The 1,027,822-nt window shown below is 49.6% G+C and overlaps 315 protein-coding genes and 17 non-coding genes across 332 annotated transcripts; 164 read left to right on the top strand and 168 right to left on the bottom strand.

Annotated features, from left to right (window-relative positions):
- Positions 1-3,015: 3,015 nt before the first annotated feature.
- Positions 3,016-4,254, top strand: POX_a00911 (uncharacterized protein; the record flags this gene model as incomplete). The annotated part of the gene is made up of 1 exon (XM_050109845.1): positions 3,016-4,254. One exon carries the CDS (start codon positions 3,016-3,018, stop codon positions 4,252-4,254), a length of 1,239 nt encoding a protein of 412 aa, XP_049973613.1.
- Positions 4,255-11,050: 6,796 nt separating this feature from the next.
- Positions 11,051-14,530, top strand: POX_a00910 (Ankyrin repeat protein nuc-2; the record flags this gene model as incomplete). The annotated part of the gene is made up of 7 exons (XM_050109844.1): positions 11,051-11,128; positions 11,170-11,298; positions 11,403-11,453; positions 11,535-12,381; positions 12,437-13,987; positions 14,070-14,239; positions 14,315-14,530. The coding sequence occupies 7 exons, from the start codon at positions 11,051-11,053 to the stop codon at positions 14,528-14,530; spliced, it is 3,042 nt and encodes a 1,013-aa protein (XP_049973612.1).
- A 1,621-nt stretch (positions 14,531-16,151) lies between these two features.
- Positions 16,152-17,040, bottom strand: POX_a00909 (uncharacterized protein; the record flags this gene model as incomplete). The annotated part of the gene is made up of 2 exons (XM_050109843.1): positions 16,152-16,303; positions 16,437-17,040. The coding sequence occupies 2 exons, from the start codon at positions 17,038-17,040 to the stop codon at positions 16,152-16,154; spliced, it is 756 nt and encodes a 251-aa protein (XP_049973611.1).
- Positions 17,041-18,240: 1,200 nt separating this feature from the next.
- On the top strand, positions 18,241-19,275 carry POX_a00908 (54S ribosomal protein L9; the record flags this gene model as incomplete). The annotated part of the gene is made up of 2 exons (XM_050109842.1): positions 18,241-19,036; positions 19,160-19,275. 2 exons carry the CDS (start codon positions 18,241-18,243, stop codon positions 19,273-19,275), a joined length of 912 nt encoding a protein of 303 aa, XP_049973610.1.
- A 477-nt stretch (positions 19,276-19,752) lies between these two features.
- On the bottom strand, positions 19,753-20,533 carry POX_a00907 (uncharacterized protein; the record flags this gene model as incomplete). The annotated part of the gene is made up of 2 exons (XM_050109841.1): positions 19,753-19,842; positions 20,042-20,533. 2 exons carry the CDS (start codon positions 20,531-20,533, stop codon positions 19,753-19,755), a joined length of 582 nt encoding a protein of 193 aa, XP_049973609.1.
- Positions 20,534-21,039: 506 nt separating this feature from the next.
- POX_a00906 (uncharacterized protein) lies at positions 21,040-22,061 on the top strand (the record flags this gene model as incomplete). Its single annotated transcript, XM_050109840.1, has 3 exons — positions 21,040-21,183; positions 21,437-21,782; positions 21,967-22,061. 3 exons carry the CDS (start codon positions 21,040-21,042, stop codon positions 22,059-22,061), a joined length of 585 nt encoding a protein of 194 aa, XP_049973608.1.
- Positions 22,062-22,376: 315 nt separating this feature from the next.
- Positions 22,377-24,869, bottom strand: POX_a00905 (uncharacterized protein; the record flags this gene model as incomplete). Its single annotated transcript, XM_050109839.1, has 3 exons — positions 22,377-23,086; positions 23,155-24,507; positions 24,605-24,869. The coding sequence occupies 3 exons, from the start codon at positions 24,867-24,869 to the stop codon at positions 22,377-22,379; spliced, it is 2,328 nt and encodes a 775-aa protein (XP_049973607.1).
- Positions 24,870-26,225: 1,356 nt separating this feature from the next.
- On the top strand, positions 26,226-27,548 carry POX_a00904 (4-hydroxybenzoate polyprenyltransferase; the record flags this gene model as incomplete). The annotated part of the gene is made up of 1 exon (XM_050109838.1): positions 26,226-27,548. One exon carries the CDS (start codon positions 26,226-26,228, stop codon positions 27,546-27,548), a length of 1,323 nt encoding a protein of 440 aa, XP_049973606.1.
- A 576-nt stretch (positions 27,549-28,124) lies between these two features.
- On the top strand, positions 28,125-28,937 carry POX_a00903 (Monothiol glutaredoxin-5; the record flags this gene model as incomplete). The annotated part of the gene is made up of 3 exons (XM_050109837.1): positions 28,125-28,148; positions 28,266-28,566; positions 28,783-28,937. The coding sequence occupies 3 exons, from the start codon at positions 28,125-28,127 to the stop codon at positions 28,935-28,937; spliced, it is 480 nt and encodes a 159-aa protein (XP_049973605.1).
- Positions 28,938-29,708: 771 nt separating this feature from the next.
- On the bottom strand, positions 29,709-31,374 carry POX_a00902 (uncharacterized protein; the record flags this gene model as incomplete). Its single annotated transcript, XM_050109836.1, has 4 exons — positions 29,709-30,029; positions 30,152-30,926; positions 31,040-31,157; positions 31,248-31,374. The coding sequence occupies 4 exons, from the start codon at positions 31,372-31,374 to the stop codon at positions 29,709-29,711; spliced, it is 1,341 nt and encodes a 446-aa protein (XP_049973604.1).
- A 611-nt stretch (positions 31,375-31,985) lies between these two features.
- POX_a00901 (uncharacterized protein) lies at positions 31,986-33,107 on the top strand (the record flags this gene model as incomplete). Its single annotated transcript, XM_050109835.1, has 2 exons — positions 31,986-32,188; positions 32,357-33,107. The coding sequence occupies 2 exons, from the start codon at positions 31,986-31,988 to the stop codon at positions 33,105-33,107; spliced, it is 954 nt and encodes a 317-aa protein (XP_049973603.1).
- A 613-nt stretch (positions 33,108-33,720) lies between these two features.
- On the bottom strand, positions 33,721-34,386 carry POX_a00900 (Protein UPS2; the record flags this gene model as incomplete). Its single annotated transcript, XM_050109834.1, has 2 exons — positions 33,721-34,140; positions 34,234-34,386. 2 exons carry the CDS (start codon positions 34,384-34,386, stop codon positions 33,721-33,723), a joined length of 573 nt encoding a protein of 190 aa, XP_049973602.1.
- Positions 34,387-36,179: 1,793 nt separating this feature from the next.
- POX_a00899 (uncharacterized protein) lies at positions 36,180-37,078 on the top strand (the record flags this gene model as incomplete). The annotated part of the gene is made up of 2 exons (XM_050109833.1): positions 36,180-36,465; positions 36,612-37,078. 2 exons carry the CDS (start codon positions 36,180-36,182, stop codon positions 37,076-37,078), a joined length of 753 nt encoding a protein of 250 aa, XP_049973601.1.
- Positions 37,079-38,269: 1,191 nt separating this feature from the next.
- Positions 38,270-38,945, top strand: POX_a00898 (NADH-ubiquinone oxidoreductase 21.3 kDa subunit; the record flags this gene model as incomplete). Its single annotated transcript, XM_050109832.1, has 2 exons — positions 38,270-38,329; positions 38,433-38,945. 2 exons carry the CDS (start codon positions 38,270-38,272, stop codon positions 38,943-38,945), a joined length of 573 nt encoding a protein of 190 aa, XP_049973600.1.
- Positions 38,946-40,844: 1,899 nt separating this feature from the next.
- Positions 40,845-41,530, bottom strand: POX_a00897 (uncharacterized protein; the record flags this gene model as incomplete). Its single annotated transcript, XM_050109831.1, has 3 exons — positions 40,845-40,979; positions 41,073-41,377; positions 41,515-41,530. 3 exons carry the CDS (start codon positions 41,528-41,530, stop codon positions 40,845-40,847), a joined length of 456 nt encoding a protein of 151 aa, XP_049973599.1.
- Positions 41,531-43,156: 1,626 nt separating this feature from the next.
- Positions 43,157-44,123, top strand: POX_a00896 (uncharacterized protein; the record flags this gene model as incomplete). The annotated part of the gene is made up of 2 exons (XM_050109830.1): positions 43,157-43,404; positions 43,589-44,123. The coding sequence occupies 2 exons, from the start codon at positions 43,157-43,159 to the stop codon at positions 44,121-44,123; spliced, it is 783 nt and encodes a 260-aa protein (XP_049973598.1).
- Positions 44,124-44,358: 235 nt separating this feature from the next.
- Positions 44,359-46,476, bottom strand: POX_a00895 (uncharacterized protein; the record flags this gene model as incomplete). Its single annotated transcript, XM_050109829.1, has 1 exon — positions 44,359-46,476. One exon carries the CDS (start codon positions 46,474-46,476, stop codon positions 44,359-44,361), a length of 2,118 nt encoding a protein of 705 aa, XP_049973597.1.
- Positions 46,477-47,814: 1,338 nt separating this feature from the next.
- On the top strand, positions 47,815-49,026 carry POX_a00894 (putative oxidoreductase; the record flags this gene model as incomplete). The annotated part of the gene is made up of 4 exons (XM_050109828.1): positions 47,815-47,911; positions 47,957-48,395; positions 48,521-48,765; positions 48,839-49,026. 4 exons carry the CDS (start codon positions 47,815-47,817, stop codon positions 49,024-49,026), a joined length of 969 nt encoding a protein of 322 aa, XP_049973596.1.
- Positions 49,027-49,548: 522 nt separating this feature from the next.
- Positions 49,549-50,453, bottom strand: POX_a00893 (NADH-ubiquinone oxidoreductase 19.3 kDa subunit; the record flags this gene model as incomplete). The annotated part of the gene is made up of 4 exons (XM_050109827.1): positions 49,549-49,643; positions 49,717-50,072; positions 50,150-50,342; positions 50,411-50,453. 4 exons carry the CDS (start codon positions 50,451-50,453, stop codon positions 49,549-49,551), a joined length of 687 nt encoding a protein of 228 aa, XP_049973595.1.
- Positions 50,454-51,290: 837 nt separating this feature from the next.
- POX_a00892 (uncharacterized protein) lies at positions 51,291-51,941 on the top strand (the record flags this gene model as incomplete). The annotated part of the gene is made up of 3 exons (XM_050109826.1): positions 51,291-51,335; positions 51,391-51,684; positions 51,753-51,941. 3 exons carry the CDS (start codon positions 51,291-51,293, stop codon positions 51,939-51,941), a joined length of 528 nt encoding a protein of 175 aa, XP_049973594.1.
- A 253-nt stretch (positions 51,942-52,194) lies between these two features.
- Positions 52,195-53,467, bottom strand: POX_a00891 (uncharacterized protein; the record flags this gene model as incomplete). Its single annotated transcript, XM_050109825.1, has 2 exons — positions 52,195-53,243; positions 53,332-53,467. The coding sequence occupies 2 exons, from the start codon at positions 53,465-53,467 to the stop codon at positions 52,195-52,197; spliced, it is 1,185 nt and encodes a 394-aa protein (XP_049973593.1).
- A 947-nt stretch (positions 53,468-54,414) lies between these two features.
- Positions 54,415-58,581, top strand: POX_a00890 (uncharacterized protein; the record flags this gene model as incomplete). Its single annotated transcript, XM_050109824.1, has 5 exons — positions 54,415-54,714; positions 54,780-56,990; positions 57,039-57,289; positions 57,435-58,207; positions 58,277-58,581. 5 exons carry the CDS (start codon positions 54,415-54,417, stop codon positions 58,579-58,581), a joined length of 3,840 nt encoding a protein of 1,279 aa, XP_049973592.1.
- Positions 58,582-59,572: 991 nt separating this feature from the next.
- Positions 59,573-60,278, bottom strand: POX_a00889 (uncharacterized protein; the record flags this gene model as incomplete). The annotated part of the gene is made up of 3 exons (XM_050109823.1): positions 59,573-59,822; positions 59,919-60,069; positions 60,143-60,278. The coding sequence occupies 3 exons, from the start codon at positions 60,276-60,278 to the stop codon at positions 59,573-59,575; spliced, it is 537 nt and encodes a 178-aa protein (XP_049973591.1).
- Positions 60,279-123,129: 62,851 nt separating this feature from the next.
- POX_a00886 (uncharacterized protein) lies at positions 123,130-123,617 on the bottom strand (the record flags this gene model as incomplete). The annotated part of the gene is made up of 2 exons (XM_050109822.1): positions 123,130-123,198; positions 123,264-123,617. 2 exons carry the CDS (start codon positions 123,615-123,617, stop codon positions 123,130-123,132), a joined length of 423 nt encoding a protein of 140 aa, XP_049973590.1.
- A 7,433-nt stretch (positions 123,618-131,050) lies between these two features.
- Positions 131,051-131,965, top strand: POX_a00885 (uncharacterized protein; the record flags this gene model as incomplete). The annotated part of the gene is made up of 2 exons (XM_050109821.1): positions 131,051-131,428; positions 131,483-131,965. The coding sequence occupies 2 exons, from the start codon at positions 131,051-131,053 to the stop codon at positions 131,963-131,965; spliced, it is 861 nt and encodes a 286-aa protein (XP_049973589.1).
- Positions 131,966-133,708: 1,743 nt separating this feature from the next.
- Positions 133,709-134,546, bottom strand: POX_a00884 (uncharacterized protein; the record flags this gene model as incomplete). The annotated part of the gene is made up of 3 exons (XM_050109820.1): positions 133,709-133,845; positions 133,898-134,001; positions 134,062-134,546. 3 exons carry the CDS (start codon positions 134,544-134,546, stop codon positions 133,709-133,711), a joined length of 726 nt encoding a protein of 241 aa, XP_049973588.1.
- A 4,849-nt stretch (positions 134,547-139,395) lies between these two features.
- POX_a00882 (uncharacterized protein) lies at positions 139,396-139,557 on the top strand (the record flags this gene model as incomplete). The annotated part of the gene is made up of 1 exon (XM_050109819.1): positions 139,396-139,557. The coding sequence occupies one exon, from the start codon at positions 139,396-139,398 to the stop codon at positions 139,555-139,557; it is 162 nt and encodes a 53-aa protein (XP_049973587.1).
- Positions 139,558-141,943: 2,386 nt separating this feature from the next.
- Positions 141,944-142,203, top strand: POX_a00881 (uncharacterized protein; the record flags this gene model as incomplete). The annotated part of the gene is made up of 2 exons (XM_050109818.1): positions 141,944-141,959; positions 142,016-142,203. 2 exons carry the CDS (start codon positions 141,944-141,946, stop codon positions 142,201-142,203), a joined length of 204 nt encoding a protein of 67 aa, XP_049973586.1.
- A 26,090-nt stretch (positions 142,204-168,293) lies between these two features.
- POX_a00880 (uncharacterized protein) lies at positions 168,294-169,514 on the bottom strand (the record flags this gene model as incomplete). Its single annotated transcript, XM_050109817.1, has 2 exons — positions 168,294-169,349; positions 169,443-169,514. 2 exons carry the CDS (start codon positions 169,512-169,514, stop codon positions 168,294-168,296), a joined length of 1,128 nt encoding a protein of 375 aa, XP_049973585.1.
- A 221-nt stretch (positions 169,515-169,735) lies between these two features.
- On the top strand, positions 169,736-170,243 carry POX_a00879 (uncharacterized protein; the record flags this gene model as incomplete). The annotated part of the gene is made up of 4 exons (XM_050109816.1): positions 169,736-169,768; positions 169,831-170,039; positions 170,094-170,143; positions 170,215-170,243. 4 exons carry the CDS (start codon positions 169,736-169,738, stop codon positions 170,241-170,243), a joined length of 321 nt encoding a protein of 106 aa, XP_049973584.1.
- Positions 170,244-172,014: 1,771 nt separating this feature from the next.
- POX_a00878 (Pre-mRNA-splicing factor) lies at positions 172,015-173,764 on the top strand (the record flags this gene model as incomplete). The annotated part of the gene is made up of 3 exons (XM_050109815.1): positions 172,015-172,083; positions 172,141-173,331; positions 173,378-173,764. 3 exons carry the CDS (start codon positions 172,015-172,017, stop codon positions 173,762-173,764), a joined length of 1,647 nt encoding a protein of 548 aa, XP_049973583.1.
- A 611-nt stretch (positions 173,765-174,375) lies between these two features.
- POX_a00877 (uncharacterized protein) lies at positions 174,376-174,696 on the bottom strand (the record flags this gene model as incomplete). Its single annotated transcript, XM_050109814.1, has 1 exon — positions 174,376-174,696. One exon carries the CDS (start codon positions 174,694-174,696, stop codon positions 174,376-174,378), a length of 321 nt encoding a protein of 106 aa, XP_049973582.1.
- On the top strand, positions 174,388-176,066 carry POX_a00876 (uncharacterized protein; the record flags this gene model as incomplete). Its single annotated transcript, XM_050109813.1, has 2 exons — positions 174,388-174,770; positions 174,851-176,066. 2 exons carry the CDS (start codon positions 174,388-174,390, stop codon positions 176,064-176,066), a joined length of 1,599 nt encoding a protein of 532 aa, XP_049973581.1.
- Positions 176,067-177,025: 959 nt separating this feature from the next.
- Positions 177,026-178,163, top strand: POX_a00875 (ER lumen protein-retaining receptor; the record flags this gene model as incomplete). Its single annotated transcript, XM_050109812.1, has 6 exons — positions 177,026-177,047; positions 177,121-177,179; positions 177,241-177,307; positions 177,438-177,643; positions 177,789-178,051; positions 178,127-178,163. 6 exons carry the CDS (start codon positions 177,026-177,028, stop codon positions 178,161-178,163), a joined length of 654 nt encoding a protein of 217 aa, XP_049973580.1.
- Positions 178,164-180,377: 2,214 nt separating this feature from the next.
- Positions 180,378-182,333, bottom strand: POX_a00874 (uncharacterized protein; the record flags this gene model as incomplete). Its single annotated transcript, XM_050109811.1, has 5 exons — positions 180,378-180,867; positions 181,059-181,198; positions 181,369-181,423; positions 181,535-181,657; positions 181,822-182,333. The coding sequence occupies 5 exons, from the start codon at positions 182,331-182,333 to the stop codon at positions 180,378-180,380; spliced, it is 1,320 nt and encodes a 439-aa protein (XP_049973579.1).
- A 5,638-nt stretch (positions 182,334-187,971) lies between these two features.
- On the bottom strand, positions 187,972-192,215 carry POX_a00873 (uncharacterized protein; the record flags this gene model as incomplete). Its single annotated transcript, XM_050109810.1, has 4 exons — positions 187,972-188,543; positions 188,725-191,344; positions 191,547-192,152; positions 192,195-192,215. The coding sequence occupies 4 exons, from the start codon at positions 192,213-192,215 to the stop codon at positions 187,972-187,974; spliced, it is 3,819 nt and encodes a 1,272-aa protein (XP_049973578.1).
- Positions 192,216-194,325: 2,110 nt separating this feature from the next.
- POX_a00872 (uncharacterized protein) lies at positions 194,326-196,022 on the top strand (the record flags this gene model as incomplete). The annotated part of the gene is made up of 4 exons (XM_050109809.1): positions 194,326-194,473; positions 194,673-194,899; positions 194,980-195,286; positions 195,400-196,022. 4 exons carry the CDS (start codon positions 194,326-194,328, stop codon positions 196,020-196,022), a joined length of 1,305 nt encoding a protein of 434 aa, XP_049973577.1.
- A 777-nt stretch (positions 196,023-196,799) lies between these two features.
- Positions 196,800-199,823, bottom strand: POX_a00871 (NADH-ubiquinone oxidoreductase 78 kDa subunit; the record flags this gene model as incomplete). Its single annotated transcript, XM_050109808.1, has 8 exons — positions 196,800-196,902; positions 197,010-198,891; positions 198,970-198,992; positions 199,056-199,070; positions 199,137-199,188; positions 199,241-199,264; positions 199,332-199,569; positions 199,626-199,823. 8 exons carry the CDS (start codon positions 199,821-199,823, stop codon positions 196,800-196,802), a joined length of 2,535 nt encoding a protein of 844 aa, XP_049973576.1.
- Positions 199,824-200,429: 606 nt separating this feature from the next.
- Positions 200,430-202,236, bottom strand: POX_a00870 (putative transporter; the record flags this gene model as incomplete). The annotated part of the gene is made up of 2 exons (XM_050109807.1): positions 200,430-201,698; positions 201,832-202,236. 2 exons carry the CDS (start codon positions 202,234-202,236, stop codon positions 200,430-200,432), a joined length of 1,674 nt encoding a protein of 557 aa, XP_049973575.1.
- A 3,369-nt stretch (positions 202,237-205,605) lies between these two features.
- POX_a00869 (Meiotic coiled-coil protein 2) lies at positions 205,606-208,476 on the top strand (the record flags this gene model as incomplete). Its single annotated transcript, XM_050109806.1, has 7 exons — positions 205,606-205,710; positions 205,780-205,881; positions 205,938-206,978; positions 207,046-207,675; positions 207,778-208,057; positions 208,111-208,201; positions 208,260-208,476. The coding sequence occupies 7 exons, from the start codon at positions 205,606-205,608 to the stop codon at positions 208,474-208,476; spliced, it is 2,466 nt and encodes an 821-aa protein (XP_049973574.1).
- Positions 208,477-209,020: 544 nt separating this feature from the next.
- POX_a00868 (uncharacterized protein) lies at positions 209,021-209,625 on the bottom strand (the record flags this gene model as incomplete). Its single annotated transcript, XM_050109805.1, has 2 exons — positions 209,021-209,381; positions 209,444-209,625. The coding sequence occupies 2 exons, from the start codon at positions 209,623-209,625 to the stop codon at positions 209,021-209,023; spliced, it is 543 nt and encodes a 180-aa protein (XP_049973573.1).
- A 484-nt stretch (positions 209,626-210,109) lies between these two features.
- Positions 210,110-211,572, bottom strand: POX_a00867 (General transcription and DNA repair factor IIH subunit ssl1; the record flags this gene model as incomplete). The annotated part of the gene is made up of 3 exons (XM_050109804.1): positions 210,110-210,875; positions 210,940-211,275; positions 211,358-211,572. The coding sequence occupies 3 exons, from the start codon at positions 211,570-211,572 to the stop codon at positions 210,110-210,112; spliced, it is 1,317 nt and encodes a 438-aa protein (XP_049973572.1).
- Positions 211,573-211,843: 271 nt separating this feature from the next.
- On the top strand, positions 211,844-217,660 carry POX_a00866 (Alanine/arginine aminopeptidase; the record flags this gene model as incomplete). Its single annotated transcript, XM_050109803.1, has 16 exons — positions 211,844-212,172; positions 212,272-212,441; positions 212,537-212,961; positions 213,040-213,261; positions 213,330-213,447; positions 213,504-213,641; positions 213,715-213,740; positions 213,802-214,012; positions 214,077-214,147; positions 214,223-214,665; positions 214,746-214,958; positions 215,030-215,596; positions 216,740-216,863; positions 216,946-216,993; positions 217,079-217,306; positions 217,466-217,660. The coding sequence occupies 16 exons, from the start codon at positions 211,844-211,846 to the stop codon at positions 217,658-217,660; spliced, it is 3,528 nt and encodes a 1,175-aa protein (XP_049973571.1).
- A 1,466-nt stretch (positions 217,661-219,126) lies between these two features.
- POX_a00865 (uncharacterized protein) lies at positions 219,127-220,282 on the top strand (the record flags this gene model as incomplete). Its single annotated transcript, XM_050109802.1, has 3 exons — positions 219,127-219,242; positions 219,320-220,050; positions 220,167-220,282. The coding sequence occupies 3 exons, from the start codon at positions 219,127-219,129 to the stop codon at positions 220,280-220,282; spliced, it is 963 nt and encodes a 320-aa protein (XP_049973570.1).
- A 1,246-nt stretch (positions 220,283-221,528) lies between these two features.
- Positions 221,529-224,936, top strand: POX_a00864 (uncharacterized protein; the record flags this gene model as incomplete). Its single annotated transcript, XM_050109801.1, has 1 exon — positions 221,529-224,936. The coding sequence occupies one exon, from the start codon at positions 221,529-221,531 to the stop codon at positions 224,934-224,936; it is 3,408 nt and encodes a 1,135-aa protein (XP_049973569.1).
- A 1,284-nt stretch (positions 224,937-226,220) lies between these two features.
- On the top strand, positions 226,221-227,236 carry POX_a00863 (uncharacterized protein; the record flags this gene model as incomplete). Its single annotated transcript, XM_050109800.1, has 2 exons — positions 226,221-226,309; positions 226,396-227,236. The coding sequence occupies 2 exons, from the start codon at positions 226,221-226,223 to the stop codon at positions 227,234-227,236; spliced, it is 930 nt and encodes a 309-aa protein (XP_049973568.1).
- A 695-nt stretch (positions 227,237-227,931) lies between these two features.
- On the bottom strand, positions 227,932-228,947 carry POX_a00862 (uncharacterized protein; the record flags this gene model as incomplete). Its single annotated transcript, XM_050109799.1, has 3 exons — positions 227,932-228,164; positions 228,255-228,347; positions 228,464-228,947. The coding sequence occupies 3 exons, from the start codon at positions 228,945-228,947 to the stop codon at positions 227,932-227,934; spliced, it is 810 nt and encodes a 269-aa protein (XP_049973567.1).
- Positions 228,948-230,623: 1,676 nt separating this feature from the next.
- POX_a00861 (uncharacterized protein) lies at positions 230,624-230,686 on the bottom strand (the record flags this gene model as incomplete). Its single annotated transcript, XM_050109798.1, has 1 exon — positions 230,624-230,686. The coding sequence occupies one exon, from the start codon at positions 230,684-230,686 to the stop codon at positions 230,624-230,626; it is 63 nt and encodes a 20-aa protein (XP_049973566.1).
- A 1,181-nt stretch (positions 230,687-231,867) lies between these two features.
- On the bottom strand, positions 231,868-232,173 carry POX_a00860 (uncharacterized protein; the record flags this gene model as incomplete). The annotated part of the gene is made up of 1 exon (XM_050109797.1): positions 231,868-232,173. The coding sequence occupies one exon, from the start codon at positions 232,171-232,173 to the stop codon at positions 231,868-231,870; it is 306 nt and encodes a 101-aa protein (XP_049973565.1).
- A 1,435-nt stretch (positions 232,174-233,608) lies between these two features.
- POX_a00859 (uncharacterized protein) lies at positions 233,609-236,152 on the top strand (the record flags this gene model as incomplete). The annotated part of the gene is made up of 3 exons (XM_050109796.1): positions 233,609-234,226; positions 234,384-235,476; positions 235,572-236,152. 3 exons carry the CDS (start codon positions 233,609-233,611, stop codon positions 236,150-236,152), a joined length of 2,292 nt encoding a protein of 763 aa, XP_049973564.1.
- A 980-nt stretch (positions 236,153-237,132) lies between these two features.
- On the bottom strand, positions 237,133-239,500 carry POX_a00858 (DNA-directed RNA polymerase III subunit rpc3; the record flags this gene model as incomplete). Its single annotated transcript, XM_050109795.1, has 4 exons — positions 237,133-238,185; positions 238,282-239,217; positions 239,369-239,425; positions 239,489-239,500. 4 exons carry the CDS (start codon positions 239,498-239,500, stop codon positions 237,133-237,135), a joined length of 2,058 nt encoding a protein of 685 aa, XP_049973563.1.
- Positions 239,501-240,088: 588 nt separating this feature from the next.
- Positions 240,089-241,785, top strand: POX_a00857 (Cytochrome b-c1 complex subunit 2; the record flags this gene model as incomplete). The annotated part of the gene is made up of 4 exons (XM_050109794.1): positions 240,089-240,328; positions 240,437-240,611; positions 240,748-241,607; positions 241,690-241,785. 4 exons carry the CDS (start codon positions 240,089-240,091, stop codon positions 241,783-241,785), a joined length of 1,371 nt encoding a protein of 456 aa, XP_049973562.1.
- A 3,189-nt stretch (positions 241,786-244,974) lies between these two features.
- On the bottom strand, positions 244,975-246,492 carry POX_a00856 (Citrate/oxoglutarate carrier protein; the record flags this gene model as incomplete). The annotated part of the gene is made up of 4 exons (XM_050109793.1): positions 244,975-245,029; positions 245,137-245,809; positions 246,102-246,198; positions 246,373-246,492. The coding sequence occupies 4 exons, from the start codon at positions 246,490-246,492 to the stop codon at positions 244,975-244,977; spliced, it is 945 nt and encodes a 314-aa protein (XP_049973561.1).
- A 2,084-nt stretch (positions 246,493-248,576) lies between these two features.
- Positions 248,577-250,331, bottom strand: POX_a00855 (Citrate synthase; the record flags this gene model as incomplete). The annotated part of the gene is made up of 5 exons (XM_050109792.1): positions 248,577-249,683; positions 249,767-249,814; positions 249,916-250,000; positions 250,077-250,141; positions 250,221-250,331. The coding sequence occupies 5 exons, from the start codon at positions 250,329-250,331 to the stop codon at positions 248,577-248,579; spliced, it is 1,416 nt and encodes a 471-aa protein (XP_049973560.1).
- A 2,989-nt stretch (positions 250,332-253,320) lies between these two features.
- POX_a00854 (uncharacterized protein) lies at positions 253,321-256,095 on the top strand (the record flags this gene model as incomplete). Its single annotated transcript, XM_050109791.1, has 4 exons — positions 253,321-253,440; positions 253,530-253,775; positions 254,129-254,228; positions 254,303-256,095. The coding sequence occupies 4 exons, from the start codon at positions 253,321-253,323 to the stop codon at positions 256,093-256,095; spliced, it is 2,259 nt and encodes a 752-aa protein (XP_049973559.1).
- A 1,023-nt stretch (positions 256,096-257,118) lies between these two features.
- POX_a00853 (uncharacterized protein) lies at positions 257,119-258,814 on the bottom strand (the record flags this gene model as incomplete). The annotated part of the gene is made up of 2 exons (XM_050109790.1): positions 257,119-258,297; positions 258,425-258,814. The coding sequence occupies 2 exons, from the start codon at positions 258,812-258,814 to the stop codon at positions 257,119-257,121; spliced, it is 1,569 nt and encodes a 522-aa protein (XP_049973558.1).
- Positions 258,815-259,969: 1,155 nt separating this feature from the next.
- Positions 259,970-261,916, top strand: POX_a00852 (uncharacterized protein; the record flags this gene model as incomplete). The annotated part of the gene is made up of 4 exons (XM_050109789.1): positions 259,970-260,057; positions 260,148-260,597; positions 260,693-261,048; positions 261,119-261,916. The coding sequence occupies 4 exons, from the start codon at positions 259,970-259,972 to the stop codon at positions 261,914-261,916; spliced, it is 1,692 nt and encodes a 563-aa protein (XP_049973557.1).
- A 1,171-nt stretch (positions 261,917-263,087) lies between these two features.
- POX_a00851 (Glucokinase) lies at positions 263,088-264,836 on the top strand (the record flags this gene model as incomplete). Its single annotated transcript, XM_050109788.1, has 2 exons — positions 263,088-263,223; positions 263,338-264,836. 2 exons carry the CDS (start codon positions 263,088-263,090, stop codon positions 264,834-264,836), a joined length of 1,635 nt encoding a protein of 544 aa, XP_049973556.1.
- A 2,164-nt stretch (positions 264,837-267,000) lies between these two features.
- POX_a00850 (Homocysteine synthase) lies at positions 267,001-268,752 on the bottom strand (the record flags this gene model as incomplete). The annotated part of the gene is made up of 5 exons (XM_050109787.1): positions 267,001-267,202; positions 267,357-267,463; positions 267,502-267,924; positions 268,074-268,572; positions 268,703-268,752. The coding sequence occupies 5 exons, from the start codon at positions 268,750-268,752 to the stop codon at positions 267,001-267,003; spliced, it is 1,281 nt and encodes a 426-aa protein (XP_049973555.1).
- Positions 268,753-271,557: 2,805 nt separating this feature from the next.
- POX_a00849 (uncharacterized protein) lies at positions 271,558-272,359 on the top strand (the record flags this gene model as incomplete). The annotated part of the gene is made up of 3 exons (XM_050109786.1): positions 271,558-271,636; positions 271,778-272,063; positions 272,233-272,359. The coding sequence occupies 3 exons, from the start codon at positions 271,558-271,560 to the stop codon at positions 272,357-272,359; spliced, it is 492 nt and encodes a 163-aa protein (XP_049973554.1).
- Positions 272,360-275,614: 3,255 nt separating this feature from the next.
- Positions 275,615-277,377, top strand: POX_a00848 (Arginine permease CAN1; the record flags this gene model as incomplete). Its single annotated transcript, XM_050109785.1, has 2 exons — positions 275,615-275,801; positions 275,891-277,377. 2 exons carry the CDS (start codon positions 275,615-275,617, stop codon positions 277,375-277,377), a joined length of 1,674 nt encoding a protein of 557 aa, XP_049973553.1.
- Positions 277,378-278,594: 1,217 nt separating this feature from the next.
- Positions 278,595-281,092, top strand: POX_a00847 (uncharacterized protein; the record flags this gene model as incomplete). Its single annotated transcript, XM_050109784.1, has 4 exons — positions 278,595-278,765; positions 278,903-279,158; positions 279,300-280,869; positions 280,987-281,092. The coding sequence occupies 4 exons, from the start codon at positions 278,595-278,597 to the stop codon at positions 281,090-281,092; spliced, it is 2,103 nt and encodes a 700-aa protein (XP_049973552.1).
- An 818-nt stretch (positions 281,093-281,910) lies between these two features.
- On the bottom strand, positions 281,911-282,012 carry POX_tR012. The gene has a single exon. It is a non-coding gene; the product is annotated as a tRNA-Leu (tRNA).
- An 814-nt stretch (positions 282,013-282,826) lies between these two features.
- On the bottom strand, positions 282,827-282,926 carry POX_tR011. The gene has a single exon. It is a non-coding gene; the product is annotated as a tRNA-Leu (tRNA).
- Positions 282,927-285,094: 2,168 nt separating this feature from the next.
- Positions 285,095-287,486, top strand: POX_a00846 (uncharacterized protein; the record flags this gene model as incomplete). Its single annotated transcript, XM_050109783.1, has 3 exons — positions 285,095-285,809; positions 285,862-286,365; positions 286,435-287,486. The coding sequence occupies 3 exons, from the start codon at positions 285,095-285,097 to the stop codon at positions 287,484-287,486; spliced, it is 2,271 nt and encodes a 756-aa protein (XP_049973551.1).
- Positions 287,487-288,489: 1,003 nt separating this feature from the next.
- On the top strand, positions 288,490-288,758 carry POX_a00845 (uncharacterized protein; the record flags this gene model as incomplete). The annotated part of the gene is made up of 2 exons (XM_050109782.1): positions 288,490-288,586; positions 288,649-288,758. The coding sequence occupies 2 exons, from the start codon at positions 288,490-288,492 to the stop codon at positions 288,756-288,758; spliced, it is 207 nt and encodes a 68-aa protein (XP_049973550.1).
- Positions 288,759-288,878: 120 nt separating this feature from the next.
- POX_a00844 (uncharacterized protein) lies at positions 288,879-289,453 on the top strand (the record flags this gene model as incomplete). Its single annotated transcript, XM_050109781.1, has 2 exons — positions 288,879-288,930; positions 288,987-289,453. 2 exons carry the CDS (start codon positions 288,879-288,881, stop codon positions 289,451-289,453), a joined length of 519 nt encoding a protein of 172 aa, XP_049973549.1.
- Positions 289,454-290,459: 1,006 nt separating this feature from the next.
- POX_a00843 (uncharacterized protein) lies at positions 290,460-290,816 on the bottom strand (the record flags this gene model as incomplete). The annotated part of the gene is made up of 1 exon (XM_050109780.1): positions 290,460-290,816. One exon carries the CDS (start codon positions 290,814-290,816, stop codon positions 290,460-290,462), a length of 357 nt encoding a protein of 118 aa, XP_049973548.1.
- A 1,896-nt stretch (positions 290,817-292,712) lies between these two features.
- On the bottom strand, positions 292,713-294,948 carry POX_a00842 (heat shock protein 90; the record flags this gene model as incomplete). Its single annotated transcript, XM_050109779.1, has 2 exons — positions 292,713-294,560; positions 294,691-294,948. 2 exons carry the CDS (start codon positions 294,946-294,948, stop codon positions 292,713-292,715), a joined length of 2,106 nt encoding a protein of 701 aa, XP_049973547.1.
- Positions 294,949-297,434: 2,486 nt separating this feature from the next.
- POX_a00841 (uncharacterized protein) lies at positions 297,435-299,332 on the bottom strand (the record flags this gene model as incomplete). The annotated part of the gene is made up of 6 exons (XM_050109778.1): positions 297,435-297,722; positions 297,828-298,097; positions 298,226-298,578; positions 298,849-298,894; positions 299,005-299,117; positions 299,197-299,332. 6 exons carry the CDS (start codon positions 299,330-299,332, stop codon positions 297,435-297,437), a joined length of 1,206 nt encoding a protein of 401 aa, XP_049973546.1.
- Positions 299,333-300,899: 1,567 nt separating this feature from the next.
- On the bottom strand, positions 300,900-301,454 carry POX_a00840 (uncharacterized protein; the record flags this gene model as incomplete). Its single annotated transcript, XM_050109777.1, has 2 exons — positions 300,900-301,217; positions 301,404-301,454. The coding sequence occupies 2 exons, from the start codon at positions 301,452-301,454 to the stop codon at positions 300,900-300,902; spliced, it is 369 nt and encodes a 122-aa protein (XP_049973545.1).
- Positions 301,455-303,378: 1,924 nt separating this feature from the next.
- POX_a00839 (uncharacterized protein) lies at positions 303,379-305,269 on the top strand (the record flags this gene model as incomplete). Its single annotated transcript, XM_050109776.1, has 4 exons — positions 303,379-303,441; positions 303,558-303,588; positions 303,701-303,842; positions 303,991-305,269. The coding sequence occupies 4 exons, from the start codon at positions 303,379-303,381 to the stop codon at positions 305,267-305,269; spliced, it is 1,515 nt and encodes a 504-aa protein (XP_049973544.1).
- A 101-nt stretch (positions 305,270-305,370) lies between these two features.
- POX_a00837 (uncharacterized protein) lies at positions 305,371-308,310 on the bottom strand (the record flags this gene model as incomplete). Its single annotated transcript, XM_050109775.1, has 5 exons — positions 305,371-305,665; positions 305,813-306,219; positions 307,085-307,732; positions 307,802-308,003; positions 308,054-308,310. 5 exons carry the CDS (start codon positions 308,308-308,310, stop codon positions 305,371-305,373), a joined length of 1,809 nt encoding a protein of 602 aa, XP_049973543.1.
- A 1,529-nt stretch (positions 308,311-309,839) lies between these two features.
- POX_a00836 (Negative regulator of the PHO system) lies at positions 309,840-311,242 on the bottom strand (the record flags this gene model as incomplete). Its single annotated transcript, XM_050109774.1, has 3 exons — positions 309,840-310,763; positions 310,952-310,975; positions 311,060-311,242. The coding sequence occupies 3 exons, from the start codon at positions 311,240-311,242 to the stop codon at positions 309,840-309,842; spliced, it is 1,131 nt and encodes a 376-aa protein (XP_049973542.1).
- Positions 311,243-311,622: 380 nt separating this feature from the next.
- POX_a00835 (NAD-dependent protein deacylase SIR4) lies at positions 311,623-312,777 on the bottom strand (the record flags this gene model as incomplete). Its single annotated transcript, XM_050109773.1, has 1 exon — positions 311,623-312,777. The coding sequence occupies one exon, from the start codon at positions 312,775-312,777 to the stop codon at positions 311,623-311,625; it is 1,155 nt and encodes a 384-aa protein (XP_049973541.1).
- Positions 312,778-313,735: 958 nt separating this feature from the next.
- Positions 313,736-315,276, top strand: POX_a00834 (uncharacterized protein; the record flags this gene model as incomplete). Its single annotated transcript, XM_050109772.1, has 2 exons — positions 313,736-314,513; positions 314,645-315,276. The coding sequence occupies 2 exons, from the start codon at positions 313,736-313,738 to the stop codon at positions 315,274-315,276; spliced, it is 1,410 nt and encodes a 469-aa protein (XP_049973540.1).
- Positions 315,277-316,459: 1,183 nt separating this feature from the next.
- Positions 316,460-318,291, top strand: POX_a00833 (putative D-xylulose kinase A; the record flags this gene model as incomplete). Its single annotated transcript, XM_050109771.1, has 2 exons — positions 316,460-316,960; positions 317,062-318,291. 2 exons carry the CDS (start codon positions 316,460-316,462, stop codon positions 318,289-318,291), a joined length of 1,731 nt encoding a protein of 576 aa, XP_049973539.1.
- Positions 318,292-320,031: 1,740 nt separating this feature from the next.
- POX_a00832 (Exportin-T) lies at positions 320,032-323,401 on the top strand (the record flags this gene model as incomplete). The annotated part of the gene is made up of 4 exons (XM_050109770.1): positions 320,032-320,121; positions 320,187-322,761; positions 322,834-323,288; positions 323,375-323,401. 4 exons carry the CDS (start codon positions 320,032-320,034, stop codon positions 323,399-323,401), a joined length of 3,147 nt encoding a protein of 1,048 aa, XP_049973538.1.
- Positions 323,402-324,552: 1,151 nt separating this feature from the next.
- POX_a00831 (S-formylglutathione hydrolase) lies at positions 324,553-325,800 on the bottom strand (the record flags this gene model as incomplete). The annotated part of the gene is made up of 4 exons (XM_050109769.1): positions 324,553-324,735; positions 324,897-325,091; positions 325,175-325,395; positions 325,530-325,800. The coding sequence occupies 4 exons, from the start codon at positions 325,798-325,800 to the stop codon at positions 324,553-324,555; spliced, it is 870 nt and encodes a 289-aa protein (XP_049973537.1).
- A 481-nt stretch (positions 325,801-326,281) lies between these two features.
- On the bottom strand, positions 326,282-332,515 carry POX_a00830 (Separin; the record flags this gene model as incomplete). The annotated part of the gene is made up of 1 exon (XM_050109768.1): positions 326,282-332,515. The coding sequence occupies one exon, from the start codon at positions 332,513-332,515 to the stop codon at positions 326,282-326,284; it is 6,234 nt and encodes a 2,077-aa protein (XP_049973536.1).
- Positions 332,516-332,797: 282 nt separating this feature from the next.
- Positions 332,798-333,521, top strand: POX_a00829 (uncharacterized protein; the record flags this gene model as incomplete). Its single annotated transcript, XM_050109767.1, has 2 exons — positions 332,798-333,251; positions 333,346-333,521. The coding sequence occupies 2 exons, from the start codon at positions 332,798-332,800 to the stop codon at positions 333,519-333,521; spliced, it is 630 nt and encodes a 209-aa protein (XP_049973535.1).
- Positions 333,522-334,574: 1,053 nt separating this feature from the next.
- On the bottom strand, positions 334,575-336,928 carry POX_a00828 (Calcium-binding mitochondrial carrier protein Aralar1; the record flags this gene model as incomplete). Its single annotated transcript, XM_050109766.1, has 4 exons — positions 334,575-335,065; positions 335,187-335,349; positions 335,408-336,589; positions 336,743-336,928. 4 exons carry the CDS (start codon positions 336,926-336,928, stop codon positions 334,575-334,577), a joined length of 2,022 nt encoding a protein of 673 aa, XP_049973534.1.
- A 2,454-nt stretch (positions 336,929-339,382) lies between these two features.
- On the bottom strand, positions 339,383-340,522 carry POX_a00827 (uncharacterized protein; the record flags this gene model as incomplete). The annotated part of the gene is made up of 3 exons (XM_050109765.1): positions 339,383-340,087; positions 340,172-340,425; positions 340,489-340,522. 3 exons carry the CDS (start codon positions 340,520-340,522, stop codon positions 339,383-339,385), a joined length of 993 nt encoding a protein of 330 aa, XP_049973533.1.
- A 1,756-nt stretch (positions 340,523-342,278) lies between these two features.
- Positions 342,279-343,145, top strand: POX_a00826 (uncharacterized protein; the record flags this gene model as incomplete). The annotated part of the gene is made up of 1 exon (XM_050109764.1): positions 342,279-343,145. One exon carries the CDS (start codon positions 342,279-342,281, stop codon positions 343,143-343,145), a length of 867 nt encoding a protein of 288 aa, XP_049973532.1.
- A 1,869-nt stretch (positions 343,146-345,014) lies between these two features.
- POX_a00825 (uncharacterized protein) lies at positions 345,015-345,380 on the top strand (the record flags this gene model as incomplete). Its single annotated transcript, XM_050109763.1, has 1 exon — positions 345,015-345,380. The coding sequence occupies one exon, from the start codon at positions 345,015-345,017 to the stop codon at positions 345,378-345,380; it is 366 nt and encodes a 121-aa protein (XP_049973531.1).
- Positions 345,381-346,280: 900 nt separating this feature from the next.
- On the bottom strand, positions 346,281-348,125 carry POX_a00824 (uncharacterized protein; the record flags this gene model as incomplete). Its single annotated transcript, XM_050109762.1, has 1 exon — positions 346,281-348,125. The coding sequence occupies one exon, from the start codon at positions 348,123-348,125 to the stop codon at positions 346,281-346,283; it is 1,845 nt and encodes a 614-aa protein (XP_049973530.1).
- A 764-nt stretch (positions 348,126-348,889) lies between these two features.
- On the top strand, positions 348,890-350,310 carry POX_a00823 (uncharacterized protein; the record flags this gene model as incomplete). Its single annotated transcript, XM_050109761.1, has 2 exons — positions 348,890-349,002; positions 349,071-350,310. 2 exons carry the CDS (start codon positions 348,890-348,892, stop codon positions 350,308-350,310), a joined length of 1,353 nt encoding a protein of 450 aa, XP_049973529.1.
- Positions 350,311-350,855: 545 nt separating this feature from the next.
- POX_a00822 (uncharacterized protein) lies at positions 350,856-351,586 on the bottom strand (the record flags this gene model as incomplete). The annotated part of the gene is made up of 5 exons (XM_050109760.1): positions 350,856-350,956; positions 351,029-351,109; positions 351,175-351,183; positions 351,266-351,480; positions 351,564-351,586. 5 exons carry the CDS (start codon positions 351,584-351,586, stop codon positions 350,856-350,858), a joined length of 429 nt encoding a protein of 142 aa, XP_049973528.1.
- A 412-nt stretch (positions 351,587-351,998) lies between these two features.
- On the top strand, positions 351,999-355,339 carry POX_a00821 (uncharacterized protein; the record flags this gene model as incomplete). The annotated part of the gene is made up of 2 exons (XM_050109759.1): positions 351,999-354,406; positions 354,472-355,339. The coding sequence occupies 2 exons, from the start codon at positions 351,999-352,001 to the stop codon at positions 355,337-355,339; spliced, it is 3,276 nt and encodes a 1,091-aa protein (XP_049973527.1).
- Positions 355,340-356,120: 781 nt separating this feature from the next.
- Positions 356,121-357,308, top strand: POX_a00820 (uncharacterized protein; the record flags this gene model as incomplete). The annotated part of the gene is made up of 4 exons (XM_050109758.1): positions 356,121-356,157; positions 356,225-356,324; positions 356,384-356,742; positions 356,803-357,308. 4 exons carry the CDS (start codon positions 356,121-356,123, stop codon positions 357,306-357,308), a joined length of 1,002 nt encoding a protein of 333 aa, XP_049973526.1.
- Positions 357,309-359,012: 1,704 nt separating this feature from the next.
- On the bottom strand, positions 359,013-359,360 carry POX_a00819 (Set1 complex component sdc1; the record flags this gene model as incomplete). Its single annotated transcript, XM_050109757.1, has 2 exons — positions 359,013-359,100; positions 359,203-359,360. The coding sequence occupies 2 exons, from the start codon at positions 359,358-359,360 to the stop codon at positions 359,013-359,015; spliced, it is 246 nt and encodes an 81-aa protein (XP_049973525.1).
- A 676-nt stretch (positions 359,361-360,036) lies between these two features.
- POX_a00818 (uncharacterized protein) lies at positions 360,037-362,533 on the top strand (the record flags this gene model as incomplete). The annotated part of the gene is made up of 3 exons (XM_050109756.1): positions 360,037-360,512; positions 360,590-361,964; positions 362,024-362,533. The coding sequence occupies 3 exons, from the start codon at positions 360,037-360,039 to the stop codon at positions 362,531-362,533; spliced, it is 2,361 nt and encodes a 786-aa protein (XP_049973524.1).
- Positions 362,534-362,918: 385 nt separating this feature from the next.
- POX_a00817 (40S ribosomal protein S13) lies at positions 362,919-363,805 on the bottom strand (the record flags this gene model as incomplete). The annotated part of the gene is made up of 4 exons (XM_050109755.1): positions 362,919-363,092; positions 363,187-363,233; positions 363,464-363,496; positions 363,604-363,805. 4 exons carry the CDS (start codon positions 363,803-363,805, stop codon positions 362,919-362,921), a joined length of 456 nt encoding a protein of 151 aa, XP_049973523.1.
- A 760-nt stretch (positions 363,806-364,565) lies between these two features.
- POX_a00816 (N-glycosylase/DNA lyase) lies at positions 364,566-366,015 on the bottom strand (the record flags this gene model as incomplete). Its single annotated transcript, XM_050109754.1, has 3 exons — positions 364,566-365,008; positions 365,067-365,884; positions 365,990-366,015. The coding sequence occupies 3 exons, from the start codon at positions 366,013-366,015 to the stop codon at positions 364,566-364,568; spliced, it is 1,287 nt and encodes a 428-aa protein (XP_049973522.1).
- A 221-nt stretch (positions 366,016-366,236) lies between these two features.
- On the top strand, positions 366,237-368,129 carry POX_a00815 (uncharacterized protein; the record flags this gene model as incomplete). Its single annotated transcript, XM_050109753.1, has 4 exons — positions 366,237-366,264; positions 366,313-366,338; positions 366,388-367,575; positions 367,629-368,129. The coding sequence occupies 4 exons, from the start codon at positions 366,237-366,239 to the stop codon at positions 368,127-368,129; spliced, it is 1,743 nt and encodes a 580-aa protein (XP_049973521.1).
- A 637-nt stretch (positions 368,130-368,766) lies between these two features.
- On the bottom strand, positions 368,767-370,493 carry POX_a00814 (uncharacterized protein; the record flags this gene model as incomplete). The annotated part of the gene is made up of 2 exons (XM_050109752.1): positions 368,767-368,874; positions 368,958-370,493. The coding sequence occupies 2 exons, from the start codon at positions 370,491-370,493 to the stop codon at positions 368,767-368,769; spliced, it is 1,644 nt and encodes a 547-aa protein (XP_049973520.1).
- Positions 370,494-373,987: 3,494 nt separating this feature from the next.
- On the top strand, positions 373,988-375,648 carry POX_a00813 (putative feruloyl esterase B-1; the record flags this gene model as incomplete). The annotated part of the gene is made up of 2 exons (XM_050109751.1): positions 373,988-374,345; positions 374,411-375,648. The coding sequence occupies 2 exons, from the start codon at positions 373,988-373,990 to the stop codon at positions 375,646-375,648; spliced, it is 1,596 nt and encodes a 531-aa protein (XP_049973519.1).
- Positions 375,649-376,050: 402 nt separating this feature from the next.
- Positions 376,051-376,122, top strand: POX_tR032. Its single transcript has one exon. It is a non-coding gene; the product is annotated as a tRNA-Trp (tRNA).
- Positions 376,123-376,562: 440 nt separating this feature from the next.
- POX_tR010 lies at positions 376,563-376,634 on the bottom strand. The gene has a single exon. It is a non-coding gene; the product is annotated as a tRNA-Trp (tRNA).
- A 1,451-nt stretch (positions 376,635-378,085) lies between these two features.
- POX_a00812 (Transcription activator AMTR1) lies at positions 378,086-380,609 on the bottom strand (the record flags this gene model as incomplete). The annotated part of the gene is made up of 4 exons (XM_050109750.1): positions 378,086-378,903; positions 378,974-379,620; positions 379,693-380,203; positions 380,300-380,609. 4 exons carry the CDS (start codon positions 380,607-380,609, stop codon positions 378,086-378,088), a joined length of 2,286 nt encoding a protein of 761 aa, XP_049973518.1.
- Positions 380,610-389,493: 8,884 nt separating this feature from the next.
- On the top strand, positions 389,494-391,387 carry POX_a00810 (uncharacterized protein; the record flags this gene model as incomplete). The annotated part of the gene is made up of 4 exons (XM_050109749.1): positions 389,494-389,563; positions 389,665-389,769; positions 389,857-390,011; positions 390,152-391,387. The coding sequence occupies 4 exons, from the start codon at positions 389,494-389,496 to the stop codon at positions 391,385-391,387; spliced, it is 1,566 nt and encodes a 521-aa protein (XP_049973517.1).
- Positions 391,388-397,712: 6,325 nt separating this feature from the next.
- On the top strand, positions 397,713-398,697 carry POX_a00809 (uncharacterized protein; the record flags this gene model as incomplete). Its single annotated transcript, XM_050109748.1, has 2 exons — positions 397,713-398,132; positions 398,335-398,697. 2 exons carry the CDS (start codon positions 397,713-397,715, stop codon positions 398,695-398,697), a joined length of 783 nt encoding a protein of 260 aa, XP_049973516.1.
- A 1,894-nt stretch (positions 398,698-400,591) lies between these two features.
- Positions 400,592-401,758, top strand: POX_a00808 (Nucleoporin POM33; the record flags this gene model as incomplete). Its single annotated transcript, XM_050109747.1, has 5 exons — positions 400,592-400,659; positions 400,749-400,766; positions 400,871-401,091; positions 401,203-401,588; positions 401,648-401,758. 5 exons carry the CDS (start codon positions 400,592-400,594, stop codon positions 401,756-401,758), a joined length of 804 nt encoding a protein of 267 aa, XP_049973515.1.
- A 1,580-nt stretch (positions 401,759-403,338) lies between these two features.
- Positions 403,339-407,046, bottom strand: POX_a00807 (uncharacterized protein; the record flags this gene model as incomplete). Its single annotated transcript, XM_050109746.1, has 2 exons — positions 403,339-403,574; positions 403,665-407,046. 2 exons carry the CDS (start codon positions 407,044-407,046, stop codon positions 403,339-403,341), a joined length of 3,618 nt encoding a protein of 1,205 aa, XP_049973514.1.
- Positions 407,047-407,842: 796 nt separating this feature from the next.
- On the top strand, positions 407,843-408,211 carry POX_a00806 (uncharacterized protein; the record flags this gene model as incomplete). The annotated part of the gene is made up of 1 exon (XM_050109745.1): positions 407,843-408,211. One exon carries the CDS (start codon positions 407,843-407,845, stop codon positions 408,209-408,211), a length of 369 nt encoding a protein of 122 aa, XP_049973513.1.
- Positions 408,212-410,363: 2,152 nt separating this feature from the next.
- Positions 410,364-412,632, top strand: POX_a00805 (FACT complex subunit pob3; the record flags this gene model as incomplete). Its single annotated transcript, XM_050109744.1, has 7 exons — positions 410,364-410,483; positions 410,593-410,606; positions 410,675-410,897; positions 410,974-411,482; positions 411,545-411,784; positions 411,847-412,212; positions 412,272-412,632. 7 exons carry the CDS (start codon positions 410,364-410,366, stop codon positions 412,630-412,632), a joined length of 1,833 nt encoding a protein of 610 aa, XP_049973512.1.
- Positions 412,633-413,564: 932 nt separating this feature from the next.
- On the top strand, positions 413,565-415,937 carry POX_a00804 (Cell division control protein 3; the record flags this gene model as incomplete). Its single annotated transcript, XM_050109743.1, has 6 exons — positions 413,565-413,680; positions 413,908-414,038; positions 414,186-414,254; positions 414,389-414,664; positions 414,759-415,225; positions 415,302-415,937. 6 exons carry the CDS (start codon positions 413,565-413,567, stop codon positions 415,935-415,937), a joined length of 1,695 nt encoding a protein of 564 aa, XP_049973511.1.
- A 1,228-nt stretch (positions 415,938-417,165) lies between these two features.
- POX_a00803 (uncharacterized protein) lies at positions 417,166-418,622 on the top strand (the record flags this gene model as incomplete). Its single annotated transcript, XM_050109742.1, has 3 exons — positions 417,166-417,645; positions 417,712-418,091; positions 418,166-418,622. 3 exons carry the CDS (start codon positions 417,166-417,168, stop codon positions 418,620-418,622), a joined length of 1,317 nt encoding a protein of 438 aa, XP_049973510.1.
- Positions 418,623-419,311: 689 nt separating this feature from the next.
- On the top strand, positions 419,312-420,636 carry POX_a00802 (uncharacterized protein; the record flags this gene model as incomplete). Its single annotated transcript, XM_050109741.1, has 3 exons — positions 419,312-419,344; positions 419,404-419,858; positions 419,916-420,636. The coding sequence occupies 3 exons, from the start codon at positions 419,312-419,314 to the stop codon at positions 420,634-420,636; spliced, it is 1,209 nt and encodes a 402-aa protein (XP_049973509.1).
- A 98-nt stretch (positions 420,637-420,734) lies between these two features.
- Positions 420,735-421,271, bottom strand: POX_a00801 (uncharacterized protein; the record flags this gene model as incomplete). Its single annotated transcript, XM_050109740.1, has 1 exon — positions 420,735-421,271. The coding sequence occupies one exon, from the start codon at positions 421,269-421,271 to the stop codon at positions 420,735-420,737; it is 537 nt and encodes a 178-aa protein (XP_049973508.1).
- Positions 421,272-423,685: 2,414 nt separating this feature from the next.
- Positions 423,686-424,609, top strand: POX_a00800 (uncharacterized protein; the record flags this gene model as incomplete). The annotated part of the gene is made up of 1 exon (XM_050109739.1): positions 423,686-424,609. One exon carries the CDS (start codon positions 423,686-423,688, stop codon positions 424,607-424,609), a length of 924 nt encoding a protein of 307 aa, XP_049973507.1.
- Positions 424,610-426,686: 2,077 nt separating this feature from the next.
- POX_a00799 (uncharacterized protein) lies at positions 426,687-427,781 on the bottom strand (the record flags this gene model as incomplete). Its single annotated transcript, XM_050109738.1, has 3 exons — positions 426,687-427,127; positions 427,191-427,420; positions 427,490-427,781. 3 exons carry the CDS (start codon positions 427,779-427,781, stop codon positions 426,687-426,689), a joined length of 963 nt encoding a protein of 320 aa, XP_049973506.1.
- Positions 427,782-428,377: 596 nt separating this feature from the next.
- Positions 428,378-429,700, top strand: POX_a00798 (uncharacterized protein; the record flags this gene model as incomplete). The annotated part of the gene is made up of 3 exons (XM_050109737.1): positions 428,378-428,566; positions 428,630-428,768; positions 428,856-429,700. 3 exons carry the CDS (start codon positions 428,378-428,380, stop codon positions 429,698-429,700), a joined length of 1,173 nt encoding a protein of 390 aa, XP_049973505.1.
- A 150-nt stretch (positions 429,701-429,850) lies between these two features.
- On the bottom strand, positions 429,851-431,281 carry POX_a00797 (putative FAD-dependent monooxygenase; the record flags this gene model as incomplete). Its single annotated transcript, XM_050109736.1, has 3 exons — positions 429,851-430,095; positions 430,175-430,784; positions 430,856-431,281. The coding sequence occupies 3 exons, from the start codon at positions 431,279-431,281 to the stop codon at positions 429,851-429,853; spliced, it is 1,281 nt and encodes a 426-aa protein (XP_049973504.1).
- A 1,480-nt stretch (positions 431,282-432,761) lies between these two features.
- POX_a00796 (uncharacterized protein) lies at positions 432,762-433,513 on the top strand (the record flags this gene model as incomplete). The annotated part of the gene is made up of 3 exons (XM_050109735.1): positions 432,762-432,804; positions 432,871-432,973; positions 433,048-433,513. The coding sequence occupies 3 exons, from the start codon at positions 432,762-432,764 to the stop codon at positions 433,511-433,513; spliced, it is 612 nt and encodes a 203-aa protein (XP_049973503.1).
- Positions 433,514-435,353: 1,840 nt separating this feature from the next.
- POX_a00795 (uncharacterized protein) lies at positions 435,354-436,923 on the top strand (the record flags this gene model as incomplete). The annotated part of the gene is made up of 4 exons (XM_050109734.1): positions 435,354-435,581; positions 435,668-435,809; positions 435,941-436,067; positions 436,128-436,923. The coding sequence occupies 4 exons, from the start codon at positions 435,354-435,356 to the stop codon at positions 436,921-436,923; spliced, it is 1,293 nt and encodes a 430-aa protein (XP_049973502.1).
- Positions 436,924-437,219: 296 nt separating this feature from the next.
- POX_a00794 (uncharacterized protein) lies at positions 437,220-439,375 on the bottom strand (the record flags this gene model as incomplete). Its single annotated transcript, XM_050109733.1, has 4 exons — positions 437,220-438,153; positions 438,191-438,294; positions 438,353-438,859; positions 438,929-439,375. The coding sequence occupies 4 exons, from the start codon at positions 439,373-439,375 to the stop codon at positions 437,220-437,222; spliced, it is 1,992 nt and encodes a 663-aa protein (XP_049973501.1).
- A 1,485-nt stretch (positions 439,376-440,860) lies between these two features.
- Positions 440,861-441,079, top strand: POX_a00793 (uncharacterized protein; the record flags this gene model as incomplete). Its single annotated transcript, XM_050109732.1, has 1 exon — positions 440,861-441,079. One exon carries the CDS (start codon positions 440,861-440,863, stop codon positions 441,077-441,079), a length of 219 nt encoding a protein of 72 aa, XP_049973500.1.
- Positions 441,080-442,597: 1,518 nt separating this feature from the next.
- POX_a00792 (Hybrid PKS-NRPS synthetase apdA) lies at positions 442,598-454,519 on the bottom strand (the record flags this gene model as incomplete). Its single annotated transcript, XM_050109731.1, has 2 exons — positions 442,598-446,868; positions 446,941-454,519. 2 exons carry the CDS (start codon positions 454,517-454,519, stop codon positions 442,598-442,600), a joined length of 11,850 nt encoding a protein of 3,949 aa, XP_049973499.1.
- A 462-nt stretch (positions 454,520-454,981) lies between these two features.
- On the top strand, positions 454,982-456,699 carry POX_a00791 (Cytochrome monooxygenase apdE; the record flags this gene model as incomplete). Its single annotated transcript, XM_050109730.1, has 3 exons — positions 454,982-455,602; positions 455,687-456,209; positions 456,281-456,699. 3 exons carry the CDS (start codon positions 454,982-454,984, stop codon positions 456,697-456,699), a joined length of 1,563 nt encoding a protein of 520 aa, XP_049973498.1.
- A 1,141-nt stretch (positions 456,700-457,840) lies between these two features.
- POX_a00790 (FAD-dependent monooxygenase apdD) lies at positions 457,841-459,697 on the bottom strand (the record flags this gene model as incomplete). The annotated part of the gene is made up of 2 exons (XM_050109729.1): positions 457,841-458,996; positions 459,084-459,697. The coding sequence occupies 2 exons, from the start codon at positions 459,695-459,697 to the stop codon at positions 457,841-457,843; spliced, it is 1,770 nt and encodes a 589-aa protein (XP_049973497.1).
- A 470-nt stretch (positions 459,698-460,167) lies between these two features.
- POX_a00789 (Trans-enoyl reductase apdC) lies at positions 460,168-461,326 on the bottom strand (the record flags this gene model as incomplete). The annotated part of the gene is made up of 2 exons (XM_050109728.1): positions 460,168-460,699; positions 460,794-461,326. The coding sequence occupies 2 exons, from the start codon at positions 461,324-461,326 to the stop codon at positions 460,168-460,170; spliced, it is 1,065 nt and encodes a 354-aa protein (XP_049973496.1).
- Positions 461,327-461,755: 429 nt separating this feature from the next.
- Positions 461,756-463,742, top strand: POX_a00788 (Cytochrome monooxygenase apdB; the record flags this gene model as incomplete). Its single annotated transcript, XM_050109727.1, has 7 exons — positions 461,756-461,958; positions 462,027-462,157; positions 462,221-462,266; positions 462,347-462,623; positions 462,714-462,965; positions 463,029-463,299; positions 463,393-463,742. 7 exons carry the CDS (start codon positions 461,756-461,758, stop codon positions 463,740-463,742), a joined length of 1,530 nt encoding a protein of 509 aa, XP_049973495.1.
- A 399-nt stretch (positions 463,743-464,141) lies between these two features.
- POX_a00787 (putative acetyltransferase) lies at positions 464,142-465,058 on the bottom strand (the record flags this gene model as incomplete). The annotated part of the gene is made up of 3 exons (XM_050109726.1): positions 464,142-464,502; positions 464,597-464,833; positions 464,958-465,058. 3 exons carry the CDS (start codon positions 465,056-465,058, stop codon positions 464,142-464,144), a joined length of 699 nt encoding a protein of 232 aa, XP_049973494.1.
- Positions 465,059-467,184: 2,126 nt separating this feature from the next.
- POX_a00786 (uncharacterized protein) lies at positions 467,185-468,390 on the top strand (the record flags this gene model as incomplete). The annotated part of the gene is made up of 1 exon (XM_050109725.1): positions 467,185-468,390. The coding sequence occupies one exon, from the start codon at positions 467,185-467,187 to the stop codon at positions 468,388-468,390; it is 1,206 nt and encodes a 401-aa protein (XP_049973493.1).
- A 520-nt stretch (positions 468,391-468,910) lies between these two features.
- On the top strand, positions 468,911-470,237 carry POX_a00785 (putative mitochondrial carrier; the record flags this gene model as incomplete). The annotated part of the gene is made up of 3 exons (XM_050109724.1): positions 468,911-469,096; positions 469,174-469,617; positions 469,659-470,237. 3 exons carry the CDS (start codon positions 468,911-468,913, stop codon positions 470,235-470,237), a joined length of 1,209 nt encoding a protein of 402 aa, XP_049973492.1.
- Positions 470,238-470,955: 718 nt separating this feature from the next.
- On the top strand, positions 470,956-472,199 carry POX_a00784 (uncharacterized protein; the record flags this gene model as incomplete). The annotated part of the gene is made up of 3 exons (XM_050109723.1): positions 470,956-471,035; positions 471,136-471,363; positions 471,443-472,199. 3 exons carry the CDS (start codon positions 470,956-470,958, stop codon positions 472,197-472,199), a joined length of 1,065 nt encoding a protein of 354 aa, XP_049973491.1.
- A 638-nt stretch (positions 472,200-472,837) lies between these two features.
- Positions 472,838-474,029, bottom strand: POX_a00783 (uncharacterized protein; the record flags this gene model as incomplete). The annotated part of the gene is made up of 3 exons (XM_050109722.1): positions 472,838-473,596; positions 473,722-473,801; positions 473,915-474,029. The coding sequence occupies 3 exons, from the start codon at positions 474,027-474,029 to the stop codon at positions 472,838-472,840; spliced, it is 954 nt and encodes a 317-aa protein (XP_049973490.1).
- A 323-nt stretch (positions 474,030-474,352) lies between these two features.
- On the top strand, positions 474,353-475,318 carry POX_a00782 (Mitochondrial intermembrane space import and assembly protein 40; the record flags this gene model as incomplete). The annotated part of the gene is made up of 3 exons (XM_050109721.1): positions 474,353-474,551; positions 474,691-475,072; positions 475,135-475,318. The coding sequence occupies 3 exons, from the start codon at positions 474,353-474,355 to the stop codon at positions 475,316-475,318; spliced, it is 765 nt and encodes a 254-aa protein (XP_049973489.1).
- Positions 475,319-477,040: 1,722 nt separating this feature from the next.
- POX_a00781 (uncharacterized protein) lies at positions 477,041-479,112 on the top strand (the record flags this gene model as incomplete). The annotated part of the gene is made up of 4 exons (XM_050109720.1): positions 477,041-477,174; positions 477,251-477,279; positions 477,336-477,437; positions 477,542-479,112. The coding sequence occupies 4 exons, from the start codon at positions 477,041-477,043 to the stop codon at positions 479,110-479,112; spliced, it is 1,836 nt and encodes a 611-aa protein (XP_049973488.1).
- A 617-nt stretch (positions 479,113-479,729) lies between these two features.
- Positions 479,730-480,799, top strand: POX_a00780 (40S ribosomal protein S9; the record flags this gene model as incomplete). Its single annotated transcript, XM_050109719.1, has 4 exons — positions 479,730-479,749; positions 480,104-480,202; positions 480,304-480,537; positions 480,676-480,799. The coding sequence occupies 4 exons, from the start codon at positions 479,730-479,732 to the stop codon at positions 480,797-480,799; spliced, it is 477 nt and encodes a 158-aa protein (XP_049973487.1).
- Positions 480,800-481,513: 714 nt separating this feature from the next.
- Positions 481,514-481,628, bottom strand: POX_rRNA012. The gene has a single exon (XR_007588103.1). It is a non-coding gene; the product is annotated as a 5S ribosomal RNA (ribosomal RNA).
- A 416-nt stretch (positions 481,629-482,044) lies between these two features.
- POX_rRNA011 lies at positions 482,045-482,160 on the bottom strand. The gene has a single exon (XR_007588102.1). It is a non-coding gene; the product is annotated as a 5S ribosomal RNA (ribosomal RNA).
- A 687-nt stretch (positions 482,161-482,847) lies between these two features.
- POX_a00779 (uncharacterized protein) lies at positions 482,848-483,552 on the bottom strand (the record flags this gene model as incomplete). Its single annotated transcript, XM_050109718.1, has 1 exon — positions 482,848-483,552. The coding sequence occupies one exon, from the start codon at positions 483,550-483,552 to the stop codon at positions 482,848-482,850; it is 705 nt and encodes a 234-aa protein (XP_049973486.1).
- Positions 483,553-484,999: 1,447 nt separating this feature from the next.
- On the bottom strand, positions 485,000-486,885 carry POX_a00778 (uncharacterized protein; the record flags this gene model as incomplete). The annotated part of the gene is made up of 2 exons (XM_050109717.1): positions 485,000-486,341; positions 486,407-486,885. The coding sequence occupies 2 exons, from the start codon at positions 486,883-486,885 to the stop codon at positions 485,000-485,002; spliced, it is 1,821 nt and encodes a 606-aa protein (XP_049973485.1).
- A 1,086-nt stretch (positions 486,886-487,971) lies between these two features.
- On the bottom strand, positions 487,972-488,087 carry POX_rRNA010. The gene has a single exon (XR_007588101.1). It is a non-coding gene; the product is annotated as a 5S ribosomal RNA (ribosomal RNA).
- A 177-nt stretch (positions 488,088-488,264) lies between these two features.
- Positions 488,265-488,379, bottom strand: POX_rRNA009. Its single transcript, XR_007588100.1, has one exon. It is a non-coding gene; the product is annotated as a 5S ribosomal RNA (ribosomal RNA).
- Positions 488,380-489,911: 1,532 nt separating this feature from the next.
- On the bottom strand, positions 489,912-490,026 carry POX_rRNA008. The gene has a single exon (XR_007588099.1). It is a non-coding gene; the product is annotated as a 5S ribosomal RNA (ribosomal RNA).
- Positions 490,027-491,526: 1,500 nt separating this feature from the next.
- On the top strand, positions 491,527-492,351 carry POX_a00777 (uncharacterized protein; the record flags this gene model as incomplete). Its single annotated transcript, XM_050109716.1, has 1 exon — positions 491,527-492,351. One exon carries the CDS (start codon positions 491,527-491,529, stop codon positions 492,349-492,351), a length of 825 nt encoding a protein of 274 aa, XP_049973484.1.
- A 761-nt stretch (positions 492,352-493,112) lies between these two features.
- POX_a00776 (uncharacterized protein) lies at positions 493,113-496,863 on the bottom strand (the record flags this gene model as incomplete). Its single annotated transcript, XM_050109715.1, has 6 exons — positions 493,113-493,216; positions 493,279-493,420; positions 493,482-493,796; positions 493,860-496,669; positions 496,734-496,778; positions 496,845-496,863. The coding sequence occupies 6 exons, from the start codon at positions 496,861-496,863 to the stop codon at positions 493,113-493,115; spliced, it is 3,435 nt and encodes a 1,144-aa protein (XP_049973483.1).
- Positions 496,864-497,592: 729 nt separating this feature from the next.
- Positions 497,593-497,880, bottom strand: POX_a00775 (uncharacterized protein; the record flags this gene model as incomplete). The annotated part of the gene is made up of 1 exon (XM_050109714.1): positions 497,593-497,880. The coding sequence occupies one exon, from the start codon at positions 497,878-497,880 to the stop codon at positions 497,593-497,595; it is 288 nt and encodes a 95-aa protein (XP_049973482.1).
- A 1,947-nt stretch (positions 497,881-499,827) lies between these two features.
- POX_a00774 (uncharacterized protein) lies at positions 499,828-501,453 on the bottom strand (the record flags this gene model as incomplete). The annotated part of the gene is made up of 2 exons (XM_050109713.1): positions 499,828-499,854; positions 499,954-501,453. The coding sequence occupies 2 exons, from the start codon at positions 501,451-501,453 to the stop codon at positions 499,828-499,830; spliced, it is 1,527 nt and encodes a 508-aa protein (XP_049973481.1).
- Positions 501,454-503,423: 1,970 nt separating this feature from the next.
- Positions 503,424-503,804, top strand: POX_a00773 (uncharacterized protein; the record flags this gene model as incomplete). The annotated part of the gene is made up of 1 exon (XM_050109712.1): positions 503,424-503,804. One exon carries the CDS (start codon positions 503,424-503,426, stop codon positions 503,802-503,804), a length of 381 nt encoding a protein of 126 aa, XP_049973480.1.
- Positions 503,805-504,587: 783 nt separating this feature from the next.
- On the bottom strand, positions 504,588-506,005 carry POX_a00772 (Secreted beta-glucosidase sun1; the record flags this gene model as incomplete). The annotated part of the gene is made up of 2 exons (XM_050109711.1): positions 504,588-504,632; positions 504,719-506,005. 2 exons carry the CDS (start codon positions 506,003-506,005, stop codon positions 504,588-504,590), a joined length of 1,332 nt encoding a protein of 443 aa, XP_049973479.1.
- Positions 506,006-506,062: 57 nt separating this feature from the next.
- On the top strand, positions 506,063-506,933 carry POX_a00771 (uncharacterized protein; the record flags this gene model as incomplete). The annotated part of the gene is made up of 2 exons (XM_050109710.1): positions 506,063-506,395; positions 506,742-506,933. 2 exons carry the CDS (start codon positions 506,063-506,065, stop codon positions 506,931-506,933), a joined length of 525 nt encoding a protein of 174 aa, XP_049973478.1.
- A 4,274-nt stretch (positions 506,934-511,207) lies between these two features.
- On the bottom strand, positions 511,208-511,552 carry POX_a00770 (uncharacterized protein; the record flags this gene model as incomplete). The annotated part of the gene is made up of 1 exon (XM_050109709.1): positions 511,208-511,552. The coding sequence occupies one exon, from the start codon at positions 511,550-511,552 to the stop codon at positions 511,208-511,210; it is 345 nt and encodes a 114-aa protein (XP_049973477.1).
- A 1,122-nt stretch (positions 511,553-512,674) lies between these two features.
- On the top strand, positions 512,675-513,943 carry POX_a00769 (uncharacterized protein; the record flags this gene model as incomplete). The annotated part of the gene is made up of 2 exons (XM_050109708.1): positions 512,675-512,743; positions 512,819-513,943. 2 exons carry the CDS (start codon positions 512,675-512,677, stop codon positions 513,941-513,943), a joined length of 1,194 nt encoding a protein of 397 aa, XP_049973476.1.
- A 441-nt stretch (positions 513,944-514,384) lies between these two features.
- On the top strand, positions 514,385-515,575 carry POX_a00768 (putative electron transfer flavoprotein subunit alpha; the record flags this gene model as incomplete). Its single annotated transcript, XM_050109707.1, has 3 exons — positions 514,385-514,690; positions 514,754-514,922; positions 514,998-515,575. The coding sequence occupies 3 exons, from the start codon at positions 514,385-514,387 to the stop codon at positions 515,573-515,575; spliced, it is 1,053 nt and encodes a 350-aa protein (XP_049973475.1).
- A 323-nt stretch (positions 515,576-515,898) lies between these two features.
- POX_a00767 (Aldo-keto reductase yakc [NADP(+)]) lies at positions 515,899-517,229 on the bottom strand (the record flags this gene model as incomplete). Its single annotated transcript, XM_050109706.1, has 6 exons — positions 515,899-516,194; positions 516,274-516,468; positions 516,528-516,641; positions 516,699-516,842; positions 516,918-516,996; positions 517,071-517,229. 6 exons carry the CDS (start codon positions 517,227-517,229, stop codon positions 515,899-515,901), a joined length of 987 nt encoding a protein of 328 aa, XP_049973474.1.
- A 1,142-nt stretch (positions 517,230-518,371) lies between these two features.
- On the top strand, positions 518,372-521,762 carry POX_a00766 (Chromosome transmission fidelity protein 18; the record flags this gene model as incomplete). Its single annotated transcript, XM_050109705.1, has 3 exons — positions 518,372-518,594; positions 518,683-521,224; positions 521,342-521,762. 3 exons carry the CDS (start codon positions 518,372-518,374, stop codon positions 521,760-521,762), a joined length of 3,186 nt encoding a protein of 1,061 aa, XP_049973473.1.
- Positions 521,763-522,517: 755 nt separating this feature from the next.
- POX_a00765 (uncharacterized protein) lies at positions 522,518-523,236 on the bottom strand (the record flags this gene model as incomplete). The annotated part of the gene is made up of 2 exons (XM_050109704.1): positions 522,518-522,818; positions 523,199-523,236. The coding sequence occupies 2 exons, from the start codon at positions 523,234-523,236 to the stop codon at positions 522,518-522,520; spliced, it is 339 nt and encodes a 112-aa protein (XP_049973472.1).
- Positions 523,237-526,782: 3,546 nt separating this feature from the next.
- POX_a00764 (putative endo-beta-1,4-glucanase B) lies at positions 526,783-528,253 on the bottom strand (the record flags this gene model as incomplete). The annotated part of the gene is made up of 5 exons (XM_050109703.1): positions 526,783-527,561; positions 527,621-527,718; positions 527,775-527,839; positions 527,898-528,109; positions 528,166-528,253. The coding sequence occupies 5 exons, from the start codon at positions 528,251-528,253 to the stop codon at positions 526,783-526,785; spliced, it is 1,242 nt and encodes a 413-aa protein (XP_049973471.1).
- A 1,687-nt stretch (positions 528,254-529,940) lies between these two features.
- POX_rRNA007 lies at positions 529,941-530,055 on the bottom strand. The gene has a single exon (XR_007588098.1). It is a non-coding gene; the product is annotated as a 5S ribosomal RNA (ribosomal RNA).
- A 161-nt stretch (positions 530,056-530,216) lies between these two features.
- POX_rRNA006 lies at positions 530,217-530,332 on the bottom strand. Its single transcript, XR_007588097.1, has one exon. It is a non-coding gene; the product is annotated as a 5S ribosomal RNA (ribosomal RNA).
- Positions 530,333-531,787: 1,455 nt separating this feature from the next.
- POX_a00763 (uncharacterized protein) lies at positions 531,788-534,167 on the bottom strand (the record flags this gene model as incomplete). The annotated part of the gene is made up of 4 exons (XM_050109702.1): positions 531,788-533,041; positions 533,100-533,621; positions 533,683-533,710; positions 533,770-534,167. The coding sequence occupies 4 exons, from the start codon at positions 534,165-534,167 to the stop codon at positions 531,788-531,790; spliced, it is 2,202 nt and encodes a 733-aa protein (XP_049973470.1).
- Positions 534,168-534,638: 471 nt separating this feature from the next.
- POX_a00762 (Efflux pump aflT) lies at positions 534,639-536,617 on the top strand (the record flags this gene model as incomplete). The annotated part of the gene is made up of 5 exons (XM_050109701.1): positions 534,639-534,893; positions 534,955-535,215; positions 535,280-535,615; positions 535,668-535,848; positions 535,914-536,617. The coding sequence occupies 5 exons, from the start codon at positions 534,639-534,641 to the stop codon at positions 536,615-536,617; spliced, it is 1,737 nt and encodes a 578-aa protein (XP_049973469.1).
- Positions 536,618-537,082: 465 nt separating this feature from the next.
- On the bottom strand, positions 537,083-538,709 carry POX_a00761 (FAD-dependent monooxygenase; the record flags this gene model as incomplete). Its single annotated transcript, XM_050109700.1, has 2 exons — positions 537,083-538,407; positions 538,487-538,709. 2 exons carry the CDS (start codon positions 538,707-538,709, stop codon positions 537,083-537,085), a joined length of 1,548 nt encoding a protein of 515 aa, XP_049973468.1.
- Positions 538,710-539,953: 1,244 nt separating this feature from the next.
- Positions 539,954-541,644, bottom strand: POX_a00760 (uncharacterized protein; the record flags this gene model as incomplete). Its single annotated transcript, XM_050109699.1, has 3 exons — positions 539,954-540,177; positions 540,266-541,386; positions 541,442-541,644. The coding sequence occupies 3 exons, from the start codon at positions 541,642-541,644 to the stop codon at positions 539,954-539,956; spliced, it is 1,548 nt and encodes a 515-aa protein (XP_049973467.1).
- A 516-nt stretch (positions 541,645-542,160) lies between these two features.
- On the top strand, positions 542,161-542,961 carry POX_a00759 (uncharacterized protein; the record flags this gene model as incomplete). The annotated part of the gene is made up of 1 exon (XM_050109698.1): positions 542,161-542,961. The coding sequence occupies one exon, from the start codon at positions 542,161-542,163 to the stop codon at positions 542,959-542,961; it is 801 nt and encodes a 266-aa protein (XP_049973466.1).
- A 404-nt stretch (positions 542,962-543,365) lies between these two features.
- POX_a00758 (Anthrone oxygenase claH) lies at positions 543,366-544,030 on the bottom strand (the record flags this gene model as incomplete). The annotated part of the gene is made up of 3 exons (XM_050109697.1): positions 543,366-543,531; positions 543,589-543,785; positions 543,842-544,030. The coding sequence occupies 3 exons, from the start codon at positions 544,028-544,030 to the stop codon at positions 543,366-543,368; spliced, it is 552 nt and encodes a 183-aa protein (XP_049973465.1).
- Positions 544,031-544,343: 313 nt separating this feature from the next.
- On the top strand, positions 544,344-545,669 carry POX_a00757 (Oxidoreductase; the record flags this gene model as incomplete). Its single annotated transcript, XM_050109696.1, has 1 exon — positions 544,344-545,669. The coding sequence occupies one exon, from the start codon at positions 544,344-544,346 to the stop codon at positions 545,667-545,669; it is 1,326 nt and encodes a 441-aa protein (XP_049973464.1).
- Positions 545,670-546,229: 560 nt separating this feature from the next.
- On the bottom strand, positions 546,230-547,018 carry POX_a00756 (Monooxygenase mdpK; the record flags this gene model as incomplete). Its single annotated transcript, XM_050109695.1, has 1 exon — positions 546,230-547,018. The coding sequence occupies one exon, from the start codon at positions 547,016-547,018 to the stop codon at positions 546,230-546,232; it is 789 nt and encodes a 262-aa protein (XP_049973463.1).
- A 677-nt stretch (positions 547,019-547,695) lies between these two features.
- POX_a00755 (uncharacterized protein) lies at positions 547,696-548,457 on the top strand (the record flags this gene model as incomplete). The annotated part of the gene is made up of 1 exon (XM_050109694.1): positions 547,696-548,457. One exon carries the CDS (start codon positions 547,696-547,698, stop codon positions 548,455-548,457), a length of 762 nt encoding a protein of 253 aa, XP_049973462.1.
- A 945-nt stretch (positions 548,458-549,402) lies between these two features.
- Positions 549,403-550,042, top strand: POX_a00754 (Scytalone dehydratase; the record flags this gene model as incomplete). Its single annotated transcript, XM_050109693.1, has 3 exons — positions 549,403-549,427; positions 549,487-549,584; positions 549,641-550,042. The coding sequence occupies 3 exons, from the start codon at positions 549,403-549,405 to the stop codon at positions 550,040-550,042; spliced, it is 525 nt and encodes a 174-aa protein (XP_049973461.1).
- A 481-nt stretch (positions 550,043-550,523) lies between these two features.
- On the bottom strand, positions 550,524-556,039 carry POX_a00753 (Atrochrysone carboxylic acid synthase; the record flags this gene model as incomplete). Its single annotated transcript, XM_050109692.1, has 3 exons — positions 550,524-551,789; positions 551,844-555,597; positions 555,657-556,039. The coding sequence occupies 3 exons, from the start codon at positions 556,037-556,039 to the stop codon at positions 550,524-550,526; spliced, it is 5,403 nt and encodes a 1,800-aa protein (XP_049973460.1).
- A 388-nt stretch (positions 556,040-556,427) lies between these two features.
- Positions 556,428-557,424, top strand: POX_a00752 (Atrochrysone carboxyl ACP thioesterase; the record flags this gene model as incomplete). The annotated part of the gene is made up of 2 exons (XM_050109691.1): positions 556,428-556,583; positions 556,642-557,424. 2 exons carry the CDS (start codon positions 556,428-556,430, stop codon positions 557,422-557,424), a joined length of 939 nt encoding a protein of 312 aa, XP_049973459.1.
- Positions 557,425-557,731: 307 nt separating this feature from the next.
- Positions 557,732-558,582, bottom strand: POX_a00751 (Short chain dehydrogenase; the record flags this gene model as incomplete). Its single annotated transcript, XM_050109690.1, has 2 exons — positions 557,732-557,866; positions 557,920-558,582. The coding sequence occupies 2 exons, from the start codon at positions 558,580-558,582 to the stop codon at positions 557,732-557,734; spliced, it is 798 nt and encodes a 265-aa protein (XP_049973458.1).
- A 410-nt stretch (positions 558,583-558,992) lies between these two features.
- Positions 558,993-559,520, top strand: POX_a00750 (uncharacterized protein; the record flags this gene model as incomplete). Its single annotated transcript, XM_050109689.1, has 2 exons — positions 558,993-559,199; positions 559,266-559,520. The coding sequence occupies 2 exons, from the start codon at positions 558,993-558,995 to the stop codon at positions 559,518-559,520; spliced, it is 462 nt and encodes a 153-aa protein (XP_049973457.1).
- Positions 559,521-559,998: 478 nt separating this feature from the next.
- On the bottom strand, positions 559,999-560,506 carry POX_a00749 (uncharacterized protein; the record flags this gene model as incomplete). The annotated part of the gene is made up of 2 exons (XM_050109688.1): positions 559,999-560,229; positions 560,300-560,506. The coding sequence occupies 2 exons, from the start codon at positions 560,504-560,506 to the stop codon at positions 559,999-560,001; spliced, it is 438 nt and encodes a 145-aa protein (XP_049973456.1).
- A 631-nt stretch (positions 560,507-561,137) lies between these two features.
- On the bottom strand, positions 561,138-561,908 carry POX_a00748 (Methyltransferase; the record flags this gene model as incomplete). Its single annotated transcript, XM_050109687.1, has 1 exon — positions 561,138-561,908. One exon carries the CDS (start codon positions 561,906-561,908, stop codon positions 561,138-561,140), a length of 771 nt encoding a protein of 256 aa, XP_049973455.1.
- A 442-nt stretch (positions 561,909-562,350) lies between these two features.
- POX_a00747 (uncharacterized protein) lies at positions 562,351-563,616 on the bottom strand (the record flags this gene model as incomplete). The annotated part of the gene is made up of 1 exon (XM_050109686.1): positions 562,351-563,616. The coding sequence occupies one exon, from the start codon at positions 563,614-563,616 to the stop codon at positions 562,351-562,353; it is 1,266 nt and encodes a 421-aa protein (XP_049973454.1).
- Positions 563,617-567,531: 3,915 nt separating this feature from the next.
- POX_a00746 (uncharacterized protein) lies at positions 567,532-568,930 on the bottom strand (the record flags this gene model as incomplete). The annotated part of the gene is made up of 3 exons (XM_050109685.1): positions 567,532-568,068; positions 568,134-568,637; positions 568,691-568,930. The coding sequence occupies 3 exons, from the start codon at positions 568,928-568,930 to the stop codon at positions 567,532-567,534; spliced, it is 1,281 nt and encodes a 426-aa protein (XP_049973453.1).
- A 1,569-nt stretch (positions 568,931-570,499) lies between these two features.
- POX_a00745 (uncharacterized protein) lies at positions 570,500-571,573 on the bottom strand (the record flags this gene model as incomplete). Its single annotated transcript, XM_050109684.1, has 2 exons — positions 570,500-570,755; positions 570,834-571,573. The coding sequence occupies 2 exons, from the start codon at positions 571,571-571,573 to the stop codon at positions 570,500-570,502; spliced, it is 996 nt and encodes a 331-aa protein (XP_049973452.1).
- A 975-nt stretch (positions 571,574-572,548) lies between these two features.
- On the bottom strand, positions 572,549-573,710 carry POX_a00744 (uncharacterized protein; the record flags this gene model as incomplete). Its single annotated transcript, XM_050109683.1, has 3 exons — positions 572,549-572,896; positions 572,989-573,358; positions 573,445-573,710. The coding sequence occupies 3 exons, from the start codon at positions 573,708-573,710 to the stop codon at positions 572,549-572,551; spliced, it is 984 nt and encodes a 327-aa protein (XP_049973451.1).
- A 2,770-nt stretch (positions 573,711-576,480) lies between these two features.
- Positions 576,481-577,580, top strand: POX_a00743 (uncharacterized protein; the record flags this gene model as incomplete). The annotated part of the gene is made up of 2 exons (XM_050109682.1): positions 576,481-576,833; positions 576,902-577,580. The coding sequence occupies 2 exons, from the start codon at positions 576,481-576,483 to the stop codon at positions 577,578-577,580; spliced, it is 1,032 nt and encodes a 343-aa protein (XP_049973450.1).
- An 887-nt stretch (positions 577,581-578,467) lies between these two features.
- Positions 578,468-580,413, top strand: POX_a00742 (Mannosyl-oligosaccharide 1,2-alpha-mannosidase; the record flags this gene model as incomplete). Its single annotated transcript, XM_050109681.1, has 4 exons — positions 578,468-578,744; positions 578,814-579,434; positions 579,493-580,184; positions 580,264-580,413. 4 exons carry the CDS (start codon positions 578,468-578,470, stop codon positions 580,411-580,413), a joined length of 1,740 nt encoding a protein of 579 aa, XP_049973449.1.
- A 279-nt stretch (positions 580,414-580,692) lies between these two features.
- On the bottom strand, positions 580,693-580,807 carry POX_rRNA005. Its single transcript, XR_007588096.1, has one exon. It is a non-coding gene; the product is annotated as a 5S ribosomal RNA (ribosomal RNA).
- A 963-nt stretch (positions 580,808-581,770) lies between these two features.
- POX_a00741 (uncharacterized protein) lies at positions 581,771-583,225 on the bottom strand (the record flags this gene model as incomplete). The annotated part of the gene is made up of 5 exons (XM_050109680.1): positions 581,771-581,952; positions 582,034-582,199; positions 582,265-582,563; positions 582,629-582,955; positions 583,090-583,225. The coding sequence occupies 5 exons, from the start codon at positions 583,223-583,225 to the stop codon at positions 581,771-581,773; spliced, it is 1,110 nt and encodes a 369-aa protein (XP_049973448.1).
- Positions 583,226-584,001: 776 nt separating this feature from the next.
- On the bottom strand, positions 584,002-584,471 carry POX_a00740 (uncharacterized protein; the record flags this gene model as incomplete). Its single annotated transcript, XM_050109679.1, has 2 exons — positions 584,002-584,176; positions 584,233-584,471. The coding sequence occupies 2 exons, from the start codon at positions 584,469-584,471 to the stop codon at positions 584,002-584,004; spliced, it is 414 nt and encodes a 137-aa protein (XP_049973447.1).
- A 2,475-nt stretch (positions 584,472-586,946) lies between these two features.
- Positions 586,947-587,748, top strand: POX_a00739 (uncharacterized protein; the record flags this gene model as incomplete). Its single annotated transcript, XM_050109678.1, has 2 exons — positions 586,947-587,140; positions 587,211-587,748. The coding sequence occupies 2 exons, from the start codon at positions 586,947-586,949 to the stop codon at positions 587,746-587,748; spliced, it is 732 nt and encodes a 243-aa protein (XP_049973446.1).
- A 1,995-nt stretch (positions 587,749-589,743) lies between these two features.
- POX_a00738 (uncharacterized protein) lies at positions 589,744-590,524 on the top strand (the record flags this gene model as incomplete). Its single annotated transcript, XM_050109677.1, has 2 exons — positions 589,744-589,779; positions 589,922-590,524. 2 exons carry the CDS (start codon positions 589,744-589,746, stop codon positions 590,522-590,524), a joined length of 639 nt encoding a protein of 212 aa, XP_049973445.1.
- Positions 590,525-592,132: 1,608 nt separating this feature from the next.
- Positions 592,133-592,780, top strand: POX_a00737 (Glutathione S-transferase-like protein OpS6; the record flags this gene model as incomplete). Its single annotated transcript, XM_050109676.1, has 1 exon — positions 592,133-592,780. One exon carries the CDS (start codon positions 592,133-592,135, stop codon positions 592,778-592,780), a length of 648 nt encoding a protein of 215 aa, XP_049973444.1.
- Positions 592,781-594,051: 1,271 nt separating this feature from the next.
- On the top strand, positions 594,052-594,691 carry POX_a00736 (uncharacterized protein; the record flags this gene model as incomplete). Its single annotated transcript, XM_050109675.1, has 3 exons — positions 594,052-594,288; positions 594,363-594,438; positions 594,486-594,691. 3 exons carry the CDS (start codon positions 594,052-594,054, stop codon positions 594,689-594,691), a joined length of 519 nt encoding a protein of 172 aa, XP_049973443.1.
- A 187-nt stretch (positions 594,692-594,878) lies between these two features.
- Positions 594,879-595,728, top strand: POX_a00735 (uncharacterized protein; the record flags this gene model as incomplete). Its single annotated transcript, XM_050109674.1, has 3 exons — positions 594,879-594,960; positions 595,038-595,202; positions 595,250-595,728. The coding sequence occupies 3 exons, from the start codon at positions 594,879-594,881 to the stop codon at positions 595,726-595,728; spliced, it is 726 nt and encodes a 241-aa protein (XP_049973442.1).
- Positions 595,729-596,233: 505 nt separating this feature from the next.
- POX_a00734 (uncharacterized protein) lies at positions 596,234-598,162 on the bottom strand (the record flags this gene model as incomplete). The annotated part of the gene is made up of 1 exon (XM_050109673.1): positions 596,234-598,162. One exon carries the CDS (start codon positions 598,160-598,162, stop codon positions 596,234-596,236), a length of 1,929 nt encoding a protein of 642 aa, XP_049973441.1.
- A 255-nt stretch (positions 598,163-598,417) lies between these two features.
- Positions 598,418-600,440, top strand: POX_a00733 (putative ATP-dependent helicase IRC3; the record flags this gene model as incomplete). The annotated part of the gene is made up of 2 exons (XM_050109672.1): positions 598,418-598,663; positions 598,719-600,440. The coding sequence occupies 2 exons, from the start codon at positions 598,418-598,420 to the stop codon at positions 600,438-600,440; spliced, it is 1,968 nt and encodes a 655-aa protein (XP_049973440.1).
- Positions 600,441-601,236: 796 nt separating this feature from the next.
- POX_a00732 (Elongation factor 3) lies at positions 601,237-604,509 on the bottom strand (the record flags this gene model as incomplete). The annotated part of the gene is made up of 2 exons (XM_050109671.1): positions 601,237-601,322; positions 601,389-604,509. The coding sequence occupies 2 exons, from the start codon at positions 604,507-604,509 to the stop codon at positions 601,237-601,239; spliced, it is 3,207 nt and encodes a 1,068-aa protein (XP_049973439.1).
- Positions 604,510-609,651: 5,142 nt separating this feature from the next.
- On the top strand, positions 609,652-610,047 carry POX_a00731 (uncharacterized protein; the record flags this gene model as incomplete). The annotated part of the gene is made up of 1 exon (XM_050109670.1): positions 609,652-610,047. One exon carries the CDS (start codon positions 609,652-609,654, stop codon positions 610,045-610,047), a length of 396 nt encoding a protein of 131 aa, XP_049973438.1.
- A 91-nt stretch (positions 610,048-610,138) lies between these two features.
- POX_a00730 (GPI inositol-deacylase) lies at positions 610,139-613,703 on the bottom strand (the record flags this gene model as incomplete). Its single annotated transcript, XM_050109669.1, has 3 exons — positions 610,139-610,591; positions 610,664-613,018; positions 613,125-613,703. 3 exons carry the CDS (start codon positions 613,701-613,703, stop codon positions 610,139-610,141), a joined length of 3,387 nt encoding a protein of 1,128 aa, XP_049973437.1.
- A 2,946-nt stretch (positions 613,704-616,649) lies between these two features.
- On the bottom strand, positions 616,650-618,306 carry POX_a00729 (Carboxylic acid transporter protein; the record flags this gene model as incomplete). The annotated part of the gene is made up of 3 exons (XM_050109668.1): positions 616,650-617,297; positions 617,371-618,045; positions 618,124-618,306. 3 exons carry the CDS (start codon positions 618,304-618,306, stop codon positions 616,650-616,652), a joined length of 1,506 nt encoding a protein of 501 aa, XP_049973436.1.
- Positions 618,307-619,253: 947 nt separating this feature from the next.
- POX_a00728 (uncharacterized protein) lies at positions 619,254-620,135 on the bottom strand (the record flags this gene model as incomplete). The annotated part of the gene is made up of 3 exons (XM_050109667.1): positions 619,254-619,388; positions 619,530-619,907; positions 620,004-620,135. The coding sequence occupies 3 exons, from the start codon at positions 620,133-620,135 to the stop codon at positions 619,254-619,256; spliced, it is 645 nt and encodes a 214-aa protein (XP_049973435.1).
- Positions 620,136-624,445: 4,310 nt separating this feature from the next.
- Positions 624,446-625,398, top strand: POX_a00727 (uncharacterized protein; the record flags this gene model as incomplete). The annotated part of the gene is made up of 3 exons (XM_050109666.1): positions 624,446-624,589; positions 624,714-625,204; positions 625,293-625,398. The coding sequence occupies 3 exons, from the start codon at positions 624,446-624,448 to the stop codon at positions 625,396-625,398; spliced, it is 741 nt and encodes a 246-aa protein (XP_049973434.1).
- Positions 625,399-625,782: 384 nt separating this feature from the next.
- On the bottom strand, positions 625,783-626,730 carry POX_a00726 (uncharacterized protein; the record flags this gene model as incomplete). Its single annotated transcript, XM_050109665.1, has 1 exon — positions 625,783-626,730. The coding sequence occupies one exon, from the start codon at positions 626,728-626,730 to the stop codon at positions 625,783-625,785; it is 948 nt and encodes a 315-aa protein (XP_049973433.1).
- A 525-nt stretch (positions 626,731-627,255) lies between these two features.
- On the top strand, positions 627,256-632,181 carry POX_a00725 (uncharacterized protein; the record flags this gene model as incomplete). The annotated part of the gene is made up of 9 exons (XM_050109664.1): positions 627,256-627,498; positions 627,564-629,217; positions 629,299-629,343; positions 629,425-629,974; positions 630,335-630,397; positions 630,465-630,635; positions 630,704-630,968; positions 631,058-631,438; positions 631,516-632,181. 9 exons carry the CDS (start codon positions 627,256-627,258, stop codon positions 632,179-632,181), a joined length of 4,038 nt encoding a protein of 1,345 aa, XP_049973432.1.
- A 385-nt stretch (positions 632,182-632,566) lies between these two features.
- Positions 632,567-635,370, top strand: POX_a00724 (uncharacterized protein; the record flags this gene model as incomplete). Its single annotated transcript, XM_050109663.1, has 2 exons — positions 632,567-633,457; positions 633,499-635,370. 2 exons carry the CDS (start codon positions 632,567-632,569, stop codon positions 635,368-635,370), a joined length of 2,763 nt encoding a protein of 920 aa, XP_049973431.1.
- A 179-nt stretch (positions 635,371-635,549) lies between these two features.
- On the bottom strand, positions 635,550-637,372 carry POX_a00723 (RNA N6-adenosine-methyltransferase METTL16; the record flags this gene model as incomplete). Its single annotated transcript, XM_050109662.1, has 9 exons — positions 635,550-635,981; positions 636,082-636,436; positions 636,505-636,634; positions 636,686-636,759; positions 636,813-636,911; positions 636,972-636,982; positions 637,051-637,126; positions 637,185-637,232; positions 637,293-637,372. 9 exons carry the CDS (start codon positions 637,370-637,372, stop codon positions 635,550-635,552), a joined length of 1,305 nt encoding a protein of 434 aa, XP_049973430.1.
- A 1,163-nt stretch (positions 637,373-638,535) lies between these two features.
- POX_a00722 (uncharacterized protein) lies at positions 638,536-639,517 on the top strand (the record flags this gene model as incomplete). The annotated part of the gene is made up of 3 exons (XM_050109661.1): positions 638,536-638,622; positions 638,818-639,233; positions 639,280-639,517. 3 exons carry the CDS (start codon positions 638,536-638,538, stop codon positions 639,515-639,517), a joined length of 741 nt encoding a protein of 246 aa, XP_049973429.1.
- A 683-nt stretch (positions 639,518-640,200) lies between these two features.
- On the bottom strand, positions 640,201-640,905 carry POX_a00721 (uncharacterized protein; the record flags this gene model as incomplete). The annotated part of the gene is made up of 3 exons (XM_050109660.1): positions 640,201-640,435; positions 640,511-640,738; positions 640,805-640,905. 3 exons carry the CDS (start codon positions 640,903-640,905, stop codon positions 640,201-640,203), a joined length of 564 nt encoding a protein of 187 aa, XP_049973428.1.
- Positions 640,906-642,054: 1,149 nt separating this feature from the next.
- POX_tR009 lies at positions 642,055-642,126 on the bottom strand. The gene has a single exon. It is a non-coding gene; the product is annotated as a tRNA-Met (tRNA).
- Positions 642,127-642,526: 400 nt separating this feature from the next.
- Positions 642,527-644,455, bottom strand: POX_a00720 (uncharacterized protein; the record flags this gene model as incomplete). Its single annotated transcript, XM_050109659.1, has 5 exons — positions 642,527-643,116; positions 643,202-643,654; positions 643,725-643,793; positions 643,856-644,096; positions 644,177-644,455. The coding sequence occupies 5 exons, from the start codon at positions 644,453-644,455 to the stop codon at positions 642,527-642,529; spliced, it is 1,632 nt and encodes a 543-aa protein (XP_049973427.1).
- Positions 644,456-646,728: 2,273 nt separating this feature from the next.
- Positions 646,729-648,639, bottom strand: POX_a00719 (uncharacterized protein; the record flags this gene model as incomplete). Its single annotated transcript, XM_050109658.1, has 3 exons — positions 646,729-647,433; positions 647,504-648,330; positions 648,384-648,639. 3 exons carry the CDS (start codon positions 648,637-648,639, stop codon positions 646,729-646,731), a joined length of 1,788 nt encoding a protein of 595 aa, XP_049973426.1.
- Positions 648,640-649,009: 370 nt separating this feature from the next.
- Positions 649,010-649,117, top strand: POX_a00718 (uncharacterized protein; the record flags this gene model as incomplete). The annotated part of the gene is made up of 1 exon (XM_050109657.1): positions 649,010-649,117. The coding sequence occupies one exon, from the start codon at positions 649,010-649,012 to the stop codon at positions 649,115-649,117; it is 108 nt and encodes a 35-aa protein (XP_049973425.1).
- Positions 649,118-650,417: 1,300 nt separating this feature from the next.
- POX_a00717 (uncharacterized protein) lies at positions 650,418-651,444 on the top strand (the record flags this gene model as incomplete). Its single annotated transcript, XM_050109656.1, has 3 exons — positions 650,418-650,535; positions 650,597-650,616; positions 650,680-651,444. 3 exons carry the CDS (start codon positions 650,418-650,420, stop codon positions 651,442-651,444), a joined length of 903 nt encoding a protein of 300 aa, XP_049973424.1.
- Positions 651,445-652,442: 998 nt separating this feature from the next.
- Positions 652,443-652,919, top strand: POX_a00716 (uncharacterized protein; the record flags this gene model as incomplete). The annotated part of the gene is made up of 1 exon (XM_050109655.1): positions 652,443-652,919. The coding sequence occupies one exon, from the start codon at positions 652,443-652,445 to the stop codon at positions 652,917-652,919; it is 477 nt and encodes a 158-aa protein (XP_049973423.1).
- Positions 652,920-653,880: 961 nt separating this feature from the next.
- On the bottom strand, positions 653,881-654,857 carry POX_a00715 (uncharacterized protein; the record flags this gene model as incomplete). The annotated part of the gene is made up of 2 exons (XM_050109654.1): positions 653,881-654,441; positions 654,498-654,857. The coding sequence occupies 2 exons, from the start codon at positions 654,855-654,857 to the stop codon at positions 653,881-653,883; spliced, it is 921 nt and encodes a 306-aa protein (XP_049973422.1).
- A 233-nt stretch (positions 654,858-655,090) lies between these two features.
- POX_a00714 (1-(5-phosphoribosyl)-5-[(5-phosphoribosylamino)methylideneamino] imidazole-4-carboxamide isomerase) lies at positions 655,091-656,145 on the top strand (the record flags this gene model as incomplete). Its single annotated transcript, XM_050109653.1, has 3 exons — positions 655,091-655,390; positions 655,573-655,759; positions 655,859-656,145. The coding sequence occupies 3 exons, from the start codon at positions 655,091-655,093 to the stop codon at positions 656,143-656,145; spliced, it is 774 nt and encodes a 257-aa protein (XP_049973421.1).
- Positions 656,146-656,721: 576 nt separating this feature from the next.
- Positions 656,722-658,060, bottom strand: POX_a00713 (Acetylxylan esterase A; the record flags this gene model as incomplete). The annotated part of the gene is made up of 3 exons (XM_050109652.1): positions 656,722-657,429; positions 657,496-657,752; positions 657,835-658,060. 3 exons carry the CDS (start codon positions 658,058-658,060, stop codon positions 656,722-656,724), a joined length of 1,191 nt encoding a protein of 396 aa, XP_049973420.1.
- A 3,717-nt stretch (positions 658,061-661,777) lies between these two features.
- POX_a00712 (uncharacterized protein) lies at positions 661,778-663,774 on the top strand (the record flags this gene model as incomplete). Its single annotated transcript, XM_050109651.1, has 10 exons — positions 661,778-661,849; positions 661,912-661,972; positions 662,048-662,351; positions 662,425-662,512; positions 662,590-662,734; positions 662,799-662,804; positions 662,866-663,001; positions 663,060-663,150; positions 663,235-663,649; positions 663,737-663,774. 10 exons carry the CDS (start codon positions 661,778-661,780, stop codon positions 663,772-663,774), a joined length of 1,356 nt encoding a protein of 451 aa, XP_049973419.1.
- A 482-nt stretch (positions 663,775-664,256) lies between these two features.
- POX_a00711 (uncharacterized protein) lies at positions 664,257-664,822 on the top strand (the record flags this gene model as incomplete). Its single annotated transcript, XM_050109650.1, has 4 exons — positions 664,257-664,294; positions 664,373-664,430; positions 664,537-664,629; positions 664,745-664,822. The coding sequence occupies 4 exons, from the start codon at positions 664,257-664,259 to the stop codon at positions 664,820-664,822; spliced, it is 267 nt and encodes an 88-aa protein (XP_049973418.1).
- A 625-nt stretch (positions 664,823-665,447) lies between these two features.
- On the bottom strand, positions 665,448-667,238 carry POX_a00710 (Elongator complex protein 3; the record flags this gene model as incomplete). The annotated part of the gene is made up of 2 exons (XM_050109649.1): positions 665,448-666,874; positions 666,935-667,238. 2 exons carry the CDS (start codon positions 667,236-667,238, stop codon positions 665,448-665,450), a joined length of 1,731 nt encoding a protein of 576 aa, XP_049973417.1.
- Positions 667,239-667,614: 376 nt separating this feature from the next.
- POX_a00709 (Succinate--CoA ligase) lies at positions 667,615-669,038 on the top strand (the record flags this gene model as incomplete). Its single annotated transcript, XM_050109648.1, has 7 exons — positions 667,615-667,781; positions 667,852-667,880; positions 667,939-668,065; positions 668,126-668,188; positions 668,296-668,321; positions 668,385-668,467; positions 668,538-669,038. 7 exons carry the CDS (start codon positions 667,615-667,617, stop codon positions 669,036-669,038), a joined length of 996 nt encoding a protein of 331 aa, XP_049973416.1.
- A 417-nt stretch (positions 669,039-669,455) lies between these two features.
- On the bottom strand, positions 669,456-670,247 carry POX_a00708 (uncharacterized protein; the record flags this gene model as incomplete). Its single annotated transcript, XM_050109647.1, has 1 exon — positions 669,456-670,247. One exon carries the CDS (start codon positions 670,245-670,247, stop codon positions 669,456-669,458), a length of 792 nt encoding a protein of 263 aa, XP_049973415.1.
- A 1,280-nt stretch (positions 670,248-671,527) lies between these two features.
- On the top strand, positions 671,528-672,595 carry POX_a00707 (uncharacterized protein; the record flags this gene model as incomplete). Its single annotated transcript, XM_050109646.1, has 3 exons — positions 671,528-671,890; positions 671,991-672,048; positions 672,135-672,595. The coding sequence occupies 3 exons, from the start codon at positions 671,528-671,530 to the stop codon at positions 672,593-672,595; spliced, it is 882 nt and encodes a 293-aa protein (XP_049973414.1).
- A 253-nt stretch (positions 672,596-672,848) lies between these two features.
- Positions 672,849-674,246, bottom strand: POX_a00706 (uncharacterized protein; the record flags this gene model as incomplete). Its single annotated transcript, XM_050109645.1, has 1 exon — positions 672,849-674,246. The coding sequence occupies one exon, from the start codon at positions 674,244-674,246 to the stop codon at positions 672,849-672,851; it is 1,398 nt and encodes a 465-aa protein (XP_049973413.1).
- A 1,210-nt stretch (positions 674,247-675,456) lies between these two features.
- POX_a00705 (uncharacterized protein) lies at positions 675,457-676,853 on the bottom strand (the record flags this gene model as incomplete). Its single annotated transcript, XM_050109644.1, has 2 exons — positions 675,457-675,765; positions 675,831-676,853. 2 exons carry the CDS (start codon positions 676,851-676,853, stop codon positions 675,457-675,459), a joined length of 1,332 nt encoding a protein of 443 aa, XP_049973412.1.
- Positions 676,854-680,217: 3,364 nt separating this feature from the next.
- Positions 680,218-681,829, top strand: POX_a00704 (Efflux pump FUBT; the record flags this gene model as incomplete). The annotated part of the gene is made up of 2 exons (XM_050109643.1): positions 680,218-681,389; positions 681,460-681,829. The coding sequence occupies 2 exons, from the start codon at positions 680,218-680,220 to the stop codon at positions 681,827-681,829; spliced, it is 1,542 nt and encodes a 513-aa protein (XP_049973411.1).
- Positions 681,830-682,039: 210 nt separating this feature from the next.
- Positions 682,040-682,136, bottom strand: POX_tR008. The gene has a single exon. It is a non-coding gene; the product is annotated as a tRNA-Thr (tRNA).
- Positions 682,137-684,212: 2,076 nt separating this feature from the next.
- On the top strand, positions 684,213-684,994 carry POX_a00703 (uncharacterized protein; the record flags this gene model as incomplete). Its single annotated transcript, XM_050109642.1, has 3 exons — positions 684,213-684,498; positions 684,625-684,729; positions 684,885-684,994. The coding sequence occupies 3 exons, from the start codon at positions 684,213-684,215 to the stop codon at positions 684,992-684,994; spliced, it is 501 nt and encodes a 166-aa protein (XP_049973410.1).
- Positions 684,995-685,290: 296 nt separating this feature from the next.
- On the bottom strand, positions 685,291-686,661 carry POX_a00702 (uncharacterized protein; the record flags this gene model as incomplete). The annotated part of the gene is made up of 1 exon (XM_050109641.1): positions 685,291-686,661. One exon carries the CDS (start codon positions 686,659-686,661, stop codon positions 685,291-685,293), a length of 1,371 nt encoding a protein of 456 aa, XP_049973409.1.
- A 1,260-nt stretch (positions 686,662-687,921) lies between these two features.
- POX_a00701 (uncharacterized protein) lies at positions 687,922-688,421 on the bottom strand (the record flags this gene model as incomplete). The annotated part of the gene is made up of 2 exons (XM_050109640.1): positions 687,922-688,158; positions 688,332-688,421. 2 exons carry the CDS (start codon positions 688,419-688,421, stop codon positions 687,922-687,924), a joined length of 327 nt encoding a protein of 108 aa, XP_049973408.1.
- Positions 688,422-688,584: 163 nt separating this feature from the next.
- Positions 688,585-688,827, bottom strand: POX_a00700 (uncharacterized protein; the record flags this gene model as incomplete). Its single annotated transcript, XM_050109639.1, has 1 exon — positions 688,585-688,827. The coding sequence occupies one exon, from the start codon at positions 688,825-688,827 to the stop codon at positions 688,585-688,587; it is 243 nt and encodes an 80-aa protein (XP_049973407.1).
- A 180-nt stretch (positions 688,828-689,007) lies between these two features.
- On the top strand, positions 689,008-690,937 carry POX_a00699 (uncharacterized protein; the record flags this gene model as incomplete). The annotated part of the gene is made up of 7 exons (XM_050109638.1): positions 689,008-689,189; positions 689,269-689,429; positions 689,512-689,634; positions 689,709-690,065; positions 690,125-690,220; positions 690,269-690,316; positions 690,384-690,937. The coding sequence occupies 7 exons, from the start codon at positions 689,008-689,010 to the stop codon at positions 690,935-690,937; spliced, it is 1,521 nt and encodes a 506-aa protein (XP_049973406.1).
- A 1,694-nt stretch (positions 690,938-692,631) lies between these two features.
- On the top strand, positions 692,632-694,260 carry POX_a00698 (uncharacterized protein; the record flags this gene model as incomplete). The annotated part of the gene is made up of 3 exons (XM_050109637.1): positions 692,632-692,773; positions 692,851-693,176; positions 693,238-694,260. The coding sequence occupies 3 exons, from the start codon at positions 692,632-692,634 to the stop codon at positions 694,258-694,260; spliced, it is 1,491 nt and encodes a 496-aa protein (XP_049973405.1).
- A 670-nt stretch (positions 694,261-694,930) lies between these two features.
- POX_a00697 (uncharacterized protein) lies at positions 694,931-696,322 on the bottom strand (the record flags this gene model as incomplete). The annotated part of the gene is made up of 2 exons (XM_050109636.1): positions 694,931-696,187; positions 696,290-696,322. The coding sequence occupies 2 exons, from the start codon at positions 696,320-696,322 to the stop codon at positions 694,931-694,933; spliced, it is 1,290 nt and encodes a 429-aa protein (XP_049973404.1).
- Positions 696,323-697,288: 966 nt separating this feature from the next.
- POX_a00696 (5-aminolevulinate synthase) lies at positions 697,289-698,787 on the bottom strand (the record flags this gene model as incomplete). The annotated part of the gene is made up of 2 exons (XM_050109635.1): positions 697,289-698,410; positions 698,473-698,787. 2 exons carry the CDS (start codon positions 698,785-698,787, stop codon positions 697,289-697,291), a joined length of 1,437 nt encoding a protein of 478 aa, XP_049973403.1.
- Positions 698,788-698,852: 65 nt separating this feature from the next.
- On the bottom strand, positions 698,853-699,365 carry POX_a00695 (uncharacterized protein; the record flags this gene model as incomplete). The annotated part of the gene is made up of 1 exon (XM_050109634.1): positions 698,853-699,365. One exon carries the CDS (start codon positions 699,363-699,365, stop codon positions 698,853-698,855), a length of 513 nt encoding a protein of 170 aa, XP_049973402.1.
- A 1,747-nt stretch (positions 699,366-701,112) lies between these two features.
- POX_a00694 (Chromatin-remodeling ATPase) lies at positions 701,113-706,457 on the bottom strand (the record flags this gene model as incomplete). The annotated part of the gene is made up of 3 exons (XM_050109633.1): positions 701,113-701,321; positions 701,413-705,214; positions 705,276-706,457. The coding sequence occupies 3 exons, from the start codon at positions 706,455-706,457 to the stop codon at positions 701,113-701,115; spliced, it is 5,193 nt and encodes a 1,730-aa protein (XP_049973401.1).
- Positions 706,458-707,208: 751 nt separating this feature from the next.
- On the top strand, positions 707,209-708,387 carry POX_a00693 (uncharacterized protein; the record flags this gene model as incomplete). The annotated part of the gene is made up of 5 exons (XM_050109632.1): positions 707,209-707,461; positions 707,572-707,679; positions 707,881-708,052; positions 708,102-708,183; positions 708,241-708,387. 5 exons carry the CDS (start codon positions 707,209-707,211, stop codon positions 708,385-708,387), a joined length of 762 nt encoding a protein of 253 aa, XP_049973400.1.
- A 1,629-nt stretch (positions 708,388-710,016) lies between these two features.
- POX_a00692 (Alcohol dehydrogenase 1) lies at positions 710,017-711,251 on the top strand (the record flags this gene model as incomplete). The annotated part of the gene is made up of 3 exons (XM_050109631.1): positions 710,017-710,673; positions 710,765-711,119; positions 711,205-711,251. The coding sequence occupies 3 exons, from the start codon at positions 710,017-710,019 to the stop codon at positions 711,249-711,251; spliced, it is 1,059 nt and encodes a 352-aa protein (XP_049973399.1).
- A 445-nt stretch (positions 711,252-711,696) lies between these two features.
- On the bottom strand, positions 711,697-711,770 carry POX_tR007. Its single transcript has one exon. It is a non-coding gene; the product is annotated as a tRNA-Ile (tRNA).
- An 826-nt stretch (positions 711,771-712,596) lies between these two features.
- POX_tR006 lies at positions 712,597-712,670 on the bottom strand. The gene has a single exon. It is a non-coding gene; the product is annotated as a tRNA-Ile (tRNA).
- Positions 712,671-712,853: 183 nt separating this feature from the next.
- Positions 712,854-712,925, bottom strand: POX_tR005. The gene has a single exon. It is a non-coding gene; the product is annotated as a tRNA-Ala (tRNA).
- A 1,422-nt stretch (positions 712,926-714,347) lies between these two features.
- Positions 714,348-715,991, top strand: POX_a00691 (4-aminobutyrate aminotransferase; the record flags this gene model as incomplete). Its single annotated transcript, XM_050109630.1, has 3 exons — positions 714,348-714,598; positions 714,668-714,703; positions 714,782-715,991. 3 exons carry the CDS (start codon positions 714,348-714,350, stop codon positions 715,989-715,991), a joined length of 1,497 nt encoding a protein of 498 aa, XP_049973398.1.
- Positions 715,992-716,599: 608 nt separating this feature from the next.
- Positions 716,600-717,219, bottom strand: POX_a00690 (Transcription elongation factor spt4; the record flags this gene model as incomplete). The annotated part of the gene is made up of 4 exons (XM_050109629.1): positions 716,600-716,633; positions 716,706-716,758; positions 716,826-717,023; positions 717,142-717,219. The coding sequence occupies 4 exons, from the start codon at positions 717,217-717,219 to the stop codon at positions 716,600-716,602; spliced, it is 363 nt and encodes a 120-aa protein (XP_049973397.1).
- Positions 717,220-717,674: 455 nt separating this feature from the next.
- On the top strand, positions 717,675-719,423 carry POX_a00689 (Serine/threonine-protein phosphatase; the record flags this gene model as incomplete). Its single annotated transcript, XM_050109628.1, has 5 exons — positions 717,675-717,824; positions 717,930-718,010; positions 718,094-718,529; positions 718,594-719,324; positions 719,388-719,423. 5 exons carry the CDS (start codon positions 717,675-717,677, stop codon positions 719,421-719,423), a joined length of 1,434 nt encoding a protein of 477 aa, XP_049973396.1.
- Positions 719,424-719,861: 438 nt separating this feature from the next.
- On the top strand, positions 719,862-721,627 carry POX_a00688 (Damage-control phosphatase; the record flags this gene model as incomplete). Its single annotated transcript, XM_050109627.1, has 6 exons — positions 719,862-719,883; positions 719,944-720,014; positions 720,071-720,201; positions 720,274-720,386; positions 720,454-721,313; positions 721,397-721,627. The coding sequence occupies 6 exons, from the start codon at positions 719,862-719,864 to the stop codon at positions 721,625-721,627; spliced, it is 1,428 nt and encodes a 475-aa protein (XP_049973395.1).
- A 444-nt stretch (positions 721,628-722,071) lies between these two features.
- On the bottom strand, positions 722,072-724,237 carry POX_a00687 (uncharacterized protein; the record flags this gene model as incomplete). Its single annotated transcript, XM_050109626.1, has 1 exon — positions 722,072-724,237. One exon carries the CDS (start codon positions 724,235-724,237, stop codon positions 722,072-722,074), a length of 2,166 nt encoding a protein of 721 aa, XP_049973394.1.
- Positions 724,238-724,888: 651 nt separating this feature from the next.
- POX_a00686 (uncharacterized protein) lies at positions 724,889-724,999 on the bottom strand (the record flags this gene model as incomplete). The annotated part of the gene is made up of 1 exon (XM_050109625.1): positions 724,889-724,999. The coding sequence occupies one exon, from the start codon at positions 724,997-724,999 to the stop codon at positions 724,889-724,891; it is 111 nt and encodes a 36-aa protein (XP_049973393.1).
- Positions 725,000-725,834: 835 nt separating this feature from the next.
- Positions 725,835-730,899, top strand: POX_a00685 (uncharacterized protein; the record flags this gene model as incomplete). The annotated part of the gene is made up of 8 exons (XM_050109624.1): positions 725,835-726,038; positions 726,099-726,776; positions 726,833-728,137; positions 728,196-728,525; positions 728,579-729,215; positions 729,265-730,013; positions 730,076-730,514; positions 730,592-730,899. 8 exons carry the CDS (start codon positions 725,835-725,837, stop codon positions 730,897-730,899), a joined length of 4,650 nt encoding a protein of 1,549 aa, XP_049973392.1.
- A 549-nt stretch (positions 730,900-731,448) lies between these two features.
- POX_a00684 (Pre-mRNA-splicing factor cwc2) lies at positions 731,449-733,020 on the bottom strand (the record flags this gene model as incomplete). Its single annotated transcript, XM_050109623.1, has 6 exons — positions 731,449-731,967; positions 732,035-732,088; positions 732,146-732,205; positions 732,268-732,317; positions 732,417-732,451; positions 732,548-733,020. The coding sequence occupies 6 exons, from the start codon at positions 733,018-733,020 to the stop codon at positions 731,449-731,451; spliced, it is 1,191 nt and encodes a 396-aa protein (XP_049973391.1).
- A 374-nt stretch (positions 733,021-733,394) lies between these two features.
- On the top strand, positions 733,395-735,181 carry POX_a00683 (Ribosome-interacting GTPase 2; the record flags this gene model as incomplete). The annotated part of the gene is made up of 10 exons (XM_050109622.1): positions 733,395-733,423; positions 733,489-733,517; positions 733,583-733,597; positions 733,654-733,678; positions 733,787-734,108; positions 734,203-734,312; positions 734,377-734,522; positions 734,600-734,657; positions 734,725-734,889; positions 734,974-735,181. The coding sequence occupies 10 exons, from the start codon at positions 733,395-733,397 to the stop codon at positions 735,179-735,181; spliced, it is 1,107 nt and encodes a 368-aa protein (XP_049973390.1).
- A 242-nt stretch (positions 735,182-735,423) lies between these two features.
- POX_a00682 (Carbamoyl-phosphate synthase arginine-specific small chain) lies at positions 735,424-736,773 on the bottom strand (the record flags this gene model as incomplete). Its single annotated transcript, XM_050109621.1, has 1 exon — positions 735,424-736,773. The coding sequence occupies one exon, from the start codon at positions 736,771-736,773 to the stop codon at positions 735,424-735,426; it is 1,350 nt and encodes a 449-aa protein (XP_049973389.1).
- A 2,328-nt stretch (positions 736,774-739,101) lies between these two features.
- Positions 739,102-741,125, top strand: POX_a00681 (uncharacterized protein; the record flags this gene model as incomplete). The annotated part of the gene is made up of 2 exons (XM_050109620.1): positions 739,102-740,205; positions 740,298-741,125. The coding sequence occupies 2 exons, from the start codon at positions 739,102-739,104 to the stop codon at positions 741,123-741,125; spliced, it is 1,932 nt and encodes a 643-aa protein (XP_049973388.1).
- A 186-nt stretch (positions 741,126-741,311) lies between these two features.
- On the bottom strand, positions 741,312-743,234 carry POX_a00680 (Protein pbn1; the record flags this gene model as incomplete). The annotated part of the gene is made up of 5 exons (XM_050109619.1): positions 741,312-742,111; positions 742,213-742,612; positions 742,715-742,796; positions 742,867-743,009; positions 743,085-743,234. 5 exons carry the CDS (start codon positions 743,232-743,234, stop codon positions 741,312-741,314), a joined length of 1,575 nt encoding a protein of 524 aa, XP_049973387.1.
- A 404-nt stretch (positions 743,235-743,638) lies between these two features.
- On the bottom strand, positions 743,639-744,951 carry POX_a00679 (Protein psi1; the record flags this gene model as incomplete). Its single annotated transcript, XM_050109618.1, has 3 exons — positions 743,639-743,935; positions 744,003-744,685; positions 744,804-744,951. The coding sequence occupies 3 exons, from the start codon at positions 744,949-744,951 to the stop codon at positions 743,639-743,641; spliced, it is 1,128 nt and encodes a 375-aa protein (XP_049973386.1).
- A 954-nt stretch (positions 744,952-745,905) lies between these two features.
- On the bottom strand, positions 745,906-747,825 carry POX_a00678 (Carboxypeptidase S1; the record flags this gene model as incomplete). Its single annotated transcript, XM_050109617.1, has 2 exons — positions 745,906-747,594; positions 747,691-747,825. The coding sequence occupies 2 exons, from the start codon at positions 747,823-747,825 to the stop codon at positions 745,906-745,908; spliced, it is 1,824 nt and encodes a 607-aa protein (XP_049973385.1).
- A 481-nt stretch (positions 747,826-748,306) lies between these two features.
- Positions 748,307-749,296, top strand: POX_a00677 (uncharacterized protein; the record flags this gene model as incomplete). The annotated part of the gene is made up of 1 exon (XM_050109616.1): positions 748,307-749,296. The coding sequence occupies one exon, from the start codon at positions 748,307-748,309 to the stop codon at positions 749,294-749,296; it is 990 nt and encodes a 329-aa protein (XP_049973384.1).
- Positions 749,297-749,597: 301 nt separating this feature from the next.
- POX_a00676 (uncharacterized protein) lies at positions 749,598-750,149 on the bottom strand (the record flags this gene model as incomplete). Its single annotated transcript, XM_050109615.1, has 1 exon — positions 749,598-750,149. One exon carries the CDS (start codon positions 750,147-750,149, stop codon positions 749,598-749,600), a length of 552 nt encoding a protein of 183 aa, XP_049973383.1.
- A 2,450-nt stretch (positions 750,150-752,599) lies between these two features.
- Positions 752,600-754,207, top strand: POX_a00675 (uncharacterized protein; the record flags this gene model as incomplete). The annotated part of the gene is made up of 1 exon (XM_050109614.1): positions 752,600-754,207. One exon carries the CDS (start codon positions 752,600-752,602, stop codon positions 754,205-754,207), a length of 1,608 nt encoding a protein of 535 aa, XP_049973382.1.
- A 304-nt stretch (positions 754,208-754,511) lies between these two features.
- On the bottom strand, positions 754,512-755,078 carry POX_a00674 (uncharacterized protein; the record flags this gene model as incomplete). The annotated part of the gene is made up of 3 exons (XM_050109613.1): positions 754,512-754,588; positions 754,665-754,768; positions 754,939-755,078. 3 exons carry the CDS (start codon positions 755,076-755,078, stop codon positions 754,512-754,514), a joined length of 321 nt encoding a protein of 106 aa, XP_049973381.1.
- Positions 755,079-756,976: 1,898 nt separating this feature from the next.
- POX_a00673 (Transcription factor steA) lies at positions 756,977-759,406 on the bottom strand (the record flags this gene model as incomplete). The annotated part of the gene is made up of 6 exons (XM_050109612.1): positions 756,977-757,206; positions 757,315-757,398; positions 757,626-757,958; positions 758,006-759,045; positions 759,126-759,225; positions 759,283-759,406. 6 exons carry the CDS (start codon positions 759,404-759,406, stop codon positions 756,977-756,979), a joined length of 1,911 nt encoding a protein of 636 aa, XP_049973380.1.
- A 3,242-nt stretch (positions 759,407-762,648) lies between these two features.
- On the bottom strand, positions 762,649-763,135 carry POX_a00672 (uncharacterized protein; the record flags this gene model as incomplete). The annotated part of the gene is made up of 2 exons (XM_050109611.1): positions 762,649-762,986; positions 763,042-763,135. 2 exons carry the CDS (start codon positions 763,133-763,135, stop codon positions 762,649-762,651), a joined length of 432 nt encoding a protein of 143 aa, XP_049973379.1.
- Positions 763,136-766,834: 3,699 nt separating this feature from the next.
- Positions 766,835-768,435, bottom strand: POX_a00671 (uncharacterized protein; the record flags this gene model as incomplete). Its single annotated transcript, XM_050109610.1, has 2 exons — positions 766,835-768,315; positions 768,387-768,435. The coding sequence occupies 2 exons, from the start codon at positions 768,433-768,435 to the stop codon at positions 766,835-766,837; spliced, it is 1,530 nt and encodes a 509-aa protein (XP_049973378.1).
- Positions 768,436-770,830: 2,395 nt separating this feature from the next.
- Positions 770,831-772,939, top strand: POX_a00670 (uncharacterized protein; the record flags this gene model as incomplete). Its single annotated transcript, XM_050109609.1, has 4 exons — positions 770,831-771,000; positions 771,094-771,133; positions 771,232-771,553; positions 771,615-772,939. 4 exons carry the CDS (start codon positions 770,831-770,833, stop codon positions 772,937-772,939), a joined length of 1,857 nt encoding a protein of 618 aa, XP_049973377.1.
- A 969-nt stretch (positions 772,940-773,908) lies between these two features.
- POX_a00669 (Endosomal/prevacuolar sodium/hydrogen exchanger) lies at positions 773,909-776,351 on the top strand (the record flags this gene model as incomplete). The annotated part of the gene is made up of 5 exons (XM_050109608.1): positions 773,909-773,951; positions 774,033-774,062; positions 774,166-774,315; positions 774,370-775,074; positions 775,141-776,351. 5 exons carry the CDS (start codon positions 773,909-773,911, stop codon positions 776,349-776,351), a joined length of 2,139 nt encoding a protein of 712 aa, XP_049973376.1.
- A 2,214-nt stretch (positions 776,352-778,565) lies between these two features.
- POX_a00668 (GABA-specific permease) lies at positions 778,566-781,068 on the top strand (the record flags this gene model as incomplete). The annotated part of the gene is made up of 8 exons (XM_050109607.1): positions 778,566-778,674; positions 778,771-778,905; positions 779,096-779,142; positions 779,268-779,415; positions 779,486-780,018; positions 780,163-780,249; positions 780,294-780,774; positions 780,887-781,068. 8 exons carry the CDS (start codon positions 778,566-778,568, stop codon positions 781,066-781,068), a joined length of 1,722 nt encoding a protein of 573 aa, XP_049973375.1.
- A 1,061-nt stretch (positions 781,069-782,129) lies between these two features.
- POX_a00667 (uncharacterized protein) lies at positions 782,130-784,041 on the bottom strand (the record flags this gene model as incomplete). Its single annotated transcript, XM_050109606.1, has 4 exons — positions 782,130-782,546; positions 782,715-783,039; positions 783,118-783,679; positions 783,774-784,041. The coding sequence occupies 4 exons, from the start codon at positions 784,039-784,041 to the stop codon at positions 782,130-782,132; spliced, it is 1,572 nt and encodes a 523-aa protein (XP_049973374.1).
- A 2,435-nt stretch (positions 784,042-786,476) lies between these two features.
- POX_a00666 (uncharacterized protein) lies at positions 786,477-786,764 on the top strand (the record flags this gene model as incomplete). Its single annotated transcript, XM_050109605.1, has 1 exon — positions 786,477-786,764. The coding sequence occupies one exon, from the start codon at positions 786,477-786,479 to the stop codon at positions 786,762-786,764; it is 288 nt and encodes a 95-aa protein (XP_049973373.1).
- A 589-nt stretch (positions 786,765-787,353) lies between these two features.
- Positions 787,354-787,685, bottom strand: POX_a00665 (uncharacterized protein; the record flags this gene model as incomplete). The annotated part of the gene is made up of 2 exons (XM_050109604.1): positions 787,354-787,403; positions 787,466-787,685. The coding sequence occupies 2 exons, from the start codon at positions 787,683-787,685 to the stop codon at positions 787,354-787,356; spliced, it is 270 nt and encodes an 89-aa protein (XP_049973372.1).
- Positions 787,686-788,222: 537 nt separating this feature from the next.
- Positions 788,223-788,429, top strand: POX_a00664 (uncharacterized protein; the record flags this gene model as incomplete). The annotated part of the gene is made up of 1 exon (XM_050109603.1): positions 788,223-788,429. The coding sequence occupies one exon, from the start codon at positions 788,223-788,225 to the stop codon at positions 788,427-788,429; it is 207 nt and encodes a 68-aa protein (XP_049973371.1).
- Positions 788,430-792,029: 3,600 nt separating this feature from the next.
- On the bottom strand, positions 792,030-792,188 carry POX_a00663 (uncharacterized protein; the record flags this gene model as incomplete). The annotated part of the gene is made up of 1 exon (XM_050109602.1): positions 792,030-792,188. One exon carries the CDS (start codon positions 792,186-792,188, stop codon positions 792,030-792,032), a length of 159 nt encoding a protein of 52 aa, XP_049973370.1.
- A 1,726-nt stretch (positions 792,189-793,914) lies between these two features.
- On the top strand, positions 793,915-795,792 carry POX_a00662 (uncharacterized protein; the record flags this gene model as incomplete). Its single annotated transcript, XM_050109601.1, has 6 exons — positions 793,915-794,178; positions 794,245-794,392; positions 794,463-794,547; positions 794,627-794,752; positions 794,821-795,170; positions 795,248-795,792. The coding sequence occupies 6 exons, from the start codon at positions 793,915-793,917 to the stop codon at positions 795,790-795,792; spliced, it is 1,518 nt and encodes a 505-aa protein (XP_049973369.1).
- An 878-nt stretch (positions 795,793-796,670) lies between these two features.
- Positions 796,671-797,291, bottom strand: POX_a00661 (uncharacterized protein; the record flags this gene model as incomplete). Its single annotated transcript, XM_050109600.1, has 2 exons — positions 796,671-797,019; positions 797,146-797,291. The coding sequence occupies 2 exons, from the start codon at positions 797,289-797,291 to the stop codon at positions 796,671-796,673; spliced, it is 495 nt and encodes a 164-aa protein (XP_049973368.1).
- A 1,014-nt stretch (positions 797,292-798,305) lies between these two features.
- Positions 798,306-800,537, bottom strand: POX_a00660 (uncharacterized protein; the record flags this gene model as incomplete). The annotated part of the gene is made up of 6 exons (XM_050109599.1): positions 798,306-799,060; positions 799,129-799,778; positions 799,866-800,010; positions 800,073-800,353; positions 800,416-800,439; positions 800,503-800,537. The coding sequence occupies 6 exons, from the start codon at positions 800,535-800,537 to the stop codon at positions 798,306-798,308; spliced, it is 1,890 nt and encodes a 629-aa protein (XP_049973367.1).
- A 1,982-nt stretch (positions 800,538-802,519) lies between these two features.
- POX_a00659 (uncharacterized protein) lies at positions 802,520-803,150 on the top strand (the record flags this gene model as incomplete). The annotated part of the gene is made up of 3 exons (XM_050109598.1): positions 802,520-802,573; positions 802,666-802,902; positions 803,001-803,150. The coding sequence occupies 3 exons, from the start codon at positions 802,520-802,522 to the stop codon at positions 803,148-803,150; spliced, it is 441 nt and encodes a 146-aa protein (XP_049973366.1).
- A 562-nt stretch (positions 803,151-803,712) lies between these two features.
- Positions 803,713-805,327, bottom strand: POX_a00658 (uncharacterized protein; the record flags this gene model as incomplete). Its single annotated transcript, XM_050109597.1, has 2 exons — positions 803,713-804,955; positions 805,026-805,327. 2 exons carry the CDS (start codon positions 805,325-805,327, stop codon positions 803,713-803,715), a joined length of 1,545 nt encoding a protein of 514 aa, XP_049973365.1.
- Positions 805,328-805,446: 119 nt separating this feature from the next.
- Positions 805,447-811,512, top strand: POX_a00657 (uncharacterized protein; the record flags this gene model as incomplete). The annotated part of the gene is made up of 4 exons (XM_050109596.1): positions 805,447-805,635; positions 805,766-805,805; positions 805,998-808,755; positions 808,812-811,512. 4 exons carry the CDS (start codon positions 805,447-805,449, stop codon positions 811,510-811,512), a joined length of 5,688 nt encoding a protein of 1,895 aa, XP_049973364.1.
- Positions 811,513-812,818: 1,306 nt separating this feature from the next.
- Positions 812,819-814,228, top strand: POX_a00656 (uncharacterized protein; the record flags this gene model as incomplete). The annotated part of the gene is made up of 4 exons (XM_050109595.1): positions 812,819-813,369; positions 813,462-813,578; positions 813,659-813,707; positions 813,797-814,228. 4 exons carry the CDS (start codon positions 812,819-812,821, stop codon positions 814,226-814,228), a joined length of 1,149 nt encoding a protein of 382 aa, XP_049973363.1.
- Positions 814,229-814,894: 666 nt separating this feature from the next.
- On the bottom strand, positions 814,895-817,896 carry POX_a00655 (uncharacterized protein; the record flags this gene model as incomplete). The annotated part of the gene is made up of 4 exons (XM_050109594.1): positions 814,895-815,858; positions 815,918-817,272; positions 817,333-817,520; positions 817,602-817,896. 4 exons carry the CDS (start codon positions 817,894-817,896, stop codon positions 814,895-814,897), a joined length of 2,802 nt encoding a protein of 933 aa, XP_049973362.1.
- A 1,580-nt stretch (positions 817,897-819,476) lies between these two features.
- POX_a00654 (uncharacterized protein) lies at positions 819,477-821,111 on the top strand (the record flags this gene model as incomplete). Its single annotated transcript, XM_050109593.1, has 1 exon — positions 819,477-821,111. One exon carries the CDS (start codon positions 819,477-819,479, stop codon positions 821,109-821,111), a length of 1,635 nt encoding a protein of 544 aa, XP_049973361.1.
- A 132-nt stretch (positions 821,112-821,243) lies between these two features.
- On the bottom strand, positions 821,244-823,644 carry POX_a00653 (uncharacterized protein; the record flags this gene model as incomplete). Its single annotated transcript, XM_050109592.1, has 2 exons — positions 821,244-823,232; positions 823,312-823,644. 2 exons carry the CDS (start codon positions 823,642-823,644, stop codon positions 821,244-821,246), a joined length of 2,322 nt encoding a protein of 773 aa, XP_049973360.1.
- Positions 823,645-823,990: 346 nt separating this feature from the next.
- On the top strand, positions 823,991-827,745 carry POX_a00652 (uncharacterized protein; the record flags this gene model as incomplete). The annotated part of the gene is made up of 5 exons (XM_050109591.1): positions 823,991-823,996; positions 824,088-824,211; positions 824,277-824,600; positions 824,657-825,270; positions 825,328-827,745. 5 exons carry the CDS (start codon positions 823,991-823,993, stop codon positions 827,743-827,745), a joined length of 3,486 nt encoding a protein of 1,161 aa, XP_049973359.1.
- A 385-nt stretch (positions 827,746-828,130) lies between these two features.
- POX_a00651 (uncharacterized protein) lies at positions 828,131-828,946 on the bottom strand (the record flags this gene model as incomplete). The annotated part of the gene is made up of 7 exons (XM_050109590.1): positions 828,131-828,179; positions 828,237-828,374; positions 828,434-828,503; positions 828,584-828,664; positions 828,724-828,730; positions 828,817-828,837; positions 828,896-828,946. 7 exons carry the CDS (start codon positions 828,944-828,946, stop codon positions 828,131-828,133), a joined length of 417 nt encoding a protein of 138 aa, XP_049973358.1.
- Positions 828,947-829,091: 145 nt separating this feature from the next.
- POX_a00650 (CDP-diacylglycerol--glycerol-3-phosphate 3-phosphatidyltransferase) lies at positions 829,092-830,803 on the top strand (the record flags this gene model as incomplete). Its single annotated transcript, XM_050109589.1, has 3 exons — positions 829,092-829,331; positions 829,399-829,751; positions 829,804-830,803. 3 exons carry the CDS (start codon positions 829,092-829,094, stop codon positions 830,801-830,803), a joined length of 1,593 nt encoding a protein of 530 aa, XP_049973357.1.
- Positions 830,804-831,295: 492 nt separating this feature from the next.
- POX_a00649 (uncharacterized protein) lies at positions 831,296-832,817 on the bottom strand (the record flags this gene model as incomplete). Its single annotated transcript, XM_050109588.1, has 2 exons — positions 831,296-832,739; positions 832,798-832,817. 2 exons carry the CDS (start codon positions 832,815-832,817, stop codon positions 831,296-831,298), a joined length of 1,464 nt encoding a protein of 487 aa, XP_049973356.1.
- A 449-nt stretch (positions 832,818-833,266) lies between these two features.
- On the top strand, positions 833,267-835,288 carry POX_a00648 (Large subunit GTPase 1; the record flags this gene model as incomplete). The annotated part of the gene is made up of 1 exon (XM_050109587.1): positions 833,267-835,288. The coding sequence occupies one exon, from the start codon at positions 833,267-833,269 to the stop codon at positions 835,286-835,288; it is 2,022 nt and encodes a 673-aa protein (XP_049973355.1).
- Positions 835,289-835,972: 684 nt separating this feature from the next.
- Positions 835,973-837,690, bottom strand: POX_a00647 (Acyl-CoA dehydrogenase family member 11; the record flags this gene model as incomplete). The annotated part of the gene is made up of 4 exons (XM_050109586.1): positions 835,973-836,779; positions 836,876-837,088; positions 837,230-837,475; positions 837,616-837,690. 4 exons carry the CDS (start codon positions 837,688-837,690, stop codon positions 835,973-835,975), a joined length of 1,341 nt encoding a protein of 446 aa, XP_049973354.1.
- Positions 837,691-838,802: 1,112 nt separating this feature from the next.
- POX_a00646 (uncharacterized protein) lies at positions 838,803-839,348 on the bottom strand (the record flags this gene model as incomplete). Its single annotated transcript, XM_050109585.1, has 3 exons — positions 838,803-838,893; positions 838,981-839,070; positions 839,191-839,348. The coding sequence occupies 3 exons, from the start codon at positions 839,346-839,348 to the stop codon at positions 838,803-838,805; spliced, it is 339 nt and encodes a 112-aa protein (XP_049973353.1).
- Positions 839,349-840,189: 841 nt separating this feature from the next.
- POX_a00645 (uncharacterized protein) lies at positions 840,190-842,829 on the bottom strand (the record flags this gene model as incomplete). Its single annotated transcript, XM_050109584.1, has 1 exon — positions 840,190-842,829. One exon carries the CDS (start codon positions 842,827-842,829, stop codon positions 840,190-840,192), a length of 2,640 nt encoding a protein of 879 aa, XP_049973352.1.
- A 1,873-nt stretch (positions 842,830-844,702) lies between these two features.
- POX_a00644 (uncharacterized protein) lies at positions 844,703-846,661 on the bottom strand (the record flags this gene model as incomplete). Its single annotated transcript, XM_050109583.1, has 1 exon — positions 844,703-846,661. One exon carries the CDS (start codon positions 846,659-846,661, stop codon positions 844,703-844,705), a length of 1,959 nt encoding a protein of 652 aa, XP_049973351.1.
- Positions 846,662-847,681: 1,020 nt separating this feature from the next.
- POX_a00643 (uncharacterized protein) lies at positions 847,682-848,388 on the bottom strand (the record flags this gene model as incomplete). Its single annotated transcript, XM_050109582.1, has 2 exons — positions 847,682-848,274; positions 848,355-848,388. 2 exons carry the CDS (start codon positions 848,386-848,388, stop codon positions 847,682-847,684), a joined length of 627 nt encoding a protein of 208 aa, XP_049973350.1.
- A 4,320-nt stretch (positions 848,389-852,708) lies between these two features.
- On the top strand, positions 852,709-853,416 carry POX_a00642 (uncharacterized protein; the record flags this gene model as incomplete). Its single annotated transcript, XM_050109581.1, has 2 exons — positions 852,709-852,868; positions 853,172-853,416. The coding sequence occupies 2 exons, from the start codon at positions 852,709-852,711 to the stop codon at positions 853,414-853,416; spliced, it is 405 nt and encodes a 134-aa protein (XP_049973349.1).
- An 8,535-nt stretch (positions 853,417-861,951) lies between these two features.
- Positions 861,952-864,993, bottom strand: POX_a00641 (uncharacterized protein; the record flags this gene model as incomplete). Its single annotated transcript, XM_050109580.1, has 3 exons — positions 861,952-862,036; positions 862,114-864,706; positions 864,780-864,993. The coding sequence occupies 3 exons, from the start codon at positions 864,991-864,993 to the stop codon at positions 861,952-861,954; spliced, it is 2,892 nt and encodes a 963-aa protein (XP_049973348.1).
- A 1,285-nt stretch (positions 864,994-866,278) lies between these two features.
- On the bottom strand, positions 866,279-868,851 carry POX_a00640 (uncharacterized protein; the record flags this gene model as incomplete). Its single annotated transcript, XM_050109579.1, has 4 exons — positions 866,279-868,120; positions 868,174-868,542; positions 868,611-868,694; positions 868,780-868,851. 4 exons carry the CDS (start codon positions 868,849-868,851, stop codon positions 866,279-866,281), a joined length of 2,367 nt encoding a protein of 788 aa, XP_049973347.1.
- A 930-nt stretch (positions 868,852-869,781) lies between these two features.
- On the top strand, positions 869,782-871,051 carry POX_a00639 (uncharacterized protein; the record flags this gene model as incomplete). The annotated part of the gene is made up of 3 exons (XM_050109578.1): positions 869,782-870,032; positions 870,150-870,842; positions 870,928-871,051. 3 exons carry the CDS (start codon positions 869,782-869,784, stop codon positions 871,049-871,051), a joined length of 1,068 nt encoding a protein of 355 aa, XP_049973346.1.
- A 477-nt stretch (positions 871,052-871,528) lies between these two features.
- On the bottom strand, positions 871,529-874,424 carry POX_a00638 (Protein kinase byr2; the record flags this gene model as incomplete). The annotated part of the gene is made up of 4 exons (XM_050109577.1): positions 871,529-873,817; positions 873,880-874,031; positions 874,098-874,171; positions 874,243-874,424. 4 exons carry the CDS (start codon positions 874,422-874,424, stop codon positions 871,529-871,531), a joined length of 2,697 nt encoding a protein of 898 aa, XP_049973345.1.
- Positions 874,425-877,125: 2,701 nt separating this feature from the next.
- On the top strand, positions 877,126-878,694 carry POX_a00637 (uncharacterized protein; the record flags this gene model as incomplete). Its single annotated transcript, XM_050109576.1, has 1 exon — positions 877,126-878,694. One exon carries the CDS (start codon positions 877,126-877,128, stop codon positions 878,692-878,694), a length of 1,569 nt encoding a protein of 522 aa, XP_049973344.1.
- Positions 878,695-879,651: 957 nt separating this feature from the next.
- On the top strand, positions 879,652-881,642 carry POX_a00636 (uncharacterized protein; the record flags this gene model as incomplete). The annotated part of the gene is made up of 2 exons (XM_050109575.1): positions 879,652-881,519; positions 881,582-881,642. The coding sequence occupies 2 exons, from the start codon at positions 879,652-879,654 to the stop codon at positions 881,640-881,642; spliced, it is 1,929 nt and encodes a 642-aa protein (XP_049973343.1).
- Positions 881,643-882,990: 1,348 nt separating this feature from the next.
- Positions 882,991-885,825, top strand: POX_a00635 (uncharacterized protein; the record flags this gene model as incomplete). Its single annotated transcript, XM_050109574.1, has 3 exons — positions 882,991-883,114; positions 883,179-883,233; positions 883,347-885,825. 3 exons carry the CDS (start codon positions 882,991-882,993, stop codon positions 885,823-885,825), a joined length of 2,658 nt encoding a protein of 885 aa, XP_049973342.1.
- Positions 885,826-886,577: 752 nt separating this feature from the next.
- Positions 886,578-887,646, bottom strand: POX_a00634 (uncharacterized protein; the record flags this gene model as incomplete). The annotated part of the gene is made up of 3 exons (XM_050109573.1): positions 886,578-886,910; positions 887,040-887,129; positions 887,287-887,646. The coding sequence occupies 3 exons, from the start codon at positions 887,644-887,646 to the stop codon at positions 886,578-886,580; spliced, it is 783 nt and encodes a 260-aa protein (XP_049973341.1).
- A 951-nt stretch (positions 887,647-888,597) lies between these two features.
- Positions 888,598-891,508, top strand: POX_a00633 (uncharacterized protein; the record flags this gene model as incomplete). The annotated part of the gene is made up of 5 exons (XM_050109572.1): positions 888,598-888,707; positions 888,805-888,931; positions 889,026-889,200; positions 889,274-890,421; positions 890,483-891,508. The coding sequence occupies 5 exons, from the start codon at positions 888,598-888,600 to the stop codon at positions 891,506-891,508; spliced, it is 2,586 nt and encodes an 861-aa protein (XP_049973340.1).
- Positions 891,509-892,690: 1,182 nt separating this feature from the next.
- On the bottom strand, positions 892,691-894,146 carry POX_a00632 (Adenosine kinase; the record flags this gene model as incomplete). Its single annotated transcript, XM_050109571.1, has 7 exons — positions 892,691-892,727; positions 892,791-892,904; positions 892,986-893,323; positions 893,390-893,731; positions 893,792-893,942; positions 894,005-894,020; positions 894,095-894,146. 7 exons carry the CDS (start codon positions 894,144-894,146, stop codon positions 892,691-892,693), a joined length of 1,050 nt encoding a protein of 349 aa, XP_049973339.1.
- A 286-nt stretch (positions 894,147-894,432) lies between these two features.
- On the top strand, positions 894,433-895,155 carry POX_a00631 (uncharacterized protein; the record flags this gene model as incomplete). Its single annotated transcript, XM_050109570.1, has 3 exons — positions 894,433-894,741; positions 894,849-895,043; positions 895,105-895,155. 3 exons carry the CDS (start codon positions 894,433-894,435, stop codon positions 895,153-895,155), a joined length of 555 nt encoding a protein of 184 aa, XP_049973338.1.
- Positions 895,156-895,582: 427 nt separating this feature from the next.
- Positions 895,583-897,714, bottom strand: POX_a00630 (uncharacterized protein; the record flags this gene model as incomplete). Its single annotated transcript, XM_050109569.1, has 5 exons — positions 895,583-896,488; positions 896,557-896,925; positions 896,995-897,124; positions 897,243-897,412; positions 897,526-897,714. 5 exons carry the CDS (start codon positions 897,712-897,714, stop codon positions 895,583-895,585), a joined length of 1,764 nt encoding a protein of 587 aa, XP_049973337.1.
- A 964-nt stretch (positions 897,715-898,678) lies between these two features.
- On the top strand, positions 898,679-899,962 carry POX_a00629 (60S ribosomal protein L2; the record flags this gene model as incomplete). The annotated part of the gene is made up of 5 exons (XM_050109568.1): positions 898,679-898,693; positions 898,772-898,852; positions 898,946-899,003; positions 899,167-899,741; positions 899,825-899,962. The coding sequence occupies 5 exons, from the start codon at positions 898,679-898,681 to the stop codon at positions 899,960-899,962; spliced, it is 867 nt and encodes a 288-aa protein (XP_049973336.1).
- A 5,628-nt stretch (positions 899,963-905,590) lies between these two features.
- POX_a00628 (uncharacterized protein) lies at positions 905,591-907,089 on the top strand (the record flags this gene model as incomplete). Its single annotated transcript, XM_050109567.1, has 4 exons — positions 905,591-905,717; positions 905,783-905,950; positions 906,022-906,137; positions 906,199-907,089. 4 exons carry the CDS (start codon positions 905,591-905,593, stop codon positions 907,087-907,089), a joined length of 1,302 nt encoding a protein of 433 aa, XP_049973335.1.
- Positions 907,090-908,965: 1,876 nt separating this feature from the next.
- On the top strand, positions 908,966-913,504 carry POX_a00627 (Chromatin structure-remodeling complex subunit snf21; the record flags this gene model as incomplete). Its single annotated transcript, XM_050109566.1, has 4 exons — positions 908,966-909,058; positions 909,187-909,397; positions 909,477-913,186; positions 913,259-913,504. 4 exons carry the CDS (start codon positions 908,966-908,968, stop codon positions 913,502-913,504), a joined length of 4,260 nt encoding a protein of 1,419 aa, XP_049973334.1.
- A 1,400-nt stretch (positions 913,505-914,904) lies between these two features.
- Positions 914,905-916,513, bottom strand: POX_a00626 (putative lipase; the record flags this gene model as incomplete). Its single annotated transcript, XM_050109565.1, has 3 exons — positions 914,905-916,271; positions 916,331-916,410; positions 916,479-916,513. The coding sequence occupies 3 exons, from the start codon at positions 916,511-916,513 to the stop codon at positions 914,905-914,907; spliced, it is 1,482 nt and encodes a 493-aa protein (XP_049973333.1).
- Positions 916,514-916,843: 330 nt separating this feature from the next.
- On the top strand, positions 916,844-917,419 carry POX_a00625 (Mitochondrial protein; the record flags this gene model as incomplete). Its single annotated transcript, XM_050109564.1, has 3 exons — positions 916,844-916,868; positions 916,994-917,135; positions 917,233-917,419. The coding sequence occupies 3 exons, from the start codon at positions 916,844-916,846 to the stop codon at positions 917,417-917,419; spliced, it is 354 nt and encodes a 117-aa protein (XP_049973332.1).
- A 396-nt stretch (positions 917,420-917,815) lies between these two features.
- Positions 917,816-919,376, bottom strand: POX_a00624 (uncharacterized protein; the record flags this gene model as incomplete). The annotated part of the gene is made up of 4 exons (XM_050109563.1): positions 917,816-918,235; positions 918,302-919,008; positions 919,066-919,176; positions 919,235-919,376. 4 exons carry the CDS (start codon positions 919,374-919,376, stop codon positions 917,816-917,818), a joined length of 1,380 nt encoding a protein of 459 aa, XP_049973331.1.
- Positions 919,377-919,796: 420 nt separating this feature from the next.
- Positions 919,797-920,146, top strand: POX_a00623 (uncharacterized protein; the record flags this gene model as incomplete). Its single annotated transcript, XM_050109562.1, has 2 exons — positions 919,797-919,980; positions 920,103-920,146. The coding sequence occupies 2 exons, from the start codon at positions 919,797-919,799 to the stop codon at positions 920,144-920,146; spliced, it is 228 nt and encodes a 75-aa protein (XP_049973330.1).
- A 1,685-nt stretch (positions 920,147-921,831) lies between these two features.
- POX_a00622 (uncharacterized protein) lies at positions 921,832-922,804 on the bottom strand (the record flags this gene model as incomplete). The annotated part of the gene is made up of 3 exons (XM_050109561.1): positions 921,832-922,485; positions 922,567-922,611; positions 922,685-922,804. The coding sequence occupies 3 exons, from the start codon at positions 922,802-922,804 to the stop codon at positions 921,832-921,834; spliced, it is 819 nt and encodes a 272-aa protein (XP_049973329.1).
- Positions 922,805-925,090: 2,286 nt separating this feature from the next.
- Positions 925,091-925,462, bottom strand: POX_a00621 (uncharacterized protein; the record flags this gene model as incomplete). The annotated part of the gene is made up of 1 exon (XM_050109560.1): positions 925,091-925,462. The coding sequence occupies one exon, from the start codon at positions 925,460-925,462 to the stop codon at positions 925,091-925,093; it is 372 nt and encodes a 123-aa protein (XP_049973328.1).
- Positions 925,463-926,009: 547 nt separating this feature from the next.
- On the top strand, positions 926,010-927,998 carry POX_a00620 (uncharacterized protein; the record flags this gene model as incomplete). The annotated part of the gene is made up of 1 exon (XM_050109559.1): positions 926,010-927,998. The coding sequence occupies one exon, from the start codon at positions 926,010-926,012 to the stop codon at positions 927,996-927,998; it is 1,989 nt and encodes a 662-aa protein (XP_049973327.1).
- Positions 927,999-929,145: 1,147 nt separating this feature from the next.
- POX_a00619 (uncharacterized protein) lies at positions 929,146-931,326 on the top strand (the record flags this gene model as incomplete). Its single annotated transcript, XM_050109558.1, has 3 exons — positions 929,146-930,407; positions 930,479-931,067; positions 931,135-931,326. 3 exons carry the CDS (start codon positions 929,146-929,148, stop codon positions 931,324-931,326), a joined length of 2,043 nt encoding a protein of 680 aa, XP_049973326.1.
- Positions 931,327-934,681: 3,355 nt separating this feature from the next.
- POX_a00618 (uncharacterized protein) lies at positions 934,682-935,065 on the top strand (the record flags this gene model as incomplete). The annotated part of the gene is made up of 1 exon (XM_050109557.1): positions 934,682-935,065. The coding sequence occupies one exon, from the start codon at positions 934,682-934,684 to the stop codon at positions 935,063-935,065; it is 384 nt and encodes a 127-aa protein (XP_049973325.1).
- Positions 935,066-938,847: 3,782 nt separating this feature from the next.
- On the top strand, positions 938,848-940,223 carry POX_a00617 (uncharacterized protein; the record flags this gene model as incomplete). The annotated part of the gene is made up of 4 exons (XM_050109556.1): positions 938,848-938,968; positions 939,038-939,348; positions 939,651-940,142; positions 940,206-940,223. The coding sequence occupies 4 exons, from the start codon at positions 938,848-938,850 to the stop codon at positions 940,221-940,223; spliced, it is 942 nt and encodes a 313-aa protein (XP_049973324.1).
- A 955-nt stretch (positions 940,224-941,178) lies between these two features.
- POX_a00616 (uncharacterized protein) lies at positions 941,179-942,432 on the bottom strand (the record flags this gene model as incomplete). The annotated part of the gene is made up of 1 exon (XM_050109555.1): positions 941,179-942,432. One exon carries the CDS (start codon positions 942,430-942,432, stop codon positions 941,179-941,181), a length of 1,254 nt encoding a protein of 417 aa, XP_049973323.1.
- A 740-nt stretch (positions 942,433-943,172) lies between these two features.
- Positions 943,173-944,555, top strand: POX_a00615 (uncharacterized protein; the record flags this gene model as incomplete). Its single annotated transcript, XM_050109554.1, has 1 exon — positions 943,173-944,555. One exon carries the CDS (start codon positions 943,173-943,175, stop codon positions 944,553-944,555), a length of 1,383 nt encoding a protein of 460 aa, XP_049973322.1.
- A 6,283-nt stretch (positions 944,556-950,838) lies between these two features.
- Positions 950,839-951,048, bottom strand: POX_a00614 (uncharacterized protein; the record flags this gene model as incomplete). Its single annotated transcript, XM_050109553.1, has 1 exon — positions 950,839-951,048. The coding sequence occupies one exon, from the start codon at positions 951,046-951,048 to the stop codon at positions 950,839-950,841; it is 210 nt and encodes a 69-aa protein (XP_049973321.1).
- Positions 951,049-954,110: 3,062 nt separating this feature from the next.
- POX_a00613 (uncharacterized protein) lies at positions 954,111-955,969 on the top strand (the record flags this gene model as incomplete). Its single annotated transcript, XM_050109552.1, has 2 exons — positions 954,111-955,434; positions 955,566-955,969. 2 exons carry the CDS (start codon positions 954,111-954,113, stop codon positions 955,967-955,969), a joined length of 1,728 nt encoding a protein of 575 aa, XP_049973320.1.
- A 3,863-nt stretch (positions 955,970-959,832) lies between these two features.
- POX_a00612 (uncharacterized protein) lies at positions 959,833-962,371 on the top strand (the record flags this gene model as incomplete). The annotated part of the gene is made up of 3 exons (XM_050109551.1): positions 959,833-960,199; positions 960,258-961,222; positions 961,517-962,371. 3 exons carry the CDS (start codon positions 959,833-959,835, stop codon positions 962,369-962,371), a joined length of 2,187 nt encoding a protein of 728 aa, XP_049973319.1.
- Positions 962,372-964,227: 1,856 nt separating this feature from the next.
- On the top strand, positions 964,228-965,521 carry POX_a00611 (uncharacterized protein; the record flags this gene model as incomplete). Its single annotated transcript, XM_050109550.1, has 3 exons — positions 964,228-964,432; positions 964,503-964,968; positions 965,041-965,521. The coding sequence occupies 3 exons, from the start codon at positions 964,228-964,230 to the stop codon at positions 965,519-965,521; spliced, it is 1,152 nt and encodes a 383-aa protein (XP_049973318.1).
- Positions 965,522-965,753: 232 nt separating this feature from the next.
- POX_a00610 (Oxidoreductase claN) lies at positions 965,754-966,765 on the bottom strand (the record flags this gene model as incomplete). Its single annotated transcript, XM_050109549.1, has 3 exons — positions 965,754-966,050; positions 966,136-966,412; positions 966,482-966,765. 3 exons carry the CDS (start codon positions 966,763-966,765, stop codon positions 965,754-965,756), a joined length of 858 nt encoding a protein of 285 aa, XP_049973317.1.
- Positions 966,766-969,102: 2,337 nt separating this feature from the next.
- On the bottom strand, positions 969,103-969,858 carry POX_a00609 (Pre-mRNA-splicing factor; the record flags this gene model as incomplete). The annotated part of the gene is made up of 1 exon (XM_050109548.1): positions 969,103-969,858. One exon carries the CDS (start codon positions 969,856-969,858, stop codon positions 969,103-969,105), a length of 756 nt encoding a protein of 251 aa, XP_049973316.1.
- A 316-nt stretch (positions 969,859-970,174) lies between these two features.
- Positions 970,175-971,224, top strand: POX_a00608 (uncharacterized protein; the record flags this gene model as incomplete). Its single annotated transcript, XM_050109547.1, has 1 exon — positions 970,175-971,224. The coding sequence occupies one exon, from the start codon at positions 970,175-970,177 to the stop codon at positions 971,222-971,224; it is 1,050 nt and encodes a 349-aa protein (XP_049973315.1).
- A 325-nt stretch (positions 971,225-971,549) lies between these two features.
- Positions 971,550-973,641, bottom strand: POX_a00607 (Transcription factor spt8; the record flags this gene model as incomplete). The annotated part of the gene is made up of 3 exons (XM_050109546.1): positions 971,550-971,772; positions 971,827-973,522; positions 973,602-973,641. The coding sequence occupies 3 exons, from the start codon at positions 973,639-973,641 to the stop codon at positions 971,550-971,552; spliced, it is 1,959 nt and encodes a 652-aa protein (XP_049973314.1).
- A 927-nt stretch (positions 973,642-974,568) lies between these two features.
- POX_a00606 (uncharacterized protein) lies at positions 974,569-975,635 on the top strand (the record flags this gene model as incomplete). Its single annotated transcript, XM_050109545.1, has 3 exons — positions 974,569-974,937; positions 974,993-975,351; positions 975,407-975,635. 3 exons carry the CDS (start codon positions 974,569-974,571, stop codon positions 975,633-975,635), a joined length of 957 nt encoding a protein of 318 aa, XP_049973313.1.
- A 63-nt stretch (positions 975,636-975,698) lies between these two features.
- Positions 975,699-976,295, top strand: POX_a00605 (uncharacterized protein; the record flags this gene model as incomplete). The annotated part of the gene is made up of 1 exon (XM_050109544.1): positions 975,699-976,295. The coding sequence occupies one exon, from the start codon at positions 975,699-975,701 to the stop codon at positions 976,293-976,295; it is 597 nt and encodes a 198-aa protein (XP_049973312.1).
- Positions 976,296-976,320: 25 nt separating this feature from the next.
- Positions 976,321-977,870, top strand: POX_a00604 (uncharacterized protein; the record flags this gene model as incomplete). Its single annotated transcript, XM_050109543.1, has 2 exons — positions 976,321-977,320; positions 977,692-977,870. 2 exons carry the CDS (start codon positions 976,321-976,323, stop codon positions 977,868-977,870), a joined length of 1,179 nt encoding a protein of 392 aa, XP_049973311.1.
- Positions 977,871-978,550: 680 nt separating this feature from the next.
- POX_a00603 (uncharacterized protein) lies at positions 978,551-981,295 on the bottom strand (the record flags this gene model as incomplete). Its single annotated transcript, XM_050109542.1, has 6 exons — positions 978,551-978,771; positions 978,829-979,244; positions 979,299-980,289; positions 980,350-980,631; positions 980,689-981,111; positions 981,184-981,295. 6 exons carry the CDS (start codon positions 981,293-981,295, stop codon positions 978,551-978,553), a joined length of 2,445 nt encoding a protein of 814 aa, XP_049973310.1.
- A 299-nt stretch (positions 981,296-981,594) lies between these two features.
- POX_a00602 (uncharacterized protein) lies at positions 981,595-982,576 on the top strand (the record flags this gene model as incomplete). The annotated part of the gene is made up of 3 exons (XM_050109541.1): positions 981,595-981,661; positions 981,750-982,205; positions 982,281-982,576. The coding sequence occupies 3 exons, from the start codon at positions 981,595-981,597 to the stop codon at positions 982,574-982,576; spliced, it is 819 nt and encodes a 272-aa protein (XP_049973309.1).
- Positions 982,577-982,869: 293 nt separating this feature from the next.
- Positions 982,870-984,592, bottom strand: POX_a00601 (Amidase; the record flags this gene model as incomplete). Its single annotated transcript, XM_050109540.1, has 3 exons — positions 982,870-983,819; positions 983,879-984,501; positions 984,564-984,592. 3 exons carry the CDS (start codon positions 984,590-984,592, stop codon positions 982,870-982,872), a joined length of 1,602 nt encoding a protein of 533 aa, XP_049973308.1.
- Positions 984,593-985,137: 545 nt separating this feature from the next.
- POX_a00600 (Peptidoglycan deacetylase) lies at positions 985,138-986,176 on the top strand (the record flags this gene model as incomplete). The annotated part of the gene is made up of 3 exons (XM_050109539.1): positions 985,138-985,243; positions 985,293-985,974; positions 986,038-986,176. The coding sequence occupies 3 exons, from the start codon at positions 985,138-985,140 to the stop codon at positions 986,174-986,176; spliced, it is 927 nt and encodes a 308-aa protein (XP_049973307.1).
- Positions 986,177-987,012: 836 nt separating this feature from the next.
- POX_a00599 (uncharacterized protein) lies at positions 987,013-988,551 on the top strand (the record flags this gene model as incomplete). Its single annotated transcript, XM_050109538.1, has 3 exons — positions 987,013-987,184; positions 987,259-987,688; positions 987,771-988,551. 3 exons carry the CDS (start codon positions 987,013-987,015, stop codon positions 988,549-988,551), a joined length of 1,383 nt encoding a protein of 460 aa, XP_049973306.1.
- A 1,516-nt stretch (positions 988,552-990,067) lies between these two features.
- On the top strand, positions 990,068-990,571 carry POX_a00598 (uncharacterized protein; the record flags this gene model as incomplete). The annotated part of the gene is made up of 1 exon (XM_050109537.1): positions 990,068-990,571. One exon carries the CDS (start codon positions 990,068-990,070, stop codon positions 990,569-990,571), a length of 504 nt encoding a protein of 167 aa, XP_049973305.1.
- Positions 990,572-993,062: 2,491 nt separating this feature from the next.
- On the bottom strand, positions 993,063-998,177 carry POX_a00597 (ABC transporter 7; the record flags this gene model as incomplete). Its single annotated transcript, XM_050109536.1, has 2 exons — positions 993,063-997,998; positions 998,113-998,177. The coding sequence occupies 2 exons, from the start codon at positions 998,175-998,177 to the stop codon at positions 993,063-993,065; spliced, it is 5,001 nt and encodes a 1,666-aa protein (XP_049973304.1).
- A 2,103-nt stretch (positions 998,178-1,000,280) lies between these two features.
- POX_a00596 (Ubiquitin-conjugating enzyme) lies at positions 1,000,281-1,001,078 on the top strand (the record flags this gene model as incomplete). Its single annotated transcript, XM_050109535.1, has 3 exons — positions 1,000,281-1,000,346; positions 1,000,415-1,000,541; positions 1,000,615-1,001,078. The coding sequence occupies 3 exons, from the start codon at positions 1,000,281-1,000,283 to the stop codon at positions 1,001,076-1,001,078; spliced, it is 657 nt and encodes a 218-aa protein (XP_049973303.1).
- Positions 1,001,079-1,005,457: 4,379 nt separating this feature from the next.
- On the bottom strand, positions 1,005,458-1,005,751 carry POX_a00595 (uncharacterized protein; the record flags this gene model as incomplete). The annotated part of the gene is made up of 1 exon (XM_050109534.1): positions 1,005,458-1,005,751. One exon carries the CDS (start codon positions 1,005,749-1,005,751, stop codon positions 1,005,458-1,005,460), a length of 294 nt encoding a protein of 97 aa, XP_049973302.1.
- A 1,194-nt stretch (positions 1,005,752-1,006,945) lies between these two features.
- On the top strand, positions 1,006,946-1,008,792 carry POX_a00594 (Lactose permease; the record flags this gene model as incomplete). Its single annotated transcript, XM_050109533.1, has 4 exons — positions 1,006,946-1,007,115; positions 1,007,171-1,007,292; positions 1,007,370-1,007,882; positions 1,007,981-1,008,792. The coding sequence occupies 4 exons, from the start codon at positions 1,006,946-1,006,948 to the stop codon at positions 1,008,790-1,008,792; spliced, it is 1,617 nt and encodes a 538-aa protein (XP_049973301.1).
- Positions 1,008,793-1,010,862: 2,070 nt separating this feature from the next.
- Positions 1,010,863-1,012,533, bottom strand: POX_a00593 (Subtilisin-like serine protease; the record flags this gene model as incomplete). The annotated part of the gene is made up of 3 exons (XM_050109532.1): positions 1,010,863-1,011,069; positions 1,011,141-1,012,079; positions 1,012,168-1,012,533. The coding sequence occupies 3 exons, from the start codon at positions 1,012,531-1,012,533 to the stop codon at positions 1,010,863-1,010,865; spliced, it is 1,512 nt and encodes a 503-aa protein (XP_049973300.1).
- Positions 1,012,534-1,015,922: 3,389 nt separating this feature from the next.
- On the top strand, positions 1,015,923-1,023,897 carry POX_a00592 (uncharacterized protein; the record flags this gene model as incomplete). The annotated part of the gene is made up of 8 exons (XM_050109531.1): positions 1,015,923-1,018,413; positions 1,018,472-1,018,843; positions 1,018,892-1,019,215; positions 1,019,395-1,022,757; positions 1,022,820-1,022,974; positions 1,023,038-1,023,343; positions 1,023,406-1,023,783; positions 1,023,868-1,023,897. 8 exons carry the CDS (start codon positions 1,015,923-1,015,925, stop codon positions 1,023,895-1,023,897), a joined length of 7,419 nt encoding a protein of 2,472 aa, XP_049973299.1.
- Between the last annotated feature and the right edge of the window lie 3,925 nt (positions 1,023,898-1,027,822).

The raw sequence follows: 1,027,822 nt of genomic DNA, 5'->3' as shown, positions 1-1,027,822 counted from the left end.
GACACAAAATGCCAAACTTTATGTCTGTAGCACCTGATAGGTCCCCCAGTGATGTATACGAGATACTTTATGATTGACGGTGATGATTTTCTCTTCCGTATATGGTTTGAGCATATCCGGGCGCTCTCGGTTCTCCCGTCCAGGTGTAGTACTCTCTCCCTCTGCCTCTCTGCCTTTTTTTTTTGGATTTTCCCTGGCTCCGCTCTTCAAGCCGACCGATTTACAAAATAGCAAATGTACCTATCCACACTTTTTTTCACGAATAAGTGAAACTTGTTTTTCCCTCAAGAAAATACGGTCGGATCAATCATGTTGATGCCTGGAGATTCAGGGTGAGGGTGAGGGTGAGGCCACCCACTCTGTGCATCGGAGGAAAAGAAACTTCCGGTTGTGTATGTAAATCGACAATGTCACTGTCACTCTGTCAGTGTCCCCTGGCCGTGCTTCTGGAAATGGAATCGAATGTTCGGACTTGGACAATCATCGCTGAGACCGGTGAGGACCGAGGGTTCCACGGTTTACCACAGAGCTGAGGGTATGACATCGTCGACAAGAAGAATGTTTTCGGTCAATTATTCAGTATGTGGAGCGAACAGACTCTGGAGTACAATCATGTTAATCATTGAGCTATCGTACAGTACTATGAGTATGCAGTATGCATACTCATTGGTGTGCTGTTGAATACGGCTCAAGCGCGATCGTGATCGTGGATGACTTTCGAAAAATCAAAGTTTGATCAAAAGATCGAACACTACTTACCGTCCCTTTTTTATTTTCTCTATTCATTTTTCTTTTTTCATTCTCTGCTCTTTGCCTTTGTCTTTGGCGGATCCATGGAACAGACCCATAGGATGTGCCATGAGAGAGGTCGGTTAATTTTGGTGACAGGTTCTTGAAGGAGTCCACTTTGATTTGTTCCGTGGAGCGCAAAGGTTCCATTTGCCAGTGGCAACTGAACACGCCGTGCATCATGGAGTGCAGTGGGAAAGCTGTCGGGTTGGCGGGGAGAGAAAGCCCGCTGATTGCTCCCCAGGATCAGACTGTTTCTGTCCAATTTTTTTTCTTCTCTCTCTTAATGCTAGCATAGTAGGAAATTTATGATCATGTGGTGGATAGTTATGCACGAGTCATCGCGTCATTATGGAGTAGGGAGGACTTGACCCTTCAGGAATACTCCGGTGGAGCGTCGAATTGTGATACTGTAGCACCGATCAAGTCAGGTCCTGCGAGTTTGCACAATGGCATTTAGAAAGAACAAAAAAAGAAAAAGAAGAAAGAAACCCTCGAGAACGGCATCGAATCGTCCATCTGATTGGAATATTCTCTAAGAACCCATGGCGGCTTATCTCCGAAAGACACAGTGATCGCGATGAGAAGATTGATCAACCGCATTGGTACAATCGGACAGGATTACTGCATCAGGTTACTACTGTACTCAGTGTGCACCTCTTCATCTCCAGTTCCCAAAAATTCAAAGATCGAAAGATCGGAGATCCATGGTCTTGACTGCCTCGGTGCCTTGTTCAACTTTGATGGGTCTCGTGTAAGCCGTGGACGGGTGGACAGGTCACTGCCCAAATGTATCGTTGTATCCACGGAACGAATCCCATGTCCCCTGGTGGTACAATACGCATTCTTCTTCCGGGACAGGGTTTTCTCTCTTTTTTTTTTGGGTCAACAGGTACCACGCGCATTGTAGGCTATGGACACAATGCAATCGTTCGCTGGGATCCGAGAGTTGGGTGAATGAACGTTTTGCGGGAAGATAGAACTGCAAGGGCATGTCGCCTGGCTTGATGGACCGCAGCTAGGGATGAAAGTCCACCCCGGCAAACAGTGAGGGTCTCATGAGGGGGATGTAGAGGAGAGAGGGGGGTTATGTTTGTTTTGATTCTAAGATGAGATTGCGTGATGAATCGTGTGAGGCTCAAGGGCTACTGTAGTGCAGTCATACTCTGATTGAACTATGGTCCATTGCAGAGGTGTCACGTTGACTACTGGACTAGTCAACATGACACCTGACCACGATAAGGCTGGAGCAAGAATGCTGCAAAGAATCGATACGCGGCCGTTCTTGGATGCACGCAGCCTCGATTAATACCACGATCGACGACTTGGGGTTAAATGCTTACAATTTCAGTGCGACGGTGGGTGTGAAAGCGGATTACATCCCACTCACCAGAGTTTTATCTTTACCATACATTACCCCCCGGGGATTCCCCTGAGTCCCGGTCCTGAGGTCGTCTAATGGTGGGAAACATTCTTGTGCCTGGACGGACCAAAACACACTGCATACCAGTGGAGATACTGTATCACTCATTACCCGTCATGCGTCTGCCAAGTCGGACTGCCCAAAATGGCTCCACACCCGTTCTCCTCTCGTCTTCGCTGGTCTGCTCGACTCTCGTTGCGACGCTCTCTCCATCCTCTCCCATGGCTCCCGACTAGATTCGGCGACTGGAGAGCAACCCTGTTCCGGTCCCTGTGAATCTTCTCGCCTCTCGCTCAACACTTTATACTCGTCTGTGCGATATCATCTTCCTCCACAATTCCTCCTCCCCATAGACCTCTCTCTCTCATCCGACGGTGCAGCCTACCGGAACCCCCCCTGAGGCTCACAACTCACCCTCTTCCATACTCAACGGCCAGTCTTCAAGAACTCTCGACCCTCCGGACGCGTCCAGGCTTGCGTCACCGTTCGTTCGTTTTGGATCTTGTGTAATTGAACTACTCTTCACCTCTCCATTTTCTGGCATCGGCCTTTCATTTGCATGTGTTGCTGTGCCGAAGCCAGACTGCCCTCGTCTGTTTAGCGCTTGCTGGTGTAACATAGCCACACATCTCGCTGCTCTCCGTGCCATCTTTCGGTCGTGGTCTTTTTTTTCCCTCTCTTTTTCATCTTCCTTTTTTGCCCGGCTGGAGTGACCATCGTCGATCCTCTGACCATTTTCAAATCCGTCTACGGTGGAACCCCCATTTCTCGTCACCGTGGCCAATTCCACGATACCCATCATCATGTCGTCTCCCGGTGGCTCCATCAAGGCCGAGACGACCTCGTCCGCTGCGCCGGTACCAAATGAATCACCCACGACCACCGCGGCCCCCGCGCCCGTGACCACAACGGCTCCCGCCCAACCCGCAACCACCTCGCCCGTCACCAGCATTCCTCCGGTCCCATCAACAACGAGCACCTCGTCCTCTACAACCTCCACCACTTCGTCCACGTCCACTTCCAGCACGTCGACCACAACGTCAGCGCCGCCGCCGCCACCGACGACCTCTACATCATCCTCCTCTTCCACATCAACCACTCTGCAAACGGTCCCAAGTGATCCGAGCACCACCTCTCCGCCGCTTTCAACCTCGACCTCGACCGATGCGAACAACTCGCAGACCATCGTGGTCATCACGAGGACGCAGACCGACTCTCTCACCTCCAGCACAGGGACCTCGGCAAGTTCGGCTGCCGCGAGCGCAACGGACTCGGGCGCAGCCCTGGCAGCATCGAATGCCAGTAGTGGCAAAGGTTTATCATCGGGGGGTACGATCGCCGTTGCCGTCGTTGTCCCCGTTGTCTCGGTGGCTTTGATTGTCCTTGCTGCGTTATGGTTCTGGCGCAAGCGCAAGGCGAAAAAGGCGGCTGAAGAAGAGCGCCGGAAAGAAGTCGAGGAGTACGGTTTCAACCCGAACAATGACCCCAGTCTCCCGGGGGTCATGGCCGCCGGCTCCGTCGCTCCCAAGGATGATGCCACCTCTGGGTACCGCGGCTGGGGTACGACCTCCGCCGGCCGCAAGGCCTCCACCAATCTGTCCAGCGGCGTGGGTGGCTTGGCCATGTCCGAAACTGGCGGCGGTTATCAGCACGTCACAACCCCGAGCGAAGGCACCATGCAGTATTCCGACGGGACTCGCCCAGAATCGGGGGAGATTGAACCAATTGGCGTGCTCGGTGCGGCGCCCGTCGCGGCCAACAACCGTGGCGGGGATATTCATCGTGGTCCCTCTAACGCTTCATCGGCATACTCGGCTGCCAACCGCTCCGATGCCTCGGAGGAGAGCCATATGTCAGCAGGACACCCCTCGAGTGGCTACTACGGGGAGAATCCCTACTATGGCGATGTGGCGACCCACGGGGCCTACGGCGCTGAGGATTACCAACCCGTCATTCGTGACGTCCAGGCACGCCGTAACACGCGTATCGAGAACCCCGGAGTGTACCCTCGCGGAAATGCCGGTATCGCTCAAAATTTCTAAACCCGGCACTACGCGACTGCATATCCATCAATTTCTCCAGAATGACCTCTTTGTTCTTTCTTTCTGTTCATTTCTCTTCTCTTCTCTTCGGGCCATGAGCGTAGGTATTCGACGCTCGCCATGGCTGTATACTCCACGTTGTGACTCCAATTGCCTACTGCACAAAAAAGCTTGGCATTGATTTTTCTTTTTTTTTTTTTTTCTCTCCCTCTCTTTTCCTTACCGCTGACCTTGTGCGCGCGTTGTTGTACCTTGTCCCTTTTTGTTCATTGCACATTTTCCTCCAACATACCCTCTCTTTGTTCTGTCTTTCTTTTCTCACGAATTGCTGCCAATGTCACTCTCTTGTCGAAATGAGGGGGAAATGGCTCTCACGCCTTTTCTCCATACCCCCTGGTCTTTTCTCGGCACCGCGCCGGTTTTCATTCCTCGTCGCTCTTTCCCCCTTGGTCCCTTTGGGGTGGAATAACCTATTGTTACTTTCTTCGATTCGACCTGTCACTTATCTTTTGGTTTAATCCCCCGGTTTTGCTTCCTCTTCAAAAGAAAGAAGGGAACACCGCCTGGTGTATGACGGGAACCTGTTTTCACCGGTACTGTCATAATTTTTTCACATTTCGAACAATCTTGGTGCCTTCGAATATAGTAAAGCAGATGAAGATGCCTGATAATTCTTTGAGTCCTTGGCATACGATCGGTATCTCTGGGTCTTTTTTTCTTTTCTCAAGGCTGGAAAAGGCTGTCTTTAGCGTAGGTTTATGGGGGATTTCCCCAGGTCAAGGTTAGCTCTCGAGTCTTGATAAAGGGCAGCCATTGCATTTGGTCTTTTTTCCTATCCAGAGCTAAGACTTGACGAAACCCGAGTCTTCGAGGTTGAAACTAATAGCGTAGTCGAGTATTAAAGAATATGTGTCTCAACGTACGTTTGGCGAGATACCGTTCCCTTTATCCATACCTACATGCTGATACCCATGCCCACGCCCATTCCAAAGGTCACCCAGTACATATGGCCCAGAGCTCAGGCGGCCATATGGAAAGAGGCATCAAACATCCACCTCCAGCACTGGAATTGAACGAAGAATAAGACCCAAGTACACAGGTACATGGGTATACAATTTGGCCAATTCTCCCCGCATAGATCACTCCTCCTTTGAAGTGAAAGGTAGGAAACCTCATTACCCTGGCATCAATTTGCCCTCTGTATCGCCCCAGTGCTATGTCTGACTTATCATGTCTATATCATAGATCGAGGTAGAGAAAACCTCGGTACAAAGAGTGATGCAAAAACGCTCTGGTTCTGGATTCAACCCCTAATAGCTATACAATCCGGACATCTACTGCATTATCATACCCGCTGCAGCGAAAGTCCTGTGTTCCGCACGGATATGATGTACACTTCTGACAACGTCTCAGTATACCTTGGTGCCTGGGCTGTCTTTCTCGTAGTACTAGCCTTGATCTCCGGGTAACTGTTACGATTACGGCGAGTACGAGCTCGTGCTTTTTTTTTACCTTTTTTTTCTTATTTCACATCAAACCCGAGACGTCTGTTTCTGGAATAGTGGACAAAGTCTACTGCAAACTACTAGTACAGCTGTAAATCGATCAAAGCTTATTTCCGCCAGGGCAACGGGACAATATGGAATGGGCTATGCATCTGACAGCTGCCCAGGTACTTTTGCACTTTCCGTCGGGTGAGCCCCCCTAATACCTAGGCGTTTAAATCACGGATCAATCCGTAAGCTCTCGATTCTGTGCCTTTCTTGGATAGTTCTAGTCTGATGTTTGTATGTACCCCGGCTTCTATAATGATGATTTTCGTCTGAAGGATATTGGATTTGTCTGGTGCAACGGTGGAGACGAGAGAGGAACATTATTCATGTATATTTGTTTATCGGCTGGTCTATCTAGGTATACTATACGGGCTGGATGGCACCGGGCTTGGGCGTACAGTAGGTACAGGCTGTGCTATTGGTATGATGGGATATATGTAAATATCGGATGTAGGTGAGTTATGTACATGTTAGAGTAAAAGAAGGATATTTTTGAGTTGATAGTTTCATTCTTTTTTTTTTCATTCAATTTTGCATGTCTGGGATCAATGTGTGGTGTCTGGAGAGTACTGTAGGTGTAAAGGTTGTTCTCCTAAGCTACACATATTTCGAAGAAAATCACCTCAAGTGGCTTAAAAATATTTTTGTTTATCTATTTTTTCTATTACAAAAACACAACAAAAACCATGGGGCTAGAAATCCCCATTCAAGAGTAATTCCTCCTCGCTGAGCTGCATCCAGCAGCACAAGGTCAGGTAGTAGCGTGCCAAAGACCATTCTCCATTTCCGCCATGTGAAGTAAAGGGTACGAACTAATTCATTTTAATCGTGTCTTCCCACCTTTTTTTTTCCTAGTCAAGTTCGGTGAAAGACCGTCCGTCTATTAATCTCTTTTCCTTCTACCATTATGGAAAAAGTATTCAATTCGTCTTTCGGCCCGACATTCATTCAGAAAGTGTCTCGGCCTGTTGCGGCTTTGGTGGGAGTGGGGAAGGGATCCGAAAGGGGGGCTAGACCACTAACTTGCAGTAATTTTGGACAGTAAGACTTGACAACGTCGAGGAGTGACATTCTCTCCCGCGAGGAATCGGGCATAAGGCGTCGGGTGATGCCGATGGACTGCTGAGTGCTGTAAAATGGTCAAGGTACTGTTTCGGTGGGTGGGGGAGTTACCGATCTAGTTTAGTTTGTTGTGGGTATGTCGGTTTGAGTAGGTGGTTGGAGGTGATGACCTCGGTGAGTTAGATGATGTGTAGGTAATTGTAGGTCATGCATCGGGTAAAGGGTCGCCTCGTGGGGCGAGTGTCGGATGGTGAGTGGGCTCCGGCGGGGGAAAAAAAAGAAAAAAAAAAGAGTGCTTGGATGGAGTATTTCCGGTGTGGTTGATGGATATACATACCCAAGGGGAACGAAAGGATATGAGCTTGATGGCGAGGACAGGAGCAGAGGTTTGTCTATGGGATGTATGTACCTGTGGATGGTTGAATTGTTGGTAGGTGTGTCCGCGCATTGGAGCCTCGAGACTCGCGACGGGTAACATAGTTAATAGTAGTTAGAGTCGAGTACGCCTACTATTCACAAATACCAAAAGCACGGATAGAAAGAAGATTCTGGGATCTACAGAGCTGAAACTTGTGGAATGTGTGCATTCAGAACCAAGTATTCATGAAAGCAGTCACGAGTTTGTCCCGATGAGTGTTCAGATCCTATACACAAGACGGGATCAGTGCCATGTTGGCCCGCGAGTCTGCGAATTCGGGAGACCTTGACATCCTTGACTTTGCTCAATGGTTGTGAACGGCTCTACAGGAAAGTCAGGAGTCTAAGGACAGAAGAAAGTGGAGTCGCTCGTCAAAAGTGGCACGGTCAAATATCGGGCTTGTCGGTCATTGTCAAATTGTTGAATCTTTGTACTGTTCATACTTTTATTCCCGGGATAGGCTAGTGCTACAGTAAATGCAAGTATGCATGCCGTGCGTGCTGATGGTAGTCATGAACCTAGAAGTGCTGTCAAGTGAGTCTACGGCCGATCATTCTCTCTCTCTCCCCCCCCCTTTTTCTCGGCAATCTTTTCGCCTCGCGTAGTACGCGAGGCGTTTCACAATGGAAAGAGGCAAGTTTGGCGATGGTACCGATGCGCGCTAACGCCGCACAGTTATGCAGTCGGTAGGTAGGCGAGACGAGAATCTCCGTCATCGCCAGATACGACACATGAAAAGAGTATGGACGTACAGACTATGGACGTGAGTGATAGCATTCCCGAGTGGCCGTGTGGGTCGGTGCAATGCAACGAGACAAGCATCAGCGACAGGCAAAGAATCTCCAAGCAGGTCTGGGGATGAATTTCCATGATTTCGGTGACCCAGGCCAAATATGAGAGGAGGGATGACTCGAAAATCACTCGTGAATGAAGAGCGATCTGCTCGAGGAACTAGTATGAATCGGGGTCAAAGGCTGGATCAATCCAGTCCTCCGAGACGACTGAATCATGAGGTCGAGAGAGGATGATGGGCGCGGATCTTGTTAACGAGTAAGTTGACTACCTGTCTTCGACCGGCGACAATCCCCAATGGTCCAGTTGCAGCTTCAGCTGGCAAATGCCAGCACAGCGGTGCGGGTGTCAGAATGAAGAACCAGTCAGAATTACCGAGCGATCGGATCAACAGAGACCATGTCCAGTGGGTTCGCATGTCCATGTCGGAAATAGAGCATCTTTGTGGACAAGTAACTGAAGTGGAACAAGTCCGTGGTGTGGGGGTTGTTTTTTTTTTCTTCCGTCCGGATCTTGCTTAGTCTTGCTTAGCTACGCCCAATTGAGCTTGGACGATATTTGGAGAGTCACATCAGTCGAGTCCTCTGATACCGACGGCTTCACGCCACAAACGCACCAGGGTCCATCGTTGTGGTTGCAAGGTGTCCCAATGCCTCGGTCCGTCGACAGTTGGAGAGGGCCAAGGAGGCGGACTCGGCTCTCGCACAGGACTCGCATTAGGCATCATGGACCAGAGTTGACCACCTGGCTCTGTCCTATGAATAGGTATACCGCACGTTTTCACTCGTGATTCGCGGTGAGAGATATAGTCAGGATTGTGGTGGTTCTCATGAGAACTCATTCCTTTTTTTTTTTTTTTTTCAAACTGGAAGCTACTACATAGATTCAAGGTGCAAGATAAAAGCAGAATCAAGAAAAATCATCGAATCTCAGGCCCTTTGTTGATCTGGTGGTTCACCCGCCTTCGCAAGTGCAGAGAACATTCATTGCATCCGCCAAATCACTAAGCCTATTCTCGACTAGCTCGGACCGTTCAACTGTCGACTGTTTTTTTCTTTTCTTTTTTTCGGGGATGAATGCTTGCATGTACATGGTGTGTGACATTGGTACTGCACATCTTGCGGACTCCATGGGTGGTCACTGTGTGATGTAGTGTTCATCATCGTGGTCGTTTTCCTGATAAAATCGACACATGCGAGATCTGCTTCTGGCGATCGTACCATGATCAACTATCATTGATCAAACCGAGTCCAACACCATCCAGTCAGGAAAAGCTGTAACTGTGAGGTACCTGACAGTAGTACTAGTCCTCCGTCTGGAGGTGTCTCGCCGCGTGCTCGACAGTCACGACTAGACCACCTGACTCCCTCGTGATCCGTCACGACTCAAACGGTAGATGGCAACTCGGTCCATTGTCCACCTCCTTTTCTCCTCTCTCCCTCTCTCCCACCTCCATCATCTTCCTCCACAATCTCCCGCGCACTGGACCCTTGGACCAGAACGTGGGCGGATCGTCCACAGTGATTGGCGCTCCCGCAGGGCCTCGTCTGCTCCACTGGCGCATCGTCGAGTGGTCTTGGTCCCGGCTTTAAGTTGAACCTCGTTCTAGTTCCCCCCGTGGCCCTCTGTGTCCGCCGTCGTCTCCCAATCCAGTAATTGAATGCCTCCGTGGCATGCCAGCATTGTGGTCGACTCTGACTGGTCTGCGTATTTCTGTATTCCGCCCCGGTGGTTCAGGTGGATTCACGGGCACAGTGCTGGGTGCACTGCTCACTGCTTACTGCTCGGGTGCTTTTACGACGACTGCCTGGCGCCGTTTCGGTGTCCTTTGGCCGGCGTTTGTTAGGCCTCATGGTCCAATTCGCCTGGTCTGAGATCCCGAGGCCGGCGACATTTCGTATTGACGAAGCACCAAGAAATTGTTCTGATTTTGATTTTCCCAACTGGCCGAGTCTGTGTTCATCTCCGTCACCACGCGGCGGTCCTGGTCGCCAGCTCCGCGGAGACAGTAGTGTAGCTCTCTACCTTCAACACACACACACACATACTTGGAGCTCAAGTGTGAAGTTCCAGCACCGACTCGCACATTCAAGATTCGCTGCCACGATCATGGGCAGTGACTGTCGCTGAGATCACTCATCTGTTTTCCTCGTTGGCACAGGTGGCAGTTCTGTCCTCACAAACACAAGTTCGAGTCGATAGCGGTAAACAGGGCGACGAACGGGCACTACTGTATTCCACTATCATCATCAGTTCACCACCACATTCCCCACTCCGACTCCCGACGCATCGCGGCGTATCCAGTTGATCCACTATCTTCGTGCTGCTGTCGCTGTCGGTCTCGCGGGTCCAGTCCCCTCTCCCACCCCTCTCCTTGCGGCCTGCTTCAAAGGCTTCCTTTTCCACTCCTTCCTCCCCTCCTCCTGACTTCTCGTCCGACTACGAGATCTCTCATACCGTACTCACATTGGATCTGGGTCGGCCCTTTTCTGTTTCCATCTGTGGTCCGGACAAGCCTACACCGTCCCGTGTCTTCACCAGCGTCCTTCACTCGACCCGCCGCTGATTTAAACTTTCCTCGACCGCATTCCCCTCCCCTCCCAATCCGGCACTTTATTCCAACGCTTTCGCTGCGCAGCAAAAGTGACACGCAAGAACATCGGGTGCTTGCGACCCTGTTCACCACACACGAAGCTCGAGCGCGCGTCTCCTCAACCTCAAGTTGAACGAGAACTGAGCGCCTGTGAAGATGTAAGTGATCGGTGGAAATCTCCCTTGCTGCGCAAGCCGGCTTGCCGGGCAGACTCCGGAACCTCAGGCACTCATGCTCTCTTTTTTTTTCTTTGCAGGAAGTTTGGCAAGCAAATCCAGCGTCGACAGCTTGACATCCCCGAATATGCGGCTAGTTTCGTCAACTACAAAGCGCTGAAAAAGGTGTGAGATGCTTCGATTTCCCCCCGGGAAAGGTTCAATGGGACAGGAGACTGCGGAAAAGAGTCAACCCTGCTCTGGGTTCCTTCCGAGATGGGGCTTCAAGGAGACAATCTTCGTTCGGAGGGACTCAATGCTGATCGATTTCGTTCTTGACAGCTCATCAAGCAACTCAGCGCTACGCCTACAATCCCCGCGCAGCGAACGGCCGAAGAAATCGCCCAAGATGGCACGCTTGATCCGCAGGCGGCCCTTCGCGCCAACAAGGAAGTCTTCTTCTTCCGCTTGGTAAGTCACGAAACTGCCACACACACAACACCACCCTATGAGGATGTAGATCGCCCTCAATGCGCAACTCAGTGGTCCCTCTGACATCAAGCTCGGTGATATAGGAGCGTGAAATCGAAAAAGTGAATGCTTTCTACCTTCAAAAAGAGTCCGAGGTGAGTTCACAGCCACTCCGTCAGCTCCCCGCCCCAATTGGATTCTTGCAGCAAGCACACTAAAGTCGAGAGGTGCACTAGTTTTCATTAAGGTTGAAAACGCTGGTCGATAAGAAACGTGTCATTCAATCCCGGACGGTCTCAAATTCCAAGGTCTCCTCAAATTTCGTGGCCCTGTTTGAAGGGTTTCTCCAGTTCGATGGCGACTTGAACAAATTGCAGCAATTCGTTGAGATCAACGAGACTGCCATGTCGAAGATTCTCAAAAAATGGGACAAAACGTCAAAGTCACGGATGAAGGAGCTGTACCTGCACCGGGCGGTGGAAGTGCAGCCTTGCTTCAACCGTGAAGTCCTGCGAGACTTATCTGATCGAGCCACCACGGCTCGCCTGGAGCTGGAGGCCTGGGCAGAAGGGGAGAATCTACAGTTTGACACTTCCAGGCCGATTGAGCGATCCGTCGGTGCTTCTGGGACGGAGGAAGAGGAGTCGGATTTGCAGATCCTACAATCGGCGTCTTTGGGCAATCTACAAAGCCTGCGCGAGTGGATCGCCAAGCTGCCCTCTCTCCCCGATCCGCACGAACGTGCGACGAGAACCTTCCTGAATGCGATCAACAGCTCGGCAGACGAAGTGCTCGGACTGCTTTTGGAGAGTGGACTGGTCGATATTCAAGCGGAGGATGACATCAACGAGCGCAACTGTCTCCATGAGGCGGCGATCTCCGGACGAGACTACGTGTTCAAGGCCGGACTTGCTGCCGGAGTCGACTTTTCTCTGTCGGATGTCTACGGTCGTATTCCTCTCCATTACGCATGCATGCACGGCCGCGTGGACATGGTGCGGGAGCTGCTGGCGGCTGGCCCGCAAACCGTAAACGTGATGGACCATGATAACTTCAACCCCTTGATTCACAGTATTGTCAAGGGTTCAATTGGCCTGTGCCCAGCAGTCTCTGCAGCACAACGCTCGCATCGATCCAGCGTCCGAGTCAGACCATATCCCGCTCAACCTGGCCTGTCAGCATGGCTCACTCCCCATCGTGAAGATGCTCCTGGAGCGCAGCGCGCGCCTGCTCCCTGACGCCGAGGGACTCTACCCGCAGCACATGGTTGCTCGCGCCTCTCAATCCCCAGATTTGCTGCTTTTGTTGAAGGAACAGGGGGCCGACCTCGACCAGAAAGACAAGCTGTATCAGTGGACTCCGTTGTTCCATGCCGCCAGCGAAGGATGTGTGCCCTGTCTGCGAACCCTACTGGAAGCTGGTGTGAATTCCCAGGTGGTCGACGAGAAGGGCTTGTCGGCCATGTATTATGCTGCTTGGGAGGGACACCTGGAGTGCATGTTGCTGCTTTGGGCGCAGCCAGCGCAGCAGCAGCCAACCCAGCGGCCCATGGATCTCCTGAACGGAGTCAAGTTCCAGGAGGCTGGGCTGATGGAAGATATGGGCACGGAGCGGCGTGCCAGCGCTGCCGACATGGACATCGCTGACGGCATTCCCGACTTGGAGCTTCCGCCGCCGATCATCCCTCTCCGTCGATACGGGCACAACTTCCTGGACAAGAAGGTCTTTGTCCAGCTCCTCTTCGACCAGGGCAACGTGGGGTCCATTGCCTTTGACCAGGCCGGACGTCACCCCGCCGCGCGTCTGACTATCTCCTCCAAAATTTCCGACTTGATTCCTCGAACCATCGTCCTCCCGATCCAGGATGACTCGCGGACGATATCCTTCCACGTTGACAATCTGGACACTTTTGCTGTGGACTTTGAAATCTTCCCCACCTTTGGATCCAAGGTCATTGCCAAGAGTGTAGCGTTGCCCGTCATCTTCGCTGCAGAAAAGTCCAGCACCGGCTCATGTTGTCTGCCTCTCTTCGACCCACGTCTCCGTGCCATCGGTCAATTGCGGTTTAACTTCCAGGTCATCAAGCCCTATCACGGGGATCCCTTGGAGATTACTCACTTTGCGACATACTGGAAGGCCACCAGCGCGATCGACTCCGAGCACAACGGTCTGGTTACTGGGTCAAGTTTGTCCGGCGATTATGTGCAGCTCTTTGTGCAGCTTACCCGGGACCGCGTTCCTGTTCTCTTTCCTCAATTTACGATCAATCACCATGGAATTGAGATTCCCGTATGTCAATTATCATACGCCCAATTCCAGACCATCGGTGCCGAGGCAGGCATCAACCGGCAGGAGATTCTGGAGTTCCTGGCGACGCAGGGAGTTCACGACATGTCCCAAACACATCGTCTCTTGGCGGGCTCCTTCATGTCTCTTCGCGAGGTCCTGCAGCAGCTTCCCATTGACTTGAACATCAACTTGTCGGTCCTCTATCCTTCCGGCAGTGAGGAGAAAGCTCTGGATATGACCTCTTTGGCCGACGTCAACAGCTTCGCCGATGCCATTCTTACCGACGTTTTCGATCACGCTCGCATTGCACGGGAAAAGAGTCCTGACTTTATGCGCTCACTGGTGTTTACGTCGTACAATCCGAATATCTGCACGGCCCTGAACTGGAAGCAGCCCAATTGTAAGTTTTCCCATACCGAAATGCCCCAGATTTCTCATTCACGGGGACTTTATTGACTTTTCCCCCTTTCTTTCTATTATAGATCCAGTCCTGCTCTGTAACGATCTTGGCCAGATTCGGGACCTTGCCGCGAATGTTGACGCGATGCCTCATGTCCACAGTAGTGGTCGGGCGTCCATGTCTATCAAGGAATCGGCACGGATCGCACAAAGTAACAACTTTATGGGGTTGATTTGCCGATCCAGTCTCTTGGTATGTCAGGCCCATATTTAGCTGGAGAAATTTCTGCGTTGTTGCATCTACTGACCTCTCGTCCTCTTCGTCTAGAATGTTGTCCCTGCTCTGGTGGAGACCATCAAGGAACTTGGTCTCGTCCTGGTGGCTGATACTTCTGACGAAATCGGGCAGCCTGATCGCGGGGACGCGCTGGCCTCGGCGAATGCCATGGGCGTGGCAGAATGGGCGTATCGCATGCCCGATGGTGTCAATGGTGTCATGAAAGCCAACGGCGTGCTACGATTCAACGATATGATCGATATGTAATAGACGGAAGCGGTTTCCAGGTCTCGGCGATGGTTCATTGTCTTTTTCTTTTCTCTCGCTTTCGCAATTTCTTACCCACCTCTTTTTTTTAACTCTTTTCCTCCCCCTACTTATTTACCCTATCCTCTCTTCCTGGGATATTCTGTCCTCATACCGGTGCATCTCGATATCATTTGTTTTTTTTTTCTTTTCATTTTTACGCCCCATCTCCTCCTTACCTCCCACGCTTCCAACCGAGATGAATATTTACGTGTGTTCAGGGTAATCCGTGGCAATCAAATCATGTTCAACCTACGGTGTTGCTTCATTCTACTTTTGCTTCTTTTTCTTTTCGCTTTCCTCTCTCTCCCTCGCTTAGCTTTGCACCTCGTCCGTGTTGCTTTTGTCCTTTAGGGTATTAAGATTGAGCCCTGCTATCCGTGAATATTCCGAGGACTATGTTGCTGGTTGTCTACGACTTGCCGTTTCCTGGATATTTTTCCCTATTCGCTCGTGGAAGAGAGAGAGAGAGAGAGAGAGAGGGGTGAGTGAGTGAATGGGGATGTCTCGATTCCCAAACAAAAGATATAACGTGTATTTGCGCTTGGATTTTTCTTTGGCTCATTTTTCTCCTCCCTGTCTTCACCTCTTCTCCAATTTTTCAATGAGAATTTGCGGAATTCTGGGAGTTGGGCAGGAGAGAAAACACAAACGCTTTCCTACTAGTGGTCATTGAACAAGATCCACGAGAGAAGATCTATGACTCGTTTTATTCCTCCCATCTATTCGACGTACGCTTGTACTTGCTCATCTGTTTTTCGTGCGAAGGAGCAGCACAATCAGTCTCCAAGAGAGGTCTATGGTTGTTGGAACGTGCTCTGGGTCCATGTTGAGTGATTAACTGCCTATGGTTTCCAGTTTGGCCTGGCTTTTTAATTAGCTCTCTGGGTAGGCTTGTCTTGGATCTCTGCCATATAGGCGTGTGCCTGGACTGTTTGGGAGCAGCTGGTTGATGATATGACTGAAATAGAGTCGCAGCTTTGAAAGGAGATCATTATTGGAATAGGAGTAAGACGATGACAATGACAAAATAATCATTATGATTGGAGTGAGGGGAGGGAATTATCATATAGGTCAAATGAGATGCGCCGGTCTAAATCTAATCAACAAGAGAAAAAAAAAAGGGGGAGGCTCTCGCAGGAATGCAATGTATTGTACAAATCAACATGACCAAAAGAAAAACATAAGGACGGGGGAACCAAACCACGTTCTAGAAAGTCACACTCGAGGGGGAAAAGAACAAGTATCCAGGCAGAACGACCCAGAGGAAAATTCGTCGTGGAAAAGCGCATCAAGATCGTTCGCCATGATGCCTTGAGCGCTCTAGTATGTTGTACAGTGACGAAAAAAGAAAAGCAGAAATCAAAAGAGATAACCTCTCACGTGGGTGGCACCTAGATATAGAAGTGTCAGGGTAGCCTTTGTGTCGTACAGTCTTGTTCACAAAAGTGAGCTAGCTGATGGGAGGCGCTTGTCCATTCTCTCCCAGAGCCGCATCTGCCTCTTGGGAAACTTCAGATGGAGTACGGCTGCCGAGGCACGCCCAGATCACCAGCAGTCAAGCGAACAGGTTGCCCGGCGCTTAGGTGCTCTTAGGCTTGCGCTTGCCGATGTCCCAACCCCATCGGCGCAAGACCTTGACAATTTTGGGTGTCGCTGCCGCGGTCAATGGGACGCGAATGAAGATGAGACTCTTGTGCACGGCATATGCTAGGGCCAGTTGAGTCCAAATACCTAGTAAAGGAGGAGAAAGAAGATTGCGAGTTAGTATATTCAAACGCTCGTCATTGAAATAGCAAGCCGGGATGTGAAAAGAAGAAAAGAAAAAGAGAGAGGGGGGGGACGAAAGAGGCAACGATATACGTACTGGCTTTTTCCCGCCTCTCACTCTCACTCTCCTCATTATCCCCCTTCGTCCCATCCTCGTCCGGTTGGCGCTTCCCACTTTGCGACCACTCCGACGGCCACACCGCGTGGACGGCGTTCTTGACCGAGGTCACAATCACATGTTCCCAATGGCCGATCCGGTCCACACCGAGTAATTGCACCGCGACAAAGCACACGGGAAAATCTAGCGCCGAGAGACCCAGATACACTCCCAGCGCGGCCCAGCCGTATTCGCGGGATAAAGTGCGCAGACGCTGGGAGAGACCTTGTGGCGCTTGTGCTTGTGCTTGCGCTTGCGATTGCGATTGACCAGATTTGGACGAGTTGAAGCGTCGTTGTGTGCGAGAGAGCCGGGAAGAGAACGAGGAGGATGTGATTGATGATGTGGAGGGTGGGGTGATGGTTTGTTTCCTCCTCGGCTGGTGGTTCAAATAGGATCGCGTTGTGAGAGATCGTCGGGTGGACAGTAGTCGTTGTTGTCCTTGTCTTGTGGATTGAAGGGTGTGTGACCGCAACTGAGGGAAGAGGAGCTCTGTTGGATGTGCGAGCCAGCGCGAGAATAGGGTTGGGGATGGTCGGGCCATGACGGTGCCGCGTTGATTTCTTTTCCCCAGGGGCGCTTTTATTATTTCCGTTGCTCAAGCTTTGACCGATTGAAGATATCTGAGATAGTGAATCCGGTCTGAGTGATGGTGTTGGTGTGGTTCAGACCGAGGGCGAGAGTGGAATCGTAGAGAAGAGAAGAAAAAAGAGGCTGAGAAAAAGCAGGAAAGCGGATACCGGCGTGATGACTCGTGACTTTTGAACGGGTGGAAGTGTATAGTTGCGGGTGGACTCCGACCACAGCCACTCCGGAGTTTACGCGGGCATCGGAGTATCGAGTTGGGATAAAAGCCGAGAGAATGAGAGCAGAAACAAAAAGGAAAGAAATCAAAAAAAAGGCACAATAAATTTCCTACTCTGTGAGTTTATCATTTCAAGACAATGCTGGAAGCTGGAAGAGTACAATAGTTCATGTCACCTCGGCAGGTGTCTTCCATGGAGGCGTATTCCAATTGACCGATGAGCAATGGTTCATGAGAGTGGCAAGACAAGGTCGTATTCATCGAGCTATGGCTACGATATGCTGTTGTCAATACCAAGATGATTACTTGGTGAAAGTCGTTACTGTGTGATCTCAATTGAATGACAGTCAAATCCAGTTATACCCTAACGAATCGAGAAACTGAGGGCTTCAAGTACGGACATGACTGATCAGCACCTGGGGTCACTCTGACAACCTGGATGTTTGATTCTTTTTTGGGGCAACAGTCACTCTTTAGAGAGAATCCAGGGGAAGCAACGGGCAGAAGTCGTTGAGGAACCCTGTACTGTAGAGTGTAGACCACCTTGATGAACGTCACCATACAGTGAGTTGAGCTGGAGGATCTGGCTTGACTGTCCGTACTTCTTGCAGGTCTTTGGCAACGAGACACATTGACGTCTGAGATGGCTCACGAGACATCGGGTTCTGTTTTTCTCCCCAAATCTTCATTGAAGAGCTTTTGGAATTAGAAATATACCACGAGACGAGGAGTGGATCCATCAACGAGGTGGACGATCGTCGGCGATGCAGAGAGTCAATCGAGTCTGAAGGTTGAACAGAACTTAATGCCGGGATGCTTACATCAGCCGACCACCTCCGACTCCGAAAACTTCACATACACAAACGGCAGCTGTCTCCTCCGCGTAGCTCTCCGCGCACCACCCCCAAAAAAAAGAACACACACCTCTCGGTCTGCAAGATGGCTCCCCGTCTGTCTGGGAAGCTCTCCCAGCTCTCCCAATCCTTGGGACTCTGGGATATCCCAGTGACCCTTCCGCAAATCTCCCTCCGCAACTTTGGCATCCGCTCTCTCAACCCTCCCAAACCCAGCCGCTTCAATAACCACCCCGGTCTGCCCGTCCTCGAATCCACCTCCACGGCTGCTCTCCGTCGCAAGGCCAACTCTTTGCCACTCCGGACGGGCGCGATCGGTATCAAGAAGGGTATGACGGCCATCTTCGACACCGAAACCGGCAAGCGCATCCCCTGCACCGTTCTCCAACTGGACCGCGTGGAGGTGGTCTCTCACAAGACTCGCGAGAAGCACGGATACTATGCAGTGCAGGTGGGCGCGGGCTGGAAACATCCCAGCAACATGCCCAATTCGTTGCTGGGACACTTCTCCGCCCAGGGTCTCTCGCCGAAACGCCATGTTTTTGAGTTCCGGGTCAAGGACGAGTCGGGGCTGCTCCCTGTGGGAGAGAGCATTCCGGCCTCGTGGTTCCAGGAGGGACAGTATGTGGATGCGCGATCCAACACCAAGGGTAAAGGTTTTGCGGGTGTGATGAAGCGACATGGCTTCCACGGTCAGGATCGGAGTCACGGTGTGAGTTTGACGCATCGATCGATGGGTTCTGCGGGTCCCAGTCAGGGTGGTGGTTCTCGTGTGTATCCCGGCAAGAAGATGGCCGGAAACATGGGAAATACCCAAAACACGGTGCAGAACTTGAAGATTCTCAAGGTGGATGCTGAGTCGGGCATTGTCGTTGTCAGTGGTGAGTCTTGAGAACAAAAGAACCCCCCCCCCTTTCTTCAATGGTCAACCGTGATGTGCGCTCTCAGTGGCACTCGAATGCTCTCTTTTGTTTATATTTTCATTTACTGATGCTATATGTCAGGTGCGGTGAGTGGTCCCAAGGGCTGCGTGGTGCGCATCCAAGATGCTATTAAGAAGCCCTGGCCCGAGGTGGCCATGGCCGATGCTTCTGCGACCGCCTCGGCCACAACGGCTTGATTTGAAAAACTCGAGATTCATAGAATTCTCCTTGTCCCATATTCGGTGTCTCTGGAGGGACGGGGAAAATGACGCATGTATTACTACCACACTGCTATATTACATTTGCCAAGCAGGACTGTTTCCAACTTTTTTTTTTGAGCGGCGTTTGTATATCGATACGATACATTCCAATGATATCCTTTTTCTTTTCTCTTTCTCCCTCTCGTTTTTCAATGCGCTCTACGGGACGATCTAGAACTCGGCGCTGCAAACAGTGATCTTTCCCAGTCGAAAAATGTTTAGCAAAAAAAAAATTTCAGATATGGGGGGAGTGAGTAATTCCAAAATGAATCAAGGTATCCTGCCAAACGCCATATCCCATGCACAAGCACCTATTTTGTACAATTCCGCACTCTTCACGAGTGCCATCTCTGTCCCAACCTCTCTCGCTGGGAGTCACCATGGGATTGAGAACCGCCTCGGGGACCAATGCCTTCATTCCTGGCGGAATGGATCCGTCTTGCTATCCAGCAATTGCACCACCGTTCCATCCTCGGTCTCGAGACTCCAATCTTCGGTCCGGAACTAAGGCAAGAAAGCGACAAAAGATGGTTAGTCACGAGAATTTCCCATCCAACAAGTAAACCCAGAAACCACAACCCCCCCCCCCCCTCTCTATCTCTCATTGCAACTTGCGCCCCATGAAATTACACCATCCAGGTCCAAAGGGGGGGGGGGGGGGGAATCCCTCGTGTCCTCCCAAAACTCATCAGGAACAACTTACATAACTCATCCGATCCGGCCTCACACTCTTAAACCGCATCTTCGCCTGACCCTTGGTCCCTTTCACCCAAAACGAGATATTAATCCGTCCATGCAACTGGTTCATCTCCCCGCTGATCCACGGAATCTGCTGCGCAAAGTAAATCTCATCGCCCAGGATCTCGCGCGCCTGCGGCGACGTGCGCAGCGCATACAGCGTACTGCTGACCACGCTGGAGGTGGACTTTTGGTAATTGAAGATGCCGAGCATGGCCGCGCCGACCGTCACCACGAAGATGGGGATTGATTTGAGCCAGCCCCGGCTGTTTTGGATCTGGGGGAGTTCGCGGTCGGCGCGGCGTTCCATGATGGGCCCGGTGTTAGGGCCGGGGGCGGGGATGAGAGTGCGTCGCGGAATGCATGTTGGTTGGCGAGGGTGGTGGTGGGTGAGGTTGTTGGTGCGGAGGGAGTTGATGGGTTGGGGTCGTTTGGGGAGGACGGTTTTGAGCAGCATGATGGCGGGTTGGCGTGGACGTGGGTGAGTTAATCACGAGAGTATACAAAGTTCCTTGAAAGGAACAATTGTCCACGGGTTGGATCCGGTTCGACTCGGACGGGGTTCCCAGGGAAGAGGTATGCAATTGGATCGTGGATCTTGAAATAGTGCAGCGGATCGAATGATGCTGAGATCTGATATGCGCGGCAGCTTCCGAGGGGAAAAAACAACAGCCCGAGTCAAACAGAACAAACAGCAGCCTTGTGATTAAGGCTTCGTAATTTGGGGAGAGCAAAGTGACTGGCCAACTGGTGACGGAATCACGTTTGAAAAGAAGAGTACTACTAAACTACTCCTACTACTACTGGCAATAGTCTCTATAGCCACTGCACTCAGTACTGTGCATCTACTCGAATAATCTTTCTTGATCATTTGGGGAGTGACAAGAAAAACTTGCTCCTTTTCTTGAACCTTTTTCTTTTCTTCTCTCTCTCTCTCTCGTGCCTGGGAGGTCGTACTCCAGCATGGCAGCAGTCCGTCTGCGAAAGGCATTTCGATATCCAGATGATCTGGACGAGACCGATCAGGCCGATCTCGACGAACAGGAACAAGAGCAGCTTATCGAGCAGTTGCAGCATCAAAATGATACCCGCAATGCACAATATCATGTAAGTTGGGGGGAGGGTTTTTTTTAAACGTCCTGGCTGAATGATATCAATCTAGCCTCACACTTTGAATTGCTTTTTTTTTGGTCATATCCCTATCATCTTGTGGATTTTCATGTTATTCGGGGTGTCTTTGACTTGACCTATTTTGTTTCTCTGCTTTTCTATATCTTTTTCTTCTCGAATGTTTTATCATTCATCCTAGGACCTGCTTCTTCGCACTCTAATTCCATTCCTAATCATTTTCCATCTTTAGGTCATCTTTACACTTATTCCAGTTCTCGCCACCCTCCCATTCCTCTCCATGCTCTTCTCACCATCAGCATCGAGCAATGGAGCAGGAACAGGGACAATGACACAGCGACTTCTCTCTCTCCTCAGCATCTTCTCCCTCCTCACCACCGCTTATACCATGCGTCTGGCACCCATTCATCCAGATCGCAAGGGTAAAAAAGCCATCACGGCCACTTCGGCCCGTCGAGATCGAATTCACGCGGCCCTGGTCCCAGTGAACGGAGTCGTGTGTCTCCTGCTCGGACTGGTGTATGCGTGGACGAGAGCATCACCGGTGGGAATGCCGGTCTTGTATTTGATTCCTGGAGGTGAGTTATACACTTCTGACGTGTTTAAGAACATGCAGACATGAAAGTCGAATCTGCTGGAGCTGGGGGCAAACCTTGCCCCCGTCCGGTGGATTGAGAAGAATGTCTAGGGAAGAGATTCTGTGGGATTGAATTCTGGCTGACTTTCTTTTTTCTTCCTATTTTTTGTTTGTGTTGCTTAAAGTGCTGCTGGCTGTGATTTTGATTGCGCGACAGACGATGCTGTCGGTGGATCTGTCGACGTTGAAGGATCTGCAGTATGAGTACAAGGGTGCTTGATTGCTGGAGAAGGGAGGAGAGGAATGGGGGCATAGTGAGGATGTGGAATCTGGATTGTCCTTTTTACTGTTCCCAATCTGACCTACCGCAGAGAGGAAAGAAGGTCGGAAAGCAAGCAAGTGAGAGAGAGATTTTGGTCATTTCCGTTATTCATTATTTCGTACTCAAGTAGTCGCTGGATAGTGCACATGAGACACTGGACAGTGGGGGAATCCCGGCAGTCTTAACGGACTGATGAATGTGACAAGTGGCCAGGAGATTGACAATTACTAATATGAAGAAGAAAAAAAAAAGTCTTCAAGGGACGATGCGTGCTCAGCACGACTCTGTGGCCGTCGGTCCGGCCAATCCTTCATCCCGTCCGCTCAGATGCAAAAATGATCCATCCAGCTCCAGGGCCGGGTCAATAGGGATTCCTCTCTCGGGGGGCTCCGATCCAGCCTGGAAGGTAACCTCGGCAGTAGTGGTGGGATCATGATTCTCATCGCTCCCATGAGACAACGAATATTGCTTCGCATCATGGACCGAGGCCACTTTGATCTGAGCGAATGTCTGCTCCCCAACCGACTCGCTATTCCGGGGGGCATCGTCATGCTGCAACCGTTCCAACCGGGCCGCATTGTCATCCCCAAACGTCTTCAAGAGGGCCAAATTCGACAGCCGCATATTCACCAGCGACTCAACACTGCGCGGGTCGGCAATCTTCCGTGTGTCGTGACCCATGAGGATATTATAGGGTTTGTAAGGTGTCATGGTCTTGTCGTGTCGACATGCGGCACAGTTGCAGATGCCCCGACATTGGGGGCATAGCCAGTGAGGACGCTGCATCGCGTCGAGCGGCAGCATGTCAAAGGAGCGGAAGAGGCTACTGTAGCAGTAATGCAATTTGCACTTTTCGCACGAGGCGAGTTTCCACACGTCCTCTTGGCAGCGGCACATGTGACATCGGGCTTTGCCTGTGGCAGGCTTGCCCCCGTTGGATTTTCGTTTCTTGCGGGCACGGGATTCACTGTCGTCGCCCTCGTCTTCATCACTAGGGGTGAGGACCGGGTCACGGCGGGCGGGTTCTTATAGTCGACCCAGGGTCGCGCACGGAGTTGCTCCTGGCAGATCTCCGCGAGTGATTTGCGCCCTAATTTGGCGCGAGCGGCCAGCAACGTCAACGGGGCTCTTTGCTTGACAGGCGGACTCGGCTCCGAGTCGGAGTCGCCCTTGTCGCCTTGGAATGCGACAATCTGTCGTCGCCAGGTCTCGTGGCGACTGGTGAGGTGTTTCCAGGGGAATTGCTCGACCCATTTGAGTTTGGAAATGCACTGACAACTGCGGCCGAGGACGTAGCAGTCCATGCAGATGTCGTAGGTCTCGTGGCCTTCCCCCACGCACCACGGACATGTCAAGAATCGGTTGAAGATGTTGCAGCGGCAGTAGGAACATGTCACGTTACTTTCGAATTTCTCAAAGTCAATGTCCTTGGCGGAAGGGGCGTTCTTGGAAAACCCTTCCGACAAGAGAATGTCGGTATAGAGGTTGAATAGTCGGTGAAAGTCCTCGCGCAGCATCTGCAATTCCGAGTGGAGAGATTTGGAGGGCGCTTTTCGTAGTAGCTCAGAGTACCGCTCCAGGGTGAAGTACACAATCGCTTTGTTTTTATATTGCTCGTCGCGACAGATCATCCGCGCATGGCCCAGCGCCTCGTCAAAGGCCGCCTCGAGCGTGTCTACGGTGGTCCTGTTCCAGGCGACTTTCATGGTCCGAGTGCCGCGATTCCAGACCTGGTGCGCGGCCAGCGGGGGCACCAGAATCAAATCGCCTGGTTTTTGTTCCACCACGTACGTTGTGAAGGGGGCTTTCTGCCACGCCTGCAGGGGTGCGAAGTGGTTTTCCAGGTCCAGGTCATGACCAAGCTCAGAGAGCCAGTATTCGGACACGATGCGACGATCTTTCGTCTCGGTCATGAGCCAGATGGACGAGCCCGGTCGCACGGGCAGGCCATTTTCGACCGGCCCTTTAGACGCCTCCACCATCAAGTTGTGGCCCAGACTGGCACACATTTCCTGGTGTGCTGGGGTAAAGGTTCCTTCATGCCCAATATAACACATGAGATTCTGGGCGCGCATCGCCTCCGGCAGACTGCTCATCAGGTCCCCGGCTCGGGCGACAGTCTGGCCATCCGGAGTCTTGGGCATGTCCGATTGTTGGCAAGGTGGTGAATTCTGCCCCGTGAGGGGATCTTGATTGAGGTAAAAGAATGTCGAAGGGATTAAGTGTTCCAAGGATTCGTGCCATTCCTCTGGACAATCGATATCCTTCAGGTATAGTCGTTGGATGTGAGGTCGGTTGTAGGATTTTTCATTGATACGTTCGGTCAGCTTGGACATGTTCTTGAGGTAATGACCCAGAGAAAGATGAAGGTTGGCACCCTTTCCCAAATCCCTCGCATCGTACGCTTTATCAAAAAAAATATTCGTTAGACTGTGCTGCCAATGCTTGCTCGAGCCATGGGCTTGTACAAAAAGACAAGGTTTCTTTCAGAAAATGCTTACTCTGATTTGCATAGTTTTGCATCAGCCATTTTTCAGAGAACAGCTTCTTGTCCAGGAGCTTGTCGAAGCCCGTGATGACGAGGGGACGACCAAGCTGCACCACCCATGTGCGAATGTAGAGGTCCAGGGCCTCTCGAGGAAATTTCGTGATATAGTCGCAGGGAATGGACTGGGCAAAGCGGAAATTTGGAGTATTTTCCACCTCCTTTTGAATGTCCAGGTGTGGTGGGAAAGGCTCAAAGGCGACCCGCGAACGCTGAATCATAGCGACTGCAGCGACGCAGGTGATTTGGTGCAGAGAAAGGACCCTCTCACGACCTTGAGGAAAGGCGGACGGTCAGAATGGTTGTGCGCTGTGATTACTCGATCGGAGAGAATGGCATGTCCCCCGACGCGCATGTTCAGTATGGTGGCGCACCAACAAATGATTTTCGGAGGTGATTGCGGGGAGAATCGCCCTTGCACCAGGTCAACCCTGATCTTTAAAGGGGTCTCATATAGGCTTGGCAATAAGGAGAGGACTGGAAAGAGGCTTTACGATTCTATTGAAACAGGGAGGGGAAAAAAGAGAGAGCCGCTGAAGAGAGGATTGAATGATCAAAGGAATGAACGTGTCGAGAGCTGTCTGCGCAGCTGTGGATTTCCCGCCGCAGAGGCTCTGCAGCGGGCGGAGAGGCGCGTCACGCCGACAAACAGACACCGAGACCGCTGGAGATTACGAATGACGCAGGCGATGGCAGGTCCCGAGAAGAAAGATTGGGATATCGTTGTTCTATTTTTTATTGTGACTGTTCATAGTGTCGGTCACTTTCTTGGGTTGCCCGAGATCAGTCCAAGAGGAAACGGACAGCCAAGATTGAGTCGGGCAAACGAACAAAGAAAATCAAAAAGATTGGCGGCAAACGTCGTCTCGGCATTTCCCGAGATGATCAGGTGAGCTCGCTTCTCTCAGGGATTTGCGTCGAAAGAAGAAGCACGATTCAAGTACGGAGTTCAAAGGTGCATATATTGGTACTCACTGACAGGTTCGTAGATAAATGCATTTGAGACCGTCTGAGATGACGAGGACAGAATCCAGACCACAACGCCAATTGTAGACTACTTTGCAGCTCTTGAAGAGCTTATATCTTGCCATTTCATTACTTGAAAAATCGTCGATTACCAAGGGATCGTCCTTTAAAGATCGTGCGACAAACGTCAAGAACGAAATTCTAGTCCAGCCGCTGGCCCAAAAAGGGTTAGAGTCGATGCGGACAGACTGCGGATCAACTTTTTTTTTTGGACGGAGAGTCCACCGTCGGAATCCACTCGGAGACCATTTGGAGCCTCTCCATCGAGTCGCAAATCGCGGACCGTAGTGAATCGCCGTTCCACCGACCTCAATTGATTTGATTTCCCAACTGAATACCTCCCTCGTTGTGCTGAGATTGCTGAGCTCCGCATACTGCATTCTTTGGCGAGTGTCTTGCTGCCATCGCTGCGGCGTTTTGGAAATCGACCTGTTCGTCTCGCCGCGCAAATATGCATTGACCGCGACTCGTCGACTCCTTCTGCCTACTATAAGAGATCCTCGGTGCAACTTCACCTTTGTCCGCTCCACCGCTCAGCCCCTCCAACACTCATGTCGCTGTCCTCCTTGAATGCCGGGACTTCCTGGCGAGCGCAATTGCTCCGTTGTGGGCGTCGCGCCCAATTGCCCGTTGGTCGTCGGTTTCATACTCGCCTGGCCATATCCCAACCGAATCGATCAACGAGACCAACACTGATGAGGGCCACCACACTCCAGCCCACGATCGAGGCTTACCTTTCTTCTTCCACCACCACCACCTCCTCCTCCCTGAAAACTACGACATCAGTAGCGATCGTTCCACCGTACGCCGGGCAAGGGAACTATTCCACTTCCACGGCGTCGCCCGCCAACGTCGTCACCCCAAAAGAAGTCAACCCGGCCACCCACTACATTCCCCCACAAACTGGCATCATCGCCTCGTTGCCCGCGTCATGGATCCCATATGCTGAATTGATCCGCTTGGACAAACCCACGGGCACCTACTACCTCTTCTTTCCGACCCTCTTCTCAACCCTCCTTGCGGCCCCCATGGCAGCCGAGGTGATCACCCCCCTGCAGGTCCTGGGCACCTCAGGACTCTTCTTTGCCGGAGCACTGATCATGCGCGGTGCCGGATGCGCCATCAATGATCTCTGGGACCGGAATCTTGACCCTCATGTTGAACGCACCAAGTTCCGGCCGATTGCCCGGCGCGCGCTCTCGCCGCAGAGCGCAGTGCTCTTCACGGGTACCCAGTTACTCGCGGGCCTCGGGATACTGCTGCAATTCCCCTCGCAGTGTCTCTGGTACGGCATCCCCAGTCTGCCGCTGGTCGTGGCATACCCGCTGGCCAAGCGCGTCACCCATTACCCCCAGGCTGTTCTGGGCCTGGCTTTCTCGTGGGGGGCCATTATGGGCTTCCCCGCGCTGGGAATTGATCTGCTCGCGAATCAGGATGCCCTGATGGCTGCTGGTGCCTTGTACACCAGCTGCATTGCCTGGACGATCCTGTACGATATGATCTATGCACACATGGATATCAAGGACGATGTGGCCGCGGGGATCAAGTCGATTGCGCTGCGCCATGAACACAATACCAAGGCGGTCCTGACGGGCCTGGCGGCAGCTCAGGTGGGATTGCTGGGTGCGGCGGGTGTTGCGGCGGGCTGTGGGCCGGTGTTCTTCGTGGGCAGCTGTGGAAGTGCAGTGGCCACGCTGGGCTGGATGATCTGGAAGGTGCAGCTGAAGAGCGTTCCCAATTGCTGGTGGTGGTTCAAGAACGGGTGTCTGCTGACGGGCGGTGGAATCAGTCTGGGATTATTCGGCGAGTATCTGGCCCAGTACTATGGATTGTATGAAAAGGACGAGCATTCGGATGGAGTGACTGTATCATAGGAGAGACCGATCGACTGCGATGGTCATTGAGACATGCGCTCAAGATTACTGTAACATAATTCAATGCACCTCAGATTTCTACCATGTTTCTTTTGATAAGGTACTAGCTGCTACAATGGGGGGAGACTGGAGACTGGCTTGGTACGACCTGCTCTTTCTTATTTGCGTCCGATAAAAGGTATCTCTTGGTACTTCACGTCACCGCCTGGTGTCTTTTCCACTTCAAGTGTATGTCTCTTCCAATGTAGATGCGCATTGGAACTGATTACGTGCTAAAACCAGCCTCGCGTATGCCTTCATCCTCGCCAACGCTGAATATGCATCTGCACGTCCTGCCATGCGGACGGTAGGTGGAGTCGACATAAGGACAGACCAACGAAAGCGCCCGCAATGAAGTACCGGTACTTTGCACGGACCCCGATGACAGAATGTTCCCAATCTGTAATCCGACCAAATTTCCGCATCTCCGCAAAAGGTTCGACCTCTGCTTTTCTCCGCCCAAACAGTTGAGATTGAAACATCCACCTCTGTTCTTATTCTCTTCTCCCTTTCGAGATAAATATCAACATATCAACCATGTTCTCCCGCACAGTATTCTCGGTAAGCGGTCATCCCGAGTCTCCGAATCTCCATTCGTATCGGACTTGATCATTCGTACCCCCAAGGGTCTTGAAAGCTGCTCACACTTCTTTTCTTTTCTTTCCCTCTCTCTCATAGGCCTTCCGCCCCATCGCGCGACCCTCGTCGCTCAACACTCTCCGTGTCCCCGTCGCACCTCGCACCCCGGCCGTATTCGCCATCCCCTCCGCTCTGCATGCCCGTCTGCTGTCCTCCGAGACCCGCGCCGCCATCGACAAGGCGGTTGCCTCGGCGCCCGTGGTGCTGTTCATGAAGGGTACTCCCGAGACGCCGCAGTGTGGCTTCTCCCGCGCGAGTATTCAGATTCTGGGTCTGCAGGGCGTGGATCCTCAGAAGTTTGTGGCGTTTAATGTGTTGGAGGATGCGGAGTTGAGACAGGGTGAGTGATTGATCTTGTTTGGTCCTTTTTGTTTTGTTTTTTTTTAATTTTCTTTCTTGCTTTTTTTGGACTCTGAGCTCCTCTTTCTATTTATGTGAGGGAAGATGGCTGGAAAAGGGGGAGAGAGAGAGAGAGAGAGAGAGAGAGAGACACGTCCGCCTATATATCCGAGTTTTATATGAATCTACTAACACATTCTCTTTCTACAACGACCAGGCGTCAAGGAATACTCCGATTGGCCGACGATCCCCCAGCTGTACGTGGACAAGGAATTTGTGGGTGGGTGTGACATTCTCATGAGCATGCATCAGAACGGCGAGTTGGCCAAGATGCTCGAGAGCAAGGGTGTTCTCGTGGCGGCGGATCAATAAATGCCAGACAGTCAAATTCATTTTCCTGGGTGACTTTGAGAAACTCGGGAGAGTGAAGGACGACGAGGGAGCGTTCGGTGTAATATATACTCATATATGACTTTCTGGGGGTTACTTTGTACTGATCACAAGTGTTCCTCTGATATGGACTTGCCTCTTTGGTCATCCGATTGAAATAATTGTCCTGGGATATGAATGGGTGGGTCGTTATTGTATACCTCGGGCTTGACTCACAAGACGGGGAGCATGATGACATACTACAAGTGCACGATTCTTGAGATCAGCCCAGTCGGAAGGGTTGCCGCGGCTGTACTTCCGGGTCGTTAACATAATCCATAGGGTATAGTGTCTGCTCCAGTTCAGTCAGGTAGCTTATAGCGTAAGAAATGCATATTCACCAGTACAATATCAAGTCGGCTCCGTCTCCGTATCTAAAGAAATGAAGACAACCCGTTGTATGTCACAGACTCAGCTAAATTATCATTAAAGGTAATTTTTCCATACCTGCGCTGCCAGATCCATCTAGAACATTAATGCGGGCGAGTATATACAGTTTCCTCTCTCTCATGACGAGCGACGCCCACCTGGCATATGTACAATATCAGAACGACAAGAGTCGGGGCCCCTTTTCTTCTCTCCTCTTCTCCTGCTCAGGCCCATTTGATGGAATCAAGATAGACCTGACGAGTGCAATACCGCATCATTTCAACACGACAAAGGCAAAATCTCATCGACCCGTCCGGTCAGACGACGCTAGGCCACACACTCATTCTATGAAGATGCCGCCTCTTCTTGAGCCTTGACCAGGTCTTCCGCCACGGCCTTTTCCAATTTGGCTCGCTGCCGCGCCTCATATGCTTCACGGCTCTTCAGGATTCGACCTACAATCTCTCCAGCGTTGACATGCTGGAAGGCATGGTCGCCGACCTCTTGAAAGATGCCCATCTGCTTGGGGTCGGTGTACGGATCATAGGTCAGGGGAATAAAGGTCGTGGGTCCATGGTAGACCACGTCGGGCTTACCGAGGGGCATGGTCTCCAGGTAGGGTTGGCTGGGAGTAAAGGGTGCGGAGAAGATGACTGCGTTGATGTACTAGATAGGAGAGTGAAAAAGAAAAGATTTTCAGGGGTCGGTTAGCAAGAGATTCATCCGTTTCCAGGAAAAAGAAAAAAAAGAGAGAGAGAGAGAGAGGCCACGGTGAACGTATTACTCACGCGACATTGAAGGACGCAAAGGCCCCGCTCAAAGATGTTCATGATGGGATAATTGAGTCCCTTCCAGTGGTTGATCACGCCGTCATCATGGATGCCGGCCACAATGTAGGCTGGTGAGTAGTCCTCCCCAGACTCCTGTACACGCTTGGCGCACTGCTCGGCTTCATACCAGCCTCGTTGACGACCGCCCGCCTCTTCCGTCTCCGTGACCTTGCGCAGGAATTCAATGTGACCGGAGGAGAAGAGATCAAACCCACCATCCACGTAGACGATGCGCTGACCGGGCTTGGGGCCCTTGCCCTCGACCAAGGGTGCGAAGTGGCCCGGTTCGGCCATCTCGTTCTCGATCTTGGCTTGTCCGGACCCTTCCCACGTCCAGACCTGCGGTCCCGGTTGCAGGCCCGTCTCATCGGTGGCGTAATCGCGAATGCGTTGCAGGAGGTCGGCAGCAAAGAGTTTCCGCTCTTCGGGAGTCCCCGAGCCTTCTTCTCCGGCCAGTGTTTTCTTGACGGACTTGACAAAGTGGTTCTTGGTGCAGAGCAGCATACGACCCACCAGATCGGTGGTGGAAATGCCCGGAGTGCGCTTGACGACCTTGAACCGGCCGGCGGCCTTGACGAACCGGTAACAGTCGTTGCCATTGCTATCGGAGGTGATGTCGTCACCGTGAACGACGTATTTGCATCCGTAGTGCGACACCCATGGTAGGTAAGTCACGTAAGGGGCATAGGGAATGCTTTGGGTGGCCCAGCGACAGGCATCGACGGCGGCGACACTACATGGCGAATTGCCGTTGGTGTTAGCAAGATCTATCTTTTTCCGTGCAGAGACCTCGATTGCATTCCTCGTGCCTATCGCTCCAAGGGGAACCGCACACGCATGACCTACCGTTCATCTAATGACATGACCGTGGGGCCCTTGTTCTCGAGAATAGCCTCGTCCGAGTGGATGCCCACCACGAGGGCTTTGCCCAAACGGCGCGCTTGCAGCATTGCGCCGGCATGACCTGCCCCGAAGGAACCGGGACGTCAGCATAAGTCTGATGTCTGCTGGCCACAAATCATCGGTATCCGTTGCAGAGCGCTATTCTGCTTACCGTGGTGACTGAAATCAAAACACCCGTCAACCCAGATGCGATCCTCCGAAATGGGGAGATCTTCCTGAGGATCTACCGGCCATTGACCGGGTGAGGGGATCTGTTCGTCCAGCGGTGTGGAATCCATAGTGGCACTGTCACAGCAAAGCAGAGAAATTTGAAGACGTGAGATTCAAAAGCAAAAGCTGAAAGCTGAACAGAAAAAAAAAATAAAAATCCAAACGGGAGGTAAAGGAGAGCTGAGATGTTGATTGTATGGAAATCCCACGCAAATCAGGGGTGGGGCAAGTCGGTTTTCAGGGACCATTCGACGGTCGGAGCGGACTTGGTCCGATCGCCTCCCCCAGACTTCTTTTGGCTTGTGACTCGACCGTCGCGGACAGTTTGCTACTCATGACACTCAACCAAACAGACAAATCGGCATATTTACACTCTCCATCTGAGTCCTCTCACCAATACATTCCTCAGCAACCTGGACATTTGCCTTCTCAATCGTTCAAAATTTAAACCGGTTGAACCACCCCCGCAGCAGAGCGGGACGGCCCCTTTTTTATTTGCGGCATCCCACCCCTGATCGCGATGCGCTAAGACCGTCGAGCGAGACCAGCGGAAAGAAGGCCAACCCAAACAAGAAACGGCAAAAAAAAAACAAATAACCCGTGCAGCCTGAGAGAGAGAGAAACACAGAGGAAGCGCGTAAAAGACCGTATCAATCGACACGACCACCGTCAAGCCACGATGATGTCGTCATCATTCGGACCAGGCCTGACTCGACGAGATACCAATAAATCCACCGGTGGTTACGAGCCGTCTCTCGGGGGAATCCCTCCGGTGTCGAGCGGCGGAGGGCCGTTCGGGCCTCAGAGTGCCAGTGCGATCTACCAGCAGATTCACGACATGTCAGCGAAGCGGATATCAACGTTGAATTATTTAAGAAAGGCGTGAGTTCATCAACCCAGATGCGGCTGGAGTGAAGGAAAGGAGAAAGATGGACGACAACGAGGACGAGGCCGAAGACGACGGTGTGATGGCTTTCTCACCATTGCAAATTGGATGGGCGTTTCGATACCAAAACATCGTGCTGACAGTGCCGCGGGCTTCTCTCTTAGTCTGGAAGGGCGTGTATACTGGTTCAATACCGTCCACTTCTCCCGAACCGACATTAACCGACTTCCCTACTTTGAACCTCGCAAACTCGCCCGTCGAGCAGTCAACTACCTCCTCCTCGGCATCTCCCTCCCTCTCATTCTCGACGTCAACACCAGTCCCCTCGAGTACCTGAAAGCTCTCAATGCATTGCTCCTCGAATTCGAAGCCTTTCAACAAATCCACCCCCCAGACGGAACATCCTCCTCGAGTCTCGCCCGAGCACGCATTCCGCAGATGTTCAAGCGGGCAGCGCATGCAGGCACCAAGACCCGCCGGGCGAGTTCGGCAACGGAGATCGGCTTGCCCATGCAGACCAGTGATCCGAGCGATCTGAAGAGCGCGGCGGCAAATTCCACATCGAGTGCGGCGGCCTCGGTCATCTCGTTTGCCTTGACCGAATCATCGGACCTGTTGCCGGGCGAGGAGTACACATACTTGCTGACGCCGTCGTTGCCATTTGAGCCGGATTTCTTCGAGACGTTTGCAACGCTGTGTGATGTCTTGATTGATTGCTACAGTCGCATCACGGCCCTGGTCCCGTCACCCTCGGTCTGTACGGTGACGGGGGAGGCGTTTTCCAAGGCGGATGCCAAGTTGCGCAAGATCATGGTGGCCGGGGCGGTGCGCGAGTTTGAAGATGCCAGCCGGAATGGGGTGAAGAATGAGTTGGCCGGCGTGAGTCGGGTTGTGCTCGGAGGACTATTGGGTTGAGTGTGATTCGTCGCCCATGTCCTGTACTGCACGTGCCTCATGATTTTACGGACGGCGTTTGGGTGGGATGGGCTTACGAGAAACATGATGACCAGGGAGAAATACTCTTTGATAAACGCAGTCCAGGTATCATAGATCTATATGGAATTTCAATGCAGGTCTAATGTCACGCGCTGCCAGGAGTGGCGGATATCATCTATCTGGGAAAGAAAGAGGAAGAAAACGCACAAAGAAAAACAAAAAACAAAAACAGGACAGAACAGAACAAGGAGGCTCAAAAAGCGGGAGATCGGAGGGGGAAAAAAAGGTACTTTTTGGTCGTTTCATGTCGTCAGACCTCTAGTGATAAACCACGCGGAGTCGAGGAGAAGAGTACCGAGAAAAAAGCAAAACTCCGACGGCGCCACGGGCTCAGTGAAAGCAGGAGTAAAAAAGGCAATCAGTGAAAAGGAATAGAGCTTGGGGAACAGAAAACGAGGAACAAGATGGGGAATACGCCAGACGATGCAATCGCTCAAAATACACAATCTCAGGAGAAGGAACTTTTTGTTTCAGATCAGAGCTCTCGCTCCCAGCCAGGTCACGGGTGGATGTTCCCTGTGGAGGCCCACGTTTAGGCCTGCGCACGCTGGTTCTCCAGCTCGCGCTGTTCGCCAAAGACCCGACGGCTCATCTCCAGGACGGTCTCGAAGCCCTCACGACCTCGCTTGGCGTTCTCACGGAAACGCTCCACGCTGGCTTCCTCAACCTTGTTTTTGATCTTTTGCCAACCACCGCAGAGGGCAGTGATCTTGGCCTCCTGGGTGAACTGCGTGGTGGTGTTGGGAGCGAGGGGAGATGGCTGATAGACGACCGTCTCGCGAACATTGAGGACATTTGACCACGTCAAGTTGGTGGAGCACATGGTCACCTTCTTGGCCTGGGGATCGACATAGGAGATCTCGTAGACATGGGAGACAGCATCGCCGCCGAAGAGAGAGGAAACCCAGGAGGGGACCGACTGGTTGCAGGTAATGAGACGCTCAGTGCGAAGCTGTGTAGAATAAAAAAAAAATTGGTTAGCGCAACGGTGCTTTCTTTGTTTCCTCGGGGGAGGATGTATAGATCCCAAAGCGGTCAAACTCACGATTCCAGTCTGAGGGTCGATCGTGCGAGAGAGAGTGTCGACACCGACGACATGAGTCGCCTTGTCATTCCATGGGCAATATTTTCTCCAGTTGGCTGTGGAGACCTCGTCCCAAGAGTACTCAAAGTTGCATGTTGAGGAGAAGACCTTCATGGTGTGTGGTTTTGAATAAGAGACAAGGTGCTCGCGTGTCAAAGAGTTGGTGCGTGTGTGAGTGGATGTGTACGCGTGAGATGAATTTGAGGGGGGTTTCAATTCTCAGTAGTTTCACCGATCAAGAGGGTCAAAGCGAGTGATGCAGAGGAAAGAAAGACTCGAAGCTGGCAGTTTGACACAAGAATGAGAGACTCTTGTGGCAAGGTTCGAGAGATCACCGAGATAATCACAGGTCGGGTGGATGACTCAGGTTCTGAAGATGGGAGAAAAAAGATGGAGAAGGGTGGAGAGGGTGGCGATCCTGCGAAAGCGGCCAGAAGGATCAGGGCGTGAGCGTGAGATTTTTCTCGTTTTCGCGGTTCGCTCAGGGCGAGCCGAGATTTCCCGCGCTTCAAGGGGTGCCAACCTATGAGAGACCTGAATGCCTCAGGCTGACTTTACCGGTATCAGAATGGAGACACATCCGCAGGGTCACGTGTGATGGCGAGATTAGGTCAGCCAGTATCTGCATGGTGTGTCCTGAATCGGACTAGCGTGCTCCGGAGGAATTGGAAGTGGGCCGGATCTCCGCGAGAGAATGTCATCTTGCATCGAATCAGCTGGACGGAGAAGATCAATTATATCACCATGATTCGCTCGGATGAAGCTTTTAGGGCGGCATCGCGGAGTGCAGCTGCAGCATAGTATCTACTCAGCAGGAGGCTGTGATGGCCACAATTGGGGCATAGCCAATCCTGCCTAGCCTCATCGCATGGGACTGCCTGTGCATCAGGCGCTCGCTTGATCGAACGCTCTCGAATCGCTTTGCACGTGATACTGGATCGGTGAAGCCTCGCTGCTGTTTTCACCCGCGCTCGTGCAGGGCGGTTCGTGGAAGCAATGCCTTTCGAATCTTGATGCGCGCGGCTTGTCCAGGATAGTATGCTCATTTTTGCTTCATTTTGATCTTGTTGACTAGTTCTATTGATCTCCGTTCCCCTCAAGAAAAAATCAAGAAAGAGATCTAGCGATTGTCAGAGATAGTGAATCGACCCACGACGGCCCCGGTGTATTTTTGATGCATAGTCGCAGATACATGACTCCTGTGAATATGAAACTCATTGAATGCTCCTTAGAGTGTACATTCTACGCGAACTTGCTCCTGCCGAGTCCTGCAGAATGGCTTACACGTCCGAGATCCAAATCTTAGAGTGCGATTTAACCCAAGCAAGCTTCGTGGTGACACACGGCTGGGTCGTCAACCAACGGAATCGGTGGAGTCGGACGATGGATCGCAGGCTCGCGCAGCTCCAGATTTCTGGCGGTTGGCCCGTGAAACCGCCCAAATTTAGCTACAGTATTGAGTACATACAGTCATCCACAACCAAAAAAAAGTACTCCAGGTACATCCGATCCCCAGCGTAAGGTCGTGGAAACGTGGTGTACAGATGTACCTCCCGCAGCAGCTCAGCTCTCCACCTCCACGTTCACTTCCCGTTTAGGTCAAGCTATCATCCATCCAGTCCAGCTCCCCCCTTCTCTGCGCTTCTTTTTTCACGCTCGCGCTCGCGCTGTTTCTCTCAAGCCACATACCTTCTTTTCCAATTGGCCCATTCCCCTTTCTGCTGGACCCTGCACTTTGTACCCTTGACTTTTTTTTGCCCTGGAGACCCTGCTCCGTTACCTTTCCCTCTCCCTCTTCCTCATCCTCCTGTAATTCCCTCATTCCCGTCCTTTCCTCTTCCTCTCACCCCCTCTGTCTCTTCCTTATACTCTCATTCTCGTCCACCCCATTTGCATCGCAGCCCACAATGGTTGAACTCCGCAAGCGCAAAGCTCCTGCGCCACCTCCCGTGGTGGAGAAGAAGAGCAAGCCAGCGCCGAAAGCCAAGGCAGCGTCTTCGACAAAGGCCACCGAGACTGCGAGCGAAAAGCCCAAGTCGAAAGTGCCCGAAGTCGGCGACACCATTGATCTGGATAGCTTTGGCGGCGACATCGAAATCCAAGATGGTACCCAGACCACATTGAAGAAGCTCGTCGAGGAGAGCAAATCTGGTGTCGTGCTCTTCACCTACCCCAAGGCCTCCACCCCTGGTTGTACGTGCTTCCGCCTTCTCTGTGCGCGACTTTTGTGATTGTCGCGTGGCGATTGCGATGGCGCACTCGCACCATCGCGCCAGTCCATTATTGTTTTTGGCATTCTTTTTCTCTTATTATTCCATATTCTAAATGTTCCCATCTAGGCACTAAGCAAGCTTGCTCATTCCGCGACAATTACAAGCATTTGAGCTCAACGGGACTGTCCATCTACGGTCTCTCGGCCGATTCCGCCAAGGCCAACACGACCTTCAAGACCAAACAAAATTTGCCTTACCCGTTGCTTTGTAACCCCAGTGCGACTTTGATTGGAGCTATTGGGTTCAAAAAGGCACCCAAAGGAACCACACGCGGTGTCTTTGCGGTGGATAAGAAGGGCAAGGTTTTGCTCCGTGAAGCCGGAGGCCCGGATGCCACTGTGGATGCGGTTCAGAAGCTGGTGGCGGAGGGGTCCAATGGAGTAGAGGAGCCCGAGGAGGACAGAGAGGAGGGAGAGAAAGAGAAGGAGGAAAGTGGAAAAGACGATGAGAAGAAGGATGATGAGAGGAAGGGAGACGAGAAGGAGGACGAGGAGAAAGAAGAGGAGGCTGGCGAAAAGACCGAAGAAAAGTGATAAGAGTCAATACCTGTCAGTGAGCGGGAAAGGACAGTGAGTCCTGGGCCGAGAAACCGTGGGTTCACCTCTTGATCGTAGTTCAAGGATCTTGTGTATGGTCAACGTCAGAGTGGAGATATGAGATAATGAAGGAAATTGAGGTTTGTCCCTAATTCATGGCGACAACGGCATTTTTGCGTGTATCTGTTCCGGTCGTACTCCCGTCTTCTTCCAGCCTTTCGAAGGCTTTTACTTGGAGATACTGCAGTGCTCGCTGCTCAGCATATGGAGATTTCTAAGTCCCAAAGTCCGTTGGGAGCTCCGGCAGTGCTGGCAGTCCCTACTAAGGTATCTCTCCAACTTTACTCAGCTCCAAAACACCAACTAGATGGCCTTTCTGGTGAGAGAAGGCAAAAACTAGATGCGAGTGATCAGTTCCCATAATTGACAGTTCTTCTGGAAACACTTTCACTCAAAGTATGAGCAACCTGAGCATTCGTGCTTCTCGGCCGCGAGACACGATCACTTGTACTTTATTCTGAATAAGAGGCCCATGCATTTGCGTGTCTCGCTACTTGAGCATGGTCAGTGTTTCGCTTGAGCTACCATGTCACATTTACGGCTACACAGGCGTCCGTTTCTATTCCCTTCGAGCAGTCAGAGAGAATATTGTCGAGGACCTAGCCTTGGAGCTCCAGACTTAGAGCGTCGCCCGTCCGATCGCCGCAATTGAGGACCCGTGCCTGCTTATATCTGCAACAGGTAATCACATTCTCAAGCCGACGCACTCAGCTTCAATGAGCCATATAGTCCACAACTGTGACCGAAGAAAGAAATACATAACCTCTATTTAATCTACATCTTACATGGTAATTGAGGATATCTTTCTTTGCGCTAATCTAAGAACCCCAGATCAAATTCAACACACCCCGCACGCGTAGAGCCTGAGAGGAAGGACTTGCCCGCTCCACCGAATCATCACGTGACGTATACACCTCCGTGGCTGGTCCCCGACGTACCGCACCGATGACCCTCCAAGTCGCCGCAAGCGCTTGAACGATTCCACAGGACTTTTCAGAGGTGAGTCTGTACTCTCCCCACTATCTCGCATTGCTCGAGGCTCGAGGTCAAATTGCAGACCGACTTCGTTTTCCCTTCCGCAGCTGAAGCGCAAGACTGACCCGATCGCATAGTTCAGAGTCTTCAGTCATGGCTCGTGATGTCGTCAAGGCCGCAAAGTCGGCATCCCATGTGATGAAAGTTCACCAGGTGCGTACCAATCGCTTGACTGGGGATGTTCAGGCTGAGAGCCATTCTCTGTCCATGGTGGGCATGGATTCTGAGTACTCACGCTTTCCCCTCCCCGCCTTAGAAATACACTGTCCGCTCCACCGGCGTCTGGGAACGACTCCGTCAACTTCTCTCCATTGACGCCAATCGATCCACCGGTGTGCCCTTGAACGCTCAATACCGTCTTCCCTCGCCCGGCACCAACCCTCCTCTGGCCTATGACGACCCCGTCACCGCTCCGGCCGCCGACATCGCCGACAACCCCTACTGGAAGCGCGACATGCGTCGGAGTTATCCCAAGCTGAGCACCGTCAGCCAGGCCGATGCCGTCAGCTTGTTGACCGTGGGTAGCCAGGCTGCCCCCAAGGATGAGGTGTTGCAGATTGGCGAGGCTGGGGCCAAGCAATTGGTGGAGGTGCAGCAGCAGGGTCAGGAGCGTGGATTGGCCGCGCTCTTTGAGAAGGATAAGAAGAGCATCCAGGGGATTCTGGGGGCCAATGGTCTGCCACCGACTCCGGCCAATATCAATACCGTGGCGCAGACTGCTCAATCCAAGTATGAGATTGACTCTGAGCACGGTTACCCCGAGGTGTAAGTTCTCCCTATCCCTCTCTGCCTTTTTTCCCTTGTTCTTGTCTCTTTTCCCCGTCTTTATGGCATGGGGATGAAATGTTCATGCTTGGACTGTTTTTTGCGGGAGAGACATCGATTGCAATGACTAATTGTCAAACAGGTACCCTTGTCGCACATTTGTTTGATTAAGATGGTTGCATGGTGAGATTTTCGTATGTCTCGCGCCTAGACTATTGGAAGAAGATTTGCCTGCAAAAGGGCGCAGTAGTCTGTTTTTACAACTGAATTGATTGATTTTGTTTTTTTCTTTCTTCTTTCTTCTTTCTTCTTTCTTTTTTTTCTTTCTTTCTTCTTTCTTTCTTCTTTCTTCTTTCTATCTTCTTTCTTCTTTCTTCTTTCTTCCCTTTCTATCATGATGTGCTAGTGATACACACTCGAGCGTACATCTCGCTACCAGGTTCCCTTCCAGAAACTCCCAGCGGGTTACCTATTATTAAAGTAGTGTCCTGCAGAGAAACCACTTGTACAGGGTATATCGTCAAAGGCGCGAGGAGTTAGCACCCATCGGTTTCCTTCCGCAAAGTCATCCATCAGTCTGCCCATGGTTCAGATCTGTGTGCGACATAGATATCATCTCCATGTTGCTATCGTCTTCAGTTCCTAGTATTTGAGCAATACCACCGGGATTCAAGTCTGAAGGGCGGGAGCAAGGGTTTCCACATACGAACACATCCTCCTGACTATCCCCGCGACACAGCTGCTCACTGTGATATATTCGGCCGGTACACTGGAATCAAACCAGTGGACATTTAGTAGAGGGGCCCGCGCAAAACGAACCAGATCACCCTTATATTTCTCCCGCGTTGTCCTTCCATCACTCTTCAGGAATGTTATAGATAAAATCACTGCTACTTTGGTCCGGGATGGACTCCACCTGATAGGTGTAAGTGGGTTCAAGGGCGAACGGGCTTTGCAATACTATTTAGACACATCTTCATCTTGGCCCCTGGGCCCTGATCCGACCTTGACCGGAAATACACAGACCCTCTTATCAAAAATACGCAGTCTAAAGTATCCCCGTGAGGCTTAAGTACTTAAAACAGACGTGGATAGGGCAATATTTTTCTAGCTTCTAGGATTCATTACAGATTGACTTATAGAAAGGTGCCCAGTTCATGAATGACTTCAAGTACATGTAGTGGATACTTGTACCTCAGTATTGCTGAGTATCCGTGAATACTATCTGGCCTCGTAGGTCGTGATGCTTAAACGGGAAAGGAGAGTGGTCACAATAGCAGATGGATATATTGTAGGCGTTCGTACATCTTCAAGTGTGTTTGTGTAACATGGGCGGTTATAGATACACGACCCTATTCCTGCAGTGGATTTCTCCCCCTAAGAGATTACGCGGATTAAATGGAATGGTCGTTTACTTGTGTGTACGGAACTGAAATTGTTCGTGATATATCGTCTCCCGCACTTTCCGGCCCGTCCGCTTTAGGTTTTACTATGTGGTGAGCGGAGTACTAGCAGCAATGAGCCCTGGTATTATTACGACAGCAGACGGGGTTTCTCGCCACCACAGTTGAACTGTGCTAGGTATGGTGAGAATGAAGTAGAGATAATGAGACTACCTTTCATCACACTGTACTCTTGGGCCGTGGGGTGCCAAGTTCATACATCCGGTGCTCTATTCAAAGTTCCTCGCCGGGATAGCTGCTATCTATCAACTTATAGATTCGTCATTGGTATTCAGAGTTACGAGTGTGAGGAATTGAATTTGAATAGCTTTGCATTTGCATTAGCTGATTAGAGATAGAGAAAAATAAGCTGGAACTAGATGTACAGGGATTGCGCCCATCTCATATGTCGTTAAAAGATGATTTCTCCTGGTCGACACTCAACGTGATTCACCGAATATTTAGTCGAAGGGGTTGACGCGAGTGCCCCACCAGGTAAGGAAGAGGCTGAGACCGATGGTCTCAAAGACACGAGAGACGGCACCAACTGCAACGGTATCCAGGGGACGCTTCTCCAGGAAGAGCTGGCTGACAACCTGTGTGTCGAGAAAAACGAGCCAAAGTTAGTAAGGGGGTTGGTCCTATTTGTGAGAGACATATGGGTCCCGAGAGGGAAGGTTGGCACGTACACCGGGGGCAGAGCTGGCAAAGAAGATCAATGAACCGAGGTAGGCGGCACCCTTGTAGCTGAGAGTACCGGTAGCGTTGATGAGAGCAGCGACACCGTAGGTCTGGACGGCAGAGCCGGCGAGGGAGCTACCCCAGGCGGCGGCGGCACTGGCAGCCTCCTTGGACTTAAGGAACTCCTCCTTGGAGTTGGCAGACTGAGCACGGTGGTAGGTGTCACCGAACAGGGGGGCGAGGATGCCGAGGGAGGCAGTGTGGGTGAAGAAGGTACCCATCGCAATAGCGGAGGGTTTGACGGGAGGAAGGTCTGTCAATCATTTTAATGTGTGGAGTTAGCAACGACAGAATTCTTTTGCGTCATATTCTTTTCCCGTCCATTTTCTGCTCTGTCCTTCACTTTGACGACAGTAAGAGTGAGGGAATTGATTCAGGAGGGTAACGTACAGTGCAGAGTAGTCATGTTGGCGGTTTGAAGAGATTCGAAGTGAAGAGAATCGAAGATGTGGAAGGATTTGGAGATGAAGAAGAAAAACCAAGGGGAAGAGGTTCACGGGGGAGACGAGCTTTAAAGGGAGCTTGGAGATCTGGCCAGTGAGCCGGTCACCTGGGGTGAAGGTCGCAGTGTGGTGAGAATGCGGTGACGTCGTCATGATTCAGTCTCGACTTGCTTCATGCGGAGAGTGCCATGACGTCAACTCGCAGTGAGCAGCCGCGCGGTTGAAACTTCCCCCAGTCTGGCCTCTCATCCTCTTCTCCACAGGTCGGCCTTTCTTGCAACTTTTTCTCCTGGGACGATCCCGGGCTTCCCTGTTCTGGGAAACTTGGTCAAAATGGTGGCTTCGGACAACGACAGTTTCCTCGAATTGAGTACATACTCGTCATGCCATTACGAAGAGGTACGTTGGGGCAATTTGACATTTGACATCACGAACTTGGACGAGAGACCAATTTACAATGTGGAAAGCACTAGTGCTGCTGGCCATGTCTCATTCCCTCCTAGTCCCGCTCGACGTAACATCCCCTGACCTCCAAGCTCCTGACAATCGAGCTTCTAGCCGTTCAAGATTGAGTCCATCCCCGGAGTTGGTACGACCCAAGTGGAGCAGGCCGAGATGGTTCCGATCGGCTGGGCTCAACGCACGGGCGTACCCTTTCCGTCGCGTTCAGCCAAGTGTCGGTGCGACATGGGGATTGTTCTGCAGTCTAACTGGAGGCGGGCATGGTGTGAAGCCCAGGTACTACTGGAAATAGACGGTGCTACTGTCTGGTGAGATACCTCGGTAGGCTGGACTCCGCCTCCTATGTAACCCAATTGTGGTTCAACAGGCACACGGTCTGGATTGGCTGGGAGTGGAGGAGAGGAGAGCACTCGAGTCGGACTCTTTTACAAGAAAAAGGTCTCCCTCGGCGTCTGCTCGCGTGAGTCTCCTGGAGCATGATGTATTCAGCGACATACACCGAAATGCCCACCTGTACGATGCAATTCCCATCATTGCACAGCGTGCACGTGTACAGTGTCGAGCCTCTCGACGGTACACCCAACACCTCCTTCCATTGACCGGCCCCCGTGTAGAAGCGACTTGTCCGCCGTGACATTACATACGACATGTTTTACTTGACCCGTTCCGAATAGGTGCTCGGTCTTGCACAGCTAGACAAATCATTCTTTATGACTCAAGAAACTCAAAAACGCGGAGAGCCTAGCGGAGCTACTTCTACATAGGATGATCGACTTGTGTCTGACCAGTGCATGGAAATTGGACCTGGGTAGGTAGATGCGATCCTGGAGAAGAACATACATTTGGCAGCGGCCTATTGTACCATCGCAGGCGCACTGACAGTAGGGACTTGGTTTGAATTCTAGACCATCATGTGACTCGGTCCGATAAGCCCCCTGTCCAGACCCGCCGGAAAGCTTATCGGCGCACCACATCGATTTTTCTTATTTTAGATTGGAGGATAAAGATGACAAAAAAAAAGAGACAGAATCAACCATTTCCTCCCAATCCAAACAGTTCACCATTCACTCTCACCACTCTCTCACCCCCATCGCAACTCGACCTCGGCTTTTGGCTAACTGTTCGACATGATGAGTCGCTCCCCGTCACCAGACACGGTCCTCAACGCGCCTTTGGTGTCCTCGTCGTTGGCCCCCCCGCGGGATATCAAAAGTGCGGGGACAACGAGGATAGACTTTGATGGACTGCTCCGTGAACCTCTTCTGTTGAAGGAGGATCTCAAGAATGGATGTGGTGGTCAACTGTGGCCAGCAGGCATGGTTCTGTCAAAATATATGCTGTCAAGGCATGCCACCGATATGGCAGGGAAAACAATGTGAGTACTGTTGCCCTTATGCTTCTCCTTCCCCCCCCCCCCCCCCCCCCCCTCTTTTGAATGGAAAGAGAAATACCTTTCGAAGACGATGCTTGCAAAGGAGGAGAAAAAAAAACTCCCCACCATACATACTCCATCACTATTCGAATGCGAGGTGCATGAAATGCTGAAATTACTGGCGCAGCGTGGAGTTGGGAGCCGGCGGTGGACTCGTCGGATTGGCGGTGGCCCGTGGGTGCGAGATCGGTCTCCCTCTACACATCACGGATCAAATACCCATGTTCGACCTGATGAAAGATAACATCGCGCTCAACCAACTCGACTCGACCGTGGTTGCATCGGTCCTGGACTGGGGAGAGCCCATCCCCAGTCATGTTCCCTCCAAACCCGATGTCATCCTAGCGGCCGATTGTGTCTACTTCGAACCCGCGTTCCCGCTGCTCATCACCACGCTGCAAGATCTGTTGGGTCCGAACTCGGTCTGTTACTTTTGCTACAAGAGGCGGCGTCGGGCGGATTTGCGGTTCATGAAGATGGCCAAGAAGGCCTTTGATGTGCAGGAGGTGCGCGACGATCCACATGCGGCCGAGTATAGTCGAGAATCTCTGTACATGTACACGATCCGTGTCAAACCTACCAAGCAACCCGCGACATCAAAGCAGATACCAGCTACCAAAGAGACTACCTTGTTGGTGACAGAGGTGGAAAAGCAAGACTGACAAGAAGAAGAAGAAGAGAGAGAGAGACAGAGGATGTTCAAGATCTTCATCATGATCCTACGATCATCACCATGATTTACGAGGCGGCTTAAAATTTTCCATTTTGTTCTATCAAAATAGCGCCGGCATACAAGGACCAACTGGCGATATAAAAAACGTCCCAGAGATTCTTTTGTACATTGAAATGCAGCGACAGTTTTGAGATTGTAAATAGAATACTCGAAACAAAAGCAACTTATAACTTGAGGGTATCTCCACTGTTCTTCTGGCTCGGGCCCACCTTGCTGCCGCTCATGTCGGTGACCTGGCCCTCCTTGTTGATGATCTTGACACCACCCTTCTTCAGGTCCGATACCAACTGCTGCTTCTCGGCCTTCTTGCCCGAGGGCTGGATGGTCAGCGGCTCCTTCTTCTGATTCTTCTTTTGCCTCCTCTTGCGGGCCTTTTCTTCGCGGGTCATCTCGTCCTTGGAGATGACTGCACCAGTCTTGAGGACGATCTCGCCGGCAGTCCGACCGTCGTCGCCAGGCTTGTAGATCTCTTGAGGCGCCAGACCCGACGGACCGGCCACGGCGCCTCCAGCCGTGGGTCGGGCGTCTTCCATCATGATAGTAGGAGCGTCGGTGACCACGTTGATGCTGGGTTGAGGCGCCTGAGGCTTGTAGTTCAAGTTGCAGAGGAGATCCAGCTTGGAACTAATCTCCTTCCAGAGATCAGTGACTTCTGCGTGTTCGCGCATCAACTTTTGATTCTTCGGGTCAACGTAGTTGGCATCCGTCGCGCGCAAATGATCCGCCTCGTACATCTCCGCCAAGCTCTGCTGCGCTTTAGTATCGTCGAGCTCGAAACGTCCCCGACGGGAGGATTGCAGGTCGGCGGCGCCCGGTCGTCGACGGACGACTTCGTCAAACTCCTTGGCCAAGATGCGGCGCTTGACGAGCTCTTCAATGTCTTCTGTGGTTTCGTGCGTCACCACGGGAACGGGCTTGCCCACGCGCTCAAAGTCCAGATCTTCCTCAATGAGCGAGTTGACTGGCCGCTCCACGGCTCTGGCCTCACCGGCAACCATCCATTCCTTCTTGGCCACATTAGCCGCTTCGAGACGGCGGATTTCATCGGCGATTCGTGCCCGCTGCTTCTCGTGAGTTGAGCGTGGGCCCTTGGGCTCATCGGCATCGGCCATCTCCTCGTCTTCACCCTCTCCCTCGGACTCTTCATCGAAGAGGTCACGACGGACATCGGCCATGGCCCGTTCCATGTCGTTCTGAATCGTTTCTGCAGAGGGCTGTGTCTTTGGTAACGCGCGGCTCTTTTTCTTAGAAGCCTTGCGAGCAGGTGGGGCGAAGAAATCGGCGTATTTGATGTCATTGGCATTTTCAATTCCACCCATGCCCGTATCCTCTCCGTCGAAGCCGTCGTCGTCCGAATCAGAGTCCACGTTCAGATCGGCATTTCCGAATGTGGGACCATCCTCCTCGCTGTCATCGTCCATCTCGTCATTCTCGTCTGACCCGCGTGGTTTCTTTGAAGCCGAAGAGTTAGGAACGGTGCCCATGCTACCGCTGGCCAACGGGTTGGCGTGCCAGTCAATGTCCTCTTCGTCGCTGTCGTCATCGTTGCCTGCACCCCTGGCATCTAGCCTTTCAAAGTGCTCGGTTTGTTTGTTGAAGTCGTCGATTGAGAAGAATCCATCGTTCAGGCCAAAGGGATCTTCAACGTATGTGCCTCCATCTTCCTCCTCTTGGCCGGAAGCGTTATCCACGCTCATGCCGTCCTCCATTATATCCTCCTCCCCCTCCTCCTCTTCAGAGGACTCTTCCTCTTCCTCTCCAGAGACCTCTCCCATATCCTCCTCGTGCATGTCCAGGTCACCATTCTCGGAGAAATCATCGGACAGACTCTCCCCCTCGTCACTTTCAGAAGCCGACCCTTCAGGATCGGATCCGTCGAGAGCCTCCCCCTGACCTTCCTCATCGGAAGACTCATCTTCATCGACTTGATCCAGCAGCATGATATCCCGTTCAACTTCCCGGCCAGCAGACTCTAGGATGCGGATGGCTTGTTCCCATATTTGATTCGAGGTGAAGCCGTCCACGTACAGGCTCTTCAATTGCAGGGGAGGGGCATCGTCGAGCTCGGTCTCGGTACGCTTGCGCTTCTTGTTCACTTGACGACGGAGAGTCTGGCTGTCAACAACAGAGACGGCCAGCGGGTCCAGAATCTGCTTTGCGGAATCCGCAATCTGGGTTTGCAGCTGATCGGTTGGGCGAAGGAATTCCCATGGCTTTGACAGAACAGCCGGCAGGACTTGCTCGGACGTCGTCCCATTTGTCGCTGTGTGCGTTTTCCCCATGACGGCGAAATTGTGAGGGCCGAAATCGAGGTAGGGCAATTTGTAGACCTCGTCGGAGTGATGGCGGAGAGTCGCAGACGGAAAGAAAAATTATTGCGCGCACGGACCACATCAACTGTAATCTCGATAAGCCGGCACGATAAGACCATGTGATAAGATAGTGTACTTCAGGCACTGTAGTGCCTAAGTGATAAGAGGTATTTCCAAGACATTCACTTGAAGATATCATTCTACATACTTGTTTGATTCCTGAAGCACTGGTGGGAATCTCGTCGCAAGTGTTGCACAGATCTAGCAGAGCCTGAAAGCTTTCGGATGGTCATCAATTACGGATTATATCAACTATGGATAGGATATTGTCCGGGCTCTCTGCTAATATGACCAGGGATGAAATCTAGAACGGGATCAGACTCCAGCCGTTTTGCCTCGGTCAATCAAGTTGATGTATCTCCTCCCATCTGTGAAAGTGTTGTAAGTCTAGTGGCGGAGACAAGACTCGCTACACTTGCCCAATGATGGTCCACGAAATGCGTCTCCGACGATATAACCAGGCATCTCCCAGTGATGATGCGCTCATGATGCTGGAAAAATTAGGCAAATCGAATGATCCTATGTCACAGGTACTTTGGGCGCGCTAGTCTCAAATTAAGGTATTTCTAGGTACCACATAACCTCCGAAGTCGCTGGGTACACTGCCGTTGAATGACTTCCAAAGGGTAGAGATTCGTTTAAGATTTCTTTTTTTTAAGAAGATTCCTTGTCAGTGACTGTCACCAGCCACCCTCACCATAGCATTTGAGTTTCAGTTCCCAGCCAGCATCCTAAATGAGTTGTTATATAGATTATTGTAAGATTAATGCTCGTCCAGATGTTCAACATTGAGAGTGGCTTTTGCAATGATCGCCTGAATCTTGACCACAGTTAAACGTACCGTATGACGAAGAAACTACTCCTATCCTCCTGCGTCGCCACATGTCGAAATCGCTCCCCGACACCTAATAGGCACCTCCCAGCTCGGAAGAGGCGACCGCTCCCATACAGTCTCATTTGCTCTTCTGGTGTGACTATCGCAGAGCTCGGTTTCCTTGGGAATCAATCTGAGGGTCTGTCATGGTGACGAAGGCTTAGCTGTTAGATTCTTCGGGCATATATAGAGGTCTGAGTAGCATTCTTTTTTCTGTCAATGCAAGCTCTTCTATTCATCTCATTTCGCTAGCTCTGTGATCAGACTAGATCCATTTTCAGCAACAGTATCGATAGTTCACACACCCCTTCTTTTTTTCCCAAGCCCATACCGACTTATCACCTATTCCGTGACCATGTCTCCAGTCTCGCAATATGTCGAAAGCCCCGCGACTGGAGCCAAGTCCCAGTTCGAGCCAGGCAAGTGGACATGATGAATGGCACCTAATGCCGTTTGGTTCACCGTGCTACTGTCGGTCAAATTGGACAAAGCACTAATCTTTGAAGCCCTCACTAGGTCACAAGATCCCCATCCAGCATATGGCCAAGCCAGGCCTTGAGTCCGATATGGCCGATCCGAAACCCGTCTATGACCAAATTCCCACCGAAGACGGCGGCTATCAGCCCTACAAGGCTGCCGGCAAGCTGAAAGGAAAACGAGCCATCATCACCGGTGGAGACTCTGGTATTGGACGAGCAACAGCCGTTCTCTATGCTATGGAGGGAGCCTCGAGCTTGATCATCTACTTGCCGGAAGAAGAGTCGGATGCCCAAGAGACCAAGCGGCTCGTGGAAAAGCACGGAGCTCAGTGTCATTGCCTGCCGATTGACCTGCGAAAGCGGGAGAATTGCAAGAAAGCTATTGACACAGCCCTGCAGACTTTGGGGGGCATTGATATTTTGATCAATAATGCAGCTTTCCAGAACATGCTGAGTGATATCAGCGAGTTGGACGAGTGAGTTGAATCTTGCTGTAGAGTGGCCCCAAGGAAGGGCCTGTCTCCCGTCTCGTTGAAGAGTGACAAGGATGGCATGAAGATCAAAAGGATGATCAGAAGTTGACTCGAGAACTTCATCACAGGGACCAATGGGAACGAACCTTCGATACCAACATCCATTCCTTCTTCTACTTGTCCAAATATGCGTTGCCGCACATGAAGCGAGGTTCCACGATCATCAACTGCTCCTCCGTCAATCCGTATATTGGCCGCGGCGATCTGCTGGATTATACCTCTACCAAGGGAGCTATCGTGGCCTTCACACGCGCTCTGTCGAATCAGCAGCTGAAGAATGGTATCCGCGTGAATTGTGTCTGTCCAGGTCCGAGTACGTATCAGATCATCTCACAATTCCTTCAACTGATTTGAGTAACTGACTCGAATGGCCATGGTCGATCTAGTCTGGACTCCACTGATCCCATCGACTATGCACACATCTGCAATGGAACAATTCCACACCGTCCCCATCGGACGCTCGGGACAGCCGAGTGAGGTGGCAACGTGCTTTGTCTTCCTTGCAAGTCAAGATAGTAGTTTCATTGCGGGCCAGTGTCTTCATCCCAACGGCGGAGTGATGGTCAACGGTTGAAGACTGAAATCGGGTCAGCTTCTCGACTCCCAATTGGGCTTCTTCAAACAGCTGGGTTGTCCACCGATTTCGCCGCTCTTATAAGGCGTGGTGAGGTTCAGTCAAGAAAGTCACCGGTAAATGTTCATAGGAAGTCATAGATCGAATGGAATTGGTTGCTCGATGTCAGCGAGGACTCTTGAATCTAAAAAAAAGAAAAAAAAAACCAAAAATTTCGGATGAAGCTAGATACGAATATGGTCCGACGTGAGCGAGACTCGTATGAAACTTGTCGCTGACATTTTTAGGTACTGAGGCAACCTGTTACACCGTACGACCCCCAAGTTCGACGTTGAAGGAAATGTTTCAAAGGAAGTCCAGTCACAGCAGGAGCTGGGGGTTGATGATATACAATTTTGAACGATGAAAAAAAAATACGAGACGACTTTGCGATGGCTGGAAATAATTCAAAACCCACCGTTCGTGATGAAGGCAAGCGTAAGAAGCACAGAAGAAATGAAGAAGCAAATCACTCGGAGTGTTTTAACGCCGGTACCACATGCGAGTGATCTTGGTGTGGCGCATCTTCTTCTGCAGCTGGAAAATACCGTACATCAGAGCCTCGGCGGTAGGGGGACCTGGATTCGGAGGTTAGAACCAGTGCAATCATCAACATGGTCGGAAGTGAAGGGTTTTTTTTCGAGAACTTACAGCCAGGAACGTAGACATCCACGGGGACGATGCGGTCACAACCGCGGACGACCGAGTAACTGTAGTGATAATATCCACCTCCGTTGGCGCAGCTACCCATACTGATGACCCACCGGGGGTCGGGCATCTGATCATAGACCTGGCGAAGAGCAGGTGCCATCTTGTTTGTCAGGGTACCGGCCACAATCATCACATCGGATTGACGAGGGGAGGCACGGAAAATGATTCCCAGACGATCCTGATCGTAGCGGGGGGTAGACAAGTGCATCATCTCGACGGCACAGCAGGCGAGACCGAAGGTCATAGGCCAGAGAGAGCTCTGACGAGCCCAGTTGGTGACTTGGTCCAGAGTAGTCCTGCACGACGCGATGGTCAGCTCAAGGTTCATCTGATCGCAGCGTGAAACCCGTCCGTCGCCACTGGCATCACATACAAGACATATTGCATGGCGCCCTCCTTCTTCTCTTGGCTAGGAAGAGGCACTTCCTGGCGGACCTTGCCGGAGGCCGTCAGTGACTGGCCACTAGTTGATTGACGCTCAAGAGCATTCGCCGACTTTTGCGAGGAGGTCGTCAAGGCCGCGATAGGGCTGGCACGGGGAATGCATGCTGCAATTCGAGGGCGCACTGCACAAGGTGTGTTAGAGAGCTGGCCAGAGCCTCGGAGGAGATGATTGTTCTTTGGTGACTCATACCACAGAGGGCGCCAGAAATAGCGGGTCTCGCCATGGGCAACATAATGGATGTTTTGAGAAGTAGGTGAGGCTCCCAGATGCGATTCGAATGGGGTGGCGGACCATGGTGGATTATCGCGGAGGACTTTGGCACTCGCGGCGATATCACGTGATGCTCGTAACCAGCTTTGGCGGGCAAGTGATTGGCAGGGGACGAAACACGGGAAGATCCACCGTCCGGCAACTGGTCAGTAATGCGGCGATCGAGAGGGTAGCCAGGAGGAAGTGGATGCGTCTGTTTGGTGTTGGTTCCAGGGCAGAGAAAAAGAGCTCATGTAAGGCTGATACCTTTCTTTCCTTCTTCTTTTATTATTTTAAAAAAAACAGAGAATTCAAGACAAGAAATGCTCATTCAATAAGCGAGAGCAATGGCAAATTCAAAAATTCAGTATTCAAGTGCCCAAGTCCGTTTGGGGCTGTGGTATGGATCTTCGGCGTGCATGTAATCTGATCGTATCTCGACTTCTCCCCAGACTCTGCGAGTCCGTCATTGGGCGGTCAGACAGCCCACTACGATCCATTGGACTCACTGGATTTCCACCCCCTCTTTCGCAGATTTCATCAGGTACGCCCTCAATACCCTTGGCCGCGCGCTAGGCTTCGCATTCTTGGCACCTTTACGTCGAGAAACTTGCCTGGAATGCGGTCATCTTTCCTTCTTCTGGCAAAAGAGCGCTGAGACTGGGAGAGAGCCAGGCGGTTTTATAAGGGACCGGGGCTCACCACGTTGCTTTTGCAAGCAAAGACGAACGTGAAGTTTCTCATACGCATCAATTGTTGACAAATTTGTTGACAGCAATATTACTGCATTCGATTCGAAGCTCCCTCATTCTCAGATATCATGACGGGACCCCGGATAGCTTGCATCGGAGTGATTGGAAAGACGGTAAGCACTTTCACGATAATCGCGAGGAACCCATTGCTCACTCAAAGGGTCTCAGGATAACCCCCTACACATCTCTCTGTTTCCACCATATACGGACTCTACCATTGAGTTCTCATTCATGCTCAACTCTTGTCTCGACATCATTGAGATTCGGCGCAAACAGACCTCCATCGACCAGGACCTCGGATTGTTACATGCAATCGATGAGCGCCTCGCCGCTTATGGCTGGCTGACAACGACGGGGGTGAAGTTCTTGATCATTGTGGATCAATTCGGACGCGAGAGTGTAAGCGCAGGGAAGCCTGCAGGTCCTGCAGTCAGTGGCCTGAGGGACTCGGACTTGAAACCGGTACGGGACACCCTTCGTAGTTCGAACATCTATGCGCGCGATGCACTTGGCTTATCACTTCAATCTAGGCTTTCCGGGCATTGCAGAGCGCGTACATCCAGCTTCTTCAAAACCCGTTCTACTCCCCGGACGAACACGCTCCGATTTCCGAGACGACGGCAGCCGCCACGACCGCTGGTCAGCCCATTTCAAACCCCAAGTTCATCGCCGACTTGCAACGCATTGGTCAGACGTGGGCCCCGGGAGTTGCCATGTAGTTGCCTTCAGAGAAACGACGCATTAAAGTCCCCGATACATTCGTCGGTTAAAGTATCGGCTGATGGCTATGATAAGTCTCTTGATCCATTTTTGCATCATATCTGAGCTGTTTCACGCGTACATGTATAACAGTACATCAATTGAACGTGGATGACTCCTCTGCCCCAATCCCATATTCCCTAATCCCATCTTGAACTTTTAAAAGCGCCGCTGGAAATGCGCTACTCCAGGTTTTCAGGGACAGGAGGAACCTTAGTCTTCCGTGGGACCTTCTGCTTCGGTCTTTTCCAAAGCTTCCATCATCTCCTCGATTTCTCGCGGATTGCAAATTGCCCAGACCCCACCACCTTTCACATCCACTCTTCCGACCTCTTTGCCGACCAAGTTTCGGCCCACTTTTCCAGGTCCGATTCCGATCCACCGTCGAGCCCCTCGTTCCTGGTGAAGATACCGGACGCTATCCCACCAGCGAATCGTAGCAGTGCACTGCCTGGATAGCAATTCAACCAAATCTTCTTTTGACTGAAAGGGTCGCGCAGAGACATTTGAGATGCACGGCAGTATAGCAGGAAATGTGACCGGGGTTGTTTCCAAGGTGTCCTTCATGTAATCTGTGGCTGGAGACATCATTGGGCTATGAAATGGACTTTCACAGTTCAATCTCACCGCACGGGGGTCGTGGCCTCCGAACTGACGAAGCTGAACCAAAAGAGCCTTGATTCGCGGGATACTGCCGCTGAGGACAATTTGATTTGGTGAATTGATGTTGGCCACCATGACATGTGAGATTGGCGGAATCGAACGACTGGTGTCTTCCAAGCGGGACGTCGCCAGCCCCAAGAACTCCTGAACGGTCGCCAGCAGATCCTCTATTCGGTCCGGCTCGCAGATGAGCGCCACCATACCGAAGCTTTCGCCGCACCGTTCCACCATATTTTGGGTGCATCGAGCCATGACCTCGGCTCGACCGCGAATTAATCTGAGAGCATCCGCATACCGCAAATGTCCCGCAGCCACCAAGGCAGAGAATTCACCGAGACTATGTCCGAGAGTGACATCGACGCGGGATCGGGTATCGAATCCGAACTCCTCTTCTAGAATTCGGAGGATGAGAACAGAAATGGCCATAATGGCAGGTTGCGCATTCTCCGTTTGATTCAGCTTGGAGTTCGGCCCCTCCAATATGATTTCCGAGAGCTTCAAGCCAAGTATCGAGTCCATCTCATCTAGCATGCGGGTCGTCTTTTGAGGGAAGTGGTCCATCCACGGGCTTGCCATGCCCACTCGCTGCACTCCATGTCCTGAGTAGATGTATTGGTATTTATGGAAATTTGCCAAGAAAGAGAATGCGAGGGCGGGAAAGTGAAATCAAATGCTTGACGGGCTTACCTGGAAAGAATAAGGCTGTCTTAAGGTGTTTCCTCCTCACGAATCCCCTCGCAGCCGATAGCACTGGCAGCTCCAGTGCGATCGCTTGGCGCTGGCCGCTCCAAAGGGACCGGCCCAGTGCGAAAGGACGGAGCATTGTTTCTGATTTGCGTCTGCGAGCTAGGCAGCTCTGCCCTTTCCTTAGCGTATCTAGCCTAAGTAGCGTGTGCACATTTTAAAGATGGCCGTTGCTCCAAAAGGTACCAGTCCATTGGAAGGAACAATTGTCGTGACTCGGACAGAGGAGAGTAAAGCTGTCGTTCGTAGAGCTGGGGCCGGGTGAACGGCGGGAGAGCGGGGCAATCACGTAAGCCTCCGCAATTCGGCGAAATCCTGCAGCGACATTTTAAATGCTTGGAAAGATATCCGGAGATGATCTCACCCCCCTGGCAGGGAGGAAGTCGTTATCTGAAAGACTGATAGTACATTAGCTTGATTCAATGATGATCACTCGAAGGTGGAAATTCACCGTCCTGAGTCGACCGAAAAGTAACAAGCGCAAGCCATGAAAATTCTGCCCGATCTGTCCCTCTACCTTACATTCTCGTGAATCCCGTTTGAACAGATAGTGGAAGGAACATTGATAAGCTTGCCAACTACGAGATAAGACGATTCATCACTTATTGTTAAGCCGGCGATTTGAAAAGAGAAGAAGAAAGGAAAGAAATACATCCTCATAGGCAATCAGGTCAACAGTGACCTTACTCGTCCAAGCGCAGTGTTGTGTCTATAAGCAAAGAAGTCTTACATCAGACATGATCGACATCACGTGAAGACCAACCGCGTCGCCCGCGTCCTTCAGTTTTGTCCGCCTCACCGCCCAGGCCAAACACTCTGGGAGGACATCCAGCATTTACTTGTTGTAGCGCTATCTCCCATTACTGTTTTCTACTTTTGCGCCGCTCCTGGGGACGCAGTCATTCTTGGTCTCGGGGAATCAATTTTTGGCGCCTTCTTCCTCGTGGTCGTGACCCATACAGCGAGAGTCTGACCTTTGGTTCCTTCTCACATCATCTCGCCCTATTATCGTCCTACGAAGGAAAAATGTTTGTCCCCAAAACAGCAGCCGCATCGCGCAACCCTCGCAGACGCCAAAGAAGCTCCGATGACTCCACGAAACCGCCCAAACCCAAGAGGCAACGCTCGGTGTTGCGTCAATCGGGAGATGCTCAAGTCGCAAGCTTGAACCATGAGCTGCGTGAGCTGGCGGAGACTACAATTTCGGTCGGACCCCCCGACCTTGACACGGTCACGACTCCCATTGGTATCGAGGCGCAACTACCTATTCGAGGCGCAAAACCGGCGGAAGAGACTCCTCATGAAAATGAAGGTAGAATAGTACTGGTATGGCCCGATGAGCGTCTCTGGCGAGATGTGGAGCTTCTTTTCTGACGGCGATGAGAAAACAGTCCAGCACCGATTACTACACGGTAGAACAGCTACCGGCTTTGCCAGATCAGATTCGGGGATCTCTCTCCGGTGAGTTTAAACTTCAGAGGGCGATATTCAATCTACCTTTGATGCCAATAGCTCACCTCAGACCAATAGAGCCCCTCCGATGTTTCTTTGCACCTACACATCGATACGCGCTTGCCCTGACACCTTCCCACGCGATCATCTGGCCCTACTCCGTAACAAATTCAACACCATCAACGTCGGAAACATTCACCGTGTCAATTCCAGAATCCAGTCGAGATGTCTATGGTGCTGTTCCGCTCGGCGCTCTGATTTCTGCTACCCCGGGAGGTCATCCTGGGCTTCTTGTTGTCATACCGTCCACCGGGAGAATGATCTACTGGGAGACTGTTTCAAGCGCAGCTTCATTGGGACTTTCCCGACAGAAGCAAAATGGAGTCCAAGGACAAACGCCCGGTTTGTTCTCTGGTGAGTATGCTACGGAGATCATGAGCTGCGAGCCTTCTGGCATCATCATTGCCTTTTCTTCGGGTCGAGTTGCCCACGTCACACTGAGAGACCCGCAGGGTAAACCTTCCGTTTTGGTGCACTTCTTGAGTACATCCGTTGGAGGTGGTGCGGTTGGGTTCTTCGGTGGACTCAAGAGTGTGTTGAGCGGTGGTTCCTGGAGGAAAGAGGTGACGGCGGTTCGGACAGGCGCCTCACGCCAGAGGGGCCAGCGTGACGTGCTTGTTGCAACTTCGACCGGTCAGGTTGAGATCTGGGACACTCACTGGAATCATGGCAATGCACTGAAAAAGAGATTCGATCTGAAGGGGCCTGTCGCAGCCTCCATCCCCCAAGACTATGTGACAATGCCAGGAGACACAGATGTCAAGATCCTCGATTTCGCCTTGTCCGAACAACAGTCCGTCGATGAGCCGGATGAATCTTGGCGGCTCTTTGTTGTCATCAGCACTCCAGAGCTACTGGAAGCCAAGAGGTTGCTGATCGCCCAGGTCTCCCTCTCAGGTGCTCATATCCGCGTGACCTCAACGCATGCGGTCGATATCACGTCTTTGCCCCCTGTGGATGGAAATTTGAAGCCGAAGTTACACATTCCAAGGGGAGAGAGCACTGCCTTTGTTCTTTTTGGGCAATCTCTAGTCATTCTTTCCTTAACGAGTACTGAGGAGTCACCTACCTCTCAGTTACTCTTGGAGTCCCACCAAATACCTCTGCCATTCCAAGATGTCATCCATTTCCGCTCCGGAAAGGCCTACGAAATTCTCGGACACGACGTGGAGAGCTCGCCGGACCATGAAGGTGCTGTCGCGTGTGTCATGATGGTTCGGAACTTTGGTGTTGTGCGCATTAACGTCGTGCCTCGGTTTCCATCAGCGCTGGAAGCGGACGAGGGTCAAGTCACCGCGAAACATAAACTCGAGCAGGCCATCTTCTTCGGAACTATGGCCAAGAACCCGTTGAATTTGCTCGACAGCAGCGGTCTTAACTTCCCTGCATCTGAAATTGAGCAAGCATCCCTAGAAATCTGCAGGGAACTTCTTCAATCGGAGACCCGCTTTATCCCGACCTCCGCCATATCTATTGATCAAAATCTGAGACTGAGGGCCAAGGCGCTTGGAGATTTGGCCGCTCTCCTATTGCGCAAAGGAAACCCGCTGAGCCGTTTGGCCCGTTGGGAATTGCTTTGGGGCGCGGAGAAACTTGCTGCGCAACGAGCCATGTGGAAGCTCGAGGAGTCACGTAGAGGCAAAAGTGACGAGGCGTTCCTCGGCAATGTCATCGATTCAATGAAAGACAAATTCAAGACCTTGCCAAGCCAGTCAAATGAAGACGTGGATGCGCTACGTCTCTGGTTCCTAAAAGATACATATCGGATGGAGCATGTCATCCCTTGGATCAAGAACGCGATCAAACCTCGCAGAGGAACTTCCTCGAAGCAAGCGCGGAAACTTTCAGAGCAGATTTTGGAGGCAAGTGAGCTTTTCTTGGCGATTGTGGAGACAGCTTATCGGTACCGGGATGAACATGCATCGCTGTACGGGTTAGGGAGTGACTTCGTCGAGGATGGTGTTCTCGCCGACGGATACGAAAACCTCCCGAATTCTGGACCTCTCGATCTGTGGGTTACACCGAGGCCGGCAATCTGCTCGATTGGGAACTGGACAGCTGCCGAGCATGGATTCGACAGAAAACCTCGAGTCCAGATGCACCCGATGGACAGGTCTTGAAGAAAATTGCGAGAATAGCGCGCGCATCTGCGCGTTCTGGGCCAGATGCACCGAGAGCGGACGCGCTGGCTGGGCGCACAGGATGATGCGAAAGCCGCAGACGAATGTGTTGCGATTGAACAAAGTCATGTCAAGGAACGCAAGTGGCAACTCTTCAAACTCGCGGGCATTGGTCACCTTCAAGATGCCTTGAGTCTTGCAGAACGTTTTCGCGACATGGGTGCTCTGGTCGAGCTCGTTATTGAATTACAGGACCAGGTGAAGGGACAGTCAGCTCAGAGTCCTTGCTCAGCTCCCCGGCCGTGTCCACAACTGAGGCTGATGTGGCGCACCGTGTTTCTCAATATTTCGACAAATTCGGCGAGCCATGGGCAGACGCATACTTCTCACGGCAAATCTCGATGGGCCATCCAGGGGCTCTCCTATCAATGCGCAAGTATCAACTTTCTGTCACTCGTTTCTGCGAAAGTCACATGCCTATTCCAAACTGAGCTGGATCAATGACGTGACTGGCGAGCAAAACTACGAAACTGCTGCTGTCTGCTTAGAGGGCCTGACACTGAACGGCGAGGAGGAATTGTGGAGTCACCGGGTTCAATTGTCCATCGCGAAGCTCAGCAAACTCGCTTCGACAGAACAAAAGGAGTCACGGGCTTCAATCACCTCCGTCGAGGACGATATTAAACGGCTGGATGATGCCAACGAAATCGATGAGATTCAAGACTCGCTGCATACGTATGTGAAATCATTTTGTGAGGACGCGATCGACCGGAGGGCCGCGGCTGATCTCGCTCTGGGTTATTTCGGCGGCCACCTTGAGGCGGATCGACCTGCTCTGCACAAGATCATGGACGATGCACTGCTCACGCTGTTTGATCGACGCATTCTTGGACCCGATCGCTTGATCGATCTTTTGACGCTGATGGGCCCGCTTCACCACGAAGAGGAGATGGAGGTGGATTTGGGAGGGCGAGAATTTTTCCTCGCGCTTCAAACCCTTGACCACAGCCGCTACGCACAAAAGGATCCATCTTATGTGTCGGCTGTGCGCAAACTCATCTGGCGACGTTGCATGATCAAGGACGATTGGGAAGCCAGGGGCAGGGCTGCCGAACAAATGAGTGGGCCCTCGGACGATTTTGCTAGCGACACTGCTCTATCTCAGACCATCGTCCGTTGCTTAGCTGGTAAGTGACTTGGCCTGGTTGTGTGTGTCGGTCTTACTTTTTGTCACTTATACTAACATTCATTTGTAGCCACTTGTGAGCCCAGCGTTCAGCTATGGAATGTCCCTCTCGCTCCTGCCGAGGCCTTGATGGCAGATTCTGAATCCGACATTCTCGTGTCACGCTTCCGCCCGGAGCAACAGGCTCGGATAGCCGCTGACTTGAGACGGGAAAATGAAATTTGCCGTCGATACATTGAGCACGGCAAGCTTGACTTTTGGTTTCAAAATCTCTTGGACACAGTCAAGACAGAGATAGTCTCACATGGAGATAAGGTTGATGAGGGAGAGTCTGCAGGACTTGGAGAGCCCCTGTCTACAGACGCCAAGGCCTGATTAGCTTGGGCATAGCGTAGCGCTAGACAATAATCTCTCATTATCTATTTCTCTCTTAACATGTACAATAGCGCCGGAAGGTCTGCAGATGCTGCGCTAATCAAGCGCGTTTTTGTTTAATGCATGTTTTGGCGCCCCTTTTTCCATTTTCATAGGCTAATCTCTAGCATGCCAAGGCGAACGGACGCGCTGCGTATTGCCATGGGCTGATTTGCTGAATGATGACGGTCAGTGTTGCTTCTGTTGAATCGTATATTTCAATCGGTTGTCTTGGTATACCCAAAGGATTGGCAAATCATATTCGTTAAGTGTGCCTAGAAATAGACAATTGCGCAGGGGCATACCGTCCTAGCGGTGGGCTCAAAACTTATAATTTCGGGCCTGTCTGCATCACCCTAGAGCGTGGACTATGGATTGCGTCTTGTAGTTAGTGATCAACACAAATGAATTTGCATATTAGCGCCGCTGATACAGATCGGTAGAACCACCATGATTTGGTTGAGGGGTGGGGGAGGGATTAATAGTTCAGGAACCAGTGAATGTGACGCCAACTATGCGGTGTCAGTGGTCTAGATTGATCAGCACGAAGGTCTAAGTCACTACTTGATTCATCATCCAGTCATGTTGCAACAACATCATGCACTATGCATTTTAGCATCTTAACTGTCAGTGTATGGGGACGCGGATGTTTTTTTTAGGAGTCACATCAAGAAAGGGAAACGCGTGTTCGAGAGGGATCAATCTATCTTCCTGCGCTTTGTTGACAGTACTAGAGTGCATAATACAAATTAGGTGCGTTGCCATTCCCTGCAGCACATACGGCGGACCAGAGAAGCTCATTCTAATAATAGTCTGATCTGGTCAAGTTTCAATTGATTAGAAAAACTTCAAAGTTCACCACACCAGAACCGCTTGCTTTCAGCAAGATGACCAATAAAAGCTTAAGTAATACGGTGGTGTGTGATAGTGCACGTCGTGGCTGAATGCCTACTTAGTATTTGGAGGCGGAACCAATCTCGCTCCCGTTGCTGCTGCTCGTGCTTTCGACTTTGGTCACGGCATTCTCATCGGTAACACCAACATCACCCGGTCCATGAAGCTGCTCCTCAAAGACTGGCTCGGGATCGACGGTTTCAAATTTAGTGCGGAAGTCTGCCAGCCCCTGGATGCTGCTATTGCTTCGACGTCGGGCATTGTTCATAGTATATCCGTAATCTTGGACTTCCTCTCCCGAGCGGCCCCTGTGTTGAAATACGACCATTCCACGTTAATAGAGCTTTTAAAGATGGATTGAACCACGCAGGCCTAGGATAGAGATGAGTGTCTCTCAAACTTACCAATTGCCTTTACCCCCTCCGTCTTTCTTGGTCTTCCGAGGATCTGCATCAGTTGGGCCAGATTTGGCAAAGTATCGGGGAAGATTCTCGCGCGCGGGGACCTCGCCATCGGCAGGGTACTCGCGATCATTCAGCTTGTGCGAGCGGGTCACTAAGGAAAAAGGTCGGTCATATTAATTCGACTGGTGCTTTCCATGAAGGGCGGGTGATGGTCAGTAACTGACTGGTGGTCTTCCAAAGCAAATAGGTGATGTTAAGACAATGAATGTTGATGAAGCAATTTTCGTGGATGTTGCCTATGAAGCCTGAAGATAGAGGTTGACAAGCAAAAGGAGAGCAAAGATGACGAGCCTGAAGCATTTTATTGAAGTCATACCCGCTTGCGCGTGACTCGTGACTCGTGACCTCATACCTTCCAAGTGTAAATGCGGGGAAATACCGACTGGGATGGATCTCCGCTTTGTGCAACTGTGACTAACCGTGTCAGTGCTGTATGCGTACTTTACAGTGTGGGTACGGTACTATGCTTTGCATTAGCTACGGAATAATCCATACACCATACATTCGATGTATTCTTATTACGCTATTTACCTGTACTGCTCTGATTTGTCAATTGCGGGTCTATGCTACTGTACTAGACTGGCCCCACTTCTCAACCTTATTCTGTCGCGTTGCAATCCATGGATGCTCACGTGAATTCGGATGGTCGAGATGGGAGTGGAGAAGAAACTCGGTCGGATTCAGGAATCTCACTACACAGGTTCTGTGGCCTGTTCTCAGTCACTGCGTACTTCCCATAAACAAGGCGACTCTGCCACGAGAGTTGGCTTACACATCCGAAGACAGGAGCTCCGGGTGTCTTACGAATCACGACGACGATGTCTCCGACGACTGGTTGCGTTAAATCGACTACAGTAGGAACGAGCTTGGATGCCAGAATTAGAGCTCATGGGATCGCAGTCTCAAAGCTCTAAATAGTCTTGCTCAATCAACCTTGCGGAGAATCACGCAAGTTCCCCGCTATCGCTTGGCCGTTGGCACATCACTAAAACTCAAGAGTACTTCACGTTTGTAGTGTAAGAACAATCTCATTCAAAACCTCGGCTTTCTTCTATTTCCCCATGACGCAAAAGCTATCTGTGACCAAATTTCGAGCTTAGCTACCTGTGAGCGGTTCGAGTCCAGTCAAAGAGAATATTCTATTGCATGTCTTTGAGAAAGACTCTTCTGGATCGCGATTCCGAACCGCCAGCGAGGGTCCGACCAACAGACATACAGTACTATTCTCGAAATTTACTCTTAGAATACATGATTTTCAGAACCATTCTTGACGAGGTATAAAAGTTTGAGGTAAATTCGTTGAGACCGTTCTTCCTGTGAAGATTATCGGGCTCACCGCAGTCATTATTCTTCACCTTCTTTTAGCAAAAAAGTTTTTCCATCCCTGGATGGCTAGTTTGCCTTGAGTTTCTCATTCTTCGGCAAATGCTCGCAGGGACTAGGTGCTAGTTTGCTTTGGTTGAAGAAAAGGCTGCCTGACTAGTTCGCCCTAGTATATCTACTAAATATCGCGTATATAAGGCTTAATATTCACAAGATTAGGTTAATAGGCTTCTAGCTTAAAACGCTAAACCTAAGCGCCCCTAGTACCGATCGATTTTGAGTATCTTTTGACTAAATATTTATCTAAGGAGATCTAGCGATCCTACGAGGTATTCGAACGCTATTTTATAGCTTAGTATTAGGTATATACGCTATTTACCTTTAGGGTATGACGTACGGCTAATTCAGATACAAAAGTCTACGATATATAAGGAATGAAAAGTAACTAAGTACTATATAACGAAGAAACTAAGACAGAAGGGGAAGGGAAAGGGAGAAATAGCGGAGAGGGAGGCGCGCCTTAAATATATAAGGGCTAGTATAGCCCGTAACCGTTATATAGCGGAGCCTTCTAGAAGTTAACAGAAAGTAAATATCGCGTCTTATAATATAGAAATATTAATATAACTTTCCTATCTCTCGCTAAGTCTAATATATTAACTAGTAAAAAGGGGAATGCTCACGGCAGTCTGATCTTACCAGACAGGTCGAGTTATAGAGGAACTAAACCAAACCTATAAGCACGTAAGTCCTAGAATCCTCTAAGGTAATCGTGAGATCCGATATTAGGTACTAAAGGCAGGAATCAAAAAGAGTGTGATATTGTAAGTGTAAGGAATCCGACTATAAAGACTGTCTAGAATCCTCCGTCTAAACTATTAATTAAGTATAATAATAATAACGGATCCTATAAGCTAGGTCCTAGATAACCTTCCTCGATAGTAAGGCTCTTAGGTATCTCCTACTACTAAATATCCGCCTTTAAGTATATATAACTAAATCCCCTACTATATAACCTCCCCTCCTATAATTTACTATCCCTTAGTTAATTTCCTGTATCTCTTAATAGTAACGTTAGATCTCCTAAAGACCCTTAGGCTAACTTATTAGGCTATATAAAATTTAGCAAAACCGATAGACCCTTCTCCTTTCGTAGAAAATAAGAGTATACGCTAAATTACTACCGTTCAGTCTTTATCGTTATCTTAAAATATAGTAGGTAGTAGGCCTTGCAATTACTCGCGGCGAGCCGGCTTTTTAGACTCGACGCGCGAGCCGGCTCGCGCTTCTGGCTCGAACTCGCGAGTCTTAATATAGCCTTTATAAATTATTAAATTCTATAGTAAAGATTTTTTTTATAAAAGCTTAGGTTTTTTATAATATACAAAAGTAATAAAATATATTATATTCCCTAATTCTAGTATTTAACAAAGTTATTCGGAATCCTTACGCGCTTTCGAGGTCTTCCTGAAATTCGAGGCTAAGTACTCTTCGCCTCTATTCTAATATAAACCCTATTATTACGTTCACTATCTCTATTAATATCTATTCCTTCCTTATTAGAAATTATCTTATCTATATAGAGTCCGCGCTTTGCTCTCTTATCTACTACTTCGACTACGATCCTTATTTTATCCTTATCGTTCTTACTAATATTACCGAAACTATTCTTCGTTATATAAGCCTCGTGCTTCTTAGCTTATAGATCCCGCTCGGCCTAGTTAACTATATCCTTATTATCTTCGGTATATAGATCTATATCGCTATTACTCTTATCCCTCTTAGGATACTTTAATAAGCGATAGATTATTAATATACTAATTATTATTCGCTTTAGTAAGCCCTAATAATAGTAGTAGATATCGCGAGCTAAGTTAAAAAGCCTCTCGACGCTAGTACTAGTTACTAGAATTATAAGGATATTATAGGCTATTTTTAAGAGGGTCGGATAAATATATTCGCGCTCTTTCTACTATTATAGTAGCTAGTTTAGTACAGAGCTTTTTTCTATTATATATTAGCTCGTTTTGCGGAATTAAGGGGAGAAGGGAATATACGTAGAATATAAAGTAGGCTATTAAGATAGGCCTAAAGCTTATCTATATCCTTTTTTATAGAAGCGCCTCTAAAATCCGAGTCTATTAGTAATAAATCTAGGTTATTATAGCACTCTGCCTATAAGGTAGGCTTATTAGTAATATGATATTATAAATCTTTCTAGTACTTATGAAATACTTTAATAAGGACCCTACGATAGATATCTATTATAGTAGGGGATTCGGTTGCATGTACGTGAAGGCGGATATTCAGTAGTAGGAGATGCCTAAGAGCCTTACCGTCGAGGAAGGTTATCTAGGACCTAGCTAGCGGGATCCGGCATTATCAACACACTTGATTAACAGTTTGGACGGAGGATTTAGGACAGTCTTTACAGTCGGATTCCTTATACTTGCAATAATATACTCTTTTTGATTCCTGCCTTTAGTACCTAATATCGGATCTCACGATTACCTTGGAGGATTCTAGGACTTGCGTGCTTATAGGTTTAGTTTGGTTCCTCTATGACTCGACCTATCTGGTGAGATCAGACTGCTATGAGTATTCCCTTCTTTATTAGTGACCGACGTAGGGGTGTTATAATAAAGATAGCTAAGATAGAGGACTATACTATTCCTACGATGCGATTATGAAGAGATTGCTACTTAGATTGCTACTAAGATTGCTACTAAGATTGCTACTGAGACTGCTAAGACTAAGACGACTAGAACGACTACTACGACCGCTACGACGCTACTATTACGACTACCGCTATAATTAAGAAATTCTGTACTTTTCTGTAGAAAAAGTAGGTAACGCGTTTAACCCTAATAAAAAAATTAAGAGAAATTAAGACTATTATTCGAAACTAATACCTTATATTATAGCTAAATACGCGACTTTTAGCTATATATAGGGGGCTACTCCTACCGAGGGTCTTACGGCTAATACTATACCTTTGTTCGACTAATATACCTAGCTCGTTCGCGGATTATTAGCCGATCGATACTAAGAGGATCGAGAGATATTAATTCGATTACTAAAAATATCTCCGGACTAATTATATTAACAGATAAACTTAGTCTATCCGAACTTTATATAGAGTTAGTTTATCGCTTTAGAAAGGTTTCTATAGGCGGCTAATATAAAGATCTTACTAGAAGGAATACTATACTAAAACGGTAGTTACAAAATTCTTCTATAGAAGAAAACACGAGAAAAACGTATACTAAATAGATAACGAAAAGCGATAAAAAAGAAAGGAACGGCTATAAGAAGAGAGTGCGAAACTAGAAGAAAAACCAGAAAGAATTAGGAACTACGCTACTATCTAGACTAGCTACTAATTTTACAACTTCGTTAAATTTAAAGAGTTAATTACCTTACGAATCTTACTATATCCCTCTAGATACTATTATACCCAAAAAACCCTAAAAATATCCGGACTAGACAGAGCCTACGAAGCTAAAGTAATTATCGTAATCTAAATAACTAAACGACTATAGAATATCTTTAGATATACCTACGAATATAATCTCTTTCGATACCTATTATAATCCTAGCGATCGATCCCCTTCGGAGTCTGCTAAAGGATCGCCTAAAGGGTTTAGCGAGAGAGTACCGCTACCGCCGCTACTACCGCTAAGACTAGCTCCTTCGCTAATACTAACGTAAGTTTATACGCCTAATTCGGAGATATAAACTTTACGATATATAGTTAGGACTATACCTAAGGGATCCCTAGTACGCTATAATTCGAAGGCAGAAATATATTAGAATTCTTAGATAGTTTTAAACGTATATATAAGCGCTATAATATAAGAAATAACGCGCGAATTTTAGAGATCCTTCTAGACTACTACGGTTAGCTATAGTATATATAGGTTAAGGCGAATACTAACTAGTAAGTAAAGAATAAGGAAGAGTTTTTCTAGGACTTTAAAGATTAATATCGCGATACTAATAGCCTATAGGCTACCTATACTTATACCTAGTTATAGAGCTTCTGTAGAAATCGTATCGAATAGGACGACTTTTATATATATTTAACTACCTTTTTATCTATTTCCTTATGTCTAGTAAAGAGAGGAGATATTAGCGATTTAGAACGATATACTTAGTTTATCGAAGAACTACCCGAAAAGTTAAGATCGAAATTAATTAAGAAGGAGAAAATTAATATTAACTACCCTTCTAGGAGTAAAAGATAGATCTCTTTCGATTAGATTAAAAAAGCTACTAGGGATCTAAATTAGGACTATAAGGATTATAATCTCGTGATAGGCTATATAGTACCTAAGAAAGGAATCTAGGTCTATACGGATTCTAGAGAAAAATCGTACGAGAGACAGAAAATAATAGATACTCCGAAAAATAGAGATTCTGCGATTAAGAATACAAGCTCTCTAAGAGGACAGGATTTAGAAAGTTTAACGAAAGCTTTTAACAGTCTATCGGTAAATATACTAAAGGTTATTAAAGACTAGCGGAAGGCTACTAATAAATAGAGAGTCTTAGTTTAGTACCTAATCGCGAAAAATAATAACTAAAATAACCCTACTTATATACCTATAAGATAGATATCTAATAGTTACTACTAGTATAGGAATAAAGGGTATCGGGTAATCGGTTATCCTATCTATCTAAGTATATAAAATAAAGGACTATACTACCGGAATAAACTAAATCGGGTAGTACTTAGAAGGATTAGTAAGAATAGACTAGAGGCGCGTAAGAGAGGTAACTAATTTTAGAAGGATATAGTTCCGGACTAGTACTAGTAGTAGAAGAATTAACGCATAAGCGTTAACGCTATCTCTACTATTACTACGCCTTAATTATATTTAGGGGTCTATTCTTACTATACTTCGTAAATTTATACTACTTAGGTAGATTTAGTAGGGATTTTCCTTAGAAAAGACGCTAATTTCGAAGGATTAGAAGGGAGCGAAGACAAAATATATAAGGGAGAAGTCTTCGCTATTAATAGATAACTAGCTAGTCGTAAGCGCTCTAACTAGTCTAGAAATTATACGAAAGTGCGTAGTATATAACCGAGCAGATACTATCTAGCGACTATTAATAAAGACGATATAATAGCGGATATAGTACTAGCCCCTTTACGAATTTCTTCTATAGAAGAAATTTATAGGCGGGAACAGGATCGCTAACTAAATAGTTAGCCACGAGATTCTTCTGCAGAAGAAATCTAAGACTAGGGTAGTTAGACCTAGAGAGCTAGTCAAGACGTAAGATTTTCGACGCCTGCTTACCTGTCTAGACCGGGAAATTCGTCGACTATCTAAAAGCGCCTAAAACCTTCCGCGGATACTACTACCTAACGTAAGGAAGAAATTACTAGAAAATTACTAGCTATTCCTATACCGCCTACGATTATACTAGGTAATCTGATATTTATATTACCGTAACTACGTAGCTAAGTCAGAAATATTACGAATTCCTTCGAACCTTCGGTACCTATAATTACTACGAATGCTACGAATGCTATAAATACTACTACGCCTATATACTTCGCTACTACTTAGCGAGTTACAAAAGTAGATAAAGTAACCGCGCGGGTGTAGGATCTTAGGAGATCGGTACGAATCTCTGCGCCGCGAAATTCGGGTACGTTTAAGGAATATACTAGAGGGCTCTTGCGTATAAAGGTATACGTATATAGACATAAGCTTGAAGCTACGATTAATTAGGGATCATTAGTTAATCTTATTTCCCTAGAAATAGTACGTATATTAAACCTTGATATTCGAGAAGATCTAAAGCTATACATAGTACCTATTAATAGCCGAACGCGTCCCTTTTATAGAGTTACGGAAGGCTTACCTATTTTAATTAGCGATATTATAACGTACTCTTACTATATAATTACAAAGGATTATATAGTAGAGATTCTCCTAGGACGAATCTAGTTACGCGATATAATAGCTTCTACTACGGAGAAAATTAATAGTTCTATTAAAATAGTAGTCTTCTCGGAAGACCGGACTAGGAAGTTAGTCTTTAAGGTATATTCTCCGAGTAAGAAAACTTCGGTCTAGGAGTATTAGCTATAGCCTAAAGATTTTGCAGAACCTACGAATATAGAGGTAGATTTTTTAGAATATCCGGAAGCCTAATTAGCGATACTTCCGGTATAATAAATAAGATACTAATACTAAAAATAGGCTATAATTTACTATATATTTTAATAGTGCCCTCTAAAAATACTATAAAAGTACTAAAAATATTTGAAAATATAAGAGAAGAAAGATATTAAAAATTTTGGATAAATTAAGATTTAGCTACGACTATAAGATTCCGCGTAGGTAGCTATAGGATATTACTATAAGATTTCTATAACTAAGGTATCTTTTAACTATAAATCCGAGCCCTAGCCCTATAGATATAGGTATACTAGTTTATACTTTATTTAAAAGAGTAGCGGATAAGATTAAACTAGTTAACGCGACCGAAAACGATAGATTAGTACTAACTAGTTATATAAATTAGAAGGAAATCTACGAAAAGAAATACTTTACTAAATATCGCGCGTCTGATATTAAAAGTAAATTTAATAATCTACTAATACCGCGGATCTCTACGATCGTAAGAGGTACGCGTCTAATACCTAAAAGGGAGCAGAAAATATTAATTAGAAAGGATCTTCTACTAAAGGAAAGAGGATTATTACGCAAGATACTATTTAAAAGAGAAGGTTGTTTTGCGTAGGATTAGTCCTATATACCTTTAATTTTCCCGGAAGTAATACCGCTATAACATATTAAGACGATTCGGTATAAGGCCTAGTAGTATCCTAGATTTCGAATCCCGCTAGCGTGTTACGGACCTTAAAGAAGCGCGGGGGCCGCAGTTATTTGAGTAACGACTAAGGACTAATCATTCTACAGATACTAGGGAATAGCGTTATCACGTGCGTTTTAGTATACTTAGGCGTGCCCCGAGGGACCCGAGGAGGAGACATTCAGGGCAGGTACTAGAAGCAGCCTATAGCTAACCGACACAAAAATACCCTCTTACTCTATAAGACGGTTAGCGCGACGCAGGAAACGGCCGCTATTTTACTAGTACCGGAATTACACCCTAAATACGAGTAACTAGTAACTTATTATGTAACTATATCCTATCGGTAATAGGATAGACTTATCGGTAATAAGTCCTAGCGTATTACTAATAAGTCTCGACTTATTAGTAATAGGAAGGACTAGATATATAAGGATACTCTTTTTAGTATTATATATTTAGTTCTTCGCGATTAATTATATATTGTTACTTAGTTACTACCTTAAAGTACTTTACACTCCACGGTTTAACTCTAAGATAAACCTAACCTATAGGTAGGGGATTCACTTAGTAGTAATACTTAGTAATTAACCTACTTAGCGCGTACCTCTAGCACGTCTTAAGACACTCGACAGGATCTAACCCGTAGTAAGGCTTTGCGAAGTAACGGTACGATTAAGAGACTAGGTCTTAGGATTAGAAGTTAGGATAGTAGGCAAGTATTAGCCTAGGACGTTCTAACTTATAGTGACTAGTCGGCACCGCGTAATATATTAATCGCCCTATCTTTAGACCGAAGCATAGTTATTATAGTAGGTAACGATAGTACCCCGAAAGGAAAAACTCCTACTCGAACCACGATAACCGAACCTGACTTAGACGACGAACGTAATATAGAGATTCAGAATCTCAAAACTATCGTCGGATAACTTCGAGAATACCTTAATTAACTAGGCGCGAACTATAATATCTATTCGATAAGCGTAAAGGACTACTTAGAGTAACTCTATACTTAAGTCGTCGCTTTAGCCCTAGTAACTACTATTAGAGCACCTAAGCTCCGAAGGCTAAGACCTTCGATAGTAATAGACAGAAATTACGAGGATTCCTAACGTAGATAGATATCTATATCGACGTTAATAAAGGACGCCTCGTTAGCGAAGGTAGCAAGATTATTTTCGTATTAGCCTACCTACGAGGATAGGTATAGGACTAGCTCGAACTATATATCGCGAGTACTACGAAAAAGATAGCGATAAATAGAATACGACTACGTAATTAATCTTTAGTAGCTATACTACGTTTCGATAGCACCTCGAACGAACTTTTAGCGATATTAATACTAAGAAGATAGCTAAACGCAAATTAAAACGAATTCGACAAACTAGGTTAGTATCCGCCTATACGGCTAAGTTTATATAACTTATAGCGATACTATAATAGGAAGACTACGCTTTGATTCCGTACTACGACTATACGGACTTAAACCCTATATTAAGGACGAGCTTACGCGGATCGATGACTAGATACTATAGAAAAACTTATCGACGTAGTAGTACGAATCGATAATCGCCTATACGATATAAATAGAAAAAAGGGAAATTAAAGGATAGCGCTAAGGTACTAGCTAACTATTATACTATAGTACGATAAACGACTAAATAGACCTATAAGGGATAGCGACCCCTATAGACTAAAGCTAATAGAGCTCGATAGCGAGACTCCTAAGTAATAAAGAGAAACGACGAAGAGATAATAACTTATACTTTAAATATAGAAAAGTAGGGTATAGGGCGCGTAAGTATAAGGAAAAGCATAATAACGCAAAGCTATAGGCGCGTAAGCGTAGCGAAAGACGTAATAACGCAAGGCTATAATAAATAAGGGTAACCTAGGACGATTAGGTTCGCCTTAGTAGCTACGAGCTACCGACGATAGCTCTAAGACGCCGCTACGTAATAGTAAGAAGGTACGTATCGCTACTACCGCGAAGGGGACTAGGCGAGTATACGGAACTAAACTAAGAAGGGTAAAACCTTAGATACCTTCGACGACTACGAAGAACGGGAAGTAATACGATAAATTACTAAGGATATAACCCCGGAACCTTCGTAGACGATATAGTTTACCGCGGCCTAATTAGCGCAGAGCACGCGATAGAAGAATTTCCGAAATAGATTAGGAGAATATCGAGAGTCAAGGGTAGACCTAGTACGGTCTATAGGACCCTACCGACTCCTAGGAGTTATCCTACGAAACCTAGGAAGGAGCGGACGGACCCCGGGAATACTAAGCGAGAACCTAGGAACTCTAGAAATCCTAGAAACTCTACCGTAGTTCCTAGGGAAGGATACTACTATATAGCCTCAAGAAAGAAACCCTAAGAGAATACAGAATAATATCTATATAATAACCTAAGGTATATATATAAAGGATACGCAATACCCTTAGCACGATCTAGAGCCGTAGTAGGTTATTACGATAATAGATACTAGGTATACGTATTAGGGAAGTAAGAGGAGCCTCGAACCTAGACCTCTATAATAGGAAAAGAAACCTAACTAGAAACTAGAATACGCAGGAGTCTAGTTTAGAAAAAGAAAACTACGCGACGAATAGCGGTAACTCGTAGCGATAGTATAGGGACGATATATAAGGATTACGGCTAATATTATACTTAGATTAACTATAGTAATAAACTCGGGAGTAGCTAGTAACTTTATAGATCCTAGGTACAAGAACCGCTATTAGATTAAAGGACAAGAAAAACCCTAGGTCGTGCTAATTATCGGACTTAACGGAGAAAGTCTTAGACTAGGGATTACCTACGAAAGCGGACCCCTACTAATAGTTATTAGAGACTACTTCGAAATTATTAACTTCGACGTGACCCTACTAGGATAGTACGATATCGTTTTAGGCGTTCCTTAGTTAAGGAAGTATAACCCCGATATTAACTAGTAAACTAATAACCTATTCTTTAGGTATAACTATCGAGTCACGAGCGAGAAATAGACTAGAAGGAAACAGAATACGCTAACGATACTTAGCTATAGGGTAGTAGTACTTATAAGAACCCTTACGAAGGCGAACTTAAGAGGAGTTTTCGGCTAGGAGGTAGGCCTAACAGAAACACGATAATATACGAGATATCGCGATAGTTAAGTAAGGAAGTAATATAACGACTAGGAACTAGAGGAATATATCCTCGTTCACGACGTAGTAATAGCTTATATACTACGGAAGCGCTAGAAGAAGAACATAAAATACTAGCGGAATATACGGAATTCTAAGACGTATTACGCTACTAAGGGATAGTAAGCTACTAGAGTATAGTCCGTTCGACTATAAGATAAAGATTAAGGATAGCGAGGAACTAAAGTTATATAATCTACCTACTATCGCAGAAAGAGTTAGCGATACTAAAGAATATATTAAGGATAACCTTAAGAAGGGGAACATTTAATACTCGAAATCTTTAGCAGGATATCTAATCCTATTTATACCGAAGAAAGGAGGGAGAACTTAGAATATACGTTAACTACCGATAGCTTAACGATATTACGATTAAGGACCGGTACCTATTACGTTAATTAACGAAATCTAAGATATTATTTAAGGAGCGAAATATTTTAGCAAGTACGATATTACTAACGCGTATAATCGACTCCGAATTAAGGAAGGAGATAAATAGAAGACGGCGTTCAGAACTAAATATAGGTACTACGAGTATAAGATTATACCGTTTAGTCTTACTAACGTACCCGTATTATTTTAACGGTTTATCTTCTATATTCTATAAGGATACCTCGATAAGTTCGTGATGTATACCTCGACGATATCCTAGTATTCTCTAAAACCAAGGAAGAATATATCGAGCATAATAGGAAAGTACTATAATAACTTAGGGAAGCAGAGGTAACGCTTAAACTTAAGAAATACGAGTTTTATATCTAATAGATAAGTTTCCTCGGATATACTATTAGCCCTAATAGACTAGGAATAGAACAAGATAAAGTTAAGAGCATACTCGAATAGCTAACGCTAATATATATTAAGGACGTACAGAGTTTTCTTAGACTTACGAATTACTATCGAAAATTAATACCGTAGTACTTAAAGTATATAGTAGGACTAACTAATTTACTAAAAAGGGATACCGTTCTAGTAGGAAAAGAAGTAGAAAAATTATTTACCGTACTTAAGGAATATATAACAAAAAGGTAGGAGAAGCGATCCTAGCTATATTTAACTACGATATACTAATTATTATAGAAACCGACGTATCTAATTTCGCGCTTAGAGTATAGCTTATATAACTAGGATAAGACGGCAAGCTTAGACCTATCGCTTTCTAGTCTCGTAAGATAATACCCGCGGAAACAACTATACGTACACGATAAGGAACTACTAGCTATAGTATTAGTATTTTAGATATAGAGAGCCTACTTAGAAGGGGCTAAGTATATAGTAATCGTTCGGATAGATTACTATAATCTTACGTACTTTACGACTACGAAGAAACTTATAAGGCGATAAGCTAGATAGGCGGAGACCTTAGCCTAATATACGACTTCAAGATTATATACTATAAAGGGACCAAAAACACGGTCGCGGACGCGCTTAGTACGACCCGACTATAAACTAGGTACTAAGGAGTAGCACTAGTAATCTTAGTAAAAGATAACGAAGGAAATATCGTCTATAATACTAGACGCTCGTAGCGACTAGCGAGGTCTAGAACGACGAATAGATCGAAAGGATTCGAGACGGTATACGGACCGACGAATTACTATAAAAGGTTCTAGGTAATAATATAGCCCTAACGAATAATAGCTTAGTCTATATTTATAGACTAGTATACGTTCCTAGAAACCTCTAAATATAGATTATATAGCTATATCACGACGAACTAATACAGGACACCCTAGTATCGAAAAAACTATCGAAAAGATTACGCGGAATTACTATATTCGGCTATACAGAAAAGTCCGGAGGTATATTTAGTAATATAACTCGTATTAACGAAACAAGACGTTACAATACGCACTATACAGAGAGATAGAATTAGCCGAAGTACTATAATAACTATAGGAATAGATTATAATAGACTTTATAACGAAGTTACCTATCTTAGAAGGAAATAATATAATAATAGTAGTCGTCGATCGACTAACTAAGTACGTATATATAATACCGATAACGGAAACTATCGATACACGATAGATAGCTAACCTAATACTTAAATATATATTTGCTAACTATAGAACACCGAGCAAGATTACCTCGGACAGAGATAAACTATTTATATCGAATATATAGTAGTTATTAGCGGATTAACTCGGTATTAAGTATAGACTCTCTACCGCGTACTACCCGTAAACTAACGGATAAACCGAAAGAGTTAACTAAACTCTAGAATAATACCTACGATACTACGTTAATTACTAACAGGATAACTAGGTAGGATTATTACTAATAGCGTAGTTAGCGTATAATAACGCTATATACGCTACTACTAGAGAAACACTATTCTTCGCTAACTATAGGTTTAATCCTACTATTATCGGGAAAACTATCGGAAAATAGCTACTCGCAGAATCGTCGAGACTACTAGCGACTAGGCTTAAGTAACTATATTTATAACTAATAAGGGATATCGAGTTTCTTAATCTACGTATAAAAAACTACGATAGTCGCGCTAGGAGGCGCCGGACTTTCGAAAGGGGAGAAAGTTTATCTTATAACGCAATATATTACTATACAACCTAGCGCAAAGCTCGACTACCTTAAATTAGGACTATTTAAAATCGAAGCAAAAATAGGACCGCTTAATTACTAATTAAAGCTACCTAATAGTATATAATATATCTATACTATATTTTATATCTTATTATTAGAAAAAGCACCTAAGAACGCTAAAATCGCTACTAACGTAGAAATCGGAGAAGAAACCGAAAATAAATATAAGGTCGAAGAAATCCTAGATACTAACAAAATTAGCGGAAAGCCTTACTACTTAGTAAAGTAGAAAGGATACGATACCTTAGAAAATATATAGGAACCTATTAAGAACCTAAGGGCTACTACTAGCTAGTTCGACGGTTTTACCGAATAGGAGAGGGCGACCTGGTATTCCTAACTAACTAAGAGGAATCTAGGTCGGCCTAAGAAAAGGAAGGATTATTTAATAACTAAGTTAGAGTAGGATCCTCTAACGACGCCGCAAGGACTTAGCCGTCGGCTATAGCAGATAAAGGAACCCTAGTCGCGGTATAGGTACTCTCTGTAGTACGCTTATTTTGTTCGGATTCGAGACGCTCTTATTTCGAGCCTCTCTTTTTAAGGCGTTCGCGCTCTTTAACCTCGCGACGCTCTAACTCTTCTAACTTAGACTTCCTTAAAGTCTCGAGCGATAAAATCGCTAGTATTTTTTAATAAAATTTCTGCTTTTAGAGCGAAGGAGCTTAGCTAGGATAGCCTCCTCCTCCTCCTTAATTTAATTTTAAGACTTAACTAATAAAACGCTACTCCGTATTAGTAAACGAAGGAGATAGTATTATATACTTTATACTACGCTAGCGCGTACGTAGTTACTATAGCGATAGAATAATTGGCGCGAATATATACTCGTTTTAAGCGAACGTAACGTAAGGAATTATAGATTAAAAACCTTCGTCTTCGATACGACGAGTTAAAGCGTTCTTACGAACAGAAGCCTTAGAAGATATAGTTAGCAGAATAGGCTATAAGAAAAGAAATAGGGAGAAAACAGAAAAATAGTAAATAAACCTAAGGGGATACTAACGCTTAAATCCTTTAAGACAAAGGACAGGGAAGGAGGATAATATTACGACCTTAAAGAAGCGCGAGGGCCGTAGTTATTTAAGTAACGACTAAGGACTAATTATTCTACGGATACTAGGGAATAGCGTTATTACGTACGTTTTAGTATACTTAGGCGTGCCCCGAGGGACCCGAGAGGAGATATTTAGGGTAGGCACTAGAAGTAGCCTATAGCTAACCGATATAAACGATACCCTCTTACTCTATAAGACGGTTAGCGCGACGCAGGAAACGGCCGCTATTTTACTAGCAGAATTACACCCTAAGTACAAGTAACTAGTAACTTATTACGTGACTATATCCTATCGGTAATAGGATAGACTTATCGGTAATAAGTCCTAGCGTATTACTAATAAGTCTCGACTTATAGTGATAGGAAGGACTAGATATATAAGGACACTCTTTTTAGTATTATATATTTAGTTCTTCGCGATTAATTGTATATTATTACTTAGTTACTACCTTAAAGCACTTTGCACTCCACGGTTTAACTCTAAGACAAACCTAACCTACAGGTAGGGGATTCACTTAGTAGTAACACTTAGTAATTAACCTACTTAGCGCGTACCTCTAGCACGTCTTGTAAGACACTCGATAGGATCTAACCCGTAGTAAGGCTTTGCGAAGCAACGGTACGATTAAGAGACTAGGTCTTAGGATTAGAAGTTAGGATAGTAGGTAAGTATCGGCCTAGGACGTTCTAACTCATAGTGACCAGTCGGCACCGCGTAACACATAGCGCTAAAAGGTATAGTTAAAGAGATATTATAGGAAAGATTATAAAAAGGGGTCCTAGAATATTACGATAGTCCCTACCGAAATCCTTAGTTCTTAGTACGCAAGAAGAATAGAAAATATCGTATAGTAAACGCTATAATATATATTAATAAAGTAATAGTACGAGATACGAATATACCCTCTAATACGGACGAATTTGTTAAAGAATTTTTAGGTATAGTAATATCGTCCGCTATTAATCTATTTTCCGGGTATAACTAGATAACTCTGGATAGTCGCGATCGAAATATAATAGCGATTTAGACCCTGATCGGTTTACTAAGACAGACTATATTATTATAAGGGGCTTCGAATTCTGTACTATAATTCTAAAGAGTAGTTATATAGATCCTAGCTAATATTCTGTATATTACTAAACCTTTTATAGATAATATTCCGGTTAAAGGACCTAAGACCCGGTATAATAACGAGTTTGCAAGACTAGGAATTAGGAGGTTTATCTTAGAATATATACAAAATCTAGATAAGATCCTATATCTTTTAGAACTTGCGGGAGCGAGAGTTTCTGTAGAAAAATCGTAACTTGTAATATCCGGCCTTAAAATTATAGGCTAGATATACGATTCTAATAGGCGTAGACCTAATAAGCGGAAAATTTCTAAGTTAGCTAACTAGCCGGTCCCTATTAATCACGATAAGGTACGCTCTTTTATTAGTCTTATAGTCTACTTTCGAATTCTAGTAAAGGATTTTTAGTATATTATAGCGCTATTATATACGATATTACGGAAGGATACGATATTCGATTAGGGTAATAATAAATAGAATACCTTTAAGAAGATCAAGGAGATACTATATAGTTTTCTAGCGGTTATACTAGTCGATTATAGCTAGAATCCGTTAGACCTAACGCTTATAGTAGACGCGTTAAAAATAGGATAGGGTAGCGTTTTAATACAGAAAAGAGAAGGGATATAACGAGTAGTATAATACGAGTTAGGGGTTTAGTCTAAATTAGAATAAATATACGATACTAGAAAATTAGAATATCGAGGAATAATAAAGATATTTAAAAAGCTACGGTATTAGCTATACGGGGTAAGGTTTATATTGGAAACTAATACTAATATACTAGTTATATAGTTAAATCGACTAGCTTTAGACTTATCTAGGGCTTTAGTAATACGATAGCTTACTTAGATTCGGCTCTTCGATTTTAATATAAAGTATATTCCTAGGACGAAAAACGGTACCGCTAATAGCCTATCTAGGAAGCCTACTACGCCTAAAGAAATAGAAGAGCAAGAAAAGGAGAGAGATATTAATAAATTTATCGTAGCTAAAATCTCTTATCTTCGCGTTACGGTTTCCCCGGTAGAAACTATAGTTTCTATTAAAATTCCTGTTTCTTAAGAGATTTCTTCTATAGAAGAAACGACTATCGGTACAGAAATTCTAGATAGATTATATTCAGAAGAATCTTAGAAAATTGCAAGATTCTTAACGATACTACGTAGGCCCGCTAAGATATCTTATAGTAAATTTAGTATATTTAAGAAAAAGGCTTTAAGATTTATAGTCTAAGATTAATATCTATTTTATAGAGGGTATAGCAGAGATCTAATTATGCGAAGGGTTTTAGACAATACTAGGATACGAAAAGAGACGCTATAGCGCTTATATAAAGAATTAGGCTATAAAGGCCGCGAAGCTACTTATAATCTATTAGCTACGTAGTACTATTAGCTAGGAATATATAACAAGACTACGAAATTTATACGAGTATACTTCGAATACTAGGCGCGTAATCCTATTAGACTATATAAACCTACTAGAAGCGTAAGACCGATATAAATCTAGGAGAAATAGTATATTAATACTACTCCGCTATCTAACGAGGATAGTTAAAAAGGAGTTATCTAAGTAAGAGATTTAGCGAGTAGATAGCTAGAAGTAAGGATTCTCTAGAAAGTAGACGGTAAAAGCGCTACTAGATTCGTTTAGGAGGATATTATCTATAGATATAGGGTATCTTAGGAGATTGTTATTAATTTTAGTCCTAAAATACGTTCAGAAATACGAAATTTTTTAAAGTCGTATCGCGTTAACGCTATTTTAATTTCGGTATATAACCCGTAGGTAAATAGGGCGATTAAGAGAGTAATACAAACGCTAAAAGACGTCTTATCTAAAATAACGAATAGGTATAAACTATTAGAGGGTATTAAACTAAAATAGTCCTAAAAGCTACCGGCCGTAATACTTACTAATAGAGCGACTTTGTATATGTATACTAGTATCTTACCCTTCTGATTTATTTATAGATAAGATACTATCTTGCTAGTAGAATTAGATATACCTACCTAGTCGATACTATCCTAGGAAAAAGTAGAGATACGCGTAGACCTAATTACGTTACGAGCTAAATAAATTAAAAGACGAGACTAGGATATCTCTGATACGATAATACGGCTATAGAGGCTAAGAGCTTAGAACAAAGAATATTATAACTTATATAGAAACCTACGAATTACGCCCCTAAAAGAAAAAGATTTAGTCCTTCTCTATAATACTAGGTTAGAGGACGATATAATATCTAGAAATAAGCTCTGATTTAGATAGATAGGGCCGTATCGAATTAGAAAAGATCTAAAAAATAATGTATACGAAATTAAAGAATTAGATAGTACCCTATACCGATAGATAAATAAGGTAAGCGCTAGTATTAATAGTAGTAGGCTAAAAAGATTTTATTACTAGGCGCTCTAGGATAAAAGAAATTTAGATAAGGATAAAAGAATTAAGGCTAAGAACGGATTACTACCTACTACGTAAAGGCGTAGAAGAGGACAGCTACCGCGAGAGGGATAGGGTTAATTTAATTTAATATTTTCTTTATTAAAAAGGTAGTATATTAATTAGTCTGTTTAATACGAATATTTCGGATTTATTTATATTTTTGTTAATTTCTCTTAGAAGCGGATTAAATTTATTAGATTTACTAAATTTTGTCTTTATTTAGAAATTTAGTAGTTTTTAAGACTATTTTGAAAGGTAATAGAAAAGGAACTTGCTAGGGACGGTAAGATTTTTAGGAGGGGAGGGAAGTCTCCGGAGAGAGCTTAAATTATAATAATTTTTGCTAAGTACTACAAATTTCTTCTATAGAAGATATCGACCTATAACGATACGTTAAACTCTGCGAATTTCTTCCGCGAAATTTCTTCTATAGAAGAATTTAATATAACAGACTAGGCTACGATATCCGCTATAAGCTAGTATCTTAATATTATACCTTCGATACTAAGTAATCATTTAATATAAATTATTTTCCCTGCTAAGATTATCGAAGAATTACGTACGCTATCTACGGACTAGGTCTATAAGATGGTAAAGCTCTATCTATATAAGATTTACGAAAAAGGATAGGTATTTTTAGACTCGGTCGCGATCGAACTCTATACCTTTATAAAGGATAGCGAATTTTAGAAGGGATATAAGACTTAGGAAGATTTTAAGAATAGCTAGATAGTAGCAAGAGAAGTAATTAATTATCGCGAATATAATAAGAATTATATCTAGTAAGTAATATATATAGCGCTATAAGCTTAGAATAGGGACGTTAAAAAGATTATAATTAGAGTCCGAACGAAAACTTTCGCCAAAAAGGTTAGTAAACTAGTAAGGAGCGGGATTAGTTTTGAAGAGATATAGCTCCGAGTTAATAACGCTATTCTCTAACGACTTAAGAAAGGAATATATAGGCGGGGGATCCGAAGAGCTAAAGAGGTTATATAAGGTAATCTTAATAACGCCTATAAATTACTAGATTTAACGGAACTAACGCTAGAACGGTTATCAAAATACTATCTGTCGATTAATAAAGATAGATTTATATACGAATATTATCGGATACCGCGAATTTTGGATAAGGTAGACAAGGATCAGAGCCTAGCTCTGGATAAGGATAAAAGCTAAATTTCTTCTGCAGAAGAAATCTAACCGCGTAAACGGAGCCTAGAACTAAGCGATAACGATAACGATAACGATAAACGATCGCAGGAATCAGAACTATTGACGGAGCCTGCTACTAAGAAACCGAAGATATCGTAAGGTTTATTAAAGTTAGCACCCTATGGATATAAGATAGATACTTCTAGGCTAGCTAAAGTAGTTCCGAAGACGAAATTAGATACTAAAAGTAAGCGCGAAGCGCTAGTGATTTTTCGGCTTATTAGTAGGTCTATCCGCGAAAATACGACCGAAATCAGCCCTAATTCGATTTGCAAGAGGTATATAACTTAGCTAGTATATCTTTTGTATATTTATACTAACGGTGTCGATTACGGGACTCTAGTATAACGCTTACGATACCTTTACGCCTAGCTTAGTAACTAGGATAGGGCTAAGAAGGAATTTAAGGTTTAGTTTAAACTATCCTCTAGAAAAGAACTTAGAAGCTACTTTCGATTCCCTCCTAAGATACGAAAACCTTTAGTATCGAATTTCGAGAAGATATAGTATCTGACTTTTTAGGATATAAGTTTTCGCTATTTTAGAAGGGTTCTACTAAGTTTTAGGAAGAAAATAGAGAGGGATTAGAACGTTAACAGAAGCGTAGTAGTGCTAATTTTTATATAGCTACGTAACGATTAGGACGGCTATTATCCTCGCGGTCTAATAGATATAATCGAGGAGGAATTTAATATATATAACTAGTATTACTAATCGCGAAAGTATATACTAAGGGTTAGATAGGCTAAAAACGTATAGTATAGTAGTATCTAGTAACTAGTATAACGTAACTATATCTACTACCTACTCTATATTCTGCTACGACCGGATTATTAATATCGGCTAATTTCGTTTCCTTACTACGCGAAGAGTATATACCCTAGTAAACAGACTGCTTTCCGCTATCTTAATATTAATATAATAGATCTCCTTGTATCCTAACGAATAGCGAATATAATCTAGGGGACGGTTTCTTTAATAGATAAGAACCTACGAAATTATACTAAAATACTACTTAGGATATAAAACTACCTCGCTAAGTAGTAGCAGAATCTGCGCGATTATAGTTACTAGAAGGATAGTTTAATCTATAAGATATCGGCTACGATATAGATAGTAGAAGATAAGGAGAAATTTAGTCTCTTCTAGGAAAAAGTTATCTATAAATAGGGAGATATACGTATTTCGAAGCTATATCTTCCTTATAGATTAATAGGACTAGCGACTTATCTTCGGCGAATAGTTTTACCCTAGTTTATTAGTATTAGGGAAGATTATAAGACCCTAGATAGTCCTAAATTAGGCACTTAGTCTAAACTTTCGGCTTATTATCGCGATTTTTTGTTACCTAAAAAGACTCCTTCTAGGTAGTCTAGTTAGAAATATAGTAGTTAGCTTACGTATCCTTTTTCTGTATTAATTTAGTTACTAGAATTAAGTCCGATCAGAGATACGCTAATCGGTCGCGAAAGATAGGATTCCCCTATAGTTATCGAAGAATTAGACGTTCTTTTTAGCCAGAATTAGTAACGAGCGCACAGATTAATCTAGGAGTAGCGCGACTAGGCGAGACGGGCCTACCTACTATATTTTGAGATAACGATAAAGGCCGAACAGTAGTAATTTAGCGTATACTCTTATTTTCTGCAAAAGGAGAAGGGCCTATCGGTTTTACTAAATTTTGTGTAGCCTAATAAGTTAGCCTAAGGGTCTTTAGGGGATCTAACGTTACTATCGAGGGATACAGGAAATTAACTAAGGGACGGTAAATTATAGGGGGGGAGGTTATATAGTAGGGGATTCGGTTATATATACTTAAAGGCGGATATTTAGTAGTAGGAGATACCTAAGAGCCTTACCGTCGAGGAAGGTTATCTAGGACCTAGCTTACGGGATCCGGTATTATTATTATACTTAATTAATAGTTTTGGACGGAGGATTTAGGATAGTCTTTACAGTCGGATTCCTTATACTTATAATATTACACTCTTTTTGATTTCTGCCTTTGGTACCTGATATCGGATCTCACGATTACCTTAGAGGATTCTAGGACTTGCGTGCTTATAGGTTTAGTTTAGTTCCTCTATGACTCGACCTATCTAGTAAGATTAGACTACCGTGAGCATTCCCCTCTTTAATATATATATTCGAGTCCTATCTCTACTAAATAAAAATTATTAATCTATATAAATTCTTTAGTACTTACTCTTAACTAATTTTTAATAGTAAAGAAGAAGTTTAGGTAGGCTATCCGAGTTTATTATATCTCTCTTAGCGTCTACTCTAATAGGTCGTTATTTAATAATATATACCTAGCTCTTACCCGCTATAGAGTCCTACTATATATTAAGGCTTTTAATATAAACTGATTATAAGATATAGTCTTATAGTTATTTTAAATATATTCTATTGAGGTTATCCGCGGACAGACTCGATTCTTTAATTAGTCTGCGGACTAATTAAAGAGAATTATTATAGGGAATTAGATACCTACGTTAGCCCGCTTACCTACTAAGATATAGTAATATAATATCGTCTAGGCCTCTAGATTACTTCCCTACTTTTAGACCTATAGGTCTATTACTCTAGAAAGAACTCTAGAAGCTCCTAAAATTAGTCTTTTAGTACTAGTATATCTACGACTACGACTACTACTACCGAGACTACGAATACTACTAATAAGACTATAAATACTACTACGGATAACAGAATAGCTAGTATTATAAGTAGCGAGGCGTTAATAGTCCCTAAGTTACTAAGTACGAAGAAATACGATATATATCCTACCGCTATACTAGGTAAATAGGCGGAATATATTAAGAAATAGAAATAGATATATACAGAATTAGCTATAAAGAAGTAGAAGGCAGAGACAGACCTAGTACCAAGGAGTCTTAGGCAGATAACCTAAAAACAGGAGCCGTATATACGCGAAGTAGAGGAGATAGATCTCTATATTAATATTAATAGGCGTCTATAAAATCTTTAAGTTATTCGACCTTCTACTAGATAATACGAAATAGTACTAATATAGCTATAAGCCTCTTATATACTTAGATATCGTATAATTAAATCAAGGATCGGTATATAGGAAGATAATCGAACCCTTGTATTCTAACGGATTAATTATCTCTTTCTCCTACTTTCCCTCCTACTTTTTCCTACTTTTTTTTCCTGCTTTTTTTCTTACTTTTTTTCCTTCCTAATTTTGTTAGGTTCTTCTCCCTATAATACTTCCCTACCTTTTTCTTTCTTATTATTTTTTTTTCTAATTATTAGTAGACCGTCTTTCTTTCCTCTGTAGTCGAGTAGCCTAGATAGTTATTATAATTAGGGATTTAGGATTACCTAACTAGTATACTAATAATATACGTTCCCTAAGTAAGTCTACTCTAACTAGTACACTACTACTTTATTCTATATCTACGTATTAGAATTCTATTATTATCCTTTTACTTCACGAACTTTACTTATACTTATATATTCACGAACTACTAGTAAGTTATAGTAAACTCTATCCTATCTTAAAATATAATCTATAAATAATACTAATTATATATATCTATAAATATCCTAGGCTACGTAGTTTATTCGGGCCTATTATAAAAGGAATAGCTTATTTAATTATATATTAGACGCCTCTATCGCGGATATTAACCCTTATCCTAACGATATAAAGGATAAAGGAAGTCTAAAAATAGCGAGACTAGGTATATATTTCTACTATAACCTATAGATTCTTACCTTGGAATCCTACCATGCCGTTGCTTACTGGTTAATCCATTAGGCTAAAAGGTCTAAGCTAAACTATCTGTTAGGATGGTTTGTCCTGCAACGGTATATATAGATAAGTAGTCCCGTATTAATATCTAAGGATGGCTATATCCTTCCTTCCGGGACTACAACCTATAAAGAGGAGCTACTCGTAATAGCCTTTTAACACGCCCTACTATAAGTATCTATAGTTTCTTTAAGTCTAAGAGGTAGCGCAAACGATTAGCTAGTTTTAGGTCTTTAAGAAGGTATCCTTATAATAGTTAGGTATCTTTTTACTACTCGGATATAGGAAAGATATAGGGTATATACCTAGTAATTATAGCCGCTCTATAAGAGGTAAAGTAAGTATATAGAGTTATTACCTCTCCTAGAATCTTATTACTAATAACTACTAACTCTAGTTTTTTTCCTCTTAAGCTTAACTACGATTCTAATATATTATAAAATCTCTTACCTCGCCTCCTTAACTATAGCTTTTAATACTCGTTATAGCTCCCTTTCTATAGGACTCTTCGAAGGCTAACCGATTAGAATAGTAGATAAGGTTATTAGCGTTCTTCAAAACTACCTACAGGATAAAGTTTATATAGTTACGCTTAATCTCTATTATTATACTACTAAATTCGCTAACCTTATATAAGATATAATAATTAAGGTCTTTAAGTATATTTAGGATAACTAACTCTAGTAAGAGTATAAGACTAATAAGGAGGCGTTCTAGTCTATTTAGAATATAGTAATTAAGGAGGAGTAGGCTCGCGAGTTACGACGGGTTACTATCGACTAGATTAAACGTTAAGTAATTAGTTAATAGGATAAGCGCGAAGCAGAACTTTTCTTTACCCGGGTTAAAACTAAGGCTATAGCAGAATATATTAGTATATACCTTAGGAGTAATACTATATAGGATATATTTCGTCTTTATGTTAATAACGAGGTATCTATCGATATACATAAAGGGTAGGGCCTACTCGTCGCTAGAAAAAGGATCTATATATTCTTCTAAGTAATATCTAGAAGGTAAGTCTTACTATTTCTAAACGCTTAGCTAACTATATATAAAGCTAATATAATTATTCCTTATAAGGCTTATTAAATAAGGCGTTCAACCCTATTAATATAAGAGCGCCTCGACGTAGCCTACCTCGGCCTTAACCTAGATAGGTTTTGTTATACTACGAATATCAGACAGAGCCTCTCTACTACCGAGAGAGCTATCGCTACTCTTTTTAGCTAGTACGCGGCGGATCGACTTACTATAGGTAGTATAATAGCCTTGAACAGGACTAACCAGACTAACTAGACTAGCTAGACTAACTAGACTAACCAGACTAGCTAGACCAACTAGACTAACTAGACTAACTAGACCGGCTAGACTAACTAGACTAACTAGACTAGCTAGACTAGCTAGACTAATCAGACTAACCAGACTAGCTAGACCCTATCGGACAATAGTTCTGGTAGTAGTAGTAGTAATATATCTCCTTCGAATCGTCCGCTCACACAAAGTATAGTAGTATAGTTACGTAAATAGGCACGTTAACGAGAACTTAAAGAAGCCTAATAACGCGAAGGAGTATAGCGCGCTAATCTCGCTCTAGAATCGAATTAGGCTAATAACGTAGTAGACAATCTATTATAAATCCTAGGGCACCTCTTACCTTATAGATATCTATTATAGGAGAGAGTAATTAATAATTACCTTTCGTTACCGTATTTTATTAGCTACCCTCTCGGCCTTCTTTACCTATACTATATTAGGGCTACGCTTTTGCCTAATTATAATCTTATAACTACCTTTCTTTACTAGGCCTATATATTTAACCTCTGCTCAAAGCTCTATTTAGTTATAAGTTATATAGATCCGAATAAATAGGCGAGGCGTCTCGAGACTCTATATATAGACCTATATATTAGTAGATCGATCAGGTAAATACAAGAGCGATATTCCTTATAGTTCCTCCTAGATAGACTATCCGCGGCTACAGATTCTTACTAGCCTTATATATTTTATATATATAATCGATAGCTAGTAAGGGTATAAGTCCTAATAGTTATAGAATAGTTAAGATATAGCTATCTTTCTTTTAATACTATCTAGGCGCGGCTTTATAGTATCGATATTACCTAGGATAGCTATATAATAGCCTATCGCTTTGCTATATCAGAGTAGCGTTAGTCGGGCGCTATTATTCTACCGACCTTCCGGTAGCTTTTTAAAGGGGATAATAGTACCTAATTATACGAAAGGATTCTTAATTATTTCCGTATATTCGATAGTATTATAATAAGGATCCCTAAAGAGCTAGATAAGGCCTCGTACGAAACTACTAGTTCTTAGCTATCTAAGAGCTCATTAGATAGTATCTATTAACCTATATAGCTTACGTACTTCTTTAGCTAGATTATAAGTATCGCCTAATCTCTATCCTATACTACGCAAAAAGTATTTATCCTAGCGAATAGTTTCTAAAGTATTATTTCCTAATACCTCTCGATAGTACCCTTTCTTCAGAGAGCTAGAGCGCTATACTCTAGAGTACCGTTATTTTTAATCTAGAGGACTAAAATAATTATATAGAGTATCTACTTAGTATATACTAGATCCTACTAATATAGTTATATAATCTTCTAGCCCGAGAAGTCCCTACCGCCTAAATCAACGATATCTTTCCTTCTTTGTTATAGATATAGCACGATAAAGCAAAGTATAGTCTCGCCTAGTACTATCTTATAACGTAGCCTAGAGATACTATTATAACCTTATCTTTAATACCTACTAGCGAAATAACCCTAGCTACTCGTCCGCGAAAAGCTATTCCTATAAATCTAATCGGAATCTCTAACTCTAGTAACCGTCTCGATAATTATTCTTTACTAATAGTAGAAGAAGTCTTATAAAGTAATCACGATAGAATATCTCTAGTATATCTAGCTACTAGCGCTAGTAGTAATATATTTAGTACTCCTAAGGAGCTTTTCCTAATATAGAGTCTACTCCGTAGAATTTGCTCTATCTCGGACGCACTTATTAGTCGCGAGTTATAGGAGTTACCTATAGTCTTATATAATCTAGATATCCTATTCTATCGGGATTAGATAGTTTTTGCTTAGTTTATTAGGTCCTAGAGGGTACAAGCGAAATATATACTTCTTAAGGCTCTTACGTACTAGGAAGCTATAGAGCTAAGGATATATAGGGAGTTCTTATACTTTAATCGGAAGAGGATAGGGCTATCGGAGGTAATACTAGGGTTTATTAATCTAGCTACTAGCTAGACGAATAAGATTTAGCTAGAGTAGGACCGTAGTAACAGGGATAATCTTCTGCCTCTAGGTCTACCGTTTATACTATAGGAACTATAGGAACTATAGGATATATAGGGCACCCTAGAGACGTAGGGCACCCTAGAAACACAGGCTACCTAAGACACCCTTAGCACCCTAGAAACGTAGGCTACCTAAGATATCCTTAGTACCTAAGATACCTAAGGTATATAGGGCACGCAGGGCACACAGGGTATATAGGGCACGTAGGGTATATAGGGTACGCAGGGTATATAGGGCACGTAGGGTATATAGGGTATATATCGTACCTAAGATTAGTAGAGGCTACAATCTTAGCAAAGATAGCACCTTATTCCTTATCGCTACTACCGAGGACCCTAGCCTAAAATTATTCCTTAGCACCCCGCTTAGTACCGGATCCTTACTAACCGCAGACCCTAGTAATATCGCAGAGCCTTTCCTCGTCCTAAGTTAACCTATCTTTATAGAGTACTCTATAGCTCCGTTTTAGCACGCCTACGTTAACCTTATCGGTAGGGCCCTTCGCGTCGCTATTAGATTCTCGCTTATAGCAGACTTCTATATATTAGGACTAGACCCTACGATAGGATTAAACTAGGCGACGGAGTTTAGCTTAGTAGCAGGGTTTATATTAGTAACGGGGTTTATATTAGTAGCAGGGTTTATATTAGCAACAGGGTTCAAATTAGTAACAGGATTAGCATAAACGGCGGAGTTCGACTTAGATATATAATTAGACTTAGTAGTAAAATATATAATAGGTTATAAATATTAAATTTTTATCCTTTGACTTTTTTTTCTAATCTTAATTACTTTTATAAGGCCTAATACTATATAAGAAGAATTTTTCTTATTAGTAATAAACCTCTTCAGAGTAACTTAGCTTAGTAGTATAAAATCTTATATTATAAAATGCTCGCGAGTCGAGTCAGAAACTCGCGAGCTAGCCCTTCTAACTCGAACTCGCGAGTAATTTTCCGCGAGCCGGCCCTTCTAACTCGAACTCGCGAGTAATTTTCCGCGAGCCGGCCCTTCTGACTCGAACTCGCGAGTCCTCGGCTCGCGAGTAATTTTCCGCGGGCCGGCCTTCCCGGCTCGAACTCGCGAGTCCTTAGCTCGCGAGTCCTGCGAGCCGGTTCGCGAGTAATTACAAGGCCTAGTAGGTAGGCCTATCTCGCCTAGTCGCGCTACTCCTAGATTAATCTATATACTTATTACTAATTCTAGCTAAAAAGAACGTCTAATTCTTCGATAACTATAGAGAAATCCTATCTTTCGCGACTAATTAGCGTATCTCCGATCAGACTTAATTCTAGTAACCAAATTAATATAGAAAAAGGATATATAAGCCGACTACTATACTTCTAACTAGACTATCCTAAAGGAGTCTTTTTAGGTAACGAAAAATCGCGGTAGTAAGCTAAAAGCTTAGACTAAGTACCTAATTCGGGACTTTCTAAGATCTTATAATCTTCTCTAATACTAATAAACTATAGCAAAACCGTTCGCTAAAGGCAGATCGCTAGCCCTATTAATCTATAAGAAAGGTATAGCTTCGAAATACGTATATCTCCCTATCTATAGATAACCTTTTTCTAGGAGAGACTAAATTTCTCCTTATCTTTCGTAGTCTATATTATAGCTAATTTATATAGATTAAACTATCTTTCTAGTAACTATAATTATATAGATCCTACTACTACTCGGCGAGATAGTTTTATATCCTAAGTAGTATTTTAGTATAATTTCGTAGGTTCTTCGCTATTAAAGAGACTATCCCCTAGATTATATTCACTATTTATCAGGATATAAGGAGATCCGTTATATTAATATTAAGATAGCGGAAAGTAGTCTATTTACTAGGATATATACTCTTCGCGTAGTAAGGAAACGAAATTAGCTAATATTAATAATCTAGTCGTAGTAGAATATAGAGTAGGTAGTAGGTATAGTCGCGCTATACTAGTTACTAGATACTACTATATTATACGTTTTTAGCCTATCTAACCCTTAGTATATACTTTCGCGATTAGTAATACTAGTTATATATATTAAATTCCTCCTCGATTATATCTATTAGACCGCGAGGATAATAGCCGTCCTAATCGTTACGTAGCTATATAAAAATTAGCACTACTACGCTTCTGTTAACGTTCTAATCCCTCTCTATTTTCTTCCTAAAACTTAGTAGAACCCTTCTAAAATAGCGAAAACTTATATCCTAAAAAGTCAGATACTATATCTTCTCGAAATTCGATACTAAAGGTTTTCGTATCTTAGGAGGGAATCGAAAGTAGCTTCTAAGTTCTTTTCTAGAGGATAGTTTAAACTAAACCTTAAATTCCTTCTTAGCCCTATCCTAGTTACCGAGCTAGGTATAAAGGTATCGTAAGCGTTATACTAGAGTCCTATAATTAATACCGTTAGTATAAATATACAAAAGATATACTAGCTAAGTTATATACCTCTTATAAATCGAATTAGGGCTAATTTTAGTCGTATTTTCGCGAATAGACCTACTAATAAGCTAAAAAATTACTAGCGCTTCGCGCTTACTTTTAGTATCTAATTTCGTTTTCGGAATTACTTTAGCTAGCCTAGAAGTATCTATCTTGTATCCGTAGGGTACTAACTTTAATAAATCTTACGATATCTTTAGTTTCTTAGTAGTAGGCTTAGTTAATAGTTCTGAATTCTGCGATTTTATTATTACTATTATTATTATCGCTTAGTTCTAGGTTTCGTTTACGCGGTTAAATTTCTTCTGCAGAAGAAATTTAGCTTCCTTCTAGATCCTAGTTTTACGATTAGATTTCTTCTATAGAAGAAATTTAGCTTTCTTCCTTATCTAGAGCTATACTTTAATCCTTATCTACCTTACCTAAAATTCGCGATATCTAATAGTATTCGTATATAAACCTATCCTTATTAATCGACAGATAGTATTTTAATAACCGTTCTAGCGTCAGTTCTATTAAATCCGGCGATTTATAGGAGTTATTAAGATTACCTTATATAACCTCTTTAGCTCTTCGGATCCCTCGCCTATATATTCCTTTCTTAAGTCGTTAGAGAATAGTGTTATTAACTCGGAGCTATATCTCTTCGAAACTAATCCTACTCCTTACTAGTTTACTAACCTTTTTAGCGAAAGTTTTTGTTCGGACTCTAATTATAATCTTTTTAGCGTCCCTATTCTAAGCTTATAGCGCTATATATATTACTTACTAGATATAGTTCTTATTATATTCGCGACGATTAATTACTCCTCTTGCTACTATCTAGCTACTCTTAAAATCTTCCTAAGTCTTATATCCCTTCTAAAATTCGCTATCCTTTACAAAGATATAGAGTTCGATCGCGACCGAGTCTAAAAATACCTATCCTTTTTCGTAAATCTTATATAGATAGAGCTTTGCCATCTTATAGACCTAGTCTATAGGTAGCGTATATAATTCTTCGATAATCTTAGCAGGAGAAGTAATTTATATTAAATAATTACTTAGTATCGAAGGTATAATATTAAGATACTAGCTAATAGCGGATATTATAGCCTAATCCGTTATATTAAATTCTTCTATAGAAGAAATTTCGCGGAAGAAATTCGCAGAATTTAACGTATTATTATAGGTCGATATCTTCTACAGAAGAAATTTATAGTACTTAGCGAAAATTATTATAATTTAAGCTCTCTCCGGAGACTTCTCTCCCCTCCTAAAAATCTTACTATCTCTAGTAAGTTCCTTTTCTATTACCTTTTAAAATAGTCTTAAAAACTACTAAACTTCTAAATAAAGACAAAATTTAGTAAATCTAATAAATTTAATCTACTTCTAAGAGAAATTAACAAAAATATAAACAAATCCGAAATATTCGTATTAAACAGACTAACTAGTATACTACTTTTTTAATAAAGAAAAATATCGAATTAAATTAACCCTATCCCTCTCGCGGTAGCCGTCCTCTTCTACGCCTTTGCGTAGTAGGTAGTAATCTGTTCTTAGCCTTAATCCTTTTATCCTTATCTAAATTTCTTTTATCCTAGAGCGCCTAGTAATAAAATCTTTTTAGCCTACTACTATTAATACTAGCGCTTACCTTATTTATCTATATTAGTATAGGGTACCGTCTAAATTTTCTAGTCTAGACTAGTAAGTAGGTATCGAAAATCTTATATCTTAACTAGCTCTCTAGATCTAATAGCCTATCTAGGAAGCCTGCTACGCTAGAAGAATTAGAAGAGTAAGAAAAGGAGAGAGATATTAATAAATTTATCGTAGCTAAAATCTCTTATCTTCGCGTTATAGTTTCCCTAGTAGAAACTATAGTTTCTATTAAAATTCCTATTTCTTAAGAGATTTCTTCTATAGAAGAAACGACTATCGGTATAGAAATTCTAGACGGATTATATTTAGAAGAATCTTAGAAAATTATAAGGTTCTTAATAATACTATATAGGCCCGCTAAGATATCTTATAGTAAATTTAGTACGTTTAAGAAAAAGGCTTTAAGATTTATAGTCTAAGATCGATATCTATTTTATAGAGGGTATAGCAGAGATCTAATTATATAAAGGGTTTTAGACGATACTAGGATACGAAAAGAGACGCTATAGCGCTTATATAAAGAATTAGGCTATAAAGGCCGCAAAGCTACTTATAACCTATTAGCTACGAGATACTATTAGCTAGGAATATATAACGAGACTACGAAATTTATATAAGTATACTTCGAATACTAGGCGCGTAATCCTATTAGACTATATAAACCTACCGGAAGCGCAAGACCGATATGAATCTAGGAGAAATAGTATATTAATACTACCCCGCTACCTAACGAGGATAGTTAAAAAGGAGTTATCTAAGCAAGAGATTTAGCGAGTAGATAGCTAGAAGTAAGGATTCTCTAGAAAGTAGATAGCAAAAGCGCTACTAGATTCGTTTAGGAGGATATTATCTATAGGTATAGGGTGCCTTAGGAGATTGTTATTAATTTTAGTCCTAAAATACGTTCAGAAATACGAAATTTTTTGAAATCGTACCGCGTTAACGCTATTTTAATTTCGGTATATAACCTGTAGGTAAATAGGGCGATTAAGAGAGTAATACGAACGCTAAAAGACGCCTTATCTAAAATAACGAATAGGCATAAACTATTAGAGGGTGCTAAACTAAGATAGTCCTAAAAGCTACTAGCCGCGATACTTGCTAATAGAGCGACTTTATATACGTATACTAGTATCTTACCCTTCCGATTTATTTATAGATAAGATACTATCTTACTAGTAGAATTAGATATACCTACCTAGTCGATACTATCCTAGGAAAAAGTAGAGATACGCGTAGATCTGATTGCGTTACAAGCCGAACAAATTAAAAGACAAGACTAGGATATCTCTGATACGATAATACGGCTATAGAGGCTAAGAGCTCAGAACAAAGAATATCACGACTCGTATAGAAACCTACGAATTGCGCCCCTAAAAGAAAAAGATTTAGTCCTTCTCTATAATACTAGGTTAGAGGATAATATAATATCTAGAAATAAGCTCTGATTTAGATAGATAGGGCCGTATCGAATTAGAAAAGATCTAAAAAATAGCGTATACGAAATTAAAGAATTAGACGGCACCCTATACTGATAGATAAATAAGATAAGCGCTAGTATTAATAGTAGTAGGCTAAAAAGATTTTATTACTAGGCGCTCTAGGATAAAAGAAATTTAGATAAGGATAAAAGAATTAAGGCTAAGAATAGATTACTACCTACTACGTAAAGGCGTAGAAGAGGACGGCTACCGCGAGAGGGATAGGGTTAATTTAATTTAATATTTTTCTTTATTAAAAAGGTAGTATATTAATTAGTCTGTTTAATACGAATATTTCGGATTTATTTATATTTTTATTAATTTCTCTTAGAAGCGGATTAAATTTATTAGATTTACTAAATTTTATCTTTATTTAGAAGTTTAGTAGTTTTTAAGACTATTTTAAAAGGTAATAGAAAAGGAACTTACTAGAGATAGTAAGATTTTTAGGAGGGGAGAGAAGTCTCCGGAGAGAGCTTAAATTATAATAATTTTCGCTAAGTACTATAAATTTCTTCTGTAGAAGATATCGACCTATAATAATACGTTAAATTCTGCGAATTTCTTCCGCGAAATTTCTTCTATAGAAGAATTTAATATAACGGATTAGGCTATAATATCCGCTATTAGCTAGTATCTTAATATTATACCTTCGATACTAAGTAATTATTTAATATAAATTACTTCTCCTGCTAAGATTATCGAAGAATTATATACGCTACCTATAGACTAGGTCTATAAGATAGCAAAGCTCTATCTATATAAGATTTACGAAAAAGGATAGGTATTTTTAGACTCGGTCGCGATCGAACTCTATATCTTTGTAAAGGATAGCGAATTTTAGAAGGGATATAAGACTTAGGAAGATTTTAAGAGTAGCTAGATAGTAGCAAGAGAAGTAATTAATCGTCGCGAAAATAATAAGAACTATATCTAGTAAGTAATATACGTAGCGCTATAAGCTTAGAATAGGGACGTTAAAAAGATTATAATTAGAGTCCGAACGAAAGCTTTTACAAGTAGTACTATTTTTCGTCCTAGGAATATACATTATATTAAAATCGAAGAGCTAAATCTAAGTAAGCTATCGTATTACTAAAGTACTAGATAAGTCCGAAGCTAGTCGATTTAATTACGTAACTGAGAGAGTTTGCCCTCTCCAGATGTTTGCTAGGCCCAGCAGCGGTCATGTGTCTTAAGGGTTTTTCCCCTATCGTGGGTTTTCCCTCTCTCTCTCTTCTTCCTTCTCCCTAGACTTCCTAATCCCAGTTGTCTCGCCTCCAGATTGCTTCCTTGCCTTGTAGACCTGTAGGTCTATCATGTTATATTACTATGTATGTTATTATTCATATTGCTGCTGGTCCTAGGGGGGGTGTAAGAGAGTTTGCCCTCTCCAGATGTTTGCTAGGCCCAGCAGCGGTCATGTGTCTTGAGGGTTTTTCCCCTATCGTGGGTTTTCCCTCTCTCTCTCTTCTTCCTTCTCCCTAGACTTCCCAATCCCAGTTGTCTCCCCTCCAGATTGCTTCCTTGCCTTGTAGACCTATAGGTCTATCAGTAACTAATATATTAGTATTAGTTTCTAGCGTAAACCTTACCCTATATAGCTAATACCGTAGCTTTTTAAATATCTTTATTACCCCGCGATATTCTAATTTTCTAGTATCGTATATTTACTCTAATTTTAACTAAACCCCTAACTCGTATCTTACTAGTTATTATACCCCTTCTCTTTTCTATATTAAAACGCTACCCTATCCTATTTTTAACGCGTCTACTATAAGCGTTAGGTCTAATAGATTCTAGCTATAATCGACTAGTATAACCGCTAGAAAACTATATAGTATCTCCTTAATCTTCTTAAAGGTATTCTATTTATTATTACCCTAATCAAATATTGTATCCTTCTATAATATTATATATAATAGCGCTATAATATACTAAAAATCCTTTACTAGAATTCGAAAGTGGACTATAAGACTAATAAAAGAGCGTACCTTATCACGATTAATAGGGACTAGCTAGTTAGCTAACTTAGAAATTTTCCGCTTATTAGGTCTACGCCTATTAGAATTGTATACCTAGCCTATAATTTTAAGGCCGGATATTATAAGTTACGATTTTTCTGCAGAAACTCTCGCTCCCGTAAGTTCTAAAAGGTATAGGGTCTTATCTAGATTTTATATATATTCTAAGATAAACCTCCTAATCCCTAGTCTTATAAACTCGTTATTATACTAGGTCTTAGGTCCTTTAACCGGAATATTATCTATAAAAGGTTTAGTAATATATAGAATATTAGCTAGGATCTATATAACTACTCTTTAGAATTATAGTACAGAATTCGAAGCCCCTTATAATAATATAGTCTGCCTTAGCAAACCGATCGGGGTCTAAATCGCCGTTATATTTCGATCGCGACTATCTAGAGTTATCTAGTTATACCCGGAAAATAGATTAATAGCGGACAATATTACTATACCTAAAAATTCTTTAACGAATTCGTCTATATTAGGGAGTATATTCGTATCTTATACTATTATAGTATTTACGATATTTTCTATTCTTCTTATATACTAAAAACTAAGGATTTCAGTAGGGACTATCGTAATATTCTAGGACCCCTTTTTATAATCTTTCCTATAATATCTCTTTAACTATATCTTTTAGCGCTAGCGGGATTCGAAATCTAGGATACTACTAGGCCTTATACCGAATCGTCTTAATACGTTATAGCGGTATTACTTCTAGGAAAATTAAAGATATATAGGACTAATCCTATATAAAATAACCTTCTCTTTTAAATAGTATCTTATATAATAATCCTCTTTCCTTTAGTAGAAGATCCTTTCTAATTAATATTTTCTACTCCCTTTTAGGTATTAGATACGTACCTCTTACGATCGTAGAGATCCGCGGTATTAGTAGATTATTAAATTTACTTTTAATATTAGACGCGCGATATTTAGTAAAGTATTTCTTTTCGTAGATTTCCTTCTAATTCGTATAACTAGTTAGTACTAATCTATTATTTTTAGTCGCGTTAACTAGTTTAATCTTATCCGCTACTCTTTTAAATAAAGTATAAACTAGTATATCTATACCTATAGGTCTAGGGCTCGGATTTATAGTTAAAAGATACCTTAGTTATAGAAATCTTATAGTAATATCCTATAGCTACCTACGCGGAATCTTATAGTTATAGCTAAATCTTAATTTATCTAAAATTTTTGATATCTTTCTATCTCTTATATTTTTAGATATTTTTAGTACTTTTATAGCGTTTTTAGAGGGTACTATTAAAATATATAGTAAATTATAGCCTATTTTTAGTATTAGTATCTTATTAATTATACTAGAAGTATTGCTAATTAGGCTTCCGGATATCCTAAAAAATCTACCTCCGTATTCGTAGGTTCTGCAAAATCTTTAGGCTATAGCTAATACTCCTAGACCGAAGTTTTCTTATTTAGAGAATATATCTTAAAGACTAACTTCCTAGTCTAGTCTTCCGAAAATACTGCTATTTTAATAGAACTATTAATTTTCTCCGTAGTAGAAGCTATTATATCGCGTAACTAGATTTATCCTAGAAGAATCTCTGCTATATAATCCTTTATAATTATATAGTAAGAGTACGTTATAATATCGCTAATTAAAATAGGTAAGCCTTCCGTAACTCCGTAAAAGGGACGCGTTCGGCTATTAATAGATACTATATATAGCTTTAGATCTTTTCGAATATTAAGATTTAATATACGTGCCGTTTCTAGGGAAATAAGATTAACTAATAATCCCTAATTAATCGTAGCTTCAAGCTTATACCTATATACGTATACCTTTATACGTAAGAGCCCTCTAGTATATTCCTTAAACGTACCCGAATTTCGCGGCGCAGAGATTCGTACCGATCTCCTAAGATCCTACACCCGCGCGATTACTTTATCTACTTTTATAACTCGCTAAGTAGTAGCGAAGTATATAGGCGTCGTAGTATTCGTAGTATCCGTAGTAATTATAGGTACCGAAGGTTCGAAGGAATTCGCAATATTTCTGACTTAGCTATATAGTTATAGTAATATAAATATTAGATTACCTAGTATAATTATAGGCGGTACAGGAATAGCTAGTAATTTTCTAGTAATTTCTTCCTTATGTTAGGTAGTAGTATCCGCGGAAGGTTTTAGGCGCTTTTAGATAGGTCGAAAATCTTATATCCTAACTAGCTCTCTAGGTCTTACTACCCTAGTCTTAGATTTCTTCTGTAGAAGAATCTCGCGGCTAACTATTTAGTTAGCGATCCCGTTCCTGCCTATAAATTTCTTCTGTAGAAGAAATTCGTAAAGGGGCTAGTACTATATCCGCTATTATATCGTCTTTATTAATAGTCGCTAGACGGTATCTGCTTAGTCGTATACTACGTACTTTCGTATAATTTCTAGACTAGTTAGAGCGCTTACAACTAGCTAGTTATCTATTAATAGCGAAGACTTCTCCTTTATATATTTCGTCTTCGCTCTCTTTTAATCCTTTAAAATTAGCGTCTTTTCTAAGGGAAATTCCTACTAAATCTACCTAAGTAGTATAAATTTACGGAGTATAGTAAGAATAGACTCCTAAATATAATTAAGATATAGTAATAGTAGAGATAGTATTAACGCTTACGCGTTAATTCTTCTATTACTAGTACTAGTCCGGAACTATATTCTTCTAAAATTAGTTACCTCTCTTACGCGCCTCTAGTCTATTCTTACTAACCCTTCCGGGTACTACCTAATTTAGTTTATTCTGGTAGTATAGCCCTTTATTTTATATACTTAGATAGATAGGATAACTAGTTACCTAATATCTCTTATTCCTATACTAGTAGTAACTATTAGATATTTATCTTATAGATATATAAGTAGGGTTATTTCGGTTATTATTTTTCGCGATTAGGTACTAAACTAAGACTCTCTATTTATTAGTAGCCTTCTGCTAGTCTTTAATAATCCTTAGTATATTTACTAATAGACTATTAAAAGCTTTTGTTAAACTTTCTAAATCCTATCCTCTTAGAGAGCTTATATTCTTAATTATAGAATCTCTATTTTTCGGAGTATCTATTATTTTTCGTTCCTTATACGATTTTTCTCTAGAATCTATATAGACCTAGATTCCTTTCTCGGGTACTATATAGCCTATCGCGAGATTATAATCCTTCTAGTCCTAATTTAGATCCCTAGTAGCTTTTTTAATCTAATCGAAAGAGATCTATTTTTTACTTCTAGAAGGATAGTTAATATTAATTTTCTCCTTCTTAATTAATTTCGATCTTAACTTTTTAGGTAGTCCTTCGATAAACTAAGTATATCGTTCTAAATCGCTAATATCTCCTCTCTTTACTAGACATAAGGAAATAGATAAAAAGATAGTTAAGTATATATAAAAGTTATCCTATTTAATACGATTCCTATAGAAACTCTATAGCTAGATATAGGTATAGGTAGCCTATAGGCTATCTATATTATAATACTAATCTTTAAAGTCCTAGAAAAACTCTTCCTTATTCTTCGCTTACTAGTTAGAATTCGCCTTAACCTATATACGCTATAGCTAACTATAGTAATCTAGAAAGATCTCTAAAATTCGCGTATTATTTCTTATATTATAGCGCTTATATATACGTTTAAAACTATCTAAGAATTCTAATATATTTCTACCTTCGAATTATAGCGTACTAGGGGTCCCTAGCTTAGGTATAGTCCTAACTATATATCGTAAAGTTTATATTTCCGAATTTAGCGTATAAACTTATATTAGTATTAGCGAAGGAGCTAGTCTTAGCGGTAGTAGTAGCGGTAGCGGTACTCTCTTACTAAACTCTTTAGGCGATCCTTTATAGACCTTGCAATTACTCGCGGCGAGCCGGCTTTTTGGACTCGACTCGCGAGCCGGCTCGCACTTCTAGCTCGAACTCGCGAGCCAGAAGACTCGCGAGCCGGAAAGACTGGCTCGAACTCGCGAGTCAAGGACTCGCGAGTCTTCCCGCTCGTACGGTATTATAAAATCGAGCCGGTAATTTATTATTATATATAGCGAGCCAGAAAAACTCGCGGTTCGATTAGCTCGATTACTAGTGTATTACCGTCGTACGGCTCGCGAGCCGGACTTTCTGACTCGCGAGTCCTCGGCACGCGAGTAATTTTCCGCGGGCCGGCTTTCCCGGCTCGAACTCGCGAGTCCTTGGCTCGCGAGTCCTGTGAGCCGGTTCGCGAGTAATTGCAAGGCCTAATCCTTTAGCAGACTTAGAAGGATTATAATCGCTAGGATTACGATAGGTATCGAAAGAGGTTATATTTATAGGTATATCTAAAGATATTCTATAGTCGTTTAGTTATTTAGATTACAATAATTACTTTAGCTTTATAGGCTCTATCTAGTCTAGATATTTTTAGGATTTTTTAGGTATAATAGTATCTAGAGGGATATAGTAAGATTCGTAAGGTAATTAACTCTTTAAATTTAACGAAGTTGTAAAATTAGTAGCTAGTCTAGATAGTAGCGTAGTTCCTAATTCTTTCTGGTTTTTCTTCTAGTTTCGCACTCTCTCTTATAGCCGTTCCTTTCTTTTTTATCGCTTTTCGTTATCTATTTAGTATACGTTTTTCTCGTGTTTTCTTCTATAGAAGAATTTTGTAACTACCGTTTTAGTATAGTATTCCCTTCTAGTAAGATCTTTATATTAGCCGCCTATAGAAACCTTTCTAAAGCGATAAACTAACTCTATATAAAGTTCGGATAGACTAAGTTTATCTGTTAATATAATTAGTCCGGAGATATTTTTAGTAATCGAATTAATATCTCTCGATCCTCTTAGTATCGATCGGCTAATAATCCGCGAACGAGCTAGGTATATTAGTCGAACAAAGGTATAGTATTAGCCGTAAGACCCTCGGTAGGAGTAGCCCCCTATATATAGCTAAAAGTCGCGTATTTAGCTATAATATAAGGTATTAGTTTCGAATAATAGTCTTAATTTCTCTTAATTTTTTTATTAGGGTCAAACGCGTTACCTACTTTTTCTGCAGAAAGTGCAGGATTTCTTAATTATAGCGGTAGTCGTAATAGTAGCGGTTATAGTAGTCGTTCTAGTAGTAGCGATCTTAGTAGTAATCTTAGTAGTAATCTTAGCAACAATCTTAGTAGCAATCTTAGTAGCGGATCCTTTTATAATCGTATTATAGGAATAGTATAATCCTCTATCTTAGCCACCTTTATTATAAAGCCCCTACGTCGGTTACTAATAAAGAGGGGAATACTTATAGCAGTCTGATCTTACTAGATAGGTCGAGTTATAGAGGAACTAAACTAAACCTACTATTATATAAGTCCTAGAATCCTCTAAGGTAATCGTAAGATCCGATATTAGGTACTAAAGGCAGGAATTAAAAAGAGTGTAATATTATAAGTATAAGGAATCCGACTATAAAGACTATAATAGACCTATAGGTCTACAAGGCAAGGAAGCAATCTAGAGGCGAGACAACTGGGATTAGGAAGTCTAGGGAGAAGGAAGAAGAGAGAGAGAGGGAAAACCCACGATAGGGGAAAAACCCTTAAGATATATAACCGCTACTAGGCCTAGTAAATATCTAGAGAGGGCAAACTCTCTTACACCCCCCCTAGGACTAGCAGCAATATAAATAATAATATACATAGTAGTGTAACATAATAAAATTTGGAAGGGGAGGGTTAGTTAGGATCTCTTATGTGCAATAATCTAGTACGATTATTTTGAAAAATCCTATTAGGCTTAGTTTTGGTAAGCATATTAGCGGTATTATCCTTGCTCGGGATACTAGTTAGTCAGATAAGGTTCTTTTTAATAAGGTCTCTGATTAAATAGTATCTCGTGCTAATCTAGGATAATTTTAGGCTAACTTTAGGGTTTATAACGGTCGTGATAGTATTATCGGAATCACAAAATAGGGTGATTAGGATATTTTTGTCGAATTCTTTATCTTAGTTTAATAGGGGTATAAGTAAAAGGTTAGTAGCAATTTTAGCAAGGTAAAGTCCCTCTTTCGCTACAGTCGCAAGAGCATAGTATTCGGCTATAGTCGATAAGGCTACTACGATATCTTGTCTTTTTGAGCTCTATAAGATTAGGGCACCAGCAAAGAACCAAATATATACTTCGGTAGATTTTCTATCCTCTGTATTAGCGTACGATAAGTCGATAAATCCTTCTAGACCCTTTAAGGGTTCTTTTCTAAATAGGATTCCTAAATTTATAGTGCCTGCAAGGTATTACAACAAAACTTTGTACGCTACTATATTATCTTTTCTCGGGTGTGCGTTATAGCGCTATAGTTTAGACACGGTCGCTATAATATCCGGGCGTATTTTAATTAAGAGCTAACTAATCTTTCCTATTATTTTAGCATAGGTACCCTAATCGAATACGTTATCCTCTATTAGATTATTTAGATAGGGGATTTTCTAAGAGGGATTTATTAGGATTAGCGAAGGATTACAATTTTTATAGCCCTTATTATAGATTAAATTTGTTAAATAAGCCTATTAGCTTATAAAGATATAGCCAGAGGGTTCTTTAATTATATTATATCTAAGGAATCTTTTAAATAGGAGGGTCTTTAGTTTTCTTTTATTTAAAAGGCCCTTTTTTATAGAGTTTAATTAATCCTTATATCTAGTCGCGAGGATATTATCTATATAGATTATAACAAATATAGTATAGTCCTTATTAGTAAAGATATATAGTTCGGAGGGGATTAGAGAGAGGCCTAGGCTAGATAGGTCATCTTTAAAAAGGTTATGCTAGAGGTATCCTACTTATCGCAATCTATAAAGCGCCTAGTTTAGTACGTATACTAGATCTTCTCCTTTTAGGCTAAATTATTTATATCTAGTTAGTTACTTTATAAATATAATACAGTTATTAATAGCGGCATTAAGGTAGGCTCTAATTACGTCCTACTATTCCTTTTTCTAATTACGGATAGTAGCTATAGTAATAAATAACTTAGCCGATATATCTAAGATAACTAGGGCATATCTTTCGTTAGGTTAGAAGTCTACGCCTAGACTTTAGCGGTTGCTATATACGACCTATCTGGCACGGAATTCTAGGATATATCCTTCGGTATCCTATTTAATATTATAGACCTATTTGCCTAGAAGGATTTTAGTACCTTTTAGGGGTTTAGTTACTAAAGTTATTATATTAGATAATTTAAACTTCTTTAATTAGGTCTCTTCGGCTTTAAGCTATTAATCGGCGAATTAGGATTTTATAGCTTCCCTATAGGTTTAAGGGATTTTAACTATTACCGACTATATTATCTTAGTAGCCGTGCTTAATATACTAGGTCTAATTAAGTTATCTTTAGTAGACGTAGCGAAGTATAAACTTCCTTTCGTTCTCTCTTTATGCTCTTCCCTAACTAGTCCTTTTATAGTGTATCTAACTATTCCTTCTATAAGTTATCTCGGAGTATATCTCCGTAGGCTTCTTCTTACTAGAGAGATAGAGCGTCTCTAGTCGCTCGTAAAATCTAGTTAATTTATCGTAATAGTATCGATAGGGTCCGCTAATAAAGCTTATAATATTAGGTAGCTACAGAACCTCTAAGGAATTACTACTAGAGGAGGAGTTATAGTTAAATTAATTAGGATAGTATCTTAGACTTTTTAATAGTAGGATTTAGGTTAGATTCTAGTATAGGTAGGAATTATCCTAGTATAGTCCTTCTCTTAATTAACAGGATTAGACTATCCGGGTTCTAGCGTAAAAAATTCCTCCCTAGTTAGGAATTAGGTCTCTAGGGATTTAGATTTTAGGATCCGGTCGAGTATTAGGGGCTCTTTTCCTAGTTATATTAGTAAAATTTTGCGATATTAGGAAGGTTATAAAATTAGGATATTTTAGTCCTCTAGTATAGTTAGTAGCACACTTAGAGGGATTAGAGCAGGTTAGGGAAAAATTCGTCCCTCGCGTAATTCTAGGTCTTTTAGGAATTAGACTTAAGAAGGTAGAAGATTATATCCCCTTCCTCTTTCCTATTAGAGAGGTAGAATTTTTAGAGTATAGGAAGTTTATAAAATTTAGATTTCTTCGTAGGTATCTAGGCTTATATTAGAGTAGGTATTACAGTTAGGATCTTTATAGTAGTCGTTATTCGCGCGGGTAGTCTTTTAGATAGGCCTATTTAATCGTTTTACAGTTATATCGGTTATCTTTTTAATATTTTAGATCTTTATATTATAGAACCTTTCTTGTATAATCTGTTCAATTCGATTATCTAGGTCTAATAGTAGTATAGAATTCTTCCTAAAAGTCTATATCTCTTCTGATTATAACTTTTCTCTTATATAGGTCGTCAATCCTATATTAGTAGCTATTCTTACTATTATATCTAACCAGGTATCTAATCTATACCCTCGGGGCTATCTTTTATCCTTAGGTTCGTTATTCTTTTAGAATATGGATATAGGCTTTAGAATACTAGATACGTAAAAACCCTAAATCAATTAGTTACTTCACCCTAGAGCTATTAGTATTATACTAGTACTTATTCTATCTTTGAGAGAGTTTGCCCTCTCCAGATGTTTGCTAGGCCCAGCAGCGGTCATATGTCTTGAGGGTTTTTCCCCCATCGTGGGTTTTCCCTCTCTCTCTCTTCTTCCTTCTCCCTAGACTTCCCAATCCCAGTTGTCTCGCCTCCAGATTGCTTCCTTGCCTTGTAGACCTATAGGTCTATCAGGTTATGAGCCCGATCGCAATAGTGAGGCCTGAATTTGTGAAAACCACAAGTTCTCAAATTTTTCAATCACCAAATTCAAATTCGAATCATCAAATCCAATACAAATTCAACAAACTCAACCAGGCTATAGAAGCCAGAATTTCACCAAATACAACACAATCAACCAGGCTATAGAAGCCAGAATTTCACCAAATACAACACAATCAACCAGGCTATGGAAGCCAAATCCAATATCAACAAAAGAAAGACGCGTCTGTTGATGTTTGTTAGGACCACCACAACATTAACATCTCTCATTTCAAACCCCACCACAACACACCAACACCACACATCCCCCACAAACCTTCCTTCTTACTAAATTCCATCTCCAAATCCTACCCAAATCATTAAATTTACCCAAACCTCTATCATCAAATTCCCAAATACCAACCATAGCTAAAGAAGACCTTAGCCAAGCGGCCGGTATTAAGGAATTCCCTGCATCTCGCGAGGACTACAGCAAGTTCTTTACCCTAAAATCCCGAGGCTAACCAGTGAACTAACTTACTAGCGCCCCTAAAGAATTCACCCTCAACCCACTTGAAATATTAGAAAGAACAGAAGACTTCGAGGACTAGTTCAGAGATATATACTAAATCCTTAAAAAGAAAGGACTCTATCGTCTCGTTAACCCAAAATATATAGACCTAAAGTAATATCTAACGAAGCAGAAACTTAGGTCGAACACTCCCATACTATATAGATATAGCTCCAACAGTCTATTTCGAAGGACATCGATACAATAGTCAAAGCTATAAGATTCCGATGCGAATTCGCTAATAAATATATTATTAGCTTAAAAAAGGCCCTCTATACCACCGGCTTCATTCCTAGCAAAAAGAAGGTAACCAGGGTTCTACGAACCTACCGAGCTAACTACCTATCGGCAATCGATTTTGTATATGAATTTCGCAGTACCTATACTAAAGCAACGGAAGAAGTCTAACTTGCCCTAGGCATAATCGTTTCCCTACTTCTTAATGAATTGCAAAGTGATATCCCAACCTTTATAGCTGCTAGACTAGCAGACTATTCAAACAGATACGAAAATATCGCAAAGATCACCGCCCTAGACCTTTTCCGAACCTTCACTAAGGTAATTCATAAGCTTAAAACCACTAGTTACTAATTCTCAACCCTTACAGTTACTAAGCCCCTACGCTCCCCACCGATCTCACCATCATCCTCACTATCATCCTTATCCTTATCCTCATCAACCAAGCATAAATACCTACCATTCAGACATATGCCCCCGAGAGGTAAATCGCCATAGGAATAGGCAAAAGAATAGATTAAGGGCCCAAATCAGATCGCTCCGAACGGCAACTATTTCTTTTATAGAAGGAAGGGCCATACCACCAAGGAATACGCACATTTAGTCATTACCTCACGAACCGCAAAGTAGAAACCTATCAAAGGTATTTAGGTAAATACCCCGTGGAGGAATATAGATAATCCAAATAGAACAGCGCCAAATAGTTAGACTACAATATACAACAACAGAATCAAGAAAACCAGTAGCCAGGATCAAAATCAGCCAAAGCTAATTTCTGTTAGAAAGAATAATAGGAACAAGAATTCGATCACCTTAAAGGGATCTCAATCCTAATCCTAATCTAAACCATACAGAAGGAACCTTGAAGAAGAAGATAATACGGGCGCAAATATAGCAATATAAACTGATAGAGAACAAGATAAATACTACTACGCCCTCACGGCAGTAGAATTCGACTTTGCTAGTCGCCTAGACCCCTACCTGGCTACGACCTCAATCAAAAGAAACCCTTCTACTAAGCAGATTGTGCAAGGAAGGCTCTAGGATATAAAGATCCAAAATATCAAAAAGACAACCGACATAACCGTGAAACGATTAAATAGGCCTAACTAAGATACTACCCGCGCAGATAAGGGCTACCACGAAGATCCCGACCGTAACACCTACTCGCTCTCTAACATAAGCCCAGATACCTATAAAGACACCCGAATTTCACAACCTTCTTATACTCCAAAAATTCCACCTCTCTAACAGAAAAAAGGACAAGGACAAGATCTCCCACCTCCCTAAGTCCAATCCCCAAAAGACCCAGAATTGCGCGACGGACGAATTTTTCCCTAAGCCGCTCTAAACCCTCTAAGTATACTACTAACCATGCTAGAGGACCAAAATATCCCAATTTTACAACCTTCCTAACGCCGCAAAATTCTACCGGTGCAACTGAAGAAAAGAGCTCCCAATACTCGACCGAATCTTGAAATCCAAATTCCAAGAGACCTAATTCCGAACCAGGGAGGGATTTTTTCACGTTAGAAACCAAACTTTATCCAACGGATCAGAGCTTACCGAACAAGCCTAATAGGATTTGTCAAGATAACCGTGCCAAATTATTGTACATAAGAGATCCTAACTAACCCTCCCCTTCAAAATTTTATTATATCACACCATCATATATATTATTCTTCACATTACTGCTGGTCCTGGGGGGGGTGTAAGAGAGTTTGCCCTCTCCAGATATTTGCTAGGCCCAGCAGCGGTCATGTGTCTTGAGGGTTTTTCCCCCATCGTGGGTTTTCCCTCTCTCTCTCTTCTTCCTTCTCCCTAGACTTCCCAATCCCAGTTATCTCGCCTCCAGATTGCTTCCTTGCCTTGTAGACCTGTAGGTCTATCAATCTTTCTAAAGGGAATAATTTTTTATTTAGTTTACGGATTCGGTTTATGATATAGGTAGTAGTAACTATAGCTTCAGGCCACAAAAATACGGGAGCTTAGGGCGTAGCTACTATAAGGGTTTAGGCCCCCTATATAATAAGATATCTAGAGCTTTTAGTAACACTATTTTATTTATAGGTATAAGAGACGCTTATTAAGAAAGTGCAACCCTTCTGCTTAGCCTATTCTTTGAATTTAAAGAAACTTCTGTCTCTATCTATGCGGATTTCGGAAGGCTAAGTGCTAGTGGAAGTAAAGATACGCTTTAGTATTTAGATTAGGATATCCGAGGCTTAGCCTTTTGTCTTTATTAGAATAGCCTATCTAAACCTAGTAGCATCGTTAACTACGATTAGGACGTATAATATATTCCTGATTCTAAGGGGGGTGCATAGCTAGATATTAATATAGATAAATTCCTATAGTATCTCAGAGCGTGTCTGGTTTATATGGGATACGATCCTCTTAGATTTTGCAATCTTGTAAGCTTTATAATTAAAATATTCGTTACTATAGACCTCCTCACCGATTTTGTGATAGTTAATTTTTACGGTAGGCTATCTAGTATAACCTAGACGGTAATAGGCTACTTCTAGTAAAATTATAGCAAAGGAATATACGGTCGCTATAATTAGGGGGGCCTTCTTTTCGTACGCTATAGATAGTTTATTAAAGTAGCCTTCAGAAATAGGATACCTCGTTTCCTATATACGTATACTATAATCTTTTATTTATTATCTAGGTTAACAAAAATATTCTCCTAGTCTTTCTAGCCTATTTTGTGTCCTTGTATATTTAGGTCGTGGATAGGAGGTTAAAGTTACCTATTAGTATATATTCGTATTATATATCAAGGGTTTTAGTGCCTTCTAGGAGGATTAATTTAATTCGAGCGATCGCTTTTCTAAGAGATTTATAGTTCTTCTATTAGAGGTCTAGTATTAATAGCTATATAGGTCACTTTGGAATTTCACAATTATATTTCTATTAATATAAATCGAGCGTGATATACCTAAGTTAACGATCTACTTAGTAGAGGGTTTCTTTTATTAAGGCTATAGTAAGCTAGGGATCTAGGCGGTCGGCGAAGTCGAATTCTACTACTATAAGGGCGTAGTAGTACTTATCTTCTTCTTTACTAGCCTATATTACTATATTTGCGCTCGTATTATTATCCGTATTACCTCCTATTAGTATCTTCCTCTTCAAGATCCCTTCTATATAGTTAGGATTAGGGTTAGGCCCCTTTAAGGTAATCGAATTCTTGTTTCCTATTATTCTTTCTAATAGAAATTAGTATTATTAGATTTTGTTAGCTCTTCTAAGGATTTTAGAAGGTTTAGGTAGAATTCTAGGTATTACCCCCGTTCTTCTTAATTCTGTTATTATATATTATAGTCTACCCTTCTAGCGGTAGTCTATTTAGATTATCTATATTCCTCTATAGGGTATTTACCTAGATACCTTTAATAGGCTTCTAATCTAGGGTTCGCGATATAATAACTAAATAGGCGTAGTCCTTAGTAGTATAGCCTTTTCTTCCGCAAAAGAAGTAGTTACTTCGGGGCAACCTAATTTAGGCCTTTAGTCTATTCTTTTGCCTATTCCTATAGCGATTTACCTCTCGGAGGTATATACTTTAACGGGAGGTATTTATATTTATCTAAAGGGTTTTGAAGATTTTCCGGTTATCGTGGTTATAACGCTCGAGAATTAGTAATTTACAATTTCTAGTTTATAGATTACCTTAGTAAAGGTTCGGAAAAGGTCTAGTGCTATAATCTTTGTATTTTTCGTATCTATTAGAATAATCTGCTAGTCTAGTAGCTATAAAGGTTAGGATATTACTTTGTAATTTATCAAGAAGTAGGGAAACGATTATACCTAGGGTAAGTTAGACTTCTTCCGTTACTTTAGTATAGGCACTACGAAATTTATATAAAAATCGATTACTAATAGGTAGTTAGCTCGGTAGGTTCGTAGAACCCTAGTTACCTTCTTTTTGCTAGGAATAAAGCCAGTAGTATAGAGGGCCTTTTTTAAGCTAATAATATATTTTAGCGAATTCGTATCGGAATCTTATAGCTTTGACTATCGCATCGATATCCTTCGAGATAGATTGTTAGAGCTATATCTATAGTATAGGAGTGTTCGACCTAAGTTTCTGCTTCGTCAGATATCTTTAGGCCTATTATATTTTAGGTTAACGAGGCGATAGAGTCCTTTCTTTTTAAGGATTTAGTATATATCTCTGAACTAGTCCTCGAAGTCTTCTGTTCTTTCTAACAATTTAAGTAGGTTAAGGGTAAATTCTTTAGGGGCGCTAGTAAGTTAGTTTACTAGCTAGCCTCGGGATTTTAGGGTAAAGAATTTGCTATAGTCCTTACGAGATCAGGGAATTCTTTAACCCCGGCCGCTTAGCCGAGATCTTCTTTAGCTATAGTTAGTATTTAGGAATATAATTAAGGTTTAGGTAAATTTGATATTTAGGTGATTTAGATAGGATTTAGGGATAGAATTTAGTAAGAAGGGAGGTTTGTGGGGATATATAGTGTATTATTAGTGTATATAGTAGGGTTTGAAGTAGAGATATTAATATTGTAGTAGTCCTAACAACATCAACAGACGCGTCTTTCTTTTGTTATATTAGATTTGCTTCTATAGCCTAGTTAATTATATTATTTAGTAATTTCTGGCTTCTATAGCCTAGTTAAGTTTGTTAATTTATTAGGTTTAATAATTTAATTTGAATTTAGTATTTGTGATTATAGCTTCCACAGCCGAATTTGATAGGTTTAGTGATTAAAATTTGAGAACTTGCGGTGTTCACAAATTCAGGCCTCACTATTGCGATCAGGCTCATAACCTAATAGACCTACAGGTCTACAAGGCAAGGAAGCAATCTAGAGGCGAGACAACTAGGATTAGGAAGTCTAGGGAGAAGGAAGAAGAGAGAGAGAGGGAAAACCCACGATGGGGAAAAACCCTCAAGACACATAACCGCTACTAGGCCTAGCAAACATCTGGAGAGGGCAAACTCTCTCAGACTATCCAGAATCCTCTATCTAAACTATTAATCTAGTGTGATAATAATGCCGGATCCTGTAAGCTAGGTCCTAGATAACCTTCCTCGACGGTAAGGCTCTTAGGTATCTCCTACTACTAAATATCCGCCTTTAAGTATATGCAACCGAATCCCCTACTATACTATCTATAATATTTAGACGTATACGATTTTGCTAAAATTTATATAATATAGAATCTGCTAATCGTAAGTCGTAATAAGTATAGGTACTAGTTTAAGTATTATAATTAGCTAGAATTACTATACTACTTCTTATTATATATATAGCTTTTCCTTAGTAGTTTTCCGGAGAGTAGGGCCGGAGCTATATTCCTATTTCTTGCTCTCTTCGACTATAATATATTAATTACTACTCGTGCTATTAACCTATTATAATAGAATATAATAGATAACTACTATAGGTACTAGCCTAATAATTCCTCGGTAGTCTTACGAGTATACTACTATAGATCTTCGAAGTTAAGTAGCCTTATAGTAGTAGAGGATATATATATAAGTCCTAGGAGTAAGTATCTTTCCTACCTTTAAGACTATAGTAATAGTATTTACTTAAGTATAATATACTGGACAAAAGATATATTATATATCGTATAAGGGTATTTTCTCTGTTTTAATAAGCTCTTTTTAAATCTCCTTATCTTTAACTTCTCCTTATATCTTCTTTTTACTATAGAGAGTACTAGTATACTTAAAGTCTTCTATTAGGAGCAAGATACCTCCTTAGATTAATAATAAATACTTAACTATTAATAATACTAGCGAGACTATTATCTCTTGTATTTTTAGCGCGAATAATCTTAGACCTAAATACTCTACTAGTTAATATACGTTCTAGCTAGTAACTAAACTATTAGGTACCTAATTAGTCGCGCTCTTAGTTATTACCTTAACTATAGAGTCCTTAGTTACGCCTACTATATATCGCTCCTATATAATCCTATTACTTACTTCTAAGTATCCTACTACTCCTTCTTTAATAGTAAGATACCTTCCTCCTATACTACTATCGACCCTTAAAGTTATCTTATTTATAGATAGTTATTACTATAAGAACTTTATCGTCTTTAACCTACGATTAGGAGAGGACGAGAAACCGACTATAGAATATAAATTAACTTTTATCTAATAGTAGCTTTATATATAGGCTAGGAACCGGCCTTAGTTAAAAGAGTTAAAATAGGATATAAAATACGACGAAAAGTAGAACAGAATTATATCGATTACTAAGGTAGATATAGAGGAGCTAAGGATTATCTATCTAGGCTACTCTATAGTTATAAAATATCCCCTATCTTATACTAGGGATTTAGTAATCTAGTATTATCTATTATAACGCTATAAGGGAAAGAGGTCGAGCTCCTTAATTATATAATACCTAGAACTAGTAAGTTTATATACCTTCTTAATAATAATAGTTATACTAAGTCTTATATTTTTAGGGCACTACTATAAAAATATAGTTTAATAAAATCTTAAAAGAATTATAGGAAAAGGCCTAGCTTAATCTTATTATTAAGTTAAATTTAGCTTTCTAGGTTCTCGCCTATCCTAGCTTTTAGAATATTATTAATATAGCCTAGCGGATACTAGAACGCCTATCTCTTCTAACTCCTAAGTAATATTAGAGTCGCCTACTCGAGACTATTAGGCGCTAGTAGTAGGATATCCTTACTACTCTTCCTAGCGACTAGATAGTCTCGCTAGCTCTTAATTACTAGACATCTCTATTTTAGTAAGTATATATAGCTATTATAGGCTACTTTATCGATAGTAGTTAGAATTATCGAGAGTTATTACTTAGGTTCGAGTGACTAAGCTATTAGTATACTAGCGAAAATCTCGGTCGGATTTTAATAGATATTATTAACTAGTAAAATATTAGTAGCCGTATCTATATAATTACTACTAATAATATCTTAAATAATAATACTCTAGTTACTAAAGTTCGTAATATTATTCTACTACGTCTAATTATATAAGTTCCGTATCTTATATATATAATTTAGCTCGCTCTTAAGAAGCTTCTTAATATAATAAAAGTCGCGCTAGAGAACGATACTATTAAGCCATAGTCCGACGAAATAGAAAATAAAGTTATATCCTAGCGTAATTAATAGGATATCATAGATACTCTTTAAAAGGTACTACTTCTTCTCCTTACTACTTTTTCTACTAAGTTTCTTAACTAATAATAAATAGGTCTAAAGCCTTATAAGTTTTATTAATATAAGTTCCTAACGATAAGAAGAGTTTCTCTAGATCTAAGATAATTTTCTACCTCTTAAAGAGGTTCTAATTAGGCCTCTAAAGATAACGAAAAAGAAGATATAACTAGTCCTAATCTAAGATATTCTAACTTAATAGAACTCGATATACCTAATATTTCGCTAGGCTTATTATCTCTGAAATACTCTCGATTACTACTATAAGTGAGAGAGTTTGCCCTCTCCAGATGTTTGCTAGGCCCAGCAGCGGTCATGTGTCTTGAGGGTTTTTCCCCCATCGTGGGTTTTCCCTCTCTCTCTCTTCTCCCTTCTCCCTAGACTTCCCAATCCCAGTTGTCTCGCCTCCAGATTGCTTCCTTGCCTTGTAGACCTATAGGTCTATCAGGTTATGAGCCCGATCGCAATAGTGAGGCCTGAATTTGTGAAAACCGCAAGTTCTCAAATTTTCAATCACTAAACCCATCAAATTCGGCTGTGGAAGCCATAATCACCAAATCACCAAATTCAAATTCAAATCATCAAACCCAATACAAATTCAACAAACTCAACCAGGCTGTGGAAGCCAGAAATTCACCAAATACAACACAATCAACCAGGCTATGGAAGCCAAATCCAATATTAACAAAAGAAAGACGCGTCTGTTAATGTTTGTTAGGACCACCACAACATCAACATCTCTCACTTCAAACCCTACCACAACACAACAACAACAACACCACATATCCCCCACAAACCTCCCTTCTTACCAAATTCCATCCCCAAATCCTATCCAACTCCCTTCTTACCAAATTCTATCCCTAAATCCTATCCAAATCACCCAAATCATCAAATTTACCCAAACCTCAATCACATTCCCAAATACCAACCATGGCTAAAGAAGATCTCGGCTAAGCGGCCGGGGTTGAAGAATTCCCTATCTCGTGAGGACTATAGCAAATTCTTTACCCTGAAATCCCGAGGCCAGCCAGTGAACCAACTTACTAGCGCCCCAAAGAATTCACCCTTAACCCACTTGAATTGTTGGAAAGAACAGAAGACTTCGAGGACTGGTTCAGAGATGTATGCTAAATCCTTAAAAAGAAAGGACTCCATCGCCTCGTTGACCAAAATTGTGATAGGCCTAAAGTGATATCTGACGAAGCAGAAACTTGGTCGAACACTCCTATGCTATACAGATATGGCTCTAACAATCTATCTCGAAGGATATCGATGCGATAGTCAAAGCTATGAGATTCCGATGCGAATTCGCTAATGAATATGTTATTAGCTTGAAAAAGGCCCTCTATACCACTGGCTTTATTCCTAGCAAAAAAAGGTGACTAGGGTTCTACGAACCTACCGAGCTACTACCTATCGGTAATCGATTTTGTGCATGAATTTCGTAGTGCCTACACCAAAGCAACGGAAGAAGTCCAACTTACCCTAGGCATAATCGTTTCCCTACTTCTTGATAAATTGTAAAGTAATATCCTAACCTTTGTGGCTGCTAGACTAGCAGATTATTCTAACAGATACGAAAACATTGCAAAGATCACAGCACCAGACCTTTTCCGAACCTTCACTAAGGTAATCCATGAACTAGAAATTAAAATTACCAATTCTCGAGCGTCACAACCACGATAACCGGAAAATCTTTAAAACCCTCGTTAGACAAACATAAATACCTCCCGTTGAAGCATATACCTCCGAGAGGTAAATCGCCATAGGAATGGCAAAAGAATGACTAAGGCCTAAATTAGGTTGTCCCGAACGGTAACTGCTTCTTTTGCGGAAGAAAAGGCTATGCTACCAAGGACTGCGCCTATTTAGTTATTATATCGCGAACCCTAGATTAGAAGCCTATCAAAGGTATCTGGGTGAATACCCTATAGAGGAACATAGACAATCCAAATAGACTACCGCTAGAAGGGTGGACTATAATATATAACAACAGAATCAAGAAGAACGGGGTAACACCTAGAATTCTACCTAAACCTTCCAAAATCTTTAGAAGAGCTAACAAAATCTAACAATACCAATTTCTATTAGAAAGAATAATAGGAACAAGAATTCGATTATCTTAAAGGGGGCCTAACCCTAATCCTAACTATATAGAAGGGATCTTAAGAGGAAGATACTAATACGGGAGGTAATACGGATAATAATACGAGCGCAAATATAGTAATACAGGCTAGTGAAGAAGAAGATAAGTACTACTACGCCCTATATAGCAGAATTCGACTTCGCCGACCGCCTAGATCCCTAGCTTGCTATAGCCTCAATCAAAAGAAACCCCTCTACTAAGTAGATCGTTGACTTAGGTGCATCACGCTCGATTTGTGTTAATAGAAATACAATTATGAAATTCCAAAGTGACCCATATAGCTATCAATACCAGACCTCTGATAGAAGAACTATCAAATCTCTTAGAAAAGCGATCGCTCGAATTAAATTGATCCTCCTAGAAGGCACCAAAACCCTTGATATATAATGCGAATATATGCTAATGGGTAACTTTAACCTCCTATCCACGACCTAAATATACAAGGACCACAAAATAGGCTAGAAAGACTAGGAGAATATTTTTGTTAACCTAGATAAACAAAAGATTATAGTATACGCATATAGGAAACGAGGTGTCCTATTTCTAAGGCCACTTCAATCAAACCATCCATAGCGTACGAAAAGAAGGCCCCCCAATTATAGCGACCGCATATTCCTTTGCTATAATTTTACCAGAAGTAGCCTATTACCGTCTAGGTTATGTTGATAGCCTACCGCAAAAATCAACTATCACAAAATCGGTGAGGAGGTCTATAGTAACGAATATTTTAATTATGAAGCTTGCAAGATTACAAAATCCAAGAGGATTGTATCCTATACAAACTAGACACGCTCTGAGATACTATAGGAATTTATCTATATTAATATCTAGCTATGCACCCCCCTTGAATCGGGAATGTATCACACGTCCTAATCGTAGTTAACGATACTACTAGGTTCAGATAGGCTATTCTAATAAAGACAAAAGGCTAAGCCTCGGATATCCTAATCTAAATACTAAAGCGTATCTTCACTTCCTAGCACTTAGCCTTCCGAAATCCGCACAGATAGAGACAGAAGTTTCTTCAAATTCAAAGAATAGGCTAGCAGAAGGGTTGCACTTTCTTAATAAGCGCCCCTTACACCTATAAACAAAATAGTGTTGCTAAAAGCTCTGGACATCTTATTATAGGGGGCCCGAATCCTTATAGTAGCTACGCCCTAAGCTCCTGTATTTTTGTGGCCTAAAGCTATAGTTACTACTACCTATATCATAAACCGAATCCGCAAACTAAATAAAAATTGTCCCCTTTGAAAGATGAATAGTACTAGATATACTAATAGCTCTAGGGTGAAGCAACTAATCGATTTAGGGTTTTTACGTATCTAGTATTCTAAAGCCTATATCTATATTCTAAAAGAATAACGAACCTAAGGACAAAAGATAGCCCCGAGGGCATAGATTAGATACCTAGTTAGATATAATAGTAAGAATGGCCACTAATACAGGATTTACGACCTATCAAGAGAAAAGTCATATCAGAAGAGATATAGACTTTTAGGAAGAACCATCCACACTGCTATTAGACCTAGATATCGAATTAAACAGATTATGCAAGAAAGGTTCTATATATAAAGATCCAAAATCAAAAAGACAACCGACATAACCGTGAAACGATTAAATAGGCCTACCTAAAAGACTACCCGCGCGGATAACGACTACTATAAAGATCCCGACCGTAACACCTACTCTAATATAAGCCTAGATATCTACGAAGAAATCCAAATTTCACAAACTTCCTATGCTCCAAAAATTCCACCTCTCTAACAGGAAAGAGGAAGGGATATATCTTCCACCTCCTTAAGTCTAATTCCTAAAAGACCTAGAATTGCGCGAGGGACGAATTTTTCCCTAACCCGCTCTAATCCCTCTAAGTATACTACTAACTATACCAGAGGACCAAAATATCCTAATTTTAACCTTCCTAATATCGCAAAATTTTACCGATATAACCGAGGAAAAGAGCCCCTAATACTCGACCGGATCCTAAATCTAAATCCCTAGAGACCTAATTCCTAACCAGGAGGAATTTTTTCACGCTAGAACCCGGATAGTCTAATCCCGTTAATTAAGAGAAGGACTATACTAGGATAATTCCTACCTACGCTAGAATCTAACCTAAATCCTACTATTAAAAAGTCTAAGACACTATCCTAATTAATTTAACTATAACTCCCCCCTCTAGTAGTAATTCCTCAGAGGTTCCGTAGCTACCTAATATCACAAGCTTTATTAACGGACCCTATCGACACTATCACGACAAATCAACCAGATTTTACGAGCGACCGGAGACGCTCTATCTCTCTAGTAAGAAGAAGCCTACGGAGATATACTCCAGACGACTTATAGAAGGAATGTTAGATACACTATAAAAGGACTAGTTGAGGAAGAGCATAAAGAGAGAACGAAAGGAAGTTTATGCTTCGCTACGTCTACCGAAGACAACTCAATTAGACCTAGCATATCAAGCACGGCTACTAAGATAATACGGTCGGCAATAGTCAAAATCCCTCAAACCTATAGGGAAGCCATAAAATCCTAATTCGCCGATTAATGCTTAAGCCGAAGAGACCCAATTAAAGAAGTTTGAATTATCTAATATAATAACTTTAGTAACTAAACCCCTAAAAGGTACCAAAATCCTTCTAGGCAAATAGGTCTATAATATTAAACAGGATACCGAAGGATATATCCTGAATTCCGTGCTAGATAGGTCGTTATAGTAACCGCCAAAGTCTAGGCGTAGACTTCCAACCTGACGAAAGATATACCCCAGTTATCTCAGATACATCGGCCAAGTTATTTATTACTATAGCTACTATCCGTAATTAGAAAAAGGAACAGTAGGACGTAATTAGAGCCTACCTCAATACCGCCATTAACAACCGTATCATATTCATGAAGCAACCAACTAGACATGAACAATTTGGCCCAAAAGGAGAAGATCTGGCATACGTACTAAACCAGCGCTTATAGATTGCGACAAGCAGGACACCTCTGCATAAACTTTTCAAAGATAACCTATCTAGCCTAGGCCTCTCTCTAATCCCCTCCGAACCATGCATCTTCACCAACAAGGACCATACCATATTTTATAATCTATGTGGATGATATCCTCGCGACTAGATATAAGGATCAATTAAACTCTATGAAAAAGGGCCTTTCAAACAAAAGAAAACTAAAGACCCTCCTATTCAAAAGATTCCTTAGATGTGATATAATTAAAGAACCCTCTGGCTACATCTTTATAAGCCAACAGGCTTATTTGACAAATTTAATCTATAATAAGGGCTATAAAAATTGCAATCCTTCGCCAATTCTAATAAATCCCTCTTAGAAAATCCCCTATCCAAATATCTAACAGAGGATAACGCATTCGATTAGGGAGCCTATGCCAAAATGATAGGAAAGATTAGTTAGCTCTCAATCAAAATACGCCCGGATATTACAGCGACCGTGTCCAAACTATAGCGCCGCAACGCACACCCGAGAAAAGATGATATAGTAGCGTACAAAGTTTTATTACAATACCTTATAGGCACTATAAATTTAGGAATCCTATTTAGAAAAGAACCCTCAAAGGGTCTGGAAGGATTTGTCGACTCATCGTACGCTAATACAGAGGATAGAAAATCTACCGAAGTATATATTTAGTTCTTTGCTAGTGCCCTAATCTCATAGAGCTTAAAAAGACAAGACATCGTGGTAGCCTCATCGACTATGGCCGAATACTATACCCTTGCGACCGTAGCGAAAGAGGGACTTTACCTTGCCAAAATTACTACTAACCTTTTACTTATGCCCCTATTAAACCAAGATAAAGAATTCGACAAAAATATCCCAATCACCCTATTTTGTGATTCCGATAATACTATCACGACCGTCATAAACCCCAAAGTCAGCCCAAAATTATCCTAGATTAGCACGAGATACCATTTGATCAGAGACCTTATTAAAAAGAACCTCGTCCAACTAACTAGTATCCCGAGCAAGGATAATGCCGCTAACATGCTTACCAAAACCAAGCCTAATGGGATTTTTCAAAATGATCGTACTAGATTATTACATTTGAGAGATCCTAACTAACCCTCCCCTTCTAAATTTTATTATGTCACACCACTATATATGTTATTATTTATATTACTGCTAGTCCTAGGGGGGTGTGAGAGAGTTTGCCCTCTCCAGATGTTTGCTAGGCCTAGCAGCGGTCATGTATCTTAAGGGTTTTTCCCCTATCGTGGGTTTTCCCTCTCTCTCTCTTCTTCCTTCTCCCTAGACTTCCCAATCCCAGTTGTCTCGCCTCCAGATTGCTTCCTTGCCTTGTAGACCTGTAGGTCTATCAATAAGTAATAGTATAAAGACCTTTTAATTAATTCTAAGTAGTAGCGCTAGGTTAAGTATCTTCTAAGTATTATATAAAAGTTCTATTACTTTACCTTAACTCTTTTAAAGACTAAAACTCTAATAGTATACTAAGTCTTTAGTATTTATAACTCTCTTTTCGATTATATAGTAATAGACCTATAGGTCTACAAGGCAAGGAAGCAATCTGGAGGCGAGACAACTGGGATTAGGAAGTCTAGGGAGAAGGAAGAAGAGAGAGAGAGGGAAAACCCACGATAGGGGAAAAACCCTCAAGACACATGACCGCTACTGGGCCTAGCAAATATCTAGAGAGGGCAAACTCTCTTACACCCCGCCCTAGGACCAGCAGCAATATGAATAATAACATACATAGTAATATAACATGATAGACCTACAGGTCTACAAGGCAAGGAAGCAATCTGGAGGCGAGACAACTAGGATTAGGAAGTCTAGGGAGAAGGAAGAAGAGAGAGAGAGGGAAAACCCACGATAGGGGAAAAACCCTCAAGACACATGACCGCTACTGGGCCTAGCAAATATCTGGAGAGGGCAAACTCTCTCACACCCCCCCCAGGACCAGCAGCAATATAAATAATAACATACATAGTAGTATAACTGAGAGAGTTTGCCCTCTCCAGATGTTTGCTAGGTCCAGCAGCAGTCATGTGCCTTGAGGGTTTTTCTCCCGCTCATAGGTTTTCCCTCTCTCTCTCTTCTTCCCTCTCTCTAGACTTCCCAATCCCAGTTGTCTCGCCTCCAGATTGCTTCCTTGCCTTGTAGACCTGTAGGTCTATCAGGTTATAAGCCCGATCGCAATAGTAAGGCCTGAATTTGTGAAAACCGCAAGTTCTCAAATTTTCAATCACTAAACCCATCAAATTCGGCTGTAGAAGCCATAATCACCAAATCACCAAATTCAAATTCAAATCATCAAACCCAATACAAATTCAACAAACTCAACCAGGCTGTGGAAGCCAGAAATTCACCAAATACAACACAATCAACCAGGCTGTAGAAGCCAAATCTAATATTAACAAAAGAAAGACGCGTCTGTTGATATTTGTTAGGACCACCACAACATCAACATCTCTCACTTCAAACCCTACCACAACACACCAACAACAACACCACATATCCCCCACAAACCTCCCTTCTTACCAAATTCCATCCCCAAATCCTATCCAAATCACCCAAATCATCAAATTTACCCAAACCTCAATCACATTCCCAAATACCAACCATAGCTAAAGAAGATCTCGGCCAAGCGGCCGGGGTTGAAGAATTCCCTGCATCTCGTGAGGACTACAGCAAATTCTTTACCCTGAAATCCCGAGGCCAGCCAGTAAACCAACTTACTGGCGCCCCTAAAGAATTCACCCTCAACCCACTTGAATTGTTGGAAAGAACAGAAGACTTCGAGGACTGGTTCAGAGATGCATGCCAAATCCTTAAAAAGAAAGGACTCCATCGCCTCGTTGACCCAAAATGCGACAGACCCAAGGTCACATCTGCCGAAGCAGAGACATGGGTCGAACACTCCCATGCCATACAAATGTGGCTTCAACAATCTGTTTCGAAGGAGATCGATGCAATGGTCAAGGCTATGAGATTCCGATGCGAATTCGCTGATGAATATGTTATTAGCTTGAAAAAGGCCCTCTATACCACCGGCTTCATTCCTAGCAAAAAAAAGGTAACTAGGGTTCTACGAACCTACCGGGCTAACTACCTATCGGCGATCGATTTTGTGCATGAATTTCGCAGTGCCTACACCAAAGCAACAGAAGAAGTCCGACTTGCCCCAGGCATAATCGTTTCCCTACTTCTGGATGAATTACAAAGTGATATCCTAACCTTTGTAGCTGCTAGATTAGCAGACTATTCCAACAGATACGAAAATATCGCAAAAATCACCGCCCTAGACCTTTTTCGAACCTTCACAGAGGTAATTCATGAGCTTGAAATCGTCAGTTACCGATTCTCAACCCTTATAGCTACTACAGTTGCTAGGCCCCTACGCTCCCTACCAATTTCGCTATTATCCTCACTATCTTCCTTATCCTCATCCTTATTAACTAAGCATGAATACCTACCATTCAAACATATGCCCCCGAGAGGTAAATCGCCATGGGAATAGGCAAAAGAATGGACTGAAGGCCTAAATCAGATCGCTCCGAACGGCAATTGTTCCTTTTGTGGAAGGAAGGGCTATACGACTAAGGACTGCGCCTATTTGGTTATTACTTCACGAACCGCAAAGTGGAAACCCGTTAAAGGTATTTAGGTGTATGCCCCGTGGAGGAACATAGATAATCTAAATAGATCCCCGCCGAATGGTTGGACCACAATGTACAACAACAGGATCAAGAAAACTAGTGGCCAGGATCAAAATCAGCCAAAACCAATTTCTGTTAGAAAGAATGATAGGAACAAAAATTCGATCACCTCAAAGGGATCCTAATCCCAATCCCAATCCCAATCCTAATCCTAATCCCAATCCCAATCCCAATCCCAATCCCAATCCTAATCCCAATCCCAATCCCAATCCCAATCCCAATCCCAATCCCAATCCCAATCCCAATCCCAATCCCAATCCCAATCCTAATCCCAATCCTAATCCCAATCCCAATCCTAATCCCAATCCTAATCCTAACCATACGGAAGGAACCTTGAAGAAGAAGATCATACGGGCGCAAATATGGCAATGCAATTTGATGAAGAAGAAGATGAATACTACGCCCTAACGGCAGTAAAATTTGACTGTGCCGATACGACCTCAATTAAAAAAACCCTTCTACTAAGCAGACTATGCAAGAAAGACTCCATAATATAAAGATCCAAAATGCCAAAAAGACAACCGACATAACCGTGAAACGATCAAATAGGCCTAACCAAAATACTACCCGCGCGGATAACGGCCAACATAAAAATCCCGACCGTAACACCTATTCTAACATAAGCCCAGATACCCAAGAAAAAACCTAAATCTCACAAACTTCCTATGCTCTAAAAATTCCACTTGTGCAACAGAAAGAAGGACAAGGACTTGATCTTCTACCCCCTCAAGTCCAATTTCCAAAAGACCCAGAATTGCGCGAAGGACGAATTTTTCCCCAACCCGCTCCAAACCCTCCAAGTATACCACCAACCATACCAGAGGACCAAAATATCCTAATTTTACAACCCTCCCAACATCACAAAATTCTACCAATACAACCGAAAAAAAGAGCGGCTAATACTCGACCGGATCCTGAAATTCAAATCCCAAGAGACCTAATTCCGAACCAGCAAGGGATTTTTTCACGTTAGAACAACGGATCAGAACTCAAACCAAGCCAAACAGGATCTTTCAAGATTACCGTGCCAAATTATTGCACATAAGAGATCCTAACTAACCCTTTCCTTTCCCCATTTATTATATCACACCACCATATAATTATTATTCACATTGCTGCTAGTCCTAGGGGGGGTGTGAGAGAGTTTGCCCTCTCCAGATATTTGCTAGGTCCAGCAGCAGTCATGTGCCTTGAGGGTTTTTCTCCCGCTCATGGGTTTTCCCTCTCTCTCTCTTCTTCCCTCTCTCTAGACTTCCCAATCCCAGTTGTCTCGCCTCTAGATTGCTTCCTTGCCTTGTAGACCTGTAGGTCTATCAGGTTATGTAGGGAGAAGGAAGAAGAGAGAGAGAGGGAAAACCCACGATGGGGGAAAAACCCTCAAGACACATGACCGCTGCTAGGCCTAGCAAACATCTGGAGAGGGCAAACTCTCTCAAGAACCTTATCTAACTGACTAGTATCCCGAGCAAGGACAATGCCGCTGATATGCTTACCAAAACCAAGCCTAATAGGATTTTTCAAAATGATCGTACTAGATTATTGCACATGAGAGATCCTAACTAACCCTCCCCTTCCAAATTTTATTATGTTATTGATAGACCTACAGGTCTATAAGGCAAGGAAGCAATCTGGAGGCGAGACAACTGGGATTGGGAAGTCTAGAGAGAGGGAAGAAGAGAGAGAGGGAAAACCCATGAGCGGGAGAAAAACCCTCAAAGCACATGACTGCTGCTGGACCTAGCAAATATCTGGAGAGGGCAAACTCTCTCACACCCCCCCTAGGACTAGCAGCAATGTGAATAATAATTATATGGTGTGTGATATAATAAATGGGGAAAGGAAAGGTTTAGTTAGGATCTCTTATGTGCAATAATTTGGCACGGTAATCTTGAAAGATCCTGTTTGGCTTGGTTTGATGAGTTCTGATCCGTTGTTTCTAACGTGAAAAAATCCCTTGCTGGTTCGGAATTAGGTCTCTTGGGATTTGAATTTCAGGATCCGGTCGAGTATTAGCCGCTCTTTTTTTCGGTTGTATTGGTAGAATTTTTGTGATGTTGGGAGGGTTTGTAAAATTAGGATATTTTGGTCCTCTGGTATGGTTGGTGGTATACTTGGAGGGTTTGGAGCGGGTTGGGGAAAAATTCGTCCTTCGCGCAATTCTGGGTCTTTTGGAAATTGGACTTGAGGGGTAGAAGATCAAGTCCTTGTCCTTCTTTCTGTTGCACAAGCGGAATTTTTAGAGCATAGGAAGTTTGTGAGATTTGGGTTTTTTCTTGGGTATCTGGGCTCATGTTAGAATAGGTGTTGCGGTCGGGATTTTTATGTTGGCCGTTATCCGCGCGGGTAGTATTTTGGTTAGGCCTATTTCGTTTCACGGTTATGTCGGTTGTCTTTTTGGCATTTTGGATCTTTATATTATGGAGTCTTTCTTGCACAGTCTGCTCAGTAGAGGGTTTCTTTTAATTGAGGTCGTATCGGCACAGTCAAATTCTACTGCCGTTAGGGCGTAGTATTCATCTTCTTCTTCATCAAATTGCATTGCTATATTTGCGCCCGTATGATCTTCTTCTTCAAGGTTCCTTCCGTATGGTTGGGATTGGGATTGGGATTAGGATTGGGATTGGATTGGGATTGGGATTGGGATTGGGATTGGGATTGGGATTGGGATTGGATTGGGATTGGGATTAGGATTGGGATTGGGATTGGGATTAGGATTGGGATTGGGATTGGGATTGGGATCCCTTTGAGGTGATCCAATTTTTTGTTCCCATCATTCTTTCAACAGAAATTAGTTTTGGCTGATTTTGATCCTGGCTACTGGTTTTCTTGATCCTATTATTGTACATTGTAGTCCAACCATTCGGCGGGGATCCATTTGGATTATCCATGTTCCTCCACGGGGCATACACCCAAATACCTTTGACGGGTTTCCACTTTGCGGTTCGTGAAGTAATAACCAAATAGGCGCAGTCCTCAGTCGTATGGCCCTTCCTTCCACAAAAGGAACAATTACCGTTCGGAGCGATCTGATTTGGGCCTTTAGTCCATTCTTTTGCCCATTCCTATAGCGATTTACCTCTCGGGGGCATATGTTTGAATAGTAGGTATTCATACTTAGTTGATGAGGATGAGGATAAGGAAGATAGTGAGGATAATAGCGAAATTGGTAGGGAGCGTAGGGGCCTAGCAACTGTAGTAGCTATAAGGGTTGAGAATCGGTAACTGACGATTTCAAGCTCATGAATTACCTCTGTGAAGGTTCGAAAAAGGTCTAGGGCGGTGATTTTTGCGATATTTTCGTATCTGTTGGAATAGTCTGCTAATCTAGCAGCTACAAAGGTTAGGATATCACTTTGTAATTCATCCAGAAGTAGGGAAACGATTATGCCTGGGGCAAGTCGGACTTCTTCTGTTGCTTTGGTGTAGGCACTGCGAAATTCATGCACAAAATCGATCGCCGATAGGTAGTTAGCCCGGTAGGTTCGTAGAACCCTAGTCACCTTTTTTTTGCTAGGAATGAAGCCGGTGGTATGGAGGGCCTTTTTCAAGCTAATGACATATTCATCAGCGAATTCGCATCGGAATCTCATAGCCTTGACCATTGCATCGATCTCCTTCGAAACAGATTGTTGAAGCCACATTTGTATAGCATAGGAGTGTTCGACCCATATCTCTGCTTCGGCAGATGTAACCTTAGGTCTGTCGCATTTTAGGTTAACGAGGCGATAGAGTCCTTTCTTTTTAAGGATCTAGCATGCATCTCTAAACCAATCCTCAAAGTCTTCTGTTCTTTCCAGCATATCCAGCGAATTTAGGGTGAATTCTTTAGGGGCACCAGTAAGTTAGTTCACTAGCTAGCCTCGGGATTTCAGGGTAAAGAAGTTGCTATAATCCTCGCGAGATACAGGAAATTCCTCAACACCGGCCGCTTAGCCGAGGTCTTCTTCAGCCATAGTTGGTATTCAGGGATATAATAGAGATTTGGGTAAATTTAATGATTTAGGTGGTTTGGGGGTGAAATTTGGTAAGAGGGAAGGTTTGTGGGGGATATATATGGTGTTGTTGTTAGTGTGTTGTAGTAGGGTCTGAAGTGAGAGATATTGATATTGTGGTGGTCCTAACAAACATCAACAGACGCGTCTTTTCTTTTTGTTGATATTGAATTTGGCTTCCACAGCCTGGTTGAATTTGTTATATTTGATAGGTTTCTGGCTTCCACAGCCTGGTTAAATTTGTTGTATTTGATAGGTTTCTGGCTTCCACAGCCTAATTGGATTTGTTGATTTATATTAGATTTGATGATTTGAATTTGAATTTGGTGATTTAGTGATTTTGGTGATTATAGCTTCCACAGCCGAATTTAATGAATTTGGTAATTAAAAATTTGAGAACTTATGGTTTTCACAAATTCAGGCCTCACTATTACGATCGGGCTCATAACCTGATAGACCTACAGGTCTACAAGGCAAGGAAGCAATCTGGAGGCGAGACAACTGGGATTGTGAAGTCTAGAGAGAGGGAAGAAGAGAGAGAGAGGGAAAACCCATAAGCGGGAGAAAAACCCTCAAGGCACATGACTGCTGCTGGACCTAGCAAACATCTGGAGAGGGCAAACTCTCTCAGATAAGGTTCTTTTTAATAAGGTCTCTGATCAAATAGTATCTCGTGCTGATCTAGGATAATTTTGGGCTGACTTTGGGGTTTATAATAGTCGTGATGGTATTGTCGGAATTATAAAATAGGGTGATTGGGATATTTTTGTCGAATTCTTTATCTTGGTTTAATGGGGGTATAAGTAAAAGGTTAGTAGCAATTTTGGCAAGGTAAAGTCCCTCTTTCGCTACGGTCGCAAGGGTATAGTATTCGGCTATAGTCGATGAGGCTACTACGATATCTTGTCTTTTTGAGCTCTATGAGATTGGGGTACTAGTAAAGAACTAAATATATGCTTCGGTAGATTTTCCATCCTCTGTATTAGCGTACGATAAGTCGACAAATCCTTCTAGATCCTTTAAGGGTTCTTTTCTAAATGGGATTCCTAAATTTATAGTGCCTACAAGGTATTATAACAAAACTTTGTACGCTACTATATCATCTTTTCTCGGGTGTGCGTTGCGGCGCTGTAGTTTAGACACGGTCGCTGTAATATCTGGGCGCATTTTGATTAAGAGCTAACTAATCTTTCCTATCATTTTGGTATAGGCACCCTGATCGAATGCGTTATCCTCTGTTAGATTATTTGGATGGGGGATTTTCCAAGAGGGATTCATTAGAATTAGCGAAGGATTGCAATTTTCATAGCCCTTATTGATAGACCTACAGGTCTACAAGGCAAGGAAGCAATCTGGAGGCGAGACAACTGGGATTGGGAAGTCTAGGGAGAAGGAAGAAGAGAGAGAGAGGGAAAACCCACGATAGGGGAAAAACCCTCAAGACACATGACCGCTGCTGGGCCTAGCAAACATCTGGAGAGGGCAAACTCTCTTACTTATCATAGATTAAGTTTGTCAAATAAGCCTATTAGCTTATAAAGATATAGCTAGAGGGTTCTTTAATTATATCATATCCAAGGAATCTTTTGAATAGGAGGGTCTTTAGTTTTCTTTTATTTGAAAGGCCCTTTTTCATAGAGTTCAATTGATCCTTATATCTAGTCGCAAGGATATTATCTATATAGATTATAATAAATATGTATGGTCCTTGTTAGTAAATATATAGTTCGGAGGGGATTAGAGAGAGGCCTAGGCTAGATAGGTTATCTTTGAAAAGTTTATGCTAGAGGTGTCCTGCTTATCGTAATCTATAAAGCGCTTGGTTTAGTATATACTAGATCTTCTCCTTTTGGCTAAATTATTTATGTCTAGTTAGTTGCTTTATGAATATGATACGGTTGTTAATAGCGGTATTGAGGTAGGCTCTAATTATATCCTACTGTTCCTTTTTCTAATTGCGGATAGTAGCTATAGTAATAAATAACTTGGCCGATGTATCTAAGAAACTAGGGTATATCTTTCGTTAGGTTGGAAGTCTACGCCTAGACTTTGGCGGTTACTATATACGACCTATCTAGCACAGAATTCTAGGATATATCCTTCGTATCCTGTTTAATATTATAGACCTATTTACCTAGAAGGATTTTGGTACCTTTTAGGGGTTTAGTTACTAAAGTTATTATATTAGATAATTTAAACTTCTTTAATTAGGTCTCTTCGGCTTTAAGCTATTAATTAGCGAATTAGGATTTTATAGCTTCCCTATAGGTTTAAGGGATTTTGACTATTGCCGACCGTATTATCTTAGTAGCCGTGCTTAATATACTAGGTCTAATTAAGTTATCTTTAGTAGACGTAGCAAGCATAAACTTCCTTTCGTTCTCTCTTTATGCTCTTCCTTAACTAGTCCTTTTATAGTATATCTAACTATTCCTTCTATAAGTTATCTCGGAGTATATCTCTATAGGCTTCTTCTTACTAGAGAGATAGAGCGTCTCCGGTCGCTCGTGAAATCTAGTTAATTTATCGTGATAGTATCGATAGGGTCCGCTAATAAAGCTTATAATATTAGGTAGCTACGGAACCTCTAGGAATTACTACTAGAGGGGGGAGTTATAGTTAAATTAATTAGGATAGTGTCTTAGACTTTTTAATAGTAGGATTTAGGTTAGATTCTAGCGTAGGTAGGAATTATCCTAGTATAGTCCTTCTCTTAATTAACGGGATTAGACTATCCGGTTCTAGCGTAAAAAATTCCTCCCTAGTTAGGAATTAGGTCTCTAGGGATTTAGATTTCAGGATCCGGTCGAGTATTAGGGCTCTTTTCCTTAGTTATATCGGTAAAATTTTGCGATATTAGGAAGGTTATAAAATTAGGATATTTTAGTCCTCTAGTATAGTTAGTAGTATACTTAGAGGGATTAGAGCGGGTTAGGGAAAAATTCGTCCCTCGCGTAATTCTAGGTCTTTTAGGAATTAGACTTAAGGAGGTAGAAGATTATATCCCCTTCCTCTTTCCTATTAGAGAGGTAGAATTTTTAGAGTATAGGAAGTTTGTGAAATTTGATTTCTTCGTAGGTATCTAGGCTTATATTAGAGTAGGTGTTACGGTCGGGATCTTTATAGTGTCGTTATCCGCGCGGGTAGTCTTTTAGGTAGGCCTATTTGATCGTTTCACGGTTATATCGGTTATCTTTTTGATATTTTAGATCTTTATATTATAGAACCTTTCTTGTATAATCTGTTTAATTCGATTATCTAGGTCTAATAGCAGTATGATAGTTCTTCCTAAAAGTCTATATCTCTTCTGATTATACTTTTCTCTTATATAGGTCGTAAATCCTATATTAGTAGCTATTCTTACTATTATATCTAACTAGGTATCTAATCTATACCCTCGGGGCCATCTTTTATCCTTAGGTTCGTTGTTCTTTTAGAATATAGATATAGGCTTTAGAATACTAGATACGTAAAAACCCTAAATCGATTAGTTACTTTACCCTAGAGCTATTAGTATTATACTAGTACTTACTCTATCTTTCTAAAGGGGACAATTTTTTATTTAGTTTGCGGATTCGGTTTATAATATAGGCAGTAGTAACTATAGCTTTAGGCTATAAAAATACGGAGCTTAGGGCGTAGCTACTATAAGGGTTCGGGCCCCCTATATAATAAGATATCCAGAGCTTTTAGCAATACTATTTTGTTTTATGGTAAGAGGCGCTTATTAAGAAAGTGTAACCCTTCTGCTTAGCCTATTCTTTGAATTTGAAGAAACTTCTATCTCTATCTGTGCGGATTTCGGAAGGCTAAGTGCTAGTAGAAGTAAAGATACGCTTTAGTATTTAGATTAGGATATCCGAGGCTTAGCCTTTTATCTTTATTAGAATAGCCTATCTAAACCTAGTAGCATCGTTAACTACGATTAGGACGTGTAATATATTCCCGATTCTAAGGGGGGTGCATAGCTAGATATTAATATAGATAAATTCCTATAGTATCTCAGAGCGTGTCTAGTTTATATAGGATATATCCTCTTGGATTTTGTAATCTTGTAAGCTTTATAATTAAAATATTCGTTACTATAGACCTCCTCACCGATTTTGTGATAGTTGATTTTTGCGGTAGGCTATCTAATATAACCTAGACGGTAATAGGCTACTTCTAGTAAAATTATGGTAAAGGAATATACGGTCGCTATAATTAGGGGGGCCTTCTTTTCGTACGCTATAGATAGTTTAATTAAAGTAGCCTTTAGAAATAGGATACCTCGTTTCCTGTATACGTATACTATAATCTTTTGTTTATTATCTAGGTTACAAAAATATTCTCCTAGTCTTTCTAGCCTATTTTGTGTCCTTGTATATTTAGGTCGTGGATAGGAGGTTAAAGTTACCTATTAGTATATATTCGTATTATATATCAAGGGTTTTGTGCCTTCTAGGAGGATTAATTTAATTCGAGCGATCGCTTTTCTAAGAGATTTAACAGTTCTTCTATCAGAGGTCTAGTATTAATAGCTATATAGGTTACTTTGGAATTTCATAATTATATTTCTATTAATACAAATCGAGCGTGATATACCTAAGTTAACGATCTACTTAGTAGAGGGTTTCTTTTAATTAAGGCTATAGCAAGCTAGGGATCTAGGCGGTCAGCGAAGTCGAATTCTACTACTATAAGGCGTAGTAGTACTTATCTTCTTCTTTACTAGCCTATATTACTATATTTGCGCTCGTATTATTATCTATATCCTCCTGTATTAGTATCTTCCTCTTCAAGATCCCTTCTATATAGTTAGGATTAGGGTTAGGCCCCTTTAAGGTAATCGAATTCTTGTTCCTATTATTCTTTCTAATAGAAATTAGTATTATTAGATTTTATTAGCTCTTCTAAGGATTTTGGGTTTAGGTAGAATTCTAGGTGTTACCCCTGTTCTTCTTAATTCTGTTTATATATTATAGTCCACCCTTCTAGCGGTAGTCTATTTAGATTGTCTATATTCCTCTATAGGGTATTTACCTAGATACCTTTAATAGGCTTCTAATCTAGGGTTCGCGATATAATAACTAAATAGGCGTAGTCCTTAGTATATAGCCTTTTCTTCCGTAAAAGAAGTAGTTACCGTTCGGGGTAACCTGATTTAGGCCTTTAGTCTATTCTTTTACCTATTCCTATAGCGATTTACCTCTCGGAGGTATATACTTTAACGGAGGTATTTATATTTGTCTACGAGGGTTTTGAAGATTTTCCGGTTATCGTGTTATAACGCTCGAGAATTAGTAATTTATAATTTCTAGTTTATAGATTACCTTAGTAAAGGTTCGGAAAAGGTCTAGTGCTATAATCTTTGTAATATTTTCGTATCTATTAGAATAATCTACTAGTCTAGTAGCTATAAAGGTTAGGATATTACTTTGCAATTCATCAAGAAATAGGGAAACGATTATACCTAGGGTAAGTTAGACTTCTTCCGTTGCTTTAGTATAGGTACTACGAAATTTATATACAAAATCGATTACTGATAGGTAGTTAGCTCGGTAGGTTCGTAGAACCCTAGTTACCTTCTTTTTGCTAGGAATAAAGCCGGTAGTATAGAGGGCCTTTTTTAAGCTAATAATATATTTATTAGCGAATTCGTATCGGAATCTTATAGCTTTGACTATTATCGATATCCTTCGAGATAGATTGTTAGAGCTATATCTGTATAGTATAGGAGTATTCGACCTAAGTTTCTGCTTCGTCAGATATCTTTAGGCCTATTATATTTTGGTTAACGAGGCGATAGAGTCCTTTCTTTTTAAGGATTTAGTATATATCTCTGAACTAGTCCTCGAAGTCTTCTGTTCTTTCTAATAATTTAAGTAGGTTAAGGGTAAATTCTTTAGGGGCGCTAGTAAGTTAGTTTACTGCTAGCCTCGGGATTTTAGGGTAAAGAATTTGCTATAGTCCTTACGAGATATAGGGAATTCTTTAACCCCGGCCGCTTAGCCGAGATCTTCTTTAGCTATGGTTAGTATTTAGGAATTGATTAAGGTTTAGGTAAATTTGATGATTTAGGTGATTTGGATAGGATTTAGGGATAGAATTTAGTAAGAAGGGAGGTTTATAGGGGATATATAGTGTTGTTATTATTATATTATAGTAGGGTTTGAAGTGAAGATGTTGATGTTGTGTAGTCCTAACAAACATCAACAGACGCGTCTTTCTTTTGTTAATATTGATTTGGCTTCTATAGCCTGGTTGATTGTGTTGTATTTGGTGAATTTCTGGCTTCTATAGCCTAGTCGAGTTTGTTGAATTTATATTAGGTTTGATGATTTGAATTTGAATTTGGTGATTTGGTGATTATAGCTTCTATAGCCGAATTTGATGGGTTTAGTGATTGAAAATTTAGAACTTGCGGTTTTCACAAATTTAGGCCTTACTATTGCGATCGGGCTTATAACCTGATAGACCTATAGGTCTATAAGGCAAGGAAGTAATCTAGAGGCGAGACAACTGGGATTGGGAAGTCTAGGGAGAAGGAAGAAGAGAGAGAGAGGGAAAACCCACGATGGGGGAAAAACCCTTAAGACACATGACCGCTGCTGGGCCTAGCAAACATCTGGAGAGGGCAAACTCTCTCACATATTTATGTCCCTTTTCTCCGTAGCGTCGACATGAGCCCATATCTGGATAGGCAATCGTTACATTATTGTGCGGAGGCGCCTTCTGACACGTCCAAATCTTAATGGCCTAGCTGATACCCAATAAAGACGTTCGATTACATCGAGCTAGGCGTAGCCGATGTGATTGTGTGAAGTCACTGCAGAAGCTGAAAGTTTTGCTTTACTCTCATTGGCAGTGCGTGAGCCTCACCAACTCGTCTTGGCACCAAGGGTTGAACCCCACATATAGCGTTCCTCGTATCGCCGAGCTGATTTTTGTGACCTTGCGCCCTCGATATCAGTTGTCCGCCTTTCTCTTCTGCTACCAGAGCCTAAGTTCACCCACATGTTCTTCGCCCCAAAATTTTCCACGCTCTGGTCAATTCTGCGACAATGCATCCATATGTAACTGAACCAGAACACATTCCAGCCACTGACTTGTATGCGGATGTCCCGCTCTACGGACGGTATCGGCCCAAGCCAGGCGAATTTTCCGTTAAGCCAGAGCACATTGGGTGCCATTCTGCTGAGTCAATCCGATACTGGGAGTCAGTACTTAGCCTATGTGATGAAAGTACCCGAATCTATCCCGCAGACGAAGGTGGGCGTGACGTTTTCGCACTTGGAAATGTTATTGTCAAATCGAGTCATCTTCACAACACACCAGAGATCGATTATTCGTTCGCCGATGCAAATGAGGTCCAGGCTATTTCTATCGCCAAAGGCGTACTCGGAGGTATCAGAGTACCGGAGATATACTTTGCTGGGAAGGTATTGCTTCTCCAGTGCCTTTATTTTATATCCTTAATACTTACACTACCTCAGATACGTGGTCGCCAAGTACTTATCCAAGAGAGACTTCCAGGCGTTGCTCTGAGTGTTGCATGGCCGTACCTTTCAGGGACTCAAAAGCAGTCCTTTAAAGAGCAAGCACGAACAATACTACGACAGCTGCATACCATCAAGCCCTTTGACGGACGCCGGGCTCGGTCCCATGTTGTCCAAGATCCTAATATTTTCAGTAATGGTCGGATCAATCCCCTGGAAGGAGAGATAATCCTTTCCGACATCAATAATGACGCGGACTTGAGCTTTATGCACAATGATTTTACCCAATCCAATTGCATTGTCGACAATGACAAGATCGTGGGACTTATCGATTGGGAAATGGCTGGATTCTTTGGTTGGAAGACGGCTGGCGAAATTCATCGAAAGATTCGGACTCCTCAAAGGGAGCATTTCGTGAATGCGTCTTTGAGTGAAGAGAGCCTCCAGGATATTATGTTCTGGAACGACCTTTACGACTGAGATTCTGGATTTCAAGGTCAACAGATGTCATCATAAAAGGAAGAACTGCTCCGGTACGTCCTCACAAAATTAGGTCAGAGGATTAATTCCATATCACTTTGCCAGCATTATGTGTCAGATTCCCAGCATAGTGGAAGTTTAAGGGAAATTCCTATATAGAAATCTTCACGCAGCTGTTGAGATAATTTCACCAGCCACCAGGCTGCCAATTCTCTGTAGTAGTCTACCTAGGTAGGAAAGAAGTATAGTATCCCACCGTGTTGATCATCAAAATTGTAGTATAGAAGTGAATGGCCAATCTCATTACGTAGTCCCTGCCACCCTGTTTTGGTGTGCGACACTCTTTTGGTGTCTCGCTGCCTCCACCACTAGGGACGGAAAGGCTAAAATAGCAAATCAGGGTTATTTTCCACTGACACTGTTTTAGGTCTCCCAAAAAAAAATTGTGCACAATAATCCTAGCGGTTTGATCCGTAACCATATTGTAAGCAACCATGTCGTTCACTGATTCACTATGGTCAATAACTGAACACCCTTAAAATACTGATCTCACCTATTTTGAGTGACCTTCGCTCACCCTATACATGAAAATGAGCTGGTGACGGTAATTTTATGAGTGCCTTGGCGTGACATTTGATATAACAGGACAATGCTATCTATTTAAAGAGATTTATGTGTCCCCTTTCCGCATCGAAAATAAAAATATCCGAGGGCCTGTTTTTTTCGAGCTCCTCCTTCCAAGCAGCTTTAAAAAAACCAATCTAAGCCTACTATCTGACGCGTCCGTTCTATCAGAGAAAGCTCAAAACGCAGGACATCAATTTTTAACGGCTGCTTTAGAAAAGGCCCAATTGGATAACCCCTCCATTAGAAAGTTGGTTCGTCAAAGACAGTACCGCCGCAAGACAAACATGATGAAAAAGGCATTTGAATATAGCAAGATGTGTGATGCGGATGTATGCGTAGGTATTCGCATGCGAGAGACACGTCGGATCCATATCTTGTCCGCGGACACTTCCGGCTTTTGGGCGTTTATCCCCTTGCACTTGGTATGTAAACACGGAATCGTAGCATGCAGAATGAACGCTGACTTGGCAGAGCTCCTATTACCCTACCCCAACTGTGATGACATATCGCGATTGCAAGATAGCCAAAGAAGAAGTAGCTTCTAAGGACCTATGATAAGTTCTTCCTAGCGTTGTCTCATGAATAAAGGACTACATTTGACTCAGTGCATTCTTCATAACTCTATGAATCATCTAGAACAGGGGATGTTGCGGTGCTTTGATATGCCCGTGTACTGGCCAGGCATCAAGTATATCAAGCTGACTATATTTGAGGGATTTTTACAGTGACTGTGGTTGACTCCGTTGTAATCAATAAAACAGCACTCCAGATTCCACCATATCCCGTTATTATATGTCATTTCTTCCCTGGTGTCGAATCTAACAAATCGCGGCTCTTTTGTGCCAAAGCATATAGTATAAATATAGCAACTAGGCTTGAAAAGCGCCAGAGAAGGTCATGTATAATATAGCCGTGCTATATCATTAATTCGACACGCTGCGAGATAGAAGTATATACGTTCTTGGGGTGGTCGTGAGAAGGTAGAGATACTCTGTCTCTACCGAGTCATGGTCCGAACCATTGTCTGTGTTCTCCGCACATCCATTGAGCTCTAGGAGGAAATGGAAGAGGACGTTTTGCTCGATCTAGACCCACGTTAGCGTTCTCATCAAGATTCTACTTAGTCTTAATTGCCGATGGCTTGTCCTCCATGAGGCTAATAGCTTTGATGTCGTGCAGCACTATACGCAGGATGTGACGCATGCCTTCCGATTTGATCCCTATGTAGGGCGTCACCTCCTCGAAATTCCGATCTAATGATGTGATAAGTATTGATTCAGTCGCTTGCACAAAGATACTACGTACCAAAACGTTCACGGACAATGAATGTATATCCAGCATAGTCGTCTAGACCACTATGGGTCTCCACCTGCTCTGCTATCTTGTATTTGCATACTTCCTTGTCCCCGCTACACGCAATGTTAGTCGTTTTCTAAGAAGGGATGAGAAGGGGAGTTGGTGGCTCATACATTTCCATGACCGGCTTGAATTGGGCTATCGAGGCCCACTTTTCGAACGATTTGAAATCATCCGGGGTAGTAAAGATCGGGCTACCGAGATCAATTCCATCTGCTACCTGAGCGCCATCCTCCTTTTTATTGCTTGCTGGACAAGATTGAGCAGGCTTGGTTGCCACAGAGAGTTCAGCTGAAGCACATTCATCGCGAGTGAGCTTCATCAGCAACTTCTTTAGTCGAGCCATGTCGGGGCTGGATAGGGACTGGTCCTGGGAGACAGGAGTATTTGGAGGCTCTCTGCTGGTAAGTTCGAGCAGCGTCTTCCCAAGAAACATACCAAAGGGATACTGCAGATCCTTCAAGACAGCCTGAGACGTGGCCGTTCCCTTTGTTGGACTATCCGGGGGCGTCAGGCCTTGGTGACCAGGAGAGGAAGTCTCCAATGTCACGTGGTGCTCAACAGAAGGCAAATCTGGGCTTCTCTGAACAGGCGCCATGTTGCTTGTTCCAGCCGACAGGGTTTGTTGGTACGATGAACACACGATGAAGCGGGGATTTCCCAAAGCTGATGTGAACGACCACAACGAATTCCACTGGCCTGAAAGGTAGTTCCCATTTATATCGTCGCCAACCCCTTCGTCCGTTGAAATCATTTCACAAATGAATCCCTAAGCGTATTGCATGAATTTGGATGCATGATCGGAGTAGTAGGAGTAGTAGGAGTAGTAGGAGTAGTAGGAGTAGTAGGAGTAGTAGGAGTAGTAGGAGTAGTAGGAGTAGTAGGAGTAGTAGGAGTAGTAGGAGTAGTAGGAGTAGTAGGAGTAGTAGGAGTAGTAGGAGTAGTAGGAGTAGTAGGAGTAGTAGGAGCAGTAGGAGCAGGTACTAGGGAGGGATAGAAGCGGGTAGCGGGAGGAAGCCTATAGCTTTACGCGCGTCATAGGTCATTAGTCACATAAGGCTTTTCTATTAGCCCTTAATATCGAGAAGGTGCTATAAGCAAAAGTAGAGAATAGGTGCTTTCCCCGCCGTAATATAGGCGGCCCGTGCCTAGCCGGTGCCCCACGGACGGCTATATATTACGCGAATCCACTTTCGCCCTTAACCTTCGCCACCTCCCTCAACAAGTTTTAGAGAACTTGAAGAAGCGCCTACCGAAGTGCGAACCCTATATACTTACTTATTGCGACTCAATTTAGGTAACGTCATAGTCCAAGACGGAAAGGTTATTAGTATACTTAGCTAGGAATACGCTACCTTCTTCCCTATTTAGTATAAGTATATTTCGGCCTCTTTTAGATCTACAGACATAGATATAGAACAGAGGGGTTACTCTAGGAGCGATTAGAGGTATATAGCGAGGCGCACGAAAATACTAAGGCTTTCTAGACGGATATATATAATCTAAGACAGTACCCAAATCTAGACGAGAAAGGTCAAGAAACCTTAGTAAGATTATCCTAGACAATCTTAAACTAGTAAGAACACGAGCTCTCCAGAATTTCCTATTATATTAGCTAGGTACAGTACTTTTAGTCCCGATAATACCAATTTCAGTTATTTAATCACACTAGCTTTAGAAGTTTTATAATCTAGACAGAAATTTACGAAGAGGTTTCTTAGTATAATACAACTTAGGAGGACTAGAGTCAATCTTGACTCCGAGACAACACAGCCTTAAATAGCCACTCTTTATATCCAAGGATATTTCGTTTCAATTTCTAGTATATATCATAATAAGAGATATAGATACCGCTAAAAGCTATCCAAATACTATTACAGTACCCCAATCATCTATTATTCCCTCCGAAGCTATAACAGTAACCTAGATAAGGGCTAAACAGAACTATATCCAGGTAGCAGGCATAGGAACTTCTAAGACTATACAATCAAATTACTATCCTACAGAAATCTCTATCCCCTTTAGCTTATCTATTCGCGTATAAGGCTAGTCGCGTTATAGTAGAGTAATTTAATCCTCGCGCCTAAAATTTATATTAGGGTAGTAACTAACAGACGCGCCATAATACATACTCCAATTCATAAATCTAACTCTCTTAAGCTATTCCTTCTAGGGTTCTTAGGCCGTTCGCCTTTTACAGGTTCCGCGCACAATCCTTTAGTATAAAGAGCATATCAAGCCTTCTTTTACGCAGGCGAGCCTCCTCTACCAGATCTAAAATACAGGGAGATTCAAGCCCGAACGACGCTAGATATTTTATACTATAAGAAAGCCCTATATAGCTATTTCTATATTCGATTTCCGTATCAGTCGGTACTAATACAATAATATTATCTACTTCCTCTCGAACCTTTTCCTTATTAAGAGGCGTTAGGCCGAAAATCGGAAATCGTCTACGTCAGTCTTTTAGTCCTATAAATTAAAACTTAATATTATATACTCAGCGACGAACCGCTACTATATATAGAACAGAAAGGTATACCTCGACTTCTCGCACGGTAATTAGCCTAAAGAATAGAAGCCATCTCTTCTATCGACTACTTTTATTAAGATATACCGCTCTCATTCGGTCCTAAATAGCTATATCGCTTTCAAAAGCCTCCTTCTTAATAATAGGCTACTTATATATCTCTCCCCCGGATATATAATAGAGGGTTCTATCTCAGTCTTCTAGTCGTCGACCGATAAGTTAGCGTAGCCGTGATCTCAGGTATAGTATTTAGATAGTATAGGAGCTAGTTCGGTATCGTAAGCAAAGAAAAATACACTAGGCCGCTCTCTCAGAGACACCTAGGAAATATCAGAGATATATAGCGGCTAACTCAAGGTAGATTCTAATATTAAGTACTCAGAAGAGCCCCTTCCTTATTAGAAATATCCTTTAGTAGCACTAAACCGGATTCAGGATATATAAAGGACGTTACTATATCCAAATTCCTTACCTATAGAGCTCGCTAGCCACGGAAGCTTAACAGTTTCTCTTCTAGGTAAGCTAGCCCGGTATACCATATTCTATAGCCCTTAATATCAGGTAATATAGAAGAGGATATTAACAGGACAAGGGTAATTAAACTATAATATATTATTTAGAAATCAAAGCCTACTTACTAAATTATAAGTACTAAGGAGACAAAGAAAGGGATCATAGAAAGGCCCCTAAGTATATACTTATATAACTTAGATCCAAGAGCCAGTTAGTACCGAAAACCCTCGAGAACTAATCGGGTAGGGAGATAAGCCGCTATACTTACGCTAGAGGTAGTACCAGGAATAGTAGGCAAACAACGTACTATCTTTACCTAGCTATACTAACTTCGAAATTCACGATAAAGCGAGAGCAGGGAGGACAGGGAGCGCTCTATCTTTAAATAAGCTATTACCTAGGGTACTCTAAAAGTTTACCCAATTTAAGGTACCTAATAGCAGACTTCTAAGCGTATTAGCTAAGACCCCTCATTTATTACATACACAGGGTAGACGCATACCTATACGAGTTATTCATTATAGGTCTATAGCCAATAATAAGCAGTATATAACCGCTAGTCCCTTTATCGCCGGTCCGTTCCAGTATATAATCTAAGACATATATACAGTATCCGCGCTACGTCAAGATATAGTAGTACCGCAAAAGTCTAAGACTACCTAGAGCCTCCTTATTAAGGATATACCGCTAACTAACTCAAATATATAAGTAGTATAGCCACTATTTGCTAACAGAATAATTAACTTAATACTTTCGGGTTACCTTAGACTCTTACGGTACCACTAAGTAGGTTTAACTTTCTTAAGTTCCACGCAGTCTACTTATTAACAACTAGCGAATTCCCTCAAGCTTTTACCCGGCAGACTATACAAAAGTAGGAAAAGTGTATAGCCACGGAGTCTCAACAGACTACTCCCCTTCAAGTTTAGCAAGCTTTTAGCACCGAGACAGTATCTAGTATAGCCCAAGGTCACCTTTAAGAATAGGTAGATAAACCTAGAAATCGTCTACTCGCTTTTTGAAGCTTTGTCTCCGTTTATATAGAGGCTATTTCCCTCTAGTATTAGGTTAGCGTAGAATAAGATAATACAAATAGAATTAGCTTACGGAGTTTACATAGTTATATAGACTATATAAGAATACACTCACGCTTAAGGCCGTTCTTACCTAACATAGAAAAGTTTAAGAAAAGAACAAGTATATATTATACCATAGAATATTATATTAGGGCGCAGAGAGAAGATAATCCTAGTTATAGATATTTAATTATACTATAGCTCTAGTTAGAGTACTCGAGCGATAGCGCAACGACGAAATAGACACAAGAGTAGCCTATTCAAAAAGGCTAGAGTTTTTCCTCCGAGTGCAAATCTGATATATTATAGACTATTCGAGTTCGCTAATACGGGTAGATATATCTCTAATTCATCCATCCAGAGTTAATAATCAGAGATTCATCTTACCTAGTACTACTATATTTCATTTCACGAGATATTCAAATTCTCCGCTATCTAACTTGCTAATAGGAGTTATGCTTCTCTTTTAGAATCGAAGAAGCAAAGGATATCGATTCCGAGCGTAGCAGATCTCTACCAAAGCAGCGAGATTTATCAAATTCTCCCGCTATAAGCCAGAAAATTACCTTCTGCTACCCGTAAGATTGCCGCTAATACGATAAACTAGATAGGCGAACGGAATTAAACTTAAAAAAGGGTGGAGCTCGAAGATCATTAAGCCACGGAACAAGAGCGATAGTTTCCTAACGAAATTCTGAAACCGACAATATATGTACCTCAACCTCAACTAACCCATAACTAGCAAGGCAATTTTGGCTAGTCCTGTCCATACTGCAAAGTGTCTGGGTGCTCAGGAGATAGGGAGAACCGAAAGCTATAAGCTCGACAATGTACGCAGACCAGAACGTTTCCCCGCTAGGTTATCGGGCGGCTAGCGTGGCGGATCCAGAGTGTATAAGTGGTATCGACAATCGGCTGACCTCGATAATAGCCAAGAACGCGCTAAGCCTTTTTGGTAGCCGAGTGTCGATGTCAGGTTCTTAACTAGGCTTAGCGTCGCCTATATTACACACACAAAACAGAGTCGAAATGTTCCATTTTCACATCCCCCATACTAAATTCAACGCTATTGAAGCGACCGAGCAATCCTCCGAGATGGATACTCTAGATGAACACTTTGATCGTCTGATTCGGGAAAGGGAAGAGGCAGAAGAATTACAAGTAATCAAATATCTCCTAGATATCACGCGGATAGCCTGCAGATGTCCCACAGATATCCTATAGTTAACTAATCAATGCCTTAATATTCTAGTTACTTCCCCCCCTCCCTGGTCCAACGTATTTGACAAAGTCTTATCGTAATCCGCTTAGTACTACAGCGATTGAGTATGTTGAAGACTTGCCAGAGTATCCGACTACGAGCGAGACCGGAAGAAGCGGGGTATCTGGCAGATACTGGCCGAATAACTTATAATCCGGGGATCCTCCGCTCTGGCAAACGCGAAGACAAAGAAATAGTCCCAGATAACTGGCAGATACCGGCCGAATGACTTATAATCCGGGATTCTCCGCTCTGGTAAACGCGAAGACAAAGAAATAGTCCTAGATAACTGGCAGATATCTGGTCCTAGGGCTACCTACCTATTATCTACTTTATTTTCTTAACCACTGAATTCATATTATAAATTTTTGCAGAAGGTTGACTTTTCTGCCAAAAGCTCCTAGATATCTGGCAGACGTCTATTAGTCACTGTGCGACCACCCGGAATTTTTTTCCCGATTCTTCCGATATCGCTAGTAATCAATGTCTATGCTGGGAAAAATACAGAATTATAGGGTGGTCGTAATGCCAAGGTATTGCGCACGGGGCCACAACATAAGAAACTTAAGCCTAAAAGGGTAAATAAAATACCGATTATCGAGGTCAGATCCTCCGATTGTCGAACTCAGCTGTACCCTGGCGGATCCATTATGGGCTCCGTGTGAACCTACCATCCTCGGGGGTTGTGGACTCGATTGCCTCGGCGACCCGAACTCGACCGAACGCTCAACGCCAGACACGAGAGCGCTTGCACTCCACGAACAGATACAGTATGGACGCCTTTCGGTTCGTTTCCTCAATCGGCCGACTGCATGGATTCTCCTGTCCATCTCCATCGGCCTCCGGGCCTATGACCTTCGCTTTTCGTGAACGACCACGTCATTAATCTCCGTTTGGAGACCCCAACAATATAGACCGTTGACACCCAGGGTTCACTCCCTGGCGACCTTTGCCCCAATCCGGGATTCCACAGCCGTTACTGTAAATAGATATATACACACACTTTGTGTCATATCACAACTAGGTGGGACAAGATGACAACCTAAACTCAAACGCCAGGATCTCAACACCCTCGACGTAGTAACTATACAGGATATCACTTTTCCGACAAGGAAGCGCCTCGGAGACGCGCGCGAATAGCAAACACCTTGATGCCATTTTGGAAATATTGTTCCCGCTGGGCGGGCGAAGATCAAGGGCACGTACGGGACAAGGGGCTAATCATAGCGACCGTCGCGGGAAGCTTCGCCCGAAACTTTGAGGCTTTGAAAGAAGTACCCAACGAAGACTGGGCGGTGAGAGGGGCTGCGACGCGCCGAAGATTGAGTGGGTTATGATTGGACCTTCGATCGCTGGTCCCACAACAACTCCTTCCCATCGAAGATCACACCCTTCGTTATAGGAGAATGACGGGCGCTTACACGTTCCACCCATTGGAGAAACTTATATTCTTTGCCCAACGTAGCAATATAAGTTGCGGACTATTTTATGTCCCGGGAGAACAACTAAGTAACAGTCTCTAACAGATCTGGCAATCCCTATCGTACCAAGCAGTATGGCAGAACCGATTGGCATAGCCTCTGGCCTAGTGGCCCTGGTAACTTTCGCTTTTTAGTCTAGCGTCGGTCTCTATTACACCGTCCAGAGCTACTAAGGCCTTCCTAAACGCGTACGCGATTTGAACGAGGAACTTTAATCCTTGAATGAAGTTCTTGGCGGTCTTAACGAGACGCTCAGTTCTAATGACGGTTCCAAGTAGGCCTTGCAATTACTCGCGAGTCCTTGGCTCGCGCTACTCGCGAACCGGCTCGCAGGACTCGCGAGCCAAGGACTCGCGAGTTCGAGTCAGAAGGGCCGGCTCGCGAGTTTCTGACTCGACTCGCGAGCTTTTTATGATATAAGATTTTATACTACTAAGCTAAGTTACTCTGAAGAGGTTTATTACTAATAAGAAAAATTCTTCTTATATAGTATTAGGCCTTATAAAAGTAATTAAGATTAGAAAAAAAAAGTTGAAGGATAAAAATTTAATATTTATAACCTATTATATATTCTACTACTAAGTCTAATTATGTATCTAAGTCGAACTCCGCTATTTATACTAATCCTATTGCTAATTCGAACCCTGTTGCTAATATAAACCCTGCTACTAATATAAACCCTGTTACTAATATAAACCCTACTACTAAGCTAAACTTCGTCGCCTAGTTTGATCCTATTATAGGGTCTGGTCCTAATATATAGAAGTCTGCTATGAGCGAGAATCTAATAGCGACGCGGAGGGCCCTACTAATAAGGTTAACGTAGGCGTGCTAAAACGGAGCTATAGAGTACTCTATAAAGATAGGTTGACTTAGGACGAGGAAAGGCTCTGCGATATTGCTAGGGTCTGCGGTTAGTAAGGATCCGGTACTAAGCGGGGTGCTAAGGGACGATTTTGGGCTAGGGTCCTCGGTAGTAGCGATAAGGAATAAGGGTGCTATCTTTGCTAAGATTGTGGCCTCTACTAATCTTAGGTACGATATATGCCCTATATGCCCTGCGTGCCCTACGTGCCCTGTGTACCCTGCGTGCCCTATGTACCCTGTGTACCCTATGTACCCTGTGTACCCTATATGCCCTACGTGCCCTGTGTGCCCTGCGTGCCCTATGTGCCTTAGGTACTTTAGGTGCTGTGGGTGTCTTAGGTACCGTGGGTGTCTTAGGTGCCGTGGGTGTCTTAGGTGCTGTGGGTGTCTTAGGTATCTTGGGTGCTGTAGGTGTCTTGGGTGCCGTAGGTGTCTTAGGTGCTGTGGGTGTCTTGGGTACTAAGGGTGTCTTAGGTGCTAAGGGTGTCTTGGGTGCTAAGGGTGTCTTAGGTAGCCTATATTTCTAGGGTGCCCTACGTCTCTGGGGTGCCCTATATACCCTATAGTTCCTATAGTTCCTATAGTATAAACGGTAGACCTAGAGGCGGAAGATTATCCCTATTACTACGGTCCTGCTCTAGCTAAATCTTATTCGTCTAGCTAGTAGCTAGATTAATAAACCCTAGTATTACCTCCGATAGCCCTATCCTCTTCTAATTAAAGTATAAGAACTCCCTATATATCCTTAGCTCTATAGCTTCCTAGTACGTAAGAGCCTTAAGAAGTATATATTTCGCTCGTGCCCTCTAGGACCTAATAAACTAAGTAAAAACTATCTAGTCCTGATAGAATAGGATATCTAGATTATATAAGACTATAGGTAACTCCTATAACTCGCGTCTAATAAGTACGTCCGAGATAGAGTAAATTCTACGAAGTAGACTCTATATTAGGGAAGGCTCCTTAGGAGTACTAAATATATTACTACTAGCGCTAGTAGCTAGATATACTAGAGGTATTCTATTGTGATTACTTCGTAAGACTTCTTCTACTATTAGCAAAGAATAATTATTAAGACGGTTACTAGAGTTAGAGATTCCGATTAGATTTATAGGAATAGCTTTTCGCGGACGAGTAGCTAGGGTTATTTCGCTAGTAGGTATTAAAGATAAGGTTATAATAGTATCTCTAGGCTACGTTATAAGATAGCGCTAGGCGAGACTATACTTTGCTTCGTTGTACTACGTCTATATCGAAGAAGGAAAGCTATTATTAATTTAGGCGGTAGGGACTTCTTAGGCTAGAAGATTATATAACTATATTAGTAGGATCCGGTACGTACTAAGTAGATACTCTATACGATTATTTTAGTCCTCTAGATTAAAAATAATAGTACTCTAGAGTATAGCGCTCCGGCTCTCTAAAGAAAGAGTACTATTAAGAGGTATTAGGAAATAATACTTTAGAAACTATTCGCTAGGATAAATAATTTTTATATAGTATAGGATAGAGATTAGGTAATACTTATAATCTAGGCAAAGAAGTACGCAAGCTATATAGGTTAATAGATACTATCTAACGAGCTCTTAGATAGCTAAGAACTAGTAGTTTCGTACGAGGCCTTATCTAGCTCTTTAGGGATCCTTATTATAATACTAGTCGAATATACGGAAATAATTAAGAATCCTTTTGTATAATTAGGTACTATTATCCCCTTTAAAAAGCTACTAGAAGGTCGGTAGAATAATAGCGCCCGACCGACGCTACTCTAATATAGTAAAGTAATAGGCTATTATATAGCTATCCTAGATAATATTAATACTATAAAGCCGCGCCTAGATAGTATTAAAGGAAAGATAGCTATATCTTAATTATTCTGTAACTATTAGGACTTATATCCTCGCTAGCTATCGATTATACGTATATAACGTATAAGACTAGTAAGAATCTATAGCCGCGGATAGTCTATCTAGGAGGAACTATAAGGGATATTACTCTTATATTTACCCGATCGACCTACTAATATATAGGTCTATATATAGAGTCTCGAGACGCCTTACCTATTTATTCGGATCTATATAACTTATAACTAAATAGAGCTTTAAGCAGAGATTAAATATATAGGCCTAGTAAAGAAAGGTAGTCGTAAGGTTATAATTAGGTAAAAGTATAGCCCCGATATAGTATAGGTAAAGAAGGCTAAGAGGGTAGCTAATAAAATACGGTAACGAAAGGTAATTATTAATTACTCTCTCCTATAATAGATATCTATAAGGTAAGGGGTGCCCTAGGATTTATAACAGATTATCTACTACGTCGTTAGCCTAATTCGATTCTAGAGCGAGATTAGCGCGCTATACTCCTTCGCGTTATTAGGCTTCTTTAAGTTCTCGTTAACGTGCCTATTTACGTAACCGTACCGCTATACTTTATATAAGCGGACGATTCGAAGGAGATATATTACTACTACTACTACCGGAACTATTATCCGATAGAGTCTAGCTAGTCTAGTTAGTCTGATTAGTCTAGCTAGTCTAGTTAGTCTAGTTAGTCTAGTTAGTCTAGCTAGTCTAGCCGGTCTAGTTAGTCTGGTTAGTCCTATTCGAGGCTATTATACTACCTATAGTAAGTCGATCTGTCGCGTACTAGCTAAAAAGAGTAGCGATAGCTCTCTCGGTAGCAGAGAGGCTCTGTCCGATATTCGTAGTATAACAAAACCTATCTAGGTTAAGGCCGAGGTAGGCTACGTCGAGGCGCTCTTATATTAATAGGGTTAAACGCCTTACTTAATAAGCCTTATAAGGAATTATTATATTAGCTTTATATATAGTTAGTTAAGCGTTTAGAAATAGTAAGACTTATCTTCTAGATATTACTTAGAAGAATATATAGATCCTTTTTCTAGTAACGAGTAGGCCCTACCTATTACGTATATTAATAGATAATCTCGTTATTAATATAAAGACGAAATATATCCTATATAATATTACTCCTAAGATATATACTAATATATTCTACTATAGCCTTAGTTTTAACCCGGGTAAAGAAAAGTTCTGCTTCGCGCTTACCCTATTAACTAATTACTTAATATTTAATCCGGTCGATAGCGACCTATCGTAACTCGCGAGCCTGCTCCTCCTTAATTACTATATTCTAAATAGACTAGAATACCTCCTTATCGGTCTTATACCCTTACTAGAGTTAGTTATCCTAAATATACTTAAAGACCTTAATTATTATATCTTATATAAGATTAGCGAATTCGGTAGTATAATAATAGAGATTAAGCGTAACTATATAAACTTTATCTTATAGGTAGTTTTAAAGAACGCTAATAATCTCGTCTGCTATTCTAATTAGTCAGTCTTTAAAGAGTACTATAGAAAGAGAGCTACGACGAGCGTTAAAAGCTATAGTTAAAGAGGTAAGGCAAGAGATTTTATAATATATTAGAATTATAGTTAAGCTTAAGAGGAAAAAAAACTATAGTTAGTAGTTATTAGTAATAAGATTCTAGGGAAGGTAATAACTCTATATACTTACTTTACCTCTTATAGAGCGGCTATAATTACTAGGTATATACCCTATATCTTTCCTATATCCGAGTAGTAAAAAGATACCTACCTATTACGAGGATACCTTCTTAAAGACCTAAAACTAGCTAATCGTTTACGCTACCTCCTAGACTTAAAGAAACTATAGACGCTTATAGTAGGACGTATTAAAAGGCTATCACGAGTAGCTCCTCTTTATAGGTAAGAATCTATAGGTTATAGTAGAAATATATATCTAGTCTCGCTATTTTTAGACTTCCTTTATCCTTTATATTATCGGGATAAGGATTAATATCCGCGATAGAGGCGTCTAATATATAATTAAATAGCTATTCCTTTTATAATAGGCCTAAATAAATACTACGTAGCCTAGGATATTTATAGACGCGTATAATTAGTATTATTTATAGATTATATTTTAAGATAGGATAGAGTTTACTATAACTTACTAGTAGTTCGTGAATATACGAGCGTAAGTAAAGTTCGTAAAGTAAAAGATAATAATAGAATTCTACGCGTAGATATAGAATAAAAAGTAGTAGTATACTAGTTAGAGTAGACTTACTTAGGGAACGTATATTATTAGTATACTAGTTAGGTAATCCTAAATCCCTAATTATAATAACTATCTAGGCTACTCGACTATAGAGGAAAGAAAGACAGTCTACTAATAATTAGAAAAAAAAATAAAGAAAGAAAAAGATAGGGAAGTATTAGGGGAGAAGAACCTAATAAAAATCAGGAAGGAAAAAAAGTAGGAAAAAAAGTAGAAAAAAAAAGTAGGAAAAAGTAGGAGGGAAAATAGGAGGGAGAGACGATTAATCCGTTAGAATATAAGGGTTCGATTATCTTCCTATATACCGATCCTTAATTTAATTATATAATATCTAAGTATATAAGAGGCTTATAGCTATATTAGTACTATTTTGTATTATCTAGTAGAAGGTCGAATAACTTAAAGATTTTATAGACGCCTATTAATATTAATATAGAGGTCTATTTCCTCTACTTCGCGTATATATAGCTCCTGTTGATAGACCTATAGGTCTATAAGGCAAGGAAGCAATCTAGAGGCGAGATAACTAGGATTAGGAAGTCTAGGGAGAAGGAAGAAGAGAGAGAGAGAGGGAAAACCTATAATAGGGGAAAAACCCTTAAGATATATAACCGCTACTAGGCCTAGCAAATATCTAGAGAGGGCAAACTCTCTTATACCCCCCCCCTAGGACTAGCAGTAATATAAAGAATAATATATATAATAGTGTAATATAATAAAATTTTGAAGGGGAGGGTTAGTTAGGATCTCTTATATATAATAATTTAGCACGGTTATCTTAATAAATCCTATTAGACTTAGTTCGGTGAGCTCTAATCCGTTAGATAAAGTTTAGTTTCTAACGTAAAAAAATCCCTCCCTGGTTCGGAATTAGGTCTCTTAGAATTTAGATTTTAAGATTCGGTCGAGTATTAGGAGCTCTTTTCCTTAGTTATACCGGTAGAATTTTGCGGCGTTAGGAAGGTTATAAAATTAGGATATTTTAGTCCTCTAGTATAGTTAGTAGTATACTTAGAGGGTTTAGAGCGGCTTAGGGAAAAATTCGTCTATCGCGTAATTCTAGGTCTTTTAGGGATTAGACTTAGGGAGGTAGGAGATCTTATCCTTATCCTTTTTTCTATTAGAGAGGTAGAATTTTTAGAGTATAAGAAGGTTATAAAATTCGGGTATCTTTATAGGTATCTAGGCTTATATCAGAGAGCGAGTAGGTATTACGGTCGGGATCTTCGTAGTAGCCCTTATCTGCGCGGGTAGTATCTTAGTTAGGCCTATTTAATCGTTTTATAGTTATATCAGTTATCTTTTTAATATTTTAGATCTTTATATCCTAGAGCCTTCCTTATATAATCTGCTTAGTAGAAGGGTTTCTTTAATTAAGATCGTAGCGAGATAGGGGTCTAGGCGACTAGCAAAGTCGAATTCTACTACTATAAGGGCGTAGTAGTATTTATCTTGTTCTCTATTAGTTTATATTACTATATTTGCGCCCGCATTATCTTCTTCTTTAAGGTTCCTTCCGTATAGTTTAGATTAGGATTAGGATTAAGATCCCTTTAAGATAATTAAATTCTTATTCCTATTATTCTTTCTAACAGAAATTAGCTTTAGCTAATTTTAATTCTAGCTACTAGTTTTCTTAATTCTGTTATTATATATTAAAGTCTAACTATTTAGCGCTATTCTATTTAGATTATCTATATTCCTCTATAGGGTATTTACCTAAATACCTTTAATAGGTTTCTACTTTACAGTTCGTGAGGTAATAACTAAATATACGTATTCCTTAGTAGTATAGCCCTTCCTTCTATAAAAGAAATAGTTACTATTCAGAGCGATCTGATTTAGGCCCTTAATCTATTCTTTTGCCTATTCCTATAGCGATTTATCTCTCGGGGGTATATATCTAAATAGTAGGTATTTATGCTTAGTTAATAAGGATAAGGATAAGGATAATAGTAAGGATAATAGTAAGATCGGTAGGGAGCGTAGGGGCTTAGTAACTATAAGGGTTAAGAATTAGTAACTAGTAGTTTTAAGCTTATAAATTACCTTAGTAAAGGTTCGGAAAAGGTCTAGGGCGGTAATCTTTACGATATTTTCGTATCTATTTAAATAGTCTACTAGTCTAGTAGCTACAAAGGTTAGGATATCACCTTATAATTTATTAAGAAGTAGGGAAACGATTATACCTAGGGCAAGTTAGACTTCTTCCGTTACTTTAGTATAGGTACTACGAAATTCATATATAAAATCGATTACCGATAGGTAGTTAGCTCGGTAGATTCGTAGAACCCTAGTTACCTTCTTTTTGCTAGAAATAAAGCCGGTAGTATAGAGGGCCTTTTTCGCTAATAATATATTTATTAGCGAATTCGCATCGGAATCTTATAGCTTTAACTATTATATCGATATCCTTCGAAATAGACTATTAGAGCTATATCTATATAGTATAGGAGTATTCGACCTAAGTTTCTGCTTCGTTAGATATTACTTTAGGTCTATTATATTTTAGGTTAACGAGATAATAGAGTCCTTTCTTTTTAAGGATTTAGTATATATCTCTAAACTAGTCCTCGAAGTCTTCTGTTCTTTCTAATATTTTAAGTAGATTAAGGGTAAATTCTTTAGGGGCGCTAGTAAGTTAGTTTACTAGTTAGCCTCGGGATTTCAGGGTAAAGAACTTACTATAGTCCTCGCGAGATACAGGGAATTCCTTAATACCGGCCGCTTAGCTAAGGTCTTCTTTAGCTATAGTTAGTATTTAGGAATTTAATAATAGAGGTTTAGGTAAATTTAATAATTTAGGTAGGATTTAGAGATAGAATTTAGTAAGAAGGAAGGTTTATAGGGGATATATAGTATTAGTATATTATAGTAGGGTTTGAAATAAGAGATGTTAATATTATAGTAGTCCTAATAAATATTAACAGACGCGTCTTTCTTTTATTAATATTAGATTTAGCTTCTATAGCCTAGTTAATTATATTATATTTAGTGAAATTCTAGCTTCTATAGCCTAGTTAAGTTTATTAAATTTATATTAGATTTAATGATTCGAATTTAAATTTAGTAGTTTAGTAATTATAGCTTCTATAGCCGAATTTGATAGATTTAGTGATTAAAAAATTTAAGAACTTATAGTTTTCACAAATTTAGGCCTTACTATTACGATCAGGCTTATAACCTAATAGACCTACAGGTCTACAAGGCAAGGAAGCAATCTAGAGGCGAGATAACTAGGATTAGGAAGTCTAGGAAGAAGGAAGAAGAGAGAGAGAGGGAAAACCCACGATAGGGGAAAAACCCTTAAGATATATAACCGCTACTAGGCCTAGTAAATATCTAGAGAGGGCAAACTCTCTTACCTATTTTTAGGTTATCTACCTAAGACTCCTTAATACTAGGTCTATCTCTGCCTTCTACTTCTTTATAGCTAATTCTATATATATCTATTTCTATTTCTTAATATATTCCGCCTATTTATCTAGTATAGTAGTAGGATATATATCGTATTTCTTCGTACTCGGTAACTTAGGGACTATTAACGCCCTATCGCTTACGATACTAGCTATTCTATTATCTATAGTAGTATTCGTAGTCTCGGTAGTAGTATTCGTAGTTATAGTTAGGCCTTACAATTACTCGCGAGCTAAGGACTCGCGAGTTCGAGCTAGGAAGGCCGGCCCACGGAAAATTACTCGCGAGCCAAGGACTCGCGAGTCTTCGGCTCGCGAGTTCGAGTTAGAAAGTCCGGCTCGCGAGCCGTACGACGGTAATATACTAGTAATCGAGCTAATCGAACCGCGAGTTTTTCTGGCTCGCTATATATAATAATAAATTACCGGCTCGATTTTATAATACCGTACGAGCGAGAAGACTCGCGAGTCCTTAGCTTACGAGTTCGAGCTAGTCTTTCTAGCTCGCGAGTTCGAGCTAGAAGTACGAGCTAGCTCGCGAGTCGAGTCTAAAAAGCTAGCTCGCCGCGAGTAATTACAAGATCTATATAGGTCTATTACTCTAGAAAGAACTCTAGAAGCTCCTAAAATTAGCCTTCTAGTACTAGTATAACCACGACTAGACCTTACAATTACTCGCGGCGAGCTAGCTTTTTAGACTCGACTCGCGAGCTAGCTCGTATCTCTAGCTCGAACTCGCGAGCTAGAAGACTCGCGAGTCCCTAGCTCGCGGAAAATTACTCGCGAGCCGGAAAGACTAGCTCGAACTCGCAAGCTAAGGACTCGCGAGTCTTCCCGCTCGTATAGTATTATAAAATCGAGCCGGTAATTTATTATTATATATAGCGAGCTAGAAAAACTCGCGGTTCGATTGGCTCGATTACTAGTGTATTACCGTCGTACGGCTCGCGAGCCGGACTTTCTGACTCGAACTCGCGAGCCAAAGACTCGCGAGTCCTTAGCTCGCGAGTCCTGCGAGCCGGTTCGCGAGTAGCGCGAGCTAAGGACTCGCGAGTAATTATAAGGCCTAGACCTATAGGTCTAAAAGCAGGGAAGCAATCTAGAGGCCTAGACGATATTATATTACTATATCTTAGTAGGTAAGCGGGCTAACGTAGGTATCTAGTTCCCTATAATAATTCTCTTTAATTAGTCCGCGGACTAATTAAAGAATCGAGTCTGCCTACGAATAACCTCGACAGAATATATTTAAAATAACTATAAGACTATATCTTATAATCGGTTTATATTAAAAGCCTTAATATATAGTAGGACTCTATAGCGGGTAAGAGCTAGGTATATATTATTATAGATTCTCGTAGATATAGAATACCTACAATATATAATATATATCTCTAAAAGATTTTCTTATATACGCTAGACTTCGAATATATAGTAATATATATAGACTATTACGTAGAAGCTTAAAAGTAATATTATTAAATAACGACCTATTAGAGCAGACGCTAAGAGAGATATAACAAACTCGGATAGCCTACTTAGAACTTCTTCTTTACTATTAAAAATTAGTTAAGAGTAAGTACTAAAGAATTTATATAGATTAACGATTTTTATTTAGCAGAGATAGGACTCGAATATATATATATATAATAGAGGAAGTAAACAAAAATAACCTCGAGCTATATAACTAACTACGGTATCTTACTTTGCTTATAATAGTTATAACTCTTCTACTATAATATATCTTTTAGCTATAGTATAAATTATTAGGGACAAAGTACGAATTACTTATCCGACTTCGACTATAAGGCTATTATAAGGAGTATCTATCTATAATATTTAGACGTATACGATTTTACTAAAATTTATATAATATAGAATCTGCTAATCGTAAGTCGTAGTAAGTACAGGTACTAGTTTAAGTATTATAATTAGCTAGAATTACTATACTACTTCTTATTATATATATTATAGCTTTTCCTTAGTAGTTTTACAGAGAGTAGGGCCGGAGCTATATTCCTATTTCTTGCTCTCTTCGACTATAATATATTAATTACTACTCGTGCTATTAACCTATTATAATAGAATAATAATAGATAACTACTATAGGTACTAGCCTAATAATTTCTTAGTAATCTTATAAGTATACTACTATAGATCTTCGAAGTTAAGTAGCCTTATAGTAGTAGAGGATATATATAAAAGTCCTAGGAGTAAGTATCTTTCCTGCCTTTAAGACTATAGTAATAGTATTTACTTAAATATAATATACTAGACGAAAGATATATTATATATTATATAAGGGTATTATCTCTGTTTTGATAAGCTCTTTTTAAATCTCCTTATCTTTAACTTCTCCTTATATCTCCTTTTTACTATAGAGAGTACTAGTATACTTAAAGTCTTCTATTAGGAGCAAGATACCTCCTTAGATTAATAACAAATACTTAATTATTAATAATACTAGCGAGACTATTATCTCTAGTATTTTTAGCGCAGATAATCTTAGACCTAAATACTCTGCTAGTTAATATATATTCTAGCTAGTAACTAAACTATTAGGTACCTAATTAGTCGCGCTCTTAGTTATTATCTTAACTACGGAGTCCTTAGTTACGCCTACTATACGTCGCTCCTATATAATCCTATTACTTACTTCTAAGTATCCTACTACTCCTTCTTTAATAGCAAGATACCTATCTCCTATACTACTATCGACCCTTAAAGTTATCTTACTTATAGACGGTTATCGCTATAAGAACTTTATCGTCTTCGACCTATAATTAGGAGAGGACGAGAAACCGACTACGGAATATAAATTAACTTTTATCTAATAGTAGCTTTATACGTAGGCTAGGAACCGGTCTTAGTAGAAAGAGTTAAAATAGGATATAAAACGCGACGAAAAATAGAACGGAATTATATCGATTACTAAGGTAGATATAGGGGAGCTAAGGATCGTCTATCTAGGCTACTCTATAGTTATAAAATATCCTCTACCTTATACTAGGGGTTTAGTAATCTAGCGTTATCTATTATAATACTATAAGAGAAAGAGGTCGAGCTCCTTAATTATACGATACCTAGAACTAGTAAGTTTATATACCTTCTTAATAATAATATTTATACTAAGTCTTATATTTTTAGGGCGCTACTATAAAGATATAGTCGAATAAAATCTTAAAGAAATTATAGGAAAAAGCCTAGCTCGATCTTATTATTAAGTTAAATTTAGCTTTCTAGGTTCTCGCCTATCCTAGCTTTCAGAATATCATCGATATAGCCTAGCGGATACTAGAACGCCTATCCCTTCTAACTCCTAAGTAATATCAGAGTCGCCTACTCGAGACTATTAGGCGCTAGTAGTAGGATATCCTTACTACTCTTCCTAGCGACTAGATAGTCTTGCTAGCTCTTAATTACTAGATATTCCTATTAGGCCTTACAATTACTCGCGAGTCCTCGGCTCGCGCTACTCGCGAACCGGCTCGCAGGACTCGCGAGTTCGAGTCAGAAAGTCTAGCTCGCGAGCCGTACGACGGTAATACACTAGTAATCGAGCTAATCGAACCGCGAGTTTTTCTGGCTCGCTATATATAATAATAAATTACTAGCTCGATTTTATAATACCGTACGACCGGGAAGACTCGCGAGTCCTTGACTCGCGAGTTCGAGCTAGTCTTTCTAGCTCACAAGTAATTTTCCGCGAGCTAGGGACTCGCGAGTCTTCTGGCTCGTGAGTTCGAGCCAGAAGTGCGAGCTAGCTCGCGAGTCGAGTCCAAAAAGCCGGCTCGCCGCGAGTAATTATAAGGTCTAGTCTCTATTTTAGTAAGTATTTATAGCTATTATAGGCTACTTTATCGATAGTAGTTAGAATTATCGAGAGTTATTACTTAGGTTCGAGTTACTAAGCTATTAGTATACTAGTAAAAATCTCGGTCAGATTTTAATAGATATTATTAACTAGCAAAATATTAGCGGCCGTATCTATATAATTACTACTAATAACGCCTTAAACAATAATACTCTAGTTACCGAAGTTCGTAGTATTATTCTACTATATCCGATTACACGGGTTCTATACCTTATATATTGAAGAGGGGAATACTCACGGTAGTCTAATCTCACCAGATAGGTCGAGTTATAGAGGAACTAAACTAAACCCACAAGCACGTAAGTCCTAGAATCCTCCAAGTAATCGTAAGATCCGATATCAGGTACTAAAGGCAGGAATTAAAAAGAGTATAATATTGCAAGTGTAAGGAATCCGACTATAAAGACTATCCTAAATCCTCCGTCTAAACTGTTAATTAAGTATGATAATACTAGATCCTATAAGCTAGGTCCTAGATAACCTTCCTCGACGGTAAGGCTCTTAGGCATCTCCTACTACTAAATATCCGCCTTTAAGTATATATAACCGAATCCCCTACTATATAACCTCCCCCCCTATAATTTACTATCTCTTAGTTAACTTCCCGTATCCCTCGATAGTAACGTTAGATCTCCTAAAGACCCTTAGGCTAACTTATTAGGCTATATAAAATTTAGCAAAACCGATAGGCCCTTCTCCTTTCGTAGAAAATAAGAGTGTGCGCTAAATTACTACTATTCGGCCTTTATCGTTATCTTAAAATATAGTAGGTAGGTCTGTCTCGCCCGGTCGCGCTACTCCTAGATTAATCTATGCGCTCGTTACTAATTCTAGCTAAAAAGAACGTCTAATTCTTCGATAACTATAGGGGAATCCTATCTTTCGCGACTAATTAGCGTATCTCCGATCGGACTTAATACTAGTAACTAATTAATATAGAAAAAGGATACGTAAGCCGACTACTATATTTCTGACTAGACTACCCGGAAGGAGTCTGTTTAGGTAACGAAAAATCGCGATAATAAGCTAAAAGTTCAGACTAAGTATCTAATTTAGGACTATCTAGGGTCTTATAATCTTCCCTGATACTAATAAACTAGGGCAAAACTATTCGCTAAAGATAAGTCGTCGGTCCTATTAATCTATAAGGAAGGTATAGCTTCGAAATACGTATATCTCCCTATTTATAGATAACTTTTTCCTAGGAGAGACTAAATTTCTCCTTATCTTCTGCTCTATATCGTAGCTAATATCTTATAGATTAAACTATCCTTCTAGTAATTACGATCACATAGATTCTGCTACTACTTAGCGAGGTAGTTTTATATCCTAAGTAGTATTTTAGTGTAATTTCGTAGGTTCTTATCCGTTAAAGAAACCGTCCCCTAGATTATATTCGCTATTCGTTAGGATACAAGGAGATCTTTATATTAATATTAAGATAGCAAAGTAGTCTATTTACTAGGGTATATACTCTTCGCGTAGTAAGGAAACGAAATTAGCTAATATTAATAATCCGGTCGTAGTAGAATATAGAGTAGGTAGTAGGTATAGTCGCGCTATACTAGTTACTAGATACTACTATACTATACGTTTTTAGCCTATCTAACCCTTAGTATATACTTTCGCGATTAGTAATACTAGTTTATATATTAAATTCCTCCTCGATTATATCTATCAGACCGCGAGGATAATAGCTATCCTAATCGTTACGTAGCTATATAAAAATTAGTACTACTACGCTTCCGTTAATATTCTAACCCCTCTCTATTTTCTTCCTAAAACTTAGTAGAACCCTTCTAAAATAGCGAAAACTTGTATCCTAAAAAGTCAGATACTATATCTTCTCGAAATTCGATACTAAAGGTTTTCGTATCTTAGGAGGGAATCGAAAGTAGCTCCTAAGTTCTTTTCTAGAGGATAGTTTAAACTAAACCTTAAATTCCTTCTTAGCCCTATCCTAGTTACCGAGCCGGGCGTAAAGATATCGTAAGCGTTATACTAGAGTCCTATAATTAATACCGTTAGTATAATATATAAAAGATATACTAGCTAAGTTATATGCCCCTTATAAATCGAATTAGGGCTAATTTCGGTCGTATTTTCGCTGATAGACCTACTAACAAGCCGAAAAATTACTAGCGCTTCGCGCTTACTTTTAGTATCTAATTTCGTCTTCGGAACTACTTTAGCTAGCCTAGAAGTATCTATCTTATATCCGTAGGGTACTAACTTTAATAAACCTTGCGATATCTTCGGTTTCTTAGTAGTAGGCTCCGTTAATAGTTCTATTCCTGCGATCGTTTATTATTATCGTTATCGTTATCGCTTAGTTCCGGGCTCTATTTGCGCGGTTAGATTTCTTCTGCAGAAGAAATTCGGCTTCCTTCTAGATCTAGGTTTTGCGATTAAATTTCTTCTGCAGAAGAAATTTAGCTTTTATCCTTATCTAGAGCTAGGCTCTAATCCTTATCTACCTTATCTAAAATTCGCGGTATCCGATAATATTCGTATATAAATCTATCTTTATTAATCGATAGATAGTATTTTAATAACCGTTCTAGCGTTAGTTCCGTTAAATCTAGCGATTTATAGGCGTTATTAAGATTACCTTATAACCTCTTTAGCTCTTCGGATCCCCCGCCTATATATTCCTTTCTTAAGTCGTTAGAGAATAGCGTTATTAACTCGGAGCTATATCTCTTCGAAACTAATCCCGCTCCTTACTAGTTTGCTAACCTTTTCGGCGAAAGTTTTCGTTCGGACTCTAATTATAATCTTTTTAGCGTCCCTATTCTAAGCTTATAGCGCTACGTATATTACTTACTAGATATAGTTCTTATTATATTCGCGACGATTAATTACTTCTCTTACTACTATCTAGCTATCCTCAAAATCTTCCTAAGTCTTATATCCCTTCTAAAATTCGCTATCTTTATAAATATAGAGTTCGATCGCGACCGAGTCTAAAAATACCTATCCTTTTTCGTAAATCTTATATAGATAGAGCTTTGCTATCTTATAGACCTAGTCCGTAGGTAGCGTATATATTCTTCGATAATCTTAGTAGGGGAAGTAATTTGTATTAAACGATTACTTAGTATCGAAGGTATAATATTAAGATACTAGCTTATAGCGGATATCGTAGCCTAGTCTATTATATTAAATTCTTCTAGAAGAAATTTCGCGGAAGAAATTCGCAGAGTTTAATATATCGTTATAGGTCGATATCTTCTATAGAAGAAATTTGTAGTACTTAGCGAAAATTATTATAATTTAAGCTCTCTCCGGAGACTTCCTCTCTCCTAAAAATCTTACCGTCCCTAGTAAGTTCCTTTTCTATTACCTTTTAAAATAGTCTTAAAAACTACTAAATTTCTAAATAAAGACAAAATTTAGCAAATCTAATAAATTTAATCTACTTCTAAGAGAAATTAATAAAAATATAAAAAATCCGAAATATTCGTATTAAATAGACTAATTAATATACTACCTTTTTAATAAAGAAAAATATTAAATTAATTAACCCTATCCCTCTCGCGGTAGCCGTCCTCTTCTGCGCCTTTATATAGTAGATAGTAATCCGTTCTTAGCCTTAATCCTTTTATCCTTATCTAAATTTCTTTTATCCTAGAGCGCCTAGTAATAAAATCTTTTTAGCCTACTACTATTAATACTAGCGCTTACCTTATTTATCTATCGGTATAGGACTATCTAATTCTTTAATTTCGTATACGCTATTTTTTAGATCTTTTCTAATTCGATACGGCCCTATCTATCTAAATCGAGCTTATTTCTAGACGTTATATCGTCCTCTAACCTAGTATTATAGAGAAGGACTAAATCTTTTTCTTTTAGGGGCGTAATTCGCAGGTTTCTGTGCGAGTCGTAATATTCTTTATTCTAAGCTCTTAGCCTCTGTAGCTATATTATTATATTAGAGATATCCTAGTCTCGTCTTTTAATTTATTTAGCTCGTAACGTAATTAGATCTACGCGTATCTCTACTTTTTCCTAGATAGTATCGACTAGGTAGGTATATCTAATTCTACCAAGATAGTATCTTGTCTATAAAAATCGGAAGAGTAAGATACTAGTATATATACAAAGTCGCTCTGTTAGTAAGTATCGCGGCCGGTAGCTTTTAGGACTATTTTAGTTTAATACCTCTAATAGTTTATACCTATTCGTTATTTTAGATAAGGCGTCTTTTAGCGTTCGTATTACTCTCTTAATCGCCCTATTCCTACGGGTTATATACCGAAATTAAAATAGCGTTAACGCGGTACGATTTAAAAAATTTCGTATTTCCGAACGTATTTTAGGACTAAAATTAATAATAATCTCCTAAGGCATCCTATACCTATAGATAATATCCTCCTAAACGAATCTAGTAGCGCTTTTGCCATCTACTTTCTAGAGAATCCTTACTTCTAGCTATCTACTCGCTAAATCTCTTACTTAGATAACTCCTTTTTAACTATCCTTATTAGGTAGCGGGTAGTATTAATATACTATTTCTCCTAGATTCGTATTAGTCTTACGCTTCTAGTAGGTTTATATAGTCTATAGGATTACGCGCCTAGTATTCGAAGTATACTCGCACAAATTTCGTAGTCTCGTTATATATTCCTAGCTAATAGTACCGCGTAGCTAATAGGTTATAAGTAGCTTCGCGGCCTTTATAGCCTAATTCTTTATATAAGCGCTATAGCGTCTCTTTTCGTATCCTAGTATCGTCTAAAACCCTTCGTATAATCAGATCTCTGCTATACCCTCTATAAAATAGATATCGATCTTAGACTATAAATCTTAAAGCCTTTTTCTTAAACGTACTAAATTTACTACGAGATATCTTAGCGGGCCTATATAGTATCGTTAAGAACCTTGTAATTTTCTAAGATTCTTCTAAATAATCCGTCTAGAATTTCTGTATCGATAGTTTTTCTTCTGCAGAAGAAATCTCTTAAGAATAGGAATTTTAATAGAAACTATAGTTTCTACTAGGAAACCGTAACGCGAAGATAAGAGATTTTAGCTACGATAAATTTATTAATATCTCTCTCTTTTCTTACTCTTCTATTTCTTTAGGCGTAGCGGGCTTCCTAGATAGGCTATCAGCGGTACTATTTTTCGTCCTAGGAATATACTTTATATCAAAATCGAAAAGCCGAATCTACGTAAGCTATCGCGTTACTAAGGCCCTAGGTAAGTCTAAAGCTAGCGATTTAACTACGTAACTAGTATATTAGTATTAGTTTCTAATATAAACCTTACCCTATATAGCTAATACCGTAGCTTTTTAAATACCTTTATTACTCCTCGATATTCTAATTTTCTAGTATCGTATATTTACTCTAATTTAGACTAAACCCCTAACTCGTATCGTGCTACTCGTCGTACCCCTTCTCTTTTCTATATCAAAACGCTACCCTATCCTATTTTTAACGCGTCTACTATAAGCGTTAGGTCTAATAGATTTTAGCTATAATCGACTAGTATAACCGCCAGAAAACTATATAGTATCTCCTTAATCTTCTTAAAGGTATTCTGTTTATTATTACCCTAATCGAATATCGTATCCTTCTAAATATCGTATATAACGCGCTATAATATACTAAAAATCCTTTACTAGAATTCGAAAGTAGACTATAAGACTAATAAAAGAGCGCACCTTATCGCGATTAATAGGGACCGGCTAGTCGGCTAACTTAGAAATTTTCCGCTTATTAGGTCTGCGCCCGTTAGAATCGTATACCTAGCCTATAATTTTAAGGCCGGATATTATAAATTACGATTTTTCTGCAGAAACTCTCGCTCCTACAAGTTCTAAAAGGTATAGGGTCTTATCTAGATTTTATATATATTCTAAGACAAACCTCCTAATCCCTAGTCTTATAAACTCGTTTATTATACTAGGTCTTAGGTCCTTTAACCGGAATATTATCTATAAAAGGTTTAGTAATATACAGAATATTAGCTAGGATCTATATAATACTCTTTAGAATTATAGTACAGAATTCGAAGCCCCTTATAATAATATAGTCTCTTAGTAAACTAATCGGGTCTGAATCGCTATTATATTTCGATCGCGACTATCTAGAGTTATCTAGTTATACCCGGAAAATAGATTAATAGCGGACGATATTACTATACCTAAAAATTCTTTAACGAATTCGTCCGTATTAGGGGGTATATTCGTATCTCTTACTATTACTTTGTTAATATATATTATAGCGTTTACTATATAATATTTTCTATTCTTCTTGCGTACTAAAAACTAAGGATTTCGGTAGGGACTATCGTAATATTCTAGGACCCCTTTTTATAATCTTTCCTATAATATCTCTTTAACTATACCTTTTAGCGCTAGCGGGATTCGAAATCTAGGATACTACTAGGCCTTATACCGAATCGTCTTAATACGTTATAGCGGTATTACTTCCGGAAAATCAAAGATATATAGGACTAATCCTATAAAAATAACCTTCTCTTTTAAATAGTATCTCGCGTAATAATCCTCTTTCCTTTAGCAGAAGATCCTTTCTAATTAATATTTTCTGCTCCCTTTTAGGTATTAGACGCGTACCTCTTGCGATCGAGAGATCCGCGATATTAGTAGATTATTAAATTTACTTTTAATATTAGACGCGCGATATTTAGTAAAGTATTTCTTTTCGCAGATTTCCTTCTAATTCGTATAACTAGTTAGTACCGATCTATCGTTTTCGGTCGCGTTAACTAGTTTAATCTTATCCGCTACTCTTTTAAACAAAGTATAAACTAGTATACCTATACCTATAGGGTTAGGGCTCGGATTTATAGTTAAAAGATACCTTAGTCGTAGAAATCTTATAGTAATATCCTATAGCTACCTACGCGGAATCTTATAGTTATAGCTAAATCTTAATTTATCTAAAATTTTTATATCTTTCCGTCTCTTGTATTTTCAAATATTTTTAGTACTTTTGTAGCGTTTTTAGAGGGTACTATCAAAATATAGTAAATTATAGCCTATTTTTAGTTATATCTTATTTATTATACCGGAAGTATCGCTATTAGGCTTCCGGATATCCTAAAAAATCTATCCGTATTCGTAGGTTCTGTAAAATCTTTAGGCTATAGCTAGTGCTCCTAGACCGAAGTTTTCTTACTCGGAGAATATACCTTAAAGACTAACTTCCTAGTCCGGTCTTCCGAAAAGACTACTATTTTAACAGAACTATTAATTTTCTCCGTAGTAGAAGCTATTATATCGCGTAACTAGATTCGTCCTAGGAGAATCTCTGCTATATAATCCTTTAATTATATAGTAAGAGTACGTTATAATATCGCCGATTAAAATAGGTAAGCCTTCTATAACTCCGTAAAAGGGACGCGTTCGGCTATTAACAGGCACTATATATAGCTTTAGATCTTTTTGAATATTAAGGTTTAATATACGTACCGTTTCTAGGGAAATAAGATTAACTAATAATCCCTAATCAATCGTAGCTTCAAGCTTATACCTATACACGTATACCTTTGTACGCAAGAGCCCTCTAGCATATTCCTTAAACGTACACGAATTTCGCGGCGCAGAGATTCGCACTAATCTCCTAAGATCCTGCACCTACGCGGTTACTTCGTCTACTTTTGTAATCGCTAAGCAGTAGCGAAGTATACGGGCGTAGTAGTATTCGTAGCATTCGTAGCATTCGTAGCATTCGTAGTATTCGTAGTATTCGTAGCATTCGCAGTAATCACAGGCACCGAAGGTTCGAAGGAATTCGTAATATTTCTGACTTAGCTACGTAGTTACGGTGATATAAATATCAGATTACCTAGTATAATCGTAGGCGGTATAGGAATAGCTAGCAATTTTCTAGCAATTTCTTCCTTACGTTAGGTAGTAGTATCCGCGGAAGGTTTTAGGCGCTTTTGGATAGGTATCAAGAATCTTATATCCTAACTAGCTCTCTAGGTCTAACTACCCTAGTCTTAGATTTCTTCTGTAGAAGAATCTCGCGGCTACTATTTAGTTAGCGATCCCGTTCCCGCCTATAAATTTCTTCTGTAGAAGAAATTCGCAAAGGGGCTAGTACTATATCCGCTATTATATCGTCTTTATTAATAGTCGCTAGACGGTATCTGCTTAGTCGTATACTACGTACTTTCGTATAATTTCTAGACTAGTTAGAGCGCTTACGACTAGCTAGTTATCTATTAATAGCGAAGACTTCTCTCTTATATATTTCGTCTTCGCTCCTTCTAATCCTTCGAAATTAGCGTCTTTTCTAAGGGAAATCCCTACTAAATCTATCTAAGTAGTATAAATTTACGGAGTATAGTAAGAATAGACTCCTAAATATAATTAAGGCGTAGTAATAGTAGAGATAGCATTAACGCTTACGCGTTAATTCTTCTACTACTAGTACTAGTCCGGAACTATATCCTTCTAAAATTAGTTACCTCTCTTGCGCGCCTCCGTCTATTCTTACTAACTCTTCCGAGTACTACCTAATTTAGTTTATTCCGGTAGTATAGTCCTTTATTTTATATACTTAGATAGATAGGATAACTAGTTACCCGATACCCTTTATTCCTATACTAGTAGTAACTATCGATATCTATCTTATAGGTATATAAGCAGGGTTATTTCGGTTATTATTTTTCGCGATTAGGTACTAAACTAAGACTCTCTGTTTATTAGTAGCCTTCCGCTAGTCTTTAATAACCTTTAGTATATTTACCGATAGACTATTAAAAGCTTTCGTTAAACTTTCTAAATCCTGTCCTCTTAGAGAGCTCGTATTCTTAATCGTAGAACTCTATTTTTCGGAGTATCTATTATTTTCCGTCTCGTACGATTTTTCTCTAGAATCCGTATAGACCTAGATTCCTTTCTCGGGTACTATATAGCCTATCGCGAGATTGTAATCCTTCTAGTCCTAATTTAGATCCCTAGTAGCTTTTTCGATCTAATCGAAAGAGATCCGTCTTTTACTCCTAGAAGGGTAGTTAATATTAATTTTCTCCTTCTAATTAATTTCGATCTTAACTTTTTAGGCAGTCCTTTAATAAACTAAGTATATCGTTCTAAATCGCTAATATCCCTCTCTTTACTAGATATAAGGAAACAGACGAAAAGGTAGTTAAGTATACGTAAAAGTCGTCCTATTCGATACGATTCCTATAGAAACTCTATAGCTAGGTATAGGTATAGGTAGCCTATAGGCTATCCGTATCGCGATATTAATCTTTAAAGTCCTAGAAAAACTCTTCTTTATTCTTCGCTTACTAGTTAGAATTCGCCTTAACCTATACACGCTATAGCTAACTATAGTAATCTAGAAGGATCTCTAAAATTCGCGCGTTATTTCTTATATTATAGCGCTTATATATACGTTTAAAACTATCTAAGAATTCTAATATATTTCTGCCTTCGAATCGTAGCGTACTAGGGGTCCCTAGCTTAGGTATAGTCCTAACTATATATCGCAAAGTTTGTATCTCCGAATTAGGCGTATAAACTTACGTTAGTATCGGCGAAGGAGCTAGTCTCGGCGGTAGCGGCGGCGGTAGCGGTACTCTCTCGCTAAACCCTTTAGGCGATCCTTTAGCAGACTCCGAAGGGGCTCGATCGCTAGGATCACGATAGGTATCGAAAGAGGTTATATTCGTAGGTATATCTAAAGATATTCTATAGTCGTTTAGTTATTTAGATTACGATAATTACTTTAGCTTCGTAGGCTCTGTCTAGTCCGGATATTTTTAGGGTTTTTTAGGTATAATAGTATCTAGAGGGATATAGTAAGATTTATAAGGTAATTAACTCTTTAAATTTAACGAAGTCGTAAAATTAGTAGCTAGTCCTAATAGTAGCGTAGTTCCTAATTCTTTCTGATTTTTCTTCTAGTTTTATATCCTCTTTTATAGCTATTCCTTTCTTTTTTATCGCTTTCGTCGTCTATTTAGTATACGTTTTTCTCGTGTTTTCTTCTACAGAAGAATTTTGTAACTACCGTTTTAGTATAGTATTCTCTTCTAGTAAGATCTTTATATTAGCCGCCTATAGAAACCTTTCTAAAGCGATAATCTAACCTATATAAAGTTCGGATAGACTAAGTTTATCTGTTAATATAATTAGTCCGGAGATATTTTTAGTAATCAAATTAATATCTCTCGATCCTCTTAGTATCGATCGGCTAATAATCCGCGAACGAGCTAGGTATACCGGTCGAACAAAGGCATAGTATTAGCTATAAGAGCCTCGGTAGGAGTAGCCCCCTATATATAGCTAAAAGTCGCGTATTTAGCTATAATATAAGGTATTAGTTTCGAATAATAGTCTTAATTTCTCTTAATTTTTCGTTAGGGTTAAACGCGTTACCTACTTTTTTCTACAGAAAAATACAGAATTTCTCAATCATAGCGGTAGTCGTAATAGTAGCAGTCATAGCGGTCGCAGTAGTCGTTCTAGTTATAGTAGTCTTCTAGTCGTCTTAGTCTTAGCAATCTTAGTAGCAATCTTAGTAGCGGATCCTTTTATAATCGTATCGTAGGAATAGTATAGTCCTCTATCTTAGCTACCTTTATTACAAAGCCCCTGCGTCGGTCACCAATAAAGAGGGGAATGCTTACGGCAGTCTAATCTTACTAGACAGATCGAGTTATAGAGTAACCAAACCAAACCCACAAGCACGCAAGTCCTAGAATCCTATAAAGTAATCGTAAGATCCGATATTAGGTACTAAAGGTAGGAATCAAAAAGAGTGTGATATTATAAGTATAAGGAATCCGACTATAAAGACTATCCTAAATCCTCCGTCTAAACTATTGATTAAGTATAATAATACCGGATCCCGTAAGCTAGGTCCTAGATAACCTTCCTTGACGGTAAGGCTCTTAGGTATCTCCTACTACTAAATATCCACCTTTAAGTATATACAACCGAATCCCCTACTATAATATATAATTTAGCTCGCTCTTAAGTAGCTTCTTAATATAATAAAGATCGCGCTAGAGAACGATACTATTAAGCTATAGTCCGACGAAATAGAAAACAAAGTTATATCCTAGCGTAATTAATAGGATATTATAGATACTCTTTAAAAGATACTCCTCCTCCTCCTTACTACTTTTTCTACTAAGTTTCTTAACTAATAATAAGTAGGTCCGAAGCCTTATAAGTTTTATTAACGCGAGTCCCTAGTGATAAGAAGAGTTTCTCCGGATCTAAGATAATTTTCCGCTCCTTAAAGAGATTCCGATCGGGCCTCTAAAGATAACGAAAAAGAAGACGCGACTAGTCCTAATCTAAGATATTCGGACTTAATAGAACTTGATATACCTAATACTTCACTAGGCTCGTTATCTCCGAAATACTCTTAATTACTACTATAAGTAATAGTATAAAAACCTTTTAATTAATTCTAAGTAGTAGCGCTAGGTTAAGTACCTTCTAAGTATTATATAAAAGTTCTATTACTTTACCTTAGCTCTTTCGAAGACTAAAACTCCGATAGTATACTAAGTCTTTAGTATTTATAGCTCCCTTTTCGATTATATAGAAATAGCTCTACGCAAACTTCGAAAGAAAATAGTAAAGTAGAAGGAGGTAATAAGTAAGGCGCTCGAGGCTAGTTAGAAGAAACTTAAAGATTACTATAGGGATATATTATCTTCCTATAGAGAAATCTTTACGCTCGCTATAATCCTTAATCTATAGAAGAAACTTCGCTTTTTTAAAGGAAGAGATTAGAAGATAAGGCCTAGTAAAGAAAAATAGATAGATATCTATTATAGGGTCCTTATTAAAGTATTTAATAAGTACTAGAAGGATTTATAATATAATATTACTAATAAGCCTACCTTATAGGCAGAGTACTATAATAACCTAGATTTATTACTAATAGACTTAGATTTTAGGAGCGCTTCTATAAAAAAGGATATAGATAAGCTTTAGGCCTATCTTAATAGCCTACTTTATATTCTATATATATTCCCTTCTCCCCTTAATTCCGTAAAACGAGCTAATATATAATAGAAAAAAACTCTATACTAAACTAGCTACTATAAGAGTAGAAAGAGCGCGAATATATTTACCCGATCCTCTTAAAAATAGCCTATAATATCGTTATAATTCCGGTAACTAGTACTAGCGTTAAGAGGCTTTTTAACTTAGCTCGCGATATCTACTACTATTATTAGGGCTTACTAAAGCGAATATAATTAGTATATTAAATAATCTATCGCTTATTAAAGTATCCTAAGAGGGATAAGAGTAATAGCGATATAGATCTATATACCGAAGATAATAAGGATATAGTTAACTAGGCCGAGCGGGATCTATAAGCTAAGGAGCACGAGGCTTATACGACGAAGAATAGTTTCGGTAATATTAGTAAGAATAATAAGAATAAAATAAGGATTATAGTCGAAGTAGTAGATAAGAGAGCAAAGCGCGGACTCTATATAGATAAGGTAATTTCTGATAAGGAAGGAACGGATATTAATAGAGATAGTGAACGTAATAATAGGGTTTATATTAGAATAGAGGCGAAGATAGGCCTTGCAATTACTCGCGAGTCCTCGGCTCGCGCTACTCGCGAACCGGCTCGCAGGACTCGCGAGCCAAGGACTCGCGAGTTCGAGCCAGGAAGGCCGGCCCGCGGAAAATTACTCGCGAGCTAAGGACTCGCGAGTCTTCGGCTCGCGAGTTCGAGTCAGAAAGTCCGGCTCGCGAGCCGTACGACGGTAATATACTAGTAATCGAGCCGATCGAACCGCGAGTTTTTCCGGCTCGCTATATATAATAATAAATTACCGGCTCGCGAGTAATTTTCTGCGAGCTAGGGACTCGCGAGTCTTCTAGCTCGCGAGTTCGAGCCAGAAGTACGAGCCGGCTCGCGAGTCGAGTCCAAAAAGCTGGCTCGCCGCGAGTAATTGCAAGGTCTAGGCGAAGAGTACTTAGCCTCGAATTTTAGGAAGACCTCGAAAGCGCGCAAGGATTCCGAATAACTTTGTTAAATACTAGAATTAGGGAATATAATATATTTTATTACTTTTGTGTATTATAAAAAATCTGAGCTTTTATAAAAATAATCTTTACTACAGAATTTAATAATTTATAAAGGCTATATTAAGACTCGCGAGTCCTTGGCTCGACTCGCACGTTAAGGACTCGCGAGTTCGAGCCAGAAGCGCGAGCCGGCTCGCCGCGAGTAATTGCAAGGCCTAACCTCTAGTATATCTAGCTACTAGCGCTAGTAGCAATATATTTAGTACTCCTAAGAAGCCTTCCCTGATATAGAGTCTACTCCGTAGAATTTACTCTATCTCGGACGTACTTATTAGACGCGAGTTATAGGAGTTACTTACAGTCTTGTATAATCTAGATATCCTATTCTATCAGGATTAGATAGTTTTTGCTTAGTTTATTAGGTCCTAGAGGGCACGAGCGAAATATATACTTCTTAAGGCTCTTATATACTAGGAAGCTATAGAGCTAAGGATATATAGGGAGTTCTTATACTTTAATCGGAAGAGGATAGGGCTATCGGAGGTAATACTAGGGTTTATTAATCTAGCTACTAGCTAGATAAATAAGATTTAGCTAGAGCAGGACCGTAGTAATAGGGATAATCTTCCGCCTCTAGGTCTACCGTTTATACCACAGGAATTATAGGAACTATAGGAACTACAGGGTATATAGGGTACCCTAGAGACGTAGGGCACCCTAGAAATATAGGCTACCTAAGACACCCTTAGCACCCTGCTTAGTACCGGATCCTTACTAACCGCAGACCCTAGTAATATCGCAGAGCCTTTCCTCGTCCTAAGTTAACCTATCTTTATAGAGTACTCTATAGCTCCGTTTTAGCACGCCTACGTTAACCTTATCAGTAGGGCCCTCCGCGTCGCTATTAGATTCTCGCTTATAGCAGACTTCTATATATCAGGACTAGACCCTACGATAGGATTAAACTAGGCGACGGAGTTTAGCTTAGTAGCAGGGTTTATATTAGTAATAGGGTTTATATTAGTAGCAGGGTTTATATTAGTAATAGGGTTCGAATTAGCAACAGGATTAGCATAAATAGCGGAGTTCGACTTAGATATATAATTAGACTTAGTAGTAAAATATATAATAGGTTGTAAATATTAAATTTTTATCCTTCAACTTTTTTTTCTAATCTTAATTACTTTTATAAGGCCTAATACTATATAAGAAGAATTTTTCTTATTAGTAATAAACCTCTTCAGAGTAACTTAGCTTAGTAGTATAAAATCTTATATTATAAAAAGTGTGGTCCCGGAAGGAAGGATATGGCCATCCTTGGATATTGATGCGGGACCACTCATCTATATATACCGTTGCAGGACAAACCATCCTAACAGATGGTTTGGCTTAGACCTTTTGGCCTAATGGATTAACCAGTGAGCAACGGCATGGTAGGATTCCAAAAGCTCGCGAGTCGAGTTAGAAACTCGCGAGCTAGCCCTTCTGACTCGAACTCGCGAGTCCTCGGCTCGCGAGTAATTTTCCGCGGGCCGGCCTTCCCGGCTCGCGCTACTCGCGAACCGGCTCGCAGGACTCGCGAGTAATTGCAAGGCCTAGTTCTAACTCACAGTGACTAGTCGGCACCGCGTAATATATAGGAAAAGAAAGATCTATAATATAGGACTAATACTAGTTAATAAATAATCAGTAATTATTAACTAGATCCTATAGATCTAAATTATAAAGAAGATAGGAGCATTTAGGGGCGATCAGTTTAATGTAAGGATTTTACCAGAGCACTCTATAAAGCTTTCATACAGTATTAACTATGACGGTTAGTCGTAGGCCATTCCTGGTTTCCATCCTAGCTCATTCTAGAGCGCACCATGGCGCAAGTGATAGCGTTAATCCCTTGACATTTATGGACTAGTTAACTCACGGCTGCCCTCGGATAGTTTTGGCCCCTGTACTTTCTTTGAGGTCCGCAATATGAAAGATTAAATGAATTAGGAGGGGTCACTAGGGGGCTTATATATAGCCAAGACTTTTACGACAACGTTTGAAAAGTTGTGACACCTAGGGCTATCTTTATACCTCATAGCGCCTATGGGTACTACTTCTACCGCCCCTTGAATATGTTCATAATTGTAGAAAGACTCTTGAATCGTGATCACCTTTGTTTAAGTAAGAAACGCTTACCTACAAATAACGTGAGTAGCACGGATTATGCCATCAGAGACTGTCTCCACAGAGTGAGCCATTCGGCGCAACTGTAGGTAACGCCTGTTGACTCTTTTTCACCGTAGCGATCTTCGCAATCAGGGAAGTGTTCAACAAGGCATTCCGGGCTGCCTCGTCACCCGCTGCTACTTTACTCGGTCCCTGTCCAGAACCGAGATGTTGCTTGGTCCATCCCCAACCGGTCAGATAGACACCAATAAAGTAGATTTGCGTGCCAGTCCCTTTTTTATGGACAGAAGGTCGCTCCTCGAGGTATTCCAGCTTCACGTGTTTGCCCATGATTTGCTGAGCCAAAATTTCCTTCGAGCGTAAACTGGCCTTTTGATGGCCCAGATTGTCGAGATTTGGCATCCAGAGAGTTGTCAACCATTTCTCCACCAACCTATAACCATCTCCTTCAGGATGTGAGAGTATCACCGCAGCCACATACGCTTCAAAAATATCACCCTTCGTTTTCATCCATCGTTTAGGTTGATTCCAGTGGTCTGCAGGAACCCGAGCCATGTGATCGAATCCGTATAGCTCCGAAAATCTCGCAAGTGTTTCGTTTTTGACCATCGTCTCACGAATTTGCGACATTCGACCTGCAGGAATTCCTGGAAATTTCTCCCAAACTAATCTCGTGGCAATGAGTTCGATATAAGCATCACCCAATACTTCTAACCGATCGTAGTTTGTGTCATGAGCACCACTATATGCTGAATGTGTAAACACTGCTTGGCGAAGCTTTTCGTCTGGAATCGCAGGTACACTTGGCATTGGGGGCCCGCCTGTAATGGAGCCTTCTGGGTGGTCACCATCATGAACCTGAGAGATGGTTGGCCGGCTCGTTGAGGAACAGGAAGCTTCCGGAAATTGCTGAAGAGTGTCGTTGAGTGCCGACAGTGCCTTTACCACTCCTGGGTTGATCGTCACGACCTCGGAATCTGCTAGGACATCTCTAACGAGGGCTTTCAGTGACGAGAGTCGTGTGTTTACTTGATTGCTGGACTGCATTGGTATTTGACTGGATAGAGTTGTTGGAGGCTTGGTCTGTTGGTGGGCATCCTAGTTGGCTCGGGCTGTCAGTATTTTGACACCGTAATGAGCTGCATGGCGCTCTTCTTGAATGGCTTCATGGGATGACGAAGCATGATTTACCTTGATCCTCTTGAGGCCAGAGCCACCAGAGCCATCGCGGTGCGACGGAGGAGCTGATCGCTTTGTTCCCATTTTTTGTTGAGTCGAGAGTCGCAAAAAGCTGCGAGATAGCATTCGCTCGAGGCTATTTTAGCGCGGAGAGGCCGAGGAAAAAGACCGCCAAGTGGGTCTCGACGGGGATTGTGATGCACGTGATTTGACCGCGAAACCGCAAGAAGGGCAACTTCTTTCCCCGACATCACGACCACCGTTTTTCACGCCGGCGAACGCAAGACCGTTTCTGAGCCGTAGAGATGTCGCAATCTCGAATACTTGATCTGGTGAAGGTAGGTGCCTCAAAATGATCCTGAAACCCCTGGTGCAGAAATCTGGCTGATCTTAAGTCCAGACGCAATGTCGCATCTTCTCCACGACCTTCAATCCGCAGCGTCTCAGATTGGGCAATAAGATTTTGCGGCAACGGCTTCGAGGCCCTGCACTAGCAGCATGGTATCCGAAGAAGATCGTTTCTTTCCAGGATTTGCAGAACACATATAAGCCTCTCGGCTTGACGACATTCGATGAGGCAGAAGATGACCGCGAGGAGGCTATTCAAATGTTCGTAGCTTTGTGCATTCTTGGCTCATTAGCACACACTGACCGATCATCCAGCACAAAACTACGAGGAAAGGGACGCCCCAAGAAGAAGAGGACTGCTGCAGGTGAGAATTGCTGCTCCGCAACCTGAATCAGGTTTTCACTCTGTGCCGCGCTAATGCCGTCTTTCCACTAGAATCGAGAGCCGCAAAGAAGAAGAAATAGGCTTGAATCTTCCGACACCTTTGGCTTGACACCAAACGAGAATGAAAGTTCGTCGATGTCCCTCGGCCACTGCCTGTGGATTGAGGCCCGTTTTTGAGTAACGGATCGAGGTCGACCCAGGCACCGGGCGACCTAATCACCCATCCTCCACTGTCGACACCAACATGTACCATAGCACCATATATCTTGTCCACCACCGCATCCATAAAACTTTGCATTTTCATTTCACTACTCTGTGATCTAGAACTCCCAGTTTCTCTCTATTCAAGTAATGAACTTCAGCTTTGGATAGGCCTTGCTTCGGGGAAGGGAATTCCTGAGCGTAACGACAATAAAGAGATGTAACTAGACTCATCCAAGCCTTGTCATACGGCGGGCTTGTGGCTCTTCGTCACGGTCAGGAAGGGATGCACAAGCATTTACGGGTCGATCCTCTAGGTAAGCTTGCTTGAAAAGGCTACGCTTGCACGACATGTCTCGTGACATAGGACCGTTCACATCCACAAACCAATAGCGGAAGGGACGTGCTGCCAATGAGGAGGATAGTAAGCTATTTGAGAGTATCGCAACACCGATCATGCGCTTTCACATTTCGGTTGATCGTCCTGGCCGTGAAAAGCAAAAGAGGCCACATATCTTGGTAACACTGCTAGGAGCGATAAAATCAGCAAAATATGAGAAGTCTTGTCAAAGCACTGCTTGATTCTCTGGGCCCCTTTTCTAGAATATTTGTGGAAGTTATATTATAGAGAGCAAGGAAGATACTGAGACGCCCGTTGGTAACTTAGTCAAATGACAACATACCAAGCAGTCAAGCGTAAGAGCGTCTGAGCATGGCCAGACTATCTTTAACGTTCTTTGCGAGTCAACGAATTCTCATGGAAAAGGTACCTTGTTCGCAATCCAGCGTGCCTCGCGTGCTCAACCATGAGTTCTGAATCATGTCATAAGCTTGATGAACCTCGTACGGGAAACAAGATGGATAGAAAGTCAGATCAGAGCGACTGTTTGCTGTAGGAATACTCAGGGTCGTGTTCAAAGACAATGTCAATTGTGTGGGATATTCAGGGTTGAGTCGCAATGAGAGCCTTCCAGGTGGCCATTGTCCCCCTCACGATGGGGGAGTGTGAGACGTGTGCTGCCATGGAGAAGCTTCTATTGTAATTTCAAAAGTTGAAAAGTATGGAAGAATACACCTCCGCGCTTACGACTTGATTGAAGAAAAGATACTTTATGTATGGGGAAAGGTGTGTGAAGCTCACAAAATACCTCCACCTGAAAGCACTATGATCATACATGAAAATTGGACACAGCGATGGATTTTCGAGAGGCAAATGTATTCGAGGTTTAGAGCCCATATTGAATTGACCGAGTGGGTGGTCCACTGATATTACCTGGAAAAAGATGGAACTGACTGACTGCGGGCAAAAGTCTTGAATTTGATAGAATATAGTGAGAGAGGCGTTCCTGAATCAAAAAGTGCCGTTATCTCGCAGTTTGGAAGGCAATGATTCTTATCAAATTGGGGATTTGAGATGTCCTCAGACTTTCCGACAGTAAGGTACATGATGTACATCGACGGTCGGCCAGGTCAAGGGCGGTAAGCTATGAGAGCCAATCATCGCCGCGCCGCTGGCAATAAGTTTATCCACCTTATCTTTCCGCAACGTCGGGGATAAAACGCCTGTTGGCGCGACACCCTGCATCGCAGCCACACTTGTAGCACTGACCTGCAACACCCACCTTCAACCAAGGTGCCCAGATTGTCGCGATGCCATCTGCCACAAAGCCTAGTAAAAACCAACTCCGAAGAGCTCGCAAGAAGGCTCTCAAATCTGAGGTATGTTTAGATCGAATCACGTATCTCACATGCAGGACCACATTAACATTTTCCCAGCCCACTGGCACTTCTGCGACGGAAAATGGAGACATCAGCAAAGAAGCCCCGGCGCCCGTGTCTGTACCTCAGAATGAGCCAGAAACGACCATTGCTCCCGTGATTCCCGAACCGGACGACCCTCTTTGGGAGATGTACAAGGATCTTGCTAGCAAGTTTGACGAAGGGCCAGGGGATAACACCGCGGCCAAAGAAGCCGAAAAGCCCGAAGTGTACTTTGACGACGAGGACGAGATTCCCGACGAGGAGCAAGAACGTGAACCGAAATTGTCAAAGAAGAAGCGCAAGGAAATGAACAAGTTGTCGGTGGCCGAACTCAAGGCTCAGGTTTCCAAACCCGACATCGTGGAATGGACAGACACATCAGCCACCGATCCCCGGCTTCTCGTTCACATCAAGGCTCACCGGAATGTGGTTCCTGTTCCTTCCCACTGGTCTCTGAAGCGGGAATATCTCTCTTCCAAACGAGGAGTGGAAAAAGCGCCCTTTTCGCTTCCCAAATTTATTCAGGAGACCGGGATTGCCGAAATGCGGGACGCCGCCTTGGAGAAACAAGAACAGTCTAGCCTGAAACAGAAACAGCGAGAAAGGGTTCAACCGAAGATGGGACGACTGGATATCGATTATCAAAAACTCTACGAAGCGTTCTTCCGCTTCCAAACCAAGCCTGAGCTCACCCGCTACGGTGAAATTTACTACGAAGGAAAAGAACATGAGACAAATCTTCGACATCTGCGACCCGGTGAACTCAGTGATGAATTGAAGGAGGCTCTGAATATGCCCCCGGGCGCTCCGCCCCCATGGCTGATCAATCAACAGCGATTCGGACCCCCTCCATCATATCCAGCGCTGAAGATTCCCGGCCTCAATGCACCTCCCCCTCCAGGGGCGATGTGGGGCTACCATCCTGGAGGATATGGAAAGCCGCCCGTAGACGAACACAACCGGCCACTGTACGGCGGTGATATCTTTGGCGTGTTACAACCTCAACAGAACGTTCAACAAGGCGAGCCCGTGGAGAAGGATCTTTGGGGAGAGTTGCAAGAATCCGAGGCGGAAGAAGAGAGTGACGAGGAGGAAGACGAGGAAGGTTCAGATGAAGAAGAAGGGGACGACGAGGAGAAAGAATCTGGTATTCACCCCGAGCGGCTTGGAGACACCAAGTGGCATGGCGTCCGCCATGCCTTCCGAGTTTGGAGCCACAGAAAACGTTTCCGGTGAATTCGACGTTCGCAAGCATCACCGAGGCACTGAGACCGAAGAATCCGTGCACCCACGCAGTGCTTACCAGGTCATTCCCGAGAAGCAGACTAGCGTTCAAGGCTTCTTTGGTGGTGACCGAGCATATGACCTCAGCTCGTCTGCTGGGGCTCATCCTGTCCTCGGTGTAGACGACCAAAGCCGAAAACGAAAGAAGCCCGGTGATGTGGAAGTTTCGGTTGATATCGATGCTCTCCAGTCTGGGGATGGTCTTAGCAAGGAGCGCCTTCAGGATCTGTATGAGACCCAGCGACAGCAACAAAACCAACCGCAGTGGGGCTTCCAGGAGGACCTCAGCGATATGATTGCACAGGAAAGTCGGAAGCGACTGCGCAAGGAAGAGGAAAAGCGAGGCAAGCGTTGAGCAAACCTGCCCTGCCCCCCCAGTAAGACGTGTACTTTTAATAACTTATCAATGTGACTTTCAACTGTTCCGAGCGCACGATTTGCTGGTTTTGGTCTGATCCCAATCCTCTCCTAGCATGTGGCAGAGCAACCCTGTAAATGAGGAGAAGTAAATCTTCCCCTAAAAAAGTGACATTGTCAACCAATTGCAGACAATTCATCCTCGGGATCTAGATGACCGGCATTATTTTTTTTTCTTTCAAATCAACCCATCCGCCGCCGCGTTCACTTTACCGTAATTGCAACGCGAAAGAGTGGCTTGCTACTGTGACTATGTAGCAGTGGCTTCCTCAGGCTCATCCCTTTTTTGAGTATGGCCTGCGTCTTATCATCGTCACCGCCTTCTTGCAATAGGAGATGGTCCCAATCTTAATCCCAATCCGGACTAGCTTCCGCGAAGCCTGACTCCATCTTTTTGCCTTCGACTCCATCATCGCGCCTCTTCCCGGCCTTTGTTCGCCAACAGCAGCAGCCCCTTCTCAGTAGGCATTTCCGCGGAAATGGACTGGGATCGCAGGAGGTATGACTTGCAACGTTTCTCTGCCTCTTTAAGATGCCTCTTCTGACTCTTCATCCATAGATATGACGACCGTCGCGGGGGGGAAAGCTATCGTCCCTCTGAGCGGCCTGGTCGATCGCCTTCGCGAGGGTATGACAGTCGTCGACGCTCTCCACCACGCAATCGCTCACGTCCACGTGCCGACACCTGGGTTCCATCTCATCGATCGTACGGCCGTCCGCGGAGCCGATCTCCTGAATACCGGCGTCGCTCCAGGACGCCCCCTTTTCAAGGTCGAGGTTACGGGCCCAGCTCGTACAGCCGACGGCGGTCTCCTCCCCGACGATTTTCACCACGGAGGGATGACCGCACGCGAACCCCTCCCCGAGCATGGCGATCGAGATCACCCCTCAACAATGACATACGACCTCGCGAGATGTCTCGAGGTCGCAATACTCCCAAGCGTGTAATGCGAGATCCTACTCCCAGCAGTCAGGATTTCAGAACAGCACGACCGGCCTCTCCCGTTGCTCGAAACACCGATAGACCTCCCCGAGCGCCGTCGCCCGTGTCCCAGCCTCCCCTGGCGATTCGTCCCCAAAACATCGCCGATGCGATTCCTCGAGAGCCGGATGTCGACAAGAGAGAGCGACCTTCGTCACGGACGAGACAAGAGCCTATTTCCCCCGTCCCCGTCCCCGTCCCCGCGCCCGCTCCTGCTCCCGCTCCTACTTCTGCTGCCGGCGCTGCAACTGAATCCGGTGCCACATCAAGGCGATCCTCTCCGTCTATGTATCCTGACAGGTCTCGGGCTGCCTCAACCCGAAGCCATAGTCGATCTCCCTTCCGGCGATCTCCATCTTTTCGCCCGCCTACAGGGCCCCGCGGTCGGTCACCGTATCGAGACTCCCGCCGCGACTCTGAACACTCTGGTCCGCGCAGGCCGATGGACGAATCTGCTCCAGGGTCAGGTCAAATCCCTACTGGTCCGAGTCACATGAATGATGGCCGGTCGCCTGGTCCCATCCCCACCCAGCCTCGGAATGCCAATTTGTATCAGCAACCGCCGTCTGGGCCGTCCCAAGGACCGAAGATGGGCGGTCCTGGGTCTGGCCGGGGTCCTCAGAACATGTCCCTCCTGTCTGCGCCGACGCGACCCCGCCGCGGGCCCGGCTCAAGAGACAGTCCCTGGAGTGGACCTCCCATGGCGCGCCGCGGGCCACCTGCGTCGCCCGCAGCGCATAGCCCGCCTGTTGGACCTCGGGCATCATTTTCTGGCATGTCTGGCACCGGCGGCGGCCATTATCGACACCCAGGCTCCCGCCAGCATAGTATCGCTTCTGGAAATCCGCCCCCTCGGTCGAAGTCTCTCAATCACCTTGCCGGAATGAGTGCGCTTGTTCCCGGCGGGAAGGCATTGCCTTCGATTCTCGATCCCGCAGCTGAAAGACGTCTTGTCCAGCTCGAAGCAGACCGCGAAAGGCTTTTTGAGCAGGTCATGACAACGCAGAAGATCAAACGAGCTGGGTTGCGCGATTGGGATCGAGTGGATCGGGAAAGTTCCATATGCGCTCTCAAGAGTGAACTGGCAGAGGGCCATCTACAGCGGATGGCGGAGGAGAGTAGCATCGCGGTGGTGGTGTTCTCTTTTAACGTCAAGCCAAGTCACCGGCCACGCATGTCGATTGCGACGTCACTCGGGAAGCCTTTTCTTTTGCTTCTCTTTGACCTCCTTCATCCTTTGGTTTTAGGTTTCTTTTAGGTTTCTTTTTCTTTTTCTTTTTCTTTTTCTTTTTCTTTTTCTTTTCTTTTTCTTTTTCTTTTTCTTTTTCTTTTTTTTTCTTTTTCTTTTTCTTTTCTTTTTTTTTTCTTTTTCTTTTTCTTTTTCTTTTTCTTTTTCTTTTTCTTTTTGGAAAAGAAAGATTCATCGTGGGGTGGCGTTTTTGTATGTACATGGACCGGGTCGGATATGGCGTCGGTGGTCAAGCCCAAGGGCAGAGCATGGCATAGAACTGTACGATATTCTCAATTTTCTTGATAGATTATTCTTATGCGAATTAATTTTCACTCCATGATCTGGTCGATATCGATTCGACCGCTGAATGATCAGGCAGATCCCCCCTTCTGCCTCTTCCTGTTTCTACTTACATGTGAAATCATGAACCGACTAATGGTTGATCTTGTTTGCGCACATACAGCTTCAAGGCTTGCACCTTGGATCTTGGGCTGCCGTCTTCGGTCCGTTTGTCGCATTGCATGCCAGCGTTCAACCCCAATTTTCGTCATTCGTAAACGCAGGATTAGTATAGTTGTGTCCCACTTACCGGGCATACCATCTATGACTGCCAACCTTGGGATTGGAAAAACCGAAGAGACCAACCATATTGTAATTCAGCATTGGAGCGATATCACAGCGGACTCCAAAACTAAAGAATGAGAATGAGAGAGTCTCGGCTCCCGTACGGGGTACCTGATCGGCACTGAGCCTTTTCTGGTCTTCGTGTCAACAACTTCTCCGTCCCGCGCGAATCGGCGATCCACTTCTTCCCGTCCACTCTGGAACTCGGAAACTTGAACTCCCTCGTTATCCCTTCTTCAATCATCCTACTTGGGTGTCGCTCAGCTTATTCACTCTTCCTCCTCCTCCCATCGCCTCTGACCGTGTGTACAAACCATTGCCGATTTCCTTGGGTCTCTGAGCTGCGCTCCTCTACCGTCACCATGAATATCTTCCGATTACTAGGTGAGCTTGACACTCGGACGAGCTCTCGTCCATGCGCCACAGGCATGCCTTGGTACTGACCCTCCGTCAACAGCCGATTTCTCCCATCTGGCGTCCATTTTGATTCTTCTCCAGAAGATGAAGTCGTCCAGTGTAATGTCTTTCCCTCGATCGCACCACTCGGCCGCGGCGTCGTCCTCTAACGTCATCGCAGAGCTGTTCTGGATTGTCCTTCAAATCGCAAGTGTTGTATCTGCTGGTGTTCATCACGCGCTACCTTGGTAAGTTGCTGCTTGATCACCCATGAAACGGAGGAAAAAAAGAAAACGAGAAACAAGAAGAAGAACAGATCTCACATAGAGATACGCATTGTCCAAATGCTAACGGACCTATTGCAATTGCCATGTCTAGACCTCTTCTGGACCTTTACCGATTCCCTCTACCTGACGACCTTCAAGCTACTCTTCATCGGCTCCTCGGGATACATTATCTATTTGATGCTCAATGATTACAAACCCACCCACGATCGCAATCTGGATACCTTCAAGGTCCAATATCTGCTTGGAATCAGTGTGATTCTGGCCTTGCTATTCCCTCGTGACTATCGCATCTCCGAGGTCAGTGACCTTGCATTTCTGTTTCTTTTTCCCTAGGAAAGACGCCGGACTGTTGCTCTCTTGCCGGAGACTTTTTTATGCAATAAGATGATCTGTTTCATAAAGTTGAAAGACTGACATGGATTTGCTTTCTGCTCCTCTTCAGATTCTCTGGACTTTCTCCATCTGGTTGGAATCGGTCGCCATTCTGCCCCAGCTGTTCATGCTGCAACGGACCGGAGAAGCGGACACCATCACCACCCACTATCTCTTCGCCCTCGGCATGTACCGCGCTCTGTATATTCCCAACTGGGTCTACCGCTACTTCACCGAGTCAAGCTTTCAACGATCCTTCCAGCCGGTCCCGATCATCGCCGGCATCATTCAGACCCTGCTGTACTCGGACTTTTTCTATATTTATTACAACAAGTCAGTACCTGTGTCTACTTTCTGCGCTTGAGCCAGTTGTGGAAAACCCAAGTGCTAACAAGACGAATGCAACAGGGTTCTGAAGGGCAAGAAGTTCTCTCTCCCGGTCTAGGAGAGATCTTCTCTCTCGGTATTTATCGCGACGGGATAGCGTGAGGAGACCAAGGCCAATCTGAGTCCCGTCATGATCAGAAAGTCATAAAAGGGAGTTTCGTCTTTTCTTTGGATTTCTTCTTCACGCAGGACCGGAGCGCTCCCTACTCGAAAAACAAAATTTCCAAGAGACAAAGAGACTTGGTGTTTTTTTAATCTTGTGTTTGTATTGCGGTTCCCGTTCGGTTTCACCTTCTAGATGGTCTCCAGCCCTCACCTCAACAACCGGTCGTGGCGTGCAGTCTCTATAACAACACTGGCTCCGGTCAATATTGATTTCGGAGTCAATCTATGAATTGATGACGTCTTTCCACCCTTTCTCGTCGCGAGTCCCCTGGAGGTCATTCATGATCATATCCTCTTGCTCGGCTGTGGACTCGGGTGCCCGGCAGGCTTGTGTGTTTATTTGAGGAATTTCACCTTTTGTTTTCTCCCCGTTGACTAGGGCCCGATTCCAGGCACATGTGTATTCATAGCAAAAGAAAAGAATTTCTTTTCAAAATTAGAAAAAGGCGTTTGGTTCTTTGCGGCGGGAGAAATGACTAAGAGAAAAAAAAACAAAATCTTAAACAGCAAGGAAATTCATGTATTCCAGTCTATTTCCGAGCACAAAATGAAAAAATTAAAAAAAAAAAAAAAAAAAAAAAAGGTAAATCGCACGGGTGTATATAAGGCCTGGCCACGAAGTTACATCATGTCAAAAAAAATACAACATAGAAGACCCGGCGAAATACTCCAAACCCACCTTGATCCAATCTCGTCGGTCGATTGACACGGTAGACTTGTACAGGATATAGATCATCGCTTGAATGGACCGGAGGAACTCACTTGACCCATTTACCATGCTTCATAGTCATTACTCATCACGCATGGATATGAAATGTTTCACGGAAAAAAAAAGTCAATAACCAAGGACCCTATTCTAACTTATTCTACTGTGTAACCGGGCCAGGACTAGATGTTGATGGTATGACTAGGTACTAGGCAGTTCCTGGGTTATTTCTTGGTCTTTGGACTCTTTTACTGCCGTATATGGCTACGCCATAATCATGTTGACAATCCCTTTCGATTCTTTTTGTTTTCTCTTTTCAATAAAAAAGAAAGAGACGAGCAGCAAAGACTTGGGTGAGTATAAAATGATTTCCCGTAAATAGCCCAGTAGACCATATCAAGTATCCATATCAAGCCGAACCAAGTACATTACAAGAGATTGCTCACGGAATAAAACTATCTGTTTAGATTTTCATTTTCATTTTCATTTTTGGCCGGTTCTTGATGTTCTCCTAGTTGAACACCAGCCAGGTCCTAACTGTCACGACTAAAGTCGTAAACTACAAAATGAACTTTTGTCTCTGTTTTCCTCCCTCTCCAAGCCCAGCTCCAACTTGACCTGATATTCCCCCTCTCTTTGGTCTCCTTTCTTCTAGGTTCTGCATCAGACCAACCTAACCTCGATATTGAATCATCTCCACCTCTCGCGTGATCATCAATATACCTAGGCCCCTGTCAAATACCCGCCAAAACATCCTCATTTGAGCAAGTGTCCGCTGCCGTTCCCATCGTAGCTTCGTCCCACGGTCCTCACATCCACTTTTGTTTCTTTTTGATTTGCCCAATCCAGAACATCAATGTGAAACACAAGGTAAAACAATGACGCTTTACCCCTTTGGGGGCGACAAGAAGGCACCCATGAAGCCGACTCTGGGAGATGCTTGCAACCAACCCATGAATCATATTCACATCCACGTCCATTGCCCGATATTCACGGCAAGGGTGAAAAAAAAAAGAAAGAAAGAAAGAGAAAAGATTGACATTGGAATGGACGAGATTCGAAAGCTTGAGATTTGCTCGGACTTTGTTCAGGTCGGTCTTCCACTGGTCATTGGATAGGGGTGGGAGACGTGGGGATCAGAATGTGATTTCTGGTCGGCCTAAGCATGTCTGTGATCAGCGTGGGAAATATCGCTGCCATCGTAGCTCGTTCAACTCAAAGGGTGTCTGAGAAAAATGGAGAAGAAAGAGGAGGAAAAACCCCCTAGGGCAAGTATATAGAGATTATTATCATGAAAAAGAGAAGAAGAAGAAAAAAAAAAACGAATGAAAGAATGAAAATCAGGAAAAAAGAAAAAGAAAAAGAAAAACTCCACGAATGATAGAATTCTCACATCACAAGTCAATAATCCCGATGGGTTGATGAAGACCCCCCGTGGTGAGATTGGATGTACCCCGTGGCATAGCCCAATTGCGACGGCGGCATGGACATATCCTCCGCAAAGGGATCCAATCCCGGTGTCATGGAATGAGTCGGATTCAGCCCCGAACCCGGCGCAAACGAGCGCATTCCCGAGGAAGTCAACGCAGAGGATCGAGTCTGCATACTCTGCGACGAGGGATCCATCCAGGTACCGTGGCCATGACCGTGGCTATGACTGTGACCATGATACTGGCTCAGATAGTCGGACTGGGCCGCCGGGTCTGTCCCGTACGACGACGCCGAGCCTCGTTTGACAATCGGCGGAGATGGAAGTTTGGGAGATCGTGAAACCATTTCCAGACGCGGCGAGCCACGACGGGAGTTGGGAGGTGTCAAGCGAGATCCGCCACGACGGACTTGACACGTAGGACAAATTTTGACGAAGCGGGAGATGAGTTCTTTGGGGACCCTGAGATGATTCGAGAGCCATAAGGCAATAGGGTCAGCATGTGCTATCATCAAACTCCACGTCGAGATACGAAAAGAACAAAACGAAAAAGAGTATTCCGAATCTCGCAGCCTGAACGCTCTTGGCAAGATACTCATCGACATGATATGTAGCAGATAGCATTGCATAAATGGATAAAAAGGGGCACCCACCAGGAATAAATCCGCCGGACTTGCGCAGAGGTCTTGTCCCGACCCCCATGTTGACATTGCTGATGTGCGCGGGTGAGAATCTTGAAGAGTTTCTCACGAATCGCGACGGGTTTGCCTTCATGGCAGATCATTTTCCGACACTACAACAAAGTGAGTGGTGGTTCATAAGTATGCTATTGTCTTTTTTTTTCACCAGCAAGGAGAGAACGGAGAAGAAACTCTAAGACGAAAAATGATCCTCGAATTGGAGGAAGCATTGTGTTTTTGGTGTTTCTCCCCAGTCTCAATCAAAACAAAAAAAAATACTCACAGTGTCGTTTCCAATCCCGACTGGCTGAAGTTTGAACATTTTCTTGACCCAGAACCTGGACTAGATGTGAGTATATCCTGCAGCCATGACTCCTGCTAAACAGCAAAAAGAAAGCAGAAAACTAAAGAGGAGCCAAGTGTCATATCGATTTCCCATAGCAACATACCGAAATTGAGCAGATTCCACCGCCGTATCTTTGGGGTCAATCAAGACGGTCCGAATATTCCGTGCGCGTTTCGCATGAATCAAAGCCTTGTCCTGCTTTTTGACAGAGAGATCTTCCACGTAGCTATTTTTTAAACCAACAAAAGGACGAGTTCTATGCGTTAGCTACCGCGATTTCACCAGATATATGTAGGCATCTCTCCAACAAAAAGGACTCATAGCGTTCACGGAAAAGGCAAAGCGATGGGGGAAAGAAGAAAAAGGAAAAGAAAGAAGGTAATAACGAACCTCCGCATCAACTGATCAAACTCCTTTACATCTGGAAACCCATCCAGCGCCGGCACGACCGGCTCCGACAACATCGTTTCCTCATGGCGAGACTCCTGACTCTCAATCTCTGTCTCACTCAGTGCATCCCGCAGCGGCAAATACCTCGGCGACTGCAAGTACCGTGATTGAGTCATGTACTGCGTCGACGGATGCGGGTGCGGATGATGCGGATGCTGATGCATTCTCATCTCCTCCGCCGTGGACATGGACGGAGTGGCATGGTCCGAGGCATATTGCAGGTGCTGAATGCCTGGTGACAAGAGCGACGGCTGACCATATGGCGGGCTGAACTGAGTCCCATAGGGATTGTAGGAGGGTTGCGAGAAGGGGTACGAGGGAGATCCCGCGGAGCCAAAGTCGTGATGATGACTGTGGTCCGGGTGAGTGTATGGTCCGGGGACGGTCAATGGCGGATTCATCAGTCCGTAGGAATCGTTGGTTGCCTCGGTGCGCCGAGAGTAGTTGCTCATCTTGCAGAAGATAGAGAGAGAATGAGAATGAGCAGTGTCGATGGAGGAGACTGGGTTGGGAGAAAATGCCGTAAAGCCAGGTTCTTCTCGCCTTGAGACCTGTCGCTTTCTCTTGTGTTTTTGAGCACTTGGTCTGAGGGAAAGAGGCACAAGTTGAGATTGCAATAGCAGCAATGGGTCGAATGCACAGATTACGGAGGAAAGAAGATCACTGGTTTGACGAGACAGTAAGTCTGCAAAGGCAGTCGCAAGTCGGAGCACAGAGAACGGAATGTATCAAATGAGTGTATCCTTCCAGACTCGAGATCTTCGAAACGATGAGATGAATCGTAATTCGTTTGTATAGATCAAGTCCTCGAATTCCCGAAAGAAAAATTGTCAAAAAAAAGAGGAAGAGGAAGAGACAGAAAGAGAGAGAAGAGGGCGTCTTGATAATCAAGGTCGAGTGTATGTTGTCGAGTCCAACGGAAACAAGATAGAAATCGAGTTCAAAATCACCCAAAAAAAAGCAGTTGGTCTAACTATAAGCTTCCAATTGAGTTTCAGCAAGAATATAAACTAGAGTCCAAAAAAAAGAGGGTGCGACATCTCCTATTAAAAGGAACCCGCCATCGATGGCAAGATTCCTTTCTCCGAATCTGCAAGGTCCATGTTAGCATGCCCAAGGGCCATCCCAACCGTGCACAAGACCACGCCCCGTCTGGTCCCTCAGAGCTCGAAGCCAAGCAGCTTCAAGACAAGCCGAGTCCAGCAAAGCCGAGCAGAAGCCCAAAGTGGATAGCTTTGCCAACAGAGGGGGGATCCCTGGAGGCCCGGCAGCAAATGGCATGGTACAAGGGGAGGGGCGCGCGGTAATGAGAAAAAAAAAGAGCAAAAATAAGAAACAGAAACAGAGAAGAAGAGACAAACAAAAGATCCAGAACTCGGATGATGGACCACGGCGCTGCTCTGGTCTGCCAGGTACGGGTTTTCGGGTTCAGGCAAAGACGGATGAATTCCAAGCTCCCAAAGAGCTCAAGCGGAGATGAGAAGAACCCCGTGACCCGATTCCGAAAGAGTCTTGATGAACCGCATCGCGAATGCAAATCCTCTTGGGCCGGTATCCTTCATACACAGTGTGCATGCAGACGACTAGGGTTCGTGGTCATCGACTATCTTTGCGGCCCGTGCAGTCTCGAGGGCGACAAATCTCCCCAGAAAGGAAAAAGAAAAGAAAAACAAAAGATATAGTAAAATGGATTACATCGAGGTCAACAAACAGGTACACGAGATCAAGAGCTTACAGTATGACTCCTATGCTGTACTTTGCAATCAAGATGTCCAACAAGTGTCAAGTGTACACAAAATGTACTATCCATCTGGGTACCACAAGAATACTCTACCACAGGACTCCTCATCTCGGTTCTAAAAGCTCTCCTCTCCACTTCTTGCCTCCCCAGCTCACTCTGTGTTGACAAACAGCCTCACCATCCTCAACAAGAGCAGGGATACATCATCTTCCAGACCTCACATCCCAACGGGGAGGTCTTGATGGACCAGCCACGTTGGGCTGGTCGAGGCCACCTATGAGAGCGAGTATACAAAGTCGGCGCGCTTCTTTTTTTTTTTTTTTTTTTTTTTTTTCCCTCCTTGTCGGGTCGGGCTCTGGCAGGGCCATGGCACCGCACCACATCGCATCGCATCACGACAATTGTACCGCGGGGACAATTAAGTCCTCCCCGACCGAAACATCACCAAGGGAGGAAGCGACAATGTGAACGTGCAGGATCGCCCACGGAACAACGTTGGTTTCCGAGAGGTCGATCATCCTCGTCCGGACATGCCTCCCGAAAAGCAGGGGAGGGTACCCGAGATGAAGAGAATGAGGACAGTTTAGGTACGTGGAACTGATTCTCTCACTCTCTCTCTCGAACTCTCTCCTGGTCCTTTCTCTTTTTGTATTTTTCTTTTCTTTTGTTTGGTTCTGTTCTCTCCTACCGATGAAAAGGCTTGGAAACTACACGAGATGAGAGTGGCTAGGAGGGGAACTGGTCGTTTCTGCAGGTTTGCCTCCCGTCAAACAAAGTCTGATTAAAGATTGCTCCGGTCCCGCGAGGTTCAAACAAATGCACGTAGCCGTTGCCGCAAGGGAACACGGATGAGGAGATTGGGGAAAAAACCAGTTTCGAAGGAAGAAAAGGGGGCCAGTCGGGGAAAAAAAAAAGGGCAAAATCGAATTAAAATCAGAATCAAAAATAGTATCAAACATATGAAGGCGGATGTCGGGGGATGAAGAGGCAAAAAAAAAAAGAAGAGAAAAGAGAGAGAGAGAGAGAAAGAGTATTCCCCATCATCACCGCAGCCTAACCTGCACCTTGGGGAGCCTGGATGTCGAGAGTCCGAGTCCACGCAACCACCGGGCCACGAGCAAAGATACCTGGAGGAAGTGGGAAGAACCTCTCGGGTCCGACAAAGCCTAACGGGGGGGCTAGAATAGAGCCGTTGGGACCATAAGCAGAGGGGAAACAATGGAGCAGAGAAGACATACGATACGACAAGAGAGAACAAGAAAAAAAGAAAAGAAAAGGAGGAACACGTCCAGAGAGACAAAGTGAGGCGCAGAGAGACGCAGCGGGGAAGAAGTCAACCCCCCTCGGAACCCGTCATGGCCAGAGACAATCATCCCCCACGCCCGACGCATCTCATGAAAATCGCCCCGAGATTGTTCTGTGGCAAACCCTCACTGCCAAACATCAAACATGATCAATATCCTATTCTGGTTGCCCTCTTCCCTCTGGAAATGAAAACAAAAAAAAGGAAGGATCTGTCATTCATGGAATGAGAACAAGAAGTAACATATAAAAATAAGCCCAAGATTCAAAGAAAGTACACTCTACCGTTCTACAATCTCCTCTTTGCCCTTGCCAGAATCCAAATAGCGTTGAGCTGTCTGGACGTAGAACCAATCTGTGGCGGTTGCAGTATCCTCTCTCTCTCTCTCTCTCTCCCTCTTGACGTGGCATTGATGTCAGGGCACAAGCAGATTGGACCATGGAGACGGTGTTGACGATCCCGTCCATCGTACATACCAGATAGACCAATGAGACCACAGTAGGAGAATAGGTGCCTTGCCCAGACCAGTCAGATTGTCGGTTGGTGTGGGTAAGTACTATGACTGTCCTCACCGGCAATCAATCCAATGCACAAGGACGGCATGCGGGATGACCGGATGGCCTGCGTTTGGCCCAAATCCTGTGTGCAGAGAGCGTGGACAAATGAGACGACTCGACACGTTTCCCACCGGGGAAAGGACCATTGAATACCGTGAATTGGGAAAAACATTGAGACGGACCAGTATGTGGATAGATGATTTGATCTTGATTGTTTGGAGGGGATTTTTTTTGTTTTCAAGATTTCCAAGAGGTTTGTTCAAGTTCGAGTTTGTACCAAAACTATAGTTCCCGATCTCTCGTAGTTCCCGACGACAAGATCTAGACAAAAAACACACACACATAGACGATTTGAAAGCCAACCCTCATCAACAAGATCAATAGACATGGAGAGAGAAAAAAGGAAAATCAATTACAAATACCATGAAAAAAATCCAAAGTAGACATGGAATACCAAAAGATCACCCATTGTCCAACCTCGTCTCCGTTCTCTCCTTCCACCCATCGACCACCCGGTGTGTAACCATGCTGCTTCCCGAGCCCAAAAAATCAGATGCAGTGGAAGTGCACTGCACGAGTCAAGTTGAACTGCTTCCTCCCAGTGCATGGATATGGGATGAAGAGGTGAAACCAAACTTCCACATGACAGGGATGACAGGAGGAAGCAGAGTAAGAGAAAAATAAATAAAAAAAGAATGGAAAAAAAAGAAACAAGCTGGGAACTCAAGAACCAGAGATACAATACTAGAACAATCTTATCTGTGAATAAGAGTCTCAGAGATTAACACACGACACACGACACTGGACCCCCTTCCTCACCCTAGAAAAAAAAAGGTGTCGAGTCTCCCGTTTTAGACTCGAGTTGCAAATACTATTCACGCTACTCTTCGAGATCGAGTCAGCATCGAGGATCCCCATCCAACCATGAGCAAGTTGAACACAGACCTCGAGCGCATCAAATGAACATCCGTTTCATCTCCTCTGATCTCATTCCGAAGAGAACCGGACCAGGATAGAGTGAACGTGGATCTTCCCTGTAAATTGATAAGAAAAACCCCCCCCTCCCAACATCTTCCATCTTCTTTCTAATTTGGATCTTGGGAAATAGAAAAAGAAAAGAGAGACAGAGACAGAGAGAGAGAACACGATCAAGAAGATTCAATCGATGATCCATGTAAGTAGCCGGGGAGACTGGGGGTATTTGGAAGAGAAAGGGGGAGTACAACTACAAGCAACCCAAGTCCTCATTGGAAGACATGAATGCATGAGAAGAGTCATGATGGCAGGGGAAGAGAAAAAAAAGCCCGCAGATGCATGCAGATCATATCGTAGGGAAGCAAAGAAGACCCCACGGGAGAAGATGGAAGGATTCAGTCAAGACCGCCAGGACAATCCCTGCACGTCATCTATAGACAGCCATCAAGATCAATGATAACAATAGGCCTTGACAAATGCAAATGAGACTACCATCTTCGTCAAACTGGACGGCTCTCTTTTCTATTTTTCTCGCAAATATCTCCCCCTCCATCTCCACAACAGAGAGGGTTCAACTCGACGACCAGGAACTCATCGACTACGACCGAGTATTCTACCATATCCAAGTCCATACGCTCAACGAGGGCACCCCACTCGAACTTGGAAGATCAAAAGAAGTGAAATGACACATGTTCATCATTAGGTCCCATTGCATACACCATGTAGAAAGAGTATGTCCAATGCTGTGCAGTACGCTCCGGGATATTAAAGGAAGTGGCCAGGAGGAGGAAGAGAGGGAGGGGTGGTGCAATTGGCAGGTTAAAATCGTATAGTTACAGGATGCCAGCGACTCGGGGAGTCCAAGGGAAGAGGAAGGGGGGTGAGGGAGAGGGCCAAAGAGTCAAAGACAAAACACACAAAAACCAAGCAAGTCATGGACGACTGAAAACACGCCGCCGTCTCGCTCCCCCTCTGTTCTTCCCATAAAGAAGTGGAGGGGAGAGAGCAAAATGTATAAGGGGAAAAAAAAGCAACATTAGAACCGCCAACTGGTACAGCCGTAAAGATCGTTTAGCCAATTTCATCATGGCCAATGAAGACAGGATGCATGTAAGAAGATTCCATGTCTTTCGCGTCATAAGTTCGTGGAGGAGAAAGAAGATGTCGAATGAGGTGGGCTGGTCGGTGGTTTTTTTTTTTTGCCCACCCTCAAAAACGCTTCTCCAATAATTTCATCGTGGTCCAAAGCCCGCCAGCGATGAGACAACGCCAGAAATCCACCTCAACCGTTGATCACGTCGAGGGGATCGATATCCTCTTCAAGTTGAGGATGATGGTTGATGCCATCCGTCTCTCTTTGCCTCTGGGAGACAATATAATCAGGTACTGCCGTACACTCGCCATTCCTTTTTCTTTTTCTTTTTTTTTCTTTTGCTTCTTTGTTCTTGTTTTCCCTCCCGATGCGCAGTCGTTTCTCCGACTGGCTGATGCCACCAAGGGAAAGGAGGCCCCTGTTAGCCAAAAGCGTGACCCAGCTCCTCGGCCACCAAATCACGGATGGTCCATCGCCACTGCTGGTCTCGATCTCCACGAGCAGGACCAACCCATTTCGCCACCTTTCGTCTCCATTTGTCTTCTTCCGCGCGCTGTCGTCGGATGAATTCCGGCCCCACGTCAAATTCCTCCGTAATGGGGCAGTCATCAGAGGACTCGCCGGCGCTGCCATACTCGCCACCGGGGGTGTAGGGTGACGGATGGCCCAGGGCGCCCGAGTTGCGGCGAGTCGGACCCGCGGTCTTGTCGTCATCCAGGTCATCCAGTCCAGCCAAGACATCATCCTCGTCTTCAAGGGGGCCGCTACCAGATGCGCTGGCTTCCAAAGCGGAGGCCTTGAGCCAACACATGCGCTGGGGATCAAAGATCATGCCACCGACCGACTGGACATTATTCAGGGGGCCCACGTTGGTGATGAGAGCCGGCGCCGGTTTCGGCGACTTTGGCGCAGCAACTGCATCAAATTCTTGAATCAAGTTCTCATTGCCTTCCCACCGATAGGTCGACGGGTTGTACCGCATCCCTCTCACGGCTGAACAGCATGGTCAGCACTGAACTGTGTAATGCACGCGGAATTTGCGGGAGGGGGCAAAGCAGAGTAAAATAAAACACGCAAGGGCAGGGGAGCAGCAGCAAGGGGGGGGGGGGGAAAAGGCAGGTCAAATTGGCAATGAAGGTCAGGGAAAGGTGGACCTCTGATCTCGGGATCTTACATTTGGACTCGTGCACTCCGGACCCCAGAGGCTTGATCAGCTGGGGCTTGGAGGAAGACTTGGTCACGGGTTTGGTCTTGCGGCTTCGTACAGATGCCGCGCCAGGCGAAACGCGAGGCACCGTCGAGTGGGGTTTCCAATTCGAGGTCAACGAGGAAAGAGGGGTGGTGATGTTGATGGCGTGGTTGGTGTCTCGGGTACGGGAGTTCAAAGAGGCAATCCGCTGCTCACGTGCATTGCGCGACGCATTGGTATCTTGGGCGAACCGCGGAGTGGTCTTCAATGGCTTGCTGGCCGACGGAGGGGTGAATTGCAGGGTGGGGGATTCAATGGGAGGCGTACTGCGGCTTTGACTGAGTCGAGATCGCACAGAGCGAGGCGCGCCGCGTCCAGCAGGATATTTGGTAAATTTGCTTTCCAGCGACGCCGAGGTGGGTAGATCATCAAAGGATTCCAGTTCCGTCCCATCCCCGAAATGGCGTCGACGGGTTGGTTTCGTCAGGGTTCGCTTAGTGCCACTGCCGGAGGCCGCGTGATCGGTGCGAGATTCATCCAGACTCAGTCGCAGGTTCTCCGGGCGTGAGGGCCGCGAGAGCCGCGAAAAGGTTCCTGGATTCCCGAGGAGGTCACCGGAGCTGTCCGAGTTGCTACGGCGGGATGAACGATAAGTCGTGAGAGAAGAGTTCTGAGACCGCCGCTCCGACGCCGCGGTGGAGAGGTAGGGACCTTGACTGCGGCGGAGGGAGCCTCGACCCTCCTGGGCGACGGTGCGCTCCACGGGAGTCTTGGGTCGCGACAGGGAGATACGAGTAGAGCCAGCCGCGTGAGAAGGGGTGTGCTGCGAGGCCGACGCGGATGCAGCCGAGGCGGCCCCGCGGATGGAGGGTAAAGATCGTTTGGTGCGCAGCTGGCGCGGCAACGGCCGGCGCTCTTCCACGCTGGCGGGAGGGCTTTCCTTGGTCGTTCGAGACCCAGCCAGTCGCCGGCTGGACAGACTGGGCGTAGGGGATGGCGATTTTGTGCCCGTGGCGGGCATGCTCGACACCGAGGACTGTGATGAATGGCCCAGTCGGGACTGGGAGCGGCGGAACTTGGAGAGCGGGGCGCCACTCTCGGAGACCGTCTCCAGATGAGTCGATCGAGGGCGTTCATGGCCGGAGAGTCGGGGAAGGCGAGTTCGCGGAGACCCTCCGCTGGTGTTGGTGAAGGTGAGGGTCGTCGCAGGCCGACGCGTAGGGCTGGTTGGGAATTCCGTCTTGCATTTGACGTTGGGATTGAATGTCATTTTCCCGGGCACAAAAGCTCGCCCGTGGTCCACTTCGATGCCGGCAAAGAAGTCGTCGCCCTCGGGCGAGAGCGTTTCCTTGTGGCGGTCTGCTTCTTCTCTCGTAGATTCGTGGGTCGGTGGAGCTTCTTGTCGTCGCTGGAGCGAGGCATGGAAATCCAACTGTCCTTCCGGGAACAAAATCCCATCTAGACCATCCTCCTCACTCTCCGCGGTCAAGCAGCTGGAGACACTCGGGCTGGCGATAGAGATCGAGGAGCTAGGCAGGGATCGGCCGTCGCGCGCCGTCCCTCCTACTCGCACCCCGATACTTCCCTCCGACCAGTCAAGATCAAAGTCGTCTAGGCTGGGACTCACCACCTCGGCCCGAGCCTTTTGCTGGCTCAGCTGGAGTGGCTGATCGTCCGTGGGGAGCTCAAAATCCTCGTCAAAGTCCTCCGCGTCCCGGGCGCCGGCGAGTGTGGACTGAGCCAAGGACTCGGCCATCTTTTGGGGGGAGCGGGGTGCGGGCACTTTGATCGTCGGAATGTCCAGATCCTCGTCAAAGTCGTGGTCGTCCTGGAAGCGAGAAAGGGGTACAAAGGCCGCCTGCAAGCGGCTGGACAGGTCAACCTCCCAATTTGAGACGGCCGACGATTTCACGGGACTGGTCGCCGTCGATCCAAGGTGTCGTAGTGACTCGGGAAAGGTGTTTTCGCGCGGCGTCTTCAATTGAAGCACCGCATCGGGACTGGGGAGCTCGACGTCCTCCGACCAGTCGTCGACAAAGGTTCGTTTGGATTTGCGGGCGGATAGACGTTTAATGGCCCCTCCGATGAGGGCCGAGCTGGGAATATCGGAGGGGATGGGAATGCCAGCATGCTTGGCCGAGGCCAACGCCTCTTCCTTGGAGAAATCGTCATTCTCGTGCAGGAGGACTTGCCAGTCCTCGTCGCCGGCGTTTGAATCCAGATCGGAGCGAGCCGAGAGACGCGACGAGATGGAATCACGGTGTCCGGACGGGCGAAATGAGCAGTTGGCGAGCGAGCCGGTGCTGGAGGCGGTGCGGAACTGGACACTTTCATTGAATTGCAGATCATCATCATCGTCCCAGCACTCGATGACCTCGTCAGTTCCATGCGGTCGGGTAGGCGGCGCGTGCGGTAGCTCCATGGTGGAACAATGAACACAGATACGCCGACTTGAATCTGTCTCCCACGAGCTGATTCCGTGTAGGTCTTCCGCGTCATGCAACGAGGTGATCGTGAGTCGTGAGCCGTGGGGGTAGTAGATAATTGAGGTTTGTTTGGGGTTGTTCAGTCGCTGGATCGAGTGCAAGCGCCAGGCTTCACGACGCTGACATGGACACGCAGTAAGAATAAAACAGCATCGATATCATGCCGTACAGAAACTCATCAATGCCGGTGGGTGTGTGTGGGGGTTGAGATGGTTTTTTTTCTTCCCTTCTTCTCTCCTTCTCTTCTCACGTGTTTAACCCAGCCGCAAACAATAGCTGTAATTGCATTCGGTGTCAATACTTTTTCAGGTGGTGTGAAACGATGCTAGGGGGCTCGGGTCGTCGGGATGAGACAATCGTCGTGCACGGAAGACAGCGAGAGAGAGCGAGAGAGAGGTCGGAGTGACAGACGGAGGACTCCCGTTGCGCTGATTCGTGGAGGCAGGACTCGTGAGAGACACACTTTTTGGTGGGGTTCCCTTGCCGGGGGGGGAGGATGTAGGACAGCGTCAAAGGAAGTGAGCGTTTGGGGAGGCCCTCGTAGTCATAATCGATAGTTGCAGGTGGTTTGCAGCTAAGGCTGGAATTTGAGAGGGGAGGGTGAATTCCTCGTGGAGGACGGGGACCGGGAGGACCGTGCCAGGGGGTGGTGGTCGTGCCTGAAGATGGCCTGAAGGTCCTTGGACTGATCACACGGAATGACCGAGTCTGGCCTCCTGTGGAAAACAGGTGGTAGTCGGTGGATGTCGTATGTACAATCTCACGCTCGACGATCTTCCAACACGCGGAAATCAACTCAAAATGATAGTCGTGAGGGGGAGGAGGTGGTTTACAAGCTCCGTACTGGGACGGTGGTAAATGAATCGAATGATGGGGACGGGCATTGGGCACTTGCGTACCGAGACGTCTGAGCTTGACGGCGCTCGCCTATAATTAGGAGCTGTCGCCGGTCGGCAATGTCTCAGGTACAGCTTGGACCAGCATGATCATGATGCTTGCACGCACTGAGGAATTGAGTCGGCCAACTCTCCATCCCGTACGGAGTTTTATGTACAATATGATCTGGGTATACTATCGGTGTCCCCCCGGGTGATACAGGGTGCACTCCGTCATCAACACAACAGATCGGCTCTGTCCCCCCGATTTTTAATTTGTTTGGCAGGCTTGGAGAGCTCGGAAGCTCCCAGCGTCCAGTCCCACAGGACTCGCAGGTAAAGTTAGGCGCGGTGGATTCCCCCCTGGGGCCGGACTATCGACTTTGGCGGGCTACGATTTGACGGGTGGACTCGTGCGCTCCTGGGAACCACTTCTGTTGCCACGAGATGGCCCACTTTGAGGTGCTCTGCGAGCTGCAGGACGTGTGTTCCTGCGGCACTCTTGGAGTTTGCGGTCTCTGTTGTTTGGCCCCCGTCACATCGGTTCGTCTCTGCTGCCGGGGGGGGGGGGGGGTGGGGGGGGGGAAACAGCAACAGATCAGAGAGAAAAGAGGAACCATCCGTCTCCATTGGCGGTGCGCAATTTTGAGTCGAGGCGGACTGTGCGCGCTGACCAGGAAGAGGTACCGTGACTCGACGCCAGCGTGACGTACCACATACCGTACTGAGTACTGTACAAAGGTGTTTACATATGTTTCAATTTGGCCTCCAGTGATCAGGTCAACAACTCCACAGTCGAAACCAGACCTGGTGAACTGTATAGAACAGTGTCATGGCTATGCAGTCAGAATTAAAAAAAAATAAAGATAAAAAAAATGAAAAAAAAGGTGGACCTTCCAGACTTGGTTAATATTGGCCGTTTATGATCGGGCGAGTCGCGGGTGCTCTATACGCATGCTACGGTATCAACTATGATGCAGTCTTTTGAATCCTATCGACCAAAAGAGTGAAGCAGTGGACGAGTCCTTCCTCTCGCATGCAGCCATGCATGACGCGGCCACATGTCGTGAATGATCGTCGAGGCAAGCTGGATGGACCGAAACGAAAGGACCGTGACGGAGGACTCCACGGAGGTGGAGGTTCCATGTGGCTGGATAGATTGATATCGATCATCCGCCACCCCGACGATGATGTTCTACATCATCGCTGACAGGTGAGACACCGGGGTGGGATCACACTCGGTCTCGTCATGTCAACCCCCCAATTGTCCATGGGCGACACAATTCTCCCGTAACACAACCACCGTCACGGGGTTGTGTTCCAGGCCCAACCTCCCGCGCGGCCGATGAATGCCTCGACGCTTTGCGCGCCCGCCCGCAACCCAGCAAGAAGAGAGACGGGACAAATGGACGGGCAAGCTGCGTTTAAGAAGATCAAGAGGGATCCAAGGAGTCGGAACGAGTCAGCAATGAAAAAGTCTGCCAAACTGCCAATTTGTGACCCCCAGTCAGGCACAGCCAAGCCGACGGGCTTGCCAGTTGCTGGGCGACAGTCTGGAACTAAGGATTTGGCAAGGAAACTCGTCTCGTTGATCAACAGGTGGAGCTCGAGTCTCAAGTGTCTGGACCCGTCGAGACCGCCTTTGCTGAGTGGAAGCGTTGGAGCCAGTCCCATCATTCCATCAAGAAATGGACACTCACTCGCCGTCTCACATGGACCAGTTCTGTGCAGGACCCTACTAGACTAAAGGATGAGGTACCATAACGTCAGAACAGGCAGGACTGTCCTCACCAAGTCATGCGAGTAGTGATGGAGTCGTGTACTAAGTACTCAGTAGTATAGTAGTGTAGGTCAAGGTCAATAATTACATATCATTCTCGTCACTTAGTCCACCTCACCACGATCCTTGGCAAATTCCCACGACTCAAGATGCCGATGACATTTGGCAGGAATTCATGCTCCGACTCAAGACTATATTCTATAGGGGAAAAAAAAAAGAATGACTTTGCAGACCGAGGCGCCCGCACCACCAAACAAGACTCGGTGGATTCCCTCCAGGCAACCCTTTGGCTCGTGCGGCTCTTGCCCGCAGACCCACCGTCTTGTTTTCGTCCAGCCAAACGAAGTCACGCGCAACCGTCCATCTTGAATCTCTTGGATCACCATCTTCAACTGGTACCAGAAGAATCTATCTCATTGACAGCCTCATCGGGTCATCTTCCCTCATGTCCTCACCCCAGGTGTTGCGCATTCCTCGGTCGGACAAGCCGCATTCTCATGTCCTGGTACAGGTCTCTCAGGCGGGTCAGGGCCAGGCCTCGTTAGATTTGACCCTCGTCGGCACCGAAGGGGAGCATCCATATGTAGCATCCAGTCAGTATCTCTCTTTCCACCCCGAGGAATCGTGAGAATACGTCAATATCCCCACCAAAAAAAAAAGAGAGAAGCAAAATGAAAAATGAAAAATCAGAAAATAAATAGAGAAAAAAAAAACAGAATCATAATGGATTGGAAGTCGACTCGCACTATCAAGAGTCCCTTTACAGAAAAAACACACTAACAGGTACTTCAGTCCGTGAATCCCGGGTGCAAGCGCTCCGAAACAAACATTACCAGGGTTCGGATAAAGAATGGATGGCAGTCATCGCCCATGTCCTCAAACAGGAGCCCGTCTCGACCGAGGAGGATCCATCGTGGACCACCGGAGTCGAAGCGTCTGCCAGTATCTCCGAGGGAAAGGGAGGAGGTCAAGACCAAGAAATCGTCATCACGATCCGGAAAAGAGTGCAAGAGATCACGGTAAGCCTACTGTCCGGTCTACTTTTTCCACCCATACGATCATCCTTTTCTCACAATTCGTTCCCCCTCCCCCCGCACAGCAAAGACTCGGCTCCATCATTCTCAAACAAGATGAAGACCAAGAGATCGCCCTCTTTGAATGGACCGCTCTCGCCGTATCCAATGCCGAGAGCCTTCAATCCCAAGTCACCACGCTGACAGACCGCATTCACAATGCCGAAGACACCATCCTCAAATTGAAAATGCAACTGAGCATACTCATCGAGAGCAAATCTACCCATGATAAACAATTAATGGCCAATTTTGTGCAGCTGCTGAACCAGAAGAAACTCAAGATTCGCAATCAGCAGCGTCTCTTGGCGTGTGCAACACCGGACCCGAAGAGAGGTATGTTTTTGATTCGATGTGATTCGATCTCGGTTTATTTGGGTTCATCTTCTTCCCATCTGGATTATAGATGATGGAGGAGACGCGAGAGTACTAACTAGTCACCACCACAGTTGCCGAAATCCAGGCAGCAATTAGCAGCAGCAGCAGCAGCAGCAGACCTCGTCAAGGAGAACCCGGCCATACATCCACCAAGAGAAAAGGACCGGCATCGGCAGCGGGCACAAACGACGAAGACTCGCAGTCGGACTCGGACTCTGGCTTTGAAAAGATGGACATTGACCAGAGGGCCCCAACCCAAAAGCCAGAAGGGGACGACGAAGAAACCGACGATGAGGACGAGGAGAGATCCACCCCACAGCCCTTGGAAGACGAAGAAGAGGAGCAAGCGGAAGAAGAGAGATTCGAGCATGTAAACACCGACGAAGAAACCGCAACCGACGATGATGATGATCAACCGGAGCAAAAAGAAGAACCAACCACAATGAGAAAACCATCCCCGCCTCAGCAACACAAGCCCGCAGGAAAATCATCCAAGCCAACCGCACCGGATCTCAAGACTCAATCCAAAGAGACCACGCCTCCCCCGCGACGCGAACTGCCATTCTCAAGACGGGGAGCGAGGACCGGGGCACAGGCACAGACACAGCTACAGGCACAGGAAACCCAGTCAAACTTGAACGTTCGAGGAGAAGACGAGGAGACGGCGGGAGAGACGGATGATGATGAGCTTTGAGCAGGCGATTGATGTACTTTGTTTTGTCTGCTTTTCACTCAATTGGTCTTTTCTTTGTTGGGCACCTCTGCCTCATTGACAGGACATTTTGACACCATTTTCATGGGTGGGTGGACTTGCTGAGGACGGATCGAGGGGCCTTGAATACGGTGTCACTGGCAGTGTTGGGTCTACGAGGCAGACCATGTACGAGAAAGCCCAGATAGTATTGTCAATCAGAGCAAATACATCCGATGAAGGACTTGCCATTCGACGCCTTTTGACTTGTACCCGGAATCCTACGTTCAAATCACAAGCGAATCCTCTTAACACATCCAATCAGGAACTGAGATTTCACAGGGCTTCAAGCTTTTTATGTACAAGTCGTCCCTCCAAAGCCAATCCGGATCCGGATCCAGGCCATATACCCGGGGATCAGTCGGGGAGAATGACCGCGAGAGAGGAAGAGGGAGGAAGAGAGGGTGAGAAAGCCAAGAGGAGACACAGAGAGACACAACTTGTCAACCACGGAAGCCCTGAGCCTTTGCAAACAAGGATCAGAAAATCCCCCAAAAATGGGAGTTGGGGAAAGATCAGAGAGGGCCAAAACAAAAGTGGATGGGAAACGGTGAATCAAAAAAGAAAAGAAAAGAGAAAAATTTAATGTGATACAAAATGGATAACGCCTTGCAACCATTACTGGAAAACAAAAGGATTCGATCGGCAGCTCATGCGGGGGAGTTTAAAGGAGACAGGGAGGGAATTGAAGAAGTGAACATGATACTTTCAATCCTTCCTTTAACCGTACAGAGCTTGGGGAGACATCTCACCGGCAGCCATGAAGTTGGTCTCAGGGTTGCCAGTAGCCTTGGCAGCCGAGCAGCGAGCCATGGTGGGGGAGCTATTGAAGAGGAGATGTCAGTAAACAAGTTCACCAGTTGCAAAATAAAGATAATGAGAGGGGGAAAAAAAGCCATCACGGCAGCATCACAGCGGGGAACCTCTTACCTTCGGGAGATAGGGTCGGTGAAGTAAAAGTCCTCAATAACCTTCTGGAAGGGAGCGCCGGTAGCCGAGGCGCCCTTGTTCTGGTCCGCAAGCTGAACCTTGCTCAAAGTGCTGACAGATGTGGGCTCGACAACGTCGTAGCGGCGCATGACGGGGCTAATCTCCTCCATGCGGTCACGGAGAGCCTCGACATCATCGTAAGGAAGGGGAACACCCAGGAACTCGCTAGAGGCACGGATGATCTTCCAGTCCTCACGGGCAGCACCGGGCATCGATGTGGCGGCACGAGTGATCTGCACACGACCCTCGGTGTTGAGGTAAGTGACGGACTTCTCGGTGTAAGCAGCACCGGGAAGAACAACATCGGCGAGCTGAGCACCACGGTCACCGTGGTGGCCCTGGTAGACGACAAAGGCATCCTTGGGGATCTCGCTCTGGGCAATCTCGTCGGCACCCAGGAGCCACACCATCTTGGGAGTGGTCTGCGCGACCTCGGTAGAGGGAGCAGTGAAGCCAACCTCGTAGGCACCGGCGCGGGAGGCAGCACGCTGGAGAACGTTGTATCCTTGCCACTCGGGGGTGTTGAAGCTCTTAGCGTGCTTCTCGACGAAGTTTCCGACGGTCTCAAAGATGGCCTTGGCGTCAGCGTGCTCAGCGGCGGCGCTACCAACAATGATCATGGGTCGGCTGGCACTGGCCAGCTTCTTGCCAAACTCGCCAGACAGAGCGGTCTTCAGGGCGGAGACGTCGGCACCGAGGTGATTGTACTCAAAGGTGCTCTCAAACTCCTCGCCAACCAGACCGATCTCCATGTCGGAGCGAAGGTACTGCTTGCGAATGCGAGCGTTCAACACGGAAGCCTCGTGGCGAGGGTTGGTGGAGACCAGCAGAACAGCGTCGGCCTCTTCGATACCGTAGATCTTGGAGTTGAACAGGTAGTTGGAGCGAACGTCGATGCCGTGAGCGATGGGCGCGCTGCCGCCGGGCTGGTCGAGAGCGAGGTTGTCCGAACCAAGCTTGTTGGCCATGTCCTTCATAGCGACCAGAGTCTCGGTGTCAACGAGGTGACCGGCCACAGCCTTGAACTCGTTGGGCTGGAGCTGCAGCTTTTGCTTGGCCTCGGCGATCTCGGCCAGAGCCTGCTCCCAAGTAGCGGGAACAAACTTGCCATCGCGGCGAATGAGGGGAGTGGTAAGACGCTGAGTCTTCAGTCCGTCACAAGCAAAGCGGGACTTGTCGTTGAGCCACTCCTCGTTGACATCGTCGTTGAGACGGGGGAGAATGCGCATCACCTCCATACCGCGGCTATCAATTCGGATGTTAGAACCAAGGGCGTCGAGGACATCGATGGATTCGGTGTGCTTCAACTCCCAAGGACGGGCGCGGAAAGCATAAGGCTTGGAGGTCAGAGCACCGACGGGGCAAAGGTCAATCACGTTGCCGGACAACTCGGAGTTGAGGTTCTGCTCCAAGTAGGTGCCGATCTGCATGTCGTTACCACGTCCAGTGGTGCCGAGTTCGGGAGCGCCAGCCACGTCATTCATGAAACGCACACAACGAGTGCAGTGAATGCAACGGTTCATCGAGGTCTTGACCAGGGGTCCGATATTCTTGTCCTCCACGGCACGCTTGCCGCCCTCCTCGTGGAAACGACCACGGTCAGAGCCATAGCGCATTGACTGGTCCTGAAGATCACACTCTCCACCCTGGTCGCAAACGGGGCAATCAAGCGGGTGGTTGGCCAAAAGGAACTCCATCACACCCTCTCTCGCCTTGTGTACGAGAGGAGAATTCGTCTTCACAACCATACCAGGCTGAACGGGCCAGGCGCAGGACGCGACAGGCTTGGGGGCACGCTCGACTTCGACGAGACACATACGACCTAGAGAACAAAGACCGATACCGTCAGCAATCCGCCAAAGCGCAAATGATATTCATCCAATTGATGGAACAAACATACAGTTTCCTGCAATCAACAATTTTCTTCATCCAGGTTAGCATGCTTTGGGGCTGTCAATCTTGACGTTAACGAAGTTCAACACATACTCGTGGTAGCAGTATCTAAGCCGGGCACGTCAGTCAGATATCTCCAAATCTTTCATTCGCCATGTAAATGTCCAGCCTTACCTGGGAATGGTGGCACCGGCTTTCTCGCAAGCCTGAATAAGAGCCGAACCGGCTACCGAGGATGTGAGTAGTTGGTCACTGCGTGTTTGGAACATCGATGTTACCTTCAACCGACACCTTCTTGCCATCTGCGCGCGACACAATTAGCTCTCCCAATGTCCACCACTAGCAGAGAAACCGTAGATCATGACGAACCAATGGTCAATTCCACCTCAGCGGCGCGAGGGGCTGTTGTCGCGAAGGCACGGGCTCTGGGCACCCGGAGAGACCGGGCGGCCGCACGGAACAGCTGCGGCCGCATTGTGTTGAAAAAGACGATGTTGGGGAGAGGGAGAAAGTGGGAAAGAGAGAGGTCCGACGAGGTGGGGGGGAGGAAGGCCGCGGAGAGATTGAGGGCAAGAGGGGGGGGAGGTAGGCCTTGACGTTGAAGGAGCTTGACGACCAGTTCAGAGAAGTTCGGAATCTGCTGGGTTACCTAATGTTGCTGACCATCCTGGAAAGCTGACTAAGGCAAACGACAAGTTCCCGCCATTCGGAGGTCCTGCCAGCACCGCGATGGGAAATCCCAATTTGACTCGTGGCCATTGGCTCGGTTACGCGGATAAACACTGTTTCCGGGAGAATTTCCTTTAAATTGTCGTCGCGCTGGCCCCGTCCTTGTCTGGATATCATCTCATTTCTGGGCATGATTTATTGTAGGATGCTGGGCGTTCAGTCTCAGTCTCCTCTGCAACATAGTCCTAGAGCAGATCCTGCACCGAACTGGAGCAGTCAAGGGTTGACTTTTGTGTCTCTCGATGATGGCATGTTCTTTACCGACGGTCGCTACATACTGACCATAACACAACGACGCAGTTTGAACTTGGTGGAGGATGTTTTAGCGAGATTACTCTGATCGTATTTGACAATGAAAGATTCTCTCGATATTGCACTCAATAGTCTTCCTTCAGTCCCAGAAATTGAGCTCAGTCTCGATTTGGAAAAGCAACTCCCTCTATTTCTACCAAATTCTTGGCCCCTTTACACTAGTGCTGGCACCATTGCAGGAAATGTCACCAGCGGCATCGTCCACCAGGCCGGTTGGATTTGTCACATCTTTATATCTGCCACATGGCGAGTCCTCAGAGACAACATGGGCAACAATCGACCCTTGAATACTTAGCTTGCGAAAATGCAAGTCTCTTACTTATGGTTCTATAGTGCGACTAGAGGGGGCGCGTCAAGAGACCTGAGGAAATTAACACTAGTACATATACGAGGACTGTCAACATGAGCGCACATGAGAACCCCACCCTACGCGGCCGCTGTAGAATCGCTGGGTTGCCAGGTAGATTCTTGCTTAGTTCCTGGAAGTAAATTGCGATGGACGCTAGCGCCCCGAGGTCGCACGCGGCCAGGCCCGTCGTCCTGCTTCTTGGAGGAATTCATCGGGAGAGAGGCGTTTCCCGTCGACACCTCAAATGCTCTCATTCCAGGGAAAGCATATCCATTGGAGTCCCAAGGCTTGCTTGAATGTCGCACGTTCAGAGGCAGAACAGTGTCCCGCGCGTGGAAATGGTCGGTATTCGCACGCTGGTCGGCCACGTCATCATGGCTGTTGCGATCATAGAGATACAGTCCCAAGAAGGTGAGAGCAATGCCGACCGCTTGAATTGGCGTAGTGGAGCTCCCAAACCAAATGATAGCGGCCACAATCACAAAGACTCGCTTCACCAGCGAGGCAACGGAGTAGGAGACAGGCGAAATCATAGACAGGAGGACAAATGCGAGGATATTCTGCGCAAAGTGCGAGACTCCGTTGAAAACAAACTCCAAGGCCAACGCTCCATGGTCGAGGGATCCTTGCTTGCCCGAGAGTGAAATGGAACCGTCATGAACAAAATCGGAGATGAGAGGATAGCCTTCACTGAGGAACCAGATGGGCAAGGTCAGGAAGAAGGCCAGGCCGGAGCAATAGCAAAGTAGGTTTAACTTGTCAAGTTTGCGCCGGGCGGGGTTAGCCGCTTCAACCTCGGAGCGCTCGGCCTCATTAAAGAGCTTCTTTGAGAAGATATTTTGAGAGACGAACACCAGAGCCGCGAGGAGCGCACAGAGAATTCCATACAGGTTGGTTGAGATTCCTGTGGAACAGGCAAGCATGACGCCGACGGTCAGGGGCACCAGCGAGAGATATGTGGCCTTGGCGTACCGAATGCGGAACAGCACCCGATATGCGAGGACAGTGAATAGCGGGGATAGGCCTTTGATAGTATGGACCAAGGAAACAGGGATTTGAGATGTAGCCATGGAGCTGAGAATGTGGCCCGCAAGCTGGAACACAGCGAGCGGAAGCGCGGTCGAGATTACATCGCGCGAGGGGTATCGGATGCCATTTTTAAGGACCGGAATGCTTCGCCGAAGTCCAGGTATCACGCTGGAGAGATATACCAGGAAAAGACACCAGAATGAGACAAACGCAAATTGAATGATTGTCAATGTAATGGGCATAGGGAGGGCATTGAGGATCGATTTGGAGGATGTGTTGGTCAGGGCGGAGGTCAAGTACCAGATCAGACAGAGACCCTACATCAATTTGTCGGCAGTTAGCAAGAAAGTGATTGCCAATGAATGACTGGCCACAGCGAAACAAAGACATCGTACTAGCAAAAACACTTCCGCTGCGCCTCGTAAAAGCGACGGTGGGTAGAACACGTACCACTAATCGATACGATACTGGAGCTTTCAAAGCTTCCGCAAGTTCATGCGCATTAGCGCTCACACTTCCGTTTCTGGTGCGAATTATCGAGATCGCTTCACTGATGCTCTTTCGCGGTCGATGTTTTGAACTCCGTATTACGCCTAGCGGGTGATCTCGCGACCAGGACGCATTCTTTCGTGGCTCCCACTGATCACCGAGAGCGTACTTCACAGAGGGACTCCGGTGTGGCCGGGTTGTCGGTGCCGCGGACCCCACGGCGGCATCCAGAGAATCTTCATAGGGAGGGAACTTGTCAATGGGGCTACTCGTGGACTGGGATGCAGAGTGAATGGTGGGCATTTGTAGTTCCGGTTGTCGCATTGAGGGTCTCCGCCCATGGCCGGTCACTGTCGCCGTAGCCATGATCGTGACGGCGTTGTTGTTGGGGCTTTCGCTGGGAGACAGTGTGTTAACCTGACTGTCTGGATGATGGTTGCCACAGTTGCTCTGCCACCAACCCGAAAACTTGACGAGGCGAATTGCACTGAGCACATGACTTACCCGAAATAAGGCAGAATGCCAGTCAAGGTATCCGCGATCAATTCAAGAGGGGATTGCGCACTTCCAGAGAGTCAAGTCTGGCCAGAGTTGCAGGGAAAATGGAGTTGGAGATGACGAATCCCGGCGAGCGAATGAGCGTGGAGGACGGCGCACACTGCAGGTCCTCAGGTACCGAAACGGGGGGCGGAGGGGTGGGCCACAAGCTTATCGTGGACTCGGCAGAAATGTGGGCAGCGCAGTTCAGAGCACAGTCCAGTCACCTCTCCGTCAAAACCTTCCAACTTACAGTAGTCTTTTTGCCATTCTCTTTGGTACTCTGATAGGTCTCCAGTTGACTGCCATATCTGATACACTGGCCAACCTTGTGTAAGACAACGGCAATTTTTTTTTAAAAATACTTGCCTGCTCCTGGAGGCGCTGAGCGGGTGGTATACGTTACTGTCTCTATCATAGTGCCATGTTTCATTGAAGAGAAGAGAGCGCCTAGAAAAAGAAGCTGCTGCTAGGTGACAAAACAACAAGAGCTTAAGCATTTTAGAAATAGGAAAATGAAAAGAGATACACACTCCTGAAGTTTTTTCTTTTGTCTCTTTTTTTTTTTTTTCAAAAAAAAGGGGGGGGACACACACCAAGACCGTTCAGCTCTGTCGACCACCGTGGGTAATGAAAGGTAAAATGAATAAACTGGTGCGAGGGTCTGAGGGCCCGTCTAGACCCACAGCGTACGGCCACCATTACCTACTACCTAAGAAGGGCCACCATCATATACAAAAAAGCGCCCGGTGCACGTAACCACAAGTCCATGATTTGCTGGCCTGGTCTGGACATTGTTGGTGTCAAATAAATCGTGAATTTCGATTTTGCTTTGATCTTACATGAACGCTGTTAACATGAGAGAGTATGCAATAGTGCTAATTATTGATATCGTTCTGCATCAAATTAACGAGGCTTATGTAACTAAACCATTGGAAAAGTACAGTATCCATAGGAGGATCCTTACAATGAGCCTCTGGAGGCACGTGTTTACTTCCAGATCTTGCCAAGCACGGTACCTAATGCATGTGTCCCCTTTTTAATAGCATGGCCTATATAGCTCGCTTTTCAGAGAGGATCAAAAGGTTTGTGTACTTCCCTTCCTCTTGAAAGCGAATCATTACTTGAGGCTATATTAAGCATACATCAGAAGTTACTATCATACTCTTGTGACTTAAACGCTTACAATATGAACGCAGATAGGTTACAGCGAAAACCAAGATATTACTTAAGACCCTAGGGCCGTTATCATGAGTGAAAGAGTGTAGAGAAAAAAACCACTGTCAGCGATCGCTTTCTGATTCTTCGCAGAATTTTGTGCACAGGATATAAGGATAGATCTTCCGAGAATCGAGGCCTGGGTATTACATTAAAACCCTTGAACATAGGTATTGAAATGTCTACTCTATACTTGAAAGAGAAAATGAGCTAGGTCTTTTTGCACGTCCATGAAGCGAACCCTGCCTCAAGACTGGCAGAAAGATTTTCGGGACAAGAAAGAGCCGTTGACAATGCGGGTTGAAAAAGGTGGCCTGGGATGACAGGCGTATATCTAGAGCACGTGATAAAGCCAGGTACTATTCAAGCCCTAAGTATTGAATGGATCTTCTGTGGTAAACGGCTCGGATTGTCCAAGAGGCTGAAGACAGAGATGAACCCCGATATTTAGTTAACGTCCCAAATAAATACGATGGGTGTACATCGAGTTATTGGATATGATGTCAATACTTTTTTAACTGGCGGTCACATAGAGAAGCCTATATGATTATATCCAGAGACTCTAGCTTGACAGAGTAGAGACTGGATAGTATAGAGAGTAGGGGTCTTGGGAGTTGTATTAACTCATGCCCCACATTGCCCTTCTTTTCTCCTTGGACTTCTAGCTATCTACCTCATGCTTCTTGAGATGGGAAAAGTAGTGACAGATTCAAATCCTGCATGCAATATGGCACACGGGACGACCCGAAATGGCAATGTACTAAGCGCAATGGAGCGGCCCTGATATAGTTCAGTGTGTATCTTGAACGGGACTCTGTGACTTCATTACAAGATTTTTGCTTTACCATGGCTTAACAGATCGCTCAGTTTTTCTGCTATCATATTCAAATACACCTTTGCTTCTTGGTCAAGATACACGTGTTTGTGATAGGGAGAACTTACTGTGCCGCTAGTCATAAAAACATCTATAATCCTTATAATGTGCTCCGCTCAAAACATGTAAGATCAATAGAATCAATCACAACGTGGGGCCTGGTCTGCTATATGCTGAACATGTGAGGTCTTTACGAGACGCAGACGCTTGATGCAGGAAACGCTGACTTACAGTGACCTGACATTCTAGATTGACCGTACTTTCCCCACAAATTTTTGCGGCAGAAGTAAACAACCAGTCTGCTTTGCAAATCACCCTAAAATGTATGTTTTTTAATTGTAATTGAGTAGATTTGCTCTTCGCTGGGTCAACCCTTTTTGAAATAGGCCGTTAAACATTCCATTGATTTGCGAATGAGCGGGATGAGGCTTTATTAAGTGCATAAACGCTATCAATGACGATATAATTAAAAGCTCCGCTATTGCTGAGGTAGTATGCCTGGTGCAATAGTTGGTATCAATGTTTTCAGTTGTCATTAGCACACTCGTGGTAAAATGGAAGGCGCAGGACTAGGGTAGTGTCTACTTCGAGTTGGGGCTCGACAAACTCTCCAAGAATTCCCTCTGGTGAATGGAGAGCTTTGACTTGCGCTACCCAGACGGAGTGAAATTGAAAGTTAACAATACGATGCCCAACTCCTATCTGATGGAATGAATGATACAGGGCAAGTTTTGATGATACGTGCAATGGTGAGCGGAGGATTACTCGTAGATGGTACACAAGCTCGAGTCCGGGCCCCTCCGTAACGGCGTATCCTTTCGAGTCAATACGATTGACAAGACAGTGCGCTGACTCGGTGTTGTGCTTGCCTAATCGAGCCTGCTTTCTTCCTATCTCACCTTTCTCTTCTTTCCTTTGCAACGACCCTCATTCATCCCGCTTCGCATACCTCCTACCTTTCCCTACTTCCGTTCTCCATCTTGCTCATCTCATATTCCATCTCGAAAATCTGTATAACTTTCAGCTTGATCATCTTGCTTTACTTTCCTGTACGTCTCACTGGTCGAGTTATTTGGACTGGTTTCATCCTCACACTGTCTAGCGCGATGGCATCTACAAGTGGACCGCCGAAGGCCACTCGGATGCCCAAGATGCATCCTCAAGATGAAGGTCAAGACATACGTCATCTTTCATACAACCGTGATCTCAAAGTGAGTCCATGTCATCGCTATGCCCTTAGAGTTCTTGCAGGAAGTATTTCTGACCCAAGAGACTTGCAGCACGCAAGCAGCCGGCACATCCAGTCGGAGTCCGACGAGGTGCCAAATTATGCCATCAACCTGAGAGTGTCTGCTGATGATGTTGATGTTCCATCTACCAAGGTAAGTCTCAGACTTCTTGAAAGATCTGGCCGTGCTCACCGCGATTGACAATATAGAAGCCGAAATTGGGACACGTTAAAGTCGAATCTAGTGTTGCATCATCCTCTCATGTGGATCGGATTCTTGCCCAGATCTCTCCGCAAGCCTATCCGCCAACTCATCTGGAGTCTGATCTGAATGTTCAATCATCTCGACCTGCGCAGTCGAGCGAAGCTGTATCGGACCCAAGACTGACCAAGACTGTCAACTACCGGTCACAGGAGAGCAGTGCATCTGAGGTCCTTCGCCTCAAGCAGGAGTTGATGGCGGCCAAGTCGAAGATTGCTATGCAAGAACAAGAACTTGCCCAAAGCCGTATCATGAGACATACACTGGACCAAGCTCTTGGCCCTGCCTCGGAGGCAGACCTCGGTCGTCAGGATGTGAATGAACCGACTCTCACCACCCGCCAGAGGGCAGCATTTGTTGCCTTTCGTCAAGATCGCAGCGGTTGGATGAGCCCAGATGATGCCGGCTCTGAGACATCCGATACTATGCCTACTGCAGTCTACAGTCGTCTCCGAGGCCGATTGATGCAGCAAGCTTTTGGAACGAGTGGCTCTAGCCATCCAATTGACGGAATGTTTGCCAGTTCTAACTCCGCATTTCAGGCACCGGCTAATCAAGATTTGAGTCGTGTGTGGGCTGCTGCGCCAATTTACCCCGCTGGTGCCATCGTGCAACCCAATAGTGCCGTACCTCGCATGATACCGACTCCTACAAACAGTGGATTTGGCTTTCATTCTCGCCAGGTGCCCGAGCAACCCCAAGCACTTTCGGGTTCGAACAACACTCCGAGTCGAGGCCTTACCCGTGGACCTCCCGCTTTCTCTCCAACAAATGCCAATTGGGGCAATGAGTCTTCTGGAGCCCACGGTGGCGACGATGACTCGAAGACCACAGCCTTGGCAGCGCCTACTTCTTCCATGACTTACCCGCAGTACGGTGGCTATCCTGTAGGTTCCTACCAGACCACCTCCGGTTTAATGGCACTCTGTCCAACCGCTTCCGAGTTCACTACTGCCGCACCCAATGGCCCATTTTGGACAAGTCCTCCGGTAAGTTTGAAATGGCCTGCCTGTTCAGCACTTGCTTTTCTTGGAAATTTCGCTGATTTTGCCTCAGAACACCAGTGTTCCCCTCGCTTCAACCTACGTTCCATCCTCAGAGCCGCTCAACTTCCGACGTCTCCTGGACAAGAATATCGCCTGTGATTGGAAATACATTGTGGAGAAGATCATTTGTGACAACGATCAACAATCGTCCGTCTTTTTGCAACACAAGCTCAAAGGTGGTCCAGCGGAGCACAAATTTGATATCATCGATGCTATCATCAGCCAAGCGTATCCGTTGATGGTCAATCGATTTGGAAACTTCCTCATCCAGCGTTGCTTTGAGCACGGGACCCAGGAGCATGCCATTGCAATTGCCAACGCAATTCGAGGTAATACGGTGCCCTTGAGCATGGACCAGTTCGGTTGCCATGTAATTCAGAAAGCTTTGGACTGTGTTTCTGAGAATTACAAAATTGTCATGGTCAACGAACTCCTTCGCAATGTCCCAGAGACAGTTGTTCACCGTTATGCCTGTCACGTTTGGCAAAAGCTCTTTGAACTTCGATGGACTGGGAAGCCTCCACCAATCATGACTAAAGTCAATGAAGCTCTGAAGGGAATGTGGCACAAAGTTGCGCTTGGAGAGACCGGTAGTCTGGTGGTGCAGAATATCTTCGAGAACTGTCTTGAAGATGAAAAGGTACGTTGCTTTACTCGGCTATAGACCGGGAACCAAGCACCCCATTGATGAAGACGTTGGGATGACCTCAAAATTGGCGGACAAACTGACATATACTCAAAGCGACAAGCCATCGAAGAAGTGCTCAAGAAGATTGATGACGTGGCCCATGGACAATTTGGTAACTGGTGTATTCAACACATCTGCGAGCACGGCGCCCCTCACGACAAGAACCGTGCCGTTGAGCATATCCTCAAGCATGCGGTCGACTACAGTATGGACCAGTTCGCCTCGAAGATCGTGGAAAAATGTTTGAAGATTGGAGGTGCCGAGTTCCTCGATCGTTACCTCAATCGTGTCTGCACTGGTCGTGCCGATAGACCTCGGATGCCCCTGATTGACAGTACGTCGAATGCCCACGAAAAAGACACGTTATGATGCTAATGTCTTCTTTAGTTGCTGGCGATCAGTACGGAAATTATTTGATTCAGTGGATCTTGTCACACGCTGCTCCGCAGCAGTACGAGGTTGTCGCGAGCCACATTCGGTAAGTTCCTGAGATTGCTTCAGTTGCTTCGTCGTTAACTTACAAATTGTTGTGAAAGTAAACACATGGTGTCCTTGAGAGGCTCCAAATTCGGTTCTCGCGTGGCTATGCTTTGTTGTAACCCATCTCATGCTACTCGTCCTGGACCCGGAACAGGCGTCCAAGGTGGTCGCTTCGGCCACTTCAACGAAGAACGATATGGCTCAGGCCATTCCAGCGGTGGTCGATACAGCCGAGGCAATCAATGGAACTCCACTCATCCCTCATATCGTTGATTCGCTTCGGCCGATTGAAGCTTTGACCGAGAAGAAACGACATCGAACCAAATGAAAAGTCAAGACAAGAACCCCTCAAAAAGTGAAAAACAGAAAGTCTCCGGAAAAAAAGTGAAAAACAAAACAAAATCCACCTCATAAAAATTAACAACAGACATTGCCCCCGGCTGTCTTGGAAGGACTCGTTGAAACATTCTTATGCGTGGACACTGTCATGCGCTTTCAAGAAATGATTGATCTGTTGAGTGAAGAATGCGTGGATCCGGCAGCCATATTTATCTCTTGTCACACACATGCTCCCCCGGATCTGTCCTTGTTATTTGTGTGCGCGCGACTCAATGGTGCTTGAGTGAGGCGCGATCTGCCTTTGCATGGGTCTTGTGCAAAGTGTCTATGCCCCATATCTCTTACCTTGTATGATTATGCCACTCTGCCGTGGCCGTGGCTTCCTATTCGTCAAGTGCAGTATTCTTTTCATATTAATTAAATCATATTCATATCCATTCTTCGTTTCTTTTACCCAGTCCGTAGTTTGTATTGATAATTAAACGGTGCTACTGGGCACTGCATCCGCCGACGGTATCGTCGTCTCGTCTTGTTCCCAAGGCTTGCGACGGCGCGGTTTCTCGCTCGAGATATCGTGCCCTTCCAAAACCGTGTCTGGAATTTGCTCAATGCCCGGGATGGGTTTCCCAGTCGTGATGAGCTCGACGATGTGGGCAAATGAATTGGGATAGGCAGGCTCCGGCGCTGAAGTATCAGGGTTTAAATCCGCAGCCTCTGTGTCGAGCTTATTTTGTCGTGAAGACCCTGCTTCTGCTTGCGTCGGACTCGACTCTACTGACTCGCCGCTCAACCAGGCCTTGTATGCAGAGAAATCGATCGCAGGCGTGATGTTCTCTTTCCTGTGACAAAGGATAAGTGTTCAATTCGGTATTACACCATCTTCGCGACTTGCACCGCATACCGGGAAAAGAAAAAGCACTTTGCTTTCAAAACAAGATCGTCATCTCGTGTGATCTCCTCCTCCGAGGCCGGTGTACCTGGATGGTTGAGGATGATGGCCAGACCGTTTGCGAACTCCGGATCCGATGTGAATGGATAAGCTTTGAGTTTCGCAAAGGTACTGGTTTGATGGGAGTCGGTCATTTTTTTTGGAGTCAAGCAGGTGTATCTCTTTGAGCAAGCGAAGACGAAGAAGAGTATGAGAATAGTGCCCTTTGGCCGTGACTCTTGACGATTGCGGAGGGCGGAGGGCGGAGAGCGGAGGTTTACATAAAGGCGTGGGGCGAAAATTAAAGGAAGCTTGGGTTCCAAGTGCTCGAGGTCTAGCCGAGGCTCTGAGGGGGTAAACCACATCATAGTTCAGCTGATCACCACTGTACAACAGGTACAATCGCGTTTTCCAAATGCGCCTTTGCACCAAGATAGCTTGTCTATGATGCTTGATTAGGAGAGACGTATCTTTGGAGCTGTAACTTAATTTGGGTTTTTGTTTTTCCCTCAGTGAACAAAGGTCTAGAAAAAGACTTCCCTCGCCCCGCCCTCCCTTTCCCAGATATTTCCGAAGTTTGGTCTTGGTTTCAACGCCGTTCCATGCTATGCAATATTCCATAAGGATCTGCTCTTCACATTAAGCAGCAGTATCCATCCCCTCGGGCGCCACTTGAGTGCTGCGGCTTTGACAACCGGGACAATTGTGAACTACTTCGTGAGCAAAAAGGTCGCAGTCGATACAGAAGTGATTCTGACAGGCCTCGCACTGATATCGACTGCTCACACTCATTCCCTTGACATGGCTCTCGGTGGTCGACCACTGATCCTCCGGTGGAACGGGAGGAAAAGGCAGGCCACAGGCAAAGCAGGCACTGCTCGTTGCTCGACGCCACGGAACCTCTACCCAGTTCATCAAGGGGAACAAATGGTGGTACGATCGCGCCAAATGCGTTGAGAGGATCAGTGTCAACCCACATGATGGGCACTCGGCTGGTAGATTGCACACTTTGCTCCCGCAGCGCGAGCATAGGTACCCGCCCCGGGACGGGCGGGAGTGACACGCGCATAATGAAGGTGTAGGCTCGACGGTGCGCGACGGAAATCCCATCATCAAGAGTGAGCTCGCCGATTGTTTTTGGCTCGCCAAAGGTGTTGTCACGTCCATCAGGAGCTCGCGGAAATGTTGCTCGTTGAGCACAACTCCGTATGCTGTCTCATCGCCGGGGTTTGTCCGGCTGCATAGTTCTTTACAGATAGCGACTTGCGCCGCGAGACCCACAATGCGGACTCGGACTTTGTCGGTGATGAGCGTGTTGATGGTCTGATGGATGTCACCCGGGTCGGAGCTCAGAAGGGAGCCAAAGAGAACGAGAACTTCACGTGTCCCGTGGCTGGGGGTGTGACTGTAGACGAAGGCAAATGGTCAGCAATGGCCACAAGGATCAACAGAAAAGGGACTCTACGCACAACAAAGCTCCTCGGGCCATTTCGAGACCGTTCTGTAGACTCGGCAATCCTTTGGGATCCTGGGTCTTCAATTCTTGAATCGCCGTCAAATGCTCGGTAGGATTGCCGCTAATGTTGCTCACTCGGACCGCCAGACCATCTCGCAGGCCCAGCACCCCAAGCTGAGAGATGGGATTCTGCTCAAAGAATTCTCGGACAAACTCCTGAGCATATCGCAGGGCCAAAAGATATCGTGTCGGTCGAAGATCCTTTTCGGCCATGGACTGTGAGAGATCTAGGATCAAGATCAAATGTCGTATGATCCCTCGTTGGAGGGGGGTGGTGTCTTTGAGCAGCCTATTCGTGTCGCCGAACAATCAGCACCGTCGACGTAAAGACACACCTGTATTCACACTTTCTCCTGAATGATTCCACCAACCTCTTGCGTTTACTAGCTTCCAGCAGCCCTTCTACCGTGGAGCTGATCGTTCCATCGGCTCCCTCGACTAGCGTTTCCCAAGTACGAGAGAGCTCCCATTCCGCCGCTCCGCGCTGCTTTCGCTTCCTCGGCTGAGAAGGGTCTGTCCTGGTCACTTGCAAGTCATCTTCGTCGTCCGTCACCCCTCCCACGTATTCCTCATCCGAATCAGCCATTGCGGTGAGCCCCACGCGACGAAAAGGTTCTCCAAAATGAAGCTTTGACGAAGAATCTCCGGCCGTTGGAGACGGCCGCAAAGGCTCGGCACAGAATAGCCGCGCAGGGTCCAAGCTCCGCCGGAGCTCCGTCTGGCAAAAGGTACCACCTTCTCGATCTGTTCGTCTCAATCCAGGGATGCTCAAGTCAAACGGATCATTGGAATCACACACAAAATCCCTTCAATTTCTTCACTCTTTTCCGACACTAGCCGTCGCTTAAAGGACGCCAATGTGGGGGAGAAAATCCATTGCGGCGTCAAGACGCGCTGGCGTGGGCATAATCCGCGGTAGACAAAATACTCTCCGCCCCTCCTCTGCGTTCCCCTCCTTCCCCTCCTCTTCCACTCTCTGCAGCTCCTCATATTCTTCTTCCTCTCTTTCCTCGACTTCCGTGTCCCCTCGCTCTCCTCCTTCAATCACATCGACCCGTTCCCCTCGACTTCGCTCTCGAGCTTCGATTCCCATTCCTGGTGTATCACTCGGTCTTACGCCGATTCGAAATTGCTCTGCCGAGATTCGCATGATGGCGTCCAACGACAGAGAAACCTTGCCTGACGCGTGAGTGGGGTTGAATGTGGAAGAGAAAGATTTCTGTCCCTTGAGAGAGTGGGAAGGCGCTGGAGCCAGCTTGCAACCCGTGCTGATCTATAAAAATAGGGCCAAGCCGATCAACTACCATGTTTCACTCTATGATCTTCAATTCGGTGGCTCGTGGGGCTACAAGGGTATCGTGAAGATTGATTCCAAGATCACCCGCGCTACCAAGGAGGTCGTTTTGAACACAAAGGAGATTGAGGTGCAAAGCGCCGAGGTATTTGGCAAGGATGGTCAGTCTTGGGAGGGTCTGTCATCATAGGACAGAAGGGAGCTGCTCCATGACAAAGTGCGGTAGATCGCTGACGACTCTCTGCTGCAAACACAGGCTCTTCGGTGGCCAAAGCGACCGACATCTCCTACGACCAGAAATCCGAGCGTGTGACTCTAAGATTCGCCGAGGAGCTCTCTCCGTCGGATGTCGTTCTCTCCATCAACTTCACCGGTATCATGAACAATGCCATGTCTGGATTCTATCGTTCCAAGTATAAGCCTGTCGGCGAGGCGGGTGCCGATACACCCAAGGATGGCGATGACTACTACATGCTCAGCACTCAATTCGAGTCGTGCGACGCTCGCCGGGCATTCCCTTGTTTTGACGAGCCCAACTTGAAGGCCACTTTCGACTTTGAGATTGAAGTTCCCAAGGGCCAGACTGCTCTGAGCAACATGCCCATCAAGTCTGAACGGGAGGGAAGCAATTCCAGCCTGAAGTTTGTCACCTTTGAGAAGACTCCGGTGATGAGCACCTACGTGAGTGGATCTGCTAGCCGGCTGAGTTGAGAGATGGTTTCTCCCCACAGACTGACCGTTCCCGTTATTGAATTGAAGCTGCTCGCCTGGGCTGTTGGTGACTTCGAATACGTCGAGGCCATGACCGAGCGCAAGTACCAGGGCAAGAGCATTCCTGTACGCGTCTACACCACTCGGGGTCTTAAGGAGCAGGCTCGCTTTGCTCTCGAGTGCGCTCACCGCACCGTGGATTACTTCTCTGAGATTTTCGAGATCGAGTACCCTCTGCCCAAGGCCGATCTTTTGGCTGTGCACGAGTTTGTAAGCTCCCAGTGCTTGTCATGAAACCACGGAAAATAGACTTGTTGTGCTGACTCTGCTCGATGTAGGCAATGGGAGCCATGGAGAACTGGGGTCTCGTTACTTACCGCACGACCGCTGTTTTGTTCGATGAGGGCAAGTCGGACAACCGTTACAAGAACCGCATCGCCTACGTTGTTGCACACGGTATGAAAGGACCATTTGAAATCTTGGCTTGTTTCAAGACGAGAGATTGTGCCCAGCTGACGTCAAGTCAAACACAGAACTTGCCCACCAGTGGTTCGGAAACCTTGTTACCATGGACTGGTGGAACGAGCTTTGGCTCAACGAGGGTTTCGCAACTTGGGTCGGATGGCTGGCTGTTGACCACTTCTATCCCGGTGTGTACATGAGCAGTTCTATTTGCACGGAGGTGCCTAACTTTGAGCGCTTGGCTAACTTTCAATCTTGCAGAATGGAACGTCTGGTCTCAGTTCGTTGTACGTAATGGACGAGGTAACCCTGCCATCTCTCTTCAGGCCACTGTTAACGTTTTCCCAGGCTGAGGGTGTCCAACAAGCTTTCCAACTCGACTCGCTCCGCGCTTCTCACCCTATTGAGGTCCCCGTTCGCAACGCTTTGGAAGTCGACCAGATCTTTGATCACATCAGCTACCTGAAGGGAAGCTCCGTCATTCGCATGCTCAGCGTTCACCTTGGTCAAGAGACCTTCCTTCGCGGCGTGGCTGACTACTTGAAGTCCCACGCTTACGGTACGCAGGCTAATGGCGATCCACACCTCTTAGGAGGGCTCTTTGCTGACTGAGTATCTTCCAGGAAACGCCACTACCAACGACCTGTGGTCGGCTTTGAGCAAGGCTTCTGGCCAGGATGTGCACACCTTCATGGTGAGTTCCGAATAGCGGTCTTCCGCGGCTTTTCCTGTCGTCTGTCATTTCAGTCATTCTCATGCCTTTATTTAGGACCCATGGATCCGGAAGATTGGTTTCCCAGTGGTGACTGTTGCCGAAGAGCCTGGTCAAGTCAGCGTTCGCCAAAGCCGATTCTTGTCCACCGGTGATGCCAAGCCCGAGGAGGACCAAACCACCTGGTGGATTCCCTTGGGCATCAAGTCGGGCGAGAAGCTGGCCACTGTTGACAACCGTGCTCTGACTCAAAAATCAGACTCTGTTGGTGACATTGGCACGGACGGTTTCTACAAGATCAACAAGGACCTGACCGGTTTCTACCGTACCAACTACCCTCCTGAGCGCCTGCAGAAACTGGGCCAGTCGCTGAACCTTCTGACCACCGAGGACAAGATTGGCCTTTTGGGTGACGCGACTGCACTTGCTGTCTCTGGCGATGGCAACACGCCTGCCTTGCTGGCTTTGTTGGAAGGATTCAAGGGAGAGGAAAACTACCTGTAAGTTGGCGGACTTGCGTTGACTGTCATTGCTGTGCTGCATGGATGATGACCACTGACCTCCTTTTTCCTCCCATCAGGGTTTGGTCGCAGGTCTCCTCGTCTCTGGCCAACCTTCGCTCCGTCTTCTCGCAAAACGAGCAGGTCGCCGAGGGTCTGAAGAACTTCACTCGCAGCCTGGCTTCTCCCGCAGCCGAGCGTCTGGGCTGGGAGTTCCAGGCCGATGAAGATTATCTGGTTATTCAGCTCCGCAAACTGCTGATTGCCATGGCCGGTAACGCTGGCCACGAGAGGTATGACTCAACTCTGGCTAATGAGTCTGCATCCTTGAAAGCCATCTTGAATACTGACCTTTGTTTTTCAGCATCGTTTCCGAGGCCAAGCGCCGCTTTGATCTGTGGGCTTCCGGCCAGGATCAGAATGCCATCCACACCAACTTGCGATCTGCGATCTTCAGCCTGAACGTGTCCGAGGGTGGTCGTAAGGAGTATGATGCCGTCAAGGATGAGTACCTGCGTACCGACTCGGTTGATGGCAAGGAGATCTGCCTCGCTTCAATGGGTCGCACCAAGGATGAGGCTCTAGTCACCGACTACTTGGACTTTGTTTTCTCTGACAAGGTCGCCATTCAGGACATTCACAGTGGTGCAGTATCCCTGGCTGCCAACTCGAAGATGCGCCACCTGTTGTGGGAGTACCTCAAGAACAACTGGACCTCAGTCTCAGCTCGTCTGGGCGCCAGCAATGTTGTCTTCGAGCGCTTCATTCGCATGGGATTGTCCAAGTTTGCTGATCGCGCGATCGGTGAGGATATTGCTCAATTCTTCAAGAGCAAGGACACGGCCGCCTATGACCGTGCCCTGGTGATTGTGCAAGATCACATCCGAACCAACGCCTCCTACAAGGAGCGTGATGAGGCCTTGGTCTTGGAGTGGCTGAAGACTCACAAATATGTCTAAGCCAAACATTCTGGGCTGTGTTTAATGTTCTGTGCCGACGCTACAGGTTCGACCACTTTGAAATGACCTCAAGCTGTGACTCACCTACTGGCAAATTTTGCAACATCAAACTTTAAGAAATTTCTCGGTTTGGAGACAGAAACGTAAATTGCGTAATTCATCTTGGTCACCTGCCCACCGTCACTTTTCTTCGAATCGTGACAGCTCCAGGCCAAGAGCAGAGGTGCACGGGATCAGCCACAAATTGTGAGGCCCGCAAATGACGCATGCCGTCATAGTCTTAGACTTTTGTTGTATAAAAATAAAAATAAAAAAAAAAAGGGAGAGAGAGAGAGAGAAAACAAGCATGGTATGCGCTCACAATGAGAAGCCTCGAATGTGGACACTCCCATTCGATCGGAGGAAGCAAGGGGCTTTGTAGTCCAGAAATGGCAAACAAGTGAGATCGAAATCTATACAGAGCAAGATTGAGCCTACTGCCCGTACATCATGCGAATGACTGGCGTGGGATGGCTTGCTTCGACAATACCAGCGTAGTACATTGGACACAAGAAAGGGAGAGACAATGCAGTACCGGCTCCAACGCGGTAGCCACTATAGTGAAGGATGTACCTCTTCGGGCGGTGGCGGCGGGTGACTGCTGAAACAAAAGCTGCACATCAGGTGCATCTGGCCTCCTGCACCTCCTATCATTTCAGGCCTTCATCATTCAGTCCCCTCCGCTAACCACACCCCCCCAACACCAAGACCATCTTCTCCGGAGCATCCTTTGCTTTCATCTCTCACTCGACACCCAACCGTGCTGGCCTTTTGACACTCTTGAACATTCCCTCGACTGCCCGCTCCTTCGACCACCCATCATGAACCCCGAGTGGTGAGTGTCTCGCTCCTGTCGATTTGTCTCATCCGGGGAACTGTTTTGTTTCTTTGATAAGTCTGCCGAGGTGCCAACTGGGCCAGCTTTGCTGTCGAGTCCTGCTTCGATAGAAATGCAACGACCTCTGACTAACGTGATTTCATGATCTAGAGTCTTATCCGCATACTTGGCGACTTTCCCAATATCCGGAACGATTATCATATCGCCGATTTCCGGTAACTGACTTGACCTCAAATAGATACGATTACCTCTTCAAGCTCCTCCTCATCGGAGACTCCGGTGTTGGAAAGTCTTGCTTGTTGCTCCGTTTCGCTGACGACACCTACACCGAGAGCTACATCTCCACTATCGGTGTTGACTTTGTATGTGGATTTGTCGTCTCTTGCCGACTGTGACGTTTTGCATGGCAGGAAAGAGAGCTGTCGAGGCTAATTCAGCGACCAGAAAATTCGCACCATCGAGCTCGACGGCAAGACTGTGAAGCTTCAGATCGTATGTATCCCTGGCTCCAGGAACGGGCGGAGGTGGGCAGCGCTTTAAATGGTCGGTGGCTGACCGGGATTCTCGTGCTCTCAAGTGGGACACTGCTGGCCAGGAACGATTCCGTACCATCACCTCGTCTTACTACCGTGGTGCCCACGGCATCTGCGTCGTCTACGATGTCACCGACATGGACTCCTTCAACAACGTGAAGCAGTGGCTTCAGGAGATCGATCGCTACGCCACCGAGGGTGTGAACAAGCTGCTCGTTGGCAACAAGAGCGATATGGAGGACAAGAAGGTTGTGGAGTATACCGTAGCCAAGGTACGTTTTCCCCTTACGATCTCTGATGCTTGAGCATGCCTCGGGGGCTTTGAATCACCCTGTACCGGCAAAGCCCGTCGATCTGGCACCGAAGAGCCGTCCAAAATGTTACTGGTTCGTAGCTGACTGGGACCGTCTTCTTTCCCTTCCTCACTGTAGGAGTTCGCCGACAGCCTTGGAATTCCTTTCCTGGAGACCTCTGCCAAGAACGCGTCCAACGTCGAGCAGGCTTTCTTGACGATGGCACGACAGATCAAGGAGCGCATGGGAACAGCCACCGTCAACAACAAGCCCACTGTGCAAGTTGGTCAAGGTCAAGGCGTCCAGTCTGGCTCCGCAGGCGGCTGCTGCTAGACGCTCATGGACTCGGCATGTGAGATGGCAACTTCCATTTGGCGCCTGGCTACATCACGAGGGAACGGATATTCACGAGCGACAATCTCAGCGATCGCCAGACTGGTTCATTCTCCGCCTTGGCAATCACTGCCAGCGAGATTTCTTTACCTTTGCTCCATCTTCTTCCTAGGAACTGACTCTCTAGCAAGAAAGGCAAATGGTTGATATTGGTTGTCGTTGCAAGTGACGGTCTGGAGCCTACGCTTCCTTCTATCCCTATTTCTTCATTCTCCTCTTTTGATTTAGATGGATTTGCGGTCTGTCATTGTTTGCTTGCTTTTGTGATTACCGCCGGTGTTGAACCCTTCCTTCTTCCCCCATCCCCCCCCCCCCCCCTTATTCCTCCTCATGCTTCTTGTTCCTTTTTTTTTCTTTTTTTCGTGTCTCTTCAACCTGGTCGTATTCGATTTCCCTGGCCTTATATTGGTTTTTTTTCTTCTTGGTTCTTGTGTAAGTTGCCCTCATCTTTTCTGAATGAAGTAATGGCGAAATCCTCGCGGAGTTTGATGATTTTCGTGTGATTGTTACTCCATGATTAGATGGAGTGTCTGTATGAGCTCAATTCTTGGAACCTCTTCAGAATGTCCTATCTCAGTCTCCATCTTTTTGTGGTTGTATAGGTATTGTCGTAGTCGCACGGCAGGCCAGATGCAAAGTATTGCAGTTTCTTCGGTCTACTGATCGTATCACCGGTGCGACAACCTCTTTTCGTCACGCACGAGGTTCTGCACTGGAGGGTCGGGCTCATCCATTGGCACCCAAGGGAGATGTCAGGGTCACAGGGGGATCACATGCCGAAGCACCTGCAAGGGCAGTCCACTCTCCGGGCTGATGTGGTCTGCACCTTTTGACCCTCTGGAGTCGTTTGACGATTTATTTGCTATTTTCTCCCCTTCACCATCACGCCGAGGCCTATCAGGTGGCTCGGTCGGGGGTCGCCAGGCTGTTTCAGGAAAGGAGTCGTGGGGTTAGTCATTCATCATCTCCGGTAAGGTTCATCGTCCTCGCCGGGGTACTCCAGTCGACTCGTGTGAGGCCCGTGGGCGGCTCGGCGTCGCAACGCTGAGTGGAGAGTGGCAGGAGCCGAGGCACAGCTTATTCGGCAAAACGTCATGGAAATGAGACTCTCTCCCTCGATCCCTCTGTGTCCCCAAAGCCGAAACATTATCGCGCCCTTCTCTGGAACCACCCTTTTTGTTCAGACTGATCTGCTCCTTCTTTTTTTTCTTTGATCTCTCTCGGTTGAACTTTGTGTTTCTCTTTCCCACCTGCCACCTCATTCACTCTCCTTGGTCCCTCGTGCCCGTTGTCCGAACTTCCGAAACCACCGTTTTCCGACACTCGGATAGATCTTACCCGCGTCCTTACCCCGGGTATTTCGTGTTCAATTATACAGTACCGTCCTCTCTCTTTCGACCACAGTCATGTCCCAACCTCAACAACCAGCCAAGCCTGCGCCCTCGGCGGCGGTGCAGCAAAGCGACAACATCGCTCATGCTCTGGCCGGCGCAGGAGGCGGTATTCTGTCCATGGTCCTAACGTACGAATCTGAGAACCCCCCCGTGGGTTCATGTCCCCGTTCGCGGGTCTGGTTGGCTAAATACCCACTCTCGGCAGATACCCTCTCATCACCCTGTCCACGAGAGCCCAGGTCGAGTCGAAGCGTGCACACTCTACCACTCTGGATGCGGTGCGCCGGATCATTGAACGGGAGGGCATCTCCGGTCTGTACTCGGGCCTGGAGTCCGCCCTGTTCGGAATCAGTGTCACCAACTTTGTATACTATTACTGGTATGAGTGGACCCGCGCCGCTTTCGAGAAGGCCGCCATCAAGGCGGGTCGCGCCTCCAAGAAGCTCACGACCGTCGAGTCCATGATCGCGGGAGCCATCGCTGGTAGCGCCACCGTGATGCTGACCAACCCAATCTGGGTGATCAACACTCGCATGACGGCTCGCAAGTCCGAGGCCGAAGAGCAGAGCCTCCCCGGTGGCGCCAAGAAGTCCAAGACCACCACGCTCAACACCTTGATGACTCTCCTGAAGGAGGAGGGTCCCAGGGCTCTCTTCGCCGGTGTGCTCCCGGCTTTGATCCTGGTGATCAACCCGATCCTGCAGTACACCATTTTTGAGCAGCTGAAGAATCTCGTCGAGCGTCGGCGTCGAATGACACCCAAGGATGCTTTCTATCTGGGTGCTTTGGGCAAGATCCTGGCCACCAGCATCACTTATCCCTACATCACCGTCAAGAGCCGCATGCATGTGGCCAGCAAGGATGGCCCTAAGGAGAGCCTGAATGGTAGCGTGAAGAAGATTATCCGCGAGGAAGGGTATACTGGTCTGTACAAGGGTACGTTTGCTTTTGCTTTTTTTTTCTTCTTTTTCTCCCTGTTTTCCCCCGGCTTGGAGAATGGGGCTCTAAAACGCATCGCATGGCTCCGTGTCTAACCTCGCTGTTGATATTAGGTATTGGCCCCAAGGTAACTCAGAGTGCCATCACTGCCGCCTTCCTTTTTGCCTTCAAGGATGTGCTGTACGACGCCATGGTGTCGGTTCGCAAGGGCCGCTCTATCCGCAAGTAAAGCACTTCACTTGCTCCATGGCGACTTCAAACACTGGCACCTTGACAGGCCCTGTGTCTCAGCCACAAAATGCTTTGCTCCCCATGGTTGGGAAAGAGCGCCCACTATATACTGTTGCGTGCACCCTTCCGCTGTGAGACGGATGCGGTGACACCGATCGATGATCAACTGCTTCTTTGGAATCCACCCCCGGTGCTTATGCTTAGTTAAGCAAGATATTCTCAATGGGCAGGAATGGCGACTTGCAGTTTCCTCTGACTCGACTGGTCCCAATCGCCGAATTTATTTCACGTCTGTTTGTACATATACAAAGGTTGTTCTTTTTTTTCCCTCCAATTTGCTAGCAACAGTGATCAATTTATGGTATTTTTTGTCAAGGATCTCTTCGAGATGTAGAGCTACTTATTTGATCGGTCCGTCTTCTAAATAGAGTATACTATTTTGATCTTCACAGCGACAGTAGGGTTAGTGTAGCAAAGTCGATAATGAATGCTCAGTCGCCGATCGCCTGATACTGTAGGACAGTAAAGTACGTAGTACTGTACCTGACGGGGCGGGGGCGACTCCACTCTGCTGCTTGTGCAGCCTTCACCGCTCGCAGACGGGCGTCTCCGCGCAGCGCGTTTTCGCGATCGTCTCCATCGATTTCTTTGTTTGCAGCGGCTTTGTTTGATCGAGACTTGTCGGTTCTTTTGAAAAAAAAAAAAAAAAAAGAAAGAAAGAAAGAAAGAAAGAAAGAAAACTGTTGCTGCTGATCAATTGCTTGGTGGGGAACCAATATGGCTGCACTGGTCTGATCTGAGATGACCTTTTGACGACATTGCCTTCATTCGCGCCCCCATCGCTGCCGCTCGAGTTTCGCTTGAGAATCAGACTCTCCGGCTACTCTGGGCGAAGCAGCGTCCGACATCACCGCACCCACTGTCACCCGCTTCTCATTGATGATGTGGGCGTGCAATCCCTGTGACTGGATCGAGATACACTAGGTGATTGCCATCGGCTAGAATTATTGCGCCAACCGCTTCTTTCGAGATTCAAAATCGAAACCGCCTTGGCGTCTTGCATAACCTACCTTTTGTCGAATGAACTATACGTGTCGGTGTGAACGTACTCGATGAAGCTGAATCGCCTTCGGGTCAATTCAAAAAGCATGTGGATTTCATGACGCTTCTTGGGGAACAGAGGACCGCGCACTGGAACAGAGACGTTGGTGGTATCGATTTGAAACGGGCTAGAACCAGTCAAAATGTCGCATCACTCGTTATACTTCACGCGCGGCACCCCTCGATGCAGCGCACCGGCATTTACTTTGGACTTTTCGCAAGCACAGTCACTGGAAATAATCGCGGAACGGTTACGCCAGCAGTATACCTATGGAACTTCCACACCACCGCATTTGCTGGACCCGGGCCAAGTGCACGACTTCTCTTCTCGCCATCCCAAGGGGTTCGAGCATAAATCTCGAGAATGGACCTCTCAAGAAGAAGCTGTGGATGATGTTTCTCTGGTGACACCCACTTTCAGCAAGCCAAAACCCATTGGCATGGCTTTGGGAAACGGCGTGGCTCCCACATCTTCTACAGCCACGCCCCCGATGGTTCAACGCGTTCCCCCACCGCAAACAAACACCCCGGCCGACCAAACATCTCGTGCTTTGACGATCAAAGCTACCGCTCCTTTCAAAGAGGAACCCTCTGCACCGAATAAAAATCTTGCAGCAACCACCACTGAGCCCCCTCACGTCGCGCCACAAAACTGTGGTCCGATACCTCGAGCTCCGCCCACCAGGCCAGGGACTCCGGGAACTCCCCGGCCGGCAGACTTGAGGAGAAGCGTTGCTCTCTTGAACGCAAATCGAAGCGGGATGGAGGAAGTTCAGCCTCCGTCCACCTCGACTGTGCCACAGAATCCTTCTACACAAGCTGCTCGCCGAAGCAAGCGAGGAAGCCGCGCTGGCTCTCAAAACTCAATGTCTTCACCCGACTACAGGCCGTCATCCCCTTCCTCTGAGGCGTCCGAATCCCCAGAACCAAGCTTGACGGCATTATCAATACATTCTGCGTCACCGAGTCGGCGCCGATCCGCTCGCGCCAGAGCCGAGCCTGTGACTTATAATCTCAAGCAGCTGTCTCTGAAGGCGCTCTCTGCGGACCAAGAAAACTCACTGCCAGATTCCCCCTACCAGTCGGAGAGAGAAACAGCCTCTGTCGTTGATCTGTCTACGCCACTCAGTGCATCATCACGACCGGCTTCTTTTTCCTCCTCTCGTCCGCCTCTGGCGTCTCGTCCTTCTCTCCCTCCCCGGCAACACCTTCCCTCGCGTCAAACATCCCATTCTCGAGCGTATTTGCAAGAATTCCCTGATTTGGTTCAAACCCCACGGGAGCCTCGGCGGAAAAGCAACCTGGCGAAACTGTTATGGACTCGAGAGTTTCAGGGCCCACGGGCAAGTCAGGACCTGGTGCGCGCGACTGTTAGCTCGAACCTGAGGCTCTGGAAGTCTTGGAAGGGAGCGTCCAACGACGTGGACGCAGTGACATTTTCGCCCGATGGCACCCGATTTGCCGCCGGGGCCACTGCGCTGTCGGATCAGTACAACCGTGGTAACAACCTGGTTTATGGAGATATCCCGAAGAACACTTTATATGAGCTTCCCGATCATAATGTGCCCCGGAAGGTGAATGCAGCCATGGCGGATGAACGTCTCTTTCCAACGGTATCCACGGCCCAGTGGGTGGATCAAACGCTATATACTGGCAGCTACGACCAAACCGTGAAGATCTGGGATACCAATAATCTGCGCGCTACCGGGATTCCAACTTGTGAGAGAACGCTTCGGCATGACTCGGGAGTTTTAGTCATGGGCGTATCTACTCAGATGCCGCATCTGATAGCCACTGGAACCACCCACTCATTTCACCTGTGGAACCTCCATGACCAGAGCAGCAATCCCCAGTCACTTGAAATTCGCCGAGATCCTCGCCAAAAGGCCAACATCATCCTTGGACCAACAGTGCTCGGATGGGGACAAGCCCCGGCATCAAAGCGTTATGTCGTCGGAGGGATGGCAGAACAGCTCCCTGACAACGAAATGGACGAGAAGAAGAGATTTCAGGTCCTCAATCACGGCCATTTGGGGATGTGGAAGGTTAATGAGTCCTCTATCGACCTGTGCCGGATCCGTGGTGCCGATTCCCAAAATATCTTTGACCTCAAATGGCACCAATCCCTGCCCAAATTCGCTATTGGCAGTACCTACAGTCAGGCGATGAACCTGCCTCTACGCTCCAAGTCGGTTGTACAAATCTTTGATATTGAGTCTGGCGATCGAGCCGTAGTGACTGGGAAATGCGCCTGCGCGGCCGCGGATATCAACGAGGTCACGTTCTGTCCGATGAACTCGACGTACGTCACGGCCAGTTGCACAGACGGGAGCACCTACGTGTGGGATATCCGATTCGACCCCAGACCAATCCACCGGCTCCGCCACGGCCCCTCGGTCATGACTCTGAATCCTTCGTACGCGACAGAGCTGACCGATTTCGGCGTTCGTGTGGCACTCTGGGGCACCACGATGGATCAATTCTACACTGGCGCCACAGACGGCTATCTCAAGCAGTGGGACATTCGTCGATCCGCAGAAGACGCACTCGTCGCCAACACGGTCCATCTCAACGACGGGATCACCAGTGGCGCATTTTCCGCTGACAAGTCGCAGCTTCTCCTAGGTGACTTTGGCGGCGGGGTGCATCTCTTGACCTGTGAGAACACGGACCCTAATCAAGCGAGCTTTCACTATCAGCCCGCTCCGGAACCCGCCTCCACTGAGGAGCCAGGGATCCCTATCGCCAAGAAGCTTCTCGAGTCGCGCAAATTAATCTTGCATCCTGTCTTTGGCCCCGTCCAAGGGCCTGCCTACAACGGGCCATATGCCGCGTGGGCACGCGGTCTTCCCAAGGCCACGCCGGCAGTCAAGATCAGGGAGACGCCATTGCTGGGTGAGTACCAGGCTCGTCAATTCGACGGGCCTCCCATCTACGCCCGACTTGGCCTCGATACCGAATCCCGTCGAGATCTTGAGTGTCAGTTCAATCTCGCCCGGGCCCGGCACGCCCGGCGTGGCCCTACCGGTGTCGCACGAAAGGGTCGCAACGATTCACCCAGGAAGCGCAAGCGTGACAATCTCACAGAATATGGCGGCATAGAAAAGGACCAACCACGTCCGGGGTCCGTCAGTCCCATTCGGCAACGGAGCCCAAAGAAAAAGAAGAAGAAGAAGAAGCATCACCATCGCCGAAGCCTCCACGTGATCACACGTCTCGAAGAATCCGTCATTGACTTGACGATGGACTCGGAACCGGAGTCTGAAGTGGTCCCGATGGGGGAAACCTCGGTGTCCACGTCGGACCTGAATACCGCAGTGGATCCTGCCCCTGTGGCTGTGGACGATTCCAGTTCACACCTGGAAACCCATAAGTGCCCCTCTAGTAGCCTGGGGGCGTTTGAACAGCCTGTGGCATCTCCAGAGCGAGAGAGATCTTCGTTATCCCCCGTGATCAAGGTCCTCGATGAAGACTCGGAGGAGGACTTTGAAGATTATTGGTGGCCGGAGAATCGGCACGTTGATGCCAATCTGAGCCCTGGTGATCTGTGAGCGACGTGGCCTGACCCAGATTAGGGTTCTGAATGGATTGATCGAGTCTCTTGGGTGAATGAAAGATGTTGAGACCTACATGTATTAATTCTTTCTTTCTTTTGTTTTTTTTTTTTACTTCTTCTCTGTGGATCCGTTTTCAGCGTGTGAGCCAATTCGTCTAGATTTGAGAGGGTGTATTAAGTATGATGCGCTACCCCATGTTTCTAATTACTATGCTATGAATGACCCGAGACGAAATATCTTCATCTGATACTACATGGTTTGACCGTTATATTCTATCAAGCTACGGTAGGTAGGTACCTTTTTGCTGTTTTAAAGTGGGGGAGGGGGGGGGGATAATCTAAATGCTGATATCAACCTTTGACTCATACATAATGCCTGACATCGGAGCTGTACTATTTCTTTCATCTAATTCATGTCATCTTTCATCTTTCAGATATATCTTGCAACGGAAGGCGGTAGATTATCGGATTCAGAGCCTTAGGCTGACGGTAAAGACCAGAGGTTCAAGGCTAGAGGGTTACGAGTATACATCTGCGAACATATATCATTCCGTCTTGGGTCACGGTCGAGTACCGGGGGGCTTCAGACTAGAGTCCTTTCGAGACTTGTTCGTGGTGGTCCGTTGCATACCTATATGTAGGGGGGTTTTCTAGAATTACCACGGCGTGGAGTACACATTTGTTCCTGATCCTGCCAAGTTCTAATTAGTATGTACTGTATACAACATCCAGGCTGATAGTAATAGATATATCTCTATATATATCTATAAGTCACCCACCATGATGACTGTGAGTACCTCAGTGATTGTGATAGTACATAGTAAATTGTTCAGAATCAATCTGCCTAAATGGATTCCTCGTCCAATACATACGTCAACTCCTCGTCAGGCTCTTGAGAATCTCGTGAGATGGCACTGCCACACAGGCACAGCCTCACTTCTTCGCCAGACCCGATCCTACCCTGTAATTGGCCAGTTCACACCTCGGAACTCGCGTCTCGTCTGTTTTGCCTCCGCCCAAGACCCCGTACCGCTTTGGGTGGATTCCCCCCACCGGCAGTACGATCTCTCCGCTGCGTCGCCATCTGGTATTTAATCTCCACATCGCAGTGACCTCACTTGTGTTCTCCTCACCTCACACTGACCCTCTATTCCCCCCCTCTCTCGCTTTTTTTTTCTTTTGAACGTGCACACATTTGCATCGTATTGAGAGACAGTACACCTTTTTCCAGATCTTCTTTCTCGATCATCTTGATCACTTACACACCTTTCAACTCCTCATGTCTTCTTTCGCCCCGCCTCCCGGGCCTCCCCCTCCGACTGTTCCGGAGGGGTGGAAGGCTCAATATGACGAGCGCTACCAGACCTGGTACGTCTTGCAGCCCCTGATGATCTTTGCCGTTGGTCCATACATAGCGTCCCTCTAACTTTTGGTCATTTTTCTGTATGCTCCAGGTTCTACATTGACACCGCGACTGGAAAATCACAATGGGAACGCCCCGAAGGACCCCCCGCTCCATCCGGTCCTCCATCTGGCCCCCCACCTCAAGATCACCACCAACATCCCTCACCCACCATCTCCGGCGACCATAAGCAAGCAATGGCCTCGAATAACCCCTACAACCCGGCCAATCAGTCCAACAACACCCTCGACGAAGATGCCCGATTGGCCGCTAAACTCCAAGCCGAAGAAGATTCCCGCGCGCGCAGCAGCAGCGCAGCCGGCGACCGCGGCACCGCATCCGACTACTATGCCGGTACAGGTGCGGGTGACTCGTCGCAGGGGCAGGTCCCTCCCGGTTATGGTGGAGCAGGCCAAGGTTCCTCGCAGTCCCAAAGTCCCATGCCTGAGCAAAAACGCAGCAAGGGTGGATTTTTAAGCAAACTCCTCGGCAAGGCCTCGGGATCAGGATCGTCGTCCTCGTCACGTCCCCCCTTTGGCCAGCAATACCCATCGCAGCAGTACGGTGGATATCCCCAGCAGGGACCGCCTCAGGGACCCGGTGGTGGCCACTACGGGGGAGGGTATCCGCCCCAACAGCCCGGATACGGGGGGTACCCCCCACAAATGGGGTACGGAGGTGGTTATCCGCCGCAGGCTGGTGGTGGATATTACCAGCAACAGCCCCCGCGAAGAGGAGGTGGTGGTATGGGCACCGCGGGCGCGGCAGCATTAGGTGTGGGTGGAGGATTGTTGGGAGGCATGTTGATTGCAGATGCGATTGACGATCACGATGATTATGGGGGTGGAGGTGACTATGGTGGTGGGGATGACTTTGGTGGAGGTGATTTCTAAAATGGAGCTTAATGCCGACACGGTCGAGCTTTTAAGAAAGAAGGGGGGGGGGGTTGGCACTTGTGTGTGGGAAGAAGAGGAAAGGGCAGATTGAGGAGAATTGCCTGCTTCCTTAAACCCCCCCTCCTCCTTGGTTTTGTGCCTACTTGATATCTCGATATCCTCGCTTTGCTCTTGATCCCCTTTTAAAGCCTGAACCTGATTCTGTATATAGCTTTTACCATTCGTCGCGTTTCGTTTTCTTTTCTTTTCTTCCCCCCTTTTATGATTAGTATATCGTCTATTGGCTTAATGGTGATAATGATTCGATGACTGGAATCGGGGGTTTTCTATCTATCTACATAAATTTCGACGAGTTTATCAAAACAACAATTTGTTGATTGCAGCTTTAAAATGATATCCTGCAGGATGCTTCAAGAAAGGAAAAGAAAAAGAAAAGAAAAACATTGTCTTGTGAGACCAGATGGCACGTATACCTCGGTACCGTCTACTGAAGATCAACTTTTTGAACTTTGTAATGAGCGTCTTTTGACTGTATTTACTATGTCTCATTCAGTATTTGATTTCCTTTTTCCTGTATACTCTCCCCCGCTCTCCCGTTGCAAATCAATCCAAATCTCTCGCTTTCCACCCTCTTGATAGGAGTGTCACTTCCGTCTCTCTGGCGCCTCGCTCCTTCTCCGCCTCCGCCCCGATTAACCGCGCTTCCGCACATTCCCCGAATTTGCCTCACGGCCTGTCGCACTGTCTCGTGTCCGTTCGCGTTCCTGAGCCTCGCGGGCCTGGGCGATCGCCATCGGACTCGGGGCGGTCCCGGCCATCCAGCCCGCGAGATCGAACCCTCCTCCGGCGATGGCGTTGTTGGTGGCACCGGTCAAGGGGGATTTGCGGGATTGTTGTTCAAATTCGGCGCGCATTTCAGGGTCCACTGTTTTGTAGCAGGGAGAGATGGTTAGTTGAGTGTTTTCTTTTTGGAGAAAGTGAAAGGGGGCGAAAAAAAAAAAAAGAAAAAACGTACTATTCTCCATCAACTTGGGCATGCCAAAGGTCAAGACGAGAGCGACGACAGCCATCAGAATCATTGGATTCTTCAGCAGACTTAATGGGGAGACTGTTTGAAAAACCATTTAGTCAAAGATTGGGAATCTCAAACCTACTTCCGGAGCGAGCACTGGAGGTCTCACGAAGAAGGAAAATGAAAAAGAAGAAGAGAAGAAAAAAACTCACATGTAGCACGCTCTTCATAAAAAGCCTTTTTCCCCAACAGTTTCGCCTCAATCAACACATCCCCGCGCGGATTCGCATTCGCATCCGCCACATTCGCCATATACTTCTCTGCACCGCGATTGTCCCACGGATTTCCGCGAAACGTCTCCCAAATACCCATGACCGATCCATCGGCGGCCACGTCGACGCGGTACGGGGCAAAAACGTACTCGCTCGCGCGGATATCCAACAGGTACGACTCGGGATGACCGGCGGGGAGATCGGGGAAGACGAGGGTGGCGCCACGGGTGAGTGAGGTGGTCAGGATATGTGGAGGGTCGCGATCACCGGCGCCAGCGGCGGGGAGCGTGGTGAGGGTTGCATGGGTGGTTGCGGGGAGGACATGCGGATTGGGGAGGTTGGTGGAGGGGGGGATGGTGATGGTGAGGAGGGAGGCGGTGGTGAGATGGCAGAGCCAGAGGAGGTGAGGGAGACGGAGGTGCATGATGATGGTCTTGAGAGAGAAGAAAAAGGGTGGCCTGGATGGAAGGCTGGGCTGAGGCAACTGGTGATCTCCGCCGTACCCGTACAAGATTCAAGATGGAGATGAAGCTCCGCCGCAGAGAAGAACCGCAACTGTGGAGCTGCCGTTTATGGGAAGGCGGTGTTCGAGTTGGGCTGGGGAAGGGAAGGCTCTAGGTGCCTGAGTTTTCAGGTCTTCATCTCTTGCTCAGGTGATGGTTGCCTGAGGCCATACAAGTCTACGCGGGAGGATAATGTCACATGTCAAACGGGAGGGTCTTTCACTGGTCTCGACTGTCCCTGATCCGGTTTAGCGTCCGCTGCCACAGTTACTGTATATGATTGTTCCGATGATGATTGGCTCGTGCCACACATGCACAGTGTCCTCGGGCTCTAGAAGGACTTCCAAGTGGACCCCCCGTTCCTCGCTTTCTCTGTCTGACAAGATTCCAGGTCAGATACTATCCAAATCTATCGCAGAATACACATGTTTTTCTGTAGGAGTTGGATTAAAAAAATAGGACTCATCACTCACCCGACGGGTCCCTTCATCTTCTTCACCCGACGTAGACGATCTACGGAATTGACACAAAAGAAATTGCGCGTACGGTGGCACGGTATTTTCCCAAATCACTTACACACGCGTCCAAGTCCACCAACTCTCCATTCTTACCCTTCATTATCTGGCCACCGAGTCCCCACTGTGGATGGAATCTTGTCGTGGAACACCTGTCAAACAGCCCGACCGGACTGCGTAGCAGGTCGATCACTCCTGGGCATCGGTCATGGTTCATGAACGTCCCAAGGGCCAAGCAAGTGGGACTGTGGGAAAATCTTTCCAAATAAGAAAAAGAAAAAAAAATTCTCCGGGGCGTTTCTCGATCATGTCGTACCATACGAGAAGGGCTGGCCGGAGGATGGCGTTTCCTGCAGGGGAGGTGGCAGGGTATACAAAAGTACAGTAGTCAAGTGTGGAGGTATGACTAACTAGACACGATCCATAGGACAGTCAGTAGCAGAACCGCTCATATACAAGTATCAGGTTGACATGGTCCCGGGTAGGGCGTTTTCACCATCCCGTTCCATGTACATGCGATGCTCTCTGAACCATCTATGTACTGCATGTCCCAGGTACAGGTTATTAGTACAGTAGTACATTTTATACTCCGAAGCTGCAACCGCAAGGTGCAATCGACGTCAAACGGAAAAAAACTATCATACTAGGACAAGTCATTGTTGTCATTGGCCAGTGATCTGAGTCTCTCCTGACTACCTCAAGTGTCCGGCCACAATTTGCAGCAGGATAACATTTCAATAATGACACTCAAGCACCACACCACTAGGTCTCTCTCTCTTTCCGTCTTGTTTTTCAATAGAGGAACAAAGGAAGAAAGCAAAAACAGATCAACAGAAACAGAGGACTAGGCCAATTTGACGGTCGTATTACACTTGCCTCGTGCTAGCGCATGACCTTATGCACGATGCTGCGCCGAGCTGCATGGCATCGGGGGACAGGGATTAGAAGAAGATGGCGCGTGCATGGCGTCGCACCGCATCGGCTAATTGCCCGCCTCTAGCGCCAGAAAATCCAGAATTGGCATCTCAATCAACCCTGTCACATCTACAGGTTGGCAGTTCTGGCCGGAGTCGGGATGAGGGTCATGAGGGGTTTTTTTTTGTTTTTTTCTTCTCTTCTTCTCGCTTCCTCTTTCTCAATGTCATGTTTTATGTCTTTAGTCTAGGGTAAAAATTCAAGTTTTTTTTTTCTCCTCCCTCTCTCCCTCCTTCACGGTGGACATTTTCGGAAACGGTGGCGAGAGAGAGAGAGGAGAGGCAATTCCATCCCGACGTACAGGTTGATCGGTGTCAACTGGTCAAGGGTCAATGCCGGACAGAAAAAGAAAGAGGGAGAGAGAGGGAGAGAGCACACGTGATTTGATCATGCCGCTCGGTCATTCTACCCTTTTCGAATACGTCCTGGTGCTTTTGTGTTTTGATTCTTTCCTTTGTTTTTTTGGTTCCTGATCACTGACTTGAAACTCTTGCTTCGCAGCTGATCTTCTGACGTTTCCACCCATTTTCAAGACGTCCAAGGACTGCTTCATGCTCTATCGCCGTCTCTTTTTGGAAACCTGTCTGGTCTGAGATGGACCATGAGTCACTCTTGTTTTCGGGGACCAAACCCAGACCCAACACCGGAAACGAGACGGCCAACTCTCGGCCCGGGGCCTGGATCCAAGTATAAGCCGAGTGCGGAACGGGCAAACTTTACTCTGTCCCTCTTACCCTTGTAGTCTCTCCTCGGAATACTTTCTTGCCTTTTTTCTTTTTACGGTTTCTTTTTTTTTAAAAAAAATTCAAAGAACAAGGAAGAAGTGAAAAAAGGAGAAAAGAAGCAAATGCTTTCCCAGACATCAAGGAATCATGGTTATAGTATGCCTTAATCAAGGAACGTTTGATGAGAACGAATCCACCCACTTGCCTCAAGAGCGTGTGCAAGGTATCTTCAGCCAGGAGCTCCGTGCGTAGAATGACCAAGTCGATCTCCATAGGGCCATGAATTGAGTTTTTTTTTCTCCCTCTCTCTCTTCACACACACACACACAATCTCCCTCTCTCATTCACGATGACGATAGTGGTCAATGCGGATCAAGTTTACCTTTTTTGAAGCCTTCCGTACAAACTGGAATTGTATATTCCCCTTCCGCCCCACGGAGGAACTCAAATCCCCTCCGGTGTTTGTCAAAGACGAGAAGGTAAAGGGTTTTCCTCTCGATCTCTCGCGTACGCCTTGCTGTCGGGTCGGGTCCTGAGAAACCACGAGCGTGGGTCGATGGCGTTCTAGTGTATCAACTAGAATGACTCGTGCCGGCGCTAGACGACTCGAGCATCGCATGTAGCCATCAATTGTCTGGGCGATAGCCGACATGAACGGAGACGGAGAAACAGCCGGTCAGGACATTTTCCCTTGGGGAGCTTACTACTGTCCAATGGTGTGATTGTCCTACTCCACCGGGTCTGTCCCGAGGTCCAATGAGTATTCGTCCCCAGCCCGTTGCCACTGTGATTGTGCTGAATATCCTCGGAGTCAAAAGTAGAGAGTGACTCGCTGCAAGTTTAGAGACTTGTGTGAGCCCGTGTTGAGCATCAATCATTTTGACTCTTGTCGCTGGTCTCTTCCTCTTTACCTTTGCGTTGCGGTCCGTCATTCTTCCGTCTCCTCCGAGTTCCCCCCCAAAATGGTCGTAGCGTCCAGCCCCGCTGAGCCCCGTCACTGCCTCTGCGCCTCTTCGATCGCGTTCAGTCCGTACGGTACCGTAACTTCCATGGGAGTGTACACAGACTGAGGAGTCCGGATCTGTGGTTCGAATCATCAGTGGCTTTCTTGTTCCAAATGATCACTTCTGCACATGTGCGATGAGGTCAAGTATTGCGATACTGTACATTTCTCTCGTGGATGGAGAATATTTCCCCAGGTGATCCCCGAGTGGTCCCCTCAGTCGTTGCGGTTCTGAGAGACCCTTTCTCTCTCCCCACTTGGTCCCGTTTTCCCCCCTCTTTTTGCTCTCCAACCATCGCTGCTCCATCGCCATACTCTGTTCTCCTCTTTCTCCTTCTCCCTCTCCCCCTCATAGCCGCGCCAACCAAGAAAAAAAGAAAGTTGAGGTAGCGACAAAAAAAAAGCAAATCAGAAATGGGCCATTCATAGATGCTCTCATGGGGAAAAAGACAACAAATCAATTGGTACAATTCACGTGAGGGGGGGGGGAAGAAAAGAAAAGCACTAATTGTCTCTCTTATTATCTCCGACCCAATGGATCTCGTCCGACGACTTTTGTGCCTAGTGTCCTCTTGTCCTCATGTACTGGATTCTGGATCCACCATTCTCCCCAAGTTCCTCCAATCCACTGCAAGACTTCCAGAATCCGACGACGGTACGGGAATCTCTGCGGCCTGTCACACCCATCGACAAGTACCTCTACCCGCGTCGTCCAAAAGATCAAGACGAGGCACAGTCGCAAAGTACGAAAGAGTACGAAAGTAGTTTTGGACGAAGCCGTCCGACGACTCGGCCGCTGGGTCGTACTTTTTCGGGTGACCCGCTCAGAGACTCCGACACGCGACGAAAGGACCATCTGGAGCGTCTCTGCGCGCAATCAAGTGGACTTCTGCCGCTGACGAGCATCCGGTGATCTAAAAGACTGCAATGCCCCCATTCCGCTGCTTCATTTCAGCCCACCCAAAGAGGACCAAACTCAATAAAAAAAAAAAAGAAGCATCGTAGTCCCCCACTCTGCCCACGACCCAAGAAAGCACAGGACCACCAGCACCACAGTCCACACACACACTCTCTCTCTTCCTCTCTCTTTCTCTCTTTCTCTGTCTCTGTCTCTTGCCTCTTCTCGACATCCACTTTTTCGCTCCACTCGGGTGAACTGCGCGACGGTCATTTGAATCCATCTTTTCTCGAGAGACCCTCTGTCGCTTTCTCTCACCATCCATTCCCCGTACGCGAATTGGACCCTCCAAGAAAGATCAGACGGGCTGGTCTTGGGATTCCCTTCATTGCACCTCATCCCCTCCCCTCATCCTCTCTTCTGCTTCTTCCTTTTCCCCCTCGCTCTTTCTCTTGTCGAATCCACCATGAATCATCAACCGGCCATGACATGGCCAGAACAGATTCATCAGAATCCGCTCATCACGGCACCCGGCGACGATGAATTCTCCAATTTTCTCGAGTTCAATATGCAATTCACCGATCTCGATGGGCACGGACCATCTCAGCACTTGCAGGACCAGCAACATTCCATCATGCCGCCGACTACGACAACCACCACCACAGCCGCTACCGCCGACCAGGCCATGATCGCGGATCCGCGGTCGCACTCTCAATTCACATCGCCAATGGAGGGTCTCGCGATGGAATTCAGCGGTCACTCGTCCCTGCAGTCCGCCATGCAGCAACAGTCCGTCTCGCAGCAGCCGGGCCCCATCTCATATTCCACGCCCGCCATGACTCCGGGATTCTGCGCCCAGGATACATCCGCCCATCACCAGCAGTCGCAGATGATGTCGCAGTCCCTTGACCCCCAACAGCAACAGTCGGGTCATGCCACACAACATTACATGCAGCAAAATCCGCAGATGATTCCCCCCACACCAAATAGCATGGAGTTGCACGGTGGTGCCGCCCGATACCCACAGCGAGTCGATGATCATGCCGACATGTATGATCGCTACGCGCGGATCAATGAGGAACAGGTACGTCAAAGCTGGGAACAGACCCCGAGACCCAATGGCGAGGAGCCTTGAGCTTGAGAAGCGTTATCTGTGAACGCAACGCGCCCAACAAGAGAGAGAGAAAGAGAGAGAAATATCATCCATGATTGCTCTCGCTGACCAAATTGCCCAATCCCAGGCCCTTTATACTCCCCTAGTCTCTCCCGCCATGACTCCTCTTGAAAGTCAATTCCGACTGCCCGAATACACCATTCCCGGCGAATACTTTACTCCGTTGACCTCTCCGGCTTTGGAGGCGCAACATCCACACAGTTCGACGAGCGGCTTCCCATTCCATGCACGACAAGTGTCGGATGTGGGTTTCGTGCCCACCACCACCGAGGTCAATCCCCTTTCGGGGGCCTCTGCGCCCTCTTCGCCGAGCATCCTTCGCAAAACGCGGCGACGACCCTCGGCGGCCTCGTCTCGATTGGCGGGTCGCGCCAGTAAATCTCGCCAGTCCCCACATATCCGGGCTCAGACGGCTCAGTCGCAGCGCATGCGAGGGAAACCGCTCGCCCCCAACTCGGAGGAATTGTATGGCCACATGGCGTCGGAGATGAGCAAGCCCCCCAATCACGATGTGCGCTCGCTGCAAGAAAGTAGCAATGAAGGATCGGGCCAGGACTCGGTCTCTCCCGAACCCTTGCCTGATTCCCTGATGCCCCCTCCGGCCATTCCTCCTCCCCGCAAATCGCCCGCTATCCTTCCCCAACTTCAACCACAGTTGCAGTCACAGTCGCAGCAGCAGCAACAGCAACAACAAAAACCCCTCGTCGGGGCAGCCGCGACACCCGCTACGCTGATGCGTCTCCAGCGATCTCAGCATGCGCAAGAATCTTCGGATCAGGTCATGGGCCAGGCTCAGTTGGAGGTTCCCGATGAGATCATGGAGGACATTTCTCTGCCCGAGGCGGCGCAGGCCAGGCCCAAGGTTGCTCGTATCGATACCGCAGTGCGCACGACCGCTAGTCCCAGCATATCTGCCCATGGAACTCCTTCTATTGAGCCTCGGTCCAATCCCACGGCAGACCGGACGCCCTTGTCGGTGGCGCCGAGTCCCCGCACTCTTGCCATGCCTTCCCCCAGTGGTCCCGTTCCCAAAAGGTCGGATCCTTCTCGAGCTTCCATATCCGGTCGCAAGCGACCCAGCGTAAGCTCGACACATGCCAGTCCCTTGTTGCGTCCCAAGATCAGCCCGAGCATTCAGCCACTGATGCGCGGGAGCGATGGTAAGTTTTTTTTGGTCTTCTTTCTTACTCGTCCACCGATACCGTCTACCGTTGTCAAAAATGGGTCGATTGCTAACGAGAAGGGTGCATCACAGGTCTGTCGCAAGATGCACTGTATCTGGCTTCCAAGTCGAATTATCAACACATTCTGGATGGTACGCTTCCCTCGGGGGTCTCGTATCCCGAAACCCTGGCAGAGAATCTCAGCTCCAAGCGAACCAACCACAAACTGGCCGAGCAAGGTCGTCGGAACCGGATCAACAACGCTCTGAAAGAGATCGAGTCTCTCATCCCCCCCGAGTTTATTCAAATGCGCCAGGCCAAGGAGGCCGCCATGTCGGGGGGGATCAAGCCCGGCGAGAAGGACAAAGAGAAACCTGCCAATCAAGCTATTAGCAAAGCCAGTGCCGTGGAGATGGCAATTGACTACATCAAGGCGTTGAAGAAGACCCTCGAGGAAACATCCTCAAAGCTGGTGACCGCCGAATCGAAATTGGCTGGAGTCAACCAGGACGATACACCGACCAGCTCCTCGCCGGCTCTCACCGTGGTGGACAAGACCAGCCCGGCAGGCGTGACGACGGAGACAACGACGACCACACATACGCAGACCACCACGGTCACAGCCACGGCCAATGGAACTGACTCGGAATCGACCGACACGAACTCATCATGACCACCAAGTGACATTGTTTATCAAACAATGCTCAATTCTCAAATCATGACTTGAGCAGAGCAGGCGCTTTCCTCGGGTTTTTCTTATCTACCCTTTTTATCCAATCTTCACCCTTTCTCTCCCGCTTCCCAACTTCAACGTGATTGGTCTGTCCCCCTTGCGATGCTTTCCATGAGACGAAGCGTCGCGGATGAGGCAAACGATGGCAGATCACGACAGAGTTTCACATCTTTCTATACCTTTGGTCTTTGACATCACCCATTCCCCATGGCTCTATCATAACGAGGGTCGTGTGGCTACAACTTTCGTGTTAGTTCCCGTCTTTTTTTTTGGTTCTTTCTGCATTTTCCAACTCGATGAGATTCGTCTTGTTGTACTTTGATGATAGCGTTGGCGTTTGTTCATGGCAGGGTCGGGTTCCATTTTGCCAATATAATGCTTTCCTTTTGGGTTTTGTTTTTTCCCCTTGATAGAGGCCACGAAGCAGTCGTGCGACGGCCTTTTCCCCCCTTTCCTTCTTCTTCAACTTCATATTTTCATTTTATTTTACAAAATGCTCAGGGTTGGCATAGATTATTATTCCCTGTTCAATCGTCAATTTTCAACTCTTGAATACTATTCAATTCTCATATTCAAAGTACACCTACCATGTAACAGCCTAATCCATGACATGGGCCCAAGATGCATATTTAAGTACATAGCATGTAATACATACTATGCATGACGTACATTATCACGTCTCCCCTTCGATGAATATAATGTATTGCTAGGATGAAAATCCTACTTGCTGCCAAAGTTCCAAGTTTTCAATACTGTAATATGTATCACAAGGAGAGAATCTCGATGGAAGAAGGGCGGACAAGGAGGGAATGGGAAGAAGGCAAGATTGTCAACGGATGAGAATCATCTCAAAAAAGAAATATATCCAATTATTTCCCCACCCCTTCATCTCCTTTGACCGTCTTTTTTTCCACTTCTTTTTAAAAGTCTCGAAACACAGCAACCATATCATCCAAACGAGAAACCACCCCCAACAACAAAGCTTCCATATCCTTCCACCGACGCAGTTGTTCCAATTCCCCTTCACTCAACCACCGCTCCTCATTCCCCTTGATATCACTCCGTTCCGTCTTTTCCAGGAAATCTCGCCGCTGCGAACGTTCAAATTTGATCCGTTGCAACGTTCGTGACATGGCCTTATATGTATCTTCCAACAGCGTACTGCACACCCGATCCGGATCAAAGTACCAGAGGAAGATCGTCTTGGACGGTTGCCGTTGCGCATCCTTGGGAACTTCTTGCAGATCGACAAATCCGCCCGTTTGCATGCTCGCCAGCGTTTGTCGGAGATCTTTAAAAGGGAGGAGACTGATTTCCTGAAGACGTTTCTCGTCGAGTTTGCCCTTGGCGTGTAAGACGCGGAGCACGCGCAGGGCCACGTCGCCGTAGCGCATTTCCACCAGCCGCTCGATCTCCAGATGCCGCAGTTTGCGCGCGAGTCCGCGGAAACCAATTCGCCATTTCACGACGCCGGAGAGGTTGACTTGAGAGACTAGGTTGTTGGGTGCCTGTTCAAGGAGGGAGAGGTGTTGGTTGACTTCGTAGGCGCGACTGACTTCGTCGTCGGCCCCGTCCATGGGGTTGGTCAGATCATGGTCGTCGTCGTAGTGATCGCCGTTGACTCCGTTGCCGTTTTCGAGGGGCCGTTTCCCGCGGCGATTGAGCGGTTCGGAAGATGACGACGTGGGCGGTTTTGAAGGGCCCATGCACCCGGAGAGGTCGAGATGGGTGTCAAGGTCGGTGACGATCTTATATGTTTCGATGGGAATGGAGAATTGTTCTCCTTCTTCGCCTTCGCGGGGGATTTCTGTTCCATCGCGACATCGTTTCGTGGAGTATTCGACGCGGCGGAGGAAGGTTTCGTAGATTTCTGCTGTAGCCGAAGGAGCGTTGGCTTCGGCCATTTCAACAAAGCGCGCATTGCGGAGAGCCACGTCAAATTTGTAGTAGTTCACTCGAACGACTATGCTGGGCTTGAGGGTGTTGGTGAGTATGGATTCTTAGCAAAGAAGAGGGGAGGGGGGGGGGGGAGTATTTCCCCAAAAGAACGAGGGCAGATGTATCCTTACCTCCATGGGACTACTGTCGAATCCATCTTCATCCTCGGACCAGTCGTTCTCCTCATCATCGTATTCATGGTTTCCATTGATTCCGTTCTCGCCAGTGTGCCGCTTGCTGTCAATCTCGGAATCGCTGAGCCCATTGGCGGATTTCCGCTTCAATCCTCGCGGGAGGCCATTGATCATGTATGCTTCGGACAAATCTCCCTCTGTACGTTCTCGCAGAATCTCGTCGGTCTTGTTGGCTAGCTCCTCCGTCAACCGCTTTCCCTTGAGAAGTTTGATATCGGATCGATTAGCGGCAGCCTTGTGCGCCTCAATATAATTGTCCTCTGGACTTTGGAAATGCGCATCCTTGACTCTCAGGATGTACCCGTGCGATGCAAGTGCCTTCAGCGTGGAATGGAGAGGCGCCGGTTTCTTCTCGGTCGCCTCTTCAAGATGATCACCATTTGCACCATTTGTCTCAACCACCTCAGCCTCGGTGTCGATTTCTCCCTGCTGGTCCCCCTCAAGGCCTGGCTCCTGGTCAATCCCTTGCTCATTTTCCTGCTCTTGACTTTGCTCTTCGTCTTCCTGCTTCAACCCTCCATTGGCGCCGTTAGATGTCTCAGGCTTGAGGTACCGTAACTCTGGCAAAGTCTCAAGGTGCTTAATCGGCGCATGACCCAGGTATAGAATGGCTTCCATCACACGAGCCGCATATTCACCAAGTCGACTTTCCACCAACTGGAGAATCTTGCCAGATCGCACGAGATAATACGCAGCATGCGGGTTTGCGGCGTAATAGGTGTTGCCGTCTTCGAGGGAGGTAAAGTGAAAGATGAGATGTTGCTGAATCATGGCTACCAGGCCATGTTGGAGCTGACGATCCGTGAGGCGGGAGTAGAACTTGAGGCGAGGGAGAGGAAGTCGCTCATAGCGCTGGAGAGTGGTGAAGATGCGCTATACATGCACGAGATTTTGTCAGTTTCGGAGGACTCCATGACTGCGAGAAGGTTCCTGCGTTGGGAACAAAACTGAAATTGAAATTGACCATCGGCATAAGCCAATGATAACTTGCAAGACGTATAACTTGAGCGAAAGCTTCACATACCGCGAAAAGATCGCCAAACTGGTCCTCGATCAGGAGCGCGCAGAGCTCCGCGGCATACTGCAGAAATTCCGCGTTAGTCTGGATGATCTTATGAGGGGTTGGCGCGGGGCATGTTCAAACCTGCGACATCATCATGGCGCTGGCGGAGAAGCAACCTGCCTCCAATCCGTGCGAAGGCAAGTATTGATCACCGCGAGATATTCATGAGGAGAGAGCCCCAACTACCTCACTGCTGGTAAATTGACTCGGCGTCGAGCAACTTTTTGCTTATCAGTCACGTGTTACAGATCAGCTGACCCGCGATACGTTAAGATCTCGGGCATTTGAGGATGCAATTGATATCGAACTATATCATTACCTCACATCAAAATTGAGATGATTGTATTTTTGACAAGTGACGGTATAAGTTTCATGAAGTATATCCCGGTACACATGTACATCCATATCACCTATCACATCCTAAAATGACCCCAAAAGATGTCTATACAAGAAGTGGCAGAAAAGATATTCCGGTTCCGTCCGACTCGTCACTTCAGCCAATCAGCAGCGGAGTAATCAACCCGCCCCGACCATCTTGAAGCTTTTCGTAACCCGACTGCTTCCCTCTCCTCCTCCATCCGAAAGGCTTCAACCCCTCCTCCCCTTCAATTGCCCTTCGCTCCTCGACCCTCTTGGGTTCTTGTTCCTCTTTTCTCTTTCTTCAATTGCTCTTGGCGCACAATGCTGTCGCGGTCCTCCCTCAGCCGGAATGCGCCTCGCGCGCTCTCCGCAGGCCGTCGGGCCATGGCTTCTGCTGCCAACCCGTCCTTCCAGTACGATGTCACCGAGGTCGCTGGTGTGAAGGTCGCCAACCGTGAGGTTACCGGTCCTACTGGCACTCTCGCCCTTGTCGCCAAAGCTGGTTCTCGCTACCAGCCCTTCCCCGGCTTCGCCGATGCCCTCGAGAAGTTCGCCTTCAAGGTTCGTCGTTGTGACATCAAAACCGGCTAGCTTCCTCTTCGAGTCGTGTCATCAACCCGCCCCCCTCCATCCATATTTATAGAATGCTGATCCAACGTCCATGAACAGACCACTCTCAAGCGTTCTGCTCTCAAGATCACTCGTGAGGTTGAGCTGCTGGGCGGTGAGATCACATCGACACACTCTCGCGAAAACGTTGTCCTCCGCACCAAGTTCCTCGCAAACGACCTTCCTTACTTCACAGAGCTTTTGGGCGAAGTGGCCAGCCAACCCCGATTCGCTGGTGAGTGAATTTCCTCTGGGCCCTGGATTCATGATGGCGAATGAAAGATGATGGAAAAGAGGGACAATTGGTGTCCCCGATACGAATGCAAATGCCATCGCAAGAATGGCTTGGGCTAATGCAAAAATGATACCAGACCACGAATTGAACGAGGTTGTCAAGTACCTTCTCCAGTACCAACAGCAGGCTGCTTTCGCCAAGCCCGAGAACGTCGCTCTCGATGCCGCTCACGGCGTTGCTTTCCACCGTGGCCTGGGTACTCCCATCACTCCCTCCACCTCGACTCCCTACGAGAAGTACATGTCGGCCGAGGCTATCGCTGAGTACGCCAAGGACGCGTACGCCAAGTCCAACATTGCCCTCGTTTCTACTGGCCCCAACGCTGCCGATGTCAACAAGTGGGTCGGCCAGTTCTTCAAGGACCTTCCCACCGGCACCACCTCCAGCCAGTTCAAGGTCCAGCCCTCTGCGGCCACCAAGTACTACGGTGGTGAGCAGCGCATTGCCTCCAAGATTGGCAACGCCGTTGTGATGGCCTTCCCCGGTTCCAGCGCTTTCGGCACCTCCGGTTACAAGGCCGAGGCCTCCGTTCTGGCTGCTCTTCTGGGCGGCGAGTCCACCATCAAATGGACCCCCGGTTTCTCTCTCCTGTCCCAGGCTACCCAGGAGTTCCGCGCGCTGAACGTGTCCACTCAGAACTTCGCTTACTCTGACGCTGGTCTGTTCACCGTGACCCTCAGCGGCCGTGCTGAGCAGGTTGGTGCTGCCAGCAAGAACGTTGTCGATGCCCTCAAGAAGGCCGCCGCCGGCGAGGTCTCCAGCGAGGACATCAAGAAGGCCACCGCTCTGGCCAAGTTCCGTGCTCTCGAGTCTGTTCAGACCCTCGAGACTGGCCTCGAGGCCACCGGCTCCGGCCTGATCCACGGTGCCAAGCCCTACCAGATTGGCGAGATTGCTCAGGCTATTGAGAATGTCTCTGAGCAGCAGGTCAAGGATGTACGTTTCAAGACCTTTATGACACATCACCGTGCCTCCTATTTTCTGCGTTTCAACTTACTGACTCTTCTCCACTTTCTAGGTTGCCAAGTCCTTCCTGTCTGGCAAGGCCACCCTTGTCAGTGTTGGTGATGTCTTCCAGCTCCCCTATGCTGAGGACCTCGGCCTGACCGTTTAAACTCCCTTGTATACCTACCATACAGCCCTAGATCGAGGGAAAAGCGTGTTTCTCTCGTTTGGTTTTGACATGATCACCTGTGCCTAGATTCTTTGCCGATATCTCTTTTGTTGTTAAAGGGTGTAGTTGACTGTAATCCAAACAATTGTACCTTATTCAAGCATTTCTTTATTGAACTATCCGTTGCAACCTCGCACTTTGAATGGGCTTTGAGAATACACAGGGGTGTTGCCCTGGAAGTTCTAATCTTTTCGATGCAAATTTTTGATAGGACTTGGTACAGCCTCCGATGGCCATTGCATTGATGGACCTAGACTGCAAGGCACATTCCTCAATTTCCCAAACTAGCCACGATGTATGCTGCTTCATGGGCAGTATAGGTTGTAGGTCAAATTTCCTGCGGTTCTGTCAGAGTTGCACGTCCGAAATGAAGCGCAGAGCCTGATTCAGCAACACCAGTAAGACCACTGAGCATGATTTGGATCTTTCAAATGCACCATTCGAATGACTTAGGTGCAACCCAGGGTGCGCGTGCTTTACATGGCGACATATGCTCTCAGCCTTTTTTTTCTCGATAACCCATATTCGCACCCCTAGGGCCTGGCCTGAGCGCGATCAACCCTTTTTGGTCGAAGTCAGTAGAAAACACAAGCGGGCAGTTCAATTTCAACTTCAAAAACCACGGTTTTCTTGCCTGGTCGATCTGTCTCTAAACAGCCAAGTCATATTAATCAAGTGCGAAATCCGTTTCAAAGGGCTCATATAGCGCGCTCGATGTCAAATTGAAGCAAATTAACTAGTCCCGCACGTGCCGTAGCAAGATACTGTACTCTTATAGAATGTGATTGGACGCAAAATGCACAGCTTGATACATATGGACTTGAGACGTGTGACGCATTGTATACCTAGAAGTTTCGTTATAAGTGAAGTGTCTTCTTTCCTGGTATCTCAGGCGAGTAAAGCATCATCCATCTCACAGAGGAATAGATAGAATATCATACCATACAAAGACGACCTACTTGATTTTTTTTTCTTCACTTGCTGGTCACAGTACAATATAGATTCATTCTTTTCCATTACAAGCAGAATTCCACAAGGAGCGGTACCTTATTCCATGTACGTTAGTTATACGTGCTCTGCACTATATAAAACAAGGTCACAATAGCCGAGGTCTATGGGCACCACCTCTACCAGGGCTTATTGTGGGCGCTCAGTCTAATATCCACATCCTATGTGCAGTATACAGGTATGTCACGTTTGCAAAAAAGCAGAGATGAATATCTTCTGTTTCTATGAAATCTCATCAGTGTTCATCCCAAGAAAGCGTCGACCCTGGTGGAAGGTAGGATGAGAATGAAGAAAGTCGATACCTACAATCTACAAATTAGATCTAAAGCCGTTGCAAACTTTTATGAAAATTGAAGACTGAGACTATTTGATTTCAGAATTCCGACAAAGAGGCAGGTCGAACAGATTAATGGCGTATTTGGACCTTGGATATTACAATCCAAGCACTTGATGATCCGCATGTTAGATTCTCACTTTTGTGTTCACTTTCACTTTTATTTTAGTATTGCCGTCAAGTCAATAATCTATTTAAACCCCGCCTACATCACGATATGACCTAGGATACATATAGGTATGAATAGGCTTTCTACATCTTTGTTGTGTCTGGTAGTCTGCTGTCTAATGTAGTAAGCTGTACATTCTCGACGTTGCCCACAAATGACCTTACAACATAGCCAGTCTACAGCAAATCCATTTTCAACCCCCTCTCGCATAGGGCCAATCCGCCGCAGAGAATCAACCTCAATCTATTCCACAGATAAAAGGAGAGCGATAACTACACCAACGAACGAGACAATCAGGCCAAATTTATTCACCACCACCTAGTACCTGAAGCCTTCTACTTACACAGCACTCTGGCGTATACGCCCAACATCTACAAATACACATCAATGTAATACAGCAAGCCAATTCCCTTACAAGACTTCGAAATCCATCCTACCAGATAAATCGTAATTCTCCAGTCCGAGTTGCACGTCAGACACAGCGGATAAGTGGAAGCAGGTTGGGCGGGTTGGGCGGGCTGGCGGAAACTCGTGAAAGAGCCGATAGCCGCAGTTTTACAAGGTCCCGAGAATCGGATCGGATGGGTTGCCCAGAGATTACTATACAAATAAATACTCTTAAAGGCAGGTGCATTAGGTTGTATACATTGTTGTCATGTACAGTACAAACTCTGACTTGGAAAAGATTTCAAGTGTGAGTGTTTGACTGTGCGTGGTATTGAAGAGTTTGACTACTGTGTCGGGGGCGATTCCGCCGGTGTCGGTACATGATGGACGGACCTTTGTTTTATTCTTGTGTCTGACCATTTCGGGTTGAACAAGTACTAGTATTTGTTCATATTTTTTTATGTTCGTAAATCTATCTGCTTGCAGTGTGGATTTGAATATCATCTGTAACTCTTGAGAGTAAGGATGCTCATGTGTTATGGTAGGATTTCTCCTAGAACTATTTTTACAAGTGACATACACAAACTCATGTTTCTTGTGCCTGATCATCAGGCGAAAGTGTGAAGTCACAGAATCGAGATATAGAGTATGACGCGATGAGGACAGCTCGTCCATAATTTGTTCGAAACATGCGAGACATCAAGCGCAACTACCCATTGAAAAAGACCTACCCAAAAAAAAAGTAAAGTATTGACCAGATCAAAGGGTCACGGTCTTGCAATTCTCGGGTAATTCTCAAAGTCTATTATCTTGCCGGACAGCCAAAAACAGAAGAGGAAAATCTAGGAATACAACTCCTCTTCCTTCCAAAAAGAAGCAAGGTGCCATTACAATAATTGAACGGTTTCGCGCCCAGAAGATGTCAAATCGACGCAACCTTGTCGATGGAAGGGGGGAAAAATTGAACATCAGAGACACAAGTGCAAATTCATTTCAGTGGGTATCGATCAAATCTGGATGCGTAGGCCTCTTCCTCACGGCAAGGACAAAAAATCAAGCATCACATGGGGATGGGGCAGGGAATCGCAGAAGGCAAAGTATTATATGGGATAAGTAGGAGTGACGGTGGTCCGCGATCGTTAAAGGGGATTGTGGTTTCGACTTTTCTGGTGTATGGCTCTTCCTTTCTTTTAATGGCTGCGGCATAGCAGAAGGGTATTTCAAACCTTCTCTAGTGCTTTGCGGTAACAGTCTCACCAGTCAGCTTCTCAACAGCTTCCTTGGCCCTGCAGGAGAGAAAATAGCGTCCGTTAGTTCCGAGGTGTCACATGCCAGCAAGAGAGAAGAAAAAAAAAAAGAACCGAATCACTGAGCTTGGCAGGGAACAACTTACATGTCACCCAGAGCCACCATGCAGACAGTCTGCCAGATACCCAGACCGATACGGGGAGCAACACCACGGTACAGACCCTTCAGACCGTTGCTGTCGTAGATGTACTTGAAGGTCTTGCCGACGGTCAAGTTCTTGGGGCGGTTGGGGTCCTGGGTCTTGCTCTGCATCTCCACACGAATGACCTCGATGGGCTGGTTCCAGGCGGAGAGACCACCACCGAGACCGGAGGCCAGGACCTTCTCCCAAGCAGACAGCTTCTGGCTGTCGTCCTTGCCGGTCACCTTACGAATGGCTGACTCGGCCAGACGGGACAGACCGAAACGAGAACCCCAGTTGGTAGTTTGACGAATGGCAACGGCGTTGACACCACGGTTGATGCCGCGGATACCTTCCTTGCGGTAGATATCCATGAAGGTGGCAAAGGTGCTGGGGGGCTTCACACCAGCAGCGGCCATCTTGTGCTTGGTGATCTCGACGGTCTTCATGCAGGTGCAGAAACCCATCGTAGCGTAGGCCTGGGCAATACCACCGACCATACCACCCGCAATGCCACCGACGAACTGGTTCGCACCAAGGGAGCGAGCCTGGTACTCAGCTTCGGAGGCAACGAAGAGGAGCACGGCACCCTTGGTGGAGGCCTCAATCCAGGCCCAGGGAATGAGTCCTTGGTAATCTGTACGCCCGGAGAAAAAAAACGAATTAGTTCCTAGTTCGAGAGCATGTGCATTTGCATGACGATTTGGCTGCGCCATGATTGGATCGGCGCGTGGGATTGAGCTGAGACTGGGGGCCCTTGTGGTGCCCACAACGCCTGCCGCCCCCATCCTATTCCCCCCCCACACACTAGCGATTGTGCGTAAATCGGAGGAAGTTTTACGGAAAAGCGGGGGAAGCTCCGGAGAAAGGGAGATCCAAGGCCAAGTCATATGCCGGAAAAAGAGGAGGGAAAGAGAGGTGTCACGTACAACCGAGGATCCCGCCACGGCCCCAAATCCGACCCATAGCGCCGGCGAAGCTGTCGCCTCGGTTCGCGGCCATGGTTGTCTTGATCACTTCCAGCGGCTAGAGATGGGGGAGAAAAGGACAAATGGTCAGCATGATCTCATTTGGTGATGATTTCGTGGGTAAGATTGATGCTCATGGCGGATGGGCGATTTGTTTGTTGTGGTAGAGCGGAGCGTTTCTGGTGTTCAGGAACAGAACCACCGAGGGGAGCGTCCAGGGAAATCCATTTACCTGACCCAAAGTGGTGACCTCGAACATGTTCAAGCCGGCGCCGAGCAGCAAGTTGCTGAACTTGACGGGCTTCTTCTCAAGCTTGGGCGCGACGGCCACGTCGGAGGTAGTGGTAGACATCTTTGAGAGAGTTGTTTTGCTGAAAGGGGCCCTGACCAAGGGATATAAGGGGCTTCGTCGCGAGAAGGATGGGGTGAGAGAAGGGGGTGGGTTGGGAGATTGTGAAGAGCAGTGTTAAGGAAGACGGAAACCAAAAAGAGACAGACGTGGAGAGGTCCAATAGTCTTATAAAGGTGAAAGTCAGCAACGAAAGGTTGAGGGAGAGGGGGTGCTGAGGTGTACCAAGTAGGTTCGGGTACTGGACTGGACGGTCGACGCAGACTGTAGACTGCGGAGGACGGTACCTCGACCGGCATGCATTTGTTGCCTGCTCGGCAAGTACCCTCTGCGGAGATCATCCTCCTCCGGACGATCCTTACGATGCACTCGTGCACTCAGGCACAACTCCGTTGAAGACTCGGACAGGATGCTGTACCATTTCCGAAGCTCGAAGATCCTATCGAGGGAAAAGTGTCGATCCCACAGCGACTGACAAGGGAATCAGTGCCACTGCTGACGCAACTGAGCATTATCTCTCTTCCTCGTGAGACGATTCTTCTCGATGTGCCAGACCCATGCTGCTACTCATTCGAGACCGTCTCGAGTCCAGGTAACCTGATCTAAGTTTGGGGAGTGGTGCCTCCACCCAGAAGTCGGTACTGGGTACTTTGCTGCTGGACCCATCTCCGCTCAGACCATCGGGTACTGGGTACCTCCCATACCGACTGTTTTGGGATACAATCGTCCACCATGGCTGCTCCATGATGAGAAGACACGCTCGATGATTACGGTGCGTCGGTGATGACAGCCGTCACGATCCAATCAATAGACACTCAACCCAAAGCATCTAGATCGGTCATCGCTATTGACATTGGAAGATACGGGCCCTTCACCAAGTGCCCTCATGAACTGTGGATTGATCCTCAAGCTTGACTGCGAACACTTGGACCCGCTTGCCGGCGACGGTTGAAGGAACAGTATTTCATGCGGTGAACGTTCTCCTGTTCAGACTGACTTATGATCTTGTGCTCTTTCTCCCGATGAAAAAGAAAAAAAATATGGCCAATTCTCTACAGCTGTTTCGCGGTTTGGACCTTCAACACGAAGCCGGGAGACCTCGGGCTTCTGCGCTCTCTCACATTCCCTACCAAGTAAGCACTTCACCCATGACCCAAAAATTCCCGCACTGTACAATGGCCCTCCGATCATCCATGTGTCGAGCGGAATTTTTTTTATTTGCTTTTCCAGATCTACATGTACCAATCTCTCATCTACCCAGTGCGATCTGACTATGACCTTTGATCTCAATTTCATCTCGTCCGGATTTTCGATCTTTATTTTTGATTTTCTCTTCCCCTTTCCAGCCGGTTGAGTGGGTCGGTGAGGGCGGTTGAGAGCTCAAGAGCCTCCAATCGCCCCAAGCGGGTCCCCCCAACAATTCAGGACAATTCCGGTGCTCGATTCTACCATCGTAGTCGTCAGAACAAAAAAAAAAGAAAACAGTGGGTACAATTGGCCAATGGTGTCTGTGGTGACGGTACTACACTCCGAATGCAGTATATTGTTTTGCATGGGTCTGCCGCCCAGTATGAAGTCACCTGCATGATTCATGTTAAGGCCGCATCAAAGACACCTCCAATGGACTCGTCGATTGAGGATAGGTCCGCCAGGCGGAACGGTATGCGTGGCGAGCTCTCGGACAGCTTCCTACATTCCAGCAAGTATCTTCACCCACTGTGCGCCACATCTCTCGTCTTCCCCCCCCCCCCCCATCGAGCATTCACGCGAAGATCGATTGGAAGTATCTCCCCATCTCCCAATGGCACAAACCCATGATCAGCGTGACCAAATTCCATGTAGATTGGTTTTCTATGTTTAAAAAAGAGATATCAAAAATGGAGGAAGTGCTGTTCCAAGGCCCGCTCGAACTGATCAAGTCCTATCATACAACATAAAATAAGAGTATCCAAGACAAAAAGAAATAATACACGAGGTCCCCCTTGCCCGCACACCACCCACTACCGTGAGGCAGCGGCGGGTCGGGTTCTCCCTAACATCTCACTTCATCAAATATAAGAGAAAGGGGTGGGAAGAAGTCCAACTTTTTACAGCTTGGCGCCAACAAGCTTGGCGTAGGCCTCGGTGCTGAAGGACTTGGGACGCTCGATGGGCATGCCGAAAGCACGGTCAATGATCAGCTGGGGCAGGACACCCAGAGCACGGGACACACCGAACAGGACGGTGTAGTAGTTGGCCTCGGTCAGACCGTAGTACTGGAGGAGGACACCGGAGTGGGCATCGACGTTGGGGTAGGGGTTCTTGGTCTTGCCGTGCTCGGTCAGGACACCGGGGGCGATCTTGTAGACCTGGCTGACCAGCTTGAACATCTCGTCATCGGGCAGCTTGCGGAGAGCAAACTCGCGCTGAGACATGTAGCGGGGGTCAGTCTTGCGGAGGACGGCGTGGCCGTAGCCAGGGACGACACGGCCGGAGTTCAGGGTGGACCAGAGGTAATCCTTGATGGACTGGTCGCTGAGGTCGTTGCCGATGGCCTTCTTCATCTCGGTGAGCCAGTTCAGGACCTCCTGGTTAGCAAGACCGTGGAGAGGACCAGCCAGACCCTGGAGACCAGCAGACAGAGAGAGCATGGGGGAGCTCAGAGCACTGCCGACCAAGTGGGTGGTGTGGGCGGAGACGTTACCACCCTCGTGGTCGGAGTGGATGGTCAGGTACAGACGCATCAGCTCAACAAAGTCCTTGTTGCCGCCGAAGCCGAGCTGGTTGGCCAAGTTGAAGGAGTAATCCTTGTCCTTCTGAATGGGGGCAACCTTGCCGTCCTTGAAGACGTTGCGGTAGATCTTGGAGGCAATGGTGGGCAGCTTGGCGATCAGGTCCATGGAGTCCTCGAAGGTGTAGCTCCAGTAGTCCTTCTTGTTGATACCCTTGGCGTAGGCCTTGGCGAAGGAGGACTCGTGCTCCAGAGCGGTCACAGCCAAAGAGAACTGAGCCATGGGGTGGAGGGTGCTGGGGCAGCGGTCGATGAGCTCCTCAACGAAGGCGGGAACATCGGAGCGGGCAGCCCACTCAGCAGAGAGGGCGCGGACCTGCTGCTCGGAGGGGATCTCGCCAGTCAGGAGGAGCCAGAAGAGACCCTCAGGCAGGGGCTCCTCACCACCAGGAGCCTTGGGGAGCAGCTTCTGGAGGTCGGGGATCTAAGATAAGAGGGGAGAAAAAGTCAGCGGTCAGCCACTCCCACGGTTGTTGAGTGGGCGCATTCCATGCAGGATCATCTTACAGTGTAGCCACGGAAGCGGATACCCTCCTCAGAGTCGAGGACAGAGCCCTAGAGTATTAATGTCAGTAAGATGATGCTTTGGAAGGATGGAAAGGGTATGGTTTCGATGCCATGAAAGTGACATATCCAAGACACCCGTGTTGACTTACCTCCCAAACAAGGGACTTGATACCACGGGCACCGCCGTAAGCCTGGTCGAGAGTAACCTCGCCAATGACCTTGTGGCCGTGCTCCCTAGAGTAATGCGATGATTAGCGACGATTCTCGCGGCAGTAGAGAGACTGTGGACTGGGAAATATCGTCGACATACTTGCGCAGCTTCTTGACCTTCTCAATCTCGGCGGGCAGACCGTCGGCGAAGGTGTCCTTCAGGGACTATTACCGGCACGTCAGCATGTCAATTGAGCCTTGCTGCCGCTAGAGCAGGTGGAAGCAAGCTTGGTCCATCACATACCTTGACCTTGGCGGCGGAGTAGCAGCGAGCACCGTTCAGAGCAGCAGTCTGGACGGGCTTCGCAAAGGAGGCCCGCAGAGCGGAGGTACCGATCCGAAGAGAGGTGGCCATTGTGAATGGTGAATATCCGAAAAAAGAAGATTTCAAGGATATGGGGGAATCTGGAGGAAGGTGATCAGGTTAAGAAGGAAGGAGAAAGAAAGAAATACGGGGGAAGGCAGAAGAAATCCATTCCGAGAGCTCCCTGGATTTCGCTGGGTTTTTTTTTCTCGGATTCTGTCCAAGCTGGTAATTACCGCCGGTATGGTCAGATTCGGGACCCCGTGAGTTTCCCTTTTTGCGCATTTTCTGTGGCCCGTTACCCTTTGGGGTGATTTTCGCGGGAATTCGGCTTACGGGCTGGCGGACAGCGGAAGGAACAGGTTACGGTGGTGGTGAAAGAGACCATGCGACTTTTCGTAATTTTGATGAAAGTTGTCAGAAAAACTCGGTATCTCTCGGAAAGTATGGCTCTCAAGTATTGTATCAGCGCCGTATTGGTCTTCCAGTAGGACAGTGACCGAGGTGGGCGACCGAAGAACATGAGGCTCCACTCACCAGGTCGGCCTGCCGGTAGATCGTTCATTTCTTCGTAGTGCGCTCGCGCAAAGTCTTCCAAGTTGAGACTGCTCTTTACGGGCCTGTGGAGATCGACATTTGGTGATCTGGGTGACCATTCCCACAGATGGCCCCTCGCGAGCGATAGAAGGGCAAGTCTATGTTGTCGAACAGACCCGAGTCGAGTGGCATCTACGTAGTACTGAAGAGTCAACAGGCAAAGTATCACTGCTGCACAGACGGCTGTAAAAGCACATGCAAATGTAGATATTTCGCCCACTGGCACCAACATACAGCGCTATGATGATATCATTCCGCATTTTGTTGCTCGTTTTCGCGCCGCAGCGCATACTTGTTCAAAGTGACTCCGGACATAATTCGGGGATGACAAGCCTCGATGTTGCTCCATTCACAATATTCTTTAGATGGAAGTGTACCAGGACTTCCGGTTGCATATAGAGACGTGTTGCCCTGGCCGCGTTTGGTAGTACTGTAGCTGCCAATGGGCGACCTTCCTGTCAGGGGGTGCAAAAATACCAAACAGGCACACACAGACAGTCACCTGATTGTATTTATTACGGTATTTACTTTACATACGAGTTCCTCTGGTTGATGCAGGGCAGTGACGTCGGCAAGTCGTTGGCTTTTGTCCCGTGCCGCCATCCGGAACCCCGAAGATTTCGTGCGAGCATCCTCGGCATTGCGATCTGACTACGGTGGTCTGAACGGTGGCTACAAATGATTTCAACCTATGTAAACATGGGCAATTTATTTTCTACGCATCTCTACAGCACCAACAACGCTTTGTAAAGCTGTACACTATACAAGACTACCAGTGGAGGGTGCGCTCGACACGCGATATGTAGTCATGTACCATAAAGGACAAGGCATTTAAATCAGTATTGAAGCAACATGGTTCTCAGGAATTCTACCTATATGCAAACGAAGTGATTCGTCACTTCAGTCTCATTTTTAGTTGAGCATTGATTTGAATCCTCTTACTTTCGTTTGAGGAGAACAACATTTCCATGTTTCCTTCGTAGCGCTGGCTCCCCGAATCTAGCCGGGAGTTTCTGAAATGGTTCACCGAGAACGGAAGCTTGAGGCATTGTCAAGGGGGAAGATCGTGGTACTTCAGCAAGGAGTACATTGACTTTGAGATAACACAATTAGTGACGGTTGTCTTATCAAAATATTCTGTATCGATCTCGGAGGAGATGAAACGAGTCTATTGGAACTTATGGAAAGTGGCAGTGTGACCGAATGGATGGACGGAGCATGGAAGTCAAGCGTGTATATATTCGGCGTACATACATGGGGGGCTACACCCTAGGTGACGCCGGTGCCTGTCACATGACTAAATTGACGATTTAAGGTGATCGTGAATCACCAAGATTAGACACACTTAAGAGCTGTATGTCCTCTGGATCATGAGTAGTGATGTACTTTTCTGATCTCTTATAAGCTCTACATACATTTGACATGCACATAGCACATCACTATTACACCCCAGCATACCCACAGTACGTCAGTGTTGCTAGGTACCGGCACGCCTTGGCATTAGCGCCATCATGTGACTTTAGCCACATGCCCAAAGGAAGGGGAGAGGCGCCCCATATCACGTGATAGAATCCCAAAGGAGACTAGGGCCAGAAATACAAACGCACGCTAATGCAAACCTTGCAAAAGAAAAAGCCTTACGACCAGTCCTCTTCTACCCGATCCTCCAACCTTCCCTTTCTCTTCCGCATCATCCCCTTCCTCTTCTCTCTTGCATTCCGCTCATTTCTATCGACCTCCTCATCCTTTTTTTCCATCATCTCCATCTCGACAACACGCACGGATTACCTAAATTCTGTAAATCCGGCCCATCCGAGGCAGCAAAGAGCAGAAAAAAGGATCTCTTTTTCGGGCACAGTGCGCTTTAGGTTGGACCCCAGTACTCAGTACATCGTACACTCGTACCGTACATTCGCCAGGCTCCCGCATCTCCTTCGAGTGCTCTGGACCCCTCGGGACAATCCTCCATTTCGGTCTTCTCGCTTTAGGCTGTATCTCAGCTGTAGGCGGCAGTTTCTCTGATCTCTCAGTGAACACGCTCGTGCTGTAGTGTGAAGAAACTTCCCCCCCAAATCTGCGGGCAGCAAACCAAAATCCAAGGCCTCACCTCACATCCGTGGTCAGCTCATAAGAACATAGCGAGAGACACTCCGACTTGGATTTTATCTCCTTAGGCGCTCTCAAGATCTTTCAGTTGTACCACATCTTTCCACACACGGATCTTCTTCTCTTGGAAGTAGTGCGAATCTTGCAGTATTGGCTGTGAACTCAGATATCGCTCACTAGCCATCTGGAGACTGATTCTCATCAGTGCCTGCACTATTGTCGCTCCGCTCTAGTGTCCTCGACTTCAGACAAAACAACCCTCTCCGCCGGGACTCAAGGATTTGCGTTGCTGGTCTTTTAATCAACTACATCGTCACTCCCTGGCAGACAGAACGCCATGTCTTCGGCTGTAGCAGAACTGGAGAATTATCTCCAATCCATGCTGGCTTTAAAGCCACCTGGTGTCTCTGGTACCAAGATTCAGGGTATCACAGCGCTATGCACTGCCAACGTCCAGGTACGTTTTGCCGGACACCATTCAAGATATGGTGCCTGAGCCACAATACCTCTCGAGAGTTCCCACAGTTTGCTGATTAAAATTTGCAGAATGAATCTGTCTTGATCCAGAAAATCTACACTCACTTCAAGAAGACTCCGGGTACTCACAAGCTGGGCGTACTCTACGTCGTAGACTCCGTAACCCGACAATGGGTAGAACTCGCACGCAAAGCTGCCCAGCCCTCTGGAAGCGCGGCTCCGGATGGAACATTCGCGGCTGGTGTGAATCGAGTGACTGAATTGTTACCGGTATTGATGACCGACATCATTAACAACGCCCCCAACGATCAAAAGGTACGTTTTAATGAACCTGAGATGCACATAAATTTTGCATGCATCTGCGCCTTTCATGAATTCTCGATCCCGTCTTTCTGTTACAACTCGTATGCTTTGTATGCATTAGACCTGCACGCCAGGGTGGACCGTGGTCTTTTGATAGACTCAAACCGAACTCTATGTTGGGGCTGACGGTCTTACACTTTGGTATCCCTCGTGGTTGCGTCTTTCCTTTTGCCCATGGTATTCGTTATTCACCATTGAGGGTCGAATGAGCCTTGCCAGGGGCTAGGAGTGTCAGCTCTTAGATTGGTCGTCTGCGATGTTTTTCGTCGTTGGACACGTTCGCTTACACAAAGTTTGCCTTGTAGGAGAAGATCAAAAAGCTCATTGACATCTGGGAGCGTGGCGGTACTTTCCCCACCACCATGTTAGCCTCGTTCCGCGAGAAACTGAATGCGCCGGCACAGAGTAAGTCGTTTGTCTCGCCTCCCTGTCTCATTTCAATCGCGCCAAGCACCGGACTGATCGAGTATCTCCTACAGACGTCGAATCTACGACTCCCGAGGGGTCCCCTGCACCGGGCTCCAATCTACTCGGTGGCCCTATCGCTCAGTCTCAATCTCAACCTTCCGCCAACGGGTCCGGAGCGGCCCCCGACACTTCCAGTATCCTGAAGGCTCTCGCCGACATGGCCAAGCAGAGCTCCACTGCCGCCGCTACTCCCGCCGCCCCAGTCGCCCCGGCAGCTCCTGCTCCCCCAAACCCACTGGCTGCTTTGACGGGCGTCATCCCTCCTATTCCCTCCGCTGAATCTTCATCGGCCACCCCTGCGGCCAATCCGTATGCCGCCATGACTGCAAACCCATATGCCGCTCTCGCTGGCATGGCGCAGAATCCGGCCATGCCCGCTCAGCCTCAAAGTCAGAGCAACACTCCCAACCCTTTGACCGCCGCTCCTAATCCGTTGGCCGCTATGATGTCGCAGCAGCCGGGTGCGATGCCTGGTATGCCGGATGGAAATGCATTTTCTCAACAACTTCAGCTGCTGCAATTCCTGTCCACCCAAGGCATTCCCCAGGACCAGTGGGCCACTGCCCTTCAGCTCCTCAACATGTCTGGAGCGATGGGTGGTGCAAATCCCGCCGCACCGATCCCCGGGTTCCCGATGATGCCCGGACAGGCGCCTGCTCCCGCTGGTGCTGGTGGCTGGGGCCAGCCGGACGCTCAAGGCCGTGACGACCGTGACCGCGATCGCGATCGTGACTTCCCTCGCTCCCCAAACGGTTACCGTCGCCGTTCCCGCTCCCCTGGCTGGGACCGTCGTCGCACTGCTTCCCCTCCTCGTCGCCGTGACAGCCCTGTGTACGGCGAATACCACGGGGATTCCCCTGGCCGCCGAGGTGACCCCCGTGACGCTCGTGGAGGTCGTCGGGGCGGAGGTGACTATCGTCAACGCAGCCCCCCTGGAGGCCGCCGCCGTCGCACTCCTTCTCCTCAGCGCAACAAGGATCCTAACCTGCCCCCTCCCGGTCCTAAGCTGATTGAATGGGACTACTCCATCGGCCAGGGCAACATCAAGGTTCTGAGCCGCACCCTCTTTGTCGGTGGCGTGACTTCCTCCGAGGCACACCTGCGCTCTCTCTTTGGCCAGTTCGGTATCGTCCAGACCTGCATCGTCAACGTCGACAAGCGTCACGCCTTCATCAAGATGATCAGCCGCCCCGATGCGGTTGCGGCCCGTGATGGCATGGAGTCCTACCGACAGGGGGAGATGCAGTTGCGCACCCGTTGGGGTGTTGGCTTCGGACCCCGTGACTGCAGTGACTACCAGACCGGAATTAGTGTGATTCCTATTGAGCGTTTGACCGAGGCCGATCGCAAGTGGATGCTGACTGCCGAGTATGGAGGCACCGGTGGTCGACCCATCGAGTCGGGCATGGTTGTTGAAGAACCAGACATTGAGATTGGTGCCGGTGTGTCATCCAAGGCGATCAGTCGCCGCATCGCCACTGACACCGGCGGCCGCCGGGGCCCTATTTCGTCCCGCGGTGGTCACGAACAAGGCCCGCAACGATTCGGTGGCGGTGGCCGGGGTCGCTTTGACCGCGATGGATACAGTGGTCCCGCCCACGGCTCACACGGCCAGGGTCAGGGTCAGGGTCATGATCAACACGACATGTCGGGTGCGCCCAACCCGGGTGTTCCTCCTGCCGTCCCTGCCTATGGTTTCAACTTCCCTGGAATGCCTGCTATGCCTTTCTTGCCTCCGGGCTTCATGATGGGCAACGCACAGCAGCCTGGCAGCCAGCCCCCGCCTCCAGGACAGGGCAATTAGGCGGAACTCGTTTCCTACAAAACACAAAAGCCATCTCATTCACTCGAGGGCATCCTTCCATATCATTTCCTTGTGTTTTCTTCCTCGTGGGTCGACTTTTTTTGCCCAGTTAGGATCACGTCTGCTTCTTTCACACCTCTGCATTGGGCGACTCTTCGGACATGATGGCGTTTTTCTCTTTTGATGTTTCTTCGGGACCGTGAGGGGATCTGACAGATCCGCAAGTGCAAACTAGCTGGCGTTTTTTTATCGTCTTCTCTTTTTTTTTTTCTTTTTCCTTCTTCCCTACGGGTGTATCATAATCTGCTTTGGATTGGGTGATATGGTGGTCTCGAAAAAATCTTACTCGACTGTTTTTGCCTCTTGCATGTGCGTGCGATTGAGAGAAGGAATTTCTCGTTCAATGCTCTCCTGTTCTGTTACTTTAATTCTCTGGCCCGACAATACGATGCGTCGAGTGTACCTGTGGCACATATCTATTTCGGACAATCGTGTAGCAGATGACATGTCGTAGGACTAGGCCCTTCACTCGTAGACTTCCATTTCTTCCAAGATTGAAATGTTTCCATGGGAAAGGTCCAAGATTGTCTCTTGGTTTTCCGCAATCCGCCGCTCAGGTTGATGGTCCTGACATGTCCTTTCACCAGTCCACGAGTCTTCTTCGCATCCAACTTCCGTCGGAAAAAGATCCCGGTCTACCCAGCACAGACGGAATCCAGCACATCTGCCTCTGCTTCTCTTTGGGAAGTTCAGGTCCAGCTCCGCGTTCAGGCCTTGTCACTTGCGGATAGCAAGGGCTTCCGTGTTCACAATCACGGAAGAGAGAATTTGAACAGGATACTTGGCATGGCCGAACTCCCCTTGTCCATGGAGAAAGTCACGTTCCAAAACTCAAAGTTGCTAAAGGCAGTATAGACCATCAGCTTGGCTCTCATCCAATCATCTCAACTCACCTCTTCACACGATCGCCCATCCCTCCCGAATCAAGAGACACAATGGGCCGAGGATGAACTACTCAACCACTTACTGGATCACATTACACGTGCCGCCCACAAGACCGCAGAACGAGATCTCAGGCACCGGGTTCACCGAGCCCCCGACCACGTCGATCTTCAGACCATCGACATCCTCTAATCCCGAGACATCTCGCTTCCCGCCCAGAGGGTTCACCGCCAGGGCAAACGTGAACCGACTCGTGTCATTGCCGTTGGGATAGGTCAGATTCAGCGCATACGGGCTGACCTCTGCGCGCAAGGCCGTCTCCGTCGGATAGAGATTGAAATACCCGATCGAACCGGCGGGACGAGTCCACTGCACGACGGAGGGCGAGAACGACGAGGAATCCTTGGAGTAGCCGCCGAGAACACTCTGATTGAACGAGGCGGTTCCAATTGTGAGATTCGCAGAAATCCATGTAGAGATATTCCGCGGCTCGTAGTCGGCCGGTGGTGCGAATGCATGACCCGTATATGTACGCTCCCCAGTAAACGCAGTGAGTCTCTTCAGAACCGTCTCGGGGAGCAAGGTCCGCTGGAATCCCGAGAGGATCGCCACCAAGGGGGAGATCTCAAAGTCATCAGCGTGCGCCATGGTCCATATCGGGGTCTTGGACCGCCAGGCATGTTCCTTGCCGACGAGGGACCATACCCAGAGGGACATGATGGCGACGTATCTGTTCATATCGTACCCGTATGATCGATCCCAGGGCCCTGCCAGATTTCTCATGTTGGGGTTCCAGAGCTGTGACTCTGTCTCCCAGATATCTTGAACCAGTCGGGCGGCATGGTGTCCAATCAGGGAACTATTGGATGGGAGATACTTGGCGGCAATGGTCAAGGCATACAAAGAGACTCCGGCGTAGGTGGGCCCGTTGAACTCTGACAATGTATGATTCCCATCGAAGAGGTCGAGGAATGACTGCGCGTCGGCATTCGCGGCGGCGGTCATATTCGCATCCTGCACCTGGTGGCCGGTCCAGGCGGTCGTGATGGTGCGCATGAGCCAGGCATTGGAATACGCCGGGTAGAGGTTATCATTGTCGACTCCACCGACGCGATAACTATCGCCGACGGTGTTGTTGTACAGACTGTCGACAACGAGCTGTTTGACCCCGGTGGGCAGGAGGTGACCGAACTCCTCATAGATGAGGATCAAGGCGGTTCCAATGAAGCCTCTCCAGTTGGGATCATAGGTATTGTAAATCTAGAATTGGAATGATTTAGTATTGAGCTTTTCAGGCTTCTTTTTTTTTAATCTTCCCCCTCCCTTCCACTTTCTGCACATTGTCCCATAGAAGACAGGGGGAAAAAGAAACAAACTATTCACTTACATCAGGAGCATACGCCGGACTGCCTACCGTCGGCTGTTCCGGATACACCGTATAATCCCCATACCACAGCACCGAGGTGTTCCTCTCTTGTCCACCGATGACATTTGTCAGAATACGAATTGCCTCGTCGCGATCATCGTCTTGATTTCGCTGCAGCAGACCGACCGCGTACCACACGCTCGAACGGGTCTCGTGTGCACCTGCCGCCAGTGGATAGTAGAACCAATTCACGTAGCCCGCATCAACATCGTAAATGTCATCCAGGATGCTCATGGATTGATCCAAGAGCGCTTGTGATTCTTTGCTCAAATGGACCGAACACGCCAAGTCTGCCGCCCCTAAAAGGGAGACTGTGACGAGTCGAGCCCATGTACCCCTGTTGATGCGCATGGTGATCCAACGATCCACAGTACCTTGGACCGCAGAGACTTTGGTCAATGGACAAGAGTCAGTGGTCCTACTGCTACTTAGGGTAAGAGTATATTTTCGATGTTACTTTGCCGTCAGGAGTTGCACTTGGCTGGAGAAATCAGACTCATTCAGTGGCACGAGGGCATATCTCTCTGTCTGATCGGGTGGCCACAATAAATACTCCATTGCAGACCGTGGGTATCAGCAGTGAACATTAACCCTAGTGGACCCTGGGCCCTCGATACGAGACACGAGACACGAGACACTAGATACCAGAGAGCAGAGAGCAGAGAGCAGAGAGCAGATCCATCTTGGCTCCTCGTCTCTCCCTGATGCTGTGTGGGTGGTGAATGAGGGGGCAGAGAGAGAGAGGAGACTCTCTTGCACGTGCGGAGAAACAAAACCCCACCACACTCGATTGTGACCTCGTCGGTGGAATCCAAAGTCAGACCTCTCGCTGTTCGCTGGGTCTCCGGGGATCATCTGCACGAATTGCCTTCCCTATCTTTGAGAAGCGGAGAGATTGTCGTATTCTATCCACAAATGACAAGCTAAAAGAGAGAAAAAAAAACCTACTGCACCTCCCGGCACTCCGGCACCGAGGCGCTTGGAGAGAACCGGCAAATCGACCGGACAAGATCGGTGATCGTGCCCGTTTTCTCACCAGCTTCCCCCACCCTCCCAATCGAAGCCACCGGCCACAGTCCGATGCATGCGTCTGGATGAAAGTGTGCCTGGTTTCTCGGCTGATAAGGCTCGAGGGAGGGGAAAGCGCCTATCGGTGTGATGTTCTTCTCCGACGTTGGAGGGAGCTTAGTTGAAATATGCCGAGGAAGAACTTGGACGTTTGCTCTGCTTGACTTGACTGACGGGAATTATTCTCAATGCTCATCAACAACTGAACGGCTCCATCTCGGCCCCAGTTGAAAAAGGGCACCCCAAGAAAAAAAAGGAAGTATCCAAGAGATCAAGCTGGGGAAGAGTCTGGAACGATCTCCAGACAAAAGACAATCTCTGTGCCACTTCTTGTTTTTTTTTTGGGTACAATCGAGTCCTGTCCTGCGACGGACCAATCTGCACTGAAAGTCGGACATCGATCGATTTGAACCAGACAAGAGAGCCGGCGCAATCATCATGGGGGGTATCGTCACCCAAAGCTCGGTGGTCGAAAAGCATGCGACACCGTCGATGGATGCAGATGAGCTACGTCTGGCTCAAATGGGTAAGTACTTGGCCCATAGAATCTTTTGGTCTACTGGATGGGAATTTGGTCACGAAAGAGGAGCTGATCGAAAGCAATTTGCATGTCTAGGGCATACACAAGAGTTGAAGCGTCACTTCAGTATCCTCTCACTGATCGGATTGGCATCAACCACGACCATCTCGTGGACCGGCCTCGGATTGGGCATTGTCACCGAGATCAATGCTGGGGGTCCTGGGGCGATCATCTACGGCTTCATTCTCGTCACCATCATGCAATCCTTCTTGGGTGCTTCGCTGGCTGAATTCGTGTCGAGCTATCCCACCGAGGGTGGCATGTACCACTGGATCGCGGCGGTAGCGCCCAAGAGATCCAGCGCCTTTCTGAGTTTTCTCACGGGCTGGTTGACAGTGTGTGGATGTGAGTTCCAACCGCCAACGCTCTGCCCCAAAAAGAAACCCCCCCCCCAAATTGATCGCTTCGTGCTAAATTTTAACGGGGGCGACCCTGCGACAGGGATATTTACCACCGCCTCGACAAACCTCATATTTGCGCAAGTCGGTATGTCTCTGCCCCGTCGAGCATTGAATGATCGACCCTCAAATCGTTCCCCCACGTCTTCTTTTCGTCTTTCTCACATGATTCAATCCATCTAGTCCAGGCTTTGTATGCGCTCTATCATCCGGATCTAGCCTTCCAGACCTGGCAGACATTTGTCATTTATCAGATTCTCAATGCTCTGACGGCGTCCGTCGTGCTGTTTGGCAATCGAATCATTCCTGCTCTGAATAAGTTCTCTCTCTTCTACTTGCAGATCGGATGGCTCGTCGTCCTGGTGACCGTCGTCGCATGTGCCCCAACTCATCAGAACTCGACCTTTGTGTTCAAGACCTGGATCAACAACACCGGCTGGAGCAATAATGGAATTTGCTTCATCACCGGCCTTGTGAATCCGCTGTACAGTCTCGGAGGCCTCGATGGAGTCACCCACATTACCGAAGAGATGCCCAATGTGAGTTGAGTCGAACCTTTGCCCACCAGAGAAAAAAAACATGAAATGAGAAAACAGAACGGAAAGGAAGGAATTGATCTTCAGCCCCTACTCGACGGTGAGAAACACATCAACTGACTACAAGTCACCAACCAAGCCCTCCCGAAATGCACCCCTCGCCATTGCTATTACCCTTTCCATCGCCTTTGTCACCGGTCTCACCTACTTGATCGGACTCATGTTCAGTGTCCAGGACTACGCCGCTCTCTCCACGACCAGCACGGGACTCCCTCTCGCCGAGCTATTCCACCAAGTCACCCAATCCGCCGGCGGCGCCTTTGGTCTTACCTTCATTCTCTTCATCGCCCTCGGACCGTGCGTCATCTCTTCTCAGCTGTCCACGTCCCGCGTTCTCTGGGCCTTTGCCCGCGACGGGGCCATGCCCTTCTCCAACATCTGGAGCCGAGTCAGCCAACGATTCGGCATCCCCTTCAACGCACAGCTCCTCGTTGCCGCGGCCAACGCCGTTCTCGGCTGTTTGTACCTGGGCAGCAGCACCGCATTCAACAGCATGTTGGGTGCGGCCGTGACCATCAATAACGTGGCATATCTGATCCCCATCGCTACCAACATGCTCACCGGCCGGGGCAACATGCACAAGGGAGCGTTCCATATGGGTCGTTTGGGGTGGATCGTCAACGGCATCACGGTGGGATGGTTGATTTTTGCCATCATCTTCTTTAGTTTCCCGTATACCATGCCGCTGACTGTGCAGAATATGAACTATACATGTGTGGTGGTTGGGGGATTGCCGCTGTTCATTCTATTATGGTGGGTGATTGGTAGCAAGCAGTACAAGGAGAAGATTGCGGCTGCCAAGGAGGAATAGTAAGTAGTGGATTGTTATGAACCTCCTCCCTGACGGGGATCTCTTTGAGACGAATCCATACCGGAATCTTTACATCCAGATAAGCTCGATTTTAGCCGATGTTTTTAAGCCGTTAGCACAGGTCCCATGCAGTGCATAGCGTCTAATCTACTATTTTTTTCTTTTCATGTACTTATGACCTAATATCCATATATGAATAATGTTATACCCTTCCTCCAATCCAAAACAGCTTCCTTCTTCCGTCACAAATACCTCCCCCATGGATCCGTGAGAAAAACAAAAAGAAAAGGACAAGACACGACAAAAACCCACACTCTAATAGAACAATAATCAAAGCCTTGAAAAGAAGAAAACAAATCCACAAATGCAACAATCCTGCATAAAAACACCCCCACGATCAACAATCAAGCATGAGTACTACATCACCCGGTCAGCAATTCAAAGCGTCATGCCCCAAAAAGGTAGGTGGAGACCGGCAAACCCGGCCAACTCCCGCGCGATCTCCGGCGATGGCTGATCAGCTCCGTCCAACAGGTCAAGATTTTCTACGTCTCTTCTTAAGGTTCCATTGGAGAGGGAGGGAGGGGTTTGGGCAATTCGGCGGTGAATCTCCGGATATGTTACACTTGCACTTGCTCTTGCAACTCCAGTTGTGGCTGACTGGGAATTAATAATACCAGGACGGGTGGTGATCGGGTGATAGGGGATTCTGGGGGAAATGGAAAAGGAAAAAAAAAGAAATTCGGCGTCAACTACCGAAGCCGTAATTGGATTGTTTGGGGGGACGTGGTTTGGATCCTTGAGTAGCTATATTCGGCATTTGAGAATAGGATGAGATTAGGGTGGATCGAGGTAGTAGGCAGGTAAGTAGGTAGGTAGGCCAGTACCTTACCGGTGTAATTTCCGCGTGGGTGTGGAGAGATTATTATTCTACTACATTGATATTAAGAGCAGGACTTAGTCCCATTGGGAGCTTGGGGGAATAGATCTTTGAAATTGAAAAAAAAAAATCTTTTTCTGTTTTGTTTCAACGTGGACTAGGCATTCAGAGACGACCGACCTGGTGGAGCAGATATTACAAGCTAGTACATATTCCCCCCTCTCTATTAGATGGTCCATGGACGATGATTCATGGTGCTTTGATTTTCACTTCCATGGTCCTTCTCCCACAATGACCGTGGCAGCAGAATCGCAACCCACCCCTTCAATATCCAGCATGACTGCCCACGTCGAGCAGATCGTCAATGCATTGAGCCTCAGCCCAGACGATGTCCGGCGCGTGACGAAGCATCTCGTCCGACAGCTAAGTGAGCACACACCCACGCAGCGAATCCCATCTCACCATTCACCGTTTTCGTGACGATCAAAATAGACTAACATGGAATATGATTCTCTTTTGTCTTTCTTTCAAAAATGAAAAGAAGATGGCCTTGCAAACGACCGTCCCTGGCAACTCCCCACCTACGTCCAAAACGTACCAACGGGAGCTGAAAAGGGCAAGTTCCTCGCTATCGATCTCGGCGGCAGTAACTGTAGAGTATGCATGGCCGACTTGCACGGGGATTCGACCTTTACAGTGGTTCAGAGCAAGCACAGGGTTCCTGCTCATGCCATGGTCAATCAGAGTTATCGTCCGCTATTCGACTTTATCGCACAGAAGCTGGCAGATTTTATCGATCGGTATCTGGATCGGGAAAGCACCGTGCCCTATAAACTGGGGTTCACTTTCAGTTTTACCTGTGAGCAAGAATCGCTTCGGAGCAGTCGTCTGATTCACTGGGACAAGGGCTGGGATATCCCCGAGGCAATCGGGCGTGATCCATGTGTCTTATTGCAAGAAGCCATTGATGGAATGGGACTTCCAGTGGTGGTCACCGTGTTGGCAAACGATAGTGTAGGGACATTGTTGACGCGAGCGTACACGTCTGGTCGGGATGTCTCGACGCTGGGCGCGGTCATTTTTGGAACCGGCACAAACGCAGCGTACGTGGAGAGTGTGCGCAACTTGACCAGAATCCAGGTTGGGACCAAGCGAGCTGAGCAGAATGAGGGTCAAGATGAAGGTGGAATCATGGTTATCAACAGTGAATGGGGTGCTCTGGACGATGAAATGGCCGTGCTGCCTCGAACCGAGCTCGATGATCAGCTTGACGCTGCCTCGGTGGATCCAGGCTCACAAATGTTGGAGAAGCGAGTCTCAGGACTCTATCTTGGCGAGCTCCTACGACTGGCCATTTTGCAGCTTCTTTCAAGTGGGGGCTTGAACATTGAGGTTGACTCGACATCCTGTCTCTTTGCGCAGTATGGAGTCGACAGCTCCCTTGTGTCGCAACTTGCGATTGCGGGCAACAACGTCAGTGACGCGATCGATCACCTGCAGAACACACTGTCTGCCAAAAACATCAGCATATCCGATGCAAAGTCCATCCAATTAATCGCCGAGGCTATTGCCAGACGAGCAGCTCGCTTGTCAGGAGCATCACTGGCTGCCGTCGTCATTCAGAGCGGCCGACTGGGAACCTCGCTCAACCGTGCAAATGTCACGACATCGACACAAAGATCACCCATCCTTCCATTGAGCTTTAGGTCCTTTTACAACTATGCACCACTGCTATTGCGCCACGTGGTTCATCTCATTCGGCTCATTTGCCAAAGGCCGTCGTGGCTGGTGCCCAAGCAAAGTCCCCATCTCTCGGGGACGGTGGGTGCGACAACACTGGACGAGGTGATTGATTTTGGAGCGGATGGCTCCTTGATCGAATTCTACCCGGGATTCGAGACTGAAATGCGTCAAGCAATGAGGGAAGTGGATGAGATTGGGCGTGCTGGGGAGCAGCGTATTCGAATCACGCTCACGCCGGACGGATCTGGTGTCGGAGCTGCTTTGATGGCATATGCGGCCAGTTTGGAATCAAATTAGGGTGAGAGATTCGCATGTGGTCCGCATTGGAAAGGATTATTCCAAGGCAGACGGAGTTAATACCTGCTTTTTAGAAAGACTTTGTCTCATTTTGTTGCAATCTGGAACAGTTAGAATTAAAAAAAGGGGGGGGGTTTGTACAATGCCCATATTCAAAAGGAGTTGACACTAAAGTCCTCGTTAATTATCACAAACGATAAGCGGTGACGAAAATGGATATTCTGATTCAGAGTCACGAGCAACTTTGTTCCAAGAGCATCACGAGAGTCATACCGTGCTTTGATGCTCTGGAGTTCTGGTCAAGGATATCTCTACATGGTTTTCAAAGACGTGACTATTTTCTTCCCTTGCTCAAACAGCCCTTCGTTCGAACAAGGCTGTTGTTCAGACTCTGGTCTTCGTGTCTCCTTGGCTTTCTCGATTATATACTGTCGTCTATTCAACATTTATCTACTTGATCAGCCTCGAGAAAACAAAAGGAGAATGTATAAAATGAACCAGCTATCTAGCAATAGATTAATTCTATCACCACATTCATCCCCTGAGATTTCCAATTCTCTTACAGACAAAGAGCAAAACCACCCCCGCCCTCGACTGTACAATGTCTATTCACAACCATTTCATCTACATGGTAGAGAACAGAAACAACCCCTCAACCTCATTCAAATACTCTAGAAAGCACAGTGCCACAGTAATCCCCCCTCTACCTACGCAATCATAGCCTTCAACTAATCCGATAGATCGTCCATCCCAGTGAAACCAACTGCCCCATCACTCAATACCACCCAGCCTCATCCGACGAGATCCTCCACCGACCAGATATCTTTACCCACGAAGAACACATGACAAGCAATCTTCACACCTGGAAGAAGCTCTCGTCCTGCCTTCCGTCAGTTTCGCCCCCCCCCCCCCCCCGGCTCACCAAAAGATCCTCAAAGAAAAAATATACCATCTCGTTGCGCAACTCCGCCTGGCATTGATACATGTCAGCTAACAGTATCGTCGTAACGGTGATTCCTCGAAAGACCAGATCGTCAGACGTATCCCTGGCCCTGTTCGTGCGATTTTACCAGTGGAAATCTTTGAAGCAGGTCTTTGCCGAAAGTGTGACGAACAAACGAATTCCAACGCCTTATATCAAGAATGTTCTGTTCTTTCCGGGGGAGTCGTGGCTTCCGACCAAGCTACGATTATTGGTTTATGGAACGAGACAATGTGAGGAGTATATGGGGATGCAAATTGGTCAGATGGTAGGATATTTTGTGTTCGCTGGGTAGCTATGGACGAGATATGGTTCGAGTAGTAAGAATTTCGACTTCTACTTGTATTCGAGCGAGGTCTGCGATGCTTCTACAGGTTGAGACTGGAAGGATTTGAGCTTTTTTGGTTTCTTTTCTTTCCCTTTTTCAAATTTTAGACTCAGTTCAGACTCGAGTCTCATTTTGCATTTTGCGATTCGCTTTTTGATAGCGTAGTCTATTTGCTTCCTCACAAAATCTTCCAGTGATTTTTGTCTACGTGTCTGTAAATGGCGAAAAGTAAATCCTGTGAATCAACATCTCTCAATCCAGACATGCTTATGGACGAATACCTGTCTTTCCGCTGGTATTTTGTAATCGGATATTCCCGAAGCCTACAACGATGCAATGCTCTGCTCTAACTGTGATGAAAACCGCCATGAATCAACGAACCGCTCCGGTCATTTCTAGACAATGGCATTATTCAAGGAGCGTGTCAATTTGGCCAGGAATCTTGGACATTAAGAATCCTACTATTAGCATATATCATGGGCGGGGGGCTGAAGTTTCTGTCGCATGAGTATACACGACGAATCAATGATGATTCGCATCTTGCACAAGGACTGCACCATTCGAGATATCTAATCCCTTCATTCCTGAAAGAACTTATTTATTTGCATATTACTCTCAATCTCCAGTATTGAGTCCGTATTATATACCCTCTAATTTCATTGAAACATCATCATCGTTATTATCGGAAAAAGCAAATAAAATATCTACCGTTTTCTTTTCTCACACACGCTGTAACTCACCACACTCCCACTTTTTCCCGGCCATGTACTCGGGCCATTTTGAATACAGACGACACAGATGAGCACAAACGGCAAAAAAAAAATAGGGAAGAGTGAGATTCTCAACTCCCTCTCTTAAGCAGTTCGATCCGGCAAAGTAGCCTTGGACGCGCGGAACGACTGTTCAAAGTCGGCAATGATATCGTCAATGTGCTCGATACCCACAGAGATACGAATTGCATCCTCGGTCACGCCCGAATCAAGCTTCTCCTGATCAGTCAGTTGCTCGTGAGTCGTGGACCACGGGTGAATGGCCAGAGTTTTGGCATCGCCGACACTGTGAAGAGAGAGAAAACGCAAGGTCAGTATGAGGCGACACGAATTTTTTATTCCTCCCATTCTCTCGCTCTCTTGCGGAATCAAGGTTTTTTTTTCTTGGAAATTTGGCCCCCCCCCCCCCCCCCCCCCCCCGGGAGAAATCAATGACTTACTTGGCAAGATTCGAAATCAACTTGAATCCATCCACCACTTGACTTCCAGCCGCCGCACCTCCCTTGATACCCACCGAAAGGACGCCGCCAAAGCCCCGAGTCAGGTACTTTTTAGCTGTCGCATGCGATGGGTGATCCTCCAGACCGGATAGGACACCCACGAGACATGCTCATTCTTCTTCAACCACTGAGCCAAAGCAAGGGCATTTGACGCATGGCGTTCACAGCGCAGACTGAGCGTCTCGAGTCCCAGAAGTAGCTGCTGGGCGGCAAAGGGATTCAAGGCCGAGCCAAGATCACGGAGAATTTCCACCCGCACACGAATGGCAAATGTGATGGGGCCGAAAGTCTCCCAGAACTTGAGTCCGTGGTACCCTTCGGAGGGTTCGACGAATTGAGGGAATCGTGCAGCATGTTTGCCCCAGTCGAATTTACCGCTGTCGACCACGACACCGCCGATGGTGGTGCCGTGTCCGCCAATCCATTTGGTTGCGCTCTCGACAACGATGTCGGCGCCGTGTTCAATCGGGCGGGCAAAGTAACCGCCTGCACCGAATGTGTTGTCCACCTACAAATCCCCCCCAAAAATAATATAAAGTATCAGTATACAGGATGGCGGAGTGAAGGACGGACTTGTTTCGTCGCAGCCCAACAGGCTAACCATGAGAAGAAAGGGATGGGGATAGGGAGGGGAGGAAAGGAAAGATATATACATACCACCAGAGGAACACCCTTCTCGTGGGCCACCTTTGCAATGGCCTCAAAGTCCGGGACGTTGTATCGTGGGTTACCAATGGTCTCGACATATACCGCTTTGGTTCGATCATCAATGGCCGCGGCGATATCGGCCGGGTTATCACCGTTGACAAACTTGGTCGTGATGCCCAGTCGAGGGAACATCACCTTGAACTGGTTGTACGTGCCACCATACAAATTGCTCGTCGACACAATGTTATCGCCCGCGTGAGCCAGCGCCGCAATGGTCATAAATTGAGCCGATTGGCCGGATGACGCGGCGACAGCAGCCACACCACCCTCGAGAGCGGCAACGCGTTTCTCAAAGACATCAACGGTAGGGTTCATGATACGACTGTAGATATTGCCGAATTCCTTGAGGCCAAAGAGCCTTGCGCCGTGGGCGGAGTCATTGAACATGTACGAGGAGGTGGCATAGATGGGAACGGCGCGCGAATTGGTGGTCGAGTCGGGGACGTGGCTGGTAGATGGGAGAAGAGAGGAATGTTAATTGTGTGTGTTTTTTTGGGTCTCCTAGCAGTACTTGCGAGAGTATAACACATGATGACCAGAGAGGTCATCATTGTCTGTGATGCAGGGGCAAATCTTACCCAGCGTGCAGCTGCAGGGTATCAAAGTGGAGATTCTGTTGGTCCGCCATGGCGCTTTGGAGACCAGAATGTGGGGAATCCGGGGTAAACGAATTTCAAAAGAGTCCAAAAGATTTTTAAAGGGCCAAGACAATGGATACAAGTCCACCAAGGTCGCAATGGGTATCAGCTCAACACGCAAAAGAAATTGATTCAGCAATTTGTGAGAAATCTGTCAAGAGGGACAAATTTTGTTCCACGAGGGCAATTGAACGTCTGAGGAGGGCGCACGAGGCCTAATAACCGCGCGTTCGAGGAGGGGCATCACCGACGCTGGCGGGGTTTGCGATGGCGTGATTGCGACCGTCTTTTCCTAAAAAGCAACTTTCGATCCATTCAATGGCCGAGGGCTTTGCCTTGCCGACTCTTGAGTGGCCATCTTTTATGCTTTGGGGGGCGGTCTCGGTGACCATTTTGCGTCTAAGCAGTGCGAGTTTGTCCTTGGCGTGGATTTACGTGCTGCTGCTCATGAGGGGCGTGGCAGCTCCAGGTGAGGATGGAGGGGGATTTGGTGGATCATTTAGCCTGTTCTCGAGACGAGCTCAGAAAGTATTATCCCAAAATTTATCCTCATTGACTCATAAAAGGGACTTCTCCTACGAGCAGGATTCTCGCATACCACCATGGACAAAGTCAATCCTGGTGACTTTGGGAAGGGGTGGAACACTGAGTCAGATGCCTGTCATGTGGGGTCACCCGAAGGAAATAAACTACATGGAGCTCATGAACCACTTCAGGCACGAGAGGAGTGGATGCATGTAGTCACCGCTTACAGTACAGTCGGTAGTATGCCCATCGTACCTCGACCCATTTCCCTTTGGTCGCAAAGAGTCCGGAGCCTGGATGACCTATCCTCTAGTGCCGGTGAATCACAAGGTCCGAGGTCCGGCAAACGGTTCAGTCATTGACGAGAAGCAGAGCTCATAGTCACGGGTAGAGAGCCTTGCAACTGATCCCCAGTCGAGGTGGCTGTAGAGAGCCAAACATGTTCAGCCAAGCACTTTCACCAGCTCTACCCCAGAACCATACGTAGTAGCCTTATTTCACAGAACAAGACGCCCCCCCCCCCCCCCCCCTGGACTGTGTTGATGCCCTCGTCGCATAGGAGATGACTCAATTCCCCGGCACGGAGGCAACGGAGGATCTCATGTGATCAATCACGTGATAGCTATTCTGTTCAAACTGTTTGCCGACTCTGGAAAGTCACCTGATTCTAAAATGGCTTCTTGAATTCGATACTGTCAGGAGAATGAGAGCTTGTAACTGACTCTCCAAGTGACCTATGAATGCTTGTCTAGTGTGTTCCACAACATAGCCCATACATTGCTAGACTCGAGTAGTCCTCACTCAATATTTGGTGGTGATGGAAGAGCTCTTGGCTGATTCCACCGTCTTCTCATGACATCATTGTCACCTGGGTCGGTCTTAGCTGGACAGCCCTACACAGCGGTCGGGAACTCCCCTCAGTCACCCAAAGTTGATCGTCTGTGCCTGGCACCTGTTGACGACAGTGGAAATTAGAAAACAATCATGGTCTCTTAGGGGAGGCCTTCATGGAGGGTTTCAAGAGTCGAGCATGCAGCCCTCAATCGTGGCCTTCCAAACAAACCAGGAGCATTCCCTATCATCCACCAGGGGGAGTCTTCACTAGGGAAGCTCTGTGTTCCCAAAGCACCATTCTGATCGGCGGCCAAAGTCAAGTGTGATGTACAATTCCACTACTGCATCTGGACTGACCGATCAACCTCCGCACGTTAGGTCGTCATACTCACCGAATGTGGCTGTGCCAGAGTGTTTACCCAAGCCCCAGGGCAGCCAGGCAGCAGAATATCTCAAGATGGACCGAGGAGACACGAGAGGGATGGATTCAGCCACAGTTAGCTTGACTTTTGTGAATATGTTTGGGGTATACTCTTCGGTACACGGCTGCTATCTAGAGAAAGCTCGCAGACCATCAAGCAAACAGTGTCTGGCAGGTTTCACCGCCCCAACATCCCGTGATCGTGAGATCTGTCTCTCATCGAGTATCGTGCTCTCTGCAGCGATGAAGTAACGAGGTTAAAGGCCATGGATCAGCGTGGATATCGCAAAGCTCACTCGGGCGGCCAGTAGCGCTGGATTGCCCAGAGTCCATATTTTTAGTGGCACATCGTTGTCAAAAGTAAAGAACAAAAGCTTGAACTGGCGGAATTCCACCGCAGCCTAGTGTAGTGAACTGGCGTCAGAGCCCAGGACCCAGCCACTAAACCCACGTCAGCCCTACCAGTTGGAAACAACACGAGCAAGGGATGCAAGACCCTGCAAGCCATTCAAAGCCACTGCATCGTGCATATTGCACACTCCCTAGTAATCCACCACCTGACAGTCACGCCAAGGTGTCACCGATGACGATGACGTTCGTATCATGCCGGGTGGCTTTCCCTGCAGTCCTCGAGTGCCCTGCACTATTTGTATACCAGTAGAGCCCTCCGTTTTTCAACGTTTGCTTGTACATTTCCGACCGCTTGAAGTATAGTCCATCAAACCAACAGTCTCACTCACGAGCCCGAGCCGGAAAAAAAAAGGAATTAAAGAAGCATCTACACCAACTCCAGGAGCCTGCCATTCTAGCAATCGCGACCGGGATCCTCGACGACCGGTACATTCGACGAAGAGAGAAAAAGAAAAAAAGCGCTGCACTTGCTGGCATTTCTTTTTTTTTTCTTCCTTCCATCGCTTTCATCAATCGGCTATCCATAGCCACGTCTTGAATTAACTTCGATCAGGATTTCTCCAAGAACCGACCACCTCCCTCCAAAACTCTTCTCTCCGAAGCCATGGCGATGCCCTGGATCTATGCCGTGCGCTTTGCACAGATTCTCTTTGGCTTGATTGTGGTTGCTTTGACTGCCTATGGTAAGTGGTCACACTATACAACTGTCCCAGCCTTTTCAATCAACACACTGCGCCTTGAAACTGGCCAAATCATTGCATCTATTACATCCAATCTCTCTTTTCTCTCCGGCTAATACATTCTCTTCTATTCCCGACCTATAGTCATCAGTGTCTGGGGTTATCCATGGACCAGCTACGACACAGTCAACTACCTCCTCTTCCTCGGCTGCTGGACCACCTTCCTGGCCACACCTTATCTTCTCGCCGCGCCCATCTACATGCCCCGCCTGGCGCACCGGTTCGTGATTCCCGCAGTCGAGGTCGTCACCATGATCTTCTGGTTTGCCGGCTTTATCGCTCTAGGTGCCGAGTTGCCCGCACCAGTCTACTGCCGCTGGAGTGCATGCCGGGCTTTGCAGGCTGTAACGGTGTTTGGAGCCTTTGAATGGTAAGAGCTCTCTCTCTCTCTCTCTCTCCCTCTCTCTCTTCGTCTCTCTCTCTCTCTTCGTCTCTCTCTCTCTCTTCGTCTCTCTCTCTCTGCGCTGTTTGTGGCTGCGTGGGAAGGGGGGCACCCACTCATTAGTGGAGCATCATTGACTAATTTTGTCCTTTGACAGGGTCCTTTTCGCTGTCACAACTTACTTTGCCATCATGGACCTCAAGGAGCATCGACGAAGTGGCCAAACTGCACAGAAAAAACTTCCAATAATGCCCAACTGGGTGTTTAAATGTAAGCGCACTTGATGACAAGTGAGTGATGAGGGTCGCAAACGTTTCGTGAGCGGTCCAATGAGTTGTTTGTTTCTCTTGCGGGGTTCTCTTGGAAGGTGTCAGTGCACTCTGCCCTGGGCCATCAGATATAACTGCTCGTCAGATGAGGTGGTACAGAGCAGTGGTCTCTGTTTGCTTGCTTGTTGATTTTTTTCCTTATGATTCTAGTGCTCTCTCTCTCATACGATACCCCATTTTTATTAATATTTTCTTTGGCATGAGCCCGTTAAAGGGGGGGGGTGGTTTATGAGAAATGACAATGATGATACTTTGAACGACGCCGACGTTTTGTTGATGACAATTCCAAATGATCAAGTGCTTATCCCGTCATACTCTTCTCTATAGCACTGTCATCTTGTTGCCCGTCGTATAGATGGCTTCGATGAATGCCATGTCATAAAGAGGATGAGTAATCACAATAGTAATACAAGCTTCCAACTCTTCCAGTCTTTATGAATAATCAAGACTCTCTGGAAGCTGTTGCATCAAGTGGAGAGAGAACCTAAGTAATCCAGGCTGACTCTATCCCGAAATAGTAAACAGCTGCCTGCTTGAGCGACGGGCACCCCTCCCCGGGGACTAGCCACGTGCACACTTTTAATCCTCCCTTTCTTCCGAAAAGAAAAAAAAAACGAAAATTTCGTGCATTGCCATTCCTTCACTCCCATATTATTTTCTCATATACTATTACTCCTCCACGCCTTGCCTAGATTCCTTCTTCACACAAGCTCTCACTACATTCTAAGCGATTCAATACCACACAGATCCATATCAGTATCGGGTGCTAAGACACTTACAAACTGATATTATTGATACTACAGTAGGGGCTGTACAAACTGTACCCGTTGTGGGTCATAAGGTTATTTTCTTTTTCTGTTTTCCTTCTCGAACAAGATTGATCTAGATTCGGAAGGTGTACTGCATCAACTGCTACCTCTAGTGAATATAAGGTTGAAACTGGATGTGAGAGGGTCGAGACTAGAGCTTATGGTTAGCGCGGTTAAAGAGTCTAGACTCTGGACTACCGCATAAATCTACACTAGAAGGGTGGTGGACCTGTTCCTGACGAGCCAGGCCTAAGGTCAAATTGAAAGATTTGAGTCTGGCAGGTACATTTTTATTAGGTACTACTACCCTTGGCACCTGCAACCAGGTGTAAGAAATTTTATGGAGGGGGGGTTCGAGTTTACATGTGTGTAGATACCTCTGGGCTTGAAAGGACTTTTATCCGCCCTTGCTGTAAAGCTGGAATGATTGTATTCTAAACAGTGACTTTAGACGGCATTTCTGTATCGCTCTGTTCCCCTGGCTATGTTATAAGACTATGTACTGTGTATGCAATTCAATCATAGCACCCTATGAATAATGACCTGGATCTCCTATTAGCGAAAAAAAAAATGTCGACTCTCAGCCACCTGGAGACTGGCGGATGAGACGGCAAAAGACACCACCATCAAGGTAACCATCCTGGCCTCCTGATCAAAGTCCCCCGTTTGCTGGATGTTCATTGGGCTCATTTGCTTGACTCATCCATCGGATGGAGCCGAAACCGGCCATCAGCGCGGCTCATGGTGCAGTTTCCGACCGGGGAACCCGGTCGTAGGCTTTTTACCACCTTTTTTTTTACTGGTACACGTACTAAACTGTACGGGTGGAAATGAGGGAGGTTAGAAATGGTTGATTCTTGTTTGTTTTATCTGGTTTTTTGTTTCAGAGCTACTGAATAAGACCCGGGGGGGTATAATGGATTACTCCATGGAGTCATCTGCTTTGCATCTTTGTTCTACGGGGTGACTTTGGATTGTCGTGGGATAGAGTGTGACATGGTGAGAACACTCAAGAATCCACGCACCTCCCGACCACCAGGCCAAGTCCGAATGGCCCGAAACGGCTCCTCTTCGGCAAACTCCCGATCGGCGGGTGGCGCTTTCCTTCTGCTCAACTGGTTGGCTGACGGCTGCAAGTCGCACGGCAGACCCGTCACCGGTAGTCACTACAACTCTGGACTGTCCGTGAAAATGGTTGAACTCGCGGTCCTGGATAGGTCTGGTCAGGCTAGTGCTCAGACAGCCTGGTCTGTTGTATACAGAGACTAGTCCACAATTTCAACATGCGGCATCAGCATACAGTGGAATGTGCATGCGGCACAGTACAAACTGCAGAGTCCGATAAGACGGCAGTCAGCCTCGAGGGCCGTGCGATGTACAGATAATGCCGTGTCTGAATTGTCAGAGGACTAATCATCGATCATGGATGATTGGGTATGTCATATCGGCTGGTCATCCCGCATCCGACTCGACCACGAGCCGTCCAACAGCATTTCGACGGAGTACACTTTACTCAAAAGTGTCGGTGCTCAGTTCGCCACCAACGGGGTCAAACTTTTTTTTTCTCTGGCGATGGCGCGGCCCACATGGGTCAGGGTCATCAGGAGAGGATGGAAAGGTTGGAGAAAAACAAAAAGAAAAGAGAAAAAGGGAATCAGACAGGCAAAAGTAAAACTCGTGCGCCCGATAAGATTCAAAGTTTCGGGTGGCAGAGATTTTTAGACTTTTTTTCTCTCTGGCAGACGGTCCCGTCGTCTGTAGGCTTGGTGTAGAAATTTCCATACAAAACCCAGATGCAGATTGGAATCATCTTTAAATCTTCCCCAATTCTTCTCTCCATTTTAACACCGTTCAATTCAAGACCCTCTTTTTTTTTCTTCTCCTCGATTGCCCCAGGTTTTTTTATCTGCTGGTAACCATTTCTTTTACCTAAGATCCGACCCCGTCTTAGGGAAATCAGAGGGTCGTAGAGGGGAATTCTTGACGTCGCGTGTGGGTTCGATCCACCGCAAGCAATTCTACCCACCCTTCCATTCCGAGACTCGGAGAACTTCAACCAAAGAGAAATTCCCCAAGAACTCCCATCCCGAAATTGGAGGCGGTTATCAGTCCGACTGTCCCCATTTTGCTCTCACGGTGGAGCCGCTGCTGGAATCCTGTGGTCCCGGACAGTCCACCCCATTCATCTGTGACTCTTTTGGGCCCTGATTGCTGTATGACTCGGACATTCTGTCGCTGACCTGATTTTTTGGGGTATTTCCTTTTTGGGGAGGAAATTCCATATTGCTCCATCTTTCTTTTTTTTTCCCCTTCTTCGCCTTCTTTTCTTCGTCATCTCTTCTGTACGGCTCCAACCCCCCGGATCTGCCCTCCTCCCTCATAGCAGCAGCAGCAGTCCATCATGGCCGGCGCTCCCTGGTCAGACAAGGGCAAGACAGAGTCGGGAGGACCCATCACGCAGGTTGAGGCTCACGCTGCCAACCAGCATGAAGTCGACTACGAGAAGCATGGCGCCAGTCGTGAATCGAATCCGCTGCCGGACTTGAAGCGGAAGTTGAAGAGTCGTCATCTGCAGATGATTGCCATCGGTACGTGATAGTCGTGCGAGTCTCCTCCCACCGTGCTGAAAGGTCTCACCGTGTCTAACATTCGAATCGTTCTTGTTCCATGATTGCAGGTGGTACAATCGGCACCGGTCTCTTCATCGGTAGTGGTACCGCGATTGCCAATGCTGGTCCCGTCGGGGCGCTGATTGCGTACATCTTCGTCGGCACCATTGTCTACTCGGTCATGTCGGCACTGGGTGAGATCGCGACATACATCCCCATTCCCGGTGCCTTCACCTCGTACGCGGCGCGCCTGATCGACCCTAGTCTGGGTTTCTCTATGGGTTGGATCTATTGGTTCTCGTGGGCGTCGACATTCGCATTGGAACTCACCGCCACCGGTCTCATCATTCAATTCTGGGACGAGTCGATTCCGATCGCCATCTTTATTGCCATCTTCTGGGTCATGATTGTCATTTTCAACATGCTGCCCGTGGGATTCTATGGAGAAATGGAATTTTGGTTCTCCAGCATCAAGGTCTTGACCGTGATCGGCTTCATGATCTTTGCGATCTGCATGAACGCTGGTGTGGGCAAGGAGGGTTATATCGGTTTCCGTTACTGGGTGCATCCCGGCCCCTTTGTGCCCCATCTGATCGAGGGGAATCCGGCTCTGGCCAAGTTCATCGGCTTCTGGTCCTGCTTGATCCAGGCCGGTTTCTCCTACCAGGGTACCGAGCTGGTCGGTATTGCCGCCGGTGAGACCGAGAACCCGCGCAAGACTGTCCCCGCGGCGATTCGCAAAACCTTCTTCCGAATTGTCTTCTTCTTCATTCTGACCATCTTCTTCATCGGCATCGTGGTTCCCTCGGACGACCCTGGCTTGGTGGCCAGCGGCGTGGACGCCTCTAACGCGAACGGTTCGCCCTTTGTCGTCGCGGCTCGTCGCGCTGGCGTCAACGTTCTGCCCAGCATCATCAACGCCGTTCTCTTGACCGTGGTACTCTCGGCCGCCAACTCCAACGTCTACAGTGGAAGCCGTATCCTGATCGGTCTGGCGCAGGAAGGCTTTGCCCCGCGCTTGTTCAAGCGCACCAGCAAGGGCGGTGTGCCGTACTACGCGGTCGCCTTCACGGCTCTGTTCGGCCTGCTCGGCTTCCTCAATGTCTCCAACTCGGGCTCCACCGTGTTCAGCTGGTTGTTGCAGATTTCCGGTGTGGCAGGCTTCATCACCTGGGCGTCCCTGAACGGCTGCCACTTGGCCTTCCAGCGGGCCCTCCATGCTCGCAACATCTCCCGTGATGTGCTTCCGTACAAGGCGATCTTGCAGCCCTGGTTGTCCTGGTACGGTCTCTTCTTCAACTGTCTGATTATCCTGACGCAGGGATTCACCTCCTTCATCGGTGGATTCGACGTGCAAGGCTTCTTCATCAACTATCTCAGCTTGATTCTCTTTGTGGTCCTGTATCTCGGTCACAAGATCATTTTCCGTCCGGCCTTTGTCAAGCCCATTGAGGCGGACTTGGATACCGGTCGAACCACCGCCGACAGTGAACACTGGGAGACTGCTGAGCCCACTACCTGGTACGGTAAGTTGTGGCACTGGATCAGCGGTTGATCCTCGCTTGTCCGAGAAAGTCAACTTTTGTGTCTAGTTCTTTTCTTTTTCTCTTTCTCTTTCTCTTTTTCTCCCTTCCTTGGCTGTGTCCAAAAAGAAAATCGCCGTTTCTTTGTATATGCTATTCTCTCTGACATGTGGGCATTTGGCATGGCGTTCTGGGTTGCTTCTTTTCCATTTTTTCTTTTCTGTCGGGGCTTCATCTCTCCTGTATAGCGAATTCGGGTCATACTTCCCGGGTGATGAGCGTTCCAGTGCGCTCTGATGTCTATAGTGATGTGTCTGGGTTCCGCTTCGGATCTCTGTAAATGCATGTGTACAAGACGTGATGATCGGTTCATCCTCTACTTCTCAATGCTTCCAATATGCTCTATCGTTCATTATTCAATTTTCGTAAAAGGAAAGCCCTTCTACCCGGATGAGAAGAGCCTTACTTGCGGGTTCACCGCACGATTACTGACGCCGATCCTTGGCACGAAAACCCTGTCGGAGGTCAGAAAGCACTTCGGAATCAAATGAGAGACTCGACTTGACTACCATTGAACCCCTTGCCAAGCCACTGGGGTCAATCATCCGCCCAACATTCCTGACGGGTCTTGCGAACAGCCACGTGAATGCAACATGTCAGGGGACCGTGGGGTCTGGGCAGCCGAGATTGGATCGGCTACCCTCGTGGGCTCGGCACCTCAGAGGTACTTGGGTCCACAGTGTAATTCCCACCCAACCCCCAAGTACCCTCTCATCGTCCTGATGCCGAGGTACTTGGCCTCACAGCCTGGCCTTCTGCTGGTCGCGATATAGTTCCAAGTTCCAACTAGGCAAGGTGTCTGTCCTCCTCCTCCTCCACCTCCTCCGGATTTCCGTGTCTTCTCCACAGCCTTGCCCAGTGCTTTTCATCTTTACTCTCCCCTCTTCAACTGCCCCCTGATCTTTTTTTTTACTCTTTCCCTTTGACTTTTGACTTCATTCCTTCCTCTCCTCCTCCCCAGCATCACCTGTCTTCTCCCTGCGTCGGTTGGACTTTGACGAGCTCAGACGTGGTCTTCTCTCGTGAGCCGCTTGATTCCTTTAGCCTCGGCTGATTTTCCAGGTAGGTCAGACCGTCGAAGAGGATGGTCTGTCGGGTCTGTTTGTGATGACGTGCCAACCATCCACCGACCGAGACCTGTGCTAATGCCCAACGCTTCAAATGTGCGCTCTCTAGTTCCATTCTCGTCATGTTCTTCTCAGAACCCACACACCTCGCCAAAGCGGCGGAGTTGAAGAAGGCCCCTCCCAAGGGAAAGCCATACTCGGTGGCGATCCCCGGTACGGAGCAGCCTGGTCGCAGTCCGATTTACCGAGCGTGGAATTCGCAAAAGGAGCTGCTGACTACTTTGGATCCCGAGGTACGCTACGAACAGGCCGATTTACGATCAGTTTTGTTTTTTCTTTTTTTTTCTAGATCAGCATGTCCGATCAAGTTTGGAAAGTCTCACTTGGTAGAAAAACGCTGACGGTTCGTCATACATTTTGATTCAACTAGATTCTCACGGCACATGACATCTTCGAATCCACGGCCAACCGCCTGCCCAAGAATCACTGTCTTGGCTGGCGCCCGTTCAACTCAGCCACCAAATCATGGGATGATTACAAATGGCTCACCTATGAGGAAGTGCAAAAACGCCGTGCGGATTTCGGTGCGGGTCTCGTGGAGCTGCACAACAAGCATGGCTGCCACCGTTCGGGCCAGTATGGAATTGGTCTGTGGTGTCAGAATCGCCCCGAGTGGCAGATTACCGGTATGTCCCACGAACACGTCTACTTTGATGCGGCAGCAGTGCAAGGAAAAAAAGAGAGAGAAGAAGGATGAATCTTAGTTTCGAGGACTAATCGCTTTCTTGGTTTTTTTTTAATGGCTAGATCTGGCTTGTATGGCTCAGGGCCTTTACTCTGTCTCCATCTACGACGTGCTCGCTCCCGATGCTACCGAGTACATCATCAACCACGCCGAGCTGAGCGTGTCGTGACCTCTCTCCCCCATATTCCTACCCTCCTCAAGCTCAAGAATGTTCTGCCCAACCTCAAGATGATTGTGAGTCTTGATCCTCTTGACGCGGGCGAGCAGAACGGCTACTCCAAGCGCGCCATTTTGGAGTCAATGGCCGCCGGCCACGATCTCTCGATCTATTCCATTGATCAGGTTGAGGCTCTGGGAGAGGCCAGCAAGCGTGGGTACAACCCCCCGAGCCCCTCGGACATTGTCACCATCAACTACACCTCCGGTACCACTGGACCTCCCAAGGGAGTCGTGTTGACCCACAAGAGCGCCGTCGCTGCCACCTCGGCCGGTCTGATCACCTGTGCTCAGACGAAGAACGACACCATGGTCTCGTATCTGCCTCTCGCCCACATCTACGCGCGTCTTTCCGAGCACTGTGCTTTCTGGGGTGGAGCTCGTATCGGTTACTTCCACGGTAACATTGTCGAGCTGGTGGATGATCTGAAGAAGCTCAAGCCCACTGCCTTCATGTCCGTCCCTCGTCTGTACAGCCGTTTCGGCAGTGCCATCCGATCGGCCACCGTCGAGGCGCCCGGCTTCAAGGGCACTATGTCTCGTCACATCGTGGCTACCAAGACCGCCAACATGAAGAACCCAGACCCCTCCAAGGCGACCATCAAGCATGCGCTGTACGATCGCATTTGGGCCAAGAAGGTTGCCTCGGCCATTGGCCTGGAGCGTGCCCGCTACATGGTGTCTGGCTCTGCTCCCCTGGATCCCACTCTCCACAACTTCCTGCGTGTCGCCACCGGTACCGACATTGTGCAGGGTTATGGTCTGACCGAGTCCTATGCCTGCGCGACAGCGCAATCCACCGAGGATCTCTCCTCGGGCAACTGCGGAATGATCGCTCCCTGTACCGAGGTCTGCCTCCTCTCCCTCCCAGACATGGAGTACTCCGTCGAAGACAAGCCCTACCCACGTGGTGAGCTGCTCCTGCGCGGTAACAACATGTTCAATGAGTACTTCAAGAACCCCGAGGAGACTTCCAAGGCCATGACTGAGGATGGTTGGTTCCGCACTGGTGACGTCTGTCAGATCGATGAGATGGGCCGCATCATCATCATCGACCGACGCAAGAACGTCCTCAAGCTGGCGCAGGGAGAATACATTTCCCCCGAGCGTCTGGAGGGTATCTTCATGTCCGAGCTGGGCTACCTGGCTCAGGCTTACGTGCACGGCGACAGCATGCAGACCTTCCTGGTTGGTATCTTCGGTGTGGCACCGGATTTGTTTGCCCCTTACGCCAGCAAGGTGTTGGGCCAGACCATTGCTCCGACCGATCTGGAGGCGCTCAAGTCTGCACTGACGGACGACAAGGTTCGCCGGGCTGTGCTGCGTGATTTCGATCGCGTTGCCAAGAAGCACCGTCTCGCTGGATACGAGCGTGTGCGCAACGTCTCCTTGAAGTTGGAGCCCTTCACTGTGGAGAACAACCTTCTCACTCCTACGTAAGTTTCCCTCTCACCCATTGAACCAGGGATGAACTTTTTTTTGTTCATGTTTTTTCTTGCATCTCTCTGCATGGACACTCTCGGCTAACATTGTCTTTTTTTTTACTACCTCAGTCTCAAGCTCAAGCGTCCTCCCGTCGTTAAGGCCTACCGTCAACTCCTGGACCAATTGTACGAGCAAGCCCTGACCGAAGAGTCTTCTCCTCGCGCCAAGTTGTAGATGTTCCTCCAACACACCTTGTCCCACGCCATGTATCAGGCCGCGCCATCTGTCTATATCATCGCGTCTATTCGGCAATGTCGGGCTTTTCTCTCTCTCCCCCCCCCCCCCCCTTCTGTCTTCTAGATTCGGCCTTTTCCCACATCACTACTGGCTACTTTCTCTTGCACAAACACGGCGTGACCGCTCCGTCTGCCTTTGTCTACTCTCTTTATGCCTGTCTATTCTGTATATTGATCATTTTCCTTTTTTTGGAGAGGAAATTATATTTGTCCATGTACATAGACTGTTTGCTTCGGTCTTTGAGCCAACGTATGTTTGTTCCAGTCGATAATTTTATTTTTAAAGTCGTACAGTGGATTCAAATCTCGGGCTGGACGCTCGGTTGCTACATTCATCTGATCTAGCACCGTGGGAGGTAAAACTTTGTTGATGATCCTGTTATGTATTTTCGAGCCGGGATAATCACAGTCTGTTTGGCATACTATGTATCCATCTACTGGTTTGAATAACGCCGCTCTTGATATTACATTGTAATGACTCGATTTTTTTACTCGAATGATAGCATGGTAGCCTATTCCACTATTTCCTTCTACTTGGTAGATTGACTGGGTATGTACTGAAAAGCAGGACAGGAACGTAAAGGAGCCTGGTAGCGAGAGGAGTAGTATTTCAAGGAAAAAAAAATTTTAAAAAAAAAAATAAGCAAAAAGGTATCGTCATGCGTGGAGGCATGTTCACTGAAGAATCCCCCCGAGAAGCGGGCAGTCCAAGCTTAATTTGCAGGACAAAAAAAACTAGACAAAAAAGAAGAGAAATGATAAGAGTGAGATTCGAACTCACGCCCCGTAAACGAGATCAGGAATTTATGCTAAGGTGGACCTTAACCTGACGCCTTAGACCAACTCGGCCATCTTACCATTTGTTGAAGAAGGTGGTCTTCTTTGTGTATATGACTTACAAAATTGTGGGAAAAAGAAAGTTCAAGCTGTGACGAGCGAAATGTTGTTCTCTCCCATGTCATTGGGATACGGACATGAATATGCGTCGGTGCCATTTGACTCTTACTGTCTATTCTGGACGAGGTGCCTACGTTTATAAGTAATGAAACTTGAATTTTCTGTTTCATTGTAGAGCTACCACTAGGAACTGGACTCTCTTAGTTTGTAGAGGTCGCGTGGTAGGTAGGCACTTGTTCCGCGCATGTATAGTCTGATTGGGTTTGGACCCGGGTCTGAAGGAGGTGAGTAGATATATCTCTTGGTCCGCGCAACCATACAGTATACATTCATTTGCACTCAACCTGCTGGACGCTGCCCATTACATCGACCACCGTACTAATCTAAAGCACTAACATGGTTCTCTATCCGAGCGAGGAATCAAGGTATTACGAATACAATCGGGCTTATTTTTTAATGCTGAAAAGACAGACCTGGGGAAACACCGACAGTCATCATGTTCCCTAGTATTCATGCCTACCTTATACACAAACTACATCAAGACCATTACATTCAAGCGTGAAACTTTACTGATTACAACCCAGGTAGTATAGTATTTGTTAGTCGTATGTGTGTAAAGGAGCCACCAACTTGCGCATGTTCGATCGCGACCGATGCGACAAACCCGGAAACAGCAGTGACTTGAGCAGGCGCCAATGCAAGCACCACCAAAAAGGCACCTAACAAATAAATCTCGAGTGATAATCTGCAAAAAGAATGCAAAAAGATAGTCGCTTGACAAGAGTGGGATTCGAACCCACGCCCCTTTCGAGACACGGAAGTTTGGACCAGGTGAACCTGAACCGTGCGCCATAGACCAACTCGGCCATCTTGCCTTATTCGATGAAAGGATGCGGAGAAATTTGATTAATGAAGATGATACCATGATCTGTCCAAAATTTGATTGCATTCGGTCTCTCTGCACCCAAACAAGACAATGGTTTTTACAATGTCTATCATATTAAACCATATTCAGACCCGTGAATACTGAAAGCACGACTAAGAAAGACAGAGTATGAATAGGCCTTCTAATAAGATCATTTGACATAGTTCTTGAAAGGGCCCCCTTCTCTCCAAGGAGACACCTCTGCTACTCTAGCAAAGTTTGATCGCCTTCAATGCCACAGGAAACTTCAAGCCAAGCGTATCGAAATTGACTGGAACTGATTTATCTAACAACCAGATAATATCCTGATCAATAGTGATTGCGCTAGTTCCATAAGCGAGTGCTCTGAGTATATGTAACACTATTTTCAAAAGCCAGTTAGCCTGTCAAGTATCGAGGGGTCTAAATTATGTGCAACCCTAGTGATATCCAGTAGAGACTCGGAAAGAAATATGTGGCGATGGCTCGAGAATATCAGTTTGGGAATCATAGAAGGACCTTCTCAATGGTTACTCGACAATTAAGAAATGGAATACCAATCTGTTTTCCTTTCTCCTCTCTCCCCTTTCCGGCAAGATATTTTGAATGTATTAGTGTCAAGTAAATGCACCGCGACTGTTCTTGCAATATTTGTCGAAAAAGGTACCGTGTATCAGATGCACCACCTTAAACGTGCTTCTTCACAAGAAATGTTCCCCATCAAAGCTCACATGCACCGCAATTACCGACGAGTAGGTGAGAGCTGAATATTAGAAGTGAGAATGAGATTATGTATCGTTCGATTTCCGACAACATAGCTGCAAGAAGCACCATGGATCAAGTCACATTTTCTTTAGTTGGTCAAGGACGCTAGCTAGGTTCTGTTTAGTAGCGCTTGCCTTTTCGGCAAATTCCGCTAGATAGAGAATAGAAATCAGTATCCACCAGACGGACATAATTAATGAGTGAACTCTACCAGTAGCTGTTCCCTCTAGAACTATCTCATGCATCTCTCCGCTCAAGTACAAGGTTGCGGGGCTAGTATTTGACTCTGTTTGGCGAGGCAGTTGGATTGGGATATAGAGACGGGGATAACTTGATGACCCTAGTATTAAAAATGAACTACGGTATCAGTATCTGCTATACTGAATTTTTCATATAGTGACAACTGACCGAATCCAAAGTGTTGCGAGTCATGGAAAAATTCAAGTTTACATCTATCCCCAGCACCAGCTGCAGAGCTCGACATACACGGACTAGCAGCACCGAGTGCGTTACCGACCCCCCGATCAATCAAGACATACGATTCTCCGGAGTTATCAATAACGATAGGCATCCGTTAAGTAATCAGATGCCCTCTCTCGTTATAGGCAATGAAATCAGTCGTGACTGGGTGAAAGTGTCGCGTGAGATCAACGAATCTAGTAAAGGGCCGGAAAGCATAGTGAAGCATATGGGATCGAACTGATTGAAGACTCAAGTCAGGAAAGGGGGCAGAACTTTGCATTCAAGAGATACGAAGAGCTCTAGAGCTCGAGAGTGCAGTGCTCCGAAATCAATGGCCAAAGTGGCTCATTCGCAAGGTCCACAAGAGGAACGGGGAAAATGATGACCAGAGGGGCGAAGCGTAGGACTGTATAGTAAACACGCAACAAAGCGCTAAACCCAAACGAGGCATGCCAAACTCTCCTGCGTAATCCCCAGCCATGATCGGATTGAACTATACGAAGAACAAGAACATCTGGCTACAACAATTTCTTGTTGATGGTCTCCTCATTTGATACATAGTCGCCTGGCCTCTCTCAAATTCAAACTATACATGGTCGAATTCCATCAACCGTCCTCTCTTTCCTCAATCTACCCCATCACCAGTTCATCACTTACTCTTGACTACGGGACTCTCCATTCCTCCACCTTAACTCCGCATATCCCGTCCCAGTCATTCCTCCCCGCGGTGGGCTGTCACTGGCTAAGCTTTCGCATCGCGTGATAAGCTTACATACGCAACAAGAACAGCCCGACGGGCAGCATCCATCACAGTCCTTTGTCAATCTCCCTTTTCTCCCCCGCCCAAAATTCCTACGACCTACCCGTCAGGACTCCCCCCATCGTGATTAACCTCTTGCAAATGTCTCCACGATGCGATCGGGCCCTGACATGTCACCTCCCCCCCGCAAGTCCCCTGCGGACCTCGTCTCTTCCAGCTCGACGCTAGATCCCCGCTCCGCCGCCCCCGCAACCTTCTTTCTCTCCCGCACTCCGTACACCGACGAGGCGGAATGTAGTTCCTCTCCAGAGCCCGAGGCGCCCGGCAGCATCAAAGCGAGCGAGAGCATGTATGGAATTCAAAGTCTCACAGAGAGTCTGACTCGATCGGATCATGTCGCCAGTCCTCAACGGGATCTCAGCACATCCAGTCCCCGCACGCGCAGCTCCTCATCAGGATCCGACTCGCTCAGAGAGACCCGATGTTCACAACGCCGGTCGACAATCCTACAACTGGGCAACACTGAGATCCTTCGAGACTCGTCCATTCAACCTCCATCATCGGACACGCTATCCCGCCCACTCACACCCTTCCACCCGGATGAACCGTTGTCGCTACCCAGCAGTCCCAAGTCCATTTCCAATCGATCCCTCCGACCCTTGGACGACGTGTCCATCACTGACGAGATCAACAGCCGAGCAATGGCTTCTGGCGACGAAGAAGACCGACCGGAGCAATCGCCACGAATGGGTTTCGCGGGAGCGTCGCAGTTGATCATGCCGAGTATTAAAATGCCCAGTCGAAGGCCGTTTACGGAGCGGGGAAAGGCGATGGGGAGATTTAAATTGCTGGTGGCTGGAGCGTCGGGTCCGTATTTCACCAGCGATGACCATCCAACTGAATGTGGATCATTCCGAAGCTAACATATTGCGCCTCTCCTTGAAATGGAATCTAGGAACCGGCAAGACGTCTCTCATCAAGGCGATTGTGCAAACTTGCGAGGACATCGTTCACGTCGATTCGATTGATGCCGCCTCCGTCAATCCCCACGAAAGGCGCCGCTCGACACGTCTCCACTCCGGTCCCGTCCCCACTCGCGAAGTGCCCACTTCTGTCGCCGAGATCTACGCTAGTACCAAACCCTATCCGTCGTGGTGGTCAGATCTGGAAGATTCACGGGTCCTTCGACGCCGGAAAAGTATCGGGGAAATCGTACTGGAGAGGAATCTGTGCTTTGTGGATACCCTCGCGACGACATTGAGTCCAGCGGGACAAACGGACTCGATTCTGCAATATATACGCCAACAACTCCATCGTGCTGCACTTGCAGGATCGGGATCAGGATCGGATATCGATTTTCAAAACTTGCTTGCGGGGAATGGCGGACCTCAGGTAGATGCCATCTTATATCTGATTACCTCAGGTGAGTCGATGCATATACATGGAACCCATGCCTCCAAGTAGAAGGGCGGTCGGTTGACCTGCATGACAGACACGTTGTCTACGGATATAGAGTGTATTCGCAAACTCTCCGATTTTAGCAACGTGATTCCTCTCGTGGCCAAAGCAGACACCTTGTCAGCCGAAGCCATTCTCACTCTGAAACAGAGATTCCGACAACAGGCGCAGGAAGCCGGCATCAAACCTTTTGTTTTCAGCAGCAGCTCGCCACTCAGCCTCGATGATACATCTCCAAAGCCGCCGTATGCTGTGTCATCTGAAAAAACCGCCGACATGGAAGTCATGGATGCAAGCACACTCATGAGTCCCGACTACCAACAGCCCCTCGTATCCTCCGAACTCGAGTTCTTGGTGTCCCAGATGTTTGACCGGGATCATCTGGCCTGGCTCCGTCATTCGGCCGCTAAGAAGCTGATTCAGGGACGCAGCGACTTTGAGCCTCGGGGATTATCATCCGCCGGCCTGAACCCCCCCAATCAGGAGCATGTGCTCTCTGGGGTTACCTCTCCCAGTTCGGGGTGGAGGTCTCCCGGGGGAAGTGCGTCCATGACTTCGTCCATATACTCTCTAGGTGATCCGGGGATCCCCACATACACCCTAGCTCGTCTGGCTGATTACACTCGACACGAAGAGCGAATCGCCCAGGTCCGCCTCGCCCAATGGGCGACAGATCTGCAACGCAGTCTCCAGAATGAGCGCGAGCGATATGCCGCACTGGCGCGAGGTGATCGGGCCGTCTGGCTCACGGAACGACTCAATGAATGTGTCATTGACGGATCTCTGGTGCCTGTCACGCAGACCGCGGGTGATCAGCACGGGGGCTCACTGAAAGCGATGCGTTCCGGCAGCGGTAGTGGTGGAGGCCAGAAGTATCGGGTGGCCGGGATCAGTGCTCATGATCCATTAGGGGTGGTAGGCTGGATTGACGACATTGGACGCCGTGGATGGATCCTGGTGCAGATCGTGGGAAGTGTCGGGGTTGTCGGGGGGTTGGCATTATGGGCCGCTCGGTCTTGGGGATACCCTGCGAAGAATTTAGCTGAACTTCACCTTGATCATTGGTATGGGAGCCTGGAGAAATGATGCAGAGAGCCTTCCCCTGTCCCCTTCCCTTCTAAATCTCGTGTCAGGGCAAGATCTTGATTGGGGGATGGAAGATAAAAAAAGGGCTCTGCGAGCTGGGATTGAACAGTCCACAATCTGCCCTCTATGGGCGGGGATATCCCCTATATCTTTTGATTCTTTGTCTCTCTATCACTCGCACGCACGCAGGCGCCCTATGGAGTTGGTTTTTCCCATTTATATCAGGAGGTGTTATTTTCTGTTGTGGGCCTGGGAGCTCTATACAACTTGGAAGTTTTTTTTTTTTTTTTTTTTAAAAAAAAAATTTGCTCAGCTCCTCAGATGATTATGTATCTGAGACAGAAGGAAAAAAAACATTCGAAAAAGAGAGAATCTAGAGTATGATGACCAAGTAAGACACTCTTCCATAGCTTCTCGACCGTTCAAACGAGGCTGCCCTGAGCACTTGGCCTTCTTCCCCGTAAGGTGCCCAAGTCCAGTCTTGGCAAACCCTCCAACTCATCCCATCGCAAGTAAGTGAAAGCCCCCCATCTCCCTCTCTCTCTTTCTCTCTTTCTCTTTCTCTTTCTTCTTTTCGCACAATGAGCTGCGCAGAGGTACTCCGGATGCTATCAGTCCCTTTTACCTGGGCTCATTACACTCAGCACTCTCATCATATCCGACCTTTCCTCGTTCGTAAAGTTACTTCCAGACCCTTCTTTTCGCAGCTCCATCGCGAGCAGTCTTTCTCAAGGCGCGCAATGGACCAGACAACAAGATATGGTACGACCAATTAATTATGAAGTGCTATGCGTTAATAAACATGAAATTCTAGGGTTTGATCCTCACGTCTATACAAGCGGTCGATGGCTCCGAGACGACAAACGTCAACGCCAGATACGCCAGATTGACCTGGACTTTGATAACATCTGCCAGAAAATAGTAGACTTATCCGATGGAGCAAAATCTATCAAGCATTGTGAGAAAAAAGGAAGGGGGTTTTAACAGGGTGTTCATTTTCACCATGGACGACAACTCACGCGTCGTGGCGCGTCTACCCTTTCCATTAGCTGGGGGCACCAAATTAGCCACGGCCTCCGAAGTGGCGACGATTCAGTATTGTGCGTGGAACAATGTTTCGAGGGGTGAAGATCCCACTCTGGCTAATGATTTGCGATTATAGTGCAGCAAAAAACGAGCATTCCGATCCCGAAAATTCTTGACTGGAGTGATGATGCGGTAAACAGTATTGGAAGCGAATACATCATCATGGATCATGCAGCTGGCATTTAGTTACATCAGAAGTGGCCCTATATGTCGGGTGATCAGAAAGTTAGATGCATAGATGCCACGCCGCTTGTGCACCTGCAACATCGTCCACGCCGGATGGACCTGACAGTGAGCTGTGCAAAAATGCCTACGAAGCCTGTACTCAATTTCTCGTTTCAAAGCTTGGTCTGCCTAGGTTAATGGACGAGGGGATGTTTCGGCCATTTTGGTACTGCTACTGAACATGGAAAGATGGCATCGTTGCTTTCCGACAGGAGCTCATTGAAACCTCCAAAGACTGGAGAGCGCTTGGCTTTGTCGGGCCGTGTCCATTCGCCTTGCCAACGCCGGAAGAGTTGGCTCTTCATCGCAAGGAATACCGAATTTTTGAGGCGGCACAGAGTCTGAAACACGATTTGGCGAGCTTCCTCGACAGTGCGTCTGATGGATGGGTTCCTCTCGAGAATTGGGAGGCGGCCAAGACACAGAATATGGCAATGTTCAACGAGATGTTGCAAGCTGTACTGGAAAATCAAGATCCAGATGACGACGAACCAATCAGGAATGAAAGGAACTTACGAGATATCTGGCCCTTTGATCTACCTGGAGAGGAACAGGTCCAGCCCCCAGGATTTGATTCCGCATCTCTCACAACGTCCCTCTCATCAAGAGAAAACCACGGCAACTCTCGCTTGAATCATTCGGATCCCAAGAGCTGAAAGTGGAGGCTCTGAAAGGCTCAGCCGCAGATTGCGATCTAACAGAAACGAAGCGTCGATGGAATGGTCGGTGAATCCAGTTCTACGGGCGAAAGTTGCAGGGGGCACAAGGATGCTTTCAAGATAGAGAGGAACTGAGTCGAGAGCTCGAGAAACTCTGTAAAAGCGTAAGGTGAGCCACACTCAAGACGTTCCTATGTCGCCTTTCTGCTTCCAAAGGCGCCGAAATCCCAGCAGAGCGAAATGCCAGCTTCGTCAATGCGAAACGAGTATTTGGCCCGGTGCATGTCGAATTAAAATGAATGATGGAAACCAATGGAGCGAGTTTTTCCCCTTAGGTCATCATTCTGATTCAAAATTTATTATTTCCTTGTCCGAGGCTGGATCTTGTGACAGGCTTCTGTTACGAAGAGTACTTTGAAGAACCCTTGGACTTGTCGTCTCTAGCGTATGCCTCACAATTTGAGCCTAACATGCAATCCTTGCCTGGGGGCATCTCGCAACATGCATCTGACAAGAATATGCTAGGCGATGGATGATTGGGTTCAGTATTCGGATGTGTGTATATCATGCTGTGGATCCTCCTCTATGATTCTCGAGACCATTTGAATGCTCCACGTACCCCAAGGACTTACTTTTCCAGAAGTATTCCAGTGAAGTTCATTCACGTGGAATGAAAGATAGATCGACCCAAACTATGTAGGAAACCATAGGCCCCCCCCCGTATAGGTTACATTTCATATTCGGCCTCTTCACCACACACGGCAGATCAAAACATAAAAAGCACACTCATCCCGGATTCCTCTACAAATTCAAAGTCCGTAAAAGACCACCCATGATCTCGCTTTTAAATTCGATCGACAGAGAGAGAGAGAAACCATATATCAAGGATCTCAAAAAGCAAGACCCCACCATAAAAGTGTCCGTAAATGTGTAGACATGCATATTGATATATACACACACACACACACATTCGCATCAATCTCTCCCATTCCCTCAGGAACATCTACTGCAACTCCTCAAACCGTCTCAGATCCATCTCCTTCTCCAACAACGGAATGACATACGGGTCAAACGTCTTCCAGTAAGGGTTATTCAAGTGGTACTCCTGAGATGATTCATGCAGGTAGCGCTCCACAATGGTAAAATCCTGCTTGTCGTGCACAGACTGCATGACGAACCACGAGAGAGTCTCTTTGTCCTTGGAGTAGACGGCGGAGGCTTCGAGGAGTTTGGCGTGGAGTTTGGAAATGCTTTCCTGGTCGGGTTTGGCGCGCAGGTCTGCATTTCGAAGGAGGTTAAGATTTGTGGAAGGGATAAGTAGGGAGGTGATGAACTCACGGACGACGATAGTGTAAACCATTGTGAAGGCGTTGTATATATGTGGAGTATATTTGAAGTCTGAATAATTGGGGGGTTTTCCCTTTGTTTTTTTAAAAAATATATATATATTCAAATGAATATTCTCGCGGGGATCATGTAAATTTCCCAGATTTATAAAAGAGGGAGAGAGAGAGGAGAAGGAAGAGGAGAAGAAAAAAAAAAGTCAATGTCTGCGATCGGATGGAAAATCAACCTAGAAATAATCCTTGGGAAAGAGACCAGCTGTAAGTGCGGTAAAAGCTTGGAACTTGGAAGTGCAGAGTCTCCACCTCAACAAAAGTCGTCCAGCTCCAGTGAAGCAGATCCCATGTAGAGAAGCTGACCTCACCGACTCCGAAAAAGGCCGGGAGCTTGGGGATGGCGGGGTACTGCATATCCCGTGGATACTGCACAATGCGCAGTGTATATGAGCTTTGAGAGGTATATTCACTACTATTCAAGATTCAAACGCCCAACAGAATCTGTGTGGAAGTACCTACCTAGGTACTAAGGTAATAATGTAAATAGTGTAAATAAACCTTCCTTCGACATTCACGCGTCCACCTATCCTATTCACAATATACTCCATGAACATGACATGTACAGATCATGTAAATCACATATATAAATATACATACATTGTACTCCCAACCCAATCACCAGAACACATCATCCAACCTACACAACTACAGTATTACATTCAATTCCCGGTGAACCCCCAAAAGTGGATCCTACTGCACCGGTCCATGATCCGCGTCACACAGTGGGCAAAGTGGACTCGTAAAACAACCCTACATCCATGTATAACTCCGAAGTGAAGCCGATCATCATCCATTTTCCATTCTAGGTCCAGAGAGCCACGTCAAGTGGATCAAGGGTCGTGCCCATGTTTCTCTCATCGGGATCGGGTGGCGTCCGAGATGGATCTCCTTTACGGCTTCCAAATATGTACCTACTATTCACATTCCATTCTATGGACCTAGACGAGATACTCGGGTCATTTCCACTGTCACTGGCGATCGGATTTACATCGTATATCGATGTGCAGGCTGAATATGGTATACCCATTTTTTTTTGATTAAAAAAAAGGATCGAGGGGGCTAGCATGGGGATAAACATATGTTGCTACCTGTCTCACTGAGCGAGAGTTAAGATGAGTAGGTAGGCACTTGCTTATAGATCACGATAGGGATAATAAGGATAATGTGGATGATGATGATGATGCTAAGCTGGGGTAGACTCGGGACTGCCCTGTAGATTGTCCGTGGAAGAGAGATGTAAATAGAGGTCCAACGTTACCTATGCGGTCCATCTTGTTCAATTCAGGTCCGAGAATGAAAGGTCATATCTACTGTAGGTAACACATACCTTTAGTTCAACAGACATCACGAGGATGATGGAACCTTGTGTGTTTACACACGAGGTAGGAGATAGGCAGATGGAACTCTTGACATTTGCCTCCCTCACGTGTTGCTGAAACCTACTGAATGAAAATCTACCTCTTGTGAGAACTCACGACAAAGACACCCCGGACTGCTTCCTACAGGCCCAGAGAAAAAAGAAATCTTTAAGAATAATATCAATATATCATTGATCTTGAGTTCAAAAAAAAAAATTGTGAAACATGTAAGAAAAAACGAAAAGCAACATCAAGGGTCATAAATCCCATATCCCATTTCCCGTAAGAACTTTGAAAATTAGAGAACAAAAAAAAGTGCCATTCGCCAGCAATAAAAAAGAAACCAAGCAGAATCCTTTTAAAAAAGTATGACGGAATTCCTCAATTCTTTTTAAGCGATGGCACGAAGCCGGCAATGCTCGAGATGAAGACGAAGAAGGAAAAAAAAGAGGCAGAGAGAAAGCCATGGGTGGTCCAAAACTTTCAAAGATCAACCGCTTAGTCGACCTCCTCCATGGCAGACTCACCAGTGGCCTCGGCGGGAGCGGCAGCCTCGGTGGCCTTCTCGTCGGTGGGCTCGGCCTCCTCGTCAATGTTCAGACCGAGGGAGACGAGCTTGTGGATGCGCTCAGCGAAGCTGGCGGGCTCCTCAATGGTGAATCCAGAGACGAGCAGGGAGGTCTCGAAGAGCAGCTGGGTGATCGACTTGACAGTGCGGTCATTCTCACCGTCAGCCTCAACCTTCTTCTTCAGCTCCTTGATGATGCTGGACTTGGGAGAGATCTCGAAAGTCTTCTTGGAGGACATGTAGGAGGACATGGAGGTGTCACGGAGGGCCTGGGCCTTCATGATACGCTCCATGTTGGCGGACCAACCGAACTGGCCGGTACGGATGGCGCAGGGAGCGCCCATGAGCTTGTGAGAGACGACAACCTTCTCAACCTTGTCGCCGAGGATGTTCTTGAGAGCCTTGGCGAGGTCCTCGAACTCCTTCTCCTCCTTCTCACGCTCGGCCTTCTCCTCGTCGGTCTCCTCGAGCTCAAAGTCCTTGGTGATGTCGACGAGCTTCTTGCCATCGAACTCCTTCAGCTGAGTGAAGGCGTACTCATCAATGGGGTCAACCAGGAACAGAACCTCAAAGTTCTTCTGCTTGAGGGTGTCCAGGAAGGGAGACTGGGAGACGGCCTTGATGGACTCGCCGGTGATGTAGTAGATGTTCTTCTGGTGCTCGGGCATACGGGTGATGTAGTCGGTGAGGGAGGTGTTCTCGTCACCAGACTTGGTGGACTGGTAGCGGAGGAGCTTGGCCAGAGCGGGGCGGTTCTGGGCATCCTCGTGGATACCGAGCTTGATGTTCTTGCTGAAGGCAGAGTAGAACTTCTCGAACTGCTCACGGTCCTCGGCGATCTCCTGGAAGAGCTCGAGGGTCTTCTTGACAATGTTCTTCTTGATGACCTTCATGATCTTGTTCTGCTGGAGAGTCTCACGGGACAGGTTGAGGGGCAGGTCCTCGGAGTCGACAACACCCTTGACGAAGCTGAGCCACTCGGGGATGAGGTCGGTAGCATCGTCAGTGATGAAGACACGGCGAACGTAGAGCTTGATGTTGTTCTTGGTCTTCTTGGTCTCGAACAGGTCGAAGGGAGCACGCTTGGGGACGAAGAGGATGGCACGGAACTCGAGCTGACCCTCAACGGAGAAGTGCTTGACGGCGAGGTGGTCCTCCCAGTCGTTGGAGAGGGACTTGTAGAAGGAAGCGTACTCCTCCTGGGTAATGTCGGAGGGGTTGCGGGTCCAGATGGGCTTGGTCTTGTTGAGCTCCTCCTCCTCGATCTTGGACTCCTTGACGGTCTTGGTCTTCTTCTCCTTCTTCTCCTCCTCCTCGTCGACCTCCTCGACCTTGGGCTTCTTCTCATCACCCTCCTCCTCCTTGGACTCCTCAGCCTCCTCATCGGGGACCTCCTTCTCAGTCTCCTTCAGGACGTGGAGGTAGATGGGGTAGGAGATGAACTCGGAGTGCTTGCGGACAACCTCCTTAATGCGGGACTCGTTGAGGTAGTCCATCTGCTCATCCTTGAGGTGGAGGATGATCTTGGAACCGCGGCCGAGCTGCTCGCCCTCGGTGTCCTGGGTCAGGGTGAAGGTACCACCGGCGGCGGACTCCCAGACGTACTGCTCATCGTCGTTGTGCTTGGAGACGAAGGTGACCTTGTCGGCGACCAGGTAGGCAGAGTAGAAACCAACACCGAACTGACCAATCATGGAGATGTCAGCACCGGCGGAGAGAGCCTCCATGAACTGCTTGGTACCGGAGCGGGCAATTGTTCCCAGGTTGTTGATGAGGTCCTGTATAAAAAGATCAAAATCGATTAGTCACGGCTCTCATCAATCATGGAAGAGCTCGACTCGGAGAGAGAGGAAGCCCGGGGCAAAAAAAAGGAAAAGAAGAAACCAAACGAGGCACAGATCAACTTACAGCCTTGGTCATACCAATACCGGTATCGCGGATGGTGAGGGTCTTGTTCTCCTTGTCGGGAATGATATCAATGCGGAGGTCCTTGTTGGAGTCCAACTTGGAGGGGTCCGAGAGAGACTCATAGCGGATCTTGTCCAACGCATCGGAGGCGTTGGAGATCAGCTCACGCAGGAAGATCTCCTTGTTGGAGTAGACAGTGTTGATAATCAGCGAGAGCAGCTGAGAGATCTCAGCCTGGAACTCGAAAGTCTCGGGCATGATGGCGGTGGGGATTCTGAAATTAGAGGGAGCAGGATTAGAATAAGAAATAGCGGTCACCAGCAATAGTGGTGGACAGGTTGATCAATGGATGCACGAGATGGAGAATGAGTTGATGCCAAAAGAAACAAAGTCTGGGATCTCCCGAGCGAGAAAAAGGATGTTTCTGGAGAGATGAAGAGAGGTGGTGGAAGAGGCCAGTGCAGAGAAGGCGAGTTGATGGTAGTCGTTGGAAAGGTAGTAGTGGAGGGATGCAGAGAGACAATTGGGTTGCAGCTGGAGGAGGATGAGGATTTTTGTACGTACAGGAGATTCTGGGGGGGGGGAGAGAGATGAAGAAAGAGAAAGAATCTGCAGGGTCAAGGCAGATCTTATGGCGGGAGTGAAAGGGAGGAGAGGAGGTGAGGGAGGTGATTCCAAAAAATTCTGGTGGGTTCAGCGAACCCGGCGGTGCTTCTACGGCGATCCAGCAACTTCCACCGGTCGCCTTCCAGCGGAGTCACCGCCCCTCGTGGGGTCACCCGTGCATGACTGGCCACTGGCCACGGCCAGTTCGACGGAGCTTGCACTATGCGGAGCCATCTGAATTTGCGACCTCAACTGGGCTGATTCAATGCCGTGACCTTCAGGTGGATGGTTTTTTTTCTTATTCTAGGAGATTCCATGTCTGACAGGATGTCTCTTCCGCCATGATAACTCGGCCAGCTACCTGAAGTGCTGCTCACACGAGCCGTCGGATTTGGGATCAGATACATCGATTTCGTCCTCAACTGGTGGATCACAATTCTCGGGAGCGTGGAGAATCGAGCAGGATGCCTGCTGGGTCAGGCATTCAAAGATCTAGAACCTTCGCTTCAACCGTCCTCCTCACGCTCTCATGTGAAGCTGGACAATGAACTTTGATCGTCCTACAGTCCATGTCTGGTTGGCTAGTATATGAGGATTATCCGGACGACATCAATAATGACTTTATTTGGATTCATAGCGCACGGTGATCATCTGCCAATCTTGGCAACGTCTGACCACAGGAGAGCATCAATCCGTCCCGGGTAACTGTGTAGAAGGCACAATGCAGAGAAGAAAGACACCAAAGACAGTGGAATATGAGGTCATGAAGGATTTTTCCATCCGTTTGATTGACCTGTAGGTCTCAAATCCATCTGTATCCCCTTGGCAGATGGTAGTGTTGGATAGAGCGGCAACAAACCACTGATTGACAGGTCCTAAAAAGGGTTCCACCCCAGTATCCAGAAATAGAGCCCCAACTACGAGCCTGCCGTCAGAGTCAACCAACCCCATAAGCCCGAGCTGACAGACAGGTGACGACTATTCCACACTGCGCACTCCATACTACATCCCCTCAAGAAACAGTGAAGTGCACAGCAACCTTATGCAGCACGGCCTTGACTCGTTTGAGAATGCGAGGTCATATTTGACGAGCGAATCTACCAACTACGGTGTTGCCGACTCGTCCAGACATGGCTAGCTGGGGAAAAAAAGACAGGGCAGATACTAGACACATCTCCAAGATGCACAAGAGGCCAAGTCACACACGCCTTTGGATCACCTAGCAAAGACCACAAGATGCTTAAAAAATCTTTCCAAGCACTATACACACCAGACGCAGTCCCCTCGGGGTGAGAAAGCCAGCCAATGGAAGGGAGTGTCAAGGCACAGGAGCAAATACAGAGCAGCCAAAGACGAAGATAAATACGTTGCATGGGCATCATGGACATGAGCCAGCCACTATAATCGTAAGAGCAACAGCCACCAAGACCCGAACCTCCATCACCTACCACAAAGGAGGAAGAATGGGAACATTGACGGGTAGAAGGAAAGAAAAAAAGCCCCAGGTCAGAAAGAAAAAGAAATTCCATCCTGGTTTTGGGGGGGAAAGAAGCTAAGGGAAGAGGGAGGGGGCAATAAAACTCGTTGTAATTCAGAGCCCAAGACGAGAGAAAAGAAGGTGCCCTGAGAGGAAGGAGAAAGAAGAAAGAACTTTTCCAGCCAGCCCGGACCTAACCGCTAAGATGCATGGTGACAGTAGACAGGAGAGGAAAAACAAAAAGGAGGAGGGAGAGAGAGACGAGGTCAAACGGAAGTCACATAACACATGTCATTATTGGCAAAAAAAGAGAGGGGGATCAACAAAAGGCGGGGTCAGACACGGGTAAGAAAGAAACAGATCATCGAGGAAGAAGGAAATATAATCACAATCCGAAGTAATACAGACCTCTAGAATCAGAAAGGGAGATTCCAGCGAGGGAAGAGTGAGAACGGGCCGACGCCTCGTCGAAACTGAGGGTGAGAAGACCCAACGTGCCCGACAGTCTAACCACACACGGGTTTCATAAATGTGCAAAATGGAAGGGACGGTGAAGACATGACCTCGCTCACAAACCCCTGGCCTCGACGCGGAGGTTTCCTTCAGACCTCCAGTCCTGGCGAGTGATTCAGAGAAGCTTCATGATAGAGAAGTCAGAAGCTTAGGCAGCTGGGGCACCGTTGCGGGCCTTGGCAGCAGCGTTTCCACCGCGACCTCCACGGGGAGCAAAGCCACCACGGCCATCACGCTGGAATCCACCACGACCTTGGCTACCGCCACGGTCACCGCGACCACCACGTCCACGACCGGCAGGGTACCCGTTGCCAAAGGTGTTGGGCCGGGGACGGCGCTCCTCGAGAACGATCTGCTCAGTACCAATCTGGTGGGGGTTGGCAGCCACGGCAGCAGCGTAGGCGGAGGGCTCCGCAAACTCGACGAAAGCAGAGTTCTAGGAGAAAGAAAAAAAAAGGAGCCAGGTCAGCAAATCTGAATTGATCACGGGCGGGGAGAGGAACACATCATGCATTCAGGAGGCATTTATTGACACACGAACCTTGGGGCGGTTGACATCGAAATACTTCAGCTTGCCAAATCGGGCGAGAGTCTGCTTCAGCAGACCGGCATCCACCTTCTCGGTGACGTTCTTCATGTAGCCGAGCACAACCTGGTCCTCACCAGCACGAGATTGGGTCTTCTTGTGGTCGGCACCGGCGGTTTGCCAGCCAGCGTCAGCGGAGGCGGTGTCCTTCTCTGTGACGGGAGCAGGAGTGGCAACCGCACGAGGAGTAGAGGTAGTGGCATCAGCGGAGGGAGCGGCGGTGGCCTTGGGTGTGCTAGCCGGAGCCGCAGGGGCTGGGGCAGTAGGAGCAGCAGCAGCAGCAGTAGTGGTAGCGGTAGCAGCAGCAGCAGCCGCAGAGAGGAGGCAGCGGCGGCGGCCTTTGCAGCATTGACCTTGGAGGCAATGCTGGCCCAGGTCTTGGGAACAGCAGGAACGGGGGCAGCCGGAGCGGGAGCGGCGGCGGCGGCAGGAGCAGCAGCCGGGGCAGGGGCGGGGGTGGCAGCGGCCTCCTTAACAGCAGGAGTCTCCTCCTTCTCGACGACGGGAGTAGGTTCGGGAGTCTGCGACTCTTCTTCCTGCTGAATCTCGGGCTCGGCAACCGGAGCGGGTGCATCTGCGGGCTCTTCGGCGGCGGCTCCATTCGTCTGAGGGGCGACCTCCTCAGGCTGCTCTTGCTCACGGGTAATCTCGGTCTCCAGCTTCTCCTCGACCTTGGTGGCTGCGGCCTCATCGGTCACCGGGCCTCCTCGGCAGCAGGAGCAGCCTCAACGGCGGCAGCAGCAGGAGCCTCAGTCACAGCGGGAGTCTCGGCCTCGGAAACAGCCTCATCCTCCTCGTTTTCCTCAACAGGTATCGGAAAATGTCGTTGAGAAATAGTAACCGGTTGGGCTGCTCGGCGAGAACGAAAGTCTGGACGAACTTGCGCGAGGGCTCAGACTTGTTGGAAATTCACCAATGACGGAGACCAGGATGTTCTCGAACGATGCTGCTGAGAGTCAACGTTCAGGACACGGACCTTGCAGTCCTGAGAAGTCAAGGCTCTTGATCTTCTCGTTGATGGCCTTTGCAAAAAAAAAAAAAAAAAAAAAAAACGGATGGCCAGTTAGCAATGGAGTTCATACACATCAATATTGATAATGAGCGTTACGCGTGAACTTGAGAGTGAGCTTACCTTGGTGCCAACGGCGACAGGGACGGACTCAGCCTCAGTACCAAAGACAAGCTGAGACCGCTTAGAGTAGAAGAGGTGCAACTTGTCAGGGTTCGGCTCAAGGTAGTGTAGAACTGCTCCACGAAGAACCAGCCAACCTCATCCTTGGTGATCTCGCTCTTCTGCTGCTGGCACTGGTGCTGGGAGTCGCACTAGTGGGAGTCGAGGACTGAGCGGGTTGGAAGTTGGCCGCAGTGTTCATGGCGGCGTGGGCGGGGTTGAAAGCATCGGGGAAACCGTGCTGAGCACCGTAGTTGCCATTGATGGGAGCCTGGGTCATGTCGGACATCTTGAATAGGTGAGAAAGACGTGAGAGCTGAGGGATCGAAAGGTGGGGGTGGATGCCGAAGGTTGGAGTAGTCCGGATGTGTGTGGGGAGCTGTCGAGAAGGAAGTTTTTTTTTGGCCACGAAATGAAAAGTTCGCGGATGAAAAGACTTTCTGAACGATGTTGTTCTGCTGAAATTCGTCCACACGCTCAGACTGTTGGATTCGATCAGCTGGTGAGTTCTTCACGAACCCTCGCAAAGGCCTTCGCACTAACTCTGCTGCGACTGCTCAAGTGAGGTGGTATTTGCGGCGCACTTACAATGCGACAAAGGGCTAAGCGCCAATGCAATCAATTGATAGGTCCGTAAGGAAAGGAAGAAAAGAAGAAAGAGCAGACCGCGACGACGGGTACAGTCACTCCTCGAAGATGCGAAAAGCGATGCGATAGGTATGTGAATGTGAGGGTAAGAAGAGAGGAGAATGAGTTCTGTGCGGAACAAACGAGGACAGAAAACCGATGGCTGTTGATCGTAAGACTGAGAGGAGAGCGAAGATGATGGGTGAAGAGCAACCCGAGTGGAGAAAGATGAGATGGAGGGAGAAGAAGAAGCTCGAGGTAGCTGAGTAGGGAATTCGCCGTCGAGAAAAAGCGACGGTTGACTTCGACCACTGCGGGCTTTCGCGTGGGCTTGGCAGTATTTCACCGCTCGGCAGAATCCACCCGAATCGGCATGGTTGCTGATAGATCGATAATGGCGTACCCGAGCATCCATGACGATTAGAAGGACCTTATGCCGAGGGAATCGCCGTCGAGTTTGAATTAACGGGAGACGCATGGAGGAGTACTTTTGCCCACCATTTCTTCTCTGAATGCTGGGCCATACATGATAAATGTCATCCCTAGGACGTTAGTAGAAGTATGCAGCAGCAAGCCAATGCCCGGGGGAGCAGTGCCGCGGCGCAATTTCTCAGAAATGGGACTCGTGGACCAAAGCTTATTCTTCAGAATGCAATTTGGAAAAGACCGGATCCATGTATGATAAGAGGAGATGAAAATTGCGATACTGTGATTGGCCCACAATCTACGGAAATTCAAGATTCAACGAGTGAAAAGGGTACATAAGCTTGATCTTGAGTGGAAGATGACCGTGTATCTCAGTGGCAGGTGGTATCCAGCTTCTTCTTTTTGCGTTCATTTCAAGTTCGGAAAACGCCGAGGAGGGAACTTCATAAAACCAAGAGGTAACGAGAGAAGAACAGAGGAGAGAATAAAAAAAAGGGTATGATAGTTGTGTCGAGCAGTTGCAGTGAAAGGAAAACAGGCTTTGAAGATCATGGCAAGAAAGCAGAAGACGAAAGTCGGGCTCGACGTTGCGACAACATGCTCGTGGTGGAAGAGATCTCGAAGATGACAGACATCATGGGAGATTGTGGGCGAGGCGAAGAACTCAAGAGAGCCGCAACAGGAGATCCCCATCTTGTTCGCGTGACGACCACGGCGCAACCAAGGCGCGCGGAGCCGCATCCGACAATCTTGCGTCGTGGGATGTGGATATCTCGATCCGTTTAGCGGGCGACCGCACGGATTCACGAGCTTGCAGCCGCAGCGGCCTTCTCGGTCAAGACGGGCTTGCGCATCACGGCATCCTGGCTGGTCATCCTGCGACCCAGCGCACGCTCGACCTTGGCCCCGAGCGCCAGCTTGTTCAAGTCGTCCGTCTTCTCTGGCGTCGGCACAAAGCGCTGCTTCTGCAGAGGCTTATTTTCCAGGCGCTCGACTCCGTCACCGTAGTTGGTGATATCGATGACCCGGGGGTCTCCGCTGGGCAGACTTCCGATGGTGCGCTCGGAATTGGCGAGCGAGGGGCTACCACTCACGGTGGAAAAGCGCTTCGAGGTGCGATTCTGGAGCGATCTCGGTCAGTATGATGATCTCTCTCTTCTATAAATTTCTTTCTCTCTCTCTCTCTCTTTCCCCCTCCTCTCTGGCGCCTCAGGGGGGTGGGTTGAATGGCGACCAGGTGATGAAGCGGTGGGTGGGGATCGCGCGACACAGGCGAAGAGAAAAAAAGGGGAGCAAGCAGCGCATACCGAGTTGGACATCATGGGGCGCTCAGAGTCCATAGAAGGAAGGCGAGCCATGACAGTAGAAGATCGCGAGGTGGAAGAGGATGTCTTTATCAATTGAAGTCTTCTAGCGGATCCGAGCCAGATCAAGAATGGGGTTGGATTTTTCTCTGCTCCTGGCACATGGACATGGGCAGATTAGCAAGGACGGCCTTCGGCTGGGCTGGGCTGGGCCAAGCCGTATGGCCGGGAAGGGGGCGATCGCCACGTACGACACTTGCGGTCACTCTAAGACCGCCAACATTTGACTTGCTGGACTCAGATGGCGGAAGATGTCTCAAGTCGGAGAATTGGACTAGTCGGGCACAATGTAGAGAGGGCTTCAACGCGGTCTGAAAGGACTAGCGTACAGTTGTGCACTACTATTTTAGTATATTGGTAGCGTTGGGGGCTAACTCTTGCAGCGATCCAAATCGGTGTCTCCAAGAAACAGTCAGACCACGCAGTACCGAAACGGTGGAAGTGGGTCACGTCGAGCAGTGGGGAAAAACTTCTCATAGGATGCAAAAAGAAGGGGGCAGATAATAACGAGGTCAAGGGTGATGGGATGGTTTACGGCCTCTTTCTTTCTTTTTTTCTTTTCTTTTCAGAGATGAGGGAGTAAAGGGGTGAGTACAAATGAAAGCATTAGGCGTGTGGGCCGGAATAAGTTCACCGAGGTACGCAAACGAGTCGTAAACGAAATTGGGGAGGGAATTGAGTCAGTTCAAATGAGGTCAAGCTGTAGCAGAATCATGTGCATGATTCCGAACGAAGGGAGGCGAACCATCGTCGAACGATGGTAGATCATGACATGCACCACGAGTGACAGGTACTACTACTCGTGGTAACAATCTGCTTGGGTACTGGTACCTCTGGTCTGCGCGATCTTTGATCTTTGCGAAAGGAGAGGTAAGACAACGTCATTCGTGTCGATTCGTACGTGTCAGTGGGAATGCTCTTCTTTTGCTTCTGAGTCTGTAAGCTCCGCCTCTCTTTTGCAACATGATCATTTTTCAGGCCAGTTGACTGGCTTCAAGAGTACATACTACGCCTGCAGAATACTACTCTAACTACTGAATACTCATAATAAAAGGTGCCAACGTGGGCACCGCCACGTGGGTGTCAACGAAGGAGATGCCCAGTTCGGACTAATGCTCCGGCACACGGGTCCATATCATTCGAACTTATTCTAGTTTTCTCGCCGGTGCATCACTGCATGGTGATGAACCAGTGGTGACTCTTCAGCCCAATGTTTCAGGTTGTGGAATTCTCCAAGCCATCGTCCCCGCCCACCCAAATCTTGGTGATCGTCTCGTTGAGTGACTTGGGTCTACATGCACCTTGCCCTTGACACAGATGTAAAGAGTCAAAGCCACAATTTGCACAAATCGATGCAAGATGAAGAATGTCTTAATGCCTATGAGGTACTGATGGAGTGTATTTGACCTCGCCACTCGAATCATGTACAATTTGTAGTTGTGTACAGTGTACTTTGAACTTCAAAGTACTGTACTGTACTGTACAGCCGGTGGAATTCCACGGGTGCTGCAGTCATAATGCAAGGTCGGAGGTCTTGGCGGGGTAAGGAAAAAAAAAACGAAGAGCTCTTGCAGCCGGCGCTCTGTGCAACGCGAATCGATCAGACAAGCTTCCTGTCCGCGCTCCTCCATCATAACCAACAAACTAGAATACCATTGAAACCTTGCATTCTCTATCGATTCAACATTGAGAACCCAGAGGAATAAAGGGCTCCCGAAATCAGAGGAACCCTTCAGGCTGTCCATTTAGAATTTGTTTCCACCTACCGGAAGCAAGCAGCAAGGACCTCTCTCTCCCTTTACACAACGCCAAAGGAGAAAAGAAGAGAGAAAAAAAACACCAAAAAACATAAAAAAATACCAAAGCAAAGCCCTTTGAATCGAGCTATTTCTCCCGTCGCACTCACAAAAAGTCCACTATGCCGAGACCCAAGGCGTTCTTGAAAGAGTCGAAATCCAAGAAAAAGAATGCCGCCAAACAGGTACAGTGCCACGAGCTTGATCTCCCTTCCATCTGAAGCAGGACGGACCGGAGCGAAAGATCGACCTCATGTAACCAGCATTGGATTCTGACAAATTAATGTCACTGGAACTATAGGTTCCCGTCACAGCCGATGATTATCTTGCAGGTAAGTGAAAGTACTAGGTTGGAAGGCGATGGGATCATGCGCGCTCGTCACTCAAGTCTTGGTCAAGCTTTGTTTCAATTGGACAGAAATGTTAACCCGCTGTCCTTCTTAGCCGGGGTTGAGCTGGAAGAAGCAGGCGAGAAATGGCGGGCGGGAGACGCGGCCAAGTCGATGCGGTTCTTTATGAAGGCAATCGCCAACTATGATGAAGGGCTGCAAAAGCACCCGGGTGCCTTTGATCTCGCCTACAATAAGTATGTGTCTCCCCAAACGACAATTGAGAGCTCAATTACCGCAACGAAGCCTCTCTATTTACATCACCCGGCTCTTTGGCCTCTCCTCGAGCCAAGATTCCCAATCCCATACAATTTCATGGTCCCAAGAACTGACTCATTCCTGCAGAGCCCGTGTTCAATATGAGATTACCCAGCATCCCAAACTGGCCGCACAATTGCCCGCTCCACAGGCCGAGCTGCTAGAGGTAGCTCTGCAATCACACAGAGATGCGTTGTACCTCGAACAAGACAATGCAGATGCCCTGTTCAATAGCGGACAGGTTCTGAACAGCTTGGCCGAAGCGCTGACCGAGTCGAAGCATCCCGGCGAAGACCAAATCATCCAGGCAAGCACCTACTTGCAGGAAGCCGTCGAACTCTTCCAGCGATGTCTTGCGCTGCAGGAGATGAAGTTCACCGAGATGGAGGAGCAAATGATGCAGATGGCAGCGGGAGAGATGGATTCTCAAGAACCCGTGTCCGAACCCGCAGTGCCACCAGCCGAGTCGCCGTCTGCTGAAGGGGAGGCAGCGGACGGTGAGCCACAGGAGCAGTGGGCTGCGATTGTCGAGCCAGTCACGAAGAACACGCTTGTCGACACGGCCGTTGCACAGCTGGACACATTGACAACGCTGTGTAATCTGCTCACCTTCAATCCCGGCGCGGGCGGAGTAGGATGGGTGCAGGAGTACTCTGCCGAGCTGGTCGAGACTCGATTGCCAGCTTACGTGGAAGGGTCGGAGAGGCGGTACGAAGCGGCTCTGGCGCGGGGAAAGTTCATCTGCGCGCTGCACGATGTACTGTACCGCGGTGGCCACACTGATGCTCGCACGTATCAACAGGAAGTCAGTCGAGCTTTCGGGCCCGATCTGGACCTGTCGAATGACCCAGAGGGTCTCTGCAGCAAAGCAGAGGCCTTGACTTCGCTGAACGGAGCTCTGGCAGAGATCCCCCCTACCGAAGATGACGAGAACTTCAAATTCAGCACGACGACACGCTGGCAGTCGCTTTCAGCCGCACTGGATGCGTTGACTGCTGCCTCCAAGCTGCCCAACGCCGACAACTTGCCCAAAATCCACCTGGCTCGAGGAGATGCGGAGATGCAACGCTGGCGACTGGGTCGGGCGCCCTGGGCTCACGCCATGGCGGCGCAGAACGGACCAACGCTCCTGCGTAATGCGCAGACCTACTATCGAGGCGCAGCGGCACTTGCCCGTCGAGACGGGGACGCAGAATTGCAGCGTGATGGAACGTGCAAAGAGGCCATCGCGGCCGCATTGGAAGGTCAAAGTACCAAGCTGGACCAGATCAAGACGACATCCTTTGATCAGTTGATGGCAGCGGCCCAGGACATGGTGGAGGATGGGATGGTCGAGCCCACGGAGATGAGTGCCTTGATCTCATGACCACATACCCCAACAGGCAAAAGCAGTCGGAGTGGTGCCTAAAAAAATGAAACGAGAACCCCCCCCCAAAATCTCAAATGACAGCTCTGATGCTTCTTTTTTCAAACGTCCGGCCGAGCTTTCACTTCACGATCCATTTGAATCGCGTCTTGACGAATATGATGTTTCCTACTGAACTCTGTAGCCGCCGTAGCCGCTCCTTCAATGTCTCCGACCACGGATTCCAGAGACGCTAGAAGCTGTTCAATCTCACGCCGCTGAGCTTGCACTGTTTGTGCCAGCGCCGCATTCTGCGCATGCGTTTCTTCAAGTGTTTGCTTCAGGTTCACCTGCGCTTCCTCGAGATAAGGTGTCAAATGCGCTTTGTAAAGTTCCTCGGCTCCAAGTGTATGCGGTCTACAGCAACAATCATCAGAGATTTGTATGTTAGCAACAATACGCATCTTTTCCCCCCCAAATTTTTAATACCAAAAACAAGATCACCATCGACCCTCTTTCCCTGTAACTAAGGGGCCGGAAAAAAAGAAAGAAAAAAAAACTCACGGATTGCCAGGACCTCCCCTCGTCCCCCCATTCTCCCCCACCTGCTTATCCCTCTCCCGCCGCTCCTTTGCCTCCGAAACCAGCCGATCCAATTCATTCAAATGCGCCACGGCCTCTCTTTCCGCCAAAATCTCTTCGAATTCCGCCTTCGCACTCTCCTCCAACTTGGCATTCAACTGGCGCCAAACACTCTCCAAACTGGCCGGGACATGCTTTGCAGGCGTGGGAAAACATCCTGCAAAATTAGCGTAGGAGTTGGCGCGCAGCGTTCGCGCAAGAGCCTGGTCGAAGACTTGGTGGAGGCGCGAGGCGCGAAGCCCGGGAGTTGGCGCGGAGGTGTTTGTTGATATGGAGGGTATGGAGTGTGAATTTGATCCGGACATGGTGTATTTTGTGAGAGCTGGGGACTTTTTCAATAATCAGAACCAAAAAAATAGACGAGTCAGGTCAAGAAAGATTCTCTGAAATCAAGCAGTTTGGTAAAGTGTATGCGACAAGCTTAGTGATCTTTTTGCCGTCAACAGTTTACCGCATTACATGGGGGGAGGGTTGAATGTCCATAGAGTCGCGTCGCGACCACCACGTGACTGTTATGCGGGATGCGCTCATGGCCAAGCTTTCATGTCCGTCGCCCCACCCTTCCTTTTCTCGCCAGTTCGTACTACTACATGTGATTTGAGTCCTGCTTGCCTCGAGTATGAAAACTACGACAATTCAGCGGGACAATTCACATGCTGAAACTTAAGCTCTAACATTAGACCTGTCAAATTGTGTATACTCATCAGATATGCACCCAAGAACCTTTTTTTTTCGACACTGCGACCTGCAACCCTGCAATACTCAGCCACATTCAACCATCAATCCACTCAATGCTTCAACCACCTTCGAGAGACCACATTCGGCCACGCGTACATTCTTGCACAGGATTCGCTCCACAAACTCTGAAAAACAGGCCATGAAATAAACACATAAATCAAACTATTCCAGAATCCCTGAAGAGGAAGCACAAAGCTCGAGGCATAGTTCAGCGCAAAAGAGAATTCGTCCGGGCGGACCAAGGAGTATACGCGGTTCACGGTAGACGGGACCTAGAAGAGAAGAGAGAGAGAGAGAGCCGAGAGGAAGATCCCCTCCCCACCCCCGGGACGTCATGTTAGATTCTTGTTTTGACTGAGTTTTCAGATCCAGGAAGAAAGAAAGAAAAACAATGATGAAGAAGAGAGAGATTCAAAAAACAAAAAACGTGAGCTCTTAGTTACGATACAGACTTACCCATGTAACAAGCAATGCAACAAAAAACAACATTGCATATTTAGTATAAATCCAAGCCGCCGAGCCAGCATCTCTTGCTGTCGTGCGCCGATTCGAATTTGATTCTGCACCGGTGAATCGCGAGTGTTTCAAAGTCACAGATATGTCGGATTGAGAGACGGTCGAGTTTTGTCTCGAGCGTGAATGTGTGCCGGCCTGGGGAAGAGGCCGTCCTGGAATGGAATTCAGATACATTGTTATCGGGTCCGTAATTCCACCCTCGACGGAGACCGAATAGGGTGTGAAGGGAGCGGGACAATCAAGAGCGTGGATGCTAGAGCCGCCAGTGATGGAGGAGCTAGTGTAACTAGAAGCCACTGAGCACGGTCGTTCCGGCGTACATAGGACAACCTCGTGGGTGACTTGGATTCCGGCAGGAGAGGCGGATGGTGAACTGGTGGCTGGTGCTGATGCTGATGCTGATGCTGGCGCCGATTCTGCATCGGGGGAATCGACTTGGTCTAATGCTTGGAGTTGTCGACGCTTTTGGTAGATCACCGTACCGGCACGGAGATAAATGGCGAATGTGAGGGAGATGACCAGCCAGACAGGTCCGTAGAAGGTTGCGATTCGGAGGAAGTCCCATGGCCGAGAGACCCAGCACCATAGCTTTTGATTTGGGAAGTAAGGTTATGTGTATCACAAGAGTCAAACTTGAAACAGAAAAGTCAAACTTACTATCGCTGAGCCATAGACTCGGCCTCGACTATGAGTGTTGATGAAAAAGTATACAAAAGCTGGGACGAATGGCACGCCATAGCATCCAGTCATGTACTTCCATTCCAGCTGACGCAGTTGTTCCGAATTGTATTTGTGGAAAAAGGTCAAGTAGACATTACACGCCATTGCAAAGGTCCACAAAGCATCGGCCGGCATGAACCTGTATCAACGATGAGCATGCCACTCCCACGTGTCCCGCTATCAACTTACCATTGAATCAAAAAGGCTTGAAATTGACACAGAGGATTCTCCACGCCCGAGTGAATGCCAGACTGAGAAATCAACGTGGCCACGTTGGCCATGACATTACCCCAGCAAGCATAGAACACAAGACGATTGATCGGTTTTCGAAAGGACCACGAACTGAGAAATGTCGACACGATCACGAAAGCGCCGAACAAAGAAATCGCCGAGCAGACACGCTCTGTGGTAGAGATAGCGGACAGTTGCTGCTGCGTTGGTGACATGATCACTTCCTCGAATCACCTACTACTCATGTTGAAATGATGGATTCAAACTCTCTGGGCTTTTGTTTTTCTTCTTGGAAAGATTCCAGAGCAACTTTTTTAATCCTTGTCGTCGAAGGCCTGGCGTTGGGGGCTGTGCTGCTCACTAGATGAATGTACGAGTTACGGCTCTTTGACAGAGAGTCGATTTCCTCTGCTTGGTGACCGGAGCCGACGATCCCAAGACTGCGTCACTAGGAATCAACAGTGTCGATCAGTATTCACCAGGTAGCCTTGTCTTGCTGAAATCGGAGTGACTGCTCGGGGTTTCCACCCGTTGATATTTCAAGGATTCCCTCCCCTTGCAACCAACAGGTTAGGATTGCAGCGTCACTTTTCCGCGCGCGACTGGTCCAAATGGAAAACCACCCACGACGACAATCTATGGTCTCAATCCAAGCTCGGCCAAAAGGTCAAGAGTGTCGGAGAGGGCAGGTCAGAGGACGAAGGATGATCTTCATGGGTGCCATCGAGGCATGGTCGGGTCTTCGAGTCCTGATCAATCGGAGTAGTCAGCCTGAGGTGATCAAAGGCTCCAAGACAAAGAAAGAGAAAGGATGGCCCAACAATGGACATGGACTATTTGATGATCTTGCCTCGATCATCCCAGTACGAGGAGACTCGGTCCCTCTCGTTCTGGTACACAAGAGTGTTAGGTCTTGTTCATCAAGTAGGATTGACAGCCAGGATGTAGAGGTCGATTCAATGTATTCAATTTCGGGACTGGAGGAACAAACGTCAGCTTCCTTCACCCATCCAAAGCGACGTACAGAAGCCTAGAGGGAAACAGATTGTCGTATACAGACCAAAGCAGCTTGACTCCAGTTAAACCCCCCCGGTATATCTACTAATGTATTGAACATAGAAGTAGGCACTAATTCTGTAGTAAAGGTAACGCTTTCTCAAATATGGCTTGAAACCTCATGGCCAGAATTTCCATCTGAATCTGCATTTTCATGTTCGCACACGTTCGGATTGTTCTAGCTCTTCTGCACCGAGGTCAAAGATCCTTGAATCCTGGATCAACACAGCCCGAGCCATCGTCCTCGGAGAATGAACCCAGTTCTCGCGAGTCAAACATCAATCATGCCAGGACAGGCGAGCCACACGGCTGTGTTGCAGATTCTGTGAGAGAGCTGCGCCCTGAATTGCAGAAACGAGGAATGGAAGATTGAGATTGCCTTAAATGATAACATTTTTCTGGAAAATTGTCAAACTGCAAGAGACTATGCGAGAAATCCATGCACGGGGATTCGACACACGAAGCGGGACGGACGGGCCGGAAAAAACAAACAGCAAAAAGAAACACCATTGATCGAGGGAATCAACGCCATGTCCACCCATTTCCAAATCTAAGCTAAGCTCATCATCTCGTTACGCGCACGTTTCAAACCAAAGGGACAGAGAAATAGAACAAAAGAAGAAAAAGAGCAAGATGCAGAGAGAATCAGAAACACAGGTCTGCATCTTGTGAAGCAGGAAGTGTGAAACTAATATGCCGATTGGGGAGGAACCATGCCACCATATCCACCCGCCATCTGCTGCTGCTGCTGCTGCTGTTGTTGTTGTTGTTGCTGCAACTGAGCCTGGACCTGGGGCAGGTCATGGAACCAGGGATGCTGCAGAGCATCGGCGGCGCTGATACGCATCTCAGGGCGAAGCTGAAGCATGCGGTTCAACAAGTCCAGACCGAGAGGATCGATCTGGGGGAGAAGTACCCCCAGATCCTGGGTGGCATAGACATGGAAGGTGGGCTTGTACTCGGGAAGTTGAGAGATTCCCGGCCAGGACCGCTCCGAAGGAGTACCCATGAGTCGGAAGATCTTGACCAGCTGATCCTCGTTGGTCGTACCCGGGAAGAGAGGCCGACCGGTATACATCTCCGCCATGATACAGCCGGCAGACCAAATGTCAATGCTGGTATTGTAGGTGCGCGAGCCAAGGAGGACGTCCGGGGCGCGGTACCACAGGGTGACGACTTCGTTGGAGAAGGTGTTGACCGGGATACCGAATGCACGCGCGAGACCGAAATCACCCAGCTTCAGCTGTCCTTTTTTGTTGATCAGGAGGTTCTGAGGCTTCAGATCCCGGTGCAAGACGCGGTTCTCGTGGCAAAAAGCGATCCCCTTGAGCAGCTGGTGCATAAACGACTTGATGGTGGCGGGATCCAGTTGGCCCCGATCGCCTCGCGTGTCCATGTACCGCTTCAGATCCCGGTCCATGAACTCGAAGACGAGCATCAGCTTGTTTTCGGTGTGAATGACATCGTACAGCGAGACGATGCTCTCATGCTTGAGTTCCTTCATCAAGGAAATCTCGCGGATGGCCGTCGACGGAGTGCCTTCTTCCGAGTCCAGGTGGATCTCCTTGAGCGCGACCATCTCGCCCGTTTGGCGATTGCGGCCTTTGAAGACCTAGCGTCATCATATATTAGCGATGGACGGTTCGAGGGAGGCCGGAATGCGGGGTTGAGCGATCGCGAAACATTCAGCCCGAGGAAATGAAGTCGCTTCAACAGCCGCCGTCCTGCCGTGCAAGTCGAGTCGCGATCGCAGCGACAGCGACAAGTCATGAAAGAGGGGGGAGGGGTGTATCCACGTACCGTGGCATAGGTGCCTTCTCCGAGCTATTTGATCGACCAACATGCCCGTCAGTACATCCCTGTTCCTATTCGCGGAGCGCAGCGTTGTGTGTCCCAGGACGATCATACCTTTTCCAACTGCTGGAAGGAACTGGGTTGCTGAGATTTGTCCATATTGCGACGCGGTGAAGGTCGGGACGTGTGAACCACCGAAGGCTGAGCGGAATTTGGATTGAAGAGAAAGGAACCTGGAGAGACCAGTGTCGGAGCCGACTTTAAAGGGAGTGCTGCAGGATCCCTGAGACGCTCCATGCTGATGGAAGGAGGAGCCCCGCGCGTCAGGAAGTGGGCCAACTAAGTTACGACCCTCCGCTTATGTACAAAATGGCTCGGGATCTTCAGCGGTCATGAACGTCAGCAGAATGCTTTTCTTGGGGCAGAAATGGGGGTTTTCGTTTTTTTTTTCTAGAGTGATTTTGGTAGTTTGAATCGCCTGGATTGTGACTTGGAAGAATATATATATTATTTTCTTTCATTGACCCGAGAGTTGAGAACTTTCTATGAGCGAGCTACTTCAAATGGATGTCTGTCTGGCTGCCCGGTGATACAGGCCCCCCCCAGTAGATGTATGCCTCACTGATCCATCACGGGCACCATCGAGGTCCAGTCATCCGGTCGAGATCGTGTCTTGTTTAGCGATCATTTCGAGGCAAACCAGCCACGACGGTCGGGAGAATGTCTTGGGTGGGATGGCTGCAGCGCACATGGCCTGTCGCATCTCCGATGAGGCCCGAGCCTAATTCGCCAAAGAGCATCGCCTCATTGCGCACTCCGCCCACGTTGATGATCCCGATAGGCATGCCCCGTTTATAGGCTCGTTCCACCAACCGCCATGCCGAGTAGGTTGCCAGACTGCTGCCCAGCACCAGTAAGCGACCTGCATCGTCGATGGCCTCCTCCGCCGCGGCCTTGACCGCGGGATCGATGTTCTCGCCAAACATGATCACCGCCGGCTTGAGGATGCCCGCATTGGAGGTGGGCAGCCAGGCGCCGTCCCTCTCCACTTCGACTCGGGCACGGGTCCCGTCTTTCAATCGCGGGGGCCGCTCCAGACAGGTGGGACAGGAGGGATACCGAAACGTCGAGTAGGGCGCCTGGGGCAGGTCGACATCACCGTCGGGGTTGAGTTTGAATCCCTTTTTGCGTTGTTCTTCCGGATTGTTGGTATCCAGGGCTCCGACATCGACCATGCGGGCGAGGAACTCGGCCCACGCCGGGTTTAACCGCTCCAGCGAGCTCTGGAACTCTTGCCGTGGGAGTTGATTGCGACAGCTGACGCAGACCACCGATCGCAGGTATCCATGTAGTTCAATGCTCGGCAGTTCGGGATGGGCGATCGAATGGAACGAGTCCACATTCTGCGTCACGACCGAGCTGATGTATCCCTTGGTGCCCAGATCCCGAACGGCGTGGTGGGTGGAATTGGGCTTTGCGCTCACGAGACCTGGCCATCCGACGAAGCTGCGCGCCCAGTATCGTTGCCGCGCTTCATGCCGTGCGGTGAATTCGTGAAAGTAGATCGGTCGGTAGGCCTTGTTCCGACGGTAGGTGCCTTGATCCCCACGATAGTCCGACAGACCCGATGCCACGGAAATGCCGGCGCCCGTCAAGAGGACCGTCTGTCGGTTCCTCCCCACGTCGATGCCCCGGAGGTGCAAGGACGGGGGAGCTGTAAAGAAGGCACTCACGGCATCGATAGCACCCGCGAGCGTGCTGGCAGAAGACGGGATGATCAGAGCGGGAGGCAATGGACCCGTGAAGGGGATTCGGATCGCCGGCGATGTCATTGAGGACGCATCCTCAACTGGGACAGAGAAGAAGGTGTGCGAGAAATAGAGACTCACATGCAACAAAAAAAACAGAAGTGCTGGAGGAGAAAGCAGAGCTTGGCAATGACGAACCATCCGATGGAGGCTCTGAGATCGGCCTGGAGCCCGGTAGGATTTCTTGGTTTCACCAGATCTCCGCGCGGATGGCGTAGTTGATTCTGGGGGTGAGTCTTGGCTAGCTTCATCCGAGTGAGAGTCACTTGGAGCTTATCTTTTCAAGAATGGGCGTCTCGGCACGGTTCGGCCGAAAATCAAAAAGAAGGGATTGATCTGATCTCAACGGGCGATATGCCATCGCTCTGGGATTTTGTTCTACAGAAAGATTCCATTCCTTGGTCACTCTACGGTTGCGAAGAACGACTGTGAACGGCAGTCGATGTCGCAAGTGGGAGCTTGATCCTCGCGCCGAGTGTCCATGGCTCCAATGGGGAGCGATGATGTCGTTGCGACAGAGTGGCTCTGGCGCAACACTTGTCAATGCGATCAATCTTCGCACCCGATGTCTTTTTCAACTTCCTCTCTGCTCATTCTGCCGAGTGAAAGACTCGAGTTGCATGTCATGATGAATGGAAGATTCCTTTCGGCTCTCTGCAATGTCGCATCCAGCATCAACCGACGCCTCTGCAAAACTGCTCTTGCGGACGGAGCCGGATGACATGATCGGACCATCGACATGCCAATGGCAGAGGGCGCATGGCGTCCCTTCGTCCACATTTTAAATATAGCCCCCCCCTTCCCCCAAAATTTCGGAACAGTTGATTTCTCGTGTAGCGTCTTTCTTATTCTTATTTTGCCGGTCCATCAGGCCGATTGCCAATTAGTAGCGTCCAAGGGTCATGGACATCCAGCCCCTCAAGAGAACACCTTGTCCACTCGTGCTCGCGTGCCAACTAAACTTACCCGAAACCAGGCCGCGATGCTGCTGACGCAGCCCCTGCGGTGTTGGAGGTGCAGGCCTCCATCTCTCCCCTCGCGCCCTCCCCGGAGAACTTCCAGTCGGCCGATTCTTTCTCTCGGAGGCGCCTCTCCACGTGTCCTGACCACCTCGTCCACTCCTTTATTTAAAATCGCCTCGCCCCTTGTCGCCGGCTCGTCTCAGGCGTCGGTCCGCTCATCCCGTGCATTGTTCACACCACTCCCCATGACGCAAACTCGAGGCCATGGTGGCCATGGCCACGGCCACGGTCACCACCACCACCACGACAATGTCTACCTCACGTCGACCAACAAACACGATGCGGGCGTCCGCATCACCCGCATTGGCCTGGTCGCCAACCTGGGCATGGCGATCGGCAAGTTCATCGGTGGTTATGTCTTCAACTCGCAAGCGCTGATTGCCGATGCCTACCATGCGCTGGCCGACTTGGTCTCGGACTTTTTGACCCTGGGTACCGTGGCCCTGTCGCTGAAACCGCCCAGTGAACGCTTCCCGAATGGATATGGCAAGGTGGAGAGCATTGGAGCGCTGGGCGTCAGCGGCCTGCTTCTGTGTGGGGGTGTTTTTATGGGCTTGAACGCAAGTCAGGTGTTGCTCGCACAATTCTACCCCGATCTGGCGGAGATGCTGGCACACTCGGGTCTGTTGGGACATGGTCATTCACACAGTCACGGCATCGATGTACACGGTCCAAGTATCCATGCTGCCTGGCTGGCCGCGGGTTCAATTGTGATTAAGGAGTGGTTATACCATGCAAGTCCGTCTCCCCTCCTCTGCCGAGTCCGCATCAGACAGCCAAGAATGCTGCCTGGAGCTGGATTCTCGTTGCCCTGCCTCACCCTCCTCCAAACTCACCGGCAAGACCAAGGAGACTGACACTCCCCACAGCCATGAAAATCGCCAAAGAACGCAAATCCTCTGTCCTCGCCTCCAATGCGGTCCACCACCGTGTGGATTCCCTCACCAGTATCGTCGCGCTGTTCACCATCGGTGGGAGCTACGTCTTCCAAGATGCCACCTGGCTGGACCCGGTGGGTGGGCTGTTGATCTCGTTGATGGTCATCAAGGCCGGTTGGGCCAACACCGCGACCTCACTTTTGGAACTGGCCGACACGACCGTGGACGCCGACATCAAAAAATCCGTCCACAGTGCCGCCACCAAGGCGTTGCAGGAGCTTGCCCGGGGCGATCAGGTGGTGGTCCGGGATGTCCAGGGTATGAAATCGGGCCAGAACTACCTTATGGACATTGAACTCGCCGTGCCCGGTGCATGGGCCCTGACCCAGTCGCGCTCTGTGGAAGAGGCCGTTCGTCAGACGGTCGGCGAGAAAGTGCGCGGCGTCAAGCGGGTCAAGATTCGCTTCGTCCCCACGGAACAGCCGGAGCTGTCATTCTACGAGGAGTTTGTCTCGCAGGATACTACGGTCATCAAGGAGCCCGAGGAGGACGGTCACGGCCATGATCACGACCATGATCACGGCCATCACTCCGGGGGCGCAGAGTCTCGGAAGGAGCAATAGAATTTAGATTGCGTGACATAAGACAGCATCGTGGCACGCCCAGGCGGGATGAATGGCTAGTCCTCATTCTGCCCGATTGGACACACTGTTGGTGCTGCAATGATACCCCTCGTTGTCATTTATTCCTGGGAAAAATTTTTTTGGGGGTGGTTGATGATGATGATGACTCTGTACGATTGTAAAGATGAGCCCTCTCACATGGCGAACTCTCTATTGTAGTAGACGGGCCTCGACCATGTCAAATTGAAGGAGAAACCTATTCTCTACAAATACCCCCCTCCCCCTTATGCTGACGCCCATCGTATAGACAATCATCCGTCGATCACACCCAACACTCTGGTCTTTTTCTTCCCCCTTCCGTGCTCCTTGCGTTCCATTGTCACCATCGTTCCGGCTACAGCTAAATGGGTGGGGCCGGTGGCTTCTGAGATTCTACCGAGTTATTTAGCAGACGCTTCAATTTAGCCGGTCGCTCGAACGGTCCAGCCTGAAAAGGCCCCCGGGGTCCCTGACCCTGGTGAATGCATTGATATCCATGTTCCAGGGCTGTAGAAACCCCATTTCCAACGTCCATCTCGTCGACCCTGCAAAATGTGTGGTTCCAAGAAGATTTGCTCTTGTCAGTTACCTCTGTGCAGGCGATTGACCGACTGACGTCGAATAAGAGGGTCCAACACCAATAAAGTGAATTGTCGGATTGCCATCCACGCGGGTGGGTTCCACGCGGGGTCCTCTTTTACATCATTGCCGACACTGCGTCTTATCGGCCACCGACCTTGCGCGGTGTCTGTGTCTTTTTCTTTTCCCGAGCTGGGAGCTGGTTAAATTGGAATGGATTTTTCTTTTCTCATCTGCTCTCCTACTTTGACTCATTTTTACTCCATTGACACATCTGTCCCCCCCGCCTTCCAATTGCACGTGAACCATTTTGTTTGCTTTTTGTCAGTAGAGTTATAAGACCCCGCCGATCATCTTACTCCTCGACGAACGAGGACACAAAACGAAACGTGTATGTGCTGCGCACAAAGAGAAGCTCTGCCCGCAGAATTAATTGATTGATGATCTGCCATACCCAGTATCCTGACACCTGAGTGATCACTCGTGACTCGATCGGTATAATCCTCTTCCTCCGAAAGCAGTGTCAACGTCCAGATTCGCCGTCTCGTCGATCCAGCCGTGCATCATGGCCTCACAATCCCCCCTCTACATCGGGTTTGACCTGTCCACCCAGCAGCTCAAGGGTCTGGCGGTCAATTCCGACCTGAAAGTGGAATACATTGCCAAGTTTGACTTTGACGCCGACTCCACTGGCTTCTCCATCAAAAAGGGCGTCATGACCAACGAAGCCGAGCATGAGGTGTTCGCACCCGTCGCGCTGTGGTTGCAGGCCATGGACACCGTGCTGGAGAGTCTGCGCAAGCAAGGACTGGATTTTAGCCGCATCAAGGGTATCAGTGGAGCTGGACAGCAGCATGGTAGTGTCTACTGGAGCACGGATGCGGAGCAATTGCTACAGCACCTGGATGCGAAGAAGAGCCTCGAAGAGCAGCTGTCCGGTGCGTTCTCGCACCCTTATAGTCCCAACTGGCAGGACGCCAGCACGCAGCAGGAGTGTGACGAGTTTGATGCCGTCTTGGGAAGCCCGGAACAACTTGCACAGGCGACTGGAAGCAAGGCCCACCACGTAAGAGCACCCAGTCTGGATACCGGAGACGTTTCCGTGTACATTCGGGTGACCTCTGTGTGCTAATTCAAGAGAAAAATAATAATCTTGGTCTCCATTAGAGATTCACAGGACCTCAGATCTTGCGATTCACTCGAAAATACCCCGAAATTTACGAGAAAACTTCGCGAATCTCCCTCGTTTCTTCCTTCATTGCTTCGCTTTTCCTCGGCCACATCGCGCCCTTTGACATCTCCGACGTCTGCGGCATGAATCTGTGGAACATCAAGCAGGGCGCCTACGATGAAAAGATCCTCAAGCTTTGCTCCGGCAAGTTCGACGTCAAGGGACTGAAGACCCGGCTCGGCTCCCTCTACGAAGACGGGGGCAAGCATCTGGGCTCCGTGCATCAATACTACCGTGAGCGTTACGGCTTCAGCGCCGACTGCACCGTCATCCCGGCCACGGGCGATAATCCAGCAACCATCCTCGCTCTCCCCCTGCGTCCCTCGGACGCCATGGTCTCCCTGGGCACATCCACCACCTTCCTCATGTCCACCCCCAGCTACAAGCCTGATCCGGCCACCCACTTCTTCAACCATCCCACCACGGCTGGCCTCTACATGTTCATGCTGTGCTACAAGAACGGCGGACTTGCGCGCGAACACGTCCGCGACGCCATCAACGACAACCTTCAAGACCCCCACCCCGCTCAACCCTGGACACACTTTGACGAGAAGGCCCTCTCGACCTCCCCGATGGGCCAGAAATCCCCCACCGACCTCATGAAGCTCGGCCTCTTCTTCCCCCGACCCGAAATCGTCCCCAACCTCCGCGCCGGCCAATGGCGTTTCACTTATAACCCAACCAGCGGCGATCTCACCGAGACCACCTCCGGCTGGACCAGCCCGGCCGACGAAGCTCGTGCCATCATCGAGAGCCAAATGCTCTCTCTCCGTCTCCGTTCTCGCGGTCTCACCCACAGTCCCGGAGACGGTCTGCCGGCCCAGCCGCGCCGCGTCTATCTTGTCGGCGGCGGCTCCAAGAACAAGGCCATTGCTAAGATCGCCGGCGAGATTCTCGGCGGTGTCGAGGGTGTGTTCAAGCTCGACATTGGCGACAATGCGTGCGCACTGGGTGCAGCCTACAAGGCTGTGTGGGGCATTGAGCGTGCCGAGGGCCAGACCTTTGAAGATCTCATCGGACAACGATGGAAGGAGGAGGAGTTTGTGGAGAAGATTGCAGATGGGTATCAAGAGGGGGTGTTTGAGTTGTATGGCAAGGCGGTGGAAGGATTCGAGGCGATGGAGAAGAGGGTTTTGGAGCAAGTGGCGGCTGAAAAGCGTGGCTAGGTTTTGTTGAGAGCTGAAAGGGGGGCAGGGGGCAACTTGATTCGAAAACTACGATTTGAATGAGTGACGACTCATGTGCTGAGAATGATAAACTCGGTTCAGTGTGATGGATAGAGAAGTAATTTCTTTTTCCCTTTTCTTTCTCGATCGGATCTAGAGTGTATAGGTCCGGTTGAAAAATTTCTCCTCTCATGGTCGAAAGCGAACTTGAGAAGATGGATGTTGATAACAAAGTGGACTGCCTCTGCTTCAAGCTACTTCCAATTTTCTCTTGGATGAACCTTTTGTTTGTGGGGTTGATTCGAGCAGCTGGTGGGTATTTATTGCATGTTCGATGGCTGGGGGAGGCAGACATCCTGTCAGTACCTGCTTAGAAACAAGAAGGTTTCTGTATTGGGCCAAATCATTCATCCTTTGCCTGGAACCACTTGAGAAGAGACTGAGCATTTTATCCAGAATGGACTGGATGATGAGGAGATCAGCCTACTCGCATAGGTACTACAATTGACGGGGAGGTACTGGTGACAGGTAGGGTTGAGGATGAAGCTCAGCCCGATGAGTAAGCTTTCATGCGCCCCCAAAATTTGGCTTATCATACATGATTCTTATGCAATCAAGGCCCAGGTCAAGAGGGTGTCAGAAACCACAAGGATTGGCGTGGTGGCAACTATTGGCAGCTGTTTCAAGCTGGTGTCGATCCTGAGCTACGTGAATGTTCCTTAGCCCCGACCGTGTGGCGCAGGTCGCTTTGACGCTCACTGTGAACATAAATACTCAGAGCTTTGGGGGCCAGTAAGAGTTTGGATTTGGTTTTTGACTGATTTCATTCACTGTCAAATAACGAGAGGAGTCTTGGCTGATGATGAGGAGTGTTCAAAAAGATCAAGCATCACCCAGATCGTTTAGTTGCAGTACTAGTACAGTAGTACCGCAGACGAGGGAGTCGGAAAGTTCAAAGTACTTTACGTCTATCGCTACATGGTCATGCAGTCGCATGCACCGTTCGCGAGAAGACCTTACAAGCCGCACAGTGATCTGAGGACTGTCAACGTCACAGATAGCACGGATGACAGTCAGGAGTGAGTCAGGAATCAGGATACACTGAAATTTACTGCATCGACGCAGACTGTAAGACTGTAAGACGGCGAAGCTATACTGTACAGGGAGGGTACCTGAGGCCAGGTATGACGCTCATGTCGACGGTCGGGTACCGAACGGCAAGTCCACGCTGCCAATTACCCTATCGGGAGCCTAAAATACTCCAACTTTTTAAGCTCCAAAAAGAACCCTTTGACAAAACGAGCATTGGCCCTCTCGTTGCCCTGATCTTCAGCTCTCACCACAATTCCTAGTCAGGCTGGACCTCGACACACTCTTTTGGACTTCCTCTTTTCCTCGACTCCTCGAGCCACGTTCCCCCCGTCGAGTCGAACTACGTGAACCTTAGCACCGAGCGGACCCTCTTCCCCGAGTCTCGAAATTCGATTACGATACCCCCGATTTTCTATGGAGACGGTGACTGAATAGACTGCACGCTCTTCCACCGAAAAAAAACAATTTTGATCCAACCCACCTCTTTGCCTTCATCCACCGAACCCGTCCAACGTCGCTCTCTTCTCTTTCCCTCCCACAGTCGTGTCCAGGGACAAGAGAGCTCGGCTGAAGATGGAAGAACAAGTAAGTACCTGTCCGCTGCTCTCTTTGGGGCTCTGCGTGGACCGGTCTCAAAACTCTTCATCGATGAACCCCTCCAAAAACCCAAATCCTGCCCTTCCCCCGCCGTTCAGCATCGTCACCGCATCCCGCACCCCTCCTCACACAAGATTGGCAGTGCAGTCCCGTCCAGACCACACACTGATTGATTCCCTCTTGCTTTTTCTGCTTGCACTCTATAGGTAGCAAATGCAATTGAGATTGCTTCAAATCCACACCCAGATCTCACCCTCAAATCTCAAGCCTTCGACTTCCTCAATCAACTCCGCTCCGATCCCTCCGGCTGGCCAGTCTGCCTCCGCCTCTTCCTCAAGTCCCCTCCCCAATCCGAGATTGTACGACATGCCAGCTTGGAGGTCATCAATAGTGCCGCCCAGACGGGCCTGATCGACCTGGACTCGCTCGCCTACGTTCGAGACGAATTGATGACCTATATCCGAAATGTGTACGGTCCCGAGAACGCTGCGACGCCCGATGCCCCGTACATTCAGAATAAGCTCGCACAGACAGTCACCTACTTGTTCGCCGGACTCTATGCCGGCCGTTGGGAGACCTGTTTCGACGACCTGTTGAGCCTCACATACAAGAGTTCGGCCAGCACGGGCCGCGATAACCTGAACGGAATTTTGTTCTATCTGCGAGTCGTCAACTCGATCCACGAGGAAATTGGCGATGTGCTGGTGTCAAGATCCCGTGGCGAGCAGGACAAGGCGAATAGTTTGAAAGATCTGATCCGAGAACGGGACATGCAGAAAATCGCCAGTTCATGGCAAGAAATCCTGTCTACGTGGCGGGACGCGGACGACACCGTGGTCGAGCTGTGTTTGAAGGCCGTCGGAAGTTGGGTCAGCTGGATTGACATTGGTCTGGTCGTCAACCAGACCATGTTGGACCTGCTGTTCCAGCAGTTGGGCCGTGCGGAGAAGCAGGAACTGCGCGATGGGGAACAACGGGTGCGGGATGCCGCCGTCGACGTGTTCACCGAGATCATCGGCAAGAAGATGAAGCCGGCCGACAAGATCGAAATGATCGTCTTCCTCAACCTGGACTCGATCGTCACGCAGCTGTCCAACAGCCCACCTCTCCGAGAGAGTCGATTCACATACAAGTACGACGTCGACCTCGCAGAGACCGTCGCCAAGCTCGTCAACATCACTGTCATGGATATCGTGCGGGCGCTCGAGACCGACACGGGCCCCGTGAAAGACAAAGCCAGCGACCTCCTTCAAGTTTTCCTTCCTCACATTCTGCGATTCTTCTCTGACGAATACGACGAGATTTGCTCGACGGTGATCCCCTGCGTCAACGACATGCTCACCTACATGCGCAAGGTGGCCAAGGGCGACGCAGCATTGGAAGCGCGAAACAAGTCCATTCTGTTGCCGGTCCTGAAAGCCATCGTGGCCAAGATGCGGTACGACGAAACGTCCAACTGGGGCGATGAGGATGAACAGACCGACGAGGCGGAATTCCAGGAGCTTCGCAAGAGACTGGGCGTGCTGCAGCAGATCATTGCCTCGGCCGACGAACAATTGTACATTGACGCCATCTCAGAAGTGGTGGGCACCACCTTTGAAAAGTTGCGGGCCTCGGGGGGTCAGATTGATTGGCGTGACCTGGATCTCGCTCTGCATGAGATGTTCATCTTTGGCGATCTCGCGGTCAAGGCTGGCGGCTTGTATGCCAAGGGCTCACCCAACGGTCCTGCCGCGGTACGTCTGATCGAGATGATGCTCGGCATGGTGGAGTCGGACATTCGTTCGTTCACCCACCCGGCGACTCAGCTTCAGTACATGGAGATTTGTGTTCGCTACAGTTCGTTCTTCCAAAATCACGTGCAGCTGATTCCGGGGGTGCTGGAGAGTTTCCTGCAGTTGGTCCACCACCCGAATCGCAAGGTCAAGACTCGCTCCTGGTATCTCTTCCAACGACTCGTCAAGCAGTTGCGGGGTCTGATTGGCAACGTGGCGCAGACCGTTGTGGAAGCCCTCGGTGATCTCCTGGTCATCCAAGCGGAGCTTCCCTCTGACGGCGAGGATGGCGATGAGATGTCTTCGGAAGATCACGAAGGCTCTGCAGATGCGGTGTTCAATAGCCAGCTGTACCTCTTTGAGGCTGTCGGTGTCATCTGCTCGACCAACAGCGTGCCTGTCGACAAGCAGGTGCTTTACGTTCAGTCCGTGCTGAACCCGATCTTCGCCGACATGCAACGTAATCTTGATGCGGCCAAGTCCAACGACGATCGAGCGCTCCTGCAGATTCACCACGACATCATGGCTCTAGGCACACTGACCCCGGCCAGTAGCACCCCAGTCACCACCCCCGCGCCAGAGGTGTCTGAATGTTTCTGCCAGGTGGCTGAGGCGACTCTGGTTGCTCTCGAGTCTCTCAAGACATCATTCAACATTCGTACGGCCGCCCGATTTGCCTTTTCCCGATTGATCAGCGTTCTCGGCGTGCGCATCCTGCCCCAGCTTCCCCGGTGGATCGACGGACTTTTGACACAGACATCTTCCCGCGACGAGATGGCTCTGTTTCTGCGTCTGCTGGACCAGGTCATCTTTGGATTCAAGGGCGAAATCTTTAGTATTCTCGACACTCTTTTGACTCCCTTCCTCCAGCGCGTCTTTTCTGGTCTAGCCGATCCGACCACGGGTACCGATGACGAGATTCAGCTGGCTGAGCTGAAGCGTGAATATCTCAACTTCCTGCTGGCTGTCTTGAACAATGACTTGGGTGCCGTAATCATCAGTGAGAGTAAGTTGTCGATTATTATTTTTTTTTACTTTTTTGACTCTGGATGGCCGCAATGCTAAAATCTGTCGGCAGGGAATCAACCGCTCTTTGAAACGGTGATTACAACCATCGAGCACTTTGCCAAGGACATTGAAGACTTTACGACCGCGAAAATGGCCTTCTCCGTCCTCTCCAGAATGGGAAGCGCTTGGGGTGGACCCGACATTGCCCCGGGGGCTTCCAACGGCGCTGCGCCAACTCAGGCGGCCATTCCTGGATTTGGTGGGTTCATGATCAGCCGATTCTCGCCTCTTTGCTGGGCTCTCCCTACCACGCCTAGCTTCAACTCGAAAGATGCCCTCGCCAAGCAAGTTCTCGCTGAAGCAGGTGGTCTGCAACGCACCATCTACCTCAAGACCGGGATGGAATACGTTGAGTATCTGCGGACTCGGGAACTTCCCGGCATGGGCATGGGTGGTGATCTGATTGAAGAATTCTTGACGGCCCTCAGTCAGTTGGACATGAAAGGATTTAGGCAATTCTTCCCGGTAAGTTTGGACTGCATGTCACTCCTTTCTTTTTCCGAGACCAAGCAAGAAACTGACCATCTGTGCTCTTTCCCCCCGATTTCTAGTCTTTTATTCAGCGATTAAGCGCATAAAAAAGCCATTTTCCTTTGATCGTCACCTACCTTCACGACAAAACCCTGTCATGTTTTCCACAATCCTCTGTTTATTAGATTCCCCCATGCAATACCAATCATCTTCCCTGTTCGCGTTTTTGACATCCTGCGACAAAGGGGCTCCAGCCAAACGAAGGGATGTCTTTCTGTGCTCCCGTGTCTTCCTTCACACATAGGATGATCACTTGTTCTGCAAGCATGTAATCCAGCCCAATCCATCACCTTTGACATCAAAACTCTCGTCCTGTCAACTGTCTATTGCATCCATCCAGTCCTCACCGTTTTCATGCTAATAGGCTAGCAAACCATTACTGCATTAATTCTTTTCTTTTCTTTTTCATTGGTTCCCGTCCTCTCCTCTCCCCAGATCCCCTCTATCTCTTCAACTATAAAAAGACAAAGAGACAAAACAACACCTAAGAACATAGCAAAACGACGCATCTCGAAAAGCGAAGCGGGAAAAAGGACCGATGAAGAAAAAAAAATCAAAAAAAATATGGATCATGGGTGATTTCACCGGTAATTTCTTCCTTATTAGAGATATTCTTGCCCCTCTTCTCAAGGAGGGTTTTTAAGGCCTCCAACGGAGAAAAAACGTATTCCCTTCAGTCTAAAAAAGGATGTTTCAACTATTTAAGGTATCGGATGGTGCGGGGCTGTTGTACTCTGACGTCCAAACACAGTGGGACTTAAGATTGCTAGTGGACCTATGTTTTATGGAAATGTATCGATATATCAACAAATTTATAGCACTGAACCCCTAGAGTTTGTATCTGCCATACTGTTCATCATGTTGATGCTGACGTTGACGTCCACTTTCAATTGAATATTTAAATCAAGTTAGAATGGGTCCTCGGGAATTGGAACAAAAAAAAGATATATATCAAAAAAGAAATGAAAATGAAAAAACGAAGGAAGAGAAAAGACCTGATTTGAGAGAATTTTAACAAGGTATTCGGTTTTCATTTCATCACGATGTCAACCTTTCGAAGTATCACTATCGTGAATGACCCGACTATTTGGAATTGAAAAAAAAGAGGAAGAGGGAGAAAGAACGAGAAAGAGGCCAAAAATGCCAAAATATATGTATATATAGATGCAAAAAAAAGAACAATGTAATAGCTCACCCACTATTTCAAATACTTGGCAGCATGTTCCACATGGTCATCTGCAAAGGTGGCCATGGTGTAATAAGAGTGGTCGTAGTCTGGCTGGAATCGAACATTTACGCCCTTGTGGCCGGCCTCGGCGGCGGCGGCTTGGAGGTTCTCGGGGAGTAGTTGGCCTTGTTTGTAAAAGTTGTCGCCGGTGCCCTGTGTGGGAAAAGAAGGGGGAAGTTTTAGTTTGAAACTTTTGAATAGAGTATCGTTTCTTGGTTTTTGAAGGGCTTATTCTCGTTGAGGTTACTATATCCCTCTTCCGCAACGAAGAGAGAGAGAGAGACAGAGAGAGGATAATAAAGACAAGGACTTACCACATCAATGAGAATATCCAACTCTGGACCGTTCCACTTCTTTACCAACTCTGTCGCATCATGCTCCTTCCACTTTTCCTGCTGGTCTTCGCCAAAGTATCCCTTGAACGCCTTTTGACCCCAGGGACAGTTGATCGGGTTGGAGATTGGAGCGAATGCCGAGACAGACTTGTACTTGCCCGGGTTGCGCAGGAACTGAACGAGATCAATCAGTGACGGATGTCCCTTTAGACCAGCAGAGCAGAGGTTCAAATAGGCAGTTCAAAAAACCAACTCACCAGTGTGAGAGCACCGTGTCCACCCATACTATGACCGGTAATGCTCACGCGGCTGGAGTCCAATTGCGGAAACGCCTTGAAGACAGTCTGAGGCAGCTCTTCAGTGACATAGCTGTACATGTTGTATCCCTGGTCATAAGGGGCCTTGGTCGCATCAACGTAGAAGCCAGCGCCGGATCCAAAGTCATACGAGTCGTCCTCGCCAGCAATGTTCAAACCCCCTGGCCAGTCCATTAGCAAACGAAACAGAACAAGATACCCTGGAATAATCTTGCAGCACCGCCATAGTAGTCTCCATGTATTCTAAAAAAACAAAACAAAATCCCAATAAAACAAAAGACTGGAGACTACTTACGAGGGCTGGTATCCGGATACAGCACCGCAATTCCCTTCTTGCTGGCCGCATGCTGGAAGAAGCCCTTCTCGGAGCAATTGTCGGCGGTACAGGTCAGACCAGACAGATAAATCAGCACAGGGACCTTGCTGGATGCATTGCTGTCCACAGCCCCCGGAGGGAGATACAAGTTGAAAGACATTTCGCAACGGGTGGTAGAAGCATTGTGGCTCAGCTTGAGGAGCTTGCCGCCAAAAGAGGCAATGCGTGCCTTTTCAGTAACGCCGGACATGATGGATGGACGTGCAGAGTACTGCGAGCCGGAAGGTGACAGAGGGAATGAGATGAGAAGAAGGAGATCGAATTCCACACAAGCGGGAAAAATGACGTTTTTAGTGCTGGCGCGGGGTTGTTTTTTTGATTTGGTTGTCCCGCATGAGGGGAGAGCTCCACTCTCCACTTCGGCACGGCTGACTCGGCTGTTTGGACCGACGGACTCGAAGTTGGAGGCGATTGATAAGGAAAAAGAAGAATGGGGTGAAATGTGGAAAATGAAGGTGTCTGAGCAGAAAAACAAGATGCGTATAAATGCTTTGGCAATGGGGTATAAATGTAGAATAGACCTCCCCTCCCACCCTGGGGTAAAGTACAGATGCAACTAAACAAATAAACCGCGCTCTGCGATGATAGTATGAAACAAATGGTTATTGCAACAAAAAAGAATGCCGAAAAGAACAAAAAAAATTAAAAATAACAAGGAGATATCAACCTCCTTAATCCAAGAAGACCGGGACACCATAGACCACGGGTGCAGCTCCATTCAGATACTTCAGCACACACGACGCTCGAGCCCCTGCAACCGCATCGTCCAGACTCTTCTCGCTGGCGCGACGAGACTTGCCCTTCTTATCCAAGAGTCCCCACGTGTCAAACGTGGAGGTCGCGAATCGATCAATATCCTTATCCGTCACATCCCACAAGGTTGCTACCAAGGCTGGACTACCAGCTTGCAGATAGTTCATAGGTGTGCCGTAGGGCTCATATTCGCCCGCCTCGGTGAGAGTGCCACTGCTACAGCCCATCAAAAAGGCTACCGCACACTTAGTCAGGCGCTTGACGGTTCGTCCCCGGATGTATTGCGCGCCACTTCCGTGACCAAAGTACAGGAAGAGGTCCTTGGTCTCTAGTGCGGATCGGAATTCTTCTTCCGATGGTTCACGGTTAACCATCCCTGCCCAGGAATCCAACTTGGACAGCCCAGGCTCAAAGTTCTCTTGCGTCGTGCGCAGATCCCCCGTTGGATTGAGCAAATACGAGCCGGAAGTCCGTCGAATGACAGCCCCAGCCTGTGAGTCTCGGAAACGAAGGACTCGGTCGCGAAGACACTCGAGCGAAGGCACTCGGCACACGGGGAAGCCCTGGAGACAAGGGAGAGATTCCCATGGAAAGAGATGCAGAGCTTTGTCAAGAACGAGCACAGTGTGGCTCGGCGAGCTGGCAGCAATATCCTCCCGGGCAGCATCATGATAGCCTCGCAGAGCATCGAGGGTATCCACGACCATCATGTCAAAGTCAATTTCGTCGTAAGCGTTGCGCTCACCCTGGAATTGAAGAATATCCACCACAAAGTACAGGAGATCCATCAGGATATCATCGGGTTCCTCCTGGCTGTCCAAGTCACGCAGACCAATGAATAACTCGAGGACATTTTGGTGAAGAGTCAGGCGCGGCGAGGCGGCTTTGCCACCCTTCTGGCGCGAAGGAAGGTGTTTGTCGAGAATGCCTTGAAAGGCATCCGCAAATCGAGCAAATGCATCAGAATGCTTGGCCAGAGGCGAAAAAATTCCACGGAAGCCTCCAAACCAGACATTTTCCACGTTATGCAAAAGACTCTCCATGCGTTGATCCAACGCCTCACGATTGGTCCACCACTCCTTTTTCATCTGCTTCGTTGTCTGAGCTTTGGCAGCATGTGCGCTTTGGTTTGCTAACTTGATCAGCTCCCGCATCTCTTCTTTGCCGTCTTCAAACGTAAACTGCTCTTCCTCATCCTCGTCGGAATTGCCTCGCCGCAGAGGAAGACGGAGCAAGAATGGAGGGCGATTTTTCTGCAGGCGGGAGACATAAAATTCACTGCAGTCCGCGCTGAGGGATAGCGAGAGGACGTTCCAGTTTTCGGGCAGAATATCGATATAATTCTCAGCAAAGTTGGTGCAAATATCCTCATTCTTCCCCTCAAGTTGGGGCGCAGTGGTGGGCCAAAGAAGAGGATCGCCAAAATCGGATAATTGACGATCAAAGTCAATAGCAATATGTTCTCGGGCGAATGCTCCAACACGCCCGATTTCATTCATGTTCGCAGGCGATTGCACCCAGGTAGCAGCTCCTCCCGGGGTAGTGGCATGTGAAAGCATGGAGATTCGACTCATCAGCCGGGACGCAGCATGACCATCGAGCGTGGAGCCGAGGACAGTTGCCTCAGAGAAGACGCTAGTGAGGCACTCACTTGCTTTTGACAGCATCATCACAAAGTCCTCACTGGCTTTTTGTGCCTTGGTGCGCGTTGTTCTGGCTGGGGCGCGGGGCTTTTTCACCACCGAGGGCTTCACAGCTGCGGACGTGGTGAGCTCCCCACCTTTGACGGGAGAGGTCAATGAAGGCAAAGAGATGGTCGACTCAGGAAGCACACAGTATACCGCATGGCTGGCGAAATGACGGATAGCATCTGCAAGGAGATGCTCACTTTCCCCAATCTCGATAGAAACCTTGCTTTCTCTAGCAATCGCGCACTGTCGAGCTTCGATGAGAAGTTGAGCAGAGCCATCGAAATCACGAAGCGCACGTAAGCAATCGGCTTGCTGGCGGAGGATTAAGCTTCTCAGCCGCAGAAGAGTAGTCGACTGAATCTCCGGTGCAGGTGTCTTAGATGCGACAGCTCTCTTTGTCGTTCGTGATGCTGCAGCCGAGCTTGTAGCCCGGGTTCGTCGTGCTGGTGTAGCGGGAGCTGGTGCCGCCGCCGTTCTTCTGCTGCTGCTCCTTACTTGCAACTTGGTCATCTTCTCCTCTAGCGATGCCACGTTGGAACTGGCCAAAACGCTGATTGTATCCGAGTCGATGAGAGAAGTAATAAGCTTATCCCCTTCTTTTAAGACACGGAGCGCCTTGTCATGTTGGTCTTGTGATTCATAGAATGATGCAAGTGCCATGTGCAGAGACACGGTCTCAACGCTCGTTTGCAACTGCTTCGATGACTCGGAAGCTGCAGCAAGAAGCTCTTGGCCCTCGCTCAAATGGCCACCGAGAACTCGGTAGGATCCAAGCTGAGTTTGAGCAGCAATCAAGCGCACATTGGCATCAAGTGTCCGATCAATTTTCAACGCCTGCTCACCGTAGTAGATGGCATCCTGAAACAGCCCATGATGAGCTGATAAGGCTGCGAGATTCAACAAACTCGAATGATGCGATCCAAGATGAGGCCAAAAGGGAGCCCCCTGGACGTAAGTTGTGGAAATGGTAGATGAAGACCCGTTCTGTGACAGATCAATCTGGGCCACACCATCAGTGACGACTTCAACACTAGAAGCGGCGGACGAAGGCAAAGCTCGGTTCTGCTTCTTCTGTGCAAGCTTCTCGACCTTTGCCCAAATTCGGCAATTCAGCCGCACTGCCAACTTGGCAAAGTACAGAGCCTGAGTCATGGATCCCTGGGCGGTAGACAAGCGAGAGTGAATGAAGGCTGCATCCGCGATCAATCGCTCAACGGAGATTTTTGCGAGGCCGGTCAGATTAATCAGTTCTTTTGAGTCACGGCTCCCGTCATAGAATGCCCGGGCCGCGGAGAGTACAGAGGCTGCTTTCTCAGTCTCACCAGTTTCTAGCAGGTACTCCACCCGGGCTAGTTGGTACGCGATCTTGGCAATGAGGGAGGTGTTCTTGTGTTCAACATACTGCTCACCGCGTGTGAGTAAATCCCCAGCCTTTTGACAGTGCCCAAGCCGGCAGTGTTGCAGGACTAGACGAGCAAGTATGCAGATCGCATCGGAGAAATCACCGAACTGCTGGAGCTCTACAGCGCGAAGGATCAGCTCAAGAGCGGAGAGCTGGGGTTTCCAAAGGCTGTGAATTTCGGTGTAATCAACCAAAGCCTTCAACTGGAGAATCCAGTAGTCCACATCTGTGATGCACGTGGATAGTGACTTGGAATCAGAGCACTGGCGAATCATAGCAGACCACGAAGAAAGCGTGTCGTTCAACTCAGAATCAACGATTCTCCCGCGGTGAAAACCAATGACCATGCGAAGCGAATTGATGATGTGAGCCTCGAAAGCCGCCAAGTCAGAGTCTTGACCAACACCATGACCACATTTGAGCGCCTCAGCGCCTTCTTCCAAAACTTTGCTGGTGAGATCGGCACCCAAGGCAACAGGATGCTCCAATGAAAACCGCAGAGCAAAAAGAAGCACTCGGGCGTAGCGGAGGTGGTGAGCATGAGCGGCGTAGAGATCCAAAGCCGAACGTACAAGCGGGCTCAGAATTGACTGGAATTCGTCATCACTTGGGGCGTAGCTGCGTAGGTCACAAAGGAGTCCGATCTGCCATTCAAGAAGCATCCCCCGCTGCCCAGCCTCCAATTGCGCATTATCATAAACGGATGACGACGACTTGGTTCGTTTTTTTCGTAATTTCAACTTCAAAAAGGCTGACAAGACACGGCTAAAAGCAAACGCAGAACTTTTGGGATCGTGCTCCAACGAGCTTGGACTGGCGCCGGGGCTCATTTTGCCAACTTCGTCGAGAATTCCCCCCTCTATATACTCCGAAAGAGACGATTTGAAGGCTTGCTCGGCATCATCATACTTGGACGCATCCAAGTAGACATGGGCGGTTCTCTCGAATTTGAGGGCGGCGAAAGCAGTTTTGCGGTGGTTGAGTGAACACGAGGAGAGAAGCTGGGTCGACTGCTTCAGAAGAGGAAGAAGCTCTCGATAGCTTTGGCCTGCTTCCTTTTCTTTGACAAAACGAGACCAATACAGATTGGAAAGCTTGACGAGCGCGGCGCTGATGCTTTCCATCAGAGAGGTATCCAGCTCCGTCCCTTCCGTGGTTTCGATACTCGTCAGAAGGCGATGAGAATCAGTCAGAATAGACAGCATATCTGCCCAGGGTGGCCTTTGGGACATAATTGACAGCCGTCCGATGGCAACTGCAGAGTCCACGCCGGCGAGGATGATGCTCTTCGACATGGCAATGCGAGAGTCGTACATTTCCTGGTCCTTTTCATCACACTCTTCCACCGGTGGTCGGCCCACGTAGCGCCGCAACAATCTCAAGAAAGCCTGGAGGTACTCGCGCATATTTGAAGCAATCTCATTCTTGTCAGCATTGCTGACTTCCGATTTGTTCATCGCATCACCGAACCAAGCTAGAGCAAGCTTTTTCAACCTCGCAGCTTCGACGAGCAATTCGTCCAAATCACTCACGTTTCCCCGAAGTTGCATACCCAAGGCGGTGCTGGCCTCTGAAATGGCCTTCAACGCTCCCTCGGAAAGCTTCTGGGATCCTTTCAGACCTTGAAAGTACACCGCAGCAATCTTGCACCTGACGGTAGCTAGAGCAAGACTCTGCGCATTGAAAAATGGAATGACAGCTTTATTGAAAAGCTTCAATGACTCGTCAAAGCACTCCGCATCCAGAGCAAGCTGTCCCAAAACAGTCATTATCCTGGCAGAAGCAGTGATATCCTTTGTTTCCTGGCGCTGCTTCTTGACATCGGCCATTGTGGTCTGGATTCGAGTAATGGTCTTGAAAATTGCTCCAAATTCTGACTTTTCAACACTCTTGCTACGGTGTGAAAAACTGCCGAGGTAACGAAGCAGCGGATCGATAAGCTCCTTAGCTTCCTGGCAGACATGCCCGGAAAACTTCCAGCTCAGAGTGCGGATTTCGAGAGACAAGAGTTGAAGATTGAGAATAGAGATTGGCTGCAGAGAGTCCCTTGTTGTTGCTTCATCGGTGGACACGGACTTGCTAGGGCATAGCGAAAGTATTGTGTTGGAAAGAAGCTGTAATTGCAGCGCCGCTTTTTCACTCGTCAAATTCCCGGACTGCATGGCCGCCATTATAATAGATCCAGGACTGCTGGGGTCCGCGAGCTGTAGAAAAGGAATCAGGCGTGCAGTTGTCGATGGCTTCTTCTCAGCGACGAGCAGTCGCATCACGTTCGCGTGATACGGAACCAAAAGTCCGTACACCGATTCCGCATGGGCGATATTTGAAAAAGTCAAAAGATCAGACATGCGCTCCTTGCTCGTATCTTCCTCCGAGAGGTCTTTGTTTGATCCGGTCTGTTTCCCTGCGTCCCTCGCATCCAGGTATTGTTGAATTCTTTTTTTCAGAGATCGGAGTTCCTTGCACGCCATTTCATTCAGTCCCAAAGTGATCATTTTTCCAGCCAGAACGCAGGCACCTTGTTCAAGTTGCATATTCGGAATTTCGGTGGAGGGCTGTTGGTCGGTCTTGAGTGCGCGCAATGTAGCCAGAGCCAGTCTGGCGCATTCCGCCGTCGAGGCCACGCCTTTGTCAACGACGGAGCCATTGGTCCTGCCCGACTTGACCGAGACAGTATCCGGGGCAGCCGTCTGTCTCCTCGATGTCGTAACCTTCGACGCGTCTGTCAGAGTCTTCAAAGTCGCATTGAACACTTCCGTCGCTAGCACAAGTTTCTCCTGAGGCGACAGCGCGGGCCCATCCTGGTCGACGAGATGTAGCGTAATATCGGTCGCAGGTCGCGTCTTCGTTGTCCTCGTGGTCTTTGCTCGACTCGTCGTTGTTGTTGAATCCTTTGTGGTCTTGGTCGCCCGACGAACAGGCTTCTCAGGCGCCTTTGACGATCCGCGGAGCAATGTTTGGAGGGACAACACGGTGACATCTGAGCAGGTCGAGGTTGATCGCACAGCCTGCTTGACAGACTCGAACATCGAGTTGTTTGGTAGTACGGTAACCGCCATGGTGTACAAGAATGGCAGGTTTCCTCGATTCCAGCCGATGTCATTGACTGTCCTTTGAATGTCAAAGCGTGCCACTAATACCACCACCGGCCTGTCCCGCGGAAGAGCCAAAATGGCCGCGTTGTCGCAGCAACAACACGCACTATTCCATATACAGTATTCACACCTTACAGCCTCAGGCACCAGGCATCCACACCTTTGCCCGCTATTCTCCGCAATGTTGGCGCCGGCGCAGAGAGAGAGAAAACAGCACTCAGCGAAACAAAATCTAATCGCATAACAATGAGCATGCCGTTCCGTCTCAAGCCTTCGGGCCTTAAAAGAGCCCTTTTCCAAAAGACCTCAGTATCATCTCACATCGCCAACTCTGCCCGCACAACGAGATGTCGTTCCTACGCTACCTCTACCTCCGAGCGCCTTCCGAAGATCGCAAACACATCAGTCTGGACGGCCATGGTGCCCAGGTTCATGATGAGGAATCGCAAGGCACGCAAAGCTGGTGAACCCAAGGAATGGAATCCAGCTACTTTCTATATCGTCATGTTCACATTGATCGGCTCGCAAGCCATTCGCCTGCTTACGTTGAAGAACTCATACACCACGTACTCTCGCTCGGCCGATGCCAAGATCAAGTTATTGAAAGATGTCATTGAGCGCATCCAAAGGGGTGAAAAGGTCGATGTGGAGAAATTGTTGGGGACGGGCGACGAGACAAAGGAACAAGAATGGGAAGATGGTAAGTGTTTCAATGCCGGTCCTGCGCGGTCGGAGGAGTATGAGAGAAGATCGAGTTGAATGAATACTAATTGTGATCATTCGACGCTTGACAGTTCTTCGGCAAATTGAGGAGGAAGATGCTCTCTGGCACGCAAGACAAAAAGCTTTGAAAGAGAAGGAAACCCCTGCTCCAGTGGTTGAAACGAAACAGCCATCCACGCGTGAGACGCCAAAGGATGAAGAGACTGCGAAGAGCACGCAGGGAAGTCGAAAAGTCAACTTCTTCTAAAAAAAACAATCCATTTTGTGGGATCAACTCGTTCATACACTTCCATCAAAAGATCAAACAGGGCCGCATTTCTCAAAGGTGACCGGGTTGACTTGATATAGCCGGCGAGGGATCTGCGACTGAATCCCTGCAAGGCTTCAAAGTCTAGATGGACATTGACTCCAAGTCTCAAGATCGGGAGTGCAGAGCTGGCACTTTGCAAGACCTTCACACTACAAGTGTCGGTACGGGTGGTCTCGTGTATTTTACCAAACTTGTATATATCATCTTGGCAGACATAAATAACATCCATGTCGGGCGCTCGACATTCAAATCCATCGCAGAGTTGCGATCTGTGAGACACGGGATGGCTAGGTTAGGTAAATGCATCTGTTTAGTTGGCAGTGTAAAGCCTCTTCGTTAGGTCGGAGTCCAGATTCAGGTTAGCAACTCCCCTGACACAACTTCTCTGCGTATCAAGAGTCCTCGGATTGCGCAATATATCATTATTTGAGGTGTGCGGGCATCGGATATGATGGACAAGAACCTATGAATGGGACGCATGGAAATTGCAAGCAACCTCAAGAATCTTGATATATCTTCCTGTCTTTCCTGTCTAGATCTATCTCTTTTCAATACAGTACAAATAGATGAATCAAGTCCTAGCCAAATGCCAGGGCTCAATCGGTATATCTCTGGCAGAGATCACCAGTGAATAAACTCAAACATCTTCCCCGGTTGACAAAACATACACCCCCGTTTTTTGGTCACAGACATAATCAAGATGCAAAGGTTGAGAAAGTGTCACGAAGCGAGGGAGCCTATCGGGAAAACCTCAGGCTCAAAAGTACAGGGCTGAGGAAGAATCGTCTTAGAAACCAAACTGACAGAATGAACGAGCAAAAATGAGAAAGTGTAATAAAAAACATCTGATGCTAAACCGGATGGAGGGTGAGAGAGAGCAAGTTTCAAAGGCGATGAGCACTCCAAAACAAATGAGAGAATGAAAACTGAGAAATCAAATGTTCCTTGGTGAGACCAGGCTCATGTCGCGGTGGGTTCAAAGGCTCCGAATTACTGCTTCGAAGGCTGCATGAACTTGGGCCAGTTCTCGGGCCGAGGGACCTGCACTCGGCCAATGTTCTGGTCCACATCCAGAATGAGCTTCAAAGCATTGCGGGACCGAAGGTAGGGGAGAGGAGCTTTAGCACCCTGCAGACCAACGCCAGGCTCAACCTGCCCGGTGGGAGAGAGGTCCTCCTCCGACCCGGGCATGGGGAGCATCTTCTGGAGGACTTCATACGCGGCCAGGGTGAAACCAAACTGCGGCGATGAACGCAGGATACGAGCCGGGCCACCCTTGAAGAACGCTTTGAGACCTTCCTCCTTCCACACGGTCGTGGCACAGTGGCGCAGACCGGTGTATTTCGTCTCACCCTTGCGGGCTTCGACCTGCAGACGGGTCTTGATCACGTCGCAGGGGGTGGTCAAGTACGCGGCGGGCATACCGGCGATAGCACCGGCCGTCAAAAGCTGGACGACACCGAGCTTGTTTGTGTGGCGGTCTCACCGAAGAAATCAGACTTCAGGTGAGCATATGTAGGGAAGTAGATTGCCGAGAAGGGCACTTTGTGGCAGTTAGTCTCATGGAAAACTCTCATTGCAAAGTGAATATGGCATTCTTACCGTCACGGAGCAAACAGGCACTGGCACCCTTGTAGAGACCCACCAGACCAAGGTTCTTCACGATCCAAAGGGCAGAACGGCGAGGAACACCCTCGACATTCTTTGCGATTTCACCCTGGACCTGGAGACGAATCTTGACGATCTCCAGGGGATTGGTGAAGACCTAAAAGAGGGGGTTTTAGCTTTTGATTGAGGAATGCCTAGAAGTGTTGCAAACTTACCACTTGACAAGCACCAGCGGTACCACCGGCCAAGATCTCGTGGGGGTACCACATCTTGCCGGTGTCCTTATCGGTAAGGGCACCGCGAACGAGGTCATTCACCGTGAGCTTGATCGCCTTCTCCGGGGCCACACCAATCAACTGAGGAATGACACCCGAGTACAATCCGCGGAAACCCTCGTTCCGAATGACCTTCTTGGCGCAGTCGAGCGAGTTGTTGTACAGGCGCTCACCCGGACGGGTGGATCGCTGGTTTTGCATACGAGTCTTGACCAAGTCGATGGGGTACACCATGAAGGCGCCGAACGCACCCGCCAAACTACCCAGAGCAAAGTGATGCGCCGACTCCAACACGCTGTGAAGGAAAGTCTTGGTCTTGGCCGCCACCGCATCAGCCGCTTGACCGGCGACGGCAACGGGGATGCGCCATGAAGCGTCAATGACCTTGGCAAAGTCCTTTTGTGACAAGCGACCCGAGGGGGCCTCCAGCCCAGCGAAATGGAACAGAATATCCGCCTCCATGGGGGTGAACATGGAGAAGCGCGTGATACGGGCAGCCTCGTCGAGGAAGTCAGAGCGGGTGATCTTGCCGTCGCTGCTCTTGTTGGTGGCTTCGCGGACAATGAGATCGATGATGTCCATCTCGCGCATAACATTCTGGAAGGCACGAACGGTGGCGTAGGAAATCCGGTTGCTGTTGGAGATGTTGCAGAGCGTGGGCAGGTTCTCGAGCAGGTGATCGGAGAGCTTGTGTTTGGAGGTTTCCAGGATGATGCGCTGGAACTCCTCGGGCTCGATATAGCCATCACCGTTCTTGTCGAACATGTGGAAAGCCTGGCGGATACGCTCTCCCTGCAGACCCCGGAGCATCTGAGAGAATTGAGGGTAGGTCATATCATGGCGGGACTTGTTCCGACCAGTATACAGCGAGGCCCACTCGGAGTTCCAGTCGAAGGGAATGCTGTCGGCGCTCTTGTTCAGATTGTACAGTCCCTTCAAGCTCTCCCATTTCACCGTACCGGTTCCCTCGGTATCGAACAGTCGGAAGGCGATCTCATATTCTGCATCCGGCTTCGCAAGGAGGTTCTCGAAGGTGGCCCAGTCGGAGAGGCTCAGCTTGCCGGTTTGTCGTCGGTCTGCCACGCGGAAGAGGATGCCGTATTGCTCGCGTTTGATTTTGTGCTAATTGGACACAAGCGAAAACATGAGTCAGTGGGGTCCCGGGATCTTCTTGCGCGTTTGGAGATGGGTTGGAGATCCGGAGAAAGCAATGCAGACGGGATGGGATTATCGGGATGACGGCGGATGGAATCATCTCAAAAAAAATTCACTCACATAGTCCTCTTGCTTCGGGGCCACGGCCTCAATGAATGCATCCTCGTTCATGTACAGCTCACCATTTTCATCTTTTTGCGCATGGCGTATGAAGTTTGCGCGGGCTTGGTGCGACAGCTCCGGCGCCTCTGTGCTGTTGCTGGTGCCGACCAGCGTTTCCTTGACTGTCTCCTTGACGCTCGTCATTGTGTCACCGAACAGGGTGTGAGACGGGAAGGTGGTTTGTGATAGGGAGGAGAGTCGAGGAGGAAAGGCCACCACCCAAAGTTGACAATCTGGGGGAAGGGATGGAGGAGGGGGGGGATCCGGAAAGTGAGGGAAGACTGGAAGGTGGAGAAGAAATGGGGACTGGGTTGACTCAAAACGGGACGATGAGTTCCCCGGAGTGCGTTTGATTGACGATAATCCAGCCGGCGTGATCCCGTGTGGCTGCACGCGCTGGGCGGATGTCTGATTAGGATTGGATTTCTCGATTTTGACATGAAATTGAGAAATTGGGCGTTGATTACAGAGTCAATTGCTTGTCAGATGACCCTGGAGCGCATTCCTGACTCTTAAATTGTTCTACTCATCCGGCAGGGCCTCTCATCTCTCTTTTACTACAGACTTGGACTTTTGTGTACATTGTTTCTTTTTGGGGCCGAGTGAGAGTTTTTCACCGCCCCTGGGGGGGGCGTGACGGCCCTTTGACTGGGGGGGAACCTTTTCTGCGTGGAGGCAATTCGGAATTTAACCGCCATCAGGGAAAAACTTAGATGTCCGAGTATCTTCGACCACCAACACCCGCTACCCCGTTTTGATGACTGACTTGATGAGATCCTCAATTTGTGAATTTACGGCCTCTAGACTTTGGATACTAGTCTTGATTGTGTCATATATGTGATTCCGTCTCCGATGAAAAGAAAATGGGTAAAAAACATCCGTATTCCAGTCGTACGCTGAGGTACTCCGTTGCTTGAGACACGATACTAGTGTACTTTTTGGAGGTACCTGGTACCTACCCCAGCCGCACCATTGCCACCAAGAGCCACGGTTCAAGACGCAATCCAGCCGATGATGTACTACCACCACCGGGTCGTCTGGAAAATATCTCTCTGCCAAAGGACACATTCCTGGCCAATTACCTTGAGGAGAGCGATTGGTAGGTGAGATTGATGATATGGATAGATATGACCCTGGGGGTCAACTTCTGAAATTATGCAATGGCACACGCCAATCTCGGGATAATGCTACCACCTCGAGCTATCGGCAATGTTTTGAAAGGCTCCAATAGAAACCCATGTACAGACCAGTCATCAAAGGGGACTGTACTACTGTCAAAAATGTCCAACAACCTTAGCCGTGGGGCTCAACTCCGACCAGGTGACCTGAGGAACTTCCCGAGTGAGACTGTCGGAAGGGTGAAACCGGAGCCTTTCTGAGCCATTCACATGTTGCTCACGAAAATGCATCCTATTTCTCTGGACACAAGGAACGATCGGCAAATCATACAGATCATGAGAAGTGCCTCCAGTAGTAGGTCATACAGGAACTGTCTCCCCGAGATGGGTATGTATCATCGGGGCAAATGCCATGCATAAGGCAGCCAGCGCTCGTCCGAGACAATGATCCTCCCCAATGGATCTATCCGTCAGTCCTAGTCATCTTACTATGGAAAGCTCCTCTCCCTTCGGGTGCCGCCGTGATCGGTGCGGGACGGAGCAAAAGACCCCAAAGCGGGTCTCCCTGCAACGAGCAGGCTGAAAGTGCAAAGCCGCGCGACTGGCTGCCGAGGGACGAGTTGGAGACGGCCTCGTCGGTCTCGGCCCAACTCCGGTCGTGGACCTTCTCCGCAGCTCTCCTCACGGCAGCTCACCGTGGCCTGGAATGGGGAAAGATCCTGGAGGGGAGGGGAAAACGAGTCAGCCATGCACCATTCGGACTTGAGGTGTCCTTGAGTGGCCCGGTGTACGGGTGGCAGACTGCCCTGCAGCACGGATCCGCCAGGACACAACTACACACCACTGTGCATATGGCCAGACCGAGAAAGGTTGAAGAAATCAGCACAGAAGGCACTATACTCAATTCGGATCGATCTGTGAGATCGACCGGATGTGCAAGGGTCGGCAGCACAGGAATTAGTCTTGCAACGTCTCTCAAGCCCAAGACGCCATTCAGGTGGAAAACATCGACTGTCCTATAATACATATTTCATCTGTCTTCCTTCCACCCGTGGCGGATTGCCTTTTGACCGTTACACGCTTACCATATGCTGGTCTGGTCGCGTGCTGGCTCAAGTTTCAGACGGTCATAGCATCTCACGGGACACTTCTACACTTGAGAACCGTCAATCCGACAAGATTCCCCATCACGGCCCTCCTCGCTAGGATATCGGAATGCAGCTGAATCTCTCCCACTGCACAGATCTTGCGTCGAGTAGACCCGCGTGAACCTGCCTAAAAGAGCGCACCCGATCAGTGACACCTCGAATCGCAGTTTAAGAAATCTGACCGACAACAGCAATATCAAGATCGTGGCAGCTGCGGAGAGCGCATAAGAATATGTATTAATCCTCTCTTGAGTACAATTTTCAACGGCTCTGGTCACTGGGGCAGATAAGCCTCGGCGGTGTCCACGCCACTTTGACCAGGTTGGTTTCGCCTACCGAGGCTTCTCCAACCGAAGGCAGCGGAGGAAGACCTTCTCGACCGGCAACAGAACCAACATCACCCGATTTAACCCATACGCACTCGCGACGACCGCAACGCCGACCACCATGTCAAGAACAAAATGATTTGCTGTCGCAACCACCGTCAACCCCATCATCATGGGCCAAACCGGCGCGATCAACCGAAGCATCGTGTGCGGACTGAACGCCACAGTGCAACACGCAAGGAAGACCGACGCTCCGAAATGGAGCGACGGCATCGCAGCGATGGTCAATTGGAACTTATTGTGCGTCCAGGCGGATCCTGCCGTACTCTTGTGGAGCACATCGTCAAATCCAAATTCCTTAGGAAGCAGACGTGGAGGCGTGCATCGCCAAAGAGTCACGATGAAAAAGGCAAAGATGTTCATCAGTGCCAGGGAGCGTCGGATCGCTTCATATCGGCGGCGTGGAAATGACGTGTAGCTGTAGACGTAGAATGCGACCCCGACGACGATGTGAGAGTAGTAAATGATCGCAAGCACGCGCATTACCCGGGGGGCTTGGGTGAGGATGAATTGCTGAAGGGTGAGCTCGATATCGATTTTGAGAATGTGCTCGAGATGAAGGAGCTGGATCGCGTGTTTCTCTGCCTTGGCAAAAGTAGCTTCATTGCCGTCGATGAGGCGTGCTGAGACGGCACGGGCGCCTTGGTAGACCTTTTTGCCCGTCCATGCTATATATTAGCGGGGTGACCGACCGGTAGGGAAAGCCCAGGGCCGGGCTTCCAAAAGATTGCTTACCCAATAGATCAAAAGCCAGTACCAAATCTCCAAAATGAAGGGAAACTTTTTCAGCACACGTGATGGAATATTGAGTCGTGATTTGCGCCGGTGTGCCTTAAACGCGGCTTCTTCCGTAGACACATCTCCGTCATCCCAGGATCCTTCCGTGGGTTCGTGACGCAGAAATGGTGTCCGAACAGGGTCTTCAACATCAAAGCGAGGACAGACAGTTCTATTGATCCAGGCACCTAACGTGAGTAAAGAGGCAATGGCTGGAATCTACAAGTCAGCGTTGCGCGTGGTGGCGCATGATCAGATCCACAGGGCTGACGCACCAAGCGGCTCCAAGACATTCTTCAGAGCCCCCATTGCATGCGAGACACTGCCGAGCTCGAGGCCGGGCACGCTGAACTGAATTCGGCACGATCAGTCCCTCAATTGTGGGCAAAGGACGAGTATTCGCAGGAAAAAGAATGTTAAACAATGGATATCATTGAAAAGAATGTGGTTGGTTTTTAAACGCGATGCGCAAAAACAAGGTTGAATGGAGCTGGTCCGGTGGTAAACAGGATTTACATAGTGGTTCCTCGGCAGTCTCGGGACTGGCGATCACCGTTCTTCGAAGATTCGGAGCTTTAACCTTCTTCTTCTTTGCAAGACCACTGAACGAGGACTCTCTCAATTGGGTTCCTGCCGAGATCGTGGCTTGCACTTGACTCGGTCAATCACGCAACACGTGCATGCAGGGAGACGCGCATTGAATCTTCTCGTGGAGTTCAGCATTCCTGTATACGTTCGCCAATGCGGAGTTGTGCACTTATTCTTGTAAGCTGTTGGCAGCTGACTCATGGACGAGTCCTAACAGATGCTCTTTGAAGTTATGAATAGCCATTGAGATATACCGTAAGGCGTACTTATTTGACACCAATCTAAAACACAGTGGCCGATATTTCTATGAATTCTCCATGAATGAGGCGAAATTGATTTGTGCATGTCATCGAATCAACGGCAAAATGCTTGGGGCCCCACTTTTAGTATGAGCTCATTTGCGTATCTGCGTATCATTTTCTTTCCTGGCTGAATGGGCATTTTGATAGACATCCAACTTTAGTCAAGAATTTGCAGGACCTTTGTCTGCTATTACTTCATGTTGTAGAATCAATCAGGGAAAGCTGTAACTTGGCGTCAGTGCTATTTGTCGAACCTAACAGCACCTTTCGGCTTTCCATGGACACGTGAATAAGGTATAGCGTCATGCAGAAGATAAATGCCTCCCTCGTTCAATTCCCAACAAAGGGATACCTATGTCTGAAGCAGAAAGATTTTTTTTTATTGGTAATGGGCGAAGTAGGCCCGTTTCGTGTGCTCGAGGTCTCACTATCTGTCATGGCGCTACCCGAAGGGCAGCTACGTACGCCAAGGCGATGCGCTGTAGCTACATTTTGTACTCGAGGCCGAATGCTTGTTTGAGCAGATGACTGCGCAAAGCGAGCAGGTGTGCCGAATCTCAATGGAAAAATTCCGGCCTCGCAGTAGAAGGCATTAGCATTTCGATGATGGGAACTGATCTTCCATAGCTACTGGGGCTACCGAAATTCTCGTAGATGATTTTAAAACAAGGTTCAAAAGCCTGTGTGTAGGTGATGGGTGACTCTTGCAATTCGAGGCCCAGCTTGCTGATACCTATATGTCGCTTTAAAGCGTAAGAACTTGACCGAAAGTACGAAATACTTGGGTCATAAGGCTTGGCCGAGCGTATGGGTCTCTCTACGAGGCGCCTTGAGCCTCCAGTTAATACCTATCAACCCTGTAACAACAAAGCTGCCACCAGCAAAGAGGGCTAGAAATCAAAATCCCCGATGATTTTCTTGCACGCTGGTCTCAAAAATTGCCCTTGTATATCCGCGATATCTGACCCTCTGGATTAAGGTACTTCTTGTCAAATGCGTAAGAGCAGCCTAACCCAAAGTAGTGTCCGCTTGGTGCTTAGCGCCCGTCATCACAAGTCGTTGAACTTAAGAGAGGCTTAAACCCTACCACAAATCTCCAAGGCAATACAATCAATATTTTGGAGCCTCGCATTCTCGAAGAAAAGAACGCAGACGGTACGTCGCTGAAAAGAAAAATGGAAGAGCACTCGTCACAGTCCGCCCTCACTCGGGCCTTTGCGCTCCCTGAGATAGTGAGGGCAATCATGGGCCAAATGGACATGAGTACCCTGATCAAATGTCAACGAGTCTGTCGCGCCTGGACAAAGACTATTCAACTTTCTACGTCGCTACAGCAGAACCTTTTCTTTCTTTCCCGGGAAGATCCATTCCAGAAGACGTCTTGGGTCTACAATCCACTCCTCGCAGAGATATTTCCATCGTTCTTTCCCCCGTCTACCACGACCGAGACATCCGTGAATTTTGAAACTGTTGAATTTGCCAAGAATTCCGAGTCTATGAGGATCTTTCTACGCCCGGAAGCAAGTTGGCGGCGTATGCTGACCACGCAACCACCTATACGCAAGGTCGGAGGGTTCGCTTGGGGTTGCAACATGTTTGGCTGTTGGTGGTCACAGACCAAAGCTGAACCCCTCAAAGATGGGCTTCGCATGGGTCTGCTCTTCGAGACTCTTCTTTCCGAAAGTGGTCCATACTGGAAACATCAGACGTGGTGGATTGTTTTCGGGGGCCCAACGCCCATCAATGCACCCAGGGTGATCGTGGCACACCGCACTTGCTCGCATTACAGCAGCTTCAATTCAGATGGAACTCAAATGATTCATGAGCTTGATCTTACACTTGTGACAGTGGGGCACACCTCCTGCATCGAGGATGATTCGTATGAATCCGACGAATCCGAGTGCCCACCGGATTATGCTAAAAGCGTCAAACCGGCTAAGGAATTCACATGGGAGAAGCTCCGTGCATGTTATCAGGATCTGGGAGTAGACCTGTCGAAACTACGGATGATAGAGTACAACCAGGGATACGAAGACCATTAGTGAGAGCTGATCATGATGTGTGTCAATCTTGGTTTGAATGTGGCCGAGAGGGCTGTCTTGGAGATCCAGTGCTCCGCTTCAGTGTGCTTTCGAATCCTACGACAGTGCGACCTTAGATCCTCTCCACTACGGTCCCATTAAAAGCTCTACAGGAACAGAGGATCAGAAGATCCTCACACGAAAGGAACGCGTCGGCATTGATCGTTAATATGATCTTTGCTTTTGGCTGTTTATTATACACGGTAAATAGTTCTTTCCACATTTGATGCCATTTTTAGATAGTCCAAGGTGGCTTGCCAAGGCCATCAAACTTGGGAAACCCAGGTGTCCGTGATAAAGCCACAACGCTTTACTAATGTATCGTGCATACATAGCTTGTGTACACTCCGAAGGAAACGAGCGCGACCATTTCGGCTCATATTCAGCATGAGAAGTAACCAGAATACATGGAGTCTTCTCGGATCACGGGGTTTCAGACCATATAATACAATTCAGCTACAAAGATAGGCCCTTTGACTACTCAGTACGCACAAAAGCACTGTTTTATCCTTATCAACCATACCTCTACCAGTGAAGAGAACACTATCAACCATTAACTCTGTCATTAGGTCAATATCTTCCAGTTCCTCTTGTTCATCAAAATCTACCGTTAACTCGAGTCTACAGTGGAATGTGCCATGGGGTTATAAAAAAACCGCTATATCATGTCGGTAGGATATATCGTTATCCCACTTTAGAGTGTGGCGCTATCAGAATACTGTCAGTCCTAGGGAAGAAGATCCATTTTCCTCCCGTCTTTCTATGTATTTCTATTGAAAACGATGTTTCTGGTAATTGAAAGTAGTCTTCTGGGTTTAGTTTTCTCCCTCTTCTTCCTTTCTTAATTGATTTTTGGGGTTCTAAAGGGCATCTCACAACTATGATATGGAGGTTGAGAAATCGGATTTTACACGCATAGGTATTGTTTTCACATATACTATGGGATGGCATTGGCAGTGAAATTTTTATCTTGCCCAGCTAGCCGTCACGTATGGGTGCGCATGCCGCCTTCGATCAATGTGGTTGGCTTCCACGTGAACTTTGGAGAGCTTTGTTGCGTCCAACCTAGTGGGTCGAGATCTTGGATGAAGAGGCTAAGAGCCTATATGAGCTCTGTATGCTCACGCATTCTATGATGCACTTTGTATCGTCCATCACATTCTGGCTCCCTTATTCAGGGCAGTTTAAGATCGCCTCTAATCGTGAGTGGTTCCGGTAGATGAGATTCGTCACTCTTCAAGAAGAGCCCAGCTTGGCTCACTTCGTCACATCTGCATGCAGTTATGAACTCGACACCGTCTGAATGTGACAACTCAAATTATCTCCCAATAATTGGCCAGAAATGTGCACTCCCATCGACAAGGTTGGAACTACTATGTGACGAGGAGATGTGATAGTGCCGTGTGCTGCATCGGCTGGGCGCGTAGACACTGCATCTTGATTGGCTCCCTCCCTCCACCGCGACGGTCGTCTGGAGTCGAGTATAGTCGAGTATATAGTAGCCGCCCGCATCCACCGCAGGAGTCGCTCTTTTCCCTCCGTTTCTGCATCGTTGTTTGAGGTTCTGCTATTTTTTCCCTTCGTTCTATTTTCGTCCGCGCTTCGTCTTGGCTGGTCCAAACGAATCTTTTTTTTGACAATTGCTTATTTACCCCAGATTTCGATCATCCTATTCTTAAAAAGTCTTATCACGTCGATAATTGTCCGCCCTCTTCACCCATCTTGATTCCAAAGACTCTTTTCGTTGATCGAAGGGACTCTTTTTCTTCTCTCTCCACTCGATACAATCTTCCAAAACCTGATCTTTTTCAATCTACTCCTGTATTCAAAATGCTTCGCTCAGCCTCCAAGCCCAAGCTGTCTCTCAGCATTGCCGCTGCCCAGAACTCTCCTCGGCCGTCTTTGTCTCTCAAGTCACCCCTTCCAGCTCCCCGGACTCCAATTTCCCCGGCGAGTCCCGTTGCAAAGAGATTCTCTTCTTTCCAGGTCCCGAGCTACTCCTACGTCAACTCGTGCTCGTCGAAGAGTATTCTCAAGAAGAACTCATCATTAGGGTCGAGCTCGACCAACAAGCGCATTGAATTCCAGTCGTCCCCGACAGTCTATTGCGTGACGCCAATTGAGAACACGGATGAATACTACGGCAAACACACCAAGATCTCCAGGGAAGAAAGACGATGGACGGTACGCGAGTGAATCCTACTATGTGCGATGTTCATTTACTTCATGGTCACCGTCGCGAGCTTCATGAGAAGATCGCCGTGACCGCCATCGCAGCTGAAGCTCAAAAGTGGACACGGAACAGACATTCTGGTACCCCAGGCCCTGTACAGCTCCGGGCTCTGAAACATGGCGTCTGAACGCGAGAACATGTTGGCAGCGAAGCTCAACCCAGGTACTCTTTGGTCTCACTGGGTGACTGACTGCCTTGGGGACAAGCGAAAACCTGGGCTTCGAGTCTGTGGACTCGGTCAAATCTGCTGTCTCGGAATATGTGTTCTTTTGGCTGCATTGTTACGAATGGTTGTATCAGTATGAGTCGAGTGTTGAGCCGACAATTGTACTATCTCACGACGTTGATGGGTCTCCGAATTATGATCTTGATTTGATGTTACCAAATTTCTTTGTTTTTTTTTCTACTCAAGCAAATGCAGTCTTTACCGATATTCCTCAAATCCTGCGCTATTGCTATTTTTTGACCTGTTATAAGGTTTCCGTAAGCAGCAAGATCGTGGACGTCTCAATTTTGCCAAAGTGACAGGAGCATGCTTGTAGGTCCAGTACCGCGAAAGAGAAATGTTTAGACTGACCTGACGGGGGATTCCTTCTCAATTAATGCCACCCTTACAGCACAGGCAAAAGAAGTGTAAATCACGGTACTTCTGAACGGATTCTTCTCTTTTTTTCTCTCACTTTCTTGCTCTGTTGGCCATAAGTAATGATGCATCGCGTAGGAGCCTAATGCAGAATTAAAAATATTACAAAAGACATTAGGTTTCGTTCCAGAATCTTGTCAAGATATGTAGACTTCGGACGACTAAGTTGAGATTAAATTCATTCGTTCGTTATCATTATTCGAGTATCCTCAGTTGAAGCTTAGCCGGCCCCCTCCAAACCCACATACCACACCGACGATGTCACCAACGCCGCCACCATAAAACAGATCGACGTCTCCTTCTCATGCATAAAGCTCCCTACTAGATCCACCGAGTTGAAAAAGACGGCACTCACGGCAACCACAATCTCCGTGACCAGCTTGATCCAGCGAGGAAGCGGGTAGTACGCATATACAGCCGAAACACATGATGAAAGCATAACCAGAAAGATACAACAATATGACTGAATCCACGGGGATTCCGACTTGGGAGAGATTGGCTTGTCGGCTTTGGTGGTGATTTTGTCTCCTTCGTATTTGAATTTCATGATCTCTGTTGCGACGAGGTATTCGAGCAGAGTGGTAGTGATGGGGAGGCGAAGCAGAGACTCGACTACCTGCATCGCTGCATCGCTGTCTGTGTCTTTGTCGGTGAGGATCGTCGTGATGAGATTGATTGGCGAGTCCGACGTCAGGCGTGATAGTTCAGCGACCTGTAGTTCCAACGACTCCGTCCCCACTGTGAATCGAATAAAGTCAGATTCCTTCCAGATCCCCACGAGACGGCCCTTGTCATGGTTGCGCAGCGTGAACAATGCGCGGATGCACAAGGACAGTCCGACCACGATGGACAACCACAGCATTCCATTTCCCACAACGCCTGAGGGTTCCAGTCTCTGGGCATTCAAAGCTCCGTAGAGCCATCCGGCCAGAATAATCGCCGTCTCAAGCGATGGCATGGCAAACGCCACGATTGACTGCCACCATCCCCTCGGTTGGGATACCACGTCCCCAGCCTGAAACCTCGAACCTTCCCGCGTCTCATATTGAAATGACGCTTCATCCATGCAGAGCAGTGAACGAAGTACATCATTTCCATTCACATTCTTCCCTCCCATAGTCGAAATGGTCGGTCGCACCGCCATCAGCCACACAGCAAGTCCACGCCCCGTCGCCGCAGCCATTAGACCGACAGCGCAAGCAATGAGCAGATGCACCAGCAAGTACATCCGCGTTGCGCAAATCATCCTGGCGCCACGATCAATCCCGTTCGGTCCAGTCCAGCGCTTCAGTGCCAAAAATGGACTCTGCTGGTGATCGATGTTGGTAAAAATATACCCCCATGACAGCTGCCCGCTGTTTGCTTTCATCTCATTGTGCTGTTCAGACAAATACGTCGGTCTGGACGCGCGCGTATCCTCCCTCTGAATCAACTCCTCGACAATATCCTTCACTGGCACCGGAGGTGTCTCGTTCAGCATATTCAATGCATCCATCAAGTCGCTCTCTCTCAGTCGAAACAGATTCTCCCCGGTTCCTTTCACCTTGGCGCCGCAGAAGCGCTCACTCCTCGGACTCTTAATCCAATGGATCACCCCCTCCTTATCTTTGCCCCCGCCGTCTGTTCCTGTCGCTGGAGTTTTCTTCATCTCTTGCCCCAGCACTAGCACCTGCCACTTATCCCCAAACGTCTCAATCTGCATCGCGATACGCCGAGCCAAAGCCGTCAGATCCCTCGCCGACTCCCAGTGGACCATGGCAATGTCCATGCGCATCGATCCGTTCGACCATCCCGAATGGAGAAACCAGTTTCCGCGCGCGAGGGCGTTAGCGATTGATCGTGCCCGGAGACTGGCGCGGAGACTCGAAAAGATTGATGTTCCTCCCGTTCCGACCTTGCCTACTTGTGAGGCGATGATGATGGCGCCCCAAAAGGCGACAATCTGCGAAGACCATGCGGCTGTAGCAGAGACGATCTGTTGTGCTAGGGCTTGGGGGGCCTGGAGAATCAACAGGAATATGACTAGGCGGGGGAAGTGATGCGGATTAACTCGGAATAGACTCATTTGTGATCGAGATATGCTAGATCTTCTCATTCACGCGAGAAAACTAGGATCATCTACGGAACAAAAAAATAATAGGAAATAGCTGGGGATTTGAATCTTGGCTTTACTTCTCTCAACTTTCACGGTCCTTGAGAACGATGAGGGGCAAAGACAGCGCCCGATCGTGAATACGAGGCGGCGCGGCTGAGCCAGCCGCAAAGCAAGCTGCGGCTGCATTGCTTCGGTGGCTTATCCATTCTTACGCTGGTAGTTTTCCTGCCTTGAGAGCTTTTTGCACCACGCCAACCTTGTCCAAGAGCCCAGCGTCCACTCACCTGAAGTACGCATGACCTTGGTGACGACTTGAATAGGTCTCCAGTCTAGGTAAGCTTGAAATTCAAGTCTTGCGCAGTCAGAGTCGATGAAATCCACTTTCAGGACAGCTCGGTCATCCTGTCCCGCGCGAGTACCTGTCCGGCAAATGCTTATGGGGATTTAGATTGAACTAGCTCAGCTCGAGGACCCTATAATAAATTCAACCGGCCCGCGGCATTCAACTAGGAACGGTTCCACAATCCACATGGTCCTTGCTTCGGTCTAGACATGCGCTCTTTGGTCGGAGTTGGGACTCTTGGAGAGGCGTGCCAACCGTGGATTGGAGTCAGTTAGGGCAGCCTGTCAGGGCTGGCTGGGCCCGTGCGTCGGCCGATCTTTTCTGCCGGCGTGTCTATCCAGGCCCGGCATCATCATCTGAAACAAACATGCACGATTAAGGAAGCCCTTCCATGTTCTTCTCTAGGAGTCGTATTGCGGCATTACGCAGGCCATCAACATGCGCATATTTTGGCCTGCCAAGATGGAGCCGGAGCCTACTCACCCTCGCGATCGAGTCGTCATGGTTCGTTACTCCGGGCATGATAACCTGGATTGCTTTGCATATGCTAACACGTGAAATGCTGGCTCTAGTGACGACACATCGGTTGCGATAGTGGAAAAACGGACCAACCCCCAAGGCGGAGATCAGGCTAAGATCCATTTCCTGGAGAATATCACCGCCGATTCTCGCGCCCACCGCGGGATCCATCCGATCCTTGCTCTCGAATCGCATCAGGAGAATCTCGCCGATTTGGTCAACAAAGCTCTCAGGAGTCTTCCACCCGCGAATGACGGACCTCAGTCCATCCGACTAGCAGACGGTTCGGTCCGCCAGCGGCCAGATTTTGTATCCGCGACCAGGGGTCCAGGGATGCGCTCCAATTTGTCGGTTGGACTGGATACGGGCAAAGCCCTCTCGGTTGCATGGCAGGTGCCCATGGTGGGCGTACACCATATGCAAGCGCACCTGCTGACACCTCGACTGGTGTCTTGTCTGAACCACAGCGCTGATTCGAACGTCGCCTCCCCTGCATTTCCATTTCTTTCTCTCCTCGTCTCGGGCGGCCATTCTATCATAGTACATTCTCAATCCTTGACCAATCACAAGATCATGGCATCTAGCGATGACATCGCCATGGGTGAGACGCTCGACAAAGCAGCGCGCGAAATTCTCCCTCCGACGCTCCTAGAGGAAGCAAAGACAACCATGTATGGTAAGACGCTCGAGCAGTTCGTCTTCCCTAATGGACCTACCGATTTCGCCGAGTACCGTCCACCAATGACGCGTGGCGAGGAAGTCATCAAGCGCAAGAGCAAATGGGGATGGAGTGTCACGACTCCGTTTGCAAACACGCGTGCTCTGCAATTAAGTTTTTCGTCTGTGGCCAGCATGGTCAACAAGATCATCAAGGACAAGAACGGTCATCTCTCGGACGAGGAACGGGTTGATCTCGGCCGGGAGGCGATGCGCGTCTGCTTTGAACACCTGTCATCGCGCACAATTATCGCCCTCGAAGCTCTTCGACTGAGGTATCGTGACGAGGAGGAGATCAAGACTCTCGTCGTGAGTGGAGGCGTAGCAGCGAATAAGTTTTTGATGCATGTTCTGCGGTCTTTTTTGGACGCTCGCGGCTTTGAGCATATGAAGGTTGTGGCGCCGCCGCCGTATCTGTGCACTGACAATGCGGCGATGATTGGATGGGCGGGGATTGAGATGTATGAGGCTGGCTGGCGGACTCGATTGAGCTGTCGGGCTCTTCGTAAGTGGACGCTCGATCCAGAGGCTGAAGATGGTGGTGTTTTGGGACCGACGGGGTGGGTTGCGCTGTAACGAAAATGGAGTGAGAGAGTCAGATTGTATGATTAGTGATACCCTTTGCATTTTGAGACAAGAGATACGCCCCACCTGCAGATCCAGCTTTTGAATTCCTATTGTCATTTGGCACAGTCCCTTTGAGAACCATGACTCGGCCTGAGCTGGCCTCCGTACTACTACCATGCTTGAATCCTTACAGTACGGTGCAACAAGTCGCAAGAAGGTCAGAGCTCACGAAGATTATAGCAATAGTCTCCATCCCGAGAATACACATGTCAAGATTTGGTACGACCACAGACGCCAATGCAATGGTTTTGACGATCAACTCGCTAGGTAAGAATAATGCTAGCCATCCGCCCAGACTGGTCCTCCCATAAAGTCCATAAAACCTTCACAGCAGGGTATCGATGTTGCGCCGCTCTAAACCATGCAATATGAATAATATAGAAAACAAAGTCGCTGTGCAAGAAATTTCTGGACCACAGAGCAAAAGCCAGGTCCTGACTCCTTTTTTTTGGTGTGTGTGTGTGTGTAGGGATTGATTGTGGTCCTTTGCCAGGTCAACCACCAACGGGAGGACCGCCACCGCTACCGCGTTGAAGACTGGCGACTTGCTTTCGCAGCTCGAGCCAAAAGTCTTTTCCGTTGGCCATGATATTAGCTAGACCAAAGAAATTGTCAGATATCACGGTGTTTGGTAAGGAATCTTGGGGGGAGCAGGACTCAGCCATACGCTTAGAGCCCCATGGGCCACCTGCTGACTTTGGGTTGGTGGTGTCCTTGGCGGTAGGCTTGTAGAAGGTTGGTCTCGACTCTGTCACTCCATATTAGAGATCACGCGGGTATAAATTGGAGAGAGTATCTGAGGGATCAAGGTACCATTGAGTCCTGTGCGATAGCTCGTTATTAGTCCATACTCTGTGCGCTTCACAAGAATGAAGAAAAGCTGCCAAGTGGAATGACCGCTCACCTTGCTTCAGCATGTTCTTAGCCTCCATGGCATTGAATCCGCGGACAGGCACATGGTGGTCCTGTGTAGAAGAAGGGGCATTTGGGGTGGAAGTGTTGGCACCCCAGGATGAATGTCCTCCTCGACCATGACCACCACCTCCATGATGGCCGGTTCTGTCACGGTGCCCGTGGCCTGTCTGGCGTTGTGACGAGTGACGGGAAGGCCCGCGCCATCTGGATTGTTTCGACATGGTCAGCAGAGGCACGCGGTGGTGGGATGTTGTGGAAACAAAGACTGTCAGTCAAGAGCGCCTTACCTCTCTTCACCTGCATTGCTCATCGTTATCGCTCGTTATCAATAGCAGCACAACGTCAAGGTCAAACACGGAAATACGATCATCAGGAAAGTCCATGCGGGGAAAGCTGTTGGACAAACCGCCGAGTGTGTTGACACCTGAGGCAGAAATCAGTTGTTCTCCGCCTGGTCCAGGTACCTAGAGGAAAACCACTTTGAGATACATCCCCATGTATAGACTGTCTCCTTTTAGAGGCAGGGTTATTGATTATACCAGTCTGCTCTGGAGATTCCTAGTCGCATTGGAATGCTATACTAATTAAGCATCCAAAGCAAATCCCTCGAATGCAGTGGGGTGCCCCTGACCTTGCAACTTGACGTGTCACTTGCCCCGTTGAACCCGCAAGCTCAAGCAGCGCTGGAAAGCTCCCCACGCTCAAAGGGACTGATGGCCCCTATGTCTAGACACTCTCTGCCTATGCGCTCATCACGATCTTCACAGTCACGGTCAGCCTCAAAACCAACACGGAATATTGTGGAGTCCCCGGAAGGTCCTCCGTTGAAGAAGCGCAAGTACGTGCCTGGAGGACCGGGAGGTGGTGGAAGATTCGTCGATCTCGAGGGCGCGCGGCAACAACAGCTCCTCCAAGACACATCACCGAACAAGAAATCAAACAACATTTCTCGGCGTCATTCCACCAGTTCAAGAAGCCGCCCGGCTCGCGAAATCGAACAACCCATCCACGCTGCTCCTCCTCCGCCACCACCCCCTGTGCCTACCACACCACCCTCCATTCGACCAAGAAGAGATAAGAGTTCAACCCGAGGTCGCTACACCTCGTCCACAGCCGCAGCCCTGGCTTTACAGCAAGGAGATGGATACAAACCGCGCGAGGAGCGGGGGTGGGAGGAGTTTCACCCAGACTTGGACATTGACAGCAAGCTTGCGGTCTTCACCTCGGGGGAAGTAGACCAGGTCGACCCGTCCGTCAATGCCTTGACACTCGAATCCATTGCGGGTGCTAAAGTCCAGGAGAGCTCTGGTACGGCCATGATTCATTCCGCCGAATTACCCTCGCCGATTCCCTTCAAGCGCAGACCAGGCCGTCCGCCGCGTCGCCCAGAGGCCATCCTCAATGCCTTGATCGCGCAACAACAGCTACCCAAGGTGGTTCCGCCACCGGGTCCGAACCCCCGCGAGAAACTGACCCTGCCGAAACCATCATTCCGGCTCAAGGACCCATTCACATTCTACGAAAAGAAAGGTGTGGGACAGCAGAACTATGTTGATCGGACGATGGCGAGCGTCGGATACCAGGAGAGCGATCTGTTCATCCGTCACGATCGACGGTTTATTCGCATGACCGAGGGCGCGCAGGAGGACGATATGGATATCATTCAACCGGTCGTGACAGAGGGTGACGTGAATGCCGCGATTGGACGCGTCGAGTATGACATGGACGAGCAAGATGAGAAATGGCTCGATGACTTGAATGCCCAGCGCCGTGCAGACCAGCTGGAGCCGATCAAGCCTGCCATATTCGAGATCACAATGACCAAGATCGAGAAGGAGTGGCATGCCCTCGAGAAGCGAATCCCCAAACCAAACCCGAAGCCACCGCAGACACAGCGACCTCGCTCCAGCTCGGCGGCGGCCGTGAACGGGGAAACGGGTGGGTCTGGAGAGGAGCAGGATAGCAAGTGTGCTATCTGCGACGACGGGGACTGTGAGAATTCCAACGCCATTGTGTTCTGCGACGGCTGTGATTTGGCGGTCCATCAAGAGTGCTACGGTGTGCCTTTCATTCCGGAGGGCCAGTGGCTCTGTCGGAAGTGTCAGTTGCTGGGCCGGGGGACTACCAACTGTGTCTTTTGCCCAAACACCGAGGGAGCCTTCAAACAAACCACATCGTCCAAATGGGCTCACTTGCTCTGCTCCATTTGGATTCCCGAGGTGTCGATTGGAAACCCATCCCTAATGGAGCCAGTCACGGATGTTGAAAAAGTGCCGCGCAGTCGATGGAAGTTGTTGTGCTACATCTGTAAACAGAAGATGGGGGCTTCGATTCAATGCAGCAACAAAAACTGTTTCGTGGCGTTTCACGTCTCTTGTGCGCGGCGAGCTCAGTTATTCTTGAAGATGAAGATTGGGCATGGGCTCATGGACTCACACCTCCTCAAGGCATTCTGTGACAAACATGTGCCTCCCGAATGGCGTGTCGAACATGGGACTGACGCGGCGACTGCGGATGCGATTGAGTTTTATCGCAACACGATGCAGGGTCGACGGTGGGGGGACAGTCAAGCGGCGGCATTGTCGTTGGGGCCTTCACATGCTGAGGATGCCGACGAGGACCACACGCAGCCCCCTCGTCTCACTTTGACCGTAGGAGGAAACAAACGCAAACGCATCCCCAAAACGGTCTGGAAGCTTCCCTCTGGCGCACCCGTTATTCCCCAAGTTGTACTCGATTCCGTCATCGCGTCTCTTGGAAGATTTACTGTTCGTGGCCGTAAACACTACGCCGAGGAGGCCTGCAAATACTGGACTTTGAAGAGGGAAGCTAGACGAGGCGCTGCCCTTTTGAAGCGGTTGCAACTACAGCTCGAGACGTTCTCCTCAATGGAGATGACACGCAGAGACTACGTTGCAATGGGGGTGACCGGTCACAAGCGCCTGCAGCGACGCATCGAATTTGGAGAGATGCTTTACAAGGACCTTGAACAGTTGCGCAACTTGTGCGCGCTAGTGAAGCAGCGTGAGTTGGAGAAGCTCAAAGACGCGTACATGCTTCGAGACATGGTTGATCTGGTTTACTTTCCCATCTTCCCGCTCCTCTGGCCTATCTTTGAGAAGGCTCAAGCGTAAGTTGCTTGCTTCAATCGACCTGGCATAATCTCGGCGTTGCTAATCCTTTTTGTTCTTATAGTCTCGATAGCAAGGGCACTTTTGCAGCCGGCATGGCCTCCATCCGAAAGCGTCTCGAAGAGCGATTCTACCCTTCTGTTTCCTCTTTTTCTGCCGATCTGGCCGGTCTGTTCACGTCCGAGATTGGTGTCGCTCCGGCAGGCGATACTGCAGCTCTTCAGGAACAAATCAGTGGACGTGCGCCTGAGCTCAGTCTGGAACAACGCGAGAAGCGAAAGCTGGCCAAACGGATCATCAAGTCTATTCAGCCAGGGCTGGAAGATGCACTTCGAAAGGAGAGTGAACTGAATCGCAAGCCCTTCGAGAAGGAGCTGAAAGAGCTTGATGTTATCTTGGACCGCAGCGTCATGTCTCGCCGCGACTCGATTGAACTCGAGGGAGATGGTGAGATCGAAGCTACCGAGCCGGTGACCAAGGCTGAACCCATGGAGGGAGTTGAATCCGCTGTGCCTGCTGCTATGGACTCACACCCGGCCGAGGACGGCACTGAGCCTGCCCCTGATGTTGATGGCTCCACAGTCGATGACAGTCATCCCCCGAACGATGTGAAGCCCGTGGTGAATGCCAGCTATCGTCGCCATCCGACCCCCGTCCTGACGGAGGAAGATCAGCAGCTTCCGTTGGCACAGGGCGGAATTCAATGGTATATGCAGCCATTTGATCCGGATGGCACAACCATTCATGAAGAGCGCTGGACTGGACGAGATGTCATGCGTGGAATGAGCGAGGAGCTCAGTGAGTTGGACGAAGATGAGTTGAAGGATCTGGTGGAGGAAGAAACCTCGGCCCCGGCTTTGACCGACGCTCCTGTCGAGGCGGGCCAGCTTCCAAAAGAGGTTCGTCGGACTCGTCGCGCACGCTTCCGTTGATGGAAGCTGTGCAGAATCACGGCCTTACGAATCGGTATGAGGCGCATCCGAGGCGCATGTAGGAGTCTTGGGTTCTTAATTGGTTTAATTTTCTCTTGCTGGGATGTACAATGAGTTTAGGCAGACTGGGTGCTTTGACATTGGTGTTTAGAGTACCTCTGCACCCTGATGGGTGTTTGACAATGAGAACCTAGTAATATCTCAGAATTTTCTGTCCCCCTGGAATGTATCGAGTGTGTACAGCCATCAGTGTATTGAAGACTCTCAGGAAACGACTGTGTTTCCCACGGTGTAGCATCATCGTCGTAGTTGTTAAATTCAATTTCCTACCCAGACCACACTGCTATACTTTTACCCCTATTACTTACATCCAGCTGCGTACCTGACTGGATGTACTTCAGTACTTTTGTTGGTACTTCCTCCCGCGCGCGCTGGTTGCTGTGCCCCAGTTCTTGGCGCCTTGCTTTGTTGTCCAACACGCAGCTCTCTCCCCCCTTGAGACTGATATCTCTCGCCACGTCAGATCTACATTTTTAAAAACCAATTTTTATTATTATTGACCAGGAAATTCTCAAAAAGAATCTTCGTCCCATCCCTTTCTTATTCTGCGACCAGACTTTTTGTTTGCCTGTGACTACCCTTCCAGTCCCTCGTGATTGCAGCTGTCGGGAGTGTTTGTTCCTTTCCGAAAGCCTAGCGCCGCCCGTCCTCTCTTTCTCATCTTCTCTTCTCTTCCCTCCTTCTTTCCTTCCCCATCCCATCCTCGCTGCATCAGACAACCATGGCTGACTACGACAACGACAACGGCCGCTACGCCGGTAAGTGATGTTGTAGTGACCGTCGTGCGCTCGCTTACTGACGATGGCAATTTCTTTTTCCTTCCAGACGAGCCCCGGTACGATCGCGACCGTAGTGCCTCGCCTCGCGATGAACCTCGGGGCGACCGTGCTCGCAGCCGCTCCCCCAATGGCCGTGCGGAGGACAGGTAATTCACATCAACCACAATGACAAACCTCTCTGCGCACATCCACTAATTCGATACAGCCGTCCTGGTCCCCTGCGCAAGGCCCATCTGGTTGAGGAAGAGGATGAGGAAGGTGCCCAGAATACCGGATCCAACCTTTTCGTGACTGGTATCCACCCTCGTCTCACCGAATCCGATATTTCGCGCCTTTTCGAGAAGTACGGTGATGTCTCTAGCTGCTCCATCATGCTGGACCCTCACACCAAGGAATCTCGTGGATTTGGATTCGTCAACATGAGCACCGCTGAGCAGGCCGATGCCGCCAAGGAAGGCCTTCAGGGTGAGGTCATCGAGGGCCGCACTCTCAGCATCGAGAAGGCGCGCCGTAGCCGTCCTCGCACTCCCACCCCCGGCAAATACTTCGGACCCCCCAAGCGAGGTAAGTCCCATCCTGTGATGCACTGTGTCGCCAACTATCAGCTGAATTCTTAATCATTAGATGATGGTCGAGGCCCTCCTCGCCGTGGCGATCGCTACGATGACCGCCGTGGCCCCATGGGCGGTGGTGGTGGTGGCTGGCGCCGTCGCGATGATGATCACTACCGCGGTGGCCGCTACGACTCCTACAACGATCGCCGCGACTACGGTCGTGACTATGGCCGCGATGGTGGCCGTGGTGATGGTGGATACCGCCGTGACTATGGTGGCCGTGACTACCGCCGAGAGTCCCGTGATGATCACGGATACCGCGGTGGCCCCGACCGCTATGGTGACCGTTACAGCCGTGATGACCGTCGTGGTGGGGATGATCGCCGTGCCGGTGGTGCTGGTGGTGCTCCCCCCGCTGAAGGTGGCGCTGGCGGTGAAGGCCGTGGTTATTACGACCGCGATGCCAACCCTCCCAGCTACGACGCAGCTCCTCCCCGTGAGCCTCGTGAGCCCTACTCCGGTGGCGGCCGCTCCTACGAGGGTCGTGGTGGCGATGACCGCTATGGTAGCAGGTAATGTATACCCTTGGCCTGCACTTCAATGTTGGGAAGCTTTTGTTCGAACCCTTCGCTGTCTGATGGCTCAAGTTCTCCCGCTCCTCATGCCCCTTGACTATGCCAAGCCCTCTCATGTCCTCCATTTTTCACATTTCTCCTATCTTCATATTCTCAGACTGTTTTAATGCGCGGGGTTTGCGACGGGACTACGGGCGTCGTCATATTTTTGAGTTTTTGCCCCTTTGTTTACCTCCCCTTTTTCCGAGCTGCCATCTGCCTTTTCTCCCCCCGTCAAGGTTTCTGTTCCAGAGGATATTCAGTCGCCACAGGCCTCGCTGCGACCGACCCGGCAACTCTTTATCGGTCGATCCCAGTCTTGTCGCCAATATTCGGTCGCATAGAAGATGTGGCTCTTTTTGTCTGTTCAGCGACGCAACCCGGGAGAGAAGAAAAAAAAAAGAATCTCTAGCGGCAAAGATGAAAAACAAATATCGCTGTAATCCGGCTATCTCTTGGGATCAGCACCATCGGTCAGAACTGTTCGCCTTATGCACAACACTTGTCAGCTTTTCAGTAACGGCTCGGACTGTATTCGACAATATTAAAACATTTTCTATCGGCTTTATTCATCCGCAACCTCATCACCTGCATTTCTTTCATCCATCACCCTCCACAGCCCCGCCCTATTTGTTTCCGTTCAACCAGGCCGTCAGTGTTTCGCGTGTAGTCTTCTCGAAATGCTTCATGGCAGATGGCGCCTCGGGGACTCGGAACCCATCCGAGGGAATGTCTGCCCGAGGGAGGTGTCTGGAAATCAATGATTTTTCTTGGTTTGCAGGTAAGATGACTCGGAGATACTAACGGCCGCAGGCTTGGAATGCTATCACTGTGGTCCGCTTCTGATCCTTGGCCTGTCGCCATCTTCGTTTTCACCGCGCCAGCGTGTCTTGAGGTTTGTTTTCTCATGATTTCACCATGAGACTAGCTTGATGTTCCTCCGGCCTTTCGCGCAAGACGCTTCTGGAGACTTGACTCATACATTTCAGGATCAGGAACAATTATTACTTTTACAGGCTAACATGAACAAGAATGCGCGGTCGGCTGCTACGCTCTGGGCGTGTTACGTCTCATTTAGTTCTTTGAGTATCACGCAAATAAAATATCACTGAAAGAAAGGAGTATTCCAGTTCCATCAACTCAGAGTCATCAGTGTGTGCGAGGACCGATCCACTAAGGACTACGTTAGTACATACAAATTATCACTGTCCCAGCGATAAACGGTCATTCCGGGACTGGCTTTTGTATTGCTCGTGTGGTCAAGGCGGTGCAGGCTATCCAAATGGAGAATAGACAATTCGTCAAGAGTTCTCGATCTTGAAGCGTAGGCGAGTCGTTTGCATACCTTCCTGACAAAGCCGGAAAGTATATTTTAGGAGAACTTCCATTAGGGTATCTGAAACGACAGCATTGGACTCGTATGGCCGGAATGATCCATCATGGTCCCTCAGTAATCGATGACTTCTGGTCCATCATCAGCGTCGTGACAGTCCTGAAAAGACTGTCAGACGTTGTCTCAATCTCACTAAATGCATCAAGCTCTATACGTACCTGAGAAATGCCCAAAGATATCATAAGAATTCGACAATCGCTTAGATGACGCCTCCAAAACTCCTCGAGCACAGCGCTTCAGATTAACTTTACAAAATGACACGCGAAGCAAAATTCACTCTGAATCTTTCTTGGTCTCGCCTTCAACTTCCTTGCTCTTCTGGATCAAGAATTCCCCCAACACTTGCAATGGATTGGGTGGCCTGCGCAAACCAAATGTTAACCTCTGAGAATTGTTTCCTTCCATAAACATTTTATAGTTGAACAGAATTCATTCATGCATCAACGTTGACGGGAATACCCACTGGTCCCTTGTGACAGTCTTCATACCCTCAAGCAGGTATGGAACGATCTTCTCGTTGAGGTATACACGGGCCGGGGCACCTCCAGGTCGAACTTGCGGTGCGACGCCGCTGGAGAGGTCTAGTGATGGCAGATTGGCGCCTCCGTTCGTGTCGGCCATGGTGGTGGGAGGTTCGTAACGTGGATCTGGGAGGAAGAGAGCAGCGATGCGGCGGAATTCGCGGCTGGTGTGGAGGAAGAGGGTTGCTTGATTGAATTGCGCAAGTAGATAGGCAAGTGGTAGAGACGAGTATAGGATAACCACAATCTGACTGGCTAGAGGGCTTCCGTTCAAGGGGAGTGAATCTGAAGTTGGGGCGTGTGGTTGGAGCTGGAGATTGTCTTGAGATCAACGAGTGAAGCATTCGGGTGGAGACTCGCGGAGCCACAGACTACGAGTGGAACCTCGGGCGCTGCGTCTTGCCGTATGACCGCACTCTGTTTAGGGTATATGCAGGTCGTCGTCAAGGGGGAGGCGAAGGGGTGGAAGAGGCAAAAAAGAGAACTACACATATAATCGTATTGTATTAATTATGATCCTACTTCCGCTACAAGGCTCATATTTATTTGAGCTCTAAATATTGAGAGTGATTCTAGTTGCTCGCTGGATCCGGTGGAAGTTTCATCAAGATTCGCGGATTCAGTCTGCACAAACAGTGCAAACACCCCCGAGCCAGGATATATCAGACACGTGATTTCGTGTTCTCTCGCGAGGCTTTTGACGCGCCGTTGAACTCTGATCCAAGCTAATCGATGCCTCGACGCTGAGGACTGTGTACCCATGGCCTCTTTGCAGCATGTCTCTGCTGCATTACTGGGACACGCAGCGCTCCGTGAAGCGCAAGAGGACATCCGAGAAGGAGGCCGAACTTGAAATCAAGACGCATCAAGATCCGGAGAAGCGACCGCCGAGTCCGAGTCCCTCATCTGGCGTGGTGGACTCGCCAGTTCCCGCACCGTTGTTTGATGAGCCGGAAGGATATATTCTCAGCAGTCCAACGGAGCTGGAGATCTCGTTGCCGGCTATTCAGACCGACGAGGATGCTATCAAGGCCTACGAGGCTTGTAAAATTGATCCCGAGACTGACGAAGGGCCAGGCTTACATGCCAGGTTGCGAGATGGAATCTGGGAGCGGGGGAAAAGTTCCATCTATGTGGATGCATTCAATTTGGCACTAGAAACAGTGCTGGATGAAGAGTCGCACTTATTTAACGACGCGGAAATGGAGGTGTTCAGGCAGTGGAAGGATCTCTCGTACGAATCGCAATATTTGTACGTCTCACATAAGCGATGATGCGGCAAATTTAAGAATAAGTGAGCTTTATATGTATTGACATTCAAATTCTCAGGTATGTTCGGCTTTTTCTGCGCAAGACATCCGCCTGGCATCGTATCAGCAGACTAGGCTACTACTCTGACATTTCAGACGTGGCGGCCGTGGCCACCGACCTCCAAAGAGATCGAACGCTGCCCAAAAGCGAGCAAGGAGACGCGAATGTGGGTGATCTCACTTTCGGGAGTACATTTCGATTCGCCGATGGTACCGATAAGATCACCACGCTCGAAGAAGCGTCCTCACTGTTGTTGCTTGACGAATTGAAATGGTTTGCCAAAGAAGTCAAAGCCCAGGGAAAGAACAAGAAGGAGCTGCTTGCAGCTCTGTGCGAGACCAGTCAGTCGCAGACTGGTCTCGGGTTCAAAGCCCAGCCTGGTAATAGGGATGGCCACTTTCTTCAAAAAATTCTCGATTACACGGGTCAGTGCATTCGACTCACGTCAGAACCACGTGCTCTCTTTGAGCGTGTGCATCTGGTGTTCTACCGATCTACTGAATGGACAGAAAAGTCCTTGACCACCATCATCCTTGCCAAGATATCGCGGCGTAATTTTCCACAATACATCGTGTGCCGGTCCAACTCGATCTTCTCCTCTAGAGTTACACTTTTGGAGTTCGAGTCGGCTATAAGAACACAATTCGACATTGACAGCATCCTTGAGTTCAATGGTCCCCCGAGCACAGATTCGTTGCAACGAATCATAGACCTGGCCGACAAATTCTACCCGCGATGGAAGCAACTCGTGGATGAAGAGCAACGGAAGGAAGACTCCATATATGAGAGTGGCGAAGGCGCATATTTGCGTCGCTTCTCGCCTGCCTGGGTGTACACCAGAGTCATGCACAAGAGCCTCCTGCCGCTGGGCCGATTCAAAGAACACAAACGAGAGCACGAGCTTCTGAGCGAACTGCTTGCTCAGCGCCTTTTTCACGCCTCCCGCCGCGGGGCATGGTACCAGCGCAAAGCTCTACTGGAAGAACATTACATGTGGGCATTGACACCCTACGAGGGCCGCAATGAGGAAAATCAACGCAAGTTCTGGAAACGAGTTGCGCTGAAAACGTGCGAGGAGGGACTTGAGGACCCACTCTGCCATCTCATCTACCACTATGATTTGCAGAAGAGGATCACAAAGCTTGAGAAAGCCTTGAAAGTCGTGAAGAGGGAGCAGCATGATTTTGGGCACGTCATGCTAAGTAAGCCTGCCGAGCGGACAATCGAGGGGATCCGTATCGAGAGTGAAGACGGGCCAAAAAAGGGCAAAGCCACCGTCTGGATTGATGAAAGGGAAGGTGGAGAATGTCGTGTCGAAAGCATGTGTCTGAGCTGGTATCGAGACCACGGTTGGAAAGGATATCATTCAGAGGGTGGGATTGTTCGAACATTGGTAAGTGGAATAGCCTCACATTCAGCAATGTGTGCAAGGTCTGATACTTTGGTCTTCAGTTCGGGCTACTATTTTACGACATCCTCTTCACATACGTACCAAACGTCTTCCAAACCGCCTTCCAAACGTGTCCATTGGATTTGCACACAGACGTGTTCTATCCATCTCGAGCCTCGGAAATCAACCATCGTCTCGTTGAAATCACCAATGGAGATGCCGAACGCCTCATCCGGGAAATCTATGAGCGCGAATCAGCCACACAACCCTGTGCCATTGGTATTGACTGGTCTTTCGAGCTGGATGATCTCGTTGAAATTGTGCAATGTTTTCGAGGAGAAGCGCTGGCTACGATATGCAAGGTTATGGCACAGGAGTATCAGCAGCGTGGCGGCGGTATACCAGATTTGTTTCTGTGGAAACCCGAAGAGCAAATTGTCTTGTTCTCCGAGGTTAAATCCGAGAACGATCGATTGAGCGATACTCAGCGGCTTTGGATTCATATTTTGCTGGGTGCTGGAGTCCAAGTCGAGCTGTGCAATGCCGTCGCGAGGGAAGTTAGGACAGGTTAGACGATTTTTTTTTCTTGGATGATAATGAAATCCTTCGAAACCGAAATATCTCATGTACAGGGACTGGACATGTCGACTCCGAACGGTGCACAGTGTACATAGGCTGGTTGCCTCTCTTGAGCTCTTACAATGTCTACAATGAAATGTATACCGTCTGCCATGCAATACGAAGTGATGAGCGCTTATAAGAATTCTGATTATCATCGCTCATGGATCGGATGTCAGAAGCTGGAGATTGAAAGACATGGGTATAACTCGTAATAGTTTCTTTTTTGTATGGGCGGATCTAGCACATATGTAAGAATGATGATCTCGACATCATATGCCAGATACAGTGCTTCATCACAGCTCCATTCCCAGTTACCACAAACAACCACGTTATCGCTTATGCGACAAGGGTGGAAGCGGTGGCGCTCTCGTAGCGCCAGGTGGGGGGGAGGACACCGACGGTCTTGTAGTAGCGGGACAGACGGTGGATACGGGACTCGATCAGAATGAGGCGGAACTTGGAGTCCTTGTCCTTGCGGTTGCGCTCGAGGTGCTTGCGGACAGCGACGGCCTGGGAAGAATAAATATCAGCCAACCGAACAAAGGTTGTGACATCAATCAATTCCAGATTAAAAGTCACTCCAAAAAAGAGTTTTCCGACATACCTTCTTGATCAGGAAGTAAAGGTCCTCGGGGAGCTCGGGAGCGAGGCCTGTATTTCCAAAATCTCTCCGTCAGTCTTGTTTCATGACCAATCAGAGGCTTAGTCGCGAGTGCATTTCTGCGCAAGCATTGTATGGTTTGTTGAAGAAGAGTCGGGGTGTTCGCGGTGCGATCGTTTCGTTCTCATTTCTCAGAGAATTGTTCGAAATTTTTCACATGCGATCCGAGACTTTCTTCAACCGATTGAAGGGGTGAGAGGATTGGCGATTGGAGTCGTACCGCTGGACTTGAGAATACGGAGGATCTTGTTACCTATTGAGAAGATAAAGGTTAGTACCACGGAGATTTTCCCTATCTCGACCTCTCGCAGATTTCGAAATTGCGCGCGAGATCCCATTCGCAAAGGACAAATCTCTTACCGGTCACAATCTTGACCTGAGCAACACCGTGGGAGTCACGGAGGACAACACCGATCTGGGAAGGAGTGGCACCCTTCTTGGCCAGCTTGCAGATCTGGTCGACAACCTGGTCGGGGGTGGTCTTGAGCCACGCAGGGGGAGCGCGGGAGTAGGGGAGCGCGGAGGCAGCCATGCCCTTGCCCTTGGAGTGAAGACGACCCATTTTTGCTGTGGTATTTGGTCCGGCGACGGTGAGCTGGTCGGAAGTTGTCGAGATGGATGAGTGAAATTAACGGGTGGAGTTGGATGAAGATTAAACGTGAGGCGGACCGTCCAGTGTGTGGGTCACGTGTCCGTTTCGCTTATTTTTCCGCGCCGCCTTTTCTTCCGCTGCGACAAAGCTTCCGCCTTCCACGACTTGTTTCTTGTTTCGTCAGAACCCAATCCACTAATTTTCAAGATGCACCGATGCTTTGAGAGTGGTTTTTGAAATTAATGTTTTCGAGCTGCTCTCAAGTGTGTCGTTGGACTGAACTCTTGTCTTTCAAACCTCGATAGAACTGGTACCGACCCAATTCGCCGGGGATACATATGGTCAGTGTTTATCGATGCCTTTCCTTTCCCCTTTCTACACACTCCTTTCATGATGAAACAACACTTTTTATTACTTATTTCTGGTACCTCTTATGTCAGAAGCACGTCTCCGGATGTGTCTTCGATGATCTAACTGGACTTCTGAACTATCACCTATCCGCTCTCTTTTCTTGTGCATTGTGTGGTGGAGACTATTTTCACTAACTCTCCTCACAGATCTCTCCCAGACTCTTAGTCAACGCATCAGAATACCAGATTAGATTTTCCAATGATATGCTTTCACAGAAACACTTTGATTTCCTGTAATTTTATGTAAACGCTCACCCGCGGTCACAATGTACATCGCGCCCCTGCCAGCATGAGACAGCCCTTCACTTAGCGTCTAGATTTCATGGGTCCCCGATCTTCCGGAGTCGCTTCGATACCCTCCTCGTATCAGTCGTATGGGCAGCCTGGACGATCTCTTCCTTTGGTCCCCTTCTTTTCCTTGTCCGAATCACCTCGGTCATGGGCTTCATCTCTGTTTCTTCGGATTTGATGTTGACAGAATCTAGTTCTTCTTTCGGCGCTGTCAACATCACAGCAGTTCTCACCTCGGTTTTGACTTCAATATCCTCTCCATCTTCCTTGACGGACACGTCAACCTTCTTCGTCGCTGCGAGTCGATCGGAAAATGACCTGAGATCTGCTGTGAATAGCACGCTATGGGCCCATCCAGCCTCTTGACCCCATAGCTTCCGAAAGTGATTGGCCACCGCGTCATACGTCGCTTTGGTCAAAGATTTGTGGGAGCTTTTACCAAATCGGTAGTCCCGCTGTGCGATTTGCCAGACTACTTCATGTTAGTGCTACGCCTTTTTAAGGCTCTTGGGTTGGTGAGAAGGACTGACCGTGAGTATCCACAGGGACTGATTCACCCCAACCGAGACCCATGAGACATACGCAATCCGCAACCTTTGGCCCGACACCTTGCAGCTCTAGCAAATTCTCATGGGCATTACGATAGCCTTGTCGTCCCTCAGGCTGCATTGTTTCGCCAGGTTTCGGCAAGACTCCAAACACTGGAGACTCGGGGTTACATAGACCTTCAAGCCACCCCTTCTCTCGTTCCTGAGAGACCATGACTGCGGTGCGGTGAATGTATTTCGCTCGGTATCCAAAGCCAAGGCTGCGAAGATTGCTTTCGACGTCGTTGCCTGCGAGAGCCTCTGGGTTTGGAAAATCGTGGTAGGAGCGGTCACCAATCTTGGCGATGAAGTCACCATAGTTTAGACACAATTTCTCCACCATTTGGGAGATCCGAGCGATATTGTTGTTGCTGCTGCATATGAACGAGACGAGTGCCTCCCATGGATCCTGACGAAGGATACGAATTCCCGTGAATTGGACGGCCTTCTTCTTAAAATTGGCATCGTTGCTAGACCATTGCTCATAGAGGCTGGATAGACTCGGAGACAGATTCAAATAATGCTTGATCAGACGCAAAACCTCGTCATCAAGCGCATTATCGCCAGGTGCTTTGATGTCACTAGACTCTGTATCGGACTGCGCTCGAGACGAGATTTTTGAGTCTGGAGGAGAGGGTATCGATGTCAAAGAAAAAGATTTATAATGGCGATAATAAAGGTTCGATGTGTCTTGCTTCAACGAAAGTAGCTTCCCATGGAGCACACAGCGCCATTCTTCCTCTTCGGGGATATGTTGCCATCTACAAGGGGTCAGAAGGTTGTCGTAGGCGATGAAGTATTTTAGAAAGAAAAATCTGACCTGAATGATTGTCCACAGCGTAATGTAGTATTGATACACAGCTCACTCAAGCCTATCGGCAATCTTCGCCATTCTGAAAACACTCCAGCCATGACTATTGCCGATGCGCAGAATATTTGCTGTTGGAAAGCCTATCGCAAATCGATAGACGGCGATAAGGAAGCTTTCTGCCTTTCATCCAGTTTCAAGAAGGCGGTAAGTGTTTGACCGCCCTCATGAGGACGGGAGCTTCCAGTTTTCCCCTTCAACAAGGTGCGATCCAATAGCTTCGCTTATCATCCAGGAAGCTCAACATGAACGGTGACACCTATACATCAAGAGGTAAGCATAGTCAAATGACTTATTAAACCTCGTGCTAACTGGAATTAGAATCGGCGCGTCCTCGCGATCACTTCGTAAGTGACAATTCGTCTTTCTATACGGCCATTTACTAATTCCAACCAGCGCGACGAGCGGCGAGACCGAGACCGAGGTGACCGTGGAGATCGGGCGGAACGAGGAGCAGGTGAAAGACGACGATCACGCTCGCCTCACTTTGGCGCGCGTGGTGCGCGTCGCGAAGCAGAGACCAATTCCTACTCTTCAAGCCGAGATTACCGTGCCCGAGAGCGAGAGGATCGCTACTCCAGTCGCCGTGAAGAACGTGATTGGGATCGTGGTGACCGCGCTGACCGTGGTGAGCGTGGAGAAAGAGGAGAGCGGGGAGAACGTGGAGAGCGTGGTGGCGATCGCCGCCGGCGCGACTTCGACGACAGATCCCGACGAGACCTTTTCGATGAACGCCCTCGGCGCGGTGGCCGTGATGACCGCCGAGAGCGTGGAGACCAAGAGCGTGGGGGTGATCGGAGAGCAGGCGGTAGGGCAGCCGGTGGTGGAAATGGACCTGAGCCAGCACGACGAAGCGCGTCTCCGCCACGCAGGAAAGAGCCTACTCCAGACCTCACAGACGTGCCCTCCGTTTTAGACCGCAAGCGTCGCCTGACACAGTGGGATATCAAGCCTCCCGGTTACGAGAATGTGACAGCAGAACAAGCTAAGCTCTCGGGGATGTTCCCTCTTCCCGGAGCTCCACGACAGCAGCCCATGGATCCCAGCCGCCTGCAAGCGTTTATGAACCCGCCTGCTGGAGGGTCAGTCGAGACTACGGCCCTGAAGCCATCGAATTCACGCCAAGCGAAGCGCTTGTTTGTCTACAATCTTCCTCCTGCTACGGCTGGTGAGAATCTCGTGTCTTTCTTCAATTTACAACTCAACGGCTTGAATGTCGTGCACAATGTCGACCCTTGTGTCTCTGCGCAAGTGGCTGATGACAACACCTTCGCACTTTTGGAATTCAAGTCACCCAACGATGCGACGGTCGCTCTGGCTTTCGACGGGATCACCATGGCGGAGGGCACTGAGAAAGGCCTCGAGGTTCGCCGTCCCAAGGACTATATCGTCCCCAACGGAAGCGCAGAACAAGAGTACCAGGAAGGCGTTCTGCTGAACGAGGTGCCAGACTCTCCCAACAAGATCTGTGTTTCTAATATCCCTGCATACATTCCCGAGGAGCCTGTGACTATGCTGTTAAAGTCCTTTGGTGAACTCAAATCGTTCATTTTGGTCAAGGACGCGTCGACTGAAGAATCGCGAGTAAGTGACATTCTGCGAGGCTTCAGAAATGCGGTTTATTAATCAAGCAATAGGGTATCGCTTTCTGTGAATATGCCGATCCTACCACTACCACAATTGCTGTGGAGGGTCTCAACGGCATGGAACTTGGTGACCGCCACTTGAAGGTTGTTCGCGCCAGTATTGGTACCACTCAGGCTGCAGGTCTCGATATGGGAGTGAATGCCATGTCGATGTTCGCCAAGACTACCTCTCAAGATATGGAGGCCGGTCGTGTGCTGCAACTTCTTAACATGGTGACCGTGGACGAGCTTCTTGATAACGACGACTATGAGGAGATCATGGAGGATGTGCAAGAGGAATGCGCCAAATACGGCAAGGTTTTGAGCCTCAAGATTCCCCGGCCGTCTGGTGGAAATCGCCAGGCTGCCGGTGTTGGAAAAATTTATGTCAAGTTTGAAACCCCCGAGTCTGCGACCAATGCCCTGAAGGCGCTCGCCGGTCGAAAGTTTTCAGACCGCACCGTCGTCGTTTCCTACTTTGGTGAGGAGAATTTCGATGTCGACGCGTGGTGATAGTTTTGTGGTGGACGATCTTCACAGTTCGAGTCAGCCTCAATTCTCTCGGAGCTGAATGTATCATAGTTACTTCGCCTTTGCATGGCATTGGCCTTGATGCCTTACTGAACTTTATCAAAATGTTACCTTGCGGTTTCCTTTTTTTTTTCCTTTTTTTCCCCTCCTCTTCGGTTGATTGGAAGCTTGATTTATATTTGGTTACTCCAGGTGGACGAGGAAAGGCATTAGTAACGAACTGCTGTGTTGACTCAGCCTTGTGGCATTTTCCATAGTAGCCTGTCTCTGACGTACACGACACTCCTTCGAAAGTAGCTGATGCGAACAATCCACCTTGAAACCCACAACTGGCATGACAAAGGCGCTTGGAGAAGATGGTCGACTCGGTCTTCTTAGCATGGCAGCTCACCTCAGGTGGTTCTTCGATCGACCAATCTTCCATCTTTGGGCGAGACCTTTCCGTGCTCTATCTGTCATCGAGGCTACGCTATTTCCATTTCAGCTAAATAGACTCCAGAAAATGTGAGATGATCTCTCGTGTATTTCATCTTTAAAAGCCCTCTATGGCGGGTAGGGTATGCGTTTCAAAATGACTTTCCATCCAGACCTCTAGCTTAGGTCGGTGGTTTTTTTCTTTTTAATTCACAGCCAAAATCTTGGCTGCGGCAGCCTCCGCAACGACCATGATGGTAGCCTGGATATTACCCGTGGAAAGGTCGGGGTGAATACTGCCATCGACAATGAACTGCGGTAGTGAGATGAATTATCAGTATATGTCGTGTTTCTTCAAGCATATATCAGTGAGAAAGCTGACGGGATAGTTCTTACCAGGTTGTCAGTGCCGTAGACCTTGGTGTTGGTATCCACCACAGAGGTACCGTTCTTGCGGCCATCGTCCACGCCCATCTTCGCGGTAGTGGCATAGTGAGTACCGGGTGTCAGGCTCTTCAGAATGGCGGTGGTGTTAAGATTGTCCACCAGAGTCAGACCGGACGAGGGAGCCTCAATATCCTTGACCAAACCCTGAATGAAGGCGCGAGCGGCCATACGGTCATCGGGAGTCTGCATGTAGGGGGACTTCTGGACGACGGTGTTTTGCTTGGAATCGAGACCGAGAACACCGTGCGAGGTGAGTCCGTGGGTCATGTAAACCTTGATGCCGATAACGCCGTTTTTGCTCGGAGCGCAAGAACCCTGGTAGTAGCGAGTGTGGTTGCGGAAGGTGTTTGAGCTGAAGAAGATCATGCGGTGCTTGCCTTGGGTCAGAAGGCCGCTGCCTTGCTTGTAGAGCTCAATGTCGGTGGCGTCACTGCCATCGAGAATGCTGTTGTAGTCGGGAATGCCAAATGTTCCGTTGGTCTTGACTGTGATCGTGAAGATGGGGTGATCCATGAGACCGACGCCGACTGGCAGTTGAATCCAGTCCTCCTTAGCGGGGACAGCAATGCCGCTGCTCTGGGCCATTTCAATCTGCTTCGCCGGGCCGATACCCGAGTTGAAGAGGAGGCGCGGAGTGGACAGGGCACCGGCGGCGAGAACGACGCGACCATTGGGGCCCACAGTAACGATCTCGGTCTCGTTGGAGCCTGTTTGCACCTCGACACCGGTGATCTTGGAGCCTTCGCGCACAACCCGAAGCACTTTCACGCCCAGGTGCAGATCGAAGGACTCGCTCTTTTGGGCAATGGGCAAGTAAGTCCGGACAGGTCCTGCGCGAACCGAGTCCTTGATGTTCCACGCAGGGTAACTGTAGACCTTGTGTTTCTTGTTAGGCTCGTCGATGGTGTCGACTGACTTCCAGCCAAGTCTGTTGAAGAAGCGCGAGAGAACGTTGTAGGCACCCTGATCGTATCGCTTGCCATCGATAGACGGCTGGGTTGTGCCCGCATTTCGCTCGTAGAGTCTCTCCGCAGCAGGCTTGATGTCCCTCCACTTCCACCCAGCAGGCCAGTTGCTGTTGTGGTCGAAATCGTGATCGGAGGGGTGGATAAAGACCATGTAGTTGACCGTTGTGCCGCCTCCGAGGACACAGGCTGCGTTGCCTGCAGTATCGGTGCACATGTACTGCTTCCATTCTGGAAGAGCTCCGATATCTGCAGACAGTCCGGGCAGGTCAATTGGTGTCAACTCGTTGTTCCAGGGAAGAGTATCGTTGGCGCCGGTGGCCACGGTTGGCCCTTGACCACGCTCAAGAAGGAGGACTTTCTTGCCCGCCTCGACAAATCTCTCCGCGGCGATGATACCCGAGGGGCCGCCTCCGACGACGATATAATCATAGTGATCACTCTTGAAAGTTGAAGCCGAAGCCAGGCTACCAGCCGCAGCGATCAACGCTGCTTGGAGGCTCACGCGCAAGAGCTGCATTTTGGCAGGATATGCGCTTGGGCTGAAAGGGGTATAGAATTTACAAAGTTAATTTTTCGATCCAAGCATTCAAAGGCGTGGCCTTCCAGGCTATTTAACGTACCATCATTCTAGATTTCTCTCCTTATTTCCCATTTCAGCCTTCTCCGAGCCCAGGTCGAACTTCCGGCCGTTCTTTTTTCTCTTGATGGTGTCATAGTTCACGGCGTATCGCAGTGGCTTTGCTGTCCCAAGTGCAGATCTATTCCCTTGCTAGAAAGAAACCAAGCATCCAAGCCACTGAGTTTCTGGTGCAGTGGATCTCTTCGAGAGCCTTCTGAAAGCAGGGAACACCATTTAGGCCAGAGAATCAGGGACTAGAACCATTAGACCCTCCTGAGTAATCCTCTAATAATCGAATCCTTACGAGCATGAAACAAGAGCACCTCTGAGGGCTGGTCCAAGGGGGATGCTGGAACCGCACAATGATTTCATGGTGCAAGCAATAGCAATCGTTCGAGATGGCCCGCACCTCCACTATTGGGATGACGATGTTTCACTGGGTTTCCGAGTCCCGAGATGCCAGATTGAGTGGGTCTTTCAACGGCCTGAAGACCCAGAATAGACTTGCAGGGTTTTTCACTCACGGTCTGAGACTGAAAGGAGGAGCGTGCTCGTGGGCCCAGGATCATCCCAAAATGAAACTTGTGATTGTATGGAACGACGGCAAGATGGCATTGAAAGACTAGGTGCCGGGTCCAGGTGGCAGGTAGTGGGAGGAGTCTGAGTGCATAGTGCGCCCTATCTTGATGTCTTCAGCGTTGCATCGATTCAAAGTTCTGAGCCGCGACTCGGAGCGAAGCCACCGCATCTCCCGATTCGACTTGGATTTCCGAAGATTTTCCTCTTGGACTGTTAGTGGTTGCGTGGTTCCTACCACTCCACTTCATCCACTTCATTGAATGAGGAAAGGAATCGAAAGTGGGTTGAAGGCGGTAGAGTTTATGAAACAACGGGAAATGATCGGCTGAAGGATTTCCCTGCGTGCAATCGATTCTTCATCAGGTGATCGTTATCTGATCAACTTTTTTTCCACCGTCCGATTCGCACCGTAAATTGCAGCCGATTGCCGACGCTTGTAGCTGATTAATGGCAGCTGTCAGTATCCCTGGGTCAGTCTCTCCGCAGTCCACCAATCAGACGGAGAAGCAAATGTGTGTTCGAAGGAACTTCCCTGTCTCGTCTTCCCGTTCGGACCGGCGACGCGACGCCAAGGAAATGTTTCATCGCCCGGCGCTGATCTTGCTCGCCGGTGCCGAGGATGAGCCGTAGGCTTGCAAAAGACTAAAGGGCCTCGATCGTTTATTTGGGCTGCATCATCAGAGTCCCTGTTTGCATTTGCACCACTGTTGGGTAACTTAATGCGGTCAATTTACTTTCTTCAGAGCGTCTACGGTTGATCTGAAGCACTGCCAAGGACCAGCAACCCCTATCGGCTTGAATGCTGAAACAATTACTCCGCTGGAGACTACATATCTGTCATTCGAGAGGCCATCCAACCCTCGTGCGTGTTTCATTGAGATGTCATTTTGAAACTTTTGAAATTGGGTTGGTGTCTGCCATGGCTTAGCGAAGAATATACTGGAAGAAAAAGCTTCACCTTGTATACATCAATTTCACCTCTGAGTCATGGTCAGAGCGCAAGCGCGGTGCAAGATCCACGTCGGCACAGCCTTCGAGGATCATCAAAATAAGCTTGACCGAGGTCAAGGATTCAAAGAGAGCCAGTCGAGACATGAGTATCCAATCTCGTACGTGGGCAGGTAGGTAGCGATCAAGTCTCGACTTGCCGCTCGCTTGGCATTTTGCGAATCAATGTATATTGTATTGATTTCCAAATTCTTGTTCATAGCGCTCGAATAATCTGACTACAAGTTTATGAAATGCCCCGAAATATCGAGTTTCACCACCATGATAACTCCTGTCCTCTTCGGGGCTCTCCCAGCGAATACCACCAGAATGGACAAGGCTAAAAATTTTCACTTCGGGGCTCGTTCAATAGGGTGATTACGAGCCAATTCTTCTGCGCGTGGCGATGTAGCTTAAGCAAGAAGGTTGGGATGGCCAGCCGATCACAAGGCATATGTCTATTCAACGACCATATCTGTGTCAATGCATATCATCTCATGCAGCATCTTTACAAAACACGAAGAGCAAGAATCGAACTTATCCTGTCTTGATAGTCCCGTTAGTTCCCATTGTCCACTAGTAATATCCTTCTTATGCCGCTAAAGTTACCGTACTGTACTTTGCTGTAGTCTTCGGCATAGGCGGTCTTTGGGTACCTCTTCAGTTGCCGGTCCAAATTGAACGTCTTCAATGGCTAATTCTCGTGAGCAGACTTAGAGTTTTACGGGGTTCAAAACAGAGCTGCCGCACCAGCGGTGACGTTTCGCTTGAACGAGCACTGCCGAACTGGCGAGGTTGCAGTGTCCGGCTTGTAGGCGCATGGTCCGAGTATAGGTTCTACATGAATGATGGGTTGGTAAGCAAAATGATCTACCATTACTGTACAAGACCGTTGGTCGGATTGAAGACATGATGAATCAGCCTTTTCTGCAGTCGACTGAATCATGACTGTGAGGTATAATCTCTCCAGCTTGCGCAATATGTGACAATATGTCACTCTCGCACCTAGTGGCCTACGTTACATCTCTGACCCTCAAAGTACACTTTTGAGAGCGCAAGTCCTCTCGACCGGATCCAAAGCCATGGGACCCTTGGTCTTCGTGATGCAGCGAAGCCTATTATATAGAAAGTCATCCGTGGAAGTACAATGGAGAATGCCCCCCCCCCCCCCCTGACTCAATGACTGGCAGTACCTGAACGTCCCTATGGTGAGGCAGCTGGTTTTTATCAACAGTATGATGCCCAATAGTGCTATATTCTACCCAGAACAAAAGTGGGATCCACAATGTGCTTCCTCAGCTCGCAGTGATGCTTGAATCACTCCCAATCACGTAAGGACCATTTTTTACAGTAGAGCGGTGACGAACACAAGTTTCGCCCCGTCAGACAGTAAAATATACGCGGCAAGACTATCGGCATGGAATATTACACACTTTCCCAGGCCTCCAAAGCCTCGGTCTCAGTCCATCGGCATGACTAGTCGTCCAAAGTGCCGTCCTGACTCGTGTACCGTGCGGGGAAATCCCTACTAAGCTTCCACTTTTCCGGCTAAATTGCGGGGCCCCATACAGCCCGGAGCATTAGACTTTCGTCAAAAGGCACTTACTCTGCAATCAGACGACGTAATTTTACTGTATCTGGAAAGCCTGGCTTACCCCTTTTTACAGAAATGCAGTATCTGCAGCTTTCATGATTCCGGTAGATCGCATCAACACGGCACAGCAGGGTATATAAGTGTGCCCGGCCGTACGGAAGTCAAGGCCACTTCGAGTCTCCAGACAGTCTCCTCAATCCACTGGGTCTGAGTCGCATCATCATTCTTCAGCATGCACTTATCTTTGCTAGTTTCAGGGCTTGTCGCCACTGCCTCTGCTGTCGCCATCAGAAAAACGGATGGTAATGGCTCGTTCCAAAAGAAATGTGAACAATTCTCCCACAAGATCAAGGTCCACGACGCAACCATTCATGGCGTTACATACGTAGCGGCTGGGACCAACATTTCCATGGAAAATATCCCTTCCACCTGTGCAGGCAACGCTTACGGCAATAAGACTCCCTTTGACTTCTGTCGAGTGTCTCTCAATGTGACGACTTCGCCGAAGAGTCAGATTTACATGGAGGCTTGGCTGCCCAGCAACTACTCTGGACGGTTTCTGAGTACAGGAAATGGTGGAATAGGTGGATGTAAGCTGAATATCCCCACCTGTAGAATCTTACAATTCGAACTCATCTTTTTTTTCAATCCGCAGGCCTCCAGTATTCGGACATGTTCTATACGACACAATACGGCTTTGCTACTGTCGCCACCAACAATGGTCATTTTGGTGATACTGGTGTCTCTTTTTATCGCAACAACGAAACCGTCGCCGACTATGCCTACCGCGCCATGCACACCTGTGTTGTTGTCGGCAAGGAGATCACGAAACAGTTCTACAGCCGGGGCTATGACAAATCCTATTATATGGGCTGCTCAACTGGAGGCCGGCAAGGGTGGAAAGCTGTGCAGAAATTCCCTGATGACTTTGACGGGGTGCTCGCGGGATCGCCTGCATTCAACCAAATCAATTTGATCAACTGGGGGGCTCGCTTCCTCACAATCACGGGCAATTCAAGTGCGGCAAGTTTCGTGACTGGTGCACAGTGGGCCACGGTCCATGAGGAGATTCTTCGGCAGTGTGATGATCTCGATGGCGCCGCGGACGGATTGATCGAAGACCCCGATCTCTGCCATCCTGTCTTCGAGACATTGCTTTGCAACTCGACGACCCATGGCGGGTCGAGCTCCTGCCTGACTGGCACCCAGTTAGAGACTGTCAACAGGGTCTTCAGTCCCTTGTATGGTGACAATGATACGCTCTTGTATCCGCGGATGCAACCTGGCTCGGAGATTCCTGCCTCCTTCATCTACTATAATGGCAGGTCATTCAGCTACGCCACGGACTGGTTCCGCTACGTTGTCTACAGCGATCCATCATGGGACCCTACCTCATGGACCATTCACGATGCTCTCGTTGCAGACGCACAGGACCCATTCAATCTCTCCACGTTCCAGGGCGACATCTCCGCGTTCCAAAAGAAGAAGGGCAAGGTCCTTCATTACCACGGGATGGAAGATCCCATCATCACCTCGGACAGCTCAAAAATGTACTACAAGCACGTCGCCGATACAATGAGCCGCAGCCCTACTGAGCTGGATGATTTCTATCGCTTCTTCCCCATTAGCGGCATGAGTCACTGCAGTACAGGGGAAGGGGCCGGGTCCATCGGTCAGGGTATGGGCACGTTTGCAGGGAACAACCCCGAGGACAATGTTCTACTCGCGATGGTGCAATGGGTTGAGAAAGGTATTGCACCAGAGTATGTGCGAGGCACAAAGTTCAATGGCACGGCGGTGGATTATCGTCGTAAGCACTGCAAGTACCCTAAGCGCAATAAGCATGTTGGTCCGGGGCCGTACGAAGATGAAAACTCCTGGAAATGTGTTTAGTTAAGTGCTTGTACATAGTCAATCTGAGTATCTACGTTTATTCAATTTTTGAAAAGTTTGGATCTTCGGGAGGCTGATTCCATCACTGGGCATTAATGTAGTATCATGCTTTTCAAGGATATTGAGTGCATTTCCTCAAAAAGTGTACCACGCCTATCGTGAATAAGTCTGCCGATTAAATCAGACATATCTCGCGAAAGACATCAGGGACAATACTCGAGGAGGAGTATTTGCCGGTTCTTTGGCTGTTCTCAGCGCGGGGTTACTCGTGGTTCTCGAAGTCTAATCCATGAACGATATCCCACCAACTCGGCAGGAAACATCGAGAATCCGAACATGAGCAATTCAACCGTTTTGAGTTGATTTCTATTAACAAACAGTCCGCCACCTTACGTAACGGACGGGGGCTTGGCGCAGCGGTAGCGCGTGTGATTCCAGTCCACAAGGTCATCAGTTCAAATCTGGTAGCCCTCAGCGTTCTTTTTTGTCTTCTCAACAGTCGAGTCTTGGTGTGATAAACTGGCTAATAGTGACCATCAGTCTTGATTTTTTTTTAATTTCCAGTAAAAATATGATTTGATTCGTACATGCTCATTTGGCTGTAAGGATTAGTTCTCCCCCACCCCCATTTCGCAAGCGACAAGTAGGGACACTCTGTTCCACCTGTGGACATCTGAAGGTCCGGAATATGCTAAAAAGTATGGATGCTGTCTTCCCGTCAAGGCCCTCGAAGTCCGTGGCCATATCCCCGACGGCAAAGATTGAATAGATGGGAGAGTCCTTCCGCATGATAGCAATCCTCGACTTGTCGATTGGTAAGTAGAGGGCACGTTTCCACGGGAAATAGGATGTATTGTAAAAAGGCTGCTTGGGTTAGATAGTCCACCCAAGAGCTACAGACAAAAAGACTCGGTTGAGGGCTACCAGATTTGAACTGATGACCTTGTGGACTGGAATCACACGCGCTACCGCTGCGCCAAGCCCCCGTAACCGTGATTGATTTACTTTAAATTGAAATTATATTTTATCATCCCTCTCATCTCGAATGTTAACAACTACGTCGACTACATAAAACTGTACCCATGTACACTCGGCCCTATCCTGCATGTAAAACATCAGATGGTATACATACCTTCCATATTACAATAATTCAACCGACTCAGCATCCAACTTATCGTCTTCTAATCGGCTCTTTGCAATCTCACCTACTTTTCTCCCTCTTCGAATTTCTTCTGGTACTTTCATATTTCTTTCTACACTGACTAGGCACCCTAGCCTCCATGGCCAAAAGGATGATCTATATATCACAGGGTTCTCGACCTACCGGGGTCATCTCATCGTAAATCTCCAAGAGGCTATTAATTAGTCCTGAGTCTGACTCTTCAAGATCTCAGCAGGCAACCGGGCACCTTAAAAGGAAGCTGAGTTGGTTCCTGCATTAGGTACTAAGGTTACCTACTATGGTACCAAGTTGATCTCGCCTGCCCGGGATAGGTTTTACGGGCTCCCAGTCCCCAAACACCTGCAGACAGCGACAAAAGGAGTCATTGATTGGAATTGAGCGGGACTGATTTGGAGCCTGGCGAAGGGTTCTAAGTTCCTGATTCTAATCCGTAACACATATGCGGACGAAAAAGAAGTGCAATTTTGTTGGTGCCTCTTCCAAAGCTTCATATTCTTCAATATGCCTGTCGGGCATAATACTCATAACTTGACATTCTGGGCTTTCAGTCTTAACACCATCTATATGGTACGGGGTCATGAGGTGTGCCACTTTGATTACAATGCGTCTCCTACATAACCGACGCCCGGGCGAAGGTCAAGATAAACATCACTAAGATCACGTCGGATTTACAGCATTCACGAATACTTGATTTGTCCTCGCTAGGGTATAGATTAAAATAAATATTATCCCAGTCCAGAGTCTATTTCCATCCTCGGCCACGGCCAAGTCTTCCAAGTCCAGCGGGGGCGGACTTCAAAAATCCGAGAATCGGACCTCATATCCATCAAATGTCCATGTATGTGAACACCCCCCGCCCATACACAGTCCACCTCCTCTTGATTAGCTTGTTAAAGGTAGTGTAATTAAACGTCATAGAAATGGAAGTCGTGAGTCGTTATTAGGCTGCATCTGAAACGCATTTAGGGGATTATATTGATCCCATCGGGCACGAGACCTGGCTGCGTTCGCACCGATTTGAGCCAAGCGCGTGCGACGCGAGAGCTGAACCATGGGGCTCTGCACGAGTCCTCAAAGCCTAGCTCGCCAAGTCGACATAGTGAAATCACAGCATCGGGAGTTTCCTCTCTCATTGAGGTGTGATACTGTACGCCGAGAAACTCCCGTGGGACATTTGCTGACCGAACCAGCCGAGCGTGTGCATCTTGGCACCGCCTTGAGAGTGGGGGATCATATTTATGAAGCTGGGGGCCGTCACGTGCCCGCCGCCGAATGCAAGGAACTCTCTTCCCACCCCCATTCTTTGAGCAGCTGCTGTACGCGGTACTCTGTCGCCCAGCCCAGGTCGGCCTCGATGGCGCGGAGCAAGCGAATCGCTGTGCGTCGCTCCCGGGAATCCGTGAGACACTGACCCGCCACAAACAAGGGCTGCAATGAGTTGATTCGCACAGCACCATCCGGCCGCGCTAGACCGATGCCTAGGATTTCGCGACTGTGATATCCAATCTCTGCCTCAATCGATCGATAGGACTGCAGTCGCAACGTAATGGTATTCTGCCGTCCAGTCGACTCGTGAGGCTTGTTGATCAACATGAGGATACGAGCCATATGATAGTGCTGCATACCCGACGCACACATTGGAATGGTGTGCCAGATCTCCTGAAGTGTGGCAAGGTCCTTGAATTCACCAGAGGACCCAAGTTGTGTGACACGCGAGGGCTCGATCCTCGCGCACGGCTTGAATGTATCTGGCAGGCCACTGTACCAAGCATCAAGCTCAGCTTCGAGTCGGTACCATCGCTCAAATGTGGCCTGCTGGGTGAGACCGATGGAACCGGTATCCACGGGCCGTTTGTCATTCTCATTCGAACCAATGTGGTTGACGATTTTCGACATGATCCAGACGAGAGCATTGCAAATCTGGTCCTCTTTCATCACATCGCTCCCCTCCGGATATCCAGCTTCGCTTGTGTTGCTGGGTAGCACGAAGCCCATTGAGTCGAGCAGCAGCCCGGCCTCGGTCCACATCAGAATGTCGTCTGTGTTGAGCCTCGTTTGACACTCATTGATGACTGGTGTCTGGGGTCAGCGTGATGAAAACCGAGAGCAGGGGGTCCGGAAGACAACGAGGATGAGACTCACATGCTGCAAGATAATCTTGCCTGGCAAAATTCCAAAAAGCCGCTTTGCGAGCTCTGGACAAGCGAGACTTGCGGTACTGATAAGGGTTCTCCCCTTCGGGAGAGAGATGCTCCAAGGGCATGATTCCAACCTCGGCCACGTCCAGCAAAGTCTTGACACCGCTTAGATGGCGGTTCCAGGCTGGACCCGTCGCATCGAGAAATTCATAGACAGATAAGATAGCAGTTGCCGCCAAGATCTCATCCGAATGTACGCCTCGCGACAGTCTGTTGTTGGAAACTCGTCGCCGTCTTTTGCGCGGATTGGCCACGTCTTGGGCGAGTTCATTCGCCTGCCACTGACCAAAAGCCTCTGGCGTGCTAAGTGGAGGCGGGGCTTCTGCGTCTGGCTGAAGCTCTCTCATCAACAGCTGGATAGCCTTCTCGTAGTATTTCGCCCCCATCCAGGCAAAATCACAATCCTTGTCAGGCCAGACCTCCATGGCTGCTTGGCGAGAACACACGCCGCCCATCTTGGCTTTGGCGCCCTTGACCCGGCCCAACTGTTTCGCTGCATATGCGCAGGCTGCATACTTGAGCAGAGGGTTAATTCTCGCTCGCACTGGGACGCAGGAAGCGAAATAGGTTCTCAGGTCAAAAAGGTCCATCCTGCCAAAATAGAAAATATATCTGGTCAACTCCAATAGCTCGAAACCGACCGACAAGAATCCATGCACATACCATAAGCCAGGCCCCTCGCTATAATGCCGGAGCAAGAATGCAGCCTCAAAGTCCGTCTCGGCATGACCGTCCCCTCTCTGTTCAATCGCCGTGGGCCTCGATAATACGGCTGGGCGCGACGGTAGTGAAGCGTTCCTCTGGCCCGGCGTCAAAGATGGATCTAGAGGTGGCGATATTGAGTGTGAGGGGTTGAGGAGGAAGTTGATATTCGTATTGTTGCTACTGGCAGATATTGAAATCGACGGCGATGCGGGAGGGGGCATGATGCTGCTCCGGGACCGATTGGGCGATGAAAAGGATATGGTTTCGGGGGTGGACTGGGCCATGGGGGAGTATGCGAACCGATCATGAGAGGCGACGGCGGATAAAGCCTCTAAGCCATGCGAATCCGTGTCGCTCGCCTTGGATGTACTCCCCCATCGTTGATTCCGGGTCTGTGCCAAGGCGATGGCACTGGATTCGGCGATCTCAAGGTCTTCGGCGTAGGGGTCGGAGTTGTCCACAAAGACCACTATCACGAATTCATATTTAGAACTTCATCGGCAGCCTGTTTGAGTAAACAAACTCCAGGGAGAGGAAGGGGAGGGAGGGAGGGATTGATACACACCGTGCTTCGGAATGTCAAGCCATACACTGTCCTTGTCGAAAGTGTTCTTATACGAATAAAACCCCTTCAACTCCCCTCTACCCTCTGGTGCCTGCTGTTCGCCATCATTCATAGATGCATTTTGCTGGTGGCGAAAGACAATTCCCTCGCTCGGCCGACATTCGCGACCGCCCTTGCGACATTGGGCGCAGACTGGTCTTTGTTCGTCACCTGGTAATCCGGGGTTAGCTTCGGATGGGGGGACAGTGTTCGGATCTGCGCCGTAGGGATGACCGAGATCTGCGTACATTTGAGCTTGCGAGTCCGACATGTCAAGCTAGAATTTAATCCATTAGCGGAGAACCAAGTCGATGATTCATCGTCGGGACGCCGGTGTAGACTTACCAGCCAGTTCTGGAGCGCATATCGGGCGAAAGCGACGGCAAGACATTGGCAGGGGGGGAAATGGTTTAAAGATTTGGGTTGTCGAGGGTCCGAGGAACGTGGGAGATGCGATGGAAACCTGGAGTTGCTTTGCGGGGAGAGCAGGTGACCTGCGGCAACTCCCAAAGAGTTTCTCCGATTCGGGCAAGTGAGCAAAGACAACTGGAGTGAAACGACCAAAAAAACAATACTGGAGGAGCCTGGGAGGACCCCTCTTCTCTTTCTCTTTCTCTCTCTCTCCCCCCACACTTTTTGTTCCTTTTACGTCCCTGACAGATTCGACCTCTCTCCACTTTTGTCATCTCGCATCGGTTAGCGTTCGAACATCATTGCGGCGCGATTGAACGTTTGGATGCGATTCGACACTGGTTCTGAATCATTGGCAACGAACAATCTACAGACTTTCATTTCCGCCGTTCTGCACTTAGAACGCCACTGATAATTTGCCCCAAATAGGTGCCTGGAACTTCTATTTGTTCCTCGGTCGCGCCGGGCCGGAGAACCTTTTTCTTTTTTGGGCTTCATATCTGCTCAACGAGCACGAGGATTCATTTTCGTCTCGAACAGTCTCGTTTGATAATAGGGGCGCTTCGTCATAGTTCAAAGTTTGGGGTTCAGCGCCACTGACACCACAGTCCTGGGGCCCATCGGGATCGTTTGCGATTTCGATTTGGCAAGAGCCGTGTTCCGGTTTGCACGGCCTGGACTCCTTGCCGGAGTCTGCCATTTTGGTTCGAAGTCAACTATACAAGGAAATGAAAGAGGTACACAGTCACAGGCAACCCCTTCACTTTCTGCTCATTCTGCAAGAGGTTGCCACGAAAAACTTCTCACTGGCCAAAATTTCCACGCCATGTCAACAGGTTGTTCCTAGCATCATGTTCTCGCATTCAGTGAATTCGCGACCGTGCACGACGGACTTCTGCCCGTCCCCCGAACGGCAGCGGTACAACCTCGATAATCTCGGTCTCAATACAGGCCGGGGAGAAAAAAAGAGGGAGGAGGGTTTGTTTGTACAACAAGACTGATTGTCACTACTTGAGGAACTTGACCCTCTAGAAGCCAATCTTCTATAGGATCTTGAAGCGCCAAGACAGTGCGACTGGCGTGGTGAACCAGGCCGACAAGCTGCCGTCACAGTACAGGAAACATTCGTCAAGCAGAAGCTATCAGAGTAGAAGATTTACTGAATGTCCGTTGTAGAACCATGACCGATGATCCTCTACCTCACGAGGTAATGGCTTCGTCACAGAGGGGAAAACGCCCCGATGAGTGCCGTTTGACCCACGGCCTGGCCTTCTAGCGAATATGCAGGATGTTGCATGGGGATGTTTCACATCGTGTCGAGGGCAGTATTGACCTGTGCCAACCTGTTTCATGCGGCAATTCAGGTGCCGAAGGAAATGACGTGAACATGGACGTGGACACTGGTTCGATAATCCAGATACTTCCGAGCTGGTGAATGAGGGACATTTCGGTTGAACCATACCCCTTGCCTTGTATGAATCCTTGAAGAGCGTACCTCAGTCCTGTACATTTAAGTGATCACCTCGCCAATGTTCAATGCGCCGTTTCTGGTAAGAGCTGAGTCGCAAACGCTATCGAGGAAGTGGCGAAACGGCGTTGTGCTTCGGATTCTTGAATATCAAATCCCCCCCCCCGACCTCCACCAAAGACCTTTATCGATTTATCACTGCTCTCACGTCAGCTCAAAAGAGTTCAAACATCTTGTACAGGGAGACAGAATATGCCAATAAAATAAGTTTGTTAGATTCCTGCAGAATCCTCGTCTATAATTCTTCAGTGGCCCCCCAAGCTGCAAAAGATTTTCCCCCTAATGGGTGGAATACCTAGACGTCGACCAATCTTGACACCAGAATCTCAAGTCATAACCCGGGCTTAGCCTAGAATCGACACCCTGTAACATAGCAGCATGACGTATTCATGACTGCACACCCGTGCATCCAGTCTTCTTCAACCCGAGCATTTCGAAGCCGAGAAGAAACCCATTAGAGTGAAACCCGAACGGGTCTTTGGTCCCATCGACCGAGAGTCACGTACGGAAAAAAGACACCAGTATTCGGCATAGCCCTAGAGCACGGGTAGTACTGTGTTTGTTTTCTTTTGGTGGAAGATCGTCACCTGATGTCAACAGTGACTTATCAGGAGATATCGCGCTCACTCTCGTTAAAGAGCTGGGCAGCGTTAGCTCTGCGCTCTACTGATAGCTTGCTTATATCAGACTGATGAAAGCAAAGCTGATTAACGAGCAAGAACATTTCCTGGGACTCTGCTCTATTCAGGAGACGGAGTTGAACCGCTGCTATCATTTCTTTGCTGAAGTATAACGCTGTAATGGCTCATTGTGCGAGTATATGACCTCCCTCAACCATGACCGCGACTTGAGCTTACCCCGATGCTTTTCAAACCGATGTCTTTTATCAACTCCAGAAAAAGCACCGAGAGCCTGTAAATGTCGTTCTGTATTCAGACAGCGCCGATAGCAAGTTCCCTGCTGATCAAAAGATCCCTTCTGATGCCGCAGAAACATCCACGGTCCTACCTACCGACGTCGACAGCACGGTTCGTAAAACCACATCTCGTTGAAGCATGTGCCAAATCCACTTTTTCGCTTTCATCTCATGTCTTCCAGTCTCACTTTGGAATAGTATACCATGTACGGCCATTCGAATCAAGATTTTCGACTACAGAATCCCCAGACCAATCACACACATGAGGTCAACCTCCAATCACTCCTCAGAGAGCACTCTTTCACGACTCATGTGATGCGAACGTACCCCAAAACACAAGGTTCCTCTTCATTCATGACTGACAAGTACGGCCCACAATCAGCAGACCTCAAGACGGGGTTTGAATTCGGACCAGTCTCGGTAAACCCTCCCGAGACCTCAAGAGAGGCTTCTAGCCCATGCGAGGAGAGGGGGATAGATATCCCGCCGTGGCGTCTGCAAATATGATACGATGATCTACAAAAAGAAGAAAGAACAGTCACTTCGAGGCAGTTCCTAACGCATGCACTGTGCTCCGCCGGGCTCCAATAAACTGTGCCGGAGAGGCTTTGACTCGGAGAAACAACATGGTTTGATCTGGCCTATTGCAAGAGACCCTGGGATGGAGACATCCTGTTGGAACGGAGCTAAAATCGGATCAGCTTGACGGGATCAATCATCGTTGATCGTCGGGGAAAATGATTGATCAGATGTCGTTGCTAATTCCTGTACTTCACTATGTTTGTGTGACGGGCCACGAAATCAAACGCTGTCAAAGCTTAGGTATAGAACCCTGTCGCTCTGATTGGGTTTGGCGGGCGGCGAATACCAAGAGTGATCACCCTGACCGACCGGCTGCGGGTGGTGATTGGGTGAGAATTGAGTGCAGTCCCGAGGGGGGGAGATCCTCTGACAGCTTCAGATTGGACCCTTCTCAAATGCTGCATCCTACAGGCTGTGTGACTGGGAATAGGCTCAAATAACAACAAAAAGGGCTATGTTGCTCATCAGCCAATCTCCGGCTCCGCGTTTGTTTGCGCGCGTATCGATGGAAAGAAGTCGTTTAGCTGGGGGATCCATGGCCGATGATTGGATACGAGGGAATGAGATTTGGCTCGAGACAATTGCCGAATCAGTGGTCAAGGATGGTAGCATGTTTTTCTTTGGTGCTAATTTGCACGAATTAGGTTGCGATAAGAGGTGGTTGGTGTTGGATTGTTGGAAGCTCCAGTCATTGACTCGGGAGAAGGATCGTACTTGCAGACAACGGGAATGTATTTGAAAGGAAAGCAGGCAAAAATCAGAACACATCAGTACAATCCACGTATTCTACGGAGTCGACTCGATGGACATGTTGCCCAAACCATCCCGTGCGCTCTAGGCCTTGATAGTCCCGGCTAGAATGCACCCATGATTGAATTGAGTCTGGCCACAGAGGCCAGCTTGTTCCAAATTGAAGCTTCCGGACAATCTGAAAGGCCGCCGGGCGTCTATCTTTGAGGGTGAAAGACCTCATATGTACCTATAGGTAGTGCATATCTCGAACTTGGTCTCGTTGAGAAAGCGCTACCTATTCATGAATATTAAGTTCGGTATGGCTATGCACAATTGCAACAGGCTCTGGTGGATACTGAATAAAGGATTTCGATACTATGATCACCACAGTGAATGATTGCAATGAATAAGCCTAGAACCATAAAGTCCTTCAGCTCATCGGCTCATCATCTAGTGAAGCTCGTTGAGAAAGCTAATCTTCTTACCGGACAAACCGACCTTCCTTAAACGGCTCGTCTGACCCGAGCCGCTTATAGCCCTCCGCCCAGATCATTTCCTGATGGGGGCCAGCTTCTAAGAGGGACACTAAAATATTACTGTACCGCTCTATTGGTGTAGTCAGACAGGAAGTTGGCTTGAAGGCAAGTGTTACATGAATCCAATCATCTCACGTTTTTCTTCCCCTGCCTGTTCTTCATTCAATTCTGTGGGATCAAGTGTGTCTCCTATGAAGAGGCTGAAAGTGGAGCCCGGGGAGTTGATCCCAATTGACGAGAGGAAGGTTCATGAGGATTCGTTAGCCTGTTTATTGATTGACTATCAACACGTGGATGCATGAACTAGACACTAATCTCTTCAATAGCATCTGGTAATGAGATCGGGAGAGAAGGAAAAAGTTTCCGGACCGGGAATCCTTGAAGAGGAAAAAAAAAAGCAAAACAGAGGAATGCCGACAAGATCAGAGTTACCATTGAGTTTAGGGTTCTTCAAACTGGATGCTTCGCTTTGCATGCATCTGTACGTAGCACGAGAGCACCGAGGCCTGCTCGCCCCCTTGACTCGAAGATTGTCACTTCAATTGGACGTTTGGCGCAGCGTCTCCCTAGCGAATGACCAGTTCGCTGTCCACGGGACGACTACTTTTGTCAAAATAGCGCTGAGCAACATCTCGGCGATCACCTCGGTACCCCTCTTTCCCACGATTGAATTCAAATTCCTTCGCTTGGCAAGCGATCTCCGTCTCTGATCCACCGATTGCGAATCCATCGTCGTGCGCACTGTGCAGTCCAGGCACCAGAGATGGAGGGTGTTTTTTTTTCCAATTTTATTTGGGATTGAGCCTCCACTATAATGCCACTCTGCCATCACAGTCCTCCAGTCGGATGGCTCTTTATCTGCGTCATGGCCCGTTTGTGACCTTCCTTTTCGTCTCTGTCTCTTTCTCTCTCTCTCTGTCTCTTTCTCTCTCTCTCTGTCTTTCTCTCTCAGCCGCAGAGAGCCGAGACGACTTGTGGCAATCTCGCGATTGTCAGAGTTCCAAACTGCCTAATTCTCCACGGTCGCATGGCGGGACTCGGGGGGCCGCGCCAAGCCATTGCCCTCTGGGCGTCAGCCTCCTTCATCACGTACCTGGAAGTCCATGAATTCCAGCTGAATTGTGGAGAAGTCGAGAGTCGAGAATTATCAATTTGAAATCAAATAGACCATCAGTGCCTTGGTTCTGGTTGCCCCTCTCCCCTTCCCTTTTGTCAGATCGTTGGCCTGTACCTTACTCCCTTACTGTCTTCCGACCTGTGTGCAATGTGCATCGCCTTTTAGCCGTGCTGACACTATCCCCATCTCGACTGTGACAAATAACCTTTCGGGTGACTTCCCGACAGAGAAAGACTGCCGAGATGTGGTTCGATCCTGAGAGCAAGAGGTGCATATGGCGTGGGTGGGCGAAACGTGGTTCAAGAACGCTGATATTCCACGGGCGTTCGCCCGTCCGAGGTTAGTGGGATTCCAGAATCTTTTTTGAATCTGGATGTGACGCGGTAGCGTGAAGGGAAGTCATTGAAACATGGACGCAAGCGTCTGTTTCGCAAAGTTTAAACCTTCTTAGCCAAAACTTTGTTGGGGGAAGCGACAAGCCACGGGGGATGCGCGACTTTACGAGGATAGCTGCGACTTGGAGCATGACCAGTACAGGAGGACCTCGTGACCGAGTGAGAGAGAGTCAAACAAGAGAGATCGTGATTTTTTCCAAGCCTATCAATCCATCCGGATTTGGGGTGATGGATGAGTTGTCGTCCTGAGAGACTCTTCCAACGGCGAGAGAGTCTTGAAAGTGATGTTGAAAGGAAGAAGGTATTGAGCCATGTTTCGGCTCATTGTTGCCATTGTACCCAGGGAGCCTGATCTGCAACACTTGGATCCGAAATCTGGCATCTTGATCCCTCCACGTGAGTGCAGATCTCTATCTGTTGCCCATAATTGAGGCAGGTCATCGCGAACAAGTGGTTCACTGTCATCGGCACCTAGATTTTGACCGCACGACAATGCCGATCTCCCACCGTGGGAAAGAAAAGGCCGCTTGCGCATCAATGCCCCGTTCCGAGTTCGCTACCTGGCTATCTCAAGTTTCAAGTATTCACGGGAGCAATCAACTCTAACGAACGGCCCGGGTGGTGAACGTGGAACCATGGTTCTCGCCTGTTCAACAAGACTCCTGAAGAGTTTCAGTTTGTCTGAGGTGACATACAAAGTGGGAGGAGAGGATGATCAAAAGCTCCAGTATATCTTACATCCAGGACAATACAGTACTGTATTGAATATGGAACTCGTGCCATTCTTCCTGCACTGAGCAGTTATGCACGACTAAGTGACCCTGCATCATCCACATACAATAACAGTCGTGGGTCTTTCTCTTCAGCTTCTGAGCCTCCCCTGCAGTACCCTTCCCCTGCTTCGGGCCATTCCCGTACGAGAGGGTCAACCCTCGCTAGCGCGGTATCAGGCTCGGTTGACCAATCCACGGGGATGACACAGTAGTACGCTGTGCTCGAGGCGAGCTAGTGAGCTACCAACGGACGTCCACCGCACCTCAGTCAGGCACAATCCATTCAACGCGCATGGCACTTCATCTCTACTCACAGGAGGGGCTCGTGTGCCCTTTTGCCTCCTCCAATTGTAACATTCCGCCACCATGAGGGGATTTCATGGTCAGCTTGAATACGAATCCTTCCCTCCATTGGAACTTGGCAGGAGTAGAAAGCATCTAGAAATCACTCATTCCTGGGTTAGGAACTACGAGCATTTGGATCGCTGCGCCCACTGGAGGAGAACTTTATGACTCGATCGAGTGTGATTCATGTATTGTATTCGTGTATGTATTATTCGTATGTAAGAATAATACAATCACATTGTCTATTTTGGCGGAAATCTCAACCAACACCGTTCCTCCGACTCGGTGAATTCCCATTTGGGCCCGCCCCTCACGGTTTTGCGCATTTAAAGTTGGATCGCAACAGCTTTCCCCGTTTGTTTTCTGTTCCTGAGGGGCGGGCCAGCTACCACTTTATGTCACTGTGTCATTGTCGTGTACTCTGTACAGGTTGCACACTCGTCCCGTAAAGAATCGCTCAATCAGGTCTCGCAGTGGAGGGGTCACAGCGTGTGCGCCATATCTACCATCTGCAGGGCAGGAGACATTTTCCGGAACGGTCCTTGACAGTTGGACCCACCTCTCAGCTCGTGGGTAAGATTGGAGCGGGAGAACAAGGATGATCTATTGTTGGGGACTCGACCCCCTTCCTGGCACTGACAGTGTGGTACCATGAGTCTGTACCGGAGAAGGCTGTACAACGGTGATGGACGGTACCACGGCAACAAATGACGGAGGATCATCTTTTGCCCACAATCGCGTGATCCAACAATCCCATACTCAAGAGGGACTCAACCAGAGTCAACAGAGTCCACAACTCCTGCATGACTGGATCTTCTGGCGGTACAAGCATCGATCGTCCATACACGCCAAAAAAAAGAAGGGAAAAAAAAACCACCAAAACCACCAAAAGCAAGACTCTTCGCAAAAGCCGACGAATTGGACCGAAGCGGCACGACCAAATCGCCTCTCCGATCGTCGTCAATTAGTATAAGGCTAAACTAAACGCGTACTGCACGGCAGAAGTGATGTCCATCTCGTCTCGCCTGGACTCCTGGACACTCTGCCCGTCCATTCATTGGCCCCAAGTGCCCGATAGCTCGTGGGCACTGGCCACGATGCTGCATCGGGGTCTCCACCTATCGGCCCTGCCAGACTTTTTTTTTCTTTTGTCCACTCTCGCTCTCCACACATCTCGGTCGACTCCCACTCTCGCCTGGACGGGTGCCTCCCTTGTCTTTGAACCCTTGTGATCTCCACTACGTCTCGCGGCCGTGGGGAGTCCCGAGAGATGAGGGGAGTCTCAAGACGTTCAGGGATTTGCTTCCACAGCCCTGGAGCATCCGGACTCAGACCTCCAGGTCTGGACTGGATCGTTTCAACCCTGGACCTTTGGCCAGAATAGACCGAGAGTGCCCTAAATCAAGACCAAAATGATTATTCCAATTCACCAATAAATTTCATAAAACATATTTCCCCCATTGATCACACAGATGGTCCCACATGGTCACCATTGGACAGTGAACAGGCTCCGGGGCTTACCAAAGTAGCACACTCACTAGTCACCGTCCCTACGGTACGGCAGACAAGTGACACTGACCATGGGTACTGTCCTATCCTAGTATCTATATACGGGGCAGGTGCCCACTCTCATCATCTCTGGCCCTTCCACTCTCTTCGTGCTTGTGTCGAGTAGCTGACTTGCCCAACTCCCTCAAACTTTGACATTCCTTTTTCGAGAGTTTGGCGCATTCGGTCTCGTCGCGCTGGCGCGTTGAACACCCTGCGACATCCCTACCCATTGAAAGACTATGCTAGTGACATTGCACCTGTGAGCCATCATGCAGAGCGCCCACGGTTACTGTCCCGGTCCATTTTACCAGGAGAATCTGTTCCCCTCTGAGGGAGGATGTATGTTACCCCCGGGACCTCGTGAAGATGCTTCTCCATAGTTCAACATTGTGAGAAGCCCCAGTCTCCCCCATACTGACCCGTCTTGGGAATATTCACAGTCATCGGCGGACGATATTGTTCTCCATTCCCCGTCCCCGGCGCCAACGGCACGACGGTCAATTGCTGCCTGCCATGCCCTTTCGCCGACTTGCGATATGCCAATGGTGAGTTCAAACGGCGGAAGCATCGGTTGTGTGTTTGAGCCCCTCGAATCCATATCATTGGCACTCACCATGATTGAAATGACACAGATACGGCTAAGCGGGTCGAAATTGGAAGTTGGATCAGCGTGGCCATGCTCCCTCTTTGCATTTTTCTTCTCATTTCCTACGCTGTCCTACCGGTCAAATGGACAAACCGTCATTACCTGAGTATTTGTTTTACGTTGGGCATCTGCTGCATGGAGGTAAGTTCTCAGTCTGTGATGAGAGACCATGCCCCAATGGCGATAGACACGGTCCCAAGGATCATTTCATTCCTCTTCTTTTCTTCTCTCTTTTTTTAAAAAAATAGTTTCGGGTGTGCTCACAATCGCTCCCTCTCCAGATCGCCTTTATCATTCCTCTTGGTGCGAAACCCGATCAGTGCTTCAACGCCATCACCCCCAATGACATGTACTCGGACCTTTCCTGCGCCTTCTCGGGCTCTCTCCTCCTCTTTGGCGGATGGCTCGTGGTCATGTGGAGTTTCATCCGCACCGTGGCCTTTCATCTGCAAGTCTGCTGGGAACTCGTGCTGGGCCCCAAATTCATGTGGCTCGCCTTTCTGACCGGCTTTGGAATTCCCGCCGTTGGACTGACTGTCATGTTGATCCTCACGGGAGTCTCGTTTCGTTTTGGCCGAATGTGTCACATCAACACCGAGCACGGCTCCCAAGACTACTGGTATCCTCTCATCGCTTTCACCGCCGCGGCCTTGGTGCTTCAGTTCTTCACCATGCTCTACTGCATCCACGTCTACGTGCGGTCGTTGTTCGACAAGTCCAGCTCGACGACCGACACCTCGACCGGCCTGCCCAGTTACACCTCGAGCGTACGTACCGCGACCGCCCGACAGGCCTATCGTCGGGTGCAACGGGTGGTCCGACTCCAGTGGCGCGGCGCCGCGCTCGTGCTGATCATTTTGGCCAACGTCATCTTCTTCGCCGTCGTCTTTATCAAGATGGATGAGACCACCTCGACGACGCCGGCGAATATGGAAAAGGCCACCAATTGGATTGTCTGTCTCGCGCTCGGTGGGAGCCGGGAACAATGTCAACAGCTGGCCACAGGGTTCGGCCCCGACGAGGGGACTCTCTTGGCCGTCGTTTACCTACTCTCACTGGTCGGCTTCTGGAACTTTATCCTGTTCGCTCGACCGTCCATCTTCGCGGGCTGGCTGGACTTTATCCGCAATGGCTTCTCTTCTTCCTCCCATGAATTCGTCTCCGCGGATGCCTACCGCAACGCGGACCACAAGGGCTTTGAGATGCTAACCACCTCGAGTGGGAAGGGCGCCGAGCCATACTACAACATGCGTTCTCCCAGTCCCGACCAGATGAGAACCATCGGTGGTTCGCCACCCCCCGTGGTGCGTTCCCCCAGTCCGACCTACAATCTCAACGGGCGTGGCAGCCCGATGGCCACGAGTCCGACTTCAGAACGTAGCGTGCACTTTCGACACCAAGAAGCACGGTATACCCGTCCTTCATTGAGCTTCAGTGGGCCCCGTCCACCTACCTCGCCCACGCCGGGAGGACGTGACTGGGATCCTGCGGAGACCTTTGCCAGGGGGCATGTATGATATTTGGCTCCAACGATGGAGTAAAGAGGGTGCCACGCCCCAACCCTGTCCACCTTGGCTGCCATATTTTGCAGATGCAGCCCATCTCTCTGCCTCTTTTCTCCAACGACACAGAACAAATAATCAGACCCCAAGCTGGTGCAAAATCCCTATTGGACGCTCCAACGAAAGACTCTACGGGTCGCATGGGCGGGGAGCCGGGCAGGGACAGCGACAGCGACAGCAACAGGCACCATGTCCACTGGTGTATCCGTCTCCATCTGGCGCCACTCCGATTTTCCTCCTCGACGAACACAAAAAGGAAAAAAAATAAATGAAAAACGAAATCATAAACAAGAATGGGAAAAATGCCGCGAATCGAAGTCAACTCCAATGAGTGACAAACCTCGGACCAGGGTCTTTTTCACCAAGCGGGGAACTTGGGTTTCGCCCCAGCCCAGCCCAGACCCCCTCCCTGGAGGGCCCACGCACATAATCCCTGCTCATCACGGCCAGGACCAGTGCCCCCGCCCAGGTTGCAGTGGCGTTCAAGACCGAAAGGCAAAAAAAGGTCAACAATACATTTGACCATTGGGCATCCGGCACTGCTGGAAATCTGGACTGGTGCTCCCCTGGTACCTGACAGTGATGCCACTTGGCGAGCAGCGGGACGGCCGAATGTCCGACGTCAGTATCTGATCAAAGCACGAGGACGAGAGTGGTCCGGGCCTTGTCCGTTCTCCTTTTCCACCCGCCCTGCCACTTGCCCCTGCGCTTCCGGACGTGCATCTCCTTATTCGGGGATCAAGGCCACGCATGCATCCGCTCGGTGGACTACCGAGCAGGACATTTGTCTCTTCCGGTGTCAATAGTCATCACTGCAGAGAGGTAGCGTGCTTGCTATCCCGCTGTCATATGAGACCAGCAGCAGTACCCAGAATGAAAGTGTCTGATCTTGTCACCACCTTTCGTTCCTTTCATTCTTTTTTTTTTTTGATCTGATCTGATCTGCCTCGCAGCTTCACCCTTCTCTTCACACTCTTATCACTTGTATGCTTAATGGCAATCATCCACGACCTCATCCGATCAGCGATAGTCCAACGTTTCTTTCATGTCTGTGCCTCAGTCTTCAATTTCATTCGTGTCACTAATACTTTGTTGTACATCACCTATGGATCTCTATGTTTTACATATTATGAAAGAACATTGAATGGAAAATGAAATCAAGATATAATTTTGACTCGCCCTTTGCCTTTTCTTTTCCCCTTCTTTCAGCCTATTATCCTGTCAGGTGTACTTCACGGTATACATCGAACCTCGTCGAACAGGAGACTTGGATTGCCTTGAAAAAAAAACTACCTCTCCTCCAACCCAAAATAGCACACCATTAAAGATAGAAATAAAGAGCCCCTCGAGAAAGCCTAAATTATCTAGAGATCTCCCAAATCAATCTACTAAGCAACCCCCCCCCCCCCCCCCCCCCCCCCCCAATCCACACAAAAGCGTTCAAACTGACTCCAAAGTCTAAACAAACCAACCATCTACCTAAGTAGCAACTACTAACATCACTCCTCTACACAAAACAGCGCAACTAAGTAGTAGTGAGTACAGAACAATCACATGTCCTAATGTACCGTGCACGCCGAGAGAAAAAAAACGGGTTCCCTCTTCCCCTGCGCACGCCTTTCCCCCCCCCCCCCCCCCCCCCCCCCCTGGCTGACGACGGGAGGCGAGGACTCGGCTATTCTAAGCAGACTGACAGACTTCTGGAAGTTTCAAAAGTCAAAAGTTTGGGGGGCGGCTATGGATAGTACGAACCTTGGGGGTTTCTTTTTTTTTTCTTCTTTTTCTTTTTGGAATTTCTTGGATTGCAATTTTTGTTTTCTTGGTCTTTCTGGGTTTAGTGATTAGTTTCTTGTATCTGACTGGTTGGAATATCCGAGGGGGAAGGGGACCGGGGGGCTAGAATTGTGGTACTTGCTGTACAGAGTCGCTCAGACAGTTAGTACATGGACACCCGACTACCGGACACTGAGACAGTAGATAATAGATAGTATCAGTGCAGTGGCCTGCGTAGGTACTATTACAAACCACACACGTCGAATAATACTCAAAATTTTGAACTCATCAAAGAATACTGGCGCAGGATACACACGCACATGAAGACATAGTATAGTACACTTGACAGGCCCAGGTAGTATGGCAGGATGGTGGAAGCGATCTTCACCCAGTCTTTCCAGCCCTGTTTTACATACCTGGCCAGTCCTTAAATTCCAATCCTACCTGTTCTGATGGAGAGTAGGAATTGTGATTCAAAAAAAACAACCACCTCCCTGAAATGAGTATGTCTCGGAAGAATAATTCCGAATTCGGGGCATACACCTAATCATTGATCGATTTGCCGACCATATACCGTGGTGAGACCTTTGTGCTTACTCAAGTGGAGTCGCGCTTATGGCTTATGGTAGACCTGGGACGATTCGAGAGGCTTTGGCTGTGTCGGCTCGCGTGCAGCAGCGCCAGATCAAATGGGTGTACCCACATGTATGTCTGTGTGTTGACTAGTAGTGTGCGGCTGGGGGTTGCTGTTTCTTGGTGATGGTTGTGGATGTGGTTTAGGCTTGGAAGGAGTTATGTATGGATGGATGTAACGTGTTTGGGTGTTTGTATTATGTTCTGATAAGAGTTGTAAGTGGAATGGCGTGGAATAGCCACAGGGTTGGTATTATGGAGAGTGCTCCTGTCATAATAGGGAGTCTTCTGCACTAGGTAGTCAGTGGTTATTGGGTCAGTTTGTGGAGAGGAGCCCTGGACAATGTTAGAGTTTTAGACAATTATACCTTACAAGTCTATGTACGATCAATGGATTGCAGCTGAGACTGGAAAATATTATTGATTCTCAGCTCATGGCAGTAGATAATTACCCTCCTGATTGACAAACTCACACAGATTTATCACGACGACCGCTCGAGGTTCGTAGCTTTCGAAAAGGCCAGTCTGTCTAAAATATCGAAGATTTCGCAAATAATCCAGGACTGGCCAGAATTAGCATAATTCAGATTCACGCTTCGTCCTGATCATCATCATCTTCTTCTCTGCGTATACAGTACGCTGGCACTTCTCTAACTCTTCTTCTAAGGTGCAGAAAAACGATCATGATGGATCGAGTCATGAACCAAGTACTGTAAGCTCAGATTGAGCCTTGACCTGTATTGGCTCTAGCTCGGCCCAAAAAAAAGGAAGCAAAATCCTAGTCCCCTAGCAGTCGGGCTCAGTATGTATGCAACTGTTGCATTGCCCTTGCAGATAAGTTCACTTCTATGGCGCTTCATTGACTAGCATCACCTTTTCTGTCGATTGGACACTTAGCACGCCAAGACTTGCATGATTCATCGAAGATGGACGAGGATCGACCGGGAATAGGTAGTAACCACCGAGTCTGTGTCACAGTACGGAGGACAGAATGGATAAAATCTCCATGTATTACAGCGGAGGTATTGCCGCACATGTCACCCATCCAGGGTGAGTAAATATTGTACAACTTACAATCTATGAACCATTCACTTAAAAGGCGTAGTTTTATTTCTCCACAAGGCGAATACGTGGTCTCATTCAAAGCCACAAATCCACTTGAAAATCGACAGCGACATGCCGATTCCAGGCCTTCGACTATGCGGGGTGGACAGGACCCCCCGGATCAAAGTTTGATACTGTTGAACAGACCGTAGGCCGAGGATTCATGTGGGCAACCCCTGCCACCAACCGGAGGGTGTGCGAAAAAAAAAGGGAAAGGAAAAACAGCGGAAACCAGGCGATTACTGATCAATCTTCAAATGGATATTTTAGATTACCGGTGCATTTCTACGTTCCCACTAAGCGAAATAACTGAGAATTTCGGGTTTGGCCCAATTTGATGAAATCCGGGGTGAATTTGCGGGGGAATACGGGGACGGTATAGTGCCTCGATTTTATTGACATGTGCTTTCTTTCCGGAAACGTTGTCACTCCAGTCACGTACTCAATGTGGTCTGTATCGGGATTGCGGAGAATAAAAAACTTCCGAGATTTCAAGAAAGAACATCCCATTCGAGATCCATACCAAGTCTCATGCAATCGACGAAAGTCGCGCCCTCGTAATTGGATTTACACAGTGAAGGCCGTGAACGTGGCGCTGAAAAAAGTGACACGCAAAGGCTACGGGGATTGATATCCATTTTGAAAGCACTAACAGGGCCCCGAGTCATGCGGAAATCCCGTACGCTTTCGACCAAAGAACATATGCACGAGAGACCCAAGACTGTGCAGTCGGAACATGAGGAAGAATTGATTAAAGATCTTTTGTCTATTGAATTTTTCAAAATAAAACTCTCACCCGTCCTTCGCTGATCACCGAACGACAGCTCGTGGCGCCACTCAAACGGAGGGTTGAGGAAGGGGGACAGACATCCTTGTTCTTAGCGTGCGGGGGATCCACCGAGGTATTTGATGTTAACATGAAGCTTTCCATGTGATTCTGTCTAGTGCCTGACATGATTTCATCCTGTAACCCGCACGAACGGAGAATACGCACCAATCATGATTGATGGCTCTGGTGTACCCGTCTAGTCTAGCTTTTTCGATCCAGAATCCATTTTTCTTCTAGAACGTCCGTTATACGAGCGGGTTGATGACGGAAGGAGGTCAATGCTAGTAAGGTTCGGGCGCGGGATCGCGTGCATTGAACCTGGGGTTTTGTGGATGTGTATAAAACTGCTGTGGAATAGGATACTTGGCCAGACGGCAGTGTTTGTTCAAAAAACAGTCGTGTCTGTGAATTACAACTGTAATTCGTGTGTCTTGTCGGAAGCGACTATGATTAGAGATGAAAATGATGGAGTACGTCGTCCAGGGTTCCAGATTCAGTTTATGCATGGTTAGGTCCCATTTTGAGCGATTTATGGAGAAAGTTTCTCGAACATGATCTCAGATTAACATCTCATCACACTTATAGCTAGGTGAAAGATAACTAATTCGACTCATTCATAGCTTCAACCTGGCTCTAGAAGTGCTTGCTGTGTGCATTTCCAATGGAATACGTAAGAGTCTGGCCCCAAAACATTTATCCGGCTCACTTCGTTGTTGTGGAAATAACCTACACATACGAGGGGCTCGAGACCACAATCTTGCGAAAGTATCAGATTCAAGAAAAGTCCAACGAGCCCCTTTACTGAGTAGCTTGACGTGACAGAAGTTTGCTTGTTGCGGCCGTGACCCAAATACTCAAGTTCCAACAGAGGGGTCGATGTACTCACTTAATGTTGCACATACATTCCGTGTTGCTCCGCAATGGCTCCTTTCGTTGTGATCCAGAAAAAGAGCCATCCAAATCACTACCGTGGCTGACCACGGAGTTCACGATGAGCTTTCTGTATCGATTAAAAATAAAGTCAGTCATGGACATTACAGGGCTTGCTCGCCACCCTCAAGGAAATCTTCCTGCAAAGCAAAGAATAGAGGTCGAGAAAACCCGGTAGGTCCTGACCAGTCACTTGAGCGCTCAACTTGGGTAAATTATTTCCCCGTCTTCGGTGATTCAGTTGCCTGCACATTCACTGACCCAGTGCTTCAGATAAACGAGGCTTTTATATATAGGCCTAATCTCTCAAATTTGAAGTTGGCCTCGAAAGAATCTCCGGGGCCTCAGATCGTGCATAGTCTCGCCATGTCTCATTTCTCCATCAGGAGTGTCTTTTCTGACAATGCAAGCCCAAGGGGATTTTTGATACGATCCCCTTGTCTGTGTCGCCATGAAATTGTCATTGACATTGCAGTGACAGTGACCTTTTTGTGGGATCAGAAAATTGGAAAGATCACTACTGGTTATGCAGGTCTCTCGGAAGAGTGGAGGTAGGCTTGATGCACCGTCCGGTGTACTCAACTTGGGGGCCTGGAATGGAATAGGTATTTGAGCAATGTTGAGTCCCCCAAGTCCTGGGATCGTTGACGGACGAAGCTGCACCCATGAGAAAGGGCTTCCTCAGCGGAACGTTGCTCCGGTATAAAATGCCATACCTGCCATGCTCGAGATGTGATTTTGGTTATCATGGTTGCCCGTGGGAGTCTCAAGGCATCACGATGATTGTTTGTGGGGGGTAAGTCAGCATCGTTCAAAGTTGACAGACAGGCTCCAAAATGCATTCCAAAGTGTTTCGACTCGATCTACTCTTCCTAATCTCTCCTCTTCCACTTTTGACACACTTGACACAATCTTGTCGTCATTCACTTCCACTTCATTCCCGCTACCCCAGATTATCTCCCCATATTATCTCTTCACCATCCCCTAGCACCTTTCACACCCTGGCTAGTCATGTCGGTCGAAACTTCTCCCATCTTCTTCTTCATCCCAGGCGCATGGCACAGCCCTGATACCTTCAACGCGGTCCGCGCCGTGCTTGCCCAACGCGGACATGAATCCACGGCCGTGGCTCTTCCATCCGTTGGTTCCGACAAGCCCTTCAACGTGGGTCTTCACGCTGATATCGCTCATGTCCATCATGCGCTGCGAGCCCTGGCCAAGATGGGCCGCAAGATCGTTCTGATCATGCACTCCTACGGTGGCATGGTGGGTTCCGGAGCCCTCGAGGGCCTAGGTTACGCCCAACGACAGCAAAACGATCTTTCTGGCGGAGTCATCATGGCCGTGTGGATGGCGTCTTTCGTGACACCCAAGGGCAAGTGTCTCTTTGACATGCTCGGTAACCAGTGGCTTCCGTGGATGATGTTTACTGTATGTATTCTTCCCTCGTGTCTTCCAATAGCTTCAGCACATACACCCTCAAATCCTTTTATGGGGTCGGAACTTTGGTCTGAAACAAAGAGACACGTGCTTTCTGCTTCTTACTCCTACCTCTCTCTCCTCGCCCCCCCTTACTCCTCTGTACAAATCCCCCTTTGCAAAGAACAAAGAATTTCTTTGCTAAACATGCCAGGACCCCGACGATGGTTACTGTTACTCCTCCCAGCAGGAAGCCATATTTTACCACGACATCCCTTCCGAGGAACAGGCCGCCGCCATCGCGCAACTGAGACCGCACAGCAAGCTCGCCTTTCTGGAACCCGCCACCTACGAGCCATGGCGCGATATGCCCTGCATGTATCTCTTCTGCGACCACGACGTTGCAATCCCCCTCTCGGTTCAGGAGCAATTCGCACAGACCTTGGGAGATCCAGTGACTTATCACATGAGTGCATCGCACTCGCCATTTCTGAGCCAGCCGGAAGAATTGGCCCAGAGGCTTGAGCTGGCGTTGGAGCAAGGGCTGGCAAAGCTTGGAAGCGAGCGGTCTGATTAAAGGGATTTACCCAAGCTTTTGGCACTTCAATATCTGTCGAGTCTTTTTTTTTGGGTTGCTGAGAGATTTAAGCTAGTTATGAAGTGGTCATCTTTGCGCACAGGGTATTGAAATCGTGGTGATGAGTCGTTAAGAGGGAGATGTTCCTATAGGTAGTATTTTTTCTAGGTGCTGTTTACGTGGTTAGAGTAAGCTTTTCTGCGTACTATGAACACTGTTAAATTAGGGATGAAGCAGGGGAGCATCGTGTAAATCTCAAGCTTTTCGTAGAGTTGTTTTGACATGAGGAATGTCAGAAACGGTCCGATCCTTACTATTTGTGGGGACCCGTGTCGACCCTCGTGGGTTCTTGCATGGCGCGACAAAGTGTGACTTTGTGAGTTTCTTGAATCCTGTCGAGATTATGTAAATTTCTTATTTAGAGTCATTTCTTCTTCTTGATTTGTGATTCAGTCAAGCATTGGATGACCCATATACCAATCTGTGATCACGCTGGTGATTTCATCACACTAGATATAATAGATGGGTACCGGCAAGTGACCAACCATGGGAAAGCTCACGCCTGCAAGATGCCGAGCCGATCGAGTCCACACGGATCGGAGCTCAAGGATCACCGTCCTCGGGACTGAGATTTGAGCCCTGATATCGAGAGATTTGGCAAGATGGCTCAGAATTAAATGATTTTTTTTTTCAAGAATCAAGACAATAATAATAGTCCTAGTCTTTGATCCGATCGGTAGGAACCGATCACGATACAATTCACCCGGGGAATCTCAACTCGGGTTTCTCCAATGTCAATTGATCAGCTTTTCAATAGTAATGGAAATAGCATAGAAGAGCTCCAACAGATAGGCCAGAATCGGATCTAGAAATCATCTGTTATTTACGATTTACCATTGGATGCGTCGTCCACGAGCAGGATGGTGGGCTGTCTTTCTATCGGCCATTTCCCGCGGACTTGACCATGATGATACATTTTTGTGGGAGGGAACCGGAAATCCAGAGTCATAGGTTCTGCTCAGGATTCCCCATTTCCTCTCTCTCGTTCTTCATCTGCTTCCCATCGCCGATGCTGTGAAGCACAGAGTTGTTTTTGGCATCGAATGTCTGGAACGACCGAGAATTGCATCATCTCCCGCGACGTCACCGTCTTCGGGGGGGCCAGGCCCAGTACTTGCCGTTGGGTGGGACAGCCATAGTGGAGAAAGTACTGTCGTCACTAGGCCGGGACTCGAACTCTCTCGGCCACGAGTCCAGCGGAACTGCGCCTGTCTTTGCTTGGGTACACACAGGTTTACACCACTGGACAACTGGACAATTTCGGACAGCTGGCCTGTTGTGGTGATTTGTGTACCCATTGTGAGATGGTTGATTCAAGAATTCTTCTGGAAGCCCCAGTCTCACATCTGGTCAAGCTGCCTCGTGCAGTACGAGGACGAGATACCCGATGCATCACAGGCAATAGTCGAGTCTAGCTGTCAATGGTACCTTCACTGGGCTATGGCAAAGTAAGGGACCAGAAGTAGACACTCCATTAAGTGACCGACCACATGGACAACCATCCGATCCGGCCAGGTAGCACCGGCCCCGAGCCACAGCGTCAGGCAAAAAAAAAAGAGACCGCCAGCTTCACTACCCGCCCAGCTCCTCTGCCCCCCGCTCTTTCCCCCCCCCAGCCACCCTCGTAATTATTATCTTCTGCAACTTCTCCTCTTCTCTCAATCCAATAGACCACCGAATTCCCCTGTGTCCTTGCTCTCTTGATTCACACCTGGTGTTGTCTTGTGGTACTCCCGACCTCTTCCAACCCACACAGACACACACTCTCTCTTTCTTCCTCTCCCTCTCTTCCTCCTCAACCTCCGTGTCCAACCTTGGTGAAGCAACAGTCTCGATGGCTCCTCCTCCGCCTGCAACCATGCCTCTGGCCGAGAGGCTGAAGACCTTGGCCCAAACCCTCCAGTATGTTTCGAATCACCGGTCGCCCAAGGTGTCAAGAAAGCTCGTATGCCACGTGAGACCGCATTGCTAACCGAAGCTCCTCGCCGCAGATTCGCCTGGTTTGTCGGGTACGTCACAATTGCCTGGAATAGTCCATCAGCAGCAATGCACTCAGATACTTTCTCCATCTCTCTCCATGGATGGTCAAACTAACCCCAAACCTCCAATCTAGCCACTTGACCCTGCTCATCTCAGTCTTTCGCTATACACTCTCTTTCATCTCCTTCAACTACTATTCCTCCGCCGCCCGGATCTCTTACCGCCTGGCCTTTGTCTCTGCCGCCGTGACCTATGGAATTGTCGTCTACAAGGGTCACTTTGCGCGAGGTGTCTCCGGCAATGTGTCACAGATCATCGTCAAGCTCATCTCGGATGAGAATGTGCAGTACTTTGGTAAGTTCAAGCTCTGAGGCTTCTTCCCCCTCTGAGCCAACGCCTTCCGCAGCCGTACACATTGGCCAATGGAATCACCGGTCACTAACCTTCCACTTTCCACTCCGACAGGAATGGCGCTTGTCTGGCTCTACTCCCGTCAGCTCGTGCTGGCTCTCCTTCCCTTCAGCGTCTACTCGGTCTTCCACGTGGCGACTTACACCCGTACCTACCTGATTCCCACCGTGCAGCCTCCGGTTCCCAACCCCTCGGGACCCGCCTCGCCCACCTCGGGCAAACCCGCCACGAAGCAGAGCCCGCTCGCCGAGACCATCGGCCGCTTCATCAAGCAGTACTACGATGCCAGCATGGGTGTGGTAGCCTCTCTTGAGATCCTGCTTCTCTTCCGCCTCATCATCTCCGCCCTCACTTTCTCCAAGGGAAGCTGGGTCCTGTTGGTCATCTATCTGGCCTTCTTCCGTGCCCGTCACGCCCAGAGCTCCTTCGTTCAGTCGGCTGTGCGCCAGCTGACCGCCCGTGCCGACGCGGCCATCTCCCACCAGAGCACTCCCCTCAGGTGCGTCAGGGCTGGGAAGGCTTCAAGGGTGTGGTGCGCCAGGTCTATGATGCCACCAACTTGGGCCGCTACATCTCTGGTCCCGCGGCCGCCAACAAGAAGCCCCAGTAAATGCTGGGGGTCTCCATGATCTAGTCGGGGCCCTAGATTGAGCGCGCATGGCTTTTTTGGGGGGGAAGGTCCTGCTGTGCTCCGTCTTCATGTGGAGTGAGGCTTTGTCGAAAAGTCCTCCTTGGTCGGGCCAGGATGGTTGGTCCTTCCAAACCAGTACACACAGTGGTCATCCATGCATTGCTATGGAGACATGATAAATTACCAATCAAGTCCCGTGGCGATTGCAAAAGCTGCACAGATGAAGCGGCGAGAATGCGATTTGGGGAAGAGAAGAGGAGTCGGGGAGGGAGCTGGTTGTTGAAAACAAGGCGGACAGGAGGAACTGGGTTCGCCCTCACGATGCTATACGTCCATGCAACGCCCGTGCTTGTTCACCCTCTTTGTTTTTTTTTTTTTTTGGTTTAGTCCTTTGCTCTGTGAATCCGAGTTTGCTTTCTAATTGAATGTTTTGTTCTTGCATTTCGCTCTGGTCTTTTCTGTGTATTTTTCCTCGGATGGTCAATCAGCCTCGGTCCTGCTATTTCAGAGCCTGCATGTCCCCATTCCTTTCTCCCTCTGTCTCTTGATCGAGACGAGTCACCATGCATTTGATTTTTTTCACAGTGTCATTCTTCCTGCCCTTGATATATCAGAGTTCTCAGACGACTCGATCCGTGATCCAGGAGGCGTGAATTTGGGGGAGAAACAACACCGTAAATTCCTACCGTGGAGTGTATCTATCTACCAGCCTCCCTCTCAAAGTGCAGTGATGGAGTCAATACCACATTCTCCCTCTTCACAGCACGCGGGCTTAAAGCTCGAATCGACGGGGGCCCCAATCAGAGATCAGCGGGAGTATGAATTGGAAAAAGCCCGCTATCAACTTTTTCAAGGTGAAATCTCTATAGAGAGGAAGAAAAAGAGAGAGTTATCAAGAATGAAGAGTCCGTCGTGATCTGGTAATTCAAAAGACGAAATGTATCATCTTCAGAGTAGCTTGATGAGGTTTGGACTTGTCCTCGTATAGTCTCGGCTACAGACACACACTCACACACTCACAACATCGCCATGCACAAAGACAAGACACTACTCGTGTCGAGAGCAAACGCTCACCCCCTCCCTTCCCTCGCATCCCACACGGAATCAAAGACGGATGAACAGAAACGAATCTGACAAGACAAAAGCAAAGGAATACGCTGGGGGGCAATCAACAGAAGAGTAATTCAGACATTAGATGGCGGGATCGAGGAGAAACCAGAAGAAGAGGAGAGAAAAATTTTGCCGGGGGGAGAGAAAAAAAAAAAGGAAAACGGGGTATAAGCAGACCATGCTCTTTATGGGAAACAAACAAGATCAAGATCAAAAGAGGTGATTGAACATGGAAGGTGAGAGGATCACAAGATGCGGACACATTAAACACTCAAGGAGAAGAACGCTTTCTTTATATCGGAGGAACGAGGTCCCAGATAAGCGGGAAACAAGAGAATTCTGTGCAGGCGGAAGCGGGGGATCAAGAATAAATGGGGGAGAAAGAAGGATGAAAAGGGGGGGGGAAGGAAGCGTATCAAGGCGAAAGAAGACAAGGTGAAATAGAATCATTAAAGAACTGGTGCACCTGGAGGGGGGCCACGCAGAGAATTGAACAGGTACTCGGGCGGAACTCGTTGCATGTCGGATGGACGGTCTGTGCCAAAGGTTTGAGGGGCGGCATTGTAGCCTTGACGGCGACGTTGGATCTTGTTGGCAATGACACCGGCGGCGACAATGAGGAAAACACAGCCAAGGGCACAGCAGAAGGCGACCAAGACAACGATGCCGTTGGAATGGTGGGATGCTGAGAAAAAGAAAAGAAAAAAAGGGAGAATTTGGTTAGTTAATGGGAAATAAAAGAAAGGATGGAGGAAATCCGCACGGGTTTACTCACTTTGGTTCGTGAATGGGTTATTGTTTTCCATAAACAGACGTGACATGCTGCCTGGCTCGCCGTTCTGCTTGGATGAGAGGATGAAGGGCGTCACGGCCGTTCCGTTGTACAGAGCCGCCGAGGCGTTTCCAAAGTCGGGGATGATAAGCTCACCCAGCACCAGCAGAGCCTGATCATTGTTGAGCAAGGAAGCTGACGAGTGACCATGGCTGAGAGGAAGGACTTCCAAACCACGAATCTTAGTACCCTCCGAGAACAGCGATCCCGGAGATTGGAACTTTGACCCTTCATATTTCAGCAAAAATGCCGAGCCATTGGTAGAACTGCCTGCAAGCCAAAAGTTCGAGAGGTCCTCATTCGCAGGAGTAAATGCTGTGACGTTGCCCGGAATGTCGGAAGGAGAGGCCCCAGCGAGCACAGTCCAGTCTGAGGTCTTCTTACTAAAGGTCGCGACCACGGTCTTGGTGTTACCGATTTCGATATCGCCCACCGCATACAGGGTGTTTGCGTTGGCCCAGGCAAGTGACATAACGGTACCGCTGATGGAAGCACCGGGCCAACTCCACTGGTTGACAGAGGAGTCGAGACTACAGACTGTAGTGCAAGGCAGCGAGCCAGCATAGTCAAAACTACCGCCGACGAAGACCTCTGATGATCCCGGTCTGACGGCGATGGAGCTGACGCTGGCATTTTTGCCATTCAAGGACCACGGTTGATCCTCTTTAAAAGAGTTGCGCAACAAGTCGTAAGTGACCAAGCCGCTGACGCTAGAACCTCCAATGTTTCCTGTGAGGAGACCGGCGATGAAAAGGGTGTTGTTGTAAACAGCCATGGAGTGAACAGTGGAGTTGCTGTTCAGACCCGCAGGTAGTCCAGAAACCTGCTCTTCAGTGCCATTCAGCAAGGCGACATTGTGAATGGTAGAGCCATTACTGCTGACTGCGGTGAAATGACCACCCAAGATAGTCAAGTTCCGATCAGATTCCGTGTCATACACGCCCGTATTGATCCCACTCGTAGTCGCAGTGTGGTCAACATTCACCGGGAGAGGCAGCAAACTCAATTCCTTTTGATTTTGGAGAGAGACAGCGCCAGATGCTGTAATACCATCCGTGGCCAAATTTCCGGCAAGGATAGCGGTATCGTTCACCACTGCCACGGCGGAAAGTTGACCGGCAAACTCCATCTGTGTGGAATTAAGACTTTGAAGCCAGGTGTTCTTGGAGGGCAACCAAATTGCGAACCCGGCGACCGAGACGGCCGGATGGTCAGCGGTGGCACGAATCTGGTCAAAGTCACCACTCACTGCGAGAGTGGTTTCGTTGACGTCCGAGGAAACGTTGAGCTGAATCGGGAAGATTGTGCGGACCTGGCCATTCAGTCCTGCACCGAGGGGCGACCACTTCTTCGACGAAAATGAGTAGGAGGCAACGTATGAGAGCGCCTCGGCGCCTCCGGCTGATGCGTCAGTAAATTGACCTCCTACGTACATGACCTCGTCGAGCGTGGCCATGGCAAACACCTCGGAATTCAAGCCGCCATCAGAGAGGGCAGTTGCGTTACCGTCTGAAATAGACATGATGTTGTGGAATTCCTTGGTGCTAAAATTGCCTGCCACGTAGACGGCACCATTGGTCTCGATCAAACTCATGACGACAGCTCCCTTGTCGAGCGACTTTCCAGCCGTATTCACATTGGAGCTGTCAAGAGGCGGCGTGGTCTTGGATGCAGGGTCATACTCATAAAGCCCGTTCAACCCGCCCGTAGAGGTGGACGGAGACAGAAGAACGACCTCGACGCTGCCAGCGACAAAGGTAAGATCGCCCTGGCCCGGGATTGGGCGAAGTGTGACGGAAGGACGGAATGAATCACTGCTGGCGTCGACATACCCAGAGTACAACGTTTCGATTTTGTTGTCATTGTTGGTCTGGGTCTTCGTCATGGAAAGCGGCTGTGGAGCGTCACTGTCCTCGGCAACACTCACGGTCACGTTAGCCAGCCCGCGCGAGTTGCAACTGCCGTCTTGCACACACCCAGGCGTGTGCAGAAAGACAGTGTAGTTGCCGGACTCCTTGATATCCGGGTACAGCACAACCGACGTGTCCGTATCGTTGGAATTCGTCACAGAGGCAGAGAGATAGCCCGCATCCTTGACCGTCCAGGAGCCCGTGTGCGTGGACTTCGAGGGAAAGTCGATTTCGCCACAGGTGGGCTCGTTAAAGGCATCCACGGCGTAGGTCTTGATTTGGTCCTGGAAGACCTCGATACCATTCAGCCCTGCACCCTGACCCCACCAGTCCAGAATTTCAATCTGAAAGCCCCGCATTCCCACGGGGTTAACCAGGGTAAAATCACGATACTTTTTGTGGGGGTTTTCAGGAAGTGGGCACGAGGCATCGCAATGGGCAACATTCCCCGAGTCGTCCGTGTAGGTCAGGTTCATGATTCCGGTGTCCGGCAGGGCCCGAAGCAGGAAATCTTTGGTACCGCGGCCATCGAGATGGGTGTTGTACAACCGGAGCTTGGTGGGCTGGAACGTGAATCCCAAGTCGGCTCGCCAAAATCCAGGCGCATAGTCGTGGAGCAACCACGTCTTTCCCGGGCCGGCCTCGCCGCTCGTGGAGCAGATGACGTTTCGCGGGTCGATAAATCCGTCCAAGGAAGACTCTGCGTCGGCCGTCACGGTCGCGGTTTGCAAATTGAGGATTTGTTGGCGGTCACTGTCGGATGAACTGGTCATGTTGCCGAGACCGTCGAAGGATCCTCCAAAGATGATATGTCCGTCGCTCCGTTTGATGATTGAATTAACGGGACCATTGAGTCCGTCAAAGGGAAGCTCCATCCAGCCATCGGTGGGGGACCATGCAATCGCATTTCTCGTGTTCTTGTAGGAGAAGTCGCCGCCCACGTAAACGCGATTGGCGGCTTGATCGCAGAGCACCGACGAGACGGAACCCGTCAAGCCCGGCAGCGCTGTCACGTCGCTGGAGTTGGGATGGAAGAGCGCGGCCCCGGTTGATTCGACGTCGCCAAGCTTGGTGAAATTGCCACCCACAAAGATCCCGGCCAGAGCACCGTCCTGTTTCGTGAAGGCGCACATGTCTCGAATGTGAGCGTCGGCGGATGAGAGACTCGTGAGGATGCCATTGGGGAGGGGTGTGAGGAGCGACGACCCCTGGCCCTGGGTGATTTGGGATTGTCCTTCATATTCGTAGAGGGAGACGCCGTCGAAGTCGCCGGTGATGGTGACTCGACCCAACGAGGCGAGGTTGATTTCGGGGATCGAGATCGCGTCGAAGGTCAAGGCGTGTACGGTCGGCAAAATCGCAACGATCGTGGATAAACCAGCCGCCGCGGGCCCGTACAATGAAGCAGCCTTCATTGTGTAGGGGCAGCGACGACAGGCACGGTGTGTATGGGAGCCTTCTGTCGGAGGGGACAATGGGAAGGTCGGAGAGAGGGCGCAAATTCAAGTCGGTAAAACGAAAGTGGTGAAAGTGAGGTGTCGACCGAAGGGAGTGACGGTACGAATTCAGGAGACTGCAGGCGTGTGATGGTCCGCCGCGGGACGAAAAGGAACGTCAATAAGGAATGAGGCGACTCGCCAGGACGAGCCAGATGGAATCTAGGAATCTAGGGGAATACAAGAGAGTGACGGCTGCATATCGAGACCGGAGTCTCTTGATCGCAGGTAAGAAAGATCAAGGAATGACTAGTGTGGGTAGATGTGGAATTGAAAGATTCGACCCAGGAGGAATCACTCTGAGAGAGAGGGGGCGTGGGCACTGGGTACCTGGGTACCTGGGTACCTGCCAACCTGTAATGTGAGTGTGGTTGGACGAGGACGACGGTACTGACGGGGTACCACCGGTACGACTGTACAGCCGGTCGGTAGACTGGACTCTGGCGGTACTGTTATGTTGTACATAGACTGGTACTACTAGTAGTACTGTGCTGGTGCTGAAGGTGGATGCCGTGAGTGGCTTCTGGGCCGTGGATGGGCGCTGGCCTTGACGAGGTACATGGGATCTCGGGCACCGGGCTGACCGGACTGGATTGCTCATGAATCCAGCTGGTCAGTAGCCTCAAAACTAAGCCTGAAGCCCATCCAAGGGCCGCCCTAAACAGCCAGACGGCGAAACATCCACAACAACCCGATCTATTGCTCGTCCTGCAATATGGGTACTGAAGTACTGTATGTCTTACGGAGGCTACGAGTAAGCAACTCAGCATACATCCAGGTACCGGATGATTTCACAAACCAGTCAATGTCTCGCCCACCTGTCCGCTGGATCTGCTCTCGCGTCAGTCAAGTCAGCAAGTCACTCCCATCCTCCCATCCTCCCAGTCCCGTCAAGCCACGCCGTTGTCGCTGGGACACGAAAGGGGCAGAGCAACCCAGGCAGGTTGAGTCTCCACCCTTCAATTTGCGATCTCTCCAATGTATCCAATCAAATCCCTTTTCTGGCCAGCCTCCCGTCCCCAAGGGATCCACTTCACCCGTGGGTGATGCTGATTCGGGATCCTTGATGGTCCAGTCCAACTGAAGGCTGTTTTGCTAACTGTGTCGGCCGCTTGCAGCTGCACCTGCACCTGCAGGTAGCAGGAGATGGTGAATAGGCGTATTATTATCCTGCCTCCTTCTCATCTCTGAGCTATTCCCTTTTGAGATGCATTGATGAATCCACCAGTCTGCTTCGCCCATATTCAATGAGACTCCGCGCATCACGATGTTGTGTAGGTTCTCATGATGCAACGAGATGCAGGTTGGAATGGAGCTGTTTTTTTTCCGGACTTGACGAGTATGCAGTGCCGCAAGGTGGAAGATCCGCAATGTTGGCAATATCAAATTACGTTTCCATGACGGTCCACGGTTCCCGGTAGAGTTAGTACTGTATGGGGATCGACAACTCGGTTTGCACCAATTTCACTAGTTAAATAGCCGCGGGCCCATTCCTCGAGACTTCTGAGTACGGACACTAAAGGCCTCCCTAGAACTTGATTATGCGCCTAGTGGGTATTTTTCATCAAGTAAGAGAGTAGAATAACCGGTACGGGTAATGAAACCCCGTCCATCTAAGCCTTTTTCTTCTGGGAACCCAATTGTGTAGGTATGATTAATTTCAAGTCGTGCGGACAATGTACTCAACGACCCATAACTGGCGGTCGAAGCGTCATAGTTGAATCGTATCAAACATTAATTATGAACAGGCGAGTCCCGTCGCTTGATCCCATTCCAGTCAAGGTCTCCACCGTCCTATCATTTTTTGAGCTTGGTCTGAAAATGGGCTGAAACAATCTCCTCCATTTGAGAATCGAGATCATGGTCTCAGCACCAAATAAAAGTCCCGTCTCGGTCCAACTCCAAGTAAATATAGTAGTCGGGGCTCCACTCTTGCGCAAGACTGGAACCTGCCGAGTGGGGCATCCTACGAAGCCGGTGTCGACTCATTGGTCCATGATACCGCGTAGGTATTTCGAACATTTCGAACATACTGTACAGGTACAGATGTGGGTTTTTTGCATTTGAAAAGGACTCTTCTTAGACGCCTACCCTCAATATCAGAGGGAGAGCGAGCGCGGACTCTGGCACGTTGTAGCACCGGTGGAGGTACACAGCATGCATAAATTGTAGCATTTACTGCACTCAAAGACTTCTAGGTGTCGTCTGTGCTGTCCAGCCCGAGTGGGGCTGGAATAAGACTCCTCCACAGCAATTTACTGTATGAGCCAAAGCATATTGATCCGAGCAAAATGTTTTTGGAGGCTATTCATCCAGCGTACGTGGATGATTCGTGGCCTGGCTTCACAGATAAGCAGCTAAGGTTCTGGAAATCACCAAGCTCATATTAGCACGGTAGTCGATGGCTGTGCACTCTGCTCGAGCACCCTCTGCCGGACCACGAGGAGATCAGGAAGTTGATGCCCGAGCAGCATCTCACCCGCAGAGCATTGTGACTTCAATGGTTTCAAATGATATAAACCAGTATGGGAGACTTGTATGCGGGATGCATCTTCTATTTAAGGCTTGACCTCTTCAGAGACTTGGGTTCGATCAACATTTTGCACATTCTCTTAGGCAATGTTGCTGACCACGAGCGACCTTCACCTTCTCAATTCATTGAGTACTTTGAGATTTGGGGATCTTAAATAGTTGAATTCAAATCAATTCATGCAGTCATTATCTACATCTTCCATTTGATTGTATGAGTAGGTCCATACCTAGGAGGTAGTTGCAGAAGCAGTACAACTGTTCCCGTCGATGGGATGCAGAGATATATTCCTTCGAGCGCTAGTTCGCATCCGGCGGCATCCGACCAAGGGACAGGGCTGAGGTCACGAAGCTGCGACTTGCATTCTATGTTCGTGCATAAAATGTATTCATTTTGACTGAATTTAGGTAGCCAAAGTATTGATTCCAGATATGGAGGTAGCTCGGGCATTGAAAGCTACTATTCAGTCTTCCAAAACAATGGACCTACAAAGCTTCATGTGCACATCCAAGAAGGTTGATCTCCCAATAGGTAGGAGCGCATATAGCATTAGTAAAACCAGCTTCTCTCACCGGCATTCGTCAGCTTTTCAAAGGCAGCTTCCCAGAACCTTTCATTGCAGAGCCAGTCTATTCATTTGGCTTGAATCCCAAGAAGCTCCAGCATGTCGACGTAGTACGGTCCACGCCTTTTGTGCCTTAGAAATATGGCATTACGGCAGTATCAGGCTAAGCCCAATGGGGCGAAAGTGCCTCGTCCTCCTGCGGCGCGCCGCAACGCGACCTCCGAGAAATCTGAAAAGCTTCCCCATCTTCAGCTACTTGCGGTGTTTTCAATCCACCCCCACATCTTAAACCATTACCGGTCGCATCTACTACATTTCAAAGCATCTGGCCTCCTGCCAACTGTACCAAAAAAACCTACACTTTTGACAGAATCTCTCCACCATGTAAGCTCGGCCTCCTCGACAACCTCTTTTGAACGCTAAGACAGAGTTGACCTGATTTTGCTTTAAAGGGAGAGCTTCGATAACATCTACCTGGACCTTTCAAAACAGCCAGGAAAGTGCAAGCTTGCTGAGAGTGGTCTTGGCTGGCGCCCCTCCGGTGGCGGCGATACCTTTACTCTGGATAGTAGCAACATCGGTCACGCTCAATGGAGTCGCGCTGCCAAAGGATATGAATTGAAGATTTTGTCGAGGAGCTCAGGAGTGATCCAACTGGATGGATTTGATCAAGAGGTAGGTCAAACGCGCCCAGAACCAGGCCTCAGGTTTGATCGGAGAGTTGTGTTGATCCATCTTCTCTGATCTACAGGACTTTGAGCGACTCAGCAAAGCCTTCAAAATCTGGTACGGTATCAACGTCGAGAGTCGCGAGCATGCAATTCGTGGATGGAACTGGGGTAAAGCCGAGTTCACCAAAGCCGAGTTATCTTTCAATGTCCAGAACCGACCCGCTTTCGAAGTGCCCTATTCCGAGATCTCCAATACCAACCTTGCCGGCAAGAACGAAGTAGCGGTGGAATTCGCGCTTTCAGCAGACCAGGCTAACGGTGCTGACGGCCAACCTGCGGGGAGTACCAAGAACCGCGGGCGCAAGGCCGCTGCTGGCCCCGACGAGTTAGTCGAGATGCGATTCTACATTCCTGGAACCGCCACCAAGAAGGAGAAAGCTGAAGGGGACGAGGAGGAGAACGAGGAAGAGGCGGAGGAGCAAAATGCGGCCAACCTGTTCTACGAAACGCTTATGGACAAAGCTGAGATTGGAGATGTGGCGGGTGACACGTTTGCGACTTTCTTGGATGTTCTGCACCTTACTCCACGGTTCGTTCCTCTCCCCCGTTCATTCCTTGTGGACCAATTTTAACTGATCGTTGTCGCTGCAGTGGTCGTTTCGACATCGACATGTACGAGTCCTCATTCCGTCTGCGGGGTAAGACGTACGACTACAAGATTCAATACTCGGCCATTAAGAAATTCTTCCTCCTTCCGAAGAATGATGATACACACACGCTCATCGTTCTCGGTCTCGACCCCCCTCTTCGTCAGGGTCAGACCCGATATCCGTTCCTGGTGATGCAGCTGAAGTTGGATGAAGAAATCAGCTTGGAACTGAACATGACCGAGTAGGTCCACTCACCACCAAGGATCCACGCAAACAAGAATTGCTTGACTGACCTGCTCCCAGGGACTTGTTGAAATCAAAATACGGCGATAAGCTGCAGGCTCACTACGAAGAACCCATCCACCAAGTTGTCACGAAGATCTTCCGCGGGTTGGCTGGCAAGAAGGTCATCATGCCTTCAAAGGATTTCACTAGTCACCACGGCCACCACGGAGTCAAGTGCTCGATCAAGGCCAACGAAGGCTCACTGTACTTCTTGGATAAGAGTCTCATGTTTGTGCCCAAGCCCGCTACGTATATCCAGTTGGAAAATGTGGCGGTGGTGACCATGTCGCGCGTTGGTGGTGCGGTCTCCGCCAGCCGAACGTTCGATATCGCAGTGACTCTGAAGGGTGGGCTGGGCGAACACCAGTTCAGCAACATCAACCGGTAAGTGGAGCTCTGCCTTCACCCTTTCAATGTGTCATCGCTAACTTATCGACTTGCAGCGAGGAGCAACAACCTCTCGAAGAGTTCTTCAAGGCCAAGGGCATTCGAATCAAGAATGAGATGCTGGAAGAGTCATCCACCCTCCTGAAGGCTGCACTGAACAATGAAGACATGGGCGAGTCGAGCGACGAGGACGGTGGCCGGGCCGATCGGGGCTCGGCCGATGAGGATGAGGAGTCCGTGGATGAAGATTTCAATGCCTCTTCGGAATCTGACGTGGCCGAGGAGTACGACTCGGCTCACGAGAGCAGTGGCGATAGTGACGAGGAAATGGCCGATGCGGGCGATGATGATGAGGGTGGTGCCGGGTCCGACGGCGACGACGCTCGCCCCAAGAAGAAGAGCAAGACTGGGAATTAGATATGCATGCATTCACGATAATTTCTTTTCTTTTCTTCTCCCATCCTCCAATCTACAGCAACTCATTGTGAGGGCAGGGCATTGCTTCGATCGACCACCTCCTGCTCCATCCGTGACAATGTTCAACGAACTCATCTCCGAGGTTAATCACCTGGTCTTCTACATTTGGGACCAATTCACCATGTAATCTAAAACTAGGTAAATGCCAAACCCTCCAGCCATACAAGCCCGTTGTCAACTATACAATGTCTAGTGTCTGGTGTCTCCTAGTCTAGTACATCTAGTACATGACTGCTAGGTATACTAGGAATCCATGAATGATTGTGCTTGTTTTGACCTGTCCACCCACATTCACGGCGAACTGCAAATCGAAGACCCACCCGGGTGGATCTCACGTGACTACCCTCCCCCTGATTTCGGAGTTCAACATGGATGGCTGATGTAGACAGACAACATGTCCATGATCTAGTGTGTGTTTCAAATCTACACTTTAAAAGTAGCTACCGAGACTGCATTGTCGTCTCGATTTGATTTGAACACAGCAGACTGGATAATACCCTGGAGTTATATGTACATTTCAGGCATCACGTATATCTCAGCAAGGCTGTTTCAAGCCAGTCAGGACGCATTGATCCGTGTCTACACAGGCGATTTGCACATACGAATGCATTGTCGACTTGTTCGGTTCTCCTCACCTCGACAGGAAAGGTTGGAATTGCCATTTCCGATATCTGAGATTGAACATGGAGCGCTAAACTCCTCAATTCCTGGGAGCTTGATGCCGATCTTTGTCTTTTTATTTTATTTTTTTTTTTAATTTGGTTTTCAAAATAAAAAAGATTAGAACTATTAGGGGGAGGAGGGGGGGGGGGGACAGGTGTATTGATGTGTATATGCAAGCCTCAGCAAGCCTTGCTGCCATTCCCGATAAAATGATGTATCGTCTTGCGTGCTGGAGGTGTAAACCCGACTATTCAGGACTCCCTACTGTCGGTGGTAGTTCAATTCATCGTCTAGACGCGGGTCGATCCACTCCAGAGTCTCTCAGGTACCTGAGCTTTTCTGCTGCAGCAATCGCCCAAACCCAAAGGCCCAAAAGCCCGAGCCCGAGCCATCTGCGCCTGGAGCTTGATCACTGGACCCGACCCGACCCAGACAGCCTCACAAGCCCCCCCTTTCTTTCCAGCACCGACGGCACCTTCCCTCCTGAACTCCCCTTCTCATCACTCATCCATCCTCTTCTCGTTCTCTCGTTTGTTGCGCGCTCCAAGCTAGCACCGTCGAAGTTGCTTCCTGTCTCTCGCTTTGGGGATTCTTTTCTTTTTTTTCATTTAATCTCTTCCTTTCTTTCCCCCCGCTCAAAGAGTCCGCCCCCCCTTTTTTTGGACCCACGCCAGTTTCCCTAGGTACGACGCCCTGACATTCTCGACCTTGGCTTCAATTCTCTCCATCTCCAAACGATCTTTTGGGAGGGTTTTCATCAGACCATCTGAACCCTTTGCCCCGCCCGCTTTGAATCCCCCCAGTGACTGATCACAGCAATCAACGTACAGGGAATTTTATTCACGTCCTCATCCTATCGTCCTACGCACACTCTCCGCCATTTCAGATTGAAGCCATGTGTAAGCAGCTTCCACACGCCCGTCCCTGGCCCAATCCTCTTCCTGAAGAAAAGAGCTGGATTCAATGGCAATGACACCGAGGGGACATGGAGCCCAGAAATTTGGGAAGCCTGGATGCTGACGACTACCTTTAGCTTCGCCAGTTGCGAACGGTTCCCCCGTCGCGTCCCGCGACACTCCCTCTCCAGTCGGCAAGGAAGCTGCTCTTGTTGAGCGCACCAACCCCATGGGCTCCGGTAACGCCCAGACAGTCAGCTCCCGCGATCCCAAGGCTGTCGCCCAAGCCGCCAACGATATGAAGAACGTCGTTCGCCGCAAGTTGACCGGCTACGTCGGTTTCGCCAATTTGCCCAACCAGTGGCACCGCAAGAGTGTTCGCAAGGGGTTCAATTTTAACGTCATGGTCGTCGGTATGTACAGACGACGGACACTGTCCGAGCTGGTCTCAGGAGAATCTGGCAGTGTTTTTTCCCCCGGACAGTTTCGATTAACGCGCCGCTTTAGGTGAATCGGGCCTCGGAAAGTCTACTCTCGTCAACACCCTGTTCAACACCTCTCTCTATCCTCCCAAGGAGCGCCCTGGCCCCAATGCCGATATCATCCCCAAGACCGTCTCGATCCAGTCGACCAGCGCTGATATCGAGGAGAATGGTGTCCGTCTGCGTCTGAGCGTTATTGACACCCCCGGTTTCGGTGATTTTGTGAACAACGACGATTCGTGGCGCCCCATCGTTGAGAACATCGAGCAGCGTTTCGATACCTACCTGGAGGCCGAAAATAAGGTTAACCGCAGCAACATCGTCGACAACCGAATCCACGCCTGCGTTTACTTTATTCAGCCTACCGGTCACTCCCTCAAGCCCCTGGATATTGAGGTGATGCGCCGCCTGCACACCAAGGTCAACCTGATTCCAGTCATTGCCAAGGCGGATACCTTGACCGACGATGAGGTCGCCCTGTTCAAGCAGAGAGTAAGCTCACAACCTCTCCGTCCCTTGGGTGTCGGTCTCTTGGATGGCAGACTTATTGACTTCTTGGGCAATTTAGATTCTTGCCGATATCCAGCACCACTCTATTCAGATCTTTGAGGGTCCCCGCTACGAACTCGACGACGAAGAGACCATTGCCGAGAACCAGGAGATCATGTCCAAGGTGCCATTCGCTGTCGTGGGTGCCAACTCCGAAGTGACTGCCTCGGATGGACGCCGTGTCCGTGGCCGTAGCTACCCCTGGGGTGTCATTGAGGTTGATAATGAGGAGCACTGTGACTTTGTCAAGCTGCGCCAGATGTTGATCCGTACCCACATGGAGGAGCTCAAGGAGCACACCAACAACTTCCTCTACGAGAACTACCGCTCGGACAAGCTTACCCAGATGGGTGTCGCCCAGGACCCCAGCGTGTTCAAGGAGGTCAACCCCGCGGTCAAACAGGAGGAGGAGCGTACCTTGCACGAGCAGAAGCTTGCGAAGATGGAGACCGAAATGAAGATGGTCTTCCAACAGAAGGTCTCCGAGAAGGAAAGCAAGCTGAAACAGAGCGAAGACGAGCTTTACGCCCGCCACCGCGAGATGAAGGAGCAATTAGACCGACAACGCCAGGAATTAGAGGAGAAGAAGGCACGCCTCGAAAGTGGCCGTCCCATCGAAAAAGAGGGCAGGCGGAAGGGTTTCTCCCTTCGTTAAGCCCACTGCTTAACTTCGTCCGCCTCTCCTCCCCTGTGCCGTTGACGGCCGCTGCTGAAGATTGCCGTTTTTTCTCTTTCTTTTCTCAGCCATGCTGTTCCGTTCCTTTTTCTTCTGTTTTCTTTGCCCGTTCACTTCTCGGCCCTTATCAACGTCTCCAAGGGTGTCTTGCTTAATTTCCTTGTCCATTTGATCTCACACCCCGCCTCTCTCTCCAACGGGGGCGCTTCTGGGCGCCTCCTCTAACGCACATCTCTGCTGCAGCTACTTTCATTTTCCTTTAGTTTTCCTTTTCTTCCACTGGATGGGCTCACGTATTGCAAAAGCAGAACAGACAAGAGTTGGTTATTCAACAATACAAATTGCGAAGTTTGGGCCAAAAACCAGCTCTCGCGGAGAAAACTCAATCGTGGCTAATTTTCCTGTCTCGCTTATTTCCAATTTCTGTTCGCTACCCTTCTTGTGATGTACTTTTGTGATTTTTCCCTTCCAATTGTACTAGGTCCTGGGTCTTCCTCGCCGGCTTTCTGTGTGCTCGATTGCTTCCCCCCACTCCTTGAGCTTTGTTTCCTCCACTCTGTGATTTATCTCTTAGCCTTTGTTGAGCTATTCATCAACGCTTTGTATGTCTTGTGGACCATCCGGTGCTAAGAGATATCTGTTTCATGTCATTGTCGATTCTAGCGACCCGAACCTTTTCCATACGGTTGTCCTGGGTCCAGGACCGCTCGGCGGTTGTATAGGTGTCCGAGCATGCAGCCTGCCGCGGCAGTTGTGTCTCAATACGTAATCATCGAGGAATTACTCGCCACGAATATCCAGGGTCTCACATCGACACGAAGCTGGGAAGACACCGTTGATGACAAGGTGTCATACAGCACCGTGAAGAATTCAGAATGATGGTGAGATCCACACCGAGGGTAGCGTCATCCGGGCATTCAACATGACCCCCACCAAAGCTCGTATCTGAAGAAGGACATACCAGTGGAGGACTAACTCGATAGCGGAAGGTGTAAGTGGAAGCCTTGACGCATGTACGTATCGAACCATCTTGCGGGGGCGGAGAATCCATGTTGAGATCAAACATGATTGGTTTAATCGCTTAAACTACTAGATCTGGGGCGCGTGGGTTTATCAATCGATCCACCAAATTGCGCAACGAAAAGGACTCAAAAACAGAGGAATGGATTCTCATTTCCTTGTCCATTTTTTTCACTGCATTATTCAAATGTCCTGTCTACGTTCAATCGATCTCTTCCGAGGATGGCCTGCACCAGAACTTGTCCCCGTCGATTCCTTTAAGGAAGCTGCCGTGCAGGCTTTGTCTGACATAACCGTCTCGAATGATGGCTTTGGTTACGGACCAGATGAAGGATATATGCCGCTGAGGGAAAAAATCGCACGCTGGTTGACCCAGTTCTACAATCTACGGGAAGCTATCACGTCCAATCGAATTTGTATTACAGGGGGAGCCAGCCAAAACTTATCCCGCATTCTGGAAGTCTTTAGTGATCCTCTTCAAACGAAGATGATATGGCTTGCTGAGCCTACGTATCATTTGGTCTTCCAAATATTTGAAGATGCTGGATTCTACGGGCGTATGAAAGCCATTCCAGAAGACGAATTTGGAATGGATGTTTGCGCACTCGAACGAGTTCTAGCAGAGCTTCCGAGTGCCGATGATAACGTGGGCTCTGATGATGGCCGTGTAAGTCCTTTTGTTGTTCTCTGTTGAGTTTTTCCTCCTTGGTATTGTGTTCTTACTTATTCCCAGACGAGGAAACCATGCAAGTCGCCCCGGAAGATTTATCAACATATGATTTACTGCGTCCCCAGTTTTTCTAACCCATCCGGGACAACAATGACAATTTCTCGACGCGAGTCACTGGTCAGGATTGCTCGCAAACTTGACGCCCTTATCATCTGTGATGATGTCTACGACTTTCTCGCCTTCAGTGAGACTGCGGGATCATCAAAGCCGGTCGGTGCCCCTTTACCGCGTCTAGTCGATATAGACCGTCATCTCGACGGGGGGCCTCTAGACTCATTCGGTAATGTAGTGAGCAACGGATCATTCAGCAAGCTTCTGGCCCCCGGTTGTCGGGTTGGATGGGCCGAAGCGACCGAATCTTTTGTCTATGCACTTTCCCAGGCGTAAGTTCATCCTTTCCTTGCTTGATTCTTTGGCCCAAAAAAAAGAGACACATCTCTCATTCTGCGGATTAAAGTGGCCAAACCAAGTCCGGAGGTGCCCCCTCACACCTGATGTCGACCTTTGTCAACGAGCTCCTGAAGTCAAATTCGCTACAGCAGCATATTTCGACGAAGCTGGTCCCCCGAGGCCGTCAGCGGTTTTCGTGCATGATTTCTTCTATAAGGGAGCGCTTGGTGCCTCTCGGTGTGACATTTATGCCCGATCCTGAACGCACTGATCTGGTTGGCGGCTACTATGTTTGGTTGAAGCTACCTATCACTCTTCATGCCGATCGAGTTTGTCAAGAAGCTCTGGAAAGGCAGAATCTTCTGTTGGGTAATGGAAGCTTGTTTGCTGTTCCTGGGAGAGACTCTTCAGGCGTGGATTTACATCGAAGCTTGAGACTTTGCTTTATGTGGGAGGATGAAGAGCATTTGGTTGAGGGTGTAAGTAGGTTGGCCATTGTCATTGAGAACCTTTTGACGAGCTAGCTGGATGTTCTGGCTCATGATTACAAGATATGAATTCTTGAAGACGATGCGCGTACGTACTGTACATTAGAAAGTTTGAAATTCTGGGAAAGTCAGAAATCCTTGGAAAATCCACAGGCGCCTTGAAAGGGCCATGTCTCGCTGAAGTCTTGTACAATATTCGCATACTGTAATCAAGTTAGAATAATCCAACACAAAAACGACTTTTACTTAGGGAATACTTGCGCAAATAAATACGACTTTTAGAATTCCTCGTTGCTGCCAGGGTTGAGAGTATGTATATACCCATTCCCGCTTTCCAGTTGTTACCTCCGATATTCCACATTGAATTTTTTTTTCTCTCTCGCGATAAATACCAGCGGGGAGCTCACATATGAACAGTGCATGGTTATTTCACTTGGATTGTCTCGCGTCAATTAGCTTTGTACAGGTGGGATTCCACTATACAACATAGGGTGGAGACCATGGATCAAGCGCAGTTTGAGTTGCCCAAATTGGCAACGGACCCGATTCAACCAATGATGGCTTACATCGAGAGGACCCATTGTCGTTCTTCCTAAAAATCACCGAGATATAAAAGAGATGGACAATTTCTTGGATCTTCTTCTCTCTGCAAATTATCATTGCAACTTGTGATATCTCACCCCTTATTTATTTCGGCCCTTTTTCATTTCAGATATCTCCCAAAAATGGTGAAAATTGACGAATTTGCCGTGGAGCAAGTGAGGCACCCTCGCATCCCCCCGTCCTGATTTCCCCCTTCTCATGCTAATATTGATAGTGGATGGATCGCTATGAGAATGATGCCAAACACAATCTCGCCGAGACGTGTTGCGCATCTGTTTCCTTGGACGATCTACGAGTACTCTCAGGCCATGAGATGGATCTGATAGACTACTCGCAGAAACAAGTCTATGGTGCAATTCGTGGCTCTCAACTCCTCAGGTCAAACATTGCTCGACTATACTCATCCAAGACTTTCAACCCTCTGCGTCCGGAAGATGTGCTCGTCACAAATGGTGCCATTCATGCCAATTTCCTGGCTTTGTATACAAATGTGGGCCCTGGAGATCATGTCATATGTCACTATCCAACATATCAGCAATTGTACTCCGTGCCCCAATCATTTGGGGTGGAAGTCAGTTTGTGGAAGTCCTCTGAAGAAAAAGGCTGGCAATTGGACGTCAGCGAGCTCAAATCCATGATCAAACCGAACACGAAGCTCATCGTTCTGAAGTAAGTTTCGTGGAATCCTCACTTGCGACCGCTCACCTGGCTGACTGAGAGGTCCAGTAACCCTCAAAACCCGACCGGTGCTATCCTCCATCGAGATACGCTGCAAGAAATTGTCCAAGTCGCACGCCAACATGACCTTATTGTTCATTGTGACGAAGTCTACCGGCCGCTATTTCATTCTCTAAACTCCCATCAGCAAGACAGTCCACCATCTATCCTTGATCTGGGGTACAACAAAGTCATTTCTACGGGTTCCATGTCCAAAGCATTCAGTCTGGCTGGTATTCGGGTGGGCTGGATTGCCTCTCGAAGTCCTGAATTGATCGAAGCATTCGCTTCTGCGCGCGACTACACCCTCATCTCTGTTGGACAGCTTGATGATCGGGTGGCTGCCCAAGCTCTGTCCAGTCCTACAGTTGAAGCTTTGCTTGAACGAAATTTTCAGCTAGCGAAACAGAACCTTGAGGAGTTGGAAGTCTTTGTTCGTGAATTTGCGTGGGCCGTGTCGTGGACGAGGCCGCAGGCAGGTACAACTGCCTTCCTCAAGTTTGCAAAAGGTGGGCATCCAGTAGATGACGTGGTTTTCTGCGAAAAGCTGCTGGAGAGTCATGGAGTGATGTTTGTTCCCGGAAGTCGGTGCTTTGGGAATGGGCATGACTTCACAGGATATGTGAGAGTTGGCTACGTTCCTGAACGCGAAGTCATGGTCGAGGGTCTCAAGGCTCTTCGAGAATTTATGCGTGACGGATATGAGGACATTCCAGTGCAATCGGGCTGATTGAAAGGACATCATGTTGCGTTGTTGATACACATATAAAAATGGGATTTTTCCAAGAAGTGAAAAAGGTCGAGCTCATCGCAAAGCTTGAGCAAAAGCTAGAACAAAACAAGCTCGAGCCCAAGTCGCGCGAGATGAACATCCCAAGGTAAATCGCTGCGGGACGTCCAGTATTGGCGCAAGACCTCTCTGGCTCTGGTGAAGTTACCCATGCCTCGAGCCTGCATGTTCCCCATGCGAGCGAATATTGCACTTTGCACCTCACTATCTTCGGTCTCACACCCAGCGCTGAATATTGGCCACAGGATAAGTACGTTGATAGAGGAGTGGGGTTCAATTGCGCGCACAGCGTTGAGGATGTTGGCTACATCCGTCCTGACCTTGATAGAATCCTTGGGATGCAGCTGCACACGACGATGGAGGTGAAGTAATGCTGAGTGTACAAAAGCAAGGTGTGAGCTATGTAGCTCAATAGCGAGATTCTCGCCACGAGACAAAGTGTCGTTTGAGATAGGCCGGTCGAGCAGTCGACAAAGCTTTGTTTCAAGCTCGTCGGCTTGGTTCCTTGTTTCTGGCGACGATACATAGTATTTGCCAATTTCTCCATATTCATGAAGTCGCACTTTTCGAGCCATTTCTGATATTTCTGCGAGTATCGGAACAAGATCCAGAGAATAGCCGCTGATATCATCAACATGTCCGCTTGTGTGGTCTGAAAGCCCATCCAACGAGCTACTGCCAGGATTATGAATGCACTCGCCATGAACTCCTGAGAGGGCAGCTATAATATCCATGGTTTTGAACCACTTCACTAAGCATTGGATGTAATCATTGTCCGTCGTATCGTGTGACATCCTGTGGCTTTCCAGGACCGTCGTCAGGAGTCGCAACACTCCACGAAGATGAGCCCGCCCTATCTTCATATCCCCATTGCACACATCATTGGTACACAAAGCCATCGCAGTGGCGACAGTTTCGGCTCTGGTGACCTGCTTCGGATCAGACAGTGCTGCTCTGAGCCCAGATATAGCTCGATTTGTATATCTTAGCAAAACCATCTTCGACGCCGGGCTTGAATCATGAACAAGTCGGCCATGGTGGCTACATGAGCTAGCCAAAAGCGCATGCAGAAGATGTGGCGTCTCCATGGCAGCGCTGATCATTCTGCGGAGAAAGACTTCGGATGACGCCGGGAATAACATTTGGGCTGTTTGCGTTGCAAACGTGTGCATCAAAAAGCGTGATTCCTCAGAAACCAGAAAGGGGGAATTGTTGAGGAGAGGTTGATGCACAAGTTTCATACGGTTAAAAACTCCTCGTGTGCAATCAGTGGGAGCGGTCGTCACCCGCCCAAAACTTGTACAGTCGATTCTTGCTTGTTGTCTTTGCCGAATTGGTATTCGATCGATAATACTCAACTCGTAAAGACACCCCCGAGGATATCGCTTGCAGCGCAAGCAGACCGGCTGCTGCATATCACACTTGAGTCGGAGGCAATTAGTCTCCGACCTGACGTGGTTTTGTCTTAGGCAGATTTACCTTCACTTTCTTTCTCCGGCATTCCGTGCAACCATCTCGTCTCCTCCGATGAGACGAGGCGTAAACCTCTCTTTGCTCGGAGAGTGGTCTACTTTTTGACGAGGACCATGTAGCCATCTTCCGTGAAATTTCTTCAGAGACGCTGTTGAAAAATACAGTCGCAATGTAAGTGGTACCCTTCTAAATTGCGTTAATTGCCCTTCAGAATGCAGTTGTAAGATGCGCTTGGTCGTTCCGACTTGCCACTGACATTGAATCGACCCACTATCTTCCCTTTTAAGGGTATATAGGCGACCCCGCCAATCAGGAGACAGTATACCAACAGCATCGCTATACGGGTGGATCGATACTTTAGGGGGATAACCACAATTTTCATTCTATACTACTAGTTGTTTTATCCATTCCATGTTGATTTACTCGCGATGAAACTTGCAGGATCGGAAGCAGGTGAACCACCTTAGTTAAAGGTCGCTGCTGAAGTCTCGGCCTTTCAATTTGTCCGATCCCGAACAATACAAAGATAACCAGACGTGGCTAATTCCTAGTCTTATCATATCTTTTGACCAACACGCCATTCAGTCTGTGGCTAAGTGTTGTATATCATGTCATAAAAATCCCGAGAATCGAGATAGTTTTATTATGAGTGCTTTGATCTTGCTTTCCTTGTGTGACCACAAGGAATTCATGTAAAAGAAAGACACGTGGGCAGGATCAGCTCATACGAACTCGTAGTCCAGACTTTATACTAGCGTTTACGAAACAATGTGACATTGGCCACATGGATGAAAAACAAGGGTCAATATCGGGAATTTATGGGATTGCAGCTAAGTGAATGTGAAGCGTAAATGTCTGTCTGTCCTTTCTGGAGCTTATCACAGACATTGGCCCGAAATACGCCGAGGTTGTTGTGCCTTGGGGGAGGCTTGTCAGATATTTGAGTGGGATTGCTGAATTCCGTTTGAGGTCGGGCCTTTTGAAGAAAGCCAGACGTCTTGGTCTAACAATATGGAATGGACACCCGAGGACATTTTCATTCGCGGACAAATTTGGAGTCAATCGTTTTGTTCGCCTAGTGTATTCGCAGATTGCCCAACGAAAGAAAACGAACGCAAAATATCTCGGGCAACTTTGGAGAAATCCAGAAGACATTAATGTATATGGCTAGGAGTGAGAAATTGGAGCGTACGTCCGCCATACAACGTACCCGCTGTGTCTAACACCGTTCACAGTGGGAACGATGGATTCTGTGGGACAGAGACTCGCACGAATCCTCAATGACAGCCGTTTGCCGAGGACACAAAAATCGGAGCCGAGGTTCAAAATCCATTTACTGACCATGAGGACTGTTGAAAGTCGATAGGGAGACATCAATGACATCATGGTTCTCAGTACATGACAAGACCGCGCATCATGACCTATAAAAGTTCTTTCGTCTTCATGTCTTAGTGAAAACCGAGTACGTTGACAGATCATCATTCACCTTTTCTCGCAGCTACTTCTTCTCGAAGACATGTCGCATGCCTATCGCAGTGATGGTGTTGTATCAAAGGAAAGTGCAGGCTCGTTTCTCGAGCACCTTCCCTCTTGTACGCCCGTTTACGATTATGATCCACAGTGTGCAATGGAGAGCCTCTTTCCCAAGGATTCGGTTGAAGATCGCTTTGTCGTCTTGAAACACTTTCCACCAGACGCATTGGCAGAGCATACGGAAAAATTACCTGGACGTTGTGACTATTCACCATCGCTTCGAACTCTTATCCTCACAATGCCTAGTGAGCCACACGAAGTAGCTGCTTCTGCGTTTGAGTTTATTCTGTTGAATACCGCACAGGAAATGAAAGTCAGAAGACGAATCAAGCCATGTGCAGCAACCCGCATCGATACTCCTGACCGAAGCAAAGAGGCAGATCGATCCTGGAAGCCACGCTTCAAAGAAAACTGGAGACAATTCCCAACGGTGGTTTTGGAAGTTGGCTTTTCAGAAACAGCAGCAAAGCTAGAGAAGAACATTTCTTGGTGGATCAATCAGTCAGAGGGTGAAGTGAGAATGGGTATTACGATCGACATTAAAAGAGGATCAGATCACATCGAAATCAAATCCTGGACCCCAGCATTCCAACCACAACTACGCGGTGTTTATGTCACAGCAAAAGGTCGCCACGTCAGTAACTCCATCAAATATCCCCCACTACCTCGGCTTGTCCAAAGAATTCTCGTCAAAAAGGGCAGAAATGGCTCTCGTCCTTTTGTAGAAGGTGGACCTCTATCTATTCCATTTCGCGCGTTATTGTTGGACGAGCCAGGAGAAGGTGAAGGTGATTTCGCACTCACAGACGACATGCTTTTGAACGATCTGGCAGAGGTAGTCTGGGGATCAGTTGCAGACACTGAACTTGCCGAGGCCAAGAAGAGGAAAAAACGTCGAACTGCATGATCCGAGGACATCTTGAGCGTTCAAACAACGACTCTGCTTTCCGCTTTCCGAAAGCTATTTTTTCTCAACCTGTTCGCGCCTCAGGTAATACGAGAGAGCCGGACGTTTCTATTGCTTGATTTTCAGGTCCGAAGAGGGAATTCTTGTGAGTCGTTTCGTTTGATTCAATGCTATTCATTTGGAATGACCGGAGCTGCATCTTACACAGTCAGCCAATAGACCAAAAGAACTGAGCCGAACTTTTAACTTGAAATGTTGGGTTTGCAACGGCTTCCGTGAACAGATGGTCCCGCGTATGCGATTACGTCTGCATTCTCGAAGTGCTCCTTTGCCCTGTCACTCGTGAAGCAACTTACAGAGGTGACAATTATGCCAACTTTATCTCTGTCACTTTATTATTACTGGACCAAAACGGCAACATGGTCGGTGGTCGGCTATGATGCAGGAATGGGCAGGAAAGAGAAGGCGACCATTATTCTGACGTATTGACGTCAAGATTACCCCCTCTTAAGAAGCAACAAGACTCAGGGAACTATGGATGCAGAATTTATATGTGTTAACAATACTTTGAATTGCCTGATAGCGAGGACGCTACTCTGAACATAGGTAACATCAAAGTTCGTCTTGTTGCTGATGGGGCTGATCCGAAGTTGGGAACTCTATAAGAGCTTGTCTGTACTATCTGAAGATCAGGCCAAGTTGATGGCAGTATATCTCTTTCAATTCAGCACAGATTCATATCATGAATGCAGTGAATGATATTATCATTCGAGAAAGAACGCCCTATATTCTGTAATTCAATTCGTTCGTAGCAAGATAGCGCTCTTCACCACCGTTCTCTTCCAACTGGGTATCAATAGCTCGAGGGAGGACAATTCGATGTCATCGCTCATGATCTCAATTTTAAATAAGAACCAACCATTGATTGGCTCACGTGAAATTTGTCCGAAAATCCTGGTGACCTGGGCTTGTGTTTCTTAAGGAAAACAGGCTGCCTCGCAGGGCAGTTGCATAAAAGAAAAATGAATCGAGGAGTCGATGATTTGTCTTCGCCATTGCTTGTACAAGATTCGATCCTGAAGTTGCTACGGCTCCCAATGCTCATCTGAGCCGAGAAGAATACCCTGTGTTTTATTCAAGGCCTCATCTAGGCTGAGCTGAGTTGCGCCGGCGTCCACAGCCCATTTCTCCACAGCAACAATCGATGCATCCCCACCCGCATGACCCCGTGCTGACGGTGCTACCCAAACAGACACGAGTTCCACAACTCTCAATTCAGCGGCAACAAGGCATTCTACTATTCCGACAGCTTTTTAAAGCAATGAAGGTTAGTATCTGGTCTGCATGAGGGATGCTTAGTCGGTCGCGCAAGCGTCTATCTGGCACGTGCTCCTAATCCGTGGATCTCGAATGAAAAGCGCAGAATGCGTCTTTAAGCGCGACAATTCTAAGCTTTCTATTTGTCGAGACAGATAGATTGGAGTTTGATCATCACTCTGAACTAGAGCGATTGGATTCCGATTGCCGCTTCAGATTCAACGGAGTGCGCGTTTCAAAGAACAAGAAACAACCAGAGTGTTGAATCCGTGGTAATTCCTTTTGATATTTATGAAAGTCGGATTCAGGAAAAGGTTGTCATTGATTGTAACTAGTAGGATGGGTCAACCATTGTTGCTGTGCCTCCTCTTTTTCTTCCTCTCAGCGACGGGACGGCCCTTCATACGTCGTTCTGTGCCATGATAGCCTTGGCGGACTTGGGACTAGCCCAGAAAGACTTCTGAGAAGGAGCAAAGTATTGTAAAGAATCAACACGCGGAATGAATCAAATACGAAAGTGAAAATATCGTTATTTCATACACACCTTTTCTGACAACCACACAACTTGTGAGGCGCCCTTGATAGAATCCAGGAAAGAAATAAACCCCCAATAACAATCATAATACGTGACTCAAAGCGAGGGCAGTCAAAAACCCGGATAGTATGAGGTGCATATCAAGATAGCTCAGCATTAAAGCAGTGTCCTCTGATGCTTCTGTGCTGACCGTCTCGTCCCCACTGTTTAATCAAAACCATGAACTCAAGTGTACTGATCATACCCATCAAACTTCACACCGACTTCCGGGTAAGGTGGATCAGGCCTGGTGGGCACCCAGTCACTCGACATGTTGTAATACTTCTGCACAGCGGGCAAGAACTTGCTATCCTTGGAGCAGAAACGCAAGGCGTGTGGGAATGGCTGATCCTCTAGTAGTTCGTGGCGAATCAGCTCGTTATAGCTGAAGCAGGCGTCATTTGCCTTGCTCCATTGGCGCATTTTCTCCCAGTCTTTGCACTGGCGGTACTGGCCGACGGCGGTGGTGGCCGTGCCTGAAGCGTCCACGGGGATATAGCGTGGGGTGTCGTCGGCAGCGCACATGATATCTTGACGGACGTTGTCGAGGCAGTGGATGAGATGCTCGGTTGGATAGCTTTGTTTGACTCCCTTGCGGTATTCAAGGTTGGAGCGGTGGAGAGATTTCTGTGGGTGAAGAGTCAGAAATGTATGTGCAATTTAATATCACTGGTGGTGAGGGAGACATACCAGACAGTGCATGCTGTGCATGGAGGTAATCATGTAGACGCTGTAGTCTTGATCCCATGGGAAAGGTGCTGAGGGAGGAAGACCCTGGGCCTTGGCATCTTCCTTGGTAAGTGCCACGTTGATATAGTCGATTTCCATGTTGACCCAGGCATGATCACTCTCCTCAACACTTTCGGAGCTGTAGGGGGTGGAAGCGTGCCATGCAACGGGATGATCATCCGCCAATCCCGCTAAAAGATGAACATTGTTTTGATTAGCGAGATAAGTAAATCAAAGGGGACCAAAATTGATTGACTCACCATGTTTCGTAATTCGCTGAGCAGGCACATGCTCGTGAGACTCGTGGTCATGAGTCTCATAATTCCTCGTCAAAGCCAGTGCCATGAGAATGTTCGAGAAAATAGAAGCGCCAAACAGAATGGCCAAAGTGATGAGCGTCACTTTTCTCGAGAACCATGACCTGAATCCCTCCTCCTCTCGTCGCTGAAGATATTCATGACCGGTGAGTTCCTCTCCACCGGAATCGCGACGACTCGAAGACGAGTCATCATCATGCTTGAGCAAGTGATACTTCTCCAGAGTGGGCGCCATGATGCAGTCTCGTGGGTCTCAACCGCAAGACAGGGGAAATGGCATGCACTTAACTCTATGAGACCAGGAAGAAAAGAATGAGCGCCACGACCGGTCTTATACCAAAGGGACGAGAGGGGACCGGTGATACTAGGTCTGCTGTAGTAGGTGCTTTAGCACCTTTTCCCCCACCTCTTTCCCCTCCAGTCTGACGTATATTCGAGAGGGCTCAGCGATCGGGAAATTAATTCTTCACGCTTACATAGACTGACTTGAACAAGATTCTTGCACAAGTATGCTGGTTGTGGTGGTCTCATTGGCCGTGGTCATGTTCAGCCTCACGGAGAATTCGGGGAATTCGGTCTTAAATGGATAACGCCTAGAACGTGTATTGTTCAGGTGAGCTTATCAGATAGCATGAATCTGATAGATCCCTGCTTGTCACCAGGCATCTTGGACCATCACTGCAGGAAGTGGCTCCTCACTGCCCGGCTTTATGAGCCGAATTTTACTTGGGTCTGTTGATGAGGTATATGGGCATGCGAAGTAGACCGTCACATAGTCCTTCAACTACAGACAACAACGACAACTTTGATATTTGAGATCTTCCAGATTCAATGACTCCAGCGAAATTCTTCCGATCCCATTTCATGGACTGGAGGAAGACAAGATGGAGGGAATTTTGGCGACAGAACCGTAGTCTTCTTCTCATGGCCCTAGCCCAATTGATCTCCTCTTTAACCGCTGTAGCGGCCAAGCTGCTACAAACAGCCGCTCATACGAATGATGCCCTGAATACAGGACAGGTAAACAGAAGAGAGCCTGGTGCGAATGATCATTGTCAAACTTGAGCTGATCTGAGAAAATAGGTTCTTGTCACGATGATGAGCTTCGTCATACTTCTGAGCTGGCTCTGGATACTGGTCGCTCGTATCCCCGGTGTGCCACTGTGCAGAAAGAATCTGTGGATGCTGATGACGATTCGAAGTGTCACTGGCGTTGTTGGGAGTAAGTTATAAACAGATCTCATCAAACGAGAACCAAGATCAAGAGGAACGACTTTGTTAATGAAGTGATTACCACTCCCCCCTCCAGTCTGGGGCTTCTACTATTCCCTACGTGCACTACCTCTTTCCGAGGCGACGGTGATTAACTTTCTGTCGCCAATGGTAGCCGCATACGCTTCTAGTCTTCTGGGCAAAACACCGCCATTTACTCGGACGCAGCAACTCGCCATCGCTGTCTCCTTTCTGGGAGTGACTCTCGTCTCCCAGCCATGGCTGAACATCCATGCTGCTGCCCCCAGCACCACTCAAAAAGCATCCCATAGTAATTTTTTCTGCATGGGTGGAATGTGGGGTCTCTTACCGACGACGGTGATTTCCAAGACGGTGGAACGTATTACCGCCATCGGGGCTGGCCTGGTGGGTGTCGTCGGCGGAGCCGCAGCCTACGTGGTGATGCCGCTGATCGGTCATGATGCGGATCCAGCAGTGACAGTGAACCATTTTGCGACGTGGACTGTTGTGCTGACCACATTAAGCTTGCCCATCACCGGGGTTGACGCGTGGAGAATGCCTTATCCAGTGGAGTGGGCGCAACTGGTGTTTCTGGGGGTGTCTGGGTTTTCTGTCCACATCTTGCTTGCCATGAGTATGCAGCAAGGAGGGAGCCCCCGGACTTTGAGTATGGTATACATCCAGATCGTTTTTCTGTTGATCATGGACGCGGTGGTGTGGGGTGAGAGTCCGAGCTGGGTGAGTGTGGGCGGGGGGATCTTGATTCTAGGAAGTGTGGTGACTACGGTGATGCTCAAAGGGAGTCAAGCAGATGGGGAAGATGGGATAGCATGGAAGCAAGGCATTTCAGGCGAAGAAAATGAGATCGAGGAGATGGAGATGATGGTGGAAAAAGACCGTCATGAGTCATCAAACGCTTAGGTGAAACAGGTCTTTATTCTCGTGCATCCTGTTAAACCTGGCACAATCTTGGGGTAGCGATGAATTCGAGTTCTGTACATTGCAGCCTTCGAGTGATTTCCATGGTAGGGAATGATCATTCCTCAATTTAGCTAGGATTCTGTCCGATACTCAATCTTTCATGGCCCGTTTCGAAATTAGCGGACTAGACCCATTCACACTCTCGTAATGATGAGCATCAATGCACGCTTGTCGTGACTTGAGCACAGCCGGCTGTGTACGCTCAATCATCTCTGACTCATACTCTCGCACAATATCTTCCAACTTCATCGGGACCTCCTCTTTGGTGCTCGCAGTGAATAGTTTAATGAGTCTCGAGACATCAATCACCCCATGATTGGCCGCCTCTCCACGGACTGCAATTTCTCCCCGTTAGCCTAGACTCCGGCATCATTCTCCATCCACGAAGGATGTGATAGAAGCTTGGGGACTTACACATTGTCATTCCATGAGCCGCGTCACCCACCAGCGTCACTGTCCCGTTGTGATGATCCCACGCACCCTTCTTTGGCGGCCAATCCTCGAGGACGATCTCTCTCAGCTCCGTCTCCGGGGGCAGATCATAGACAAGCTGCCGAAAAGGCTCAGCCCAATCGACCGCCAACTTGCGCATCCAGGCCAAACGATCGGCATTGCTTTCGGGCATCTCTACCGGGGTTTCTTTGCCCAGGAATCCAGGCTGGTAAGGCCAGCTCATCATGATCTGGCAAGTGGCATGGGTGTCTGGGTCTATAGGCCGAGGTAGATGGATGAACGAGAACCAGAAGTACACGTTGGTCTGGGGATCACCACCCTGGAAGAAGTGCACATCGATGGGCTCGCAGTGTTGGCGCACTTTTTCCACGGGATAGAGCACGCGGAGCCCAATTAGGCGCACAGGAAGCCGATATGGCATGGCAATATCGGGGCAGAGAATGCGGCGAACCATTGAACGCGCCCCATCGCAGCCCACGAGTAGATCGCCCGTGGCGCTGCTTCCATCAGAAAAGTGCGCCGTCACGGAGGAGTCACTGGGGTGTGTGATGTCGGCGATTTGCTTGGACCACTATCCACTGGAAATGAGCTCACTGCATCATAGTAAGGGCATGAGGATCAAGATGGGCTGATTCAACGTACCTGAATATCTAAATCCTTCATCAGCAGCGCCAGCAGTTTCTCACGCGACACTCGCGAGGCGGCGTTGGCAGGGATCGGCCAGGACTCCTTCGCCGCTCCTGTTCGAAGATCGAGAAACTGAAATTTGCCGGGATTACCCTCCTCAGCGGCACCGGGATTGACCAGACAGTCCTTGAAGCCAGCCAGGATGTCTGGGGGCAGAATGCTCCGCAGATCAGTGAGGGCCCAGTGAATGGTGAGACTCCACCCTGCTCCGCGAGCGAAAGCATACGGATCCCGCTCGAAGAGCGAGTACGTGTATCGCACTTGATTGTGAGCCGGATTTTGGGTTGCCTTCAGATGCCTCAACGCCTGTGCCAGGATGAGGCCCGTGAGTCCGGCGCCCACGATGAGGATGTGTTTCTGGCTTGTCTTGGGGTCGATCATTGTGCTCTGGTTCTGCCTCTGTGATGCATAGATGGAAGTCCTACTCCCCATAGTTCAAAGTATTTAAGGTAGAATATGTGTATACATCCAATGATACCCAGACTCACCGGGGATTGAAGGGCAAAGTGAATCTTCCCCAACAACCCCGTCTAGGCCCGCGGATGAAGACGGGGTATTCTCGGGGTCATTCAAAGCGGGAATTCTGAACAGGCTGAGATCAATGGCAAGAGGGCGAGATGCGGCGGAGAAGAGCCTCGCCTCTCATTCCCGCAGCGAGATCTTTCACGCAGACGAAGCTCACGCATTCCTTGGTCATTATGGTGGCGTCGCATCCCCAATATCAGGAGTGAGTGATCATACGTATCATCATAGCTGGTTTGATCCATTCTCGGTCGCGGCATATTATCGCTCGTGAAACACCCCGAGACTGATCCACAGAGACCGGAAAGATGCCCCCTACCCAGACCCTGTTCTCGAAGGCACTCGCCGGTCCACTGCATAGCTCTTCCATCCTTCACTCGGCTATTTGATCCCGTGGGGACACGGAGAAGATCTCACGCGGCCCGAAGAGGCAGCCCTTGGATGGGCCAACCTACAAAGGCGATAGGACAAGGCACGTGCGATGTTTGAAGCTGTGATCATTGCAGGAAACGGTATGGTCCTCTACGGCGGAGGCAAACATGAAGCCCATCTCGGTCCTCTTGTTGATCGTGTTGACCACATGTCCTAGAGCCTCACTCACATGCGCGAAAAGCCCGAGTCCGAAAATTAACCGTGAAATAGCGGGTTGTTGTGCTGAGATTCTTGTGCCGCGGCGAAATCAATTCCCACCGGCCTTGACCGTCGAGCAACCCCGGAAAGGTGGTGAAGATGCCAAGGGTGAGGACTCTTGGCTTGACGGACACAGTCCGAAAACCAAGTGACCCACTCGACGTAATCACAGAGTGTTATGATTGGATCATCGCCCCCATTTAAAAAACACACAACACATGCCCTTTTAGGCTTCCTTTGGCCCCGGAACCACAGTTACATAAATTACCAAAGTATGGAGCGGATCGGAGCGAAGCGACGCTTCTACATTCGGCCCAATTCGAGCTTCTCTGATTGGAGGATTAGAGTTAAATACAGGATCTGAGGGCGCAACTGAAAAGATCAACAAACTTGACGAATTAAACTACAGGATGACGGGCGGCAGCCCAAAGCTCGCTTTCAATCTCCCAAGAGTGTCGGGACTCGTGGTGGGAGGATTTGTACAGTACTGTCCCTGAGGCCGTACGTGTAATCAACTGTATTGTAAGTGGTCATATCCAACAAATGTCACACGATCGGACATTGCGCACGTTAGCAGGGGGTCAAACGCTAGACGGCCAGCTCCTGCAATGCCCACCCTCTTTCTTTCTGACTCTTTCATTCTCTCCCCTCTCAGCTCTCTCAGTGTGTCTCCATTAGGTCCTTGCGAAGCACCCGCACCCCATCCATCATGTCGGGCTCCGTTCAGAAAAACGTGATGCTGGCGTCCAAGGGTAAGTCCGCCGCTGTATCATCTCTTCCCCCCCCCTATTGCTTGCTCAATGTCAGCTGACACGTAGGGTTCCCTCCAGCATCGACCATGCTCGGTCTACGCCGTGCCGTAGTAGCGTCCCCGTCCCTCATCAGGCCGACCATGGGCCTGGTGTGGCAACAACAAGTTCGGTACAACTCCCCAAAGCATCGCGACAGATATATACACAAACACACACCGGCTAACCGTTCTTTCACACTTGTAGTCTGCAGACCACGAAACCCGACACAATACAATTGAAAGTGAACAAGCCGGAAGATGGTCTGAGGGAACTCGAACGCCAACGTCTCCAGCGACCTGTAGCGCCCCATTTGTCCATCTATAAATGGCAGATTCACTCAGTCAGCTCCGCTATGGAGCGAAACACTGGACTCCTGCTTTCTGGCGGCCTGTATCTCTTTGCGACCTCTTACTTGGCCGCTCCCTGGCTGGGCTGGGACCTATCCTCGGCGACCCTCGCTGCCTCGTTTGGTGCCTTGCCGGTGGCTGCCAAGGCTGGTATCAAGTTCTTCTTGGCCTGGCCCTTTACTTTCCATCTTTTCAACGGTATCCGGTATATCGCCTCCTCTGCCGGGTACACATTGACGAGCAAGCCCCAGATTGTGAAGATTGCATGGGGCGTTGTCGGCTCATCGGCGCTGGCTGCCATTGGCTTGGTCGCTTGGGTTTGAGGAAGACAACCATTGACGAGGAAGACTACCGCTTAGAATCGGGGCTTCGAGAAAGAGAGCAGTCATTCTGTATATGTATCCCAGAAGAGAATGTACAATTGACCGACAGATTTTGGAAGTCGCATGGCAGTGATAACAAGCAATCACCATCGGTCTCGCTCGGAGCCTCGGTGGAGTGTATGAGATCGTTTCATCCCCACGTCTGTACTCCTGTGCGCTCAACACCACAGAGACTACACGCACACACCCCCTCTTCTCTCTCTCTCTCTCTCTCTCTCTCTCTCTCTCTCTCTCTCTCTAGTGTCTGAGACGCGACATAAGATATGACGGATTATTGCGCCATCAAAAGATCGATCGGTACTCCATGCGCTCTCTGGAACAATTATCGAAACCTCTACATAATGATCTTTCTTCTCACAGGGGATCTAACATCAAACGGAGTCTCAGGACTTGTGCAGCACATCTCAACACGACGACTGATCTTAATTTGCTGTTGTCTTCGAGATGTGCTTCTGTAGCCCCGTCTCAGTAAAGCAGTATACGTCAGGTCAGATTATTCTTGGGCCTATTATGTCTTGTCTTACCGATTTTGAACAAGGTCAGTGTAAGCAATACGCACTATGAAGGATTCTATTTCGTAGTGTCATTCCTCTACACTATCGTATGTGTGGTAATTTTATTCACTCAGAGTGGCACCATACTAGTGATCCTAGTGCTCCCTTGTTATAAGCGAAGAATGTGCCATGGGAATGCAATGGTTGGCAGACCCAAGAGTAGGGCTGACGGTGCTGGGGGAAGGAGCAATGTGAAAATCAACAAGGGCACTTGGTGAGAATATGAGGGAGTCAAGTGCCATGAGAGGGCTCGATTTGGGAAGTTGATTTCGAGGAATTTGAACATCAGGCCGGATCTTGCCAAGATCGCGCGTGTTGAGTTGACTGCATCTGCGAGAGATTAAGTGTTTTTTGGGGGGACAACCATTTTGCACCTGGCAGAAATGACTGTATGTTTAAAGTACAGAAGATTTCTTCGAGAAGAATTTCCTTTGTCTGCCTCAGATCAATCTTCTGGATTGAAATTGGGCCTGGCTACAGACCTGCCTCTGTGCCATTTCAGCCTGGCCGAGTGACGCTTATCTGCCAATGTTTGCAACAAAGTACCAAGGATTGTCGAGAACAATGTCTATGGGCCTGGCCCCCAACTTTGTACTGTATGTTTGGACCAGAGATGAAATTACTCCGAAATACGGCATTACAAGACCAGAGTTCCGCCTTGTCCACCGCGGAATCCACAATCCGGACAATTGGAGACCCACAATATCCCGGCGCTAACCCCACCAGCCGCAGCGCCTTCCGCTTCAGCCCGATCAACACGGGAATATCCGAGGCATTGCTTTCCAGTGTTCCAACACCAACTATTACACTGGCGGGATGATGGAGCTAACAAGCAGTCGTCAATGGAGTTAAGGGATCGCTCAACAGCGATCTCCTGGGAAGATGACCCGCAATTGAGCGTTAACAATTGAGAATCGGCGCGGCCTTCTTTCGGGCCGCGTCCTTATTCGCCCGTGGGAACGATGTGAAGCGATCGATTCGCCGTAGCCCGTGAGAATCAGATCATTTACCGTAGATCTCACAGAATGTAGAGATCAAGTTGGTGGAATATCAGAGATAATCCCGAGACTATGATATTAATGCCAGGTCCTGCGATGGCATATCTATACTAGAATCTCAATCTTCAGAGTTGAAGAGCATCTTTTCTCCCCCATTCTAATCGAGTTGATTCGTTTGACTCCCTTGTACGACTTGCAAGAACTAAAGGGATACAAAGATTCTCTAAAATGGCAACTGCTGTGGAAACACCAAGGATACACTCTCTTCCTACCGAGTCCAGTCCGATGGCGGCTCTTAGTCTTGCAGATCTGGCCTCCCAGATCGAGTCTGTTGCTGCTTCTACACCAGACACACACGCGAATGATGTTGACCGAAAGCGCCTGCTAAGCGCGTGTGATCAGCTCCGCAAAAAATTGGAAACGCCGTTCGAATTCACCCTGCGGACGGTTTTCGCAGTATGTTTTTCACCCTTGTCCCTGGCGGCGGTAGCGGCCGCGTGAAAGTATCAAGTACGGTGGACTAATGTGGCTACGTGGTGCAGGGCTATCCCGCCATAGCCCTTCGGCTTGGTATTGATATGAAAATCTTTGATGCGGTAGCGCAGCACATCGAGTCTTCGGGCGAGAAGACCATCACTCTGTCGCAGCTGGCGGAGATGACCAAAGCTGATCCTCTGCTTGTGTGTAAGTCACTCAGTCCTGCCTTTCTGTCGGAAGCAGAATCCTTAGAGCACGCTGTAAAAGACCCCCGAAACAGAAATTGTTGATTACATGAAGACTGACGACTCAATTCTTCATTGCTTTTTTTTCTCCAGCACGTGTCATGCGCTTCCTGTCGGCATTGGGAATCTTCAAAGAAGTCGAACAAGATGTGTACGCTTCAACTCCTGTGGCAGCAGGCTACGTCTCGAGCTCGCCTCTCTCTGCGGCGGTGATTCACGTGTAAGTTCTTGACTCTTACTCCCCAGAGTCCCTGTTCGATTCACTGACGGCCTCTGGAAGTACGCACTTCTCAATGGTCCTCACTCAGCTCCCGGCCTACTTCCATGAGAAAGGCTGGCAGAATCCCAACAATGTCCTCGATGGCCCCTTCCAATTCGCCACCAAGACAAAGTCGCACTACTTTGACTTCCTCTCCGGAGAACCTTATTACCAACAAGCCTTCAACACGGTCATGACCATCTCTCACCGTCGCCAAGGCAAGAACTGGTTCGATTTCTTCCCAGTGGAGGAGAAACTGGGCGGTGTGACAAGCGACTCCGATGTTGTCCTCGTCGACGTGGGCGGTAGCCAGGGAGGTGATATTATCGCCTTCCAAAAGCAATTCCCCAGCGTCAAGGGTCGTCTCGTTCTGCAAGACCTACCAATTGTTATCGAGGCAATTAAAGATGGCGAGCTCCCCGCGGGTATTGAGGCGCAGGGATACGACTTTTTCGACCCGCAGCCCGTCAAGGGTGCCAAAGCCTACTATCTCCGCACCGTGCTGCATGACTGGCCCGATGAGCAGGCGAGACAGATTCTGGCTCGTGTTCGTGAGGCGATGGCGCCTGATTCATTACTGCTCATTAACGAGACTTTGCTCCCAGAGTCAGGCATTGCGCTGTCCTCGGCGCAGGCGGATCTGACCATGATGGTTTCATTTGCTTCGTTGGAACGAACAAAGGCCCAGTTTGAACAGCTGCTGAATGATTCTGGGTTTGAGCTGGTGAAGGTTTGGATGCCGGAGGGATTCACGGCGAGCTCGGCGGAGCTCGCCTCGCAGGCGACTCTGCTCGAAGCGAGACTGAAGTCTTCCTAGTGAAGATTATCCCGCATACAACCCCCGAATCGGTAGATAGTGGACAAATATCCCGGATGACAGGAGGAGGAACGGCTGCGCCGTCTATTTCATCAATTTTGAATTATATTTGCCTGGTTTTTTTTTGGATGTATGCTTCATCTACTTATTCAGAATATGCAAAACGCCACACATTCATGACAATCGTTCAAAACAAGAGTGCTAGCACAACACAAGTAGTGCGAGACGGGGGATTGTAGATCGGTTTGTGAAAGCGATTGTAGGTTCTTTCGGTGACCGGGATGCGAAGACGATATTCACATGATGCCATCCCACAAGCTTGAAGCACCAAGATCATTATCTAATGCCACCTGAAGACCAGGGGTCAGCTCCAAAGAACTAACCGCGCTGACCTGGGCTTGAAACTTGAGTAATTCGCAACAGAAGTTTAAACTATCCTTTGCAGGTTCAACGGTTTGTTGATGCGACACCTGCCCAGCCTTCATCCCCTTGGCTTGGGCAATGGCGTAAGAGAAGAGGATATAAATGTCAACACTGGTCTCACCGGCTTGAACCCGCCGGCGAAAGATCTCCATGGACTCTTCTACCGCGTGGAAAAAAAGATCACGCGAAAGACTATTTATAATGGGAAAATCATTTTTCTCCAATTCAGCGGTGAGTTCGACGATGAGAATGGCGGTAGCGTGGCATAATGTGTGTCGGATGATATCGCCTCCGCGCACCTTCAATCTCAGAAGCTCTTGTTGCTGAGTTTCTGGCGGGGAATCGGCCGGCATTGGTGCCTGAGATGCCAACTGTATCGGAGATAGACAGGCGAGTGCATTTTCGGTGACCACTTTGCGACTAAAGTAGAAAGATTGGTCTAATTTGGCGTCCACGGCAAACGGCGAATGCAAGGCCAGCAAGAAACGACGAGTCAACATGTTCAGCAGGTGAATCTGAAAGTCTGTTGGCTTTGGGGTGTCGGGGTTGCAATCTCTCTGATATGATTGGAGCGTGGCTGTGTGCGAATGGCACATAGCATCCAGCTGCATGCCCAGTTTGACAACCCACTGGTAATCTTGACCAGGGGCCTTTTTGAGAGAGTTACAATATCGAAGAATCTGTAGCCGAAGTGCCATGGTTTGCATCAGCATTCGCTGAACGGTGCTTTGAGTGAAACCGTCTGGGATATCTGGTCCCGCGGATAGATTGCTGATATCGACATCATCAATGTTGGATGGCGGCTCGCTGTCAAAATCATCATTTGATATGGACGGCGGCATACCCGTATCCAAAGATGATTGTATCGACATTTCCAGAATCGTCGCCCAGAGGCGCTTCCGCATCTCGCTCTCCAGGGGCGAAAACTCGGGAAATGAATGCGTGACTCTTTGTGGAGACCGAGTCCAACAGCAATACGTAGGGGAAAGTCCCCCGAGATCCATACCAGCTCGGACGGATCAAGGACGGTTTGACGCGCTAAAAACAGCAGGGTAGAGACCTGTAATACGGACAGGTCAATGTCGAATTTTTCAAAGCTTTCGGTGAGCCAAAATTGAGCGCCGGCAATCCACTTTGGTGCTAGCAGCTGAAGTTCATCCGCCTCAGTCTCCGGAATAAAGCAGGCCCCGATGGTCAATACAAGGGCGAGTGTGGACGGAAATGCCCGACTTGCACCATGCGGGTTGTTCCAGTATAGCTCATATTGTTGCATGAAGGTCGGGGTATGCAGCACGCGAAAGACAGACTCGAATGTGTGTAGATAGAGCATGACCAGACGATCACAGGTCGACTTGGGGAGCAGATTATTCGTGATGTTGGGTGGTCCTAACTGGGTGTAGTACTTGACGGCTCGCTCTGACTTGATAACCCGGGCGTAATGAGAGCAGTGCTCCCAAAGAGACTGAATGTCTGCATGGTCTGACCTATGCAAGAGGATATCCGTGTGCTCTGACTGTCATCAAGTGTCAGTCGAATGCCTTCACCTGAACAATTCTCGAGCCAACCCAAAGCTTTTACTCACCTGTCCAAATGATGACTGAATATAATGTTTGCCACAGCCCAGGCTCTTTGCGTGAGAAACGGTGCGTCCGGGGAGGTCCAGGGACTCATTCTCATTCATCAACATATCCCCAGGAAATGTGAACCTTGACGGAAAGTTGAAGAGGGGTGGCAGACCAACACTACCACTGCTTGATGGGGTGAGATTGACCGGAGGAGAGCTGGACACCGTACTAGTTCGCACACTATCTTTCTCGGAAGTAGTCGTTGAGGTAGGTAGATCGGTGATAGTCGAGCCCGCGCGAGGTGCCGTCTGGGTCAATCCGGTGATGGGATTCCGATAGCCACACAAAAGGGATGCGCTCCCACATGGACCACACGGAAACGCACGATCACATTTCACCTTGCGTCGTCGACACTCGACACACGCAACGGCAGGCCGACGACGGCGATAGAGAGGAGCACTCATTGTGTGTAAAGCGAATATTCACGGAACACAGTGAGGGGGTATTGAATGACGAAAGAGAAGTAAAAGGAGCATAAGGAACTCATTTTCCATTGAAAAACTATTTGATTTCTAATGACCATGAAACCTATGAGGGGAAATCAAACTTCACGATTCCTGTATAGTGCAACCAAGTACCATTCTAGACAGAGTGGATGGGTGGCTTGGCACACGGGCGACCTCCGTCCAACTGGCCCCACAGCCAAGGTTTACCACCTAGGTACCGAGTCCCACTAGTATGCTATCATGCGATAAATGTGCTGTACCATGCAGTATGCTTCGTAGCTTTTGAGGCTCTGACCCCCACGCGCCCGGAAGAAGAAAGGGAAATAACTGGTGAACAAGCCTAAAGTTATCAGTCTATGAGGCCTAGAGACCGTGTGTTCAATCAGTGTCCTCTCGCCGCTGATCACAGATCGAGCAGCATGCGTACCTCGAAGTGAGATGAGCAGGCCGCTTATCAGGCAGTGGTGAAACTCGACTCCGCAACCCCGCACATGCTTACTATGTGATTATTTTCAGTAAATCACAATAAGCGCTAAATAAAGCCTGATAGGAGCAAGATCCTAAAAGAGTGAGATTCTCAAAAAGTAGACCTGATTGGGGAGCTAGAACGATTCGGGCTATAACTGAGTAAGTGGTCCCGTCGGCTCGTGCATGCAGATCACGTGATTATAGAATCAGGTGGATCCACTTACCACTCTGGTAAGCTACGTACCCCCTGTCCTGTCCTGTCCTGTTGGTGCCTATCAAGGTAGCCGCCCGGCAGACCGCGAGCGGGAGGTTTACTTCAATTGGGCCATGCCACCTTAGCCTGGGCCGTGGATCTATGTCTATGCATCACCGGCCAGGGGGAGGTGGAGAGTTTAACTGAACGTGAGCAATGTAGCCGACGCACTCAATACTATCTTCAAAAAGAAAATGCTTCTGAGGAGTTTTTGTGTCATTGAAAAGTGTACCATCGTACGGAATCAACTGCTTAACTGAGCACGGTCGATCCGAAAGGGAAGGCCACAGGAGTCAGATCATTAGATAAGTAATGCGGCACGGTACGGTGTCGGCCCGCCCTTCCACTTCCGCCCAAGCAACGATGAATGCAGAAATGTTTATTTACCACCCTCTGTTTTGCACGACTTCCGCAGGTATCTGCTTATGGTAGGCAATCCTATTTGGTCCACACTTGACCCTCAAACGGCATGGCGTCATTGGACACCATGTATGCCGTTCCCATTTTTGCTGGGCTGGACTGGACCATCTGTAGGAGGCGGGGTTGCTAGCCAGTTCTCCATATTCCAATCACAGATATGTGCCCCCGCTGTATCCATCGAATTAGGGAGCTGAACTTTAAGATGAGGGACAGAGTTGAAATGACCCAATCACGATAGGAAATCAAACTCAACACAAACCCCTTCTCACAAGACAGATGCCTAGACCGGAAATAGGTCTTACATGCAGAGCCAGATCTCACCTGCAGAAAGATACCTCGAAGGACGCGTCGTGGGTGGCCAAAGTGGACTGGCCAAGGTCTTCGTGACCAAATCTGAGTGGCTCATCTGTCCTGACAGAAGACGCCAGGTAGCAATGCCGAGCTTTGCCAATGTACAGGGCCATTCTTTGAATGTCAATGGGTGGATTGCTCTCGGTAAAAGTTCAAGCTCCAGCCAGTGAAGGCAACTACTGTCGGCTACTTGGACATGGTTCAATGGCACGCCAGTTGATCTACGCACTCCGGAATTGGACTTAAGAGGCCGTGTGGGGTATTAGCTTTTTCTCCCCACGGCGGACAGGGCGCTTGGACGCGGCCACTTTGATGAACGTGAGTTTCAAATCAGCCCGATGCGCAACAGCCATGAAGATCATCGGCACCTTCAACTCTCTTGTTTGGGTGAAGGCTAATCACGCAGCGAGGCACTGCCACGGATAGGCGAAAGTCGCCATTGCGGCGAAGATCCGACTTCTTTGATCGATTGACCAGATGAGGCAAACAATCAAAACTCATGTGATTTTCGAGGTCCACCGATAGCGTGACTGCGGTGGTGGTCAGCATGTACTCATTATGAGTCTACCCATTCTGCCCTCGAAGTGGAAGGAAAAACTAGTCGAGAGGAAGACGGTGCCGATCTTTCTACAATCGTGACGGCATCGAAATCTCTATCAATGTTTTATTGAAACTTGTCCCGATCCTCCATTTGACTTGAGAATAACTCAAGAAGATTGAAATTAATACGGCCAATCGCTTCCACACGTGAATACCTTGAACGAGAATAAAATGATGCTCCCAGGAATGTCAGAATTACTAGTGCTTGTTGACTACGACAAGGATGACTTTCTTTCATGGGGTGAATGAGCAATTGACTCATTGACTCAATACTCAGGCACAAAGATGAGGCGCCCCATGCCCATGTGACAGTGTAGGAATTAATCGACTGTAGCTCCAATGATGCGCAATACGCACGTGACAGGCACTCAATGATGCGTAGCCAGGCCGGGTCACCTCCCCTCGCTCTTCTCGACTACCGGACCGTTTTCAAGTCTTGATCGATCCACTTATGTTACCAAAAATGGCAGCAAACTCGGCCATCTATGATATCAAAACTCTACTGGAGTATCTTCTTGGGATCTCGCTTGAGATGCAGTCCCAACTTGATTTCGGTTGCCGCGTCCTGGATACCTGTTCCGGTGTGGACGCGCCCACTTGCTCTAAGCGCCCCACTACTGTCCTCTCTGAGCGCACAGCGAATCACAGGGCATTGAGCCATCATAAGTCTGTCGCTATCGGATTGACCATATCAGAGATCACAATGTTCAGGTCAAGACAAGCTTCAAGGGACGTCGCTCAGGCGTGCTTTGGGCATTCATCCCTTGTCACTTCAGACCACGTGACCTCAAGTATTGCTGGAACGGGAGAGAGAAGACGGCCCAGAGACTGTATTGTCAGGCTGGACCAGCACAGGACTAACAATTTCGCTACAACAGGGGGAGATTCAGGCAGACTAACATAACACCATGACTCTGCGAAACCCCAAATACGAAGAAGGTGCTCTTAACAATTCACTCCAAGGATCGGTGTTCAACTGATTTGTATTCCAGGGGCTTGCTTACATATACGATCAAAATTGCAAATGAAATTGAACTAATTAGACAGAAAGACCAAAATTCCATCATTCGACACAAAAGGATAGGCGCTCAAAGCGACCCTGTGGCTCCCATATATGGGAAGCGAATGGTCTCGCCCTTCGATGTCATCGCCTCCAAGTATCCGGTGATTAGTGGATCGATTCCAGCCTGCAAGGCGCGGTCAATCCACTCGGTCATGGAGACCTCCTCAAACGGGCAAGTGAACAAAGTCTCCATTCGGCTTTTGAAGTCTTGCATGGAGACTTGATGGCCGCTGGAGTGATGTACAAATCGCGCATCAGACTTGCCCTTCTCCGAGTCACCATGGGTCAAAGCATCCGTTGCAATTGCCCCGGCGACCTTGTGGACATCTTCGAAATCAAGATACCCTTCGAAGTTCTCGAAACGCGGAACACAGTGCGTGATCTTGGAGTATTTGAGAAGAGCATTCAGGGCGTCCTCATTCGGTGCCTCGTCTCCTATGACAGCGCATGGACGATGAATTGTCACGGAGAGTCCCGGCTGGAGCGCGGCGACTGATTGAAGGAGCTGCTCGGATGCCCATTTGCTGGCAGTGAAGCCCTCAGAGCCATCTGTGTTGGGCAAAGAGGATGAAACAGAGACTGGGGGAAGACTGGTGTTCCCAGACAGTAAGGTGACACGGTTTGACGAGATGAAATGGATGGGGATTCCGCGCGACAGAGCAAGTCCCGCCAGGAATCTCGTTGAGCCAACGTTTGCAACGCGCAGTGAGGAGTAGTTGTTCAGGCAATGCCCTGTGCTTCCGGCATGAACGATGACGTCTAGTGAGCGCTGAAGACTTGCCAGATCGGTCTGTGCCAGTCCTAGATTGGGCATGAGGAGGTTGCCAGGGTAAATGGTAATCTTATCAGATGGAGGAAGAAGAGAGGTCTCCTCCACGGGAACAGCGACGCAATGTACTCTCTCGACACACGGGTCATTGAGAAGGAATCCGAGTACTGTTTTCCCCAAGAAACTGGTGGAACCGGTCAGCAGAATCTCCTTTCCGTTCTGGACTTTCCCTCGAATTTTTGAGACTTGAGTATCAGCCAGAGAGAGGAGGTCCTGCGTCAGTGAGGTCTCGGAAGCCCAGTCAATCACGGATGCGTGGGAAGCTTCATGTTGTTCCTTACGGCGACTGATTCGCCGCGCCATTTGACCAAGAGTCGGGAACTGATACAACTCTGCGATAGGGACTGTAATCCCAATCGACTGCTTGATGGCACTTTGCAGTCGAACCAGCAGCATGGATGTTCCTCCTCGAACAAAGAAATCGGAATCAGCATCCAGTCTTGAAGGACCACCAAAGACCGGAAGAGTTTTTTCCCATAATAGGCGCAGCTCGCCCTCTGCGAGGTTGAGATGTCTTGTAGCCCCGAGGCCAGGACCTCTGGCGATCTCGTCACGATTATTTGGCAAAGGTAGCATTGCAATGGCTTTTCTGTCAACCTTTCCATTGGCGTTGACTGGCAGACGGTCCAGAGCAATGACCATGGACGGAAGCATGTATGGCGGGAGCGGAAGATCTCTAGCGAGCTGCTGAAGTCTGGAAACGTCAACCTGCCCTCCAAGGGGAACGACGTGAGCCACAAGGAGGGATGAGTCAGAACCTGGGACAGAGCGAACTGTGACCACAGCCTCGGAAACCAGATCACGTCCAGTGGTGAGAATGCTGTTAGCGATTCCATCGAGCTCAATCCGCACGCCATTCAACTTGACCTGATTATCACCCTCCATGCGGCCCAAGAAAACCAGAGTACCATCCTCAAGCATCCGCCCCATGTCTCCGGTTCTATACATCTTTGACCAACCGCGAGCAACATCCTCTGAGCTGGCAAAGGGGTCCTGAACAAATTTTGACTCTGTTTGTTCCGAAGCCCTGAAGTAGCCTGGAGAAACTCCAGCGCCCCCAATACAAATCTCGCCAGCGACACCAACGGGCTTGGGAGATTCGGAAGCATCCAGGATGTAGACCGAGTAATTAGGCAAAGGTTTTCCAACCAGAGATCCATCCACCATATCATTGTCCTCAAATTGGAGAGAGATGTTTTGGAACGTCACAGCAGCAGTGATTTCGGTCGGACCGTAGCAGTTTGTCAGCTGCAAATTCGGATGATCTGATTGACAGAACTGCTGGATCAAAGATCGTGACACAACCTCGCCACCCATACAGGCATGCTTCCAAGCGTGAAGCTTCTGGGAATTCTCAAGACCGAAGCGGAGCAACAAGGAGTACTCCGAGGGCGTGGCGATCGTCAACGTCACTCGTTCCCGTGCCATGAGACTGGAAAGTGCAACTGGGTCTCCGCGTGCTTCCTTCGGCGCGATGATCAAGGTTCCACCGTTGCCCAGGGCGCAAAACGTTTGCACAACGGACATGTCGAAACCTAGAGAGCTCTGCTGCAAGACGACTTCTCTGCCGAGGGCGAGACTGCTAGTCTTCCCCGCCAGATGATTCACGAAGTTCTCTTGAGTGAGAAGAATGCCCTTTGGTGCCCCCGTGCTGCCGCTCGTATAGAACAAGAAAGATGCCACAGAAGGAGCAGGGATGACTGTCGGTTGATTTGAGCAAATCGCCTCTGCTAAATTGTCAACATTGACCAGTTTGGTCAGTTTTCCGAGCTCCTGTGCAGTGTCTTCAGTTGCAGTGTGGTGCAAAACCAAAGGTGCCTTGCAGCCGGCGACAATAATATTCAATCGAGCCAAGGGCAGCCGCGTGTCAAGAGGGGTATAAATACAACCGATTTGTAGTAAAGCCAGCATACAGGCAACTGCATCGATGGAAGGATGGATGAGAACGCCGACGTTGTCTCCCATGACGACACCTTGACCGATGAGCGTTGTGGCAATTTGATTAACTCTCTTGGCCAGTTGCGAGTAGCTGATTTCTGAATGACCGTCTTTGATGGCAGTGCTCTCCGAGAAGAGGCTCTGCATCTCTTCAAAGCGCTCCGTTAGTGTTTTCGGCCAAGAATGATCAACTCGAGGGCCTCTCGCAACAGCGAATCTCTCTTCGTTTAGCGTTTTAATGGTGACCGGTAGCTGGCTAACAGGAAGCGAGGGATCTTGAGATGCAGCGCGGAGAACATCAATGTACATCTGCAAAAAGAGCTGAGTCGACTCCTTCGTGTACAGTTCTTTTTGGCTAGTCAGTTCCAGCAAACAGGAGCCCGTGGCCGTCTCCGTGATCCCGAAGCTGATGTCGTAAGGATTCTTTGCGTCATCGGCAAACATCATCTCCATCATGCTGTCTCCGAGAGGAACTTGGAGCATTGCCCCCATGCGGTAGTTGACAGCAACCTGGAATAAGGGACTGTATTCTGAGCTTCGCACAATCTTCAGATCCTCGAGAATGAGATCGAACGGCGCCTCTGAGTTGGCGAGAGCTTCGAGAACCGTGCCCCTGACCGAGGAAACGAGCTCTTGAAATGTGCTGCCTCTCTTCGTATTAAATCGGACGGGGAGGAGATTCAAGAAAAACCCAACAGTTCCCGAATGAGCTTCGCTGGTTCGGTTCGCATCCGCCACGCCAATGCAAAGATCTTCCATATCTAGCAAGCGACTGAGGATGGCTTGAATCACAGCCAGATGGAAATGGAAAGGCGTCACACGCAAAGTTTGGCTGACCTGCCGGATGTGCAAGACAAGATCTCGGTCAATTTCCGCGCCGACAACGTGGCTTTCATATGTGGTCAGCGGCTTACGGCAATCTGTCCGAGCCATGGGCAACAATGGCATGACAGAAGGCGGAGGACAGTGCCTCTTACGCCAGTATTCAAGCTGTCTGCTGAAATCTCTTCCCTGAGCTGCCTGAAATTGTTTCTCTGACCAGTCGATGTATTCTGTTTCAACCGAAGGCAACGATCGAAGGCAAAAAGCGAGGTTCAGATCTCGCAAGAAAAGATGCCAGCTCACTCCATCCATTATGATGTGATGGTACCCGAAGATGACGGTATGCTGTTCAGGCGATACAGAGACAATAGTGGCCGCGAAGGTTTCCGCCCTTTCGAGATTCCAAACACGACAACGCAAAGATTCGTACTCGTCGTTGATGGTCTGCTCGTTTCTAGAAAGGACTGTTTTGACGGAAGTGTGAGGCGGCGAGAGGACTGCTTGCATCAAAGTTTCTTTGTCTGCGTCCATATAAAAGCATGTTTGAAGGGACTGGTGATGACGGATGGTTGTATGCAGTGCATTTACAATTCGTGAGACTGGTATTTCCCCCTTGACATCGTAACGCACTGTGACATTGTACGTTGTCGGATCATGGAGATACTGCGTCAGGAACCAGAGTCTGGACTGTGCGAAAGAGGCCCGGCCTGCGCGAATGATAGCCCTCTTGGACACCAAATCAAGAGGCTCTGTGTCTTCATCCAGTAGTGCTGGCGTACCTGACTTGGTACTAGTGGTGACAGCTTGGAGACTCGGGCTTGTGTGACTACTTGAAGACGAGGAGAAGTTTCCTCGAGAATCATCGCCTTGGCTAATAGTTTCGGAGTCCCCATTTGCGCTCTCAACTTTGTCAGAGGCATCGCTGAGAATCAGAGGCTCTGTCTTGAGTTGCTCTGCTGAGTCGCATGGCACCGCGTCTTTCTTTTCAAGCTGTAGAGCCAAGAATTGCGAAACAGCATCTTCGCAGATTTGAGCTGTGGTGTCACCGGACAAGACCTTAAGGACTGGAACGTCAATGCCGACCTCTTTGATAAACCAGCGTCGAATTTCAATTGCAAGCAGAGAGTCACATCCCAAATCGATCAGGGGAACGTTGAGATTGACGCTGTTGATAGGGAGCTGCATCATAGATTCAAGCTTTCTGGCAAATGCTTCCTGGACTGCAGGAGTGACGGCCTCAGCGGAAACCGCCGTCTTCAACAGTTGTTTCACATCTGTCGCCGATTCTGATGCCGCACTCGTCGTTCTCTCGTCTAGCAGTGGCCGGGACACATAATGTGAGAACTTAGGATTGTGTTCCCAGGGAGGCCTTTTCGTTGCACTGGCCGAATCAACAAACGGTTCTAAGCCCAGAATGATCTCGTGCTGGCGTGCACTGCGAGCTGGACTTGCCAAAATGGTCTCTGCCATCGCGTGGTGGATGTCCGATTCAGACAAAGGAAGGAAGAACAACCTCCGGAGCCGCTCCTCCATTGCTTGGCCTCGACGAGCAACATAGCCCACATCGGTGACCAGGCCAATATGCAAGACAGACGCTGCAAGACCCTTTTTACGTCGATTGTTGGCAAGACCAGAAAGGAACATGTTTGCAGCATGGTAATTGGACTGTCCCGCATTGCCGATGATACTTGCCAGGGACGAGAAAAGAACAAAAAAGTCAAGGGTATCATCCTGGAATATCTCATCAAGTATCTTTGAACCATCAACTTTTGGCTTCAGAGTGTTGTTGAGCGTGTCAGTGTCCATCTCTGAAAAGAGTCCATCTCGAAGGACCATGCATGCATTGAAAACACCAGCAATGCGTGGCATTGACTCTCTGATTTCATCTATCAGATTGCGGACAGCATCTCGGTCGGTGATATCATTCTGGAAGACTCGGATATCGCTATTGCCTTGACGCATACTTTGCAATAACTCCTCGTCTACGTTTGGATTCCGGCTTGTCAAAGCGATGTGTCGGGCACCATTTTGAACCATCCAGCGGCATAGCGAAAGACCAAGGTCGCCTGTCATGCCAGCAAGGAGATAAGTAGCGTCTGGCGAGAAGATTTGGTTCATGATCAGTGGCTGGAGAGAAATATTCACAGACTTAACGCCTCTCCAGTCCACTGGCTCGGGGCTGGGAGGTGTGCGCAAGGGGAGGTCTCCGATCTGAATGCTCTTTCGACCACACGAGTAGCTAGAGTTTGCAACAGCTGCAGAGTACGCAGGTTCCAGATTTTTGGCATCAAGCTGATGGAACTCGGTATTTATTATGTTGCAGTTTGTGGGAAGACACGATTTCAAGTTCCCAGGCACTTCGCCAGTGCAGTCGATGAATGTGTCAAGAGCCTTTGGCAGAATGGACTCAATCTCACGACGAGACGCCCTCGGGTGGAAGTAGGTCCAGTTGCTCGAGGGGCTCTCTTTGTTCGTGGTAACAAATAAGAATCGACAGCCCGTCGACAGCAAGGCTTGGGCAAACTCGGGGCTAGGTTGATAGACGAGCGTTTGACTCGATGTCGAAAGATGACTGCAGATGTTTCTCGCCAGTAGGTGGAGAGCCGTTGCTTCTAGCGTTGCGGCACCACAAGGCTCATCTAAATCCAAGATCGAGATCATGTTCTTGGGAATATCGATGATGTTTGCGTTGTTAGTGGAGAGCGCCAGGGCCGGAAGTTGGTTTTCACACAAAATTCCACTACACAAATAGTATGCCGAACCGCCAGAGACCGCCAAGGCGAGAGAAAAGTGAACTCGGAGCCGCTCATGGTCACTCTGTACAGGCTCGCCTAGCAGAGATGCTCCTCGTACCAGACTCATTGAGCCTGCAGTATCCTTCAAAGACACGCACGTTGTTTCGAGATCAATGAAATCGGTGATTGCACGCCGATTTGCGTTGTACGTCTTGTTCATGGACGCTATAGGAAGAACACGGGGAATCAGTTGTCGCCCATCTTGAACACGAACTTCCGGCTCAGTTGTCCACAGCGCCTTCTCGGTCAGGCACAATGACCCAATCACCAGCTGGAGCAACATGCGTGAAAGTTGCTGAGCGCACGTTGGCGCATCGTCAAAAGAATCAACATCAACAAATTGGAGATTCAGCCCAGGAATCTCGGTTCTCAATGCTCGTCCAATGCCAACTGTCATGTTGACATGGGGATTCTCATTATCAGCATTGGAAATGGCCCAAACAACATTCTTTGTTCCGTTGAACACCTTTTGTAGCGCCAGAAGCGTCTCGTCGGTGATGGTTGTGGAGAACAATGGCTGATCGAGCTCCTCGAGGCAAATGATGTTTTCGAACTGAGCCAGTTGGCCTTCCTGCTTCGTTTGAATGCTATCCCAATCCATTACACTAGTCTCCCAGACGGAAAGGTAGTGACGGACTTCCTCAATCATCTGTGAAGTTTTGTGCGTTCGACCTCCAATAATCAAAAGACTTCCTGATGGAGTAATGCCCGTCGACAAAAATGGATTCCGGAACATTTTTGTCTTCTCATCAACAGCCTGGCTCACCATTAGGGAAAATGAGTGTTTTTCACCATCCAACATGTCCGGCTTCAAGCAATCCAAGCCAGAGAATCCAGTATCGAGAAGAAGCCGGCTCCATTGTTGATCTGATATGGCGGGCGACAGTACGCGTTCGTCATCGACGCCGTACCACCACCCTGGAAGACCACCCATGATGAACTGTGTCCGTAAGACATGTGGGCCAGTTATTTCCATCAGAACCAGATATCCACCAGGTTTGAGCAAAGTCCGAACATGGTTCATGGTTTCTTCAAGCTTTCGTGTGGCGTGAAGGACATTCGCGGCGACAATAATGTCGTAACTGCACTCTTCGAAGCCTTGGGGACCAACGTCCTTTTCCACATCCAGAACTCTGAACTGTATCTTCCCTCTGGCATCCTCAAATTTGTCAGCTGCCGCTTTGAAGAAGGCCGGGGAGATGTCTGTGTATGTGTAAGATCCGTAGCGGGTGCCGATTCGATCAAGGATACTTCGGGTTGTTCCACCGGTACCAGCTCCGATTTCCAAGATGTTGGCATGCGGATATTTGAAAGTAATCTGCTCCAGAGCGTCTGAGACCGCGTTGTTAATGACAGAAAAGCCATAACCCTCCATATAGAAGCGGTTGAGCATGTCATCCTGGACCATAACTTCCAGCAGCTGTGTGTCACCGCGTACGACAGATAGCAGATTCTCGCCAACTGCGTGGATGAGTCGCATATCCGTGCGATGTTTGTAAGGCTCGCTCACGGTGAGGATAGTACTCCAGTCATCCTCGAGCCAAGTGGCTTTCGCGATGGGATGCTGCCCGTCGCGCACGGAGGCGATCTGAAAACCGATGGCGTCAAACATGCGTTGATGGAACCACTGGAAGTGGGAAATCTCCGTGCCAGCCTCTTCCACAAGCTTTCGCCAGTAGAATAAGGATACTCGATCAAGAGCCTCTACCAGATCAATGTCATCTTCGACTGTGCGACTGGCCACTTCAGTGACGCCTGTAGAGACATCAGGACCCCAGACCGTCTCAGAGAACAAGCATCTATCATTCTCTGGCTGTGGTTCAGACATTGATTTCATTGAGATTCCTTCCACCTGCAGGCTAGCATGCTGAGATTCGTATCTGTAAAGCTGGATATCACCTTTGAGGAGTGTGGAGTTTGCAGTTGTGACGAATGCGTCTGCCTCCATCTCAGTCTCGAGATCTGCCGCTCGGTAGGACACATTTGGGTTCACAGCCAGTCTTTCGATGTGGATGGGTAAGTAGGGGGCCCAAATTTCTCCACTAGCAGGCGATGAGAATGCTGTGTAAAGAGACTGGAACGCAACATCCAAGAAACCAGGATTGATCACATATTCGTCAATCTGCATATCCGAGCCCCAAGTAGCCTTGACTGATGAGCAGCCAAGAGATCGCTTGCCGGAAACAAGGCCACGGAAAATGCCCTGATAATCCAGACCAACGTTGCTCATGGCATCGTAAAATCTCCCCATGTCGACTGGAACGTTGTTTGCTGGGAGTCGAGTCCTTTGCGGCAAGACATCTGCTACTGGATTGCCAAAGTTGATGATGAGGCGACCTGTGCATGCTTTTGCCAACGGCTCGATGCCATCGGCGGAGCAGAAATAACACGAGAACTCTGCCTCCAATCGATCGGTGACTTTTCTTCCATTTTTTGCGTCTAAGCTTTTAGTAGCAAAGACAGTTTCGACACTTCCTTGCTCTGGAATGACCAAGGCACGGCGCAGCGACACATCCTCGATTTCGAACAGCTTGACCGGGCGACCATCAGCGAGGGCTCGTGCTGCTTCGAGAGCCATAGCCACGTAACCAGCTCCAGGGAAGAGGACCTGTCCCTGGAAAACGTGACCCTTGATCCAGGATAACTCATTGAGTCGCAGGACATTTCTCCATCTGCGGCTGTCATCGGTGTCATCGGGAACTCGACGACCTAATAAATCGTGAGGAGTATCTTGTCGCAGTCGATATTGACGAGAGATCCGGGATTCCTTCCAGTATTGCTTGCTGTGATCCCAAGAGTATGGTGGCAGGTCTTTCAACACCTGTGGTCGCAGAAGGTCAGCGCCCTGGTACCCTTTACGATATCCAATCATGTCGACATATTTTGGCCCCAGACGCGACCAAACAAATCCAACTCCACCGGAAAATGCCTCAATCTCATTGTCTCCACGTCGCATGAGCCCAGCATAGGCTGGTACGGGACCGTAGACTGCCTTTATAGTTTGCTCCACTGGGCCTTTGAGTGCTGGGTGCGGGCCCAGTTCAACAGCCACATCGAAGGGACCTCCATTCCAGATCGAGGCCTCAACAGCTTGCGAGAAAAGAACTGCGTTGCACATGTTATCAACCCAGTACTGGTCAGCCAAGCTTGAGAGGTCTCCTTCAAGCAATTCAACATCACCACGGACGCTGGATATCCACACGCAGTCTTTTCGGGGCTTTTTCACCTTAATCTGGCAGGCTTGCAACGCCTTCAGGTATGGCTCAGCACAAGGTTGCATGTGGTCGGAGTGGTAAGCAGTATCGGTCCTCAGGATCCGTGCAAATTTCTTCTCAGCCTCAAACATTTGCATTGCTTCTTCGATGGCGTCGATATCCCCAGAAAGGGTGACACTCTGTGGGGAGTTGCTTGCAGCAGCCACAAGACGACCACGCCATTCAGGTCGGGCACAGAACTCCTCGGCTTCATCAAAAGACATAGCAGTTGCCATCATACGTCCAGCTTGTCCCTTTGCCCCGCCGGCGAGCTTGGCGTAGTATCCTCGATAGTACGCTATCTTGATGGCATCCTCTGCATTGATCATCTCCGCGGCGTACACGGCGGCAATCTCGCCAGAGGAATGGCCCACAACAGCATGGAGGTAGATACCCGCGGACTTCAACATGTCCACTAAACCGATCTGAAGAGCGGTACAGAGTGGCTGTGATAAGGCTGCTTCCCCAATGCGAGATTCAGCTGCTCCTTTGGTGAGCTCGTCCACCAAGGACCACTCGGGGCCGTCAGCTAGCCTGGTCAACGCAGCCTGGCATCGTTCAATAGCTTTCCGGAATACAATATTTTGCTGAAATAGCGCGGAGCCCATTGAAGCCCATTGCGCGCCTTGGCCTGTGAAAATACCAAGGATTCCGGGCGCCTCGGCCGGATTTAGTGGCTGATATTTGACTCCGGCTGACGAACTGGTGGATTCTTCTGACTCTGTCACAAATCGATCCATAAAATTGAGCAATCGCTGCACTGTGCCGCCTGTAAAGAATACTTTGGTGGGTAAGACGCTCCGCCGAGCATGCAGTGTCCACACCAGTCTTTCCAAATCGATTGAATCGTCCGATCTGATCCGCTCGGCCATATTTCTGACATTCGCAACCAGAGATGTGCTGGAGTGGGCAGAAAACAAGAGTGGTCCGATGAATCGATCATCAGGCGATATCGTTGTCTCTCTCACTGGGTTGCTCAATGCATCGTATCCTTCGATGATGGCGTGGGCGTTGGTGCCACCAAATCCAAAGCTGTTGACACTTGCGCGCATGGGAGCTCTGCCAGTATCCGGCCATGGTATGGGGACTGTTGGAATTTCAAGACGGGCGCAAAATGGAAGGACCTGAGGATTTGGCTCATGAAAATGCAAATTGGGAGGAATGACACGATTCTTGATGGCGAGGACAGCTTTGAGGACTCCGGCAATGCCCGCACAACCTTCGAGATGGCCAATAATTGTCTTCACGGATCCGACGTACAGCTTACCGTCGGGTATAGGTGGATCTGAAGCCGTGTTTGTTTCGGCGGGAAAGAATGCGTCGTGGACCGCGCGGGCTTCTATCGGATCTCCTGCCGCGGTACCTGTTCCGTGGCATTCGAAATACTGGCATCGATCAACGACAGGGTCGAGACCTGCATTTCGGTATGTTTGTCGGATGAGCTCGGTTTGAGATGCAGCATTGGGCATCGTGATGCCCTTGGTACGGCCATCGGAGTTGACGCCTGTGCTGCGGATGACAGCCTCGATATGATCCCCATCCATGATGGCTCGGCTCAGTGGCTTGAGAACCAATACTCCAAAACCTTCTCCGCGAGCATATCCATTGGCATCTTTATCCCACATCCTCGAGCATGAGTCCGGGGATAGCATGTGTAAGCTTGATTCCGCGATATACATGGCAGGATCAAAAATCAAATTGGCACCGGCGACAATGGCAGAGCTTGCGTCACCGGCGTGAAGGCCTTGGACGGCTTGATGCAGGGCCACTAATGAGCTAGAGCAAGCCGTGTCAACAGTCACTGAAGGGCCCTTTAAGTTGAAAAAGTATGACAGTCGATTCGAAAGAATGCTTATTGATGTTCCTGTGGCGTTGTACGTCGGTAGTACTTCTGAATCTCGAAGCTGAATGTTGCTGAAATCTGTGTTCATCACACCGACGTGAACAGAAGTCTTCGAGCCGTTCATGGCCTCCAGTGAATATCCAGCAGCTTCAAGGGCTTCGTAGGCCGTCTCCAGCAGCAGCCTTTGTTGAGGATCCATTCCCTCCGCCTCGCGGGGGTTGATATTGAAGAAGGAGGCATCAAACTGACGGGGATCCTCTGACAGCAAGTACGAGATGCCTTGTACATCTGTGCTGCCGTGATGTTCTCCATCGGGGTGGTAGAATCGAGCAAGGTTCAATCTTTCAGAGGAGAATGTCTTGCGAAGATCGACGGGGTCCCTTAATTGAGCCCATAGTTTTGAGGGGCTATCTGATTGCCCGGGAAATCGACAGGCAGAACCAACAATAGCAATCAAGTCTTGCATGTTGGGCGAGTGGTATGTGAATGTGGGTGTGAAGAGGTACAAGGAAGGTGGTATGCCTCTGAAGTCTGCCTTGTGGTTTTCCTGGTGTATGTCGACTGAGAGGTTGTTCAATTACAGGACCTGGTCTATGTCTATCTAGATCATCTATGTATAACATCCTAGCTATGTCTTACCGTGGAGAATAGTGGGTCATGCACGAAGCCCTAATTGCTGCAGTGGACGGGGGCGACGGCGGCGAACGCGGCGTGGCGGGATATTGGGCGGGATTACGGGGAATCCACGGGATTACGTTCAGTCCCCGGGATTTCCACCACGGCTATACTCCGCGATACTCAGATAATCGTCAACTTTTCCTAAAAGAGGAAAGAGCCGAACATCTGATTCAGAGGACTGAAAAATGAATAGGTCCCTGGGTGAAGGCTTTCTGTACCCTCACTCCTATCCCCAGTATCTTCCACAGGAATGAGTCTGCTTCACATGTTTTCGAAGGAGAGTTTGCCCACTCTCCTTCAACACACCACTTTTCTCGATGGCATCAAATATGCCCTGTCTGCATGGGTCATTTATTCCTGCTGCATGATTGCTGTTGACTGGGTTGTGTACGAACACAAACGCAAGCAGCATGGGTGTGGCAAGATCCCCCGATACCCTCATCGCGACCCATTTTTCGGCTTCGACATTGTTCTCGGTATGGCTAAAGCCTTGAAGAATGACTACTTTCTTGTTTGGCTCAATAAGGTGCACCGAGACCTACCAAAGACCTTTTTGGTCAATTTTGTCGGCACTCGGTTCATTTACACCATCGAACCTGAGAACATGAAAAGTATGTCCGCCATCAACTGGCAGGACTTTGCAGTTGGTCCGATGCGACGCAATAACAAGGCGACTGCTCCATTCGCGGACAAGGGCGTCAATACCGTCGATGGGCATGAGTGGGAATTCAGTAGATTTCTGATCAAGCCCTTTTTCAAGCCGGAAACCTTCAGGGATACCAGTCGTCTGTCCATTCACGTCGACCGAATTCTGGATCTGCTGCCGGCGGACGGCGAAACGGTCAATATTCAGCCACTCATTCAACGTTGGGTATGTTCGCTTTTCTTCTCATGGGCTGGAATTGAAATTCGGAAAAGCTTGAACTCAAACACAGCTAACCGGTGTGGTTCATAGTTCCTTGATGTGACTACTGAGTCCCTCTTTGGAGATTCAATTGAGTCTCTGGTCTACCCAGAGAGAGCGCCCATTTGCTGGGCCATGGTGGACGTTCTCCGAGGTCTTCGGCTTCGACTCCAGTGGTACAAGTATATCTGGCTCTTCCGTCACCAGGCATGGCTCGATGCGGTTGACGTGGTCCACAAATATTTGAACAGCCATATTGATCGAACATACAAAGAGCTCGACGAATACAAGAGCCAAGGGAAAGATCCCGAACAAGCCGATCGCAAGGATCTTCTGTGGTACATGGCGAGCAATCTTCCTCAGGACAAGGAGGCTCTCCGGTCTCAGATCTGCTTGATCTTTGTGCCCAATAACGATACCACTTCCATCTTCATCAGCCATATCCTCTGGAATCTTGCCCGTCATCCAGAGATTTACGAGAAATGCCGGCAGGAGGTACTCGCGCTGGGCGACGTGGAGTTGACATTCTCGGTACTGCGAAACATGAAATATCTCATTGGCATTTTGAACGAGAGTGAGTATTTCTGCCCGACCCTCCTACTCTATCAAAATGAGTATCTCATAAACTTACACAACTTAAAATAGCACATCGCCTTTATCCCAATGGTGTGACCCAGGTGCGAAAGTGCATCCATGACACCACATTACCCATGGGTGGAGGTCCAGATGGCAAGCAACCAATCTTTGTCCGTAAGGGGGATGTCGTCCAGGTTAACAAGAATGTCATCCATCGAGATCCAGATATCTGGGGTCCTGACGTTGAGGAATTCCGGCCTGAGCGATGGGAGAATCTTCGGCCCTACTGGAGCTTCGTGCCCTTCGGTGGAGGTCCACGTCGTTGTCCCGCTCAGATGCTGGTCACAGCGGAAGCTAGCTACTTCCTGGCTCGGCTGATGCGCGTCTACAAGAGGATTGAAGCCAGAGATCCGAACCCTTATGTTGGAGTGATGCGGGTGGGACCTTCAAATAAAACTGGCGTTCAAATTGCGCTGTTTAAGGAGTGAATGCGGAGGTCTGCGCAATGACTGTAATTATTCGCGATCTTGAAAGAAGCCAAGGCGATTTGATTCCTTGAGCAGTGACAGTCCACTTTGAATCGGGAGACAAGATCTTTAAGCACATATCTCTATTTAAATCTCTCATTTTTACTGAAATCACATGAAAACACTGCTAACAAGATGTATTGGAAATCCGACTTCACTCAAGTGTATGTTCTTTCCCACGCGCAGTCACTATCTCATCGTTTTCTTCACAGATGTAGAACTCATTTTATAACCTGCCTAATTTGCCCATCTAGTAGTTCTCGTAAAAAATGAGTCTGGCGGGTTCAGCGTGTCTAGATCAAAATCTCTCCCTCCAATCAAAGAGTCCAGGTCGCAGACAGTACTCAAGCAAGTACACCACTGACGGTCGCACGTTGATCTTCCATACAGTTCACAGATAAATGAATTATTACTCTTATTTCTAATTTTTTTCACTTGATTTTACTTGTAATTCGTTTGTTTCGAAGACTTCTGATTGGTTTTTGAGAGATCTTGCCCTATCAGGTGTTTTTTGCGATCAGGCCGAGCAGTCGGATGCCCTGAGGGATTTCTCCCGCCCAGGAGTCTCCCTCTTCTCCCTCTCTTAGATCAGATTCCCTAGTAAGAGAGGTCTCGCCTCCAGAATACTTCCGCGCCTATGAATCAGCAGGTAAAAGGTATCAATTTGTGAAACTTCAAACATCTTGAATCATTCACGACCTGGGTGCAGATTCGACAGAGGGCTGAGAGACGGAGAGGGCGAAGAGTAATACAGACAGGTGAGAATCTGGATCTAAATCAGATGAGTCGCTCAAATGAAGCATTTAGATTCGTGATATTCAAAACTGATAATTGGGAGTGAGAGCTCTATGAATGCTCGGAAACAGAAGTAGATATCTATCTAGCGGGTGAAATATTGAAGAGGTACATCTGAGTCTGGTCAGATTTTTAGTCAGGGCCGCTTTAGTCAGGGCCGCTCAACTTGAGATATCTCTGGTCCTCGGGGAGCCAACGTTGTTTACGTCCAGGTATGTAATTATGCTTGATGACTGTAATATTTGCAGGTGCTTTGTATGTACATGATGGACTAAGAATGAGACCGTGTGTTGTGCGAACAAACAAGCTACAACACACTGCTTTCTTGCGATTCCTCACAGTCATTCGGGGAGTCAGAAAGAGAACCGCTCGCCTGAGCCACGATACGATCGGCTTCTTGCTGGTTACTCACCTTGTCACCATGCCAGGAGACAAACCCGTCGGGTCTGACAAGAGTGAGCGGGGCGCCCCAGACCTTGTGGGCGTGTACCTCCCCTGGTAGCTGAACAACTTCGAGGGGTACCTTTCTCGTCGAAGCTGAGATATTGAAATACTCGATCGATGTGGCTAGTTCCTCACTTTCTGGAAACGCAACAAGTGTGAATCCGTCACCAAATAAGTGCGAGATAGCCTTTCCCGTCGTCAAATACACATGAGGAGCTCTGTAACCCGGCATCGTGCTTGGTGTGTACTTTCTGGGATGGAACTCTGGCGGCGAAAGCACGGCATCGAGTGGACCAGCGACACACAGATTGGAAGAGTAGCGATATCCCATCTCCACACCAACACTTTGGTTATGGCCATCGTGTGTTTGCAGGTACTCGTGCATGGCTGTTCGCATTTGAACGCCGGCCTCAACATCAGAGTCGATCACATTGGCGTCGAGGCCCAGCTCGGCAGACATCTTCATCAGGTTGCCCATGTGGACTTTCGACCACTGGAGCGCCAATTCACCCACTGGTCGGCGCTCTTGCTCGTAAGATAGAAGTGCCGCGGGCCCCGCCCACCCTTGTATGACGGCCGCCAGCTTCCAGCCGATATCGTAGCCATCCGCGATACCGGTATTCATTCCATACCCACCCGTGGGCACGGTTTGATGGCAGGCATCTCCCGCGATGAAGATTTTCGCCTTGGACCCTGCGTAAGAACGCGCAAGTGCAACACTTGGGGTCCATGTTGAGCGAACAAGGACCTCATCGATTTGGATTGGGAAAGGTCGGCCACTCATTCCACCCAGAAGGTCGTAGACGATATCCTCCGAGGAAAGTTGCGTGTGGTCCACGTCGGGTTTCATGAAACGGTGAATGGTCCAAGTGTCGACTTCGTCCTGCGCAATGACGGCTCCCTTGATGGACCCACCATCACTGGCAGCATTGGGGAAGAACAAGTGCCAAAATTGACCTTGCTTTTGGATACGCGTGAGATCTGTGGACTTGAAATGAATAAGAACTGCATATCCGTGACTGAAGAGATCTGTCAGCAAGTTCTTTTTTTTCCCGCTTTTCTCTCATTTGCATGTTGACTCCACAAACGAGTTGGCCAGTACTCACATCGGGCCTCCTTCCAAGGGAATATCTAGGCTCTTGCGTATAGCACTGTGAGCACCGTCACATCCCACTGCAAAGTCCGCGTTGATGCACCACTCTTCTTTCGTCTCGGGATGAATAGCATTTACCTGCGCGCCCGAGTCGAATTCATGCGCGCTGGTCACCTCCCATTTAGCACGGAAATCGATGAGCGGGTTTTCCATCCCCAGACCCTTGAGCCACGCCTCAAAGATCTCCTGGGAAACACGTAGCCACGGTTCCGAAGGCATGCTTCCATCGTTTTTCTCCCTACTCCTTCTCTGATACTCATCCGGACTTGGCAGATTCCACGCAGTGATCGCTTTCTCGGCATGCAGCCCGCTGGAAAAGAGACATGTGAAGGGGTAGTGGCCCGGCACAGCAACTTTTCGCAGCTCTTCTGCAATGCCTAGAGCCTGGTAGATTTCCACCGAGCGAGCATTGGTCAGGTCCATTTTAGGCCATTTTGTGGTCGTCAAATTACGCTCGAGGATCACACTGCGCACGCCGTACTTGGCTAGCGTTGTGGCCGTGATGAGGCCGACAGGACCGCCACCCACGATGAGGACGGTTCCTGGCTCGAGGTTCTCAGTGTGCATTTTGCGTTCTGATGGATTTGGAGGGTTTTGTGGTGAAGAGATCGATTAGAGCTGCCATCTTCTCTTACTATGACTGGCTTAAATGGGTGGATGTGCTTGCGATTGTCTCTGCCAAGTGGATGAAATGGAGGCTCTGACGGCGGTTGTTGTCAACGAGCGATTTCTCCGGCCGCGGAATATTCACACGCGCGGGTTATCCCGTTGGACTTCGGGAATGTCACGCAAGGTTGATCCACCACGCTCGGCATGCACGATTGAGTTTTGTCGGTAAATATGCTTATTGGACTCTACGTCTTTTCAATGTGGAATGGATGAAGATGATCTCATCGCCAGAGTAGATTCCCGAATGTGTCTGGAGAAAATGGGATTATCTCATCTGACAGTGCAATGCTCTCATTGAATCTCCGCGTAAATCTGACCTCCACGCAGCAAATGGAGGGCCTCGTACAGTAGACCAGGGAAGAAGGAATTCAATGACTCGCTACTTCGTACACAAGTTTCTTCCCCGAAACCTCTCCTCTCTGGAGGAGATCCAATCCCTTCGGTATACCCGTCCAACTGTTCGGTCTGACCTCCGACTGCAGCGGCTTAATCTCGCCCGCATCGATGATCTTCTGAGCAATCTGGTACCATTCCTTTGCAAACTCTCGATCCTGAGGGCGTGCATCTCGCTTGAACGGCCTCTTCCACGGAATTGGCTCATTGTACATGGTCAGACTCAGCACCCAATTTGGTTTGACGCTTCGTCGTGTGTGGCCTCGGATGGGGAACGGGTCCAGACTGAGATAGTGACCGCCCGATGGTCCGATGGCTTCGTAGCAAATGGCCATGGAGCGAGTATCGGTGATGCAGTCGAGTGCGTAGTGGATCGTTCCAGACGACAAATCCCGAAGTTGGCGCCCGCATGTGGGAGAGTGGTAATCGAACGCTGCGACCGCGCCAAGAGATTGGACGAGGTGGAAATTGTGTGGTGAGCAGGTGGTGATGGGAGTATATCCCGAGCTGTAGAGGAGCGCGAGAAACCTCAGTCAGAAGACGACTCTTTCACACCATTGATTTTGAATTGAAAAATCAAACTACAGAATACCGCGCTTACCGTGCAAGAATCTGAATTGCAAGCGTCCCGGTCGCTGTCGAACCACCGTACACCAGAACATACGGCGACTTCTGCGTCCTCTCGGGCTCCATTGGCAATTGTAAACAGTGATATAGCGACATGCCCACGGTAGCCAACCCTACACCCAACGTAGCCGCTTCGTTGTAGTTCATCTTGCCGGGAATTCGAAATACCAAATCTGCGGGCACAGCTGTATACTCTGCAAAAGCCCCATTATCCAAGCGGTTGGGATTGTTGCCAAAAACCCAGCCGCAGACTCGGTCGCCAATGTTGAAATTTCGACTCTTGGTCTGGGATCCCATGGCGACTACATCACCTGCAAAATCGCAGCCCAGAGTCGCGCCAACTGTAGGTGACATCTCGGCCGATTTGGCGTCGAACGGGTTCAAAGCGATGCTTCGCACGCGAACGAGCAACTCGTCATCGTGGATGGATGGGAGAGCACATGAGATTGCGGCAATGCGACCTTCCGCGGTGATTTTCAAAGCAGTCTGTTGCCTTGGAGGGATCATCGTGGTCCAAGTTTGAAGAGTAAATCACGGAACAGAGATTCAAGTTGACTGTGAGCAATCGAAGAAGCATAAATGAAGCGGACTGTTGATAAAGAAGGTTTTTCTCATCTTTGATCTGATCTCAAGGGTATACTCACGATCTGTCGGTCGATCGGCCGCGGAGCCTCTGGCGTGTGCGACGGGGATCTCGGAGAATTGACCATGGCCGTCAACCCCAAAATTCTGAATTTTCCGGGGTTTGGTTTTGCATCATCACACCCAGAGAAAAAACATCCTTGGCCGGGAAAATGTTGGAGGATTCGGTTTATTGCCGAGAGGGTCGGCGGTTCGTCGAGGATCAGTCCTGCCGGAGCCCTGTTCTTCCATCGCCATCAAGACACCGACGTGCACCTTTTGGTTTTCTATTTTTTGAGCCATCACCTTGACAGAATGAGTTCCATCAATTTTCAATGGGAGGAATTGTGTCGAGTGGTGCAGATACTCAAGATGGTCAAGTGGTTTGTTCTGATTCTATGCATCTTGCTTGTGCTCAAGATCGCCGCTAGACGCCGAAGCAGCAGAATCATTAACCAGCATGGCAAGACCATCCCCGAAGTGCCTGGCGATGCTCGCGTGTCCAAATTTGCTTTCAGGTACAAGAGAATCATATTTTTGTGGGAAATCATCGATGGAGAGAGCCAAGCTAACAAGAGTCGAATAGCCAGCAGCTGTCTGATCAAGGCAAGGCTCTCGCCAGAGAGGAGCCGTTCATCATCCGTAATGGCCGGGCAAGAGAGCTGGTGGTGACAAAACCAGAGCACATTTATGACTTTTACAAGGGTGATACCAAGCGTACGTCTTGCACAATCTCAGTGAGAGAAAGGGGAGGGGAAAAAACTCATGACCCACGCACAGATCATCCTAAACCACCGTATCTCAATATGGGAAAGTACTTCAGCGGGTGAGTTCTTTGGTTTTGCATTTTTGTAGCGCTCCTTACGTCTGCCAGTATGATTCGAAATATTAAAATGGGATTTTCAGTATTCTGGGACATGCAGTTGGAGCACTTGCAGGGGACCGTTGGTCGGTCATCCGTCGCTACTTTGACCCCGAGTTCTCCTTTCAAGTCGCGCGACAAGCGATTCCGCAACTCAGCGCGAGTATTGATCGATGGCTCGATGATCTACCCCGGCAAACAACGACGCAAATCATAAATTCAAGGGGAGGGTTTGCACTAGAGCTCAAGAAGCCTTGTCGATTTCTGCCGCTCCGACTCGCGGCTGAGTTTGTGTATGGGGAGGTCTTTAATGATGAGGTGGTGTGCCCTATCTATTTGTTTTGTTTTGTTTTTGAAGCCTTCCATGATATTTAAAAACCACTGGCTAACGTGAATCATGACTCTCACTAGCTTTTTGCGGCTCTACTGCAACTTAATGTCCTTCACGAAGTGATTTTGCACGATGTGATTGCTAACAAGCGACTGGCGACAAATTTAGGCTGTTGGTTGGACCGCAGTGCGACTAAACGCATGAATGAGTTCCGTTTACAGTGGAAGAAGTTCAATCTGGGAATCATTCACTCGGCCCGACGAGGCTCGCATCTCTGTCCTGCGGAGAAGATCTACCGTGGGGTTGAAACCGGTGACTTGAAACTCGAGGAGGTCAGTATGCCTCTACTATCCTTTCAATTCCTTGATTGTAAACCCGCATTGATCAATACACAGTTTCTACACACTCTGGACGAAATTCTCTTCGCCAACGTCGATGTCAGCTCCGCCGTCCTCAACACTCTCTTCGAGCATCTTGCTTCCAACACAACCTTCCAACAAAGGCTGTGCGAAGAGATTACAGCACAAAGTCAGACTCATACCCAGACCCCAAGCCCTACCAGCATTAACACAGATACTACCACACATACCGGAAAATATCTCTCCAAACAAGATACCCTTCTCCACTATGCTGTGATGGAGGCTATGCGATTTTCACCTGCTTTCGGTCAGTCCACATCCCCCTATAGCACCTCTTTCGCTCTTTAAATCTTCAATTCTGCTTCGTGCATATAATCTGCTCCACGCTTATACGTCCCAGCATTCTCTCTTCCCGAGTGCACAGCCGTCCCCAAAGAAATTGGAGGGTATCGTGTTCCCGCACGGTGTCCCGTCGTGATAGACGCTAAACGTCTGAATGCCGACCCAGCGACCTGGGGCAAAGACGCCGATGTATATCGCCCAGAACGGTTTCGTGAGATTGCATCCTCCAAATTACGGTACGGGTTCATGCGATTCGGCGTGGGTGCTGCGAGCGGCCGGTGTCTCGGAAAGCATTTGGCGGATGCGATTTTCAAGTTGAGCTTGATGGCTGTGCTGCAGCGATATAGTCTTCATTTGGGGCAGAATGGGTCGGAGATTGAACTAAGATATGTTCAGCGGAAAGAATGAATGAATGTACGTGTACACGTTGGTGTGGCGATTTTGGCACCATATGAGATGGGGAACTATCAAATCAGCGCGCTAGAATGGCGATTGTTTTATTGATACAATTGGAAGGGGAAGTAAAGACCAAGGTTGTTACGTGTCAATGCAAGGATTCCACTGATTTGCAAGAACTGGGCGTCCTGGTAGAACTGCGAAACTATGGCTTCCGCCGTGTCCATTGTAAAGGCTCAATGTGAAGATGGAATTAAATGGCCCGATTCTCGCCAGATCTCTCAGAACAACCAGTTTGTCATAGAATTTCCTGCACGAGACTTTGCGGTGGTAATGAACCAAAACCTACGAGCAACGGTGCTCCGCAGGGACATCCTCTATATTGCGCCCTTGTAAAGGCTACTCTATTCCCTAGAACTCACGCACAAGGTCGCGGTAGGGGTTATTAGGATCTTGTTCCTCCTCTTCCGCGGACTGAATAGTCTTCTTCACACGACAGGGAGTCCCCACAGCCACGGAGAACGGTGGAATGTCCTTGGTGACGACCGATCCCGCACCTATAGTTGAGCCCTGGCCGATGCGCACGCCAGGCAGAATCACCACATTGGCACCAATCCAGCAGTCATCTTCAATAAAGATTGGGTGGCCGAATTCGACGAATTTCCGACGCGAGAGAATACTCGTGTCATGTCCGGCGGTCAAAAGACTCACTCCGGTGCCGATCTGGACTCGATCGCCAATGACAACGAGACTTGTATCCAACACAGTCAGACTATGTGGTGTCATACAGAGTACATGTCAGCTATCAAAATCTCCACAGGTCAAGTTGTCCAGTTGTAGTTGTCTGGGGGAACGGTGCGACAGACTTCCAATTGACAAAGCAATCTTTGCCGATGATGATATTACAGCCGTAGTCGGGTCGGAACGGTGGTTCCACAAATGTGTTGTCACCGACTTTACCGCAGACTTTGCGCAGCAGGTCCAGTCGTTTGTCGGCGATCTGATCATAAGGAATGGATTTGGTGTCAAGTTGGTTGTAGTCGTCCGCCAGGCCTCGGCAACGATGACGTGCCTCGGCAAGCTTGGGGATCAATGGATTATACCTATGGAGTGTGTCAGATCTTGAGTTGTTTGTTGTAAAGTCATATGAGCAATTATCGAGACTACTCGTATCAAGTACGACGCCTGAAATGTAGGAATTCTTTAGAGAAAGCGCATAATACGAACATCATTCCTGAGATCATCCGCTCGTAGTCGTCGCACTGCGGGATGCCCCGCAGATCGCGGGACAGCTCAATGATTTCGGGCCGCTTCGCACTGGCAGCCATTGCACGTAAGCGATTGAACAATTTTGATCTGAAAGGTTTTTGGGAAATTTCTGGACTGTTGAGAAGAGCAAGAATCAAGGACCATCAAGGGACTTTCAGTGGTCGAGAACAATAGCTTTGAGGCGGGATATTCTCGGTGATGTATCCTTTACGAAAGAAGGGCTCGGGCGGGCAGCAGACTAATCCAGCCCTCGTTGGAGAAACAGCCACAAAAGCCGTCTTGGCTGCCCGAATGGGAAACTTGCTCGGCGATTCAACAGGTTCCGAAGATCTCCCGAGCCTCAAGTAGTTGATTTAAATTGCTGCTTATTTTAGGTCGATTCTTGAGAAACTGGAAGTAGACTTGCTCTGCCTGGAACTAATCCGCCTGAAGCAATCTTGGCAGCTGCTATGCCACTCTCTTGTCTGGAGGTACTAAACCCAAGATTGAAGCACATGATGGGGTTGGTTCGGTCCGTTTAGGTAAACAAACCTTCGATTGGATTTCTACCCGGCCAGTGCAGAGGCACTGACACACATGTGCGCCTCTCGTGTTCGTGTCGGGTCATCCTTCGGTTCCGGTTCTGAGCTAATCGTGCTCCCATCCAGTCTCCCTCTGTGAGGTTGTTGGAAATCAAGCCTCATCCTCCAGGAAGGGGATCAGTCCGCGGTGTACATAAGCATTTGGCGTGAAACTTTGACAGCGGCAGACTCATATGTCACGTTAAACTTCACGAAATACAACCTGTACAAATAGGTGTCCACTGACTTTCATCAGAATCTTAAACAAACAATCGTGAGATGACATGGAGGCAGCAGCCACAAGTTGGATCGATTAGGTAAATGGTATAGTATCCTCCTCTTCTGCCTTTCGAACTTGGATGAGCCCTGAATATACAAGCTGACTGCGTATTCACTGATCTTTTCTAAATCGCGGGGGGTTGGCTCCCCCAAGACCCCCGTCGGGCTTGGGCTACCTTGTCATTAATTAAGCGATTACCATCGAGATTCTTAAATCTAAGAGGCTCCTGCTTATACTCATGCTACGCTACGCTCTGCATTTAGTTTAATGTCCAATAGCTTTTCCATGTTAACCTCATACATATGACGATCGAGTTTGGGAAACAAGGCCGTTCTGCCATTCGCAACATATATCTATAAAATTTCGACACTCTGGAGGTCGTGCATTCAAAAAGTCACATAGTGCGGCTATCTCATTGGAGTATACAGGAAGTATGGATCCAACTCCGATCTTGAATTGAGCTCGTTATTTTGTAGTAGGTGCACATGATTTCCACAATTGGCTGGAGTTGTTGTCATTCATGACGCTATGTATGGTTTCTGCGGCTTAAAGGGTGAAAAGACGAGATCACCTCCAACCAGCCTCGTAAAAACAAAATTGATTGAAAGCACTAGTGATAACAGAAACTTAATGAACGGTAGTACCGTGCTGAACCTGCCGCTCCCAAGCTTGGGCTTGCAGGGGATCGATGCGGCAGTGGTGTTTGCCCTCATCCAACAAGAGAGACACCACGGGAACATGGTTGATGTTCCACCAAAGCTTGATTTTGGAAATGCTGGTTAGAGATATATCTAAATTAGCCAAATGACTTCAACATCTCGGAGCGTAGCGCAGGGCGGTATTTTTGAGCCTTGGACCTAATTTGAGGCCGCTAGAAATGGTATAGCTGCTGTGTGTCAAGACCTACGTTGCGCGGGTTTTTTTTGCCTGCTTTACGGTGAGAGAAAACAAACTCGATGTTGCCTCAGTTGAGGAAATCTCATCTCCTATTCGCATAACACGTTTTTATGCCAAAAAGCTTTCTCTCATCACAAACAAATCAACTCTGACTTGCCTTTTCTCCCCTCACTCGCGAGCTTGCAACCTTTTTGAAACAATCACACCCAGACATCTATCTCTATCGGTTTCTCAGACCTTCCGATTATCTCGTCAACGTCACCTCGTCAAGGTCTCCCGGCCTCTTTGCTGCCTCTCTCACTTCACGTCTCAGCTCACTTTCCCACTGCGTCGACTGAGCCTTGTGAAGTCTTCTTTCTCCCTCACCCAACCCCATATCTCTCTTTCATCGCGACTTCTCACCGCCGAATAGACGCGCAATCTCAGCAGCCTTCGATTATTGCCCACCATGCATTTGACAGAGCTCCCACCTGAGCTTATGCTGATGATCATGAGATCCTTGAGTCCATCGGACGAAGCGTCTCTCGCCTTATCATGCTGGAAGATGATGGACGCGGTTACTCGCGAAGGCGTGAGAAAGATCGATGAGATTCTTGGAGAGCACAAACAAGGCGACACTAAGAGTGAAAGATGTCTCTTCTTGAGGAAAATCGTGGAGGATATCCCAGATCACTACCTCTGCTACAACTGTGGCAGGCTTCATCTCTGGGAGGCGGTACCTCATCCTGGAGACTATTCATTCGAGAATGAGCTCTGCCCGACATTTCAGATCCCTCCCATTTTTTCCAAAATGGCAGTGTGGGACTGCTCGGACGCCCACTACCACCTCGACTTTGCGCACATCCATCTGGCAACCCGACGCCAAATTCGCGGACCAGAATACGGGATTCACCCCGAGATGCTTTCATACGTCGAGGTGAAGCCAGAGTACCTCAGCGCCGTGACCACCCTTCCTGAGCCTGAAATGTTTTTTCAGAAGCACACTGTCAGGGTGACGACGATCGACGCTCGTGTCTCCCCAGAGCCAGTGAGCTTTTACCTTCGAGCTCAGAGTATGCGAGTCGGCCACGAGACTCTTCTCAAAGACCGAGTGGTCAAAGATCCTGCTGCAAGCTGGAGAGACTTCATTCGCCAGAATGAGTGCGCGCATCTGCGATGCCGACCTCGGCCGCACTGGGAGCCCACTCTGAGCGAGGTGATCGCTAGCTTCTCTCAGTATGTTCAACCGCCAGTGTCGCCAGGCCGCAAGCTCGTCACCCCATGCAGGGATTGCCGGACGCTCTTCAAGTACGAGACTCGCAGATTCGAGGGTGGATACCTTGTCCTCATCGTCACGCGGTATGTCGACTTGGGACCCGGAAAAGTCCCCCAACGACCCTCCCCAGAGTCGGATGGAGAGCCCGGAGCCGACGTACCTACCGTGTCAGATGAGTCGGACGAGGCTGTCGTTGGCAATCTTCAACTGCAATTCGACAGCTGCCCTGACGATGGCCGCACCCAGAGGATCATATCAGAGGAGGAAGTCATCAGCCGCAGCTTCAAGGTCGCCGTGGAGCAGACTTATGACAAGGAAATGACGCGGCTGGATCTGAAAGGCTGGACGTTTTTCCAAAAGCCGGACAGGTCTGCTAACTCCGGTGTCTACTCTCCTTGACACTGCCGTTGACGCGATGGGGAAACAGTTGTAGTGGTATTTTCGGTCAAGCAATGAAACCTTTCACGATCATTGATGACGTTTTAGCAGTAGCTTGGACCTAGCAATTTAGTTCAATATTGGTGGGGTGTACATACTTCCATCCTTCGAAAAGCTGCACACGGCAAGTTGTGTGATGCCTGTATGCCTTAGGACACAGCCTGGTCTCGTGACGAATCACATGGGCGGATGGCTCAGGGCAGACCCGACTGGCCAGATCCAATGACGCATGTTCTGCCCGTCGCGGCCCCTAGGCGGAGAGAAGAAAAACACCGCGCCGGGCCAGAATTTTGATTTCGGGCCCGAGGATAAACGGGGATTACTCTTCCATCATAATAGGGCTCTCTCACTTCTCCCTCACGTCTCTTCGCCTATTTATCCCTGTCGAGGGTCGCCTCCCTCTCTCGTGAAACGCAATAGGTTTTTCTCCTGTTTTCCGGCCCCGACCGTACTCGGGATTCCTGTGTCGGCTCACCTTGCCATGAGCGTCACTTCGCGAGTATACAGCCTGTTCTCAACGACGGCGCATTCCGATTCATCCACCACAGCACACGCCCCGACACCTACGTACGATAATGGGATAACTGAATTTGGCGCCGCTCGAGGCGGGCGTCAGGAAGAGGCTCTGGATATGGAGAACGAAGAACCGCGACCACCGTATCTTCATGTATGATCACTCTCAAGATGCCCTGTTGACTGCAGATTGGATGGTGGAAAAATGCTGACAACCCTTTTCTCTCGCAGGCAATGCTAGCAGGTGGTACTGGAGGGACTTGTGGTGACATGTTGATGCATTCGTTGGATACCGTCAAAACCCGTCAACAAGGTGATCCGAACATCCCTCCTCGATATACCTCAATGACGGCGTCCTATGCGACCATTTACCGGCAAGAAGGATTTTTCCGTGGTTTATATGGCGGAGTCACGCCAGCTGCGCTTGGTTCATTTCCCGGCACTGTGATCTTCTTCGGATGTTACGAGTTCACCAAACGTGCCATGATTGATGCCGGCATCAACCAAAACATTGCCTACCTCTCCGGCGGTTTCTTCGCCGATCTGGCCGCATCGATCGTCTACGTTCCGTCAGAGGTTTTGAAGACTCGACTCCAACTACAGGGCCGCTATAACAATCCTCATTTCAATTCGGGCTACAACTACCGCGGCCTGACCGATGCTTTCCGGACCATCGTCCGTAGAGAAGCTTCTCGGCGCTTTATCACGGATACAAGGCAACCATCTACCGAGATCTCCCCTTTTCTGCGCTCCAATTTGCCTTTTATGAGCAAGAGCAAAATCTGGCCAAGCAATGGGTGGGACAAAGAGACATCGGGTTGGGATTGGAGATTCTGACCGCAGCCACTGCCGGTGGCATGGCGGGTGTCATTACCTGTCCGTTAGACGTGGTCAAAACCCGCATTCAAACTCAACAAAATCCACCGTCCAAATCCAGTGGACGATCCGGCAGCAAGTGCACTGGTGACCATGTTCCAAAGGAGAGCCCACGGCCTCATGCGCCCACTTCCTCACAGGCTCATCAATCGTCAAGAGCGCATTCGCGACCTATTTCAACCTCCTCTCCATCTACATCCGTTTCCCCTCCTGGCGCTCCGCGACTGGATACATCGTCCGTCTTCACGGGACTGAAGATGATCTACCGCACCGAGGGTTTTGCCGGATGGTTCCGCGGCGTGGGTCCCCGTGGTGTTTGGACTAGCATCCAAAGTGGAACCATGCTGGTCATGTACCAATATCTGCTCAAGCAACTGGAAGTCTACCAGAGTCATTTGGACTCGGACCGACCATTGTAATGTCTATCTCCGCCTGTATGCATTTGGATTGGGGTTTACTTCATCGGTGTGGCGTTTCCTGGGCCGTCCGCTTTTATCTTTTGGTCTTTATCTTTCTTTCATCCCCCCCTTCCCTTTGACCTGCTCCGGATCTTCTCCGTGTGTGTGTGTATATTGTTTGTTCTCACCTCCCATTGTGATAGACTATAGCTTCTTTAGACCAGCCGAAAGGCTCATTTGTACCATACATACATCTTTTGTGACCGTGATTTGCTGCCCTCCCCCAATTCAATCAACGCTTGACCCGAAAAGGCCAAATAGGGAGAAATAATTGGCTCTAGGTAAAAGAAAAAAGAAAAAGTCATGTATGATATCATCATGAAAGGCTATTTCCGGTGACGAGAGGAAGGTGGCACTGAAGCGGGAATTTTCCCCAGAGAACAAAGGGCCGACGCGCTAGCGTGTTTTGTTTTGGCGATCCGCGTGTAAACAATTCTCAAGTCTCCAGTCTAACTCCCCCCTCCTCTCCTTGCATCTACACTTGCATTTTCCCCTCCTCTTCCGAAACATCCAATACAATTTTACAGACTCTTACTCTGTGGCTCTACCATTCTCAAATCCTCATTATTGCGCATTTGTCATTTGCATGATCAAATTGGTCGCATAAAACTACCTACTCGTATTCCATTTGAACGTGCGCGCCCGCTTGGACCCGGATTCTTATCCATCCGCAACCATCATGTCAAGCGGCCTACCTTATCTGAACAAGCTGCGCAAGCCGGAGTTGGTCGAATTCGCAGAGAAAACCGACCTCCAGGAGTAGGTTACTATTGATTGCGCACCGCAAATGCGATGCACGCGGTGCTAAACAAGGATTTCACGATTTCGCGCTGACCTTTTTCCCTCCCCCGCATCGCAGTTTCTCTGACCTGAATAAGACTGAACTTGCTGTCGCGCTGGACAAGCACTTGAGCAGCAACCGCACAATCTTTGCAGGTGAACAAACCCTAGCCGATTATTACAAGCGCCTGTCTGCGCCACCCCGAGGAGGCTCGCCCGTGAAGCGCGAGCCCAAAGTCGAGGTTCCTCCCTCTGCGAAGAAGACGCCGGGTCGCAAGCCCGCTGCGCAAAGACAGGAAGAGGCGACGTAAGTGATTCCCACCCATTTTTAAACCCATGCGAAAGCGCATTCTCCAGGGCGCGATCGTATTAACTTCGGCCTACAGTTCGTCCGAGGAACCGCCATCTCGCACGGCTACCAAATCGCCCAAGTCACCCAAATCGCCCGTATCCCCGACCGAGGTGGTGCGCCGGTCGACAAATCGCGTGCGCGCGGCCTTTGATGTTCCTCCATCTCCCGCCGTCGTGACGGACGTCATCGACCGACAGACCACGCGAGTCCGTGAGGGTATCGAACAAGCCTGGACTTCTTCGGGAGTTACGGAGCGCACGCACTCACTGCGCGCGAATCTGAGTAGTCTTTTTGCGATTGAGGCGCTTGTTGTGCTTGTTGAGGCGTACACCGTGGTGTCCGATCAGCTACCCAATCGCTTCTTGACCACAATTGATGCCAACCCGACTTTGCACACTCCCGCAATCCCCGTCAAGGTCCCCGATCTGTTTCGTCTATTGACTCCCGGCTTCTGGGGACCCTTCACACTGTGGCTTCTCACCAACCTGATTGTCCCGTTGGTGGCGGCTTATTTCTTCAATTTGAGCTGGTACGCTGCGACTGGTGGAGGTGCGCGTCGCGGCCGCTCGTCATCGTCCATCAGCACTTTTGATCCCATCACATTCAACATCGCCAAGTCGTTGATGGTGTGGAAGGTGTACGTGCAGGGCTTTTCTTACTGGGGCATGTACAGCAAGATCGCCCTGGAGAAGGTCAATGCCGCCATCCCCGGTAACTACTACGGGATGTGGACCGGTGCCGCAATCGGTGTGATCGGCGCTCTTTACGAGGCCATTCTCCGCCGGCCCTGAACATATCCAACATCTCATGGGTCTGATGTCTTTCTCCTGTACAGACTACCTGCCTCTGAATTTGCAGATGGTGAACAAGGGTCGGACAGCCCCGATACAGATTGGCAGGTGTGATGGCAGTCGTCGCTGGCAGCTCGGTCTTGTAATCTGCACATTTCTCTCCCCTAGAACGATCTCTTCGGCGCGCTGATGGTATGCTACGAGGCGCGTTCCCCTTTTGTTTTGGCTTGTGAACAGAGATCGATGCGGCTTCTCGGTCTCTTTCTTGTATCCTACAGGCTGAGTTTTCGTCTTGCGACATACATCTTGACGGGGCTTTTGATTTTAGTTTGGTGTGCAGTGCACGGGTTCCTTTGATCCGGATTACTTGGTATCTTTTTGGCATGTCTGATGAACAAGAAGAGGCGTATGGGTGTGGGCATTTTGCTGGTGCTGGGTTGGTTTCTTCACTGGTTATCCTGTCCCCTCACAAGCCGTTTACTTTCTTGGGATTTCTTTTATCGCAATTCTCTTCGCCATGGCATTTTGCATATGTGACTTTCAAAGCAAACGGTGTGTCTAGACCGGCTCATACCGGTAGTAAACTAACATCTCTGACCTTGTCCGATCTCAAGTTGATCATGGAGGCGGACACGAGTTCAGGCTCGTTTCAATCTTTGCGCCAATTCCGCTGTGAAGAGGACCGGAACATTGGTCGAAACCTCAACCTGATCCGCGCGAATATGATTGCTTGTAGATATTTGGCCGCCAATCTCAGTCTGCCAATTCTCGACATCCCATTCAAACCCTTGTGTGGTAATTGACGCCGGTGCTGAAAGCGGAATAATGCCAATGTTCTCTTCAAAGAAGTACTCCGTCTCGGGTAGTTTAGACAGCGGACTCCCTTCGATCAGCTGGTCCTGGTTCGGTGCCTGGCGAAGTGAGTCATATTCGGCAGGTCGATTCGTACGGGGCGTTAAAATGGTGTTCTTGCCCTCATGAAGCACAAAAGAGATGCTCTCTTCGGAGATCAGATAGAGATTACCGCCTGCGCCGGGGCTCTCTTCAAGCGATCCATCTTTTAATTGGCGCTGCGTCTGAGTCATCATATACAGGTGATGAATTTGTGAAAAAGCCTGGTCGACTCGACCACCAAGACCGCCGAGAATGAGAATCTCAAGCCTTGGTATTGAGGCAGGGCCGTTTGTGGAGGTATTTCCCTGGCTATCGCTGATTTTTTGATGCTGTGGTGACTTTTTGATGATCTCCGATGCCTGACTATTGAGGTATTTGAGGCATTTGGTAAAATCTGTTGAATATTGATCGGGATCCTTGACGACTGATACATTGAGATCCTCGTAGTGTTGTCGTACTGCGGGACGGATGGAATCCAGATCACCAATGATTTTATCAGGAAGCTGAGGATTATTGGATCAGTCAAGGTGCTTTTCAGTCCAGTTTTTGTACAGGTGTATTAATTTTTGGGGTCTCCAATATGTAATTGTCAAATGGTACTTGTGTCGAGTCATGAATAATTGCTTACTTGGGTAAATTCCTTGCCTTGCGCTTTCATCATATCGTAGAGACGATTTGCCCCGCCATCGGCACAAACGATGTAAGAAGCTGTGCAGAACGTAATGTTAGCAGACACCTTACTAAGGTGTTGTACTTGCGCGTGCACCCGTTCTATAGATGGCATTCAAAAAGACCATTCAAAATGATCGCCAAGCACGTACCATGTTGACTTAAAACAGCAAACGCCTTCTCGTTGATTGGCTGGTTGAGCATCAAGAGAGCATAAGGTGACGGACTCCCCTCAGGTCGAAAGAACCGACTTGGATCCCACTCCATATTGCAGATTTCAAGTAGTCTGATTATCAGTTCAAGACGAACTTATGCTCTGGTCGGCTGTTCTTCAGATTCTTGTTCTCCAGTGTTGCCAGCCAGAAGAGGTCGAGTCGCGCGCGCTGGTCAGATCCGTGCAACGTGACTGGTTGAATGCCAAACCTCAGGCCGGAATCCACTTCTTCCAATTCCACCAACTTCTCCGTCCGCAGCTTCGGCTTCTATCCTCCGCTGTGTCCCGCATTGCGCTCTGATCCTTTCGTCGCGACAGCGATCTCGGTTTCTCAAATCGGCCCCTCATTGACCCTTTTCCCGTCACTCACTTCAATATGTTCCGTCCTGCCGCTCGAGCGCTGGCTCGCGCACCTGCTGTCGCGGCTCGTAGCCCGGCAAACACTCGATTGATAAGCACTGCCAGCCCGGTCTCCAAACCGCGAAGCTGGAAGAGCATCTTTGTCCGTCTCGGTCTGGCCGGTGGTGCCGTCTACTACTATAACACGAGCAATGCCTTTGCTCAGGAGCCCTCTTGTATGTTCCCGATCGAGTGACTTTTCAAACTTTCCTCGGCATGCATCCGCGATGCATCGCCCGAACCCGTCGCATTGGTCCGAACTTTTGGCCACTTCGAATCTCTAGACAATTTGCTAACTCTGCTTTCTCTATCCAGTCTCCCTCATGAGCCACTTCAGCCAAGAGACCACCGAAGACTCTGCTGTGACCACTCTCGATTCCATCACCCCCAAGATCCGCGAAGAAAAGGCCGCCTCTTCCTCACAGCCAAAGGTCGATGCGCCGGCTTCTTCAACACCGGCAGCCGATGCGACAGCTGATGCTGCTGCCGTGGAAATCAACCCCCAGGTCGGTATCGAATCAGAGGAGCCTCCCGAGTCAGCGGCATTCAATCCAGAGACTGGCGAGATCAACTGGGATTGCCCTTGCTTGGGCGGTATGGCTCACGGTCCTTGCGGCGAGGAGTTCCGGGCGGCATTCTCGTGCTTTGTCTACTCCAACGAGGAACCCAAGGGCATTGAGTGCATTGAGAAGTTCAAGTATGTCTAACCGCGAGCAAATCTTTTTGGGGCGATTCCATATCCTAACCATCTTATCACAGGGACATGCAAGATTGCTTCCGTCAACATCCCGACGTCTACGGCGCGGAACTAGAGGATGACGAGCCCGAGGGCGACGCTCCCGCCCTTGCGGCCGCCGATGTCAATGCCGAGCTCGCTGAGAGCAACCAGCTCGTCCCCAAGACCCACCACGACGTTGCCGAGAAGACCCAGGATGCGAACTGATCTGACGCAAATCTCACATAAAGCATCCCGTTGTCTCTTGACCCATTCTTCTGTAATCTGTGCGAAGGTCTCGGGTTAGGGTGCGTGTATCATATCAAAAAGCAACTTTCCTGCCCTCCAGCCCTAAGCCGAGAAACCTGCGCTCTGCATATTTTTCTCCTCTCCACGACTGGCATTTTCTGCGATTATATCATCAAACTCCCCTTTTTGTGCGTTCTGCTGCCCTTTGCTGTTTTGAGCTTTTCCTTTGTGACGCGGTGTATTCATATCAATTGTGCCTGGGTCTAGTTTCGACACCTAAACAGGGATAAATAGAATAGACTTGATGTAATACGGAGCATTGTCCAGGCTTGGGCCCCATCAAGAACGGTCTGGGTTCATTCACAGGCACTTCTATGGAATCGACGTTGAATGGTCTTGTACCCGAACAGACAACGTCCATTTTTTCTAAACAGTCGCTTCCTCCCGTCCTTCGACAAGTCTGGCTAATTATCAACCTTACCCTCCCACAGGTTCACGTAGCAGGGCTTAGGTAGCAAGAAGTGACTCAGTAATACTTCTTTGTGTCCACACGAGATTCAGGTGGATGCAAGAGCTCTTCGCATTGGCTCTGACTGTGCGTTCAACAGCTTGCTCTTACAAACCCAGGCGCATGAGATACAACCCGTCCTTTTTGTTCTGTTAGATGAGTCCCTTGAGACTAATATTGAACCCTCTGCCCGAGCCAAGCGCAAAACGGAAGCCAAGAGGCCAAGAGAGTCGGGATTTGCTAATTTCTTGACTTTGCCATGCCCATCCACGCAATCCCGACGCATAGTCTCGAATCTCCCTTGGCATTTGCTAACAAATTGCTAAGGGACCGAGTCTCCCGCTTCATCGCTCTGGTCTAGGCCCAAATAATGGAAACCTAGGCGGCTTGGAAAATCTCTATTGAATTTTCGTGGCTATAGGCATTACATGAGGAGGTGGTCTAGCCCAGTGCCTGGCTAGGGTAGTTGGTACCTGATTAGCTAGTGTTTCACTGAATAGTGCCGACTTCCGAGAGTCCAGTGGAAGAAGTGATGTCTTCCTTGATAGGTAGCAGAGGTTTATCCATGGAGGTGTCACTGAAGGTAGCTGCGCAAATACATACAAAGATAGGTGCTGGGAAGGAAAGAGGTTTAAGATTGGTCTGTGCTTTGATCAAACAGTTGGCTGTGACAAAATTTTTGTTGAAAGGTGTTCAAAAGTGGTCTCTGTGTCATGAATCGTTCCAGACTGAGTAAGTGGAAATGAGCCTCAACCATGCTGATCCCATTCGACTCAAGTATAAACGTGGAATGGCGGCGAGGCGCCGAGTGAAGCAACGGTGACGATCGAATCATGTGACACGGACGGAGATAAGCGGAGCGATCTCTGCGTGATTATTCTCGCGAATGAGCATCGAGTCCACTTTGACATCGTGTCTCCACCTGCGCCTGCTGAATCAACCAAGCAGTTGAAAATGGCACTTTCAATACGGTGTGGAAGATCACTGCTAGATCCACGTCTGCAAGGCGAGACTCTACATTTGTGGCAATGGAGTGAAGTTGAATCGGGGCTCTTGAAGACGCAAGATTAAACCCGGCAAATTGATCTGCTCCTTTTTTACTTTTCCCAAACGACCGTTCACTTTACGAATCTTCCGCTGGGTTGGAGAGTTGCACTCATATTCAACCGCCGGTGCCTGGCAGCACAAAAAAAATGGATCACTATAGCGACCCGGTCTCGGATGATGAGACTGTCTCCGAGAGCAACTCGTTACAGCGGACGGCGTCGGTAGAGCAACTGGGGACTGATCCGCATACTCATCTACCCGTATATCGAAGCATTCATCGGTAGGTCTAGACTTCAAGATTCTCCTAGCCTTGATATCTCTCCTCGGCCGGGCAAATTTTCTGATAATCGTGATAGTATTCGCCGTCTTATCATGAGCAACATAGGTGAGTAGTAAACGGGTACCGAGAACTGGACCGTGGCGCTAAGCAAGGGACTGCAGATGATCCGTATACATCGGAACAGCTGTCCGATCCTCAAATGAATATGCTCATTGTGAGACCACTCGTTGACCAGCTCTATAATCCGGACGATGTATCTGTAGGTATGTGCAGGATTGGATCTCAAGGCGGACGGACCTCTTTACGGACGGCATCGTCCCGTCAAGTTTGTCGACGAGTGCCAGTCCAGCAACTTACTTCGCCCCAGTCTTCTGCCTTCTAGTGAATCGTACGCAGTTCTTGCGAGAGCAGCATTATCAAGTGCATCTCCAGACTGTGAGCATCACTCGCGCAATTCTTTGTGAGATCCTCGCCAGTAGAGTCCTCCGAAGATTCGACGAAGATAATCCCGGTTACATGGGCCTTTTGCTGCTGGCGAACATTCTGGTAGCGGGATTCGAGCCATTTCAAAATGCCCCCGATGCGATCATCAACGCACAGCCAACTGCACGGCAATGGCCAATCCAGAAACGAGGAGGCTATGAGCGCAAGATCACGGCGTTGGAGGTCGCGATCATCTCCGAGAGCAAGACCTTTCTCAGCTCATCCGCATGTCAAAAAGTGGTAGACGCTGTGTATCGTGGACAAGTCATCTATACCCCCCTCTCATTTGTCGACATAATCCCGGATCATTACAAGCACCGACCTATATCGCTCTATAATCCTCGCAAAGCACCGATCCTGAATCATCATCGATTGATTGTGCCACGCCTACGCAACATTATTGAAATTGCCCAGTTTGCCGTGCTTCTCCTGTTGTATGGACTGACGATGATAAAACGGGACGGTGTTACAATTACCGTCTATGAGGTTGTATTTTGCACATATGCAAGTGGCTGGTTGCTCGAAGAATTTGCAGCCATGATCGAGCATGGGTGGTACGTCCACACGCAAAACGTCTGGTCTTTCCTTGACATCGCCTTCTTTATCATTTTTGCTCTCTATTTTACATTGCGGGCTTACGCTGAGTTCATGCGATTGGAGGATGTGGCTGCGACCTCCTTGCAAATTCTTTGTATCGCGGCGCCTTTCCTCCTGCCACGACTGGCCTGTAACCTGATGCCAGACAACATGCTATTCATCTCGTTGCGGGCCATGATGAGGGACTTTTCTGTTCTCACTTTGCTAGCCACGTGGTGCTTTGCGGGCTTCTTTCTCTCCATGACATGGCTCATCAACACACGTGCGGAATCCGATGTCAAGTCGCCCGGCTCAGCAACAATCTCGAAGTGGATGCTCTGGATTTGGTTTGGACTGGATGGGACAGGCTTCGAGCGTTCAGTGGACTTTCACGTCCTTCTCGGTCCTGCCCTGATGATCGCGTTTGCATTTCTCGGAAACACACTTTTCTTGACCATTCTAGTGTCCATGTTAACCAACACATTTGCCAAGATTGTTGAGAACGCAGCTGCCGAGGTTCACTTCCGTCGTGCAGTTCTGACCTTTGAGGGTGTCAAAAGTGACGCCATCTTCGCGTATCGTCCACCGCTGAATATTCTTGCGTTGGTGGTCCTACTTCCGCTCAAATTCATCCTCTCACCGCGATGGTTTCATAAAGTCAATGTCGCGGCCGCTAGAGCATGCAATGCACCTCTTCTTTTGGCCATCAGCCTATATGAGCGGCACCAACTGTGGCGCTCTCCGAAGAAGAACGCCAACAAAGCGTACAAACGATCGTCTCTCTTCCAGTGGACTTTCTCGGGATTTTCTCCACACGGTGACATTCAAGCTGTGTTCGACGTCGATCCCCCCAAAAACGTTTTCGATGATTCGTTGTGACGGTGCTACTCAATCACGCACTTTGCTATGTTAGATTTTTTATCATACATTATTGTCAGATCCTTCCAAATTATTTTCAGATCCTTCCAAATTATTTTCGTGGGCTTTAGTCCAACCTTTTAAATATGGACATTTTGAAAACATGCAAGCTCCCAAGGTTGCAGATTTACTAAATCTGACCCGAGCGTAGGACAGAATTGCGTCTCGCCCAGTGGGCGGACTCGAACGAGACGATACTTCTCCCGCACTACATCAGTCACCCTCCCTGGTGCTGTGGTCTAAAGGTGTGATTGAATATCTTGATCAATTCCATCAAGACGCGTGCATAAAGTTAATGACTTGCTCCAGCTTAGTGCGGAAATGATGAAACACCAAAACTATGATCCAGGTCAATCAAATTATTAGCAGCCGTTTTCTCTTGGCGCCGTTCGCATCGGCGGAATGAAGATATTGGAGTAGAAAATCCCGCATTTCAGGGTGTAGCCGAGCCCTTGCCCACAAAGATGCTATTTAAGATATCCCCTTAATTCAAGAACTCTCTGTGAAATCGAACTTCTTGTCTTTCATTGCACTGCTCCGTCTTGTTAAGCTTTATTTTCTGGGTGTGAGCTTTCAGAATGGGTGCTCGTCCAGTTCCGTACGTTTTTCTTGCCCTCCCCTATGAGAGAATCAGATCCATCGAGCCTCCAGGCTTTGTTCCGAGCTGGGATGAGTTGAAATTACTAAAAGTATCAGAACTGTGTCTTCCAAGACCTATCGAACTCCTCGCCGTGGTATTTTTTTACAAATTTTCTTTTTGTGTCACGAGATTAGGAGAATAACATAGAAGCTAATTTTGTTGATTGCTACAAGCTTATGGTGCTGCTCGACTGTACGTTTTCAACAGATTGCATACAAGTCTACTGATACTGCCAGATCATACTTGTCTTTAATTTACGGACAGACCATTGGTCATCTCATTTCTTCTTCAGGTTACTTACGTGTGTTCCAGTGATGCCGAGCTTAAACTCATCGGCGAATACGGTCTGAAGAATAAGCGCGAGGTCTGGCGTGTTCAGTACACTCTATCGAAGATTCGTCGTGCCGCTCGGTTCGTACCATGATGCATCTCACCTTCGGGGTAAACTATATCAGATTGCCATACATGACTAACATTTCCATTTTATTTTCTTTCTTATTCACCATGAATAGAGTGCTACTCACTCTCGATGAGAAAGACCCCAAACGTCTCTTCGAAGGCAACGCCCTCATTCGCCGACTCGTTCGACAAGGCGTCTTGGACCAATCTCGTATGCGTCTCGATTATGTCTTGTCTCTGCGACCCGAGGACTTTCTTGAGCGTCGATTGCAGACAGTCATTTTCCGACTTGGGCTGGCTAGGTCTATTCACCACGCTCGTGTGCTGATCAGACAGAGACATGTCAGGTATGTGATGTCCAAACGCTTGTTTCCAAGGGATCCCACCCCCTTGTTAATACATTAACTGATAAAATTCCTGTAACATGTAGAGTTGGCAAGCAACTCGTCAATGTCCCTTCATTCATGGTCCAACTCGATTCGCAGAAGCATAATCGACTTTACGCTCAATTCTCCCTACGGAGGAGGTCGCCCTGGTCGTGTTGCTCGGAAGAAGGCTCAGGTTGGGGCAGAAGACGGCGAAGGGGAACTCGACATGAACGAAGAATAACATGGGACGCAGGGTTCAGGGGCAGGAAAGGCTTGGGGAGCGATTTGGAATGTTTCGATATGGACGCAACATGTCATCTTACCTGTCTTATGATCACTTGCGCCCGCGGCAGGTCGTCTCGATGTCCTTCTATCCCACAGGCAGTTCACTTTGAAGAGTTCGAATAAAAAACAAAAGACTGCGGCTCATAACCTGGCGTAGTTTCAAAGCCATGGAGCTCCTGTGAGCTGTACTCCGTACATGTGTTGAATACAGGTCACCTGTGAGATGTCTATCAATGGCTAGAAATGCCGAGCTTTCGCGCCTGGTAAACGCCGAGTAGGTGTCCGAAATACTTTGCTCACTCTTCGTGATTGACTTGCCATTAAGTAGGCAGGTGGAAATAGGTATTGAGTTAGTCGAGTAGGTTGGTATCCTGCACCCTTAATCCATGTTCGTCTCGGGTGTGTGCATTTATGATACTGATCGGGGTATTCAACAGCTCAATGCCGCTATAACCATTCTTTTCTGATCTAGTTTCCCCGGATTGAAAAGAAAAAAAAACAGGCTTCAAAATTAGAGTAACTTCTTGCCCCGCTTGATTTGTTGATCAAGCCATGGTCAGTGGGTAGATAGCGGAGGCAAAACCAAAAGTCACACAACCGCGGACATGAGCTTTGAGGATACCACTAGCCGACCAGAAAAATAATTCGACAAAATATGAAAGATAATAACATACAACAGCCAGGATTCGCATGTGGTCACCCACCATACTACTAACTAACCGGCGTGTGGCTTGAGTACGGCTGAGCGGACGGGAAGCCCTATTTTCCACACCCTATGGTCGTATGTATCATGTGTTTCTTGTTATGGATCCATAATCCATAATTACCTGCTCAATATCTGTGTGTGCAAATATTGAGCGTGAGATGGCGCAAGAAATGGATTTCACTATATACGTGCAGCTCGGAAGTCCTGATGATCGCCCGAGAGCGATGAGATCAAGTGTGGTTCATGTGTGACTCGATGCTGATGCGTGTATTCCGTGTGAACGAGGCTAAATCGCAAGATCTACACATATGAGCATTGTGCCTGAAACTTCTCAAGTATACATTATTTGTGGTTATACGTATTCTGTCATTTAATCTATTCTACCACTCTCGTCACATCAGAGACCTCACTAGATATCAGAGAAACGTGAAAGCAGAAACATATCAAGCCGGCATCGGAGATGCCAAAATACTGAAAATTTTCAAAAATTAAAAACATACAACAGCCAGGATTCGCATGTGGTCACCCACCATACTACTAACTGGCCGGCGTGTGGCTTAAGTACGGCTGAGCGGACGGGAAGCCCTGTTCTCCACACCCTGTGGTCGTATGTGCTTGGACATTCTTAACGTAAAAATATATTGCTTAGTTTCATCGCACCGAAAAAGCACGCATCTCTAGATGTTACAGACCAGCCAGCTTGAAGATGATTCAGAACCCAGTATCAAAGGCGGAACCCACTAGCGTGGACTTTACTTCCTGGGGGAAGGACAGAGTCGAGATCTTTGCTATGTCCGCAGTGCGCATCTACAGATGTAGTCGGCTCCATCGATACCAATTATATGGATCAAGAAAACAACAAAATGAGCTGATAAAAGGTCCGAATGTTTAGCATTTTGACCGTCATTGACTCAGAAACAGGTCACTGGGGCTGTCACCAGGAATTAGGAATATGTGAAACTCATCAATCTGGCTGCAGCCTCCACTGAGCATTCGATGCAGGGTCCAAAATTTGCGCGATCAGGCTTCCTGTGTCTTATGGCCTAGCTGCTCTTTTCGCTCATCAAACGGAGATCCCTCCAAGGGCGTGCTCCTAGGGGTGTGGGTCATACCCAGAATGAAACAAAATAGAGAGGAGGGAAAAAAAGAAACAAAAAGAAAACCGAAATGAACATTTTCCACCAAAGCTGTGGGGAATATGAAGCGAATTTATTAGCATACACACGAAGAGATACCGGTCTCCAGCACAGATAGGAACATCCAGCCAGGCACATTGGTGTAGTGATTTGGCAGAAATATCACTTCGTGGAGGTTTTTTCCTTCCAAGGAAGCGATGTCGCTATACCCCCCGATACGAGACGGGTAGTCACATCTTCACTGGGAATCTCTCTGTATGGCGGCGGAGCACATCCTTCTCCATCGTTCTGGTTCAAAGAATTTGGGCGATAGGTAAGTCCTCTCTCCACATCCCTCCCACACGCTGGACTTTCACCAGCCGACGTCTTGTCTTGCCGAGTGGAGGATTTCCTAGCATAGCAGCAACGACTTATGCCCATAATGAACGTGAAAAGCCATAAGAACAGGTTCACCAGATCAATCCAGACAGCAGCGCGCATACGCGATAGAGACCAAGTTGCTAGCGCGTGAGTCTCGTCCAAATTGCGCTGTGCTATGAAGATATTCCCGAACACACCAGTCTGGGCGAGCCAGATAACCGCTAGGACACCGTCCCAGATTGACCATACAGGATGAGGGATCGGCACGAATAAAAAGACAAGCGAAGTGATGCCGGAAAGAGCAACGGCGATTTCAGCGTACACCCATTCTGAAGAGACTCTGATGTTTGTGTTTGTCACATGGACGAGATCGATGCCGTACAGGACGGCAACAATGATGGCAAAGAGTAACTGCACCGGGCGGAGGACACGTAGAGTTCGACCACGCACACCGATGTTATGCCAGTAAAGGTCAAGAAGACGAGAGCTTTGAGATTCTCGAGACATTGTGGTTGTGCAGGTCTTTGAGAAAGAGGCAGATTTTATCGACTGGTACTTGAAAGAAGATTGATTTGATTGCGAACCTGAGATTCTTGAGATTGTTTCATAAATCGAAACAATGATCTGAATCAACTCATTCGTAAGCAAATTTATTGGCGATCTTGTTACCAGTCTTTTCTTAACCTGATCACGTATTTTTAGAACTTGGACCGATCTTCACCGGGACCGATGGATTGCGACGCACGTACTCTGCGATGCATTACCCCTTTGGGTAATTTCCTACGTATTCGTACTCCAGCCAGGTGGAGATGGTGGATCCGCAACCACATCTCGGGCGATCTTTTACCACGACGTTGATGATGGAAGCCCCCATGACTGACTGCTGCTCGCTGCTTAATATTCTAATAATATGCTGTCCAATTTTCGAGTCCATGTGGATTTTCAAAAACTTTAGTCAGGGTACATCCTTTACTTTTTTTACTAATCAGCTAGCCATGTGAAAGGAATTGCAGGAGATGTAGTGAACTTTGACAGTAACTTTTATAATTTGCTGCAAGTTGATAAATTATAGTCAGTATTTCCATGTTTGGAAAGTGTCCGAGAATAGCCCGGTCTTTGATCGAATTCCATGAGGCGTCAGGTCATATTGTCAAAGACCGCCACCAGTCATAGACCGAGTCGAGGGGTCGCAGGATGAGGGTCGCGATGTGCGCTGTTTTTCTTCCAAAATAGTTGAACCCGGTCTCATCCGGCTCCGTTAGACTTCGCGGGCTCGCAGATCTAAGGTCGCTGGGGTGAGTTATTCAATCCTGGTTGGATTCACCGGGTTTGTGAGAGTGGATTAAATCAATCCGATTTCTGCTAAATACGTAGCTCATATAGCGACCCTAGCCCTGCGAGCATCTAATCTAAAAATCTGAAAATATGGCAAAACCCCGGATTTATAGCAAAAAAAAGTTGATTCTTTTAGCTCTACCGGAATTTATTACAGGTAGAGATGCAATTGATCAGCTACACTTCCGCATACCATCCTTGTGGCATCCATCCCCTTCCATCCGGAGCCAGATCTGTGGCTACTTGACAAAAGATTGGCAGCTTTGTGGTAGGCATTTAAGAGAGTAGAGTGGAGAATACACTCTACATCCTGATTGCTACTGGCCTAAGTACACATAATACTTGTATTGAGAACAAGTGATGAACGTTTTCCTGAGCCCGCAGAAATCTATAGCCGAAACAATGCTGTAAAGTAAGCAGAGGGCTATGGGTATTCCACGTATACCTATCACGAAGTCCATTTCATTCTCCTGAATCTTCATCCTTCGCCGCTCATGTTTGCACAGTACTTTAGTCATCTGCTGGAGCGCAAACTTTGAATTGACTGGCCGCAAGGTTTACCCACAAAGGTGGAGATGCACACTGCCCGGTGCCAACATTGTTGCCCTGTCATCTCTCTTTAGTTGCGATGGTCCCGACACAACAGACCACTTTGTAGATCATAGTGCCAATGGTCGCTACCAAGGCCACTCCACACGAAGATACTTTCCCTTGGGTCATACTTCTGCTTCACTCGAAGAAGTTGCTGATAATTTTCGCCATAAAAGTCGTGCTTCCAAGTGCTAGAGAATGGGTTTCCCTCATTCATGTAAGATCCGGTATGAGGAGCCCACTTCCTCCAGACTGGCTCCAAGACAGTCTCGTACCATTCAGCTCCCGCAGCCAAAGCCTTGCTTGGGTCAGCAGTAGCATTGACCGAGCCACCATATGACATGACATGGGTGTAGGCTGTGCGCCAGGCAGGATGCACACTACCACGCCTGATCTCGGCCGTGCTGGCTGGGCCTTTTCCACCCTGGAGACCCCACACAAGTAGGGTTCCTGATTCTGGGACCTGAGCAGCAGAGATTTGATGGAGATAATGGATCAGATCAGACCTCGGAAGGTCGCACAACTCTTTTCTTCCAAGTAGTCTGCTCGAGGTTAGGCTGGTGGCACCTGCAGAACGACTAGCTAGGAAGTCGGGTTTCGTGTAAGACCAGTAGCTCTGAGCCTTGGGTGATGTCAAGGTCACATTGACCTGACTAGAACTGACACGCGTAAGATTTGCCACGAGTCCTTGGAGAGCCTCATTCATCTTTTGCACTGTGGAGTTGTAGAAAATGAGATTCAGTGTCACTGATGGTCCCGGTAGGGGTTCCGTTAGGCCAAAGTAGCTCAGAGCGGTCTTTTCGGAGGCCATCATGACGGTACCAGTGGCGCCTTGATCCATCAGATCTGGGAGCGAGGACGCCACCTCGGCAAATGCAGACCAAGACGCATTCGTGCTCTCAGAAAGATTGCTTCGTGGATGAAAGGTTAGGCCACCAGCAACCACATTTGTCGGAATGGGGTGCGTTCGGAGAACAAATTCTGTGACGACGCCGAATTGACCTCCACCGGTCCCCCGAATGGCCCAAAAGAGATCTTGATTTTGTACATCGTTCGCAACGAGGATTCTCGCATCGGGAGTCACCACTGTGACTTGGTATACATTGTCAGATGCCAAGCCATACGAACTGGACAGGTGTCCGTGGCCACCGTTCTGAATTAAGCCTCCGAGGCCGACGGTTGCATCTTCTCCTCCCACCACAGCTTTGCCAACGTTATGAGCTGCAATGTACACGGTGCCCCAATTGTTTCCACCGCCACAGATCAGAACATCTGCGGTATCATTGCTTCCTGGGATCAGCCACCCTTGCTGATATTGAACGTGGCTGAAATTATGTGTCCAGATAGAGAGCGAATATGCTCCCGTTGATCTGCGTGCGTTTCGCGCAAGGATTAGAACACTGACTCTTTCAATCAAGAGAAAAGGATTACATACCGGCCATTCAGGTCATGTCCAGTGGATTTGATGGCAATTCGAATGTTTCTGTCGGATGCCCATGCCATGGCTGTTGCAATATGATCTTCTGATCGAGCGTCCACGATGTACTGAGACATTCCTCCAATACTACACCCTTTGCCCTCGGTGTAGCCGGACACCCCAGGTGGCACACATGAGTTATTGTTCCATATAGAGTAGTCGATACTTTCTGGCCAAGCGGAATGATTCGACGCATACGACCAGTGGCTCTGGACCGCAGAACAATTGAATGACGAGCCGAATGGATTTCCCGGATAGCATGAGGATGCAGCAGGTGCAGATCGAATGAGGGTTCCCCCGATAGAATTGTTCAGAGCAATCCAGTCATCGGCGGATGGCCAGGAGGCATCCAGAGGCGAATTCTTGCAAGGTTCAGCGAGGATTGAAGGGGATGCGAACGCGGCCGCTAAAAGAATATTCGAAAAAAGACTATGCATAGCGGTTCTATCTGTGGTGTCGTTTGGCCATGCAAAGGTGTACTTGGCTCAATTCTTATACATGTCATACCGTGACATGGCCTGACAACTTGGGCAAATATACGAATACGCATATTGGCATCATTCTCTTGCCTTTCAACAAGACTGCTGCCTGATCATTCGAATGACGACATATTTGCGGCTTTGGCACCAACATACGCGTTCAGTGACTAGCCCGGCATTGGATTGGACTCATTTGAGATCGGAGCACTCTTTGAACGAATACGTGTGGGTCTTGTCAGAGCGCTGTCCCCGATCAGAATCAAAGCAACATCGGGAAGATCAAGAAACGTGGGGCAGACCGACGTACCGGTCAGGAAGTGGATCGTTTGACCCAAACTTCAAACTTTCTATCCATGCCGTACATATTGCGGACGCTCCAGCTGCTGAATACCCTTTTTACAATACTTATAACTTAACCACAAGAAAGAACTGTTATCAAGCCGGGTTGGTCGAGATTCGGGAATGAAGGAAGTGCATTACAGGGCTTCAGAGTATTATGAAATTCACATCACTACTAATATCCGTTTGGACGTTTCGGTGTTTGGATTGGCAAAGAATTGCTAGCCTGGGCCAACCTAGAATGCTCAGGATATCTTAGCATATCATCGCATGACGGTGATTCTGTCAGCCAGAATGTTACTGATAGAAATCCCTTTCCATTTTCAATTTTACTTTCCCTTTCTGTCCTTTGCTAAGTGCAGATGAACGATCTAGTCCGTCATTTCGGGAGAAAGAGGACTTTCATCGCAAGATTACCTCGCTCTAATCAAGCAACGCCCTTTGCTGATGACGACCAGCCTGATCAGGTGGTAGGCGGGAGCATTGCACTTCTAGCCTTCTGCTATGACATCCCTGAGCCTCTTTATGGGTTCAGGTGAGCTATTCGAAGCTCTGTTTCGAGTGGATTTACGGCATGAAGTGCTTGTACGTAGAAAGGGAATCCTTTCCACTCTTTCACCCCAATCTAAAGCATTAAGCCCTATTCTCGCGGGTCTGTTGGTGATAGAGTCAAGAACGTGTGGCAAAGTAAGTCAAAAACAAAAACATACAACAGCCAGGATTCGCATGTGGTCACCCACCATACTACTAACTGGCCGGCGTGTGGCTTGAGTACGGCTGAGCGGACGGGAAGCCCTATTTTCCACACCCTATGGTCGTATGTGCTTAAAAGTCAACACCTGTAGATTATATTCCCTCAACAATTTCGGACTAGGTATGTTAAATAGCGGCTAGAAATTCTTATACATTCGTTACACATAACCTCCCCTCCCTTAACCCCATTTCAATCTTAGTCTTCTCGAAATCGTACTAAGACTAGGCAAAAAAACTTCAAAAACATACAACAGTCAGGATTCGCATGTGGTCACCCACCATACTACTAACTGACCGGCGTGTGGCTTAAGTACGGCTGAGCGGACGGGAAGCCCTGTTCTCCACACCCTATGGTCGTATGTGCTAAACAGGGCTCAAAAAAAGTTTATAAACCGTAATTCTTTCCCGAAAAGAACGGAACTTCCGCCAAATCTACACTCGAAATTGGTTACCACCAAGTGGTAGCATTTGCGTATAACTAGGACCGTAAAAGGCACCGATAATGCTTATAGACGCGGGACTCTTCTGACTGACGATGTGTTTGCCTGTTTTAGCCTAGCGTCCTACTATACCATCTGGGAGTCTCATTGCCTTATTTTAGAGATGTCCTTCTCTTGTTTGATTTTGGGGTTTCGGCTGGCCCATGTCAAATATAACTCCTGGTCGACAGATTTGATCTGTAGATGTATTCAATTATCATCGGTTACTGACATGGCTGGAATTTGAGAAGTTTTCAAAGCACTTCGGCCTCAACACCAGGCTTTGAAGAACACTAGCCTCCTTTCTTTGTCTTTAATTCCTCGCCGCAAAGCTTTTCTTCGGGCGCATTTCCGATATGGAGACGGCTATTTGGAACCAAGGTTTCGCTTTTTTGTCTCCATCTTGCGATATCATCTGTATAATCTCCTTCTGTTCAAAGTACCTTCTCTTTTCAAGATTGTTCTTCCTGATTGCGAGAAACCAGATGATGTTGAATGCTGTAGAGACTTCGTCTATAGGGAGCATATAGTAGGCACAGCGGGCGATACACACACGTCAGTCACGGAAGCTCTAGGTGCTATAAACCTTCAAAATGACGACCCTATCCTATAAAAACCGTCGCTCGACGAAATCTTAGGCGAAGGCTCAACTTCCTATATTACACATGTAGCACCCAGTATTCTCAAAAAGTATCCACATTTTTCGTAGTAATAATCTAGTACCGCAGTGGACAAGTAGTTCGTTTGAGATATAAAGTGAAGGCTCGAGATAAAAGAATGACTTTTGCAAATCTCTAGACCACATTCAAGAATAATAGAGTCCATCAGCCTCTGACCTTATATAATTAGCGATTGACTCCTTCCTAGGTTTGAGGGCGTCTGAAATCCACCGTGCTGTTGCTCATTGGTTTAACTATTAGACCAAAAGGGCTAAGCCAAACCATCTGTTAGGATGGGGTGTCCTATGACGATGTTGATAGACGGTTTAGTACCTTCCGCATGTCTGCACATGGGTCCATCTGGGACTACACGACTCCAATAACTTGAAAGACTCGAGAAACCCTCATGTCATCGAGGCCTGCTTAATAATAAAGCTTGCACGAGTGCAAAATACCAGACATGGAGAAACCTAAAGCCAATAATATCATGGACGGTATATATTACCGTCAAAGCAAATATGTACGTTACGATGTTAAGAGCCTCAATCGTCATGTTACTCTGACGTGCATCGTTGAAAAATGGAGATCAGGTTGCATCAAACGGCGCGCAATTGTGCTGCAAAATGGATCAGAGAGGAAATAAGACACCACGGGGGATACACACCTACTCTGTATTCATGATTAATTTATTGCATTCGGCGAAGGGAATAATACCCAAAGAATTAGCAAAAGGGATACTTCAAAAATCAAAAACATACAACAGTCAGGATTCGCATGTGGTCACCCACCATACTACTAACTGACCGGCGTGTGGCTTAAGTACGGCTGAGCGGACGGGAAGCCCTGTTTTCCACACCCTATGGTCGTATGTGACAGGAAATGATTTCAGTTAGTATATGATCCTAATTTTGTACGATATGCTCCCTAGTCCCACTGTTTCACTATCACCGTAAGATGCAGATAGGTCTATCTATGGCTTAATCGAGCAATTTCAATATTACCACCTATGAAAGTTGTCAGCGTCCTTCCCGGTTACCTTAGAGCTACTATGACACTGTAGTACTGCGGTATCGTGCATTGTCGCTTTGGAAGTTCCCACTGCTTTGATGATGCCTGATGACCTATTTACTGAATGCTTGCCATTTTCTCTACACCTTGGTCAGAGCCAGTAATCCCGTGCCAATCTTACTTTATCTGAGGGAAGCATATTTTTAGAATCATTGGATGGTCTTCACTGGGGATGAGAAAGGGTGGTTCCGAGCTGCACTTCGATTCCGACTGACCTGACCTTGTCTAAGCGTTGGCATTTTATCCCCAGGCTCATCGACGAGATAACCCATATGTCCCTCGATCGCCACCTCTTAAATAGACAAGCCTGCCTAGTTTGTAGTTCATTTTTAGAGGAATAATTTAGAGAAACAAACCAGCTTTCGATCATGGAACCGTCAAATTGGGGCTACCACTTTGGATTACAGCTCGATGGAGCACAATGCAGATCCACAGGCCTGTGGGTACTCGTAGCGCAATGCTTGAATTTGCTTTGGCATAACATGTCAGCAACCTTAATGCACTAGCCTGTTATGAGGCTGCCTAGTATGATGTTTTGACTTTGACAAGCGATTTCATGCACGCACCAGCTGGATATTTATCTCTAGCGCTGCTTACATGGCTTTCATGTTGTAGCCATCGGGCAGGCACATCGGAGTCTAGTTTTTGCCTCATCAAGCCTGGGACCACATCGACATCCAAGAACCCCCCCCCCGATACCTTATATGACATAGAATTTCCCCACTGGTGAACTTTCCATCGCCCCATAGTGCAGCCGTATCTCCGAATACTTCGAATTATTTTCTTGGGGCGCAAACCCGTGCAACGTCCAGAGTCAGGACACGTTGCCATAGACCAGGGTCTGGGAATTTTAACCAAGTCTCTTTTTTTCTCTTTTTTTTTTTTTAATTTTGGCTACCAGTCTTGAAATCTGATCTGATTCTTTCGATTTTTCAAATTGATTCCCATAATATGCCTGATATCTTCGCTCAGAGTATGACGCCTACTTCACAATTATACTTTGCGCCTTTTTTCTTTCGCAAAGTATTGAATACCCTGATTCACTCATGCGGCAGTGAGCCCCTACTTGGGTGGGCTCAAAGTCCTTATCAACTTGGAGCTCAGCCATCGACGCTGAAAGATAATTACTTTATACTGGCCCTTTTCCTCGGCGTAATGCTGATTGATGCTTTGGTCAGTCCTTCGAGGTGAAAGCTATTTTTTTGTGCTGGTCGCGAAAGAAGGAAATGGAATAGAACAAATAAAAGAACAAGGACTTATATACTTTTCTCCAGATTGCATACATAACCAGCCAAGTACTCATGTCAACACTCATCCTCGAGTCCATCACTCAATGCACCAACGTCGCCGAAATAAAGACACAAAAGACACCTCCCTCCAGCCGCAATATTCTCCGCGCCATACCCGCTCTCTACAAAAAGGGAGGCATTTCGCTTCTTTTCAACGGTCTCATCTACGCCTGTACATTTTGGCTGAAGCACTACGTGATAACCCAAGCATTGGGCACATTTCTCCCATCGCCGCTTGCAAGTATCATCACCTCGATACTACTAGCAGAGACTCGATTCCTCTGGACAGCTCGCAAGGTTCTTGCACCCGACCAGATCCGAATCTTGTCTAGCTCCAGCGCCAGCGCCTGCAATTTGCAACGATGGAAGGCTCTCATCGGACCGACTCTGATATACAGTATAGTCGAAAGATTCATGGTTTACGTACCCCGGATGTACGGAGAAGGTCCCTCTGGCGGGCGGACATTTATTTTCCAGCATTCAGTTGCGGAACAGAGGGAATTTATTCAAGCGGATATTCTAGTTGCAGCGCTGATGCTCTTCGCACAGTTTCTTCTGTTCTTGCCTGCTGGTGCCATGTTGACCATTGTGCATGCGAGTCATCTCCCGGCAAGTTGCGAGACGCTGGTTATTTCGCAGGGGCGAGGTCAAAAGGGGAAACGTATCGGAGAGGTCTTTGCGACGGTGGACCGGAGGCCTGTTTCATTGATGCAGGCATTTCGGATGGTGGGAAAGAAACAAATACTGGCTTGTTTACAATTGCATGGGCAGATGTGTCTGTGTCTGGTGGTGCTTTCTACTTGTGTGCACACTGCAATCGTCTTTTTTTTGGTGTAAGGAGGTGACGCGGTTCTTTCAAACTACACTGGGGCCGGTGTGTGTATTTCGACGAGCGAAAGGGTGGGAATTGCAATTTTAGGTCCGCATGTTTAATAACGACCTTCATTCTCATCTTGGATTTCTCAGTTATCTTGCATAAGCGGAAACATTCGGCGCCTTGCCAAGTCTTCAGCATTGGGCTTGCTGTCTAGCCTTGCTGTCTGAAATAATCCAGTAAAAGTTTCGATAATAAACATACGACTGCCCTCAGAGCAAGCTTGCCCATGTCGGCTGAATTGAGGGGAAAAATCAGAATCCCAAATCCCGAGCCCTCAGTTCCTGCAACACTCGACATAACTCATCCCCAAACCCACTCCTTTGATAGAGATCCTGCCCCGCAGAGTCTGAGTGGCTGCAGGTCGATTGACTGAGCTTTGGTCTGCGTATCATCTGATGAAAGAATATCGGCGGGCTGACGAGAACCACTCTGACGTTGGAAGTGCAAGGAGCCAGACTGCACGCGAATCAGATGATGCGACTTCCATAGCACGACATGGATCATAGAAAGATAGCAGCCGGAGCTGCAATAATAATGATCATCCGAAAAAAAGCATCGCGGAAGACACGACCACAGAGTACGGGATTTGTTGAGAGAGGTCTTTGCACTTGAACAGCAAAGCCTGATGGTGTATCCGGCGGCCTATGGGATCGATCTGCTTTGCATGTGCGTGATTGTAGCCACTGGGGCTAGAAAAATGATATGAAAGGCATCATAGCAATCACCAATTCACATCGCTGAGTTGAAGCTTGCGGGATCGGAAGGCCGATCGATTCGCACCAGACTTGTCGACCCGTTGGTTGGCAGGGATGCGCTTTTCAAAGGCTGGAAGTACAGTGTTAGTATGCTGGGATCCAAAAGGCAACGGGACACAACGAATGTCTTACTTTCAGCTTCCTCGGGTTCATTTGCAGCCTCATAGTTCAGAACCAAGCTCTTGATACGCTGTTGTTCTTCCCGATCAGCTTGTTGCTGGCTGCGCATAGCAACAGCAAAGCTGGAATCTGAAGGAAGATCAATGGTGCGTGTCTGGAAAGCCGTCAGCATCACCTGTGGCGCAAAGCCTCGGTTTCGAGCTTCTTGATCTTACCTGCTGCTTATTTCCCTTCTTGGTCATCAAGGAGAAAGCCATGGTCTTGTTGGGAACAGGTTCAGGTGTAGCCGACTCGGTCGAAGATTCCGTTGGCTGGTTTTCTCGGGGTACTCGCTTCATAGGCAATGGAATATCAAAGACACCCTTACGCTCAAAGCGTCTCGAGTCCATGCTTTCCGCCATCATCTTTTCGAATTCTCGATCAAATTCAGCCTCGACTTCAGGATCCCGCTCCTCTTCTTGACGAGTGACAACGATATGTTCATTCTCGAAATCGCTCTCATCGTTCACGTCCACATTGGGTCCAGAAGCCTAAGGGTGGTTAGCAATCTGCACCGCAGGTACAAAGGCGATATTGGCAAGAAATAGACCTACCTCAGCTTCGTCGCTGGACTCCTGCTCATCTTCAATCTCGGGGATGACGTCATCCTCCAGCCCTTCATCGGAGGAGCTACTCTCCGCCTCCTCCTCGTCAAGTTCTACGGGCCTCTCGGAGTCCTGGACACTGTAATTCTGGGCAATCGCCTCACTAAAGATGCGAGTCGCCTCGTCAAGATCCGTGGCCAGCTTCCACTGAGGACGCAAACTGGAATAAGTGTCCTGGATCAAGAAATCAACATCCATGGGCAGGGGATCCTTGGTGAAGAGATAGTATTGGAAGAAAGTCAAGAAGAAATCCAGCTTCTTTTTAGCAGAGCCACGATCAAAGCAGTGACCGCAGGTATCCAGAAGAGTACACACAAGGCGAAGTCGGAAGAAATCGTCCGGCATATCGAGAGGGCTGATCCTGCCGGGCACGGGTGTGCCACCGCCATGTCCGAATGTAACGATGCGGTACAATGTGTCAAAGATGACGGGGGAATCAATCATCTTGTAATTGTAGAGCTCCCCGAGGTACTTGACTTCGGCAATGCGCTTCTGATTGAACTTGAAGTCATTCAGCTCAAGACCAAGTGTGATTTGCTCCAGGACGTTATCCACAATGCCAATCACAAATGTTTGGTGATAGCGATAGAGCGCGCTGACCAGAATGGCAAGAAGGTGAATGCTGCCGTACTTGACCTTGACTGGCTTGCTGAAGACACGCTCCAGGATGTCGACCACCTCTTGCTCTTCCCAGTGCAGCTTCCGAATGGTCTTTAGAATCTTGGTGTAGTTTCGCTTGTTCATGTCGAGGTAGATCAACCGTCGAACGTACTGTTCCACAGGGGTCCGTTCTTTCTGCTGAATCGCAGGCCGGGGAGGCGGGTCAACGTAATAGATGGCATTCTCGATGACCATCCTCTCTTGCTGGCCAAGATGCTGCACGGTCTTCTTTCGGCTCAAAGTCTCTAAGAACGAAGCCATGCGCGGGGATGTTTCTGGGTTGCGAAGCAAGTAACGGCCACAGTTCTCCAGCAGATTGCCGATGATCTCGATGTTCATACGAGAAAAGTCGTCCAGCGAGACTTTGAAACAGTGGAAAATGATATGTTCAGGGACCACGCCGAATTTGGTCAATTCTGCCAAATATCGCACATTGCTCATGCGCACCTGCCCCAGGAACTCCTTCGATTTTCGCCGTTGCAGACTTCGAAATTCTTCATCGAGATAGGTGGTCAGGCCCTGGGGGATATCCGGTAGGTATTGCCCAAGAGTGGCGACCAAGCGAGCGTACAACGGAAGAAGATCGATCCGGCCCTTGGGTATGTCGGACACGGCTTTGACAAGTCGGTTTCGAGAGGCCTTGGAATTGACGAAACAAAAGTCCAAGGCAAACTGATCGACCTGGTCTTTGGTTTGCAGCTCAGGTAGCTTACTCAAAAGAGCATCCACCTGGGCACCAACAGTCTTGCTGGCAATGGCCATCGACTGATCGTCCGCATCTGCAGCAGCACGGTCCTCGGATGTCTCGCCCGACTTTTCAGCTTCGCCATCAGACTTCTTCTTTCCGGTCTCTTCGCCTTCGCCTTTCTTTTTCTTGCCATCTTCTAGGAGGACAGCGGGAACCTTGCCTTTCAGATCAACCAAGTTTTCATAGAAACGCCGCTCCTCTTCATCTTCCCAGATACCCGCACCATCACCCTGGCCACGGAGATAGTCTGTGGTTTTGACCAAGCCAATGCCACCGCTACCGCCAGCATCTGCAGACTCCTTTTCGGCCAGATCGGGCATCTCCGCACCGAGTGCCTCACACAGAACCTGGGTGTTGGCAACGAGCTTCTCCAGGGATTTAGATTGCTTCTCGAAATTGGACTGTCGATCTTCAAAGATCTCGCCGCTCTTCACGTAGGCTTCGGCATTGCGGCGACTCTGCGACGCGAGCGCTTTCTGGTCGCGAACCACATGAGCTTTGACATCATCGAGATAGCGAGTCAGGATGTTCCTGAACCGCTGCTGAGTCTTTTCCGGCACTAATGGCGGATCCGCTTCGGTGATCGTCTCGGCGTTGCCATCTGCATTTTCAGATTCGCCTCCGTTCAATTTTGACGTTGCTCCGTCCACCTCCACGGTCTTTCGGCCATCTTCCACGAGCTTGGTCCCGAGAATGTCCCAGCTGAAGCTTTTCACAAACAAAACAGCGAGCGGAAGGTTGGTGTGGTCGCGGTCATGTCCAAGTAAATCCTTGAGAACTTCCAGGGGGAATGGCTCAGCCTGTTTCTCCAACTCCTTGAGGGCTGCGGGTGACTTTGTCGCTCTCATTGGAACCAGGTCAGGCAGCTTGCCCGTGGTCGCATCCTTTCTGGCATCCTCGGGTCTCTCCGTATCATCGAGTGTTCTCAGGACGCCGACCAGCCACAGCTCCGTCACCACTCGTAGCAGGACGCGATGTCGGCTCAGTCGTTCCTTTTCCTCGCGCTCACGCATCTCTTGGGGCAAAGCCTTCAGCGATGCTTTGTCCATGGAGCTCATGCCCCGTCCGAGAAGCCATCCGATCTGTCGCGTGAACTCTGCCGGGCCGAATCGCTGGTGTAAAGCGCACACGATTTCCACTCCTGCCGCGATTTCACCGGGTGATTTAAGCTTGCAGAGACCCTCATAGCAGGCGGAGATGATCTCGGACAGGTATTTGTGGAGCGAGAGCGTGCGGATATCGGTCAGAAAGGTCGAGAGGGCGGAGGCACTGATACCGGTCCGGAGTCGTTTGATGAAAGCAGTGTTCTTTTTGAGTGCCGAGTCCAGAGACTGGCTCACGGGGAAGACATCTGCAAATCGGTTCCATCGGTCAGAATCGAGCGATCACTGTCGTCATAGGAGATATTGTCATACCGGTCTGGCCTCCCCATGCTTTCTCGTTCAGATCACGAATCTCTCCTGGTGAAGTGGTCATATCAGTTTACTGGAGAAAAGGCAAGAAAGCTCGGCGACGTAAGCGCATACTTTTCTTCTGGCGATCCATGGCTGCTGTGTGCGTCTGCAGCCGATTCAATCGCGGGGTCCTTTGAGAACTTCCAAAGGGCAAATGTAGACGTGACTTGAACGCCACATTGGGGAGAGAGATGCGACAGGTGATGAGCAAGGAGCTGATCGGAAGGTGAGTTCAGAGAACGCTCCTTGCAATTTGATCGTCAGGGCCGAGGAGCAACGCGGTGATGGGCGGCGATGGTGGAGCAAAAGCGGGCAGATTTGCCAGGCGGTGCGGAGGTTGAAGATCGCCGGGCAGGTCAGACACAAGCTTGGAGGTCTCATCCTTTTAATTATAGGCGTCGCATTACCAACACGCAACACGGCAGCACAGTTAGCTCACCTGGATTTTGATTTGAGCTTGGCTGAAACGGCAGATTTTTGGGAGGAGGATTGAAGTTATCTGCCTTTTGATGCAAACAAGAAAGTGCTACTCGATAATCTTACGTTTTGCGCCTTATCAATGAAAAAGGCTGCGCTTGAATTGGTTCCACGTACAACATTGAACATACGTAGTACTATAATGCCAAATCAGGACTGGGCACCTTCAAATAACAATAGATACACTTTTCCCCAGTTGAATTCCGCTAGCCAGGCCCACGCCTCCCTTCCGCGTACTTCCAGTCAATCATTCGCCCATCTCATTTCATTTATCCTAATCCACCAAGTCACACTCATCATCGAAGGTCTTTCAAAAGAAAAAAGTACAATTAACAGGCGAAGCTTATGGATCCGTTCCCGTCTCCGAAAACCCAGTCTCCCGACCTTGTTCCATATTCAGCAAACGCTCCTGCAACTCATGCTTCTGATCCTCGTGGTTCCAGCTTTGACGACGGTCAAACTTGGGTTTCCAGGATTGTTCAGACACTGCATCCGCAGTGGGAATCGGTCGCTGAGGGGTGTTTGAATCGGAAAAGTGAGGAGGAGCAGTGGTCGTGATGCTACTACTTTTTGTTGAGGGATGCTCACGGGTACGGTCTGGGACGGGTCCGCCTTCTGTTGAAGATTGCATGATGAACAGGAGAAGGATGACGATGAGATAGACGAGGTGTGTGGGCTTTCTGCGGCGATGACCGTGGTCACAAAGTAAGGACAGGGAGAAGGAAGACTTTGATAAAACGATTTGTTGGAGACGGCAGATGTGGGAGGAATTGGGTGAGCGCTGCAGTTGATGGGGATCAAGTCGTTTCGATGGGAGACAAGTGGATCAAATGGATGTTGTTGATGATGATGATAAAAGATCGCCTACAAGAGACGCGGGGATTGATCGATATTTATGCAGACGGGAGCTGGAGACGAGCACCACGCTGAGTGGCAACTGCTGCGCACGGCACGGTACTCTCCATGAAAATGCACCGCTAATCTCATGCATTCGCAAAGGCAAGTTTCAATAGGGTACGGGTGACTTCCATTGCATGATCTCGACGTGAAACCCACAAGTATCGGTACCAACCTTAAAAGTCAACCTCACCAACTTAAAACGAGGGGGGCGGACCACGCTGATTGGACCACCAGACTCAATTGAGGGAACGTGTCAAGTCAGATAGACTCGTCATTGAAGCTCTTTCCAGCTGATACACAGAGAATCAGGCCATCTCGATGACCAAGTACACACCAGATAGAAAATTGGACCCGAGTATAGCATGCTTGTGGTGGAGGGTCGAGCCTCGTAGCGGAGGTCCATGTCATTGAACAGTGGTACCAACCACAATGTAATTGAGGGGGAAAAGCTGGGGTGACGCAAGAGTGGCGAATGGGCATGGCGAGAACGCTACTAAGCCAAGCACAAACGCCTGGACAGGTAACGCCTGGGCTGGTAAATAGCGATAAGCCACTCAAGAAGATTTGACGGAAGTCGAGCATTTCTTGATGGCCTCTGCGACCTTTCCATGCGTGTGAGGTGGCAGCCGTATGTGGGGAATATTCAAAGCCTAGAGGGAGGGAGAACCCTGACGGCCAGGAGAGGTAGGTCTAGACTGCTTCATCTGTTTCGTTTTTTTTTTCCGAAGTAGAAGACACCGACTTGAGGAGGCCTAGTTTACGCCAGGAAGGCAGGGACCAATTTGAGGTCGCACTTGTCACATTCAATGCATTACAGGTGTATGACTCCACTTGCAAATCTCGAATTGAACCAGTGAACAGACCGACTCATCCTCTTCTGAGTAATTAAGGAATGTAATTCAGGCTTTTTATTCAGATACCTCCACAAGGCTACAAAAGTAAAGATACATACTCGGGCAAGTGAGATGGCCCGAGAAACAGATTAACCCCCACACACATGTCGCCAGCCTCGAAAGATCAGGCTCCGAAGGCGAAATGGAGGAGACGAAAGAAGAGGGGGAAGATGCAACGATAAGCCCGTAGGTGGAGCTTGTCATCCAGATCGGCAGAGGGAAATCCAGTCGAGAAAGAATAGAGAGGGAGAGGTGCAAGTGCAGGATAAGGGAAAAAGGTTGGAGGGGCAGCGAGTGGAATCAGAGAAACAGGGTCAAAGCGGGAAAACGATATTCAAAGCGTAAGCGGCCGTTGACGTCGGAAATCCATCACGCATCATAAAAGGGATGAGCAAGTTCCCGCGGGAACACAAAAAAAAAAAGAACAGGTGCGGCAATAGCCAAGATAATGGATCTGGCAAAGAGCAGCGCACAATTGTACATCATCACGCGAGAACTGCAGAAATGGGGGGGGGGGGGGGGGGGAAAGTAAGAATCAAAACTGATCAGAGGGCTGGACAGGTAGGACGAGATTATAAGCAAGGAAGAAAGGATAAAAAAAGGGAGACGATAGGAACTAAGTCAATAAAGATAGACCGAACGAGAAACAAAATGAAACAAGTACAAGGGTATGCCACACGCCACGCTATGCGAGCCACCCAGGAATGGTTCCTTCTGGGTGGCCAAGAACACTGCAAATATGTACTGAGGAGGAACCGATCCACACACGAGGATGTGGCTTCGACTTATTTGGGCTTCTTCCAAAAGTATTGCTATGAAACGGTCAGTCGTGGGATTCATGAGAGCAGCTTCCGGGAACCATGGATAGGATGGAATGGAATGCTTGAGGGGGACTTCACACGTGTACATACCTTGTGCTGCTTGCGACAGTTCCGGAGACCCGGCTTGCGAAGGTTGTTGACCACGGTTTCACGGCGACTGATGTCATCATCAAAGTCGGGGATATAGTAGAACTCGCTTTCCAGGGGCTGTCCAGCGGCGTCCTTGCCCTCACGTGCAACCTTGCCAACACACTTACTCTCCTCCAGAATGGTGCGGATGTCGGAACGCGAGGGACCAGAGGTGTGGCCATTCTCGCTGGACTTCCAGTATGAGGGAGGGAGGTTATTCAGGATGATCGAAAAGGGGGTCGACGACAGTCGAGAAAAGGCCAACTGATTGATGGTGTGGTTGCGAACGCGCTCGAAACTTTCCTCCTCTTCAGGAGTCTTAACCTTGACCTCGACCTTTTTCTTCTCCTCCAGGACAGTCGGGTGCCGACGCGACTCGAGCTGAGCACGAGGTAGAGGAGGTGACGAGCGACGCGGTGTGACGGAAGAGCGGCTCGGAGAATCGCTCGCGCGGAATGAAGCCATACGGGGGAGCAAGTTCTCGCCAAATGCCCCGAATGAGTGAACAATAGGATCATTCTCCTCGTCATTATCAGATTCGCTGTCGTGGCGGCCAAGTTCACTGGACTGGGAGATCTGGAGCAATTCACTCGCGCGGCGAGCGCTGTACGAGGAGAGTCCACCGACAGTGTTATGACGCTTCAATGGAGAAGGCTCGTCCTCGAACACGATCACGGACCCACGGCCGCGCGAAGGAGTGAAGATAGGCGACGACGGAGGGATAACGTTTCGCACGCCGGGCGATGGCGACACGGGAGAGCCAAGGCGCTCGCCCCCAACGAATGGACTGTCGTGAAGTCCTCGGCGGGGGTTCTTCTGAGTCGGAGTTCCGTCGTCCCACGTCTGCTCGGAATCGGTCGAGGGGCAATCCTTCCGATCAAGTTCATTCCGTGGCCATTGCACCAATACCCGGGCCTCATGGACATCGATCATGATGTCGGCATCCTTGATATCCGATGTAAAGGTCTTGCCTTTGCCCAACTCATATTTCTTCCCCTGGCAGTGGATCTTGATACCATTCCAACCCATGCACACAATTTCCACGCGGTCACGGTCGAAGGGGTTCGGGGCCGGCTTGTAGGTCGCCTTGACATGCACACGTGAAATCATTCGACTGGCGGCCAGCTGGTGATGACACGAAGCGCTGGACCGGCCCATGAGCACCGGCTCTCCATTCTCCGGCAGCATCACCTCCGGCACGGCCGACAGGGGAGATCGTTCCGTGGCGGCGGAGAAGGTACGACGCAGTGAGGGCCGGACAGCAGGAGGTGGAGACGAGGACATAATATGAGTCGACGAGGTCGGCACAGGTGTTGGGTACGCATCTTCGCGAGCAACCCGCTTGGAGGGCCGCGGCAGGGACGGGGATGAGGTCAAAGGCTCGAAAGCTGGCAGCAAAGCAGCGGGACGCTTCACGCCAGCCGCCGGTGCCAGGCGAACAGCAGTTGGAGAGGAATCCATAATATCTCCTCCAAGAGCGGGTCTCACACACAGCTTGTACGGTGGTCTTTCTTGTCTCGCAGCCCTCTGTAGTCTGAATGATTAGAACAAGGGTATGCAAAAATTCAAAGGTTGAGGCACTCGCGTCCGCCGCGTCTTTCTACAACACCACCCGAGACGGGACGTGAAGAAAAGATAAATAGAGCTTTCCGACGACTTTGACAGGGACCTCAAGGGCATCTAGGTGCAAGAGGAGGAGGGGAAAGTGGCCTACCAAGGAGATTGATACCCGAAGGAGGAGAAAGGTTGAAGGGGTGGCAGGTAGGTAGTGTGGCAGTCGTAGTGGAATGCAGTAGGGACGGAGGGTTCGCCCTGCGCGGAAATGCACGCTTACAGTCCGAGACGCGTTCTATAGGCGCCGACGAGGGATCACGGGCTCCACTATTCTTTTCACGCCAACCTCCGTCACCCTTACCCAGCCTTTTGAGCGGAAGATTCTAGGCTCTTCAGACAATTTGCAGAATCAAATTGTACGGTCTTTGGACTATAATGCGCCTGGACGAGAGCGACAATGCACACTTCTGAGCTCGCAGGCTCGGTTCATGGGACTCGTCCGCTGTACATGGGCACATCGCGGTCGCGTCTCAAGTCACGTGTGAGCCGAGGAGTGGGTCGTGACGGGCACGCGAGTTCAAAGTGACTGCTGCATACGAGCATGACAAGCTCGGTGAGGCCGGAATTGGTATCTGGACTTTCGTGTACAGTTCAATCTTACTAGCTGAATGACAGGATCCCGAACTCGCCAGAGTTGGACCGGGAGAGTGTACATCGCAAAGCAACTATCTCTCTTTCACCATTGCTGGCCAGCGGAGACTCCTCACGGAGCTTGTCCAATCCAGGTACTGTAGCTGCAACGTAAATATCCAATTGGAACCTCACAGCTCTCAACCGAGCTCCAAATCTACGAATTCATGGCATTATGTCACTCAGAAAGACTCATGTAATCGGTCCAGAAACCGCCAGCCTCAGTCTACTTGGACCGCTGACCGGAGGAGGCGGGGCTGTGGAGGAAAATTTTCTGCTTCGTGGAGTCCTCACGGCGCGCGTGAAATTGTGACGACGTTACTGGGTGAACGTTAACTTACTGTACTTGATACTGGCGTTTGGCGAGTGTATCCAGCCCCTCCACGCTCGCAGTGTGATTCCTGTGTCGGCGTTCAATCAAGTTTTTCCAAAGATCGACTGATACCTACCCGGGAAGCACACTGATCTGACCGACCTTTGATTCACTTGGCTTATCCAGGAAAGAAGCATGACTGCTTCCGAGCATGTTTGGTAGAATGACCTCAGAACGAGAGCAAATGTCGACTCTGACTGAGTAGTCCGGTCACCGTGGGCATTGACGTTCTAGTAAGTTACACTCGGTAGGTAGCGATATTACAAGCGTAGATGCCTGCATACGTAGTTCAATAGGTCTGTGCTGGTTGACTCCATAGTCAAAGAGAGAGACTACTCCACGGGTGCACGTACATTCTCCGCTACTTGGTTGACTTGGTAATGAAATCCAATGTAGAAACGCCACTAGAATCCAATGAGATCACGATCAGTCAACAGGTATCGGAGCTCATCGTTCAGTATCGTCCACCAATTTCCGATAAGAGATGCCTGGTTAAATTATCAACAGGAAATTCCATCTATACCTCTTGACTCGCTGGTAGATAGGGATCGATTCTATTGGATTGTCGCACTTGGATTTTCTTTACCACCCTGTGTCCAATCGCCGCCCCATCAGGTGTCAGCATACTTGACCGACTGAAAATTCGCTTCCATAATAACAACCTCGGCAACCACTCTGCTAGACGTACGTGCTCGGAGTCTGCTTGAACACAGGGGACGAAGCATCCTGCAAATTGATTCGGGCAGAGACTGGGCTACCAGCAACAGAATGACATTCAAAGCGTATCACAAGTAGATTCGAATACTCGCCATCTATGACATTATCTCTTGATCAAAGGAAATTCCAAGATGAGGTACTCTCTCGATGGAAATCAGAGGTAGGAATTCCAAAATCGGATTCCGTAAATCTCGCTCAGCTCCAGCTCTACCAAGCGACACAACTTGGCCTAGGCCAGATCCGCACGCGCAATGACATCGGCAATGCAAAGCGAGGAGATGTCATTGGCGACTCCATCACGCAATTGGCATGTGGGGGTGAATCGCAACCTGGGGGACCATTCGACGTTCCCAGTGATCAGGTACTGACATTCCTCGAATCTCAGAAACGTGGTTACCTCGGAGATGGGACATCAGTTGCCGTTCAAGACGAACTAGATGTGGAAACAGATGATCTCGATTCCCAAGCCAGAAGGTGACCAATATTTTGGACTCAAAGAGAACGTATCTATCGATGAAGGGCACAGGTGGCAGACGGGAAACCCTGAGGCTGAGGACGTGAGCTGGGAGTGGCTAATACATTGTCCATATTCATAATGTCCATGCTGAACGCGGAATGTCTGACTCTACCTATGCCTGGCCTGTGCGTAATGGGTTCTGCCCCAACGCAGATCAGACCATGAGGTTCTCTTCAAATCCAACCTGACCAGCAGGGATAAAGGAAAACCAATTATACAATCTTGGTGCACAAAGGTCGGCTCAGACTTCGGGCAAGAATCCACGAGTGCATGCAACAAGAGCCCAACTTTACAAGTAAATATTGAGAAAAGAACGGAAGGGGTTGAATCGCTTGTTCAATATGAGACATAGGAGCGGCACAGGTAAAACTTTGGAAAAAAAGTAATTGATATCTAGAACGAAAATCACGAAAAATAAAATTCAACCCCACACAGGCCACAATCAAGCAGATGGCAGAAGGTAAGATACATGGGAAGTAAAAATAAAGATCCGAAGCTCTCCTCAAGCAACAAACCGGTAATATAGACAGAGACACGGGTGGCAGGAGAGGAACAACATGGGGAAGGGAGACGCGCATGGGTTCCGATCTCGCTTGACATTGGAGTCTTCCATCCACCGCCAGTACCGTTCGGAAAGAAGATGAAGAAACAAAGGGGAAATCGGGCATCATCTAGACCGTGAAGGTTTTAAATTGTCAAACGTCGGGGTGCGGAAACCTCGCATCACGTAGCAACGAGAGGCGCTTAGTCGTAGAAAACGAAGTAGGCGTTGCCAGAGGCGGATTTGGCCTAAATAACGGACAAGAGTTAGCAAAAAGTGACCCAGGGGGAAGAAGCCGACAGGATTGATCGCGTTGGGTCGTTGCAGGACTTACAGTGCATCCGTTGTTGCCCTGGATGAGACCGGCGTTGTTGTAGAAGTTACCAGCACCGTCGTAGCGGCAGTTGTCGCTGAGGTCATCACCAACCAGCTTGACCTTGAAGTTCAGGTCGGCATCGGTGGTCGGCTCGTTCTTGAACATAGACAGCCAGGTGCCAGAGTCGGTGCGGCCGACACCCAAGTTCATGGGGGCCCAGTTGCCAACAGGCTTGGAACCATCACCCCACTGGCAACCCTCCTCGACGGAAACACCGTTGTTGTTGACGTAGTACTGAGCGGAAGTGCCCTTGCCAAGGTAGCGGTAGTAGGTGTTGGCGTCGGGGCAGGTCAGAGGAGCCACCTCACCGGGCTGAGCGGCGAGGGGGATGGTCTCGGACTCGGTGCCGGGGTAGTCGGTACGGCAAACAGCCACGGTGTTGCTGAGCTCGTTGCGAACATGAACACCACCGGTACCCTCGATACAGAGCGTCTTGAAGGCCGGGTTGGTGCGGTAGAGCTTTCCGTTCTTGCAGTGCAGACCACCCACGGACTGGCCAGTGGAACCTTGAGTGGTGGGCCACTGGGACTTCTGGTAGCCAGGGGGACAGGCATACGAGCACATGGCGCCGCTCTTGCAGCTGTTGCCGGTGATGGCGGTCACGATCTCAGTGACGAATGAGCCGGCGATGGTGACATATTGGATACCAGAGTAGCCACCCAGACCCAGGTAGTCCAGGGCAACAGCACCGTAGTCGGAGGGGAATTCGTTACAGTCAATTTCACCGTCAGGGAACTCAGCGTTGATGCCAGTAGCGTGGCTGACGGAGGCGGTGTGGGTAGGAGCGGCGGAGCTGGTGGAGCTGGTCTTGATAGTGGAGGAGGTCGAGGTAGAGCTTGTCGAGCTGGTCGAGCTGATGGTGGAAGTAGTGGTAGGGACCTCGGAGCTGGTGGTGGAGATGACCACGGCAGCGGTCTCCATGAGCACGTGGGCAGCAACAGTCGCGGTCGGGCTGACATCGGCGGAGCTGGTTGCGGGAGGGCAGGCGTCAGGGATGGCGCCGTCGAACCATTCGAATTCGTGCTTGGCGAGACCGGCGCAGGCCTCTTCTCCGCTGATCACCTTGGGGGAGCCGCTGTTGGGGTCCATGACCACGAAGTCATAGACGGTGGGACCAGCCGTGACCGCAGTCTCAGTCTGAGTCTCGGCAGCGCGCTGGTGCAGGTGAGCATGGCCGTGGCCGTGGCCGTGGGCGGCCGCCAGGGAGCCCGCCGTGGCGAGAGTTGCGGCAACAGTGAACTTCATGATGTTTCACGGAGTCAAACTGAGGAACTGTGGACTGAGTGGTCATCCTGTTAGTCAATGTTCCCTGAGCTCAAGCATAGTGGGCCTCCAGGCCCCATGAGAGCCTCTCTGGCTATGCGATTACGGTTGGCTGGCCACTGGCAGATGACGATCGCGACATCATATCGCAACGTGGAGACCAAAACGACTGGAGGCAATTCAGAGAGGCCAAAGATGTTTGTCTTCTCCGTAATCATCGCGCCAGCCGCCAGCCGCGAACCGCACCAAGACACCCTGTTTGGGCCAGAGACGCCCTCTGATCGAGAATACAGGATTGCACATACATCAGACGCAAGCCAGTCGCGCGTTGTTGTTCAAGGGTTGTACACAACAAAGGGGGTGGGTGGGTGTGTGTGAGGAAAAGACCGGATCGCTTAGATAGTTGAGAGTAAGAGGGAGTGACAGTATTTCCTAAATGAATGTGGGAGAGAGATGGAACCCTCTGGTCGGATGGAGAAAAAACTGAGAGACTGAGGCTAGAACGGGAAAGGGGAAGGAAGGAAAGAGGGAGGAATAAAACCCCAGGGATAATGTGGGTGAGGATGGAAAGGAGGGGGACGGCCTGGGAACGGGGGCCTTGGGGCCTGGGCGGAGGAGGGGCCACTGCTTTGGGTCACTGAGCCACTGCCGGGTGAATCTGGGACTTTACTTTCTCGGTTTCTATAATTCTGTGCCTCTGTTTTGGTCTGGTGTGCAGGAGAGGGTCGTTGGGCTGTGCGATGCATACCGCTTCGAAACAGTGCAGAACGGCCTCAGTCTGCAGGAACGAGTTCAGTCGGAGGCCGAAAAAGGGGCCCCTGACCGGAAACAGGTACCCAGACTGTACTTCTGTTGTCACTCAGAAGCGGTAATGTACCTGCCTGTGGACAACTGGACCTCCCGCCGCTAATCTCGGGACCTCAATTAGACTTTTACACACAAGTGGGCTTCGCGTCTGGCGTCCATATGGGTCATTGTGATTGTCCATTATTCATGAACGCTGGATCACCATCGTGTGGGATTGTTGTGCCTCACATCTCTCCCTTGAGAGCCAGTGAGCCACTGTAGCCCTCCCGGATCTGACAATCTTTGTCACCTACCAGGTCTCAGAGGGTTTGTCTCACTCACACTGCTGTCGCCTGTCCGCCACTGGGTATAGGCGTGTTTCAGACCCTCAGCCACTGCCCCCCCGGGTCGCCGTTTCCGTGATTCGTGAAGGCCTTCCGGTCTCGACTGTCACCGAGTCTCTTGGCATGGGCCTCGCCAAATTGTCTTCTGGAGTGCCCACTTCATCGCCCCATTGGATTCTTCAATGCCCACCAAGGATGTGTGATATCCCATCATCTCATGAGACACCCACCGCAGATCCACCAAATTTGCGGTTTGCTTGTCTCCAATTTCAATTTCCCTCTTGATTCGGTTCCTGGGAACTAGCCGCCCATGGAAATTACCCATGCGTCAGGGGGCACACCAATGAGCAGCCAGAATGGTGCGGGTGTGCGGCCTGCCAGGAGATGAGACTCCACTTTTGGCCAGGTACACCAATCATGAAATTCAATAGCTGCCACAGATCCTTTTTCAATCCACGGCCGGGGTTATGTAAACACTGGCTGGAACCTAAGGAACCTTCTTACCTTCCACCACCGGTGACGATGCGTAGGATTAGGAACCAGCTCAACAATCGACCCATTAAAGGCTCCCAGTCGAAAGTGTGTGTGTGTGTGTGTGTGTGTGTGTGTGTGTGCGCACGCGCGCGTGTATGCCAAGGCATCATCCCCCCTTATTCTGCCACATGACAAAATTGATCGCTCCAGATAAGGCTTCTGATTCTCAAGAGCCTGCTCTTGAGTCAGGTTTGTCCAAGTGCCGCCCAATCTGCATCCCCCCCCCTTCTCGCCCATTTTCAAATTTGCGGTCTCCAGGCTGTCGAAGAATTGGGACTTTTGACATCTAGGGTGCTGTTATTACCCCCGACGATCACACGCCAGGGGCACCTCTGCTGCGGCTCGTTCCCTGCTCCTGTTTTTCAAACCCGCTCTACAGCCCATCTGCTGCCGAGACCTGACCCCCTCGCAGATGACCAGCCTAGCGTATTGTCTGAGTCAGGAAGAGATTGAGAAAAACTCAAAACATGTCTAAGAGAACCTCGATCAAATACGGTGCCGGGATATAGAACGGATCATTCCAATTTAACTCACAGCCCTCGAGAGCTGCGGAGATACGCCATGTAAGATGGCTTGGATGCAGGAAAGAGATTACGTCAACCAGGCAACGTACCAAGTGTAGTGTATGGATCGCCATGAAAGCGCCCGTCGTTGTGTGAACCGGGCAAAATGATCAACACTAGGCCCGAGTCCCGTGGGTGGTTCATGTTTTGCTTCGCCGGTGATTACCGAAACACCATCATCACCCTCTTCCGAGCAGTATTTTTTGGCTTTATTTCCACAGCTCATGTTCAGCATTTCATTCGACCAGGTCCCTAGCTACGAATTCATATCCAGTTTTCACCTGACTAATTATATATATGACATTTTGTTATGCACACAAACATTTCAATCTTGAGAATATGTGGTCCGCGGTACTTCAATTCTAGCGCTACTGACTTCACGTTGCGCCATAACAAGCCCACAATGGTTTCAGACTTCAACGGCAGGTGCGACAACAGCTGACTACGTTCACTAGTCTATAACGCTATCCGTGTCTAGATAATTCTAGCGTGTGTGGGCAACGGGTGATGATCCACCGGATGACGAGTCACCATGCCCCGTCCACCGGACTCTGTCCTAAATCTGTATTTATCAATATGTAGTGGTGTACCGCTACAAGTTTCTAACTATGAGACTCGCAGAGTGCAGTGCATGGGCCACTGTGAAGGCAGATGAGTCGTCTCGAGTGAAGATATCGTAACTACTGATTCAGTGATCATATATTCATTGTTTGCTTTATAGTGAGCCAGCTCCCGCTTGCCTCGTACGACTTATCAGTCTTCCTCGTGCAGGTGCAAATACTAAGCTTGGCACCGTGGTAGCGTTGAAGTAGCGAGACAGGCGCTCTCATTCGAATCTTTGACAACTTGAAAGCTTGAAGTGGGGATCATGTGAGATACAGAGGGCCGCGTTTGTTCATTTGTATATAGCTTACAAAAGTACCCTAGAGCATTTTGATGTTGAACTACCGGGTTGGGTAGAGGTACCTCGTAGGACACCCGCCCATCTTGATCATTATTCATCTCCGCATTCGCTGACTCATAGTCCACTGAATCTCTAGCTTTGTGTCCTTGATTTTTGTTACAGTGTTACTATGTTTGTTCATTGATTCATATCAACTCGAATGAAACTTTTGTTCGAAAACTTGTTTGAGGATGTGCCTGAATGTCCACACGCTATTAATGAATGTATCTGTCTTATTCTGCTACGGGCGGGGGGATAAAATATGTAGCAGGGTCGTAGGGTTGCCCCTGCGACCCTGCTACCCATTTCCATCCTTTTTATCACCTACGCGGACTACTACTTACCTCCTGACCCTCACGCTAGGTAGGAAATCAACCGGGCGAGCCCAAACCCTGTCTAAGGACGACCGGCTTTCAATTGAATTAAAGGAAAAGCGGAGCTTGCCGCGGAAGCGGATCGCAGAGTACTTCCCTAGAAAATTTGTAGGTTCCCTACAGGTGCGCTATTATACACGCCTTGAGGGTCGCAAGGCTGGAGATTCTGGGCAGTCTGGGCGCAATTTCAATGTTACAAGAGGATCCTCATACAGAGGCACATCCTGCGAGGCAGTTCGAGCTGGTGGTAGCCCTAGAATCACCGAAGGTGTGGCAAGACAGCAATATGGTCCACCTCGGCGCAGGCAAATCGTGGACCGCTATTCCCCAGTTTGATTGGCATAGTTAATCATATTTGCGGTATGATTGCGGACTTGTGCACAAATGATGCTGCTGGAAATGATATTGAGACGTCTACAACCAAGAAAAATCCCCTTCGAAATACATGACTCCCGTGACCAGGGGTTTTACCCATTGTAGGCCATCTCAGGAGACGTGGAGGTCAACATGGGCTATTTTATTTTTCACGTGTAATCCTGCTCACAAAAGTCGTCAAAAATCCAATTTTCGTGGATTCTAGCTCTATCCTCCTCTGTTTCAGCTGCATCAAGAGCGTCTGCTTTTAATTTTCTCTCACGTCGTTTTGCTTCGTCGTAATATGCAACCGGCACCCATCCCTCATTTCCAACCCCAATTGCTTCTTGGCAAGCTTGAAATTGTTCATCAGCTTCGGATTGTGCACGTTCTAGTTGCAGACACTCGCTCGACTCGTCATCTGAAAAGAATATTGGGCAAGGTGTTCTCTTATCCCGGTTTATTTCTCCCCAATTTCTCGACAGCGTAACTAAATCAGCTTTCAAGGTCACATTGTCACCCTCCTAAGGGTCACTGGCATAGTGAAAAATCCGCCGCCTTAAGGCGCTAAAATAATAAGTCAAGGCATCGTAATACTCCGAATTGTTATCCGCAGTCAATTTAACGTAGAGATAGTGAAGCTGACGCTTCCGGAAAAGTTCTATATAACAGGACTGTTCAATCTCTTCTAATTTATCGAAATTGCTTAGTAAAGCAGGGGTTTGCAATAAAGACGAGATCTCGTCGCCATAATTCTGCAGACTTTGTGGAATACCGTAGGTATTGCAGAAACAATAGAAGAATCGTACTATACTGCCAGTCGATTAAACCTTTGATTTCTAGCTTATTGGACACAAATATGTTGTTGGGTTGAAGATCGGGATGTCGTATGACCGGACGATAAAGGGCAGGACAATCACGTGGCATGATGTGAGGTGCAATTTGTAGGTATTTATCCATATTCACAATATATTCGAGGTGGGATTAGGTCTAGTAATTGTATATCTCTCTGCGAAGACGCTGAAATGGCTGAAGAGGTCGCCCAACTTTTTTGAGATATGCAGTCTCTTTTATAGCTCCGGCAGTGAGAACAGCCAAAGAATCTCGGTCTTCTCAAATTGAACCGTTAACGTCTCTTCCACAGTATTTCAACATAGACAAAACTTACATGGTCCGCGATCAACCGATAAGTCGAGTCTTTTCCTGTACCATAATCCAAGTGAAGTATCGGGGCCAATACAGAAGCGGCGGGTCGAGCTGGGGCACGGAACAATGACCGGGTAGTCCTAGGCCAGCAAATCATCGTAGTAATAGAGATTTCCACTTGCCGGAAACCGTAAGGCAAATAGACGAGACTCCAGTTGCACGAGCTTTGTGACTAGTGTTTCCCTCTCCTTTTCAGATAATGTATACCAGATATCACCAAGATTTTGTCCTTGGACAAGTTCCATGGAGATATATTCAGTACCCGCAGAATTATCCGCAACGGCAGAGTAACCGAAAATTTCAGGGACAGGAATGCCCTGAGAACGGAGAAAATCGGTCGTTGCCACTTCACTAGCGACCGCTAAGTATTTTGGTTCGGTGACATGGTAAGGGATTCGCGCAACAAATTGGAAGCCGTTTCGCATGGTGATCTTAAAACTTCGGTTGAATCCCCCTTCGGCAAGCTTCTCGAAACCGGCAACGTCGTCCTCCTTCTGCTAAACCGCCAACGCAGCAAGGCGCTTCAGTTCAGAGACGTTGAAAGCACGTCTCCTCTCGCGATGCCTCAAAGCGTCATTATAGCTAGAGCCGTATATCGATCGAGCAATTCAACATGAAGCAGGTATAGCCCGCAACATACATCCATCGTCCGGTCGTGTACTCGAACAAGTCACACGATTCAGGCATCTTTTGGAGTGTCGAAAGAGCATGTGTGCGTGCTAAGTTTGTCTTGTGGAGGGAGGGGACGTAACTGGAGAAGACCAGAAAGTATTATGCCATGTAAACACTTAGCCATGGTCGGAGGAAGGGAAGAGGAAGTGGGGGAGAATGGAAACCAGAGCTGTTATAAGCGCCCATAGCCCCTTCAAAATCACACGTCAGTCGCGTTCAGAAAGCGCTAAACCTGCAGAATATCTTAAGGAATTCGTGTTGGTATCAGTAGCCTCCGCAACCCCTCTTCTCCCCTGCACGCCGATAAAGGTAGCCTGAAACTTCGGGCAAATCTTAATGCAATAAGGCTTACAACACCTTCTGGCATCATTGGTGGTGATGCGGGTAAACATGCCTATTGACGTGGCTGCTGGAGATGCAAACTTGCAAGGCTGTACAAGCAGTTTGTAGGAATAGCGATATTCCGAGTCTATTGGATTAGTCGGCCTTGGCATCTGTGTTCACGCGGCAACTGAGCGGACTGTCTTCAGGTACCTGGCGAACATTCTAATCTGTATCAAATAGTTCAAAGAGCCAAAGGTAGGCTTTAGTCATCCCGGGGATTTGGACAGGTACCCTAGGCTACACAGCTGTGATGAGCACATGCAGGTATCGCCGCAAAAAGCAAAGGGAACCTCCGCGTCTGGCGCTGCTCCGGAAAAGCTAACGTGACTGCCTCAGGCCACCAAGATGTTCTGGGGTCAAGACTCCAAAGTAGTCCGCCAAGCCCCGTCGGAGTGGCAGAATTTTTCACTCCGCCTTCCCAGAAATTTTTTTGAATCTCAATATCGTCGCCGAAAAATCATAGGCGAGACTGAGACCGATATTCATCAAAAATGCCGTCTTCTACTACTCTGACAACGAAGGTAGCCACTGGCTCACCGTATCAGCTGGATAACCCTCAGGTAAGTTGCAATTCTCTCTTTTGTAAAGGGATCTCAAATCATGAACAGCGCAAACTAATTTTCAACTTTGCGCAGGTTGTGAAAGCTTCCACCGCCCTGCTGCGCCATATCAAGTCCAACCAGGAAGAGAAGGAGAAGACGGCGACTAAGAAGACTTTGATTGGTGATAATGACTCGGATGATGAAGACACTCCTATCAACAATGAGGCGGTCTGGTTGTTGCTTACGACCAAGAAGCACGTTGTGGACAAGAACCGCCTGAAGCCTGGCAAGATCGTTGTCCCCCACTCTCTTCACACATCTCCCTCTCTCAGCATCTGTGTGATCACCGCCGATCCTCAGCGCGGATTCAAGGATGTCGTTGCCGACCCCGCCTTCCCTCAGGAACTTTCGTCGCGTATCGAGAAGGTCATTGGCTTCAGTAAGCTGAAGGCCCGTTACCAAAGTTTCGAAAGCCGTCGCCAATTATTTTCTGAGCACGATGTCTTCCTTGCCGATGACCGGATTATCACTCGCCTGATTCCCACTCTTGGCAAGATTTTCTACAAGTCCAGCAAGCGTCCGATTCCCATCCGTATCGCCGAAATTGAGAAGGTCGATGGCAAGCGCGTCAAGAAAGACCCTAAGCAGAAAAAGCCCGCCAAGGATGAAAAGAAGGCATCTTTCGCCGCGCCTCTGATTTGTGCGAAGGAGATTGAGCGCACTCTGCACTGTGCCGCCGTCCAGCTGGCACCCTCTACTTCGTCCGCTATCCGTGTGGGCTCCTCCAATTTCACCGCCGAGCAATTGTCCGAGAACATCAGTGCCGTCGTGAACGGCATGGCCGAGAAGTTCATCAACAAGGGCTGGAGGAACATCAAGGCAATCCACGTCAAGGGTGCAAACACCATGGCTCTTCCTATTTGGCTGGCCAATGAGCTGTGGGTGGAAGACGGCGACGTGGTGGAGGAAGATCAGGCTGCAGCTATCGAGGAAGCATCCAAGGCTGGCAAGAAGCGCAAGTCCACTGGCGAAGAGAAGCTCCTCGAGGCCAAGAAGACCAAGAAGACCAAGTCCGCCGAGGACGAGGATGAGGCCGGGGCTGCCGCTGCCAGGAAAGAGAAGCTCCAGAAGCAAAAGGCCAAGGCTCTCGAGGATGGTGAGCCTATTGTGGCCGAAGCCGCAAAGGCTGGCAAGAAGAAGAGAAAGTCTACCTCATAGTTGGGTTCATCTTTGCCACGTTATAATTTCTCTGCATGTAAAAGGTATTATCGGCGTACAAAATATCACGTGTTGTTCTCTTTCGTCAAAAGACATGATTGCCCACCCTCCCAGAGGGCGGTCGTCCGCCTATTTCCCTTCTGGTGACAGAAGGTGAGTTTGAGTAGGTTGATATAGTGAATTCGGCACATCCTTACGCTTGACTGACGATTGCCTGCAATCGCATCGTCATAGGTGTAGGCGCGCTCATGTAGAGGCTTCAAGATGCCTGTGTTAACCGAGTCCGACCTCGGGCGGGCGGGTCTTGGCATCCCGACGATAACCACATCTTCTTCCTTCACATCACCGCCGATCGCCGAGCGTCACTTCTGACTACTTACTCGCACCTGACCCGCAAAGAAGGAATTGCGCAAATACGTCCAGCCGTACTGAACATTCACAATGTTTCCAATTGCTCGATCGACTGTCTTGCGGGCTGCCCGCACGCAGATCTACACTGCCCGCAGTCTGACGTCGCCAACTTCCTCGGCGCTCGCCCGCCTCCTCTCCACACTCGCCGTTCTCGAGCAGCGCGACGGAAAGTTGCAGGGCTCATGTACTTCCGCGATCGCTGCGGCGCAAAAGCTTGGTGGACCCGTGACGGCTTTCCTGGCTGGAAGTGGTGTCAAGGGTACCTCTGCTGCTGAAGCCGCCAAGATTAAGGGTGTGGACAAGGTTATTGCTGTCGAGAATGAGGCTTACGAGAAGGTATGCACAGCAGTCTCGCGCATCTTCGTTCCTGCGCACGACTGACAGATTTGGGAATCGTAGGGTCTTCCTGAGAATTACGCTCCCATGCTTCTCGAGAACATCAAGAAGGGCGAATTCACTCACATCATCGCTCCTCACTCAGCCTTCGGCAAGAGCCTTTTGCCCCGTGTTGCCGCTCTTCTCGACGTGCAGCAGATTTCTGACATCACTGGTATTGAGAGTGAGGACAGTAAGTGGAAAATCTGGGATCATGGAGAAAACGCTGCGCTCAGAAGATCGATTTCTTAACACATTCCACAAACAGCCTTCGTCCGCCCCATCTATGCCGGAAACGCCATCCTGACCGTCCAATCCTCCGACAACGTCAAGGTGATCACAGTACGAGGCACTGCCTTCCAGGGTGTTGAACTCGAGGGCGGCTCCGCCGAGATCGTTGATGGTGTCGATACCAACGCTCCCGCCCAAACCGAGTGGGTGTCCGAAGAGCTGACCAAATCCGAGCGTCCTGACCTGGCAACTGCTAGCCGCGTCGTCTCCGGCGGCCGTGGCTTGAAGTCCAAGGAGGAGTTTGACCGCGTCATGCTGCCCCTTGCTGACTCCCTCGGTGCCGCTATCGGCGCGTCTCGTGCAGCCGTTGACAGCGGCTTTGCCGATAACAGTCTGCAGGTTGGCCAGACTGGTAAGAACGTGGCCCCCCAGCTCTATCTGTGCGCTGGTATCTCCGGTGCTATCCAGCATCTGGCTGGTATGAAGGACAGCAAGGTCATTGCTGCCATCAACAAGGACCCCGAGGCGCCCATCTTCCAGGTGGCGGATGTCGGTCTTGTTGGCGATCTGTTTGAGAAGGTTCCCGAGTTGACTGAGAAGCTGAAGAGCGCATAAATTGCAAAATAAGTTGACTTGCCGTGAAGTGTATATTGCTGTTATTTTTCTTTCTTGCTACCCTGCAATCTCCCACCGTGCGGACTGGATGCCATGATCTTATTTGCACCTTTCGTTATTTTGCGCTGCATTGTTTTATGAACAGAATACCACTGACTAGAGGAGCACAGCCTCAGCGAGGCTGTGCCATCTTTAACTGCCATATACAAAACTCTGAAAATTCGAAGCTGCCCGCCACGGTCACTTGCTAATTGCAAGGCTGAGAGTAATTGAAGTTTTGCTTATAATTGAAGACGCGATACATGGGCTCCGAGATACTGGACTCAATGGCCAACCCATGCCTGGTGCGCAGGTGAATATCGATTGCCGTGAGGCTTGGCAGCATCGACCACACGACGGAATTCCTGCTTCTCCTCCTCGGTCAAGTCAATCTCTCGGGATGCCCAGTTCTCCTCCAGTCTCTTGACTTTTGTTGTTCCGGGAATAGCGATCATTCCCTGGGCGGCGACCCAAGCGAGCGCGATCTGGCTAGTGGTGCACCCCCGTCGAGCCGCAAGCCTCTTAATTTCATCCACAATATGTTTGTTCTTGTAGAAGTTTTCACCCTGGAACTTGGGTGCTGAGAAGATTCAAGAGGGTCAGCAACCGGATTTCTTTTCAGACGTTTAATTCCAGCCCCTGTCAAATCACGAACTCACAGGTACGACGGAAATCAGACGGAGCAAAGTCATCCGGCGATTTGTATTGGAAGTCATCCACGAGCCATCCATGACCCAATGGGCTGTACGCGACATATGCGACGCCAAGCTCCTTTGCGGTATCGATCAAGCCGTCACTTTCGTGTATGGTTTCGAATGCAGAATATTCTGCCTGGAGGGCATCGATTTTGGCAACTATTGAATGTCAGTGATACTTTTTCCCCGTGAAATTCACGGCTTTGAAATGAACACACTGGAATTGGCCTTGCGCAGCGTTGATGCAGAGCACTCTGATAGACCGATGTACTTTGTCTTGCCCGCTTTGCGAATCTCGTCCAGCGCAGAAATGGACTCCTCCAAGGGAGTGTCTTTTCGATGATGAGCGTATTATACCGAAGAATTTCTTGGATGAGGTGAATGCTCACTTGGATCAATACGGTGCAGATAGTACAAGTCGGGAGTAAATCCCAGACGCTCGATGGTACCCTCGATATACGACTTGATGTGGGCGGGCGAATTCGTGCATCCACTCCCTTCCCCAAAGGCCATTATGCCGCATTTCGACGCAACTATTGGTCGAGGGTGTCACTTAATGATCAAAAGTCTCCGGCACTATGATAAAGAGTGAACAGTGGAGGACTCACGGAAAACTTTATCGCGAACGTTGTGCTTTCTGATGAAATCTCCAAGAAGCTTTTCGTTCACTCCAGCTTGGTAAACGACCTATTTGGGAAATGACCGCAATGATTTAGTTTCAACCCATTACCATCTTTTTCAAACTCAGGAGATCAACTCACAGCTGTATCCCAAAAAGTGCACCCGAGTTCAATTGCTTTCAGTAGTACTGGCTCAGCTTCTTCAAGGCTCAGGTTCGTTCCCAAGCCGAAGCTCAACCCCATCGCACCAAAACCGGGCGATGCAACTTGAAGGTCACCGAAAGGAATTGTCTTAACCATTCTGACGAACTAGCAAATCCGTGGCAATGAGATTATTGAATTCAACAAATGTGAAGAATATGAGCATCCTGGTTATTCTTATATGCAATCGACAAACGTATTCCATCTATGGATGCACTCTGCTGACTTCAAAGTGGGTCGGGACATCCGTCATGTTTCTTAACTCCGATGGGTCCTCCGTGTCCACGCTCTTGAGGATTCGGATTTAATTTGAAATTTGTATATTGTCACCTACGATGACATTAGCGCAATAGACCGTCATCAATGACGTCGAATGAGCATGGAAAGCTTTTGATTAGCTTGAGGGCCAGAGATGGATGTTGAGAACCCCGTCGTATCTATCAAATCCTTCTACGTGGGGCTACAACCTAATAGCACCGGGGGGTTCAGGCTTGAGAAAAGACGTGGGTTGACCTAAGCCACTTGGCGGATCATGGCGTTTCTTTGTGGTTAGTGGTACTGTTATCATGGCAAGCCGCCCTCGATGGTGAGATCGCAGGTTTTGATGAGGCAGTATGAAGGCACGGTCGGTAGACTTGCACCAGGTCACCTGTCACAGTTGATGCACTATCAATAGCCTTGGTATCTACACGTGAGCTCTTGGATCCGAGTTTCTAGCTGATCAGCAACTCAGACCGTGGCTGATATACTTTAGGAAGTAAGGCTGGAGTTTGTATGTCTCGACAACGAGAGAAACTCATCGAACAAGAACATTAGAGGAACAATGATGGAATTGCGTAGTGGAAGACAAGACCTCAAAGACCTGCTTCTAGTCTGGATGCCCTCCTCCCTTCCCAACCCAATATTTGAGCAGGGAAATATTCCATGTCCAAATTTCTTGCCAAGCAATTTTATCATTGAAATCTTTTTTCAGGTAGGTAAAATTACTCCATCCCACAAGATTTTATTAACTTGCCCGATTAGGTTCAATCAACGTGATCAATGTGGGCCGCGTTCATAAGGCACCCCATGAATCCACCTGGATTTCAATTAGAGTTACCTGATTAAGACTAGCGCGCTCTCTTCACGCGTGTCTGGCGCGTCTGCAATCAGAGGGGGGAGGGAACTCCGCGCGATACATTTGGATGTTGTTCAAAGGCCTCATAATTGAGTGAATAGACATTACACTACGACATCTTTGAATGATTCCCTCATCGCCGGATTTTCTGTCTTCCTTTGATCCCGCTCTCCATCTTCATTCCGAATCCCACAGCTACTCGCCGAACCTACCTTCCGAGTCTTTCTCCGAGGATCTCGAGGCTATTCATTTTCATCGCCTCGAGCAAACTCGAAATAAAGTGGTGATCCAGCACCGAGCGTGGAATTTGTCTGATGTTTTCCGCAGTGACGACGACATAAAGCCTGGTAAGAAACGACCCCCTTTTTATGCTTTTATTTTTTCTCTTTTGTCTTGGAAGTCTCAAATGCTGATCATAGGCCCATGGTTGCTCAGATACCCCGACAAAGGCCTGCCCTGCGACACCGCGCCGCAACGCGCTGATCAAAGCCTGGGACACAGATTTTATACCATCTTCTCCTCCGGTGTCAATTATGCCGTTCATGACAACACCGGGGTCTGCCATCCTGGGAGACTCGGACGCCAATGCGCAGAAGCGCAAAATCGCCGATACCGAGGAGAACGCATCTCAGACAGAACTCAAAAGGCCCAAATTTGTCGGTGGTTTTGTCGACGAGGATGACGAGGATGAAGACGATGAGGTAGCAGCGATGCGGGATGAGCATTTGAAGAGTCAATTCGAGCTGCAAGAGAACACCCAGCCGGCACTATTCAATGCTTTGCCTTTGCGGAATGAATCACTCAATTTGACACCTGTTGCTCTACAAATGGGAGACAGTTCCGGAGCCACGGACATTCCGCAGCCTGAAGTCACGTCAGAGACCTCCGCCGAGCCGACCAAGTTTCAGATTAAGACCTGCAACGGCAAAACGCACCATGCGCCTCTTCGAACCACGGCGGTTCCCATTTCATATGAGCAGATGATTGCCAGCCGATCAGAGACCGATCCTGGGCGGGCGAAACGCAGCTACTACGGCATCGAGATTCACAAGTTGATGGATGAGGCTGCGAAAGAAACGAAAGCGGCCAGAGAAGCACCACGACCCTCTCTCCCCGTGGAGAAATCTATTGAAGCTGCAGAAGTGAATGCAAAGCAGAAGAAATTGGATTCCATGATGTGGACGGAGAAATACCGCGCCCGCAAATTCACAGACCTGATCGGTGACGAGCGCACACATCGTGCGGTTCTTCGTTGGCTGAAAGGATGGGAGCCGATCGTCTTTCCGGGCTTGGCTAGGTCGAATAAGGTCAAGAAGACTGGCCAAGATGGAGAAGACGAGGAGCGCATGCACCGCAAGGTGCTCCTCCTGAGCGGGCCGCCGGGGCTTGGCAAGACAACGTTAGCCCACGTGTGTGCAAAGCAGGCCGGATATGAGGTTCTTGAGATCAACGCCAGTGACGAACGCAGCAGAGATGTAGTCAAAGGCAGAATTCGCGATGCTTTGGGCACGGAAAACGTCAAAGGCGCTAATGTGGAGGTTGGCGAAAATAAAGTCCGCCGTGCTGCCAGGCCAGTATGTGTTGTGGTGGACGAAGTTGATGGCGTCGTTGGGGGCGCTGGCAGCGGTGGAGAAGGAGGTTTTATGAAAGCATTGATTGATTTGGTCATGCTCGATCAACGAAACGCTCGGTATGCCGCGGAAAACGGTGGCAAGTCGACCAAGAAGCGCAAAGGCGATACCTTTCGCTTTCTTCGACCATTGATCTTGGTTTGCAATGATCTCTATCATCCTAGTCTTCGTCCGTTGCGCGCATCAACTATTGCGGAGATGATTCACGTTCGACAAGCACCACTGGAGAACGTCGTGCAACGTGTCAAGAACATCTTTGGACGTGAGGGTATTCCATGTGACAACGATGGGGCTCGTAGGCTTTGCGAAGCCGCTTGGGGTCTAGAAACTAGGAGGAAACGCAGTTCCAAGACTAGCGGATCTGCCGAGGGCGATATTCGAAGCGTGTTGGTTGCCGCTGAATGGGTCGCCCACAAGCTTCGGAACGAGAATCTGTCGTCTCTACGTCTGACTCGGAATTGGCTGGAACGCCGAGTACTTGGTGCTTCCACGGAAGGTGGGAGCTTTTTCAAGGAGATGAGCCGTGGAGGTGTTCGAGAGATTGTCAACCGGGTTTTCGCCGAAAATGCAGGATTCACTGACGCCCCGGCTGGATTATCCTTCCAGGACAAGTTTGACAGCTCGACGAGTCGTGTCCCGGTAGGTGTGGCAGACTTGCGGAAACGACACGCTCTGAATCGACTCCGGGAGATGGTGGATTCGAGTGGCGAACATGACCGTTGTGTCACGGACTGCTTCGCTGTCTATCCTCACCAGCAGTATCGAGATGATAACTTTCTCACCAAACCCACCCAAGCTTATGACTGGCTCCACTTCCACGACAGTATCTCGATGCGAGTGCACTCCTCTCAAGAATGGGAGCTTGGCCCTTATTTAAGCCAGTCTACACTCGCCTACACTCGCTTCCACCATCTTTTTGCCTCTGCTGCCGGGAAGATTGAGGCCAATGATCGTGAAAACGAGGATGAAAATGCCGAGGAAGAGCACCCGTTCGCGGGGCCCAAGGCTGATTTCCTGGTCTTTGAAGCACAGAAGGAGAATCGCTCCATCTTGAACGGGTTTCATGCTGCTCTACCTGCGCCCATACTGCGTATGTTCCGGTCGGCGGAGAGTGTGGTGACCGATCTGGTCCCATACTTGATCCGCATGCTGTCACCGGACATCAAGCCTGTCATTGTCCGGGCCGGTGGCGATCAGAGAAGTACAGCCAGCATCCGCAGGGAGAGCGAGCGAATACTTGTCCAGTCTGCCGTCCGGGTGATGTCCGGAATGGGGGTCACCTTTGAGAAGGTCCGAGTCGAGCACGAAGGTGGGAGTCACGGTGGATGGGCATATCGAATGGAGCCGTAAGTCATTGTCATATCCTGCATCGCAATATCGATCTGGCGAATATCGAAAGAAGCAAAAACAGAACGAAAAAAAAAAGAAAAGAAAAAAGAACACTAACTTCCAACCCCGCACAGGTCCCTCGACTCCCTCGTTGCATTCTCAAAAATGACTGGCCCTACTTCGTCAGGCAATGCGCCTGTTCGTTTTGCAGTCCGCCAAGTCCTCGACCAAGAATACCGCAAGGAAATCCTCCGCAAGCAATCCGATGCCAAAAACGCCGCCAACGGCCGATCCCTTCAGGGCCAATCTGCCACGGAGCCACAGCAGCAAGGCGGCCGCGGTGGTGCTCGCAAAGTGAGCGGAAATGCCGTCAAGCGAGACTTTTTCGGACGGGAGATTCAAGAGCCCGTCCGCGAGATCACGGACATGGATCGGGACAATCCGTCGGATGAATCCTCCAAGGCTGGTCGGAAAGTGTGGGTGACGTATCACGAAGGATTCTCGAATGCGGTTCGCAAACCCATTTCTTTGGGCGAACTGTTGGCGGGATTGTAATTGATTTGTTCGGAGGTGATCTTCCTGTGACCTGGAAATAAGTCTTGTAGATTCAGGCTCTTGGCTGGTTTGGCGATATTCATGAAGCGTTTTGATACTGTTTGATATTATGATAAACCCGAGGCTACTTTTTCTTGTCTCCTTTATATTGGAATGGCCATACCTGAGATTGATTGAGATGATCATTCATGTCTACAAGGACTACCGTTTTTTTATTTCCATTTTTTATTTATTTTTACTTTGGTGACAATCAATTTAGGGGAATGTAAGCAATTGATTAGAAATAAGATCAAAACTCGATTAGACCAAAGAGGCAAAGCCGCAGAAATCACAAAGAACAAAAAAAGCAGATATTATGAAAGTGGATACAGAAAAAAACAGAAACAATATTGGTATCCAGGGTCATTCCATCGTCGCAAAAGCGGCTTCATCAAGAAAGGCGGTGGTATCAAAAGCAAGAAGAGAGCGTCACAGAAAAAAAAGCATTCAAGCACAGCATTGTATCAAAAGACCCAAAAACAAAAAAAGCAACACAAGAGTCAAGCAGAAAAAGTCCAAACATCAACATGGTGAAAGCATAGCTGCAAAGAAACAAATTGGTATCCGGTGATTTTTTTTTCGTCGTTTTGAGCCAGACTCAATTGGATTGGATCGAGGAGACTCCGGTGTATCGAGATTGTTGGCAGAAGAAGGTGGGGGGTATCATTGTATGTGCATGTGTGGATGGTTGTGTTGGAGTTCAGTCCTGGCAGCGTTTACCGCATGCTGAAGTAGCTGGCGACGGCTTCGTTGTGAAGAGCCTTCTTGACGTAGTAGTCATTGGCGTGCTTGGGGTGAGACTTGGAGCTCAGCGAGTACCACTTCTTCTTGTGCATGTCCATGCCCTTGAGGGTTGTGGCCGTGGAGACGGAGGAGTGTGTGGAGGCGCGTCCGAGATGGAGGCGGAGGAGGAGGACTTGGAAGAAGCCTTGGAGATGAAGCTGGACATTTTGAATGGAATGGTTGGTGGTGGTTTTTTTGGTGGGGGTTGAGAGTGGAAAAGAGGACTTTGGAAGTCTGTTGTTTGGTAGATGTATTTGGTGATTGAAAGGAATTTGATCGGAGTATCCGAGATGAAGATGATGATTTGATTGTTGAAGATTTGAAGAAAGCTTCTTGATGGTCAAATGGATGATTTGATGTGATTGAGTTGTGAATGATTGATTTAGCATGGGGATTCCAGGTCCTTATATAGTCATCTCCCCCTTCAGCCATCAGAGAAGATTCTATCTACCATGCGACTCGATTCCATCGTCCTCTTACTCCGAAGGAGAGCTCCAAAAAAAAAAAAACCAAAACCGAGTATCAAAAAGCCACGGGCCCCACATTACGGCCAAGAAACATGTCTCCCATGATCCACCAGCAGCGCCTAATGGAGTCGAGAGCCTAAAACATACAGGCGAATTGTCCCAAAGACGTCAGCGCTGGACGGCATGTTTTGCATCGTCGGTGGATCTCGACTGTCCAGGCTGGGGCCTCGGAGTGTCGGTCTAGGGCTGAAAGAGCAGAGCAGAGAAGAGATTTCCCATCCGCGGACTGACTTCGGAGTGGAACCGAGAGTCTCGGAGTTCCCCACTGCTACCGAGAGGACCCACCAGCGACTCCAGTGGCCAATCCCTTTCATGGAAAGCACGTGTATGTTCCTCCAAGGGCGCGCTCCACGCCAACGTCGAGTCAACGATTCACTCCTTTGCACTGCCTGGATGCACGAAGAATCTCGCTGACATATCTTCTTTTAGACGATGCTCCAACTCAAAGCCATCCATTGCTATCATTACAGGGTATACTCATAGACAGTCACAGTAGACCCCATTTCTCGGATCTTGCCCGTTGCATTCATCTGTGATGGCTCCCCCCAAGACGGCTCATACTCCTGGTGGATCTCAAAGCCCCCCGTATTTCCCCCCCAGATCAAATAGATGCGGTCAAAAGCAATCACCAAAGGGCGTAAAATGAGTAATCCATCGCAAAATGAATCATGAAACCTCTTTCCTCTTCTGATTAACAATCAACTTTTATCCCATCGACACGTCGACCCAATACGAACGTATCCTCGTGAGTCAGGGTTGAGCCATGATAGGAGTCCTGTGCTCATAGCTACCGATCCGAAGACTATTCCAGACTTTGTCATGCAGCGTGCCTGCGTTTGAGAATAATACCAGAAGATCAATCACTACAAAGTGTCATTGGACTCTACTACATGTACTATCGGCACACCAGACTGCATGTATGTTGCATGGACCCGGAGTCCCTGCGGTGGGCGGTGCAGAGCGTGGCGGTCGATCCAGAAGGCCGATTGAATTACCAGGCACGTCAACCCTGTACCCAGTTCAACTTCAAGTACAGGATGTATGTCGAAGGACAATGATGTCCATGCTCAGGGATCATGATTTTCAGATCCGAGTAGCCCCACTTCCCGTTGCCGGATTCTTTTTGATTTTTCTTTTTTTTTTTTTTGAAATGGATCGCCCAGTTCTTTTGCAAGAACCTAGCTCGGGGTCCCGAAACGGCGTTCGATGGAGCCGTTCGGCCTGGTCGAGACTGAATCGTGGTTCCCAGTGCCCACTGCTCACTGACTACATTCACGCAGGACAACAAGAGGGGCCGTGGAAAACCTCACGATGCCGGCTATCTGCGGTGTGTGCTGGGCCCTGGACTCCATCAACTCCTGACTGTTGCAGCGGAAGTGAAGAGATTTCTGTAGTACACAAAGAGTGCAAACAATACATATATCCATTTGGAGGACCAACACGATGTACACCATGAGAAATTTCCCGATTACCTAATTCATGAGTTCGGACTGGAGCTGGCGCTAGTGGAGGGAAGGAAGCATCAGATCGAATAATGACAAGGCATCACTCTACATGTGTCTAGCTATTACCATCCTAATACACACAGAGTTTCAACACATCAAATGAAGCGTTTCACACCAAGGAGGTCAGCTCCACGAGCATGTTTGTACCATGCGATCGACCGACTGTTTTGATTTGGAAGCAAACTCAACTTCCGCCCTGCGATGCATTCGTGGCTTGGCGGCTCTTCAGTCTAGTACGTCAAAGTCCACTCCATGCAAAAAAATTCGGTTTGAGCCAGGGCTGGGAAGAAGAAGAAAATCGAAAAAAAAACCTCGAATTGCTCGATGATGGAGCCCACTCTGGCGGGGCCGCGGGAAACAGTCCAAGCCTACAAACCTGGTAGGAACTACAATGTGATCATCAAAGGGCGTGGTGTATACAATCGCTTCAAACACTTTAGATTTTCAGACTTGCTTTGAAATCCGCGCCTTTTTGTTTTCGTCTAGCTCGTGCGATATAATTAAAGTTTGTTTCTTCTCACAGCTATGCTTTTTACATGAAAGATATTAATTGCGCCTTGATTACAAATTCTACGTACAGACATCACATTTACCCGCCACGAGTCTTTTTGTCCGTGTCAAAACTATTTGTGGTATTCCGACCCCTGCACGGACCATTCCGCAAAACTGGGTGTGACTTTTTTTTTTCTTTTTTTTTTACTCCGACGTTTACTCCGAGCTACCACCGCGGATGATCTCACGCTACCGCCATCAAACCAGGTCAGCGGAGTATTGTGAGAATTTTCATTCCGAACGGACTGGACTCCCTGCATTTGGACGATCTTCTCACGCTCAGAACATAAGCATTTGTGTCTGATCGAGCAGAGGTCTTGGTCCCCTTGAGTCTCTATCCGAACGTTGGAAGGCGATGCCGCTCGGTCGGCATTCCGTGCCACCACCACTCCGTCTGTTCCTTTTATTTAAGGGGTAAAAATAGAATAAAAAGCAAGAACCATGTACTTATCCAAAGACCAGAAAAAAAAGATGCATCCAAATTGACAGAAGCGAGTTAGACTAGCTGACTCCCCCCCTCCTCTCGTGTCAATTGGAAAAAGAATAAAAGAAAATACTTTGCCTTGCGATTTCCATCTCTCAACATATGTTGAAAACAGCATCTCTAAGGTTAAGCCTATCCCGGAATTCGGACCAGGGCCGAAATTCATCCAGGCATCCACCATCTCCGCCCTTTGCAATACAAGTGCCAAGGCCAAGGCCGAGCCCGGACCAGTCCTGTCCAACACTGTGAATGAGGTGGACGCTGAGAAATCAGAGCTAAAACGCGCCCTGCGAAGTATATCTTCGAGTCATCGACATGGCTTTGATCCACTTTGATACGAGATCCCCATGTCTCCACTCGAGATGAGTAGATGGTGTTTGTCGTGAGCTTTGACGTGGGGGGGAGGAGAGAGAGAGAGAGAGAGAGCAAAGGGCGTCGCGAGTACATACCACGATAGTCCACGTGTAATACATACACCGCACGCTTCTGACATGGCACTGTTTTCCATAAACTCAATTACTTACATGCGTGACAAGACGGGCAGGTGAGTCAGTCGTCCGGGTCTGTAGGCAGCAAAGTCTCGCGAGGAATAATGGGAACTCCGCTGGGAGCCTTGAGTGATCTTGTTTTTTTGTTCATGCATAGACTACTAGTGTACAACTGTACATTTTATACAATGGACAGTATCTCTTGGAAATGCTTTTTTCCCCTCCTATGTTCCAGTTGAAAGAGTATTCCGAGAAGAAAAAAAGGTTCGTTCGAATAGCCTAAACTCAGTGAATGAGTACTCAAATGGGTATCTTCCAATTTGCCGGGTATGTATAAATGAGTCGGTGCGTACATCGAAAGTCGCCAGTGACTCAGCGAGACGCTCGTTCACCGAGACCGGTCCCATCAACGTGCTGCCTCACTATGTCTGTTGATCATCGCTAACCAATCTCACTGTCTACTCAGTACGATCCACAGGCAAGAAAAAACTCTCGAGATTGTACAACTGCGGTCATGTAAGAATTTTTGTTTTCAACTACTCCACGGCACTGGTTGCACTAGTAATACATGAACAAGTGCAAAGAGATCTCCTTTGATTCTAGACAAAAAGCTCAATCGAGACTTATCGGGGCGCTGCCCTCTTACAGACACTGCGAGTAGTAGTCGTTCTGCTTCTTGCAGGTGTACGGGCTCGCACACGCCGTGGGTCCCGAGTAGCCAACGCCACCGCACTGCGCCCAGTGTCCGGCTGTCGCACCGCCAGCGGTCGTCGTGGCCGGTGCGGCTGTAGTGGTGGTCTTGGTGGTCGTCACGGGTGCCTTGGTGGTCGTGGTCTGAGCAGCGGTGGTGGTCGCCGTGGTCGAACCTCCCGAGCCACCGCCCGAGCTCGAAGATGGGAAGTACGCCGACAAGATCTTAAAGTAGTATGCGTATCCTGCTCCTGAAGGGGGCTCCATCGAGGCGAAATAGTTGCCCCACCACGGTCCGGCCGCCCACCACGAGGCGCCCAGCCAGACGTCACTGTTATCCTGCATGTAGTCCAACATTCCGGTGATGGCAGTCTGGCAGACAGAGTTGGCGCCACCCGCGAACTCACCCAAGAATCCAAGCTTGTTGTTGTCCTTGAGCCATTGAGTAGCGGACTGAACGCGCTCCTTGCCGATGGTGGAGCTGGCGCAGGTGCCAGAGGTGCCGGAGCCGTCCGAGTCAAGGTACTGGTGCATCTCGTAGACGATCTTGTTCTGAGGGTCGGTCAGGTTGCCGAGCCCTGAGTTAACGGAAACCCAGGTCCAGGCACCAGTCCACGAGTTTCCTTCAACGAAGATGTATTGCGAGGTCGCACCGGCAGCGCGGATGGCGTCGATGGCGGCTTGGTTCATGTCGTAGACGACAGATTGGTCTTCGGTGTTGAACTCATTGTCTGCGAGATTCGGGTCAGAAACAAGAGATTCATCTTTTCCTTTGGGCGTCTGAGCTTACTGGTGTCAAAGATGACTTTGTCGTTCGAGGCAAACTCTTTGGCCACGGTCGTCCAGAATGCTTTGAAGTCACTGGTCGAGGTGATGATGTTGCCGTAGCTGGTCAAACGGTTAATACAGCCTGACGCTCACAGGTGGGGGAACCTTGGACTGACTATCGGCCATAGTTGTGAGGGTCAATGATGGCATGCGCGCCAATGGAGGTGATGTAGTTGACAGTCTACGCAGATGAATGAGCATGGGTCTTTCTCGTGACGGATTACTCAAATAAAACATACGCTCTTGAGTCCCTGCAGGTAAGCAGCGTCCGGGCTGGCCGTCATTGAGGTTGGAATCAATCGCTCCATCCGGAATGGCACTCGGAAAATGTTCATGCCCCCATCATAGAGTGTCTTAATGGCCGACTGATCAGGCCAAGTGTAGTCGGTTCCCAGCACACCAGGCAGGTGAGTCTCGCCGAACTCTCCGCAAGACTCGCTAGCGCCGAACCCTTGTTCACGCCCATCAGCGATTAGTCCCGTCATATCGACATAGCTGGCAACTTACAGACAAAGCCTCCGGCCCGCTTGGAGATGCCCTGGGGCACGGCCAGTGCCAGAGTGGCGCCGGCGGCAAGAATCAAATCGTATCTCATTTTGACAACTCGAAATCCAATGTATGCAGACTCGGTGGATGGAAACGAGAATTTCCTCCTCGGCCGACTTCTGTCGCCATCTTATAGCACTCCTAACCGGCCAAGAGACTCCACAGCAACTGTGCCTCTGTCCGGTTTCTGACCGGAGATTCAACCGAGCAGATCCTCATCCATTCAGGAGAATTCTGCAGACATGAACTTGAGCGTGGGTCCATGTATCAGGTCAAGCACAGACCTATTCTGCAGCGCCACTGGGGTCAAATGGTCAGATCGAGCACTGAAGAGTCGCAAATGGCTGCATTAGACACGGAAATGGGACCCCGGCCGAGGGTGAAGCCGGAAGTTGCATCGCTGAATAAGTCACACGTGCTTTTGAATCCTCACTAGCGTGACTGCGTCTGCCAGGAGAGTTTGTGGAGTTGAAGTGCGGAGACGGCAGAGGTCACTCTGGAGAAACCCCCGGACCGAATTGGGAAAAATTCCCTCCGTCGTGCAGATGATCGACGAATTGAGCGAGAAGACGAAGTGTTCCACAATCCCATCATCGACAAGGAGGGAATAGCTGCGGAGGTTTTTTTGCGCATGATGAGTGTAAGCCTCTCTGGGTGTCCGCCAAGGAGAACGGTTCTCTCTGGCAAGCCAGAGGGTACCACGATTGAATGAATGACCCTCTTGAAAGTGGGAGCGAGGATCCCTGATTAGGATTGAAAGTCATTTTCCTTGTCCCCGTAATCACAAATGGCAGTCGTGGCAGTCGGAGATGAGATCTGGAATTCGAAAGTCCCTTGGGTCTACATCAAACACCTCTCTGGATTTGGCAAGTCCACGGAAAGGGGGGGGAACAGAATCCGCCACAAGGATGTGCAGTGTGATTGTCGTGTGGAACATGAAACGAAGAAAGGACCTTGCAGAGGTGGCTAATTTAATCTCGGAGCGCCCTCCGCCCGGCGCCGCCTGTCCGCGGGAACGGTTGCAGACATCGAAGATGAGCGCGCATCAACCGGAAATTGCGGGGAAATTTAGACTCTGGGGTACCGCCGTTAACTGGTCAATCTGGAAGAAACCTCAGTCCACGAATCACGGCTTGCCTTTGGAGACATTGTCCACTATCAGTGATACATTTCATGCTGACCATTTCTCCGAATAGTACGTTCAATTCTTTTGTGAGATTTTTCGAAGAGTGTTGCACTGGCGTTTCAACCTCTTAATAAGTGTCCGTTGAAGGCACAGAATTCGAAGTCAGTCCTCCCAAAACCCGTCTGTAATTGGTTGAGGCCATAGAGGCTTCTACGTCAGTCATGGTGGTTTTAAGCGCGTTCGAGGCGATAAGAGACCTCACAGTGAATGGGCGTACTTTGCAGTAGCAACCTTTGCGTTCCACTCTATTTCCAGTGACTGGAAGACAGCCGCGCCTTACTAGAGTCACAATTACGACAAGGCGGAATTCGTCGCACTTGCGGTATTTCCATTGAGATCTTAACGAGGAATAGGCAACAGAGTATATTCGAGGCTGTCCAGTTTGTCTAGCCCGTGAGTGTTGAAAAGAGTACCCCCCACCCGTAGCTAAGAGTCAGTGAAGATGGATTTTCCAGCTCAGGGCATGTACAACGTCGTATTCAAAACGCTCGCTGTCACAGGACGATGATCAAGACACGAAAAGGGGGGAAAAATGAAATCAAACAAAAACATACAACAGTTAGGATTCGCATGTGGTCACCCACCATACTACTAACTAACCGGCGTGTGGCTTGAGTACGGCTGAGCGGACGGGAAGCCCTATTTTCCACACCCTATGGTCGTATGTGCTAGATTCGAGTTCGTCATTCATTATATTCTCTGTCTGCATATCTGACTAAGTATGTCCCTTTGATTATTCTAGACGATTTTCTGATTTAGAACGATACAAAGAGATAAACTAGCAATACTGTAGTGATTTGACACTAGACAAACACAAAGAAAAAAACATACAACAGCCAGGATTCGCATGTGGTCACCCACCATACTACTAACTGGCCGGCGTGTGGCTTAAGTACGGCTGAGCGGACGGGAAGCCCTGTTCTCCACACCCTATGGTCGTATGTGATGGATTTTGGTTGTTTGAAATTCATATAGTGATTTTTTGCATTGTCTGAATCGCGACCGGAGGGTCAAGTCCTCATGCCTCGGTATGTTCTTAAGAGTTAGCCTGACAATAGAAGATACCAGGGCTAGGTTTATCAGGCGTCGAACAACTCCGTTTGGATACATTTCAATTATGTGTCATGTATTGCACCAAGCTATTGCTTGGCCTCAGTATCTACCTTACTCAAAATACATCAAGAGGTAGAGTAAGTGGCCATGTTGGAGATGCTTTTGTGCGTTGACACGTTCGCAGAGCACTGCCTGGGTGAACGACGGGAATATATAAAGCCAAGCCAGCCACCGAGCCATGGTTCCGGTGTCATTAGATATACCTGGAATCCACGAATGAGAAATTGGTCATCCAAGTACAATTGATCTCATCCAAGTCCAATCCACGGCCTTAATTAACATCGGAAGAATTGATCGGATTACCGGGTAAAGTTCTTAGAACAAATATGGGTGAAAGTAAATTCTGCTATTCAAGTAAATTCTGCTATTCGGTTCCATCCAGTACGTGCGGTGTCCGTATCTGGTAGTGACGAAGCAAGTGCGCGGAGTACCGGAGTGCGTGAGGGACCCGAAGAACACTTCGACCGTGGTAGTAACTGAGACAGTGAAGGCGTCGGCGAGGGTTCTTCAAGTCTTCTGCGCTGTACGCGGTGTGCACACCTGATTGCGGCCTGCTCTCTGCGCGCCTCCGCATGGGGCTGGTCGTCAGAGCTATGTGGTAGTTTCTCAGCTCTTGGTAGGTTTGAACCTACCAAGAGCTGAGAAACTACCCGACTGAATTTCAGGCCTTTTCCAATGGTCTGCCAGTTAAAGTTGACGTGGCTGAAAAATCTGGTATACCCACAGGCATACAGTGGGTATACATCTGTCAGTGTCAAGAGCTTCCAAGATTCTAGGCTTTGTCCTCTTTTGTCTGAACAGTCGAAGAAGTGACGTAGGGCCAGAGTATCCATAATAATCAATGAGCTCCCCCACAATTTTAATGCAGGCCAATGGAAGGACGCCAGGAATGCTGCTTTTTTTTTCTTTTGCCTATCAATCATGTTTCAAATATGTGTTCAATTTTGAGCGATATGACAGCCTTGTCGAGACAGACATCCCCCAGAGGCGAGTCCCAAAAAATGCTGTCCATGAGAAGAAAGACTCAGGCCATGAGAATTTTCCGCAAAAGTGCTGTGGTGGCCATGGAATTTATTCAAATTGCACTGCCTAGGGTTGCCCAGCTTGCATTTTCCATGCCGAGAACAAGTCACGACGAATCTATTCAACGGTATAATGTACATGATTTCTTCAGTGTAATCCTATGGCAGCCAGCTGGACCACACCATCACCTGGTCATAGGAACCGAATGAATGTGACCGCTAGCCATAAGCGGTATTCATCATTGACACTCCGCGGGCTGCCTCACCTGCCGTGAGCATGCAGCCTATTCCACTCCATGGTATTCACCAGAAATTGATTCGTATCCTCCACGTTTACAGACCCAGGCCCAGGTAGATCGGGATACCCCCACGGTCCAGAGCTAGTCGGGCCTTGCCCGCCAGCGCCGTACGCCATTCCAAGTACATTGAAATCGATGGACATGGGCATGGCGAGATCATCGGCATTGATCTCCACCCCCGCATCTCCATCCGACTGCGCCGCATCGGCCTCCTGCCCAAAACTCGTTGTCATGTGGGTTAACTTCTTCCGAATATCCACTACCATTCTTGGTAGCACAAATGGCGTCCCGAGCTGCCGCGCTACCTTCTCGCGCGCCTCCCACGCCTGAAAAACAATCTGCGAGAAAACGACGTAGAATGGCCGATCGTCCTGTTTCACATCCATGATACGCACTTCGTAGTTGTCACTCATGACCTCCCACGCACGATCGGCATGGTCCTCGACGGGCCGCTTCTTCAGATCTTGCAGCAAGTGAATGTAAGCCGGGAATGGGAAGTGAAAGTGCAACAGCCACAGGTAGGGTCGCGCGAGCGGCGCGGTCATGAGCTTCGTGTCACATTCGAGCATGCGCAGCGCATGGGCGATTCCCGCGTTGCGCTGGGCGTCGGTTGGTGGTGTGGGGGTGTTTGAGGACTGAGAGTAAAGTTGCAGGAGCCGATTCTTGGCCAGCGAGCCTCGCATAGTCCAGATAGTCATGAAGTGAAGTGGGTTTTCCAAGTTGCAGAAGGCCAGATATTTCTCCTCCAGAGTTCTCTCTAGCGAGACCAGTCGCTCGGCCTCGTCAGTAAGGTCGGTGGTGGGAGGACGGGGGGCGATCGTGTTTAGGTATGAGTTTGTGAAATTGAGATGGAAAGCACTGTGCCGCACGAAATCGGCGAGCTCGCTACGCACTATTGCGAACAACATCTCTGTGGGTCGGTTGTTGACGACGGGTGGGATTTTCATCTCGGGCTGCAACTCGAAGTCGTTCACGTTGAGAGGCACCTTGCAGTCCCAGGTTGGCGTCAGCGATGCCGTTTTGTAGTCGGACATCTCGCAGATGCGATTGTCGAAGATGATGAGCGACCACCATAGCCGACGGCGCATCTCTGCCTCTAGCACGGAACATTTGCTGTACATCGACTCGACGTGGATTCCCATGCGCTGGGCAATTCGGATCGCGATGCTCAGCAGCGAGGACAGAGAGGCAGGATCCGTCTCCGAGCGAATGGAAACCTGTGCCACTTAGTATAGTAAATTCACAGTGGTACTGACCAACTACTATTAGACTTACCAGGTACAGATATAGGGCAGTCAGACACTCGCGGTCGCTGGAGCGTAGAACACCGCACCTTCGTAGCGCCTGCTGACACGCAAATTGATAGCTGGCCAAGAGTTCTTTTCTCGCAGCCCCGAACATTGCCCTGCATTGCTCGCCTGAGAGACTCATCAGGGAAACGCAGTAGATGCTGAACATGAGGGCTTCTAGAGTGGGGCTGATATTGGCGATATCACTGACAGCGTCGATGATTCGTGACTGCAGAGTGGGGGTGTGGGTGACTTTGAGCAGCGGATTCACGTTGTCCAGGTAAATTTGCCAGAGCCGGAAGATATGTGCTTGGCTTGGATGTGACGCGGATAGATCGATTGTGCCTACCGGCGGACCGAATAGAAGATGGTCGTTGCCTTGGCCTTGAAACATGTGATTCCATGCCTTCTTGATGACAGCATGCCGCAAATCATCGTTATCGTGAAGGAAGCCGGTGTCATTCTCGTCGTCCTCACCGGCATTGCCATCGTCTCCAGAATTGACAGCCTGGGGTCCAAATTGTTAGTGAGTCCCCAGCCGTCTGTCCATGCAGAACATCCCCCCATACCTTTTGGCTCATTGCATGCCAGAGGTTTCTATTGATAGAATTAATCATCCACTGAGTATCGAGTGAATGCAGGACCCGAATTCATACAATGCCTTGGGCTGTACTGCGGGCTTCTCTTTCGACGGAAGCGCATTGGTATCACCGAGAGTGCCCTCTGACTCGGCTCCATCTGGTAGATCATCACGGCCATCGTCACTGGGAGATCGATGGTCCGCGGTTGGGGTGTGCAGAGGATCGAACTTGATGTTGTGCTGCCGGAGTACACTCTCATAGAGTCGTAGACGGGCCAATAATTCTCTCTCGGGAAATCTGCGCCGTCGCTGGCGGACAGCTTGCTCACACTGTACGTTGGCTCGGACACAGTTTGCGCAGGGAAATTTACGGTCACATTTGCTCTTGCGTTGCTGACACAACACGCATGCCAGCACGCGTCGGGGCTTGACGGTGGTGGCGGTCGGATCGGATGTAGAGATCGGCGTGGTCATGGCCGACGACTTGAGAAACTATTGATCCAGTTGCAAGTGATTAAGTGATTGACTACGGGATAGAAGAGTTGCTCCTGAGTCCGAGTGCCCGAAGCCCGAGGATTTTGGGCGGAAAAAAAAAGGAAAGAAAGGAAGAAAGAATGAATGAAAGGGCAAGTGTACCATAGAGTGTGGGGGCGGGGGGACAGGCGGGTTTTAGAAAGACCGACGAACCACGTTTGCATCCTGGTACTCGCACTTTCTAACCCCCGATCACTGCAGTCGCGAACTTGCTAATCCCCGGCTGGATGGCCAGCTTCTTCGATATGCTGCTACACAGTGCGAGATCGTCCAGCCATGTTTGCCCTCCCGATAGGCCCCTTTATAAGCCAGAGCTTTCCTCCTGATCTCCCCTGGGTTAAAAAAGGACTTTCCTTGTGCATTGGTGACCGATCGATAGCTGCTTGAGCTGTGCCGCCCTGTATTTCCACAATGCCTTCATCACGCAGCTCTATATCGGACAGCCCCAAGTCTGCTGCGGTAGACGCTCCGGAGCTGGTGAAGCATCACAGTCAAAAATCTACCACCGATGTTCATGCTCAAGACGAAACACCAGCCAGAGCTGGAGGCCCTCCAGGCCCTCCCGGCTCTGTGGAGAATCAGTCCGCCATTAGGGTTATCTGCCTGATTGTTTCGGCCTTTGTCGCCATGTTCCTGGTTGCGCTGGACAGAACCATCATCTCGACGGTAAGAGCTGACCATTAAGCAACACATCGAATCCAGCGCTGATACCTCTGCAAATTTATAGGCCATCCCCAAGATCACCGACGAATTCGACTCTCTCAACGATGTGGGCTGGTACGGAAGCTCGTACCTGTTGACATGCTGCGCGTTTCAACTCCTGTTTGGGAAAATGTACAAGCTGTTCTCGGTGCGAACTGTGTTTCTTGCCAGTATTCTACTGTTTGAGGTGGCCTCTGCTATCTGCGGAGCTGCTCCCAACTCTGTGGCTTTTATCGTCGGAAGAGCAATCTGCGGAGTGGGTGCGGCTGGTATTCTGGCTGGAACTGTAAGTTGACCCCCGACAGCGGCGCTCCCCATTGATACAAGTCGGGCTGACAGGCTATGTCCAGATCATGTGCATCATTCATTCCGTCCCTCTAGAGAAACGTCCGCAGATTCAGGGCTTATTCGGCGCCTTATTCGGCCTTGCCTCGATCGTGGGTCCCTTGATCGGCGGTGCTTTTACATCCAATGTGACTTGGCGATGGTGCTTCTACGTCAATCTTCCGATCGGAGGTGCGGCGATGATCTTTATTGCCTTCTGCCTCAAGATCCCCAAACAGGATACCACGAGGATTCCGTGGGTGGAGAAGCTGCTCCAGCTGGACTTCCTGGGAACCACTTTCTTAGTCACCGGGGTGGTTTGCCTTGTGCTGGCATTACAGTGGGGTGGTCAGACATATACTGTACGTCGAATCGGACTGAGTGATTTTTGAAACCTCAACTAATGATCTGCAGTGGAGCAACGGCCGTGTGGTGGCGTGTCTGGTTCTCATGGGCGTGCTGCTCATCGCGTTCGTCGCCGTTCAGATCCTCGTTCCCAAGACTGCGACACTGCCCGTGCGCATCTTTTCGCAGCGCAGCATCATCTCTGGCTTCTGGCAGACCCTCTGCGTAGGCTCAGGGAATTACATCTTTGGTACTCAAGCCCTCTCCCGACCATCTGCCTCCAAGTGCTTGTACAGTCCACTAACTCAAGGATAGTGTACTTCCTTCCAATCTGGTTCCAGTCCATCAAAGGTAACACTGCTGTCGAGTCGGGTATTCGCCTCCTCCCAATGATGCTCTCAATGGTCGTCGGGTCCGTTGGTGGTGGGATCGTGAACTCAAAGATCGGATACTACACTCCACTCGCCATCATTGGGTCCTGCATCATGTCCGTGGGCGCGGGTCTCCTGACCACCTTCGAGGTGAACACAGGCGCAGGGAAATGGATTGGCTACCAGATCGTGTACGGTATCGGGCTGGGTCTGTGTTTCCAGATCCCGAATCTGGCCGCTCAGACTGTCCTCCCCAAGCCCGATGTGCCGTCCGGGTTGGCGCTGATGCTCTTCGGACAGCTGATTGGCGCCGCAGTGTTTGTCTCCGTCGGCGAGAACATTCTTGCAAACCAGCTGGTGAAGCGGCTGTCCGGGCTTCCAGGTTTCAATCGGTCACTGGTCACCTCCGGTGGTGTCACAGAGCTACTGGATGCCATTCCCGCGAATCTGCGTGATACCGTCCTTCACTCGTACAATGAGGCGCTGCGCAAGGTGTTCCAGGCTGGGCTGATCATTTCGTGTCTCACCGTGCTCGGGGCCGCGACACTTGAGTGGAAGAGTATCAAGAAGGGGCAGCCCAAGCCCGATGCGGAGAATAATGGGGGAGCTGCAGGTGAGAAGCCAGTAGAGGCAGCGGGACCCAAATAGATTGATAGATCGGGTTGAGGTGCTTGCGGTAGCTCTGAATTGCTTTACTTCGTCATCTGTCGTTTCTTACATGGATGAATAGTTTAATTAACTTTAATCGGTTGTAATTGTCAATATAAAAACTTTTCTTCGATCCCCATTCATCGTCTTCCATTGAGATGAGAGATTGAGTTATTTGACAAGCACAATGCTCGGTGTCGTGCCTCGAGCTTTGTAAGCTCCATTTGGCTTGCTGATCTACCAATTATGGGAACATTCTTCGTCAAATCAGTTGGGAGATATGGCGAGGAAGTGCCCAGACCCTCATGGTAGACCTGATTTACGTCTTGCGTTTCCCTACCTGAGGATACGTGGATACGTGGAGAGTCTTGAAGTCACAGGGAACAGTAGATTCTTGGATGTTGCAACTAGCTGGAAGCACCGGAATAACACTAATTCCTCGTTCCACGTTAGTGCTTTGCCTGCCTAGTCCCAATCGCCATCCAAAAAGTCCGCCACCTTCTTGCCCGCAAGAACATCCGCATGTATTTCTTCGATCGTCCACATCTTGAAATTATGACCCGGAGGAAAATTAGTGTTTTGAAAGTCCGTGCCAAGCGTCAAATGCAAGTAAGCCTGGCCGTATTTCTCATAAACGTACGCCTCCGGATCATGTTGGAACAGCCATTTGGGGAACCGGACCTTCACCTTCTCGGGGTCTTTTGCGAGCACCTCATTCATATTGGCGGCACCCAGATTCTCGGAATTGACAAATGACATCTTCTGCACGCAGCTCACGCGCTGGTAGCGTAAGAGATTGTAGATGCGAGCTCCTAACGGTGCTCCACCAGGCGCACCCCCGGCACACGCGAGCTGTAAGCAGGCCGCCAGTGTAACGGCATCTTCGATTGCCAGCGTTCCCCCGCTGATCGACGCCGGCACCGTGGTATGCGCGGCGTCACCGACCTGCACCACACGACCGGCCGGGGACGTCCACTCGCGCCGTAAATTCCGCCACAGGAGCGGCCAGTGAACCGTGGCGCGCGGGGGCGTGTTGCGGATCAAGCCCTCGATGGCCGGATCCCAATCCGGGATGCGGTGCAGGACGTCTAGCACCTCCTGTGGATCGACATTAGGATCCCAAGTCTCGATGGGCTCGTTGCCGTCGGGGTGTAGGAATTTGTCGCGCGGCGTCAGTCCGTATGCCACAAAGTCTGGTGAGATAAACAGCCCTAGGTGCATACCGGGACCGATCCAGAACTCGTGGTGAGATTCCCCCCGGGCCACCACCTCGCCCCAACGGGCCTGGAATGCAGGATCTCGCAGAGCTAATGCCGTTGGCAGCGCCGCACGATACACCGACATGCCGCTGGAGTGCGTGGGCGCATGCTCGCCCGCGATGAGCAGGTCGGAGGGCGTCTTGAAGGCATCCGCGGCGACAACTAGGTGCGCCACTCGTACGCTGCCGTCTGTCGTGATCACACCCCCGACGCCCATGGCCTCGTCTTCGAAGTACCGCTCCACTCGCTGGCCGTACTCGACTTTGAGCCCGATGCGTGCGACCTGGCGGAGCAGCATGCGGTAAAACTTGCGACGAATTTGGTGTGGGGCCACGTAGGGTAGGCCTTCAGGGCGCTGGGACCGATGCTCGGGGCTGTTGTAGCCCAATGTTGTTGGGCCTAGAATCAGCTCCCCGTGATGTCGGCGGTAATACATCACGCTGTCTGATCGATCCTGGTCGAGTTCGCGGCAGATTTCGGGCCAGTGACGAAGGGTGCAGATGGCGGAGGGACCTATAACGATGATGTCGCCTGGCAATTTTCAAGCAGGTCAGTCCTTTTGGACTATGAAAGGCATTGTATCCTGTGGACGATCCGATGGATAACCTACCCGTATAGACCGGCCCTTGGCTTCGTTCCAAGATCCCCACCACATTGTGCCCTTTCCTCCAGCATTCAAGCGCTGTTATCAGTCCCGCGGGGCCTGCCCCGACGATCAGCACATTCAGGTGCGTGGCGGGGGATCGTCGAGGAAGCTCGCCTGGGGTTGACGACCACTTTAGGGGATCGAACTCATCCTTCTCCCCGTGGGTAAGATACTCGTTTGACACCATTTTCAAAGTATACGACGAAGGGTACTTGTGAGTCAATCATGCTGTGGATGAGGAAAAATTGTAAACCATATATATCACGTTGGTCTCAGCTTGGCTCACCTCTCGGAATTATTTGTCGCTTTCACAAGCTCGGGACATTTCTGTCTCGGGTCTCGGAAATCCACCATATTTTCCGACTGCGTCACAGGAAAAAAAAGGGCATGGGTATTATGCTGAAAGCCACCATGACTCGCAGGTAATCTCATTTTAAGTCAGACTGAAAATAGCTCCAATTCTCGAGTCCAGATTTGATTCCGACGAATGGAAGCCCTTCTGAGAGGAAAAATTCATGAATTTGCCAATCAGCTATGAATCATCTTGTTTATTTTTGAGTATGCCCACCATCAAGTTCTTGAGGAAAATTTAGAAAGTCATATCCCGTCTTGCTAAGATGACGATCTTATCAGGTACATCCAGAAGCCCTAAGAGTCCTCGCCTGATGTTGTAAGATTTCCAGGCCTTGTAGAACTTCATTTATCATCTCAGAGTTCACTTTCAGACCTTCTCATTGAGAACAGCAAAGCCCATGAAGCTATCAGCCGAGAGATTACTGTAGATTGAATATTGCTGCAATAAATCCAGTGCGATGCCATGCTCAACATGAAGAAAGACAACGTGATCCGCCCTTGGGACTGCCCAGCTACAGCAATCAAGCCGTCAAGTCCCTCCGTGCTTGACTTGAGCCAACGCCCAAAACTCTCTCAGAGTGTTTTTCATTTCATCCGGGCACATTTTGTACTCCGTCAATTGCGGAGCATCATGACGAGCATGCGGCGTTGCGGGAGTTATGGGAGGACATCAATACGCCGCTGCATTTCGCGCGGTGGTTGGCGGGTCCCGAGAGTCGTTTCTTGAACGGCCAGTATGTATGGGTGCATTAAGATGTGGATGAGTTGATGCCATTCCGAGAGAAGGTGGAGCAAGATGATAGAACCTGGACAATCAGACAGGTGATGTAAAATAGTAAATTTTTGGAATTAGTGAGTCTGTGTCGTACATCCAGTTGGTTTCTTGGAAATCATTCCTAATCAAACAACCAAACCGGGCTATACATTTTTAAACCAAATGAAAACATGATCATACGTACTAAGTTGGGGCATTCACTCCTTCATTCTTCCATCCCTCCATTTGCTAATGTAGCCTGCGAAAGAGACATAATTTTGATATAGATCTTCCTTTTCCACTTGAACGCTTACTGCCCTTTTCTACACCTTTTCCCGAGGCACATATTTGCAATACAGGCCCACGGGCAGACTCGGCCCTGGAGCGTTCAGGTCCGTCTTCCGGTCAAAATGGGAGCTGGGCTGCCCGTTCTCGTCACATCCACTCCACTCATACATAGCCAGAGCATAAGCAAGAATGATATTTAGCTGAACCCTTGCCCACCGCATGCCCAGACAAGGGTGTCGGCCTTGACCCCACCCAACAACTAGGTACGTTAGTATGAATGGGTTGAGAAGGGGGAAAACAACAAAAGAGAAAGAAGAAAAAAACAAGCGCCCAGGGGATTGACGTACAGCCATATGCCTCTTTCTTGAACTCCTCTCGACCCTCGCTGAAGCGATTAGGGTCGTACTTGTACGGATCTGGGTATAATTCGGGGTTAAAGTGGACTTCGGTAGTGTTATATGCGGCGAAGCTGCCCGCGGGGACGACCTCATTGGTACCGGGGATCGGGACGGCGTGGCTCGCCATGTTGAGGCGGATCATCGGAAAGGCGACCCACATGCGGATGGCTTCCTTAAAGCAGAGGTCGATTGAGGGGAAATGAGTCTCCCAGGCTTCGAGTGGGATAGAGTCGAGCTGGTCGACCAAGAGTGCATGCCGGTTCGAAGCATGCGTCTCGGCGACGGTCGCGATCTCGCGATAGATGCGCGATTGCCAGTCCGGATGATGAGCAAGGATATTAAGCATGGCACCGCTGAGGTAGCCGGCATTGGCGGAGGATATGAATAGCGTCGAGATGAAGAAGTTGACCATCCACTCGGGGGAGTCGCCACGGTCGAGCATGTACTGCACCATGTCGTCTTTACGGGGCGCATCCTTCTGCCGCCGGCGCTGCACGATGGGTGTCACGATCTTGCTCAGACCATATCGGCCCCAACGACGCTTCAGCTTGGACAGCCAGGGCAAGTATGGCAGTGCCACGGCGTGAATACTGCTGGTGTGCATCAGTAGCGATAGCACACTCTGGGTTTTTGCGAGCACTGCCGGGGCGTCGGCGATCTCGTCGCTGCACACCACGCGACTAGCCTGCTGTACCACCAGGCGATAACATGTATCTGTCGGGTTCATGATGCTGGAAGCACTCTGACGCAGCGCCTCGAAGGTCATGCGCGCGTCTTTTGTTACGCCCGGCACGCGTTTCTCCAGCTGCTCGGACTTCTGCACGTCCAACAAGCGGCGCTGGAAGTAGGTTCGACCGTTTTGGAAGTTGACGTGGAAGATCTCGTGCAGGGGAGGCACAAGATCCGGGCCATGGCCGACCAGAGTCGCCCCGCGCACAAAGTCGAACTGAGGGTTGTCGAGAAACAATTTGCGGGCTGCTGCACCCGACACGCCAACAACGTGATACTTGCCCAGCCAGAAGCTGAAGTGTCCGGTCTTGCTCTTGGCCACGCAGTCTTTCCAGAACGCCCTGCGTATGTCGCTTAGAAGACAGTGATGGTTAGGGAGAAAAGCGAGACACCTACCATTTTTGCGTGAAGAAGCTCCATGATCCCACAAGCGGTACAGTGTTTGAAGTGAATTGGGGGGAGTTCTTGTCGACGTGGGGGGTATACGAAAGGAAGACAATGTAGGCGAGAAAGGTCGTCACGGTCGCCAGCAAGCCTGTTGCCGCTACCTTGATAGGCAGATCGAGATCATGAAACCTATCCGCGTAGGTTGAGTCCATTTTGGGGAGATTTGATTTGGGTTGTTCGCAGTACAAGAAAAGAACACAAATTTTGGCTTGTTGAGATAAACCTAATAGGCTTATGTACATAGAGCGATATGATCACCCCCCAACGTGCAACTAGTCCAACCAGGCGCCGACAATCTGTAAAAGCGGTCTATTCTAACCGGATGATCGGGACCAGGGGGTTTTACTGTCGCGCGTAGGGAAAGTTTGTAGTATGCAGTTGGTTCGTGTTAATCCCTGTTGCTGCATGCTTGGCTCTATCCCCGGAGTATGACCCGAGCCCGGTCTGCTTCGAACCCCCGACGACAATAGCCCGAATTCCCCCTCCCCTTCCCTATTGATAATTGATAATAAATAATATCGGTGTAGTTGAACCATATGGACGCACACAAATGCACGAAAATGGCACTGATCAATGATAGCATCTAGTTCAGAGAGAAAATCAAAAAACAAATGCCATAAAATCCCGTCATTTATGCGACGAGTCTCAAAAAGATAACAAAACACACCATGCCGTCCTATCTGATCACCGGCGCAAGTCGAGGGCTAGGCTACACCTGGCTCAAGCAACTGTCCTCCAACCCACAAAACATAGTCATAGGGCTTGTGCGCGAAAAAGCTACCACGCAAAACCGTCTACTGATCGATCGAGTGACCAACGTCCACCTGGTCCGCGCCGACATCACCGACCCCAAAGCCCTAGAGACGGCGGCCGAGCAAGTCGGCGCCATCACCGGTGGGAGCCTGGATATTCTAATCAACAACGCCGCCATCTTGACCCCCAACAGCGCTTTCCGACCGATCATGGACCTGTCACCTGAAATTCTGGAGCGAGAGATCTTGGATTCATGCCGCACTAATGTTGTTGGCGTGGCTCATACAGTCAATGCTTGCCTGCCGCTAATTCGAAGGGGAAGAGACAAGAAAGTCATCGCCATCTCGTCAATGTTGGCCGATCCCGACCTCGTCCGACATTTTGCATTGGACCAGGCTACACCCTACGCCATCTCCAAATCCGCGGCCAATCTCCTCATGGCCAAGTACCATGCATCGCTCGGGGTAATGGAAGGGATCCTGTTCATGTCCATCAGTCCCGGTGCTGTTTCCAAGCCGTACACGGCACCGACTGAGGATGAAATGGAGGGAAGACGAAAGATGATTGTCAAGCTCAAGTCGTATGCGCCGCATTTCTCGGGGCCGATGTCGATGGAGGAGAGTGTGTGCCGGCAATGGGAGGTCATTGAAAATGCGACCGTGGAGACCCATGGAGGGGCTTTTGTCAGTCACTTGGGAAATAGGCAATGGTTGTGACAGAATGTCCATGATATAATTATAAATCTATCATTGACCTAGCGAGACACCACCTATCTTCCCCCAGCCTCCCCCAGGACAGAGGGACGTGATGGTGATGGCAGAAACCAGTATTGCCCAACTAGACCAAGGACCCAGCACGTCTATTGCGAAGGGAACGGAGTGTACGGTGGAGTAGCCGGTGATGAGGCAAAACATCGAGAAAATCTTTCAAAAATGCCTAGTGTCTCTACGAGCTATACGAATACCTTCAAATAGTTGAGCCCCGTGATCTTGCAGGTGTGGCTCTAAACCAACGAAGCAGATCACCCTGCCATAAGATGGGTTGCATTCCACCACTAGTGTAATAGCCAGTCGGCAAATCTGGTGGCTCCCCTCTCCAAATACGTAGTACCTGAATCCAGCTATCGTGAAAAGAAAATATACGCTCCTAGAAACACAGTCATGACGGCCAAGCCACATGTCGACACAACTCCCGACGATACTTCCTGCTGCACAGCACTTGGAAATTCCAGACCCTCGCGCACGACACCATCATTAATCCATTCCTCAATCCACCCGATTGTCATTCTATCCAGTCAGTTGGACCACTGCTCTTGTGTCACGATATCACAATGATAGACCTACTGGCTCCGTTGAGTGTCCGCGAAATTTTCATGATCCCCGAACAGATGCTCCTTATAATACGGATCTTCCTTCATCATCTTGTAGTGTTCCACGCTCTCAAACACCACCTGACTGAAACAATCATAGTCGGCGATATTTGACATCTGGCGATCATAGATCTGGTTCATCAGGAGGCGAGTTTGCGTCGGATTGTGAATCTGCAGCCCTGTCTCAGTTTCGCTCGTGCATGTGTGATCTGAGGGATGACTCGCACCACCGTCCATCGTTTGACTCCGTATTTGACCATGAGATCCTTTGTCAGAGGTGCTGAGATCTGAATCATATGCCGACGGTATGCCTCCTCGCTCATTCCGGGCTTACGATAGCCTAGAATAGTTAAACAGAGATACCGACTAGGCGGGAGGCCCGTCTCTGCGTCTGTTTCTGTGGTGTTTGCCTTCATCGTAAATTTTGATCTTTCTCGTGTTGCGTACTGGTCAGTTTACTCTGATTGTAAGCCACCAGGAGGATGTAAAATACCCCGAATATATGGAGTCATGGTTCGGATGGATTGCAAGCGTTCGGGTTCCGGGTCGTGTGTGCTGCCCGCTTTCCGATTTCCCGAGAGGTTAGGGTTGGGCTGATGTTGGCTGCCCGGGTGGAGATGAATCAGACAGAGTATATAGCCCATATCACAAGCAACCAGACCCGATGCACAACTAGTTAAAATATCAGACAGACAAACAGCAGAAGAAAAGAGAGGCAGAAGATCAATCATGGGCTCCACTGAAACCATTACGCGGACTTCACAAATCGGTCTGTCGGACGAACATGTCGGCATACTTGGCGACGCGGCTGTGGACAGCGCCTCAATCCTGGAAGCCAACCGGCTTCTACAGAAAAACCATGATGAATGGCACATGTTCTTTCGCGACCGAGCGGGTCACAATCATATTGCGCACTCCATTCTGACTTGCCTGGCGCTCGGTGCCCGGCCGGAGGAGATCCAGCGCGCCTACGACGACGGGGTCGGCATCCAGCGCCCCATCCCGGAGGTCGACAGCGCGACCGTTGAGCGCCTCGCCGACGAGGCATTCTTCTACGAAGCGCTGGGCACAATCACGCAGTATCATTCGTTCCTGGTGTTCTTTCAGCAGCAGATGGACACGCACGGGTGGCAGGTAGTTGTGAATAAATATGTCTTCTCGCGCAGCCGCATCGCCGAGCAAATGCTGGCGCGACTTTATGAGGGCGCCTACCATCCGATCATCCACCTCGGGCTGGGGATTGAGTTTCAGCAGCCTAGCATCATCGCCGAGGCACTGGCACAGGCTGCCGCCCACGATGATAGCCACATCAGCCAGCTGTTCGAGGCGTGCGAGGCGCAAGCCGCCATCGCCTACCCGCCCCAACACCCAAAGCCTCTCATACAGCTGTTGCGTGAGGCCCGCGCCAACGAGACAATCCGCACAGCCCCGCGCTGGGAAGACTTTGGAAACAAGATGCGCGACGGCGTCGTCGGTCGTGCCAATCTTGAAATGGCATTCATCGGCTCGCAGTTCATCATCAAGCCGGAGGAACTCGAGCTGCAGCGCCGCACCGCCGAGATGATCAGTGTGTGCGCATACATGGCCGGTGCCAGCCAGCGGCCGGGACGCAAGCGCAAAATTGATTTTTTCTACATGCACACACTCACCAGTTCCATTTTTTTCAGTGTTCTCATCCGGCAGGACTGGATCAAGCTCGAGGACCGGGTGAGGCTGGTCGAATGGAAGGGCCGGCTGGATCTGGCCTGGTACGTGGTGAGCGGGTCGGCCGAATTGTACGAGGACGCGATCAGGGACTACCACGATGACTTTAGTGCCAATATGGGATGGAACGAGCTGTATGCCGCCGTCAATAAGGAGCACGATGATGGGCATGTGGCGAAGATGATTCGTGCGCTGAAGAACGGACAGGAGGCTGCGCGCCCGTTTGAGCTGGAGTTCCCTGATGCGTTTCCTACCAAGGGAGATATGTGGCTCAAGATTGCGCGCATGGCGCTGGATACGACAAAAAGACTGGCCGACAGACCAGAAGTTTGTAAATTTCACGGGCTTTGACATGGGGTGGAAGATTCGACCGGATCTTGCCTAGTTCTTTACTCGGATTGTATTCACAAGTGTCTTTTCATCGATTTCGGCCTTTTTATCACAATCTCACCCCAAATCTGCCAGTTGTTAAATTTCCACGGCAACAATATATGGATGTTTCATTGAATCAGTGCAGAAAGATACAAAGTGAGCAACCTCTTCTTCATGTAGTGGCTACTATACTGCTCAAACCCTTCACTTCAATAGCAATTTTTACCCACTGGCATATGGAGGTAGATGTCACAATATATACGCTCCATCTTTGCGAAATCAGATGTGGTGGACAATCATGTTGATCTTTGATGTTAATGTTGATATCACCCGAATCCGGGAGATATTCGGTCTGCGGGGTGGCCAAACGAAGGATTGTCCAACTTACACAGAGACACTACATCAGTTCTTATCGTATATGACTATTTTGAAGCCTCCTAAAGATCCTTTGTCTGTACAAGCCTCAAAAACAAAGACAAAAACCATACACTCTCAAAGTATATCCCAATTGACCTATTTGAAATGAGCAAACTCGATCGCTAGCTAGGACCGGTGGATGGTAAATACTCATGCAGAAAAGGCAAAAAATGTCTCGCTAAACCCGTGGCAATACACAAGGGAGTCCCGGACGGAAACTTGGCCGATCCGTTTCTATTCACCACGCTCACATTCTTCATCACGTACCGCCCGTCTTTGTCATCCGCGGCCTCGATCATCCCCGCAGCCAGGTCGAGGTACGAGACGAACGATTCGTCGTGGTCAAGGTTCAGCTCGTGACCACGTTGCGCATCCACAGCCAGTCCACCAGGTTTGATGAAGATGGTCGATACAAGATCCTGCTGTGCCCGGAGGTAGATCTCGGTCTTGCGCAGGTCCTCGTAGACATGTGACGCGGCGGTACGAAGGATGGAGCGGAACCACCACGGCATATGACGGCTCAGATGGTCATCGATCGTACCGGAGGAGAGCAGGAGAATCGTGGGGAGAGGTGCACGGAGTTGATTCTGGACCTTTAGCTTCTCGATCGCCGCGACGATGCTCTTGGCCGTATCCAGGCCGACGTGACAGCCGGGAACATTGTCGTTTGTAGTCACCACGTGAAAGATGGCGCGGGTGTCGCGGATGCAGTCTGCCAGGAGATCGATATCATAAATACTCCCTTCGTAGACCGTAACGTGCTTGCTCTCGGATACTGCGGGAACCTTTTGGATCAGCTTGGTTTTGTTGCGGCAATAGGCGTTGATTCGTGCATTGTCGGTGCGCAGCAGGTTGTCGATGAGAGCCGTGCCACAGTTGCCGGTGGCACCGAGGATTGCGTAGGTTGACATGGTACTCCAGTCACATGAGCGGACGATTTAGGGTCTGCTGCTGCTCGCTTTTCCTCGAGTCTGGCCTGAATTGACGCATCCATACTTATTATCCATCGGGCTGATTGGTCTGAGGCCGGGAGATTCGGGGTCCGGACATGGGGCGCTGAGTTTGTTTTGACGGTCGTCGGGAGATTAACTTGTCCATTTGAATGGAAGAGCCCTTTGTCATTTTCTCGGGTTGTAGGGCCTCCGAAATTTGTCCTACTTATGCGACGAATTGCCCCTTCAAAGGCAGCAGGGTTTGCAGGCCAAGAGCATTGCCGTGGGTTGCAGCCCGGGAGTTAGAATGTCCGGGGGTGTTGAAACGCTACCTTGGCTATTTGACAGCCCGGGGTTTAGAATTACCGTCTACGGTTCAGGATGGAGATGGACGACGCCACAGATCCACATCAACCAAATGATAGCATCGTCAATCACTGTCTCATTGCCTAACATACACTGAAGCGCTTGAGCTCTCTGACGTGAAAAAGAAAACGATAAAAGGGAGACGACCGTCATGGTTTCTCGTCTTCAATTTCTAGCAACCCATCTACTACCGATCAATCCATATTGATCTCTCCCACCAATTTTCCTCCGAACATCATCCTTTTTTTTTTCTTCCTCTCCTTTTTTCTGGACTTGACAGCAATACAATCATGATAATCCAAGCTCCAAACCGGAATTATCCTTGCTGGGGCTTCCCTCAGCCATCATCGTCCCCTCGTCTTAACCCATCTCCATGGGCCTACCACTTTCAACCGGGCCCGAACCAAGTCGGTCGCCCGGGCCACCCCTACCCATCACCGGGGGCGGCGCAACCCGGCGACGAGCCCAACGAACCCACTGCTCCACGCAAGCCATACGCCTACCCCGGGCCCGCCAGAGGACACCCACCATACACTTTGCCAATCGCGCCCGAGGGACAAGCCCCATACCCGTTCCCGGGCTATACGCATCAGCCCCACGCTTACCCAGGCCCCGCCGGCCGCAAGCCTTACCCTTCACCCTGGGGCGACGAAGACGCCGAGAGACCCGAGCCGTTCCCGCGCCCGTACCCATTTCCCGAGTTCCAGCAGAGCGCGAAGGGTGGGGGTGCCCGTGGCGGCTTCGAAGCACCACATTCCTGGGCGTGCCCCTACTCCTACCACACTCACCACACACCCTACACCTTTCCCGGTACCACATGTGTGCAAGATAATCCGAACGTGGACGTGGATGTGGATGCGTTCGACACTGGCGAGGCTGTCGTGATTCATGTGAATCTGTCCGGCGCGAAGAAAGAGGATCTCTCGGTCCAAGAGGACTCCAAGGTCTCCGGGACGAAGGTGAAGGGTGAGGCAATTTCGGCGAAGTGGAAGGATGGGGTGCTTGTTATTGAAGTGTCCAAGACCAAGAAGGATGATGGGGAAGCTGAGTGAAGGGAAGGTGTTGGGGTGGCTGAATTGGGGGGAGACTTGGAATTATAGAATCAAATAATTGAAAAAAAACATGAACAGTTAAATTTTCTTTTTTTTAGGGTATACTCACCTCATTTGTGATACAAACCCCCATTGATCATACTATTAGATTAAAACTCAGATGGCATACTGTCAGAGGGACCTGATGCACGCATTAAACGTGTTTCAACATTGACTGGCATAAGCACACCCAGGCTTGTAGGTTTGAGAAACTCAAACTAGGGACTGTTGAGATCTATCAAGGAGTAGCCTGGCGAGTGGCAAGAGGTGAGGGAGAAGAGACCGTAGTTTTCATTACACTTTCTTTTTTTTTTTTTTTTTGGAAAATAGCATTTACCGATCCATCAACCTTCACCCTTCTTACAAACAGAGTGTCAATAAAAGTTAGCATTGAGAATCGACTACCTCGAGATGGCAAATATACGGTAATCAGATTGAAGATAGGTATCTACCTAGAAAACCAGCCAATCATGATGTATGCCCTGACCAGAAGACAGAATTACCATTACTACCTATACTTTGTTATGCCCACATGCAGGCAAGGGCCCGCCTTGACTGCCGCTATCGACGAGACCAGAATTTAATTGCAACACCCCTACCCCTCCTGTCAACAGACAAGTCAAAAAAAACATTCTCCAAGACCAGAACAGCAAAAACCGACCAGTCCGACCAGAGGGAGGGGGATCATTGCAGCACGCGAGAAAGGATCGGTGTCGGGTGCAACCCAGAATGTCCCGAATGCCCCGAATGCCCCGAGCTCACTTCCCGATGCATCTCTACAAAGTTGCCAATAACTACTCCTGTGCCAGCTAACATACCGAGCATGGTGTAACCCAATCCAGTAAAGAAAAAAAACCACACCTGCATAAGCCCTGACAACCCTAACAATTCGCAATAGTGATCACCATGCCCAAGACCCCCACGTTTGAAGGTAGAGCCCTTCAATTTCTACCCTGCGCAGAAGCAATGTGCAATACTGACCCGGCCCAGAAATCACCGGCTGCCAGCGCGCTCTCTTCGAATGGGCCGACAGCTACGACACCAAAGACTGGGGCCGTCTACGTAAGATCGTGGCGCCCACCCTCAGAGTAGGCCTCTTCCATCCCCATCCCCATCCCCATCTATTTCCTAATTCTTTCAATAGATTGATTACCGCTCCTTCCTCGACAAGATCTGGGAAGCGATGCCCAGTGACGAATTCATCCTTATGGCCTCGGACCCCCGTTTCCTGGGAAACCCGCTCCTGAAAACGCAGCATCTGGTCGGGCTGAGCACGTGGGAGAAGACGGCCGAAAAGGAGATGGTGGGACATCATCAGCTGCGCGTTGCGCATCAACGATACACCAGTGACACGTTCACCGAGGTGGCGGTGAAAGGTCATGCACATGGGACGGCGACGATGTGGTATACTTGCGTTGAGGGGGAGTGGCGGTTTGCCAGAGTGTGTCCCAAGATCAATTGGACGGAGTTTAATTATGATCAGGTGTTTGCGGAGGGGAAAGAGCATTTTGGAGAGAAAGAGGAGAATGGGCATGTTGAGCAATAGGTCTCGGAACTGCTGTTTAGATTACAGTAATGAATGCCGTGATTGATTGTACAAAGGATTGATTTGTCCAAGGAATCTCATAAAGATGCATGTGAAGAGGAAAAAAAGAAAGGTAGCAAAGTATGAATTACTATTCTATGTGATGGGGAGGCGAGAGCAACTCTTGAACTGTAGGAGGATGAGATACGATTAGGACCGCCGCTTCGTGCTTCTGAAAATATCGGCTTGACTTGGAAGATGGAAGCGAATGATGAAAACATACAGTCGGACTTTGTAAAAACCTCAATGCCTATTGGATTTTCCATATTGGATATTCACGACGATAGCAAGTCGATATTGATGCGCCGAGACTGGATGCGGGATATACGATTTCTTGCATTGCAGACTATGGACAAATTGGTGCCAAGGAAAATGTCATACACACACACACACACACACACACATATAGTACTTAACAAGATCAGAAAAAAGTCAGATCTGACTAACTATAATACTCTTCCAACCACGATCTCAACGCCCCGATCGTAGGATACTCCAAGAATAGACTCCCCGCTACGACAATCCCCAGTTCCTCACGGAACTTCTCGGCGATGACCAGACTCATCAGGCTATCTACCCCCAAGCTGGAAAATGCGGCATCGTCGGTGAGATCGGAAAGCTGGAGACCGGCTTCTTTAGCAATCAAGACCAGGGCCTTGCCGGATGTGCTGTCGGAGTCAACACCAGGGCCAGCAGCGGAAGCTGAGGCAGTAGCCACGGGCGCCACCGCGGGTTCTGATGGGGGGGCAGGGAGCGATGCAGACGGAAGGACCTGCGGAGTTACTTCTTCTACCACTGCAAGCTTCGGTTGAGAGACAACAGGAGCGGGCGCCGCCGGTGCAGACACAGCGGCGGCAGCGTATGACTTGGCGATCGACGAGTCAGGCGCGGCAAAGAACCGGTTCATGAGGATGCGTGGATAGCGACGGAACTGGATACCTCCAACCATTCCTACAATGACCTTATCTTGGAGGATATACACATCCCCGAGGTACACGGACGGATCGTCCTCGGTTGGTATCATCTTAACGTAAGACCGGTACTTCTGACCTGAGATCAATGGCCGCGCGAAGCGCATACTGTCCCATCCTGGGGTCACACAAAATGTGTTAGCCGTGTCACTTGCGTCGGAAACATTCATGATGAACCCGGCGAGATGAGCCACGCTGTCGATAAAGTACGGGGGCACAGTATAGCTCCCACCGCCAGACACGTGCTGGAGAGTGACATCGGCGAAGGCCTCGAATTCGTGCATCACAACCGCTTGCATACCCCGGTACTTGTCTGCATACTCCACAAGGTTGTTGCCGAAGAGGGTGTACGCCATCTTGTGCGAAAAGCGATTGGCGATCCCCTCCGTGGCAAGGTTCTCGAGGGCTTCGATGCGGCCTTGCACGAGATGCGCAAGAGGGTTCCATGAAGAGAGCCAGGCGTCAGCATCGCCGTATACTACACGGCAAGTGGCGAAAATTTCCAACGTGCCGCTTTCATTGGAGACATTTTCCCAGACAAAGTCAGCTGCCCCAGCGTGAATGTCGGCAGTTGTCGCGGTCACACGGAAGTATTGCGGCACCGCGGTGTTGCTTTGAGCTACAAGGCCCTTGGTCACCTTCAGGTCGGTAATGTTGACATGCACAGCCTTGGCCGTCGGGATGAGCTTCTTGTAGAGGTATTCACCGAGAGTGTAAACGATGTCGCCATGGATGGACTATATGCCATCAGTAAGAAAGCCCGAAGCAAAAAGGTTAGACATAGTACTTACGGATGTGACGACACCACAGTTGTTCATCTTATGGCCGTACGCAGCAGCCAGAAGATCCGGCCGCATCAGATCTGACTGCATGACCACCTTGCCAGACGTTCCAGTGAAGGTCTCCTCGATGATCTGCTGAACAGTGGTGGTGCTGAGACTCGACACGGGGTCGGCCACTGCCGGTCGCTTGACCTTCTTCTCAGCGTCATAAAATGTATTGCCCTTGGTGAGCGCCCAATCGCCACGGTACTTAATCCAGTATGTTTTATCATTCCAGCTGTAGGTAGGTAGATCCAGAAGACGAAGCGACGGCTCAAAAGGCCGGTGGAATTCATCCCAGCGTACCTGCAATCCCGCAGTGTGAAGCTGTCCCAAACTCGTTGCAAGACTCGTCCAATTGTCCTCCCCACGGCGGAAAGAGCCTACCGTCACAGGTGGAGGGTCGAAGCTAGCTTTGACAAATGCCACACAGACCGGGTGAGGCCCGATCTCAACCCAGACAGTATCCTTGTCGACAATTGATGTCTCCTGTGCGTTATGCATGGCTGACAAGAAATCAACGGTTCCGCGCGTCGCTCGACTCAGATACGCAGCGTTCAGGGACTTTTCATCAAAGATGACTTTGCCGAGTAAGGGAGAGACAATGGGCAGCGTTGGTGGTCGGAAGATGACGCTTTTTCGGACAGTCTCCTCGAATAGGTCCAGGATAGGATCAGTTTGAGCGGAGTGGAACGCAAATGGGACATCAAGGAAGATGACTCGATAGCCCTTTTCTTTCAGAGGGACAGAAACGGCTTCCATCTGCTCGATGGTCCCTGAAAGAACTGTCTCCTTGGGTCCATTCACGCATGCGAGATCATATGGGAGGTCCTTGACAGCATCCTCAATCTCGCGACGCGACGCTTTGACAGCCATCATCTTGTGTGTTCCGGGCGTGCACAGGGACTCTAACATCTGAGCCCGGGTCCCCACCAAAAAGATGGCGTCGCTTGCGGAGAGGACACCAGCAATGACGAATGCCGCGTACTCGCCCAGACTGTGTCCGGCGACGACCTCGGGCTTGATTCCCAAGGTCTCCCAGTATTTGGCCAAGGCAATCTCAACACTGGTATGAGCCACCTGAGTGACGACGGGCGACCAGGCATGATCCTTAGGGAAACTCCCATCAACGGCTTGGATGAAGGAGGGAAAACCATGTTGTTGACCCAGACGGTCAAGGGTATGGAGCTGGGCTCGGAAGAATGGGGAGTGGTGGTACAGCTGCAAGTTCATCGACTTGTCAGCGGCTCCCTGCCCGGTAAAGACAAACGCGACAGGCGGTGCTCCAGTGGTAGGAATCGGCCTCATAGAATCGACGCGTTCCAATTCGGAAATAAGCTGTTGTTTCAAGCCACTCACGCCTGTAGCGTTAAAAGCCACCCGATGATTGTGGTGATACCGTCTGACTGTAAGTGAGTAAGCCAGGTCCGCCATAGACACATCGGCATTCTTGTCAAGATAGGCGATTAGCCGCTGAAGATTACCCTTGAGGGAGACTTTGCTCTTTGCAGAGACTGTAAAAACATGACTGGGTCGAGGATCGGATCCAAGTCTCTCTCGAATTGGGCCCTCCTCCAGCACCAGCGTCGTATTACCGCCAGCGGCACTGAAATTATTCACCACCGCAATACGCTTTCTCTCTGGGGCCCTAGCCCATGCGGTGGTCTCAAATGGAATGTTCAAGTTGCGCTTGCTCATATCTTGAGGAAAGCCCGGGTTGATTTCCGTTTTGATGCCAACATGGGGTGGGATTGCTTCTTTTTGCAGCATCAGCAGGACTTTTAATAGCGCAGTCACACCCGCGGCAGCTTCTCCGTGACCGACGTTTGCCTTGACTGCACCGATGTGAAGTGGCTGCTTGGAGGTTCTTCTTTTGCCTTTAATGGGGGCAAACACATTGGTAATGGACTCCATTTCTTCGGCATCGCCGGCCTGTGTGCCTGTTCCGTGGAACTCCACGTAGCTGACATCTAGCGGGTCAATGCATGCCCGTGCCATTACCTGCCGATACAGATCGGACTGGTGGCCGGCATGAGGATGTGTGATGGATACCGCATTGGCCGAGTGGTTAGTCGCTGCAGCGGGAATGACGCCGAGGACATTGTCGTTATCGGCTAATGCATCCTCCAGTCGCTTCATTACAATCGACCCGACACCATCAGCGCGACAGTAACCATCAGCAGTGCAGTCCCAAGTCTTGCACGCATTAGGAGTCTTGCTAAGGAAATGGCCATTGCAGAGACCCGCAAACGCATCCGAGTTGGTGAGCACGTTTAGACCCCCTGCGACGACAGTATCGACGTCGCCGGCCCAAAGTGCAGTGCAAGCCGCCTGGATCGCAGCGAGGCTCGACGAGCAAGCCGTGTCACAGTTGAAACTGGGACCTGCGAACTTGAAGAAGTAGTTGATGCGCCCAGGACCAAAGGCACGACATCCACCGGGGATGAAGTACGTGCTGATCTCTTGACTCGTGTTGACCTCACGATAGTCATCACTAGCCTGGCCGTACCAGGTACCGATGCGGTTCAAGTTTGTCGCAGGCGTGCGATTGGCCACATATCCGGCTCGCTCCAGGGCTTCATAGGCTGTGACGATGGCCAAGCGCTGCATGGGGTCGGTCTGTTCCGCTTCACGGGGCGACATGTTGAAGAACGGTGCGTCGAAGAGGCCTGGCTCGTCTATGAAACACCCGTACGCGGTATGACTGGTGTTCATTCTCTTCCCGGTAGGATCGTGATGCGAGTCAACGTCAAAGCGATCGGCTGGTATTTTCCGGTGTACATCCATGCCAGCTTCGAGAAGATCCCAAAACCTTTCTGTATCCGTTGCACCACCGGGCATGCGACAGGACATGCCGACAATCGCGATCTTCGACTGCATAGAGCTTCCAGGGGAGCAATCCCCGTGGTCAACATCCGTCCCAATCCACATCAGAAGATCATCGATTTCGACAGCTCGATCAGTCAGGGCAGACATCAACGCACTGGAGAGCTGTTGCGCAGGAAGGGAGTGACGGAACACCTTGATGTTGACATCGCGAACATCAAGCTTGGTGACCCGCTCTTCAACACCACGAATCACATTGTCCCACACAATTTGCTGGGTCATAACTTCGAATATAACCTGCTCAAATAGATCTGCAGCACCGGATGCTAAAAATGGCTGACCTGAGCTGGTGGACATGACGGGTACGACGGGCTTGAATCGCGCTGGTAGCGAAGGAGATCGGACAATTGCCCGTGCATCTTCACGTGTATAGATGTGAGCCGCGTGACACAGTCCCCCGTAAACCGGGAGGTGCGCAAATTTGCGATCCCGAAACGAGGCATAGTTGCGGAAGAGGGCCTTGAGTCGAGATGGGGGGCCGCTAACAGTGACCGAGGTTTCGCTGATGGCACTGACAAAGATCTTACTCGCTGATGGGGTCCGCTCCTTTTCTTGGATATTGTCCAGCTCTTTCTGGGCTTTGTCGACGGTTATTCCATGGACGACGTATGCCCATGAATCGGGAGACTCGACATCAATGGCTTCGAGGTTCTGCGACACGTCGGCCACAAAAACACCGAGGCGAAAGGCAATGCGCAGGACTTCCCCGCCAGCCGCGACTACATCCTCCAGGGATGCTGAGACGGAAACGGCCGTTGAGACCAGTAAACCCAATCCCAAGCCAGTCATTAGACTGTTGGGTCCGATTGCCTGGTCCTCCGGATATAGCTCACAGTGCCTTTATCAATTAGTCTAGCACAACAGCGGAAGGGAAATTTGAGAAAATGAGAGACATACCCAATGTAAGTTCCCAGCTGGAGCACACAAAGTAACACTCCATCAATTGACTGAGAAAGCGGTCCCTTGCGTAGCTTTGTTTCACTAGCCAAAGTCGTCACGGACTCGAAAGCAGGAACAAGCTGCGCCAGTTCCGAGCGTAGCTGGCTGACTTCATTTCGTAGCACCCTTGTGGCCTCGTGCAAGAAACGAGCCAAGATGGAATGACTGCAGTGCTTGCTTTGTTTGTGTAACCGGCGTAGAATTGTCGAAAGGTCATCTGTGGGAAACTCGTTGCTGAAGTAAAGGGTTTTGAGTTTTGGTAGGTCCTGGGACTCTACCGAGGGAGTATAGGTTACCATGCCAAATGAGGCTGTCGAAGATGATGAGGAGGCCGCCGACATGCCCCTTGTGATCTGTATGAATAGCTGTGATCTTGGACCTAAGGGGTAGTCAAGGATATAAACTCAGGATAACAGAAGAGTGGAGAATGTCTAGCGCACGATCAAATTCAAAGTAGAGTGGATGAATCTGATTGATAATGGAGCAACATCAACATGTATGTCCAAGCTAAATAGTCGAGCCACATTCATGTATCTATGTTGAAGTTCTCGCGACCAATGGAATAGATTAACAGCAGAGACAAATAGCCCGACCCCCGAGTCGGGACCCGGAGAACGGGCTGAGCAGCCGCGATACCCCCCGACGGGATATACAAATGAATCTGACGGTTTTCCGGTCTGGCTTGTCAACAGCGCTTCTCAGACCTGATCATTACATTCAAAGGACAAAATGGGCGAAGGAGGCTACCGCCAAATCAACAAGACACTGAACGTCTGCGCATTCGATGACTATCTTGTCACCCAGCAATCACGACTACCCAAACTTTTGGATATCGAACAGCTCAGCCCGAGGGTACTTCGAGTCCTTGGCCAGAATGCAGGAAAGGTATGCCCCACACTGACCGGGAGTGTGATTGTACGTTCGAACCTAATTGCCAATTCAGTTTACTCTACAAGGAACAAATACCTATATCGTGGGCACCGGTCAGCACCGCCTTCTCGTCGACACCGCACAGGGTTACCGCGCATGGGCCGATTTGATAAATGTAAAACTTTCGGATTTATCTATCTCATTGTCCCATGTGTTTTTAACCCACTGGCACGGGGATCATACCGGTGGCGTGCCTGATCTCATCAGGATGTATCCTCACCTGGTAGATGGTATCTACAAGAACTCGCCTGAGCAGGGCCAAAATCCCATCGAGGACGGTCAAATATTTCGAGTTGAAGGGGCGACCATCCGCGCAATCCACGGACCAGGTCATTCTCATGACCACATGTGCTTTATTCTAGAGGAGGAAAACGCCATGTTCACGGGTGACAATGTTCTTGGCCACGGCACAAGCGCCGTCGAGCAGCTGGGAACCTACATGGAAACTCTCCGAAAGCTGCAGGCTCAAGGATGCAAGAGGGGCTATCCCGCCCACGGTGCCGTGATTCCTGACCTCGATCTCAAGATCTCCACCGAACTGGCACAGAAAACACGTCGGGAGAAGCAGTGTCTTGCTGCGCTGGGTCGGATCCGGGAGGAGTGCTCCACTAGACAGTTGGCGAGCGTGACAGTGAGTGAGCTTATCGATGTAGTCCACGGCACTCGGGTAGATGAGGAGGTGCGCAAACTGGCATTAGAGCCGTTTATGGAGGAGGTTTTGAGAAAGTTGGCTGAGGATGGGAAGGTGGCATTCCGGGTGAGACAAGGGGCAAAGACTTGGTTTGCTCTTTCTTAACTACGCTGCCGAAATGGCTGTATTGTCCCTTTGCATCAAGACTTTGAGCTTTCTACTAGGCTATCAATGAATATGCGTATTATTTCACTTATTGCTTCGCTCATCCCAATTTCAATTTTACTGTGTGCGTTCAGTTTCAATCATGCTGACAAAATCCACAACCCGAACCAGTATCTAGTATTTGTGGATAATAACAAGCTATACCTGGCATTATGCCCACGCAGCAAGATGTTCGGAAACTGTGTAGATCCAAATCCATGCACTTGTAAATTCGAGTGAATGTGCTATGTTCTGGAAATCAGACTGTCTAAGCAGCACCACCATCAATGCCAAGGACCTTTCCATTCACCCATTCGCTCTCGTTGGAAGCCAAGAAACATACTACTTTGGCGATATCAACCGGATAACCGCAGCGGGTCAAAGGCGAGACATGCGCCACAATCTGCATGATAACTTAGACTCTTAGTAATATCGCGCGGTTAGAAGAAAACTCACGTCCAAAATTTGCTCCTTGGATAGCTGGTCAGCGTTGGGCAGATAGTCCTTGGCTGTCTCGTGGAACATATCGGTGACTGTGCCGCCGGGCGCAACCGCATTGACGGTGATCTTCTTATCGCCACAGTCTTTGGCCAGGCAACGAACAAAAGTGTTGATGGCAGCCTTGGAGGCAGAGTAGAGCGAATGCTTCGGCACTGTGAAGGAATCGGCCGTGTTCGAGCTCATCAGAATGATGCGACCATTCTGGTTCAAGTGCTTGTACGCTTCGCGGGCGACGAAGAACTGCCCCCGAGTGTTTACACTGAAGACGCGATCGAACTCTTCCTCGGTGACCTCACTCAGGTGTCCAAAGGAGACGACTCCGGCATTGGAGCACACAATGTCAATACCGCCGAACACCTTGACGGCTTCCTCGAAAAGCTTGACGGTTTGAGGTACTTGGCTGACATCGGCCTGAAGAGCGACGGCATCAGACCCCAGAGATTTGATGTCATTGACGACTTTGTTGGCAGAATCAGCAGACTTGCTGTAGTTGACGATGACTTTTGCGCCGCATCGGCCTAGTTCGACAGCCATCGCGGCTCCGATGCCGCGGCCGGATCCAGTCACGAGAGCGACTTTGCCATCGAGACGATAGGGGATGTACGAGAGAGAACCCATTTTTCTCAGATTGTTTGAAGAGAAGATTCAAAAACGAAGATTTAAAAAGGCAATCTCTCACCACTAGCGTATTTACACAATGGTAAGTTGAGTCTGCGGGCGCAACAAGCTTTTTGATCCCCAGCCAAGGCTATTTTCTCTTTCCGAATGCCCGCCGTCGAGTTGTCGGGTTACGAAATGCCCCGTGAATTGCCCGATCTCAATTCCTCCGGCCAAGCAGAAATGTCCATAAGTTTCAATTCCTGCTGTGGCCTGTCATTGACTTGCGTTGCCTAACGAATGATTAATCATTACAACACTCAGTGGGTTTCAGAAATTTCCAAGCTTCGAAAAGATACATCATCTTCCCAGCCAAGCAATTTACCTGTCTCTACAAACCCACATTCACCATTCAAGTTCCATCAGGCTCAATGAACCCCCCAGCTTCGACCCAAGCAGCGACGCTGCAGCGTTTCATTTCCGCATGGAAGAAATGGGACGCTCACGAATGGATCTCGACCTTCTCTGAAGATTTCCAACAAGTCACTCTCCCCCACAGCCTGAACATACCCGTTCGTTCACGGAAAGAAGTGGAGATTGTTCTGCCTGCTCTCGTTGCCACAGTCAAGTCCTATCAGGTATTTATCTGCTGAACCCCGTTCGCTCTTTCGAACAAAGAATCCAAAAGAATTTAACCAATATAGCTGCAAATCAACCACGTCATCCACGATCCTGACAGCAACAAGGCGGCTATATATGCTGCGTCTACGGGAAAGCTTCCGTGGGGAGACTGGAACCTCGAGTACTCGGCTTTCCTGGAGTTCACCGAAGACGGGGAGAAAGTTGCTCGGTTGGAGGAGATGCTCGACACTGCGTTTTTGCAAGATTTTGGTCCCAAATTTGGAAATTACTTGCAGGAAAATGGGGGGCCTGTGGCTGTGGCTGCTCTGGGGCAGTAAGACTGGGGTTCGAAATTTCAGTTTCCTACAGTGAAATCAATTGGGTCCTTTCAAGAAAGAAAATGTGGAATCTTGCATCTAGGAGTGAATTTTAGTTCCATCAAATGGCGCGTCCGATTCCACTGACCAGAATCCACGGAGCCAAGGCTTTTCCAAATTAGATGTGGGTTCAAAAAACGGCAATTAGGCCTAGCCTTGGAAGGTATCAGTTACTGAGGAAAGACAATTAGGACTACCTCAAGCCTCAATGAATTTTCTTGGACGTTGAGCTTTAATTAGACTACTGTGCTGAGGAACGTAGTCTGATGCCCTCAAGGTCTATAATTTCCAAGAAAGGAAAAAAAAGTAGCAAATTTGGAGGATTTTGATTACATACTTGAATTTCTGTTCGTGTGACACATGTTTTAAAACCACATAACTTGGCAAGCATGACAGTTCACCTTCAATTGATGTCAGAAATATATACATGTGTCTGATCTCAAGCCTCTTCCTGTCCCTTGATATACGCTTCTAACTTGGGCAAGAAGCTCTTCATAAATACCCCATCAAACATTTCCTCAATCCGATTTACAAACTCGCCACTTTCATCAAACCAGATAAAACAGGCGTGTTCGTTCTTATAAGGTCCAAAGGGAGAGTCGGCCGTGGTGATGGCATAAATGACCGCCTTGCTCTCCGCGGGATCATGGATGATGTTGTGTACCGTAAGCTAAAATCAGATGTAAGCCTTCCGCGTGAGCTACTTCCCTGAAGCAATTTGGGTGAGCTATTAGCATTACCTGAAAATTGGTCAAAATTGACATCAACTTGGGGAAGAGCTTCTCAGTGATTGCGCGGGTGCGAGGCGCAACCCCAGAGCTGAATGGCAGCGTCACTTGGGCGCAGTCGTCCGACCAACTGGCCAGGAAGCCATCCGGCGTCCAGCCTTTCCAGCCTTGGATGAATTTATTCAGAGTCGCGGTCTGTGTTTCGGTGGGGGCAGGCATGGTGGCAAGAGTGGAGTTTTTTTGGGGGGGGGGGGGGGGGGGGGGGTGGTTGGGTTATGAACTGGTTCAGTGCTTTCGGTTCTCCAGTCAAAAATCCAAAGCAGGGCCAGCCATATCATGTCATACTCAATCTTATAGGGACATTGATGGTGTTCGGGGTATTTTCAGTCGATCCGGAAGTCGGCGCAAAATGGAGTCGGAAAGGGTTGAATTCGGGGAAATACCAGATGAGCAATTCCCCGATAGTGCGCTTCAAGGGCAATCGTTTCGAATAAAGAGTGGTCAGGGGATAGTAAAGAGGGATTCATTTCCTCTAGAATTTACAAAGTCACCAATTTGTCCTAATTATTAATGTGAATGAGGACTGTAGGGCCTGGTCCGCCTCGAAATTGATCATGTAGATTTAGAGATGCGACCAGGTGATTGAAAGTTGCAAATTGAGTATCCCATTATATTTCGCATTCATTCAAAAGCTATCGTCTAGTGGCAAGAATGATCTTTGCAGGCCAAGTTCCCCTGACCTCGTCTTCTCCAATAATATCTTCCATATCCTGCCACAATGCCCCGAAGTACGGGTCTTCCCTCGCAAATGGAAACGAAAGCACATGTTCTTTCACCCCTTCCAGCCCAGTCACAAAGCTCCACCCTCCTCTTGCACGAATGTTTCAACATCGTCGACTCCAGTGTAGACAGGCTCGTTGACCAGCACCTCCGGCGGCAACGGAGCAGTAATACCGCCGTTCTCCATGTTGAGGTGAATCCGCTGCGCACCGGGAAGAAAAAGTTCCTTATCTAACGGGGCCACATTATAAGTACCTTGCGTCCGCGCCATGACGGCAACAAGTCTCTCCGCATCATCGGCCTTGGCCAGTAGAGCTCGGCCCCCAGAGTGGTTGATTCGCGTGTAAACATCCTGGACGCGTGAATCCATAAATTGAGCCGCTCCAAAGGCCGCGCAGGCAAATGTCCCTCCCGGACGGAGTTGGCGCGCGATCTCGCTCATGGCAAGAGGCTGATCGCAGAAATGTAAGACATTGGTCGCGAAGACCATATCCACACTGCCGGGAGCGATGTCTTCGCCCTCTTCGACTCGGGCCGCACGGTAGGTGAAACCGTCTTTGCCGAGGCGATCCTCGGCGAAAACAACGTTCTCCCGTGCAATGTCTGAGATGATGACATGTTGGAATCGAGAGCGAAGGATGTGTGCGTAGGGCCCGTTGCCGGCTCCCACATCGTGAACCGTACCAAATTTGCCTCCATGAGATTGATGGTAGTCGAAGACGCGCCGGAAGAAGACTTCGGGGGCGGACGGCCGGCCTTTGAGGTAATTGTTCCAGAAGGCCTTGCCTTGGTCAAAGAGCTTGTCATTGGAGTCCAATAAGGGGACTGTTGCTGTCGCCATGGTGTGGAGGTGCTCTGGGATTAACGGATGTCATGCTATGATGGTGTTATTTTGTCTGTGGATGGCATATTTAAAACCTCCTTGTCCATGGAATCGCTCATACCGATCTCTAGAGGAAATAGCTTCGGGTGTCGGGGTTCGGGGAGTTGGATCTCGGTGGATGAAAGCAAGCTGCATCATTTCCGCATTTGCGAGGAGATAACAAACATCAAATTAATGTATCACTGTGCATGTGCAACAAATTTATGACCGGGTTCCGATTTGACGCCTCCTATTCGGCCTCTCCAAGATCAAGAAGCCCTCATTTCTTTCTTCTTCCATCTCTCTGTCACTCCCCCTGCCCCCTCCTCTCTCTCTCTCTCTCTCTCTCTCTCTCTCTCTCTCTGTACAAGGGTGTGTAAGGAAATGCATACAAGGCTGTGTATGTGGTGCAGTGGGATGATCACCTCCGCAAGCGGTCCACGATAGCCCTCGAGAGGTCACAAAGACGCTTCCGCAGATCAGTTTCCAGCGTATTCACCAAATCGGGCGAGAATGGTTTTAAAAACGCATGGATTCCTCCTGCAAGGGAGCCGGTCGCGTGAACCGCAGGGCCACAGGTATCCTGCTGTCGCTGCTGCTGCCGCTGCTCCCCCGACGTCTCGGTGATTCGGCGTAGCCTTTGTGATAGCAGATCGATGGATGCATGAACGCCCGCGAGCTTAGAAAGGATGCGTTGCACGGCAATGCGCCGCCCATCCTCGCATACGCAGTCGGCGAATGAGGAGGGCCCATGCAAGACAGGTTCAAGTGGGTCTTCGCCTGATGCTGCACTCGTGGCCGCGGTATACCAGGCGATCACTCGAAAAACTACAAGGGACAGGGTGATGAGAAGATAGCTGTCGTTGGTACAGTCACATTGTAAGATTTGGCGCACAGTCTCACTGGTCTGCTCGTTGTGGGTGAGAACCTGTTCGAAATCAGGCAGCTCGGGCGTGGCGGTGGCACTCGGATCGTTGCCGCACCCCGGGTTACCCGGCGAGAGATCGGCCAGAAGCGCAAGAGCACGAGTCAAGCATTGGCAGGTGGCTGAAGTGAGAAGATTGATCGACGGTGGTACATTGATGCCAGGTTGCACTACAAAGGTGGGCGATGTAGGGAGGGTGATGGGGTCAGTTGCAGGGAATGATGAACACGCGCCGGTGTTGTCGAGGGTGAAGTCAAGGAAGAGGGCTGGATCAAGTTGCTGCTCTAGTGGAAGTTCAGTTGCCGATGCGAAAAGCTCGTCTAAATCTGAAAAAGAGTTGGCGCGGAGAGATGATAGGCAACTCTCGTCGAATGATCCCAAGGCTCCGAAGATATCGGGATACGGTGAGCATTGCCGCTGGAGATCGAGCGCCGGGGAGCGTCCACCGCCACCTTCAGGCGTGGGTGGACTGTTGATGTCGCTGGTCTGTGCCGACGTAAATGTCGGACTTGGCGACGCGGTTGCGGTCGTCGTCGCCGTCCTCGTCAGCGTCGAGTCCCTTCGCGCTCTGGTTTGAGTGCTTCCCGAGGTGCGACCTGCACGCTTGGCCGTGCTATACACACAGGGGTGATCTCGTTTGGCACAGCGAGCACAGCTTGGCTTCTCCTTGGTGCACCCGACCTTGGTTGCCGCACACAGATCACAGGACTTGCGTAATTTGGACGAGGCTCGTGGAGATGCAGTCGGCAATGGTGAAGACATAGTATTGACGGACTAAAGACATAAGGCAGGGTAATTCAATCACCGAACGGGAAGTAGAGGATGCGATGCGGGCGTGGTCATCTTCTTAATGCTGCGCAAGCTCCAGGTGTCCATACTTCGGCGGAAAAACTAGACTACTTTTGGATTTTGAAGAAAAGATTTTCGAAAAACCTCTCGACGGATCTTCGGTCTAATTGGGGGGTTTTATGAGTTTTCGTACTGTAACGATATCGTGGTTGAGTCATGTAACATCCAATATCACTTTGTCCCCATTGTCTGTATTTATGAGCCTCTTGTCTTGAACGTTTTCCCGCGTGAATTATCCTCCACTTGGCCTTGGAAACTTAGAGACCAAACTTTCTCACTTAGAATTGCCTTCATTTGTCGAGTAGATCGGCTGGGGGCGAGGAATGAAGGCCCCAAAAAGCTATTTCTCATACCCACGCTCACACGACTGCAAATTTTCTATGCGATAGGAAGTTCTAGACCTACTCATATGACCGATATGGGAATATCCATGTGGGTTACAGCTACCTTTCGTTACTCAGTTATTTCAGATTGCGATCATCCCCATCTCAGCATCAGGAATACTGGAGGCTCTGAGAATTAACTCCATTTGGAACCTGATCTTTCTCTCTCTCTCTGTGCGTGTGTGTTAAACCACATTTCGGCCATCTCATCTGTCAGGAGTAATGACATCACGTTTTCCCGAGGAAGATCCTATCCAAAGAAGAGACAACAGGGACATTGCAGAATCAAAAGCAATCAGCATTAAACTACAAGTGAGGGGCCAGGCGTTGCCAAGACACGGAGGGGGCCAAATCTCACAGACACAAGCATGCCAAATACGCCAATTTCTTATCTGTATTCCGAGTGCCGTGCAGACACGTGCTTGGTTAATGCGTATCTGGATCATTGACTTAGGGCTTTTGCTAGCAGCCGCACGAAAGCAGAAACAGGGGGGGGCGGGGTTGTATTTTCTTTCTTTTTCATAGTGTACAATCTATGAATGGCCATATTCGACAAGGCACGCACATGATGGGGCGAGAGTGATTCCGGTGCGCAAAAGTTGTGTAACAGGGATCAGTTGCAGCGCTGCCATTCCACTGTTGGTAGGTGATTTCTGACATGCGTCGTCAGCTTTGGATTGGATGGGATTTGTTTGCTCTACTCAGATGCTTCACACATTTGCATATGTAGTAGAGAACGAAGAGTGTCTAGGTATGGAGACAACTTGATTAACATCTATCGTCTTTTATTCGGCGCTTTTCGACAAGCATTTTTAGTCAAGATATCTTCATCTCGAAACACCCTGGTCTGGGAGCCTGGCTCGTACTAATCAGGCCGATTTTGGCAGGGATCTGACCAAATGAAGTCCACTTTTTTTGATAGAGATCATGTAATCTGACACCAAGAATCAAAAGATAACTGATCCACACGATTTCCGACATGATCGGTGCATTCGGTTCCTGCCTTCTTTTGATCTTTTGATTATGCCAGTCAGCTTTTAGTCTCGCCGGGGTATGGGGAGGGCGGGGGCGTATCCATCGGAAGCGTCAGCCTCACAGACCTGCGGCCCGTCCCAAGCTAACTCCAAGCTCATCGATCCGGTGCCCGAGAAACTCCAGACCAGAGACTCAATTGCCATCAGTCCAGTAGCTCTTTCGTAGTCTAAGATCCATAAGGACCCACTGCCCGCTCGTCGAAGTGGCGCAGCGCAACATCAGCTCCAGGACTTGGCGCGTAGTCACCCTTGGAGTCCAATCTCTTGACAATCGCGATGCGCGCAGTATTCGGCCCAGTCAGTGATTGGCTGTGTGTTCTGTAAGAGAGAAATGGTCCAACCACGTCTCTGAGCTGTCTGTGAATCGTCCTGCATACAACGTCGTGTGCTGTGGACCCTGACGCCATGTGAAAAGCCAATCAACGATGACAAAATAGCTCTCGTGGCGTTGGACAATTCCGTGGATTAGATAGCATGAAGACTATCTCCCTCCTCATCAAAAAATTGTCGATCGGATCAGATTACAAAGTTCATCGACCGCGAGGGATCCCCCCGCTCAGTCGATATGAGTCAGGCGCACAAAAAAATTTTTTTTTTGGAATTTTTGCCGGAACACACGCTATAGGATGATCCAAACATAGTGTTTCTTTCAACCTCAGCTGCAAGGAGCGACGGGGTCGAACGATCACCCGAGCAAGGCTGCTTCGTCGTGCGCGTGCTAATCCTGGGAGCTTATCTGAGGGGCCTTGAAGCTTGGCAAATATCAGGTTGTAAGGCTGGGTAATGCGAACGAAATTCCGGGAGATTTCGTAAAATCGGGTAATGTTTTGGAATCATGTTAGTCAAAGTCAGCATCACGGTTCCGCGGTTGTCAATCCTCTCCATCGTCTTCGTCCCCAGTAGTAAGACGCGCCGTGTGGAGGGCATGCTTCACGCTCTCTTGAATACGAAGTCGGGTCCAGAAATAACCCCGGTACAGCATCGTCCAGTGGCGGCTGTTGGTGGCTCACGATACAGGTCTATGTCCGATTTAAATGGAAAGTATGGATTTGACCGGTGTTTTTTTTGATGGGGGTTGTTCATAAAGATGGCTATGCGAAGAGTCTGAAAAGGTCTTGCGCCTTGACATAGTGTTTTTCCAGATGTATTCTGCCTCAAAGTCTCGACCTGTATGAGAGGCGATGAATTCCGACACAGTCGCCCTTCAGATAAGGACGCTGAGATTGGTGAAAAAGGGACCAATCGCTTATCCCGGCATAAATGACACTAGACAGCGCATCACTGGACGGAATGCAAAGTTGTCTGCAGAAACGTAGAGGAAATCGACGTGGGTCCGAGCTTGAGCTGATGAACGCCCACGGAGAGAGATTCTGTGTGACTTGCTTTCCGCACTCCCGGTCAAACAGCCAGATCTCATTCCGACTCTCGAGATAGACTCCAATGCAGCAGATGCGTGTAACATGAGGGGTCATCGGCTGAAAAGTCGTGCGGGGGTTCTCGTCCAGAAAGCAGAGTGTGGAGAAGTCAATCGCATGCCTCCAGTCAAGACGCCTCGGTGGCTCGGCACCTACGCAACACTCCAAAACCCGATCCCATGAGCGCCAACCCAGCTCTACCACGCGACAAAAGTACCCGGTGTAGAGACCGGTCCTCAGACTTGAACCTACACACAACAAGAACGCAAAGACTCCTTGACTCTGAGTTGCAAAAGCCGGCGCAATCGATGCTTAACGTATCCACCTTTCATCAAGAATCCCTTGGCGTGCATTATGACTGGTTGTCCGCGCTTGGGTCGGATTGCAACTCCTTGCAGCCCCCTCGCAATTCTGCTGGATCAATTCACAGATCAGTGCTTTGCATATTCTGGAGTGGATCATTTCAAAAAGTGAAACATCAGTCACTGCGCGCTATGGACGTGCCAAGGGAACAGTCAAGAAGCTTGTCCAAAGGCAGTTTCGGGCATCGGGATCCATTGAGGAGGTTGTTCTTACACGCAGTTACTATCGAATTGCATACCACATTGCTTTTTTTTTCTACAGAATTTGGTAATGGATTAAATTATCAGCGCGCAAGTATCACCATGCTTGTTCTCTTTTCTGACAAAAACAAAGAAATAAGACGGTGATAAAATCTGCACTGTAGCCAGAATTAGTTATCTTGTTTATCATTTTCGGTGACAGTGAATATCTTCATGATCATCACACCGTTTCAATGTCGGTTATTTTTGCTAAAATATTGCCCAAATTGACGACCAGTTACATCAAGCCATGAGGATGACTCGAGAAATGGCACGAAATTTTAATTGAGCATTACACCAAAGGATTGCATCTTTTACTCACCGCGTCGAGAGCTACCGGCATCACAAGTTGGCTACCGGTCAAAGAATTCCATTTCGCTATACTTCAAAGTTCTCATCGGACATATTCATGAGGTTGATACTTCACTTCTAATGCAATTACCCCATGCTTTTCCACAGATCGCACTTGGTTCACCAGCACCATCCTCCCCTCCCCATCACTGACTCCATTAAGTACATTAACCACCTCGGGTAGTCGCAACTCGCGTTGTCTCGCCAGTTGCAGTAGGGATAAATCACGGACTCGAGTCAGTCTTACCTCTTCGTCCAACTCCGACGTAGAAGGGGCAATGACGACCAACGTAGCGGAGCGGTTGAGCCGTAATACAGGGAGGTGTGCGCGAAGCTCAGCCGCAAAGAGGGTCGATGTCGAGGCTGCTGAGGGTCCTGGCATAGGGTAGGGAAAATTAAGGATGTACAGAGCTGCGGTGGAAATTGACTGCGGCGATCCTGGTTGCCGGTGCGAGATGGTTATCTTGGGATTTGGTGGTGGAAGCCGGTCATTTCGAGGGGATTGAAGCTGAACTATAAAGTGAAGCGATGGATATTGGTTTGCAAGAGTGATGGCCCGTTCGGTGGATCGTGCGCCGACCTTTCAATCCAATTAGGGTCAGCGACATCAAAGCGGGCTTCAGATGATAGAGGGAGGAGGACTACCTCGACAACAGTAGACTCATTTACCGTGCGGATTCCCTCAAGACAAGTCAGGACATCGGTCGCCGTGTCACACACATGGCCTGTTCCATATCGAAGATAGGCCGGCCACTGCCGTTGTAGGCGGGGCAATTTGGCTTCACGGGCAGTGGCAAAAGGGGACAAACATGAGACTCCATCCTTTCGCTCATCGGAGTCGGAGTCGTGTCCGATACCTGTACCCATGGTCAACGCAGCAGGGGCAGCCGTTTCCGCCAAGAACATGGCTGCGTCGAGATATGATGGCTTTGTGACAAACACAGCGGAAATCTCGCTATGGGATACATAGCCTGGTTGAGGTTCTTGGAGAAAGCCGCCAGTGGTAGCCATTCTGATGACTCGGATAAGCTGACTTTCTGAGACCCCGATAAGATTGGAAATGTCCTTGACCAATGCTGTGCCTTCTAACGGGATGCAAGCTGGGACTTGATACTCGCCAAGCCATTGTATCGAGGCAAGCAGTTGTACCTATCTTTTGGGGTTAGTCAGTGTCACCTTGAGGATGAATGGCAGCTTCGCACATGGCTTGCCAGATTTTTCAGCAAATCTGTCGGCTCGGCCAGCATGACTTGTAGTCTATTTAGACTTGCCAAGGCGGACTCTCTTGCACGGTGGACCTCTGGGGGTACTCCTGTGGGCAGCACTTGTGGTGGTCGAGCACCGAGACTGTCGGTTTCTCCGTACCTATAATGCGATTGAATCTCCCCAAGTGCCGTCGAAAGATCTTTGGAAGCTGCCTCCAACTGAGCAAGGTTCGCCATGTTATGGGAGGGTAGATAAGAATGAGCTGAAAGACCGGCCGTCGAATTGAACATCACAGCTTTAAGCGTAGGATGGCGTCAATTCCCCGCTTTCAACAACGTTGAAAACTCCTCGGACTATGCAAGCTCATGAGAGTCTCGTTTGGTCAGATGCTGCAGTAAGAGTCCAAGGCAGGATGGTTTTGGCTTTCACGCCACGGGCGGAATTTGCCGGAGACCGGACCTATCTGGACGTTTGCAGTGTCGCCGTTTCCTGCGAAATTGGGGAATGGTTGCCTTTATCCGCAGCGGCGGAGGTTAGAAACTCCGCAGATATTGCTAGCGAGCGACTGTCCCCAGCAATCAATCTATCAGCGGGGGGTCAATAAGAAAGAGTCAAAGCCGCGACGTGCGCTGCAACGCTTATGTAGGCGGAACATGCTCTTAGTGTCAGCGCTAGAGCGTGGTGCATAATTCGATAATTGCTTTTCTTTCTCCCGACTCATGAGGTTTCTACAGCCCATGCATGATGAACATGACATGGCCTCGACCAACCCTTTTCAGCTTTGGAACTCAAATATATCTCGGGAAAAAGGACGCGGAAATCAGACCCCTAAAAAATAAAAAAACCTAAAAGAGGGTCGGGGGTGGCTTGCTTCATTCTGGCTTGATGCCCAGCCAGAATGGACGCAAAGGGTACTTCCTCGGAGTCTTAGGCTTGAGTTTTCCTACATTAATGATCAGGTATTTAAAAAATCTAGATGGCTCAACATAGAAAAATCGAGAGAAAAGATTGATTAAGGGATACATAGGCTACAGTAGAAGGGCGCAGTTTTCTCATGCACGCTGCACAGACTAAGGACCAGAGCGATCTGTATTGCCCCGTACTTTTCGAAACCCCACTTGAGTCCTGCATCTCGCTGTAAAGTGCGGTATACGAGAGCTGAAAGCAGAACATCAACGTGAAGTCATGTCTAATTGCCAGGGTACTCCACTAATAAGCTCTGCACGGCGGTATGCGACCTCATCGAGAAGTCCACTCGCGACATAGATCCCACTGCTGAAGCACCCAGTAGACAGTAGCATAGCATAGCCTTTTGCGGAGGTGTTACTTGTAGTAGAGTCTTCGCAAAGGTATAGTAGTACATAGTGGGGTGGGGTGAATAAACTATGACTGACGAGACTGGTTCAACAAATCTGACCTTGAGCAACTTGAAGCCGAGACCGATTATTAAAAATCACGATTAAGGACTGCGGCGAATGCCTATATGAAAGGAACATCTCACAGAATCACAAATAATTCAGCAGTTGACCAGCTTCATTCTAAGCACATATCCTGTCATTTTCCGATATCATTCGATATCTCACTTTATTTTTTGTACATTTTCAGAATTTCAGTGGTAGAAGTGAGCAAACGGATTTTCCCTATGAATCCTGTATAGATGATGTGGTATAGTGCTTGAGTTGGTATCAGATCCGTAAGGTTATTTTGGGTCAGATGAGAATTCAATTACTCAAGACGAAAAGTGTGACATAATGGTCTTCACCCGCTCCTACTGCCAAGTGGCATCAGACAACTTAAACTCCCACTCAACTCATCCTCGGCCTGACCCGGCAACGCTCGCTCTCCTCACTTGCAGCCTGCAACATCAGTGCTAAAACGACGCTCACGAAGTTCTTGGTCTCGAGGCGCGATTCAATATCCCAGGGCCCCCACTGTTTGATTCGAAGAAAGCCGCTCTCATCGTTCGGATTTTCCTTGCCAGACAGAAACGCGATGTATTCATCGCTAGCGACGGCTTTGGTGATGTATAGCTCCGTGGAATCCTGATAGATCAGAATTGCTCTAGCAAATAATCAAGGGTCAGTATATGTTCCAATATGTCTCCCGCAAGGAAATTGCAAGATCTGAGATTGACCTCACTGGCTACGCTTCATGCCTTGAGGCGGCGACATGCTCAGAGCGCAAACAAGTTCCGCGGCCTCCTGGTAGGTTACCGCAGGCTCATGCTCTTCGCGCACTCTAGCCTTGACCTCCAAGATGAGCTCCGTCTGCGACGACGACCTCGAGACCAAGACCCCGTCAGTATGGCACGTCATCTTAGTTTCCTTGCGGTTTTGCCCAAAATTTGCGGCAAAGGCAACCTGTTGAGACGTTGATTTCATTGATTGTAGTTCTGGATGCTCGGTACAAATTGCCATGAGCAGATCGACCAGTGAGTTATTCACGACTGGTTCGTTGATTGCTTCGACACTGGCTGATCCCTGAGAAAACTTGAAGTTTCTGACAGTAGTTTGGTGCTCAAAGGGGATTCTGAACACCCCCATAGCAGGGACGACGTCTGTTGAGCCCCCCATAGATTCCAGATAGTTCTTGAAGGTGGTGCACTGAGCCAGCCAGTTCGTGGCCGTGACGTATACCTCGAGAACACCGAGACCTTTGGGAGCGTCCACACAATCAAGTCGTCTGTCCCATATAACTTTAAGTTGAAGATACTGCTTGAAGGGGATGTAAGATCCTGACTTCAAACCGCGTTGGTCGTGAATCATGGCCTCGATGCCTTGCTTATCTCTAAGCCTTGCTTTTCGGGCCTCATGCTCCCATTCTTCCCAGTTCCGCGGGATGTCCACCCGCTTCCCTTGAGATTCCTTGGTGCCGGCCATTACAGAAGTTCAGTAATGGTTACGACTGCCAGGGGAAGAAACGGTACTTAGAAAAGAGAAAGTGAATTGCAGGGTGGCACGATTGGTAGTAAGTGAGACAGAAATTGCTTTCGTGGATTGTTCTGGCAGAACGTGTCGAATAGTACCGCCCAACTAAGGCAGGTGCGCTTTCTTCCATTGTTGGCAGGGGCAAGTCTCCATGTTTGTCACATCAGTCCTCCGGCAATTAATAGGGGCATATTACTGGACAAAGTTAGCCGAGCTATATCAAAAAGCATCTGCAGCTGAACCTGGAAGACGAAAAAATCCGCCACGTCTCAACAGACGAGAATGAAAAGACAATGGCTCCTGATTCAGCGAGATCAGGAACCACTCGAAAGGCTTCATTTTCGAATGCTACTCTTGCAACGTATATCATGTTGTTGTTCCAATCATACGAATGGCACGGAAATATAGGTGAAATACTCGCAAAATGTGAAAGCAAATTGCAATATCCTTCACGTCTCGTCGATTTGAAGATAATTCGAGACCGTCTTGCAGATGGCTTGCTGGAGAATCATGAAGAAAATACTGATGGGACCGTCGATAGTTCATCTCAATTACGAAGAGTGGCAGACGCAGAGTTCTTCCACCACAGAGACGGCTAGTCTTTTGACCAATGCGGACGATCGCACCAATGAGATCTACCATGGATGGGGATCGCACGCATCGCGATACAAGAAGAGATGTAAGTTGAGAGAATTTGAACCGGCACTTCATGTAGAGCCTTTGGAAACTTACTGATTTGTTTTGATAACAACTACATCAATTCTTGTGTTGGTAATTATACATAAAAGAGTATTCTTGGAATCTCGAATTTAATGGTTGGAAGCATTTCTCCCAGTGAGTCATGGCCGGGGTCAACGGATAAGCACCCTGTGCCTACTTGGGATCGTGAGCGATGTGGGCAATGCGGGAGACCTTGAAGTCGTCAGCTTAGAAGTCCTTATGAACGTCAGGGGGGGCGTTCTCTTTGTCTTCTTCGTGACAACAGAGGGTACTCTGGAGGGCGGGCTTTTGCTCCTGAGAAGATGCATGGATATTTTTCCGGGGTTGGGTCTCTCCGATTACATACTTAGACTCCGTTGAGTCATCGGCATCTTCAGCGTCTGTGCCATTGTAAGGGCCGCAAGCGAGGTATTGTAGGAAGAGACGCCAAGATGGGCTATCTCTGCCCTGGAGGGGGTAAACTGGCGAAGCCCTGACCCTCAAGATGCCAGACTTGTCGTAGTTCGCCTGAATGAGGCGGCCATTTCCTGGCCCACAGAGGGAAATAACGAAGACCTTTAGTCACATAGTGGATAAGGTAACGGATTAGCATTCATACCTTATAGCGTAGTAGGCCCAGGAGGAATCCGGGTCTCATAGAAACATACCGGGATGAGCGAGGTGGCCTCAAATTCCATCTGCATCAGGCGATTCTTGATAGCTTGGGCGATGCACGATAGCTCGCAGAAAAGTAATTCACCCTCGAACGCGATTGCTCCAGTGCGTACGACAAGCATGATATGTGGGCGAACTATTCCTTTGTTTCGCCACTCGTATTTGGCCCGTACTTTCCAAAATGGAATCTGATCGCTGGGTCGATAGCCAGCCAGAAAGACTTGAGGTAGCTCGGAGAAAGGGTTTTCGAATTTGATATGAGTCCAACCACAACTAAGAGCAAGTTTCGTAGAGCCGCTCTTGCTCCTCTTAAATGAGTCCTCATATAGTTCCGTAAGATGTAAGAAGGCACGTTCTGCGTTCCTACTCATAAGATAGGCCTCCTCTTCGTCAGGCTGACGGTGTTCCTCTATAATACCCCGAGGGGCCTTTATGAATTCTTTCCGTACACGTAGTAAACATCATCGGCATTCTTTGGCTCGTCAAACGAGGATTCCTCGAGATTCTTGGACGGCATAGGTTTGAAGAGACAAAGCTTCGATGCAACATATTCAGGATCCTCAGCCTTGAACGTCGTAAGGGTGACATTTTTGAGCTCCGTGAGATCCTTGTTTGAATAAGTGAGCTTTGGGCTTGACGTAATTGACTCGAGCAGGGCCGTGACAGCTTGTGCGTATCTAGCCCTGAGGCTAGCGCTGCTGGTTGAGGAAGCCATAGTGTCATTCAAGCATCGAGGGAGAAAGAGGAGGTTTGGATGGCCAGTCAGTGGAGGGCTGAAAACGGAACAGGTCGACAAAGAAGAAAGGGGGAGGATGAGAAGAAGAGGAGAGGAGCAATATCACAATAACGGGAATATTCCTCTTGGACGGGGGTAAACATTACATCAGCTCACGGCGGACGTAACTTACTGCCAAAGTTGCCAATGAGCCAATGAAGTTTGACCGTTACTCTTACGGACGTGTGTATGTGGTTTGTTTGTGCTTGTTCTGATCCGACATTTGTGCATGCTTTGACGAGCCCTTTATGCCTCAAATGTACTACTGCCGCAAAGAACTTCGTTTTGCGCGGGCTTGGTTGAGAGCAGGGGGAAACTTTGAGAAGGCCAGCGTACAGCGCAAAATGTTTTGCTGTGGGCCGTTTCGAGGTGCTAGGTTGCAGTCGCGCACTGGATTTGGGTATTAAAGACAACATTGACTTGACATGATTGAAGATTGCTCTTCATGAATTATTTGTTCATCACCTGTTTGGTTCATATAGGCTGATGAGCTCAAATCTTGAGTGAACCCGCTTTAAGAAGAAAGTTGATTCGCGCTGGATAGATCGCATCAGTATAAGCGGGGCTTCGTGCCGCTTACAAGCTTTGATAATCGAGCATGAAGAGATTGGTTTTGAGCAATCTCACTGGAATAATCTTTTGGCTACTAGATATGTGCATGTGCCTATCAGCGCAACTTTGAGCAACCTGCTTTTTCCATGATGGGGCCTGTAGAGAAAACGCGGACTGGAGGCTTGAAAGAAGGACAGCCGCGAGGAACGATAGCCGCGATGCGCAAATGAATAGTTTGATAACGCAAATCAATGGATTGAAATTCCGGTGTGTCTGGAACGGAAAATGTGTAGAAGAGAAGGGGAGGGAATTTGCGCGGGGGGCTTTGAGTCTCGGCCTTTTATCTCGCATCGAAAACTCGGGGATAAGCCGATGGCCGTACTCCTGTTTCGGCATGCACCGAGGCTGAAACCCCGGTGGTCGTTCAAGATGCTTACATCCTTGGTACCTAGCACTACCTGGAGATTGATAGGATAAAATGAACAGGTCTTCATATAAAAAAGAGTCCCGGGTTTGTTGATCACTAAAATCGGGCAAACGGTTTGTGACAGCAACCGGATGCGGGGGGAAAGACCGAGTAAGTGAAACACTAGACTAGCGTTCCTGGAGCACAATCACTAGCTCCTTGGAAGATATCACGTCAAATATTGATCTCATCTAAGAAATTTGACCGTCGTGAGTAATTCTGATTTGGGCAGAGGAGTGGATGGATGACTAGGTAGATGACTGAAAAGAATTTCAATTTTAGACGTGGGGTTTGACATGAATCTCGCGAGTCCGGCGGCCAGATGCGAAGATTGAGTAGCAGGTAGGGTTTTTTGCCTCCAGATAAGTGCTTTCCTCCCATGTCCAGAGTTTGGTATTCTCAGAATTCTCATCGATCATATTGCAAAGTTTAAATATTCTCAGTCACTCTCAATTTAGTCATGGTTGAGTCGGTGCCTATTCGACCCCTTCGAGTCAATTCGCCGACCTGCCCATCAAGGAAACGAGACACGTCACGGTCCCTCAAATAACTTGCATTCTCAAAAGAGAAACATCTATCTGGACCCGAAGAAGTAAATCAATATGAAAGCCTTTCAATCCCGATACACAAAGCTTAGGCGATTGGATGCTCTCGTTGTCATTCTTCTCACGCGATCGTGTGGACAAGGTTTCTATCTGCACGACTCTGCTAAGATAAATTGACTGGATACGCTGCTCTTAAAATAACAGGGTCTGATCGACATCTACGTGGTCACCAACGGAAGGTAGTGGATGGGATTGAATATGGGTGTTGAGGATGGCAGACCGAGGGTTCAATGCTAAGCCCTGTTTCCACTTGTCTTCAATGTCGTTTTAGATCACACTCACCCCACAGCCGCGGTGAAAAGAATTGGGATAATTTTCAGGCTCAAATACTCTTCGGTCGCAGACTGACTCGAACTAACACTTAAAACAGCAAGACGAAAATTTGAGCCCCCGAAAAAACTTGATGCGGTAGGGTAGCATGACTATGCAGCGTTTGCTCAAGTGTTCTGTAGTTTATTCTTGCAACGACGGACACCACAACTGACTCATGCCCACAGAGATATATTATGTGTGTGGTATACCCTCATGGATGACTGTTGTTTTGCTTGTCTAGGGGGTTGTGCGTCTGATTTAATGTGTGATTGAAATTGGCTCATGAGAAAGCCAAGGGCGCTTGCCCCGTCATATCCCTGCCATGGTTTGACGGCACCGCGTGAGATACCGAATTTCTTTTTTAACACATTGATTCTAACCCATGCACCATGATCTGGGCAGATAGGGCCCAGTTGGGGGCAATGGTGCGCGGCACTTGCGTTAGCTCACTTGACCGGAGGAAAGCCTCTAAAATGGACCGGTCTGGGGACCCCAGCCAGGAATAAAAGTGCGCTATGGTTGGGCGGCTCAATAATGCCGGGCATGTGCCCTGTTCATATGTATGTCTAGTCAGGCATCCCCTTTAGTCTGCTTTCTTTTTACTGCCTGTGCTATTGCTCTGATCTGAAGACTCCAATATCTTCTGTCTCTTGCACAACTGGCTTCTTATCCCGAGTCGCTTAAGCGTTTCACTCAGTGCACCGACGAGAATCACTCTCCCAGCCGTCTCTGCAAACCAGAAAACCTGCGACTTGTCTCTCCATCATCAATTTCGATGTCAAGAACGGCGTCTCTATACCCAGCGGAAACCAATTCTGGCGTTGTCACATCTTTTATCCCACTGACAACCACGTGGAAGCCACCGTCTTCATGTCTTACCAAATTCCGTCTTGATGGGCCAAGCTTGATGGCGTTCGATCCTGCGTATGGACTCGAGAATGATGTCGAGCCCGGTGTCATATGCGGTCCACCCGCAATGACAACGTGGTGGGAGCAAGGGCTCCTGGGTCAAGGAGGCTCATACAAGACCCGACTGAGCATCGGACCAATGGAGTGTCCAAAGGGTTGGTCGACTCTGGCGTCTTCCACCAAGGATTCAATCAGTGTTCTCCAGATGTGCTGTCCATCGTATGTCTGCATTGAGTCATTTCAATGATTGCACGTGTTGGAGGAAATCGCACTAACGGTGAGTTTAGGGGCTACTACCTTGCTAACGGTACACCTGGGTCCGTTGTTGGAGACTGTCTGTCAGATGTCTCTTCGGGCATGACCTTGACATACGGATCTACTTCCAATGGTTTGGCAGAATTTACGATGGCGACAACTACTCTGTCCGACAGTTCGACCGTCGGTGCGATCGGGATTGTAGGTTGGAACATCAAAAACGCCGAAACGGCGTCTTCTACATCCACAGCCTCGACGACACTATTTTCATCAACACAGCAACCTTCATCGGTACAGCAATCTTCATTAATACAACCATCCTCGACCATGCAGCTATCATCGGCAATATCTGCTAATCCTGCAATATCCGCCTCTGTTGTATCTCCAGTTGCCTCTTCGGATTCTTCCATGTCTAGCACTGGGAGCGACGGCAGCCTTACAACCGGGACCAAGCTGGGCATCGGGGTGGGAATCGGCGTGGGTGTCATCGGTGTCATCGCTTTGCTGGTTGCATTGTACCTCTTCCGCCAACGAAAACAGCGTATTGAACCATTCCCCGTCCATAGCGTCCCTCCTAACTATGCTCAGGGACCTGGCATGACAGTCTACCAGGCACCATACAACCCACCGCATTATCCGTCTGAGCTCGAAAGCAAACCAACCGTTGGTCAGCAGGGCGGGCCCCCAGCGGAACTACCGGCGCGATATTAGGCAGGAACCTCAACGGCTTTTTTCACAGTTATGAGCACGTCATGTGCGTGCTTATATCAACTTGAGTTCTGGCAATCACAGCTGCTAATTACTTATTGAGTATGACTTAATGTACCAAATATTACTTCCTAGGCCGCTCTGTTCATAGCATACCATGGACACCATGAACAATTGCTCGGTCCCAGCTCGCTCCATGGGTCCCAGTAAGGCCGGTGAACAATAGTGACGAGATTGGTCAATGATAGCGAGGATCAGTACGCACTGCGCAGTACGGACTCCCTAGGAGTAGGCAGTGAGCACTCAGCACTCAGGTACTAGTGGTGTGATGTGTGCAACTAGGATTGGATTGGTTAGTTGGTAAACGATGGGGCGGTTGCATCCCAATTAATGGCTGGAAGGCGGTCAGAGACTGGACTCCCATCCGTCACACTGCAGCTTCATTCATGTGGGCCACTGGGCACACTCGACCAGGGTGGACAGCCTCGTTCCTGGATGTGATTGCGCTACAAGATCAAGCGCCCGTACATGACTCATGTTCAACAGCAGCTCGCCTAAAACAGAAGGCACGTGCGTATATCGCGGGCTCTGTCTCCCTAGAATGTCGACGGAATCGAGGCCCTCCACCCGGTGCTCTAAACCAGCCTAGTTTCACTTGCCGCTACGGAATAGTGTCAACCCGGGGACTCAACGAACGACATGGGCGGAGCTAAGGGCAATAGTGACCACGTCTACTCCACTGCAGCTCTTCCCTGTCGTTTTCTCCCCACCCGCCCACCATCATCCCCTCACAGTTTCCACCATTTCCGCCCCTATATGACACGCCGGGGTCCTCAAAATGGGTTCTCCGGGGAAATCTGCTGCATGTCCATTGAGTCCGTCAGTTCAAGATGCGATCCGCTCGGCAGCCCAAGCGTCCGCCGAGTCCCAAATCCTACAGAGCCACCCGCTGGCGGGTTCTGTTTGGGCGAAATAGAGTTGTTCAAGCTTTATTAACGGGGGGTGTTTTCGCATTGTTGGCGGGGAACTTCAAGAACCTTTCTAATGAGGGGACGGTCATCGACTTCTTCCGGCCAATTGACAAAGACACCTATTGGGAAAGTCATCGGGAGGAGGTCAAAGACGCGTTCCTAACCAGTTGGGACGCGTATTCCAAGTATGCGTGGGGTACGTGGAAAGGACTCGCCTCTGTTCGATCTGTGGCCAATCTTGCTGACATTATGAACTGACGCTTAGGCTACGATGTCTTTCATCCCATCTCCAAGTCGGGCTCTCAAATGAGTCCGAATGGTCTTGGGTGGATCATTGTCGATAGTCTGGATACCTTGATGATCATGAATCTCACGACACAGCTTGGCGATGCTCGCAAGTGGCTGCATCGGGCTTTGACGTATGACCAAGATCAAGACGTGAACACGTTCGAGACGACCATTCGCATGCTAGGTGGACTGTTGTCTGCCCACTTCCTATCGACTCAGCTTCCACATGTGTCGTCTCGGCGAGACTATATCTACCTTGCCAAGGCGATCGACTTGGCTGATCGCCTTCTCAGCGCCTATGAATCGCGCTCGGGAATACCATACGCGAGTGTCAATCTTGGCAGACGCCAAGGTCTCCCATCTCATGCTGACGGAGGCGCCTCGTCCACTGCAGAAGCCACAACCCTTCAATTGGAGATGAAGTACTTGGCCCATTTAACGGGAAATGAGATCTACTGGCGGAAAGCAGAGAATGTGATTAAGGTGATTGATGATCATCGTATGCGAGATGGCCTGGTGCCCATTTTCGTTCACCCAGAGACGGGAAGGTTTCAGTATCGAGAAATCCGGCTGGGGAGCCGCGGCGACTCCTACTATGGTAAGCACCACAACATTTGAGCTCTCAGGTCTTCCGATTCTGATTCGACGGTGCGCAGAATATTTGATAAAACAATATCTTCAAACCTATGGTCAGGAACCTATCTACAGTGAGATGTGGGAAGAGGCACTGGCAGGCATTCAAAAACACCTCGTCACCACCACGAAGCACTCGAATCTCAAGTTCATCGCCGAACTACCGCAGGGAGTCGGCGGTAAACTTTCCCCGAAAATGGATCATTTGGTTTGCTTTTTGCCAGGCTCTATTGCAATCGGCGCCACTGAAGGTCGGAAAGAGGCAGAGGCACGTCAGTTGCCTAGTTGGAACGCTAAAAAGGAAGAGCAGATGAAGCTGGCAAAGGAACTCATGAAAACCTGCTGGGCCATGTATGCAGTGACCGAATCTGGCCTCTCGCCTGAGATCGCCTGGTTTGAGGCAGACCCCAGCGACCTGGAGCCAGGCCCTGCGTCACGGCCCCAGACTAGAAGCAGTGATGATCCAAGCTCTTGGAAAAAAGATTTCATCATCAAGCCCCTGGATGCGCACAATCTACAACGACCGGAAACCGTTGAAAGTCTCTTCTTGATGTTCCGCGTGACAAATGACCCTATATACCGAAAATGGGGCTGGAAGATTTTCAACGCATTTCAAAAGCACACGCTGGTTCCCGATGGGGAGGGATACACGTCCCTGAATGATGTGACAAAGGCACATCCACCACAGCGTGACAATATGGAGAGCTTCTGGCTGGTAAGAGCCTCTTTGCATCCTTATCCTCCACTTGACACCAATTTCCACCTGGGTTTGACTAATTCCTTCTTCGTTGAAGGCCGAAACACTGAAATATCTATATCTATTGTTCTCTCCGGCCGACTTCATTCCTCTCACAGAGGTTGTCTTCAACACGGAAGCCCACGTGTTACCTCGGTTTGAACCAAGTAAATTCAAGACAGGGTGGTCACGTAAAGAAGACCGATGAAATTGGGCGAGGCTCCCACGAGCAAACCTTGTGCTTTTAGTATTTCTGTTATTGTCAAATAGATCTAAATTGAATGTCTTTGAAACAGGGTTCATCTAGTCTGTCATTTTTCTACCAGTGATCTGAGTTTGTGGTTGAAAATTGCCCGTAGACGAAGATATGCGCAGGGCACTTTGGCAACTCGTTGAATTAGACATTCGAAATAAGGCCCACAGTAAGTATCACTGAGCGGTCGTTGCGAACTTCAGAAACATGAACCTTGGTAAATTTTACAAAAACATACAACAGTCAGGATTCGCATGTGGTCACCCACCATACTACTAATTGACCGGCATGTGGCTTGAGTACGGCTGAGCGGACGGGAAGCCCTATTTTCCACACCCTATGGTCGTATGTAATATAGGGGAACTCACCAAGAATCACATCAACACATTGCAAAACTAAAGAAGAGAAAGATAAGATCTCAGTCTTTACCGACCTATCAAGCCTAAGCATCCCATTCATATTTACAGACCCAGTAAATTTTTGACTGAGGGAGAGCTCAACTCTATAGGAAGGATTACCAAGGATAACTAACCCCCTTCCCCCCCACCCAAAAAAGAGGAAACATACAACAGTCGGGAAAGGCCTCATGTGTAGTCGCTTCCTTCAAGTTATTGACAGGCTTGTAGCTCAGGTAGTACGATCAATACCTAGTCGGGTATGTGGAATCACTTGTGTCATTGCTCACATGGTTTACCATTAGGCAGAAAGGTCTTGAACAGGTTGGTCTTGTAATGATATCTATAGACAATCAATCCTGCATGGCTCATTCTGATAAGCGCCCTTGGGGCCACTGTGGCTGCCGAGTGATACCGGTCGTCTATGGGGACCGTGCAGGTTATAAAGGTGATTGTTTTTGCACGTTCAATCGATGGCTCGCCTACAAGCTGTATGTGGCTCGCAGTATGCTTACGTGGGCCACTGATATTTGTCAATGATGTGGTATGGTGAACAAGAAGTAGAACATAATACCTGTGATTTGAATTGATTTTGGCTTTTCTACTGATGTCCATCGAAAGAGCTACGGGTAAGACATGACGTTTGATCCATGAGATTCTTTGTAGTCCACGCAAAGTCATTATGAAGCTGAAGTTCTTGCGCCATTTCTAGGCCAGACCGCAAGGATTTTAGGGAGTTTGCCTACTTCGTAAGCGCAGTAGAATATATGCAGAATTTGGTTGGCTCACTGACTCGCCTTTCCTTTCTAGGTGCCGAGCGAGAGGCATGAGGCCAGGGACATTGATTTTTGGAATAATCCAAATGTAATAGTCTCTAGACCTATATGATGGAAACATGAGCACAGGAGGGAGTGGTCCTAGCGATTTTCCCCTGTCAACCAAGGGTCTTGCAGAAGCTCCTTGGCAGTTGCTCTCTCCTCCGGCATCCAGGTCAATGCCCTCCGGATAAATTTGAGGAAGCCTGCTTTATCTTTCAAGCGACTTTCGAGGGCTTCCATTGTTCGAGATTCTGGTATGGGCGCAAGACCCAGCCAATTTCCTAGTGAGATAGGAGTTAGTACGGAATGTAGACCGTGCTTATTTAGTTGACCATATCCGTAGCCAAGGGTGCACAGCATACCTTCGTCATCCCAAAAGTCTGCTTTTCTCTCTGGGTTTTTAGCAAGAAATTCTACGGGAGGAGGACCTAATGCTGCGATAATCTGGGCCAAATGAGCGGCATCGTAGAGATCGCCATCATCGTCACGTGCAGTGAACAGCTTCTTCGGCTCCAGAAGGTCCCACGCCTTCTCACGGAAACAAATTAGTTCCTCCTCAAAGTAGCGGGAGTACAGCTGATAAATATACTTACCGTGAGGCCGACGCTCCATATATCCACCGGATAGCTCCAGCCCACATAAAGTAACGTCTCAGGGGCACGGTATTCTAAGGGCATAATATCACCACCGTGGGGCCCACGGCCAATTCTGGCTTCGCCGAAGTCGGATAAAAGCATTGGACCTTCTTTAGGTCGCAATAGTCGGGAGAGATAGATTGTCCGGGTAGGAGACACTTGTTTACGGGGGACTGGATCGGTGTATTCTTTCTCTTCAAGTGGCTGGAAAATGCTGTTCTCGAAGACACCAAGGAGCATATTCCCAGGGTGAACATCTAGATTGAATCATAGTAGCAGTTAGGGTCGAGTTCCAAAGGACTTTAGTCGACAAAAAAGATACCGGTGTGGACAATCTCCCCATATGTATGTAGGAAATCCAGAGCCTTCAAAAGCTCAATAATAGCACCTCTAACGAAGTCTTCGTCAAATCCTTCCGGACGAAACACGACTTTCATGTCGCGGAGGCTCAGTTGTGCGGGTTCAAAGACAAGGACAATATGGTCGCCATCAGGACCATTAATGGCGAACGAATCCAACAGTCTGCGCACATTCCCTCGTCCTTCGTGTGAACTGTGCGTTATACGGCTAGCGATATGGTGGTATGACGGCAGCTCGCGGTGAACTAACGATGTGCGCACATAAACTTTTAGCGCAACGTACTGGTGTGCTCTGTACAAATTAGTTTAGCTACAGAACAGTGGAGTTATTATACGTGCCTTAAGTCTCGAGCCAGCCAGGTGGTAGATGATGAACCAAAGCCAAGCTTTGCAATTGCTTGGTAGCGATCCCTAAATACCTCACCTAGGTGAACAGGATAAAACCGGTCTGCTCTGTAATCGGGCAGTTCTTCCTCCTCCACCAGACATTCAGCGTCGATGTGTTCGTATCCACTGGTCGGAAGATCCCGAGGTTTTTCTGTAGGGCTTAGTGTTGGCATTTTATTCCGTGAGCTAGAAGCAAACCCTCTCAGCGTAGAGGTGATTGCCGACCACGGTGAAGACATTCTAACTCGTGGAACAATGGGATCTCGGATTTTTGCATATATGCGAATGCGACTCAGTTCACAACGATAATAACTGCTGGGGTCCTCTTTATAATGAAAAACATTCTTGAGAAAAAAGTGTTGACCATATGGGAGGCAGAGCGCACACTCCGTACTTCCAGGGAGTTAATCAAGACAGCGTGAACAAAGGTGAGCTGCGTCATGCCCGGTTGCGTCGCCCGGCTTCTCTTCAAAACAAAGGTAGACCCACATAAGACCCCTTATTGGTCAGCCGCGTGCACAGTATTGGCCAATCATGATATCTTAAGCTGCTTGACTTCGTACCACAAGAAAGAGTATTCTACTATTAGCGCCACTAAATAGCACAAAATTTAGGCTGGCGGGGTGCTACTGAGGTGCTGGCATTATCTACAGGTTTATTATAGCCATGTATCTATACAGTCCCCTTTTCTACGCCTATAAAAATCCATATAAGCTTTCCGTGTCATGAAAGGATAGAGTGAATTGCGACTACCCTAGAAAGATAACATGTAGTGCACTACTTATGAATCTACGTGGCAAATGTATGAAATAAAATTGGAGCTATTTGTGGGCCAGGAAACTATCTGTACTAACGGCTGCGGAGTTCAATATGTATCCCGGATAGATAGAAGCATGTGTGTGCTATTTCACTGTATCACCGATATCCCTCACGGAATTATATCCATGCTTCACTTCTGCTTGCTTCCCTTCCCTTTCCCTGCGCGGCTCTCGGCAAGCTTGTAGGTCCCATTCTCATGAATATGGCCGCTGAGAAGCCGAGTTCCATTTTGGCTGTAGAACGCGATAGTGAGGACGTCGTCGGGGTCCGAAGGATCTTTGGAGGACTTATGAGCCTTAGCTCCCCTGTGATTTTTGATTAGCAAACGGGATCCATGTTTGATATGGCTTGCATATCATACTGTATCTCGTATCCAGCGGCGGTGGTATACTGTTGACGGTCAGCCAAATGAACGTAAGAAATATTCGTTGCACTTGCCTGAGTCTCCACATCGTCTCTTATCTTTGTCACTGATGAGACCCATTGGTCACCCTTGGGCCCGTTGGTAGATCGGACATCCTCTAAAGTCACTTTACCAAGAAGGATAAGGAGTTTCCGACCAGTGCTAGAGGAGAAATTGCGAATGTTTTGAAGAGACATTGCAAGCAAGGCTTTAAACACAGCAGGAATTAAGTCAGGAAGAGTTCCCACAGAGTTTTTTAATTGATGGTTCGATGTAGGACTCTTGCCAGCTATTTGTATTGCGACGATGTCTCTATGCCGTACATGAACAGGCGTTTATTTGCTCGATTGTTATTTCTTACTTGGCTAATCACTTGTTAATCTCATACACTCAGCTCTAGCACATGGAGCGGCGGCTGTGGATTCGCACACTAAAGGGCGTCTTAGACAAGTCATTGGGCGGTTTAGGGATATGAGCCGACGCGTCACGCTAAACATGTTGCTTTTTTTTTCAAATGATGTATATCCAATGCCCCAAACAATAACAACTGCTAGTGACAGAATAAGAACAATGAAGAAAATCACTAAACGCATGGTCACAGCCTATCACACAGTGATTTTATTCTTCGAGGTTTCCGAGCCTGGAGGTCCCTAAAAGCTGGCAGCAATCATTGGCTAGCGGAGAGCGAAGAACGTGAAACAAACTTTCCTTACCCTATAATAAAGCCCTACGACCTAGTCCCCCACCGGATAAGGTCTTTCTTGAATCTTGTCCTTACAGGCTCTATAGCGTCTATCCTAATCAGTCTGTTACGAGCTCTTACAGCTTTTGCGGGATTTATCCAGTGTATACATCGTACCCGCATACATAAAATTCCTACTATCACGAACAGGCTTAATTGTATATTTGTGGTCCCAGATCACATACGGAGACACGCGGGATGCGGGACCAAACCGTCTATACATGCCGTTGCAGGACAAACCATCTTAACAGATGGTTTGGCTTAGACTCTTTGGCCTAATAGATTAACCAGTGAGCAACGGCACGGTAGGATTTCATATTTCTACACTCCGCTCAGCTACCCTATCTACCAGTATCTTCTATCATATCCCATCTTCAATTACAATCCTCAATCTCTTGATGTGTAAGCTATAATTTCTATAATTTCTATAGTAGATTCGCGTTAAATCGCGTTGAATTTATATTAATCTTGCGGGCGCTGGCTGATCTTACGGGCGTTGACTGGTCGGCCTCACGGATATTAATAATAAAGGCGTCAACTGCTAAGTCTTACCGGTGTAAGATAGTTGATTTCAGCCAGATTGATTAGATAGCTTATCTACTATTTATATTGGCCTACTAGAGAGTACGTAGGTTAACTGGTAAGTAATTTACTTCATGCAGTACTGTTACTTACACCCAAAAATACAGGGTATCCATCATTCTTTTCCGAAGAGAAAAAAATTGTTTTCCCAAATCCAAATTCCTTTCAGTCCTAGAAAACAATTGTTGGAATTCCCTAGTCTCTTGTACAGTACAGTGGATGCTAATCCTTTCCGAAGTCAAGCCAATCACGTCCAGGGTTAGCAGCCACCAGCTATCACACCCCCGCGCCAGACCGATCTTTCTTTCACTTCAAGTCCACTTCACACCTGTCCCAGGTCATCAATCATGAAGTACTCTGATTTTGATGAGCAAGTTAGCTAGTTGACATTAAAGAAAACATCAATTGACCCCCATTCTCAGAAAATGAAAGGGTTCTGACACTGTCTTCTATGGGAGCTCTTAAGGGATTCTCCTGGGTCGCCTGCATGCAGCTCATTACACTAGCTAGCGTTCTGACCAGAGAATCTCTCCCTGCCTTTCAACGATCCTGTCAGGGGATCAAACACGGTCCCTCCTCTTTCCAGTCGTCTCGCCCGACTCAAAAATATGGACTCATGGCCTGCATGCGCCGAAATGACGCCGAGTGGGTAATGTGACCTGCTTCCTCTGCTTAGCATGCAGGGCACAGACTTGGCCCGTTGGAAGCGGCCCGTTGCACTCGAGCTCAATATTGGCTGCACGTCAGTATGCGATATCAGGTGCACTGACTGGGAGTCTATATCAAGCCTTCTAAATCATTTCAAGAGACTCAAGCCTTCAAGTCTCCCAGTAATTGTTGCGTTATCACCATATGTTTGCTCAAGCAAGCCGGTATTAGCTGTTGCGTTATTCCAGGGATCCCCGTATGGTGGCCGGCGAACGTGCAGCTCCGCCTCCGATGGATCACTCCCATGGCTTGGAGGCGCCAAACTGGGGTTCCTCGACGCTGGACGATCACAGCCAGCCGGTGGGGAATGGAGACAGACTGCACACCCATGCTTTCTTTTTCTTTTAAGTTGACTTGGGCACCTCGCCTCAGAAACTCTTGTACAAATTTGTATGCTTGAAAATGACTCCCTGGAGCACGACACGAAGCCGCCATTTGAGAATGAAACCGATTCAGCACATCATTCTCGGGGTGCTCGGGATACTCGGGCTGTACACATTCTGCCATAGCTTCGGTATGTCAGTTGGAGGCAAGAATGTCTGAAGAGTAGCAGCCTGACAAGAACTAATCAGACATCATAGCTCAACCCACCTTATTTCAGCTAAAGAGTAGATCACAACCAACAATCGGTAAAGTGACAATGATTTACGGCAATCGATCGATATACGACAGAGGTCTGAGGACACATCAAGAGCACGCGCGCCGATTTGGGTACCCGGTCTCTGTTCTTCGAAAACCCATCATGAGCGGCACATACAGCAAGTGTGCTATTCTTCTTTCTGAAATGCTACGAGAGCTAGAAAAGCCTCCAGGTGAGAGACTTGAATGGCTGTTGTAAGTCCATGTTGCAAAAACAACTAGCGTAAGGTTTGCTTTCACACAATCACCTAACCCACTATCTTAGTTGGTTTGACAGCGATTCGGTTCTCATGAATGCGAATATGCCTCTCGAGGTCTTTCTGCCTCCGCCGCGGCTTTCAGAGGTCCATCTCTTGCTCACCAAAGATTGGAATGGGCTTAATAACGGTGTCTACTTTATTCGCGTGAACGAATGGTCGGTGAGACTGATTTCTGCGACGATATCATACCATGTCTTGAATCCCGATGTGCCTCTCGCCTGGCAAGATCAATCTGCCCTGAAAATGCTTGTTGATGAGCACGAATATTTCAGCAAACATGTTGTTTACTGCCCGTTGCGGTGGTTCAATGCGTATATGAGGTCACCGGACGCTTTGCAGCCAAATCCAGACTCACCCGACCATCTCCAGGTCCACCCCGGGGATCTGCTGGTGCACTTTCCGGGAACTCCGAGTGAACACTTGGACCAAACACTTTCACCATATTTGGAAATTGCAGAAAATCACGTCTCCGAGTGGGAGCCACCTCTGGAGCAAACGGGATATACCGAAATAACAAAAGATTTCTGGGACCAGATTAATTGAACAAAATGAGAACAAGACGAACAAATCTATACATGAAGAAAGAAATCTGGATCTCAAAACGCGAATTTGGATAGTACTGGCCTAGTTCAGTTATAATAGATAAGCATAGTAATGACCATGCTGGGCATCTTTACATGAACACCCATAGGATTAGCCACATAAACTGAGCTGGATGCTGGATGTCGAAAATTACGTGAATTGACCAGAGCGACGGCCGCAATTCCATAGAACCCGCCAACCTCTCGCTGATGCTTCATACGTTCTGGATTATCTCCCTGTGATCTCAAGATAAATAGCCTACCTCTACAGAAATTGCCCCCACGGAATTTAAGCACTGATACATCACATAATACCTGTAGGCAAGAAACTATGGTCTGCCGGGGTGGGTGGTGTTTCCATAATATGACTTCGCATATGCAGTACAGTGGAAGTGGGCACGTCCTTTTGATTCTTGTGTGAATCAACTGGGTCAGCCCACGAGAGCGTCACTAGCCGTTTCAGATGGAAAGTTCCAGCCCCCGGCTACATCCTGGCGGGGTCACGACCTCCGATGGAGCCAGTCCTATCCGTTGATCAAGGAGAAATCTAACACTAGCACCCTCTGCACTCATTCTGCTTCACTCGAGGAGCCATGTGACGAGGCGCCAGATCGATAAGAAGTTCTGCTACTTGCTAGGGTGCGGGAAATTGATAAATTTCATATTTGAGCAACTCGAGGGCATACCGGGCATGATACCTCGGAGTTTGACATGACTCGGGCGGGCGCTTCTTTGGGTTACACCCAGTTTTCCTGGACGCGCTGTACAGGCCACAGATTGATAACCACAGCGACTATTGCCATGTAATTTCCGAAACTCCACTCAAACCCTGCATCGACTGGTGGGGATTGAAGGTTGGGCTGGACGATCGATGCAGCTAAATACGAATAGCTCGCAAGCCGGTCATTAGGATTTACGAGCGTGAACTAGCCAGCAAGCAGAGATACCGAGGCGCTCGGTGAAAATGGTTAGTCATTCTCTCTGTGCTCCGATCGAAGACTTGAGGGATGATGATTGATCACCGTTCAAGATTCATCTCATCCTTTGCTTCTGGTTTTGTGTACACGGAGGGCCCCGCTCACGTTATTTCCAGTCATTCAAGCTAGTAATCGACAATCCATACAGTCTAATAGAGGAGTGAGTTCAGTGCGTTCTCTAGGATAATGCTTGATAGATTATTGCGAGTGTCAAGGAAGGAAGGGTCTACATTTTTCAAGAATCATGGATGCAGCGACACTCGATTCATAGGGCACAATTATTTAGCCTGGCGGTGACAAGCGTGGGTAAAGCGTTCAGGATTCTGCAAGATCTTTGTTAGCGCCGTAGTTGGCGAAAGGATTACCCGAGGATTTCGTCTTCAGCCATTTGGATAGCATCATATGGAACACGACAGGGAAGAGTACAGCTCGCTAAATGTGGTGAAGAGATGCTACATTGGCTTGTTCAACTACCCATTTTTCCTTGTAGTCCATGTTCATCGCCAACCGTCTGCTTGTTCTTGGAACCAACATTAAGCGCCCGACTAACGCAGGTCGTTGGTAAAGCTCGGCGGTTAGTGGTAGTAGTGGCCCCAAAATTAGATGCACCCTGGAATGAAATCTGACTACCTCATTGTATGGCTTCTGCCCCTCCACCCGCGTATAGCAGCATGAAGAATCTGCCAGCGTGCGACACAAATGCCGAAAAGACCCTTACATACCAGTCTCAATTTGCTATATAATGACAGGATTCTCAAATCGCACGGGCGGCGGCTAACAAATTACATCAATGTCATGCTTCTGGGCCTCTCGCAGGCAGTTGGCGATAGTGGTCGCTCTTGTCCTTGTCATCTGGCTCCCTTCGACGGCAGGACAATGTGTGTTTCCAGACGGCAGCATCGCGGGAGACTATTATGCTTGCCCTGAAAGCAAGGTGTGCTGCCTCAAAGGCGAGGCTTGTCTCTCGAACGGACTGTGCTATGCGGCGAGATACAACATCGCCTACCGCGGGGCTTGTACGGATAAGTCGTGGCCTAATGATGATTGTCCAAGAGCATGCTATAATAGTACGTACATGGGGCCGCTGATTGAAAGAGTCATTCCACGAGATGCTGACATGAAGACTTCTTGATCATTGAAGGTGTTCCAAATCAATAGGCAAATCTTTTGACCTGCTCGGGCACTGCGCGAGGAAACTTTACATGCAGCAAAGAGGTCGATGGTAAAACCGCCTGCGAGGAGAATTTGGAAACGTGGCATTGGATTGGAGATTCTGGTGTCAATGTGACGACGGGCCAGAATGCCATCTCGTTACCCTCGCCAATTGATGAGCCCCCCAGCTCGACAACTCAAGTGGCTAGTGTCTCATCTCAAACATCTCTGGAGCCCTCGAGTCTCTCGGGGGCAAAATCTACATCCATCGGTACAACAACAACCTCAATTGGTTCCTCATTCACCCCAGCTTCATCCAATGTCTCGATACAAGCCTCTGCAACAGCTTCGGACAGCACCCCACCCCTCTCCAAGTCAAGTTTTACCCTCGAGATTGGTCTTGGCGTGGGTCTGGGTGTGCCCTTGATAATACTTGCGTCGGTACTAGCGTTCTTTTGTATCCGAGGCCGACGCCAGATCAATGCTCGTAGCAGTTCGCACGGTAGCACGATCTTCTATCCTTCGGGCCATGTGGTGAGGGTCAGAGAAGCAGGCTATGGTCCTCAAGAATTGGGTGCACAAAAGTATATCCCGGAGCTATACGGATGAAAATATGTTGGCTTGCATACATATCCATCCTTTCATTTGGTGGATCGATTTGAATTATAGAAAAAGGATCAGTCATACCGTCTGGGTCCAGGTCGTGTATATACTCCATGACTATGTTTTTATAGATGTTCTTGTTTTGATGGATCGCTCTTTCATGCTAGATTTCCCTCGTTTGGTATTAATATTGAATTGAGTAAATTTCGGAAACGATATGAGGAGCATCATACTCGTATCTCACCACCCAAAAGGACCAGCTCATGAAATTACTTCAATAAGCGGAGAAATTCACCAAAACGGCGGTAAGTGCCTGATTGATAAAGCCTTGCCCCTTTCCAATACCTGACCAGAATCCTACACGATGAAAATTGCAAGTCATGTCAAATCAATTCAAATTGCGTACTATCTTCATTGGAGCCAGCCTGACTTATGACAGTTTACTCCTGCTCGGGAAGATTGTGTGAAATAGAAAGAACGAGGAAAAACGTACGATTTTAAACCTCGCACACGGCCATTGTAGATTTACTTGCTAATCGAAAGTGCTACTAGTGGCTTCTGGCACACTTGAATTCTTTGCGAAGCCAGCCGATTCCATCACCTCATTGACGGCGCTTTTTTTTCTCTGGATCATTACCCCGCGAAAACGAGAAGCACAAGATTATTGTACCTCGCCTCCCTTCGAGACGCCAGCATTGCAACGGGAGATGTGGGTAGTGGCTATCTTACTGAAGAGCCGAATAAGGAATTAGTTGAATTTCAGGGCTTTCCTTACAAAAGCCAGACCGAGCTCATCGAGAACCTGGTCAAAAACGCCGAAAACTAAGCTGTTGCTGCCACTGCCAAGCCAAGTACCGGAACAGGGCCAGAAAGCGAGGATTGAGAAGCAGGGCATGGAAGTGTGACTCAAATCTACGTAGCACCACCCATCAGTTCATGTTTATACGCATGTAAGGACTTTTTAGTCTCTTCTGTGATGAGTTATATGTTTGGTTTTCTTTCCCCATAGTCAATCAGTTCGCGGGAGCGGCATCACTGAAGCGGCGAATTGGACTAGAGGTACTTTGGAGGAGCATGATAAATACTGTTTGCCATCGCGACCATACGGTCACCACGAGGTGCTGAGAGACTAGATAGCAGGCATTCGTTCCTCAGTAAATTCACGATCTTCATCTCTTTGCATTCTTCCTGGTCCCACCCCGGAGACCCACTTCAACAGATACCGGCCACTGGTATTGTTGTGGGCGCGGAATTTGGATTTTGGCCTCAAATGTCAAAAAAACAATCGTCAATGCTTCTAAGAAATTGCAATTTTCGATTTGCTGACATGCCATGAAACAAGATCCGATGCTTACAAATTTGATGGGTTATCAATATTCTTTGAACTGACACCTGTCGTCGATAGGTGACCTCGTAAGAAATGCTTAGAAATCAAATATGTGGTAGTTACAGCCTCCGACTAAGGAGGCTGGCCTTCAGGGACTACTTAAACAGCATGATGACTAGCGAAAAACAAAGAACTTTGAATAGAACAGTATTGAATCCCGGTCTATTTATCTCCACCGAGTTCTCGAAAAGAAGGCGTAATCACTCCTGCGCAACATCATCATCAACATGGCACTCAAAGCTATCAAGATTTACGACCACGGCCCAAGCCCCAATCCCTGGAAAGTCGTCATGCTACTCGAGGAGCTCAATCTCTCATACGCCAGAGAGGCAGTGGATTTCGCCGATGCCAAAAAAGAGCCTTTTATCTCTATCAACCCGAATGGTCGACTGCCCGCGATCGAAGACCCCAATACTGGAATGACCCTTTGGGAGTCTGGTGCTATCCTTGAATACCTGGTGGAGACGTACGACAAAGAGCACAGACTCAGCTTTGAATGTGGCTCAACTGATTATTTCCTCGCCAAGCAATGGCTGCATTTTCAGATGTCCGGTCAAGGTCCTTACTTTGGTCAGGCAGTGTGGTTCACAAAATCCCATCCAGAGAGACTTGAAAGCGCCAGTGAGCGCTACATTAGAGAAATACGCCGTGTCTCGGGAGTGCTGGACAAGTTCTTGCAGGATAAAGAGTACCTTGTTGGAGGGAAGTTCAGTTATGTCGACCTGGCCTTCATCCCTTGGTATTTGATCATGAGCTGGTTTGATATCGATTTGGCAAGCGAATTCCCGAGCCTCGATGCGTGGCTGAGCCGCCAAAAAGTTCGTCCTGCGATTGAAAAGGCACTGAAGGCACGAGATGCAGAGCCATTTATCTGAGCTGAGCGATCTCCGTGTTTTCGTCGTTGTTGGAAGACAAATACAAGCGGAGAGAAGTTGCGTCGACGAATACTGTTTGAAGATGATGAAAGTTTCCCAGCCTTCAGACGTTTAACTCACCATTCTTTATTTCAAGCTTAGCAGTCGTGCAATAGTCTAGAGAGTTGAAGGCTTCATCACTGTTGTTGTCCACAAGTTTTCCCCCTTTCTCTTGTCTCTGTGTCTGTCTTGCGTTTCCTCTCTCCCTTGCTTCCCTCCGTAGTCAGACTAGAGCATCACGTACCACTTAATAGTTATACTCTCGGCAGTCGATCCTGATCAATCTTCATAGATTTATAATAGGATGTGCCATCACCCGAATTCTCCATGTAGAGAAGACATCTGGTTAAAATAAGCTTGTACCCAAGTCAATACCCTTAAGACAGTTTGGGTTGTCAGAAGGCGGAAAAGTATTAAGGCACCAAGGCATCCAGATGTATTGCTAGGGATTTCTTGTTTGGGCCTAGCGTCAATTGGTGGCTTGGCACAGCGACCGCGAGTTTTCCGTGTCGCGACATCCACCTCCTCCGTGCTTCAATTACCTGTCCAATCATCCTCGCGTCGCCCAATTCGTTATCCAAGCGGGTTACCTCTTATTCTCATCTGTGTCTCTAGCGTTCCGATATTGCTCCTCAATACGCGTCTTCTGACTGCGCCGCGCTTGGGCATTGAGACAACCGGGCAAGGAGATTGATCTTCTGTCGCCCGCGACAGCAGCTTTACCTTTGCGACACTGTTATGGATGGTTCCTCAATAAATCCAACCACAGCACCCGATAACACACACAGTATGACCGGTACAGAGGGCGCCGTCTCTTCAGGTATGATCGCACTCGCAAGTGCAATAATGCCCGGTTCCCCTCGCTTTGAAACTCACCAAGCAAACAGGGGCGCAATCACGCCAAGTCTCCCCGAGAAAAAAACAGACAAGCCACCGGTGGACTAGATAATCTCTCGTCGATGCCCTGCGTCGCCAAAGGCGCAGAATGCGGATGCCGAGCCAGAAGATTAGGAGATGGGAGGCACCGAGACCGATGCCAAGCCTGACAACGACGGGTTGGAGGATGCAGCTGGCGAGTCACAGCCTCCCGAGACGGCGACAGAAGGCATGGAAGATGCTGCAGGGAAGACCACCCGGCACTCAGCAAATCGGACTTGGAGGGCAAGGCTCGCGATCAGCTCGTTTCCCAAACACACGCCATCATCCTCCCCAGTTACGCCACTTGGTTTGATATGAACACCATCAATCCAATCGAGAAGAAAGCCCTGGCTGAGTTCTTCAACGGCCGCAATCGAAGCAAGACTCCGGCCACGTATAAGGATTACCGAGACTTCATGATCAACACCTATCGCCTGAACCCCATTGAATATCTGACAGTCACTGCCTGTCGCCGAAACCTTGCGGGTGATGTCTGCGCGATCATGCGCGTTCACTCTTTCCTGGAACAGTGGGGATTGATCAACTACCAGGTTAGTCATTTAAATCGACCCACGGGGCTCCGCTCGCGCGCCTCTACTGACCGTTACTCACTGTCTTTGCCTAGGTTGACCCCCAATCGCGACCCTCAAATATCGGCCCTCCCTTCACTGGCCATTTCCGCGTTATTGCCGATACACCTCGTGGACTTCAGCCATTCCAGCCTGGACCCCAGCCACGGTGACCGCAGGTAAAGCTCTTGCCGCTACTGAGCGGGCGGCATCGGCGACCCCCGCCAAGGGTGATGTCAATCTTGAGTTGCGCCGCAACATCTACGACGAGAAAGGCAAAGACGTGACGCCGGCTGACGACAAACAGCCCAATGGCCAAGCAGCGAACGGAGTCGAACCGTTGGAGCCCAAGAAAAAGTCTCATTGCTTTTCCCTGTGGTATTGACTGCACGCGACTCCGCTTCCACTATGCCAAAGCAGCCCAACATCAGCGAACGCGAACATTCCCGACACAAAATACGATCTGTGTCCCAACTGCTTCCTGCAAGGACGTATGCCCTCCAGTCATAATGCCTCCGACTTTGTGAAACTCGAAGACAAAGCCCATACCTCAGTGCCGATAAGGATGCCCCATGGTCGGACTCGGAACTTCTGCTGCTACTTGGGGTCTCGAAAACTTCGATGACAACTGGGAACAGATTGCCAACCACGTTGGTACGCGGACACGCGAAGAATGCGTGATGAAATTCTTGTCGCTAGAGATTGAGGACAAGTATGTCCAAGATATCCAGAACTGCGGTCTGGCACTGCACGCGATCCAATCACTCAGACAGAGAACCCTGTCCTTTCTGATTGCTTTCCTTGCTCAAATGGCCGAGAGCCTTCAGTTGCTGCTGCTGCTGCCGGACGCTCCATCGAGGAGATTCGCAAGGAGCTCCGTGGCCAGCTGGAGAAGGGTGCGGGCAAGAACAAGGAAGCTGTCAAGTCTGAAATTTGATGGAAGTGGATACTACACGCGACGGTGAGCAACAGGTTCAAAAGCCCAAGGAATCGTTAGCCACCGTCGGCCTGGCAACTTCTGCGGCCCGTGCCGACGCTCTCGCATCTCACGAGGAGCGCGAAATGACCCGCCTGGTCGGTGCCGCCGTCAATGTCACTCTGCAAAAGTTTGAGATCAAGCTGCAGCAGTTCAATGAGATGGAGGAGATCATCGAGGCTGAGCGTCGGGAATTGGAGCAGGCCCGCCGCCAGCTTTTCCTGGACAGAATGGCCTTCAAGAAGCGGGTCATGGAAGCTCAGGAGGCGTTGAAGGTTGTCAGTGATCAAGGCCCCAACGAGCACACCAATGCCATGCTTGCTGGTGCCGCCACTGCCGGCATTGGCAACACTTATGGCTTCCAAACTCCCGCAGGCGAGGCTCAGCCAAGTGTGCAGCCCTTGAGTGCAGAGGGCGGAGCGGACTTCAAATCACTCGACTTGTGAGCTAAAACATCCACAAACTATGTATGATATCCCATGGATTCTGCTGCGAGGGGTAGAGGAGCTCAGTGCTGGTGTTGAATGGAACCTGCCCGCTTCTGCTGGTTTTAATGAACTCTCTTGGTTTGATCTTTGCCTTTTTCTTTTTTTTCTATTTTGGGGAAAGGCGCAGTATCCTTGGTATCTCTACGGAGTTTTCAGTCAGATTCAGAACTGTTCCCTGTGGAGAATTTTTGAGCGCGAGGGGACAGGAATAGGGGATACAGTGCTTCCCATTTTCTAGCTTCTTTTGAATGACACTGCTTTTTTTTTCTTGGGTATAACTGCATCTTCGTAGTCTATTCATTCAAGTATCCAACTTGGAATACTAGAGTATATGGGAGACAAACGCATGCACGCTTTTTAACGGTTTGAAATTTGTTTCAACATTGAAGATTCATATCCACCGAATCACGGCGTAATGGAGCCCGAGTCCTCCCATAATCAGTCTTGGATCTGACCTCGCAAATCAATTCACTGTAGGTGGAGCTGCACCCGACGTCAAGAATGATTGCAGGAAAGCTTCCCAACCGGCTGACCCATATTTTGGGGGCTCGACACGCGTATGCTCTTCCGCTCCAAGTTGCGGCTGCGGAATCTCAGCTTCCTCCCCATCTCCATCGTCTTCACTATTGACCACTGAGGCAGACAAGTATTCCCCGACGCGGCGTTTCTTCCGCCGATTCTCAACCAAAGCCTCTTCAACGTCACCGACCTCGTAACCATACTCTTCCCACTCGCTGCGGTAGAGAACGCGATCACGCCACTCGACTAGTTCTTGGGGCGCTTTGCGCTCTGCTGGAGGCTTACGAGACCCATCTTTGTCGTCTTCCTCGGTTCTGATGGGGATTTCCAGTTTTGGCGGAGGAGGCTTGTCGAGCATGTGCCATAGATGGAGCTCCATTATGCGGCTGTGTTCGCGGTCAAGAGTGTCAGCATGCTCCTCTTCCAGATCCAGGAACTCTGTCTCGTCGTCTGATGATGGAGAAGAATGGTCGAATGATGACGATGATGCAGAAGACAAGTGGTCAGCCACCTCTTGGGCGCCGCTTGCTGCATGTTGAACATGGCTTTCTCCAGCGGAATTGTCGTTGTCGATGCTATCGCTTTCGCTGCCGTCTTCACTTTCGTCTGCAGCATTTGTAGCCAAAGGCCCAGTTAAAACTCGAGAATGATCAGTCTCGCCGTTAAGGAAGTCCTCAGCCTCATTGTAGCCTAGCTTGCGAGTCTTCCAGCCCTTGATCTTGCGTCTGTCCTCGATGACAAGCTCGTTTTTGCGGGCAACGTCGAGAAGAAAATTATGTGGTCTCGGACGCATGTTCAGAATATCCATGGCAGCCTTGACATCCTTGCGACGCACAGCATTGGCTCGTTCGCGACCATGAAGACTCTGACTGCGAATGCGGCTCATGGCGATGAATTCGACCGACTGCACTAATCGACGTGTTACACTAACAGTCAAAGCATACAGGTCCATAAGTGCCTCTCCACTGAGCGATGGTGATTCTCTCTTTGAAGTCACAAGATTCACCCAGTTGTCATCCTCTTTGCAACCCCCGAAATTCATGAAAAATCGCTGCTGAAGTTTGGTCCATGTCGGGAGGTTCAGTAGGTTGGCTGGTAATTGTATCTCACCACGAAGGGCGACATTCTCATCAGCTGCCAGCAGCTGTTCAGCGCGGTCGCTGTCGACATTCCAATTCTCGCCAAAACGCGTACGACCGGCAATTGCAGCAGCAAGCTCTTCCTTGGATCTAAGACCATGAGCGTACTCGTCTAGTTGAGCGCAACAGTCTTCACTGATTTCGGCTGCAGCTGGGACATCTCCTAGGACAATTGTTTTGACGTGTCGCCCGAGACGGTGCTGGCCCTGCAGCCCTTGATGAAGAAGTCGCAAGTGGTCCAGCACCTCAAGTTCGGACTTTGTGCCGATCGCCGCTGCAATCTCTTTGATGCCATTTTTGCCTTTTCGATCGAGAACATTATACAGAACTTCCTTCTCTGTAGCGGTCCAGATCACCGCACCGTTCTGATGAACATTGTGCAATTCCTCGTCTTCCCTGGTTGCAGAGAAGTTGATATCGTTTTCGATCTCTGTGAGAAGCGAGGAATATGCGTCCAGTGTCGTGGGCGAGAGGTTCTGAACATGTTCATCGAAGGGTCCAAATTCATTCTCGCGACTAACAGACTGTGGTCCATTGCTTTGGTCTGGCTCCAAATTATTATATGGCGATATCTGGGTCTTCCTATCGAATTCGTCGTGTGAGGGTGTATTCACAGTTCCCACTCGTGATACAGAGCGACGAGTGTGCACTTGATTTGGCTGCTCATCGATACTGAAAGCGGATTCGGAGTCGGAATTATCGTCGGGCGCAAAGGAGGACTCGGAACTGCTCATCGTGCAGGCTTACAGACAGCCCGTACATCCGATGAGACCGGAGACGAGGACATCACAGCTACGCCTGTGATTTTGAAAAAGTTTCAGCCGAGGCAGAATGTCCGATTTCCACCAAGCTGCGAAAAAAAAAGAGTTGGCTGCGCGATAGCTCCACAACCGCAGCAACGATCGACCTTATCGCAATTGCCGATAAGGAATGTTTGCAATGTTTGGCTGCGCATATGAAGCTGCCATGCTTGTTTTTCGAAGTTGGACATGGAGCTTATACGCAAGTTTGGGCTTCTAGCGGTCTCACGATCTTGGAAAAGGCCTCCAAGGGGATTCTCAGGTCTTTCGGCATGGCGGCAGGTGAGACTTAATTCTACGTCAACACCACCGACTCGCTCGGCCGGCATCGTGCTCCGCGATTACCAGGAAGAATGCATTCAATCTGTCCTGAGATACCTCGATGAGGGACATCGGCGTCTTGGGATTTCATTAGCTACTGGGGCTGGCAAAACAGTAAGTTTGGCCCGGAAATGTCTTGGAAGCAACATGTTAAATCCAAACTCTTCAGGTCATCTTCACTCAACTAATCGGTCGAATCCCACCACGCAATGTCGAAGCCACCAAGACGATGATCATCGTTCATCGGCGCGAACTGGTTGAACAAGCGGCGAAACACTGCCGTCTCGCGTATCCTGATAAGGTGGTGGAGATAGAAATGGGAAACAACGTTGCAACAGGCGATGGGGATATCATTATCGCTTCCGTGCAAACGCTTGCTCGAGGACGAATCCAAAAATTCGACCCCAACCTGTTCAAGTTGATTCTTGTTGACGAGGCCCACCACATTGTTGCACGTTCATACCGAGAAGCTCTGGGACACTTTGGCCTGAATGAGCCATCATCGAATGCGCCAGTCCTCGTCGGTGTCTCGGCCACATTTGCGCGATTTGATGGCCTCAAACTGGGTGCTGCAATCGATCACATCGTCTACCATAAGGACTATGTTGACATGATCGGCGAGAACTGGCTATCAAATGCTGTCTTTACAACAGTCAAGTCGGAAGCAAATCTCTCGAATGTGAAAAAGGACAAGTTCGGCGATTTCGCTCTGGGATCCCTCTCCAAAGCCGTCAACACCGCCATAACAAATGACATCACGGTGCGAGCTTGGCTGGCTAATGCGCACGATCGGAAATCCACGCTTGTTTTTTGTGTCGATGTTGAACACGCAAAGCAGCTCACGGCGACCTTTCGCGAACATGGCATCGATGCGCGATATATCACCGCAAGTACGCACAAGAACGTGCGAGCTGAGCAATTAGAAGCTTTCAGGAACCAGGAATTCCCAGTCCTTCTCAACTGTGGCCTGTTCACAGAGGGGACGGATATTCCCAATATCGACTGTGTGCTTCTCGCGCGTCCGACGCGGTCCAAGAACCTTTTGATTCAAATGATCGGACGCGGCTTGCGTCTTTATCCCGGCAAAAAGGACTGCCATATCATCGACATGGTTGCCACACTGGCCACCGGTGTCTTGTCCACGCCAACATTATTTGGTCTTCATCCCGATGAAGTACTCAACAAATCTTCCGTCAATGACTTTCAAAAGAGCCAGGCCGACGACCAAGGCCAGCCTGACCCACTGGCAGATGCGACCGCGGAAACCGAAGAAAACGACGTCAGTCTCCAGTTTACCAAATACGATAGCATCTATGATCTTCTGGATGACTCGCGCTCAGAAAAGCACATCCGTTCAATCAGCCCCAACTCTTGGGTCCGTGTCGGCGACGAAAAATATCTCCTCTCAGAATCATCCGGTTGGCTGAGTCTCGAGAAAGAAAAAAATATGTACAATGTCTACCACGTGATGAAGTTCAACAACCCAATGACCGAGACACCCCAGTTCACTCGTCCTCGGCGTGTCGCATCCGGGGAGGACCTCGAAACTGCGGTCCGTGCCGCAGACACCTACGCCAGTAACAAGTTTGACGAGCGATATATTGCATCCTGGAAGCCATGGAGACAGAATCCAGCTACGGCGGGTCAGCTCCAAATGCTCAACAAAGCCCGCATTAGAGATGGCAAACTACGGCCCGAGGACCTGACTCGAGGTCAAGCAGCTGACATGATCACCAAGCTCAAATTCGGTGGCAAGAAGCGGTTCAAGAGTATTGGAGTCCAGCAAAGAAAAGCCGAACGCAGAGAAAAAGCACTGAATGAATTTGCTGAGCTGCAAGAGAGGACTCGGGTAAAAGTTGGGCCCGTGGAAGGCTCAAGTAGCTCAAATTGAAGCAACCGATTCTATACTACGGGCTTCGTCAAAGGTTTTTCAGATTTCAATAGCCCGCATGGGAGAGTGCCGTGGCATCCGCTTTTCAGATGACAGTATTACCTCAGTGAGGGTTCCGAGGCCTAGTGTAAGATTTCGATCCATTTGACACTGATACATTCGAGAAAAGAGTCGAGTTGGCTAAAGAAGTAATGACCAGCAAGAAAGTTACCCAGTTCACCCCGAAAGCTCTTCCACTCAACATTTCTAGCCCTTGTACAAAACGCAATCGCAAAACAAGTAACGACCGTAGTCTTCAGGCTGACACGGAAGTCTGTAATGAAGTTCCGGTAGCATGTCATCTCAGGAGATCTTATGCGCCGCCCAGATGGACAGACAGTCGCACTGATGCTCGAAAATGGAAACTAGAAAGCACTGGAAGCAACAACATGGCAGAACCGGGTCACAATTATTGGTGGCCATTTCTTTTGCTTTCAGGGCTGGGACTGCAGTCTAGGAGTGGTTGCTTACATGTTAGAGGCGGTTTTGACTAATACTGATTTTGGGAAGAGACAAAAGACGCAATCAAGTCCCAAAAGACACTGAGCACACAAGAGACTCTTCGATCTGATTCTAGCATCTAGCGTTCTCCGATGCACGGTTTCATGTTCTAATCACTTTGGTCTACGAGGATGAAGGGACGTGTTGACTTGAACAATGTAGAAATGTATTTGTTCTCAGCAAAAAAGAACTACACTAAGAAAATTCATAATCATCAACTCCATAATCAGAGCATCGTCGCAAAAGTCTAAACAATTTAGAAGTCATCCTCATCAGAGAACACCTCCTCACCACGCTTGCGGCGGGCAGCACGCTCCTTCTTCTTCTTGCGGAGCTCAGAGCCTAGAGGGAGAAGTGATGTTAGTCAACCGGGATCCCAAGCACATGGAAAAATGATCAGCGACTTACCAGTGAGCTTCTTCTTCTTCTCGACAACGATCTTGTTACCCATGGCATCGAACTTGTCCTCATCATCATCACCCTTCTGGTCAAGACGGGGACCGGAGCCCTGGCCCTGAACCCAGTTGTGACCGGAGGGAGTCATGACACCGTGGTTAACGGCCCACACTTCCTCAGTGAGGTTCTCAGTGAACTCACGGGAGTGAGTAATGATGACAACACCACCCTCGAAGGACTTGATGGCCTTGGAGAGGGCACCGAGAGAGTCACGGTCGAGGTAGTTGGTGGGCTCGTCAAGGACGATGATGTGGGGACGCTGCCAAGAGCAGGCGGCGAGGACGACCTTGACACGCTGACCACCGGACAGACCACGCATGCGGGAGTGAGAGACCAGCTCGGCATCGAGACCGAAGTTGGCGCAGTGCTGCTCAATCTCCTTACGGACAAGGGGACGGAACTGACCGGAAGCAAGAGCCTCCTTCTGGTCAACCTCGGCGACCTGCTTGGGGTGGGACATGATGATCTCGGAACGAGGCAACCAGGTGTTCTCGTTGGACATCATGGGGGTCCACTTCTCGGACTTCATGCCGACGTTGTCACCAAGAGCCCAAGAGATCTCGTACTCGTAGGTGTTCTTGAACTTGCGGCGAGAGTGGATGCCGACAACACGACGGAGGGTACCCTCGACCTTGTAGATCTTGTCCATGGCCTTCTCATCCTCCTCGGTGACGATCTTGTTGGCACGGTCCATGGTCTCACGGTCCTCACCAGTCTGGAAGCGCCACTGGATGTACTCGGAAGGAGTAGAGTCGAGGTGGTTATCGATGTGAGCGAAAGCGTGCTGCTTGATGTAGGCGATACGGATGTTCTCGTGCTGGTAGACATCACCGGAGGTGGGGATAAGTTCACCAGTCAGGACGTTGACAAGAGTAGACTTGCCAGCACCGTTGGGACCAATGACGGCAATACGAGAGCCAAGAGAGACCTGGAAGGTAATGTCGCGAATCTGGGGCTGGGGAGTACCGGGGTACTGGAAGGACATGTTGCTGACACGGATAATGGCCTTGGACTTGGTCTTGACACCCTCGAGGAAACCGGGCTCGGGGAACTTGAACTCCATCTCGGAGGCACCGAGCTCGTAGTAGGAGCGGGCAGAGGGGACACGCTTGACGAACTCGGACAGGGTACCACGGTAACGCTTCAGCTTGAAGCGCTCGTAGTGAACAACGTGCTGGATGACACGGTCCAAGAAGCCAGAGTCGTGGGAGACCATGATGGAAGTGCAAGGAGAGGACTTGAGGTAGTTCTCGAGCCACTCAACGTTCTTGACGTCCAAGTGGTTGGTGGGCTCGTCGAGGAGCAGGATATCGGGGTTCTCGAAAACGGCACGGCACAGAGCGAGCTTCATCTTCCAACCACCGGAGAGGGCGCCAATGGAGCCATCCAGCTGAGACTCGAGGAAACCGAACTCGTTGACCAGCTTTTCACGGACCTCGGACTCGACGGGCTCGAGGCCGACCTCGTTCAACTTCTTGATGGTCCAGCCAATGACGGTCAACTCAGTGTCAGCAGCGTCAAGGTCGTGCTCAACGTAGACAGTCTTGACCTCATCCTTCTTGGGGAAACCCTCAAGCTGCTCGTTGTTGATGGCACGCATGAGGGTGGTCTTGCCGGAACCGTTGGGTCCGAGGAGACCGTAACGCTGACCACGCTTGAGACGCAGGTGGGTCTGGTTCAGCAGAATCTTGGCACCGTAGGCCAGGGAGAAGGTGCAGTTGCACAGGTCCTCACCCTCCTCCTCGTCGGAGGGAACCTCATCGGCGGCAGCGGCGTCGGGGGAAGCACGCTTACGGAGAGTCTCGGCAATGGGCTTGGCGGCCTCCTCACCGACGATAGCGACGATGTAGGGCAGGGCGTTCTGGGTCCAGGTGGTGTTGTCGGAGTCCTTCTCGTCGACGAGCTGACCAGCGATGGCACCGACGTAGTTGATGACGGCCTCGGAGGAGGCAATGCGGTCCTCGAAGTTCTTCTCCTTGAGGATGTCCTTGAGGATACCAGCGACGGTCTCGATGTCACCAGCGGTGGAAACCTCGGGGATCTTGCCGTCCTTGACATCACCGACACGGGTGAGAGTGTCCAAAGCCTGCTTGGTCTTCTCACGGGCCTCGGGGTCGGCAAGGGTCTCGTAGTTCTTGTTCAGAGCGGGCAACATCTTAGGCAAGAAGGGGGCGACCAGCTGGGGGTCCTCCACAAGCTTACACATGTTGTCGACAATGACAGCGGACTTACGCTTGATGGCAGTCTCACGCTCGACGAGACCACGGTCCAGCAGGGGAACCATGATAGCGAGGGTGGGGGAGGTGACATCGGAAACGAAAGTGGTGGCACCGAGCAAGTGAACAGTCTCGGGGACGTTCTCGGGCTTGGAGATACACTTGATGAGCTCGGGAATGAAACGCTCAATATCCTTGTTGACAATGAGACCGCAGACCTTCTCCATGGTGGAGTAGGCAGCCTTCTTGATGTCGGCCTTGGTGTCCCACATGGCCTCGGAGACGACGGGGATCAGACGGGGAACCTGGTAGGAGAGCTGAGCAGGGGCGGTCTCGACGAGGGTGTCAATGCACTTGAGGGCAGCCATCTTCTCGGGCCACTTCTGGGCGTTCTGGATGGAGTCGATGAGGGGGGTGACAACGGCCTTGACGGCGTTACCGTTGACGGCCTGGACGATGGCGGCAGCGGCAGACTGAGCGGCCTCCTTGACGGGGGTCATCTTGTCACCGACGGCGTTCAGGACGGGACCGAGAAGGGACACCAAGTGAGGCTCGACACCGGGGGCAATGGTGGTGTGGGAGGCGATGGCGCGGATACCCTCGCAGGCACGCTCACGGACCAGAGCATCCTTCTTGTTGGAGAGCTGCTTCTTGAAAGTCTCGACGGCCTTCAGGGGCAGAGTCTGCTCGGCGATGGGGCCGCTGAACAGGGTAGCCAGGTTGCTGGCAGCAGCGTTCACCTCATCGGCAGAGGTGGAAACGTTGAGGTTCTTGATGAGGTCCTCGAGGACGGCGATCGACTGAGCGACCTCCTTGCCGGAGACGGCAGGAACGGAAGAAACGTCAACGGCGGGCATGGTGAATGAGGTTTTTTGGTGACGGTAGGGAGAGTCGGGAAATTAGAGGATAACGAAAAGAGATTTTTTCTATAGGAGGGGTATCTCGAGTGAGCTGGAGGTGGCTCAAACTGCGTCGACTGTTCAAGACGCAGTAACGCTCTGGAAAACGAAGAGCGAGTCTAAAAGAACTTTTGAGAGGGTTGGTAAACTTTTCTCTGGCTTTTGCAGAAAAAAGACCAAAAACACGAAAGAAAGAACCCAAGAAAAAAGATGGGGTGGAAAGAGGATGGTGAGAGTGAAGGAGGGAGGGGTGCGATTAGAAGGGGGGGGAAGATATTTATCGTGTGGCCCCTCGCCGCCCAACCGCAGAAATTTTTTTTTTTTGCTCTTGCGGTGCCGCTAGACCAGTTTGGGCTTAGCATCATGGCGGGAGTCGGAGTGCCCTACGGAGGGGTCTGATTGGGCCAGTGAGAGTCGGCTTGTCATTTTGCGTGTCATCATTGGTGGGCTGCCTTGGTTGAGGCCTGCCGCCGACAACTGTATTGTTCAGACTGGGACGCGAAAAGCGGACTGAAAATTTTAAATTGATGCATTGGGAAAAAGGATTTCCTCGCCGCGCACGAATTTGGCCTCCGGCGATACGCATGTCTACGAGTACCAATGAGGACAGAAACGATCCCTTGTAAGAGACTTAGTCAAGTCAACCCATGGACGACTGCTGCGCATCAGGATGATTACACCTACACAGCATCTCAAATGGCGCGAAAGCTGACGAACCGCCCACCAAAGAGGAAACATCAACTGTTTGTATGAATTCGGGTATGATCTCTACATTCAAAGGTTGACAAGGTGTCTCGTCAACGATGAACACTCCATATGACCTTCAGCGTTCCATAGCATTCCCTAGTCCACGACGACACACTACAAAAATTCTCTAGAATAAACTCTCTCACGTTGGACCTGAGGGCAGATGGACAGACGGATAGGCCGAGACCCTCCCGGCGTGCAGTATCGCAGTGTGCATGCATGATCAACGGAGAGATGTCCACTTGCTGCCTCAGGATGAGGGCCATGTCGAATCCGGGGGATGAAACCAAGCACCTGGAAGCCCGTCTAGTAGACAATTCCTGCTGTCTACTGGGACCAGGTACCTTCTCCCTTCTCCCGGAAGAGGCGACATTCTTCGGCAGACTCATCCATATTCAGTGCTCTTGTCGCCCACCAAGGTAGTCACCGTCGGCGATTTGTCTGATGGAATTTTTTACTCGGCTTTGTTCTACCGCAGTCCAGATCAAAATCTTCGTAAAAGGCTTCATGGCTTCAAGGCTGTGGGCGGGCAACGGCACCGAGGTCTGGGGCTTCCGAGTCGCCACTGCCATGATCCGGTGGCGCAGTTCCCCAATCGGCCGTAATCGCATCCAATCGTGGGTTTCGAGATCTTCAGAATTTTCTTTTGACATCTTCCAGAATGTGGATCAAGGGTCGAATTCATTCCAACGGAGTAATCTTTGTTTTTCTGCTCGGCTCCTTAGGTCGTGCAAAGCTTTGAAATATGAGTGGAAGAAACGACAGATTTTTGAGGTGTGGCAACGGCGATGGAGTGAAATGTTGCTGAGGAGACGAAGGCTTGAGGCTTGGCAGGGCTGGGGAGTTTTATCACGGAGGTACCTGAAATCTGGTACTGACCACGGCGTCCGACTGTAGCTGTGCCATTGCGCAGCACATGAGATTCAACGACTAAATAGCCACTGGTACGTTAAAGCCGATTGTTCATAATCAAGGATAAATACGCTATGTACATATAATCGACAAAATCGATCAAAGACCTGCCCTCAACCTCAATGAATGCTTGAACGTTATTCCAAGGCGGACGCTAAGCTCATCACGCATCTTATCCTCAACATGGTGGCAAAATCAGGGTGGATTCAATGCGACAAAAGGTTTCAAGTGTCACGCATCGAGACAATGATGACCTAATACAACCCGGCAGTACTACTAGTATTGCAGTAGTAGTACGACCACCCAAATACGAGTGTTCCCTGTTCGCCTGTACATACTCTATCAAACCAAGCGAAAGGTACTGATTTGTCGTGTTTGTAGACAACGGCACGAAGCGATGCCTACCCACAGCTTCTTTTCCGACACGGGCGCGGTCGCCTCATGATATCATTGGATGTTGCTAACATGACTTACCAAAGCGAGTGGAATGCCCCAATGACCATATATACGGACTTGCCGAACAGGGCTGCCTGCGTCGCCCTCACTAACACGGACAAGCTGAAACAGATACCGCCAATTCGAAGCTCACCGCTCCCAACTGGAGATGTTTGCTGCTCATCGCTTATCGCCAAGCATCCGGATTCAGCTCCATCTGAAAAATAAATTTTGTCTTCCAAACACTAAACCAAGAAAAGGCTCAAGGCTGTAAGTCCCTGACGAAGTTTCATGTTTAATATATTCTTGCCGAAATGCATACACAACACCCCCATTTCTCAGGTTTCAAATTTTCAATCTTGGTGAATTAGAGCGATGAGCAGGTCAGAGGAACTCCTTTGCGTCTAGAGCTGACCCTAAACTGCTTCGACGCAAAGTGAAAAGTCCCAAAGGAGCAGAAAAAAAAACTTACATGACTTGCCTTATCGCGATGGCTGCATGAAATTTTCTCCTTATCCCCCACGAAGGGACAAGGCCGGTGGCAAAATATTTGAACTGATATCATTTGCTTGAGAAGGTTGGAAACCCTTTGGGTGGGTCTCATAGAAACCCTAAAAGAGCCAATCGATCGAAAAAAGTAGAAGCCCTCTCTCATTTGTTTGATCACAGCCAGTGAGTTCCAATGTGTGTCTCATATTTATCCCACATATGTACTTGCTGCACCCCTGCAGTTTAAAATCCCAGGTTGGCGGATCCATCAACGCGATTCTATAATCCAGACAAGTCTGAGGGTTCAATAATGAAAATACCACCTGACAGGGTAAAGACTGCTCTCAGCCATATCATAGGAAGTCACCCGTAGGTACAGGAGTACATATTAGTACGTAGTTGTACTTGCAGGGGTTGAGTCAGATTTGGTATTTTCTGGTTTTGAGAACTAGTATCCGTTCGTGAAGCGAACAGGTCTGCAATGTCCTTGATAAAATCCCACTGCATGACGGTCCGACAGTCTGTCTGCGCTCGCTTCATTTGACACTCTTTGATCTATCTGCCCGATTTCCCGCGGATTTACCGTCTTGATCCTGTTCTTCAAAACATCAGGGATCAAGTAGCATATCACTCCACGTATGATGAGACCGAGAGAAAATAAAAAAGGGGGAGTGGGGAGAGAGAGACACGGTTAGAGTTTCGACGTGTACTCGTAGGAAGGTTTGCAGCCGACTTTTGGCTGGTGGCGTTTCCCCAGAGGCCACAGCATCAGTCAGCCCAGCCAAGGGAGAACCCCCGAAGTCTGGTCACTGACGTTACAACCGAGTCGTTGAAGTCATGAAGAAGGTGGTGACCTAATTTACGACGATCGATTAGTGCAAAAGATTATGATCACCGGTATTAGTGGGTATATCATGTTGTTTAGTAACAAATAATTCAGTGACTGTGAAATATTTTCACAGTTCTTGTCGAGGTTGGAATTAAAAACCTGGGGGTGGATACGGGATCCGCATGGCATTCCCGATGGCGCCCCATCCACGATAAGCAGTCAACAGCCCCCTTTGTACACCCTGTGACTCGAGCAAAGACCCTCCTGAGGCTATCATCCCATCCCTTTTGATTTTTCATTCCCAAATGAATAATCACCTCGCTTATTTTTGCAAGGTATTCGGACCCAATGCTCGGAAGTTTTCACCGCCCCTCGCATAATGGAACTGTGTCAGCAGAGCCCTTTCCACTGTAGAATATGTCGAGTCGGTGCAGCGACGGATGACCGTAGAAGGGAGTGAATTACATGCCTTTGTCCACCCAGCCATCCATCTAAGCTTACTAGCTTCTACACACCATACTATTTCCATGCAGAAACCCAGTAGAGTCAGTAGGTACGAGATAGATACCGAGCCCGAGCAAATCAATAATGCTTGCATTGGATCCATTTCATTGCACTTTCTTCACCTTCTCACTCTTCTCCAATATCCTCCCCCTCTTATACTCTCATCGACTCTTTCATCCATAAAAAGAACCACTCAGAATAATTTCCTCTCCGCTTCACGTACTCCAATCTTTGAAGTGCAAGCCGGTACATGCGCTCATCGTGTGGCTCACGGTTTCCCCATTCTATGATTCTGGAGAACGGGATAATAACAACGATCAAGGTAAACCAGAGTATGACTGTCAGAACGACGAGAGGAAAGAAGATGTTGTGGGACTTTCTCAGGACCGCCCGCATCATATTGGATGTGCACTGAGCAGAAGCTAGAGTGGATGGTCTAGGCTGTCGGGCGGGGATTCGCAGGTAGGTAAGTAGGTAGGGAGATAGGTGCTCAAGCTCTCCTTGTGGTCTCGCGTAGATACCGCAGATTTTCAGATAACTGGGAAGGCCGGCTCGATGACCGATTGATGAGCACCTAATGTAGACGAGGAAATGAATGGATGAATGGACTGAGAAGTATGACTGGTGATGAATTCTGGAATGGAACCGGGCTTGACTATGAGCAGGAATCGACCCGGGGATTATGTCGACGTTTCTATCCCGGAAAATACCATGTACTGGGTAGTAGTTTGTAGCCACTGAGGCAGATGCGGAATAGAGAGAGAGCCTCCCACGTCGAAGGAAAGGATTGTCTTTCTGGAGAGAAGATGGTGCTTTCTATCAAGCATAAAATTTCTCCTTGAAAGGGGGTAAAAGTTGTGTTTGGAAGGAAAACCCTGTCTGTTAACCATGATAGCTTGATGCAGAGCGTAAGTCCCATTGAAAAGAAGTACAGGGGAGAAGGTGCCAAATGGGAGGGGTTGCTTTCTTCCCGATGGGCTTTGATTGAAAAAGTTTGATATGAATGTCGAGAAGAATGCGAAGAGCTGAAAGCCTTATTTCTATGACCCGGTGGCCCGAGATTGTGCCGGCTGCCTCGATGCTTTGATGGCGACTTGGATTTGGGATCAGTCATACATGTGAGCAAACTCCAGCGACCCAAGGTGCTGGTCTCTGTCACGGTGGTTGGCAGTGGCCCCCTCACCATGCAATGTATACCTACTTATGACCTCGAAGTAGCGGGTACACTCAATCTTTCAAGCCCACGAGTTGGAAATCAAATGATGAACAGACACTCCCAGTTGATGAATCAGCAACTCTCTATGTACGTGGGTAAATCCAGTGGAACCAATGTGGAAAAGAAAACAGCTAGAACGACCCAAGTCGATATCAGTATACAAAGTCGGTGGACGGGCGCATCGACAGCCAGAGAAAAAGAAGGGAAAGAAGAAAAGAAAACGCGCAGAAGACACAAAATCGAATACGCTAAAACTCCGGTCCCATGCGCAGCACCACAAGAGCAAAGAACAACCCCCACTGCAAATCACGGGCATGACAAAGGCGTCAAACGAAGACAAGGTGATACACAGCAATCCCCGTAAAAAAAAGAGAAGAAATGAAAAGAAAAGAAAAGAAAACTCCAGCATATTTCTAATAAAGGGGGTGGAAAAACCAACATTCATTTCAAGGGTCTCATGGCTTCTTCTTAACATGTCTTCCAGTATTCTCGGGAACTTCGTCGCCGTCGATAATCCGCCACAATCTCCCAGGCGAAACTCCACTGCCAACCAAATAGATGCCGACAAACCATGCGGCCAACATGTTGGCCAGATGGTGCAGTAGATAAGCATACGTAACTCCGTAGACTCCAGAGTAGATGGCAATGGCGAAGAAGATAACCGACGTCACGTGGCGCAGACGGGTGGTGATTCGAGGGATCATGGCGCCCGAAGTCATGGTCTCGACGAGAAGGAGGAAAGGCATGATCGAAAGGACGTTGTGGTGCGATGAAAAGGGCATGAACCAGTGCACGACCAAATTATGCGCCCAGACCAGAAGGACGAGCACGTTAATCGGCAGGATCCAAAGCATCAGAATTAGGACGGAATGGGCGTAATTGTTAAAATTAAGGTGAGAAACGGATCGCTGCGTGATGAGTTAGTAAGGTTTGTATCATACTAGGTGCGTGCAGCGAGAAGGTGATGGGTGAGAGCCTACCGTTTCCTTTGCGTGCCATTGGCTGCGCACAGTGGTTGCTAACTGTACGATACAGGCCACCAGATAAGCGAATTGGTAAGGAATGACAGTCGACACGAGAACAAGCAGAATGGCAGTATGAATCACGCGGCGACGGGGGGTGGGCGCGATGAAAACCGTTGAATTACCCCGGTCCTCCCGGCGAATGTAGCCGGACTTGCTATAGATGGCACCGTATACCAAAGAGAAGATGGTCACAAGGAAGAGCGCGAGGTAATTGATCAGAACGCAGACTCCGATGCTAATCAGACCGAAGACTGGAACGAGGAACCAGAAGAAGGCATCCTGGGAGCCGAGTAACAGGTCATTCTTGGTAAAGTCGAGCAGAGTTTCGGTAGAATTGGTCCGCCAGTGGAAGGGATCGTCAGATTGCGGCAGAGCCTTGGAAGTCGCAAGCGAAGTTGCCAAGAGTGACATGGCCACCAGCAAGAGAGGCAACGAGGAGCGCATGGCCCGGTCCAGACCATCGGTGAATGGGATGAAGTATCCCGTCTGATCATAAATCTGGAACTGCTTGCGAAGGACCATTGCTACGACGAGAAGCGGAAATGCCGCAAACACAGTGCGGTAGCGCATGACAAGTTCGCCCAGACTCCCGCGGATATCGACCGACAGGGAGATATCCACGGTTTCGCCGGGGGTCGGGTCGGTCCACAATTGGAACGAAACACCTCCCACGGAGGCCGACTCGCGCACAGGGGAAGGCATGAAGGGCGCAATACCGTGGAGGTTGACGTTGACATCATTGACGTTGACAAAGAACTTGGACTCGTGAGGATCGGGGATAGACTGACGGAGGAGCGGAGCGAAAAGCTCATCGCGTTGGGGTTTTCGTTCAATCTTCAATTTGTAGTTGAGTAGACTGGAGTACAGGGCGGGGATATTGACCTCCGTGAGCATGGGGCGACTGGCAGGCAAGCGCATCTTCAGGCCCGCACTCAACAGACTGCCTAATCCCACCTTAGCTCGGATCACTGCAACCGAGCTGTCGGAGAACTCGGCCACCAAGAAGCCCGCGGTGGGCACATTGGCCTTGTCCACGATGGCGACGAATTGATGTTCGGCCAGATTTTCCAGATCGTATTGAAGATAGGAGAAAGGAGGAACCGGATCGTAAGGATTCTGCGAATTCGCCTTTGAAGCAGGAAGATAGATGGCATCCTCGGAAGCGCTTTTGCATGCCAATCGAGTTGAGCCTACGGTGCCTCCTGAGAAGTCCAGATTCATGGAGAAAACCGTAGACCGACCGTTACTCAAGGGAAAAACGCTGCAGAACAGGACCTCAATATGTCCATTCTTATCGAAACTCTGATCTGTAAGAAGAGTGAACTTTTTACCGGACACTCCTTGTGGTGGAATGGGCAACAGGCGCACGTCAGGGCCATGTCGTTGCCCGAGTTGACGAAGAACGAGCCGCTGGCCCTGAGCCAGAATAGTGTTTGCATTATCTTCGAGAGTCAAGAGTGTATTCGGCTCCTTCTGGGACAGGGTCCGCTCCGCAACGGACTCCAGTCCGGTCAAGTACCATCGTCTGAGGATTTGCATGCGATCCGCTCGAGGCTTGGTCTGCGATGGACGGCGGGCGTCGATGATGTCGAATAGCGATTTGATGATAGCCTTGCGGAATTGATCACACCACGTGATAGACAAGTGATCCATGCCGATCCACACATTCGGCATGGAAGAAGTGAAAACGGTAAAGCCATGGGTCTCCGGGACGAGGGATGAGATGCTCGTATAGTCGGAGGGGACGACGGTGTCGCGTGCACCACCGGCGATGGAAATCAGCGTCACGTGCCAAAGCGGGTTGTTGTTCGCCCAGGTCTGCGAATAGGCTTCTCGCCAGTAATCATTGATTTGCTTGTAGGTGTGAACAATGTCCGAGTCGAAGGAAACGGGTGGTTTCGCGTGTGGCGCGGACATGGTGATGATCGTGTTGACGGAATTGGCTTGGTAATTGGCCATCGTCAGAGTGGTTCGAGCCACAATGCCGCCCATCGAGTGCCCGACCAAGATCACCGCGCTCGGGTCAGGCAAGCCTGGATCCCGGCGAGTGCGATGCGGATCGTGGTACAGGGAAAGAATATATGCGATTGCCTCATTGACGTATTCCGCTTGGTCTAACAAGGTTTGACCGTGGAAAGCCGCCATATCCTCATTGAAGTCCACCATAAAAAAGTCGAGGCTGCGCACGCCGGCGGCATGTCGCTGCTCGTCGTGATTTACCACGTCGGAATAGTGCCGCGAAGCTTCGGCCGCTAGAGACCGGGACCTGCCGGTAACTGCCAGCATTGCCAGGGAGAAAGAGCACAGGTACTCCATTCAACTAGAGACGCGTCCAACTCATCAGCAAGCTATCACCTCCCAGCCTCTTGGGCTTCTTTGGTGGCGCCATTCATCAGGAGGGTCTTCTCTCACTTACCCCAATGTTATCCTGGGTGTAGGGGTCAACGCCCTCCTCCCGATACAAAAACAAATTGTACTTGCTGGCAAATCGCGTATGTTCCGTGTCGAATTCCAACATGCGGATGAATGTTGGGCTCATCATGGGCACACCACATCCGGCTTCCCCCTGCTGGCGAGTCGCAAAAGAGCGCACGATCGAGGCCAAGAAGGCGATTGCGAAGATGGTGGTCAAAGCTGTGAGGATGGAGCATGACCAAGGACTGCGCAAGCTTGACTGACGCGCGCGGCGACCGTCGGGGGAGGAGGCCTCCATGGGCAGTCGCGGGGAGCCCGGAGGCATGATCTTGGAGTCGGAGGATGGTTGAGAGGAAGGATTGCGCCAGAGACTGGAATTCCTTGAGCGCGGCGTGGATTGGCCGTTATCCCGGCGCAGATCAAAGCTGGTGCCGTGACGGGCTATGTGCGAGTGCGACTTATCGTTGGAGGAATCGGTAGCATTGCCCGGGCTGAAACCAGACCCATGATCGTCGGCGTGTAAAGGGGAGGAATCGTCAGAGTCGTCTGCGACCGGGGAGCCAGACGAGCGTCTGTGCATTGGAGGAAGCGGAGTCGAGACTCATCCAGCACCGGCGAGTCGGGGACGACAGTAGTGCAGACAGCCAGACAAGGGATAGGGAGGACGGGGATTCTTCGATTGGGGGGAGGGTGGATCTTGGCACGGGAGGGTCGGCCTGGTCGCTTGTCGGCCTCACCGGATCCAATCGGTAGTGAAAGGGAAAAAAGGGACGAGAGGGGAGAAGTGAGTGGAGAGAAGGGAAAGAGGGAAGAAGAATCGAATGCAAGAAGAGGCTGCAGCGGAGCAGCAACGCAACGCAAAGCCGAGCACGACAGGGGAAAGCACAAGCAGGGCACAAACCAGATGAGCAAGAGGTTGAGGCGGAACCAACGCTGGTGGGCTCGATTCGTTCGCTGGTTGGCTGCCAGGAAGAAGCATCAAAGGGAACGAGAGGGAAAAAAAAGATTAAAGTGATGGTGCCTAAGATGGTCTCCACATAATAATTACAGCGGGTGATGATTCTAATCAATTTTCACGTTGACACCTTGAATGAGTGTGACGGGAATAACTGCCCTGAATTTTCAAAATGGAATTCTGAAGAAGGTCGAAGCTGGGTCGAGATTCCCGTCGAGTCATGAGGAATCAGCTGATTTAGATGGGAAGAACTCCTTCGGAGCTCTTCCCATGCAGCAGGTCCCGACGACGGAATTGGCATTTCCAGGAGGGACTTGTCTTGGCAGTGCACGGCCGGCCAGCGAAATGCGATGTTGACGGGAGTCTGTGTTGCCTTATCGGCGCAACGGAGTTGGAGACCGGATCGAATGTCTGGCACATGAGTCTGATCTACGTTCAACCCAAGAATTTTCCTACTTCGAGCATCAGCCGTTGAATAGGTAGCTCGAGCTCCAGCTCCAGGTTTGATGTTTACATCAGGTGTATCAGGCCGCATTTCCATTCTTTCTATTCCAACCCATCTATTAGGGTCGTAAATCCGTAAATCAGATCCGTGACTTTTTTGACCCAGACTGTTTCTTATACAGGACAATTAGGTACTCCAGTCGCGCAGAGGAAGGCGAATTTTCTAAGGCCCCCAAGACGCTACTACGTATGTAGTAAGCTTGACATGGTACGAGGGCTTTAGCATATGATGGTACGGGCTTGAGTATATATACAGAGAGTTTTTGTTTCCTCTAGTAGTCAAAACGATATCTCTCTTGCCAGTGTGTTTTTAGGTGAGACCAAGTTGTGAGTGTCGTGATAGCACAAAAATAGCGCAAATGCTTCCATCAATTGTATTTTAAAATTCTGTATACAGCCGCTAATCAATATCGCACTACCTAAGAGAGAGTGGTAGTATTCAATGTTGCTGTGACTATATCCAGCTTTATCTGTCATTATCCATCGAAACATAATATGAATTCATGCTCTTCTCGCACGTCTGACGAACAAATAAATTCTACTGCACTCCTCTTTTTGGTATCTTTCACTTTATATCGCATCGCTAGCTACCTATGAATGCCTCTTCCTTCTGAAAAGGCTACACGGAGTCTAAACTTTACTAACAAATCACAACTTCAACACGCCCAGAAAGCCTTCATACATACTAGGGGGCCCTCCTTTGCTTGATCAAAGAAGTGAAGCATGGAAACCGCCCTCCCACCCAGTCTATACTCTAAAAGGCCTAGACACATGACATGGGTGCCTACGTAGGTACCTCATGCATCCCCCGTTTGCCCGTCACAAATGGGGTAATCCTTCATTCAGTAATCTCATCCTTGCTACTAGTCCCCTGCTTTAGGTACAGTACAAAGAAACAGTAGCACAAAGACCTGCCGTGTCAATGTACTTTTTTCACATCCCGAATCCATTTCACAAGTCAAGAGTTTGTCCGACCTAAATAAATAGGTTCTCACCTGACTTCCCTCAGCTCAGACAGGCTAAGATCGAAGAAGCGTTCATATGCAGGTGGACAGGAGTGGTAAGATTAGCGATCGAACATTCTCCTTTAGACTTAAGTTTGCTCTCTTTCCTTACTTCCTTCCATCTCTTTCTCTTCCATCTTCATCTTCCCGTCAGCCTGGAGCCCAGCCTCATCCCCGCACACAAGATGTCATGCTGATTCCATTCATTTCTACATCGGCATCACCCCCTACTTTTCTCATTGATCCATTCGTTCCGCATTTTCATACTCGAAACAACCACTGACTAGCATTCATATTAATCTGATTTTGTGTCTGGAGTTCCGCAGGATTTCCAAAGTAAGTGCCTACTCAAGGACTGCCTACTTATCCACATGCTCTACAAAAGATCATTGTGTCGTATAATTAACCCCCATCCCAACATAAATACCCAACACGTACTACTTACCTCCCCTCCTACTGCACCCCCACACCTCAATCTATCCATTTTGCTGGGGAAACTCTCAAATGAAGAGAAAAACTCACCTTCAACCCTTTGACTAGCTCTTGAGCTGGAATGAGCGGAATTCAAATTAAGCAGATTCGGATTTGGAGTTTCCCGTCCGCAGTGGTATCGCAAGTGCTATTAGATCCATACATACAGTGATTCGTGGATGACTTGACAGACTTCTTACTGACGGGCTTTGAATGGGATAGGGTCGAAGAGTCATATCAGGCCTAACTGAGTGATTGGGCGTTGGTTTTAATAGATGGGCGGGAGGTGCGGTGACCTGACAAGTAGATGATTGTCTATTAGGGGATTTTCAACAGTTACGATCCTAATCACTGCGCCCGGGAGTGGAAAGTGGTTCCATCAATTGAGTACTCGGCAAAGTCAAGAGGACAGGTTATTATATCTCATCTCAAGGCTACATATGCGACTCGGAGGTCAGGAATAGTACTAAAATCCATGTCGAATGATTTAGGATAGATCATATGGAGGCAATAGATAGATTTCTCATAATCCCAGTCCCAAAACGAGCAAATCTCCAACCTTCCAAGAACAAAGTGAGAATGCCTTTTTTTTTTACTCCCGCTGTTCCACCGCGGTCTTTTCGGGATCACTCTGATAACCGTCGTGCTTCATACCCCGGCGGGCCGCGACAACGGCAAGATCCGCATCGTGATCCGCATCAAAGTTCCGACCCAGGCGCTCCGGACCCACCAGCGTCAACAGGATCGTATACGCAAACACACAGCCCATAAAGATGCAAATCACATTTCCATATTCGTAACGATGGGGCGCAGTCTCGGTCGGTGGGAGAGGGAAGCGCTCGCCAATGGTCGACTCGATGGTCGAACTTGCAGAAGACACCAGATTACCAAGTTGGTATGAGGTACCAACCACAAAGGTTCGGATGGCACCGGGCGACAGTTCCATAAGATGAATTGGGATGACACCCCAGGCTCCTTGGACCATGAACTGCTCAAAGAAAGCAGCCGCCATGACGGCTTCAGTCTTGACAAAGGTGTATGGGTATAGGAGGGCACCACCAACAATGCAGATCACAATGATCGAGAAGCGACGGCCGAAGATTTGACTGGCCCAGCCACAGATGGTACCGCCGGTCAGTGCACCTAGGTTGGCGACAATCTGGGTCACAGTGACTGCGTTCTTGCTGAACTTGAACTGGTTGCTCAGCATGGTCGGGTAGAGATCTTGGGAGCCGTGGGACTGGAAGGAATCGTTAGATCAATTCTGTCTTGTTTTTTTTTTGACTCCCCGTTTTCACCGACCAAATACATACCATAAAATTGAAGCCAGCCATGAGCAGAACCAAGTAGATCAAGAGCAACCAGTGGCGTTTCAGGGCCACCTTACCCTCGGAGACGAATGAGGCTGCAGCACCTCCGTTCATCTCCGCACGTGCCTCTTGTCGTTGACGGAACGCCTCGGTCTCGGGCAGGCAGAGACGGAAAGCGATGATCAGGACTGGTGGACCTGCAGCGAACCAGTACAGCGGGCGCCAACCGTGCGGAGTGGTGTCGACGAGAGCGCGAGCAAACGCCGTGGCCAAGAGATACCCAAAGGCATAACCTTGCTGCAAAAGGCCGGAGACGATACCACGTGCCTCGACAGGGCAGTCCTCGAGCGCCGTGGCTGCCGCATTACCATAGAGACCACCCATGGCGATACCGAAGATTGCACGGCAGCCCAGGAACTGCTGGTAGGTTTGACAGAAACCACCACCGAGCTCGATGGCGACGAACAGCAATTGGTTCACGACAAAGGGCCATTTGCGGCCATAACGGTCAGCAGCGATACCAAAGATGATGGCGCCCACAGAACGAAGCATCAACACCAGGGTGATGCCCCAGGTAATGTCCGTAATCGACACATCGAATGTCTTTGCCAATTGCGATGTGGTCAGGGATACAGTGAAGAAATCGAAGGCATCCCATGTCCACCCGGCAAAGGCGACCTAAGGCAGCGTCTTGCGTCAGCAGCTCGGGACTATCGACGGGGGTTTCGATCAAGATCAGCAGCGTGGAAGACCTACTGCGAAGAACATCCATTGTTGCTTGTTCAGGAGAGTCAATGCTTTGAATGGGTTTGGGGCTGGGTTCATGGGCGGCACCAGCGACGGAATGCGCGTGGCGATGTATCGCCCGACACTCATGTGCTCTTCCACATCGGGCGAGTGCTGCTCCTGCGTCGTGGGGAATTCTTTCGAGTCCCTCATGGTGTGTGTGCGTCTGTGTGCGCGGTCGGAGGAGGGCGCTCGGCACCCAGATCTGAACGCCGGGGAAACAATTGAAGTTAGGTTCAGCAGGTCTCGAGTCCACGCCCAGTTAGTGACAGGCAAAGTACGAGAGGCCTGCAGACAGAAGACTCTGGAGAGGGTGAGCGCCGGCAGATAAAAGAAAGAGTTTTGGCACGGACAAAATAACTCCAGGCGTTTTGAGCTGAAAGATGTGGCCGGAGGGCAGGGATGGTGGTGACTAAATACTACAATCCTTCCCCGGTGTCGTGGAAGTAACCCCACGACAGGTGGAATCAAATCATCCTTTATCATGACACTGACTGGCCAAATCCACCGAGACGCTCTTCTCTCTGTTCTTTTTCTTTGCCTTTTTCTTTTTCTTTTTTTTCTTTTGAGACACCCATGCGGATGACCGCAGAGCCTGCAACCCCGCACCACGATGGGCAGGCACGACGCCGATCTGGGCCTCCGAACCAGTCGTCCATGCTAACGGTCCGTCCCCCGGTTGGCTATCAGAGTCACTTATCTTGGAAAATTACCGCCGATCGGTTTCTCTTTTTCTTCCGTTCTTCTGGGGAAGTGGAAAGGTGGAGAGCTGACGAGCTCACGCTGGAAAGATTGGACAATAATCGGTGTCTGTCAGGCCGTCTCTACTCTCCGCCATCGCACCGCATCCTGGTCGGGCACTAGGCACTTCCACCCATTCAGAAGCTTCCTCTTTTTATCGCCAGGATGAGTATCTTGTACTCCTCCATCCTTCCCTTGAAGGACGACTTATCTTTCCGCTCCACGATTCCTATTACTGAGATTAAAGTGGTTTCGTTCGGATTGCCTTCGTCTCCCCCCCCCCCCCCCCCCTTTCTCAGCCATCCGTGACCCAAGCCCAGCTCAGCTGGCCCCTTGAATGTCGAGAGAATCGTAGCCGCTCAACCGATAGACTGCGCGGCTTTGAAATGATCCCCAGGCCCGCGAAGGGCGAATATCCCGGAAAGGGCAGGTAGCTTTTCACACATGCGAAATTCTCCGTTGTGCGTGCATCTACCCCGATCTCCACTGCGAACCTAAAAAGAAAAAGTTTGCCTCGTGGATGGCTCGAAGGACATTGGTCCTCATTGCCGGCAGATGGGCAAAGAAAGTTGACCGGCGTGAGCCCGAAAGGTCACCCTGCGTCTGTTTTTTCCCCTTTCCACTACTCCACACACCCTCACGAGGGAAGAACCTGTCTCTGCGCGAATAACGAGCAGACGCGACAGATGATTTTGAATTTGGAGTATCCGGGGCTGCCAAGTCGGGCCAAGCCAGCCTCTCCGCACCAAGATTTGCTGGGCAAGAGCTTCGTCCTGTCCAACCCACAAAACGCTTGGTCCTACGTCACGAGATCCGGTGACCTCGATTCCCCCCACCTTGCACTGCACCGGACGTTGTCCGTACTCTTGAGCCTCTTCACAATCATAGTCTTTGCCAAACTTTGAGGCACGAACTTCTCGTGTACGGTTACCAATCAGGACAGTCATGACTTGCCTCAGTACTGGTCCAAAGCGGCTCGCCAGCCCGATCTGCTCCGATGCCGCTGTTCTGGCCTGCATGCCGCTCACGACTACACCGAGTCTACTAACAACTCGATCTGTCTATAGTCCGGTCCAATTTCCGGGACCTCTGTGGAGGGCCATTCGGACCTTGCCCTTGTCCTGCGGGACTGGGTTGTTGGGGGCCACTCCACGAGGGACCTCGGGGTGAAGGCCGATCTCGCCTGAAGGTGAAACCTGACTCGGTATCGCTGAGCAAACGTGACCCTCACGCTTATTCATTTTTGCACGATCATAGCCAAGAGTCTACAAATCCCGTGGTGTCAATTGGGCTCTCTCCAAGTTGAGTTGAGTAGTGAATACTGGTCGGTTCTCAAGAGGCCGGGCCATTGGAAATTACCCTGACCGGTTAATCCTGTCCGGAGTCCCACTCTCCAGGTCCCGACCCCACAGAAAATTAGCCTTTTAAGCCGAAGACCACCCCGATGAGTCCGCCGACGATACGTATTGAGTGCTGTGAGCCAAGAGAAATGGATACTTTCTAACTATTGGGGCCCATCGTGAGACTCAAAGTCACGTGTGGCTTTACGTGCATCCTTCCTGCGTAATTGTCAAGTAACGTCAGGGTCCCGCGTCAATACGTGTTCCTTGTCAGACCGTCTGACCCGTTCTTGCAGAGGAAAGTGCCGCCTATCCTCTCAGCCTCTTGATATTTTTTTTTCTGTATGGGCATGGCAATAAGATCGTCGCGTTCCTTGCTGACCGCTTTAGTGGGGAGGCGTGTGCAACGCTTCGTTAAGAGAATGGAGGCTGTTCAGTCTGCGGATTTGTTTCCCACGGCGTTCTATGCCATTCCTGAACGCATCTCGTCCCGATGATGAAATAGGAAAGCTCTCGCACCCGGTCACGGATCGCTCCAATTCTCCGAGTTTCGGCGGGTCCGGGGTGAAGCTTGGCGGGACGGATCTAAAACAGCAAGTGTGGAGTCCACAAGGTCGGGGGTTATCAACTCCGGTCTGCTACAGATATACCCCCGGTAATTCTGTTGTATGTCTGTCATCAAGAAACTGTACGAGTAATGGAAGATCTGGAGGGGATGTGAGTGCATGCTTTATAAGGGTAGGTTTCACCTAATCCCGGGATTCACAAGGACGTGTCTGGTGTCTTGTGAACGTTGACGTTTTGACTTTATAAGCCCCCCCCTCTCCCTCAATAGGGACCTAGAATCACCCGTGCGATCGCTTCTATTTATCAATGAGTCTACCATCAGGCCAAATGCCCAAGCTCAAATCATTTATTAGATTCATGAGATGCTCTTCAAATAGGATATATAAACAAGTAGTCTACATTTTGATCCCTCATCTGGGTAGTTTTTGGATGGCCATAAATGTAGCCTGAAAGAGCAGCAGGGGCTGCCCTCACCTGAATAGCTACCCCTCTAACGGGTGACAGTAATTCTATGCTAGAGATTTTCTTGAAAACCGATTTGATTTTTGTCAAAGACAATATAGGCGATACATACCGACATTGCTAGTGAACTGACACAGCATGTTCCATGTCGAGACTGTCTTCTCTAGTGTTATATCTATAGTACAAGTATAAGAGAGTATTTCTAGCGACGTGTCTCCTCCTTTCGATCCATCAGCTAGGTGATCTCTCATTCAATTGATTTCCAAATCCCATATCCCCGACCTCACCATACCCTGTGTTTTCCAACATTCGCCATTGGTTCACAAACTTACTGTGTGGTTCCGCTGGCTCGGTAAGTTTCCCACCCATTTTCCTTCGGTGTACGCTACTGAGCACTGATAGCTTTAAAGTCAAGAAATACGCCGTCAAGAGGCCGCGCCAGGCCCTCCATACCTATCGGCACCGCACACAGAACAGCGCACTTTATGACCTGACTTCCCCGGTATCTTTGAGTGCAGACGTGTATAAACTGTGATGGGCCGTTGATGGAGTCTTGTCCTCCATAACACTTGTGCTGCGGGATTCTCACGCCAGAGGGAAACTGGAGACTGGAGACAAGCATGGTCCTCTTTTCCGATTCCACAAATACTTTGGCGACGTCTTGAGCTCCACATGTGAACTACACAGTCGGTTTACAGTAGCACGCCCGAAATCATCATGGATATGGTCGGAGGTGTTTGCTATGTGGTTATCATGATCCATAGAGATAAGTAGCATCTCTCGCTCTCTATCAATTTTATCATCATCTTCTCCTCTCGTTACTCTCTCCCCACCCACCGCGTAGGCTAGGACTATTCTTTACCGGAGCGAGAATGTGAGGTTAAAGTTAATGGGAAATTAAAGACGCTATGGATTCCGCAGCAGGTCCCGGGCTTTATGACCACTCCAGCGGCTTGGAGAATCTCTAGGGAATCCTCGCTCAGCCCGTCAGGCACATGCAAGGATATGCAAGAGTGAGGCTGTGTCGGATTTAATGTGAATATCACGATCTTGCTGGAATATTTCTCGACAATCTTCATATCACATCGAAATACTGGGATGAAAACACAGTTATCTGTCATCATATAGGACACACATGGTGTGAAATGTGGGTATAGCTCGCCATGTAAGAAGTAGAAGGGATGTGAGGATTGCAGCAGGACACACCTCCCTTGGATGCTTCTAGACTCACGCACCTGGAATCTCTCTATCTATTAGAGTCTCACACTTAGAATCGTCCTCTCCAGTCCTATACTATACCGACGTTGCTTTGAACCTCCGGTTTCGCGCGTGTAGCAGGTAACCCAATAGAGATTGGCCCGGCTGGAAAGCCACGACATCACTAGGTTATTCCTTAAACCGGACAGCGTACCAAGATATTCTCTGCTTGATGAATTTACGAGCCATCTGCCAAACCTACGACATCACCCGGACGTTGATTCAAGCAACCGCTATTTTCGGCTCAGATTTGGCAATTCATCTCCCCACCGTCCTGTACCAAAGTCTTAATTGCAGCGGTTATGAATGGTGAGCACCTTTCTCCGATATACGCAGTTACTTACATCAATGTGGCAATTGCTCATCTTTTTGGTGATTGTGGATCTGATTGGATCCTGTCGCCGATCTGCTCGTTCTATGAAGCACCCGGCGTGGTTATATTCAAAACTCTCTATCATCCAGAACCACCCACTCGGCAAATCAAATCTAATTCAGCCGAGGACAGACATGTTTGGTTAAGAGAGGAATCTTGATTCACTGCGTGGTATTCGGTTCCGCCATTTATTAGAGTTGGAACCGGTACATGGATACTCGGCGTCCGGCAGACGGGAGATGTTGGTCAAGACTCTTCTTCCCGGACCCAAAGTTACATAGCTCCGCGCTTTACTTTTGCGAAGAGGGGGTACAAGACATGGCCAGATCTGGACTCATTAAAAAAGCGAAGAGCACCGACAGAAATTCTCCGCTCAGTTCGTACATCAGGAGTTCATGGCTGCCCTCATTTGAGACTGGGTTCCACTTTCAAGATAACTCCAATTACGTTTTCAACTTCTCCTGGATCTTTTCCACGACTCACACCGTACTCTTCCACAACTGTTGAATTCGAAGATCCGGGGATCAAGTTTCGAAAGGTGCCGAAAGGACGCTGGTCGGACGCGCCTACTTGGCGCCCAAGCGGGCTCTGTCTGACCCGTTCAGTCTCCGCCCCAACCAATTTCGTACATAGAATGGCGCCCGGAGAGAGTCAGAAACGAAGGTCGCCGTGTGATGCCTTTTTCAGGAGCAAGATATGGAGAGAACCTCACTTTCTGACTTGTCCTGGTTGCTGTCATATGACCTAGATGTCTCTGTTCTGGTTGAGTCATCAGTCTGTCGTATTCGGGCACTCCGGGGGGCGGCTCCAGCTGTCAAAAAGGACCGTTTGCTCGGATCGAAGCCACAGTCCATCGAGTCTTGCACGTGGCTGATTCCGGTGCATGTCTTTTGCAGGCGGCTCTTTGGATCTGCTGACAGGATTCAAGTTTGCGGGGTTGTAGACTGTCTTCCCACGAGTTGATTTGATGAAATCTACGGGCTCTTATTGAGACCTCTAAAAGATGTTCACCTTCCGCACAGTCCCACAGACTGAAATCCAAGGCGACATTTCCAGGGCAGTTGGTCAGACTGAAGGCATTCACCCCTGGCTGTGGGGCGATCGACGGATGCAAGTACAGGAATTGCTTCGACTTGCTTGGCACTTGAGATCATCACTGCATGTGTATCCATTTCATAGCCCAGCACGATAGCCCTCGATAGCTACAGTGGCTGATGCAGAGGCTGTGTCCTTTCAACTTTGGAGGGATAAGAATAGCGCTGACACCATCGCCCAACGAGGATGAACTTCGGTTGGATTTTGTGGACACCTGATTTCATTTGGGGCGGTGCACTTGGTCCCGGTAAGCCCCTCAGCCCCGCGACTGCCCGTCTTGCTGTTCGTTTCGTGGTCACCGGACAGAGTTAAAGACGTCGCATGGCTCTTAACACACACACACACACTCTCTCTCTCCTGATAATCATTTTCTCTTTGTCTTTGCCCTCTCATCCTCTCCCAATTGTGTTCACAAGTCACCAACCTCCTCGGTCTATCATTGCACCCGATTTGAATCATGTCGTACTACGGAGGTCCCCCAAACAACCAATACGGGGGCAGTGGTGATTATTATGGTCAACAGCAGAACCAGGGCCAGGGCCACTATCCGCCTCAACAAGGCCACGCTGGCGTCCAGCTGCCAAATTATTACCCTCACGAGGTAAGTGCATGCCGAGAAAGCCAGAGCGCTGAACACCTTCCGATCAACGGGCTTTGGAGATGCGATTCTACTCTAGGATGACCCTAGTGGGAAAAGACAAAGCTAAGTTTCTTTATGATCGCAGCAACATCACCAGCAACCACAGTACGGTCAGCCTCAATACGGCGGCCAGTATTCCGCTCCCTATGATCATGGCCAGCAGGGCTACGGAGCACCTCCTCCACACGATCAATACCAACAGGGCCATTACCCTGTCGGCGGCGGCGACCCTGGCCACGGCTACAACCAGCAAATGCCTCCTCAGGACCGTGGTCACTCGCCGTATCCACCCCAACAACACCCCCAACAACACTACCAACAGGGCGGAGCAAGTGCTTCATACTATGGCAACGACGCCCCTCAGTACCAGCACCAGCAGGGCCCTGGCTATACTTCCGGCCCAGCAGGAGGCCCTGGAGGCCCCGGGGGCCCAGAGGGTGAGAAGGGTCTCGGATCCACTCTCCTCGGTGGCGCGATGGGTGGGTTTGCGGGCAAGAAGCTGGGTGGCGGTCTTTTGGGGGCAGCCGGTGGTGCAGTCTTGGGCGCCGTTGGTATGAATGCGGCCACTCACGAGATGTAAGTTGAAGGATTGCTTCCATGTTTTCTTCCTACGGGTGAATCTAACAATGACCTGGCGCTGACCATGAAAATCCACAATCAACAGCAAAAAGAAGAAGGAGAAAAAGCACAAGAAGGAGAAGCGTCACAAGCGTCGTGGATCCAGCTCTAGTTCGAGCTCTAGCTCCAGTTCCAGCTCTCGAAGCCACTAGATTGAGTGCAGTTTGTTTGGATATAATTTCAGATGACTGTCGATGAGCCACAAGCGCCTGATTCGGCTGGGACGGACATGGCTGTTCTTGGGATGGTGATACCCTGTTTCTTATGAGGTTAGTCTTTTCGTTTCTGGGCTAGGAGTTTTTCTTTCCTTTGGAAGCACAAGCTGTCAATATCATTCTGTCAATGACTTGCACTTTTATGAGTTGGATCCACTCGGCCACGAGCCTGACATCATAAGGATAAGGTACATCCATTGTTGGGAAAGAGTGAGTGTGGAAAAGATTGAATCAAGCGCCAGCTGGGGTATATTGGTAATTTACAGTAGACAACACGATTTGCCCAAAGAAAGAGAAATGTTACATGACCGCTCATCAGCTTCAGACTGGCGAGTCTTTCTGAGTACCCGTCGGGTGCGCTACAACGGGGTTGCTGGTTGGGGAGACCTGTTGTCCGTTTTCAACCGGCGGCCCAAAGACATCCTCAAGGGCAGCATCGCCATCCAGTTCAAATGCGACCTGAGGCATCACTTTTGGAGTGTCCCAAACAAAGTAGACCTTATTCGACGTGGGAGTCTGGTGCATTCGAGGCACAAGGGAGGACACCCGCCTCCACATTCGACGCATGAAGCGACGAGTAATTACGTGGGGCCGACCATTCATGAACTCGCGGAACGTGTGGCCCTTCTGAGGACCTCGTGTTAAGAATTCCAGGAGATGTTCATGGTCGAGACTCTCATCGATGTCCGGAGACACGGCAGATCGGACTGCATGTCGCCGCAGCTGTGGAGCCCAATCCACAGTGCCCTCAATCAGACCATTTAGAGTCCGGAGATCGTGATCGGGCAGTGGTGGAAGCAGAGCCTCTAATAAGTTGCCATACCACTTTTTCCGAATATTGATGCATCGAATTCTAGGCATTGGTTTACCCCAGCTGTTGGTCTCAAGTATAGGAGGAGAGAGACTCTTTAATGCGGGTCGTATCCGTGACGATGATAGCACACCATTGTGCATTTGAGATTTGGCAAGACTGAGCACAATCTCCGGCGGCTCCCAGCCCTCTTCAAATAAAATTGGCTGCGCAAGAAGCTCCTTCACGGCCTCATGATTCTGGGGCACTGGCGGCTTCATCAGCTGTGCCAGAAGTTCATGTCTTCGTTTGCCAATGCGGCCATATGACATGAAAAGCACCTTGTCAAGGGGACGTTGGTAGCCCTGATTTGCACGTTGGAGCGTCGACAGTCCCTGTCTGGCGGTTCGAGCTAGATCAAGGCTTGAGCGTTGTGATTTCTGAGATCGCCGATAGCGATGCGTGACATGCTGGTACATGAATGCTCTCGCAATAGGATCAGGGAGATATGTGCATTCCCGCAGAGTTGCTCGGTATATTGATCTCCATGATGATGGATCTGTGATGCGACAAAATTGAGGTGCTCGAACGGACGCCATCGGGCGAAACAAGATCTATATCGGTTCGGTCTTTGAAAAGCAAAGACGCGAAATCCCGGGCGGTGAAGCACATCACGGGACCGACGCGCCTCTTTTCGCAGCTCCAACCCGCACCCCGCGACCTGCCAAACCACGCGTTGTGCCTCGGATCTGGAGCCTCCTTCGTTTTCTACTCCAATTCACTTTTCTCTCAGGACTCACAACATCACTGACGAACTTGCATGATCTCTGAGAGTGACTTTTGCTGCCTCTCTTGCTGAAAGGGGGTGGTAGCTACGCGTCTCCGTCGAGCTCGCGTCTAGCCGCCGTCCGGTACGCATCTCCACCTTTTTGATATTTCAATATTTCCTACCCTGGTCATTCCTTGCGGCTGACTGATCATAGCACTGCAGAGGTCCCTGCAGCATGTCCCACGCCCAGAGTGGTGCAGGATCAGCGAATTACTTGCCCTACAACAAATTACACCATTCCCACTCGTTCTCATCCACCACTCGGGCAACTCCGCCTCCCCGAGGACCGCAAATGTCCTCATTCGGCCTCTCCAACGGTGCTGCCTCCCGTGGCAGCTTCAACAGCAACTACGACGGTGGAAATGACTATGGATCCATGATGTCTTACCAAGAAGACCATGGACCACAGATCTATCGTGTGCGTTTCGATCTGACGACTCGGATTACTCAAATTTACTCGTTCTCTGACAATATGACCTCTAGGCGGTGTATTCCAACATCTCGGTCTACGAGATGGAGGTGAATGGAGTTGCTGTGATGAAACGCCGATCCGATTCGTGGCTGAATGCTACCCAAATCCTGAAGGTGGCTGGCGTTGTGAAGGCTCGGCGCACAAAGACTTTGGAAAAGGAGATCGCAGCGGGCGAGCATGAAAAAGTCCAAGGTGGCTACGGAAAGTACCAGGGAACTTGGGTCAACTACCAGCGAGGTGTGGACCTCTGTCGCGAATACCATGTTGAGGAGCTCTTGAGACCGCTGCTGGAGTACGACATGAGTCCTGATGGCACTGGTCCTTCGCACGGTGCTCTGGACACTCCAACCAAAGAGCAGGCCATGGCAGCTCAGCGCAAGCGTCTCTACAGTGGCGCTGAAAATCGCAGCATGTCCCAGTCTCAGCAGGGCACTTTCTTCCAGAATATCTCTCGCACGGCTGCGACCGCGGTCAATGCCCTGAGCAAGGCTCGCTTCGACTCTCCGAGTGCAAACAGTCGCCGACCTAGTGTCATGCGCAAGCCATCACACCAAATGAGCAGCCAAGATTCGCAGATGCAGTTCAGCAGTCAACAAAGCATGTATGTTTCCGACAGTGGATTCAGCAGCGCTCACCATAACCGTTTGCCGACGCACGATGAGCAAGATGAATTCACGGAGCCTCCGCGCAAACGGGTGCGCTCGACGTCACACCAAGGTCCACCCATTGGACTCCCTCGAGACCACTCCACCATGTCCATCAATGAGCCTACTCCAACAGAGCCCAATGACTCGTTCTATCAAGACATGGACTTGCCCCCAACACATTTGGACGACGGGCACAAACATGGAGCTGAGCCCATTGCCCCCGCGTCGGATCCCGAGGGCTTCCAGAAGCAGAAGCTGATCATGACCCTCTTTCTTGACAAGAGAATCAAGGACTTTTCCAATCATCCCGCTATGGTACAATTGACTGGCAAAGACCTTGAAATGCCTTTGGATGAATATCGAAACAATGCGCTTCACTGGGCTGCCATGCTCGCCCGGATGCCCCTTGTTCATGCGCTTGTCGCCAACGGTGTGAGCATCTCTCGGGTCAACGCCGCGGGTGAGACTGCTTTGCAGAAAGCAGTGGGAACTCGCAACAACCTTGACTACCGAAGTTTCCCGCGTCTGCTCCAAGTGTTAGCGCCCACTATCGACATGGTCGACTACAGCGGGCGAACAATCTTACACCATATTGCGGTTATGGCAGCCACCGGCGGAGGCGGGCATGTCTCGGCGAAGCACTATCTTGAGGCCCTTCTGGAATTCATTGTTCGTCATGGTGGGAGCCCATCCACAAATAATGGCAACCACGCACAGAATGATACAGCCCAGGGCGGCGAAGTCATTACTCTTGGCCGCTTCATCTCCGAAATCGTGAACCTACGTGATGATCAGGGGGATACCGCGTTGAATCTTGCGGGACGGGCGCGATCGGTGCTAGTTCCTCAACTCCTGGAGGTTGGGGCTGATCCTCATATTCCCAATCACACGGGCCTGCGGCCCGCAGATTATGGTGTTGGGGTCGACATGGTAGAGGGTAACGGTCAGACGCAAGCAAATGGGCGCAATGATACATTTATCGATCAATTGGCCAAGTCCAAGAAGGATATCCTCGATGGTAAGACACAACTCACCTCTCTTTTTTCTTTTTGCTTTTGACGATCTTTGTCCTTTGACTCTCCCACTGACACATTTCTAGCTGCGCTGTCACAAATCAGCAGTGTCGTTGAAGAAGCCCTCGGGAGTATTGATCGAGATCTGGCGGCGAACATAAACAAAAAGCAAGAAACGTTTGACCACTGGCACTAAAAAATTCGCGAAGCAGCCAAGGCCCGCCAGATTGAGCAGAAACAGCTTGATGCCCTGGAAAAGAAGGTCTCCGAGCGGGCTCATTATGATCGCCGGATTAAAAATCTCGAGCAGTCCTCTGCAGAGCTGATCGACACGTTGCAAAATACACCCGGGGTTGATGTGACCCAGACTGTGGTCATTGGCGATGCTGACAAGGCTTCGGGGGTGGATCCCACCTTCTTCAAAGCTCTGTTTGGAGAAACATTCAATCCCTCTGCTGGGTTTTCCACTCCGCAGATTGCTTTTCTTTCTTCCCTTCCCCCGCCCGAGACTCTGAAGCATTACATCCAGTGCTATCAAGACGTGAATACTGCCACTGTGGCGGAGGTGAATGCTCTGAAAGCCAAAAACGCTATTCTTGGGCAGAATTACCGACGCATGGTCATGGCGTGCACCGGCTGGAGCGCTGAGAAAGCCGACGAGTCCGCCGAGGGTCTCACGCAGTGTGTCAAAGAGCTGAACGATAATCCGGTTCCTGAAGATGAGGCGATTGAGATTTTGATGCAGGATCGGGGCCAGGATTGGTAGGGCTGGACGACATTTGCGGCTTGTCACACGATTATTTAGTGAGCGTTCATGCGGCTTTGCGGGACGGCGTTTTTGTGTTGCATGATTGTTTGAGTAATACCCGGATATCCTTGTTGAATGTCACTTGTCACACCTTTGCTCGTATCTACTAGGTTCTAATGCCTTGTCCAACGTCATGTGTCTTGAGATCGTGGGTTTGGATGTGATCCGCAACGAGCGTGGGGGCGACCAAGGCCAGAATAGGCTAAATGCCGCTGGGCACTTAGCCGGTCCTTCGTGAGCCAAGGAGGATGAGATCCAACCTCAATTGGGCCAAGTCGCTTCTGCCAACAAGACGATGGCTTTTACCCCAAAAGTTCCCCCGCAGTCGGGGTCCATGCCGAGACTATCGTGGATGAGATTACCCGAGTAATCGTCCGGTAGGGCGTCAGTCGATTCATATTAGCCCTCTTATAAATGGGCGTGTCAGCCAGGCCACACGTACAGATCTGTCATTTCCTTGCTGATAGCACGCACCTTCTACACCTTTGCCCAGCAGTTTCTCCATCCGGCGAGCACCATGGCTAGTGGAATTCTTCGTGTCAAAGACAACACGGTTGTCGATGGAAATGGGCAGCAAGTCGTTCTTCGCGGGGCTGCGATCGGAGGATGGATGAAGTATGTCCACTACCTGAGTCGCTCGAGCAACCATCTTGTTTGGGTCCAATCGTCCTAATCAATTCTAGTATGGAGAACTTTATCACCGGATTCCCCGGTCATGAGTCGCAACATCGCGCCGCCATGCGAAGGGTCCTGGGTGATCAAAAATACGAGTTCTTCTTCGACAAGTGGCTAGAGTACTTTTTCACCGACGCAGATGCCAAGTTCTTTGCGAGCCTGGGCCTGAATTGTCTTCGTATTCCTTTCAATCATCGCCACTTTGAGGATGACATGAATCCCCGAGTTTTGAAAGAGTCTGGTTTCAAGCACATGGATCGTGTTATTGAACTGGTGAGTATCCGTTTTGTCTTGGTGTCGTCCTGACACAATTCACAAGGGAGAGGGGGGTGGAGTGATTCGTGCTGACCCTGTTGATTTAGTGCGCTGCCAACGGAATCTATACTATTCTCGACATGCACACTGTACCTGGTGGTCAGAACCCAGACTGGCACTCAGACAACCCCACAAACTACGCCGCCTTCTGGGACTACAAGGACCACCAAGACCGCACGGTGTGGTTGTGGAAGCAGCTTGCCACTCGGTACAAGGACAATGCTTGGGTGGCGGGTTACAATCCTCTCAATGAGCCCTGTGATCCAATGCACGTCCGCCTTCCTGCGTTCTACGAGCGGATTGAGAAGGAAATCCGTTCAGTGGACCCTAACCACATCTTGTGGCTGGATGGTAACACATTTGCCATGGAGTGGAACGGTTTCGACAAAGTGCTTCCCAACTGTGTCTACGCCATGCACGACTACTCGGTACGTTTGAGCCTGAAAAAGTTACCAGCGGACAGTGGCCTCATAAAGGAGAACAAAATGACTGACTCAGCCTCTAGACTATGGGATTCCCTACCGGTGAACCTTACAAGGGCACCCCCGAGCAGAAGCAGTCCCTCGAACGCAAATACCTTCGCAAGGCAGACTTTATGATTCAAAATAAGACTCCCATCTGGAACGGCGAATTTGGCCCCGTCTATGCCGATGCGGCCCTCGACGCCGACGCCGAGGCGATCAATCAAGATCGGTACAACCTGCTCGGCGAGCAACTGCGTATTTACGACAAGTACAACATCAGCTGGTCGATCTGGCTGTACAAGGATATCGGTCTGCAGGGTATGCTCTACACCAACCCGGAGAGTAAGTGGAACAAGACCATTCAGCCCATCCTTGAAAAGAAGCGCAAGTTCTGGCTCGACAAGTGGGGACAGCGTCCTGCGCCAGAGCCAGAGGCCGTCTTCCGACCGATGGTGGAATGGATTGACAAGGTCAGCCCGGCGGCCAAGCAGACGTATCCGACTTCATGGAATACGGACTTGCATCTCCTCCGAAATGTGTTCAACACCTTCCTGGCACAGTCTTTCGTCGATGAATTCGCCGAGCTTTTCCGAGACATGGATGAGAAGCAGCTCGATGAGTTGGCGAGAAGCTTCCATTACGACGAGTGTATGCAGCGCGAGGGGCTGAATCAGATCCTGAAGGATCATGCTCGAGTGTCAAAATAAGAGAGAGTAGGACTGGTGAATAGATGTGAATTTAATTTAAGCCCATGATGACCATTGCCATTGAACCTGACGTCACGGAGCTACCAAAATTTCTTCCTCAAATATCCCGCAGATGCAATGTAAACAATCAAAGACGCCCGTAAGGTTGGAGGGGTAGTTCAGTCAGTGCGTGGAATTACTCTGAGGGGCTCGTTGATATCGCGTGTGGTCGTGCGCAATCTTATCCGCACGCTATCGATAAGCGGGATAAGCGGAAAATCACAGAAAAAGATCGCGGGGTTTCTATTCTCGAATAAACTCGACTGGAAACTGACCTCTCGGTGGCGTCATATTGAAGCAGGTCGGCCTCGAAAGTGCCTTTTACACCTTCACACCTTTCGTCGATATGGCCGGCGACGCTCAATACCCATCCACGCTCAACAGCGTCTTTGACGCACCCCTCAATGGGCGATATGATCCCATTCGCCTGACCTCCGAGAACATTGTTCCGATTTTCACACTTCCCCTCGCGCAGGAGATTTTCGGCCACGAGATTTCGGAAAAGAATCCTATCGAGCAGATCACTCAGGGAAAGACCTCGTATACCACATTCGTTGCCGACAGAGCTCGTGCGGCTCTCCAATCTCTCCGCGACAAGCAAACATCCGAACAAACGAGATCGCAACTCGTGCATATTGGTCTCGCGGCTCTGTTCAGTTTCCTACAGTCAAACGTTACCGGCCCTCCTCTCGACTTCACGCCAGCAGACATTATCCTTCCTTCCTCTCTGCGTGAAAATGCAGCCACACTTCGAGCTGTGCGCGCCAAGATTATTCGGGATCTGTCTGTGGATGGAGAAGCGCTGTATAAATTGACGCCCAATCCCGAGCTGTTCTCTGTCGCCAAGGCCCTTCTTGTGGAGATAGAGATTGATGATGGATCAGTTGCGGCCAAGACTGCGCGCATGCGCGTCAATTTCCTCCACCAAAAGATGCTTTCCGAAGTCACGAGCACATTGCAGGACGAGATCTACAAGGACGTGGAAGGTCTGGTCAAGGTCGATCTTGACAGTGAGGAGAGAAGCCGATTCTTGCTCGAACGGGCAATCATTCATACCCACCATGGGTTCGATGCCAAGGCCCGTGCGGACTTGGATCAAGCATCGCGTCTCCGAAGCTTTGAATTCGCTTTGACTGGCAAGCTCGGAAAGCGCACCAAATTCCAGGACCGCGATATCAGTCAACTCGTCGTAGTTGCGAAGAGTGCCGATGATGTCTCAAACCCTCGAGGCCGTCCGGTCCGAAGAATTTGGACCTGAATGATGACACGCTCTTGGAGGCCATCTCCTTCGCGGACAAGAAGTCGACAACGGTTTCTGATGAGCTTTCCGAGGGTCTGCGCTCGGTCGATCCTAATGACCAGCCCATCTTGCATCCCGTTGACTCTGCTACTTTGCTGGCACTGGCATCTGCCATCACCAATACTGCTCCGGACCACGGTCTCACTCGTGAAGAGACACAGCCATATGCGACCCGCGTTCTGGAAGGCGGCAGCTCGAACTGGCAGATCTATACGGAAGCCTTGTTGGTTCGCAGTCGCGTTGAGGGTTTCCGCTCGCGAACCGTGGAAAGATCGGTTCTGCAAATGCAGGCTCTTGTGGACCAGGTCATTGCAGACACCGCTACCACTGACTCGTCTGCTCAGCAAGCTTCGTCCGAGCCTACGACTTTCCTTCCTCGGCCGGAAAAGTCTGAGTCGGCCCCTGCCGCTGATCGTTTGGAATATATCTGGCTCCTGAATTTCGCTACCCGATGGAGTTTGGAGGCCGAACTGGCCAAGCGGTGGGTTGAACTGGGGGGTTTGCGAACGGCTCTCGAGATTTACGAGCGGTTGGAGATGTGGGCTGAAGCGGCGCTCTGCTATGCCGCTACCGAACGTGAAGCGAAGGCTCGCTCTATGGTTCGTCGTCAACTGTACGAGCCAAAGGGCCCTGTTGAAGATGCCGAGAACGAGCAGTTTGAAGGCGCGGAGCGATCTGAATTGCCAGCAGATGCGCCCCGGCTGTTCTGTATTCTGGGAGACATTGAGAAAGATGAGAAATTGTACGAGCGGTCTTGGGAAGTTTCCGGGCAACGTTACGCTCGAGCTCAACGATCTCTTGCTCGTCACTATTTGAGCCTCACTCCCCCACAGCTGGAAAATGCCGAGGCGGCATACCGCAAGTCTCTACACGTTAACCGTCTCAACGAGAGTTCTTGGTTTGCTCTTGGCTGTGTGCAGCTCGAGCTCGAGCAATTCGACGATGCTGTACAATCCTTCACCCGAACCGTGCAGCTAGATGACACGGATGCAGAGGGATGGAGCAACTTGGCCATTGCCACACTCCGCTCCACCGCGCCCGAGCCAGCTCCCGAAGTCGAAATCGACGAAAGCACAGGCGAGGAAGTCGTCAAAGAGGCCGATCCCCACAAGCGCAAACGCGATGCCCTGACTGCTCTCCTCCGGGCTGCACACTTGAAGCACAGCGAAGCCCGCATCTGGGACAATGTCCTCACGGTAGCGGCGTCCATTCCTCCACCAGCGACGCCTTTCCGCGATGTCATCACCGCACAGAAACGCGTCATCGAGCTTCTTGGCGAAAAGCAGGGCGAAAAATGTATTGACCTGCCCATTCTTGGAATGCTAGTCGATTTCCTCGTCACGGCTTTCGACTACGAGTCTCTCGTCATGCAAGGTGACGATGGCCCCGTCATTCGTACCGGTACGATCCCGGGCCAGATCATCTCCTTGGTGGACAACAATGTGGTTCCCCTGATCACGCACTCCTCTGCGCTCTGGTTACTCGTCTCCCGCGTTGAAATGTTCCGCAACCGACCAAGTCGCGCAATGGACGCCCACGAGAAAGCTTGGCGGGCCACCGTCGCCAGCTCTGCGCAGGGAGCATTCCAGATGGGCGACGAGAAGCCGTGGATGGCAGTTGTCAAAGCGACTGAGAAGCTTGTCCGTGAGGGATACGCGCGATACGGGCCCATGGACCATGAAGAGAAGAAGGTCGAAGGCAGTGACGAGCCGGAGATGGTCATGCGTGATTGGCGTTTCAAGGCTCGCAGTGCTGTCCGCGGCATCATGGGCAAAGGCAAGGAATTCTGGGAGGATTCCGAGGGCTGGGAGAAGCTGAAGGAGTTGCAAAGCGAAGTTGCGGGGAATTAGTATCAGGTACACAATCCGGTGCCTGCACGATTTTTTCACGAATATAGAACCACAGGATTCATGATATCACATGGAACGACCCCCGGCCACGCGATCAAATACCATACATTGCTTGTTTTAGAAGCCCATTCCTAGATATCACACACATCTCCAAAAGCACATTCACGATAGATCTGACTTCACCTGCCTTCTATTTTTCGTTTTGCCATCCCGCAAAAGCTTTCGAAAATCACACTGTCGGTTCCCTGAATCCAGCGGATCGTTGCCTGCACTTCCTTGGACTCTCGGTCCTCGCCTGGAAGTAGCCTGAGCTGAACTCGAACTCCTAGGGCAATGACCTTTGGAACAGCTAGCAATGTCCCAGACTGAGCTTGTCCGGCGAGTAATTTCATCTTCCTTCGAGCTTGTCGAGACCACACATTTTCTGGCGCGAATCCAACACCTGCGCTGAGATCTTTGTGCCAGGTCCAATGCCAAGGGAGAGAAGCGAATTCTGCATTCATTCTACTGATTGCGCCGTCGATATTGGTGTTAGCCGATAATGTGAATGTGAAATCTGCCGGGAAGGGAAGAAGATGTTTCGGAAAGCCAGGAATATTCCGAGCCACAGCCTAGAATTGGGCAGTCAGTATCATTTGAGTTCCGAATATATTCAAAGGCATAATAAAGGTGGGGAATTTCGAAGAAAAAGAGAACTTTGGAGTATCTCACCATCGACGGTCTTCGATCTTCCCATGACCACGCAAGGGCCCATCGCTTCGTCTTGCTGCCCTGCACGAATTCGGTCACTGCGTAGTTGTTATTGTCATATTTGATGAGCAACTCCACGAGTGTCGTGACACTGCTCAGTTTTCCCAACATCGAGCTGTACCACTGGACCCGATGTCGCAGCTGCCGGCTCTCTTCAATCATGCGAGTCACGAACGCGACCTCACCCCCAGCCACGATCATTTCCACCGCCGCTCCAGTGCAGGCTGAGAACGGAACGTAGGATTTTGACTCTGCTGAGCTCAGCATATCTTGTTCTGAAGCGTAAAATGGAGGGTTGCACATGGTAAAGTCAAGCCTGTGTTGAAATTTGGTAAGCATTAAGAGAGTGCACTGCTATCACCAATCCCACCAAGGGCGGCTTACGTGTCCTGCTCGAAAGTATCGAGTGCGAACAAAGGAGCGTCTGCGGTGGACTTGATAATTTTGATCCTTGAATCTAGACCATTCCGCGACACGTTCGCACGAGCAGTCTGAAGATTTTGCTCGTCGATATCTGCTGTCAATTAGCATCACCATGGCAGGTGGAATTTTCAAGTTGACTTACCCGTTGCGATGAATCTCCACCGGGGACGAACTTTGCAACCAAGCAGTGGGTAAATGCTGCAGCATCCCGTTCCTCTATCAAGACGTCAGTCAAAGGGGTGATGGTTAGAATTGCCCGTGCGACATACACATCCAGTCCAACGACTCCTCGATCAGGGTCATAGCCATCACGAACACCTGCAGTACTTGTATCCAGCAGGTCTTGTATCCAGATGATGTAGTTCAGTCTACCTTGTCAGATACGAGTCTCTCATGGTGTTATCTGAAGCCAGTGGATATTAAAATACCTGTTTGGCACCTGGTATCTCAATTAACACGGGTTGAGGTCTCAGAATGACAAAGGCATTTGCATCGCTCATCACTCACCGGCGGACATAATCGGTTCTTGGGAAGATCCACTCGAAGACTAAAGTCATGCTCCAACAGACTGATTGTCAATTGCCTACACCTGTCAGTGGGATAATAATACCATGTATGTCATCATACAAGGATTGAGTTACCTGACAGCAGCTTCATCATGAAAGTCCAGCTGGTCATCAAATCTCAAGCTGTTGAATGATTAGAAATTTGTTGTTTGAGTGATCTCAGAGACCACCGAGCTCACGAACTGTTTCGCGAAATCTCGTGACTGCAACGCGAGTGCTGCAAAGTCAATTTCGCTCTTGTACAAGCTCCGGACTTGTTCCATAGTTCTCTCTGAGGGTGTTTGCAGAATCTATTGAGCTTTTCCAACTCAATCTCAAATGCGGAAAGAAAAGAATTGATCGAGGAGTACTCAATGGTCAAAGATCTCCAGTGCACGTCGTCTGCTTTGAGCCGGCAGCTGGGGAAACAGCGTGGTGACATGTTTCTGCCTTAGGCATAAAGCAACCGCCTGGATGGAAACGGTTTCCTCTACAGGACATGAACTTGAGCAATGTCAATATCACAGTAGGACGAAATAGCCTGTCGGGTCTAGGGAAATATTGAGATAATTTAGAAATAACACCAAAGCTGTTAAATTCACCAAGTTGGACTCTCCACTCAATGCCAAGACGCCAGATATGCTCAGATGGTGCTGGAGGTACCTACCTCCAGAAGAGCACCGCCACTTGAAGTCTCGAAGAGTAAGTTCAGCAGCAAAAGGACATCCGCCGTTTCCTTGCTTCAATAATACTTTTTTTGTCTTTGAAGAGTTCTTTCTACCAGTCCCGGTGATATGAAGTGGGCGACACATCTGTTTCGGGACATAATACATGCTGCTCATGATTTCCTCTATAGGCCAGGTACCCTGGAAGGAGGATCGTCTACCTAATAATCTTGTCACATCGACGTAATAGCAACAGCAATGCCTGTCCACTTACGTTTAAGCACTACTCTCGGCCATAAAATAGCTTGCAGCTAGATGTGAGACTCCTATCAAAAGTATTCATCATTTATTTAAAAAAAATAGGAGCAGACAAAAATGATGTATTCCACCAATCAGTTCAACCCGATCGTGTTTCCTTTTATGAATTCTATTGCACATACATAGTGCATAGTATCCATCCTTTGAGCTCAGTGCAAACAGCTACCTAATCAGCACATTTCTTTTCTTAATGAGCCATCTGGGAGTTGTACCTATCTCTTCATGATGACGCAACATCTTGCTGTACTGGCAAAGAAAAAAAAAACAATCTATATCGCTTCACTTGACTCTTAAAAGTCCACTAAAGCTCTGGTTGAGACTGATAAATTTAGCTTCGACCCAGAGAAGCCTACTACACGCTCTACTCCTATGTTTACCTCACATTCACCATGCTGCTACGAAATATGTTAATCCGACAATCACTACGCTTTCCTACGACTCAAGCTCGAGGGAAAATTGCTACAATGGGCCTGCAGCGAAGACCCATTCAAAGTAGACCCCAGCCAAACAATCCAGCGCAGCACTTTGATTTGCATGGCAAGGTCTTTGCGGTGACCGGGGGTGGACGAGGGCTTGGTCTAGCAATGGCGGAAGCATTGCTTGGTGCCGGAGGAGAAGGTAAAAGAACCAGGACCCGACTACCTTCTGGCTCCAGTCCTAAAATTGATGATTATCAGCTTTTGATCCATGATTATATCAAGGAAAAAACTTTCTAACTGATCATCCTGTCCTTCAATATTACATAGTACATTGTCTCGACATCCTACCCGAACCCGCCGAAGAATTTCGAGCTGCGCAGAAACGCCAGAGCGAATGCTCAGGACAATCCCTCCAATATTGGCAACTCGACGTCTGCGACACAAAAGCCATGGATGAAGCCATGGCCGCCATCTCCAGCAGAAAAAAATCGTCTCGACGGCGTCATTGCCGCCGCTGGAGTAAACCATCTTGGCAATGCCACCGACCACACTGAGCAAGATATCGACCGCGTCATGCGAATCAACTACATCGGGGCATTTCACACGGCAACCGCGGCGGCAAACTACATGAGGCTTCACAATAGCCTCGGCTCTATCCTCCTGGTCGCAAGTATGAGCGGATTGATCGCAAACAAGGGCATGGTTTCCCCGGTGTACAATTCCTCAAAGGCCGCTGTGATTCAGTTGGCCCGCAGCTTGGCGATGGAATGGGGGAATCCGGACGGACAGATGCGCGCGCCAATTCGGGGTGAATTCTCTCTGTCCGGGCCATATTGCCACACCGATGGCGCAAATGGTCATGGACAAGTCGCCCGAGACCAAGAAAGTGTGGGAGTCGGAAAACATGCTGGGGCGACTGGCGCAGCCTGGCGAGTTTGCAGGTCCAGCTATTTTCCTGCTGAGTGATGCCAGCAGCTTCGTGACGGGCAGTACGGTCGTCATCGATGGTGGTCATACGGCTTGGTGAGGCAAGTGTGGAGTAGGGGGATGCTCGGTCGTGATGTCCATGAGGGGGAAAGAGAAAATCGAAGGCCCATCCATTTCGTATGCAACGCCATGTCCTGGAGAAGGTCTCACGGTTCCGATCCCTGTGTCTCAGCTTCCGGAGCGTTTTTTTCTCGACCCATGTTGACCGTATTCGTGTGAGTAAGCCATGTAATTAAGCGTGACACCCGAGCCGAAGCAGATGTGGAGGTTTATAATTGATTGCGTGAGGCCTTGTTCAGGGCTACGAATTTTAAGGTGCGTGGGATGAACGCATACATCCGCGACATTGATTGGAATGTTTAAAGTTCTATGAGTGAGCTCCACAGGGTCGTAGAGACCCTGTACGGCAGTGTCGATTAGTAGAGGTTCCATGGCAGGTATGTACCAGCTGGTCAGAATTTGTCGGAAACATCAGAGTCTCGAAAATGGGCACAAATGCAACGTGGACGGCCCGTAGCAAAGGGGGGGGGGGGGGGGGGGGGAAAGCTGATCACACACAGAAAAAGGGTAATATTATAAAAGAGTGAAGCAACTGTAGTAACAACGTCGCACAGTCGAGCGGGTATCTTTTTTCAAGCCCCGAGAAAGTAACTAAACTGACGAGAAAGAAATCGACAAAGATGGGGAATCAAGGGTATCAGTGGGGGGAGGGAACCGCGATCATCACTGCTTCTCGCTCAAGGCGACCGCCTGAGGAGGTTGGATCTGTGGAGGCTCCGTGTTCACCGGCTTCGGTGGCGCCGGCGTGACGACCTCTACAGGGCCATCATGCGAGCGGACCGCGATCTTCTGTCCGCAATGAGTGCAGTAGTGGTGAGTGTCGTGGCACATCTTCATGCAATACGGTAGGAAGGCACAGATGATGCCTCCAAAGAGACAACAGCAACACGCAGCCAATCTAGAGAAAGTTAGCGGGAGATGGAACAACGCAGATCGATCTCCACGAGATCCGAGTACAGAGAATGGAACGTACGAAGTTTGGCTGGTGCTCTCTTTCTGGATCCTCGTCGTGGTCTGTTGGTGACAAAAGGGACAGTCGACCACGCATGGATCTTCGCCGACTTGGTGGAGGTTGATCGACTGTGCAGCCGGAACGACCGTCTGGCTCGGTTGGGCTGGGGGTTGTTCCGTCGCCGCATGCCATGCGGTCTTCTCGAGCGGTGCAGAAGTCTCGGCGCTCGGTGTGATAGCAGCAGGAGGTCTACAAAATCGTTAGCTATTTGCGCCCGCGACGATGTTTCAGAATGAATTTCTCCAGGTCACATACGCTTCATAGCTGGGAGGCTGCACATCAGCGCTAACAGCTGCTCGTCCGACTTCATTCGCAGAAGTCTCGTGCATTGTGATTGTGTCTTTGTTGTGCTCCATGTTTGAAATTTTGTTCCTTCCAGACGGGCCACGATAGGGTGGGAAGCAAGCTATGGTTGTAAGAAAAAAAATCTGTCTCCTGAGAATGGAACGGAGCAGTGCAATCTTAAAATGCCAGTGCGGGCGACGCTAGTTGTTTCTGTCAGGCCAGAAGTTGCTTAGCCTCAAGCGCCCTGGTGGTCCTTTTTCAAGCCGCAATTTTGCCCCCAAAGCGGGCTAGTAACCTCTTAATCCAGCAAGTGAGTCAGACACACGGGCGCAGAGCCCCTTCACGTCGTCAATCCTATTGCTCCACGAGAGCGCTCCCAAGACGAGGCTGAGTGGATTCCAAGACTTGTGGTCAGATCGCAACAGGGCGCGGCAGATGGGGCCTCGCTCTCATCAAATCATGCAAGCCCATGCCTGGATTGATGGGCTGACGATTGGTTGCATGTCAAGTCTGGGGGCTGCAACGAGTCGCAGCTACCTGTTGGACGCGAGGTCTTGTGAAACAACTGCACATTTATGACAAAGGGATCGAGTGGTCATATTCCTTGGCACTTGAAAAGGCGATCTCAGTCTCATTTGGGTGAACCTTCTTGAGGGACTCGGCGGGACCATCTGATCCGGAAGTGGATGTGAGCCCCAGTCAGATCAACCTTATTATATATCGACCGCGGACTCGGTCGTCGGTTCTGCATTGGTAGGTCGCCCTCACCTGGTACCTGTGATACAAGTGAGCAATACCAAAGCGCCTCCAGTTTCAGGCAACGAGTTCAAAACCGGCTCTCAATGTGAAATGCTCTATTTTCGCCCGGTCGGCCATGCACCTGCGCTAGAGCTGGAGCTGAACAGCTTGAACGAGTTGGCGTTGACTGAGGTGGCGCTGGAGTCTCACGCCCGGGATCAGCAAGGGATCCACAGAAACGGCTGGGGCTCTCGCGAGAGGGTCTTGCTGATGAACCGCAAGAGTATTTTCGATTCTCAGACGCAGATATTTTTTTTTCAATTCTATAGAATCTGCTTTGATGGAATATGCTGTAAGACCCGAGACGTCTAGTGGTGGAAAAGATGATTTAAAAAGAAGGAAATCAGAAAGGCGGGTTGACGGAGAAGAAAGAGAGGTGCGACGAGAGTGTGGGGGCAGGCTGGAAAAAAGACAAAAAAAGATAGCAAACCCTGGTTTCGATCCAGGTACCTTCGGGTTATGAGCCCGACGCGCTTCCTATGCGCCAGCTTGCTAGTTGTTGAAGAAAGGGAGCTTTTAAAAAAATAAAGCAAATAAAACTCACCTCATAATTTTGCTGACAAACTTCTATGCTTGAATACCACTAACTTAGTATCACCATCTCCACCACCTTACAGAGAACAGAGATGAGACGCCATCAATTAATAAGAATCTATTATTGAATCTACCTCCCCCCCTCCCGAATGAATAAAAAGCAAAGTGTTAGGGGAATCCCGAGGCTTCCATGATTCCTTTCCCACAATCTCTAGCAAAGATCCTTGTGATCATGAACATCATCTGAAGCCAACCATCTAAAGCAAACATGGGTATATCGCACATCTTAGTTCCCGGAATCGAGCAAGTCCCTCACCATTTTAATAAACGTCACGCAAAAGTCATGAAAGCTTTGAGCTTTCATAGGCCACCACTTCCCTCTTCGGTGCGCGGTGGGACGGACTCCTCCTTCCGTCTCAGCCGCTCCAGGCGATCTTGTCGCCAGCCAGCGCCCCATCGCAACTCAACCACCAGCAACGGGCTCATCAGAACCGTGATACCCGCAAGGAGCACGAAGGTCCACTGAGGTGTGAGACGATCGATCATGGGCTGGACGGCAGCAACGCCAGCTGCGCCCACCAAGCATCGCATCAAATTGTTGACGGCCGTCGCACTGGCACTAGCTCCAGGGTAGAGATCAATGATGAGCGCACTGTTGATGGTGAAGATGGCGGTGGCACAATAAGCGATGAGATATTGAAGGATGACGGGGACTGCAACATGTGTGCGCAATGAGAATCCGTACACGGAGGTGCAGATGGTGAAGAGTGCAGTGATCCACCAAGTGTTGCGCATGCGGGCGTATTCGATCGGAAAATCGGGATGCGTCTTGGTGGTGATACGAGTCTCGAGCGGCAGGTTGTTTCGGATGCAGTACTCGTGTTCGGTTCTTCTGTGGTTGAAATCCATCAAATACCCGATCGTGTACGATCCGGACATGCAGCCAAAGCCTGGAAGGTCGAGTCAGAATAATCTCAAAAGGAACATCTCGAAGAGAAAAGAGGAAGAAGCAGAGGAGGAGAGGATACAACAGACCATTTCCCAAAAAGGTCAATCCAACTTGCAGAGTATTTAGCCCATAAGTGGACTCGAAGAGATACGACGTAGATGAGGTCACCATCGACCACACGGAGTAAACAATTGCGCCGTAGAAAAGAGTGACAAAAACGTCCTTCTCACTCAAGAAGCCCAGGGGAGCAACTACCGTCTTCATCGTGATCTTCTTCCTAGGGCCATCGGGGATGGCGGTGGCACCCTCTTTGCCAAGTCTCTGGCCAGTGATGAAATAGATCCATGGCTTGTGAATTCCATGAAGAGGGCCGGTGCCATTCCCGGCAATGGAACGGAGTGTCTCGGGGAGAAAGAAGAGGATGGTCAGAAGACTGACGGTGGATAGGATAGCAAGGAACCAGAAAATCGATCTGAAGCCTAAGTATTCAGAAAGAATCCCCCCAAAGACTGGGCCGACTCCTTGCCCGAGCATACGGACTTGGATAATGTTAGTGCTGTGCAAATCACGAGAGGACTTTGGCTTGCTTCAGAGCTTCGCATCACATACCTCCGCCAAAGATACCAACCAAGCCACCTCTTTCGGCCGATGAAGCAATATCCCCGATCACACCAGCACCTATGTCGAGAGTGAGTCAAAGCAAGTCTTGGATGAGATCAGCCTGACAGATGAGCACGTACCGATCGAGATGGTCGCAGCGCTACCGGCAGCTTGCAACGCACGAAAAGCCATGAGTTGACCATAACTGTTTGACAGACCAAGGGCAATGTTTGAAATGATGTAGACGATAAAGGTGCCTACAAAGACTGCTCGGCGACCGATAACATCTGAAAAAGAGCCCCAGACACTTGGAGCCACTCCCTGGACGACCATGTATATGGTGACGGTCAAAGTGATCAGGGACATGGAAACATTCAAGTCCTGTACGAGAGACAAACTTTATTAGTCCCCAAGCCCTCCGATTCGGGTCTTCAACCACGGTGGACAAGAGTCTCACTCACCTTCGAAATAAGGGCCAAGGCAGGAAAATAGATATTAGAAGAGAGTGGAGAGAAGATGGCAGCAAGAGACACAGTGTAGACCATACGCAGCTTCTGAGACCGCGAAAAAACATGATATACGGGTGTTGACAAGGAACTTTGACTTTCTAAATCGCTCGAATCCGAAGACACATCTGGGCTCTGCTTCTCGCTTTGAGTGGAAAAACTAGAGCACGATGAAGCTGCAATCTCTCTTGTATCAGGCTCTTTCAATTGCTGCGGATGTACGGAAAGTGACATGTTGAAATACTGATACTCGAGGCCGTGGGGACGAGTTCGGAATGGATAGAAATTCTCAAGTCTGACCGGAAGACTCGAGAATGTTTCAAAGAGGAAGAGAGAGGAGAGAAGAGAATACTTGACCACCAAGAGCTCTGAGTCCTACTTGACAATATGATGGCGAGAAGACGACATTGATTGATGTATTTGTATGCGGACTTCACTCCTGGGTCCCCCTTTGGGCAGAAGCCAGAAGATATCCGACACCGTAAATGTACCTGGATGATCCACACACTCTGACCTCCCGCCCACTTGGAGAACGGAGACGGTTCGAGATCCAGGCGCAAAAAGTAGACAGACCTTTGTTAGGCCCACTGGTAGATCAACCGAATGCTTATCAGTGGATTCTGTGTTCGGGGTCATCCACTCCCACTGGTAGGTGGTCTGCACAATCTGCAGGGCTTTCTGTACCTGCGTAGCACAGGAGCCGGTCCATGATTTTATAGGTTTCCGACCCTGGAAGAACCGATAAAAACACCGACGGCAATTTAAATACTTGACCAGTTTGAAGGCAAAGATTTTCAAAATAGTACGAGAATGGAAGTCTTCAGGTCCGCCATAAGACCTGGAATGAATGAGGACTCGACTTTGAGGAGCCCACGTCATCATCATGTATCTCTTTCGCCTGTTTCGAAGATTTATGAAGGGATCTACATATTTCCAGCAACATATACTATCATTTTGAGCTGTGAGCAGATCACGTCTCCAAATGTTGCACTATGTTATCACTAGTCACTGACGGGTAGTTGTTAGCTCACCGTGCTCGTGCGTGTCTTTAAAGAAGCTTCTTCGAGTGGGCGGATCGAAAACACAAGTTCACGCCAGAACATGATGCACACAAGTTTCCAAGACCAAAATTCAACCTTATGAATGCAATTTGCTAGAAAAAAAAATTTGATGTGAGCAAGCTTCAACCTACCACAGTTGTAGTGTAGCTTTTGAATTTCATGCTTAATGCTAAGAATGCTGTCTCGACAAAAGGGGTTGATTTTTAGGTATCGACTGATCTAAAGCACACGAAACATGTGTTTGCGACCCGCCCATTACGTAGACACTGGCACTTGATCATTGTCAACCCTGTCTTGTTATCATAGCTGTTGATCAATTGTGCGTTGCGAATCAAATTGCCTACGAAGAGGACCTTGCTGAACATGTCTCGCCAGAGTGGTGTTTCAGCCTTTCTCCAAAGGATCCACGCCTATGTTGAAGTGAGACTCACTCTGTAAGAATTCGATTTTTCTATTTCCACCGAGACGAGCTTGCAGACAGCTGTTCGAGCCCGGAAAATCATCCGGATGACTGTGTTCGACTCCAACAACGATTGCGTGGACCGCCAAGGGGGGAAAAATGTGGATATTGCAGCCCGATTTAGGCTTACGACAGCTCCCGATGATCGACAATCGATGGACCTTGGTGTCTTTCCAGTGTACAATAGTTCATCACCACTCAGTGTCGATCAGTCGAATTGACTTTATCAGCCAGTCCCTGAGGAGCTCTGGTAGCACAGAAGGTTTCCACATGGACTTGATTGTGGAAAATTAAGCTGCAAGGTGTTTATCGATATCTCGAGCTGAGAGAGTTCTGGTGATAGCTTCCTCCCTCCCCATAGGACGACTACTTTTAAGACCCCTTTTCTTCTTCACACCAAATGCTTCCAAAGTGGACCCGGCTTTGAATTTTCAGCTGCTTCCCTCAACAAGGTTTGATCTCTTTCTATTCTCATCTTTGTATGTACCGGTCTTTAGACCCATCCCCGTCCGCCGGGGCCTTTCTTACCGCAACCAATAAATAACGCCTTTCACTGCCTAGGCATGCGAGTCTACATGATTTCTTCCCTCGCGTCCACACGCAAAAGTCCATCGCGACGGAATCACCTTGCGCATTTAAGTACTTTATCGGTATTTCAGCACCTACCATGGTAGAACCGGGCTCGGGATCCCGTTGCACACGTACGCCTACATGCTATACTCTGTCTGTGCCAAGTCGGATAGCCGAGAAAAATCCATTACTACCGGCCTCGTTTTCATATGCCAGATCTAATACTCACGGCCAAGCCGCTCTCAGGTAAGCCACTGTATGTGCAACAAGCGCAGCACGATAGGAGCTAGCCAGCCAGCCGTCGCCGGTGCCATACGAGCAGTGCAAGATTCTAAATACAATAGACTTTGCGAACAGATAAACGTCGAATACGTTGGGGTAGTACTACAATCGACAAGAATATGAGGACAGAACTGTCAAATCCCCCACACGCCAAGCGGATCTGGGCCGGAACCTCCTCGAACCCCCTGTAACCTTTTCACGCGCTTTACCAGGGTACCAACACAAATTGGACCAACAAGGGTACAGATAGATATCGCCCAGATGATAACCAAATAGACGTCGGAAGTTCCTCCAGATGGACCGGTTGCGAAAATACCCTGGCTTTGGGCAAGCGAAGCGATAAGGTATCCGACCTCGCCTCGCGCAACCATGGCCAACCCCAGGATTGCTGGGGGATACAGGGACTTTGGCTTCGGGGGAAATGTGCTTGTTGAGCTTTGTCGCGTGGTTGTGTTCGGCTCTCCTTGACGTGCATGGTGAACAGTAGGAGTTTGGTTGTTTGATAATTCACGATGTTTTGTTTCTAGACCACCGGTGTCTACTCGATTCCCTGAGGCAGCAATGCCTTCTCTGGAAGATTGCATAGGGATCTCAACCGGAACGCACTGCTCATTTTTTCGATGTTTGCCTGATCTCGAAGTCATACAACGCAAACGAGTGCGGGAAGACGGTCTTTTCAATCCATTTGCGAGATTTGCAAAGGGTCGGAATGAGAAACGGACAAGCCAAACACCCGTGATGAGTTTCCCAAACATCATCAAGAGCGCATAGATCATGCCACGCCATACAATACTTCCCCGAAACATCTCGGTGATAGGAATGGCAAACCCAATGGACGCCTATACATAGTATTAGCCAGATTTGCACAATGAACCAGAGAGAGATGGAGGGGGGCAGAGTTTGACTGACGAAGAATAGAGGTGTGAGAATGCAACCCACCGGCTGTTTGTAGTATTTCTCATAGACCTCCTTGCCAGTTGGAGCTTTGCCATGTTGCGTCCTCATACAGGATTCGCTCGAGGCCTGGGGCTGTCTTCCGCGACGACGAGAGCTACTGTCCCGATTTTCGTCGGTTGCAGAATTGAGTTGGTCCGTCCGAGATGTCCCAGAAGACGCCTCCCTGGAAGGGCTGCTCGACTCTGCAATCAACCCGTCAAGCCATGTGACTATGACACCCGCGAGATAAGCCGCAAACAAGCTTGAAGTGCCCGCAAAAGTGGCACCAGCAACCAGTCCCACAAGAAGTCCTGTGTGATAGAGAAATGCAACGTGCATGCTCCTCATGGAATGAGGGGTCTTGAGCTTCTTCGAGAGGATCATCTTGAGCATTGGCTTGAAGAGGAATGCACACAGAAGAAAAAGACCCACTGCAAACCCAGTTGAGACGAAGACAGGACGAATGACCGTCAGGGAATCAAAGGACGAAGCAGTTCCACCAAGATTTGAAATGATTTGGACCATGACGAGACCGACGACATCATCTAGCATTGCAGCGCTGGTCGTCACTGTACCCAAGCGCGTTGAGACTAGATTTGTCGCCGAAAGAATCGAGAAGGTAGTACCCAGGCTTGTTGAGCAAAGAGCAGCACCGGCAGCGAATGCTTGTAATGAGGTTGCTCCAACGAGTTCGTTTAGAATGAACGAAAGACCCATTGGTGCTCCAATGCCCGTGATCGCAACACAAACGGAAAGTATAATGTTTGCCCTCACGGACTTGATCGATGTTGACAAACCACCTGGCAAAGCCTTAGCCATAAATTCGAATGACACCGGTAGAAGAACCACGTACCTTCATACACCAACATGATCAGTCCAAGATACCCCAGCTGTTGGAGCACCGTCTCCGTTTCAGAACCGAGCCATTTTGCACCGGGAGTACCCCAAAGGATGCCGACAAATATTTGTCCAATGAGCCCACAGTATAGGATCTTTTCAAGGAAGAAGTTCACAAGATTCAAAACCACGAGAAATCCAGTCAGATTCAGAGTAGTCGTGATTGGCGGTTCATGGTAAGCAAATGCAGCATTTGAATCACCATCCATCATTGTGACCCATCTAGATGATCATCATGAAAAATTGACACGCTTTGAACACTGCGTTATCCTCGCCCTGTAACAACAGTCGTTACAGTCTTGGGGAAAAGCAGCAGAGACCAACGAAAGGTGTAGACAGACGGAAAGCGGAAATAACGTGACGCCTGAAGCCGAGGGCAGCCAAATCAACTCCATTGCCCAAACGAGACGAGTCACGGGAGTGGACGGGAGAGGGGCACCTCGTGTGGACCCAACCGTTGCTCTTTCGTCACACCCGCCTGGGCCAGGTGAGCCTTCCAAGTTTCTACAGTATCCGAACGCAGGATATGTATACTTTGACTGGGGCCTACGGTCCACATGAGCAGGGAATCAAGAGAAAATAATGGCCTTGTTGGTGATCTACGAAGAAGTTCAAGATAGACACAATAGCTTCTCTATCACGCAATTAAAAACGAGATTCTATCCCGGTCTTAAGCCTTCTCTTAAGTAAAGGCGCAGATATAAATTTAATCATTTACGAGGACCATGATGCTTCTTAGGCGTTATTCTCTTTTATAGGCCTCGGAACGCCTCTGCACAAAGCAGCCGAACTTGTCAAAGCAGATGTAGTTTGCTATTTGGTCAGCATGAAAAGGTACGAATGTGATTATTGAAGATGCAAAAGATAGCACGGCTTTGGGGTATGCGCAAATGTTAAATCAGCGAGAGGTTACTCATGTACTTGAGAAGGGCAAATAACTTGACCGCTTCTTCTTGATACGCTCGGTCGTGTATTGGATGATCTGGTCGACAATATAGGTTACCATCTGCCAGCGTACAAGCTCCGTGCGTTCCTTTCATTAAAGCATGAGGGTCCAAGTCTGGCCCATGAGCTTGTTTCAGGATTGAATCATACCGTATGTCTAGAAATACATAAGTGACAAGTGAAAAAATACACAATTCTCGCAATAGTAATGCAATCCGTGAGGTTTTTTTACTTCTGACTGCCACGTCGAGAATCAGCTCTATCCTGGCAAGACGTAGTAGGCCAGTTCAAGGTTCTCAATTGGGATTGAGAAAGTGAGAAGCACAAAAGATCCCACGAGTGCCAAGGCTTGTTGTTTCTCAAACATCGGACGAGTCTTCGATAATAAACACAAACTGCAATTTTCCACCTTTACGGGGAGGCCATGGGCACATCCACAAGTTCTTCAATCCACCAGAAAGTGATCGCACTTGTCAATTTTCATTAAGAAAAATGGCAATGTACAGTTCCTGTTGTATCACATTCATACGCAGTAGCGTGCGAAGACCTCGATCGGACAGAGATGGTGTTGAAATCGGACGGCAAGAAATTCCGCGATTCCAAGGAAACTAAATGTGTAAGATGAAAGAACCCTCGAGAATCTCACCAAATATCGGCAATGAGTTGGGAGCAGTATTAAAAGCAGTGTCGGCTATTGGCTGGTTTGCATTGTAAGATCTTGGCATGATACTGCAGCTATCGAACAGAACAGCGGAGGTATTCTCTTTTGCGGAAAGGCAGAAGAGTCCGTCGACGCTTGGCTGAGGTCAGAGGTGCTGTTGATTAGAAATAAGTAGAATTGTCGGACTCATTGATTGCTTTCTCGGAGGGATGAAGGTAAAAGACGACGGAATATGATGTACGAATGATTGTTTGCCTTAAAGATCGATACTCTCAGCTTCTGTCAATCATCCTTATCCATGTAAAAGTTTTCTCCTACCAACAGCCTCAGCGGTCGTGGTTCATTTCTCCAGATCAAAAGAGAACAGGTCCTCTCACACACAAAATGGCCACACAAACGGCGTTGATTATGAAAGAGGTTGGGAAACCCCTAGTAAAAGCTCTGCGACATATCCCCCAGCCGCAAGAAAACCAAGTTCTTGTGAGAATTGTCGCAGCTGGAAGTAAGATATCCATCTCCAAATCTTTAATTCACACAGAACAGAAGCTGATTCAGGCTCAAAGTTAATCCTCATGACCAGAAGGTATCGGGATCGGACCTTAATTGACACCCTGTTGAAACGCATCGAGTTCTCATATTTTTGCAGTGTCGTGATCTAGGTATCCTGGTGAATGAGCACTTGCCCCATGCAATTCTGGCAAACGACATCAGCGGCATTACCGAGATGATAGGACCGGGCGTAAAGAAGTTCTCCGTCGGAGATCGCATCTTTGGGCAATCGAATATCCTGTCAGGTGGTCCCGATCAAGCCGGTCTGCAGCAGTTTTGCATCCTCGACACCGAATCTGCGGCTCGTATTCCAGACAATATCACCTTCGACGAGGCAGCCACTTTCCCCGTCAATGCCATTGCAAGTTTCCTTGCCCTTTTCAGCCCAGCGGACTTGGATGTGAGACCAAAGTTCCTCGGCCACGATACGGACTACGCACAAGAGACGATTGTTATTATCGGTGGTAGCTCTAATACGGGAAAATTCGCTCTTCAATTCGCTCGTCTCGCGGGATTTGGGAAGATCATCACTACAGCCAAAATTCGCAGTGATGGGGGTCAGATACTCCGTGCCTTGGGGGCAACTCATGTCATTGATCGGGAAGCAGCGGACTTGGAGAATCAGATTCGTGCGCTCGTTGGTGATGATTTGTTATACGTTGTTGACACGGTCAATGGCTCTTACGAGGGGGGTGTTCATTATCAGCTGGGACTCTCGCTCTTGTCGACCAAGAAAAAAGGGGCCTTGGTCACGCTGATGGACGGAGAGGTGGACCCAGCAATCGCAGCGACAAAAACCGCTGGATTCAGAAAGCATCAAGTCTTCGGGGCTAGCGACATGCATCCGGAGCTGGCGGCTTAATTTTGGAGAGAATTGCCAGGCTGGATCGAAAAAGGTGCTTTGAAACCGCTAGGCTCCCGCGTACTGGACGGTCTGGACGCGTCGAAAGTCAATCAGCTTTTGGATGACTATCGCGATGGCAGAGCTGTGACCAAGACCCATGTGCATCCTTGATGTTTGTAGAGTCTGCGTCTGAGCCAGAATCGTTGGAGCCGCAAATTGTATTTGTGTATCCCACGCTTGTCCTCGGGGATTCAATTTAGTTTCCTTGGTGTGAGCTCGTCGCTCGGATCGCATCATGAGAAATCTGCGGTGGAATTGCGTCAGTCTCTTGCTCCCAGGGATTACAGCTAGTGCCGAGAAAACTTTGTTGATCACGAGTCCTTTGAGCACAGCAGTATACTTTTCATCGTCAAAAGTTTGTGGGATATCAAGGTAATGTAGTCAAGTGTGTGAATAGACTCAGCAATCAGTACAGTCTCAATAAAGTTATATCAACTGTAAACGTACAGGAATCTTCGAATGATCAATTGGTCGTATGGTATCAGTTCACCAATCAATTGGGTTGAGCTCTAAGCTTCCAAGTACATCCAGGTACATACTCGCATGAGTCATGGTGAGTAACATTGTAATCACTCGTCTTACTTGCTGATTGAGCCAAGTTCTCCAATGATAAGATCATTCCGTGAGAAGTACTTAAAAAGACCAGAAATTACCATCTGAATTGTTCGCGGATAAGTATCGACGATCTCAAGGCTGACATCCTCGTGAGTTTGAGTTCCTGCCCACGTCCCTTCCACGATGGACTTCCAATGTGATGTTTTCGTGTAAAATTAGTCTCATTACTAGCCCCCAACATTCATTCCACTCCGGAGGTAGGACCAAAGAGCTAATTCTTCATGTGCACTACAGCCAATATACAACCAAACCATACATTGGCTTATCGCAGAAATTGAACCCATTTGCTCTGCTTCCAGTCACATCTCGAGTGTGCCAAGCACACAAAAACATCACCATCGATGGACGCTTCAAAGGTGGCACAGACGACTCTGCCGTTTGAACCGTTTGTCATACTCACACCAAGACTCCTGGTCCTGCCCACCCCACACGCCATCTCATCGAGATACTATCGAAGTCTCTATGCATCCCTCCACGCAGACAAGGCGTTCTGCGAGATGGCCTTTGGCGATCATTTCTCGCCGGTGCAATGGAGTGACGAGAAGACGCATGATGCGATTCAGCGGGGCGACATCAACGTATGCTGGAAACTCCGCGGGATGGGTGACTTTGCCGTTGGTCTACGCCCGCCCGAGATCTTCACGGAATCCAGCAGCGCTGTCGAGATTCTAGAAGGAGATGCTTTGAAAGGAATCCCCTGCCTTGATCTCCAGAACCTGGATGAAATTACCTGGGTGGGCTATGCGGGCGTTCGTGATGCAACTACAACATCGATGCCACCGCGAGAGGCAGGGGATCCCCCTGCCACCATGGACTGAAATGGCTGAGATTCGCTATGGTGTCGCGCCGACGTACTGGGGGAAGGGAATCGCAAAGGAAGCAGCAGAAGCCGTCATGCACTGGGCGGCCAATGCGCGAGGTGTGACGAGATTTATTGCTGAGACGGAGAGGCCGAATAAGAGAAGCGCCAGAGCTTTGGAGAAGCTCGGGTTTACCTTGAGTGGTACGAATTATTGGAAAGAACCTAGTGAGATAGAGTGGGAGAAAGTGCTTGTACAATGAGGCTCAGTCTCTCTTCCAGCTTGAACATGAAAGGATTCGAATGGTTCAGGTGGTTAATTCCTCACGATGAAGCTGCGGGCGATTTTGATGGACTACTCATACATGTACTGCCAGGGCCGAGAGTAACAACGGCCCGTGCTGTTCGCCGGACAACGTGGGGATGAAAAGATCGCCTATGACGGACGGGTAGAGACCGTCCGTCTTCGCAGAGGCCGCGTACCGCTGTCCCATGAATGTCCCCCAAGACGACGAATGCAGATGCGCATGGAAACCAGGTCGTGCAAGTCCTAGGAATCTATCACCGAAGATAGAGGGCGTCCCTGCTGAGGAGATGATCATCGGCGATAATCGGATATGGCACGTCAAGGATCTTGGGTCGAGAGTAGAATGGGTGACAGAAAGAGGGAATGCTCCTGGTCCGGACGCAGACTTTGTCCATCATTCACCCCTGAGTGTGAGGAATGAACATTTTCCGATGCCGCGAGTTGGAGTTCTCAATTCCACAACTGCCAGAACAGCTCTGTTCTTCGCCCAAGTTCAGCTTTGAAGCGATGGGTTGATGGACCGAGCTCGATGATGGGAGGGAGAGCCCACGGGGCATTTGACCCCTAGTCCAGGCCAGTGGTCAAGAGAGAGGACAGATGCCGCTTTGCCAGACTCGTGACATGACTGGGGAAGCGGATGCAAGGCTGGAACAGCTTGTTACAAGGCGCTAGCTCAGAAGCGACCTCTCTTGGCCTTTCCGCCTCGTCCACCTCGTCCACCGCGACCTCCACGCCCACCACGACTGGACCGACCGCGGGAGCTCTGCATCTTTTCCAAGTCCTGCTTGCTCAGATTCAAAGTACCCCCGGAGAACCTGCCAATGGACGAGCCTCCAACACCACGCTCTCGGCGCTTGTTGTCTGTTTTGGCGACCTTGCTGGGCTTCTCGAGAATGATACCATTCTCCTTGGCCTCTCGGCGTCGCTTTTCATCTCTGGAAACAGCCTTGGCTTTGATGCCCTTGCGGAAGGCATCAGGCATGTTCTTCTGTTTGTAGAGGGACTCCTTCGCGCCGAGATCTTGCATACGGAGATCCAAAGCTTTCAATCGATTTTTGCCGGTCGGGGCAAGGTCGGACGATGATTCGAGGAGGTGCGATTCGCGAAGTAGTCGCTGAAGGTCAAGGTCGTTTTTAAGGTTCATTGCTTCGTGGGCGTCATCCTCTGAGTCGTCCTTCTTGCTTGCCTGTGCGATCTTCTTTTTCTCGTCTGCGGATGTCGGTGGTTTGGCACTCTGTATCTAGTGATGAGCTCGTGTTGAATTCTGTCAAGGAGTCGTCCTAATCGTACCATGAAGGCCTTGTACGCCTTTTTGTCCATCAAGTCGCTCGCTGAAAGACTGGCGTCCTTGTGCTCAACAACCTCCACTACAGCTTCCTCGTCACTTTCCTCAGAGATCTCATCCCAATCAGACTCCACCTCTGACATTTCCTCGTCTTCCTCATCTTCTTCTTCGGAATTTTCATCATCTTCAGAAGACGCACGGTCGGCCTTCCGCTTCGAAGAACCAGTCGTCTCGATCGGTTCGAATTGAGCTTCGAAGTACTTTCGGAAAATCTCCTGAGCGTCAGTGGCCGGCTGCGGGCTGGGTTGTTTCTCGCCGCTGGGCCTTGATGCCACAGCAATCTCTCTCTTCCTTTTTCCAGCCATGTTGAGAATGCGCGACAAAGAAGAATATGTAATTGTTCCGCGACTGCCTTCCCTTGGACAATGTCTGTTCCCCGGGATTTTTTTTTGGGTCCGACCAGGCTCCGCATCACGTGCGATAAGATAAGATAGAAGCCCACCATTATCGTGATGACACCAGAGGGGAGGAGGGGGCCATTTTGCGAGTCATCGTTTCAAACTTTTTAGTCTTACATTTAACGAGCGGGCAATCAAAAATGACTCAATTTCGACCTTGCATTGACCTTCACTCAGGTCAAGTGAAGCAAATTGTGGGCGGGACACTCAGCCAGGTTGCCGAGGATCTAAAGACCAATTACGTCTCGACACTCCCCGCCAGTCACTATGCGGAACTCTATAGAAAAAACAACCTGCGCGGTGGTCACGTCGTGAAGCTGGGCCCCGGCAACGAGGAGGCTGCACTGGAGGCATTGAAGGCATGGCCTAATGGGCTTCAAGTGGCCGGTGGTATTACCGACAAGAATGCTCAATATTGGATTGATCAAGGTGCCGAGAAGGTGAGTTGGTTTTCTCTCCCCGGCAATCGCATTATCCCCGCCATTCTGCCGTGGGTTTTGTATTCAAAGAACAAATCCCATTGCTCTGTGTCCTGGGCATTCAATCCATGCTTTAGCATGTCGGAATATACTCGTGGTTTGTTGGAATCATACTCATTGATTGGACTTATTTGGCATGTTAGGTGATCATTACTTCTTTTCTGTTTCCCTCGGGGAAGTTCTCGCTCGAGCGGCTGCAGGCGGTGCTTGCAGCCCTTGGTGGTGACAAGTCAAAGCTGGTCTTGGACCTGAGTTGTCGCAGAAAAGACAATACTTGGTTTGTGGCTATGGACCGATGGCAGACCATTACAGAGATGGAGATTTGTCAAGGTACGGCGAACTGTTCCTATCATCCACTGTCCCTTGTCCACAGCCCCCTGCATTGTTCCCCTGCTGACTTCAACAACACGTGTTGTCGTATTGTTTCAGAGTCTATCGCGCTACTGGAACCCTACTGCTCCGAGTTTCTTATTCACGCGGCAGATGTCGAGGGTCTGCAGCAGGGCATTGACGAAGAACTCGTTTCCAAGCTCGCTGAATGGTGTACCATCCCTGTGACTTATGCTGGTGGTGCTCGCAATCTTCAGGATTTGGAGAAGATACATAAGAGCAGTCAAGGCAAGGTTGACTTGACCATCGGCAGTGCGTTGGATATCTTTGGTGGCTCTGGGGTGACTTTTGATGAATGTGTTGAATGGAACAAGGCCCATCAGTAAATTAACGAACGATGCCTACATATATATGCTGGCCAAAGAAAAGACGAATTTGAATATCCGCTGTACCTTTTAGATAACGACTATCCGAAATGTGTGACTAGGATGAAGACAAATCGCCATCGCTTGGAAATAGGTACTCGGTCCAAAGTTGCGTCGCGAATGTTATGAAACAAGATTCGGACACCTCTAGCAAGGCCAATTGTGCCGTGGAATTCAGCTTGGGGCAGCTATCCTCGATTGAGAGGATGGAGGAGGACGTGGAAGGGCCATGATGGATCCCAACTATTGACAGGCCATGGTCCGATCATCGTGGAGAGAAGCCGCACGCAATGGTATACTGAGATAGTTTTGTAGATATAAGTCTGCTGATCAGCTCCCAAAAACAAAAGAGTCCTGGTTGACGGGCTAACGGGCACTTTCAAAGATACGGACCACTTCTCTAGGCTCCGAAGACCATCCCGACGGGGTTTCCGTCTACAGTCCCACAGACAAGGAATTCGAGAGCTCAGAAAACATATTTTCAAAAAAAAAAAAAAAGATTGCTTGATGACTATAAGGATTTGAAAAGGCTCTCATTTACAGACACTGGGAGTACCAGGGGTTAGAGGCCGTGCAGGTGAGTCCTGCCGCGCATTGAGTTGGACCAGTCCAACCGTTACCTCCACATTGGCCCCATTGTTGGGCAACGCCGCCGCCCGAGCCGCCAGATCCTCCAGAGCCTTGGGTAGGACCCGTGCTCACGCTTGTCGTCGTTGTGCTGCCTTGGTTAGTCGATGTGGTCGTAGAAGGCGAGGAGCCGCTGCCGGGGGAGCCGCCGTCGGAGGAACCGCTACCTGAAAATCCAAACCAATCCATATCCTTCGAACCGTGAATCGGAACAGTGTGACCAACGCCGGTGGCGAGAATACCCTGCAGGTTGGGACCCCAGTTGGTGGTCTTGTAGTTGGCCTGGGGGTTGTTGTTCAGAACCGATTGGGGCGCATCGTAGTTGTAGCCGAAGACACCGGCCCACTCCTTGCAGGTCTCGTAGAAGTTCTGAGGGTAGAGGGTGGTGTCGGCGGTACCGTGGTAGATCTGCATGCGAGGGCGAGAGCCAGTGTAGCCGGCGTACATGGCCTTGGCGATTCCGCCCCAGTGCTGAGGGGTGCTGATCACTTTACCCTGGGCGCAGCTGCTGTTCCAAGCATCGGCTTGGTTGGCGGCGGAGTAGAAGCATCCGGCGGGAACTCCGGAGTAAACAACGGCGGCCTTGAACAGCTCGGGGTAGGTTGCGGCCATGACGTTCTGTCCATCAATCATCTTCTGTTAGCAAATACACCTGAGACTGTGCAGTTCTTGGGGGTTATTCACGGTCATCATGGCACCAGAGCTAGATCCGGTGACGAAGATCTTGCTGGTGTCCACCTTGTACTGCTTGGTAGTCCAGTCGACCATGTTGGCGATCGAGTTGCTGTCACCACCACCGTTGTGGGTCAGAGCAGCCTTGGAGCTGACATCCCAGCAAGTTCCGCTGTAGGGGCTTTCGGGGTAGATGACAATGAAGCCATACTGCTCAGCCAGCTGAGCGTAAGGGGAGCCAGTGTAGTAAGCTTGGGCGGTACCAGTGCCTGAAAATCATCTATTAGTCTTCCGATTGTTGGACAAAGCCGAGGATCGAAGACGATCTCCAAAGCGAAGGAGCTCACTTACAGTAGTGGATGGCAACGACGACACCGGGGTTGCTGGCCAACTTCTTGGGAACGTAGATGTACATCTTCGTTCCAGAAGGGTTGCTCCCAAAGTTAGTCACCTGCTGCAGCGAGCCGGCATTGACACGCTTTGCAAGATTGCCAGCATCCTGGCCCACTGGACTGGCAGCAGAGAGAGTCAAGAAGAGAAACAAAGTGGTCAAGAACGAGAAGAAAGAGCCCCTCATCTTGGCAATTGGCAGCTTCGATGCTGCTCTTGTCAAAAGGAAGGAAGGTTAAGGAAAGTCTGTGGGATAGAGAAGAAAAAAATTTGATTCAAGTCGGGATATTCTCAAGCATTTATGATTGCTGGGCTGAGACAGCTTGGGGCATCTCTTCTACTTGGCCTCCTCTCTGCTTCATAGCCCTCATCACAGCGAAAGTGGTAATTTCCCCGACAGTCGTTTCACCGTGGGAAGGGTCATGATCCATTCCGGCTGAATGCGAAGCATGGGGTCCAGAGGGAGGGTTTCGGGCGACTGGAAGGCAAGGATCTTCGCTTTGCTCCCTTCGCCGTCACTCAATTGGGAGCTCCGGAACTTGGCTTTTCCTCATTTTCTCAGGCTAAAATAGGGTGTGTCGACCATCCAGGGGTTCCCCGCATCGTGAGCGGATTGGGGAGATTTCTGCAGGATCAGGACTCTTCTCGACAGGGATTCTAGACTCACGGGGCGACCATTGCAGTGATGCATCCGCTCTGAAGAAAGTGAACGGCCCCATGTCGCCCGTGGTGCGGGTTGAATGCCGGTACACCATTCCCCATTTGGTCAACGCGGACCCTCTTCCCTCCCCACTTAAAGTGGCTCCGTGTCTTGCAATAACCTCGATTCTTGTGTGAGAATTGGGTAGATAAAACACCCTGAAACACACTCAAGTCCAGCCACACTGATTTTCGGAACCCTGATTCAGGACTCAGGGTCAACTCCCAGGTGGCCAGCCCTATCGAGCTTTTCTGGGGACTGGTTCGAGGTTGATTCACCTGGGATTTTCAAGTGGAAGAGAATCGCTATGTGGCCCCTTTAAAGTTTTGAGCTCGCATGATGGTGGGCTTGCATCGGATATGTGGCAGGCAGGATGGTATTCCTACGACCACGGCCACAGGCAAAAGGGGTGGGTAAATCATCATCTGGTCGCCTTTCAGATTACACATCGCTTTTGGTCGGCCAAGGCCAGACAGGCATAGTGTTCCGTGTGGCGTGGCTGGCCACCCCCGGCGAGATGGCGAGATGCGGAAAACATCAATCCCGTTGGTGCCAGCTAATCTCAACTGAGCTTGGTCAAACGACGACGTGAGACTGGCTACCATGAATTAGACAGGGTCTGCGGCAGTGGAGTGAGTCATTCGTCACAAGCCCGGGCATCCCTGTAGGAATGAAGAATCAAGCTCTCGCCGACGTTGAGTGAGTACGGTTATGTTCTCCTTTGATCTAGGCTGTTTGAATTCCCGTAGGCGGGCACACACGCCGCATGGGTTCTTCAGAGGAAGCAAGAGTATGCCATTCAAGACTTCTTGGCTTCTCAGACCTGCTGGGACTCTCAAAGAAGCTTATTTTTCCCGAAGGGACTCCCGCTTTCATATCACCGAGTTCTAACAGAGTGAAGTGGATCGCCATGTGCTCAGTTTATTGTGCGGCATTGCGTGAAGAGTGGAGACCACGCTCGGTAGTCTGGGACTCTTGAGGGGGGGGGGGGGGGGCTCTGGGCTTCAGATGCTGGTTGGTAGACACTTCGTCAAGTGAAAGGAGCCACAAGGGTTTGATACGAATAGATGATGCTCCACTCGGTGAGTCCTTTTACGGTTCTGCTCCGGTGGAATTTGGATGAAACGGATGGTTTGTGAGAATGAGGTAGGTCGGGAGCCGGGGCTCGATGTGGGAGTTAATCACATGAGTTGTCTGACTTTCCTAAATTGGAATAGACAATTTGACCAGTCCGATTCATTTTAGTAGGCTAGGATCACGGTTCTCTCCTAGCTGGTATCAAATAAGCCAGGGGCAGCTACAAAAAATGCAATTTACAACGCTTTAGGGGGATTCTGGACATGCTGCCAACATTTCATCAAGAATGCCAGACATCTAAAATGCTATGGAACCTGGAGGTATTCCACCCGATTGTGAATCAGAACGCTATTTCATGTCGAGGCTCTCTACAAGGTGCATGTGCTCGTAGATTCGGAAATGCAGCTGGATATAATTTCGTCAAGAGACATCATTGGGATTCATGGAACCTGCGTGCGGAATAGGTTGTGTCTGAGACGAGGGCCCTTGACCGAGGTATGAGCATTTGAATCAATTGCCCCTAGTCAGTGCCACGAATGGCTTTATTCAAATGGAAATCTGTCATAGTTGGAAAGTAACAACCGTTCGCTGGCGAACGAATACTTTGGAATTTATTAGGCTCTAAGAATTCCCATTAGAAGAATTCCCAATACACTACAGAGTCGTCCATTCCTTACTTTATGTTATTTCTTGGGAAATATAAGCCTCACCAATTTGAGGTAAAGACTCTTAATCAATCAACGGTCCGAAACAAGTGACAAAAGCTTGAATCTTGTTCTGTGGCCACGGCCTCTTCGAATCTTAATTCTAAAACCGGCATTCTAGCTTGGAGGCTTAGGATTAAACCCGGAAAAGAAAAGAAAAAAGAAAAAAGAAACATCCGTGAACCCCATTATTGCATCCATTGAGAACTTAGCCCTCGACGTCCTCCGTGCTATTAGGAAGCCAAGCACAAAACACCGATATTAATGGCAGTGGACATGCTCAGAATTATTAGCTTGAGTGAAATACACTTATTCAATCCACAGAAACTCCGGGGATTCAATTTTTGGTACTTCTTGTTTGATTTGAGTACAAGAGTTTAGCCTGTCCGTTGGATATTCTTCCTTTTACTCGCCCCAGCGTTTCAGCCCAAGGATAGATGGTGCCTGATCGCAACTGAGCAATAAGGAAAAAGGACTTTCATACTAAGTAGAGCTTGCCCGATGCAGCTTTCAAGCCCATGACTTATCATTGGAGCACTCAATGAAACCGGCTAAAGTATGCAACGGACAAAAATCCGCTACGAGCTGACACCAACACATCCTGTCAAACAGAAATTGGTCATTCCAGGAACTTCCAACTGTGCGGACGACCGAAGCTGGTCACATAGATTCGCAAAGCTCACGGAGCGAGAATTCTATTACCACAAGAAAAAAGGAGTGCCTCTTTCGACGAAAATAATTCTCGGAATTCCCGAAAATTGCTGGAGCCCACGTTTGGGGGGTCTAACTTGAGCGAAGTTCCATCAGATGGAGGATTATTATTGTCCGAGATTTGTCCCGATCACGGCTAGCGCAATGAAAAAGGGGCATTCCAGGAACAGCCATCTATGTATATCCTTTAATGAAATTTCAACCCGCATTAATTGAGCAATTCAGGTGCCAATTCGTCTATGTATCCGAGGGAGGTCGTCTCATCTCCGACACAACTCCGGACACATTGATCAGTTCAAGGTGACTTGATCCACCGACGATCCCCCGCTTTGGCTGAAGAATCCGTCCAAACTCCGGTGGGGGTCTGCACTGGATTGTGCCTCTTCCACGAATGTGATTTCTGCATTGGTCTACACCTGGAGAAAAATGCACCGTAGTCTGAGACTAGCGTAAGGCTGCCTGCTGAAGAAAGATGGTTGTGCGCAAAATGTAACATCGAATCGCGGGGTTGACTCGCAGGAGGCGTGCTTGGAGCTTCGTCATTTACGTCGTTGATATCGGAAAATCGGGCTAAGGATTGGATTCTGCGGTAGAAAGGTCCGAGAGAAACAAGAAAAAGGGTTGAGCAAGATACCTCACGCTTCTTGGTTATTGCGTTGCACTTCATCATTTCTTTCCTTCGCGACTCCCGTCTCCTGGCGCGTGGACAAAGATGTATCTTGGAAGAGGCTTCTTAATTGCAGGCCTGGCCTTTGCCCACGGGGTTCTGGCTTCCTTGGAAATAGTGTGTCGCTTCTTCTTCAAGAATCTCCGAAGGGGATGGAGAAAGTCTTAACATAGAGATAGGTTCCTGGTGCGACATGGACTGCAGGTGGTACCAATCAACATGTTCAAGCTCATGGCGGTGGTACGTCGATGAATCCAATGATGGACGGGGATGGGTGTCCAAAGTCTTCAAACCGACAGCTGACACCATAATCAGGCATTATCGAAGTCGGTGGTGTGTATTACTGGATCGGTGAAAACAAGCTTGATGGAAGCGCTTTCCAATCCGTGAATTGCTATTCTAGCACCAACTTGGTCGAATGGAACTTCGTTGGAGAGCTGCTGTCTCGTCAGGGTAGCGGAGATCTGGGTCCCAACCGAGTCGTCGAGCGCCCAAAGGTCATCTATAACGAAGCCACACGCAAATATGTCATGTGGATGCACATTGATAGCAGCAACTATGGCGAGGCAAAGACTGGAGTGGCGACATCCTCCAGTGTTTGTGGGAAGTACAATTACCTGTAAGGCCTCCACCTGAACCTCAGGACTTCCAAATCTTCTACCTGTATGACTGAATCTGTCTGCTGCTTAAAGGGGATCGTTCCGACCTCTTGGCTTCGAGTCTCGCGACATGAGTCTTTTCAAAGATGATGACGGATCAGCTTATCTCTTGACAGAGGATGTAAGTCGATCAAAGAGGGGACTAGGGCACGGTGAAGTTCTCGTTGGAGTACTGACATCTCCCTTGTTGGTACATAGCGACCCAACGGCCTTCGAATCAATCGACTGACCGACGACTACACCAATGTCGCATCGAATGTGTACCTGTGGCCCGATCATATTGAGGCTCCAGCGATGTTCAAGAAGAACGGCGTTTATTTCATGTTTGGGTCGCAGTTGACAGGTAAGTTCTTCGCGATACTGCAGTGAGTATAATTACAAGGCTCTGACTGACTTTGATAATGTAGGGTGGTGTAAGTGATGATTCAGCGAGTGCCTTATAAACCCATTTGTAGCGCTGACAAGATGCAACAGCAACGAATGACAACAAATACAGCACTGCCACAAGTCTAAAAGGCCCGTGGTCCTCCTGGAGCAACTTTGCTCCTAGCGGCACACATACGTACGACTCACAAACGTCGTTTATTCTAGGGGTCGGTTCAAATGTCATGTAAGTATCGCCGTGCCATTCTGTTTTCCCCCTCAGAGCGAGTGGCTCATCATATCAGGTACATGGGCGATCGGTGGCTCTCTTCGAATCTCATGGCCTCGACCTATATCTGGCTTCCTTTGACACTTTCCGGACGCACTGCACAATTGGTATGTATAGTCTCCTTATAGCAACGGCCATGGTGTCCATATTCCTGGGACCAGTGCAGACTAACTCGACCTGCGCATCAACAGACCAACCAAAACAGTTGGACTATTTCCAACCAGCGAGCTTGGGCGCCCGGCTCAGCAGAAACAGCTTCGGAAGCTGAATCGTCCTCGAATTCCCTTACGAATGGCGCCAAAGTACTTTCCTGCGGTGGATGTTCTGGCGGCAAATCCGTGGGCTACCTTGGCGGAAGTAGCAACGGTGGGATCAAATTCAGCGGCATCTCTACCAAATCCAGTGGCAGAACCACAGTCCAAGTGCGATATGAAAATGGGGACAGCACTCAACGTTACGCCACTGTGAATGTCAATGGCAAGTCACAGATTCTTGCGTTCGTTCCATCGAAAGATGGAAACACCCCTTCTTCGTCCACTTTGAATGTGGACTTGAATGCAGGGAACTCGAACGTGATTACTATCAGCGGATATCAAGGCGGATGGGGTGAGTATCGCTCGCAGAATGAATCTGCAACCTGAAGCACTTTCTGAATTATGGTCGTCTGGAAGCTAACTGAATGACGAATCCCAGCGCCGGATGTTGATCGTTTGTTAGTACCGCAGCAGTAGGAAATCTGTCCCGCGAAGACATGCGTCATACAGAAACACGTGAACGTTTCGGGAGGTATCAGTGGTCTACTCAGGTAGAAGATCTTGAATTATTCTATTGATGGAGACCCAAGAAAAATTGAGGACTCTGGATAGATCTAAGAAATCTTTCATCCCAAACCGGCGCCATCTTTGTATGGAAAAAATCTTGTAGGGCGCCTGAGACAATCAGAACTCTTCTGATAAGTGTGTAGCTGGAGCTGTAGATGTCAAAAGCGGATGCCTTGCGCTTTGCCGAAAGCGGTCTAGTTCCTGGAATCAGCTCCGCCCGCCAACCTCCGTGACCTTCAATCGTTTGATCGTTCATGGGCGTTAGAGCTATCTCACATCCTCCTTCTCACGACGTGGTTTCATTCGGCGGCATACAGATCACGCCTCCCGTCCACTTCTTCAGACACGAAAAAGACTGACACTTTTATATCACCATCTCATCACCCGCCAAGATGAAGCCAGTTGTGTCGGCGATGAACGCCTGGTCCTGGTAGGCTTTGTTCCAATTCTGCATACAAGCCCGCTTGGTGTATTCAAATAGCATCTAACTAGTCTTTCTCCTCCATAGCGTTGTCATCTCGGCATTCGCGATCGTCATTCTCTCAGTACTCGGCTCGCTCTATGGCGTATGTACACTGTCTTCCTCCGCATCTCCCGACCTCATTTCACGCCTGTCGCTGCGCAATTGATTAGTACACGCTCGGAAACTGATGATCTGATTTCTTCTTCTAGAGCAACAATCATACCGTGATGGGATCTGTCAACGACCCTGAAGATGGCCCCGCCGTGGCCGCTTCTCTGTATACTGCTGTGATCGTCTACGCTGTACGTCATCGATATTCAAATCCCTCGTGAAGCTCACTCGTCTACGAGACTCGGTGCAAAGCTCGAGTCCAACTTCAAACCAAACTTTGACAATATACTTACTCTTTACGATTAGGCCTTCTTCGTGTTCTGCGGTTTCCAGGCTTGGCTCCACCTTCGAGACAGCCGAGGCGGTGCGATATCACTTCGGTAATGCGAGAACGACCTGATAGAAGCAATGACAACAACTCCTTCAGCCTTCCATTCTTCCTCTTCTGTGCGATGGCGGTACCATTCCAGCTGCTTTCGATTCCTGGCTTTTTCAAATAAATTCGGGTCTGTTTTCCGGGGGAATAGGGTGCGTTGGAAAGCACGAGACGCCAGGGGCCGTGCAACAGATCTCAAGGGTGCACATGAAGTCCAGCTCCCAACCGAGCGTCCCCGGGTTCCTGCAGCATTTCGAGTCTCAGAGCTTGCAAACACAAATCTCAGCCGACTCGGTGTGAGATGAAAGGAACTTGCGGAAGTCTCATGATTTCCACCGCACACATTTCTTATGGAGACACGGCGTCTTTTGCGGCCTCTTTGTACATAGCGGTGCGACCCCCGTCTCCTATTGTCTGTTTTTTTTTATTTTTTTGGGGTGTTTTTTCGATCAGGATTGCGATCCCTCGCTATATTCGCGCAATCAAGCACGACACAGACAAATTTCGTCATTGATAATCGTTAAGTCACATGTAACCATTTTTAAGATTCATAAACCCCCACCATCAACGCCTCAAACATGCAAAGATAATTGACGTCCAGCCCCCTTTTTCTTTTTACGTTTTGTTATCACTTTATTCCTCCTCGCCCTCGTATGGATCGAGCATCTTCGACATGTACGGACCATCCAATGTGTATCCCAATCGTGCATAGTAGCTTCGCACGCCCACGCCTGAGATGACACTGATCTTAGTGCTCCCGTGCTCCTCGCGAGCGATGCGCTCGGCCTCCTCCATGAGCAGGGTTCCAAACCCACGGTGTTGGAATTTCCGAGCATCGCGACCATGAAGGGGTACTGCGGATCCGTACACATGCAGCTCGCGCACGATACTCGTCTGCTGGCCGGTGAACTCGGGACGGAATGTGTGAGTGGCGCTGCACTTGCGAAGCCGGAGTAGGCCAATGAGAATGTCCTGCTTGGGATCCTCGTAGGCCAAGAAAGTCTCCCAGCCTCCGTTTGCCGCGTAGTCACGACGGATCAATTCGACTTGCGAAGGACGGATTTTATTCTTGACTTCGTTGATTCCGACCTCACGAGTACGGACGTCCCGACAGGTCGTTCCGAAGTCCTTCATTCTTGCCAGGGCTAGCTCACGAAGGTTGCCGTTCTCAACACCAGAGGTGACCAGGGGCATGGGGATATCTCGCTGGACACGGTAGATTCGGGTCCATGGAGGAACCAGGGCGAGAATGCGCGCCACAAGATCGATCAACGCGTTTGGAGTATAGTTCTTGTATCGGCCGGTCCGCCACAGTTCGTACAGACCGGTTCCGCGAATGACCAGCGTGGGGTAAATTTTCAGACCGTCTGTACGGAAGGCGGGGTTTTCAAAGTACTCCTGGAACTGGAACAGGTCGCGTTCCATCCCCACGTTCGGCAGATCAGGCATCATGTGGCTGACGACCTTGAAGCCAGCATCCTTGGCCAGCTTGAAGGTTTCGGCCACTGCGGCGACGGTGTGGCCACGATTAGTGTCTCGTGCCACATCCTCGTAAAGACTCTGGACTCCAATCTCCAATCGCGTGCATCCATAGCGAAGCATGCTGCTGAGATGAGTGTCCAGGCAATAATCTGGACGAGTCTCGATCGTGATACCTACACATTTGGTGTTACTCATCTCGCCCGCCAGGACAGCCTCGTCCACATTGTCGGTCTGGTAGCCACTCAGGGCGTTGTGAAGCTGCGAAATGAAACTGTCGCGGTAGTCTTCGGGCAGGGACATGAATGTTCCACCCATGATGATATATTCAACCTTGTCCACACTGTGTCCCAACGACTTAATCTGATCGACCCGTCCTCGGGCCTGCTCAAAGGGATCGTAGCGCGCGCGAATCGCCCGCATCGACGTGGGTTCATATCCGGTGTAGGATTGTGTCGAATATTCAAAGTCGGAGTCGGGACCACCCGGGCAGTAGACGCAGATGTTACCGGTATAGGCGATATGAGGGCATCGATGGGGCTTGCACATCACAGCCACCACGGCGATACCAGACGATGTTCCTGCGCGTCGGGGTCAGCTTGTCAAACCCCCGTCACTTTGTATCTGGAATGCTGACTTACGGATTGGCTTTGCAATGAGTTTGGGCAAGATGTATTTTTTGTAATGCTCCGGCACGGCAGCGATGATTGCCGTGAGAGGAGGTTGAGTGGCCAGCGAGTGCTTCTTCGCGATCATGCCCCGCAGCTTGTTCAGATTGATATCTTTCCGCGGCGTGGAGATGTCTTTCTGAGACTCATATTCTTGGATGAGCGCATTTGCAATGTCGGAGCATGCTCGCATGTATCGCTCATTCTCTGGAATCAATTTGTTGTTCTTTTTCGCCGTCTTCTTGTTGATCGGCGCCGTCATCGTCATGGTGGCCATAGTGAGGGAGTATCACCGCACAGCGGCGACCGAGTTTGCGCAAAGCTGCTGGGTACTGAGAATTTTCGGCTACCTGCGGGTTGGAGATCAGAGTTGGTACAGGCGAATTCACAAGCTTGCTAGGAGTTGTGGGACACAAGCTGAGAGCGCAAACGCCAGAAAAGAGAAAAAAAAAGAAAAGAGGTGTGGTGGCCGAGGCAGGACTCCGAACTGAGGTGAGGCTCTCGGGTCCGCTTAAGTAAAAGGATTTGTCCCGAACGAAATCTCCCGGGCGCGCATCCCGAATCCTATCCATCTCTTCCCCGAGTCAAACCTCAATCTTTACCACGCACTCCCTCCTCTCCTCTCCCATCCCCCTTCGATTACCTTCACAGCCATGCAGGCCTTCCGCCGTAACACCCTTTCGGCCGTCCGAAATGTCGCTGGCCAGCAGCGCCGGACCTACCTTAAGGCCACCTCTGCCTACGCCGAGACCGTGAACAACCTGCGGATCAACAAGGATACCAAGGTTCTGTTCCAGGGCTTCACTGGAAAGCAGGGAACGTGAGTGATGATCTCGATCATTGACGTGATTCAATGCGCCAAATACTGACAAGCTTCGTTTCTCCCCCAGTTTCCACGCCGAGCAGGCCATCGCCTACGGTATTTATCCTTGCGTCGCGATCTCGAAAAAAAAAACATCAACTCACCCATGTAACAGGCACCAACGTCGTCGGTGGTACCAACCCCAAGAAGGCCGGCACTACTCACCTCGACCTCCCCGTTTTCGCCAACGTCGCCGATGCCGTGAAGGAAACCGGTGCTACTGCCTCTGCCATCTTCGTCCCGTACGAGAATTTGATATCCCCAAACATTGGAATTGCCGGCCACTGACCGATCATTATCAGCCCCCCTCTCGCTGCCGCCGGTATTGAGGAGGCCATCTCCGCTGAGGTTCCCCTTGTTGTTTGGTAGGTCTCGATGGCTTTTTGCGACTCGGTGGCGCTCGTCTCCCCTGACAAGCCAACCTTTTTGCCCCCTTGGGCCAAAGCTAACAATTGACGATTGCGCTCCACAGCATTACCGAGGGTATTCCCCAGCATGGTACGAAATGAACGGCGATTTTTTTTTTCGATTCCAAGATCATAGCTGATATGTCGTTTGCAGACATGGTTCGCATCACCGACATCCTCAAGACCCAGAACAAGACCCGTCTCGTTGGCCCCAACTGCCCCGGTATCATTGCTCCCGTAAGTGTGGATCATCATGAACCCCCCCCCCCTCTTCATGGCCATCGACTGATGTTCGCCGCTTCTCCAGGGTCAATGCAAGATCGGCATCATGCCCGGCTTCATCCACAAGCGCGGTCGTGTCGGTATCGTCTCCCGTTCCGGTACTCTGACCTACGAGGCCGTCAACCAGACCACCCAGGCTGGTCTCGGTCAGTCCCTTGTCGTCGGTATTGGCGGTGACCCCTTCTCCGGCACCAACTTCATCGACTGCCTGAAGATCTTCCTCGAGGACCCCGAGACCGACCGTATCATTATGATCGGTGAGATTGGTGGTTCCGCCGAGGAAGAGGCCGCCGAGTACTTCAAGGCCAACAACATCCACAACAAGCCCGCCGTCTCCTTCATTGCTGGTATCAGTGCTCCCCCCGGCCGCCGTATGGGCCACGCCGGTGCCATCGTCAGCGGTGGTAAGGGTGGTGCCGACTCCAAGATCTCCGCCCTTCAGGATGCCGGTGTCATTGTCGAGCGCAGCCCCGCCTCGCTCGGCAAGACCCTGCTCGCTGAGTTCGTCAAGCGTGACCTTGTTTAAATTTCCACCAAGTCTGGAAACAAAGCTTGTGCTTTGATTCGCCGTCCGGTGCTCTCTTAGTGTCCTGGTACCTGATATGAAAGACTGGGGGTTGTGGAGGTATATCAACCATCTCTTTGTTCAAAATGGGTTGAACTGGCGGTCCATGTTTTCTTCTCATACCGCGTCTGTATTCTCTTAGTTATTTTTTTTTACCTTTCTTCCTCCGTGTTAGAGACCCTTGAAAGTAATCAGTTTCATGTGCCATTGAAGATGTATTCTTGCTACCGAATTGCACGCATGCCCCTACACCATCTCTCTGCCAGTATCATTCTGAACATCGTACAATCCTCTCCTTGAGTACCCCCCCCCCCCCCCCAATTGTGGGCTGAGCTTCATGGGCCGGTTCACGCACAAGCACCAGACCGCGTCAATTATCTACAATTGACGCCTTGCCCCCCCAACCCTATTCAAAGCCTGGACAATTGCCTCGGTATCCATCACATCTGCAAACTCCCCTTCCAGACTCGCAACCGACACCCGATGCACAGTCTCGGCATCGAATCCTCCCTTCCCAAACGTCGCCGTCGCATCCGCCGCAAGAATCACTCGACCCTTGTCCACCGACACCTCATTCTCGCGCGACCCATCCGATCGAAACCGAACCCGCCCATTCCCCACCGACCGAGGGCGATCCACGACGCCCAGATTCGCCGCCATCCGCACCGTCGTGGACACACAGTGATCCGTCGTCAGTCCGGCACAGACAATCTGTCGAATGTCCCTAGCGCGCAAGTACGCCTCCAGCGTGGTCCCGATGAAAGCGGAATTGACATTCTTCCAGAAGATGGGCTCGGTCCCGTCGGTCGCGGGCGCAGCAAAGGCGAGTGGTTGGATTCCATTCAGCGGGTGAGCATGATGAAGGGGGGAGGTGGGAGAGTCGGAGGAGTGGAAGATGTGGATGATTTCGAGGGTCGGGGCCTGTTTTTCTACACTTTTAGGTTCGGAGGTTGAGGCGGATGGGGAAGTTGCTGCTTCCAGTGCTTGTGCTTGTGCTTTTGCTGCTCGGAAACTGGAGACGAGGGATTGGAGATTCTCTTCGTAGTGAGGATTGGATCGGGCAGTGCCCCAGTGCGAAAGGGTGTCTGGATGGGTAAAGGCGGATTGGTTGTCGATGAGGATGAGGGCGGTTGGAAGATGGAGATTCAGATCTGGAATCGGTTGGGTCATTTTGAGCTGGAGCCCTGGGAGAAAATGGATGAGACTTGGTCTGATGATAGTTTGATCTGATCTATAGTATAGCACACAGTCGATAAGACTATAAGAAGATGGGGAAATTGAAAGGGTATATATAGTTCAGGAATCAACCCTCGGTGACTGGTGATGTATACATCTTGAGAATACTTTTATCGTATATGGATTTTATCAGGACCGAGGTTTCATGGCTCCCTGAGTCACCTCGTATTGTGATTTCTAATCCACCTTCCCCTTCAACCTGAACACCCGGGGGAGAAATGAAGGTTTTTTTCTTCTTTTTTTTTCTTTTGATCGTTGCCTTTTCTCAATAATGGCATGGGTGACCGAAGCTTTCGTTCTAAACAGTGTCTAGCTCAATGGTGGGATCAAAACCAGTCTCCGAGTGTAGTACTGTATTATGCTTCCCATCATACAGTATTGATCTTCATTAAAATTCTCAAACGGACCACTTCTTCAATAGTCGAAATAGGCCCGAAGTTTTGCCGTAAGGACTCTGATCCTGGAGGAAGATGCATGGATCACCCATGCAGGAGACAAAGTATAACCCTTGTCCTCGCACCCAAGGCATTGTCAAAAGGTCCCATCGCTTGCCCTGTCTCACCTGGTCGCAGAGGGCTTAAACAACACTCTCCTCTCTCTCTCTCTCTCTCTCTCTCTCTCTCTCTCTCTCCTTGCAGGGACTATTCTCGCATGGCTCAGCCCTCTGATTCTCCTACAGTGCTTTGAATGATCAAAAAGAAGGTAGAAGAAGAAAAAGAGGAAGAAGAAACAAATACCAACAACCAATTCTCACGAACCTAAAGAATTTCAATGCACCAAGGGCTGCTCCGTGATCAAACACCGATTCGACAAAGCACAATGGTTCTGAAACCGGCGCTAACATTTAAACGGTTCATCCAATACGAAGCCATAGCGCCCGTGACGAGATTTCTCCAAATAAGCGCTTGACCCGCGTCTGTCTGGGGGTCTGTTTCTCGAATCTATCCTTATCCCGAAGATTCAGGATTCCAGGATTCTCGAATACGAGTGATCCGACTGGAGTCGTGTCTTTTCCATGGATGCCGCGAGCAATATTTAAGTTCCATAGTCAATGTTGAGTCTTCTTCAGGTCTTCATCTCCTCTGCCCCTTCCCCTCCCCAGCTCAAACTCAAGAGAAAATAAAAGGAAGAAAAGAGATCCTCGGTACGGTTCTCCCGTTTGATCCCATCTTGAGCCACTCCATCGTATAGCAGGTTATAAATTGCTTTTCAAGATGGGTCTTACATTCTCTCAACTACGCCGGAGATCATCCCAAAATACTACACAGCACCATCTGGTGGTCACACCTCCCGCCCAAGGAGGAGGATCAATCTTGACCAGTTCGTCTGAAAAAGTCTTCACCGTACTGAATGATTATCTGAGCTTCGAGAATCCACTACCGCTCGATCTGGCGGTGGAATCTCTCTTGAAGCTGTTGCCCGCAGATGCTCCGGACTCGGAAGAGATCTTCCGATTCGGAGAAGATTGCTTCGAAATTGCCGAGATGCTCTCGTACCAGTCCTTGTCTCATTCGAGATTGGCGCAATTACTGGAGGCTTTGGGGTTATCGAGTCATTTTACTAGTCTGACGAGCGAGGTATGGATTTGCAGCCCGGGGGGCCAACAAAAAAAAACAAAAAAAGAAAAAGGAAAGGGCCTCGATCCTTGGAAATCATGCGAACTGACTCGGTTTGCAGAATGGGAGAGTCTGGCATTTTGAACTGCTTCGAAGATCCATGCAGAATTTTTGTGCAGGTACAGAGTTAAAACTTTGTGTTACATTCTGTCTATCTGATCTTCTAGTCTTGGGCGACGGCGCTGACCACTTGATCATGACCCAGGACCCGAGATCGACCATGTGGAAAGATACGTCAACTATAATTCATTCCTGGCTCATCTTTACGACCATCGCATCTTCCCGACAGATCCTACGTACGCGTTGTGGGCGATGCGTGCGGCCTTTGAGGATGACAGAAAGCACGAGTCTCGGTCACTTCGGAGTTCCTGGGTTTTAGGAGCAGCCCAGTGGATTCTGTGGAATGGACAGAGTCTGTTCAAGCTCGTCGTAGAACCGGCACTGTTCGATGTGACGTTGGAGACGTGGCCGGCTTCGAATCGGGAAGCGTGGGAAGCCGGGAGCTTGTATGTTGGCACGGGGGGCTTTTCTCTGGAGAGGTGGCGGTTCTGGAAAACGGGATTTGGTCAAGCGGCCGACGATGATGGTCTGAGTGAAGAATGTCGAGATATCTCTCAGAGAGCGATGACGTTGATGGAGATGTTTGAAAAGAATATGATGTTTTAGGTAAACCCCCCCCCCCCTGGGTGGGCATGGAATATTTGCTCGAGGCAATGTTTACTCCCACGAGATACCCCGGTTTATTGTGGGGTTGCTAACGGATCAATGGTGGTACATATCATCCATGACCCATAAGGCATTACAGTATTAGAGGGTGATGATTGCGGTGTGGGAATCACATGAAGTATCGTATCCTAGCTGGTAGGAATGATAAAAGGAAATTGACCTTTTGCGGAAAATGTGGAGTGCATTGCGAGATCTACTCGTCCAAAAGCGGCTCCTGGCCATTCTTGATGGGAACCACAATCGGCTCCCTCAATTTCTCTCTGCTCTCCGTGTTGTCTCTCACGTTCGAGGTCACCACTTGACCATAGTTGCTCGGTGCGATCCGGTTGCAAGGAACGCCCGAGGGATTGACCAGGTTCTGGCACTGAAACACTTCATCTTGTAAGTTCGTGTTCGACATGGGCAGCCCCAAGGTGTGATTGACGGATTGAATGTCAATGTTGTCAAATTTGATTCCCGGGCAGGGATGCACATCAGAGCAGTATAACGACGCAGCGATGTTGTACCGTGATGTACCCTTGATATTCGACCAGGTCACATCCTCAATCGCCATCTTGGACGTATTGCAGTTTCCGGCATTCTCATTGTAGATACACTGCGCGATCTGAATGGGCATGGCGACATTGGTCAATTCGAAGTTCCGGAAGACCACGTTCTTGACCAGACCACTGCCGCCTCCGCCCGCGTCGCCGTTGGAGCTGTCGTCCTCGGGAATACCCTGCCAGGTTTTGATGAAAGCGGCTTCCATGCAATTGATGCACTTGACATCCTCAAAGGTGATATTCTCCACATAGTCCGGGGTTTGGGGGTACTGCCCCAGCGATCCGATGGCCATTCCGAACCCCCGGTGACAAACCACATTTCGAACCAGGAGGTTGGTAGTATTTCCCTTGACGGCGATGCAATCATCTTGGTTTGACACCACGGCGTTCTCCACTAGGAGGTCATGGCTATTCCATGAATCATAACCATCCGTGTTGACCGTTCCCCATTCGTCATTGCTGGTTGCATTGACATAAAAATTGGTGATCGAGACGTTCCTGCTCTGCCACACAAAAGTAGCCCAGAACTGCGGTTGGATGATCTTCAATCCATCCACCCAGAGATTCGTCGAGTTGTAGAAAGTGATGCTGATCGGCCGGCCGGGCTGATTGCTTTGATTGCGATTCTGGGTATACCAAGCCTGTCCTTGGCCGTTATACCAGCCTCCTTCCTCGCCTTTGAGCGTCACATTGGTGCCCCCAAACAGCCATGCCGTTGACTGATCTTGGAACACGACCGAGTAGGAGTGAGACAGCCAGTATGGGATGTCCGTGGAGAAGCGCAGCTCTCCCCGGAGGGAAACGTCGCAATTCACCAGATTGGTCGTGTTCATCACCGAGTTGACATTGAAGACGTGGTTTGCCGCAAAGACGACCTTTCCGTCGTGTCCGCATAGTTCAAAAGCCTCTTCGATCGAGGGCGCGTCATCGACCGGTTGACCACCATTCTTCAGCGATTCGGGAAATAGCGTGCATGTATTGTCCTGGCGGACGACCCAACCCGCAGCCGCGGCGGCTAGCGCTAAGTGCAGCCACAGACGCATCGCCATGTATGGTCGGGGTCGCTCTATTCTCGCCCGGACCTCGAAACTTCGATTTCGAGAGAAAGTGGAAAAGGAATGAAAATGGGGGGGGGAACACAAAGAAGAGCCTTCCTGGATGAGTTTTCAACACAGAGCGAGGAGCGAGGGACGCCGCACTTAAGGCATGCCTACATTTGAAATATTCCATATGGTATTTCTTGCTCCTTGGTGGGTCTGCTCACCAGGTTTGGCCCTGTGATTGCCTTTCATGACCGCATGGCTCAACGCCAGGCGCAAGCGTTGGTTCCTGTTCCCCGCATTTTGCCATGCCCATCATCGGGGGGGGGAGAGCCTTCCAGCGACCGTCAACAACGGACTCCTTGGGATCCAATCATCCATGCCGGCAACCCACAGTCCTGGACTAGGCTCAACCTGAATGGGTCAATGCGCTCGGGTAGGGATGGAAATCGAATCTGAATCTGCGAGGGGGAACAGCACCGTGGACAAAGGAGAGAATCAAAGAGAGCGAGAGAGCGAGAGGGTGTTTTGCGTGATATTCTCCCTGGTGCAGATAGTGCCGTCATCTGATACGGGAACCTCGTCCCGTGAGCAAACTCATCGCCTCGAGTCACGACGGAATTCCTCTGGATGACCCTTGATCTTGACAGAACATCCCCATCCGTCCAGGAGGAGCAACACTCATGTGCGTGGATCCTACACTTTGATGCGACATCTTGCAAGCGACGGTCATGATCCTTGGAGGATTGTTGTGCCATGTGCTTCGAGGAGCATGACAAACTGCATTACTACGTCCATGAGGCTGGGCAAATGACTACAAAGCAAAGCGAGCATTCGGGCCGTCTCAGCAAGGGATCCGCCTGTTCACCGCCTCTCGTTCTTTGAAGTGCTGCATCTTTGCCATTCGAGAGCTCATCTGCATTCACGCACAGCCCACCCTCTGAAACAAAGACATGCCACATGCCGACCTGATTCGTGGCAGTAGACTGACCCGCCAAATCCCCAACGTCCAAATAAGTATCATCACGGTGAAGAGAGTGTATGTTTCCTGACAAGGGCAAGGGGTCCGTTGTTGTTTGTTTGATTGCATTCTAGCTGACAGTCGTTCGACGAGCTCCACGCCCCCCCCCCCCCCCCCCTTCATAGCTCTTGGCAGGCTGGTCGTTTTGACTGCTCCTGGATTGACTGTCTCTTTCTCCACGCCCCTTCTCCTACTTATCTAAAGCTTTTTCTTCCCATAGTCGCGCGGAAACTTGCGAGTCCTGCTTCGCAACATTTCCGCCCGCTGCTCAAGAGTCATGTTGACCTGGTCTCCGATCGGGATGAGACATTTGGCGAGATGAAGGTAGTTTTTGCGCAAGAGGTGGACGGTGATGAAAATGTAGTCGACATTGCGGAAGACGAGGGCTCTTTCTTCCGCATACCGATCTTTACCCTTCACAAATGCTACCGGGTGATCTCTCCAATGGCGACGGGGGTTCAAATGATGAGAGGTATGGTAACCATCGTTGAAGGAGTACCGGTTGCTCTGGAATTCAGGTCAGCTTACTTCCCACCTCCAACGAGACTCCTCAGGCAGCTCTTTTGTCTTACCGGAACATCAATGAGGGTGATACTGGACCGATAATCTGAGTCGGGGTCGATGGGATCCACAAAGGCGTGTTGGCCCCAGTTGCCCACCATCAGACCACAGCGCATGACCGTCAAAGGGAGGATCAGAACAAAGACCGTGGCGCGGGCATTGACATAGTTGTAGAGGCAATAGATGGCCAGGTAGTTGCCCAGCTCCCAGAATGCAGCTTTGCAGGCATACCTGACCTGGCCTTTGTTCCAGAAATACAGCGGGAGTTCCATCCAGATGAAGAAGATGAACCGGCCCACATAACGGGCAAAGTCGAGCCCGTTATCCCGGTCGTAGAACATGGTGGTGCTCAAATCTTGCTCGCCATTACCTTCCACATGATGATGTTTGATGTGGTGGTAATAGTAAGAATTCCACGTGTGCCCAAGCATCGGATCCAGCAGGTAGGGGAACAGGGTGTCAAACAGCCAGTATTGAGGCGCCAGCACACCATTCATGTGGATGTGTTGGTGCTTCATCAACGTGAAGGCTCCACAGTACCACAGCTGCATGGCCCAATGCAGGATCCCGTGAATCCAGGAGAATCGATAGTACAGGAACATGGCACTCGGGACTATCGTGGTGAAATACAGCAGCAAATGTGTTAACATCACCACATCCGTTGGGAAGCGGACCACTGCCTGGGCCCATTTCTGATAAGGCTGTAGGACATATCGCTGGAGAGCTGCCGGCACTTTGGCTCGCAGCACAGGGGTATCCCAGAATTGGAAGATGGTAGGATCAAAGTCTGGATGAGATGCATCATTCATGTCTTGAAGCTTCTGAGCAACATCTTCATCGCTGGGCCGTTGGCCCACTGTGGTCTTTGTTTGTCCTGTGAACCAGGGACTGTCAGGGGACCGATTTGGCTCATGGAAGAAAGTGTTCTTTGACGGCAGATACTCACCTTGAGAGAGTGATTTGTCCACCAATGTTTCCAGAACCAGATGATCTGCAATGGTCAACTCAGGGTCCACGTACGTGGCGGGATCCATGCTGGGCGACTCGAACTTGAGATCTCAGTTGGGATCCGAAGGGTGGGAAGATTCGGGATTCTCGTGGCGGGCCCTTCAAGGGGGGGGGATGGAAGAAGCTTCTTTTGCTCAACACTATTCCATCGATCGCTGCAACAAATTTACACACATGAATGAAGACAAATGATATTTGGGGCAAGAAGGAATATGTATGTTGAACATAGAGGTGAAAAATGAAAAATTCAAAATCAATACCATCTCAGCCCATGATCCAACCCCTCGGTGCTGACAACGTTCGTACTCCCGTCAGGGGGCCGGAAGTTTTCTCCTGTGCTTAAGGTGGGTCCTTTTTTTTTTGCTGGCGATCGGATGGAGATCGGATGGAGAACTCCCACTGCCTGGTCTCTTCGGGAATGTACTGTATATATCATTTAGGCAGGAAAGGCGTTCAAGGATATGAGGTCCTGCAGAGATCTGCTAAGGAATTTTGGCCAGCTCACGTGAATGTCACATGGTTGATTGATTTCTTTCGCAGAGATCGAGCCCGGCCTGAGCAGATCGCGAATTGATTCAAGCAGATACCCGTCCAACATGGTATCTGTCTCGCCGTGTTATTTTTCTTCCGGCTGATCTCCATTTTCGCCGAAAGGGTATGACAACTTTTTATAGATGCTGCCTTACTAGACGTCTCATGCACCTCATCCATCGTGTATGCGTTGAAAGAGTTAGTGTGCCCAGTCAGAGACGGTCCCATCTATTGCTCGATGAGCCTCTCTGCCCGCACCAAAGTCTATCGCGAGGCTTCATTAAGAAGACAACCCGATAGTGAGAATCTCAACCCATGTGTTTGAATCTGCATAATAGGTATACTGTCCCCGATTCTCACGGTGGAAATTAAGGTGACGAAAAGTAGAAGCATGTCGAGTGCGCGCATGGCCCAAGATTACTATGCACTGACGCAGTGGCTCGTGGCTAGGTAGTATAGATCGATTGCGAGATAGGGTGTCGCTTGGCTCTGGGCAATTCTACAGTTAGTGCCTGAAGGCCTGAAAAGCGAGGAACGTGGAACTCTAGTCAAGTATCACATGATGGCTAAAGCGGTCAATGAGCGGGGCTATCGCCTGAGCAATCAGCATCGAGATTCTCCCACCTTAACCGATCATTGAAGGAGCGAAACAAGGCCATGCGTCACGGAGATGGCAGAATCTTACCTCACGATTTAGCATCAGGTGAGATATCAACGTCGAGTCATTTGGATGTGTAAGGCGTATAGACATCGAATGGGTACCATTGCAAGGCGTTTGAGCGTCAGAACATTCGTGGCAAGTACCTGGGGTGCTTAGCGGCCGCGGACTGCCTGTACTCAGATCCGAGTGAATAGCTCATCGAATCGCCCAAATGATTACTGCTAATAAATCTCGAAATAAAGTCGACGATGCATCTAGTAACAGATGTTGGATCGGATGGCTTGGAAACGCTATGTGAAATTCCATGATCCAATGTGATAATGAAGTTGATAACAAATTTTACGACGAATGTGATGCCTGTCGATTTCGGGATTTCGATCAGTGCAAACATCGCGAGTGTTTAATCGTTGAATTCGGATTCGACGCTCTAATTCGTGGTGTAATTGCTTAATTGAAAAGGGACAAAATTGCCGCCTCCGGTAAGATTAGTACGTCATTACTTATGCAGTTAGTATGTTGTATATGAGAGTGCAATGCTACTACCAAATCGGAGCGAAGGGCCTGTTCGACGATGGTACTTCTCATTCAATTGCAAAGACTTGCTGACGTGGATATGATGTGCAAACGTATGCACTGCTCTGCAGTCTAGGAGGGGATACCTTGCTGACCTCTGGGTCGTCAATGGGCTGAACATTCTTTGGCGGACGAGATGCATGAGAATCAAGATCGAGCGTCATCCCGAGTCCGCGTCGAGAATTGTCTGGTTGATAATATTTTTATGTACGCCTTGTTATCCGCTACTGATTTGATGCTTTGGGGCGACGGAGAAGTTGATCCGGGGTGAATGTCCATTCACGTGCAGGAAGCTCTAGTCAAAGCCCGGGTTAATCGCTCAACGATCTGCTCTTTTTCTATATAATAAGTCCGCTTTAGTCTACTTCGATCTGGGTCTGGGGGTGTTTCCGGGCCGTGAATATTCAAAATATGCCAGATGACGACTGCTTGCTTGCGATCCTCGGGGGACCCTGTTTGAGTAAGAGACTTGTGATGGTTTGACGAGGACAGCTGTCAAGGATTTGATTGCTGTGCCTTGATCATGAATCACACGAGCCCCAGAAAGCAAGGAATCTTGAGAATAGGGAACGATCGTTTTCTTGTCTGTTGGTTTGTTGAGGGTAGAATCTTACAATCTGAGACGCGATGCACGGCGACTAGAGAGCATGTGCACCGATTTTGATCCTCACCTTCCCAGATCGGCGATCTTGTACACCGATAAGAAGATTGACATGACCATGAGTCTATGCTTCTGCCGGTTAAAAGGCTTCTCGTCAGGATGAAGGGTTGATGCAGACAATTGGCCAGCAGAGCGGCCAAGGTTTCTACCGGTCCACTCGGACAGTTTTGTGCTCCTGCCATTCTTTGTGGTCTTATTGATATGGCTCAAATCTCCGTAAGATCGAGACTGGATGAATGCAAGTTTACAGTCGACTCTGGGAGATATGTTATTCATGCTATTCGCTGTCGGCTACAAGCTCCCGACCCGCGCCACCCGCCGCTGACAAGCACCGCAAGGGAGCAGATGCAACCTCCTTCATATTTCAAAGATCCACATTTACTCAACCCAAATGAGTTTAGGGTACCGCCTTCGACCGGGAGTTACCGCTTGGTAAACTTTGCTCGTAGGGTTGCAGGGTCACTCTTGCTAGTACATTGCCGGTATTTTGTCGGGATCTTCACCACGGGTCATGGTGTCCACATCGGGATGATATCATCTCAGATGCCGGTATTATGTGCGTGGAAATGGAGATATACCAGAAATTCAATAATGCACAGTTTCACACTGCTGTCTGCGGTCTCTTCATGATAAGAGATCTACAGATTTGTTACTCTTCGGATGGCGATTCCAATGGACCTTTTTGGTTTCGCTGCAGCCCGGGGCCCACCGGCTAACCTCAACTTCTTTTCAGTCGACATGGTGGAATTCGTCTCGATTTGGATATCCTTGATGTGTGGAAGGGCGAGGCTATGGGCCACCAATCTGAGATCACGCAAAAGGCGATGACAATGTCGACCTGCTTGTGTGTGTATATATATTCAGATACATATCTTGCCCACCGTTGCAGAAGTGAATCACCAGGAACTCCTCAGTTCAATCCCAAGCAGGTCGCACTTTTCCCAACCCCAGGAAGACCTTCGCAATGAATTTTCTTGAACGAGCATTACCATTCCCATTTACCAAGCGTCCTGATGCCAGGCTCCCCCTTGATGAGAAACCCTGTCTCGACGAGGACGGATATGTCTGTTTCGCGCCAGATGATGTCGAGAATCCTCAGAACTGGTCGAAGCGACGAAGAGGCGGCATGACCTTTGTCGCTGTTGTGTTGGCCATCAATGCCACTTTCGCCTCCAGTTCGCCCAGTGGGTGCTTATCTTCGATGTCGAGTCACTTTGGAGTCTCACAGGAGGCTGCCGGGTTGACAATCACTCTTTTTCTGCTGGGATACTGTGCCGGACCGTTGATCTTTGCTCCCTTAAGTGAGTTGTATGGCCGTCGATGGATTTTATACGGCTCATTTACCGGATATATTGCCTTCAACTTCCTGTGTGCATGGCCTCCAAACTTTGGAGCTCTGCTGGTGGGCCGATATCTGTCGGCAACTTTTATTTCCACCCTGTTGAGTAATACTCCGGGGATGTTTTCGGATATCTGGAATCCGTTACAGCGTACCAATGCGATGGCCTGCTTCGCGACGACTATCTGGATTGGACCGGCTCTCGGTCCAGTGACAGCAGGCTTCCTCGAATTGAAGAAGGATTGGCGATGGAGCTTTTACGTGCTGCTGTGGCTCGGAGGTGCAAGCTTCTTGGCCATGTTAACGATTCCCGAGACTTATGCGCCGGTGATTCTGACTCACAGGGCCCGCAGAATTCGGTCACAAAAGCTCGCGGGCTTTGAGAACGTCAGGGCACCTGCCGAGGATGACGAACGGACCCTGCACGATACTTTGAAAGTCGCTCTGACCCGTCCGTGGATCATCCTATTTGACCCCATCTCTTTACTGGTTGCCGTTTACATGTCATTCGTGTATATTCTCTTGTACATGATGTTCTCAATCTACCCCATTGTCTTCCAGCAGAAACGGGGCTGGAATGCCGGTGTGGGGGAGCTTCCACTGCTGGGCACCGTGGTGGGGGCAGTCCTCGGGGGCGTGATCGTGTTCATAGACACTTTTCTGCAGCAGAGAAAAATCGCCAGGGGTCAGGTGAGATTGGATGATTCCACGCCGGAGGATCGTCTGCCCCTAGCAATGGTTGGTGGAATCGGATTTGCCGTCAGCATGTTCTGGTTTGCATGGACTGCTGAGTTCAAGTAAGTATCCGTCGGACGATGCTGTTAAAGAAGAAAGCAAAGTGCCTCTGCCAACAACTCACATACACAGTTCTATCCACTGGGTCGTTCCCACCCTCGCGGGGGGCGTTCTGTCTACCTTTGTGTGCCTTGTTTTTTTCGCTCATTTGAATTATCTGGTCGACGTCTATCAGATGTACGCGGCGTCAGCGATTGCCGCCAATACGATTGCTCGAGCGGCGTCTGGAGCCGCCGCACCCTTGTTTACCAGGCAGATGTTCACCGCGCTGGGTGTCGGCGGAGGTGGCAGTCTGGTCGCCGGTATCGCGACCTTGCTGGCCATTATTCCGTTCCTGTTCCGCCGATACGGAAAGCAGATCAGGGTGCGCAGCAGATTTGCTCCGACACCTGATGAAGAGCGGGAGAAGCGAGGGCAGGATGAAGAGCAATGTTCAGACTAGGCCAGCCTTTCAGTTTGGGGGTGATAAAAAGAAGGGTGACAAATTGTCATGAGCATCGGGGCCAGGAATGTGTCACTGTTAAAGGCTACCCGATGCAACTTTTACCTTTGTAATATCTATGGACTGTCATTGCAAACACGTGAGAGGATGGAACAAAAGTGACGGAGTAAAAGTATGCCGGGAGGGGAAAAAAACATGAAGAAAAATTGAAGCCTCCACGCGGGATTGAACCACGGACCTCTTCATGTCGCAACTGCCCGGATGAGCTGATACAAGTGAAGCGCTCGTACCACTGAGCTATAGAGGCTTCTTGTTGTAATGTGGCGATTACAAAAAATTCATATACTATTTTTTATTTGTTAGAAGTAGGTCATCATTCGCCCTGCTTGCTGGCATCAAGCCATGCAGGCACAACTCAAAATCTGAGTCTTTTATCCGGTTTAGGGAACATGTTGGGGCTCGCCGATTGGCTCTGTTGATTTCGAGCTTAATGGGCTGACCATGCAGGTAGTCAGGTACTCAGGCCGTGTCTTAAATCTGTTGAACAAAAGCACCTCAGTCTCAGATGGTTACATTGGTGGTGTTATCCGCGGCGCGCGATAGTCTGGTATTCCACTTGGGTACTGGTGATATATCTTGGTGCGGGTAAGCAGCGTCACCAGGTACCTCCCGAGCCCGGGATGAAGACACACGGTCGGGCCACCTAGGTACCTCCTATTCCATCACTTGATGTCCGTGAGCATCATTCCAGATGGAATGATCTCGGTAGGTGTCTAATTTCATCTATTGGGAACCAAGACATTCTGTGGTCATGGTACTTTGTCACCTACACCCCGTAGGTAGTAAGACAGATCTAGTCAAATGTTCAAGTATAGAATTCGGAACCATTTCTACATATCCGACAAACGACAAGAGTGAGTACTGTAGATTCACTCGGTCGCGTATGCCAGCCAGCTGTACCTCCATACACAGGGAAGCCCTATCAGTTGGAATTGACAGTCAGTAGGTAAGTACCCGGCGGAAGAATAGATCCCAACGGTAGGTGAATGGATACTCTATGCACCTGCAGTTGACCTCTGTCGTCGCACGCGAACAAGAACGGATTAAAGCCAGGGTATGTAATAGTCGACACCTAATAATACCTCGTGCTAGAGTGTATGCTCGAGGCAGGAATCCAAAAAGCCACAGCCGCCCAAAGAAATAACCCTATTGGTCACACCACGAGAAAGAGAGAGAGGTAGAGAGAGGTGCAGGAGAGTGCTTGGATGTCTTGCACAGATAATCATGACCAAGCCGATTGGAACCGAAAAAAGGCCAATTCCAACCAGATCATCTAGTCAGAGCACCTAACCCGAGAGGTCTCCCCCAGACCGCCCATTGACCAACCTCGAGTCAGTTATTTCTCTCCTTGAGGAGTGGGAAGTATTCAATATTGGCTTCTCATTCTCACCAGAATCTCCGAGCGGCAATCACAAGGTTCTTGCTGGCTACACGGTTCCTCATCGCATTGGCAGTAGAAGGGTTGGTACTTGGTCTAGCATCATCAATCTACACCCGGACGGGGGGAACACCTGTCAGACGAACTCACATCACCTTCGAATCCACCGCAACTACGGGCAATTTGAGACCTAGCGGCATCTCCACCCGGGGAAAACTCCATCATATCCACTGACCACCAAGTCCACACTCTCGGATGTCTCAAAAGTGCTCTGCCAACATCGTCAAGTCTCCCCGCCTCTTTCCAGTGCCCCCCAAAACGGGAGGCGATCGACGGAAACGTGGGCGTTGAGTGGCGAGTGGTCGGCCCGCAATTCTCCTCAAGATTCGATTGCCTCTTAGCGGCGCTGCATGGTTCACCTTTGCGCATCTCCCATTGCCCGTGTCTCATCGGTGGATATCTCACCCCTCGAGAGACCGCAGTAGTAAACAAGTGATCACGAACCGAGTCACCTGTCACCCTTGTTCGTTCTTGTTCTTCACCCATCTTCCACCACAACGCCAGCCCTTCAAACGGTGTCCCGCCCATCACGCAACCTTGACGAACCTCGCACTGCTCCGCCGAGGCGGGAACGCCGACGAGAAAACCAGCTGCGGATGTGGATGAAGACAATTTTAGAACTCTTGCATGATCCTACCCTGGCCTGCACTGCACCGTGCCTGCGCTACTGAGATCTCCATAGCAGCATCATCATCATCATCGTCGAAGGTCCAGTGTACTTCATCGGCATCCACCTGCACCCTCGAGGAATTATTTAAAAGGCGATCATTCCCGGCCTCGTAAACCCATCTGCTTCAATTCATCATCACTACCTTCCTGATTGACTCATCACTCGAATACTCTCTATTCTCTCCAATCTTACCTCATATCACAATCCACACCAAAATGCAAGTCCTCGCAACTCTTGCTCTGATGGCCACCGCGGTCATGGCCAACCCCGTCGCCACCGCGCCCAAGGAATTCCACCTCAAGACCGCAGGCGCCAGCAACGCGAAGCACAATGACCTCTTTGTGTACGGCTACCACACCGGTGCCGGACTCAACGACGCCGTGCTCTCCGAGGACAGCTCGATCGCCAGCGCCTTCTATCTCAATGGTACCACGGCCTTGGCTGATTTCAAGACCGAGTTCCCGTGGGGCGTGATCGCCGTGGGTGACACCAACTATGCCTGTAAGTGTGATCAACCAGTCTCCGCTCCTGCTCCCAAGAAAGATCCGCCAGAACAAATACAAATACAAGTTTAGAAAATGCATGGGGATTCCAAGAGTAGAGGCTGACTCGAGAAAACAATCACAGCGTGGGAGCCCGTCGAGATCAACGTCGGCTCGGGCATGGAGGGATTCTCCATCGACAACGGCAACTTTGTCTTCTCGGAAGATTATGGCTTTGGTGGCTGGTTGGGTAAGTGAAAATCCAACGCAATTGATGCATGACGGCAAATACCTCTCTAATCCCCCCCCCCCTCCCCTCTCTTTCTCTCTCTCTCTCTCTCTCTCTCTCTCGGAGGCATCGCGCTGCTTGGAGAATGTCGAAACAAACTGACGCGTCTCTCTTAGTCTGCGACTGGTACCACAATGCGCCCCAGCTGTTCTACCTGAACCGCTACTACAAGCCCACCATCCCTTCCAGCTGCAGCACCGTGCAACTGAAGGCCATCTCCCTTTAGTGGAGTAACTGGACCTCTCCACCGCACCATGCAGCTGTTGCCCCGGGGGCTTTTTTCTTTGGCCGAGAAACACGACGAGACTTGACTTTTGGCACTTTGATCATTGTTCTGATTTTTGTTGATTTTCTGCGTCCTCGTCATCTCGCTGAACCTAAAGCACTTAATAATTTGATTTACATCCTGCGTGGCTATAACCTTTTTCTTTCTTTTTTTTGAAAGGGGGGAATTCTCATTAATCATCTACAAGGTGAAGGAGCCCGTTGACCGAAAAGCTTCTTCATCGTCGTACTCAATGGTCATGAAGCCGCCACCGGGGTCGGAGTCGTACCGTAATACCGACGATCCATGCCCGCCTGCAAACGAGCCTCCTCATTAAAGGGTCCCTGGATACTGCCGCGGAAGTGTTTCGACACATTGTCTCGGAAGATCTTCACCGGGTCCGTGCCCTCCTGCGCACAGATCCAGGTCAGCCATCGGTGGCCCGTCGTGACGTGCGTGATTTCATCATTGTGGATAATCTCCAGTGATTCCACACTTTCCAAGTCTTGCGCGTTGCGGAACTTCTGGATCGTCAGGGGATTAACATCGAGACCGCGCGCCTCATGGACCAAGGCGATGATGCTGATGCGAGAGCGCAGATCATACGCCGTCTCCGAGGCTGATTGCCATAGTCCGTGGTGCACAGGCAGCGCACCAAAGTAGGAACCCAGTTCCTCGATGCGTGTCCGGAGCAGGGAGAAGTGCTTCGCTTCGTCGCGGGCGACCTTGAGCCAATCATGGAAATAAGCCCGAGGCAGCTCTTGGGGGTCGTCCCCGACCGTCTTGAAGGTAGAAAACCGGACACAAATATCGATGGCCAGATCAATGGCCCATAGCTCGATATTGGCCAAGGCATGGAGCATGGCGATTCGGCTCTTCAATGAACCGCCCTTTCCGGTCCGCGGCATCGCGCCGGGTTTCACCTCGACCATCTTCTCGCGAGGAGGCTGGTCCGGCGCGGTGACAGTGCCTCGTCCAATCTCCATGGGCGAGGATGTGCCTTCTCGCGAGGAGAAGATGTTGTACAGATGCGTTGTCAATTCGATCTTATGCTCTGGATGAGCGGTGTTCAGGATGTGCACAGCCCAGTCGCAGAGGGTCGCATCATCACTGAGATATTGAATTGCGCCGACTTGTTCTGCGCTCGAATTTTCGGCTTGAGGGACCGACTGCGCAGATGACCGAGTCGGCGTGAGCGTGGACTTGGATTTGGACTTTAGCTTCACCTTCTCGCTGACCGGCTCCACACGATCCAATTTTATTGATGACCTGTCCTCTGTGGGAAAGTCGATCGTCACCGAGCCGTCGCGGACGTCCACCGGAAACGTACAGGCCTTGATGCCCACACTTGACTCCCCCGTCTCCACATTGAAATCGTACGCATGCCATGGGCATGAAACGATGTACGCCGAGTCTTCAATGTCCACCTGTGAATCAGCCATCGGACCACCCGCATGGGGGCACTCGGCCTCCATCGCATAGTATGACCATCCGGCCGTTTCGTTGGGTTTGGAGCAAGACGGGTCAATCGCAGCCAGGCGGAACAAAACCAGTCGCTTTCCTGTGGACAGATGTATCACATATCGGGCCTGCGTGAAGTCTGAGAGCGGCCCACAATTAATCAACATCCTGCTCGATTTCGTCACAGCGGATACCAGTCCACCTGACGAGCGGAAACAAAATTTCAGATGATGCTGCTGATGGAGGATGCTCTTTGATGCGATCGGGCGCCTATCGCAGGACAACAATTTTATACATCACGTGCTGATAAGATGGTCCATCGTTCGGGGGGAAAACTCCACCGGAAAGGCGGGATGGCCGACCAGACGCAAAATTCAGCCCGCCGATCCACCCGTCGAAGCAGAAGGCTGAGGACGAACAACTTGGATTGGATCGGCGGAAGGCGGGAAGGTTATCGCGGGTATGCACACACAAAAAAGAGCACATCCGCGTGATTTGGGAAGGGGCCCTTTTCAGGCGAAAAATTCTAGCGCGAAGGCACTGGTAAAGTACTGATTTGAGAGGGATATCAACGATCTCGGAGGTCTGAATAATAACTTGAGAATGATGTGCGCGTGTGTTTGCGGACCGGACCAAGTTGGTCTGTCCACAATGGACGACTATCTCCTATTTCGGACCCTCAAGAACCCACAGTGGAGGCCCCTTTTTGACTCGATGAGTCTATACTATCATGCTGAACCAGTGTTTATCCAGTGCGCCAATGTTTGGGCCAACCCTGTATCCAAACCGGGGTACCTGTCAACACTGAGCAGGAATGCAGTCGCCTTTCACCGGGTCAAGATGATCCGAGCAAGCCGGAACTTAACTATCAGATCCTTCGATACGTCAAGGTCAAAGCTGTTTCATAAAGGAGCAAGACATGGATCACAAGACTCCTGGATGGAAGTTTGAAAAGTGCCAGCTTTCACTTGGCGGTTCAATCACCGTGGCGCGGGACTGGACGGAGACGCAATTGCAGTGCATGGCAGTAAAACAAGCCCTATCAGAACAGTAGAAGCCACCAAGTGTAGCGTGGAATACATTCCGCACTGCAGTCATCAAAGCTTAGCCATCCGAGGTAAGTCAAACTCCACGGAGTCCTCGGGCAGGTGAGCGGATAATGTACAGTCGTGTACCTCGACTGTTGCTTAGAGCTGAATAGGCCGTGCGCACAGCACTGACTACAGTGCACCTGCACATTATGTAAATGTTCAGCCGCTGGAGCTGTTTTGGGTGTCTAGCTCTTAATTTGTGCCTGATAAAGGCAGCTGGGTCCCCCGGTGTCACCGCGATTCGAGTCAAGCCCCGGCCATCATGCAAGAATGCCCATATCCACAGGCTACCGACGGCAATGAGTGCAATAGCCGAGGGTCGAGGCCAGTGACTAGTCAGTACTCAGCATTGATCTCACCGGTGGCGGTGGGCACGTCGCACCGAGCCGCCCAGCAAAAGTCTCTTCCCTCCTCAAGACCGACTCGGTGGCGGATTGAGTTTCGGTGGTGGAAGTCCAGGGGTTGGGTTTCCTTTAGGTGGCCCAGAGACTTTGCGGGGGCGGCCATCGAGGTGGCCAGGGCCCAGCTGGGGCGGAGGCGGAACCCCACGGAGATCTCGCCCGCATAAAGGATCTGAAGGATCCAATCCAAGTTGCCTCGAAAGCTCGGAGGTCGATTTGCGTTTGGTGTGCATTAAACCGAGGATACTTTCACAATTATCTGGGTATCAAAGACTCATAGGTTCAAGCTCAACGCAACTTCTCCTGCGGATCTTGTACGAACGTGACCGCGAAACTGCGATGTACAGAGTGGGACTGTCCAATCGAGCCCCCAGTCACATCGCACAACTCGCCGAGATCGGGCCTGCACTGGATCTCCAGGTGGATTCCGTCCATGGCCTGTAAAGTCGTCAAGCAGCAATGCAGTCAGCCTCCGAAGCCACCAATGACCAAGTGTGACTCAATAAGAGAGACAGAGAACCCGTTTATTATTGCGCCAGCTCCTCGAAAACTCGTAAACTCGCAAACTCTTTCCTTTTTCCTCCAAACCTCTTTCCTTTCACAGTGCTAGGGCAGCTTGGCCTTTTTGACCCTGCGCATTGACTGCCAAGTTCCCCATACCGGCGAATAACCGCGTGCGCTGGTCCAGAACCGCGGACAAGAACCACTCAATCAGCGTTGCATTCTCCCAGCTGATTCCTGCGCCCCCGGAGAAGAGACCTGCAGCTCGCGACTCTGCGAAGCCGAGGCGCAAATAAAAGGGCTGGTGTTCCCCCTCATTTGGAGGTGTCCTTTCTCTCATAATACCTCACAAAAGTGACCTCTCCACACATTATAGAGTCCGGTGAGTCCTCCTTTTGCGCGGGTTTCGCAATTATGGAAAGGGCCGGACATGTTGCATTGAGGACGATGCACTCAATGCGCCTCGGAGCTTGGTATGTTTTCAAACTCCGCTGACAGCGCTTTTTTCCAACCCGCAGACATGCGATCGGAAATGCCCGAGCTAGATGCCAAGGGCCCGACACATGTCTTGGAACCTCCTCCAGAGTATGAGCAGGTCCTGCCACCGCTCACAAATACCACCGAGCGCAAGTTGATGGCCAAGATTGACTGGCACATCTTGCCATGTCTGTGTGTGCTGTACCTGCTTGCTTTCTTGGATCGGTAAGAGCACCCTTGCTGTCCACCCCATTAGATAGCGATGCTGCGAGACAGTACTAACCCTTGATGTTGTGTCGCACAGAGTGAACATTAGCAATGCTGCAATTCTCGGACTCAAGGAGGATCTGCATTTGCAAACTGGCACGAAATACAACACCGCATTGACCATCTTCTTCGTGCCGTATATTCTCCTCGAGATTCCATCCAATATTATTCTCAAGAAGTTGAAGCCTCATGTTTGGTGTACGTCAAATGGAACCCGCGATTGTTTTTTTTTTGGATGGATAACATAGGTCTGACGTTGCGGTTGCTGCATTTTGAACAGTGTCGCTTTGCATGTTTGGCTTTGGCCTCGTCATGATTTGCCAGGGTCTCGTGACAAGTTGGGGTGGATTGATGACCACCCGATTCTTTTTGGGTGTGTTTGAATCGGGCATGTTTCCAGGATGTGAGTCCCCCGAATTGGCCCTACCCTCTCTGCTGTTGCGATGGAAACTGATTGGGGAATACGGAACAATCAAGGCTTCTATCTGATGGGTATGTGGTATAAGCGAAGCGAAGCACAGAAGCGGTTCAGCTTCTTCTTCAGCTCCACGACGCTTGCGGGCGCCTTTGGTGGCCTGTTGGCGTATGGAATCGGACAGATGGATGGAGCTCGTGGGTGGAGAGGTTGGCGCTGGGTGTTCGTCATCGAGGGTGTTATCACCTGTGTCTTCGCCATTGTGTGGTTCTTTGTGCTGCCAGACTTTCCCGAAGAGGTCAAGTGGCTGACTGAGGAAGAACGCGAGTTCGTGCGAGTGAAGTTGGCCAAAGATGTCGGCAAATCGGCTCACCACATCAAGATGGGCTGGCGCGAGGTCGTCGCGGTTCTCAAGGACTGTAAGTGCACATGACCGAACCTCAGCGCGTGTCGGGTGATCATCTGACAATCTTCACAGACCGAGTTATTATCGGAGGATTCATGTACTTTGGTCTCATTGTCCCTGCTTATGGTCAGTATCTCGTGCGTCATCGTTGGGGCTTCTACATGTTGTGTTAGTTGCCCAAGTCAGTACTTAGCTAATCTCTCTGTCCCTGTGCAGGTTATGCGTACTTTGCGCCTTCCATCATCAAAAGCTACGGATATTCTCGTAAGTTGCCTCTCGACCTCGTCATTTCATCCTCACAGCAACGCAAGCTCACAACCGCCTTCGCTAGCTGTCAAAACTCAACTGTACTCCGTTGCGCCATGGGCGGCCGCATTTGCCTTTTCTCTGGTCATCGCCTGGTGTTCTGATCGCCTGAGATTCCGCTTTGCATTCACAATCATTCCGATCTGCCTGGCCATTGCGGGATTCGCCATGTTGACCAGCATTCATGGCACGGAGAACCGGTCGGCCGAGTATGGTGCACTGTTCCTTGTCACCAGTGGAGCTTACAGTGCCATGCCTGTCATCGTCTGTTGGTTTGCAATGAACCTTGGAGGCCATCATCGACGCAGTGTCGGTTCGGCCTGGCAGATTGGCTTTGGCAACATCGGAGGCATTATTGCCACCTATTCCTTCTTCGACAGTGACGCACCATACTACAAGACGGGATACAGCATTTGTATCTCGTTCTGCTGTCTGTCCATTCTGGCCTGCACGATCTACGGCTTCGTTCTCTGGCGTGAGAATCGCAAGCGCGATAACGCACCTATCGACGCACGACCTCCACCCGCTGAGGAGGAGTATCTCGGTGACCTTGCCCCAAGCTACCGATACCAGCTCTGAACATACATTGTCTGCATGCATGGCTCCGGTACTTGTCCATTCTTCCCACGAACTTGAGATTGTCGGGTGCAGGGACCTGGTCGGCTGGTGGAAGAGCAAGGATCAAGCTTTGCTCCTTTGGCACACGAGTCATGACGACTGGAAAAGCTGATTATCTTGGATATTTATGACACGACATGATCTATATAATGAAAAAAACATTTTCACAGCTCATCCCTTGGGCAAAGAGAGGTGGTCAAGGTGCAACATTTTGAATAATTTAATTCCTATTTCAATCGCATTGTGTACCACTGAGGGGGAGAAAAAGTAGGGCCATCTGCAAGCGATTTGTGCCCACTCTATTTCCACTATTGCTGGATTGGCAGCTCGTCAATCACTAGCAAAGGGAAAACAAAGTTCTCCACCGCTCAAAGTTCAACCATGTCTGGAGCAAAAGTCTACATGATGGACATGCCAGTTGTGTGATGTGACGAGTCACGTGTGGTGTTGCTGAACAGCCCACCCAATTCGGCTAGCGGCTCGCTTAGCTGAGTAAGCTGCCCACTACACAAATGCGCCGCGGGTCAGCGCACTTTTGTCTTTTCTCAACCATCTCTCCTCATTTTCGCAGAATAGTGAGTCGCATTTCCGGCCCAAAAAGGGAAATACCATTCCCGGGATGCAATTGCTAACATCGACCTCTCTCTCAGAACATCTACGAAGATGAGAGCTAAGTGGAGAAAGAAGCGCGTTCGTCGTCTCAAGCGCAAGCGCAGAAAGATGCGCGCTAGATCGTGAGTCTTTATCCTCATTGTGACGACTGTCTTTTCGGAGCAGGCGCCTGTCGCTGAGAACAATTCGGAAAGGCTGTTGATGCTAACTGCTTTTACCAGGAAATAAACTACTCGCCCCCTCCATCTCAGTTTCTCGGATCGAGACCCTCGTTTGAACGACGAACAAGACAACTGATGAATTGATATCTTGACTACCACGTTTCATATCGTTCAATGCCTTTTGAACAACAAGCTGCATTTTCTATTTCGGAATCGGTCTCTGCTCTCTCGAGACCAGCATTTGCCGGTGGAATCCCGTTCGAACATCATTCTCTCTACCACATTCTACCCCCGGATTTCTTCATCGCCGGTCAAATGTCGAAAGATGCACTCAAATGGCTTTCACGCATGTGAAGTCAAGCTTGGAAAGGCTCCTGTGTTCGGAGGAGGGTTGAAGGATTGGTACCATGTCAATCCTTTGGGCTCACGATGCCGAGTTTCTGGTCAACTACCAGCTCATTTGTTTTTCTACATGACCGTGTCTAATATTTCAGATAACGGGAGCTATGGAGAGGTTTTTTAACCGAGAGTTTAAAAATTCCTGAACGATCGGTTCACTAGCCACACCAGTTATGAATCGATGACTTGAAAAAGTATCATTTTTGTTCCTCCGTAAATTTTGTAGAGCTAGCAATCTTTAGTTCACTGGTGCGAGCACAACTTTGGCATGGCCGTAAATTCCTATATGACGAATGACCCGCAGCGTCAGGAAATCGAATTCGTTTGTGTGTGTTTCCCAATGACCGCCTTCTGTTTTGGATTTCCTCGGATTTTTTTTCTGCCACCGACTCCGGCAATAATTTGATGAAACTTGACGATTGAGATAGACCCAAATACTCGAGGCTATAAATCTGGGATTCACGCAGGAACGGTCCCCCCAAAATGCCTTCAGATAAGATTGAAAAGAAGCGCAAGCGTGCGTCAGACCGCCATGAGCGGCCAACAAAGAAGCCTGCCCTGCAGACTCTTCCGACTCTTGTCGCCAGTGTTGTTGAGGACAAGAGCGAGTTGGCGCCTATAATTGGTATGCGCAATGTGGTAGCTTCCTTTTCTTGTTTCCACTCCCCCCCTCTTGACTGACAGGAATTCTCCGCTTGATAGCTACGACACCCGGTGTCCTCAACTCCAAGGGTCTGCGATTCAACCCATACACCAAGTCCCGTCACAATGTCGAGCGGACAGCGACCCGGAACCCGGGCATCATTGGTTCCGAGATGCTGCTACAGTCCTCTGAACACGAGAAAATGGACTTTGTTGGTCGCGAAGGGACGGGTGAGGATGTTGATTCGCAATTGAAGCACTATGTTGCTGTGGTGGACCCCGAGCGCAAGACATGGCAAGTCGTTGAGGCGCGACGAGTCACGATCCGTGGTGCTCTTCGCAGCAGGAAGCCCGTGGAAGAGGAAGAGGAGTCGGAGGAGGAAATGGTAAGATCTTTGACGGCCAAAGCCTCTACGAGAGACATTGTGCTTACTAGAATCTCTACAGAACACGATGCGCGCCCAGCGCACCAACCTCACCAACACCTTCGGTACTAAGCAATCTCGCAAGGCTGTTCAATCCATGGCCGAAAACGCTCAACTCTCCAACGCACCCGCCGGCACACTCAATGAAGCTGGCGCAGCTCTCATTTCCACCCTCCCCGCCGATGTGGCTTCTGGTTTAGCCAAGGCTAGCAACGTGCAGGCCGAAGTGCAGGCAGCCAAGCCCTTACCTACTCCCAATCTCACTGCCACTCACCCTGCAGACGTCTACCCGCTCGAGAATCTGGTGCCCGGTGGCCACTCTACTCTCCGTCAATTGACCGGCATCGACGAATGGACACAGCAAGTGGAGGCTGGCATGAGCATTGTCACTGGCTCTCGATACGTGTCCAATCGGGTTGTGGCCGTCGTGCAATCCGGCAACACGACTCAGACCCAAGTGCTCCGCTTCATCCAATTACTGCTTGAATTCACCCGCTCATTGAAGAGCATGGGCCGCGACAAGGGTGCCGGCCCCGGGAGCAAGAAGCTTCCTCCCCGTGAAGACCTACGCAAGATTCTTTCCAGCACATCTGGCGCTGCCGGGGCCAAGGGTGGTAAGGAGGTGGATGACTCCGACATCGCGCTCCTCCCCGACTCGGTGGTGGATGCCGTCCGCCGCCGGTTCGCTCCCCAGGGTGGTTTCCTCTCCAAGCATGACCTGACATTGCTCCACACGACCATCTGCGCCCTCAGCTTCCACATTCCTCCCCAACCGGCCAAGGACGGCGGATCGAGCTCTCTGGGCGGTAACTCGCCCAACGAGCTGGCGACCGATCCTTCGGACCTGCGCGACGACCTCCGTCTCGACTCGAACACGATCCAACAATACTTCCGTGAACTTGGCTGTCGGATCGATAAGCCTCGCGAGTCGGAATTTGCCAAGTGGAATATCAAGGGTGGCAAGGCCGAGGCTGCTGCTCGCCGCATTGCCCGTCTGCGGATCCCGCTCGAGTTCCCCAAGGTCAGCCGAGGAGGCCGCAAGTAGATAGCTGGGTTTTTTCATGGATGTGCACATGCACATACAATATCGTATGTATTCATGTATGTGTGAACGTGTGAGTGTACGGAAGAAAAGGGTGTGTTTCGATTTTGATTTGTTGCAGCGGCTTCGCCTCGATAACACTCGACGGCCCAAAAATTCTTTTCTCTTTCTTATTCTTATATACGTTGCGGGATCCGGCGTTTTTCACATTGGAATGCGTGTACTCAACCCCCCTTGGATCGTAAATACAATGTGATTATCGAGAACTTTTCATACTGCCTTTGATGGAGATGATTCTTGTTTTCTCCTCTATACCCGATCCACTCCGCTTTATATTATGCACTTCCATACCTAGTAGCGGCATTTTTTTTGGCGCTGTGAAGCAGATTCATGCAATTTAGATCTGAATTCTACATCTATGTTACGAGACCTTTTCGTTCCAGACATTGGTTTTTGGCCATTTCTGGATATGATGCTTTTCTGAGCATTTTGATGTATGCAGTATGTATACCTGGGTATGCTTGTTTGTGAAGCACGTATAATCTTCAATATCGGTGCTAACTAGATACTCCACGAATCTCACCACTGCATATGATCCTTATATTTCCTGATGATGAGTCAAGCCCTTGAAAGACCGTCTCTACCCCCTGTCCCACGGACTGTCAGTACACCCCTACTTCAACTCCTCCAGATACTCTTCAATAGCCGCCAATCCCTTCTCCATCACTACCGGGTCAGCAGTCACATGCACTCTCGCAAATCCACTCAAAGGCTTCAACTCCTCCGTATTCTCCCCACCATCGCGCTTTTCAACTATCCCAAAACACCGCGTCCCCGGCGCCAACAAAACGCCCTTTTCCCGCATCAAATCCTGGCAAAACGCCACATCTTCCACGGGTTCCCCCGTCTTTGGATGCACAAATCGCAAAAATGCCGTCCCGCCCGCAACTGGTTTCGTCCAGGAACATACGCTTTGATTCCGCTCGACGAAGGAATCTAGCATCTGGACGTTCTGGCGTGCGATCTGCAGATGCTTGGCGAGGATTTGGGGTCGGCAGCGGTCACTAAGGGCTTCCGCGGCGATGACTTCGTCGATGTTGCTGAGGGCCATGATGGTGTAGAGGCCGCGGTTGGAACATTGGGCCATGAAGGCGGGATTGCGTGTGGCGAGCCAGCCGATGCGGAGGCCGGAGAGACCCCAGGATTTACTCATGGAGCTGGTGACGATGATGTTTTCGTATGGCGTCGACGATGAGGTGGTGGTGCCGGAAGAAGAAGCAGAAGAAGAAGAACGAGGAGCAGGCAGATCGACAAAGGAACGGGGCGCATCTTTAGGGTCGGATACACCGTGGTGCAGAGAGAGAAAGATCTCGTCTGCGAGGATAGTGAGGCCGTGCGAGCGAGCGAGCTCAACGATTTCCATCTGGAGATCCTGGGAGAGGACCGCGCCGGTGGGATTATTCGGGTTGTTGACCACGATCAACTTGGTCGAGGGCTTGATGAGGGCTTGGAGCTCTTTGATATCGGGTTTCCGGTGGCCCTTTAGATCGACATTCCAATATGAGACGTCCACGTTGGGGACGGATCTTGGAAGTGAGATCAACTGGGCATAGCACGGGTACATGGCGACGACATGGTCCCCTGGATTGAGCAAGGTCTGAAAGACCAGGGCGTTGGCGCCCGTTGTGCCGTGCGTGGGGAAAATGTGGTCCGCGGTGATCGTGTCATTGTACAGGCCAGCAATCTGCCGGCGGAGCTGCTCACTGCCGTTGAGTGGGCCAAGGTTTAACTTGAGGGATTGGATGGAGGAGAGATTGGCAGAGGTCGTCTCCTTGTCCGTGGATAGATCGATGAGATCTTGGACGGAAAGAGCAGGCGTGGCACTGCCGGCTAGAGGCAGGCGAGCTTTGCCTCCGTGGGCTTCAATCCACTGCAGATTTGGAACTTGTTAGCAAAGACATGATGCTTTTCGAACAAAAGTTGGATGTCTCCGTCTAAGTAGGTGGGTGGTAGTTATGTCGTGAACACATACCTGGGGCAGCGCAAAGGGTGCAATCTCGCTCATTTTTGAAGGGGACAGTAGAGTGCTCGTATTCGGTGACTGATGAGTACAGATCTCGGGATCTGTGTCTCTATTTCCAGGTCTTTGGAAACGACAATTGGAAAAGAGATGCCTATCAATTCTTGCGCACCTACCAGTCCCATATTTACAGGAACACAAGTGGACTGGTCTGAGTCATCGGCGAGGGTCAACCTCTAGCACTTTCCGACTCATTCGAACCAATTCTGCATGAAATTGACGATTCCATTTGACTTGGTCACTAGATAAACCCCCCACTGTGGAGTCAATAGAGTTCAACCTACGTATGAGAGGTTGGACCGGTGATGTTTTGCGGTCAAGGAGCTCGTATCCGAGTGATGGGCGAAGGGCGGTTACTCCCGGCAGGTCTGAAGGCGACGGCAAGTCACCTGAACAAGAAAGCTGCTGTGGACGAGACCGAGCCATTCTTGCGGCTCCTGATTTACTTGAAGAACAGTGTCTACGATACTGGAAAAGCATTTTTTCCCCTTCTCTCTTCCTCCCCAAAATCAAATGTATTATCTTCGCAGATATCTCGGTCAAAGTCCAACACGAGGCGAGATCACTAGACGAGACTAGAGCTATCCTACTCTCATCGCAGGTGAAAGAGCCCGCGCGAGAAGCACCATCTATCCACAGGAACTGGTGAGCCGTCCAAATATGAAAAAGAAATGATGCCACGGCACACGCAGACAAGAAATGATGGAGAAGATGCGAGATTCGAAGTGGCTGAAGAGAGAGATGGAAAAGAAAAAAAAAATGGGAGGGGGGAGCTCCCAGACAAGCTGAAGAGCTGCGGAAATGTATCGGCACGATCCATATATGGCTATGTTCAAAAAGGAATGGACAGGGCATGTACATCCGGCTAGTTGGCCAGGAGCCCAAAGAGAAAGGCACATTGCAAGGCTCAATATATATTTCGCCTATGCAGAGGTGTCAATGAGAATGGCCTCAAAGCTTCTCGGTAGCGTCGGCGCTGATTTCGCGAGCGATGGCAGACTCGAGAGAATCAGAGGTATTCACACCAAGCTGGGTGTCCTTCCAAATGGGCTGATTGGCTTCCTCGGCACCCTCGACGCCCACGCCGACGAATCCACCCTGGGCTTGCCAGTCACTGGTGCGCTTGATGCCCAGGTCAGTCCAGACGGCCTGCACAGCCTGGACCAGGTGGTCGCGCAGAGGCTTCACGTGGCCCGGGGTCGGGGTGATGCGCAGACGCTCTTCGCCGCGGGGAACGGTGGGGTAGTTGATGGCCTGCACGTAGATGCCGTGCTCTTCCAGGAGCTTGTCCGAAGCACGCTTGGCCAGATCAGCGTCACCCACCAACAGCGGCACAATGTGCGAAGGGTTGGGAATGACGGGAATGTCCAATTCCTTCAGCGCAGTCTTGACAGCCCGTGTGTGCAGCTGCTGCAGAACCCGGTCGCGAGGCTGCTGCATCTGGTACTGAATGGCAGCATCGGCACCAGCCATCGTGGCGGGGGGCAGAGAAGTGGTGAAAATGAATCCGGGTGCCAGAGAGCGGATGGTATCCACCAGGTTGGCAGAGCCAGCAATGTAGCCACCCACGCATCCGTATGCCTTACCCAGAGTTCCGGTGATGATATCGATGCGATCCATGACTGTCCCCTTGGTACTCTTAGGCGTGGCGGTGTCCTGCGAGGCATAGATGTCATAATCCAAGTGCTCGGCAACACCCGCGCCGTGGGGGCCGTACATGCCGACGGCATGAACTTCGTCGTTGAAGGTAATAGCACCGTACTTGTCGGCCAGGTCGCAAATGGCTTCGATGGGGGCGATGGAGCCGCACATACTATACACGGACTCGAAAGCAATAATCTTGGGGACGTGCAGCGGAAGAGAAGCCAGCTTGGCCTCCAAATCTTGCAAGTCGTTGTGCTTGAACACCATCTTCTTGGCGCCAGAGTGGCGAATACCCTGGATCATCGAGGCATGATTCAAACTGTCCGACAAGATCACACAGTCGGGCAACTTGCTGCCAAGGGTGGCCAAAGTGGCATCGTTGGCCACAAAGCACGAGCTGAAGACCAACGCGGCCTCCTTTCCATGCAACTTGGCCAACGTATCCTCCAGCGCCACGGCATGCTTGTTGTGACCGGAGATGTTACGGGTACCACCCGCGCCCGCCCGTAGGTATCAAGTGTACGGTGCATCGACTCGAGGACTTGCGGATTGCGGCCCATGCCAAGGTAATCGTTGGAGCACCACACGGTCACCCGCTCTTCTGCGGAGGCTGTATGGGCACGCGGGAACTCCTTGGCTAGACGATTGATGTTGTTGAAGTAGCGGTATGACTTGTCCTTGTGCTTCTTCTCCAATTCGCCATCATAGAAGGCATCGTAGTCGAAGCGCGAAGTGACGGGAGCGGCGGGGCGAGGACCGCGAACAGAAGTGTGAGTGGCGGGAGCCGAGCGCAAGGTCTTTGCCATGCTGGATGAACTACACACGGCGCACAGAGTCAGCAGCCTGTACACGAAAGAGGAGAGATATTCCCTCAGGCATCAGGTTGGGTGTTACCTTGCTCGGTCTTCTCATAGGTGCCGGGGGCGACACTGGCGGGATGACCCCCGGTCGTGTGCAACGCGCGCCGGCCCATGGGGCGCATTGGCGCAGTCGCGGCAGCGCTGGTCGAGAAGCGCTTCAGGCCGGACATGCGAGCGGACTGCACGGCCAAGGCCTTGCTCATGACGGGGCATCGGCGAGCAACGACCTGGAGGTTGGACATGGTGCCACCGCCGGTACTGGGGTGGGCGGCGCTCGACAGCGTACGCAGAGTCGTGGGCGCGGTGCGCTTGAGAAGGGGCACATAGCCCGGGACTGCTGAAGCATTGCCTCCATAGTTGGTGGTGAATTGAATCCCTAACAGGACAGATGGTGGTGCTAGGAGAATGTTGAGGGAGCGAGAGACGAAAAAGAAAAACAAGGCTCTCAGAAGCCGATCAGATCCCGGGGCCTCACGGGGGGAGGTGAAAATCCACCGGCTGGCGGGGGGCCCTGGCTGACTCATCACCGGCTGACAAAATACGCCCACTGATTGGTGCATAGGTTTTGTGCAGCCGGGTCTTGGGGGGATCCTCGGCCCAATCGGGCAAGTGTACAGCCTCGCCAGATCGAATTAGTCATGTGCCAGATCCCTGTCCCGTCCCGTCCCAGTGTCTGCTTGCCCAAGGGCTGGTCAACCACATACTCTGGACCTGAGTACTTTTGTCAACCCTCGACCCGCCAGGAGCCGGTGCCAGGAGATCGATCGGTCCAACGTCGGTGATTCCAGAGTTGCGAGAGACTCAGGGTGCAGCAGCTCGAGTGTAGAGTAGTTGGGGAGTTGGGAAACGACAAACGAATCCAGAGACGAGAGGAACAGCGGACGAGGAACGGACTGAATCCTGGATGAGTGTCAGTCCTCCCTTCTCGAAGCGACTTTGTGGCTGAACTCTGCATCCTCGCAAGTTACGCTCTGCCGTCATCTTTGCCAGTTAACGAGCGTCAATCTGGAAAGTTGGAATCTCTAGGTGGAGGACTGAGCACCGATGGGAAATTGTGGGGTATTCATCTTTTACGAGGCCTGGCTGTTCAATCCCTCGTGAACTTCTACTTCGAATTTCCAGTAAGTGTTGCATGAATGCAGGAGACTCGCTCTACATTTCACGTAGACAGCTTTCTTTCTTTACAACTACATACATCGGTCTATGTACACCCAGGCCAGGTGCTCCGTCCAACGAGTTCTGGCATATTCATCCATATTCAAATTCAATCTCAGACCAAAATATCTTTTTTTTTTTCAACGCTAGGTTATGCAGCAACCTGATGCCCTCGCAGTGTTCCGGACATAAAATGATGTCGTGCGTCCCGAAGTCGGAAGCGGAAGCCGGAGACGACCCGCCACAGGCTGACCCGCATACAGTACACTTACAGTCCCGCTATCTTTCACATACAGTCACTGAAGAAGATTGGTCCTTGGAGTCAGTCCTTTTTTGTCCCCAATGAAACAATGGATTCGCACTTCTCTCGAGGTATCAACGCGATGATCAAGTGGACAAATCACAAGGACCTATTAATTGAAATCTCGACTCTTGTCATTCATTGCGCCAGACCGGAGATCCACCCTCCCGAATCAAATCACACAATCAACTCTATCGATCGTCTGTAACTACAAATTCTCTCATACTCTCACAGCACTCGGGCGCAACATGGCAACCCACAATCCCATAGCTCGTCAACTAGAGTCTCTGCGTGGATGCAAATAATGGGGAGTTGAAGAAAGAAGAGCGGGCGGAAAAAAACACGACACCCAGATCTTTGTTAAAGCGCTCTGTTTCCCTGGCAAGCAATAGTAATCTCAAAGGCCCGGATAACAGAACTGGGAAGACGAAACGTCTTTGTGCTTGGGTACTGACAAAAGGGGCGTTGATCAAAAAGGGTCGTCTGATAATACATCTCATGGGAGAGAGAGGAAAGGAAGAAGAGTTTCAACGAGAGGGACAAAAAACCCTCCTCGAAGAAATGCGAAAGGGGGACACAATAAAAGCGAACAGGTAGAAGGAAATCAGCATGTCAAACACATTGTAGGCCAGAGATACCACACAAGCATCGGGGGAGTCAAAGAAAACCTCCCCCTTCATTCACATAACGCCACCGCCCATTGGAAGAGATCACTCTCAATGACTAGAAGGGAGGGGGGGGGGGAGAAACAAGGTCGACAAAAACGGGACAATTAGAAGACACAAGAGCAAATATCTCAACTCAATCTCATCAACCTAGTCGAGACCGCCATCACCATCGATCAGACGGAGTCGTTCCTTCACGGTTTTGGCGCGTTTGGATGAACCCGCCTTACCTCCACCTCGACCACGGCCGCGCTTGGCGGGGATGGCGGAGGAAGTGGCTGGTAAAGTGTCAAGGTTGTCTGACATGGGAGTGGCAGCACCGGACGGCTTGGCGCTGGCATCGTCAAAGTTACCCTCGCCTAAAGACACGGAGATCGCGGTCAGCTCGAGGATCTTTCATCGGGATGCAGGGGAATGCAAGCAGTAATGAGGGGAGGGTCAAAAACCTACCTTCGTGATACATGTCATCCATGGTCAACTCACGCTTGCGCTTCTGCGTCGCCTTTTTGCCGCCCTTGGGAGCACCAAAGGCTTCGCCGCGTTCCAAGGCCTCCTTCTCCTTCTGCTCAATGAGCTCGGCCTCATCATCGTCCGCGAGCCACATCGCAATATCCTTGGTACGGTTCTCACGGGCACGGGTGTTGAAGTCAACGCCACCAGCTGCGCCACCGGAGATGACAACGCGTTGCACCTCCTCCTTCTGCAGCGCACGCTTGCGAATTCGCTCTTCAATGGTGCCACGAGTGATCAGACGGTACACCGTGACCTGGCGGGTTTGACCGAGACGATGGGCACGATCCATGGCCTGTGAATCAATTGTGGGGTTCCAGTCGGAGTCATAGAAAATAACTGTGTCCGCCGCGGTCAAGTTGATACCGAGACCACCCGCGCGGGTGGAGAGTAGGAAAACGAAGATCTCCGGATTCGACTGGAAATCGGCGACTGTATCACGACGATCCTCCAATTTTGTGCTACCGTCCAGCCGGCAGTACTTGTAGTTTCGATACGTCAAATACTCTTCCATCAAATCGATCATGCGTGTCATCTGGAAGTAGAGCAGAACGCGATGCCCACCGGCCTTGAGTTCCCGCAAGAGCTCGTCCAGTTTGGCGAGCTTGCCGGAATCCGTCACGAATCGTCGCATCGAGGGCACCTCAATGTGTGTGTAGCGTGCCTTGAGTGACAATGGCCCCGGAAGCATCGGTGGCTCTGAGTATGGCGTCGGATCCACCTTGTTGGCCAGTAGCTGCTCCTCGAGCTGTCTCCTGGGGTGGCCGAATAAAGCTGAGCGAACGACAGGGTTGAACAAAGCGCGTTGAGTCTCTCGCTCAGCCCCCTGGCCCGCGCAAGACAGCGTGATCGGTGGGGCGGAGGCCGCAGGAGAAGCACACGGTTCAATCAAGTTCAGACCCTGGTTCTCGAACGCTGATCGAGAAACATGCAGCAAGTTGCGCATACGCCCCTCCGGTGTGATCTCGTTGAGGGCTCGGCGGTTGTTACGCTCCACAATGTTCAACATAGAGTGAGCCCACACGGCCCGATCGGTATCATCTTCCTTGTCGTCGTAAACGACATTCAGGCGCGAGAGCTTGTCAGGAAGACCGCGGGCTTGCAAGGCACGCTCAAAGACACCAAGACGGCCGGATGCACTGGCTTCTTCCGCCGAAGTATCCACAAAGCGCAGGAAGGAGAAAGCGCCATCCTCACGGGAGCTCTCATGGATGTTTTGCGTGTTCCAGATGTTCATCAAATGTAACAAATACTTGCCCCGGAATCCCGCGTGCTGATTGCCAGGGCCGGGAATGTCTACGCGGGCCTCGGAGCTGCACAACAGGCGAGGCACCGGGTACTCGATACGATTCCTGATGGAGTAACGGACGTCGACAAAGGGTCCCTCGCGAATGAAGGAAGCGCACTCGGCAAAGGTTCCAACGGAAAAGGGGGATCGGGTTTCGGCACGCTCGAAAAGATCGGGGTGATTACAGACCTTACGGAACTGCATGACCAAATTCATCAAAGTGGTGCTGTCCGTATCGTCACCAATGGCGGCCTTCTCAATGATATCGATGATGCTGACCCGGTTGCGCAGGTTGGCATAGAGGGCGCGCTGGCGATAAGTGAGATCACAGAAGATATCCTTCTCGACCTTGTCACCCAGTTCTTGTTGGACATGCTTCTTGACACGGCGAAGCATGAATGGCTTCAAGATCATGTGAAGACGTCTCAGCTGATCCTCGTTCAGCTTGGTGTTACTCTGCGCATGAGACTCAATGTCCTTTGAGAACCATTCGCTAAACTCGTCGTGAGAATCGAACAACGTCGGCATGATGAAATGGAGCAAAGCCCAAAGCTCCTGCATGTTGTTTTGAATAGGGGTACCGGTCAGAAGCAGCCGGTTACGGCATGAGAAGCCCAGCAGGTTCTTCCAACGCGAACTCTGAGAGGACTTGATGGCCTGCGCTTCGTCCAGAATCATGTATTGCCACTTGACCTTCTGGAAGTACTGGGCATCAAGAACCACCAACTGGTAAGAGGTGACGAGCACATGGAACTCGGACTCGCGCGTGTAGGTGATGTGCTTGCGGTCCCAGAACTTGCGGAGAATCTTACGGTCCTTCGCGTTGCCCCAGTAGGGAAGAACTTTGAGGTTAGGCACAAACTTGGCGATTTCTTGTTGCCAGTTGTGCAAGGTGGAGGCGGGCGCAATCACCAGGAAAGGACCCCAAATGTTGTGGAACTCGGCGAGATAAGCCATGACGGAGATTGACTGAATCGTCTTACCGAGACCCATCTCGTCTGCCAGGATACCGTTGATACCCTGTTCGTACAAATTGACTAGCCAGTTCAATCCCTTCAGCTGATACTCCTTCAATTTCGCAGTCAACATGGTTGGCTGGGAGATTTCAATGTCACCCAGACTGGTCGGGTTCTGGAAGTTCATCTCGCCTTCATCAAAGGCCGCCATTTGATCGTCACCACCTTGCTGGTTAAAGGCACGCGCACGATCTTGGGCTTGCTGCACGGCATTCTGAGCATTGGCCATGGCAGCCTGCTGCAAGACGGTCTCATCCTCGGCATCGAAGTCGAGATCCTCAAAGTTGGTGACCTTGGCGTTCTGATTGGCGACACTGTCGGGCAGATCAATGGTATGCGCCGAGACCTTGCCAGGTTGAACGGTCTCGCTACTCCCAGCGACCGTTCCGTCTCCACTCTCTTCGGCTTCGGCGGTCTTGATCTTGCGACCGATGAAGTGGGAGTACAGCTCCGTCTGAGAGATCAAGAAGTTCAGCTTTCGCTTCTGTCGGTTGGCCTCACGCTCGGCTTCGGCCTTCTTCGCCGACTCGAGCTCTTGCTTCTCGGCCAGGCGACGCAGATCGCGTTCTTCACGCTCATTGCGTTTCCAGAAGGACATCATTTCACGCATGGTGCGCTTGGCCCGGGCCTGGGTATCCTTGGTGCTCTTGTTCGTCCGTTCCTGCCACTTGCGTGACTGCTTGCTTGCCAGCTGAGCGGTCTTGCGCAAGTTTTCCTGTCGAGTGGAAAGCGAGGTCGTTTTGATGCGGTACACCTTGGGAATATCTTTGCGGGCGATATCTCGCCAGATTTGCTCATAGATCTGGTTGTAGCCCTTGCTCTCGTAGTGAAGATGAATGATCGGCGTAGCTTCCTTGGATCGCACGTCCTTCTTGGTGTCGCGTGGCGTAAGCAAGACGGATTCATCCTCCAACCCCGCCAGATAAGCATTTTCAGCGGCATCCTTCTCAGCCTGCTTCTGCTCCTTCGACTTCTTTGGCCGGGTCACTGGACCGGCACGTCCAGACTTGCGACGCGACGGTGACCCGCGACCAATGTGGAACGAGCTAGTCGTGCCGCCCTCGAGGTTGGGAGCCAGAGGCGTCACCTCGCCGAGCTCATCCTGAGCGTTGCCACCTTCTAGCGCACGCTTCGTGGACCGAATCTTTTTCTGAGCGCGTTCCGCCTCGCGCAGGAACTTGGCTTTCTCTGCCGAATCCTGCGCCTTGTCGGCCTTGCGTTCGGCCTCCAGTTTCTTTTGCATTTCTAACCGAACGGTGTTCTCGCGGCGACGTTTTCGTTGCATGTCCTTCTTGCGTTCCTTCTCGTCTTGGATCTCCTTCTGCTGCACCTCGGCGACGACCGAGCTTTCGTGACTGACGCGGAATCGTTCCCCGCCGAGGATGGCGTGCTTTTCGAAGGATCGGGCCAGCTCGTGCAAGGTATGAGTGCGACGACGCTACGCTATCTATTAGCACCGTATCGGCGAGAAGGGGTCGTCAACACCGGCCGAGACTTACCTTGCGACTGATTCGTTCCGCACGACAGGCATCCATCAGTCTCTTCCTGCTCTTCTCCTGGAAGATCTGCAATTCCTCATCAAAGCCTGGAGCCTCCACGTCGCTCTTCTCGCCATTTTCAATCTCCGCCATCGCGCGGTTCACTTGCTCTGCATCCACGCCGAGTGACCGGGTGCGACTTTGTCGGGATGCACGAGATGCTGGGGGAGCTGGCTCTGCCGCGGGTATGGTCGCTCCGTTGGGGGTGAAGATTCCCTTTGGCGGCTCCACTATGGGCCGATCGACATGTGCTCCCTTGTCTGATTTATGGACGAACGTGCCCGGCACAGGGCCAGTTTCTGGTTGACGCGGTTCGGACTTTGGCGGAGCAGGAGAGGTGGGCTTCGGCGCGGCGGGTGGCGGAGTCGACTTGCGAGCAGGCTGCTCTTCAGTTGGCCCAGACAGGATGCTGGCAAAGGACATGGGATCAGCGGCGCGCGCTGGCTTCTGGGTGTTGCAAACAACCGTTGTCAGTATCATTCGAGAAAGAACCCCATCACGGTGTGAGTTGGGAGCATTGGAGTCCCCAGATGATGGGAGGAATAGAGGGATGGGATGACATACTGTTTCTCGAGCAGGGGATGATGATCTAGGCACCGATGATCCGTAGACAACGCCATTGCCTCTGACCCCGTAGGAGGCCTCCCGTGTTGGCGACTGCGAATGGCTCTCTAGACGGCTTGATGAATGAGCCGGGGCCACGGAGGACCCGTAGGGTGAAGTGCCGTTGCCAGCCATGACGGTGGATGCAAAGGGACGGGGCAGCGGCAGCCCTGGAGTGACACTCCCTGATGGACCGGATGAGTATTGGGATGAAGTCTCTGGGAGTGATGGGTGTGGAGGTGGTGCGGCCCCATTCAAGGGCGGTGGCAGGGTTGACGGTAGCGGCGAGGACGCGTGGGAGAAGCGCGGGCTCCGCGACACGGCTACTGCACCAAAAGCCGGAGGTGTCTGAGGTGGATGGGTTGGGAAGGATGGTGGTGCTGGTGCGGGTGCGGGTGCTGATGGGGGTGGGTGTGGTGGTGGTCCCTGAGACTGGTCATTGTTCGGGTAGAAGGAATGATTCTTCGTTGGGGACTCGTAGGCCGCAAACCGGGGCCGCTGTGTGGGAGACTGAGCGTTGTACGGCGGAGCGCCTGTCATGATGGGCGGGAGTCCGGCGCCGGACAAGCGCAGCAAGGGCGATGATCACAAAGGGGAGAGAGAATTGTGAGATCAGACAAGACAGATGGGAAAGACGGGAGGAGGGGAGAGAAGAGCAGGGCAATGAAATTGATCGCGCAATGGAGTCAGGCTCCGACGGGGTTCCCCATACGACTGTGCCGGACGTGCTTGTCTTTTCGCGAAGATTTGGGGGCTTCCGCACGGACGCGACGTCAGCTGCAATAGGAAAGGGTGCGCGAAGGATTCAATGAACAAGGTGGATGGTCAACCGAAAGGACGAAGGCGGGCGAAGTGTCGATATTTGGTGGAGGGAGAAGATTCGTTTGAGATGGTGGGAAGATGCAGGAGGATGGGAGATGCTTTGTGGCTGCGGCACGACCAAGCAGAGAATGCGCAAACTGGAGTGGGCCGAAAGGAGTCCAAAGAAAGACAAGGATGCAGGGGAACGGTGATCGAGACCGACGGTGAGGTGGTGGTGTGAGAATAGAGGAAGATGGACCGCTCCAAGGGTGGGATGGAAATGAATTTCTACGATGCCCTTGGATTCTAGACGGAAAAACAATCTGGGTGGGCTTTGGGGCAAATGGAGAGGGGGTGATGATCGTGTGGATGATGGCAGTGGTTCACTCGTGCTGAGCCGGTTGACTTTTGAGGGCCAGAGGCTGTTGCCCTCTTGGTTCTACTTCGATGAAGCTGTACTGCGCTCTCGACTCGTGGCATTCTGATTGCCATGGACATTCAATCGTGGACACCATTTTACGACCAAGATCAGACCAATGAGGATACCTTCTTTCATGTGCCGGGAATCTCTGGTTTGTTGTCTCCCGAAAGGATTCTTACGACAAATGGCGATCGTGCCGCCGAAGACTCGGGTCCCGATCATGTCTGTCTCGAGGAAGTGTACTTCTTTCTATACCGCGCGCGCACCTGCTCCACTCCATCACAACATCCAAGCAGCATCAATCCCACAATTGAGAACCAAAGTCGGTTGGCTCACTTCTCACTACAGGGGAAAGTCCAGCTGCAGACTGTTTTTGTTTTTGTTTTTTCCGTTGGTGAAGGGGGTCCCTGTTCGCTCTGTTCTCTCTTCCAGAGCTGATCCGCTACGACGGTCTCTCCAACCAACTGGTGTGGTCCGGCGTTCCGGCGGTAGTTTCGTTTCTCTGGGACCCGACAGAATTCATCGCGGCCAATCCTGTTTGTCGGTCGAAGATGATGCCGTTCTCCATCCGCCGATCGAGCCGTGAAGATAGGAAGAATAAGATTTGGCTTCCTTTTGACTCGGACAATGGGCTTTCACTCAATCATTAACGTCGTGAGGCGGAGTGGCTGCTGAGATCCGCACCTCTCCAAATGAAAGCAGAGACGAGGGGGTCCGTGTCCTGGTCAGCTTCCTTCACAGTAATGGGAAAGCCCGCCAAGGCCCGCGAACCACACGCCCACCATCGATGTCGATGGAACGATCTCGAGCGCGACTTGCTTGTGGTGGAGTCGTTCACCATGAATGCTCTCCTCGGTGACCCGTCACACACAGAGAATGTGGTGGACAGGCGCGACCACTTTCGGATTAATTCGTCGGAGAAACCAAATTGAGGTTGTACGATACACCACAGCTTATCCTAGTTTGGCTCGAGAGCCGCACGGCAAGGCCCTTATTTCCGTCAGCAAGGGGATGTTCGCAGAGGACAACAGAATCGTGCCTGGGGTGGGTACATTTCAACGGAAGAAAGCAGATCATACTCCCGCCGCTGGAAGATCATAGGTCTTTCTCCCGGGCACTATTGAGAAAATTCAGATGGGCATCGTCGATGCGCGGCTACCGCCTCGAAAAGAGCATCGAGATCATACGACGATGTCGGAACCGTCAGGGTGGGAGATTCGACGTACGGGAAGGCCGGGACACATGTGACGAGCGGTAGAAGTCACTTCGGGATTCAAAGGATCAGGTTGGGCCCGGATCGTTGGCAGAGATATAAATCCCGTTTCAGTCGGCGTCAAAGCCTTGAAATCAAAGCATGACTGTATCTAGGTCGTAGCACTCCCTGAAAGTATAGAGGTGCTAAGTACAGGCACCACTAGTAGGGAAACCCCAAGTATATCAGTGGCCATTTGAAGTTGAGGCAGTGCCATGAGTGCCCCCCTTCTTATCGGATCATCGAAAGATTCAGTATGGTATCGAATGGTATGGGTACAAACGTTTGGGTGTGCTCTCAATTCAGCTCAAGGGCGCTGTAATCCAACAAGTGCCTGTCACGAAGAGTGGAAGGCCCAGGCGAACCAATGTAGAACACTCTTGGAAGCATCCCACAACACTAACCATAGCAAGTAATACACTGAAGCTGTTCCCGCTTAAACCTTTTTGGGATGTGAAACCTCAGGCAGTACAGCCATTGGATCAATCTAACCTACGATCTTAGACTGGACCTGTCAGTGTGGCACCGCCCAATTTCCCATTCAGAGGCGATGTCCGCCATATCCACGATTCGAGATCTGACCCATTTGATCAATCATTATTATTCATAATAATAATTATAGTACTCGACAAAAATCCATCTCGTGGTTTTCTCCACGTCCTCTCTTGACAGGGCGGTAGTGTGGAGAAGTGGACCGAGGTGACGTCCTCCACTCGATCGGCTTCAATCTCGTTGAGCGTGGGCCCCCCGTAGCACTTGCGATGCTCCCGTCATTCTTTTTCCACCCTTGGCTGACGCTCACTCAAGGACGATGCAGCTTTCCTGAATGAAGTAATTTCATACCATGAAAAGTCAGGTGGTCTAGCCCCCTTGCATTGATAGCAGAAAGCCTCATCGTGGTGAGATTGATTTTCGTCGGGTGCTTTTTTACCTTCGGCCGAAGCGGTATCGGGGCGATTGACAAATGACCTATAGGGTTGGAGATGGCTCGTCGACCTGCTAAGAGGGGGGCAAAGGGACAAAGGTACGAGGCTTCAATTGATGGAGACTGAGCTTTTCTCCCGTTTCTTGTATTTGGAAGGATTCAGTGATAGGACAAACACTGGAGTTGGGGTGATGGATAAGAGGAGGTAGCAAAATGGATGTCATCAACTGCCGGGGCGATCGACTGACAAGTGGAACCACTAGACTCAAGCAGATCGACGGCCAGTTGGACGAAGTACATAAATCCACCAGTGCAGTGCCGCCAATGGTCGTCAACATGGCATCATGGGATAGAAACGCTGCATGGGGAATATGCCGCCGAGCCGGTCTACATGTCTCGCCATTCGTTGTCATCATCGACATCGTACCACAAACCAGATCCGACGCTGGACGTCCTGCCCCTGCCCCAACGCGTCTCGAGGCGGACAACCTGCTTCTTAACGTGGAAGGTTCGCTCTCCTTGATGCCACCCTCTTAATTCAAGCCCCAACATCTCTCACCTTGACAATTTCTCTTTCCTCAACCAGATTTATCCTCTTCGTCATAGAGGACCTCTCATTTTGCCCCCAAGTCCCTTCAAAACATATTCCAGCTACAGCAAATTTAGAAAGAACCCCTCATTGACAACGATCATCCACACCATGGCACCTCAAGTCCCCGACAAGCAGTGGGCTCAGGTCGTCGAGCAGAAGGGTGGACCGCCTGTTTACAAGGAGATTCCCGTCCCCAAGCCTGGCCCCGATGAGGTTCTCGTGCAGATCAAGTACTCGGGTGTCTGCCATACTGACCTGCACGCTATGAAGGGTGACTGGCCTCTGCCTCTCAAGATGCCTCTCGTCGGTGGCCATGAAGGCGCCGGAATCGTTGTCGCCAAAGGGGAGCTGGCTGATGGGGTTGAGATTGGTGATCACGTTGGTATCAAATGGCTGAATGGCTCGTGCCTCGCCTGCGAGTACTGCAAGACCGCCGAGGAGCAACTGTGCGCCGGTCAGCAGCTGTCAGGTTACACCGTCGACGGCACATTCCAGCAATATGCGATTGGCAAGGCGGCGCATGTGACCAACTTGCCCAAGGACGTGTCTCTGGATGGCATTGCCCCGATCCTGTGCGCTGGTGTCACGGTCTACAGGGGTCTGAAGGAGTCGGCCGCTCGTCCAGGACAGACAGTCGCTATCGTAGGCGCCGGTGGTGGTCTTGGTGCCATGGCTCAACAATATGCCAAGGCGATGGGGTTGCGCGTCATTGCCATCGATGGTGGTGACGAGAAGCGCGAGATGTGCGAGAAGCTGGGGTCTGAGGTAATGATGACCCCGTTCCCCGATCCATCCTCTTGTGGTTCTTCATGATGCTCCGGGCGCCGAGCAATGCTGACGGCTGTGTTCCCGCTAGGCTTACATTGACTTCACCAAATCCAAGGACCTGATTGCCGATGTCAGGGCTGCTACTCCCGACAATCTGGGTGCGCACGCCGTCCTTCTCCTCGCCGTTTCCGAGAAGCCCTTCCAACAGGCTGTGGAATATGCCCGTCCCCGTGGCAACATCGTCGCGATTGGTCTTCCCGCCCATGCTTTCCTGAAAGCCCCTGTTTTTGAAAGCGTCACCAAGATGATCAACATCAAGGGTAGCTATGTGGGCAATCGTCAGGATGCCGCAGAAGCAGTTGACTTTTATGCTCGCGGCCTGATCAAGGCGCCCTTCAAGACTGTCCCTTTGAAGGACTTGCCCAAGGTTTTTGAATTAATGGGTGAGTGGCGTGCCGGCCTCTATCCCCCGAATAGTTTGGACTGTGCGGTGCCGTGATGCTAACGTCTCTTTTTCTTCACATACAGAGCAAGGAAAGATCGCCGGACGCTACGTTCTCCAAATGCCAGAGTAGAGGTGCCCATGCAGGCCCACCCTTCTAATTTGTCGAGAGAGATGAGTCGATGTCTTCTTATTATTTATTCAGCTTTATTAACATAAACATATATTTCGTTGCATATTGCCTGAAGCCGATTCACTGGGAGTTGAGCATAAGGAGGTCGTAAAGATGACGCCCAAGATATCAAATTCAGAGGGTACTCTATTGCTTGTATGATACAAAGACTCCATGTCTTCAAAAAGCAGGGTTGCGTCCTCCATGTCCCATACTGGCAGGACGAAAGAAATTCACATGAACGAATCAAACTCCAAACCTAATGTGGGGGTCTGAGGGTGTACGGCAAGTAGGTAGCGAATACATTGTGCAACTATGCGAGAAGCGCACAACCTTGCGGGAAAAAACGTCCATCAGCTCTTGGCTTGGAGAGAAGATGCGAGCAGGAAAAATCCACAAAAAGAAATGGTCCCAGAGGGGGTCGAACCCTCGACTTTGGCGTTATTAGCACCACACTCTAACCAACTGAGTTATGGAACCTGTTTTACGATGTATCCCTGCAAAACATTTTGCATTATCAACCAACATAAAATAAATTGAGTTTCTGCCACTAGCTCCGGCCTAACTGGTCAAGCACACAGCCACAAAAAATAGCGAGTCCCTGTAGTAGACACCCCATCATTTCGGTGGCGATACCCCTTCGCGGCTGCAGATTGGTCTTGGAGCCTGAATTCTTGTCACGTCTGTTCGGTCCCTTTTTCATCCCTTCTACAAGTATATGACTACACTTTCTGTCGCTCACACCGCCACGTTCACACTTGCAGCTTGTTTTAGAGTCATTGTACAGCCGGGTCGGTAATTTGACCTCGAATTGAGGTAGGAGGAGTACCGGTTTGTCTACTGCCTACGGCCCGCCTTGAGCTCCAGGTAAAAGTTAAGCTATTCAGATGTCTAGCGTTTCTCATTGTCGGTGTATCATAAGCGGTTCAGGTCTACTTCTGTCGGACTGGATCTTGAAGTAATGATAGGAACTCTCTCTCCCATGGTGAAGAAGTGAGTATTCCATGGGCTTTTCTCCTGGAAGGTTTCAGCTTGTTCGTAGGAGAGGATAACAGGTGGTGGTGGTGCGTGTATATAATAAGAAGACTGCCAGTGGTGGTACTGTAAAATATAAATATGACAAGCGGACCAAATGGTCCTTGCCCCTAAAGGTTCGGGCTCTGGGGCCTATTCCAGTAACTACGGGGTGCCCCACCCCAAGAAATTCAAGGGTGTGCCAACTAAGCGACGCGGAATTTCTCCCTCCATTGCTGGTGAAAGGTCTGTTAAAAATAAAGTGAAAGAATGGAAAATGAGCAAAAAGCAATGGTCCCAGAGGGGGTCGAACCCTCGACTTTGGCGTTATTAGCACCACACTCTAACCAACTGAGTTATGGAACCTGTTTGCCTATGTATGATTGGGAAAAATTTGGCTTTATAATCCAAATCTACCAATGCACAGTCTCCACCCCTATTCTCCGCCCTCGTGTTGAAGCCACAAAAAAAATACTCTTCCTCGACGTTTGAATGTTCCTTATCCTGCTCAAAAAAGAGTCTTTCATGTCCAAGCTGGACCAAAACGTATGGACTCGCGGGGAATCGAACCCCGGACCACTCCCATGCTAAGGGAGTATTATACCACTAAACCACAAGCCCACTTGCTTTATACTATGCGGACTTTGTTGCGCTATGAAGCAAAAGGTTTCTCCCGATGCGCTAGTTACTGTGTCGACGGACCCACCTGCGGCTGAATTTCGGCTACCGAGATGTGTGTTGTCCTCAGGGACCGGGCCAAAGAAGGGGCTTCTTAATTCTCGGGCTAGTCGATTGTCATTCGTGTATACTTGTTACTTCGTTGAAGAGCGCCCACTCTGCCTCGGTCTCTGTCCCAATGTATGGTCTGCAATATGATATACACCCGCATTAAGGTACTCTATGGGGCAGTGTCCTTCAAAGCTCTAAGGTTGTTACGAGTATGCCATAGGTATTTGCTGGCGTTCAACGTCCGGACATAGGTACCTAGCATTGGAAAGAGACGACGGGTGGTGAGAACATATGTATATTGAAGCACGGCGGGGGCTCCGGTTGGTTGTTCCCGGTAGGTAGAGCACTAGTACGGATACCTACAACCTGGGGAGGAAGGGCATACTCCAATTACATTGATCGTAAGCTGACCTACTGCGTAATCAATAGAGATGAAAGTCTGTGGGCAACACTGGGGGGCACTCTTTAAAGTAAGTACCAAAAGGCGCGAGGCGCAGGTACAGGCGAGCACATTCCTACCATTAAACACTATGTGGGTGGTGACACCCGTTTAATCAATGACCGTAAATCGGAGACTGGTCATGCGATAAGATTAACCGGGACTAGTGTCCCGCCGTTGCTGCCGGGCCGGCTTTATCGTCACGATAAGTACTGTAATTAAGGGGCGGTCGAAGCTTATCAGCGACCGACAAGGTTTCCCCCACGTGAGGGTAAGTCGATCATGAACTTGACCCTGAGGTAGCCCCTACCGTCAAGAATGACCAATTGACGAATGTCAACATCATGCAGACTACGAAAAGGAGACTAAGAGAAACATCAAAATGGACATCTGACATACTCTCCCCACATCTCGACAAGTTGTCTCAATCCAACCAGTGTATGCAGTCAACCCGGTGCCATGAGTAATTGCAGGCTTGCCGCCCTGGGTAGACCTTCTTGATTCGTCGACTCCCCTTTTGGGACACCTCGGCGTTTGCGGTCGGCACAGGAGAGACTCTGATTGGACCATATCGCCGAGATCCAATGGTCTCGACGCGGGGAATGAAGATGCAGTGAGCTCCACGGGGAAGATAACAAAAAAGTGTCGCCTTCAAGTCTGATATAAATCCATTGATTCCCTGTCCAGCCCGGTTGGATTATTTCAAATCACCATTTCCCATCCCCTGTACGCACAATTGAGCAATATCCCGTATTCAACCTGAATCCCGGAAACGCCTGCGTACTGCATAATCTGGCCTTCAATCTTCCCCGCATCAGTCCCCTCACCTCTTTGGCTCCTACACACTGCTAAGAGTGTACAAATTTCTCTTCAAAATGGCCTCTGTTCTTCGCTGCGGCTCGAAGCTGCGTACTGTCGCGCGTATTCCCGTGCATCGAACCCTCTCCACCACCGCCCGACTCGCTGCGACCGAGAAGCCCTTCTTCCCCGACGAGCCTGCTGCTCCCATTGTCTCGACGCCCATCCCCGGACCCAAGAACAAGGCTGCCGCGGCCGAGCTTGACGAGGTCTTCGATGTGCGATCACTGAACATGCTCGCTGACTACTACAAGTCTGTCGGCAACTAGTATGCTTTTCCGTGTACCCAAGTGTAATGAAATCCGCTTAAAATGCTAACCGTGAACGTCCTTGATAGCATCTCTGATCTTGATGGCAACCAACTTCTCGATGTGTAAGTTCATTGACGCATCCTTGACTTGTCCCATTACCGAAATTGTTCAAAAAGATCAACTAACACCGAGTGTAATAGCTACGCCCAGATTGCCTCCATTCCTGTTGGCTACAACAACCCCCACCTGAGGAAAATCTCCCAGTCCGACGAGATGATCACCTCTTTGATCAACCGCCCGGCCCTGGGCAACTTCCCGTCCTCCGACTGGTCTCATATCCTGAAGACCGGTATTCTTCGTGCCGCTCCCAAGGGCCTGGACCAGGTGTTCACCGCCATGGCGGGCTCGGACGCCAACGAGACTGCATACAAGGCAGCCTTTATGTACTACCGCCAACTCCAGCGCGGTGGTCCCGATGTTGAGTTCACCGCAGAGGAGATCGAGTCTTCTATGAACAACCAGGGTCCGGGATCCCCTCAGCTGTCCATCCTGTCATTCAAGTCCGCCTTCCACGGCCGTCTCTTCGGATCCCTGTCTACCACCCGGTCCAAGCCTATTCACAAGATGGATATTCCCGCCTTCGACTGGCCCCAGGCGACTTTCCCCCAGCTGAAGTATCCTCTCGAGGACCACGTTCAGGAGAACGCCGCCGAGGAGAAGCGCTGCCTGGAGGAGGTTGAGCGCCTGATCCAGGAATACCACAACCCCGTGGCTGCTGTTATGGTCGAACCCATTCAGTCCGAGGGTGGAGACAACCACGCCTCGCCCGCTTTCTTCCAGGGTCTGCGCGACATCACCAAGCGCAACAAAGTGCTCTTCATCGTCGATGAGGTGCAGACTGGTGTCGGTGCCACCGGCAAGTTCTGGGCCCACGACCACTGGAACCTGTCCACCCCCCCTGACATGGTGACCTTCTCCAAGAAGGCTCAGACTGCTGGATACTACTTCGGTAATCCAGCTCTTCGCCCCAACAAGCCCTACCGTCAGTTCAACACTTGGATGGGTGACCCATCCCGTGCTCTGATCTTCCGCGGCATCATCGAGGAGATTGAGCGCCATGACCTGGTTGAGAACACCCGCACCACTGGTGACTACTTGTACGCTGGCTTGGAGCGTCTGGCTCAGAAGTATCCTGAGCACTTCCAGAACCTCCGCGGCAAGAACCAGGGCACCTTCATCGCGTGGGACACTCCCAAGCGTGATCAGTTCCTGGTCAAGGCCAAGTCTGTTGGCGTGAACATTGGTGGCAGTGGTGCGCAGGCCGTCCGCCTGCGTCCCATGCTGGTCTTCCAGAAGCACCACGCTGACATCCTGCTCGAGAGCCTCGAGAAGACCATCAACCTGCTTTAAATGACCAATTATGAACCAGACCCCCCGAAACTTCTGGAGTGACCTTCCCTGGGCTATTGATACCCACTCAACTGTTTGAATTCTTTCATTGTTTCCCCCCTTTCATGTTTATTTGAAAATTCTGAGCGATTTTATGTTTTTTTTTATTCCGCCTCGAATTTTTCCGTCTACTTCATGCTACGAGTCATCCTTCCAAAAAGATTGGAATTCAATGTCGATAGACATGTTGAGCAATTGTTATTCAAGACAAGCTCCCCCATCGACCTGTAGTGTAGGCAAAGCAAGTTCCCCCCATACTTCAGTATATTGTCCCTCCAGTGTGAAGTGAATTCTCAACAGGTGTGTGTCCATTGGAACTTAGGGCAGAGGGGGAAGGACACAAAAAAAGAAGCAAAAAAGAAGAAAAAAAAACAGATAAAACCAGGCTAATGCTTCCAAAGGAAAACTCCAAGAAATCAAGCAATGCTTTACAAATTTTCCATCTCAACGTTTGATCCTGCCACGCACGTCATAATGGGGTATCTGGAACAAAGGCAGCCTTCGAAAGGCACAAGAGGTTGGGACGGCGAGGAGGGTAGTTGATGAGATGCTATCGGGCGTCGAGCGCTTTAGGCCTCTTCTTCACCCGTGCTTCCATCACGCCTGAAGAACCTCAAACTGTCAGCTTCTGATCTGTATATGTTTCTTGAAAAGAGAGAAGGACTAAGCACTCACGGCACAAATTTGATCCCAGAGTCTTCCAAACTGCTAATGATGTATTCGGGAAGCTGTGATGGGGGTCCAGGCATCAGCTCATAGTGCTCTTGTTGTGGTCACGAGTGAAGGTAAACTCACGATGCCCGTCACCTTGGTCGCATATGTGCCCGCCACGTAGTTGTCCAAGCGTTGCCATCGGGCCACCCAGCTGACAGCCGGATCTTGGATCGCGATCAGACCCTCAAAGACCTGAGAGGTGCATTCTTGAATAGCGTCATTGTTTCCTCGCAGCTGAAGGACGTTCTCGCAATTGGGACAACCGTCGCGCATGAATTTCTGTGGCAGTTGACGCGAGAAAAGGTCAGCTTCCAGTCTTCGAAAGGTCCGCTGTTTCACCAGGCCTTGTAGTGTCCGGCAGTCTGGGCACTTAGTTGGCTTGTAGGTGCTATCTCACAGTGTGTAGTTGGACGACGGAGCAGACCATGCAAGCTCGCAGGTTGCGTTGCTGGCTAGGAGCACTATAGAATGACATGGCGATGTGGCGATGTGTAGTGGAGGTCGAGCAGGATGGGAAGATCAAAGAAGAAGACAACAGTTGGAGGCCGCGGTCGAGGGTTCTGGAAAGATGCCAAGCCTTTCGGAGCAGCGATCGGGGAAAAAAGTCACGCCCGAAAGGACGGCGGCATCAGTAAGTACTCAAGGTACCCTCCGTTCACTACTACGGAACGAGGTCGAAACGTCAGATAATCAGATCTCTCGGGCCAATCTTTATTTTTCTTCTTCTCTCTCGTTCTCGCTTGTTCACCTCAGAGTTTCTTCTAACCCTCCACTTCCTCGTCGCTTTGATCTCGACGATCAAGTCCTCATTTTCTTCCTCTCCCTTCTCTCCGCTGACTGTTCTCCTCTTTCCCCGCCGCCGCATATTCTTCTCCCTTCTCCGATCACCGTGGTCTCGTGCCCCTCCACCAAGCTTCCTTTCCACCCGCCATGGCCTCGGCACAAGAAGAGGCTAATGCCTTGAAGCTGAAAGGCAACAAGGCCTTTGCCGATCATGACTGGCCAACGGCAGTTCATTTCTACGACCAAGCTATTGAGAAGTACGACAAGGAGCCGTCCTTCTTCTCCAACAGGGCCCAGGTATGATTGACTTGACTCACGAGCTCACCTGCGCTGTCGCATGTCATGATCAAAGTGACCTTGGATGATGGCTAACGTAGAGAACTATCTTCGCATTGATCGCAGGCACAAATCAAGCTAGAGGCATTCGGATTCGCTGTCGCTGACGCCACTGCGGCTTTGGAACTGGACCCCAACTACGTCAAGGTCGGTTGTTCGCCATAATCTCGTCTGATATTGTCTACTACAACACACAAGGATCCATTTCTGACAATCATACTCTCCACCAGGCGTATTGGAGACGTGCTCTGGCCAAGACCGCCATCCTCGATTACAAGGGAGCCCTGCGAGATTTCAAGGACGTGGTCAAGCGCGAACCGAACAACCAAAACGCCAAGCTCAAGCTCGCAGAATGTGAAAAGCTCGTGCGCCGCCTGAATTTCGAGAAAGCGATCGAGGTTGCCGACCCCCCGTCGGCATTTGAGGGCTTGGACATTGACGCCATCAAGGTGGAAGATGATTATGATGGTGTGCGCCTAGGCAATGACATGACCCAGGAATTCATTGATGATATGATCCAACGATTCAAGGATGGCAAGAAGATCCACCGCAAGTACGTGTTTCAGATCATCAAGGCTGTGAAGGAACTCGTCTATAATGAGCCAACCATGGTGGAGATTGGTGTCGACGCGGGCAAGAAGCTCACAGTCTGTGGCGATACTCACGGTATGTCGACGAGTGGATTTTGCGACCCCCCCCTCTAGAAAAAAAAGGAATTAACGTGCAGTAGGTCAATTTTTCGATTTGCTTGAGATTTTCCGCCGCAACGGGAGCCCGTCCGATTCGCACGCCTACCTCTTCAACGGTGACTTTGTCGACCGAGGCTCGTGGTCTTGCGAGATTGCCTTGCTTCTATACGCTTACAAGTGGTTGCGCCCAAGTGGGATGTTCCTCAATCGCGGTAATCACGAGACGGATGATATGAATAAGGTCTACGGCTTTGAGGGCGAGTGCAAGGCCAAATACAACGAGCGTGTCTTCAAGGTGTTCTCCGAGTCATTCTCGGCGCTGCCCTTGGCTACCTTGGTGGGCGAAAAGTACCTTGTCTTGCACGGCGGTCTGTTCTCAGATGACAAGATCACGTTGAATGATATTCGCAAGCTGAATCGTCACAACCAACGCCAGCCCGGACAACAGGGCCTGATGATGGAGATGCTCTGGACTGATCCCCAGCCCCAGCCTGGCCGCGGTCCTTCCAAGCGTGGCGTTGGCCTTCAGTTCGGCCCAGATATCACCAAGCGCTTCTGTGAGAACAATGGCCTTGAGGCCATCATTCGGTCACATGAGGTCCGGATGGAAGGTTATGAGGTTGAACACGATGGCAGGTGTATCACTGTCTTTTCGGCACCCAAGTACTGCGACTCTACAGACAACAAGGGCGCGTACATCAACATTGGGCCCGACCTCAAGCTCAATTACGAAGTCTTTGATGCCGTACCTCACCCCGATATTAAGCCCATGGTAAGTCCACAGTCCCCTGCTATGAGGTCTTTCGAATACTCTTGGCTAACTCCTTCCGACCAGGCTTATGCGCAAAACTCGATCCTTTCTTCCATGTAAAGATCCACATTGCTTTGCTGAGCGGGCGTTCTCTTAGATAAACCTACTCCATGTAACCACGAGCTTTCCAAACTTTTTCTTTTTCACACACGCATTTCAATCACAGGCGGTGTGGTGTGCCTGCGGGCAAAGATTTCCTTCTGATATTTTGGCATGACGGGAAAGAGCCTTGAATTGTCATAGTTTGTGAGATGACAACTCAGCGAAATCAGAGACTCGGAACCCTTTAATGTAATCGGAGCAGTGAGTAGTGAGTCGTAAAGACTTTACCCCCTGCACGACACCGCTTGTGCCGAGTGCCTGGCCGAGGCCCCGGCACGCTGACGTAGCCAACCTCGCAGGTGACTATTTTTAAACTGACCGCTTTCCGTGCCCCGCGGTTCCCCCTCCATCGAGAGAGGATGGTTTCCCCAGCTTTCCTTGGTTCAGGCAGACAAGATGGAATTTGATCCAAAGACACGTACGAGAAGCCAATTGACGATTTTGTAATGATCTGTACCAGCTGACTGACATGGACTAGCCCAGTACCTCACCTCGGACCCAACGAGCTTCGCATCCGTCTCGGCGGACGACCGATGGCCCGTTATTATTGTATGCCACGATCTTTGCCTCAATCGAAGTCATCCAGAAAGGACTAACAATAGAAGACTGGTGCTATTGACGACCTGGCTCGGACAGTCAGCACTGTTTCGAATGATGACAAGGCAAAGGAAGGCAAGAGCATCATTGAGAAACTGGCGACTTTGAAGTACGAGTTGCAGCATGACCGGCAGTTAAGGTAAAAAAGGAAACCACATCGTCAGGAAACCATATGACAGTGTGGCTGATAATACGTCTTCTTTTTGGACAGCCCTCTCGAAGATGATGGCGCGTCAGACATCGCTTCATACAACGAAGAGCTTAAGCAGCGTGGAAATCCGAAGTGGCATGATGCACCTTGGCTGTTTACTGAGTGTTATCTCTGTGTGTTTGTTCTCTGCACCTCTCCACTTCGCGATTCAAGACACTACTGACGTGACCTGATTGCAAGACCGCCGGATGGAGACCTTTTTCGCTCTCTCAGAGCACTGGAAGGGTTACGATGTCTTCGCGCGCCAGAAGATGTCCACCTTCAAGTCTTCCCGACCTGCTGTGCTAGAGCTCGCCGCGCGGTACCGAGAATTAGCCCACGAGGTAGAGACTGGAAAGGGAGTGGATGGAAGATCTGCGGAACAGGTCGAGCAAGCTGAGAAGCTCCTCTTCTCTGAGATGTGTGAAATTTGCTTGTGGGGGAATGCCACCGATCTCTCTCTACTGACCTCTCTCACATACGAGGATATTCAGAAGCTACAGGGGTCAGATGCGCGACAAGCATCGCAGAAGAATATCCTCGTAAATGACCTCGAGGCTGCTTTCAGTGTCATGCAGAAGGCCCGTGCAGAGAAGAAGAATGGCGATCGCCGCGTCGACATTGTTCTGGATAACTCTGGATTTGAGCTGTTTGTTGATCTCATTTTGGCCGGATACCTGTTGACCGTCGGTTTGGCTACGACTGTTGTTCTGCATCCCAAGAATATGCCCTGGTTCGTCTCAGATGTGACGCCGAGTGACTTTTCTGACCTGCTCCACTCCATGGTCGACCCACAGGCGTTCTACATTAAGCCTGACGATTCAGGCAAGACATATCAGCCGCTATCTGCGAAGCAAGTAGAAGATGTGAAGTTCTTGTTTAATCAGTGGTGCGATTTCCACCAAGATGGCAAGCTTATTATGCGACCTCACTCGTTCTGGACTACACAGGGCTCTTTCTGGCGAATGCCCCATGTTGCACCGGAGCTTTTCGAAGATCTGAAGGAAAGTGAGCTTGTCTTGTTCAAAGGCGACTTGAACTACCGCAAGCTCGTCAACGATGTATGTTTGCTATTTCAAAAGGCTCTCCTTGCGTCGCCTGGAAACTCGAAGGACTGCGATATTAATGTGACACTCCTATGTAGGCTCAATGGGACCCCACGACCCCTTTCACCACCGCTATCGGACCCTTGGGACCAAAGTCGGGGGTTCGGGTGATGGCATTCCGCACCTGCAAGGCTGATGTGGTTGTTGGTTTACCTCCAGGCGAGGACGAAAAGCTACGTCAGCTTCCCGGCGGTGGGGGCAATGAGTCGCGAAAGTGGGCTTGGTCTGGAAAATGGGCCGTTATATCGTTCTGTGATGGCAAAGCTTAAACATGACAGCCCCCGCAGTTGCGTGCTAGATAGATAACTCCGGGGTGGTAAAAAGGCAGGATAGAGTGCAGTTGACGGAGGCGCTCTGTATCGAGGCATCAGAGGGCACATGACTGTCCAAGTGCCCCTACTCAGATGACCACTGCATAACGGTCTGTAATTACTCTGTTTGATGCCATAGAATGTGAAGATGGATGGCCACCATGTTAGACTGGATGTACGAAGATGCCATGAGGCATGATATCTTCAACACTCGTTGTCCTTGATTTTCGTATGGGGACAAAAATAAAAAAGAAAGAACAAGGAGACATGCATCTCCCTCACCCCAATAGACGTGAAAAAAAATGAACTTGCATCAAGCAATCCCAAATTTTGTACGCTCATTTCGCACTTCAAATCCTCGTGAAAATGACCTAATATCAACTGCTCGCTAGCAAACCAAAATCAACTTCGTACTTGTCCAGCACTATTCTCTTTGCCCATCTTATTCATCCTTCGGAGATCCTCTTTCTGCTTTAACCTGGACAGCGCTGCAGCACGCCGTTCCGGTGACAAGCCATCTGCCCTCAAGTCAGCCAGCCCCGTCCGACGAAGTCCACGAGTTGCCCCGGTCAAGGTATTCCCCGCATATGTCAGGCGCGATGACGGAAGTGGAGACATTGACTCGAGTGCAGTCTTGATATGTGAACGGGGCTGGTGAGTAAGAATTCCATATCGGTCGTCCTTGTTGCCTGCGGGATCACGCCGGTAAAGTGAGCGGTAGCTGCGCTGCTTCTCATCCACGTTGTGCACTTTCTGTGTGTTGCGGTCGAGAGATCTCAATGCGGGAATATCAGGAGGAGAGGACGGGGGCACCGCGGCCAGGTTGCTCCGGTAGGTTGGACCGGGTCTTGGTAAAATTTCGTTCAAATAGTGCGTGACTTCATCGTCGTTGGCCGCGACAGCTCGTGTGGCGCGTTTTACGTCAATGGTACCCGTGGATATATTGCGTGCGGAATGGCCTCTTTCCCGGGTCTTGGAACGAGGACTGGGACTCGGCGGCCCGTCGGATTCTTCAGTGCCATCGTCGTTGTCAGGTTGAAGATCATCGACCAAACCAAAGTCTTGTATACGGATGCCCTCGTCCGTCTTGTGCGGACTGAGTGGTAGCTGTTGCTGCTGCCGCTGTCGTGGAACATGCTCATGACGGTCTGACGCTGATGCGGATGCCTTGATTTTGAGCAGATCGATCTGATTCTGCATGCGACGACGCTCCTCTTCGAAGCTGGCCCGCAGCTTCTCTTCCGACTCGCGGTGCTCTTGAGCCGTCGTCTTTAGGCGATCACGATACTCTTGAATACGAGCTTCGAGCTTCGTTTCCCGTTGTTTGAGCCTGGCCTCTTTTTCCTTGCGTCGGCCCTCGTATCGGGACATCTCTTGCTTGACACGTGCCAAAGTTTGCTTCAGAGTCTGATTCTCCTTTTCAAGCTCCTGGGCTTTCTTTTCGGAACTTTGCGCAAGACTCTTGAGCGCACTCAGATCCGGATTTCCCTTCTTGAGCTCTTCGACCCGGGCATTTGCTTGTTTGAGCTCTTCTTGTGCTTTGCGCAACTCTTCTGCAGAGCTTGATGTATCCTTTGTCGAGTTCTCGTCCTTTTCTGAACGAGCATTCTCCATGTCGCCGTGTTTGATGACGCCTTGCTGCTCCAAGGTATTGCGCAAAGAAGTGACCTGCTGCTTGTACTGCAACGCCAAAGTGGTCTGCTTGGTCAAATCTCGGATCAATTGCTCCTTATCTGCTTTCGACCCCTCCCCGACGATTGTGGCAGCCAGACGTGTTACTTGCCGTTCCATGTCTGCCACCTTTTCTTCTTCCTCCCGTAGTTTATCTGCCAGGCGTGAGGCCTCCGAATCCTTCTTTCGCGCATAGGACTTGGCGATCGATCGATAATGGATGAGCTTCTTGATCTCGCGATTGGTGCGCACACGGTAATTATCAAATTCCGTTTTCCAGTACTTGCCAGACTCTGAGCGCGGTTCGTCTAGATTCATTGTGATGTCCTCCATGCCTGCTTCCTCCTTTGGCACCGTGTGCGTGGTGGGCTTTGTTTCGGACGGTGGATCTTGCGAAGATTTGATCGAATCGGCGTTCTTGGACGCGTTTTCGCGAGCATCCAGCAGTGTCTGTGTCAATTTGCTCGGTGGCTTTCCGTTGGCTGAGCCTGACATCCACTGGGCGGTAATTCCGGAGGGATTCGGAGGTGTCTTCGGTGCCCGGCTGGACTGACTCTCTCGCTTGCCTTCGTTGTCAACTACGCCTTCCCCGAAAGAGACGGTCTTCCGACGGTTTGCGATAGTACCGGGCGTGACGAGTATACTCTTCGTGGGCGATCCCGAGGGATTGAACGTTGCGCCGATGTCTGGTTTCGGGAGCTCCCTCTCAAACAAGATAGGTTTGGACGAGTCACTTTGACTTCGTTGATTATTTGAGGGTTCAGGCTGGGAGATCTGATCTTCGTCTTTTTTCGTGTCCTCTGGCTCCGTTTCCTCTCCACCGGGAGTACCAAATAAAGCGCTCCTAAACGCGCGCATCGCAAACACGGGAGCTGGCGTTTCGGGAGGCTCCAGCATTGTGGAGGTGCCTACACGGTAGAACGTTGAACGTCAGTATTTTTGATCTCTCCCTCGGTCGTCTGTGTGGTCCTCACCTGTGGGCTCAGCCTCGCCCCTTTTTATCCATTCCAACATGGTCAGGTGTGGAGTTGCGATCGGGGGGGGGGGGGGAAATGGAGAGACTTGTTTACTGACGCGCGGGAGGGCCGCCAACAGAATCAGGCAGGCGCTTATCGATTAGACAACGGGAACGCGGTGGAACGGGTCATCCCCATTGCGGTCAGGTAGCTTTCCATTTCTGTAGATCCACTTTGAACTGTGGCTTTCTACCTTACTTCTAGTTTTCTTTCTGTCAATCTAAGTGTAATCTGCACAGAAAAGTAGATCGCCGAAGCTGTTCAAACATTGTCAGTCACTTCCTGCAGAAAGTCAATGGTTTCCTGGTGTGGTGGAGCGGATTCATTCTTATATCCTGGAGAACCACAATCTGGATTAAGCTCTCTCTCCTTTTTTTTTTTTTTTTCACGCCGTCCCGATATCGATTCCTTCAAGAAAGTTACAAGCACTTAGATAAGTCTGGCTTGAATGATTCGATATTTCAATTACCCTCTCTACAAATCCAGCTCATACGGCAAAGTGGCAAGAGGTCGCAGTGCGAGATTCCGAGATTTAAAACTCTCGCTTACAATGGCTTCGTAGAGTCTCTTGCAGCCCTGCCTTTGATAGGCTAGCCCAACCATGCACCTCGGCCTTGTGTGCTGCTGGCTTCCAATTCACCATTCAAGAAGGTTGATCACAGGCAGATGCACCAGCATGCTCAATGCGTGACCCGCAAGTACTTTCGGTGCAGTCGATCCGATTGGCTTTTCATTCGTCCATCCTTTCGACCAGCAGAAAATCATGAGTGACAACTGAAGTGGGCATACCTGAAGCATACTACGGCCAAAGCAGTTCATGGACAACGCAGAGGCCGTACCCACTCCTGGGCATGAACAGGACGTCTCCACATGCATCGGTCAAGGTTGGGTCGGAACGGTGTCTCGAGACTTATGTCGACCTTGGTGAGAATGCACCTGAGGACATGAATCGAGGGTCATTACCGGAATCCAAAGTACGAGGTACAAATAAGGACTGGATGTGCTCGTACTGAAGGTGCTGCCTGGATGAGGACACATACCAAATGGGTTACAAGATCAGGTGCATCCACATCGGGACAATGACATGAGATACCTACCAGTGGTACTTAGTACAAGCCACATATTACATAATGAGTCTTTTACCTAGGTACCTAGTGCGGTCGGACCTGGCTGGACCGTCGGATAGGCTGCCGGTAAAGTGTGCAAGCCGACCAAAGACGGTGGGCTCACCAGTTATCGATAAGAATGATAAACAGCGACACATCCGATAAGCCGTCGAGTGGCAGCTGCCACGCCCGGCGCATAGCTGACCGCCTGTTTTGTCGCCAAAAAAAAGACCCACCCCCTCCTCTACTTCGCATTGAATTCTTACCTTTTGCATCTTATACCCTTTTTGTACACAAACTTTCTAGACACCGTGACCCTCATGTCGTACGTCCTCTCCTGGATGTAGGGCGACTTCGCGCCACGCCCCCGCGATGTCTCCCAAACAAAGGAAGAAAGCATCTCCCCGTGTGAAACAGCAACTATCATCTGGCTCTGATTCTTCTTCTGTGACATCCCCCGTAATATCAGCAACCACAACCAATTACCGTGAAATCCACCTCAATGAGGTGGAGGCACTCCGTTCCATCTATGGCGATGATTTCCAAGAAGTTGAAACCCGGCGCACTGCGTGGCAGGTAGGCAGAATCAATTCAATCAAGCCCCGGAGCGTGAATCTAATTTGTGCTGTTCCCTAGCAATCGTCCAACGTGACATTTAAACTCCAGCTCCGTGCTTCCTCAAATCCAGACCTCTACTTGGTGCTGCTCGTGGAGCTTCCGGCCACATACCCGAAGACCACTCCCAATCTGGCCCTACAAAAGCTCGACGACCTCCGTGAAAATGCCCGTTCACGAATCCAGAAGATCATTCGGGACAAGCCAAAACATCTTTTGGGAAGTGAGATGATTTTTGAGCTGGCCGTGTCAATTCAGGATGTATTGGAGGATGTTGCCCAAGCGCGCGAGCATGACAAAGACTTGCCGAGTCTCGAGGAGGAGCGCATAGAGCAAGAGGCTGCCGCCATTCATCGTGCCGAACTGGAAAAGCAAGAAGAGTTGCGAAAGCAGGAGGCCGCTCAAGCAGAAGAGGCACGTGCGTTGCAGCTGATGCTGGAGGACCGGGCGCGCCAGCGAAACAAGGCCCAGCTTTTGCGACGCAAGAGTCGGACTGGTGGTGTCGACCTAGGTGATGTTGAAGATCTTGTCGACAATACGCCAGGCGCCATTCGATTTGATCCTCCTATCACTGTTAGCGATGCGGACGACAATCCACTTTTCTTCCACGCCAAAACTCTGCTACAGACCAAGCAAGGGAAGAAGGCTTTCACCGTCCGGCCTGTTGTTCCTGAGGACAGATGCCATGTCCCTCTACTCGTTCTGAAAGAGATCACCCTGGGAGAAACGCGCTCAAATACACCGGCCTTCCGGAGAAGATCAGAACCAGCGAGGACAGGCTGGAAGGGCTGAAAAAATTACGGCATCCGAATCTCGTTGAGTTCTTGGGATTCAAGATCAATCGCCCACCCACGAGCTTTGGTTCGGCAGAAAGTGCATGGACCGTTCTTACTCTGACGGAATTTGCCAACAAGGGTTCGCTGCTGGAACTTCTCGACATCGTGGGTACGGTCGCTGTCGATACCTTACGAGGCTGGATGATCCAACTCCTAGAGGCCTTGGAATTTTATCATCGCAGTGGCTTCGTGCATGGCAATATTCATTGCGGCCGTGTCATGCTGAACAGAAATTCTTCTGGGGGTACTACCGTCAAACTTGAAGCTGGCGTCGAAGAAACCCTTCCCGAATCTCTTGGTACAAAGCGATCATTAACCACCTCAAAATCTCCACTGTGGCTGCCCCCCGAGCTGACACAGGAGGGGGCGACTCCAAGCATGAAGACTGACGTCTGGGACCTTGGCATTATCTTGCTCCAGATGGCCTTCGGCAAGGATGTCCTGCTTCGTTATACTTCAGCCAATCAACTCATAGTCTCTCTGAGTCTGTCTCCTCCACTGCAGGACCTCCTCGGGGAATTCTTCCGGCCTGATCCCAAGAAGCGACCGACTGCGTTTCAACTACAACCGTCAGAGTTCTTCCGGGTGGATGCACCGTTGACGATGCGTGACAGGTCTTCCAACTCGGTTTCGATGCAGCGTCGACCTCGTCTGGACTCATTCGGAGCCATGCCTGCCTTTTCTCGGTACCACCAAGACTTTGATGAAGCCGGTCACCTAGGGCGAGGCGGCTTTGGCCAAGTTGTCAAAGCAAGGAATAAACTGGACGGTCGATTCTATGCCATCAAGAAAATCTCTCAAACTTCGTCAGCGGCTTTGAAGGATACCCTCTCGGAAATTATGCTTCTTTCAAGATTGAATCACCCTTACGTCGTTCGGTACTATACTGCATGGCTGGAAGAAGACTTCAATCAGGTTGAAGACGAAGCAATCTCATCCACTGAAGGTGACCCTTTCTCAAGCCAGGAACACCGCGGCTTTAGTACTGGTGGCTTGGATTTTATCAGCTCGAGCGGGTATCCAAAGATTGAGTTTGCTGCTTCAGATAGTGAAGACGAATTGAGCCGAACGCTGTCCGAGGCAGATGACAGTGAAACCTCTGTCACATTCGAGAGTGACTCCGGATCTGAGCGCAGTGGTGAGCTCAGTAGGGCTCATTCTGGCTCGTATGGCCGTCCTATTCTCACTACCCTTTACATTCAAATGGAATACTGCGAGAAACATGTGAGCACTCCTCCTGCCAAAAACTCCTTCCTCGGACACACGCTGACAGCTTTATCAGACACTGCGTGATTTGATCAAGAACGGCCTGTACGATGACATAGATCGCTCCTGGCGGTTGTTTAGACAGATTCTCGATGGTCTAAGCCATATCCACAGCCATGGCATTATTCACAGAGACCTGAAGCCAGACAATATCTTCATTGATGTTGCCAACAATCCCCGAATCGGAGACTTTGGGCTGGCCACGAGTGGGCAATTCACCACTGCAGTACGCTCGTCTGCGGCTGCGGACTTTGAAGGGGACTTCACTCGCAGCCTAGGCACAACGTACTACGTGGCGCCAGAAATGAAATCCGGACTGCCAGGCCATTACAACGAGAAAGTTGATGTAAGTAAAAGCCATCAGTGGCTCGATATGATCAATTGACTGACTTCAGCCAGATGTTCTCACTTGGCGTCATTCTCTTCGAGATGTGCTACCCTTTGACCACAGGCATGGAGCGCGATCATACACTGCGGGCGATAAGAGAAAAATTCCACACGTTGCCACCTACGTTCCGTGAATCTGAGAAGGTTGTGCAGGGTCAGATTATTGAGTCTCTACTCAGTCATGATCCGGCGGCACGCCCAACTGCGGCTGAGCTTCTCTCCAGCGGCAAAATCCCTCTCCAAGTCGAAGAGGAGACATTCCGGCGTGCGATTGTTCATTTGCTGTCTGATCCGAGCTCTCCCGACTACAAGAAGATTTTGTCTGCAATATTCTCTCAATCACCCAAGAAGTTTGAGGACATTGCTTGGGATGTAGAATCGCAAACAACACCCGCTGCGAATGAACTCCTAGTTCAGGGACTCGTCAGGAAGCGGCTTACCTCGATCTTCCGCAGGCATGGGGCGGTGGAATCACCGAGACAGATGCTTTTCCCCCGGTCGCATCATTACACATCCGGCGCCATGCGCTTGCTGGATGCTTCGGGTAATTTGTTGCAACTGCCATTTGATCTGACGCTTCCAAATGCTCGGGCCATCCCGCGCCAAGATCCTTCCCTGGAGAAGACCTACGCCTTTGGCCTTTGGGACCGTGTATAGAGAATCTACTCATGGCAGCGAGCCACGGACTCATCGGGAAGTCGATTTCGATATCGTCTCGTACAACACCTTGGATCTTGCCCTGAAAGAAGCAGAAGTGATCAAGGTTCTTGACGAGATTATCGATGAATTTCCACCGCTTCGTTCTGCGACCATGTGTTTCTTGATCAATCATTCCGACCTGCTTCAGCTCATCATGGAATTCTGCCGTATCACTCCCTCCCAAGTTCCACTCGTGAAGGAAGTGATCAGTAAACTCAATATTGGGAGGTACACCATGCAAAAGATTCGAAGTGAGCTTCGTTCGCCGTCTATCGGAGTTGCGTCGACATCCTTGGATGACCTAGCGCGATTCGACTTCCGTGATTCTCCCAAGGAGACTTTACGCAGACTCTCCAATATCATGGAAGGCACAGAATTCGCTGACCGGCTTGCCCCTATTTTCGCCCGTCTGAATGTGCTTATGAAGTACCTGCACAGCTTTGGCGTCAAGCGCAAGATCTACATTAATCCCCTGAGCAGTCTTCATGACAAGTTCTACCGGGGGAGCGTCTTGTTCCAGTGCATCTTTGACACCAAGCGCCGTGATGTCTTTGCTGCAGGTGGTCGCTATGATCGTCTGATCCAAGAATTTGCACCAAAAGCCTTGTCAAACAGACCGCAGGCTCATGCCGTTGGTTTCAACCTGAGTTCAGACCGGCTGGGCTCTTCTATGGCCGAGTATTTGAAGTCAAGAACGCCACATAAAGAGACGGAGAGTCCGACTGAAAGATACTGGACTGCTCGAAGAGTAAGTTATTATCGCGTTCGACCAACTAGGGCTGAGTCATGTTGACGCTGATGTAAATATAGTGTGATGTTCTGGTGGCTAGCTTTGATGCAACGATCCTTCGCACCACAGGCGTCAAGATCATCGAGGATCTTTGGACGAACGGAATCAGTGCTGAACTTGCCGTGGATACATCCTCACTGGAAGAGTTGATGGCAAGATACCGGGAGCACAATCATCGCTGGATTGTCATCGCCAAGCAAGATAGTAAAGAACGAGGCTACAAAGTCCGAAGTCTCTTGAGGAAAGAGGAATTTGATATTCGCAGCTCTGAACTTGTTTCTTGGCTTCGGAGTGAAATCCAGGCCCGTCATCACCGAGAAGGCAATTTCGACCCACGCCAGAATCGCCAATCGAGTCAACAGGATGCCTTACTTGCGGGCGAACGAGCGAATGACGTTCGTATTCTTGTCCCCCAGCATCGGAGCAAGAAGACCAATCGTCGAAACATCATCGAGTCGGGTATGTCTTTCTAGAATCACATAACCGGGCTTTGGTCAGAGAGAAGTTGTCAAAACTAATTTCCACGGTGTCAACAGCTCTTCTACACTCTCGCGAGGTTGTTGAAAATGCCCGCAACGGTCCTATCGCTGCAATCGACACCCGAGATGATGTGCTCGACTCCATTCGAAACACGAGGCTCTCTGATCCGGATAGTTGGCGCGCTGTCATCCAGAATGCGCCTTTGACGGAGAGAAAGTATTTGAGCCAGGTATACGAGCTGCTCAGTGATCTGGCTTCGGAGAGCCGTACAGATGACAACGCCGAGAGTTACAGCAATGCTTTTATTTACAATTACAGGACAGGATCCTGCGTCTATTATGACCTCGGCTCTGGCGACAAGTGAATGGGATGAGAAGAAGCATGATTGAATGATTAAATGAATGAATGATGGGACTGATCGAATGGAAGTGAAGTGTCGAGGAAGGACTGTGGAGTATTTGTTGGATTACCCGCATGCATGGGTTGAGCTTGAGACTGATATTGCATTTTTTTGGCCTTGGAGGGATCATTTTTACCGAATCATTGATTATCTTGCATGGATTTTTGAACCCCAGGATAGCCCGTGTCCGAGTTGAGCGAATCATGCATACGAAATTAGAAAATTACACACACTGCATTTATACCGTCTTTTTCTCTCAAATCCATTCATTCCCGATCACCTTGAGGCCAGTCTCTGGATAGTTGTCCGTCTATGCTCCGGTCAGTACAAAGTGACTACCGAAAATGACCACTGTGTATTGCCAATTTCACGCGATGGAGATGAAAAAGCAAAGCCCAGTATTTCGTTTTAAACTCCAGAGGTATCGATGCTATATACTACATGAACAGATCGCCGCTGATATCTGGAAAAAGCAAGGGAGATCCCCGAATCAACCAAACCGCAGAGAAAAGACTAGTCACTCTCGTCATCACTTCCGTACGCGACCAAAGGCCCGCCGGAACTTTTGGGCGCAGTCTGAGTGGTCACGTTGCCTCCCGACATACCCCGAAGGGCAGCCAGCGTTGAACTCGAGAAGATGCCATTCTGCGTCTCCGGCTCGGGGTCTGGTCGGGGCACCGACTGCTGCGACGCATCTGCCTCGATCATGAGTTGTTCTTGGGGTGCTTCGAGTTGGGCAGCGGTTGATGTATCTTCGAGCTGCCGCGTGCGCGCATGCCAGACGGCATCTGGTACATCATACCCATCTAAACCAAAGGAACCCTCGATCTTCTTCCGTTTCTTTGCTTCTGGATCGCGGCCCTCGATTTCGGCCACAAAGGCAGCGGGGAGAGCTCTGCGCACGGCCTCGGCGGCCTGCTCTTCTATCCTTCGCGCCTCGCGCTTTTGTGACAATGGGTTTGGATCGACTGTGGCCCAGCGCACGTTCAGGATTTCGTCGTGGTCCAGGCTTTGATGGGACATTGCTTGCATCTAGAAGGATTCGATTAGCTTTTTTTCTGGATCTTTTGAAAGTGCTTCGGAGGAGAACAATACTCACGGCGAATTGGGCATTGGCTTCATTGGAATATGTCACGAACGCAACACCTTTACCCTGGTATATTGTTAGTGGATGAAAGAGGATCGAGTCAAAAGGCGAGAGATCGCTTACAGTCAAAACACGGATGCGCTCGACCTGTCCCCATTCTGCAAAGTGGCGAGCAACAACTTCCTATAAAGGTATCAACGACTGGCCGTTCCGCGATCTGTAATTGGGAGCTCATTCTCGCATACCTCAATATCATCTGTGACGTGGATTCGCCCAACGTATAGTGTTCGGTTGACTGAAAAAATAATCAACGTTAGTCTCGGAGCTTCCTCGAAATTAACGCTGGCCGTGGGCCGAGTGAATTGTCTCTGAAATGCAACGGTATTAGACGAACCTCTTGTGAATGCACCAACACCACTCATATCGTCCCTGTCAAAAGAAAACAGTCAGCAATCAATCTACAAGAACCGCAGACTCTTTTTTTTCTCAAAAGATTAAAACAAAATCACCAAGCAAATGACCCACCTGTAGTCTTGGTGCTTATCTCGTCCAAACGCATCGACGTTGGGATTGAAATGGTCGTGGATTGTCGGAATACGATGCAAGTATTCGCAAGCAGCCCCCTTCCAGCATTGCCCTTTACTGAAGTACAGACAAAAGTATGATCCCGGTACCGAGTCGGCCTTGGTATATCCCGAGTCGCGCGCGACATTGCATCTGTACGGTGCCGGTTGGTCTAGCCCGTGCTTATCTTGCGAATCACCTCCACTCCATTTGCTGTACCAGATGTTCCAGAGCTCTCCCGTTTGTGGAGGAGGCTGGCTCTGGACGGTGGAGGGATCGACTTGCACGCGCGCGGGCTTCTTGCGGCGCCGGATTATTTTTTTGGTCTTCTTCACGGGTTGTAGAGCCTGGTCGCCTGTTTCAGTGAGCATCTCAGACGATTGTGTGTTTTCAACGACGGCGACAGCATCGCTGGGCTCGGTTGGTGTCTCCATTCTCGACTCCTGGAACTTGATGACGAAAACCAGATCGCGATGAGGTTGATAGAAGGGGAACTGAAGGTGAGCTTCTTGCAGGCGGTCAGGCGGGCGGTGGAGAAGCTTTCCATCCACATTCGTCGCCGAACGGCCTCCCCGCCGGGGCGTGGATTGCGGAACTTTTTTTTTGGCTTACATAAGGTTCTGACCGGGCCAACAACTTTGTCGCTGTCGTTGATAACTGCGCGACAGAAGGTATACGGACCTCTCTGGCTCTCCTTGATACATAATAGAAGCCTTGCTGTGCAGTCTGCAGCTCAAGGGTGGAAGTGGTCCAGACAAAAAGCTTATTGTGAGGACAAGAGAGGTGCAAAGGCACACGAACCGTCAAGATGGTGAACATTACGGAGAAGATCAAGGAGTATGAATATTGATAAATCGCGGTAATTCGATATGACAACCTGATGCTAATGAACAGCATCTTAGGATTGAAGATGAAATGCGCCGGACGCAGAGTAAGTCTGATCTATCTCATCCGAGCTCGGTGCTGATTCACCCCGCTAACGTATTTGCCCCGCAGAGAACAAGGCGACAGGTTAGTCCTCCTGAGCATGAGATTGTTTTGGACAAGTCTGGGCTAAGCTCTCAAAGAGTATCATTTGGGTTTATTGAAGGGGTAAGTGATCAGGCTGAACCGCCGAGAAGAGATGGCCTATCTTTGTTACGCACAAATATCGCTATCTTGTACAGAGGCAGTACCCCGAGGCTAACACATAGAACGCAGTAAACTCGCTCGTCTACGAGCCCAGCTCCTTGAGCCCGTGGGAGGTGCTGGCTCTGGTGGTGGCAGTGGCTTCGATGTTAGCAAAAGTGGCGATGCGCGTGTCGCACTGGTTGGCTTTCCCTCTGTCGGAAAGTCTACTTTCCTGTCCAAGATCACCAAGACCAAAAGTGAGGCGGCGTCTTACAGCTTCACGACACTGACTGCCATCCCCGGTGTGCTGGAGTATGGGGGTGCAGAGATCCAGATTCTTGATTTGCCTGGTATCATTGAGGGAGCCTCAGAGGGCAAGGGTCGTGGTCGGCAAGTGATTTCCGCGGCAAAGGTGAGATTAACATTTGCTGTTGACAATAGATCGGGCATGATCCCAAAGAACACCAAAAAAGGGGAAACTAACTAATGCTCTTGTTGCACGTCAGACTAGTGATTTGATTCTCATGGTGCTGGATGCCACCAAGCGAGCAGAGCAGCGTGCACTGCTGGAGGCTGAACTGGATGCCGTGGGCATTCGACTGAACAAGGAACCACCGTGGGTGATACCCTCAAGTGCTTGGTTGTCCTGTTGTCCTGCCGTGCTGACTAAATGATTCTAGCAACATTTATCTCAAGGTGAAAAAGGCCGGTGGCATGAAGATCACTTTCCAGGTACCGCCCAAGGTCTTGGACGAGAAGATCATTTACAATGTTCTTCGCGACTACAAGATTCTCAACTGCGAAGTCTTAGTCCGAGACGAGAACGGTACGATCATCCATCCCCCGCCCTATTTGATTTGACTATTTAAATCTAAATGTCTGACGTGATGTACCTTGCTACAGCGACCATCGATGACTTTATTGATGTGATCATGAAAGATCACCGCAAGTACATTCGCTGGTAAGTCATGTATCATCGAGGACCGTGGTCGCCGGCTCTTGCCTGCTAATTTTTTCCTTTATCGCAGCTTGTACGTCTACAATAAGATTGATAGTGTCAGCTTGGAATTCCTCGATCAACTGGCTCGCGAGCCCCACACCGCGGTCATGTCCTGTGAGCTTGACCTCGGGGTTCAGGAAGTCGTCGAGCGCATCTGGAAGGAGCTGCGGTTGATGCGTCTATACACCAAGCGGTAAGTTAAACCAATATCCCGATCTTTCAAAGTCAACGGACGACCTGTTGGATGATCTGACTAATAATTTTCAAACCACTACAGAAAGGGAGAAGAGCCTGACTTTAGTGAGGCTCTAATTGTGCGCCAGGACTCGAGTATCGAAGACGTGTGCGACCAGATTCATCGCACGCTCAAGGAGACGTTCAAATATGCCATGGTGTGGGGTGCGAGCGCGCGACATGTGCCTCAACGAGTAGGATTGGGACACATGGTTGCGGACGAAGACGTGGTATCCATCGTTGCCAAATAGTGGGCAACACTACGCTCTAACCGGGCGTTGAGACTACTTTATATGAGCCTCAAGGAAAATGGCACGTGTGATTTATTTTATGCATGATACTTTTTTGTGTGTTACATTGAACCCCGAGAGATAATAAGATATGAACAAGTTGAAACAAAAAAGATACTATGAACTCCAAAGAAACCCAATTTCCCCATTCATGAACCCATACAGTTTTTCCAAACTCCCACGTCCCAATTGACAGAATACTCTCAAGCAGCGGCGGCAGCAGCGGCAGCGGAAGCAATGTTCTGCATGCCAACAGTGGGCTGGACGCCCACACGCTCATTGCCCAAAAGATCCACCAAGAGGGGGCTAGGACGGCTGTCACGCTGAGGGTAAAGACCGGCCTGGCTCTTCTTGTACTTTTGCACGCTGTCCAGGTAGATGTCGAAGAGGTACGAGGAATCGAGGGGACCTCCCTTGGCCTCGGGGTGGAATTGAGTACTGAAGATAGGGCGTGACTTGTGAATCATACCCTCGTTACTCTGATCGTTCAAGTTCACAAAGTACGGCTTCCACTCAGAAGGCAGAGTGGAGGCGTCCACGGCATAACCGTGGTTCTGACTGGTGATGTGGCAACGACCAGTGCTCAAGTCCAACGCGGGGATGTTGTGGGCCCGGTTACCGTACTTGAGCTTGATGGTGCGCGCGCCGGCTGCCAGGGCCAGCAGCTGGTGACCCAAGCAGATACCGAAGATGGGCACCTGAGAGGTCTCCATCAGACGCTGCAAGTGGAACACGGTGTCCTGGCAGTGAGTGGGATCGCCGGGACCGTTGGAGATGAAGACACCGTCAAAGTGGTGGGCCACCTTGTGGATGGGGTAGTCAAAGGGGAAAACAGTGACGCTGGATCCACGGTTGACCAGGCTGCGCAGGATGTTCTCCTTGACACCGCAGTCGATCACGGCAACGTGCGATTGGGGGTCCGCAGCACTGATGTGGAAGGGCTGCTTGGTGCTGACCTGGCGCACCAAGTGAATCTGCTCCGGGTCGGTGAAGGCCTCGTCCTCGTTGGCGTCATACTCTTCTCCGACGGTGATTTTAGCCAGGGACGAACCCTGCTCACGGAGGTAGGTGACAATGGCACGAGTGTCGACACCAGAGATGGCCGGAACACCTTCCCGTGCACACCACTCACCCAAACTCTCAACGGCAGTCCAGTGGCTGTACTGTTCGGCGACATCGGCCACAACAACACCGGCAGCCTGGAGGTGGGGAGACTCAAAGTACTTGAGAAGGCCATTGGGGTCCTTCTCCGCAGACGGCACACCGTAGTTTCCAATCAATGGCTGGGTGAAGACCAGGATCTGGCCACGATACGACGGGTCGGTCAGAGACTCGGGGTATCCGACCAGGGAGGTGGTGAAGACGGCCTCGCCGGAGATGTTGGAGCGAGCACCAAAGGATTTGCCAGTGAACATGGGACCATCACGGATGGTGAAGGTGGCGGGCTCAAGGGCAGCCCGCTGGCGGACAGTGGCCATGAAACGAGCCTGGGGCTTCACAGAGGCGAAAGCCTGAGCCCGAGGGGGCATGGCCTTGAAGATATTCTTGAACATTATGGATGGAGGTGATGAGATGTTGAAGGGGAATGGAACGGGAGGTATGTGGATCAATTCAGTTGATACGGGCTTTCCAAAGGTGGTCTGCAAGGGATATCAGATTAGTGCACCGCACACAGGATGGCATTCCGAATGGACCCCGAGGGAACCGAGAAGAAGAATGGTGAATCATACCCGAGATGTAGTCCTAAGCGGAAGATCAAAGTTAGCCTCGGGATACTTCAACGAGATACCACGAAAGAATTGGGATTGGGGGGCTCAAGGCATATGGAGAAGGATTCAAGGCATATGGAGAAGGATTCAAGGCATATGGAGAAGGATGCTGCCATACCTGGGAGGTGAAGATTGAGGGTGCCAAACACATAAGCGCGACTGAAAGATGTGACAGTCAATTTAAGAGGGGGAAGGGACAAAGGGGATGCTTGTTTAGAAAGACATATGTGAAGCGTTGCGATGTGATGCTCGGAACTCGATGGAGGAGGAGAGAAGAAGAGGGAGGACGCCGCGGGCCTGGAGAAAAAGAGAGGGATCCGTTGAGTCACTGGAGGGCACGTGCGGACCGTCCTTCACCGACCACCGGCGTGGCCAATCAGGGACCCGGGCCGACATCGGCTGGGCAATTTGTCGATCGCTCACGCATCCGCTAGCAATGCAATTCTTACGATTGGCCAATTGCCACGGGGCTTATCACAGTAGTCGGATGCAGTGGACTCGGTGGAGAAAGAAATCATACACCGCTACGTAATGATACGGTAGGGATTAAACTCTTCCCCAGTGTCCCTCCGCGACGCCCGGTGTAATACGGACTGGGTCCCAAGATCCGATCCTGCACATGGGAGCACAGTGCCGTCGTTGAATTCCTAAGATTCTGGCCGGTGGACCGAATGGTTCGGCTCTTCTTCCAGTCCGACAAGAGGATCTGAAATCAGAGGTCCTACTTAGTAGGTACGTACCTATGTAAGGAACAGTATGTATTACGTAAGAATCTCTCCCCTGCCGCCTTCAGTCGTCGCGCACTAGTTGAGGGCGAGTGGGTCATTCTGGATCTGTCAAGTCGAACGCTGGTCGAGGGCTCTCAATGGTTATCATTTGACGAATCTACTGGATGCGCAGGACCTCAAAAGTCAGGCTTCTGATAAGGCTCTAATCCGTTTGTTTCTGAGGTTTGTCATGCCCTGAACTGAGAATCGCCGAGTCTGGCATCGGAAGCCGAGTGTATATTCCCTGCTTCGTATAGCCATTCATAAATTTTGATGGCGAGCTACTACCAACCGCAGGTACAGGGACATTTCTTTTGAGCCGGTAATCTCATCAGCGCTGTGCGCCAAACCTAATCGGATCGCTCTCCCCCCCCAATAGGCCTCCTACAGCGTGCAATTGGAATCTTGAAGTATATCCTGAACGTGAAGCGATTGGCCGGCCGCCGACTGGTGAGTCGTGATCCCCATGGCCATTTCTCACGACTTGTCGAGGTGCAGGACGAGCGCATGCTGCCAGGCATTTTACTACGGTCTGTGTCTCTTTATTCAATGTGGAAAATACCTTATCGCTCAAGTGAGAAATGACAAGTGATCAGCTAATCGGGGTTAAGAGCAACCTTGACTCGACGGTTAGATTTTATCGCAACCTTTAGTAGAGCCTCTGAAGCCAGTGGTCTCGATAATAGTAGCCGAATTAATAGCAATGAATGCCTCCGTATCTCTCCCCCCCCCAAATAGTGTCCCTGGCACCGCGCCCTAAGGAGGATCTGGAGTTATGCGTGCTTGATGACCTTTCAAGTCCGAGGTCGGATCATCCTGGCTTCGGCTTGGTGTGCAAAAGGATCGATAGATTTTAAGCCTCTGGATCCAGAGGGTGTTGTGTTCCCCCAGTGCAGTGCATCGTTGACGAGCCCCCTCCAACTTTTCAGCAGTCCTCTTCACTTTGAAGTAAACTCCAGCCATTAGAGCCAAACGGCTTCCCTGAAAACTTGCTCGGGGATGCAATGAAGCGGCTCTTCCTGTACAAGTCCGGCAGGCAACATTCCCCACGGGGTCCCGAGACTAGTCACCTTCGCCGAACAACAGAAGTACTGACAGTTCCTCATTTCCTACGAGACAGTACAACTTGGTGATTATTTTGTACCTCCTCCGACCAACCAATGTAAAATTACGTGCTTGCCATCAACACAACCAGCACGTCTGAGCATCTCTCCTGCTCCAAATAGTTGAAATAATTGAAAGCCGAGCAGATCTCGACGCGAATGAGATTGCAAACCACTGACACTTTGGTTCTTCTCTCTCCTTCGAAACGGGCTGCTTCTCCCCCCACACACCCCAACGGCAAATGACCGATTCCACGCCACGCAAGCGCTCTCGCGCAGCCTGTCTGTCATGCCAATCGCGCAAGCGCAAATGTTCGGGCGAACAGCCCTGCAGTACCTGCGCCCAGGCCGGCGTGGCCTGCGTCTTTAGTGACCTGCCGCGCAAGAAGCGCGCTCGTCGTCCGAGTATCATATACCGGACGTCGCTGGCCGGACTGAACGAGCGACTTGGGCCCTCCTCCGAGCTGGAAGGGCGCGTCCCTCCAGCGTCCACAGCGCGACCGGCCAGTGGCAGCGTCGCAGGAAGTGCGCCGTCGCCAGGCTCGCAGCACTATCACTTTCACCAGCCTCGGATCAGCGAGTCGCGGCCAGCGAGCCATTCGCTTGAGGCGAACTCGGGTGCAGCGTTTGTTCGCAAGTTGGGGTTGCGAATTGACCCGGCGCGGGCGCCGCGATTGCATCTCTTTGCATGGAATGTGGGTGAACGGCGATTGTCGCGGACGGCTTCTTCGACACCGTCTGCTGATGGGGGACGATCGGGATCTGTGGTGCAGATCTTGCTGGAGTCCGAGATGCATCGTCTCGCGGGGATCTACTTTGAAAAAGTCCACCCGTGCTATGCGTTTCTCGATCAAGGGATCGTTTCTTCGCGGATCTCGCAGCGCTGGTCGTCAGCAACTTCGCCGATGGGAACGTCTGGCACCGAGTCGATCGACCAGCCGTACGACGTGGTTCTTCTCGGCATCGCCGCCTTGGGCTTGCTCTTCTCCTGTCGGGAGATGTCATCTCAAGAGATATGGCTCGTCGACACCGCACGATCATTGCTCGAGAAGAGCATTCTCGGCGCAGAGTCACCCACCATTGACACGGTCACTGGCTGGGTGCTACGCACGGCCTACCTACGTATGACAGCTTCTCCCCACGCAGCCTGGATGGCAAGCTGTACGTTGATGCACTTGATCGAAGCCGCCAGTCTGCACATCGAGACTTCCAACTCTGAATCATTACCTCCACCACCACCATCATCGTCATCATCAACCCCTGATACCAACCTCCGCCGCCGTCTCTTCGGCATGGCCCGCCACCTAAACACATGGATCTCCTTCGATCTCGGCCGTTCGCGAGTCGTCCTCCACGGAACAACCTCTCACTCCCCTCCATCCTCCCCCCCCACCACCAAAACCTCAGACTTGTACCATCTTCTCCCTCTCTCCGAAAGCCTCGACCCGCCGGTCCAACCCCGCAAGACCTCCCCGAGCTCGAGACCGCCCTCACCGCCGTCCTCGACCTCTCCTACACCGAACCCTCCCTCATCCTCGTCCAATGCAACCTCATGCTCTGCATCTACCGGCGCGTCCGGGCCCTCAACGCCCACGCGCCCCTCCCCGGCCGCGCACTCGATCGCATCCTCGAGCTCGGCGAACGCGGCCTTCACGCTGCCCGCTCCATGGTCGCCGCCACCTCTCCCTGGCATCAAGTTGCCAATGTCCCCTTTCAAGTACTCTGTATCCTCCTCGCCATCGACAGTCGCGCAGCGCTGGCCTTGCTGCCGCAAGCGATGATCACTCTGCGCGAGGTCCTCGTCGCCTATGATACGGACGTCATGCGCGAGGCCTACTCCACAGCTTACTTGCTGATTGCGCTGCATCAACGGCGCAAAGAGGACGACACGAGAGCATTGGCCGAAGTATTACGGGCTAATGCGGCGGCTGCGGTGCCAGCGTCTCTACCGGTGGTGGCGCGGAGGCAGGAAGCCGAGAAAGTCAAGGGTGATGAAGCGAGGACCGGACGGAGTATGGCCATGGGCATGGGCATGAGCATGAGCATCAGTACGAGTACGAGGGACGGGGAGGGTAGTTCCACACGTGTAGATTCCCATACGATACCGAGGCAAGCTCGCGCGCAGGACGTGCTGGGTCCTGTCTCGGACGCGGAGCTCTCGTGGTTGGGTGATTTGATGATTGATATGCCGAGTCTTCAGAATTTTGATCTAGATCAGTTCCTGTTGACGGATGTACCGTGGCCGTTGCCTGAGATGGGCATTTGATCACGAGACATGCGAAGCCGCCTTAAAGTCAGTGGACGTGGCCTTCTCAAGGACATTTTAAACCAGGACTCCTACATAAATTTGGAAAAATAAAAAATGCAAGAAAAAAGCAAATTGAAGAATACATAATGAATTCAGTCAGTTGTCAACCCTCTATGATATCTTTCTATAAAAAAAGTCTCCCACCTACTCTTTCTTCTCACGTCCGTCCCTCGTAGAATTTGGCCGGGGCCTCATGAATCCAACCTGAATCACCCGCCAAAGCACCCACAAGAACCCGAGGAGAATCACAAGAGACGTCCCCAACTCAATCATCTGAGCCGTAAACAGTCCCTCACCATTTCTGAGTTTCAACACAGGCACCTCGATCTCTTCGACAAGTCGACCTGATTCCGGATGCAATTGGTAGAACATCGTCCGTGGCCCAAATAGCCCGTCCCAGCCGAGATTCGTACGATCAAAAGGGTTCACCCCCATCTTGGTACCGTCCTCGGCCGTGCAGGCCCAGAATACAACTGGCCAAGGCACCTGTGTTGTTCTGTACCCTGTCTCCGAGGAGGGTAGGTAACGTAGATGTAGGGGGATCGTGGCGGTCCGGTTCCCCAACGTGTCTGCACCATCGTTCGCGGTGGGCGTGGCAAGTTCAAATAGCCAGGTGGAGCCCCAGCTTTGTACGGCCCAGTGGGGAGCTTCAAGGTCCATTTCACCCGCGTGCGCGCGAAGTGCAGCAAGATTATGCGACTGCAGGAAGAGCGGGTCTTTGGTGCCGAGTTGGTACTGGTCTCCAAAGACCGACGATGGGAGTGTGAGGAATGTGTGCAGGGCACAGGTTGCATCTTCAGGGGCGGGTGGTCGTTGGAGAGAGGGTGGCTGCATAGTGATGGACATGGTGGGATGAAGGCCGGTGGGCTTAGAGAAAGAGACAGAGTAACTGGCGTCTGACGGGAGACGGTGATGTCGCGAGGGGAATGAGAACATAGTCGGCTCTGGAGAAATAGAGTCAGAAGCAGAGTCAAAGTATCGTTAACCCGAGTCCCAAAAGCTCATCAAAAACTACCATCCATAGTCGACTGATCGGCTCACGTACTCATCTTTTTATCCTCCCCAACAACCGCCAGCAATCCTCCCACTTGTATCTCCGACGGCTCGATGCCCTTGTCTGTGCTCAACACACCGAACTCGACTTTATCATTACTAGAAATGGACTTTGGCACTTCTTCCGCCCAACCCTCGGCTGGAGGCTGAGCCCAGATACCAGAGATAGTCAGCGCATGAGAGATGCTGTCATAATCCACATCGACTGTATCAGCATTGAGCAAGCTGTCCGCACGCGTATGGCACTCAGTCCCGCCAGCCTGCTGTTGGTGACATGCCGTCCGCCTTATATATGCAACAAAAGATCGTAGACTCGATAACCGGGTGTAGTATTGCAAGGAGGCCGAAGTCGCAAATCGAGTGGAAACGAGCGGTGTCGTGATGAAGGTGTCCTACACAAACTCAAGGAATTAGCATTATGACACTGCCAAGTACACAACTCGGAACAAGAAAAAAAAACACATGTTGCTGGTGTGGCTCAGTGGCGTGCATACCTCGGCCGTTGTGCAGTTTACTACAGCTTGTCCATCTTCACGGTTGCCAAAGACCGTCCGTAACAGTGAGCATAGTCCCTCACTGCCGATGCATCTTAGCCACAGATCCCGGAGAGAAGATACCCAAAATCCAAAGCTCACAAGTCACTCACGATGCCTGATTCCTCGCCTGTGGTGTATAATGCACATGCAGCCCGGGCGAGATCCTGCTCGCAAAGGGCGCAATGGCATCAAAAGGACGCTCGGTCGCCCAGCGAAGACGAAGCTCGTGAGACTCTTCAAGAACGGCTCGAAGCTATCATCGCATCAGACGGTGTCAGCCATATGTCGTGCGCGGGAAGTGCCATCGTGAATGCGAGATATAACCAACCTCGTCAGGGAGATCGTCCAAGCTTAATGTTATGCGATCCTCGCGCGCGGCATCCAGCCCGTGTACTGATACGGCGGCGGGACTAATGGAGACCTGCTCCGGTACAAAGGGTGACTCTGGACGCTGGATAAAGGTAATTCGGCGCTTCATTTTGTAAGTACTAGGAAACAAATGTGTTCTTGAGAAGAGGGGCTGTGCTGCGCTGAAGATAAGGATAAACGATGTTGATTTCTCCGAGCTGGTGGGAGGAAGCTTCTCCGCATTCTTCCCAATCGGGTTTAGACTATTTACTTCCTGCTTTCCAGAGTACAGTCGCTGTCCCAACACAACCCTCTCGACCTTGCAGCACATTAGATCTAATAGTGAGGAAGAAACCAAGACAGATTACAAGCAAACAGCTTCAATCACAAGAGAGAAAGACAAAAAGAAATAAAAGATTGAAATTGTCATCGTGATCATTAAAACCGCCCAACCATCCGGGGAAATAGATAAGAATCGCTCACACCAACGCCGAAAACCAATGCAAAGCCGAACAGAAAGCACTGTCGTTTTTCTCAGGGAAGCAGGTCTTTGAGGATTGTCTTTGTCTCGGAGCTCAACGTCTTGGGGAAGTTGACTTTGACCCGGACGACGAGATCGCCCCGTTCGTTGGGTTTTTTGGAGTTTGGCATGCCCCAGCCTGGGTAGTGCTCTTCGTGGCCGGGCTGCGTAGGACCGGGCTTGGAGACACGGATGGATTTACCGTCAATCGTCTTCACAATCCGCTCCCAACCCGTCAAAGCTTCCTTCAGACTCAATTCCACCGTTGTGACAAGGTTGTCGCGCTCCACTTTGAAGTCCGGGTGATCGACCTGTGTCAATGGTTAGTAAGACTCACCACGAGGCAGAGAGAAAAGGGGGAGGGTCATCATCACATACGTATTTCACAATCAAATGCATATCCTGTCGGCCACCTTCCTCACCATCTCCAATGTTGCGGTACTTGATCTTGGTGCCAGCCCGCATACCCGGCTTGATGACCGCCTCCAAGGGAACATCCTTGACCGTGCGCTTCCCACTCGCATCGAAGGACTTGCTCTTGGCATTCACCGTCTTGGTGGTCCCCTTGAAGACTTCATCCAAGGTAACTGGCAGATCCTTCTCGATCACCGTCGGTTCTGGGGTGGGAGCCCGGTTCGCTTTGGCCGACGAGAAGCCTCCTGAAGTTGGACGACTGCGGAAGCCTCCGGCCCCCGCGCCGCCCATACCACCGAGCATCGAGAAGATGTCGTCGTCAAATCCACCCGGCACACCACCCCCCATCCCACCGCCACCTCCGGATGACTTGGCGAACTCGCGGAAGATGTCGTCCGCATTGCTGAAACTGAATCCATTGGTGCCGCCGGGACCGGTCGAGAAGTGGAAAGTGCGGCTACCACCGCGAGGCATGCCACCACCAAAGTTGAACCCGCCTGGCATACCACCGGGACCAGCACCCCCGCCTCCACCACCACCACCTGGCGAAGGCGCAGGCCCCCCACGTAAGAGGTACTCTAGACCAAATTGATCGTAGACTTTGCGCTTCTCTGGATCGGAAAGAACTTCGTAGGCTTGTGACACCTCTGAAATTGTCAAGTTAGTACATAAGGTCCATTGAACTCACTGATTATTGCGAGGTGGCCCTGTAGGGCCGCCCTTGTGGTCGTGGTGAAAGAGAGAGAATGATGGCAATGAACATACCTTTGAATTTTTCTGCTGCTTTGGGATCATTCTTGTTCTTGTCCGGATGATACTTCAATGCAGCCTTACGGTAGGCCTTTTTGATTTCGTCCTGGGAGGCACTAGGTTTGATGCTCAAAGCATCGTAGAGTTTTGTTTCGGCCACCATGATTGCTGTGTGGAGTTGGACAGAAGCTTTTTTGAGTTTTGAAAAGAAGGCGCAGAAGAGATCGAGCTCGCGGTTGGGTGGATACAGTGAGCTTTTAAGGACTGCTCGACTGGTCGCGTAGGGTGTGGATGAGAACAGAGGACAATGGGAAGCTGTAGTCCCCGGAGCCGTCAAAGAATGTACTGGTTACTTCTCGAATGAGGACGCAGGGATACTAGGCGGTCGAGCAGCTTTTGACGCCTAACAGATAGAAGCGTGAATACAGAACAGTTGATACCCGCTCAGGTTGTAAATCACTTCTGCTCAGTTGCTTGGAGGAGTCACAGTTGCGCATCAAGAAGCATTCAAGCATTCATGTCGGTGAAAGTCAGTTGGAGGGGGAGTGCGGGGGAGGCGCTGGGAACTTGAAGGCCCGATCAGAGTGGATTTGGCTCTGCTCATGCCCGCCAGTGGGACGCGTGCTGGGATGTGACGTGTGACGTCGATGTATGGAAGGTTCGAGAATGTTCGATGGCTGTTCACTTGATGCAATTCTTCTCTGGAAATTTGCCTGTGATAGCCTACTCTCTTGGGGAGAGCCCACGATACCATAATGAAGTTTCTGAGAATGAATGTATGACTGAGCTTGGTGTTAGTGGTAAATGGCATGATTGTCATGAGGCTGTTGCTACTCCCGAGCGAGAACTGATGCCAAGTGAAATTCCAGAATCCATCACATCATCGGGTCGGCCCCACACCGGGTTAAGGTTGCTCTCTCGTCATCGAAATGTGGCAGTCCACCTTGAAGCTCCAGCTTGGGTCCGGGCGGATCAGTACCCGTAACTCAATTGACACGAGACTGTCTGACTTGAATCTAGGAGGGAAAACCTCTACGAAAGTCGAATTGTGTGTGTGTGTGTAAAGCCGTAGAATATGGTTCAATAATGGTTCTGCTACGGCCACCCCTGCCCCCTCTCAACCCACAACAATATAGTGCTTGATGACCGCAGTCCCATTGACGACCCGGGCAATCTGCTCATCCGTACATGTGGCTTCAAGCGCCAAGAGATAGCATTCCGGCTCCGGACTGTCGGGCACTTCATTCTTGATATGCCATGTCGAGGCTGGCCCTTGGGTGGAGTAGGACCTATTGGCGGCCGTGTCGATCCTACCGGTGGCCAGATCCCGGTTGAAGAGAGCTCGATGGAAAATCTCATATGCGGTCTGTGGCTGATAGGCGGGAATCTCATGTCCAGCCTGGTAGACCCGTGAGAACGAGAAATTCCCATACTGGCGCACCTGGCCCCCAACGTAGGACGAATTCGTGCGGAGTGGCGCGTAGCCCGCCGTGCGGAAGTGCTCGGCCTGCGCATGGGCCACGCGCAAGCTCACGTCTTCGCCACCGATCCAGTCGCAGGCGTAGTCGCGGTCGCCGTGCACCAGGGCCACTTTGATACCCGAGTCCAAGACATAGGCAATGTCGTCGAGGTATCCGTGGACGTCGGCCCGGGCGTAGTCGCCCGTGGATTGAAAGCCCCGGTACACACCCTCGCTGGACTCGGTGAAGTTGATCGGGACACCGAGTGCACCTTGGACCCAGTGCTGGTTCAGGAATCCAAGGAAGTAATTGGGCGGAAAGGGGTCGGGGTTCTTGTGTGCAATATCGTAGTAGCCCCGATCCGCAAAGTTCACATACGCTCCCTCGACGGCATTGCTGCAAAAATCACCGGCTTTGTGACAGACCTTGTTAACGGTCTCGTTGGTGCCGTGCATCTGGGGGTCGCTTTCGGCCGCCAGAGTCCGGCAGTGCTGGATCTGCTCCTTGCAGCCTCCCGGTCGACTCCAGGCGTGCATGGCCCGTCGATAGACGGTTTCATTGATAGTCTGCAAGCCATAGGTATTGTTGTAGGCCATGATGGGGTACGAGGGCGCTTGGACAAGCAGGTCCACGCATCCGTTGATGATACCCAGAGTGTCCAGGTGAATGTAATGTGACTCGCTCGCGGCGGTCAGGGTCTTGTTCTGAATCTTTTCATTCTGCTCCTGGAAAAAGGCCGTGAACGCCGGACCGTAACGTCCACCGTACGATTCAGTCCAAATGCTCACTCGATCGTCGTGCGGCTTGTACTCGGGAAACTCGGAGAACCAAGTCTGGGCAAAATGCCACAGTGAGCGCGCTGCATTCTCTGTCCCGTTGGCGGCTGCGGAGGGCTTCCCGCTGGCCGTTGTGCCCACGTAAAAGGTGTTGTTTTGCTGGGGGACTCCGTGTTCCCAGCTGGAGAGATTCCATGCCTGAGCGACCTGGTCAAAGGTCCCGTTGGTGGCTACGTCGTAGCTGAAGCCGACTTGATTCGGCTGATCAATGTACAACATATTGACGTAATTGTTCCAGGACCATGGGTTCAGCTCGGTCGAGTTACTGTCTGGATTGACGATGCAGGGACCATTCTCCTGCAGCAAGCCGATCATGGACGAGCTTCCTGGTCCCCCATTCATCCAGATGGACAGGGGTGCATTCAGAGGGTCATGTCGGGCCTCAAAGAACCAGAAGAAGGTGTTGATCGGATACTTTTGATCGATGCCCACATCCTTCAGGGTCCCCGGCGGCAAGTGCACGTAGCCGGAGTATGATCTGACGCCAGGTGTGGTCTCGCAGATCCCCGGCTATGATCATGACTCAGTATCTGCGGTTGTGCCACCCTGGAGAAAGGCCTCGCGGGAAAGTGAGTTGGGACCTCAGGGGCCGACTAAATCTCGTACCTGCTTGTAGGAGATCTTGACCCCTTCTTCATGCTTCGATTCCACCACCGTCAAGCCTTCTGGAGGGGGCGGAAAGTATTGCGCAGCCACAGTGGCAGCCAACGGAGCCGCGGCTAGCCATGCAGTGGAGACCATCACGGCGCTGAGAGCAAGTCTGCAGTAGGGACACCACCGCCTTCGCGCAAGAAAGAAGCTGAAACTATACAGCAGTCAGAGAAATATACGACTGAGGTGACGTGAAGAAGCACCAAAGCGACATATGCGCTCACACGCGCAGCAAGCTTCGGTAGCCGACTGGATCTGATGCAACGGCAAAAGCGATGGATCCCTTTCCGTCGGCGACCCGACGGAGCAGGCGAGCTAAAGTGGGGAAACGAGCGCCGCAATCTCACCGAGCGAGGCTGATTGAATGTCCGGTGCCTTTAAAGATAAGAAGATCGAAGGATTCTCAACATCGTGAGAATCTTAGTGCATTTTGGAGTTCAATTACTGGGATCAACACTCGATCCTGACTGTTCAATCCCGCTCGGCCGACCCAAACTCCTCTCCTGTATTGGATATCACTCAAGGTCGAACTCAGAAGACACCAGTCTCTCAGCATCAACTCACCATCATCATGTCGCGCCCGCTGATTGTGCTTCCACGTCCTGGGACAGACCAGCCCATCAATGCTCTGCATCCAATTCGAGCACCTAGTGAAGCCGCATTCACTTCGACCTTTGGCAATCTGCTCCCCAAGGCGTCTTACCTGCAAACCCCATGCGGAAGAGCCGCCTACTATGAGCTCCCGCCACAGTCCAGTACAGAGACTCCCGGAACCCAGCAAGACGGAATCTCACGCGTTTTGCTCGTCCATGGTGTCCAAACCTGCGCTGTCGGCTTGCAGCCCCTCGCGAGTACTTTGGCTTCACGGTTTCCCTCTGCGCACTGTGTCTTGGTAGATCTCTGGGGCCACGGACTGACAGATACCCCACTGGTCCCCCACGAGCCTGCGCTCTTTCACACGCTGCTAGAAGTCATGATGGATCATCTTGGCTGGCCGAATGCCCATCTCGTGGGTTATTCATTCGGTGGAGCGACGGTGGCGACTTTTGCAGCCGCGCATCCGGAGCGCGTCCAGTCTATGGCTCTCGTAGCACCAGCGGGTCTCTTACATGCCCGGGACTTTACCGAAGAGCAGAATCAGTACCTGCAAGGAGGGGCAGGGCTGGAAGAGCGTGCGCGGGACTGGATCATCGAGTTTCTTGAGGATGGTCGTCTGGTTGTTCCGGCAGATTGGCAAGAGAGGGTGGGCAGAGGGGAAATCGTGGCCGAGGCCGTTCGAGACTGGGAGATGAAGGAGCACGAGGGCCATGCGGCGAGTGTGGTGGCTATCTTTCGAGATGGCGGGGCGCTGGACAAAGATGCTGAATTTGAGCAGGCGGCAAAGAGCGGGATTCCATACCTGAATGTACTGGGTGAGCTGGATGGAGTGTGCAGTGTAGAAAAGCTGCGAGATGTCGGTATGGACAAGGTCACGGTGATCCCGCAGGTCGGACATGGACTGGTGAGGGAGCGAGTCCGCGAAGTTGCCGGGGCGATTGAAGAGTTTTGGAAGACGCTGTGACTATGTTAAAGCCTGCGAGGCAGAGTATGTCTACTAACTCAGCGGGTTTGAGTGATGAACTAAAGATGCCCCGCATTGAAAAACCACTACAATTGATCTCTCAGTTGGCATAGCATCGTCATGGTGGGATGAATTTGTGTCGCTATCAAGACTATTGTTGCAAACAACAAAAAAGAATGGCATGTGCCAAAGCATTAAAAAAATGACAAGCGCACGACATGGTGATAAGGACCGAATGGCAACATGTGATCAACCCGTGATCCGAGTATGACATGCTCATCTTTCCTATACGATTTCCTCATTACAGCGCAATCGCGAGACCCAAAACACCAGCCGCTCCCGCCAGACTTAGAACGATGCCACCCGTAGCCGCCGGAGCACCAGCAGTTGAGGTTGAGGTTCCACCGGTCGAGGTCGAGGCTCCAGATAATGTGCTCGCAGTTGACAATGGAGCGTCCGTGGTCGAGGGCATGCTGGTCATGCTCACGGACGCCGAGGTCGACGCGGGAGTGAAGCCCGTCGACGAAGCGGTGGTCGTCGCAAGAGGGGTCAACCCAGTGATTCCCTCTGAAGATGCCCACGACACCACGTCAGCGGGCAAGCTGCTCGCCCAGGCTGGATAGGTCCCGTGCAAGTAATCACTGATCACCGATGATTGGAAGGCAGTGTTGGTCTCCCACTGCAGAGCCCAGGACTGTGGAATGATAGTCATTAGAGCGGAAATGATGCTAATGGGAGGCACGGCGGTTGCCAGAGGGAATTCCACGTTGTCAGTGTCCGTCGGGGCCTCGGGAGCTGAAACTGCCAGGGTGGCAGTCGCGAAGAGCAGAGAGGCGAGAGTTTTGTACTGCATGATAGAGGCGGACAAGAACGAGGAGAATAACGCTTTTTCGCGGGAAGAATTGATGCTCTGGAGAGAGTTCGAGGTGGTCCTCCAAATGTCTGGAATTAAGAAGATTAAAATGGATTGACCGGGCAGCAGATAAGTCACAATGAGTTGAGCGCGCTTGGATTGAATCGAATCATTCCCAATTAACGAGGCGATTGATGAGACTTTATAAAAAGCCCACTCCAGATCACTCGTGGGAGGGGCTCTCCTACAATTCTACCTTTGTTTATTGACGAAGGGCCATCCGCCTCCCAAGAACACCGCCATGGGCAAGACTCCCCTCGGAATCCTGTAGCAGCCATTCGCGTCTTCCTCGATACGTCTGCCTCCATCAGCGCCCATCCAAGTCAATCTTCGACGTGGACGGGTGAGTCGAGTGACCGCAGAGGCTCTGCGCCGGGCGAGCCCGCTTCTTTCTGCAGCCATTGGTGCTTCTCTGGCCCCCAAACCCGGCACTCAATCATTTCTGGTCCCCAATGGGCATAAATGCCTCTTAGGCGTTCCACTTCTGCCGATACGTGGAAGTGATCTGCGCCAACTGGTCCAATTTTTTAGGCCCACGCTCAAGGCTTCGTGGCATGGGGCAACGGCAGGCAAGGCTGAACTACTGATGTTCCGTCATGCCGATCAACTGACGTGGGCGGGGTGGCTGAAGACCAAAAGCAGCTCATCTCGGAGGTGGGAACCTCAAGAGATGGGCAAACAGCACGATCAATAGATGATTGCATAGGTGATACATGTACTGATGCACTTGGAATGCTTGTCAGTCTAGGGTGGGTGGAACGAGATAGAGTCAATGCTCCGACGGTCTGAGACAAGCAGCCAAACTGAGCTTTGGACTCTGCAGGAAAGCTTCACCATCCGAGCGCGAAGTGTGAGTCAATGTGACAGGTATTTGAGATCTTCATGGGCAAAAGAAAGAAATGAGGGACTTTCGAATTGAGCCGTCGAAGAGAACAGATCATGATACTTTGCAGTTGGCCTTACATACCTCTTTGCCAGCTTGTAAAATCTACGAGACCTGAAAGTCTTTCCACAGAGGTCATTCCTACTATGTGAGCTAACTCCTTCAAATGAGAGATCACAGCTGTGGGTTTCCTCATCCTCATCCATGAGCGTGTGCCATGCTCAGTATCTCCCACGGAGAGATGCAGGGCGTCTGCTCATCCGCCTCCACCTTCTCCGTCGTATGCTTCTACTCACAGGTTGTCGAAAGCCGAGTGTCTGCTGTGATGAGACCACCGTCGCCAACAGTGACTGGATTAGCGTCACTATGAATAAGACGCGACGGTTATCCTTTCCCCCAGCAAGGCTCAACGGGAGCTATCAAGAAGCCATGAGTGCCCCTTGATCGGTACAGGCCCTGCAAGGCTCCTGCAAGACGTCAGATTGCTGCTGGCTTTTTCATTGGGATTGTAGTTTTGTAGATGAGGAAGTTGTTCATCTCGTGATTGCGCACGGGCAGTGTCTCTCATCTATTTGGCCACGCTGGACAAAGTTGCCCTGTCCAGAGGCTCAGCCGAGGCTGGTCGTCATTCTGTGACGCAGTGGGAGGATATCTAATCTCGTACACGAGAGGAGAGAAATGTAGAGACGGTCTTCACTTTCTCGAATGACATGACCACCTCGTGGCGCGTGGTGGTCAGTCTCGGATGAGGCCCTCGTTGGGGTATGCTCCACGGCCACAGTACTTGGAGACAGCGACGCCGGGAATCAAGTCCATGCAGGAATTGCCAGACACTCGTGCACATCAAATGCGGATGAACGAGATCTTTAATCGAGCTGTGGAGAAAGGGGGTCCACTTATTCCATTGAGTGAAAGGTTAATAGTGGACAGCCACCAGGACTAACTGTCTTTAGATAGTCCAGCCGAAGAAGTAGTCACGATTTGAGGAAAGACACGACCAGTGGCTGAGAGAGCAAGAACATCCATCTTGAGTGAACTGAAACACCAGATTCTCTATCGTCTACTCGACCTGACACGATCCACTCGATAAAATAAATCCACCATAGGAGACATCGACCGACGGAAAGCGTTGCTGTGCCGTAGTTTCGACGTACTCATCGCACTCCAGTCCGACTCGACTCCTCGCGACCCGTGAATGTGCAACCCCACCAGTTGCGTGCCCGCGGCAATCCCAAATCCACCAGTCCCGGAATGTTCTCCGCAATACCACTTTTGACTCCACAACGCCTGCAACCAAATCTCGACAAGCGGATCGAATCGGCTTTGGGTTTTTTGGAATTGCATCGCCTCCCCCGTCTACCGATTCCCAAGCGCGCAGTTGGGTAGTGGGATTCATCGGCTCGGTCTACATTGCGACTAATTCCATAAATACTGAGGCGGGATCCGGCGAAGCCAATCGGTCGAACAATCGCTTGATTCTTCATTGATCAGTGGGATCTTTCTCACCATGACGGCTGTATTCCGGAATGGCCGCATCTTTGTCCCGTCCACGACTCCGGCACAGGAATCGAATGATTTTGCCGATGCGATGATCATCACCGGTGATCGCATCTCATATGTCGGATCTCTGGATCAGGTAGAAATACCTGCCGAGGCGACGGTGGTGGACTTGAACCACCGCGTCGTCGTCCCCGGCTTCATTGATGCGCATGTCCACATCTTACACTACGGTCACTCCTTGCAGAAAGTAGATCTCATTGACTGTACATCGCTCGACGAGATTCGGGCCACGATCAAAACATATGCCGAGGCCAATCCATCTGCTCCGCGAATCTTCTGTCGCGGATGGCTTCAAGTGACCACCAACGGCGTAGCACTGGCCAGTATGCTGGACGATCTGGATCCCAGGCCCATCTTCATCGATGCGTTTGATCTCCATTCCATGTGGTGCAATTCTGCCGCCCTCAAAGCCATGGGCGCCGATACTGCGCCCGACCTGCCGGGGGGTTGCATTCACCGCGATGAGAATGGACGGCCGTCGGGTCTCCTGGACGAATCTGCAGTGATGAACATGGCATGGCCCTACGTGGAGAGCCTCCACTCGAGAGAGGATAAGCTCGCCGCCCTCGACAAGGCCATCTCGGCTTACAGTGCGGCTGGCTATACCGGGGTCGTGGACATGGCCATGGATGAGCCGACGTGGGAGATTCTTAACGAGTACCGCCGAGACAAAACGATCCCTTTCCATGTGGCGGCACACTGGCTTGTGCCGTACACCGAGAACCAAGAAGCCAATTTCAAATACGTGGACCGTGCCGTGGAATTACGACGTCAATTCCAGAATCCCAGCTTTTGCGTGGTCGGCGTCAAACTTATCTGCGACGGAGTCGTGGATGGATGCACTGCCGCCCTCTTGCAACCCTACACCGGAAAAAAAGATCTTGTGGAGCCCATCTGGCCGGAGCACCAGCTTCGCGAAGTGGTGCAACGAGCAGATGCAGCGGGACTGCAATGCGCCATCCATGCCATTGGTGACCGCGCTGTCCACCAAGCCATCAACGTCCTGTCTCAAGTCGGCACCCCCGGTCGAAGACATCGAATCGAACACCTCGAGCTGACGACATCCGAGGATGCTAAACGACTGGGCGAGCTTGGGATTACTGCCTCCGTGCAACCCGTCCATTCTGACCCGGCCCTCTTCAAAGCCTGGCATGACCTCGTCGGACCAGATCGATGCCAGCGCGCCTTTGCGTACAAGGATTTCCTGGATGGTGGAGCCCCTATGGCATTTGGAACCGATGCCCCCACAGCAAGCAACCTTCCATTTCCTAATCTGTACAACGCAACGACGCGGCGATCCGCACTCGAGCCGGAGAGCACAGACACGGTGAACGCTCAATTCAGCGTGACATTGGCGCAAGCGACGACGGCGGCGACGGCGGGAGCAGCGTATGCCCGATTTGCCGAGTCTTGGACGGGGCGGTTGCAGCCGGGGTTATCGGCCGATTTTGTGGTTGTCGATACGCAATGGTCCGCAGACAAGCTCCTTGAAGCCAAGGTCTGTCAAACTTGGTACAGGGGAAAGAAGGTGTTTGATGTGGCCCATTCGGCATGAGAACCGAACCGAGGCTGGCCAACTGAAAGTGTCGAGATGTGTGTACTTTCCATTTACTTGCGCATGAAATCTCTTTTGGACTCAATCATTCTCATTTTTTCCAATTTTGGAGCATGTCAGCACCACAAGTAATAGAAGATGGCTCTTCATTCCCCACGTGACATTGACATCATTTACCAACATAAAATCACCCATAATGTGGCATTTACTTCCAGGGCATGCATCAACCTTTACAAAGGGGGCACTCTTTGCCAAACAAGAGACTGCAAGCATAGACAACTTGGCCCCAAACTCGTCCAACTCATCACTCCTCTGGTCTACCACCCAACTCGCACTGGGTACCGTGGTCTAGATAATGAGCCGCGTAAGTGGAATTTTTACCTAAACGCCCCTTCATCAGTCAACCCAATCTTGTATCTCGCACGCAAAAAGCAAAAGCGAGCACGGGAACACATACGACGAAGCAACTCATCATCCGTCTCAGTTACATGATCGGTCATTCTATGCAAATCCTCCAAGGCATGATCGTGAGCGAGTTCAGCGCAAGTCGACTGCGAGGACCTGCAACGGGAGAAATTTTAGACACTAGGTTCTTGTTCAATCTCTTCTCGAGCGCGCTTTCAAGCTTCCCCTCCAAATAAAGTCGACAGAGATGTTAAAGATTAGATGGAGCAACCCCCCCCAAGTAGACTAGATGAAAATTCTAGAAAAAGAAAAAGAATGTCACTTACGGTGCAACCTCACCGACAAGAGCCATCTCCTCATCATTTAGTCTGTGATTCGAACCGGCCGAACGTCCGGTTTCACTTAGAGAGTTTCGAGTCTGCATCGCCTTTGGTACCAGTGGGTTGTTATCTGTAGTTGAGACCATTGTTTCCCCTCCTTGTTAGGTAGGACAGTCAATTTGATGAGCAGATGCACTTGAGCGGACGAGGATCGAGAACCTGGATATTCAGCAGTCTGCAACGAGAGTCCAAAAATTGTGCGTTGTCGTCGGGGGGGGGGGGGGATTTCTCAGGAATAATAGAGAACGAGAAGGTGAGAAAAGAGAAAAAGAGCTGGGACTTTGCCAAAGAATGGCCAAGATGAATAATAGAATGTCATGCCAAACTCTGGCTTTTCCCTTGGAACGAACTACCGGGAAAAAAGGGAACATCTCATGACCTGCTATGATGTGGCGAAGTTGATGATCTAAACACTCTCTCGTTTACTGGTTGACGAACCCTTGAAATGAGACGGGAGAGGTTTGAGCGGGGGAAGCTTGATTGTCCGACACATCTAGTACATATGTAGTACGAAGTAGAACTGATAAGTGATGCGACTAGGTAATCGAGTAGAGTGTCTTTTTTTCGGCTCGATTGTTCTATTGTTGTTTTCAAATTTAAAAGTATCATCTGCGGTAGGTTATAGGAGGCTTCTCTTCCCTTCCCTCCTTTTGCCAGTAGACTATGCATTATAAGCCAGAGACGTCAAGATAATCGGAGTGCAGTATACTCAAATATGAGTCTATGAGGTAAGATAGCTTCGGATAGTCATCCCGACCAGGCACTGGAACTGACTGATAGGATTTGACCAAACGGTGGCCAGATATGGGCCTTGTTGGTGGCAAGATGCAGCATTACAACGCGTAACATGTTGAGTGTGCGGACTCTCCGAAAGTCTTTTTTGTTTAGTCTTAAAAAGTTGTAGCGGAAGAGATCAAAATGAAGGCCATGGTGATGAGTGGGGATTCATTCATAGGTATATTCAGGACTCCTGAATGATTGAAAGCTGGGCTTAGACTGAAAATAGCAGGCATCTGGGCCTCCACGCCTCTAACGGTTGAAACTGGTCCTTCAATAATAGGACCACCTTCCAATGTCCATGCACGCCCGAAAGGTAGCAAAAATAATTGCATCTGCGTCTTCGGAACCTATCTGTAGCCTGCCGCCTACCTGATCAAAGTTCATGTTCCCCCAATCACGCTCGCAAGGAGCACAGAGGTATGTATTGAGAAAGCATGGCAGCAAGGGTTCACATTCTCAATTTTCTGATTCCAATTCAGGCTATCCATAGTAAGTCTATAGTGTAAAGATTTCAGACCAGGCAAAAGGCACGATTCTAACCCACAAATGAAATCAAGATCACATGTCAGAGGAATGAAAGAACGACCAGGGCAACAGAAAACCTGGAGAGCCCCTCTGACAAGGCTCGACCATCGAGACAAAGGGTATAAATGTGAGAGGAGTTGCTCTCGCTGATGCCAAGACATGACGAAATATACGTTGCAGGAAGGACTTGGCCCACCGTCAACATATTGCCCGAGTCGGTGCCTGCCAGAACCAGTATGCTACTCTGCCGCACGGTCGTGAAGCCTAGAAAGCGAGACAAGAATGTTGACGCGTAGCTCCACTCAGAAACAAAGATCACGGGCAGCTAAGCTGGAGTGCACAGCATATGGACGGCGTATAAGGAAAAGGATGGAAAGCCCAAATAGGGGGGGGAAATGGGAATTGGCAGATTTTGGAAAAGACGCGTCACGCAAAGGGGATAAAATCAGATTTAAAAAAAGGACATAGTCACACCGCATCGGCAGCATACATGGGGGCTAACAGGGTCAACAAGATAAAAGTCAAATGTGCTATCTTAACAGGTCGTTGAGGTATCAAAAGAGATCAGACATAAGATTAATGAAACATCGGGAGGGGTCGACAGCAGTCGAGAAGAGACCGGTAGAAATTTTCCAATGAGAGATCATGTGAAGATTGAAAAGAAGAGACCATGACAAATTTACATTGGCTGCTGCAATAGCTGAGGAGCGATCATTGGATGAGTCGATGTGACCATTGTGGGCATCGACGTGGCCATGGTAATGGATGTGGTCATCGAGTTCATAGGCGGCATCTGGACCATGGAGTGAGGGACATGGTGCATAGGCGATGAGGACTCCTCGCCAGCAGACTCAAACTCGTTGCCGTCATTTTCCAAGTCATCCTCGTTGCCAATGGGTGCTTGACCGTCTTGCTACTCGGGGCCGTCATGGATGCGACGATGTCTAAATAAAAAATTAAAAAAAACAGTGAGAAAAGGACACGATGAGGTTGACGAATGCTGGATCAACAACTTACTGTGCCAGGTTGTCTGATCGAGAAAAGGCCTTGCTGCAGTACGGGCAAGGGTAAGGCCGTTCTTGCGTGTGCGTTCGTACGTGTCTAAGCGCCCGAAGTTAGCTGGCGGGTACTGAGACCATCTCATGGGCGTATATACGCAGAAGGATCGTGCGTCAAGGGTGACATGCGGGGCACAGGATAGGGGGGAAATCGATTCCCAAAACTAAACCTTTTGAGATGTTCTAACCTCTTGAAGAGGCGACCGCAAGACGGAATGGGGCAGGAGTGTGATTTCTGGGGATAGGGTCCAACCTCCATCATTGTCGCACTTCTCGCACGGCGGGCCGGACCAGGGCCGGGACGATCTGATCGCCCACCGTTGTGAGAAATTGCGGATTCCATTCCGGAAGTAAGTGGCATGGAGGTTATCTTGTTCGGTGCATTGCTCACTGGCACCTGGTTGTGGTCGGTGGTCTGCTCCATTTGCTGGAGAGGGGTGCTATGGCGTGAGATTTCCTGCAGGGTGTCCTTCTGTGGCAGCATGGCACTGGGGTACGTTCGGGAAAGATCATGTGCCGACTCATCGCCCTCTGCGACCGGTGCGACGGAGCTGGACACCGATCGTCGAAGATCGCTCGGGCGATGCGCAGCGTAAGGGGGGGCTGAGAGGCTGCCCCCTGGGTTCCGCTTGCACCAGTCAAGTGCGCACCCACACTCGGCCCGGGGGTAATCGAAGGTCGACGCCTTCTCTGCTTATACGTGGGAGAACCCTCAATGACGGAATACTGATTGGACGAGTAGGGTCTCGAGACGCCGTAGTGGGCACCAGCAAAGTTGGAAGGCGGGAGCTGCATCATGGGGTTGTAAGGCGCGGTGTTGGACAGATCAGGAATTGCAGTGTAGAGACCAGTGTCCTCATTCGCAATGTAGGCGGGCTCCGCACCCATACCGACCGAGTGCTGCGGGGGAGTCACGGGCTCGAAGGAGAGACCGCGGTTGCTGTAATCCTCATACTGAGATGAAACGAAAGACGGGGCCGGGGAGTACTCGTAGAAAGTGGGCATGGAGGAATGGCGCTGGTGGATCCGGGGGAGCGGCATTCCATTGCGATCGTACTGGATGTGTCCGTAATCTTGCTCGCGCTTAATGATACTCTGGAGAAGAGTGTTGGAGAGTGGCATCTGAGGAGTGCTGTACATCGTCTGATGGGCATGGTCGTCCTGCATGAGCGGCATCGCTGGGGGAGCCATCTGGGGAGGAGGCATTGCGTCAACGCTCCGAACCACAGGGGAAGAAGGCTGGCCATATGTCGTACTTGCGTGGGCGGCAAACGAGGAAGTATTCGCTTGCTGCGCCTTGGTCAACTGCTCATACAACGACTGAGACGAATCGAACTCGAAAGAGAGAGCGGGTTCGCTGACGGCCACGGTGGTCGCCTCCTGGTTCATCTTTTCACGCTTGAGGTCACGCTCGAGCGCATCCAGGAACAATCGATCGTGCGGAACACTATACCAGTAGAACACCTTTTGCTTCTTCTGCGTGCGGATGCAGTTGTTCTTGTAGAGAAAGTCCAGGAATGCGCTCTTGGGTTCCTCCAAGGTCGCATCTGTACCAGCCTTCAAGTTTCGTAGGTCGGAAAAGATGCCCTCTTCGAATTTTTTCGAATTCTTCACAGGTCGGCCGAATGCCTGGAATCGAAACGCCAAGCATCGCACAATATCAGTGCCGGAGATGTGGAAAAGGTTGCTCCTAGTGGAAGAAGCGCATTAGTGGTCCGTTTTGATGTGTCCGCAAGGGTGATGAAGCGCCGGCCTCGTGGTCGCACTAACCATAAGACGCAAGATACATAGTCTCCGGTCGGCAGAAGGAATCGGCGGATGAGCTGGTCAGGCTGCCAGTCGACAGGGGCCGAAAGAAGGAAGTATTTTACTGGGCGCGTGTCAGCAACGGGAGACAACTCCTCTCAGTCGAGGGTCGAAGACGTACGGTTGTCGACCTGTTGCAGGGCGACCTGCGCGTCATGCGGAAGGCTCTGTTGGGCTTCGGTTGACAGCATAAAAGTCTCCGGCTTTTGAGGAGGTGCCATGGGAGCACCTGGTTGAGGATACATGGCGTGATACGCTGTTGCAACGGAATGTCAGCACCACTCTCCGGGAGGGGAGGGGCTACTTTGTATATTTCGATGTAGACGACAAAGAAGGATCTCCGATCCAGGCAGACTTTTCGCCCAGTGGGGAAATGGTGGTTCCTCTGTGTCAGACGATGTTGAGAGGTCAAAGGACTCACCGTTTGAGATGATTCACCGAGCCGGGTCAGGCCAACAATGCGCGACGGTGGGTGCGGGTCAATAGAGGGTGTGACGATCAACGGACACGGGCGATTAATATGTGGCGCGGTATGTTTGAAACCGACAGTATATAAAATAAGTATGCTTGAGATGGGACCGTGAGTCGATGGAAAAAGATCAGACAGGAGGATCCAGCCTCTCGTGTATCGCGTAGGTTTTGGGGCGGAGTGTCGAACCGACACAAGAGACGATTGAATGAAGAGAGAGGGGAAGTGAGGTCGGAACTGGACCAGCCGGAAACGAACTCTCTGGAATTTTTTCCTCGCTCAGCGAAAAGGAAAAGCAACACGATGAAGCGAAAGTGAGTGTGGGAGAGGGAAGGGGGTGAGAGAGTCGAAGTGGTAGTGACGGAGGGGGAGGCGACCGAAGGGGAATGATGGGAGTAAGTTGAGGAAAAAGGTACACAACGTCAGCCTCGACGGAAGATGGGCGTTACTATGTACCACAGAACCCTGGGCACTGGTCTGAAGAAGTACAGTACTAATAATAAGTCGTCGGGAGGTACGGGAGAGCCCACCACCGATCGAGGTTCCAAACAATGAGAGTAATCCGGAGCAGAAAATGAGACCCTCCAAAAATCATGAATAAAATAATGTCGGCGCAAAAAAAAAATGATGATCGCGATTATATCATGTAATAATGATTCGAAAAATTTTCCGAAAGTGCCACCAGCAGCAAAATTGAGAACGGCCAAGGAGACGAGAGGGACAGGGACGGGAGTCAACTGGGACGAGGTCTAACAAGAATACTGTACCGTACAGTATAATGCACCTGTATACGATTGCCAGATAGCCCGTCTACTGGTATGGATTAGTATACAATACGGATAGTGGACCTGAATCCACCTACACGGGCAGGAAAACCCGGTATAGATTACTGTCGAGCGGAAAATGATCTAGAAATAAAAGATCAGCGGTATCTGGGATACGGGGCACTTGGAGAGCGCGAGTACTGACGGCGACGGACTCTGGTTGGTTGGAAGTTCAGAGTCTGGGAATTGGGAGTCATGCACGGTGTGGTAAGTGGTCCCATCGGAATTTTTGTTGTATACTCCTCAGAGGCCCGCCAAAAAGATGTCTGTCCTCCGTGGAGTGTCTACTGCCCAAGGTGTTTAGTATCATGCTCATTCTCGACATTTGAAATCTTTATTGTGAGTTATCGACTCCGGGGGTTGTCGACAAAAGTCTCCGATGCATCCTGCCCGACAGAAGTTTGACCTGCAGAACAATATGATTCCAACTATAGACCCAGGGAGTAATGATAGAGTACTATGAATTTTGTACATTTGCTACATGGAGAGCCGGTATACTGTGGTACACTGTACTTCCGTCGATGTGAAAGAGCAGACAGTCGATAAGAGTTCTTGTCCCTCACGATAGACAATGTTCTGATGTAGTGGTTGATTATGTACTCAGCGTCACTACTCGCTCCATAAGTCGCGTTTGTCCCGTTGAGAAGGTGCCAATTGCTGACCAGGAACCGAGGACAAGCGATCAGTGACCCAGCGGCGACACACTCACGATGCCTTGCAGAAATTGACAGATCAGGAATTGTGAGATGATTCGCCATTTCCGCCATCTGCGTGGTGACGGGACTGCAGATTGTCTGTGGCTTTGTGCAGACTGCAGACTTGCAGTCAGCGGTCCCTGGACTCGCGAGGCGTCCATCCTGACTTCTCTGGCTTACTTTTTTTTTCTCCTCTTCATCGATCTTTCTACCCGTTGAGGTTGGCACATTCTCCTCTGGTCAGACGACAAGAACAGAACATTCCCATGCCCACTTCAGTATCGAATACCCAGTACCCACTGCCCTGCCAGCAACTCCGCGGGAGACCAAATACATCTTACTCCTCCTGTGCAACTGCTCAGTTCCAATGGTGCGGGCATAAGCGTGAACCAACCACAAGCGCCGTGGTGGAACACTCGACAACCCATCTGGCTGTACGCCAACTGCCAAGGCGCGCGAACAAGATCAAACTGGCGCTGGCGGGGGGGTTGGGATGGACAGGGAACCAGACTGGAGTCACTACGCTTGTTGGACACTTCCCTGGAGCATCTCAAGCATCCGCTGTCGGGCTGTTTCAGAGTTGGTGGGCGCTTACCTGCAGCCACTGAAACCATTCAGGCCCTCTCCTAACAAGGCCCACCAGAGTTCTCCCCCCCTCTTTCCTGCCCGTTTCGGTCTCGGATTTTTGAGGGATGAATAGCCTTCCTCGATAATGAAGATAATAATAAGCTTTATTATTATTATACTCATGATGATGGTAAGAATGATCATGGATTTACTCTTCCTGCCTTCATCACCCCTTCAAGGGAACAGAGCCACAGTCACAAGTCACGAGTCACGGCCTGTGATATGGACAGTTGCCCCCACATGCGCAATGACGGTACATGATAGCCGACTCTTATGCCGATTCCAACATTGACAAAATATGTAATATTTACAAGAACTACAATACTGGAAATTTACATCTGTACCGAGCAAATGAAGCAAGGAAAACTTGCCCGAGTACCCAAACTACAGTGACCCCGTCGTGGGACAAAATGAGTACGCAACTCCCGTCTGTCGGTATATAATTCGGGTCAGCGTACCGACGTGCCCTACGCACTATTGACCAATAGTCTTCGGCTGTCCCCGTTTTTGGTCTTTCTCCGACTGCCTGAGTTCTTGGGCTCGTGGAACAATCGACGGACGGGGCTGGTGGCCCATCGTCCTTTTATGAGAGGTCTGCCAAAATCCTGTATCTCAGGAGGGAAGGGGAGAAAGAAAGAGAGAGAGAGAGTGAAAGGCCACCATGTGGTAGAAAAGGGCGTGCGGTGGACGATTTTCGATGGCCTGAGCATCCACCAGTGCCAAGGTCACGAGCCGGATGACACATCAGATTGAACGACGAGACGCGACTGTCCGTGTACAGCATCATGCGGCGAGGCCGGATCAACCAGAATACATCATCCCGGTCCCGCCGTCGAGTCGTGCACACTGCACAGTGCGATGCGATCATCGATTCACGCAATATTATTGAGTGACATAGCCGAGGACTCAAATGACCTGATCGAACGACTGGTCACCTCTGTTAATATCCAGGTCACCGACGCTCGGTCTTCCGTCGACGTCCACGGGAGTGTGGTCTTCACAGCCGAACCACGGTAGTCCCCTTTAGCTGGCATGCCCCACGACCGACGAGCTGGACGGACAGACCAGGAGCACTGCGCACCAAGACGGCTAGCGTCTGAATGTGAAACAAGGACGATCGCCATCATCGTAGGACACCCAGATAGAGCGGGACCCGAGATATTCCCGCTGAGAACCGTGCCTGCGCCCACAATCTCGGCCGCCTGGGATTCTGGAGTGCATGCGTTAGGGCTCCTTCGGGGGGAAATCCCGACGCTCGCTCTGACTTGTCGAATTCGGTGTGTCGTCCATCTCGTCACAGTTCGAGCTCTCGGGGCCATGTCCTGCAGTAACGACGTAGTCAAAAGTTACCACAGTCATTCTACCGCTACAGTGCGCCGTTGCACATTGTGCATGACACAATGTGCAATGTCCTAGGTCCCTCTTGCCACTGATCGGGACAATCTCGCCGCTTCTTTTAAGGAGTGCCGTGGGTAAAACGCTGATGTCATTTATTCGATGATTAGAGACCATCCTCATCCAGGCTCGAAAGATCATATGCACACCGGTGGAAACGTGCTGCCGTCATGCTGGATGATACTGCAGTTGATGGCCGTCGCACCAATCATCCACCGTCATTCCGACAGCGGATCATTAAGAAAAAAAAAAAAAGAGAGAGGATTGCAGAAGCTCAGAGTTCCCCCTGACCACCAGCGTCGGAGATCTTGCTCAACGCAGCAATTCAGTTGAACTTTGCAGAGCAGAAGGTGCGTGGTATTGACCAAAAAGGAGAATGAACATGAGAGAAGCTGAGAGGCTCAGACACTGCAGACCCCGAACCCAGTGAAAATGGGAGTACTCTTAATCCATGATTTTCTTTCTATTCAGAAGGACCTTTCGAGACACAGTCCAAGCACGAATTCAGAAAACCTTCAAAACAAGAATGCCTACAATCCTTCCCGTCAGATCAATGTCTATTTCGCACGAACATGTCGCGCGTGCTATTCTGTCAGTGCGTGCTGCGTAGTACATATCCTGTAGTCTAGAATCTGCTTTCGCGACGGCATGGTGATCAACACCGGGGGCGACTCATGGAGGTGTATCATCCGAGTCGATCAGACAAGTTTGATCAGCACGGCAGACAGTTTCCATTCCCGACCGTGCTTTCGGCTCTTCGACGGCCATTTCCATCCCCAGGACCCGGATGCCCTATACTTTTTTTTGTGAATGTTTTCTTTGGCTCTCTGCCTTTAACCCCCATCGGGAAGGCGAGGCTACTGGGCCATCGAGTTGTGTGTCAAAGTGTCTTACCTTCAAACAATCGAGGACGCCCTGACCCTTTTCGGTCCCCAACTGGGAGTACCTGCAACGATGCACTACAACACACCAAGAGGACCACCATCAGTCAAGCAAGCATCTAGCTGAAAGAGAATTCTTATCTTGGCTCTACCCCCTCCACAGAATACACTAGTCGACGAGGGAATGCGCCACTGGTGACCTAGCGAGTTTCACGATGGACACGAGGCTGGTGTCTGTTCTTTGGTGTGCAGGTCAAAAAGGGTGGGATTCCAAATGCCGCAGTCATGTCCTCTAAACCATCAGAGTCACAAAGTCAATTGCAAGAACTAGGAAGTGGTGTGTGCTGAAACTCGTACTTGAAGAGCGACGGAATGTGGAAGACCTATGATGTAACATTCATATCCATTTGTTGAAGGTGACGCCTCCAAAACATATTTTAGATAGTGTGACTGTGATGTACAAGTCCAGTTCGTAGGTGTTTGCCCCCCCTGCAAAAAAAGAGCAATAGACTTTCGGACCTCCGTCAGATATTGGAAGGTCCCGCCGTTGGCAAACCTATTTCCATGGCCCTGGATCTCTATCTTGGCTCTTTCCGTATCCAGACTGTTGTTTGTCCATTTTGTTCTGCCGTCGTTAGCCCCCTTGGACGGACCCGGCGGGCTAGAACCCAACTCCCGGCACGGGTGGCCCGCAATCGCATACAGAGCACATGGCTGCAGGGCGAGGTTTGTCCGTTTGATCGTCCAGGATGAAACAATCTAGAATGCCGACGCAGCATTTTCAAGTCACTCTGGATGTGATGGTCGTGGGGCAATGGTACCCTGTACCGTTCTCTTCTTCTTCTGGTGGCTCCCTTTAGCTAAGAGATATTCCCCATGAAGTGCAGTAGTCCATCCTCTTTCTTCCCTCTTTTTTCTACTTTTTTTTTTCCTTTCGGGGGTGTGGCTGGGAGTGGAAAAAAGCCACTTGCTACTGCAGTATCCCAAAAAGGGAAGTCCAGGGATGAAAGTGATGGCATACATCGCATGTTGAACTTTGGCAGGTCAAGTCTACGGAGTATCCGTCCTTTTTTTTAGGGCATATGCAATGCTTTCTTTTTTGGGAGAAACGTTATGACCGTTCAGGTACAACCGCATGATGGCTGCAGATTGTTTGTTCTGCCGGGACGACCCGCCCCTTTGATGCAAGGTTTTTTTGGGTGTTCCGGTACCTGAGTTGAGCTAAGCTGAGCTCCTCTTCCAACGACCGGAGTCAATTTGATCATATACATGTATCCTTCAAAGATACCAGGACAGCGACTGGTATACACTGATCCCCCGTGGCTTCCGCATTGACCGGGAGAAGGGACCGCACACGGTGATCGACTCATCTGGCTTACTATAGCGGACAGTCTATCGTCCTCGGGGAGGCGCTGAGAGGATCCAGCTGACCGACGGGTCCGATGCACAAAAAAGGGGGCGAGGAAACAGATGGAGCAACCCCATCTGGACCGATTACGGAGACACGTTACCGAATCTCGTCCACTGTCCGAACTATTGAGTCGAACTATTGGGCAATAGACATGATATTGAACGAAAAAATAAGTTTTTCCTTGAGGGGGGAGAATGTCCAGAATGATAGATTGAGTCCGCTTGTATTGAAACATCGGCGATGACCGTACCGACGTACGGCTCAGCTGTTGCGCTTTGCTCATGCAACGATACACGAAGCTTCCTGGTCCATCCTGCGATGAACCATCAGACCCGCAAAAGCGAGTGGACGCCAAATCCCAGGGTTCTAAGCCCTATTCTGGGAAATCCCCCGACTGACTCGAACCGCGCATGACTTGCTCGGGAATCTTGAACCAGCCTAGTGAAAAAAGTATATTGATTTCAAACAGGTGTTCTACTCGATAGTTCTGCGACATTCCCGAAGCCCCCCCTCTTTTTACGAATAAAAGTAAACTCTATTGTGAGGTCAACGATGCCGACGATGACTTCTACCGTGTGGTTTCGTGGAGCGAGAGGGGGGCGGGGAGGGGAAGCTTGAAAGTACTGTCCATCTGAAGTCCTAAAGGGGGAACAGGGCTTCGTCTCAGAACACGGTATGTCCCTCCACTTCCTCCACTCGTCGAGCTCTTCCTCGTGGAGCTGGTTCCAGGTTCTCATGTCTCCTCCATCAGAGGATGATGGTCGCTTGTTTCGTCTCCGCGGTCTAGTGCGAGGAACCGAGTTCGTTTCAGACACCGTCGTCATAACTTACTCGTTTCGTAGTTTCCCCGATACTCACGCGGCGAGAACTCCAAGACTTTCCAATTTGGTTTGCAAGTCCCGAAGGAGCTTCACGGTTTCTCACGATCTGATTTTTGGGTGCAACCCACCTCGTGCCTCGGACAGGTTTTTTCTTTTTTTCCCACCCGATAACCAGGCCATCTTGTGCCCGTGCGCTGTCGCGATCTCTGTGATTCGCACCGAGACTCGGCGTGATCAAAGCTTTGAAAATCATGGCGGTCTGCCGGTCGCACATTCTCTCGAGCAGTGGAGCAGTTCACAAGATCTGGACGGGTGGAGGTCGTCCTTTGCCCCCCTCCCTTCCGAAACATGGCCATTGCAGAAGCGCGGCTCAAAGGATCTGAATCAAGTGCATCAAGAATCTGGAACAGAGTACTTTGACCGATGGCGGAGACGAGAGCAGTTCGCATGGCATGGATCTCGCGGGATCGCGACAGGGGAAGCAAAAATAGACACGTTCGTTTACGGTATTATCTATGGTACATTTATTTTAGATCTAGACGAGACAAGGCTAGACCGTAGAGTCGATGCTTTTCCGCCTCTTGTCCAGCATGGCTTCCTTCATGAACGGACTCCGCGCGCGAATCTGTTTTCCAAACACGACGAAGAGGATAGGCGCAAACGAGAGCGCGAGTGAGATGAACGCAAGCAGAGTGCTGGCCCAGTGAAAGCCTAGAGTGTTATACATGCTCATGGCCGCGAGAGGTAGGAACGCCGAGAACAGATTCTCTCCCGTGACGATGATGCCAACAGCGCTGGCAGCGTATTTGGCGTAGGCATCCACGACGTAGTCCGAAAGACCAGTCACCACGATCATGCTGCCGGCGCCGACCAGGGCTAGACCAATCGCAGGGGCAATCCACGGGAGATCCGGATACGAGGTCCAGGCGTAGGTGAACATACCACCTGATATTCCAACCACACCCCCCACGATGGCCAGGTAGAGTCGTGCCTCGGGGATAGGGGTACCGGGGGCCTCGGTGTTCCGTGCGGCCGAGTTGAAGTAGATTTTGCCCGAAGCCAAATTCACCACCCAGCCCAGGATTTCACCAACCACGATGGCCGCTTGGATGTACCCGGCTTGGACCGGAGTCCAGTCGTACAGGCCAATGAATACTTGCTCGACGGATTGGGTGAAGAGGTACAGGGTCCCAACGGTGAAGGAGGACCACATGAACATGACAAACACCACCGACTCGGTGAAAAACAGAATCAACGGCCGTGTGGCACTTCGAGCAACGACCATCCACATTGACGTCCCTCGACTGTCAACCTCATGCTGGGTGTATGCCGGCTGGCCATTTTTCCGCAGATTTTTTGCTCGTTGGCCCAGGATGGCGATACCCCGACATTCCTTGAAGAAGTAGAAATAGACGGGGAAAAACGCCCCGAGCCAGATCAGCTGGATGTAACTAATCCATCGCCACGACAGAAAATGGAAGATGGGTGCCCCGATCACAGGCCCGATGCTCGCTCCCGCGAGGTAGGTGACAATATAGAGACTGACCGGGATATTTCGTGCCTTCTCATCGTCCCAGATATTCCCAATCACGGTGGCCGCGGTATTGGCCAGGATTGAGACGCAGCCACCAGCGAAAAATCTCGTGACTATCAAAGTAGCAAAATTCTGAGCCAAGGCTTGGGGGATCACGAAGCAAAAGAAGACCACATATGCCATCAAAAACACCCATCGTGCACCAAACTCCTCCATGAGGGGCAAGATCAGGAGTGAAGAGAAGCTGCCTCCGACGGCCCAGGATGTGACGGGCCAGTAGGAATGTGGGAAGTGGGCATCTGAGATGCCGAACTCTTCATTGATGGCTTCGTGTGCTACCGTGATGATGGTACCGTTGGTCATGGTGATGAACGTTGCAAAGGCCGCCAACAGAGTTAAAGTCCATTTTTGCCGAAGCGGCCAATTGTACGGATTTTCGGGATCATTCAGCCCATTCCAGGACACAATCTCGACGTTGTTTTCCGGATTATGGTGTTCTAAAGAAGTTCAATGTCAGCCGAAATTGCTGCATCGCAGACGCTGAAAAGGCACGTGGTGGGATGCATACCGGTGACCTGCTCATCGTGGCCAGAGACATCGCCACGTGCGAAGACCATTTCTTTTGAAAACGGACAGACTATAGCAAAGAAACAGAATGGTCTCTATGATGAGCTTTCTCCATGCGAGCACAGCTCAGTCTATTCCGATTTTCTTTTCTCGGTTGCTTGGTCAAAATTTCCAGAGATCAAGCAGTGACTTCACGTCTCCCCGCCAGCTTTGTTGGTGGGACTTTTCCCGATGATCTCACAGCCCGAAAAAAAATTTGTCTCGCCTGCGTAGATGTTTGCAAAAGACACTTGAACTACCCACTCCAGCTTTTCCCATCCAGAAAGTGGAACTTGCATTATATACCAGCGGTTGGAAGTCTGAGCACGAAAGAAGGGAGAGACCTTTCCTGACTCTCTTTGTTGCAGTAACCGTGACCTTCTCTCGGAGGCACATGTCTCCAAGTTTTGCGGTTCTCGAATCCACTTTGGCCTCGCCTCTCCAGATAATAGCCGTTTCCGGAATAGCGTAGATGGTCCCTGGGTGACAAACGGATCGTGACAGCGTCTGGTTCGTCAGTGGCACAGTCACCAGTTGATCATTGGTGAATTTGCAGTTTGTTCTTAGAAGATTCAATTGCTAAGATCTGGAAGCAGCTTCCATTTCATCTACACCCCGCTACTCCGCATTCTGCGATCGCGAACGCAACAACGTGATGAAGATCCCCAGCCAACGTTTTCATGAGGCGGGCGGAGGACAGTAAGACCTGGCAAATCGGGCATCAATACTTAATCATGCTCTCGTGGGAGACGACATGGGAGCACTGTTCCGGAGCTGGAGCCCGGTGCTGCTCCAGCTTCAAATGGATAAACTTTGTGGTTAAGCCAAAGTACAATCTCTTTTACTATCGATTTTGATTGACAGCGTCGACAAGCTCACCCATTCATGTAGATCAAGCAATAATCTACTCCTTTCAACTAAGGTCCTGCAGGTTGAGCTTCAATCCGGAACTCAGTATCGCTAACCAAATAGCCATGAGTACGTATTTTCAGGCCGGGTACCAACCTGGGTTTCAGGGTGGGCAGCTGTTACCTAGACATGCAAAAACAGGTAGGCGAATAGAAATGCCAAGCAGGGCCGCATGAATAAAATAGACTCTGTCACCTATATAGTTGGAAATATACGCACGGTGCACCTTTGACTCAGCATGTCCAGTCGATACCCAACCGCCATGGTCCAGCAATTGCCCGTCAATTGCCAGTGCCATGGTCTTCTCCTTAATTAGAAACGTATTAAGCCTGCAAATCCCTAGTGATCGGATTGGATTGGCTTGCAGACCCGATGAAATAGACAAGGAAGAGGTATATCAGTCTGCAAGTATGCGGGTGATCAAATCATGCGCCTTAATAGCGCGACAGCCCCTCGATCAAATTGGCGTCATCATAGCTACACAGTACAATGAGTACTTATCTGCTAGGTACGTATTCTCAACTGTGTTAACTTCGGATACCAGGTTTGGTTTATGTTAAGCTACAATTTCAAGGCTGACCATCTCACCAAAACGAATCTGTGTGAATCGGAAGAGACTTTCATGACACTATGTCTCAGGCAGGGAAAGGGAAATCGACTTCATATCCATCGATAACGAGCACCCCAGGCAAGAGTCTGTGTAATCCAGTCACAAAAAGTACAGATCAATGGCCACGACTAGGCCCGACGTCTTCTGTGGAGTAGTGTGGGTGGCGTTTTCAAGATCAATGATGCTGGTCTCCACCCCCGCATCCAGTCCCTACAGTGCATCACCGTTCGGGGAGTGCGATTTTAAGCTCAACATGGCCTACTGCTTTCAATTCCCTTTGACCCCTCGGCACTCAAGTCATCCCATGATCCATCTCTCCAAAAAGATAAGAGGTACAGGGTGTGCGACAGTTTCAACTCGAATTTCTTCATGTGCCAGTCCAAAAAAGCGCGACTGGCCATCCCCAACTCCGTCGAGTCTGACAAGGCACGAGCTCACGTGATTTGGCCCCATCCCGCCGATGGGCGACCTGAGACCTGTCCACGTAAACTCCTCGCCCATTTTCAAATCCTACAAATGAGCAGTTCCAATCGACCGCGGACCCAGTGTATACCAGCTACCTGAAGGGCGAAAGTTTGTTCATTTACCTTGCTGCAAACACCTGCGTGGACCGAATCGACTGTCGAGCGACAGCGCGCGCAAAGAAAGCTTCCCCAGCCTCCGGTCGAATCGATGCTGGGTCACGCCCGTGTTCGTTGCTGTTGACTTATTGATCAATGGGTTTATATGCCAATTGAGCAATCGCAAAGAACGAGATTTCAACGCGCTTGAAACCCAGGCCTCGCATTCCCTTCGACTACTCTATGTATATGCTGCAGCATTGCGCGCCGTGATCTTTCCGTGGGGCATCGCTGTGGGCCGTTTCTTATCGGCCAGTAAAACCGCCCATGGTCGCTTTGATACAGCAAAGACTCAACGAACATTCGCCGCTGATGGAGTCGCGAGGTGGTATTGATATGGAAGACGACTATTTGGAGAACCATGGGATGAGCAAGAATGTGGACGAATCCTCCAAAAGTGAATGGTATTTGTTTCTATTGACTATATCCATAGGAGGGTGAGTCTCTCCCGGATCATATAGCGGAATTTTTCGACGATTTTAGCTCGCTCAAGTGACGTGAATGATACTGAGACTGTTTTCATACATCAGGCTTCAGGTGGTATGGTCTGTGGAGCTCTCCAATGGGTCGGTACGTCTCCTTTTTTTTGGCTGCAACTCTCATAACCTATTCAGTTGCGACAGTCGTTTTGTTTGACCCTGAACAGCGGGAATCTGACCATCTTCTAGCCTTTTCTTCTTTCGCTTGGAATGAGCAAAGCTTTACTTGCTTTCGTGTGGATAGCAGGGCCTGTCACAGGTACTCTGGTACAGCCGTATGTTGGCATCCGCAGTGACAACTGTCGACACCGCTGGGGTAAAAGAAAACCATTTATGGTTGGGGGTGCTGTCGCTTTGATAATATCACTCCTCGCTTTATCCTGGGTTCAAGAACTCATGGGCGGTATTGTATCGATTTTTGGAGCGGACCCCAAATCCCAGGGTGCAAAGACTGTAAACATTGTCGTTGCTACCATCTTGATGTATTGTCTAGACTTTGCCATCAATACAGGTAGGTTGATCTGTCACTAATTCTTTGGCGGGGCTAAATTGCTGATGAGCTGAATCTGCAGTGCAAGCTGCCATCCGAGCTTTCATTGTCGACAATTGCCCGGCGCATCAACAAGAGGTGGCCAACGCATGGGCGAGCCGAGTAACAGGCGTGGGCAATATCTGCGGCTTCATCTTCGGCTACATCGATCTACCACGGATTCTACCGTTTTTTGGCAGGACACAGTTCCAAGTCCTGTGTGCTTTAGCATCAATTTCTCTCACAGTCACCCTTATTGCTAGCTGCCTTTACATCCAAGAGCGCGATCCTAGGTTGGAAGGCCCACCCCCCTCGGACGGTCTGGGTCTTGTTTCCTTCTTCCGCCAGGTCTTCAAATCGATTCGCAATCTACCCCCACAGATTGCGAGAGTTTGTGAAGTACAACTCGCAGCCTGGGCGGGATGGTTCCCGTTTCTTTACTACGCGACTACCTACGTTGGCCAGCTCTATGTGAATCCCTTGTTTGCGGAACACCCTGACATGACCGAGGCGGAAATTGATCGAGCCTGGGAAGCAGCGACTCGCATCGGAACATCCGCTTTACTTGCTTACGCGATCATCTCTTTTGGTGCCAACATTCTTCTGCCCCTCTTCGTGATCCCAACATCCGGACAGGTTTCCGAGACGACTGCCAAGAGCGACTTGATCCTGCAGAGGGGTGGTGAAAATTCGGGCGACGCTGGACAGGCTGAGGAACCCCTTCTCGAAGAGTCTTTGCCCAAAGTTGAAGGGGAGAAACCAACCTGGCTCAGCCGTCTTCAAGTCCCAGGTCTGACTCTGCGCCGAGCCTGGCTTATCTCACATCTCCTCTTTGCTGCTTGCATGTTCTGTACCTTCTTCATCTCTTCCTACCAGGCCGCCTCTGTCATTATTGCGTTGATTGGTATCTCGTGGGCGTTAACTTTGTGGGCGCCTTTCGCGCTCATCTCCGCCGAGGTGGCTCGCACCGATGTCACGCGGCGTACCCATGGCCACGGAGTCGGTGCCTCCAGAAGCACACACGCTCCTGCTTCAGGCTCGTATGAGCCTGTCTCGAACGAAGATGTTCACGAAGATCAGAATCGACATAGCGGCGAAGGTCCCTCAGAGGAGCGATCCTTCAAGAACATCTCCGTCGACGAGGGAGAAAATGTGGCCCAGGCCGGAATCGTCCTGGGTCTTCATAATGTGGCCGTTTCATTCCCTCAAATCTTCTCAAGTTTAATATGCAGCGCTATATTCAAGGCTGTCCAGAAACCCCGTGGAGAACCTTGGGATGACAGTGTGGGCTGGGTGCTTCGATTTGGCGGATGCGCTGCTTTGGTTGCGGCACTGCTCACCCGAAGACTGAGTGAGGGTGCTCAATAAGGGTGCATCATGCCCGTTCGACTCTAATCATGGTATGCAGACATAGTATTGAATGGCATTTGCTTAGATTATAATCGGTGCAGGATACTACCTTCTTTTGTAACGAAACTAAGATACAGGCTTTCTAGATGGCTGATACTCACTAAGCAGGTCTGGGACTTGGCTACCTAGAAACCACGGTCGACCTATCCATATCTAAATGTACCTACCTACCCGTCGCACATTGAAATCTACTCTCGTAGGTAGCCGCACGATTGAATTGGGTTTTTTCTTGCTAGGCGACCTGAGATTCGAACACGGCACTGTACACCTCAACAGAACCTCTCGCCATTAAATATACCCGAGGTTGTAGCAATCTTAATAGATTGACCGTTATTTTTTTTTGATGATTCCAGGTCATTTAGTTAATTATGCCCAGAAATCAGACCTGAGTTTTTGTTCAATGAGGTAGCGATACGCAAATATTTCCGACCACCTTTTTCATGGCTCGTAACTGAATCAAATCAAGATAATGATGCTGTTCCTCGCCCTGGCGGCGGTACGTGTAGTCGTGTACCACCAACGGAGTGGTCCACGTGTCAGAAGTCGAGTAATACCGGAACAATACTCAGCGAACCGCAAGCTTCGAGTCATGTTGCCAATGAGCTGTCACCCGTCCCATGCAAATGCAGGAGATGTATTGTTATTGAAATACGGTAATTTTCCGCCACCCGTCTTGGCAAGGTCCCTCTCAGTCAGATGTAACGCAACCCTGGAAGCTCCGACCACCTCGACCTGGTTGAAGGACCAACGTCGATAGTATCCGGTCCTCTTGAAATTACTTCAGCGCGTTCTTGTCTTCCCTAGGTTGAAGACTATGCGCTCCTGTCCCTGCGTTTTCCCCGCTGATTGACTCGCCGTGCGAGAGTGCTCAACTGTTACACACGCGCTATCCGCGCCGAACCCGCGGAGGTTCGTGACCAAGTCGCAATGGCTACTCAACTCATGGGCGAAGCTCTAAATGCCCTCGTTCGTATGTGAATCCCGCTTGCCCAAAGGTGCTGAGTCTCTGCCAACAAAGAGTCTCAAAGCTAACCTTGCGACGATAATGCAGGACGAGCGGCCGAGGACACTGATCCTGATGGTACGCATGCAACGATGCCCACGCTCTCGATTGCCTGACACTCCGATGACTGTTAGATTGGACTGGGAACACCGATGATTCTGACTGATTCTTTGCGAAACAGAATCTCCCGAAGCAGGGTCAAAAGAGATCACTAGCTCTTGGGCGCTGTTTATCATGATTATGCTCCTCATGTTCGCACTGTTCACCAGCTACATCTTACAACAGAGGAAGATCCAAGCGGTTCACGAAACGGTTCTGTCTATCTTTGCGGGTATGTTGTTGTTATGAGCACACTTGAAGGCTCAGTCTAGCTTCTGGCCATCAGAAGTGACCGGTCTTGTCTCCATGCGACCTACTGACGAAATGGCAGGAATGTTCGTCGGATTGATCATTCGTCTCTCATCCAAATCCAACCTTCAAGATAGCGTCGCGTTCGACTACCAGTTCTTCTTCAACCTTCTTCTCCCTCCAATTATCCTCGCCTCCGGATATGAACTGCATCAAGCGAACTTTTTCCGACACATTGGCACAATTCTGACCTTTGCATTCGCCGGCACGTTTATCTCGTCCATCGTTCTTGGCCTCGTGTTATACCTTTGGACGCGGATCCCGCTGGACGGGCTCAACATTTCGTTCCTGGAGGCCTTATCTGTGGGTGCTACTTTGTCTGCCACGGATCCAGTTACTATTCTTGCGATCTTCAATCTCTACAAAGTGGAGCCCAAACTGTACACTATCATCTTCGGCGAAGCGCTTTTGAACGATGCAATTGCGATTGTGCTCTTCGAGACGGCCCAGAAATATGCAGAGCATGATGCTGGGTCTCTGACGTTCTTGAAAGTTTTTGAAGCGGCTGGACTTTTCTTGCTTGTCTTCTGTGGTAGTATGATGGTCGGCGTCATTGTCGGTATCGCGACGGCGCTGGGACTCAAGTATACTTTGGTCCGACGGATGCCCAAGATTGAAAGCTGTCTGATCGTCCTGATTGCCTATGCCAGCTATTTCTTTTCGAACGGCGTGCGATTGTCGGGTAAGTCGACCAGCATTCGCGTTGGACGCGTTGGATACGGACAAGGCTAATTTACTTCGACGCTAGGAATTGTCTCGCTCTTGTTCTGCGGTATCACATTGAAGCACTACGCCTACTACAACATGTCTCGCAGGACACAGTTGACGACCAAGTACCTCTTCCAAGTTATGGCGCAACTATCAGAGAATTTCATTTTCATTTACCTGGGCCTGGATTTGTTTGTTGAATCCAACCTCCATTTCAACCCCCTATTCATCCTTGTCTCGGTCTTTGGTATCTGTCTTGCCCGTTACCTGGCCGTCTTCCCCCTTTCCAAGGCGCTGAACTGGTTTATTCGGTACCGAGCCCGACGCCGCGGGATTGAAGTTGCTGACGAATTGCCATTCGCATACCAGGCTATGCTCTTCTGGGCGGGTCTTCGTGGTGCAGTGGGGGTGGCACTTGCCGCTGGACTCACGGGCGTCAATGCACCCACGTTGCGGGCTACAATTCTCGTCGTTGTGGTGCTGACTGTGATTATCTTTGGAGGCACCACTGCACGCATGCTGGAGATCCTTGGCATTCGCACGGGGGTCGCCGAGGAGATTGACTCGGATGACGAGTTTGACATCGAGGTGACCAATGGTGGCACGTACTACAAGCGGGCTGACACTGCGCTCGGGTACACGCCCCGACGTAACGAGCCTGGCATTGCGCTCGATGGGGTTTCCCAACCAGCACGCGGAGGACTTGACCGAGGCAACAGCTACTCGACTGGTAACAACCGCCGGTCCAGCCCAGCCCTGGGACACACTCGAATGTATTCGGCGGCGTATGGTCCCAAAGATGCGTCATCGAAGCGAGACCGCTCGTCGACGGCCACGCTTCTCAATAGCGGCGCGGGGATAGGCGGCGGGGGTAGCGATGACGATCTTGGGCTCCCGTCCAACGGCAAGGGACGCGCTGGTCCAGTCGCTCATCCGGATGAGTTTGATTTGGACTTGGACGGTCTTTCGGACGACGATCTTCCTCCCGCTGCCGGCAATGCATCTCGACAACGTCGTACCTCGTCTCATCCCTCGACGGGCGCGCATACCCCATCTCCCCACCACGCCTCGGCCAGTGTGTCTCCTGCTCGTCAACCCCAAGGGATCAGTGCCCGCGAAGCCTTGCGCGAGCTCTGGCAAGGCGGTGCGTCCGGGGACCATGCCGCATGGTTCCGACAGTTGGACGAGGATTATATCAAACCGAAGCTCCTTCTTGATCAGTCAAACCATAAGGGTCCCGGTGCCGTTTGACGAATGAAGATTTTTGTTCTGCTTTTCCTGCCACTTTCTGTTTGAATTTTCATTTCGGGTCATCGTGGGTGTCATCTGTTCTCTTTCCCCTTTTCTTCTTGCTTGACTGTTCTTTTGATACCTCGGGGATTGTGAATCAACACAGTGGCACACCACTCCGATACATGCGTCGTCATTTCTGGTTGATTTTTTTTCTCCTTTTGCATTGGCTGCTGTGTTCCCCCCCTGTCAAACGTATGACCTGATTTCAATGTACATTTAGATTCTTCTATGCCGCAACATGAAGTTTGTCTCTCTCTCTCTCTCTCTCTCTCTTCGGCCGCTTTGCGTTGCCTTTGTCTCGAATATAAAGATGGGGCCAAGGGTTGAGAAAAAGTGGCTTCCATGCCCTCCCCCGTCATTCGAGTAATCAAGTTCCATGGGCAGAGAGTGAGGGAGAAATTCGGTCGACCTGGCACGTAATTGTGCATTGAAGTCCTTGTCCGCTCATCAACGAACTCAATAGAGCGGGTCACTGTCCTTGTCCCTGTCTTATGCCCCCCGGATTGGATGCTGCGGATTTGCGCAACTTTGCATCGCCATCCCTTTGTGGTAAGAGACAGGCTTGCCACCTCGACGAGACACCTATTATTCCTGTGGTACACAATTCTATCTCGAGGTTGTCATATACGTGTATCCCACAGTATTCAAGTAGCCTTGCCTTATTTCTATTCGTATTCTTTGCCATATGCTGAGATTGACCCCGCCCACGTCCAGCCTCTGACCGGATACGGAAACGAGCGGGAACCCTTCCGCACCGCAGTCCCGCCAATTCCGCACTGTTCCTCACATCACTGGGGCGAAAGTGGGAGACCTCGTTTCCGCGCCGCGTCTCTACCGGGCGTCTCGGGGCTTATCAGTTGCATGTGGAGATTGACTTTGAAGAGAGAGGGGGGAGCGTCCACTCGGAACGGCTCAGGTGCGGAATTGGTTTTCTGGGGTAAATCTCGGCCCTGTAGGCGAGTGGCTTGGATCAAGTTTACGTAGAGTTGGTTAGGAGAGAGAGAGAGAGACATCATGACTTGTGAGGACTGGTCTTGACGGTCAGTTGGTACTCACTCTCATGTACTACGTTACATAGGCTCTCCAGAACCTGAGACTAGTAGTAGTATACTTCAGTACAGGTCGTAGCTTATCCATTCGAGTGTATCGAGTCCCGAGGCGATTCGGTATTCCTTCAAGATCCGTATACAGACGGACTCTTCTATCGCAGCAACCCTCAATTGACAGAAAAATCGAGTCCTAGCAGCAATGTCTGAGAGATTGTTAACTTTTTTCACGATCAATGGTGTACGACAGACCGGCTTTCTTATCTTTCACGCTACATCGCTCCGACTGACAAGCAAGCGCACGACTTTCCCCAGGGAGACAGAGTCGTTATCTCGGGAGTCTCTCACCCTGGCGATGATCTCCAACGCAGGCCAAACCCTATTGAGACATGATTTCCCTCTCGTAAACGCCCCCCTCAGTCGGGAGTAGATGACTCGTTTATCGTCCCTCTGCATTTTAAAGTTAACAGCCCCTCAGCTTTCGCATTCCCCGCTCGATTTCGCGAGAGTAAGTGGAATTCTCTGTGATAAGATAGGTAATCCACCTCCATGGCAGGACTGGCTCCTCCTCCTCCTCCGATACCGAAGGATTCAGGCCAGAACTCTGACGTGGTACATGGGAGTACCTTTCATCACCTTCCGCCAGACGCTAAACTTGTGTAGTAGGAACGTATAGACTCGTCCGGTCTTGACCAGTTCAATTAGTGGATCCGAAGTGAGGGGAAGTAGATACTGCCGGAGAGCTTGCGATAATGGTGTCGCCTGGCATCACAATGATTCAACCGAAGAGAAGAGTAGTACAAAGGTTGAGAAATAGCCCGGACAAGAAAAAAGAAGCCTTCTCTTTTCCTCGAGCTCTTCACTGTCCATTGTCAAAGTGTACCCCTCTCTCCCCCTCCCCCTTGCTTCCTTGTCACTTGGACTACTGCCAACATCTTCATCTCGCGCTCAGTAGGATACGTGAGTTGGTCAAACTTGCGGTAGTCCAATTGTCTCTGTCTTGGGGCACGTGGCCCACTGGAAATCACTCCAGCTCTTCGCCAGCACACGAGGGATTTGCCCTTTCGTCCTTCTTCCCATTAAATCCTTCTCACCCCCTCTTCCTCATCGGGTATCGCATTACAAGATGGATCACGAGACGGTCAAGTCCTCGCGTTCGGGCGATGAAAAGCCCCCCTTTACAATTGGAGATTCCATTGATGAAGCGGCCGAGGTGGGAGACACAGAATTGCTTGGTATGTTTCGCCTTGCGTCAAATTCCCTTTGATCCAACAGCTTCAGAAGACTATATTGGGGATGATTTCGGGCTGATGGTTTGAATCAATGATCAGCAACGTTGGGATATAAACAGGAGTTGCGACGACATTATTCCACCGTCCAGATCTTTGCCGTCGCGTTTAGTATCATGGGCCTTTTGCCGTCGATTGCCTCGACGTTGGCCTTTTCAATGCCTGCGGGTCCTGTGGGTATGGTTTGGGTAAATGAATCCCTTCCTGGTCACTGTGATTTGTCGAGGAGTATGAAAATTGTCTTGAAAGGGGAATGGTGTGGAGGGGGGTTTTTTTGTTTTGGATATGCTGACATTTGATCGTCTCTAGGGTATGAGATTTCCAATTACCCTTTGGTCTTGGGAAGATGACTGATCTCATGTATTAGGCTGGCTGGCGGCGAGCTTTTTCATTTTCATCGTCAGTCTGGCTCTGGTGAGTTATGCATTTTGTTCGTCTTCTCTTTTAAGTCCAGTTCAAGGCCGCCGTATGTGCGTGTGATTCCTCAAGGGATTTGGCATTCCTCGTATAACTGACTGAGAGTCCATTTCATCAACTAGGCGGATCTGGCATCGGCCATGCCCACCGCTGGCGGTCTCTATTTCTGGACACATTATTTCGCCGCCGACAAGTGGAAGAATCCCTTGAGCTTCGTGGTGGGATACAGCAACACCATGGGCCTGGTTGGAGGCATCTGCTCGATTGATTGTAAGTTGAGTCGTGAGAAAGAAATAGATCTGGTTCCACCCAATTGATTCCAACTTTTATGGTTCACCAGACGGCTTCGCCAACATGATACTCTCCATGGTCTCCCTCGCCCGCGACGGGACCTGGACCGCATCTCGACCAGTCATCTACGGTACATACGCGGCGACCGTAGTCACTCACGGAATCATTGCCGTCTATGGTGGTCGAATCATGCCCAAGATCCAATCGATTTGTATCTTTTTGAACATCGGCCTCGTCGTGGCCACCGCGGTTGCTTTGCCCGTGGGGAAGGCCCGGAATGCGCCCCCGGTCAATTCGGGCTCGTACATCTTCGGCGATGTCGAGAACTATACTACCTGGCCCACAGGCTGGGCATTCATGCTGGCATGGCTCTCGCCGATCTGGACCATTGGTGCATTTGACTCGTGTGTGCATATGAGTGAAGAAGCGACTCACGCGGCGCGGGCGGTGCCGTTGGGGATTATCACGTCAACTGGGATGTGTGGAATTTTGGGATTCCTGTCCATGGTGGTCATCGCCACGAGTATGAGGCAGGATATCGAGGGGATCTTGGGTACTAGTTTCGGACAGCCCATGGCTCAAGTAAGTCGGATCTCTTTTCCTTTTTTTTTTCTTTCTCTATTTAGTTCTCTTTTTCCCAAGGGAGGCTTGGTCGCACTGAGGATGTGGGACTCTTTGTGTGGTGAAGATGTCATTGCTCCAAAATGATATTCTGACATCTGATAGATCTACTACGATGCGCTGGGTAAGAATGGGGCTCTGGGTTTCATGGCTGTAGTGATGACAGTCCAGTTCTTCATGGGATTGAGTATCGTGAGTGTCCTCCTTGCTTTTGATGTTTTCTCTCCAGTGATTAGATTTTCTTTTGCGGATACCTCTCCGGCCCTAGTCCCCATCTCTCCATCTTTCATGCCCAGCCCCATCTCACCTTCTATCTCATCAAGGTCCTCGCCGCCTCACGTCAAAGCTGGGCCTTTTCCCGCGACGGCGCCCTCCCTTTCTCCTCGTTCTTCCGCAAAGTCAGCCAAAGCAAACTCACCCGTTACCAGCCCGTCCGCATGGTCTGCGGCATCATCGCTGCATCCGTCGTCATCGGCCTCCTCGCTCTGATCGACAACGCCGCCGCCAATGCACTATTCTCTCTCGCCGTCGCCGGGAATGATCTCGCATGGTTGACGCCCATCCTGGCACGTCTGCTGTGGGGCCAGGAGAAGTTTGTTCCCGGAGAGTTTTATACGGGTCGATATTTGAGTAAACCAATTGCGTGGATTGCGGTGATTTATCTGGGATTTGCGATTGTGTTGTGTATGATTCCGAACGGGGGACCAGATCCGGGAGGTGAGTCTGACCTTTGCTTTTCTTCTTCTTCTCTTTTTTTTTTTTTTTTTTTGCAAATTGAGCGAGATGAAGAGAGAAACGGGGCTAACAAATTCATTTTTTCCAAACACAGTCAAAAATATGAACTATACGGTCGTCATCAACGGAGCACTATGGCTCGGGGCATTACTGTATTACTTTATTCACGCAAGAAAGACCTTCAAAGGACCACAGACGACGGTATCCCCCGAAGACGAGGGGAAACAACTGGAAGCCGAAGCCGAAGCCGTAGCGGAGGCAATATCAAAGGATTGACATGCGTGATTTTTAAATCAGACCATGTATCTACTGCACATCTTTTTACCTGCTTTTTACCCCTTTGTACGATGATGCGTTTGGGACAAGCGTTCCATGGTTATTCATGGGATGAGCATAATTCCACGCCCTGGACTGCTTCTGTCTCTAGTACATATCTTTTCACTACCTATTACTGCTTTAACATATCTCTCGCTCACTTTCGACCCAGCCGATAAGTAGATGTGTATACAATGAATACTAAAACCTACGAATACTGGTTGTAGGGAGTAGTACCCTCACAAGAAGTGACTTTTTTTTTTGTTTTCCCCCCCCAAAAATCACTTTCTCTTTTAAAGACTTCTTGGGTTATTTCTTCTTTGTCTCTCACTATTTTTTTTACCTTGTTCTTTAAATTGTTTTATTGTTTTTTGCTTTGCCGCAAATGATTACCATCCTGAGAATCAAATAGACCCACACGTAAGTCTGCCCTGATTTTCCCCCGCACAATGCTTTTCTTATCAGAAAGCCAATCTAGTGGATATTAATCACTTCATTAGATTCCTTCCAAGCTCTATTCGGCCAGGCCAGCCAGACCTGTTCTTGGCCCAACGTGTCTTTGTTGCGGCGGTCCAGGTTTGATGAGAGCCAGCCTTTTAGGCTCGCACCGAAAGATTGATCCGGGGGTCGCTTTCTAGTTGGAGGCTCCTAGTGGATTCGCTTCTGGTTTTTTGTTTTTATTTCTACGTTGTAATTTGTTTAATTTGCTTTGTTCTTTTTTCTGGCGCGGGAAAATGATATGAGAAGAAAATATTGTATCATATAATATAGTCACGTGGATATCAAAAAAAAAAAAACCGTCTAGACAGTGAGGGAGAGGAAGAGGGAAGAAAAAAAAAACAAGGGAAAGTGAGAAAGAATTTACAAGAATTGAAAAAGAGAAGAAAGGGAAGAAAAAAAAGGGAAGAGGCATAAGAGAAAGAAAGTGAAATGAGATGACAGACCCGCCCCTTTTGATCCAAAACGGGCACTGGGGTTCAATAGGGAGGGAATAATAGCCTCGTGCCAAATTCATCTTCCAATCACCGCCTCCCATAAAAGGCCTCATCTCTTGACAAAGTACTCGACGACTTGTCACTGGCCGCGGATGAAAAAACGGCCGGACCATTCTTCAGATCCAGACTGGTATTGGGTGATCTCGCACGACCCTCGGTGCCAATGTCAAAGGTGTGTCCTATATTCTCGTGATGCGGGATGCGAGACTCGGACCATGTTTCCATTTCGACGGTGCGCATGATTTCGAAGCGGTCATTGTCGAGGTCGACGTCCTGCGAGGCTTGGCCGCGTCCGGTGAGATGCTGCTGGGACCGGGCTGTGCTAGTCCAGGGTTTTTGAGATCGACTGCGGGCGTTGGAGGTGTTGTAGTGGCGAGAGGAGCCAAGGAGGCGTGGGAGGAATGCGGCGACGAGGGGACGGAGGGCGGGAGCGGAGGAGCAGATCTGTGAGCGTGTGGTTAGTCTTGTCGCTATGGTCTCTTTTTTCTTTTTTCTTTTTTCCCCCCTTTTTTGGGTCGTCTTGATTGTGGGTGGTTTGTTGCTCATGGACCCCTGGAAGGCGAGGTTCCATTTCGCAACGAGTACTAAAGACAAAGACATATCCAAACGTACCAGACCAAGATTGATTTCTACCGAGGCGGCGATCAAGATCGGCCAGCTCAGCCAGGTTCTATCCCAGCCCACGACCATACTTTCCCACACGTAGACTGTGCGGAAAGACCCAGCCACATTGACCATGATCCCCAGCCCGAAAATCGAAATGACCGCGAGACGTTGCCGGGTTGGCAATTTGAGACTCCAGATCAACGGGATGGGGATCGCCGTGGCCAGGAAATCGGTGAAGATGTTGATCACACTGGCGGCAAAGAGGAGGTTGCCTTCGTCGATGCATGTATGAGGAAAGGCCGGACTGACCGTCCAGTAGGCCTTGATGGGTCTGCAAGTTGACCAATTAGCCATGCTGATAGATCCGTGCCCGAGGAGAAGGACGGGGGGAGAAGGGATAGCAACTTACCGGCATTGAAAGATGCTGGTCAAGGTAAACGCCAAACAGGTGACTGCGACCACCACCATCGATCCGATAAAGGCCCAGTTATACCAGACAAAGTTACCCTTGCCGGCACCGAGCAGGCGACGACAAAACCACAGCAGGGAGATCTTGGTGACACTGGAGGCCCAGGAGAACATGATCTGGAAAACGATATTGAGTTTCTGGACGGTGGGAAGCCAGGTCGGTGGCACATCCCAGACATGTCGATTCCATCCCCAAGTCTCTGTCGCCAATGAAGTCACCGCTACCATGGCAATGGTAAAGGCCAGACCGATCACGATCAGTGCATCGTCCACACCGGCACTGCATGTGATTCGAAAGCGAGTGTACAGCCGAAGAGCGACCACCAGCAGTGCGAGTGAAGTGAAGATGACGTTCACGTAGAGCACACCATGCCCACGGGTGACTGGATCGATATAATTCGGCGTTGGCCAGGTCGCCATGACCGCCGGCGGAGGAAGCTTCATGATGCTACTGGAAGACGAAAGATGGAACTCCGGGCTTGTCCAAACACTGAAGAGCTGATCTGCACGGTGCGATCAAGACTGGTCCAGTTCCTTTTCTTTTCTTTTTTCCCCCCCTTGGGGTGATTCTACGTCGTTCTCACGACGGGGACTGACCGGTGGCGACGGTCAGTTGGTCTCTTCGACTCTCACAAAACTGGCCCTCAGAGTGATGTTCACACGAGTTGGAATCCGACTGGAACACTTCCGTAGAAGTGAAGAACACCGTCGGCCTGCCCCGACCCGGGGCGATGTGCGTGCAGCTTGATGCTGAGACCGAAACGGTTTCAAGGAATGCAGCGATGGGGAATGCCGTGCTTTCAAGTGCCTGAAACAGAGGAGGAGGAGGGGGGGGCGTGGGAGAGAGAGAAGGGGAAGTCGTCATGTCTATGATCATTTGGACCAACGTGCATCAAGAACGCAGCCCCCAAAAAAACAAAAAGAAATGATCCAAAATTGGTAGGCATGATTCACGGCACTGGAATGTACGCCACCTGGAACCCCCCCCCCCCGCCAGCGATCCAGGACCATCGCTTAAACGTTGCGGTGCCTGCCGAGAATATTCTAATGATCCATAGTATGGAGTATGGACGACCTAGTGACCGGTGGCTGCTGGCCACTGGCGGAGCCATATCTGTCAAATTGTCTCCCATAGCAGTCATATCGTCTCCACCGAGAGCCGCGGAACCTGCGGTACATTTCTCCATACCGGACAGGGCTCTCTCGTGTCGATTCGATGACTCGAGGGCCAGAGACCATCATCTCGGGGCTCTGTCGGCGCAGCTGAATGATCCTCGCAACCCTTTGTCTCCTCGGCCCAGAGGAGGATGGGACATGAGCTGACCATGCGGGTCATGGTCTCTTCTCCAGCCGCCCTCGTACATCACGACAACCTTGCACTCTACACGATACAGTGCGAGATTACTCCCAGACCACTGCCCCCCCATCTGTCCCTAGATCTACCCGCCGAAAGAACAAGCCCTCGACCTCGCAAGGTCCCTTTATGAAATGGATTCTCCATCAATCTATTACACCAGGACCACCTTCTACCAATGACCACGCCAGCCCAGCGGAGTAGAGGTACCACGCAAGTCCCGCCTGGAGGTCCGTGAGACGCGCATTCCAGTAAACCTTAACCGAGCTGGACACCGGCTCCGGACGGGGAAAACCAAATTGTCCCACCAAGAATGAGGATTGTCTGGCCTCTCTCTCTCTCTCTCTCATCCAAGAAGCGTGCCACTTTTTGGGAGCGGGATTGTGTGCTGGATTTTTGACTTTGTAAAGGCGAGGCAATTTGCACTGAGCGTACCATGGAAAATCACCCGTCGGGCGCCAATCCGCCGGGGCCTCTGAGGTCTCCAGTGTGGGTGACGGTGGATCCAGAGGGGGTCCGGTGGTGCCCAAAGGAGGCATTCAGCGCCGAAAACTGGTGGATGCACAGAAGCCGGCGGATTGTGAATGGCCGATCGCCAGGTAGACCCCATCCTGTCTCCAGATGGTCGCCTCAAAAAGAGGTCTCCACTTCGATCTGATGCGCATCTGGCGGAGGACAGGGACTCTATCGAGGCACGAGGGCCTAGCGGATATTTCCTGCATGAACAAACTCTAGGCTAGTGAGAGAAAAAGAACATGAGGGGGACCCCCAGAGAGCAAGCGACCGCGAGGTTTCCCCTTGTATCCTCCTGGGCTGGTTCGAAGAGAAAATGGTAATGGTGTTCCATGCGAAACCCCAGCGAGTCTGCTCGGTCCAACTTCATAGGCTGGACACTCGAGGGATTTTTCCCCAGTGTGAGGTACCGAGCCTATCGCCCATTTATGGACTGCCCGTGCGAGTCTGGTTTTTGTGTCGTGATATTCTTGTGGTTTCCCTTGCCTATATCAGGTCTTGGCCCCTCATCGAGAAAGTCTATTGTTAGGTGATCGCACTTGGGCGCATGGCCCCTTCTTTCAATTCAAGGGTGGCCGTGAGGTGCATAGCGAGAGGGAGGGGGGCCAATATTCCAACCGGCGTGCGTCAGTATCATCTGCTGCATTTGCAGGGGGGGGCGGAGTGCAAGGCTTTCAGGTCGACATTGGGATGAACCCGGAAGCTTGCGACAGCAACAGAACCATGTGGCGAAAGCCGAGGTATTTGCGGGTGGACTCGCGTGGAGGGTTGATCGGTGATCGTCTCGAAGGGATCCAGTCGAAGCCTTTGGTCCGAAGGCCAAGTCCACAGTCCGCGTGGAAATACACTGACAGTCTGCACGCGGCACCTTACCGACAGTGACCTGTACCACTTTATCCATGATCCATACTTGGAAAAGCCACCAACGTGAGGGACCTCCGTGACACTTCTGTCGAATGACACCAGACTCCCAACCTTGAATCCTTCCGGGTCTTCCTGCTGGGTCCATCACTCACATTCGGCCGACCACAGCGACCGCCTGCGCGTGATGAAAATATTATTCACGATGGGTCGTGTTCGAGGCCCGGCTTTGCAGTGGCAAAATACCCTCGCGATCTGATCGCGAACGAGATTGGAGGGGCCTTGTGGCCGAGACTCAGGCACACGAGCATGGCCCCGGGACTACCCAAGGGAATAGAGAAACTCTAAATCTCTACTTGGTGACAGTAGCTGATCTTTGGGGGGGGGGGGAGATAATTCGGTTTTGTTTCGACAGAGGAAAAATTGATCTCATGTTGTTGAAATGAGCTGATTTGATCGAGGACCGGGGGTTGAAACCGTGCTAACCGATCGAGAGAGGGGAGGGGTGGTCTGGCCCTGTCTTGTGGTGATGAAATCATATTCACTTTGGGCCGGCCGAGACGACGAGACCAATGGATGCGCCCGTGAGTGGCTCTCGTATCGCGCGGGCACTACTGTTGGAGGAGCAAATGGGCGCAGGGCTGCTGAACGCAGCACCGGTCAAATTGAAATGGATTCCACTTTCCCACGAAGCCTCCTCAAGTCCGGATCAATCTACGGACATTCTAGTCGAGGATGGAGCACCAAGCAAACGGAATCTCAATCTCAAATCCATCGAGGGCCGTTGCTGGGTTCGGCTTCGCTTCGGGACCACTGGCGCTCGGAATACTCCCGTTTACGTATTTGGCTTTATACAGTGATGTCCGCTGGACGCTGGACACCGGACACTAAACCGTCTCTCGTCTTGTACGCGACAAGGCGGCTGGGAGCAAAATGGAGAGCACTGGGCTCCAGGCCAGTGTCGGGGGACTTGACAAGAACGATGATCGACGGAATCTCTCAACAATCTGATCATTGCACGAGGCCGTGAAGCGGGTGTGGTTCCCTGATGCGACCTGAGGGGAAACTGCTACATGAAATTCATGTCGCCCACCAGACTGGATATGATCACATCGAGTTGCCCGTGGACCGACCCGGCATTGGCAAAGATCCATAACAATCGAAGTTGTCCACTTTCTACCTGCCGGGTCCGGAAGTGGATGTTCCGTTTCTAGCGGCCAGCCACGTGGAGCATCATTGACATCTGTCTATCTTGTTGTCATGTTAAACCCAACCGGCAACGATGAGGTAGATGAAGAATTGAGTTTTTTTTTTTGTTTCCTTTTTCTCTGACGACTGTCGAGATTCCCGCTGACAGCCGATCAAAAGCTACTCAAAAAAAACGGTTGGGATTGACCCTGGGAGGTGAGAGCGATTTGCAACGTTCCACGTGAAATCGTTGACCAGCAATCAGCGATCTGCACGACCACCCACGGATGCAGACCGAGCCGCCCACTCATCTGAGATTTGGTCCACCGAGCAAGTAGGACCCCACCAAGAAATTCGCACAGCACATACGTACCCAAATGGACCCAGCAATCGGCGATCAGACAGTTCTCAAATTTGCGAATGTGCCAGATCCGCCAATCTGGTGATGCACATCGTCGAATGTTCTCTTCCTGGACGACAGTCGACCCAGAATCGGTATCGGTCAGATGAGACAGAAAAGTCGACCAGGACTGATTGCTCAAGGGGCCCGACTGTGGAAGCTTCCGGTCATGAATGTGAGACTTGTCTTTCATGATCAACGAGCCAAGAAGACAAAGATGATCCTCCCTCCCCAACGGCGTACCGAAAAGAAGTGCCGGTCGCCGCCTGCTGGCAAGAGATCCGAAAGACAGAACGTCGACGATCCTGATGGGAATTCATCTCCAGAATGCACATTGGACTTATACTGAATGCGTTCATGTCACTACTGCGAAGTCATAGATCACAAAAGAGACCACTGGTGCCACTGACTTGCTGTCCGGAGCTTTGAATCGATTTTCGGCAATGTCGGGTCGAACAATTAATCCATCGAATACACCAGGATCGACGCCGTTAGATGTGGGAACTAACAGGGATTATCGGCAGCATAGATCGACAGAGAGGATCTGAAGAATCAAAATTGGGCACAACCAGGCTTCTTCAATGCTCATGAATTTCCCCCCACCCCAATATTGGAGAATTGTGGTCATTCAATGTGCAAATCCCGTCGGTTTGTGGGAATCCTTGCTACCGGATCGACACGATGAAGTACCTAGAGCTCAACTCAGAATCTTGATTTGACGAACAAGCCTATGACCGGTCTAATGGTACGAACGGTAGGTCGCGCAGATCCCGAGGTCCATCTGTCCCGACGGAACAGAGCTGGCACAGGCAACGCCTTTGGGGAGCCTCCCGCCGCGAGCCTTTCAAACTCGGAATTCAGAACGACGATCCTCTGGGAGTTACACGCGATACTTGTTCCACCGGTTCACGATCAACACAGTCTTCCCTCGGCGTAAGTCTCGTTCGACCAACACCACATAGATGGACGATTTACGATCCCGCGCAAAGCTTCTTTGACATGAACAAGCCCATCTCGAACGGGCAAAGTGTCCACCGTCTTCCACTGCATGGACCGTAAGATACCATACCGACAATCAAGACCTTGCATGTGATTATCTCAAACCCGACGTGGAACTCTCAACGAGACCGTGGTTTTGACGCTCCATCATATTCGAGTCTCGAGGGTGTCTGCGCTTAATCACAAGCAAGTGGCGATCAGTTTGAAAAAAAAAAAAAAAAAAAAAAGGGAAAATGAATATTTCATCTTGTATACCTGCGCAATCACCCCATGCCAATCCATTGAAAATCTACAGACTATTCACTCGACACATGCATTGGAACATAGATCTCAAGCTCTGAATGTGGTAGCACATCCAATTCTCTGCACATATGTCCCTGGTATATATCACACATTGAGCCCCTTTCATGCCCGCACACTATAATCCCTTTTTAGCCTCGATTTTTTTTTCTCCAATATTAAGATATTAAACTCGACCCTGCCCAAATGGTTGCGTCGCTTTTGGAATCAAGCCCATGGATACCTGTAGACATTGTACAAGCATCGCCTTGGCCCCATACTTGCTCTCTTCTAGCTACATCTGGGAACTCTTGCTTCAACCCTGCCGCACTCCCCTAGCGTATGGAAAAGCAGCTTTTTCCAGGTTCCGATCACTTGTTGAAAATGATAGATAAGCCCTAAAAGAGATTTGGCACGAAAACGGGGATCTACCAAGTATACGGAGTACATCAACCTTGGAGCTGTGACAAAGCTCTAATTCGATGTATGCCTTATCTACGGGAACGGACTGCCTGCGACTTGACATCAAGTATGTTAAGGGGTCTATTGGTTGGCTTTTGACGCTTTCAACTAACTAGACGGCTTGATTGACTACCATGCTTCGTGAACAATGTTCTACAAGTGAGACTTTAGAATGAGCTTCTACAATCCATTCAATGACCTGTGGAAGATACTTTAATTTGTCGTCTACCGGAATTTTCCTTTTGAATAACTACATAAGTAGTACTGCTGCTCAAGTGGATGCATAGCTAATCCGACAATACTTGACTCGTCACTGATTGCTCAAAAACTTTAACTAGCATGCACATGAGCTGCAGCAATGGGATCGATTTCCAGTTCTCTTTATTTTCCCTCAAAACATCTAAGATGATCTCCAACTTTGGCGAATTGGAATATTTCGAGGGTCATCGATTGAGCGTGGTGTTGCTTAATGCCGTATTTAGGATGTGGAGTTGGTCGTTGGAGCTAAGGTGCCAGAACAATAGCAACTGGTGCTCGCGACATACTACTTAATAGAATTTAACTTCCAGAGGTCAATTGCTGGAAGTTCAAGGACAAGCATGCACAGCACCAGTCTGCTAGGCCGTACAGTGGTCGTTCAATCACAAATCTGGGGGAGGGGGGGAGGAAGTATCCAGTATGCCCACAAGTCCAACTTCACGATTGTAATTCAACCAGAGTTCTTCACCGCTGTTGAATCCCTCGTTTAAGGATTACAATCGCATTGTACGATAGATTCGAGTTGCGATACCAAGGGTAAATTGACTGAGATAACTACATGTAGGAGTAAATATTTGGGGAGGGGAATGCACTAATGAGACTGTGTTTCTAACTGGCCCCTCGAGTTTTACCGCAATTGCCCGGATGGTCTAGTGGGTTAGTAGCTTCTTTCCCCATGACAAGCGAGCTGTGGGCATCCACTAACGCATAACAGTATGATTCTCGCTTGTAAGAAGCCCGTCTTTCGCTATCGTGCACACTATCGTACATCGAAACTAACCCCAATCTCAGTGGGATAAAACTCATCTGCGAGAGGCCCCGCGTTCGAATCGCGGTTCGGGCCCATCACATCTTTTTTTTTCCTCTTCCGTCTTTATTGTTGCTTATTTCAATTGCAATATGGAGATGCATGAGAGGGTTGGCTTTTTTTGTCTTTTTTTTGTCTTACGCGGAGAAAGATTGAGCGATATTTTGATCATCAGCCTGGAGACGGGAATTTGAATATAGATGACATGGAAGATGCGCGCGAGAGTCATTCGCAATTCATTCTTGACTCATAGACGGTACGAGCATCGAGCTGGATGAGTGATCGGTTTATGGTATTCGGTCAAAAGGGCGCAACGGTCAGTTTCATACTTGAAGTCGAGCACCACTTTATATGCTCTAGGTAAGTGTCGATTGTATCTTTCGATGAGCACGTTGATTCAACTCAAAAAGGTGGAAGTGGAAGGTCGAGATGAGTCTGGCTGAAAGTATGAAGATAGCCAGATTATATTCCATTGTTTATTGGCATACTTTTGTTGGCTATACTTTTAGCACTCAGCTTTCTGTGTTTGTATTCATGGCCAATGTCATTACACCGATGCGACTACATTTCCCGTTACGTTGCCATTATGTTCATCATTCCGGAACGCTGCCAACTACAAGCCTGATCGTGCCCCAAGAGCCTGATTTTCAAGTTGTAACCTCATTGTGCCTTGCCCGTTGTAACTCTTGGATGAATGATCCACAATATCGCGTTAAGCCGTCACTTGGAACGTCTCTCCAGACTTGATCAGTATGTTTAATTTCCAAAACCAAAGGTCAAAAGTTCAACCACAGCAACTCAGATGCGTGGTTTGAACACCGGAGAATTCTTCTAGGCTTCTTCTTCCCCCAGATTGGCACCGCTCCTACTCAGTATCTGATTGTCCCTTGGATTTTTTTCTAAAAAAAATCACGCTCGGCTTGTGCAATTCTAGCACCTACGCTTCAAGTCGAATGATGTCGTGTACTTGGAGATGCCTGGAGTGGCGGCCATGGTGCTCATCATTAGGTGGGCTCAATTCACGTTTGGTGAAATGAAACGCTCTGTTTGTCAGTCTATCACTATTAGAAGAACTGATGTTGTTTTCAGAGGTGATCTTTGCAGCCGGGCCATTTGGGCTTTTCACTACTGCAGATTCCAAAGGTCTGTGAAGGCAGAGACTGTTGTCATCCTATGCGCTCCGAGGGTACGATTGTTGCTGCAGGGGATCATCGTCGAAGGGAGCACTGACGGCGCACGATGTTCGCGGATAGTGATGTAGGCTAGAAGTTTACGCATATTGGAGAAGTGGTTGATCTGGCAATGCTAGCAGGCCTTTGGCACAAAGAAGAGAAAAAATTACAAAGCTGTTCCAGGTTCCTGGAACAAGTAGCCTACTTCAAGAATTGCCTTGAAAGGCTCGATTTGTATTGTACCGTGAGTCAAATAATCAAAACTTCCCAGTCCAAGATAGCTTTTGGTGGGCCCTGGAGTGTTTGATCTGATCCTTGTGCAAAGTATCCTATAAATTCTGCCTGTTTGCGCAGAAAACCCAAGTATGTGAGATTGAGGGTGACAGCTGAACTATGAGCAATAACTGTCGTCTTTGGTTGCAGGACACATTGACCTGGAGCCAAGGGCGGCCAACTCAACCCGACAGACAGGGCGAAATGTCGTTGTCATACCTTTTGGTTTGGAGAATCAACCTAATGCTTATTTACATACTCTCTCATGCTCACATGAACGAGACAATTAAGGTTGATCTTCGCTTGAGATAGATGCGAGGAGACATCTAACTGAGTGTGCCTTTTGACTCGAGCCGCCGTCAACGGTTGTTTGCTGACATGCTTTGTGTGGCCTTGACGATTGCAAATGAATCTTGGTGGATCTGAACCGTTGAATCATACCCATGGCTAGCTCCAGCAAGTGGGTCAGAGTATCTGCAAAGCTTGATCCTGACTCTATCAGACCAAGGGGGACGTATGATCACACATGACCTGACGTATCAGCATCCATATAGTTCAAGATTTTATCACAGGCTTCTTTAGATGAGGCATTTCCATACCTTTGCGCGCTGGTGCTGCGGCTGGACTTGGTGGTGGCAGCCACCTGAACGCCGCACAACGCCAGCAACGGCCACGACACGCGCCCACCGCGGGTCGAGCCGGGCCTGCGGAGTTCAACTGGAGAACGTGTGCCAGTCAGGTACCGGCCTCGCGTTGGGTAAGCCGCACTGTCCACTCGATAGTTGGTAACTTGGTACCAATAACATCTAGAAGTACTGTCATCTACACACGACGGAAATTTTTGACCAGGAACTTTCAAATTGGAACTTAGAATCCCACACCTCACAGGGCAAGCCAGAGCAAAAGAAGATGAAGCAAATTGACATTGTTAAACCTCCTTCTTTTTTTTTTTTTTTTTTTTTTGGCAAGACTGTACATTGACCAGGTACCACTTGAGAAGCCAGTGGTCTCTCCTTTTCCTTTTTCCCTTTTCAGTCCCGATGATTTCGGGCTGACCCGACTGGATGAGCAGCTGAAAGCGGCAACTCCGATTTTGTATCAGGTCGATTTCAGTACCAGTACCTAGAAAGTGAATTAATCCCTCATGCCATCAGGAACAGTACTGGGAAGGGACTTTCTCTATTGTATCCGTGTCATGGTCACGGGACTCTTCCATTGGCCGTTTGCGAATCGATTTAATTCTCTGTGCACGTTCTCCTCCCCCCATCCTTGATCGATCGCATCACTGTCGTCTACTCAATCCCGCACGCCACCAACCCCTCGTCATCGTGCATTTTGAAGCGTCCTTTTGGCACAAGCGACATGCGTACGTCAAACGGCAATCGTAAAGGCTGCACCTTCCCCTGCGTTGTCAACGCTAAGGGAAACGATCTTCCGGGCTAAAATTAACCATTCGCCCCCTATCCTCGTTCAGTCCTCTTCAATTGAATCTTGCTGCGCTGGCCGCCATGAGGATCCACTCTCGTCGTGGCTTTGCGCTCTAGCCCTTTTCCACTGCCTTTCACTGCCTCAACCCCCACTGAGGTCTGACGAGGCCACTCAGCGTCTCGCGCCGGACGAGCCTATTCGAGCCTATCGGGGGCATCTTCAGAGGCCCAATTGGAGCTAACGACGGCACAAGGTCTTGGTTGGTTCTGCAGAGGCGTCTAGGCCTGTCAGAGTCCCCCCCAAATGAGATGCCTCCATTCGCTGGAAATCCGACATGGATGAAACGGCCACGCAGAGAACTGCCATGAAGAGAAAATGGCTTGGGCGAGTTTCAGATTTTCCTTGTCCTCCCCCAGACATCATCATCTCTTCTCCAGAATTTCTTCCTTTCTCTTCTTTTCTTCATCTTTCCTTCATTGCCGTGTTTCTTTGGCTTACTTTCATTCTGTTACATTTCCATAACTCTCCTCAACTATCGACTCTCGTTGAACCATTTCTCTTCTCCTCCTAATTGTCTGTCATTGATTCACCGATTGGTTTGCTCGGCTCGGGGGTATACTGAACACTCTCACTTTCCTTGTGTACCAGCCGACCGCATCCATCTGTCAGATTCTTCTTCACACTTTTCCTTTCCTTTTTTTCTTTGAAATATATTTCGCCATCTTCTTTGCCCCTTCTCCAGCATGACTGAAGGCCACGCCGCTCCAGCCCCCGAGGCGACTCCCGCCATGGCTGCTGGTGATAGTACCGGCGCTGCTCCCGTCACTGCCGGTCCCCGTCACCATGCTGCTCCCCACACCGACAACAATGCATCGCCAAGTCTCAAGGAGCAGGCCTCCGGAGAAAGACTCACACCTCGTCCGACCTTCATGGAGAATCTGGCCAACTCGCGAGAAGCTCAATTCCACTTTCATCGAACCGACTCGAGTGAACTGGAGCGATACTTTGTACGCCAGCCCGACCCGTGACGATGAAGTCGAAGGTGCTAACATGATCTGTTTCATACTCATTAGCAAGGGCCCCGTGACATGGACAAGCACTCCAAGTGGCCAATCTTTATGCGTATGCATGGCAGTGTGACCCCCAAGATGATTGTGCCACTCCTGATCGTTGGCGGCTGGGCTACTGCCATTACCTGCATTTGCAAGTTCGGCCGTGACAGTGAGTGTGCCTGCCTCGTCAGCAACGGATGGCTCGTTCCAACTCATTGATTAACCGCATTAAACAACAGTCTCCATCAACAACATCCTGCTCACTGTGCTCGGTTTCGTGGTGGGTTTGGCATTGTCGTTCCGCAGTTCGACTGCTTATGAAAGGTACTTGACAGTCGCTCTTGAACAATGGTCTCTACTGTATACTTCTCTACTGTATACTGACACCAAGGTCAAACACCAGATGGGCCGATGGTCGCAAATACTGGGCCCAGCTCATTCAAACCTCCCGGAACTTGGCCCGTACAATCTGGGTCAACGTCGCGGAACGTGAAGATGAAGAAGGCAAGGTGGACATTCTTCGCAAAGTGTATGTGACATTTACTCAATATCGGACCACTGCGCGTGTCAACTGACTGACGGGTGACCTCATTCCAGTTCTGCGATGAATCTGATTCTTGCTTTCGCCGTTGCCCTCAAGCACAAGCTTCGTTTCGAGCCGGACATTGCCTACGGAGACCTTGCGGGATTGGTTGGTCACTTGGACACTTTTGCTCGCGATGCGCACGATCGTGATGCCCTGAAGCCCCGTCCCAAGTCGTTGTGGAAGTCTGCCGGTGAACATCTCGGCGTACCGTTTGCTGAGTCTAACCCCCGCAAGTTGATCAAGCGGTCCAAGAAGCCATTGGGCCACCTGCCACTGGAGATCCTGAACCACCTGTCCGCCTACGTGGATTCGATTGTGGCGAATGGTACCCTTGTCTCCGGCCTGCACCAGAGCCAAGCTAGTGAGTCCAAATTCCTCTGAGCCACACACGGGGCTTACCTCAGTATTCCCGATCAATTGCTGACAACTGCTATCAAGTCACCATGATGTCCACCCTGAATGAAGTCTTGACCGGAACCGAGCGTGTGCTGGACACTCCTCTACCGGCCGCATACAGCATTGCCATTTCTCAAATCGCCTGGATCTACGTCCTTGTCCTGCCCTTCCAGCTCTACAGGTCCCTGGAGTGGGTCACAATCCCCGCTTCCATGGTGGCCGCATACATCATCATCGGTCTCGCCACCATCGGCAGCGAAATCGAGAACCCCTTCGGCCACGATGTCAACGATCTTCCCCTCGACACCTATTGCCGACAGATTGCCGTCGAGCTCGATATCATCACCGCGGCTCCTCCTCCCAATGTGAACGAGTTCATGGACCGGCCCGAGAACCTCGTCCTCTTCCCGCTGAGCCAAAATAGCTATGGCGAGTGGATGGCCCGCAGCAAGGAGGATATTCGTGCTGCGCTGCGCTCAAAGGTGACGACTGGCTCCGCAATGAGCACTGCCATCGACACTGTTTCCAATGGGTCAGATTCTTGCACGGTCATGAGCCTTACCGAGAGGACAAAGCAGTCTGTTTGAACTTTCTCAAAATGCCTTTCAGATGACTTCTCGCTTTGTGGCAGATTGTTCCATGAGCGTAAATTGCCAGAGTGGAAGCAAAAAAAAAGAAAAGAAAAGAAAACGAGATTGGAAGACGCGAGGACCAAGTTGAATGGATATTGATCACAGCGTGAGAGTTATGGCGTTGTTTGTACATGCTTAGGGCAGCCTTGATATCACATCAAGAAACCCCGACGAAAATAGACTTGATTTTGTTTTGCCTATGATTCTTTTCCCCCACCATTCCATCACCCGTAATGGGCCTGAGCGTAGTAGCGTATTCCCGTAAGACATGGTCGATGTTGCAATAATAAGATTCCGCCGATAGTGCCCCGGTGGTGGGATAGACTGAGTCCACGGACACGATGCTCTCGCACCTCGTCTTGCACTCAAGATGAGACACATCGTCATGGGGACTGGAAGATTTGCCGTTACCATTCAATCCGAAGGGCTGATGCATGCAGGCCAGAGGTCGACCCCGAAAGTTCCGGGCTGGTCTGAACTGCCGGATAAACAAGACCAATCGGGTGTTGCCCTTGACCCTTGCTGAAAGCCGTTCTAATTACCTCTTCAGCTTCCAAAGACCCCGTGCTCTTTTCTCAGTCCCATTCAGGCCTTGCAACCCTCGACGAAGGCGTGGGTCATGCATGGGGGGCAATGAGATTCAGAGAAACCAGCCAACAAGTGACCGAGTTGCCAATCTGACACAGAAATCCCCAAAGCTACCAGTTGAATAGCCAGCAAGGACACTCAGACCAGTGCTAATATGGACAAGTATTCTTTCCAGCAAAAAAAAAGGCAAGAGAGGACGACATCCTCAACCCAATTTTTTCTTTTGTTTTTCCATCCCTCAATATTCAAGGAACAAACAAGTCCTGCCCTGATCCAGCGACCAGCGCCCCTAAATAATTCCCCTTTGCACAGATCCGGAGCGCAGCTCCCGATGCGCTCCCACTCCCTCCAATCCATGAACTGATCGCAGCGACGACAGCAGCCCCGTCGTCGCGAGGCACTCGAATCCAGGCACTGTCATACTTGTGACTTGTGCCACTAGACGTCGTGTCTCCCTTGGGCTCAATTTTCAAAATGTCAATAGGGATTGCGGTCCCCGTGAGGCCAAGGAATTGCGAGAGTGCGGAGGAGATGTAGGTGCGGGCTGAGAGCTCATCGAGAGGCTGGAGGGCGGGGGCGTCTGGTTGTGGAATACTAGGTATCGCAATAAGAGCAATGTCAGTTTCAGTTTGAAAGCTTCCCTTTTGCTTTTTTTCTTTCAAGTGCCGGCTTGCAATGAGAGCATAAATGGTGGAGCCAGTAGATTGGAAAACTTCTTACAGCTGAAGTTTGAGATAGGTCCAGGGCGGGTTGCGCGACGTGAAATTGATGGTGCTGGATGTGGTTTCTGGTACTTTGCGCTTTGGTGTGATAGAGTTAGCCTTGCCAGCTTGTGGGTGGGCCAGTGTCTCTGCACTTTCTGCCATCTTGAAAGTTGAAGAAGATGGGGATCGGGGCTGAAGCGCGAGCAGGTCAAGGAACAAAAAGATTGTTGGACCTTGAAGAGAGCCGCGGAAGAGCGGAGTGACAAAGTCACGGGATTCACAAGGCTCAAGCTTTCTTCGCGGTGACGGTGGTGGAAGATTTGAGATAGCTAGAATGAAGCTGGCCCTTGTCATAGTCTTTTGATTTTTTCTTTTCTTTTCCAAATCATGATCTAGCTGCTTCAGATAGTTTTTGGAGTGCTCGCTGCAGAACCAGTTCTTCTGTGTCGTTGCCAATTGCAAGTTCTGAAATGCAAAGAGTCTTTTCGCGGGACCGGGCCCCGCGAAGTACACTGACTGTGGACTTGGGCACTTGTAGAACCTGCAAAAGCTTGTGGTATTAGCGATATCCTTACTCTCCCTTTTCTTTTTTTCTCTCTGTGCTCAATGCAGATGGTGCCATTGAGTTTTCTCCTGTCAGGTCACAAAGTACTCGCCTCCGCAATCAATTGAGACACTGCCCTGTTGGCAGCCCCGTCGCGAGGCACGGCGGCAACGGACACTTCAACACGGTTGCTTCCAACTGCGACGATACCGGTCCGCCGAGCTGATGCACTTGGTTTGACGTAGCAGGGAATATGGAGGCTGTATAGACATCCAGTGGGGGATTTGGGTCTGTCTGCGACGAGACGCAGTAAGGAAATGCGACTCATTGTATTTCTGACTAAGGTACGTGCTTGAAAGAGGAGAAAGGGTGAGGCTGGGAAGAAACATGAGGGACCTTTAAAGTAGCTCTACACTTCAAACGATGGACATCAAGGAGCGCACCAAGGAACACATTACTTCAGAGGCTGATGAAGACTCAATCTTAGTAAACTCATTCAATAAATGATGAAATTGATAGCTGACTCCTCATAATCTTTACTGGCTCAACGCTGGCAAGACATAATGATGAAAGTACGTAGTAGGTTGCATCCGTTAGAGTTGTTGTTGCAACTCATTTCCACACACATCACATCAAGCAGAAACCTCCGTGCTCATCGCACCGGCTCCGGCTTTGACACTACCAACATCCTGGCCCACATTCTCTTGCAGCTCAATCGCTTGGGCCGGGTGGTACAGCTCAGGACAGACGGCATCTTTCCGACGGAAGATGTATCGCCGGATCCACCATGGAAGGACTTTGGTGAGTTGGTATTTGGCGTGGGTGCGGGTCGGCACGCCAAAAACGTTATCGAGCTCTTCCAGAGAAAGCATCTTTGTCTCCGGCATGAAAAGGAAAATAAGGCAGAATGCGATGAGATTCAACCCGGCGTAGAAACCGAATGCTCCTTGAGGTTTGAAGGCCCGGAGCATGTACGGGGCTGTCAACGACAAAATTGACGCCCAGAAATTGTTCGTGGCGACAGCCCAAGCCATGCCAATCTCGCGATGAGAGAGTGGGAATACCTCTGCGGAGTACGTGAAAGGAACAGGACCTTCACCCGGCGAGTAGCACGCGTCAAAGAGGTAGATGAAAAGGGCAATCGAAGCCAGCTGGACAGTTTTACCTCGGATCCAGAAACAGAATCCTGCACACAGGAGAGTCCAGCACATGTTCGGGAAGGTGAAAAGCAACAGTGTTCGTCGGCCATAGGTATCGATCGTCCACACAGCCGGCCAGGCAAAAACGAAATTAATTAAGCCAAAGCCGAACGATGCCAGAAGAGCATGGATATTGTCTGCACCCGCGAGAGAGAAAATAGTGGACGAGTAGAAAGAGATGATGTTAACTATGGGTGAAATAATGTGATTAGCAAGTTCTTGGAAACATTGACCATGAGCGCGAAATCCGACTTACTGCCACACATCTGTTGCGCAATCATCACAACACCCGAGGCTTGCACAGCACGCCGCAGCCGAGGGACAGTGAAGAGCTCAACGAATCGAACAAATACGTTGTTAGACTTCGCGAATCCGGATGCCGCCAGCATCTTCCGTTCCTCTACCATCGTGGCATGAATCATGTACAGGTCCCGAGCCGCCTGCAACCGAGTGTTGCGGAGCCGGACCAGAGATTCAAATGCCTGGCGATGTTTGCCTTTGGTCATCAACCACCGGGGGGACTCTGGGCAAAACCAAATGCCAACAACCAAGGGAACAGCAGGGATAAAGGCAGAACCAAGCTGCAGACGCCAGGCAATATTGCCAATATTGGCCACAGCGAGGTTGGCGAGTGTGCCCATGAAAATGCCGAAGGCTGTCCAGATCTGCCATCCCATAACCAAACCTCCTCGAATGTTGGTTGGCACACTCTCGGCGGAATAGACTGGGACAGTGACTTCCTTGATACCCATGCCGATCCCAAGGAGCACACGAGCACCCGTGATTTGACCCCAATTTTGAGACAAAGCCTGGAGAATCGGGGCCGCTAAACTGAAGAGAGCTCCCAAGAAGATGGTTCCCTTTCGACCGATGCGGTGGTTGAGGGGGTCAGCAATCCAGCAAGCCCTACATCAAGTGGTTAGCTTTGTTCAACAGTCAAGTAAAATTGACTCGACTCGGCTCGGATGAGGGAGTGGGGACGAGATCTCTTACAAGAGACAGATCGTGATGTAGGGCACCGCATTGACGAATCCTACGATCCACTGGTTGCGAGTGCAAGTCGCATGATCGAGACAGTCCTTGGGATCGGTAGGAATGCCGAATTGCTTGTCGAAGGTCAAATTCGCCCCGTTGGATCCTGTTCAGATGTCAAGTGGTCAGTTTTCCACATCAAGTACAGCTTATACATAGGAGTCATACCGATCTGATCCCAGCCCTGAATAGCGGCTGAGATCGAGTTGAGGATGACGAGGTAGTACATCGCCCGTGGATGATGCCAGCGGCGGGTGACCTCTTCGCAGAGGACTTGTCCCTCTTCCTGGCTGATCTCGGGGATGCCATGCACCTCGCTTGGCTTTTGACCGATTAAAGCCCCTTTCTTGAGCAGGGGCAGGATGTCGGTCAAGTCATGTTCGCTGGCGTAGGCCTCCACGTTGGCCATGAGCACCTCCCGAGGTAGACCCTCCAGAGGGTTTTTGATCCTAAACAAATCCTCAACTTTGTATCTTTGCGCCAGATTGAACATAAAAGAAGAGAAACATACTCCCCGGTGACATTTTCGGTCATACTAAAGTGTGAATACATTTCGTTAGCCATGTGAAACAAAGTCAACAGTAGAAGGATGACTTACCGGGAGATGGCATCACGGTCAAGTTCAGTAGCCATTTTGAGCGTGATGGTTTGTTTCTGAATGATGAGGACTATCAGTAAAGTTGGGACTCATGAATGGGCATAGGACAAGACTGGGATTGGTGGGATATGAAGAAGTGAAAGAATGAAGGTTAGAGTGTCAGAGGGTTGAAATTACCTGGTGTCTGTGTCTTGGTGGAAGTTGAGAAAGAGACGTTGGGTGGAGAAAATGAAATGTTGTGAGCAGCCGTGGAAGTTATTGGAAGATTGATGGTGAAGAGGAAGGTAGGATGGTTAGAAGTTGTGAAAGTGGGATGAAATGAATCACAAATTGAGAGTGACTGACGCGGAAGTATGAAGCGGAAGGGGAAGGAACAACACCAGCAACACAAGGAAGGTACGATCTCCTGCGATGGGAGATCCGTGCTAGCAGATAGGGTTACCTGGTAGTCATTGAAACGCAGTAGTCACAAGGCCGTTTGGCACGTGTGTGTTTAGCCAGATACACCCTAGTGTGAATGTGAGATTAGTGATCATAAGTCTCGTTTGAAACGTCCGCCAGAGAGAGGCTGAACATCGACCGAATAAGATTTTCAGGAACGGAATCACGTAAGAGAAGTAAAGAAATCAAATCTGAGTAGTGTAGAATGCCGGACTTGAGTGGGCGATGATAAGAAGTATATGCTTGATTCGAGTTACGATCACTGACCACTGTTAACACGAGGGTACCTGATAACTCGATCCTGTGCGGTGGAGAGTAGTAAATCGTAAGAAGTAGGAAAATTCAGAATCAAAAAAGCAAGGCTTTTATACCCAAAGATAATAAAATTTGTGATATTCATTCGAGTTAAGACGACTGACCGTTTTTGAGACGAGGGTATTCGATGACTCGATCCCGCGCGGGGGAGTGTAGTAAAATTCAAGAATTAGGAAAATTCAAAATCAAAAAAGTAAGACTTTTATACCTAAAGAAAGGATTTATGGTGTTCATTCGAGTTAAGACGATTAGCCGTTTTTAAGACGAGGGTATCCGAAGACTCGAGCCCGTGTGGGGGAGAATTATGGAGTTTATTAAGTAGTGAATCTTAAAACTAAAAAAGGGTTAGGGCTTTTATACCTAAAGATAATAAGATATATAGGCTTCATTCGAGTTGAGATGACTTACCATTATCAAGACGAAGGTATCTGACGATTCGATCATAAGGGGGATAGTAATAAAGGTCACTAAGTAAGGAAACCTAAAACTAAAAAGGGTAGGGCCTTTATACCTGAGAGGAATAAGATATACAGGCTTCATTCGAGGTAAGATGACTTACTATTGTTAAGACGAGAGTATCTGATGATTTGATTCAGTGCGGGAAAGAGCGATAGAATTCATCAAGCAGTGAAACTTAAAATAAAAAAAAGCTATGACATTTATACCCAGAAATAATAAGATATATAGGCTTCGTTAAATTCACCGTGCCGTTGCTCACTGGTTTGTCTATTAGGTTAAAAGTCTAAGCCAAACCATCTGTTAGGATGGTTTGTCCTGCAACGGTATTTATAGACGGTTGGTCCTGCATGCCTTCCCGCATGCCTTCCCGCATGCCTTCCCGCATGCGCTCTGGGACCACATTCATTCGAGTTAAGGCGACTGGCTATTACTATAGCGGAGGTATCAGACGACTCGATCCTGCCGGAAGGATTAATGAAACTCATTAAGGAAACTTGAAACTAAAAAAAGTAGGACCTGTATACCTAAAAATAACAAGCTTCATAGACTTTATTCTCACCAAGATGGCTGGCTATTGTCATAATGAACATGCCCGCTCACCTTATTTTTCGTTCCTATGGAAGCGCCAGGCGGAACTAGTCAGAGAAGGAAGCTAAATTTGAACACGGTAGAAAGACTGAAATCTCACGAAGAGAAATAAAGGCTCTGTTACTGTCAGGACGACTGGTCTTTACTTAACTTCTGTTAATAAAATCATCAACAAATCTATCTGTTAAAACCCTACATATCCCAGAGGTTCTTCATGTCCCTGAATGTCTATACAGCCGGGTATCCTGGATTGCTAATTATGGGGCTAGTGAGGTAGAACCCAACTCTACTGCTCCGGAAGCATCTAAAGAGTGCTGTCTCTGGTACATGACTGAGAATCTACTTCAAGGCATGAAATAGGATCTCACAGATCCAATGGACTCTAAAGTCCTTACTCAGCGTGTATCAGGCACGAAAAGAAAGACTAGCACTATCGCAAAGGCGGATATGACCGAGTTCAAGACAGTGCTGCTAAGCAGTTCCCACACCCCGCGCCCATGGACTCTTGACGGCAAGCAACTACCCGTATCCTGGCACATAGCTTTACCACTGCGGAGACCAGCTCCACGAAGCCCAGAAGCTAGCATTGACAATAAGGTAATCAAACTTGAAGCAGTGTAGGTCGAAATAAATCAAATTTTGTGACAGCGTTATCGAACTTGAACCTGGAATTAAATGAATGAAACTGTCATTAGGGCGCTATCTACTTTGGCAAGGCCCTGATCAAGGCTTCATTTCTTAACTTCATTGTCTTCAGATGCACATTTTGTCTTGAAATCAGAGGCCGCTCAAGTGAAAGTGAAAACTCTGCGCTTAACCGCGCAGACAGAGATATCAATAATTAACTCCTCTGTTAGAAAAAATTTCATGTCGCATTCAAGGTTTTTGAGCGCCCGTCAACCGAAGGGAGAAGAGGAATTGAAGTCTATGATATCCTCAGTAATGCCAGAAGCCATAAATATACAGGCGCCATGTCTCTTTGCAAGGCACGGTCTATAATTTCCGATGGTATGGCCCAGAAAATGCTCACTGTCCATGCCTTATCCACAACGTAGGTTGATCCTGAGCATATTGAAGTCTGTATGATCTTCGGAACCTGAAGTTTGTAGCAAAAATACTCGGTGAGAGAAAATACCTAGTTTTACTTGACACCATATCCAACTTGCCTGAGATTTCCTGCACAAAGAAGCTGCCGTTATTCTTATTGATACGATGACCGCATATCTTGCAAGAACCAGGGCGGATTCAAGTTTTGGCTGATATACGAGAAATAAATACCATACTTAGGATCGACGGCGATTCTATATTGTCTGATGCCAGTGACAAGGGACGGGGCAATAGCACCTAAACGTGCTGAGAAAGTGGTGGCTAATGACATAATCTATCTGTGTTCGGTACCATCGAAATCTAGAAAAGCAGCACGCTGTCGAGGCTGGAAAATCCAGCTGCCACACCCCCTTCATTGACTTCCTTGCCCTTTGTTCTCAACAACCATCCACCTTGATCATTGTGGAAGATCTTGCCTGTTGTGTCCCACAGGATCGTGCCATAGATGCCGAGCTCAGAGATTACGTTACCACGGAGAACTTCTCCGTCGTTTCGTAGTGCCACATTCTCTGCATCAGGGGCAGGATTGATAATTTCCATCAAAACCCATCCTTTCCAGTCGCTCTCAGGCATGGATTTGAGGAAGGCTGGGATATCTGCTTTGTAGATATTGTTACCACCTCCCTCACGCTGGGGCTTCAGCACATGCCGCAGAGCTGTCTCGGGATTAAGTGCGAGCTCACGACCTTGTCCATCAGCCGAGAGGTCGTATTGCGGAGCGAACGTCTCGCGTAGCCTGGAGATCATGGTGGGGTCCATTCCAGCAAGGAATTTAGAAAGATGATCGGGCCCTGTTGGCTCAGCAAGGACTTGTTGGACCTTTTTGCACCCAACTAGCTGGTTAAGCACAGTGGGACATTTGATAGCCGCAGACCGCTCCAGATGCACTCGCGCATCCCAGTCACGACTGGATGTGTGGTCGTCAGGCGAATAGAAAGCCCGCATATAAACAGTTGTAACCTCAAAGATAGATGAGGGAGAATGGGGAGGACGATAAGTCAAGGGTCGAGCTGGGGTTGACTCAGACACAGAAGTTTGGTCTAGCACCTTGCTGCTTGGGACACGGAATACGGGAATCTGATGGAACGCTGTCAGCCTCCTCGAGAGGGCATGCTGATCGAAGACATTGCGTTCCCCATCCTGAACAATAAAAATGATACAGAGAGGATGCGCAGGAGTGCATTTTGAAGGTCCATAGGCTTTGTGAGCAGCCGCTAGTCCTCCCGTGAGAGTCTCAACCGAAGTGTTCTCGGGGGGTACCCCGGATTCCAGAAGAGGGTGGGGAGGATAGCTGATTGGATTGCCTGGCGGTGATGTGAGCAATTCGGTGTGCAGTTGTCGGACCAATGCCGATAATCCTCCGAATGATGAAGAAATTGTGTTGAACTCGACTTGCTTCAAGGTGGGAGCCGCATTAGATGAGACATGGGCCATGTAGTCCGATCGATAGAGGCCAAGAGATAGATTCTGAGTATACCCTTCTTTCTTGACGGTCAAGTGTGTTTTCCAAAGATTTGCAACAAAGTCGTCGACATCGACGAGCCTGCATGAGAGATCCAAATGAGTGTCTCGGGCCATTGATGAGGTTGCTATAGATCGCGTGGCAGACTCACTCTGCAATGACTTTGCCAAGCCATTCTTCGTCGCAAGTGATCATCGCGTACAACTGATTATAGGCCGTTTGCAAGGATTGAGCCTCCTCAAAGCATGATTTCGGAAAGGGGCTGGGAAACAGTGTGATCGGGGCATTGGTCGCTAAGACACGATTCGAGTCGGCACCCTCCGGGAGTGCGCTGGGATTTGGCCGCACTGCAAGACCATTTTGAATTGCCCAGTCTTTTGCTGTAGTGACTAGGTACTCTTGCTGCGCGGGAGACAGCGCTGGAGGGTAATTTATGTAGGCTGAATTGCTCATCACGTTGGGTCGAACAGTCTGTAGAATGGATGTGGCCGAAGATTTGATCATACAAGAAGATCATCGCGGCATGATGCAGCAGCTCAATTCTCCAACAGCTTTATCGCCGGAGCCCCTCCATGATTTATCAGCATTCTAACGTGCTACCTAACCCCACCTGCTTCGGCACATCCCGCAAACTGAAGCATGCAAAGAAGCGTATCAAGAGCTTGGGTGCAGACCGCCCGTCCGACCGCCCATCCACCCGCCTTTATATCGCTCCACCGCTCGCCCTCAAGGCCAGCAGAATATCGATGTTGTCGAAAAAGGTAATCAATTCTTTCTTTTATGAATATCACACGCGTTCTGAGTGCCACAACCTTCGTAACTCATGAATCTACACGCACCATAAGTACAGAAGCACTCACATCTCTCTGACGCGGAACTTTGGTTCATTAGGGCTTGAAAGAAGGCTACGCGACGGGGGCCAGCACTTGCGGTAAGTTTCACCTAAGAACGCATGTTCAGTCTTCAATAATATGCTGACTGTTAAAGGCCCCCCGCTGGATTCTTTCGATCATGTCCAGGGAAAACTCTGATCCAATGGACTGGGGAGTCACAGAAGTTGTTGCATTCTTGTGCAATCCACAGGAAGCTCCGTGGACTGACTCTCCTACTGCTCCAAGACCAGATCGTTCTACACTTGAGCCTGCTCTTTGTGATAATGATATCACTGGGGAAGTGCTCTTGAATGATGTCGACAACCAGGCACTGAAAGAAGATCTTGGGATCAAATCTTTAGGCCACCGCAGCAGCTTGCTTAGAGCTATCAAGTGGCTACGGTCTCGATCTCATAAGTATCAACTCAAGCACGACACCCCCTCTTCCACCGCTCCTCAGTCTCTCTTGCTCGGACAGCCAGACCACTCACTGGCCTCCAATTCCTTCTCCAGCACACCTTCCATTTCCGCTCAATCACGAGCCTCCCCTCCGCCTGCTGTTCCCAACACGATGCCACCATCTACGGGCATCAAAGAGAAACGCAGGATTGCGCCAACCCTGGTGACAGAATTACAGGCCCGAAAAGTGGAAGATGCCTTCCGTGAAGCCGGTCAGTCATCATTAGAAGATCGGCACCGTGCATCCTCACCGTCTGCTCTCCCCGAGGATCAGGTCCTCACTGCAACGGGATCTAGGCACCAGGACAAAGATCACGGTGCCTCACTCTCCACTCCGCTTCGCTTTACACGTGAATTAATCATCACGGAAGATTTGACGGATCACGTGAATCCATTTTCACTTCCCAGTCGGCCGGATACCTCCAAAGGCAAAGACTTCTTTGATCAATTGCTCGAAAAGTACAAGGATGACGGTCAAGTTGAGCCATTGTACGGTGAGTCTGACCACGAACTTGACGAAGAAACTCTGAAAGAGCTGGAAGAGGAAGAGGAAATTGAGGATGTAGATGTTCCTTGGGCTACAGAGCGTAAATTGTCAAGTGCAGAATGTGAAAATGTCTTCTCAGCTTTTATTGAGCAGCACGGCAAGATTTGGATGGAGAAACAACGGCCGAAGCACCAGCAAAACGCCAATTTGGTCTGGAACTTAGGCCATGAGAAGGCTGCTGGGACGGCTTACAGGGAGGATGCGCTCAAAACTCAGCAGAGGTTGGCCATCCGGCTCAAGGCCATGAAGAAAATGCTCATCGAGGCCGGATACACATCGTCTACCGCCTTGCATGACGGTTGCCGTGTCATGGAACCGACGCTCGATGAGATTTGTCTGCAAAAGTGGAAAGTGGACATTTTTGCATTGCCTACCTGTCCGCCTCCAGGAACCCCCTTGCCCAGGAGATCTCAACCTCGAAAACGGCGTGTTCTCGATGCAGACGAGGAGTCATTGGGCTCTGGATCCAGCTCCGCGGTCACTTCTGAATTAGAATCCGATTGGATCGTGGATGATGATGAAGCCTCCTCTGTTCACTACGGCTCTATGGGGGGAGAATCATCTCCGGAATCTGGGTGTGACATCCAGCACCGGCTAACCATTCAGTCCATGAGCCTGGATCCCAATGCAAAGACTGAGTCTTCTTTCTTGGCCGACGAGAGTAACGAGCCCTCCTCTGTGAAAAAGAGGCAACGAATGATGAGCAAAGACCTTTGTGATGACCAGAAGTCCCCTGACGAGACCAGGCATCGCCCTTCTCTCGAGGAGCCCAGTGCAAATGATCACCGTCATTCAACCCCGCAGCCTCGTCCTCCAATTCTTGATGTCATGCGGCTTGACTCATCCTCGCCCTCTTCTGAGAAATCCCATCATGTGGACCTTGTGCAGATTGAGGATGCAGATCAAAATTCAACATTCTCGGCTGATTCTCCCCGGGATATTGATGTCAACATGGATCTGGACATGATACAGACGCCGCCTCTTAACCCGGCCGATAAGTGCTCTCCCGCCTCAGAGCTAAATCTCACTCTTAGATTGTCCGACTCGAAAGACGAAATCAATGATGACGATGATGATGATGATAATGCTGCTGCCGCTGCTTCGCGGGACCGACTGCTAACGTCAGTCAGCATGGCTATAAAGGCTAGCCCGAGTCTGGATGACATCGATCTTTTTGACATGGTTTCGGACATGAGCTGGGACATGATTGATTCCGCAGGAAACCGCCTTTGGGTGCTGGTGAAGCAATTGTCGCTTCTCCCAGCCGATAAGAATGAGCTTTTTGGGCAGTATTTGGAAGACCTCATGGACCCTGTGTACATAGAGGAAGTTGACGCCGCACTGAGTGCTATGCTCCAAAATCAATCTCATTTTCACAAGAGAACTGAAGAGGAGAGCGAACCAGGGATGCGGTTGGCTGCCTACTTCGTTTCTTGGCACAGTGGGAAAATGTTGGAGTCTGCGGGCATCGAAAGGAGCTTGTTGACGAAAGCTCTAGATGCTCTCTCTGAGGACCTGGATCTATCGATGTTCCTCACATTTTTTCACAGGCTGAAAACCCTTTATCTGTCCTACAAAGTCTGGATTCGTCGACAGAGACCTCTTCAACTAGCCGATACTGGTCCTTCTGAAGCGGAAGCTCCTGACAGAAAAGCTCGCAAGAGGAAAAGGAAGCCTAGCAAAAAAGAGCGATCGAAGTCCCATAGCTCACGGCCACTGAGCAATATGCAGAAGGACGCTCAGAGGCGCCAAGTAATACAGGAACGAGCCCGCGAGCGACTCAGAAGGCAACTCGAAAGCAAAGGCCTAAGCAACAGTGACCCTGAAAAACAAGCAGTGACATTCAAAGAACCAGTGATCTATTTGCATCCCCAACTCGGGCGCTTCGTTAAGCCTCACCAGTTGACTGGTATCCAATTCATGTGGCGAGAGTTGATTGAGGCGGACAATCAGCAAGGTTGCTTGCTTGCCCACGTCATGGGTTTGGGGAAATCATTTCAAGTGTAAGCCTCTGCTGACTCACATCGTTGGCCTTGTGTAATTGCTAACCGCTGAATAGCGTTTCACTTCTCACAACGATCGCTGCCGCAGCTATCTCTGAGGACCCCAATGTTAGAAAACAGATTCCGAAGCGGTTCCACCGCTCCCAAACCCTGATCTTGTGCCCGTCTTCTGTTGTTCAGAATTGGGTGGACGAGTTCAACATGTGGATGCCCAGCGATCACAACCTGGGGCCCATCCTGCAGATCGCTACCCGTCACCAACGAAGGGACCTTCAGGTCATGGACAGGCTGGACGTGGTTGGAGAATGGGACAGGAATGGTGGTGTGCTCATCATGAGCTACGACATGCTCCGGATTCTCATTCTCAACAAACCCGCCATTCTAAGTACCGAAGACCATGGATACGTGGAGAATTGTCTGCTTGAGAAAACCAACATTGTCGTCGCAGATGAAGCTCACCGGCTGAAGAGCGGCAAATCGGCTATTTCACAAATAGTTTCCCAAATTAAGTCAACGAGCCGAATTGCTTTGACGGGCTCCCCGCTGTCCAACCAGCTCTTTGAATATTATCAAATGGTGGACTGGGTTGCGCCGGGTTATTTAGAGGATCCAGCAACTTTCAAAAAGAAGTTCATGGAACCCATCCAGGCAGGGTCTTACATTGACAGTACCAGAATGGAACAACGAGAGAGTTTGGTCGCCCTGCAGCTTCTGAACGGAATCTTGGCCCCTAAAGTGCTCCGTGCCGATACCTCTGTCCTTGCCGGTGACTTGCCACCTAAGACGGAATTTGTGATTACGGTCCCTTTGACGGAACTGCAAAGAGACGCCTACAATTTGTTTGTGGATTGCGCTCAATCTGGCCAGACGGATGCCAGCATGAGGCTGTGGTCATGGCTTGCCATCATGCAGCTTTGCTGCAATCACCCGTTTCCATTCTACGAAAAGCTGGCCGATCGATTGAGAGATCAAGAAGAGTCTCAATCGATTCTACCGGACTCCATTCAAGAAGCGGGCCTTCCCAGTGACTTGGCTTCCCGAATGGATAATCTCTTCCGAAAATACCCCGACATTCGAGATATTGCGTTGTCCCATCGGGCAACACTGCTGGATAAGATCCTTGATCTCTGCGCCGAGGCTGGCGATAAAACGCTCATCTTCACTCAAAGTATCCCGACGATGAATTTTCTTGACCACATGCTCAAGAAACGTGGCCGGTCCTATCAGCGCCTTGACGGAAGTGTACCTGGGTCTGAGAGGCAAAAAGCTGTGAAGAATTTCAATTCTGATAGCAACGTCAGCATCTTTTTGATTTCGACTCGTGCTGGTGGAGTTGGCCTCAACATGTTCGGTGCAAACCGTGTGGTGATCTTCGATTTCCTCTTCAATCCCATGTGGGAGGAGCAGGCCGTAGGGCGTGCCTATCGTCTGGGCCAAAAGAAGCCTGTCTTTGTCTATCGCTTCGTGGCTGGGGGCACCTTTGAGGAGTTTATCTTTAACAATGCCGTCTACAAGCGACAGCTTGCCGTCCGCGTGGTGGATAAGAAAACCGTTGTTCGAGAGAGCTCCCGCAAGACGGCCACGTATCTTGCTCATGTGCATGATGTGGAGAAACAAAATGAGCATGAGGCACTTGGATGGGATGCAAAAGTTCTTGATCGGCTGCTGCAAGGAGAGTACCGTGATATCATCCTCAATGCCAAGTTGTCACACATTCGCGACAACGAAAATGATCGCCTGACCATGGAAGAAAGCCGTCAAGTTGAGGATGAACTCGCAATGGAGCGTCTAAAACGGTCTGATCCAGCAGCATATCGGGTAGAGATGAGGAAGAGAGAGATTCAAGAACGGTTGCAACGGTCGACAGCAGCCATGGCCCCCCAGCCACAACAAACGAGACCCTCTCAGCTGATCGGACCGGCTGGTGGATTTCTTGGGCCCCCCAACCGTGGACTCGGCCCTCTGAGCACTGCTACTGAAAATCCCTTCAGTACTCAGAGAAGAAGCGATATGCAACTCGTACCATTTCCCTCTGCCACTAACGTGATTGGGTCTTCTGGAGGTCTTTCGCACACTGAGCCGCCCCAATTTCCTCACCAGCCACACCCCGACCCGCCGCAATTAACCGCGAATCCAGACAACAGACGAGCATTCGTGGTTCCAGCAGGCAACGAAGTAATTGTGATTGATGATGAATCGCCACTTTCGCTGCATCCAGCGCCAGGCCAGACTCTACCTGTGCGTTCACACCTGTCCTCTCAAGACCGTCATCGACTGCCGCCTCCACCGGCCACCAATGCTCCTGCTGGACGACCGGAAGTTGACTTGAGAAATCCTGGACCACGAAATTTGCAAAGCCATGATACCAGTCGCCCTCACACGGGCCAGCCTGTTGACTTGAGCCGACGACACTTCTCGGCTATGGACCCGAAAGAAGCCGCGAAGCTATTCCAAAGCCTTGTCCGGGAAGTATCGGGAGATAATACAGCTGGCTCTTTCCTTGGCGCTGGGTCTTCCGCGGTGCAGAAGGAAAGCGGACCTGGGCAGTCGCTTACGACCTCTGCGATTGAGGTTCCTGACCCTTCCATTCCGAATTACCCATGGGAGACGAAGGCGTCTGCACAAAATCAGTCAACGGCGCGAGGCGATGATCCCCACAACCGGGACCATCTCTCTCCAAATGTCGCCGCGAATCCGCCTCTGGACTTCAACACATGCTTCACTCTGGATTTCAGCGACGACAGTGACATCGAATAAGGCAATTGCTCATGTCTTACCCAGTCTCGTGATTTGTTTGCAGCAAGTACTCTTTGCACCTTTTTCACCCCTTGTATGACGTTACTTTTCATTCTTGTTTTCTTGTTCCCAGTACGATTGATACCCCCTATCGCGATCACCACTTCTTAGCTGTATTTAAAAATTCTCACTCTCCGGCCGTTCATCATCAGGCCTCTTATCATTGAGGCCAGTTGGAATTGATTCCTGCCTCTGGGCGAACTATCATGTTTTGGATTGGCTTTGCTAGTTCACTTTACGGACCCGAGTGACGCCTTTGTCTTCGAATCAGATCTCCTTCCAAGGCAAAAACAAACAAAAAAAAACAACCATTGTTCGGGTGCAATCCACACTTAGCACGCAAACGTTTGGAAGTCGATCGTAACGAATCATCGACACATTTGAACTGGATCACACCGCTAACAAGGGTCTTGACTTAGTCTTCGCCTAGCTTTCGGCTGCTGTCTTGGTATTTCTAGACCTACAGAGTCATGCCTCCCTGGTCTCTCGATGTTCAGACAGCTAGTAGAGACCGCGGCAAGGAAATTGCCTGTAGATCAGAGGCGGAAGACATGAATCCCTTATCCAGTCTTCCTGTAAATTCTTCTTTGATCCGACGCACCGGAAAACCATGTGTCTACTAGACAACGAGACTGTGGAACTTGGGTGAGAGCGTGTTGGTCTTGTCAAGAACCCCAACTTGTTCCGAAGTTCATCCATCTTCCCACCCCAAACCTTGTGAGCCTTCTTTTTTTTCTCTTTCTCCATTATAATGCCGACAATTTCGAACCCCACATTTTGCCTAACAAGATGTTTTGCAGCTTGAGTTGAGGTGGTGTTCCTAATTACCCGAAACTCCGACATTGAATGTACCCGAGGTTCTTGGCTCTTCACTCCAGAACCTCCAACTTCACAATGGCTCCGTCGTCCGTAAGCACCGACTTTTGATGGTGAACAAACTTTAGGTTCTTACTGGATGATCTGCGTCCGACCAGCCTACCCTTTGCAGGCGTCATGCCGGCGATCTTCTCGTTTGCAGTCCCGCCATTGATGGAAATGACTTGGCCCCCCCTCCTCCACAAATCGACGTGGATAAACTCCGGCGGGATGAGGCTAAGAGCATGCATGCATGACATGACCTCACCCAAGGTGAGCATGGACGGGTCGAATTAGGGTCATTGATTGGCACTGTGAGTACTATAAGAGCGCATGAGGTCAATTCACTTCCACAGAGTAGTCAACCCTTGGAGACGGGCTATCGCATCATAAATATTTCAGCTGAATCGCGATGAAGTTCAGCGTCCACACTCTCGTCCTCTTGGCTGGGGGAGCTGCCGCGGCAGCCACTCTTCCCAGGGATTTATCCTCGAAATCACCATCGGCTCTTGCAGAAACCACCATATTTACGCCTCCCTCGGACTATAACATTCCTCGTACACTGTACGCCCGCAACGAACAGCTCCCCAACGGCGATCTCCTGGCGACATGGGAGAATTACTCTCCCGAGCCACCACTCGTGTACTTCCCCATCTACCGCTCCAAAGATCTGGGAAAGACATGGTCGGAGGTTTCCAAGGTCCAGGATACGGCCAACGGCCTTGGGCTGCGCTATCAGCCCTTCTTGTACTATCTCCCTGAGCGCGTAGGCTCGTTCAAGAAGGGTACGCTACTGTTGGCGGGCAATAGTATACCCACCGATCTCTCGACGACACAGCTGGATCTTTATGCTTCGCAGGACGACGGGGCGAGTTGGAAGTTTGTGAGCCACATTGCCTCTGGAGGGGAGGCACTTCCAAATAACGGGCTGACGCCCGTCTGGGAGCCCTTTTTGTTTGCTCAGTGAGTGTCCCGAATCTACCTCCTCGGGGGGGCGCGATCTCGGAGAGTGGGACCTACAGCAAGCTGACACGCATCTCTTCATGGCTCGCTAGTAAGGGCAAGTTGATCTGCTACTACTCGGATCAACGGGATAATGCCACCTACGGACAGAAACTCGTTCACCAAGTCTCGACGGATCTGAAGTCGTGGGGACCCGTCGTTGATGATGTGTAAGATTTCCCATTCATACAGATTTTCCGCCTGCGAAATGATCACCATCAGATTAACTAACATAATTCGGTGTACCAAGTGCGTACCCCACATACACTGATCGACCGGGGATGCCTATTGTGACCAAGGTACGTCGAGTTTACTTGCACCTTTCATGACCCCTCAGACCAGGGCATCTATCTGAGCAGACTCGCAAACTAAACCCCACTGCAATTAGCTTCCCAACGGGGAATACATCTACATCTATGAATACGGCTCCTTCTTCAACACATCCGACTACTCTTTCCCAATCTACTACCGGCTTTCCTCCGACCCGGAATCGTTCGCCGCCGCCGAACACCACAAATTGGTCGTCTCCAGCGGCACTCAGCCAACTTCTTCGCCGTATGTGGTGTGGACTCCATATGGTGGTCGACACGGAACTATCATTGCCAGCTCCGGGACCCAGGGTACTTTGTTCATCAACAAGAATCTAGGCCGGGGTGAGTGGACGGAGATTCAATCTCCAGAGCCGCACAGCTATACCCGATCCTTGCGAATTCTCTCAGAAGGCAAGGGAAGGTATTTGCTCGTGAACGGGGCTGGAGTCTTGAGTGGATCTGCCAACAAGGTGACTGTGACGGTCATGGATTTGGAGAAGTATCTATAGATCGATTGAATCTGGGCCGATGGGGGTGGCCAAGTCATATCTGCAAAGTAGGGTACATAGACCAAATAGTTGGAATTAATTGGTGCTGAATTCCCATGACGTCCCACTGACAGGCCTTTGAAATCAGCCCCGACGGGACTTGAAGAATGGTAACATTCAGATCATAGTCTATAAGGTCCCGATTCGTAACATCAGTACGGTCGGGCTCGTTCTGTTCTCTTGTTGGAATGCTGAAGGGTTGAACTAGCATTCCACTGCGTGCTGCACCATGTGTAGTACGACGAAGCGTTTCAATTGATCATTGCCCCCCGCGACCCTGCTACCCATTCCATCTTTCAATTCTCGCTTGTTCTGGTGTCGAGGGCTGGAGAGCAGGCTGCCCTGGAATGCAGGATAGCTCCTTGCGTTTTCGCGGTGCTTCCAAACAAGTACTCACGTAGGTGCATTTATGGCCTTGTCGGAAAATTTGCCCAACTTCTAAGGTCTGAGCTGCAAAGGTCTGATGTATGCAGAGTGAGTGGGAGTGACAGCCAACTCGAGATGTCTTTTTTGGGAATAGCATGTTGCAGGCCAAAAAAAAAAAACCACAGCGGGATCTCGCAAGAGATGGTCTATGTATACAAAATATTGACATTTTGACCCAAATTGACTCTATCTCACACCAACTCAACTCAAAAGTGTCTCAAAGTCGGCAATGCGAGTCGCTGTACTCTCGGCCCTCTTTTTGCCAGTCTCCCGGAATGCCGTAAGCATGAGGTGTCTCTTACGCTCTTGGATGTCGAGAACACGCTCTTCAATGCTGTTCTCCATCACGAGACGCCAGACAGTAGTCTCACGTTTCTGACCGAGGCGATAAACACGGTCTACGGCCTGGTCTTCAATGGCGGGTGCCCACCAGCTATCTGCAAGAATGACCTGGTTTGCCGCTACAAGGTTGAGACCAACGCTGCAGACACTGAGGCTAGCAAGAAGGACGGTGTATTTCGGGTTGTGTGTGAAAGCATTGATCGAATTGTCGCGTTTAACCGATGGCATTTTGCCGTCAATACGTACGAATTCGATCCCTCGTTGTTGAAGGTGCGGCTCAATGATATCCAGAAAAGAGGTCCATTGGCTGAAGAGCACGGTCTTGGTACCGGGGGCTTGGCCATGCGCAGTCAGGACTTTCATCAGTGCCTCAATCTTGCTACTTGGGTTTTCTGGGTCAGCAACGGCCGTCTCGGCATCTTCACCCATTTCTACTGCAGGAGAGACGAGGCCAGTCGTGTCTTTGATATCTGCACGGCAGAGCGGACATTTATGCTGTCGCTCAATGACTTGCTCGATGCACCCACGGCAAAAGGCGTGTGCACAGGCCGTAATCACTGGATTCTCGAGGTTATCGAGACAAATCGCACACGCTTCTTGACTCTCGATCTGGATTTGCAGCATATCCTGAAGGGCCTTCATGTTCTCTGGTGTGAGGGGAAGGACTTTCCATTTTTCAAGATCTCCCATGAGCTTGTCAATGCGTTTCTTGCACAGAGCCCAGTGATTGCAGACTTGACGAAGACGAAGAATGACCTCCAATAATGTGGAGTAGCTGCCTTCCTTGTCTTTGAATTCGAGTAGAGCGCCTTTGGCCTCGTTCCTGGACATACGTTAGCACCAATCATCACCACAAGAGATTTATGCGTACTGAACACTTACTGGAATGCATTGTATTTTTCCAGCTCATGGGCATGGAATTTCACCCGCAGCACACGCGATGTCATTTCGGGTAGTCGCAAATTGATGAAATTCATATCTTTCCTGCGACGCAAGCAGATGGTGCCCATCAAGGCCTCGAGAAGCAAGCGGGCCTCCGGCTCTCCATTCGCCAGCGGTCGAATCAGAATACTGTTGAATACGCTGAGATCTTCCATACCGCCCGACAAATGTAAAAAGCGAACTTGAGAGTAAAGATCCTTGAGGGTGTTGATAATCGGGGTGCCAGTCAATGTCCAACGAGAGTCCGCTCGCAAGGCTGTGGCGGCGAGTGAACCCTTGGAGCGAGGGTTACGGATAGTATGACCTTCGTCCAGTACAACGCGTCGCCAATGCAGAGAGAATATTCCTGTTTTGGCGGGTGTCTTCGTATTGGGCTCGAATTCCATGGCAAGCGCCCCATAGCTGGAGATCACCACGTCATATTCGGCAAGTCTAGCTTTTTCCTTCTTGCCTGATCCGTGGTAGATGAGAACTTTTGGCGCAGACGCGCTATGAGTGTGGTCCTGGATCTGGTTTCGCCAGTTGCTCATGACTCCCACGGGAGCGAGGATGAGAGTCGTCTTGCTGGAAGCTGGGGTTCGTGGTGAAGGATTGGCCATGATCAAAGATATTATTTGGATCGTTTTTCCAAGACCCATATCGTCGGCGAGAATGCCGCCGCTTGCCAGTGGTGGCTCTTTATCAGTGGAATAATTCGTTGCAATATTGGTAAATCGGGATCCATCACGTTTCCACAGCTGGACGATGGCGTCCGAGCCTGGCGCTGGCAGAGAAGGAGATTCTTTGCTGATCATCCATGCAAGTCCCTGCCTTTGATAGGGCAGTAGCTCGGTCGATAGGCCTGGCGGGCAAGGGGCCATGGGCATCTTCTCCAGATCGGCCTCTTTCTGACCGAAGGATTCAACCACCTTGCTAATATCACGGGGATTGTAGGAGATGGCTTCGTCGAGAAGCTGTTCAATACTCTGACTTTCAGCAAGTCCCGTGGGGGTGGACAAGTTCACAAACGCAGCGTTATCATTCAGTTGCCACTGCTGAGCGGCTTTTCCAAGCGCCATAGCTCGAGCATTTTTCTCAGACTGTTTGATTTTCTGAGCGCGCTGCGTCTCTTGTTCCTTTTGCTCTCGTTGGACTTGGTTAAACTCTTTCACGGGTAGCTTGTCATTCTGCATCCGCTGCTTGAGGTCCTCTCGCCGCGCTGGATCATTAGTTCCAAAGAGTCGAAGCTGCACTGGGCACTCAAATTGCCCTTTATGACCCGTAAAAACCCCCTCCACAGAGAGATCGTGCGAGTCCTACCAGAGGTCAGCCGCCTGGCACAGCCCAGAGAAAGACCTGAAGGGGGCCCTACGCACCATGTAGGGAGCCAGTTTTGCAGCCATGCCTCGTGGGATGTGCCCAATCTGAGCACCCATCACGTTGTCCACACGGATGGCATTGCGATCGTACTGATTATTGGGCTCCCTTTTAAGAACAACATGCTCACCCAGAGTGGCCACTCCTCTGTAGAAGCGAACTCCTACGATCTTTCCATCGATCTTGCCTATCCACTTTAGTCAGTTTCTTCCTTCCTTGAACACGACAATGGAGAGTTCTCCGTTGGAGAGCAATACGATTGACGTACCATACAGAATCGATCCGGACTCCGAAGATTCATCTATGCCTTGGGTTGACTGCACGAGATCCTCGGCGCCAGCGTCATCCTCATCCTCGCCGGCAACTTGCGTGAGAGGAATGTAATTCTCGCTCTCAAGATCAATATACTCGGCCGGCTGCCCAAATCTCTGACCTGCGATGACTGATAGTCCATTGACTTCATCAGTACGACTTGCCTTGGGTGTCGGGCCGTCGTCAAGAGTATGACCATTCGTATCCGGCTTCACCGTTTCGGCTTTACGTTTCGTTGAGGAGCGAGGCATTTTGCGAATGCTTGCCAGCAATGATTCGAGACGTATGGCTAAACTACACAGAGTTCATCCGGGGGACTGTACAATGCTCAGCTGGCAATGAGAATAACGAAAGCTACAGGATCAATATGAGACTATGTTCCCTTAGCATAACTCCAATGGAAGACACTTGGGTGCACGCGAGCCGTCGTCGACTCTCTACCAATGAGAAGGACGGAACCCCGATGACGGCATCCGCCGATGGAACGCTGTGTCAACTTGTGAAGAATCGGGAAAAGTCGCCAAGAAACACGAAAAGTCGCGCCAGACACGCGTTCACGTGATGATCATTCGTCTGATTGAGAATGACGTCAGTCGTCTGCTTTCCTCTATCGCAACTGGCCCGCGCTAGAGTGTTGGTTGAAAGGCGCGAGCAGATGAATCCAAGGCATTACCGGCTCACCAGACTAATCTCATTAATCATTTTCTCATCATGTAGGTATCCCAGCAATAAATATCGTGCCTGCTGGAGGTTTTTTGTAGGTCACACCCACCAGTCTGTAGTATAGTGCTGCAAACCTCAATCTATATATGGCTGGACACACTTCAATGAGGATGGATGCGCCAAGTTGAACTTCACCCATGCCCTCCTCGAGACATAAGCCAGCTTGGGCAGTCTGCTTTTGAATCATTGATGTTATGATCAAAATCGATCGGGCTCCTTCCAGTTGATCGGACGACGGGACCTGTGCAGTCGGATGGAGAGAGCCTTCCATGTTGGTTTTTCGTAAATCAGCTGGTACCTATGGGTAGGGGAGTGAAGATATACTCTGAAATTGAATCCATCAATTATACGCTGCTCTAAAGACATAAGATGAGACCAGCCCGCTGAAGTGGTGCCGCTTCGCACCTGGACCTGGATCCAATGGAATTGAGGCGCTGCAGATACTATAAGGGCACTATTTCAGGCCTCGGCGAATGGCTACGTGACACCTTAGCCCTTCCTCACCTGTGAGCTGGAATAACATCAGGCTGTTTCCATCTTCAGTGCCGAAAACGAATGTGCACTACCAGGTTAGTATCTACCTTCATAAGGCGGATATATCTCCGATCAAATATGCCCAATTTCCATCACCTTACCTTACCATCGTCCACTATTCCCTGGGAGTGGACACCTGTAGTAATCACGTCATGGCCCGAAACATGACCACCACCTAACAGATCGGAATTCCTGCTTGGAAGTGATATGTCGGTCCGCCACCGGGGCAGATCGATCGTGATATATATTCCAACTCGTGCCCAGCAACAAAGGGCTCAAAGGACTAGCTATCCATAGATCTTTTACTCAAAGCTGCAAGTACTTTGATTGACTCACAAGACGGGATAGGTGGTTGATCTACGTACTACTCAAATCTGAATCGACGAAATTCGATCTATCAATCGGTATTCTCACGGCGTTCAAACCAACAAGTCACTTCCGAGACGAGCGCAACCCTGACCGCTTTCTATCCTCAATTCTGTCACTTGTTGAACCAACGCGACGACTCGGAAGCTTTGAGTGTTCAGGAAGTACAATTTCATACTTGCATTACCCCAGCGCTTGATTTATTCGCATGGACGACCTCCACCTGGGTTCCTACAAAAATGTTGTGCAAACACATCAAGCCCAACTAGACGCTTTCCTGCAACAAGGTGTCTACCAACCGGTATTCATCTACCATGTCGTGGTTTTCAATCTTCTGCCTCTTATCGGCCTGATGATTCCGCGCCGCGGAGCCACTCGACACGTTCGCCCTGGACTATTCGCACTGAGCGTGGCTATCGCAGCAGAGGTCCTCACCCGCCGCAGAGCCTTGTTGGGGGGTCATGGATATATGATTGGTCTGATGACGGCCTGGTGGCTCCTGTGGAGTACTGCGCTCTTCGTATTTATTGACGTCGAGAACGACCTGCAACGTATTGAGCGCGGTTCCACGGCGGCGCATTCAATCCAAGATGGACCTGACCGTCAGATTTTCTCGTCGCAGGGTGTCTTGACTGACACCCCACCAGAGGCTTTCAAGCTGGGCACTAGTGCCTCCCAAGCAAACGGACAATCCGTATTGACTCGGATCAACCAGTCTGGTCACGAGACCTTTCACTGGCAGTCTTACCCTCGCAAGTTGACGCATCGCTTTGAATGGTGTGCTGGACTTCTCTTCAATCTTCGTGGCCCTGAATGGAACTGGCGTCAACCTTACCTTGGTCCCTTGCCCCGCTCCGTTCACAACCAATTACATGAAGGATTCCAGGTCCGCGGGTTTCGTGTTCAGGACGACGCGACATACAAGAGCGCCAAGCAATGCCTGCGTGCTGCTTTTTCGCAATTTCTCCTGGCGTACATGCTATTAGACTGTCTCAAGGTTGTCATGATGCGCGACGTCTACTTCCGGGGCTTGGTGACGGACCACATACCGCCTCCGTTCCCATTCTCGTATGTTGCGGCCTATCCGCTGCTCGTGCGCTTCTATCGATGTTTTGTCAGCTGTATGGGTGTCTTTGTTGCGCTCAATTTCGTGACCGCGCTCAACCCTCTTGTCTTCCTGGGCTTGTCGACGGCTTTTCCAAACGCTGCCCGGAAGTTGACAGGAGCACCCCTTGGAGCCTCTTGGCTATACGCGGATGCATTTGGATCATTCTTCCCCTCCGTTCTGGACCATGGACTTGCGGGATGCTGGGGCCGATGGTGGCACCAGCTCTTCCGCTTCGGCTTCATCACATCTGCACGCTTCATCCTGTCATGCCTACCTGAGAGATGGTCTGCTAGTCATCGGGTCAAGCAAATTACCTACGTGCTGGTTGCATTTACGATTAGTGGACTTGTCCATGCCGCGGGTAGTCTCTCACAACTTGGTGATACGCATCCCATGTCGGGGCCATTTTTGTTCTTTTTCGGTCAAGGGATCGCCATGATCTTCGAGCAGATTTTCAAGACAGTCATCTTTCCAAAGGTCTCATCTAGAAAGGTCTCTCGCCCACTACGTCGCACTGCCAATGTAGTCTTCGTCTTTAGCTGGCTGCTCTATTCAGGAGCTTTCATTGCTGACGATTTCGCCCGCGGTGGTCTATGGCTGATGGAACCCATTCCAATCAGCCCGCTTCGTGGTCTAGGGCTTGCCTTTGATAAAGGCTGGTGGTGCTGGGATAGCCCGTGGTTTGGCTACTGGAGTGATGGCACATATTGGGGCAGTGGCATTCGCCTTCTCTGACTTGGGAGAAAGGCCTGCCGGTGCATGTAGATCTAGAGCTATTCCGGCACAAGCACTCCGGCCATAGAGTGGTATAAAATTTTTGGTATCTAGAAGAGCGAACATGTGATGGCTTTCACATCGTATTGACCATTATCCCTCCATCGCAACATCTTCATCCTCATCCCCGTCATCATCATCTGTGTCGGGATCAAGGTTCAGTGTAGGCAACTCGTCGTCACTGTCGTCGACCGGTAGCGGTGCGCTCTCGGCAACTTGTGCGTTTGCTTGAGGCGGTGCCGGCCGGGAGACAGCCGGAACCTGTTTCGGCACCATTGTCGCTGCGACCGTCGATGGCTGGAAGACTGGGACGCTGGCCGGTGTTTCGTCTTCGTCGAGACGGGCCTTCTTGATCTGTGTAGGCTTCTGACCCGAAGTAGACAGAGACTGCGAGCCAGATGTAGTTTCCTCAAAGTATGTGCGCTTGTGTACTGGAGCCGTGGAAGATTCGATCGATGGCGTCCGGACAGTCGACTGGGCTGGGTCAGTCATGAAACTGGTCGACTGAGGATGAGCGACCATCGGCCGGTCCGAAAGCTCCTCGGCCTCCTCATCCTCTTCCATCTCGGCGAATGCATCAAGCTCTGGCGCAGTCATCAGAACGGGCATCCGGGGACGAACGAGAGCCTCAACTTCCATCTGTTCCGGGTAGCCTCGAACCAAGAATGGAATCAGACTGGAACCGGCCCCCCGACCCTTTGCCGTGGGGATGGGATTCAGAACACTCGCCAACATGGCATCTTTGTTGGAGGTCAGAATAATTGTGCGATCAATCTCTGCGCGAACAGAGGGGGTGAGTAGCTGCGGCGCAATGCCTACCAGGGCATCACGAAGAAGCGCGGATGCAGCGTCTCGAAGACGAGGGAATTGCGGGCCTGCTTTCAATTGCTGCTTCTTTCGAAGTTCTGGGTCTAAGAATGAATCCGCATTTGCTGTTCCCGTACCACCCTTATTCTTTGTCTTGGATTCACCTTGTGATTTCCCAGATGCGCTTGCATCTTCGAACTGGGGAAGCAAATCATTGCAGCACACCCGAAGTACAGTCGCAAGGGAAGTGACCGTTTGCTTCGTCATTGCGGGTCCATGAATTTGGATCACAGACGAGAGCAACTCGTATGACGCGGTGCGAACATCTCTGGAGTAATGCTCACTCTTAAAAATCCAGGACACTTGATCCACAAGATTCTGGGAGATGGAAGCTGTGCTACTCTCTAGCAGACTGACGACGTTCCCGAGGAGATCCATGCAGGCAATGTGGATACGGGGTAGCTCAACCCACAGCATTTCTCTTTCGTCTCGGCTGATCTGAGGATTGAATTGAGAACTGCTCTGAGAAGCTTCAGAGCCCGATGGAACCGTCACAGATGCCAGTCTCGACGTCAGATCCAGAATAGAGCCGAGAGGAATGGGGACAGCCGCGGCCGACGGCATCGAAATGAGTTGAGACAGAATACGAAGAAGGGTAATCAGCCTGTCGGTTCCAGAATGTATGCCGGACCAGCTCTGGAATCCCAAGGCGTCAGAGCTTGGGTCTCCTGCTTCTTCGCTATAACTTTGCTTGGTGTGGACCACAGTTGGATCCACCGATTCCCACTGCTCTGCAACAGCTCGGAAGACATGATCAGTTGCTCTATGAGCAGATAAAAGGGTGGCCTTGCAAGCTTCAATCCACTCCGCGCCCGACTTGTCCTTAGGCGCGCATCGGTAAAGGGACGCGAACACCTGCACCGCCACTTCTTGAACCGGGGCTGGATAAAAGTTCGGCGCGGAAGAGCTCAGAATTTCCGCAAGTAGAGACGACAGTTGGGTTCCAAATGGACGGAAAATAGTTGGATGCCGGGGAATCAGCTCGAGAATGGCATGTAGTGCAAGTTCCATGAAAGGGCTGTTGGGCTTGGGCTTGCGAACAGACCCTGATGTTGTCTTGACAAGGGTCGAGACCAAGTTTAGGACCGCTGTCACAAATCCGGGAAGGTGTGGGGTCGTGATCTCGCGAACAAGTGTCGGGTACTGGTATGTGAGGTGAAAAATGCGAGTCAAGGTAATGATGCACATCTTCCGTGTAGACAGCGGGTCAGGTTTCTAGACAGGGGACAGAGTCAGCTCGCCATGCTGAGCAACCATAACACTAGATGCTTCATGAGGGGCGCGACATTCATACCGCAAGGATGCCAACCAACCCACGGACGATGGGTTCATACCCACGTAGGATTTCCCATTGACCAGCTTCAACGGTAGCTTTCACGAGAACAACGGCAGTCCAGCGTCCTTCAACGGTGCGGTCTTGCAGCAGACTCGCCAGGCGGGTCTTCAATTTGTGGATTTGGACGGCATGGTCTGAGTCCCCCTTGCCCGGTTTCTGGGCCTGCGGTGCCGAGAGAAGCTCAGAGCAATCGCTCAACGAAGCGGCGAGGAATGCAGTGATAGAGGGCAGCTGGTCAACCGGAGTTGTTGTCAAGCGGTGCGTTACAGCACGTAAAATCGTGGACGACATTAGCACGGAGTCTGAAGAGTTCTCAGACCCTCGGCGAGATCAATTGGTAAAGGCTTTGGGCGCGCGTAAGATGCAAGAATCAGAGCCGTTGGGAAAGAAATGCGCAGGATGGTCTTTTTTTTTCTCTAATTTCGCGCCAATTTTTCCCTTTCGGGAACACCGTACCAGGCAACGAGCTTGGGCCACATGATGCCGCGGTAAAATACTCCATTACGGTTATTGCAATACGTAAACCCTCTCCGATGTTGATCATCTCGGGGTTCAACAAGGTGCGTCGGCTTGCGCATGCCTCACAATCTTCAACCTTTCACTTCCCTTGCGCCTCCTCAGCGATTCCAGAAAAGCAATGGCGGTATGGCTTCCCAAATTTGGAGAATCCTACGATGTTCCTCAGCCCAAGCGGCCATAACCGGGCTCAGTATGTGCTGACACGAGCGATCTAGGGAGGTAACGGCGACAAGGGACAGCGATACATCACGTCCTTGGACCAGGCGCGAGCCCAAGGCAGATGGGATGAAGTGCCAGAACTCGTACGGAAGATAACCAAGCATGCGCCCAGCCGCACTTGTGAGTCCTCACTGTTTCCGCAGCATGTCATGCGATAGAACTGACAGATATTGTGGGATTTTAAGGTGCTATCCAGACCGCGACGGCTGAGTCTCAAATTGTGGCCTATCTCCAGCAGCAATCATCCGCCGAGAGGGTGCCGACGCCAGGACTGACAGAATTGATCCCTGCTTTACTCACGACAATAGAGAAAAATGATGGTACTGCCGAGGAGATTCTACAGGCACAGGTTTGCCTGGGGTGGATTCATTGGATCTCGAGCGAGCCGGCGCTGGCTGTCGGGCAGTTGCCCCAGGATTTTGCCAAGTGTCTGGAAGAAATGGCCGGTGCAGGCCAAAGCCCATCTCCATGGACGGAGATCTGCCTGGTGAGGGGCTGCTATATCAAGGGTATGGAAGTCATATCTGCATCAGCCCAGGGCCTAGATTCGCTGACTTCTGTCTAGGTACTGCACAAGTTGCGGTCACCGGAATGGACGAGACCTTGGAGACATTTGCGTCCCTGACGACTTGGCTCAGCAATGGAAAGCTGAGTACAAGCAATCCTCAATTTCAAAGCTGGGCGGAGACTTTGTTGTCGAAGGGTGCAATCATGGCGAGTGATGAAACTCGAGCAAACTCCCCAGATTCAGACCCAAGACAAGTGGAAATCGCACTTCGACTGTTCCGGCTGTGGGCTGCCCTTCCCGCTGTCAAGCAAGGATTAACCTCTTCGAAGCCATCCCATCTTGATGCGCCTGCCCCGCACCCCCGGTCCGTTGTGTGGAAGGCATACTATGGTCTTCTCACAACTGTCCTTCAGGACGGTCTTCCATATACAGCGCCGCATGAAGGCACGGAGAGACTTCAGTTGGCGAGCGAGTTGAGGCGCATCGAGTTCATATGTGAGAACAGTGTCATCCGCGACGCCAAATTCCCAACTGCTAGCTCGGATAACTCCGAAATCGAAGCTTGGGTGGAAAAAGTCATCGGCAATTGGGAAATCCTTTGTGGGCCTCACTGGCAGGACCATGACCTCGGAGAAGGAGGACAGGTTGGCGTGGGACGACACGTCTTAGACGTAGGTGCTTGAACAGCACGTACTTTGGGCCTTGCTGATACTTTTTTCAAATCACAGATTCTCTATCGTGCAGCATCGAAGACATATCACTCTCATCTGATTCTGCGTCGCTTATTCCATGTCCATTCGGCGCTCGCGGACTTCGAGCTTGCTCTCCAGGCTCTGGAGTCATACATCGAGATTGTCACTGGTGCCATGGAAAGGGCTGAAAAAGGGGCCGAGTACGGGGAATTGGAGAATCCAGAAACATTTCTGCAGACGCTTTGTGAAGGAGTGGTCATGCTAAGTTGTCTTGGTTCATTCGACGAAGCCGAGAAAGCCAAGAATTTGACAGAGCTGATAAGGTCTCATCTCGAGAAGCATGGATCCGGTATCACACAGGAGCCGTCGGATGGGACATTGCTCCTGACCGACGGTAGTCGCTTGTCTCGAACATCTACGATCGCTCCGGCTGTCCTGGCCTCAGCCTACCGGGCGGTGGGGATTGGACTTGCCAACTGGGCGAGCTTCACACCCCAAAATGAAACGCGAGATGAGATTCGCAGCGAAGCGGTGGACTATTTGATGAAGAGCGCATCTCCATCGCTGGGGAAGTCTATGAATTATGCTACGCTTTACACTTTGTCCCTTGTACTCGCAGAGAACCGCGATCTGGACACTGCGATCGAATACGTCAAATCTGCGTTGACTTCCCATGGATGTTCTGAGACCACGGAAGACTTTTCAAGAGAGCGCGACCTCGTCCCCATGTGGCATTTGCTTGCTCTTCTTCTCAGTGCTAAGAATGAGTTTGAAATTGCGGAGCGTTCTTGTCAAGCAGCGTTTGATCAATTCCCCCTCGATACATTCGGAAAGAGTCATTGGGATCGAGTCTCAGACAAGCGCACGTCGAGGCCCGACTCCAATTCAAATGATCGTGGAGGTATTCTCGGTCGACCGCTTGTTGGTCGGCTTCAGGGTCGTGAGAAAGAACGGATCCTCCAACTCCGCGTGACTCAGCTTTCCTTCGTCGAGGTCATGGAGGGGCCTGAAGCAGCTGTTAACCAAAGCGGCCAACTATTGCAACTGTTCGCTACTCTGTTCGGCGATCTCAATCTTGATAGCGAGGACACCAAGCCCAAGGCCGACCAACTGGTCCCACCGAAAAGCTCCGCAGGCACGACAAGGAGTTTCCGGGGCAGCATCTTCAGTCGCCATCGCGGATCTCATGTAACAGATCGTCGTGTTGACCCATTGGCCGTCTCTGGGTCCGCGGTTCCACCAGTGCCCCCCATTCCGAACGGCATCGCAGGGGCAGGAGATGCTCCAGTTATTCAAGTAACTCAAGACGAGCGTGATGGCCGTCGAAGTCCATCCATTCTCGGAAGATCCGACTCGCATAAAGTCAAAAAGCGCGCCAGCAGTCTGCTCAGGCATGAGAGACCGCGCACGGAAGAGCCGCCATTGCCCAGTGGACCGTCACCCGCGGACGCAGGGAATTTCGCCGTCTTGACACCCCACTCGCCTGAGAAGGCATCGCATGCCGCAGGAAACGGACAGCCTCTTCACTCAGATGTCCGTGGTATGCAAGACCGACAAGAACGAGCTCGAGCTGCCCATGATGGTAATCAACCATTTAATGACGTGCGGCTCCCCCGGCCTCACCGGTTTGATTCCCCTACTCTCGCGACCATGAAGTTCTCGCTCGCCCAGTCTCAAAAGCATGCTCTTGGACTACTCGCTCAGATATGGCTCGTCATTGCGGGTATGTACCGCCGCGCTGCGCTATTTGACGACGCCCGAGAAGCCTGCCAAGAGGCTTTCAAACAAGCGTCGCGGGTGGAAATACTGACGGCGTCAATTGAATCATCCGCCAAATCCCTTAGCAGGCGCGGTTGGGATTACGCCAAAAGCTCGGACGAGTTGGTCGCAGATGTTCTGACCGAACAAGGGCTCCTGTCCCAGAGTCAGTCGAATCCACATCGGGCAATGAAGGTCTTTGAAGAAGCCCTCCTGCGGTGTCCAGACCACCCCACGGCCACCATCGCGCTCGCCAACCTGCTTCTGGATGTTTGGGACCAGAAGCTGCCATTAGAGCCTTCCAATGCTGACGTCGATCTGACGCTCTCGCGTCTATCTCTACTGTCTAATTTGCCGAAGCCTAAAATCGCGAACGCCATTTCAATTGACGAGTTAATGAAGTCTGAATCTGAGTCTCAACCGACGAGGGAGACTTCCTCGTCGCCGCATAATGTTGACCCCAAGCATTTACATCGCCTAGCAGCACGAGACCGCGCTTACGGTCTGCTTTCATCGCTAACGAAGCTCGGTAGCTCCTGGGATAATTCCGACGCCTGGTTCGCTTTGTCACGAGCTTACGAAGCTGGCCAGCAAACTGATAAACTGAAAGATGTCTTGTGGTGGTGCATTGAGCTTGAGGATCGGCGTCCTATCAGGCACTGGTCCAACATCAGCTCGGGACTTTATGTTCTCTAAAGATCCAGAAATTTTTCGAGATAGCCGCTGATCTCCACATATTCTTGTACCTATTTGCGACCCTTTTTCGTCCTGCATGTGCCGTGGTGGTTGTGGTTCTGCGCTCTCTTCTTCCTTCTTTCTCATCCGAGATACCATTTCAGTTCCTATTGACCACGAGCTTCATGCACGCATGCTGAGGTCGTATACACGAAATTTGAAGATAATAGATAATCAAAGTCTCTGAACCACTGAATCGTGGAGTTACTGCAAGGTCGACTATATGTACATCGTTCGGAACTACTTGAACGGTTCAAAATGAATTCCTGAAAAAAGCTTCAAGGGATACGGCAGATAAAAGCGGACGTCCATTTGGTTTATTCGTTTGGGGCAAAGGCGTGCAGATTTATCGCGGGGCAGCCACAGGGGTCCAAGCAGAGTACTTAGGACGGGTGCTACAAGAAGAAATCAGTCAAAGTCCGATTGGAGAAGGATGGGAGTCTGTGGCGTACGTAGAGTAGGTCTTGAACGCAGCACGGCTCAAGGTTGGGTTGACGCGGTGCTCTGGGATCTCCCAGGTACGCTGACCGGGCTGAAGGAGCTTGTCAGCAGATGGAGGAGTGTCGACCATGTAGGAGATCCAAGCATGCCTAAAAGCGCGTCAGTACTGAGTCCAAACTCATTCGATTGCGAGGTTCGATTCACTTACCAGCCAGGCTCAATTTGGTCAGGCTGATACTCTGGCCAGTTGGTCTTGTAATCGACCCATCGTGTTCGAACTATACATGGTCCAAAATTTCAGCTTGCCCACCCTACATCCCTGTGTCCCGTTCCCCAGTAATCGAGGGGGCTTCCTTACGAGGCAGCTCTTCTTCCATGTTCTCGTAGAACTTGTTGCCGAAGCGATCGGTTCCAATTAGGGTTCCGGCTTTGGTATCACCTGTGATGGGGTTCAGGTTAGCATAAGTTATACGGCCCACAGATCTGGGCAGTACAAACCAATATTCTAATGAGTTCGGCCAGCAAGAGCAACGAGTCAGTCAATCACGTCAATCCCGACTTAATCTCCTCTATCCCCGGCGACAATCGTACCTGCATTTGGTGGGCATACTCCTGTACTCCTGCATTAGTACCTCCATGAATCGCTACCTATCTCCATCGCGAGACAAACCTTCAGGCCGATTCGGCGAATGTTGCGCAGCGTCCTCAATACGGTCGACATCTTTGCGGTGCGATTGAAGCAATTGAGGTCGTCAAGAGGGCGTGCGGAAGATGAGGTCTGAAGCCGGTCCGTTTGCATTGTTTGCACCATCATCGCTCACCTTCCCCATCAAGCAAAACCACCCTTCGCCGCAATCAGAATAATCATGTTTGGCCGTATTGGAGGTCAGACTTTCCGCTGCCTCGCCAGGCGTCGGATTACGCGAACAAAAATATGTGAACGTCAATTTTCCGCGCAGCCAGGCTCTGGCCCAGTCGCTGCGCCAGCATCCTCGCCGCTTGCCGGGATCACAGTCGAGCTTGATCGCATAGCACCCCGATTCGAGGTCTCAGCTTCGCAAATCACCATTCTCGATTCGCCGGCCAACTTCTATTCTGCTCTGAAGGTTTGTCAATACGCTAATTAAACTCAATCATTGGACATTTCCCGAACTCACTCTGCGATTGTCTTAGAGCAAAATTCGAAATGCGAAGCGTCGCATTTATCTCTCTACGCTCTACATCGGCAAAACAGAGTACGAGTTAATTGAGACAATATCAGATGCTCTCCGCCAGAATCCCGACCTCCGAGTATCAATTCTCACTGACGCATTGCGAGGAACACGAGAGACACCCAACCCGTCATGCGCATCGCTTCTCTGTTCATTGGTGTCAACATACGGCGCGGATAGAGTTGAAATCCGGATGTTTCACACGCCAAACTTGACTGGATTGAAGAAGAAATGGATACCCCGGCGCATCAACGAAGGATGGGGCTTGCAACATATGAAGTTGTATGGCGTCGATGACGAAATCATTATTTCAGGGTACGTAGCTTTGAAGCAATGGTCCGAAGCACAAGACTAACAGTTAGCATAGCGCGAATCTGTCCCAGGACTATTTTACGAATCGGCTGGATCGATACCATGTCTTTGAGTCCAAGGCCCTCGCCGACTACTACGCTCGGATTCACCATGGAGTATGTAGTTTGAGCTTCCAGGTCCTCCCAGACCCCCATAACAACTCTGGGTATCTCCTCGACTGGCCAACTGCAAACGCTGGGCCTTCGCCATTAGAAAGCCCGGAAAATTTTGTCGAGTGCGCCTCAAATGCACTCCGCCCTCTTATCCAGGCATCACAAGAAACGCCTGCCACATTTACTTCTCCCAGCAAGACTTTCGTATACCCTGTTGCTCAGTTTACTCCGTTGTTGAAACCCGATAGTTCAACTGAGTTTCCCGCTGTTACCAGCATCTTGCGTCTCTTGTCTGATGTACCCGCATTTTCTGGAGCGCAATGGCTCTTCACTGCCGGCTACTTTAATATTCACCCGACCTTGTCCTCTTTGCTGATCTCGAGCACCTCTCGTGGATCTGAGAATCCCTCCACAACGAGGGGAACAGTTCTCACCGCGTCTCCGTGGGCTAATGGCTTCTACGGCTCCCCCGGTGTGTCTGGTATGCTCCCTGCGGCTTACACCCATCTTTCCGCGCGATTCCTCGATCGTGTCGCTGCAGCGCAGGCCACAAATTTCATTCAATTGAAAGAATGGCGTCGTGGCACCGTTGGAACGCCTGAGGGATGGACCTACCACGCCAAGGGTCTTTGGGTGACCCTGCCGCAGGAAGAAGATCCTAGTGTCACCTTCGTCGGAAGCAGCAACTATACCAAACGAAGTTACAGCCTAGACCTCGAGGTGGGAGCAGTTGTTGTCACAAACGACCAGGATTTGAAACAGAAGCTTGGCAAGGAAACGCAATGGCTCCAAGAAGACTCAAAACCGATATCCAGAGAGGACTTGATGCGCACGGAGAGGCGTGTTGGCTGGAATGTCCGGCTCGCCATGTGGATTGTCGAAAAGGTTGGCGGTGCCCTGTAATATTCAATTGGGACATGGTCTCATATCTCCGTGTCATGTTTTGTAAATTAGACTTGGGGAGCCATATTGCTTCCACTTACGCATATGCATTCATAATAGACTTCTTGGCCACGAACACTGATCTCCGGGGGGGGGTTGAAGGGGAGGACCAGAGCGTGACCATTCCTGGGAGCACAGCCCGTCATGGACTAGGCTCAGCAACCCGCGAGGCCGATTCTACTTCGAAATCTCTACAGTTGAGTTGATCTTTGTGAATCACTTGTAGTAAATGGATGTTTCAAGGTGCAACTCGCAGTGATATTGTTCCAAGATCTTATTGAAGAAAACAAAACAACTTTTGCTTTGATCGGTATATTAAGCCAATCGTGGATGCCGAAATCAAAACCAAGAGATATCAAAAGAAAGGCCAATATTTTCCCAAACTCCGTGTCATGATGGGGTGGTAAGTCCATTATCAGGTCGTATCATGTCAACATTCCCGCATCTATTCAGCTAGGCCCGTCCAGGGACCTTTCGATCACCGCCAGCGGAAAAGCGTGCGGGACCAAGTCCGGACCGTACCTCATCCAGCATGCGAATGCCGATAGCTTCGTTGCCGTTCTTGCCACGCTTGTACTTGGTGCCTTTCCGTTTGGCCTGAGCGCTGGTGTTGTCGTCCCATCCAGCGAGGAAGTCATCCATAACATTGTGGAAATCGCTCCGTGAGATGGCTGCACCGTTTGCGTCGACGAGACTAGGCGCGACCGATGATGCAGTCGACATGCCTGTCATGCCTGTTGCTCCGGTCATACCACTGACCATGGACATGCTGTCGTCGTACTCGTCTTCCTCGTCCAGTGAGTACAATGCCTCCACCCTTTCAAAGCGATCGTCCAGCAATCGATGACCCTCAGTGCGAGCCAGGGCAGACGAAGTCATTGAGTAGGCGGAAGGATTGGTCAGTGCACCCTTACGCTTCTTGCGACGGATGGGAGTTCCACCGGCAGTGAAGGCAGTCGAGGCCACGGTCTGCTGCTCAGAAGGCGCAATCGTTGGCGCAGCCGGGACAGGAGCCTTGCCTGTCTTTGCGTCCTTCTTGAACTTCGCAAACTCCTGCATCCATGCTTGACTTTCAGGTTGCATGTCAGGAGCGGGCTCGTCATGCCCAGGCATTTCACCAGGTTCAAGGGCCTTAGCAGGCGTCTCGTCAGCATGAGCTGTCCGTAAAGCATCGGTGGTATCTCTCTGCACAGGTGCCTTCTCTGTGGCATCCGACTCCCAACCCTCGTCATCCTCCTCGTCAAATAAGGTGTCCTCCCAATCACCCTGATCCAGTTCCTCTCCTTCCTTGGTCAGTTCGCCGAAGAGATCCTCGTCGTCATCATCCACGTATTCCTCGTCTTCCAAAGCCTCCAGGGCCTCTCGCAAACGGGGGTCCATATCCGGCTGAAAGCCAGCGATCGCATCAGGAACGTTCTGTTGATCTTGGTAGGTCGGCTTGCGAACGTATGAAGACGCAGTGGAGCGCATGTCACCAAATTGTGACCCGTACTGGCTTCGAGAGTCATCCAAAGAGACTTGACGCAGGGCATCCTCCAGCTTCATGGGCTTGTCCTTGCCCTTGCCCTTTTCAACCTTGGCCTCAACAAAGTGCGCATCACCACCACCGGTGCCGAGTTCGCGCAGATGTTGCATGTAATCGTATCGGGTATCATCGTAATAGATGCCGTAGTTGGCGGCTTCACCCTCATTCCGGCGAATTGCCTGGTTTTTGAATTCGGTCTGAAGCTCCGAAAGATTTCGGGAAGGCTTCTGTGACGAGGTAGATGCGGAAGAGGAAGAAGGCGCAGGACCGCTGACTTGGTGCAGCACACGATCCTCGGCTTCGGGATCGTGAATCAGCGGGTCTTGCTGAGAACGATGGAAGAGTTGATAAGTCGTCGCATTTTTCTTGTCACTGTTCCCGGATTAGCATCGCATCGTATGATACTTTGATCTTTATCACAGATTCTTACATCCACTGGCGGGGCGGCATTTTGACGGCTGATCTAGTGTTTGAGGACGAGTCCAAGTAGATCCCAAGTAGATGCCCTGCCCAAGAAAAAAAGAAAAAGTGGGATAGATAGGATCACGTGGAGCTTATCGCTGCCTGAGCCCCTCGGGTCCTCATACACTTGAGGACCAAAAAACACCAACATCTTGATGACTGGATTATAAATTTTCTAGCACCTAAGCTTGCTACCGGCGTTCTCCTAGATTTTCAGGAGCAAAACAAGTATTCATCTGTCTGTTCAGCTACCAAATTCGTCCACTTCGAGAAATTTCCGGCCATCAGGTGGTGGGCTGCTTGATGAGTCAGCGTTATCTTATCAGCCGGGCCGTCTGATTAATCCAAAAGATTTCCGATTTTCAGGCGGGGTTGCGATAACTCTGTTTTTTCCAACATTGATTATACTTTCCAACAACACCAGTACAAACGTCATCATGGTGTTGGCAAAGTCCAAAAACTCCGTGGGACTGGGTAACAGTCTCATGAATGATCGCTTTGGCAAGGGAAAAGCCTCAAGCCAGAAAAAGGCCTCGCACAATAATGCTATTGCTCGCAAGAACATGCTGGGTGAGACCTACATCACCAACGAAGCCCAGGAAGCATCATGGGTAAAAATGCGCTCGATCACCGAACAGGCCGCTCTCGATGAATTCCTCAGCACCGCCGAGCTGGCAGGCACTGATTTCACCGCCGAAAAAATCAATAATGTCAAGATCATCCACTCCGACCAGAAGAACCCGTACCTTCTCTCTGCCTCGGAGGAGAAGTCTGCGGTGAAGAAGCACGAGAAGAACAAGGGGCGCCTGACTGTGCCCAGACGACCAAAGTGGGACTCGACGACGACACCGCAACAGTTGGAGTCGATGGAGCGTGAGAGTTTGTTGAACTGGCGTCGGGGGCTCGCGGAATTGCAGGAAAACCACGATCTTCTGATGACTCCCTTCGAGCGCAACTTGGAAGTTTGGCGTCAGCTTTGGCGTGTCATTGAGCGATCCGACCTCGTGGTGCAGATTGTCGACGCCCGCAACCCTCTTCAGTTCCGCTCCGAGGACTTGGAGAACTACGTCAAGGAGATTGACCCTCGCAAGAAGAACTTGCTGCTCGTCAACAAGGCCGACATGTTGACTCTGAAGCAGCGGGAGGCATGGGCTGAATATTTCGAGAGGCATCAAATCAACTTCCGTTTCTTCTCGGCGCACCTGGCCAAGGAGAAAATGGAAGCTGAGATGTTGAAGGAGTCCCAGGAAGACGATGACTTGGCGGAGTCCACCCAAAAACTCCATGTCGAGGACCAAGAAGCAGAGAAGGAGAAGGAAAAGCAGGAAGAGATCGCGGCTGCGCTTGCCGATCCCGACCAGTCGCTCGGGCCACACATTCTTGATGTTGATGAGCTTGAGGCGCTCTTCTTGGCCAATTCACCTGAATCATTGGCCGACGAAAGGAATCCTGACGCCTCCGGCAGGGCTAAGACCACCATCGGCCTTGTCGGCTACCCCAACGTGGGCAAGTCCAGTACCATCAACGCCTTGCTTGGAGCGAAAAAGGTGTCTGTCTCTGCCACGCCCGGTAAGACCAAGCACTTCCAGACGCTGTACCTCTCTCCGGAAATCATGCTCTGCGATTGTCCAGGTCTCGTGTTTCCCAACTTCGCGACGACCAAGGCCGACCTGGTTGTGAACGGTGTCCTTCCAATTGATCAACAACGTGAGTTCACGGGTCCCGCTGGTCTTGTTGCTCAGCGTATCCCAAAGCACTTCATTGAGAATCTTTACGGTGTGAAAATTCGCACCCGTCCTATCGAAGAGGGTGGCACGGGCATCCCGACTGCCAGCGAGCTTCTCCGGGCGTATGCCCGCGCTCGTGGTTTCTCGACTCAAGGTCTTGGACAACCAGACGAGTCCCGTGCTGCACGATACGTTTTGAAGGATTACGTGAACGGCAAACTTCTCTTCGTTCACCCTCCACCTGTGCCGTTGGGTGAAACACCGACCGATCCGCACGTCTTCAACCACGAGCTTTACGACATTGCTCATCTGCCCCCCAAGCGCCAGGCGCTTCTTGCCAAGACATCCGTGGACCCGGACAATGATCCAGTGGCCGACAACGACCCTGAAGTTGTAGCCGCTGAGCCCGACATCACACCGTTTGTGTCCCCACCTGCCGACAATCAACCCGGCTTGCGATCCCGTAACCTCGACAGTGGTTTCTTCGGCACCGCGACTGGGCCTTCTGCTGGTCGTATCAGCATGCCCTTCAATCACAAGTACACTGAACAGGGCCAGCAGATCCGCCAGAACCTCACGGGACGCAAGGAACGTATGATGATTGCTTTGGAGCGGGGTGTGGATGTGTCCGAGGTTCGAGGCACCGCCAGCTCCAAGAAGCATTTCAAGGGCAACAAGCGCCGTGCCAAGGGCAAGCGCAACAACGGCGAGGAGACCGAGGATTTCTACTAAGTCCACATCCAAAAGTATTTTTCCTGTCTTTTCTCTTCTCTTTTCTCGCTCTAGCCATGTCCATGCTGTCACGTCTTGATTTGAACCTCGGCCGGCGAGTCGAAATGAAATGGTTTATACCTCGGATTCCCCCCACCCCCTCCAATTGAGATGATTTTCCTTTCTTTCCTTGATGACCCATGTTCTTTTCCCTTTTCTTCATCTGTCTTGACAGGACCAAATCTTCCGTTTTTCTTTTTTCTTGTTCTGGTGTGATGCCACGACGGGAAGGTCGCTGAAGCCCATGGTGACAAGAGTCGGCGATTGAGTCATGCTGGGTGGGAATTTTTTTTTTTTGAATTAGACATTTTCCGGGTGGGCGTTTGGTAAATCTTGCATTTTTGTCTAGCATACAATTAACACATTAAACTATCATCTTGGTCACAAAACTGAAGCTAGGTATGCAATTGACTCACTTTCCAACTATGTAGACGGCACAGACGATGCATAGAGTTCAAGTAAAATGTAAGTTGTGTGAAGATCTTCTCCTACATTCGATAAGGAAGGAATTCATATGGAGATGGTTATGTCCAACCTTGTTTTTGGCCGAACCCCTTCTGAGGCTTTATATACAAAGAAGAAAAGAAAAGAAAAATCAGGAGCTTTGACAACGTTTATCCCACACCACCAGACCAACCCAACTTTCTAAAGGTGGCTCTTGGCCTTGAAACCAGACGCGATCAAGAGACGATCAGACTCCTGCTGCTGCCACTTGAGCTTAGCAATAACCTCCTTCTTGCGGGACTCGTTCTCCCGACGACCCATCTGCTGCAAGTGGACCTCATCGGGACCGTCCGCAATGCGCAGCGTGCGGATGCCCGCCCACATGTAGGCCAGGGGAGTATCCTGGCACACACCGGCCGCACCGTAAGCCTGTACGGCACGATCGATGATGGCCAGGGCGGACTGGGGCACGAGGACCTTGGCCTCGGCGATCTCCTTGAGGGCAGCCTTGGCGTCGCCCTGGTCGATCTTGATGGCGGCATTGAGGACAATGAGACGCGCGGCATCCACCTCAATGCGGGACTTGGCGATCCATTCAAGGATCACACCGTGGGAAGATAGGGCCTTGCCAAAGGTCTTCTTGCGCTCGTCGTTGACGCGGGCGATCATCCACTCGAGGGCCTTTTCGGCGGCACCGATGGTCCGCATGGCGTGGTGGATACGGCCGGGACCGAGACGGCCCTGGATGATCTCGAAGCCGCGGCCCTCACCGAGGACCATGCTGGAGAGAGGCAGGCGCACATTCTTGAAGGTGATGTGGCCGTGACCGTGGGGGGCGTCGTCGTAGCCGTAGACGTGCAGCATACGGTGGACGGTGACACCGGGGGCATCGGCTGGGCACAGGACGACGGACTGCTGGCGGTAGGTATCGGTGTTCTTGGGGTCGGACTTGCCCATGACGAGGTAGACCTTGCATCGGGGGTCACCAGCACCGGAAGACCACCATTTCTAAGGTTCGTGGTTAGCATATCGTGAGAGACCCAACTACCAAGACAGGCAAGGTGAAGCTTCTTTCAAAAGGGGTCGGACAGCGGATTCACGTACCGAACCATTCAGAACATATTCGTTCCCCTCACGGCGGATCTCCAACTCGATGTTGGTGGCATCACTAGAAGCCACGTCGGGCTCTGTCATGAGGAAAGCAGAGCGAATCTTGCCCTCGAGCAGAGGAGCGAGCCACTCCTTCTTTTGAGCCTCGTTACCGTACTTGGCCAACACCTCCATGTTACCTGTATCGGGAGCAGCGTTATTCGTGGCCTAAGCGGAGTTGATAGAGTGTATCGAGTCAGTTTGTTTCCTTTTCATTTCTCCTTTTTTTTCCCTCTTTCTTTAGGGCTGAGTGGGAGGTGGTGAAGTTCCTCATCGACTCGTGCACAGCGCGACGGAGACATGACATACCTCAGAGGCGACCTTGCTCTTGCCAAGAATCTCGGCCATCAACCCATATTCGACATTGCTGTAGCCCGCACCCTCCTTAAAGTGGCTCTTGGCCAGGAACATGTTCCACAGACCGAGCTTCTTCGCCTTGGCCTTCAATTCCTCCATGACGGCGGGGGTGGTCTGCCATCGCTTCTCGCCTTCGCCCAGCTGAGCGGAGAAGACAGCCTCGGCGGGGATACACTCTTTCTCGACAAACTCCTCGACCTGTGCAGATGCAGCAATGCGTGTCAGTCATATGCGATGCTTGCAGAAGAATAACATTGAAAATAAAAATCCGCTCTCAGGAAAGCTCTGCGAAGGACACGAGGTGTCAAGAGAAAGCCAAGGGAAAGGGCTGTAAATACCAGATCGAGGGTCTTCTTTGCCCGCTCGCTCACAAAGGGCTGAGCGATGACGGGGATGCGTGTGGAGGCAGACATGATGTATTTATTGTATATATATATAGATGAGAGGAAGAGAGAGAATAGGAGGGGGTATCTTGGAGGAGAGTGTTCAGAAAAAGGAGAATAGAAGGTAGTGAGGAGGGTCTGACGAGCTGAATATAAGGAAATCCGGGCGAATCGACTAATTGCGGAGAAAAGAGTTGGTGGAGAAGCCGAGCAACTGGGGGGCGCTTTTGCCTCGGCCCCTCGGTGGGATGAACTGAGCCTCCATCGCACCACCGTTTGGTCTACTCGAGAATCAGGCAATCCTCACATCAAATAATGAGATGTCAAAGTAGGGAGAGTCGAATTGCATGGCTGAAAAATGCGATCAGAATCGTGTCTCGATAAAAGTGGCAATCCGCTGTCCAGCCATCGAATCGTCCGCCGAGGGAATGCCTCCTCTCGGCCGGCTACTGCCAGTCGCCCTCTATTTCGGGCGCAGCCTCGGCGAATTCACCGTCCGATCAATACACTGCCCACGCTCTCACCAGTCATTCTACTCTACAGACACAACACACAATCTACTGATTCAAAAGTGCAGAGAAACATCCACATGGTAGTATTCCTCCCAGATCCATTCCCATAGTACCGCTTGTCAAAGGATACCCCCAAGCCAGAGAAACAAAACGTCCAACGACGAGCCCTATACCCCTTCCCGAACAAAGAACCAGTAACACAAAAGAAGGATGAATGAAAAGAAAGAGTAAAAAGGAAAGAAAAAAAGAAAGAAAAGAAGAGAGTCAGAAGGCATTGCGGGTCATCAGAAGTGAAAGAAAAAGAAAAAGAGAAGAGAGAAAAGCCAGACACGGCCAATGAACCAAGTATATGCACCCAGTAGCAGCAACCGAGCTTGCAAAGAGGGACCAAACAATCAGCACGATCAGGTCCTGCTTGAGTGGAGGACCTGAAAGGTGAATCTCACAGGATTCTCCTCAGGGCACCACAGTCTCGGGGAGAGGTCACTTCTAGGACAGCTGTCAAGCGACCAGCGCCCCAGCCATCGGGCTTCTCCAGAGACCAGGGGGATCGAGAGGGGGTCGTGTTCAGAAAGGATTGTCAAGTCCACAAGACGCTCGGTATCGCAGGCTCTGGGTGTGTTGGACCGTCTAATCAGTGGCCTGGGTCTGCCCAGCCGATGATGATTGCTCGTAGCTCTTCTTGCCGAGCTTGGCAAAGAGCGACTGAGGTTTGCCAGCGCTGCACGAAATTCGTCAGCATCCAATTCTGCCTTTATTTCGATCATAGACAAAACCGTCCACTGGAGCAAAATCGAAAAAGACTTACTTCTTGAAGCGCTTGCTCTTGATGTCGCTCAACTTCTTTGTGCAGGGGCTCATGATATCGTCGGATGGAGAAACATACGCGTTAGATTGTCTAGAAACGCAACCAGGGGGTTAGAAACGGATGGTCCAGGACATTACGAAAATCAAATCCATCGAAACTCAGACGGGCGCAAAAACTCTCTGATCCCGAAAAGGTGCAAAAAAGACTTACTTCTCGCCGCTGTCCAACTTGGCTTGCAGGGCCTGACGGTGATGATCCATCGATGACAGATCAGACTTGGTGTCGAATTTGTCCCCCGAGGATGCAAGATGCGTGTTGGTAGGACGGTCGGCCAGAGGCTGCGCGTGTGTTGACGTCGTGGAGTCCATTGTGAAAGAAGTCGTGGATAATACCGTTGTCGCAACGGAGATAATGTGGAACAGAGGAAGATTCAAAGCAACAGCGATGCGGATGAGTTTGGTTCCTGGGCAACTGTGCTCAAGACGTCAAAAGCACTGAGATGCGGAGATGGAGAGAGAGGGAGGTGCAGCGGTTGGAGAAGAGGAGAAGAGGTGGGTTCGGATAAGAGAAAAACGTGTGTTGTTGGTGGCAGCCGAAGGAGAAAAATGCTCCGTTTCCGCTGATTGTTGGCCCGGCAACCTGGCTGATGATTACACCTCCATGGCCAAATGAGACCATGCTCGCCGCCACCTGAACAGGGCTCAGATGATCGACGATGACGCATCCATGTACGGTGGACATTCCACAGGCCTGACGTTAGGGGACCTTGTTTTGGGAAGTTCAAGTTTTTCTTTGGTGAGGAGGGTTGGATTTACTGTGACCAGGGGTGGATTTGTCCTCTGGAGAAAAGATAACGTAACAAGCTCCAGTAAGGTATGATGCAATATTGTGATGGACCAAGTCATGCAGGGCTCGAGGAACCCTTCGAAATTTGTACAACAAGACCCTGAATGAGAGACAAGCGGGGGGGGAAATCTCATCGTAGACCAACCATGCAGACCGAACAAGAAGTACCGAGTGAGAAAGTAATGAAAAGAAGATCATGAGGGAGAGCAAGAAAAAAAAAAGAAAGGCCAATGCTCAGCATATGCCCAGAACGCCATGCAATTCATCATAAAGAGGCAAGAGCACAAGTTTTGCAACTAGTGGACAAATGCAAGTATTTGACCACAAGAAACGTGCCCGCGGAGCGAAACGTCATGTCCTCCCTCAATCTTCCTGCGGGTCGTCTTCAGAATCGCTCGAGTCCGAGGATTTTACCACGTCGCCCTCATCCTCGCGACACAGACTGGATTGCGAGGCACGCGTGTTGAGCACGGGTGGAGTGCTGTGCGAGCGGAAGTGAGGTGTACCCAATGAAGGTACGGACATCAGCTCCGGCGAAGGAGATGCTCGGCGTTTTTCTTCGTCCATATCTGCAAATTCTGGAGTGGCTTCCGATAGAGGTGTGGGGGGAACATAGGCCACGTCTGGACTACTCGGGCTCTCCGGCGATATAGAGCTATCTGAAAGGCTCCTTCGACGGACAGGATGTTGAGGGTAGGACGAAGGTGGTAGGGGTGATCCAGGACTGGCGGTCGGGGATTCGAAGGGCGGAGACGAAGATCGTAAACTGTAAGACCGTGCGACGATGCGCTGGACACGAGGAAACTCCATATATGTACCGACTGATCCTCGCGAGAAGAGAACTACGGCAAAGCAACATAACACCAGGATGCTTTGAATCATGATGACTCGCTTTTGGAACACAAGCTCATCGGCGAGGACACCGAGCTGGGCACTAAGGGAGCGCACTTCTTGGTGATATCGAACGCGTTGATGCTCAAACTCAAACGCAACGGATTTCCAGACGTGGTCGTACTGTTCGCGAAATTCTTTCAACTCATTAAGCACCGTGCTATTGAGGTTCTCTAGGAAGGTGGAGGTCTTGGCGAGCTGGCGCTTCTCGACTTTGTTGAACGCATCACGGAGGATACGAGACTGCTCCTCAATGTAGAGGAGAGACAGCGTAGAGTTGGATTCGAGCATCTGCAGTCGTTTGTGCACGGACTTGAAGAAGGACTCTTGTGTGGTTGGGTTGGACGCAGGCGGATGGGTCGAAGTTGGGCGGGTCTGTTCATGAGCACCATTATTCTGCTGTTCTTCGCGGGAGTTCATCGTCATTTTCCCGGAACTTTCAGTCTTGTGATCTTGCTGAGAGTGATCTGGGGCGGGCATTGTAGCTTTGGGAGTCGGCACGGCAGACTTTGGTATGACTGATCTCTGGTGACCTTCGGGCATTTTAGGCGCTTTAGGAGGAGGAAGTGAGTGAGAAGGCGAGGCGGAAGCTCCCTCGCCTGGCGCGAGAATGGTGGCCGTATCAACGGGCATCTTTGTGTGACTGTTCGGTGCAACGTGCGACGCATTACGAGCCAGAGTCTCCTCGGCCAGAGTGCACATTCCGGACGCACAGAAAGATGATTTGCCTGAGAGGCACGATAGAACCTCTGCGAGAGGATTAGGGCATATTTGATCCTCAACATCTCGCTCTGGGATCACAGCGAGAGGCTCCTCCGCCGCATACTCGAGCTGCGGAGCATCGGTTTGGGCAATTTCATCCGCGGTTTCGCCAACTTCTTGCTCAAGTTCTGGTTCAGCCCGGTTCACGCTCTCATCGTGCTTGTATTCCTCCATCATCGTCGTTCCGTGGACCCTGATCAGACTGATAGGACAATAAAACTCATGACCGTAGTGGGTCAAAAATTCGATTCGCAGATACCGAGCCCAAATCAAGGAATTCTCTACCGCAAAGGCCTGTACCTCCCGCGTGTTCCTGGCTTCAAAGACACCAAGCTCCTTCCACTGATCCGGTTTGGCAGGGTACCGGTCCGAGACGCTCACGCGGAACGTGTGAAAGATGGAGCTGAAGAACTCGTAGTTGGCGAGAACAACGGTGTCAACCAGGATGTCATCACAAAGCTCCAGAATAAGAAACTTGTTGTTTGCGCGACACTCATTCAGCATGTAACTGTCCTTGTTCTCGACAAGTACCGCGGAAGATCCCTTACATTCCGGGTTGGTCTTCAGCACCGTTGCCGCGCAATCAAAGGACGCATAATTGAATCGTTCTTTGCACGTGGTACCAGCATCTTTGCGCCGCGAGCCATCTGGCTGAGGTGGACTCAGCGTGAGAGCATCCCCACGGTCATCGACCTTCACGGGGATAACCGGCTGCGAAGGAATAGGCGTGCCCCATGCGGTCGGACTTGCCTCTGGGGTTTCTGCACCAAACCCACCAAAGTCGAGTTCAATTTCTCCATCGTCTCCCAATGAGTCCAACGCATTGTTGATACCCGGTTGTCGCCGACCTTCTTTCCCAACCGCGACTCCACGTCTACCACCCCCAACGTTTTCCGCCGACTGCCCGGCCTTGGCCAGATTTTGCTTTTTCCAGTCCTCAAAGGACAGGAAACTCGCGCCGTCGAGGAGAGAATCTGTGTCCGCGTCGTGATCCGTCTCATGTCCTCCAGCAGGCGATGGGGTTTCTGCTCCAGCTCCAGTAGAGACAGTCACTGTGGAGGCGCTGTTCCTCCTATCCTCGCTTGTTTGGCTAACAGCCGACTTCTTTGGGTCATGGCCCATTTGTGCCTGGTATCCGTCCCTGGTCCCCTTGGCGCAAGTGGGATCACGAAATAAATCCGCCTCGACCTGCCGCGACGACTGCACGGGACAAACTCCTCGAGGTGTGGCCATCCCTTCATCCCATGAAGCGGCATTCTGGAATCCGTTTCCACAAATGGGCGCTGAAAGAGCCAAGATCACCGCCACATACTGTAGCCACGTAGGCCACGATCGCCGAGTCATAGTCATATTTCAGAATTTGCGAGTGACGACAAATGAGAAGTGGCCTAGTTGGGGCGCACAGTTGGGGCGCAAAGTTGGGGAGGAGTCGTTCGCCTTCTCCAGCCACCCGGTCCAGCCTCGGTGTCGACACAATAATTTTGTGAGAGGGTGTTGCGCAATGAGTGTTTGTGCCGTCTTATGTCCCAGCCTGTTGAATTACTTGTGTAGCAGACATGATTTTGTAGAGTCGGTCTCGAGAACTTTGAAGTCTCGAGACTTGGTGAAATCACAAGGTGTTTCGTCAAGAGGGACGAAGGGAAAAAGGTCTCCGTGTGTGAAGGAGGGTCAAGTCTGTGTGTCGGTGTGCGTGTATAAACCAGTGCTAAGAGTGCGTACTAAGGACAGATAGAGCTCTAATCGAATTCACGCGAGCTTGCGGTCAGCAAGCCCCACTTCTTTAGGAGGAGTCACTCTATCGGGCGCCACTGATCCCGCAGAGGAGATTCAAAAGATTGATCGTGGCTCGTGAAGGCTTTGAGGGTGCCCACAAGCGAGCAGGCTCCTTGTAAGCTTGGGGTAGTCGTGGACGGGTGGCATCCACCCGGTTCGGAGGCTGGGGTCACCGCCCGCTTGACCGCTGCTCGGACAGTGGCATGGCTGAGGAACTCGCTCTCCGATGGGAATCAGATCGATACCGGTTGAAAGAAGTCTTGCGTTGCTTACAGGTGATTTAGGAGGAGAGATGAAGAAAACGAGTATGCCACCAGATGTCCGTACGGATGATTCGCAGTGCTCGAAAGCTTGCGGCTGGGCCAGCTGCATTAAGTGCATGACCCGCTGCAAGCTGTCCTGATCTTATCTGTACCTGGACTACCCAATTGGGTCGGGCGGTAAGATACTTGACTACGAAGACAGGGGATCTCTTGCTTCACTTGCGCGGAATTGGAGCTGCTGTCAACTTCTTTGCCCACTCAGGTCAACTGACCTATGCAATTTCTTCTTGAGACCTTTGGCTTATTCGAATCCATTTCAGCCGCGATGCCTCCTGAGTAAATTAAACGAGGCGTGGAAATGATTGTGGTAATATCAATCTCCAATACAGGGACTACAAAAGAGTCATACAGTGATCAAGTCAGCACTACAAGAGGCGTCTGTGTCTTCCAAAAAGGTTGCGTGGTTCCGCATCGGCCGCGAGGGCATCGCTTTTGCGTAGACCTAACTAGTTACAGTACACACAAGAGTCTGGTTCAGTGCACGTGGCGGATACAGTAGTCCACTCTCCAACCTCGCAAAAAGACACGTCTGGGAGAGTCCCCACGGACGAACGCCCAATCTTTGCTCTTCATCTCGGAATCGTCACAAGTCCATATGCAATAAATGTTGGATAAATAAAAAATGGTCGTGGTGGTGGCCAAAGGTGGAAAAGAAGAGAGAAGAGAAGGTTCAAGAAACAAAAACAAACCACCGTGCTCAACCAGTTGGACTCCGTCTTCTAATCTTTTGGGTGCTCGGTGCTCCGAAGCCGAGACCCATCCTGCGCGCAACCGTATATGGTACAAATTGGGACAGAGGGGGAACAATCAGGTTGCGAGCAGGGTGGCCAGCGGATTCCGCAAAACACAATCCGTGGCCAAGGGGATCGGCAGGAGCACCAGCAGACAACTCGAACATCAAGAACAGAAAGAACAAGGGGGTCAAGGCAGGGGGGGGGGGATGAGGAAATTGTTCGATATTAGTTTATGGGATTTTGAACTTTTTTTTCGCAGCTCAATATCAGAGGACCAAATGCAACAGGACACGTTGCGACGAGTGTAAGAGAAGATGAGGGGGGGGGGGGGGGGGGGGGCGTTCGACCGAGGATCACGTTGAGACAAGGTCAACCCAGACGCAGCACGGCATGCTACAGGTGGAGATCATGCCATCCACCCACGAGGTCGAGATCTTCGTCAATGCTGCCATCGTAGGCCGAGAACTTCAAAGGGGAGTGATGAGGCGAGCGTCTGTGCGCCTCACCACCATCGTGACGCCAGTCCCGTTCAAGGAAGGCGCGTCGGCGACGCTCGGCTTGAGGAGACTCACGCTTGGTCCGAGAACCGTGGTCGAATCCGGATGAGCCAAGGCCCCAGTCACGCCGCCAGTTGCCAGCAGAGCGTTGGGGACCAAAGGGCTCGGGAGTTTTGAAGTTCCGGCGTTTGTCTCCCAGCTCGGCCCATTTGTCAACGTGAGATGACAGTTTCCGTGGCGACGACGGCTTCTGATGGATCGGACGAGGTGTACTGTTCGAGGTGTTGGAGTCGCTGTCGATATCACGACCTTTCACAGGAATGGCACGAGGGGCGACAACGGTGTCTGAAATGTGAAGGTGCTCCATGTTCAGTTGATCAAGAGGGGATGCGGAGTCCTGCTCGCGCAATCCTGGCATGGGAGTGGTTTGGCTTTCCTGGCTCCAGCTGCGAGAGTTCTGCTCACGGCGCAGCTGGAACGCGGTAGCCTCATTCTCCGATTCCTCTTCATCTTCATCCCAAAGGTCACTCCAACTCTTGGAGATCTGGTCCTTGCCGGGCTTGCCAAACACCATCGAGAGCGACGGGAGAGGTTTGGCAGCATGGCAAGGGAGAGATCCAGTAATAGGAACAGGGCCAGACCGAGGAATCTGGGGACATTCACGCTGTCGGCCAAAGTGCATGGACTTGAATGAATCACCCATGGCCGAATCCAACACTGAGGCCAGGGAGGAGGTGTCGGCATGAACGGAGAACCACGAGGTACCTCCGACCTCGGAGGCTGGGAAGAGGTCTTCGGTGTAGCTCTCGTTGTCGGGAATGACAGAGAGTTGACGCATGGCCTGTGGTGGGCTGGTCTGCAAAGCTTTGGCCCACGGGAAAGAGTCGCCCTGAGTGACGTGGGGGCTCTGGATCGAGGGCGTACGTAGGGGCTCACGGTTCACAGTAGCCGCAACCACCTCGCGGTCCTCAGTGCAGAAGTCGTCCAGCGCTTCGTCATCGGTGGTGAAGGAGATGGCCCGCAGGATACACTGACGGACCTCAGCCAATGAACGCTTGGTCGGATCAATGGCCAGGCAGTGGGTGAGAATCTCAAAGGTGTCTTGGGACATGTTGGGAAAAATGTCAAACAAAGACTGTCGATCACGAACATAGTCCGCGAAGAGCACATCCGACTCAGTAGGCGTGACGAAGGGATTTCGTGCGAAGAGGATGTTCAGCATGCAGATGCCGATCGACCAGACGTCAGCCTGAGCAGGAGAATAACCAGACGAGCCAGGTTCATACTGCTCCGGGGCCATGTAGCGATCACTACCAACGCAGCCCTCGTAGCACCACGGTTCCCGAGTAGCAAGACCAAAGTCACCGAGCTTCATGACACCTTCGTGAGTCAGGAAAATGTTCTCTGGCTTGATATCACGGTGATAAATGCCATTCGCGTGCATGAACTCGACAGCACTGATCAATTGAAGCATGAAGTCGCGGACATGCTCGGTCTCCAAGGGACCACGATTGAGGCGAATAGCCTCATATAAATCGCCATTGGCGCAGTACTCCAGAACAAGGTAGGTGTGGTGTTCCGTCTCGAAATTGTGGATCAAGTTGACCAGGTTGGAGTGGAAGCCGAAGCGCTTGTGGCACTCCAATTCCTCAAAGCGATCATCGACGGCCGACGAATCGGCTGATGTCGACTTGGCCAAACACTTGATAGCAACGTCATTGCCAGTGGTGATGTCGGTGGCCAGGAAGACCATGCCAAACGATCCATGATTGAGGGGAGCCACGGTCCGGAAACGACCATCCAAAAGGACGCCCTTGACAAAGTTGTCCTTGAGACACTGAACGGCGGTAGACATGATGTGATGTGGTAGTTGTCGTGGAAGGTTGAGTTAAAGATGACCAAACGGTGGGGGTTCAAAGACCGAATGCAGAGAGACAGGAATAAATATGATCGCTGTCGAGAGAGGGGGAAAAAACGACTCAGACAATGAAGATCGGGAACAGTCTATGAACCGCTTCAATGAATGGAACAAAAAGGAGCAAGTTGCACGCGAACAAGAAAATGAGAATAGACGAACAGAAGAGCGTCAGGCAGCGACCAGGCTAATATAAATGGAATGAGGAATGGTCAAGACAAGAATCGAACAATCAGGCCAGTAATCTCAACGATGGGGTTGACTGAGCAAGGCAAATATAGGCAATCAGAGAGCAAGTTGCAGATGCTTCTGAGCGAGTCCAGCTGTCATGTAATATATCGGCAAGGAAATGAGAGAGATAGACGAAAGGAGACGAAGGTGGACAGAAGAGATGCGATTGAGACCCGACGAGAGGTGGGAATGCTTAAGGAAATGGTGTAAAGACTGTTATGTGCTCATTGAGAGGTTGTTTTTGGGAGTTGAAATAGTTTCTTGGCTGGTTGGATGGCGTCGGGCCTGGTTGAGAATGAGAAACCAAAAGGGGATTGTCGAAGGAGTGGACAAAGTAGGTTGAACGTCGGCTGAGTTGGACAGATGAAGAGAAATAGAAAGAACAAGTTTGCGCTGCGTAAGATCGTGACGGGTTTATTGATTGAAAAGAGAAAAACGAAAAAAGGGACTCGCGAACACCGGGTTCAAGATCGAGGATGGACAGGACTCAAAAGGTAGAAGAAGCGGCTGAGTCAATGAATCATGAAGGTTGATGTTGAGGTATCAGGGAGGAGTGTCCGAGATAGGAGACGAGGACGGCTGTCACGGAGCGGTGATGGATCAATTGAGAGCGTGCAGAGAGACTCTCAATCGAGGCAGTGAGGCTTTGGGATCCTGGAGGAGCACCTTTCAATTCCAGGGGGTCGGAATCGTCGAAGCACTCAAAGCCAGGTTCCCACAATTGTCGAGTCACTCCTGGTCGGTCAGTCGGTCGTCGAAGCTCACAGGAGCGAGGTTCCGAGACGGCAATGTATAGATGATTCTCTTAAGAGGCGTAGTGGGCGAGGCGAGGGACAAGCAAGAGATCGTTTGAGCCGAGTGAAGGGACGCTGGCGATACTTGACTTGGGACCTCTTGGACAAGTCGGAGCGATGACCCTTTGCAATTCCGAAGAGCGATAGGGAAATCGAGGGAGAGGATCACGGGGAATGGAGTGGACGGAGCAGAAGAGGCAACTCTTTCGGACGTTGGAGATATCGGTTGCGACGCTTTGAGGACAGGAATCGCAATGGCGGACGTATCACCAATCCGGGGGTGGCGAGGAGCAGAGGATGGAAAGGAGCAGGGGAAGAAGAGTTGCGGTAGCGGACGATGAGAGATGAGGGGGACAAGTAGAGGAGGAAGAGGAGGAGAGCCGTAGACAAGGAAAGAACAAGGAGATGATCGGAAAGCGAAGCAGGAGATATGAACAGAAGGAGGAACGGACAAGTTGAAATGGGGGATGTACAGTAGTTGTCGAGGAGTCACCAGAGTCACGGGTGGAGACAGTTGAACCAGACAATCTTGGGAGTGGGGAGAGGCCGACAGAAGGGGACAGAAGAGACGGGGGTAACCGTATCGGTACCACAGTATGGTCACAAACCTCGTGGGTGATCGACGCCGAGGACCGTGGCCATTTTAATGGGCAATGATGAGAGATACGGGGGGAATACGGCGGAAAAGGCAAAGGACACTAGGGGGAGGTGGAGTACACCACAGTCTGGATGTGGATGAGTGGAGGCGGCATTATTACACCCATGACGTGATACACTGTACGATACATGAAGCTGTATGGAGGAGGCCGGCGGTCTTGAAGGCTGTTCCGTACATTGATCCATTGGGAGGCATTTCAGATTCTATCACGATGGCGGCATCAAGCATCCAGTCGTGTGCCTCGAGTCCATTGTATATTCGCGACAGTGTCTTCGCGACCGGTAGACTGTACCCTGAAGAGCCCGGCGCACCACACCGGAATCATGCTCTCTTACTAAACCGGGCGCATCCGTCGAAACATGTAACGATGGACCCAGTAAATAACGACCACTTGGACGATCCACCGTGCAGAGCAATGTCGGGAGGGCCAGAATCTTAGACATGGACACTTGTGCCAGTGTGGACATCGGGACCGACAAGTCGTTGGTCGGGTCCTCTCCCCCCGGCCACGACGACTCGAGTCGTATTTCACCCCATTTGGCACCATAATAGCAGGAATCTGCGCCACATACTGATTCCTCGGTCAAAGGAGACACTCCATATCCATGGGAGCAGCATTATTGACATGCTGTGATATGCCTACTCATAATGTGTACATATGTGATTTCATTTGTCGGACCTTGGTATGGCGGTATCATTAATGCAACAAGCATATGATACCGTACAGCAACGGTTGGACTATCCTCCGTGCTTCGTTGTTGTTCCGCGTACCTCCTGAACCTTCGAGGCATTCCAGGAGTCGGGGAAGACCCGTCCAGTCCAACCGACGCACTTCAAGGGGGCCTGTCTCTCATTCTGCATTCATGCCGATTCTTTGCTGGTTGGCAAATGCCTTTGATCTGTCCGGATGGTGCAATCTCCCCATGTTGAACACGCTGGGGCAACCACATAGTCAAACTGGACTGGAAGAGGTATCTACTAAGGTTGGGACAGGCAGCCATCATCGGTCTTCCGAGAATACCCTCATTCCAACCTTACGATTGTAACTTGCGAGACTTGACTGTACATTAGTAAAAAAAAAACAATTTGACCGAACTGTACCAAAAGTATGTACCATGGCCATGCTGTAACTCTCGAGTCGACAATTGGACGACCGTCCTCTGATGGAATTGAAGATATATTATCCTGCACCGGAGCTACTTCCCTGAACTTCGAGGAAAATAAAGGGCCACAATTAATCCCGAGTCACCAACGATTTGTTATTCCAAACATGCACTACAGGGGCAATGGCTATATGGATACTGACCATATGTACTGATCTGTCGAAAGTCAAAACCTGCATCCCTCATGCCTTGTAAAAGTGAACGGTGCTGAGGTCGAAGCGCCAGCCGTCAATAATACAATACTTTACAGATCTTACCGGAGACTGTATGAAAGCCCTCTTTTGTGAATGCGAGATGGGTAATACTGGTTGTACACCTGGATGGAGTAGTAAGCCCGGCAGATAAACGGGACCTGCAGTGGTGCACAATGTCTATTGTACCAAGTATGCTTTACTGCTTGAACAGGAGTGAACACAGGCACTCGAAACGTCCGACTTCCGAGGAGGGTCAGGACCACCCAGGGATTCAAAGGACATTGGGCCAAGAAGACAAAAGGCCAGACGCCCAAAGAACCGGAAACCCAAAGTTTGAGTCAGAAGGACGACCCGAGCGCTAGTAGGCCGTGAGCAACACACGGCAGACTTGCCAGAGAGCCTGGAATCCGACACCGCCTCCTCTCTCCGCCAGTGCCACGGGCGATGCGAATGGGCGAAGACTGGGAGACCTGGAAGAACCTCACTAGGGAGGAGAAGAGTACCCGCCGTTGGGAGCGGACCACGTCCTGCGCCCAAGTCACTGCCACGGTGACTGAGTCACCACTCTCTCCCGATGCGATTTGGTTCGCATGACACCAAAGTCCCTGGCGCGAGCGAGTCGTTGGCCCAAAGCGGATCCAGGTGGCGCGCTAGTCCCTTTCCGGTGGGTCACGCAGCGGAGTCTGGAGCAACCACCCAATCAGCAGACCCGGTGACCACACTATTTCCGGCCTGCATGACGCCATGAATTAGGAATGGCGTGATTTTCTGTGATTGGTGGTTGGGCTTGCAATGGGAGGGGCCTGCCGGGCTGCAAGCTCCTGCTTTTCTGGCCTTTCTCTTGCGATTCCTCTGCGAGTCCGCTGGCGTGTTGCAGCTTGCTGCTGCAGCTGCAGTAGTGCAAGCATTATAGTAAATGATCATAATGCCTGACTGCTGCAGGCCCCCAGAAGTTTGTCGGTTGATTCGCCCCCCTCGATGCGTTATGATTTGAGGACCCATAACTTTGTTGGATGCCGAGATAACACGTACCCTGTCCTCTTTGCACTTCCCGACTCCATCAAACCACAATCCCTGGGAGAGGGAGGAGGAACCTGGTCGGCGTGGTCTTAAATTCAGGGACCGAATGTACAGTACCTTGATGTACATCTGTCAGTTCGCGGCATGCAGTACTAATGAACCAAGTATATGACTACACAGGCACCTCCGAGTCTTTCCTACTATTAGTCCTCGTAGTAACACTGTATGCATAACTTCGTACCTGCAATGAAAAAAGCTGCAACCCCCCCCCCCGATGCGATTGTAGTGAAAATTCAAGGTTCTGGACCTTGCCATGTACAGTAGTCTGAACAATCGTCCCTTCCATTGATGACTTCCAGTTCATCCTGGTACCTGCGACATCTTCCCCCAACGTCCATGTGTTAACTCTGTAACATAATGAGCGCCAGCGACCGAGCGGCCCCAGGGCAGATCGTTGTCTTTGCAGGTGTGTGGGACGGGCCCCAATCTGATTGACAATCTACGCGCCGATACCATAGATAGCAACAACCCGATTCATATCAGAGACCCCACTCAATCTACGCGCTACACATCTCTGCACCCCGTCTGATCCTCGCGACGATGATTGTACTTGTACCTCTGTTGACAGCTGAGAACGGGTGTCAAGTGTCGATCATGATCAAAGACACGACCCCTCGCAAGATCAGAATTGGAGTCATTCCCGCGCCAGTGTTCCCCCCCTTTCCTGTGCACCCCCCCTGCCTTGCTTGCCTTTCCTTGGTCACCACGTCGTGAAATTGGTCCCAGATCGAGGTTTTGGCGCGCGGGAAAAGCCAGGTCCAGTGAGACATGACCAACTCCAGATGAACAGATCTGCCAAGTTGTGGTTGGCAGATTTGCCGGATGAATCTGAAACGATACTCGGATGGAGTGTGGTGGTGGTTCGATCAAGGGAGAGGAGGGGAGGGGCTGGTTGAGTTGACTGAGACTGGCTTCCTCGTGAAAAGGGTTACGCAAGACGGTTGTTGACCTGAGTTTTCCATTGACATGTGGTCCGTGAAGAGCGGGCTCGTGCAATGGGGGATGGTCCGACGAGTGAGAACATGCCGGGATCCCTTTGATAGCATCATATGTTGTAATCTTGATGATTGTGGATGGCGGAACACGCGTCTTGTGTCAATCGTATACCCAGTATGGCACTGTCAGCGTGTCACTACTCCCACAACTATTTGTTAATGTGGTATGCACTATGTACGATGTACTTTATTCGGCGAAGACGGAGGAGAAGATACAAACTATGCAGTCTACCTGCCACTGTATGTCAATGTCCATATCCTGCCTAGTATTCGAGGACAAGAGACGAGAGTGGCAGTCGATACTACTGACTCGAGATTGAGATTCACATCCCTCAAGAAGAGATTGGACATTACACGAGTACGTCAAACTCCGTTCCGGCCGTGGGCTGGCATCTGCATCTCACCGTACTCAACCAGCCTTCCACTAGACCTCTTGTCGTACTACGCTCCTCGTACTCTACCCCCAAAAAAGAAGGCATTCGACCAAATCCTGCGAGCCAGTCGCCCAACACCCTCGTCGCTCTCCCAGACCCTTACCCCACCTCAGCCCTCCCATCTGACTCTCTGGCTATCGTGCATCCGAGTCACGTCCAGGGGACAGGAATCTATCCCATAGGACCAAAAGCAAACCACATAAGCCCTGCATCGGACATTCAAACGCTGCACGGCCATCCCCACTCAGCCGGGTCCAACCGTCCAGCATCGACCGCCGTCCAGCGGTGAAGGAATTTGCACGTCAACATCAAGCGCCTCGAGTCCTTAACCGTCCACGAGCATGACTCTTCTCTCTCTCTTCCTATGTTTCCCTCTCCTCCTCCCCACCGCTTGACCGCTCCCTGCGAGATTGCCCGGCACACGGTTCCTGTCCTTGCATGACCCGAGCCGATCGAGGTCCCCAAGCCCGGCACTGCAGTGGGCCCTGCACAACCACTGGAGGACTCCACCTGGCCCTCCCTGTCTGCAGCGAAGTGGATTCTCCCGTCTTGACCAGAGACAAGGTTGGGCATAAAGAGAAAACCATCCCGATCTCAGGTATCTCAGGTTCAGCAGTGTAGGATCAGGGCAGCGACGATGCGGGTTTTCCAAGAAACTTGCACCTTTATCCCACCAAAGTGAATGTGGAGTAGGGAGGTCCTTCTTGTTGATTCGGAGCGATTCCTTTTCATCATGCCTCTTGGGAAGAGCTCTATGCAGTAGGCGTGGGTCTAGTAGCCCTGTGGACTTGGCAGTGTAGATGAGTGCCAGGAAATGGTACTGAGGTTTCCTCTTTCAGGGGGGGGAGGGCGGTCGATGGTGTTTAGGAGATAGCATCACGCGATGGATGAAAATTTCCAGATCTCCGTTTGAGTGTCTCGTGGTCCTCTCGAGTCTCTCGAGTCTCTAGCACGGAACATACACATTACCCCATCGGCCTTGGAAATGACATGACTCGAGCGGTTCAAGTGTTTCAACACTATTGCCAGGCAATTCCAAGATTGACGAGAGCGACATTTGTGAACATTCTCCTCCTTCCATTTTTTCTTTTCTTTTTCCTCTTTTTTGTTTTCAATTGCAATTCGCAAGTGAACAAGTACTGTTGAATCGAAAAGTCTTTCCATGTATGGTCCAGCACCTGCCCAAGCCTTTGTCCTATCCGCTGTCTGGTCCAAGCGCTCTTCTCCGTGTATGTATGCATTGATCACAGCAAAGAGGGTACAAATAAAACGCCTATGATATGCAGGTCTACGTTTACGGCAACCTTGGATATATTTTATGCGTGTCGTGCACGGCTTCGATTCGCGACCGGTCAATCTCATCCGCCATTCTGATACTTGTCTTCCCGGCAACCCTGGAATATAGATATATTCAACTAAGCTACCCCGAGTCAGCACATGCAGAGTCACCAGGAGCTTAGTGTATCCATATACTTCCAATTAATGCTGACGCCGGCGGTTGTCGTTCGAATTTGCCCTATTGCCTACCTCCAGGGTCTTATTTATCAACCTTTAGCTATTACATCCAATAGTTCAAGTACCAAGTCATGTTCAATGGATGCCATCAACCATTTGATTACACTTTACAGCCAGTAGACAACCTACCTATTCCCAAGGTACCCGTTCCATTCATCCGTTTTCGCCGCCCTCAAAGATGCAGAGTCGTGGGTCGGACGAACGCGGAAAGCGGAAACATAAATTGAAGTAAGCATGATCCACGGATCGCGAGTCGATCATTCACGGTCGACATGTACATCCATTCCGATGAGGCTAGCCCCGTCCACGTAGTCCTTTCAACTGAATTACTACATAGCCCCAGTGGCGGTGCCTAACCTAAGATAAGGTACCACCAGCCGCCTCTACAGATTCTACGGAGAGAGAGAGAGAGAGAGAAAAAAAAGAAAAGAAAATGTACCTATATCTTCGTGTGAACTAAGTGTGGTCCTGAAAAATCAAGTAGAGACGGGAGGAGTCTCTGTCGATCTGATATTTGCAGACTGTATTCCCGTCTGGTGAGCTGCACGACGCCCAAAGACGGTCTAAAATATATCAGTTGATGTCAGCCCGGCTTGAACCTCGGGTTGTGAAAGGATACCCTAGATGCGTGATCGGCAAAGCATGAGCATTTTCGTGTTGCGCACTCCCTGACATTACATACCTAGTCCAGCAATCTTAGCAGTCGCCCGGAGGCCTTGCTGTACGTACGGATCCGTTTGGGACGCCACCACGAAGATCAAATCGGGCCCTTCAGGCTTGCATGGATTGGAATGGGGTGGATAGTGTGACTACGTATCGATGCTGTGCTTGGAATATGAGATGGCGTGCGACGAGTTCAACCCCTTTTGTTACCCAATTTCTAGTCAAGATAGAGGTAGGGAATGGCGTTGATGATATCAATTGTGATTGCGCATTGACCCTAATCGTCAAGAACAGAGAATAGCCAGTTCATGTTAGAATTGTCGCCTTGGACTAGGGACTTGTCAAGATACCCTCATATCAATGAACTTTCTCTTTCTGCTTTCGAGAGCCCTACCCTACAGCCCTAGTCATAGTATACGACTTGACCTTTCCCTCGCAACATGGCAGTCAACATTTTTCTATCCACTATTTGAACCGGAAACGTCTCCGTCTCCGGCTCCAGCCCCAAGCCACACCCCAAACTTGGCCCCAAACTGACGACCTGACACCGACACCATCATCCTATCCCGACCAAAAAGGCAAAAGCCCCCCCCCAAAAAGCAAACTCAGCATGTCGTCTGACAGAAAGCTCTGACCACACTCTCCGAGGCGGAGATTTGTGATTCGGTCGTCGTTCACTAAATGCCCGTACGGTTTATCGGGGCTGGGCCAATATGGACAAGGACTACCTGTCTCTCCTCCTTCCCGCTATTCCGTCATTGGCTACATCAGACGGTCCTGCTGACAACCCGCCTCGCCGTATGATGATTTCCAGGCACTCGGGTTTTGCTGTGGCGAGATCTGACAACAAACCGAGTGGCAGTAGTGCATTGAGCGTGGAATAGTAGTGGATCCTCGTTTACTTCTGGTATGACACTTGGTCGTTGGAGATTCGTACAAGATGATGCTGTGGGAGGTGGGGGATTTGTGTTGAGAAACGGTCGCAGTATGCTTACGTAGGCCACGGATAGTGGTGACGTTTGGATTGTAAACTTTTCGACAAGTTGTACTTAGGTTGATATGGAAACAGGGCCGTAGTTGCCCAGCGTTGCTTCTTTTCGTGAGGGTGGGATTGATTCCAGACTGGAGATTGATTTCATTGTTTGAGATAAGCTAGTCATCCATCTTCTGGACTGCGATGGGATACCTCCGGTTGGGCCGGGTGGGATCGCTGGCCCTCTTCAATTGCATCGGATTGATTTGGACTCGAGATATGACGGGAACATTGATGAAAATCGATAGGAGGCAGATACGGCCCCCCTTCAGTACGCATGATCATCTCACTTTGTCGCTATCTTATCGGGATCCGGTCTATCCTCGTCCTCGATGATGGATGTACATAGTACATATGTACTTATCTTTCTACCATATCGGATGTAGCATACGCAACCAGTCAAGAATCCCAAGTACCTACTACCCGTACCTCTCCTTGCCCTATCAATTCCAACCGCAGACCTCATTGCCAATGCCCGGAACGGGAATCCGAATCAAATACAATATAAAACGTTTGAAAAAAAAACCTCAAACCGTCCGACGATCGTCCTCATCCTCAAACTGTGGAAAGCCCGATGTTTCCCGAAACTCATCCCTCATTCCGTAGATCAGATCCAACTTGGAACAGACCCAGTCGGACCTTTGTTTCATCAAATCTCCTTCAACAGCGTGAATTCCCAAATAAGCCGTATCCTGACGAGTTGATCCGCATCTCTGCCGATCCCCGCGATAAGCATAGAGACCATCCCGGGGGAAATATGACGGGTCGATAAGGAGAGAAGAGAAGGGAAAGGGTTGGGGGTAGAAGGGACTGTGAATGTTTAGTGTTGGAAAAGCGGGGATTGCCTGGTTGATGTGGTGATAACGGCCAGGCTCGTCCCTTTTTTGTGCTGGTGGTTCCGTTGTACCAAGGGAGCTATGCACGATCCGAGTGTACTGGTGAATAGAGTCTGTTTTTACCGGATTTGGTCGTATGTCCGGGTCCCAAATTGAGGAACTCATGACTTGTAAAGGATGATTCGTAGGAACCGTGTTCAAAAATGGACACTATCATAGGTCTGTACATACATCTCAGGGTTACACTCCATTCTTATCATTAGTCCCGTCGACCCACGTTCACGATAAGACCACTGGGATGAAAGGGTCACATTTTGATCCAAGTCGGGTTTGGTTTTGAGAGATCCATTCTTTCAAAGATGGGGGGGGGGGGGGGGGGGGGGCTATGGGAGTCAACTTACAGTACTCACTACGCAGTACAGACACACAGTATACTCCAGTCAAGGGCCGCAACATCACCCCCAAGACCCAGGCAGAGAGAGAGAGCTTGACTGGCTCGTATCAATCAAATCCACGGTTCATCCTTATCACCTAATTTTGCGCCTATCATGAAGGGACCCACCCCCGCACGATCACGATCCCAAACCGTAGACCAGAAGTCCTTCAAGAGTCCGTGTAGAGACCACGGACAGTAGCCACGAAAGGGTCAAGACCTGCAGGGCAGACCTAGTGACCCTGATCATCAGACAATCACGCGATCAAGTGGATTTGTCCTTTTTTTGTGTTGTCCCCACGCCGTCTCCGCACGGAGGAGTCTCGCTGAATTTGTGAGCACTAATCATGCAACCAGAACCAGCTCCGGTCATGATCCGACGAACATTGAGATTTGTCAGTGGTCCGTGGATTCTCCGTACAGGAATGATACTGGGAGTCGGCCTAGGTTCACTGCTCGGATGATATGCGAGGGGAAAAAAAAGAAGGACATTTGATCAACATAGTAAAGGCCCGGGAAAGGGAGAGAAGGTATTGTTACGACAGAAGGTGCCTCGGTTGAATGAAGCGTGTATGCGATAAGGATGAGGGACGGTGCTGGACGGTGATGGACGAGGATACTCCGGTTTCGGGGATCCTCTTCTCTGCGGGGGATCTGCTGTCATGGAGATGCGACGATTTTCTGTGTCAAAGAACCCGAGTGTGTCTTCCACACGAGAGGAGGGGGAAAGACACTGGACAATCAGTGTGCGATCACGATCAAGACGATGTTGACGTCGCAACATCCTTCATTAGGCATGGGATTCCGAGACTGGTCGATAGTGATCATTGGAATGAGATCACTTTGGCTCGGAAGGAATCTCTTTTTGGAATCGTCGCCCTCGACTGTCCACTAGAGTCCTGCGTAGGTCTAGGCACTGTAGTTGTGTACATCCTCCAGAGGAGTTCTTGACTCCATCCTCATGTATCCTTACTCTCTACTAAAGTTCTCCGTTGTCCGTTGTCCGGGACCGGATGACGAAGGTCTGACCCAGGCCATGATCGCATCACCATGACTCCGAGAGGGCGGGCTGGATGATTCCACACACCAGTCGACTCGATTGATTCCCCCCCCCCCAACCTCAAGGTTTCGAAGGATTCCTGTCTGTCCAGCTTCCTTTGTCGTCATTGGTATCGTGCCAATACGATTCGTTTTCATTTTTTCCCCTCACCTCCCTTTTCGCTCCAGTCTCACACTCTCGCGCGCGCGCAATCTTCCTCCTCTTGGGATAGACTTTTCGGGTCGCGTGTCGTTGGGCTCGGATTGTCCCATCCTCCATAGTATGAGACGCTCCAGCAATCTGTGTGTGTGTGGAGAAAGTTCCCTCCTGGTGTAGTGCAGCGCAAGCGTGCAGCGGGCTGATCTGATCTGTCCTGGTGTTGGTTGTGGCGGGGGATTGGATGCCCCATTGAAATCGTGCTTGGCGTGAGACTCTCGGGAGTTTAGGCTCAACCTTTTTGTCATTGTGTTTTTGTTTTACTTTATCCTTTTTGAAGCAGCACTAGTGGGGAAACAGGATCGATATCGCAGGACTGGACAAAATCTCCCATCAACACAGGATCCTGTCCACCTACGCCATCGACGGTGAACATTCGAGTACACGCCAAACCCCCCAAATGGGTTAGACTCGACGTGCAACGCGGCTGTCTCCGAGTTTTTCTCAGGTGACTTTTTCTCCTCTCCACATTGCGAAAGGGAAAAAAAAGAAAAGTGTCCACTTGGAGATCCCCCACGATTTGTGGTTTCGCCCCGGATTTGGGGCTGGACAAGGAGGGCAGCAAAGGGTGGACCCCCTTCAGACACTCGAGGTTACACTGTCCACCAGGAAGGTCAGAAGATGGAAATGGCATGCTCAACATCCACCCGCTTTTTCGATGGAGGTGTAGAGAACACAGGTTGGGAGGATGCGTTTGAACGCAATGCCAGTCTCTGTCTTTTTCTGTTTTGTTTGCCAGCAGAATTCCTTACGGTAATTTCGTCAACGGGCTGGTATCTACAAATCTTGCGAACCATCTCGAATCAGACTCGAGTCAAACTAAAAGAGTCCTCGTTCATGACAGTCTACCAACAATTGAAAACTCAACATGTCAACAATCATGCGGCCCATCAGATCACCACGGTGAGTCCTCCAAGTGAAGATCAGCCTGAACATATTTCTCTCATACCACCATACTGTCCTGCCCGTGCCCGGGGGGGGGGGGGGGGGGGGGGGGGGGACTCTCAGAAACTCTGCGCAGGCGAGGCATTTTCGCTTCGTAGGCAATGATCGACCACAACAACCATTCTATCTGGATATCCCCGTCCAACCTTCAAACACCAGGCGATGATCTCTCTTACGTGTGGGTCGACTGTCTTTTCTCCCCTCCTCAATCTTTCTTGTACCCCTCCCGATTCCCCGGAAGACGAGGAAAGCAAAAACAAAGCAACAAGAAAACAGAACAGCAGCCAGCCAGACACAACAGCACAGTAGAAAGACAAAGTATAAAAGAGTCTGCTTCTAGCCAGGGGAATGGGAAATTTATCCAAACTCCAAACTCTTCCCCCCGGTAAACCCTAGAGACTGGGCCAATAGATGGGTAGAAAACGGTGTCACTGGAATGAACCATCAAAGAACAATCCATCCACAATCATCCAACTGTACACCTCGTCGAATGATCTCCTCCCCTCCAACCTCCACCCCCTCTCAAAAATCGAACCAAGAAAAATTGAAGAAACAAACAGAACAGAAACACCTTGAACTTCGTTGACTCGCGACGAGTTCGCATGGCGTGAGACACGTCGAGCGGGTGATGCATCACGTCGAGGCTGCAGATGTCTTGCATCCCCCCCTCAAACTGTGATGCAAACCCCAACTTGGCCGGGACCATGTAAGGTTCGACCTTTTGGGGCCACAACCGAACTGGATTTTCAGGATCTTTGGACGCAATCCCATACGTTCATTGTACATTCTTGATCGTGTTAAAGACGTGGGTCAGAGATGGATTGGGTTCAAGATCGATCGTGCCATCTGAGATGCAAGGGAAGGAGAAGAGATTCTTGAGATTGATCAGGTTTTCTCATCTCCCCCCCCCCCCCCCCCCCCCCCCCTTTGTTTTTCTTTTTGATCGGACTGGGTCATTCAAGTGGATGGATGGGTAAGCTGAACCGAGACCTTGTGGATGGGATTAAATCTTGTCACGAGCAAGCATTCATCTGGGAAAAGGACATTCGTTGAAGAATACCTATTGGATGTCGATCTCGGATCGCAAGCTCACAGTTCAACGAGCACCCGACTATATCCTTACATCTTGATGTAGACAGTATGGCCAAGGGTACCCTAGTAGATTAATAGAACCACCAGACTACATCCATATCCCGAGAGTTGCACAGTAATATTTCTAGAACCTGCCACCCGATCAAAACGCCATTGCTGATCCTGCAAGAATACAATGTAGATAGATGGGTACAGTAGACAATTTCCACCGAATCAATCATGAACCTTCAACCTTGGTTCAGATCTATAGATCGTATAAACATGGTTGACACATGCCATCATTCATGTCCATCCCGAATCAAGCAGCCGATTGACACGGATGATGTCTATATGGAGTCTTTATCGAGAGTTCACCTTGTTAAACCACCACTCCCACCCACATACCTAGAGCCTCGCTTATTCCACTCGGCGGCCAGAAACTGAGACCGCATACCATTGCCAATTGGCTTTACAAAGCCCGTAGTCTCCTTCTACACACCTCATAAGACCTGGACAGGGATCTACAGTACTGACAGTACTTACTACCTCGTACCTACAGTATGTACTGTACAAGATAAGCACCAAGTCATTACCGCATGCGGCACCCATTGCAGCAGATGACACCTTATTCGTAGCCTTCAATGACAAGAAGTGTGGGGGGAGAGAGGGGGTCATGTAACTGCGCTGGGACAGCGGCTACCGTTTTCGGCGCGCGTGATATTTGCCACTACATTCATCCATTTTTTTTTAGCCTGGGCTGTCAGTTTCCATTCCAGATGGGGTATTAGGGTATGACTCGCTATCTTACTGTATGGAGGTATGAGGCCGAAGATGGTGGATCGATTACTTCATAACTCCCGTCTTAAATGTAGTCATCAATAAAAACCATCCATAACTCGTGGATTCAAATATCGTTTCGTAGATTCACAGTTGTTGACAAGTCGGGATCAGATGGGTGTGTAAAACACAATTCCAATCCTGAGACGTTTCATAATATATCTACCATCAGGTATGCAGCTCTCAAGCGTGCCAATCTTCATTCCAATCTACCGATTCCATGTCAATGTAAACCTATCGACAAAGTGCTGTTCCAAGGGACCGCCATTCTCTCTCTGCCTCACACCCCCCTCCTAAACCCCTTTTCAACTGATGTAATCCCCCGCCTCACCCGGGCCCCTATGGAAACTGTGATTTGTCCATTGTCAATCAACGTGTATGACGGGACATCCTTGACATCTGAGACGATGATGAAACGGATCCCCACCAACCACGTCCGAGGATTGCGGGGGTTGGTTGGCGCTAAGTTACGACAAAGGGCAGGATTTGTCGAGTCATTTATCCATGGAGTCTGTGACGCGCAATGAGTGTGGGGGGTTGACGAAGCTAGGGTAGAGTAGGGTAGAGAAGTGCCAAGTAGGACGCCTGCTTGATGGGGTGATCGGGTTGTCCTTCCACAGTCTCTGGTTTACAAGCAGACAGGAACGGGGATGTACAGTGAACGCTGAAGAATGCCGAGGTATTTTCGGTATCAAGGCCTCGAAAGACAAATTGGGGTCGAGTGGTATGAGTGGGTTAGGATAGATCTACCGAGGAAGTGGCCTTGTGGATCGGATATCTCGAGTTGCTTCTATGTAGATGAAGGGGCCTGGTGGAGGTGAATGCGCACATCGTGTCTGGCTGTGAGAAGAAGACAGGGAGAGGAAATGTACATTGTATTCATTGAAAGAAACCCGGGACGAGACATGCACAGAATGATAAAAGGTAGCGATATAAATGGGTATTGCAAACATCAACGAGGGAATGCGCAATTTCAACATCACAGGCATAAGGTAAACGGGCCGCAGGGACGTGAACTTGCAACAACCTCCACCACGTCGCCATCTTCATAACTTGTCAAAAAAACCCGAATGACGAGAAAATGCTCATCACTCTATAAGGCCCATTCATCCGTGGTCTCCGAGGGGGCAATGAAGGGTTTGTCAATCTGTTTGATAGCATGGTCCCCGCAGAGAATACTGACAAAGAGTATTAGCATCCCACGTTGTCAAATGAAAAATTTGGGTTCATATCGTCAGATCGAAATGCCACTTACCAGGCTTCCGCGACCAGCCCGTCCAATTCCTTGACAATCTCCTCCCTCCGGACTGGAGAGATGTCCCCTATGCTCATCTGGGCCTGAAGGTCCCGAATATACTTCTTCTTTCCGCCAGCCCCCTCCAAGACTTCTTTCCCGAGACAGTCACTGTGGAAAGCATGTTGACAGGGGAACACGAAGAATTGCCGGCTCAGGAGAGGCAGCGAGCAGATCCAGCACTTCTCACCAGGTTCCACAATCGCATACCGCGTGTCCAGGTTGGCAATCTCGGAGCGGATCTGACGGGCAGTCTGAGCCGAGTTGTCCATCTCCTGGCGCAGCTCATCAATGTGACGCGAGTACATCTCCAGCGCAGTGCAAATCTCGTCTTTGAAATCGTCAATCACGACAAAGTCGGGGAAGAAAGGGATCAAATCCTCAATGTGGAGAAGTTCACAACGCCGAAGGAATTCAATTGCGTCTTTGATGCCAGTTCCAGGCTGTTGAATCTTCTTCTCCGCGACCAGCAGCCACAGCTTCTTTCGAAGCTTGTCATTTCCCTCGGGCCGGTCGGCGACGATCGCGGCGAGCTCAATGTCGTTATTTTCCAGGGCCAGCTCAACTGCCTGCAGGTACTGGCCCATGGCACTGTAGATGTGAATACATGACTGAACGCGCTTGTGCTGGATACACAGCCGAAGCGCAAAGTCGGCGTCGTATTGGAGAGGCGTCGATGACTGCGACTGCAAGTAGCTGAGCAGCCCTGATTCCGATGTTGATGGACTGGAGGCATGGATGGAGATCAAAGTATTATGCACGGCGGCCGAGGGGTTCGGATGATTGACAATAATAAAGTTCAGATATCGGACAGCCTGGTTTTGGCTGAGTGAGACGTTGGCAGTCTTGTTGTAATTCAACATTGCTGGAATCAACCGTTCAGGATCGAGGTTTGTTTGTCGCATCAGAATTTCCACCAGACCCGTAGCAGCATGGGTCATCAGCACGCTGCTGTACTTATAAAAGACGTCAGGCTCGCTTTGGCGTTGGAGGACATTCAAGGCTTCCGTCCACTTCTCCCGTTGGATCCAGTAGGACAGAACGTAGTTGTGATCGTTGATAGTGGTCGCGAAAAAGAGTAGCTCTTGCTCTCGGCCATGGCTGCTAATGATATCGTAGACAGTTTTCTTGTCCAGATCCGACTTGTGCCGCGTCACAAAGTCTTGGAATTCAGCCCGCATTTCACCCAGCTGGTCTTGGACCTGGCCCTCGGTTGCCCCCTCGGTCAGCTCCGCCTTGGTTGCAATACTGTCGTCCAGGGCATTCAGTTTGGACATGAAGAGCTCAACCAGCCAGCTCGCAACCATGAGCCGCTGCATGACAGACGCTTTTTTGTAGGTCGAAAGCTGCGATAGTAGATATTTACGAAGGGCATCGTACTCCTTGTTATCGACCATGGTCAGGCAGACCTCTTCAAACCCTTTGCTGCTCTTTCCCCACACCTTTGCAGCCTCAAGAAAGTTGCCTTGTGCTGCCAGGAAATCACCGGACGCCTTCAGGACAGCGTCACGCTGAGCAGGCCGATGGGCATATTGGAGTGCTTCATCAAATTTACGGTCTTTGAGAAGGACCTTCCAAACATCTCGATCTTCCTCGTTGGCCACGACCTCGAAAATTTCTTTGCTGGTAAAAAGCCAGTAGGTATTTTGCGTGAGATCAGTCAACAGTCCCAAGGAACTTTGTCGAGGTTCTAGCACAGCCTGGTCATACACAATCTCCTCGTTCAGTCGGTTGACCGCGACTACCCGACCTTCGACAAGGGCCAGAACATGCCAATGAGTCAGCGTCATTGCTGAGATGGGGTCTTGTATCAACTTCTTTCCTCCTCGTGCGGAAAGGCTTGCGGGATATTTGGATCGAGGCAGCAGTTTTGCGTTGTCAAATGGGTTACCAGGTGAGAGCGGACCATGATAGATTCCCTCCGCGCTTAACCATGCGAATTCCTTTTCAGCCTGGCCGTCACTTTGATGGCTTCCCACAATCGAGGATGAGTTCACCGTCAATGCCGAGGGAGCGGAGCCGGAGGGGGTCGCGCTTTCGTGAATTAGAGCAGTCTCGCGCTGAAAGAGATCTGCGTAGATAGAACCGCCGCCATCTCTCCCATGTTTTGTGGTAGCTGATACCCGGCCCGAGAAGTGTATGAGCTTTCGGTTCGTCGCTACCAAGACTTGTCTTGAGTCCGGCCGTGACGGTATGGGTTCAGCACTGATGCCCGTCACGGGCGAGCCATCTGGCACTTTGTACACCACGGTGACGTACTTCTCTTCGCGACGGTAGAATTCGGTCGAGGGTTCTATAAATGTCTCGTATACGTTGCCATCGGTCGCACCCAGAAGGATCTCGCGAGTCGAGGCTGTCGGAAGAGACGGGTTCCAGGCGATGCTTTCAATGGACACACCCTTGAGACGAGATAGAGCCTTTGGCTGGCGAGATTGCGTGTGAAGGTAGTAATTTTCGCCCAGTGTAGTGGTGATAATCAGATGAGACGCCGAGGGGTCCAGGAACATGCGCTGAATCAAGCCAATCTCTGACGACTTCTTTGGAAGGTCGATATCTGTTGCGAGTGTATGCACAGCTTAGTTGAGATGCTGCACCGAGAAGAGGGGCACGTTCGGTGAGGTCCTTACCATCAATGTCCTCCGGGGAATCCAGATCAATGCGCAGGATTCGCCCCGTCGAAAGCGCTAGAATGAGAACATTGTTTGCGACCTGGGCAGCTACAAAATCCGCTGCGATGGGAAATTGGAGCTGCACCCGTTGTACGTCAAAGATCGGTAGGGACTCCGAAGGCTCCGTGAGGTTATTCGGAGCCACGTAAGTGCTGGATCCGTCCAGCGCCATGATGCGCAGCTGATCACTATCTCATAACGGTCACTGAGAAGGATCGGAGCGTACTCGACTGAGCTTGCAGGAGCTTGGTCACAAGTTGGCGGCCTGGAGGGACGCGGAGCTGCGTGGGAATGCGGAGAGCAAGACGCTAACTGGCCTGAGGCACAATGCCGCAGAGCCGCCATCAATGCCATCAACAATAATTACGTCTGAGCTCAATCGGCAATTGACCGCGCAGCTGAGACCTACGAAATGTAGTCTCTGAAGTTTTCAACTAATGCATAGGCTTAAGATATATTACAATGGACAATGACAATACTCTTTGCTGCAACCCTTATATGCGTCGAAACATTCACATAGTTCCGATCGCGGGTGCTTTATTCAGCAATGAACTGTAGCCCGAACACGAGACAATTGGAAAGTCTTTCATCGCAATTCACAATCCTTCAGGTATTGTGATTTGACTACCCAGGCAGTCAGTCGCCTACTATATATCCCGGGGATATTCACATATCTACGAGTCACTTTTCCACACCCATCAATCCGTCGCATTCTTCTGTCCTCAAATCTCTTTGATTCAGTCGTTTCCGCGTCGTGCAAGTGAATCTCATCTCCTCTATAATTTACAACCTTACAGCTGCTACCTACCTACCTCTGGATGACTCCTCAGAATGTGTCAGTACGAAGCAATTCAGTATACCGGACGCGTGAGTTGTGGTCACGTATTCACGCACAGACTGGAAAGATGCAAGCGGGCTTTACAACGCCCTAATGGCGAGGCATGTGGAAAACCTACCGGACCGGCTCTGGATCCAAAGGCTGGCAAGTCCACCGAAACCTGGCGGATGATCAAAGATGCGGGAATATTGTGCCTCGATGGACCATGTCCACTGTGCAAAAGCTGCGGCTACGTCGATATCACTCGCTTCCTTCCATTTCCCTTCGAACCCAATCTACTCAAACGGTTCTCCACAGGGAGCTCCAAAAGACAGGAACTGTTATACCAGCCGCAGTGGTGGTCATCTGCTCCAGACAGCAGGGGCCATAGGCACACAGGCGTAGTCAGAAACCATGGTGTGATTTCAAAAGGAAGCACATCCGTCGGCGAATCAGGACAAAAGTGAAACATGATCATCATTTCAATGCATACAGTAGGGGGTATCTTCAAGACAAATGCAGTCACAGATTAAACATACAAATGAAAGTGGAACGCAATCCAACTAGAACTTTGGAACACAGAGCATTTGCGCATTGGCCAACTGGGTAGGGCTGTCTTCTGCGCTGCCTTGCTCTGTGCTCACATCACAGCACACTCACGATCTGGCTTCTGGGCCTTTCCTTTGGATCGGTCTTTGGACTTGTCCTTGGACTTTCCCCATTGATTTCGATCCTTGGCTTTCTTGTCTTTCCCCTCGAGCCTGCTAGTCCCAATGTGGACATCATCCACTGTACCCTCGTCAACATCAAGAGCAGATTCATCAATCTCCCCCTCGCCGTCACTGGTGAATTTGTCACGACTCAGGCGGCCAGCAAAGCGAGAGAAAGTGGACCCAATCCGATTTTCACCGGTTTGGCTACCGGCGCGGCTGCCAGCGTTACTCTTTGTATGACGGGAACTTCGACGGGAGAAACTGAAGGAAGTACCACTGCCGAACTCGTCCATTGGCGTGAGGCGCGGGGACATTGAGGGCATCGAGCGAGGGGGTCCGAACGGAGTGGACTCTGAAAACACTACACTGGGACGTCGCTCAGGGTTCCCAAGCGGATGAGTCATGAGATCGGGGCTGGTGATCTCGAGGCTTGGTCGAGCAGAGGTGATATCTTCGGTGATACTACCATCCGTGTCAACCGCTAAACTCGACAGCTTCCGATAGACATCACCCATCTCTACATCCAAGGTGAGATCGGATGCAAGAGACGAGGGCTTGTTCGAACTGTCGACCAGGCTTGGGTCCTGGTCAATGGGAAGGATTTGATAGAACAGAAGGTAAGGAGATTCTGTCTTCAGAGCCTCCTCAATATCGATCAGGGTGATCCTCTCTGTAGCAAGGTCGTCAAACCGCATCCACTGCTTGGGCGCCTCCGAGGACACAGACGGAGCGCCATTGCGGGAACCAGGGGGAAGCGCGTCGTCACATGTTCCTCGAACTAGCGCGATGTAGTGTCCCGAGTCCACCGAGTTGCCTCGATGACACACAACAGCCTGCAACGAGAGTTTGAAGTTTCCATAGATCGGGGCGTCAACATTCATATTGTCATCCTGGATAAAATGAGGAAGGCCGATCTCAACGGGAATGTCAATGTAAGTATTGAGCCGCACAGCCTTGCCATTGGGCGTGAATGAATAGCGCTTCAGACACATGCCAAGGATAGGCCGCTTGGACGAAAAATGTGCGGCTACCTGAGCGTCATTTGTAGGGGTGTTATCGGTGTACCAGGCTGGAGAGATTTCAGGGTTAGCTCGGATTTTACGTGTTGGCACGGGAAACTCACGGATCAGGCTGAAGAACTGCCACGCAGGCATCATGACTTCCTTCCGGATGACCCCCCTGCGAGGCTGATCCGATGCTGCCGAATCTGCCATCTCCTGTGTTTCATCACTCGAATCTGGGATGAACCGCTCACGAACAATGCTGTCACGCCGACTGAGCTTCCGAGGATCCATGGAATCTCCAATCCTGGAAATTGAGGACCAAGGGCTGGCCTTCTCGGGGAGTGGAGAGGTCGACTGGGCAGGAGAAGAAGTTGGTGTCGTCTCGACTTCTTCGACATGCGCACTAAAGCCTTTGGAGATCGAGAGAGAATCCACAGATCGAGAGCTAAGAGTGTTTCTCCGTTCCATGTATCGTTTTACTTCAATACGGTTGTTGAAGTACGCCTCCAAGCAATCTTCCAGAGTAAGCACCTCGCCGTCCGCAGGCTCCGGTGGGATGGCCACCTCAAGGAGCCGTTCGTTGATAAATTTATGGTCATCGCTGGCATCCTCCTTTCCGGTGTGGTAGATGTCCATCTTCAGAGTCAGCAGAGGTAGCTCGAGTTTCTCTGTAATGAATGTGAATGCCTCGGAAGCATCCTGCTGTCGTAACTTGGCTGCATCTTCCCAGCCACATTCTGCCAACGTCTCTTGAAGAAATTTGGTCTGTGGCTTTCAGTCAGCGTGGATTATAGTCGGTTATTTCACAGCAGACTTACGATATCAGTAGTGATCAGCTTCCCTGCGCGAAGCAGATTCACCCAAAATCGGAGACAGATGGCAAGTTTCCGGCGGGGCTCATCATTGAAAGACTTGTAAAGGATCGCCTCAAAACAATCCAAGTGAGCGAACATGGCAAAAAGCAAAGCGTCCAGGTAGCATGTGACACCCTGCCTGTTGACGGCGCCCAAAAGTTTTGTTGTAGGGTTGTAGGGCCGGATGATTCCTTCGATCGAGTCCTCCAGGAGGAGAAGAAGACTGATTGCTTTTTCCACCTCAAAGTTTGTGTTTTCCAGAGCATGTCTGACGTGCTCATTCCCTAGCGTGCTGTATCCGAGAGCGCGAAGATGAGCTTCAACAAGTTTCACCTGAGGTGATACGAACATGTTAGTATAGTGGCATGAAGTAAGAATGAATGAATGATCATTTATATCACCTTCTTCTCTTGCTCTGCATTTTCTTCTTTGCTGGAAGATGAGGTAAAGAGGTCTCGTAAAATTGGCATGAGTGTCGCAGGAGTCTAAGGTTCGCGCAAGGTGTTCAGTCAGCACCATGATCTGATAATCGGCCCGTTCTTTTTTTGTCAATGGTAGACAGCCACGCACCTCATCTCTGGAATTTCGTGTGCTGCCTTTTTGTCGATCACGGCGCGTGAGAAAGCGATGAATACCCGACATATTGGAAAGCTTTCCCACCGAAAAGCGTTGGTTGTTGAGGGAGCAAAAGTCGGAAGAGGTACAACATGCGGGGGGATTAAGTGAGGACGGGAGGCTCTGAGAGCTTAGTTAAGGCCTCAGAATTTCCATGAAGCACGCGGGAAGATCATATGCTGCGTTTGTGTAGTGATGACGCTAGCATGGGGCCAGCGCAAGAGTGTGAACGTGATCGGTGATCAAGTTGAGTGACACAACAGTGCGGCGAGGGATGGTGGATTCTTGAGCAGGAAAAGAGAGCGACCGAACGTGGTAGAGCTGATCTGTGAATCGGCCCTCATGTATCTTCCCGCGGGGCAGCTCCAGTCCTGCCAGGGCGATCGCTTGAATGGAGGGCCAGATCTGTGAGGCTCTCAAGCATCACGTGGAAGTATAGATCATCTCTCTCAGGAGTTGTCCAGCGGAATGAGCAAGCCATGACTTGAAGCCTGACGCAGAGCGGTTTCGATGGCGGTGCTTGTATTTGCTTTTATCCAGTGGAGATGAAGCACTCATCGTATTTATCTCAGTGAGTGATGATTAATTTCGCGGTCATGATTAGTTGAAAGGTGAACGCAAGTTCCGACTGAATTTAGGCCTGAGTTGCACACAATTATTATTTCCCTCCGCTCTCATCGTAATGTGAGTGATGATAGATAAAAAAAAATAGCTCCAAGTCCGATCTACACAGACGGCATGCGTAGAGCAAAGTCGTAGCATGAGGAAATACGAGGGAATTTTGTAACGCTGAGATTAAGGTGCTTCCATGCATCGAGTGGAGAGGTTCAAGCCCGCAAACTCAGGCACAAAGCTCAATGGCTAAAGTCACATGATCCTCCGCTCCGTTGCAAACAATTTTCCGTGCCAGGGCGACTCGGAAATCCGACCCCAGACCAGCTTGCTGCACTACACAGAATGGCTGTCAGGGAATCATCAAGATACCTGGCACGGTCAGTTCCCAGGGCCTTTGTGCCTTGTAGCCGCACTCAGGCTTTCTTGGGCCGCCGCAATGCCTCCGATGAAGCCCCAAGCCGGCGCTTGTCGGACCAACTAGACGAGCTCGAGACCGCGTCGTCGTTGAATGCCACGGTCCCCGAGGATCTTGTCAAATCATTTGACCCTGTGGCCCGCTCAAAGGGTCGCAAGACACAGCTTCCTCGTTCCCGGTATGTCTCCGCCCTGCGCCTGCGTCGTGTCAAGTCCATTGTGCTCCTCTCAACATCGAGATTGGACTCTCTCCCCGAAACACAAGTACGCTGACCTGAACCTCGCCTTTTTTTCAGATACCAATTTCGGTCTCCCAAATATGACCGTGGTCCTCTTCACCCTCACCAACCTCCTCCCCCTTCAGATCCTTCCTCCCGTCTCTTCGTTCCCGGCCCCTTCTCCCTCCCGCGGGCTCAGCAGACCTACAACTCCACCGTCGCGTCCGACATCCTGACCCTATGCTACGTTCACACACCACCCGGCTTCAAGGCCCCTCCCAAAGCACCCCGTCTGCGTGAGTGGGACGAGAGCTCCCCATACCACAAGAACCGTCCTCTCCGCGGTCCCCGCGGTGGTGACGTCCTGCGGTTGCTCCGCAAGCCAATCAAGTTCAACAACATCCCTGAGATTGAGCGCATCACGATTCACAGCTATGTCAAGGGTGCTGCGCAGGAGAACTCTGGCTGGTTGCACGTTGCTGGTATGGCTGTTCAAGCCATCTCCAACGTCCGCGTGGAGACCTTCAAGTCCAAGGCTAGCGTTGCTACATGGAGTATCGCACCAGGCCGTGACACCGTCGCAGTGAAGGCGGAGATGTACGGCGAGACCATGTATCACTTCCTCGGAAAGCTGATTGATGTGGTTCTTCCTCGCATCAAGGACTGGCCGGGTGTGAAGGGAAGCAGTGGTGATAGCAGTGGCAACATCACCTTCGGTCTGGAACCAGAACAAGTTGCCTTGTTCCCGGAGATCGAGGTCAACTACGACATGTAAGTCCTGATCTCCGTCAATTCTCCTCTGAGAGTATGAAAATATCCTAACTTGGCTGTTTTTCGTTTCTTTCTTCCCACACAGGTACCCTCCCAAGATGATCCCTGGTTGTCACATCACCCTCCATACTACCGGCAAGTCCGATAAGGATGCTCGCCTCCTGCTGAGCGCGATGGGTGTGCCCTTCTATGGCAAGATTGTGCACTAAGCTATTCGGTAACGAGGTACACGTCGGCACGTGGTAGCTTGGTGTTTTGATATGCATTGAACTGGGAGAGTACCCCCTCCCCTTCTCCCACAACCTGTAACTTTAGATATGACCAGCACGTCGGTCATTGCAGCTATTTACCCGAACTTTTTATTATCTCCATTTCTATCTTTGGTCTCGAGCGAATTTGATTACAAGGGGGATTATTTGTCTCGCGAAATAATTCAATGAACTAGAAGCACTTCTTTTCTGAAGGATTCCCAGAACGTCCCTTTGATGAAAACCCATCGTTTTTTAAAAATCATTTCCCTTGAGGAAATGCCATATTCAGAATCCTTGATAGCAGATATAGGGTGTAGGTCATAAAAGTAGGGGACAGTAGCGCTAAAGAGAATCACTTGGCAATAGGTTATCACATAATACACGGTAGAATCATTCACATGACATGAAACAATCAAAGTCACCATCATTGTTAACCTAAGCGATAGGCGTCGATAGGAATTGACACTTGAGCAACTCATCCGCCGTGGGCCGCTTTTCATAGTCCAATTGGAAGGTCATGTCCAGGAACTCAACGGCCTCGGGACTGGCATGTTCTGGCGCCGGTGGGCGAGCCTGGTTACTTCCAATGGCAAAGATGGCTTGCAGTTGACTGCAATCTGGGAACGGATGAGCACCAATGAACATCTCCACCACCAAACAGCCCAGACTCCAGATATCAGCCTTTTTGGTGTGAGCGGTCTGTCGGACGACTTCGGGCGCCATCCAGTAGACACTGCCTTGCAGCGATGGACGGTGCAGATGGCCGCCTCCACCGCTACTGGCACGGGACCCGAGAACGGTGGAAGCCTCGACGCGCTTGGAGATACCGAAATCGGAAATCTTGACACCACCTTTGTTGTCCACAAGAATGTTTGCACCCTTGATATCACGATGGATAATGTCTTGGCTATGGAGGTATGAAAGGCCTGCCAGGATCTGTCGGACAAAGTTTTTGATCAGGGGTTCCTGGAACGTGTTGTATTGTTTGAGCATGGTCGCAATGGATCCACCGGGGACGTATTCCAGGAAAATGTTCAAGAACTGATCGTCAGTGGACGTGCCGAGGTACTGTACAATGTTCGGGTGGTGCATTCCTTGCAGGAGCTCGATCTCGTGTTTCAAAGCGGTGACCATGTTGTTCTTACGCTGATCAAACTCAGTGCCCTTGGTTGCTGACGGAATCTCGACCTGTTTCACAGCCATCAGCTCACCAGTGATGGCATGAAGAGCCAGGAAGACGCTGCCAAAAGAACCCTCGCCAATGAGAGAACCTTTCATCCAGTTCTTTGGGGCAAAATTGTTGCCCGCCAAGAAGTCGTTCATGAGGTTCGCGTCGTCTTCCTCGCCGTCTTCCGCTACCAGCACGCTGAGTCGCTCATTCGACGATCCACCGTCCGTGGCAATGACACTGGAGCTCTCATCAATCATGCTCTGTCGAGAGAGGTTGTGTTCATCAGACCCGCTGTCGAACGAGACAAAGGATTTGCGATTCGGCTCGATCGGAGATTCTTCCTGCAGCGGCTGCAGTGAGCTCGATGCAATGGAATCCCGGTACGAAGCCTGGGGGAGGTTGAATCGGTTGATGGACAAAGGCCGTGAGGCCCGAACCGCCTGGGCTCCGCCTTGTGAGTGGTACCAAGAATCGGCAATGTTGGGTATAGGAGGGATTTGGGGTAATGGTGGGAGGGGCGGCGCATCCTTGAGACTGGACGCAACACTGTAGTTGCTGACGACGCTGAGACGACTGGCAGCTCGGCTGAGGCGTTGGGATCGTCGCATCGTCTTTGCAATATCTTCCCGATCGTGACTCGGGAAGAACGACTGCAGCTCATGAATGATCATCTCGCTGGGCGGTCTCTGTCCAAAGAATGATCGCAATTTGGTGGCGACGTGGTTTCGGTCCGCATCGTCTATGGATTGATCTGGGTCATTCGAAGACGTTGATGGACGGTGGCGAGGTCCCACTGGTGAAAGCGGCTGCTTGGTATTGATCACGTTCCATGACTCGCCCGTCAGCTGTTGGATTTTGTTTTTCTGTCGCGGGTTGGATTTGTTTAGTGCATTCTGATGGGTCACCTGGCTCTCGTCGAAAGCGAGCTGTGAGGCTCGGCGAAGCTCATCCACATCGGGCTCTCCCGCATGAATTTTGCGTAAGATCAAGCGACCGCGTTCCGACTTGTTGTGGCCTTCGCAAATCTCCATGAGCTCTGTTTCTGTCAACCGCCTGCAGTTGGACAGATCTGGCTCGAGGCCGTCGAGAACATAGAAGCAGTAATTTCGGAACTGGTGCTCGGGGAGTTGTAGCTTCTTCAGCACACAGAGAATCACCTCGTCAGGTGTCTTGCAATGCCTGATGTCGAGGACCTTGGTTTGACCCCCCGTGTAAATCACACGAATGACCGGAGAGTTGGGTGGCAGAGGCCCCATGGTCAATCCGTCAATGCTAGGATTGCGGGGATGTGTCGCGGCTCGGGCACCATCGCTAGGGGTGCTTGGGTTGCGGCCGGATGTCGAGCCACCCGAGGATGGATGGCTGAAGTACGTGTCCTTTCGCCAATCGCTGAAAGGCGGCGATGCCGGCTGGTTTGGCTGAGTAGGTGTTTTACCCAAATAGCCAATCTCATCCTCCATCAATCGAGACATCCGTCTGTTTGGGAGGCGCACCGAGGAGGCGCCTGAGTGGTCTGAGGATGCAGATGCTGCTTCCAGCGCAGCGAGGGTATCCTAATTTGGAAAGACAGGTCAGACGGTGTCACGGCGAACGGAGAGACATTCCGCAGACTGACCATGTTCTTCTGCCGGGGGTTGGGCACGGCCTGATTTCGTAGCTGCTTGATCGCCACGAAGATGCGCACGCGATCGCCTACTTTTTTGATGCCCATCTCCTGGAGGATTTTCTGATCACACTCGATCAAGTTGTCGCCATTGAAGTTGTTGGCTATGTTATGTCAATCGACCCGGTCACTATGACCTTTGTACCCTCAACCCCGAGGAACCAACTCACCTTTGAAAATCGACTCATACTGGCCACACTTGATGCTATGTAACCACAGGATCACCTTTTTCTCATCCCAGCCCCTAGACAAGAACTGGTCAGTCCAACCTCTGGCATTGCGATAATCGAAGAGCGCCTCGAATTATTGCCATACCGAACCGTGGTCAAATCGTCCTGCATCTCCGACAACTCCGACTTGGTCGGGCTGCTGTATCCAAATCCTTCCGGGACCTTGGTGGCAGTTGCAGGGCGCTGTGAGCCCGAATAGTAGGCGTTGGACGGGCTCTGGGCACTAGACGGGGCCAAGGTAGCGTATTGGGTCTTTGGGGCCAGCATCGTGAAGTCGTAACCTGTTGTCGTCGGCTTCGGTGTAGCCGGTCGTTCTCCGCAGAGGGAACCCAATCACCAGGGGCCTCTACGGTGGACACTTTTTGCGATCTTCTCGCGCGCAGAGATCGATGATCGGGAGCTTGGTCGCCAGGATGCCGCAAGTCAAAGCATAGTCTCGGAGCGCCCTGCCATGGGAATACCGTCAGTGGCTCAGTCTCGGAGTGTTGCCGTTGACCCAGTAGGTGATCAAGAGACGGGAGGTGGACATGGAGCGGACAGGGCTGAGAGGGGCACGCTGCACGCCGCCTGGGTGTCCGACGGAGCCAACGACGCTCGTCCCTAGGAGAACTGCTTGTTGCGACCGGAGAGGACTGACCTTTTCTGTCCATACACGCAGGTGAAGCCGATGCTCTGAAATCGGTCTCCAGGTCCCTTGTACAAGCTGGGATTGAAATGAGGGGGAGGAAAGACTGCCGGTGGCAGCTCCGAGACACCGGATCTTTTTTTGGGCGGAGAATGAGGTATGGCCGGGGAGAGCTTGGCGCGGGTCGAGATCGGGCGATCTGAGGCTGGTCACCTGAAACTTGACACCCGGCGAGGATTCACTCCACGACTGTTGCTGAACGATGCTTAGAGGGGCACCAACAAGGGTCGTTGACGACACGGCAGTCGTAGTTCCTGAGAAGAGAACAGGTGGGCAAGGATGAGTGATAGGTCCAAAGTTTAAACGAAATAAGAGAGGTTCATGGAATGGAAAGCAGCAGCAGGCGGCGAGATGGGGCCGAAGAGGGCAGAAGTCTGTGTGTCAGATGCGGGTGGATCAAGGGGGAGTTGCCCCAGTGCGTTGCTGGTTGGCAGCGCGGTTGGACTGGATTTTGTTCCATTGCTGTCGAGGTACCTGTACTGGCACCTGTGCCTGTGCCTGACTGCCTGTACCTGTTTACCTGGTGAGTTGATCGTTACCAACTTGGAACCTTGGTTCCCCGGGAGGTTGGCGCAGTGGTACTGTACCACGGCAGTGTTCGGCTGCCACAGCCAGGAGCTACAGTCTGAAACACACTCCAGTTGTATGACTCTCGGGTTGCCGACCTTTTGCAGCTCAAACGCTTCAAGTGCACAGTACAGACTACAGAGTCAGTACCACAACACTCTACACTCTCAGGTCCAATTCCACAGTCCACTCATCCAATCTATCTACAGTCTACGCCACATTCCATGGTATAGGATTCTCTGTATGGAAGGCTCTGGTGAGCATCGAGGATATGGCAGCGGCGGTGGCAGCTCTAGCGTGCTTCACGACAAGGCAGACGGCTCCACTGTTCCATTGTTTACTCGGCTCTGCGGGCACGGTGGCTCACTAGCAACTGGACTGAGCAGGGTCCCATTTTTGAGTCCTTTTGGCTTCTGTCTTGAGGAGAAAATTGTGATCCAAGATCACTGAGGTTCATCTGGACACAGGGACCCCTTTTGTGGATGTAACCCGAAAGATGTTTGGCAATAGGTATGTTGATGCAGTCTCAACTTGAGCGTAACACCATGAAGGGACCCTGAAAATGTCTTTTTCCTGGGCGGCTGGCCTCTCAGAGATCCTCGGGCGACAGATACTACTGCCAATGTTGACTTGCTTCCCTGGTTCAATTCTGGCCAGTTGATCGTACAGGCTCCGAACTAGATTGTCTTTCCCTCTTGAAACAGCACGCGTGTGTCCGGTCTGATAATTTTAGCAACATCACAGGCGATGACGTCACCTCCAAAGACCTCATCCTTTCTGTGTGCGATGATTGGGGATGTCAACTTTGAAGGTGTAGACAATCGTATCAAACCAGACCTTGGGCGCCTTTGTTGTTCCAAGTCTGTGAAGTGAGAAGTTGTGGGGAGAGGAGAAGTACTAAAGCGTGCTAGGTACATGTACTGTAAGATTGGATGGACCTACTATCTTCTGGCCTCGGCTCTCATTGACAGCAACATTGAAGATGTGAATGATCAAACCGATGGTTATTCTTAAGACGTCTGCAATAGTATACTCCAATTGATAAGACTGATTTGATTTATGATAAGTTAAGCAATGTTTTTGAGTTCTGAGGCTCCACTAAGATTTGGAGAGGTTGCCGCCTACGAACTCTACTGGGGAAGTCCCGACATGGATGGCAGGGATTGAGAAAAGTGTCAATACTGTACAAGCAGCGTGCATCAGAAAAAAGACATGCATCAACAGAATTGAGTTTTATTTGCCGAATCGAGTATCTAAATCTCCTCTGCGCTGGGGAAGATTCAAATTCTGACTCATCCCCCGTGTGAAATTTCCCGGTGAAATCTATCTCCAAGGAAGAATGTAAGCTGCGAACACTGCCCACTTCCCATGGCCTCCTCATCCGAGGCAAGCTGGTGCTGACTCAAGCGGTGGGAGTGCCCCGGCCGTTTAAAGTTGACTATCCTTCTTTGGGGAGTCGGGGACGACAACGTGAGTCAATGTAAGCCGCTCAACTGTGGAAAGTAGGGGCGAAGCTCCATGCGAGGGTAGATGGCAAAGTTCTCTCGTGGGCTTGGTCGTCCTAGGCAAAAGAGACCTCGATTATACGCCATTGAGGTTTTTTTTCCTTTTTTTTCAAGGAAAGTTATTTAAAAGGATAATTCCAGTGCTCTTTGTGTATTGTTCACGCAAAAGCTCCAGCCTCTCAAAGCGCTTTCGTCAAACAATCTTTGGACGATGGATAAAACTCGCCTTCACCCATCACGCCGACCCGCATCGGCAGTTGCAACCCCACTGTCTATTCTCGATGCCACCGTTGCGCGTTTCTCCGCCACAGGAGCAATTTGGCTGTTCGATAAGCCCACAGTTCCAAAGAGCAGCAGCTCTCATGTCACAGAAGAGAGTCTTCTCGATCACCTCCAATCATCCTTAGTGGTGACGCTCAATGACTTTCCTCAATGGGCGGGCCAGATTCACTGGGCTCCGGTGCGACCAGGAGGATCTCACACGGAGCGCTTCAATAGGCCTATGGTGACCTATGGTACGGAAAATGACCCTGGAGTCGAATGGGCTGTGGTCCGGCATCAACATCTGTCGGTGAAATCACTGGTCCCATCTGCTGATGAGCGTGCATCGGGTCAAGGAGTATGGAGAGCGGATCAATTCAATCAAGATCTCTTTCTCTCGCGGACATTGTTACCCCTATACAATCTTCGAGATTGTGATGGGCTTCCTGCCATGCAAGTGCAGATTAACCTCTTTGACGATGGCGGATACGGCATTGGCGTCAAGTTGGCACACGTGTTGGCCGATGCACAATCTCTGATGGTCTTCGTCCACCTTTGGGCGGCCAACTGCCGAAAAGCATTCTCTGTGGATGGTCATTCGCCCTCCTCTGTTTTCGGACCTCCCGTTTTCGATCCTGCACAGCTGGATTCGTGTGCGGCTGGAAACATTGATGTAGAAACACCCGATGCCCAGATTCTTGAGGAAGCTCGACAGCTGCCTCTTCATCGTTTCAATTGGTGGGGAGCTGAGGATCCAGGGTACTCGCCCTTCTTTATTCCAACCACGAACAACTCAATCCCACCCGGTGAGAAGATTCTATCCCAGGTCTCTCCTTCTACTCCAGCCCCATGGCCTACGTGGAATCTGTCGAGGCCGGTCAGTTGTGCGCTTTTGCATTTTCCAAGTTCCTCGCTGGCTCGGTTAAAGCAGAAAGCTAGTAGCTCAACGGGAGGCCAGAACATCTCCAGGTTAGATGCCCTCCTCGCACACATATGGGCTCTAGTCAACAAAGCGCGAGGACATGGTCAGTCTTCAGACGAGGTCTTTCTCAACTTTACCCTCGGTGCACGATCCCGTCTGTCTCTCCCCGATTCCTTCATTGGCTCTCCCTTGTTCATCACACACATACGCATGCCAGGGAGATCTGCTTGCCTCGGAACTACAGTAGCCGCTCAGATCCGACGGACTTTGAACCTGTTCACCGCGGACAAGGTGGGTGCAATGCTCCACGATGCCGCATACGAGGTCTCTCCTCAGCGACTGTGGCAGGCCTTTGTCGGATCACAGCACACGTTGGTGACATCATGGCTGCGGCTGCAACTCTATGATGTCGATTTTGTAGGCATCGGCCAGAGACCAAGATATGTGCATGCTGTCATGCCAAAGATCGATGGCTGTCTTCAGGTCATGGATTCCGGGATTGATGATGGTGGGATCGATATTGCCCTTTACTTGGATGCCGAGGCAATGGAGCGATTGTTACAAGACAAGCCAGACGAGTTCACAATGGCTGCCTAAGAAATGGACATGACACGACAAAATTTTGATACAAGAATTTCATAAATCACACATGTACTTAGTCAAGCTTCGACGTGAAGTCTTCCTTAATTGACCACAAAAAAGAAAAAAAAAACCTGCGACAGACGAGGCAACTTAGCAGTTCCGGAGACCGCCTACCGTACAGAGGTCACCAAAATTCCTGGTCCCATATTGATATCTGCGCCTCACGAAATGCGCTTTTACTCACTTCTAGTATCAGAGTCGGACGTGATAAGCTGAACGTTTCGAAGCGTCGAGTCATGGACTCCGGCGGTGGGTCTCGCTAAGTCCAACACGTGTGGATTCCCGTACTTCCACGCCTCTCATGAAATTAATTGGAAAGGAGCCTCCATCGCAATGCCTCAACGGCTCCTTCCGAAATTGTGGGTGATGTTGAGAGCAACCGTGTTGTGAACATGCAGATTGCCATTAATATTTGCTTGGATCTTGGTGAGGCTCGCAGGTCTCCCATTTGGAACCCAGAGAACCCGTCAGGGTCTTTCCCTTCCCCAAGGCGTCGCTTGATTTCACACCACCCCTATGCTCTTGAGCCCTCCAATCTACGACGGTAAAGCCCGTCAGCCTCAAACGCGGCCGCCCTAAAATCTCACCCGATAGACGGAAGCTATCTAGCGAAATTGATCCAGGAGAGAGAAAGAAAAATGTACTATTCACGAATCAAAATCCATGATCCTTCAAACTAACGTAGGGCCCTGTCAACTCCACTCTACAAGCTAAAATTTTGGCCCCCCTGGAGATCTTTCGCAGGCCCGTCGTTCTCTTTTTCTTTTCTTTTTTTTTGGGTTTCCTTTACGAGAGTCAAGGCGATTCAAATGCTTGGTTGACGCCCGGCACTGGCCATCAAGAGCAGAGCCCCACGCGCGCGCATTGGATGCAAGGTACCCCGATGGCCATTATCGCTTGAAGTCATTCACGATGCAGTTTGATTCCCATTCGTTGAAATCTGCATTCTCGTATCTGAATTCTCTACTCAAGGAGTCCTTGAAAGCTGCGGGTGTAGCGTCATGGAGTGCTCAGCGGTATAAGCTTGTGGACGGGGGTCAAGGCAAAGCTGGGAGCAGCTGCTACTCAAGACTGACGAGGAAGACGTGGACCATTGCTGGTCTGACCTTGATTCTTCTTCTGGCATCATGCGGAATCGTTCTATCGGTTTCATTGCAAGGAATTTCGGACGGACCATACGATGTCCTGGAGGAACGGGCTTGCCACCATCCTGTGGCGCGACTTGTTTCCCATGCGCGGAAAAGTTTCCAGGAGACTCTTGAGCGCCAGTCCTCCACGCTCGATGAAGCTGTAGCGGAGTACCAACGGAGATACAAAATGCCACCGCCGCCTCATTTTGATGAGTGGTATCGCTTTGCCACGGAGCGCCAGACTGTTCTGATCGACGAGTTCGATACGATATACCACTCGATCCTGCCTTTCTGGGGTCTGTCGCCAAGTGTCATACGCACTCGAGTCAGAGAGGACGTGGGCCCTGTGAACGAGACGTATGTCATGGGTCTCACGGTACGGAATGGCACGATCGACACCTTTGGCAAGCATCAGGGTGACTTTCAGGAGCGTGGGACGCGGAAAATCATTAAGAAGTTTCAGAAGTGGTTGCCCGCTCTGACATTACAATTCAATGCTCACGATGAGCCTCGTGTGGCGCTCGCCCATGAGCAGCTATCACGACTGGTCAAGGAAGGACGTGCGGCGCAAGCCCGCTTGAATTCCAAGTCAGCTGTGTCGAACACATTCTCACCGGGCGACTGGGAGAGCCCATCACGTCCTGCACCTGGCACATATAGTCGTTGGAACAGCTTTGTGCAGCAGGAGACGTGGCTCTACTCGCGACTATCATGTCCACCAGAGACAGCAGCCATGGCTTTGGACGGCAATGCTTCGGACGACACGGCGGCCTACGCGGTGGACCCGCTGGGTTTCATCTTTAATCAATCGGCTGCCAGTGACGTCTGCAACACGCCTTCCTTGAGGCACCGCCTCGGCTTGTTTCAACGACCCAATGCGTTCAAAGTCTCCAACGAGCTCACTCCGATGTTCTCCATGTCCCACCCATCTTCGTTTCAGGACATTCCTGTGCCGTCACCTTTCTACTATGAGGACATGTCAAAGTTTGATCCCGACAGTGCAGTGACATGGGAAGAGAAGCATCCCCAGCTCTACTGGCGGGGAAGAACCACCGGGGGTCACAGCCTCAAGGGAAGCTGGCGCCAACTACAACGCCAGCGAATCATCGGCAATCTAACCCATCCTCAGTCTGCCCATCATATCATGAGTCTCGAGACTGGGTCTCAATGCACCTCAAGACGCAAGGCCAAATGGAGTATCCAGGAGGCGGATCAAGCCAAAACACAGGAACACTTCAACATCCATTTCACCGACATCATCGATTGTGATGACGATTGTGACGAAGAGAAAGCCTTCTTCAATGATGTTGCTCAGCCGGAACCCCAGGAAATGGCATGGAACTACCGGTATCTGCTGGATCTGGATGGCTATGCATATAGTGGAAGGTTCTACGCCTTCCTGCGTAGTAAAAGTGTCCCCTTCAAAATTACTTCTTTCCGTGAATGGGATCAAAACATCCTGTTTCCCTGGGTGCACTATGTCCCTGTGAACATGGAAGTGCAGGAGGTTCCCGAGCTGATTCGTTTTTTCGAGGACGATGAGGTTGGCCGAGAGATTGCAAAGACAATAGGTGAGGATGGCCAGTCGTGGGCTGCTCGAGCTCTCCGAAATGACGATATGGAGGTGTATATGTTCCGGCTTCTTTTAGAGTAAGTTCTCCTTGACCTCGTTGGTTGCTGTGTGGAACCATGTTGCTAATTCGGTCGTGAAGGTACGCCCGTGTCCAGGATGACAGAAGAGAGAGCCTTGGATTTGTGCCAGAGAGCCAGTAGTTACTACTTGCTTCTGTAACAGCGTTTGTGCATCTATCCATTTAATGTGCCTAATCTTCACAATTCCCGTCATTTTCACGTGTCGCGGCTGAATCGCGACATGCACAGACGGAAATCATTGATGTCCTCTGCATGCGCTTCCAGTCTGTCAGGAGGGCCCCGGCGTGTACTGAGTAACCCAGTTATGTCTGATATAATATTTTATTGTACATCATTCATCCTCCATATCCTTGTACAATTCCGCACTATTCTCCTTTTACTCAGCGTTGCAATTTTCTGGCGATCGAACAGGATCTTCAAGGATTGAGATGCGAATTGCTAGGAAGGCAAAAAAGGCCCTGTCAAAAGACAGGAAAAGGAGAACATTCGGGGGAGGAACAGCGCAAAAAAGCAGTCCCAGACTATTACGTCCATACTCTGTCGGACATTTATTTTCTTTCCTCGTCGCGTGGGTGAGGTCTGAATTAAGCCTGTCTGCTATGTGATCTGCGACAAAGAAATGCCAAGTTGTGCTTAGGGCTTGACGAGCTCTGGCCACTCGCATTGAAGCCCATAGGTTCTAGGTACCTCAGACCGTGCCGGGACTAATATTAGGATATTATAGCGCTAGAAGCGAATAAAAACTGTTCAGTGGAAAGGCATGTCTCACCCGTAAAATGATGGACTCATCACAAGATGGTAGACTTCGGCCGGATTGGGCCATCATCAGCCACCTTACCTCTTTCAAACTCTGCATAGGTCTCGCGAGTTACCCCCTGTTCATTACAACCCTAATCCTATGAATGGACGCGCAATTGACTGGTTACAGTACTACTCTATCATGCTCCTACGCAGAGACACATATACAATTTCCAACGAGACAGACTGAATCTCCCCTTCATCAATCACACACCGGGTGATAGTCAGTCACTTGGCGTTTCTCTTTGCCAGGCATTGCTCGTCTCTCCATAAATCACCTTTCTTGACCCAAGACCATTAGGTTACCTAGTAATGCGTAGGTTGATTTCAATTATCATACGCGACAGTTACCTGAGCTACTAGTCTTAGCGATATAGATCAAGATGCAGTCATGCTTTTTTTTCCTCTTTAAAGACACCCCTGTCTATGACCAACAATCTGACTTGATAGCCTTTTACTTGAAGCCTTGAATTGAGCCGCCAAGTCTCTCCAGGTCGAATCCCAGAAAAAAGAAGGAAAAAAAACTCCCCCCACAATTCCCTTTTTTTTTCCCCGCTCGGTTCCTTGAGGGCCTCAAATTCTTTCCCCTCTTCTTCCCCCCAAAGTCCCGCAACGTCCCTCCCGCCGCCTTTGCGCCTTTTCTTTCCCCTCACAGTGTTGAAAGGAAAAAATGGAGGACGAAAAGACCGGTAAAGTCAAGAAGAAGAGCGCCACCCATCGCAAATCATTGTCGTGTGAATACTGCAGCCGCTCTTTCGCCCGTCTGGAGCATCTCCAACGCCATCTCCGCACCCGTTGAGTAACCCCTCTCCTCAGCTCCACGAGTCGGAGTTGATCCCATCTAACGTAGGACAACAGATACCAAGGAGAAGCCGTTCTCATGTGACATTTGTTCCAAATCCTTTGCACGCAGGTAAGCCCTTGAAAGTCCTACCTATCGTCTCCGCTCACGGCTCTTTCTTTTTTCTCCCTCCTGTCCTCGGGCGGTTATCCCCACAATGGCTGGCTGACAGCTGAGCTCTCCAGTGACCTGCTCGTGCGACACGAGCGATTGGTACATCCTGCAGAAGCGGCCGCGGGTCGTGATGATCGTGCGCAGAATGGCGACAATTCACACCACGAGGTTCCTCTCCAGCCCGCGATCATTCAACCTACCCCCCACCATGAATCTCGAATGCTCGAGCTGGCCGACGCCATCCCTGTCCACACCCAGGTGCCACACCCATCCACTGAGGTGCAAATTCAACCGCCCTCGATCGTTGAAACACCTCACTTCAATCCCTCGTGGGGTTATGACCTGAATCTGTTGTCGCATGCGGCTAGTCATGTTGCACTCGAGGGACAGCAGGAGAACCTCGAATCCTTACGCAAGCAAAACCAAGCGGTCGGCGCGCCCTCACAATCTCTTCCGCCAGTCCCAGAGCGGGGAATCACCGATTCTTATGGTGTTGAACCATCCATGCTGGACCTCACCGACCTCGGTGACCCAGTTCAGGACTTTACCGTCTTCCTGGAGAGTGTCGGTTTGTCGTCAGACTGGGATTCGGGGGTTTTTTCGTCCGTCGAAGACTCCATGTTACCTCCGGGTCTGTCGGTCGACTCCAAGTCACATGGTCGAGAAGCTGCGCCAACATCATCAGCGAGATTAGGGGGTGACCTGATGAGCGATCCTCGAGGCCAACCCGATGAACAGCCGTCATTCTCCAATTTTGGGTCCAGGTTACCCTCTCTGCAGCCCGAGTCCCATGAAATTGAAGATCGCATTGGTCTCTCTGACGAAGGGCTTCGACCTGCTTGGGATATCAGCAATGCCGACCGACAAGTTTTTGTTCAAAAATTGGATGAATTCGCCTATGTCTTGCCCAAGGGGTTTGTGCCTCCGTCCCGACACACTCTATCCCGCTTCTTCGCGGGCTATATCAATGGGTTGAATGAACATCTTCCATTTGTCCACGTGCCAACATTGTCGGTCGCCAAGTGGTCACCGGAGCTGACACTGGCCACTGCTGCTGCCGGATCGCATTATCGCTTTGAAAATGGTCGAGGAATTGATCTATTTCATGCAGCCAAGGCTATTCTGCTAGAGCGGCTTCGACGGAGGGATAGTCGGCAGGTCCCCTATCCCTCATGGAATTACATCTCGCCGCCCTCGGGATTCCACACATCGCGAGGGTCGTCGATGCTCTCGAATACAACAAGCAGCCCTTTCCAGAATCAGCACATGCAAAACACCCCGATGAACCAATCCATCTATACTCTCGATGACTCTGATGCACACATGGAAGTGATTCGAACCTTCCTGCTCCTCACGGTCTTTGCGTCTTGGGAGCGACAGCCGGAATTGTTGCGTGAGATTCTTTCGCTGCAGAGCACATTGGCAAGGCTTGTCCGAGAGCATGGTTTGTCAGAACCACCTCCGACAGCGGATCCCATCAGTTGGGAGGAATGGGTTCGGAGAGAGGGGAATCGACGAACGAAACTCATCGTTTACTGCTTTTTCAACCTTCACTCCATCATGTACAACATTCCTCCGATGATCCTCAACGGAGAGCTCAAACTGAACATGCCCAGCTCGCATGATCTGTGGAAGGCCAATAATGCAGCTCAATGGCGCCGTGTCCAACGACTCCGTCAAGGATCCGAGGTTTCCTTCCAAGATGCGTTTGCCCGCCTCTTTCTCAAATTCTCCAATCCGCCTCCATCCACTCCCATATCACCTCTAGGCAATTATATCCTGATTCATGCCATCATCCAACAAATCTTCTTTGCCCGTCAGCTTTGTCTCTCGGCCCCTAGTATGCACGGAACCAGTCTACGACAGGAAGACTTGAATGTGCTCGACAATTCCCTGAGCGCCTGGAAAGCTCTCTGGAAACGGACGCCTGAATCCAGCATCGATCCGCAAAACCCGGCCGGCCCTATTGCCTTCACCTCAACCGCACTACTTGGCCTTGCCTACATCCGCCTCCATGTTGATCTAGGGCCCTGCCGCCATCTAATCACCCAAGATCCTCATCAAATCGCACACGCCCTGAACGAGTCACCGCCACTTGTCCGTCACCCCCGGCTGATCATGGCGTTACTGCACTCTGCTCATGCCCTGTCCATTCCGGTTCGACTTGGTATCGACTTTGTGGCGCGGACGCACTCGTTCTTCTGGAGTATCCAGCACTCGTTGTGCAGTCTCGAATGCGCCTTTCTCCTGAGCCGCTGGCTGCTCGCTATTCCCGCGACGCAGTCCGAGCAGCGACTCTCGGAACACGAGCGGAAGCTTCTCCTGTGGATCAAAAGCATGATGGACGAGACCGAGATGGCCGTGGATCCGCCCGGAGCACCCGATCTGGACTTCATGGCCAACCCGTACAAAGTGCGACAGCTAAGCGTTGCCATTGTGCGGGTTTGGGCGAGAACTTTCAAGGGCAACACCAGCTGGGCCGTTGTGGACTTGGTGGGATCCAGTCTGGACTCGTATGCCGATCTGCTCGAAGGATGGCCTCCATCGTAAAACAAAAAGGTGCGATGAGATGGGAGAACAGACGTACGTCTGTTGGGGTAGTAGCAACCCCTGGTGTCAAAATTGCGCTAGGGGATTTCCATCATCGGTTATCGGGGCCGAATACTTCGTCTCTGGTCACTCAACTTAATTCTGATCTGATGAAGATGACGCGATATGACATTTACTGGAGTTCTTTTTGTTTTTGGGATGACTGGGATAGGCCATGGCGGGATGCGATGAATGATTGCGTGTTTGATCCTTTCTGCTAATTTGCTGTTGACTGTTTTGTTTGTTTCCTCGCGATGACCCTTGGATTTTGGCTGCCATTCCAATTTCTATACTTAGCATTTTTGTTCATCCTTATACCCTTCAATGTTTGTTGTGTTTTGAGGTTCCTGGGTTCATGGCCATCCGGGTATATCATCCACCTCGCTCTGCACCTGGTACCTGCACAACTCATTCTCCCCCATTTTTCGCAGAGACTTTCTAGAGCACAGTGGAGGAAGTGAGAAGACATCTTTTGTTGACTGGGTTCTGTGACATTCGTCGGGTATCTTAATTCACGTCTTCGCATGTCAGTTGTCGGCTGTTGGAGGTTGCTCTCCAGCCCTTTGATGCCGCAGGACAGTCCACAATTTCCGTTGAAATCATCACATCCATCCATTGACTCCAGGTGATCTTTTCAAATGATCCCATCGTCTTGTGTGATTGAGTATCAACGACACGGCTAGATCTCCAACTCAGCGCATCTCTCTCCCCTCTCATGACCCTTGCTTCGGCGCCATTCGGCCTCGATTCCTCATCACGCTTGTCGGCACGAATCGAAGTGCAGACATGGATTGAGTCAACCCATCAATTTCCATCTCAACCGACGGGTGTTCCAGTACACGGGGGTGAGAGGGAGCAAGCTTTCCCATCCGCTGCGGGCTTGTCGGACTTGTCGGTTGTGTCACGGAACTCCGACGCCGCAATCGTCCTTCTTGGATGGATGAGATTGAAGCGGAGGACATGCGCCGACGGTGGCTTTTGTTCAGCGGTCTGAGGAGCGAGGTCTGTTTATCAATGCCGTCATTGATGATATAAAAGTTATAAGTCTGTGAAGTGAGCAGAGAAAGCGCAGAAGCGAATTAGTTTCATGAGCCCATATTACAAAACGAAGATTGCGCAGCCGTCTTGTCCGGAGAAATCATGGCAAGTCCGGGGGTGGAACTGTGAGGGCGTACTCGAGGAAACATATGTTTGTCTACCAAATGCAGCCGCCGTTTGTGGGGCGATGAACATTTCCGCTCACAATCTTCTATGAAACAGCGATACTAGAAGGTAAAAAGGGATTCCAGTTGCAATGTTAGCCTCCTGCGATAGATATCTATTTTGCAATCTGCAATTGTCAATTGACAATCGACTATTGACAGCTCTCATTTTACTCTCGAACTATCTCCTCGTCAAAGTCTGTACACAGGAAGTACTCACCGTCTTATCCCCTCTTGCCCGCTTTGCCGCCGCAAGCGGATCATGATTCTCCTCAATATGGAGATTCAAAAAGTGCGTCGTCGGGAAGTTTTTGCTGCATTGAGAGCACCGGTTCACATGTGCCTGCTGATAGTGAACCTCGTAATCCTCATAGGAGGCAAAGGAGACTGTCTCGCGATGCGGTGGTAAAGTGCAGTGCATGACCTCGACCGACGGGACAGTGTCTCGATGCAGGATTTTACTACGATCGTGAGGTAGCTGAGCGGTGCTGGTTGAGGATGCGGATGGTGAGCTTGAAGGAGAATCCATGTCGGAAGGGGAATCTTGAGGGACGCTGGGTGAATGAGAGCGTTTAGACATTGTGCTTTGGGGAACGAGGGTTATTTCTGTGGATATTTTTGTATTTTTGGGGGGGCATCTGAGCGCCTCCGTGCATAGGAGGGGGAAGAGGTTTGCTCCAGTTGGTGGTGGTGGGTGGATTTGTGACTGATCGGACTGCAGCGGGGGCTGTGATGCAGGAGAGGATGAGGTCAGAGTCTGGAGGAAGAATGAGGGTAATGAAGAGAAGCAGAAGAGGCGAAGAAGTCGAGGAACTGATGACTTGAAGTCAGTTTTGATGGACGTTTGGATTTACTTGTGGTAGCCACGGGGTACATCGTTAATGCTGGACCGAGTGGCTTTCGAGGTTGTATTACGGCAATTGGTTGCGAGAGGCATCAAATCACGTTCAATTGATACTCGCTGGACGGTCAAACTCACCTCGATCTCGCAGAAATTCCCCCAATCAAACATTATCCAACTGTTAATTTCTTTGAATGTAGACGAGGAAGGCTTCTCTATCACATTAAAACATAGAGAGTTACTACTCATCAAGTCCATGCAGCTCAATTCAACAATAGCCGGCGGCACGACATTCCCGTCGACCCGCCCAATCCGACACTCCACGCTTTTTTTTTGAACCTCAGCGCGGCTTCCGTTCTCTCCACTCGCGCTCATCAACTCCCCACGCCATCCACGCCCTTTTTTTTTTTGTTTCGCATCTGCCTGCAGGGGGGTCTTGATCTGATGGCTTGTCTACTGCTGCACTCACCCGCAGTCTTCCTCCTTCCAGCCATAGCTATCTGACGGGCGAGGTTGACGGTGGGGTGATCAAGTCGCTCGCGCCCAACTCGAGCATGGCGTCCAGGTTCCAAAATGCGTGGCAGTCAGTCTCTCCATCTCCTCGTTCAGCCAAAGTCCCTTGATCGGTCAAAATGTGTGCGCGCTTGAACTTGGTCAAGGGGCGACTCGATCACGGCCCATCACCATTGCATGGCTGACCCTTCCCTTGACAGAACTGCATTAAATGCCGAGCAGGAGCTGTTGCGCCGTCTTGCAGAAAAAGAACCAACCTTTGCCGAAATCTCCCAGCTTCTGTCCGAGTAAGTGTCGCCCGTGTTGTGTTTTCAAGCGGGGGCATGATGCCCGCTAAGATCCAACCGTCTTACGTGCTGACTCCTGGCCTGGTTCCATTTCCAGATTCCGCGTCGCGTGCCAGAATGCGATTCTTTCCGACTTTGATGCTGCTCGGACCATCGACGTGGAAGGCCGTCTCTGGGAAGCACATCTGAAACTCAATAATCGCTTTCGGAAGCTTCTCGCTCGTGTAAGTGGATTGCCATCCAAGTGGCAGACATGCGCGGGATCGTGCGCCGCTGCCCAGGAGCCGGGAACTGACCTGTGCGTGCGCATTTGTTCAGTATCGAGAAGAGAATACGAAGAAGAGACCTGTCGAGAAGCGGAAACTTGAGAAGCATTATCTAGACTTCATCAAGTCAAGCCAACGTTTTTACCGCGGCTATATTCAACATCTTTCTTCCCAATTTGGTGGTATTGTGGAGTTGGAGAAGGTCGCGCACAAGTTCAACTTTGAGAGTATGCAGCCTTCCAATGCCTCTGGTTCTCCCAAGCGCAGATCGCTGACCTATGTCTTGATTGATATTTTTAGGCTTGTCTAGCACTTCCCCCGCCGCGATTACTCCCGACCTCCGTTTGCGCATCCTCCAGTCATGCCACGCAACCCTAATTCGGCTTGGTGATCTCTCCCGTTACCGCGAGACCGAACTTGCCAGCAGCAAGCGCAATTGGGGCCCGGCAATTGGATATTATGACTTGGCCTCAGTGATTTACCCAGCTTCGGGTGCGTCCCATAACCAGCTGGCAGTCATCGCGCTCGCCGATGGCAATCATTTCCGAGCTACATACCACCTCTACCGCGCCCTATCTGCGCACACCCCACATCCATCTGCGAAAGGAAATCTGGAAATTGAATTCAAAAAGGTCATGAATGCGTGGGCGAAGCGCGAGCTCATCCGACCTGAGGATCAAGGCGTTCCTGGGAAGGCGCTTGCGCCATGGTTCGTCTACCTCCATGCACAGTGCTACCGGGGTCACGACTTCCCCGAGCATGAAGAGCTGGAGAGTGAGGTCATGAGCCAGTTGGCGATAGATGTGAGGGAGCGCTCGCACGAGGGAACGCTCCAGAAATTCTGTCTGGTCAACATTGCCGCTGAGGACTTTGCTCGAACCCGGTCCAGCGAGGAATCGGTGTCCAATGCTCGCATGTTCTTCCAACGTATCAATGTCAAGACTTTCTTCACTCTGCTGCAGGTTCTTCTCGTCGAGCTCGAGCGCTTTGCGGGTGAAGAATCAAGCAACGGCGACCAAGCTCCGAAGAACGGTCCGGACAAGATCACCGTCGTCGCTCGACGGATTCTGCCTGCTTTGCGCCATTACAGTTCCTGGCTCCTTGTCACTAGTGATTACCTGCTCGCTTCCAAGGAAGAGCAGGACTCGTCCTTGGCTATTCAAATCCAGGAATTCTGGAAGATCTACGCAGGGACCCTTACACTCTTGGCATCCACATTCGATGTGGTTCACCTTCCCGAAGTGGATTATCTCCTAGAGGAGGATGAGGAAAGTCTTGGCTTTGCGCCGCTAGATCAGCCGGCAACTTCTCGTCGATACGTCGGTCAGGGTGATCGCCTGAAACCGAGAATGAATGACCCGGGAGTGGAGAGAAGTCACCCCAACATTGAGATGCTTTATCGCATTCGAGAATTCGTGATCGATGGTCTAGATCTGGTCGTAAGAAATGTAAGTCAACTTGGGCTTCGCTGACTTTCCTGGAAACGATCCGTTCTTAACCAAATTTTAGAAAATCCCCGTGACACTGGTGGACGATGAGGACAAGAAGACCTTTATCTACCAAGAAGATGGACTGCCTTCTCAGTTTTTTTCGAGCCCTCTGGCTCATCCAGCCCCCATGATAGCACCGGCCGTCGAACGAGAAGATCTTCCAGCAGAAAGCCAAATTGCCGTGACTAGCGGCGATACCCGCAGCACGTTTGGCGATTCCCAGTCTATCTCTGCCTCCGCTTGTGCCTCTATGTCGGTCAACATGCACCGCATCGCCGAGGACGTCGATCGCTTGGTCGAGTCTGACACCTACGAACATGCCCCGCATCTTCCGGGCCAATTTGCCTTCCTTCAGGATTCGGCACAAATGTCCGTCCCGTCGGCCCGCGCGGGAGCAGACCTCAACATCTTCCAGCTTCAGAACGAAAATAGCGCCCAGCAGCTCAAAACTTCAATGCTTCCCCCGGGTCTCGGACCTCCCAACGCTCACGCCACGGAGGCTCTGCGCACACCAGTTGGCCAGTCTTACCATCCTCTCCCCACGCTTCCCAGCATCCCGAGCATCTGGAATACCTCCACTTCCACACAGCTCCGAGATACCGTTTCTCCACGCACGCCACCAGGTCTTGGTCTGACAATCCCGAGTAATACTACGAATGCGATGGATACCAACGTCGCTAGGTCTCCAGTTCCAGACCAGACTCGCAATGACCTACTTCGACAAAACATCATGGTACAGCCCCAGCCCTCCAGCTCTCAGGATACGTCTAGCTCCACGCCCTCGTGGCTACCATTCACCAACACGCAAGTGGGCAATCAGTGGGGTACAGATCCCCGTCGCTTCTCTTACGCCCCGAGTCAATCAAACCCTGGCGGATTTCCAACCCAGTCCTGGCCCAACGAGGCTTTCATTACAAGCAGCTTGGCACCAGGCGCGGACGCATTTAGCGCTGGATTCAACAACCACCGCAAGTCCACTACACAATTAGGCGCTATTGGACAAACCCCACCTTGTGGACAAGGAGGCTTCTCGAGGTCTCCATAGCGCGGCGGCGGAAAAAAAAAGGTGCTGGGCTGGTCCACTGTGAAGAGGATGCTACATGATTTGAGCGGGCATGTCCAATGACAAGCGTCTTGTGCCTGCAAGGCACTGTGTGCAGGGGTGTCGGCACACGTCCACATGGACAACAGTCATTTCAGATTGTCTCAATCGAGGCTGCACCCCACTCATTTCCCAAGTTCATGTCACTTGTTCTCCTCTGAAGATCGGTGTTCCAAGGAAGTCCAAGAAGAGCAACAGCTGAAAAAAGAGCTCGACTGAGCCAGCGACGGTGAACCCGTATCCTGCAGAGAGCCCTGGTCAAGGTACTGGGCCTATCTCTCTCTTTTATTCAGGGTTTGGTGCCCCGACTCGATGGCTTTGAGCAAAGTCCCACAACTTGCAGCTTAAAACATGACAAGGCTCCAAGTTGCGAGGGACTTCACGGCAGAAGCATCATCATCAGCCAAGGGTAGACTCGTCCTGAGTTCTTCTAAACGATGAAGAATTGGGTCAATGACCTGGCTCATCCCAGCTCGCGTGAAACACATCCCGCAAGTCGAGCAGGACTTTCGAGGAGCTTGATCTATAGCTAGAGAATCCTGTCCACCGAGCATGCTCGTGCAGGATCGCCGAGTCGGGGTTGGAATTAGTGTGATTATATAGGTTCAGTTTCTGTCTTCGTTTATAAAGAAAGATCATGTTGATAAGCTGCGAGCGGGAATAAGATGCAAAATTGGAGTCTTGAAGGAGATCGTATCGAGTGCTTTATATTGTTGTTTATCTACCTAATCATAAAAGTCGTTGTTGAGAACGGGCCCTTCGCTGGCCTCTGAGGTGTGGCTGCAACAGTATGCAGAAATGCGAAATTTGCCCTGGTGGAGCAGGACGAGTGGAAGAGTTTTGAGAGAATCCAAGAGATGGATCGATTTGACTGGCACCAAGTCCACACACATGGTTTCCCCCACTGTCCAGGCAAGATTTGCGGACGGGAAAATGATCTGTGAGAGCTTGGAAAATGACAGGAGCAAAAAAAAATGTTTGGGTATAGAAGGTTGAATCATCCAAGGGGGGTTTTAGGTGTATCTTTCGGTGTTATGTACGATACACCAAGATTTTTATGGGAAATCTGTGTTGAAGAGGTGTAGCTCCATTGAGAGTTCGTTTCGCGTGACACTCTCGACTCCCTTAGGAACGAGAGTAGGTCTGCTTGGGGGAGGGGTAGCTGCAGATCAACCGTTAATTTAAATGGCAAATGGCTTCATTTGATTGTTCAGAGGAGACTTACGAGGGTCCAAGCTCCTGGATGCCCTTGCTGGCAAGCCACTGACCCATGTCAATGCTCTCGTCGAGGGACTTGCCAGAGACAACACCGGCGCAGAAACCACCGGCAAAGGCGTCACTGTTGAAAAAGAAAGGAAAAAGAAAAATCGAGTCAGCTTGGATTGAAAGAGAGGAAGAGAGCATCCCAACTTCAACTTACCCAGCACCGTTGGTGTCAACGATGGCGTCCTTGGAGATCTCGTGAACCTTGAACTCCTTGACCTCGACCTTGCCGTCGGCAGAGGCAACGCCGACGATGGTGGGCAGGGTGCCCTGCGTGACGATGGCAACGCGAGGGCGCTGAGTGTTCTTCTTGGGCAGGAGAGCGAGCTTCTTGGCAATCTCGACCACATCCTCGGTACCCCACTCGTGGCTGGCGGCGTAGGCACGAGCCTCATCCTCGTTGCAGAAGGTGTAGTCAGTGTAGGGCAGAACACTGTCCAGCTGCTCCTTGAAGAACTGGGGAATGAAAGGAGCAGACAGAGACAGCATGAAGACCTGCATTCAATGGCCCTGTTAGCGAATAGCAAGGGGACAATGTAAATGGTATGAATGTTGACTGACCTTATTCTTCGCGGCAGCCTCCTCACCAAGAGCCTGGATGGCAGGAACGCAGACAGTCAAGTGGTAGCCACCAACATAGTAGAACTGGGCCTTCTCAACAAGGGACCAGACGTGAGGCTGCTTCAGGTGCTCAATCTTGTACTCATTGGCGGCAGCAAGGTGAGTGCACATGCTGCGGTTGTGGCCAGTGATGACAACACCACACTTGCCGGTGGGTTGAGACTCATCCACCCGATACTCGGTGTGAACGCCAGCCTCCTCGCAGGTCTTCTTGAGGATCTCTCCGTACTTGTCCTTGCCAATGCAACCAATGTAGACAACCGACTCCTCGGGGAGCATGTACTACAGAAAATGTGAGTAAACAAGCTCTTTCAGAGGAAATTGAAATGGTCTCTTGCTGACCTGGGCACCACGAGCAGTGTTCTGAGCAGCACCGCCGGGAATCAGCTTGGCATCGCGAGAGAGAAGGTCCTCGTAGATATCCATGTGCTTCTCTTCGGCGAGAATGGCATCGTTGGCCTTCAAGCCATACTTCTCAAGAAGAGCGGCATCACTGTAGACAGGTTAGATCAGAAATATGAACTGTGAATGAAGAAGAAACTGCGTAGTGTGTACCCTTGAGCCTGGATGTCTGGTGGGGTATTAGCACTCCGGCGTATCAAAAGAGTCAAGTATCCTGTCAATGAGCACTCAGGGATCACATACCAAGGAGAGGGTTCTCCAAGCACAACAGAGCATATCCCTTAGCAGCAGCCATTTTGTGAAGTTTGATAATTGAATGTCAGATGTCAAAAATGCAGAAGAAAGACAAAAATGTAAATTGATGGGGAACGGGGTAAGAGGGCGGCAATGGAGGGGTTCCGGCAGAATGGAAGGCGGAAAGTCGAAATGGCCGGACGGAGATCGAGACATGACCAGCAGCTCCAAGCTCCACACGTCGGCACAGAGGAGCAACAGAGGCCAGCATCCGACACACTACTGAACAGGTTACATTGTAACGGCTACCGAATATACCCTCAGCTACGCCCACTTCTCTTGAGACAATGACGGATCCAGCGTTGGAAATCGCCGAGACCATCCAGACCGCTTCGGTGGTGGAGCACCCATCTGCGGCCCATGATCTAAACCCTTCCACCGCGGCTTCGGAAAAGAAGCCTGTGGTCGCAGCTCCGGCCTCCGATGCTGGCAGCTTAGCATCAGATATTGTCGACCCTAGTCGAATGTTCCGACCCCTGCGCCGTCGTCCGACATTGCCTCCCCTGCCAGACTTGCGATTCGAACAAAGCTATTTAGCAAGTATCAAAGACGCCGACACGTGGGGACGGGTAACATGGATCACAGTCAGAGATCAGGTACGGAATCCTAGCGTCGTCGTTGATCAATTGAGAAGACAGATTTCTCGGTACCTCCGCCTTGCGAAAGAACCGTCAAGCTAATCGGGGGAGGTGACTCGTTCCAGGTGCTTCTCCCTCTTATCCAAGGCACCCTGTGGACGCTCGCTCTGTCTGGCTGGCGCTTCTGGAATCGCAATGCCTCTCTCAGCGGAAAAACACTGGGGAGCAGGATTCGTCGATGGTGGTATGAAGTAAACAATTGGAAAGTGCCGCCAGTCGGTTGGACGAAAGATCCCAAACTGGCCTCACAAGTTGGAGATGTGAGTGCAACCCACGGATGACTGGAGATGTCCTTTTCAACGCACATGGCTGATTGTTAAGGAGTTTCTTCAGTTCTATGCTGCCGAATTTTCCAATGCTGGTTCCGATTGAGCAGGGTAGACTTCATGGATCTGGCCTAGTACTAGTCTTGTGCAATTTTCCGGTTTGTTCTTTTCCTAGCATCTACGGCGTTGGTCAAGGCGTTTCATCTTCGAGCTTTCTACTGTTTCTACAATATCAGGGCACTGTTCCTTTGATATCTTGTCCGCAACGAGCTCTTTCAGATCGATGCATATCTCGCGGAACTGTAATATACGGCAATGCAATGCTTATATGGTCTCCAAGACACACGACACTCGTGTTCGTGTGCGCTAAATTTCCATTGCCATATATGCAGCAATCATTGTAGCAAAGCATCGAAGACATGTTCTTCGACCTACACTGCCCGGTCCAGCAAGAGGTGCAACAATACAATAAGCAACAAGGCCCATTCACATCTTGAGTCAGCCCTCAAGTTACCTGAGGACAAACTGGTGACTCAGCTGGGTGGTGGTACATCATTGTGAACTGCATCGGAGCGAAGCACGTCTTGAAGCTTCGACTGAGCGACAGTCGGGCCACTCGGTTGGTTTGATTGGCTTGGAGCTTGAGCGGAAGTCTCCGAGACATTCAAAAGGGCGGCCATGTGCAATACATCCGCCTTTGGAGCTTCGGACTGGGGTGCTAATGGGGATGCTGTGGCGACTTCATCGCTCGGTGCCTTCACTGTTGACTCAGGTGCAGATTTTGGATGTGCCGGACTGCTGATGGCTGCAGATGTCGCAGGCTCCATTGACGCATCGTGCGAAGGAGGCGGGCCGTCTGGTTTTTGAGGTTCGCTGTTTGCACCTCCTTTGCTGTATCGAAGCTGGACCACCAGGCTTCGAGGTTCCCCATTGATTACGGATTCATCCCCACTGACATTCTCACCCTCCTCTTCCTCGCCTTCGAAATCGTTCTCATCCTCATCACCTCCGTCCCACTCATTTCCGCTCTCATTGGACTGCGCCTCCGACTCGTGATCCATATCCTCCAAGTCGTAGCCAGAATAGCCGTTCGATCGATTTGCGGTTCGATTCCTTTGTGGTCTTTCCATGTCCTCGTCGTATTCCGAGTCCTCACGCTGCCCGCTCAAAAGTGTCTCTCCGTATGCGCCCCCAGCTCGGGACCTGACTTGTCGTCCGCTTGCTGTAAATTGAGGGCGCGCTTGTTCGGTGGAAGCTGCAGCAGAGGAATTCCGTGCAGAGCGTCTAGTCGGCTGTTCATCGGAGAATATATCTTCATCGTCGTCGTAGGTGTACTTGAGTTTTTTGCCACGAGTGCGGCCTTCATACAGCGAGAAGCCAGGCTCCGGTCGAGCAAAAGCAGCTTTTCGTGCGAGGCGATAGTCGCGGCGCTTGCGCTTCTGTTCACCATGAGTTGATAAATCAGCTCGACACCCTGTGTAAGGTCTTTGAATGTCCGATGACTTACCTCCTCAGAGGCCTCGAAGCGAGGGATTGCTGCTTGAATGCGCTCACTGAGCTTTTTGGAATGGATGTTTTTCTCTTCGAGCAACCTGTCGGCAACTGCCAGCATCTCTGGGATATCGCCAGCAACACTCCACCAGGTCACGTTCTTCAGCGCGGGGTTGCTCTCGCGATACAATCGGAAATGCGTGTCATCCTGGCCCTCAATCAGCCAATAGCGGCGCTTGAGGCTATCTCTACCCCAAGGCTGGACTGAAAGAGGTTGGTTCAGGTCGTCGTCATGGCGTGCCTGTTTATAGGATTCCTTGATCTTGGCCTGGATCGCATCCGACGATGCAAGTGACCATAGGATCAAAGCGCGGAGAAGCTCGAGCTATCGGGAGAGTTGCGAGATTAGACTTCGCTCAGCAGCACAGGGTTTCTGGGAGAGATCAACGCATACTCGTTCTTCAGGTGACATCGTCGCGAATGACCGGCCTCCATGAAGTGGATTCTTCCCTTCCCATGCCTTTGGCCATTGTGACTGGTGAGTATGTATTGCCTCCTCTAAAGGCCGCGTGTAGTGGTTTCGTCTGCATTATAAATGACCAATTGTCAGCGCATATTCCCAGAGGTCAATGGAGTGCAGGGTGAAAAGCGCGCCGGTCTCAACGCGTCTCGAGTGGAGCAAATGGTCAGTGGCAAGCATACTCTACATCCTTTTTGCGATTTAAGACAAGTCCCAATAGCGCGCAAAGTAGGCGCTCGATCCACTCGCCTGGCACTGGGCCCTCAACGCCTTTCTCTATATCCTGTGGGCCAAAGTGTGGCAGGCTCCGGGGAAAGGACTCGTGGAAACGCGCACGGAACGTGACGATGAACTACAAGTTGCGCCAGGTCAGCATATCAGCCTTGGGGGCCAATTGACTCGTCATGAGGAGAATGAGAGATTCATCTCTCTTTCTGACGACCTCTAAGCTGGGCTATCACTGACTGCAATTGTAGGATTATCCGCCAAAGCGTACTCATGCGGCGGTGATGGTTCCCGTTTTGGAGGCGGAGTCTCGGACTCCTTCTGAAAGTATTTCGCAATCCCCACGGGCTCGTCGATGGCCATCGCGGTCTCATCATCTGTGGGGGGTGCCGATGAGAGCGACGAGAGGTCAGAGTCCGATGTTGCCATGTTAGATGTGTTGAGTGTGAGAAGGTGTCGATGGGAAGTCAAGAGCGATGGAACCCGCGCAAGGAAGCGTCACGTCGGCAATCGCGCTGGGCGCCCGCGATTTGGTCATTTGGAGGGAAGATTGCCAGGTAGCGCGCCAGAGCTGATCAGCTCAGTGATCCACCGGTTTTTTTTCTGTGCCTAGAAGCAGACTATGCCTCTGCAAATTACATCTCACTATCCATATTCGGAATAATGTTTATAACCTGAAGGGTGTGGACGACGCAAGTGACTCGACATCTGGGCGTCATTCCCGGGAGCTTGCGATGGGCGAGAGTAGCATACAAAAGCAGAATGGTTTCATCTGCAGAAAAAAAAGCAAACATGACGAGAGTGTTCCATTTCACCGACGTGTGATCGTACTCGATGCGTGGGCAACGAGCCGAGACGTAGGCACTATACGTATGATACTATATGGACTTTTGAAATGAAGACAATGCCTCAGTTCGAACATGACCTGAAGATGTAATGAGCCCCAGGTTCAATACGCAGGCGTAAAAGAGTCCGAGAAGCAGCCAGAATGTCGGAACTGTCCAGGCATACAAGGTGACTGGCAGAAGGACAGTTGGCCCTTATATTATACGTGACTTGATTCAATCGTGTCGATGCGGATGATCGAGTTGCCAAGTTACCAAATGCACGGATGCGCCGATTTGATGCAGACAGCAGCCGCAGAGCCCACCGCTCCGAGTCTCCGCCCAGTGCAAGACCACTCAGGTGGTACCTCCGCTGGCGTCAGGGCTATCCGTCAGATCACGTGCTTGTAGATACTTGGCCCCTTCAACAGCGATGCAATTGGAACAAGCCCAGCCACCAAGATCAAATGAGTCTTTCGGCAGTGGAAGTGCTCTCCAGGAATTGACTAGGTGGAATTCTAGCAGAAGCATAGCAAGAAGATTTGGCATCGACTGAGCCGGTTCTTGCGATGTACATCTGCTCGGTTCGCAGTCTTCGAGGGCGACCGGGCGGGCACATGTGCTTATCTAATCAATGGTTGCGCTAACGCTGATTCGGTTAGGTTAGCGACCGCACCCTAAAGCCCACACATCCCCGAGCAATTCTCAATCTCCTCAACGACAAGTCCCATTTTCAATTCGAGGTACGACCTTTTCCCTTCCCACTCGACTCAGTCCTCGCCGGCAATCGACTGTGCCTGTCACCTTGCGAAAAACTAACACAGGACATCAATTAGACAGTCGCCATGGGTCGCGTTATCCGCAACCAGAGGAAGGGCCGTGGCTCCATTTTCAGTGAGTGCGATCGCAACAAAATTTCCCATCCAGGCCCGATCATTTTCGTCCGCGCGATATACGACCGCAACGAGGAAGAGCGCCATCTAGCGAATTCGAATCAACGAAGCCGAATGCAGTAGACATGGAAATGCTGATCAATTTTTTCTTCCCATCTTTACAGCGGCGAACACCCGTCTCAACAAGGCCCCCGCCCAGTTCCGTACCCTTGACTACGCTGAGCGCCATGGATACATCCGTGGTGTTGTGAAGGAGATCATCCACGATGCCGGCCGTGGTGCTCCCCTCGCCAAGGTCCAGTTCCGCCACCCCTACAAGTTCAAGATGATCAACGAGACTTTCATCGCCAACGAGGGCATGTACACTGGCCAGTTCATCTACGCCGGAAAGAACGCTGCCCTGACCGTCGGCAACGTCCTCCCCCTCGCCTCCATGCCCGAGGGTACCGTCATCTCCAACGTCGAGGAGAAGGCCGGTGACCGTGGTGCTCTTGGCCGTACCTCCGGTAACTACGTTACCGTCATTGGCCACAACGAGGATGGCAAGACCCGTGTCAAGCTCCCCTCCGGTGCCAAGAAGGTCATCAAGAGCACTGCCCGTGGTATGGTTGGTATCGTCGCCGGTGGTGGCCGTACCGACAAGCCCCTGCTCAAGGCTTCTCGCGCCAAGCACAAGTTCGCTGTCAAGCGCAACTCTTGGCCCAAGACTCGTGGTGTTGCCATGAACCCCGTCGATCACGTAAGTTTGGAATTCCTTGAGAACGAGGGCCGTGGCCCTGTTCTCTCGGTCGTGCAGGATCTGACAAGTTTTCTCCATTACAGCCTCACGGTGGTGGTAACCACCAGCACATCGGTAAGGCCTCGACCATCTCCCGCTACGCCGCCCAGGGTCAAAAGGCCGGTCTTATTGCCGCCCGCAGAACTGGTCTGCTCCGCGGTACCCAGAAGACCAAGGATTAAGCGTGCTTTTACGTGGAGTTTTTCTGGTGACGGGTTGAAAATGGACTTCTGCGATGAGACATATGTATCTAGGCGACTGCGGATAGGCGTCCCATGCGCCCTTAGCGAATTAAGGTTGTGGCCAACATCCCTTTATCTCACGGTCGAGCAAAACCAAAAGGGTGATGGCGATGGGGTCCGAGGCTGGCCTCATCATGTCATGGCAGAACGGAAAAGTCAAAAAAGGCCCATTGACGGCTCTTGGAATGATACACCTTTTCATTTTTTTTCACGTCCGTTCTGTTGCTGTCCCGGTCGTAGATTTCTAAGAAGAGCCAACAGCGCCCGTGACTCAATTCTTGCAGAGCGGATTGAGCTTGGACCTGGTCACGTCGAGGCACTTCTCCATCTAGAGATTATTCCTATTCATCCGAATATGCCATGAAGTACGATCCCATCCCATTCATTTTGGCGATGGGATATTTCTGCGTGAATACTGCGGCTGGGAACTAACAAGCCCATATGGATCCCGTTCCGGCAGTTTGATGGAGCTTCCTTGTTGGCTACTACCTACTCTTCGGCGAGTCCTTGTTTCCGACACGCGTGAGTTACCACCTACGTGTATGTTGCAATTGAAGGGGCCCGCCATTTGCCTACCCACTACATGTTTGATGTGGATCCATATAGTATCAGACCTGTTCGAAGCAATTGCCTTGAACTGACCCTCAATCTGGGGTCCAACTTGGCTTGAGACAGGATGAGAGATCGGCTCGTCCATAAGGTCCTCGTTTCGTTTCAACTAATCGGGCATCGTTGGCCAGACACCCGTAGAATGAGTCGAATACCTACTCAATCCCGTACTACATATCTAGAGGGTATGGACTCATTTGCCTTGATTACCTATGTGGTATCAGCCCTCTAGTAGATGGAAGCAATGAATGCATCAAATGCTCATTCGTGCATGCCCGTGACCTGTCCAATCAAGTATATATTTTGACCATGCCGAGCTCACAATTGAAGTTCAGATTCGTGGACCACTTCAATTGGATGCCGGTTGGTCATGTCAATCTCGACACTCCTCGTGCTATTTGAGGAGTCAGGCCAAATAACGTCAGTCGGGATCTATATGTAGAGTTGAGTTGTTGATTTTGACGTGACACTTCATTTTGCCGATTGGTATGTATTCTGCATCCAGGTGAGGAATTAAGTTTGCAGAGGGAAGTTTGTTGCTCAATACCTTGATTATCAAGGTTTAAAGATACACCGCTGGCGCCAGAATGATAATTTTCACGTCCGACTTCAATGGAGGAATGTCGTCGGCGGGGGTGAGCCACTTGCGAAAAGGAAATTCACTTGAGTGCTAGGTTAGGACCAACCATGGCTCCTAGGACTACCTTAGTACCTACCTAAGCAATAAGGATGGTAAGTCGTCTGGTCGGACAAACGCTGTGTCCCGTCGGTTTGAGGATTTGTCCACTGTAAGTCCCGAGAATCTTTTTCGAAAGGAAAATTAGTACCTTCGTCCAATCTCACATATTACTACCTACACCAATATGTTAAGACAGCCCTGATTGACTTCCCGGGGCGGACGACACAATGGAGCATCAATTCTCAGATGACTCTCCCATGAATTCTACATTGCACATGCACGATTAGTATGCGTCCATGTTCCTCCAACCTACGTATCTGCCCTGACCATCCCACGTATATACCTCATCTCAAGTAGCCGTGTAAAGGTATGACCTGTTCAGCTAGTTCACCAGCTACACCGAATAAAATTCTCTATCTGGGTCAATCAAGGGACTAGAAACTAAAGAAATACCTATCTAGGTACTCGCCTCCTTCCAGCAGCGATGACAGCACAGGCAATCACCTCTATCACTTGACATGGTCTGGCCCACGCCCTCTGGGAGCCTGTGGAGCTTCGTGTGTGCCCTTCGCACCACCAAATTGGATTCAATGATGACTATGCTGACCGGCCTCCACTTTCACCCGACGCGCATCTTCTAGAATGTACAGTTTCCCGTGCGTTCCAGAGACAAGCGTCGTGCTTTCTCGAGGCCTGTAAGCGCCGACAACCCCAAGTAGCCGGCACGGCGGCTACGAACCATCCATAGCCAACGTATCGTGCTGCGGGCCTATTGGACGATGCGGACAGGGCTTCACATAGGGCTGAAACTGTATCTGCATGGTCTGGCTGCTCAGGTTATCTTGAAACCAAAGCATTGGCTCTGGCGGATGCGTGGGAGATATACTGGGAGTATGACTGTGTCTTGGTGAGGCGAGACGCTGAGCCGCAGTGCGGGTATTATGGGACCCACACGTCTGTGCATGTCCTATAGTATCACACAGAGACTTGTCGTTCTGGATTGTGGCTTTGAAGCGTGTAGGTGATTTGAATTTGTTTTTTGTACAGAACTATCTTAGATCCTTCCTGACTTCGTCGTATTCGTGTGTCAACTAGGGGAATTATTTTGTTCATCATGGGGTGTGGCAAATGTACTGGGGTCAATGTTGACAATGGACCGAGACGAGATGCTTTTCAATTCACTCGCAAAGGAGATGTGGTGCATGCGTGCCATTATACGGCGCTCGCGTATGCTGACTTCTGATACACTAGAGCCGGTCATTCCAGGGTAATCTGAAGCTTTATATCAAATTATGTAATCATAGAGATGGGTGACGAGTGAGGAGCCCCGATGAGAGGCGATCAATGCGAAGCCGAACAGCAAGACCATATCGAGGCACGATAATTTACACCAACCGACCATCAGGACCAGGAGAGCACGCTCTGTCTAATTCCAAGCAGCCAGCAACTTAGTCCCTGGCGATTCCAAGGTTGGGGATTCGGCAAGTATCATTCAAGGCCCTACCATCTATGTAATCGAGACCCCGGGACCAAGAGTCGATTGTCTCTGGCAAAGACTCGCAAGATATTGCGGAACCTCAAGCAGGCCTGTGGGCATTGGCCGCCTCTCTTGCGACGGTGATCCGGCTTTGAACGAGTCGAGCCACCAAGGTTGATCTTAGGTTCCCCAACACAGGTCGACCTTTCTGGCATGGAATGAAGCCAATACCCTGCTGGGGCTGGCGCTCGAGCTTGAAAGACTATCATTGGGACCTCTTTTGATTGGATTTAGAATCTAGAACTTCGGAGGCTTGATCCGTAATTGGGGTGAGTGAGCCTGGGCGCTTACTGGTGCAGTATATCCTTGTCGGCTATATTCTACAATTTCATGGTGGACTGTTCCGGGGGGGAAAGGGAGAGAAAGTTTTAAAGAAAAAAGGATGGTCATTCATGTGACAGAAAGGACCTGCGGGTGTTCCGCTTACGGACTCCGTTCCCCTCGGAGCACATACACGGCGTCTGGTGAGATTCGTATACAACTTGCTCGCCTCCTCTGGAACAGGGAATCGGGATAATAAACGGTGGTCTAGGCGTTGAAGTCGGGTCACATCCTCAAGTTCTGTCTCTCTCTCTCTCTCTCTTTTTTTTTCCCAAAAGAAAAAAAACGTGGCTGGAACGGGCAAGATCGTCGCGAAAGACCCCTCTGGATCCTCTGGAGCATTGATCGCTGGATCGGGGCTCTCGCCAACGGTTCTGATATGCGCAGACGGCATGCGGCAGCACCTAGCATCGTGGATGTGCAGACTCGAGACCTCGTGGCGAGGGAGAGTTGCGATTCCAACCATCTCTTACCGCGCTCCTCGCCACTTGTGGTCTCAGGCCAACTGGAGCGGCCTTGAAACACGGACGAAACCAACCTGTTCGAAACGATACCCCGGGCCTCGGGGCTCCGTGCCCGCTCTTACGCACTATACGACCCCTGCCACCAACTCTGGGCAGGTTCTATTACAATACTAAATACGAAAGTAACTTGCAGGAGTACACTCGTTACAGTCATTACACTTCTTTAGTTCTGAGTTCCTTCGATGCCACTGGTCGTCTGGTAAAGTGGTGCTGATACCCCTGCTCACGGAGCAAAATACCAATACACAAGGTTTAAAGGTAGTACGGTACAGGTCCATCCTTCCCCTGCGTAGATCAGATCTACTTGAAATAAGAATCGACAACAATAGACTCTTGTGCTCGCCCATCTTCTGCGGGGTGGCAACCTGGCAAGTCTTTGGAGAACAGGTTCTGGAGTGTCTCGAGTCCACACAGGGGAGGAGGCCGGTGGGTGACTGGGTCTCGGTTGTTCACTGGACGAGATAAATTTAGTAAACACAGATAATAGAAAACCAAAGACAAGAGGGGGAAAAAATAAACCACCGTATTGCAAGCGAGTCACGTTGAGGAACTCAGACCCTCCGGTTCCTGGAGTTCCAATGAGAATTCCATTTGTGGATGCATTGACGAAACACGCAACACAGCAACACAATCAAACCAATCCCATCCAGGGGGGGGGGGTCCAACCCGGTCGTCTCGTACCTGCTCTCTTCAATTCTTCCAGTCCTGACTTCTCAAGTTTCTCACACGCTCATGGCTCCACTCCGTCGGCCCACCAACGCGTGTCACCTCCGCGTATCATTCACGAATTCTCGAACGAGAGAATCAGGGGAAGGAAAAAATGATTTTTAAAAAAAATCAAAAGATCCCATTCGAGACTCGGCCATGCGAAAAGCATATTTGATTTGTATGGGGGGCGAATCGTGGATTTTTGGTTTCTTTTTCCGTCTAGAGCCACGGAACACCGAGTAATTGATCTAAGTTTGTCTAAGAAGAGTAATACCCACCATACCCCTCAACCACCTCATCAACATGTCTCTCCATCGTACACAGCACCAGAGGGTAAATTAGAAGCAAAGTCGTAAATGGGCCGATCGTGGATCACAAAGAGTGAGAATGACCAAAGCGGTTTCAATGCTGTCGTAGACATTCCGGCCATTCTTCTCCACCGATCGACGTCCGCCCTCAGTGTGTCTGCATGCAGGGAAGCATGTATGAGAACGGATCCGAGATGGAACTCTTTCTGGAGTACCCTTTCGAGGCGCAGTGGCGTCTCATCCAAATTACCGGAACAATGTGTACAGTAGTACAATCAAAATCAAATCAAAAAAAAATTGAATTATTCCAAAGAGGATTCATGAGGGGGATGGAGGAGGAACAAGAGGAAAACAGAACAGTCGAGCAAATCACAGGCCGCAACCCTTTCGACCCTCCGCCGACGACAACGATCAAGCATGTTGCTCCGTCTGGAGGGAGCTCCGCTTCTCTAATTTATCCTAGGCTGGCCCTCTCGCGCGCGCTCAGTCTTGGTCTTTCTTGGTCTCTCCCCCTCTCCTCCCATCTAAACCCCCCCGTGCCCCTTTCCGATCCCTCTTTGGTATCTTCCTTTCCCAACCTCCTTCCTCCCGTCTCTCGTTCTTCTGCCCGCTCCACCTCGTCAGGCAAGCTACTGGCTGGTTGACACGCATCCTCCCGCCTCGTTCAGGGAATTTCTACTCGCAACTTCATCTCTCTGTTCATTCAAACCCATCAGCTCCGTAGGTCGGACTGCCAGTCACTTGATTCACATTCGCTCTACCAAGATACCCACCCCCTCGCTCTCGCTGTGCTGTGCATAGTCCATGGTCGTGTGACCCATTCGAGAGCCTTCTTCCAATCCAACACATATCCGATCGACTCCACACGCGACAACACACATCATGCACATGAACAAGAGAATCGGGCGCCTGAAGCAATGGGCTGGCGAGCGCATGGGTGGTGAGGTGAAAACCTCTCAGTCGGATGACTTCAAGGCCCTGGAGACCGAGATGGGCGTGCGACACGAAGGTACGGCATCCAGACGGAGACTTGCTCTTGGCGTTGATTAATGAGGCTGACTGAAAGGCGTGCAGGTGTCGATCGAATCCACAAGTCCATGACGGCATATGTCAAGGCCATCTCGAAGCGCAGTGAAGGGGACGATAAAGAGAAGACTCTTCCCATCGCTCACCTGGGTAGCAGCATGGTGGGCCATGGGGAGGACTTCGATGGTGCTTCCGAATACGGACAGTGCCTGATCAGTGAGTCTCCCTTCGATGGCATTTCCGGGTCGACGTTCTCTTTCCGGCAGCAACCTAATGTCGATACCTAGTGCTGGGGCGGACTGAGGAGCGCATGGCACGCATCCAAGAAAACTATATCTCGCAGGCGACCTCGAGCTGGCTTGAGTCACTGGAGAGATCTTTGGCCCAGATGAAGGATTACCAGGTAGGTTGTGCGAACGCTACTGCGAAGATAGATAACTGAGTCGCTGACATGACTCCGACAGCATGCGCGGAAGAAGCTCGACAGCCGTCGACTGGCTTACGACACATCCCTCTCGAAGATGGAGAAGGCCAAACGGGAAGACTTCCGAGTCGAGGAAGAGCTCCGCACCCAGAAGGTCAAATACGAGGAAGCCAACGACGACGTGATCCGTCGGATGCAGGACATCAAGGACGCAGAGGTGGAGAGTGTCATGGATCTGGGTTCCTTCTTGGAGGCCCAGCTCGAGTATCATGAACGATGTCGTGAGGCGCTGCTGCAGCTCAGAAGTGAATGGCCAGCCGGGTGCAGCCAAGCGCCATCTCCGCCTCGTCGTCCAACCCGAGCTCGATCAAACACCGCCCATTCCTACCAGGAGCGATATGAGCCGTTGCAGGAAGAGTTGGAAACTGTCACGGAGAGCCGACCTACCATTCGTTCCAATCGAACCGCCTCAAACTATGCGGCCGACTCTCCTTCCCGCGAGGCCTATCCCGCGAGCAATGGCTACGCTCGACCGGGTCTCAACCGAACATCCACTTTCGAAAGCCCAACTCAACTGCGCCAGGAAACATCCCCGGCTCCAACCCAGTGGATTCAGCGCACTGCGAGCGACAATATGGTGAATCGCCGAGGCAGTGTCCAGCATACCGGGGGGCGATATCTGGCGGATCCGTATGCGGATTCCGAGGCCAGCTCCTACGGCCGCTCTAGCCCCGAGCGTGCCTACGGCGGACGATCCATCTCTCCCGCCACCTCACACGGGAGTGTGCCCTCCCGTCGTCCAAGCTCAACTGCGCTGAATGCCTCGAGTTTGGCCAAGAAGGCACCCCCACCACCCCCTTCGCGTGCGAAAAAGCCGCCACCTCCTCCCCCTCCCATGAAGCGGTCCCTGGTCACCGTGACCGACCTGTAGGGAAGGTCGACGGAGTGGAGCGGCCTCAGCGACTCTGGGACGTCGTTCCTGTCTCTGAACGCTGTCTCCTGGGCTGTAGTATTCGTGGGCTGGCTCCCCCGCCCCTTTGTGTGTTTGGTAAGCCTGCAGTGGTTTTGATCCCTGCTTTCGAGGGCGTCTGGACTGGAGTAATCCAGGCCGTGTGGTTTTTTTTCTTCCGTTCTCTTTTTCCTTTTCAGTGCGAGTCCCTGGTTCTCGTCATTTTTCTTTTTGTACCACCAATCACTCAACCAATGCACGGGCTCATCTCTTTTCTTTCAACGGTTCGTCGATGGAGCGGCTGTTGATCGGACCCATCCGATTGGAGCGCATACCTAGCTAGATCTTTACAGTAGTTTATGGAGGAGGTAGATGCATAAGGGGATTCCATAGCGCATGTCATGGCATGGACGGTGATTTCTAGTGTGACTCAAGCTTGTACTCGGGGTACCTACCGGGCGGGTGGGCTGCCTACCTTAGCCCATGTACCTCAGAGACACCCTGTTTTGGAGTCAACCTACCCAAGGTATTCACCTGCATACGCAGGTAGCTCTACCTTGAGCGTGTTCTTCTCAAGCAGGCTCACCAATTCATTGCAATGGGACACGAGGGCTCGTTGTTAAGGTTGTTCCGTTGAATGCTATCAGTTCATTTGGAACCCCATTTCTGTATGTGGGCAGATAGGTAATCCATGCAATTCGATGGTATCCAACTGAGGTACCTAGGAGTACCTATTAATGGCGTTTCCAACCAGGAGCTAGGTTGACTAAGTAGGGCAAGTAAGGTTTCAACTGAAGATATATTTCGACGGACGCTTCTAAATCGGGGATTGGGAATAGTACACCACCCGCCCGCACATAGGTACGAGGCATGAAAAGCGTCGAGTGGGCTGACAGTTTTCTGAAAGGCGTGAGAAGATGACAATAATTCCTCTGGATAGAAATGTCGCTCCAGGTTAGCTGTATGTCTATCCCGAAATTTTGGAAGAGACATTAGACGCGGCGCAATCCACCAGTCGTTTGTCCAATCTCAGTGTCCGGTTCTGGACCCCTTCCAGAATACGCTCATATTGTCTCAGGCAATCACAGGCGTCAGCCTGAATGCCTCGAGATCCAAGCTTTCACAGGCTTACGGCATTGGAGGTGGGATCACGATTGCGCAAGAGCAGGGGTAGTTTCTGGAACATGCCGCTGAGTCAGCTGAGCGGCCGGCCCCGTGACCACCCGTGACCAGCACACGAAATCTCCTCTCGCCGCCCTCCTGTTGTTAGTCGCCTGTCGCCTACTCCAGCGAAAGCACCAGGTTTCGCCGAGCAAGTCGCGCAACTCGGTCCCCTCTATCTCCATTTCCATCCATCCGCCTCTGCCACGCGCCCTTCCCTGCCGCCAGTTAACTTTTTCGTTCCCCTTCCTCTTCAGGCTCACGCGCAGCCGCATCCTTCTTACTCGCTTTCTTTGCCAAATCTCCCTGTCATCCAGTGTCCACTGCAGCCGGCCAGCCAGCAGCAGTACCCGCACTCTCACCTCCCACCACCCCAGCTCCATTCATCGATCGCATCCCCGAAGCTCCGACCACCAAGGCCCCCAATACCTTGGTCGCGACTGTCTTTTGAACTCCACCTCCGGCCTCTCTCAGTTCACCTCCGACGCGCTTATTCACCTCTCTCGCCCTCCCGTCTCCCACGGTCGCGCTACCCATTCCTCCCTTCACCATCTGGGCGCGACCTGGTACAGTATCAGGGTGGAGCCTGTTGACTATCTGGGTTATCTTCCCACATCGGTCCGCATCGCGTCGCATCGCATAGTTGCCGCCGCTGTAATTGACCATCTATGAATTGATAAACAACGCGATTTGAACCATGGCTTCTTTGCAGTCGGCGCCCCCCATGGCGCCCGGCAATTACGCCCTGCCAGCGAATTTGACCCAACAACATGTCCAGGAGGTTCTTCAGGTTAGCACATCATCTTTTGCCCATGCCATCAGAGCACGACACACCATCCTACCTCGTCCTCTCCTACATGATGTCGCTGCCTTTTCCCGCGTGGCCTATGTGGTACAGCGAGACTAATACCACGACAGAAATACAAGCAGATGCAAGAGCAAGGTGTCAATCCAAATGACCCTGAATACATCAAAGCTCATCAATTGCTTGCAACTATCCAGCGCCAGCAAATAATGAAGCAGAAGCAACGTCAGCAACAGGCACAACAGGCGCAGCAGCAGGGCTCTCATCCGATGAATGGCCCCCAGAATGGCGCTGTCGCTGACGGTGCTGCCAATGGGATCCATGGTAAGTTTTGATAATGTCACTGGGCCTCTCTTGTACACGCAAGCATTCCAGTGCTAACAATGCCGTATTGCTACGGTAGTTCGCAATCCATCTGCTTCTTCCATGACCGCACTCAATACCGACGGCCCAGGTGTGAGCTTCCAAGGTGGCGCAAATCGCAAGGGAGCAACAGTGGGTAGCGGGAGCTTCTCACCGGAGCAGTTGGCTACCCTTAGAAATCAGATCATGGCCTTCAAGACCCTGTCCAAAAATCAGCCCATTGCCCCAGCCCTGGCCCACCAGCTTTTCCCGGCAAAGAAGCCTCAACTTCCAACCATGGCCGACAAGCTCGTAGCGTCCGAGAAGGTTTTGGATTCTCCCGATAAGAGTGCCACGACCTCTACAGGCGAAGGCAATGGAGAAAGCGCCGAGAAGGATTCTTACACCACTTACGACCTCGATGATACTCCTCTCCACAAGCTCATCAACTTTGACGGACACAAACACCGCATCAACCGACCTCGCATTCCTGCATTCGAATGCACTGGTATCGACTGGCGCCAGGTTCGTGAGGACCGCGAATTGCTCGTTTATAACCGCATGTCAGCTCGTATGAAGGAGTTGGAGAAGCTTTCAGCAAACCTTGGTGTCTGGGACACAAGTAAGAGCGATGCACCCGCCGGAGACGACTCTTTGAAGTTGAAGGCTTTGATTGAGCTCAAGTCGCTGGGTTTGCGGGCCAGACAACAAGCCTTGCGAGAAAAGATCCGACGTACGGGCTTTGACGCCAGCGAAACAAACCAGACCAACCGAGCCGTCCACCGTCGCATGAAGCGTCCGTCGCTCCGGGAGGCCAGGATCACCGAGAAGCTCGAGAAGCAGCAGCGTGATGCTCGTGAAACACGTGAAAAGAAGAAGCAGTTTGATCAGCTGCAGGCGATTTTGAACCACGGCCACGAGATGGTCACCGCGTCTGTGGCAAGCCGCAACCGCTCGACCAAGCTTGGCCGTATGATGGTCCAGCACCACCAGCACATGGAACGTGAAGAACAGAAGCGTGTTGAACGGACTGCTAAGCAGCGTCTGCAAGCCCTGAAGGCCAACGACGAGGAAACCTACCTGAAGCTTTTGGGACAGGCTAAAGATTCTCGTATCTCTCATCTGCTTGGCCAAACTGATAAGTTTTTGAAGGAGCTTGCCAACTCAGTGCGCCAGCAGCAGCGAAACCAAGCAGAGCGGTATGGTGATAACGAAGACTTCGTGGACGAGGACGAAGAAATCGTTGATAGCGACGAAGATGACGACGGTACCGGCAAGAAGAAGGTGGATTACTACGCTGTGGCCCACCGCATTCAGGAGACTGTTAATGAGCAACCATCCATCCTCGTCGGTGGAACTCTGAAGGAGTACCAGCTCAAGGGTCTTCAGTGGATGATCTCACTCTACAACAATAACTTGAACGGTATCCTTGCGGACGAGATGGGACTCGGAAAGACCATTCAAACCATCAGTTTGATCACGTATATCATTGAGAAGAAGAGAAACAACGGTCCCTTCCTGGTCATTGTGCCGCTGAGTACTTTGACTAATTGGAATTTGGAGTTCGAGAAATGGGCGCCCTCGGTGACAAAGGTGGTCTACAAGGGCCCCCCTAACGCACGCAAACAGCAACAACAGCAAATCCGCTGGGGCCAATTCCAAGTGCTGCTGACCACCTACGAATATATCATCAAAGACCGCCCCATTCTCTCCAAGATCAAGTGGGCACACATGATCATCGACGAAGGACACCGAATGAAGAATGCCAGCTCCAAGCTCAGCAGTACTCTGTCAACGTACTACCACACCCGGTACCGTTTGATTCTCACGGGTACACCGCTCCAAAATAACCTGCCTGAGTTGTGGGCCTTGCTCAACTTTGTGTTGCCAAACATCTTCAAGTCGGTCAAGTCATTCGACGAATGGTTCAACACTCCCTTCGCCAACACGGGTGGTCAAGACCGTATGGATCTGACTGAAGAAGAGCAGCTGCTCGTCATTCGTCGTCTGCATAAGGTTCTCCGTCCATTCTTGCTTCGTCGTCTGAAGAAAGATGTGGAGAAGGACCTTCCCGACAAGCAAGAGCGTGTCATCAAGTGTCGCTTCTCTGCTCTGCAGACACGTCTGTACAAGCAATTGGTGACTCACAACAAGATGGCCGTCAGTGACGGCAAGGGTGGAAAGACCAACGTGCGCGGCCTCAGCAACATGCTGATGCAGTTGCGAAAGCTTTGCAATCATCCTTTCGTGTTTGAGCCCGTTGAAGACCAAATGAACCCCAGTCGCCTGACAAACGATCTTCTGTGGCGAACATCTGGTAAATTCGAATTACTTGATCGAATTTTGCCCAAGTTCCGCCGCACTGGTCACAGAGTCCTGATGTTCTTCCAGATGACTCAAATCATGAATATCATGGAAGACTTCCTTCGCATGCGTGGTCTCAAGTACCTTCGTCTTGACGGTTCCACTAAGTCTGATGATCGTTCTGACCTCCTGAAAGTCTTCAATGACCCCAACTCTGAGTACTTCTGCTTCTTGCTGTCCACTCGTGCCGGTGGTCTCGGCCTGAATCTGCAGACTGCTGATACAGTCATCATTTACGACTCCGATTGGAATCCTCACCAGGATCTGCAGGCTCAAGATCGTGCCCATCGTATCGGTCAGAAGAATGAAGTCCGAATCTTGCGACTCATCAGTTCCAACTCTGTTGAGGAGAAGATTTTGGAACGTGCGCAATTCAAGCTTGACATGGACGGCAAGGTCATCCAGGCTGGAAAATTCGATAACAAGTCGACCAGTGAAGAGCGTGATAAATTTTTGCGAACTCTGCTGGAGTCGACGGAGGATACCGAGCAACTCGGTGACCAAGATGAGATGGAAGATGATGACCTGAACGAAATTATGGCTCGGTCCGAAGAAGAGCTTGTCCTCTTCCAGCAAATGGATCGCGAGCGCGAGAAGACTGATGAATATGGACCCGGTCGTCGCTATCCTCGTCTTATGTGTGACGAGGAGTTGCCTGATATTTACGTTCAAGAAGATGCTCCCATTTCCGAGGAGCCTATCACGGAAGTGTATGGTCGTGGCGCTCGTGAACGCAAGGTCAAGCGTTACGATGACGATATTCCGCTCGAGGAGTGGACGAGACTCGTTGCTGAGTGTGAGGAGAGCGGAGCGAACATTGACGATGTTGTCGAGCAGTACTTGCAGGAGCGCGAAGATCGCAAGGCCAGAAAAGAGAAGAGGAAACTCAAAGCTCAGGGTGTGATCGAATCCTCACCCGAGCCGGTCCAAAATGACGAGACGCCTCCACGGAAGCGTCGCCGTGGACCAGCTCCCAAGCGCAAGGCGGAAGAGGTTGCCGAGGAGACACCACAGCCCAAGCGCAAGAGAGGTCGCCAGCCTAAGATTCCAGATACCCTGAGCAGCTCCGATCGGGCGACTTTGACCAGCATCGTCAACAGCGTGATTGCGTCCTTGAAAGAAATGACCGAGGAGGTTGAGCTGGAAGAATCCGATGGCGAAGAGGGTAGCACAGTGCTGCGTTCGATCATTGAGCCTTTCATGAAGCCTCCTTCTCGTAATCTGTACCCTGCGTACTACCAGATCATTCAGAACCCCATCGCGATCGAAATGATTGAGAGGAAAATCAAGCGGGATGATTACCAGAGCCTGAAAGAGTTCCGGGATGACATCCACCTTCTTTGCGAGAACGCGCGGACCTTCAACGAGGATGGAAGTCTGTTGTTCCAGGATGCCAATGATATTGAGGTAAGCTTACCATTTCTGTTTGAAAAACTCCAAATAGATACCAGGAAAACTGTTTGCTAATCTATCCTTTAGGCCAAGTGCGTCGCTGAACTTAAGAGGCTGACGGCGGACCACCCGCAGTTTGCCAACTTCGATGGCGGCGAATCTGTTGCAGGTGAAGGCCAGTCACTTGGTGGTCCCTCCGGCACCGCGACCCCTCAGACGACCGGGACTCCAGCCCAGCCAAAGTTGAAGCTCACGTTCAACAATCCTAATGCCGAAAGTGCCACCAGTGCCGCGACAAGTACTGCTAACGGTCCCGACGGCGATGAGGAATGAGCTCGTCCACTTTTAGATCCCTCCGTCTTGATACCTTGATGTGTTCCGGCTTCTTGATACCTTCCCGCCTACTTTGTACTTTTGAACCCTGCGACTACCAAAAAATCTGTGTTCTTCCCTCTCATCTTAATGGAATGTTTGATGGGGAAGAGGCGTTTACTTCACCATGACCTTTTGCTTCTTGTCTTTATCAGGAGTGGTGGTTGGGTCGGCGTGGGTTGTTTCTTTTTAACTTGGTATGGATGCTTCGCCTGGGTTTTCTGGCATCGCTCTCATCTTCTTTTTTCCCCTCTCTTTTCTTGTCTAACTGCTCCCCCTTCTTCTCTCCCTACCTACTACCTACTCTCTCCCAAGCGTGCTCCTTTTCACCGTGGATCCTACAACTTTCCACTTTTAGCGTGGGGTGATATTCTAGATGATGGCACATGGCACATTGCAAGTCCCCATGCACTTTTTATGTTCTTAGTATGTACTCTTTGGAACTTGAGATATTTTTTTCTTTAATTCTTATTAAAACACGAATGGAATGAGTTCTAGGCTAGGTCACCAAATTTGGGCCCGGTTAGGTTCGAGGTGCATTCCGGTCATCTTGATGAGAGTTGTCGGATGGGTATTTCAAATCAATCATTAATAGACACGAACATCAATCCATCATTACTACCTAAGGTTGGGTGCCCATACGTCCACTTTGCAAAACCTTAAACTGGACGCTCAAGTCAATATGATGCGGCACCGGCACTGGACCTCTGCTGGACCTCCAATCGAATTTATCTGTCCTCAAGTACCCCAATAACCCAAGATTCTTCCATCCCCTTCAGCTGGAAAGAGACCCCCTTCTCAAACAGCACCGAACATTAGGTAGCGACCTAGTTTCCGTCGTCTACCTGTGCATGCCCGGTTCAGATAGGAGGTACACACTGCTTCTGGTCACACCCATACTCATATCGTCCGAAGCTTGAGCTTGACATAGATGATAATGTGTGGAGTTACGGTGAAATATAAGGATTTTTTTTTAGAATGCAGTGACAATATACGAGATTACTGGAATGGGTGAGCGGGTAAAGTCGATGGTGATTGAATTTGTAGGTGGAAAACTGCTCGCATGTGTCTGAACATCAAGGTTGGAGAACGGATTTCGGTTTATTTGGCATGCGACGAATTTGCTGGGAAGGATTGGTTGCAGTCGACGGTATGGCTATAAGTAGAGGAACGAGTTCATCATGTGCAACCAAAAACAACTTCGGTAGTGTAATATATTCATATAAAGAGCAAATAGTGCCCAGAGGTTTGTGTCTGATGGATCGGGTATGTACTTGCGGAAAGGAATCTATCTGGCTCGGCCGAGGGAGGAAAAAAACAACAAGAGAATTCGAAATGAGAGGACAGTGAAGAACGGACAATCATGTCGCCCCCGTGAACATGGACTCCTTTGAGCGAAGCCGAGGTGCAGATGTATTTGAGCCTCGACATTCGATAGCAAAGCGGCCGTCTTGACGCGTCTCGAGCAGAGCCGGCTCGCTCGGGTCAATAGCACCTTGACTATACTTTTCTAACGCCTCAAAGACATGTCCGAATACTTGACGGTCGACATCCGAGGCCCACAGGAAATCAAGATGTTCGTACTTGGGAATCGCCTTGGCGACGGTCTCGCGAGGAAGACCCTGGAGCATCACGTTGATGTCGACGAGACTGTCGCTATCTCCGTAGAGTAGGACGATTGGAGTCTTGATGTTTCGCGTGGGATATTTCACGGGCTTGTAAAATCGCTCGCTTGCGACGACGCTGAAAGGCGTATGGGTCTCGTCGTCGTAGAATTGGAAGTTCTTGTTGCGAATGATTTGGAACCAGTGCACGACGGATTTGGTGCTCGTGAAAGAGTAAAGATGTACATAAGCGGCTAACTTTTGCGTCCGGCTGATGTTGCGGCATTTCCAATTGAACAAGGCTGAGAGAGCCATGTCAATGATCCGCACATAGATCGGTGGATAGAAAATGGTTTGCCACATGGTGGTTGATGACAGGATACTGCGTCGCCCAAAGAGCAGGAACAGGAAATTCGGCGATGCTTTCATGAGTGAGTCCACGATCCGATTGCGCAAGCCCGAGGGGGCCATGGCCGGTGCGAGCGCCACAAAGACATCGACTTTCTGGTTGAGCAATGGATGAATGGACAAGGTGGCAAAAGCCTGAGCAGTGCCTTGTGAAAAACCAATGTACGACAAAGATGGCTGGCCAGTAACTCCGAGAATGTACTCGATACTGTCGGGGATATCGTGAAAGGCGAATTGATCGATCGAGAAGTCCCAAAACTCATTAGAGCCCGGTGAGAACCGTACACACTTCTTGGCATATTTATTACCGCGATTGTTGCCCAGCCACACATCATATCCCTGCTCCACGAGCCGGAATGGCAGACACCTTTGCTCATCGGTCAGGGCAACCCATACTTCACTGCACATGAGCAAGCCGTGGTGCAGATAGACGACCTTTTTGCTGATTCCTCCAGCTCCTTGGTTGACCTTTGTTTTCTCTTCGCCTTTTCGATAGGCTAACCGGTGTAGTCCAAGGAGATACCCATCGCCAGTCTGGACGATGTGCTCTTCGGCTTCATACCCGAAAAGTGAGCATATTTCGGTAAAATCTGAAGCCTCGGCTATCGCGGCCGCAAATTTCTCCTCTTTGGTCCGTTTGCCACGGGGCTCGGTTGATACAAATCTGTTGAATAGGGCCTTGGACTGCTCGTAGCAAAAATGAATGATGGGCAACGCTGGATTCACATTAGCAGCTAGTAGCCGGTGAGAAGCTCTGACACCAAGGTAGACTCACGCAGGCAGAATGTGATCAAATGAATGATAGTCTCGAAGAGAACGAGTAGCAGAGATGCAAAAAGCGCCAGATACTCAAACCTGTGGCCTCCTGAGTTAGTCCAATCTATAAAAGTACATACTGTATGCTCCGCAGCTGGGGCACGTACCACAGGAGTCGCCCGATGAAGGGAACGCGCGCCATGGCGAACAATGAACGGAGAAGATCAATAAGAATAAGTGAAGTTGGATACACGGCCCCTTCCTGACAGTATCAAACACATAAGATGAACAATTGGGGCCGGCGCCTTGAAGAGATAAGTAGCAAAGAAACCCACGCCCTCGACGTCATGCTCAGGCACACGCATGTGAAAGCATTGCTTACCTCATCCGGGGATAACCCGACAGGACTTTATGCCTGAGGCCAACAGCGTTAGCGGCGTATCGTGAATGATCCGCCTGACTTTGCCCGAGAATCGGTTCTCCGACAGCATTCCAGCTGGTCATTCGGAGGTATCGTCGAGTGAGGACCATCATGCCCAGTTCATGTCAGGATATCCGTGAGTACTTTTTCAGATCCCATGTGAATGGCTCAACGCCGTCGCTGTGCAACCTCTGTCCGGCTGTTCCAACCCTTTAAGATCATCAGATCAGATGGGCTAACTGACATGTCGCAACTGCACAGGAGAGGCGCTGGCCCAATGCCTGCAAGAGTCGGACTGTATCATGGTCCAGCGACACACACCGCGTGAATGTCTCACATCTCCGCTTGCCGAACAATTACCGATGAAGTGTCAGCAGTTGCGCAAAGGGTTTGCCGAGTGCAAGTGAGTAGATCATTCATCTTCGCGACGGACGGAGCAGGGGATCTATCGTGGGCCACCTGCTAGAATGACACATTTGCTAAACCGAGATTCTTACTAGACGCGGTATGGTCGACATGCGAAAGCGATTCCGCGGAAACCACCCCGTTTCAATCAAGAAGGAAATGGACGAGCAAAAGTCAGAGTCGTCAGGACAACTGTATGCTGGACGCCCAGCATACACGACTGTCAAGGAGCTGAGCGGTGACGAAGTCCAGATGGATCCTGAGAAGACTCGTGGACTGTAAAGGAGTACTTCAGCAACGCTGTCACATGGGGTACTTGGGAGCTGCTCGCGACTTGATGCGGAACAAATCCGCCTTGTTGCATTGTATACTACGGGAGAGAGAATGCTGTATCGTGCTGGCATGGTCTGGAGTTCATCTTTTTTTGTTTCAATTTTACGATGGCGTGCTCTCTCCATTCTCAAATGTTAACATCGGGACCATTCAAAACTTAGGTGGAGAGCTTGGAACCTTACAAAATTTCCAAATGTGACATAACTTCTGTCATACTCTAAGATTTTGAGGTAAGAATAAAAAAAAGTATACACAGTCTGTTGTGGGAAGAATCTCGCTGAAGAGCCGATAGCAAAGGACAGACACAGTGTTCTATAAGATTTCAAACACAGACAGGATGTACATTTACTGCGTCTTCTTGAGCTTATCGGCGGCAGGAACCGAGTAAAGCCAAACAAGAACGAACGCCAGGAATCCACCGATCACCGACCACAGACCAGCGATCCAAACCCAGCCAGCGGAGATGGCCCAGCTGCGGGGGTACTCGTCGTGAGCGAAGTGACGCACTGTCACTTCGTGCTTCTCCTCAATGTTTGTGAAGAAAGGCCGCTTGTAGTTGACGCGGAAAGAGAAGATACCATGCTGGTCGGGAGTAGTAAACTTGGTGCTGTACACGGTGCTCGTCTCAGTGCGGTGCACAGGCTTCAAAGCGAGGCGGTGGAAGGGCGAAAGCATGGTGAATTCCAGCTGCAGCTCGTCCCCGTTAGGGACCTCGAACGGTACCCACTTATCGTAGCTGTATTCAGAAACCTCGATGTTGAAGACCTAAAATCAATCAATGAGTTAAGTCCTTGGGACTCTCCCTAAATCTTGAGGCTGAAGTTCACGTACGGTCTCGTTCTTGATCCGGTAGATCTTTGGGTTCAGGTTTTCCGGGACAACCTCACCATCGGTGGCAAGATAGTGCTCGATCTTTTCAACCCTGAGGACACCGGTCTCCTTGAAGGCCCAAGCTGTCAATTGCTTGGCGAATTCGCGGTTCACGGTGGTGGTCTTCTTGCCACCGGGGGCCTGAACTGATGCAGAGAACCACTGGTCCTCCAGGGCCTCGACGGAGCCAAGGACGGTGAAACGGGCAGAGTTGCGGGCTTGCATGGCAGAGACAACATTCAGCTGAGAACCAGTCACCTCAATGTCCTCAGGCGCAGGCATTTCCTCCTTCGGGTTGTATGCGTAAGCCGTGGCCGGAGCACGGAGAATGGGTGACACAAGATTGCTGTCGCTTCCCAGAGTCTGAGGAGCGACACGGGGCAGAGCGACGACGCCCTCGCCGTCAAAAAAGGCCTTGACATCTGGGCGCAAGGAACCCTGTCGCTGGAGAAGGAGGACGTCATGCTTGTCCGCCGCGGAGACGGTGTCATAGTTGAAGTGATCGACAACAATGGAGGAGCGATCGCTCGAGAGCTGAATGTCAACCTCAAGGAGAAGCGAGCTGATGGCGCTGGACGTGGCCGCCTTGCCGGAGAGTGCGAGGAGGATGTTGCCATCTTTGTTCAGGAATTCCAGGATATTCTTTGGGGTCAGATTGGGGCCGAGACCTGTGACAATCAGTCAATTGATACACGGAAGAGCCCCGAAAGTCATCTAGATCCCACCTTTGGACTTGGGAGGAAGGATAAGAAGGTGGTCGTAAGCTCGTGCGCCATGCTTGAAGAGGGACAGCTTGTCGCTCTTGGGTGACTCGAAAGAAACATCGTATCCGCGACCTAATCGACGAATTAGAACCACTCCCCAACCATTGAGAATGACCAATGATTCTCCTACCCTTCAAATCAGACCATAACGTCGAGTAGGCGCTCTGGTCTGTGGATTCGTCCAAGACAACCAACAGGCGGCTGCCGGAGCTACTCAAAGCGTTGACCACGGCCAAGAAGCCGCAGAGAAGCAACGCAAGGCACCACCGCATCTTGCACTGATTCCGCGGGGCGGAGTGAATGCCGAGAACAGAGGTATTGGATAGGAAAAAGGTGGCACAGAAAGGCCAAACAGGGACAAACGTTGGAGGAGGGGGACGTGGGCGGAGGATGTATAGATTCCCCAAAAGGGCGACGTGTTAATCGGCAGCCGTGCCAAGACTTGCCTGGCTCCATCGCATCTCCGAAACGTCCAACCTCACCTCTTTCCCCACGAACCCCGAATTTTCAACGCCTGCCCGCCGCGCACTCGCGATCAGTGACTCTTATTGGAGCTGGAGCTCTTGGATCGGATTCATCCCTCTGCATTCATCACTCTTGTGTCTGTTTGACCCGTCACCAATCGACTTCCCGCGCGCCAAAAAACTCCGTGCCGACCCGCTCCGTCGTTCCTCGATCCAACTCAAGTCACCATGTCTACTCCTCAATTCTGGTCTACTCCCCTGCGGTACCTCCGCTGGGCCTCGCACGAGAAGCCCGCCATCTTCTACTCCCTCATCATCGGCTCCATGGGCCCCGTTGCGCTCGTCACTCTGCCCCCACTTCGCCGCGCGCTGGGTGATGTTGACCCGGAGCCAATTCCCATGACATACCCAAGTAAGCCGCTGCCGTCCCATGTGGAAGTGACTCGTGAAGCTTCGAGCTTCAATTGAAACCAAAGAACGAATTGCTGCTATGACATGACATGCCATGACTAACCGCGACCCATCACTGGACAGTCCCCAAGGGCCCCCGCGTGGTGCCCAAGGGTTACGAGGACTAAGAGGCTGCCTATCAACTGCAGCACCAAGAGCCACACATATAAGCAAAAGATCGCTCTTGCATACCTCAGCCCACCTTTATGACCGGGGATATACAGCCGACGAACAACAAAATCGGGGGGAAGTGAAACGATGCTACCTGCAGTCATTTCTTTTCCCGAAGGCACTACCGCGTCTTCGTCGATTGATATCTTCTCCGCAAGACCAGGCCCTTTGATACCAATTCTTATTTGTATGCGCACTCGATATATCCGAATATTGAGATCCATGTGCTGCGATGTATGTACTATGCTTCAGTGGTGATCATTCAGCCAATGCACTTTCGCTTTTTTTTCTCCTGTTCAATACGTCTGTCATGATTCTCGCATCGTGTAGTATTCAATTGAGGGGGAAAGGATCTCTTTCTGAGTCCAGATGATCGCCACGAATGCCTCATCGAGTTGGAGGAATAACGTTGATCGAAAGCCAGTCCGAGGAGCCCGGCAGAAACAGATTCTCTTAAGGTTGCTCACATCTGGGTACAATTCATCAGTACTTCGAGAACCACACAGAAAGGGTAAACCAAGTAGCCATGTGAGAACTGCAGAATATTCTCCAATCAGTCCACCGTGGCAGTCAAGTTTTAACCAAAATAACCAGAAAGATTTGATTGGACGGTTCCCAATATCCGGTATCATTGTGGTTAAAAAGTACCAATGGTGGGCATTAGCCACAAACATGGGGAAAACGCCTGAAATGCTCATATCTACATGTATGGTCCATCGGCATCGTGCTCGAAGCAGTCTGCTCCAATAACTTCTGGCAGGCAGCATTTGCACAGAAGAGAAAAAAAAAGGGCAAACACAAAGTCAACGGTCAAACATGTGGACATAAACGTCCGCATTCACTCAAGACAGACATCTCCAAAAAAATCATAAACATAGAGCAGATGCTAATCACATGTTATCCAGAACACCTTTTGCCAAAGAGTTATCCAAAAAAAAAACAGATAAAACGATCAAGAACAAAAAGTGACAATTGGAAGCCGAAGCTGTCATTATCAGATCCGGTCGGGACTCCATCGTGGAGCTGTCTGTCACAAAGGGCTCCATCCGGTGAGATCCACGAAGCATATGTTCGAGACGCTCCTTCCCTCACAGGCGAATGGAAGGGGGATGAGAACATCCAACGGAGGGCATCTCAAAGTCGGAAAATCATTAAGGGGGGTTCGAAACAAATGAAGCAGAGATAATTCCATTTGAGTGGGGTTCCAGTCCATGAGAGAGAAAACGCGAGGCCCGTCGGGCAGAAGGGGCGAGGTTTGCGTCCATGATAATCCGACGATCATTATGCCAGCTGCAAGGTTGCAGGCAGTGGCGGTTGAGGAATTGAGCGTCTCGATCAGCTCGAACAAACATCCGGAGTAGCAGGGGGAGGCACCACAATCGCATCAACACAGCCAGAGAGAATGTCATGGGCCTATCTTTGCGACAGCATCAGAAGCAAATGGATGATACCCGAGATCCTGGGATTTGTCTTTTGAACCCGCCCGTAATTGGCGTGAAGAGAAAAGATGTTTGGAGATGCGTCGGACGAATCACACGAGAAAGAGAAGCAAGGAAAAATGGAGTTTGGACGGAATGGTTCATCACATCGTGCCAATGCAAAGTTGCTTAGATCTTTATTCAGAATTTTTTTTTCTTGTCATTTATCGCCGTCCGCGGTGAGGCTCCCGTTCCCTGGTAGGTTGGGGTCTACTGCGCTCATACTCCGGCGTATATCTGGGCTCCATTGAACCGGTCATCCGTACATCCACGGACGATGTTGAGGCAGAATATCCAATACCGGAAGATACGGGAGAGTAGTCCGAGTCATCATAGCCTGGCCCGGGATACCTGGGAGCATTGCGGGAACCACTGTCATACCCGCTGTAGCTGGGACCACTGGCGGAGTAAGTATATGAAGAGGGATGAATGTCGGCTGTGGTCACAATTGGGGGCTGAGAGCCAGAGTATGTGACTTGAGGTGGAGGGTATGGAGCTTGGCCTTGTCCGTAGGGAGAATGAGTAGACGTATAAGCAGGGGTGGGATAAGGGGCACTCTGGCCTCCATTATAAGGACCCTGGGTGTAAGGATCCATGTAGGGCTGAACAGGAGCAGCATTGTATGTGGTTGGGGAAGGCCCCTGTTGTTGGCGAACCTCGTGAATGGCCGAGGTGGCATAGTTCGATGGGACATTGTTAGGGGCCGGAGATGGTTTCACATAGTGAATGTAACTCCCTCTCGGGTGGCCTGCCTCAGCTTCACGCGAGGCCTCCGCCTCCCAGCGGGCGGAGTCGGCCTTGAGATCAGCAATCATTTCCTAAATTCATTGCGCGATCAGTCACCAGTTTCTCTCTCTCTGTTGAAACAAGGAGATGCTTGTTCAGTGCTCATCACTTACCGATGTGAGGTTTCGATAGGCACGAATGAAGAATCCTTGGCGACCCTGCATTATGTCAGTTTACTTGTGGTCGGGTTTACGGAGCAGAAACGTGGAAACATAGGGAAAGGAGACGGACACTGTGGTTGCCAGGCCTCACGAGCGCATCATTCCCAAGGTAGCGGCAAATATCTGCTTGGATCACCTCGCGGTTGATACCGTCGCCCGGCACAAAGTACTCATTTTGACGGCCTGTCATTATGGAAGCTCTGAGGTGATATCCGGATGAAATGCCCTGTGTGGATCAAGTGTGATTTATTCCGGATGGCCAAAGGTTGACAAGGAAAAAGAAAAGCGGTCCGTGGCAGATGCTGAGAAATTCCTTGGAAGAAGAGCTGAATGCGAGTGTCTGAATCCGGGGAATGAATTGATTGTACAGAGCAGGTCTTCTAATGAGATGCTCGGCGCGCGAACAAAAGAAGGGGGCGACCAGAGTCTCTTTCCTTATCTCAAATGAACCGGAAAGTGCTTAATTGTCGGGCTCTTGTCAAATCTGGAGTACAATCCTGGGATAGATGGCCTGAAGGTGTGTTTCAAGATTTTCCTATATGGGAGTATGTCCTGGTGGTGGTCGTGCTGGCCGAATGGCGTCCAAAAGGGGTTCAGGACAAAAACAAACACGCCTGGACAATCCTTTTGGTCCGTGGGGCTCTGGAACACGAAACAAAGACGGTATATCCTGAACTGATTGGCGAAAAAGAGGTCTCCAGATTTTGGTCACAGCCAAGCCGAGCGACTGAATCAAGTCTTGCAAGGCTTTGTGGGTTGTGTGGATGACGGGTCAAGCACAGAGGGGTGGTAAGATCCTCTTGGGTTTCCTGGGGCTGACGTTCAGTGCGGGCTACACTGTCCTATCCACTCGTATCCACGGATGCTGAAGAATTGTGATTTCCGAAGACAGACGATGAGGAGAGAGAAGAAGAGAAAGAGGGGGGGGAGGAGGAGGAGGAGGAGGAGGGAGAGTAGTGGTAATAGAAGGGTTGGTCGGATGATGGAGAAAGGAAGAGGAGAGGAAGAAGTAAGTGACAGCAGCGACGGAGGATGGGGGGGAAAGAAAAGAAGGGCAGAGGGGCGCACTAAAGTGGACCAGGTCAAGTGTCGTGCGTACTGTGAGTGTAACTGTACACGCTTCGACTACAGCCTGAGCCCACGGACAGTTGTACCCGAGTGGCATCAGCTGCGGCCCAGTGGTACCTGATTGTTTACTTTGACAGAGGCGAAGATCCTTACAGTACTGTACACTGAACAGCTGGACGCTATACACCCCGGTTCATCCTCAGCGCAGAAGAAAAAACATCATCACACATCTTCCCTCCCCCCCCTTCTCTTCCTTCCCTCCCCCCCCCTTCTCAAAAGACGGCCCAACTGTCTTTTGACTGCAGTCTGATGCACTCTGCAGATTGGGTTCTTCGCTCCCTTAATGGTGGAGGAGACTGAGAGGGGGGGCCTCCTTTTGGGCTGATCCGTTGGTGCCACGACTGTCCCCACCCACCAACCGCCTCACTTAACCGCTCTGGTCGAGCCCATTTTCGCCTTGCACGGCGACGGCCAGTCTTGCTCGCTTGAAGCATGCACGGTCTCATTGGGCTTAGACTGGCGAGGAGCCTGTGTGACCTTTCAAGATGACCATGGCGACTTGGTCCCCCCTGTTGGTCCTTTTCAGGGAGCTGCTGACTGTGAGTGTGTGGTGTGTAACTGTGTATAATTGTCCAGCGCAGTAGCACATCGCTACCTATGTCCAGAAGTCTCTAACAATATTTGTCTTTCTAACGTCCTGCTTGTAGCCCACCGGGCGCGGATACAGTGATCATTTCCCAGTCGGTTGTTGAACACTGGGCCTCACTGGGGCAACCTTAAATCGTGTGCACGGGTTGATCGTGGCCTAGGTACACATCGTACAAAATCAGGGGCATGACTTGAAATTGGACGTCCCCGGCTAGATACTCTCAAAGACATGGAGAGCCGACGGACAGCAGTCCTCAGACTCCTCACACCACATTGAGACGAGGGTTGGGCTGGTTCCTGGCCACAGCTCGGATTGCCTCCCAGTCTGTGCCCTCTTTGGGTCGAGTGGTTGTCGATCTCCACTTGAACCTTCAGTGGATCTGCGTCAGTGTGGCAGTCTGACTTTGGCTGGACGCACAGGGAGACAGACAATTTCTCCAAGATCCACGAGACTCGGCGGTCAGCAGAGAAGATCCCTGGTGATCAATCTGTGAACCTCGTGGACTCGGCAATGCATACAGCAGACTGCAGAAAGGTCGTGATAGAGTTTGCAGAACCCTGCCAAAGGTGAGGAAGAGGGGGGGGCCGGCGGATAGGTATGCGAATGCTGTCGCCAATACACACCATCTCGCCAAATAAGGGATGCACCAGTCAACGGACAAGGGAAGACTGCGGGCAAAACTAATGAAACTATGATGAAAGCTTTTACCGCCTGTCCGCAGAACCGCCCTGCCTAACATCAAGGCCACATGCCTTTCCATCAAATGAAATGCTGCTGCCAGATCGACTTGCCACCAGCCGGTCGGTCCTGATGTGCATGGGCGTTGGGCACGAATGCGTGTGGCTTTGGGCATCGTGCGCCCTCTGGCGTGATTGGGCCCAGCCTACCAGCTGAGCCGAATCCGTCCATCAAATTGAGAGCCGCCAGGAAAAAGACATCATTGCTTTTCCTTTTGTGCTTAATGCAAAACCTTTCGTCATGGAGACCCTGGAGAAAGCTACAGCCCATTTGAATTGATAAAATCGCCAGAATTTCCTCAGAACCGCGGGAAGGCACATTTGATGACTGGATTATGGTGGTACTAGTGCCTCGCGAGGCTTCCAGGTCCATGAATTTGATCTTCAGATTCATGATATGCCTTCCACCATGTGGGGGAAAAAAAAGAAGAGATTGTGTAATGACTTGGAGCCGCGGAAACATTGGGCCGTTCTAAACACCTTTGTGGGCGTGACGATGTTGTATATTGACATCAAGATGTAAAATGGCCTAGGTATGGAGATCGTCATCGCGCCAACCAGCGACGATAGCCTGTAGCTAGAGCCTACTGGCCCTATAGAATTTGGTTAGTTCCATCACTATTGAAACATTCGAGAAGCACTGCTGCTCGTCAGCTACTGTGGTGCTTGCCGGGGCGCTGGAGCAGGGCCGCTTTTCTCTTTGCTTTCCAGCTGCCGATCGGTCGGGGTGGAGTCTTCGGTCCCTTCCAGCCCCGGCGGATGTGGACGCCCGAGCCGCCAGGCCACCAGGATATCACGTGGATCAAACCTCCAATCTTGAACGTTCACGCTGCGGAAGGCATCCATTCTCATGGATCAAGCCCGTTCCTCAGGACACACCGTGTTGCGTTTTCCGTCATTGCGGTCAATGCGATCTGCGTCGCAATGCTGCAAGCTCGAGCATGTCGCCTGAAGACCAGCCCAATGCGTCGCCCAACGATGCCGTAAGACGATCCTGTTACACCCATCGCCAGCTTCACCTCCTCCGTCAGGGCTCGACGGCTACTCCGCTCCGGGCAATCGCACATATCGATCTCGATGCCTTCTACGCTCAATGTGAGATGGTGCGCCTCGGCACCCCTCGCGATACACCGCTTGCGGTGCGACAATGGGATTCTCTGATTGCGGTGAACTATGCCGCGCGCCCATTTGGGGTGACCCGGATGATCACCGCGGCCGATGCTCGCAAAGTGTGTCCGAGTATTGTGCTGCAGCATGTTGCAACGTTTCGGGAAGGCGAAGGCGGCAGATGGGCGTACCGGGATGACTCGTTCATGAATATCAAGACCGACAAGGTTTCCTTGGATCCTTACCGTGCAGAGTCGCGGAAGATTCTCAAGGTCATCAAAGAAGCGTTAGACCGATGGTGCACGACTGAATCAGATGGAGAAATCCACCGCTATACGCAGGGACTCTCAGCTGCCTTGGAAAAGGCCAGCATAGACGAAGTCTTTATTGACTTGTCTCCTCTGGTGTACAGTGTGTTGCTTCAGCGGTACCCGGAATTGCGACCGGGCTTGCAGGATGAGAATCGGGAGGTGGAACTCCCATCTCCTCCTACGACCGCGGTGCAGTGGCATCCCGAAGACTGCCTGATAGATCTCGATCTCAATGAAAGAGAGGAAGATGACCCCGACTGGGACGATATTGTGATGCTTGTCGGCTCGGAGATTGTGCGCACGGTTCGCCAAGCAGTCTGGGATGCCCTTCAATATACTTGCTCCGCTGGTCTTGCCCGCAATAAAATGCTCGCAAAGCTAGGTAGCGCATGCAATAAGCCTGACAAACAGACGGTGGTGCGGAACCGAGCTGTGCAACACTTTTTGGGTGGCTACAAATTCACTCAAATTCGGATGTTGGGTGGTAAATTGGGAGACCAAGTCACGACTCTCTTCGGGACTGAGAAAGTGAGTGAGCTACTCAGCGTGCCTCTGGAGCAATTACGTGCGAAGCTTGATGACCACACGGCATCCTGGCTCTATGGAATCATCCGCGGGGACGATCGATCTGAGGTCAATCCACGGACGCAGATCAAGTCGATGCTTTCGGCCAAATCATTTCGGCCCAGTATCAATTCTCTGGACCAGGCCGAGAAGTGGCTGCATATTTTTGCAGCGGATATCTACGGGCGTCTGGTAGAAGACGGCGTGCTTGAAAACAGACGCCGTCCGAAAGTCATCACGCTGCATCACCGCACGATGCAGACTCGATCTCGCCAGATTCCTATCCCTGCATCCAATGTGATCGACGAAAATTTGCTCTTTGAGCTAGCGAGAACGTTAATGCGGCAGGTTATGACCGATGGACAACCTTGGCCTTGCTCCAATTTATCTCTCAGCGTGAGCAGTTTCGAGGACGGCGTGAGTAAAAATCATGCGATTGAGGGCTTCCTTGTCCGGGGTGATCAAGCCAAGCATCTCAACCAGACCTTCTGCCCACGTGATGGCGAGTCGACCCCGACTGATTCAATCCCGCCGGGAAAGAGGCGCAAGATTGACGAGAGCGGAATCAAGCGATTTTTTGCCCAGCCGACTCGCGCTGAAAAAGCTGTTGGATCCTCCGAGACCTCTTCGACTGTCCCGGAAAGGGATCTTCTCGAAGCTTCGGTTCTACCCATGACTGTCTCCGACGCCGAAGCTGACACGAGTCTCGTGCCTCAATACATGTGCAATCGCTGCTCCAAGTCCATGCATGAATGGGAGCGGGAGGAACACGAGGATTGGCACTTTGCCAAAGACTTGGAGATCCGTGATCGACAAGAGGCGAGAGAGGCGCAACAGCAACCATCTCATTCGAGCTCTAGCGCCCCTCGCAGCTCCGCTGCTCGCACTCGAGGGACTCGTGGTGGCCGAGGCAAGCCTGAAAGGGGACAGAAGAGACTCGCCTTCTAGAGCTCACCGTCGTGCTGCGACTGATTTGTGCAGGCCCACCTCTTCCACGCGACCGGTGCGATGCTTTGAACCATTGCAAAGTAGAGTACTCATACCGCAATTCATTCCATCAAGCTATGGATCCGGGAAAGCGAAGCCTTTGATCATTTCACGGATTGCTCAATTCAATTTCATCGTAATGTATTCTTCAATATTTTTCAAGTTCGCTCTATGATACCTTTTGGTGTTTGCGAGACGTGGTCGACCTCTCCCAGCGTACGTATACTTCGTCCTATGAGCCGAGTTCGCATGCACCAGGTCCCGACCTGCCCGATGACTCGGCATGTATATGCCCGACAGCTCAGATTGGGCTGATGTCGTCATCACCCTAGCACCATAGATGTCTTTCTCTCTCTCTGTATGCTTGTAGCTATCCCGAACACCCCTTGGAAACTTCCAGTTCACGTCATAGTTGGCGGTTTGAAAGATGACAGGCGGGACCTGTCCGGGCCGGTTGGGGCGATCCAGTCCAGTCTTTGGACCCGTGGGTGGAAGAGCCTTGGGTCCCGACTCGAGGACCCAGTCAGACCAAGAACTACGAGGAAAATACGAAGTATAGGCGAGAGTGACCTTTGGCCGAGCGGATCTTTCTCGAATAAACATCAGAGAGTACACCATAGGACGTATTGTTGCAAAGCAAGAAAATTGGCACCTTCTCGTGTGGGTTTAATCACTCGAGCGCCGACGGGTGCTGGTAGTGTGACATCAGTGGGGGTGGGATTGGGATGGTCATCGGGTGTATCGCTCACCCCCGCAAACACTTTCTGACAGCTCTGTCGGGCCATGTTCTGACTCGACTTTGTCCCTCCAAAGTCTATCTCGCTCCAGTCATCGCTCACAGTCGGGTCGGTGGGCCCTCACTCTGACACTCACATTGACTGAGGCCAGGGGGAAACCGCAGAGAGCACATGGCCTGCGATAGCAACGAACCACCCCCCGCGCATGCTAGTTTGCCCCGCTTATCTCGATGAGCTGTCGTCACGACAGTTGGCCATCCAGTACACATCACGGGCTACCTGACACCCCGAACGACAGAGTAATGCACGTGGGCCAACCTGCCAGACTCTCAATTTGCCCACTTGGAGGCTTTCACACCTGATTGCCAACAATGTCGCGCCGAGCCCCGCCTCGAGAATACTACGAAGAGGAGGAGGAGGATTTGGAGATCGAAAGGGAGAGAGACCGATATTCGCGATCCCGTCGACCGGAGCGTGTCTTTGATGAGGATGTTGAATTTCGACGGCGCAGATCGATGCCTCCGGTGGAGGATCTGGAGCGCATGCATATTCGGGACCGACCGCCTCGCGATTTGGTACGTGAGGCCTACGAAGGACCAAGAGAACCAGGTCCCTTGATCAGACGGTCACGAGACGAACGGATTGAGATGGGGCCCGAGAGGGAGCCGGAAGAGCCCCGAGTGCGATCGTCTCGCCGGCGTGAGAGCCGCAACCACCGACCTCGTGAACTGGTGGAAGAGGAAGAGTCTGAGCTCATCATCGGGGAAAGGGAGAGACCAGAGGGTCGGAGGCATCGAAGATCGCGCGACTTTGAGAGAGACGATCCTGCAATGCGCCAGCGAGGTCGGACCAGCGAGGGGGATTTGAAACTGAGAGAGAGGGTTCTCGAGGAGGAAGATGAGATCTATTATCGATCGGCGTCGCGACCTAGACGCGGGCCGTCACGCCGCGAGGTGGAACTAGAAGAAGAATCCATCGACGATAGACACCAGGAAAGGTTACGGGGAGCACGACCTCGACGAGAGCCTACCTATGAAGAAGAATTGGTCATGTCCTGGAAAGACCGACCATCACCTCGAGAGGAAGAGCTGGAGGAAGAGATCAAGACTCGCGAGTCACGAAGACGACGCAGGCTCAGTCAGCCAGAGCCACGATATGTGCGGGAGCCTCCGCCTCGAGAGGTACCTGGTGCCTGGCCAAGTGAAGAGCCAGATGAAGAGGACGAAATCCGAATCAGAGAAACGAGACGGTCAGGACCACGAAGACGACCCCGACATCGAGACTCGGAAGAGTTGGAAGAGGACATATTACTTCGTCGAAGAGAACATGGTCGGCATGCTGGCCGGGATAGTATGGAGAGCGACGAAATCATCATTCGAAGAAGCAAAGAAAGATTGTCTCCCCGAGAGCGTTCTCCGTCCCCGGAACCTATCCGAGCCCGTCCCATCCATCAGGACTTCATCACGCATCACCGACATATTGACCACGGTAATTCGAAACAGAACAAACACGGCACCGTGGACAGCTCTTCTGACAATCGACCAGGATTCGAACCTGCACGTCTGCCTCGTGCCCCCAGTCCAGATTTGACTTCTCCTCGAGCTAGCTTTGATGAAATCGACTACCACAAGCAGTAAGTCCATCTGACCATGTCGACTTTGGGTCCACCAATTTCATGTCGGGCTGATCATGTCTCAATTGCAGTACTCGACGAGGCCCCCACGGGCGTGTATCGGAAGAAGAAATTGTTCTCAATAATCGAGACCGAGAAGAATCTCTCTCCCCCACTGCCGACCTGTCCATCGATCTCAAAAAGCAGCGGAGACGAGAGGCACAGAGACATCGCGAGCACCGTGTAAGATCTGTAGACGATCGAGACAGCACGTCTTCAATCTCGGGAAGTCCACCCGCTCGCCCCCGGCCCCTGTCCCGTGGTCCACTTGTCGATGAGGACCTCATTGAAGAGGAGATCAAAATCCGCCGGGAGCGATCCAACCATCACCTGCGAGAGGAGATTGGGATCAAGGAGCTGGCTCTGGTCCCTTCTCCCCCAACCGAGGATGTTGTCGAAGTGCCTCGTGCGCTAGAGGTTGTCGAAGTGGCACCCAAGGGGGCTCTCAAGGAAGAGCTTGAGGTTCGTGGCCGTGTCGAGCAGCAAGTTGTGACTGAGCGCCCCGACGAGCGCTGGACAGAAATCACAAAGGACTTGATCGTCCGCGAAGCCATTGAACGCCTCGGATATGAGTTTGAAGAGACGAGGAAGTTTTATTACATCTTTTCTTTTCTACAGCCGGTAAGCGTCTGCCTATCACTCGGAGTATCACAGAGACAAGAATGCTTACTGCGCCTTTGTGATCTAGGCCGACATTGATGAACTTGTTGAGTTGTCCGATGCCATCCGTCACGCCCGAAGACGACGCATCAAGGAAATGCAACAAGAACGACTGGAACGAGCTCCTCGACCAAGACCATTTGTTGAACGATTACCTCCTCGCCCACGGATGAAAAGACACATTCGGGAGCGAGAGTGGATCGTTGAAGAGCGAACTTGATCTCTTGACATGTCTTTGCATTACACGCATTTGTGCAGTTACGACTCACGGCTCACGATCGCTCTTATACACGAACTATGCCTCATGATGATGACCCTTGTTCTGTGTTTTTTTTCTTTCTTTCCTTTTCCTTTCTTTTTTGGGGGAGTACAGATGAATTAAGCGGGGGACATGTGTTTTCTCTGCCTGAATAGGTGAAGTGTCATTAGGATTTTCAATGGCATGGGAATCGATTCCATCGCTCACTCATTCTTTTTTCCTTGAACTGCCCGGGTGAATGTTTGCCCTCAGGGACTGTGCTGTACCTAGCAACCTACAGTACTATTACTCCTACTATGTATGCCTCTAGTAGGTATCGAGGTACAAACACTTGACAAATCTGCTGTCCGAAAAACTCCACCACGACCTCATTATGTCACCTTTGTAAGATGCAGAATTCGCAGTATGGATGCCGCCTGTCCCGACACCACAAGTCCACACATCTACACAATTACATCGATAAAAGGGACATACATCATACGACCATCATACCGATGGAGACCATCGAAATCCTCTCCAGCCACCATGAGGCACAGCCGCAGATCCGTTCTCAAGATGGAATCGAACATGAAACCTGATCCATTCCGCATTCCAAAAGGGGCTCATCAGTGCCCCATTGCGGTGGGACTGACCTCTGACCTACCTACACTACGTTCGAGAATAGTAAGCAGTACACTCCGCACTGAGCAATAAAGCCGTCAGCACTGGAGCAGTGTGAGCACATAAGCGGAGCGATCGGAAACATCCATCCGTACGAGCTTGAGGGGGTCGTTGATTCCAGCACTGTACAATGTACGGTGTACATGGTCATACTACTTACGCAACGATCCACCCATCTCCCGGGGCTGGGCACCTTCTCAAAATGGTCGTATTCTGAGAATCCCTCCCCAAGTTCTATAAATGAAAAGATTGACCGCGAAGGATTTTGACGATCATTATTTTATGGTTAAGGGGAAGGTGCTCGTTGGTTGAGTCTTTTTTTTCCTCCGAGCGCGACCCCCACGTGTGCTGGAAATTGGTACGAAGACGAGCCTGTAGGAGATTTATCTCTTTATTATAGAGTATCGACCTTATAAGGTGAGGTATACATACTACATAGAAAAAAAGTCCTAGGTAGAATCTACTTTCTAGTACCTTATTTATTCGGTGAGAATTTCCTCGACCTTATCTCCGTAACAGGCCTGACCACGTCCACATGGTGATATTTAAGAAGAAAACCCCCCATATAAATCAGCCCTTTGTCCAAGATCTCATCAACGACACTCCATCTCGGAATGTTAAAAAAAAAAAAAAAAGGGGGGGGGGGGGGGGGGGGTTCAAGTGAAATAGCACACGAGGTTACAATTTACTGTTCAAGAAGAAGACTTTATCAAAATTGAGAACAAGCGACACACCCGCACCCGACTCGATGCAGGCACCAAAGTGGAGCTTTTCGCGGTGGGGAGGACCGCACGAGGGCTCGGCACCAGCCTTGGGCGCAGGTACCATGACGATGCCATTGGCAAATGGAGCGGATGTTGGTGTACGTGGTGGGTAGTGGGGGCAGCAGACGGGTATATTGGTGGCGAGGAGAGTCTCAAATTCTCGATTCAGACGGTGGATCGGATTAGTTCATTCTATTTTACGTGAAATGGATGCAGAGACTGTCGCGATGGTGACGCCTGCATCGTCGGTGGAATTTTCTGACTGGGGGAGTTTGTTGCTTGTACAGTACTAGATGTGGGTATGGGATGGTTATCGAGGGGGGCACTATTGCGGAACTAGATGAGTGAGAACCTCCAGTATCTTTCCAAGGCTGGGGATCTGTTTAATCGAGAAAACTCGATGTGGAGGGTGATGTGCGTTGGGCTTCATTACTAGATGGAGGTATTTGGACATTGGGGGCTAGAATGAGGTCAATCTTGCAGTCTTTCCCCGTCCTCAGTCAGTACCCAGGTAGAAAAAAACACTACTAGACATTGTTCATCGATCTTTTCGTTATCAGGAAAGTGTTTCAAATTGGAAGACAGCTTACTGAGATATAATAATAGACTGTGGACAATATACTGGAAACACCTTTAAAAAAGTCGTTCCAACGGCACAAGGCACACGTGTATGCTCCATTTTTCATAATGCACATGGCTACTATAACATTTGACGCAGTACAATACCTCGTTTCTGGAACATTGCGGTATGCACGCGCAGGCATGTGTGGTTGTTACATGCATCTAGGCCACCTTCTTTTCATGGAGTACTACATAGGGTCAGGCTGGCATATAGATGTTTCGCCTGTTAGCTATGCTTTGGCCAGTAATATGTCTACTGGTAGCACCTCGACCCTGAGGTATTCGTGATTTTTACAAGTGTCTTGTTGTCTATACGGAAGAGCTCTAATCTACTTCAAAGCGTCCACGATATACAGTAAATTGGACAGTAGGTAGTAAGCATAGCAGCTAATACTAGTGATATACTGTAGCTATAACTTCCCAGTGCACACGAGCATGTTCCCAACATCCACGCACGATTCGAAGGATCGTTGTGCCGAAACCACGTGTGTATCCGGCCTTGCACCTATGCAGTGATGGAACATGCAGAATCGATCGATCGAGGAATCAGAGATCCTCCCAAACCCATGTCATCGCGCAAGAAGAGTGAGAATAAAGCGGCTCTTTTCCCTAGAAATCTTACTACTTTGAACACCATCGATGTACGCACTCTGCTCTTTTCTCTCTACACTTTCCACCGAAGAGGTTAATGGAAAAAGAACCCAGAAAGACTCCTCGAGCTCTGTTGCGTAGATTTTGTTGGCCTGATTGATTTTATCTGCATTTTCGACGGAAGAGCTCATATGTACATATGCACTATAGCTATTACTGCTGGATTAGTAAAAGAAATCTACCTACTAACAGGCGTTCCTGGAGGTCTCGATCCACCCTTCCCTTTCACCTCCAGACTACCTCACCATGCGCAGGAACGATTTGTTGCCACTCAAGTCCTCCGTCTGGGCCATCCCAGATTTTCACCGAGAATTTTTGTTTACTTGACATCAACGATCCCAAGCGGGGTTCTTACCGGGATTCAACCAAGGAGCGCGGTGGAGTGGTTCCATGAAAGGCAGAAGAACAGACCAGGAGGGGGAAAAAAAGCCACATGGACGAAAAAATCAGGCACCATGTTGAGAGAGGCAGTGCTCTCGTTCAAGGATTCAGGTCATTGTGAAAACTTGTCCCGTTGAACATGGAGCCATGTACTGTAACTGTGTATTGGTGTATGTAATAATCTGGGTGGTCGCGGAAATCCACAAGGCTGCTCCTCAGCATCTCTCATCATCTCATCCATGATTTCATCTGGTTGCAGTCTAGAACTTGCCAGTTTGCGGACACGTCGGAACGGGCTCCAGCCAGGCGGTGCGTGCAGTGGGCGTGTGGAACTCTTCTCCTCTCACCTCTCTCCTTTCTGGCCCCGGTCGGGTCCGTTCTCCAATCTCTGCGGGACTCACTTGCCCCCGTTGAACCCTGTGGAAAGAGAGAGAGAGAGAGAAGGAGAGAGAGCAACTTGCTACAGCTTACCTGGCAGAGATGACTGCGACTGGAGGAAGAGAAGAAGAGAGATTTCGATCGTCGACCCTAGTGTTTCTGATCCGGGTCCTGGTGCAATCAGAATTCGTCTGCACGTCGCTGGAGTCGGTGGAAAACACCACAGGGACTTTATTGGATCATGATTCACGATTCTTCGATCGTGGATATGGCTCTGCGGTGGTAAAAGTCCGTACAATCCAGAAGGCATGGATGTACATGCCCTCTAGCTGTACAGTTCTGTACACTGACAGGACTCTCGTCTGGAGGGAAGGGTACACCTGGTCAGGAACCACTGTATCTCCGACAGGTGAACCCGGCTGAATCATGCAGTGTTCCTGTCAATCAGGACGGTGTGGTCCGAGCAGACGGTCGAAAGGTCCACGTCACACGACTGGTTGGGATCAATAGGATCGCGTGGTCGTGAACCTCCTTTTGACACACCTCCTGTAGATCTCGACAACGGGTTCAGGGCCGGTCCCGGCGCACTGCGAACCGCCAACTAGAATCATCTGGTTCAAGCCTCGGGAAGCTGCGAAATCGACTTCTCCTCTCGACCACAACAGACGGCGTATGGTCCTGTACCTTGTTCCGCCTCTGCGTCATCGTTCCCAATGGTTCCGGTACGGTACGCGAGTGTCGGCTGGATCTTGGGTCTCGGGGGTTCTGGAGGCTGGGCCTATTTCTCTCGATGACTTGGGAGGAAAAACAAAAGTAAACTCTGCAACCCTAGTATCTTTCTATATCCATACGAGTCTCTCACTCTGCGGAATGCAATGGAACAGGCGCAGTCCATAACTGCTCTAGAGAGGCCAGTCGGCGGATCACCACTCCAGTTTCCAAGTTGTGAACCTGGCTGGGGCTGCAAGCCCCCCATTTTGAATCATATTTGGCGATGACAATAATTGATTGGATAGAGAGAGAGAGAAAGAGTGAGTAAGAGGAGCTCTCCGCCCCGAGTGTCTCAAAGACGGTAATCATCGGCATCAGATTGGAAGGAAGCCGAAGAATTTTCCGACCGGGTATTAGGAACGTGGGAGAGCGATCGCATCGGAGACTGACTCTGAGCCTCATGAAGTTGACTGGTGTTTGTACATGTGTACGAGAACTCTGAGGTGTTGTGGTGTAGGATGGCGCTTGCTGAAGTTTCCAAGGACCTGTCTACCTCCTACACACACAAAAAAAAGGCAGAAGAGGCATGTTTTCGGCAGGCTTGCGGGATAGAGGACTAGACCGAAGATCCTACACGATTGGAGAGTCCAGTTGTTTTCGATCAGTGCTTGATTTTTGGTGTGGCTGACGGCAACAGCTCTGCGTGGCTGCGGCCAGACTGCAGTTCCGAGACGTGACGAGTAGGACAATCGTCGATTGCCTGACCAACGGATCTCAGCCCGATCCACCGATTACGTATACGCCGCGCGCGGGACTTTCAAAAGGTTACTGGTAGTGAGGACTCCTCCTACACAGGTAGGTACCCAAGGTACCTCTACTGTCATCGGCTTGGTGCCCATTGAAGCTTGAAGCTGCGCATCCTCACCGGATGCAAACACCCTTGGGATGATACTGCAGGGTTGCAGGGCGGACATGATCTATGACGCCCTGCCCGAGGCTGATGGTCAATTGAATGACGGGTCTCACCTCCCGCATGGGAAAGGGTTCAGATGGGCAAGTCCAAAAAGAGGGGCCAGAAGCTGATCATAAAAGTCCCGCGACGGATCTGACTTTGAGCACTGGGCTGAGTACAGCGTACTCAAGTACCCAACTTCCACACAATATGGCCAAACCACATTCTGTAGCTTTTCAAAAAGCCTTTTCAAGATGCCTCCGACACACGTTGATGGAGCTGGGCGACCGTATTAAAGTACATCTTGCATTGATCGCAACTCGAGGTATGTAACATGAAAGGGCAGTCTTCGACAAGTATGCAGGAGAGTAGAGCCCCTGAGGAATGTGTGTAGGATGACAGGAACACCGGTACGCTTACGGAGTCACTCGGTCCCGAAGGCTTGACGACTGTCACGACTATCACATGGATCAGAAAAAAAAAGCTCTCTCTTTCTCTCTCTTCCACCATTCTCTACTGCAAGATGATCCCGGTGCTATCTCTCGTGTTTCCGTCTGATAGTTTTTTTTACACTGATTGGAAATCATCTCCTCTCCATCCTCGTTAGGTTACTGTATTTTGCTCTCAGCCATCCAAGCCAATGTCCCAAAGGAGGAAGCCGGTGGAGCTCCAGTCCACCAAAACTTGGAATTTGGTTGCCAGTGGACCCCCATCAAACCAATCAATCCGGCACGTTGAATGGACGAAGAGCACCGGGCGGGAGCTGGACGGGGTGAAACCGGAAAATCTTAAAATGTACTATTAATTTCTCGTCCGTTGATTGGCACTTGAGGTGCCCTGAGATCCAGTTGCTGCTAACTCTCCGAAGAGGGGAAACCAAAAACAAAAACAGCGGTTGACTGGCATTGTTGGCGTTCTACTGCTCTCGACCAGCTCCGACGAGTGAACTGGACAGGTCCTTCCGGTGATGGGGAACTGCACTTGAATATCATGAACCTTTCAACGGATCGGAGGTGCATATCCGCTCAGGTTCCCAATCCCGAGGAAGGTTGTGTTCTTCACGGAGATGGGACATTGCCAATCATCGTCAAAGAGGAGTTAGATGGGGACCAGAGTCGGACTCGATTCACCAGTCGATTCTAGATCTTTGACTAAGTGCATATGTGTAGGGTCTTGCACTCTGAGAGTCATGATACGGGCAAGCGGACAAGGTCGCTGTCGAATCTCCATCTGGACCTCGACTGCAGCGAGCTCCATTGATGGCCATGTCGGTACGATAGGGATATTCGGCGCATTTTCCACAGCCTGGAATGATCTCGAGTACCATTTGGGGGAACCCCCAATGCACATCCACCAGACACACATTGATTCATACCCATATCTCTCCCAAATCATAGTCCTTCGGGTATACTGGTAGAGGACGTCAATGAGCAAAATGAGATCTGTAATAATGAATCATGGGCTTTTGTGACCCTTCTCCATCTAGACTCTCGAGTCGACTCTGTTCGGTTACGTGGAATACAGCCAAGGACGTGCACGACAATCACGTCTCCACTCCGAGACGAGTGGGTTAGCGGCAATCCCGGACGCTCGACATCCAGACACGATACGGTACGAGAAAGTCCTGACGATTAATGCCAACCTTCTTATGCACCTTTTCCACTCGATCTTCCTCTTCCTCCCGCCCCCCCCCCCCGACCAACATCCACCCTGCTCCAGTACTAAACTACGAGACTACGAGACGGCTAGACTACTGGTATAGTAGTGTCCAAGTGTCGACGAGTAACGACTGACGATTCCGATCGGACTTTGCTTTCACCCCCCCAGTCAGCCTTCTCTGAGCTTCTCCTCCTACTACCAACGTGCCATCCGGTGCATCATCTATCGCTCCAACCTCGCTGGGTTGCACTCGCCATTTTCTTGCTCACCCCTGATCACACCTCGACCACCCCCTCTCTTGCCTTCCGACATCGACACAAACGATGCGATTGCCCCTCTAAAACGGGAACTTTGCTCTGGCGTGTCAGTTCTGAACGGGTGGTGGAATCTTCTGTGTACCCTCACGGCTCCCTCACTTCACCAAGCCTGGGTCCTCCAACGCTGCATCTCATTCTCCCCCTCTCCATCTCACCTGTCGCATGAGTGATCGGCATCTCAACCACACCGGTCGGCACGGCATTCACAGGAAATCATCCTAATCTTCTCTTACAACAATTGCATTTTGTGAACACACGGCGGGCTTGACAACACCCGCCCGCCATCTGGCAGATTCAGCCTATCCACGGTGCACACGTCTCCGGGTTGTGACCTCTTGCACATCCCCCACCCAAGATTCCCTTCGGAAAGCCTCTCCTTCCTGAAAGGATGATGCATCCCATGCTGTTCTTGCTCGTCGCTCTCGCCTTCGTGGCGTGGCCCGGGGCAGAGGCCAAGAATACCCTGACCTACTGTGCTACGGCCAATACGGGATCTGACTTCTCATCTGGTAGGTGATATCCCATGCATCACGTGAAATACATCGAGTCGTCTGATCCAAAGCTCACCCATTCTCTAGTCACCAGTATTTATCAGTCCAACGGAGCTTGTCAGACCACCTGTGCGGGCTACGCTTTGGGTGTTCTGCAAGGCAACCGATGCTGGTGTACTAATGTGGCCCCCTCCGAGTCATCCCAGACAGATGTCTCTGATTGTGCCACGGGCTGCCCGGGATATCCCGCCGACAGCTGCGGCAGTGCCTCCGAGGGCGTCTATGCGTACGTCGCCGTGGTTGGAAATTCCGTCACCAGCACCGCCGGCGGCGGCGGCGACAAGACCAGCTCAACCAGCTCTTCGTCCAAGTCCACTTCCACCACCTCCTCTACTTCGGTAAGAAAACTCCCCCTCCCCCTCTCTCGGAGACCCTCAGCAGTAGAGTTCAAGTTGGATACATCGTTACACATCTTTTTGAACTTGTTGTCTTTCATGCTTGGGCTCGGGTGTTTTGCTGTTCCATGAAATAAGATTTCTCATTCGTGGCACAGGAAAGCACTAGCAGCACTTCATCATCGACAAGTACATCGAAAAGTACATCGACGGGCACCCTGACCACTCTCACACCCACTCCTGTATCGTCTTCCCTCAAGACCATCTTATGTCGGGGATTGTCCTTACTGACCATGGCATCTTAGTCCACCACAACCGACCCGGCTTCGACAACGGGCAGCGTGGTCATGGTGGAGACGACCCTGGCAGGCCTCGTCAAAACCATCACCGTCCCTGCTCCAAGCGGAACGGGCACCCAGGATTCTTCCTCCAACAGTGGAGGCTCGGGCACTGGAAATCTGAGTGGGGGCTCCATCGCCGGGATCGTTATCGGTGTGCTGGGGGGACTCGCACTCGTCGGCGCACTGATTTTCATGGTCTTCTTCTATCGCAAGCGGGCCCGCGCCGCAAGCCCGATCCCCAGCACTGCCGACATGACCGAGCATCGGGCCAGCCAGGCATCCAGCTTCTCCCGAGGCGTCTTCCCTCAAGGTGCCCAGGACCTGTCTGGGTCCAGCCTCGGACGCAAACATACCTTTACCGACAATCGACTCAAGACTGACATCTACCCGAACGGACCACGCGATAGCAGCGTCTCTCTACAGGATAACGAAGATTACTCACGTCCAGTCCTTCGTGTAAGTCTAGCTGGCCACCGAGATCCTAAGCCTCACCCAGGATGTGACTAACCAAGTTCCCAGCTCACCAACCCTGACTAAATGTGAGACCTACATGTGTGTTTGCTTTCCCTCTCGCCAACATCCTCAGCACTCCACCTGTCCAAGTTTCCGCTCCGTCTCGCTCCCCATGAAAATATTTTCTTATGATACCCACCCCTTTTCCATGGACGATATCCATGCTCACAGCCGAAAGGTTTTTCCCTTCTCGCCGAGGAAAGACTACACCTCGAGTTGATGTTTGGACAAAGATCCACTCATCCCCTCATACCTACAACCCTTTTTTCATGGCTCTCCCGGTCACCTCTCTTAACTCTGGTCATTTTTCTTTTTGACATAACGTCGAAGCGCGCCGCATGCTTCGGACGAGAAAGTTGAAAGAGCAATATGATGCCACTGTAATTGGGGCCCGAGTGCACACTCATCTCTTCAAAGCCGCCAGTCGGAGGCAGAACGAGCTCACGATCAGTACCTTCATCATTCGCATTTTGCATATCTCCCCATGGTGGGTTGACGGCGTCGGTTTCCATAATCTTTTCGGCACATACAGTCAATCGTCTGCCATTCTGCCATTTGCCGTCTCGCTCGCCAGACGCCTTCCCATCAGTGCGGGGGACCTTTGATAGTACTGGACCGTGCTGTTCGTGCTCTCTCTTCCCCTCACTTTTCTATCTTTCCACCGAGTTTCATGTTATTGTATCATTGAGCCTGTCTGATCTATTTGTGTGCATTTCATCGTCGTTCCTCGGGTGTCTCTTGAAGGCGTTTGGATAATTTTATTCTATTAGAGTTTGATACACCCGAGGCCAAGCCACACTTGTGAACCTCCTCAGCAACAATTTTTTTTTCTCTTTTCATCTTCATCCCTTCGGTCTGTGGAAGGTGACACTCATCTACATACTCTGTAAAAGCAATCTTTGCGCCAGTTGTACAAATGCTGGGATCACCTCGCCAGTAGCAAGGCTTCTCGATATAAGATTGGCCCTCGGCATCGGAATTAGTTTGTTCTAGTGACGGATGTCCCAGCAGTTGAAGGTCCACTGGAGCGACGGAGGGGCCTGTGATATTCCCATTTGACCGCGTCTTGGAACAAAGTATTCATGGCGACGTCTTGAAGGCCAAGCCCCTCGCCGACCCCTGCTGGCACGATAGATGGAACTCTTGTACTGACTGCACAATGTTCCAGCAACAGGCGTGTGATTGGTACCGACCGAGATATTGCCGCTACATGGAAACAATTTTCGCCATGAATGGTCAAGAGATTCAAGTTGGCACCTCTCTTGACCAGGCATTGCACCACGTCCAACCTCCCCGTCTGAATTGCCAAATGCAACGCCGTGTACCCCCACATGTCTTGTACATCGACATCCATCTCCGGATGACAGGCGAGAAGCATAGCGAAAGGAGAACCAGACTTGACCCCCTTCTCCACCGCGACATGCAACGCTGTTCGATCGAGCTCGTTTCGAGCATTGAGAACATGAGGCGGAAGCTGCTCCAAAACCCAGTCAAACAGACCGGCATCTTCTCGCCCAACCACACTATGTAACACAGTCTGACCTCTCGACGATATACACGCCACATCACCCCCGTGCTCCATGGCCATTTGAACTGTCTCCACAGAGCAGCGGGAAGCCAGCATAGGCATCACCCCATCAGCGTCCAACCGCGCCGATGCCCGGATCAAAAATTGAACAATCTCATCCTTTTGGCCCCTTGCCGCATGAATCAATGGACTCGTCCCCGTGATCAAGTCACATCTCGACGCGTCCGCGCCAAACTCCAACAGCAACTTCACCATCCGGACACACCGAGACTGGATGGCTAGACTCAGCATTCGTTCGCCGGAAACCACATAGGCGTTAGGATCAATATCATACTTGAGGAGTCCACGCACAATGTCAAGCTCACCTTTTTCCACGGCTTTGCCAAGAATGTCGGAGTCGGTAGCGCCAAAGTCTCCTGCGGGAACGCCCCAGGTGGCATGGAGACTGAACATGGGCTCGTCGATTCCGGCTCGTTGGCCCTCGTCGAAGAGGAAATTTTCTTCATAGAGATGAAGGGGTGCCAAGGCAAGAGTCTGGGCTTGATGGCTGATTTGCTTGGTGAGGAGGGAGGGAAGGGATTTGCAGGTCCTTGCGAGTCGCAGTGTTGAGCGGAGATCGAGATGGGTGGCGATTTCGGAGATGAGTTCTGGAGGAAGATCACCGAGGGTGATGCTCGTGTGAATGCTTTGATCTGGTGGGTTCATTTGGGAGTATAGGACCTTTTTGGTATTGTATCGTATCGAGCAATTGAGTGATGTTGGTTGCATTTGGGGTCTTTAGAGGAGGGAAAACTAACAGGTGGTTAGTAGGGACTCGAAAGTATGTGTATGGGTATGAGAAAGCTGATGATTATATTTTATACTAGGAGTTCAACACCCGATGGCCTTTTCACACTGTTCATCTATTACTATCACGAACAAAGGGAATGAACAATTGAGATGTTTCAGATTTGAAGAAGCAACAAGTCATTGTTCGCCCTAAACGATTCCTCTCATGAATTGCAAAGAACAACTGGAGCACAAAAAACATCTAGGGTCTTTCTTTGTTCGGAGAATTTTCCACAGGATTTTCTGTGATGAGAAGCTTCACTTTCGAATGAACTTCTTCCCCTCAGTCTTGGCTTGGATTGTCCCAGCAAAACTCAAGGACACAATTTCTTCTCGACCGACCACCTTGAATATGTGTCGTGATGGTGTCAATTCCCTCTAAAGAGATCTCGGCGATTGCCCTAAGGCATTCCTTAGCGACGCATTGAGCTGGACAGCAACGCAAATGACCATCCGGTAGCTTCATCACCAATGAAGCTCGCCGACTCGACGACTAATCGATACCCGCATGATCAGGTCAATAAACAAGATAGTTTCTCTCAACTTGCACGCGAGACATCACCGAGTTTCAGACCATCACCACCAATCCGTCAAATCATCAACGACTCGCCATCGTCATGGACTTCTCACGTCATAGTTTGGATGCAAAGCTCCCTATTCATCTCCCTCCTTATCATCCTCCTTCACGCCTTCCAGCTGCGCTTGCCAATCTTCCCGCTGAACTCCTTCTTGAGATCGGGCAACATCTGGACGTCCCATCTTTAAGCCGCCTATCTCGCTCCTCTCGGAAGTTCTATCACCAGCTTGACTCAGAGGTCACCAAGAGAGCCTCCGATCATGCTCTGGCGCCCCGAGTCATGTATGAAACAAACTTCAACTTCAGTGAGGGCCAGCAACATGGTGTCGACATACCCACTCTCCGCCCCCGCTGGAGCCTAGGATCCCTTGAAGAACGATTCGGCCACCGTCGAAGAACCTCGGCCCCGGATTACTGCCCCTGGGTATTAGAGCGTTTTGGTCGAGTCGTCCACCAGGGCAAGAGAGACGCCGTTCAAAATCTCCTCGACCGAGGCCTCAGCCCAGATGCGTATCTCGTCTGTGGCGCGCGGATGCTCAGTATCGCAGTGGAGCAAGGCCACATGGAGGTTGCCAAATTGCTGCTGGAACGAGGCGCTCGTGCCTGTCTTCCAGACCCCGGCCGCTATACTTCTCCACTTGACCGTGCCGCTCAAAAGGGGGATATCGAAATGGTGCAGCTGTTGATCTCCGCTGATCCAGCAGTCAACTCTTGCATCTGCCTTCACCGCGTCATCTTCTACCGCAGAGACGTCGCCGAAGTCCTCACCCCGCTGATTGATCGTGCCACCTTCAACCATGTCGAAGGGGTGGCCCGAACGGCTTTACACCAGGCCATGCTGGACGGTCACTCGGGCACGGCGATGCATCTCATCGGTCTCCCCGGCATCGATCTGAATGCACAAGATGCAGACGGCTGGGCTCCGCTTCACTTTGCCCTCCACCGGCCCTTGCTGGTGCAAGCCTTACTTGAGGCAGGCGCCGCAATCAACGTCACCTTACCCGGTGGAGGTGACAATGTCCTGCACGTGGCACTGAGCAGTGCACTCCCGGAAGATCCTGTCGGGCTCGGTCAGATCCAGATGGTCCCACTACGAGTGGTCACCAATGACCTGCTGGCCGTCGTCTTGCTTCTCCTTCGTCATGGTGCAGAAGTCAACGGCGTATCGGCCAGAGGCACCCCGATGCACTGTGCAGTTCGATTGAAGAGCCTGACCCTAGCCAACATGCTCTTGACCGAAAGCCCAACTCCAGTGGACTTGACGATTCAAGACCAGAACGGGCATGACGCAGTCGAACTCGCCGCTGCTCGGGGGCTCCTCATGATCGCCCATGTGCTGAGACAAGCATCGCTGGGTCAGGATCCGGATCTGGGCATTGTAAGCGGCGCTTCAAGACGGCGTCGCTCCTGGCAAGCCGGGTAGAGGGAAGGGGGGAGACAGACACGGAGGGGGAGGTGGAAAAAGGACCGGGGGGGGGGGGGAGATAGAGAGATTGAAGATGGTGAGAAATTTTGGGGAGGGGAACTCCCGACAATTTTCCATATAGCTCAATTTCTTGTCAAGTGAATCCAATTTCTCCATCTCTCACGCCTCGAGTAATTCTCAAACTCCAGTGACGTGACTTCAACGTCGAAGCCGCGGGAAATCATCAACTTCCAACGTCAGTCGAAGCGTCTATTCTCTGAAATTTCAGGTAGATTTCTGACATTTTTACTGCTTCTCTATCATACCTGAAAAGTCACAAGTATACCCGACATCCAAGAGAAGTATCTCTTCGCGTCACCTACGACCATGCTCATCGCCCGCGGCTTTGACGTCTCAGTCACGTTGATCAGCTCGCGGATTTACGCGCTAAGTGCGAGAAGCTCCTTTCCTACTCACCTGGAAAAATGGTGATTTGTCACGGGCTTTCATCTCCTACCTCATTTCGTCACTGTATATGTGTGTGTGCATACGTGAATAATTCGAGGACGCATGGCTTGACAGCCCCACCCAGCACCGGCAATCATATGCACGTAGATCACAGAGAGCAAGCTACTGCCGCAATTGGTCTTGCTACAGTGATCTATACTGCCATGTTGTTCTTCTGCATGGCCTGTTAATGATGCCAATGCCGGCATCTGGTCTCTTCTCCCCCTTCCCTTTCACAGAGTGTAGATGGAAAACACAAAAGGTGGAAAGGGACAAGAGCAAGACAAAGCAGGATGACGGCGAGGAGAGCGCCGATATCTATATTCTGTCCACTGCCCAGGCACAAACCAAATGACGCGTAGAAGCTTGAAGGAGCGTGAGATCGCGTGCCCGGAACACGACCGTATATGGTCGAGCATTACAGTCACCGACGACTTCGTTGGTTCTCGACGCGCAAGGGGCCAGGAGACGGGGAAACATGGCGCGCTTGGGGATGAGTTGCGCGCCTTGGCGGTGGAAATAAGGAAAGTATGAAGGTGATTTGGTTGGTAAAAGGTTGGAAATGCTGAATGGATGAAGTTTTAAATAGAAAAGCAGGACAGAAGGGAGTAGCTGTGTTTCTGTAAATGTCGAGTATGGGTGTTTATTCGTCGCGACTTAGGGTGATGAATACTTTTATGATGGAGAACAGGTCCTGTTGAGGAGAATGTGCGACTTTTCTTCTTCTTCTTTTTCTTGACTCTTGTTTCTTTTTTCACCTTTTCCCGATTTTTGTTTTGCATTTTCATTTTTCGTATTTTCATGTTTTTTGTGAGTCTTAGATATTTTTCTAGTCTGTCCTTGTAGATATCAAGCTATAGGAGAATATGTTTCTTGACGTCCAGGCGGGCTTCAAACTGGTAGACCGGGCATATCATTGTGAGTTATTCAGTATTATGTTATTCAATTATGGTCCATCTATATGTCCTGTGGGTAGACGGTCAGATTAAAGGCCCACGCTTTTATTTTCTCGTTAGTACTCCAACGATCTATATACAGATTCAAAATAGGACAAAAACCAATGTTCCAGAGCTCACAAATTAGTTTCCTCGACGGCAGTCTATTTTGTATTGGTATCTTTATGACCAGAAGTAGGTAAGAATCTATGTCTTCTAGTCTGAGCCTTTAGAAAGACAGTGTAGCTCTAAGATGGTAATGATCATGGCAAAATCATTCAAATGCATGGTTACGAGAGACAATCCACCCAAAAAAATACCTGTGCCTTGAATCTACTTTTGAAGCTACAACAAGAGTCTTTATCTAACTCTAATGACAGTAAAGTGTGGTGACCAAAGTGTCTATTTGATTATCAAACGCCGTTTGGTGGAATATACAAGGATAAGAAAGCGTACTTCTTCATTTATTAGAATCAATGAATGTTGCAGCCCGAAACCCGGCCCCTCCCGTCTGAAGTGTCTCGATATATAAGATAACTTTGTGGTCATTGTAATTATGTGGATGCAGGTACCCGATTCAGGTTGACCTCTCACACTAACACAGTAAAATTGATAAAATGATTCCAAGTACTGATTCTCTTTATAAAGAGATGATAGTAAGGACTTGTTGTGATTATCTCACAGGAATTTACTTAGACATGATACGCCTCAAGTTTCCTTCTAGCTGACGTAGCTAGGTTTATCTGAAAACTAGTAGCCGTATGAGAAAGACGTGGATGTCATTTTTTTTTTGAAACAAGACAGTCGCCTTCACGTAATACTCACAGCAGCAGTAGGTGCATGCACGGTAATACTTGCTTGCTAGTCTAACAAGAGTGTCAATCCGAACAGATAGGGTAACGTGACTGTGGGTACTCTTGCATGAAAGAAACTGACAGGATTCTCATAAGACACCAAAGACAAGACTTGAGAAAGGAGACTCGGGAAACTTGGGGAAATCATTTGTGGATCAACATATTCAAAGAAAAAAAAATTAACCAAATATTTATGAGTGGGGTTGAGTCAGCCCGATCGTGGTATAAATGAGCCCTAATAAGCCTTTGTCAAATAAAATCATAACCATCCCGTCGTTCTCATTCGGAACCCTAGGAAAAATTGTTGATTTCTGATCCCTGGGGCTAGGTAATAAAGGGTGAAGCCCTGTAATTAATGTTAGTAGTATAACCTACTTGCTGCGGTAAGCATCATGAAAGAGACCTCTTCAGAGCTACCAGTCTCTCGAGGTGTGGACTTGATGAGTGATGACCTAGTACTCACTTCTATGCAGGGAAGTATAATGCACAAACCCTGCCAAAATACCAGAAATTCTATCAATGCCATCTGTTCCCCAAAAACTTCAGAAGCCAGTAGAGGGAGCCAAACATTTTTATGCTAGTGTCACACGCATAAATAAGACCAAACCTATCCTCCCAACACATCGGCATATCGCACACCTCTCCTCCGCATACAAGCTCAAATGTAGACTCCTAGATTCTTCATGAGGCATAGTTTGTAATAAGTATCGGGCTGTCAGAGGCTTAGACTGATCTGAGTATGCAAATAATGTCAATCCGGCATGCCACTAAAAGCGACTTCTTAACTAAGCCCAGCTATCTCAGCTTGGAATTGATAGAAGAAAGTAGTCAAGCTCAATTACGCAAAACAAGGATATCCTCTCGATATCCTCGACAAGTAAGATATTTAAGGTGTCTGTCACCCTCGTTACATTTGGTTGGCAAAATGGATAGGCGCAAATATTGCAACTGTATACTCAACATGTCTCACGAGCGAGGTAAATATATCAAGTGTAATGATTGGAAGATCTATGAGGGCGAGGTGCAAATTGATTATGGTGTAGCATTTAAAACCTCAATTCTCGTCCAACTTGACATGAGCTTTGGGTCTAACTTTGGACATTTATCGATTCTGCATTTGGAGGGCTCTTGATCCACCTCTAGCTCGAGAATGAATCACGTCGACATGCACTTGTATACAATACCTAATGTACAGTTTTTAACGGAAACAAGCATATACTCTATCAAGGTTCACAGTCAAATCTCAATAGGAAAAAGCAATAATCTAAAACCAATCTTCTGCTCTTAGGCCTGGAATTCACATTCACGGTCTATCAAGAGAAAAGAATAAACCGGTATCAAAACAGAAAGATAACACAGCCTCAACATAAATAGTAGACTCCTTCCCTGGGCCTGGGCCGTGGCCTTTGAAGATATAAGGTAGTCAAATGACAGTGTCCATGTGTAGCAACATCTACCTGCACACCTATACAGGAACAAGTCACGTAGATTGGTTTATCAAGCGCCAAGATTTCATCGCAGGGAATACAACCTGGGCTGGGGTGATATATTGCAAGCGCGGGAAGCCAACACGATGATGCAGGGGAAGCGTGCCGTAGTATTCAAAGAACTGTGAGTGTAGAGAGTGGAGGTTCCTACAGATGGTTACACGTCGGGACTACAGGGACAGAGGAACCCCTTCATTCTTCCTCTTCCCTCTATTTCCCCCACCTCCCCCCCCGAGGAGGGGGAGGTGGCTGGAACGAGCAATCTCTGCCGTGCACGTTGCCACACCTGCAGGAGAGAGGACACCACCTTAGCGCCTCGACTTGTAGACTGGAACACGCTACTGCAACCCAGGCGTCTGTTCCCTGAAATGGCCAGATGTAATGTCAAAGCGGCGATGGGGTTCAATGTGGATGATCGTAGACGAGATACAAGAGAAGGGCAAAAACAAATAAAAAGGGTAGAAATGACCATGATTAGATCCCTCGTTCCTTCCTCTATTTTCTGCTATGTCTGGGTGACAAACACTCTGGACAATACAAAATAGGGCTCTATGTACCTAGTAACTTTTTCTTTTAGAGCTAGGTCCCTTAGATTGACCACATGTAGGCTCATGCATGGGAGTGGTAGACTCGAGATCCTAGTCAAGAGATTGCATATAAGCGACATGGTGCATTAGTCCGCGGGTCGCTTGTTGTCCGCTCACGATCTTCTCGTAGATTTATCTTTTTTCGCATGTGAAAGAAACATGGATCTTATCGGACTTTCATGCACGGTTGATTTTCGATTTGTGACACGCTCTCATTATTGGGTCACATCCACGTCCTCTCCGCGTAGCTCTGCTGTAGCTTAGGTATGTAAGAATCTTGTCTGAGTGGATGGGTGTGCAGACTTTGAAGGGGATCGGTCTGTTCGTTGTCCTTTTTGATCATTTCTCTACGTTTTCTGTTCTTTTTTTTTCGGCCCCCCTTTTTTATTCAAGTAGTTCTTTTTTTTTTTTTTTTTTTCAAATCTCATTTTCGAGTCTCGCTTATCTCCGAATCATCCTCCGCCAGATCGTTCGAAAATTTTGAATGGTCATGTCTGCCCCAGTGTACAATGACTCTGGTGGAGAAAGAGACGTTCATGTGTGGTGTGCACCTCATGATTGCCTAGGACCAGGAGGGGGAAAGAGATGGCACCAATCGATCGATGGGGCGTCAGCACGGCGACGATCTTTTCCAGAAGTTGTCAGCACGATGCGTTTCAAGGTCCCGGTTCCTCTTGGTCAGGCTCACGGGTCATTTCATGCACAGGGTTACAGATAGAGCGAGCTAGCCCCCTTTGGAGATAGGAGAACGGATAGCATGGGTACGTGGACCGGAGAAAGAGGACGGATCGGTATAGTACGGCGCCCTTTCATCCCGAGCTCTCACTCACGGATAGGATATGGGAGGAGTCGGACTAAAGGCATTCTCAGTGGCCTTTGGGATGTCTACCAGAGAGAATAATGACCGAGAGAGAGAGAGAGGGAGAGAAAGAGGCACCTGTTTTGGAAATGGACAGCTGATGGCTGACCTTGAACGAGGCCTTCAACCCTAGAGGCCGAGGTGGAGAAGAAGGGAAATGCAATTGTTTTTTTCCTTTCTTTTCTTTTGCTTTTCCCTTATGGAGAATGGAGTTAGGCTGCTGCACCGGTCAGCGTCCAAGTCTGTCAAAGCCGACTATTGTCCACTCACAGTCATATTCTTGGAATCGGACCTGCGGAGCCACCCTGTCTGCAGAAGGTGCGGATAATAATAATAATCATACCTCCCAATCATTCTGGAAGTGATTTCCTGGCGGAACAAACTCAGATGAGGGTCAAGACGCGGCCACTAGACTCCAGCCATCGCGTGCGCAAATTGCAGCCTGAAAGGTGCGCGCGCTTCTCTCGTCCTCTCCCTCTCTCTCTCCACCGATGATGGTTATATTCTAGAATTTCTCTAATCCCTGCCCAAACGCCGCATCCTGGTCCACGTTGCCTCATGCTCTGCAATAATCCCGAGGCCATACTGAACCTCTCAATGCGACCGGCCTCCAGTCTGGCCTAGGTAGATTGAGCTGATGTCTGACATAAGCCTTGCTCTGCGGACGCCACGCCGGTAGAGTTTCCATCAAGACATCTTGGCAGGTCTCCTCCTTCCCGCCGTCTGTGACCGGTCCCGTGGTCGATTGTGGACGTCGGCTGGTGGGGGATGTGGAAATAAGCCTCCCTTTTACGGTATGTCCGTCGGAGCCGTGGAGCACTGGTCATGACGACGATGGCGAAGGCGACGCGAGTTTTCTCCTTGATGAGGTCTTTGTGGGATCGAACTCGAAATCGAAATTGAAATCGAGCTCGAGGAACAACCACGCGATGGCGGTAAACCATCTGCTCACCAGGTAGAGATGACTCTCATCCCCCACATTTGCAGCTGCCCTGGTATTGTCAGCACCGTCGGTTACCTCAAGCTGGTCCGTGGTGCTCAGGCTTGGTGCGTGCACCAGTCTCTGCCTGATTCAAGTTTTCGGCCCCAATCCGAATTCCCCGCACCCAACGGGGCGCCTGGCGGCACAGCTTTTTGCCCTTTCTCCCCAGTCCGAGTAGCAGCTCAGTCCCCACGGGGAATGCAACAAGTAGACTACAAAGTGACCGTCCGAGATTGCCAAAGGGGAGGTGTCTCCTCGGAGCACTCTCTTCGCATGGCACTCGGGAAGAGTCACCTCCATGATCCAGAATGGCGAGGACGATTGTGCCACAAGAGGACCTCTATGCAGTAATGCACGATCCAGTACCAGAACGGCAGTAGTCGTGCCCATGACCTTCTAAGCGAGAGGGAAAACACGTTCCCTGGATCTTCCAGCCGTGGCCAGAAGCACGGCGGCCCAAGCCATGCCAATTACCCAAAAAGGGAATTGCATCGAAGAACGGCGCGGCTTCTCTTCCTTTTCTTTTTCCGTTTATTTTTTTGGATTTGTTTTTCTTTTTGGGGGGTTCTGTCCTCTGCTCATGTCCATTCCCGAGTTCTCAGCCGTCGCTTGATCCATCTTCCGTCTTCCGTCTTCCGTGCCATCCTGCGTCACCCAATTCCAGGCTTAGTGCCACTTCCCTTGTGCCCCCCCCCCTCTTGGCTCTTCTCCACTCCCCATCTTTTTTTTCCCCCGTGCCTGTCGAATGACGATCACGAAGGGGGCTCCTCTTCGGTTAGACCCGAACCAGGGACGGAGCCATCGGACGGGTCCCATTGGATCTCTGGGCCCATTCGGCTCAGTCCGATAGAGAGAGAGAGAGACCGTCGAGCAACATTGTCCCGAGTCCACCAACCGTGCGAATGCTGACTGGTCACTCCCCTCTCCTATGAGCAGGGATATCGATGCAGTTGGCCGGATCGGCCGGCATCAGACGGTCGGTGGTTGGCTCACGCCGCGATGAGAGCACGAGAGGAGTACGACATCGACCAAGGATTGGCAGACGACAAACCAGGCCCCCCGGTCTGCCCCTCTCTTTCATTCACTTTTCTCTGCTTTCGCCGACATCTCCAGATCCCCTGCCAATGATCCAATGTGGAAATGGCTCCAGGGGAGTGGAGTGTTCTCCAGACTGCATGTTCATCTCCATCCCCGGCTATCTGGTGTCTGCCCCAGTCCAAGCGGAGATGAGTGATGGGGAAGATAGGGAGATGAGAAGATACACGCTCGATGACACTTGAGCCCAGAACGCCCTAGCGAGTCAAGAAATGGAGTCTCATCCCCCAAGAATACAGAATACTACAGCCCCTCCCCAGATCAACTCTTCCCCGACCTGTCATCCCCCTGCGATCCCCTGCTCACCGGGCCTCTGAAACCGGCCTGGTGCTGTAGCCTCAGACCATGTTCTCTCCAGGTTTCGCGTGTCACGGTGCCTTTGCCACCCCCTATGGAACAAGAAAAACAGAAGTCTGGTTACGTCTTCTCCCCACAAAGGACTCGGTTCCCCGAATGGTGTCAATGCCAGACCGAGCGCTGAGCAGATGCCGAACCTTTGTCGTACGGCTTTCCGCTGAAGAAGACAGGTAAGATGGGGACCATGAGGCGGGAACGCTGACTGGATCCCTTTCATGTGCATTTCGTGTCTCTGGGGAAAAGATCGTGCATTCGTCTATGGTGCCAAGTCTATGGGCCCCGCGTACAACGTGTAGAGCGTGCACATTCTAGAATGTTACCCTCTCGGGGGGTGTTTCTCGTCCCCGTAGACGGTGCTCTCTACGGCTTGGTATCCCCTCACACCCGACGGATAATCCGACAAACATAACTGTGAGCGAGTGACCGGCAAGATCTGCCCGATGATTCCATCTGGTGCAGAATTTGAGAATGAGCTTCGCGAGGAACCTTCTGCTTCTAGAAGCAGTTTCTCGGCTTTGAGCGCCACGTCCCGATGGGGGGGGGGGGGGGGGGGGGGGGGGGGGGGGGGGGGGGGGGGGGCTCCAGGATTCTCTGAGGTTCTCGCCACAGGGCATTGTCATATTTTGCGCTTTGGTCGTCCAGTCAGTGACGAAGCGACAGAGTCAGCGAAGTTCCATTTCTGGGAAGAGCCATCTCATTTGACGCAAACTCCCATTCTAGCCTCCAAGGGTTCCCCCCATCATGACCCAAAAGGGTGAACGCCTCCGCACCGTCCCAGATTTCCGTCACGAGGAGCTCGGAGGGGGCGCTGCGAGTCTGGGTGTTCGTTGGATGTCTCACAAGTTCGGGATGGGGCCCCCGACGCGGCTTCAGAATGGCAACCCGAGCACATGTACAATCGACATCGGTCTAATATCGGCCCAAGCAGGGCAAATTAGGGTTCTGAGGTCTTACAGAAACTAGTGACCCCGAACCCTGTCTGTCAGCGCTAAGCAGGGGGGGAAGGTCAAGAGGAAGCCATTCACTGCGGTTGTAAAGACCCTCACCAGCCGGGCCTCCAAGCGGAAAGCCAGAATCGTGCGATGCGATGTTGTCTGATAGAGAGGATGTATCGGCCAATCAGTTTTCTGGTTGCCAACCAAGGCTCGCCCACAAGACTTGTCACGGCGCCCATGTGCCAAGGTGACGCCAACGCGTAGGACAAGAGTGCTTCACTCATGGCCACCAAAGCTTGGTGGCGCTCACTAGCGTTGGCGCACCTTTGATATTCGGTTGGGTCTCGAACGGGACCATTCTGGAGTATCGCATCTCCGTGTGAATGCTTCCCCCCGAGTCTAACCACCTTGGTGACTAGTGCGCGTTGAGTCTGTGCTGGTATCGGCAATCCTGTTGGTCCGTGACTGGTCTTCTCGGGGAATATATCAGGGATGTTGATTGGATGCTATTCCGATGCAGAGCACGGAGGAGACTCCCTCATCCGGGGAAAGTGTCTGGCATGATTCGCGCTAGACCCCGTGGAGGGGAAAAGAAGAGCAGCAAAAGAGCGAGCGGGACGCGGGAAAGAGGGGGGAAAATGACAGAAAAAAAAATAACATCAAAATTCACACGGGGAAAGGAAAAAAAAAGGGAAGAGAAAAAGGCAATAAAAGTGGAAACCCAGAAAGAGTTTGTGGAGAAGAGCAGGTACTGGAAAAGGCGCAGGGCAAACGGCGTGTGACCAGCACGCGAGGTACGGTTGTAAACACGACTATATAACCCACGCTGATCCGCCTCTCCTCAGAGTACGACTTCTGCCAGGCTCGTTGATCACTCCTTCTTGGTTGTATCTTCTTCCCATCTCCCCCGCGCGCCTCCTTGATCTTGCTCACCACCATCCTCAATCCGCTCGAGTGAGCCCCAACGCGCAAAAGATGGCGGTCAGTCAGTCGGTCGTTGGCCGTGCCAACGCCAAAAAGGCCCACGGTCTCGTGGGTATGCTGCAGAATCCTTATGTCTTCTCGACCTGTCTGTTCGCCTCTCTGGGATGTATCATGTACGGTTACGATCAGGGTGTCATGGGCCCTGTCCTGGTCATGGAGAACTTCAGGAACCACTTCCCGTACTTTGACGGATCCACCATTCAAGGTTGGCTCGTGGCCTCCCTCGAGCTTGGTGCTTGGGCGGGTGCGTTGATCAACGGTGTCCTTGCGGATCGCATCTCTCGAAAGTACGCTATGATGACGGCGGTGATTATCTTCACTATCGGTACTGGTCTGCAGACTGGTGCGCAGACTCCCGCCTACTTCTTCGCCGGCCGAATCGTCGGTGGTATCGGTATTGGTATGTTCAGTATGGTCATTCCACTGTACCAGGCCGAGATTGCGCCTCCTGAGCTGCGTGGTTCGCTGGTCTCTCTCCAGCAACTGTCCATCACCATCGGTACCGCCATCTCCTTCTGGCTGGACTACGGTATGCAGTTCGTCGGTGGCAACACCTGCAACCCCGAGGGCATTGCCAACCCCTACCTCCCCGATCACACCTACAACTCGGCTCAGAACCACGGTCACACCTGCTTGGGCCAGAAGACCATTGCCTGGCGTCTGCCGCTGGGTCTCCAGATCATCCCCGCCTGGATTCTCTTCTTTGGCATGTTCTTCTTCCCCTTCTCCCCTCGTTGGTTGATGATGAAGCACCGCGAGGAGGAGGCCCGTACCGCTCTCTCCAAGCTCCGCCGTCTCCCTCCCCACGACCCCCTGGTCCAGGCCGAGTTCCTCGAGATCTTGGCTGCCGTGAAGTTCGATGAGGAGACCGAGCGTGAGATGGTCGGCTCCGGTGGTGCTCTTGCTCCCTGGAAGGCTCTGTTCGCCCCCAACATGTTCAAGCGTCTGATGCTCGGTTGCGGAACCATGATTTGCCAGCAGTTCACCGGTATCAACGCTGTTCTGTACTATGCGCCCCAGATTTTCAGCAGTTTCGGTTTCTCCTCCACCAAGACCACCCTGTTGGCCACCGGTGTCACTGGTATCCTGCAGATCATCTTCACTCTCCCCGCCGTCGGTTTCCTGGACAAGTTCGGTCGTAAGACTTTCCTCATCACCGGTGCCGCCGGTATGTTCCTGTGTCACATCGTCGTTGCCGCCGTCGAGGGTGTCTACAAGCCCGAATGGGACAAGAAGGAGGGTCTGGCACAGACCCAAGGTTGGGTTGCCATCGCCTTCATCTGGCTGTTTGCCGTCAACTTTGCCTACTCTTGGGGTAAGTCCGAATGGATCATCATTGATCACCTATTTTTCTTTCTTTTTTTCTCCCCTTCCCCCCTGTCTTTTCCCCCACCAGTCCACTTTGCCATCCGACATGAAATACTGACAGGTAGTCTCACTCGCTAGGTCCCGTTGCTTGGGTCTTGACTCAGGAAATCTTCCCCAACAGTCAGCGTTCCCGTGGTGTCGCCATCGTCGCTTCCACCAACTGGATGTTCAACTTCATCATCGGTCTGACCACCAAGGACATGCTGGACTCGATGAAGTACGGTACCTACATCTTCTTTGCCATCTTCAGTGCGCTGGGTGGTTTATTCATTTGGAAGTTTGCTCCCGAGACCAAGGACAAGACTCTGGAGGAGTTGGATATCTTCTTCGGCGGCGCCAAGGAGAGTATTGCCGAGGCGGACCGTGCTCGCATGGAGCGCATCTACGCCGAGTTGGGTCTGGCTGGCGTCGAGAACGTCGAGGACCTCAAGGGCGAGAAGCAGCCCATCACCGAGGAGGTCGAGGCCACTCACCACGCTTAAGAGGCTGGGTCGCTCATGGGCTTTGCTCCGGCACGATGAATGTTGCTCTGGTGAATGAGTTATTGACTTGAATGTGGAATTAATTATGGTCGAGATATAATATGGCCGATTCGGAGATATTTTGACCTCCCCCTTCCTGGAATATGATGAATTCTTCTCATTTTGAATAGCCAGCTTGTCTATTAGAGTATTGCCACGAGAACGGTTCTGATTGAGCCTCGTCATGACAGATATACCTTTTCATTCGTGCCAGTACTAACTCCTATCTGGGGACATGGAAATTCAAATAGCAAAGAATTGATGCTACCTAGGACAACTGGAGTGCATTGACAGCCACCTTTCTCACTGGATCTTTCCCATCCATTCCCCCCACTTCAAAATTTCTCCCCAACTTCAGCTATAGAACCATCCCAATGTCTCTGCCATCTTCCATAATGACTATCCCTACTGTAGAAACGCCCTCATTCTATCATCCACACCCACACCCACACCCACATCCCCTCCTTCTTCCTCCCTCCCTCCCCACATCTCCACGCCCTCTTTTCCAACCGCCCCACAAAAGCCGGAGTCCTCCCGAAACTCCAACTCCACCTCGGCTCTCCGACTTGCCGAGAATCCCAATAGTCCAAGTCCAAGCAAAGTCCAAGCAAAGTCCAGACTCGTCAAAAGCAACAACAGGGCGAGACCCTCCAGTCGACAGATTATGCAACACAGCCCAGCACAAAACTCGCCCCTCTCTCGAATCGGACGGAAATGACCCCCTAATTGAAAAGCTACTAAACAGAAAGGAAAAAAAAAGGCCGCGACGCCCGACTCCTTCTCGGTAGCTGAGAAACATGAGGATTGCCGAGTCCTTCGAGTGGAATAGTGCATGGAGTGTCTGGATCCGGTCGAGACGGGAGGAATTGTGTGTGTTATTTTCCTTGAATAGTGGGTTCGTGGAAGTCTAGTCTCTGGGTTATTTTGGATATTGCGTGTGTCTACCGTGGATGTAGTGGGTTTAATGGTGAGAGGGTTGGTAGTGCGTACGTATGTGAGTACGTACGTATGTGTCTAGAGGTGGCTAAGGTTCTTGGTGGGTGGAATGGTCGGGTTACTCGACTGTACTATTTTCTTTGCTGGGTGGGTACCTGGAGTAGGGCTTTTGACTTTTACTCCCACAGATTCTTTAACAACTGCGACTTCAAAGTCAAAAGCGATTGCGGCGCGACCCGTCATGAGAAAACTGGATCTATTGAGGTTTTGACGCAGGAAACCGTATTCAAAGAGAAGTAGGTAGGATGGTTTTCTGACAATCCTCAAGATCTTCTAAATCTGGAGTATTTCCCGCGCACATCTTCTATTGGGAAAAAAAAACAATTATTCGATCCGTCGTTCCTTCGTAAGCGAATCTATTCCTATGAGGGCCAAGTAGAAAACCTCGGGACACTAATGAATCGTATGTTGATACTGATTCCCCCATCCGCTGTAGGGCTAAAATCTTATATTGAAACCTGCCGATTTTCAAAATCAACGTGTTGTTGCCCTGCATCACTGGAAAGACGTGATCGATAATGCAACAGACAGGACACGAGATGCAAGATATTGAGACACATTGCGTGTTTGCCGCAAACAGCTGCAGCATTTGAAGAGGGTAGATGGAAATTCGTCGAAAAGCGCATATTTGGCACTACTCAAAAGTTGTATGATTCAAATGAGGTGCAATCGCATGCGCAGCGCTGATCCCAATCATGTCAGGATGCAGCTTCCAATATCGACTTCACTAAGTGGCCAGGGAGACAGTAGCGCTCAAAATTCTGAAAGTGAACCTTTTGCTCTCCAACTTCTTCCAAATGAAACCATCCAGTCTCTCGGAGGAAGCGCACTTTCAGATCTGCACCTCCCCCCACCTCCATAAATAACGTCCACGCGCATTGTAGATAGCAATTTGTGCGTCGCATTCGAATGCCAATAAACTTCACCGTTGAAGGTAGCTGTTGCATTCTTACCAATAGCCGAGGCAATGAGCGCTTTGCCACCAAGGTGCTCTTTGATCAAATGAGAGATTTTATGAGCCACATCGGTGATTGTCACCATTGCCCTGCCATCGGACTTAGCAGACTCAGCCTTGAATTCATCTCAAGTTATCACGGGCAGTTAGGAAATAGGGGTGCCACGGGTGTCGACCGCTTGATATTCAGCTTTTTTTTTCTTTCTTTCTTTTTTTGCAACTGCTGGAGTCTTGCTATTTCAATCTAACTTGCCTTGAATTCCTTGAGATTGTATGCCAGGCCGAGCTGTTTCCATGTCCAGATCGCCCATGTTATCGGGCCATACTGCCACACCACAACCGGGTCCTTGTTGAAATCGGTAATATTGACCCGGCCGTATTGCTTGGGGACTTACTGCATCACCATCCAGCCCAGATGGGTGTACCAGAAGTCCCTGCGCACAAGCACATGGTTTTCTTTCTGTGTCGGTGTAGCGGTGGTAAGCACGGTGGCCCCTGGACCATCATCGGATAGAGCCCTGGACGGCACCAACACCAACGGAAACGGGGTGAATTTTGAGCGGAGTCGATGCTCTGTATGAGGAATGGGCCCAGAGGTGGTGACATCCTCTCGAGGGCCAACAAAGCTTCGTCGATGAAATCACCGGCTGTTATTCCCAGTCTAGTATTAAAGTAGTCGAAAATGGCAACGGCGGCTGTGGCGCGCTTGAGTGGACAGTAAAACGCCGCCCACGAGGCCCATGCACGGAACCACGATAATGAAGGAACAGACTCAGCCAACTGGTACGTTGATATTAGTTTTACAGTGTGATGGGCATCTCAGTGAGGTGAGGCTTCTTACTGGGCATTGTGGATAGTCTTGGACCTTCGTCCGCTTATTTCAGGGGCCGCCATTCTCTGTCAGTTGAGTGGTGCTTTCTCAACGCTGTGCAAACTATCGAGCAGGTGATCTTTTCCCCCCCGAGCAACGAGAAACGTGCAACACTAAAAAGAGGAAAGTTTCGCAGAAAAGCCTACAACATACTACACAGCCAGATAATTTGTTCCAACCCTAAGGTGGTCGATCCGCCCCCCGCCGCGCCGGATTTAGCAGTGCCATCACATATTTGCTGAGCTTAGGTTGCTGACAGTTTTTTCTGGGAGTACCTAATGTTTCTACTAGGTACAGTGAAACATAGCCATAGCAACTTATCATACTCAGCGACCCAAGTCGTTATATCCAAATAACCCCCTATCATATATAGGTAGTTGCGAGGAGCACTACTACACCTTGAAATGTCTTAAAGAAGCCAATTGGACCGTCTTCTTTGAAAGGAATTTCCCCTGTAAATTTATGGTCTATGGATGAGACCATGGTGCATCACGATTTAGCATTCTGACAAGATCAAATCAGCGCTTGAACTGGATCAAAGGTGTTGTAGGTGGATCGATCACCCGGCCTCGTACCCGAGCACGCAGGAGCGGGAGCGGGTAGTGGGACCGTCAATTGCATAGTCGACCCGCCGCGAGTAATTCAGCCTCAGGGCTACCGTACCTCTGTGATGCAGGCGAATTATAGCGGGTGCAACCCTCATTCTTTGCTTTTTATGCTCGAATTCGCTTTGGGATATACCCCCAAGAGGAATTTAGGACAGTGTTGCGAGCATGCATTGCAGATTGGGCGGCTCATTCGTGGTACAACCACTGAACAGGCGCAGTCAAGGCAGGGATTCCGACTACTGACGTGGCCAACACACAAGGCGTTTTTTGCGGGGTTGGTCCTGCTGTTGGATCTTCACTATCTACTTTTCTACATTAATATCAGGTTCAGCTCTGGTCGGATGGCTCACCTCTCACGGTCTTCTCCCGAGTGCCTCCCCATGACACTTGTATAATGACTGCCGCGTCACGCGCTGCCGCGGTACTTTGTGCAGAAAACATTGCTCTCAACTACCTTCTGCATGAAATCCCCGAGTCACCGAAACGTCAGCCTATCGAGCAATTTAAAGGCTCAAAGAAAGGGTACATACTTCCTTTATCTAAAGAGAGAGATTTAGTCGAAACCCTCTCCTTTCTCGCAAAAACCCAAGATGGCCCAACCTACATCCCTGCCATGTGTGTTGAGCAGGACCTTGACGGCGTGGCATTGAAGGCTCTGTTGGCAATCAACAAAGAGACATACACAGATGGAAGTGAAAAATTATTGAGGTTATGTAATCGATTTGAAAGCATCTTCGATGTTCTTCGCAAGTCACAATATGGTTTGTGAATAAGTCCCTGCATATTTTGGATGTTGTTTTTGACCATGAGCTTCATCAGAACGCGGCAACTCCGTGGAGACTACAGAAGAACTTCTTGTCCGGATTGTGCAAATGTGCTCGACTCGTATTTCTCACAGATTGCGGTTTACTGGCACAAAGGGTCAAGGCGCCGAAAAGTCCATCGAATATCTTCTGCAGCGGGCAATTAAAGGAATCGAGGAAATAATTCCCGAGAAACTACTGCAGTCTAACCTCGAAAAAGCAAAGTCATTGTTCGAAACCGAATCAAAAAGTGTGATCCAACTTGTCAATGATTGGCAGAAGTATAGGGTTACACCTCGTCTCAAAGCCATTGTCGAACAAATGGATCGATTAAACACTGTTCCGGACCTAGGACAACTTCTCGGTCTCATTCCCACTGGTCCCACTAAAGAGATTGATAATAAAGAATTTGCCCCTACCCTGCTCGATATAATCCAAAAAGTTGCTCGATATCAAGAAGCAGCGAGGATACTCTACCGCATTGCCAAGAAATTCCCTCCTGTCCGAAACATCAAGATTGAACCAGCCACTCTTCCTGAAGAGGCTTTCAAACGAGTTCAGCTGACAGCATACTCTCCGAATCTTAAAACTGCAATGGCTCGTCTAGGAAAAAAACAGACTAAACAGCAGGATCTCTCACGCGTCTTTCGTTTAAAAAAGGGGGACGAAAAGAGGGATTTCACAAGTGAATTCGCCAAGCAGGCTAAAAAGACTCTAAAGGAAGCCAAAATACACGCAGAGATCCAACTGATTGCCTATTGCGAATTAAAATCCTCCCCACTGTTCCCACGTGTTATTGCCTCCAGCAAAGATGCCTGCTTCTTGTGTGATCAATTCATTCAATGCCATGGCAAAATGCACACTGCGCGAACACATGGACGATTGTATCCTGGCTGGCGGCTCCCAATGCTGTCATCTTTCAAGAAGCTGGAGCACCAATTCAATCAACGTCTTGCTGAGTTTGCTCGAAAAACCATTGCGGTACGAGATAAGGGCCAGATTCAGCGTCATCCTTGCCCGAGGGAAAGTACATTGCTTTGTCTTCCAGTCTCCGCGTCAACTTTGAGTGCTATCAAAGACATACCCCAAATGATGAAGAGCTCAGTGTCACTCTCCGCATCAACAATAAGGGCTGTGAAAGAGACTATAAAGACAATGGAGAGCTCAGTGTCACTCTCAGCTTCAACTTTGAGTGCTATGGAGAAGAATATTAAAACGACCAGGAGCTCCGCGTCAAATTCGAGTTCTCGGAAAGATACTACTAAAACGATAAAGAGCTCTGCGTCCCTCACTGCGTCAACTTCGAGTGCTGCGAGAGATACTACTAAAGCAACGAAGAGCTCGGCGGCACTCTCCGTATCGACTTTGAGTGCTGTGAAGGAGTGTGCCAAAACGAAAAGGAGCTCAGTGTCACTCTCCGAATCAGCTTTGAGTGCTGCGAGAGATACTACTAAAGCAACGAAGAGCTCTATATCACTCCCCACATCAGCCTTGAGTGTTGTGGAGGAGAATACGAAAATAATAAAGAGTCCAGCAACACTCTCTGCGTCAAATTTGAGTGCTCTAAAGAACACTACCAGAATTACAGAGAGCTCAGCATCACTTTCTGTGTCAAATTCCAGTGTTGCGAAAGATATCGCTAAGATGACGAGTAACTCGGTGTCTTTATCCGCTGGTGCCCAAGGATCTTCAATTGCCAGCCCTCCTGGCTCAGCTATAGGCGTGCCTCAACACTCTCAAGTGCTAGAAACATGTGCTTTGGAACCTCATAATCTCTCCACAGAAGTTAGGACTCCGCCAATCTCGTCGCAAATCTTTCTAGCTGGCTCTCTGAATATACACCTCGAAATAGAAGAGAGTCCTGATGCGAGACTCACAGAAAGAGGCCTTGCGGTCTCCATCGAAAAACTTCAGCTCGAGCAGACTACAGGATTGCCTTTGGAATCTCTTGTAGTAGATGCCTGGGAGCCAGGACTCGAGATAGAAAAGACATTTGAGCTTCCACCAGATGGAACCCTCTACGTCACGGCTCAAAACTGCGCCGTGAAGATTGTGCTCAACAAATCGGTCGCTTATCACAGTCAGCCTACCTTGCAGTCCCACATGACAAACAGGGACTCAAATATTTGACTGCGACAAGCCCGGAGCCTAGGATCAATTCCTGTGGCTTAGAGACACCTTTTAATGAGGTGTCAAGTGGACAATGGCAGTACAATATTCTACCGACCATGACAGAAAGATATGTCTCTGTCGGCTCCATCACCATCGCCCACTCCTGGAAGCAATGAACGAGCCTGCAATTTCAAGAGAATACCAGACACAACTGAGAAGTTCTCTTTTACCTTTTCAAAAAGATCATGTGGCCAAGCAGAAAGAGAAGGAAGCCGCCGGCATCTCCGTCCCAGCCTGGATCGAATTCTATCAATTTCTCAGCGCCATCTCAGATTCCCAGACTGGCAAAGAACTCTTCTAACCTCCACCCTCAAGCATGGAACAGTAAAGCACTCAGCTCGACGTTTCAGCGAAGGGTTTAAAAACGTCGACCGGAATTTCGTGCATCCTGCTCGCAGCACGATCGGCCCGAAGTGAATGAGCTTAGCATCACCGACAACACATTTTGATGAAGGCAATATTGAATTTCTCATCAATATTGACAGTGTTGGTTGTGCGAGGCACCGTCAAGGTTGCTGTTTTCCCATGGCCTGCTTGGGCAACATTTGTGGTGAGGATGGATAAGTTTGCCATTTTCGGCAGGAGGGACTTTGGACATCCCGTTTGGGAAAAGCGATCCCGTGGGACAAATCAGCGCTGAGTTTGCGAGTTCTTATCCTCATGTGGTTGGATCTTTTTTAGTCAAATAGGTGCTATTGCTCTTCTTACCTACTTGTTTGACAGTTTCGCCAAAGCTCTTAGGTCATACTTTTTTTTCGTATTCTGATAGCTTTTTCGAAATTAATAAATTTTAATATGTTGGCTAAGACGCATGTCCGCAGTATAAAAGGCTACGCATGGCACTTTGTACACCAGGATAGGAAAGGAGTCTATGCTGCAGTGGAAACTATTTCCATTTTGAAAAGTTCGATTGCCGGCTAATCTTATTCGTGCATGAATATCGTAGTGTGCTTTGTCGATAAGAAAATCACTACGGTACAAGATACAATAGTGATGGTGATTGAGACAAGTGCGGGGCAATCATCGACTCGAGGGAAAAGTTCTCACACAATCGACGTCTTTTCGGGTACATCGTCGGTGCAGAGTGTCTACTTGGCAAAGTCGCACCGGGTTTGGAGACCCGCATACTTTCTCTCTTTACGAGTTGCAAAGGCTACTTGTCGTGATAGTCCATCTACAATCGAAGACTCGGATCTTCTCTGTGCTTCCCCACATCTTTAACCTTTTGACTGTAAGAGGTTGAATGCCGATTTGATATCAAAGATGACAGTTTGAAATTCTGCCCAACTCAAAGATCTACATGTACATCATAAGTAGTATCCCACGCCTGTCCCTGTTCCCCGTTCCACATGTCATCACGCGACAGGCAGACACTTGCTTTCCTTCAGGGCGCACAATCTTTTCGATTCATCAGTCCTGGAGCAGATCCGTTCTCAGCCTTCTGCTGATCGTGGTTCCCGTATACCCTTATACACTTTCGATTGACAGTTATGAGCATGCTACAAGACTCCGAGGTGACCTGGAAGATCGGTCTGGTTTTGCTAGCTGTTGGCGCTGTATACACTGTTCTCTCTCTGACTTTTCCCAAATTCCCTCTGAATCAATCTTTTCAACGCGGTCGAAGGATCCCCACGGCAAGGACTCCACGGCAGTCAATCTCGCCAGATACAAAGCAGCCCACGAGTATTCCTCCCACCACAGGCTATGAGCATATTCTACCGCCTCAGCGGAGAGGCGCTCTCTCTTTGCTACCCAATTTATCCATACCCAGACGGGAAGTGCCAGAGACTCAAGTCCTCCAAACCCTCTTACCGATGGCATCCAACTATGAAAACAGCAAAGAAGATTTCCACACACCGACTGGATTCTCCATGGACGAGATCCACGCCCTGGGTGATTTTCCTGACTATGCCGCACTCAGCGGCGTTCCTCTGCCGGGTCCATACCTAGAACACGACATTCAAACGGCTAGGCCTCGACCATACCGGCCATTCAGATGGTCCTATCACCAAACGATGTGTGAGTCACGGTCATCCATTCTGTTTGTCATTTGTGGTCAAATTTTTTGGTGGATGTCTAACCTGATTAGCACTAACAAAACTGCAAACTGACTGGTGGATCGAACTCGAGAACACCTACAAAGCTCGCATTGCGCAGCGCAAAGAACTCTTTGCCCGAAATGGAAAATCCGTGCTCGATGCTCTTCCAGGCTCTGAGCTAGCTTGCAAAGAGCTCATGGAGATGGTCATTCAATTTATTTGTGCGCGATATCCGCAGCATTTCATGCTCGAGAACAAGCGTATTCTCCATAATCATATCCTCGGTACTCAGCAGGATGTTCGCGCGAAGCCACCACTGGAAGTGCTCTTGGACAATGTGCCAGAGGACTTTGCACTGATGATGCGCGACGAACAAAGTGGACATTACTTTCTACGCGCAGCGGTCGTCTGTTCGGCACTTGGATGGAATGTGCAGACCAAGATCGGCAAGCAACTGCAACAGATCCATGCGCCGATACCGGATTACAAGGAAAAAATGCAATTCTCGATGGATCGGTAGGTCTCTCTTATATCCTTTTGATTAATCACTCGGTAAGGGTGGTGTGTTCATTGAGAGTGATACTCTAGCTTCTTCACCAAAATGCCGACCGACAAGCCAATTCAACGAGGATCGTGGGGCCTCGAGGTCGGAGAGCCGCTTTACATGCCACCAGGCGATCCCCATGAAGCCCTTCGTAAAGTACAAGACCCGGCATTGAAGACAGAAGAGTGCACTCTTCGGGTGGATTGGCAGACTCTTCGTCGTCTTCCCTTGTCGGCATCTATCGTCTTTAACTTTAAAGCTCTTTTTACTCCTGTCACCGAATTTCGCGACGAACCTTGCGTGCCCGCACTGATTGCGAAAATCTTGAAAGAGGGCAAGCACAGCTTGATGGAGTACAAGGCAGTGTGGCATGTTCAGCATATGCTTCTGCCTCAATTAGAAGAATGGATCAAGGAGCAAGCGGCAAATGGACTGATGCCTGAGAAGTGGCAGGTATCCACGCTCGAAGACAGTCCATGGTTTAAAGGATGGGAGGAGAAATGGCACCGCCAGCAAGGCTTCTGAGACAGATGAACTCAATCTCATGGCAGGAACTGGGGGACTGAAGAATTGCAATGTACTCAATCTCACTGACCTTTCACCTTTTTTCTTTAGTATCTAGACTCGGGGGTAATATTTCATTAGCAGGTACGGGAAATCAATTGCCCACATACACGCACATAGTCTACTACGGCTACATACACACATCTCAAGGCAAGTAGAGGGTCCGGTCCGCCCCTGAATTTCCGTTCACGTCTTAATCATAATTAGTGCTGTGCGCAACCTCCCCCTGCAAGCTCAAATCGTTGGCGAATCTTTCACAACTCTTCTGCATGCGCGCATATGCATCGCTCCCCAGCACCAGTCGAGTGACCTTGCCCATCAAGGGACCGGCCATTCCAGTGCCCGTGACTGCCTCGAAGATGCGCTCTACTCCCTTCTGGGGATCGCCAGGCTGTTTTCCATGGACAGTCAGGAACTTGCGCATAACTATGCCCACGGGGTCATCATAGTAAGGAGGAACGGCGGCAGGGTCGGGACTTGCGTTGGCCAACTTTGACACGAATGAATTAGCAAGCGCTCCAGGGCCTTGAGTTGAGACTGTCACTTCGAATCAAGAGGATCCAAAAAAGACTCACCGCGTCGACAAAATTTGTGCGGAAGTTGCCGGGCTCGACAATCAGCACCTGGATGTTGTGAGGCGCCACCTCCTTGGCAAGCGCTTCGGAGGCAGCCTCTAGCGCGGCCTTTGAAGCACTGTATAAAGAGCACGCCGGTAGGGGATCCCGAGCGGCACCGCTGGAGATGTTGACAATAGTCCCGGACTCCTGGGCGCGCATCACAGGAAGGACAGCCTGCATAGTATACAGTGGGCCGAAGAAGTTTGTCGTCATTTGTAGAGTTGCTTCTTCGTCGCTACAATAACCATGTCAGAAATGGGGGTTCACGGTCCTCAATTTCTTCATTGAACAAGTTGCTACGTACGTGATTTCTTCACAGGCGGCCAGGATCGAGTAGCCAGCAACGTTGATCAGATAGTCAATGCGACCAAGAGCATGGATTTTGCTCGCAATGCTCGCCTGGGACTCAGTCATGTCTAACTCCGTCACCAAGCCTCCAGCTCTCTCGATCTGCTCCACTGCAGCGGCGGCTTTTGTCTTACTGCGGACAGAGCCGATTACACGATGGCCCGAACGTAGCACATGAAGGCACATTGCAAGGCCAAAGCCATTGGATGCACCCGTGATGAGCCAAACTGGAGATGACATTTTGTACCGAATCGTGAAAGTGTCAGGGATGAGACACAAATTGGAGGGAGACGTGTAAATTCTTGCCCAGTTGTCGCGCCCAGGAAGAAGAGAGAGGATTCCAATGTGATCGCTCTCAGAAATACCCTACTACCTCATATGGTCGGCCTTAATTTCTGAGCATTCGACAAATCAGCTTAGGAGAATTGATCAATCGACTAGGTAAGCACGCCACTTACATACCTAGTCTACTTTTACACCCGTCTCGGTGTGAACATCGATTGATGTTGAGTGAGGGCCCATGCCCCTCTGTCGTGTTTCTGCGTTATCTTAATTACAGTGCGACATTAAAATCTACGAGTCATGCTTAACAAGTCACTGTCCGTCGCTGTTCCTGGGGAAGACAAATGCGTATCATCCGAGTGACGCGTTGGAGCAATACCGTCAAGTTGTCAAGTACAGAAGGAGACCAGACGTGACCGGAGATAAGCATTTCAGAAATACCCGACTGGGGCCCGAAATTCCGAAATTCCGATTTTGTAGCAGCCGAGGATTCCCCACTTCAGCCTCCAACGGTGGGGCCAAGAACAGCGGTGGAGTCGCTCGAATGGGTATCATATACCCAGCGCTACTCTTTGATTATTCCAATGTCCACAGTCCAGCTGCTTCTCGGTTCTTCAAATCGTTTACCTGATAGGTACAGTAGCGCTGGCAAGGTGAAAGATGGAATTGGAACTAGTCTATGTTGTTGATCAATATCATTTCTTTTTAACATTCCAAGCGTATCAAGATTCAACCGATGCGCCAGGGATACAGTAGTCACCTTACCGCAACTGCCAACATGTCCGCCTGGTTTCAATTCCATCAAGAGATTGAACAATTGACGGGAGAGAATTCTGAGTGAGGATGACAAGCTGAGTCTATGGTGCTTTGATGTTTTGGAGCTGATCAAATAGCTGATGTAATGTGGATTCAGGTTTTGTGTAGGTCTGATAATTCATATTCTATGTTGCCTCGCTTCGTCCCGTATTTAATTCTGAAGAGCACAATGACTCCGCATCTAGGTAAACTAGCTTTTGTATAGTCCATTGGTGGTAACGAATAAAACTTAAGTGGCAGGGGTTCTCAACCTCAAAACGGAAACGTGACTTCCCCGCCAACGGTACCTGGACGTGTGGCTTAGCGCCTAGAAGTCCGCCTGGGCATTTAGCTTCAAATACACATGCACTGCCTGAAGGTTTATACAATGGAGTCGCCTGTATGCTTCGAAGCTCTCTTCAAGTGTTTCGGATACATATGCCTGAATTTGGATGACAGCTGCTGAAACATGACTGACACAGTTCTGTGTAATAGTGACCTTGAAATCTTGGTGCGAGTATGAAGAAGTATGTTTTTGGACTTACCCACCATTGAATAGAGCAATAGGGCTGGGGGACAACTTTCACTTTTTCAGCTAGACTGTCGAATCATTCGCGGAAAATCGAAGGTGACTTATATGTATGTCTAGCTAATTTACTACCCGGACTCATTAGCCAATATCTTTGAATACCGGTACAGTGAAGCAGACTGTAAAAGACTCATATGTGGTAATTACTATAGACTAACTGCGGCAGTTCCTTGATTGTTCCGTGGCCGCTGCCGTATGTTGTGCCAGCGCCTGGCAATGGAAATCGAGTACAGTGCCAGCTTTGACGGTACCTATAGTTTGCGGTGACTCAAGGGTACCGACCTGACATAGATCAGTTTTTTGTAAGTTTTTGATGTGGATGCCAGCTGTCAACCTTAATCGCTTGTGCATTCTAATACTATCGAAGCTGACTTTTTTGACATAGAAACTGTCCGCACGTGTATTTCCTTCATTACCGCTCACACTCTCCTCTGATCTGGAAAAAAAACAGAGATTCATCAGCCCTGTCGAGTTCATCCCCGTCTTTCATTTCTCACGCGGAGCCGCTGAATGTGATTGAAAGAGATTATGTACATTCACAGTATATCTTAGCTCTCTAGCCAGAAACAAGAATTTCGAGTCTCAACACTGACAGTATGTCTATCGTCACGTGTGATAAATTGGCCAGGAAAGACAATCCGATGTTGTACTTCAATGGCAAATCGGTATTTAGCTTGGGGCGGTGGCAGATATTGGTTCCAAGTGCCATGGGCTGCGCTATGATCTGACGCCTGCTGTGAAATACGGCGGTTGAGCCAGGATCCATAGAAGGAGCCTGCCGCAGAAACCTCGAAATCAAGACACGGGTGAACACCGGTCAGAATAATGCCAGCTTTTACTGGTCAGGGCCTTTGACGGAGGGGTTGGCGAGGATTGATGGCGAAAACAAGAGAGGTGCATCTTGGCCACTTTCAAACTTCGCCCTCTTCTCTCCTGCCTGATGATTCATTGTCGCTGCGGCCCTGCTCGCGATCTGAACTTTCTTCCTCCCCATTGCTGTCTCTATCAAGCTCCTCCAGCTCGTCGGCGAGAGGGCTTATCCGCTCATCCAGCATATCCAGATCCTCTAGTTGTTGCCGCGGGGGTAGTTTCCACAAACTCGTACCGCACACACGGTCCTTTGTCAACAAGTCATCGATGAATTGATCGACATACGTCAGAGTGAACGAGTCCCGAACTCGGCGCTTGATCTTTCGATAGTCAAGCAGAAGCGGCTCCAGTGTTTTGTATACATCGACGGCATCGAAGGTGAGCCGCACGTAAAAAGCAGCGAGAACTCGGAGGTACTTGAAATCTCCACGCGTCTGCACCACGCCACTATCGGGATTCTCGCCCTCGTCGTCGCTGCCAGGATCCGAAAAATTGAGGTACTCGAGAACGATATCTCGGCTAGGATTGAGCTGAAGAAGCTTGAAGGCAAGGCAGAGGAAAGGTGTCGGCTTTTCGGAAACACCGTATGTACCACCCACGCAGCTCAGTTCCACGGCGCGATCGCACAGGGTTGCAGCATTCAGTCCGAAGCATTGTTCTTTCCAGTAATAGGAGTCTGTAATGCGGTCGCGCACGGCCTTTTCGAATAAGGTGACGGGGTTGACACCGCGCACTAGAGGGCCGGAGTAGCCTCGATTGTCGAGGAAATTACTGGCATCCGCACGGTGAGTGGCCATGTCGAGAATGCGGGGGTGAAGTTGAAGTCGCGGTTAATTTCACGGTGGAGGAAGTAGCTTTCCTGAAGACTCGCGTGGGAGGTTCGAAAAACCGCCGAGCGCCAAGACTTTGTGAGCTTCAAGGCTTATCGATAATCACGCCGCCAACCGCATAAACAAAGACTGATGTCATGCATTCAGTCCTGAAACATCACGGGTCGCGGCCAAGTAGACGGGGCGTCGAAGCGGATGAGATTCTCCTGGTGCCTGGCAGGGCTGACATTCCAATCTCACCCATTGTTTCCATTCCTTCCATATTGACGGGGTAGTCGCAACAATGGTGCTCCTCACAGCCTCAACGGTCTCGGCCATCGTATCGATGGGCGTTGTCTGCATCTTTACGCTCATGCTATTTGTCTCGGGCTACGTCCTCCAGCAAAACTCAGTGAAAAATATTCAACATGCATTACGAAAACCCCCAGATATGGCCACAGCTCCTGGATATGGATCGGCAGCCCAATATCCAGTCAATAAACGTGGCCTATCTGACTCGAATTTGGGCCAAGTGGAAGAGCAAGGAGTCCTTGGAGGCAGTGAAGCTTCTCCCTCAAAGTTGAAGAATAACTATGCATACCTCCAACTATTGTCAAAGCCCGATCCCTCCGACATCTGCTCTGCCATATTGTTCTTCAAAAGGCTTGCAACAAATGGCTCTGCGATTGCGGATCGCCTTTTCATGTACCCTGAAGAATGGGACCGCATGTCGGGCAAAACTCTTGGTGAAGCGAGCACCTTAGCTTTGGCTCTTCTTCGCGCCGCCAGTATAAAATATGGGATCTGGCTGCTACCGATCGACGTCAGTGCCGCAATCCGTGCAGGATACACAATGTCCGATACGAAGCTGCTACGTTTGGGGCAAATTCAGTTCATGCAATATGACAGTGTCCTGTACCTGCAATCTCCGGGGTTGATCATGGATGTTGAGAGACTGGATCAGGTCCTTCTCTCACACTCGCTCCCATTGCTTCACGACTGGAATCGCCCAGAGTCCTATGACAATGAAGCCTGGACACCTACATCTTTGCGTCCAGATCGTGACGACAGTCTTCCACCTGTCTATCTTCTGACAGTCAACAACGTGGACGGCGGTCGTGTTCAAACCAGAACACACGTGCCAAAACCTGATCTCCCCGGGTTCAGCAATCTCGTTGTCGGGCCTGCCGAATTTGATCGCTCAGCCGAGGTTCCTGGATATGTATATTTTGAGAATGATAGAGAAGGACATGTCAAATGGGCAGACAATTCGCTCTTCGGCGCTTGGCGTTCACAGCAACATGAAGTTTGCGGGGGACTTGATTTTGATGATGACGGCTATTACGAGACATGACAGGGTTCCATTTATCTCACAATGCAGATGGACCCTTGCTCGGTCCCGTCCGAACATATTTGGGAGCATCTGTCTGTACATGCCCGAGGGATGGGTAAGGGTTTCACGGTGTGGCGTTCGGGGTTTGCAATTTTGAACCAAGGGTATACCAATCGGAGTTGTCCATTTCGGAATATTGAAACATTAAATCACCTAGGCTTATTTGTTACCAAAGAGGCCCAATGTATATTATTTTGGTGCGGGACGGGCTATAGTAGGTATTCCAGGACTGCAAACATCGTACAGGTCATCATCGAGTGGCGTCAGATAGGCCAAAAACCTCACATTATTGAGGGACACTGATTTCATAGCCGAGCAAAACTTCGGTGGTATTACCTTCCCAGCCACGATTGCCACTTGTAGAGATCATAAAGCGGCAGGCGTTGTCCACATAAAGCTGGGAGATAGTTCCAGTTCTGTGCCCTGGAATGATGAGGAAAGGGACCGTTGAGTGCCGAGATGATTGCTCGTGCTTCAAATCATACAGGCGGAGAATATCGTGAGAGGCACTAGATCTCATGAGAAAGTGCTTCATCTGCTATTTCTGGGTTCGGATTACTTACCACACAAGGTGCCGACCATTTGGCATCGCCTTGAGCGCTGTGACCGGTCCACTTCCCTGCGGGAATTTAAACGTCCGCTCAGATTCCCGGAGGCCTTTGTGCAGGCTGAACTCCTCCACTGTGCCATTTCGTCGTCCCGCATAAATGTAGTTGCCGTCGGGAGACCAGCATGCGTTCATGCACCACGGGGGAACGTTTCGAGGAGAAATTCGAGCAACGGGATCGGGCTGTCGTCTATCCCACACACGTATTGTGCCATCTATAGATGCGGCAAGGAATGTGGTGTCTGAGCTTGGGTCCTGCTCGGTTTGCATAGGCTGCGAAAATTCGAACCCAGAGTTGTGAGCCTCCATATCCTCGGCTTTGGGAAGGCCATTGACCGCGGGCTCCGCCGTGGTGTGAGAACTGTCAGCATTGTTGGTAGTTTGCTCTGCAACAGGAGGGCCGGGATCAAGGCTGGCGCCCATAGGCGCCTCATGAGGCTGAGATGTTGTATCAGGCTGCGTGGTATTGTTGTCCACCTCCTCGGCGGCGTTGACTTCGCCCATAACGCCATTCGCGAGGGCGCGACCAAATTCGTCATCTTCATCAACTCCAAATACACCCCCAGACGGTTCGTTTCCATCACCAGCCACTTCATCCGTGTCACCAAACAGTGAGTCCGCGCCTCCAAACAAAGAGTCTGTCGGTGAACCCGCCTGCGGGTTTTCGGTAGCACCAGCCTCCCCATTGTCCTGAGTGGTGTCCATGGCGTTGTAGTTTTCGGTACCATCCGCACCATAATTTGATGAGTACGTACCGTTCGTTTGCGTGTAATCAATGGTGTCTGTTGGGACTGGAAGGGCGGATTCTGGCCGAATTTGAACCGCAGATATCTGACCAGCGCTCGCTCCAAATGCACGTCGTGCTTGCCCAGTGTTCAAATCCCAATCAAATACCCTTTTGTCCCAGCTCCCTGAAAGAAGGGACTTTTCGTCGGAAGTGAGGCACAGTGCTGATACAGCGGAGGTATGTTGACGCAACTGCGCTATCTCTCTTCCTTCGTCGTGGCGAAGGGTCTGTAATCGAATCGCGCCAGATTCCAATCCCGTCAGGAGCCACAGTCCTTCGCTCTGACATGCCAAAGAGTAGACAGGCGACAAAATGTTTCCGTCCATGTTTTCCCAGTATGTCATGTACACACCAGCCTTCACCACGCTGTCCACAAATGGGTGACGTTGCGCAACAGTTAACATGAGTTTACTGTTGATCGAGTCTGCCCAGTTGAACTTGCGCACGAATCCGTCCGAGCCGCCGCTGAAGACCCAGCGCATATCTGCAGTCGCTGTCACAGCATTGATGGAGGTACTATGAGGCGCTGCAGTCGTAGGGACCACGTCGTAAGTTCTTGCGGTTAGGCATTCGGGTCGAACGCTTGGATGGTAGATGGAAAATGCTTCTACCGCGGAGTTCCCGACATTTTGAGATGAGGTCATGTCGGTCGTCCCTTGATCAAGCTGAGAGTCCATCACCGCGCCATCAGAGGCCTGGCTTGTGTTTGACGGACTCTCCGCATCCTGGTCTTGATCTTGGTCCTGGTCCTGATCCTGATCCACATCAACGTCGCCGTCGCCGTCGCCGTCATTGTCCCCTTCTCCGTCATCAATCTCCTGCATAGCATCTTCCATTTCATTGTCCGAGCTTCCGTCCTGCGAGCCTATATAGAGCACAAATGTCAGTGTCTATGACTCTCTCATTGCGATGACTGCTAGCCTGCTAGAGCCTTGGTGACGTACCTGCTAGGTCACGATCGTCATCCTCCTCGAGGGACGCCATGACGACAATATGTGCTCCACAAAGGCGCCGATACCCAGATATAATGCTTGACGACTGAGGCGCAAGGTGATCGTTGAATCACAGCTACCTCCCCCGCGGCAGGAACTATCCAGGCACGCGGGTCACTCACAGAGGTGTGGGGAACTCGTAGGAAACGAGCAAGTACCCTTGTGCTGCGCACGTCTCCGCCAGGAATTGCGTTTTCGATTGCAAGCACAATCGCAATTTGCAGTGCTATGAAACAAGCAGGTGAAGAATGGCTGACAACGTCTGTCGGCCGCAGGCAAGAAAGCTGGAGAGGAGAACGCGACGGACTGCAGAAAGCGGCACGGCGCTCGGAGACAATTCCAACGATCGGCGGGAGAGCTGTTGGCCAATCAGAGTCGAACTACATAGTTCCCCGAGGGCCACCTGCAATTCCACTAGTCATCCAGAGTGGATTGGAGCGAGTAATTGCTATGGGAGAGGAGATTACTAGTATTAAAAAGCCCCGGGGACTTGGAAGTGGCCAATGCGTGTTAAATGCGGATGAATTTTCTTCGATGCTTCAGGAAAGGTATTTAGCTTCAAAACCCAGACATGAACAGGTGAAAATTTTCGAAAACTCCGCAGTTAATCGAGCCTCAGACCAAACTCATACATAAGGGGTACTCTCGATAGAACAGATACTCTCGGAAGGACAGATATAACTCTTCCAGCTTAAAGTGGAAGTTACCGATTTGGTTTATTGCTTTGTAATATCATACATGAAAGAAACGATGACTGACGGTTTGCAAGGCCTACGATCAAGGTGCGTCCGAGTCCTTTTCTTGACCAGAACACAGTTGAGTCACATTTCACCAGCCTAAAATCCGCACTCTACTGCCACAAGGTCGACGAGGTATCTCAGAATCAGGACAAAAGTTTAGATCTCGTGAGTCTTCAATAATGCTCAGCTCGAGAAAGGCCGCCAGATCTTCCCAGAGATATCGTCACGAAGTCCCATCCTCACCTTCCGTGAACTTGGCCACACGTAAATACTATGAAGATGTTCCTCACAATGCAGATCAAGCAGACTGGCTAAAGAAGCCGGAACTGCCTACCGCGGATGAGATTTTGGGAACTGACCACGAAGACGAAGATTTCGCTCTTGCTACAAATCGTATCCACGGGCCATGGTTTTCGACCCAGCTGTACCTGGAAACGCACTATGGCCTCCTCCGAGAAGCCGCCACCGCCAACCTACGTGATGCAGTCACTACCTTTCGAGCGCGTCCTGGTATGACGGACAATAAAAGTTTTGTGATATACGAACGGGTCCGTTTCCTTCAGTTTCACAATGGGAGATGGACTGTAGCGCTAAAGCTGCCAGGTCCTTTTAACCCACATCACTATGGCTGATCGAGGGATGGCCTTCAGAGTGAGTTTTTCCACCAGACGTGCGGGACAGCAAATTCTTTGGCGCTACTCTTCTCGCCTAATCGCTGGGAAAGTTGTCGCATTATCATCAGCCTCGGACAAATTCGCGACGCAATGTGTGATTGCGGTGGTAGCAGCAAGACCCATGGAGGGCGTCATCAAAAGCCCACCAGAAGTGGACCTTTTCTTCGCTCAAACAGAAGACATTGATCCCGACCCTTTGAAAGAATGGCTGGTGATTGAGGCACGCTCAGGATACTATGAAGCACACAGGCACACGATGACCGCGCTTCAGAAATTGTCCCGAGAACGGTTCGTGGGGCAAACCCCCTATAATTATGATAATCCTAATTCCTCGCTTCTCCAGATTCCCCCTGAGCAACCACATTTGCGGTCTACAAACCCGACTGGAAGCTCCACAATATGTCAAGTCCAGCCCAGTCATGAATTTCCAATCTTTCGCGTCCAAAGGTGCAAACGAGCCATTGGAATACGACATGATGAAGGGCTTACCGCTTGGTCTCTTTGAGCATCTCAATTCCCATCAACAAAATGCCTTGCGGCACATGTTGACCTCAGATCTGGCAATCATTTAGGGTCCCCCTGGCACAGGGAACACGTACGTGTCTGTGGCTGCCCTGTAGCTACTTCTGGTCCAAATGCATCCAGAAGATCCCCCCATAATAGTTGCGACCCACACCAATCATGTTTTGGATCAAATCCTCACTCACATTGCCAAGTTTGAGCCTAAATACATCCGCATTGGGGGGAGAAGCAGAAATGCGAAAGTATTGGAGCGAACACTTTTCGCCATCAAAGATAACCAGAGGTCCTTAAATCTGCCAAACGGCCTGCTGCACAGGGCTCGGCGAAAGCATGTCGCTCTTATCAATGATATCATTCAGAACACCCTCAAGGGGTTTGACAAGCAGGGAGACGCAAGCATTGGAAGCATTTTCATTCAACATGAGCTGCGTACGAAAGAGCAGCTCGTCAACTTGGAGCGTGGAAGCAATGAGTGGGTTACTTGCACCACGACAAGGCTTTTGGAGCCTCTCATTGCCTGGCTTGGAGAGCAGGCGACGCCCTTCGACGGCCTTAATACGTCGAATTATTCTAGCAAGGTGATTGAAGATTTTGACCAGGACTATGAGGTGCTCATGGGTCTAGAAGAGAAAGAGCTCGTGGACAGTAATGGCATAGACTACCTGAAAGGCAAGATGATTGACCTCCGGCGGGCCTTTCCATGTCGGTAGGGTCAGACCTGTCTCTAGCGAGGTCATGGAGAAATATTTGGAGCTTCGCGACATGTGGGAGATACCTCGTGAAGACCGCGGTGCAGTATACAAGGAGCTTCATGCGAGACTCCTTAAGCGACTTCATGGAGATTTTCGCGACAGAGCCAAAGCCTACTTGGTGACAAGCAAGTTATTGCAGACTGGAAAGCTGGAACGCGACTGCGCAATACTAAGAACCGCCAAGCTGATTGGTATGACAACGACGGGACTATCAAAGTACCGTGGCTTGACCTCCGCCATGGAGCTTCGTGTGGTCTTGATCGAAGAAGCAGCCGAGGTAATCGAAGCGTCCGTTGCGGCTGCCTGTTTTGAATCCCTGCAGCATTCGATTCTTGTTGGTGACCACAAACAGCTCAAAGAGAGTTTTGCCTTGCATGAACTTGCCGGGGAGCCGTTTTACCCGGATGTATCGATGTTTGAACGTCTCATACAAAACAATTTCCCTTTTGTGATGCTGCAAGAGCAACGGCGCATGGCTCCAGAAATTCGCCAACTTCTGACGCCGATTTATGAAGAGCTCCATGACCATCACACGGTCTCACTTATCAAGCCTGTACCAGGAATGGGGAATCTCAAACTCTTTTTCTTCACGCACTCATGGCCCGAGGTGAATGACAACCTGACATCCGAAGTCAACGAGATAGAAGCTCTGATGGTGTTCGAGCTTTTTGTCTTCCTCTGTGCTTCCGGAACATCGAGCCAAAACATTACGATCTTGACTTTCTACAATGGCCAGCGAAAGAAGATCCTCAAAATGTTGCTGGAAAATGAAAACACAAGAAGCTGTCTCTCCACGGCCGCGACCGTAGATTCGTACCAGGGCGAGGAGAATGATGTTGTCATTTTTTCTCTTGTGAGGAGCAGAAGCAGCCAGTCCGACGGAATTGGCTTTCTAGGGATTGATAACAGAGTTTGCCTTGCCTTGTCCCGAGCCAGGCGCGGCCTTTACATGCTGGGCAATGCCGCTCATCTGGCAGGTTCGAGTAAGCTGTGGCGGAGGATCATCTCAATTTTGAAGTCTCCTGCTGATGGAAGGCCTCAAATTGGATTCGGGATACCCGTGACGTGCAGACATGGTGTGACTACGGTGATGAAAAGTAAGCATCATTCTTCTGTCTGGCATCAGCTCGTAATAAAGATTGTCAAATCTTCTGACTCGGCATGATCAAAACTTGCAGCGATTCAAGACTGGAACAGCGCGAAAAACAACTGCAAACTTCTCTGCAGACCGAACCTTGACTGTGGACATGTATGCCCACTGAAATGTCATCGGTAAGCACCTACCCAATGAGTAATCGACGCTCCTCTTCTCGAAATTAGAGCCAACTGGCATCTGACTGCTGTATTTTGTCAGCTCGTCTCATCCATAATCTGTTCGCACTGAAAAGTGTGTGGCGACTCAACCATGCTGTGGCACTCAATGCTTTGGTTTTAGGTGCTGCCCAGCACACTCTCACTCCTGCGGGTGTGTCCTACCACCTGTGGGTGCTCTCGCACTTGAAGGGCTCTCTCTTGGCCAGCTCAACTCGCTGACGCCATCGGTTACTCTTCCTTCGTCGGAAAGCCCTCCAAATCGGCAGGAAATGCCCTTGATTGATCTGTCCGACGACGGCGTGAGTTGTGGCCCAAGTTTAATCGTGAGAAGTGTTGGCAGAAGTGAGGTGCAAAGGTCAAATAAATGCAAGCCTATGCCATGTTCGCCTCTCCCTTCATACTGGCGGCACTCTACATACTCACCTTCTGACAATCCTTCTTCAGCCAAAGGGGCAGAAACATCGGGAAGTGAAAACTTCCGAGGGGGTTCAACATCTTCAGAAACACAGGAGGACCTCTCGCATGGCGATCATATCTTTCTGAGACAACGAAGTGGCAATGTTGCGCATATCAATCACACCCCCTCAGACAGTTTACTTGATTAATGTTATTTTGAATTTTCATTGCGGTGCAGGTCATTGCTATTCTCGAATGTGGGAAGCTGGGTGAACAGCTCATGTTGTGTAGACACACATCACAGTGAAAATTGATTTGATCATAGAAAACAATAAGGGGACAATGATTTCTGGTTTCTGCCGCGTGGACCTCATAAAGAAAAGAATGAATATCAAGGAATACAAAGTCAATGTGGGAAAATTCAAATTCCACCAGTCATCAAAAATCGTCAATCTCTTATCAGTACGTACAAGTCTTTAGAAAAGTCGTGAACATGAATCGAATTAAATCATTGCCATGTACTGCTCCAGGCTTTGACCGAGTACATTGATAAATGGCCATTGGGTATTTCGTTTGAACAAACGGACCCACAGCCTGAGCACGGCCATGCCCAGTGCAGCAGGCTCAAGGTTTGGGGGGGCTTCTGACTCGTCTTCCAAGTCGACTGACGAGAATGCCTCCTCGACAATGCATTGCGTCCATCGGAGAATACGGCTCTCGTTTTCTGGCAAATCAGTCAGAAACGTCAAGTTTCATAGTCAAAGCCTTATCGAACACTTACCACTCAAAGCTTGATCGGGCGCCGCGTCTGCCAGAGTGAAAAGCCACTTGCTGAGAAGGACGGCACATTCGAGACTTGCAAGAGAATGCCTGACACTCCAGAAGAAGGCCTGGCTGCGTGCAATGTGATCGATACCAAGACGGACTGGTATACTGAGCGCATGGGCGGAATAGATAAGAGCGGGTATGAGGCGATAGCTTCTTTCCGGCTTCGGAGAGCGACACAGACCTGCCGCAATGGTCGCAGGCTCTCGTGTTTCAAGATGCCGATAAGGCCCAAGGTTCAGTGAAAGGCGCACATATGCCAAGCCAAGCAAGGCGCTCGATGTAAAAGGAATGGGTCCATTAGCATTATGAGGATCCAGGCTTGACTCTGGAGCTTGCTGCCACACGGACGTCCAAGAACGGAGAGCTCGCCTGAAATTTTCATTAGCTATGTAGACACTAGCAAAAGATATCAGGGATGCATACTCAATCTTATTTAATTCTTCGGTTGGAAGGGTGGTTGTATGATTACCATTCGGTAACGATAGTTCGCTGACGATGTGGATCCTTTGAAGCAAACCGTGGAGAAGCATATAGTTTCCCAAGGGCGCAGGAATCGGTTCCAATGGTACCGCTGATCGTGACTTTTGGAGTAGTAATGTCAACGCGTCCTGGAAGAACAACTGCTGGGGTCCGCGGTCTCGCTGAGCAGCTTCCCATTCAACAGCATTGTTTGCCGTCCATTCTTTGGTGGAGCAAGGCAGACGCATATGAATTTCGCTGCTTCTGAGTGATGGGTAAACATTGTACGCAATGCTGTGGATGTGAATAAAACAAAATGAGATAAGTTTTGTCCTTCGAACAGACTCTAGCTCTGCCCACTCGTACCAATCCGACATCGTTCGAGGGTCGGAGTACGGTTCAGTCAAACCCGCATCCCGAATGTGCTGAACCAGCTGAGCCTGGATTTGAAAGGCTTCCTGGACAAGCCCTGCTCGTTCCCACGTAGCGTAGCTCATGAGCAGAAGTAGACAACGAATAACCTCCATATGCCTCGATCGATTGATTGATGCTCCGATAGGCGCCTGGGCATCGACGGAATATTGTGAGTTATTGAGAGGCGCTGCATACCCGCCAATGCGAGAGTCTCGAGACATGCGCTCATAGAGAACAGTCTTGGAAGCATGGAAGAGCTTCTCCGCATTTCGATGCTCGAACCGATACTGAGCACCAATGGTCATGATTGCAAGAATCATTTCTGGGGAGCACTCATTAAACCTAAAGGTTGGTACATGAATAAATGGAATATGAGGGTGAAATCCTTCAAAGTACGAAGTCAAGTATCTTGTCAAGGTATGGCGGGATGGCAGAGTGAAATCCGGAATGACGTTTCTGAAGTTTTCAAGGGCTGCTGCGAGTCGGAACCGTTGGTCTTCTGAGACATTGAATCGAGAAGATTTCAAGGCCTGCGGGGGTTCTGCTTTGAGTCAATATGTCTAAATCGTTTTGTTTGAAATGAATGGCAGGGGCATTTTACCCGAGTCGGACAGAGTGCCTAAGCTTTGATCCCCTCGAGGGACTGACGGCAACCATGAACGGAAAGGAGAGTCTCCTCTGGCCTCCTCTCCCGCACCACGCCGTGACCTAGACTGTTCTTGAGATGGCTGTACTGTTTTGTGCATGTCATCCAGTCCGGACTCTGCTTGCATTTGATTCGTTTCTCCATCGCTAGGAAGCCACTCGGCCGGCAATCCAATCGAGTCCAGGAAATGAGTAAACTCTTGAAAATGGTTGAGATCCTCCGGAAGATACGGAATTGCTAAACTAAGTCAGTAACAGTGCTGACTTGGTCGAGGGACTAAATCCAGACTCTTACACGTCGCCTGATATTCGCCGGGGATGAGCAGTTGGGCAGCTTGGAGCATGGCCGGATCATGCATTGCCGGGTGTCCTGCTGGTATAGGACTGAGGTTCGGAACCCCAGCCCCCAGCACATTCCCGGCTTGGTTCTGAGGCAGGTATGCAGGGGGTCCATTTTGCGGCCCTGTCCACTGGTGTGAGGTTGGTGGGCCAGATATTGCGACGGCCGAGCGGCTTGCTGCATCATATTGCGGCGGGACAGCTGCAGCTGCAGGGGCAACGCGCGGCGGCGCTTGATGTGCGGCCTTCACCGCAGAGGGTGGCTGGGAATCGGGGGATATCAGTCCATCCTCGTGGGAGATGCGATTATGGCGCTTCAACAGGTCGCGTCTAGTAAACGCTGCCCCACAGAAGCAGATGAACGGTTTCTCTTTGGTATCTAGCACGTGTGATCTGGTCAGTCGTCTGATTCTTGGAGGCCTCACGACTCCAACCCCAAGACTGAGCTTACGAGTTCGAACATGGCGCTCCAAATGTTCCGTCCGACGAAAGGCGCGGCCACAATGGTTACAGATGCGCGCTTTCACGCCGCGGCCAGTCCTCTGGGGCGATGGAGATGCCATGAATGACTCCGAGGCCTTTGGAGAAAGGGAGGGGGGGAAAAGTGGGCATCTGGGGAGAAAGTTGAGGAGGAGCCGCTTCGGCGAGTGGAAAATGACTCCAAATGCCAAGCGGTGACTCCAACAACCCCACCTACACTTGCTTATCAGCAAGGATAAGACATGGTCCAGAGTGGAGAGGAAAGCAACGGACGGAGTACCTTTTGGTCAAGCTCCAGTTTGGCAAAGATCGCAAGCACAAGATACGAACCTTGGAGAAACTTCAACTGTACTCACTGCGCTGCTTCTGGTGCTATGAAAATATGTCTTTGACTTTAATTAGAACGCTTTTTCCTGGTGTCGCGGTTGTGACCGGCGCAGGCGGAACTGGTAAGTCTTAAGTATCAAGCAAGCATGGAGCGTGACCTCGTAAAGATGCACGCATGTCATCGACCTCTTTGTGACTCGGTTTGAATAGGCATCGGCGCAGCCGTTGCAAAAGCTTTTGCAGCTTCTGGGTGCGAACGTATTGCCATCACGGATGTGAACGAAGCTACATTACAGCAAACCAAGGACGCGATTACTGCAAAATATCCTCGCATCCAGCTCTTTGCTCATCCTGGGAATATCGCCGACGCCCAATTTGCAGATTTCTGGATACAACACACTGTTCGGAAATTTGGTCGTGTTGACTATGCTGTCAATTGTGCTGGAGTGCTTGGACAACCGGTACGATCGGCTGAAATGAGCCTCGATGAGTTTGACCGTGTCAACAATATCAACTACCGTGGCTGCTGGCTGGCATCACGGGCTCAACTTAGACAAATGATCAAACAAGACGCTCTGCCTAGTCATGATCCCGAAAGACCCGCGCAAAGAGGCGCCATTGTCAATATCGCCAGTCAGTTGGGGATTGTCGGTCGGCCAGGTGCCCGTGAGTACATCATCTGCTGCAGTACTCGGTGTTTCTCCTTGTCACATGGTAATGCTGACTTGGGTTCTCATTCAGCCGCATACTGTGCTTCAAAATCAGCTATCATTGGTATGACCCGTGCTGACGCTATCGACTATTCTCAAGATGGTATCAGGGTGAATTGCGTGTGCCCAGGGGTCATTGAAACGCCTTTGATCATGGCGAAGGCTGAAATTCGCGAGACAGTCACGCCTGCGGCGCAAATCGCCCCGATGCGAAGAATGGGTAAGCCCGCAGAAGTTGCGGATGCCGCCCTATTTTTGTGTTCGAGTCAAGCCTCCTTTGTTCAAGGGCATGCCCTTGTAGTAGACGGTGGATATATTACAGTTTGAGAGACATTTATATATTGAGGACTCGATGGAGGAACCCAGCATGGTTGAAGGTTTCAATACCACCAAGAAACAAGCAAACAGCACTGGCGAACTACACTATCATAGCATGTTTTGATCATTTTGGATGACAACAGGTTTCAACGTGTTGACTCAGTAGGTAATCGAGATATTAATACCGGTGTTTCCATTGGGCCAGTGGTGAGTTACAGCAGTATCAATCCCGAACCGGCCTCCGCATTCCAGTTTGACAAACAAAAATATTCTTTATTTTCAATACTCCCAATCTCTCCTGTCTAATTCGTGTGCGTTGAAAATTGCATCTTCTTCCAATCATGTTTGGTCTCCCAAATGTGTGCCAGCCGAAGAATCTTCTCCTCTTTCCACAGCCCTCCAACTAATTGCATGCCAACTGGAAGCATGGTCTCGACATCCTCTAAAGCCGGAGCATATCCAATGGGTATGGATATGGCCGGATGACCGGTTACATTGAAAATGGCTGTGTTGATCGTCAAACCCATGCTTGGCTTCAATGAATCTAGAGGAAGACCCCGGGCGCCATTCTTGGGAGCCACAATTGGAGTTGTCGGCATGACGAGCACATCGAATTCTCTGAATAGCGCCTCGAACTTGTCACTGATCTGTCGTCCGACATTGATAGCCTTGCCATAAAGTCCAGGAAAGTTGCGCATCAGGTACAGCCCATTGATCAAAACGTTTTTTGTTGAAGGGAAAGCACGCTGGAAACGGTCATCGGACCACGGCAACCGTGCAGATTCCATCTCTGTCATACCTAAGCCCCTGCGCCCGGTATTGAGGCCCAGGAGGGTTTGAGCTCCAGCCATTCGTTGCTGGATGGTCCAGATCGCGGGTCCGTTTAGGTGATCTGGTAGAGATACCTCCTCAATAGAGGCACCGAACTCTTGAAACTTTTTGGCGGCCGTCAAGACTGAGTGTCTGACACTGGGGCTGACAAAGCTATGATCAAATCCTTCTTTTAATATACCGACTCGAACTCCTTCTAGATTCTGGGAGCTTTGTCGCAAATTTGCGGCAAAAGTCGTCGATCCCGGCGCAGGGCTGCCGAGAGACCGGTCGTCAATGCCATCGTAGCCACCGATGACATCGAGGCAAATGGCAGCATCGAGAACAGTTCTCGCCAAGGGTCCAGCGTGATCGTTGATAGCATCGCCACTGCTGATACCGGTGAATGGAACACGTCCATGTGTAGGCTTAAGCCCGACACCTTTTGCTTTGTCAGACAATCAAGAGGAGAAAGGTGTCGTATTACAAAAGATAACTTACAGCCGCAAAATGACGCTGGCACACGGATACTGCCACCCTGATCACCTCCAATAGTGAGATCGACCACATCCCCGGCAACAAGGGCCGCACCCCCCGAGGTGCTCCCTCCTGCGGAATAACCAGGAGCATGAGGGTTTTCAACCGTGCCTTGTGCACTTGTAAAAGACGAAGTCGAGTGACAGTAATTCTCACACGTCGATGTTCCCTGGATATCAGCCCCAGCGTGCAGAATGCGCGTCACCACCGTCGCATCTGACGTGGGTGTCCATGATGGAATGATATCACTACCCATTAATTGAGGAACGCCCGCCACTGCGATCACATCTTTAAGACTAAAAGACTTGCCCGCCAGAGCACCGCCTTGGGGGTTTCCTCGGATCAAGAATCTGTGGGCCCATGCTTGGCCATAGACTTGCTCTTTTTGACTTGGGCGACGAATGTTCTCACGAGGATATCTGGCTTGATCAGATGTGGGCTGGTAATCTGGAAGAGAGGCCACTCCCTCGGCGCAGTCATGAAGGGCAGCGAGAAGAGTGTGAAAATCGTCGGACTCGGAGGGATCGATCGTTAGCCCTAAAGGGGCGATGAGGTCCTCCGCATCCCCCGGCTTGACTGGATTGTTGCTAGACAGAGTCGAATGAGCGATCTTTCAACACAATGTGGGTTTTGCGGAGATGTTCCTTACTCCGAGATGCTGGTAAACAGAACGGACATGGTGCGTGATCTCTGATGTTAACTTTGTCAAATGAAAGTCCAAGATGATCTTAGATACTCAGGGTTTGAGTTTTTAAGGGATGTAAGGGAGAAGAAAACAATCCTTTAATTATTCATACCCCAAAAGAAGAGCACAAAATGTGTAATATGATCGTCAACTAATGCACCCGCCAGTGCAGCTCCGATTCAGTGTCTTGGATTCGACTCCAAATGACCCCAAATCGCAGAGACCCGCACGAGGTGTTGAGTCTACCGCTGCGATTTGCACAAATAAGGTTGCAAGGAGTGCTATCGCCAGCCTCTCATTGAGTCTATATTGATCTTATCAGTGCTCCATCGGATCAAAACAGAATCGTGATTTTTGTGGTGCCACCGGCCAACAACAACCTGACTGGCCAAAACCGCAACTCCGACGGCTCCGAAAGAGGGGCCCATATCTCCTCTTATCTTTTCCCCCGCATCGAAAATCATACTAAAGCACATTCTTGCGTTGTCCACGGGAAGCCTCTGCAAAGTTTCTCAAGAACTCTGGAAACAGCTACACAATGGCCCCCAAGAGAGTATTGATCACCTACGGTGTTGACGTCGATGCTGTTGCCGGTTGGCTCGGTTCCTATGGGGGTGAAGATTCGACAAACGACATTAGCCGAGGTGAGTGAGTTTAGCGTACTGAGCGGCAATTATCCTAACAATATTTCAGGATACTGGGCTGGGACTGTGGGTACACGAAGGCTTCTAAAGCTCTTTGACAAGTATCAGATCAAGACAACATGGTTCATTCCTGGTCATTCACTGGAGACCTTTCCCGAAGACATGGCAGCAGTCCGCGATGCGGGGCATGAAATTGGACTGCACGGTTATTCGCATGAAAACCCAACAGACATGACTATTGAGCAGCAGCGGGATGTCCTAGACAAGACATATCGCATGCTGACTGAGTTCACCGGTAAACCACCACGGGGAAGTGTCGCGCCTTGGTGGGAGACCAGCAAAGAAGGCGCCCAATTACTCCTTGACTACGGCATTGAATATGATCACAGCATGAGTCACGAGGATTGTCAGGCGTACTATCTTCGTGCAGGTGACACGTGGACCAAGATTGACTACACTCAAAAGGCAGAAACCTGGATGAAGCCACTGGAGCACGGCACGCAGACTGGTCTGGTGGAGATCCCATCCAATTGGTACATTGATGATCTGCCACCCATGATGTTCATCAAGAACGCCCCGAACAGTCATGGCTTTGTCAACGCCCGAGACGTGGAGGACATCTGGCGCGATCACTTTGACTATTTCTACCGCGAGTATGACGAGTTTATTTTTCCAATTACTATTCATCCGGATGTGTCGGGAAGACCACATGTCCTTTTGATGCATGAGCGGTAAGTCAAGGAACTTATCTACCGTATTGACATCTGATCTGCCGCTGACAATTCGCACAAAAGCCTCATTGAGCATTTCAAGAAGCACGAGGGCGTTGAATTCGTGACAATGGAGCAAGTTTGTGACGAGTTCAAGAAGAAGAACCCTGTCCCGGAGGGCGCTTTGATGCCTGCGCCCGTTGGTCAGATGCTCAAGAAGTAGTGTGCTCATTCGAGCGTTTCCCAATTGAATAATGTTATAGGCCGGTCAATGTGAAACACATATTTTGTTCAACGACCCCCTCTAGCTTCCCGAATTTTTGGCTCCAAACACGTGCACTCGTATTCGTCCCCCCTATTTCTCCAAATCGCCAGCATATACAACTCCAAAATTTGAAAAACCTTCGCTATCTTTTGTCTATTTCCTGGTCTGCTAAGACGTCTCCAACCCGTTCGACTCCAAATGCTCACTGCCATCCATGTCACCTGCCTCAAATCTACGCGGACCGCTTTTCTGATATCTACCCTTTCGTCAGCTGAACCTCATCATAGCCCCTTCGACCCCAAATCCCCGTTATCACTCCCAGAAAGTAACTCCAACGGACTGACCCCAACTCCGCCTGGCAAGCGATCTTACTCCAAACGCCCGCCCTGTCGCCCACACTAAGCACCACTCAAATTGATCTTCAGCCTTGTTATCGCAGAAATATGTTAGTTTGCGGGGGAGAGATCAGAGTGGAGTCACCTAAATGTTCTCTCTATCTTCTCCTAATCCCGCCGATGACAACGTCCAGGGTGCTCCAGACCCAGGGGGTGACCTCAATCGTGACCGATCCTAGGACATTCACGGAGACCAGGACCGAATAGAGTTCGAAGGATGAGATAAGGTCTTGTTTTTGCGAACGGATATTTCCTCCTCGCTATATAATTCTCACCGCAGCGCCGCATCTCTTCATTTGATCTTGGGCTCAGGACGACGAGCTTCTCCCATTGAAGGATAGTGTGGCCGCCCATTGGCCTGTCGGGATATCCTCATCACTTCCATCAATTGCTACCAAGATGTCTGCCTCTCACGATGATATCAAGGCAGCACCTAGTTGTGACAATGCAGCGCGACCTGAGATGGAAAAGGCTGAAGTTGAAGACGTGAATGAAGTCTTCAAGAGGGGCGAAGGTCATATAGACTTTCGCACCGTGAGCTGGATACGTGCGGGCATCATCTTTTTGAAAAGTGAGTTTCATTCTATACCTGACATCTAGGCATACCAGCGGGATCAAAATCACTTAGTTTTTTCAAACGTCTAGTCATCTTCGCGACCGGTGTTCTTTCCATCCCCTCGTTGATGTACCAACTGGGAGCCTTACCAGGTGCGATCAATGTGGTCGGATGGACTCTTTTAAATACGTACTGTGCCATTGTCCAAGGAAATTTTCGCAACCGTCACCCGGGCTGCCACTCCATTGCGGACATGGCTCAGGTCGTGGGAGGGCCGATCATCAAGGAAATTGTGGGTGTCTTATTCACCGTGAGCTACGTGATCGTGGCTGCGTCCGGTATTATCGGGGTGTCGACAGCGTTCAATGCACTCTCGGGTCACGCTATGTGTACGGTGTGGTTTAGCTTCATCGCGACGATCATCATTGCTGGATTCGCGAGTGTTCGGAAGTTTTCGCACATTGGGTGGTTGACCTGGGTTGGGTTCGCGAGCGTGTACATCGCCGTGTTCATTATTGTGTGAGCTTCCCATCCCTCCCCCCATGACCCACGACGGAATTTCCCTTGACATTACAGGACCTCGAGACTAATGCCTGTCCAGAATCGGCGTCACAACCCGAGATCGGCCCGCAGCGGCACCAAAGACTGGCGATTATGATTTTGGGTATCGAGTCATCGGCAATCCCAGCTTCACCACCGGAATCACGGCCGCCGCGACCATCTTCGTCTCCAGCGCCGCCACTTCGGCCTTTTTGCCCGTCATCTCCGAGATGCGGAAGCCCAAAGACTACCCCAAGGCTGTGTACCTTAGTATGAGCCTGGTGACCGCCTCGTACCTCACCTTCAGTCTGGTCATCTACGCCTGGTGTGGACGCTGGATTGCCTCGCCTTCTCTCGGAAGTGCAGGACCCACCGTCAAGCGCGTCGCTTATGGCATCGCCCTGCCTGGCCTCGTCATCAGCGGCTGCCTCTACGTCCATGTGGCAGCGAAGTATCTTTTTGTCCGGATCTTGCGCAATTCACGTCATCTACAGGCCAACACGATTGTTCATTGGGGTACGTGGCTCAGCTGCACTGTTGGTATGGCCGCCATCTCATTCCTCCTGGCTTGCGCCATTCCCATTTTCACCTACGTATTGGCTCTCGTGGGTGCGTTGTGCTTCGCACCGCTGGCCATCAGTCTCCCTGGCTGGCTCTGGCTGTATAGTTATAGTGATTATCGCACAGGGACATTCCTGCAGAAAGTCATGTACGTCGGTCATGTGGTTCTGATCTTGCTGGGGGCTTTTATGACCGTGGGTGGAACATACGGAGTGATTGTGCAGATCAACCAGGCATACGCGGACGGGTCAATTTCATCGGCATTTTTCGTGTGCCGATAATAGTGGTACAGTTGGGTAAAAAAGAAAAGAAGGTGGAAAGATGGGCAAACTCGACCGCACATCGTTTCCTATGCTCTACGGCCTCCTCATTTTGTCTCTCAATTGATGTTCCAGCCTTTCTCGGGCTCCGTATGAGTGGGTCAAAGAACCCAAAAAAATATTTTGACGCCGATTTGAAGCTTTCTCAATGTTAGGCCCACTCCAGGGCTATCGGCTCCGACGGTAATCCAACTAGGCCACCTTATATGGCATAAAGAGGGTGCGTCAGCCTCGCAGCCAACTTAGTGCATGGATCTATATAATCAATGCACGCCCATCTTAGACCTGGTGTACCGCCGCGTGTCCCAGGGGGGGGCTTGGTTTAGGCTATTTTCGAGCGGATGAAATTTTCAGTGGGGAGATGTCTAGGCGCCAACCTTGGCTCAAGAATCCTTCCACACACTCGTGATAGTTCAACCCTCCGGACAATATAGAGTGGGTTAGCTTGGCGAACGTTCGAGATCCGCTCTCCTCGCGAGGGAAGCTTGGCCGTCCGTCTTTGCTCTACAGGGCGATTTGTGACTTTATCGAGGTCTTCGAGATCCTGCAAGTGCTCCCCCACGATCGCTTATTCCAAGCCCAACGCGTGAGCTAATCGCACCACTGAAAGATTCCAGAGGCATACATCTACGTACTATGTCGACATTCCTAACCCGCCTAGACATGGAACTGGTCAACTGCAATTTCCGGAACTTCAATGATTCATGGGCGGAACAGCTCAGTGCCAAGACAGCTGAGAAACCTCGCAGGAATTCCGCACTCGACCACACAGATGATGGGCACTGTATAATCATTGAAATAACCAGGAATAGTCGGAATGGATGCAGCAACCGAGTGCGTCGAGCTGCAAAGTTCAGGTGTATTCTCGATTGATCTCCACTACGGGAGTGCGCAACGAACTGCGCCCTGCGGACGAGGCAGTGTAGTTTATTCTCTCTCTCTCTCTTCCATTTTAACCTTGATGGGTGGATCCGCCATTTGTCATCTACTACGTATGCCATCACCGTGGCCGACTTGAAGAGTGGAGGTGTCTGGAATGATGATGACTCGCCTCTACCCACTCATCGTTCGCCTCCACTCGATCCGTCTGGTTATCTCCGAGCTCCACCCTCGGCTACACCCACGCCGCTCCCAATCAGTCATCCACATGCCTTGAATGGTGGTCGAGCCAAGACGAGGGCATCGACTCAAAGGCTGGGTTGATCTCAGCCAAGGATAACCGGTTCACAGGTCTTTTGCTCATGAAGACTTTTGTGGTCTGGGTCGATGCGATAACGAGCATCCTTTGAGTTTGGGGCCTATATGTACAAGGGGTATCTCCCGGGTCTGATGAGCACCGTGTGAATCTTCCTTTGCTCCAATTCAAAAGTGTTGGATGATCTTCTATCCCGTCCAGACAAGGTACAACCAGGATCCCTCTCCGACCATTCCGTATATCCTATCATCCATCGTATTCGCATTCGCTCTATCGTCCAAGATGATCCTATCACGAGTCTGTCTTCTGCTGGCTCTCACCAGCCTGGTCACATCGGCATCCATTCCCCCACCGTCAACGCGGGAGAACGTTGCCAGTCGCGAACTGGATGCCAACCCTGCATTCATCGGCGCAGACGCCCCCAGCAACGCTCCTCTCCACCAAGATAAACCTGTCCACGGATCCTACTTTCTGTCCGAATCTATTCCGGACGACGAGCACATCGCCGAACAACTGGCTGCCATGCGAGAAGCAGGCTTCCTAGCCAAAGATTCGGACCATCATCCCGTCAAATCCACCAAAAGCTCTCCTACCCAACTCGACGACATCAGTCCCTCGACGGCACTGCTTCAGGATTGGATCGCAGCCATGGATCAGGTTGCCGAGACCCAATCCGCCTGGGACTTGGCCCACTCAATTCTCCCGCCACTTCGATTCCTCATGATTGCCAGCACGGTGATTGCCGTTTTGACCATCATCCGCGGTTGTCTGCAAGCGCACCGATGAGTTGAAAAAAAAAGGTTCTTATTCACCTTGAAAGTCCACAAAGGGAGGATAAGACCGGGGGGGAGGGGATGAGGGAAAGGCAAACATATGCCGTCATCTTTCGTTTGAAACCGTGCCAGATTCACGACTCAATTTGGACCCAAACTGGGTCCTTACTTCCTATGCCCCTTCTGCCAATACCTCCATGATCTCCTCTCTCCACGCATGTTCTCGGTGATGATGATCATTCCAATTTACACTCGGACACTGCCGTCTCATGCACACATCCGCGCTAGTGGCCCCTTTTTGGAATAGGCTTTCTTCTGACCGGATGTGGATCACCGATCGATTCACCGATTCCCCTCGCTGCACGTGCGATGCATGACTGGACTGCGGACAGCCACCTTACTACCGAGAGCGAGGGATCAAATCGAGTCGATCTCTCTCTCTCAGCAAGCTTTTGGCGGAGGAGGAAAGGCCAAACAGGGGGGGGGAGAGAGAGAGAGAGAGTAGATGCAAGTTGCTGGGGGTCTGGTCCAGACACCCCATCTTTTCCGACCACATGCCGCGCGTCGATCGGACCACTCTTGCTAGTCCCGCATCTGGACTACGGCAGATTTATTCTCGCCCACTCTTTTTCACTTGCGACGGTTCTCTTGCAGCGTCAGAGCAGGTCAAGCTTGCAAGTTCTCACGGAGGCAGAATAGGCGGAGTGATGCACAAACATGACGCGTCACATGTATCGTGGCCTACACTGTAGTCCTGAACAGCATCTGCAATCGACATGAACAATGCACATTGCGATGAGCGAGACGGATACAGACCCTTCTCCTCCAACTCCTCTCCACCCAAGCTCCGTCTCCAAAGCGGTCAACTCGCTCACGTGGATCACCGCTGCCTCCAGTCAGTTCGCGCGGTACCTTTTCCCGACCGTGTGATGATTTGTCGCTCAGACCTGCAGCGAGGTCGAAACGCTTCTTGAAGACTAGATAGATTATACCGTGCCCACTCCTTTCACATCCTCGACGATAATACGCTACATTGCATTGGATTAACTCAATAGCAGAGTCACCAGTACCCTCCGTTCAGTTTCCTATTTGATAATAAAACCCATGGCCTCCAGCAGGCCAGAGATTATGCATCAATGTACCTAATCACCCAATTCCTCCCTTCATCCCGATTCTCTGTTCCTCTATCTATTCGCGTGCATATTCCCACAACCGCTCAACATGAGATCTACAGTATTCCTACCCACCAGAGACCCTCATGAATACAATCAAAACCCCTACCCACAGGACCTACACAAGAACTTAGTACTCAACCACCCCTCAAAGAAGATAAGGGAAATACTTTCCCCTCGTATCAAACCAGACCATTTGATCCACCCATCAAACCTCGGTGCTCACACACGGCCGAAATGGATATCTTGAACCTTAGTACCTGCACGACTCTACAGGGGAGGGGGATGAAGATTGCCCTCCCTCGTAAAAGTCACTTTTCCACTTTCCATCCAGGTTCCCGTCCACTCCCGCACCACGCGTAAACTCTCCCTTAGAGGTGGACACGCAAGTCCCGTCGCAAACCGTCATGCATCAACCAATCAAAATGGAAATCATCTCACAGGCGCTCTTTTGATTCGATACGATAGGATGCTTCCGACATTAGCTTTATCTAGCGGCGTAAGTTTGAGGATCTGAGTCCCAAGTATTTTCAACCTTTGGGAAGAGGTCCCGTCATTCGGCAATGGTGGCTGGAGAGAGGCCCCGGAGGGTGTGAAGACATACCTTCCGGAACGAGAATGGAGACGATAGCTAATCACTCACGACCTCGGGGACATTGTCCACGCCATATGCAGTCCAGCCCATCGTCTCGTGGAATCGATCTGATGGGGGACAAAATACGGAGGACGATCGTAGCGCAGGCTCAACTTCTCTTCTACAAGGGGAGACTAAGGTAATTCCTAGAACTTGTACTTTCCATGTTGGGACTCCCAGTCCACAACGTGATGTGTGGTCAACTACCAGTGCTTAGTCGCAGGATGTGTTTACTACCTAGGAACGAGCATCACAGAGAGAGCACTCAGTCCAGAGGGTCGAGTTGGAGAACGTGGACAATCTATTCGGAGAAGGCACCCCTGGATATGAAACTAAGTTGTCAATTTCAAGCTGTAATTGAGCGCAGACTAGGTGGTGACATATCATTGATAAATGGCATTTCCCATTCTCACTGCCCGATCGCTAAGAATATGAATTGTACAGATGACCACCCAGGCAAGGATGCAGAATAATCCACGAGGGACAAAACAACTCGAATAACGCGAGCATCTTCTTTTTTCAAACTCTTGGTTCTTCTCACTCGAGAAGCCCTCCGCGGTGAGGGAAGCCTAGCTGGCCTAACACTATCAAATGTCATGTACAGGAGTATGGCGAGGAGGGCAGAGGAAGAATTATGTACGGTGAAAACGTATTAGTATTGACCACTACCCCCAAAGTGTTGTGGTGGTGGTTGTTTTTTAGGAATCGTCGACCAGCCGCTTTTGGGACCAGGCACGCTTGGCACCGTCGAGGAGAACTTCCATATTGCCACTGTTATCACACATACTGCGGAATAGACCATCTTCCTTGTTGATGAGGGTCCACGGATGGTCGTATTCGACGACACGCCCGTGATCAAGGACCAAGACCTTGTCATAATCGATGATGGTCTGCAGACGATGGGCGATAGTGATAATGGTGCTGTCGTGGAGCTCCCGAAGGGTCACTTGGATCTTGGCATCCGTGGCGTAGTCGATCGAGGCGGTGGCTTCGTCCATCATCAACACGCGGGGCTTCTTGAGAAGGGCACGAGCAAGACACAGAAGTTGTCGCTGGCCTTGAGAGAGATTGGAACCAGACTCGGAGACTAGGCTGTCCAGGTTGTGGAAGACGTTCTTGTTGTCAACAAGCGCGGCGGCATCATTAGTGCCCGGGAGGTCGACGGCCGTGGTGGAGGTCGTGGGAGTCGCAGTACCCGATGCGCTAGAGCCAATGAGATGGACACGACGAAGAGCAGTGAAGATCTCTTCGTCACTGAATAGACCAAAGGGATCAAGGTTGCTACGAATCGTTCCAGTGAACAGTGTCGGGTCTTGAGGAACAATGGTGATGGCCTCCCGAAGATCCCGCAGACCAATCGCACCAATGTCGATGCCATCAATCACAATCTGACCCTTCTCGGCCTCCAGCCCGCGGAACAGTGCGAGGGCAAGAGAACTCTTGCCCGCACCAGTACGGCCGACGATACCGACCTTTTCACCGGCTTTGACGGCGAAGGAAACCTCCTTGAGCACAGGATCCAGATCGGGACGGTACCGAGTCGAATAGCCTTTGAACTCAACCGCACCCTGTGTTGGCCAATTGGCTTCAGGCCGCGATTCTGGGATCACGGCGGCGGCTTCCTGATCGACCTCCAGGTATTCCCGAACACGCTCTACCGAGTTCATGTTTTGCTGCACCTCGGAGTAGAGACGAACCAGCCAGAGGACATTCTCAGTGAAGGTCACGGCGTATGTCAGAGACAGACCGGCTGCACCGGCATCAATCTTTCCAACATTGATCAGCACAAAGGTGGCGGAAAAGAAGGAGACCAAAGCGCCAGTCCAGTCCACACGAAGAGCGAGCCATCGGTTGCTCGCCCACAGGTAAAGGTGTGGCCGGTTGTAGGCGTTAATGCGGCGGTGGTTATCAACGATAAAGCGAGGACCATCACCGTAGGCGCGAATCGTGACAATGCCGTTCAGGGTCTCGCCGAACTGCTGATAAAGAGGACTTCGCTGCACAGACTCCAGACGCTTCAGGTCCCGAGAAGAGTTGAGGTAGATGGCACCGAGAGCGGTGTACACAAGGGTGATGAAAAGACCTGCGATCAAGAATCCGGGCGTGATCACGGAGATCAAGATGACAATCATAATGACCGATGCCAAGCTATGGAGCATGCCAATGGCCACGGGCGCGACTTCTTGGTCAACCGCCTCCACATCTTTGGAAAAGCGATTCATGAGTTGGCCGAGAGGGGTCGAGTCGAAGAAACGGAATTTCGCATGCATCACCGCTCGAAGCAGGTTATCATGGATTTTCCAGGATGCATGCAAGGAACCCCAGAACAGAACGGCCTCTCGGGACAGAGAGATAATGATGTAAGCAACGCCGAGGAGCGCATAGACGCCCAAGTAGTAGCCCACATCGACTTGTCCATCATTTGCTGTGGTGGGCTCAGACTGCGACCCGAGTTGCAGCGTGTTCCAGGTATTCATCTTCGAAACGCTGCCTACAGTAAATGTGGGGGGTCGGAGGTGAGCGGCAGCGGCATAATTGCCAGCATCGCTTTCAGCAACCACACCGGAGGTGCGATAGGAATTGGCCCATTGGCGGATCCAAAGATTCGTGGACACAGATCCCAGCTGTTGCATGCAGAATACCGAGACTGCCAACACCCAGTAGTACCAGGAGCCCATTGAGCGCAAGTACATAATGACGGTCGACCATTTGATACTACCAACGGCTTTGCCTTCGGTCAGAGGTGATTTCTCGTCCTGCTGAGGCTTGGTGGCGGAACCATTGGCATTCCCGTTTGCCGTGACGGAGTTTTCCTCGGCATCCTCATCTCCATGCTGCGAAGGAACACGGGACAAACCACGGGAACTGACGCGAGACGCAGGCACTGACTTCATGAACTCATCGCCTAGAGCCCCAGAAGCAGCAAGCTCATCGGGCTTGCCTTGCGCAGCCACCTTGCCGTTTTCCAGGACAACTACATGGTCGGCTTGGGGCACTGTCAGAGCTGTGTTATGGGTGACGAGGACACATGTGCGGTGCATCATGAGGGGGCCAGTCAGGGCTTGCCGGAAAATGTGCTTGGCTGTGTGCGAGTCAACAGCCGACAAGCAGTCATCCAGAAGCAGGTGTCGAGCACTGCTGTAAATGGCGCGGGCCAGAGAGATACGCTGTTTTTGACCGCCAGACAGACTGATGCCCTTCTCTCCAACCAAGGTTTGATCACCGGCATCCAAGATTTCGATATCGCGTTCGAGCGCGCAGGCCTTCAACACAGCGCGATAACGCTTCTCGTCGTGTGGGGACGCGAAAATGATGTTCTCCTTGACCGTGGCATTCACCAGCCAAGCCTCTTGGGCGCAGTATGCAACGCTGTCGATGAGGCCAGTCTCGGGATCCACGGGTAGCTCTGCCCGATTGCATACGCCTCCCGGCAGGTGAACACGCCCTTCAACCAGACGCATCTCACCAAGCAAAGCCATGAGCAAAGAGGTCTTTCCAGAGCCTGTAGGTCCTGCAATGATACTGAGGCGACCGACCGGGAAGTCAACAGTCACGTCAATAAGGCGGAAGGCATCTGTGCCGGTACTGGAAGAGGAAGCTTCAGGCCGCGGGTTCACGGTGCCCCAAGTCAGCGTAGCACCCTCTAACCCAACGCGAGGAGGACCATTGGTAGCACTGGTCTCACGCAGTTGGGCATACTTTTCGGTTTCTTCCTCGTTCAGGTACTCATCAACACGGTCCAGCGAGACCTTGGATTCTTGTACATGAGCCACCATGTCGGCCAGCTGGTCGAGTGGTACCCGAAGGAGAGAAAACATTGACAATGCAGGGAAGGCGATCGATGGGGTCAGCTGTTTCTTTTCGACGACAGTATACAGGAAGAACGACAGTAAAGTGATCAAAATGGGCGTTCCGTACCATACGGTTGCCGCACATGACCAGAGAATATAACGTCGTCGGAGAGATTTGAGCTCAGTCTTCCGCTTTTCGTTCACGACATCTTGAAAACGCTGCTCCCAGGCAAAGTACTTGATAATACGAATGTTCTGAAGAACTTCATTGGTCGCATGGATGCGAGCATCAGTTCCCTTAAGAATGGCGCTCTGAACCTTACTGAACTGGCGGGCAATAAAAAGATTAACTGGCAGCATCAGCGCCATCAAGACAATACCAGCAAATGCGCTGAAACCCATAATCTTATAAAGTAGGGTAATTGCCATGATGACCTGAGTGGGGACACTGGCCCACAGAAAGTGCAGATAGGCGCCAACTTCGCTGACCTTGAAGGAGTCAATCGCCATCAAATTGATAATCGTACCGACATTGGCTTGAGCGGCAGTATCGTCCAAGTCAGCCGCAACAGGTTTGGTGGGGGCGGCTTCCGCGTCCTGTCCATTGGCCGAAGCGGCCTTTTTCTTCCGACCGAAAGAGAACAACTTCTTCTTTTGAGGCTTTACAGCGTCAGTCGTCTTGGTATCCTCGATGGCTTTTCGTGCAGCGTCCGTGGCGGCGCCAGCCTTGCGTCGGAGCGCTTTTGCGTAAATTTCACCGATGATGATGGCTCGGATCCTGACTCCCATTTTGCGGCCGATGAAGAGAGCCTGGCCGGCTGCAACACCCTGAATCAAGGCGGAGAAGAACAAAAGAATTGCGTAGAGCCATGCGGCATTGGGAGTGGTCGACCGGGGGTCTTCAACGTATTCCAGAATGGCTTTCAGGAGAAGGCTCGGCACGAACACGAACAAATCAGCAAAGATCGTCCATGCACCCTGCTTGAGAATAGTTCCACTAAAGAAGCGGACAAGTTTCCATGCCAGAGAACCCTTCATCTGTCGGTTTCTAAAGTCTGTGAGAACTGCCGCAGCCTTCTGAGTTGGCGTCAAGTTCCACACGTCCGGAAGCTCAAGAGTTTGACGATAAGCCTTCCATACCAGAGGATCCAACCATGCGAAAGTCGCTAGAGACAACAAGCTGGCTCTCGGGTAATGGGGTGGCTCTAACCCTTCCTCCCGTTCAACTAGGACGGGCTTATTTCCCCGCCGTGTCGTCAGGGTCATCAGGAGGAGAAAGCTGCTTAGCGCAAATTGAATGCTGCTGAGGGTCAAGGCACGTCGTGAAATGGGGTGGATAACCGCGGAGCGGAAGACCATGACGTTGAATAGCCATTGCGCTCCATAGAGCACTGCCGTGTGCGTCCAAAGTCTTGGGGCCGAGGAGAGGTCGAAGCTGGATAGCAGAAGTCGGACCAGAACCAGGAACAGAGTGTACCCCCACGAGACCAGGCCCGCCGTGGCAGGCAGGGCTCCATGACGTCCCCACCCTGCGGTTGTGAGAACGACGACGTGAAGGGCCACCTCGCCAATGAGCGCTGCGATTTCTACCACCACTACGGCCACCTCCCCACGTGGACGATCTACCTCAAGCTCAAGTTGCTCGATCTGCGCGGCTTCTTGGAGAAGAGGGTCCGACTCGTTCTCGGGGGAGGGTGCGATGTTCTCGTCATCTGTCGCTTCGGTGGAGAGAACCTTATACGAAACCGATTTCCGTGAGGCAACATAGCGATAAATGAGGTGAAGGATAAGAATGAGCAAGGACAAGGCGCACGCGGCCAGCGGTAGTAAGACTTGCAGAACGCTGTATTCAATGTGGACGGTCAGTAATCAAAAGGTCTCACAAGACAGCCGGCGGTCGGATAATCGAGGGTCCCGGTCACACGACGATTCACATGGGAGATGCAGTTCCACTCACTTGCGCTGGAAGCAATGCGACAGGTCGTCAATGGCCCATGTCGGGCCCCGACATTGCGGGAACATGTTGGGTCGGAACAAGCGGCTTGTATAGTGACGAAATTTTGTTCGGATCCAACGTCACCGGGATCGATCCACGCCTCGTCGATACGACGAGCGATCGTAGCTTTTTTGCACCCGCGCAGAGGAAGTATCTCTACTACTGCTGTGATGGGATTTCCCCGAGCAATTGACCAGTGCAGTTCTGCACGATTATATCCCAACGGGTGTGCACAATGGAATGAGCATCGCCAAGAAGCGTGTTTGGGCGAAGGATGTGGCTGCCGCGGGCCACCGTTGCGCCAGGCTGCCGCTGGGCAAGTGAGAAGGGGGAAATATAATATGAAAAATTGGTGATCTGCTGAAGAGCTGCCCGACTCCAGCCGCTGAAAAAGCTGAGTCTTCTCGATAAGAAAGTGTCCCAAAAGCAAAGGAACTCGTGCAAAAAGAAGGAATGAGAGGCAAGACACCGGGTGGTTGGTGAGGGGAAAAGCTGACCAGAACAGCGGTCGATGAAGTTTCCCAGTCTCCTCCAACTTTCCGTCGCGCTGGAAGCGGCGGGTCTTGGGGAGTCATCCCGCCCCGGTTCACTTGGTTTAGTCACCTCCTCTTTAGGTTTTTTTTCTCTCTTCTTAATTCTGGAAGGGAGCCACCAGAAGTGGAGTTAGGTTCCATTGGCCTTTCGGGGCTATAGATTGTGAGAGACTCGGTTTCTGTGATATCGGTTGGGACAGATCATCATGAAAACTTTGGTAGAAAACAGCATCTTCCATCATCCTCAGCGCTCTCAGCTCTTCCCCAATGGCTGTACGTGAGTGAGGTTGCGTCGTGGTGAGGCACAAGTGATCCAAGTACCCTCCGAGTCGTTCAGGCCAGGCCCGCACGTTGGAGAGGTACGTCACAAAGACGTTCCGCCCAGGTCGCATTCCACCGTTTCCAGGTCGGTCAAGGTCGCCCTCAATTGTCTGGCCGCCTTGGACCCCCCGCCGCTCCATGTTCCATATTGGTCCGACCGTATTCATGGTCGACTGGCTTATACGTATGCTGTAGTAGGTCAGCCGATCAACTGCATCCCCGTTCCATCGAGTCCCCGACACTTAGGTCCTCTTTGGAGGGCGCTCGGGGACTTTTCTGCACGTTTGGACTATCATCAAACGACCGTTATTCATCAACGAGGCTGCATGTTCTGCTCCGTGCATCCGCAGAGCACTAGTCCTCATTGAGACTCCGCCAGTAGATTGCTTAGCTCCAGTTGCTTATCGATGAGCCATAGCTGATTGGCGCTTGTCGGTCGATTCCCTTGGCAATCGAAAGGACCCTGACAGAGCACAGATTTGACGAAAATGGACAATCAGTAACAAGCGGAATGGCCGTTGACATTGGCACACAGTAAAATGCCAAGTGTAAACAAGCCTTATCCAGATAAGACGAACATCTGAGGAGCAATACTGCCGATAAGACAAAAAACCCCCGTGGTGCCAGCAATGGTCTCACCTTGATGCGTCAATTGTTCCCTGGTACCGTGATCACAACCCCTCGTAGCCCCAACGGACATGTTCTACTGCCCCGACGCACTCGACACACGCAGTCGATTAACTTGTTTCCCAAAAGTGATACTTCGTCGAAGCCGATCTCGCGGCTCAAGATTGGAACCTCTTGTCGCGCTTATCTCAACATCTGTCAAATTGGGTTGTTTGGTAGCCACCACAACTTATGGAAGGACTATGGCCTCATTTCGCCCTGTGTTTGCCCGGTGAGGGAAGACCTCCTTTGCCTGGAGATCGTTCAGGTTGCCTGGTTCTCTTCGAAGTGCTGCCTAGTGGGAACCACTCTGAGGCGATAATGGAAGCTTCTCAGCAACGATCTGGTAGCTTCCAGAGAAAATTCACGATCCCTCCCACTCTTGACATATCCGCGTCTTCTTTCCCTTCATTCAGCCTATAACGTTTCACACACTTCGCTTTCGTCTACCAGTCTACCAGTCTACCAGTTTCGAAAAACGCGTCCCACGAAACTTTTGTCTCATTGAAAACCCTCACAACAACGATCGTGGCTAGGTCGGGACATAATAACCTTACCATCGCGCAAAGCCATCTCTCGCTTTCCTCACCTGATCAAGTTTCATCCACCATGGCCGAGCGACTCCTCATGAAGGAATTTCGTGAGCTATCAGGAGCGAGCTGGGTTCACGTTGAGGTATATGATTCTGCCGTGTTTGCCCAGAGATACATGGGACACACACTGACGAAACTTTCTTGTTCCAGCTTGTCAGAAACAACATCTTCGAGTGGGATATCGGCTTACCAGTGCTCAACAAAACCTCCATGTACTACGGCGCGTATCTCAAGGCTCATATGACCTTTCCCCGAGACTATCCCTACAATCCTCCCGGTAAGTGACCCGCCTGATTTTCTGCGGTTGGACCTGCTCGTCATGAAATCGTCAAACTTATTGTGAGCGCTAGTCTTCCGCTTTTTGTTTCCTATCCTACATCCAAACATCTACTCAGCCGGATGGGTGTGTATCTCTATTTTGCACCCCCCTGGCGACGACGAGATGTCTGGAGAGGATGCCGCTGAGCGTTGGTCGCCTGCTCAATGTGTTGAGTCCATCCTGGTCTCCATTCTTTCCCTCCTTGACGACGCCGAATGCTACTCCCCAGCCAACGTCGATGCGGCCCTCCTCTTTCGCTTTGAGAAGGAAAAGTATCTGGGAATCGTCCGCGGTCAGGTAAAAGCCAGCATGGGTCACCGTCCTGCTGGTTTTAAGATGCCAAGCGATGAGCCAGTCGCACAGTCGAATGAGCAACCGGAGGATCTGCCGGAGGAAGAAGACTTCTGGGCCGCCTCCGAGGTTGACAGTGATGTATTCGACGATGTGGACCAGGAGGAAGAGCAGGAAGAAAGTAACCCCACTGAAGATCGTTAGAGGAAAGATCACTTGCAGTGGAACACTGCCAAACCTGTTCAAAGGGTCCACAGCTTTCCAACGTTGGTCATGCTACTGATATGCGCTGTACAACCACAGGTGACGTTTCTTTTTGTTTTCTTTTTCTGTGGCACGTCAGAGCATCTATCTGCGCAATATTTTCATTGCCATTATCTCTCATTCTTACAGGCAGACAGTTCAATATTTTTAACGTCTACCGGATTATCCCTGGCATACAATATTTCATGTTTTACCCCTTCCGCGCCGTCATATTTGCGTATCACTTTGATCAAGCCGCTAATTTAAATCGCTTTGGAGGCACTTGCCATTTGAATGGAAACTGATTTGCAGTGTTATCGGCATAAAACCTGGGCTCAATACTGCCTGAAAGATCTCTAGGTCCGTTCTGTACTCATGCACGATCGGTACGGCCCACGAAGACTTTTGCTGCGAAAACGTCTGGAAGCAAAAAGCTTTGCTGGCTTGCTGATGGAAGTGGACCTGTCGGAGTTTCAAAGGACCAAAATCCCAGTCCCATGATTCGAACACAAAACTCCTGTGCAGATGTCACGAACATGGATCTCACACCCTTGCATCTGTTTCTTGACAAAATATCTGACTAATTATTGATTTAGCTCTAATCCGTACAGACATGCGTGACATTTCGAGAAAGGATCAAGGATTCTCGTGCGCAGCGTTCCAGAAACATTGGGCACCTCTTGAGCACAGACCTGGATATGTTATGTTCCCTCGCTCATCGTCCATCTACCACGCAAATATCCTCCCAGAGCTAAACGTGATATTGCATAGTACTTCGAAGCCTCGACTGTATAGGCTCGGGTCGAAAGTAGCGAGGACATCGATTGATAGATCGTTTTGCGTCACATTCAATACTGCTGGAGAGATGGTGATGTATTCCTCGGCTTCCAATGTAGAAATACAAACTTGATCAGCTTCTCCGAGGCGATACCTAATGATTTTTACGGAGATCTTGGGTCCTCGTACCTTATCAAGGTAGGTAATATACACACACTACTTATCACGTACCTGATAGGCAAGCTATCAGATTAGTTTAATAGAAAGGCCGCCTATCTAGCAGAGGCAACGGGGCTGAGATATATAGTACCCATATGTTCAGAACTACCTATTGACCTGATGCTTGGGGTCCTCTGGAGACAGCCTCCGGCTTAGGTTATGTAGGTGTGAGGTACTGGAGTGTCGGATCACCCGTAAAAACGCGGCCTACCAGAGCTGCCCAGGTCCTAAAGAAAAGTCATTGACTCCGCAGCGTCATCAGCTAGATATAGATTTGTATTTGTCCTTTCATCCATAGACACACGCAGTCGTTCATCCTTTAAACTCGTTTTTCATTTCAAGAGGCCCCGCAAATTCCCCATTTCTACGAATTGAGGAGAGCATAACACTGATGATTGAACTTCAATTGGAAGAACGATCGCATATAGCGTGACTGTGAAGGAAAACGAGACAAGACAGACTCGGTGATCGCCTGTATTCAAAGTATCGGAGAGATGTGTAGCAAATAAGCAGGAGCACCCGCAGTAATGTAAAAGAAAAGAAAATTTTCTGGCAGAACCTTGGTTCTCTCCCAATAACTTTATTGAGGACTTCCAGAGAAGGCTCCTGCTCCGAAGCGTGCCCACCTATCACAGCGACAAGATCCTTGAATAGTGCCGAGGGCTTTGTGGAATGGATGCTTACCACCAGTCAGGACGCCGCCGTCCCGAGTACTAGGTTCCTATCGAGTACGGTAGATGTGGCCGATAGCGAGCTGATCACACCGCAGACTTGAAGAAGGGGAGGATCCATGATACTGGTAGAGTTCGAGGCCCTGAGCTCGGCTTTTTATACCGAGGCAAATGGTACTTTCCACGCATGGAGAATTTACGTCAGCTAGACGTCGTCTTAAATTTCGAGTGTTCGATATGAGTAGATTAATTTCTCAGCCGGCTAGTTGATTGACATGTGCTCGTCAAATCCAAGGCACACACCAAGCCGAGTAAATTAAATCATGCGAGATGGATGTGAATGTAGGAGAGTCACATGGATGGGTTTTGGTGACATCTAGACGCCTAGGTATTACATCGTTGTGCTTGAGCTTCATCCTCAACTAAGATAACATAGTACGAGGATGTCCGAAAGCAAATGAGAAGATATATCACCGTGGAGTAGTTGAGCCGTTTGCTCCAAATGATTTCCAAATTCTGTATAGCTCATGCCACCTCAGGTTAATATTTTATGTGATTGCGGTGGAAAATTGACTGGCAAGATTGCAGCACTAAAGTTGGTACTTGACAAGTCGACGCGCACCTGGCGCGTTCCCAAACCTTCGCATTTGGGCAACTCTTGGGGTGTTTGGCCCTGGACCTGAAACTCCCAAGTATTTTGTAGACTGGATAGCTGAAGGCGGAGATGCGCACCTTTACCCACGGGGCCCCGTGGAGAGGACCTACAAGCTCGTGCTCTCCTGAAAGTCCCAGTTCATTGAGCTCTTGGTGCGGGACTGTGGACTCCGTTCTATCCACCAGGTGACAGGGAATTTGATCGCCTCGGTGAAAATCCAGACCGGCTGCGTGACACCGGCATCTGGACCAGATTCTCATTTGCTACTCCCGAAGATTCGGATCCTTGGGGGCCGAAAACTCCAAAAAGTGGAGAAGGCTGGAGACTTAGCTTTTAGCGTGTCCGAAAGGAGCTCAGTGAGCCTACGGGATCTTTATTTGCAAGGTTCGGGACTATGCTTTTTCTCTCTACGCGACGAGAGTACCCGTATGATGCTGAACGTGCACTGACTGGAATAAACAGAGTCAGGTCCATCTCCCGCTCGAATGCGTGGCACAATCAGGGATCCGCCGACCAAAGATCTAGGGTACCGGGCACCTTGCAAACTTTTGGCATGCAAAACATTCAGTCCGTTGGGAAGCGTCTGGGCCGACAATCATACCTGTATCCCCTCCAAGAAACACGGCCAACCCCATAAGATTCCAGATCTTTGCCCAATCCTCTGGATTGAACTGCTACCTATGTGTGTATATCTTAAATTTTGTAGCTGAGAGTGTCACAAAGAGTGTACCGATTCCACGGAGCACGTAAATACTCACTTCCTCGCTGGTGTACCGCATCTGATTTAGGATTTTCTTTCCCTGACTCAGGAAGTGCCAAACCCACTGGGGTCGTCTCCACGCCACATGACTAGGTTCACGGGATGGAAACAAAATTCCGAGACCACTTTCGGACGGACAACGACAGCCGACTCCTGCCGCGCTCACGATCCCGCAAGACACAGGACGGCGGTCTCCCCAGAATTGAACTCAGTCCACGGAGCCGCGGACAAGTCGCATGGCGAGACCGAGTCTCGGGGGCCCAGACGGCGCGGCTGAGTCTAAGAAATATGCCCACTGTCCCCTAGGCGACTTGTCCTCAGCGAGCGATTGTGTGTGATCTCTCTCGATTCGGCCCGAACTTCACATGTAGTGGGCCGAGAAATTTCCTTCAATGAGAGGACGCGCTCCATCACGCCGTGATGGAACCCTGCAGAGATCACGTCGAATCGAACGAGCTTACCCCTAGCCCACGAGACTCTGTGATGAGGAACCGAGGTAAATAATGCAAACCGCGCCAGAAGCAGGGATAATCAGTCGTAATAGGTACCTAGTAGGTAATAATGGACCCGCGCTTACGTCGATGCGCGACAACCTTGGGCCTTACTACTAGTAGTCCGAACCAGACGTCAACTCCAAATCCTTGAATCGTTCGGTGCTGCTCCGTCGCAACCACACCACATCCATTTTCTCCCCCTCTAGCTTTGGGGCGTCTCATCCTTTCTCATGCGACCCGGAAAGTCTTTCTCGGTGAGTGGTAATGGGAAGTGCAAAGCCTCGCCCAGGCGTATTTGGAAAAGAGGCGTTCCCACTCATCTTCACAGAGTCGTAAAGGCGTCTTGGTACAACTACAAAAGTTCGGTTTCCCACGCCGACCCGCCGAGACGCCGAGACGGTCCAGCGCCTCAGAAGTCGGAAGCTCCAACAGACCAAGTGGAATGGTGATGAGCACTTGACACGCCCGCCGTCCATCAACCGATTTGGTGGTTGCTCTCCGCAGGTTTCTCCGAGAATTCACCCGATCCCAAATTCCCAATGGGTAACTTTCTCCGGGGAACCCCATCTTCCCCCTCAAATCTGACCCCCCGGCAAACTCGCAAGTCTAGAGTCTGGGGTCCACGCTCCATGCAGGGAGATATGTACAGGTCTTTTCATCTGCGAAGAGGAGAAGGTGTACATCAAGACCAATCTTACGAGAGTCTCAAGACTGAAGAGTCGTCTATTTGCTCCTCTCAGAATGAACGACAGCCTCCAGGCGCCTTAGATCCTTCTCTGAAGTCGGGCCGAGGCGGCTTCCAACTGCACGGCATGGCGGAATCTAAGTTCCACCACTTTCCGCCGTCGTCGCCGCGAAGGGCTTGGATGGCCAGTGCCACGTTTTCCGCTCAAAATCCAAACTTCAGACCGCGTGAGGTCCGCAGGCGGCGGGGTGAATCGAGCGTCTTGATTTGCAACCCCCTCATAGTACGCATGTGTCTCAAAGCAGAAGACCTGACGGGTTCCATCGCGCTCAACAACAGCTGTGCCCAGCAATGGATCCTGTAGCTTGATCATTGATGCATGTCCTGACAGTAAATTGTATGACTGACATGCCACTCGCGTCATCCAGGGAATAGTAGCGAGATCAAACACCGATCTCGAGCGTTGATATCCCAGATTAATTCGGCACCCCGATGCCAAGGGCTCGAGAAATCCCCGCAACACGTTTTTAATGGCCAAGAACTTCTTTTTCCCTGCGAACCCATTGGGAAGTGGGCACGAGGAGTGTCCAACAACCAGAGAGTTCGCGGCATTTTACAGTATTTTCGGGAGGATCCCAACGCCTATAGCCTAGACGGGAAGGTTCCTGGAGTAAAGGCCCCCGTTCATGTGGATGAGAACAGTGAATCATGCGAGTTAGCATCCACAAGACCTTCCTACTCGAACAGAGACCATGCGGCTTTTCATCCTAGGATGGCGGGGCGTCGGTCGTGTTGTCCACCTCGGAAACGTACCGTCTGGACGTGCAGCCAGCCTATGGACATGCCCATTGTGATTCTCATGACTATTATTATTCTCATTTTTCGATACCGCAAGCCTCAAGGGCATCAGGAGCTGGGTAAGGTCTAGCCCACTGGCGGATGTACCGACGAATCTGGCATGGTCTCGTCCACTTCCCTGGATGCGCACGTCTGCTCAGGAATGCTATACAGGATAAGCTTGCTGCACCACCCGGCAGACCAAAACCAGATCAGGCTGGAAGTCCGCGCCACCGCGATCCCCCCCAAGCCCGTGCAAAACTCCCCGACAATTTGTCCAACAAAAGGCATCCATACTCCCTCTATGCCTATTTGAGACACCCAGTCGACTGAATCATTGGTGTAGCGTTCCCTCTTGGCTCCATCACCCGTCCCACGGAACCCTCCCAGGAAAAGGATTCCTGGGGGGGGGGGCAACACCCTCGCCCCCGCTTGCATCCACCCGCTATCCCCGAGGAAAAGTCTCTTTTGGGCTGGTCGACTTGTCGCAGGCGCACACCACGTGCGACTGGGAAGACGTGGAGAAGTGAATCTGGGGTAATCGACATGGTGCATTGCCTGTCTGGGGCATCATCAACGTTTTTTTTAAAAGACATGGAGGGGATTATAAGTACTGTCGTCGGCCCCTCGTCGCCGGGCTCCCTTGATCGTCTTTTCCCCAAGCTTCCTCTCCACACTCCAAGCTTGCTACCCCGGACCAAGTCTCGCTCTCATATCTCCTTTGTCCAGCATGTCAAAATACGAGGGTGCTGGTGTGGTACACCAGGAAAGTACCCTGGACCATGTGGTTCTGGACAAAGAGCCCCAGGGCCAGGTCCAAGAGGTCCATGCTGCGTCCGTTGCCCTCGCAGCGGCCATGGCTGCTCGGCCTCCGCAGCTGCTCTCAAAAAGCATGATCAAGTATGTGTGACACGAGGATCATCGTACCCGTCTATGGACCCTAACAATTGTACAGGCTTTACATGATCATGGGTATCTGTTATCTGGTCTCAACGATGAACGGTTTCGATTCCTCGCTCATGGGTGCTATCAACGCCATGAAGCCCTACCAGGAGTCTTTCGGACTGTCTGGCGCTGGTGAGAAGCCCTTGGAACATTCTGTTGTCTTTCGCTGCCCAGCCAAAGAGACACTTGCTAACACAGATTTGGATCAGGTTCCTCGACTGGTGTGGTGTTCATTATTTACAACCTCGGTCAAATTGCTGCGTTCCCCTTCTGTGGTCTCCTGGCTGACGGCTATGGCCGTCGTATCTGTATCTTCATCGGCTGTCTCATTGTCTGGATTGGCACTGCTGTGCAGGCCCCTGCTACGAGCATGGGAATGTTCATGGGCGGTCGTTTCCTGCTCGGATTCGGCGCTGCTCTCGCCAGTGCTGCCGCTCCCGCATGGTGTGTCGAGCTCAGTCATCCCGCCTATCGTGGTACCATGGCGGGTATGTACAACAATTTCTGGTGGCTGGGTAACATTCTGGCTGGCTGGACCACCTACGGAAGCAACCTGCACCTCCAGACTGCCTGGGCGTGGCGTATTCCCACTATTGTCCAGGCCGGTCTGCCTGGAATCGTCCTCTTCTCGGTCATGTTCTTCCCCGAGTCCCCCCGTTGGCTCATTGCCAAGGACCGCCGCGAGGAGGCCCTTGATGTGCTCGCCAAGTATCATGGTGAAGGTAAGCGATGCTCCATTCTGCGATGTGCTTCATTTCACAAATGGGGTTCTGTCTCTCTCTTTTTTTCTTTCTTTTTCTAAATTACTCGACTCTCATAGGCGACCGCCAGCACCCCATCGTCCAGCTCCAGTACCACGAGATCACCGAGCAGATCAGCGCCACCCACAACGACAACCCGTGGTGGGACTTCCGCGAGCTGGTCAACACCCGTGCTGCCCGCTACCGTCTGGGTCTCCTGGTCGCCATGTCTCTGTTCGGCCAATGGTCCGGTAACAATGTCGTGTCCTACTTTATGCCCCAGATGATCATCCAAGCCGGTATCCTCGACCCCAACAAGCAGCTGCTCATCAACGCCATCAACCCCATCTTCAGTATGATTGGTGCCATCTACGGTGCCACCCTTCTGGACAAGCTCGGTCGTCGTACCATGCTCCTGAGCGGTCTCGCCGGTGGTCTCATTGCATACATCATGCTGACTGCCTTCACTGCCGAGACCCCCAACAACCCCAACCTGAGTTACGGTGTGATTGTCTCCATCTACCTCTTCGGTATCATCTTCGCCTGGGGTTTCACCCCCCTGCAGACTCTCTATGCCGTCGAGGTTCTCGAGAACCGCACTCGTGCCAAGGGTTCCGGCCTGAACTTCCTCGTCCTCAACGTGGCCATGGTCGTCAACACCTACGGTATCTCAGTCGGTATTGAGAAGATTGGCTGGAAGCTGTACCTTGTCTACATCGCCTGGATCATCGTCGAGATGGTTATCATCTACTTCTTCTTTGTCGAGACCGCCGGAAAGACCCTTGAAGAGCTCAAGGAGATCTTCGACGCCCCCAACCCTCGCAATGCCAGCTTGAAGCGAACCAAGGTCGAGATCGACCAGACTGGTACTGTCGTTGGCATGGAGGCGTAGACGCGACCACTCTGTGCGGGATTCCTTTTCCTTTTCTTTAATTCTGATGTTCAAACGAGATATGTGTATTACGTGCTGTGGGATGCTTGGTAAAGGACCAAAAGAAGAAAAAGCAAGCTCCCCGCTTCCTCCAAACGATGATTATGGATCACTATATAAGATTATAATGAAGTTGAAGACTCTTGAACCCATTTTTCAAAAAGACAAAACTTGGCTCCTTCTTGCTTTCTAACACTGTCCTGCTTCACCTTCACCTTATAATCATAGGTTCCCTGCTTTGACAGTCCAAGCAGGATATCGGAAGGTTGTATGCAAACTCTCAACGGTCAATTTCGGCCTGACCGAGAGCCGCACTACGTGACAGATTCGGTCCGCAACTGACAGCACAAAGCACGGGCATTCATTCCATCACCGCATTCAGCAAAACTGACTTTCTCAAAACATGGTCTCGTGGTAGACATATTGTCGATCCGGTGATACCAGTCCCAACACAGCGAGTAACAGTAAAATGACATAGAGATGCCAGCGTTGTCACTTTGAATTGACCCAGATCCCGCCTATACCTGACTGAGTAAACCAAACAACTAATAATGCAACTCTGGGGGAAGAAAGTTTATTGGTCTAATTCATTCCTGGCTATGGGCATCCCGACAGCCCCATGCTAAATAAAAGGCTACCTAGTCAAAAGAAGTGACTCAACGTGGTAAATACTACTATTCTATCAACCGTCCACTAAGGTTACGGCTCGATAGGTAATCAACCCAGCCCGGCGTTCACACAAACAGATTATAGGAAGCTCATAGCCCTTACCGGGCTATATTTCAATCAGACTCAAAGCTGACTGACTGGAACCTCCAGCTTAATCCAGTCCACCACCATTTAAAAGAGAAATATATCCCTCGTCATCGCTTTGACTGAAAAGTAACATCCCACGAGATCATTTCCTCCTGAGATTTGCGCGTATTTGCGGATCGGGTTAAATTCACTTGTTGTCAAGAAGAGGATAAGGACCTCATAGAGAGCAAGACATGCTCTGCTCGCCCCGCTTATGAAAGCAAAGGCGAGGACTGGGAAAAGTACAAAGCACCCAGTCATTCAACTTTGAGATCTCTAGCTGTAGGGCGGTTTGCTGACAGAGTTCAGGTAAGAGTCCCAGAGCCGAAGACACTCTTTCACGCGGATACCAGCCCAGGATGGGATCAACCTTAGGAAAATAGAAGTTGGGATTAGATGAGATGTCTCACAAAAGATACCCACAGTGCTTTAAATCTTGGTCTCCATGGAGGCAGCGAGGACTCGGTACCTGTCTCCCTGAGGAGTAGACGAAATATGACAAATCGAGCGAGGAGGAAAACGATCGGATCCCTGCCAGAGCAGATATAGACCTAGCATGGTGTTTTGGTGAGGGGCCCTACATGATACACTCCCCCTTACTTTTCAAGTTTCCAATGGGCATCACTTTTAGGCTATACATCGGATATCTATGGAACGCGAGGAGTGCAAGTCAGACGAGGGAAGACGGGGGCGCGAGATTGATGCAAGTGCCGGGCGGAGGTCCTTCATAGTTGTGAGCGGTTGTGTGTTTGCAAGCGGTCTGTTCAACGCTACGATTGACGACTTTCTGCCTTTCGGAATGAGAAAAGTTTGGATCGTGCACAGGAGTGAGCATACTATAAGTTGGGGGACTCCCGCCCGGGCTCGTGTGGTTACCAGCGGAGGAAAGAATAACTCAAAATGGCGAATCATTTGCATGTAGGGGACCCTAAGTCAGGATTCAAATGTCGAGCTATAACCGAGATGGTGCACCTGGTGGTGATAACAGGAGGAATCAAGAGCGAGAAGCAGAAGAGCAAGTAACAATCTGTGAGATACTATAGGTTGAGCACACCGGATCGACTAATCCGACGAAAAAAAAATAGAAGAGTCCATGACAATAAGAGAAAGGGGAAAAGAGTAATCATGAATCAGGATAAAACAAAGCAACTGATCTGCGCCAATGTGAATCCTTCCGTCCAAAAATGCCCAGGAAAGACCGGCCCGTCACAGACGGGTCTCGATCACGAAGTCTCTCTAAGCGCTAACAGCGTCCTTGATCTCGCTGTAGATAGCACCGAGCTCGTGGCTCAGGACCTTCTGCTCCTTGGCAATCACTTCCTCGACCTTGCCAACAAGCTCATCGAGGTGCTTCTTCATGGACTCGGAAGCACCAGCCTTGTAGCCACCCTTGGAAACGATCTCGGTGTAGTTGGAGGAACCACCACCGTTCCAGGCGAGGAGCTGTGAGAAAAGTCAGCATGAAACTATCAAGGGAGCACAAGAATGACCTGAATCAGGACTGTTCAACTTACGTTAGGGGTGTCGGAGGGAATATCAGACAGAGCACCGGAAGTAGCGATGGTGATCAGCGCATCCTTGAGCTTCTTGGGGGTAATCTCCTCGACAGCGTAGGCGGAGTCGGAGGCAGGCTGGAGAGAGACATAGTAGGCCAGGAGACCGGCGATATGAGGGGAGGCCATGGAAGTTCCGGAGATGGTGTTGACAGCGTACTTGCTACCAATCCAGGTGGACAGAATGTTCAGACCAGGTGCGAAGATGTCAGTGCACTTGCCGTAGTTGGAGAAGTAAGCACGCTCATCAGCCAGCGTTGAGGCGCCAACGGTGACGGCCTTCTCGGCAGCGGCGGGGGAGTAGTTGCAAGCGTCGGCGTTGTCGTTACCGGCAGCAACGGCGAAGTGCATGCCAGCGTCAACAGCAGCGTTCACGGCGAGGTCGAGAGTGCGGGAGCTACCACCACCCAGAGACATGTTGGCAACACTACCCTTGAAGCCCTTGGCCTTGCCATCCTTGGCGGCCTTGGACTTCTTGATGTGAGCCTCTGCAGCCCACTCGACGCCCTTGACGACATCGGACATGGTACCCGAGCCGTTGGAACGGAGCACCTTGACAGCATAGACATTGGCCTTCTTGGCTACGCCGTACTTCTTACCCGCGATGGTGCCAGAGCAGTGGGTGCCGTGACCATTGCCATCGACATCCTGATCACCCTGAGGGATGGTCTTTCCCCATGAAGCACGGCCCTCGAAGTCAACGTGGTCCACGTTGGTACCAGTATCGATGACATAGGCGTCGACGCCCTCACCCCCATCCTCGGCGTAAAGGTACTTGTTGAAGCTACCAAAGGAAAGACTGTCACGGTGAGAGATACGAGCCAGACCCCAGGGGGCATTCTTCTCGATGGCAGGGTCCTCAAAGTGGTGGACCTCCGAGTCCTTCTCGATGTACTCGACCTGCCGACGATAGTGATCCCTAGGTCAGCGAGCAGTTCGGGGTGGCGGGAGTGCGGCGAGGAGACTTTGTAGGAGAAGCGGTACTTACATCCGGATGCCGGCGAACCTGCTCGATCACGTCCTCATGGAAGTGACCAGCGTAGCCCATCAGCGAGCCCGCAACGTGGAAGGTGTGCTTCACGCCGAGGTAAGGCTCGCTTTCAAAGCCGAAGAGGGAGCGCTTCTTCAGCTCCATCCGCACGTTGTCCGAGTGGATGTCCTGCACCCAGCTGTGGTGAGCAGACGCTGCGGAAGCTCCGACATGCTTCTTAAACACGACGATATAGGAATCCGGGATCTCCTTGGCACTTGTGGAAGAGATGAGGGGAGCTGCACCGTTATGGATGGTTTCAGACCAAGTGGGAGATGCAGCTGCCAGCAGCGGAAGGAGTGTCAGGCTGAGTAGGCCCTTCATGATGACGATTGGTATAGGATATGGACAATGAACGACAGGGATTCAAAGATATCACAAGGAAAGGATAGCACAGATAGGATAGGTGTCGACTAAGCTGTCGACGAGCGGTTGGAGATGGGAAGGGAAGAAGAAGAGGAAGCGAAGGGGAGGGAGGTGATGAGGAGGTGATGAGGAGATGTGAGGAGTAACTGGGTCACTGGACCCAGGTCCTTATCTAAGGGCGACAAGAAGGCGGAGAAAGCATGATGCAAGCGGGAGCTGACGGGGGAGCAGAGACGACTGGATACGGTTAAGATACCAGTCAGAGCGGGCAATACCAGCCCAGGGCGGGCACGGATAAGCGGTCGATTGGTGGTGAGCTGTCGATCGCGGTGGATCCCTCAAGACCGGGGTTGAGGCGATACGCTCTGTGACCGTATACCACCCTGATGATACAGAGGTCACGAGGCACGGTACTGAAAGAAGATTATCTAAGCCGTTGTTATGCCGCGGCGGATGCAGATGGACGCTGGCGCCTCGCCTGAGGCGGGGAAGTCGATCAAGGCTGAAGAAGAATTCCTCGGGGGCTGGGGAGTCTACGGACGGTACCGTACGTTCTGTACCAGACACCAATACGAGTGTACGGTATGAGTGTACAGCCAGGGCTGTGCGTGCGTGCGCTACAGTACTTGCACGCACCTCACTTGTCGCTTGGTCCCCGGTTTCCAAACTTGTTTCTGGTTCTGAAATCCAGATGACTCGATGACTCAGAACTCTGTCCAGTAGAACATCAAGGGCTTGTCTCTTCTAGCTGATAGCCATCTGACCCCTTCCCGGACCTGCATTGGATGACAGAATGAGGTGATAGGACGGAAGCTATTGGATGGATACTCTGAAAGGACCCTGTGGCCTGTTCCCCCTTTCGGGTACCTGGCAGGTCCATCGATCGCACAGAAACAGTCGTCAGCCGTATGGGCGTGACGACGCATTCTCGGTGGTCTTGAAGGCAACTTTGCGAGTCGCGTGCTTGCGTCCCAATAGTGCGACATCGCAGATGCATCTTGTGCTATCTATATCGATTCAACGATCGGCACACTAGGCCACCGCCGGAAGCGGGTCTGGGTGGCGTGGAGTAACATGACCTCAACACGGTCGCCTGCTGGTCAGCAACATCATTCCTGCTCCTTGGCAAGAAGTAATTAACCACCACCATCGAGATTCAGTAAGATTGAGAGGTGGTATTCACAAAAACCACAGCTTAGTTGGGAGTGATGCTATATCGACGCTTGGCAGGTGGTCTGCACGGAAAGCCTGCAGCTACACCAGGCAAGCGACGAGGCATACCTACAGACGAGCTGCGGGGAAATCAGGAGTGCGGGTCGGGGTAAGTGGGAACACCTCAATCCACCTGATCAACCTGCAAAGCAACTTGAGGCACCTCATCTGTACAAGATGAAATTCAATCTATGGAAGCACCAGCTGTAATTCTGTTCAACAATGTGGTGTGGTGAGAGTCCATAGACATGCAATGGAAGTTGACGAGTGTTGCCTCACCATGGGCATGAACCACTGGCAATTCCTACATACGTATGTAGGTAGCTCCATAGTTCCATATGGTGGCCTGAGGTTGGATGTTATCCCTCCCGGCACCTGACCTGGTGCTCTCGTGCTCTGAGTGAACTCCGGGCAGTTCCCTCTTAAGGTCGGGTAATCCAGTTCGTTCAATAGGAGGGTCCCTTGCTGAAGAATTGTCTTTGGTTCAATTTATCCAACCATCCAATCAAGGACTAGGATTCCATGAAGGCGTCTGCAACCTGTCGATACCAAATTGTCAAGGCACAGTCTCGCAACATGTATGGAGGGAAGATCCTGAAGAGAAGATATGCTTTTCAAGAGGCCAAACTCGACTAGTGGCCAGAAATTCAGAAATTAAGGTGACCCAAGTTGCCAGTTTCAATCGTGGAAAAGACACCTCTGGTCGAATTCTTCCTTTCACTGTTGCAACTCCCGACCGGGTGTGCTTTCTCCAGTCGATACCCGCAGGACTCTAGAGCATTACCTCTTGTCAATCGACAAAAGTGAAACCGGATTTGGAAAGCCTTTGCGGGCTGGGGTTATATCTGGATCGGGACCTCTGATCGAGCGATGGATCCATGATCAATTTTATCGAATGATTCTATCTGGTTGCAAAATCTGTCGAGCTCATGATTTGGTAGGCCACACTTCTCTCTGATGAGGCTGGGTATTCCTCGATGTGCAACCAACCCGACGGGACCACCAGGAGATTCATGCTATAAAATGAAGGTGAATCAGGATGAAAACATCTATTAGCTTGCCCAGGATGGTACCAAACCTGGGTCCCAAACAAAATGTAGGTGCGAAGATGGATATGTACCTCGGTCCAAGCTATTGAAGTCAACAACAAAGGCACCGCTTCCCTGTGCAGCACGTGGTATCACCATCCGTTGTAGTGCCCTACCTAGACACTGCTGACCCATCTACCAATCGGTCGGGATCAATTTTGACAATGGTCTCTGTAGGGAGTCAGCGTCCACGTCAGGCTAGGTAGGCCCTTCATCCGAAAGGGGAAAAAAAGGTAAACACCAGCCCGATACCTCGAAAAAGAAAAACAAATGGAATGAAAAACTCCACTCAAATATAGTGCCCTTTTCCCGTCGTTATCACACACCGACAGAGCCGTGCATCATTCCCAGACGATAAGAAGTATATCCTACCATAGGCACTATCTTATCTTATCGGCTGCCTTGGCCTGACGTGGGTTTGGTTTGGGGAGAGGGGCTGTTCAGTGAGTCGCGCTGCTGACGAGTCACGACTGACAGACTCAAAACGCTGGGCGCCTGGGCGTCGGAGGTGTGGATGGTGGACCCTATCGGAGAAGCCCCACTCGACCTCGACAGCAGCCCTGGCAGATCAAGACCTGGTGAAGGAATCTCATCCCACTGAATCGTCAACGAAGTGTCCGTTTCAGATTTTCAATCGACTGGCGTGCTTCCGTGCCTGCGCTGTTCCCTCCCTGCGTTCACCATTGACTACTCGATTTGAGATTCTGCCAATCGCCCCGATCAACCCCCGCGAGGCCTCCGTCCAGTCGATCTACCTAACGAGGCGACTGCGGTTCATTGCCTACTCTTCATTCACTAGAAAGAAAGCTTTCCACCTCTCCCACGGCAGAGCGCACACATCTTTGGGGGGGGGCACTCCTGTAGATCTCTACGACCACAGTCTGCTGACTATCTTCCTCGGATGGCCGTGCTTCAATCTCCCATCCGGACCCGCTGAACAGCTGCGAGCACATTCCAATGCCGACCGCCTCCCTTGTTACGTCAATCGCGCATTCACGGTCTTTGGTGGTCACACGCCATCGCATCGGTCGTGGATAAGATTCGGCCATGTCTCGGCCGCCCCTCCTCTCCCCCTCCCCGTCCGTCTCGACCGACCGTCATGCCGAGGAGCTGGCACCGCTGGTAGACCAGCTCAAATCCCTGACCACGGCTGAAACCCCGGATTTATCTCACCTGACCGCAGCAACTGAACCTCTGCTTCGCCTGCGACATACATTCATCGACGATGCTCGCCCACGAGTCGCAAAGGATGCCTTTCGCCAGATGGCGGGGTTCCAAACCATCCTGGAGCTGACAGATCAGCTTGCGGATGTGTACGAGCCAGACATATTGTCCAAGGAGGACCGCAAATGTGTCATTGGAGTCTACAAGGACGCCTTGGGTACGCTGGCTGAGGCATTGAAAACCCACTTGGGTAACAAGCGGTACTTTGCGCGGAAAATAGCCGGAGGTGGAGCCGCTGCGCTGGAACGGTCCCTCGCCGTTTTGACAAGGAAGGTCGCCAGGGTCGAGAGCGATGCCCAGCAGCTCTACGGTGCGATATTGGCCGCAGCTCTGTGCCAGGAGACTGCAGCCCGGACTTTCACAGCAATGAGCGCAAGATTCCAAGGAACAGAAACCGGCATTTCTCCGCAAGAAGTACGTGATGCCATCGACCAGTTCATGGGGTCTGCGGAGACGGTCGAGGTCCCCGAGCTTCTCGGGTCTTTGGTACGCGTCTGGACCGCCCAGTCTGCGACAACAGAGGCGGAGAGCGAGGTTGTACGTTTGACGTTTGCAGCTTGCCTGGGTCAACTGGCGGCACAATCTCGAAGAAACGTCGTTGCGTTGCATGCCACCGGTATGCTGACTGCCATACTGCCTATTCTGTTCCAGAAGGGGCGATCCGAGACAGAAAGGCAATTGTACCAAGACCTGGCTCAACATCTGAGTGTTCAGGGCATCAACAGTCTGGAAGATGCTGTTACTTTGTATCGCCACGCGCACGACAATCACCAAAACCTCGAGTTCCTACTGTCCGCACTCAGATACTCTAAAGAACCACCATCAATTCAGTTTGACTTGTCACTTCACGGATTCTGCTCGGTGGAATTTGCAACTTTGGGCCGGCCTTTCCCACCAAGTGCGTCAGCTGGGTACACCCTTGCGGCCTGGGTGCGTTTTGACGACTTTGATCGCAACACGCACACGACAATCTTTGGGGCCTTTGACGCAAGCCAGACGTGCTTTGTTCTGGCCTATGTGGAAAAAGAGTCGCGAAAATTCATTTTTCAGACTTCTATCCGCGGATCTCGGCCCAGTGTGCGCTTCAAGTCCACCACCTTTGAGGCGGGCCGATGGTATCATATCTGTATAGTGCATAGAAAAGCAAAGGCGGCGCATTCGGCGCGAGCCTCGCTATTTGTTGATGGCGAATTCGTGGAACAGCTGAAGATTGAATACCCCACAGTCCCAGTCAGTAATCATCCCCACCGACCACCTCGGATCCAGGCTTTCTTCGGGACCCCACAAGATCTTGCCATGCGCCTGGGGAAAGGCGTCTCCAGTTCACGGTGGTCCTTGTCGAATGGCTTGCTCTTCGATGAGGCATATAGCGACGATCTTATCGCGGTTTTCTACAATCTTGGCCCACGCTATTTCGGAAACTTCCAGGACTGCTTGGGGTCCTTCCAAACCTACAAAGCGTCGGCTACATTGAACCTGCGCAATGAACATCTCCATCCTGGAAGGGAGGAGGAATCGGACATTATCATGGCCATCCGAAGACGAGCTAGCACCCTCGTACCTGAAGGTTCAGTCCTGATCAATCTCACCCCGGTTGCCGTACTGGACAGCAACGATAGTAATAATGTCGACGAGACGCAGCTCAGCAAATCCTTGTCTCGAACAGCCGCCAAGAGCCTGCAACACGTGACGAAAACCGGGGGAAATGCATTGGCAGTGAATGGAGGTACTCCCGCCATCAACGATGGATTGACGCAACCACAAGGCGTGGGAGTCCTCACTGGAGAGCCCGTTGTTGCTGTTCCTTGGTCCATGGATGACGCGAGCTGGTGTCTAGGTGGCTGTGCAGCTGTCCATCTCAGTTTGATCCAAGCCGCCAATTCAGTAGAGGCAACCCGACTGGCAGTGAACGCGCTCTATGAGGCTGTGCAGGACAATTGGAGGAACAGTGAAGCAATGGAACGAGAAAACGGTTATGGGATTTTGGCGGTTTTGCTCCGTGAGAAGTTGGGGTTTCAGATCGCCAATCCTCTTTCAGGCGGACGATCCTCAGCCATCAGCACCAATGCCGAGGAGCACAACAAGCTCATGCTTGACCTTTTGCGTCTCACACTCGGGTTTGTGGGATATGACTTTGATCATCCAAATCATTCCATCATTGCGAATCCTCTTGCCTACCGTGTCTTACTTGTGGACATGGACATTTGGCGGATGGGTGAAAGCGACGTGTCTAACTTATACTTTTCCCAATTCCGGACGTTTGTGTCTGACAGCAACTATCGCCGTTTCAATGCGAAACGCTTCGGACGTATGCGTGAGTGATTGTTCTGCTCTCAATCCTCGGATTTCAAGTGCCCTGCTAACCGTCACAGGTGTCAGCAAGAAACTCCTCGAAACGCTCAAAAGCAATGAGCTGACCGAAGATTCTATCGGTCCCTGTATTGCTTCATTTAGGGCTCTATTGGAGAGCAACCTTTCTCCCGATCTTCTACGCTCGCTTGCTTTGTCCATCACGTACAACTTGCACCGACCGCGGTCACCAACAGCCCTCCAGAAAAAGAGAAGCCTTCGATTTGCTATGCCGAGTTCGCCCCGGCCTTCTTCATCCAGTGCAGATCATATGAGAAAACTGTCGGGTCCGATCCTAGCTACAGAGATTTTACGACTTTACGCATCGGTACTCTGCAACGCTTTCGACCTGAACCCTCTGAAGAGGTTTGCAAAAGCAGTCACGAACAAGGTATGTATGCTAGGAGTTTCCAAACTGGTTCACCCGCTTATTTTGTGTGCAGTGGCTGCTTATCTCTCATGCGAAGATGAACCGGAAATCGTCGTACTCGCGACCAAGGTTCTTGCACGATTGCTCATTGTTCACGGGAGCAGCTACAGCAAGAAGTTCTCTGACAAAAATGGGGGATACACTGTGCTCGAGAACCACCTCCAAAAATGGTGGAACGTGCCTGCTTTGTGGCCAATTTGTTTTTCTATTCTCTTTGGGCAGGATCTCGCAGCAATCGATCTTGACCGACAATTCACAGCGTCAAATCTTCTAGGCATATTCCTCGCTAATGGAGATTTGCGTATTGCGTTCCCGGAGATGCTTCCCGTCATCATGGGTATGGTCAAGCGTGCAATCGAAAGTTTGGTATCGCCGGAACGGGAGCCTGACCCAAATCAATAAGATCTGACTCTGCGCTGGAAATTCTCATGTCAGCGCACAGTCTGGGATGTAGGTGTTCTTGGCTTGCATAGGTGCGGAGTTCATGTGTTTTGCTAACAGTTGACATCTTCGTAGCAATTGACGCTTCGAAAGTTTTCGCCGAAGAAAGTTATCTGATTGAGTCGGTCGTTGGATTTCTGAAAGAGCTGTCGAAGCAGTCACAAAGTTTCCGCGACTTTACAATTCAGTCCGGCTATGCTCAAGAAGTCTTAACCCTTTTATACCCTACTGTCACTGGTGTGGAACCAATCAGTCCAAACTCTGAGCTTCATTCGCGATATGGTGGGCTGAGCTTTGAAGAGAGCAGTCTACTAACACGACCTAAATCGAGTCGCAACAATAGCTCGACGCCGCTGCAGGTCAGTATTGTTGATTCTCCCGAGGGTCCCGACACCAGCGCGGACCCTCTCCAGCGCCGGTCGTCCTTCATCCTCATATCTTCCGCCCAGTCGAAGCATCAACCTTCACCTGCCCGGATCCGAACCGTTCTCAATATAGCCAGTTCATCCAGCAGTGAAACGAGAAGGTACCCCCTTGTCATGGCTGTTCTCGCGCTTGTGCTTGATGTGTTCGAAAATCAGCTGCTTCAACGCAAGGACTTTTCGGGGTTGGGCTTGTATCAGAAGACCCCTGCTGGCGATCTTGAGCATCAGGCCGATTTCAATTCATGGGTCCTTGTTTCACTTTTGACGCGACTGAAGAATGTTCCTTCAACTCAGCCCCACCTACTTCACGAACCTCGCGCCCTGACGAACCTCGCCCGCTTTGCTACACACCTCACGGAAGCTGTGTATGAAGGGTGGTTCATCAACGGATGTCCCATCGTTCTCGATTTCCTCGGTGCTCTTCTGGAATATCTTCAACGACCTGAAATAGCCCACATCAAAACCATTCGCTTGTGCAGCCAGTCTGTAGGAACGCTACACGCGATGCTCTACAAAGCCATTCTGTTCCAACTATCAGAAGCAGATGACGCTGAGGCGTTACCTATCTTGCAGCGCCTGAGCTACTGGCAAGTTGTTCTTCTTGCTGCCGCAGAAACCCAACCCAAACACCTTCAGCTTCTGTGCTATCTACTGTACACGAGGCTCATTAGCACGGAAAAAGAGATTCGTCTTGCTACCGCAAGTCTCTGGCGAACGATTATGGTGCAGAGGCCCGAGGACATGATTGGCCTTCTACGTCACGGCCCATCCAGTCTTCAGCGGCGACTTTCGGACGGCTTTGAGGCATTGGCTGGATTAGACGACGAGACGTTTTTACAAAAAATTGATGACCAACGCAGCGACCTTGATGCCTTCTTCTTCGTGGTTCTATCCCAGCAATGGGAGTCGTTCACCCAGGAGGAGAATATGAAGAGTGAAGATTCTGCTAGACACAGAATCACTAGGCGCAAGGAAAAGCTGAAGCAGTGGGCCCAGCTGGAAAAGTACGACGAAGATGTCATTCGCAAGCATGATGCTACCCTTCCACATTGGATTTCCAACATCTCCGCGTCTGAGTTCTTGAAATCTCAACGATTTATTCAAGACCTTCAAGATAATTCCGTCTTTATGTGGGCGGCATTTTCGAACCTTTTGGTTGATCTCAAGCGACCCGGCGCGCTTCTGGCTGAAGACAGAGAACGGACCTTTAAACTGGACCAGACAGAAGGTCGCAGCCGCATGCGCTTGCGAGTTGTCCCGGACGAGTCGGGGGAACGGCAAGATTATCAACCCAAGCGCAAGTCCTCTGAGCCGCCTGTCCCGAAGCTCGACGTTCGATTGCGTGCGTTGTCTGCAGGAGAAATGGCGTCTTCGACGAAGTTGCCAAATGCAAGAGTGGATGTTGGAGAGTCCCGGCAGCAAGATGACCATTCGGATGGAGCAGATGATCGTAGTGCGTCTGAGGAGAACTTTGAGATGGTGGATGATCCAAAGTTGGAGCTCGAGGACTACGAAGACAAGAACCGCAGAGTGATGCGCTCTCTCCATCGTGGTGACCAGGTACAAAGCGTGTGTAACATGTCTCGAATCATCGGTCTCGAAGCTGTGGAGGGTCTCTTGATCCTTGGGAAGGATTGCATCTACATCCTTGACAACTTCTTCCAGAGGGCCGATGGTGAGATTGTGAACGTCTGGCAGGCCCCCCCAGACGAGCGCGACCCATACGTACGAATGATAGCCGGCAGAGAGTCGAACGACCGCCGTTCACACGGCCATGAGACACGAAGCTGGAAGTGGGCCGACCTTGTCAGCGTTTCCAAGCGCCGCTTTCTCTTCCGAGATGTGGCATTGGAAATCTTCTTTACAGATGGCACTAGCTATTTGCTCACGTTCTTTGCTGCGCCCGTGCGGGATAATCTGTGCAACCAGCTTGGAATCAAGGCGCCACAAGTGACTGGAAGTGCAGGGCATTCACGGCCAGAGGACATCTGGCGATTTGAGACGCTTCGCAGCCATGAGGATGCGCCACAGTCTCTGGGGTCGAAATTTGCAAGCGTTTTTGGTCACTTGCCAGCCAATCCAGCCACGCGGAAATGGATTCGCGGCGAGATCTCAAATTTTCACTACCTCATGTTGATCAACACCCTCGCTGGGCGAACATTCAATGACTTGACTCAATATCCTGTCTTTCCATGGGTGCTGGCAGATTATACCAGCGAAGAGCTTGATCTGACGAATCCCAAAACTTTTCGTGATCTTTCCAAACCTATGGGCTGTCAGACCCCAGACCGAGAGATGGGCTTCCGCGAAAGGTACAACGCCTTCGCAGAGATGGGCGATGACAACTCCCCGCCATTCCACTATGGCACTCACTACTCGTCTGCCATGATCGTGAGCTCTTATCTCATTCGTCTGCAGCCCTTCGTCAAATCATACCTTCTCCTTCAGGGCGGCACGTTTGACCATGCCGACCGTCTCTTCTATTCTATTCGTAAGGCCTGGGAGTCTGCATCTCGAGGGAACATGACCGACGTTCGCGAATTGATCCCTGAGTTTTTCTACTTGCCCGAGTTTCTGGTGAACTCCAACAAGTACGAGTTCGGCATGCTACAGAACATGCGTACCGCAATCGACTCCGTCGAGCTACCTCCTTGGGCCAAGGGAGATCCAAAGATTTTCATTCAAAAGCATCGAGAAGCTCTCGAAAGTCCATATGTCTCGGAGAACCTACATCACTGGATCGACCTAGTGTTCGGATGCAAGCAGAAGGGCGACGCCGCTATCGAGGCAGTGAATGTATTCCATCATCTTTCCTACAAGGGAGCAAAGGATTTAGACGCCATCGATGACCCGATGGAACGGCTGGCGACCATCGGTATAATTCACAACTTTGGCCAAACACCCGGTCAAATCTTCCAGCGCGCTCATCCTCAGCGAGAGGATCAGCGACATCGCGTGCCCCGGTTGGATGCCCTTGCAGAATCACTCACCCAGATGCCGTTGTCCCTGCTTGGTAAGAAATCTCAAGTCACATGTGGTGACTGATCCATCGTGACTAACACAAATTTTGCTCAGATATTGGAGAACGTGTCACAACTCTTGCCATGCGGCAAGACCGGCTGTTGTGTACTTCGGCTTTTCGAATCAATATTCCACCAGCATATGATCAGTATCTCGAGTGGGGATTCTTTGATGGGAGTGTCCGCTTCTATTCCATTGACAGTCGCAAGGTGCGTATATTTCTAGTCTGAATTTAATGCCTGGTTCGATGGTCTTTTAACAATATTCTGCAGCTCCTGGGACATTTCGAACACCTTCACATCGGCCAACTGTCTCACGCTAGTTTTGCAGATTCGCGGACTCTTGTAACTTGCGGCAATGATTGCACAGTCTCCTTGTGGACAGTGACTGCCACCTCGAGAGCAGTTGATCTACAGCCGGTTGGATCGCTCTTCGGGCATCGTACCCCGGTGACTGTGTTGGCTGTCTCTCGTTCCTTTAGTGCTTTGCTGTCTGCCTCTAGCGATGGCCAGATTATGCTGTGGGATCTCAACCGCCGTGGCTTCGTGCGAACTCTCCCCGCGGACGGTACAGTTGATGTATGTGTTGACCGTACCCCTTAATTTTGGGTTCGTCTACTAATGCGTTGAATCACCGCCAGTGCGCCCGCATCAACGACGTGACCGGTGACATCATTGTGTGTCGAGGTGGCCGGATCACCATGTACACCCTCAATGGTGAACTCGTGATCGACCAACCCGTCTGCGACGCGCCCGAGGACCGTGTTTTATCCTGTGCTTTCTATGAAGGCGTTCAAAATGAGTGGCTGGAGCGTCAATTGATCCTAACTGGTCATGCTCGCGGCGTGGTCAATATATGGAGCAAAGTTATTCGCAATGGCGGCTTCGAGCTAGAGCTCATCCGTCAATTACATCATACCGATAGTAGTCGCGACAATGGTGCCAACATCCAGGCTGGAATCAGCTGCATCCTGGCCCTCCCTCATGTGGTTTATACCGGTGATGAGGCCGGTCGAGTGGTACGTGTCGGCATTTTTCTTGCACCCGCAGATTGTTGCACATTTATTCAAAGTATGAACATTGCTAATGGGTGTTTACCGTAGTACGAGTGGAATTGTGTTCAACGGCGCTAGTGGCGAGTATGCATGTACCCCACAATGTCCGGATCTGTCTCGGAGCAACAACATTTATTGTGGTTGGTGACTCTGGGCCTACATGTTGGAACGGAAAGGAATCCGAGAGGATGGAGATGGAAGGAAGATTGGTAGCCAGCGAATCTCTGCTACCTAAGCTAGGTATCAGGCCCCTTAGATTACCTGATGCTGTCGTGGTAGCAAAAAGGGGGTTCTTCCTATCTCCGTCGTTACCGGTTTATTTTCCAATGCATCTCCGCTTAGGAAGGAGTCCCCTGCCATTTTTTCCCCTCTGACCTTGTCCATCTCCATGAAGACTGTGGTTATTGTTGGAGAGCTTTTGTTCATGCGTCACACACGAGCAGTACTAAGCTTACACTCCTCTATCACTAGTAATTCACTTATGAAAGGCTTGTGTATTTGAGCACGTGAAATTAACAAAAGATTCAAAACATTGAAGATCTACTCTTGAACTCGAACGCAATATACTTTCGTCTTTGCTTCTGGTTACGTGAGATACAGGAATATTTTTCTTCCGCGGGTGACGGAAGATCAATCCTAAAGTAGTCCAGCTGGGGACGGATAACTAGGGGGTACGTGTTCAAATTTTTATTTTTTCAAGTGCGTGGAGGAGGCTTCACCAAAGCCTAGAAGTAATGGTCTGGACTTTGTAAGCGTACTTTTCTCATTAGCTTCCCTTAGGTAGCCATATGGATATCATGCCGTGAGATTGGACACCAGGAGAAGGCGGTTGAGAAAGTTGCTACTCAAAATTTCAGACTAATCGGCTGATGAGGGTTTGCTTGATTGCCTAGATGCAAGTCTTCATGCGTAATCCCTTAGAAAAACAAAATCTACAACAAGGGCGAGTTGCTTAGCTGAATATCCAGCCATATCAAGTTGAAATAAGCGGATCCACGAGCTATTTGCCATAAATGAGAGACTGTCTCTTACCTAGTACGGTAACGTTTTACTATTTAGGCCATTAGTGGACAGTAGGCATGTTTAGGATAGAACGGGCCATCCTCTTTGCGGAATAGTGGACTAGATAACGAAGAGGGCGTCCAAAGGTGGATATGGTGTCGGTTTCCTGGGCTGGAATTGAGTTTGCTGTGCAAGATTTCACCGCAACACATTTATGAGTAACGCAGCGACTGAGGCACTCTATCTTTAGGCGAGCGTCCTCTCCAGTTAGGAAGCTTTCCTCTCCAGTCATTCTTCTCGGCCCAAATGACAGACTAGAGGAGAAAAATACACGAGGATACTTGCCAGAAGATATCTACCTCGTGAGAATCGGTGATGTATTTCGCTCAAGGTACCAGGTAATTGGAAAAGTTGGCTATGGAGGTCATTCGACAGTGTGGCTCCGTAGATATTTGCAGTAAGTTGTGATGCCAGCGACTTTACGATTCAGGGCTGACACAGAGTAGGCAGCATGTCTATGTAACATTGAAAATGTACGAGCACGACTCTAGCCATGGCAGGAGAGAACAAGATGTATACAGCCATCTCAGAAACGTCAAGTCCAGCCACACAGGCTCTTTGCTCGTGTGACGCTCTATCGATGACTTCTAAAATAGTTCTGCCGGGAAAATTTATCCTTATCAGTGCCTTGTACGTCCTCGTTTGGCTATGAGCCTATGCGAACTGCGTCATCATACCTTAGAAAAAAGTCCTCCCGGAAGACTTACCCATGCCCGTTTTGATCCATATACTTCATGCTATCGACTTCTTCACACGGAAGCCAAAATTGCTCATACTGGTATAGCACTCCTCATCTCGCGATACTGTGGAATGCCTGGACTTTCTTATTGACTTGATTACAGATATACAAGAAAATAATATGATGCTTAGTGGAGAAGATGAGTCAATTCTGGTTGATTTTGAGGAAGTAGAAAAAACCAGCTTAAGCCCTTGCAGAATTGTTGATGATCGCGTGATCTATATCTCCCGGGACTGAGGAATCCCAAAGGTCCATGGTCGTCCTATTTCGTCGGACTTTGGGGAAGCTTGCCCTTTTGTCAAGCTTAGGCAAGCAGTGGAAGGACGCTCAGCCTTTGGTTTATAGGGCTCCAGAGGTCATTTACGGATGCCATGGAATGAAAAGATTGATATTTGGAACATTGGGGTCCTTGTATGTGTAAATCGCAACACAGGTCTCGGCGAGCTACACACTAACTATTCGATAGGCTTGGAATATTTTTGAGCAGAGGCATCTCTTCTGCGCCCGCAGTTCAATGGAAACATTTCAAACAGTCATCACCTTACAGGGATGATAGCAATCATGGATGTACCACCACAAGGAATGCTTCAGAGTAGCGAGTATGCAATGAGATTCTTCGATCGTGACGGGAGGGGTAAATATTCTCGTTCTTCTTTTGACATTCTGTAGGCGCAACTAATGGTCCAGAATCAGATCATTGGACAGGTATCACCGAGACTCCTTCTATATCTTTATAGAAATTGAAGAATAATTTGCAAGGTACACAACAAAGTTTGTTTCTCTGCTTTATGCGGAAGATGCTTCAGTGGAAACCGGAAGATCGAGCACCTGCGAAAGAGTGACTAGTGGATCCTTGGCTGAGGTCCAATTGATTCAGCCTGTGTATGGCAGTTGTATCCTACCCGGTCGACTGTATCTTGTAGAGATGCCGGGGGAAGGGGGGGGGGAATCATACAATAAAGCCAGCAGGAGCTAAGTAATATCACCAGCTGTGATTCGTTCCGGTCGTATGCGTTCAATTCGCCGAGTACATATTGAGTTTCTAGCTTCCTCTGTCATAAATGCATATCAATCTCCGCCTACCGGGCGACGCACTGATTCATCTTGATGGACACTTATTCGATCGATTGATGGTGTTAGATTTGATCCTCATTTTTCAGACAGACCGACAGCACGTCCGGTTAATTGGATCACTCGGATCGCCACAAGACTGGTGGGGTGAAGATCCCCCACAACCGGGCTAGCTCTTTACGAGTGGGAAGTAAAGATATGTACTAGGATCAACTTGATATATGAGCTCTGCAAATGTGAGGCTCGGATTCTGTTTTGTCGATCAGATGCATGATCAATTGATTTTTTTCTATCGTAATACCTACCTTCTGCTGCTCGCTCTTCAAAAACCCATAGACCCTCGTCATGAATTGAGGTAGAAGGTCCTCTAACCTGGGGTTTCTAAGCGAGGGATAAAGTCGTGGTGTCGTTTGCTTAAACATCACGACTAAAGTATCCAATAAGCAGTTTTATTTTCAAAGGCACGGTTTAACAAAAGGGCCGTGATAAGAAGGATGCTTGCTGAACGGCTGAGACAGGCTCGAGGTGGATATCCTAGGAATATATCGACAAAAACGCCGCCCTCCTTTCAAAAGCTTACCAAGATACTATGGATCGGGGCAAGAAATCCGTTCTTGTGCATGGATCTTTTGACACTAGGTAGATTATCGATGAATCTTGCCAGGGATTACTGTTCCATTGGTCTTCGAAGACTTGGAGCTTCTCAATTCTACAAGCCGTTAGCGCCCTCGGACGGATGATCACACCCAAGGTTGCTCTTTCGTTCTCTCAAAGACTACACGCTCATGGAGATGCGGGTGAAACATAATGGATTGACGGAGCAACCTACAGTAAGTGCTAAATCATAAAAAGAAGTCATCTCCCGCAGTAAGTGGTTTTGACGAATAGATTACGAGACACCTTGATTCAGCCACGTTAGGAGCGATTGTAGGCGTCAAATGACTTTCGAAGACTATACATCTAGTTCAACGCTCTGAAAGGCACAATAGCTTAGTGGGTATTGATACTGTGCCGATGTGCCTAGGGTGGTCATAACACTAATCCCACTCACCGAGTCTAGTCACGTGATTTATCTATAAACTTCCTCGAGTCTGAGTCTGAGTCTGGAGTTTTGAGTCCAGTTTGAGATCC

Source organism: Penicillium oxalicum, chromosome I (genome assembly GCF_001723175.1).
Source record: "Penicillium oxalicum strain HP7-1 chromosome I, whole genome shotgun sequence".
Classification (NCBI taxonomy): Eukaryota; Fungi; Ascomycota; class Eurotiomycetes; order Eurotiales; family Aspergillaceae; genus Penicillium; species Penicillium oxalicum.
Note: the sequence above shows the minus strand (reverse complement) of the source record. Positions and strands in the feature narration are given on the sequence as shown.